This window comes from Episyrphus balteatus, chromosome 3 (genome assembly GCF_945859705.1).
Source record: "Episyrphus balteatus chromosome 3, idEpiBalt1.1, whole genome shotgun sequence".
Classification (NCBI taxonomy): domain Eukaryota; kingdom Metazoa; phylum Arthropoda; class Insecta; order Diptera; family Syrphidae; genus Episyrphus; species Episyrphus balteatus.
Genome location: NC_079136.1, coordinates 5,686,972 through 6,840,404, shown reverse-complemented (window position 1 = coordinate 6,840,404; position 1,153,433 = coordinate 5,686,972). Strand labels below are relative to the sequence as shown.

The following is a 1,153,433-nucleotide window of genomic DNA, read 5'->3' as shown; positions in this document are numbered from 1 at the left end:
CGGGAGGAAACCAATCACGATTTGTAGAGCTAGTTGCACTGATTACGAAACGTTATTTAAAAAGTCCATAACACCCCCAAAATCTGGAGTTAGGGGCAAAAAACGGTTTTTTGGACCTTAGCTCATTGGAAAAATTCTAGCTTCGTCAAATTTTTACCCATTTTAGATTTCTTTTTAGTTTTAGATAGAAGACATTTATACCTTTTCAAAAATATAACTCCAGGTTTTGGGGGTGTTATGGACTTTTTAAATAACGTTTCGTAATCAGTGCAACTAGCTCTACAAAACGTGAAAGGTCTCCGCCTGCGTATATTTTAAAATCTTGTTTTTGTAACACAGTGTTATTTTTAAAGGCTTAAACAAAAAAAAAACTTTAAAATAATAAATTTAACAAACCAAATAGTTATAAGCAATTTAAATGTTTTTAATATTTTTATAGTGGACAAATATATTAATTACGGAAAAAAACTTTAATCTAAATGATATTTTTGCCAGTTTCACACTATACAGCCAATTTTCTTATCTTATATAGATTTTTACTCTTTATAAATGATAATAAAACTAGAAATTAAAATTTTTAATAAAATTATCTAATTTGAGGCGCTCAGCGTCAAAACGACCTAGCCCACATTTTCAAAAAAAATTAAACTGAGTACACAATTTACAATACATTCCTTTTAAATTATGTTAAAATTAAAGCCAAAAACTCTTGTCACTCTAGTGTAAGCCATTTTGGCTTTACAGAAAAAATTGCCTAAACTACTTATAACAAATGTAGTTTCGCAATCAAAAAAAAAATGATACCTTAGCCCAAACGTATAGCCAACAACCCTAATTAAAAAAAATTACAAACTAAGGATTAAATCATACTTTTTTATAACTATTACAGGCCATTAAAAAAAACCATGAAGATCTGATTTTTTAAACCCGTTTTTCTCAAAACGAAATGTTTGGGGTTAGACCGTTATTGCGTTGAGGCCTCATTTATTACTCTAGGGGAGAAGGGGGTGCATTTGACACTTAGTTTTTAAAGGTCTGTATTTTCGAAAACTGTTAATGTTTTCCAATGTCTTGTTTTGTATTTGATTTATTGACTATTCAAGATTATACTAACAGTAAATTTTTTTGTTTTACAACATTACAACATTTAAAAAAATAATGTTTTCTAAAAAAAGTCACTTTGTCAAAAGTGCCCCGGGACCGGGGCACATTTGACTTTAAAAGGGGTACATTTGACAATGGTGGATTAAACCCGGCATCGTGTGCATAATATTTTTAAAACTATCAGCGGAACTTGCTCGTGTATTGTTTGTTTAGTTGGAAAAAAAAATGTTTGGTTTTAAACAATCTACTAAACAAGATAACGAAAAAAATAAATCAAAACATTTTTTTTTCTAAAAAGAAGAAGAAAAAACAAAAAACCATAAAGTATTTCAAAAAATCTCTCCATTTAAATCTTAATCAAAATTAATCGATGTCAATTTATTTTTAAATAATTTTGTAAATATATAATTCCCCAAAATAAACGTAAAACTGTGCCCACATTGCAAAAGTCAAAGGTGCCCCTAAGGAGCCTCATAACTGTTTTTTTTTTTTTTTTTTCAATAACTAATACTATTTTTTTTACAAAATATTGATTCACCATTAAAAAAACTTTTTTATTAGGTTCAGAAATCGCTTACATACACCGGTGGTCAAAAATTAGATCAGAAATACAAAAAACACAAAAACACGTGGTACTCCGAGAAAAGTTAATAAAAGACTGTGAGATTTCGCAAAATTTCTTTAAATCAAACTAAGCTTCTTTCTTCATCCAAACAATTGTTAGTTAAGGGCACGATCATACCAAAAAACGCAAAGACAAATGTGCCCCGGTGTCAAATGTACCCCCGCTTACCCTACTTATTTATAAGTCCACTTTTAAATATAATTTATGGAATATACTCGTAGCTATTAATAATTGCACTAGACCGTGTGTGTGTTTTTTAAATTTATTTGCCTAGTGTTATTTCGATTTAATTTAAAAAAAAATTCCTTTACCAATATACATAAATCCGTTCACCCGATTTCAATCACATACAAACCAAACCACTGTGCACCGTCCAACAAAAATGCAATGCTTTTGCAGTCAGAGGAATAACCACTAAAATGTCATATCAAAATATTTTTTCCAGTGAACTTGTAAAAAATACAGTTGTTGTCAGTTCGCAAACTCCAAATTTAATGTTCCTATATTTGTGATACAAAAATGTACTTCAGGCAGATCAGAATTTGGATTTAAATTTCATGATTTTGGGAATATAAAAAAGTAAATCTCATTTCCAAAACATTTCAAAATGAAAAGAAAAAATACCATCTTTAGTTTTGTAGCATTTATTAATTTTATTTCATTTTTAGGTTACCATTTAATTATTTATTACACTCATTTTTCAAATCGTCAAGCAATTTTTATACATATATATCTATTATTTTATTTTTAATTTTTTCATTTTGTTACTTTTCATCAACATTTATATATCTATGAATTTAATTTATTTTTTTTTTGTTTCATCTATAAATAACATAGTTTTGTTTCAATCATTTATTTTTATTATATAGTTTTTATTTTTTACCCACAACATTTTATAATTTATAATTTCTTTTTTGTTTTTTTAATTGACATTACACTTTAAGATAGTAAATTAGAGATAATCTACACCGTCCAATACATAAAATATTTTTTTTTTGTTTTAATTTTTATTTTTAATGTTTAATTAATTCTTATTTAAAAATTCTAGATAATGTATAAAAATGGAATTGCTTTTGAATTGTATGTTTTAGAGTTTTAAGATTTTCATTTTTTAATTAAATTTTTTGATTAAAAATGAATTTACCAGAAGAACACTCACAAAAGAACAGAAACCTGTTAAGAGTAAATTCTTTTTTATTTAAATATTTTGATTTTTAGTTTCCAATGTTTTTTTTTTTTTTTTTGTATTATTTTTGTTGTTGTTCTTGTTTAAAAGGGTATAGTAGTATTTTGTTTTTTTTTTTTTTGGTTTTGGAACATTAGAAAGGAAGTAAATAACCATTGTCAACTAATAAATCTTTTCATTTTGTTTAAATATTTTTTAGGTTTGTTGTTTTATTTTGTTAATTATTATTTTTTTTTTATTATTTTTTATTAGAAACACAAACAAATTAATAATTTAAATATCAATCGTACAAGTAACAATATATAATAAATTAACAAAATGTACGCCGTTTAATTTCGTTAAAATGAAGTCTTGCCAAAGATAAAGTTGCCTGGAGCATTTGGATCCTCTGCAGAGAAATATTCCTGCCACAATTGTGCAAATTGTTCACGAGTAACCTCTTCCCGACCCTATTTTATTAAAAAAAAAAAATTGAAGATAAATAAAAAAAATATTTAATGAAACAGCAAATATTATATTTTATCATAAGCATAACTTTTAGGATTTTCACAAACACACAAAAACTCACCTGGGACATTTTTTTAAAGGCTTCTTCGCATTCGTTCTTATCCAATCCATAGCTAGAGCAAACGAGTGAAAATTCAGCAGCATCAATGCCACCATCGTTGGAGGCATCTTCTAAGTCGAACATAAAGTTCATATACCTGGATTGCGAGTGACATGAGGGGTAAAAGTGAATTAATTGCAAACGATAAACAATATGTTTTTTTTTCTTTTTTTTTTTGGTGGAGGGTATAAAAGTGGTCCCTGTAGAGAAGAGTGGAGTGAGAGACTCTAAACATAAATTTATTTGGGTAATATTTTACAGAATTTCAGTGGTTTTGATATGCCTCCTGAGAGTGATAAGATAAGGATTTGTTATGAGGTTCTTTTGAAGTAATATGGCAAACCGACTAATTGGTGTTTTACTGAGATTTGTATCTATTACTCAAGAAGAATTTATTTTGATTAGGTTTTTTTTTTTTATCATTTTTTATTTCAAATTATAAAATGATTGAGGTGATTGTAGCAAATTTCTAACCTGGGATTTAGTTTATAACCAAAATAATTTAGGGGTGGGTAAAAAAAGGTTTTATAATTAAGATTCTGAATAGGTAGACGATGTTGGAAAAAACAGTAAAATTTTATGAAATAAAAATACATATTTAATTCAGATTCAAGGCTTTCCGTCAGTTATCACTTAATTTTTTCTAGGAAACTCCTTTTGCATAAGTTAGAATATTAAAAGTAACAAGTTAGAATCAGGAGACAATAAATTAAGAGTGGTATTAACAGGATCTCTAAAGTAACCATTATCAACGCCGGAAATCGAATTTTGTGTGGAAGAACTAAAGAACTCTCTGAGTTGGAAGGCTTTTCAGTCATAAATTTTATTCAATTTAAGGCAAAGAAGGCTCAGGGTTAATTCTATTTTATCTATACGTGAGCTGAAATGAACCGACGACATTGCCAAAGTGAAACTGCAAAAATGCAGAATTGGTTTTTGGAGTATGGTTAAGGGGGCGGAGGGGGCGTGCCTATGAATTTTTCAATCTACCATTAAAACCTGATTAAATATAGAATAAGAACCACCCGACTTTTTGTGGGATACAAATCCTTCATTTAATGGATAGTTAAAAAATTTTCGAAAACTATCAAAAATACTTGTTTACTATTTTAGCCCTATCTCGGTTATTTGATTCACAAAATCAAAGTGGTTTATTTTAGGTAATTAAATTGTCTATAAGATTGATTATGAAGACTTTTGCGTAAAAGTCAATTGTTAAAGAGTTATAGCACTGTTAAGTGACAAGAAACTAAAAATATTGCAAAATCCAAAATTTTATATGTTTTTGGAAGCTTCGTAACTTCGTTGTTTTTGGTTGTATAAAAATACTACCAAGGTCATTTTCGTAGGAAATTATGTTTTCTACAAGTCTACTAACAACTTTTTTTTCAATAAAATGCACCAGCAGAAAGTTATGGGCATTAAAGTGAAAAAAGTGCCAGATTTCTATGGTTTTTCGGTGTTGCTGAAGGGGGCGGAGGGGGAGTTGTTGTGGAAATTTGGTTTTTTTTATCTACTAACCATAGAACTACCGGACCTTTTGTAGGGTAACCCCTTTGTTTTTAGCTTCATTTATTGGACTATACTGTAGGTACAAACAAAATTATACAAGTTTTAAAATGAGTAGTTTTCAAAACTTATACATATTTTGTCATATATTTTAGGCTTCTAACTAACACCATGTTATTTAATGGCTTTAGGAGGGAAACCGAAGAAATTAGAAATGCCACCGCTAAATAACTGTCATGATTTATCAGCAGCTAATAGACAAAATGTTGAAAGAAGGTGCAAAGACTTCTTCAAACTATTTATTCCTAAAGACCAACACGCTGGAATTGCAATAGGTACTATCTTACCTAAGCTTCAAGAGTAAATGGTCAAAAAATACGTATACGACATATGTATATTCTGAAAATAAGCTTGTTGCTAACCTAGAAAATTCATTTTTTGACTTCGGATCCGACTCTAAAAGTGAAGCTGACTTCAAGTAGGGCCTTAACAATCGACCAAACCAGTGCTAATGTAATGATGATAATAGTAGGTATCATACGATAGTGTCAAAAAATATTGTACTTTAAATTAAACAGATGATTGCTTTCATCTGCATTAGTAGAACTTGTTTTCCTACACCAGTGTGATAAAGCAGCCAATGTAAAAACTTTTTGATAATAGCCGTGTTTTTCGTGAGAATTGTAAATCTTTTTTTTTTGTCATTAAAACGCTCCAAAGATAATCCGTTTTTTGTATGGATGTTCCATATTTTAAAATTATAGCAACATCTTTCCATAAAAAATGTCAGTTAGGTATGCTTGGCAGAGATCAGAAATAAATCTCAACCTTTTGAAAGGTTCCTTAATAACTCTTATTTGTCACCATTTTCAATAAAGGTCATAAAATACTCTTTATTTTTAAAAAAGAAAAATTTCGGTCAAGGTCTGAGAGAAAAATTTATTGTGTATTTTTTTATGTTTCGGTCAACCAGTGAGATTTATCGCTGGGAGAAAAAAATAAATCTCATCTACAAATGTATCAATTCCTAGAGACATGGGAGTGGTGCCATGTGAAAGCTTATATTCTCAGCTACCCGATAGTGGTATAATCGGGTTTTTGGATTTTTTTCAAAATTCCGAGAAAATCGAGTTTGAATGTTGGGGTAAAATTTTTTTTTTTCGAAAAATCCCCGAATCTTTGAACGCTTCTGGAAGCTAAACCACTTGAGAGCAATTTTTGGGAGTGATGCCAAATGATAGCTTGTGTCATGGGCCTACGCTTTGCACATTGTCAGATTTTTAAAAAAATCATCTTCCATGTTAAACCGCCACATCTTGCCTATTTTTTCAGAATCGGGCTTAACTTTTTTTTACCTTTAAGTTCTCCCGGTTTGAGAACGCGTGCACCTATAGGGATGGGAGTTGTACCCAAATGTAGGTTAGAGCCCCCGCTACCTTTTTTTTTTTCAAAATTCCAAGATATAGCCGTTTTTAATTGGGCGGGCAAAAACACTTCTTGAAGCTGAACGCTTTGACCTAGATATTAGAACATCGGTCTCCTGAAATATTCGAAATTGCATTGGTTGTGCTTGTCGTCCCAGCGACTCAAATCACAGTGGAAAACACATTTTCGTCTTTAGATTTTACTTTAAACGAAAAGAGATATAATTTTGGGTCTATTTAGTTCATACATTATACTTAATACATAATCTTAGAAAAAACATCCTTTTCATATTTATTTTTGCAATATAAAGACATTCTTGACATATTCGACATTTTTCTTTGAATTGACCATTTTTGATTTATTTTCAGAGAAAACGGTTAAAGGTTGACCTTTTCCATTTATTTTTTTGTAAAAATCTCAACCATTGATAGATATTTAAAAAAATAAAAAATAAATCTCAACCGATAACCTTTATTTTTGATTTTTAAAAATAAATCTCAAACCTTAACCGAAACTATTTAAAGTAATGTGGTAACTCTCAGAGAGAAACCGATTGGAAATAAAAATTGACTGTTATTTCTGGTATCTGATGCTTGGTTTTGAGGATTTATTGGGAACCCATTGGTTATTAGAGATAAGTTCGTTGTCAAATCAGAAGTATTTACGGCTCATTTCAAGAAAAACTTCAAACCCAACTCACCTGTAAATCTTCCTAAACAAGGTTGAACCAACCATCTAAAAAAAACTCTACTACCAAGCAAAAATACAGCAGCATTCAGTGACTCCAATCTTGTTTATCATCCAGTTGAAAGATCAAACCTAAGCACTTCAGGGCCCACGAGAAAAGTTCGAAATAATCATCTATTAGCAAGTCAAAGAAATCAGCTGAACTTAAAAGAGTAGAAAACTTCCTCAGTCAGTGAGGATGTTCCTAACTTTTATCCACAAATAATTACAATGGTAACATCTTCTTCACGGAACCATTCAAAACTACCGACAAGCTAGTATTCCTTCTCAATAACCTGAGTAAGTTTTCGGTATAGAGCTGATAGAAACTCCATAAGTCTTGCATCGCTTTTAAAATGTTCCCAAGCATAAAGTTTTGGTTCCGTGAAAAACATTTCAAATTTAAAGTTTCGTTTCAACAACGTATGGAAGACTATTTCAATGAGATCATCGAACTAGGGTTTTTTTTTTCAATCAGCACTTAAACAAAAAACATATGTATGTATATTCTACTTTTTCTTGCTGAAATTTCTTCTTGTAAAGCGAATCTAGAGAATGGAGTTGCTCAATGACCAACAATTGGAAAATTTCTGTAATTCAACCCAACTATATTGTTTTTCTAAGGAACAAACAAACTTTCAGGGCTCAAAATCACTTTTTTATAGTTATTTCTGTAAATTGCTTTTGTTTAACCTGCAGAGACCAGATGTTTCAGCAAGTTTGAAGTTAATTTTTTTTTCCAAAAACCACAAACAAAAAATAATAAAAAAAAAAATATCAAATCACATAATAATTTCTCTAACAAAATCCTCAAACAATTTGTATAATATCATTCTTTTATTAATTTTCTCCATTATTCGAGTGTAATACATGTCTTTTTAATGTAAAAACCTAACTGTGCTTCATAATCCTTAACCTTTATAATATTCTTTTTTACCCATAAAAAAAATGTACCTTCACTATACTATACATACCTTCACATTGTGTTAAGTTATAAAGGACACAAAAATATAAAAATGAGAATAAAGCGGATACTGATACTACTCATTGCTGCATAGAAATCTAAGTTCACTTTGTAAATTCCTTAACTAAGTTTATGATATTTTTTGTAAAAAAAAAAAAACTAAAAAATCCTTTATTCAGGTCAGACAGCAGGAAAAAGGATTTAACACAAAAAAAAAAAATAACCCAAAATTCCAAAGAAAAAAAAAAAACTTTTTTCCTTTACCTTAATCTCATTTTGTAAAAAAAAGAAGGACAAAAATCGAAGAAAAAACCCTAAAAAAAAGGATACCCCTTTAAATATAAAGTAATCCTTTTGTGGTTCTTGGTGTAAGTCCTATAGGGATTTAAAGACGCAAACCAAAAAAAAAATAAAAAAAAAAGTGAAAAGAATGAAAAAAATCAAACCCCATTCAACCAGCTCTGCTACAAAATTATTTAACCAATGACTTTTTCATGTCGCAGACTCAAAAATTCGTCCTTTTTTTGCTCCTTCTTCGAATAGCTCCAAACACATTTATCGTTTCAAAGAATTTTTATATTAATATCCAACAAAACGAACAAAAAAAACCTGCTAACATTCCCTTCAATTTTAATTCACCTTCATTTTCTTGTGAACAGGAGTGAAAGGACGAAAAAAAAACCCAATTGAACACCATCTAAACTCAAAGTCTCTCTTGAAAATTCCCCAAGTTAACAGTCTGCATCAAGCTACACTATTGTGTGTCATAAAAATAACGATTTCTTTATGTCATTTTATGAACTATAGATTATTTCAGACAGAGAAATTGTTAGTATAATTTTTTTTTCTTCGATCCAAAGGAACAAAAAAAAAAGGAAGAAAGGAAAAATAATAATTTTTTATCTATCATCAATTTTACTCACCTATTTTGCCATTCCATTGCCGTGCTGGGATCCTTGGCATAGGCGTCCCACATGTTACACCATTCTTCAACAGATACCTTAAAGGATGAACAAAAAAAAAATAAATGAAAGGAAGTAAGGATATTCGCATTTTATTAAAAAAAAAAATGGAAGAAGAAAAACTAAATTTTGACGCCTGTAGGGATTATTATTTTCTTTTTTTTTTCTCTTCTAACCCAATTGGGAATGAATTCAAAATGAAAGTCCGAATTAAGGACTTCAGAAGGATAAAGTAAAAAAAAAAAAAATCAATCCACTAAGGACATGTTTCGTCCCAGCTTTTGCCAGCACCAGCACACAACAGCCGTCGCAAAATTTCACTTTTGAAAAATTTCTTAGAAGACGAAGATATATTTCTCGAAGGACGATAAAGTTCCATCTGTCTTTTCTTCTTCATTGGGTTGGTTGTTGGGTCCTGAAAATTTCATCACACTGATGAGGCAATTAATGGACAAAACTAACGCAATACCGTCTCCTCCCCACCGCACCCCTCGAGAAAAACCAAAAGTACCGCGAGCACTTCTTCGTCGTCGTTCGTAAAATGGAACAAGACAAGGTTGCATTATTATCCAACTTAAGAGCCAAAAGGATGACTCTGGTGCAGAATGATGATGAGTTAAGGAGTGGAGGAGTATGTCGGGAAACTGTATCTAGAACATACCCGAGCTTATATGGAGCAAATAGTGGAGAAACAAAATGATGTAGTATCTTTTGTTGTACACGATTGCTGTTTTTAATTCCTCGTTGCATGCTGGCAGTTTTCTCGGTACCTCACTGTTTCGTTTGCTTCGTTACAAGGACTCTTGTTATGGTTAACCAGAGAAAACCCTTAAAAAAAAAAAAAATTAAATAAACTGAGTAAGGCACATTTCACGTTGGCTGACTGCCAGGTGGCGCAGTGGTTTTTCAGTTGGTTTAGTAGTGATGGGGTAGTACCAAGTAGGTTGTAGGTGGTTTTTATTGTATAGAAGCTTTATAGGAGTACTATACAAGCTATATGATAAAAAGTGAAGGAAAATATATATTTTGACAATTCAATTTGCTTAATTTTAAATTGTTGTACTGCAGCCAGTACCATCATCAACCAGTGTTAATAATAGATTTATTGCTTTTGCAAGAAAACACAACTCAATGGGTATTTGCCAAACATTAATTTATTACAAAATAGGAAGGAAAGGAAAACCCATATATACAATAGAAAACTGTCAAAATTACATCCGTTTTGTGTAAGGAATTTAATACCAAAGTCACGCTCAAGCTCAAGCAATGAATTTGATGACAGAATTGGTTGGTAGTAAAGTGTTCAAATGTGTTAGGGGTGTAAAGTAGGTAAACACGAATTGTTCGCACGTATTTATTTGGGGTTTTTCTTGTTTGTTTTTTGTGTGTTTGTTTTTTTTTTTAGTGGTTTTTATTTTATTCTGGTGTTTTATGATGTGGTCATGTTTGATTTGTTGTTGATATAAAAAAAAAAAAACAGTTTTCTAAATTGTATTGTTTTTCATGAAAATCGTGTAAATTGTTTGAGAATGAAAGAAATGAAACAATGAATCAGAAGTGTTGAAATGGGAATGAATTAAACCAGGACAAATTGAAAATCAAAGCACTTAAGAAAAATCATGAATAAATGTTGCCCACTCTATGATGTATAGTATTGAGACAAGGTTGCAGATGGAAGTGCTCCTCAGTTTGCACCCCATTTTAGTGATTATAAAATTATAAAAGGGGTTTGACAAGGTTAAATACAACAAAAAGGAGGTTAAACTTGAAGAATCGAGTGATAATAAGACTACAAAAATACAGCATTCTTTGTTAAGAAGCCTAGGGTAAATTTTTTTATACAAAGTTAACAAACGGATGCCCAGCCCACATTCCTCAGCCAAAAAAGTAGGTATATATTAGCAAAAATAAAATTGCATAAAGTTAAATTACCTGTTAGCTAATCGCATCGAAATTGATTTTTTGATGCAAATGGCATTTTTAGGAGTTAACACATCTTCTAAGTTGAAACAAGAAAAAATAAATTTGGGTGTCAAAGTTCCAGGTATTGACAAATATTATAAGTTTTAAGAACAGAATAAATCCAGGATTTTAGGCTATTGATTCTGTTTTATAGAAAGGAACTAAGACATTCACGGGGATTAATGCACAAAACGTTGAATGGGTTATAAAAGAAGATTAAACCACTGAATGCTATTAAATGAGAGGGTGGCAATTGACGATAGGGGTGCAAAAGCCCCCTTTTTGTTTTTTTTCAATATGTCTCGTTAATAAAGCATAATTTTGATATACATATTGCAATTTAAAACTTTTGAAGAGAATCAAATTTGTTTTCAGAAAAAAGTTTTTGAAACCAAATTTCCATACCAAAACAGTCCCAACAAACATGAAAAAAAAAAAATGAAGGCTCAATGCTTTAAAAATGTCTTTTAAAATGATTTGATCTTAAAAAATTCGGCCTGACGGACATAAGATTTTTTCAAAGATTTTTGAGGTAATTTAAAGAAAATCAAAGAAAAATATTAAAACAAGAAAATCAGGCTATTAACACTAATTTCGAGGTTGTACAATGTACAGTACAAGGATGTTCTTTAGTGCAAGTCCTAAAATTTTCCTCTTTCTCAAAAAATACCACTATTTCATAGATATACATATATCGACGGTTAAACTTCATAACCTCGTAAGTCGAAAAATTCGAAAAAAATATTATTAATGCAAACAATTCAGAAAATTCAGAGCTATCTTTTGGTATATTCAGTTCAACAATGTTGTTTTGAACATTTTTCAGGAATGACGAAATTCAAAAGCTCGTATTGATATATCCCATACAAAAACAAGAAACACAACATATTGTTTTTTGATTTCTGAAAAACTTGCAAAAAAGACTCACGAGGTTATGAAGTTTAACCGTCGATATGTACATGTACATAATGGTTTTTTCATTGCATTTTTTTATTCTTAATGATAATGCAACAATGATTATTGCTTATCCTAGTTTTTATTCGATAGTTCCCATGACTAGAAAATATCCATTTCGAGGTTTGAATTTAAAATCACGACTTGAGGACATGAGTTATACTTTCAGAGTAAGAGATCCATTCTCAGTAATTTCGCAATTAACTCTAAGGGTTGTTTAAAATATTTAAAGTATCAAAAAGCGCACAATTTGTGGTACTGTAACTCTGAAATTATAACTCCTAGAGAAAAATGATTTACTAAAAAAAGAAAGATTAATATATGTCCAATCTAAAAAGTTCTTGCAAGTTTTCTGTCCGACCAGTCGTTCTCGAGATATTGAGACAAATGCGTTTTTCAAAATGGCGGACAAACAATACGCAAACTGAGATTTGTACTTGGGATAAACCCCTCTTCAATACTGCATTCAAACTTAGCTGACATCATAACTTTTTTCCGATTTTTCCCATTGACTGAACAATAGTTTCTATTTTTATTATTTAATAGGCATATTTCAGCGCGTTTTTGTGTATTTTTTTTATTATAAGGTTTTTGTATTATTTATAGAACTGTTTTATATATAGAATTAAAGGTAACACATTAAGCTATGCAAAAATTGCAAAAAAAAGTACATGTCACCACTGAATATTTTGATATTTCGATGTGCCAAAGGCCTCGCTTAAAAAAGTCATTTTTTGAGAAGTAAATACCTAATTTTTGTATTATTTTTTTTTAACTTAGAAAAAAACTTTTGATACAGATTTATAGACAAGAGAAATACCTTTCATTTGATACCAATATTATTTCTGTACATCCATTATTACGCATTCTTCGATTAATTGTTCGAAAAAATAGCTGAAATCTTGATTTTGAAATCCAAAACTTCAAACTCAAATATCTCCGAAACCCCACTAACGAATTTGAAAATATTTTACCCACGTAATGTGCTTATCGTCACCTTTCATTTGATACAAGTTTCGTTAGTGCACACACTGGGCCCAAGCTAAAAATGTGCCATCTCCTTTCCCAACTAAACAAAAAATATTTACTCTATCTTTTAATTTTTTTGTTTTTTTTTTTTTATAGATTTGTACATACATACGTACATTTATTCATATCATGTGCGGTAGTTATCTCGAGTTTGATATGTTCATTATATCCTCAACATTCCCCATATCGAAATTAGAGATCAATTGACTCTCTTGTACCTAGTTCAAATTTATTTAAGATACATTTTTAGGAAGTTTAAAGAATCTTAACAATTTTAGTAACATGAACAGCAGATGTGTGATGTGTTATTAAAGTTTCCCATATTAAAAAAAATTTTTTATTTTGAACCTGTAACCTGTTTAAGGTTCGCGAGAAAAAGGAAGAAAACTTAAGAAATGGCATACTATCCTGGATGTTTAAATTAAAAACCTATTGCCTTAGGAGTATCTCAGAAACTTGTCAACGTACATACTTGTTTTTCCATTACGGACATTTTAAAATTGTCCATGCATGCGCTCCTTATTATTGGTTACTGTAAAGGTAGATACGTTGAATAAGAAGTGTGTGAGGGAGGAAGTGTGGCACAGTAATTATACGTATACATAATTAAAATATGTAACTGGAGGCGTATGGTAAATTGCATTTAATGTTTTTGATACTCAACATAATATATTCATTTTGGACTCTGACAACTTGGAAAACATGTACGTCGTTTCTGCGTTAAAAAAAACAACCCCTAGTACTATGTTGCTTTTGTCAGCGGGCTAAAACACAACTTGACAAATACCTTGTATGTATTAACAAATGTTTTGGTTTACAAAATTTAAGGGGGGAAATCCCTCTGGACGACACCTTTTTCAAAATTTTTTTATGAAAAACTGAAAGAACTTAATGAAATTTGGAAAAAGACAAGATATTACTGACATTATTAAGTATTGAAAAAAAATTTTTTGAAATGAAAAAATAACAAAATGGCGGCTCTGGAGCCTTTCAAAGTTGACGCCTCTAGTTTACGCCGTGCAATGCACAGGTCCAGGAAATCATCTTAAATCAAAAAAAGAAATTTTTTTCCGTTAGATGATATTAGTACGCATTGCATGAACCTAAATTTATTTTTTTTTAATGAAAAATAAAAATTAGAAATAAAAAAAACGAAAAAAACCATGTTTTTTTTTACAAAGAAGTAGTTAAAAAAAATATATACTGTACAAATTTTATTCAACTTTTAGGTTCATGTTGTGGCCAATAAGTTAAGGAGTAATTTGCTTCAGATTTCAAGTCGATAGCTTCATTAGTTTTTGAGTTACATTGCACGGCGCGGAAAAAAACTAGTTTCGAAAAAAATGCGTTTAAAGTTTTCGTTTTCGTACTGTGGTAGGTTCGGAGCGCATTGGTTTCGGGACTATCTAGGCACTTTTGAGGCTTCATTTAAGGCTAAGACCACTGAAAATAGTTTCTTCGGTTGATAAATAAATTTACTACGAAAAAAAAAAAATAATGCAAAATTAAAAAATTCCAGAGGGATTTCCCCCCTTAAGTTATTATATAAAAAAAACAAGGATCTTCCTTGCATTAATGAACATTTTTTAATTTACAAAATTTCAAAATTTATTTATAGATACGTCAGCAAATTTAAGAGCTTAAAATCAAAGAAAGTATTTTTCTCAGTGTTCAACCTAATGTAGCCAATAATTTTTTACAAGCAATATTTTTATTTTTTTTTTTCAATCTTACCTGTCCATCGTTATCCTTGTCGGCTTTCGACCGAAGTCCTTCCCAAATTTTAATCATCACATCGTGTGTCTCCTTATTTTTGGCACTGCCAACACTCCAACCTCTCAGTTGGCACACTTTCTATACATAAAATCGAAAATGGAAAAACACAAAAAACATATATTGTCAGAAAATATAAATCTTATAATAACATCAGTAGAAGCAGATAGCAGTTACACAAAATGGACACATTTTTGTATTCAAATGAATCTCTTAACATTTGCATACAACTATCTCGATGTCCTTATGTTCATGGTGCCTATAACCTAACAGCCTTTTACAAATACATACCTCAATTGCCAATTCGAAATCCTTCAGGTCGATTTCTCCACTTTGGTTTACATCTGCAAGGACGAACGAAGAGAAAATTTAAACATTTAGCTTTGATTAAATTAAAATTCATTTATTTTTTTTTTTTTTTATTATTTACCAAAGAAAACATTGAAAAGGAACAAAAGCTTCTTCTTGCGGAAATCAGAGATTGACATTTTGATTAGAGTTTTTTTTTTTTGTTTTGTTGTAGGTAGGTACTTTATTTATTGATTAACACCTGAAATGAAAAAAAAAGGATACAAAAATAAAAAAAAAAACTGTTAACAATTGTGACCCTCTTTAAAAAAAAAAGAAGAAGAAAAAAAATTAAGCAATGTCAGAAACAATTATCTTATTAAAAGAAAAAAATCCCCTTTTTTTTGTATATCTCGTCCATGCCAAGAAAAGTCCTTGTTTATTCGTTGTTATCCTGATGATGATGATGATGGCAAAAACTTGTCACTCATTCCAGGTAAAACTTTTCGAGGACTTTTCCGCTTTTTCATTTTTTTTTTTTTACAATTTTTGTTTTGTTTTATTTTTTCTTTCTTTTCAAAACAAGATGAGTTTCGAGGAGAGAGAGGCGGAATATTTTAATCCTTTTCTGTTTGAATTTATCACAACTGGACAATATAATGGATTTGGCCATGTTGCTTGGAGGATACTAACATAAATTTTTTTATTTTTTTGTTTTGTGTTTGTATTTTTACAAAAAGCAAAAAAAAATAAAAATAATGCCTTCTGAAATTCAGAACGTAGCAGAAGCAAAAAAAGAAGAAGAAGAACAGAAAATCACACAGCCGTAATGAGGACACAATTTCCTCCTTTCAGAAAGTAATTGGCGAGGACGAATAATATCCCAACGAATTGTGGTCTTGGACGTTGTTGACGTTGGTTACATATTTTATTGATAGTTAAATGGGGAGAATCCCAACAGAAACAAGTAGAGTGTTCTATATTTAAGTTGGTTTTGTGTGTCTTCACAAAATGTTGGCACATCGGTAAGTACATTGTTGTATCCTTGTTTCAGGAGGAACAAACCAACAATAACTCCCATAGCCAACAGTTAATAAAATCAACTTTCGGTTTAACAAACATCGCACAACCACAATGTTGAAACAGGAAATTAACCTATCTTATGTTCAACTATATATTATTGAATCTCATTGTTTGTTGGTTTCCTTCTTGGATGAAAGGGACAAGAGAGAGAGAGAGAAAAGGAGAATTTGATTTTTCCGCTAAAAAATAGTCTACTCGATTTTATACGACAATCGACAATGTAATTTAAATTGCATTTTTTTGGGTGTAAGGCGAGAGGAATCTAGAGTGAATGTAATACGGACACAATAAAGAAGAAAGAAGGCGGATATGGGACATGAGTTTTTGTATTCTTTTGCTTCTTCTTCAACAAAGTAGGACTAGTTGGGAAGGACCTATAGTAGAAGTCAATTTGTTTTGATAGCTTTTTATCTTGTAGATAAAGTTACTTTTGGTAAATGTTTGTTGAAGGTGGAATGTAGGTACTACCAGTACCAGTTGTTGGCAAACAAAATTGGAAAGAAGGTTTTGTGTACAAATTTGGTCAAGTTCAGTAAAGTAGTTTATAGAAATGTTTTTGTCAACAAAAATTGTGTTTTTTTATTTTTGCATTTGGGCACGTAAAAGTTTTTAACTTTTTTAACTTTTGGATGAGCCTTTAAGCTTAAGATGTTTTTTTTTTTTTAAACTTTGAAGAAGGGGGTGAAGGAGTTTAAGATCAACTTTGTAAAAGAAGTAGTATGAGAATCAACGGCTGAAACGCAAAAGAGCCGTGGAGTATGCCAGAATCCTTATGTATGTGAGTTTAATATTAACCAAAGTAGTTTATAGTGGAGGAATATACATACCTAGTATAGAATTGGAGCTTCTCTTTTGCAGTTTTTTTTAATCATAAATTGAGCTTAATATTTAAAACAATACACATACTCCAATGGAAATAATGAAAAATGTAAACACTTTGACAAATATAACGTATTTCAAATTGTCGTTGTTAATCACTCACTTAGCACGATCTTGATCTGAAATTAAAATGCGGTAGACTACTAATTAATAGTCAAAATTGAAACTTATTTAAGTTTTTTCTTGTGTTTCAATACTTTGACCCATTTTACTTCCTCTGTACTGTTGGGCATGTTTTGGTCTAGTGACAAACCCAAAATTAAGTTCATGGAGAAATCCAAAAAAGTAATTTTCCTCATATAGCCTGTCGTGTCGTTATGAGCGTTTGTGCATCTTGTGTACAAATTTACGGATCAAACAGATGGACGAATTTTCTTCAAATAAAGATGGTATTTAATAGAATTTAATTTTTTTACTTGCGATATAGGTACTATATATCGAGTTATGCATTCGTACAAAAAAAAAAGTTGAGATAACATTTTTCCATGACATTACGATGATGGTAGATAATGCCAAAAAAGTGGGTCCAGGAAGTCCGCCTGTTTGTCTGTCTGTCAGTCTGTCTATCTGTCTGTCTGTATAAGGAGCTACAGCCTAAACGGATGGACCGATTAATGTCAAAATAACGGCACTTGTCATATACCGATTTTAGTAAAATTGAAATATCTCTAAAACGGCTCTAACGATTTTGTTTAAAAAATTCAAATATTAGTTTTAAACTAAGGTCTATCTTTTAATGAAAATTTTTTTTTTTTTTTGAAAATCATTATTAACGGTACCTGCCATAGAACCGTTTTTTTTCAAATGCGATTATCTCCGAAACTGCTTATTCGATTTCAACGAAACTTTTTGTGAAGAAGCATTTATATAATTTTAATATAAAATAAAATTTCCAAAAATATAATATTTGAGTTTTTAAAAAAAATTTGAAATTTTTTTTTGGAAAAATCAAATTTTCGAAAACGGGACATTGAATTTTTTTGATATTTTGTTTTTAGATGTCGATTACTGATTTCTACAAAATGGCAAACCAATTTTATTTTAAAACTTTTTTTCCAAAAAATTAATTATAAAAAATTAGTTTTTTTTTTAAAAACGGCTCTAACGATTTTGAAAATTTTTTTTCTAAAAATGCATCAATCAAAACTGCATACTTGTTTTGGAGGGCAATTTGATTTCAGATTTTATTTTGTTTTTTTTTTTTTTAAACCAATTTTATTTTTTTTCCAAATTTCTATATAAAAAGTTTTAAAAATTTCGTGCGCCCCAGTCGTGCATTTTATTTTTTTAAGATCTCGATTAGAACATATAATATAATGCAATTTTCTCGAAAACGGTTTACCTATTTTGAAAAAAAAAAAATTATGTCTTTTTGATCTTTTGAAGAAAAAATCTAAATGTTCAAAAACCATTTTAACAGTACCATAAAACGGTTATTTTTGAAACTTTAGTATAAATCATTAGTAAAATTTTGAAAAAGCAAATTTTTTGGATAAAATAAATAAATTTCTGTTAAAAATGCAATTTTTGCAATTTTTCGAAGATAAAAATAAATCAATATTTTTTTTATATTTTTGATTTAAGATACCTATTCTTCAACCAATTAAAAATACCATTAACCACTAAAAAAATATAATAAATCAGTTCTATGGACCCTTCAAAATATATTTAATACAATCTCTATTTCGATAACGAGAAACAAAAAAAAAAATACACAGTTTAACGTATGGCTATTTTCGTTATCAGACATTTCTAATGTTCCAAAAAATATTATGTTTTGAAATAAAAATTTCTAAAATTCTAATTGTATGAAACAATTTGCATAAAAAACCATTAGTTTTGTAACACACTAAAATTTTTAAATATCATACATTTATCTTTACAATATTTTTGAGACTAAAATTATATTTAAAAAAAAAATAAACCGATCATGTTTCAGAAGTAAAAATAATGCTTTTTCAGACTGCGTATGCGCAAGGCAGTTTTTCAAAAGAAATAAAAAACTCATTTTTAATTTGTTTTTTATCGAATTCTCTCAAAAACATGACATGCAGCAGGAATTTTGACTTCGGATTCAGTTTTAAGCACACGGTCAAATTAAGAAAAACTAAAATTTTATTCGTGAGAGCGAATGCATAGCAAGAGAAATAGGCCCCAGATCTAAAACGGCCCATACGATCATGACATCAACACCAAAAATCAAAACGTTTTAATTAAAGACGTCCCTTACTTTGGCGGACACTTTGTGGCGGAATAAAAAAAAAATGTATCTCATTAATTGTAGCTAATTAAATGCTAATTTGTTGCGCAAACCAAAAATTTGTAGCTCTCATAGTTTTTGAATTATTGAATTTTCCGCTTGAATAAGTCTGAAGTTAGCGGACAAAATCTGAAATGATTGAAATTAATGAGTTTAGTTGACCTCCAAATTTGTAGCTTTTTAAATGCTTTTCAATTACATTAACTTGGTTTTTGTAGCTTGAACAGTTTTTTTTGTTATTCAAAATTCCGCTAAAATAAGACTGAAGTTAGCGGACGAAAGTAGGAAAATTAATATTTTTTTAATGCCCAAAATTAATGCTCAAAAATTAATTTTGTAGCTTCACCCAGTCATTTTTTATTTCAATATAAAGTTTCAGAAGTGCACTTCCGGTTTGATGAGGCCAGTGGAGACTTTTTTAAAAACTAACTTTTTTAAGTTTTTTCTTTTTCCATTAATTGTAGCTTTTTAATACATTATTTTTGATACAAACTCCAATTTTGTAGCTTAAACCGTTTTTGAAATATTCAAGATTTTGTTTTAAAAACATAGCTCAAAAGTAATCTTCTAAAATCCAAAAAAATGCGAAATTCAAGAATTTTTTTTGCACAAATTTTAAGTAACCTACACTAAGACGAAATCAAAAAACCTCGATTTTGTAGCTCGATTAGGTTTTTTTGTTATTCAATATTCCGCTAAAATAAGACTCAATTTCATATGATGTAAGGGTCAAAATTTTCAAAAAAGTAAAATTTTCAATTTTTTTTCTTTTCTAGAAATTGTAGCTTTGCAAAACAAAATTTGTTGCTCAAAAATTAATTTTTATAGCTTCACTCAGTCATTTTCTATTTCAATTTGAAGTTTAAAAAGTGCACTTCCTGTTCGCTGCACCAATGAACGAAATTTAAAAAAAGTCTTTTTAAACATTTTTCATGCTAACATCATAAAGAGTGAACTGTTTTTTTTTTTTTTTTGCTTAGTCATTACAAAACTACTTTTTAATTAATGACTTTCCAAGTAATTATTTAATTAAATTTATTTGATTAAATAAATTTGAGAATAATAAATGTTTTTCAACTGAATAAAAAGTCATTTGCAAGTTTAAAAATGTCAAATGTCAATGAGTTTTAGTATTGAATTCAGAAAATTTAAGCTGAATGTAATTTTCAACCTGATATCAGTGTTTTATTTTATTACTATTTTCGTATTTGAATGAAGTTGTTGACATTTCTTATTAAAAAAAAAGAAGAAACTTAAGAAAAAATTCATTAAATTTTCCAATTAAATAAAAAGTGTTCTTTTAACTTGAACTTGAATAAAGCTCTGTTTCCTTTCAAAAAACAATAAACGAAAAACTTTTAAGTTCTTGTTAATCACTTACCATACAAACATATTTCCAACTAAAGTATTCTTAGTTTAAAAAATTAAATACACATGAGATTTATTTTTCAAGTTTTATCAAGTGGCGTACACACTCCTTTCGACTGTTGTTGAATTTCATATAAAGTTTCCGAAGAAGAAGAATTAAATGGTGATAAGCGAGTAAGAAAAGTGTTTCAAATTTTGTTTCAAATTTGTACGTATTATTTATTCGACCTGGAGCAATTTTTTAAATTATTTGCTCCTGGTTATGAATGTTCATGAGCATTTTAAACAACAAGAAAACCAAATATGTGTACCATTCTTAATGATTTTTTTACTAACGCAACGAAATCGTCAAAAACAATTTGTTCACTATGGCGTATACGTGTTATTTTTCTGATTTTATTGTTGCACTTATCCAATAGACTAAATGAAGATAATCTTACAATGCTAACAGTTTTTTATTCATAAATTTTTAAACTACTACATTTTTCATTGAAATGGATTCAAGTTACACAAATAAGTCAACAAACTTTCAACATAAACAAAATTGTATTTTTTTTTTCATAATTTTCGTGATCGCCTTAAATTAGAACAATAAAACAGAATTTCTTAACTAAACAAATTCCCCATTTCTTTTATTCATTTCAGCAAAAATACAAACAATTTCTGCTAATGGTTAGCAATTATTACAGCTTGAGCTCTAGAAACCAAATCAAATTTCATTAGGTCTAACTACCAGGACTTATACATCTTGTACCACCTGGCAGAATAAACTTTACCAAAGAGAAATAATATTAAGCTTTCAATCAACCTACAATGCTACAGACCATTTAGTTTGAATCCATGTCACAGGGGAAGAAAAACGAGCTATCATTATTACAGAGTTTTGTATGATATTATAATTGATGCTCTTTTAGCTTTTGCCGTATATCCGTTTTTGTTAGCAATGAATTTTTTCCCCCTCTGTTTATATACCTTTATCCCTAAAAGCCTTTAGTTGGAACTGAAGCTCTGATACTAAATTAAGTTGACGAATTGTAATGTTATTTACCATGGATGAATGCACAGAAAGATTCTTTGTTATTCCGTTGACTGGTTAAGTCGTTGAGTTGGTTGGTTCTTGGTTATAATAAAAATATATAAAGGTTGTTGAATCTCCGGAAAATGGAATATTTTTTTTTTGTAGTTGCAAGCTGTGTGTGTTCGTTGAAATGAAATTTTGCCAACTGAATGATTTCAACAGGCGCTCACACTTAAATGCGTTATTTAAGGACATTTTTTTTTCCAAACAATGCGTCTTTTGAAAAATATAAAAAAAAACTTCTGGATTCAATGATTCTTCTTTTTTAAATAGCTTTAATATTTTTTTAACAAAAAAAAGAAGGGAGGGTTTTGAGAAATATAAACCCTTTTCCTTATCTTTGACACAAAAAAAATTCATCAAAAAATAAATTATCTGTGTAGGATTGATGTCCTATTTTAGAGTTTGAAGGTTGAATGAAATATTTCAGTTTTTATTGCTCTTTCGTGTTTGGTTTTTTGAAGTGAAAATTTAAGGTTTTTTTTGTTTTCTGGAAGCAAAAATTACTTTACAAGATTCCCTTGTTCTTTTGTAACCATTTTTCCATGAAAAAATATCGAAATTTTATCAAAAATGTATTAAAATTAAAAAAAAAAAAAAAACATAATACCAACTCTTAATTATGTTAAAATAAGCCAGTACTTATAAAATGAAAAACACATTATAATACTTTTTTTTAACATGACATAATTTAATAAATTTCAAGAATTAAGTCCTCTCCTCTCAAAATTAAGTTGAGATAAATTTCTCTCACATACTTCAGCGCCATTCCGTCATTCCGCATTTTATAATTTATATATATTTTATCTCATCACACCCGAGCCTGGAGGCCAAATTCAGCTTTTTGTTTGAATTGCCTGTTGGTGGAAATCTTGTGACTTGTGATGCTTAAAAGCAAATTAATTAGCGCAACCACTTTGAGTTTTTGCCATATATAAATATATGCAACGTCAAAGCACATTACCATCACACACAGTTTTTTGAAAAGTCTCTCTCTTCTTCTAAGTCGATATGGGATTTTCAAAGAATTTTCTGACAAATTCGTTGAAATACTTGTTGTTTTTTAACTTGACTGGTAAATATTTTCATATAAATGCAATAATTCTTATTTGACTTTGAAGTTTTTTATTTATTTTTTTTTTTTTTATTTTTCTTTGCAGTTAGAATCTCGTAATTTACGATGCGCAAAATTATGATAATTTTTGATGCATCCAATTTAATTTGGGAGGAATTCACAAGGAGAACCAACAGTTTGTGGGGGATGAAACTTGTGTCAAATTAAATATGAAAAATCTGTGTTGGGTGTCAAGTTGTCATTGATAACGCGAGAGTTTATCCCCCTTTCAGATTATTTTTTTTTTAATTTGAATTTTATGAGAGATTTTCTTGTTTGCATATTGTTTGCAAGATTATAGAAAAAAAAAAAAAAATAAAAAAAACACATCATAAATCACAGTAAGCTTGTGTTACTTTCTATGGATAACAAAAGACAAATATTATTATTTATGTTGTCGTTTTTTTAAATAATCACAGATGAATGATGCATCAATAAAGTGAAAAAATTGGAAGAAAAAATTGAATCTAAAATTAAAAAGTTTAACTTTAAGTCATACTGAGAAAGTTTCAAATTTGGATTAATTCTCCAACTTATGAAAATAAAATAAATGATTGAAGCTGATTCTTAACAACAACAAATTCTTTACCAAATTGATTTAAAAAAAAACTTAAACAGACAAAAAAAATGTGTTTATGTTTAATCTTCAATTTACAGGAACATTTGTTGAAGTTTTAATTCTTTTAAGTCTCTTTTCAACTTTTTGGGGGGTTGATATCGTTGTTTTTTTGCTATCAATTGCTTCTGAAATAACTTAGAGGGATTTCTCAATAATGTATTAGAAAGTAAGTTAACTCCTTGTAATGTGTATTCGATAAAATAAAAAATCGGATGGATAAAATGATTTTTTCAGTCTTATTAAAAGTACTCTGTTCACTATGGCGTATACGTATTATTTTTTTCTAAATTTATTGTAACATTCAATGCACTTCAATGTAATGTTATTTAAAATGTCAATTACTGATACCACGGGAATATATAAAATTCAAGCCAAATAAGCTTAGTTCAAGGATTATTGAATTTTAATATCGTTTTGTGTTTTCAAAAATATGGAAAAGTAATGTAAGTAATCTGATTGGAAATCTTTTCGGAAAGCAATTTTTACTCTGTAAATCTACATTATTAATTAAAATAAAAATGTTTTAAATGTCAAAATTACCTTTAAAGCCCTTCTTTTTTTGCAACTGATAAGCTAGTCATTTTATAATATTTTATTAGCAAAACAAGGAAAAATTACACAAGTAAGTATTTTGTATTGTTTTTATATTTCGAATAAAATCACTTGTAGAAAAAACAGGGCTTAAATTATTTATATTAAAAATGTTTATTTTATTAATTTTCTTTCTCCGGTACAGGTGATTCCTCTGAAAAGTACTTTTTAATCAGTCAAAGTCTTGATAAGTGCTATATTTCAGGAGTATAAAAGTAGATAAATTCTAGTAAAAGCAAAAACAATTTATTAATCACTTATCTACTCGTTATATTAAATTTTACCATCTTTCTTTATAATACCTTCGCTCGTTTTATAGTTTGTTTATACCTAATTATTTTCAAGTATTTCAAAATACAATAAGAAATGTCTACAAAATGACTTTTATTGTTTTTTTTTTATTGCTAATATTCAATTGAATTTCACGTTGATGGATTTTCAAATTAATATAGTTTGTAATTTTTTAGTTTTTTTTTTAGCCCAGACCACATATATTACATATATTTATCGTCAGGACGTCTTATTTCTAAAATAGGTGCACAAATTAAATAAATCGTCTGAGAACTAAAATTAGCGAACCAAACATTTTGAAAATTGTTGAAATTTTGCCGAAATTAAATGCATTTACGTAATTTTTCAATTACCTATGTGCAAAATTAAAAACAACAGAACATTTTTTTTTATATTATAAAAAAAAAAACTTTTTAACTTGACCTGAGGCAACATGAAAAGTAGAAGCCTTCTTTAAAAAAAATTTGATTTAAACGAAAAAATAGCTAGATACTCAACTCTGTTGTGATTTTCGCTCCGAAATTAATTCGTTAGAGAAATTGATTTTCTCACGGATTTAAAAATGGTATACCAAATTCGAATCGAAATGAAAACGTCAAAAAAACAAAAATATAGAAAATTCATAGTATTTTAGAACACCACAATTCGCAAGAATTAAAAAGGAATTGAAATGTGAGAGGCTTCTTTTTTAAAAACGAAAGTATTGCTTTAGTAAACGAAAATCAGAACATGGATGACTATTTTAAAAAATTATTTTGGTTTAAAAATTTGTACTACATATACAAATACTAATTTAAAAAACGTTTAAAACGAGTTTAAGCCCTAGTTTGTTCACAGTCGATTATCTTTTAATCAAGGATTATTCCATACAAAATTCCTTGATTAAAAGATAATCGAGTGTGAACAAACCGGCCCTAAATATTGTTCAAAATCATTTCTTTATGGTTCTGTCACATTGTATTTAAAGTGGAATGTTCTGGAATGATAATACATACATAAGTTGAACGAAAGCTTATCTTAATAATCTTTTTTTCATAACTGGACTACTTGAATAATGCGTTAATTTTTCGGGAAAACGGGTGAAGTTGAAAAAAAAAAAAACAAATAAATTATGTCTTGGATTCCACTCAAAAATTCACTAAATTATTATATTTTGAATAAAAAAAAAATTCCTTAAAAAAGTAATACATGTAGGTATTTTTAACATGAAGTCACTGAGTCATAATTTTTGCAAAACTATCTATGCTATGAATCACTACATTTTATCATATGAAATTTAGATTTTATTTATCTGTTATGTATTAATTTTGGAAAAAGAAAATGTTAATTTTTTTTTTAAATAAAAGTTATTATTTTTACAGAAATAAAATTCAAAATAAAATTCAAGAAACCATTATATTATGGAAAAAATTTTAAAAAATATGCAAATAGCGAAAATATTGATGAATGATGCATATTGAGATTCTTTTCTGTATTTTTTATTTAATTCTTTTTTGATAAAATCCTTTTCTTTAAAAAAAATAATATTTTTTAATCGATCTGTTTACTATCATATTTTTTTCAGAGTCGCTGTTTTCCCTCATCTTTTTAAGTGCGCATAAAAAACCCCACATTTTCCACGACTATTTACAACCTCAAAATTTCCATCAAAATAACCAACTTGATGTATTTAGTGTAAATTTATACGCTTGTTAAAATAACAATAACTTCACAAAACCAAACAAAAAACCCAAAAAATCATTAATTTCAAGAGAAAGGAGAGGAAAATACTTTGAATTTTCTGTGATTTAAAATTCTTCAAACGTCTCCACCAACTAGCTACTGTTTGTAGTAGGCCAGTCATTATGTCGGAAAAAACGGCTTAGAAATGCAAAATGAGCGAGGAAGCTAAATTTTGGATATGTTGTAGAGGATGCTTAAAAAAGCTTAACTTGAAGTTTTCGACCAAGATTTCCTATGAGCTTTTTCCGCCATTTTGAAAAAAAGGATAAAATTGGTTTTTTGACAATAACTCGGCTATCTGACGAGATGCGAAAATTTTACAAGGAGCTTTTTTGTAGCTTTTAACGAGTTCTACAATTCATGCATACACATTTTTTGTCTATCATGAACCGTTTTCGAGATATCGATTAAAAAAGTCAAAAATTTAGGACATGCCATTTGTTTTTTGACATTATCTATTTTTTGGTGATGAATATCGAAAAAATTATTAACATAAAATTTGTAGACCTTATTCAGACCTACAATTTCGTACTTTTATTTTTTTTTTTGGACAAAAATTACGACCTCCAGCTGGCCGCAAAGTCGCCAAGCAAACCGCTCGTTCGGTTGTAAAAAAAAAATTATTCATTTTTTTTTTTAATGTTTATATTATTATATCAGTAACACATACATACATACATAAATGTATGTATTTATTTAGTAAAAACATAATGAGAAGAAAATGGTAATGGTTTTTTTAACCCCAGTTTTATTAACCCAAATTTTTTAAATACAGTATACCAGCTCTTTGTGTTTGCAATTTGCTTCAATCTCTATATTATTTTATTTATCAAAATTGCAAACCGCAACTCATTAAACTTTTTTGAAAAAAAACATAACTTTACATATCCAAGATTTGTATGTATGAGCATTTAGGTATGTGAAGAAGATGCCTCTTTATTAGGGGTGGGTGATTAGAAAGATATACAGAATTTTATTGCTCTATTAAGGAGCATTGTTTTAGAAGCAGGTATCAATTAGCTGTGGGAAAATCCCATGCTACTTAATGATTGTCTTATTGTTTCATTCATGCGTTTTTAATTTTTGAAATTACTCAACCCTTTCTTATCACCATTTTTTGGGAATATCATAAAAATTGTGCAGGTCAGATTAGCATGTAATCGTACCTCCCCGCAATAAAAATTTAAATATATAAAGTATGTACTTATACCTGTGGTTTTCTGAATGGAGTTGAAGCTAAATTTTAAGCTATTTTTATAAGAAAACTTAGGTTTTTTTGTTTTGAAAAATCAATGTCTTCATCAATAATAGTTTGGAAATAGTTGGCGAAGATATCGATCTTCTGGTTTTACTTACTGGACTTGCACAGGATAAAAAAAATATATTTTTCCGCAAACCAGCAAAAGGAAATACGCCATCAAAGCTGTACTCCCAGAGCAGTTTCAAGCACGGTAAGTCAGTTCTTAAGAATATTCTTTTTATTCACGCTTTTAGCGGTTGCGATACGACATCGTCGTTTTACAACATGGGAAAACTTAAATTTATTAACACTCTCGAGAAGCATCCGGAACTAAGGTCATCGATAGAACTATTCAAACAAAAAAAGGTCGATCCGGATGCCTTAACTTGCGCAGGAGAGCAATTCCTAATTGCCCTATATGGCGGTGATAAGCAAGAAAAATCAATAAATATTTTGCGATTCCATCGTTTCGCAAAATCAATGCATATAAATAAAACGAATCACCTAACACTACTCCCACCAACGAGCAGCGCTGTCCGCCAGCACATATTCCGAACATATCTGCAGGTGCAAACCTGGCTCGGGTTTTTTAAAGATCCTCAGGAATGGGGTTGGCGACAAACTAATCACGGACTTGAACCAATTACCAGCACAGCCGAACCCGCACCTCCTGAACTTTTAAAACTTATTTCGTGCAAATGCAAAGGGAATTGTGGGGCTTCTTGTGGGTGTAGGAAAGCAGGAATTAGTTGCTCAGTTATTTGTCTGCATTGTAGTGGGCAATCATGCAATAACGTCACCAGAGTCGACATTTCGTTTGATGACGACGATGACAGAGATGATGATGACTATGCTTCGTACATATCAGCATCATTTCCAATGATTCAACCTATTTCACAAGTTGAGGAGTGTACGGACGACAAAGATCTTCAACCGGGACCATCAAAGCGACAAAAAAAATGAAAAAACGTCCACCCTTCGTTTTCTTGAGTAAAAAAAAAAAAAAAATTCATTTAATAAATTCCCGCTGGAGTTCGTAATTTTTGTCCAAAAAAAAAAAATAAAAGCACAAAATTGTAGGTCTGAATAAGGTCTACAAATTTTATGTTAATAATTTTTTCGATATTCATCACCAAAAAATAGATAATGTCAAAAAACAAATGGCATGTCCTAAATTTTTGACTTTTTTAATCGATATCTCGAAACCGGTTCATGATAGACAAAAAATGTGTATGCATGAATTGTAGAACTCGTTAAAAGCTACAAAAAAGCTCCTTGTAAAATTTTCGCATCTCGTCAGATAGCCGAGTTATTGTCAAAAAACCAATTTTATCCTTTTTTTCAAAATGGCGGAAAAAGCTCATAGGAAATCTTGGTCGAAAACTTCAAGTTAAGCTTTTTTAAGCATCCTCTACAACATATCCAAAATTTAGCTTCCTCGCTCATTTTGCATTTCCAAATGTATATAATGACTGGCCTATAGTGACTTAACCAAAAAAAAAAAAAAAATAACCTCCAACTTCCAAATGTAACTAATTTAACTTTCATGTTTGCAAAACTGAAAAACGTTAAAATTTGAATAAAATTTGCTCAGCCAGAGCGTTTGGTTTTTAATTTATGCAACAACTTACTTCCGGAGTTGGTAGGAGAATATAATTTTCTTTCTATACAAAAGAGACTTAGGTACTCTTTTGCTTTTCGTACCTATAACTCTTTTGTTAGCTTTTTGGTGAATTTTTTTTTATTTGAATAACCCCGGTAGTAACTTTTTTTCTTAAAAAAAAAAAAACATTGTCTTCACCAGAGACTAATATTCAAGCTTATTTACAACATCAGAGTTCACAGAAGAGTCTCTTTTGGAAGAAGACAAAAGGAATAAAAACAAAAAGAAGAAAGATTAAAATGTAATCATAATCAACAACAAGGGTAAAAGTTGAAAAGGATTAAATGCAACAAACGATTTTACACAGGAAATTCACTGATTTTCTGTTCTCTGTTCTTGGCTGGCAAAATAACCCTTCAATTGTGTAATATCAAGCTCTGAAATTATAATACGAAAGAAGCCAAATATCAAATTTTCATGAGCTCTCTCTTTTTTGCATGCCAAAAAACAAAAAGAAACTTTGAGCCATGATAAATTTACCTCCATTAAGGACCTTCCAACCCACTTCTCCCAAGCAAAATACAATGTAAATGACTATAGGAGTGTTATAGCAGCTCAATAAATCTTGAATATAAAATTGCGGTCCGTCGTCGTCGGTTGGAATCACTCCGAAATTGGCATTGTTCTCTGATTCCATTGTTTAATTGTGTTGTATGTATATTGTATATTTTTGTGCGGTTCCACTCTGAGCGCGGTTAAAACATGCAATTCGACAATTTTCCAATTAAAATTTGCATAACTCCGAGAGGGTGATAAATTTTTCTTGTTTTTTTCTTTTTGCCAAAGTGGCAGTGAATAATCAATCTTCTAACCGCAAATAGAACAAATTACCAAACCACAAACTACACTCTCCAGTAATTTCATTGAAACTTTCGCACACACAAAAAAAAACATCACGATAGAATTTAAGAGACTTGTTGAGGGTTATTTATCTTTGCGATGAATTTATTTAGTCCTTGAAAAGGATGTCTATTTGTAGGACAGGAATCCAAATTCAAAATCAGAGACAGATACCAATGTGATGTGGTTGTGGGACTTTCATGTCAAAAGTGGATAAGTTTTTTTTTTTTTTAAAGAGATAGAAGAGAAAATCAAAGCAAGGATTTTTACTATATAAAAAGTAATTATATGATATGGCAAAGTAAGATTAATTTTTCTCTTGTGTATGCGGATTGCCGACTGATGGGGAGATGCAAAAAAAAAACCCTCTTAGTCTGCATTGCATTAGGGTAAATTAAAAAAGGATAGAGAGGGTATTTAAGGGCCAAACAGTTCCATCTCCATTTTACTGCTGACCCCCTTTAAGCAACTATAACCTCTGATTAATTGATTGAAGCTATTTCAGTTGGGTCCTTTTTTTTTGTTGGTTGGTTGGGAATTGTTGGGACTAACTTCCAAGTCCACCTTTTCTCTAAATGGACTATAATAAATCTCTGTTCCAACTACTTTATACACATTTTTAGTAAGGACTTGTACGTGTGTGTATATAAATGATGGAATGGTAAATCAAACACTTTTTGGGGGATTATTTAATTTATGGGATATGTATACCGCAATTGAAGCACAGCCATCAGTAAAGGTGTATGAGTTAATTAAGGCAAAGCTTAAATGTTATTTGATGATGTTTCTCTCCCGGCCTAGAAAATAAATATAAAAAGAAAGGAAAAATAAGGAAGGAAAGATGATGATGATTGTTGTTGGAGGCAAGGAATAATTATAAACCCGAAACTTTGTACTAATTGAAAATGAAAAATTTTTCTTTTTTGATTTGTGTACACAAAAAATTAATTAACCTTAAGCCACCCTATTTTTTTGAAAAAAAACAACATTAATTATAATATTTAATTTTATATTAATATTAATTTTTTTCGGAAATATTATGCAAAGATGAAAGATAAAATTGACAAAGGATTTTTTTTTAAACTTTTTTTGTTGGAAATGTATAAAAAATGTGTTTGAATTTAAAACCACACAATTGTTTGAATAAATTACGAATGAATAAACAGAATAAAAACATTGCTGTAATTTTGAATGTAAATGACTTTTTATATTTGTTTAAATTAAGGCAACATATTAGAATGTGCGGTATATATGCAAAATAAAAAAAAAATAAAGTCAATAGTAATTAAGATTTGTGTGTTACATATCCGGATATTTACATCATTTTACAAATTCCTAAAATAACAGATGTTACAAAGCTAAACTTTCAGATTTGTTTACCATTTTATTTTAGTGTACCTATTGTAAAAGATAGAAAAAATGGAACAGATTTAGTATTTCCGTTGAAGAGTTTTACAAATAAATTATTGGCTTGAAGTACATTAGTTATGATGTTTTGAGAGCCTGTACACTAGGGTGTGTCACTTTTGTATGGCTGAAAAAAATTACCCGTATTTTGCAATGTAATAGTGGTCAAAAGTTTTATTAGGGTCTAAGGTAACTAAGGTAACGTCCATTGCCCATAATAATCTAAGACACTACCTACTTGTTTATTCTTTCCTACCTTTGAAGCTGAATAAAGAATTCCTGAAAAGAAAGCAGTTGCCATCCATCGTGCTTGAACAGCGCCACTTTTGAAAACGATAAACGGTACACGTGGTAGCTTGCCCATACAATCTAAGACACTACCCTGAGACTCCTTGTATTACTACAAAACCACTTTCATCGGCTTTGGGACAAAAACTCCTATTTGAGGCCTAGCGTACTATACTCGCCGATATTTTTATACATCAAACACATCTTTTTGTTTTTCCGGAGAGAGCTTATGACTTTCAACATAGTTTAATTCACAAATCAATTTTCTAAGAGCTTGTGAATTAAAAATTATTCCAATTCACAAGTCACAAATAGCTTATGAATTGAAAACTATTCTAATTCACAAGTCACAAATAGTTTACGAATTGAAAATTATTCCAATTCACAATTCAAAAATAGCTTAAGAATTAAATATTTTTTCAATTCATAATTCAAAACTAGCTTATGAATTAGATTGTTTATAATTCGGGAATTCTAAAGGGCTTCTGAATGAAGTACTTCTTGAATTCAAGATTCAAAAAAAGCTTATGAATTGAATATTATTCAATTCTCAAATCTAAAAAAGCTTATGGATTAAATATTTTTTAATTCACAAGTTAAAGAGTAGCTTATGACTAAGTGTTTTTTTAATTCATAAACTCGCAACCCTGCATAGGTTTAATAATATGTACAAAAAAAAAATTATAATATCGTTCGTCTTTGGCTCGCTCAAATCGGTTGAAGTTGTTAGGAAAAAAAAACGATTTTATATGAAAAAATGATTTTTTTTCTTCGCATATTATTTCGCAGCTTCTTTACTAAGTGTTCAATTCCAACAAATATAAGCTTAAAAGTTTTTTCTTATAAAGATATATATTTAATATATTTGTTTTTGTATTCAAACGGCGCAATTAAAAAAAACACATTTTTCCAAAATCTCTAAAAATTCAAATTTCTTCGATTTCTTTCTATGTTTTGAGCGAGCCAAAGATATTAATTAAAATGAAAATTGTAAACGCAGGATTTGTTTTTGATAAGTAATGCAACTTTAAAAAGCTATTACATTTGAAAATTCCATATTTTAGCATTTTGACACACCCTACTGCATACACATTGTAAGTGAAAAACGATCGTATTAATTACTTGAAAAAAAAAAATTTGAAAGTCAATTTTGTAAAAAGAAATTCGAAAACAATTGTTATCATGTTGTAAGAAATAATTCGCAACCAAAAAATTCAAAATATTTTTTTTTTTTTTTTTGAATTGCTTAAAAATACTAATATTTCAATACTAAAATACTACTACTCATAAATTTTAGGAAATTTAACCACAATTTGTCCATTAAATAGAAAAGCATTCTTTTTTTCGTTTTGACCTCCAAACGAAGTAGGTATGCCATTAAAATTCTGTATAGCAAAGAATTTTTACAATTTTTTTTTTAATTGTTATATAATTTTTTTTATTGAAATCTGGTGTTAAAAGTTAAAAAAAAAATAAAATAAAATAAAAAAGAAGAATTAATAGACACATAAGAATATTGTTTTAAAAAAAGGCATTCAAAAAATTGATTTTTCAAAAAAAAAAAAATAAAAAATCAGATTTCGTTTTTTATTCCATCAAAGATAGAGCGTCAGCCCAGTTAAATTTATTTTTTACAAGTTGCAAGAAAACATTTTTGATATGAGTTTACTTAGCTACTCAGAAAATGAGCTTATAGCCTGTTTTCACTACAGCCCAAATGAAGTAATTTCCTAAACTATCTCATTTAGAATGTCAAATCCTATAGGAAAAAAATTAAATTTGAAATTTGAACTCACCTAATTTGCGAAATTATCTCATTTGGGCTCTAGTGAAAACAAGCTATTATAATCAACTTAATTTAGACTAACTTTCAAATGTTATACTTCTCAAGTGAACATGGGTTTATGTTCAATCTTAGTTTGTAAGAAGTGTTATATGAGGGTTTTTTCTTATAGTATTTTCCCTTAAATGCATACAACCGCATACTTATTATTATAATATTCATAAATATAGTCATAAATTTAATGTCAAGAAAAAGTTTCTAAAACTGTAAATCGGTAAGTAAAGTAAAAATGCCTGTTAAATATTTTCGTGAGAGAAAGAATTAAAGTACACGTACCGTACATGTATCCTAAAGAGAACCATCAACTCTTAAGACGGTGAAGAAAAATGTTTAACTGGGACAAATAAAATTAGAAAAGTGTAGATTTAATTCACTAAATTGAATAAAAACACGTGCGGTCAGCAGTGGCGTAGATAGGGGGGGGGGGGGGTATCAGGGGGATATATCCCCCCCCCCCCATTGGGATCGATAATTGTGCAGTATAAACAGTCATGAATAAATAAGTTGAAGAAGCGCACTTTGAAAAAAAACGCTATGGATTTCGAGTTCTTGATTAGCTTAAAGGTTATAAATATGGTTTACCAACTTTCGTTGCCATTAAGTCGGTGTTTCAAAGAGTGAATTTAGACTTGGTCCAAGCAATGGACCTCGCTAAAGATTTAAGGGATCAACTAAAAATTAAACGGGCAGAAGACGACTTATTTTCGAAAGTTTTTTGTATATGGGAAAAATTAGCTGAAATCCTTGACATAGGCGTTAAACATAAGAGAATAGTGAAGCGACAAAAGAATCGTTCGAACCCTTCGGTTCAAAGTGTGTTTTTCACCTCATAACTTTGGACCGAGTGAACCAATTTTGATAATTCTTTTTGTAGGTATTTAAAAGCTGGTGCCTGTTCAGTACCATTAGAAAAACCATAAAACCCAGTTTTGATCCATGGAAGTCGGTTTTGTTTTTTTAATAAAAAAAATACGATTATTTACGGGATCACCTATTTCAACTTACTATAGAAATATTGGTCACAATTTTTGTTCTAGTGCCAAGTTGGAAAAAATATGAAATTTTTACAAAAAATTTTGAAAGATTTTGTACCTACATGAAAATAATGAGAAATCTCTATGGAAAAACCTTATTAATTGTTGATATTAACAAGCTTTCTTCATAAAACAGTTCAATAAGGAAATCTGTTGGTATTTAGGTGGTCCTGGTCATATTTTTCTCTGTGTGAAGAATTAAAAACTCAGAAAAGATATTTGATCAGAAGGAAAAATACTTCCTCTATGAACTCATTGAAAGCGCTCGAAAGCTGCACCGAAAAAAAGTTGTCCTGGTATTTATATTTTATTAAAGATATTTAAGTACACTGCTGGTTTCTACGTCAACTACCGAAAGAACTTTCTCCAATTTAAAGAGAATAAAAACAAAACAAAGAAGCATTATTTAAACTTAAAAAAAAATTTGCGAACTAGATCTATCCCCCCCTTAGCAAAAAGCTATCTACGCCACTGGCGGTCAGAATGTATAATATATTTGTAATGAAGTGTGAACAAAACCATAAACGTGTTGCAATAAAATATAATATACGAGCTACTTTCAATAAAAGAAGGGAAAAAACTTTTTTTCATGCCTTTCATCGCCTTAAATAAATGATTTGTCAATGATTTATTGCTTTTTGTCTATCTGAGGAATATAAATACGTTTCACAACTTGAAAAAAAAGAAAAAAAAAACCTCCGTAGTTACATACATGTCATAATAATTGACAAAGCTTGCAACACTTGTTTTTTGATAAATGGGTCACTTTATCTAAACTTTATTTCCGTAAATTTTTATTTCAATGGTTTTTTGCTGACTCAAAAAATGATAGTAGATGCTCAAGAATTGTTAAAGTCGTTTTGAGCTAATATTGTTTATTTTTCGTGACGCAAGGTAACAACGCTATAAAAATATGAATAAACCCACATAATCTTTTAAGTTCCATGTGTGCATACATTTTGAAGTTTAAGATAAGTACCACTAACTTAAGTCCTATTATTTCCATAGAATGAAAAATATATGGAAGGAAAAAAAAACGAACGTAGGTACTTGTCATATTCTTCGCAGAAAATTTTTGTAAAAAACAAACATTTCCAAGATAAACTGATGTAAAATGTCACATTCCAACAAAAAGAAAAATATTCAACACAGCAAAGTACCTTAAAAATGTAAACTAGTTTCGCGTTTGACAGATCCTAAAAAATGCATACCTGCTGTGTAGATTTGGTTAAGGCTAAAAAAAAAAAAAAAAAACAAACAAAAAAATATAGGTGTTTTATGTTCTCCCGATTTTATTCATTTGGTTATTGCAAGGACGTTGTGATTTGTTTCGAAAAACATCTCTAACATCGAATTTTAAATTTAAAAAAAAAATGAAAAACATATTATTTGGTTAAAAGCAAATAATTGTTGTTGGAAAAATGAAACTATTAGTTTGCTTTTATTGTTTTTATAAACGTTCAAGTCATATTATAGTTAATGCATTTATTTATATTTTGATTGAAATAATTTTATGCACCCAATATATGTTTCTTTAATGTCAATATTTATTAGTTGGATATCATTATTATGGGTTTATTGTATTTAATGACAGTAATTTCATTGATGTAATTATTATTTCTGTTAAGTGAAAGAAATTGTGTTAAAGTACACATATATGACAATTTAATATCAAAGAAAATCGTTTTTGATAATAAATCCATTTAATACATATTTCATTATTCATCGTTTTGTGGTGATAAATTGTTTGATATGTATTCATCAAACTCAATTTTTACTACCCTATATATTTTTATATTTAGGTATGGCAAATTAAGATTTGTAAAAAATAAAATGCACGACTGGGTCGCACGAACTAAACTAACTTTTTATATACAAATTTGGTCAATGTATAAAAAAAAGGATTAAATTCGCTCTTCAAATTAAAAAAAAAAAAAACAAATCTTTAAATTAAATTGAGCTCCAAAAAAAGTATGGAGTTTAATTTCTTATAAAAAAAAAATTAAAAATCGTTAGAGCCGTTTTTTTAAAAAGTAATTTTTTATAAATAATTTTTTGAACAAAAAAATTTTAAAATAAAATAAATTTGATATCCCATTTTTTAGAAACTTTTAATCAACACATGAAACAAACATTTCAAAAAAATTCAATGTCACGATTTCGAAAATTTTATTTTTCAAAAAAAAAAATCTTTAATTTTTTAAAAATCCAAAAGTTATTTTTTTTTTTTTAATTTTGTTTTTTATTTACATATATTCAGGCAATATAAATGTTTTCGCATACAAAAACTCGTTAAAATTGAACAAGCATGAGTCGTTTTTGAGAAAATTAAACTTTTCCAAAATTGGTATATGACAGGTACCGCTATTTTTTGTACAAACAAATTTATTCTAAAAACTCCTCTGTACAGGATCCAAAAACTGCTACATACCAAGTTTGAAGTAGATTGGCTGTAGCTCCTTATTCAGACCGACAGACATCCTGACAGACTAACGCACTTTCGAGACCCCTTTTTACTTGCGATATAGGTACTATACAGGGTGTCCCAAAAGTAATGGATCAAACGAAATATGCAGATAGGCCAACTTTAGGGCTCTCAGAATTTGGTAACTTGTTCATCCCAAATCCTTACGGTTTTCAATTTAATGCAGTTTTTGTGATTTATCGAAAAATCTCGACTTTGCAACAGTATTTTGCTTCCTCCGGTCATAATTGATTTTTGTTTTTTACAATTCCTTCACTAAAACATTGCCTTATAATAAGAAATAATTATTTAATCAAAATATTTTTTATTTCATACGCCATTTTGCTGCAAATTATGTAACAGTTCCATGTTTTATAAAAACTCAATTTCTTACTTTTATTTGAGAGGAACATCCCGAAAAAAAATTGTATGGTGTGATACTGGTTTATTATTTTAAAAACTTGCCGTGTTATTGCACTTTTCAAAAATGTATAAAAATTTCCAAAGTTCAAATCAGAACGAAAGATATTACAATTTTAATGCAAAAAAACAGGGGTTTTCAGAGCTAAATAACAAACAAAAATCGAGGCTTTTATTCAAAAAGAAATAAACAAACAACAGTCGAGGAAATGTGTTTATTTTTCTTTGTTATTTTTCTCTGAAAAGGCCTGTTTTGTTGCATTAAAATTGTAATATCTTTTGTTCTAACTTCAAGTTTGGAAACTTTTATATATTTTTGAAAAGTGCAATAACACGGCAAGTTTTTAAAATAATTAACCTGTGTCACACCATACAAATTTTTTGCAGTGTGTTGCTCTGAAAAAAAATTAAGTAATTGAGTTTTTATAAAACATGGAACTGTTAATTAATTTGCAGCAAAATGGCGTATGAAATAAAAAATATTTTGATTAAATAATTATTTATTCTTATTAGCCAATGTTTTAGTGAAAGAATTGTAAAAAAACAAAAATCAATTATGACCGGAGGAAGCAAAATACTGTTGCAAAGTCGAGATTTTTCGATAATTCACAAAAACTGCATTAAATTGAAAACCGTAAGGATTTGGGATGAACAAGTTACTAAATTCTGAGAGCCCTAAAGTTGGCCTATCAGCATATTTCGTTTGATCCATTACTTTTGGGACACCCTGTATATCAAGTTATGCATTCGTACAAAAAAAAAAAGTTGAGATAACATTTTTCCATGACATTACGATGGTAGAGAATGCCAAAAAAGTGGGTCCCGGAAGTCCGTCTGTCTGTCTGTCTGTCTGTCTGTCTGTCTGTCTGTCTGTCTGTATAAGGACCTACAGCCTAAACGGATGGACCGATTAATGTCAAACTTGGTATGTAGCGTTATTTGGCGACTCTCCAGAGGGGTTTTTGGAATTAATTTTTTTGGACCAAAATTAACGGTACTTGTCATATACCGATTTTAGTAAAATTGAAATATCTCGAAAACGGCTCCAACGATTTTGTTTAAAAAATTCAAACGTTAGTTTTAAGTTAAGGTCTACCTTTTAATGAAAAATTTTTTTTTTGGAAAATCATTATTAACGGTACCTGCCATAGAACCGTTTTTTTCAAATCGGATTATCTCCGAAACCGCTTATTCGATTTCAACGAAACTTTTTGTGAAAAAGCATTTATATAATTTAAATATAAGCCAAAAATAAAATTTTGAAAAAAATAATTTTTGGATTTTTAAAAAAATTTTGAAAATTTTTTTTTGAAAAATCAAATTTTCGAAAACGGGACATTGAATTTTTTTGAAATTTTGTTTTTAGATGTTGATTAAAGATTTCTACAAAATGGCATACCAATTTTATTTTAGAACTTTTTTTCTAAAAAATTATTTATAAAAAATTAGTTTTTTAAAAAACGGCTCTAACGATTTTGAAATTTTTTTTTCTAAAAATGCATGTTAATATATCAATCAAAACTGCATACTTGTTTTGGAGGGCAATTTGATTTCAGATTTTATTTAATTTTTTTAAAAAACGAATTTTATTTTTTTTCCAAATTTCTATATAAAAAGTCTTAACAATTTAAGCAACTTTAACTCTAAGAGCAAGTTCGTGCGACCCAGTCGTGCATTTTATTTTCTATCATCGTAATATCATGGAAAATTGTTATCTCAACTTTTTTTAACGATAGATACATAGTACCTATATGTGTATCGAGAGTAAAAATGAATTGGTATAGCTAGAATGCGAAAAAACTGGGTCTCTCATTTCTGTATTTTTGTAAACTTTTTCAAACATACATACATAGCAGTTAAAAGGAGTTTCTGGTGATTTAATAGAGGAAAAATTTAAAATATACATGACCAAAATAAAACCTATCGTTTTTTTAAATAAAAATTTTGAACCGATTTCTTGATTAAAGAATTTTTCGGAACTGACTTAACCGATTTCAACGCACGTTTTTTGTTTTTGTTAAGAAACCTTTTAGTAATTTCAAAGTTAAAATGATTTTAATTAAAATAATTTTGACAAAAAAAAAAGAATTATTTTTTGCAACTTTGTTTTTAAAAGTTGATAAATACTCATTTTATTGACAAATTTTTGAAAATATTCATAAATAAAAAACTATTTGTATAAAAAAAGATCTAACGAAAATGTAAAAGAGACTGCTTTATTGAACTTTAACTTACGAGATCTCTGTGTTCTTCTAAAAGTTTTTGTTGCAAAAATTGACGTGAAAAATAGTTATTTCTATGTTAACATTAAAGTCGATTTAAGGACACACTTTACAACTTTTTTTTGCAATATCTTTCAGTAAATTTGTTTCTACCAAATGTTTTCCAAATGAAAAATATTTCAACTATTTAAGCGTAAAAATTTTCAAAATTGAAAAAAAAAAAACAAGAAGACATATTGTATATAACGTCCTTACTTCAAATGAAACTATATAGAGTTGTTAAACTAACAATTTATCAATTGGTTACAATTGGTCTACTTTCAAATTTTTGATTTCAGGGCTAAGCAATATTGGCAAGAATTTTTCGCAAAGAAACAATTATGTCTTCAAAGTTAAAAAACTAAATGGTTAGTTCTTTTGAATATGGTTACAAATTTTGCACATACAAATACATACATATTTATACAATTTTAATTTCATATAAGAAAAAAATAATTTGTCGCCTTAAATTTATTAGCCATTTGCTATTTTCAACAAATTAAATAAATTCAGTTGAAATTAAAACTTAAAATTGTATAATTTTTATTTGATTTTTTTTTTTTAATTTAAGTTTCTTTGAAAAAGTTAAGAGTTTAAAATAAAAAAAAAAATTAAATAAGCATAATAATAATTAAAAAGGAAAGAGTAGTCGCAAGTGGTATACACACCTGAATATTAGTTTCGCCATTTTGTTTAAGTGCTTTTATTCCAAAAAATTCAACTTTCTGTTTTTATTCACTTTTGTTAATCCTCAAAACTAATATACAAATATGTACTTAAATAATGAATTATTCTTAGAATTTCCTGACATAATTAAAACCTCTGTCTGCCCATCGACGAATTAAAAAAAATGGAGAATTCTTTTAATTTTTCAATTAAGATTCTCAATTCAATTCGAAGACTCAAATCCCCTAGGCAATTTTCCCTTTGAGCTTCACAAAACTTTGTTCATAATTATAATTGTCTACCTTCCTATCCAGATCATATGCAAATTGATTTCATTGTAATTGCAATAAGAAGAAGAAAAAAAAAATCACCATCAAGAACGAACTTAAAATGATTGAACTTGATTTGTAGTAGTTCTCTGTCGCAACCTACGCAAAACGTCAACTTTCTGTTGACGAAGAAACTACAATCTAGACGAATGACGACGACAAGCGTTGATGGACACTTGAACGCTAATACTCTTCTAAACTGAATATATCCTCACTGCACCCCTTTTTCTTATAAAACGATTGAATTGATGCGATATATGCCTTCTTTCAACATTTACCTTCAAAAGCTAGAGGGCACAAGCTAAGCTATATAGAGTCTCTATAATTCAAGTACCGACAAACGCAATCATTTATTCCATTTTTTATGATCTTTTATTTTTTATTTTACAAGGTCTCTCATTGAATTATACATTGCACAAATATAATAATGCAATATGCACATCATTACAATTGGCAATTAAGTATCTTTTTTTGTGATCTTTATAAAACCGACCTGAACTCAAACAACTGACGTAGTTAGAAGAAGATACATCTTCAACAACTTCAAGACCAGTTAAAGTTAATTGAATCAAGTAAAAAAAAAAAAAAAAAACAAAAAAAACCACCAAAGTATTTAATAAAAAAAATGAAAAAGACATTCTTCACTTCGTTACCTTCAATTTATTTCAGTTTGAGTTTGAGTTTTCAAACTCAAAAAGATTCTCAAAAGAATGTTAAAGATTGGGGGACTAGGGTTAAAAAGGTATGAAAAATCCTTCGACTTGTCTCAGGTAATACATGTCAGTATTATGTATGATAATGTATATCTTTCGTGTTCTCGCTTAAGTTTTTTTTTTTTTTTGGTTTTTCTTGTTTTTTTTTTATTATTTCAAAAGGATTTAGCCCAGATTGTAAGAGGGGTTAAAAACAAAAAAAAAACTGTTGTTCATTTTCATGCCAAAGTAGAAGAACAAGGAGTTGAAAGGAGGAGGGACTTGCTTTTCTAAGACAAAGCAGATACCTACGTGAAAAGCATTAAATATCACATGCAACAACGGAAAGGCTCACACGCTTGTATACCAAAAAAAAAGGATATAATACGACTACACCTGAGCTCGTCCTGTATACTGTTTGGTTAGCCTCCCCGAAGAATCTAACTTCCGTTCGGTTCAGTAACACACTCCTGCATCAGCACACACTAGAAAATTACACGTCCTTCGATTTTAGTTTTTTTTTTTTGTTTTTTTTTTTTTGTATTTCCTTTATTTTATTTTTACGGTATTTTGCTGCTGCTGTGTGAAATTTTAGGTCCTTTGAGCTGACGAAGAACGATATTCCTTAATTTATAAGAAGAAACACCAACTTCCACCATCAGAATAACAACAACAACAACAACAACACTCAAAAGAGAGACAACCAAAAAAAAAAAAAAAAACACTCCAACTCACCAAAGCAAAAATATATAACTTAAAACGCACACGAAACCGTAACGGAAATTTTGGCAAGCACGATTACTATTTTAGGGATAAAATTTTTTGTAAGGTTTTTAGTTAGATCAGAACGGGAGACCTTTCACAACGGTACTATGCCCACCTTAACGGTTGTAACTGCTTTTATACCTCCCCGATACAAATAATTCGAACTGCAGAAAGGATGCAGCGTTCGTATCAGTAGAAAACAGAACAGAAACAGAACTTCTGCAAAGCCAAAGCAACAAAAAAGAGCTTTTTGTGGACGATACTGTAACGACTGTTAAAAAAGCTTTTACGCTGCAGATAGACCCGATAAATGAACCCCAGACTGTGAAAGACTGGGAGAGAGGAAGCTGTTTTGTATAATATTTTGTTTTGTCTCTCGCTGTCTGGGGGTGGAATGAGATAGTTTTGGGGGATGAGTGGGAGATATTTGTATCTGTAGAATTGGTTTTTGTTATCAGTGGTACAGAGTTTTCACAAAGCAAAAGCAAAGTTTGGGGTAGAGAGTTGTGACTGCATTGGAATTGAGTTTAGTTTTCATGTGGTTTGGTTTTGGAATGGACGATGGAAGTGGCTACAAATGGAATGTTTAACAAAAAAAAAAAAAAATAACATTAAAAATGAACAAAGTTAAAAATTTAAATGAAAATAATATAGCGAAGAAGTTCTCTTCATTGGCATTGTTCTGTTTGAGAAATATTTTTATTTATTTATTTTTTTTTTTCAATTTTATTTGAAATGTAAATATTTCTGGAAATACATATCGTTTGTCATTCGAGGAATGGATTGAATTTTCAATGAATTTACAGATTTTTTTCTCCTTTTTTTAAATTTATTTTCGTCTGGAGAAAAAGACTGCTACTGCTTTTGAAAAATTATATTGGCAGAAAGGGTAAAATATAGCTGGAGTGTGAATGTTAAAAAGGCTTTATAAGTCGGTCAAAAGTTTTGCACCTTCTTTGACTATGAATCACTATTCGAGATGGGGGAGAAAAAAGTTGAGTATTGAGAGTAAAAGGGATTTCTTTTTTTTTTTTGGAATGTGTTTTATGTCTTACTTTGTGGTTGATTTATTTTTATACTTGAAAGTAATTTCCATTAAGGTGTAATATTTTAAATATATTGAATTTTATGTCGAAAAAATTTACAAATGTTTTGGTATTTTTTTTTTCTTTTGATAAATAAATCATTTTGGAAACTTTAAAAGAAACTACTTGACAAAATTGATTATTTGTTAAGAATGACCTATTTTTTTTTTTTATTTTTTATATTCTGTGAATTTATTTTCAGTTAGGGAATTTTTGTATGAAAAGATATCTCGACTGGCGAAGACTTTTGTAGATTTCTGCATGAAAAATATTGATTGTACAATAAAAGAAGCGCTTAAAAGATGAATTTGTTATATGAAATTTTTGAAAATTTTAATCTTAATTATTTTTTTTGTTACTAGTTGATAATTCAAATTCATTATTTGCCAAAAGAAGAAGAAAAGAAACCAGTGTCGTTCACTTTAGATATTAAATTTAAGTAATATGTTGAGAAAATTATTTTTTTTGTGTGAAGAATTTGTTAAAAAAAAATAAAAAAAAAAAAAAAAAACAAATAAATATGTTGAGTTTTTAGCAGAAAAATCAAAATCAAAAAATTTTATTTTTTTTTTAATTTCTATTTGAAATTTTTGCCGTTTTTATACGTTTAAATTTATTTTTCTCGAACTTCAAAAGATATGTTTACAATATTTTTATTGAATTTTGGTTAAAAAATTATTCACCTAAAAAATGACATCAAAAAAGTTGCAAACAAGAAAGGGTAAAGTATTTAATAATATTTATTTATTATAAAAACGGCAAAAATTTCAAATAGAAATTTAAAAAAATTAAAATTTTTGATTTATACACAAATTTTTGTATGCAATATTTGAAAAGAATTAAAAACCAATAAAATTGCATTTGAAATTATGTGATGGGTGAAAGCAAAAACTACGAAAACAGCTAATAATTTCAAAAACCGAAATAAAATATAAAAAAAATTTTTAACGGGAAATTTTAAATTTAATCTTTTAAAGGAACTATTTTCCAACCAGAATCAACAAACATTTGAAAAATAGTTGATTTAACTCTAGAGAAAAAAAATTGTATGTATGAGTTAAAAATTATCTATACAAATTTGTATGGGGAAAGTATGACCTTAAAGGCACGGGTTAATGACCTCCAAAATTTTTTTTTTGCTAAATTCCCTTTAATTAGGCCCTAAACTTTCGATCTGGGGGGTGTCTCCCCCGAAAACATCACTTTGGGAAATAACGGACACCCTAATATGTATACCTACATACATACAGGGTGTCCCAAAAGTTAACGTCGAAACGAAAACGGTAGATAGGGTAGGTGGTGACAGTTATCAGAAAAATAATAAAAAAAATCGCAGCCATATATTTTGTGAGTTATGGGCATTTGAAAAAAAGTCGAAAAAATGGTCACCCTGTGACGGTTTTTCATGTGCCGTGACTACAAATCTTAATTTTTCTCATTTTTTTCTTTTGTTACGGAACCTTGAATAACCCTGCTATCAAATGCATTCAAAAAATTTAACTCAGCTGCATCAGTTTTAAAGAAAATATTAAGTTTTTACCCAACTTAGTACTAAAAAATTTTACATGACTCTAATTCAATGAGCCGTAGTGTAAAAAAAAATGCTCTACGAAGTTTCGGCAAGTTGCCTTAAAAGTTGGTGTGTTCAATTCTCTTTTCAAAATGGTACAACATTGTTGGGAATATTCCATAAATAACCGAGATACAATTTTTTTTCTTAAGAAATCCGACTTTTTTTTAGGTAATTTTTCCATATTATTCAAGTTTTGTACCCTTTCAGAACCTTTCAGAATAGAAAAACTTAAATAATATTAAAAAATTACCTAAAAAAAGTCGGATTTCTTAAGAAAAAAAATTGTATCTCGGTTATTTATGGAATATTCCCAACAATGTTGTACCATTTTGAAAAGAGAATTGAACACACCAACTTTTAAGGCAACTTGCCGAAACTTCGTAGAGCATTTTTTTTACACTACGGCTCATTGAATTAGAGTCATGTAAAATTTTTTAGTACTAAGTTGGGTAAAAACTTAATATTTTCTTTAAAACTGATGCAGCTGAGTTAAATTTTTTGAATGCATTTGATAGCAGGGTTATTCAAGGTTCCGTAACAAAAGAAAAAAATGAGAAAAATTAAGATTTGTAGTCACGGCACATGAAAAACCGTCACAGGGTGACCATTTTTTCGACTTTTTTTCAAATACCCATAACTCACAAAATATATGGCTGCGATTTTTTTTATTATTTTTCTGATAACTGTCACCACCTACCCTATCTACCGTTTTCGTTTCGACGTTAACTTTTGGGACACCCTGTATACAGTAAACACTAACCAAAAAAGTTAGTCCGGCAATTCTGTCTCTCTGTCTGTCTCCCTGTATGAAGAGTAGATACCTCGAGCTACAGCCTTAACTATTGAAGAGATTTTCTTCAAACTTGGCATTTAACAGTTTTGGTTATTTTCTTAGGGGAGAAATTGAAATTTCTTTTTAGGACCAAAACTTACGTTATCTGTCATATAACAGAAATAGTTAAGTTACATTTTTTCGAAAACGATTTCGATACATTTTTTTTTGTAGTAGGTACCTTTAACACGTGAACAAACTTATGAAATAATAGAAAAAAATAATATGTAGAAAGGGTTTTTTGATTTATAAATTTCTCGTAATTTATATGGAAAAAAGTTAAAAATAAAATATTTACCAATTTTTTTAAAAATTTATCTTTTTTTATTTGATTTTTAAATAAACATTTTTTGATATTTTTTTTTTGTAAGAAATCAATTTTTTGAAAACGGGTCGATGAGTTTTATCGAAATTTAGTTTTTAAGTGTTTAATATTATTTTCTTTAAAATGGCATACCGACTTTTGTTTTGAAAAATGCAAGCAAATTTCTATAAAAAAAAAATATTTTTTAAAAAAACAGCTCTAACGATTTTAAATTTTTTTTTCTAAAAATTAATTTTTATACAAGAAATAAAATGGCATACTTGATTTTATGAAATTATCATTTATATTTAATTAATAGTTTATATTTTTTTAACATAAATTATGAAATTCCTTAAAAAAATCAAATTATATTGCTTGAAACCAACTTTTATCAAGGCATTCAGAGATAATGAATTTTAAATACAATTTTTGTTGATTAAACACTAAAAAAAATTTTAAATCAGAATTTAAGCTATTTTTAAATATTTATAAAACTTATAATTTTTAATTGTTTTGTAAGAATTTTAAAAGAAAAGTTTAAACGAAGTTTATTGTATGTCACACTCATTGCAAGACAAAGTGTAAAAAGTTTAAATTTTGTTGATCAAGTAGCTATAGTAATAAAAGTTTTTATTTTTTTAAATCAAAGCCTTATCTATTTAAGAAAGAGTACAGAAGTTTTTAAGAATGCTTTTTAAAGGCAAAGACAAATGTTATAGAAACGTCTTTAAAAAGTATTAAAAAAGTATTTAAAAAGATTTGAAAACCCAATCAAACTTCTTAATCCCTTCTATTGGATAGCCAACTTTTGTATGTGAAATTATATCCTGTTTTGTGCTAATTGTGATATGACAGCAAACAATTATGTGTTTATATATTTTATATTATTTTTTTTTTGTCTCTAGTCCTTAAAAATAGATCAATATTTGTTATGAGTTATGACTTATGACTCATAAGTCAGTTAGCTAAAAAACCTTAAAATATAGAGTAAAATATCATAAGTAAAAATATCTTTTTTTCTTCCTTAAATAAATATGATTGAGATCATTTCCGTTTAAAGCCACCTACAAAGTACTACATTAAATGCCCTTGTACCAAACTTCCAATAAAATCTTCTCCTCTCGTATACTTCATTTTGATACATTAAAGTGACTTAAGATAAAAAAAAAAAAAAAATATTTAAATTCTCCTTATTTTTAAGCTCCAACAGCTCCAAAAAAGTACTCAACTGCATCGTCCAGAGAACATTAGTTGTTCTCCAGCCATAAACATAATTTTTATGTGGAAGTTCGTTGGTTTTTATAGCCAGCCGGATGCATTTCATTTTAATACCTTATAGAGTTGAAGTAATGGTGTCTATATGTACGTAGTACGTAGGAGCGCTGTTTTTTTCTTTCTTTTTTTTTTGTTAAGTATCTAAAAAGTTGAAATAAATTTGAATGTTCGGTGGGGTATGACTTGGTTTTTTTTTTTGGTGGGAGAAAATTCATTTTTATTTTCTGTTTTTTTTGCATAACAAAGTAATTAAAAGTAGTCAAAATGTAAATCATTTTTGTGGATGAGCTTGAGTTGGAAACTATAAATTGAATATTGAAAAACGATGTTTTTTAAATGAGAAAAATTAGTTAAAAAATGAAAAAAAAAAAAAAAATAATTTAAAAGAGTCATTTTCTAGATTGATTTATATTTTCTCTAAATTTTATTTAATAGAAATTAATTTTATTGTTAAAGCTCATAAAGATAGTTCCATCAGATATTAAAACATAATCTCTTTCGTAAAATGATATGAAAGTGTACTTTGACATGAAACATTTACATGTCCATGTCAAAGCTTAGTCAAAAAGGGTTTTGCATTTAATTATTTTATAAAATGCACATAAGTAATTTTATGTGTTTTTCACACATTGGTTTTTCCTTGGGACACTGTTCCGTTAAAGATTTAAATCGACATGTTGTAGGCTTTGTTCAGGAATATTATAAAAAAACAAATCGATTCGTGTTTCTAGTGAAATTATTTATTAGTTGTTGCATGCAATACTTTTAAAATTGATTTATGGAAATGAATATGGAAAATAGTGTTTGATTTTATAATAGAAAAATTACAGAAAATTTAAGCTTAACAGTTTAAGAACTTTTTAAACAAATTTGAAGAAAAAGCTTTCAATTTTTTTATCGGTTGGTAAGAACTTATTTAAACTCAGTTTTGGAATCAATTCAGGAGTTATTGTTGTTTTGTTAGCTCAAATTTATTTATAGAAATTCATAAAGATGTCAAAACTCCATCACAACCAAAAGAGAACACTAATAAATGATTATACATAATTCAAAAACATGACCATTGATGTATCTTTTCTGTATAAGCGTATAAGTTATTATATTGTATCTTATCTCTTCGACAATATTAGCTTAGAGTAAATACATGATAAATAATTTTGTATCCAAGGCGAAGGAGATCTCTTGTCTTCAAACAAAATTCAAAGACACAACAAGAGTGATAAAATGATGCACAGGCATCAGCACACATACAATTGATTGACATTAATTTGCTTTGCTAACACACCGCCTGAGACTGAGACAAACAACAAACTATATTTATGAAGATTTGTGTTGATGATAAATATTTTTGGGACATGTCTTCTGTATTATATCCAAGTCATATGAATGGAAATTGTTTTGTATTTAATTACTTTTGAGACACAATGACTATAAAATTAAGGTTTATTTATTTGTGCAAATTTTCTGTAAAGTGAAAATAAATTTGAAAAAAATTCAATTGCAACTGGGTTCATTTTTTAAAACATTCCAACTTTATTCCACGAGTTGATAACTATTATAGCCGTGTTTTTCTACATATCAAAACTGCAATTATTTTTCATTTTAAACTTTTAACAAAAAGAATTCAATTTTTTTTTTTTTTTTGAAAAAATAATTGGTTCACATATTGTTTGAACAATAGAAACACATCAAACGATTTGTCATAACTTGACCATTATAATAAATTGTGACAAACTTCTAAATATCTAGCAAAAAAAAAACAAGAATTCAATCACACAATAGTCAAATATTGCACAATTTCATTGGTACACTGTGGTGTATACGTAATTTTATGAAATGAAAATTTTAAAATAACTCAAGATCTAGGTCTTAATATACTTCCATCTTCGAACACTTGGCTGCCTATGATTTGCAATAAGTTAAAGTATTTGGAACAATATAATATGCATATCTTAGTAACACCGGATTCTGAGTTTACTTTATTTGTTGCATTTTTAAAAAGTATTGGTTCTTATATATGTATTTGTTTAATGTGAGAAAGAACTTACAATTATTTGCTTTAAAACAGTGAGTATATTCAACATAACACTCAAGTTGAGAAATAAGCATTCGCAAGTGTCATTACAAGCGTTTTCTTTTGTTTGTATTTAACAAATAAAATTTGTACTAATTTTATAATAAAATAAATGAATTGTTGGACAAATCGATGATGAATTTATTAAAAGAAAATGTTTTTTTATGACAGATACCTAATTCAAATCAGTCAAATTTTCGAGTTTGAGAAAAAAAAATTCCTCAAGACAAGATTTTTCTTTACTCAAGTGACAGCCCTATTTCCAATTCCCTTGAGCGATTGCTTGAAATATTTCTCAACTTACTGGAGTTTAAAAAATCTTAACTCGATTAAAGACTATGAATTCCGCTCTTAATATCTTTTAATGTTATCAAATAACATAGCATTAAATTCACTTTAGATCATCTTTCAAAGTGTTTTAAGTCGTTTTTCATACTTAGAATCTAGACTGTAACTTGAGCAATAAATAACCAATATACTGTTTAACATTAAAAAAATCGCAACATAATGCTTAATGAATAAGAAAGACACAAGAATAACTTTTCTGATCACCTCAGAAGTTCAAGTCCAATAAATCAAAACATTTTTAAAGAACCGTTTTTTTTACCCAAACAAAATTCAAATTTTTTTGAATTCTCGATATTTTAAATTTTGTATGTAGGTATCTGGTCTGATTTCTGACAATGAAAACAAAATTGTATTTTATACAGTTTTCATACAGAATATTTATAAAAAAAGGTTACATGAAGAAAATTAAGCCAACAGTTCTCAAGATAAACAAATAATATTCAAATAAACAACTTTAAAAACCATCTTGCCTTCATTCATCAAAACAACTTAGCATTCCTCTATAAAAAATACCTCTTCAAAACCATTCTTCTCCAATCTAAAAAAGAACTTGCATACAAAATAAAGAGAAACGACGAAAAATCATTCAAAACAAAAAAAAAAAACAAACGATTTCATGGTCAGCGACTTAACATAAACAATTTAGATTTTTTTTTTGTCAAGTGCAAAGAACGTGAGTGCAAAACGTTTCTTGACATTAACATTACCCTTTTGAACCCATAATCATCAAGTTCATCCTTCATTCATACAAAAAAAAATAATCAAAACAAAACAAAAAAACAACAACAATAAGAAGAAACAAAAAAAAACCATCTACAAACCTGTCATCATACACAAAAACACACAGAAAAGTCAGTTCATTTGCGTACCAAAACCTAGAACCTAGAACCAGAGAACTCGCAATGTGGCATTGACACACATCCCCAGCGCAAACCCATCATCATCATCATCCACCATCAACCAACAACACATCATACAATCGGACAACATTACCCAGATTCCAAACGTTTAAGTCTCTTTCACTCTTCTTTTTCTGATGCCACTTCACCGAATCACACGAATCACGATGTACTAACGCAGTCTTCCATGAGAATATTTCTCAACAAAAAAAAAGTAGACAAAATCTACATACCAAACTGAGCGACTCTCGGCTCACCAAAAAATACTTGCATACTTTTTAGAGAGATGAGTTGGAGGAATATTGTTTTCCGTTTCACGGAAATAAGGACTTCTATGTTCTTTGCTTTTTTCACTATGTTCTCTGTTCTCTCTCTTCTCGTCTCCATCGCCATCGCGGCGTGATGTGTTTTGTTCAAAGCGCCAACAAAGGAAGTATGCACACTTTTTTTCTGCACTTTCTTTTCCCCCACGACCACTTTCAAGCACTGCCACTCTAGCCACCACAGCAAACGCCATTCCAATCACTTCACCATTGCCACACTAGCCCCCTCCCACCCTACACACCCACTCACTGAACAGAAAAAGTGTTAAATTCCGTAAAATGGTGGAATAAGCAAAACCAAACGCAAAAATGTACGCCAAGGTAATATTTATCCAGGTGAATGGCGGTGGACTGTATTTGGAACAATGGGGCTTTTCCGTGTTGCGGGTAAGTGATAAAGGGGTAAAGAGGAAAAAGAGAGGTTTGTAAAGTGTCAATACAGGGTCATATAAAATTGGCCAACATTGGATTGGATTTTGAGCTGAAACTTAAAAGCTACAGATTCCGGAAGGAATTTCCTTAGAAGGTACACATTCCGAACGGAATTTCCTCTGTTTGAAGGCCTTAAAGTCTTGGCCTTAAAATCTTATCCTTAAGACCTTTTTTAAGATAGAATTATTGCATACTTTTAGGATCTAGAACACCTTGAACATGAAAACTTTTCCATCGCTAGACGAATGACCCTGTACCAGAATCCCAACACGAAACGACTGCATGGAGAGAACAACGCACACACCATAACACGTTGTGAATGAAAACCCATCAAAAACCTTAAACAAAGTGGACAGAAGGACAACAAATCACGCTACGTACTTCCTACTCTCCATTCTAGTAGCAGTGAGTGGCTATAGCTGAAAGTGAGCTCTGCCAAGGGCTAAACCATCAACACGGCAAGAGTAAAAGTTTGGGGCAGGTAGAAGGTACTTCAGGTCAAAAACGATTGCACGCTGGCGCTGCTTCCACCATCCGCACAAGGACATTAAACTAAAAATTGAAATTTTATATCTGCCTGCTGCATATTTCATTTTATTACAAAGACATCAAACCAATTTGTTGCAATTTAAAACAACCTACCCCATGAGTCAAAAGAGACACGAGAGGGTTAAGAGTGTTAAGCTGGGTTAAAGGAGGGGATCGTTGAATGTTGATGTCCTTTGTCAACCAAATCAGCACCGATTCGCTGTCATTGCCGTTGTGTCGGTCGGTGTGTAAAAGTAGATATCCTCTCTCTCTCTCTGTCATCACAGCAGATAGAAACTCGCATTTTATGTGCTGCGGCACGAGTTTCGGTGGAAATTGAAATTCTGTTGCATCACGTATTGGAAATGTGAGGGGGGTAGAAAATATAATTCCTTTTTTTTTTTTGGGGGGGGGAAAAAGTAAAATATTTTGGAATAAATTTTCAACGAAACTATAAACTGAGGCAATGAAATTGTTAAAATGAAAAATTTTTCGTTTTGTTTTGGTGCGATATGACCTTCTATGTCAGCACAATATAGTGAACACTCTGGTGAATCCTTGTTTTTTTTTTCTATATTGCTTGTGTGTGAGTATAATGAATTATTTCAAACCATTAAACAATTGGGCATAATGCATGAAAATACATTTGTAAATAATTCGAAAAATGTCGCGTCGGTTAACACACATTGATTGTTGATAATTAAAGTTGAAAATAAAAATTAAAAAAAATTGTTATTATAAAAGTAACTAGGAAATTAAAAATAAATTTAAAAAATTACAGTTTTTATTCTCTCTTTCCAGGGAAATTAAATCAATTTTTATATTTTTTTGAGGTTTTATTGATTGGATACATGAGATTCTTTTTAATTTTACATGACTTTTATTTTTATTGAAATCTATTAATTTACATATTTCCGTATTTATTTTTTTCCCAATTTTGTGTAAGCGTTTTTCAGTCAATTTAACAGAAAGTCATTTAAATTTATGTTTTAAATGAGTCAAGATTTTTTTTTTTTTTGTAAGTTCGTGGCTAGGTAAGAGATGAACAAAAAGAATTTAAATTTCAGTGGTTTTGGTGATGTCTGTCAGAAGCTTAATGTCACTCAAATATTTTCGACTACCAAATGGATATGCACACTCTAAAAGCGTTGTTGTTTGGTGGTGGTCTGTCAAAATCATGTTCATAACCTGTCAATTAAGGGATTTAAAATGACATGCTCTTTCAGAAAAGTGGTGCTGTTTATAATGGTGGGACATTAAGAGTACTATTATCATTTTTTTGGCCTCCTTCTTATATGGATTTACGATAAGTTCAGACTTATGTTGTGCTGAAGAAATACAAAAAATACTTTTTCTTCGAATCTAGAAAGACTTTGTTAATTGGACATTTAAATAAAAAATGAAAAAAATAAATCTAAAATTTTATTTCTGAATATAACAAAATTTATTAAATATTGATTTTGGTAAATACATATATATATTTGGTATAAGCTCAAAAATTGTCAATATTAGGGAACCCGGCCGATCAGCTTAGATATTGATGATCTTTTTTTTCAAACGTCGGTAATTAAAAATACTTTAAGGGGTATATGTAGATTCAAAATTGAATATGTTGCCGTTTTGATTTTTAAATTTAATTGAAGATTTTTGTGAACAAAAAAATTTTTCTTAAATTTTCATAAATTAATTGATGCCAAAAGATTGTCTAGAAAATTCAAGGAAAAATAAAATGCACGACTGGGTCGCACGAACTTGCTCTTGGAGTTAAAGTTGCTTAAATTTTTAAGACTTTTTATATAGAAATTTGAAAAAAAAAAATAAAATTCGTTTAAAAAAAAAAATAAAATAAAATCTTAAATTAAATTGCCCTCCAAAACAAGTATGCAGTTTTGATTAATATATTAACGTGCATTTTTAGAAAAAAAATTTTCAAAATCGTTAGAGCCGTTTTTTAAAAAAACAATTTTTTATTAATAATTTTTTGGAAAAAAAGTTTTAAAATAAAATTGGTATGCCATTCTTTAGAAATCATTAATCAACATCTAAAAACAAAATTTCAAAAAAATTCAAAGTCCCGTTTTCGAAAATTTGATTTTTCAAAAAAAAATTTTCAAAATTTTTTCAAAAATCCAAAAATAATTTTTTTTTTAATTTTGTTTTTGGTTTATATTTAAATTATATAAATGCTCCTTCACAAAAAGTTTCGTTGAAATCGAATAAGATGTTTCGGATATATTCGAATTTGAAAAAAACGGTTCTATGGCAGGTACCGTTAATAATGATTTTTAAAAATTTTTTTTTCATTGAAATATAGACCTTAGCTTAAACTAACATTTTAATTTTTTAAAGAAAATCGTTGGAGCCGTTTTTGAGATATTTCAATTTTACCAAAATCGGTATATGACAAGTACCGTTATTTTTGGTCCAAAAAAATTAATTCCAAAAATCCCTCTGGAGAGTCGCCAAATAACGCTCCATACCAAGTTTGACATTAATCGGTCCATCCGTTTAGGCTGTAGCTCCTTATACAGACAGACAGACAGACAGACTGACAGACAGACAGACAGACAGACAGACGGACTTCCGGGACCCACTTTTTTGGCATTGTCTACCATCGTAATGTCATGGAAAAATGTTATCTCAACTTTTTTTTTTGTACGAATACATAACTTGATATATAGTACCTATATCGCAAGTAAAAATATATGGGAGTGAGGGACAATCTTCCATCGTTCAATCAATAGATGCAATTTTCTTATTAATTGACTTCAAACACAAAAAAAAATGTTTGAACACAACGGCAACACCTACAATATTTCAATATACATTTTTAAAAAGCTAGAAGCTTAGTCACATTTGTAAAATTAAAACTCAGTTAATTGAATGAAGGGCTTTTGACAGAATGGTAATTGAACGCAGATTTTTGAAACAAAAAAAAATTATTGACAAAATTTTAACATGTCGTTTTTAAAACTTTTTCGTAAAATAAAATGCATTTATTTTTCAAATTTTATCAATTAAAAAGTATTTCATTTTCGAAGAACTTTTTTTTAATACAAATTTTGAAAAAAAAATTTAACTTATTTTTTTCTAAAGTCCAAAATTTAAATATAGAGTTATTTTTTCTTGATTCAATAGCCCTTACAGTTGAAAGCTAAATAGCAAAAGTTTAAAGTTCTTATTTGCCAAAATCTTTGAGAAAATCAATTATTTCAATGCAAAATTTCAGTTTTTATCAATAAAACCCATTGAAAGTGAATTAATTTTTATTATTTTTTTTTTTTTTTTTTTTTTTCAAAAGTTTGATATATATTACCTTTTCTGCTTCGGAATTCAACTGATAATATTTATGGCCAAACATTTTTTTTTTAAAATAAATTCATAGTTTATTAGAAAAAGTTTGGAAAAAAGTCATTTAAAATTTTTTTAATAACATTTTTTTTTTTAAATTCTGAGTTTGAGGACCATTTTTTCAAAAACTCTTGATTAAATTTAGTGGCTTTAAATTAAGAAGATAAGAATGAGCTTCTGGCTTTTTAAAAATGTATTTTAAAATATTGTAGGTGTTGCCGTTGTTTTCAAAATATTTTTTTTGTGTTTGAAGTCAGATTAGGAAAAAATTGCATTTATCGCTTAAACGATGGAAGATTGTCCCTTACTCCCTTATATATTATATTTTTTTTTCCTTAAATTACCTAGAGAATCTTTTGCTATTATATGTTTTATGAAATTTAAGCAAAAAAAAAATGGTTTTGTTCAAAAAAAATTAATTTTAATTTTAAAAAAGCAATATGTCAATATCTGCAATTTTTAATCTATATAGATTGTAAAGTATTTTTAATTACCTACGTTTGAAAAAAAAAAAAACGTCAAAATCAGAGCTGTTCGGCCGGGTTCCCTAATAATTTGCTTTAGTTACTCTACTAAATAGCCCAGTAATTTTAGACATTTTTTACCCCAATCTGCCGAAAAATTCCTACTGGGCTCGATTTTGGTAGGTATAGACCTTCGTTACGGTGGCGTTAATGAAGATGTGAAAAATCAACATTGATATCGCGCCGGCTGCGTTAGAAGTATTAGAGGTCAAAAGGTCAGTTTTTCCCATATATCTCGCGGAGGTCAATAGGGGTCTATAGAAAAATTGTTCGTCATAAAATTATCTACAAATATTGCTGTATACAATTTTCTGTAAAATCAACCGTTTTCGGAGTAGAGCGATTTCAACGTAGGCTTCGTGACCTTTTGACCTCTATAACTTCTAACGCCGGCGCGTTATCAATGTCGATTTTTCACATCTTCATTACAACGCCGTAACGAAGGTCTATACCAAAATCGAGTCCAGTAGGAATTTTTCCGCAGATAAAACCAAAAATTACTGGACTATAAGAATTAAGACCAATTAAAAATCTGTTTTTGTAAATTTTAAAACACTTTTTAATACTTTTTTTTATATAAATAAATAAAAATTATTCTTTTTTAAATGGTATCAAAAACTTTAACATTCTAAGCAACTATTGCAAGTACATATGCGTTCCATGTTTTTGAGAAATCAAAAACTCATATTGGGCCAAAATCATAGAAGTGGAAAAATTAATTAAAGAATTTGTTTCATTTAATTCCATCTTTAATATGCCCAAAAAAGATTTTCTATACAATACTTCATTTTCAAGATTTTGGAATTTCCTTACAGGATACAATTTTTTTCCAAAACAACTATGTACTACGATTTTGAAAAAAAGTTGTATGAATGTTAATTCTCAATTGGTGATAAAACCAAGAGCCATTTTTACTTGCTCTATAGGGCAAGTATTGGTTTCGTGTAGAAAAAAAAAATCAAGGTTTTAATCAAAACCAACATTACGATGATGGAGAAGATCAAAAAAGTGGTTTTCGTCATGCCGTCCGTCGGTCTGTGCGTGTGTGCGTCTGTGCGTCCATCTGTACATCGAGCTAGGGCCTAAGCGGGTGGATGGATTTGCTTGAAACTTGGTACAGATGATTTTTACATAATTCCCTAGGTCAGTTTTTTTTATTTTTTTAATATCTCCAATTTAACGCATATCTCCCATATAACGTTTTCGAGGTATTTCAAATTTCTCGAAAACGGCTCTAACGATTTCGTTTAAATTTGGTGTGCGCAGTACTCTTATTGATTCCAACAAAACTGCGTTTTTAGTTTTTCTCAAAAAATGCTAAGAGCGGAAATATGGCGTTGCCGTTTTTCAAAAATTGACATGTTTTTTAAGTCCATATATTTCATCAAAGCATAAGTCAATTTTTTCAAAATTTACAGACATCATAGGTATTGAAGTGTAAAATGTAAAAAAAAATTTAAAAAAAAAGTTTTTCAAAAAATTTTTAAAAAATTGAATTTTTTTAACTTTCGATTTTTTTTTTTTTGTTTTTATTTTTTTTTTTCTTCACAAAATCTTAAATTTCCAATAGATATTTAAGATAAAGATGCTTTGAACTACAAGAGCAAGTACGTGCGACCCAGTCGTGCATTTTATTTTTCTGATAATTCTTCAAGCCACTTAAGTATTCACTATGTAAATTTTCGTTCGAAAAAAAAACGAAAATTATTTATTTTTTATTCCAAAAATGTATTATTACAAATTTTATTAACGGTTTTTTTCTTTTGATTGATATAGATGAAGATACAGTAATTCTGAAGATATAAAAAAATATCTTTAAAAATATTTATTTAAGAATATTTTTCATGTATCATATTATTTGCTCTTGAACTACGAACATAAACTGTAAACGTCTTGAAATGTTAAGCTCCTTCTTAACAACAAAAAAAAAATTGTTGATTTTATTTTCCAAAAGAGGCCAAGAAAAAAAATATTATAATCCCATTAAATCCGAACAAAATTCCTCCTCAACTCCTTTAATTCAAATCCCTGATTATGTTCAACATACACACCCAAACAAAACAACCCAAAGTGGTTTTAAGCCTTTTTGCACCCCAAAGCAAAACATCCTTCTTTACCTTCGATAAGATCGCAATTTCTAAAATTCTTTATTATTCGCACATAAATCAACTTATAAAACCTCTTGTTGGGTGACGACGACGCATGGCGGCGACGAAGGCACTACTTGTGGCAAGAAGGAGGTGGATATACGAAAACAGAGGTGACAAGAAAACGGATTTTGCATTTTAAATCCCGAATTACCATGCCAAACAGAAGGTGTCCAAATATTTGTGTTTCCCTCCTGAATGAATAAAAAAAAACACCATATCCAACACATGTATGTACACTATACAAGTCCTCTGCAGAGAGCAAAGAACACACATTCCTTGCACCTCCCCGACTCTTCTATTTGCCTACCACTTGTTTGAGGGGACAGCATTCTACAGAATCTAAATTACCTAAAGCATTTCTGGACACAGTTCAATAGTTCTTAGAAAATTTGCATTATTAGGTTAAGGCAGGACGCAGCACATAGAAATGGAAAATGAAAAAAAAAAAGGAGGACATACAAAAATGTTATTCATGCACATCCTTGTGCCTAGTCCTGGCTAACTCACACAAAGTATTTGGATAAAAAAAAAGTTATCCTGCAGAAGGAACCGTGTCGCCAGAAACTGCATTGATTTCTCTCTTTCTGGGGCTTTTATTTCTCCAAATCCATTTCAAGGCAGTGGCAATGACAAATATTGTATACAAGAGTCTTGACTTGGACTTGTCACCCAATTCCATATGTAATTATGTGGCAATAAATAAGATTCTTCTTGTGTCAAAAAATATACATTCTTGGCAGTCCAACACCATCAAGCCGGTCCGACACAATGATGACGATGACCTCGAGTATCTGATAAATTTCGAGTCACCTGCTGCAGTGAGACACCGAAATTGAAGAATATCTCTCGGTTGGCATCGAAATCATTCGAGAGAGAGAGATATCCTTGCTTTCCACCCCCATCGACAGCGACATATGGAACACACCCCCGCACCCATTTGTAAAATCGAGGCCGTTCCTATGTCTGATTCTATCGATACTTGCCAGAGAACTCCTAGGATGATGTGTAATTTTTGGCAAAGCCACACAACTTAGCAAATAAACCAACCACCCACTCTCCCCTAATCGCTCCTTTGGAGAACCTTATCAAATGCAGCAAAAATTGTATTTACCCAAACAACACGACGACGATAAGGTTATTTGGGGAATCGCAAAATCCATTGCTGCATGTGACGTTATCGTTTTGAGTGCTTCAACCAAACTTGCCGCATAAGTATCTCTTTTCTGATATCTTGTATCTTGTTTGCAAGCGCAAAAGTTAATAATGGTTTCTTTTTAGCGCAGCGCACTTTTTGATAGGTTTCAAAAGCGTTTGCTCCTATAAACCGGGTAAATATGAGATAATAATTATAAAGTAATTAAAGCTTTTTAAATATTTTTGATTTTATTAGTTGTTGGGTGTTTTTTTGTTGGAGTTTTTTTTTTTTTTTTTTGGATTGCTCAAGGGGAATAAATTTTGTCTTTTTATGAGGGTAAGATTGGGGTTTTGTTTGATATTTTGTTGCTGGGAGAACAAAGAAAGTTGGATTGTAAATTATTTTTGATTGTACACAAAAATTGTGGAAGTGGAACATATTGTTCTGCATTATTTACTTTAAGAATTTTTAATGTTTGTTGTACATTTCTTTAGATAATTTTGTTTTTTTTTTTTTGTATTGTTGCAATTTATTTGTAGATTGAGTAAATAAAGTGAGAATTCGGGAAAACAAAACTGATCGGCAACGAAAATGGAGCTTGAACCAAACCATTTTTTTTTTTCTAAAGGACTTTTGTGTGCTGATTCCGAATCTAAAGTCAAAATTTGACTGGCACGTCAAGTTTTCGAAATATTTAAATACCTATTAACAGGTCAAAAACGCGTTTTAGTGGTACTTTTGGCGTTGAATTTCATCACCGTTATCGTTTAAAATACGTTTATTTTTATTTTCGAAATTATTTTTTTCTAAAAGATATTTGGTATATAAAGGTATGATATCTCAAAATCTTGGTGGTTAAGGTAACTTATGGTTTTTGAAGCAGATTTGAAGTAAATTTCAGTTTTCGACTCCTGATTTGGTTGAAAAAATAGCAAAATATTACGGAAAAATAAAATTTTTAGATCAAATGTCAAAAAACATTTCATTTATAATTGGTTTTTGGGACTTTATAGCTAAAATTGTGATGAGCAGAGCTCAAAAACTAGACGTGATGGAAAAAATCTGTAAACTGTTTTGAATTCAGCACATTCAAGATTATTTAAATCACCTTACAGAGTTCTTGCTCCCGACTTTTTTTGTTTTTTTTGCCGACCAGTGTAATTATTTGAATTTTTCTTAAAAACATTTAATAAAATAGAAAAAATAGTACAAAACCTAGGAAGGCATTTGCGAAAGCTTTAAACTGTCAAAATTATAGCGAAAACTGAGAAAACTGAAATATGGCTCATGGGTTTATTGGCAGGGACAAAATACCTACACAATTTATTTTTATTATTTTTTTAGGGTCACTATGTGAAACATTTATTGGTTAATTAAAATTGTTCAGTTCTTAACAATTTATACACCCTAAACGGATCCACTTCAAACTTTGTATGTAGAAGTTTTTGGACCCTGTACTGAAGGATTTTTGAAATAATTTTTTTTTTTTTATCAAAAATAAAGATAGGTACTTGTTATATTTGTAATATTAAAAAAATGAACAATGAAAAAAGTTGTTTTTTTTTTTTTTAAATTGTTACTAACGGTACGGCGTTTTTTTATAGATCTGACTTTCTCCCAAATAACTGATTTAATATTAGCAAATTTCTTATGCAAAAGCATGTACATATGTTACCTAAATGTTAATCAAAAAATACACTATTTATTTTGATTTTTTTTTTTTTAATCAAATTTTTGAAAACTGGACTTTGATTATGTATTTTGAAATTTTGGTTTTTTGCTTTTGGGTGTTGATAAATAATTATTACAATATGCGATACCAATTTTATTTAATAAAATTTTAAAAATATTATTTAAATAAAATAAATTTGAAAAAAAAAAACAATAAAAAAAATTATTTCTAAAAAGCCAACTTAAATAAAGGAACTAGATTGCTTGGAGCTCAAATTCACTTATGTAAGATATTGTTTTTTCAAGTCTTCTTAAGAAAATTTAAGTGTAGATACCTGCTTAGATTCATTAATTTTAATTGCATTATTATTAAAATTAAAATATTAAACAAACATTAAATTTTGTTTGGCATACATTTTGCACTGTCGATGATTGTTTTAAGACGACTGTCTTTTTGGCAAAAAACCATGCAAAAATCCGATTGATTTAATATACATTCTAGTTGTTTTTAGCATGTCTTTTTTCTGTGCACCTAATTCAACAACGGCAGGAATTGTTGTTTTCTATAAATTCAACAACGTGATTTGTGGTATTTTTTTCTGTTATTTAAAATAGAATTTGACTGTTTTGTTCAAAACTTGAATAAAATTAAATTAAATCAAAGATTATTTCACGATGAAGTCACTTTTTTTTCATATAAAATCCATTTATTACATGTAAGCTCTTTATAACTATAAGGTTCTATGTTGAACATAGAACCTTTTTCAATTTTTTTTACAAACTTTTTCATAAAAAGGTTCTATGTCATTTTTCAAAAATGCTCATAGAATCCTTTTTTGTGATGAAATTAATGTTTTTTTCATGGTTTTATGATTTTTTTAAAGGTCCTTTATAAGATTGCATCAATACTTTACTGCTATGCAACTATTTTATCAAAAAAAAAAACTTAAAAAACTTTGAGATCGATTTTCTCAAAACTAAGGTGAGTTGGCATACAATCCTATAATTCTCAGACAGCGAAATGTCTGGTGCATTTATACATATCGTCGGCTTAGAGTGTAAACCTGCTAACTCCATTAAAGTAAATTTTACAGGAGAGAGAAAAAACTTCTCAAAATGGTTTTATCAATTTATAAGAAAAATCAAAAATGCCATTTTGTGTGTTGAGTAGTGCTCTTCATTTCTATACGAAAGCAGATTAAAAAAAAGTAGTAGTTTCGTATATTTTAGTATTTTTGTGAGTTAGCAGGTTTTCTTCTGTTAGTAATGCAAAAAATATTGGATTTAGCAGGTTTTTACTACAAAAATAAAAACAATGTTATGAATTGTTTACCAATAGATTTTTTTGTTTTCTTGTAAAACCAGGGTAATTCAGGAGGAATGTGCCAAGAAAATATTCATAGAGGAGTGGGGGGGGGGGGGGGGGTTGGTATTTCCCAGCAATATAGACAGGACGGCAAATTTTCTAAAAATATTGAATTAATTTGGAAAAATTAATATTACAAATCAGCTGTTACACCTATTTTCTAGTTTAAAGCTGTTTTATTTAGGTAATAGTTTTTGAATAATTAATTTTCAAAATCAAAATTTGGAAAAAAAAAATTATAAAAAAATTAATGGAAAACGTTAATTCCCTTCGAGGAAAGAACAAAATGTTTCCGGGTGGAAAATTGTCCATGTAAAACCCAAAATAAGGCTAATTGACACCAAGAAGAGTATAAAATATTAATGATAGGCACACGGGTGCGAATTTGCTTTATACTTTTTCATGTCGCTAGAACTTTTTTCGGTCACAATATTTTATAGAGAATCAAGTATAAAATTGATGTAGAATATTCCGAGGAATTCGAATATTGTATTCACAATTCCGAAAAAAAATATTTTCACCATTATAAAGAGACTTTTTTGTGACCACTTTTTTGAAAATTCGTACTTTTTTTTATTTTTGTCCTGCTAAATTAGCACCCGTGTGCCGACAGAGGGTTAAGAATACAAAATATTAAATGAATGGTGAATAAAAGTCCATCCTTTTCTTTTTTTTAGAAATATGCATAGTTTAATTTACGGGGTCACTGTGGTGTATGTGTAACATTTTTTAACAGCTAAAACAAATATTGCTCTATTTCTGAACAAATCATATCTAAAACGTTTTGATTTTAATTAACTAATTCTCATACTTTACTGACAATGAATTAAATTAAACTCTCAATTTTTAAAATCAGCAAATACAGTAGCGAGCAAAAAAAATGCAAACGAAAAAGTTTTAAAGAGTTTTGAACAAGAACTAAGTTACCAAATTTGGCATATTGAAACTGTTTTATTTTCATTAAACAGAGTCAATTTGTTCAATATTTTACTCCAAAAACATTATTTGGCCAAAAGTCTACCTAAGTATGCGTTTTTAGACGAGCGAAAAAATGCAAATGTTTTTATCGTTTGCATTTTTTTTGCTCGCTACTGTACCTATGCAATGCAATACTTATAGTCCGGTCAAATTAGACTAAAATAAGGGGGTGAGGTTACATAAATTCCCAGCAAGCTGAAAATTGGTAGGATTGTTGGAAATACCATCATAAATAAAATTTAAAAAGTCCTCATCGATCCGAGTTGTGGAAAAAAATTTACGGGGGGTCAAAGGTCAAAAAAATGGGTTTTTCACGATTTTTAGCAAAACGAAAAGTCTTATCTAAAAACTTTCAATGCGAAAATTGTAGACCAGCTTATTATCTATAAAAAGTGTCATGACACTTTTTTTCCTCAGACCCACCGTTTTTGAGATATAACGATTCAAAAAGTTGAAGTTGAGTTGTAATCGTCACAATCAGGCATATTTTGAAAAAAAACTCCCAACAGAAAAGTTCCTGAAATTTTACTATCTTTTAGCTTGAATTTCGTTCTTCAATGGTTAAGAATATGGAGAAAGCAAAAAAAAAAGAAAATTTTCTCCATTTTTCCGATTGGGAGCCATTCTCCCGAAACAATTTCCCTGGGAATTTTTGTTTAGAATAGGTCTGAATATAAACAGGGTGTCCGATAGGGAATGGACAACCCTAAAATGGCTGATAGCTACACTTATGACTGTTCCAAAAACAGATATAAAAAAGTGCTATCGCAACCAGTTCATAAAATATTGACTTTTTTTCGTTCAGTGTATTTTAAATTTTATCAGCTTGTGTTTTCGTTCACTACAACCACAAATGAATGAATTTTATTTATTTCTTTTTTTTATAATTTTTTACAATAATTGGCTGAGTACATATTAAGTTTAAAAACTTCATAGCTATTGCACATTTTTCTTAAAAAAATTTGAAATCTGTTTTTCGAGCAAAATGAAAAAAAAGTATTTTATGAAAAATTTTTAACTACTGTGGTACAAAATAAATCAAAGGAACCTAGGTGGCCACCTTTTTTAAAAATACTCTCAACTAAGAGGAATTTCAAAATGGTAAAAGGTTTGTCATACCTAGAGTTATAAGGAAGTTATCGGTACCATGAGTCTGGTCAAATAAGACTCAAAAAAAGGGGTGAGGTTACAAAAATTCCCAGCAAGCTGAAATTTGGTAGGATTGTTGGAAACACCATCATAAATAAAACCTAAAAAGTCCTCATCGATCCGAGACCTGGAAAAAAATTACTCGGGGTCAAAGGTCAAAAAAACGATTTTTTCTCGATTTTCACCAAAACGGTAAGTATTATCAAAAAATTTTCAATGCGAAAATTGTAGACCAGCTTATTATCTACAAAAAAGTGTCATGACACTTTTTTTGCTCAGACCCACCGTTTTTGAGATATAACGATTCAAAAATTTTGAGTTGTAATCGTCATAATCAGGTCTATTCTAAACAAGAATCCGGGGGATATGTTTTCTGGAGAAGGGATCCCAACTGAAAACTTCCCGAGATCTCAGTCTCTTTAAGCTTGAATTTTGTTCCCCCATGGTTAAGATTGGGAGCCCTTCTTACGAAACTATTTCCCCGGGAATTTTTGTTTAGAATAGAAATGTATAAGTGCATCACGGTTTTACACCACTGAAGATGTAAGACAAGTAAAAATACACTAAGACCCCACATACGCGATTAGGCTCATACGCGATTAGGCTTATTCGCGATTAGGCTAATTCGCGATTAGGCTTATACGCGATTTAGTTTTTACGAACTTTCCTCCAAAAACAACATCTTTTTCGGGTATATTAAGAAGTTCAGGTGTGGCTTGGTTATCAGCTAGACCCAAAAGACTGGGGTTGGAAGTTGGTCAACAATGCACTAGAACCTGTTCCAACATTATTCCCACCTGCACCGGAAAAAACTGCTGAACACAATTTTTTGCAACTGTAAAAAGGGATGTAGTGCTAAATGTGGTTGCAAAAAAGTTGGACTGTTTTGTTCTTTAGCATGCACAAATTGTCAAGACCGGTCGTGCTCCAATGTTGAATCACCAACAATTGAGGATTCATTTGACACCAACGAGGAGACAAGCGATGTGTCATTATTAATTTGCATCCAGGACCAAGAACAAGAAGAAGTTGAAGAGGAAGAGAACTATGACACAGATGGATAAATCTACCTATTTTTTTTTTGTATGAACCCCAATAAATCCGTGGAATAAGCCAACCGGGGAAACCACATTAAAAAAAACGCGCTAGGTACACTACCTCAAAGGTGGGGTGGAAACGTGTGCATAATTATGACGATTACAACTCAACTTCAACTTTTTGAATCGTTATATCTCAAAAACGGTGGGTCTGAGGAAAAAAAGTGTCATGACACTTTTTATAGATAATAAGCTGGTCTACAATTTTCGCATTGAAAATTTTTTGATAAGACTTTTCGTTTTGCTAAAAATCGTGAAAAACCCATTTTTTTACCTTTGACCCCCCGTAAATTTTTTTCCACAACTCGGATCGATGAGGACTTTTTAAATTTTATTTATGATGGTATTTCCAACAATCCTACCAATTTTCAGCTTGCTGGGAATTTATGTAACCTCAAATGTCTAATTTGACCGGACTATTAAATATGAGTTCATTCACATTTTCTGGTACTGCGTAAAAAAAAACTCAATGATAAAAATTTTGTTCTTCAGCAAAAAGAACGAACATTCTTTTAGTATTAGTACCTTATTTGGTTATTGAGCAATATAAAATGAATTCATTGCAAATCGATACAATCATCTCACAAAAATTCACTTTGGTTCTTTTTCATATTTAATTTTTTTATGCTGAGACATCAGCAATCAAATTGAAAAACTTAAACAAATACAAGACAGAAATTCAAAGTGTTCATTGAAAATCATCTTCACACGCTAAAAGTACCACTATCTCTCGCTTTCCTTTCTTTTTTTTTGTTAAATTTTAACGATTTTTTTTTTTTTTGTGACTAATAAAATCCTTTCTCTTTTGATGATATCCTTGCCCGTATGTTCAATGTTCATACGAGAAATCGAACATCCCAGACAACAAGAAGACCGAACATTCCATCCATGTGCAGATATGTACGTATGCATGCATGTATGTATCTTTCTTTCGTTTATCGTACCTCTCTTATGCTTGTATGTTATATCTACCTATAGTTTTCACACCATAAATTCCTTTTTATCACCGAGTGTTTAGTACGTGTAAAAAAATCATGTATTTTTTTTTTCTTTTTTTTGAAAATCGATTTGAACTATAAAGGATTAGGTACTCATCGAATGCACGAACAAATTGGATGAAAAAAAATTGCACTACATTTAATCGAAGAAATGTCTTTGAAGACTTGCAAACAGCAAATTGAATTTTTATGCGAATATTGACTTTGTGACATTTTAAGAAGAAGATGAAAGCAAAAGACGTTTGATAGTGTTTCATTTTCGATGGACATGGAGTGATAGTTTAAAAAGAAAAAGTTTTATATCGCTCATGATTCTAGTAAAGACAACAAAATGTCAAAACTTCTAGGATATGTTATAAAGTTTTAAGATGTAAATTGAAAGGTCTATGGTAGGATGTAGGAAGAACTTTCTTATCTAATTATACCGCTCGGCACGTCAACGCGTTCACCAATTTCGTTGAACGTGTTCTCATTGCTTAGTGCTTGAAACTTTCCTATAATATCATATTTATCCCAAAAGTATGCAATTTTATTTATATACATGAGAAAATTTGAATGGTTTTATTATTTCTCTATGGTGAATAAGGCAGGATTTTTTTTGCAAATTTTTCTTTTTGTATTTCGCTTTTTGGGTTTTCAGGATTTTATATGATATCGGACTTAAAGTTTTCCGGATTTTGGGTTTTCGGGTTTATGTAGTTTGAGGATTTTGAATTTTTTAGATTTCGGAATTTCTGAATTTTTCTGGATTTTAGGTTGTTGGGATTTTTGTTTTCGAAATTTTGACCTCAAACCCATTTTGTTCAAAAGTAAAGATTCAGTGTTTTTTATTTTTTGGAATTATTTTTTAAGAATTATGGACATTGGGAATTTTGTATATTCTGGATTTCGGGTTTTCTGAATTTAGGATTTTCGGGATTTCGGGTATTCTGGATTTTCTGGATTATGAGCAAGGGGTTTTTGGATTTTGGGTGTTTGAGGTTTTTGTTTTCTGGGTTTTGACCCCAATCGAGGTATTATTCAATTAAAGTTTTAGTAAACAAACAGTGTTGAAGAGTTCGTTTTTTACTTTAACTGATTTATTTTCGGATTTCTAGATTTTGGGATTTTTTATTTTCGGCAATTTGTATTATTAGGATTCTGGGTTTTCTGACTTTTTGGATTTTCAGGATTCTTGGTTTTCCGAATTCTGGATTTTCGGGAGTAGGTATGGGTTTTCTAGAATTAGAATTTTGAGATTGTGTCCTTCTCCGTTTTTCAGCTCATCAAGAGTAAAAATCTCAGTTTCCGTATTACATTAAATTTTGGATTTTCAGGAATTTTGTTTTTTTGGGATTTTTTATTTTATCGATTCTGGGTTTTCGTGTTCTGGGTTTTTATGGATTCTGGTTTTTAAGGATACTGAATTACCTGGATTCAAAATTTCGTAATTTCGTTCTTCCCCCCTGAAACTTTTATTGAACAAAAAGGTTTGGGATCCAAATTCCGAAAACCAAAATCCCGAAAATACAAATTTCAGTAAATTAAATTAAATAAAATTTAAATTTAAATAAAATCAAATACATACATAACATATTATTTATGACCTTCAAAGATTTCAAAAGAAACACTTCCTAAACACTCCCTAACAGCTTGTTCTGAACAAAATGACTTACTGTCTCCACTAAAATTTAAAGAATTTTAGAAGGCGTAGACATTTTTATCAGCACCACGTATTTTTCTTGGAAATTAACTTTGCAACTCCTAAATCATGAAATTAAAAGCCAATCATAATTGGATAAATTTTTAGCAGTAAACTTAGTCAATAAACCTGCCGTTGAATTCTATTTTACCTTTAAGCTAACTACAAAGATATTAAGGGTTCAAATCTATCCCAGCCGTAATCCTTAATCGTCATCGTCGTCGTCGCCGACATCGTTGGTATAACATTCAGCCTATTAACCCCTTTTTGCCTTTAATTAAAACAATTAGGCGCCAGCTATAGGTAATTGTATATTCCAGCTGAATAGCTTTTACCTCTCTCTCTCACACACACACACATGGAGGAAAATCCTTTTTAATAGCTTTAAAAATTTTAAACGTCACCTCATTTTGAGGCGCCTGCCAAAAAGAGCCTACACCTTTGTTGTTGTATAGATTGTATAACAGCGCGGCCGGGGCGTATACAGTTAAATTGTTATTGCGTGACCACAGCGGTTGTTCTTTTGCTTATACAAGACCCTCGCCCGCCGCGAGGTATTAATTTTAGAGCTGGCAAACGCGACAGACCACATTTACTAACCCCAATTACGCCAACACGAGAACGAACACCAGCTCGAAAACATGTGTGCTTCCCGCCAAGAGCTGTGCGTTCAAGCTCTCATATACCTTATAGCCAATGGCCCAATAGATGCATTTTGGGCCATGCACAGCGTCGAGGTGTGAATTAATGAGCATGTGAAGAGGCCAATTGTTCGAACACAAGGCCAATATTTTTGCATTGATATTATTTGGCCAGGTCCTCGAATAAGTTGCCATCTGGTGGTCTATTTGCTAACATGGTTGGTTTTTTCCCAAATATTCTGCCGGGTCGGTTTGGGTCGAAAGTCCACCAGATAACACGAGATACCTTTTATATTTATATTTTTTTGTTTTGTTTTGTTTTTGTGTTGTATTGTTTCCAATTGAATATACAAACATGCTTTGGCCATATAGATACCGGAATTTAAATCAATTAAACCAACGGAAATTGCAAAATAAAATGCAATTCTGCGTTCAAAACAATTTCCACCCAGCACAATTCTAGGATAGTCTATGGCGGGTCGTTGTGTCAAATGACCAATATTTTCTGAGTAAATATTTTACATTCGATTCTATGCATGACAGAGAAATAGCGAGGTACTTAAAATATGCGTAATACATATTTTATGGGTTTTGCAGGGTGAAATTTTGTGTAAACAGAAATATACTATACACCATTGTTTGGCATGTTTTTTTTGAGTTATTGTTATTATTGTTGAAATTGATAAATAAAACATAAATTTTAAAATATTTTTAACCTCAACCAACTGCTTTAATGACTTTGTTTAAAGGATACTACCAGGTTTGTTTAAATTGAAAGAAAAAAAATTATTTGTAAATGGTTTACATTTCGTAACCTTTTCAGTTTCAATTCAATTTTGATTAAATTGGCTGTTGCCTGTCTTACGTGACGTTAATTTTTTTTTTGTCATATGATCTCTTAATAAAGTACGAAAAGAGTTGTGTACGTGACGGAGATGGTTGGGAAGATACGGGGCCATAGACTGAGAGGAGGGGGGGGGGGGGGGGGAGGTGGCATGTGTGAGACAGTAAAATTTGTTATTGGTAATTTCTCTACACCCAAAAAAAAACACCCTTTCACATAAAAAAAATGTATAGACTTATTGTTATCGTAATTCCCATAGGAAAGACAAGTTTTGAGTAAATTTCGTAAGGGTAAATTTTATACCATTGATTTTATTGGACTTATCGCAGATTTTCCTGAGTTCCCAAAAGAACACCCTTTTACCTAAATTATTTTTATAGACTACTTAGATTCTTGGTTTTTGTCATAAATGCAACATTTGTACCAAATTCTCGTTCTTGTAACATTATTTTCTCAGTTTTTGTGGTTCTAATTCCGAATTTTATTATTTCTTAAAAAAAAAAAACATCCTTTCACTCAATATAATTTTATAGACTCTCTAGATTCTTAGCTCTTATAAGAAACGAAACTTCTCCACAAAGTTTAAAAAATTAATAAAATGTATGTCACCTGTTACGATACCTTTCTCATACATAACTCAACCCATCAAAATAATACCCATTCACCAAAAATATTTTTAGAAAATTTTATGAATCCTTTGCCTCTGCTTTATCTAAAACCTTCATCCCGAATTTCATCAGTGTAGCATGTTTTTCACATGGGTTTCGGTTATATTATACCTGTTGAAGTAAAAAAACAAGCACCCTTGTTTTTAATCGGCTATAAGTTTTCTTAGAGCGAACGTATTGACTTTATTTTTACGTCATTAGATTTAGCATACAAAAAAAATACCTTAAAACATGTTTCACGATGATATATCACAAACAATTTTTTTCACTATATTTTTGAGCTTCAGCCCATCCCTCTTTTTCGCGATAAAACACCGTTTCAACTTTTTCTAATAGACTTTTTTCATCCTTGGTTTTTATCCCAAAAGCAAACTTTTTGCCAAAGTTTCATGAGTGTAACAATTTTTTTTTTAAATTCCTATTTTACCTGTACTAAGTCGAAATGGAAACAAAATCGTGAAATTTTTTTCATAGAACGGTAGAGTAGGTCACTGTGAGTTTTTCAGGAAAGTCGAACTTGAGCTCATCTTCTCCAAAAAATTCCTTGGCATCAAATTGATTGCTTTAACCGCTTAGAAGATATTCGTATCCAAATCGCAATGCATACGGGTCATAAGAAAACTATTGAAATCAGTGGGAATTGGTTTGGATACGAATATCTTCTAACCGGTCAAAGCAATCAATTTAATGCCAAGGAATTTTTTGTAGAACGTTTAAGCCCCTACAAGAATACATCTTGTTAATTTGAAAATAATGAAGTTTCAGTGAATTGGAAAATTTTTAAAAGTAAAAATTATTTTTATAGTTTTTTTTTAACTTTGACCTCGAATATCTTTAGAATGGTTAGATTATTGAAAAAAGTTAATAAGACCTTTTTGTCGAGCAATCTGTTTTCTACAAGAATATGCCATGCGAGTTTGATTATTATAATTTTTTAATTTGTTACAAAATTGAGAACAAAAAACGAATTTTTAAAGATTTTCTCGATTTTTGGAGGTCAAATATCAACTTAACGGTTAGATAATTGAAAAAAGTGTATAAGACCTTTTTTGTAGAGCGTTCAATTTCCTACAAGAATAGAAAAATGATTTTTTTTTAGTAGAAGCTTGATGTAAAAATGGAAAATTGCGAAGCGGAGGTCCTTCCCATTAATATAAAGAGCTCATATTTGGTATGTATATTCAAGAGGTGTCTAGCAATCGATTTTTCGGAGTACAAAATCGAAAAAACTGTTATTTCAATAAATTATTGAAAAAAAAAAAAAACAAATGAAAGTATTCAATTAAGATATTTTACAGATAAAATATATTTATATTCTTTAAATAATTTATGAAATCCAACTGATATGGTCTATAAGGACGAGACGCGACGCTTCGAAAATGTACATAATACACCTTTATTTGTTTAATGACGAAGTAATGAGATATCGTGCAGACAAAAATAATAATTAAAACAATAACTTATGAATAAAGTGAACATAAATAATATATCCACGCCAGCAGACCAACGAGTATGCATAATTAAAAAGGACTTTTCATATTATATTACTTCGGACAGAAATTAAAAAAAAAAAAATTCATTCAGAAACTTTTCAGTTATACGTTATTTAATAGGGAAATAACGTGAACTATGTTGTACGAAAAAGCTCTTCCTTTAGAAATTCGCTTCATTCAGATGCATAGTGTAATGATAACGAATTCAGTCTCATATTTTTCGAGATTTTTTTTGTTAACTTCCACTTCCATTATTATGTGACCCTGTATAGTGTTCTGCGGCACATTTTCTCTCATAAAATGCCGAATTACATACCCATTGGCCTTTTTTGAAATATATGTATAAAAATCTATGTGTGAACTACATGACATAACTATTGTCTGTTTGAATACGAGTACGAAGACCTGCAGCAGACCATATCTCTCTCGATCCAACTATATGCATATTAAAAGAACACGGCCATGATTTTAATATAAGCCTCTTAATTGTCGTGTATTTACAGGCTCAGATTTCTGTATTCTGTCCTCGTCCATGTCCTGGGTACTTTTCACACTTAAATAATAACTTTTATCGTTTCAAGTGAATCGTTGCCTGTTCTTTTGTTAAATGGGTATAGTACTAAAAAAAAAATTATACATTAATTTACACATTATAGTGAACAGAGAAAAAAAGGACAACACAAACATGACATTGTGGAGAGATGAGTGCTATGACAAAGTGGCAAAGCGTTCTTTTTAAGTAGCCTCTTTATACGACATGGATTTGAGGAAAAACTTAAAAAAATATGTTTTTCATTATTTATATAATTGATGTAGGTACAGGAGGTATTATTGTGCAGATAGCGGAAGAATGACTTTTAAAACGCTACCATTTTTACAGATCTTTGAGGTTTCTGTTAAGTATTTCTTAAGAAGTTATTTGAACGCACCAAAAAACAATATTTGAGAACAAATCTTTTCACTTTTCTATTTAACTATTTCAATTTTCAAATCAAAAAACATTTTTTGACGTGATAACGTCTTGTAAATCGATGAACCATGGCAGCCACCACAAAAAAGTGACGCCATTTTCTCCCGTTCCACTCTCGCACTTTCGCAGTGCAGCAAAAATTTCAATTAAAAATAAACTATTAGAGATACAGAAATCTTCTATAGCTTATTTGAAAGATAATAACCTAAAGTTAAATACATTTGATGGATTTTAAAAAATTCTATCTTTTAATAGGGTAAATAGGGGTAAAACAAAATTTCAAAAAATTGGCTATTTTCTAAACGCGACAATATAAAGAGTTGAATTTTTTTAATCGATAGATAAATTTATTGCAAGACTGAAAATGGTATTGAAAAAATTCTAAAAAAATTCAAAACCAAGCTATTGATAATTTTCTAAAACTAAAACATGAGGTAGACCTATGACAAAGTAATGATTATAGGTGAATTTTTTTTTTTATAATTCGAAAAACGTCATTCAAAAGATAATAAAAAAAACACCTACTTATTTTAGGGTATTTTTGAGTGAGTTTTTATTTTTTTAATTTTTTGTAGCATTCAAAAAATCTCAAGCTTATAGAACATGTAGTCTATGAAAAAATAAATTGGTATTTCAAAATGGTTTTTGAACGAATAACGGGAAAAACAAGTTTTTTTGTTCCAAGTTTTTTGACCTTTTTTAACCGTTTTTATCTTTTTTTTTTTTCTTCAACAGATAAATGAATGAAATTTATACTGTAGATAAATAACAGACAGAACTATATCTTTGCAAAATTTCAATCCATTTTGTAGTCACAATTTTGAGATAACGCTAAAATTAAGTTTTATCATTCAACAGATTCTATCTTTTGATCTAAAGCAAATACAAATTTGATTTAACTTTATTGAGCATTCTCATGATGTTTCCTTTCATTTTGTATATCACACATAACTGTACATTCACTACAAGCTACACAATGTTAAATTAAAAAACTTGAGAAATACCTCAAAACACCTGTGGAGATTTGTTGATCATGAACAGCCACCAGTGTGGGAAGTATCGGAATCTCAGTTTTTAATTTCGACATGGTTGGCTTTAAAAAATTCTTACTTTTTTTCTAGGCATTGCAGAAATAAGATTGAAACATCATATGAAAGGTGAAATTATAAGCTTTTACATGATATAAAATTTGTTATAGGTTGTCTAAAAAAAATTTATTCAATAGCGTGAGAACATAAAATTATATGTTTTTTTTTTTGCTTTTTTTGATGAAAATTGATCGAGTTCAAAAAATTCTAGCTCTTTTTGTAAATGACATGATCGATATATATATTTTGAGCTGAAGCAATAAGCTTTCAGGTGGTATAAAATCTATGATAGGTTGTTATATCAAAAAAATGAATTTTTCGATGACTTTTTCACTTTTTTCATAAGAAATTATTGTTTTTAATAAGTTATTTTTGTGCATTGTAAAAATTTAAAAATGGTTTTATTATTTAGAAGAAATATTTAGCTTTTTAATGGTATAATTTTTTTTGTAAGCTTTTAAAATAAAAAATTAAAAAAGAAAAAAGGTAATTTTTTTTAGCTATTTCTTGTAAATTATGATTGTTTGAAATAAATAAACGCTTCATAGTGGAGTAACTAAAGCTCAAAAATTGGCAATATGTATTAGGGAACCCGGCCGAACAGCTTAGATTTTGATGATCTTTTTTTTCAAACGTCGGTAATTAAAAATACTTTAAGGTCTATTGATTAAAAATTGCCGGTGTTGCCGTTTTGATTTTTTAAATTAAATTGAAGATTTTTGTGAACAAAAACAAATTTTTTTCAAAAATTTTTCTTAAATTCCATAAATTAATTGATGCCAAAGGATTGTCTAGGAAATTCAAGGAAAAAAAATATATGGGAGTGAGGGACAATCTTCCATAGTTTAAGTGATAGATGCAATTTTCTTATTAAGTGACTTCAAATACAAAAAAAAATATTTGAACACAACGGCAACACCTACAATATTCAAATATACATTTTTTTAAAAGCTAGAAGCTTAGTCATACATGTTAAATTAAAATTTAGTTAATTGAATGAACGGATTTTGAAAGAATGGTAATTGAACTCAGATTTTTGAAAAAAAAAATTATTGAAAAAATTTTAACATTTCGTTTTTTAAACTTGTTCGTAATATAAAATGCATTTATTTTAAATTTTTTTTGGCCGCATTTATTATGATTTCAAATTATAAAAGGAAATGTCAATATGTATTACGGTTTATGAAAAAAATTAAAAAGTATTTCATTTTTTTAATAAAAGTTTTGAAAAAACATGTAACCTATTTTTTTTTTTAAAGTTCAACATCTAAACATAAAATTATTTTTTATTCATTTAATAACCCTTACTGTTGAAAGTTAAATAGCAAAAATTTAAAGTTCCTATTTACCACAGTCTTTGAGAAAATTAATTATTTCAATGCAAAAATTCAGTTTTAATAAAAAAAACCATTGAAATGAAGTAATTTTTAATTTTTTTTTTCAAAAGTGTGATATATTTTACCTTTTTTGCTTCGAAATTCAACTGATAATATTTATGGCCAAAAATTTTTTTTAAATAAATTCATATTTTATTAGAAAAAGTTTGGAAAAAAGTCATTTTAAATTTTTCTAATAACATTTTTTTTTTTTAATTCTGAGTTTGAGGACCATTTTTTCAAAAAGTTTTGATTAAATTTAGTGGATTTAAATTTAAGAGATAAGAATGAGCTTCTGGCTTTTTAAAAATGTATTTTAAAATATTGTAGGTGTTGCCGTTGTTTTCTAAATATTTTTTTTGTGTTTGAGGTCAGAATGTTAGAAAATTGCATTTATCGCTTAAACGATGGAAGATTGTCCATTACTGCCTTTTATATATTTTCCTTAAATTACCTAGAGAATCTTTTGCTATCATTTATATTATGAAATTTAAGCAAAAAAAAAATGGTTTTGTTAAAAAAAAAATTAATTTTAATTTAAAAAAAAAACAATACGGCAACAACGGCAATTTTTAATCTATAGACTTTAAAGTATTTTTAATTACCTACGTTTGAAAAAAAAATCGTCAAAATCAGAGCTGTTCGGCCGGGTTCCCTAATAATTTGCTTTAGTTACTCTACTATATCAATTGACTTATTTTAAAAGCACACAACCTGTTTTCTTACGACGTTGTCACGTAAAATCATCAAAATATAGTGAAAATGTATTAAATATAATTTATGAGAGAATATTAAATGATCATCCACTTGTATGGCTTAATAATTCACTACTTATATAGTCAGAAGTGGGATACCAACTAATTACCTCGCAATCTATTCACTTTCTTTATCGACCTCTTAAGCCTTTTCAATTTCACAATTGTGACAGAGAATTAAGAAAATCTAATCCTCATTATAATGTTTCCATAAGTACATTTTGAATTAACTAATTCCAATTCATGAGAAAATACCCAACACCCACTCACCATTACCAACATCAACATTATAAAGGTCAAATACTTACAAAAAAAAAGGTGAAGATAATAACTCTCTAATAACAATCCACTCTTTAGCCACCAAAGACGATTTATTCCGTCGGATGTCTTTTAAATCTGATAAAAAACCATTTTGTGAGTCTACTAACAACATTCAATAGCTCTTAATTTACATTTTAAACTTTGTAAACTAAACATGACCATGCTCAATGAAATGCTGAATGTTTTCCATAGGTGCTCAAGACAAGATAACCCAAGACCAAGATCGACCTAAGCGACGATTAAACTTCCCATGGATCAAGTCACATTCAATTGCTGTAACGTGAACTGCCAATTAAAATTTCAAAGCTCATGTGATTAGGGTCGTCAATGACGACGATGAAGACAGAAGACGACAACTTTGGTGTGGATATCAGCTAAGTTCAAATTAGTGTATCCCTCTCATTGACCCAAAGTCTCAGTATAATCATCTGGCAAGACAACCGACGACGACGACTTCAATTGTCATTGTCCGTTTAATGCAAAATAAATTCCTTATTTCCCAGAGATCCAAGGGGAAAAGGGAGGTATAAACAAAACGATTGTTGGTTGGCTGGTTGACTGGAGTCACTTTCCCCTTCGATACGAGAGTGTACCGAAGATAGCTTCGATGAAATCGAAAGTCAAGGAAAGAAAAGAAAATTCCTTAATACCCGACATCAGCCAAACCGAAAAACCGCACATATCTGCTAGCTAGACGATCGATGCAATGCGATGATGATGGTAACTCTTGCACGACGACGACCGACAACGACGCAACCATCCGTAAGATACTGATGCAACCTGCTGCTGTTGCTGAATAGAGTAGGTATCCACTTCATCTGCTGTTTCTACACACGTCACGTCAAAGATGTGATGTCGTTGTTCGTTGAGCAAATGGGTTCAATTTGAAAGGTTAAACGGAAGGTCTGCAATCTTCCGATTTCAATTCCGATTGGAAATGCCAAATCTCCGGCGCCTCTTCCGGCCATCATCCACGCAGAACGAACTAACAAACAAATGAACGTGTTTCGTTACCGTTATATGCATCAGCTCAAGCTCAGTGAAAGCTGCAAGAATTAATGTTTTCCTGCTTCTTCGTGATGATGGGGGGCTACTTTAACGTCTACCGGTAGGTGTTGCACACGGAAAATTAAAACACCAATTACAACAGACAAAGAAGATAACATCGGACGGTTTGGTCCGTGAGAGTGAGAGACGTGTGGTGTGGAACTCATAGATCCACTTCCATAACAATTATACCCAAAGGAGTTCACCACCTTTATGCTGCCACCATCTCCATCTTCTTGCTAAACAAAGTTTAAAAGATATCAAGCAAATGCAGAAACAATGTTTGCGGATTTTTTTTTTAATTTTTCATTTCATTTCCATTTTTCATTAGTTAGTTTTCCTTGTGGCCATCATTTGAATCGAACGAAGGTGGCAGCAGATTGTCGGTGGAGTTGAAGAGTTTGTGTGGAAGTGAAGTTAGTGAACTTCAATAGCATAGAGGCATGCGGTCCCCCCCGTAAGCTGATATCGATACTAAAGGTAAACTACCTTAGTTATATCTTCAGATAATCACAGTACTTCCAGGCAGATAACTATACACACTCAAGTTTTAGCCAGAAGCTATTGAGCTTTTTGGGGTGACCATTCTTCAGTAATTTTAAAGCCCATTCGTGTACTCTTTGTTGCTCTACAGTTTCAATAAATCTTTCAATGGAGAGTTGAATTTTTAGCGAAAATGTTTCAAGATTTCGTTCTATGCGGAGATGGAATTTTTCAGCGGAAATTTTTCTTGACATTGTTATAAGAGAAAGCTACTTTTCAGAGAATTTTCAACTGAAATGACAAGTTTTTTTTTACGAAAAAGTATTTATTCAGAGGAAATAGCCCAAAACTTTGTTCTGCCAAGACAAAATTTTTAAGCGGAAACCTTCTTCGAAGAAAGTGACTTTTCAGCGGAAATCTTTCACAAGAAATTGACTTTTCAGCAGAAATGTTCCTCAAAAAAACGGCAATATTCTACGAAAAAGTGATTTATAAGAAGATGCAATTTTTTAGCGGAAATTTTTAAACACTTTGTTCTACAAAGAAGTGACCTTTTAGCGGAAATTTTGCAAGACTTTAATCTATAAAGAAGCGACTATTAAGTGGAAATGTTTTAAATGTTTCTTCCACGAAGAAGCGACTATTCAGCAGACATTTTCATTTAATACATTTTTCTAAGAAGAAATGACTTTTCAGCGGAATTGTTTAAAAACTTTAGAAGAATCAACTTTTCAGCTGAAATGTGTCAGGATTTTGATGTAAGAAGAATCAACTATTCAGCGGAATTGATTTAAGAATTATTTTTAGAAGAAGTGACTTTTCAGCGGAATCGTTTCATATCTTTGAAGAAGCAACTTTTCAACTGAAATATATCAAGACTTTGTTCTAAGGAGAAGCAATTTTTCAGCGGAATTAATTTCAGACATTTTTCTAAGAAGAAATAACTTTTCAGCGGAATTGATTAAGATGAAATGACTTTTCAGCCGAATTATTTCAAAATATTTGGAGAAGCGGATTTTGAGCTGAAATGTTTCAAGACTTTGTTCTAAGAAGAAGGAACATTATTTCAGCGGGATAGATACAAAGTATATTTTTTAGAAAGTGACTTTTTAGAGGAATTTTTTCAAGATCTTCGTAGAACAAACTTTTTAGCTGAAACATTGAAATGAATTTTTAGCGGAATTGTTTCAAGATGTTTAGCTTGAATGTGGAATTGACATTTTTCAAAGAAGAAGCGATTTTGCAGCGGAATTGATTCAAGATATTTTTCTAAGAAGAAGTGGCTTTCCAGCTGAATTGTCTCGAGATTTTCGAATAAGCAACTTTTCAATTAAAACGTTTTGTTCTTCGAAGAAGAGGTTTTTTACTGGAAATGTCAATGAAGAATCGAGTTTTCAGCAGAAAAATTTCAAGGTTTTATTCCACGTAGAAGTTGTTTATCAGCTACAATATTTAAAGAAGTTGTTCTTCAAAAAGTGACTTGTCAGAGGAAATTTTCTAGGAAGAAGGGATTTTTTACCTGAAAATTGTTAAGACTTTTATCTACGAACAAGCTGCTTTTCAGCGGAAATATTTCAAGACTTTCACTATGAAGACTTTTCAGTGGAAATGTTGCAACCCATTTTTCTACAAGTAAGCGACTTTTCAAGACCTTGTCCACAAAGAAGATTTTCTTCTGATTTTTTTTTTAAATGTCTTTTTTCTATTTTTTTTTTTTTTTAAGAATATGGTCACCCTAACGCAAACATTTTGAATAACCGTACTTGTAGTCTTATAAAAGAAAAAAAAAAAAAAAAAAAAAAAAAACATACAAAAAGGGAAAAATCCAAGAAAATGTATAATTTCACTTTCAAACGAATGTAACCAAGCCATAAGCCGTCATTTTGAATTGTTCGGATAGGTAGCTATAAGCTATACTCGTAGCTAGCCAGTTACTTAGTTAGATTTTTCGCGGTTGATGAAGTACACTATCTTCGGTGTGCGAAACAATGGCGAGGTTGTTGGTATTTTATTTATCGTTTGGTATAAAATAAAACTAAATGATTTTTTAGACATTTATGCAGATTGTGGTTGGTTTTTTTTTGTTTAGTATTTTTTTTTTTTTTTCCGATTGCGTTTTTTTTGGTTTTGGGTTTTAGGTCGGCAAATGGGCGATAGGTGCTCTATACAGAGTTGAAGTCGTTTGCCACTCACCGTTTTGCGGTGATGCTGAACACTCAGTTCACTAATCGATCCCTAGTGGGGGGGTTTTTGAGGGAATCAAATTAAATTTTACTTTAGTACACTTGGTGGTAACACGGCAAAATGTATTTTGTATCTACGAGTTAAAACCAAAACAAAAAAGTTTGGCAAAAAAAGCAATTATTTAAATAAAAATAACAACATTGCACAGTTGAATGGAGATGTTTTGTTATTTTATTGTTTTGCATTTGCATGGAGTTTGATTTTGATGTGAGTGACTTATTGGATGTTTATACGGGTAGCAGTTTTTTGTCAACAGATTTCAGTATATATGGGTTTTTTGTCTGAACTTTGACAAACTGACTGACAGGATGAGGCAAAAGTCACAATAAATGCCAACATAACATTTCATTATCAAATGACAGCAGAGAATTTGGTTTACACAGCAGCTTAAAAGCTTGTGGTAAAACGGATTTATGTATGTTGGAAAATGGAACTTTTTTGAGGGAAATGCATTGCTATGTTTTTAGTACTTTATTTCTGGGCCATCTATCATTGTTCATCTGACTACTCTATGTTTTTTTTGCTCCAAAACGTTGTTGAAAAAAGAGGTAATATAGTATATTGATGAACACCTAAGATCTGCTATTTTATCATAACTTATTCAACAAGAAAATGCGGAAATTTAAGTCAGTTACCAGGTTTTAGAATGGACCAATAAGATTTATAGAGTACTTTTCCGGGTTCTGTCATAAAATTTAATTTTATCACAATTTTTGGAAAATTTTGTTCACATAAAAATTAATGAAATAATAAGTACTTTTAAATAAAAGAGACTAAATAAGTAAAGCAGAACTTTGGTTAAAAAAAGTTAAATACTAATGGAAAACTAAAATGAAATTTTTTATTGGTTACACATACACCATAGTGACTCACATTCATATGGTACATTATGATGTATTTTTTGAAAATTCTTCTTCGACCTTAAACATTACGGTATCAACAGAGTAACACTTTTTTGTTTAATTTTTTTGTTTGGTTTTCTGTTTATTTGTTCATAAATGTTTTGACGTTGGGCAAAGTCAGATCTAAAGGTTACTGTCATAGAAAGCTTTTCTAATTTCTGACTCTTTCCCAAACGATTAGTTCATTTTCAAGGATTTAATACAGAAAATGTTTTTTGATTCAAAAATGTTATCTATTTCCGAAAACGATGTTGTATTTTTTGAGAATTTTGTTTTAATTTTTTTGTCATAATAGACCATTTCTGCATGTTGTATGTATAAAATAACGTATTAATAAATAAATTGCACGACTGGGGTCGCACGTACTTGCTCTTATGCTTAAAGTAACTCTAATTTTTAAGCGTTTTATTCAATAAATTTAAAATTTGATATTTTGAAGAAATTTCATAAGTAGTGTAAAAAATAAAATCTGTTTTTATAATTAATAAAACACCGTTTTAAATGATCTTATACAAAAAACGAATTATGCCATTTTATTTCTTGTATAAAAAGGTATTTTTAGAAAAAAAAATTCGAAAATCGTTGGAGTCGTTTTATAAAAAAATAATATTTTTATACTATGTATATAAAAATTTTCTAACATTTTTCAAAAAAAAAGTTGGTATGCCATTTTAAAGAAATAATTAATTTACACAAAAAAACGAAATTTCAAAATTTTTCGTGAACCCGTTTTCAAAAACTTGATTTTTCGAAAAAAAAAATTTGAAATATTTTTTAAAAATCCAAAAATTTTTACTTAAACGCTTTTGTATAAAAAATTTCTTTGAAATGGGGTGAGTCTTGTACGAGATATTTAGAAACCAAAAAAACCATTCTATGGCAGGTACCGTTTATAACGGTATACAAAAAATATTTTTTTTATTTCAAAAGTTGGCATTTATGTGTAATACTACACACAAAAATTTTAATCAATATCGTTAGAGCCGTTTTTGAAAAAAATGAACTTTTCTATTTCCATTATATGGCAGGTACCGTTAGTTTTGGTCATAAAAATAAAATTTCAATTTCAGCTCTAGGGAATCACCCAAAACTGCTAAATACCAAGTTTGAAGAAAATCACTTCACTCGTTTAGGCTCCAGCTCCAGATAGAGATAGACACACAGACAGACAGACAGACAGACAGAATTGCCGGACCCACTTTTTTGGCATTCTCCATCATCGTAATGTCACGTAAAATTGTTATCTCGAGTTTGATTTTTTTTACGAATCCTAAACTTGCCCTATATCGCAAGTAAAAAAATTAGACATGTTTACCACTTGAGGATAAAATTTTTTTTGTTTCACATGTGTATCTTTCAAACCGACGAGTTCTCTTTTGCTTTTTATATAACTGTCTAGTCTACTTTTTCATTTGATTATTTTAAAATCGTAGCAAAAGAAAAAAACTATGTACAATCAAACCCGTTGAAAGTAATAATTTCAAAAATCGTCTAAAGTAAAAACTTAAAAAAGGTAGGTAGTTAAATCTTAAAAAAAACAGACTTTTTGTAAAATTTATAGGAAACCATTAGTTCGAATCTTCAAAGTGGTTTTTGTTTGATTTCACAGAATCTCTTAGAAAAAAAAAAACAGATAATTTGATCCATTAACTATGAAAAATTACCACTATATTGAAAAAAAATCTGTGCTAATCAACAAACAAAAGTTTTTTTTTAACACTCTTCGGTCAGAAATATTTGTATTCATCCAGGATTAAGACACCGAATTTGATAAAAAAAAAAAAAAAAACATGAAATGAACTTCTGTTTTACCAAGATTTATAATTAACCCTTTCGGGACTCACGGTACTCATGTGTTGTGTATCATCAAAAGTGTAAAAATGTCTTTTTTTTTCAAACACATTTTATGTTAATCAAAAAAATCATGAAAAATCTTTTCCTTAAGACCGGTTTAAATGGTATCTCTTAAAATCCTATTTTTTGTTTGTGAAATATTAGGCCTTAGTGAGGTATCCGTTAGAGCGAAATATTCTCCGATTTCATACAAATAATGCTTCGAGGTGTCGTTCTACCGGATAAAAAGTATCCGATTTGTATGAAATCGAATAAATTTCCGCTCCGGCACCGGCGGCGGAGACCTCTATATAGATAAATAAACTATAAAACGGATACTGATACAACTTTCGTACCTTTTAAATCAAAAGTAATAAAGGACTTTTGATATCGAGTTATGGAATTAAATTTCAGAGTTCTTAAAATGTGAATATATGAATTCTTTAAGTTAAAGATATAAAAAAAACTTTTTGCACCCTGTTATTTAGTTAGATAGATACACTTACTTGGATCAATTTTTTCACTTAAATATATGTAAGTTAGATGAAACAGTTCTTCAGCAGTTCTTCTTGATTCCATGAAAATGATACATTTTCTTCATATGTTCCATTTTTTTTCTTGAACCTTAAATTCTGCAAAAACTGATTTCATAAACAAATTGATCCAAAACACAATACTTTTACGTTAATTGAAACGCGATGGAAAATAGTTAAACCAAACAACACAATTTTTGAAACAAAATGATTTTAAAAATTATAAAAATTATTTTGTACCTATATTGACAGTAAAAATACAAAATTATTTGATAAAATTAGAGTGGAAAAGGTACAGAGTCGGAGTTTTGAATTAGTTTCAACAACCCTTCAACTAATCCAAGGATGAGACCTTTAATCACTCAAGAACTTATTCACCACAAGACACTATATCTAAAAGCCAATATAAGCCTACACAATCCTCGAAGTTCATAAGTCTGCTTCTTGATTCAAAATCGAATTCCGAAAACTTCTTCTTTGATTTTGCCAAAGAAGTAAATAATTAAAACCTCTAACCATAAAGAAATTAATTTCTAATAAATAATTAGTCTTGACTAAAGACCAAACATTTTTTTTTTTTTGATAAATACTTTCACTATTAATTTCTGCGTGTTTAACAATATTATTCAAAATATCTCCTTCCTTTAGGCGAAACAACACAAAAGATTATTATTTTTTACCAAAACAATAATCATCACTTGCAAGTGTTTGCCTTTCATCTTATGCAACACCCCCAGCATGCATGCCATCAAGGCAACATCCCAACATCATAATCAATTAATATACTCATTTTGACTTGCATCGATGCGATGTCTCACCAAAAAAACAAAAAATCTAGTGAAGTGATCAATTAAAATAAACAAGGAGACGATGAAAAAGAAAAAAGAAAAAAAGAAGACAAAAGAAAGAAATGCCATTACTATACCAATTACAAAATAGCTCTTAAAAGACCCCCTCGCTGCAAATCTTTCAAACCCACAAAAGACGTCAAAGACACCAACGAAGACGTTGCAGTAACACATGATGCACATTATTTTATTATTTTGATGCATAACACTCTTACCATCAAAACCGCCAACATTATAATCGTCGTCATCTTCATCATGTTAGCCATATGATCACATCCAAACAACATCATCATCATGAGCATGACCATACTCTACCATCGACTTCGACTTCTTTTAAGCGAACAACCTTTTACGGCTTAAACAAAAAACATAAAAATAGAAAGATGCCTAGATATAGGCGAACTGTACGAGATGCCATAGAAATCGAAAGCATTTCCATTTCTTTTTCCCGTTACCACCACCACGATGCCACGGGTTCCCCCGAACCAGGTCTAAACAATGGGGCATAAGCAAAACACACGCAAAGTCAAAGATACTTTTGTTTGGAAAATTCGCTCCTCTAAGCCCCAACCCCAACAAACTGTCAGTCTGGCATGTAAATCGCGAGTAGCTGGACGGAACTCCAATTCGAGAGTGATCACTTCCAGCTGTTAGTTGCAGTTGGTCTATGACAACGAACGATCCCGGAGTGTGCAACGCAGTCTCGCAACTATAGAGTCTCGTAACTTGCGTGTGCATCTTTTTGAATTTGTTGCAAAATATCTCTAATATCGGTTAGATAAACGATATACCGAAGTCGTATGTTAGTCTCCGTCGTCATTGTCGTCGTCTACTTTTTCGTAGCGATCAACGAACGCGTGTCTTGAGGCGAGAAGGTTAATGAAACTTTTGCTTTTATTTTTCCGTTCCGAATGTGATTATTATTTATTTTTATTTTTCCATACATATTACGTTACGTTGTATGGAAGTGAATTTTCGCACGGATCTTAGAAAATTAAGTGCAAATAGATAAATTAATGAGTTTTTTTTTTTTATACATTCATTTTTGTTCGTTTGAGATTTATAGCTTTTAATTGTTTTGGATATAATTTTCTATTTCGATAGTTCAGTTGTTTTGTGTACGGAAACTGAGAGGTTAACAGACTGTGAACAATTTGGTTGTGATAAAATCTTAAGAGAAAAACAAAAAATCACTTTCCATGAAGTTAAGTTGACCATCTTAAGGCAATTAAGATATTTCCTCTTAGTTAAGAATATTATGTAAAAATGACAGCTTGAGTGATTTCATAGTGAAGATACTAAACTGACCGTGGTAAAATATTATAATTAGAAAATGGACTTTGCGTTAATAGGATGAATTTTGCTTTAAATGGGAACGGGTCGTTATTCTGTATTCCAAAATTCTGTATGACCAAAATTCTGTATCTGAAGAAAAAATTCTGTATGAACATAATTCTGTATTCCATTATTCTGCTTTTCTATTATTCTGTATTTCAAAATTCTGTAAATCCAAAATTCTGTTTTTCAAAATTCTGCAAATCCATTATTCTGCTTTTAAAAATTCTGTAATTCTAAATCTCTACATTAAAACATGTCCCTCAAGTAAGCAGAGCAAGTACCCCAAAATTATATCAAGTGCTCCCCTACTTTTGGAAAAACTTAATGTTCTGCTAACTCGATTTAAAGTTAGCAGAGCAATTACCAGAAAATGCCTTAAACTGTTCGTAAAAAATTCGGGTTTGGATTAATATTTAGGTACCAAACAAAAATTCAAAAAAAAAAAATTTTTTACAAAAATAATTTTTTTTCTGTGATCTTCGAAAAAAAATTTTTTTTTAATTATCTTGAATAATTAAGTACTTTGAGTTTAATACCCAATTTTCGACAAAAATTTCCGAGATTTTCCATTAAAAAAATATATTTTCATTTTCCATACAAATTCATGTTCTACTAACTTGAATTTGTTGTTTTTTTTTTTCAAAAAATTCCACTTTTTCGAAAAAATTAAACATAAATAATTGACTGTTCGAATAATTTGAATTAAGCGCTCCGTTTTCCGATAAGTTTTCCGAGATTTTCATGTTCTGCTGGCTTGAATTTCATTTTTCTCAAAAAATTCAAAGGAGTTATTAAGTGCATGACTAATTTGAGTTAAGTACCCTATTTTCCGAGATTTTTCATTAAAAAAATATTTCATTTTCCATGTTTTTTTTTTGTAAGTTGTTCTTTCTTCGTTATTAAACATAAAACCATCGACACACAATTTATCCTTTCCTTTATAAGGTTTTAATAATTTAATATTTTCCATTTTTCTGAATTCATTTTATATCACGATTAACATAACACTTAACTTAAACTGTCGAACGCAAACTGCTTCAAGGTTCTGCATAGAAAATATCAAAAATCAGGGGTCGAATTACGGCACACGATTACGATCATACGTTAACGTTTTAAATATTTCTCTCTCTATTTAATTTTATTAGAAAACGATAGGGACACATAGCAACCATTCGTTAACGAACGTATGCCGTAATTCGACCCCTGTACTCCAAAATTCTGTAAATGATAAAAGAAAAATTGTTTTGATAATGAAAAAAGTGCGCACTTTTTTCATTATCAAAACAATTTTTCTTTTATCATTTACAGAATTTTGGAGTACAGAATTTTGGAATACAGAATTTTGAAATCCAGAATTTTGTGTTTACAGAATTTTAGAATACAGAATTTTGAATTTACAGAATTTTAAAATACAGAATTTTGAATTTACAGAATTTTAAAATACAGAATTTTGGAATACAGAATTTTGGAATCCGAATTTTGGCCCATACAGAATTTCGACCCCAACCCGCTTTAAATCTCCTCGTGTATAAAATGTATTGAAAAATTGAAAGCTTGGGTTCCAAAATTAAGGTTTTACTGTGTAAATTTGTTAAATGTATAAAAGCTGAAAGTTGGGGAAAAAAATAATAAATTAATTTATGATCTTTAAGCTCGGTTTGATCCTTTTTCAAACTGCATAAGGACCAAACTGAATGAAATCGAATTCGTGTGAAACAAGCCACAAGCGTTAGTTCCTTATGCGCCAAAGGTTCTGTAAATATTTTAGTTTGGAAATTCTATAACATACCTGAAAATATTCAGATTTCAGTCCATACAGGAGCTGCAGAGTCATAAAGTAAAAAAACAATATATTTTTGGGTGCACCTACTTAACATGCGACACATGATTTTAAGGTACTTTTTAATGACAAATTCAAAGAGTACATTGATTAAAATTGTCCTGAAAATTTGATTGGTCATATATGAAACAAGAGCTTAAATATTTCTTAAGAAATTTAGATTTTATCTATATGTAATTGAATACACCATAAAATGATATTATTCTATGAGGAATATTTATCTCACAAATTTCTTAAGATTAGTATCAAAAGCAATGGTGAACAAAGTGTTGAAATCTGCAAATCTTAAAAGAACTATGTTCTTGACTGTTCGCTAAAACAATGCGATATAAGTACACCTTAAAAATCTCAACTTTAATTCATTATGTTAATACATATGATTTATCAATTAAAAAAAAAGGTTACGCATACACCAGAGTGAACTTTTTAGTTATTTGTTTTTTCGTCAACCCGTTTTCAAAATAATGTTGTTTTTTTTTTTACTTTCCAAAATATTATTATTTTATTACTGATCAAGGGCTCTAACAAAAACCACGTAAAATAAATCGAGTCGTTTAAGAGAAATTCAGAAACAAAAAAAAAAATGGTTCTATGGTAGATACCGTTACTAACTATTAAATTTTTTTTCTATTTTAAAAAGTTGTATTTGCTTGCGACAACAATTTTATACAAAGCTGTTTAACACAAAAAGGTATTATTTCCATTTTGGCTATAAGACTTTTGGTTCTATAGAAAATGAGATGCATGACTGGGGTCACGCGTACTTGCTCTTATGTTAAGAGTTTACAAGTTATTAACAAGACAAGTTTAGAATTAGGTAAAAAATGCTAAAGATTGGGTCTCGTAATTCTGTCTGTCTAATATCTAAAGGAATACAGATTTTTGTTTGCACCAAAATTAACTAGCCATATGACTAAAATAAAAAACGTTTTTTCTTTCTAAAAAACGGCTCTAACGATTTTGATTAAAAATGAATACGTGTACTATGGCAATAATAAAGCAACAATATTTTTGAACCCTTATTAATGCGTACCTGCGGAAAAACCGTTTTCTTGATTTCTGTCTTTCTCTCGATTTCTGTTTTTCTCATAAACGACTTAGGGCGATTTTATTCAGTCCAAGTTGAATATAACTTTAGGATTTTTAGTTTCAATTTGGGAATTTGGTTTTATTCACTGAAAGTTTAAGTTATCAAATGTCAAATACTAAATCTAGAGTTTATCAACTTTCGATTTTCTCAACTCTCGAAAATATGAGAAAAGTTTGCCCAGCAAACTTGAGATTTAAGTTCAAAATGTCATTTATTTATATTTATTTTTGTGTCAAAAGTTTTTTTCAGATTTAAAAAAATACCTAAAAATTATTGTTGTCAACATTTCATTAACTAAATTCAAAATGATGGAACTGATGCGTTTTGAGTGTTTTCAAGAAAGCCAAAATATATTTTGTGTCCCTAAAAACGTGTCGTAAATCTCTTATTTTTCGTTTTGAAAGTATAAAAAAACAAAGAATCGCATTATATTTTCTCATTATTTGTAGATAATGTACATAAATGTTTGTATGTACATTGTAAATATGTGTATCTATGTGTTTTGTTTAAAAATTAAAAATTATTAAAAATAATATGGGCGAGAAAAAAAAAACTATTGAATAAAACAAGCATTCAACTTAAGATTCAAATATCGAGTTGGGGTCAACTCTGAAGCTTGCGAACTTCAGAGTTTTTCCAAAGTTGCTATATTTTTTTCAAAACCTTCAGTTTTGAATTTTTAAAAACATTTTCAATTTCGTAAATAATATTTTTTTCAGATTTTATTTTTTTTATTTTTTAAAATTTTTTTTAAGGGCCAATTTTTCAATAGTCAGTTAAACAGTCAGTTAGTACTTATTCCTAAGGATAGAGAAAAAATCAATTTTTCAACAGGCAGATATAGCTTATTCCTAAGAATAAATCTATCTGCTTCTTTCAGAGACGAATAAAATTATTCTAAGGAATAATCTCAATAAAAATATTGTGTCAGTTGTCAAAGCTGTTTTGAAAAAATTTTGAAAAAAATACAGTGGAAAACAAGAAAACAAAAACAATCATGAATAAAAATGACGTTTAATTTTAAATATTTTTGAATTTGACAATTTTTTTTTGTTATTCTGTAGAATAAATTATTCTTGATTGAAAAATTCAATGTTTTTATCTGATTGTTTATGAGCCTAATAACTTTATTCGTAGAACAGTTAACTGACTGTTTATTAGAAGATTGAAAAATTGGCTCTAAGAAAAATGTACATGATTTAAAAAAAAAGTTCCTCCAATTTTCGAAAAAAAAACTACAAAAATTCTTTGTTATACAAGATACCTAGTACATAACATACTCAGTTTGAAGATTAAAATCATTCGAAAAGGTTGTTTTCGTTGTTTAACCCTCTGTAGGCACACCCTGCGCATAGACTTATGGCCTATGGGAGAAACCACTGCGCCTGCGTAAAAGGCACACGGTTGCGAATTTGATTTGCACCCGTGTGTCGACAACTTTTTATCCTTTTTTAAATTTCATATATGACAAAAGTACAATAAAAGGGCAATTTTTATTCAATTTTTAACTATCAGAATAATGATGTCGAATTTAAAGAGATTTATTCCTAGGAATAAATAAATTTTAAGTAAGCTTTCTACCTTAAAGCTGATTATTATCAAAATAAAAATAGCTGTTGTCTTTTCAGGCTCTTGCAGCGTTTTATTAGTGAAAGAATTTTCGCACCTAAGTTAACTTAGTCTAGACTGTACTTTAATATTATTTTTATATATATGAAATTATTCCAAAGTAGCTTTAGGCACCTACTTGGAACCAAATCATGCAAATTATTTAAAATTACAATGAGAAAAAACTTTGATGAAAATCCCTTCAACCATTATTTTTAAATACATAATTAATTGTCCTTAACCTTGAAGATCCATTCAGTATTACCCATTATTTAAATTTAATTTTAAAACTTACGTAATTTTCGAATTTCACAAAATTTTAATCACTTTCCATTGAACAAACAGTGAAAAGTGTCAATTAAAACTGAACAAAAATCTCATTAACAATATTTATGTAGGTATTTTCAATATGGAAACATTTGAATTTCTTACATTTTTTTCTCAAGACATAAATCGGTGGTGATAAAAATTCCTATAAAAAAGTTTTTTTCTTAAATAAAAACAAAAAATACGTAAACAATCCATTCATTGTGCAAACAATAAAGAAAGTAAAATGACATTGCACACAAGGTACAATACAATAGAATGACACAAAAAAAGTGACGGAAAAACTAGCAGTTAAAGTGCTTGTAATTACTACCGAAGAAGATCCATGAAAAAGAGCTTAATAGAAACGAAAAAAAAAAATTGATTCAACAATACAAAAAAGTGTGCATAATAGTTGGTCTTTGGTAACGTTTTTTTTTCTCCCAAGACCTTTCAAAAAACAAAAGAAAACACAAAAAAAAAAAAAACAAAAGAACATCAAAAAAGCACAAACAAACTGTAAACAACAAAAATAAAAACAATGCTCATTACACCGGCTATGTACGAAAATGATTTACTCGTACTTTCTGCCTCTGACTATATTTGCATGCATACATTCAACAACTGGCGTACAATCTTTTCAGCATTTATCAATGGCAGAGAAGCGAAAGTTTTCCAATCAGGATAAATATCAGACTCCTGGTAAGTATGCAAAACTAGACTTTACCTTCAATTAATTGATTTAAGTTTTTTCGTTTTATTGTTTTGTAGAGATGCAAATTTAGGACGACAAATTGAAAAATATGGTCTTTTTTATTTTTGTTTGTTTTATAATTAAATGTTTTAATAATTCAAAAAGTTTTGTTATGCAGACAGAATTATATCTTTATAATGCAATTTAGTTTTATACCTTCTTTTAAGCCGACAAAAGTTTATATTAAGAAATTATGAATATTTAAAATGGCCTCCCTTTAAAACAGCATGGATTCACCCTCTGTAGACACACCTCTTTTTTGCGAATTTGGTTTATACTTTTTCATGTCGCTAGAACTTTTTTCGGTCTCACTATCTTATAGAGAATCATATATGAAATTGATGCAGAATATTCCGAGGAATTCGAATATTGTATTCACAATTCAAAAAAAATGTATTTTCACCCTTATAAAGACACTTTTTTGTGACCACTTTTAATTTTTGTCCTGCCAAATTCGCACCCGTGTGCCGACCGAGGGTTAAAAGACAGATGTGTTTTAAAAGCCTAAATGTGTGTAAATATTTTAAAAACTTGATTGAACTTTACTACCTTAATGCTAACACTAGATCCGACAATAAATTTCATATCTTAATCCAACTGAAGGAAAAATCCAAAAATGTTATCACTCACACCCACGAAATTGCTTAACTGGATTTTAAGGATTATACGTATTTTGATGTTTAAACGAACAAGTAAAACGGAAGTAGATATTTTTTAGGTTCAAATTGATTTTATAGACCAGGAAACCGTAACAATTTTCTGTTGTGTGTGATATCATACAAAAATTGGTATTTTTGATTGTAGTAAGAAGTGTAAAATGCTCTTTGGAAATTGAATTGAAATTCTAAAGGAAATATTTGAAAAAAAAAAAACTGGTCATAAAATTTTTGCCAGAAGAACCAAAATATACTTTTCTAAAGCTTTTTGGGTTGTTGAACTCGAATCCGCAATCATAAAAATTCTATTAGGCTTCGTTCTTGAAATATTACCGTTATAAAAAAAACGTTTTTTTTTGCATATTATAACGTTAATAATTCAAGAACGGATTCTAATAGAATTTTTCTGACTGCAGATTCAAGTTCAGCAACCGAAAAACTTTTAGAAAATTATATTTTGGTTCTTGTGGAAAAAAAAAGTTTAATTTGGTTGGCCAGTGCTGTTTCTGAGTCAAAGACCGCTACTTAAATTACACTGGTTAACAAAATTGAACTTTTTTTTTGTTGCAGACACAAAATTATACTTTTCTGAATGTTTTCGGTGCGTTGAACTCGAATCCGAAGTCAAAAAAAATTAATCAGCTCCCGTTTTTGAAATATTACCGTTAGAAAATGCAGTACTTCTAACCTTATTCTTTTATATGAGGAAACCTTTTTAAATTTGTTTTAATCTTTCCGGTATCTTTTTTACTGCCCTAGATATCCTCAGTTGTTTGGTATTATTATAAATTTTATATGGTCCTTTATGATGTATGAAGCCAAACCCACTTACTTCATTTTAAGATATCTCAGGCAATACAAAAGATATTGAAAAGATTTGAACAGGTATCGAAAGATGGAAAACAGTTCTTTTAGAAAACGTTACTAACTATGCTCAAACAATTTTCCTTATACAAAAGAATAAGGTCCGAAGGACCCAAAAAAACGTTTTTTTGCATTTTCAAAAACGGGAGCTGATTAGTTGTTTCTGACTTCGGATTCGAGTTCAGCACACCGAAAACCTTCAGAAAAGTATATTTTTGTTTCGGCAACAAAACCCTTGTAAGTGTTATGTATATGTATTTTGGGCAGTAAAAGAGATATCGGAAAGATTTAAAAAAATTTTTGAAGAATAATACCAGTTCTTAGACACTTTTATAAATTTATTCATAATGAATTACCCCACATAAAAACAAAGAATTGAAAACAGCCAAAATGACGTTTTTTTTTGGCATTTTCTAACAGTGATATATTTTTCAAAAACGGAGGTCAATACAAATTTTCTAACTTGGGATCGAGTTTAGCATATCAAAAATTATATTTTGGTTCTTGTGGCAAAAACCTTTTTGACCAGTGTTATCTTAGCGAGTTCAAAACACACAAAATAATGTCGACCCTATTCGCCTCCTGCCATGCCTGCTTTTGTATAAATGGTTCAATCCAGGAACTTCAATCATGAAAAAAAATAAAAAAAAAAACAATTGTTTTGCTAAGATCTTCAGGCTCCAAATTTAATTGGATATTAAATTTTAAGTTCATAGACTGCAGAACACTTTAACGCACTCGAACTGTTCAGTTGGAAAGCCAAACATCAAAAAGCTCCTTGTTTGAACACATTCTGTAAAAAATACTCGTCAGTAAACACTTGTTGCAAGTAAAAGCGCAAGTTGCTACAAAAAAAATTACTTTTTTTTTAAATGTGATTGTTTTCTTTCTTTAAATTAAAACACTTTTTTCCCATCTGTTACCTCCCAAAATATATGGCTTATCAAAGTCAGTACTTAAATATCTCAAATTTTCGATTTTGTCCCTTGTATCTAATACAATCGCTGTGCAAAATTGCAGTTTTCTACGATAACGGGAAATTCGCCATAATTTTAATGTTTTTGTCCGTCAGTTAGTTTTTTTTTTTTGGTGTTGTGATTTTTCAACCCTGAATTCTTTCGAAGTGATTGCTTTGGACAACAAACTTGGCTGAGCAATACCGCGTTCTTGATCTGAAATAGTGTATGCAGTGTGCACTGTTTACCTACAGCAGTATTTTTTGTAATATTCGGCTATGAATAAAATATAAACTTTATTATCTACTATGTAATTTTAAATAAACACATTAGCAGCAGTAAAACAGTTCATAACTATTTACAACAACTTTTCATAAAGCGCAACTACATATTTTATTAACTTAAACGCCTTCACTAAACTAATCCTTTTTTCAAGTTATCATGTTTCCTCAAACACCACAGATTTATTTGGTAGACTAGACAGTTATTTCCTCACATTTCTTCTATACTCATAAACCAACTCAAAAGCCTCTATAAAACTTTACAACCGAATCCACATCATTGCTAAATCTCAATTGATTTATCTATTTTAAGCCTCCTTTTGTATATACTACTCCATCAATTCAAGTCAAATGTAATAACACATTTTCAAAGAAATCATCGTTTCAGATTGTGGTTCCCGGCCAGCTCGTCGACAACCCCGTTCAACCACCTACAACAACAACAACAAAGCCAATCAATTCTTCTACAATGACCGTATCCCAAAAATCATTGCCGGCTCTCCAACCAAAGAAGGCCAATTTCCATGGCAAGTATCCCTCGAATTACTCCATCCATCAATGGGATTCCTCGGCCATTGGTGTGGTGGCGTACTAATTCATCAATATTGGATTCTATCGGCTGCACATTGTGTACACAAGTAAGGTACCCATCAATCCTTTACCAAACTAAATATTTTATATGTGTGTTATTGTCTCGCAGCGATCTTTTCAATTTGCCATTGCCACCATTATGGACAGTGGTTCTGGGCGAATATAATCGTGTTGTTGAATCTGGCTACGAACAACGCATACCAGTGGAAAAAATCGTCCTCCACAAAAGCTATCACAACTTTTTGCACGACCTTGTTCTCATGAAACTCTCTGTACCTGCTGACTTGACCAAAAAGTCCAATATACGTCGCATTTGCTTGCCTTTTATATTCGATGAAAATGTTCAATCTAGCTTGGAGACATCATCGTCGTCGTCGCTTGAGGACCACGATAATGTTGACACCTGGAACACACTCGACAAAATGGATAACTTTTTGCGAAGTGTACAAACACGTCGTCAGCCTAATATAACTTTGCCCAGCATGAAGGAGCTGCTGACAACAAAAATTATGAGCCGTCTAAGGATTAGTAATCAACAACAACGTGAACGCACTGGAAGGATGCTCAATCCACCATCGAGGAGGCGCAATGACAAATTCATGCGGGGCCACTTTGACGATTACACCGATTATACTGAAACTGGCGGGGGGCCAATGTCCTCCCATGACAATGATGAATCGGAACCAAAGCATCCACCCCCACCGCATCTGATGGACGAGTATAGAGAACTGCCGTTCATTGATTGCGTTGCCACAGGATGGGGCAAATCGAACATTACTGGCGACTTAACGGATATACTCCTGAAGACAAATGTACCGCTACATCATAACGGCAGGTGAGTCTTTCTAAAGCCCCCTCTACCACACATAATAATGTATCATTAAAACTAATTACATACAATCTATAATTTGAAATAACCCCCTCTTCCTTTTTGACAGATGTAAGGACGCCTATGGCAGTTTTGTGAAAATTCACAGAGGACACTTGTGCGCTGGGAAACTGAACGGCAAGGGTGGGACGTGTGTGGTAAGTTGTAATTAGTGATGGGAACTATCAAATGATTTGAACTATAGATAGTTAGTAACTGAATGATTTGAACTATCGAATACATAGTTCATTCATTTCATTTCATCCATTCATTCATTCATTCATTCATTCATTCATTCATTCATTCATTCATTCATTCATTCATTCATTCATTCATTCATTCATTCATTCATTCATTCATTCATTCATTCATTCATTCATTCATTCATTCATTCATTCATTCATTCATTCATTCATTCATTCATTCATTCATTCATTCATTCATTCATTCATTCATTCATTCATTCATTCATTCATTCATTCATTCATTCATTCATTCATTCATTCATTCATTCATTCATTCATTCATTCATTCATTCATTCATTCATTCATTCATTCATTCATTCATTCATTCATTCATTCATTCATTCATTCATTCATTCATTCATTCATTCATTCATTCATTCATTCATTCATTCATTCATTCATTCATTCATTCATTCATTCATTCATTCATTCATTCATTCATTCATTCATTCATTCATTCATTCATTCATTCATTCATTCATTCATTCATTCATTCATTCATTCATTCATTCATTCATTCATTCATTCATTCATTCATTCATTCATTCATTCATTCATTCATTCATTCATTCATTCATTCATTCATTCATTCATTCATTCATTCATTCATTCATTCATTCATTCATTCATTCATTCATTCATTCATTCATTCATTCATTCATTCATTCATTCATTCATTCATTCATTCATTCATTCATTCATTCATTCATTCATTCATTCATTCATTCATTCATTCATTCATTCATTCATTCATTCATTCATTCATTCATTCATTCATTCATTCATTCATTCATTCATTCATTCATTCATTCATTCATTCATTCATTCATTCATTCATTCATTCATTCATTCATTCATTCATTCATTCATTCATTCATTCATTCATTCATTCATTCATTCATTCATTCATTCATTCATTCATTCATTCATTCATTCATTCATTCATTCATTCATTCATTCATTCATTCATTCATTCATTCATTCATTCATTCATTCGAATAAAAACTATCGAATGAAAAAACTATTCGAATGAAAATAGTAACTTAATGAATGAATGATTTAAAACTATCGAATGAATGAATATTTTACAACTATCGATAGTTTGATAATTTGTATTCGATAGTTCCCATCACTAGTTGTAATATCTTTTTGTCATGAATTTAATTAAATGTCGCATTTATTAGGGTGACTCTGGAGGACCACTCCAATGTCGAGTCACAAAAAATGGTCCCTGGATTTTAGCTGGAATAACGTCCTTTGGGTCGGGATGTGCCCTCGAAGGATTTCCCGACGTCTACACAAGGACTTCGTACTACATGAAGTGGATAAGTGATACAATACAATCGGAATAAGATTTTTATATTTTTATTTATTTATTTTTGTTATATTTTGTTATTTAATTTATTTATTTATATATTTCTTATTTATTTTTATAAAAGTACAAATATTATACAAATATTTTTAAAATTACAATTAAAATTTATAAAACAGAAAAAAAAAACCCACTCAACCACGAAAAGTCTAACTCACTCCATTCCCTTAAAAAATAAAATTGAGTTCACTTAAAGTAGAAAATATATCACAGCATGTTGCTTTGTCCTTGATTTCCTTATTCCTTAAATATTTTTTTGTTTATATTTTTGTTTGATATTCGTCCTTATCGCATATATTTTATATTCCGTTGTTGGTAGGAAAAATTATTATTGTATGTGTGTGCAGTCTTCTTGTTTCTCTGGCTAAAAAAAAATCTGGAATTTTGAAAAATTCGTCGAATCCAAAAAAAATCCACTAATTTTTTTCTATATTAATTCTCTTCACAAGGCATCTCAGTAAGACTTTGCAACTGCTCAGCATCATCTTCGTCAGCAAATTTACTGATTTCCTTCTTAATTATTGGAAATAGATACGCCCCCGAGTATCGACGTAGTTCGAATTTCTGGTCGATATCTCGTAATGGCTTGATTGGTTTTTGCACACAGAGGAATAGTAAGGAGGCAAATCCGATTGTGGCGACTCCAGCTGCTCCCATTAGAATGGCAAATCCCATTTGCACGTAGGGGCAAACGTTGAAGAGTAGTTGCAGTAGTAATATTAGTTCGGGGGTAAGTTTTTCTACACCCTGCAAGGATACACAAAAAGAAAAATATATATTAAATAGATTCGAGAGAGTAAAAGTAGGTGAATGTGTTCTTGAATTGATATTGGATTGATTATAATCAGACGACGAAGGATTATTATTTTGTAGAGAAAAAGAAAGGGAATGGAATGTGCTTAGGAAAGTCGTTATATTCATTTTGAGTATTAAATTGTTATTATTGCAGTTAACTTGACATTGACCTTTGGAGTGTATGGTCCTAGAAGTAGACAGATTGGATTTTCAAAGTGATAATCAAAATGTATATTCTAGACACAATTTGTGAGCGCATGTGGCATGGAATCTGTCCTGTTCATTTGGGGTTAATCCTGTATAAGAAAGTATGAAAAAAAGGATTAGGAGGATAGGAAAACTTTATCAATATAAACATTTATCAGAATATGCTTAGTAAAGAAATTTTCGGAAAATTGACAACATGATCCGAGTGATTTTAATATATTTAACAATTGTGGGTAAAATGTTGTGTTGGGGAGAGTTTTTGTTGATTGTTTTCAATTTTTAATTCAAGAAAGTAGTTAATTTTTAAATTAACGCATTTAACTCGTTTTAGGAGAAGATCCAGAGTTAAATCAGGACCTCGGGATTTTTATTTCAAAAAATGGTAGATTAATAAAAATCTTATCTTATTAATATCTTATTTACTTACTTACTTACTTAATTAATATCAGTCTGACAGTCTCTTCATTAATTAAAAAAGCTCAATTTTTACTTATTTTTTACTAAATCAAGTTCAGTTAAATTGACCCATTCAAAGATTACCCAAGACCAAAAAACTGAACTCAAGGTGTTATTTGTAATAATTTTATTTTTGAGTTACCAAAAAGAAATTGAAGTTAAGTAAAACACTGTGAAGATTATGAACGATTTTAAATTTTTGACAATTTCTATAAGTCATCACTGATACTTAAGAGGAACAGCTTTCAAATTTTTCAAATACCTATTTATTTTTATTTTCATGTTTTTCTTCGAAGCTTTATGCAATGACTTACATAAAGTTATTTCATAATTGAGGAGCTGATTTCCAAAACCAGCTATCGGAAAAAAGCGGAAAATGAGATATGCAGTCATTTTTTAGGTCTTTTCAACGCATGTCTGATTAAATCAAAAATAAATTTGAATCGTATAATACTTTTGGATCAAACTAATGAAAGATCTTAGTAGAGTCAAACCTTGAGCAGATTTTGGCACTAGATTTGGGTTTTTTTTATTTTTTTGACTTGGCCCGTTTCAGCTGTGAAACCTCTATATGTAGTTTCGTTAAAAAACTGACTTTTACTCCGATTGCAAAAAAAAATAAACGAGGAAACCTTTTTTTGCATAAATTTTGTTTTAAGTTTTTCTTCCGGAAAAACTTTACAAAAATACTTTTGAAAATTTTCACTCTTGTCCTTTTCCACTTTTTGAGATACTGTAGTTGAGAGTTAAAGCATTTAAAACAGCAACATTTTTACTAGGGAATATTACTGATAGTTAACTGAGCCTTACTGTAGTCAATGTGAACCCTACTAATCTGTTGGCTAGAAATTCACTTTCATCAAAACTTTTTTCGTCCTAGTGTGAACATGCCTCAACAAAAACGTCTCTAATTAAATAGGTCTGTTCGTTGTTTTCCCACTCTAGGGCACTCTGAGTCATGTCAATCAACTGTCAAAAAAATCAGACTTTCTCGGCTTTTATTTTACATCGAACACCTCAGAGCTTAAGTTTCATCATTGAATAATTATATATAGAAGTGACACCGATAGTTTCTAGCGCCACAGAATTTTATTTTTTTCGGCAATCAGATGTACTAAAAAATGTCCAGAGAGAATGGGGCTTGTCCTAGAAAATTAAATTTCAAAAAATTTGTTTTTAAAAAAGGAAATTTCACTAATACAAACATTAGAAAACAAATATCAAATAAAAATAAAACGTATCGACATGTCGACATCCTAAATTAGAAAAAAAAATAAGGAAATTTTACTCACACATAAAACATAAAACAAATATCAAACAAAAATAAATCTTATCGACACATCGACATCCTATAAATGAAAAAAGAAAATATGGAAATTTTACTCATACATACAAAATTACACAAATATCAAACAAAAATATTGAAAAGTTATTTGACATTATAAATGTATCCATAGTAACTCGAAACTAAAAACAAAACATTTTTATTAACGACGAGAATTTGAACAAAATTAAATAATTATTGTTGTATATCCTAGGCACGTTATAGCTTATAGGGCATGAAAGTTACACTTATTCCAATAGTCCTATTAGCGTAGGTGACAAGGTGATTGCTCTTTACTTTTGCTCTTTGAGTTCGTATCCCCACAGAGATTGCTATTTTTGTATATTATATTTTTTTTGGCAATATTATAAAATGCGTAACAACTAGCGCCTTTTTTTGCTGAATCGAAACTCCACCTGATAACTTTACTTCATGACAAATAAATTTGTGCCAAAGAAATCTGAATAAGAAGTTTTATTCACCAAAACTTATAATTAGTAAATTTTATTTTCTACGGGCCTTACCAATAATCAAATTTAAGACTGACTTAAATATTTAACTGAATTATATATATTTCACCCTACCAATAAACAATTTAATACTCAGGTACAAGGCTAACGCTCGGCTAAATTTAATAGTTGAGTTTCATAACGAGTGCAGCTTTTAACCTGAGTTGTTTTTATACACTAGTCCAAAAAGTTAAAGGAACAAAGCAGAATTCGTGATAGCTCCAACAAGTACCTATTCAATTTGATTTCTTCTACTAAGAAAGATTTGTAGAAAAAAAATTTCAAAATCGTTGGAACCTTATAAATAAATTATAACAAAAAAAAATCAAAAATAAAATTGGTATGCAATTTCATAGAAATCACTATTAAACATTCAAAACTAAAATGTCAAAAAAAATTAATTTCCGGTTTTCGAAAATTTGATTTTTCAAAAAAAATGTTCAATTTTTTTTATCCAAAAACTATTATTTTTCCAAATTGTCTTACTGTTTTATATTTAAACTATATAAATATTTAAACTATATAAAAATTCTTTAAAATTGAATTGGCAGTTTGGCAGAAAATCAGATTTGAAAAAAACGGTTCTACGGTAGGTTAATAATAATTTTAAAAAATTTCCATGATTGCCCAAAAACTATTTTATAATTTTTTTAAACAAAATTACTGGTACCTTTTTCGAGAAAATAAAACATTTCCGAAATTGGTATATGGCAGGTATCGTTATTTCTGGTAAAAAAATTAGTTCTAAAAACCCCTCTGGAGAGTCTCCAAAAAATACTTCATACCAAGTTTGATGTTAATCGGTAGATCCGTTTAGCTATAGACAGACAGACTGACAGATGAACAAAAAAATCTACTATTAGTATTCTCCAATGGAACAGGGCTATAGTAATGCAATGTCTGATTGTTATCTCAACTTTTTTTTTGTGAGAATACAAACTATATAGTATCATGACAAAATAAAGAGCATGTAAAAGCTACATTCTTCTAGTTTTAGGATATTAGAACCAAATATTTTATTTCAAATGGTGAAATAGGAAAATCATTGGAACTATCCAAAACCACATTTTCATACATTTGCGATCAAAATAGACCTTTTTACAGTTTTTTTTTTCAAATAAACTCAAATTCTTGTGAGTTTATTTCAACAGTTTATTAATTATTATCGTTTAAATTTTAGATTAAAAAAAATTAAAAACAGAGAAAAGTATCCAAAAATGGTACGAAAAGATTTTTTTTCCAAAATTTAACATTTTGTAAAAACTGCAAATTTGAACAAAGCCGTAAATCCAAAGTTCTTGTTCGCATACATAAATCATTTTAAGCAAATAATCGAGATAGTTTCGTATTGTATTAAAATATTTGAAATATGCATTAAAATACTTTAAAATAATGTGTAATATGGCCATATTGTATGAACTTGATCCTTACCTACTCTTGCATATGGGGTTTAAGAAAATAGTAAGTATATGCTACAGTGCATGCAGACAACATTTAAATAATGTGAACTACAGCTAGATATTATTACAAAAAGCACCCTAGTCAAAATTAAATAAACTCTCTATAGTTGCAGAAAAATCTTCTTGTCGTTAATAAAAACAGAAAAACAAAATCCTTTCAAATATACATAAGAATCAAACATTCAAAAATAAATGTTCAATTCAAAATATTACAAAAATTAAAAATAAATTCAATTTGAATATTACAGAAACAAAAATAAACAAACACACTTCTAACACAAAACAAAACTAATACAAATACACCAAATATAAATAATATAGTAGTTGTGGTTACTTAGTAACCAAAAGTCCTTTTAAGGAATTTTTCGGCCATCGAATACACAATCCTAAAACGATTGTGGCGCCACTCTTGTAACGATTGTAGCGCCACCCCTCAAACAAAGCGGATGTTTTTTCCGGTGTCACTTCTATATATAATTATTCAATGGTTTCATCTCAAGTTAAATCTCATATTTATTACACAAATTTTGTATCCACAAACGAAAAATCACTTTTCGCACTCCAAACTATTTTTTTTTTTAACTCTGAATTCCGCACACTGACAAAATACCCAGAGTTGTTCAGGGTGCGTTCAGAGCGAACATCGAACACAGAGGAAATAACTCCGGTTGAAAAAGGAAGAAAAAAAAAAAAGAAATGTGGCTGCGGTTTCCTACATTCGGGAAAAATATTTTAAATCGTCTGTGAAATAAAATATTATAGTAGTTGTAGAGCAAGATCCCAGGGCCGCCAGACATTACTTATTTTCTCAAGAAAAAAATGTATGGAATTACGTAGTGCTAGGACATACTATTAGTGAATGGATACTGGCTATCTTCTGCCGACGGCCATTTTACCACTAACAGGTGCTAAAGGTACGAAAAATACGTTGTTAGATTTCTTATTTTCTCAAGGCTGATTTTTATATATGATACTCAGGGAACTAATACATTAATTTTTGTAAGCTGCCAGACCCGTCGGATGGGCCTAACACCTTGCCAGACACGCATTTTAGTATACGGGAAAGTTAGATTTTGTTATATGGAGGTCTGGGAAAAAATTTATAACACATTTTGACTTCAGGACTCGAAAGAGTATCAAGACACGAGTCGAAAACCACATTTTGAACAATCGCATCTAGAGTCATTTGGTCGCCATTTTGTTTTTTTAATAAAAATTTCAATTTTTCACATAACTCATGTATTTTTGAATCTACAGAAAAAAAATGTATTGCAAACTTGAAGATAATTTAATTTACTACAATATATGTTAAATTACTTTTTTCGATTATACCTTCGGTTTAAGAGTTAGGGTGGTTTTTTTTTGAAACCATATTTTCGTCATATCTCTTTTATTTGCGCTTTTTTGAAAATTAACTTGAAGTAAAAGTTGTAGATCTTTTTATTACCTTCAATTATTACATTAACGGTTTTTCGATTTGACAGTCCGTTTTTGATCTGTAGGAAAAAAACTTCAAAAAGGTTGCAATTTTTTAATATAGGAAAAATGTTCTAATACAGGGTAATTTGCATTAGATATAACAACAACCTAGGCGTGTAGGTTGCACTCAGACAAGAACAAAATCGTATAACTAACACTGCCAGACCCATTCCGACAGCCATTTTTTTTGCCAGACACCTTAAAGCTTTGAAAAAAATAGTTTAACTTTACTTATTTTCTCAAGCTTCATTTTTATATATGATACTCAGGGAACTAATTCAATAAATGTTTGTAAGCTGCCAGACCATCGGATGGGCCTGACACCTTGCCAGACACGCACAAATGCTCGCTATGTGTATCAGCGCCAGCGCAGCGTGAGCATGTTTGTAAAGAAGTTTTATAACAAAGCTTCGTTAGATTTGTTATTAATAACACTGGTTTACAAGGGTTTTGTTGCCGAAACAAAAATATACTTTTCTGAAGGTTTTCGGTGTGCTAAACTCGAATCCAAAGTCAAAAACTACTAATAAGCTCCCGTATTTTGTATAAGGAAAATTGTTTGAGCATATATAGTAACGATTTCTATAAGAACTGTTTTCCATCTTTCGATACCTGTTTAAATCTTTTCAATATCTTTTGTATTGCCCGAGATTTCTTAAACTGAAGTAAGTGGGTTTGGCTTCATATATCATAAAGAAGATAATGACTGAGGATATCTCGGTCAGTTAAAAAGATATCGTAAAGATTTAAACAGATTTAAAAAGGTGGTAAATAGTTCCCTGAGTATCATATATAAAAATGAAGCTTGAGAAAATAAGTAAAGTTGAACTATTTTTTTCAAAGCTTTAAGGTGTCTGGCAAAAAAAATGGCTGTCGGAATGGGTCTGGCAGTGTTAGTTATACGATTTTGTTCTTGTCTGAGTGCAACCTACACGCCTAGGTTGTTGTTATATCTAATGCAAATTACCCTGTATTAGAACATTTTTCCTATATTAAAAAATTGCAACCTTTTTGAAGTTTTTTTCCTACAGATCAAAAACGGACTGTCAAATCGAAAAACCGTTAATGTAATAATTGAAGGTAATAAAAAGATCTACAACTTTTACTTCAAGTTAATTTTCAAAAAAGCGCAAATAAAAGAGATATGACGAAAATATGGTTTCAAAAAAAAACCACCCTAACTCTTAAACCGAAGGTATAATCGAAAAAAGTAATTTAACATATATTGTAGTAAATTAAATTATCTTCAAGTTTGCAATACATTTTTTTTCTGTAGATTCAAAAATACATGAGTTATGTGAAAAATTGAAATTTTTATTAAAAAAACAAAATGGCGACCAAATGACTCTAGATGCGATTGTTCAAAATGTGGTTTTCGACTCGTGTCTTGATACTCTTTCGAGTCCTGAAGTCAAAATGTGTTATAAATTTTTTCCCAGACCTCCATATAACAAAATCTAACTTTCCCGTATACTAAAATGCGTGTCTGGCAAGGTGTTAGGCCCATCCGACGGGTCTGGCAGCTTACAAAAATTAATGTATTAGTTCCCTGAGTATCATATATAAAAATCAGCCTTGAGAAAATAAGAAATCTAACAACGTATTTTTCGTACCTTTAGCACCTGTTAGTGGTAAAATGGCCGTCGGCAGAAGATAGCCAGTATCCATTCACTAATAGTATGTCCTAGCACTACGTAATTCCATAAATTTTTTTCTTGAGAAAATAAGTAATGTCTGGCGGCTCTGGGATCTTGGACTATTGTAACTGTCAGTGATTTTTGTATTTCTTCTTACATATATTTTAATTGTTTTTCTTACTTACGAATCATAAAGTGTTTTTTCATGCAAAACTATTTTCAGGGAAGGTGAGATTTTCTTGGTTTCCCTGAGATCTAGTTTTAAAAGATTACCACCCAGACCCACTTAATTGTTTTGATAGGGGGCGCTACTCGTTGTCGTTAATTCCTTTGACATTTCTTGTCAAAAAGTAAATTTTCACCCCAACGCCGCAAAAGAAGTATAACTTCAAAAATATCAAGATGGCGTTTGATAAAATGCCACATTACGATGATGGAGAAGTTCACAAAAGTAGTTTTCGCATGCGGCTGTTCGCCTAAACGGTCTAACGATTTTGATTAAATTTTGTGTAGACTAAATGGTTTTAGTATATGTATAATATTACGAATCTGTGTTTTTAGTTTTTCTCAATAAATTTGGATAATGGAAATGGCTTCGGTGTTTTTTTTTGCGAAAATTCACTTAATTTTTAGCTTATCTCGTACCAATTTTTTTAAAAATTTGTTGACTGTTATTTATTATCATTTTAAAAAATGAAATATATTCAAATAACCAAAAAAAGTGCGACCCAGAAGCGCTTTTTAATTCAATTACATTTATAAAAATGTATTTTTGTTTCTTGTTATAAACTAAAATACTGATTTGTTTACTGTTTTTGATGTTTCTTGCGTACTGATTTTGATGTATCTACTGATTTTTTATGTTTTTTGCGTTTTTTGGCCATAACTTTTTTGTTAAGACAAATAAAAAAAAAACTAAAAAATATCGCCCCTAGATTTTTAGTGATCGAAGCGATTGCCATTTATTTTTTGAAAATGGGTCCATTATTACAGTGGTGACGAAAGTCCAAAAATGTTTACCTAAATTAATTTTTTGGTGTTTTTTGCGTTTTTTGGCCATAACTTTTTTGTTAAGACAGATACAAAAAAACTAAAAAATATCACCCCTAGATTTTGATTTAATGAAGTCATAGTCATAAAATACCAAAAATTTAAATTCCAACTTCTTGTATTTTTATAAAGCCGAAGGCTAAATTAAAGTGTTCCAAATTCAAACATTTAAAGAACCCCCAAGAAGGAGAATTTTCCAACCCCTCACTTTTATGTTACCCTCCTTGTTTTTGTAATGTTTTTAATGTGACCAAAACATTTTCCCTTCACTTACAGACATTTTGATAGCACGCACACTTTTTCTATACAAATAACTTTCAGACAATCTCTTCTCTACCACCAAAAAATAAATGAAAAAAAAAAGTAAACAAAACTGAAATGAAATGAACTTTAAAAGGTGTCAGTTGAGAAAATTGTTGGTTAATTTATTCTTATTGCCAGCTATAAAGTTAAATTTTCTTTTCATGGAAATAATAACGAGATTGTTGTTTCTATTGAAGAAGTTTTTAAACTCTGGAATGCGATAAGAAGTTGGAGAGTTCGTTCGCGGTTGATATCAAATGAACAAGCAGCTAAAAAAAAAATCTGAACTTCCAGCCAAACAAATGGCTTTTGTTCCCCTTTTTTATGTTAAGTATATCATCTTTTTTAATGGAAGGTGTTAATAAGTGTTCTTGCCAAAAAAAAACTTTTTTATAGAAGACTTTCAAAAGTTATGAAACGAGATATTTTATTAAGTGGCTCCATCTGGGTAGACGGGGATATAAAAAGATTTGTTAGGTTTTTATTTTGAGTTTTTTGTCGTAGGGTGGAAATCACAACAAGGCACAAGAACCACACCGTTTGTTAAAAAGATTCATTTCTCACTTCTACCCTTATAAGCAGTAACAAAAACATTGCTTTAAACTTGTTTTGGGGTGTAATACACTTGAAAAAATACAACACTTTTGGCTTTGAAATGATTATTTTTAAACTTGACATCCTTAATCAAGTAATTTTTAAAAAGAATTAAAGCTGTGTATCAGCACAAAAGTCATCGTTGCCGTTAATGCAGTATTTTTTGCTGCCGTCAACGCAGTATTTTTATGGATGATCACACGATATGACAAACTTGCCTTTTGGTTAAACTAATTTTGTTCGTTAGGCGATAATAAGCCGTATAATCTATGGAGGGTATTTTCAATTTGGATGTTACTTTCTTTAAAGGATCTGCTCAACGTTGCTAATGCGAAACGAAAAATCCTATACAAAAATGACACAACGAAATCGTAAACAAAAAATTTCGTTCAACTTTTCGTTCTCAAAATGAACGATCAGTAATAGCAGCCAATAATACTGGAAAGTACCTGAAGTCACCTTCACTGCACACAGACAAATTCATTATCCCAAGTTACTTCTTTCAGTGGAAAGCTTTGTAGTTCCTAAATTTTTCGAAAGGGATACCCAGGAAAAATTAAAAGTTTTCAAAAAAAGTTAAATTTTGAAAAAAAGCTTTTCATACCATTTTTGGATATTTTTTATCTAAAACTTAAACGATATTTATCAATAAAATGTTCAAATAAACTCAAAAGAATTTGATTTTACTCATAAAAAAGTTCAAAGAAGTAAGTCATTTAGACCTGCAGAAAAATGGTGTTTTATTTCATTTCATAAATTCAAAACCCTCACAACAGAAAAACTGCTTGATGAATAAGTCTGAAACTTTGCATATTAATTTCAGGTATATTAAGCTTCAATAATTAAGCCTCAGTTTAATCTTATCACCCATAGAAATTAAATAGCTGTACATTTTCTAAAAAAACCGTAAAAATGCCTATTTTGATAGCTTTTCTAAATTATTCTAAAAAATAAGAAAACATAGTAGAGTAACTAAAGCAAATTATTATGGAACCCGGCCGAACAGCTCTGATTTTGACGATTTTTTTTTTCAAACGTAGGTAATTAAAAATACTTTAAAGTCTATAGATTAAAAATTGCCGGTGTTGCCGTATTGTTTTTTAAAATTAAAATTAAATTTTTTTTTTACAAAACCATTTTTTTTGCTTAAATTTCATAAAACAAATGATAGCGAAAGATTCTCAAGGTAATGTAAGGAAAATATATAAAAGGCAGTAAGGGACAATCTTCCATCGTTTAAGCGATAAATGCAATTTTCTAACATTCTGACCTCAAACACAAAAAAAAAATATTTTGAAAACAACGGCAACACCTACAATATTTTAAAATACATTTTTAAAAAGCCAGAAGCTCATTCTTATCTCTTAAATTTAAATCCACTAAATTTAATCAAGACTTTTTGAAAAAATGGTCCTCAAACTCAGAATTAAAAAAAAATGTTATTAGAAAAATTTGAAATGACTTTTTTCCAAACTTTTTCTAATAAAATATGAATTTATTAAAAAAAAATTTTTGGCCATAAATATTATCAGTTGAATTTCGAAGCAAAAAAGGTAATATATATCACACTTTTGAAAAAAAAAAAATGAAAAATTACTTCAATTTCAATGGTTTTTTTTTTATTAAAACTGAATTTTTGCATTGAAATAATTAATTTTCTCAAAGACTGTGGTAAATATGAACTTTAAATTTTTGCTATTTAACTTTCAACAGTAAGGGTTATTAAATGAATAAAAAATAATTTTATGTTTAAAAAAAAAATAAGTTGCATTTTTTTTCAAAACCAAAAAAATTTGAAAATAAATGCATTTTATATTACTACCAAGTTTAAAAAACGACATGTTTAAATTTTTTCAATAATTTTTTTTTTTCAAAAATCTGAGTTCAATTACCATTCTTTCAAAAGCCGTTCATTAAATTAACTTAATTTTAATTTTACATATATGACTAAGCTTCTAGCTTTTAAAAAATGTATATTTGAATATTGTAGGTGTTGCCGTTATGTTCAAATTTTTTTTTTGTGTTTGAAGTCAATTAATAAGAAAATTGCATCTATCGCTTGAACTATGGAAGATTGTTCCTCACTCCCATATATTTTTTTCCTTGAATATCCTAGACAATCTTTTGGCATCAATTAATTTATGAAATTTAAGAAAAATTTTTGAAAAAAAATTGTTTTTGTTCACAAAAATCTTCAATTAAATTTAAAAAATCAAAACGGCAACACCAGCAATTTTTAATCTATAGACTTTAAAGTATTTTTAATTACCGACGTTTGAAAAAAAAGATCATCAAAATCTAAGCTGTTCGGCCGGGTTCCCTAATATTGCCAATTTTTGAGCTTTAGTTACTCCACTAACAATTTGTTTAACAAAGCAAACTTAATTTCTTTGTAGAAAATTAAATGAAGTTTTTAAATGTGTCCTTGAATATTCTGTACAGTGATCCGACTAAAAGTCAAAAGTATAGTTTTTGGTTTGATGACTGATATTGCAGTAAAAAAAAAATCGTAGAAGTTTGAAACAAAATGAATCTTTAAGCCTAATTAATAGCCTTTCTAAAAATAATAATCATTTTATCAGAAAAAATTTTCCCACTTTCTTAAGAGAAAAGTAAAAACAAACAAAAATTGGAAAATGTTTGCTTTTTAACAGTTCCAACGATTTAGCTGTTTTACCATTAGAAAGAAAATATTTTAATATTTAATCCTAAAACTAGAAGAATAGAGCTTTCAACTGCTTTTTTTTTGTCATGATGGGATCATTTTTCACTGAGATACAGCCTATCGAAAATCACTAAAAAAATCACGATTTTTTTTTTGTTCCCTTAATTTTTTGGGCTAGTGTAAATTGCAAAACTAATGTGTTACTCTCATGTTACATGTAAGTTACATGCACTGCCTATGACCACCAAAAAAAGTCGGACAAATGAGAAAATAACTTTTTATGGAACAATAATGTATGCTAATTCTTCTAAGCCAAAAAAAAAAAAAAAAACACTTTCTAAATTAACATTTTTTATATCTTTTTTTCAAAATTATGACCATAGATTAAAAAAAATTTAGCAAAAAAAAAAAACAAAATGTGAATTTCAGTCCCTTTTTCGATAAAAAAAAAATTAAAAGTATGATATTTAACTAACTTTTTGTAATAATCCAGAACTAGGCATTATTATCTTTCAATTAAGCCATCGAAACCCAAAATTATTTATTGGAATATTTTTTACGAATTTTTGAAAATACGTTAGGTACATGAGAGTAACGCTGCGCTGGGTCCGAAAGGGTTGACAAAACGAAAACCCTGTTGGGGAATAGTATCTTATCCAACCGGCAATTAACTTTTAATAAAACCAACCGTACTAATCTGCTGATGAAAAGAAGATAACTAACTCTGACCACTCATTTTTCTCCGTGTATTTCAACAAACTGACGCTTCTTTCAGCTTATTTACTTTTTCCACCAACAAAAAAAAAAAAGATTTGTCAAACAGGATGAGCACAGAAAATGATTTGTAAAATGGGATAAGCATGAAGGGCCATGAATTGTTTTATTAAATAAATCCCAAGGTTTTCTTAAATTAATCGACTGGGAAAGCTGGGAAGGATGTTGTTTTAAATTGCTAAAAATTTTACACAAGGACGAAAACGAGGACACATTTTATGTGTCTGCAGGATTAAACTCATAGTAAGTAGTAAAGAACACAGCAACTTCACGTCAAAATGAATATTTTCACTTTCCCTGTGATATTAAAATAAGTTTTTTTTTAGTAGGATTTTTAAACTTACAATTTCTAACCAAAATATTGGTAGCACCATATTTTTGAATTTACTCATCTCTGAATTAAAACTGATTTCACCCATTAATAGATTTACTTGAAATCGTGTAAATACTCTCATTGGAACTCCAAGTTGCTGAAATTTACACAAAATTAAAAGTTAATTTAATCGAATTAAAATTGAATATATTATTTGACATACCGGTTGAATAACAATCTCAGTTCCATGTTTTTTAACATCAGGACTTAAACCCTCTAAGCTTTTGAACAAACTAGGATCAGCGTTAAAAAAGTGTGGAAAAGAAATTGCACTTGGAATATCTTAAATGTTAATTATTTTCAATTTTTTTATTAATTTTTTTTTTATAATTAAATTTAAGAAAAAATAAATAACTTACTGTAATAACAGGGTGTTATTTTTCCTAATCCTTTTTTAAGGCACATCTTGTCTTTACAAAAACAAGCTGTTTGTGAATCTGAGGCATTTGTATCGAAAGCGTATTCCGCTAGTTTGAAAAAGTAAGCATCGACACCGTCAAGAGTCCCTGGAAAAAAATTAATTTTTAAAAATTTGCATAGAAAAAAGTAAATATTAATTTCTACTACAAAATACAATTGTGATTCTCCTTTTTTGCACAGCTCCTGAATTTTTTTAAGATTTGCTACATTTTAGTTTCATTGTACCTTTGGAACATGACATTTAAATATTCCAAGAATTCTGTCCTATATTTTATTGTACTGCAAGCTTATAAAATCATTGCATACTAATAATTACAAATCATTTTTAATTAGATTGCAAAGAGCATTCAATACAGAGAGTTTCGCACAAACCAATAAGCAGATACTTAATGTGTTTCTTCTAACCTTTGGATCAAACAATATTCATAATTAAATGCATATTTTTACTGTTTCAATTGTTTACAAAACATATAATTAAAATAATAAAAACATTTCTAAGAAAATGAAAATGTAATTTTTTTTAATCGATTGGGGTCCTCATTTGACCTCAGTAAGTTTTATTAAGTTATTAAAGTTGCATTTCTGAAACTGTGTACATTTTTTAATGACTAATTAATAAATTAAACGATATATTGCACGTGCTAGAAAGTTTAAATGCCAAAGTTTTTATAAGGAATATAAAAAAAAACTATTAAGTGAATAGTTTATAATATCCATTATTTGAAGTATAAATCATCCGTAATAAAAATAATTGTGGTCTTAACGTAGAAAACCAAAGTCGTTTTAATTATAGCATTTATGACTCAAAACGGCTGATTCGATTCTTATGATCTTTGAGATATTGGATTTGGACAGCGGAACCAGAACGAAAACATCGAAAAAAATTCACAAGCAAAATTTGAAGGAAATTGATTTTCTCATAGGTACAACGCCATTATTTAAACCTCTAAGGTGAATTGACTAATTTATATGTAGCTATTTTTTTCTTCTCAACATTTGAAAAGTAAAATTTAAACCTGTTCATGTCCCGAGTTTGTTACGAGAATGTCCCGAAGATGTCCCGAGTATGTCCCGACCAAGTCCCGAAGATGTCTCGAGCATGTCCTGAGCTTATCCCAAGCTTGTTCCGAGCATGTCCCGAGCATGTCCCGAACATGTCCCGAGCATGTCCCGAGCATGTCCCGAAGATGTCCCGAGCATGTCCCGAAGATGTCCCGAAGATGTCCCGAGCATGTCCCAAAGATGTCTCGAAGATGTCCCGAAGATGTCCCGAAGATGTCCCGAAGATGTCCCGAAGATGACCCGAAGATGTCCCGAAGATGTCCCGAAGATGTCCCGAGCATGTCCCGAAGATGTCCCGAGCATGTCCCGAAGATGTCCCGAAAATGTCCCGAAGATGTCCCGAAGATGTCCCGAAGATGTCCCGAAGATGTCCCGAAGATGTCCCGAAGATGTCCCGAGCATGTCCCGAAGATGTCCCGAGCATGTCCCGAAGATGTCCCGAAGATGTCCCGAAGATGTCCCGAAGATGTCCCGAAGATGTCCCGAAGATGTCCCGAAGATGTCCCGAAGATGTCCCGAAGATGTCCCGAAGATGTCCCGAAGATAACCCGAAGATGTCCCGAAGATGTCCCGAAGATGTCCCGAAGATGTCCCGAAGATGTCCCGAAGATGTCCCGAGCATGTCCCGAAGATGTCCCGAAGATGTCTCGAAGATGTCCCGAAGATGTCCCGAAGATGTTCCGATGATGTCCCGAAGATGTCCCGAAGATGTCCCAAAGATGGCCCGAAGATGTCCCGAGCATGTCCCGAGCATGTACCGAAGATGTCCCGAAGATGTCCCTAACATGTCCCGAAGATGTCCCGAAGATATCCCGAAGATGTCCCGAGCATGTCCCGAAGATGTCCCGAAGATGTCCCGAGCATGTCCCGAAGATGTCCCGAGCATGTCCCGAAGATATCCCGAAGATTTCCCGAGCTTGTCCCGAGCTTGTCCCAAGCATGTCCCGAGCATGTCCCGAGCATGTCCCGAAGATGTCCCGAAGATATCCCGATGATGTCCCGAGCATGTCCCGAAGATGTCCCGAGCATGTCCCGAAGATGTCCCGAGCATGTCCCGAGCATGCCCCGAAGATGTCCCGAGTATGTCCCGAGCTTGTCCCGAGCTTGTCCCGAGCATGTCCCGAGCATGTCCCGAAGATGTCCCGAAGATGCCCCGAAGATGTCCCGAAGATGTCCCGAAGATGTTCCGAGCATGTCCCGAAGCTGTCCCGAGCTTGTCCCGAAGATGTCCCGAAGATATCCCGAAGATGTCCCGAAGATGTCCCGAAGATGTCATGAGCATGTCCCGAAGATGTCCCGAAAATATCCCGAAGATATCCCGAAGATGTCCTGAAGTTGTCCCGAGCATGTCCTGAAGATGTCCCGAGCATGTCCCGAGCATGTCCTGAGCTTGTCCCGAGTATGTCCCGAGCAAGTCCCGAGCTTGTCCCGAGCTTGTCCCGAGCATGTCCCGAGCATGTCCCGAAGATGTCCCGAAGATGTCCCGAGCATGTCCCGACCATGTGCCGAAGATGTCCCGAAGATGTCCCGAAGATGTTCCGAGCATGTCTCGAGCATGTCCCGAAGATGTCCCGTGCATGTCCCGAGCATGTCCCGAGCATGTCCCGAAGATGTCCCGAGTATGTCCCGAAGATGTCCCGAGCATGTCCCGAGCATGTCCCGAGCATGTCCCGAGCATGTCCCGAAGATGTCCCGAATATGTCCCGAAGATGTCCCGAAGATGTCCCAAAGATGGCCCGAAGGTGTCCCGAGTATGTCCCGAAGATGTCCCGAGCATGTCCCGAGCATGTCCCGAGCATGTCCCGAAGATGTCCCGAATATGTCCCGAAGATGTCCCGAAGATGTCCCGAAGATGTCCCGAAGATGTCCCGAAGATGTCCCGAAGATGTCCCGAAGATGTCCCGAAGATGTCCCGAAGATGTCCCGAAGATGTCCCGAAGATGTCCCGAAGATAACCCGAAGATGTCCCGAAGATGTCCCGAAGATGTCCCGAAGATGTCCCGAAGATGTCCCGAAGATGTCCCGAAGATGTCCCGAGCATGTCCCGAAGATGTCCCGAAGATGTCTCGAAGATGTCCCGAAGATGTCCCGAAGATGTTCCGATGATGTCCCGAAGATGTCCCGAAGATGTCCCAAAGATGGCCCGAAGATGTCCCGAGCATGTCCCGAGCATGTACCGAAGATGTCCCGAAGATGTCCCTAACATGTCCCGAAGATGTCCCGAAGATATCCCGAAGATGTCCCGAGCATGTCCCGAAGATGTCCCGAAGATGTCCCGAGCATGTCCCGAAGATGTCCCGAGCATGTCCCGAAGATGTCCCGAGCATGTCCCGAAGATATCCCGAAGATTTCCCGAGCTTGTCCCGAGCTTGTCCCAAGCATGTCCCGAGCATGTCCCGAGCATGTCCCGAAGATGTCCCGAAGATATCCCGAAGATGTCCCGAGCATGTCCCGAAGATGTCCCGAGCATGTCCCGAAGATGTCCCGAGCATGTCCCGAGCATGCCCCGAAGATGTCCCGAGTATGTCCCGAGCTTGTCCCGAGCTTGTCCCGAGCATGTCCCGAGCATGTCCCGAAGATGTCCCGAAGATGCCCCGAAGATGTCCCGAAGATGTCCCGAAGATGTTCCGAGCATGTCCCGAAGCTGTCCCGAGCTTGTCCCGAAGATGTCCCGAAGATATCCCGAAGATGTCCCGAAGATGTCCCGAAGATGTCCCGAAGATGTCATGAGCATGTCCCGAAGATGTCCCGAAAATATCCCGAAGATATCCCGAAGATGTCCTGAAGTTGTCCCGAGCATGTCCCGAAGATGTCCCGAGCATGTCCCGAGCATGTCCTGAGCTTGTCCCGAGTATGTCCCGAGCAAGTCCCGAGCTTGTCCCGAGCTTGTCCCGAGCATGTCCCGAGCATGTCCCGAAGATGTCCCGAAGATGTCCCGAGCATGTCCCGACCATGTGCCGAAGATGTCCCGAAGATGTCCCGAAGATGTTCCGAGCATGTCTCGAGCATGTCCCGAAGATGTCCCGAGCATGTCCCGAGCATGTCCCGAGCATGTCCCGAAGATGTCCCGAGTATGTCCCGAAGATGTCCCGAGCATGTCCCGAGCATGTCCCGAGCATGTCCCGAGCATGTCCCGAAGATGTCCCGAATATGTCCCGAAGATGTCCCGAAGATGTCCCAAAGATGGCCCGAAGATGTCCCGAGCATGTCCCGAGCATGTCCCGAAGATGTCATGAGCATGTCCCGAAGATGTCCCGAAAATATCCCGAAGATATCCCGAAGATGTCCTGAAGTTGTCCCGAGCATGTCCCGAAGATGTCCCGAGCATGTCCCGAGCATGTCCTGAGCTTGTCCCGAGTATGTCCCGAGCAAGTCCCGAGCTTGTCCCGAGCTTGTCCCGAGCATGTCCCGAGCATGTCCCGAAGATGTCCCGAAGATGTCCCGAGCATGTCCCGAGCATGTGCCGAAGATGTCCCGAAGATGTTCCGAGCATGTCTCGAGCATGTCCCGAAGATGTCCCGAGCATGTCCCGAGCATGTCCCGAGCATGTCCCGAAGATGTCCCGAGTATGTCCCGAAGATGTCCCGAGCATGTCCCGAGCATGTCCCGAGCATGTCCCGAGCATGTCCCGAGCATGTCCCGAAGATGTCCCGAATATGTCCCGAAGATGTCCCGAAGATGTCCCGAAGATGTCCCGAGCATGTCCCGAGCATGTCCCAAGCATGTCCCGAAGATGTCCCGAAGGTGTCCCGAAGATGTCCCGATGATGTCCCGAGCATGTCCCGAAGATGTCCCGAAGATGTCTCGAAGATGTCCCGAAGATGTCCCGAAGATGTCCCGAGCATGTCCCGAGCATGTCCCGAAGATGTCCCGAAGATGTCCCGAAGATGTCCCGAAGATGTCCCGATGATGTCCCGAGCATGTCCCGAGCATGTCCCGAGCATGTCCCGAGCATGTCCCGTGCATGTCCCGAAGATGTCCCGAGCTTGTCCCGAAGATGTCCCGAAGATATCCCGAAGATGTCCCGAAGATGTCGCGAGCATGTCCCGAGCATGTCCCGAAGATGTCATGAGCATGTCCCGAAGATGTCCCGAAAATATCCCGAAGATATCCCGAAGATGTCCTGAAGTTGTCCCGAGCATGTCCCGAAGATGTCCCGAGCATGTCCTGAGCTTGTCCCGAGTATGTCCCGAGCATGTCCCGAGCATGTCCCGAGCATGTCCCGAAGATGTCCCGAGTATGTCCCGAAGATGTCCCGAGCATGTCCCGAGCATGTCCCGAGCATGTCCCGAGCATGTCCCGAGCATGTCCCGAGCATGTCCCGAGCATGTCCCGAAGATGTCCCGAAGATGTCCCGAAGATGTCCCGAAGATGTCCCGAAGATGTCCCGAAGATGTCCCGAAGATGTCCCGAGCATGTCCCGAGCATGTCCCGAGCATGTCCCAAGCATGTCCCGAAGATGTCCCGAAGATGTCCCGATGATGTCCCGAGCATGTCCCGAGCATGTCCCGAAGATGTCCCGAGCATGTCCCGAGCATGTCCCGAACATGTCCCGAAGATATTTCTAAGATGTCCCGAGCATGTCCCGAAGATGTCCCGAAGATGTCTCGAAGATGTCCCGAAGATGTCCCGAAGATGTTCCGATGATGTTCCGATGATGTCAAGAGCATGTCCCGAAGATGTCCCGATGATGTCCCGAGCATGTCCCGAGCATGTCCCGAAGATTTCCCGAGCATGTCCCGAAGATGTCCCGAGCATGTCCCGAGCATGTCCCGAAGATGTCCCGAAGATGTCCCGAAGATGTCCCGAAGATGTCCCGATGATGTCCCGAGCATGTCCCGAGCATGTCCCGAAGATGTCCCGAGCATGTCCCGAAGATGTCCCGAAGATGTCCCGAAGATGTCCCAAACATGTCCCTAGCATGTCCCGAAGATGTCTCGAAGATGTCCCGAAGATGTCCCGAAGATGTTCCGATGATGTCAAGAGCATGTCCCGAAGATGTCCCGATGATGTCCCGAGCATGTCCCGAGCATGTCCCGAAGATGTCCCGAGCATGTCCCGAAGATGTCCCGAAGATGTCTCGAAGATGTCCCTTAGATGTCCCGAAGATGTTCCGATGATGTTCCGATGATGTCAAGAGCATGTCCCGAAGATGTCCCGAAGATGTTCCGAGCATGTCCCGAGCATGTCCCGAAGATGTCCCGAGCATGTCCCGAAGATGTCCCGAAGATGTCTCGAAGATGTCCCTTAGATGTCCCGAAGATGTTCCGATGATGTTCCGATGATGTCAAGAGCATGTCCCGAAGATGTCCCGATGATGTCCCGAGCATGTCCCGAGCATGTCCCGAAGATGTCCCGAGCATGTCCCGAAGATGTCCCGAGTATGTCCCGAAGATGTCCCGAGCATGTCCCGAGCATGTCCCGAGCATGTCCCGAAGATGTCCCGAGCATGTCCCGAGCATGTCCCGAACATGTCCCGAACATGTCCCGAAGATGTCCCGAAGATGTCCCAAACATGTCCCTAGCATGTCCCGAAGATGTCTCGAAGATGTCCCTTAGATGTCCCGAAGATGTCCCGAAGATGTTCCGATGATGTTCCGATGATGTCAAGAGCATGTCCCGAAGATGTCCCGATGATGTCCCGATGATGTCCCGAGCATGTCCCGAGCATGTCCCGAAGATGTCCCGAGCATGACCCGAAGATGTCCCGAGTATGTCCCGAGCTTGTCCCGAGCATGTCCCTAGCATGTCCCGAGCTTTTCCCGAGCATGTCCCGAAGATGATTAAATCAAAAGCATAAATGTTGAATTAACATGAGAAAAAAATTTAATCACTAAAAATTATTATTTTCTCATAATTATTGATATTTGCGATTTTATAAATCTGTTGTCTTTAAATTTTTTATTTTGAAATTCTAATTGAGTAAGTACTGACTAATACATAAATCAATAATTTATCTTAGTACAAAAAACCCTATTACTAATTCCAACAAAAAAATGTTTACCCAGATGAATATTTTTCGATTAGTAACGTGACTTGTATTAATATCGATGAATTATCCAATCCATATTCAAAACTTACCAGGATGTGAATAAATAACCGGCAATGTCCGACAGAAAGCCTTCCGATACACCCGAAACGTGTCACCTCGTGACATATTCTTTGGAAATAAAGTTCCATCAAATGATCCCTGTAATGTGTTACACGCTGTATTTCTGCAATTAATATTATCCTTTTACCAAAAAGAAAAAAATAAACAATCAAAACTAAATACTTACGGCGCCCCTTCTTCATATCCCCAATGCTTCAACCCCTTCAATCCATTCCAGTTGTCTATCGAAAAATCCCTCGCCTGTGGCTCAAAATTATCGAACTCATAATCTATATCACCATAATCGACCGTCGTAGTCACTTCACCATCCTTCCTAACCCTTTTTCTACCTGGCTTATGAGGCAATTTAATTGTCACCAAATTTCTCCCCTCATCAAACATCTGTCAAAAATAAAATTTAAATGCGTATACAATTAGAAAGGACCCTTTTTTGTCATGTCGGTTAACCGCACACAAAAAGCCATTTAGTGTCCACTTACCCGATCCAAAAGTCCAAACTTTTGGAAATTTATCACACTTGGCACCAACTTGGACGCAATATTCACCAGCGGATCCTCATAGCCCCACAAATACTCATGAACACTGATTCTCAGCATTATTTTCGCATCGAATTGCCGCACCAAAGTCCGCACAGCAAATGCCATGAACACCGAAATACTCGAAGCTGCCGCAGTCACTCCCATATAAGGGATGTTGGGGGAGATTATCATGTCGGTCTTGGGATCTCCAATTGACTGCTCCCGAATGAATTTCACCTTCCGCAGTGGATTGTACGACAGTGTGTCGTTGGCATTGAATGTGGCATTGTGATGCTCCAGGAACTCCTGATACACATATGGTCCGATTTCTTCAACCTTCAATTTTGCATCCAGGCCCCGAACGAAGCGGTCATAGTTGGTTACATTGAACATAAACACTTTAATGAACACATCGAGTGGTGGCTTCTGCCATAATTTGTACAGAAAAGAGCCTTCGTACATTGTTAGTTTCTGCAAAAATAAGGATAAAAGGATGGAAATGTTAGTTGGAATGAATGGAAAGGTCTTAAAATTGTCCTTGCATACGTAATCGGCAACCATCTGAACTGGATTTAATACTACAACGAGTATTGCTGTTGTTAGGAGACCCAAGCCAATTGCAGCGCATTTTAGAATTCCTTAAAAAATAGAAAAAAATATAATTATTGTCAAAGTTCAGAATTTTAATTTGATTATAATTGTGATTCCTGGTCATGTTAAAAAGTCTAATTCAAGTCAAGACTCATTAAAATGATCATAAAAATTATAATAGTTTTCAATTGTTTGTATAAACTCTTTCGGACTAGTTTATCATGTTCATGTCACATCATCGCGGTTTTTTAAATATTCCCACTTCATTCTGCAACTCATTAAATTGTCATTAAAGTCAGTTTGGAAAAGTATAATTTATAGTTTAAAGCACTCATCGGGTATCTTTTAACATTGATTTAATATAATCAAATTAGCTGTCTTGATTAATTTTCTTCTCTGTTTTCTGTAAGTTGTCAAATTAAACGCCATGTCATAAAGTGTGTAGATAAAAATTTAATTGATAAATTGATAGGAAAGTGAGTTTAGCAGGCCATTCATTGTTTTTAGAATCTAATAGAACTGGAGTTTCTAGTTCTGATGTTGAATTATTGCAATAAGTGGTTTTGTAAAGTAAAATACAAAATAAAACTTGATTTACGCAAATAGATTGTCAAAGGTTAAGCAGCTTATGATGTATAATTACAAGTAAACAAAAGCTTATTTAGCCGGGAGTTTTTTTTTTAATTTTTTGTTTAATCGTAGAAAATTATACACTTGGAAATGTATAATAAAATAAATAAGACAACTAGAATGAATGAATTGCAATAAAGTAATTAATATTTAAGCTGGTGATTATAAAGGTTTTAAGCATTTTTTTCTTTTCTTTTATTATACCTAATGTAGGAAACAAAAAAATAAATTATTAAAAAAAAGTACGTATACACCACAGTGACCAAAAAGTATTTGCTTTTTAACTCGATCTGTAGGCGAAAAATAATTTAAAAAAAAGTATTTTAATGATTTGAATATATGAATGTACATAGCTAATATTGTAAGATTGTTGAAACAAATTGACCAATCTACATAAAAAAAAAAATATTCTGGGAAATATGTATAAATTTCAAAAACACAAAAAATAACAGAATTGTTGTGTTCCAAAGGACCAAAAATATGTTTTTAAATTAAATATTTGCAATTGTTTATAATGTTAGATGAAATATGTTAAAAGGTCATCCACATTAAGAAAATTAACAAGTTAAAAGATCAACTAAATCTCTCAATGATACAAATATGATTAATCAATTTGATTCACACAAAAAATGTAGGTAAGGTCCAAGATTTAGTCAAATTTAGAATTAGCGGGAAAAATATAAAGATACAAAATTAAAAAAGCAAATATTAATTTTGAAGAACCGGCAATAATAGCAATTTGTTGGTTTCTTGCTTCGCAAATTTAATTATCATCAAAAAGAGTTTGGAAAAAATATCGCATGTTGCTGGTTGAGTTTTTTTTTTTTTTATTTTAACACCTACCGTTTTTATAAGCAGTATTCAACAATAAAATCATTTTTGCAAGTATTAAATAATATTCTTTGGTATTATTACATTTTCTAGAGTTTCTGCAAATTTTGTAGAATTTGAATATTTTTGATTGGATTAATTAACATTGAAAATGATAACTTTCATTTTACGAAAAAAAATATTTAATTATTTGTTGAAAATGAAATCTTTTGTCAAAAGCTATTTTTTAATACTAGACATTTTTAAAGAAAAACAAAAAAATGTGGATTCTTAAAACTCTTTATAATATAGTAAAATAAGGAGAAAAAAGGGGTAAATCTCGGAATGAATGTTAGTAGAAATTTTTTTTTGCTCAATATCTTCCTTTTGCCATTCTATAGCATATCTCAAAAGTCTAGAAAAATCCCATGTCCGCTTGTCGCGATTTCAAGGTCAAATCGCGAAATGGAGATTTTCAAAATTAGCAAAAATAGGCTATGGTATTATATACACATATGATACATGATTTCAAGGTATTTTTTAATGCTGATTCCAAAAAATCTAAAATCAAGACAATCTGACGTCTCTGGAAAAAGTTATACCTGTTTTTCATCTGTCAACTCATATTATTATAACAGTTGCAAACTTACTGCCGAAAAACCCTTAAAAGTTATGGTAGATGAACCAAATTTTGCATGAAGATTTTAGAATCCATCATTATTAAAAATCAAAACAATCCATTACAAAAAATATATATACCTACGAAATAATGGTATTTTTTGATGGAGCGGCAAATTTTAGGATATGCACTAAAGAAGATTCTTGTTCATCTTAGGAATAAGTGCAAATAGGCTAATTTTTTTCATTTTAATCTTTGTTTGGATATTCTCTAACTACCCTCAAAAATCTAAGAAAATCTCATGTCCGCAAGTCCTAATTCTCTTGGTTTGAAAATAAGGTGCAGATTTTAAAAAATTGGAAAACTACACTTCATATATTTGTGTCAGATCAACATGAATAAGGTGCATTACTTTTCAGGGATGGTCAGGTTGACTTGTGTGTGAGTTTTGTTGGCATTAGTGTTAAAAAATACCTTTAAATCATGTCGCTTATGTTGGTATACATATAAAAATTTAAACTTTTCTTATTAATTTTTTAAAATATGCACCTTATTTTCAAACCAAGAAAATTAGGACTTGCGGACATGAGATTTTTTTAGATTTTTGAGGGTAGTTAAAGAATATCCAAACAAAGATTAAAATGAAAAAATTAGCCTATTAGCACTTATTCCTTAGATGAACAAGAATCTTCTTTAGTGCATATCCTAAAATTTGCCGCTCCATCAAAAAATACCATTATTTCGTAGGTATATATATTTTTTGTAATGGATTGTTTTGATTTTTAATAACGATGGATTCTAAAATCTTCATGCAAAATTTGGTTCATCTACCATAACTTTTAAGGGTTTTTCGGCAGTAAGTTTGCAACTGTTATAATAATATGAGTTGACAGATGAAAAACAGGTATAACTTTTTCCAGAGACGTCAGATTGTCTTGATTTTAGATTTTTTGGAATCAACATTAAAAAATACCTTGAAATCATGTATCATATGTGTATATACTACCATAGCCTATTTTTGCTAGTTTTGAAAATCTCCATTTCGCGATATGACCTTGAATTCGCGACAAGCGGACATGAGATTTTTCTAGACTTTTGAGATATATTATAGAATGGGAAAAGGAAGATATTGATCAAAAAAAATTTCTACTAACATTCATTCCGAGGTTAAACCCTTATTTAACTGGATTATTAGTATTTTTGTTATCGACTAATAGTTTTTGTCTTATATTTTTTTTTTTAAATTGTTTGAACATTTTTGTGTCGACAAATCTTTTCCAGTAATTTTTACATTTTTTTTGACGTGATAACGTCTTATAAATCGATGAACCATGGCAGCCACCAAAAACAAATGACGCCATTTTCTAACTTACACTCTCGCACTTTCGCAGTGCGGCAAAAAATTTCAATTCAAAATTAAAAATAAACTATTAGAGATACAAAAATCTTCTATAGCTTATTTGAAAGATAATAACTTAAAGCTTAATCTAAATGAAGGTTTTTTTAAAAATTCCCTCATTTAATAGGGTAAACAGGGGTAAAACGGAAAGATGAAATTTGAGCTAAAATCTAAACGCGAAGTTGTAGAGAATTGATTTTTTTGCTATAGATAGATGAAATTAATTTAAGATAACTGCATTTAAGGAAAAATTCTAAAAAATTTTTGAAACTAAGATATAACGTTTTGTTTGAACGTTGTACATGTGGTGGGGCTATGACAAAATGATGATTTTGGGTAAAGGAAATTTTTTTTGGCAATTCTAAAGATGCCAGGTGAAAGATGAGAGAAAAAAAATTAGGCCTCTGATACGGTTTTGTTTCCAACACTCTGCGTTTCGAAATATGAATTTTTGAAAAACACCTTGTTTTTTTAGGGGTATTTTTGGGTAATTTATGATTTTTAGCTTTTTTTTGGAGAGTTCAAAAAATCTCAAACTTATAGAACATGTAGGTTTAGTGAGTTTTGACTGAATAACGGAAGAAACAAGTTTTTTAAAAACAGTTTTTTGACCGTTTTAACTGATTTTCATCGTTTTTTATTTTTATCCTATTTTCTTTAATAGAAACAGGGATAAAGTATATGAAGTAATGATAGACAAAAACTACGACTATATGTGTGAGATTATTTTTTTGAGATAACGGTAAAACACAATTTTAGAATTCAACAGGTTATAACTTTTGACCAAGAACTGATAGAAATTTTATTAAACTTTTGTAAGCATCCTGATACAATTACCTTTTATTTGGTATATCACACATAACGGTACACTAACTATAAGCTACACAATGTAAAATCAAGAAACTTGCGAAAAACCTCAAAACACCAGTAGAGATCTGTTGCCCACCAAACAGCCACCAGTGTGGGAAGTACCGTAATCTCAGGGTGGAAATTCGACATGGTTGACTTTAAAAAATTCTAACTTCTTGTAGGCATCTTTGAAATGAGATTGATACGTCATATGAAAGGTGAAATAATAAGCTTTCACATGTTATATATTTTTTTATAGGTTGTCAAACAAAAAAATTAATTACATAGCCTGAGAACATAAAAATAAATGTTTTTTTTTAATGAAATTTGATCGAGTTCAAAAAATTCTAGCTCTTTTTGTAGATGTCTCATAGACCTGATCGATATTAATATTTTGAGCTAAGACAATAAGCTTTCAGATGGTATAAAATTTTTAATAGGTTGTTAGGGAAAAAAATGGAATTAATGACGTGAGAAGATAAAAATTCATATTTTTGTTGTTTTTTTTTATGAAAATGATTGTTTTCAATAAATTTATTTTTATACTTTTTGCGCATTGTATAAATTTAAAAATGGTTTTATTCTTAAGAAGAAATACTTGGCTTTTAAAATGCATAATTTTTTTTGTAAGCTTTTAAAATAAAAAAATTAATATAATGAGAAAATAAAAAAAGTATTTTTTTTTTTGGCTTTTCTTGTAAATTATGATTGTTTGAAAAAAGTAAACGCTTCAATTGACTCATTTTAAACAAAAGCACACAACCTATTTTCTGAAGACGTTATCACGTAAAATCATCTTCCGTAAACCGGCTTTTTTTTTCAATTCTAACAATAAATTTCATAATTTAGCTTAGGAAGTAACCAAACGGACTTATTAATAAAGTTTATAAAAAAAATGGTTCCGTGTTCTGTCTCAGTATTGGAAAAGTTAAACAGTACATATACATTCTTTTGTTAAAAAATCTAGCCCTAAATAACAAATATCACTAAAGACTGAAAAACTCAGGAATTTTTCGACATTTTATGCATTTTTGACAATGATATTCCGAAAACCTAGGATTTCCATTACCAGTGTGCAGAAACTATTACTCATAAAGGGTAGGTGCTATTAAAATGTGGTTCAACATAAGGTTGGTTTTGTGGTTCTCTACAATTTTTTAATAGCTATTAAAAAAAAAAAACTATTTTTAAAAATTTTGTCTAAAGTTAAAAATTGTAGTCTTAAAAAAATTGCTTTATTAAAAGTGTTTTTAATTATGATACTTTTCTACAAATTACAAACTACACAAATTTATGAACTAGAATTCGTTTCGAAAACTTTTAATTTTTAAGAAAAGTTAAAATCGAAAATATTTTTTTTTTTCATTATTCTGAAAAATTAAATTCTTTCGAAAAATGGTTTAGTAAACATTTTTAGATAATATAAATAAATAAGAGTTTTCAAATAGGAATTTTTTATATACATTATCATAAAAGGAGGTATAAGTATCAATTGGCAGGCAATTGGTCAATGGCAAACGCCAAGTAGAAAGTTGTAAGTGGCAAATGAAATGTGGCTCGTCAACTATGTCAACGTTTAAGGTGGTAAAAAACGGTAAACGTTAGGTAGTATCAAGAAGAGGAATAAATGGAAACAAACAAGTTGCAAAGGTAAAATAAAAATAAGTACAACTCCAAACGTGCTTAAATGAGAACAGACAAACTTGTTTTTAGTTATTGAATCATGACCCTAACAATATGTAAATGATCGCCAGAAAATTCAAAAGAAGCATTTAAAAAAAAAAACCAAGAGTCTATTGTATTGTAATTGTATTTTCCTGTAAGATATTAAATCTTCAGTAGATATCAAATAATACGGCTAATTAACTCATCATCAGTTATCAAAAGATAACATATCAGACAGATAAAACTATATGAGTAATGCAAATTTATTCATCTTTCATTTCTTAAAACCATTGACTCCAATTATTATATTTGTCAAATTCATATTAAAAAGTTAGTATAGAGACAAGATCAAAATCTAAAAAAAAAACTCTACTCATTAACGCCAATCATATTCTATTTATGTAAAGATTATCTGAATTTTCCTATGGAAAATACCTCATTAACCAACACATTTTGTCCGCATAATTACCATTAATTATAAAATATTTATAATAAAAATAAAACTTACTATTCATCCTGCTTTTATTGTTGCTCACCACAAATGTTCGTGCTGAAATTGTTTAATTCTTCACATATCACTATTTCTATGACAAAAAAAACTAATAAAAACACCAGATACTTAGGTAATAATGGTAAAAGATACATACCAACAAAAAAATATATATATTTTACAATCTATCAGCATCATCATCTTGTTTACTAAAAAGATATCTACTTATTTTTGCTATTTGTCTTTTTAAAAGATTCCCTCTGATTGCATTTTGTAGTAAAATATGAATCACAAAAACACACATAATATGATAAATGATTGATAGAACAAAACATTCCAAGTTTGTCAGCTAAGCTTAACCTCTGAGACCTATAAGGTGCTATTCATCCCAAAGGTAATGACATAGTTTCATAAATAAAAATAGCATCAAATCTCATCAAAAAAGTGATCAAAAGTGCAAAAAGAATACAAAAAAGCAAACAACGAAAAACAAATTGATATCATCGGTCTACTCTACAACCTTGGCCTTAAAAGGGCGCACTATTTTTAATGACCCTCGCAGCATCATCATATCAACAAAAAAAAAATATGTCTTTGCCTCACGTCACGATATCAAAAAAAAATGTTTTTAATATTTTATGTATCTTTAAGGTGAGAGATGAGATGCCCTTTACTTTTGATTTCAACAAAACAACAGAGTTGCCATAAGCATACTTTTTTAAGATTCAGTTTTCAGACTTAAAAGTTCTAAAAACCGGTATAATAATGCTTAACCAGTCTTAAATCAAAGTTTAATCAACTTTTTTCGTTGAAGCCCCAAAACTCTCAAGACTTCCCAACCAAAATTTTTTTTTAAATATTCTAACATCTTTCAAAATTTGCATTTCCGTTTATGTGTTTTGTTGTGTTGGTTATAAATTGCAGCTAAATTTTAACCAATTCATGGCAACACACGCACTCTTCTGACGACTTTGAACAGAAAAAAAAAAAAGAACAAGGTTACCACACCAATCGAGCCGATCTTCTAGTTCGATTTTCCTACATCATACGAGTTAGCATGACGCGACGGCGCGACCGACGACATCATGGTCGATAGCATACTAGCTTGTCACACCTCTTCGGCCATAAGTTAATGACAAACAATATCTGGCCGGACAAAATGAGATTCATGTAAACATTGAAACGAAAATAAAATACAAACAAAAATCTGAAGACGGAAACTAGCAGCAGCTGAGTGTTTGACCTTAAGAGGCACTGAACTTAACTAAAAATCTTTTTTGATGATCTCTTTTTTGGAACTCGGTCGATGGAAGCACGTTTTGTCATGGTCTTCAACAGGTTTTTTGGTCTTTTCGATAAGACCGCGCATAACTCAGCTTTTAAATGACGGTATAGTAAATCTTTTTTTTTCTTCTAAAGTCTCTAGATGGTGTACACGTCATGACCGGTAGCCGGGTATTGTAGAATGTAAGACAGTTTCCGTTTAACCAGACAAGTTATTGTAAGTACTCTCGTATATCGTTGGATCTGATCTTGCATAACCAGCATATTGGCACATGTTCTGAAAATCAGACACAAGTTCGTGTTCGTTCCGAAGAATTGTGTGGTTGGCTTGAAGGAGACTTGATTTTTCCATGGATTTCGTGTTATCCGATCAAAAAGGATAAATAAAAATTCTGCGGTGAATGGTAGAAGTAGAGTAAAATGGATATGATTAAGAGTTGAACTTGACATAAATATTCTCTGACTTTAATGTGTTTTTTTGATATCGAGTACCTACGTGACGTTATTTGGTGGCAAATGATAATTGTCATCATTCATCACGTATTATTGTGTTTTTTTGGTGGAAAAACGAACGTAATTGATGCAATTTACTTTCACATGAATGATTTTGATTTATTTTGAAGTGGAAAATATAGTACAAAAGTTATTATAAATTGAAGGTTGAGGTAGTGCAAGAAATATGATGCAATGCAGCTGATGTTTATTTTTTTTTTTTTAAGTTTGCATGCAATCAGAAGATAAATCTTAATTGAAAATCATAACTATCAAGGTAAAAGGAAAGATTGACATAAAGTTCTTGAAAATAATTGAGTGTCCTTGGGTCATAAATTGAAAATAATTTCGGTTAATCTTTTTTTTTTTGTTTTTTGTTGTTTTTTTTTTGTTTGTAACTGATGTTATTTATGTCCTTCAAAATACTCATAGATTTATATCCTTAATTGTTACTACCATGCTCGGTATATTTATATGAAAGGAAAAAAATTTAATAGCAACATGCACAAATAAATGTTCTTTAGTGATAAAGTCTTTTTAGTCAATTTGCGAAAAATAAATGTGTCTGTATAGCTCTATTGTTCTATAATTTTTAGATCTTTAGGGATATCGTGGCGTATGAGTAACATTTTTGTATTTCCATAATTCTATATCGTTCCTCGCAATTGTTGCCAACCCAAAAATCACATGTCATAGCTTAACATAACTTTAGAATTCGTAACTCTAGTTTTTCGTAACTTCGATTTCGCGTAACTTTGACGCTCGTAACTCTGTCGCCCGTAACTCTGGTATTCGTAACTTCGTCGGTTTCCCACTTTTTATAAATGAATTTTTTTTTTTTCAATTCAAATTATTAAGCCAAGGACCAAAAAAGGTTTTCAAAAGATTCACAAATAATAATGTTTTGAAAACCAATGACCTTTTTGATTGACTCGATTAAGCTATACCTAAATTTTTTTAACATCGTCTATACCAAAAAAAACTAAGCATGTTTTCTAGTCCGGTAATCTATTCGTTTCTGTAGATCTTTTTCTGAGTAAGATCTGGTAATCCCGATTGTTGGTAATGTTATTTATGGTTCTGGGCCAGTAAGTGTTCTAAGTTTTCGGACTCTTATATACTTACTAGCTGACCCGGCGGACTTCGTTGCGCCTTTTCTGCTTTTTACTTTCAATTTTGGAGTGTGTCAATCTTTAAAAAAAATCGGGTCACAACAACAAATATAGGTCTTTATAAATAAAAAGAATGTTTTTTGAGTGCTTTTGATCGGATTATCAAGATTGATATTTTCAGGCTTAACGGAAAGGACAGATCATAGTATAAAAAGCTTCTAGTGCAGTCCCATTTTAATTAAGTCCATTTCTGATTAATATATTTATATCTTGAAAATCTTATTTCCACAAATAATAAAATTTTTCAATGATGAAATGAGCAGTCAAAATCAGTTGTTTTTTTTTTCTAAGACGAAAATTTGTAATTAAAATACTGTCACGTAGCATTTAGTTTTATGAAAATAAATCTTTGTAGATTCGCAGACTTAGCACATGCACACAAAATTTCATATAAAAAAAAATTAAAAACAACATTTTCAGTGGACCACCCTAACCATTTAGTGGTATGAAAATAGTTGTTGGCCGATACTTAGACTTACCCAATATACCCACCAAAATTTCATAAAAATCGTTCCTATAGAAAATTTTTTGCTTGGACCACCCTAACCATTTTATGGTAGGTATGAAAATTCATGTTGGCCGATTCTCAGGCCTAACCGACACACTAAATTTTGTTAAGACCGTTCCAAAAAGATATAAAAAAATTTGGCTGGACCACTCCAACAATTTAGAGGTATGAAAAATAGATGTTGTTCTAACTGGAATATCTTCATATTAAGAATCAGCAAAACCAAAAAAGAGTAAAAGAGTATCTCTTTGCAAACAAGTGGCATTGATCTAAGTAATTTTAAGCAAACTGCATTTTTAGTTTTAAAAAAAATTCAGATAATTTAAATATGGCGTTGTTGTAATTTTTAGTAATAATTTTTTATTAATAATAATAATTTTTTGACTAATCAAAATATTTCTTTAAAAAAAAAGCTTAATGAACTTGAAATATTTTTATTAATTTCATGTTTTTAATTTGTACCGACTATAATGTGGACAGAATTTAAGGAACGTATTCAAAAATTTAATTTTTAAATTAAAATACGGTTAACGTCACTACTAGAAAAATCCTGGGCGCGAGTACGATAACTTAGGCGACAAGAATTGATATCGGTATTTTATAGAGTGATTCAATACAATCATATTTTATTATAGGAGGGAGGGGTCTATCTCCCCCAGTTTAGACGGGAGGGGCAATTTTCGAAAATATCACGTAAAATACAAAAAAAAATTATTAAAAAACAACGGCAACACTTACAGTTATGAACGATACCTTTTTCAAAAGCCAGAATTGTACACTTAATTTCAGTTTTTAAATCAAATTATATCAATTAATTTTTCTCTAAATAATCAACTTCAAAGTCAAAATTTGGAAAAAAAAAGTTTAAAAAATACACATTACTATTTTTATCAAGACTTTTTCGTCGGAAAAAGATACAAATACTTATTTACCTACTGTAAAAACTATTTCGTACTATCTTCAGAAAGTCAATTTCAACACCTTCAGATTTTAGTCAGTGTCTTACTTCTTAAAAGCTATAAATATGCTATGAGAAATCACTAAAAGCCTGAAAGAATCATGGGGAAAAAAATCATTCTAACTAGCATACACACTACCAATGTCGTTGATTTTTAGTTTTAGATAAAAAAAAAAAAACTACCTGTGATGTAGTTTAATGTGTTTTTTTTAGTTGTTAAATGAAAAGCATTGAAAAGTTATACAAAACACTTTACCTTAATCCCTAGTGTATATAAGCATAGTTTATCAGAATCATTATTTTTAATCTTGATCTACCCTAACACCAGAATGCAAATAGTTTTGTTTATATTTTGTCAATAACCCGAGCCCCTTAAATTAATTTGTTTGATTTGATCATCTTTATTAGCAATTGAAAATGAATAAAACTCTTTGATGCAATTTCATTAAAAATAAGTTTAAAATAAATATAATTAGTGACGTAGGGTATACCAACCTACTTGAAATAGATTTAATTTATTTGTTTTTGTGACACATTTTTGAAAAACGTGAGTTTCTTATAAAATTTATAAATTATTTTAGAACAATCAATCAAGTATAATAAAGCTATTATTTATATAACTAGAAGTAAACTGTTTATTGTCACTTTACACCCTTTAGAATATCAACTTTAGAAACATTGTAATGTAGATATCACAGTCCGTTTCTATACCAACACAGAAAATTTTATATATATTTAATTTGTAAACACACTTCACCGAAGTTTAACAATTAACTTAAGCAATTCTTCAAGTTCAACTATTGTCATTAACCTGGGCTATCCAGTGGGGGTTAATGAGAATTGTTAAGAAAACGAATTGTATACGGAAACTCGTGTGATCCCATAATTGAATTGTTTTTCTTCTTAAACCAAAAACTCATTACAAACGATTGAGAGGATAGACATTTTTATTTATTTTTTTTTTTTGTTTGTTTTTGTTTTCTACAAAATGATACGAGTACTTTTCTAATGATGAGCATTCTTAAACATATATCCGGTCGGAAGTAGGAATCAATTGTGTAGAACATCATTAAATGGCAACGCAATGTTGCCAAGAGGATATCAAACACATTTGTAATAAAAGTTTCTATATAAATTGATTTGAAATTTTCCGCAGCAATAATCGTTATAAGGGTATTTATTATTTATATGGAAGAAACGAAATAAATAGTTTAATAACCTCAGACGATGGAATTATTTAGGACTTGACAGTGAATAAGGGATCTATTTTTGGCAAGGTTTGATAACAAACTCAAACTGAAAATGCGTAGAATAGATACTATATCTATCTATAGGTTAATATTGATGTGGAAAAGTTCTGTTTTCATCAATTAACATTAAACATTTTTTTTTTTTTCGTTCGAACCATTAATTTTGGGACAAAATTATGTATCAAAAAGCAATGAATTTTTACTAAAAATATTTATTGCTCCAATCATCATTTTATGAAATGATTGCAATTAGTGATGGGAACTATCGAATAAAAACTATCAAACTATCGATAGTTTATTCGATAGTTTATTCGATAGTTTATTTGATAGTTTATTCGATAGTTTTTATTCGATAGTTTTATCCGATAGTTTTTATTCGAATAAATAAATGAATGAATGAATGTACTATTCGATAGTTAAAATCATTCAATTACTAACTATCGATAGTTCAAATCATTCGATAGTTCCCATCACTAATTGCAATGCTAATTTATGGTCCCTTCGAAAGAAATGATGTCAGCTATGAAATAAACTTGTTAATAAATAAAATAGAACAGGATATGAATGATGGTTTCTACTATGCAATATAAAAATACATTAATTTTAATTTAAATACAAAACTAGTAATAAAATATTTTGTTTTTTTTTTTTAATTTAAACTAGAGATCTTTTAAGAAGTCTAGAAAAATCTATTGCTCTTTTATTAACTCACACAAAAAAATCCAAAGGAAACAATCAGGTTGGGTTAAAAAAAAATACTAAAATTAAATCATTTTTCTTGTTATACTCATTTTTCTTTTTATAAGGCTTAGAATAAGACTTCACTTGTTAAACCATTCGAGAATCGCATCTAAGTGTTCATTGGTATACAAAACCTAATTCAGAGCATTGAATACTGAAAATCGTCAGCCAAAATTAGCTCTCCTTGCCTTATTAGAATAGGAATACCTACCATTTACACAGGCTGAGAAAAAAAAATCATGTACCTATGAAATTCTTAAAAAAAAAAAAAATCGAAAAAATCTAATTTTTTTAACCTTTAAATCCATTTTTTTAAATGACAACTTACAAGTATAATTCATTTTATATCACCTTAAAAGCTTATAATTGCATCTCTTATATGATTTCTACGATGCCTACAAAATAAGTAAGCATTTTTTAAAGCCAACCAAGTCGAAATTTTAAACTGAGATTACGGCACTTCCTACACTGGTGGATGGTCATCGGCAACAGATCTCCACAGGTGTTTTGAATTATTTTTCAAGTTTTTCAATTTAAGATTGTGTAATTTGTAGAACACATACCGTTATGTGTGATATATCAAATGAAAGGTCATATTATTAGCATGCGTATTAAAGTTAAATCAAATATTTATGTGTGCTAGATCAAAAGATATAACGTGTTTAAAAAAAGAACATCTTTTCACCGTTTTTTTAGGATTTTGGATATGAAATTTTGTAAATTTATAGTTCATTCTATTACCAATGTACAGTATAAATTTCATTTATCTATCTGTAAAAACATCGCTTTTTCGTTTCATCGCTCGAAGAACCAAATGCACTCCGAAAACTCTCAAAAATCTCTAAAATGAAACAACCAAAACTCTCTGTAGTAAAACTTTAAGGGAAGCACTTTATTTGCCAATCATATAACTTTGGGGTTATTGGTATAACATTAGCGAAAGGTAAGTGCATCGAAAATTCTTCAGTTTGGACCAAGTTAAGGGTGCGTTTTGCGTTTTTCGTGAGTTTTGCTTCCAGGTTGTGACAACATCCAACAGGACCAAAGTTTTCAAAATTTAAACAGCTTGAACTCAAAGAGCAAGTTCGTAAGATGCGCATTATAGTTAAATCAAACTAAAATTACAGCGAAAATTTATAGTTTATAGAGAAACAAATAATATATTCAATATATCTGTTGTAGCAACGACACTTTGATAGTACCAAGATTTGATTTGAAATCATACACTTTTTAAACTTTTTATATTTTGTTTTATTAGAACAATTTAAGGAGAATACGTTGTATGCATTGTTGACATGAACATGTCCTCAATACAATAAGAGTTCAAACGTGATCAAATCATTCGTTAAAAATATTCACAATTTAGGCAGTCACAGTCTAAATGATTTTTACACATTTTTGAAACCAATTAAACAGATTTCCTTACTATTAGTCATTTAAAAATAAGTTGATACACTTTATCTGAGGCCGCCAAAATCGTCAAGTTGTATGTCATACATATATTTCAAGTTATAAATCGAAGTTTTAAATCGAACGAGTTGTGAGACACTGAGGCGTATGCGTAACCTTTTTTCAATAAAAACAAAAAAAAAAAAAAAAACAATTAAATAACATTCGTTTCAATTATTTTCTAATTTTTCTTGTATGCATTATTTTTTAAAATTATTTAAATATCCAATGTTAAAAATCTAAAAATTATTTAATTAACATTTCGGTAAAATAATTGTTTTGTTACAATTGAAAAAAAATGCTTCCGTTATTGGTTAACTTGGAAAATGTAATTGAAGTCGAAATGGACTTAGGGCCATTTTTTTCACTCGGAGTTGAACAAAACTTGAGAATTTTTAATATAAAAATTCTCAAGTTATGTTCAACTCCGAGTGAAAAAAATGGGACTTAGGGAGTTTTCATTGAACAGCAAAGACATATCCAAATCAATACCTAGCTAATTAAAATATATTTTATTTTAATTTTAACTCAGTTTTAAACGGTCTCCTAACCAATAAAACATTGTCTATGTACATTCATACAAAATAAAAACCTACCTAAATCGTTTAAAAACGTATTTCTAAACATTGAATATAAAATAACTTTTTTCTAAAAAAAGAACCTTAAAAAACTCAAATGAAACCAAAACCATATCGAACAGGTTCATTTTGGGAAAAATCTATCTTCTCACTCAGCAGGCGTTGATGGGTACGTATTCAAATCGGAAATAATATTTTGTGAATTAAAACAGAAAAAAAAATTTACGGAAAACAACAAAATTGTTTTATAATTAAACTCAATCGACATTAAAGGATTCTGCGTTTTATTTATTCGTGTATACCCACACAACATTTGTGTAGGTGCTTATACATTTTAAGCCTGGAACGTGGTTAAAATCGATTATACCGTGAGGTGAATGAAAATGAATATTCGATTTAAAGTAATGTGACGGTTGTGTTTCGTTTCGTTTTTGCTCGATTTTATATAATATAAATGAGGTGCAATCAATGTTTGGTTGGTTAATTAAATTCCTAAATTGTTTTAAAATGCAAAAATAAATATAATCTGATTTGTACAGAGATTATATTTGTAAAGACACACTTATAGACGTGTGTTAGCTTTATTCAAATCGAGTTTACATTTTAATTTGATTAATAAATTAAATGTAACTAATTGAATAAATTATAATTACCTATGAAAAAATATAAAAAAAGATAAGACAAGCGCTGTGCAAGGTTCTAAAAGTTTAATAGGTTAATGTATTTAAAGGTAAGTTTACAAAGTTATTGATTTTCTTAAAGGTTTTGAAAAGAAATAAATTCCTCATGATTTGAACTTGTTCCCATTTATCAGAGTCAAATGTGAGGAAACCTTAATTGTAATAGATTTTCGGTATTTCTCAATTTTACCAAAATTGAAATTTGTCCAAAAGGATTAAGGACATTTTTCGAGTGACTAACATCCCATGAACAAAATTTCTGATTCAACGTTCCAATGTCACGTCAGGAAAAATATCATCAGATTTAATAGCTTCCACACTACACATACTCGTAATCTACTACTTTTATCATCATCACGATGACATGATGAAAAACACTTTAGCCAAGATTCCAAATTGCTTTAAGAACTACTTAAGGCAAGAGTGATGCAAGCAAGGCATTGGTGTTGTGGCAGTTACTGATGGACAGAGTATGTGAAGGTGTTGCCTTTAACTCTGGAAACTCTCTCTACTGCAGTCTCTCTCTCTCGTCTGACCTAAAAGCTTGATGCCAGTTTGGTTATTATTTTTTTTTTTTTTTTTTTCTGAAAAGAGCTGTGTTGTGTAGCCACATTCATCAAGTTCAGTGTCAAAGCCGAATGTTGTTGTATACAAGAATAACAAAGTTATACTTGAGATTTTTACGAGGTGTGGTGTGGTACCAGTGTTGTATATGCGACGAATGTATCACAAATTATCCATACATTTTGATCACACACATAGTTGTGTAATATATTTATGAACTTTATGCTGGATTTGTTGTCATGCTAATGGATCAGTTTTGTGTAGTTAAGTTTAACCAAGGTACAGCTTCTATTTTTGGGGAAATAATAAATTAGTCATTCATTAAATTGTATCAAAAATGTGTGGTTTTGTCTTTTGTTTTTTTTTATTTTTATCTTGTTTTCATTTTGATGGATAGTCAGAGGGTGGATTGTAAAAGATAAATAAGGAAACTTTAGTGATGAAATATTTAGAGTTTACGAACAAAAACAAAAAAAAAGTTTGTTTGACAACTTATCGGTATTTTGTGTAGATGCATAGTTGAAATGTAGGACTGCAATTGACACACACAAAATGTGGGTGAATAATAGATTTATTGAATAAAAACGTGGGATTGTCTATACAGAAGAGGTCAATTTGAAAAGATATATTTAAGTTGTATTTTTGGGTATTATATTGAATTGATAGATTATGTTAATATTTAAGAGATTTAAATGTGCATTAAATTCCGAAAGATGGAAGGTCAATAATCTTCAAAACTGAAGGTGAATATTTTTTATATGCTGAAACTTGAAAAAGAAATATAAATAAAAACATATTTTTTCTTATTTAATTTTATGAAAAATAGTTTATGAGAATTTGATTCTTAAGAAAAATGGCTCAAAGAGACCAAAAACAGTATATTTTGAAAGTCCATATTTTATCCAATTTTAGCCGTATTCAATATTTGTTACCATTATGTTGAAAGATAAAGTATTTTCTTTTCTCCGTTACATGTTCAATATCAATAAATGCTTAAAGGATAAAAATAGACTATTTAGTAAAAATACCAAAAATGTAAAAACACCAAAAATGTTTTTCTCTTTTTCGAATAGTTTTCCATTAGTTTTTTACTATATTTTAATTTTTTAATTTTTTTTTCAAAGGATACAAACATATCGAAAGAAAATGTAATTATTATCTACAAAAAATTACTTAATAAAAATTTTCATATTCGGCTTCCTTTTCAAGTTATAGACGAAAACACAAAAAATAACAAAAAAAAGTCGAAAATAGCAAACATTATATTCAATTAAAAAAAAAAACAGGACCCAGATCATCATCAAAGGATCGTTTTAATTTTAATGGTTGTTATATTTCTTTTTCTGTTGATAGGTACTATAGAGGGCAAACGTTGAAATAAGCGAATCGCACACAAATTTCGTCATTTGGACACAAGGTAAATGAATTTAGTGTTGCTTGAGATCGTTTGTTATCACGACGTGATTGCATAGGTTAATACATAATTAATGAAATTGTTACAAAAATAAAGGAAGAAAGGAGCTATGTTGGATAGCTTTAGAGTCTTGCGTACAACTCAAGTCTTTAAAATACATTCACAAGTTTTTGTTACAGGGCAGAGTGGGGCACATTTGAACACTTTTTGCTCTGGAAGCTGCTTGAACGAAATATGTTCGATTTCTTGATCTGTAAAGTTTACTAACATTAAACAGAAACATTGAACTTCGATTTTAAAGAACATTTGGTTAGTTAAACAAATTATTTATATTGAATTTTGATGTTTTAAAAATATAGGCTCTTATGTTCAAAAGTGCCCCACCATTTGCTCAAAACTGCCCCAACTGTGTCAACGACATAAAATGTTGAATAAATATTTAACATTAATATATTCATTCAAAAATTCACCGTCAATTAGTTTAAAATTCATTGACCATTAACAAAAATTGTATTGCGTTTTGAAATCACGTACCAATTTTTTTTTAAACTCTTACAACTAAAAAACTGAAATAATGCAAAACCACTATAAAAATCACCTTCCACCTATAAATCTGAAAGTCAGCCGAGATAACGATGGAAAGTCATTGACATTTATCGATATCGTGTTGACGGGTTCAAATATCGAAATACTTCTAAAAAAGATTGATATGCTAAAATTTTATATGCAGCGTTCAAATGTGCCCCGTGTTCAAAACTGCCCCACTCTCCCCTACCTAGCTTAAGTTATAACTTGATTTTTTTTGTTTGGTTTTGATATTTAGTTTATAAACAATTATTTATTTGTTTTTTGTTTATTTGTTAAATATTAATTTTTTCTTATAAGTCAATTTTGAAAGAAAAGTATCTTGTTTATAGAAGTGAATATGTATTGCCTTTTATTTGAGTCTAAACTATCTTTAAATACATACATAGGTTGAAAAAAAATCTAAAATTCGATTTTTGTTTTCGAGATTTTTTTCAAGATTTAGAGCGAAATTCATAGTCGTTACTCAAGATAAGATTTTTCTTAACTTGAGCATTGACTTGAGAAAATATTTTTCTCAATCAAACTCACAAAGAAATTTGACTAATTTACGTAAACTCTCATCTAAAAATGTATTTTTTTAATAATTCGGTATCGATTTGATTTTGTGTTTGACGCGATTTAACGATATTTAACATTAAAGGAAAAAAATGATAGCGAATAATTATTAAAAAAATATTTATTTTAGATGACAGTTTACTCAAATCAGTCAAATTTCATTGTGAGTTTGATTGAGAAAAATATTTTCTCAAGTCAATGCTCAAGTTGAGAAAAATCTTAACTTGAGTAACGACTATGAATTTCGCCCTTAGTCTTTCGAGATTTTTGTTCGTTAGAAATTTTTGTACATTCGAGATTTTTACATTCTAGATAACAAATTTTATTTTCGAGATTTTTTTCGTTCAAGATAACGTCATGATCCCGACTTTGTGTACAAAATTCCTTGAAGAAAATCAATTCTTTTAATGCAAAACTTAACAAAACATTGTTCTATGGGAAGCACCCTAAACAACAGTTTGATTCTTTTTTCGTATTGAAAATATGGTTTTATATGTATTCATATTCATACAAACAAAACTTTCTTTGCAATCAATAAAAATGAAAAAAAAAATGTTTGATGGCAGGTAAGTAATTGTAATTTAGACCTTACAAAGTCATCGAATAACTAGCAAGTCAAAAACTTGCTAGTCTTTTGTGGTATCATAATGGACCCATAAGGGTCTAAGTGATTCATGTCTTTGCCCAAAAGCCACTCTAACCTAACCTAGCTTTGCAAAAGTCATTTTTTTTTATTTTAAGAATCACCCTCTTCTTTCAAGTACGAAAAAAGTCTTTTTGACAACTCACACTTTAAAAATACATATAACTAAAATAGTACCTCAGGAAAGTCGAAGGATTGCATTATAGGATAGAGGTACCTCAGTTCACTTCATAATGAAGATACAATTTTGAATTTTCAAAATTGTACTTTTCTTTTAGAAAACGTTATTGCAATTATGCGAAGTTTTGGGAAAAATCTATACATAAAAGTTAAAAAAAAACCCATTAAAATTAATGAAATCATTAAAAAAAAAAAACAGTTAAAGTTCCGGTTAAAAAGTTTAAACATAAAGTTTAAACCATAAAAATATATTGAATATGACGTCCGAAAAGAAAACGTTTGCATTTTACATTTTTCATTCTTTCAAAAAAATATCTATTTTTTCAACCAAAAACAACAATTTAAACGAATTGTTGTTCAAACACAAGAATTCTAGTAGAAGCTGGAGTAAAACTGTAGTTTAATAATTAATTCCAAATAACATTTAAAATCCTCAAAAAAAAACTAACTAATTTAACTGTCACGCCTCTGAAAGAATACAAATTCTATACAAAACGATAGTTTAAGTATTTTCCTATGCGGCTTTTATCAGATCTTTGGCTTTTCAAGCTATCAAATGTTTCAGTTACCATGAGTATGCCTCACAGTGAATTGTCTCGGTTACTGTTGTGGAGGAAGTTATAATATAAGACCTTGTTTATACTTTTATTCTAATGGCACTCTTCCTAAATTTTTATTGTAGAACATAAAACTGTACAACACAAAAGTCACAAAAATCATATAAATAAAAACAAAACAAAAATGAATCACTTTTTATAACCAATTGGGTGTAAAACTACGGGTATCAATCTTCTCTTATATAAAATTGATATTCAATCCAGGTTTTTTGTTAAATATAAATACCGCTTTTTAAAATCATACGATTAATTTAAATGCCATAACGTCAAAGTAGTTTTTAAACTAAAAGTCCCCAAAAATTGCGAAACTTCTTTATCTTTTGCGGTGCAAAAAAGTGGAATGAATATACATAAATGCAGAGCGTTTATAATGTTTACAAACATGATACATTCACTAACAACTATCTAGCAAACAAGAGTGTAAGACTGGACTTACCACCATGCTTTCAAATGCCAGTTTCAATCTGGTTTTAGGTGTTTCTATACTCTTGCATTCTTGTTGATAGTTTTTTTTTTTTCTTTTTTTATTAAATACGAAACTCTTTTTCCCATTCCATGTAAGGCATTGGAAAGAATGCTATTAGAGCTTATGGTGGATATATCAGGTGGTTGCAAGATGAATAAAAGTTGTCCGGGATCTTTATGATTTCTTATGTAACTTCTTTTGCAACTTCAAAGAAAAATAAAAGTCTACAGGCAAGAGTATATTTTAGTTTGTGAATGTAACAGAAAAAACATTTAATCCAAACTAATTTTAATCCACTTATATGATATCGATGTTAAATTGTCCCAATTACTACAGAAAAGTTTTAATAGTTCTCACATTTTAAACTTTTTAATGAAGTGGAAAATTTTAAACCGAATCGAGTCAATACCACAGGAAACTATAAACTATTTGATTTGCATAAAAATACTCACTTATATTATTTCGTTTATTAGAACCCAGCAGTTTCATGATGAATTATATCCAAAAATTGTATTCCTTTTTTTTGTTTGCTTTTCTCTCTCCAGACGACAACTAACAATTTGCGAACAAATTCACTTTTTGATTTTTTTTCTCAAACTTTGATACACCTCGCGGCATCAAAAACAAATGACATCCACATCGATTCAATGATAACTCACTGTTCTGAAAATAACAAAAAAAATATTGATAAATTAATGAAAAATACATAAAATTAATATGCAAGCATTGATATTTGATTGACATATTATTTTGGCTGTCTAATTGCTTTGGCCACCGTAAAGTCTTATGAACCCCTACCAAGTATTTTTGAATGATAAAAATAAATCAAAATTGAAAAAAAAACACTTGTTACTGCTAAAAAAAGACAATTAAATTAAATTAAAATAATATAAATATTAATGTGAGTAGGAAGTTGATTTAAATTTTCAATGAGAATGAGAAAAAAAAACTAGAAGCCATGCATTTCTAATAACGTCTAACTAGGTTATGTTTGTTTGTATTAAGTGTATTATAGAGCCCTGAGTTTAATTCTATGTGCTTGATCTTGACAGAATAGAAAAAAAAGTTAAGTTGACCACATTTGTAATTCATTCCTCCCTATAAAAAATTCAACTAGATAAAAATAAGAAAAATGTATGAAGTAGGTATTTTACTTTTAAGCTTTTCAGAATTATCTAATAGTTGTAGGTCACTGAACGGTCCGCACATGGGTAGTTTTTTTTTTTATCAATACTAATTAAAATATAATTTTAATTTTTTTTTTATTTAATTTTTTACTTTGTCCATGTTAAATAAATAAAATTTAATTATCAAGTTTTCTGCTCAGCTCTTTTGTTTAGTTTTTGTCTATGGCATGTCTTGGCATTTGATATGGAAATTGAGGCCTCAAGTTGATTTATTCGCATTAATTTTGATGTTTCCACATGAGGATTGATGTATATGAATGTGTTTTGCTATAAGTAACGGTAATTTTCCGAAAATATGACGGAGAGCAGTTTTTTATCATTTTCTTTTTTAATTAATTTTGAATATTTAATTGATTTATTATGAATAATCATTTTATTATACATACATACATGTGAGTTAAGAAATCATATGACATTATAACAGATATATTGGAAGGGTTAAAGTTGAAAAATACCGGAAACTTTGAGGAAATAATCTGAAAGCTTGTTTTATAAGAAAAGAAACAAATTTGAAGCAACAGCTGATAAGCTAAGTATAAAATTCACGGCTGATTCATATGGACCAGGGTAAGAGTTTTGTTCATTTGATTACGTAGAACTACTGTAAACTGCATAGTGGAGTAACTAAAGATCAAAAATTGGCTATATTAGGGAACCCGGCCGAACAGCTTAGATTTTGATGATCTTTTTTTTCAAACGTCGGTAATTAAAAATACTTTAAAGTCTATAGATTAAAAATTGCCGGTGTTGCCGTTTTGATTTTTTAAATTTAATTGAAGATTTTTGTGAACAAAAACAAATTTTTTTCAAAAATTTTACTTAAATTTCATAAATTAATTGATGCCAAAAGATTGTCTTGGAAATTCAAGGAAAAAAAATATATGGGAGTGAGGGACAATCATCCACAGTTCAAGCGGTAGATGCAATTTTCTTATTAATTGACTTCAAACACAAAAAAAAATATTTGAACACAACGGCAACACCTACAATATTCAAATATACATTTTTTAAAAGCTAGAAGCTTAGTCATATATGTAAAATTAAAATTAAGTTTATTGAATGAACGGCTTTTAAAAGAATGGTAATTGAACTCAGATTTTTGAAAAAAAAAATTATTGAAAAAATTTTAACATGTCGTTTTTTAAACTTGGTCGTAATATAAAATGCATTTATTTTCAAATTTTTTTGGCCGCATTTATTATGATTTCAAATTATAAAAGGAAATGTCAATATGTATTACGGTTTATGAAAAAAATTAAAAAGTATTTCATTTTCGAAGAACTTTTTTTAATAAAAGTTTTGAAAAAAATGCAACTTATTTTTTTTTTTAAAGTTCAACATCTAAACATAAAATTATTTTTTATTCATTTAATAACCCTTATTGTTGAAAGTTAAATAGCAAAAATTTAAAGTTCCTATTTAACACAGTCTTTGAGAAAATTAATTATTTCAATGCAAAAATTCAGTTTTAATAAAAAAAAACCATTGAAATTGAAGTAATTTTTCATTTTTTTTTTCAAAAGTGTGATATATTTTACCTTTTTTGCTTCGAAATTCAACTGATAATATTTATGGCCAAAAATTTTTTTTTAAATAAATTCATATTTTTTTAGAAAAAGTTTGGACAAAAGTCATTTTAAATTTTTCTAATAACATTTTTTTTTTAATTCTGAGTTTGAGGACCATTTTTCAAATAGTCTTGATTAAATTTAGTGGATTTAAATTTAAGAGATAAGAATGAGCTTCTGGCTTTTTAAAAATGTATTTTAAAATATTGTAGGTGTTGCCGTTGTTTTCAAAATATTTTTTTTTGTGTTTGAGGTCAGAATGTTAGAACATTGCATTTATCGCTTAAACGGTCCCTTACTGCCTTTTATATATTTTCTTTAAATTACCTAGAGAATCTTTTGCTATCATTTGTTTTATGAAATTTAAGCAAAAAAAATGGTTTTGTTAAAAAAAAATTTAATTTTAAAAAACAATACGGCAACACCGCACCGGCGATTTTTAATCTATAGACTTTAAAGTATTTTTAATTACCTACGTTTGAAAAAAAATATCGTCAAAATCAGAGCTGTTCGGCCGGGTTCCCTAATAATTTGCTTTAGTTACTCTACTAGCAAACGAATTTGTAATTTGTGTTTTGAATTGGAACTGGGTATAATTCAAAATTTCTAAAATAAATTTTAACTCATGAAAGTTAAAATTTAACTTGATAATTAACATAATTTTTTTTAAATCATAATTCCTGATGTACAGTGCTTTAGATAATAGAAAAGCAGAATGATAAAAAACAGATTCATGCTAACAATAAATTTTTGATTCATAAAGAGAATTTTGAAAAACAGAAAATTTTTTTTGTGACAATTTTTTTTTTTTTACTGACCAAATTTTGGAATACTTACAGACATTTGAAATCTAGAACTTTGAAATACAAAACTTTGAATTTATAGAATTTTAAAATACGGAATCATTGCATACAGAATTAATGAAATCGAATTTCTGTACTAACAAACTATAATCTCAACTTGTCTGTTTTATAAATGAAGTTCAAATGAGTAAAACTGTTGCACAACAATAATAGAATCGCTCTAAAAAAAGTAAGAAATATTATCAATGAAAATTGTTATAGCAATTTTTGAGAAAAAATATGATAGGTAAAGAAATCCATATTCGAAATCTTCTGACAGTTCCAAATTTGAATACCTAAAAATAGCGTTTTTTACCTTTTTATTTCGGAATAACTCTAAACGTGATGTCCCAAAGCAATTTCTTACAATTTTAGATTTGCGGCCAAAATAGAAACGAAATCAAAGCGTGAAAAAATAAAGTTCCACCAATTAGATACTTTTTTATAGCACTACAATTTTCATGAATTGAAAAAGAAATTAAATTTGGAATAGCTCGGTTTTAAAAACGAAACTATTACTTTTGTAAACAAAAATTAGAGCAGGGGTTAATACATACATTTATGTCTCACTTTTATTTGTAATAAATCAAGGTCTTTCTAATTATGTAAATATATGTAATTTTGTAATTCGTACAAATTCAAGCTTTAAAAAATGGAATTTTTAAAAGATCTCTTAACAATCAGCATCGCACTTTTCATATCTGCAACTTCTCCCTCAGTGATGGGAAATATTGCGTATTTTTTTAAATAAAATTTTACCTATTTTAAATAATATTAAGAACTTCTCACCTTAAAATCAGGAAGACTTGCCTTCCCATGTGTTAAGACAGATTAACTTCGAAAAAAAACAATCACATATTGAAAAAAATTGTATTCAGAATTTATGGGATTTTAAATTGACACATTTTTCAATTTCATTAATTAAAAAAAAAAAATACAGTTGTTTTAAGGAAAAAAATTCAAGTAAAAACTTTTTTATTTGATTCTTTAAATAATTTTTATTCACATAAATAAATTTTGTATTCATAAATTATTGTATTGCCAAAAAATATTAGTGCACATTTTATTTAGACACTTTTTATGGTTTACTAAGGAATCCATATTTAACTTCAAAACATAACTTCATTTATTTGTTTAAATTTTATATTTATTATATTTCTAAACGCTAAGCCCTTTGGAGGAAGCCCTTAAGCTCATTGAACTATTGAAGGCAATCGAAAAATAGACCGTAACTCAGCCGTAACGCGTTTTTTTTTCAAACTGAAAATACTACCGCCTTACTCCAAACTACAAGCTTATCAATTGAATGTTTTCTTATTTTGTTTTCCTCAACGCACCTTATTTAACAAAATTGATTGTTCTTAACCTGCGTACTTATCATCAACAAACACGTCAATAATAATAAAAAAAAATCTATGTTTTTCCATTTACATATCTTGACCTTGTAGATCAAACGTTTTTCTCTGAATAAACAAAATTAATACTCTATTACTTAAATACTTAACCAGCCTCCCGCCTTCGCCTTCAAAATTCACGGAACGTAATGTAATATAACTATTGTTGTTAATGAAAAAAAATCATAAAGTTCAAAAAACGCATTAATCAATTAATGTTGCGAATTTATTTCATTGACCTTAATCTTTTAATCCTAAATGTTTATAATATTGTCACCTCACTCTCTGTTTTCGTCAAATAATATTCGTTTAGATATAGAAAACGTGCAAAGCCCACAAATCACACTTTAAATCTCAAAAAATCTATGCGTTTATTATATTTAGACAATGTTACACTACTGTGCACTATAGCACCACCCAACACCCTGTCAAACGTAATAGTAGTAGTCGTGTCGTCAAGTCAAATCAAGACGACAAAGTGTGAAGCTAATTGAAACATATTGACAGCATGTTGACATGGTAGAAGCGCGTCATGAGCATTGAAACATATCGTTAAGTATGAAGCTTCTCCATACCTTACCTAGACTTTACTTCAGGTTCACACATTTAGCCCCCAGGGGTCTGGAGTTGAAGTGTAATTATCAATTTCACAACAACAACAAAAAAATTGAGTTATTATATCTTCATTATAAACGGGGGTTCGCGTGTGCCTAACTTTGAGACGTCATTAGACTCACATTAAATTAAAAACCTCTTCAAAAAATGGTTAAATTGTTTTGGTTTAGGCCTATAATTTGATTTAATGTTTTGTTTCTTTGAAAGTGATAATACCTATCTCACGCCACTTTGTTGGTGCTTCATTTAAATTAGTAAATGGTAGCATTTTAAATTAGATTCATTTGAAACGTCACAAGGCTTACCAAAAAAAAATTATTATATTTATATTTATTTTTTTTTTTAAATATTAATTGCTGACACATGTTGAGAATACAATTTGTATTTTAACAAATTTGATGATTATTTTAAAAGATATGCTCATTGATTAAAATAAAAAGTGCACTGAAACATTTTCAAGACCAAATTTAAAAATTTGCGGTGTTCAAGTTAACCATTTGATGACTTTTTGACAGTTTAGGGGAAGGGTATAGCCCGACTCAGAACAACACGACTTTGTACACCCCGACTCACGACAGCCCGATTCAACCCATACCCCGACTCAAGATAGCCCGACTCATCGTAACTCGACTCAGGTAAGAACTAACCCTGAGTCGAGTTGCGATGAATCGGGCTATCTTGAGTCGGGGTATGGGTTGAATCGGGCTGTCGTGAGTCGGGGTGTACAAAGTCGTGTTGTCCTGAGTCGGGCTCTGCTTCTACTGCACTGACTACGAAACGGTATTTAAAAATCCCTAACACCCCCAAAATCTGGAGTTAGGGGCAAAAAAACGGTTTTTTTTTTTACCTTTACCTATTGATAAAATTCTAGCTTCGTCAAATTTTTACCCATTTTTGATTTTTTAACTTTGAAATCGTTTATTTCAAAAACAATTTTTTGGAATATATTGATTTAAAAATTAGAATTAAATGTACAATTCTCCCTTTCGGAAATGGTATCACTTATAACTGTAAGTGTTGCCGTTATTTTTTTAATAATTTTTTTTTTTATTTAAATAATTTCCAAAAATTATTTTAAATTAAGAAAAATGTATAGCAAATAAGAAATCTCAGCATCTAAAAATAAAATCGGTACAAAATGTGTGCATTAACTAATGTATGGTCAAATAGTATTTTTTTTTTAATTCAAATATATTTTTATTTGCAAAAGCGTTTTTTTTTCAACGCAAAATATTTTTCAATGAATATTTATTTAACTTGAAATGAAAATAAAATGCATAAAGCAAAAATGATTTTGCACAAACCTGAATGATAACATAATGATGTTGGAACAATTTTGCTTTCCTCAGACTTTGCTTTTAAGACTTCATCGATTTTGAATTTAAAATATATTCTTAAAAGTTTAAGTAGCAAAAGAAAATTATAAAATTGCCTTACATAAAAAAAAAACAAATTGAATAAAAGCATAAGTTTTAAATTCATCTTGTGACAGTTTTCCGAACCCAAAATGAAAAACAGTGATGCAGAAAGCTTATTTTGAGGTTCCAAAAACAATTTTTGTATTTTTTTTCCAAATCACATGGTGATAGGAAGAATAAAAAATTTAAATAAAATAAATAAAAAATAAATAAAAAAACTTAATCGGAACTAAAAATTATTTTTCAAATTTTTTTTCTCCAATTTTTAAAACAAGGCCATAAAATTCGAGTTTGAGTACAACTAGAAACTCAGTTTCGTTAGAATCACTTACACTATTACGTATACCAAATTAAATTAAAATTGTTAGAGTCGTTTTCAAGAAAACTGCAATAACTTGAAAATGTTATATGTTTGGTAGATATCCGTTAAATATGATCACAACAAAAACATACTGTTAAAAAAAGAGCCAAGTTCTCATATGTTGAAATTATGCTGGCACAAAAAGTACTGAGATGTAAAAGTGTACTAAGTTCTAAAGTTTGGGCTTAAATACGTATCAATAAAATTTTGATTGTTCTCTTGACAATTTTTCTTTTAATTATCGATTTTTAAAGTTATTTCAAAATTGCCAAGTAAACAATCAAACTTTAGAACTTGGTACACTTTTACATCTCAGTACTTTTTGTGCCAGCATAATTTCAACATAGGAGAACTTGGCTCTTTTTTTTAACAGTATGTTTTTGTTGTGATTTCACTACTTTTTGCAAGGTATGGCTGTAGAATTGAAAATCTCTATATTTGATGAAAATTCAGTAAAAAAGGGGGCGGTTGCCACGCCCCCTGGCTGCAATTCTCAAATTTTAAATTTTTTCCTTTGTATAAACTACCAGCTCTACCGTTCTAACAAATTTCAAGATTCTACGATAATCAGAAGTGCTCTATAATATTTGATGAAAATTCAACGGAAATGGGCGGATGCCACGCCCCCTGAATTGAAAATCTCAAATTTTCGATTTTTTCCTTTGTATACACCACAAGTCCTATCACCGTGTAAAATTTCAAGTTTCTACGATATCGGGAAGTTCTCCATAATTTTGATGATCTGTCAGTGAGTCAGTGAGTCAGTGAATCAGTGAGTCAGTGAGTCAGTTACGGTTTTTGCTATTTTTGAAGCCCTATATCTCAGAAACTACTCATCGTAGGAGGCTGAAATTTTGTGAGGTGTTTGGTTTTGACCAGCTCAACAAATGTAGCGAGTTTGAAATTTCTAGCATCTTTGGTTTGGAAGTTAGAGGGGGGTCGAAAATGGCCTGAGTTGTTTCCTGTAAATAAGGGTGTAGTGCCAAAGTTGCTAGAGAACTTGGCTGGGTACTACCGTGCCCCTTGATATATTTAAAAAAAAAATGCTCTTGGAAATTGCGCAAGCATCAATTTATCAAATTTCACGAAAATCCTCTTCGCCGATTAGATCATAGCTTAATGTAAAGGAGTTTTTAATATACAATAATAAATGTATATTTCGTTTTGAGCATCAATTTTAATTATCAAAAAAAAGCTCTTATTTTTAAATAAAATATCAGTTTTTGTCATTTTTAACGACTTCCAAAAAGGAGGAGGTATTAATTCGTCTGTATTTTTTTTTTTATGTTTGTTACCTCATAAATTTAGACTGAGTAAACCAATTTTGATTTTTGTGTTGGAAAGCTGGTGCCTGCAGTGCGGTCCTATTTCAATTTCGACCAGTTCTGGCTATAGAATGTATGAGAAAACCCAGTTTCGAATCATGAAAGTTCGATAAAAATGATTATCAAAACTTCGCCTTTAGCTATAGACTGCAGGTGTGCTAATTGTGTTTTTTCATGACAAAATATTCCTAACTTTTTTTTATGGAGATAAAAAAAAATATCTAGGTGTACACTACAGTACAATGTTATAGAAAATTTTATATAAACCTAACTTTTTTTGATATTTTCATAAAACAAGAACTTGAAAAATGAATAATTTTCAACTTTGTTCACCTGTTTTCCGAGACTGATTTTTAAATGTTTTCTTTTTAAATCTTAGTACATGCATAAGCCTAGTACATACTTGTAAAGAAAGTCGTGAATGCAAACAAATTTTCATTTTTTGTTCACCCGCGAAAGTTTCTTTGAACTTTCTTAGAGAAAAAAGTGAAATAGATGCACGGGAATCTCTTTCACACAGATGAATCCATTACAATTTTGAATCATATTATTACTGGCTATGCCTATAAATTTTTTTAAAACAAATGAAATTGAGGAAAAAGGCCTTGATGAATACTTACTCAATGGAATGAATTCATATTGTTCATTATGAGCATGTTCATAAGATGATTAAATCTGAAGTGTGTACCGGAGATGAATTTTATATGTTCACAAATAAGAAGTATGTGTACTGTGCTTTAGCGCCCATATTTATAGTTATTTGGCGACTCTCAAGGGGGGTTTTTGGAATTAATTTTTTTTGACCAAAAATAACGGTACTTGTCATATACCGATTTTAGTAAAATTGAAATATCTCGAAAACGGCTCCAACGATTTTGTTTAAAAAATTCAAATGTTAGTTTTAAGCTAAGGTCTATCTTTTAATATAAAAAAAAATTTTTTTTTGAAAATCATTATTAACGGTACCTGCCATAGAACCGTTTTTTTCAAATCCGATTATCTCCGATACTGCTTATTCAATTTCAACGAAACTTTTTGTGAAGAAGCATTTATATAATTTAAATATAAACCAAAAATAAAATTTTCAAAAAAATAATTTTTGGATTTTTAAAAAAAATTTGAAAATTTTTTTTTGAAAAATCAAATTTTCGAAAACGGGATATTCAATTTTTTTGAAATTTTATTTTTAGATGCTGATTAGTGATTTCTACAAAATGGCATACCAATTTTATTTTTTAACTTTTTTTCCAAAAAATTATTTATAAAAAATTAGTTTTTAAAAAAACGGCTCTAACGATTTTGAAAATTTTTTTTCTAAAAATGCATCTTAATATATCAATCAAAACTGCATACTTGTTTTAAAGGGCAATTTGATTTCAGATTTTATTTTAAAAAAAAAAACGAATTTTATTTTTTTTTTCCAAATTTCTATGTAAAAAGTCTTAAAAATTCAAGCAACTTTAACTCTAAGAGCAAGTTCGTGCTTTAATCGTGGTGATTAAAAGTTGCGCTCTTCATAAACGAACAAAACTGTATACTTAACATTTTTAAATAATTTCATTTAATACTGCCTCAAGCTCTCTGAATGCTAAAAATAGGACTATTTCAACTTAAAATTGAAGAAGTCATCTTCTTCTTCATCTTATATCAAAAGTCAAAAAGTTCACTTCATACCTACTAAAATTACAACACAACCGGCACATGTCTAATAGAAAATAAAAAAAAAAACAAAACTTATAGTTCACACGACTCTTTTTTTTTTTTTGTTTTTCTTTGACTTCATCTTTGCAAAGTATCTAAATATATCCACAGCTTATTTGTGCAATCCTCAGTCGCACATTTTTTCAAAACTTGATTTATGTTTTTGTCATTTGGAGATCTTTAATCGGAACTCTATTGGTGTTGCGCCATTATAATGTCTCACTGAAGTCTACTCCTATGTCTACTACTATCCAGTTTAAAAAAAAAAAAAAAAAACAAGTTTCTTCCTATAAAGACACTTTCAGATGCGGGAATGCACACGTATTCACATATTTCCGGAGCTCTTTTCGTCACTCAAACATTCTAATAATTTGGATCAAAACAAACATTTCTCATACTTCCATTCCATAGTCTATTTTTTTTTTTACAAAACAAAGTAAACAAAAACCTACAAATTAACTTTATCGACTTAAAAATGCACAAACGACTCATTTGCCTGATCTGAGTAATAATAGGTTTTTTTACATTCCCTCATTTATTAATCTAATTATGCGCATGGTTAATATTCAAACAGTGGCCTAGACTTTATCTAATTTGAATAATGCAAGACTCAGAGTGTGGATACAAGTTTCGGTCTATGTAATTTGTAACAAATCAGCCATATCCCCAGATTCAATGGAGCTCAAATGCATCACATACGAAAACTGAATCAATCTATTTATAGGAACTTTTTTTATGGTAAATTGAGATTGAATTATTTCCCAAAAAATCATTAATTTTTATGACTTTTTTCTTTCACAACTCCTTGACTAAAATGACTAATTAAAGGATAATCTACTACAATTTGTTGACCTATTTATGAAAAACAAGCATGGTTTCTGTTAAGAAAAAAAAATATATAAATAATTAAGTGTAGTTTTTTATGTTCGAACGTTTTACTGTTCAGGTCGATGAATGCAACCGGCTCAGCTGCTCTGCTGCCGGTTAGTTGTGTATTACCAATCGCTCGTCCATTTCAACCAATATTGGTTGAGACATTTTGGTCCATAATAATTATAGCTAGCTGGTTGGTATAAATTTCAAACGGATGGAAAATATAGTATATACCTGCTGCCTGCTGCTTTGGTACACTTTTAATCAATGAAATTCAAAGACGACGAAAAATCCAAACAAGAAGCTGTCATTATGACATTACAACACACACCTTTAAACTTATGCAATAAATAAATTCGTATTCGTTTGCAAGTCGCAGTGTGATGTGTTGTATCGGTTAGACGTGATCAATACTGGTGGAGATTGACAGCTTGCGAGGGGTCGAACAGTAGGAGTTTTTAATAGAAAAAGTTGTTAATAATTTTAAGGATTTAATTTTGCAGTTGAAGAGTTAAAATAAATCAAATACAAAAGGATTATAAAAGGGTTGATCAGAGTTTTCAGCATAGTCAACTCAGATAACGCCTCTGTGTCGCAAGAATCTGATAGCTTTACTTTTTCACGAAACATTAAATTTAAATTAAATAAATATTAATAAAATATAATTCAATTCAACAAAAACAATTTTTTAAAGTTATAGTTTTACAATTTCAAATTAATCAATATCTTACAATATTCTCAGAGATGAAAATTTCAAATATCGTAAAAACTTAAATTTTTTTCTATTATACGCGATGTTAAACGCGATGGACTTTAATGCCAAGGCAGCTTAAATCTACGTTTTGCAGAATAAATATCTACTCACATTCAAATCATTCATTTAAATTCTACATAAAACCAGGTATTAAAAAAAATGCATTTGAAACAAAGAGAAAAATATTTCTGGCAAAGAAAAAACATTTGCATACAAAAATATTATTGCAACTAAAAATATTTTTCATTAAAAAACATGTTATTGCAAATAAAAAATTGTGCATTAAATACCTATTTATTTATGTTTTAATATTTCTTGAATTTCTTACAATTTTGTCAGTTTGACTTTAAATAAAGCTCATTTCATTTCATTTCATTTTGTTTTTTATTCATTATAAATTACTTAAAGCTAGATACAATTATACAAATTAAATTAAATTGAATGAAGTAAAAAATAGTAATCATTCTTTAACTTATTAATGGCGTTTTCGATTGGCAGTCCGGAAGCGTCCGGAATCATTCTGAAAACGTTTTATTCGTACAAAACTGACAGTTTTGTGTGAATAAAATTTTTTCAGAATGATTCCGGACGCTTCCGGACTGCCAATCGAAAACGCCATAAGTTAGTGTTGAATGACACGTTTCAATAAATAATTTCAATAAAAGTCTGATGTGGGGTGACAATCAGTACAAAGTAAATTCGTTATTATAATTATAATAAATGAACAAAATATTTTAATCATTATACAATTATTTAATTTAAGATACAAAAGTAGAATTAAAAGATAAAAATGAAGAAGAAAGATAAAAATGAAGAAAAAATCAAAAAACGTAGGAAGAAATAGAAAAAAATTAACTTAACAATTTCAAAAGGTAAATTAATTATTGTTATTTTGTGCTGATAATTAATTTGGGATTCTTAAAATGGATTCAATATGCTCAGTTTCAACAGTGAATAGTCAGTCCTTGACTTTTTTCAAAAAAGAACTCAACCGGGTAGTGTTTCTGATAAAAACAGGCAGTTTATTGAAAAATTTAGGTGCTGTAGCAATGTAAAAAATTGAAAAATGTGTTCTACGAGTGAAAGGTTCATTCATTAGGTGCAAGCTGTTTGTGCGTAGATCATAAATTTCTGAGTTTCTACTGGGGATGTTGCCACTTTGTTTAAAAAATTCTTTGAGTACTTTAAAAACATAGAGATGTCTCATTGGTAGAATTTGCAATTCCTTGTATAGGGGCCAACTTGAAGCTAATCGATTTTTGTTAGAAATAATTCTTATCAAGTGTTTTTGTGCAATCAATAGAGGTCTAATGGTATAACCACCCCAACTGGTTATACCATATTGAAGTTTTGACTGTGCAAGACCGTTATAAATACATTTTAATACTTTTTTTGAGCAAAATGGTTTTATAAGATACATTTTCCGAGAAACCAACATCAAATGCGATTTTAAAGTGCGAGTATGTTCCTTCCAGTTCAAATTTGAATCAATTAAAACCCCTAAATATATAAATGCAATACTGATTCGATTTTAAAACAACTATTGGAGCATTGAAATCTAGGATTAAAATTGCTCCTACCACACTTGTGAATAGGTAGACAAAATTTTTTGCAGTTATGGGCATGCAAGTATAGGTTGTAATCAGGAAGAATATTTCCAGATACTTTGAAGGTCACCAGTTTTGTTTTTTCGCTGATGATAAGCTTATGAGCAGTAAACCATGTCCTTAGTGTTTCTAGATCTTCTTCAATTTTTGTTATACAATCAAATAAGGTGCTAAATTGATAAGTGAAGGCTATATCATCTGCAAAAGCAGTAGATGATCCATTAAGTTTTAATTCGAATATTGAGCTCACTCACAATTATAATTGAAATAGTTACTGTATGGTAAAAGAGCCAAAATTGTTAGAAAATCAACGAATTAAAACAAAAAATATTTAATGCGTACATTGAAAATTTTTTACCTGCAATAAATTTATTTTTAAATGCATAATATTTTTATTTCCAATTAAATATTATTTAAAATGCAAATATTTTTTTTTTTTTTTTTGAATGCAAATTTTTTTAATTTGCAAGAAATATTTTTTTCAATGCAAATATTTTTCAGTTGCAGTACACATTTTTTTTTTTTTAGTTGCAATAAATATTTATTTTTAAGCTAAAATTTTTTGTTATATAATTAGTAATGGAAAACAAATGCATTTAAAAACATCATTTTTTTTTAATCCTGAACATAAGAATATGTTGGAATGATGAACATACTTTCAATTTATCGGTTTATCACTTTTATCTACTACGAATAGGTACAACGATTAGAGTTAAACCTCGTTTGTTTTTTTATTGAATCAAAAGCTTAAAATTTATTTTTACCATATTATTCAAGAAATAAACACTGAACTTATAAGGTTTTAAAACATTCAACTTGTAGAGAAGTGGACTTGAACCGCTATTTTTTCTGCAGGCCTCAAATAATCGAACTCGAGTCTAATTAATGGAAAAGCATGTTTTTTCTCAAAAATATGGGTCAATAATTTTTTTTTAATTTAATTTAATTTAATTTTTTAATTAAAAATTTTCCTAAAGATATCTGTTTTAAAAATTTTCGAAAATTTTATTTAATAAAAATTAGTAAAAAAAAAAAAACAGTTCCAACAATTTTCAAAAAAAAATTCTTAAAATTCTTTATTATATTATCAAATGGCTTTAAAAAAAATAAACAAACTGAGTGAATGAAAAAAAAAATAATTTTTTAATAAAAAATTAATTTAAATGAATTAAAAACTTTTTCTGAGCTATTGTGGCTAAGAAAAGAACAAATAGATAAAGCTAAGAAAAAGTTTTAATTCATTTAAATTAATTTTGTATTAAAAAATTATTTTTTTTTTAATCCACTCAGTTTGTTTATTTTTTTAATTACTTTCAGTAGCCTTTTTTATGAAATAAAACTTATTTTTTTTATAAAAATAAACTGGTCTTTAATAAAAAGGACAAAAAATTAATACTCATTAACGTGTTTTTTTGACTTAAATGATATGAAAATGTAAAAAACAACTTAAAAAACGAAAAAAAAATTGTGTTTGATGCAAAATTGTGGAAACACGGTTGTCCGCAGAAAAAAAGTTTTGAGACAAACTTAAACTGTATAATAAATTCTTGATTGGTTGTAAAAAAAATCTTTCAAATCAAATTTAGTTTGGCAAAGATAAGGCCAGTTAAAGGACAAGAGAGCAAAAATCATAAGAACCGTGGTAACTCGAAAACGGGACGAAAACGAGAAAATTACCTCTTAAGTTTTTCGACTTAAAATGACCTCAGGTATCCATGGTTTTCATTTGGGGCGGTGACTGTGGGACAAATGTATACAAATTTTCTTATAACAATTAAACTACATGACACCCCATTATTAAAAAAATTAATAAAATTAAGCTACATTTTATCGTAAATTAACCCACTATATCCCGGTACTAATGTTAATACCTCCCAACTGCTGTTGCAGTTAATCCATCGAATCATGTGTATACCCAAAGGGTTGACACATTTAACGTGATCTCAACTATAATAATTGCGCGTAACTAATTTTAAACTTGTTTCATGTGTATAAAATAATCAAAATATTCAAATGATCTAGTTCACCATTAAATACAATTTTCTTAAAAACAAAAAAACAAAACAAAAAAACTAATTAGTTTTCATTTAAGCGCAGTCATTAAATGCAATTGACAACATGTCAATCTGCTATAACTATCATCAAAGTATACCAAATCGAATCAACTTAAATGTGACATCATATTAAAAGTGAGCTTTTAAAATTTTATACAAAAAAAAAATACTACTCGAACATCTCTATAGAAGATATTTTACACATTTTTTTGATCGATTTGCATAAGTGTGGTGGATCGCATAAGTTATTTGACCTCGAATAAATTTGCCAATCGAAATAAAACGTCAACGTTGTGTTTGGAACATGAATAAAAATCAGACGAAGAAAGAAAATAAAAGTAAAACAGAAAGCAAAAGTGTTTCGGGTGCTCTCGACTTGGCTCCGGCGTGTGTGATTGGGTATAATTGATTTCGAATACCTCTGGAATGATATGAGCTAATGTGATGTATATAGTTTGAACTCAAAAAGACTCTTCAATGAAGGATGCTCTTAATCAATGGAGTACTAGATTTTTAAAAGAAATGCATCATCACATGGAGAAAAATACTATTTTTATACTTTTTTGATTGGAACAGAAATAGAATGTAAGAAAATTTATTTAAAAAATGTTTATTTTGGTTATTAGGTATTTACAGTAAATTAAAAGAAGGTAATGTACCGTTTCTAGGCTTATAACTTTTGAGTATATTTACATTTTTAGCTCAATTTTATGTTTATTTTAGTTTTAAAATGGGTATAACCCCACTTTGATCCATGCTTTACAAAGCTTATTAATAAGACAATCTTAATTAGCTATTTTTATTAGATGCAATAAAAAGTTGAAATATTATATTGATTGACATACACGAAATATAGTCAAATTCATTGCATTTAATAAATAATAATGCTAATACAATACTGATGCTTGTTGAATTCCAGCTTATTAGTTTATGTAACTTTTTCAGATGCCGGTATACCTCTTTAGTATGGGAATTTATTTAAATAAATGTGTCTTTAGCTCGATTGAATTTTGATTAACTCACAATCACATTGCATCCCAACAATTTCGTTTGGAATCCGGATTAAAATATTTTATTAAAAAATGCATTGAAAGGTACCTACTAATTAGTCAAATAGGGGAAAGATAAAAAATAGTTTAAAAGAGAATTGGCATTGCATCTCATTGGTATAGCACATAGTGACCTTTATTATTAGAAAGGTCATGGTAAGTGAAGTATTTTTTATATGGGGCAAGTCTGAATATTGGGCAAGGAAATAGCTGCTTCGAAGGTACAATAATTCTGAAACCACCATGTAAAAATCTGGTTTCTCTATAACAACTTTTTAACAGTTTTATGTTAAATAAAAAATGTTTCAAGAAAAAACTTGTGGAGCAGCCAATTACACAAATTTTGTTATCATTAATATTTTTTCTGAGTCTGCAATATTATTATCAAAGAATTAACCAGTTAGCGAGTAGGAGAAAATCATGAAAAGAATTATTTTTCGTACTTTTCTCAATTCTGATAATGTTTTTTTATTTTTGTAACGTCCTCTTTGTACATACATTTTAATATTCTTGGCGCGATGGGTAAGCATTTCTGCAGCCACTATTCTACGTTTTGTAAAAAAATATTCAAAAAGTAATTTAAAAAGTAAAAATAATTTTTATAAAAACTAATTTTTCAACTAATTAAATCCTTTTTTATGAGTAGAAAATTGATGTTTATTTTTCTAAGCAAGAATTGATTGAGTGAAATATTTATAGTCAAGATCTAAAGATTTAATTTTTGGTTTATTTAGTTAACTCAGCTAAAAATTAAGGCACAGTAATTGAAAACAAAAATAAAATAAAAAAGCAATCAAAGTGTACTTTTAGACACAAAATTTTATAAAGCCTCAACAATTCTACATCCACACTCCACCATAGACTTAATATAAATTTTTTGTATTAATAGTTGGAATTTTACTATATTATTTTTAAGATTGGGAACCTAAAAAGTTTTTATTTTTTTATATTAAAAACAAATATATGTCTGTAAAATTTAATTTATGAATATTTTAAAAACAAACATATTGAAATTAAATAATTAATTTAAACCATATTCGGTAATTTTGATACCATTTAAATTTATTAAGTTGGAAAAACAGGTATCTATATTTTTACTTGCGATATAGGTACTATAGGGCAAGTTTAGGATTCGAAAAAAAAAAATCAAACTCGAGATAACAATTTTACGTGACATTACGATGATGGAGAATGCCAAAAAGGTGGGTCCGGCAATTCTGCCTGTCTGTGTGTCAGTCTCTATCTTGAGCTGCAGCTGTGTTTTCAAAAAACACACTTTCGGATTTTTTAAAAATATTATTTCAAAATTTTTTTTCGAAAAATCAATTATTGAAAAAGTGTTCACGAAAAATTTTGAAATTTTTTTATGAAAAATGTTAGAAAATTTGTATATATAAAAAATTATTTAAAAAAAACGGCTCCAACGATTTTCAAAAATTTTTTTCTAAAAATAAAAAAAGATCATTTAAAACAGTGTTTAATTAATTATAACAACAGATTTAATTATTTTATTATACTACTTTTGAAATTTCTTCAAAATATCAAATTTTAAATTTCTTGAATAAAAAACTTTAACATTAGAATTACTTTAAGCATAAGAGCAAGTACGTGCGACCCCAGTCGTGCAATTTATTTATTTTGTAATGTACTGTTTTTGAAAAACTCTGAACTTAAAAAAAGACAGTTCAGAGTTTTTCAAATACATTAAATGAACATGATTTTAAACTGAAATACAAGATTAAACTGTTTTATATTTTAAATAAAAAAAAAAGAAAAATTACCCTTGCCATTGTTTAGACAATAAGTTTTCCCCGACATCCATATAAATGTTTTATAACTTTAGTAAATGAATTTTCGACAAAAATTATTACTCACAAAAATTCTTTAATTTAATAAAAAAAAATACCATAAGGGTTTGATTACTTTTAATTAAAAAAGTATCAAGACGGAAAAAGTGTGTGAAAAAATTTATCTCAAATTATTTTAAGATGTTAAGTTTGAAATTTGTAGATCGGCCATTCCAAAGTAACGGAGATTTCATTCCAAAGGAACGGATAGGACAAATTTATTCTTACTTGTTTTCAGTTTATCTCGTTTTTGAAGCAATCTATTTCTGGAAAATGCGAATATGTGCACATTAATGGGACTCAATAGAATAATAAAATATCAAGAAACAACTAAGTATTCGAATTTTTTTTTTTAAACTCCTTGCCGATGCACAGTTTGCAAGAAATAAAGATTGTATCTTGAAATTGCCTTGAAATTTGCTGTTTTATGGAAATTCAACATTGGCTTAAAACTGAATAAAATTAACGAGAGGAAAAAATTTTTCATAAAGTAAACTTAATTCTTTATAATATTGTATTTTAGTTCTCAGCTAAAATTCTTGATCAATATCAAGTCTGAAATTATTAATTCTTCACTCAATCGTTAAAAAAAATTTCTAAATTTGCTGAAATTTTCTAGTTGGGCTTTTTATAACATTAATCATAATGAAAATCAGTTTTAATACTATTACGTTTAAATAATTATGTTTTTTTTTTTTTTTCTTACAAAAAAAAAACACTGAAGAAGCTCCTGTCGTTTTAAAAATTATTCCAAAAAGTGCTACACTTAATTTTTTTTCATTATTATTTCTATAGCTAAAAAACAGCAAAATATCTTTTAAACGCCTTAAACGTCTTATGTATAAGAGATAGAAAAGCAATAACAAACGTGCGTCGATGAGTTATGAAGAAAAGTATGGTAATAAAATATGCAAAAAATCACTCATACACCACAGTGACTCTCATTCAGTTTATTCGTAAGTAAATAAAATTATGAATAAAATAAGAATTGGACTCATACACTTATCACGTGTAACCGACGATATGTTTGTTATACCGGTTAACTTTATAGTCTTTTTCCTGAATTTTGTTTTGATAAAATAATAAAACAAATAATAAAAAAGATTTACCTTACCAAGTTGCACCCTATAAATCATTTTTATTTTATTCTTTTTATTTTTCATTGGTACAAAGTTTATATAAATTTTTGCAGAAAAAATACCAAATATTTTTTTACTGCCATCCGGTACCGGTAGCGAAACCCAAACAAATTTAAACTTGATCTCATTTATATTTGAAGTTATGATAAACATCTATAAATTAAAACCTAAACAGACTTCCATTATAAAAATAAGGTGGAGTTTCCCATCCACCAAATGATGAATAGAAAAATGAGTCCTTTAACAGAAAAAAAAAATAATAATTTTAAATAAAAAAAAATTCCTCACCATTTATTACTCGTGTGGTATTCTAGCTGTATCTTCTTCATTCATTAACGTTAGGTTATATCTGAACTTCAAATGTTTGCTTAGTTCTTCATACAAGAAGCTAAGTGCAAATATAAACAAATTTTTTCTTAATATTTTTTTTATTTTTAGTTTTTTTTTTTTGAAAGAAAATAAAATAAATAACGCTATCACCAAGGTAAAACTAATTTGTTGCCCGCAAAAAAAAAATTATAATCATCAGAGAGAATCTATGTTGTATCGACAAAAAATACATCTAACCATGATGAGAAATATTTAATTGTTTCGAAATGAAATTCAAATATTCATCTGCAACACATCTATCGTTTGATTGTGTCACTTTGGTCAATGTGGGTTTTTGTTGAAATATTTAAAACATTTTTAAATAAAATATTGAAGGTGGTTATTTTGTATTATCTTGTGTCTCATCGAATGTTTGGTTTAAATCGATTTCAAATATATTAAGAATCGATCGCAAAGTAGTTTAAAGTAGATAACAAATTAGTTTGAAATCGATTTTTAATTTTTAAATCAGTTTTAAATTTTGCCTTATATTTTAAGTCAGCATCTCTTCATGAAGTCAGTTTTAAATCGATTGATAATAAGTAAATAATCAATTCTAAACTAGTTTCAAAAAAGTTGTAAACTAGTTGCATTGTAAAGCATTCTTAAATAAATACAAAGTAGCTGCTTGTTTTACTTTCGTATAATTTAACTTTTGTGTGACAATCAATTACTCAAAAATTTAGTTAAAATCAATTGGAATTAAGTTTCTAAACGATTGCCGTTTAGTTTCAAACCAATTGCAAATGATCTAACATTAAACTTTAATTCTTTACAATTATTTAGTTTATCAACTCGATTTCTTATCCAAAGAAGCTCGTTTGGAAAAGTTTACAAATTATTTTCAAATCAGTTTCAAACTAGTTTCAAATCAATTGCAAATTGGTTGATTTCAAAAATACAGTCGAATGAAAGAATTTTCTTAAATTAATTGCAAACTTTCGAAAATTAAATTAAATTAAAAAGCAGGTGGCCCTGGCCATGGTACAGAGGAATAGGTGGTTGACTGCCGAGCCGACATTGTGAAATCGGCAGCTTAACAATAAATAAAATAGAATAGAATAAAATAAAATAAAATAAAATAAAATAAAATAAAATAAAATAAAATAAAATAAAATAAAATAAAATAAAATAAAATAAATAAAATAAAATAAAATAAAATAAAATAAAATAAAATAAAATAAAATAAAATAAAATAAAATAAAATAAAATAAAATAAAATAAAATAAAATAAAATAAAATAAAATAAAATAAAATAAAATAAAATAAAATAAAATAAAATAAAATAAAATAAAATAAAATAAAATAAAATAAAATAAAATAAAATAAAATAAAATAAAATAAAATAAAATAAAATAAAATAAAATAAAATAAAATAAAATAAAATAAAATAAAATAAAATAAAATAAAATAAAATAAAATAAAATAAAATAAAATAAAATAAAATAAAATAAAATAAAATAAAATAAAATAAAATAAAATAAAATAAAATAAAATAAAATAAAATAAAATAAAATAAAATAAAATAAAATAAAATAAAATAAAATAAAATAAAATAAAATAAAATAAAATAAAATAAAATAAAATAAAATAAAATAAAATAAAATAAAATAAAATAAAATAAAATAAAATAAAATAAAATAAAATAAAATAAAATAAAATAAAATAAAATAAAATAAAATAAAATAAAATAAAATAAAATAAAATAAAATAAAATAAAATAAAATAAAATAAAATAAAATAAAATAAAATAAAATAAAATAAAATAAAATAAAATAAAATAAAATAAAATAAAATAAAATAAAATAAAATAAAATAAAATAAAATAAAATAAAATAAAATAAAATAAAATAAAATAAAATAAAATAAAATAAAATAAAATAAAATAAAATAAAATAAAATAAAATAAAATAAAATAAAATAAAATAAAATAAAATAAAATAAAATAAAATAAAATAAAATAAAATAAAATAAAATAAAATAAAATAAAATAAAATAAAATAAAATAAAATAAAATAAAATAAAATAAAATAAAATAAAATAAAATAAAATAAAATAAAATAAAATAAAATAAAATAAAATAAAATAAAATAAAATAAAATAAAATAAAATAAAATAAAATAAAATAAAATAAAATAAAATAAAATAAAATAAAATAAAATAAAATAAAATAAAATAAAATAAAATAAAATAAAATAAAATAAAATAAAATAAAATAAAATAAAATAAAATAAAATAAAATAAAATAAAATAAAATAAAATAAAATAAAATAAAATAAAATAAAATAAAATAAAATAAAATAAAATAAAATAAAATAAAATAAAATAAAATAAAATAAAATAAAATAAAATAAAATAAAATAAAATAAAATAAAATAAAATAAAATAAAATAAAATAAAATAAAATAAAATAAAATAAAATAAAATAAAATAAAATAAAATAAAATAAAATAAAATAAAATAAAATAAAATAAAATAAAATAAAATAAAATAAAATAAAATAAAATAAAATAAAATAAAATAAAATAAAATATAGACAAAAAGATAGTCAAATTCTGAATTTAAATAAGAACCTTTTCAAAATTTGTGAACGAAAAAGTTATATAAAAATAAAATCAAGAATTTTTTTTTTTAGGGATGTTAAATTTAGGTCATTCTTACAAAGAAAATACAAACTAAATTTACTTACATTATCTTTTTAGCTCTATCAGCTGTTTTAATTTCCTAAATGATACAATTTCCGCACTATTTTACGAGACTTGATATTCCTTTTTTAGATTTTTTTTTTTTTTGTTTTGTTTTATGAACTAGATCAATTTCCAGTTCCTTATTAATAAAACAATAAAACTGCACTTTTTCTATTAACTTCCTGAAGTTATGTATATTTTTTTATTTTAATTTTGTTAAACACTTTTATCTTTGTTTATTTTTTTTTTTTTTGTCACTTTTTGATCTGTCAAATTTTGTATTACAAAAATTTGGTCAAACAATTTTTTTTTTGTTGTTTCCTTTTTTTCAATTAAATTTTCGATTCACTTAATTTTTCACCCAAAAAAAATTACACAAAATACAAGCAATCAAAAATAAATAAAACAAAATTGAGAAACCATATAGACAATATATCTTTCGTTAAACGCGCCGAGAGCACGAGCTAATCGCACGTTTTAAATTCACAACGGAATGAGAGGTTTAAGCTTATTGCCTAGACCTTTATATGATTATCATCTTTCGGCAAAGGCATCGATTGAGATGAGAGCCAACTTCATTTAAAAATACAAAAAAAAAACTGAACAAAACAACAACTATTATAAGACTAAGTCAAAACCAGGCTTGATCTCAGAGCGCCTCGCATAATATTAACGCATTTTTCACGTTTTGTGTCTTATTAACTCTGTGAGATACACTTGTATCTTTTAAGTCTAGGCAAGCTCTGAAGTAGACTTTTTTTTTGTTTTTTGTTTGTTTCTTGCAAGTAAGTCAATTTACTAGCTCAATATTGTTGGTCAGTAGTGTCAAAGTGTTGGTGTGAGTATAGAGCAAATACATCGATGAAATATACTCAGACTAAAGTTGCAACAAGTTTAATATTCTCATGCGGAAAGTCGGAGATATATTATTTACATCATTATCAACTGTGTCAGGCCACTATAATGGTCCTTTAAGAGTGTTGAACTTGACTCCTTGGGCGCAGAGATTGAGAGATTATTAACTCTAATACAACAAGTCGCAATGCTCAATTACAAATGCAAAGATAATAACCCATCAACAGATGTAATAATATAATTCTTCTGGCTATGTAATTCAACGTGTACTTATCGCGTAATGTTAATTGAAATTTAACGTCCAATATTGACGTTCAATATAGCTTATTTAGAATATAGAGACTTCGAGATAGACGACTTCGGTTAGGCTTGCACTTTCAATCATCATTCATAATTGAATGGATGGATGTGGTTGACATCTCTAACCTCTTGTTCGTCATCATTTAATAATGTGTGTGATGTGAGCGCAGATCTAAGCATTTTAAATGCTGTTTAAGTTGGTTATATAGAGTCGACTATATATCTGGGGGCGTAGGGCACCCACCTGGTGGTCAGAGGGAACGCCTTCGATTCAATTAATTGCTTCCGATTAAAGATATTAGCTAACTGCATCTTTGAATAAACGTAACTAGATACAGGTATTAATGCATAATTGAAAGATTAGAGGCAGTTTTAGTGTAATTTGGAATTGTTGATGAAAGATTTGACGTACAAGATCGAAGTCAACAACGAATGTTGTTATTGAAAGGAATGCAGATTGCAGTTCGTGTTTTGGTGCCCTTGATTCAGAGTGCATTTTAAGTCTTCAAAATAAACAAAAACTGATTTTTCTTAAGAAAATGAGACAGCAAGGGAATTTCCAGAAAAATCTAAAAAAAAAAAAATCCCCTGTATTTTTATAGAACGAAGGACATCTTGATGAACTTTTTAAATTACTAACGAGCGATTTGTGGAAGTCGTTAAATATTGGAAGTATTAAAATGTTTTTTTTTGGTTGTCTTTTAAACAATTTTCTCGTGTCAAAAAACTATTTATTTTAAATGTTACAAAGAAAAAAAAAATCATGTGTGAAATTCACACTTGGTTGAAGTGAAACCTTAAAAATCATTTTAAAAAAATCGAAAAAATATAAATTCTTTTTATTCCATCACTTTTTTTATATGACAGCCTACAATAAATTTTATACCATCTGAAAGCTTATTTTATTTCAGCTCAAAATATTTATATCGACCATGTATATACAAAAGAGTGACCGCAAGAAATCGATTTTCGAAATTTGGTCGGGGGAACCCCATAAAATGTTCCGCCTTTGCAGATTTTTAGATAGCCAAAATTTCAGCTCGATTGGATAAGTCTAAATGGTGCCGACACTCGCTTAAAGTATCAAAAATCTCTGTTTATTTTACATACAAAGTTGAATTAGCAAAAAGCGCGAGTATATTATACAACATACAACATCTACAAAAAGAGCTAGAATTTTTTTTAAAAAAAGCAAAACAATCAATCTCTTTTCTCTTCTAACGCCATTAAATCCATTTTTAAAAGACAACCTATAAAATATTTTATATCATTATTATTTCACCTTTTATATGATGCTTCAATCATATTTCTACCATGCATACAAAAGAAGTAAGAATTTTTTAAAGCTAACCATGTCGAAATTTCAAACTGAGATTACGGTACTTCCTCTACTGCTGGCTGGTCATCGCGATGACCAGCCGATGAATCGGCAACAAATCTTCACAGGTGTTTTGAGGTATTTTCAAGTTTTTCAATTAAAGATTATACAGGGTGTCCCAAAAGTAATGGATCAAACGAAATATACTAATAGGCATACTTTAGGGCTCTCAGAATTTGGTAACTTGTTCATCCCAAATCCTTACGGTTTTCAATTTAATGCAGTTTTTGTGAAATTTCGAAAAATCCCGACTTTGCAACAGTATTTTGCTTCCTCTGCTCATAATTGATTTTTGTTTTTTACAATTCTTTCACTAAAACATTGCCTAACAATAAAAAATAATTAATTAATCAAAATATTTTTTATTTCATACGCCATTTTTCTGCAAATTAATTAACAGTTCCATGTTTTATAAAAACCCAATTTCTTACATTTATTTCAAAGCAACACCCTGAACAAATTTGTATGGTGTGACACTGGTTTATTATTTTGAAAACTTGCCGTGTTATTGCAGTTTTCAAAAATGTATACAAATTTCCAAAGTTGAAATTAGAACGAAAGATATTACAATTTGAATGCAAAAAAACAGAGGTTTTCAGAGCAAAATAACAAACAAAAATAGAATCTTTTATTCAAAAAGAAATAAACAAACAACAGTCGAGAAAATGTGTTTATTTTTCTTTGTTATTTTTCTCTGAAAAGCCCTGTTTTTTGCTTTTAAATTGTAATATCTTTAGTTCTAATTTCAACTTTGGAAATTTGTATACATTTTTGAAAACTGCAATAACACGGCAAGTTTTCAAAATAATAAACCAGTGTCACACCATACAAATTTTTTTCAGGGTGTTGCTATGAAATAAAAGTAAGAAATTGAGTTTTCATAAAACATGGAACTGTTAATTAATTTGTAACAAAATGGCGTATGAAATAAAAAATATTTTGACTAATTAATTATTTCTTATTATTAGGCAATGCTTAAGTGAAAGAATTGCAAAAAACAAAAATCAATTATGAGCGGAGGAAGCAAAATCCTGTTGCATGGTCGGGATTTTTCGAAATTTCACAAAAACTGCATTAAATCGAAAGCCGTAAAGATTTGGGATGAACAAGTTACCAAATTCTGAGAGCCCTAAAGTTGGCCTATCAGCATATTTCGTTTGATCCATTACTTTTGGGACACCCTGTATAACTTGTAGAGCACGTACCGTTATATGTGATACATTGAATGAAAGGTAATATTATCAACATGCGTATAAAAGTTAAATAAATTTGTTATGTGGTCTAGATCAAAAGATATAACGTGTTTAGAAAAAAAAACATCTTTTCACCGTTATCTCAGAATTTTGAATATGAAACTAATTGAAATTTGGCACAATCATAATTTATTTAATTACCTATCTACTGTATAAATTTCATTTATCTATCTATTAAAACAAAAAAATTATGTTCAATTCATTCGTTTCATCTTGTTTCAAATCACTACGATACTAAAGAAGTTTTCACTTCAAAAAATCCATTAAATAAACTATGACCTTATGGTCAAAAAACTTTATTAATTCTGTGAAAAACGATCCTGCAATCAATCTAGTATTGAGTTGTGACATAAAATTCTAAAAAAGCCGCTTTGACTTCCTTTAAAATGAAACAACCATTCTTTTGGCACAATTAGGAAAGCTTAAACAATAACGCAGATAAAATAGAACACATTATTATATCCATTCATACTTGCTAAGCTAAATTTTCTGTTCATATGTGTATAAAGTTTATGTTTTGTTGCAAAACTTCTCCATAATGAGTAACAAATCCTAAAACACAATAATTGGTGACCAAATTCAACGAAAAGTATTTATTGTGACAAGAACGCTGCGGGGAATTTATAAGAACTTGCAGTGGTGGCAAGTGTTGTGCTATTTATAAGACACATGTTAATGGTTTTCAGAATTGTCTATAATTCTGCGGAACCCATTGCATTTTCATTCAAATTTTCAACAATTTAATCAAGGACTGACAACTGCATTTGAAACTCCAGAGAAAATTCTAAGAATTGGTGTCTGAAAAGCAAGGAACCTACGTGCGTTTACTCGAATAAAATATTTAGCCATAAAATATAAGCAAAAATGAAAATGTGCGTTGTTTTGAATTTAATGAGATAAAGTACGATTGTTAAATTCGACAAAGTTTTTGAATATGTAGTTATGCCTCATTAAATTAAAAAAAAAACACATTTCCAGTTGTCAAATATGTCATAAAATGTAAGCCTCAATATTATATTCCAGTTTTCGGGCACAAGTTCGTAGAATTTGATAGGAAGTTTCAAATGCAGTTGTCACTCCTTGATACAATTTTTGGGAATATGAATTAAATTTCAATTGTTTTCGCAGAATTTTGAAATCCTTCTGAAAACTTATTTTTTTTTTGTGAATAAACTCCACAATACTTGTCACTACTACCTACTACAAGCTCTCGAAATTCCCTCAGTAAAATGTATTAAGTTGCAATTGGTTTCGCAAGTTCCATTATGACCTAAAGCATGACACGTGACACTAAAATAATACAAAATGTGAAAAAAGTGTATCGCACATTTACATCTTTTTTTAGTTTTTGGAGCTACCATAGATTGCGCAAGTGTCTTATATTTTTATTTACGAGTTTTCAAAAAAATTATTTGAAAAAAAAAATCATGATTTTTTTTTTTTTATTTTTTAAGACCAAAACAAACTTTTTTTTCATTGAAACCATTTAAGGCTTACAAAAAATTAAAAATAAATAAACAAAATAGTGGAGTAGGTACCTAACTAATAATCATTTTTAACAAAAAAAAAAACAAAAATCTCTTCCATGGATCAAAACTGGGTTTTATAGTTTTTACTCATAGTTTCTTCACTCAGTCCAAAGTTATGAGATAACAAACATAAAAAAAAAACATGTGTGCAATTCAAACGCGGTAGAAGTGAAACCATAAAAAAATATTTTTTCTTGAAAACAAAAAAAAAAAATAGAATTTTTTGAACCCATTCAGTTTTCTCAAAAAGAGCAAACAAAAATCATTCTTTTTTCTCTTCTAACACCATTAAATCAATTTTTTTTAATGACAACCTATACTAGATTTTAAATCATCAATTTTATTATTTCATCTTTAAAAAGACGCTATAATCATATTTCTATGATGCCTACAAAAAAAGTAAGAATTTTTTAAAGTCAACCATGTCGAAATTTCAAACTGAGGCTACTGTACTTCCTATACTGGTGACTGGTCATCGGCAACAGATTTCCACAGGTGATTTGATGAACTTTGTAGATCACGTACCGTTATGTGTGACATATCCAATGAAAGGTAATATTATCGGCATGCGTATTAACAAATTTGTTAATGTATGTACATATGTGCTCTTGATCAAAAGATATAACGTGTTCAGTAAAAGATTATATTTTCACCGTTATCTCAGGATTTTGAATATGAAGTTGATTGAAATTTCGTTGAATTATAGTTTATTGTATTACCTATCTACAGTATAAATTTTATTCATCTATCTATTAAAACAAAAATGTTATAATCAATTGATTTTTCGTGTCGCTTTTTCGTTTCATCTTGTTTTAAATCACTACGATACTAAAGAAGTTTTCACTTCAAAAAAATACAGACGAATTGAATACCTCCTCCTTTTTGGAAGTCGGTAGAAATATGAAAAAAATCATGAAGACACAATTTTGTGTTCTATACTTCAACAAAAGCAAGTAGTTTTTGACTATACAAAAACTAAGAAAACATTATTCCAATTTGAATGTTTCATCTTCTTTTAGTTTATTTCCTTCCTTAAAACATTATGATTTCAATTTAAATTCTATAACGAATATTTTACAAAACAGGAAATAAAATAACATTTCCGCTTAAACGCGTGCGACATCTATGTATCAAATGTAGAAGAATTTATGCTCTTTAATAAAGAGCTTAAAGCTCAAATACCTGCTGGACTGTTGAATTATTCAAAAACAGATTTGAAAATTAAATCGTTGCCTGTTTATTTTTATATTTGTTTTGTATTTTTTTTAGAAATTATATAAGTTAAGTTAAGTATGTATTTTAGTGCAGTTCACTTATTTACTCACCCAGTTGATTGTACCAGCGCCAAATTTTCGTTTTCTCAAACCATAAAGAATTGGTCGAAAATCAAAATACTGATTTATTGCACTTGCGAAATTAGACTCTTGAGAGCCATTTTGGATTTAAATTTTTGTCCAAAATAATAGATATCTCTGTTATTGTTGGTTCTACATAAAATTATGTTAAATTAAATTTCTTATATTTTTGAGTTTCGTCCTACAATGTAGAGATGCGCAAAACAGTTCCAAAGCCGGAACGAACATGGAACGGTTCTTTTTTCGGTCGGAACTAGTTCCTGGAACTAGTTCCGCGGAACTATCAAGAATTTGAGTTTTTTTCAGGAAAATGCACCAAAAAAAGAAATAGTATGATATTGAATATTTTTTCCTTCTAGTTCCACGGAACTATCAATAATTTGAGTTTTTTTTTCAGGAAAATGTATCAAAAAAAGAAATAGTATGGAATTGAATATTTTTCCCTTCTAGTTCCTGGAGTTTTTGAGTTTTTTTTTTTAGGAAAATGCACCAAAAAAAGAAATAGTATGATATTGAATATATTTTTCTTCTAGTTCCTGGAACTAGTTCCGCAGAATTTGAGTTTTTTTTTAGGAAAATGCACCAAAAAAAGAAATAGTATGATATTGAATATTTTTTCCTTCTAGTTCCTGGAACTAGTTCCGCGGAACTATCAAGAATTTTTTACTGATGGAAGACATGAAACTGGAACTATTAATGTAGTTCCATGTCCATGAGCATGATTCATAAGAGTGTATTTGTGGTTTTGGTTTGTGAATTTTTGACGCTCAACTCGCTCGCATCCATGTGTGTTGGCTTTGGATGAGAATTCTATGACATGCGTGTGTGTATTGTGTATTTCAAACAGAGTCAGAGACATGTTCGCTTTCGTTTTGTTTCTTGTTCCTCCTCTTCTTTTTTTCTTTTGTGTGTGGCTGTGTCGGAACGATGGAACTGTTTAAATTAATGTTGTGGAACGAGTGGAACTAGTTCCGAGTGAGGAACTAGTTCCAGAAACTATTTGGCTCCGGAACTACCCATCTCTACTACAATGTAGACGGTGGAAACTTCAGGGCTTTTACAGTTTATAAACTTCCTTTATACAAACCTTTGTACCAAAAAGCAGATTTTAACTAATTGTTTCCTTTTTGTAGATGAGGAATTAAGGATTAATGGTTTATAAGGGCTAAATAGATTAGATGTTCATAACAATATTTATTTTTGGGTGTATACATAAATATTGTATGTATGCACGGTGAAATAAATTGCAAGACTGGGGTCGCACGTACTTGCTCTTATGCTTAAAGTAACTATAATGTTAAAGCTTTTTATTCAAGAAATTTAAAATTCGATATTTTGAAGAAATTTCATAAGTAGTATAAAAAAATTAAATCTGTTTTTATAATTAATAAAACTCCGTTTTAAAATATCTTAAAAAAAAAACAAATATGCCATTTTATTTCTCGTATAGAAAGGTATTTTTAGAAAAAAAATTTTGAAAATTGTAGGAGCCGTTTTTTAAAAAAATAATTTTTTATATATAAAATTTTTTTAACATTTTTCAAAAAAAAAGTTGGTATGCCATTTTGAAGAAATAATTAATTTACACATAAAAACTAAATTTCAAAATTTTTCATTGATCCGTTTTCAAAAAATTGATTTTTCAAAAAAAAATTTTGAAATATTTTTTAAAAAACCAAAAATGCGTTTTTTGAAAATTTTCTAAAATTTTAATATTATCTTTACTTACACACTTTTGTATAAAAATTTTCATTTAAATCGGGTTAATTTTGTACGAGATATTCAGAAACGAAAAAAACCGTTCTATGACAGGTACCGTTAATAACGGTACAAAAAATACTTTTTTTATTTAAAAAGTTGGCCCTTATGTGTAGTATTACACACAAAAATTTTAATCAAAATCGTTAGAGCCGTTTTTGAAAAAAATAAACTTTTGTATTTCCGTTATATGGCAGGTACCGTTAGTTTTGGTCATAAAAAAAAAAATTCAATTTCCCCGCTAGGGAATCACCAAAAACTGCTAACTACCAAGTTTTAAGAAAATCACTTCACTCGTTTAGGCTGCAGCTCCAGATAGAGACAGACGGACAGACAGACAGACAGACAGAATTGCCGGACCCACTTTTTTGGCATTCTCCATCATCGTAATGTCATGTAAAATTGTTATCTCGAGTTCGATTTTTTTTACGAATCCTAAACTTGCCCTATAGTACCTATATCGCAAGTAAAAAAAACACGTTAAAAACAAGCGGATTCAGATAAAAGATTTCAGCTTGTTTTTTTGCTAATTTTTCTTAATTTCTTGAATATGCTAATTAATTTAAAAAAAAAACTAAGCTAGGCGAGTGCTTTATTATCAGACTATCTCACTGTTGGAAATTAGTATGATAAAATACAACTAAACCTGATCAAAATTTTAAAAAAAATTTAAATTGTTTTAAATATATACCAAATATTAAGAAGATTTCTACATTAATTTTAAAAGATTTCAAGAGGTATGCACTGCACATAGATAGGTATATCTTTGATGCCGGGTACAAAGGGGTTAAGTAAAAAAAAATCGATTTTCGGATTTTTATTGGACTTCAGTCAGTTTTTTTTTCTCTTTCGTTTGGTCCTATCGCCATAGCTATAGCGTATCTCCTTCCGTTAGAAATGATTCGGTACATTGGGTTTAAGTCAAAAATTTTTTAAATTGTATGGTGCTAAGAGCGTAAGTTGACTTAACTCCTTTGTTTTTGCATTAATTTTTAATTTTTAAATAAAAAAATTGATCCTAAAGCGTTAAGTCAAGAGGAAGAAAAAAAAACGAAAAGCGATTTTTCTACAGTATTATATTATTTCAAAAAGAATTTTCACATTTTATAATTAACCAAATTAATATTTCCAACTCTCTTTTATAAATTACACCTTGTTATCAATGTAAACAAAGATTTTTCTTGACTTAACACCTTTGGACCAAGTTTATTTTTGAAGACATTAAGTCTAAAGTGCTCTAAAGTGTTAAGTCAACAAAAATTTTTTTAAAACCGGTCATTTTCTGGTCAACAGCATATGGATAATAAAATAGATCTTATAAATCATGTTTCTGTATCATTACTTTTTAAAAATAATAATATTCAGATTTACAAACAAAAATTGAAACTTCAATTTCATTTTCCTCAAATCTACATTTTTTTTACTAAAATTCTTATCAAAATGAAATAAAGTTCACTTAAGATTTACCTAATAAAGTTCAAGCGGATTCCATTTATTTTAAGAAGAAATCTTATCTTGTTTTAAAAAGATGGGATCTTAAGTATGCATCGTCTTATTTTAAAGTGCCATTTTTCTCCGTGTCTTCTGCTTCCTTTAAACCGATTGTAATCTAGATGTCAAGGAGATTAGAACTGTCCCACGTATCTGCTTCACACTAGTGATCTCCCTGTGGGTTGGCTGGGTTGACCTCAGATATCGGCGGCAAGCCGATAAAAAATTATAAAAATAGCTCATTACTGGCATTACATTTATCCAAAAAATGGGGTTTTGTTGTTTCCGTTTTAATAGTATTTTTGTGCAACATACAGTTTTTCCGCACCATCTAAAAGTATGTTTTCACCAACTTATTTTGCATATAAAATATATTTTTTTGTTAATTTCAAAAATTTATATTTTCCTTTAAGCAAAATTGAAGCTTACTTGTATTTTTGTACAAAAGTGTACAAAAGAATTCGTGTTGAAAAAAAGTCAAAAATTAAAAAAAAAAACTGATACCAGAAAATCTCTATCTTAAAAATCAAGAATTTAATTTCTTATTAAAATTTAGAGTCGTTTTTGAGAGTTGCAATATTTTGAAAATGATATACATATGGAAGGAATTCGTACTAATAGTCTATTTAACGGCAACACTGGTCGGTTTTCCGTTTTTTTGTATTTAAGTCGAAAACCAAGCCTAACTTTGAAATGGTTCAAAGACACTTTTCATAGCAAATTAAATTTTCTATCAAGTTATGATGGTTAAAAAATTTTAAAAATTATTTTTGACTAAAATTCTAACCTAATATCAATGAAAAAAAAAGTTAAAAAATTGAGGATTTTATTTTTTTTTTACTAAATCAAGGGGCATTTTGTGTATGAAGCCGGTACGTCCAAACTTTGTACAAATAAAATAAAATAGAGGTAAAATCCTTTGATAATATGCGACTTATATGTACCTTTTCAAAAATTAGCACTTCTTCTATATTTTTTACTTTTTTAGTTAAAAGCAAGTTTTTAAAACTCCATAAAAACGTACTTATTGGTAACTTTTAGACTTTTAAAGTAAACAGACTTCGAGGTGTTGATTTAATATAAACTAAGTATGACAAACAAAAAAATGTATTTGCATCCTTATGGCCTTGTATGCAATTTTGTGTATGTGCAATTTTATAAATACTGATCGAATGAGTGGACGGACAGTTATTAGCTTTGGTCTTATGCATAGAAGAACATTTAATACCAACTCTTTTACTGTTTTCAATGGCCTGAAAAACAATTCTTGTAAAATCAACGATCAACGAAAAGATGGAAAAAATGTCGGAGCCGTTTTTATTTCATAGCTTATTTAAACCAAAAATCTAAGGACAAACTTTTTCACATTGAATACGAATGAATTCCGTGAGTCAATTGAATTCAATTTTATAGTCGATCAAAGTACGGGTTCTTCTCGCAAAGTTATGACATAATGACATATTTTTCAAATATCGGAAGAACTTTTGATTTGTTTGGGATTTTCTTCAAGAACGAATTATAGAACTTTTTATCATCTGTAAAATGAGCCCTTTACCGTAACTGTAACCATCATAATGTATAAGCAATTTTAATTTGCTATGAAAAGTGTCATTGAACCATTTCAAAGTTAGGCTTGGTTTTCGAGTTAAATAAAAAAAAAACTGGAAAAACCGACCAGTGTTGCCGTTTTCTCAGAAATTCACCAATGGATTAAGTAGCACTTTTGGCTTTAGTATTCTTTTATGCCGAGGAATAATCAGCAATAAGAACTCTTGAACGAATTTGTTCCATTCAAAAGGGTCTATTCAATAGTCTATAGGTAAGCGAGATTAAAAAAAAAAACAAGTTTCAGAATTCCGTAAAAATCATCTGTTCTACAATTGAAGAAAATCTAGTCACCCGTTTAGGCAGTAGAAATGTAGAAGATGGACAGGGACACACAGGCGATGGAGGGCATGACAACATGACAAAAACCACTTTTTTGCATTTCTCCATAATAGTGTGATAAATAGATAGAATTGTGGATATCATCTTTTAAACGTTCTTGTGAGTGTGCAAACTAATTTTGCAATACTGAAAGGAACTTAGGTACAATTCATCGCTAAGTCCGAACAGGGCAAGATGCACTTTTTTCAAGACAATAATACTCTTGAATGTTTTGTAAACACCTCGCAAGAGGCAGTACCTCTGAAATAAAAGTGTTTTTAAGTGGTATATGCTTAAATTGGAATCCAGACTTATGCCATTATGTATTGATGGAATTCGATTTTTATTTATATTTTTGGCACGAAAACAGTAAGTACTGGCCCAATGAAGGAGTAAAAAAAAATATTCTTCAAAATCAAGTAAGACGAATGGAGATTCTCAGATATTTTGTAAAATCAAGGGGCACGGTAGTGCCCAGCCAAGTTCTCTAGCAACTTTGGCACTACACCCTTATTTACAGGAAACAACTCAGGCCATTTACGACCCCCCTCTAACTTCCATCAAGGGGCACGGTAGTGCCCAGCCAAGTTCTCTAGCAACTTTGGCACTACACCCTTATTTACAGGAAACAACTCAGGCCATTTACGACCCCCCTCTAACTTCCATCAAGGGGCACGGTAGTGCCCAGCCAAGTTCTCTAGCAACTTTGGCACTACACCCTTATTTACAGGAAACAACTCAGGCCATTTACGACCCCCCTCTAACTTCCACACCAAAGATGCTAGAAATTTCAAACTCGCTACATTTATTGAGCTTGTCAAAACCAAACTCCTCACAAAATTTAAGCCTTTTACGATGCGTAGTTTCTGAGATATAGGGCTTCAAAAATCGCAAAAACCGTAACTGACTGACTGACTGACTGACTCACTCACTCACTCACTCACTCACTCACTCACTCACTCACTCACTCACTCACTCACTCACTCACTCACTCACTCACTCACTCACTCACTCACTCACTCACTCACTCACTCACTCACTCACTCACTCACTCACTCACTCACTCACTCACTCACTCACTCACTCACTCACTCACTCACTCACTCACTCACTCACTCACTCACTCACTCACTCACTCACTCACTCACTCACTCACTCACTCACTCACTCACTCACTCACTCACTCACTCACTCACTCACTCACTCACTCACTCACTCACTCACTCACTCACTCACTCACTCACTCACTCACTCACTCACTCACTCACTCACTCACTCACTCACTCACTCACTCACTCACTCACTCACTCACTCACTCACTCACTCACTCACTCACTCACTCACTCACTCACTCACTCACTCACTCACTCACTCACTCACTCACTCACTCACTCACTCACTCACTCACTCACTCACTCACTCACTCACTCACTCACTCACTCACTCACTCACTCACTCACTCACTCACTCACTCACTCACTCACTCACTCACTCACTCACTCACTCACTCACTCACTCACTCACTCACTCACTCACTCACTCACTGACAGATCATCAAAATTATGGAGAACTTCCCGTTAACGTAGAAACTTGAAATTTTACACGGTGATAGGGCTTGTGGTGTATACAAAGGGAAAAATCGAAAATTTGAGATTTTCAATTCAGGGGGCGTGGCATCCGCCCATTTCCGCTGAATTTTCATCATATATTATAGAGCACTTCTGATTATCGTAGAATCTTGAAATTTGGTAGAATAGTAGAGCTAGTAGTTTATACAAAGGAAAAAATTTTAAATTTGAGAATTTCAGCCAGGGGGCGTGGCAATCGATCATTTCCGCTGAATTTTCATCAAGTATTATAGAGTACTTCTGATTATCGTAGAATCTTAAAATTTTGTAGAATGGTAGAGATGGTAGTTTATACAAAGGAAAAAATTTAAAACTTGAGAATTTCAGCCAAGGGGCGTGGCAACCGCCCATTTCCGCTGAATTTTCATAAATTATTATAGAGCACTTCTGATTGTCGTAGAATCTTGAAATTTGGTAGAATAGTAGAGCTAGTAGTTTATACAAAGGAAAAAATTTTAAATTTGAGAATTTCAGCCAGGGGGCGTGGCAATCGATCATTTCCGCTGAATTTTCATCAAGTATTATAGAGCACTTCTGATTATCGTAGAATCTTAAAATTTTGTAGAATGGTAGAGATGGTAGTTTATACAAAGGAAAAAATTTAAAGTTTGAGAATTTCAGCCAGGGGCGTGGCAACCGCCTATTTTCACTGAATTTTCATCAAATATAGAGATTTTCAATTCTACAGCCATACCTTGCAAAAAGTAGTGAAATCACAACAAAAACATTACTGTTAAAAAAGGAGCCAAGTTCTCCTATGTTGAAATTATGCTGGCACAAAAAGTACTGAGATGTAAAAGTGTACCAAGTTCTAAAGTTTGGGTTCAAATTCGTATCCATAAAATTTTGATTGTTTACTTGGCAATTTTTGAAATAACTTTAAAAATCGGTAATTAAAAGAAAAATTGTCAAGAGAACAATCAAAATTTTATTGATACGAATTTGAACCCAAACTTTAGAACTTGGTACACTTTTACATCTCAGTACTTTTTGTGCCAGCATAATTTCAACATAGGAGAACTTGGCTCCTTTTTTAACAGTAATGTTTTTGTTGTGATTTGTATTACAAATCAAATTTTACAAATTCTGAATTTGATAGAATTTCTGCTACAAAAAAACGTCGCTTTCATTTTGTTAAATTTTTATCCACCATTTTTTCCAAGAAATACTCAAGGTCGAATTGACGTCGAAATCTACGTTCCAAACAAACAGAATAAATGATAAGAATCTGAAAAAAAAAAACAGTTCAAAGTGATTCTTATTAAAAGGTATATTCACTAGTACCTATTATAATCTATTTGCAAAATATGATTATCATCCTTTTAATGAAACCAAAATCCGTTTCTATCTATAAAAGCATAATTATACAATATATGAAATATTGCAGATTACCAATTCATCGCATTGCGTCACCAAACTCCAACTCATTTATACCTAAATTGATAACAAAACTCCGGAATAATGCGCCCTTATCATAAATTAATTTACTTAAGTGGGATTAGCAATACCCAAAAGCGGAATTGTTACGATCCCCATGAGTATTTGCTTAATTCAACCTAAAAATAAAACTCAATTATAATAAAATACATTTCCACAATTCCCGAATCAGAGATCATCAGTATATTCCCCTTTAAGCAAACAATAAATCTTTTAATTACCGATTAAATACCTCACAAATCGCATATAAGTCCACATCCGTTTGAACACCTCTATAACCTAAACCAATACAAAACTAATTCAACCCAATGACACTGGCAATAGTGCAATATTTTAATTATAAAACACTGAAAATCAATTTAACACTTGGCGATCCTAAACCCCAGCCGACGATGGTACCTGATAAGATTAGATACTCTTTATTGATGTTGATATGATGGAAATGCGCGCACACATTTCTATATGCGAAACACTATCACAGGCTGGAAAATAGTAGTCTTCCTGCCAACAAAACAACTACAAGTTCAAAGCAAAACCTATACAACATTCCTCCTCCTTCTAAACGCATTCCAAATATTTACTATATGTAGACTCATTTAGTCGAGATATCAGTTAGAAACTATTTGCCCGGTGCAAACACAATGGATTAATATCCCATTAGAGAGTTTATGAATTACCGCGATAGGATTCCCACATAATAACGATTTTTTTTTTACCAGTTCAGGTAAATCTGCCTGCCAGTTCATAATTATTAATGTTTTGTGACATTTGGGGGTCGAAAAAGAGGAAGAATTACTAACAACCAGAAAAAAAATCTACATTTGTTAGGCATCTATCTCCTCAACCATCATAAATTACCATTGACAGTAATCAGAAAACTTAGTCCGGATTCATCATTCCGCGGTATTTTATATCCACAAATTAATATTCAGATAACTCATGTAGATGGAAGGACTAATTTAAAATTTGAATTCTTCATCTGTCCTCTTCTTACCTCTCTTCGCCCTTTGGCCCATTCGCAGCTATATGGCCTCAACAAGCGAGCGCAGCTATTGGCTTAAAACCAACCCCCTTTTTGATATGGATCAAATAGTATTATCTTCGTAGGTGGATTTCGGGTAAATATAAAATGAGGATTTCTTGTGGCAACAATCATCATTTGTCAACAGGACTCTGAAGTGAGTGTAACTTTCTGAGTGCGCGATAACCAAGTCGAAGTTAGAAGATACAAGTTTAGTAGCTACGATTTAATTAACGCCAGAGGGCTGCATACAAGAAACATTATAACACACAAAAAAAACAGTGAGTGCATTTTAAATTTTGTTTACATTAATTTTGTTAATAACTGTAAATATGGTATATAATACGACTTCCGAAATGTTGAGGATTAACCTTGATATATAGTAAATTTATGGAAATTGTGACGAATTTATTAATTTTGCATATTGTTATTTTTGTTGTGAGTTTGATTTTAGGCTTTTTATGATGTTTTAGTGAAGATACTTTTTGTAGGTATGTAATTAAATTGTGAAAAATAGTGGATTTTAGAATTTGAATATAATTTATAGTTTTTATTTGACTTGTTTCTAGAAAATCATACCTACGGTAATATTTAACGAAAATCTGACCCGATAGTTGTGATTCTGTCCAAATTTCAGTGAAAAAAAAAAATTTCATTTATTTTGTGGAAATATGTAAATTTTTTTTCAAAAATCTTGTAGAGCAATTCAAGTACATAGCTTTTTATTTAATTTAACACAAAAGCATTGTTTTGTTGTTGGATTTCAAAAAATTGAAACCAGTGCTATACTAGAAAAAAAAAGGAAGTGAAAAACTTTTTTTTCACAAAAAAGTTACTCAAGTTACCTACATTTTTAAAATCGACATTTTCCAAAATATTTAATACCGATAGATTGATCTTGATTTGTAGTGTTCTTAAAACTTGATCGTGCGAAATTTAGTGTTTAATATAAAAATAAATGCAATGGAATATATTAAAAATTTATTTTTATTTATAAATATCGTCATTTTGCAAAACAGAGACGCGATCGCAAAAAAAAAACGCTTTGGGGATTACCAAAAACTTCAATTGATTTGGATTGAAAGCCTTATCTATCATAAAAACCAGAATCCTTTTTTGTTAAATAAAAAAACCAGTTGAAAAAAACCGAACAAATTGTTTGAAATTGCGTCTATTGATCGTGATTATTTCAAAATCCGCTGGCACAAAAAAAAAAACCGACACATTTTAACCATTAGTTGTCTTTATGTGTTGCGCTTATTAGTTTTGTTCTTTATAAATTAATATTGATTTTTGACCCATTTGTGATGTTTTACCTGCAGAAACATCACTGTAAAATCAATTCAGTTTTTGGTATAGGGGTGTGCTAAACAGCGATTCTTAGAGCAATATGATAGCAGTCAGCAACATATGAAAATAGCACCAATTCACTGGTCAACAAAATTAAACTTTTTTTTTGTTACAGAAACCAAGGTATACTTTTCTTTAGGATTTTGGTGTGCTGAGCTCGAATCCGAAGTCAAAAAAATTCTATCACATCACGTTTTTGAGATAATCCCGTTAGAAAATCGAAAATGCCGCTTTTTACCAGTTTTTGAGGTTATTTCTTAGCGTTTGGTTATAAATACATTTGTAACGATTTCTAAAAGAAAATCCGTTTAAATCTTTAAAATATCTCTTTTCTTCTTTGAGAAATCTTAAATTAAAATCAACGTGTTTGGTATTTTTCTCACGTTTTTTTGCTTTTAATAGCAAATCTCGAAAAGTTCTTTGCCAATAGCTTTCAAATTTTGACACAACGTTTCATTTACATTCCTGTAAGTTTTTATATTGTTTTTAACAAGAAAAAAAGTTATATTTTTCGCACTAGTAATTATTTAGTATAACTATCTGACACGGTCACGCTTTGATGTATCTCACCGCGATTCACCACCTTCGCAAATATAAAAACTTGCGAGATTCTAAATGGAACATTGTGTCAAAATTTGAAAGCGATTGGCAAAAAACTTTTCGAGATTTGCTATTAAAAGCAAATAAAGATGAGATATACCAATCACGTTGATTTCAACTTAAGATTTCTCGAAGAAGAAAAGAGATATTTAAGACAAGATTTAGTTCTTTTAGAAACCGTTAAAAATTTATTTAAAACAAATAAAAAAAAGCTAAGAAATAATGTCGAAAACTGGTAAAAAGTGGCATTTTCGATTTTCTAACGGGATTATCTCAAAAACGTGATTTGATAGAATTGTTTTGACTTTGGATTCGAGTTCAACACCCAAAAAACCTATAGAAAAGTATATCTTTGTGTCTGTAACAAAAACCTTGTTGACCAGTGTTATTAGCTGCTATTTAATCACTCCCTAATTTTTAGTCAAAGCCGCAAATTACTCTTTAAATTTCTTACTGATTTTAAATATGATTCAAAATATGGAATACAAAATAAATTAAAAGTAAGTTTCCATTTTCGAAATAAGAAAAAAACTCCTGAAGCAATTCAAATAGAAATGTTAAATTTTTATAATCAAATTACACTGGTCGGCAAAAAAACAAAAAAAGTTGGGAGCAAGAACTCTGTAAGGTGATTTTAACAAACTTGAGTGTGCTGAACTCAAAACAGTTTACAGATTTTTTCCATCACGTCTAGTTTTTGAGGTCTGCTCATTACAATTTTAGCTATAAAGTCAAAAAAAACTAATTTTAAATGAAATGTTTTTTGACATTTGATCTAAAAATATTATTTTTCCGTAATATTTTGCTATTTTTTCAACCAAATCAGGAGTCAAAACTGAAATTTCCTTCAAATCTGCTTCAAAAACCATAAGTTACCTTAACCACCAAGATTTTGAGATGTCATACCTTTCTATACCAAATATCTTTTAGAAAAAAATAATTTTGAAAATAAAAATTAACATATTTAAGACGATAAAATATGGCTTTTGAATATTGCATAAGTAGTTTTGCGAAAAAAAATTTAACGGTGATGAAATTCAACCCAAAAAGTACCACAAAAACGCGTTTTTGACCTGTTAATATTTAAATATTTCGAAAACTTGACGTGAGAGTGAAATTTTGACTTCAGATTCGAAATCAGCACATAAAAGTCCTATAGAAAAGTATGGTTTGGTTTAAGCTCCAATTTCGTTGCCGACCAGTGTTATTAGATATGAAGAAAAGAATGTCCACAAAAAAGCAGTGAAATGTTAAAAGTGACGCCAATTTCTAACGTTCCACTCTCGCACTTTCGCAGTGCGGCAAAAATTTCAATTCAAAATTAAAAATAAACTATTAGAGATACAAAAATCTTCTATAGCTTATTTGAAAGATAATAATCTAAAGTTGAATACATTTGAAGGATTTAAAAAATTCTAACTTTTAATAGGGTAAATAGGGGTAAAACAAAACTGCAAAAAATTGGCTATTTTCTAAACGCGACAATGTATAGAGTCGAATTTTTTTTTAATCGATAGATAAATTTATTACAAGGCTGACAATGGATTTGAAAAAAATTCTAAAAATTTCAAAACCAAGTAATAAATGATTTTCTAAAACTAAAACATGAAGTAGACCTTTGACAAAGTATTGATTATAGGTAGGGGAAATTTTTTTGGACAATTTGAAAAACGTCATTCGAAAGATAATAAAAAAAAAGTTAGGGGTCTTATACGGATTTTTTTTTAAGTCTCTGCTTCTATGAATTTTTGAAAAACACCTACTTATTTTATAGTATTTTTGGCTGATTTTTTATTTTTTTAAATTTTTTGTAGCTTTCAAAAAATCTCAAGCTTATAGAACATCTAGTCTATAACTGTGTGCATATATGTGCAGAAAATTGGTATTTTAAAATTATTTTTGACCGAATAAAGGGGAAAAACAAGTTTTTTTTGTCCCAAGTTTTTTAACCGTTTTTGACCGTTTTTATTTTTATCTTTTTCTTCAACAGATAAATGAATGAAATTTATAGTAAAAATAGATAATAAATAGAACTATATATGTGCAAAATTTTAATCAATTTTGCTGTCACAATTTTGAGATAACGGTAAAATAAAGTTCTATTTTTCAACAGGTTATATCTTTTGATCTAGAGCAAATACAAACTTGATTTACTTTTACACTGAAAATAATAAATTTCGTAAAATTACGAAAATCGTTTCATACACTACATTTTCGTTGGCCCAACGAAACTTTCGTTGGCTCAACGAAAATATGTAATTTTTCGTAATATGAAAACCTTCATCAATTAATGAAAACGTTTCATACACTTTTTCTCCCTTTTTAGTGCCAAAAAATCCAATTCAATGAAAAGATTCATCAATTAACGAAAAATTTCATACTCATTTTAAAGAATAAAATTAAGAATTTATTCCTTACTTTATCAAAGTTTTAATTAAGTAACGAAAAAATTCATTAACTTATGAAATTTAACATTAACTAACGAAAATCTTCATAAGCTTATGAAAATTCTTCATATGCTAATGAAATATTACATTGGCTTATGAAAAAATACATCAGTTAACGAAAATAAATTGCACGACTGGGGTCGCACGTACTTGCTCTTATGCTTAAAGTAACTATAATGTTAAAGCTTTTTATTCAAGAAATTTAAAATTTGATATTTTGAAGAAATTTCATAAGTAGTATAAAAAAATTAAATCTGTTTTTATAATTAATAAAACACCGTTTTAAAATATCTTAAAAAAAAAACAAATATGCCATTTTATTTCTCGTATAAAAAGGTATTTTTAGAAAAAAAATTTTGAAAATTGTAGGAGCCGTTTTTTAAAAAAATAATTTTTTATATATAAAATTTTTTTAACATTTTTCAAAAAAAAAGTTGGTATGCCATTTTGAAGAAATAATTAATTTACACATAAAAACTAAATTTCAAAATTTTTCATTGATCCGTTTTCAAAAAATTGATTTTAAAAAAAAAAAATTTGAAATATTTTTTAAAAAACCAAAAATGCGTTTTTTGAAAATTTTCTAAAATTTTAATATTATCTTTACTTACACACTTTTGTATAAAAATTTTCATTTAAATCGGGTTAATTTTGTACGAGATATTCAGATTTTTTTATTTAAAAAGTTGGGCCTTATGTGTAATACTACACACAAAAATTTTAATCAAAATCGTTAGAGCCGTTTTTGAAAAAAATTACCTTTTCTATTTCCGTTATATGGCAGGTACCGTTAGTTTTGGTCATAAAAAAAAAATTCAATTTCCCCTCTAGGGAATCACCAAAAACTGCTAACTACCAAGTTTGAAGAAAATCACTTCACTCGTTTAGGCTGCAGCTCCAGATAGAGACAGACAGACAGACAGACAGACAGAATTGCCGGACCCACTTTTTTGGCATTCTCCATCATCGTAATGTCATGTAAAATTGTTATCTCGAGTTCGATTTTTTTTACGAATCCTAAACTTGCCCTATATTACCTATATCGCAAGTAAAAAACCGACACTTTTTAACCATTAGTTGTCTTTATGTGTTGCGCTTATTAGTTTTGTTCTTTTCATAAATTAATATTGATTTTTGACCCATTTCTGATGTTTTACCTGCAGAAAAAACATCACTGTAAAATCAATGCAGTTTTTGGTATAGGGGTGTGCTAAAGAGCGATTCTTAGAGCAATGATAGCAGTCAGCAACATATGAAAATAGCACCGTCTCACTGGTCAACAAAATTAAACTTTTTTTGTTACAGAAACCAAAGTATACTTTTCTATAGGATTTTGGTGTGCTGAGCTCGAATAAGAAGTCAAAAAAATTCTATCACATCACGTTTTTCAGATTATCCTGTTAGAAAATCAAAAATGCCGCTTTTTACCAGTTTTCGAGGTTATTTCTTAGCGTTTGGTTATAAATAAATTTGTAACGATTTCTAAAAGAAAATCCGTTTAAATCTTTTACATATCTCTTTCCTTCTTTGAGAAATCTTAAGTTGAAATCAACGTGTTTGGTATATCTCATGTTTATTTGCTTTTAAAAGCAAATCTCGAAAAGTTCTTTGCCAATAGCTTTCAAATTTTGACACCGTTAGAATATAGAAACCGTTAAAAATTGATTTAAAACAAATAACTAAAAGCTAAGAAATAATCTCGAAAACTAGTAAAAAGTGGCATTTTCGATTTTCTAACGGGATTATCTCAAAAACGTGATTTGATAGAATTGTTTTGACTTTGGATTCGAGTTCAACACCCAAAAAAACTATAGAAAGTATATCTTGGTGTCTGTAACAAAAACCTTGTTGACCAGTGTTATTAGCTGCTATTTAATCACTCCCTAATTTTTAGTCAAAGCCGCAAATTACTCTTTAAATTCCTTACTGATTTTAAATATGATTTTAAATATGGAATACAAAATAAATTAAAAGTAAGTTTCCATTTTCGAAATAAGAAAAAAACTCCTGAAGCAATTCAAATAGAAATGTTAAATTTTTATAATCAAATTACACTGGTCGGCAAAAAAAAACAAAAAAAAAGTCGGGAGCAAGAACTCTGTAAGGTGATTTTAATAAACTTGAGTGTGCTGAATTCAAAACAGTTTACAGATTTTTTCCATCACGTCTAGTTTTTGAGGTCTGCTCATTACAATTTTAGCTATAAAATCAAAAAAAAAACTAATTTTAAATGAAATGTTTTTTGACATTTGATCTAAAAATATTATTTTTCCGTAATATTTTGCTATTTTTTCAACCAAATCAGGAGTCAAAAACTGAAATTTCCTTCAAATCTGCTTCGAAAACCATAAGTTACCTTAACCACCAAGATTTTGAGATATCATACCTTTCTATACCAAATATCTTTTAGAAAAAAAATAATTTTGAAAATAAAAATTAACATATTTAAGACGATAAAATATGAATAAGTAGTTTTGCGAAAAAAAATTTAACGGTGATGAAATTCAACGCAAAAAGTACCACAAAAACGCGTTTTTGACCTGTTAATATTCAAATATTTCGAAAACTTGACGTGAGAGTGAAATTTTGACTTCAGATTCGAAATCAGCACATAAAAGCCCTATAGAAAAGTATGGTTTGGTTCAAGCTCCAATTTCGTTGCCGACCAGTGTTATTAGATATGAAGAAAAGAATGTCCACAAAAAACCAGTGAAATTTTAAAAGTGACGCCATTTTCTAGCGTTAAACTCTCGCACTTTCGCCGTGCGGCAAAAATTTCAATTAAAAATTAAAAATAAACTATTAGAGATACAAAAATCTTCTATAGCTTATTTGAAAGATAATAATCTAAAGTTGAATAGATTTGAAGGATTTAAAAAAATTCTATCTTTTAATAGGGTAAATAGGGGTAAAACAAAACTGCAAAAAATTGGCTATTTTCTAAACGCGACAATGTATAGAGTTGAATTTTTTTTTAATCGATAGATACATTTATTACAAGACTGACAACGGATTTGAAAAAAAAATTCTAAAAATTTCAAAACCAAGTAATAAATGGTTTTCTTAAACTAAAACATGAAGTAAACCTTTGACAAAGTATTGATTATAGGTAGGGGAAATGTTTTTGGACAATTTGAAAAACGTCATTCGAAAGATAATAAAAATAAATTGCACGACTGGGGTCGCACGTACTTGCTCTTATGCTTAAAGTAACTATAATGTTAAAGCTTTTTATTCAAGAAATTTAAAATTTGATATTTTGAAGAAATTTCATAAGTAGTATAAAAAAATTAAATCTGTTTTTATAATTAATAAAACTCCGTTTTAAAATATCTTAAAAAAAAAAAACAAATATGCCATTTTATTTCTCGTATAAAAAGGTATTTTTAGTAAAAAAATTTTGAAAATTGTAGGAGCCGTTTTTTTAAAAAATAATTTTTTATATATAAAATTTTTTTAACATTTTAAAAAAAAAAAGTTGGTATGCCATTTTGAAGAAATAATTAATTTACACATAAAAACTAAATTTCAAAATTTTTCATTGATCCGTTTTCAAAAAATTGATTTTTCAAAAAAAAATTTTGAAATATTTTTTAAAAAACCAAAAATGCGTTTTTTGAAAATTTTCTAAAATTTTAATATTATCTTTACTTACACACTTTTGTATAAAAATTTTCATTTAAATCGGGTTAATTTTGTACGAGATATTCAGAAACGAAAAAAACCGTTCTATGACAGGTACCGTTAATAACGGTACAAAAAATATTTTTATTATTTAAAAAGTTGGCCCTTATGTGTAGTACTACACACAAAAATTTTAATCAAAATCGTTAGAGCCGTTTTTGAAAAAAATTACCTTTTCTATTTCCGTTATATGGCAGGTACCGTTAGTTTTGGTCATAAAAAAAAATTTTCAATTTCCCCTCTAGGGAATCACCAAAAACTGCTAACTACCAAGTTTGAAGAAAATCACTTCACTCGTTTAGGCTGCAGCTCCAGATAGAGACAGACACACAGACAGACAGACAGACAGACAGACAGACAGACAGACAGACAGACAGACAGAATTGCAGGACCCACTTTTTTGGCATTCTCCATCATCGTAATGTCATGTAAAATTGTTATCTCGAGTTCGATTTTTTTTACGAATCCTAAACTTGCCCTATAGTACCTATATCGCAAGTAAAAAAGTTAGGGGTCTTATACGGATTTTTTTTTAAGTCTCTGCTTCTATGAATTTTTGAAAAACACCTACTTATTTTATAGTATTTTTGGCTGATTTTTTATTTTTTTAAATTTTTTGTAGCTTTCAAAAAATCTCAAGCTTATAGAACATCTAGTCTATAACTCTGCGCATATATGTGCAAAAAATTGGTATTTTAAAATTATTTTTGACCGAATAATGGGAAAAACAAGTTTTTTTTGTCCCAAGTTTTTTAACCGTTTTTGACCGTTTTTTATTTTTATCTTTTTCTTCAACAGATAAATGAATGAAATTTATAGTAAAAATAGATAATAAATAGAACTATATATGTGCAAAATTTTAATCAATTTTGCTGTCACAATTTTGAGATAACGGTAAAATAAAGTTCTATTTTTCAACAGGTTATATCTTTTGATCTAGAGCAAATACAAACTTGATTTTACTTTATTGAGCATCCCGATAATAATACCTTTCATTTGATTTATCACACATAACTGTACATTCACTACAAGCTACACAAATTCAAATTAAAAAACTTGCAAAATACCTCGAAACACCTGTGGAGATCTGTTGATCATGAACAGCCACCATTGTGGGTAGTACCGTAATCTCAGTTCGAAATGAAGACATGGTTGGCTTTAAAAAATTATAAATTTTTTTCTAGGCATCGCAAAAATAAGATTGAAACGTCATTTGAAAGGTGAAATAATGAGCTTTCACATGATATACATTTTTGTATAGGTTGTCATTAAAAAAATTGATTCAATAACGTGAGAAAATAAAATTATATCCTTTATTTTCTGTTTTTGATGAAAATTTTTTATAGGTTGTTATATCGAAAAAAAAGGATTTTTGGGTGATGGAAGTGATTTTTTCATTTTTTCCAAAAGAAATGATTGTTTTTAATAAATTATTTTAATACTTTTTTCACATTGTATAAATTTAAAAATGGTTTTAGGTCCATTTTCTTCACTCGGAGTTGAACATAACTTGAGAATTTTTAATATAAAAATTCTCAAGTTTTGTTCAACTCCGAGTGAAGAAAATGGACCTTAGTCTTTAGAAGCAATTTTTGGCTTTTTTTGTAAGCTTTTAAAATAAAAAAATTAATATAATGAGAAAGGAAAAAAGGTAATTTTTTGAGCTTTTTCTTGTAAATTATGATTGTTTGAAATAAATAAACGCTTCAATTAACTCATTTAAAAAAAAAAGCACACAAACTGTTTTTATACGACGTTATCACGTAAAATCATCGTCCGTAAACCGGCTTTACAGACAACCTCTTTTTCAAATCAAATTTGGATTTATTTTGGTTTGGAAATTTATTTGGGAAAATTTTAACTAATTTCGACTTTGAAACTAAAAATATATCGATATTATTACTATGCACGATTTTTTCTTGAAAACTATATTTGGAAAATACCAATCTATCAAACAAAACAATCCAACTAAATATTTAAGGTAAACCTGGATATCTAAAATGATGAAGATATCACATTTTCTTAATTCATAACCAGGATAATACCTACGTCATTCATTTCCAGAATCCAGAAAGTGATGCCACGAATAGCACTTAATTTCGTTTGCAACAAAGATTGCACGGGTCTCTTAAAGCTAACTCGTATATTATTTAAAAATGATTCCTAGAATTACAACATCAAACTTTTAATGTAAATATCCCTTCAATTACATTAATTAAACAAACCAACTTACTCAGAAGTAATTTGAATGGTTTCAGTCAAACTTTTGCTTAATGAAATTTAATTCATGTTCATATGTTTTTCCACGTATTCAACATTATTTTATATTAAATTCATATTTTTTTTTAATCAAACATTTTTATTTTCATAGAACAGAAATGGCTTCCAAAACAGTGACACGATTCTGTATCTTCATTTGTATTATCATGTTGGTTGGCTCTATATCTGCATCAATGTCCCGCCCACCAAGGAACAACGATATCAATAACATGGCAGATGCTTTGAGATATCTTCAAGATTTGGATAATTACTATGGCGACAAGGCCAGAGTAAGATTTGGCAAACGTGGTCCCCTCTTGTTGAGAGATAGATTGTTAGAAGAAGCCGATTTGGTAAGCAATTTTTGACAAATTTCTTATTTAAAACAATTATAAATTTGCTTTTGTTTGCAACCTAGAAAGACTCACCGAGGTATTACAGCTTCCGAAGATGAACCGTTTTAAGTAAAACAAATTCATCTGATGCTGCAACAGGCAAACTAAAGCTTCTTAAATATTTGTCATTTGATGTTAATGTTATTATTTGTGAATACTGATTAATATTTTGTGAAATTGATGGACTTGAAGTTCTCAGTGAATTTAAAAAAAAAATAAAAAACACAAGTTAAATAATTTAAAAAAAAGTCTTTTACTTATTTTTATTATTTTTTTTTTATTTAAAATTAAGACTTAATTTTAGTTTTTAATTTTAGATGGGCAATACCAAAGTCAATAATGAGCAAACTGGAAAAAAAATATAAAGTTATCTCAAAATTTTAATTTTTTTAAATTGAATAGGTACTCACGAATTATAAGTATTGAAAATATGTAGAATGTTACTTCACAATAAGTCTCCAAGGCCGCTCCGATTATATTATTACCAACAACACTTCCAAGTCTTCCAATCATAAGACAAATGCAGACAGCTTTTCCTCTATTTAAACAGATTTCATAGTTAAGTTAAACAATTTAAACTTACAAATATTTTCTTGACAAACCTTAAATGTGTTGGTATAAGATCCACAACAGATCCACTCATAACGGATACACACAAGCCTGACAGCATGAGATATCCACAGAATAAGATTACAATAGCTGTAGGTTCATCTACCCACTGTAAAGCTAGACCACAAGCTCCAGATATACCAAGAGCCCCTGATAATACAGCTTTTCGTCCTAACGGATTTATGATTAGGCCAAGAAGAAGATATGCCACAACATAAGAGCCTCCCAGGGTTATACTATCAATATACGTTTTCGTACTGATTTCATCATTACATACCTTGAAAACCGAAATTTTATTTTCAAAAAGGTTTAAAAAGATGAGAAGAGGCTTACAGTTTCTATTGATTCATCGATTGTTTCATTAAGCTTCTGATTTATAACTCCACAGATGGTCTTTTGGGAATCAACTGTTCCGAATCCCAGACGATTTTGAATTTCTGGATACCATAGACCCATTCCGGAAGACCTTAAAAAATAAGTGTTTAATTTTGAACTTAAAGTGGAATCTTTGAAAACTTACGAGAAGAACAGACCGAACATTACAAAACAGCAAACGCAGTAATTTAAAGCATGTGGAGGTTTGAAGAGCGGCAAAGTTTGTTTCCACATAGATTTTGCTATTTCCCAACTTTTAAAAACAACATATCAGATTTTTATTATCTCTGCAAAAAATATATGTAGACTTACGTTGTCTTTTTTCCACGAATTGTTTGTATAAAATCTTTATCAGCTTCTGGAATAAGTCGTTTAACTTGAAAATCTTTTGAAGGTTTACCGGTATTTCTTTCATATATCCAGTAGAGAACTTTTAGAGCATCAGCATCTTTCCCGTGAGATAGGTATAATTTTGGAGTTTCGGGTAATGTCCAAATCCAAATGGAACCAATCAAACCAGGTAAAAGATTGAAGAGTATCAACAATCTCCATGGTCGGAAATCGAAAATTCCAAAAATTGAAAAGGTCCATGTTTGGGGAAGAATTAACCATGCAACAACTTGGAATATAGAAAATTATAAAAGTTTATGATTGGGTTTTAAAATTTCATAAAATTTAATAAAATACAAAAAAAAAAATTATAGTAAAGTTGTACACAAAACTCTTTAACACAAAATTAAGTGTTTTAGGATTAACAACAAAGCTCCTAATTGACATTGCCTTAATTATGTCCATCTTATGTAATTATGCTTACGCTCAGAACGGTATTTTAAGGTAATAAAATTCTGATTGGACAGACTTTTGTTTGCCTAAATAAACTACTCAAAACTAAATAGGCCCCACTAAGATTTTTGACTCTTTTTTTACTCCCGGATTACATTCACTTCCGTGAATGCACAAATCGGTAAAACATTCGCTTTGTCTTCTCCACAAGCGTACTTGTTTTTTTTTTATATTCCCACGCCTCTTTCCCCCCCAGATACCGCACGCGCTGGGGTCCATTTTCACCGAGTACGAAGTCATTAAAAAATTAATCTTGCATCCGTTGTAAAGAGAACAGACCTTGAACAATACATAGTCCAATGCGAATGCTCATGAGTGTACCTTAAGCGATCTGCCTGATGGGTCACTGTCAGTTTCGGCCGAATAACACGCACTCTAGAACGTTGTCCATTTTCGTGGAGTCTATTACAGATAGTTTGATCATTGGCTTGAGTGCCAGTTGACTCCCGCAGTTGATTTTTTAAGGCCCTGGCAGTTAAAATATGCTTCCAAAGTGCAGTGATTCTAACGTTGCAGTATTCTTGCGAAGTTCTAATTCTTCCTGAGCCAGTTCTCCTTACAACATTCCCTGTTTTCTGAAGTTGTTCCCACACGTTTCAGATAACTCGCCTAAACATTAACACGCCGATAAGATTTTTATCAGCCCTTACCGAAACTCCTTGCTGAAGAAAATTTACAAAAATCAGTTACACTTTCGCTTTTCCCAACTTTTTAGGCCAAAAAAAAAAAGTTGGTAATGGTCGGAACGTGACACTTTTTCGTGCTTACATATAAATAATAATAATAAAAAGAAACACTTTAACATACCCATTCAAAATTAACCGGATCCTGCGTAGATATCAATTATCTATCTTGACCTTGAGGTTACGGCTTGAGTCATGTTTTTGTTTGCTGAGAGATAGAAAGTTTTGTGGGGTGCATAATTAATCAAAAAATTCGTTAAAGAAATCAAATTCCTAACAAATTCGTAAAACACTTTCAAGTCGGGAGAAATCAAAATATTATCGATCGAATATTAAAACAGCAACTGTTTGTGATTTGTGATATCATGAAGAAATTGTGAAGCGGGAAATCAGTTGAGGCAGATCGTTTTGGTGGAGGTTCTTGTAAAGCATCCGTAAAAACTGATAGACGTATTAAGAATTTTGTGTACTTTTTTGACACGATCTCGAAGAACTGATCTAGTAGGTATCAAGTTTAATTTGGATCCTTTATCTTTTGACCTACAAAAAAGCTATTCCTTATTGCTAGATATTTCTAAAAAACTTAAGCTCTTCAGAAACACTTTTATCATTTAAAAACACTGCACTGTTATTTAACATTGTCTCAGAATATTAGCCAGATGACTTAAATGTTTTTTTTTTTCGTTATAAATGAACCTCTTTGTTAGATAATATAAATCGTTTAGCTCCCGCGCAAGAAAAATCTGGTGCTAGCTCTCTTATTATAAATAAAACATTTAGAAAGTATATTTAAAAAAATCTTTTCAGTTTTGTGGAGTAAAGTTTTAAGTGATGCTAAAGACAAAACAAATCCGCAATGTTTTTACCAGTTCTTTATAGTCATAAGTACTTAAGGGCTCTACTCTGCTCAAATTCGACATAAGTTGACTTATGTGTTTATTCCTTGTTGACAAAAATATTTTTTTTATTGATTAGATTAGATTACGGCTTATTGCATCTGTTTCGAATAGGACAAAAGTCAAAATTGAAAATCTGTGCAGGAAATTATTTCAATGTGAAACTCATTTGGTGAATTTATTGTAAATTTTCCCATTTTGCTAATCAAAACACACTATTAATATTAACTAAGAAGGTCACTAGGGTGTATGCGTAACTTTTTTTTCATAAAATATTAAATGAAAACAAAAATTATTTGTATCAGCTTTTTGGTTCAAATAAAAATTAAATTAAATTAAATTAAAGGTTCACATTACACGTGTATTTTTAAATTAAACATACAGGTCTTAAGATGTCGGCGAACCCCACAACTGGAGCCATAATGTGAAGCAGTAAACGGGGGGAGTTGTGATCCTAATCGAGATCATGGCTGTCCTCAATAACGGAAAAAAAAGAACACAGGTTTAAAGATGTTTTTTTCTACTTTATACTCGGAATCTTTTTTTTTTAACAAAAAAATAAAAATTTATTCATTTTAATGATAACGTTTGTTTACCTACAGTCTGCACGAAAAAATACAAATTCTTCTTGAGACATGACATAATCATTAAATTCTTCTAAATTGATCCAAATGATAAAGATTACCTGCAGAATATATCAGAGAAAATCCAAATGATATTGTCACATAATTTATAACGGTGGCACGATGTTTTAGTGCATGAAATTCACCCAAATAAGGATATAGCGTTGAAGTTGCACCAGAAATTCTAAACAAAACACACACATAAAGTAACTTTCGGTTTTGAAAAAATCTTCATTCTTACCCAAGACCGGTTATAAATCGCAACAACACATATACCCATTTATTCCAAGCAAACATCGATAAAAATGAAAATATTGTTGTAATAAACATTGTGCGTAATAAGACCATTCGTCGTCCAAAAATATCACAAATATGTCCCCAAGGAAATGCTGCCAATATTAATCCTAAACAAGTACAGATAAGGAATTACTGTTGGATGTTTTAGTTCTTCTGGAAGACGTACCAAAATATATTGATGCATTCATTGTGGCTCTATCCAGAGGATTCGTATCAAAATCGCACTTTGATGCTAGGACAATGATTGAGGAAGAAACTGTTTCGTTGATTATACCTAACACAAGTACCGCACATGCTGCTAGAATTTCTAAATGAGCTTTTCCATATCCTGATTATCAAAATAAAAAACTTCATTTTAACCAAAAATTTTGGAATCACAACAATTTTAACACACCAATGAGGTTTAAAGTATCTTCAAGCGAATAATCTTCAACTTGATCCACGTTTAATTCAACTTCACTAATTGTTACACTTTTTCTCTTTTTATTATCAATATTTTCTTCGGCCATATTTTCACTTTTCATTTCAATCTCAGAAAAATCAATAATCAAATCTTGATTTCATTATTTTTCGCGAGTTATCTTAATTTTAAATACATCCAACTTCGATTAACTTAACTTTAACAATATAACATTCGGAAGAGGTATCAACTTTGGAATGTGTGCAAATATGTTTTGAACTAATAAATGAGACCTGTTCAACTGCCCATCAGAGATGACCAGATTTTTAAACAAGATCTCTCACATAATTTATTGCAGAACCTTACAGCGCCAGCAGCGTTTCGATGTACATTTACTTAAATGTTTAAATTAAACAAACATGTTTTTTTTTAAATTTTATTGTAAGGTTGCCAAGGTTTTTGTTTGAATTTTAGATACTAAAAAATATCATCAATGAATTTATTTGTATACGATTACAATGGCGTTTCCATTATAAAAGATTTTTAGTTTTGTGAGACTTCAAAAACATGGATAAGTATTATTTATTATTGTTTTGTAAAAATTGTAAAATATGCATAAAGTCAGAAATTCTACGTAAGGTACATGGATAAATAATATCTACATAAATGGAAAACCCTACTTTTGACTTACAGAAATCTTTACCTATAGAAGTCAAAGTTGTGACAAAGGGTTGCCAGAGGCCTTAAAACAAAAAAAAAAAGATTTATTAAAAAACTACACGATCATTAACAAGAGTGAATGTTGGTACCATTAGAGCATTTGTAAAAACAAAAACAATAACGAATCAATAAAAGCGTAATTAGATGCAAAAGGGTTTCCAGCAGTCATAAAAGTACCTAGTTAATAAACTAAAAAAATAAAAAGATTAAAAAGATTAAAAAAAGAATTATGTATTTGATAAGGGAAAAGGCTGGCTCTACCATATAATAAAGGGTTAGTTTAGGGCTATTAGTTTAAAAAAAAAAGAACTCCAGTAAACCCTATCTTTTCACCTAACTTTTGAAAGCATTTTTTTAGCTGTTCTACATTGTTCTACGTTATCCCCTGGCGTTAAGGAAGAGTATATTGTAGGATATTAAGCTTTATAATATGGAGAACAAATGAGGTTATGAGAACAATAGTGGCGTAAGCCATAAAATTTAGTTTTGAGCTACGAGAGATTTAAGAAACAGGTTTGGGTTTTTTAAAACAACACTTTTTTGAATACAATCTGATTTTGAGTGTAGCTAGCTGCATTAATCTTTTTTTGACGTGATAACGACTTATAAATCGATGAACCATGGCAGCCACCACAAAAAAGTGACGCCATTTTCTCTTGTTCCACTCTCTCGGCAAAAATTTCAATTCAAAATTAAAAATAAACTATTAGAGATACAAAAATCTTCTATAGCTTATTTAAAAGATAATAACCCAAAGTTAAATACATTTTTAAAAATTCCATCTTTAAATAGGGTAAATAGTGGTAAAACAAAATTTCAAAAAATTGGCTATTTTCTAAACGCGACAATGTAAAGAGTTCAATTTTTTTAAATCAATAGATAAATTTATTGCAAGACTGACAGTGGCATTGAAAAAACTCTAAAAAAAATTTTAAAACCAAGCTATTAATGATTTTCTAAAGCTAAAACATGAGGTAGACCTTTGACAAAGTAGTGATTATAGGTAGGGAAATTTTTTTTTTGACAGTTTGAAAAAAGGCATTCGAAAGATAATAAAGAAAAAAGTTAGGGGTCTGACACGGATTTTTTTGTAAGTCTCTGCGTTTCGAAATATGAATTTTTGAAAAACATCTACTTATTTTGGGGTATTTTTGGGCGAGTTTTTATTTATTTAAATTTTTTGTAGCATTCAAAAAATCTTAAGCTTATAGAACATGTAGTCTATGACTGTGCGCATACATGTGCAAAAAATTGGTATTTCAAAATGGTTTTTGACCGAAAAACGGGAAAAACAAGTTTTTTGTCCCAAGTTTTTTGACCTTTTTTACCCGTTTTTTATTTTTATCTTTTTTTCTTCAACAGATAAACATAAATGAAATTTATATTGTAGATAGATAATAGATAGGACTATATCTGTGCAAAATTTCAATCAATTTTGTAGTCACAGTTTTGAGATAACGGTAAAATAAGATTTTATTATTCAACAGGTTCTATCTTTTGATCAACAAATACAACTTTAACTTTAACTTTATTGAGCATCCTGATGATGTTACCTTTCATTTGGTATATGTGCATAACTGTACATTCACTACAAGCTACACAATGTTAAATTAAAAAACCTGCAAAATACCTCGAAATACCTGTGGAGATCTGTTGATCATGAAAAGCCACCAGTGTGGGAAGTACCGTATTCTCAGTTTGAAATGAAGACATGGTTGGCTTTAAAAAATTCTAAATTTTTTTCTAGGCATCGCAGAAATAAGATTGAAACGTAATTTGAAAGGTGAAATAATGAGCTTTCACATGATTCAAGGTTGTCATTGAAAAAATTGATTCAATAGCGTGAGAAAATAAAATTATATGCTTTTTTTTGTTTTTTTTTATGAAAATTGGTCGAGTTTAAAAAATTCTAGCTCTTTTTGTAGATGTATAATAGACATGATCGATATACATATTTTGAGCTGAAGCAATAAGCTTTCAGACTGTATAAATTTTTTTATAGGTTGTTATATGGAAAAAATGGATTTTTGGGTGATGGAAGTGATTTTTTCACTTTTTTCATAAGAAATGATTGTTTTTAATAAATTATTTTAATACTTTTTTCACATTGTAAAAATTTTAAAATGGTTTTAGAAGCAATTTTTGGCTTTTTTTGTAAGCTTTTAAAATAAAAAAATTAATATAATGAGAAAAGAAGAAAGGTATTTTTGTTTAGCTTTTTCTTGTAAATTATGATTGTTTGAAATAAATAAACGCTTCAACTGACTCATTTCAAATAAAAGCACACAACCTGTTTCATACGACGTTATCACGTAAAATCATCGTCCGTAAACCGGCTTTACAGACAACCTCTTTTATTATATAATTTCAATTATTATTTAAAAGTGTATAGAAAAATGACTCCGTATTTATTTTTTTGTCCCCCCCAAATGACAATTGAAAAGACCTGTCTTTTTTTCAAAAATAACTAAGCTGGCCGAATTTTAAAAGAATTTTACTGTCTTTGTTGCCAAATAACAACTATTGCGTTTTTAAACACTTCTCCTAATGAATAGAATGAAAAAGCAAAACAAAATAAAATGAATAAACAAAACATACTTTATTATATTTGTCTGATTTACAATGTAAACATAAAAAAAATAAAGATTCGTCTAAAAAAATGGAAAGTATTTAAAATTCTCAAAATAACTTTTAGTTCTTATCTGGTTTTGTTTTCTAGCAATAAAAATTTTAATAAAAAACAGTCTAGTTCTAGGTACTGGTCGTAAAAGAAAAAAAAAAAAAAAAATCAAGTGTGCAATTCACACGTGGTAGAAGTGAAACCTTAAAAAATCATTTTTCTTGCAAAAAAAAAAAATAGAAAAAATCTACCTATTTTTATTCTATCACCTTCAAATCCATGTTTTTTTATATCACAACCTATATAAATTTATATCATCTGAAAGCTTATTGTCTTAGCTCAAAATATATATATCGATCATAGTAGAGTAACTAAAGCAAATTATTAGGGAACCCGGCCGAACAGCTCTGATTTTGACGATTTTTTTTCAAACGTAGGTAATTAAAAACACTTTAAATTTATAGATTAAAAATTGCCGGTGTTGCCGTATTGTTTTTTAAAATTAAAATTAAATTTTTTTTAACAAAACCATTTTTTTTTTGCCTAAATTTCATAAAACAAATGATAGCAAAAGATTCTCTAGGTAATTTAAGGAAAATATATGTATAAAAGGCAGTAAGGGACAATCTTCCATCGTTTAAGCGATAAACGCAATTTTCTAACATTCTGACCTCAAACACAAAAAAAAATATTTTGAAAACAACGGCAACACCTACAATATTTTAAAATACATTTTTAAAAAGCCAGAAGCTCATTCTTATCTCTTAAATTTAAATCCACTAAATTTAATCAAGACTTTTTGAAAAAATGGTCCTCAAACTCAGAATTAAAAAAAAAATGTTATTAGAAAAATTTAAAATTACTTTTTTCCAAACATTTTCTAATAAAATATGAATTTATTTAAAAAAAAATGTTTGGCCATAAATATTATCAGTTGAATTTCGAAGCAAAAAAGGTAAAATATATCACACTTTTGAAAAAAAAAAATGAAAAATTACTTCAATTTCAATGGTTTTTTTTTATTAAAACTGAATTTTCGCATTGAAATAATTAATTTTCTCAAAGACTGTGGTAAATAGGAACTTTAAATTTTTGCTATTTATCTAAGTAAGGGTTATTAAATGAATAAAAAATAATTTTATGTTTAGATATTGAACTTTAAAAAAAAAAATAAGTTACATTTTTTTTCAAAAGTTCTTCGAAAATGAAATACTTTTTAATTTTTTTCATAAACCGTAATACATATTGACATTTCCTTTTATAATTTGAAATCATAATAAATGCGGCCAAAAAAAATTGAAAATAAATGCATTTTATATTACGACCAAGTTTAAAAAACCACATGTTAAAATTTTTTCAATAATTTTTTTTTTCAAAAATCTGAGTTCAATTACCATTCTTTCAAAAGCCGTTCATTCAATTAACTTAATTTTAATTTTACATATATGACTAAGCTTCTAGCTTTTAAAAAATGTATATTTGAATATTGTAGGTGTTGCCGTTGTGTTCAAATATTTTTTTTTGTGTTTGAAGTCAATTAATAAGAAAATTGCATCTATCGCTTGAACGATGAAAGATTGTCCCTTACTCCTATATATTTTTTTTCCTTGAATTTCCTAGACAATCTTTTGGCATCAATTAATTTATGAAATTTAAGAAAAATTTTTGAAAAAAATTTGTTTTTGTTCACAAAAATCTTCAATTAAATTTAAAAAATCAAAACGGCAACACCGGCAATTTTTAATCTATAGACTTTAAAGTATTTTTAATAACCGACGTTTTAAAAAAAAGATCATCAAAATCTAAGCTGTTCGGCCGGGTTCCCTAATATTGCCAATTTTTGAGCTTTAGTTACTCCACTATCAGGTGTATGAGACATCTACAAAAAGAGCTATAATTTTTTAAACTCGATGAAATTTCATCCAAAAAGCAAAAAAAAAATTTATTTTTATGTTCTCATGCTATTAAATCAATTTTTTTTGTTTGACAACCTATAAAAAATTGTATACCATGTGAAAGCTTATTGTTTCACATTGTATAATGATGCACAAATCTTATTTCAAAGATGTCTACAAGAGAAATTAGAATTTTTTAAAGTCAAGCATGTCGAATTTCCAGACTGAGATTACGGTACTTCCTACACTGGTAGCTGGTCATCGCCAACAGATCTCCACAGGTGTTTTGAGGTATTTTTAAATTTTTTTCAATTTAAGATTGTGTAACTTGTAGAGCACGTAACGTTATGTGTGATATATCAAATAAAAGGTTATGTTATCAGCATGTATGAAAGTTAAATCAAATTTGTATGTGCCCTAGATCAAAAGATATAACGTGTGTTGGAAAAGAACATCTTTTTACCGTTATCTCCGAATTTTGAATATGAAATTAATTGAAATTTTGTACAGTTATAATTTATTTAATTACCTACGATACTTAAGAAGTTTTCACTTCAAAATAAACATAAGAAAAGGAGAAATTTAGATAATTTTAGTAAAACATGTAAAATTCTAAAAAAAAGATTGATCATGATCATGATCATGTTTAGGTAAACAGTTAAGAAATTGTAAAAATCTAAGTACTAAAGAATTAAATTTTTGGCGGGATGTGGCGGGATCGAAATGTTAAAAAAAATATAAGAAATATGTATTTATTGTACCTAAAAGGATGGAAAAAAAACTTTTTTTTTTTAATTTATTTAACCAGGAAAATGCTATTTATAAATTTTATAGATTATAGATCAATATCAAAAATATCACGGACAAAAATGTTCGCTTAACATTTTTTTCATCATTTTCATCCCAAAAACATAATCTGTTGAATCAACAGATTTTTCTTTTGAAATCTTTAGAAAAAGTTTTTATTTAAAAGATTACCTGGACAGTAAACAGCAGATATTCCGACAAATATACTGGCGTAGTTAATAACTACTGGACGGTATTTCGCTGTAGTAAATTCTCCCAAATATGGGTAAGTAGCTGCTGATGCTCCAGCAATTCTAAAATATGTTTTATGTTTTTAAAATATTTATCATCATCATCAAACAAGAATACTTTTTTACCCGATTCCAGCTAGAAAACGCAGCACTACAAAAACCCAAAAGTTAGAAACAAACATTGAAATAAATGAAAATACTACAGCAAAAGTTGAAGCTCGAAAAAGAACAGTTCGCCTTCCAGAAATATCTGATAGATATCCCAAAACATATGATGCCGTAACAATACCTTTTGTTTAATGCAAATACAATCAAACAATTATAAAAAAAGCTTAGATGGATCAACATACCAGCAACACATGCTGCACACATTATAGATTTTTCCATTGAGTTAATATCGAAATCACATTGAGCTGCAATTATGATCATACTCATTCCCATCTATTCATTTAAAATCATCATTAGAAGAACACCAATGACGAATAATACTTCCCACTGAACTCTTCCAAATCCTAATCACGACAAACGATAAAATCAAACTTTTTTCTTATAGAAATAATGTTGACGTACCAATCAAATTGAGGGCATCTTCTATAGACCATTCTTTAACAACTTGCTTAGCTTCGATATCTAAAGACTTTTGTTTTGTTTTCGAATGCACTTCAAACCCGTTAGGAGGCATTTTTGCAACTGGACCCCAAATGATTTTGTGTCTTTTATCTTAGCATTTTATCACTTTGCGCATTCATTGATAAGAAATTTTGATATAATGATAAAAGAATTAAAGTTAGCACAATAAAATTTTGAATAAACTTTGAATTTGGCTAATTAGTTCATTCATATTTGCAGAATTTTATGATAAAAAGAAGTTTGAATGAATCAAGAAGAACACTTAATATAATTGGAGCTTATCTTGATTTACTGTCATCATTAAAACATGACTATTGAAGTACTTTTTGCAGAAGGATCAACAAACGCAAATGTTTGAAAAAGTTTTATCTTTTTCCAAAATGTTTTCTATAACTTCTGGTAGAGGATTTACGCTTTTGAGACGTTTAAAGGTAAATAAATACTAAAACAAGTCGATTGCAATTCAGTCTACCCAACAGTATAATGTGAACTACCGTGCTCCCCACTCCATTAGCCATTAAAATAATCACAAAATTCATAAGATATTGCAAGTCAAGAGGTCAAGTAGAGCTTGTTGCTTGAAAGGAAACTTCACATGCAGCCAATCTGCAGATACTGTGTTTTTGGATGAAGTCGAGTCATGGCATTTTTACATTTTGATGACACCAACCCTATTTCGGGTACGAAATAAATAAATAAATACATAAAAAGTTTAAACAAAGTTGAAAAAATGTTTTAAAGAAGCATGCCACAACGACGAGTAAAAATAACATTTAGGGAACACCTTCGTTTGATAAGGGGAGAGGGCTTTCTTAAGTCCGGCTTAATAGAATAAAGACTATGTTGAAGCCCAAGCAGCTTGTCATGTGTAACAATTCCTCCGAATTTTGAAATTTGGCCCGTAAACTTAATGGTCCGAAAATTTTCACCAGCCCAGGACTGGATTTAAACACCCTGCAAACATTTTTCGAACAATTACACTGTGTAACACTCAAAATAAACGCGGGCGGAGACCCATCACGATTTGTAGAGCTAGTTGCACTGATTACGAAACGTTTTTTAAACACTCCATAACACCCCCAATATCTGGAGTTAGGGTCAAAACCCGTTTTTTTGGACTTTCACCCATTGAAAAAAGTTCAGCTTCGTCAAATTTTTACCCATTTTAGATTTCTTTACAGTTTAAGATAGACACTTGGACCTTTTGGCTGGCAAAGTTTTAAAATTCCATTTTTTTCGTCATTTACCCAACTACTACATCATTTTAATGTATATGCTTTCTAAACAACATGCTGTTTTAAAAATATATTATAAAATAATATTTATTTCCAAATCAAACGAGGTATTTTTTATGAAAATCAGTTCAAAATTGGCTAAACAATTTTACGATTTCAACAAAGACACAGAAATTCGAACGTTCAGGCACCGAACAAAAATGCAATTTGGGCACGTAGTACTACAACTTAGGCAACAGGCGATTTTTTGTAGCGGAGTTCAATACAATCATTTTTTTACTATGGGAGGGGGATCTATCTCCCCCACTTAAAAAATTAATTAAAACGGCAACACTTACAGTTATAAATGTTACCATTTCCGAAAGACAGAATTGTAAATTTAATTCTAGTTTTTTTAATCAATATATTTCAATCAATTGTTTTTGAAATAATCGATTTCAAAGTTAAAAATAGACAAAATAAAAATTTAAAAAACTAATTAATTATACTATTCTTTTTTAGGCTGTGAATTTTAATACAAATAATCTTTACTTACCTTTATTTTTTCGTCCACAGGGACGAAATGCCAAATGTTTATTGGACTAAAACCGTAAAAGACTAAATTTCATCAAAAAATATATGTTTTAAAGTTTCATTGCTTCTTATGAATAGGCAACAAAAAATTGAAAACAATATAAAATGAATAAACATAATTAACTGTCTGATTTACAATGTAAGAATATAAAAATAAAAATTGGTCTAAAAACAATTAAAATTCTGGAAATAACATTTGATTCTATGTACATTGTACATGTATCTACTTATTTGTTTTTTTTTTTTTTCAACCATTATAAATTTAAATAAAACCACAGTCTAGTTTAACTTGGTTGTAAAACAAAAAAAAACAAATAAACATATCTTTGAAAAAGGAGAAATTTAGATAAAATCTTAAATCCATTGTGTTTTGAATACAAACTTGGTTTTGATTCTTTGCAGAGACTTGATAGTCAGAAAGACCTAGGAGTGATTTTTGACTCCAAATTGAGTTTTTTACTTCATATAGATCATGTCATTTCCAAAGCTAACTCAATGTTGGGCTTCATAATTCGAAATACAAAACTATTTAATGATCCTTATACACTAAAAACACTATACTCATCTCTTGTTAGACCGCTGTTAGAATATTGTTGCGTTATATGGAATCCCTATACTCAATCGAGCATTTATCGTATTGAAAAGGTTCAGAAAAAATTTACAAAGTTTGCTTTGCGTAAAATTTATAAAAATTCAGATGTTCCATGTTATGAGACTAGGTGTACTCTTATAGACCTAAAACCTCTAGTTTTGAGAAGAAAATTGTATTCTGTCCTTTTTGCTTATGATGTCCTCAGTTCTAATATTGATTGTCCAATGTTGTTATCAATGTTCAATATTTATGCTCCAGCTCGTAGCTTGCGCCCAAGAGATGGCGATTTTTTACATATTCCTTACCATAGTACAAGTTACGCTAGACATAATCCAATTACAAATGCTTGTATAAATTTCAATGAATTTGACTCAGCTATTGACTTTAATGTAAATAGAAATGTAATTAAGAAAAATGTATTGAGTCTATTGTAACAGTTATTTTTTTTTTTTATTATTTAAATATTGAAGATGTATGTATATATTATATTGTTATTAATGTAGTCTATAAAAAGTTTGTAACTTGATTGACGAAATAAATAAATAAGTAAAATATAATAAACAAATATATGTTTGTTTAGGTATGGCAATGAAAATACTGGAGAAAATCTAGTAAAGAGTAAAATTTTTGGCGCGATCGAAATGTAAAATTATAAAAAATATGTATTTGTTCCACCAAAAGGATGGAAAAAACTTATATGTCTAACTAATGTAAGTAGAATAATCGATGGACCATGGCAGCATTCACGAAAAAGTGCTACGATTTTTTCCCGGTCCACCTGGACCAGTGCAGCATAAATTTCAATTAAAAATAAACTATTGGAGATACAAAAATTTTCTGTAGCTTATTTGAATAGATAATAACCTAAAGTTGAATACTCCTGAAGGATTTTTAAAAATTCCATCATTCAATAGGGTAAATAGGGGTAAAACGAAATTACAAAAAAGTGCCTATTTTCTGAACGCGACATTGTAGAAAATGATTTTTTTTTAATGGATAGAAAAATTTATTGTTAGGCTGACAATCGTATTGAAAAAATTCTAAAATATTTCAAAACCAAGTTATAAATGTTTTTTTTTTTAAACTAAAACATGTGTGCAGTGTGGGAAGTACCGTATTCTCAGTTTGAAATTTTGACATGGTTGACTTTAAAAAATTCTAACTTTTTTTCTAGGCATCGTAGAAATATGATTGAAGCGTAAAATAAAAAGTGAAATAATAAACATTCAGATGACATAAAATTTATTATAGGTTGTCATAGAAAAAATATAATTTAATGGTGAGAGAAGATAAAAAAGATCGATTTTCTACCTCTTTTTGTAAATGTCGCACAGACATGGATTTTTTCATGAAATATGATTGTTTTTAATAAATTATTTGTATACTTTTCTTACAAGAAAGTTGACAAATAAATAATTTTTAGATAATTTTTTTAACGTTATCACGTAAAATTACCGTCCGTAAACCACTTTTTTATAAACTTTACAAATCATTCAGATTAAAAAAAAAAATGGATAACATTTTCTTATGTCAAAAAAACATAATCTGCCTACTCTATTTTTCATTTGAAATCTGAATAGACATTAAGAAAAAGCATTTATTATTAAAAGATTACCTGGACAATAAATAGCAGAAATTCCGACAAATATACTGGCATAGTTAATAACTATTGGACGGTATTTCGCTGTATTAAATTCTCCCAAATAAGGGTAAGCAGCTGCTGATGCTCCAGCAATTCTAAAATATGTTTTATGTTTTAAATAAATTAACCATCATCAACAAACAAGAAAATTTTCTTACCCGATTCCAGTTAGAAAACGCGACACTACAAATACCCAAAAGTTAGAAACAAACATTGAAATCAATGAAAACACTACAGCTAAAGTTGAAGCTCGAATAAGAACAGTTCGCCTTCCAGAAATATCAGATAGATATCCCCAACCAAATGATGCCAAAAGAATACCTTTTATTTTATGCAAATAAAATCAACCAATTTTTGAAAAAGGCTAAAAAGCATCATTACAACATACCAGTAAAACATGCTGCACTCATTATAGATTTTTCCTGGGAGTTAATATCGAATTCACATTGGGCAGCAATTATTAACATACTCATTCCCATCGATTCATTTAAAACCATCATTAGAAGAACACCAGAGACGAACAAAATTTCCCACTGAACTCTTCCAAATCCTAATCACGTAAAACGATCAAGTTAAAAATTTTCCTTAAAGAAATAATTTTGACGAACCAATCAAATTGAGGGCATCTTCGATGAACCATTCTTTAACGACTTTTTTAGCTTCGATATCTAAGGACTTTTGTTTTGTATGATTCAAATGCACGTCAAATCCGTTGGGAGGCATTTTTGCAACTAAACCTCAACTGATTTTAGGGTCTTTTTTATCTCAGCATATTTTATCTCAGCATATTTGATAAGAAATTTTGATTTATAGATCAAAAATCTAAAGTAAGCACAATTAAATATGGTCTAAACTTTGAACTTAGCTAACTAGTTCATTTATATTTTTGCAGAATTTTATGATGGTAAGACGTTAAATATGAATTAGGAGGAATATTTTATGGTACTAAAGTTTACTTTAACTTTCTGTCACCATTATAATATGTTTTTATGGTTTTTATAACGCAAGTTATAACAACAATCTTATCAAAAAGTCCAAAAAGGGGAAGCTTTTTCTTGAAAGGAAACTTCACAGCTTTTCTGCAGACTCCATGTTTTTGTGTGAAGTCGATTTATCTGTGAAAAAGATTTCAACCCAACATTTATTCATTGTCTTGTGTCCATTTTATTTTTTCAAAGGCGCTCCTATTTTACGCCGAACGCTATATGAAGAAGAGAGGCACCCCAATTTTTGGTTGATTTGTTTGGCTTCCTGGAAGACAATGGCGTCCAAAATCTTCAACAGATCATTTGTATTGTATTGAAATTAAAATTCACCAAAAAATGCATTGGAAATTATTTTTAACCTGTAATTTTCCCCAAAACAACTTTTGCAACAGTTCTTGTGTTAACGTGAATTGTTTTGACGGAATTCACGCATGTTCGGTAAAATTAATGTTATGGTTGCCCGTTTAAAATTACGTATTGCTCCGGAAGAATCACGAATCTTTGCTGTAAAATCGCAGATTGCTCTGATTAGATTAAAGATTTTATCGATAAAATTATTGCTTCCGTCCAATAACAGATTTCCCCCGTAAAATAAAGAGACGCTTAAACAAAATGATGCTTTCACCAGTAAAATAACGGATAGCTATGGTTAATCGCGAATATATGAAATCAAGGTTGAAAATCACTGTGAAAAGTATACCTCTGTCTGCTATTGCTTTTTTCGTGGTTTAATTTTTTTTTAAGTACCGGCACTGTGTGAAAAAAGTCAAAAATGGTGGAAATAAGAAAACCAGCTAACATCCTGATTTCCAATGCGTCAATAAAATCATCAAAATTTGCGACGAAATAATTTTTAAGTAATTTTAAAGTTATTGTTACGAAAATGCGATTATTTCTGACATGTAGTTTAGCTTTCGAGAAGGACTCTTGAAAATTACATCCGTTACTAAAATTGCAGTGGTTTACAAGTGAAAAGTCTTGACAAACCAAATTCACTGCCAAATCGAACCCAACTGTGATTTTGCTAAAATCAGACCATAAAATTATTAAATAATCATTTTTATCAAAAAACAAAACCGACTTCCATAGACCAAAACTGGGTTTTATGGTTTTTCTAATAGTTCCTATGGCTAAAACTGAACGAAATTGAAATGGGACCACACTGCAGCCACCAGCTATCCAATACAAAAAGAATTATCAAAATTGGTTCACTCAGTCCAAAGTAATGCGGTAACAAACATAAAAAAAAAAAAAAAAAAAAAAAACAGACGAATTGAATACCTCCTCCTTTTTGGAAGTCGGTAAAAAAAAGAATTTTTTTTTATTAACGATTTTCAGACAAGGTGCTACACATTGTTTAAGCTATGTTCTTGCTCTTGCAGTTCAAAGCACTTTTATGTTAGCTTACTTGTAGGTTATTAGAGCTGTTTCTATATATATGTATTTTAAGAAATTTGGTTGATGTAGGGGAAGAGCCGGCATGGAGGCCAAATGTTAGTTTTTTTGACACGAAACCAATACTTGCCCTATTGAGCAAGTAAAAATAAGCATGTATTAAGAGTAATGTAATGCATGCATGTAATTTTCCAATAGGTATTGAGAACAAAAATAGTACACAATTTGTTTTTTTTTTACTATCAACAAGTTCTCAAGTACAAACACAAACCAACATCGTTTTCAATATGGCTTAGAACAAAAAGTAGTAAAGATTTTGTGTAAATACTTTTGTCGCTTTCGATTAAATGCCAGAAAGGTTTCACAATTCACATCACTGAATTGAATCACAATTAGGATAATCATATTTATATCCCTGGATGGTGGTCCACTAATTAATCGGATACCCTGGGCAACTAAAATAATTTTTTCATAGATAAAAAAACAAAAAAGTAAGTATACGCCCAAGTGAACGCGAATTTTTATATTAACACCTCAAAATTGATTCTTCCGTAAGCAAAATTTTTTCCGCTTCACGTTTGGGTTATGCAAACTAAGTAGATTCTCATGTGAGCAAATGTTTTTCCGCTACACCCTGATATCAACTCAAAAGGAATACATATCACAACTATTTTCTAGTAAACTTTTACTTTCATGTTCTTATTTTGTAACGATGCAATTTTTTCTTACCAATTAGTTTGCAGACTTCTTGTTTGTTTGCCAACAGCTTGTAACTATACTTTGCATTGGACTAGGTATTAATCAAGAGTACGTAATACTGATTCTACAATTTCATCGGAAGTGGTATAGGTACATACGCAAAAATTTTAAAAAGTATACGTGGGATATAAAAACCGAAATTTTTTTCGGGACTTATCTGTCAGTAGCAAGGGATATAAGTCCCGAATTCTATTCTAGATTTATGATCCAATAAAGTGGGACATACATTTCGAAAAAAAACCAACTTATGTCCATGCACCTTTTTTTTACTAAAACGTGCTTTAACGAAAAATCGCACAGTTCTTATTTGATTACTTTCATTATTTGTTATTATATAATTGTTGAAAATTAATTCCCTTTTAATTTTTTTAGTGTGTACTAGGTTCTTATTAGAGAGTGTAGTTCGATCCCACCTTACATGGGACATGGGACAAATCAAGGGGCACGGTAGTGCCCAGCCAAGTTCTCTAGCAACTTTGGCACTACACCCTTATATACAGGAAACAACTCAGGCCATTTTCAACCCCCCTCTAACTTCCACACCAAAGATGCCAGAATATTCAAACTCTGAGATATAGGACTTCAAAAATCGCGAAAACCGTAACTGACTCACTGACAGATCATCAATATTATGGAGAACTTCCCGCTTTCGCAGAAACTTGAAATTCCACATGGTGATAGGACTTGTGCTGTATACAAAGGAAAAAATCGAAAATTTGAGATTCAGGGGGCGTGGTAACCGCCCATTTTCGCCGAATTTTCATCAATTAGTATAGAGCACTTCTGATTATTGTAGAATCTTGAAATTTAGTAGAATGGTGGAGCTGGTGGTTTATATAAAGGCAAACATTTTATACTTGAGAATTTTATCCAGGGGGCGTAGTAACCGCCCATTTTCACTAAATTTTATCAAATTTTTTAGAGCACTTCTGATTATCGTAGAATCTTGAAACTTAATAGAATGGTAAAGCTAGTAAGTTATACCAAATAAAAAATTTAAAATTTGAGAATTTTTGATAGGGCTTGTGGCAACCGCCCATTTCTGCTGAATTTTCATCAAATATTATAGAGCATTTCTAACTGTCGTAGAACCTTAAAATTTGGTAGAATGGTAAACCTGGTAGTTTAAACAAAAGAAAAAATTTAAAATTTGAGAATTTTAGAATTTTAGACAAGGGGCGTGGTAACCGCCCATTTTCTCTGAGTGTTCATCAATTATAGAGATTTTAAGTTCTACAGCAATACCTTGCAAAAAGTAGTGAAATCACAACAAAAATATTACTGTTAAAGAAAGAGCCAAGTTCTCCTATGTTGAAGTTATGCTGACACAAAAAGTACTGAAATGTAAAAGTGTACCAAGTTCTAAAGCTTGGCTTTAAATTTGTATAAATAAAATGTTGATTGTTCTCTTGACAATTTTTGAAAAATTGCCAAGCAAACAATAAACATTTTATTTATACAAATTTAAAGCCAAGCTTTAGAACTTGGTACACTTTTACATTTCAGTACTTTTTGTGTCAGCATAACTTAAACTTAGGAGAACTTAACTCTTTTTTTAACAGTAATGTTTTTGTTGTGATATAGGACTTACAAGCTTATACATATAGACGAAATATTGTCCGGACAAGATTAACTACTACTTTTTTGATCATATACAGCCCTTTTTTAGCTCTAATCATAATCAGTCTTATCGAAGATATATCACAGTTTAATCGTTTACCTATAGTATGAGTGATCACAGTATTTTGGATTGCACGAGTTGTAAGACTATTGAAAAATGTAAGCAAACAAATTTTTACAGTCACAGATTTATTTCGTCACGTAGGTATCCATCTATCCATTTCCTAATTATATCGACAGAGATTCGCTGTTATAATCTACTTAGGTATTTAAAAATTTGTTTGTTTGAGTACTTTTCATAATGAGAAACTACCTTAACTTTGACTGTGACGCAATAACGTAAGACCCAGTAGGACACTTTTATAATTTTACGTACTTATACGATGAGGATAAAATAAGTTAGATATACTGCACTTGATCTTGTGTCATTAACAATAAATAACGTAAATATTTATAAAACAAATTGTTGAACTTTTAAGGAAAAGCCTTTATTTACAAGATTACCTGGAGTGTAAATACCAGATATCCCAACAAATATACTGGCGTAGTTGATAACTACTGCGCGGTATTTCGCTGTATTAAATTCTCCCATATAAGCGTAAGTAGTTGCTGATGCACCAGCAATTCTGAAAATTTGTTTAATATTTTCAATAAATGTATATTTCTCACAAATTGAATATTTTCTTACCCAATTCCAGTTAGAAAACGCAGCGCTACAAATACCCAAAAGTTGGAAACAATTATTGAAATAAATGAAAACGATAGAGCAAATATTGTAGCTTGAATAAGAACCGATCGTCTGCCATTAATATCACAGAGGTATCCCCAACCATAAGATGCCACAAGAATACCTTTTATTTAATTCAAAAAATCAACTTATGATCGATTCAAGAGGTTAAACAATCATCGTACCGGTAAAACATGCTGCACTCAGTATTGCTTTTTCCATGGAATTGGTATTGAAATCACATTGGGATGCTATCGTTATCATACTCATTCCCATCGATTCATTTAAAACCAACATTAGAAGAACTCCAGAGCAGAATAATATTTCCAACTGAACTCTTCCAAATCCTAATCACGTAAAACGATCTTAGTTTAAACTTTAGCTTTCTTTATAACGATTAATTTCACGAACCAATCAAATTGAGGGCATCTTCGAGTGAACACTCTTTGACCATTTGCTTATTTTCGATATCGACATCTAAGGAATTTCGTTTTGTATGATTCGAATGCACATCAAACCCGTTGGGAGGCATTTTTGCAACTGGACCTCAACTGTTATTGCGTATTTCTAATCGCATCATTATATCACGTTGGTTGCATTCATTGATAAGAAATTTTTATTTAGGAGATAAAGGAGATAAATGTTGGCACGATTAAATTGGTTCTGAAAAGTCTTAGTCTTGGCGTAAGAGTGGAGCTAATTAGTTCACTAATGTTTACATAAATTAATGAGGAACATTTTATTTACTTGAAATTTTACTAGAATGTACTTTGACGTTCTGTCATCATTAGATCATAATAATACTATTGTTTTTGTGCAGAGGGATCAGCAAATGCAAATACTAAGGCTTTAACGGATTATAGGTTTTGTTTGAGTAGGTATAAGAAAATGTTACAGCGTTTTTGAAAATGATTTTTTATCATTTCCGGTGGAAGCTTATGTAAATATACAAATCCAAGAGAAGAAAACATGACTCAACAATGATAATGCGAAAAATGTTGAGAACAAAAAAAAATATAAATTTCCATACGATTACGATGATGAAAAGTCAGAAAGTTACTTAGCACTAGAACAAGACTCTATCTCTCTAATACTCTTGAATGTCTTTTTTTGGGTTGCTACTCATATGCTTGTTTTAGTAAAATATGCTTGGTTTAACAAACCCAAAAAAGACATGCATGTCCTGACTGGACCCCTGGTCCTAGAATAATGATTTATACCTTTTTGAAAAGGGTAAAAGAACCTTATCAAAAATTTGTACAATAAAGCTATATCTAAAAAAAATGGTCTCATAACTCAACATATACCTATTTCAAATGATAAAAAACCTTAACCTTAAGGTTGGCCATCTAGCGTCAAAATAAAAATCTGAAAAAATTAGGGGAATTTTTTTTTATTATTTAGAAGCAGTTTTTCCACTTATAGGAACTTGATTCAAAAAAAAAACGAACGCCCTAATGTATATACAGGGTGTCCCACAGTCGCCGCCCCAAATGAAAACCATGGATTTCTGAGGTCATTTTAAGTCGAAAAACTTAAGAGGTAATTTTCTCGTTTTCGTCCCGTTTTCGAGTTACCACGGTTTTTATGATTTTTGCTCTCTTGTCCTTTAACTGGCCTTATCTTTGCCAAACTGCGTTTGATTTGAAAGATTTTTTTACAACCAATCAAGAATTTACTACAGTTTAAGTTTGTCTCAAACTTTTTTTTCTGCGGACAACCGTTTCGCCACAATTTTGCATCAAACACAATTTTCTTCGTTTTTTAAGTTGTTTTTTACACTTTCATATCATTTTAGTCAAAAAAACAAGTTAATGAGTATACATTTTTTGTGCTTTTTATTAAAGCCCAGTTTATTTTCATAAAAAAAAAATAAGTTTTATTTCATAAAAAAGGCTACTGAAAGTAATTAAAAAAAATAAACAAACTGAGTGAATTAAAAAAAAAAAATAATTTTTAAATACAAAATTAATTTAAATGAATTAAAACTTTTTCTGAGCTTTACCTATTTGTTCTTTTCTTAACTACAATAGCTCAGAAAAAGTTTTTAACTCATTTAAATTAGTTTTTTATTTAAAAATTATTTTTTTTTAATTCACTCAGTTTGTTTATTTTTTTTTTAATTACTTTCAGTAGCCTTTTTTATGAAATAAAACTTATTTTTTTTATGAAAATAAACTGGGCTTTAATAAAAAGCACAAAAAATTAATACTCATTAACGTATTTTTTTGACTAAAATGATATGAAAGTGTAAAAAACAACTTAAAAAACAACTTAAAAAACGAAGAAAATTGAGTTTGATGCAAAATTGTGGAGAAACGGTTGTCCGCAGAAAAAAAAGTTTTGAGACAAACTTAAACTGTAATAAATTTTTGATTGGTTGTAAAAAAAATCTTTCAAATCAAACGTAGTTTGGCAAAGATAAGGCCAGTTAAAGGACAAGAGAGCAAAAATCATAAAAACCGTGGTAACTCGAAAACGGGACGAAAACGAGAAAATTAACTCTTAAGTTTTTCGACTTAAAATGACCTCAGGAATTCATGGTTTTCATTTGGGGCGGTGACTGTGGGACACCCTGTATATAGCGAACAAATAACGAATTTCAGAAAATGGAAAAAAATATCAAAATATGACGAATTTTCGATATAACGAATTGACTCGGGAAATTATATCATTCGTTATACTGGACCACCACTTTATTTGAATATGGCCAAGAAAAAATTGAAAATTCATATTTTATTACGAAAATTTTTTGATTTTTTTTTTTTTTTCGAGTTTGAGAACCAGTTTTTCAAAAACACTTGCCTCATAAACTTATTGCAAACCTAATTTTTTTAGATAAAATAAAAACACCCGCATCTGTTATTTATAAAAATCGAGCACTTTCTGAAGATCACATGACATAGAATTATAGAAAAACTATAGGTTGTCAAGCCGGAAAAGGTATGTGTATGGAGAAAATAAACCCTCATCTGTTATTCAGAATGAATTTCTCTTCATAAACATTTAAAAGTTGTTATACACAATAAACGAATCGATAAATGATCAAAATGGCACTCTGGTTAATAATCTAAGAAGCAAATAATCCAGATTGTGTTGAGATTTTTCCATTTTTTCAAATACGAATGTACATATGTATGCATAGCCGTATTTAGGGGGGGGGGGGGGTTTTGGGTGTTTAACCCCCCCCCCCCCCGAAATTTTTTTTCAGAAAATCAAAAGATACCTATATTATAAACATATACAAGTCTAATATATGCAGCACTAAATAATTTGTTTTTGTATTTTAGTGATTTGATTACCTATACGAAAATCTCCCTTAAAATCACTACCAATTTTGCATCGTTGCAGAAGCTGTCGATGAAGTTTGTACAAAGGAAAACAAAAATTGTTTGGTCCATTACAAAGAGTTTTTATCTCTTTGACCATTTCCTTAAGCACTATGTTAACACCTTAAAATGCTCTTTTAAGAACCCTTTAAATACCACAATTAGGGTAGAAGGGGGATGATTTGCCAGGATTTAGGAAAATTGACTTAACGCAAAGTTTTTACGTTTGTTTTAATTTTTTTTTTATCTGATATTATTATGGACTTTATTATCTTCACTTAAATATTTTTTTCATGTTGAGATATTAATTGTTTCTATTTTTAATAATTTATTCAAAAAAACGAAAAGTGATGTGGCAAAACCTCCCCATGTGGGAGGCTTTGCCACGTTGGTGGGGAGGGATTGCCAGTTACCTAAATATCAAAGTTAATACAAATAAAACCAATAATCATAAACAAAACTTCTTTTTAGCTGAAAATACGAAGAACTGATTGATTTTTTAGGATCCTGCCATCCTCTTTTGAGGAAGCTCGCTTCTGGCAAATGTACCCCATGGGTGCATTTGCCAGAGCAAAACCTACCCAAAAACAAATGGCAAATGCACCCCACAAGCTAATCTTTCAAAAATTTAGTTATAACTTTTTTATAAGTTAAACAGTAAAAAAATAACTTCTACACAGCATAGTACACATAATTTTCAAAAGATATTTGTATGAAAAAGTAATTTAACAAGACAAATATCTAAAATTTACGACGGTTATGTATATTCAAATTTTGGTTCTCAACATTAAAAAACTAACACAAGCGTCTAATTTATTTCGTGTCCAGCCAAAAGCTGTCAAACTTTGTGGAAAGTTTTCAATCATAAATGTGCAACAGAAAATGATTTTTCGGTATTTAATATTCCCCCATTGGCAAATGCTCCCCCTTCTACCCTACTTATGCAGGGTTTTTGTTGCCGGGACTAAACTATGCTTTTTCAAAGGGTTTCGGTGGCCGAACTCGAATCCAAAGACGGACTTATTCGATCACATCTCGTTTTTGAAATATTACCCTTAAATCTATTTAAATCTTTCAGACATCTTTTCTACTGTCCGAGATATCTTCAGTTGCTTATTACCCACTTTTGTTCTATGTTAACCTTAAATCCAGTATGTAAGCGAAAATAAATGTATCGATTTATTCAGAGACTGTAGTACCTACCAACGCTAGGAAATAACCTCGAAAACTGGCAAAAAGCGGGATTTTCGATTTTCTAACGGGAATATCTCAAAAACGCGATGTGATAGAATTTTTCTGAGTTCGGATTCGAGCTCAGCACATAAAAAACCTTTAGAAAAGTATATCTTGGTTTCTGTAACAAAAACCTTGTTGGCCATACTCAAAATTAAAAAAAATGCGATTATACTTTTGCAATGGAAGAAAAACTTGTTTTTATTTCTAAAAATTATAAGAGAAAGTAACGGGACATTGTGTTCTTCTCAATATTCTTGTTTTTTGATCCCCTTTAATAAAAAAATAGTAGAGTGTCGCTGCAATACTCGGTTTAATATAAATAGCATTTTTATATGGTGCGATTATACTTTTGCAAAGCACTGTATTTACAACATTTCGTTATTCTTTTGTTTCAAATTATAAAATTAAACAATTTCAGTTTATTGTTAAATTTCAAAGTGAAGTATAACACTGGTCAACAAAATTAAACTTCTTTTTTGTTACAGAAACCAGGGTATACTCTTCTATAGGTTTTTTGTGTGCTGAGCTCGAAACCGAAGTCAGAAAAATTCGATCACATCACGTTTTTGAGATATTCCCGTTAGAAAATCAAAAATGCCGCTTTTTACCAGTTTTCAGGGTTATTTTTTAGCGTTTACTTATTTTTTTTAAATTGAATTTGTAACAGTTTCTAAAAGAATTAAGTTTTGTCTCTCTAAATCCGTTTAAATCTTTTAAATATCTATTTTCTTCCTCGAGAAATCATAACTTGAAATCAAAGTGTTTGGGGCATCTCATATTTATTTGCTTTTAATAGCAAATATCGAAAAGTTCTGTACCAATCGCTTTCAAATTTTGACACAATTCTTTTAGAAACTGTTACAAATTTAATTTAAAAAAAAATAAGTAAACGCTAAAAAATAACTTTGAAAACTGGTAAAAATCGGCATTTTGATTTTCTAACGGGAATATCTCCAAAACGTGATGTGATAGAATTTTTCTGACTTCGGATTCGAGCTCCAGCCTATAGAAAAGTATACCCTGGTTTCTGTAACAAAAACCTTGTTGACCAGTGTAATTAGCTCATGTCAAACAACTTGGATTATTTAAAATTTTGGTTTTTAAGTATTGCTAATTTCATTTAGAACTCAATAGATAGAATGTACCTGTCAATTTTCTGCTATAAAATTTCAGTGCAAGAAAAAGTCCATTTTTCAATGTTTTATATATTAAATTGTACGAAATAATTTTTTTTATAAAGCCTTAGAATAGTTAAAATTTGTTTCTTAAAAAAAATTTTCTTGCTCGCTAACGCTCGCAATTTATATCAACCAACTTATCACTCTTTGTACCTACAAAACTAGAGATGCCGCTGAATATTCGGCCATTTTTAAATTCGTTTACCGTAAGCAGGGCTTTTTTAAACTTTTAACTACGAATTCCTCTCCTAAAAAATACTTAAAAAGGATATTGGCAAATTTTTCGCTTCTACACAGTTCAAATGACTATTTGATTTAGCGGGATTTAGAATCGACTGCAGTTACATATAGTTGATACAAAGTATTGTGATTTCTAAAAAAAAATTTTGTTTGGTCTGAGCTAAAAAAATGGTCATCGTAATAACCTACGTATATGGCAAATAAAAACCCGAAAGTTGAAGCTTAATTATAAACATTGATGTTTAAAGATTAAAAATAACATTTTAAAACGTTCTTTTAAATTACATATATGAAAAAAGTTATGTTTCCATTTCCGTTTACATTCTTTTATAGTTGTTAAAGTAAACATCACAATTCTCGATCTGAGACCAACAATTTAAAATAAACATTCAAACCGAAAAAGAAACAAATGAATAAAATGTTTACTTTAAATGTTTTTGAGAAAAAAGTGTTCATTAGAACGAAAACATGATATAAAAATATTTATTCGAAGCAAAAATCTGCGTTTACATATTTGACTAATGAATTTTTATTTTGAATTTTAAATGACCTGTAGTAGTTATTTTTGTTTTATCTACTACCTAACCTAATATAAATAGTGTTCATCCATTTCCTTAATCGAAATTAAGGTAATGTATGTTGGGTAAACTGTCGCGTAAGGATTTATATTGAACTTAAATGGGCAATCAACTCTCAATAGTTTTCAGAAGCTCACACACCGAAATGGTTTTCGATAGCGGTATGGGTAATGGTACAAAATTTTAAAGGCAATACCTTTTACGGTATACCATCACAAGTGCATGCACATTTTACATTTATCGCTTTAGGACTACCTCCCGTTTGCTGTATCGCTTAAATCGTAATCAAGGTATATACCTTAAGTAATTTACCATAACAAAACCTTGGGTATATTTAAACTTCATATGAAAAACTCAAGATAAAATATCAAATGTCACGCCCGTAACGATTTGTCACAGCCGTCAAAGTTTTAAAATAAATATTTTGAATTGTTTTTTCATCACTTGGTATCTCATTGTTGAAAAGGTACTGAAGATAAACATTTAGATTTGAAAATTTGATTTTCTATTCGAAAACCAAATGTTTTGTAAGGTAAAGCTAATAGTAGGTAAAGTTTTAAAACGACTTTTGTTATATTTGTATATTTACCTGGAGTATAAATAGTTGAGATTCCAACAAATACGCTCGCTAAATTAATCATAACAGGACGATATTTTGGTGTATTAAATTCACCCAGATAAGCATATATTGTTGCTGATGCACCAGCAACGCTAAAATAATAATAAAAAACAATTTATGATAAAATTTGTATTAGAAAAAAATTCAGTCACACTAATTTTAATTACCCTAGGCCAGTAAGAAAACGAAGAACAATAAACACCCACAAGTTTGATACAAACATTGATATAGTAGAACAAATTATTGCAGCTATTGTTGCTCGCAATAAAACTGTTCGTCTTCCATAAGTATCAGATAGATATCCCATGAAATAGGATGCTAAGAGGATTCCAACTACACAAGCTGTACCCATAAATGCCTTTTCCTGGGAATTTGTACTGAAATCACATTGAGATGCAATACTGATGATACTCATTCCCATGGTTTCATTGACTACCATCATTAAAAGGACACCGAATACAAATAGAATTTCTATCTGAACCTTCCCGAATCCTTTATAAAGATTTGTTAAGATCAAAAGAAAAAAAAATTGTTTGAAATCACAAACCGATCATATCGAGTGAATCATCAAGGAAATACTCCTTTTCCCTCTCACCACCACCTTCCACATCTTCGAAAAGTTTTTCTGAAGATTTGCGTTGATCACTTTGTTTTAATTCTTCTGGAGGCATTCTAACAACTAAACAAATATCACACAGAATGCAATGTTTGCGGTTTAAAATATCTAACGCTGTTATCGTTTAACTTAAGATAACGACTTATAGAGAGTTAATGTTTTTTATGGTAACGACTTGTCAATAAATAATTTATTTATAATATTACTTTATTACTTATTATGCAGTGTAATTTTTATAAACTAACGGCTTCAACACTACGGATGCTAAGTTCCGACTGTTTTACTCAAAAAACACATTCGACCGCCAACCGTTTGTTTTAAAGATACAAATAGCTTGAATCAAAGATATGCATTACAAAATGTAAACAAATCTTTTTAAATACTGATTGATTTCAATATAATGAACTTCAACTTAGATCAGACGTGTCGTCGACTTGCCAATACTGATCAAGCACACAGATCGATTATCGCAAATAGCTGAATATAGATCCAGAATGAACTTAAAAGCTTCATCAACAATTAAAAGTTATTAATTATAAACAATAAATGAATCGATAAATGGTCAATGGCACGCTGAATTTTCATAAACAATTTTAGAAGTTTAGTAATTTATCATGATTTTTGGCGGTCTGTTTACGTTATGCTAATGAGAATGTGATATGATATTTATTTAAAGTGTCTTTATAGTTTACAGATGTCTTATTTATTAAGTTTTGTGGTTTAATGACAAATAGATTAGTAATGCAATATGGTCTTAAAAACTTAATAGAGCAGGTAAGATACGGTTCCATATTAAAGGGGAAGTCCCATTTCATTCTTATTAGTAGAAAAGCTTTTCCTATTTAAAAGCTTAAATTTTAGATATTTGGATTGATAACTTGAAGTTTTAATGGAAAAAGTAATAGCAGGCATTTGTGGTATCTCATTTTGCTTGCAAATATAGGTAACGGTCAAAATCATGAAGTAGAAAATTTTGCTTTCAGATAATTTCTGTCAATAAACTACATTAAATTATATAGCACATACATATATCACATAAAATACACATTTTTTTTTTTTTTCTTTTTTTTTTCATAATGTAATGTTCTTGAAAAATCATTCCGTATAGCCCATTAATTTTGAAATTTTATAAGCAGTTTTGTAAACAAAATTTAACGTTGATGTATGTAATTCGACGTCAAAAATACCTTACCTGTTTTGGTTGCAGACTATTATAAGCAGACTTTATAGTATTTTAAAATTCAATTTGATAATAACTTGCTTTAAGTTGTCTGTCAGGTTCAAAAATATATATACTTTATTATAAGACAATGAACCTTCCATTTGGATCTCAGCATCCTTAAAAAATTATTTGCGCTTAGGATGCAAATTCCTTAAATTACGAATTTTCTGCAAAATTTTCTACAAAATGTACTAAAATTAAAAAACCAAAAAGAACAAATTCACTGTTTCAAAACAAAGAAAATAAAATGCACGACTGGGTCGTATTTTAGCTCTAAGAGTTCAAATTGCTACAATTTTTAAAACTTCTTATATACCAATTTGGTAAATGTAGGTATAAATATGAAAAAAAAAACTTAAAAAACCATAAATCTATTTTTTGCTTAGTAAAAAAAAACATCTTAAATGAATTTGAGGTCCAAAAAAAGTATTCAGTTTGATTCCTATTATTAAAATGCGGTTTTAGAAAAACAAAACCCAAAAAAGATAGACATTTTCTAAAAAATAATACTTAAATATTTTGATCGAAAGCTTAGGAGCCTTTTTTGAGAAAATTAAATTTTTCCAAATTGGGATGAAGCTACTGTTTTTTTGGCCCAAACAAATTAATTCCAAAAACCCCTCTGTATAGGATCCAAAAACTACTTACTACTTAGAAAGTTTAAAGTGGATCAGCCCATCCGTTTAGGCTGAAGCTCCTTTTACAGACATCAAGACAGACAGACTGGCTTTCAAGACCCATATTTTTCGCATTCTCTATCGCCGTAACTTCATGTGTGATTTATTATCTCAACTTCTTTTGGTACGAAAGCATTACGTGATAGTAGGTCTCTTTATCGCAAGCAAAAATGAAATGAATCTTCAAAAACAATAAGGCTAATGGATTTCTTCTACTTTATATTATGAATTCTTCGAAATAAAGTAGGTATATCTCGTTAAAATCGTTTAAAAAGAACTAATTTTTATGAATAAGCAAATAATCCAAGCTTAAAAACAGAATTTTAATAAAAATTCAACAACTTCAAAAATAGCTTGAAAATTTTCACTTTTGTGATTTTTCAATTTTTAGGCGAATACTCGAGCTTTATATTCGAACTGGGAATTGTTACTTTTTAAAATAGTTTCCGTTATTTCGCGAAAACACTCTAGTTAGTTTCCTCCCTTATGTTTCCAACTTCATAAATATAAAAATTCTGTTCCCATGGTGAAAAACTTTTCTACCATGACATTTCTCATTTTCAATGGGTGCGTTCACGTACCGATCCAAGGGTATCCGGATACCTTTGTGTTGTTGTAATCCCATATAAAATCTCAGCTGATCGATCAGCTGTGTTGACAAGCAAAAAAATCCAAAGGTATCCTAAAAATTTCTGGATTCTCGTGTATCTTATGGGAGATTTGATGAATAGCTGTTTCGTGTTCACAAACGTATCGGATACTTATGTCGAATTCCTTTCAATCCAAAAATCGAATTTTCGGCGATCTCGAAGCGAATTTTTTCTGAAAATCATGTTCCATAGAAAAAAAATTCGCCTCAAACGAAGCAGAATTCGAATTTTTTTTAATCCTTCTTTTTTGAGAGATTTACACGGATTTGCACACACACTTGGAACATTTGACATTTCTCAAACGTCAAGCTGAAAGATTCCTTCGTGTTTTTTGAGAATACCAACTTCAAATATAATGGAATATCGTGTTTTTATTCCGGAAAAATATGAAATAAATAAAAAAAACAATATGCGATCAAAATATAATTTTTCTTGGTGTAGTTCTTGTGAAAAAGTCAAATTACTGTGACTTTTCTTCTCGTGATTGTCTTCAGGAAATTTTTTTCTCTGTAAAACCACAGAATACGGCCAAATAATTAACCTTTTACTTCATCTTCACTCAGATCTTGATAGTATCTGCAATTTCCTGTTGATTTGGATTAAATTAAATTTATATTACCGAAGCAAATAAACAAAATTATTGATCAAAGGAATCTTTGGTTTTATTTTACAGAAATTGTTTTGATTTCAGCTTGAAGTTCGTGTAAAAATTGTTGTCAAATGACACACACACAATCGCAAAAAGAATTCGGTTTGTTTTCATGTTCCTTTTTAACATCAAAAATTCGATTTTGTTGAGGCGATTCTAAAAATTGCAAGGAATTCGACATTAGGTATCTTGGATAGGGTATCTGTGCGTACGTGAACGCACCCAATGACATTTCTTCTGTCAAAATCTAAACTCACCACTCTTCCCATCTGTTTTGCTTCTACCGTGTTGTGCAACCATCGAGTGTGATTTTTGCTCCTTGCCTGGCCAAAAATCAATAAAATTCCTTCAAATTGTTCAATTGTTATGGCATGTACTCGTAGATTATTACCATCTCTTGTCATAAATTCTCTAACAAAACGTTCATTTATGATGTCTTCCAAACTACGAGCTGAAGAAGTCCTCGATGACATTAAAACCAAAAATCCCTACTTTGAAAAATATGCTGCCAAAATAGCAGCTCTACAAAAAACATCACCCGATGAGTTTGTGGAACGAATGGAAAAAGTTGTTACCATCAAAGAAGCTAAGAAAAAGAAGGAAAATCGGTATAAAATCAGAGTGAATTGTCAAAGAGTCAATCTTATTGTTTTTTCTATGTTTTCAGTGATTACTCTGAACTTTTGAACCCAAAGAAACCTGTCAAAGAGGTGACAGGTGAAATCCCCCATAAAAAGCTCTCAGACATCATGAAACTGGAACTTGTCGAAGACAAATCTGCCGACGAATTAAAACAAATTTGGTACGAATATCACAAAACCAAAGATGTGATTGCTGCCACTTTGACCATCGAGCAATTTGATACTCTGATGACCCGTGCAAAGCAACATCCAATTTTCATCCTTCCCCTGCCTCGCAGTGAAGGATTTGAGATCTTTTTGTTGCAATTTTCAGCAAATACTGTTCATTTTACACCTCTTTTAGCTTATCAGGTAGATTCTTCACTTATTTCTTGGTGGGAATCATTGAATTCTCTCTTCTCCTTCATAGATTCACAATGAGAACGCACCTGAATGCCTCAACATTGTCCATTACACCGAGGTCAAGGACAAAGGAGTGATTCTGATGAGAGGTGAATACGACAGCAAGGTACTTACCGGCCAGGAAGCACAGTGCTTAGCTAATGAACTTCAAATGTTCTATTGCATGAATGATCCGGCCAAGTTGAAGGTCTTGGAGACTTTCACCAAACAGCCAGATAGCTTCAAGCACATGGATTTGATCAAACAAGTTGAAGAAATTCAATTGAAATAGATTTTAAAAAAATGCATAAAGTTCAACTCATCTGTTTTTTAATTGCTAACCACTTAACTAGATTTTTCGGGTGACCTAGCCTCCCAGCATTAGAATATTATATGTAGAAGTGACAGTGACAACTTCTATAAAATCCCCAAAAGGAATGAAGATTGTCCAAAGTAACTCGAAACTAAAAACAGGCTAATTTTCTTACGATAGGAATTTGAAAACAAAAATTAAGTATTCATCCCGATTCTGCTATGCGATTCACGTGAATCGAAAGATTTCCTTGCTTTATCACAATCACATCAAACTGGCTTTAGCCCCTATATTTCGAAAGCAAAGCGTTTTTTGCATCTGTTTAAGGAGTTCTAAAGAACAAAATTAGTAAGTTTAATTTTAACCCCCATTTAAACGCTTTTTATTTTAGATTTTCACGTGAACAAATTAGGGCCGATTATTATTATTATTCCGAATCCTAGGCACGTTATATGCATAAAGTTAGCTCGTTTTTAATAGTTACTTTTGCTAGGCTGGATTCGTACCCCAAAAGAAATTGTTTTTTTTTTGTTTGCATTAGTTGCATAAAAAATCGCAGCATTGTGGATTGTTTAACAACAAAAAAAAAAATTAAAATAAAGAAAAACTTTGAAAAAACTCAACGTCCTCGCGTCGTTTTCTCGTAATATCCCAAATTAGTCTGCCCAAACAATAACTTAAATTTTTTTAACTTTTCCAGCCATATGACCAATATGGAAAACCTTTTTTTGAAAACGGCTCGCACTATTGAGTATCAATTTAAAGTGTTAGTGCATTAGCATTAACAAAAATAGGGTGTTTTCATAAACGTCTGCCTAACTTAGGCCTGCGTTAGTCGTGTTCATAAAGTCAGATCTGCGATCAGACTAACTTAGTCCAACTGCAGTTCTGCTGTTCATAAACGTCAGTATGTCGTCAACATCGGGCAGATTGCGCAGCCAAAATTTTATTGCTGCAGAACTCAAGAAGAAATTTATTTGACTCTTGATTCGTTTATTTTTTTGTTAATAAATGTAAATATTGTTAAAAAAAAATGAAAAGCGAACATTTTAATTAGGGTGGTGCAAAAAATGTTTCTTTTTTTCATTTTTCGAAAAATTTAAATTTTAATGACACTGAAAATTTCGAAATCGTGTTTTTTGAGATAATGAGTTTATATTAATTTTTTTCGTATTAGGGTGGCTCTAAAAAATGTTATCTTCTACAGTTGCTTGAAGAATTCCAAAAAAATCAACTTGGATATTGTTTTGACCAAATTATAGAAGAAAAAAAAAATTTCCATTAGGGTGGTTCAATTTTTTTTTTTTAATTAATTACAAAATTAATTTTTTCACTGCCGAGAAAGTTTGTAAAACATGGTTTATGAAATATAATGTAAAATTGGGGTAGCTCAGAAAATTAGGGGGCTCAGAAAAATGGTATATTTAACATTTACGAAAGTATTTTTTTTAGCCACCCTAATGTAACACGATTTACAAATTTTTCGTGTTATTAAAAACAATATTTTCGGGAACTGAAAAAGAAATATTTTTTTGCTTGAACAAAACTCATTCTGTGGTAATTAATTTATATTTTTTTTTTCTGACGTTTATGAACACTCAGTGACTGCTGAAAATTGTACCAACGTAGGCCTGCAAACATTCTGCAGAATTGGTGTATTCATTAATGCAGCAAAGCAGAAAGACGATTGGACTGACGCAGATTTCCGCCGTTTATGAAAACACCCATACTCGTGTGTCTCATATCATATCAAGTTTTATAAGGCTTGTCCCACAAAAACAGCTACAAAAAAGTCTAGTTTTTTTTATCTAAACCAAATATTTTAAATTGATATTTTTAAATAAAAGCAAAAACAAAATATGCCATTTCACTATGTTCAAGAAAGCCTGATTAAGAAAAAATGTTTTTTAAAAGCTGTTTTTTATAACGGTACTTTATCATAAAACCATTTTCTGTCTCTTTCTTGTAAACAACTCAACCAATATTCAAAGAAATTTTTATGTACATTATATGGAAAAACTTTCCAAAATTTTCTTGGAGTAGCCGATATATTATATTTTCAAAAAAAATATTTGTGGATTAAAAAAAAATTGAATATGGTTCAGTAAATTTTTTGGTATTTTTGTTTTTATGCGTCTAATAGAAATTTTCATATAAATGGCATTCCAATTCTTTGTTTTTTGAAAATTGGTGAACATTTTTGAAATAGGAAAGTTCATAACCCAAATAATTTAAAAAATAAAAATTTGGATTTTATAAATTAAATTTAATTTCGGAGCTATGGAACCATAGTATGATATCGATATGATATAAGCACGTTTTTCATTGTGAATCTTAAAAAAAACCGATCCAAAAAATTAAAGTTTTTTTTATAAATCTCAGCATTAAAAAATAGTTTCAATCATACCATTACTCCAATATAAAATTAAAGCTATAAAATCTAATTTTTCATTTTTTTCATAACATCCAAAACCAATATCACAAGAAAAAAAAAAAGAAATTTGAGTTAATACAAATAAAGAAGGTCCTTGGTCTGAGTCACAGTCATCTCATTTGCAACTGAAAGAAATGGGCCGCTAGCTAGAACATTTTCTCTTTCAAGCTCTTCTTAATTCTAAGACAAATCCTGCTCATTCCTACTCATAAAAAAGATTATATAACATTTTTAGAGTGGTCGTTTTGGGTCTCATTCAATTCAGCATTATATAAAATACTTTAAAATAATGGGCAGATTTCATGAAACTAAATTTTCTAGCTTGATCAACCGTCTTCATCTCCCCTACTCTTGTATATATGGTTCAAAAAAAGCCATTAAAAAGGAGAAAGTATACGCCACTTTGTACCTTACCTACAAAGCATCACGTTTGCAACAGAAATATTTTTGATGCAAGGAATCACTGCGTTAGTGAATTCAACCATTTCATCAGCCTCGTTAGTTCAACTTATTTTTAAAATACATTTTACATAAACAAATACAAACTTAGCACAAAACCAACGCAAATAAATAAAATGTTATTAGCATGGATTATGGATTTGGTTACCTACACTCCTATTACGATTGTCAACTACCAACTGATAGTTGATGAAGAAATAAATTTAAATCTATTATTATTTATTTTGCAAACAAAATTTAAAAAAAAGAATGATGCCAACCATAATTATTTTAAGTGTAATTAAAAAATTTCATTAAAAAATTACCAGTTTTCCCCCAAACTAGATTTTAAAACACCAAATTTCACTATTTATCAACTACCAATTGAAAGTTGACAGTCGTAATAGGGGTGCTAATCAAAAAGTCCTTTTCAAAGATATTTATGGCTATTGAAAACACAATCTTATAAAGCGACTGTAGAGCCAGATTTCATTCATAGCGGATTATTTTCCAGATCACTTCTATATAAATAGTTATTCAATATTCCTAGTCTTCAATTTTATAAACTTTATTTCTTCTTTTACAAATCTATAAAACAACTCCCTCATCCTTGACACTAATCCTCTTTTATAATCAATTTCTTCTTCTCTCCAACAAAAGGTTTCGTACCCGGCTTCGAATGTGCCCGAATATTTGCCTCCTTCTCTTTCTCCTTTTGCTTGATTGCATTCATCTTCTTCTGTGCATTGAGGACATGTTTGGGTACTTGTCTATGGCGGGCAATTCGTTTGATTTGTGGATGGGCAGCATACTTCTCCTTCAAAGTATTCTGGTAATTAAAGTTCGATCGTTCACGTGGTCTGACAACACCAAGCTTTTCCGATGCTCTGGCCTTCCACATTCGTATATTCATCTCGTCTGATCCAGAGAAAACGTATTTGTTGTCCAAACTCCAGGCAACGCAGGCAATACGTTGCATTCGTTTGGTGTGATAGATTTCTCGGGAGTGACTCTTGTGGACATCGTACATTCGGATTGTCTTGTCGTAGCTTCCAGTGACAAATTCCTTGCCTGTTGGCGAGTAGTCAACATCGGTGACTGCAGAAACATGGTCATAATGGATTTTGATGGGATTAGTCAATTGGCGAGTGTCGAATGTGTATAAGCTGAAAGGAATTTGATTAGGCTTTTTAGGAAGATTCTAAAAGGGAGATGAACTTACTTGCAATCTTCATTGGCAACAGTGAAATTGAAGGCCTGCATTGGATTCCAAGAGAGTTTGTTACTCCTCATGGAGAGAACAAGCTTCCTTATGGGTTGAGCTTCCCTCTTATCATACAAAATGATACTCCTATCGCTTCCACAAGCCGACAGCAGAGTTGTCTCAACCGGATTAAAGGCAATAGCGTGTAAATTGTCATTGCCCCATTTTAAAGTCTTTAGGGGATCATTTCTATTCACATCCCAAATTGTACATGCTTCACCACAAGTTGCAAAGACACTTTCTTTGATGTTGTGAGAGATGCCAGTGATTATGGTTCGGGACATGAAAGTATTCGATGGTTCTTCGATTTCTGTATCTTCCACATTGCCGAGATGCCACATTTTAACAGTTTTGTCATCTCCGGCAGTGAAAAGATTTGAACCATCGACAGAGAAAGCTATTCCCCTAACGAAACCACTATGAGCAACAAAGCTTCGTATACTTGCTCTGTTGGCTAAATCCCAGATACGGACTTCGCCGTCGTAGGCGCCACTAATCAAAGTTGAAAGGCGATTTGGGTGCTTTCCAAAACAGGAAACACCATCACGATGGCCACTTAGATTGCCAACAAAAGGTTTGGCAAATACTTTGTCTAATTTGGTGGCATTTAGAGCGCGGACATATTCTCGAACAGATTCGAGTGGATGTTGGGAGGGATCATAATTGCGTGGAACTAATTTTTTGTTGTTGTGAGAAAAGAAGAATTTAGATTTGCTTTTTCTTTGTAAATTAGAACTTACCTTTGTGTAAATCAGTTTTTGTTTCACGCAAATATTCATCTGGATTTCGGCAAATTACTTTGACTTTCATATTTTCTTGAGTTTTTGATTAAATTTTTGTATTTTTTCTAAAATTTACAAACAAAATATTTATACGACGCACATGCAAAATTTGACAATTTTAAGCCATAGATGAAACATACCAAAGAAAAGTAAACAGAAGTGTCAAGACTTCCAGTGGAAGTTTTTTAATTTCCAAGACAAAAGGTGGATTTCACAAAGTAAATTTGTTGAAGAACACAAAACATAATTAATTTCTGATTTCATAGAAAAATACTAAAAACCATTTTTTTTTTTAATTAAGGGGCAGTTGTACAAATATTTAAACCGTGGTTCAGCAACTTTTATCATCTGAAATCGGAAGTAAACCTGAGTTGATTCACTGCTAGTCCACCGAAATCGGTTAGTTAAGTTCCTGATCTGAAGCTGAACCACATTTGTATAATTGGTCCTAAAAGTCTTATACAAAATTTTGCAGTTTCCTTACCAAAATAAATAATCAACTAGATATATGTTTTTTTGTATTGCAAAACAAAATACAAATATAATAACCAAATTAAATGAAATGGATTTTTCAAATAAAATGAATGACCTTCTTTACAATTGGTAAATTGGAAGAACTCTCAGAGCACAACCGCCAATAGTCCTATTCCATTGGAATCTACTTCTAGTAGATGTTTTGGTTAATCTAGTACTATCATCTACTCATGCTCTTCTTTCCGAGTAGATAAGATTTGTATTGAATTCGTTGAAAGTGCGTTTCATTGAAAATCGGTAGTAAACTAATAGTAGTACTTTGCCACCTCCCAAAGGAATAGGGCTAATGAAGGAAACAAGCATTTATTAGATGCGTTTTATTATGGATTAAAATAGAAACAAATTTTTCTATATTCATCTCTTTTTCGCTCGTAGTTTTTATTTACCAACTCATACTCTACCTCTGTTGACCTGAATAGGAACTAATTTTTGGTTCAATAAAACATATCCCGATAGAAAGCAGGATTACATGTTGTTTTTGTTTTACGTGTCAATTTTAGTTCCAGATCCACGTGAAAAGCAAAACACGGCTATTGTTTTAAGTTTTTCTTGAGAATTTTTGAGAAAAAAAAATTTAAATCAAACAAATCTTTCCGAAAAATATTTTGACAGATGGTATTTATTTCCGAATTCCAATCACTCAAACACAAACTCAATCACAAACACCACTCACTTTGAGTCAATTCATCACTTTCAAACAATTCGAGGGTCCAAAAAAAATGAATGAAGAAAAACATACACCCAGCCGGAGCACCGTTTATGCCTCGAATTTACCATTTTCCCTCACAAACAACGATATTCATAAAATATTTGAAAAATATGGAAGAATTATTAAGTAAGTATCAATACAAAATCATTTTAAACCTTATCAAAGCTATAGAATCCTTCTTTGTCTTGTGTTAAACACTTTGACTTTCTGAGAGACAGTGAATCAAAATCTAGAATATAAACAAACTTTGCGTATCGACAAGGTGTCTCACGATAAGTCAACTTATAAGTCAATATGAGCTCCACCTAGAAGCAAACGCCAAATTTTTGTATGGACTGAAGGCCGTTTAAAGCTAAATTAAGATCTAGGCTCTTCAGAAGGTCATGAAAATCTACTTTAAAGATTCCTTTAAGAGCAAAAGGTCTATACCTCATGAATTTGTTTCTTCTATTATTTTTGATAGTATAAAAACAAACACTTAATTTTTAAGACCTTAAAACACCCAACTTATAGAGAAGTGGACTTAATCCATTATTATTCTGAACGCTTCATATTCTATTAACATAATCTATGTCTTTTGTTTGTAAAGAGTCACTACAATGTGCGACAAAAACACAAGAAAATCCAAAGGAGTGTCTTTTATTCACTTTTTAAAAATCCAAGACGCACAAACTTGTGTGGATGAACTCAATGAAACAGAGGTGAGATAGAACACATTTGTATTAGTGTTTATTTCATCACCTCAATTTGTTTTCTATCAGCTCTTTGGAAGGACAATCAAAGCGAGCATAGCCAAAGACAATGGACGTGGTACAGAGTTTGTAAAAAGGTTGAAAATGAATTTGCAAAGCCCTCGATATTTACTAATTTCTGACTTAAATTTTAGACGAGAATACACAGACAAAACGAGATGCTATCAATGCGGCGAATTCGGTCACTTGAGTTATAAATGCACACAGAACGTTCTGGGAGAACGAGTTCCTCAGAAGCCTTCTAATCGGAAGGAACGTACTTACCGCCTCCGTCGACACAGTGAAACCCAAGTTTACCACCAGATTGAAGAGGTAACAAAAAACCTTTCAAGTCTTTTAAATTTTCTAAAAACTGAATCTCTTCCAGGATGAACCTACGACAACTGTGCAATTCTGTGAACAATCTTCAATCATTGTCAAAAGAAAGCGATTCAAAAAAGATTCTTATTTCAGTGACGAGGAAGAAGTTGAAGAGAATGAATGAAATATACAAAAGTTTTTTGCTTTCGAAACTACAATCTTTTCTTTTATTTATTTTTAAATGCTTAAAAAAAAAAAAAGTTGAAAAAACAAGGAAATGTCAGAACGTGAACAACTTTTCGCCCGGAACTCACAATAGGGGAAAATTGAATTTCAATTTTTCCGGGTGAAATCTTGTTCACGTGAAACTCACAATAGGGCTGATTAAAATCATACAAGATTTTTTGAGAGCTTAGATTTTTGTATGGAAATTCAAAACAATAAAAGATCTTGTCGAATAGGCCCACTGTTCCTACAAAGAGATTAAAAAAAGATTCATATTTTAGCGACGAGAAAGATATCGAGGAAAATGAATGAAATGAAAAATACAAAAGTTTTTTGCCTTCGCGAAACTGTAATCTTTTATTTTATTTATTTTTAATTGCTTAATCTGAATTGTTCGTGCTGGGAGTGACAACAAAGAATCATTAATCAGAATCACCTACTTATATTGAAAATTTGCTACTCTCATGAAATCTTTTATTATAAGTCACAAAAATCTAAAGTCGAATTACGATATACGTACGTTAACGTATTTACGCTTTATGTCTCTATCATTATTTTTGTGATAAAATAGAGAGAGCAATAGTCAAAACGTTTACGAACGTATGCTGTAGTTCGACCCCTGTCCTTTATGATTCATAAAACATTTAAGAACAGATTTTATAGAAAACCCCTTAATCCCGAAAAACCAAAATCCCGAAAACCCAAAATGCAGAAAGGCCAAAATCCCGAAAATAAAACAGAAAAAGTAAAAAACTCTTGAAAATTGTGTTTAACTGAAACAAAATAAAAACCAATTAAATAACAATTTAAACATACAATTATTTTAAGTTAGGGCTTAATTATAGCTATCAGTAAAAATTCTGTTTTGCTATTTTGAATACTTTTAGATTCTAATTTATGATGAAATAAATTAAAAACACATTTTCAATAACTTTTTGAAAAAGAAGCAATGCATTTGGTGTTATATTTTAGTCACAAATTCATTTTATAAATTTTACTGATGAAATTTCATTTTACTGAACAGTAAAATTTTTAAAATGAATTTGTGAATACAATTTAACACCAAATGCATTGCTTTTTTTTGAAAAAATTAATTAAAAATTAAATTAAAAAATAACATAAAAGTTTAAAGTACATATTCAAAATAGCTAAACAAAATTTTTACTGATGAATTTTACTGATAGATATAACAGAGCCTCTAAATACTAAAACTCATAATTCTATTGATTTTAGTTCAACGATTTTTCTAACTTAACTCAATCACTACAAAACACTTCTGAAAGCACAGTAAGAACTTGAAATCATGTAAAAAGGAGATATTAACGGAATCATACTCTTATATTGTTTTTTACGTGTTAGTTAATTTCACACTTAGGATAATTTTCGAAATCGAAATCCCGAAAAATTTTTCGGGATCCCATTCGGGATTTTGGGTTTTCGTAATTCTTATTCTGGGTTTTCGGGATTTTGGGTTTTCGGTTTTTGCGATTTTGACCCCAATCCTTTTGTTGCAGATTGGGTTCAGCATACCGAATATTAAAATCATAAAAGATTTTTTGACAGCTTAGATTTTTGTATGGAAATTCATAACAGAATAAAAGATCTCGCCGAAAAGGCCCAATTGTCCCCAGAAAGCGATTCAAAAGGATTCTTATTTCAGTAACGAGGAGGAAATTGAAGAAAATTAATGAAAAATACAAGTCTTTTAGCTTTCGAAACTGCAATCTTTTATTTTTAATTATTTTTAAATGCTTAATCTGAATTGTTCGTGCTGGGAGTGACAACAAAGAATCATTTCTTTCTATTTCTGATAAACGGGATCGGGTGCGGTGGTTGCATTAAGCTCCTTGCTTGGCCATCTGCTGTTTCTGTTCCATGACACTGACTAGAACACTCAGAAACCGGCTCTTCTGGTATTGGATCTTTTCGATTTTCTCCATTTGCTCTTGAACGTATTCAACTCGACGCTTGAAGTAATCTTTTGATGTTTCAAGGTCCTTCAAAGAGAGATCATTGTATTTCTGGGTTTAAATTAGTCTTTTTTTCTTACCTTTTCAACATAATAACCAGTGCCAACATCAATTACAAAATTATCCATGTCTTTGATTGTCCCTGGGACATACATGCTGCTTGTGAGGGGAACAAGGATCTCTTTGTTTTGCCAATCGGGTTGCACTTGTTCGAGAGCTTCTTTGGAGGTGGCATATTTAGCTTTGCAATTGTAGAGGGTTTGTATTGAATCTTGAATGGCTTCAACTTCCTGCAAAAAGGATGACAAATAGCAAAGAAAATATAAAGAGGTTAAATAGGATGAGTGTCGAAATGGGTATAAATGGACAAAAATTGACGACCGCTGTCTTACTTGTTGGAATTCGGCTTTAATTTGTTGCAATTGTTCCAGACTTAATTTCTCCAAATCTATTTGTTCACCACCTGAGGGATTGGATGCCATTATTAATTATTGATTTATTAACCGATTAATTAATTTAATTTGATAAAATAGAAACAAATGTTTCTCGGATGATTCTTTTTGCAGCACAAGGAATCTTTCAAGGGAAAATATTTGACATTTGGAAAAATTCGGAGTGGGTGTGTTTGATTTGGGTGGAATTATTTCAGTTAGAGTTTTAAGCTATAAACAGAATGCTGATATGTTTAAAAACGTATTTATGGTTTGACTACATTGGTAATTTTTTTTTTACAAAAGTAGAAAATTAAAACTATTTTTTTCACTATTTGTGAAAAAAGAGTATACAAATAATTGTTATTGGAACAAAAATCTAAGCTTTCTCCATCATTTTTGTAAGTTTTTTTTTGGAAAACTATCATTCATTCATTTCGAATGTCCATTCGTATTATTTTTAACATTCTAGGTAAACGATCTCATTCGGTGGTCTTTTACGAAATACGAAACTATATGGAAGTAAAAGAAACTGAAGCGATATTCACAACAAAGAGCGATTATGTAAAATGAGTGATACGCTAATTACATTGGCCACTGTTTGCAAAAGTACAAAAGTGAAAGAAAAACCTTTTTTTTCGCTAACGCAATTTGTTTGTAGAAAAGAGTATACAATTTATTTTTTTAGACAAAAAATAAGCTTTCTGCATCATTTTTGTAATTTTTCCATTTCGGGAAACCATCACAAAATCGGGTTGAAAATTATCAGTTTTGTACTTTTTCACTATTATACTTTTCAGGTATAACTACAACAGCTACTTTTTGCAAAAAGTGAAAATTTTCAAACTCAATTAAGAGCAATGAAGAAAGAAAGAAAAAATTTTGTTACTTTTGTAAATTTTCCTTTTTTTTGCGAAAAGTGGCCGGTTGTAGTTATGCCTTTAAGCCTTAACTAAATTGGTCACTTTTTGCAAAAGTACAAAAGTGAAAATATTTTTTTTCTGGCTAGCGCAATTGTTTTCTGAAAAAGAGTATACAAATTGTTTTTTAGACCAAAAAATAAGCTTTCTGCATCATTTGTTTTAAATTTCCACATCGAAAAACTATACAAAAATGCCTTTTTAAATTTTCACTTTTGTACTTTTTCACTTTTTGAGCCAATGTAGTTAAGGCTTAAAAACATTTTTTTTTTGTAAAAACGAGTATACAAATTGTTTTATTAGATCAAAAAATAAGCTTTCTTTAATTTTCCCGCCCGAAAAACTATACAAAAATGAGTTTTCGTTTCCAGTTTCCGGCCCCTTTCGGAAAATCGTTATAACTTCTCTTATTTCTTGGCACAGCATACGAGCGAAAATTTGGAATAAACCCCTTCGAAATCCCTAGTTATCACGATTTTTCGAAAGGTGGCCGGAAACTGGAGACGGCCGAAAATAGGCAACTCTACCCTATCGGCCCTTTTATTATCAAGAAGTTTAAAAAATACATCTGGATGTAAAGAAATTGAAATGTCATAAATAAATCCAAATCCATAATATTCACTATCACACAGAGAAAAAATAGTCATTTTTAAATATTTTCATATTCAAAATCGGGGTAACTATTTTGGATTTGGATTAATTTTTGACATTTGACAATTGTACATCCACGTGTATTTTTTGAACTAGGCTTTTGTCAGTACAAAAAATTTCATTGAGAACAGAAAAATGATGACAAATAAATTCAAAAAACGTTATGTTTTAAGCGTATACACAGAGATCCAAAAAATAATAGTATCCAAAAATATAACCTTTTCCTTTACTTTCTATGACAATTTCTTTTTTTCAAAATAATGCAATTTTATATTGTATGAGGAATTTATTGCCCAACCTATGAGGCATTAAGATTAGATATGAAACAAGATTGCAATTTAAGCATATAGGGTAAAGTTGCCTATTTTCGGCCGTCTCCAGTTTCCGGCCACCTTTCGAAAAATCGTTATAACTAGTGATTTCGAAGGGGTTTATTTCCAAAATTTTGGAATAAACCCTATGAAATCCCCAGTTATAACGATTTTCCGAAAGGTGGCCGGAAACTGGAGACGGCCGAAAATAGGCAACTCTACCCTAGAACATATTCAGCCCTATCGTAAGTTTCACGTGAACAAGATTCCACCCGGAAAAATTTAATTTTACTATTCCCTTTTGTGAATTCCGGGAGAAAAGTTGTTCATGTTTGGACATCTCTCGGTATTTTCAACGTTTTTTTTCAGGTAAATGAGAGGTAGTCGACATCTCTTCTCTCACTTAAATTTTGGTGCCGATCAAGAAACAAGTTTAGCGGAGAATGCAAATTCCCTTCGGGTGAAACTCACGATACCTTTTGAATTTCCGGGCGAACAAAAATATTCCGGATGGAAAACATTCCAAGTGAAACTCACGATAGAGCTGATTTTCAAACAAAATTAAAAAAAAAAATAAAATTGTTTCAAACAGCAAAAACCCATTTTCGTCACTTGAAATCCTTAATAACACACAAAGTAAAATTTTGTCTTTACGTGACTGTTAAATTTGTATACGCTTTCATAAATTTTGCGATTAATTTGTATTTAATTCAGAAAATGTACCATATTTGTGGACACGGTAGTTATTTAGACATCACAAAACCACCTCCTCACACATTTTTGGTTGAATTTTCCTGTATGGTACGTGATGTTCTTTTGTTGAATCAAATATCCAACTCATTGACGAAAATGAATTTGTATCACTCAAATACAGGGGTGAAGATTAAGCGCCAAATCTTTTACTAGTTGTATTAAATTAGGTTAAGATAAGCTTCCATATGAGATACATTTTAATTCTGTTGGTTTAATGCTTTTAACTGGCCAACTCCCTATAATATATGGAGTTGGGCACTTAAACCGTTTTTTAACGTAAATATCAAGTCTCAAGTGGTGTTTTGGCATTTAAACTTAATTTAAAGTAATGTTCGTGTTTAAAAAAAATATATTGTTGAAAACCTAGTTCAAAAATTTAAATAAACAAACATGAATTAATGAAGGCCTTATACATTTATTTGTTATATAAATTAACAAGCTTTTCCAATTAAATAAGTACAAAACGTATACAAACCATTAAAAATTTAAACTTAATTTCGAAAACCCCAATTATCAACTAATTCTCTATTTTCTAAAATATGTTTAGAATATTTTCTTTTCTTCGGCAATATCTGCCACGCAATGTTTTCTAAAAATAGAGTTTTTTAATTAAGAAGAAAAAAAAACATCTAAAAATAAAGAGGCACACAAGTTTTTCAATAACCGCTGCTGCCAGTACTTCCCTCTTCAAAATAAAATTAAATTGCAATAATTAATTTAATTTTTTAGTGCAATTTATTTTTATTTTAAATTTATAAAAAAAAAACATACAAAACATGGAAGATACTACAAATAATAATCATATTCCTCAAGAATTGATCAATTCGATTCCAGTGGATTTAAATCAAAATCATGTAGAAGAAACAAAAATAGAGGAAAATGGAGCAGTTGGTGGTGCAGATGTCTGTAATAATAAGCAACAAGAACTTCTTGATATGGTGTTTTCATTGGAAAGTGAAAAACAGGGTATAATCGAAGAGTCACGTAGGCGAATAATGCAATTGCGAAAGGATCTTGAAGTAAGTTCGAAAGTCGTAGAAATCGAAATGTAAAAAAATGCTTCCGGAAGATAGATAGCTTTTTGGTTGCCAAGTGAATTTTTTTTAGACCTAATTTAGGTTAGGATCCAGAACGCAGTTGTTGAAATTAGTGTTTTTTTAATCAATTAATATAGTTCACAGTAACATGTGTCAACAATCAGTATAAACAAACTTTTCTGAACAAAAATCTCTAACTTTTATAAAAAAGTCATCTTATTTTTGGAAATATTAAAAATCAAAATAATATTTCCAGGAATCACTGGGCGAGAATGAAAAGCAAAAGAGAAGAATAATCCAGTTGGAACAAACTCTTGTCCAATCAGCAGCTTTAGGTGGCGGCGAAGGTCCCAAATCCAAACAAGATCAAGAAGAACTTTTGCTTAGAGCAAAAACACTTTTATTTGAAAAGACAAAAGTTTGCAAACAACAAGAACAGCAAATAGCCACACTCAAGGCACACGTCGATTCAATGAAGGATGTTGTTGCTGTCACCAAGGACATGTTGAATCTCAAAACTGCCGAAGCCGATCACACACAATCACGTTTGGACACAGCAATGCTGAGGATAAAGGCTGAACGAGACAAGTGTGTTATTTTTGAGAAGAAACTTGCCATCTCACAGGCTGTCTATGAAAAACTTAGGTCAGAATATGATGTGCAGTCAAATATTTTCAAGGTATAATTTTTTGTTCTCAATATTTTGCACCAAGGAATAAATAATATTGTTTTGAATTTTAGGGATTAAAAGAAGCCTACGAACAGAAAGTGGTTGTTCTAACAAACGCATTGGAACGGGCGAAGCAAGATTAGATCTCTTTTTAGATTGATTTGATTTCCACATTAATATTTTTGATTAAATAAAAACTTGTAGAAATTTATTTTTTGATTTATACAAAAAGTGTTACTTGTTTATTTAAATTTGTTTTAAATAGTGGGAACGTTAAAAACGTTTTTTTGGTATGTGTTTATACTTGGTACAAAATTCAGAAGTACTTTATGGGTAATTTAAAGAACGAGCGTATGGCGTATGAGTACCTTTTTTAAATTAAAATTGAAAAAATCATTAGATTGCATTTTATAAAAAGTGCATAGAAAGAATCAAGCCTTTTGGCATTGACTATGAGAATCTCAGTATATTTATACATTACTTCTTTCTTCCTCCAGTTTACTCAATTAATGGTTACGGATTTTTCATAGTTTTTACTTATTTCAAAATAAAAATAAAACTCAAACAGTCGTTACAACTATGCTCCCGTTAGGGCAAGTATATAAAAGATACAGAATTCAGGTGCATTTTTGATACTGAATTTTCACAAACCGAAAGTTTATAGAGAATTGTAGCTAATAGCATCATTAGAGCCATCTCTATTCTGCTCTTGTATATTTTCATTCTGTCCTGAGTACTATGGTTATTAAGATTTTATTTTGATTATTTGATTAAATAAAATTGAGAAGCGTTTTTTTTTTCAATCGCTCCACTTAAAATAAAAATAATTTTGATAATTTTATATTATTTTTGTTATTTTTTCTTCGTTAAACTTAACAAATGTCTTTTTTCAAGTTTTTCAGCAGAAGGTTTTTTTATTTTCCATTAGAATACAAAACCAGTTTTTCAAAAAGTAGAAACGAGGAGTTGTTGTTTTTTGCAAAGCTTATCGATAGGCTCAATTTTAATTTTCAGATTTCGAACGATTTGTCCTTATTTTCAACATGAAAACACGGCGTTTTTTTTTCAAAATGAAACAAATCGAAAAGAACTCTTTTTTTCTACCTACGTTATACTTATAAGTTATAATAACCTTTAATGTATAATGTATGCACCAATGAATAACTAAAAACCAATCAACCCACAACTACAATAATAATATTTGATATTTAAACAACAGGCAAACTTTATTGAATTTGGCAAAAACCTTCAATTTTGTTTAGTTTTCCAAAACCTCTATATTGGTTTTGTTGAGTTTTGAAAAAACGATTTTCTTAAATATTGTTTTAAATAAAAACTATTAGCTTTTATATTTTTTTTATTTCGTCATCTTATGCGCCTGGTCAAAAATTTTGATACCAATATCTCATTTTTGGCGTTTGTTGAGTTATTATTAACTATTCTTCGAAAATATAAATTGAATTCATCACTGCTTTTGCATCACAATATTTTGAATGAAATCAAAACATTACCTTACCTGCAAAGCATCAGCTTTGCACCAGAATTATATTTGGATGCAAAAGCATCACTGCATTAATGAATTCGACCATAATGCGTATTGAAATATAAATTATAACGTCAAAACCTCTTTCCACTATCAACATCTTCACATTAGAGTCTAACGACGTATCTTGCTTCGAGATGTGCTTCCGACAGGTACCTCAAAAGTTTCAGCATTCTCATGTTTCAAAAGAGAAATTAATGTACAATGAAGTCCTGAATAACGTTTCGGAACTTTTTAGAAAATTGTTCATTTTCAGCTATTGGAACAACATCTTACTTAAAACAATACAAAAAAAGCAATCCTAAAGCTGAAAGAAATGAAACGAAATGTGAGATCCTTCATTAGTCCACCAAAATGTAGTTTAATGTCAAGTCTAATGTTAATCAACATTGTAAAAGATTTCGAAGGAAACTCAATCGCATATTTTTCAATTGCAAAAAAGTATCAAAGACGTCCTTGTCGAAATAAAAAAAGGATTTGAAAGTGGAGGGAATAAGAGATAAACTGCCATGAAATAAAATTTAATTGAAGACACATTGCCGTACTTTTATTCAAATTAATGCCTAAAATATCACAGCAAATGATCGTTCCGAAAAGTTTAATGCATGCGCAAACAATGTAACTACATGATTTCGTTGTGCAAAATTAGGAACTTGTCTTTTTATTTAAATATTACATAGAAAAAAGATTTTTTTAAAGAAGTTGAAGAATGAAAAGAAGGGCATTGTACTTCTTCAATTAAAAAAATTCAACATTCTGGGTAACCTCGTGCGCGCAACATTGTTTCTACATGTCCGTTTTCTGAATCAATTATTCAACTTTCCATAATTTTAAATAAACTGATACTGAAATAAGGCCATTTGAGCTTATACTTTTGCAAAGGACTCTAGGATTACTGTTTTTTTTTATTTTTGATTTTTCAAGGAGCAATAAGGCCAAACAAAAAGAAAGGTAGGCCTAAAAACTCCTGGTACAAGCAAATGCAAAAACACAAGGATTCAGTTGGCCTCAGAAACGGAACAATACAAAACCGGGAGGCTTGCCGCCGATTTCTGAGGTCAACCCGGCGAACCCCACAGGCGGATCACTATTGTGAAGCAGTAACGTGGGAAGGTTATGATCCCCTCGACATCGAGATCATAACAGCGCCGAGAAAAAGGAAAAAGGAAGAATAAGGCCAAACAACCAAGTTTAACCTTGTCAGTTAGAATTTAATTGATTTCTGGTGCAGTTTTTTTCGGTTGAAACTCACAATAGGGTTGATTACGTCGCTTTTTATTTTTTAAACAGTACAAATGCATTTAACTTACCTTCAGTAAATATAGACTTCAACTTTTCATTGTAGCTTTTTCTTGTTTTGTATGGATGGAACAATAAAATCGATGTTAAACTAACTTCCCGATTTCAACAGAACTGGATGACAATGCAATATAATTTCGTCGTCTTAAAGCTTGGATGTAAATTATTCTTCTATAAAGGTTTTCTATTCAATACACCAAAATTATTATCGTTGTTCATTTGATTTTTCTTTCTAAGACCACTTGGACATTTTTTATTCTGTGTGTTAATGTTTTTTGTATTTTTTGTTTTATAATGTGAGTACGAAAAAATGCATCAATACATAAATGTTGGTTTGTGAAGGCTAAACAAAATTAATATGTAGTAAAATAAAATAGAACGCTATGCGAATAGCACTTGGAACATAAATCTATCCATCGAGTTCACCCGAAGCACAAGCGTCAGCATATGATTTGCCAGACTTATCTTCGGGGTTCAATTTGATCATGTCATCGATTCGCAGGATAGTGATTGCGGCTTCGGTGGCGAATTTCAGAGATTTGATTTTGGACATAGCTGGCTCGAGAACTCCAGCCTTTTTGTTGTCCTTCACAATACCTTCAATCAAATCCAAACCAGTCCACTTCAAATGAGCATGCTCAGCCTTAGTTTGACTGGAATTGTGGTATGCACGGAGTTTTGCAACCAAATCGGTAGCATCCTTCGCTGCATTCACGGCTAGAGTTTTTGGAATGACCAAGAGGGACTTTGCGAATTCGGCAATAGCCAGTTGTTCCCTTGAGCTCTGTAAGTCAAAGATAGAAATGAAACAATGGAACAGGTTAAGTTTAAAATAAATGAAACCTACCAATGAAGTAGCAAAGTTCTCCAAGTAAATTGAGAGAGCAGCTTCAACACATCCGCCACCAGCAACAACTTTTTTGCTTTCCAACACTCTCTTAACAACGCAGAGGGCATCGTGGATGGATCTTTCCATTTCGTCGCAGTAGAAATCATTTGGTCCACGGAGAATAATTGAAGCAGCAGCCCTAAAATATTCAATGAACACAATTAAACAAGTTAAAGTTAAAAAGTTCATTATACCTTACCTCGCTTTTGTACCCTTGATAAGAATAAGTTCATCATCACAGATCATTTCTTGAGCAACTTCAGCAGCTTCACCGACCATTGACGAATCGAAACTCTCCTCGCCATCCATGTTTGTGAGTGATGTACAGAATGCAGCTCCTGTTGCCTTGGCGATGATTTTCAAATCAGTCTTCTTGACACGACGGACGGCCATTGCTCCAGCTTCAACAAAGTATTTCATGCAGAGATCATCGACACCACCTGAGCATAGCACGACATTCACTCCAGTTGCAAGAATCTTTTGGATTCTCTCCTTGGTAATGTCTAATTCACGAGCACGGATACCTTCGAGCTTGTCTGGGTCATTGATAAGTACTTGAACACCCATCTTCATTTTAGTTTTTTGAAGGGAAAAATCTAGACAGGCGATCTTAGCATTCACCACCTTCTTAGGCATTTGCTGGGAGGCAATGGTGCAGTTAAGAGCATAGCCGGGAATCAAGAGACTCTCCCTAGCTGACTTGCCATGAGCTTTAAGAACATTGACGGCCTTGATTGAGTATGCAGCATTGCCCTTAGGATCAGTGATCTAAATGAAAGAATGATAAGAAGTTTATAAATCCGATATAAAAATGTATAGATAGAATAAATTAAAACGAATACAATAAATTAACCCGAACTAAATAGGGAGTTGGGACCTAAGAATATAATTAGATTCTACGAAAAGAGTGCTCGAATTTTGTACAGCTCCAGCCAGTACTAAAAATTCCTTTGAGCTTTGAATTCTTTATATGAAGTTCAAATATCTCAACAATATTTAATACCTCAGCACAAATACCTGGCTTTGCTGCCTCCCATTTGTATGATATAAGACGTGTTTTATTGGTAACTCCGTACTAGTTCAGAAAATTTTGCATGGTAAACAACAACAAATCATTGCTAAGGATTACCAAAAGTATTCGTATGTTGTGATTTACAGAGAAAAATGTTTCATATGCAAAATTATCGATAAATTTCAAATACCTAGTTCTTAAATAATGTTGTTTGAAATTTGGTTAAACTATAAATTGCGATAAAAAAATTTCAAAATTGCAAAAATTTGTAGAAAATATACATATGACATTTGAAAATAACTGTTAATAGCAGTGTTTTTGTCAGACCTTGAAATACAAGCAGTAGCCCAACGCAGAGTCCAAAAACGAAAACTTAATGGCAATTATTTTACTTTTTTTCTTCCAGTAAAAAGGAGTTTGCATAAACGCTTGGTATCAATTAGGACATACAAACATAAAGATCTTTAAAATCGGATTAACTTGTGAACATTTTCGTAAAAAGATTATTATTGCTGTTTGAATGAAGTTGACGAAAGTAGCCAAGCATATACAACAAAAATGCTTTTGGACCATTTGCGCAAAATGTCACTCTTTGTAAATAATAATTTGGTGTTGAAAAAAAAAACAAAAATTGCTTTAATAAATTCTTCACACTTTGTGTCCACTATTTGATGGAACATTCTATTACGTGTTTAGAAAAGATATAATTCATTTTCAAAATCAAATCTTTACATTAATTTTAACAAAAAGTGGACTTAAGCTACCAAGGAAAATAGCAAAGAATTTTAAGTCATGAACCACCGGGTACGCGGCAGCGTGGAATTGGATATTAAGGTTCAAAACATGGTACATTATACACCTTGTTGTTTTTATGGTATTTTCTCAAACGTGTAAAATAAAATACTATGGTATTGAACCAGTAGTGTGTCACAGGTGCTTACGGCAATAGAAGAAAAGACAAAAATCGTTGGATTTAACTGAATAAGGAAAACAAAAGGAGATGTGCCAACAAACAAACAAAAATATCTGACTGGAGTCTAGAATAAACGCCTTTTTTATATCAGCAATCTTGACGAAACTTTATTAAAGATAGAGATACAATTAATTACCATAAGAAATCGCTGCTTTGAACTGCAAAACTTTGTTTTGCTTCTATTAAAAAGTCATTTTTTTTAACAGATGATTTCACATAGTATGTGAAAGAGAGCCAACCCTTTTGATCGCTTTTGAAGCATTACTGTTCTAAACAAGGGACTTTTTTTATGTTTTACCTTCAATCTGCTGTTATTATAAGCTTTAAAATGTTACCAGTGTCGGCTCAAAATAATTGAAAAAAATGTTGGTTATATTTGGGAAAGTAATGCAAATGTAAGAGTTGAAAATAATGTGAACATATTGTGTATTGAAATTATTTTTTTTTTAGTTGTTCTTTTATCGTTAATATTTTTCTTTTTGCTTATTTACATAGTTTTTTAAAAGTTGATAAAATTCATATTGTTTGGCGCTGATCGTGTTGCGAAATGACCCCCTAGAAAATATATTTTTAACGGATAACACCCATATTACAATAAATTGACAGATTAGAAAAAATGACGGAGTGTTTTAGGATGGAAATTTGTTTGCACTTTAATCTTCAACCAAGTATTTCGTGGGATATATTTGTAGGATTAAGGACAAAAAATCACTCTAGTCGGTATAGTGTAAATTTGAACAGTGCGGAAACTTTGGAGATGCATTAACTCTCACGTACGACCAATACCAAATTGTTTAAAGATCTTCCTCTGCCATTGATAACTGTATGCTTCCTTATAAAAAAAAAAAAACATTCTACTCATTTCGGAATTTTGTTCTAGTCACTTCGTAAGTTCTGTTTTTTTTTTCCTTTTTGTTATCTGACTGTACACTTTTCTCCATCAACAGTATTTTTCTATACCGTTACTGCTAAGCAACCACTCCCACGTGTGATTAATGAACGATGTTCGAAAATTAAGTGGGATACTTTTTTTTCAAAGGGCACATATCTATCGATGGTAGATAAAGGTAATGCTTGGTTGAAGGCAAGAGCAAAACAATCCATCCTTAAACAAAATGGGGAAGCTTAAAGTGCATTTAACATAATGTCTCAGTATTAGACCAATAGAGTAAATAACAGTGCGCCAAAGACATTTCTTCTAGTATTTACAGGGGGGAACAACCAGTTCTAAGCTGTCCAAACTTTGACGGAGCCTCCTGTTGATATTAAAATTAAACTATAACTGTATTCAAAATCAAATTACACATTTTTTGGTTAAAAACTTCTCTTCCAAGAAAAAAGTTACAGAATTAAATCATTTGGAATTGATCAAACTATAAGTAATCAGTTAAATAAATAAAAACACCGTTCTTAGCGTTCTTCTAATTTTTAGTACCAGTGTGTGTACCTGTACATATATTGAAAGAAATATTAGTTGCGTTCCTTTGGGAATATTTATCTACTGCTTAGTACGTAAAGCTGCTCTGAACTACTTTTTCAATAAAGCAAAAGTAGTTTTAAGTACTAAGCAGTAGATAAGTGTTCCCAAAGGAACGCAGCTATTGAGAAAAATAATGTAATGTAACGTCAAACGATTTTCAATAAATTTTATTTACAAATTCACCTTAGTATTGAATTTCGAAGATATCTGAGGTGTTCAGAATAATAGTAATACAAGATAGTTGTTTTAAGGCCTTATGAATTAAGTGTTTGCACATTTTTCAGTAGAAATAAATTCAGGTACCTAAAACATTTTTTTTCCTTAATTTCCTTAAGTTTCATAAAAAGAGCTTTTCAAAGTTGCATAATGGTAAATTTTAAATTTAATGGGCTTATTCCATTATTATTCTGAACGCTTTATTTTTATCTAAACTATTTCTTCAAAAAATAAAAAAAAAGAAACAAGATTACTTTTTTAAGGATTGGATGAGTCACGTGATTTGTTACAAGGAAAATAGACCTAAAAATTAAAAATCATCAAACAAATTCTTACCTTAACAGCTTGACAAGCATCTACAACCATAGCAGAGAAAATATCAGCATCGGCTCCAATGATCTTGGAACTCATTGATGTCTTTGCAATGTTAATAAGACAATCTCGTCCAAGTTCATCGACAGGTGCAGTTAAATGCTCGGAAATATATTTGCAGGCTTCCTTGCATGCTAACCTGTATCCCGAGATTATTGAAGTTGGATGAATTTTCTGTTTAACTAATTCATCAGCGTTCTTCAAGAGTTCAGCAGCCAATATTACCACAGATGTGGTACCATCACCAACTTCTTCATCTTGTAATTGAGCCAGCTCAACAAGAACCCTAAGTTAAATGTTAAATTACCCTTTTCATGGTCAAAGATAATAAAAACTCACTTTGCTGCTGGGTGTTCAACTTCCAAAAGCTTTAGAATGGTTGCTCCATCATTTGTGACTGTGACATCACCGATGTCATCTACGAGCATTTTGTCCAAACCAACTGGACCCAAAGAACTCTTTACGATGTTGGCAATTGAACTTGCAGCCATAACTGTGAAATATTAACAATTTTATTAATAAAACACGAGTTTTTACAAACAGATGTGAGTTTATTGAGGCGACACAAAGGCGTAATGTATTTCAGCCCCATGGCGAGCGGACATAACCTCAAAAATTCAAACTCAAACAAATGCTCCTTTGAGGCTTCTTTGAATGATTTTATGCATTTATTGCAACAAATTACTGACAAATTTTATATTATTTTGGAAAAAATTGTCCTTTTATTAGAAATGCGCATATTTTCAATGAAAATTTGATTCTTTTCTTTCGGCAAGCATTTTGAAGTGGTTTTAATTTCGGTCTTACCATTTTGAGTACGAACTGAAGCACCGGAGTGTCTTGTTCCGGCAATGGATAAAGGAGCGGCCATAGACATTTTTATTGTTTTTTTTTTAGATAAATTAGTTAATTAAAACAGAAGTTTTTTTTCAATCAAAAATTCAATAAACGCACGGGATCGGCCTGACTAATAACTTTCCGTCAAAATCTAGAAATAGAAAGAAATGTGTATGTTTTTGCTTTTGAATGTTGGCTGCTGATGGGAAAGAAATATTTTTTTATCTGTAGTTTGGTAGCAGTGGTTTGGGAAGTGTACGGAAAAAGATAGTGGTTTGTGAATGTGATAAGTGGAGTTGAGGCTGTTGCTGTGAAATCATAGATGGCTTAAGAAATATATTGGCTAAGGGTGAGATTACACTTTTTGGAAACGAAAAAAAAAATTTTAAATGCAACTGCACTGCTGTACAAGCTAGAGGTACGGTGTACGAAAAGTTTTCATTGGCCAAAATGGTGGAAAAGTACTAAGTGAAAATTTTCAAAGTTTGTTTTTGATATTTCTTCCAACAACTATAAAACCTTCGAAGTTATTTGGTTTTAAAAAACAATGGCAAATATTTGCAACCTGCTTTAAACTAACTTTAAAATGAGAATTGCCTTTAAAAGAGTGACTCTTTGATAGCTTTAAATCATTAAGGTCCAACTACACTTAGGAGCAAAAAAACGGAATCAAATAAATTCTTATATTAAAAACAAAAATTCCAATGGTAAAATATTTTTTCTTTAAAGTTTCATGGTCTCATTTTAAAGCTTGAATTTCTTACTTTGAATTGTTGGGGAAAATATAAAAATGCATACGATAGTATTAGCGCTATCTTCCAATAAATTGCACTTAATTTTTTTTTTAAAGTTAATTTTCCAGATACTGTCTGTTTCAAATTGCAGTCTGTTTTTCCTTACGATAGTATTAGCGTTATCTGTCAATAAATTGCACTTCATTTTTTTAATGTTAAATTTTCCAGAGGAGGTACACTCTGTTTCAATTTCAGTCTTTTTTCCTAACATGATTCATTTATGTTGATTGGATCTTTATAAAGTGAACAGATTTTTAAGTTCATTTACTTAAAGATTTTATTTCAAGCTTTTCAATGGTACCATTAACATTCATGTGTGTCAACTACATCCTGATCAATTACCGTTTTTACAAAACCCAGTTTGATTCCATTTTTTTGCTCCTAAGTGTATAATAGTTAAAATAGAGCGTACAGTGTAGTATCAAAATAAACGAAAACAAGCAAATCATATTACGCATTTTTAGTTTCAAAATCAATTTTTGCTGTTATTTCCAAAAATAAATGGCACTAGGAAATTTTTAAATTTCAAAAATTTTTACTTATGGACATTTCCCACTTTTTCCAATAAGTGACCATTTTAGTTATACATACTAGGCCCAACTAACATTTCAGCTTCGGTTAAGGTATTACAAAAGCTACATTTCAGCTTCTTTTAAACTTTAGTAAGGTTGTTATGCATGGAAAGAGGGGAACGTTATATAAATTTGACCCTCTATGAGAATCTTGAACGAAGCTTTACCGAAGTTCTACCGAAGCTTTGAGATTTGACAGATAGCTTCAGAAGAGCTGAATAGCTCTTTAATACATGTCTTATCGAAATAAAAAAAAAACTACAAAAACAAAAAAGAATTCTTTTTTAACTGGTTTTAAATCATGAATTTTATCTTTTGATCCGATATTTTGTATAACATTCCATTAGTTTTTAGTATGTATATCTATTAATAATAATTTTAAAAGTATATAATTTTTTTACCACACCCAGGAATCGAACGTCGTATCTTCTTGGTGGCAGTCCACCACTCTACCCACTCGGCCATCCTCGTATATTAATTAATGAAATCAAAAACTTAATCAGTTCAAATAGCAGAAATGTCAAAAAAAATGTCCGAGCTAAATTATTCAATGTCAAAACCAAAAAGTGTCCCAGCTAGATTATTCAATATCAAAACCAAAAATCAAATACAAACTTGGTAATTTGTGTAAAGCTTCTATAAATTCACTAAGCAAGTTTATCCGAAAAACAAGCTTTCTTCTTTTAAGTTACTTTAACAGTATTTAAACAACTTATTAGAAGTTCTTAAACAAGTCCGAACTTCTATAAGCGATTAAATTCTGAAGCAAGCTTAATACAAGCTGTATAAAAAGTAGAACCTGCGGAATTTCAATTTACAGAATGCTGTTGTACTAGTTGGGGGGCGTTCGTTATTTAAGGGTTTTGCGAGAATCAAGTTCCTAGTGGGAAAACTATGTCAAAATAATGAAAAAAAATCTTCTAATTTTTGCAGATTCTTATTTTTACGCTAAATGGCGCCCCATGTGAATTAGATTTGTTCTCATTTTTAATACATAGGTTTATGTTTACTTATGAGGTAAATTTTTTAGATAAACCTAGTTTAAAAGGAAAGAAGTTTGATAAGGTTCTTGTCTGTACATAATTTTCAAAAAGATATAAACCATGTTTTTCTAGGACCAAGGGTTTAGTCAGGAAATGCATGTTCTTTGGGTTTTATTAAAACAAACATTATTAAAAAGCATGCAAAAATAAAAATAGAAGTAAGCATATGACTAAAAATGACAATTATACAAACCAAAGTTATGCGCAACAAAGTTATGGGCGTCAAAGATATGAAAAACCAAAGCAATGAAAAAGCAAAGCTATGCATAAAAATGGCGGGTGGGATCGGGTCAAAATTCTGGATTAAAATTCTGTTTTTCAAAATTCTCCTTTTTTCTATTCTGTCTTTCAAAAATCTGGTTTTCAAAATTCTGCCAGCATATTTTTTGAACAAAAAATTCTGCTAATTGTTTTTTTTTTTTATAGCATACATATATGCGCTTACATCTCATTAATCCATTATAGTAATTCAACTTTACTACTTTCCTTACTGTTTATTGTGTAAATTTCTAATTATTTTTCGAAATTATTTAACTTTAAAAATCTTTTCTTAATATTTTTTAATGTATTGATTTATCAAACAAACAATGCGATTTATCAATCAAACAATGAACATAAAGAAAACTGACAAAGTGAGTTAGTAATCAAATAAGCGGCAAGGAGATAATTTTACAAAATTCTGCAAAAAATTAAAAAATGGTTTGGAAAATGTATAAAAGCACGCTCTTTAAAAATTTTCCAAACCATTTTTTAATTTTTCTGCAGAATTTAGAAAAAAGAAATTTGACCCCGACAGAATTTTGACCTCAACCCATGATGGACACGTGGTCAAACTATAAATGATTAAAACAAAAATGGGAACGGTTTTTCCGCTGTGAACTAATAAGTAGTGAAATGGGGGGCTATTTTCTCCTTAACAGTTTTAAACCACTGCTATTTTCGTTTTATTCATTTAGTTTTGACTTATGAGATATGATAATCTCTTGTTTATTTGTTCATAATTCCATATATTTCCTCTTAATTGTTGCCAACCCAAAACCACGTGTCACCCATTTTAATAGCTTTGGTATGGATAGCTCTGGTTTTACATAACTTCAGTTTTTCGTACCTCTCTATTCCGCAAAACTCTGTTTTGCATTATTTTGCGCTCAATAGTTAAATATTTTTTCTTTTTTTCAGTGTACATGACTTCATAATTTCCCACCGAAAATTGCTCTGCGAAAATAATTTCCATAATCGCAGAGATCTTCATTTCAATTCTGCTGCTATATTGGGTCCGTCATCACACAAAAGCTTATTCCATGAAGCACCCAGGTACCTACTTGCTGGGCTGGCTTTATGGCCTCTTTTTTTCTCAGCAAGTTGAATGATTTTATTGACTATACTGTTATTCAATTTCAATTGATTTTAAGGTGCGTCTTGGCCACTTGAATTTCCGTCAATGAATTATGATAGGGTTCTCCGAGCTAGATGGGTAAGAACGAGAAGAATCGAATGCCGGTAAGGCGAAGGCCCAGGAACACACCTAATTAATTGTGGCTTCAATATCCAATAAGCAAATCGATATCAATTTCTGATTAAACCAAAATTTGTCTCATTGATTATAATTTCTCAGCAAAATAAATTAGCTTTCACCAAAAAATTAATTATGATTTAAAAGAAATAACAATCAAATAAACAATAGTGCTATATGGTTAATTTTTGCATTTGAAAATCCGCAAAAATAAGTAAGTGCGTATCAGCTTCCAGAAGATTCATTTTATTATTTACGATTATTTATTGTTCTCTGCTAAACCTTTCTCTCTTATACTGAATTCTAAGGTTTCTATAGATCCAAGCACCTGTTAAAAACTTTGGTCCTTTCACAACAACAACAAACAACAACAAAAAAAATTATGAAAACTATATTTTGCCACACAACAACTTAAAAAAAAAAATAATCGGAAGTTAAATAAGAAGCCGGGTCTTCCGGTTCTACAGCATGAGCCACACAATAACAAGAACATAACCGGCAATGTGACGCACGCACGTATACTCCACCACCGAAATTTCACATTTTTTTGTGTTGTTGCTCCTGAAATAAATATTTTTTTTTGTGAACCATAGCGCACACTTAACCAGAAATGCGGGTGGCCTGTCTCTGTCCATATAGTGTCCTGGTCCTGTCCTGCTTGGTCACTCTTCAGCGAAGTGTTAATTAATTTGCGCAAGGTGTTTACTTTATTGGTTCTCTATATATGCCACTTGTGACATAATTTTGATCGTAGGTGGTTTTATGGTCGTCGCGTCGCATGTCAATGTCAATAAATTAATACGCAAAAAATAACTTTAAATCTTTCTGGTGGGTCTAATCTCTGGCAAATTGGTTGAGATTGTTGGCAGTTGGATGTTTTTTTTTTTTTTTTGCTGTCGTTAAGAAGCGAAGAAGCGTGTTGGAGTAGCAAAGAAGGAAAAGAAGAATTTTATTGGTTTCATTAAAATGATGCGATGAAATGTTGTCAAAAAAATTAAACTGTAACAGGTGGCAGATTTTATCTTTTTTTACCATTACGCTCAGTTACCTCATATTCATTTATTAGTTATTAAATTATTTTTTTTTTTTAAACATTATTGGTTTGAAGTTCGTATTTTGTTAGTTTTGATTAATAAATTTGTAATATCTAAATCCATACCTGCATACAAAAATTTAGGTAAAAGCTCGTATAGTTGATTTATTAGTTTTTTTTCAGGCTTTGCAGTCATTTAAAGTTGCCTAGATATTTTTCAAGCTACAAAAAAATGAATTACACGATAAATAGTTTTCATATTAAATGCAACAATAGCAATGAATCTAAAAATAAGTCTTGGAAATTTTCGTCTTGAAGTCTATAAAATAATTTTCATAAAAAAATGGATATTGAGAACTTCCTTGAATGGCCTTGAATCTTAATTTCAGTCCTTATGAATATTGAAGACTAAATTCAGTCATACTAGAAGCCGTTTCAAGAGTGCCTGAAAATATAATTTGTAATAGACTAATGAAATTAAAACTAAAACAAAAGAGCTGAGCAGCAAACTTGATTTAATAGACAGGAAATAATTGAGGTAAAATTCCGTACTTGCAAACATTTTTTATATACATACATATGTATAATGTTGAAGCGTTAAAAAATTGAAGCCAGCGATGTTTCTAATTTCTTTTTCTTACTATTATCGTCAAAAATATTGTATATTTTGGACACTGAAAAAGGGGACACAGAAGACTGAAGATCTACAACCTATAAGGTTTCTCTAAATCATTATACTTTATTCGCCAACATAAGCTGATTGATTGCGTGCTAAAGACAGTTTTAACAAAATTCATCGAAAAACCTAAAAGTAAATCCATAGCTAGGATATAAAAATTGCCAAGCTAGGAAGTGAAGGTATCTTTGAAAGTACCGTCGAAAAGCATAGCCACGACATCATTTCCGATTATGAAATCAGGCTAATCGACCTCGTATTATTATATACTCGGCTACGAATATCCACACCATCGCCAACACAAGGAAATACTGTAAGGAAGTTATACGTCGGACATCTAAAATCGCAGCAAGAGATTTGTCATGTCCTGTTTCCGGTCGTGTCTCGAATAACTCCTTTAGAAGTTCTATGCTTTAACAGGAATGTGGTTACATCAGTAAAATGAACAAGTGAACATATCGCAGTGGAGTCGCAAGCGATGTTGAGTATTTTCAATCTATATAATGGCGATGAGGAAACCAGACCCACCCAAAGGCAGATCGCACCATTTAACGTTAAAAATAAAGGCCAAAAATTCCATGTCTTCGACCTGGGCGGACTGAACAAAGTGATAGAAAGTGAAAATGCTGGTTTCTCTTTTTCAGGGTCGTCGAAAAAAGACCTCACCGACTTTTTGATGTCAAAAAATTTTTAGACAAGGCGAAACGCATTATTATGCGACTTCTTTAATAACGTTTTTGTAAGAATAATACAGAGCTCTAACGTCAACACTAGAGGCAAAATAAATATATGGTGAAATAGATCAAAGGCACGGTAGTGCCCAGTTCTCTAGCAACTTTGGCACTACAGCCTTATTTACAGGAAAAAACTCAGGCCATTTTCGACCCCCTCCAACTTCTATACCAAATATGTCAGAAATTTCAAACTCGCTCCATTTGTTGAACCAGTCGAAAACAATCTCCTTACGAAATTCCAACTACCTAGGATGAGTAGTTCCTGAGATATAGGGCTTCGAAAATCTCAAAAACCGTAACTGACTGGCTGACTGATTCACTCACTGACAGATCATCAAAATAATGGAGAATTTCCCGTTATCATAGAAACTTGTAATTTGGCACAGTGATGGGGGTTGAGGTGCATACAAAGGAAAAAATTGAAAATTTGAGATTTTCAATTCAGGGGGCGTGGTAACCGCCCATTTTCGCTTAATTGTCATCAAATATTTTGGAGCACTTCTAACTATCGTAGAAGTGGCTTGGCAATTTTTCAAATAGCTTGAAAAATCGGTAATTTAAATAAAAATTGCCAAGAGAACAATCAACTTTTTATTTATACAAATTTAAAGCCAAGCTTTAGAACTTGATACACTTTTACATTTCAGTACTTCTTGTGCCGGCATAACTTCAACATAGGAGAACTTCGCTCTTTTTTTAACAGTAATGTTTTTGTTGTGATATGGATTACTCGGATGAACAAAGCTTGATGTCAGAGGCACTTTTGTGAGCACTGAAACAGAGTACATAGAGGCAGTTAAAATGTGTCTAAAGGTCAATGAAGGCAAAATCAAGCCCGCATATATCACGTTGTCTCCAAAAAATAAAACCCAAAACCGACGTACACTGAGGGAAAAAATAAATTGAAGTTGAAACGTCTTTGTTTCAAAGTTGAACTACTTTGATTTATGTGACTTTAAGATACGAAAACATCAAAAATTAACCTTATTTCCACCTTGATTTTAAAATGTTCATCTTCAACACAAAATCATTCCGAATAATAGTTAAATCAATGTGGTTTTCATTGATTTTACCTTGTTTTATGGTGGTTTTTCCCTCAGTGTACGTATTGTACAAAACTTCGGTGGTGGTGAACGACTTTGTCTACATAGATTCCCCTAAAAACACACAAAAAAAAACACCCAATCTGTGCTGAATTGATTTGAGAAGACAATTGATCAGCAAATATCTCTCTCTCGAGATACCGAAGTGTATCCTTACTGTGAAATGAAAACTCTTTAGATTTTTTGTAGACAATAATTTTGTGCACTATTTATTTGCCAATTATACATCAACGATATAGCTTTCGGTAACAATAATTGGAGTCCAGTAAATGAGGACGAACATCTGTAATAGTTAGGTACCTAAAAGAACTTTTTCACAAAAGCATGCTCTTGATATTTGTTAATATAAATGAATATATGTATTGATGAAAGAAAAAATGAATTATTTGCGTAATTTCTTATTAACAAATTCTTTTTTTTTTTAGGATCTAAATCGAAACATTTAAGTTCGCATTGCTTGTTGGCCTTCAGTCACCGCACATAGGAGTATTGTCATCAAAACCTGGCCATAATTTATTTTTCGTGGTTTTTGTTATTATTTCTGTTTATAATGAGTATTCCTACAAGAAAATACAACACCCATAAACCTAGTTTTTGTTATTTTTATTTTTCTACCAAAAACTAAAAAAATGAGTAATGGCCTGTACTCCGCCTGTCGACATTATTTTTCTCAAATTTTTTTCCTCATCCCCAATACGCAATTCTCAGTTTCTCTCTTCCCCAACCTTAATTAAGATCACCCAAAATAAAATACACTAATAACATCTGTAAATTTAATTTAAAAATTAAAAACGTTGCATAAAGTAAGGAGTATTTTCTATCAGAAAGTGAAAAACTAATTGATCCTCAATTCTCTAAAGAGCACCTAAGAGCACCCAATTTTTGTTGCATTGTGTTAAAGAATATATAAACTAACTCATAAGTTTCAATTCATCGAAGAATAACGGGGTATACTAAAACAAAATCATTAAAGTTCAAATAATAACTTACCAAAAATATCAAGCTTTTAGATACTAGTTCTAAGCCCGAATTAAAATAGAATAAAATGCACGACTGGGTCGCATGCACTTGCTCTTAGAGTTCAAGTTGCTTAAATGTTTGAGACTTTTTATATAGAAATTTGAAAAATGTAGGTACTTACTATATGGATACCTACAGAAAAAAAAAAATAAAAAAAAAAAAAAATTCGTTTTAAAAAATAATAATATTAAATCTGAAATCAAATTGCCCCCAAAACAAGTATGCAGTTTTGATTGATATATTAACATGCATTTTTAGAAAAAAAATTTCCAAAATCGTTAGAACCTTTTTTAAAAAAAAACTAATTTTTTATAAATAATTTTTTGGAAAAAAAGTTCTAAAATAAAATGGGTATGTTATTTTGTAGAAATCACTAATCAACATCTAAAAACAAAATTTCAAAAAAGTTCAAAAATTTTTCAAAATTTTTTTAAAAATCCAAAAATTAGTACAGGAAAGATAGACTTTTTCGTGGAACGAAATACACGACGGCTGAATTTTTTAAATCTGAAAAAGGGGTATTAGAAAAGCTTAAGTCCTGGTTTTCGGGACGCCACCCCCCTGGCGAAATCCGCCATTTTGGAAAACGCGAATCACTCTATATCTCCAAAACTATGGGTCCTATAGAAATGGTTGTCGGACCAAAGTTCTTGGAAATTTAATTATCTTTTTCTTTGTAGTACATTATTTTTCTCAGCAGGCAATAGTTTTGAGGTTATGTTGTTTTAATTTTTTTTTTTTTTCGGTTTTCTTAAGATTATAACAATCCCAGTACTAGTTACATAATTTTTTAAACAGTAAAAGTTATAGACCATCAAATTTCCAATAATTTGGTATATTTTCAAAAGTCATGCGATGTATGAGTCGAAAGTTATTGAATTGAAAACTATAGTCTAAGTACAGGAAAGTTAGTAAAGAAATCAGGCATTTTGTGGAACGAATTAAAGGGAGGCTGATTTTTTTCAAACCTGAAAGAAGGGTATTAGAAAAGCTTAAGTCCTGGTTTTCGGGACACCAACCCCCTGGCAAAATCCGCCATTTTTTAAAACGCGAATTGGTCTATATCTCCCAAACTATTGGCTTGATCGAATAAGTTACTGAACGAAAATTGTAGGTAATATAAATATCTTTTCTTGTGCATGCACTGTTTTTCAACGAGGACAACACTTTTTAGGTTATGTTGTTTTATTTTTTTATTTTTTCTGTTTTTTTAATTTTTCTCAGTCTCTATGATAGAAACATAATTTTGTAGCATCATTAAAGTTGTAGAACATCAAATTTACATTAATTTGGGATACTTTTGAAGATTATATGACTTTTCAAACCAAAGATACGGAACTTAAAGAGCAATCCCTCTCAATATTTTCAAAAAATATACTAATATGTTTTTGCATAAGGTATGAAAAAAAGGCTAAATCGGGTACCTAATGTAAAAACAAGAAATAATATGATATGAGGGGGAGTTATTAAGGTGGGTAATGGTAAAACTTACAATATTGAGGTACACATATTTTGTTTTTAGTCAAACATCATACTTTTATGATGCTAAAAAAATTATGTTTCTATCTGTTTCTATCTTCTACTGAGAAAAATTAAAGAAAAAAAAACAGAAAAAAATAAAAAATTAAACAACATAACCTAAAAAGTGATATCCTCGCTGAAAAACAGTGCATGCACAAGAAAAGATATTTCTATTACCTACAATTTTGGTTCAGTAACTTATTCGGTCAAGCCAATAATGTAGTAGATATAGACCAATTATCGTTTTTCAAAATGGCGGATTTCACCAGGTGGTTGGCGACCCGAAAACCAGGACTTTCGTTTTTTTACTATCCTTCTTTCAGATTTGAAAAAATCAGCCGTCCTGTACATCGTTCCACAAAATGCCTGTTTTTTTTTACTAATTTTCCTGCACTAATATTGTAGTTTTCAGATCAATGACTTTCGATTTATACATCGCATGACTTTCAAAAATATACCAAATTATTAGAAATTTGATGGTCTATAACTTTAACTGTTTAAAAAATTATGTAACTGATACCGGGATTGTTATAATCTTAAGAAAACCGAAAAAAAATAAATTAAAACAACATAACCTCAAAACTATTGCCCGCTGAGAAAAATAATGTACTACAAAGAAAAAGATAATTAAATTTCCAAGAACTTTGGTCTGACAACCATTTCTATAGGACTCATAGTTTTGGAGATATAGAGTGATTCGCGTTTTTCAAAATGGCGGATTTCGCCAGGGGGGTGGCGTCCCGAAAACCAGGACTTAAGCTTTTCTAATACCCCTTTTTCAGATTTGAAAAATTCAGCCGTCCTGTATTTCGTTCCACAAAATGCCTGTTTTTTTACTAACTTTCCTGTACTAAATTATTTTTTTTGAAATTTTGTTTTTGTCTTATATTTAAATTATGTAAATGCTTCTTCACAGCAGTTTCGGAGATAATCGAATTTGAACAAAATGGTTCTATGGCAGGTACCGTTAATAATGATTTAAAAAAAATTTTTTTTCATTAGAACATAGACCTTGTTTTAAAATTAACACTTGAATTTTTAAAACAAAATCGTTGGAGCCGTTTTTGAGCAATTTCAACTTTACTAAAATCGATATATGACAGGTACCGTTATTTTTGGTCCTCCATTTAATTTTTTTTAGATTTCTATCACAACACTTCGATATCGCAAATAGAATAACACTTACCAAAATACTTCGCATTCAAATAAAAATGAACAGTTAACTTTGAACTCATTTTTTAACAAGACACGATCGAAAAACAAAAAAATGAGTGCAGCATATTGACATATTGTTTATTTTGCACCCACTTTGCCAAACTTTTTGGTGTCAATTTTGATTTTCAGAAAATCGCCTTATGACCAGGTTTTCACTGCAAATACTCCTATGTGCGCCGTTTGCGTATAGCTATTTTATAAATTAAAGAACATCATGAATTGATCTCAGAACAAGGACGCCAACATTCAATTACCTATACAAATGTTATACATAAGATGTAGGATGTAGGTTAGGGTGGGTCAAAAAAATCGAAAATTTTTTTTTGATTTGGTACTCCGAAAAATCGATTGCTAGACCCCTCTAGAATATATACACCAAATATGAGCTCTTTATATTAATGGGAAGGTCCTCCGCTTTGCAATTTTCCATTTTTACATCAAGCTTCTACTAAAAAAAAATAATTTTTTTATTAATTGACTTTTTAGCAAATTTCTTTTCATATTCTTGTAGGAAATTGAACGCTCTACAAAAAAGGCCTTATACACTTTTTTCGTTTATCTAACAATTGAATAGATATTTGAGGTCCAAAAATCGAGAAAATCTTTAAAAATTCATTTTTTGTTCTTAATTTTGTAACAAATTGAAAAATTATATTGATCAAACGCGCAAGATATATTCTTGTTGGAAATTGATTGCTCCACAAAAAAGGCTTTATTAACTTTTTTCATTAATCTAACTATTCTAAAGATATTCGAGGTCAAAATTAAAAAAAAATATAAAAACATTTTATATTTTTAAAAAATTTCTAATTCACTGAAACTTCATTATTTTCAAATAAGCAAGATATATTCTTGTAGGGGCTTAAACGTTCTACAAAAAATTGCTTGGAATGAAATTGATTGCTTTAACCGTTTAGAAGATATTCGTATCAAAACCAATGCTCACTGATTTCAATAGTTTTCTTATGACCCGTATGCATTGCGATTTGGATACGAATATCTTCTAAACGGTTAAAGCAATCAATTTCATTCCAAGCAATTTTTTGTAGAACGTTTAAGCCCCTACAAGAATATATCTTGCTAATTTGCAAATAATGAAGTTTCAGTGAATTAGAAATTTTTTAAAAATATAAAATGTTTTTATATTTTTTTTTAATTTTGACCTCGAATATCTTTAGAATGGTTAGATTAATGAAAAAAGTTAATAAAGCCTTTTTTGTGGAGCAATCAATTTCCAACAAGAATATGTCTTGCGCGTTTGATCAATATAATTTTTCAATTTGTTACAAAATTAAGAACAAAAAACGAATTTTTAAAGCTTTTCTCGATTTTTGGACCTCAAATATCTATTCAACGGTTAGATAAACGAAAAAAGTGTATAAGGCCTTTTTTGTAGAGCGTTCAATTTCCTACAAGAATCTGAAAAGAAATTTGCTAAAAAGTCAATTAATAAAAAAAATATTTTTTTTTAGTAGAAGCTTGATGTAAAAATGGAAAATTGCAAAGCGGAGGACCTTCCCATTAATATAAAGAGCTCATATTTGGTGTGTATATTCTAGAGGGGTCTAGCAATCGATTTTTCGGAGTACCAATTCAAAAAAAAGAATTTCGATTTTTTTGACCCACCCTAATGTAGGTACTATAATTGTCATTCCATTCTCACCTAAACCTAAAACCCTTTATTTATTGATCTGCCGAAAAGCGAAAACTATAGAACAACATTATATTTATGAACTGTGAAAACTAAAAACAATACTATTTGCGGTTTTCCCTTTCATCTCCTACTCATCGATTCTAATTCCGGATGTGAGCCAAATTATCCTTCCTTTATTTTTTCTTTCCTTTAGCGGAACCAAATTCTTTCTCTAGTGTGTGTTTATAGGTATACAAATTTAATGTAGGGCAAAAGGAGGTGTGAAAATTATATGGCGCCAGCGTCATATTGAGGTTTGACTAATGAGATTACAAATGTTTGCTAAAAAATTGTCTTCGGTTCATTTCTAATCACTGTTATTAGAATTTCAGCACTTCAATTTCTATCCCGTGGGAAGATTATTTTCTCTTTTATTTTACCAGTTATTCATCAGAATAAATGTTGGATGGTTTATTGTGTGCGTGTATCCACGAAGCATTAGCTTTTCTTTAAGTTCTTTCTGCGTTGATTCAGGTAGAAACGATTGGTTCTTAAATTTTGTCTGCCGCCGGCGTAAAATAATCTGTTATACAAGCCAAAATATTGTAAACTTTGCAGATTTATTCCAGGAGGTCCATAACGTCGAATTAACTTTTGATAATCGGAGTGGTGCACCTCGGCACACAACCACAATATGAGGACGTTAGGAGAATCTCCTTGAAAGAGCAATGAAAAAAAAAAAATCATCATGACATAAAGTAGATTCAAATGGTTCTATACTATAAAGAGCTCCTTGTACGGATTGGATACTCGTAGAAGGGTTACACAAAAAAGAAATCGATATTTTTTTTGGCTTGAGAATGTTTTCGGTGAATCAATGTCGCATATACAGCCGACTACGAGTAGTCCTGTCTGGGTTGCAACCGATTTACCACCAAAAGTCTTTCTTTCACATCAGAGAAGGACTAATTTTTGTTCCCATGTCGATGTCGCCATATAAAAGATGATGGACCGTATAGTTAGTTGTACCTTTACGGTGGTCCATTTAACTCCCTGAAAAACCTTCACCATGACACACTAATATGTTGAACTTCTTAAATTACCTACTGGTCATTCACTTTGTTTGGGTTGGTGTACCTCTCTCTCTAATGTACACATATCAAGGCCCATCGTGACAAAAGGAAAGCATTTTTGGTGTACAAAATAATGAACGGTTATAAAAGATGCGTTTCATTTTACTGTTTTATATAAATTTTTTAAACCTAATTCTTCTTTGTGATAAAATTTTTCACTGCAAATGTTTATGGATGAGATTTTTATGAATCTTTTTCGATTTGGGACAGTTTTTTTTTTCGATTTTCGATTTTTTGGGCAATCGGACACTATAGTTTGCAGTCGGCCGTACGTGTGTTGTGACTTAAATTTGGCGAGATAATTTTTAATTGAGAGTTAATTGGTGTCGTGTCGTATTTCAATTTATATGACAGGTCGTCTGTGGGAAATTTTCACGAAAATAACGGCGAAAGACGATGTTTTTTTTTTTGTTCTTTTCTTTATGATAGTTTGTAATTTGGTAAGTCCAGCCTGGATATAGTAGGTTTGGTAGTCAACGAGTCTCTATACATATTTAAAATTGTCTTTAGACCTCTGTCTAGGTGCGCCACGTTTTCTTAGAATCACGTTGGCTTATTGAAAGTCTTGCTAAAACGAAGCTAAAAAAAAAATAGGTGTGTTGAAATTGTTTTATATTTTCTATCTCTGTAAAATAATTTTAACGTGACTTGTTACAATGCTGTGGCTAAGACTTCTCATAAAAATTGTTTTATTGTAAAGTTTAGAAGGTAAAGGCCTTAGAATGACTTTCATGGTGACGACAACATGAAAGTCATTCTAGAGATCATATGTGAAAAATTTGGAAAGTCTTCACAATGTAAAATCTCTTGCAAGGAACAAATTCTCCCAGAACAAGAACTTACTAAAATGGAACACTGAAATTTTCGTACTTAATCTAAAGTTTATTAGGTGGTGTGTTGATAATTTCTTTCTTAATGTACTGGAATTCAGAAGACAGAAAAATAAATTAGACTCAAGAAGAATAAATATATCCGCACCCCGTCTGCACCATTTTAAAAATTTCAAAATTTCTTAACCGCCGGACCAGGTCCGCACCATTTCATTTTGTATGAACAAATTCGCCACACCACGTCCGCACCATGTAGTACAGGTAAAATAGTACATAAAATCAAGAAATAAAAAAAAAAAAATTGTTACACTCATGAAACTTGGCAAAAAGTTTACTTTTGGGTGTTTTTTTTCGAAGAGATAGTAAATTTTTGTAATTGGTCCCCATGAAATTTTTATAGACACTTTAGATTCTTGTTTCTTATCTTAAAAGTAACATAATTCCTGAATTTCAATAGGATACCACTAGTACTACTCTAGTGTCTAGTTTTGCACACTTTTCCAAATATACCCATATTTTCTCTAAATTTAAAAAAAACACCCTTTCATATGAAAAAAATTTATAGATTTCTTTTATTCGTAATCCCCATTAGATAGAGAACATATTTATTGAATTTCGAGAGGGTACCTTTTATACCATTGATTTTATTGGACATATCGCGGGTTTTCCCTTTTTTCCCAAAAAAAACACCCTTTAACCTAAAATATTTGTATAAACTTTTTGGGTTCTTGGCTTCTGTTATAAATGAAACATTTTTACCAATTTTCATTGGTGTAACAATTTTTCCCCATTTTTTGTGGTACTAATTCCGAATTTCATCACTTCTTGAAAAAAAATACCCTTTACCTCAAGATAATTTTGTACTTTTTATAGATTCTTAATTCTTATACCAACCAAAACTTTTTCACCAAGTTTTGAAAATTAATAAAATTTAAGTTAGCTGTTATGATACCTTTCTCACACACAACTTAACCTTTCAAAAAAAACACCCTTTCACCAAAAATAATTCTAAGAACTTTATATGAATCCTTTGTACCTGCTTTATATAAAACCTTAATCCCGAATTTCATCAGTGTAGCATGTTTTTCACATGGATTTTGGTTATATTTTACCTGTTGAAGTAAAAAAACAAGCAACCTTGTTTTTAATCGGCAATAACTTTTTTTAGAGCAATCGTATTGACTTTATTTTTATGTCATTAGATTCAACATCAAAAAATACCTTGAAAACATGTGTCATATGATGATATTCGACTAACAATTTTTTCAGTATATTTTTGACCTTGACCCCCTCCCTCTTGACCGCGAAAAAAACACCCTTCCACCCAACATTTTTTTTTATAGACTTTTTTTGTCCTTGGTTCTTATCCCAAAAGCAAACTTTTTGCCAAGTTTCATGAGTGTAACAATTTTTTTTAATTTCTTGATTTATTCTAAAATCTTCTGAAGAGTTCTCTTTATTTTAATTTCTAATTTCTTAAACAAACTCAAAAAAACCTAAATGGTGTTTTTTTACATTAGATACAAGAAGGAGCTTCCTGTTTATATATTCCACTCTAAAGAAATTTCTTTATTTGAACTAACATAGAAGACAAAAGAGAAAGTAAAAGTGCACAATAATTATCTTCTCAACACGATCGCCTATCACAAATCCCAAAAAAAAAAAAAATCTATAAAACATCTACACACACGAGTATCCTGCTGTGGGAAAAATGACATAGGAACCCAATGTTCATCGATGAAGATGAAATAACATCTCATCCATTGTTCTTTTTCTTGTAACCAATTTATTTCTGTCTGCATACTTTCTATAAGATTGTCAACAAGTTTCAAAATAGTTTCACAGTAGCCAGCTAGCAAAAATATAGGTACACGAAAATTTTGAAGTTGATAAATTCACTTGTTCCTTCCAAGAAGGAACCAAATATCAAAAAACCCCCTTTGACAGAGGAGTAATTGATATCTTTTTGATTTAGGAATTTTAGAATTAAGTATCTATATACACCCAAGAAAAAATAAATTGTGTGTGAAGGTAAGTAAATATTTTCATAAATTCAAAGGAAACAGAAAATATGAATTTCGTCGTCTAGGATACTGTGATAATCCTTTAAGTGAAGAAAAGTTATACTCTCACTGGTTTTTAAGGAGGAATTAAATTATGTGACATTTTTGTTTGACATAAGTTTCTTTGACAGTTCTAGTAAATTTCTTCAAGGATATTGGAAGGAGTAATCTTTGTTGTTAGAATAAATTCACTTCAGACTATATGAATGAAACAATTTTCTTCCATTAGCCAACAAAACAAACACAAATAGTACCTTTTCATTCAATTCTCTCGCACATAAAGACAGGGGTCAAAAGATCCTGGCCGAATTACATGAATCAACAGGTATAGAGCGCCCACTTAAGCCAAACTGCAGTGCAATTCCAACTTGTAAATTATAGGTTTCAACATGAATTTTTTTGTGGCGGTATGCATACTGTCAGTCACCAATCCAAAACCATATCGTCTTCGTTTCATTTTGTTCGGGCATCTGAAAAGGAAGTCGAAGATTATTTAAATGATCAGATCAACGCAGTTCGTCCACCGATTTGTAAGACAACACTTTGTGCATTTTAAGATTTACTTGAGAGCTTTGGACGTCAGTGTGGGCTAAAAAGAAATAATCATTCACCATTCACCAATTCGTATCAAATTACTTTGGAGGAAGAGCAAACGAAATTGGCCGAATTGTGTAGTTGCGCGCACACTTCCAACAGTTTACTTTGCAGTTTGCACGGATCGATGTGCATTGCCTTGTGATGGCAATTTGTGCATCAACTTATTATCTTGAATAAGTGCAATACCATTTTAATTTGGCGAACACAGGAGGTCGATCTGGCTGGTAAAAATGATCAAGGTAAATGATTCTTTACAGAATTTGAAGTTATACAAAACAAAAATTTGATTGTTTTGGAGAAGTGCATTTACTCGTAAATTAAAATCTGTGAATCTTTATTTTGAATATGAAGATACAGTTTAAATAAGAGAACCATACAAGATCTGTACTCAATAGACTTACTTTTGAAGAGAAACAATATAAGTATGTATGACATCATAAATCTTTGATTAATTGATTAATTGGTTGAGAGCAAAAGGGAACAATTTTCAAAATACAATAAAATTCCTAAATTTTTCAGTTCTCAGTGAATTAAGCTCTAAAAGATAAGTTTTTGATAAAACGATTTATTACGACCTTACCAACAAACTACAAACTTTTCCAACTATAAAACGTTTAACAGCTTACAGAATGAATATTAAATATCAAATTACAAACAAAAAAATTTATGCATAAAAGTTTAAGCAGTCAAACTAGTTTAGAAAATTATACTTTTTTGCCGAGGCTAAACAACTTATAAATTAACATTAAAAAACTAAACAAAACACTACCACAAAAACTTAGAGCAATTATCACAATTTAAAAGTCTGTGATAATAAATTGCGAGACTTATACATATGGCTTGAAAGAATATCAAAACTTGCTACGACGCACAATGGCCCATTTAGACAAAAGTGCTTGCAATATTCATTTTTCGGGTGGGTCGATAATGAAAAACTTTTAGATCACTGGATTCATTCATTTATGGGTGTGCCTTATAGAGCAAGTCAAAGTTAATAATTTTTTACTATGAAAAAAAAAAACTGTTTTTTTATTTTTTTTCTTAGCTTTGAGTGTTGAAACCAGGAAGAGGGCTCCTAAAACGTTTTGATTTTTATTTTTTTTCAATAGCTGTGTAAATATTTAAACCAAAAATTAAAAAAAAAAATTAAAAAATTTATTTTTTAATTGTTTAATTTAATGTTTTTTGAAACACTGTTTTTTGCACACTTTTTCGAATTCAAATTGCATAGAAAAAAAAAAGATTCCTACGTAATCAAACCAAGCTCATCTGCGTCATTTTGCATCCAACTGAGCTAGAGCGATTTGATTTGAAAAGGTCAGTCATTTTTTCGACATTTTTTTTTTAATGTGTGAAAATAAAATCTTGGAAAATTAGAGTTCTTTGTTTTGTAAGTGGTGGATTTCAATAACATGATTTTTTATGAATATATTGGGACCAAGGAGATGGAAAAGAGAAGAAAACAAGCGATCCAAACGCGTTTTCGAGAAGAGCTTGGACTTGATGTGGATAAACCAAAGAAAGGCTATGGAAATACTAATAATGGAAACACTTCAAGGAGAACAAACAGATGCAACCGCTCGAATAACTGGAGTCAATGGAGAAGTTATTATGATGCTGAAAATAATACCTACTGAATGTTTTGAATTGCAGGGAAGTAGTGAATGCAGTTAAATTTGGAGAGTATACTAAGAAAACAGCAGAGCTTCTAAAAAAAAGTATCCTAAAAAACTACTCACGCCTACTCTTCACAAAATAATGGTCCATAGTCAAAATATCATCGAATATCAATCACTTCCACTTGGAGAACTGTCAGAAGAAGCCCAGGAGTGCAAAGTTAAAGACCACAAGAAGTACAAATATCGAAATACGTGCAAAGTTTCAAGGATTCGGCAGAATGAAGACCTATTTAACATGCTTGCAACCTCATCGGATACACACTGAAAAAAGTATTATTCTTAAAAACTATGAATCTCGTTCATAAACCAAAATTCATACATTTTTAAGAAAAATTCATTAAATTTAACCACAAATTCTTAAAAAAAATGTTTAGTTTTAAGAAAGATTCATAAAATTTAAGAATCAGTTTTCATAAAAATTTTCCTAGGTATGGAAAAAATTTTTATGAATTTTTTTTAAGAACAAATACGAAGGTTTATGAATAAATTCATAAACTTCTAGCTCCAATTTGAAGGATATTTTGCTGAATCTTAGAATCTGGACATACTTTTACGAATGAAATTCACTATTATTTTCCATTCAGTTGTATTTTGAGTTAAAATAATTTTTAAAATTGACTTTTTTCCCTTCTAAAATTAAAAAAATCTATGTTTAAAATTACATTTGTAAGGAGTTCATAAATTTTGTGTGTTTTAAGTATTTTTTCTTAAAATGAATGTATTTTTTCTTAAAATGAATGTATTTTTTCATTAATTGAAAAATAACGAACATTTTACCGTTATCCTGCATTCGGTATTAAGAACTTATTCTTAAAATCTAAGAATCTGTTCATACTTTTTAAGTTCGAAATTCATATTTTTCCAAAATTTAAGAATTAATTCATTAAATTCTATGAAAGTATACATATAATTTATGAAAAAATTCTTAAATTTTGAGTTTTTAAGTATATTTTCTTAAAGTCTATGTATTTTTTCATCAATCTAGAAAATAATAACTGTTGTTTTGAATCTATGCCTTAGAAAGTTTTCTCTGCAGATTTAGTTTAAAATCTGATATTCAAAGTGGACAGTCGTTGCCGAAACAAGTTTGTGAATAAAAAACAATACAGTGTTAAGCATTTAAAACCACGTATACAATTTTGAAGAGTAAAAGACACTTGTTGGTTCCCGTTGCCTCTTTCCCATATACTCAGATAAGTATAAAAACATAATTAATTTGTTAAAAATTTCTTTTTTTTATATATATATTAAATATATTTAAAACATTTTTTGTTATAGGTACATAATTTAGATACTTTTGTGAAACGAGTAGGCACGTGAGTAATCTTCAATTTTAGACAATGTTATTTTCGCAAAAAAGCGAAATATAATAGAACCGGCAAAAGGGCACTTAATACTGCACCGTAAAAACCATCCTAAAGTCTATTTGCAACAGATCCAGTACACCCAAAGTTGTCATTGCAAAATAAAGCAAACACATCATGTTTGGAAAACATAGAATTTAGTAAGTGTTGCATGTTATTTAATCCCTTTAAATATTTAAATTTTGTTTCAAAGTAATATTATCAACATTCCTCAAATTATTCTATTTAATTCTGTATCTACCTAAATTTTTTATATTGTGATTTAACCCCAACTTATTCAATTTTGTATTGTTTTTTCTTTCAGCTGCAGAACCTAATGCTGCCGATTACAATAAGGTAAAAGATAATTCTACCTTCTATTTTTTGAACCAAATAGTACATAGTCATTTTACTAATACAAACTTTTTTTTTTCTTTCCAGATGATGCATCAATTAAAAAAGAAAAATTAAGTTAAAAAATAAATTTATAGTGATATTTATATTTTTAATTTAATTTATAGTGAAAGTGACCAATAAAACATTTCTTTTATTTTTAAAAACTGTTTCATTTCTTTGTCTTAGATTTTGGGTTGTTTTCTTTTGCTGTTTGTTTGATTGGAACACAATTTTTTTCAGGAACAAATTAAATGCTTTGAATGGTGATGTATATTATATGCATCTATATAAATAAATGCATACATTTTAATGAAAAGTGTACTACATTTTATGAAAACAATCATAGAAAAATTCATAGTTTTTATGATTTTTTTCATAAAATTTAAGCAACATTTCATTCAAATTTTTTCGGAATTTATGAAAAAAATCATAAAATATAAGAAATAATCTTAAAATGTAAGAAACTTTTCTTAAACTTTGTTCTTAAATTATAAGAAATAATTCTTAAATTGTATGAATTTTTCTTAAAATCTAAGAAACTTTTCTTAAACATGTTCAAAAATTTTCGAATTCGTGTATGAACAGAATTCATAAAATTTAAGAACTTATTCTTAATTTTTAAGAAAGATTCATTCCCTTATGAATTTGTTCTTAAAAAGATTCTTAAATTTAATGAATTTTTACATTGGCTCATTTCCCATGAATTTTTACATTAATTTAATGTACAAATTCATTAATTTTATGTACCTTTTTGGTTCAGTGCACCTATTTCTTCCTTAAGGCATGTAAGAAACCAAAAAGATCTGCAAGAACAATACTCTCCAGAAATGATGAGTTTATTACAAATTACCCCGGACTTAGATGATAGTTTTAAAGAAATCTAGGAAATGGTAACGGAGTTACGAATAACAGAGTTACGCGCGACAGAGTTACGGCCGTCAAAGTTACGCGAAACCGAAGTTACGAAAAACTAGAGTTACGAATTCTAAAGTTATGTTAAGCTATGACATGTGATTTTTGGGTTGGCAACAATTGCAACAACAGTTCACCACACCAAAATAACGTATGTAAAAAAAAGGGGTGGTTTGGTTATTATTTTAATATAAATATTAACAAAGTGGGTATTACAAAATACGCTATGAATAATTATATTAATTAATAGAAAAAAAAAATACGTATTTGCAATATTAGTTGGACAAATAAGAAGTTAAATTCAATTATGTTCCCCAAACTTACATAAGTATACTCATGTTTTTTTTTTCTATTTCAACGTTTTTGCGATCTTCTCACAAAAACAAAACCATATATCGACGGTTAAACTTCATAACCTCGTAAGTCGAAAAATTCGAAAAAATATTATTAATGCAAACAGTTCAGAAAATTCAGAGCTATCTTTTGGTATATTCAGTCCAACAATGTTGTTTTGAACATTTTTCAGGAATGACGAAATTCAAAAGCTCGTATTGATATATCCCATACAAAAACATGAAACACAACATATTTTTTTTTTTATTTCTGAAAAACTTGCAAAAACGACTTACGAGATTATGAAGTTTAACCGTCGATATGTATATCTATACCTATCCAATCAAAATTTTACAAGATTAAATACCACAGATTTTCGCTTTACTCATTTAACTCTGACCAATGAGAAAAATGTTAATCTCTTGTTTCTATTTCCATAATTCCATGTCGTTCCTCGCAATTGTTGCCAACCCAAAAATCACATGTCATAGCTTAACATAACTTAAGAATTCGAAACTCTAGTTTTTCGTAACTTCGGTTTCGCGTAACTTTAACGGCCGTAACTCTGTCGCGCGTAACTCTGGTATTCGTAACTTCGTCGGTTTCCCATACATTATAAATGTACTCTTCTATAAAGAAAAATAAAAAAATTGCATAAAAATAAAAAACAAAAAAAATACTTTTCTCCCCACTGTTTCACTCGAATTGGTTCCTTTCCTTTTTCCCCACTGTGTCACCTAACTCAGATTACTTCAGAAATTGATTTTTGACGATTGTAATCAAAATACCATTATGTTTACAACCTTATCTAAAACTTCTTATTTTAACACCAAATTCTGAAACACCCTGTAAAGTTTTTTTTTTTGAAACTCACAATTTTCATAGCCTTGGAAATTTCCTTCAAGATAAAGAAAAAATTGTGGTGATGTCTTTATTTGTTTAGAAGATATTAATTTTGCAAGCAAAAAAGTCAAAACAGGCCACTGTGCGACGATTCTTAATATCGAACTATAAAATGTTTCAGCCAGAACGTAACAACTAGAAAATGACATTCCAACTACGAGAATATTTAAAAATTGTTTGGAAAAAAATCGATGCTGGATAGAACTATGAAGAAAAGGACAACAAATAATAAATAATGGTACCTATACCACACTCGAGAAATTGTATAAGATTATACGAACTTTTCCTCCTGATGTCCAAACAAAAACAACATACAATTTTAAGAACAATAATGCTTCAGTTCTCTTAATACTAGCATTTTATATAATTTAAAACAAGACTTTCTTTCTTTTTTCTGTTGACCAATTAAACAAAAGGAGTGTTTCTATTATTGTTGCAGCAGGAGAAGCATTATCATAAAAGAGTTTATTCGTTGCACAAATAGATCTTCTTTTTATTGTGCTCTTCAACTCTTTAAATATTAATTCAAAAAAGAAAAAAAAAACAGAACAGATGAAACGTTTATTTTTCTGTTCCATTGTCCGTTTAAGCGAAGTTAACCCTGTCCCTTTAACACTTCAGATGATGATGTCCCTGGCCACCACCACCACCTTCCACATTCATCAGATTCACCTAACTCTCTCGTACATAATCGAATTCAAGTATGCATTGCGTCATTAATTGAATTTATGAGAGTTTTCTATGCAAACATGACAAAAGGGTTCATATTCGAAAGCAATGAGACTTCATTGATGAGATATTAAAATTTCAATGGGGCTAGCGAGCGAGTGTGGTTAAATGTCCTTCCACATACGTTCTCGCGCATTTGCGAGGCTCCTGTATAAAATAAAAAAAAAAAAAACTGAAAAAAGAATCTACTGGATACCATGTTTACAAAAGGGGGCATTGTTTGTAGGATAAAAAATAGACATGCAAAAAAAAAAAAGAAAATAAAAACCGTCGAGTTCGAGAAGAATGCCAACGGAATTTATGCCAATATTGACACATGCCATAACATTTATCATCATTTTCATTCCCATTGAAATCCTCATCATATGAAATTATATCTGTTGTACCTGCCCTTACAAATCTGATATATGCTATGGATACCTATTTGCAGTTGTTCTCCCAAGCACATACTTGATCCAGGAACTTGGACTGAATGTGATTCTCTCAGTGGGAATCGCACTGGACAATGGCCAGTAGGCAATTAAAAAATCATGAATGTCCTGTCTTCACTTTCCCATTCAGTTCTCACAGAGTTTATTTCTTAAAGAGTGATAGCTGATGGGAATACATTTTTTCCATGCAATTAGTTTAAAGTCATAACTTTCACCCATCGATATGAACGAACGTGTCGGTCTAACAAGATACAAGACAGACTTGGAAAGTAATTCCAGATAAACAGACAGGATTATTTACACCGTCACAATCGATCTTCTCATCGTATTGAGTGCAACATTTTACGCAAGTCGTTGAGGGATAATCCTGGATGAAACAAAAAAGGAAGAAATCGAGTTTGGCATGTTGCCGACTGTCTGTCAATCGACAGGCACGCAATTTTGCAAACAGGACAGGTTGACGAGATTTGTTTCTTCTTAAAGTGACAGCACGTGCGCTGTCGATTCGCTTCTTCGTACGCAGGCGATCGTGTAGGTCGAAATGTATGTCGATCCAACCTACTATCACTATGAACTGAGTAATTGACAAATTATCAGGAGTTAAGCATGCCTTTAGGACAAAAAGTGTCCTATATATTTTCATTATTGACCCACATTAATATTCATTAATGTGCCAAAAGAAAACGAAACTGGACATTAATACCAAATTATGTGATTTATAAAAAGTTAAGTTTTAAAAAATAAGGTAATAATTGTTTCGGAGAAAGTAGTGTAAAGAGAAAAAAATTTGCACGAAATAAATCCACACATGTACCTTAAGTTCATTATGAATAGGTCAAAAGTTTGTAAAGTAGCTACGAGTTATACCTAATCCCAAATATCTCGTATATAATAGAAGACAACAAGCAGCAATGCAGAAATAGCTTTTTAGAGTTATTTTATCGTAGTAACAAATTAAGCCCTGTTAACTCGAAATGCAATTGTTTGATTCTGAGAAAGGCCGAATGTTAGAAAAGTGAGGATGAAAGCAGACGCAAGTTAACCTTTTTCGTATTTTCAAAGGCAAGAAGTGATTCAAATGTGGCTCAGGGAAATAAGGCCTGGGGACATAACACCCACTTTTTATTTATGGGACTTATGTTCCACTTTATTAAAGGGTTATTATCCCATTTGAGTGGGAAATAAGCCCTAAATATTTTTTATTAAACTTGAACATAAACCCCACATTAATGTACTATTACTTTTGTTATATTTTATTCACATTTTATTCCAGATTATTTAAATGCAAAAGATACTTTGAATACACCCAACCTCGCATTATTAGAGCGGGTCGTTTGGAGAACTATCTCGCAAATAAAGCGGTCAGATAATTTGCAGAACCTAAAAGCGAAGTGAAAAAAAATTTTGCACACGGGAGAATTAATTTTGAGGTGTCACCATTTTTTTTGTTCGTCTTATGTCCAACTTGAGTATGACATAAACTCCACATTTAATTTGGGGCTTTTGTTTAAGTGGAACCTAAGCCCCACAAATAAAATGTGGCCGTTATGTCCATGCACATTATGTCCCTGTGCCAAAAATATAGCATTTGCATACCAAACTGACTGCAAGTGGTTACATAATATTTTTCCTTAGCTCCACTTAGCAAGATTTGGCTCACAGAAAAAATGAAATAATCCCTAATCGGCGTCATTTCACTTTGTAATGGTGAAATAAGACCGAACGTCATAATTCGGTGTTATTTCACTTCCATAAAGTAAAATAAGGCTGAATTTTGAAATTCGGTTATCTCTGTTCAGATTATTCTAGTCTAATATCACCAAATTTAGAAAAACCAACACTGTAAGACAGAATAAAAATTATCTTGTGGAACTCATTGCTACAAGATAAAAACTTTTAAAAACACTGTTTTCGATACGCATATTTTTTTAAGGAATCCCCTCGGAGTTGAAGAAAAAACACCAACTGATATCATAAACTACTACAAAACCATTGATAACAATTTATTGCTCGTTAGTTAGATAGGATACAATGAACCTCCGCCAAAGAAGAACTCCTGATGTCCTTTGGCCAAAGAGTGACAAACCCAAACCGAAACCCAAACAATTTGTTGTAAATGTCAACCATTCTGCAATGTCGACCACCAGTTAGGTTAAAAATAAGGTCTACCCAAACTACCTGATGCCAAGGAACTTCTGAATTAAATACGAAATTTTTGTGTCGTCCTTCCTGCGACACAAGTTTATTCCTTTTTGTGTGCAAACATTGTTAGTGCGCAATTGCACCTGCCCCGGTGGCACATGCCCATAGTATCCTGTCGGAGGTTTCAAATGCAAATATAAAAGAAATGTGTGCGCTCTCGATGCTCATCTCTTGATTTGATATCTTTTAACCCCTCTTGAATGCTTGAACGTTCAATATTTACGATGACACTTTACACTTTTGGTGACCCCTGAATGCACTTGTATACGAGACCAAGGCACACACCAAAACTAAAAATAAAAAGAACCCCGAGTACCGTTTCGCAATTTTCCACTACAGCGCCGTTGCCGCCATTGACCGTTCTGTGGTAATCTTTTAAATTGTGCAACCCAATCTAGTCGATAACAAATTGCACCACAGAGAGTCACACTTGAAAAGCAACCGCCGCACTGCACCCCTGCTCGCATCGAATTGGTAGATAAGACAAGATATATCAACAAAGGACCTGGTGTGCAAAATTCAAAGGACATTCATTGCACCTTTTGAGATGCGCATGGAGCATCGCCATCAGAAATCTTTGTTTGTTTATGAAACGAGATGAAGCTCATGAACCTTTGGTTCATCTGTCGCTACTCGTAATTAGGTCAAACCAAGGGATCTTTTGGATTCAGATTTTTTTGTTCTCTTTTCTTGGAAATCAGAGATGTATGTGGAGCAACCCTTCTTCAAAGGTTATTAATCAAAATGACAGGACATGGAGAAAGTGAATGCATGACTGGATTTTAAAAACCAATAGACACCGAAAACTGACCCATAAAATGAATTAAGATGTTAAAGGATAACTCACATGAATTTTTTTTGTACCCCCTTTATAATTATGGTCTATCAATCTTCGGGGTGGAAGACAAGAAATGATCGGCTTGTGCTAGTCGTCTCGCCTAGAGTGTGTCGGTCAGTTAAGAATGACAAAGAATGTGTAGGCGTGTTGGACGATCCTATCGGTGGTGTTGGCATTAACAATATTCTTTAGGGTTATGTTATTTATTGATGTGGTTTTTTTATAATCAATAATTTTAATTCAAAGGCTCTAATTTATAATACAAACAATCAGTGAATAACTTTTGATCTTATACAAATATGCGGATCACCGCTTTTGAAAAATGTATAATGTATAAATATGCATTTTCTTAAGTGGAGCAAGTATGGTTTGAAACAATTCCTAAGAATTCAAAAGTGTATTTAAATACTGATGAAATCATCAAAGAATAAATTTGTATTTATCAAAACCTCGTTTAAATTTGATAATCATGGGAATATTTATCGGTATATAAAATAAATAAATATACCTAATTTAAAATACTTTGATTGCACTGGTCTGGTTTATCCTCCTTTTGATAAAACTATAGGTACATATCCAAAGGATTTTTGTGTTATGATTCCAAATCCAACGACAATAGCACGTCACGTTTTTTAGATATTCCCGTTAGAAAAATCTCACAGCACCATTTTTTTGTCGTAATGTAATCTTTTTCAACTAAATTTGTCACGGTTTATGAAATAACTTGTTTTTTTTTTTCAGTTTTCAATCTTCTAAATATCGCTTTTCTTCTCCGATGTATCTAAATTTAAGTAAGTTAAGTAGGTTTGGCATATCTTACCATAAAGAAACTGATCATTAAAAATTCATATTTCTTTCTCCCAAAAACAAGAGTATACTTTGGATTTATTTTGAATCCGAATAAAAAAAATTTCGATAAGCTCTTGTTTTTGAGATACCTATAGAAGTTTTCTTGAGATTTAAAAAAAAAATTTAATTTTGTGATTCTTTGTTGACTTCGGATTCGAGCTCATCACATTAAAAATCGTAAGAAAAGTATATTTTTCTTCCAAGGAGAAACAAATCTGAAGCTTTATAAGGCAGCGTATCGAATGGTTTATCACAAATAAGATATAATAGAAAAATAGTATACAAAACACGTATAAATTAGTTTTAATGTATTTTATTATAGTTTTCTTTACATATTTGGCTTTTTAAATATAACTAGCGTTGAGATTTTACATTTAACTTATTTAAGATGTTTTTGTTCATGAGGGATTTACTAAAACTGGAGGATTTCAATATTTTTGCGGTTTTTGTCAATTAGTAGGTATATTAAAATGTGTGTAAACTTTAATTAATAAATACAAATTTGGCGTCATATGATTGATCATGTTATGAGAAATAAGTCCTCTAAATTTGAGCTGAATACGAATAATAGTTTTAATTAATTCTTCCTTTCGTGACCTTTTCCAGTAAAATAAATTTTATTTTTTCTGGTGGGCTATAGGTCTTTCTTCAATATATTCTAATTCGTACTAGTACAAAATTTATTTTAACAATAGTTTTACCTTTGTACTTTGTATGTCAACCGAATCTAAAAGGTTTAGGTATTTTCTATAAACTACTCATATTTTTCAAAAATCATTAAAAAAATGGCTAGAATGTTTCTGAAACCAGATTTATATTCAGGAAAGTCAAATCTTTCATAATTTGAAAAAAATATTTAAGGGAGAAAAAAAGATACATTTTGCAGACCAGTGTTATTAAAACAAAAGAGCTGTGCGGAAAACTTGGTAAGTTGATGAAAATATATACAAAGAAATGTACCTACTTCGATTGATCTCCTAAATATCTAGGAGAGAGGTGCGGACAGTGAGACGCCCTTTTTTTAAATTGGTATATCTTAGAATGTTTTCAAGATAGCTTAACAAAACTTTGAAGACAGTTTAAGACACATTTTATCTTAATGTTGCAAAAAAAACTTGTAGTTAAAGAATGAATGAGAGCATCACATTGGACTTAAATGTAGAAAAAGTCAAAACGTCTCACTGTTTGAAAGGGGTGCGATCAGTGAGACATTCTTAGGTGAAACAAAAAATTTACGAAAACGTCAAATAATTAGGTAATTGACAAGTATATAAATAATTAATTTATATATTGAACAGTCTAAAATAATAGATTTTTTTAAAAACTATATGTCTCACTGTTTGCTTTTTAAAAATCTTATGTCTCACTGTTTGCTTTTACATAATGTCTCACTGTTTACTTTTTGTCATTTGTCGGAAAAATATAAAATTATAAAAAACGAGAAGGAATTCTAATTACATGATATTTTTTTATGAAAGAACATATAAATATAATACATATGTAAAAAAAGTTCTCTCCACTAACCAGATTTTTTTGTGTTATACACTCTTTTTATAACACTCCAAAAACTACTTTCACCTGATTTTGTGCGATATTTTACGGTGTAGGGAAATGGACAGCTGTAATTAAGTCGGGACAAAATTAAAAGACGCAGACGAGGAAATAAACGTTTTGACCCAAACTAGCGTTACTGTGCTTATTTTCAGAAAAGAGAAAAATGGATTGTCTCACTGTTTGCACTGTCTCACTGTCCGCACCTTTCCCCTACTCCTTTTAAGTACCTATGTATGGCTAACAACTTTCCTCATTGCTTCTCTCAATTGGGTAACATTGCTGTTAAAAAGTAATTTTGTACTGCATTCGATAAACGAGTACCGAAATTCATAAATTTTCATTTTACAATCGATGCATGTTGCAGTACCTATATGTATTTAATAAGAATGAGGACAAAAATTGAGCAAAGTAAACCTACTCAAGTATCAATTCAAAAACGTTACGTTACATTTTTATAACCTCAAAGAAACATACAATACAAAAATAACACTTTTCTTAAACATTTACCGTTCTACATCTTAGAAAACCAAAATCCCCTTCTTGTATGCTAACCATACGTCAGAATGCTAATCTTGAACAATAACAACATAACACAAAACGGCGGCGTTCAATTGTTTTGATATTCACTTGATAAGTTGTTAATTGTTTTGGCTCATTTTTGAAATCCTTAAATTTTTTTTTCAGGGAAATTGAAACCTTTCGATTTCATTCTTCGCAGTTCGCAGACTGAACATAAAAAAAATATATTTGTATTGTATTTTTTTAACAAAAGGACCTTGAATGTACCACATCCTGGGTGCAACATTGTTTATAAACAGTTTCATACTTGAATGAATTGAAAAAAGGGAATGCTAAGTGGTGCTGCTACTGCCCTTATAAAAATCCACCAACAAAAGGGTTGAAATTACTCAAGCATTGTGCAGGAACAAGTGGTCTGTTTAGTTCTTGATCATGGAAGGCTCATAAGCACATCATTCAAGATCAAATTGTACGCACGTGTTATTGTTTATCCGTGCCTTGGTATTTTTTTTCATTCTTTTGACCATCTATTACCCTTTAGCAATGGTAACCCTTTCCCCTTAAAGTGTATCAATTCGTTTTTAATATCAAAACCCATTTCCTTTTCATTTACCTTTGCTACCAAAACTACTATACACATCGTATACCGACAATCTGAAGGATCTAGGTGTATAAGATGCTCACTCAAACTCGGAAACGTTCTCACACGTTGTAGAGTCTCGAGAGAGATCCTTTAGTGGGAAATACACTTAAGAAAAAATAAAAAAAATAATACGAAATGAAAAATCATAATCGAGAGGACTCCTTCAAGTTTTTTACCTACCCCAGCCACCTGTTACGATTTATCCAGGATTTTTGATTTTTTAAAAATGATTTGAAGATGATACAACCAACGATCGCGCTATGTGGCGAAGAAAATGAATGACGGAAAGGATTCATGTGAATAATAACTAACAAACAAAAAAATAATAATAAAAAAGAAGGAAAGACAATGACTGTGTGTCAGACGTTTATTATGATTATTTCCGATTTCATTTAAAAGGATACAAGTTATAGTTATATATCCATGTGTTCGCGGTTGGATACCTAAGAAATAGGAACTATCTTTTTGGAGGGATGTATGACAAAACGGAAGTGATGCGTTAATGAATGAAAAAGTTTAAATCATTAATTAAAATCTTTTATTAAAACTGCTTCGAAAAGAGATTTATGATTTGAGAAGAAAATATACAAAAACTTTAGCATTGGACATAGATGAATATCCTTTTTTAAATAAATCAATACAATTTGATATTTATCGAAAGTGAGAATATTGATACAATATCAGTCATTCTTATCACTTCTAAATCTTAAATAGAAATTCTAGCTCAGTGGATGAGGAAGGTAATGTTCCTTTCCTTTTGAAGAGATTACTATCGAAGCAGGTATATACTTCAATTAATTAAGTCTGCTGCTACTTGAACTGGAGCAGCATAAGAAAAGATACCTACAATTCTTGGAGTTCATTTATTATTTTTTTTAAATAAATATGTTGCTTGTTGATATATTGACAATTTAAGATGAAGATGTTCTATTGATTTAATTGGTTTTATCATCAAAATAGTATAATCAGATAATTTAAGTGAAGAATTGCTTTTAATCAAAGCCAAGGTTAGTAGTTAGTAGATGCGCCTTGGACTCTTTGTATACCTACTGAAAAATGTAAAGGCTTTGTTACCATGTAAGTGTTGGGATCGAACCCTATGTTTCGTGAGACTATAATCACACAAAAAGACTGAAAATATGAAAAATTGATCTAATTTTCATTCTTTTCTGAAGAAAAAAGAAAAAACTTCTTTAAACAGCGATTTAGTCTCGAACTCATTTTTTCTGAAAAACTTTAGAGTACGAATTTTCATCTCCCCAATGAGCCCAAAAATAGCAATATTGGAAGAAGTTAGCTTTTTGAATAAATTCGCACAAAAATTGCATTATATCGGTGTTTTCAAAAAAATTGGAATTGATTTAACATTTTGACGGAATTAAAATCGTATACGGCTTTCTTAAAATTATATTCCAATTTCACATTAGAACGAAATCCAATTTAATTTAATTTAATTGTATTTCTATAAAGCCGGTTTGTCTTGAATTCGTATAACTGCCATCCCAATTTTATAAATAACAACGATTTTAGCCAAGTAAAAAGAAAAAAAAATATAAGTTCGAAAGAAAACAGAAAAAAAATTAAATTTTCGTGGGATAAATTCAAAGCTTACATACATGAAAGCCATATTCAGGAACTGAAATTGGATAAGTAAAACTAGATTTTGTATTAGTGGGCAACAAATACTGGAAAATTAGAATTTCAGTCGCATTGATATCTCCATTGGAATCGGAACACTTTTTTCTTGACTTTATTAATGTTTCTAACATCTGTACGAAATTCCATTACAAAATCTCAATTTTTTTAAGTCATGCTAATGTTTTGTAAAAAAACCAAAAATGAATTCTTTGATTTTTTCAATGTCTGATTTTAGTAAACAAGAAGTTCTATTAAATTTTGTTTGCGAAGTGAATTTTCGACAGACTAAGCTCTAAAGGTGTGAAAAAAGCCTTTGTTTAAAAGTTCTTTCAAAAAAACGTTCCGAAAGTAGTCAAGAAAATGTCCAGGAGGACCAACGATATCCACTAATGCGCAACACGTCAATCAGATCAAAGATTAGAAATCATCGATGGATAAATAAGAAACCTAACTAATCTTGTTGCATGGTATAAAAAGAAAAGGTATGATCATTAGAAAAAACTCAGTATCGAGAACTGTCAAATCTTATGGCTACTTAAGGTTTTGACAGCCCAGCCCATTGAAATTGTTGTTGTAAAAAAATTTGTCTTGGAAATTGTTGTTGCTTTTGACTTTGCCAAATGCCAAACGTCAAAACCTTACTACCCCATTTTGTAAGATGGCGGCTCTAATGTCTTTTTATACCATGATCTTGTTGAATTACCAGGAGGGTCAGTGAAGAACGTTCCCGGATATCATTTATGCCTGTGAAAGGTCAAATCAGGTTTGGTCAGAAAAATGCTTAATTTTTCGGAAAATTGCGATATTTTTTTTACCGGAAAGATATTATGTTCGTCGATCTTTTTGGCGAAACGAAAATTCGTGGAACATAATATCTTTTCGTTACCACCTTATTCACTTGACTAAGTAACATTCAACTTCTGGTTATTCACAAAACTCAAGAGACCACTCCGAGGACACCGTTTAGGGTCGATAAAGAAAATACAAACCGAATAGAAATACAAACCGAATTTTTCGAAAAGTTTTGAAAATTGGAAAAAAGTGCCTCTTTTAAAGATTTAAAACAGATTCAGAAAAATAAATAAGGCTTTTTTGTGTCATTGAATTTTTGTTAAAATGTTAAGCAGAACGATGGATTTTAAAATTATTGTCAGAAATTTTGAATACCTAACGTCCATTTCTAGACCATAATCTTTTGCCAATAATTTAACTTGACTAATAAGTCTAATAAGTAAAGAATCGTTGGTATTGTTATTTTTCGACCCAAATGATGAACTGAAACAAAAGGCTTTACTCAATATTTTTGTATCTTGACAGTAGCAATAGGAAGCCGCAATCAAAATGCAAGTAATTTAAAAAACACACTGGTTTTACCACACTACGCCTTTAAAGATTTTTAAAAAGATATAATTTAAGATTCTATTTAATAAAAATTATATCTTCTATGCCAAATTGACCGAACATTTTATTGGAATCTGTCTCTACCTCCCAGATCAATAGTAAACATGAGTTATGTGCAGATTCTGTGTAAATGCAACATGGTTAATGATCAATTTGTCACTCCTCTACTTGTGACATCATACGAATCTGGTCCAGCCTTCTATAAAAATTCTAAATCGACTACCTGATCCTTTTAAACAAATTCCTTGCATTATCTCCGCTCATCGGTTTGTTTTGACATTAGTTTACACAATCCTGATAAGGATCTCTTGTGAACCTGCTGAAATTCTTGTGCAGACGCCTTTTTAAGAACAAATGGGTTATTGCCGTATATTGACATTATACGAAATCCTGAATCCTGATGTGACATTTATTGCTGGAGGAGCATCATCAGAGTCCCAATTTAATTTATGATGGGAATCTGGAGGTTAACTCCTTTAAATATTTAAGAAGGAGTTGCAATATTATTTTACTTGCAGTTCAGATCAATGATTGTGAGAATTTTGCCTCTGTTTTGATGACATTTGCCTCGAATTAAATTTCTTACCACAGACTGGGCACTCCCACAAATTTTCATTTTGATTTAAATTTTTGATCGCGATAAGCGAGTACAAGAATTGGTTAAAAAAAATTATATATTTTTGTAGGTGGATTTAGAAATTAAGCATGGCACACTTCAAAAACATCTCTTAGCCAAATGATAACCTAAAATATTTCTTACTTTTCTGTCCGTGGTGAAAATTCGTTTGTATCGTTTACCGTGCCGAATGTTCTCTGGCACCCAAAAAAGATAAGCCAGTCAGACAGATTTAATGATTGTGCGGCAAAACTCAAATAGAAATTCGTCATGCCGCTTCTTAGAGATGAGACTCCTTAGTCCTTATGCCTATTACCTGTGGACTTTCTGTCGAAAACAGAAAGTGGTCAGTCTCGCTATATCCAATCGATTGAGGAATTGTTTTGCCAAAATATTGTTTTATGATTTGAGATGTTGATAGATTTTAAGCGATAACAGCAAAAGTAACCAGTAATTATCATGGATTGTATAGTGAATTTATTCGCCAGTCTTCTAACAAGGATCGAACCAGGAAGGAAGGCTATTATTAATTTTAATTATATGCGCAGGGATAGGAAATCTTCTTCCTCTTTATATCCTGCATATCTTGTGTTAGAATCTCAAAGGATTTGCGGTTAGGAAACAAGGCTTATAACAAAACTGATGCTTTGTAGATTTCAATCGAATTGAAATTTTGAGAATATCAAATCCTCATATTTAAAACATGAAAATACTCTATTCTAAACAAATCAGTTGCAACCTTGCAACGCATTGTTTGAAATTTCGTGTATATCTGTTGCTGTGAAAGGGTAAATATAAATATATATTACCTATATTACGCAAATACCCTTCCCGCATTTTTCCCTCTTCAATACGAACGCTATGTATATCAGTTAATTTCTATTAAACAAAATGTGGTTTAAAGTGTTAAGGACCTGAGTTGAAGACATAAAAATTAACAGTTTTTTATTTAAAAAAGAATTGGTAAGTCAACATTCAAGCTTAATAAATAGCAGCAAAGCTACATGCCATCAATCAAGAGCGAAGTTCCAGGAAGGAAAAACAAGGCTTTTATCTGTAGATTGTTTTGCCTAATAGGTTTATGAAAAAAAAACTTGATGCTAGAAACTTATAAGAAGAGGAACTTCATGTCCGAGTTGGCATACCTGTTTCCGTGATATTAGTCCAGGTTTTTTTGCTTTAATTGAGCGATGATTCTCTTGAGTACGTGATCCTTATTGCTCCTTTGACTTCGTTGTCTTTAAAGAACATTTGTTGTAAATGCTGTTGATGGTTACTTCATTGATAGTTGCGTCTGAATTTCATGAACATTTTTAAAATATCAGACAAGAAATCAGTAAAAAGAAAAAATATGTTTTTTCAAATTCATTTTCTTATTAATAATAAATTGACACTTTTCTTTCAAATACAAAAATATTCAACAAAGCAAGTGTTTATTTTAAAATTTCAAGGTACCTATAGACTAAAATCATGCGTTTTAAATAAGGCAGTTAACCTGCTAGCAGCAATTAGAAAACAGGAAAGGCAGGAATTTATTTAACTCTCCAAGAAAGAGTTATAGTGTTTGAAGGTTTTAATATTGAGGATATAAAAATTTAACATCTTTCGGAACCAAAATGTGTAACAGGTTTTAGAGTACATTATTAAAGCACTGATGTTCGTTAAATAAACTCGAAAAATATGTACCAGGAAGCATTTTATACTATTGCAAACAGTATATATCAGCATAAACCATAGATTATATTATTTTTTTTAATTTTATTTATTAATTATTGTAAAATATGACTGATTAAAAAAACTGATGGAATCCATGCATTTTAGGCAGCAATGTGAAAAACTTAAGATTTTACAGTTAAAATAATTTATTAAATTAATAGGCTTTTTTTGCACTTTGGTACCAATAACTTCCTAGTGACTCTAGATTTAATAAAAACTTTTACCATTCTGCAATCCCCTTTGGACGCGCATATTTTTAAAAAAGTTGGCCACCTACGTTCCTATGGATTTTTTTTATACTACAGGTGTTTGAAAATTTTCATAAAATATTTTTTTTACATTTTGCATCGAAAAACTAATTTCAAAATTTTTTTTAAAGAAAAGATGCAACAGTTGTAAAAACTTTTAACTTTTTATGTAGTGAGCCAATTATTGTAGAAAATTATAAAAATAAGAAATTTATAAAATTCATTCATTCGTGGTTGTGGTTAAAGAAAACGTAAGATGATGAAATTAAAAGTACACTGAACGAAAAAAAGCTAGTATTTTCTAAACCGGTTGCGATAGAAACTTTTTCTATTCGGTTTCAGAACAGTCAAAAGTGCACCTATCAGCCATTTTAGGCTTATCCATTTTCTACCGGACACCCTGTACAGGGTGTCCCAAAAGTAATGGATCAAACGAAGTATGCTGATAGGGCAACTTTAGGGCTCTCAGAATTGGGTAACTTATTCATCCCAAATCTTTACGGTTTTCGATTTAATGAAGTTTTTGTGAAATTTCGATAAATTCCGACTTTGCAACAGTATTTTGCTTTCTCCGCTCATAATTGATTTTTGTTTTTTACATTTCTTTCACAAAAACATTGTCTAATAATAAGGAATAAGTAGTTAATCAAAATATTTTTTATTTCATTCGCCATTTTGCTACAAATGAATTAACAGTTCCATGTTGTATGAAAACTCAATTTCTCACTTTTATTTCAGAGCAACACCCTGAAAAAATTTTGTATGGTCTGACACAGGTTTATTATTTAGAAAACTTGGCGTGTTATTGCAGTTTTCAAAAACGTATAAAAATTTCCAAAGTTGAAATTAGAACGAAAGATATTACAATTTGAATGCAAAAAAACAGAGGTTTTCAGAGCAAAATAACAAACAAAAATCGAAGCTTTTATTCAAAAAGAAATAAACAAACAACAGTCGAAAAAATTTGTTTATTTTCCTTTGTTATTTTTCTTTGAAAGACCCTGTTTTGTTGCTTTTAAATTGTAATATCTTTAGTTCTAACTTCAACTTTGGAATCTTTTATACATTTTTGAAAACTGCAATAACACGGCAAGTTTTCAAAATAATAAACCAGGGTCACACCATAAAAAATTTGTTCAGGGTGTTGCTCTGAAATAAAAGTGAAAGAATTGTAAAAAACAAAAATCAATTATGAGCGGAGGAAGAAAAATACTGTTGCAAAGTCGGGATTTATCGAAATTTCACAAAAACTACATTAAATCGAAAACCGTAAAGATTTGGGATGAACAAGTTACCAAATTCTGAGAGCCCTAAAGTTGGCCTATCAGCATATTTCGTTTGAACCATTACTTTTAGGACACCCTGTATAAAACAAAACTATTCCAATCATGGTTTTTAAATTCATGAATTCTGTATTTAAAAGAAATATTTTGTTTAAGGATGAAAGGGATGTTTCTAAAATTGAAACTATCCCTTTTAAATAAAACTACTGTGCGTATAATTGTTATTTTTAAGGACACTTCATTTTTGAGTAAAGTTAAAAGACATTTTAAAAAGATAAAACATAAACAAAGTTCGCCGCTCAGCTCTTTTGTTTAATACATAATGATATTACCATAATAATATAGCAACTTATTTAGATCAAATCTCGCATTACATACCTACATTGATTAACTCAAAGTAATATTCTTAGTTTTTTAGTAAACCAAGTATGTATTGATCTGATATTTTAACAAAATCTCGTTTACTATTTCAAATCAAAGTCAAAACAAAAATCCGTGAAATTGTTCAAGATTTTCGTTATAATGGCTTACCCAAAAGTATCAAACGTACTGCGAAGATGCTTAAGATGAAATCAATTTCTTACCATTACCTTACCTTCACAACAACGTTTGAAGCCAACAATTTCTCCTTTGCAACATGTTCCAATAGAAACCCCAGTAACAATCGACAACAACAACAACCAGAATCACAATCAAACCAGCAAAACCAGTTCACCTTTCCTCCAGTCATGCTCTTTCACATAAGCCAATGAGATTCTTGCTTTACCACTTCAAAGAAATACACAGGCGCTTCATCCCATTGGTCGACAGCCACCAAAGAGCACGTGCTATGCTTATAGTTAACCAGTTACCACCACCACATTTAATTCTCCCTCCGATTTTATTCCCACTTGCATCAAACAAAAACAAGTTGAAGAGCCCTTTTTTGTATGATAGCTCGTCCCAGGTAAGGTAAAGTAACAACCACTGCCACCAATATAAATAGGTATCCCGATTTACCTGTTTCATCAGATTCGATTTTGCTTTCGAAGGATTAACATCGTTAGGATATTCACATTAATATCCTCTCTCGTTAGTGTTGTGAAGTTCGTGGTTTTAAAAATCATTTTTTTAAAAATCCTTGTAAGAAAAATTTAGTAAAAATGGCGTCAAGTGAAGTTTTCCGTTATTATTATTCAACCTCGGATGATTTGCAATCTCTCAAGGCATCCCAAGAGCCTTTTTTCAATCCAATGGCAGCTTATAATGGAAGTGTTCAATTTCAAAACCAAGGATTCTGTAATTTCGAACATGCCTCTTCCGATGGATGGAATACACCTTCTCCGGCTAGTTATCGTTCACCAAGTCCGGAATATGTGGATTTGAATACCATTTATAATGGACAAGTTATTGCAGCTTCTGCAAACACTGCACCATCTCATATGCCTTTGGATATTTTGACTCATCAAATGCAAATGCCTGCTCAGGAAATCCAAACAAATCAAATTACTGGATCTTCAAATATCGGAACATGCAAAGTGGCTACCAAGAAACGTGTTTACAATCGAAAGACACCAACTTCTACCACGACCACTTCTATTCCAAAACTACAATCTAGTGAAGCAGCAGTTTATCCCGATATGATTCCTGAAGACTTGAATCATTTCAACTTTTCCGAATCGGGAATTTTCGACGATTCAGTTTCGGATGATGACATGATGATGTTCCAAGATGATTTTGGAGCTAGTGCAAGCCAGAGTGACAATAGTACATATGAAAATGATGGAACCACAAATGAAGGTCAAGGTGGTAAAAAAAGACGTGGAAAGCAGGTATCTCCTGTTGTTAAGAAGAAGCGACGTCTTGCAGCTAATGCCAGAGAACGCAGACGGATGCAAAACCTTAATCAAGCATTCGACAGACTCCGACAATATCTTCCTTGTTTGGGCAATGATCGTCAGCTATCTAAACATGAAACACTTCAAATGGCACAGACTTATATCACAGCTCTAGGAGATTTGCTACGATAAATTGTAGTTTTTTTCAAACAATTGTTTTAATGAAAATTGTAATTTTGTTAGTTTAAATATTGTGTTGAAATACGTTACCCAGTCAAGTACCTTCTATATAATATATTTATAATGTAAAAAATGTTTTGTTAGTTGTAATAGAATGTAAGACTTGTATATTTAAGTATTATAATTAAGTTTGTTAATATTAATTATTATTTTTTTTTTAGTTTGTAATCAATTTTAACCGGAAGACAATGAAAATGTTAATTTTTTATAAGAAACTTTACTGTTGTTTTTATTTTTCTATTTTTCTAAATGGAATGGTTATATTTGAAAAACAGATCAGCTTTGATACAGATTTTAACAAAGGATCATTTAATTCTTCACTTTTTTCAAAATCTGCGAAAAAGTTTAAAAGAAAAAGCAAAAAATACCATCTAGCAGAAAGTCGAAATTGGTTTAAATCATCCAACATCAAATTTGAAGGCCATGCTATTAGCATTTTTTTAAGTTCAGTTACATATAATCCTGCATTTTACCAATAAAAATGTCACAAAAACCAATTGGGATAAATGGCGTTGGATACTATCAAAAATTAAATTAAGTCTTAATTAATTCTTAATTCGAATATTGAATTTAGATATTGCTCATTTACTTGAACTCTATCATAACTCAAAAAAAAACTGTTTTTATAGGAAACGAGTTTTAAATTTAGTTCCGATCTATTTTTGTATGCGTAAAAAGTAAGTTTCTAAAACAAAACTAGTGTTTTTAAAGCTACGCGGGGCAATTTTTTAAAACATTAACGATTTTCCTACAATAACATGCTTTTTGTTAAGCGAAAAACTTGTTTTTAAATAAATCTGTTTTGTGAAAGTTTTTGAAAAATTAATTTTTCAAATTAAAATTTTAAACTATTTTTTTTTTTTTTTTTTTAAATTCGACACATGTGACATGATCGAGACATATTCGGGACACATTCGTGCCACATTCGGTACATGTGGCAAATGTTCGGGACACGTTCCAGGTCTGTCTTATATGCATTTTAGATTTAGCTACCTGGTTATACTTTTTCATTAATTTTATGTTAATTGTTGACGCAAATGTTTTAACTTATTAAAAAGATTAAAAGTTTTCAGCCGTAGACAAAAAAGAAGGGGCCCCAAAAAATTATATTCAGGGCCCCCAAAGGGCTAGCTACGCCACTGTATATCAGTAAAGTATTCATTAATTTGAAATGGAATCTGCTCAGAAACACTATTGACTTCTAAATTTTTAATTTCAATTGATTGCCTTTTTTTACCTAAAATGCTACATATCAACCACATTAAATTTTTAGCTGACATTTCTTATTGCCTTTAAGAATGCAATTGTAAAATAGTTATTTTGAGTTACCATAATATTTTTCTTAACAATTTTACAGAAAAATATGTATAGTATATTTTTTAAGATTTTATTGCATTAAAGTATTTTGTGGAGCATTTTAGTCAACCAAGGCTTAAAATCCTTAAGCCTTATAGACGGAGAGATGGTTGCAAGTTTTCGGACTGACTCGGGAAATGGAATTTTTTTTCATGAAATTGTTGGATAGGGGTGGGATAAGCAAATGCCAAATTGGCAGAAAGCAGACTGGATGGAATAAGCGTGGGTGGGGGCTCAAACTTGCATTTTTTTTTGGAAAAAAAACTTTCTCGGAAATGGGTGCAGAGTGGTGGAGGTGGTTGAAGAAGGTGTTAAAGTGACAATTCCAAAATGGCAGAAAGCTAAGTGGATGGAAAAGGGGTGGCAGAAGGGCGCAAAGTGGTAAATTTTTTTTTGAAATTTACTGACTCGGAAATGGCTGCCATTTTGCAAGTGTGTTCCTGATGGTATGTAGTTTCTAAATTCAAAATGGCAGAAAGCAGACTGGATGGGTTCTATTTTTTTTCAATTTTTTACTTCGGAGAGTGCCAAAAAAAACTTTTATTTTAAAAAAATATTTAAAAACAACGGCAACACCTAAAATCTTATATTATAACTTTTTTTAAAGCCAAAACCCTATTATTTAACAATCTTTTTAAATAATGTTGTTTTTGTGAAAAGTTTTTGAAACAAAAATTTTTAAACTCAAAATTTTAACTTTTTAAAAATTTTTTTTTGTAACTTTATTTTTTTTTTTAATTTTACACGATCAAGCTTTGCTTTCTGTATTTTTATTTAATTATTTAGCTAATTCTCAATGAAGTGTTGAAAACCAGATGCTAAAATGTCGTATAGTTTTTGAAATAATTAATTTTTAAACTCAAAATTTTTAACTTTTTAAACATTTTTTTTCTTATTTTAATTTTATTTTTAATCTTACGATATCAAGCACTGCTTTTAGTAATTAACATCAATTTCGTAATCAATTCTAAATTAATTAATGAAAAGCAGATGCTTAAATGTCGTAAAGTTTTTGAAATAATCAATTTTGTAATTCAATTTTTATTATTTTTTTTGTAATTTTTTTTCTATTTTAATTTTATTTTTAATTTTACGATACCAAGTATCGCTTTTGGTAATTAAAATCAATTTCGTAATCAATTCTAAATCAATTACTGAAAAGCAGATGCTAAAATGTCGTAAAGTTTTTGAAATAATCAATTTTTTAATTCAAATTTTTTTATTTTTTTTTTGTAATTTTTTTTCTATTTTAATTTTATTTTTAATTTTACGATACCAAGTATCACTTTTGGTAATTAAAATCAATTTTGTAATCAATTTTAAATCAATTACTGAAAACCAGATGCTAAAAAGTCGTAAAGTTTTTGAAATAATCAATTTTTTAACTCAAATTTTTTTATTTTTAAATTTTTTTTTCTATTTTAATTTTACGATATCAAGCACTGCTTTTGGTAATTAATATCAACTCCCTTATCAATTTTAAACCAATTACTGAATACTAGATGCTAATATAACATACAGTTTTTGAAAAAAAAATAATTTTTAAACTCAAAATTTTATTTGAAATTTTTTTTTAACTTTATTTTTTTTCTAATTTTACGATATTAAGTATCGCTCTTGGTTATTTAACTCAATTTTGTAAAAAAAAATACCTACATTAGTATACTATAGTTAATAGTACATGTTCTCGTAAAATCCAAAAAAATCAAAAAAAACTTCAATTCGAAATTTTTTTTATCATTGTTTACAATCTTGGCCTATTTATTAAAATTTACAATTTAATTACTCAAAAACTGTAAGATTTCATGTAACATTGATAAATCTTACGATTTTTCAGTAATTAAAATAAGATTTATCAATGTTTAGTATTTGCATTTTATGAGAACATGTGCATTCTATAGTATACTAATGTAAATTTTTTTTACTCCATCAGAAAGTAGACATTTTAACGAACGAAATGTCCACTGGCTTTTTGAAAAAAGCTGGTATTTTAACACATAAATTTTCGTTTGAAAATTAGGGTGCTTTTTTTGATATTAAGTCAAAATAGGATGAAAAAATAATATTTGAAATCAAATAAGTTACAGTGCATTTGTGACATAATAAGGTAAGAAATTTTTTTTTTTGAAAAAGATTAAAATAAAAACCAAAAACTCGGTTATTTGAATTTTTTACATAAATTTTGAGATTATGTGAAAAAATGGTCGATACAAAAGTTATAGATCTTTTTGGCAAAGCTATCTGCAGTAGACATTTTAGCATCTGGTTTTCAGTAATTGATTTAAAATTGATTACAAAATTGATTTTAATTACCAAAAGCGATACTTGGTACCGTAAAATTAAAAATAAAATTAAAATAGAAAAAAAAATTACAAAAAAAAATAAAAAAATTTGAATTAAAAAATTGATTATTTCAAAAACTTTACGACATTTTAGCATCTGCTTTTCAGTAATTGATTTAGAATTGATTACGAAATTGATTTTAATTACCAAAAGCGATACTTGGTATCGTAAAATTAAAAATAAAATTAAAATAGAAAAAAAATTACAAAAAAAATAATAAAAATTGAATTACAAAATTGATTATTTCAAAAACTTTACGACATTTAAGCATCTGCTTTTCATTAATTAATTTAGAATTGATTACGAAATTGATGTTAATTACTAAAAGCAGTGCTTGATATCGTAAGATTAAAAATAAAATTAAAATAAGAAAAAAAATGTTTAAAAAGTTAAAAATTTTGAGTTTAAAAATTAATTATTTCAAAAACTATACGACATTTTAGCATCTGGTTTTCAACACTTCATTGAGAATTAGCTAAATAATTAAATAAAAATACAGAAAGCAAAGCTTGATCGTGTAAAATTAAAAAAAAAAATAAAGTTACAAAAAAAAATTTTTAAAAAGTTAAAATTTTGAGTTTAAAAATTTTTGTTTCAAAAACTTTTCACAAAAACAACATTATTTAAAAAGATTGTTAAATAATAGGGTTTTGGCTTTAAAAAAAGTTATAATATAAGATTTTAGGTGTTGCCGTTGTTTTTAAATATTTTTTTAAAATAAAAGTTTTTTTTGGCACTCTCCGAAGTAAAAAATTGAAAAAAAATAGAACCCATCCAGTCTGCTTTCTGCCATTTTGAATTTAGAAACTACATACCATCAGGAACACACTTGCAAAATGGCAGCCATTTCCGAGTCAGTAAATTTCAAAAAAAAATTTACCACTTTGCGCCCTTCTGCCACCCCTTTTCCATCCACTTAGCTTTCTGCCATTTTGGAATTGTCACTTTAACACCTTCTTCAACCACCTCCACCACTCTGCACCCATTTCCGAGAAAGTTTTTTTTCCAAAAAAAAATGCAAGTTTGAGCCCCCACCCACGCTTATTCCATCCAGTTTGCTTTCTGCCAATTTGGCATTTGCTTATCCCACCCCTATCCAACAATTTCATGAAAAAAAATTCCATTTCCCGAGTCAGTCCGAAAACTTGCAACTATCTCTTAGACTATTACTCTATGCACGGGTCGTTTGAACGCGACACTACTCGAAGTGTCTTGCACTCCATATGTTTTGATGCAGAAATGTTCCTTTGGGTCTAAATAGTAAGAAAAAAGCTATCTATCGAGCTTTTCGTTTTTTACGAGCTTAATTAGTTATGAAAAAACGTACTTTTACGTACTTTTTCACACGTTTTTGTTAATAATAATGGTAGAAACTCAAATAATGGCTCTATTTTTAGAAAAAATATCCCTCTTTTTAACGGCACATCAATCAAATTAGTGGCATTTTTAGATCTTCAGATATTCGAATCTAAGTCCGTTCATTTTTTCTGAACAATTCGATTTCTCTAATCAAAAAGTTTTTTTTTATAGAAGTCAGGGTATACTTTTCTAATGGTTTTTCGTATGCTAAACTCGAATCCAAAGTCAAAAAAATTACATCACATCAAGTTTTTGAGATATTACCGTTAGAAAATCAAAAATACCCTTTTTTAACAGTTTTTGAGGTTATGTCATCTTGCGTGATAATTTTTTATAATTTTTATAATTTTTGCATTCCTTTAAGTTTTTTGGTAAGTTTATGGGTAAGAAAATTTTTGACTAACCAAAAAACTTAAAGGAATCAAAAAATTTTTGCGATTTGCCATGAAACCCAAACGAACATAAGATTTTTTTTTCATAGAGAATATTCACCAAACATGTTGAATTGATTTTAGGATTTCTCGGAGAAGAAAAGCGATATCGAAATGATTTGAACGGATTTTAAAAGAAGAAACTTAGTTCTTTAAGAAACCGCTACAAATGTAATTATAAAAAATTATCACGCAAGATGACATAACCTCAAAAACTGTTAAAAAGGGTATTTTTGATTTTCTAACGGTAATATCTCAAAAACTTGATGTGATAGAATTTTTTTGACTTTAGATTCGAGTTCAGCATACGAAAAACCATTAGAAAAGTATACCCTGACTTCTAAAAAAAACCTTTTTGTTTAGAGAAATTGAATTGGGCAGAAAAAATGAACGGACTTAGATTCGAATATCTGAAGATCTAAAAATGCCACTAATTTGATTGAAATGCCGTTAAAAAGAGGGATATTTTTTCTAAAAATAGAGCCATTATTTGAGTTTCTACCATTATTATTAACAGAGTTATTAACAAAAACGTGTGAAAAAGTACGTAAAAGTACGTTTTTTCATAACTAATTAAGCTCGTAAAAAACGAATAGCTCGATAGAAAATTTTAAAACAGCTTTTTTCTTACTATTTAGACCCCAAGGAACATTTCTGCATCAAAACATATGGAGTGCAAGACACTTCGAGTAGTGTCGCGTTCAAACGACCCGTGTATGGACTTTGGTTATCGAAAATGCGCATGATTTGATAATGTTTCTTCAGTGATAATGCAGTGTAAAGCTATCAAGTCATAGATTTTAATTGAAGATAAGAATCTCAGATTTGAGTCACAAACTTCATTCGCAGAGAATAAAATGTTTGTCAAACAATATTTTTGTTTATAATTTCTTTTAACATTAAAAAATTCCTTTTAGAGAAAATTGTACCTCATTGAAGCTTATTGTGTTTATACCTTTAGTTGACAACCCGAAAATTCATCTACACAAATTTTATAAAAATTCAAACACAACGAACAATCTTTCGATCATGACTGACAAAGAGGCATTTGGCTGCTTACAATCTGGATTAGCAAGTTGCTTCCAATTTAATAACAAAAATTGTGTGCATTAACTCATTTTTCGACAGACAAGTTACGTAACTTCGATTCCCCCTTTAAATCTCAATTTTCGGTAGAGTCCTCTCGTTCTCATCTTTTTGCGGTCGAGATGAATCGAATTTAAGATTTCATAAGGTGATCAATTTGGCGCTTTGCACAGTGTTTTGTTCACAGCAACCAAAATGCACCTTAACTTTATTCTTCATCCCTAGCACCAAAGTAAAAAAAAAGGTTCCCACTAATAATACCATGCGAAGCAGAGGCTTCCAAATTAAGTTAAGTGTTTGACCCACCATCATCCGGTATAATAAAGTCAGTAGGAGGATTACCAAGTTAATATTTGTTTTTCGAATCCATTCAAAAAACCTTTTTTCGCCGATTGATCTTAATTTCTGATCCATAGCTGTCGATGGATGAGAATTATACACGTTTCTCAATTCTCAACCTATAATCCCCCAATCAAGTTCATCTCATTTATTCGGGTGTGGACATAAGTTCAGAACACTTTATTGCTGCTGAAGAAGACCGAAAGAACCGTGATCATCGATTGATTAAGATGTCGGAGGAGGATTTTGTTTGTATATTTCGGGGAATCTTATGAGAAATTAAATGTTTCCACCTTGCGGTTTAGGTCGATTACTGAAAGGAAACAAAAAACAAACACATAATTAGTTAGAGTGTTGGGAATTATATGGTTCAAAAGCTATTCGAACCAAAGTTTGAGAATTATTGTAGTTATTGGAAGCAAGCCAGACACTAATTAGTTAGGAAATAGATTTGATTTATTGATATAAATTGGTTTCTTTGTATTAATTTTAAGTGTCTGGCGCTTTTAAGGGAAGCACCGTTATTTAAAGAGTTGCAACTCAATACTTTTCAACTTTTGTCCAAAATCATGCCTCAAGAACTCACTTTGTCGAGATACTTAGCCTTAAAAATCCAATTTTTCGGTGGGTTTTCTTTAAACCTGTTCCAATCTTGGAAACCACATCAATTGTTGCGTGTATCCCTCTTCAAAATACACCTACTTAAAAAATATTAAATAAATATTCTCATTTTCTAACCAAAATATTTGTTAATTAATAATTTCATCCTGAAAATTGCAGAAATGTATCATTTTCATTGTTGTGTTATTTTTTTCTTTCTTTTTTTTCAGAGCAAAATCAATTCGCCACTTAAGTGTTTCAAAAATAGTTAGGGTCGCCGAATGTCTACAATAGATCAGTAGATTGTGTGTTTGCCGATTCAGGAGCAATCAACTTCAAATTAGTTTCTTTTGTAGGTTTTTTACCAAAAATAAAAAAGGAACAGAAAAAAACATTGAAAAAATAAGAAAATAACACAAAAACCACAAAATCTTCGTCCTTGTGGTGGTTGAAAAAAAAGCGGAAAGCAAAGAATTTCAAGTGAATAGATTTTTTGGATTGAAAATATCGAAGATATTTCTACTTCCTGTTGTATAAGGATCCTTTTTTCTTCCTTTATTTAATTTGGTTTCTTAATTGGAGCTAGATTTGGGTTTTTTTACCTGGAAAATTTTTTTGGTCGCGAGGATCATATAAGAATAATCAAAATCGATTGGACATGAAGAAATCAAATTTATTTTCACTTAACTTCTACAACAGTTCTTGGTTTTATTTTGAGAGGATTTCCTATTTGCGTTGAGGTTTTACATAGAAATAATACAAAATAGAAAAATATTTTTGTGAATCTAACATCTTAGGAACTCGAGAAAGGCAATTTAAAATAAACACTATAAGGCGTTATGAAATGCATTTGCTGACAATTTTTTGAAAATAAAAAAAAAGTCAGATCTCTTTTTCAGAATTTTTTCCAATGAGATTCATGATTTTCATGAATATGATATGATCAGATGATCCTGAACTTTGCGGATAATTTGTCTGTTTGGACAGCCACAAAAGTCTCAAAACTCGTCTGATTTTGAAAAATTAAACGCCAATCGCTTCGTTAAATCAAAATCTAGGGGCGATATTTTTGAGTTTTTATTCGTCTTAGGGCCAATTTTTCAATAGTCAGAGAAAAAATCAATTTTTCAACAAGCAGATATAGCTTATTCCTAAGAATAAAACTATCTGCTTCTTTCAGAGACGAATAAAAATTATTCTAAGGAATAATCTCAACAAAAATATTGTGTCAGTTGTCAAAACGGTTTTGAAAGAATTTTGAAAAAAAAAATACAGTGGAACACAAGAAAACAAAAACAATCATGAATAAAAATGACGTTTAATTTTAAATATTTTTGAATTTGACAATTTTTTTTGTTATTCTGTCGAATAAATTATTCTTGATTGAAAAATTCAATGTTTTTATCTGATTGTTCATGAGCCTAATAACTTTATTCGTCGAACAGTTAACTGACTGTTTATCAGAAGATTGAAAAATTGGCTCTTAACAAAAAAGTTATGGCCAAAAAACGCAAAAATAACCAAAAAATTAATTTAAAAATTTTTGGACTTTGTAATAATGAAGTGATTGAAGGATCATAAAAATATACCACTTCTGAGATTTTTTGTAGGTACCTATGAATAATTTTGGTCGGGAGGGTGGCAAGTGTAACACATTAAAAATTTAGACAAATCCATCAGAAACTCAAATCCATACATTTTGTGGGGGGCCTTGGTATTGAAGTTTTTCTAATAAAAAATTAAGAACAAAAAATCTGAAGTTATTCTTATTTGAAGACGCTTGGAATTTTTACGAGGCAGTAAGATGTAAATATTATCATATTTATAATTTTTAATAGTTTTATCAATATAATTAACATCATTGGTTTTTTTGATTTTGTTCTAAGATTACCTCAAAAAATTTCTCTTCTTGCTAAACAAATGAAACGTATCCCATCCGTGAAAAAAAAATTGTTCAGAACTTGGCATAAAAAATTGTTTTTTTTTTTATTAAGAAAGTAATTTTTGTTTTAAATGAATAAATAAAATACAGTATAAATTTAGTATTTAAAACATGGTTATTTTAATATAGGTACCTAACTCATGGCCAATTTTATAAATCCCTTTTAAATATTTATCAGGCTTTTAAATCCTAAAATAACGTTTTTCCCATACATAAATTTTAAAGGTTCGTTAAATGCTTATGAAATCGGTCATCACTCTTTTATTGTTTTTTAAGGGCCAATTTTTCAATAGTCAGTTAAACAGTCAGTTAGTACTTATTCCTAAGGATAGAGAAAAAATCAAATTTTCAACAAGCAGATATAGCTTATTCCTAAGAATAAAACTATCTGCTTCTTTCAGAGACGAATAAAAATTATTCTAAGGAATAATCTCAACAAAAATATTGTGTCAGTTGTCAAAGCTGTTTTGAAAGAATTTTGAAAAAAATACAGTGAAACACAAGAAAACAAAAACAATCATGAATTAAAATGACGTTTAATTTTAAATATTTTTGAATTTGACAATTTTTGTTCGTTATTCTGCAGAATAATTTATTCTTGATTGAAAAACTCAATGTTTTTATCTGATTGTTTATGAGCCTTATAACTTTATTCGTCGAAGAGTTAACTGACTATTTATTAGAAGATTGAAAAATTGGCTCTAAAAAAAATTAAATTCAAAATCACAAATTCCATCTTCGGGCTTATAAAACTGATTGATCCGTATCTGCTTGCTGCTTCACACTAAGGATCCGCCTGTGGGGTTCACCGAGTTGACCTCAGAAATCGGTAGCAAGCCTCCCGGTTTTGTATTGTTCCATTTCTGAGGCCAACTAAGTACTGGTGTTTTTGCATTTTCTTGCACCAGGAGTTTTTCGGCCTACCTTTCTTCTTATTTCTTTTCCTTATGACATGACGATATCAAGTGAAATTATGTTCCGTAAACCGACTTTACAGGCAACCAATAAAATTTGTTTCACTTATAATTATTTCAGTAGATAAAAAAATTATTCTCAAATGATTCAATTGATATTTTGATTACGATGACTATTAAATTTTTATTTTCATATTATACAATGAGACAAGTATTTCCATATCACCCCGATAGCCGTGATCGTCTAGTGGTTAGGACCCCACGTTGTGGCCGTGGTAACCCAGGTTCGAATCCTGGTCACGGCAATGTTTCCAAGCATTGTCATGGAGGGGTAAATTCTTTATTTTTTTAATAAATATAATGTACATAATATTTATTTTCCCAAAAACCAAACATGGTAGAAAAAGTACATCACTGACTTTACATTAGAATATAACCCTATAATATTATGGTTTGTAAGTATTTCCATGAATCTTTTCAAGAAAACAAAAGAGCTGAGTAAAAAACTTGATACAGATTCAAGGTCGCAATTTGTTGTTTAAAATGTTATGACTAAACTCACAATTGAAATGTATTGGTATTTATATATACGTTAGACTCTCGTTGACTTGAACATGTGAAAAATTAAACAATCCTATAACTTGATTATACTGTTATCTTCAACTTTTTTATTTCTGACTTTATAAATTGAAAACCTCATTTGAAACCTTATAACTTGAACAAATAAATTATATTTCAACAGAATTTTAAATTTCCAAATTAAAGGTTACTAACTGTACATATAAGTATTATTTTTATTATTTTTTGAATAGTGAAAACTCTTATCACCGCTACGAGAAACATAAAATCATGTAATATTAATATAATTGGCATTTTGTTGGTTGTTTCTTAAACAATCTTCATAGTCTTCTTTAAGCAGATTCATTTAGTAATTATTTTTGTGCTCTTCAACACTGTCTATACAAGGTGTCCCAAAAGTAATGGATCATTGCTGATAGGCCAACTTTAGGGCTCTCAGAATTTGGTAACTTGTTCATCTCAAATCCTTACGGTTTTCGATTCAATGCAGTTTTTGTGAAATTTCGAAAAATCCCGACTTTGCAACAGTATTTTGCTTCCTCCGCTCATAATAGATTTTTTGTTTTTTACAATTCTTTCACTAAAACATTGCCTAATAATAAAAAATAATTAATTAATCAAAATATTTTTCATTTCATACGCCATTTTGCTGCAAATTAATTAACAGTTCCATGTTTTATAAAAACTCAATTTCTTTCTTTTATTTCAGAGCAACACATAGTGTGGTAATTCGCCAATCTGACTGGACAAAATAGAAAAAAAAAGTTTAGCCACATGATTTTAAATCATGAGTTGAGCTTCTCAATACAATGGGAAACTGTAATTCATGTTTTGTTTTTTTGTTTTCATCTTGGATTAGCGTAAGCTAAGCTTGAAAGTTAGTTCTTGTCAACAGTTTGATGGAGATAATACAAAGTATTCTATTTTTCGCTTGAGTTTGGTTGCCGATTAAAAACGCTGTGGTACTTTTTTTGTTGTAATTGTTTTTTTTTATTGTCAATCTACATTTGGAGGTAAAGTATTATTATTTTTATTTATTAATTACCATTGCAACTTAAAAAAAAAAATAAATTCTGTAAGAAGGCTAGGAAAAAAAAATATCTTTGTTTTTCAAATAGAGGTAAAGTTAATTTTTCCGCATTTTTCCGGTCTGAAATTAATTAATTAATGTTTTGTGGAGTGTTGTCATTAAGATTAGCTAGTTACATGTCTCGCGTTTTCTCGACCGCCATACAACTTTTTTCACTTTTCAAAATGAAGTCAAGATTTTCAAAAAAACAAATTTTCGAAAAATTTGTCAAAACTCCAAATAAGATCGAAAAGACAGTTTTTTTGAACTTTTAATGAGCAGGTATCATCTTTGGAACATTTTTGACGATAAACAAAAATTAAAAACATATATAAAAGTTTTGTGCTTCAAGTTAAGCGAAAAAAAGACAAAAAAGGTGGAAGACACATTGGACCGCTCTTTAAACACGAATTTCATTTTACTTGACCAATATTATGTGGTAACTAAATAAACAAAAACAGTAGATAGTGAAACAAAAGTAGAAAAGAATTTTTAAAAATTAAAAAACGGGAAAAATATAACAAACGGAAGGTTAAAAGTCTCCTAAGTGCACCTATCCATAAGGAAATAGTTAAAATCAGTAGAATCGCTCTCCACAAAAATGAAAAAGCATATTCCAATAAAACCGATAAGGATTTATCGAAATTTTCTTTGAGTGAAGTATCAAAATGTATAAAAGATTAAGTTCTGATCCTATGGAACCACTAAACCACTGGAATTTTCAACTTATGAGGCATTATCATTGATGAATTATGCTTTTCTGTCGGAACATCTTAAACAAGTTCAATGCAAAAAGCAAGCTAGTGTAAAAGGCCAGAAATAGGGTCACGAAGAAATTCAGAGAATTATTAGCTTGAAAAACATCGAAGGTAATATAAACACAGCTGTTTTTAATAGGCCCTTATGTTTCAAGTTTGCATTGCACAAAAATGAGTTACTTTTTTAAATTATCTGCAGATATTTTTAAAGGTGATGCCATTTTGTATAATTGTGAAACATATTTAATTAAAATCATTGCTAAAATTTTAATTTAAAGCATGATATTGAGAAAATAAATCATGTATGTCACCTGTCAAAAACGTGTGTAAAAGTTCTATTTCTTAATAAAAACTAATTATTCTGCCTCTCTTTTTTCGTGAATAGCAATAGAGTTTTTATTTATTGAGATTTTTCAAGCGTTTTTTAAAATAATTAAGTATATCCAATCATAGAATATGTTTATGGAAACATAAGTTCAAATACTATAAAAATGCATTTTCTTCATCACTATTTTGACCCACTTTTTGCAGAAATTATAGATTTCTTTTAAAAAATCTTTCTTTTTATAGAATTTTATCTATTCACATTCATTTGTTTAAAACTGTTTAGAAAAAAAGTCGATTTAACGCGAGTTATTAATTTTGTCCAGCTAGATTCGTGATTGGTCACACTGTGCAATAGGGTGGTCCAATTTTTTGGTTTTTACATTTCCGTTGTTCCCCACTCAAAAATTGGTTGCATATGTGTTTTGTATTACACACGTGAAATTTCAGCTTTTTAGGTAAAGTGTAGGTGGGCGCTCAACAGGCTTAAAGTTTTTGCTCAGATGCTGTTATAGCTGGGTCCGCATGCCTTGTAATTAACTTTTTCTATGATTTATCAAGTGAATTAAGTTATGTTGTGGTAAAGTTTTTCATGATATGTTTTTTCTTTCATAAAAACCCAATAGTTAAGTGATATTTTCACAGATAATTTTTGTTCATTAAATTCGTCTGTAAGTATTTTTTGCTTAAAGTTAAAACAAAACAGAATCAATCAATGAAATATGAGCTAGTGACTCAAAACCAAAGAAACATGAAAATCAGAGCCGGTTTTAGGGGGGGGGCAGCCTGGGCCGTCGCCCAGGGGCGCAAGAATTGAGGGGCGCCGCAGGCGCCCCGAACTTTTACAAAAGTTTTATAAATAACGAAGTCTTTCCAATCGATGTTTTATTTTTTTTTACATTCACAAAGGCGCCCCAATTTTTTTCTATTTTACATTTTCAACGGCGCTCGTATTGTTTGTCCTAAACTTTTTGAAGAATGAAGGCGCCCCCCCAATTTTGGGTTAATTTATTTAGCTTCCGGAAGGACAATGGTGTCCAAAATCTTCGTTCATCTTTGAAGAACAAGGCGCCCCAATTTCTTTTGAAAGACTAAAGAAATCCTAATATTCCTCCTACCAATTTAATTTTTGCAAAGGTGCCCCTATAATAATGAATAAGGAAAGAGAAGGGAGACGGACAGAATCCCGAAATTAAAAATCCAGAAAGCCCAAAATCCAGAAAACCCTAAATTCCGAAAACCCAAAAACACAAAATCCCGAAAACCCACAATCCCAAAATCCCGAAAACCCAAAATCCAGAAATGCCAAAAATTGACAGCTTCTCCATTTCTCATAAAAACTACGTTTGTGTGTGAGAATAAAAAAATAGGTCTGTTCGTTGTTCCCCCCTCCAGGGCACTCTAAGTCATTTCAATTAACTGTGAAAAAAATCTGAGTTTCTCGGGTTTTCATTTTACACCTCAGAGCTTTAGTTTTATCAGCGAACATCGAACACAGAGGAAATAACTCTGGTTGAAAAAGGAGCTACAAAAAACGCTTGACAACGAATTCGGAGCGACCCAGAGTGCCCTAGAGCTCACAACGAACAAACCTTATACTTATAAAGGTATGTTGTTTTCGATTGGCCGTCCGGAATCATTAAAAAGCGTGCTGCAAGTTTTTTATTCTCCTAGTGAAAAAACAAAAACAAAATATTTGATTTTTCACCAATACAGATATTAAATTTTAGAATTGGGTGGAAGCGATTCAAAGTTTTTTATTGGATTTCAGAATGAGTGAATCATTGAGTGATTCCAATCGAAAACGACATTAATGTACCTAGTTGAAAAAGTTTTTGAAAAAATATTGATCAAATAAAACCAGCTGTACCTAATCTTTAAATGTGTTTAAACAAAAAAGTCAGAGATAAAGGTAGTCTTGTCAATTGAGCCTAAATGACATGAATAATTAATTTTTTTTTAAGTTAACCTTTTTAAGTTAATACACTGCACATTTTTAATAAATGCATTAACAAGTATATGAGAGGTAAGACATAATCTGCTATTGCTTTTTTTCGTGATTTAAAAAAATTGTTTTTAGATGAATTTTTTTTTAGAGGCGCCACTTGCAATCTTGCCCAGGGGCGCTGGTAGTGCTTAAACCGGCACTGATGAAAATCATTTACTTGGTTGTCGGGAACATGCGTGCTTATCATGTTTAAGCCAAATTCCAACTCCAAGCCAAATCCTAATATGATATAATCAGGTATTAAGGGTAACAAAGTCTAATATTTCAATGCTGATGAGCGCCCTCTTCCTTTTACTTTTGAGGGCTAAAACTTTCATCATATGTTGGTATTGATGTCTGTAGCAAAATAATGGGTGGGGAAGTAATGAATTATGTGGTTTATTTTTTTGCCTTATAACGTGGACCACACTACTGTGCAACACCCTGAAAAAAGTTTGTATGGTGTGGCACTGGTTTATTATTTTGAAAACTTGCCGTGTTATTGCAGTTTTCAAAAATGTATAAAAATTTCCAAAGTTGAAATTAGAACGAAAGATATTACAATTTCAATGCAAAAAAACAGACGTTTTTAGAGCAAAATAACAAACAAAAAACGTTCAAAAAGAAATAAACAAACAACAGTCGAGAAAATGTGTTTATTTTTCTTTGTTATTTTTCTCTGAAAAGCCCTGTTTTGTTGCTTTTAAATTGTAATATCTTCAGTTCTAACTTCAACTTTGGAAATTTTTATACATTTTTGAAAACTGCAATAACACGGCAAGTTTTCAAAATAATAAACCAGTGCCACACCATACAAACTGATCGGCCGATCAAAAAGTTTGTTTGATCGAAAAAAATGTTTGTTGTGCTTCACAATAGCCTTCAGACTAAAATATTTCGTACACGGAGAAAAAAAGGCACCATAAAATAAGATAAGGTGATATTCACTTAAAATAAGGTAAATTTAATATGAACTTCATTTTATTTTAATGTGAATGTTCATCTTAAAAAAATCGACCAAAAATAAAAATTTTTGTATTATAGTCCCACATTAGCTTAAGTTGCAGTTTATCGTGCTTATTTCCAATAGTGAGATAACACGATGGTAAGTGACCCAACAGTTGTAGGTTTGATCCCCAGTGGCTGCCAGTTCTTTTTTTTTTTATTTGCGCATTCAAGAAATTAATGTGATTTGTCACCTTAATTTAAGGTGGAAGTCATCTTAGCAAAAAATCATGCAGAAATCCGCTGAATTTAAGGTGGGATCTGCTTAATTTTATATGGTCTGTTCTCTCCTTGTACCTAGCCGCCTATTTAGTCAACTGCCTGTGCGCACACTAGGAGCCCAACCCGACTAAACTATCGGCCGATAGAAAGTCTGTAGTGTGCGGGGGCTCTTACAGTTTATTTTTTTCCTAAAGCCTCCAAAAATGACCAACACAAAAAAAAAATGACTGATTACTACATCGCAATAAAAAAATTGTTATCCTTTTTTATTATTAATTTGACCTCTATGAATTCGCACCCTGAAAACTCACATCCAGACACCGGTAAATGGCGGTCCGATCACATTATCTGATACAACTGCATTTAATTTCCTCTACAAAATTGGTTGGCTTTCTTCTTCTTCTGAATCAGCGCGGTCGTGGGACTTTTTCTTATTAACAAATCTGTGAGAAGTTTCTTTTTCTTCCTTTGATTTTTTGTTTCCTTTTTTGGTGAAGCATCCTTTTTTCTGTTGACCTTTAAACAACCTTTTTTCTACCTTCAGTAATACATTATTTTGCTCAAAAAGTCATGAATTGACGAATTTGTAGATTTAATGTTTGCAATTAGTATATTTCAACTCACACGAAGAGAGAGAGCAAATTTGGCCCTGTAATTAGCGACACCAAATCATTGGGTAACGCCTTCGAAACAATTAAGTCATCACTGGAGTTTGAGTTTATCCGTGTGAGGTCTTTCGTTCTTGTAGATACAAACGAGTACATTTACTTTTTACTATCGGCTTGGTTGAATGGAAGCATACCACACCGAGAGTATAAGGAGTGATTCCAAATGACGAATGTCCGTTTGTAAACCTCCTACACTTCCTATGAGGTAAAAAGAAATTTATATCCACCAAAGAATGAGGAAGTTATATCTTTCGTGTTACTGATAATTGCCGATACCATTTGTTTGTTTTACGGTAAATCAATTTGGAAAAAAAGGAAACTGACTTTACTGGTCAGTAATTGGATGGTATTCTACCTTAATGAAGGATCTTCCTTCAGACGATCAGTTAGTATTGGCAATTTGAAGATGCAGATTAGATAAGAATTAAATTGAGTCTTCTTCAAATTTCAAAAGTCTTGATGCGAAATTTGGAAAAAAAAGATCCTCTTTCATGATTTGCGATCATGATATTTCAAAATTCTTCACCCTTTTTTAATGATCTTCGCACTCTGCGTGGCGTGATAATTCTTCAGATCATGAATTCTTGGTGGTCCTGCAAAATCGATGTCGGCAAGATTATTTAATTAAAAGGTTCAGAACGCTCATTTGACAAATTAGAACTTGATCAGAGGAGAGAAAATACGTATAAAGTATCCATGATCTGATCGCCGACAAAAAAAAAATGCAAGGATATAGCCCCGAGAACATACGACAAGTCCATAGGCGTTTTTAATTTTTGTTTTCTGTTGTTGATGCAGACGAAAGGCAAACCGACATGCATATCGAAGGAGCTAACAAGATACATCCTCCAGATACAAGATTATCTAATCAAGTTCTGGAAGAAATTAATGACGTGCAAATTAGGCACATTATATTTGATCACTACACAAAAGCATAAGCAGCAGCAACATGGTTTGGCAGCAGCCCATTACCATGATGCGGATGTGCATAACGAAAAAGGGTACCGCAACGCACAACTGCACTCTGAATGGCGATGTCGACTTCTTTGTGTGGATTTTGTGTTTTTTTTTTTTAACCTCGGGTGATAAAGGGAGCACCATCATCACCGACCGGTAGATGTGATCTTACCAAAAAAAAGGAGACATTGGGGGATCATCAGAACAGATTTTGTTGTTTTCCTGGGGCTTCACTGATCTAGGTGGCCGCAAAAATAAATTGGCACCTGCACACAGGTGCACGCAAAAAAACAGGGCAACGACAACGTCATTGATCTTATAAGCATTTATATAAAAATTGACAAAAAAAACTACCGCAAAGATTACCACAAAGCACATTGTCCTTTATGCTTGAGGGAAAAAGTATCAGAATTTGCATCTGTATATTCAATAGAGAAGCTGATCATTATTGGCCTCGGGATAAATGTGGCAAATGTCAAAGTCTGAGTTTAACACTTTAATTAGGTTGTTATAATATAGCAGGATTATATGGATTAAGGAACAAATCATTCTTTTGTGCATCCACACTTTGTGGTTAGTTGAATTGACTTTAAGCCAAGAACGCGTGACATTTGCATAGTCGAATTAAAAGGTTACTAAACCCTGAAGAATTTGGATTTTGACATCCATCAATTGAATAAAATTGGTACTTAATTTTGCAATTGAAAATTGGGATTTTGATTGAAATATACTCGTATGACGAATAAGTGATTTTCTCTTAACTGGTGATTTTTAATTCAATTGGGTAAAAATGTAACATTTATAATCAAAATTCCTTAGGCAGAACATTGTTTTTTAAAGAGTTTTAAGTAAGTCAAAATTTACTTAGATAAAGAGCTGCGTTTTTAAAAAAAGCAGTTAAAGTTATACTTCTTACTCACTAATTCTAGCCATAACAAAACTGTTTTACAATCATGAACACTAGATGGTGCTTCTTGGCTAATCTCTTTGATTTTTGTTTTCAAAAAAACAAATTTTCATACACATACGCCGCAAATGTAGTATAACATCAAAAACGTTGCCTTATAAAAATACTGAGGGCAAGATTTCAATAACACTGTGTAACACTCAAAATATACACGAGTGGAGACCTATCACGTTTTGTAGAGCTAGTCGCACTGATTACGAAACGGTATTTAAAGAGACCCTAACACCCCCAAAATCTGGAGTTAGGGGCAAAAAACGGTTTTTTGGACCTTCACCCATTGAAAAAATTCTAGCTTCGTCAAATTTTTGCCCATTTTTGATTTTTGTAATGTATAAAATATTTGATTCTGATAAGCCACCTAGAATTTATAAGCTGTCAAAGTTTGAAAATTCCATTTTTTTCATCATTTCCCCAACTTTGACATCAATTTAAAGTACCTATATGTTTTCAAAACAACATGCTGTTTTAAAAACAAATTCGTAAATAATATTTATTTTCAAATCAAATGAGGTATTTTTTATGAAAATCAGTTCAAAATTGGCCTAGAAAAAAAATTTTACGATTTCAACCCAGATACAGAAATTCGAACGTTTAGGGTGTTATTTTGGCACGTATTACGATAACTTGTAGAGGAGTTCAATACTATCATTTTTTTACTTTGTAATGTAATTTTCTAAAAAAACATATCAAAATAAAAAAAAAAAATTTAAACAACGGCAACACTTACTGTTACTATTGATTCTAATTTTTAAATCAATATATTTCAATCAATTGTTTTTTTAAATAATCGGTTTCAAAGTTATAAAAGACGAAAAAAAAAAATTTTAAAAACTCATCATTAATTACTATTTTTGTCCAGACTGTGAAATTTAATACAAAATGGACTCTTTAAGAAAACTGCCTCAATTGATTCCTTATCGAACATTGAAAATTATATGCTTCTATGCCTTCTAGGTTTTGAGAAAATTGAAAAATAAAAAAAAAGTAAAAAAAAAATAATTTGAAAAAATCTGACAAAATTATTTTTCCACTTTCTCAAAACCTAAAAGGCATAGAAACATATAGTTTTTATTGTTTGATAAAGAATCAATTGAGGTTTCTTCATGGGTCAATTTTTTATTAAAATTCACAGAAAAATAGTAACTAATTAGTTTTTTTAAAACTTTTTTCGTCTTTTTTTTAACTTTGAAACGGATTATTTCAAAAACAATTGGTTGAAATATATTGATTTAAAAATTAAAATTAAATGTCCAATATCGCCTTTCGGAAATGGTATCATTTATAACTGTATGTGTTGCCGTTGTTTTTTAATAATTTTTATTTTATTTTAATAATTTTTTTTTAGAAAATTACCCCTCCCTCCTAAAGAGGGGAGATAGATTGTATTGAACTCCTCTACAAAAAACCGTTATCAAATCCTGGCGCAAAAATAACATTTTTGTGCTAAAATAATTTTTTTTTAGTTGTTTTGAAATTGTTCACTTATAATAAGAGCCCCCGCACACTACAGACTTTCTATCGGCCGATAGTTTAGTCGGGTTGGGCTCCTAGTGTGCGCACAGGCAACCGGATAAACAGTCGGGTCGCTAGGAAACATTTTAGTTTGAAGGCAATTGTGTAGCAAAACAAACTTTTTTTTCGATCAAACAAACTTTTTCATCGGCCGATACTTAATCGTTGTAGTGTGCGCACTTTCATACATTTTGATACTGATTAAGAGACCGACTAAACTGTCGGCCGATAGAAAGTTTGTAGTGTGCGGGGGCTCTAAATTCTTCAATGAAAAAAAAAAAAAATATATACAAATCATTGCTATGTTTTCTTTTTCTCAAAATTATGTGATATTCAAATGACATTTAAGCAAAATAAATTCTTATTCAGGCTCTATATATATAAACAACATAAAAACGCGTTTAGCTTATGCTACCTCTATTAAACGTTGCATAAAGTCTATGAATAACAATTTTCTGTTTAAAGACATTATAAAGAGTACATAATGCTTTATAAATAGGGCTGTAAGCATACTTATATATATACTTTTTATACAAAATTATTGTAAGTATGTATGTATTTTTATAACAACCTAAACTGACCAAGTAAAAATTATAATGCAATAATTTTCACATTAAATTAATCTCAAAGAAAATACGTATGAGAAATAATCTCCCGAATCATGAATAATATATATTATATAACTGAAAAAAAAAAATCAAGAAGAATAGACCAAACAAATTGCTTTTTTAATGCAAATTATTTGTATTTTGAAAATATTCTATTGAATTTCTTTTGTTACTTATGATTAAGTAGAGTTTTGGATAACGCACGAACAAAAAATTCCATAACTATTATCCCTTTTTATTGTAATAACCCTTAAAAATATATTCTTTTCAAAAAATATCATAATATATTAAATTGATAAAAAAAAATAGAATCGACTAAAAGAATTAAGCAATAAAATTAGTTGTGGTTAAATGAATTTCACACCATCGCACATAGGGGTATTTAGTCAATTTAGGCGGACAAAACACGAAATTTTAATTTGATCCAAACGTAAAAAATCAACATCCTACTAAAAGTAGATAACTTGCTTAGCGTTTTCTTATAGTTTTAAAATTGATTATCACTTCTGGTGACTAACAGCAGCGGTCTAGAGTTCAAAGTTTTCAGCCCAAAGATAAAATTAATTTTTTTTTGTAATTTACCGTCTGTGCTTAAGTAAGTACTTTTTTTTTAAGTGGATTTAGAAAAAAGTTTTTATGGAATATTGATAAGGAGATACGAAACTCTCTACTAGATGTTGTATCTAAATGTTGTATTACTTTATAAATAAAAAAGTGATATGTTGAATCTTAATATAAATTAATCGTAAAAAAAGTAAATTTCTGTGTTGATAAGGAGATAAGTTATACAATTTCACATTATTGTGTGATAAAATTTTATGTTTTCTAAAGGTTAAACTTTTATCTAATTGAATCTGTAAAAAATAGGTGCAACTAAGTGCAACTTCGACACATTTGCCCTTCTTAAAGGTTTTAGGTTTTGAAAAATGGTTACCTTGTAGTCAGCATCCATATTTTAAGTTTTTTTAAAGATTCAACTTTGTGAATTACAGAACCTGAATCCTTATGATTTTTCCTAAATTTTAAGACCTTTATCTTGGCGATACCATTAATAGAACTCCATTTATAAGCGTTTTAACAAACCATTGGGATCCATTCTTCACACTTTTTTGTTTGATCAAAAAGTGGTTTAGGAAGAAAAATGTTTTCATTAAAATCAACACTTTAAACACTTTATTCCAGTACTAAATACCTTATTGATGAAGATAAACCGGAAAAATAATTTTGTCCGCCTAAAATTGGTAAATACCCCTATGTGCATCGTCAAAGGATCGTATTTTGTTCGTTATCAAATGAAGTAATGAATCTTTTCCTTAAAATAATATCCATCCTTTTGTGTTTTACCTGACAGAGTGTGTTATTGTTCGTGTTGTATATTAGAACAAAAACTCTATAGAAATCGAAAGGAACACACAATGTGAGAAGAGATAGATACCACTCGACTTGACTTTAAGAGCTGAGAGCTGACCAACGCATCGCAAATGACCACCAACATTAATGTTGACAGGCGTAACACGCCCCTGCCATAATAAACAAGGGTCACTATATCAATCGAAATGGTGTGGGCAAAAATTCATTGCCATGCGCACAAAAGGATCCTTAAGGAGTTTCACTAATCGGGAATTTACTAATACTTGCGTGGATCGATCGGGATACCACCACCGAAGATGATGATGCGGTATAAAAAGTGGACAAAAGGAAGCGCCTTTCATAACTCTCTGATGCAATGATCATGATTCAAACTAGACAAAAAAGGAATATCCTTCAACTAGGAACATTAAATTTAATAATTTATTAATAGAAGACTCCCCGTGGGATTGATTGGTATCCTTTTTAAGAATGCCGATTCGACAATTCGAATTTGATGAAAACCTATCAATGCATCGTTTTCACTTCACACACACACACACCGTCAATTAATCCTTGATGCACGAAGTGGGTAATAGTGCGAAAAATCACCATCAAGATATTCGAAACCGAGACGAGGTAATTTGCGATTTTAATTGCCTGCATAATTGACCCATTACGCCAGCACAATGTATGCTAATTTTTTTTTCCCACTTAATTTGGTTGCGGCGATCGATGTGCGCCTGAGATGTCACCTCAAGGACTTAAATTGGGAATTTTTCACACGAATTTTTTGACCAAAACCAAAAAACTGGATGCCACTTGAGAGCTGAGACAAAGTCTTCACATACAGCCAATCTACATAACATGAAGTCAACCACAAAGAGACAAAAGACACAAACCAAGCTCAATGGATGGATTTTGGGACATTGTGTGTGTTTGTGTGTTGTTAACTTTTTTTTGGTGGCGAGTTCTGACTTCTTGGTGGCTGATGGTTGGCCGTTGGTGCCCAATTACGAACAAATGAGGTGGAAAATTGTATCAAATGACTTAATCGAGATTGGCAGACAAAATTTTTACAAGTAGATGACTTGCGTGTGGCAATTGCTTTTGAGGAGATTTGATTTTTGACTTGAGTTTGGAGACAGTGTCCAAAAAAAAATATACCAAAAAAAAACAAAACTGAATCTTGAGCCAAAATAAGCTTCAGATTTATGTTGACAGTTTTTGTTTCACTTTATTCGCAGTAAGAAAAAAAAAAATAAAACAAGCAACATATTACCTATACTGTCGCCGTTTTCGGTATTAATTCGGGTGTCAAATTTTAATTTAACGCACAGTTTAATTAAGAGAAGAGAGAGAGAAAAAAAAAGTGCTAATAAACTGTATATTTATACACTTCACTTGATGGCATGAATGATGATGTATTGAGATAAAATGGAAGATATCTTCAAAAAAATTGAGCATCAGAATTAAGAATTATGGATAGTCTGGATCAAAACTGGATTTTATGGTTTTTCTCATAGTTTCTTTAGCCAGAACTGAACGAAACTGAAATGGAACCACACTGCAGGCACCAGCTTTCCAATACAAAAAATTATCAACATTGGATCACTCAGTCCAAAGTTACGAGGTAACAAACATTAACAAAAAAAAAAAAAAAAAATACAGACGAATTGAATTGAATATTTAAGTGGCCTAGGCCATAAACTTTGTCGATTTTTTTGGTGTATTTTGACAGCACGGAATTTCGCACTACCTAAATCAATGTAGAAATGTCAGATTCAAGGCTTTTAACAATGGTTTGTTGGGCTGGGATGGGTTTTATTCTTGCCACTAAGCCGATATGGTTCTTTGAGTCAGCGAATTGTACATGCTGATTGGGTAACTAACCTTTTTACTTGCGATATATGTATGTAGGTACTATAGCACTACATATGAACACATAGGGCAAGTTTAGGATTCGTAAAAAAATCGAACTCAAGATAACAATCAGACAGGACATTACGATGATAGAAAATGCCAAAAAAGTGGGTCCGGCAAATTTTGTCTGTCTGTCTGTATATATCTTGGTTGTAAGCAGTTTTGGGTGATTCTATAGAGGAAAAATTGAAATGTTTTTAGGACCAAAACTAGCGGTACCTGTCATATAACGGAAAAAGAAAAGTATTTTTTTTTTCAAAAACGGCTTCAATTTTTGAATTAAAAAAAAAAACATTTTTTGCACCGAAGGGTACTTGCCATAGCACATCTGGTATATGACTTAGCCGATTTCAACGAAAATTTTTATGCAAAGGCGTTTAAGTACCCGACAAACAATTTTGGTTCTATAAATACGGTGACCATCCGTCCCGTTTTACCCGGGACTGTCCCGTATTTCTACAGTTTGTCCCGGGCTTTTATTTAAGAAACCCGGGACGTAAAAGTGTCCCGTATTTTGTAATTTGTCCCGTGACTGTCCCGTATTTTTACATTCTCTGATTTTTGTATTAAATACTTTAAATACTTTGTACGGAAAACAAGAAAACAGTGGCTGGTAATTAAATTTTTTCTAATTTTTCGGATAAAGCATTAAGCCTAGTACGCTTCTGAAGCAAAGTCAAAAAACTTTTGCTGCAAGAAAAATAGCCTGGACAAATAAGTTAGAGTGACAAACGCTTTAGTTTTTTTTTTTTTTTTAATGTTCGTCAATTATTTAGTTCCAGCTTCTGTTTGTCGGGTTGCTACATTAGGTAAAATGTTTTCGAATAAAGAACAACATATGGAAGAGTAAAGAACCCAGATAAGTTTCAAAACTTTTAAGGAAACGTTAAAAGTTGTGTTTAAGATCATACAATATCAAAATCATTTAAAATAAAATTAAAATGTTAAAAAACAGCTCTCCCGTTTTTAAGAAGTTATTAACAGACATTATTATACTAAATCCATTTTCTTGATTTCTGATTTCATAAAAGACTTAAATGATTTCACCAAAAACGCTCCGATAAAATCGTTTGATATCAAAATAAAGAAAAATTATGAAAACTTTTTTTTTTTTTGAAAAATCAATATTTTCAAAACGTTCCAACGAATTTTTTTATCTGTCCCGGGTTTCGCTTCCAGAAATATGGTCACCGTATCTATAAAGCTTTACAGATGCAATTGTTGCTTCTGTAAAGCATTATAAAACCAAAATTGTGAGTAGGGTAGGTACCTAATCTTAATACATATTAAAATTTTATAAAATTTTCAAAAATACACATTTTTTGATTTTTTAAAAATATTTTAATTTTTTTTTTTTTTTTTGAAAAATCAATTATTTAAAAACGGCTTTGTGAAGTTTTTTTGAAATTTTGTTCTTAAGTGTTATTCAATTATTTCTTCAAAATTGCATACCAATTTTTGTTTTTTTGAAAAATGTTAGAAAAATTTCGTAAACAAAAATTCTTTTAAAAAAACGGCTCTAACTATTTTCAAATTTTTTTCTAAAAATTCCTTTTTATCACAGAAATCAGATGGCAAACCTTATTATTTGATCAAAGTCATTAAAAACGGTGTTTCATTAATTATAAAAACAGATTTTCAAATGCAAGAGGTACTTTTATCATAAGACCAAGTAGATACGTGTGACCCAGTCGTGCATTTTATTTTATTTTATTGCAAGAACATTTCTTTTTAATGCAAAAAATTTTGAACTTATTTTTATTCAAGCAATTTAAGCAAATATAAAAAAAAAATCATGTGTGCAATTCACACGCGGTAGAAGTGAAACCTTAAAAATATTCTTTCTTGAAAAAAAAAACCGAAAATATCTAACTTTTTTTATTTTATCACTTTTAAATCCATTTTTGTATGACAACTTACAAAAATTTTTATATCATCCGCAAGTTTATTGTTTCAGCTCGAAATATTTATATCGACCATGTCTATACAACATCTACAAAAAGAGCTAGAATTTTTTGAACCCAATCAGTTTTCTCAAAGAAAGCAAAAAAAATCATTTTTTTTCCATTCTAACACCATTAAATCCATTTTTTTAAATGACAACCTATAATAAATTTTATATCATCAATTTTATTATTTCATCTTTTAAATAACGCTTCAATTATATTTCTATGATGCCTACAAAAAAAGTAAGAATTTTTTAAAGTCAACCATGTCGAAATTTCAAACTGAGATTACGGTACTTCCTACACTGGTGACTGCTCATCGACAACAGATCTCCTCCACATGTGTTTTGATGAACTTTTCAAGTTTTTTAATTTAAGATTGTGTAAATTGTAGAACACGTACCGTTATGTGTGATATATCAAATTAAAGGTAATATTATCGGCATACGTATTAAAGTTAAATCAAATTTGTATGTGCTTTTGATTATTAGATATAACTTGTTTAGTAAAAGATTATATTTTCACCGTTATCTCAGAATTTTGAATATAAAATTTATTGAAATTTTGTTAAGTAATAGTTTATTGTATTACCTATCTACAGTATAAATTTCATTCATCTATCTATTAAAACAAAAAAGTTATAATCAATTGATTTTTCGTGTCGCTTTTTCGTTTCATCTTGTTTCAAATCACTACGATACTAAAGAAGTTTTCACTTCAAAAATCATTCTCATTTTCAACTTGGGATACGAACCTAGACTAGCAGAAGTAAAAACCAACCACCTAGTTGGCTAGGCTGACATATAATCTGTTAAGATATATTGAATCAGGCATCATTTCATATATTTTTGATGATTCTCAAACTGTAATGTAGAAAACAACTTTGTTACTTGAAGAAAAAAGCGAACAATCACGTTAACGATTAATTTTATGTCGATTATCAAAAATTACAGAATAACCCCAATGCAGTGTAAACATTTCCTTAATTATAATAAGAATCTTCATTTAAATATACTCAATAATTATGCAATCAAAAAATATCAACAAACTGTCAAGACTATGGGCAAGATGATTTTGGCTAACGAAATAGTTTTGCTTATGCTCTTTACAACAGTTTAATAATGGTTCAACATCATGGTTGAGTTAACCTATAATTTTTTTAATATGTACTTATATGATGTTTTTAATTTATTGGCTAATTTGATTCTACTTCTACGAAAAATATATATAAAATAAATCTTTCAACTCCTTGTTTTCATATGAAACATAATAATACAAAGTAATATCACAAAAGATGATTCCCCATGATGGCAATTATCTACAAATTAAACTTACATCAATCAAGTTAGTATAAGTAACTCTATCTAGATCTTAAGCAAATGTCATGCAATATAGCTGCTGTTTGTGCGGTAAGAAGACATTAATAAAGCTCGACTTAATAGTATCAATTTACTCAAAATCTGATTGTCCTATCTTAAGGATACACAAACAACAACAAAAATCAGCATCACAGCAAGGTAAACATTAATATCATCACCATGCAACAACTTTTAAGTATTAATTGATTTGTATTCCTGCGAAAAGGAATTAGTATCCATTCAGGTCTGCTCTGGGTACTTAAAGTTATTTATTAAGAATTTAATTGCAGCAGTGTATTCGGCTGTTGCTTGATTTTTTTTTTAACATTCTTATTTTTTTTTTAACAATGACTCGAAAATGGGTTAACCGTTTAAAATGTATTTTATATATAGGGACCTACACTTTTTGTTATTGTTTTTTTTTTTATAGTAATGTTTAAGGATATAGCAAAGAAGAAGTGTAGTCGTGCCAAGAAAATCCTTAAGGACAACATATGGTCAGAGAGGAAGAAAAAGAGCAGGGCATAACCAAAAAAATACAAAAAAAAAAAACTTTAAGAAATAATATTCAATTCCTGAACATTCAAGAGGAATAAAAGGTAGAGAGTGAGGTTATCCTGAATGTGCGTATGTATATAAAGTTGGTGCGCACCATAAGGAAGGTCTGATAATTGCTCATTGAAGGTTATAAATATTCTCTTCGGAGTTATCTATGCCTCCATCTGGTTGATTTTTGTAAGAAGTGTGGACGCCACGCGCTTAGCATAAAATATTCTTCTCTCAAATGGATACATATATGATTCAAAATACATGCATATTTTTGTTTGTATAGAAGATCAATGTTCATCATTTGGTACCTTGCATTTAGAGTATTTTTCATGCACACAGTAGTTGATCTATTTACATAAACAGGGTGATTTAAGTTCCATACAAAATGTTTCAAACATTCGAGGATAAAAGATTGGGTTTTTCTAAAAGTTAACTCTCTTCAGTTCGTCACTTTTCTCTGTTTACAATCTTGAATACTGAAAGCACCCTGTTTTGTCACATTTTGTATTTGATATTCAACAATGGGCTAAGGGTAGACTTTGCTCGCAGGTGAATCGGCGCAATGCTGCATATAATTTACATAGTTAAATTCTTCGTTTCTATATTTCCATATCAATAAAATATCAACATGAAAACTTATGTCAACAATCGTCCAGATGAAAGATCCATCTTCAACTTGTCAAATAAATGTCATATTGATTTTTTTTTGTTTTTGGTGCGGAGAATACATTTTGAAATTGGTTTTGATGTCTACCTTCGTCGAAGTTCAGCTGTTTTTACTGTATTCGCATTTTTGATAGTTCTTCTTTTATTATGTTATGCATAAAATAATGAAGATCAGCTGAAATATAAGCTCATGGGGATGCTAAATTTAATGTGGCATTTTATGGTTGTATTTTGGTTTGGTTTATTGGACGTGATTTGTAGAGTTTCACTTCATAAACCAAAATGATGAAAAGCATTGATTTTTAAATATAAAAGAGTTGATGTACGAACTCGGAATGTCCTTTTGGAATCTTATCATTTAAAAATATGGTAACCCCCCGAAGCTTCTTGATTAATTCTTGATTTGACATTTGTAAGGGGCACGGAGTGGAGAGGCGACCAAAATAATAAGACCACAAGACAAGAAGCTTCGACTTAAAACGCTTTATTGCAACTAAAACTAACAATGATAAAATATAATACAATTAGGTTCGCACATTTATATGCATTCGACAATGCGTGTACATAATCTTAAAACAGAAAGCTGTAACATCATTCGATTTGAGGATTATAACAAAGTTTATAACATTTTGAGAGAGTACATAATATCAATAATATAGGTAATGATTGTTCAGAAATATAGGGTGTTCATATAATTAAGTCATTGATTTAGTTTTATTTCTTACACATTATTCTTCAATTATTTCAAAAGAAAGTTATTCTCTATTCTCTTATCTTATTATAATATTTTAACAGTTTGTCTCCTTTGAATTTTGGCAACATCAGCTTAAAATTTGAAGAACTTCTAATGGCAAAATAAAAAATCCAAATACTGTCAAGAATATCACCCAAAATTCAAATCGTAAAAAAGTGACACTTCACAAAAAATTAAAGCTCTTACCAAGATGTCTATCAAAATTTAAAGATTGAACTAAGGTTTTAATTCGTTTCGATATAATTTGATGTTGATTCTCAAGATACTATCAAAAAATGCACCCATAGGAAAGGAACAGAAGCCAAAGGACTTTGTTTCTTGCAATGCAACAACGACCGAAGGCTTGATTCCAAAACAACATATGTTGCAAGGATCTTCATCGTCGTCATCATCGTCATATGGTGTTACAATTCTTGTTCAAAAAAATATCTATAAAGGTATACAATTTTTTTCTTCCTTCATTTGTATCCGTCGATTACAATTTTTCGAGAAGATTGCAAAGAGGAGACCCCAGCTCAATGAGCAAAGAAATTTACTTTTTTGGACAATTTTTTTTCTGAATTTTAGACAACACCAAAGATACCTATACATGAATTTATTTGGAGTAAATAAAATTTGTTGGCTTCTAGAAGGAAATACAGACAAAAAATTGTTTTTTTGATCTGAGGTTGAATGCCAACGCGCCAACCATGAAACGGAACAGTTATAATAACACAGAAGACAAAAAAAAAGGTTTCCTCCTTGATGCACAGGATTCAGAGGAAGAAATAATCTGAATTGCTACAGTGGCACACGTGTAAACAAATGACGGCGTGTGCCAGATGGTGTGTGTACCTTTTTTTGGGGAGGATATAGAAGATAGAAACAAAAAAAAAATACAAATTCAAGTCATTTTGGGATCAAGATCAGGATCAACGAGATGCCGAAATAACTTTAGCCAACAGAATTTTAAGCGATGGTATTTTGATGAATCTAAAATCTAAGTGAACAATAGAATAATTAGAAATGGTCCAGTTCTGCACTCTCGTATACTTATCCTGTGTTGAAAAGTCGTGAAGGTGATTTATTAATGCATCTTTTATTTATTTCCCTATTACTCAGTTAAGAAAGTTTTGGTCACCTCGCAGAAACACAAATCATAAATGCAATTATTATATTTTTCTTTTATTCTTGATTCTGTGAAAATATAATAACAAATTTCTGAACTAAAACAGAATTTTCTTCAAATTGATGATTTACATTTGCTTATTCTCTGCCTTGGCAGGTTGAACACACTTCACTTCAACTTCATTGTACAGTTTCTTCAAAGCTTCAGAAGCTCCTTCCACCAAACGTTTATGACAAGCAACTGTCGATCCAACAGCTTTACCAAATACGTCCTTTGAAACAGCAGTAATGAATTTCAAATTCTTTACATCCAACACAACGCGGTTGTTAACCTCAGCTAAGTTATTGACAATGCAAAAAGTTCCAAGTGGAAAACTCTTAGCAATTTCACAAGAATCTGGCAAATTTTGAATATCTCCAACAACTACTGCCAATGAAGACAAAATCTGTGTACTCTGGTTCTTGTAACCTTCATCAATGAGTGTAAGATTGTGGACACAAGTCTTGAGATTGCTATTAACTTGGACGAGGATTTCATTAAAGGCTTCTACATACTGCTTGCCACATTCCTGGGTCTTCTTAATTTCACCTTCTACCAAATTCAATGGCCTGAAAATATCGTTCATTGCGCGTGCAGTCAAAAGTTCCGATTTGATTCTGATTGATTCAGATGTTTCAGCACTAAGGGTAACCATTTCCATAAAAAGTTCTTCGGTAGCAATGGCTGATGAGGAGACAACATTTCGAAGACCTAATTCAACTGGTCCCATTTGTTTTATAGGTTTTGGGGCATGATTTGGACCATGTTCATGTCCATGTCCGTGGTTATCACCATGTCCATGACCATGATTATCATGACCATGACTTGGTCCATGATTATGCTCGCTTTTAATATGATTTTGTTCGACAATTGGAACCAATTCAAGAGATTCCTCACTGCTTTCCTCGTACTTTACAACTTCTAATGTTTCATTAGAATTCAAAGTAGATGCATTGAGGTTATTTGAATTTACTTCAATTTGTTGTTCTTTTACTTCGTTGAATTTAAAAAGATCAACTGATGAATCAGCAATAAATGGTGTACCTTTGACCTTAAATATAAATTAATTTTGATTGAAATATAAAATAAAGAAATACAAAACTTACGGATAGAATACCGCAAAGTACGAAAAATAAAGCTTGTATTTGCATTCTTAGTCTTCTGATGTCTTGAATTGTGTTTGTTAATAAGAACTAATAGCATTAAATTTGGTTTTCCTTTTTATATAGACACAATTTATAGAAAGATAACAAGAACAAAACGACGAAAACATGGTTTTTTTAGATAATAACTTGGGTGGGTTTTTTAAAAGAAATATTTTGTTATCTGATTTGTACTTTTTCGGGAAAGATCACATACAATCTGTGTTTTGATATAATTTTGGTAATGAAAAACTCGTGTTTACATTATTTACATTATGAACGCAATTTCTATGACTGGTTCAAGGCTTAGATTTTTAAGATGTAAAACTTTAGACAAAGCATACATTATTTTTTTTTGTACACAAACAAAAAATATCTAAAACCCAAATAACGAATTTGTTGGTTTTCTGAAAACTTTGCATTTGTGTTTCTTTTTTGCTATTTATTTAAGAAAATAAGTCCAGTCAAATTGTGTTCACTATTCAGGCTTATAAAAGTGCAAAGTTATGGCTTAATTGACTTTAATTTTGGGGTGCTGAATAGGATTTTGAATTTCTCCAACAAAATTTTCATGGAAAATATGAATAATTAATTAAAATTAAAAAAAATTCATTGCAACTTATGATTTACCTATTTTTGTATACGACTATGGTTTCATACAAAAAGTAAGCTTATTTCAAAGCATTTTTTAGCGGAAACAAACTCATACACATAAACGGATTAGGCAAAAATTGTTAGTAATTGTATTTCCTTTTTTAACATACAATTTGTTTTTGAGTTAGTTAGACTTAAAGACAATTTAAACAGAACTTTGATTGTTTAAAAACAGTTTGACTTGTTGAGATCGCTTGTTCGGGTTGAAATCTAAATAATTCTGTATGGTCAAAATCGTGAATGTACAAAATTCTTATGTTGAAGTCAACGTGTTTTGTATATCTCATGGTTATTTGCGTTTAATGTCAAAATTCAAAAAGTTCTTTACCGATCGCTTTCAAATTTTAACATAAAGTTTTATTTTCATTCCGATAAGTTATTATATAGCTACAAAAGCTGCGTTCCTTTGGAAATATTTATCTACTGCTTGGTACTTTAAACTACTTTGAATTACTTTGCTATATTGAAAAAGTAGTTCAAAGTAGCTTTAAGTACTAAGCAGTAGATAAATATTTCCAAAGGAACGCAGCTAATATAACAAAAAAAATTACATTTTTTTAGCAGTAAATTTTTAATATAACTATCTAACTAAATTTAAATATTTAAATTTGGGAAAATGGAAATGGAGCGTTTTGTCAAAATTTGAAGCGATCGGTTAAGAACTTTTAGATATTTGCTATTAAACGCAAATGAAAATGAAAGAGCAGAAGTTGTATCCCAAAAAGACTGCTGTCTATTTGAGTGTTATATTTCTGCAAACGGAGTTAATTTTCGTCTTACATCACACAGTTCTCAGGAAGCTTGACAACTGCTCTTAAAAACAAAAAGTGAGAAAGTAATTGAAAAACAAATATTGCATCCGTTGAACGTGGCTTAGAGGAGCTGAGGAGTCAAGAAGAGTGAAGAGAGATATATAGTTATAGATGCAATACTGGGGTGGAATACTATGATTTGTTATCGGTGATAGTCACAAGAGCCATATTGGTGATTTTCACCGATCACATTTCACAAAACACAATAGCCGATTCTATCCCTGAATTTTAAGCAGAATTTGCAAAACTTCTTTGAAAGAAAGTAAGTGTGAATTTGATGCTTTTATGATTCTTTTCTAAAATTATTATCTATTCTATTGATCCTCGAAGGCCTCGTCAAAAATGAAGTAGGTGCAACCTATTGGTTTTCATCCTTCATACGAATATATGAATTATTTTGATTCTGACCTTCGGAAACTAGAAAATTGGAAAAATCTTTTAACGATCTTGATGTAGGTAGTGTTAGTATCTATCGAAGATTCCCTTGCAGATTAATTTCTGTAAGATATAACAGTTCCTAACCATTTTTTATGCAGTTTTAGATTCATAAAGGAGTAAATTTTCCAGACGTAGAAAACAAATAGCATTGGTCCATTTTAAAAGGTCGTAAACAAGGGTTTTATTCAGACAACATCATAAAGAACTCACCTGAAAACAATATCTGCCGGATCTGACTAACGGTCTAAAATAATTAACATATTAAAATTGCTTCAAATGAAAACAAAATTATCGATGTAGTTAAGAAATTAAGACATGAGCATTATTAAATTATCTCATCAACCACCCAACCCAAAACAATTCTGTTATCAGACATGTCTTACATCGTTTCGCTTTTATCTTATTGTGATCGAAAAATAGTATTTTATTATTTTTAGGAAGATAGTAATACAAAGGCTCCCCATTAGGCATATATAAACTTAGACAATTTTACTTCTCTTCTAGTTTCATTAATTTTACGACAGAAATATCAATCAAATAATTCAAAATGAAAGTATTCTCCATTTCTACAATAATTTGTGTCTTTCTCGTGAGTTTTCTTTTATGTTTTTAGCTTTAAAACTTTAACGAAACATACATATTTTTTTAAAACAAGATTCTAGCTGAATGCCAATATCATTCCCAACACAATCCAAATGGTCCAGTCTATGACGGTCTCGACTCTGTTCTCGATGAAGCTGCAAAAAATTCCCAAATGTTTGCCAACGATCTAACTCAAAGAATGAATAAAACTTTCAATACTATTGAGGAAAAACTTGAACAATGGAAGAATAACAACGCTTTCAGCAATCAATTAGAGATGTTTGAAACCAATGGAAATCAATGCGTCAAGGAAAACGAAGTTGCTTTAGCTCAATTTATGAGAAATCTTGTCAGCACTTATGACTTGTGTGCTAAAGAAGTTAAAAAACTTGTTTCCGAAAAACTTACCGCCATTACGGATTCTTTAAAATTCATCAAGAATGCCCCACGTCAAGTTGAAAATATTTCTGCAGAATGTTTCGCTCAGGAGGAAAAGCCAGTCGATTTAGCTGTAAGTTCTCTTTGTGTAGTAACACGCATTGCAAATATCGAATTGATTACATCGGAAGCAAATGATCTTGTGGAGAAATTCATTCATCAAGGAGTTGCAGAAATTGAAGCTTTTGCTGCAACAAATTGCAAAGGAATCAAAGAACTTGATAGAGAATTTGTTGAAATTTTCACTAAAATTCAAGCTTGTGTTCAAAATAACAGACAATAAAAAGATTTCTTAAATTCATTCTTTAATTAAACGAGTATTTTAAAGAAATGTGTCTTAAATTTCAAAACTTTCTTCTACACTTTCAGGTTCTGGTTCAGGACCCTGAGTTGAGTCATCAACAAAATTGATGCAAGTGATAAGATCAGTTATAGTTTGATTTAGATTGTTAATGAATTCCGGAATCGAAGTTGTTGCGCATTGTTTAATGTTTGCTGCAATAATAGGTCCATCGTTCTTCACTTCTTCAATAGTAGCTAAAGCTATTGATTTTGTTTCTTTGATATCCTTAGAGATCTTTTGAATATTTAGAAAAACTGTTAAAAGTTTCCCAAGCAAAGAATGACGTTTGGCGAATTTCTTGTAAATACCAACAAGTTCTTTAACATTCGCTCTTATATCTGTAATTGCTGTTTTAACGTCTCTTCGAAGTCTTCCAATTGATGTTTCGGTGTAATTGTAACAAGATCCAATATCTTGACTTCCTTCTTTTAGAGTTGAATTAATAGCAGGATAGCTTGAATAAGTGCAATATGCAGTTCTTCCTCCTTGAATTCCTAATCCATAAACTTTTTGTATCATTCTATAAATAAATTTGATAATTTTAATTTTATTGATTGTTATCAATCCGGCTTCAGTTTCATTGGACAATTCAATAAGGATCTGAATTGTTTCACGTGCATCATCAATGTTCTCTTGAAAAATGTCTTGAATGTCATTTTCTTCATCAGCAGAAAGACCTTTTGAGTAGAGACCTTTTAAATTATTAATATTTGGTAGACTAACATTGTAGTAGTAAGAAGATTCATCCTCGGAAGGTAGTTCTGGTTGAATTGTTCGAAGAAGATCACTCAATTGTAAAAATGAATGACTGTCAATTATGTTTGCTGATTTAATGTTTCGACTAAGGTCAACTGAGGCTGAAAGTTTATTGTATTCCAGTTGAAGAAATTCAATTATTGGTTTCAGAATTTCTAGTTCATTTTGGTTGAAATTTTTGGACTTTGCTTCTTCAAGAAAGTTAACTCGTGGAGAAGTGATAGATGATAAGCTGTGCGCTTCCTGAAAATAAAACAAAATAATAATAATGTCTGCTGAATTTGTACTTTATTGTAACTTACTCCAAATATAACTACTGTAAGTGCAATAATCAACAACTTCATTGTTTAAACTAATAATACACCCGAATCAAATGAAAGTCAATAAGTAACTAGTCTTATCGTAGAATTTTTTGGTTGGATTTAATAATAAAAAAATTATTCTAAGTTATCTATGCGTTAATAGGTTTCGATTATTTAATTTTAATCAGTAATGTTTACAACTAGGTACTTTAAAGTTGGTAGCAATTTATGATTATATGCGATTGAAAGATAAGGTCTCAATAAAGTTAAACGAACTTTGAGAGTCAAGCTTTTTTTGCATTGTATGTGTGGTAAAATAAAATATTGATTTGGATTTCTAATACATTGTATCGATACCGTGGTATACGTTTTTATCTCCTTTGTTTTGGGGAGTAACATAGTCAAAACATAGGTGTATATCATGTTAAAACCCTTTTTATTCCGTAACAAACTGAATTTGTAAAGAAGCTTTGTTGTATTTTATAAACGAAAACCTTGAATTTGAAGCAGGTCCCAATATTCTTCCAAAGTTTCTGACGTACTTCTGCTTTGCCGAATTCTATTTAGGTCCAACTTTTTAGTGCGGAGTTGCACCTTCGAAAAATATCCATGTCATGTGCCATAATTTAAAATTGTTTTCTAAATGATGCTGTTAGCTTGTTTCTGGTCATAATGAACATGAACAAGAATCCACTGGGGTTATGTTTATGTAAGTGATAACAAAGAATGATTTCATTAGTATCTTGGATAAGTCTTTGATCTCATTGATTATTTTAAATGTGAAATTCTTGTAGACCCTTTATGAGGTGACCTTAAAAATGAGGTGTTTGTAAACTATTTGCTCTGAAGACTATTAGAAGTCCGTTTCCAAGAAAGTTCGATATCGGATTTTTGGCTATTATTCTATAGAACGGTTATTGTTATCGAAAACAAGTTTTGTTTGCATATTTTCTTAGTTTTGTATCACTTTAAAGATAGCATATATACTTTTTTTTAAAAAAGCTATAACACACTACTACGGTTTTTTCTCAAACTTTTTTCTCGAGTTATATACGAATTACCTTGAATAACTTTTTTTATCAAACTTTTGGCAATTGAATTTTAATGCTGAAACGAAAAAATGCTTGATGAAACAAATAAAATGCACGAGTGGATCGCACACACCTGATCTTATGGTAAATGTTGCTTGGAATTTTGATGCTTGGTGTATTAAAATTCATAAAAAGAATAAATAATAGAATAAAAGAATAAATAAATAAAATTTAATTTCCAAAAAAAATATTTGAAAAAGTTAAACATGTTTTTTAAACTATCTAACTTATATCTTTTGAGCTCCAAATTTTTATTTATTTGCTGTATTACCAAAAATATTCAGCGTTGGAATCGTTTGTTTAAAGATTAGGTATTTTTTTATAATTAAAAAAAAGCAAAAAACATATGTGGGCTATTTTTCAGGAATTACTATTTTTCTAAAATATTTCCAACAAAAGCAAAATTTTCAGACTATTGTTAATCATTTCTGGCAAATTATACAAGATTTACCCTAGCAGCTCTATATTGACTAAATTAAACTTAGTAAAAATTTAACACAGAACGTAACAACAAAAATTTACTGTGAATTACTCTACATATTTTCTTCTATTAAAAATGATTTGGAATTAATGCTTTCGAACACTTTAAAACTATGGATCATCCATATAAAAGTGCCGTAAGGTCAGATTGACTTTACAGACATTTCGTGAAAACACACATATCGTAATGGTACCTATTTACAATAGTTCTCAACTTATCCTATCTAATACACTAAGCACTCTAACAACCGGACATAAGCGTTTGGATATTCGAAATTTCCGGAAAAAAAATTTATTTACTTCCTTTAAACAGAAAAGACAGTAGGATTATTATGCAAAAAGCTCTTTTCTCAGTTTTCAGTATTTTTTCTTGAGATCCATCTTAAGAAAATGAGATCGATCTTAAGAAAATGTTCTGAAAATTAAGAAAAGGGCTTAAGGTAATGTTTTTGCAGACGAACCATATTGTTTTAGATTTTCAATTGAATTCATGTGTGATAGCCACAATTTTTACTTGCGATATAGGTACTATATATCAAGTTATGCATTCGTACAAAAAAAAAATAAAATGCACGACTGGGTCGCACGAACTTGCTCTTAGAGTTGAGATAACATTTTTCCATGACATTACGATGGTAGAGAATGCCAAAAAAGTGGGTCCCGGAAGTCCGTCTGTCTGTCTGTCTGTCTGTCAGTCTGTCTGTCTGTATAAGGACCTACAGCCTAAACGGATGGACCGATTAATGTCAAACTTGGTATGTAGCGTTATTTGGCGACTCTCCAGAGGGGTTTTTGGAATTAGTTTTTTTGGACAAAAAATAACGGTACTTGTCATATACCGATTTTAGTAAAATTGAAATATCTCGAAAACGGCTCCAACGATTTTGTTTAAAAAATTCAAATGTTAGTTTCAAGCTAAGGTCTATATTTCAATGAAAAAATTTTTTTTTGAAAATCATTATTGATCATAGAACCGTTTTTTTTTCAAATTCGAATATCTCTGAAACTTCTTATTCGATTTCAATGAAAGTGAAGAAGCATTTATATAATTTAAATATAAACCAAAAATTAAATTTCAAAAAAAAAGAATTTTTGGATTTTTAAAAAAATTTTGAAAATTTTTTTTTGAAAAATCAAATTTTCGAAAACGGGACATTGAATTTTTTTGGAAATTTTGTTTTTAGATGTTGATTAGTGATTTCTACAAAATGGCATACCAATATTATTTTCAAACTTTTTTTCCAAAAAATTATTTATAAAAAATTGTTTTTTTAAAAAACGGCTCTAACGATTTTGAAAATTTTTTTTCTAAAAATACACGTTAATATATCAATCAAAACTGCATACTTGTTTTGGAGGGCAATTCAATTTCAGATTTTATTTTATTTTTTTTTTTAAACGAATTTTATTTTTTTTCAAATTTCTATATAAAAAGTCTTAAAAATTTAAGCAATTTTAACTCCAAGAGCAAGTTCGTGCGACCCAGTCGTGCATTTTATTTATTAAACGATCAAGTTAACATTCAATTAATGCCAGAGAAACAGAAACAAAGTCACCTTGCTGCCCTGTTGCTTTGTCTCCCAGTCGCTTCGTCGCCTTGTCACTTGTAGTTTTGTCAGCCTGTCGCCTTATCACCTTGTGCTTTTGTCGGTGTCTATTATTTGTCACCTGGCACTAAGATTTTGATATCAACTTAGGTTGTTTTTTTTTTACAGTTTTGTTATCGTGTACCGCATGCGCGTAGGAAGGGGGGGTCCTGGGTGAGCCAGGCCCACCCTAGAAAAACCGACAGTTCTACGGAACCTTTAGTCTGGTATTAGCTACCACTAACATTTTTTTTTTAATATCGCTTGCTGAGAATTATAGGGCTGTATGTATGTTTAATAATTTAATTAATTTTTAAATTAAAATTAATTTTTTAATTAAATTTAAGTTTTTACAAAATTAAGATTTTTGGACGTAAAATATCTTTTAAGCGGTTATATAAACGAAAATGGTGTCCAAGGCCTTTTTTGTAGAGCGTTCAATTTCATACAAGAATATGTAAAGAAACCTGCTAAAAAGCCGATTTATAAAATCATGATTGTTTTTAGTAAAAGGATAATATAAAAAATGGAAAATTGCGAAGCGAAGGACCTTTCCATTAATACAAAGATTTCATATTTGGTGAGTATATTCTAGAGATGTTTGGCAATCTATCGGAGTATAAAATCAAAAAAAAATTGATTTTTTTGAACCAGCCTTGTGTTTATGTATATTTTTCTTAGTCAGCGATATGTACATATAAATACCCCGTTTATATGAGCAGTCTAAAAGGTCGGATTCAATAATTAGCTTTTTCAATTTAGGCCGTGTGTGAATTGCGTTAAATAGTTAACAGCATGTACAATTTTTGACACTAAAAAAAAAATGTTCAGCTGTTAAAAATGTATTGGGTTAAATTTGAGTTAAATTTTTTTTGCAGATGCTTTTGTTTTGTTTTTTTTTTTATTAAAAAGGAGTAGGAAAAAGGAAAGGAAAGGCAGACAAAATTCTAAAAAATAATCCATACAGCTGAAATTTTTTTTATTAACCTCAATAGTGTCAAAAATTTTACACGGTATTAACTATTTAACGCAGTTCACACACGGCCTTAGACCGTGTGTGAATCGGGTTAAATACTAAGCCGATAATATATTTTTGACACTTTTGAGGTGAAAGGATAATTTCAGTTGTCAAAAATTTATCCTGCTGTAGGAGCCGGTTAAATTTTTATTTTCATAGAATAAATTTTTTACAGAATTTTTTGTGTATTTTTTTCAAACTGAAAATAATACATAATATCAAACTAAAAATTAAGCCAAAGATAATTTTTTATTCACCAGACATTCAAATGTCAAAAATGTATCCTCTGCTAAATATTTAACATACGGCCTTAGAGTCACATAGTCACCCGCTTACAACAACCTTTATTTACAAATTTTTATTTTTATGTGTACCTACACTTCTGGCTTAAGTTTCAAGAGCACCTTAAACTTTTTTGTGTAGCTCAAAATAAAAGTGATGTAACTCCATCCAATTGCATTTCGATATATCAAGCTTTTAAAAAACGGAATACCATATTACACTACACAATATAAAAAGAAAAACCAGTAACTTTTTATATTGAAAGATAATAACAAAATACGATACCATTGAGCAAAAAACACACATTTTTCAAAAAAAAAAATTTGTTACACCACTATTATTTTGAAAAACACATTTACCGATCGAATATATTATTAAAAATAAACTTTTGGCAAATTTTAAGTTATTAAAAACAACAGAGAGTGGCGAATTATTTGCCAATTAAAGGCGCAAAGTAAATAAAATGCACGACTGTGTCACGTAGTTGCTGTAAACTAACACTTATGTTGGTTTACAGATTTAAATTTCAAAGAAATTTTGTTGATGTTGGGGAAGAGCCGACATTCAGGGTAAAGTTTTGTTAAATAATTTTTTTTGTTATTAGACTTTTTTGAGAAAAACTAAAAATGCAGTTTTACGCCTGCAAAGTTTAATCAAAATCGTTAGAGCCGTTTTCAAGTTATTTGGTATAGCTTTAAGAATTTGTATGGGGGTACACTTTCTAATTAAGGTAGAAAAAGAACAAAAAAAAAACAACTTTCAGAATTCTATAAAAATCATCTGTACCAAATTTGAAAAAAATCAGTCCACTGGTTTATGGCTGTGGAAATGTGTACAGATGGACGTACAGACGCACGGACAGAATTCCTAGATCCACTTTTTCTTAATTCTCCACCATCGTAATGTTGGTTTTGATTAACACCTCAAATTTTTTTTTTCGACACGAAACCAATACTTGCCTTATATAGACCTAGTAAAAAAAAAATTGCACACTCATGGTTATGGCTTCAGGTCGATGATAACATCTGGCCCACCCTAGATGAAATCTCTAGCTACGCCCATGGTGTACCGTACCTGTTTGATTTATTACATAGTCTTTTTGAACTAAAAAGTTTGACGAATTAAAATATTTGGCTTGGTTTTATTATTTACACAATAATCAAAAATAAAAATTAGTTACAATATCAAACCTTATCATTATAATAGTTTATGTTATAAATATTTATATATTTTTCAATAAATCTCATTTAAACGCAACTTTCTTTTTGCCTATGAGGAAAAAAATGTTCACTTTTAGATTTATTCAAATTATCTGATTCAGCATTCGGTGATTCCAGTTTAGCTCTCATTCCACCAATGGCAGCTTGTGAGCTTTGAGATTTCATAAGATTCTGTTGCGTTACTGGATTAAGATCCACAAATAGACTTTGTCTGCATAAAATTGACAAAGTATTCTCCTTAATAGGTGGCGGTTGTGTTGTGTTGTCCTTACTTCCTCTACGCAGTTTAACTTTTCGCAACTTCGATGCTAAAGTTGCAAATCCCAGCTTACTTGTAAGTTTAGCCGAACGACTTACCGAACGTGGTAAAGAATCATAACCATCACCTTGATTCGAACAATCAGAATCAGCTGGAAGTGCTCCCACACTAACGCTTTTAAGAAAGATCATTTCATCCAACCCACTAGCACTCACATCGCTGCACATACTCTGATGACTGCGTCGGTTTTCGGTTTTTTCTCGAGTTCGCTGTCCATCGACGACTTCCTCCCGACGCATTGTGACGGTCTTTGGCAGGGCGCCACTTTTAAGAAATTCTTCTTTTGCCTTTTGTAATCTTATAGCTCGTTCTGAAAGTGGAGTTCGTGGTTTTTCTACAATTTCGATCATCGGTGTGGAAGGTTCTGATGCAGATGGCGCAGGAACTGTTTCTTGGAAGAAACTCGAGCTCTTTCCTGTCGGAGTTAGGGATTTATTTTCTAGTTTTCTTGTGATTCTCGGAATAGTATTGTCAGATTTATCTGGAGATAATGGATACCCTGGTACTTCGGATGTCGTAACGCATTTTGCTAATTTGGATTCAAGACGTTTTCCCTTTGCACTAAGTCTCACCACGGGACTTCCCGATCTATTCTTTCGGAAAAGATGCTCACGTCTTTCGGTGACTTGGCTGGGACTTTGTGAACCCCTTGAATTCCGAGTTGGATTAATCTTCTTCAACAATCTAAAGCTATCGTTTGCCAAAGGCATCCGAGTCTTGAGAGGATGCGAGGCTTGGTTCGTAGTCTGGTAGAATTCCCAACCTTTTTTGAGGTTAGAAAAGCTTAAAGACTTTGCAGTCAAGTTGGTTTCGGGTTTAATTTGAACATCATCTGGTAGATCTGTAAAAATGCTGCTTGCACTTAAAGACTTATAAATATGACCATGTTGGCTTTGAAAAGCATCCGATCTTCTTCGATTTGATGAGCTGACAATTTTCTCCAAAGTCATACTTTCCGAAAGCTTGGTAATCATGTTTTGGATTCCTGGAGAAATTGATGGTTTCACAGAATAGTTTTCCAAAGAAGCGTTACTTGGTAATTGTGTTACAATAGGCGTTACCTCAGGTTTTTGAACATTTTCGGTCAATTCTGTAGCGACTGCGGTTAGTTTATCAGCCGAACCAGGGTCTTCAACAGTTGTGAAGACTTTTCGTTTGGTCTTGACAAAAACATTCGATTTACTTGTTGTTGTTGAAATAACTTCTGGCTGTGGATTATGAATCAGTTGAACACAAGATTCAGTAGGTGATATCAAAAGTTTAGAACTTTTATCTTGGCAGATTTCTTGTTGTTCAATCGGTTGACCTGGTTTAACTTTCAAAACATAGACAATATCTTCACCAGCATTCGAATCATCTTGTGCTTTATTTTCTTCAGCTGATTTTCTATCTTCGTCAAAAGATTTCTGCTGTTTCAAACGACTACTTGGTTTTCGTTTAACTCTTCTTGGAGTTTCAATAACACTTCCACCTTCACCATCAGTACTATCGCTCTCCGTTTTGCTATTTTGTCTTGAGCCCATTTTTCGAAGACGTAATTTCTTTTTTGTGCTACCATTTCGATTGGGAACTTTTCTAACCGCTTCCAAATCGGGAGTTTCAGGAATTGGTGATGCAATATCATCGGAGGCATCTATAGTTGTTGAAAAAGCAGCTGCTGCTAAGGCCATTGCTGTATTGGCTAGTGTTGAAGATACACTAAAGCGGTCATCTTCGATTCCATCATCGTAGGTAACATTGATGTCTGGTATAGATTGGGGGTTGTTTCGTTCAGTTTCTGAAATATAAATCAAAATGTTTTAGTTTTAATATGGTTAAACATATTTAAGGTTCTGAAAACAGGGTCTGGAGTAAAAATGGAAATTGATTTTATAATTTAAAATATAGCAGTAAGGCGGTGTTTCGCGGTGGTTTCACGGAGTTCTATTTTTGCTCGGGGTTAAATTTGCCAAAAAAATTTTGCTTTATTAATCGGGACAAAAGCTCTAGCAAAGATAGCTCACGGGCCGTTTGAACGTGACGCTACTCGAAGTGTCTTGCACTCCATATGTTTTGATGCAGAAATATTTCTTGGGGTCTAAATAGTAAGAAAAAAGCTTTTTTAAAATTTTCTATCGAGCTATTCGTTTTTTATGAGCTTAATAAGTTATGAAAAAACGTACTTTTACGTACTTTTTCACACGTTTTTGTCAATAACTCTGTTAATAATAATGGTAGAAACTCAAATAATGGCTCTATTTTTAGAAAAAATATATTTTTAACCGCATTTCAATCAAATTAGTGGCATTTTTAGATATTCAGATATTCGAATCTAAGTCCGTTCATTTTTTCTGCCCAATTCGATTTCACTAATCAAAAAGTTTTTTTTTATAGAAGTCAGGGTATACTTTTCTAATGGTTTTTCGTATGCTGAACTCGAATGTGAAGTCAAAAAAATTCCATCACATCAAGTTTTTGAGATATTACCGTTAGAAAATCAAAAATACCCTTTTTTTAACAGTTTTTGAGGTTATGTCATCTTGCGTGATAATTTTTTTAATTACATTTGTAGCGGTTTCTTAAAGTTTTTTCTTTCGAAATCCGTTTGAATCATTTCGATATCGCTTTTCTTCTCCGAGAAATCTTAAAATCAATTCAACATGTTTGGTGAATATTCTCTATGAAAAAAAATCTTATGTTCGTTTGGGTTTCATGGCAAATCGCAAAAAATTTTTGCATTCCTTTAAGTTTTTTGGTTAGTCAAAAATTTTCTTACTCATAAACTTACCAAAAAACTTAAAGGAATGCAAAAATTTTTTGCGATTTGCCATGAAACCCAAAAGAACATAAGATTTTTGATTGACTCTATAGAGTCTTTGGTTGGCACTTGGTGAAATCTTGATGACATTATAAAAGAATAATAAAACACTTGTTATTTTAAAGATTCACAATGATGTTGATAAATTTTATTTTAATAAAAATGAGTCGACGCGTTTCGTCTTATGAAGACATCATCAGGAACTGACATTACTTATACGTTTACATATAAAAAAGAGTTACAAAGGTTAAATACATAATAAGAGTTATAGTAGGGGAGCCCAGGAAGGGATTTCGCGCGTTACTCGAGCGCGTCAGAAAATCATATGGGGAGAAAGCTTGTACTCAGTAATGTACTCCTACCAAATATAAAAGCTTGATACAGTGGTCTGCGTTGTAGGCAGCCCGTCAGATTAGTAAAAAAAAATCGATCCTCGGAAATACTCGAGCGCGTCAGATTAAGAAACGGTAGGTTAAGTTCATCTAGAAAAGTGTATATTTCAATAATCTGACAATTTGAGCGTGGCATAAGAAAATGGGAGAGGCACAAAGTTGTAAAAAAAAAACGTCACCTCGAAATACTCGAGCGCGATTAACTTTTTTTTTATTCTGAAGGGAATTTTATCAGGAACACGAAAAACATATAATCTGACGGTTTTCATGGGGCAATATAGCCAAAATTATCGATAAAGCATGCACGTAGTACAGTAAAAAAATACAATTTTTTGGTTCGAGTTGCTGAGTTTTTAACGTTTTTGTCGAAATATCTTAATTTTTTTTGTCTTATTATTTACACTTATTATGTGGATACGGATTGACTTAAAAAAATCTAAAGAATTCATTAAATTGGATAAAAAATAACGTATCAAAGCCCCAAAAGACGTTTAATATGGAATTTACTATCGGAGAATATCCAGTCCTGTCCAACACTCAAATTTTTGTATCAAGGTATAACGTGACATTCTTAACTTTATAGCAAAAGCCCCATTTTTAATAAATATAGAAGCTCTGATCGTCTGGTCATTACGTAATGTTCTTAGATTTGGGGTATTTTTTCTTTCGTTAAAGACCAGACGAGCAAAACTTATGACTTTAGGTATGTTTACTTTTTAATAATATAATATCATACGAAAGAAAGATTATCAAGAAACACGAGATGACGACAAAGTTGAACAAGTGGAAACCAACCTGGAAGACGAATCCAGTTATTATGAATATTATTATTGATTGACCTTTGTATATAATATGTATATAATGTAAATTTTGTATTACATCCAGTAGGTAATAACCAGAAGAAACGAAAAATATTGTTTTATTCAAAAACTGTCTAATTTTTTTTAAATTGTCAGATTAGCAATACACCGTAACATAATTGTCAGATTATCATTTAGGGTGACTCCAACATCGAGCTGAACCTACAGTAGAAAAATCTGACGCGCTCGAGTAACTTAAGTTAACAATATTTTTTTACATTTTCAAAAATGATTTATAAGTGTAGGCCACGTCCAAATCGTCAGTTATTCAAATTGAACACTATTAGGAGTTCACTGAACGTACCCTCTCAAAATCTGACACGCTCGAATAACTTTTTTTTTAAATTTTTTCTACCGCTTTTTGTAGCCACCCACCACTGTCTTATCGTCAGATTAATATTTATCGGTTATCACAAAGTCAATGCGAGTATACCCTATTAATATCTGACGCGCTCGAGTATTTCAATGTGGCAGTTTTTTTTTACATTTTCTTAACGTGTTTATAAGCTCTTATCCCCACTTAAATGGAAAACTTCCATATACTTTTTTTAGTTTTAGAACCTAATATTCGCAATCCAATAGGTCCCCATGGCGCTCGAGTAACTGCAAATTTAGCATCTCGGGCTCCCCTACTATTAACAAACAAACAGTGATGACTAGAGAAATTTTTAAAGCTTATAATTTTATATTTAAAAGTGGACTATTATTAGTTAAATCAATTTGATTATTAAGGAGTTTTTGTCCCTGTAATTTGAGTTTATTTATTTCAAAAATTTCAAATTTATCTAAAACCCTTCCGGAACTTAGGTTGTGAAGAAGTTCAATGTTTTCCAAATTTCTCGCGGTTTTTCCAATGTAAACTCCGTCACAATCACTGCACGTTTACATTGGAAAAACCGCGAGAAATTTGGAAAAAAGGTTCAACGAACATGTAAGAGCAGTTTCTTATTCGGATCCTTCTTCTGGCCTGTCGCAGCATCTCCGTTGTTCTGGTCATTCGTGTTCAATTGAAAACATTGAACTTCTTCACAACCTAAGTTCCGGAAGGGTTTTAGATAAATTTGAAATTTTTGAAATAAATAAACTCAAATTACAGGGACAAAAACTCCTTAATAATCAAATTGATTTAACTAATAATAGTCCACTTTTAAATATAAAATTATAAGCTTTAAAAATTTCTCTAGTCATCACTGTTTGTTTGTTAACTCTTATTATGTATTTAACCTTTGTAACTCTTTTTTATATGTAAACGTATAAGTAATGTCAGTTCCTGATGATGTCTTCATAAGACGAAACGCGTCGACTCATTTTTATTAAAATAAAATTTATCAACATCATTGTGAATCTTTAAAATAACAAGTGTTTTATTATTCTTTTATAAGATTTTTTTCAAGATGTAGATAAAAAAAAGCTTTTTTCTTACTATTTAGACCCCAAGGAACATTTCTGCATCAAAACATATGGAGTGCAAGACACTTCGAGTAGTGTCGCGTTCAAACGACCCGTGAGCTGTTGCTTAGTATGGTTTTGTGATAGAAAGAAAATCTTTGATAATAAGTTGCTCACTTAGAAAATTAAAGCGAGCGCATTATAAAATAATGGTTAAAGTAGAAACTATAACGTTAATATATGCCCACGTATCGTATGAAAAATTAAAGACATGATCGAAATAGTAGCCATGTTTGTTTTTGGTAACTTGGAAGAAAAAATTAGAAAGCAGAGTACATTAAGTTCAGTTCCTAGATGGTAAAAAACCTTGATGAAAGAAAAAACCTCCGCAAAGTATAAAAGCTACTAAAACCTTATAGTCTCCAGATCTTGAGTCTGAGCAGTTAAGAAATAATAGGATCAGAACTTAGCTCAAGTACATTAACAAAGTTCGCAAACGTCATGAGCTTTCATTTTAAGAAGAAAGCTTCTCCATAAAATTTTTAGAAATCCGTCTTTTTAAAAAAATGCTGACTTTTAAGAAAGAAGAAACACGAAAAGGGAATTTCTTTTGTCGGGATTCGAATACTCTTCTCAATTTATTCTGATTTAAAGTAGAGTTTTGTTTGAAGAAACATGAAAAGTTAGGGTGAAAGTAAGATTGCAAGAAAGTTTTCGACTGGCAGGTGCAAGGTCGAAACATGAAAAAAAATTTTTCGTTAGATTTTTCTTGCCCTTTTCTTTAAGGCAGTTATTTTAGGGAGTCAGGTTTATCGCATGAAAGCAATTTCACATTTGTTTTTAATTTAGCGATGAATTTTTATCAACGTAACTTGTTTAACTGTGGTACTTTTGCAGCCTCTTTGGGTAAAATTATTTCTGTAGGATTTCGTCTCTTTTGTCAGTAAGCTGTTTTGGATTTTAGATTAGCATCATTTTTAACCTTTTTTTCAGAAAAAATTGATATATTTGGTTGGTTTGATAAAATGTAAGCATACAAAAGGAAAACTTAAATGAGCCCTTATTCCTAACTTCATAATAACAGCAAATACATATAAAAAGAAATCAATTTTGACTTCTGACGAATTTAAAAAAAAAAAATGCGCAAAATTTTAAACGTTTCAGTAAAAAGCTAAAGTCTTAAATGGCTTAAGCTACTAAGTCAAAAAGAAGACTGATGTTTAACTTAGTAAATTACTAAAATGGCTTTAGCATTTTAATAGTAATAATAAGAGATTTATGGGGAAAAAAATATATTTTCAACGCTTAAATTTTCTTAAAATTTTAAAGATGCGATTTAAAACTGGTCTCTCATATGTAAAAAGTGTCCAAACATTTTATGTATGTAGGTTATATTAAAATATATAAGGTAAGCATAAAGTAGTTTTTGATTACTTTGCCATTTAAGAGTTTCAAGCAAAAAAAAATAAACGTTATTATTGACTTAATAGTTTTTTTGTTTTTAGTGGATAACTACCTGTCGATCTCACGAGAAAAAATTTATTTTTCTTCGTAGAAAAATATTTCTTAACAATCATTCTGAGAAACAAAATTGTCCCAATTATTTTTGTACAGAATTATATGATCTACAAGTTCTGCATTCAATAATTTTCCAGAGCTTTAATCGTTATAAAGTTATATATGTGAAAAATCGAAATTTTTGAACATTGAACAACACAGGACACGGCCAAAAGTGCCGTTATACTTTTCGTATAGATTTTAACCCATAGATCTCAAAAATCATGTCTTAGAAAATGTTTATGGATAGTTTTTCGGGATATGATTTTATCAAGTTTTGTCGTTGTTCTCCAAGCATAATTACACTGTGTTCGAAAATGGAACTTTTTTTTCCGACATAGGGCTCTCATGTCTACTAAATATAATTCGAGTATGCTGAACACGATGGCGTACTCAGTTTTTCTGGATTAGGTCAAATAAGAAAGATTTTTGCGTTTGAAATTTTGTTTGCACATGCCAAAAATGAGGGTATAAAACACACCATATATTTTCCAATTTTTAATTTTTTATCGATGTAAAATGACGGAAAATCTATTTTTTGAGAAGTATTATTCGTAAAAGAAGTTATCGAAAAAAAAATCTGTCGAATGACATTTGAAATCATTATTTTATGGTAAAAAAACGTCGATTTTTCTTCAATTTTTCTTGTATTTTTCGTTTTGCTTAAATTAAAATGCAGCACTCGGTGGCAACGATTTGATCTTGTGTTTCGAGATAGAATATGGCTTTGTTTACAAATACGAATAGGTAGAACCTACCTACAATATTGGTTAAGCTTAAGAGTAAAAAAGTAGAAGTAACACCATATTTTTTTCTCAAATTTTTAGTTTATAAAATAAAAAAATTACAAAATGTTTTAATGCAATACATATGTAGGGGAAGTGGGGGCAAAATCGTTTTCTTACTATGTTGTATGACAAAAAATAAAACTGGCAAAACTTGCAATATGAAAAAAGGGGCTTTTGGTAGGATCGGCCATGTCTGAAAGTATGAGCAAGTTTTTTTGAAACTCCGAAAAAGTTACGGCAACTTTTGTGATTTTTCAACAAATCATTACAGTTTATGTTAAAAGTAAGTTGCACTTTTAACAGTGAGATAGTTAAAGTTTTTAACTTATTCTTTTTTATAATGAAAGTTGGATATTCAAGAGTATTTTTTTGCGAAAGAGTGAATCCCAAAGGATTGAACCTTAAGAAAAAAAAAATTGTTTTTGAACTTAAAAAAAAATTAAATAAAAATATTGATACCATGCCTGATTTTGTAATTAAATATCTACATCTACATATGTATAATATTCCAGAGTACTAACACATAAAATGTGTGTACAAAAAAATTTTTGAATTTTCGTAGGTATAAATTTGTACCTTTATAGTTAAAAAATTTAATAAAAGGGAAAAAAAAGTCGACGCTTTTTGCCATAAAATAATGATTTAAAATGTCATTCGACAGATTTTTTTTTTTCAAATAACTTCTTTTACGTATAATCCTTCCAAAAAATAGATTTTCCATCATTTTACATCGATAAAAAATCAAGAATTGGAAAATATATGGTGTTTTATACCCTCATTTTTGGCATGTGCAAACAAAATTTCAAACGCAAAAATCTTTCTTATTTGACCTAATCCAGAAAAACTGAGTACGCCATTGTGTTCAGCATACTCGAATTATCTTTAGTAGACATGAGAGCCCTCTGTCGGTTTTTTGAACTATCACAGTGTTATTATTCGATGTACATACATGATCTTGAGAAATCGAAAGATTTTGAATGTTTCTTTGAGTAATAATATTTTTTCAAAAATTTCCTATAGCAAAAGATTTTTTTTAATGATTTAACTCATTGGGCTTAAACTTCTGTAATGATCCGAAAAAGTTATTCTATAGTGTTTCTTGCATATTTATTCAAAATTAAGGTGGGGGTTCTTTTGTTCGTCATTTATTATTCAATATATATAGATCGAATACTAAGTATGATTGCAAAAACAACATTAAGGTGGCGGTGAAAAAGAAAAAGTAAATTTAATTATTTTTTTTTTTTCATACCAATAAACTGCCGAACTTCGTTAAGTGTCGTATGCAGATCATCCAGTTTATTTCTAAAAATCATCTGTCGTTCGTCTATGAGTTCTTGGCAGCAAGCTTCATCTTGTAGTAATAAATTATTCTACATAAAAAAAAGAAAATAAAGATAAGAAATAAACCATTATAGTCCTCTTATAGTAAATATTTACGATTTTGTAAAGATCCTCAACCAATTCCTTAGCTTTGATAAAAGACCTTTTAGCTCCACTACTATTCAAGTTACTTTCAAAATCTGAAAATGAACCTCGCATTGTTGCAAACACAGTTTGAAAATATTTCAGATTCTCATCGCTAAACTCATTTCTACTTTCCAATTGAAGCCACAAATCATTTATGTAGTTGAGAGTTTTTATCTTATCTCCTTCGCTGCTGTGATGGGATTCAAAGCTTTGTACGCTACGGGATTTACTGAAATATCATTTAAAATTGTTATAAGAAATGATTTCTTTTAGAAAACAAAAATTATAAGGTTACCAAAAATCACTGCAAGTAACTTCTGCATATTTATAAACAGGTGTCTGATGTTCCACCATTGGCAACATTGCAACTAAAGGACATGCTGTTTCAACATAATCATCTTCGACTTCAACCATTACAGCTTCTGGCTCATAATCTCCTGTCTGCTTCAAATCACAATCAGCTCTCAGCTCAGCGTCAGTACTTTCAGCTTCATTCAAATCATTAACATCATTTAACGAAAGACTTGAGGTTTGATGTGATATCGTTGGCAGTGGAGCACAAGGAGCAACACTGTCAAGTGACAGTGATCTACTTAAAGTTGGTGAATTTTCATCTAAATAAGGAATAGATGGCGTTGTAGTAAATTCAAGTTTTTATACTTCAAATGAAAACTCTTACTCTTTTTGCATTCTTTTGGAATTTTTCCAACATCAATTGGACAGTAGCCAGGATGCAAAAGTGCAAATGTTGATGATTCCGGTCCAATTCCTCGAGCCTTCTCCCATTCGTAGAGTTTCCGTGTGAACTTTCTTGAGATTCCTTCAAATTTCATAACACCAGCTGTCGTTTTGACTTCAATTTCCTTTGCTCGAGGATCAGCAACGATTGCTTTTAATTTTGAGAGCCTGGATAAATGGAATAGTTTTCATTGAGTTTACAATAAAATAATATTGAATGTTACCTTTCAAGCTTATCTCTTTCGTTTGTTTTAGGCTTTTCTTTATCTGACTTTTGCTTATCATCATCGTGGGCCTTTTTGGGTACCTCACCTTTTGTTGAACGTCTTGCAAAATCATGACCACTATGAGTGGGTCCTGAGCTTTTTATTTTATTCCATTGTTCTGAAATTAAGTTTATTCCAAAGTTATTTTTAAAAAATCTCAAAAGAAATATCTATTCCTAGTCTTATAAAAAGTTTAGGAAAGTGCAAAAATAATATCATAGTATGAATGGGCTTTTATTTGGAAACAAATGTAAAAAAATTAACTTAAAGATTTAAAACTTGCAAAGCAAATTCACGTTATGACATTTCCAAATCCAGACAACCAATGTTTGAGATATGTCTGGTAAAGCGGAATTCGTAAAAATATTTTAACCCGAGTCGAAAGGCTTAGTACGAACGTGAACCACTTAACCGATTTCAACGAAAATTTATTACAAAAACGTTATAAAGAATAATTTAAAAAAAAAATTGTTTTGAAAAATCAATTTTTTGAAAACGGATCGATGAACTTTATTCAAACTTTGTTTTTATAAATTATTTCTATCTTCGTGACCTTTTGTTTTTATATGCCGATTAATATTACGTTTTTATTTGTTTTTTGGAAAAATGTTTGTTTTATTTTTATAAAAAACTATTTTTAAAAAACGGCTCTTTTTATTAAAAAAATAACGTGAACAAACGTCATTTTTTTTTTTTCATTTTGCATTATTCGAAAATAAACGATGGCTAATAAGAAAAACGACAGTACCTCTCGTTAAAAATTTTTCCCAATAAAATGTTTGCTAATAACATTTCCTGAAATTCACAAACCGAAATCGGTCGCAGACGCTTGTCGAGCTGATGAAAAAATTTAAATTTTTAAATGGATAAATCCACATGAAAATTGAATGGAATGAGATTCTGGCAAAACACTATTTTAATAAGTATACAAACATTAAATATTTTTAAGACCGATATAAATAAACATTTAAACAAACATTATTCCTGAATGTATGAAAATATGAATGTAAATGCAAATCTCTACTGGAAGATAAATAAATTCACTATTTAGAATCATTTAATATACACGATCTTCTTTCTAAAGTAATTCTGTCACTGTCACTAATTTACTGTCCAATAAAACATTTCTACATTAGTCCGTCTCTCTTGTTAAACAATATTCTGCATTTTTTTTTTTTTCAATTTCGTTAGAGTTTGACAGATACCTATTCCTTTTTGACGTTTAAAAATCTACTACAGATTTGTAGCGTCGAAAAAGTTATGGAATGCCGTTTGAAAAACGACACGACAAAGGTAACGAGAGCTGTCGAAAAAACAACACGACATCGGTAATAGGCATGAAAGTTTTGCAAAATAGTTTGAAACGTCAAATAATAGCTTGAAGACCACATAGTAATGGCAATCGCTTTCCATCGCTTCATTCGCTTGCTCATATGTATAAAAATCGCTTTCAACGATACAAATAGAAAACTTTTATTTCAAAAGTAACAACGCGTGCTAACCCAGTTAAAATAGACGAACAAAAGTCAAGAAAAAAAAAATTAGAAACAGGCTGATTTTTTGTTTACATCCCGACAAACAATTTTGGTTCTATAAAGCTTTACAGATGCAATTGTTGCTTCTGTAAAGCATTATAGAAGCAAAATTGTTAGTAGGGAGGTTTGCATGAGGTGCTTTACAATCTGTGAAAAGTCCTCAAGTTTCTTTGAATTACGGAATCTGTAGCTATGCTATTGTAGGCCTTTTTAAATATTAAAACAAAAATTACAGCTTGAAAATTAAAAGCTATTGAAGCAAATAAAAAAGTGAGTTTCAATTTAACTAAAAGTTTTAATTGCGAAGTAGAAGTGTGTCCTACACTTTTATGAGCACATAGAGTATTTTGAAAACTTCAACACCTACCCACAACATGAGCAGAACATCTCTCTTAAAAGTTATTAAATAATAAAAAAAAAATTTTAAAATTAATTTGTAAAAAACTAAATGTTACTCATACACCTCAGTGACCAACTAATTTTTTTCAAAATAATAGAAAATGTGTCGCCCCTGTAGCTAAAAATAAAACTACTTGGGTTTGCTGAGTAATCTCTATCATTTTAAATTAGAAAATAATAACCGGTAAGACTTGAAACCAATATCATGAATTTCATGATATAATAATAATAATGAATTAAAATGGGTCTAAGTATGAACTTTTCAACTAATACTTACTCGAAAGGCGAACTCTGTATAGCTTGATGTATATATGAAAGTTGTATACAAAATTGCAAAACTATTGAGGGTGGGTTTTTTATCAGTATAGCAACTTAACTTAACTTTAATTAACTTTAACTTTAACTTAAAACCTTTAAGAAAAATAATAATTTCGGTTGCCTCGGCCTGTTTCAGTTAAATCTGTATAAGTTAACCCTGGCAAAACAAATTTCTTACTCGAAGACATTTTATCAGAGACCAGAAATAACAGTCAACTTTTATTTTCAATTGGTTTCTCTCTGAGAGTTACCACATTACTTTAAATAGTTTCGGTTAAGTTTTCAGATTTATTTTTAAAAATCAAAAATAAAGGTTATCGGTTGAGATTTATTTTTTATTTTTGAAGTTATACTTCTTATGGGACGGTGGGTATGAAAATTTGTTTTTTGACAAGAATGTCAAAGGGATTATGACGCGATCACCATCTCCGAGACAATTGGGCAGCAGGGCTGTCGTTTCACCTTTAGAGTTGGTAGTACTTTAGTATTTAAAAATGCAGGACGCCACAGTACACACACAACACGTGGCAAGTGGCATGTTTCATGTCGCAAAATGCATGTGGCATGAATCATGTGGCAAGTTGCATGTGGCAAAATGCATGTGGCAAGTTGCATGTGGCAAAATGCATGTGGCAAAATGCATGTGGCAAGTTGCATGTGGGAAGTTGCCACAAAAAACAAAAACAATAACGTAAATATTCATTTAATATACTGAGTGACAAGTATAACTTCAGTCGCCAAAAGGTAGCGGGGACTCTACCAACTCTACCAATGGTACAACTCCCATCCCTGTAGGTGTACGCGTTCTCAAACCGGGAGAACTTAAAAAATAGGCATGATGTGGCGGTTTAACATGGAAGATGATTTTTTAAAAATCTGACAATGTGCAAAACGTAGGCCCATGACTCAAGCTATCATTTGGCATCACTCCCAAAAATTGCTCTCAAGCGGTTTAGCTTCTAGGAGCGTTCAAAGATTCGAGGATTTTTCGAAAAAAAATTTTACCCCAACTTTCAAACGCGATTTTCTCGGAATTTTGAAAAAAAAATCCAAAACCCGATTATACCACTATCGGGTAGCTGAGAATATAAGCTTTCATATGGCACCACTTTCATGTCTCTCAGCGATAAATCTCACTGGTTGACCGAAACATAAGAAAATACAAAAAGGTTTCTCTCAGACCTTGACCGAAATTTTTCTTTTTTAAAAATAAAGGTTATTTTATGACCTTTATTGAAAATGGCGACAAATAAGAGTTATTAAGGAACCTTTCAAAAGGTTGAGATTTATTTCTGATCTCTGCATTTTATCATTGCAGGATTCACTGATCTTTCGATTGCTAAAAGTCAAATACAATTCTTTAGCTAAATCTGAGTTAGCCCCGGGATTGCAATTGAAAAACATGTTTGAGGACTTAGCTCAGGATATCCTTGACTCCAGTATAATCTTATTCTGAAAAACTGCGTATAAGACTTACTTAAGAAAGTGTGTTTTTCGGTACGCGAGCAGGCAATGTTACATTATATTAAAATGTTTTTAAATGTCGAGTTTTACAACAAGTATTGAGTTTTGTTATAATCGCGGTTACGAAAAATTCCTCGAAATCTTCTTTCTTCTAAAATTCATCTAAAATTCTTACCAAGTTTTTTTTGGAAATCCTCTGGAAGATCTTTCTGATCTGGCAATGGACTTAGTCCTTGGCCCTCTAGCTTAATTTGTCCCGTTCTCCATAAGTTCCAATCAATTTTTTTACATTCAGAATCTTTGGTTGGTGAAATTTGTGCTTCTTTACATGCATTTCCATGAAGCGAAATTTGTTTCTTCACCCTCCACTTGTGAAGTTTCTTTTTAAAATCTGGAGTCAAATTCTCTTCAAGTGCTTTGGTTGAGACAAGTTTCGCTTGTTGTTGCTGCTGCTGTTGTTGTGGTGGATCATCTTTTCCAATTGTATAATAAGCTAAAAGCCAAAGACAAAAGTTGATACAAATTCTTCAAAAATATTCAAATTATATTTTATAGAAACCAGAGGTCTTCGGATTGTTGCTGTACATGTTTCGAATTTTATCCCATTCTTGTCGTTTAGTATCGAATTCCATTTTAAGTCTTTCCCTGAGGATGATATAGCGTTGATTTATCTCCTCCTGTTGCATGTTCATACTATTACTTGAAAATAGCTTGTTATGCGGAGTAGTCGGTTCGGAGAAATCACCACTCGATAGGTCTTCACTTTCTTTAATTAAATTTTATATAAAAATAAATAACATTAAATGAAGAAATCAGAGATTAACTTACCAAATTCTGGGAAGAATTCAGAGTGTCGTGATGGACTGCTGGGAACCGAAGAATTTCCTGGCGATTGAAATTTTCGGCTTTTCGTTTTCTCCCAAGGACTTTTAGCTGTCCCACTAGGAGATTGGGAATAATCCGCACAATCTGATTCACTTAAGTCCTTAAAAATTACAATAAAGTTTAAAAAAAAAGTATATTTAAGACTTCTACCTTAACTTACATGTCTCAAATTCAAATTTAACGGACTCGGTAGGGTTTTCTCCCGTTTTGGCCTGCTGGTTATATCAACGATAACATCTTCAGGAAGTGCTTCGAAATCGGGTACAATTTTACTTTTACGCATGCCTTTGAGGGAGGATGATTTTGCAGGTTTCTTTACCACATCAACAAGTCGATCCAAAGAACTTTGACTTGTTGTTGGACTATTTTTGTGATCTGAGCTTTCACTTATATTTCTTTGGTGTTTAATTTGAAAAGGTGAAGAATCTTTAATTTCCTAGATTTAAGAAGAATTCAAATTATTTAAAACAAAACTTAACATTAAAGAAATTGAATTACTTGTCTGTTATAAAGTGATCCAAGTTCTCCATCAATGGAATGACTGCGATGGTTATCACTTTCGACTGTAACTCGGAATTCACATTTGGAGTCGCTTTTCGATGAATCACGTCCTTGAAAAATAAATAAATTTAATGTTACAAATATAGACTTTCAACAATTTTTTATATTAAATTATTCTAAAAGCCTCTACGCCTTAAACCCTTTTCTCACCATCTTGTACAGCTGCCTTTTCCCTGAAAAGTCCACAAGGACAATAACTTCATATGTAAAAATGGTTTTACAAAACCAAAGAAAAATGGTTTAACAAAAAAATATTACTCATACACCCCAGTGCCCGTTTGAATTTCAAAATTGAATTCACTTTGCTGTTCTTTTAAGGGAAAATATAAGGACTAAATGCAAAGCAATAACAGTTATTTGAAATATCTTAAAACTGACAAGAATATAGTGCATTGATCTGATATTAATGGAGTACTGAGCTAATCTTGGGCAACTACAAAATGTTGAATCTTCAAATCTCCCAACATTAAAATTTCATGTGGAATTTTGATTCCGCGAGAACTTTAAGTAGGTAAGAATGGTGGTCATATCACCCCTTTCGTTAAGTTTCAACACATGGAGGAAATACGCATAGGAAATAATTTGAGCACCGACATTTACCCTCATAAATATTTAAACATCTAAAATAGATTTGGGTTAAAGAATTTTACATTCGTGCACTTTGCTATTCGTCGATGAATGGTTTTTGCGGAGAAAAATTATTTAATTTTTCACCTATGTCTAGTCTACACTGAGATCTTTTGGGAAACTAATAAATGTTTTAGGCGTTCCAGACTTCAAATTCTAGGTCTGAAAATGAAAAAAAATGTTTCGGTTGCGAAAGAAGATTAAACATTTTGTTTAATTTTTGGAAATATTCTAAATTTCTAATTGAACGCTTCACATAGAGGTATTTGCGTGAACTACGCGGCCAAAAGTCAAAATATTAAATTAAACAAATAGCCGTTTCTATTGAGTTACACAAGTAGGAGACACCCCAACAAACAATAGGCTGAAACCCCACACTTCTCCAATTGCTAGAAATAAAAAAAAAATTGTCTGAACTTCATCATTGAATTTTCGTGGCACGTGACTGATTTGTGCGGTCTTGAGAAATTGTTAGCTTTTTATTAATACTTAAGTGATTAATTTTTTTCTGGTGAAAATAGTGATGGATTCTGAAAATACAGGTATGTGACTATTCAAAAACAATTTATTTTATGAAATGTGTTTTATTTTAATATTTTTTTGGTGATCGTCAAAAAGTGTCCAAAATAAATTTTTTTTTTTAAGAATTTTTTGTATAATAAGATATTTGGTTACGGATCCTGTTAGATCCCGCAATGTTTGTTATTAATAAGAAAACTTAGAGGCCTAAGCTAACAAATTCTTCAAATAGCGCAGATGCGCGAATTTTCAGCACATAGAAAATTTTAATATATTTGCGTAATTAGTATTAAAAAAATTATAATCTCAATATTTTCTCTCGTAATCAAATAATTTTGTATATTGGGCATTTAAAAATATTTAAAAAATTTTTTTTTTTCAAAAAAAAAAAAAAAAAAAAAAATCACGAAAAAAAATTTTTTTTTCAAAAAAAAAATGTATTTTGTAAAAAAAAAAATTTTCCTAAAAATTTGTTTTTTTTTGTAGAAAAGACAACTGATTTTTGTAATTTGCGTGTTATAAAATAAAAAAAATGAAAAAATAAAATTGGTAATTAAAATACCTCTATGTGCGCTTTTATACGGAATGACAGTAAACGGTCCTTAAAAATTGTTGTTGTAATCGAGAGTGGTGAAAGTTTTTTATACTTGAATTAGCTGCATAAAATACAACCAATTCCAACAAAATTTTCAAAAACATAAAAGTACTTTTTTTATGGATTTAAACTCGCAGGTAATAAACACCTTGGTCATTTATTTTATTTTCCAATAAAAAAATAATATTTGTTTATCGAAATAAAGAAAAAATATGTTTTTGTACAAAAGAAAAATAATAATACATAGATCTTTTGGAAAATAATAAAAATACATTTTTATTTACTCGCGTATTTACAAAAAAAAAATACCTCCTCATTATTTAGAGTTTTTGTTTAATTTTTACAATAAAATTGCACGCTTCAGCTTTTAGCACACGCAAATAACAAAACAATTCAATCAACAAAAATTCTAAAAATACGAGTATTTAATATATTTTTTTGAATTTTTCCCTGTTTACCTAAATAAATTGCGTTCATTTTAAAAATATTTCGTGAATTTCCTTCTCTCATAAAAATTACAAAAGAACCAAAAAAAAAAATCCCAAAAAAATTATTATTGCAAAATGCACGAGTGCATTGGATATTTTTCACATATCGACAAACTTATAATTCAAAATAATTATGATTACATTAATTTGAATGCTATACTTACTCGTCGTCTGAATAGCACGTTCGATATCATCCACAGAACTAGCTGAACTAATTGTACCCGGTGTTCCAGTCTCACTTAGAAGATGTCCAGACGATGAACTGAGGATACTATCAGCTGAACTTCCACCGCAGGGTACCGATGGAACTCGCAAATATCTAGCAACTTCATGATTTATCGGAAGAAGTCCAATTCCAGAATCTGAACTTTTGCATTCGTTTAGGGCGGGTACATTTGCTTTTTCCCATTTAAAGGCAGCTTTAACTTTGGTCCACTTAGAGACTTTCGATTTACCTTCTGTAAAAGCACTTTGACGTCTTACGGGTGGAGGTTTGGGGTCTTTTTCCGTGGGCTGATTAGCACCCGGTACGAACACGGATTTACTTCTTTCACGGGCTCTAGAATGTAAAAGGTTTAATAGATCTTACTCTCTTTAGTTTCTTAAAATTCATTAACGATCTTTAAGTTTTTGAAAGCTACCGTTGATTGGATGTGGTCCTTTTCGTTGACATACTTTTGGCTGATTCCAAAATGGAACTTAGTAAAGAAATATTGGCTTCAAGCTCAGATTCGGGTTCAGAGAGTTCAAGATCATCGTTTTCACTTTGATCCTTTAAAAAAACAAGAGAATTAATCGAATTTTCAACTAAAATTTTAAACAAAAAACATACTTTTTTGTCAATATTGTCAGTTAGATCCTTCAATTCATGCATATAAAGTTGCATTTTAAAATTCTGATCTAACATATCACAGATGTTGTCCAATAAATCGTGCATTTTATTCAATTGATTAAAAGCATTCGATGTTTCGAGAGCTGCTGTAATCGATAGACCTATGTCTTCGTGTAATGGTTCAATATATTCGTGGCATTCGTTTTTCAGAATATTAAAATAATAATTGGTTTTCTCTTCGACTGTTGGGTTTTCACCTTCTTTGAGTGGATATTTTGGCAAATGGGCTGGAATTCTGTCATTTTCGACGTCTTCTTTTATTTTATTGTAATCTAATACTAAGGCTTCTTCGAGAGTTTTATAAAATGTTGATTTGCGATCTTCAAAGCCCATAAGCCTTTGCATAGCTTCGGAAGGTTCTGGGTCAGGTTTTGGCGTTGTAGAAGGTTTATCTTTTGTAAAGGAAGATCTTTGACTGCCAGGTGTTGAGCGAGGTTTTTCGTTCTCCATGTTGAATTATTTATTAGATGGAATTCGTTTAACATTCAAATTGTCTGTAAAGAAAGATTAATTTATTATTTTTTTTTTTAATTGTTGATGAATGAAAAACAGACAGAAAATGTAAATAAATAAATTGATCTTTTCATGGCTTTATATTCCTTACACAAAGACAGTAGCAAAACGTAGCAAATGAGAGCAACCTTAGAAGTTAAAGCAAAATGAGTCAACACATTTTTAAAAAATCGTTTTTTTTTTTTACTCAAAGAAATATAAAAAAATCTCTTAAATAAACAAAGTTTTAAGTTTTTAAGTCTGGTTGGATCCTCTTTTTAAATTAAATATCTAAAACATGTAATCATAATTTATATTTCTGTTATCCACCATTTGTGTAAAAAAAAACACACAAATATTAAAATAGTTTTTCTTTGATCCGCACTTCGTTATCAAGGACTCTCAAAGTCTACTGTTTTTTTTTTTAGTTGTTTAACCAATTTTGTTATAACATTTTTCTTCATATAATATTTTGCTTATCTATCTAGATGGAGCTTGAATGTAATTAGTATGCTTGGAAAAAAAATCATATCTCGAAAACATACTTTTTCTTTTCTGTATTATTTTAGCTTTACAGATCGGAACTAAGATTATGACTTGGTGCCCATTAAATTTTAAATTTTTCGCTAAAAAAATGTTATTGGTACAGTTTTATCTCATAGTATCAAGAGTTCGAACGAAATTAACCGCAAAGATCCTTTTCCGGTAGCATGCAAAGATTGCTAACAAATTCGTGAACATTTCTTTTTATTTTCATCATAATTTGAATCGAGTTCGTTGTTAAAACAACATAAGTTACATTTTAATTTTTTTTTTTTTTTCTTACATACGTGAGACCGAAACCGCTATAATAGGCTGCAAATTTGTACACAGAGAAAAATAGACCACATAAAATAGAACAAAAACAATAAGATTTCTCTATGGTTTTCATCCAAGAAGGAAACCTTATTAAAACAATCGGCTTTTCCTTATTGTTTTAAAATCTGCAAAAAAATAAAAAAAAAGATGACCAGGCTGGGAATCGAACTGGAGACTTCAAATCATTAGTCGCCCACCTTACCACCTGAACCAACCTGCCATGAAAATATTGATCGCGATTTTTGTTCTAGTGCTAAGTTGCAAAAAAAATCAATTTTTAAGTCAAATTTTAATAAGATTTTCTCTATAAAAATAATAAGAAATCTCCTTAAAAAAACCTTATTAATCGTTGATTTTAATAAGATTTCCTTATGAAATGTATGGAAGGTAAAACAATATGGCAATCTGTTAGTTTTAAGCGGGTCATATTTTTCTCTGTGTATGTTAAAAAAGTTAATTTTAAATCTTAGAACGTCAATTCAGATGCTTAAATTGTCAAAGTGTTATAAATTTGGACACGTCAACAGGGGATTTTGTTTGTCATACAAAAAAAATATATTTTAACTGTTTTTGTTGTGATTACCGAATCATTTATTGATGTTATTTCGATTCTTATCAATCAATCTGCTAAATACCTTAGTTATACTTTGGTTCTGAAAACGATTTTTCCAAATAAATCCTATATTTTCTAGAACACAATTAAAAAACCCTTCTAATGTGTCATTGTATGTCTTGGGGTTAGTAGAACCAAAAATATTTTTGGTTTTGTAACTATGTACCTAACAAGTTCAAATGCTTTAATTATTTAATCTGCTATAGAATACTCAATTCTTAGGAACAAACAACAAACATAAAGGGTCACTGTGGCGTATGCGTAACTAATTTTTTTTAATGAAGCAAGTTGGATTTTGTTTGACTATTGCTGACCCTTAATATTTAAAAAATTGTGCGTGCTGGTTGATATTCGAAGTCTGAAACTTTGTTGTTCAAAATTCAGTTTCAATAATAGAAAATTTTTTTCAAAATGTTTCCTTTTTTCAGTTTATTTGTTTTTTAAAATCAATTTATTTAAAAAGAAAAAAATAATCATGTAAATCATGTTTTTTTCCTTAAAGGCCAATTTTTCAATAGTCAGATAAACCTCAGTTAGAGCTTATGCCTAGGAATTAAAATTTTTTTTTGTATTGACATTTATTTTTCTGATAGTCTCACTGACGAAGGAAGTCTAAATAAACAGACTTCTATTGAACCGTTTTTTTTTTTTAAAGGAGATAAGTCGGTTTTATAAATTTTTTTCGTCTGAAAAAATTGACTTTTTCATAAAAACCAATTCAATTGATTTGTCAAGTTTCAAGCTAGAAATAAAAGAAACAACTGAAATATTACTAAAAAAAAATAAATTATTTTCTCTTTTAGCCCTTCGGTTTTTTTTTTTAATGTTTAATGTATTCACTCTCAATTAAAATTTCACTCTTATGTGTATTTGTAAAGAAGTATCATACGGGTTTAACTAAATCGTTTATTATTATGTTCTTAAGAAATAATTTGTTTGAAGGTAATTGGGTAACACTACAAACTTTTTTGCGATCAGACAAACTTTGTGATCGGCCGATACTCAGATGAAAGCCTGAATCCACTACTTAAGGCAGACATGTCAAACTCAGTGGTCAATTGGGGCCAAAACAACGAGATCTAAATTTGTATTGGCCGCAAAATAATTTAAAAAAATATAATATACAAATAAGAAGAATTATAGCATTTATGTTTTCTTCCTGATACCTAGAATCTCTCCTTTACTAACATTTTTTTCAACAGACTAAGGTGTAAGTTAGGCTGGATCTTATTTCTCTTAGGGCCAATTTTTCAATAGTCAGATAAACCTCAGAAAGAGCTTATTCCTAGGAATTCCTAGGAATAAAAATTTTATCTCCTGATAGTCTAACTGACGATTGAAAAATCAGGGCTTAGTAATAAAATTATCTGCTTGCATATGACGGTTGTATGAAATTAGCAAACGATTTCATATGGCAGTTTTAAATTGTCCCAAATCTGACTGAAAAGACTTATAAAATTCGGTCAAATTCCACTTCATAGAAATTTGGATCTTACTTCGGAATCACACTTAAAATCTCATGGCTCCATTTCCATATCATTCGACATTCTTTTTTGTATGTTAAAAAACAAACAAAAAAAACTACAAAATGCCATACCTAGGGCATTCATGATTTAAACTAGCTCCCATACAAATTGTCGAAAAAAATTAGCCGAGCTTAAATATATCAGAGCATCTTATCGATAATTTGTATGGGACCTAAAATTTAGCTCGGATCTGTGTACCAGGCTTTAAGCTCAAAATTATTAGAAAGTTCTCTACTATTAATTGAATCGATTAAAGTAGTGTAAATTTTTTGATTAAAATGTTTGAACAACCAATTTCAAATTCATGTTTATTAATATCTGTTAAGGGACTAACAAAAATTCAAGTCAAAGCACGGTATTCCCCCATCCCATATAATTTTTTTCTTGTATTGACTCAACCTGCATGCTCTAGAATTTTGGTACATCCCCCCGTATATGGTTGCCCTCTCAATGGTTGCCAACCTTAAAAACCATGTTTCATAACTTTGGTGTTCATTGCTCTATTTTTTCACAATTTCCGATTTTCATAACTTCGGTCTTTCATAACTTCGGTTTTTCATAGCTTTGACGCGCATAATTCTGGTATTCATAACTTCATCGGTTTCCCCTTAGAAAATACAGATAAAAAAATAAAAACAGTACAGTATACTGTATTATTAAAATTAAAAAGTTTCTTCCTAGGAAAACAAAAATTGTGGGTAAAAACTGCACAAACTCCCTCAAACTGCTTAAGAGGTTCATAGAATTTTAGAACCTCAAAGATTGGAGCTTGTAACTCAAGAAATAACAAATATCAAAACACTATTTAAATCTTGGAGAATGGTTAATATTAACAAAACCCGATGAGTTTGAAAAAAATTAAGAATATTATTGATTTTAATTTCAAAAATAAGAAGCACAAAAAAGAAATAATTTAAATGAAATATTACCAATTTAATCTAATTATTTCATTCACCAAAATACTTTCACAAAACACTCTAATTTACTAACCATCAAAGCCTTCATTATACAATTTTAAAAATTTCAAAAAGAAAACAACTTAAGAATCTATCTCATATCGTTAATCATAATAATATAAAGTTTTGTAATATTTAGAATTTAACTCAATAGACCTGTCAACACTTCTCAAAATTAAAAGAATTCCATGTTCCAAATTAGAAACAAAACAAAAAAAAAATGAAAATTCCACGCCCACATTATTGCAAAAATACAATTTTTTCTTTTTTTTTGTTAAAGTCTATCAACAACACCACAAAAAAAAATGTTTACAATGCATTTGAAATTACTGATTTTCTTTATGGATGGAGAAAGTGAAAAAAAAGATGAATATCTTTTCTTCTAGTCGCCTTGCTACTGGTACCAATTTATAGCTTTCATCGAATACCATTTTGTATATGTCTCACAGAGTCTTGAAATGCTTTGATACAAAATAGAATTCATTCTTATATTTTTATCTTTTATTACAAATAAAAGATACATATAAATGAAGGCATGGATAGCTTCAACACCGCGTGTATTCGAATTGAATCTTTAACAAAACAACTTTCGCTTTTTTTTCGCTCATCTTCAAGTTGCCTCCTTCTCCGAAATAACGCACTCTCACGCAATTTTTTTTTTCTATACCTATATCTCTTCTGCATTTATATTATTACGTGATGAACTATTATAAACAAAAGTTTTAATTATTTATCTATTTTAGTGTTTCATCAACAAACTCGGTATTCCAAAGAATTCAAATAAAATCTATAAACAACATTCCACCTTACCTCTTCTATATCTCAAAAATTATTCGAGTGGCGATATCGAGTAAAGATATTTTCGAAAAACCGCCGCCGCTCCGTCCTCGTTTTGTTGTGTTCGTAATCACCGCTGCCGCAAATATTCCAACGCAATAGCAAGAGCAAACTCTTTGTACACAAAAAAAGTTTATATTTAAGAACAAAATTAAAAACAATGACCTAAATTTAAAACAATCCATCAACATAATTCACCACAACAGCACCTCTTAACACAAGATCAAACATTGTAAGTAGCCAGAGGAGAATACATATTTTTCAAAAACAACAAAAAAAAAAAAGAAAAATATCTTCATTCCTCTCCAAATAGTATGAATTTTTTGTGAATTTTCGAAAACTCAAAAACACTCGAACACTAAAAAAACACTTTCTTCTTTTTTTTGTTTGAATTGCTTTTGCACACACTCGCAAAGGACAGACAGAGAGCTAATTTTATATAATCGAATAGCAAGTACTTTCCATTTTTTTTTTTTCACAAATTTTTAGACACGAAAATTTCCAAAGTCACTACACACAGTAATTTAAGGGAAAGTGATTTTTCAAAAATGGGGTTTTCGACTTACAAAAAACAGTAAAAACTGGTGTTTTATTGAATAGGATAGAGTAGTTTAATCAAGGATATGAAAATTTTATATTTTTTTCTTACAAAATTAATTAGGTAAAAAAAGAAACGAGACCGAACTGCTCCAGCAGCAGAATGAACAACGTTCTGTATTCCTGCTGTTCACAAAATTAAAAGAGAAAATTGTTTAAACGTGTTAATCATTTGACCACTTTCGAAGAAAAATAAAAAAGCTTAGCGCATCATTTCGATGATATAAATAAATTCTCAATAAATTCTCATTTAGTACGCCGTCGTAGTCGTGTTGCACGGTGCGCCGGTCGTGTTGATCAACCGATTCAGATATTAACCGATTGGTTCTCTTTTTCAGACCGCAATTATCATTATTACAATGAGTTTTCGAAAACTTATTCAACGTTAGAAACGGCAAAATTCAACTGGTTTTTTAACTTCTTATACAGACAATACGTTTTCGAAAACGCAGCTATTTACTCGAAAAAAAAAATTTCGTTTGTTTATATTTTCTGTGAGAAATGAAACTATTTTCAGACAGTCGAAAGAGAGAGTGTGTGAGAGAGAGAGAGAGAGAAAGAAGGTGTTTTTGATGTTGAACTTTTTTTGCGATTTTTTGGGGAATTGGAAATTACAATATACAAGAGGCGGTTATTTGGATGAATAGACACGACACTAAACCCGACGAAGTTTCGAAGCAGACTGATGCGTACGGATGCCAGACAGGCCACTTTCCCACTTTTCGATATTAAGAGCAAATTTTGATTGTTTAGATTTTTAGAGGAAATGGATAATGGAATTAAAAAATATAAGCATGTTTTTTTTACGATGTGTACAAAAAGTGTTCGGACTTTTGTGGTGGAATATGGAATATTCAAAACATTGCAATGATATTGATGAATTTGGGGAGATTTATTTATTAGGAATTAAATTTTTTTCTTTGTTGTATAGAATTGTTGGGATTTTTGTTTTTTTTTTTATGTGGAAGTATACAATAAAACAAAGGAAATGATTCACATTAAAGAGAACTTTTAACTGTTTCTCCTTAGTAATAATATGTGTGGAAGATTTTATGTACGCGTTATTTAAATTGATCTTAGAAAGTTCAAAAGAATTGAAATGTTTAACATTCTGGATCTGCAACCTTTGTAATATTACTGATTTAACTATAAATGTCTTTCAATTAACTAAAAGTAGTCCTACTACATTTTCCTTTCTATGAAATAATCCTCCAAATATTTAAAATAGAACAAGATTGAAATAAGACGATTTTATTTCGTCAATTTGCGTTTGATTTAATTCAACTGCTTCTTAGAAAACAATAGTTCATATCATAATGTCCGTAAAAGAGGAATATGTAAAAAGAGTAACTTTCGATTTCATATATAAAACAAAAGAGAAGGTAAATATACAGGATGATTTTGGAGGAATGTGCCAAAGAGCTATTGCGTGTAGGTTGATTGGAAACAAGAAAAAAATCGTATGGGAAAAGGGTGTCGGGTCTATTCCCCTCGTTTAGCCGAGAGAGGGCCAATTAAAAAAAATTTACTTAATTTGCCTTAAGGAACTTACAGCTACAATCCTTTTTTTTAAATAGCCCCTCCCTACTAAACGCGGGGGTTTTGACCCAAACTACACGCTCTAGCTATTTGGCATATTCCTCCTGAATCACCCTGTGTAATTCCACTATTTCGTATGTTGATCTTTGTATTTTTGCTGATTGGGCATCTGTGGCGTATGAGTACTTTTTTATATAAACTTAGTTCCTATTAATTTCTTAGATTTGACAATTTCATAAATGTATGTGAAGTGCATTGTCTTTTTTTAAATAAATGGTTTAGTTTGTTGAATGTTGAGGAAAGCATAGGCAAATTCTACTCTACATGTCGAAGTTTTTGTACTATACGGACACAATACAGGCTGGCAAATTAGACATAAGTAGCTAACATAGATAGATATAAAGGTGTATTGACACTTAATATACTTAGATTTTGTAGTAAAGAGGCCCCTCTCAAACTTTTGAAATAACATTTTCATTTTGAACTCTGACTTACGGTCATTTGACTCCTTAATTCTTATGATTATTAATAAACCCTGTGAAACTCGTTGTTTGACGATTTACATTTGTCGAATTTTAAAGAAAAGTCATTCATAAAATAATAATGATAGAAATTATCTCAGCCACATCAGATAAAGTCAAACATGCAGAAAACGAAATGAAATGAGTAGTCATTTATAAACAACAAGAACTAAAATGGACCAAAAAGTCTGCCTTGTGGAACTCCCAAGACATTCGAAACCGTCGCTGGTAGTTTTTAGACGAATTTTCACATATTGAACACGATTTTTCAAGTAACACAGGAGCCAATTTAACAATTTTTAATGAATATTAAATAACTTCAGTTCCAATTTAGACGCGTTACGTTACATGACCTAATAAAGCATTTGATTTTCAAATAGGAAATCAAATTTTTATAAATTACATTAGTACCCTGTGGGGTAGTGGTTTAACTGGAGATTCTGGCGCCTCAGCCTCCACAACCAAGACTTGTTCTAGTGGTACTACTTTTTGCCCAGAATTGAGAACCCCTGAATTTCAAGCATATCATTGTCATGGAAAAGTGCAACTCTGCTTAACTTTTCGGACTCTGAGGTAAACTGCAGGCCCTTTTCATTTTTTCTAACTAAATTGTTAGTCACTAATCAGGTTCAAAATTTTTGTTTAAACTAAAAAAATTTTCTTATAAAATTATTTTTATTATATCCTTTTTCAAATTATGTAATTAAGAAAATAAATATTGAACATTGATGTATGGTATGAAAAGAAATGTAAATTCAATTACAGAAACAATTTATTCAAAAATTTATTCGCTTTCGCTGAAATCTAATAAGTGAAAAATCCCCCTTTTTCTAGTTTACAATTTACATTGTTTAAAATAACCTATTTTGCATTTCCTATACAATATTTTTGTTTTTTGAAATAACATAATTTCTGCCAAACCATAACGTTTACCCAGCAGCCTATATTATAATTCACGCAATAGCAGATAAATTGCCAATAACTTAACACTTTTTGAATAAACAACATTCGAAATAAATATAAAATTAGAACAAGCGATACTTAGATATTTTTGCTTTAGCTATATGAGTATCCATCCATTCTTTCAAATGATTCTTCTTACTTTTTCCACTGTCCTTTCTTCTGTCCTCTGCTCCTGGTGTGTACTCTGTGTGTACATAGTCGAATAAGATTGTTTATTTAGTGAAAATGAATTATAAACACACGGATAGAGTATTATTAAAAAGGGGGAAAAACATTCCATTGTCCAGTTCCAGTTCCTGAGAACGTCCGTCCGTCGTTCTATTCTATGCGATGTCAGTCGGTCATTCAACATGACTAAAACTATACGACTACGACATAAGACTTTGAGGTTCTTTTATATTGCAAATTAATATTTAAACTGACTGAAGGCACTATAATTATTGTTTATTTGAAGTGAAGTGGTCGTGTAGTTAACATTTTAATTTCTTTCAATTTAGTTTTTTTTTTTAGATTTTTTTTTTGTTTTTAGAAATATAATTTCAACTTTTTGGATGAAACAATTTCGTTTGAAAGAAATTAAGTCATGAAGAATGGTGGGTGTTATTTTTGTTTATAAAAAGTATATATGCGATGGATCTTTATGATTTTGGCGATATTTTTAGCCATAACGAACATAAATTTTGCCCGAAATAATAAACAACCTGCTCATACTTTTTTACTTTACTTATCCATCTCTATATCTAAGCATTTTGAAGTTTGTATAACTATGATTCACAATCTTTGTATTTTAGGCTACACGTGATTTGTTAATTTTTGTTAGTTTTTTAAGTCTGTGGATCTACCGATTTTATATAGACACGAAAATAACAAAATAAAAAAGAAATATTAACTTTCATATTAATATTCTATGATCATTTTTTGACCATTTTTTCTTCAAAATCATAATTCTTTTCAAAACATTGTGGTAATGTATTTGAATACCATCTTATCTATTAAAAACATATTTATTATATTTTTTTTTTTTTTCATGTAGGAACTTTTGTAGGTATGGTGTTTGTATTACAAATGCATAAAATACATACTTTCACCAGAGTTATTTTGAATACTTGATTTTTGTTGATTTTAGTTCTTAAAAACCAATTTTTGGCAAAAACGACGTACACAGATTCATGAACTTATAATACTTTCCAATCTTCAAAAATCATCAAATTCGTCGAAATCAAATAATTTAGTTAAATACTGTTTAATACCAGTCAGTATGAAGTTAAGCTCATGAGGTGTATTTGTTAAAATTTTTTGTACATGTATTAATATTAATTGACTCTAACGAAAAGTGCAATTTTTTGACATGGATCCAAAAAATCAAGATGATGCTAAAATTATATAGTACCTACAGGTTAAATAGTACATAAAACCAAGAAAAAAAAAAAATTGTAACACTCATGAAACTTGGCAAAAAGTTTGCCTTCGGGATAAGAAGTGTATAAAAAAAGTTGGGTGGAAGGGTGTTTTTTCGCGGACAAGAGGGAGGGGGTGAAGGTCAAAAATATACTGAAAAAAAATTGTTTGTCGAATATCATCATATGACACATGTTTGCAAGGTATTTTTTGATGCTGAATCTAATGACATAAAAATAAAGTCAATACGATTGCTCTAAGAAAAGTTATTGCCGATTAAAAACAAGGGTGCTTGTTTTTTGACTTCAACAAGTAAAATATAACCGAAACCCATGTGAAAAAACATGCTACACTGATAAAATTCGGGATGAAGGTTTTAGATAAAGTTGTGTGTGAGGAAGGTATCATAACAGCTGACTTAAATTTTATTAATTTTTAAAACTTGGTGTAAATGTTTTGGTTGGTATAAGAATTAAGAATCTATATAAAGTGTACAAAATTATCTTGAATGAAAGGGTGTTTTTTTTTAAGAAATGGTGAAATTCGGAATTAGTACCACAAAAACTAGGAAAAAAATGTTTACACCAATGAAAATTGGTAAAAATGTTTCATTTATAACAGAAACTAAGAACCCGAAAAGTCTATAAAAATATTTTAGGTTAAAGGGTGTTTTTTTGGGAAATAAGGAAAATCCGCGATAAGTCCGATAAAATCAATGGTATAAAAGGTACCCTTACGATAAGATAACATATATTCTAGCATAGGTTGTAAGGCGAATGAGATTATTTTCCATACAAACTTCAAATTTGAAATGAAATAATTTCAACATCATTTGGACGAAAAGATCTACATAGTCTAGAATATAAAGTATGTATTTACAAAAGCACCGACACCTTATTTTGAATGGGTCACTAATTTCAATAACTTTGTTCCTAAATTTCATCCACAAGAGGTTAAAATCATCTAATTTAAGGAATTAAAAAAAAAAATCTTTTTCATTTTTGTGTTTTGCATTAACAAATAAAAACTGTCCATATACCTACTGACAGTAACAATTCAATTAATAAATTTAAGTTATAAAATCTAATTTTTCATTTCTCTAAAAATAACACCCTTTCACCTTGGATATTCGAATAAACACACCTCCTCTATGCAAAGTGGTATCTATTCTCAGATGCATCGAAGTTTCTCATCGTACATAATCCAATGGTGTGATTTTTGAAAGAACTTGCCTTCAAATTAAGCGTGTTTTGAGTATGAGACTGATCAGCTCTTGTCGATTCGAGTCCAAAAAATAGTTAGGGATATCGTAGTAAGATAGGTTGCTTTTTTAAACTACAATTTGACTGGACTAAAATGAATTGGTATTTAAAAAATATAGTTTTCGTTTCTTTGTATATAAGTTTGTATTGTTTCCGGTTTATAGTTTCCTTTGTCTATTTCCGGTGTTTTGTTTTGTTTCTTTTGAAAATAACGGTTTTTCTACGTTAAGTCCCAAACGTTGTCTTACGTTACTTACCTCTGGCCATCTATCGCCCACTAGATAAAACCCTTTTGACATACCGCAAAAGTGACAGCCCAATGTTTAGGTTATGTCACAAATTTTTATTTTTTCTTCTCCCAGTCGATTTCGTTCCTAGCTCTTTTTAAAATTAAAAATTATTCAAAAATCCTGTAAAGACAATAAATAAAAATGATAACTGTGGTTTCTTTGATGCGATCACTCGCTGTTCGATCGCAATTATCTTCGACCACTCGTGAATTTCATTTATCTGCTGTCACAGAAGCAGCAAGAAAAGGTACCCGTGAGAAGGCTCGCAAGAAGAAAGTCAAAGTAGAAGTTAAAAAAGTTGGTTTTATTCCACACAATCAAAGGAACAAGGGGTAAAGAATGAATTTATTCCTTCTCAAGTATCATTTTTAATTGTTTAATTATTGTCTAGACTTAACCTGAGCAAAGTTAGTAAGCATGTCGATGACTCGTGGAAGGCTATCCCAAAAGACAATTGTTATGTTGGGAAATACTATCGCTGGAATGTATACACTGTAGCTGAAGCTATCCAGTGTCATCGAGAAACTCATGATCCATCAATGTACAATGTGCCTAATGCTCCACTTGATGTTGAGATTGAGTTGAATATGCAAGCAGAAAAAGCTAATCGGTTTGTAGACAACTTCAATCGAATGGCCATGATTCCTCACAAATTCGATCACGGAGATGAGAGGAAGATTCTTGCTTTTACAAAAGAAAATGTAAGTTACTATAAAGTATAAACCATGACAGTAAACCTGTGCCTGCACAGTTGTTAGAAAAGGCTGTTTAATTCTAGCGTCACTTTTATAAGTCGAGATTTTGGAGATCAAGTTTAACCCTCTGTAGACACACCTCTTTTTTGCGAATTTGGTGTATATTTTTTCATGTCGTTAGAACTTTTTTCTGTCTCACTATTTTATAGAGAATCATATATGAAATTGATGTAGAATTTTCCGAGGAATTCGAATATTGTATTCACTATTTCAAAAAAAGGTATTTTCACCCTTTTAAAGACACTTTTTTTTACCTTAATTCTTTGCCGCCGGGTACAAAGGGCTTAAGTCACAAAATTACACTTTTCGGGTTTTAATATAATAAGAATATGCTCTTTATTTTCATACATTAATCAAACTTTAGTCGCATTTTCCGTCAAACTATCATTTATGACCTAACCCCTTTGTACCCGGCGGAAAAAAAATTATGATGAACACAATGTTCCCATTTAAAAAATGTTGAGATAAAAATCAACAAGAGGAGTGAGTGTGCTTGTATGTGTGAATCTTGATAAAAATCGAGATTCAGACCACTTGCAGAAAAAAAGTCGAAGTAGATTTGAAGAAAAAATGGAAGTAGATTGAGACAAATCGAAGAAGATTACAAAATATCCTTTTTTTTAATAAAAATCTATCTTAAAAAAATTATTGATATTTTTGTGATGGTGCGAAGTAGGAAGTAGATTTTAATTTTTTTTTTTGAAAAAAAAAGAAGTAAATTGGTACCACTGACCTCAAGCCCTTTTTCCCCTCTTCACCCCCTCTTTTAGCTCTCAGATTCACAAATCAGACTCTCAATCTCGCAAATAGAAAACGACATAAAATGAATGCGAACAAAATAGGTCTCAAAAATCCGTCTGTCTGTCAGTCTGTCTGTCGGTCTGTATAAATAGCTAGAGCCTAAACGGAAGGGCCGACCCACTTTAAACTTGGTATACATATGTAGCAGTTTTTGAGCACTATACAGACAGTACCGTTATTTTGACAGAAAATAACGGTACCTGTCATATACAAATTTTATAAATGTTTGATGTTCTCAAAAACAAGTCCTACGATTTTGATTTAAAAAAATTAAGTAACAGTTTTTAGGTCTATCTTTCTGTAAAAAAGTTTTTTTAGAAATCCTTATCGGTTCCATGTACCTACCGATTTTTAAATTTCTCTGAATATCTTTCAAATAACTTGTTCAATTTTAATAATATAATTTTATGCAAAAGCATTTATATTGCCTCAATATAAATTAAAAAAAAAATTTTAAAGAAATTTTTATTTGTTTTTGAAAAATCAAATTTTCGGAAACGTGACATTGAATTTTTTTTGCGAATTTTGATTTTACGTGTGGTTGCTAAAAAATGGCATACCAACTTTTTTTGAAAAAAAAATTAAATTATTTATAAAAAATTAATTTTAAAACGGCTCTAACGATTTTGAATTTTTTTTCTAAAAATGCATCACTAAACAAATGGTCAGTTAGAGTGCAAAATTTTGAGTTTGCCCCAACATTTTTTTCATCTTCTACGTTGGATACTTCGCTTTAGTTAGATGAAGCTATCTTTCAAAATCCTACACCATCTGTGAAGAATTTTGTCGTCTCCTATGTACGTCTACCGGCCTTCCGTATTATTTGCTTGAAATTAGACGTACTTCTTACTTGCAGATTCTATGTTCCACTTTAAGGCCATGTTCTTTTTACTTAAAACTGTTTTACATTCATCCTTCCACCAACATGCATAACGACAGGTTCTATTTTAAGTTTGGTAGATGGAAGTGTAGGTTATTGAACAAGGTATTTCGTTTTAACTAGTGAAAACCTGCACATCAGTGTCAGTACCTCCGATAGGTTATTCTCTTAACTTTCTATTTGCTTCCGAAGTTTAATATTTATTTAAGATCTTATACCTTTGAATACGGCTTTGCTATTTGACATCATGGCAAAGTTAAGATTTTTTGCATTTCCTTTCAAGATTTAGTCCCATTTGCCATAAGTTAAAAAACCATACCGTCGATATGATAACAGTTAAATAAAATTTTTGTCTCTTCCTCAGTTGGCCATTTTTTTATAGTTTTATGAAATTATTGTTATGATTAATAAAATTTTCTTTTGTATTTCAAATAAATAGTTTGACCATTTTTTGTTTTTATTAGCATCTAATTGCAGAAGCGAGACAAGCTGGTGCAAGTCTTGTCGGCGGTGTGGAACTAATTAAAGACATAACCAACGGAGATCTGTTACTTACCGATTACCACTTCATTATTGCACATACAAATATCCTCCCTGAGTTAGTAAGTCTTCGGGGTTTGTTGAAGAGAAAATTCCCAAATCCACGAAGTGAAACTTTGGGAACAAATCTTGCCGAAATGATTAAAAAGTTCTCGGATGGTGTTAGTTATGCTGCCACTAAAGATGAACACCAACAAGATTTTGGAATGATCAAAACATGCATTGGAACGGTAACTATTTTGTAAAAACACCTTTGTGTCTAACTTTTAAAACCATTTAACTGTCTTAGCTCGATATGGATGTTAAACATCTTGAAGAAAATCTTGCATCGCTATTAAAAGATGTCAATTCGATGCGTCCTAAACGTGAAGGCAAATTTATTACACGAGTTCTTCTAAAGAGTCCTCCAAGCAGTGAACAATTGAAAATCGATCCTTTCCTCTATGTACCAGAACAAGGTTCAATTAATAACTCGAGGAAAAATAACAAATCAGCGGAAGTAGCCGAAGAAGAAGAGGATGATGAAAAACCTGAAGCAGCACGTGCAGCCAATTAAAAAAACCAAAACAATATTGCAATTATGTTAACATATAGGACATAAAATTAGTCAGTTTAATTGTATAAATAATGTGTGTCTTGTTTAAATTTTTGTTGCTATTGATGCTCTATTGTGCTGTTGTTCCATTTCTACTTGCTTAACGCGAGCATAACTCGCACTGCCCAATAGGACAATCGCATTCGAAATCCACCAAAGTGATGATTTTGTTTCATTGAACCATTGTGTAGCTATAACAGTCTGGGTGCAAGCTTTTGCTGTGCCAGATATATTGTGCGTTAATGGTGATGTTACCTAAAAGTAAAATAATAACAAGTTATATATTTTTCCGATCGATTGTAAAAGTTTTACCTTAATTTGTAAAGATGTAACGTAACCAATGGCAAATCCAAAAATACCACCAACTACCATCACCGAAATGAACCATCCCGAATATAAATTTGGATAAGTTATAATTGCATTTAATTCACCGTTAATTATTATCAACGGAAGGAACAATATACTGGAATAGAAATTGTTGTAGTAACTTAATAACCAAATTTCTTGGTTAACATGTGGTAACGCCTTCTTTGTGTGAATGGAAAACATTGATACACTCAATGATGCAACTACTCCGTATAATGTACCTTGCCATGAAAAAGACTCTGAAAAAAAGGGTAGATTAAATATTAATTTTCTTGGTTTTACTTCAATTACTCAGTTTCATTAGGTTTTTGAAAAGTAAAGTCAGATAAAGCGAAAAAAGGTTTAACCTAGTAATAATGCTATTATAAATTTTTTTTGCTACTGACAAAATTTTTCATGGAGACAGTGAACGACAATAAACATACAAAGACTTTTGGGAAGATCAAATGGTATAAACTGTATAAGGAAAAAGGCGAAGCTTTTATTTATAATATACAAAACTATCTGTATAACAACACCAATATAGTTCGCAATGAAGTGAGTACAAAACAAAGTATGTGTGATCTCCTACAGCGAACTTTTATAGAGGGAAAGTCACCTTCTTATAATACAAAGGCGAAGCTGTGACAATTACCGTTCAATTAACGGTAATTATGATGAAGATCGTTGAGCAAGTCTTGGGTACCCGACTGCGAAAATAAATTAGTCTATCTGATGACCAGGGGGCCTATTCTGGTTCTGTGAGTAAATGAAACGAACGAATAGTTTTCACATTGTTTTCACTTTTACTATTCATTTGGTGATTCTCTCTTTGTGAATAAAAGCAATCAATGATAAAAGCCGTCGACGCCAAAACATCTTGCGATTTCCATCGCAATACGCTCAAATTCGGTACAGTTTTATATATTTTTTTAGAGAACGAGAATCGGTTTTAAGAGTGAAAAAGTGAAAATATTTTCGATTCACTTATTCACTGAACCAGAATAGCCCCAGTGCTGGTTTGTCGAGGGTAAGTCAACCACAGATACAATCCAGAATATTAGAATCATTATGGAATAGCATCAGGATTGCTTGCAGGATTTGCTTATCACTTTGTTTGATTTTGAAGAAGCATTCGATCGACAACCATGAGATCTAACATGAATGACCCTTAGGCAACGAGAAGTTCCAGAAACTTATTGGATGATAATTATGTTATTACAGTATGTGTACACCGCGTCTTGAGTCCTTTGCTTTAAATTACATTTCTTAATTAGAGTTTTGATTACCACTCAGGACGAAATACTTTGTTTTACACATCGGCTTGTCCGACGTATTCGGATTACAGGTCTGCAAGGAACGATTAAATTGATCTCCTGATTAAAATATAAATTGGGGACCCCTGGGCTTAGTGCCCCCCGTAAAACTTCAATTAATGAACCAACTATAATCTTCATATATGGATGATTCAAATTTTGATTACCCTAGAAAACTGAGATTGGGCAACGAAATTCGGACCCTGAACAGACCGCTTGCAACCAGACAACTAAAACAGATCCTTAATAGCTACAAAGCTGACACTGACATTAAACTCATCCAGGAAGTGCGATGCAATAAAGTAGGTATAAGCATTAAGCAAGATTAAAACTTGTGTGGAAGTTTTCGACCAGGGACCCAACTACGTAATTTGGTTCTACAAAAAATGTGTTCGAATTCGCAAAAAAGGGATCTCTGTAATTCTGTAACAAATGAAAATTATACGTCTCCTGTCATGTCAAATCCTTTTGGAAGATCTTAATTGGTGTTTTTAATTTCAAATACGTTTGAGTAGAAAACAAAATTTGAAATTAACTTTCGAACAGATGCGAAAGTAGAACAAAGTTACATAGTAGGGCGCCAGGCCAAAACTTTTGATGAAGGCGTCTCTCTAAGTTTTTTTCAGGGCCCACTAGAAAGAATAAATGTAGAAAACTAATTGAAACACTACGAAGGGTTGGCTGGAGACTTGGTGGGTATACAATTTGGTCGGGGAAAAGTATCCTTATTGAATAAAAACACGGCATATAATGCCCTCATCTTAATGAATGAGATGAATTCTTTAAACTACAGAGGTATTTAGTCTTCTCAACATCGCATATACAACTTTGTAAGCTATTTTGTGTGATCGCCTAGAAACTTTGGCCAATGGCCGGCTTCTATCACTGAAACTTTTGATACCCAAAAAAGGTTCAGACAAGGCGATGCAATTCAAGCATAATTATTTTCATCTTCCTAGAGGAGTAATAAAGGTTCCAGTGCACACATGGACAGTGCAAGAGAAGATTCAACCACGAGCTACCAGGCCCTGACAGTCACAACGACTTTTGGGCATTGGACTGGAGCTAGGTACCCAATTGGATAAAGACCCTAGTTTGTTAAGGACGAGATCTACCTTCCACTGTTACATGGAATTTTTGTACGGCAAGGCGTCTGAGCTAATTTGGATCTCAAAGGATTCATTTCGCCTTTGGCTTAGAGCAATTAGTTTTGAGTAATTTTATGTCATCTGATGCGGAAAGGGACCCCAATCAACTTGTCGTGCGAAACTGGAAGCAGATGGCTTAAAATAGAGGTGGCTGTTGGTTGAGTACCTAAGTAAAGGTTAACTGAGTTTATATCTCACCCTACAATTGCTTCCATCTTAGGAACATGAAAAAAGATTGTAAATGTTAAGTAAAGAAAAATTACCTGTCAGACTCTCCTGATCAACTCCCAAAAAGAATCCCAGAACTATAGCACCACAACACATAATACTCTTGAAACTAGTCTTTTGCTTCAGCATAACATACGAAAGAATAACATTAAACACAGTTGTAAGTGATCTTCCAACATAGTAAAATGCAACTCCCACATATTTCAAGCATAAATTATTTGTGGCAATCATTGATGTAAATACAAATGAAAGTGGTAACATCTAGAATAAGATAGAATTAGAATATGAATTAAGAAGATAGAAACTTGTTACCTTTCGAAATGTATCAATGTCAAGTGGAGTTCCTTCCGGGAAACTTATGGTATTTGGAAAAAGTAGAGCCAGTCGGCTCATAACAAAGCATATAAATGTAGAAACTACACATTGGAACCATGTTACAAAAAGTGGTGCATCCAAGTCGATATCTTTGCTACTTAAAAGTGCTTTATTTACAAATACTGTTAAGATTGATACAACCCTAGAGATAATTTATATATTTTATTTATTTAATTTATTATCATTTAATTAAATAAATTTACCAATATAAAGCAACAACCATAAATATTTGGAAATACTTAAATGCTAATCTATTGTGCTCTTCCAAAGGTTTGTACATCGCGTGGCTGTTTTTTTTGTTTCTATGTTTTTTTTTTTTTGTTCTATTCAATTTCAGGTTAGCCTCTCATTATTTGTTTAAATTGTTTAATTAGATTCGTTTTTCTATTATCTTTTTTTGTAGGTATGTATTCTTTTAATTTTTCATCGAGAAAAAAAACGCTTGCGGCTTTTTCGTTTTTTCTGTGTATTTATTTTTGCCGATTATGAAAAGTGTCACTTCTTCTTGGCAGAAGCAACAGCTGTTAGCTGTCAGTTGACCGCTAATTTATGCACCTGCGCAGTGTAGTAATCACCTCTCACCACAAAAAAAAAAGGTGAAATCGTTGTGAGTGGAAAACGGAAGTTGATTTTTAAGGTATTCAACGACTTTAAAATCGATTTAAAAGAGGATTTAAAAGCATTATGAAAATCGTCCTTATCACGAATTCCATTCGTATCGAAATGCCGAATCGCGCAGAATCCATTCGTAATTAAAAATTTCTGAACTGAATTGTTAAAAGTAAGGAATTATTGAATTTTTTTCACTTTTAATTTTTTTAAAACGCTCAAATTTTTATTTATTTTTTGCTTTGTTGCCCGAGGAAATTCTTTTCTTTTTTTTTTCAGAAAAGAAAAATCATTACCGATTAGCAATAACATTTACCCCTATTACCGATGTCGTAAACGACATCAAAATATACGACAAGACTCAATTTGCATTCTATTTGTCACTCGTTTTTTTTTCGTGAACAAACGTAAGTCGAAATGAAAAGTGAATGGAATCTCAATCAAAACTTTGTTTTATTCATGTCGATTTCCTTTAAAAAAAAATCGAATTTAAATCATGTTCGGCACATTGGGTGATATGCATAAAAAGATAGTACTTAATTAAAGTAAAAGGTGAAAGTAAATACTATAAATTCTAGTAAAAGGTAAAATTCATAGTATTTACTTAATTTCGTATGCATAAAAAAAGTACCTGCTAGCAGGCAAATACTTTCAGTAGATACAAAATTCATCCAAGTAAATACTAGAATTCACCCAAAAATTATAGTAAATACTTTTTTTTAGACGATTGGTATTCGTTTCGTATTTAAGCCTAGTAGATATGCTGCTGAAGCGAAACGAAAATTTTCTTACATAACAAGCATAACGAAATTGTGAACGAAATTTTTTTTCAGCTTGGACAACGAAATTCTTACCTATGCCCGAACATTTGGAAAAATTAAAATCATTCGTCACTAACATTTAATTTTGCACGGTATTTTACTTACTAAAAAAAGAGTTTTTTTGACTTTGGAGACCTACACAAATTTTCGTTTCGCTTTAGCAGCGTACTAGGCCTTACAAATACATTTTTTCTTAAAGTTTTACCGTGTAACCCAATACAAATTTTTACTGTTCCTACAATTTGAGTTTGTAAACATCTTTCGTGCTATTTTGTGAGTCAAAAATAAACTTAACAGCAGCATACAAAATCAAATTCGAGATAACAATCGGACATGACGGCTCTAACGATTTTGGAAAAAAAAAATGTTATGTGGAAAATTTGGACCCTAATTAACGGTATTTCCTTTGAACCTTTTTTTTAAAACGACACCACCGATTTCAATTAAAACTTTTTAGTGGCCTTAATATTAAAATAAAGAAAAATTTTCAATAATTTAATATTTCAAGCAACTTTTGACATAAGAGCAAGTACGTACGACCCAGTTTTGAATTTTTTTTTTTCATTGCGAATTCCTTAAAATATATTATTCATGGCTCATAAAGTTAAGATACCATTGGCAATTCAAATATGATTCAGAGTTGAAATTATGTCTTGAAACTTGACATTAGGTACTTAAAACAAAATGTATTGTAAAAAAAAATTACTTTTCAATTACAATACTGACTTACCAAAAAATTGTTTACTCAACCAATACGCATTTTCCGTTTCATATTGATAAAGTTTCTTTAAATTCAACTCTGAGCTTGATTAACGATCTTTATAAACTTTTTGGTAATTGATAAATAAAAATTCTGCCATTTCGACAAATATTAACAACCATCCATTTTTAAGAAATGCCATGAACCGATAGCGTCTAAATGTGACTCAAGACTGCTATTTATAAGTTTCATGGCTTCATAACTGCGGTTTAAAAAAAAAAGTATATACTATCAATTTTACAAGTTGGTATTTTGTAACTTTGAAAAAAATCTAGTAATTCCTAAAGAAAAAAAGTACTTACTAGTTTTTATGCATATGGAGTAAAGTATTTGCTGAAAAAGTTCATCCAAAAAAGTAGTTACTATGACTGATAGTAAATACTTAATTTTCAGCATTTACTTGATTTTTATGCATATCAAAAATAGTATATATGTATACTTGAAAATTCTCTAGTAAAAGCATTTACTAATTTTTATGCATATCACCCATTGTTTATAAAAATAAAATGCACGAGTGGGTCGCACGAACTTAGTCTTAGAGTTCAAATTGCTAGAATTTTTAGGACTATAGATACTAGTAAATGTAATTATCGTAGGTACATATGTAAATACATATAAAAGCAAAACAAAAAATAAAAAAAAAACATAAAAATCGGTTTTCAAAGGAATAAAACAAAATCTGAAATCAAATTGCCCTTCAAGACAAGTATGCAGTTTCATTTGTTTTACTAAGATGCATTTTTAGAAAAAAAAAGTTCAAAATCGTTAGAGCCGTTTTGTAAAAAAGTATTTTTTTATAAATAATTTCTTGGAAAAAAAGTTTTAAAATAAAATTGATACCTAGCCATTTTGTAGAAATCACTAACCAACATCTAAAACCAAAATTTCAACAGAATTAAAAAAAAAAATTACTAAGATAATAGAGCAAGTATAAATTTCTTTAAAAAAGTGCACATACGCCACAGTGAACAAAAGTTTTTTCTTACTAATTCGTATTTTAGCCATAAAAAATGCAACAAAATGCATAGGTAGAATTTGATAATTTAATCATTTTTAAAGCCGAAAGTTCGCTAAAACGATTTGCATATAAGAGTGTTAGAAAATCTCCATATAGGTCTCTGTATATATGTATGTAATTCTTTAAAAAATTAAACCCACAAAAATACGTATTTTAGCCATAAAAAATGCAACAAAATGCATAGGTAGAATTTGATAATTTAATCATTTTTAAAGCCGAAAGTTCGCTAAAACGATTTGCATATAAGAGTGTTAGAAAATCTCCATATAGGTCTCTGTATATATGTATGTAATTCTTTAAAAAATTAAACCCACAAAAATACGAGTTGCGATGAGTCGTGCTATGTATTGAGTCGGGGTGTATAAAGTCGTGTAGTTTTGAGTAAGGCTATACCCTTCCCAATTAAAACCCGAAAATTACAAAAGGGGAAAATTGAAACCCTATTTCGGATTGTTATAATTTTGTTTTTTTGTTTTTTGTCCATGGTTTTAAGAAGGAACTGTGGGTCTGTTTAATGAATGTGTTCCGCACAAAAAAGATCCGAAAAGTACAAGTTTTTGTGTTTCATGAAATAAAACTCACCCCAACTTGTTCTAAAATCTGTCATTTTATGTTTCATGAATTTTTTCAGCACAGAAAAGTTCAAGTTTTTCTGCTCCTACTTTCGGGGTAGAGCAAGTGAGTGAGAAATGTCAAGCACACCTGTTTTTATTTATTCAAACAAAAATATGATAAAATGAATAAAAAATATTTGAATTTCTTAAGAATCTTATAATTTATGAATAAAAAAATTTAAATAGTGAACAAATATGACAATTTATTTTAATTTATTTGAATGAAAAATCATTACAGTCAATTTTTTTTTATTAAATTTTCAAAACTTTTGGGCATTTGTCAAACCTATTAAGCTTGGAGTTCTAATTTTCTAATCTGTTTTGTTCTGACAGTTTTCACGTATTTGTGCTGTTCTGATCTGTTCTATTCTAGATTTTCTTCATTAAACAGACCTTGTGTGTAAGAAACTTATTTATGGTATCACACATTTTTCAAACGTAATATACAAAATAATTTTAATCTTACCATGACTTTTAGGGATTCCACAAAGTTGTTCAATATAAGTTGCTGCAGCTTTTTGTGTCGTGTAAAATTTTAATTCAAATGTTTCAAAACTTCGCTTTCTCCGCTTTCCATTGACTTTTCTTGACATTATTTAAACACTTGAACATCTATGATATTTAAGTCATCAAATATGACGGTACAGTTAAATAACAAAAAAAAATAATGTTTAAGTAATTATTGTAAACATTCAATGTAAACGTAAATTATATTTGCATTACAATAATACGATCCACAAATATTTTGTATATTTTTTAATATTTTTTTTCTAAAACAATACATTTATAGAAGCATTAGGTACTATAAGTTATTCAGCTTATCCGATCCATAATAATCAACACATAAGATAACTCCAAACATAATAAAAATTCAAAAAAAATTGTCGGGATTTTTTTTTTTCCTGGTAAGCGTGTATACACTACATAATAAATCATTTCTACACACACATACTGATATTGTTATTTCTAATAAATACTAATCAAGCTTCTTTCTCCTTTCTCTACATTGGTGTCATGGGAATATGGGTTAGGAGTGTTTACCCTTCTACTATTTAAAGGTAATCAATGGATTGAGGAGGACATTGAGCAAATATTTGATGCCTCGTGTAAGATCACGCATCCTTGCATCTACAGCTGAAGTCATTTTGTTAAAATTCAATGCTGGCATATCTTTTTCAGTGCAAACAGTACACTCAATTCCTGTCAACTGAACCGAAGGTTTCCCCGAACCAAGGACAAAATCTTCTCTCGCTGTATTCGCTGACTTTCGAGTATTCATTAGTTTTCCATAAATATGAATTCGATCGCCACTGCGAAGGAGAGTCGTAAAATTCCTAAATCGATCATCTGCATGCACTTTAACGTCGATTGGTTTACTCAGGAGACCAGAATTCATGCGAAGGAGCATCTCATACTCGTAGACATTCCATCGATTCAAGTTGCACCGCTGTTGTAGTTTAGTTGTCTTGCGCAATTCCTCGCATAAGACATCCCCATCCGAACACTCCAACCTATTCGATTCCCCATAAACACACTCGACAATATTCGCCAACCATGCCGGCAAATAGTCTCGAATAAGTTCAGCTCGGAAATTCATAACTCTCGCAATTTGAACTTCGGTAATTGTGCCATCCCAAGAGACAGTGGATCCTGTGAGGTATGAGCATCGTAGTTGTGTTTTAATTTTGTTGCTGTGTTCCCAAGCTGGCTGGCCACACAAATGATAGAATTTCTCCCAGGAAATGTGACGTTGAGTGTCCTCTTCGGACGTGATGATCGGTTTATCGTGAATAAGATTCGAATAAAGTGATGTTTCAGTGTGAACTGCCTTGAAGCTAGACGTCATGTAGGGCAGTGTTAAGATAGCAGCAGCAACAATGCTTACAGCAATCTGGAAATAAGAATTTAAAATCAATGGAGTCCATGAGGAGGTATATTAAATAATTGAATAATTATATTTATAGAAGTGACACTTTTTTCTTTTGCTGGGATGAGTTCGTATTTTTTAAACGGTGGCAGCCATAAGAAAAATCTACTTAACATCTCGCACTTTTGAAATAGGAAACAATTAAAAGTTTTTGAATCATAACACAATTTAATACTATAAAAAATACCTTTCACGTTTAATAAGCCTTGTCCCACTGATAACTGGTTAGGAAATAGTGAGTACGAATTTTATTACTCCCCCAAAATCTTGATGTAACGGTAAAATAATTCAAGGGTCCAGAGGAAAAACGGCACATGTCCACTTTTTGTTAAAAATAAACTAATGATGAGGTCTTTAAGTATTTACTGAGCGCTATCTGATGGCATCCTTACTTTTATAAAACAAATTTAAACCTTGCTAAAAAAAACTTAATTAATGATGTGCCTATACACACTACTAAGGGCCAATTTTTCAATAGTCAGATAAACCTCAGATAGAGCTTATTCCTAGGAATAAAAGTTTTTTTTATATTGAAATTTATTCTTCTGATAGTCTAACTGACGATTGAAAAATCAGGGCTAAGTTGTATAGAAATCAAAATTTTAAATTGCGTTTTTCTCGTGCTGTTTTTCCTCTCGACCCTTCAATTTTATTTCAACTTCCAGCCATTGCCAAAATTCTAGCATCCTATGTCAGCGGACAAGAAAATAGAAGCAAACAAAAAACAGTATTTTGAACAGCATTATGAAACAGTATTATGAAAACTAGTTTTTTTTATCTGAAATAAATAAAACACTGAATCGCTTCTAATCAAATAAAATTTTGTTTTGTTTTCTATTAGGAAAAGGTTTAACGTTTAATTTTTTAAATATTAGTCATTTTGAGTGAATTCTGTTTTGAAATCAAGAAGAAATTTTTTATTCTTATTAATAAATAATAATAATAATAATATTCTGAGAAGCGTTCTTTCTGTCATATTCGTGCGAATGAAACACTTTCAGAAGGCTTCTGAATGATTTCGGATGCTTCCGGAGAGCCAATCAAAAACGACATTTAAAAAAAAAAAAAAATAAAAAAGTTGTTTTTGTATATCTCAGCATTAAAAAATACCCATCAATCATACACAACGTACTTCAATTAAATAAAATAAAGAAATAAAATTTTCGTTTTATTTCTGTCATAAACCCAAAACCCATGTGGCCAGAACAATAAGAAGAAATTTGAATGAATACAAATTAAGAATCCTTTGCCTGAGTCACGGTTAAAAAAAACATAAATAAACGGACCCCAATAAACAGGATCCGTGTGAAGATTTTTATCTATCAAACATTGAAAAAAAAAAGTTTCACTACACTATTATCGTCTCATTTGCAACTGAAGGCGATGGACCGATAGCTATGGAAAATAAGAACATTTTTCTCTTTCACGCAATTTTAAATTCTAAGAGGAACACTGTTTTTGTTTAGCTATTAATTTTTACCCCTGTTACTTCTTATCCCGATCACCCCTACTCAACAAATACATACATATTCGTCTTTTCATAAAAAGGACTATACAAATTTTAGAGTGTTTCGGGTCTCATTCAGAATTATAAAATACTCTAAAATAAAGCCATTAAAAAGAGCAAGTATACGCCACAGTGCACGCGAATAATGTGAATTACAAATTTGGCTTAGGCGCTTACACACTTTTATCGAAATGAAATACACACTTGCGCTCAATAATTGAACAAAATAATTCATCTCCTTGTAGTCGGTGTTAAAAATACTTTCAAATCAGAATCAAAAATTTATAAATATTTCTTCACCCTCGTAAATTCAACTTATTTTTAAAATACATATTACAAAAACAAAAAATTAATAAATACAAACTAAAATAATACAAATAAACAAAATGTAATTTTTTGCATTTTTATGAATTTGGTTACCTAGTAACCAAAAAGTCCTTTTCAGGGATTTTTAGTCTATCGAATACACAATCCTATAAAGTGAGTGTAGCGCAAAATCTCATTCATGGCGGATTTGGTTCCCTGTATCACTTCTATAAATATAATTATTCAATAATTATACTCACCTGAAGGAATGTGATGTACTTCTGCGTATTCTGGTTAACAGCCATGCAACAGGAACCCAATAGCGCAAAAGCTGCAGCTACAATTGTCGTAACCAATCGCATTCGTGGATCTGTCAAGCCAACATATTCCACTGCCAGAAACACTGGCACCATCAACGAAACAATTCCGAAGAGAGGCAGAAACAGTAGTATTCCAGCCAATCCGAGTGCTGCTCTAACCACCCCAAACATAGTTGCACTCTGTGAACTTGTAATACACAATTGAAGCCAACTTAAAGTGACACAATGTGGAATGAGATATGTATAAGTTCCATGCCAATTCGATCGTTTAGCCAAATGCACCAAAAACAAAGGAATCATCAAATACAGCACAGTCCGACAGTTCAAACAGAATTCAATTCCATTGCCAATAACAAATGAACTGAAAGTTGGTACCTTCAAATCAAGAAATCTCCATCCTGTACTTACAACCTCATCCATTTCATAAGGATACTTGGCCAAAACATTAATTCCGAAGGAGAAAAGGACGAGAATATCAGGAAAACGTCTCTGAGATGATGTATACATAAATGCCACCATCGATATGAATACCATGAGAAATGAGAGTATGGTAATCTCCGAATGTGGCAGCCATTCGGTGCTAATCAATGGACAAACAATAAGATTGCCAACAAAAGCACAAAAGAAATACAAATATGGTTTCATGTTGTTCTTTAAAAAACGATTCTCAGAAATCCCTGCTTCGACATTATTATCGCCATAGCTTAGAAACAAGCCAGACCAGATTCGAAAATCAATGAAATCATGTTTGGATTTTAGCATCTTACAAGTCGACCAGACCATTGCTCCCAAACAGAGATAGTAAAAGGAAATGGGGAGGTAGACAGTAAGGTTATCGCTGGAAACGACAATGTAAACAAGGAAAATTAAAGCCAACTTCATGCTGGGCGAGAGTGAGCCTGGAAATGAGGCAATCAAGTTAATCAACCGATGGTAGAGTAACCTGCAGAACACAATCGGATGGAAAATAATCCGATGGAAGCACGGAACGTGATCCAACGAATTGGGATGTGGAATCGACAGAGTAAGCTCGTCGTTTACAGCAGGCAAACGGCCATTTGCATAGTTCACCGCTGCATTGACCAAATTTGCCTCTGTTATAACTCTCTCAGGATGGGATACATTCAAATCTACCCCCTCACAAGGATAAATGTCACCATTAACATGGTTAACATCTTCCAATTGTTCAGTTTCGTCTTCTTCTTCGGAGGTTGAGTCGTTGTGGCGTTTACGTCGTTTCTGTAATTTGTATATTTCACGCATTTTGCGTTCGAGTTGTTTGGGAGTAATGTGTTCTCCTCCATTGGACAAGCAAGCAAATAAATCACGAGCTGCTTTGCGGGCAGCTCGTTCGCCCGTTGTCATCCCGAGACAACTTCTTACGTCATCGATGTTGGCATCGCTAATGCCGCGACGATTGTCGAAACATTCTTGTAGCAGTCGCAGGGCGTCTTCGTGACCTTGTTGGGCAGCACATAGAAGCCAGTGAACGCCTTGAACATGCGATGAGGCTTCATTGTGCTCTAAACACAAGAAACAACAAAACCCAGTTTGGAAATCAAAAATATTATAATAAATTAATAATATTTACCAATGTTACTATCTAATAGCTGTCTGGCGAGGTCATATTGGACATCAGAACAACCATCTGCTGCAAAGTGGTATTTAAGATTATTCAGCGAGGTTCGATCTGAGGAGAGGGTATCATGAAATGGGATCAAAACAAGAATGTGATTCGATTGGGTGATTTATGGTTACCTTCTAGATTCCATTTTCTTCGATTGGACGAACCTGCTGGAGGTTTTTTTGTCCAATTAGCCATAAGAAGAAATTGGATGTGAAAAATAGAAGCACTTCATAACACGACACACCACATAGAAAAATTTCAAAACAAAATTTTTCATTTGGGGTTGTTTGACAGGTAAAATTTTTGAGGGGTGCGTTCGGGAATAGAAATTTATTAGACAGCTGATGAAGGAGCTGCCAGATTCGTTGTAGAGCAAATCCGAAAAGTGGTGAATTTCCTATCTATCCTATCCCATAAACAAAAAATACCAAGACTGGAAACTCGGCGGTCAACTGACGTTTGCCTACAAGCTGCGAGGTGTGGTGAATGTCGTGAACCTATCGTTGTGTTCGTGTCCGATGTGTGGTGAATGTCGTGAATCTATAAATGTGTGCTTGTTAACGTCATTTACCAACGTGGTGGCTTTCACATATATTCACAGACAACGCTGTACACAAAAGGGTTTTGGGGGGAAAGACGTACGAAAGTTTCCAGTCTTGGTATTTTTACTTGCGATATAGGTACTATAGGGCAAGTTTAGGATTCGTAAAAAAAATCGAACTCGAGATAACAATTTTACATGACATTACGATGATGGAGAATGCCAAAAAAGTGGGTCCGGCAATTCTGTCTGTCTGTCTGTCTGTCTGTCTGTCTGTAAGAACCTCGAGCTACAGCCTAAACTACTAAAGCGATTTTCTTCAAACTTGGTAGTTAACAGTTTTGGGTGATTCCCTAGAGGAGAAATTGAATTTTTTTTTTTAGGACCAAAACTAACGGTACCTGTCATATAACGGAAACAGAAAAGTTGATTTATTTCAAAAACGGCTCTAACGATTTTGATTAAAATTTTTATGCTTACTGTTATTGATAAGAGCCGCCTTTGATAATACAAAAAATATTTTTTGTACCGTTATTAACGGTACCTGCCATAGAACGGTTTTTTGGATTTATGAATTTCTCATAAACGACAAAACAGATTTCGACCAAATTTTTAATACAGAAACGTTTAAACAATCATTATTTAAAAAAATTTTTAATTTTTCAAAAAAAAAATTTTGAAATTTCGTTTTTATGTGTAAATTAATTATTTATTCAAAATTGCATATCAATTTTTTTTTTGACAAATGTTAAGAAATTTTAATATATAAAAAATTAATTTTTAAAAAAACGGCTCTAACGATTTTCGAAATTTTTTTTCTAAAAATTCCTTTTTATACTAGAAATAAAATGGCATACTTAGTTTTTTGTAAAAGAGCATTTAAAACGGTATTTAATTATTTATAAAAATAGATTTTATTTTTTTGCACCACTAACGAAATTCAGTGAAAATATCAAATTTTAATTTTTCCCTTATTTTGTTCAATTGAAAACTTTAACATTAGAGTAACTTTTACCATAAGAGCAAGTACGTGCGACCCCAGTCGTGCAATTTATTTGTTTATGTCCTATCCCACACCAAAGGGGCTCGACAAAAACCGGAACGTCGAAATCATGTATGGAAATTTATTTATGCGAAAACGCTGTTGGAGACGTTTTTCGTCATCGCAAAGTGGTGCGTTTGATATTGTTTGCTCAAAAAATCATTTGGGCAGTCATTTATTGACGAAAAAACATGAAATTTAAGCCTAGTACGCAGCTGAAGCGAAACGAAATTTTCCATACAAAAATTCGATAACGAAATCTTGAACGAAAAATTTTCGTTCGAAAAATTGGAGAGTTTTCACTCATTTGTCACTTACTTTTTTCTATCCTGTGCATTTTTCTTGACTCCAAGAGCAGTGTTGAGGACTTTTACACATTTAATACATTTATTTCTTGTTCTAAAAATTATTACCTCTTATTTTTCTTGAGTGCTAAATTAGTTTGGAATGTTTTATTTCGACATTGACAGAAAATTCGATGATATTTTTTCTTTAGCATTTTTGCTGTCGACTTTGGAGATTTTTCGTTTCGCTTCAGCTGCGTGCCCGATAATTGTTTTTGTGCAACATCTTAAGAGGTGGAGACTTCACAATATAATCTAGTACAATTTCACTGATCGAACAGCGTGCAGAACGAAATTTTTAGTTTCCGATTTTGTTTTTCTATTTTTGCACTGGATTTTTCATTTCGCATCAGTAAAGTACTGGACTTGAAATATAATATAGGTACATACACTGTTTTAGGGGCTATATAAATTTTCAGCTTGTTATTAGACATGGCAAGCTTCAAAATTAATATTTTCCGTTATCACTGTCTAAAAAATATTCCGGGTGAAAAACATTCCACGTGAAACTCACTCAGGACTGATTGATTCTGATCCAAATCCACGTCCAAAATGTAGAGAAGATCATTAAGAAAATACTACATCCCTAGCATCACAAAGAAATTCGGAAGTTATTCCAAATTGTGTCCATTCTTGCAGTCAAAAGAAAAGTGGAAAGCAAGAAGGATCGCTTAACCCTAAGGGAAAAGATTCTTTGAAGATTTGGAAACCCACATCGAGTTATAACAGATAATGGTGTTACCTTTAACTTTACATCGACAGGTATTTTAAGAGTATTGCGATTGCGATCTTAGAAATATTCAAAATGTTCAAATCAGATTGAACGCTTTAAAACACATTATCATAGAAATGGTCACCAAGTTACCAATAGAAAATCCACTCAAATGGTCCTTTGGTCCGTTTGAAGTAACAGAATTTAAACGAAACGACCGTTACGAACTATTCAAAATTGGAAAAATTCTGTCAGTAGAAGACCGCATATTGTTGGTATTGATAGCTTTTTCCAATATTTTTATTTACTGAAGTTGGATTTATTATTTTACTTAAGTTTAGGTACAATTAACATAAAAGTTTTTAATGTAAATTGTAAACTTAAATCAAATAATAAATCGTTTCTCCCAATATCACTTTGCAATCTTTTTCTAGCTGATTCGTAAAAATAGACACCAAATAGTAGTCGATCTGAGTTTCATTACCACCGCCGTTATAACTGAAAAGGTGTGGGTTTTGCTTTGAACTTGGTATTAAACTATAAGAGCATTTGACCTGCACGTGCTTAGAATTTGGTCGCCTAGCTCCGTGTCAGTCTTAATAACATTTGTCATCGTTCCAAACATGTCCATTTAAAACTCTAACCACAAATTAGAGGTAATCCTTTGGGATGTTTTTAATGAAGTTGCGAAAGTCTAGCCCAAATTCATTTTTTTCACCTATTCACATTCAATTTGTTGACCAAATGTACTGACTGTATTCAATACCTCGACAATCAGCATATCAGCTTAATTCTCAACTCACTTTTGAATAAATAAATAAATTTTTGTTGTTGCGCTAACTTTTAGATTAATAGCTGAGTTCCCCCTGTATCTACTGCAAAGTACCTATTTTTTAGTATTTCTGAATGTATTCAAAGATATTTTTTCTATAGAAGAAAAGCAGTTGAAAGAAGTCAGAAGAACTTAGCAGTAGAAACTGGAGTCCAAAAGAACACAGCTAGTGACTTAACTTCAAAGTTTTTCACAAATGCAATTATTGTTGATTTTGAACTTCACTGTTGATATCGCTTTTATATACAGACTCCAGAACAAGTCTATTATCAAGGTTCTCTGTGCTTTTAAAAATTTTACGTCACTTGATCTATTTGCGCTCGTATTTGAAGTACCATTCATAATGAATTTAATATACTTTAAATCAAACATTTATGTCAATACAAACAACACGAAACGATTCAATGTTTGCTTTTCTGTTAAAAATAAACATTGTTAAATTAAGAAAAAAAGACTAAAAAAATTAATTATCATTAAATTGTGTACAAAATAATTAGTTTTTTTTTTTATCAGTAAAGTGAATGATAAAATCAAACAGCTTGACAAAAAAAAAATGTCTTATCAGATGTTTCATTTCAGGAAAGATAAATTCCTTTGTAAAATTGATACTTTAAAAGAACTTTCGTTCTGTTTAATGGAAATAAGATATGAAGAAGATAATATCCAATCAATTGATATTGAGTTTGAGGTGATTATGAAACCTTTAATCGAGTAGTTTTAATTTTGAGCTTTCCCTTCTACACTACAACAATTAAGATTCAAAACTGTAACTGCATTTTTAGGTACTTCCCAACACTTTCAGTGGTCAAAGAAAACAACATTATTTTTTTACGACGTTTCACATGAATGTATAATTTTTAAATGAAATTTTTAAATTTAAACTAAATTCAAAAGAAAACTAAAAATCAATTTAAAATTTTAGTTTTATAAAGATCTAAATACGCAAGAGTTTTTTACATTAAGTAACACTGTAAGTGTACAGAGGAATGGTTCTTTTGTTTCTTGAAAAGATTTAAAAATAAAAAATATATTTAATAAAAACTGAAATGACAAATTAAATTTGTTTTCTTTGAATGAATGGAAAAAAAACTCTTCTCTGTGAATGATGGATAAATATTAATAAAATGATGGTGGGATTTTCAAAACCATCTGGACCAATTTGTTTGTTTGTTTTTGTTTTTAAATAAATAAAAAAATCAAACTGGGAATATCAAATTCTTAATATTAGAGCTCATCGTGCATTCCATCGTCAGCAGAATCGTTAGGATTCTCACAGGCAGCTGGAGTCTCAAATACCATGTGATATTCACATCGATTGGGTTCAGACACTCCGGTCACTTTGTGATCTAAGCCACACTCTAATTTAATGACAGCTGATCTTTGTGGACCATTCCAGCAGGAAGCTCCATTGGAATAGAGCATTTGACTGTACTTTTGTTCTGATCCTGACCACCGATCCCATGATCCCAGTCTAAAGAACATTAAAAATATAAAAGGATTTCTAAAGAATTTGAATTTTTAATTCTTACCTAGTTTCTGCACCACCATTTCTTGGCTGTTGTGATGCTCTATCGAACGGACATAGTTTGTAAACATATTCACGGTCTTCATACGAGAAGCACTGGCCTTCGAGTGGAGCAAATTCATCTGATGTTCCATAATCTTTGTTGGCTTGCTCTTGAATTTCTTTGATTTCTTGATCAATTTCACGTATTTGACGTTCGACCTCATCAAAAGCATTTCTTGCTGCATTTGCTTGCTCGATAATTTTTTGTGTTTCTGGATCATAATCTGGTTTTGGTTGTGTTACTTCTTCAGCAGCACCTTCGCCAGTTTCTTCACCCTCTTCGTCTTCTTCTTCGGGCTCATATCCTGCTTCTCCTTCTTCTTCTTGATCGTCAGCTTGAGATGGTTCAATTAATTGGGGTTCGGTATCGGTTTCTTGATAATGGTCTTCATCGTCATGTTGTTCACCGTCTAACTGTGGAGGTTTGAAGAGACCGGCATCTAACATGAGATATGGCTTGATTCTGGCCCAGCAAATTGAAACAAAGTGTTCTTGGTCTACACGATCCTTTTCATCGAGGAAGAAACGAGCTTCTTCTTCAGATACCTTTACATACAAAAACAAGAAAGGGTGAATTTATTTATTAAACGAAATAGTCAATTTATTTAAAGCTTAAATATAAAACAAATTAGGTTCTTAGAAAAAGTATGTATAATGATGCAGTTTTCAGTTTTTGAAAACAAAACCTTTTTGTATGTGGCCCGAAAAAGAAAGCAATCACTTGTAAATTCGATTGATGCTAGTATTTATACTTAATACTAGCCATCAAGAGCTTCTTTTCTCATGTTCGATAAACTTAAATAGATTTTTAAATGGATTGGGCCATATTCATAGTTGTTCTCTAACTTACACAATGCAATTGAAATGGAATTTCTTAAAAGCAGCACAGTGTCTATGAACACGCCCCCATTGACTTTTTGCTTCAAGTTAACCATTTCTGCTTCAAGAAAGAACAATCATTGCCATAGCCGTTTCTTAGTTTTTTGTAAAATGGAGAAGAAGAAGTAAATGGACTCAAGTTGTATTGGAACAAAGAATTTTTTAGAAAATGATATCAAGGATATTATTATACGACGCGCCCAAAAATTTCATTCTATATTTTAACTGAAGCCCGATACTGTTATATCTTTTTATTATAAGCGTAAAAAATATTATCATTGTAATTTGCCATAATCAAACAAGATGCCATTCATTCTTGCCAATCTTTCTTGAAAGATGAATTAAAATATTATTTATTCATGCTTTCTTTTACTAAATGGACAAAAAAAAAATGTGTTCAGGGAAATCCAAATCCAATGAAATCAATTTAGCTATGCGAGGCGTAAATGGAAGAAATGCAAATCAGATGAATTAAATGGATAGCTTTAGAAGATATGAAAAAAAAAATTTTCAACTCATTTCTAAAATATTGTACCATCTGACCTATTCACAAAAAAGGCGATCACCTCCTATCCGTCGACGCCTCTTCATACAATTTTGACTATTTGAGCATACATTAGCTATTTAAACTATAATATTGTAGCTAATGTTGAAAAGTAGCTTTCGATTTAAAAGCTTAGGGTCATTTTATAGCATTTGCACGCTTAATTGTCGATGAATTGATAGATAAATTCAATCCATCTAAGAAAATACGTACTGTTTTAAATACATCAGCGTGAACCTACTTTTATGTTTCCTTTTAATGAACAACATTCTCGTTAAGTTAAGGTCAAAATTTATTTTTATGGATGTAAAAAGCGTAAAAATTGTATGATCAGCTTCCTGTCGGATGAATAGAGTCACTGGCGGAAAGAGTGAATGAGTGAGTGGAGGCATGAAGGACAATATATTTTCAAATTACTTAACAAAAGCAAATAATAAGTGGTACAACTTGCCTTACTGCTGAAAATGTATCAAAATGTGGAACAAATGATTTGCTCATCAGACATAGAAAAAACATGGATTATCTCGGTGTGCACAAGACATTGGTTAATAGGAAAACATACGGCAAAGCTAGATAAATCACACAATACTATTTGTCGTATTGTATCATCAAAAATAATCAATTTTCTATGCCAATGTGACTATTAAGAGATCGTTTTCTCTGTGGATGGAATTTGTTAGTGACATAGATAAGCTCTCAAAATCTAATAAGGCTTGATCTCATTAGGTATCAACGTTGCTAGTGATTAGGCAGCAAGCTTGCAATTTGTGCTTAGCAAAAAATTTCTGAATTTGGCCATGCCACTTGTTTGAGACCATTTTTTATATTTACCTTGCCTAAAATATACAAATTCTCTTATTACTTACTCGAAGGTTTCATTACTTAACGCTCTGGCGCTAATTGGGTCATCTGTAAACATCATCTCAAAATCGATACTCCAGCCCACAAAATGTTTAAGTTTAAGGTTATTCAAGGTACAAGAAAATAAGGCAAACCTAATCTGTAATAGAACGACCACGTTAAAAGTGTTATCCAGCTGATTGAAAAGCGCTTTCATACATATGTGCATGGCTTAACTGAGTAAGATCGCCATTAGAAGAAAATAACGAGAGTGCAATAGAAATTATGTTTACGCGAATCAACAACAAAAATTAATATCTGGTTCAAAGTCGAGGCCAAATGGTCTGAGTGAATTTATTCTCTCATTGAAAAATGAACACACAAAAAATGAAGTTGTGTCTGATCTTCATAATTTTTAATAACCTTGAGAAACTTTAAATTTCAAAAACTTTGGGCTTCTTGGGCGTTCATTGACCTTTAAAATTGTATGAGCTAAATATATGTGAAATTAATTTTTTTCTACTCTGAAAGTAAGGACTAGTCTTCAAACAGAATTTGTAAGCTTTTTTGTTACCCTGTAACATTCAAAGGAATTCAACGTTGCTATCATTTCGGAGTCATAAATATAACAAAGTTGACCAAGACAAAGTTGAGAAAGACAGAAACAGTTTACGGAGTTCCCCAGGGATCGATTTTAGGCGAACTGCTATTCATCATATACATCAACGACATCAAAGAAGTTATTATCCATTCTCAAATTGTGCTTTTTGCCGATGATGCACTTATTTTAATATCGGGAAAAAACGCCGAAGATTGCACGAAGCATTTACAAGAAGACCTCAAAAGAATCAGCGAATGGTTGAAAGCTAACAAATTAAAACTCAATGTGGCGAAATCGAAGTGTATGGCCTTAAAATATAACATCGACTTGAACCTGGAGATTGACAACGAAAAAATAGAACAAGTGCAAATAATTAAATATTTAGGTATATTTATAGATAGCAAATTAAAGTTTAATATGCATATTGATTATTTAGTTAAAAAAAAATATCAAAAAAAAAATGGATTTTTTAACAGAATAAGAAACAAACTATCTGTAATGTGTGCAATTAATATTTATAATGTAATGATAAAACCGCACTTCGAGTATTGTTCGTCAATTTTGTATCTTTGTTCTAATTCAGAGTTGTTAAAATTACAACGGTTACAAAACAAATCTATGCGAATCATTCTTAAATGTAGCCGTTTTACCTCTATAAGAACAATGCTTGAGATGCTTCAATGGATGAATCTAAAGCAAAGAATTTTTGTTAATGTATTATGTTTTGTGTTTAAAATAAAAACAATTTACTGCCTAATTATTTAAGTAAATATTTGAGATACGTTGGCCAATCGCAGCCTTATGAGCTAAGAAATAGAGAAGATTTTAGACTTCCTCAATATTTAGATAATATTACACAAAATAGCATTTTGTATAAAGGTTGTCGTTTATTCAATTCACTTCCTTATGAAGCTAAAAATGAAACAAACTTCAAAAATTTTAAAAGATATGTAACTGAATTCATCAAATGTAACTATACTTAAGAATCTAAAAATTGTATATATGTATTAGGGTGCTTCTTATTTTTAAATTTAAATTTTTTTTTCGAATTTTTAATGGCACACCCCTGCATTATGTTCTACCATATAAGCATAGTATATGGTATTTTTTTCCGATTTTAATATTAAAATTTAGGGGTCGCTACCATTCACTAAAGATTTAAGTAAAAAAAAAAAAGATCAATTTCAACAAAAACTTTTTTGTTACAATACAAAGTATCTACGCTTGAGACCCGATTTTTCAATCTTTTAATAAACAGTCAGTTAACTGTCTGACGAATTAAGATATTAGGCTCATAAACAATCAGATAAAAACATTGAATTTTTCAATTAAGAAGATCACTTAGTTAGCTATTCTACAGAATAACACAAAAAAAAAAAATGTCGAATTCAAAAATATTCAAAAATTTTTATTCCGCTGTATTTTTTATCAAAATTTCTTTCAAAACAGCTAAAGATTTAATATAAAGTACTTAATTCTGATAAAAAATTTTCAAATTTTGGAAAAAAAAAAACAAAATTTGGTGTATTTTTAAAAACTTTGAATTGTGGTAGCGACCCCTAGAACGTGTGTAAACTGGCCCAAATTTTACCCAATTTATGTTTAAGGCAGGAAGAACAAAATGAAAGGGTGTCCCATCAAAATTTCGAAAATTGATTTTTAAGAAGCACCTTAATATGTATATATATAGAATTTAAGTTTAATATTATTATAAATTTGGAATTTTAATAGCAGAGTTCTGCTAAATAAATAAACTAAATATAAAAAAAAAATATTAAAATTCTTAGCGTGTCGTATTAAGTAATAAATTTATATCAAGACTACACTGGAAAAAGTCACTACAGTGGTTATGAAATAATTTGCCTGAAAATGCAATTTTCGAAGAGGCAAAGTTTGCAACACTCAAAAAAGTTCCAAGAAACTAGGAGAAATTAAATCTAGACTAAGACAGATTGGGGTTCTTATACCTAAATCAACAGAATACTAAAATATAAGTTCATTGAGTCATTTAAATTTGCAAAAAAAGGTAAATAATGCGAAATCTTTTTAGGAGAATCTGCAATTCACCATTGGAAGTGGATAACCTTCAAACAATCAAATGACTATCAAAAATAAGTTTTTCAAATTACCTCTCCATTACGATCCTTATCGAATGATGCTCTGGTCTGTAATTCAGCAAGTTCAATAAATCCATCCTTGTTCGAATCGAACTTAAGAAAAGTCAGTTGTGCTTCATTTTCATTCTCGGTAGCTTGTTGTTTCGTCTTCTCCTGCTTCTCAGTCTCCTGAATTTCTTTATAAACCTGCAATGCTTCCGTTTCAATATCTTCAGCTTGTTTCTTCAAATTCTGTTTCTCCTCCCGAATGGCTTCAGTTTCTTGTCGTCGATTTTGCAACTCTGCCAGTCTGACGTCACGTTCATCTCGCATCGCTTTGCCCTTTGAACTAAGTTCAGCTTTCAAAGTGATTCCCCGTTTAGCCAATTCTTGTCTACTCTTTTGTAATTGACGCTCCTCTTTGCCGAGTTCTAGACAAGTGTTTATACATTTACTATTCTCAAATCCATATTCATCGCTGGCATCGCAACAATCACAAATGCCATCATTCACTCGAGAGCTTGGAATGTTTTTCGGCTTAAAGCCGGCATTTGTGCAATGGAATTTACCCTCGGGACACGCTGATGTTCCCGGTTCATCACTGCCATCGGGACAGTCGCAAAAGTCATCATTTATCTAAAAAATTACCATGAACATGACAAAGAAAATCAAGAAAGGACTCTAGATAACTAACCTGGAGGTAGCTTATGGTTTTAAGTCCATTGAAACAAACAAATTCATCTCGGGGCGGATAGAGACTTGTTTTGGATATGGCAACACCTCGAGGACGTGGAATTTGCCCCGTTCCCAAAGCCAAATTGCTACTTAAACTAAGAACAAAAAGATGAACGATGAACGCAAAGTGGAATGAGCGTTGCATTTTTCTATCACAAGATAAGTAAAATTGCTGCTGCTTTTGCTTTTGTACGATAATAATTTTGTTGGATTTTTTGTTTGATGTGATGGAGGAGGAATTGGGGTCAAATTGTTGCTGGTTTAACATGTAAATTGAGAGAGATCAAATTTTTTTTAAGCCGGCTCTGAAGAATGATTGATAATCCCACTTTTTTCTACTTTTTTTTTTTTGTCTTTAAAAAATCATCACCTTTCTTCTCCTTTGATTTCCGCACCGCTCCGTTTCAAGTTGAGAAATCACAAGAAACGTCAGCTAGGGATTGCATTTTATAAATTACAGCAGATGGAGCTTTGTGTGGCAGAGAGAATTTTTGAAAAGAATACGTGTAATTTAAGGTGAATGTTAAACTTTAACAAAAATTTAGAGGAAATAAAACAGTTGAATTAGTGAGTTTTAAATAAAAAATTATGAAAAAATAGTAGGTGTTTTTTATTACCATTGACTTAATATATATGGACTGCTAGAAGCATATTCAGGTTGGTTCCACTTGTTTCTTCGCGATACTAGCGCCCTAAAAAAAAGCGGAGAATAAGTGCAACATTTTTGACGAAGTGCGAAAGGAACAAATATAGAAAAACAGAGAAAGCACTACCTTTTAACGACAGATGTCATTCACTAAAAGTTTCCTCTTTTCGCCGTCTAAGGTTATACCGCTAGTAGAGCTAGAAAGATGTGGAATCATTTTTTTTTCAATTTTTGTATGGAAAAGTCAAACGACTAGCAGTCCATATATAGTAGGTCAATGTTTATTACCACCGAGGTTAATTGGACAAAAAAAACGCATCGCGCCTTAAACTTAAATCTTGGCAGCACTGTATATTGAATGTTCCGAAAACAGCAGACACAACAAAAATTTAGAGTTGTCATATTTTTCGCTTTGGGGTTTTTCTTGAATTTTTCTTGTATGTTTAGCAAAGAGATACAAAAATGTATGCTAGCAAAACTATTTAAATACATTTTGTCATTCCAAACGTCAATTTTCACGTTTGTAAACAAATTCTAAACAATTTATAAAAAAAATTAGTTTGGTAGCACAGATTTAAAACTGTTGAAAAAGTTAAAGCCTAGAGAAATCTTCGGGTTAAACAACTAAGCCCAAGTGCCGGGCTACACGGTGATTTTTCAATCGCCTAACCAGTCAGTTTGTAGGCAAGAGGGGTGAGGATTTTCCTCTTTTTGACGTTTGTTCCTACAAAATGTGAATTGGAACGTGATTGGGCACAACACTGTGTAGCCAGGCCCCAAGAGGCTAAAGTGTTTTTGCATTTAACATGCTTAGCCCCGACTGCGTTTTTTTGTCCAGTTAAGACCGGTTGTAATAAAAAAAACACACCTATTTTGTTTCAAAAAGTAAAGGCTTGGCCACACCGGAGGGTATGCGGTAGCGGTACGGGTAGGGGTAACGATATTTGTATGAAAAAATTTCCACATCTGAACGTTGATATGTCAGTTTGGAATTTTTTTCATACAAGTACCGTTACCTCTACCCGTACCGCTACCGCATACCCTCCGGTGTGGCCAAGCCTTAAAGGTAGCAAAAGAACCCAACTAAAATTTCAGCTTCGGTTAAGGTATTACAAAAGCTACATATCAGCTTCTTTTAAACTTTAGTAAGGTTGTTGGGCATGGAAAAAGGAGAACGTTAAACAAGTTTGACCCTCTATAAGAATCTTAAACGAAGCTTTGAGATTTGACAGATAGCTTCGGAAGAGCTTCCCTACTATCAATTTAGCTTCTATGATGCTTTACAAAAGCATCAATTGCATCTGTAAAGCTTTAAAGAACCAAAATTGTTTGTCGAGTTGTATAGCTATTTAATACATGTCTTATCGAAATTAAAAAAAAAAACAAACTACAAAAACAAAAAAGAATTCTTTTTTGAATGGTTTTAAAGCCATAACTACAATGACCTAAAAAGTGAAAAAGTGAGAAATTTACGAAAGTAAAAATTTTTTATTTCTTTCTAGCGCTATTTGTTTTTGGAAAAACTACAAAAATTGTTTTTTGCATCATTATTTTCAATTTTGTAGTCGGAAAAACTCACAGTACACATAATAAGGTAATATATTCCGAACGTTGTCAAAATTTGTTTGTCAAAAATGGGCACCAATCTGTCAGGTCGGCCTTTAATTTTTATATTTCAATCGCAGTAAACAGGAAATTTGTTTTTGTTTTAATTTATAAAATGTCATTTAAAAATATTATAAATTGAAAAATAACAAATTTTCTTCGTGTTTCATCGCGAAAAATGGTAAATAGTTGTTTAAAAATTAGTGGTGTGCGTGGTTTATCGGTTTTTGTGCGTTTTTCGTCGGTATTTTAAACAATTAAGAATTCGGTAGCTGACATTGGTCGCCAAAGTGTCATGTTTTGACAATCTGGCGACCAATGTCAGTTCGGAATATATTACCTTTTTATGTGTACTGTGGGAAAAACTGCCACCAAATGAGTTTGAAAATTTTCACTTTTTGACTTTTTGAAAAAAGTGGCCGTTGTAGTTATACCTACCTTAAATCATGAATTTTATCTTTTGATCTGATATTATATATAACATTCCATTATAGTTTTTAGTATATCTATTAATAATAATTTTAAAAGTATATAATTTTTTTTACCACACCCAGGATTCGAACTTCGTATCTGCTTGGTGGTAGTCCACCACTCTACCCACTCGGCCATCCTAGTAATGTTCATTAATAAAATCAAAAACTTAATCAGTTCAAAGAGCAAAAAAATGTTTGAGCTTAATTATTCAATGTAAAAACCAAAAAGTGTCCGCCCGACAAACAATTTTGGTTCTATAAAGCTTTACAGGTGCAATTGTTGCTTCTGTAAAGCATTATAGAAGCAAAATTGTTAGTAGGGCGAGCTAGATTATTTATTATCAAAACCAAAAATCAAATACAAAACTTAGTAATTTCTGTAAAGCTTCTATAAATGAATTAAACAGGCCTATCCGAAAAACAAGATTTCTTCGTTTAAGTTTCTTTAACAGTATTTAAACAAGTCCGAACTTCTATAAGCAGTTAAATTCTGAAGCAAGCTCAATACAAGCTGTATAAAAAGTAGAACGCCTGCGAGTTTTTAATTAATAGAAGCTGTTGTGTTAGTTGGGAATTATAACTTCGAAAAGAGTTTGTATGTACCTTTCCTTTAGGGCCAGTTGTACAAATATTTAATCCGTGGATCAGATACTATTATCTTCTGAAATCGGTAGTAAAGCTTAGGTTTAGCACTCGTTAAAGGTTCATAATATGTTTAAATAGCCACATCCATACTTGAACCGAAGTTGACCCGCCGATTTCGGCGGATTAGCTGCGGGTCAACTTCGCTTCAAGCATGGATGTGGCTATTTTTACATTTATGATGGACCTTGAGCCACCCGACAAACAATTTTGGTTCTATAAAGCTTTACAGATGCAATTGTTGCTTCTGTAAAGCATTATAGAAGCAAAATTGTTAGTAGGGCAGTACTATACCTAAGCTTTAATACCAATTTCAGATGATAAAAGTGTTGTTGGTCCGCGGATTAAATATTTGTACAACTAGAGTGTAACCAGGCACATTGTCCTCCTCCATCCATGGTATAAAAAGAGAAGGTATGATTATTAGAAAAAAAAATCTGTATCGAGAACTGTCAAAACTTAAAAATGGCTACTTAAGGTTTTGACAGCTGCCCATTGAAATTTTTGTTGTAAACAAATTTGTCTTTTTAAATTGTTGTTGCTTTTGACTTTGCCAAATTTAAACGTCAAATCCTTATTACCCCATTTTGTAAGATGGCGGCTCTAATGATCATACCTTGTCTTTTTATACCATGTACTACATCGACTCATTTTGACAGCTATTTGAGTGAGTTTATACTAGGTTGGCACTGACAGCTCTGTGAAATACCGAGTCATAACCTCCGCCTTAATTCCGAACGTTAAAACTCACCTCAAATGTATAAGTGTAATCATAACCTAAACACCCCACAAACTGCAATAATTTCCAAAAAATTCCAGCAGTCGAAATTTCTTTTGTGATATATTTTTGATGGCAGCAGAAGAAAAGTGACGTCAAAAATAGCAAAAAAAAAAAGAAAAAAAAAATCGGTGTAAACTCGGAAAATGTCGCCTGTGGCTGAAAATTTACAAAAATAAATTCAATAAAATTAAACCCAATTCGCATTATTATTTCCACACAAAACAAAAGTATTAGAATAATAAAAAGCGTGTAATAAATGTCTGTATTATGAATAGGTATTCATACAACACAGGTAAGTTAAAATAAAAATGAATTGAAAATATTCAACCTTGCTGCAATTTTCTACTAATTTTGGGTGTCGCCCTCGCCGCCCTAATGACCAATAAAATATTTTTATAAATAACCATCAATTTAATATTAATTGTATTCTATTTAACTTTAGTGTGTTTCTCTTGCTCCACTTTTAACTTAACTCTATTTTAATCTATTTTACACCTTACCAAAAATCTGTCTTGTTTCCAAAATTCTATTTTTGAGTGGTTTTTCGTTTTTGTATATTTTTAAAGATTCTTCCTACCAGGATCACCATAGTGTCATGGACAGTGAAAATCTAATGGACGAATTAGCATCATTGACTCGTACCGAAATACCCGATGGCCGTCAAAGCCTGAGGGATAGTTTCACAAATTTAGAAAGAGTCGCTGACTATTGTGAGGATACTTATTATAGGTTTGTTTTTCTTTTAATTGTTTTGTTGTTTTGGGTTTCCTTTAATGATTGATCTTATTATTTAAGAGCTGACAATAAAAAAGCAGCATTAGAAGCAACTAAAAACTATACAACACAATCATTAGCAAGTGTTGCTTATCAAATCAATACGCTGGCGTATAGTTATATGCAATTGCTGGAGCTGCAGGCGACACAGCTCAATGAAATGGAGTCGCAAATGAATCATATCGCTCAAACTGTTATGATTCACAAGGAGAAGGTTGCTAGAAGGTAAATAAATCTTTTTTATCTAATAAACATTTGAATTCTTAATTTTATCTTCAATTAGCGAAATTGTGATTTTCATGTAATTTTAAGGGCAAGCCTATAGTGCCTGATAACAAGGCACCCGTTTTGTGATCACTCTTAATTTAAAGTGTAATTGAGCGTGGTCATCTAAAATGGATGACTATAGGCTAGATTATAACTTTGCTTGTGGATAAAAAATAAGTAAAAACCTATCCACTCCATTAATAGAATACCTACACAAACTAAAACAAATTGCAACTGGTCAGGAAATAAATTTAGTCAGTGGTGGGGTTATTTGAAATTTAAGAAATGTCTTCATTTTCTTGGTCTAAGGGAGAAATGTTTCAACAGATAATAAAAATAAAATAAATGAAAATATTCACCGCTAACTGTTTGATTCATATTCAACTTATATGCTATATTATTATACAGGGTGCGGCAGCATAACTTTTTTATGATTCACAATTTTCTTTATTACAAACATAGGTGTTTTAACCCTTTGTTGCCCGGAGCAATTTTTTTCTCAAAAAAATTAAAAAAACGTTGAAAAAACTTTAAATATTTCTTGAATATTTCGCCAGAAAAAATATATCCATTGCACTAGTAAATATCATTATATTAGTAAACTTCTGAGCTAGGTATTTGCTGATATATTTAATTGGGATAAAAAGTAAAAAAATAAAGTTTAAAAGGTGGTTTCTTATTGTAACCACCGGAAAACAAAGGGTTAAGAAAGAATAACACAATATCAGGCGTTGGTCATGAGCTTGAATCTTATCAGCAGTAAAGGTTAAGTTTGCTTATGTTTAATAGAGTTTTTGCGGGGTTGGTGATGAATGACCAAAACCCATAATCCCAAAGAGAAAATCCCCAAAGCCAAAATCCCCAAGACAAACCTGGGTATAGACAAAATCTCTAGGAAAAAATCTCAACAAAAAAAAATCTCCGAGCGAAAATCCAAAATTTCAGATGCGCAAGTTGTGTATCAAGCAATCAAATCGCGCGCGCGTTTTAAAAGAAGAACCTTTATGATTTTAAAATTGTCGTGTTTAGTTCTGATTTTACTTTGACTTACAGTGTTTTTTTTTTATCATTCTATTACGTTTTTGTTTTTGTTAATTGGAGATTTTTGGGGATTTGGAGAAAATGGGAGAAAAAATTATTTATTGGAGATTATGTCCATTGGATGCCTTTCCCCATGGAGATTTTGTCCATAGGGTCAAAAATTTTCTGGAGATTTTATCCGATTGAGATTTTATTTTTTGGAGATAGTGTAGGTTTCCCGTTTTTGCGACCTCAAACACACTTATTCAAAAAACAAATTCCTTCAAATGAATATTTTTTAAATTAATTTTAACACACATTTTTGGTCACTTTTACTATTGAAATTTTGTTTCTGTAATAAAAAGACACAAACTTTTCTTTACAACAAATTTGTTACATTTTAGAGCTTAATTTTCTCAAAAACAATTCGAAATTTTTGACTTTTTCTATTGATTTTACTTTTGATTTTGATGTTCTCGGCGATTTCTATCATAAAAGTAATCATTGCTAAGTTCCACATAAATACTTTTTAGGAACGTAGAATAATGTTAGTAGAACGTAAGAACTGTTTGATTTAGTTAGGATTTAATTTATTATTTTCCATATGATGCCTTAATTTTCTACAAAGAGTTACAAATTAAAATTTCAAATTCGGTTTGCTTTTCAAATAACATACAAATAGTGATTGAATGTAGCTTTTTACGGGCTTTGGTCCATACAAAAATTTGACTTAAGGCCGTAAAAAGCTATATTAAATTGATTATTTGTTAAATCCAATTAATATAGTGCTTATTTTTCTACTTTCCTGAATTTTGTCAGTAGTATATAGAATTTGTATCATAAAACCTTCTTTTTCAAGTTATAGACAAAAAAGTGTAGGTACACATTTTTTTTGTTACAAAAATGATCATATCTTTATAACTTATCCATTGATTTTTAAGAAAAGTTTATTGTTATCTTAACAGGAATCGGTATAAACATACAAAATTTGAAAATTTGAGGATTCAAAAAATTGTGTATTTTCCTTTGAATAAGAAATTGTTTTTCTGAAAAATTTATTTTAAAAATCAAATTTTTTAATTTCGTTTTTGATTGGACGTCCAGAACAGAATCCACTCAAAATCAAAATTAGGTACCTACATTGTCGGCTCGGAAAAACTTTGAAAAATCATGTCTCGAAAACCTATCCTATACTTTTTTTGATAGGATTGTCGAAATTTTTGGATTAAAATCTATACGAAAAGTCTAACGGCACTTGTTTTGAAATTTTACATTTCCAACGTTGACAATATTTCCTTGCAACTACTCAGTAATTATATTGTGTTTCTTTGTTTGTATTCTTGTATGTACTTTTCTTTAACATTTCGAACATTAATTTTATTAGGGGGTTAATATCACTCTCGTTGCCTTATTCTGTAGTAAATCAAATCAATTTATAATGCCTTGTTGGCACGCATACGCATAAGTTGGTCAGTAATTAAAATGAGGTAATATAATAATGTTATTCAGAAGCAAAGAATTAAAAAAAAACATTGGTGAGGAATTTCAAAATTATTTTCCATGTTTTTTTTTATGTAAAATGGGGTGAAAAAAGGTTTGTGTCAAAACTTTACTTTAGAAGTAAAAAGCTTTTTCAGATACTAGAAATGCATTTTGTGGAATTATTTTAAAAAAAGTGTTACTTTTTCGTCTTTTTTGACTACGCTTTTTAAATATTGTAATTCTATCAAAATAATATGAATTAAAAAAATCAAGAAACATAAATTATAAATATTGCTGCTCTGTTTTTTAGGTCTGAATGGTACAAATGAAGATATATTTGCTTGTACTTTGCCTAATAATTTAATAAATACAAAAATGCTAAGGCAGGTTTGTAGTTTTCCGGTGTATTTCAGGGGCATATTTTTTCTTGTAGTGCTTTCGGGCAATCTTCAGGTCCTTCTGAATAAAAAAAAAGTTTTCCCATGAGGCATTTAATGGCAATCTTTGTTGGACAACTATAAAACAATCTGGTCATTAAAATGAAAACAACTGACAAAAAGTTATAAAACCACATGCTGTTTCCTTATATCGGTTTAACTTAGAAGGTAATCTTAGTCCATCATTCATCTTAGAATGAAAGCACATTTTCTTGTTTGATTAAATAAATGTGAAAATGAAATAGAATACAAACAATTGCACTCAAGACTAACTCAATGCATTCAATGTTTGCATCACAGTATAAAACCAATACAAAGTATGTATGTAAAATGTTAGAAAGTGGGTTTCAAACCTATTAATTCCCTTAGGAATAACAACTCATAGCATTCGTTCAAAATTGGCATGTTACCCACAATATATGTTCTTAAATATGGTAAGTAAATCCATTTTTATATTTTAAAAATCTGGAGAGAAAAATAGGAAAGCAAATTATTGACCGCATTTCCTGCCCCTCGAGCCTTTAGACATTTAAGATTGATAAAAACCTAAACATTGGTTTCTGTCATTTGCTAAAAAAAAAAATGGATTTTTCGACGCCAATTCAGTTTTCAAAACAAAATTTATCAAATTAACTTCAACATCTTTTCTTATCTAATTCTCTTTTGCAGAGAAATTGGTGTACTTACTGCTAACAAAGTTAGTTCTCGCCAATTCAAAATTGTTGCTCCTATCAATCCTGAAAAGCCAATAAAGTATGTTCGCAAGCCAATTGATTACTCAATTCTGGATGAAATTGGTCATGGAATAAATTCCACACAACAACGGCAAAAGCATCGTGGATCGTCTCATGGTTCGATTCAATCATTGGCTACAACTAATTCAGTGTCAGTTGGTCCACCGCCGACCACAAAGCCTCCAACTCCACCACAAATGTCACGTGGTAATACTGGTACTCTGGGAAAATCGGTCAGCAATACTGGAACACTTGGCAAGAGTTCACGTGAATATCGAACTCCGCCGGTTGTTAATCCACCACAAGTCCCATCGCACTATGCCCCCAACTATCCAATTGGACATCCCAAGAGAATCTCCTCCTCTTCGGCTGGCGGTGATCGTGCTCCGGGTTACAGTTCATTGCCAATGCCGCCGAGTCAACAAGTTGCCACGCATGTTAATTTGCCATCAGCTGGTATGATGCAGTCGTTGCCACCACCTCCGCCAACGACTTATGATGATCGTAGCAGTATGCCTCGTAAGTATTTTGTATTAATTGAGATAGTATAAACAATGATGATGATTTAATATGTAAAAAAGCTCCACCATCACCGCTGACTGTTTCACATGAGATCACCGAGCAAAGTCACGTTGGTATGCATACTCTTGGAAGGAATATTAATAGGTATTGTTTTTTGTTGTTATTGTTATGAAGAATTTGTTTTTATATAATTTTTTTAAATTGCAGCTTGAACTTTGCTCGTCCAGGCTCGCAGTCACCACCACTGCCACCTCCACCACCACCAGAAGATGAACATCAAGACTTTGGTAGACCAAGAACTTCTACTACTCATGGACAATTAGCGCCAATTGTCCCAGATGATCAAAATCTGCCTGGTTGGGTTCCCAAAAACTATATTGAAAAAGGTAAATGTTACTTTATATTTTGTGTGTGTCAAATATGTACTTATTGAGTTGTGTTGTCTTTTTCTTCGATTGAAAAATACATTTTGTCTAAGCTTTGTCAGTGCATTGTATATGGATGTACAGTGTACATTGTTGATTGTACATGCCAGACATTGTAGACAAATCAGATTATATTGTAAGGTAGATTGAGCGCTTTTTAGTTCTAAAAATCAGGAGTCGCCTAAGTTGTAAATGAGCTTTACGTAAGCGAATGCAATATCTCACACTGGGACTACCCATTTAAAGAGTCAATTCAAAGCTTTGACTTGAAATCTGACATAGTATGTTAGTAGCAAACTGCAAAGTGGTGACTTAAAATAATCAAGTAAAGAGTATTCGTCTCAGTTCCCCTGTGACGTTAATATTCTATGTAGGTCTCTTAAAGTCAAAAAAGATTTTAAAAAATGACCTGGTTAATACAAATCCAAAACAAATGTGTTTGATATCTAATCCATAGATTTATTAAAATTTTATTTTTGTTAACTTGCGATAACTTTTGATATACATAAATATTCTATGGATCTGTGGACAAATACTTGTAACTTAGTGTTTGTGTTTTAAATATTCAAATTTTTGAATAGGTAGTTTCTAGGTGTAAGCAATAGAAAACAAATTTTTCAAAATACACGGTCCAAATTTGAGCTGAACGACACCTTCCTACAAAACAAAAACGCTTTGTATCAGAACTTTATATAGAAGTGTGAAAGTCTTCGGTGTTAGAACACCGTTTAAAAAGTTTAAGCTTTTATAATTTAAAACTAGTTTTGTTGGTTTTTATGTAGACTATGTAAAGACTACGTAAAGACTAGTTCGAAAAGAATCAATTATTCTGATAAAAATCAATATGTATTGTCCTAAATTTTAATTTCAATGAATTTATTTGTTTGCTGATCGTCATTATTCATAGCTGCAAAACAAAGGAATAGTCGATTTTCGTTCCTCACAAAAGGAAAAAATAAACTTGTTATTTCAAAAAATTAAGGAAAATCGCATGGCCTTGGTGAGATTTCTATCCGTATGTTAAAATTAAAAAAAAAACCAATATTCACTTCAGTGTAGATCATCATCTTTTATGCTAAAGCACAAAGCTTTAAATTTTAAATTTAACAATCGACCACAATAAGGCTTTATATTTTAGTGATTATAATTCATTTCACAAAGCTTAATACTTCTATTTCATAAGCTTTTCGATTGATTGTACATATTTGATGAACATAAATTTATGTATAAAAACAAATTCTTAATCGAGAATATCAACATTATGTTAATCATTATTATTTGCTAATGACTAAAGTTTTCAAATCATTGAATCCATTTCACATTCATATTTCAGTAAATAACCATTTAATGCCCCACTTTCCATTTTATACTCATTCTAAGCCCCTGGTACGTTACTTTAATATAGGCCGTTTCAAATCAAAAGTCCTGACTCAGAGTTTATTTTCTCCCTTCCAATAAAATTGAGAACAAATAAACAAGAAACTCAATTTTATTGGCTCATTGCGACAAATCAACTCAAAAATAACGACAAATCATGCTTGTTTGAATGAAAGAAATGCTAGAGAAAAAAATAATCAAACGAAAAATCTGAATTTGTTTATTAATGATTTCTATGGTGACGACTCCAAAATAATTGAAAAATAAAAATAAGATATTTACTGCCCAATTATACAAATGAAAAGATGTAAATAGAATTTTAAGTTTTGAATTGCTATCCTATAAACTGGACATTTCTGGTCCATCTTCACCTAGTCCTATAATAATATCTTCGGCAAAGTTATCCCAACTGCCTTCAAATGATAAATAATATAAATAATTGTATGTTTTTTTGTATTGCCCGCGGATATGGAGTGATGCAAGCCCGGGAGACTTGCATCAGCTTTCTGAGACTTACCCAGTGAATCTCACAGACGGATCAATTAATTAAAATAGGGATATCAAGAACTGTTCTTCGTTATTTTATCGTAATTTTAGAAAAAGTTCAGCTGCCTCATAAATGCTTCCTTCCAGTAAGCAAATGAGTTTTTTTTTATTTTTGCTCAATTTTCCATGGGACTTTTGATTTGAAACGACCTATAACATAGTACTAACTAACAGTAGAAACGTCGAACTTCTAAAGAAGTCAAAGAAGAAAAGAAAAAAAAATTGACTAAGAATCCTGCTTTTTCTTAGCGGCTATTTTATCTCGATTTGTTTTCGTCCAATTCAAAACTACTGTGCTTTGTACAAGTATAACCGCGCCATGAAAATTCAATTAAGAAGGCTACTTAAACGAATTGGGGCTTCTTAGACTTGTTGCGCACTTGCAACTTTTTCAAAACCAAATAGTTTAATCACCAGTTCCCAACATCTATAATCTTTCTTTCACATTAATTGAAGTAGAAAGTCCGCGCTGTTACATACGATTCTGTGTGATACAAACTAACAAACTAATTTGGCTCAACTGTTTAATTTGTGACAAAGCATTTAACAGCCATATTATTGACTTTTAAACTTGTTTCGAGTCAAAACAAGATCTATAGAGTTTCAATTTTCAAAATCGGTATTATTTACGTCTAAGACATGAATTTTTAAAACATTTTTTGAATAAAACAAGATTTTCATAAAACAGGAAAATTTTTGTGTGTGAATTTTTCATCTAATTGATAAGCGCACACTTTTAATTTTAATATTAAAGCGATATGAATGCAAAAAAACTAGAAAATATGTTGTGAAAAATAAATATTTTTTAACTTCAAGCTCTAAATTTACCATTAGGGACATGAATGGACATAAACTCGTTTGAGATGGTTCTTCAAAAATTTTCTATTGGACTACAATCCGGGAAATGTGTGGGTTACTTCATAAATCTTATGTTTTTTTGGGCTTGAAGTTTTGTTAAATGTTTACCACGCCCCCGAATTGAAAATTTAAAATTGTTCATTTGAATTCATCACACGACTAATCGCTTTGCAAATTTTCAATTTTCAACGATAACTGGAAGTGTTCCATTATTTTTTAAGCTTTAAACATATCTCAAGAACTACTGATGCGGAGTAGCTGAAAGTGATTGCTTCAGACTAGCTCAACAAATTTAACAAATTTGTGAAATTTGGCTCCATTGGTATATGAGATAGAGAAGGGCCTTAGTTGGATCATGTAAATAAACTCGGCTGGGGACCTAACGTGCCCCTGTATATTGAAATTTGAATATTTATGTATGAATAATAAGAACTGATAGAAAAAAGTAGTGTTGTTTTCGGAATCAGCACCTTCCATTGAATCAGAAATGATTAGCAACGGTCTGGGCAATTTTTGTGTGTTGAACATTGTAATTCACGACATGTATAGACTTCTTTTTGTTTTCTTACAACAGCATAAACTGTGTATGTCTTATCGCTTAATCCATCATACGAGTTATAAATGTAACAAATATCCATTGTTTACACCTGCATTGATGAAACATGTACATCATGGTTTTCTATAAAATTTTATAATTTGTAATAAAACATCATGTCCAAGACTAGTAAAATAATTTAAAATCGCTTGACAATGAATGTTGCAACATTTCTTACAAAATGCTTATCAACATTTCATAATTTTTCAACTTCATAATCTTCTGAATGGCTTTGTATGAGGTCATTATCTTTCTTTATAGTTCTCTTACCATATTATCTATAAAACATATTCAAAATTATAATAATATATTAAAATTCTTTTCTAGTTGTGGCTATTTACGATTACTATGCCGACAAAGATGACGAACTCAGCTTCCAAGAGAGTTCTGTTCTATATGTGCTCAAGAAGAATGACGATGGCTGGTGGGAAGGCGTCATGGACGGAGTAACCGGCCTATTTCCAGGAAATTATGTCGAACCTTGTGTTTGAATGCTTCATAACTACACAGCGTTATATGTTTTCCAGTATTCCATATAAATTAAAAAATAGCATTTAGACAATATCAATTTTATACCTTTAAAAAAAAAAACAAAACAAATTCACAAGAAAATACATTTTTTTATAAAAAAAAAAGAAAGTAGTCAAAGGAATTTTTAAAAATAATAAAAAAAAAAAATTAAAAAGCAAATAGAACCAAAACCAATATAAAAGTTAAACAAAAAAAATAAAATTAAAATCCAATACAAAATAATAATTAAGCTCATAATGATATTCAACAAACACAAATTTAATAATTATTAACTTTTAAACTTTTTCAGATGATGATGAAAAGTTACATATTTGCTATTATATGACTCGTTTTATTTAACAAAAAAAAAAAACAAAAAAACATTTTTATTATAGATGTTGTTTTATTATAATTTATATAGGGTAAATGAGGCTTTTTTTTTAAACCACACAAAAACAAATAAAACACACAGTTTTATATTTTTTTTTTCAAAAACACGAATTTCTTCTCTTACAAAATGCGATGCGCTTTTTTTTTTCAAATTGTTCTTTGGCAAATTTTATTAAGAAATTTAATTAAAAAAATAAAGCTTAAGCTAAAAATATTTTTATTTAGCTTCGTTTTTAATATATATGTATTACAAAAAAGAATAAAAATAAAAAATAAATGAATATTATATAATTATTATATCTCTCCTTAGTTAGCAAAATACCATTTCGAATAGCTTTTACTTTATTATTTTGCTATTCCCCATTATAATAAAAATAAAAAAAGTAAAGTAAAGAAAACAAAAAAAAAAAATAATATACAAGATAATTATATGTTTTTACAAATAAACAATAGACACGATGAAAATTTAATAATATATTCAAGAAGTTAAACAATTTACAAGTTGCCTCGTAAGGTTTACAATTTTTTTAGACAAATACAATAAATAAAAATCAATTAAATGCAGAGATAAATTATGGTGTGTTTTTATAATTCTTGAAGTTCTTTGTTTTTTAATTTAGTTCATTTATTGGTATTACCATCTTCAAAATGTTGCTTTTTAACAATTAAAGAAATGAAAACTGTTCTTATAGATGTTTATAAAAACTACCTCCGTTGACGTGAGGTTTGTTGAGTAGAAAAATATTTTTTTTTCAGGCCCTTGGTTTCAGATTTCCAGAATTTAATCGAATCGAATTCCGAGAAAGTTATTGAGGAATAGGTGGACAGGGTTTGGCAAACATTTTTTTGAAATTCAGGAAGGGACTTAGAAAGCGTTGTGTCGCATCGTGTCGCGTTGTGTCGCATTGTGTCGCGTTGTGTCGCGTTGTGTCGCATTGTGTCGCGTTGTGTCGCGTTGTGCCGCGTTGTGTCGCATTGTGTCGCGTTGTGTTTCAGGACGGGACTTAGAAAGATTTTGGCTGTTATCGGGTTTTGTCGTGTGTGTCGCATTGTGTCGCGTTGTGTTTCAGGACGGGACTTAGAAAGATTTTGGCATGTTATCGGGTTTTGTAAAAATGGTTCTGGTTTGGATGAAATTATGTGCCTCAACTGAAATAGTATTTTTCAAACTGGCACTGATAAATAAAAAACTTACAAATAGATTAAATGTAAACACTTGCAATTTCTTGATATTAGCGTTGTGTCGCGTTGTGTCGCGTTGTGTCGCGTTGTGACGCGTTGTGTCGCGTTGTGTCGCGTTGTGTCGCGTAGTGTCGCGTTGTGTCGCGTTGTGTCGCGTTGTGTCGCGTTGTGTCGCGTTGTGTCGCATTGTGTCGCGTTGTGTCGCGTTGTGTCGCATTGTGTCGCGTTCTGTTTCAGGACGGGACTTAGAAAGATTTTGGAATGTTATCGGCTTTTGTAAAAATGGTTCTGGTTTGGATGAAATTATGTGCCTCAACTGAAATAGTATTTTTCAAACTGGCACTGATAAATAAAAAACTTACAAATAGATTAAATGTAAACACTTGCAATTTCTTGATATTAGCGTTGTGTCGCGTTGCGTCGCGTTGTGACGCGTTGTGTCGCGTTGTGTCGCGTTGTGTCGCGTTGCGTCGCGTTGTGACGCGTTGTGTCGCGTTGTGTCGCGTTGTGTCGCGTTGTGTCGCGTTGTGTGGCGTTGTGTCGCGTAGTGTCGCGTTGTGTCGCGTTGTGTCGCATTGTGTCGCGTTGTGTCGCGTTGTGTCGCATTGTGTCGCATTGTGTCGCGTTGTGCAGCGTTGTGTCGCGTTGTGTCGCATTGTGTCGCGTTGTGTCGCGTTGTGTCGCGTTGTGTCGCGTTGTGTCGCATTGTGTCGCGTTGTGTCGCGTTGTGTCGCGTTGTGTCGCATTGTGTCGCGTTGTGACGCGTTGTGTCGCGTTGTGCAGCGTTGTGTCGAGTTGTGTCGCATTGTGTCGAGTTGTGTCGCATTGTGTCGCGTTGTGTCGCGTTGTGTCGCGTTGTGTCGCATTGTGTCGCATTGTGTCGCATTGTGTCGCGTTGTGTCGCGTTGTGTCGCATTGTGTCGCATTGTGTCGCGTTGTGCAGCGTTGTGTAGCGTTGTGTCGCATTGTGTCGCGTTGTGTCGCGTTGTGTCGCGTTGTGTCGCGTTGTGTCGCGTTGTGTCGCGTTGTGTCGCATTGTGTCGCGTTGTGACGCGTTGTGTCGCGTTGTGTCGCGTTGTGTCGCGTAGTGTCGCGTTGTGTCGCGTTGTGTCGCGTTGTGTCGCGTTGTGTCGCGTTGTGTCGCGTTGTGTCGCGTTGTGTCGCGTTGTGTCGCATTGTGTCGCGTTATGTCGCGTTGTGTCGCGTTGTGTCGCGTTGTGTCGCATTGTGTCGCATTGTGTCGCGTTGTGTTTCAGGACGGGACTTAGAAAGATTTTGGAATGTTATCGGGTTTTTTAAAAATGGTTCTGGTTTGGTTGAAATTATGTGCCTCAACTGAAATAGTATTTTTCAAACTGGCACTGATAAATAAAAAACTTACAAATAGATTAAATGTAAACACTAGCAATTTCTTGATATTAGCGTTGTGTCGCGTTGTGTCGCGTTGTGTCGCGTTGTGACGCATTGTGTCGCGTTGTGTCGCGTTGTGTCGCGTAGTGTCGCGTTGTGTCGCGTTGTGTCGCGTTGTGTCGCATTGTGTCGCATTGTGTCGCGTTGTGTCGCATTGTGTCGCGTTGTGTCGCATTGTGTCGCGTTATGTCGCATTGTGTCGCGTTGTGTCGCATTGTGTCGCGTTGTGTCGCGTTGTGTCGCATTGTGTCGCATTGTGTCGCGTTGTGTTTCAGGACGGGACTTAGAAAGATTTTGGCATGTTATCGGGTTTTGTAAAAATGGTTCTGGTTTGGATGAAATTATGTGCCTCAACTGAAATAGTATTTTTCAAACTGGCACTGATAAATAAAAAACTTACAAATAGAATAAATGTAAACACTTGCAATTTCTTGATATTAGCGTTGTGTCACGTTGTGTCGCATTGTGTCGGGTTGTGTCGCATTGTGTCGCGTTGTGTCCCATTGTGTCGCGTTGTGTCGCGTTGTGTCGCATTGTGTCGCGTTGTGTCGCGTTGTGTCGCGTTGTGTCGCGTAGTGTCGCGTTGTGTCGCGTTGTGTCGCGTTGTGTCGCATTGTGTCGCGTTATGTCGCATTGTGTCGCGTTGTGTCGCGTTGTGTCGCATTGTGTCGCGTTGTGTTTCAGGACGGGACTTAGAAAGATTTTGGAATGTTATCGGGTTTTGTAAAAATGGTTCTGGTTTGGATGAAATTATGTGCCTCAACTGAAATAGTATTTTTCAAACTGGCACTGATAAATAAAAAACTTACAAATAGATTAAATGTAAACACTTGCAATTTCTTGATATTAGCGTTGTGTCGCGTTGTGTCGCGTTGTGTCGCGTTGTGTCGCGTTGTGACGCGTTGTGTCGCGTTGAGTCGCGTAGTGTCGCGTTGTGTCGCGTTGTGTCGCGTTGTGTCGCATTGTGTCGCATTGTGTGGCGTTGTGTCGCATTGTGTCGCGTTATGTCGCATTGTGTCGCGTTGTGTCGCGTTGTGTCGCATTGTGTCGCATTGTGTCGCGTTGTGTCGCGTTGTGTCGCGTTGTGTCGCATTGTGTCGCTTTGTGTTTCAGGACGGGACTTAGAAAGATTTTGGAATGTTATCGGGTTTTGTAAAAATGGTTCTGGTTTGGTTGAAATTATGTGCCTCAACTGAAATAGTATTTTTCAAACTGGCACTGATAAATAAAAAACTTACAAATAGATTAAATGTAAACACTTGCAATTTCTTGATATTAGTGTTGTGTCGCGTTGTGTCGCGTTGTGACGCATTGTGTCGCGCTGTGTCGCGTTGTGTCGCATTGTTTAAATTTTTTAAATAATTTCATTTTGAGGTGCCCCAAGCCCTCTGAATGCTTAAAAAGGCGACTTTTTGACCTTTGAAAATCTAGAACTCTTAAATTCGATGTTCATACTTTTCGTAAGACTTCTTTCTAAAAAATATATTAAAAAATCAAGTAATTTATTTTTTTCAAGTTTCACACTCAGTGAAACATGAATTTAAAAAAAAAAAATAAGTTGAACTTTATTTTTCCCCATTTAAATTAAATAACCGTCAACTTCCTTATTTATGTTTAACCGTTACAGATTATTCTCATAAGTTAGAAAAATGTTCATTTTGTCAAAATACTTTTTTCGACCATTGTAGCTTTGCCAAATAAACCCAGTTTGAAGTACTTCGATAAACTGATTTATCAGCTAAAAAATATGTTGAGGATAAATATAAAATTTTTAGTGAACTGCCCCGCAATTTTTCTCGATGTAAACTCAATTCGAAGTCTTGAACGAATGAAATAAATATTTAAACAAAAGTCTGATTTTCTATATTTATTTTAATTAACAACTATAAAACCATTTTCATCATTGTAATCATCTTCTTCTATTTCATTTTTATCCTTTGTTATAACTTTTTTGTATTTATTTAAAAGTTCTTCTGTTGCAACAATCGCTTGTTGCATTGTTGAATTTGTCATGTTACCAAGTTTGTCAAAGAATTTGAACTCATTTGGAATGGTTGAATAAGGGAGCAGGTTCGCAAGGATGTTGGTTGCTTCGGAATCGTTTGGCATCTGTGTAAGTTGGCTGTAAACCATAACCACAGGCAAGGTCTTGGATTCGTTTAGTTTTGTCATTATGTCGTACATTGCTGTGCTCGACTTGTTCCCAAATTTCTCAAATGGACTGGTGGTATTAGCAAGCAGGGATTCAAAGATGTCGGACTCGTTCTTTTTGTTGTACAAATACGTTTGAATGTATGACGTTGAATCTTCAGACATTTCCGACATTTTGCTACCAATCATTTCCCTAAGTAAATTTTTGGTTTCGTTGAGTTTGGTCATCATGTCGTACATTGCTGTGCTGGACTTGTTCCCAAATTTCTCAAATGGGCTGGTGTAATTGGCAAGCAGGGATTCAAAGATGTCGGACTCGTTCTTTTTGTTGTACAAATACGTTTGAATGTATGACGTTGAATCTTCAGACATTTCCGACATTTTGCTACCAATCATTTCCCTAAGTAAATTTTTGGTTTCGTTGAGTTTGGTCATCATATCGTACATTGCTGTGCTGGACTTGTTCCCGAATTTCTCAAATGGACTGGTGTAATTGGCAAGCAGGGATTCCATGATGTCGGACTCGTTCTTTTTGTTGTACAAATACGTTTCAATGTATGACGTTGAATCTTCAGACATTTCCGACATTTTGTTGCCAATCATTTCCATGAGTGAATTTTTGGTTTCGTTGAGTTTGGTCATCATGTCGTACATTGCTGTGCTGGACTTGTTCCCAAATTTCTCAAATGGGCTGGTGTAATTGGCAAGCAGGGATTCAAAGATGTCGGACTCGTTCTTTTTGTTGTACAAATACGTTTGAATGTATGACGTTGAATCTTCAGACATTTCTAACATTTTGTTGCCAATCATTTCCATGAGCGAATTTTTGGTTTCGTTGAGTTTGGTCATCATGTCGTACATTGCTGTGCTGGACTTGTTCCCAAATTTCTCAAATGGGCTGGTGTAATTGGCAAGCAGGGATTCAAAGATGTCGGACTCGTTCTTTTTGTTGTACAAATACGTTTGAATGTATGACGTTGAATCTTCAGACATTTCCGACATTTTGTTGCCAATCATTTCCATGAGCGAATTTTTGGTTTCGTTGAGTTTGGTCATCATGTCGTACATTGCTGTGCTGGACTTGTTCCCGAATTTCTCAAATGGACTGGTGTAATTGGCAAGCAGGGATTCCATGATGTCGGACTCGTTCTTTTTGTTGTACAAATACGTTTGAATGTATGACGTTGAATCTTCAGACATTTCCGACATTTTGTTGCCAATCATTTCCATGAGCGAATTTTTGGTTTCGTTGAGTTTGGTCATCATGTCGTACATTGCTGTGCTGGACTTGTTCCCGAATTTCTCAAATGGACTGGTGTAATTGGCAAGCAGGGATTCCATGATGTCGGACTCGTTCTTTTTGTTGTACAAATACGTTTGAATGTATGACGTTGAATCTTCAGACATTTCCGACATTTTGTTGCCAATCATTTCCATGAGTGAATTTTTGGTTTCGTTGAGTTTGGTCATCATGTCGTACATTGCTGTGCTGGACTTGTTCCCAAATTTCTCAAATGGACTGGTGTAATTGGCAAGCAGGGATTCAAAGATGTCAGACTCGTTCTTTTTGTTGTACAAATATGTTTGAATGTATGACGTTGAATCTTCAGACATTTCCGACATTTTGTTACCAATCATTTCCATGAGTGAATTTTTGGTTTCGTTGAGTTTGGTCATCATGTCGTACATTGCTGTGCTGGACTTGTTCCCGAATTTCTCAAATGGACTGGTGTAATTGGCAAGCAGGGATTCAAAGATGTCGGACTCGTTCTTTTTGTTGTACAAATACGTTTGAATGTATGACGTTGAATCTTCAGACATTTCTGACATTTTGTTGCCAATCATTTCCATGAGTGAATTTTTGGTTTCGTTGAGTTTGGTCATCATGTCGTACATTGCTGTGCTGGACTTGTTCCCGAATTTTTCAAATGGACTGGTGTAATTGGCAAGCAGGGATTCCATTATGTCGGACTCGTTCTTTTTGTTGTACAAATACGTTTGAATGTATGACGTTGAATCTTCAGACATTTCTGACATTTTGTTGCCAATCATTTCCATGAGTGAATTTATGGTTTCGTTGAGTTTGGTCATCATGTCGTACATTGCTGTGCTGGACTTGTTCCCGAATTTCTCAAATGGACTGGTGTAATTGGCAAGCAGGGATTCAAAGATGTCGGACTCGTTCTTTTTGTTGTACAAATACGTTTGAATGTATGACGTTGAATCTTCAGACATTTCTGACATTTTGTTGCCAATCATTTCCATGAGTGAATTTTTGGTTTCGTTGAGTTTGGTCATCATGTCGTACATTGCTGTGCTGGACTTGTTCCCGAATTTCTCAAATGGACTGGTGTAATTGGCAAGCAGGGATTCAAAGATGTCGGACTCGTTCTTTTTGTTGTACAAATACGTTTGAATGTATGACGTTGAATCTTCAGACATTTCTGACATTTTGTTGCCAATCATTTCCATGAGTGAATTTTTGGTTTCGTTGAGTTTGGTCATCATGTCGTACATTGCTGTGCTGGACTTGTTCCCGAATTTCTCAAATGGACTGGTGTAATTGGCAAGCAGGGATTCCATTATGTCGGACTCGTTCTTTTTGTTGTACAAATACGTTTGAATGTATGACGTTGAATCTTCAGACATTACTGACATTTTGTTGCCAATCATTTCCATGAGTGAATTTTTGGTTTCGTTGAGTTTGGTCATCATGTCGTACATTGCTGTGCTGGACTTGTTCCCGAATTTCTCAAATGGACTGGTGTAATTGGCAAGCAGGGATTCAAAGATGTCGGACTCGTTTTTTTTGTTGTACAAATACGCTTGAATGTATGACGTTGAATCTTCAGACATTTCTGACATTTTGTTGCCAATCATTTCCATGAGTGAATTTTTGGTTTCGTTGAGTTTGGTCATCATGTCGTACATTGCTGTGCTGGACTTGTTCCCGAATTTCTCAAATGGACTGGTGTAATTGGCAAGCAAGGATTCTATGATGTCGGACTCGTTCTTTTTGTTGTACAAATACGTTTGAATGTATGACGATGAATCTTCAGACATTTCCGACATTTTGTTACCAATCATTTCCATGAGCGAATTTTTGGTTTCGTTGAGTTTGGTCATCATGTCGTACATTGCTGTGCTGGACTTGTTCCCGAATTTCTCAAATGGACTGGTGTAATTGGCAAGCAGGGATTCCATGATGTCGGACTCGTTCTTTTTGTTGTACAAATACGTTTGAATGTATGACGTTGAATCTTCAGACATTTCTGACATTTTGTTGCCAATCATTTCCATGAGTGAATTTTTGGTTTCGTTGAGTTTGGTCATCATGTCGTACATTGCTGTGCTGGACTTGTTCCCGAATTTCTCAAATGGACTGGTGTAATTGGCAAGCAGGGATTCCATGATGTCGGACTCGTTCTTTTTGTTGTACAAATACGTTTGAATGTATGACGTTGAATCTTCAGACATTTCTGACATTTTGTTGCCAATCATTTCCATGAGTGAATTTTTGGTTTCGTTGAGTTTGGTCATCATGTCGTACATTGCTGTGCTGGACTTGTTCCCGAATTTCTCAAATGGACTGGTGTAATTGGCAAGCAGGGATTCAAAGATGTCGGACTCGTTCTTTTTGTTGTACAAATACGTTTGAATGTATGACGATGAATCTTCAGACATTTCCGACATTTTGTTGCCAATCATTTCCATGAGCGAATTTTTGGTTTCGTTGAGTTTGGTCATCATGTCGTACATTGCTGTGCTGGACTTGTTCCCGAATTTCTCAAATGAGCTTGTGGAATTGGCGAGCATATCCATAAGCATTGTTTTAGATTCGTTGAATTTAACTTTAATTCCCGACATAGTTGACTCCGTCAAATTAGCAAATTTGTCAAATATCTTATCCGTTGAATTACTTTTAGAAGCCAACCGATTTATTAAAGATGAATGTTCATTATTTTTCACATTAGTTTGTTGTTTTTGTAGATATTCAACCAGCTTATTTCCCAAGTTCAGGTTAAAAATTCTTCTTAAATTAGCATCACTTTTGTCTATGTTCACCGAAAATGTAACTTTAACTATGCTACCGAGCAATAGTATACAGATTAATCCACAAGAAACACGGCTCTTCATTTTTTAAACACTTTTAATAATAACAAATTACGACTGATTTGAGAACGGCTCAGCGGCTGCCTTTTATACGTTCGATTTGGGTACAAAATGTAGTAATAACCAAAATTAGAACTGCAGTTGAGTAAATATTACAAAATGCATAGGAAGATTTTTTAAAGGTCTATGATCAAGGTTACGTTTATTTGATTTGGGACAAATGGGCTATGAATGCTCAAGTTTTGGAATCAATGCAAAATAAGTTTCGTGTGGCACATGACTACGATTCTATTCAAAATCTGATGTTTTTGTTAACAGTAAGTCAATATTGGAAGGTACCGAATTTCATAATTGAGTACACATGTTTACGAGTTGACTGTTTATGTTTGTTTTAAGGTTTTCATTGAACATACACTTTTTATTTATTTTAATCGATATGGTAGAACCAAACCGTTAAAAAGAATTGTAGCTTTTTTGTTATTAGGTGTTATTAGTTATTATTACAAAATTTACGGACTTTCTTCAGTTAAAAGCTTATGGTACAGGTAGCGTTTGTCTATTGAAAGACGACTGTTATCGATAGTTAACAACAGCAAATATCTTTGTTAAAAGATGTACACAGTACCAAAACAGATAACGACGCACGAGTAGATAGGTTATTTCAACCCATTAGATAGATTGTTTAAGATAACAGAGTAAATAAGTTATTCTGTTTTAGAACTTAATCTAATAACCGAGAAGATGGGTTACATTAACTAAGCCAGTTTGTACCTAAATGTAATAGAGTAAATAGGTTACATAAAGGAATTCAGAGGAATTCAAGTAAAATTTAAAATTCAACTTTCTACGACTTACCGTTTACTATCTCAATTTTACCCCTATTTACCCTATTAAATAATTAAATTTTTTTCTAAATCCTTTCAAATTTCTTAATCACATACATTTTCTTGTAGTATTTTTTTCAACTTTTGGCATCCGAAGACGTCTTTGGCCCTTTTGACTAGTCGGTCAATTTAACGCTTATTTAAACCATTTTCCCAAAATTTCACACGAAATAATTGACCCCTCAGGAGATGAATATAAAATTCTTTATAGATAACTTAGCGTCTAGGTTTTGGTCTCATTTGATTAAGCAGAACTAACAGAATTTGTTGTGTCACTAAAAATCAGTTAGTTTCCCAAAGAAGTCAAATCTATTAAAATAACGCAAAATGATATTTGTTTAGACTTACAAAAATGTTGTTTAATATTTTGCCCGAGTCAATACGAAAACTGCACTCTTCTAAGGGAATTTTCTTATTTTTCCAGATACTTCCATTTTAATATAGCTTAATTACTGCTCCTAGAATAAAATTGATTGGGACTTTTCAGTGGGAAATTAGATGGGATCAAAATTTGTTGAGCTGATAAACTTGCCCAACTGTTAAATACTGGACACCACTTCAAATCGGTCACCGTAAAACATAAAACATATTTTAAAAACTTGAATGCATCATAACTTTTCAGAAGATAAATTATATCGCTTGATAAATTTTGGATAAAATTGGCAAAAATACTGGAAGAAATGTTATTTTTTTTTTTTGTTAAATTTGTTTTACGCTAGTTCTATGTTATAGCACTAAATGTTGGACAATAACTAAATAACTACAAAATGTAAACCAGTATTCAGATTTTTCTAGAAAAAAAATTAATTTTTCATTAATTGATTTTTTTCATAAATAAATATTTTCGTTTGGAAGTTTTATCAAAAGACAGAGTTTTTAACCTAATAACTGGTTTTCATCAGGAATAAAGTGACCCGTTTTCCTTTACCTATGAAAATAGGTAGGTATATCCCCTATGTAATATGTAGGATATAATCAGAGCTGTATGCAACCAGACTGATAGATATTAAGATAAAAGTATGGGCACGAAATTACGGGACCCACTTTTTCCTTGTTTTTCGTTCTATTGGTGTCAGAATTGATTAAAATCAAGTGTTTGAAACTTGTCCTATAGGTTGTGAAAATCGAAAGGATTCATAATTAAATATCTGTCAGTACATAATCTTTTAATCGAAATACTAAAACATAATTTTTACCTCGGTACAATAATTATTTATCATTTAAAATTATAGGTCAGTACACTACGGTGTATGAGTAATATTTTTTTTTTCATATAAATCATCACATCGTGTGCTTTTGAAACGTGACAAGGCATAAAATAAAATTATATTTTTCGACGACGACGTTCTAGAATCCTCATGTATGTGTGAATAATCACAATGTAAACAAATTCCTCTTTTTGTTCGTACTGAATATATCCTTTCCATGCAAAAAAATTAACTATCTAATCCATAAAAGGGGGGTTTAAATTGACCCCACTTTAGAAATGACAGTTGTTTTATTTATTTTCATAGCTTAATGATGTGTATTATTCTAATAACAAGAGGGGCATTTGCTCTTTAAATTAAATTCTAACTAGCATGCAATTTATTTAATTGTGGGAATGAGCTTATTTTCATTATTTATATTCATAAACTAAATTGGTAAAAGCAACAGATATATTTTTCTTTTGAAATATAGAATTGAGCAAATCAATATGACATTATTTCTTAGACACCTCATTCTGTGAAGTTCATTTACCTTATAGAAATGTTAGAAGAAAAAAAAAAAAGAACAAGAATTGTGTCCTTCTAATACGAATATATCTCTTATACAAACCTTTAACTTATAACAAGGATTTTTGTTGTTTGATGAAACGCGCAATTTGTACAACTTAGCGGTTGCTAATATTCTTAAAAAAAAAGGCCAAGGAAGACTTTAGTACACCCAGAAAAAAATAGTGTCATGCAAATTTTTGTATTTAAATATCAAATTAACACATCCAGGCTTTAATTAAGAACATGTGCAACATGTGAACCGTGCAATTTTACCATAAGTTAGTTTTGATAAACGCGGTTCTTCCTTCAACTCAATTCAAAAACAAACCGTGCCTAAGTAAGGTACAAGAATAGGCTCTGCAGGATACAGGAATAATAGAGTGGAAGAAAAATTAAGAACTGGGGTTTCATTCTTCGCGATGAAAATAAAAAAGTAATGATCACTGATAGTGAAATCGCCCCAAAAACGCATATAAACGAGATGAGAACCAAGGGATAAAGTGTGGAAGCCGTATTTATAAGGACACTCACACGCATAACGACTAATTTCAGAAAAAAAAAATGGATTTAAAACAAGTCCGCCCTAAAGTTATGATGGTTTCCTACATTTGTTTAAAATACAGCATCTTATAACGGTACCTAATAATAATAAATGTAGTTTGTTTCTAAGGATAAGCAAATAAATCAATCGACTTTTAAAGGCAAAGTCGATTCGAAAAGTGTCATTAAGAATTTCTAGATGTCGTGTGTAAAATAGGTCGTGTGCAAAAAAAAAAAAAAACTCGAACTCTTTTCTCGATTTTCAGAAGGTCGAACTCAAGCAAATAAAAAGTGAGAAACGAGTTCACTTTTTTGCAATATTAAAAACAATTTTTATTTTAAGTGGAGCGATTAAATATAATTTAATTATAAAGTTCAAGTGACCTCAACTCCAAAGCGTTTCGCCCAGGTACGACAGTGTGCTCATCAGTTAGATCTGTCGCACCCTTACTTAGACGCCTTATTTTGGCCGATGTTTACCGACACTATATAAAACTCCCTTAGAATATTAAAATTCACAGTAGTAGCTGTGAGTTTTTTATAGTGTCGGGAAATATCGAACAAAATAAGGCGTCTTAGTAAGGGTGCGAAAAATCTAACTGATGAGCCCACTGTTGTACTTGGGTGAAACGCTTTGGAGTTGAGGTCACTTGAATTTTATAATTGAATTATATCCAATTTCTTATTGACCGACAAAAAAATTCTTTCAAATCATAAAATACAAAAACGACGGTCAATCTAGAGGCAAAATTGAAAGCTTTTAAAACCTTCAGAACATCGTTTTCAGTTAAAACGTAGTCGAAAAAATTACCTCTTGGTGAAATAAAAATTCGTAAAATTTGAAGAATCACTTTCAATATGTACATTTATTAAGCATAATGTAATTTTTTTTCTACCTTAATATTAGCCTAAAAACAAGGTTGGTAAGATTGCTACTATTTCGTACTCAAAACGTTGGGAGGGATTTTTTTAGCACAACCAACATAAAGGCATCTCCATTACTCAAAGCAAGCATTATGTGAAGAAAACCATGAAAACCGGCCTTTCTGATGATCTGCAAACAATAATCGGATACATAACTAAGCCATGTTTCGTGTTGGGCGCCACTTTTCCTGGGCTTCAACACCGTAATAATAAATGCATTTCAGTGAGATTCAGTGAAATGAATCTCACCCCCCATGAAGAAGAATTTAGCAGCATCAACGAATTTAACCTTTCATCACCCATGGTCGTACGTATAATTGAGAACTATTTTAAGTTTACTAAATGACCGCTCACAAGAAGCTGACGTCGCAAGGGCGGTTAAAATGTAGCAAACTAACTTGAAGGCTAACGGAATTACGCTTCTTAGTTTAAATACCTCTTTTGTAATGTCGTCGAAATTTGAGCTATCGATGCAAGAGAAAAGGAGAATTTGCAATTCAGATAAGTAGCATGCTACATCTTCTTTAAAAAATATAGGATCCAATTCCACAATATATTCGACTAATTCTATTGTGGCAAAAAAGTTATTATCTGACATTTTTTGAGGATATTTCAAAAACCTGACGTGAGACGGCAAAATTGACTTTGGATTCGGTTTAAGCGACCCAAAAAACATACGACTAACATGTTCACACCCCCAGATAAGAACTTTTGTTTCTTTAGTTTTGACATTTTTTTTTGAGGATTTTTCGGAAACCTGACGTAATACTGCAAAATCGACTTTGAATCTGGATTCAGCGACCCAAAAACTATATGATTAACATATTCGCACAACCAGATCAGAGAAAACATTTTTTGAGGTTATCTCGAAACCTGGCGTCCCTACAAACAATTTTGCTTCTATAAAGCTTTATATAAGCAACGGTAGCATATATAAAGCTTTATAGAAGCAAAATTGTTAGTTGGGGTGATGGGGCAAAACGGACTTGGGATTCGGATTCAAAGACCCAAATACTATATAAAAATCATAGTCGCAACCTCAGGTCAGAACTTTTTTTGTGTGGCTGTGTTATTATTCATCTTGCAAGATTAAAAATGTGTGAATTGGTTGTTTGTTTTTTATTTTTTATATTACTATTTGGTTGACAGCTGGTGAACAATGAATTAGTGTTCGAAGACTGCAATAAAAATTGTCAGAATGGTATTTTTGATCGTAATGAAGTCGGAATTTATCGATAAAAATAAAAAATTGAATTTCTTACATTTTCATACTAAAATATTTAACTTTAGCTGGGTTTTGTAAAAAACAAAAAATAATTAATTGAATATAAGAAAAATCATTTTTGAGGGTAATTTTGTTTTATCTTGAGGGAATTCCAATCAAAGTAGTGCCAAAAAAATGTCCCATTTAACCCATTTTAACCCAATTCGCCCAGCAAAAAAATAAATTTCCTTTTTTTAACCAAACGCCAAAATTTAATCGTGGTAGAAAATTTAAACAATATTTTGACCCAATTCAACAAATGATGACACATGTAAAAGCTTCGTTAAATATAAAATGTCAAACAAAATATTTCCACTTGAAAATGAAATGTCATTCTTCTCCCATCAATCAAAACTGACAGTTATTCAGCGAAAAACTTTTATTTTTTGTTCTAGATACTTAATTCATACGTTTTAAATTCGTAAATTAAACCAATGCTTTTCAATCGACAGGGTTCGTATGGCCAGATTTTAAATACATACATCTATGTATGTATGTACGTAAAAAAAAAATTTGGCGATCAACTTGCCGACTAATTTGCCGACTCGGCAAATCGTACCTCGTACGCGACACGAGCTACCTATAGACTAGTTTGCCGACTCGGCAAATCGTTCCTCATACGCGACAGGAGCTAGCTAGATTTTATGTAAATACATACACTTATGTACGTACAAAAAATGATTTGGCGATAATTTTTTTTGCCGACTGATTTGCTGCGAGACAGTATGTCTCTAGTACTCTAACTCCCAATAACGTCTGTTTTGGAATTTATTTGATAAGGATTCGTCCCAACTGAATGTGAATTATAATTTCACAGAAAACCTAGAAGGTATTATTCTTCAATTTTTCTTTTGGGAAATTGATAATAAAAAGCATCTCTTTCTTGGCTCGAAGTTTTTTTGAGTTCAAGAGGGAAAATATTTTTTTTTCCGAATGAATGAACTATGTGATAGGGATCTATTGGCCGGTTTTTTTGTATACCCTTTCTACCTTTAAATATTCATCTTTGTTTGGTGTTGATTTTACACATTAATTTTTCTCAGTCTTCTTTTCAAAATTCCGACCTCATCGTTCCATATAATACTGCCCCATACATACAATTTAATCACATTTCCATATCAAAATTCGTGCAGTATGCTCTACTCGTACTCTCATATACCAACAACTTAGTGTCCTGGCACCAACTTTATTTTTTACCTCTTTTGAATATAAAACTGACCCCATATTATAAGAAATCCTTTAGTCGAATGCCGTGCTTGGTCTAGTAAAGTACACAATATACAAAAGTAAATAAAAAAAAAAACTAAAAAAACTGAACACGATATCCTTCACAGGTGCAAATAAAGTGCAAATTTTTTGGAATAAATATCAAATTTATTAAAACTTTTATAATAATTAAATAAAAATATAATAACTTAAACATTAAAGTTAAATTAAAATATCTCAAAAAAGTGTTAAATTTATGTAAGTGAAGAAATAAATGGAACGTTTTTTATCAAAAAAGAAATTCCTTGTGTAATCTTGATCAATCTTAAGAAATACTTTGTTGGTCATGAGAATCATGTTCTTGACCTTAATTGTTGACCCAGTTCTTGAAATTTTCTTTCTTTCGTGTGATATCGTTAATTGGCTAAAAAAGAAATTCCTTAACCCTTAAGAAAAAAAAATGCAAAACATTCCATCTTTCATGAGAAACGGGGAAAACCCTTACGTCAAACATAAAAAAAAAAAAAACTTCGTAACCACCTTTTCGGTCACAAAACTAAGACCCAGTTTTTTTTTTAAATTTGTATAAAGAGTCTACTATCGGTATTCTAATGTTAACATAAAGAAAATCAATATTGAACAATAGGTTAGAAGAAACAACAAGACCACATTACTATGGTCAACAATATGCATACCACAGGAAACAAAAAAAAAAAAACCGCCCCCAACAAACGTGTCATCTAATGAAACCACATTTACGCGTTCATAAAAGAACTTCGTTATAGAAGCACTTTAGGATCAAGCAAAGTGATTCAAAACGTTTTCATGTCTATGGATAATTAAAGCTTCGAAAATGGAATTTTTGTTCATTACTGAAAGTCGAATCGTCCGGCCCGCTACCCCCCCAACCAATATAGAACTCAATCGATTTTATTTTAAATAAACAAAAGCCTAAACCCTCGATGCCTCTCCATTGAACCGCACATTCGCACAAATGTTGACCACTTTGATAGATTCCAATCGCTTTTGAAATATTAAAAAGTAGTCCGATATAAGGGGGGAGGTGAAAAATGCTTTGAATATTAATTTACTACCATAGGTAGCTGACGAAATTAAGATAATATAATGACTTTATTGCACCTATGAATATCGATAGACGATAAAATAGGGAAGTTCTATTCTATTTTTTTGTCTGTGTTTGGTCTAATGGGAGTATTACAAAAAATATCTAAGGGTTGTTGGGGAGGTTTTTTGTTGTGACCACAACACAAGTTTGAATATATTTCAGCAAAATGGCACCTTTAATGTGCGACCGACGACGATTGGCATTAAAATTGAATAAACTGTAAAAGGTTCTTGTTAAAAGTTAACTCTTAACTGTCACTTTCACGATATTCAGGGTTGCTAAGTTTAGGGATTTCCCCTCCATACATACCCTTAAATCAGAGGATTTTGATCTTTTGCATGCCAAACACGGAATAAAACGATATATTTTGATTTTTCTAGAACGAAAACATTGCAAAATGAGTCGTAATGGTAATTGGTCAAGTGGAAGTGGTAGCTCATCGTCAACAACGCCTGGTACAAGTACGATGCAGAGTGAGGAGCGTTTAGTGGTAAAATTAAATTATTAATAGTTTTAATTGCGAAAAACATGTTCAATATTTTGTATGTGTTATTTAGGTGGCAGTACGTGTTAGACCCACTCTTGAAACAAATGATAGATGTATTGAGGTTATATCGGGAAAAGCCTTGTTGTTTGATGATGGGAGTAAAAATCGTCCAAGAAAATATGCCTATGATCATGTATTTCGAGAGGAAGATACACAGGTAAGTTTGAAATTCATCAAAAGTGCATAGTTTTTTGTTTAAATTAAGTCAGTTTTGTGTTGGGCGCCATTTTTAAGTTAATTTCTTTTCAATATGAACATTTTATACTCTTTTATAACCTAGATTTCTGTATTTGAATGATAGATGTTTTACCTACTAAAATTAATAGATTATCGAACTATTTTGGCTTTATTTTTTTGATTAAGTCCATCCTGGGTTGGGCGCCACTTTTAAGTTATCTTCTTATCAATATAAAAATTTCAAGCTCTTCTCTAACCAATATTTCTATAATTGACTGGTAAATGTTGTACTTAAATCAATGGTTTATCGAACAATTTTGGCTTTCTTTTTTTCATTAAGTCACTCCTGTGTTGGGCGCCACTTCTAAGTTAATTTCTTTTCAATATAAACATTTTGAGCTCTAATCTAATAAAGACTTCTATATTTGAATGGTAAAAGTTGTATTGAAATCAACGTTTTATCGAACTATGTATTTTGATTTCGTTATTTGATTCAGTCAATCCTGTGTTGGGCGCCACCTTACATTTAATTTCTTTTCAACATAATTGTTGATTGTGTTTTTTCTTTTGAATAACTGCTATTTTTTTGAGTCAAAAAGAATCTCTAATTCTCTTCTCTTTTCCTTAATTTGCAAATATTTAATTTTTTGATAACTTGTGTTGGGCGCCATTTTTTTTTTCTTAAGTCAATTCTTTAAAATGCTTATTTAAAATGTTAAATAAATCATATTTACAGGAAGCTGTTTATAAAACAACAACAGCTCCTTTAGTTAAAGACGTTTTAAATGGATTAAATGCAGCAGTATTTGCTTATGGAGCAACTGGTTCTGGTAAAACTCATACAATGTTGGGTCCGAATAAAAGACGAACTGGTCCTAATACATCTGGAACACCATCACATCCACCAGATCATCCACCTAGAACAGCTAGTAATTCATATACAGATGGAGATACAAGTAGTGCTGATAATGGATTAATGGTTCGGGCAATTGATGAGATTTTTGAACATTTCGAAATGGCAGAGGAGGAAAATGCTTTTAAGGTAAGATATATTCTCATTGCATAGATAAATCGTCAACCGAGAATTGGTTTACCGTATGGATTTGCTTGCAATGGCGTATGCAGCAACCGAATTTCTAATTTTAATATGAAGAAAATTTCATAAATCATACAAAATGTCATAAACTACACAATAATTAATTATATTGAGCAGTGGTGTTTCTCGGGCCTACAACGAGCTTTGAACGGTGATAAAAATACAATTAACGCCTCTACTGTCACTTTTAATGCTTGATGTTCAGAGATAAAACTGTGCGCCTTTAGGAATTTTTCAACACGTGCTGACAAACATTTTATTAAGTAGAGTGTGCGTCTTCTTTTCAAATAATTCTGATTGCATTACTCAAATGTTTAAATTAAAACATAATATTTATTTATATGAATTCTTATATTTTCCATTCCACCACACTATTCTAGTTATTGCTTAGAATAATTATTTTCAACATGGAAGTTTACTTAAGAGTCCCAAAAGAGTTGAAATATTCATTAATAACAATCATTTGACTGTTTTGAAAGAGTTTCGGAATTAAAAGTTAATGAAATTTGACAGTTTATCACTTGGCAGGTGCACTGAGGGAAAAAATAAATTGAAATTGAAACGTCGCCGTCGTTGTTTCAAAGATGAACTACTTTGATTTATGTGACTTTAAGATACGAAACCATCAAAAATTAACATTTTTTCCACGTTGATTTTAAAATGTTATTGTTCATCTTCAACGCAAAATCCTTCCGAATAATAGTTAAATCATTGTGGTTTTCATTGATTTTACGTTGTTTTATGGTGGCTTTTCCCTCAGTGTAATGTAAAAGTCCGGAATGGAATGTATCAGACTGATTATCAAATATTAAGGGCCAAGGAAGAAAAAAACTAGATTTTTTATATACCACTTATTCCTTGCAACTCGATATCTACCTAATTGTATCCAACTTTTTTTGTAAAAACAAATTCAGTCTCAATCGGTTATGAGGCCTTCATCTGTTACGCGGCCATTAATGAATTTGTTATTTTATGATGTTACTAGCTGACCCGGCGGACTTCGTTCCGCCATTTCTTGTATTTATTTCTAGTTTTCGACTCTGTAATTAGTTAATTTTCAAATGAAGAAGAAGATCAAAACTTGAAAAGTTCATAAAATGAGTTTAAAAATGTTAACTTTTCAAGTTTTAGCAAAAGTGGCCTATGCAAAATACTCTTGCATGCGCATGATGAAAACCTATATTTCCTATAAGTTTGAGATTTTTTTGCAGACTTTTAAAAATTCCAAAAATATAAAAGATTACTCAAAAATGTATCTAAAAATTAGGTTGTTTTTCAAAAATTTTTATTTCAAAATACAGGGCCTATGAAAAAAATCCGTTTTAGACCCCTAATTTTTTTTTAAATATCTTTCTCATGGTGTAACTCAAATTTCTGTGCAAAATTTTTCGTACCTGTAAATTAGTCTTTTGCCGAAGGTCTATGACTGCAAAAAAAACTTCACAACTTGGTTTTTAGTGGAGTCAAATTAGCTTTATACCTCGGAATCCAGGGAAAGTCGATGCATCTGAAAAACGAGTATAGGGCTGCATTATAAAAGGGTCAAATAAGAAAGTTAAAAAAAAAAATTTTACCGCTCTCGATTACAACAGTTTTTATAGACCGTTTACTGTCATTCCGTATGCAAGCGTCAATCGGAATTGCTGTCTCATTTTAGATTTTGATCAAACTTTGTAGGGATGTTCTCTAGGACTGTAAGGAAGCAAATCCATGATGATTTAATTTTAAGTTGCGTGGTTTCCCCGCTACCCGCATTCGAACTTTTTCAGAAGGTCATTTTTATGTTATTATAGCTTTGCGTCTACTAAAGATATCTTTTTGTTTGAAACGCCATGTTAAAGCTTAAGAGTATTAATTTTTGAATATATATTAAAAAATTACGTAATAATTATCCCTGAATTAAAAATAATTTTTGAAAAACTGGTAATTTTGCTGATTTTTCATGGTTTTTGACTGGCTCCAGAACCTTGGCTATTATATGTAGGAAGCTTATACTTACCAAATATTAAATATAGATATTTTTCAACAAAATAAATCTAAAATGAACTCGATGGCTGTACTCCTTATGCAAAAATTTTAAGTTCAAAGTTTTGAGTTTTTTGAAATAATATTTTTTTATACTATGATTTTTTACGATTTGACTAAAGATAGAAACATGAAACTAACAGTGTGTTAAGTTGAAACTTTTAACTTTAAGTCCTCTAAATAAAATTGTGTTATTTTCATATCTTCTTAGTGTACCGCTTGTTTGAAAATTCGCAAAAATGCTAAAAAGCCAAAAAAACCCTACTTAAGGCTATGATTGCACTATGTTTGACATAAGATAGAAGCATGAAATTAATAGTATATTTAGACGCTGTAAAAAATGATTAAAAGAAAACTTTAATATTTTAAACTACTTTATTTAAGAAAAGATATGTGATGTTGTGATCGGGTGATCGATTAAATTAGAACTGAAACTCGAACGGTTTCTTGTTTTAGCCAAGCTACACCTGCATCCTCATTGGCCATTTGCAGGTGGCCTCTATCGACTCTCGTCCGACTCTATCGACTCTCGCCCGGCGCAGTGTTGCCAGAACCATCCGCCACAGTGGCCCCCCAGAAGGCTTATCGCATCTTATAGGTAGCGCGCTGGGAGCTGGATACGGCGACCTTTAAGAGTGCGATATGGCTGAGAAGTTATTCGTTGTGGTGGATCTTGCACAGCCGGTGTGGTTGTTGCAGATGGTTGAGGTGTTGTTTGTTGTCTTGGTTCTGGGATAACCCGTGGGGTTGTCGCTGGAGGTTGAATTCTGTTGCTTTCTTCGTTTTCGAGGTATGCGGGCTTTAGGCGATCTATCGAAATTTTGGTAGATCTGCCTCGAATACGAAGAACGAAAAACTTGTCGTGGCGTTCCTCTACCTTGAAAGGTCCTTCATAGGGAGGGACTATTGATGCTTTGACGGAATCATTGCGAACGAATACATAGGTTGATGTTCTTAAGTCTTGATGAACAAAAGGGCGATGTGTAGTGTGCCAAGCTGTCTGCTGCGGCCTAGTCTGTTCCATCATACATCGGAGGTCTTTGATAAAATCGCATTGCGAGCGGTCATCAAGCGTTGGGACCAGGAGGTCAGCTGGCAGTCTGAGTGATGTTCCGTACACTAACTCTGCTGGGGTCGCTTTGATATCTTCCTTCAGCGTCGCGCGAAGACCTAGTAGTATAAGTGGAAGGCGTTTAACCCATTGCGAAGAGTCGTTGCAATTTATTGCGGCTTTTAATGTTCTATGGAATCGTTCAACGATTCCATTAGCCTGTGGGTGGTATGAGGTCGTCATCGTGTGGTTTGTTCCCATACAGACACATAGCTCCGCAAAGACTGATGAGGTGAATTGTCTTCCTTGATCGGATGTTATTTGCAGAGGTGGCCCAAACCGAGAAATCCAGCCTGAAACTAGTGCACTGGCGCAATTAATAGCCGACATGTCTGTCATTGGATATGCTTCGGGCCATCGAGTGAAGCGATCAATGACTGTTAAAAGGTAGCGGTATCCTTCGGAGGGCGGAAAGGGCCCTAGGATGTCGATATTTATGTAAGCAAACCGTTTATCGGGTATCGGGTAGTGTTGCAGCTCGGACTTTGAATGACGTTGAACTTTCGTCCTTTGACAAGGTATGCATGTCTTTGCCAGGTAAGCACAATTCTGGCGAATGTTGGGCCAGACGAAACGCTCGGTCATTAATCGAACTGAAGCTCGGCGACCGGGATGCGAAAGATCGTGAGTTGCATGGAAGAATGATTTTCGAAGATCTTTGGTGATAAATGGACGAACTCTATTATGTGATACATCGCAGTAAATCGGTTGTGGCATGTTTGGAAAGTAAAACAGAGTTAGTTGCATTGAATGGACAACGTTACCTTTTAAAATATTTTGCAGTTCGGTGTCGCTCTCCTGGGATTTAGCGAGTTTTGCATAAAGATCATCATTAGCGTTTACAGAGTCGATCCGCGACAATAGGTCTGCCGCATGGTTATCCTCCCCCTTAATATAGCGAATATCGGTGGTGAATTCGCTAATGAATGACAAGTAATTGGTTTGTCGTGGAGAAGATTTTTCTGGTCGTTGTTGGAATGCGAAAATTAGAGGTTTGTGGTCCGTTTGTATATGGAATTTACGGCCCTCTAACAAATCACGGAAATGGTTTACAGCCATGTACATAGCAGTTAGTTCTCTATCATAGGTAGAATAGCCTTGTTGCGTCTTAGAGAATTTTTTCGAAAAAAAACCAAGTGGTTCGGATACATTGTCGACCAACTGATGGAGAGCCGCACCAGCTGCTATGTTCGATGCGTCTGTAACCAAACTAAGTTCCGCCTCTGATGCAGGGTGTGACAATTGCACTGCTTGAGCGAGAATTTGGCGGCAGTTGTTGAATGCTTCGATTGTATGTTCGGTCCACTTCAAAGGCGTTTTGTCGTTCTTACGGTTCCCCGGTGTCATTGCCAAAAGAGGAATCTGAGCTTCGGCTGCGTGTGGCATGAACTTTCGGTAAAAGTTTACCGTTGCGATGAAGCCTTTTAGTTGTTTTACATTCTCTGGCTGGGGAATGCGCAAAATAGCTTCGACCCGCGAGGGAAGAGGTGAGATTCCATCTTTCGTAATCATATGGCCAAGGAATTCTATTTGTGGCTTTCCGAAGACGCATTTAGCCAAATTTATTGCCAAGTTGTGTTTAGCAAGCCTCTTGAGGACTTCACCCAGGTGTTGGCGGTGTTCGTTAACGTCGGATGAAGCGATGCAGATGTCATCCATGTATGGGAACGCGAATTCAATACCTCGTAGCACTTCATGAACTAGCCGTTGAAGAGTTTGGGCTGCGTTACGTAATCCGAACGTCATATGGGTGAATTCGTACAACCCAAAAGGCGTGATGATGGCAGTTTTAGGTATGTCGGAAGGGTTGATTGGTACCTGATGGAAAGCCTTCTGTAAGTCTATTTTTGAGAAGATAGTCTTACCTCGAAGTATGTTTGCGAAGTCGTGGAGGTACGGGAGCGGATAGCGGTCGGGAACTGTTATTGTGTTGAGACTCCTGTAGTCTCCACATGGCCTCCACGAACCGTCTGCTTTTCGTACCATGTGAAGTGGGCTGGACCAATTGGATTTTGATGGTCTGCATATCCCAGCACGCCTGAGCAATTCGAACTCCCTTTTTGCTGCAGCCATTTTGTCTGGTGGTAAACGACGTGCTCGAGCTGAGCATGGCGGGCCATTCGTTTCAATGAAGTGCAGAGCTTTAGAGTTGGTTGATGCACCTGGAGGTGCGAGACGAGTAATGTTTGGAAAAGTCAAAATTATGTCGGCGAATGGCGAGTTTCGATCTATGAGCTGCGGTGATTGTTGATTACTGGTTATAGCGAAAAGCGGTTTTGTAGCGAAATGGGTGCGTGAATCGATGAGCCGGGATCTTTTTACGTCTACCATTAAGTCATGATGCTGAAGAAAATCGGCGCCGATGATTGGAGAGGAGACGTCAGCGACGATGAAAGTCCAAACGAATGGGCGGCGAAGACCAAGGTTAAGCTCATGAGTTACCTCTCCATAAACTTTAATCGGCGATCTGTTTACTGCGAACAGCTGCATTCTGGTTGGACGCAGCTTTTTGTGTGATGCAGACGGTGGAATACAAGAAACTTCAGCGCCAGTGTCGATCAGAAACGATAAATTTGTGTTTTGTTCTTGTAGACAGAGTCTTTCAATCGAGTATGACGTATTCTGAGAGTGGTTGGTATCCGAGGGCGTTGGACGGAGTCACAACTGTTGCCGTGAACCTGATGGTAAATTTTTACCGATTCGGCAAGGCTGACGACAATTAGTGGCTCTTTTACCAAATTGTCGATGGAACCAGCAGTCGTCGAACTGCTCGATGGAATGATCGCGTCTACGCTGGCTGGAAATTCGAGGCTGACCTGAGCGTGGTGAAGTGAGCGTACGTTGTCGTGACGGTCGTTGGTGCTTTGTCAACAATTTAGAAAATTCTTGCACCAAATAAGCGGCTTCAGACGAAGTTGATGGCGCATCGGCGGAGGTGTGGGCTTGATGTTCACTGAGCTTTGGTGGTGAGCTGCAGGGTACAATCGCGTTAAGCTGTCGTAATTCGACGTTTTCCATAACGGTGTCGGCGATTCGAGTTTTTTCATCCACACCCCCTTTTACCAAGACAACGACTGCATGAACGGATTGTGGCAGACGGGAAGCCCATAAATCGAGTAGGACGGCTTCGCTTAATGAGTCCTTAGCTGTCTGAACCATCTCGTAGTAGAGCTGGCTAGGTTTTTTGGCGCCGAGAGGCATATCGTGAAGTATTCGACGAAGTCGTTTTTGCTGGCTATCGGCAAAGTAATTTGTGAGTTCAGTGCGAATGTATTTGTACTTCTCGGTATCCGGAGCTGCATCAATAATGGATCGGAGCTCGGTTAGCCTTGCGAGTGGCAATTGTGAACATACCGTATCGAATCTGCGACCATCGTGTGCAATACCTGATGCTCGGAAATAAAAATTCAACAAATAAAACCAATTATCCACATCCGACTCAACAAAAGGTGGCATTTGTAGGCGAGCGTAATAATTTGCAGCAACATCAACAGCTTGATTGTCACCGTTTTCAACTTGTTCATCGTCGGCCATCACGTCGGGGTCACCACTTTAGACGCTGTAAAAAATGATTAAAAGAAAACTTTAATATTTTAAACTACTTTATTTAAGAAAAGATATGTGATGTTGTGATCGGGTGATCGATTAAATTAGAACTGAAACTCGAACGGTTTCTTGTTTTAGCCAAGCTACACCTGCATCCTCATTGGCCATTTGCAGGTGGCCTCTATCGACTCTCGTCCGACTCTATCGACTCTCGCCCGGCGCAGTGTTGCCAGAACCATCCGCCACATATATTTAGTTCGTACTCTTAGCTTAACACACTGTAAGTTTCACATTTCTTCGTTTAGTCAAATCGTAGAAAATGACAGTATAAAAATTAGCTTTTTTAAAATACTCTATACTTTGAACTTAAAATTTTTACATAAGGAGTACAGCCATCGAGTTCATTTTAGATTTATTTTGTTGAAAAATATCTATATTTAATATTTGGTAAGTATAAGCTTCCTACATATAATAGCCAAGGTTCTGGAGCCAGTCAAAAACCATGAAAAATCAGCAAAATTACCAGTTTTTCAAAAATTATTTTTAATTCAGGGATAATTATTACGTAATTTTTTAATATATATTCAAAAATTACTACTCTTAAGCTTTAAAATGGCGTTTCAAACAAAAAGATATCTTTAGTAGACGCAAAGCTATAATTACATAAAAATGACCTTCTGAAAAAGTTCGAATGCGGGTAGCGGGGAAACCACGCAACTTAAAATTAAATCATCATGGATTTGCTTCCTTACAGTTCTAGAGAACATCCCTACAAAGTTTGATCAAAATCTAAAATGAGACAGCAATTCCGATTGACGCTTGCATACGGAATGACAGTTAACGGTCCATAAAAACTGTTGTAATCGAGAGCGGTGAAATTTTTTTTTTTAACTTTCTTATTTGACCCTTTTATAATGCAGCCCTATACTCGTTTTTTAGATGCATCGACTTTCCCTGGATTCCGAGATTTTACAAATTTTATGTCTAATTTGACTCGACTATTTGAAATTTTTTTGAATTTTTTCAATACCTTTTTTAACTATTGAATAAATTTGTCTATCATTTAAAAAAAAGTCAACTCTTTACGACTTACCGTTTAGAAAATAGCCTCTTTTTTTCAATGTCTTGTTACCCCTATTTACCCTATTTACCTATTTTTTTTTGCCTTAAACCTTCTCCTCTTATGCCTCTTTGATTAAAAAAAAATTAAGAAAATAAGTCAGTCGGTGTGGCCGGTTAGCGAACGTACACAAAACCAAACTTTAATATATATAAATAATAGATTAAGTCTTACATATGTTTTGCAGAAGTTTTATCCTTGTGACGTACTTCAGAAACGGGTAAAATGCATTTTTGCATTTAACACTTTATGCAGATTGTCTCAATGTTGTATCTTTAATATGTATATGAATATCCAACCACTAGAACCCAAACTATTAGCTTTTTTAAACAACAATTTTAAGCCTATTTTGAGAGTTTTGTTGTTCAATTTTTTGTTAGTTTGAATCGTTTGAAAAACTCTCGAACAAAAACAAAAGTGGTTGGCTTAAAAATCTTGTATTAAAAGTTTCTATTGGCCGGATTTTCAATATCTTCAGGGTCAGGGAAAATGACAGAGCTTCATATTGTATATTTAAAATAAAAATATTGAGGTGTATCGCGTAGCAATAAAAAGAATAAATTTATTTAGTTCTTACAAATATATTTTAATGAAAAACTTAACTTATAATTTAATTCAAATTTACAAATTTAAAAGGTAATTATTGAGAGATGATATGCGGGCGAACAATTAGCAAGAAGTGGTCGTTTTTATGTTTTTTAGCTTAAACGATAAGTATGCATATAAGTAATATTTCAAATATGTATATGTATTTCAATTTGACGTTTGGGACGAGAGTCGTTCCCAGTTTAAACAAATTATTTTCTTTAAGGGGTCGCCACACTACTCCCCCGCTAAATTTTTACATGAGTATGTTAAATGATATATATTAATTTGCATATAAAAATTAACTTTGGTAGCGTCTAGGAATCCGTACATTCCGTCCTGACTTAGTTGTGGTATGAGTAGTAACCCTGGTTGGTAAATGTGTTGCGTCTTGTGTTGGTGATATAGCTGGTGTATGTGTAACGTCCGGTGGTTGGCTTGGTCTAGCTGGTGGTGTATTTGATCTGGCTGGTGGTGTGTATGGACTGGCTGGTTTATTTTCATCATCATATTGCAAAAATGCTGTCTTCAAACGGTCAATCGAGATTTTCGAGGTGCGATTCTGAAATTGAATTTTAAAATATTTGTTACCTTTTTCTAAAACTCGAAAGGGACCATCATAAGGCTGCTGCAATGGTGGTTTAACGGAGTCATTGCGAACAAAAACATAATTGGCGTTCTTGAGGCTCGGCTGTATGAAGGTTTTCGGATCGCAATGTGAAGAGGCTGCAGTCGAAGTAATTTTTGCCATGGAATGTCGTAAACTTTTAGCAAACTCTGTTTCGCATGAAATGTTCTCTTGCTTGCCAAAGAAGTCACCTGGTAATCTTAAAGACGTTCCATATACTATCTCGGCTGGTGTAGATCCAATGTCCTCTTTGTAAGTTGAACGAAGACCCAAAAGAATGGTAGGCAAAATTTCGCACCAATTTTCTGTTTGATGACATCTAATGGCTGATTTAAGAGCACGGTGCCATCTTTCTATCATCCCGTTCGATTGGGGATGATACGGCGTTGTTTTGAGATGCTTGATGCCAAGAATACGAGTAATTTCTCTGAAGATTGTACTTTCAAACTGTCTGCCGAGGTCGGTAGATATTCGCGATGGAACTCCAAATCTGGATATCCATCCTGATATTAAAGTCTTAGAGACGGTTTCAGCAGTTATATCCGATAGTGGATATGCTTCGGGCCAGCGCGAAAATCTGTCGATGCAAGTCAGCAGGTAACGATTTCCTTCCGACGAAGGCAATGGACCGACAATATCTACGTTGATGTGTTCGAAGCGGTGAAGTGGCGGCTCGTATGATGTAAGTGGTGCTTTGTTATGCCGATGGATTTTACTTTTCTGGCAGGGAATGCAGTAGCGCACGAATTCAGCTATATCTTTCCGCATACCCGGCCAAACATATCGTTCTCTTACAAGCCGTGATGTTGCTCTAGCTCCTGGGTGCGAGAGGCTATGTAGCATCTGCATAATGTTTCTTCGTAAGACTTTTGGAACAATCGGCCGAACCCTACTCTTAGAAACATCACAATAAATGGGATAATTCGTTTCTGGAAGAGTAAGCAGTTTAATTATTAAAGAATGTGAACGAGTTTTACCTTCTTTAATTAGCCGTTGTAGTTGTTCGTCTTTCTTTTGTTCTGCGGCTATGTCTTCTGGGCTGATTGTTTTTTTACTGACTTCAGATATTCTCGAAAGAGAATCGGCGACATGATTTTCGGCTCCCTTGATGAAATGGATATCTGTGCTAAACTGCGCGATGAAGTCTAATTGCCTGATTTGACGAGGCGACGATTTTTCTGTTTTTTTCTTGAAGGCATACACCAGCGGCTTGTGGTCAGTGTGCATGCTAAATTGTCGACCTTCGACAAAATGAAGAAAATGTTTGACACCCAAGTATATGGCCAAGAGTTCACGGTCATATGTACTCTGCTTACTTTGTGATGGTGTTAGTTTTTTTGAAAAAAATCCCAAAGGTTGTGCAACTCCATCGACCATTTGGTGTAGTACAGCCCCAACTGCGATGTCTGAAGCGTCTGTCGTGAGGGATAGTGGAGCGTCAACCGAGGGGTGAGCCAAAAGTGTAGCATTGGCTAAGTCGGACTTGCATCTTAGAAAAGCGCTTTCAGCTTCGGGAGTCCACTTTACTGGAGTTGAATCGTTCTTTTTGTTGCCCTTCACCAAGCCTTGCAGCACGATTTGATTATCTAAAGTAGAAGGTAAGAAACGACGATAATAATTAATCATTGCTAAAAATCGTTTTAATTCTTTGGCTTTAGTAGGTTTTTTAAAATCCTGAATAACTTTGACTTTCTCATCGAGTGGGGTTATTCCTTCGCTGCTGATTTTGTGACCCAAGAATCGAACTACTGCTTGACCAAAAATGCACTTGGAAGCATTTATTGTTAGGCCGTACTCACTTATTCGCTGGAAAACTTGAAGCAGGTGTTGTTTATGCTCGTGTTCGTCTCTGGAAGCGATGATGATGTCGTCGATGTAAGGAAAAGCAAAATCTTCAAAACCCCTAAGCACTTCATGCATATGACGTTGAAACGTTTGTGCTGAGTTTCGCATTCCAAATGTCATAAACAAAAATTCGAAGAGGCCGAACGGTGTTATTATAGCCGTCTTCTTAATGTCGTCTGGCTCGATTGGGATTTGGTTATACGCTCTCTCCAGGTCGATTGTAGAGAAAATTTTCCGACCATGCAAAATCACCGACACATCTTGAGCGAAAGGCTGTAACGAAGCGTTACAAATGCTCCTCCTTCCACCTTTCCATCAACCCAAATCATCCAACCAACCGTTGACAAAATCAAATTTAAATATCAACTGACCGTTGAAATATTCAAATTTGAATCCGACTAACCGACTTCTACTAACCAACCGTTGAGAAATTCAAATTTGAATTTTTAATAAATTAAATTTATTTCTTTTGATTTTACTCGATTCACACCCAGTCATTACGAAATATAACATATAGGAAAGTAAAATTTCAATGAAAAATCAGTTCTTTGCTTCTCCGTTGCCGAAGTACCAATCTAGTGTACTAGAAATAAAGAACGCAATTGAGAAAGAAAATATTAAGAAGTATATTGTATATATACATTCTTGCGGGAAGTGAAGGGCTGAAAGGCTAGTAACTTCAGAACCGATTTTTTTGGGGAAACCCTTTGTATTGCTCGTTTCTTTCCTTGATCCACTTCTTCTGAGTGTATCAGGGACATAAGCCGCTCTCTCCTGAGACCCGCTGCCGTTAATTCTCTAGTCTTTGCTAGGGACAATACCGCTTTTATACCGCTTATTTCGTGGCTGCCTTTCTAAGAGTACCACGAACAGGAGCCTGTCACCCGGAGACCGCTCACCGTTTGTTCTCTAGTCTTTGCTAGAGACAGGACCGTTTTCCAAACGATTATTCTGTCGATATCTTTTAGCAAAGCATACCGCAGACAGGAGCCGTCACTCGGATACCGCTCACCGCTTATTCTCTAGTCTTTGCTAGGGACAGAAAGTAAACCGCTTTGGATTTTACTTGTTTCTTTCCTTACTCCACCTCGTTTAGGTGTATTGAGGACATTAGCCGCTCTCTCCTGAGACCCGCTGCCGTTAATTCTTTAGCTTTTGCTAGGGACAATACCGCTTTCATACCGCTTATTCCGTGGCTACCCTTCAAAGTGTACCACGGACAGGAGCCGTCAACCGGAGACCGCTCACCGTTTGTTCTCTAGTCTTTTCTAGAGACAGGACCGCTTCCAAATCGCTAATTCCGGGGATATTCTTCAAAGAGTTCCACGGACAGGAGCCTGTCACCCGGAGACCGCTCACCGTTTGATTCTCTAGTCTTTTGCTAGAGACAGGACCGCTTCCGAACCGTTTATTCCGTGGTTGTCTTTCAAAAAGCACCACGGACAAGAGCCTGTCACCCGGAGACCGCTCGCCGATAATTCTTTAGACAGTTCTAGGGACAGAAAGTAGACCATCTACTTGTTTCTTTCTTCGGTCCGCTTCTAAGTGTACCGTAGACATAGGCCGCTCTCTGCCGAGACCCGCCGCCGATCATTCTCAAGCATTTCGCTTGGGACAGTATCATTCTCAAGCATTTCGCTTGGGACAGTATTTACTTGTAATAGTTGTAAGAGTTTGTAATTGAAATATCGTATTATTATAAATAAATAAAATTAGTTTTAAACAAATTAATAAAAGAAGGTGTTAAGAAAAAATTAATATTTTGAAGATTGGTTGTTTTCATTTTGGAGTTTGGACTTTTAACCCGAGTTTTCTGTGCTTTCTTTGGGATCGATCCTGGACGCCCACGAGTCTACCTCAGCCTAGACAAAAAAGCATCACAAAATGGCGCCCGAGCAGGGACCTTAGAAGGTTTAACCAAAACTCCGATCTTTAACCGACCCAAAATCTTCGAAAGGTTCCTCCGACCTCCGCATTCCGTGACCTATACCACCGAACACCGCACTCCGTAAACCAAACTTCGACACCAGCCACCGTTTATCAGCCACCAGCCTCTACCGCCTCAGTTCGTTTCTTTGCCAAGCACCACCAACCGCCGTCCACCAGATACCGTTCCTCCGACCACAACTACCGCCCGATACTTCACCATGCCTGACTCCGAAGATGAAGACGAGCATCATTTAAATCCATACAAAAACTTAGGATTTATATATTTTCTAAAGAAACCCGAGTTAATCGAAACGCTTAGCGCTCGAAAGCTTGATACGACAGGAAATGTGCGAGAACTAAGAAAACGTCTGAGCCAGCATCTCAAGAAGAACCGTGACCATGGCTCAACTCAGAACCTTTGCGAGCACTGGGAAAAAGTTGTAGAAACACGAGATGATGAAGATCCGGCCTCCGAGTCACCCAACGCTAAAGGCATATTACCATCTGGCAGCCAGGCCGGAGTCGCACCAGCGATTGTACCAGTATCTGTAAATGAGGAATCAGGGGCAAAATTTCCCGCATACAGGCAAATTACCTATCCCGTTCCCGAGTTTCAAAAAGCCAACACCGTATTGCCGCACATATCCAGTACCGGAACCAGTACCAGTCAAGTAACATCTCGACAAACTGGTGTTTCTCAAGGAGGATTGCCAGAACCTCGATCTTCGAGTCGCCTAACTTTGAGCTATGAAGCAGAGGTTATGAACACAGTCCGAAAGTGGGGACTAAAGTTCGATGGGACCGGAAACCCTCTAGAATTTATAGAGAGAGTGACGGAGTTAGCGCGATGCTACAATATACCCCAGAACGACATACTACGAACACTGCCTGAACTATTCAGAGGAACTTCTTTGGAATGGCTTCGTATTAAGTGTGATAGTTTTGCGACCTGGGAAGACTTCCATCAGGCGTTCATCCAAAACTTCCTTCCACCGCGTTATCTCCACAAACTTGAAGACGAAATTTTCCGCCGCCGCCAAGGGCCGAGGGAAAAAGCTAAGGAGTACATATTAGGCACGCTATATTTAATACGTCAACATCCCAGAGTTACCGCCGCCGATAATATAGACCGGATTTTTGATGGTTTAAGACCAGAGTACCGGTTGTACATAAGACGTACAGATTTCAAAACCATCGATGATTTGATTATGCTCACCGAGGAGTTTGAATCAATCAAAACTGAAGAAAGGAATGTGAGACCAACCCAAGCCGCTGCGTTTTCGGGACCACCAGCACCATTAGCAAATCGAGCACCGCCAGCCACCGTTTCTTACGATAGACAGACCCATTGTTGGAACTGCAAACAGAGGGGTCATCGAAAAGAAAATTGCCGAAGACCGTTTCGACTCTTCTGCTCTTTTTGCGGGGAAGATGGCAGATTGTCGAAAGACTGTTCGTGTCACCGAAACACCGTAGCCGTTATGCATTCAACTCCTTCTCATGACCCACGCTACTTCGTTCCGATTAAGGTTGGAGACCAGATATTCCAGGCTTTGCTCGATACCGGTTCGACTAAAACTTATGTGGGCCAAGAATTACGCGATAAGTTTAAGGAATTAGAATTGCCTATGCGTGAGTACTGCCGTCCAGTGCATTTGGCGAACGGATCAGCGGTGACGACGAAGGAACACTACACTGTAGATTTTGCTTTGAACGGAGTACCCCTAACAGGAGAAGTAACTTACCTTCCCTCACTTGACACCGACGCTATCCTGGGTATGGATTTATTAAGTCCAGCCGGCCTGCAAGTCTTCATGGGAGGAAAGGTAGTAACTGGTAAAACGCCCAGTTCCGATGTTATGCCCAACAATTCCATTACCGACTGTAATGCCGTATCACACCTTCTCGATAACGATCAACAAAGACTCGATGATTTCCTTGCGACCGAGTTGCCGAAATTCAATGAGCTAAAAGGGATGGCTAACGTCCCACCCCACCGAATCCGACTTAAGAAGGAAGAACCGTTCAAGCAGCGGTATTATCCGCGTAACCCAGCGATGCAGAAGGTTATTAACGAGGAGATTGATGAGTTGCTCGAAACCGGAAAGATCAGTCCTTCGAAGAGTCCATATAGCTCACCTATCGTTTTAGTGAGAAAGAAAGGAGGCTCCTGGAGGGTATGTGTGGATTTCCGTAAGCTTAATGAGATCTCTTATAAAGACGCCTATCCATTGCCATTTATAATGTCTATACTGGATAAATTGCGGGGAGCTAAATTCATCACGACCATCGATTTAAAGCAGGGCTATTGGCAGATTGCCTTAGAACCGAAGTGCCGTCCGTATACCGCTTTCACCGTGCCAGGTAGAGGGCTGTTCGAGTGGAATGTCATGCCGTGCGGGCTACATTCTGCAGGAGCCACTTTTCAAAGAGCCATGGATTCGATTTTTGGGCCAGAGATGAGTGATCGTGTGTTCGTGTACCTAGACGACATCATAATCATAAGCGAAACGTTCGACGAACACCTACGAGATTTGAACGAAGTGTTCCTCAAGCTTCGAGAAGCTAACTTAAAAATTAATGTCGACAAATGTAACTTCTGTCGAGAGAGCTTAAAGTTCCTAGGACATGTTGTTAGCAAGGATGGGATTCATACCGATCCAGATAAAATCAAAGCGGTTCAAGAATTGAAAGCTCCAACTTGTTCCAAAGAACTACGCCGAATACTGGGAATTTGTTCTTGGTATAGGCGCTTTATTAAAGATTTCTCCACCGTCGCCGGCCCGTTAACCGGTCTTTTGAGGAAAAAGGTAAGATGGAAGTGGAGTGAGACACAGCAAGCCGCTTTTGACCAGCTGAAGACCAGACTAACCGAAGCTCCAATCCTAGCCTGTCCGAATTTCGACCTGCCATTCACATTACAGACCGACGCTAGCAATTTTGGTCTGGGTGTTGTACTAACACAATCCGTTGACAATCAGGAGAAAGTTATAGCTTATGCCAGCCGTACGCTCACTGAACTTGAGAAAAAGTATGCTACAACGGAGAAGGAATGTTTGGCCATATTGTGGGGAATTAGGAAGATGCGGCCATACCTTGAGGGTTACCATTTCAATGTGATCACCGATCATCACTCCCTGAAGTGGTTGCATTCTTTAGAGAACCCATCAGGTAGACTAGCGCGATGGGCCCTGGAGTTACAACAGTTCGATTTTGACATTCAGTATCGCAAAGGGGCGATGAATGTGGTGGCCGACGCGTTGTCCCGAGATCCCCTACCAATCACCGACTATGATAAGTTAGCGGCCTTATGCGATTCAGCCCCCGATTGGACCGAGAAAAAGAAAATGTTAATAGAGACAGACCCGACCAGATATCCAGAGTACAAAATTGTACAAAACCAACTGTATCGCCGATTCGAAACCTCCCAACCGTTAGCTGACTCTCACCAGTATGATTGGAAAATGTGCGTGCCTTTCACCGACCGAACCCAAATCATGTTCGAGAATCATGACACCGTCACGGCTGGACATCTTGGTATCGCTAAAACTATTTCCCGTATGGCGAAACGCTATTATTGGCCGGGCATGTTCCGAGACGTGAGCAAGTACGTTCGAAAATGCCAAGTATGTAACCGGTACAAAGCGTCTCAGCAAAAGCAGAGTGGAATGATGTTCACGTCTCCTGTAGCGGAACCCTGGGAGATAGTGTGTGGAGACTTTATGGGGCCATTGCCAAAATCTATGAAGGGCAACACAACACTCTTAGTGATGGTAGACAAATTTACTAAATGGGTAGAGGTTGTTCCCTTAAGAACAGCTACTACACCGGGCCTCATCAAGGCCGTAAGAGAACGTATTGTCACGCGTTTTGGAGTGCCGAGAGTTTTCTTGTCCGACAATGGTTCCCAGTTCGTCAGCCGCCAGTTCCAGGAGTTTCTGGCCGATTTGGGAATCCAGCAGCGCTTAACCGCCCCGTATACTCCGCAGGAAAACCCAACAGAGCGAGTGAACCGAGTGCTTAAGACTATGATGGCTCAATATGTACACGAGAACCATCGGACGTGGGACGAACACTTACCGGAACTGGCTTTTGCCATAAATACAAGTCGACATGACTCAACTGGTTTCTCCCCCGCTATGCTTAATTTTGGCCGGGAGCTGCGTGTACCTAACGAGTTCCGAACCGCCCTGCCTGTGGAAACCCCAGTTGAAGACATCAATACTCGTCAAGAGCGTATGCGAGCTTTGTTCCAAATGGTGGAACTAAATCTCCAAAAGGCCAGCCAATCACAAGCGAAGCATTATAACTTGCGAAGACGTGCTTGGCGCCCTAGTATCGGCGAACAAGTCTACAAAAAAGCTCGGGTCCTATCTTCTGCAGCGAATTATTTCACCGAGAAATTGGCTCCACGGTACGACGGGCCGTTTGAAGTTGTAAGGTTTATCTCTCCGGTCATTGTCGTCCTAAAGGGGAAAGGAAACCGAAAGGGGGCAACGGCAAATTTTCGAGCGCATGTCCGCGACCTCAAGGGTTTCGGTTCCGATCCCGAAGAACCTAACCAATCAAACGCAGGCATCACAGTCCAACCTAACGTTATTAATAAGTTAGTGGTAAGCGAGGAAAAACTTCCAATAAATAAAGAAGAACCGGGAGGACAAATATATTTAAATATTTTATTTAATAAAAATGCATTAAATAAAAATTGTATAAATAGAGACTCAGCTTCTGGAGAAGCCATCAGTCTTTCTACAACCTCCAAGAACGAAACAACTATGGAACGAAGAGTTATGCAGAAAACTTCCGCCCGCCGCAGTCCCCGAAACCATGACTCCAGAGCCAGTCCCCGTTGTCATCGGTTGTCTGCTCCAGAACGAGTACCGCCGCCATCCAGTGCTTCTGGGGAGTTGAGGAAGCGAGTTCCGCCAAAGGGAGGACGCCAGCCGTACCCTGCCCAGCCGGACCCTAGCGTCAGAAAATCGACAGCACCCGCCAAAGTAGCTGCTCCACCCCGCACTAGCGAGTCGGCTTTCTTGGAAGTCTTGCCGAGACGGCAGAGGATAAGCAGGGTAGTCGGACCGCAGCACGACCGAGAAGCAGCTAAACCGATCCCAGTGCGAGATCCTCCGGAGGTCGCCTTGGAAAAGGCAAGGGCCCAACGAAAGATGGCCGAGGAGTTATGGTTTAAGCTGAACCCTCCTCTAACCCAACCACCGCAGACTTCAGGATTTAAACCACCGCTCCAGCGACGAGTTTTGGTAACGGAGGCCGAAAGCCAAAATGGATCGGTACCAATGGCACCCGATGTTCCTAGTGGAAGCCGTGGTATCGTGGCAACAGGTCGACGTGCCCCTTTACCGACCAACCAACCCGATGTCCCCAGTGGAAGCCGTGGTATCGTGGCAACAGGTCAACGCCTTGTACCGACCAACCAACCAGGCGTAGCTAGTGGCAGCCAGCAGCCTTCGTCAACAACCGGCAGCTCAACGGTAGCAAACCAAGCTATCCCCGTCATCCAGGTTGCCGCGGTGAGCGAACCGATGGAAGTAGAGGAATATGACCGTCCCACCTCCCGCTCTAACCGAAGACCACCCGCAAGAGTCGTACCTGCCGACCCTTTTGCCGGCATTCACCTTAGAGGCGCACGACATCATCGCACCTTTATAATCATTCGGCCATTTGGGCACATCTCCGTTCGAATGAACAAAAAAGGTACGCAGGCGAGCTTGCGTTTCAAAGGTATGACAAAGACCATAGATGTGCAAAAGTGAGGAGTCAAAGAGTCAACACCAATTATTTTTAAAAAAACAGCATGAAGTACAAATTTTTTTTTTATTTGGATTTATTTTTCTTTCTTTTTTTATTATTATAAAAAAAAATTATGTAAAAATGAATTTAAAATGTATATAAATGTATATATAAAAATGAATTAATTAAATGAATTAATGAATTAAAAAAAAAAAAAAAAATAATAATAATAAGAAAAAAAATAATAAAATGAATTTACCTACAAAAAAAAAAAAAGAAAATTTTTTTTGAAAAAAAATATATATGTATAATGGATATAAAAAAAATAAATAAAAAACATCATTATAATCAGAACAAAAAAAAAAAAAAATGAATTACAAAAAAAAAAAAATTTTTAAGCAATTGAATATGTTAAAAAAAAAAAAATGAATTACAACAAAAAAAAAACAAAAAAAAAAAAAAAAATAAATAATAAATAACAAAAAAAAAATGAATTTACAAGAAAAAAATGGTAATAGCATATACAAATTAAAAAAAAAAACAAAATATGAAATGAATTCAAATATATGCCTACCTAAGAATACGTAAACGTACCTTAAGACGAGAAAGTTCTCGTCTTCCGAAGAAAGGGGGGAATGTAACGAAGCGTTACAAATGCTCCTCCTTCCACCTTTCCATCAACCCAAATCATCCAACCAACCGTTGACAAAATCAAATTTAAATATCAACTGACCGTTGAAATATTCAAATTTGAATCCGACTAACCGACTTCTACTAACCAACCGTTGAGAAATTCAAATTTGAATTTTTAATAAATTAAATTTATTTCTTTTGATTTTACTCGATTCACACCCAGTCATTACGAAATATAACATATAGGAAAGTAAAATTTCAATGAAAAATCAGTTCTTTGCTTCTCCGTTGCCGAAGTACCAATCTAGTGTACTAGAAATAAAGAACGCAATTGAGAAAGAAAATATTAAGAAGTATATTGTATATATACATTCTTGCGGGAAGTGAAGGGCTGAAAGGCTAGTAACTTCAGAACCGATTTTTTTGGGGAAACCCTTTGTATTGCTCGTTTCTTTCCTTGATCCACTTCTTCTGAGTGTATCAGGGACATAAGCCGCTCTCTCCTGAGACCCGCTGCCGTTAATTCTCTAGTCTTTGCTAGGGACAATACCGCTTTTATACCGCTTATTTCGTGGCTGCCTTTCTAAGAGTACCACGAACAGGAGCCTGTCACCCGGAGACCGCTCACCGTTTGTTCTCTAGTCTTTGCTAGAGACAGGACCGTTTTCCAAACGATTATTCTGTCGATATCTTTTAGCAAAGCATACCGCAGACAGGAGCCGTCACTCGGATACCGCTCACCGCTTATTCTCTAGTCTTTGCTAGGGACAGAAAGTAAACCGCTTTGGATTTTACTTGTTTCTTTCCTTACTCCACCTCGTTTAGGTGTATTGAGGACATTAGCCGCTCTCTCCTGAGACCCGCTGCCGTTAATTCTTTAGCTTTTGCTAGGGACAATACCGCTTTCATACCGCTTATTCCGTGGCTACCCTTCAAAGTGTACCACGGACAGGAGCCGTCAACCGGAGACCGCTCACCGTTTGTTCTCTAGTCTTTTCTAGAGACAGGACCGCTTCCAAATCGCTAATTCCGGGGATATTCTTCAAAGAGTTCCACGGACAGGAGCCTGTCACCCGGAGACCGCTCACCGTTTGATTCTCTAGTCTTTTGCTAGAGACAGGACCGCTTCCGAACCGTTTATTCCGTGGTTGTCTTTCAAAAAGCACCACGGACAAGAGCCTGTCACCCGGAGACCGCTCGCCGATAATTCTTTAGACAGTTCTAGGGACAGAAAGTAGACCATCTACTTGTTTCTTTCTTCGGTCCGCTTCTAAGTGTACCGTAGACATAGGCCGCTCTCTGCCGAGACCCGCCGCCGATCATTCTCAAGCATTTCGCTTGGGACAGTATTTACTTGTAATAGTTGTAAGAGTTTGTAATTGAAATATCGTATTATTATAAATAAATAAAATTAGTTTTAAACAAATTAATAAAAGAAGGTGTTAAGAAAAAATTAATATTTTGAAGATTGGTTGTTTTCATTTTGGAGTTTGGACTTTTAACCCGAGTTTTCTGTGCTTTCTTTGGGATCGATCCTGGACGCCCACGAGTCTACCTCAGCCTAGACAAAAAAGCATCACAAGGCAGGGGATATCTGTCGGGTGTTGTTTTAGCGTTGAGAGCTCTGTAATCCCCACAAGGCCTCCACGTTCCATTGCTTTTTGGAACCATGTGTAAGGCACTTGCCCAGTTGCTTTTCGATGGTCGGCAAATTCCTCTCTCCATCAAAAAGCGAAACTCTTATTGTGCTGCTTTCAATTTTTCACTATTTAGTCTTCGGGCACGGGCGAACACTGGTGGGCCGTTAGTCTCGATGTGGTGTGTTGTGGCCACACCTTTTGTTGACGTGCGGGTATTAAACTCAGTGAGGTGTTTGAATTGTTGTAAAAGCTCTGCAAAGGGATTATTAATATTGTATGTTGTTAAGCTAACTTTATTTCCAGCAGTTGTTGCAGCTCTCGATGTGACGTTGGTGGTGCTGTCGATGATTTGGTTGTGCTTTAAATCGATAAGAAGACCAAAATGACTTATAAAGTCTGCTCCGATGATTGGTCTGGAAACATCTGCTATGACGAAGGTCCAGGTAAAAGCTCGACGAAGTCCCAGATCGATGGTCAAATTTTTTGTGCCAAATGTTTTGATTTCGCTTCCATTTGCTGCGAATAGACTGGAATTAGATGGTGAAAAACGATTATTGTAAGTTGCAGGCAGAACTGAAATGTCAGCTCCGCTGTCAATTAAAAATTTATTTTTTGATGATTTGTCGTGAACAACTAATTTGCAAATGTATTGGTCAGTGTGTTCACTTTGGCTGACCAACACATCGTAATTTAGTTTTTTGATGCCGTTTGTTTGAATTGGCATGGTTCGCGACATTTTCTGGCCTCTTCTCCAAATCGTTTGTGAAACCAGCACAAAGCATCGTTGGATTTTGATTGGTGACGGCGATGAGATGAAAAATTTCGATTGTGACTGCGGCTTCGATGAATTGGCCTCCCTCTCGTATGCTTGATAAGTTCGTTTAGCTGACATGTGATTTGATTAATTTGTTGTTGCAGGTGTGAATCAGGATCAACTGTACTCCTCTTGTCGGATGATGACTGGTGTTGATTGATCGCCAAGCAGTCTCTAAATTCGCCTACCTCCATAACCTTGTCAGCAAGCTTCGCGAGTTGAGCCAATTCTTCGTTGGAGGCTTGCAAAATAGCACGCACTTGAGCAGGAAGCCTTTGAAGCCAAAGTGATTTGAGAAACTCGCCACTAATCTGCGTTCCACCTAAGCCACGAAGTTCGTTGAGAAGTTGTGACGGACGTTTGTCACCCAAGTCGACCTCAGAAAGCAGTTTCTTGATTTTTTTCTGCTCTGAATCACCAAAATGTTCGATTATTACCTTCTTCAGGTTCAGGTATTTGTCGTTGGCTGGTGGTGAAAGAACAGCGTCAGAGATTTGAGTAAGAACCTTTGATTCGATGGCACTAATCACGGTGTTGAACTTGGATGTGTCGCTTTTTATTTGTCCAATATTGAATTGCGCCTCAATCTGAGCAAACCATATTTCAGGTTTCTCGTGCCAGAAAGGTGGAATCTTGACTGTTATCTTTGAAACAGTTTCAGTTTCCCTGTTATTGGTTTGATGATTCGACCCGTTATTCCCGTTGACTTGCTGTTGTTGCTGTAGTTGTAGCTGATGCTGTTGCTGTTGCTGTGTGCCGCTTGCATGATCATTCGATTGCTTTGTGTCGTCTATTACCCCGTCACCTGGCATTATGGATTAGCTCAAAGCAGTAAATTTCTTACCAGGTTGATTAATTTATTAGAAATTAATGTAATTTACGATGTACTCAGATTATTCGTTGAGTGTGCTTTTATTAAAAAAAAAGTATACTCAAATACAACTCTATTTTTTGTTCGGGGTCACCAATTGAGGTGTATCGCGTAGCAATAAAAAGAATAAATTTATTTAGTTCTTACAAATATATTTTAATGAAAAACTTAACTTATAATTTAATTCAAATTTACAAATTTAAAAGGTAATTATTGAGAGATGATATGCGGGCGAACAATTAGCAAGAAGTGGTCGTTTTTATGTTTTTTAGCTTAAACGATAAGTATGCATATAAGTAATATTTCAAATATGTATATGTATTTCAATTTGACGTTTGGGACGAGAGTCGTTCCCAGTTTAAACAAATTATTTTCTTTAAGGGGTCGCCACAATATTATCCAATTTTTCATTCACACATTAAACGATGCAACAATACTAATATTGCAATATCTTGCATTCTAAATGCAATACAGTGAAACATCCAATGTAAAAGTTTGTCCTAAGATATAGCTCTTTCATTTGATACCAATTTCATTAATGGCCGCTCAACGTCCAAAATGCCCATTCTCCTTTCAAAGACAAATTTTGTATCGGATTTTTCTAAGTTCATGATACATGATCAAAAAAAAAACTTGGGTATCTGCAGTCCATAAAGTATTCACTTTAATTTTCGAGTAAGCATAATACTTAAAAGAATCATCGAAGCACGCCACAATCGGATGAAAATATTTTTTTCCTTATCAAAATCTGTAATAGCGCAGCGAAAGCTAAGCATTTGGTTCATAAAAGATTTTCTAGACCTTACATCACCATACTGTAGCGAAAATTTCAATGTGATAGAGTCATTTGGGGTAAGATCGCGCAGTGGGTAAGAGCGCGCACTGCTTATTTCTCGAGTTGTGTCCAAAAAAAACTAAAACTGAAAATGAGGAAATCAGCGCTTAGTAAGACGTCAATAAGTGATAACCTTCGGGAGTGTGTGCTCAGCTCCATTTTATTTTAAAACAGGCTTGAAAAAATATGACTAAAAACAAAAAAAAAAAAGTTGTGCGGGAAAAGTGTGTGGCGTCGGCGTGGGAGCATTATATACCGAAAGTAGCATATATTTTTGAATTGTGCCTATTTATATTTGATTTAAGTCAAAAAGGAGATGGGGCAAAATTATATGGGACCTGGGCCATGAGCGTACATTAATGAGACTAGTCTCAAAATGTAGCTGGAGGTTAGTATATTCAATTTTTGAATTTTTTTTCAAATCGTAAGTCAGGGTCTTGAGATGCAAGGCTCCAAAGTTCGTTCTAATAACCCTTACTTGTCCCTTTTACATGCAAATATCATGAGAGCTACAAGAGATATATTGATGTTTTTGATGTCAAATGAAAGGTTCTTAAGTACTATGTAGTTAAAGACTAACCTTTTAAACAATATAAAATACATATTACACAAAACGAAGAAAGAAAATCGATTGATGTTCGAAATTAATGGCATTTATTTTCAAATTAAATATGCTTGCAATCGACACGTACGCATGTGTAGTTATTAAACTGTTTTAATTTTGTAGAATGCAATTAGAACCGGTTTAGAAGCTTGTTTATCTGACCAAATTATGTTATGTGGGGAAAACCAATCGGCTAATACACTTTCCAAAAAACTTGGGAGATCACTTATAGAAAAGGAACGAATAAGATGTTGTTATTGTAAAGAACAATTTTATTGGAACACTGGTTTATTGTATTTAATTCCATTTTAATTAATTTCAAAGAACTTATCACTTTATTATAGTTTCAAAAAGCTCCAAGAAATATATTTTTAAATAAAACTGGGATAAAAGTGGATTTATCGAAAATCTTCTTTAGTACCTATGTATTTATTTTGTAATCTAGTTTATGTAAACAAGAGCGTAGCCCAGAGTTCATCACAAGAAATTATAGTTTTTGTGTCTCTCTAACATAATTTGGTCAAGCTTCTAATCCGCATTCTAAAAAATTCAAAACGTTTTATAACTACACTTGCGTGTTGATTGTAAGCATATTTAAATTGAAAATAAATAAATATTTTGAACAAAAATCGATTTTTTAAAATAACATTTTACTTTTCTTTATTAGTTCGCCGTTTCTTTGTTTTGTGTAATATGTATTTTATATTGTTTAAAAGGCACTAAAACAACCTTTCATTTGACATCAAAAACATCAATATACCACTTGTAGTTCTCATGATATTTGCATATAAAAGGGACAAGTATGGGTTATCAGAACGTACTTTGGAGCCTTGTATCTCAAGACCCTGACTTACGATTTGAAAAAAAAATTCATAGATTGAATATACTAACCTTCAACTTCATTTTGAGAATAGTCTCATTAATGTACGCTCATGGCCCAAAAACGCCCCATCTCCTTTGTTAGACTTTCTTATATTTTATAATAAATTTGATAAATAGAAAAAAAAGTACCTTTGTGGGTAAAATCGCGCAGTCCTTTTGTGGGTAAGAGCGCGCACTTCTTCCCATATTAAACTTTTCTTTTTTCAACAAGACAGAGAAATGTCAAACTTGAATCTTGAGAAACGAAGGCTTTTATTCCTTAATTTCAAAAAAGAAAGGCAGTTTTCTTTTAATTTAATTAGAAATATTATTTTGTTTGTTTTATTTTGTAAATAAAGTTTAAGTTTTTGTATTTGAACTTAATTTGTTTTTTCTTTTATATTTTCATTAATTTTAGTGAAAACTTGGAAGTTTTGAAACAAAGTTTTGTTTAACTAAGTATAACATAAAGTTTTTAGAAATTTAGTTCACGTAAACTGTCAAGATTCCTATTAAAACTATGTGCGCGCTCTTACCCAAGATTTTGCGCGATCTTACCCTGACTTTGGGGTAAGAGTGCGCACATTGACTTCATTTGGTTTTTGTTTATAATCATATGAAATATTTAAACTAAAAAACTTTTTTTTTGTGTTTTCTTGTTCCCAAAATATAGGTTTATCAAACGTAAAAAACTTTATTCTGATATCTCTTATAGAATCTTCACAATTTTGCCTTAAAGTGAAAAGTGCGCGCACTTACCCCAACTGACTCTACGTATTTCTAGAATTTTGCTATATGGTTGGTCAGTACTCTTTTTAAAATTATTTTTCATATATTCTTACTTCCATGTTATATATTTATATTTGTTCCTACTCCCATGTTTAGTTCTTTCAAATTTCTTTTTATCCATATTTAATGTATTCCCCCAGTAGTACAGTTATAATAGTACATAAAATCAAGAAATAAAAAAAATATTGTTACACTCATGAAACTTGGCAAAAAGTTTGCTTTTGGGATAAGAACCAAATACAAAAAAAGTCTATAAACAAAAGTTGGGTGGAAGGGTGTTTTTTCGCGGACAAGAGGGTTTGTCGAATATCATCATATGACACATGTTTTCAAGGTATTTTTTGATGCTGAATCTAATGACATAAAATTAAAGTCAATACGATTGCTGTAACAAAAGTTATTGCCGATTAAAAACAAGGGCGCTTGTTTTTTTACTTCAACAAGTAAAATATAACCGAAACCCATGTGAAAAACATGCAACACTGATAAAATTCGGCATGAAGATTTAAGATAAAGCAGGGACAAAGGATTCATAAAGTTCTTAAAATTTTTTTTGGTGAAAGGGTGTTTTTTTGGGTGGGTTGAGTTGTGTGTGAGGAAGGCATCATAACAGCTGACTTAAATTTTATTAATTTTTAAAACTTGGTAAAAATGTTTCATTTATAACAGAAACCAAGAAAACGAACAGTCTATACAAATATTTTAGTTAAAGGGTGTTTTTTTTGGGAAATAGGAAAAAATCCGCGATAAGTCCGATAAAATCAATGGTATAAATGGTACCCTTACGAAATTCATTAAATATGTTCTCTTTACCATGGGAATTACGAATAATGTAAGTCTATAAATTTTTTTTTAGGTGAAAGAGTGTTTTTTTTAGAAGTAAGGAAAATATGGGTATATTTGAAAAAGTGTGTAATACTAGAGTAAAATTAGTGGTAGCCTTTTGAAATTTAGCAATTATACTGCTTTTAAGATAAGAAACAAGAATCTAAAGTGTCTATAAAAATATCATGGTTAAAAGGGTGTTTTTTTGAGTAAAAACCAAAATGACGGGTCACCCTAATGAAATTTAGTAAAAACATTGATTTTGGGATAGAAAGCAAGAATAAAGAGTTTTCATAAAAAAAATTTTGGTTAAAGGGTGTTTTTTTTTCAAAGAGACAGTAAAATCTGTAACTGGGCCCAAAAAGCCAATGATTCATTTTATATTTGGTTTTGATGACAAATTAAACGTTTATACTTAAGTTCTTAGACATTTTTTCACGAAACTGCCAAAATTTATGCTGCCGCCTCTTAGAATAATGTCTAAGCTAAAAACATTATGCATGTTGTTGATGAAGTAGTATTGTTATTAAAACTATACCTAAATAAACATAAGCCACTTGTATTATAATTACGAATACCTATTTAAATAATTCTTTTGACTTCTTTGCGCTACATTTCCTATTTAATTACTATTGTTGTGTTAGCCACTACGAAAACTCTAACTTAACATTAATTAACATACAAAAATAAACCACAAAATATTAACTTTCCAACGATGTGTATGTTATAAGGAGATCCCATTTAACCATTCTCCTTATAAGACTTCCTTTTTGTACAAATAAGTAACCTCCCCCCATTGACTAAACAAACTTTTTAAACTCAAAACTTTAAACAGACGTAGATTGATATTTTAAGAAACCCATCGTCTTTATAATAATTTTAAATTCTTTAACTGCTTTTTAATTTAGATCCAACAACAAATAAAAACATTTCTTTAAAACTCAAAACTACGTCAGGTGTCAAGGGATGGACAAAATTAGTATTATTAAAGGTCTATTGTCATGTCACTATTGGGGTTGTAAATTTTTAATAATACACCCATTTCCCCCCTGGGGTGTATATGTTTTGGAATATCAAATGACAATAATAATACATCTCGTCCATTCATAAGTTTCTTGTTTTATTCTAAACAAACGCGCCCTGCGCCACCAAAACGTGGTGACATATAATTACAACACCTACGAGTATAAACCTACCCTCCCTTGCATTAAGCACAACTTGACTAATGTCCTTTTTTTCAATTTATAATTTATATTCATAATTTCATTAGTACTTTGGTCTTTACCAACAAATGCTTTATGTGGGTACATTAAAATTACTTAATCAATGAATTTAATTATTAATTTAAAGGTTTGCATTTCCTATTTGGAAATATACAATGAACTCATTCGAGATCTTTTGAATCCTGGCGGACCATTGGAATTGCGTGAGGATAACCGTGGCCAGCGAATAACTGTAGCAGGATTATCAGAAATTACTGCATCTAGTAGACAAGAAGTAATTTCACTTTTGCTAAAGGGTAATAAAGCACGCACGATGGAACCGACAGCTGCAAATCAAACTTCATCTAGAAGTCATGCTTTATTGAGTATAACTGTCCAAATGAGAACAACTCTAGGAACTAAACAGGGTCGTCTTTTTCTTACTGATTTGGCTGGATCTGAAAGAGCTAAGAAGACCAAAAATAGAGGCAAAAGATTGCAAGAAGGGGCACATATAAATCGGAGTTTACTAGCCTTGGGGAATTGTATCAATGCTTTGTCGGGAGGTGCTCGATATGTCAACTATCGTGACTCGAAACTCACGAGGTTATTGAAAGAAGCTTTGAGTGGCAAATGTAAGACAGTTATGATAGCCCATGTTGCTCCAGAAGGTAAACATCGCGATGAAACTAAGAATACCTTGGTTTATGCTGATCGGGCTAACAATATTACGACTCGATTACAAAATACTGGCTATATTGACGAAGTCAAAGATTTTCCAATGAAACACTATCAAAGTTTGGTAACTGACTTGCGGGAAGAAGTGACACGTTTGAGGTCAAAGATTATCGAGAAAACGTTCGAAATCAACCAATACCAGAACTTCCGAATAAAATGTGTAATTTTTTTGATGTAATCTTTTGGCTCAAATTTCCATATACTTGATGTATTTTTTTCATCAGTTAAGGAATTATATTCGTATAATATTGCTCAATAATATGGCGACTTATGCAAAGGGAATTTAATTCTACTTTAAGAATAGTAGATGATATAATGTTAATTGTTTGGTGTTTTATATTCGGATAGTTTCTGTAATTCGTATTTTGCAGTAGATATTGTTTCAAATTTAAAAAAAAATTACATGTAGCATTGGAAATGTTTTCTATTGTCAAAGAATAAACAAAAATATTAAATAAAATTGTAACCGAAATATTTGTTAACTTTGACATGAGGCACAACAAATATTATTAGATTAACCATTTACAAGATTTGTATCTTATTTGAATATTGAATGTGTACGAAAAGAGGAAGGGAATATAAAATTAAAATAAAAGGCTTGAGATCTTGAGACAGTGTTTTATTAAGCAGATGATATTTTGTAAATAGTGATATAACCAAAATGTTGCCATTGAGTGCACCCGTGATCATGAGTGTACCTATACTTTATTTTGGGCTTTCTATCGTCATGGGTGGGAAAAATGTCCCATTAAAAATACTATCTATAATACACAATTGTATACAATTAACAAAGTCTTTCAAAATACCAACAGTAAAGTTTGTTAATAATTTATTAAATTTTGTAATGAAAAAGTATGTCATTTTGATTACCTACCTACTTTTTATTTTTGGGACAGAAAAAAAATGTGGTTTTAAGCTAGGTTACAGAATGTGATCGAATTTATTTTTAATTTTGATTTAAATTCTTAGTTTTCTTATACAAAACATTTGAAGCTTCTAAAAAAAACCGAATTTACTTAAAAATGATTTTGGGCACCTTTTTTAACGGATTGGACACATGCTAATTGCTCTGCAAGAAAAAAAATTTTAGGGTTAATTTAAATCAAAATAAAGATATTCCTGAGGGGAAAAATTGAAATATGCGATGCGTCGCTGTCGCGGGAGGATCGGTCAACTCTTGCTTATCTATTTGCAGTGGAACGTAAAGACGGAAAATCAAGGCCAATCTTATCAATGTAAGAAATATCGTCTATAATCACTATACTTCGAGCTTATGGCTATGATTAAGCTGCAAAAGCAATTTGTCCTTTATCAAATCAAATAAGTAATTATTTAAACCGTCCAGGATATACATAAACAGTGCTGTGCAAAACATTTGCAACTGTATTAACTTACTATTTCTTACTTATTTTTTGCATGCTTCTTCTCATAAAAGAATAATGCAACTTTATATGGGGGATGGGGAACGCTCTAGGGGTATACTTTGTATCTCTTAACTTTTTATAATATAAAATCATTTTTCAATGAGTTTTAAAAATAAAATAAAATAACAAAGAATCATTAAATTTGTCTTGCAAAACATATGCAACTTTGTCTTCCAGTTTTACTTGATATTTCGTTCCGTTCCGCTTGAACCTCGTAAGTACATTTTTTTAAAAGATTTAATTTTCTGTTAAACAATGCTCTAAAACTTACAGAAATAATAGTTATAAGGGTTTAAGTGTAGAAACAACTCAATCAATATGTCTTAAACATAACTTGATTTCTTTTTGTTCTATCATATTTCTAATTTGAAGAAAAATGTATATTTCTTTTAAGAACTGAACAAAATTTGCTTTGTAGATACGTGGTTCACGCAGAAACGGGACGATTTGTAAAAAGCATTTTTACGGGTAGATTTGGAATGGAATTTAATTAACTTCATTAGTTTTGTTCAATTAAGACTTGTGGACAGTTTCTTTGTCACAATATTTCAAAAAGTGGTCCCTCAGAACATTGAGTTCAGCATAGTTAATAAACATAACGGTAATTAGTCTTGAAATTCTATATACACGGAATGTACCTACACGGAACTACAGGACCAACGGACAAAGTCGCACCTTTATAAGAAAACAACCGTTATTTGGTTCAAACAAAAGTGTTAAATGATTGAAACTTAATAAGGATACAATCACAAATTGTAGACATGCATTTGACAATTAGCTAAAAAAGTTACAGGCCATAAAACACCTCTCTCCTTACAACAAACACGATTGAAAAACGACTTCTTTTTGAAAAAGTTTGTATTTAAGCTAGAAACTCAATTTAATTATTTTTTTGTTGTACTTTTCTTCGGAACTAAGGCACTTGGAATTTTTCATTCTCCGGTTTACATGTTTAAATAAACCTCACCTTATTTCTTAAAAAAAAACCGTTCACTGATCGAAGTTATTTTGAACCCAAACTTATATTAAAGTGGGTAAACCTCTATTCTATTGCCCCATCCAAATAAGTCCCATTTAAAAACATACACAAACATACACAACAGTAATTTTTACTGTTGTGTATCTGAGGCATAATCATTTCTTACAGACGTCTAAAGGCCCCAACCCATAGAATCCGTTGCGTCCGTTCCGTCAATCCATCCGTTGAAGTTGAAGGATGGGACAGAAAGGGGTGACCCATAGAATACGTCGTATGACGGATTTCTTTTTGACAGCTCACTTCAAATTCCAAGGTGTGTTCGATATTTTATCGCTGAATGTGCACTAAGGAAGCTCTGATGGAAGAAATTTTTAACTATTATTGTTGTTCTTTTTTTTAATAAAATAAAATGCACGACTAGATTTCCTGTAGGTACATGCTCTTCAGTTAAAAACAATTTTTTATAACAAATTATGAGTTGTAGGTATGAATTTGGCATAGTAAAATTGAACTCTACAACAGAATTTGAGTATTTAATTGATATAATTTATTAGATATACCATTAAATGTTACTTTTATTAAATTTTCTTCACAAATATACAATTAAAGTTCACAATTCAAAAAATCGGAGAAGAAAAGAACACAGTTCTTAGTTCTGAAATTCCCCGGTGTGCACTCAGAAACAGAAAATCGAACTGATCTATTGTTGACAAATAATGTCAAAGGATACGACGGATGAAAAAGTAGAAAGTTGGGCTACTTCTTCCGTCGAATCCGTCCGTCTACGTCCGATCCGTCGCTTATGGGTCGCTTCCCATAAGAACGTGTGTATTTTATCGAGCTGTCAGTTGAAAACTTCGACGGAACGGACGCAACGGATTCTATGGGTTGGGCCCTTAACTTTATAGCCAGTCGTTCACGAAAAGGAGCGAAGATCAACTATTGGTGTCAGGGGTAGGTTTACCAGAAGAGTTATACACCAAACATCAGAATAATTATCCTCATTACTTAATATGTTATATGTACCTCTGCCAAAGACGCCCCCAAAATTTTCCAAAAATTCTTTTTTTGTTTTCTTTAATGAAAGCTTGTTTTCTTTTGACTATATGTAGGTACCTAACCATAATCTTGTGACACCAAACTGGTTTTTACTTTTTTCTTATAAATATTACAAATCTTTCGAAACTGCAAACTTGGTTATACAGGTATTTATTAATCCTAACAACATCCCAAAAAATCAGTACCGTGTTCGTGTTGTTTTTTACGACCCAGAATATTGTAAATGCTGGCCTACTATGTTTAGTTTCTTAAGTAGGTATGCAAGTGTCAATAAAAATAAATTTACGTATCGTCGCCTCAATAAAATATTGTCGTATGTGCAAAATTGAGGTTTTGAGATTTGGATGCAGTTTTGCTAATTGATTTTTTCTCCTTCGTTCTGTGAAATCCGTTTTTCGATATCTGTATTCGTGTCCGAGATAATCGGTATGCATTTTGTCGTATGTGTAGGCTTACAAACATTTTCAGTAGCTTTTTGTCGTAAGTGCACAGAAAACGTGCACATACGACAAAAATTATCACATACTACAATTTTTTCATACAAATCAGTGTTTTTCTTCGTTCGGTAAATAACTGTCGTATGTGCTGTTTTTGCAACACATACAACAGTATTTTACTGGAATTTCAGTGAACGTTTGTCATTTCTCCCATAAGGAAATACACTGACGAGTGTAATTTCAGTTGCAATCAAGATGTCGAGCAGGTCGGACGAGTCGACCTGCGCCAAGTCTATCCGAGGATCTTTTATGCTCTATTTTATGCATACAAAATGCGAAAAGTCCCCATAACTTAATTTTAGTAAACTGTGATCTCATTAATTCTAAAATTGCTTTAAAAATAATGTACCTATTATTTTTTTTTTTTCTAATTATGTGATTTTATCTTTAGGAAAGAATTTTGTTGTGAAGTCAATAACCCATAGTAATATACCTACCCGAATTAAGCGAAACCTCGATTTTAACAAAAAATAAAACTTACATCTCACTTCCAAATTAAAAAAGTTCTATCATTTTATAGGTGAACTGCTTCTATCTTAACCAATTGTTTAGAAGTTAGATGTAGGTATGTTATTTTACCATTGATGTTTTTGTTAAAATCGAGTTTTGCTAAACTCGGGTTATTGCCAAGAGCCAATGTGATTTTAAAAAGTTAATAAATTAACGTTAGTTATTTATTTTTCACATTGAATTTGACATCTATTTGTCGTATGTCGTAAACAAGTTTCGAATAAAACTTTGCTTATTTTTGTCGTATGTGTCATCAATTTGTCGTATGTGTTTGGCTAACAAATAGTTTCTGTGAAAACGTAACATACGACATCGGCATATTGGAGAAAATTGACTATTATTTGTTTCTGGATTGGAATATTGAAATAATTCTAACATAATTCAATAGACAAATATTTTCTGTATATGTCATGATATTTTTAAAAAAATTGACCGTACAGTTTTCGAGAAAAAAAAACTGAACTTTAATTGTGTTTTCCCAAAAGTAGCTGTTGCTGCGCTATATTGTTGATTCCAAAATCCAAATATAAAAATTTTACACAAAATTGGTGTAGATTTAATTTTATTTCTATAAAAAAAGTATACATGTAAGATATGAAATTAGATTTTAATTTTTTACTTACAATTTGGTATTTAATCTTAACAGCAACAAATTCAAAGCGCAAATGGAAAATGGAAGAATGATAAAGCAAAAAATGACTTTTTTTGTACTCCACGTTCTCTTTCTAAAGGAAAGAGACGGGAATATTTTTTTAAAATAAACTTAGACGATTATTATGATAGATGTGTTCAGTTTCCTGAACACATCATCATCTCTCCCTGACTCGATGACATTCCGGGGGCCGTCTGAGAACCATATCCTAGTTTGAAGACTTTAAATCGAGGACAGCGAGTCTGCCAATTGATCGTTTTGTTTTAACTGCTCCATTTGCAAGCTTAACATCTGCGATTCGTGTAATTCCATCAGGTCCTGGGTAGACCTTTACTACACGACCCAAGTGCCAGTTGGAACGTATTTCGTTTGGTTCAATAACGATGACGATATCGTTGTTCTCTATCGGTTTCGTCTCCTTAAACCATTTTGACCTCCTAGTAATTACGGGCAAGTATTCAGCATACCATCTCTTCGTAAGCTCAGACATTAAGTGAAGGGATCTCCGGCTGTACAGCTTGCTACAAAAATCGTTTTCGTAGAAAATACCGGGGGCCGTAATGTCTTGATCAGCTTCACCAAAGAGCATTAAGTTTGGAGTGAGTGGTTTCGGATCTTCTGGATCTACTGGGACGTGAGTAAGTGGACGCCTATTTATCTGACTTTGAGCCTCCATGAGAGCGTTCCGCAAGACATCCTCTCTTGGAACGAGACCCTTGAGCACAAAGTTGACACTCTTTTTTATCGACTGAATAAGCCGCTCCCAAGCTCCACCCATCCATGGCGAATAAGCTGGTATGAAGCGCCATAAAATACCTTGATATTTAGAAGAGTATTCGCAAAGAGAAGACTCCATCTCTTTGATGTCTTTTTCGAGTAAATTTTTGGTTCCAACGAAGTTGAGGCCGTTGTCGCTATAAAAATACTTCGTCACAACTCGATTTATGACGAAACGTCTAACAGCCATATAACACTGATCTAGGCTTAGATCATTTAATAGTTCTATCTGGACTGCTCTAAATGTGAGGCACGTGAATATCATACCGTAACGTTTTACAGTGCTGCGACCAACCTTTACAAATAAGGGACCAAAGCAATCCACCCCCACATGTGTAAACGGCCTGGAATCAAAAGCTAAGCGAGCTTCTGGGAGCTGACCCATCTGCGGCATGACGGCTTTGGCTTTAAGACGCTTGCACATAAAGCACCGACTTCTGACTCGCTCCACTGCTCCTCGAATACTGATGATCCAAGCACTTTCTCGTATGTCGGATATGACTGTGGCAGTTCCCATATGAAAGTTTCTCTCGTGATGATATTGAATAAAAAGGTCGACCAACGGATGGTTTTTAGGGAGAATTGCCGGATTTCGAGAAGCATATGAACGGTTGACCTTTTGCGCCCTGGACCTCATACGCAGCGTGCCATCTTCATCCAAAAAAGGAGATAAACAAAAAATTGAACTTGAAGCACTCACCTTGCCGTTTGTTCTCAAAGAAGTAAGCTCACTTAAGAAGGCTTCTTCCTGAATTTTTCTGAACATCCAGTTTTCTGCAAATCGGAACTCGTCAGGTGTGACACAGGGTTCTTTGGCGATGGTCTTCTTCTGAAGCAGGTGTTTAAAACGTAACAAAAATGCGATGGCTCTGACGGAGAAATTCCATTTAGCTTGAAATCTTGAAGAGAGCATGTCATATGCGCCATAACAACTTGATGGTTTAAGAATGTGATGTAAACTTTTCACTGATTTCTCTTCAACGTCGACTAGCTGAGACTCGGATTTAAACGGTACAACGGGCCACTTCTCAAAGGGAAGATTCAGAAAATCTGGACCTTTGAACCATCTCGTGTCTTGATTCCCCATTGGTGTTTCGAATCGTTTCGTGCCATCATCAGCAACATTGTCGTTAGATCTTATGTGAAACCATTGACGAGGAGAAGTGGTGTCTAGGATCTCACCTACTCTAGTGGCGACAAAAGCAGGCAACTTGTTTGTGCAATTTATCCAGCTAAGAACAGTCTTGGAATCGGAAAAGAACAGCGTCTCATCGATACGTATGCTGTGGGATTCCTTAATTGTAACGGCTAAACGAGTACCCAAAACTGCAGCTTGTAATTCCAATCGAGGGATAGATAATTGCTTTACAGGTGCCACCTTCGCCTTTGCCATGACGAGTGCAACTTCAACCTCTTCGTTGCGGGTAAAACGGAAATAAGCCACTGAGGCGAAAGCCTTTTCTGAAGCGTCAACAAATATTACAAGGCTCACCTGAGAATCATCTGGATTCCAAGAAACGTAACGACGGGATATCTTGAGGCGTTCGATGTGTATCAATTCCGTCACAAACTCCAGCCAAAGGTTTCGTAAACGAGGAGACACTGCTTCGTCCCAATCGAAACCTTCTCTCCAGACTTCTTGAAGTAAAATTCGTCCACGTATAATAAACAACGAAACAATTCCCAGTGGATCAAAAATCTTCATAACTGTTTTCAGCATCTGACGTTTTGTGATTACAGCACCCTCTACAAGCATTTCTTCCAAGACATCATCGTAAGCCAGTTTGTATGTGAAGTGATCAGATGATGGATGCCAATACATGCCTAAAACCTTTGAAACAAAGCTATCACTTTCATTAGGATTAATGCTTACCAACTCTGCATTGACGTTTCCGTTCGGCATGTTATTGAGAACTTCCAGGCTGTTTGATTGTAACCCAACAAGATCAAAATTCATCGAGTGACAGATTTGTATAGCATCGCTCGTGACGGAAATAGCCTCTTCGACCGTATTGTGGCTATTGAAATAGTCGTCCACATAGGTTCGTTTAGTTAACCCATCAACGGCCGCTGGAAACTCGTCTTTATAAAGATTGGCATGATGATTTTTGACGTATTGGGCGCATGATGGAGAACATCTGGGGCCAAACATCATCACCTGCATGATGTAAACTGTTGGTTCCCTGGTGCTGTCTCCATCTCTCCACAAGATCCTTTGACATTGCTGATCTTCGGTCTTGATACGGATTCTATGGAACATTTCGCGTACGTCTCCGTTTACAGCTATCCGACGTTCTCGAAATTTGAAGATGCCTGCATGTAGTGGAACTAAGTTGTCTGGGCCTTTCATCAAATGACTATTCAGCGAAATTCCGCTGACTTTCGCAGCCACGTCTGCAACGCATCTGGGCTTCGGAGGAGACTTGTTTGGATTGATGATGATGAAGGTAGGTGCGTACCAAACGCGCGGCCAATCCCGTTCTAAATCCTCCCTGGAAGCAACTCTTGCATACCCTTTGGAAATCAGCTCTCGAAAATGGTTATTTTGCCATTCGAGCAAATCAGGCTTCTTCTTGAGGGATTTCTCTAAACCAATTAAACGCTTGTAGGCCATGGAGTAGCTATCTGGCAATTTCACGTCATCCGAATCCCATAAAAGACCGATCTCGTACTGCCTGTCAACCAGTTTAAGAGAACTTTCCATTATCTCTAGGGATCGACTGGTTTCTCGACTTAGTACTTCACCCTTAGGAGGCATTACGCCAAAGTCTTCGGTAGTAAAGTGACGACGAACTAAATCGTGTAATTCAGGTTCTTCTCTTATAGCGTCATGAAACATTAATTGCATTGTAGGTTTCGCAGTCTGATGCACACTTGATACCTGCATCGAAGGAGCCGATTTCCCGTAGACAATCCATCCCAGGAGCGTCTTCAAAGCGTGAGGTTCCTCATCCTTCCCATAACGTTGGCCATGTCCAATTAAAAATTTGGCCTGGTCCAAACCAAGTAATATTTTTGGCTCAGCATTAACCAGACTACTAAGTGGGAGACCACGTAGGTGAGGGAACGCCTTCTGTAAAGCTTCGACATCGGTGGATTGACTAGCGAGACCTAAATGTTTGATTGTGTACACATTTTTCAAAACGTACCTTTTACGACCATTGACTGCGGACACAGCTAAAGAAGTTCGATGTGAATCTTCAAGCCGAGATACACCTTTGGTCCACTGTAAGGTGAGTTGTTCTGGATGACCATCCAATCCGAGCTCGTTAAAAAGTTCTTCTTCCACCATCGACAGCGACGACCCATCATCCAAGAATGCATAGGTATCCACGAACAAATCATCCTTACCATAGATGCGTATTGGAACGATTTTAAAAATTATATTCACATCAGCACTGACATGAGAAGAGTGGATGTGCGGTTGAGGCACGAATGGCGCAGCAGCAGAATTTAATACGTTGTTGTTTTCGTCTTCCGATAAATGCAGTAGCGGATGATGACGTCTGTTGCAGCCATTGACGCCACAACTTCTCTTCTTGGCGCAAACTTTCCAAAAATGCTTAGCGGGATCCAAGCATGAAAAACAAACGTGATGCTCCTTAACAAACGCCTGCCTTTGAACCGGGGGCAAAGCCAAAAACTCTTCACACTTCATCAAGGTATGATGTTTCTGGCACTTGCAACACAAACCGGATGACGCAGACGAGTGAACTAAAACTCGAGAAGATTTCGATGTACTAGCTGATTGTGATTTTTTCTGGGCAGTGAAATTAGACGTTTTCGCAAGTTCGGGCGGTAAATCAATCAGCTTTCCGGTCAAAAACTCTGCAAAATGCTCAAATGTCACATCAGATGTTGATATTGATTTTGTCCTCTGCCATTCTTGGTAGAGTCCCGGACCTAACCTCGAAGCAAGATTGGTCAGAACATATCCGTTCCTGAGATCCCCTTCTCTATTCATGGACTTAATATCGGCAACAAACCCGTTCAATTTCACCGCCCAAACACGCAAATTGGGATCTGCCCTTGATGATAACTTGGGTAAATTTAATAAATCTGTGGTGAGGTCGTGCACCAGCACATCATAGCGACCAAACATTGTCCTTAGAGAATCCATAATGGCGTTAGCATCAGCTGAATATTTGAGGCGATCACTTACAAGCTGATATGCTTCAACCTTTAACGCCTTGCGTAAACGAGCCACGTTCTCTTTTGATGAATAACGACCTTCAATAGTCGTGGACTTAAATACTTCTTCGAAGTAGGGCCACTCTCTTTTGTTCTCACCCGAAAAACTGGGCAGCTCCTGAACATTACTACGATTCAAAATCGTAAGTAGGGATGCCATATCCTGGTCTCGAAAAGATGGTTCAAATGAGCGTTCGTGTTGATGAGGCGTGGAGTGGTTTGTAGTTGATGGGACTTGTTTTTGGCTTGGAATCTCCTTAGACTTTGCTATAGAACTGTTCAACAACGCTTGATGATTAGCTTGTATTTGCTTAATAATTTGAAGCTTTGCTAATTTAGTTGCTGCTACAGCTGGTTCAGAGACGGAAGGGAATTGTTCCTTAACCTTCGAAACTTCGAGCAACTTTTTTGCTTCAGCAAGCTCAGCACGCAACTCCAACAACTCTTTGTCACGATCAGCAACTGCAGCCTGTGCAACAGCAGCAGCTTCCACGATCATGTTGATATCCTCTTCACTTGGTAAATCGGCAGCGTCAGCTACAGACAAAGAACCTCGATGACCGGTTTGATCACGTGATTCGATGTCATCCTCTCGAAAAACGCAGTCTTCCTCCTCACAAAACCATGGTGTAATTGTGTCGAAGTTGTCAGGATCGAATCCGTGACAAATAAAATGCCACCAACGCTTGCATTTATCGCAAGACACCATTTGTTCATCATCCGGGAGAAGACAACCTTTTAAAGCACAACTGTGCAAATTCTTGTCGGCCATATCAAAGCAGGGAACACGACAAATTTGCAATCAAATTAAATAAAATAATGTTGCTGCGCTATATTGTTGATTCCAAAATCCAAATATAAAAATTTTACACAAAATTGGTGTAGATTTAATTTTATTTCTATAAAAAAAGTATACATGTAAGATATGAAATTAGATTTTAATTTTTTACTTACAATTTGGTATTTAATCTTAACAGCAACAAATTCAAAGCGCAAATGGAAAATGGAAGAATGATAAAGCAAAAAATGACTTTTTTTGTACTCCACGTTCTCTTTCTAAAGGAAAGAGACGGGAATATTTTTTTAAAATAAACTTAGACGATTATTATGATAGATGTGTTCAGTTTCCTGAACACATCATCATCTCTCCCTGACTCGATGACAGTAGCCGAATGTAACATACGACATTATTTTGTTGAGGCGACGCACAGTGTGCAATTTTCGCAATCTAGCTGTACTTTAATGAAAAATATATGTCTCCCATATCCAACAAAATTGGTATCATATGAAAGGTAAAACCTCAGACAATAGAATGGCAAAAAAAAACAACAAGAAAATAATCAAATTTACCGTTCCACAGAATCAAAAACATTAGCTTGGTTCAAGAGAAAAAAAATTTAAAGCTCATTGCTTTTCTTGTGTCACTTTGATAACAGCGTGGTTAAGTAAAATAATAGTTGTTTAAATTAAATTTATTTTTTTTATTTTAAGTACCTAACATTTAAGAAATATTTAAGGTAAGTACCTAAATTTTTTTGTGCACTAAAAAATAAAAAAAAAATAAAAAATCATTTGTGTGAAGACCTAAACAGTGTCGTTTTTTTTGTGTTGTTTAACATTGTAAAGCGTTTTAAAAATGTATCCTCGTGTATCCGTCCTGTTTTTGGGCTTAAAATCTCCGTTGATGTATTCTGTGTTAGAATTCGTTTACTTAATATTTTTTTTTTTGTTCAGGTACATAGGTCAAAAACCAATTTTTTGATATTTTGAAAAATCGTACATCACATTTTTACAAATTGAAAATGACTTTTTTAGATTCTTGTTGGCAAAATAAAAGAAAAAGATTAAATAAAATTTTTCGATATTTTGCTTCGTTTTCGAAATAGAGACAGTTTAAGAACCAACTCCCAAAATCGTTTGCTCGATGTCGGCTCTTCCTCACCCATTGTGGTACATTTTGAACTCGTATACCACAAATTGGACATATAGTTAGATATATACAGCCCTATCGGCAATCTCACGTGAGAAATTTCCCCGAAAGTAGGTTTTCTCTCCCGGGAATTTTTCTCCTTATCGGCAATCTCCATCGGAATTTCGTTTTCGGGAAAGAAGTACAGCCAACTTAACAAAACAAAAAAAACCTTCGAACACATATCTTCGAAAATTTTGACAACTCTAATTTGATTGTATTTAGTGCACAAAAACAATTAAAATGTTTAATAGTCAATATTTATATAATTTTTTTCTTTGGTGTTGATTTGTGGATTTTTATTCAATATTTTTTTTTAATTTTTTGCCCAACTTATTACTTTGTTTGTTTCTTCAGATGGACATGTAATTAGTTTTGTGTTTGTTATTTTAATTAAAGAATCAATCAATAAAAGCTGCGTTCCTTTGGAAATATTTATCTACTTTTTATTACTTAAAACTACTTTGCTATACTGAAAAAGTAGTTCAAAGCAGCTTTAAGTACTAAAAAGTAGATAAATATTTCCAAAGGAACGCAGCTAAAGTTTCTTAAGCTTTGTTTTTTTTGACATGATAAACAAATAACTGTAATAAATTGAGGCATTCCACATAATTTGATCATTTCTTCGACCAAAGCAGCAAACTAATGCTCTCGGAATGGTCTCCTTTAGTTCCATGCTTTTTTTTAAGGTTTTCTTATATTTTATTTTTGTCTACTATTTTGCGTTATCCAGTTGCAATATCATTTGCTTTTTGTTGGATTAAGGAAGTAAATAATTTAATATTTTTAAAAGAATATTTTGAAAGAAAAACAAGTACATTTTGGCTTCAAAATATCTGTTCCCCATAAAAAATATGATAGAAATACTTCGGGGGAGAAACTTCATTCCCGATAGGTATTTTTGTGTGGGAATTTTTTCCTAGGAAATTTTTCCATTCAAAAAGTATTGCCGATACCGATTTTTCGGAATAGAGAAATTTTTCCAGGGAAATTGTATTGCCGATAGGGCTGATAATTTTGAAAATCAATAAAACCCTTGTAGAAATACATTACTTAATATAATTAAGCTGGTTTGCAGCAAAAAAATTAACTGTACTTGGAATTAGAATTAAGTACCGCTAGATTGGCAAAATTGCACACTGTGCGACGGTATCTAAAATGTTTCATTTCGTCCGAAAATATTTAACAGCAAGTGTATTAATTTAACCACTCAAATATAGTCCCACTCATTCACCGCCATCACTTTCTCTTTCAACACGTGTTTAAGTTTGTCACTCAAATTATGAGTGCCTTCGTTTCGATGTTTACAAACAAAGAGCATTCTATCTCACTTTTTATTTTCTATCCTTTCTTGTCTCTCTCGCATTAATAGAATAAAATAACAAAACAAGTGTTTATTTTTTTCTTGATTTGTGTTGGCATCCAAGTTGTCACGAATCTTTTAATTGTTTTTTGAATCGATTGTTTTTGTTTGACAACATCACTATAACTACCATTTAAAGAAATCAATAAGTATTTCGTTTATCTAAATAGTATCTATGGACACAAATTATCAGCCCTATTCTGCTAATTGATTCACGTGGATCGAAAGATTTCCTTTCTTTATCACATCAAATTGGCTTTGAAAAACCCTTAACTTTCTTAGGCAAAACGTTGTTTCCGTCTATTTTAACAATTCTAAGGAAGAAAAAATTGCTTAAATGTTATTTCAACCCCCATTTAAACGCTTCTTATTTAAGAGTTTCACGTGAATCGAATAGCAGAATAGGGCCGTATAATTTGTTTTATTAAAAAAAATATCCATGGGAAAAAGTTTGTTTATTTTCATTCATGGGAAAGAATACAACTAGAGAGAAAAAGAATTAGATAGAGACAGACAGAGACAACTCTTTGCAAGTATCTAAAATGTCATTCACATTCTTCGGATACATCCACAAGAAAATTGAGTTGCGCATTTGAGTTTTCAATTCAATTCAAAGTAGGGATGGGCTTAACTGCTACTTTTGGATAACTGTTACTACCTGTTATTGCTACTTTCCAATAACAGGTATAAATACCTGTTACTGAAATAACAGTTAGTAATACAATTTTCACTAAAGAACGATAGTGCAATCTTATTATTTTGAGAATGATATTTAATAAGAGCAGAAAATTATTGAAGTTATACTTCTTTTGCGGCGGTGAGCTATGAAAATTTACTTTTTGACAAGAATGTCAAAGGGATTATGACGCGATCACCATCTCAGAGGCTGACAATTGGGCAGCAGGGCTGTCGTTTCACCTTTAGAGTTAGCAGTACTTTAGTATTTAAAAATGTAGTATGCCGCAGTACGGCAAAAAAAAAACACAACACGTGGCAAGTTGCATCTGGCATGTGGCATGAAACATGGTGCAAGTGCATGTTGCATGTGTCAAGTAGCACGAGGAATGTGGCATTCAGTATGCAACATGTGGAAGTGTATGTGGTATGTGGCAAATTGCATGTATCAAGTTGCGTGTGGCAAGTTGCATGTGGCAATTTGCATTTGGCAAGTTGGATGTGGCAAATTGTGTGTGGCAAGTTGCATATGGTAATTATTCAATGGTGAGAAGTATAACTTCAATCGCGTGTACATAGTACACACAGGCTTTTTCTGAAATTGTGGCAATTTAAGTAGTTATAAAATGCGTATCTTATGCAAAATATAACTAAAACCTGAAATTGTTTTTTTTCTGTAATTATAATGAAACCATTAATTATGGATAACCAAAATTACAGGTATAGAAATATTTCTTACAGTAACAGGTATTGGGGAAAAAGGCGAAATTTTGGTATTAATTTTACATTTTCTCATTTTTCGTATGTAAAATTATACCAAAAATAACAGGTATAGAAATATTTCTTACAGTAACAGGTATTGGGGAAAACGACGAAATTTTGGTATTAATTTTACACTTTCTCATTTTTCGTATGTAAAATTATACCAAAAATAACAGGTATAGAAATATTTCTTACAGTAACAGGTATTGGGGAAAACGACGAAATTTTGGTATTAATTTTACACTTTCTCATTTTTCGTATGTAAAATTATAGCAAAAATAACAGGTATAGAAATATTTCTTACAGTTACAGGTATTGGGGAAAACGACGAAATTTTGGTATTAATTTTACACTTTCTCATTTTTCGTATGTAAAATTATAGCAAAAATAACAGGTATAGAAATATTTCCTTCAGTAACAGGTATTGGGGAAAACGACGAAATTTTGGTATTAATTTTAAATTTTGTCATTTTTCGTATGTAAAATTATATCAAAAATAACAGGTATAGAAATATTTCTTACAGTAACAGGTATTGGGGAGAACGACGAAATTATTAAAGAGATTTGATTAGTATTATGCTTTAAAAAAGTGATGAATGACTTACATATTTGGTATAGTCAAGTTTTTTGACTCTTCTCGTCTTCCGACTGTTTACTATTTACTATATCTTCTTGACATCATTTTCAAAGAAACAAGATTATCGCTCTTAGGTTTTCTTTATCAATAAATATGAATCCTAGGGTAAATAAAATATACAAAATGAAAAATTACAACAATCCTGGTTTGTTGTTTAAAGTGCTTATCTTTTTTGAGAAATTTGGCGAAGCTCTTTTAAAAAAGTTCATCTTCTTATTGGTTGCTTAGGTGCTGAATGCTGTTGCTGACAAACGGTAAAATAACGATACTTTTTAATTGCTCTAATTTGACAGAAATAAAGGCGGGATCAACAAAATTGGGCTCTTTTTGAGACTGTCTTTTTCTTTTCTCTTTCTAATTTCTAAGTTGGTGAAAAAACAAACCAAGATCATAAAATAGCTGCGTTCCTTTGGAAACATTTATTGAACTACTTTTTCAATACAGTAAAAGTAGCTGAAAGCAACTTTAAGTACTAGCAGAGAGCAGTTTATTATATAAGCAGTAAATTCCCACAAAGGAACGCCGGTAATAATTGAGGAGTGACTTTTCAAAACCGGATACAAACACTTTTTGTCATTTCTGAAATCTGATATATCAAAAAATCGAAAAAAAAAAGAACTAAATGATAAATTGTTATTTTTCATACGATTTTCAGATTTTGCCTGTCGTTTGTGTTAACTTGGTGATTAAACTAAGCAAAGCATTTGAATGTAAAGAAGAGATCTACATACTTAGTTTTAAAAAGTGGAAAGTGATTTTATCCCCTTTTGAAAAGTCACTCCTCAATTATGAACTAAATTCTTGATTAAAGCCAAGTATGCAGAACGAACTAAATTTAAGCTAGCATACAAAATTCTCTCCAAAATTAAGCCGCGTTTAAATGTTTTTCAGAATATTAGCAGAGTTGTGTTTGGCTTAAGCTTTAAGCCTAGTACGCAGCTGAAGCGAAAAAAATTTTGAAGTCTCCAATCTTAAAAGCGAACACGTTAACGAAAAAATACCATCGGGTAATAGAGCAAATTAAGAATAATAAAAATACAAATAAAAAAATTCAAGAAAAACATCAGAAAATAAGTTTTAGAGCAAAAAAAAAAATTATTATAAGTTCCTTGATAATTTTGAGTAAGTAGATAATTTTGATCCGAGTAACAGGTATTATATGAGCATTTGTGTTTTTAACAGATTATTCGCCTGAACTAAAAGTATCAAAGATGAATTTTATCAAAAGTAACAGGTATTATAAATTCTTCGATAATTTTGAGTAAGGAGATCATTTTGATCCGAATAACAGGTATTATAGGAGCGTTTGTGTTTTTAACAGATTATTTGCCTGAACTGAAAGTATCAAAGATGAATTTTATCAAAAGTAACATGTATTATAAATTCCTTGATAATTTTGAGTAAGGAGATCATTTTGATCCGAATAACAGGTATTATAGGAGCGTTTGTGTTTTTAACAGATTATTCGCCTGAACGGAAAGTATCAAAGATGAATTTTATCAAAAGTAACAGGTATTATAAATTCCTTGATAATTTTGAGTAAGGAGATCATTTTGATCTGAATAACAGGTATTATAGGAGCGTTTGTGTTTTTAACAGATTATTCGCCTGAACGGAAAGTATCAAAGATGAATTTTATCAAAAGTAACAGGTATTATAAATTCCTTGATAATTTTGACTAAGCAGATAATTTTGATCCGAGTAACAGGTATTACAGATTATTACCGATAAAATTAATTTTTTGTGTAGGATAAGAGAAAGTTGTTTAGATAATTAGTAGGTATTTTTCATTTTATTAACCTTCTTATTACCGAAAATTTTCTTGGATTGCAAAAAAAAATAATTTAATTTAAATTTATTTAGATACTGAAAATATTAACTTATATTTCAGTAACAGGTATTTTCCCTGATGAGTAGCAAGTTGTTATTGCTACTTTCCAATACCTGTTATTCAATACCTGTTACTGAAATATCGGCCCATCCCTAATTCAAAGTTGTTTTTCATTTCATCAAACGTCTCGGATATTTTTTATTTTGTTGTCATAAAAAAACTTGGCGGAAGATTGATTCTTTTAATTAAACTAATAACTTGAATAAGAAACCAATTTCAGTAAAACGGTAAGTTTCCCTTTGTTTCGAAAAGATACAAAAGCGAAAAATATTCAAACTAAAATTCTCATAAGAAAAATTGTGTACCTCTTCGTGAAAAAAAAAAGAATACAAAAAAATCCAACTAGAACCAAATTGAATTCATTTTGTGTTCATAAAAATATTGTTGTGCAAGTTATTTGTTGTTAAATATATCTGCTCCAGTTTCTTTTTGTTTTGTCAAGGTCGCCAAAAATTTAGATAGTTTTTTTTTTGTTTATTTACAACTTGTAGGATTAACTTAAATCTGCATTCGCTTATCATTTTTAGTTTTTGTTGGATTCTTGTTTATTTATTTTTTATTGGAATTTCCTTTCAAAATTATAGGGTAAATTATTGAATGTTTGGTAAATTCTTCTTAGGGAAATTTTTTAACGAAATATTCGACTGAAAAAACTTAAAAATTACTTAATCACGCCTAGTTAAGATTATGGTTAAAGTAAAAAAAAATGTATCGTTTTAAAACTAAAAGGGCATAGGAAGCCCTCTGATTTGTTTTATACAAAATATTTAGTTTTGGAAAAAAAAATTGGAAAGCAACTGACGCTTTAAGAAACTATTACACTGGTCAACAAAGTTTAACTTTTTTTTTGCCACAAGAACCAAAATATACTTTTCTAGTAGTTTTTGGGGTTCTGAATCCGAATCTGAAGTCAGAAAAATTTGATTGGCCTCCGTTTTTGAAATATTACCGTTATAAAATGCTAAAAAACGTCATTTTGGCTGTTTTCGAGGTTCTGTTTTTATGTGAGGTAATTCATTACAAACAAATTTGTAACGGTTATTATAAGAACATAATATATTCTTCTTTCAAAAACTGTTTAAATTTTCCCGATATCTCTTTTATTGCTCGAGATATCTTAAGTTTCATTTAATAAGCCAAAGAGAAACTAAACTTAATCTAAAGTTCAAGTCACTGGTCACAGAATTTTTGCCACAAAAACCAAAATATACTTTTCTGAATGTTTTTGAATTGCTGAACTCAAATCTGCAATCGGAAAAATTCTATTGGCCTCCGTTCTTGAAATATAACCGTTATAAAAAAACCCTTTTTTTTGCATTTTATAACGGTAATATTTCAAGAACGAAGGCTAATAGAATTTTTCTGATTGTGGATTCGAGTTCAGCATCCCAAAAACCTTCAGAAAAGTATATTTTGATTCTTGTGGCAAAAATGGTTTAATTTGGTTGGTTGGTGTTGTTTCTGATTCAAAGACCACTATACTTAAATTTTAAATATGTCGGGCAGTAAAAAAGATATCGGAAGGATTTAAACATTTTTTGAAAGAATAAAACTTGCTCTTAACCTCGAAAACAGCCAAAATTACGTTTTTGACATTTTCTAACGGTAATATTTCAAAAACGAAGGCCAATCAAATTTTTCTGACTTCAGATTCGGATTCAGCACCCCAAAAAATACTAGAAAAGTATATTTTGGTTCTTGTGGCAAAAACCTTGTTGACCAGTGTTATCAACACTATAAAACTAATATTTATATTAAATATAAATTTTAAATAAATTAATTACATTTAAAAATTTACTGACCCATTTTCGTGAATAACATTGCAAAACATAAATACCCATAGTGTTTTTGCACTCCGTTGAACAGTTTCCGAAAAAGCCAGTATAGTTCAATCAATGAGGAAGAATCCGAAAAAAGTTGTGACGTCAGCTAAGTTTGGATGCAGTATTGAAGGGCTACCTTCGTAGATTTTCAAAAAGAGGCCAAAAAAGGATTTTGATAAAAAAAGAGGCTCCAATAAAAAAATGTGAAAATAGAATAGTGAAGTACGACAGTCACACGAAATACCTCATATGCGCCATTCCCGAATCACAACACAAACAATTTCTTAAAATTAAAATTGTATGAACATAATAAGAATAATATAAAAATATTACCTGTGTAATATTTCTTCAAGAAACAACACAAAATTTATCAAAAATAATCTTATAAAAATCAAATCAGCGCTAAGCAACAGTAGCGTATATTTTTTTACAATTGAGTCGTTATTTTGCATGATTTTCAAAAAAATGTCAATTTTTTTAATCAAACGTACATAATTTTAAAAAAGAGGAAAAAGAGGAACCAAAATATCAAAAAGAGGGATTTTTTGACAGTTTTATAAAAGTGGAGAGAAAGTGGATTGGGTGAAAAAAGAGGCAAAACGCCTCTTTGGAGGCGAAAAGGTAGCCCTATGAGAAGGGGTTTATCCTGAGTATAAATCTCAGTTTGCGTATTGATTGGTCTTGTGGGGCGTCCGCCATTTTGAAATACCTCGAGAACGACTGGTCGTGGTCCGACAGAAAATTTGCAAGGACTTTTTAGATATATAATATAAATATCTTTCTTTTCTTTAGTACATCATTTTTATCTAGGAGTTAAGGCTTGGCCACACCGGAGGGTATGCGGTATAGCGGTAACGATATTTGTACTAAAAAAATTCCACACCTGAACGTTGATGTGTCAGTTTGGAATTTTTTTCATACAAGTACCCTCACCGCTACCCGTACCGCTACCGCATACCCTCCAGTGTGGCCAAGCCTTTATACTTTTCGAGTTACAGTACCGCTAATAGTACATTTTTTGATATCTTAAATATTTTAAACAACCCTTACAGTTAAGTGGGAAATAACTGAAAATGAGATACTTTGCGCTCCATTTTTAAAGTTGTGTTTTTCATGAGACTTCACTTCTTTATGGAATGTAACTACAGTTATTTGGTTATTTCCTGATTCTTTTGTTAAAAATTTAATACAAATTTTACATTGATCAGGCAAATAGTTTTGGATTAAGAAGTAGCGAAGCGTATTTGTAAAGACTTTGTTCTAATGGTCCCCAAAATTTTGAACGCGTTTTTCTATAAAGAGTGTTTTCAAAGTCGGCTAAGAAAATGTCTCCGAAACGGCTGGACTACGTACATGTAATGGGTACCTAGAAGTGTTACCATTAAATAATTACAAACAGAAGTAGACACCAGGGTTCGGACTTCAGTTTCAAAATTTCGAAGCAAATTTGAAAAAAAAGTGAAGTAGATCCCAAATTTCGGAAGTAGATTTCAAAATTAAACTTTCAGAACATTTATTTACAAAAATTTATTCTAAAAAATAATTTTTCAACAAAATTATTTTTCTTTACTTTTTTTATTATGATCTTTTCCAAAAAACCTTTCTCATTTCTAATTCAGCATAATCTAACAAATTATTGATCAGGAATTCTCCAAAATCAGTCAAAATTACTTTGATAAACTTTATTTATATCTTGAATTCGAAGAATAATTGACCTCCATTCATCATTTGAGATTTCAGTTGAGCTTTATTTCTCAATGCCTCGACCAGATTTAAAATTGAAGTTAAATCCCTTTCTCTAAATTTATTATTTGAAAAATATTTTTCAATCAAGAAATAGAAGTAGATCCTGAAAAAGAGAAGTAGGGAAGTAGATTTTATTTTTTTCCCAAAATCGAAGTAAATCTACTTCGATCGAAGTAAAGTCCGAACCCTGGTAGATACCTTGCTAAACGGCTGCTATTTTAAATAACTTGATTCTCTGTAACAAAATCTCTCTCACTTACATCTAGATGCTTAATTAATTTTGTTAACACTTCAAACTCATATTATTTTTAATAAGCTGTTATAATAAGAATAATCAACAAGGTATCAACTAGATTGAAACAAAATCAATAAAACGGTTGCAGTAGCAATTGAAATAGATAAAAAAGAAAATATTTACATCTGTCTATTCAGATAAAAAAAAAAACACACACAAATCCCTATGTTTAAAAACAAGTTTCATTTAATTGAATTATCGATATAGAGAAGTGATGTACATTGAACTTCATTTATTAAAGTTTTTTTGATGATTCAAAGAAGTGACCAAAAAGATATTGAAGGAGTGACTCTTCAAAAAGGGATGAAAAAGAAAATAACAGAGAGCAAAAGTGTATCATATTTTCCATAAGAATTCATATTTTAACACGTTTTTAAAGTTCGATTTTCTGGGCTCTGCTTTGCTTAAACTTAAAAAGCGTTAACCCATGATACAAAAACAAATGCTTGCGTGCTCCTAGGCTCTATTTTATCTCGTAGTGTGATTTACACTTATTTTACTACTTTGATTTATAATTTTCTTACTAAGAGTGGCCAGCGCTTTGAAGGGGCGCTAGAATCGATTGTGGACTCGGGCCTTTACCAACAAGTTTTGATGTATATTTTCTTGAAATAATTTTTGACAATAGCAGCCTTAGATTTTTATATATTTTTTGAAACTCGGCTTTATCTTCATTCAGTTTTGAATTACAACGAGGGTCGAACGAATTTCAATGTCACTAATAAGGATTCTTAACAATTATTTTTCAGTGTAAAATATGTACATTTTATCGTTGAATCGTTTTGCGTTGAATTTCGATTTAAAAAATACATTTTCAACATGTTTGTCAGTAGCAAGCTAACAGATTGTATAGTTTAAAGATTACAAACAATCTTCTAACCGATATTCGTTCAACTGGGGTTTGTAAAAATGTTGTTACATATAGAGACAGCTTTTAAACGTTAGCAAAAACCAATTCTTAAATTAAAATTCAAAATTAAATAAAAATCCCCAATCTGAATTGTACTGTGCTTTGAGTAAACAAAAACAAGCTGACAAATTAAATGACAACTTACATATAATTAAATACATAAACCTTAAGTTCAAGCTTAACTTCTCTAATTAACATGTAGATGCTTAATTGATTTTGTTAACACCTTATGCTTATATTATTTTTAATAAGATTGTTATAATTAAAATAATAAACAAGTTAACAACTAGAGTGCAGCAAAATCAATTAAACAGTAGTAGTCGCATTTGTAGTGGCTAGACTACAAAATGTTTGTTTGTTTGTTTTTTTTGTTCTGCTAAAAAAGGCTATACAATTTTAAAACAAGTTTCAACTTATTATATGTATATATTTCAATTGCAACTTACTTCGTACAGAAGGGTCTCCAGTTTGATATTTTTTTTTTATTATTTAGGTATTTAATTTATTTGAAGTATTTCAACAGACGGTTTGGTTTCCTAAGGAGTCTGCGACTTCGGTTTCACTAAACTCGACCAGGGACCCAGGAGAGTGTTAGTTTTTTTTATCTTGCTTACTTATTTTCGCTTCCTCACACATTCCCAAAAACATATGCAGTTGACGGCGTAAGAGCTTTTCAAAGATGATTTATTGAACAATTTGGAGTTTATATTCCAAACAGTGGAGAAGATTAAAATCTTGTTTTCCTTTGGCTTTTTTGGTCGCAATGATTGTAGCAATGGAACAATTAAGCAAACATTGGCTTTTCCCGACATTTTGACAGGGGAAATTTATTATATCAAAATAAAAACAAAAAATTTATTAACAATTATTATGAAACAACTTTTCAGCAATATTGTAAACTTAGTTTGAAAGTTTTTTCTCGAAATTGTATTTTCTTGGATGATGCAATCTCTTGGAATTTTAAGGAGGTTTCTAACTCTGGATTTTCATAACGAGTTCCTCTCTACTATACCTTTTAATCAAAATGTGTTTTTTCCTCCTTGGCAAAAGCTTTATATACCTTATAAAGCTTTTATCCATCTTATTCCTCGGCTCGTTTTTCAAGTGAATGAAACCTATTCCAAAAAAAATCCGTTTTTAATTCCTTCCCGTTTACATACATAGAAAATCTTACTATCTATTACATCGCGAAAACTTTTTTCCATTCAAACTTTTGACTGTTTGTTTCAAACAATTTTATCTTCGACTTTGAGCTATATTTTATATAAAGAAATTTTGCAACATTACCAAATGACGAAGATAAAATTTCGACTTGTCGTCGTCTCGAACTATTTTAAATCAGGCATAAGACTGCTAATCAAGTAAATTGTTTTGATAACGATAGCAGCTTTAGATTTTCTTACTTATGTTAAAACTAACATCCATCTTCTTTGAGTATTGAGTTATTAATTAAAACCGGAAAGTATGCCCAACTCATTAAGTTATGATTTAAACATTTTTGCGTTCAAAAGATCATTTCCTTTGCATAGGGCTTTTTTTGTAAAAAATGTACCTGCTAAAATAAAAAAACCTTTTCTTCCAGATCCCACCATGAATGATTCAATGTATGCCAATCTGCCACCGGAAATATTAATCAATATATTTCAATACTTGGACTTTTACGATCTTCAAGCCGTCAAGTTATCATGCAAGCAATGGCTTGCTGTAACCTTACTGCCAGAATTTGAGAAAAATGGAGTTTTTAAAATTACAAATGACATACTGGACAGTAATCATCCTGCTGCCGAAGTAATAATGAACAAACAAATTACGAATTTATACTTAAAAGGTGTTTTTATCGGAGAAGCTGACGAATTGTTTCAGCATCTTGGTACATCACTCAAAGCACTAACTCTTAAACTAGTACCAATTGATACTGCCTTGCCTATGACTATGAAGTATTTTCCTCATTTGCGTTACTTAAAAGTTAGCCATATCAAAATGGCTTCATTGGTTGGACATATTGACTGGCTTATTAGTGGAAAGCTGACTGAGATGAACAAATTGATTTTGACTTCAAATGACTCGATTGTCAACAAATATTTGTTGGACAGTGTTGAAAATGCTGAGTCCTTAAAGGCTCTTACTATTGAATTTGTCTACAGAGATGAAACTAATATCCTACAAGTCTTAGCAAAGCACTCGAAATCTTTGATTGAATTAGACCTGCGTTATTATGAGGGAACTCCTTTAAGTGCATCCAAATGGGGTGATGTATTTGAGAAATTGAAACTAACCGAATTGAGTTTGCAGGGAAATTTCCATCCCGATATTGTTACCCGGGCCATAGAAACTCAAAAATCACTTCGAGCGTTAGACCTTAAAGGATCTGTTGCCGTCGATGACAATTATCTATTTAAAATCGGAAGAAAGCTTCCATTGCTGGAAAGGCTCATTTTGGAATATTGCGGACGTATTACCAATCGAGGTGTCAATCAATTGGCAACCCTGTCGCATTTGAAGAACCTTGATCTCACAGGATGCAATAAACTGACATCACTTAGTATTCATGGTATAATTGGAAGGACTCCAAATTGGTCCCTGATGGAATTGCATCTTCAGGATGTCAATATCGACGAATCAGATGTTTGCTTTTGTGCGAATAATTTACCAAATCTAAGGATATTTAACTTGAGTGGATGCGGCAAAGCAGTCACCGACAAAGCGATACAGGAAATATTTGAATTCCAGAGAAAACTGAGGGCTCTAAGAATCGACAATTGCAAATTAACTGACAATGGAATATTAGGCCTTGCCACTGGAAATTCCATACAGAATTTGGAAAATCTCGAAACTCTCAATTTAAGATCTTGTAAAGAGCTTACAGATTTAACGTTAACCGGTGGTCTAAAGATTCCACAGTTAAAAACCCTTGACATATCCGATTGTGAGAAGTTGACTGTTCTAGGACTACAAGGATTGATTCGAAATTGTCCCACAATTGAAGTTATATCAATAAGCAGTGGCAAAGGTTTGGGTTATGAGGCTGTACAAATTTTGACAAGTGGATTGGGCAGGCTAAGATTACTGAATGTTGAAAATTGTCGCGATCTGTCGCAAGTTAGCGCTGCTGGTTGGATGCAAACTAAATTTCGGCCAATTACAAATGAGGTCACTTTGAGAAGAGAGAATCAATCTTTGCTGGATCGGTTGAAGCAACGGGAAGCTGTTGTTTAGATTTCAAGTGTTGTCAAGTAGTGCTTCGTGCAATAGTTTTTTTTTTTAATGACAAATGTTTAAGTTTATTTTTGGTTTTTATTAGAATTAGATTTAATTACTATTTATCTCATTAATGTATGTATGTTTTTATGTTTGTAAAACTGTACATGTGTATGTATGTATGTTAAAAATAAAATAAAATGTGTTATCACTGAGTGAAATAAAAAGACATTTTTGATGTAATAAATTTAATGTTTCGTTTTTTATTCATGACCAGCTGGTTCTTTACTAGCAATTTTCAATGGAACGGATCTACTACGAAATCAATGCAATTCACATCTACTCGGGTAGAATACCATTTAGTTGATCTAGTAGTGTGTTCATGATCATCTACTCATGAGATATTTACCACCTCCAAAAGCTTTTATTTGAAGAAACATCTTTGTTACTACGCTATTAATTGCGCTTATTAGGATCTAAGAGATTTGAACATATAATAGTAGTAGTAGTAGAATTTATTTAGCATAAATTTGCTATTTTAAACTTTGTTTACAATTTTGTACATTAATAACATAAGTCTACAAGGTTTTTGGTGCCGAGACTAAGATATACTTGTCTATAGATTTTTGATGTGCTGAACTCGAATCTGAAGTTAGAAATATCCTATCAGCTCCCGTTTTTGAAATATGGCCGTTAGAAGATGCAAAAAAAGTACATTTGAGGTTATGCTTTTATATGAAAACATTTTTTTTTTAATAAATTATAACGGTTTCACGGTATCACGTTTTCATCTCCTTTTTGATAAATTGAGCCAAACACACTTACTTCATTTTAAGATATATCGGGCATTAAAAAAAGATATATGCAAAGATTTAAACTAGTCTTGAAAGAAGGAAAGTAGTACTTATAGAAACCGTTATGATTTATATTTAAAAAAATTTCTTCAAATTAAGGCATACCTAACATCAAAAGTGGTAAAAAAAAGTTTTTTTTTTCATTTTCGAACGGTAAAATTTCAAAAACTGATAGGATATTTTTGAATTTGGATTCGAGTTCAGCACACCAAAAACCTTCTGAAAAGTATATTTTGGTTCATATGGGGAAAATTTTGTTAACTTCAAAATAAGTCAAAAAAAAACATTTTTTGAACTTTCTAACGGTAATATTTCAAAAACGGGAGCTGATCAATGTATTTAACATATTTGGTATAGATATGTAACAATTACAATATAGTATCGATCTCATTCCTTTATTTTGTAACATTTGCAGTTTACTTATCATTAATTTAGACCCCAATAATAGTATTGTAGGGCAATACTCAAGACACGTAAGATTCGCAGTGTTTTGTTTTACGATTTCCAATGAGGATGTTTGAAGTAATTTAAAAATGTGCACTTTTGAACAATTTGCAAAGCCACTGTGGTGTATGTGGAATATTTTTTTTTTTTCAATAAATTGGTAAAGAAAAATGTTTCTTTTGTCAAACATGTATTGAAACTATTTGATACAATATTTGTTTACCATTTTTTGATTATTGACACTATAAAGTAGTGAGTTAAAATTGTACCTTTGGTGCTATGCGGTGTAAGTGGACTTTTAAAGGTAAGGTCCTGATTAAATCAAATCAATCTTAGATTTTTTTTTTTTTTTACATATGTTTGTTACCTCATAACTTTGGACTGAGTGGACCAATTTTGATAATTCTTTTTGTATTGGAAAGCTGGTGGCTGCAATTTCATTAAGGCCATAGGAACTATTTAATCAACAAAAACCATAAAACCCAGTTTTGATCCATGGAAGTCGGTTTTGTTTTCTGATAAAAAAGATTATTCATTTTCATCTCACGGTTTTACCAATTTTTTTTTTTTAACAAACCAAGATTATAATCATTTTTGGTGTATTTTCCGTCGGTATGTCGAACATGTTCAATACTACCCCTTGTCCCCCTACTTTTTTTCTGTTATTCCATAAACAATTTTGTTTTTACTGTAAAATTTATGAATTGAAATCATTTTAAGGTGCTGATTGTTTTGTTATGTTAATCTAGGTCAATCAAATTCAACCTGAGTTGAACTTTCAAAAGCCATCGCACTAATGCTAGGTATTGCTACGAAATGCAAAATCTAGCGAAGCATTTTTAATTCACGTGTTGTTTATTCACATAAAAAAGTAAACAAAAAAGAAAATCCGAGTACAAAAAAGCTATTTTTAGCACACACCGGTCGGCATAAACACCATTGGTACTTATTATGTTCGACAGCATAAACACTTTGAATCACAAAAAAAGTCAAGCCACTTTGTCTTCATGATATGATCAAAGCAATTAAAGATGTTTTTGTACCTATTTCTCGTTTAAGAACAAAAGATTTTATTTCACAGAATTAAGTTACTTAACTTCTTAAAATTCAAAGAAAAATCAGATAACTTAAGTACCTACCTAATCTAGTTTTTTTTTTCAGTTAAGTTCTTAAATGAGTTTATTACCCTCTAAGTTCATAGCCTTGATGAGCATAATTACCTTTAAGTAATTAAAAGGGCAAGAAAAAAAGTTGATTTTTAGCATAAAAATAGCTTAGCTTTTAAAAAAGTCTAAGGCTATTTTCAAGACAGTCTTTAGTCCAATATTCTATTTACCTCGGTCTATAGTAGGTAGGTAGGTACTCAAATTATACCCAGCTTTTGTATACAAACGTGTCATAAGATCCATTCATGCTGTGTTTAAAGCTTCTACACCGGCATCAAATTTGTAAAATCGTGCTTTACTATGCAATACTTTCAGATACAAACTCATTCAATATTTTTTCGAACCGGCAAATTCAATTGCCATGCGCCAAAAACAACAACAACAACAAAAAACTTACATTCCACCATGTGCTGATTAACTGAGTAGGACGTATAGTAAAAGATACAAAATCCTTTACCTAGTTTTTATGGAAAAAACAAAACAAAATATAGCTCGTATAAGTAGAAAGCTTGAACTTGGGTGGCAGGCGATATGACTGACTGCGGTTCGTATAACTTTAAACGGATTCCATGATTTCAGTTCGACTCGAACGCGCCGGGCTGGTATAACTTCCATCGGAATTCAAAACTCCGAGAATCAGATTAAAATTTGTCTCACTTCGTCTGTACCTAAGTTTTTTCGTATATTTTTATTTTTGTCGAAAGAATTATTTACGATAAATGCGGATATGGCGATAATTATTGTGCTACAAAATAATGTATCTTAAAGTTTGCGTGTTTTGATCAGTTCGACCAGAATTGACAATAATAAGTTTTTGTTTTTTTTTTTTTTTTTTAATCATAATATTACAAAAAATAAATAGTGGCTATATAAAGCTACCCTCAGTGATTTTAAAAATTTAAGTGCTGTGTTTGTTTGTTTTTTTTTTAGCCACAAAATATATATATGTATTTATTATATTTTTATCTCAAAAATGTACTGGATAATTGCATAGGAATATAGGTTTACTGCAAAAAGTCGGAAGTCACGAAAACGCATATAGAGATATTAGGCTGCTGTTCATCTTCAACAGGTAATTTGCCTTCATCATATAAAATTTAATTTGCTGATGCTAGCACAAAAACAATTCAACGACCTTGATTGGATTAAAAAAATTACTTAAAATAGAAAATAAAAATATCAAACAAAATCTATCATCGTGTCATTTTTAAGTTTGCTAAGGGCGATAGAAATTGCTTTTCGAATTATTATTTTATTTTTTTTTTTTTTTATAAAAATGTGTGTGTCGCCAATCGACTTAATGTCGCTGAAAGGTGAATAAATGATTAATTTTATGACTTGAATTGCGCGGTTGTTTGTGTAAGTATGAAAAGTCCATGAAAGTGCATTATGGGTGCATATTTTGTAAACAAGAATGTCATTCAAACTTGAGGTTTTATGGAATTTTATCGAAGAAAATATAAAAGGACTTTTAATCTATTTATAATAGTGTAATGGATATTTTTGCAGTTTATTAAATTTTCATAGGGTTTCACTCTTGAAAATGATTGAAATTAATATTAAAAGGATTCTTTAAAGCTTTTGGTGTCTGATTCGCATTAAAATAAAATTTAATTGAAAAATTTACTACAAAACTTTAATTAACAAGTATTGTTTTTCAGTTTGTTATTAATTTAGAATGCATTTTTTGCATTTGGACTTTTGTATACAACAATATTAAATTAGTGATTATAATTATGAGGATGTGATTGTGTAAATGTGCTGTTTTTTTTGTTTTTTGTTATCTGATTTTAAAATTGTTACAAAATAATGAATGCACATTTTCAAACACATTTTTGTAATTAAAACATTTTTAGCAGACTGAAGACTGATGAAATTCAAATGATAACAAAAGGGTTAAATAAGGGGGAAATGTTGATTGGAAGGGCTCTCCTTTATTTTTAACTTACCCATAAGCTGTAATGTGAATAGTTAATGATTTGACTAATTACTTCCTGGTTTGTGGGCATTTTTAGGGTTTCAAATAAAATTACTCTTATTGCGATTTGCAACTATCAATTGATAAAAATTAAATTTTTAGATCTGGATTACGAGAAAAATAAAACACAGCTATATTATTTATTAACACCTTAAACCATAATTGCAAGCAAAAATTCAATCTCCTGTTTTCGACAATTTGATTTTTCTTAAGTCAGAACTAGAGTTGGGCACTTTAGTTCATCTGAGTGATCGATCATTTTAGTTCAAATCACGCTACTGAACTAGTTCTGAACTAGTTAAATTTAGTTCAATTTATTTCAATGACTCCGTTTTTGTTGGAATTACAAAAAAAACAAAATTAGGTACTTTTTTCAAAATATATCCAAATTTGTGTAAAATTTAAGTACTCTACATATAATACAAACATCAAGTTAAAAATAATAGATAAACATTTTATTTCTTATAAAAATTCTTAATTTTGTCCATAACTTGTCAAGCTTTCCGATTTCTCCTGGAAGTGTAGGAGAAGGTCGTTTTGCTTTTATTATATTGTTTTTTGTTCTTACTCAGAAATTAGAGTAGTGGTGCTTGAAGCAGAAACGCTGAAAGCTGAAACTTGCATAAGCGACTTTGTGCACTTTTACATCTAAATCTTAAAGTAGAGCAGATGAACCGATTTCGCTCCGCAAAGGATTGGATGCAGTTTCATATGCATTTTAGTGTCTGAACCACTATTCTTTAAACGTTCGTCGGTCTAAAAGAAGGGTGCTGTTGGTGACAACATTTGAAAATTCCTTGTACATATGGGACTTCCTTTCGCCCAAAGAACTCATAAACATTAATAATTATGGTGTAAGGTGATCGCAAGCTGTTCAGTCATGTCATATTACGACTGCTCTAGGTTGCTTTTTATTTTGTTGAAAAAATCTTCTTTGCTAACAGCGAACTAAATTGAACTAAGTAAGTGAACTTAGTTCCATATTTCACCAAAATGAACTAGTTCATTGAACTAGTTCGTTCGCGAACTACACAAGCCTAGTCAGAACCCTGTTGTGTTGAATTCAAATAGTACCTAATATCTTTCATTCTATGTCAAATTTTGAAAACTTTGAATATCTTTTTAAAAGCTTCTATAACATAGTACAGGTAAAATAGGCATTTATAAAATGGGATAGGAACCAAGTACAAAAAAAATCTATTAAAAAAAGTTGGGTGGAAGGGTGTTTTTTCGCGGGCAAGAGGGAGGGGGTGAAGGTCAAAAATATACTGAAAAAAAAAAAAATGTTTGTTGAATATCATCATATGACACATGTTTTCAAGGTATTTTTTGATGCTGAATCTAATGACATAAAAAATAAAGTCAATACGATTGCTCTAACAAAAGTTATAGCCAATTAAAAACAAGGGTGCTTGTTTTTTGACTTCAACAAGTAAAATATAACCGAAACCCATGAGATAAACATGCTACACTGATAAAATTCTGCATGAAGGTTTTAGATAAAGCAGGGACAAAGGATTCATAAAGTTCTTAAAATTATTTTTGGTGAAAGGGTGTTTTTTTGGGAAATAGGGAAAAATCCGCGATAAGTCCGATAAAATCAATGGTATAAATGGTACCGTTACGAAATTCATTAAATATGTTCTCTTTCCCATGGGAATTACGAATAATGTAAGTCTATACATTTTTTTTATGTGAAAGGGTGTTTTTTTTAGAAGTAAGGAAAATATGGGTATATTCAAAAAAGTGTGTATTACTAGAGTAATATTAGTGGTACCCTATTTAAATTTAGCGATTATGTTACTTTTAAGATAATAAACAAGAATCTAAAGTGTCTATAAAAATATCATGGTTATTAGGGTGTTTTTTTGAGTGAAAACAAAAATGATGGGTCACCCTAATGAAATTTGGTAAAAACATTGATTTTGGGATAGAAAGCAACAATAAAGAGTTTTCATAAAAAAAATTTTGGTGAAAGGGTGTTTTTTTTTTCGAAGAGACAGTAAAATCTGGAATTGGTCCCAAAAAGCCAATGATTCATTTTATTTATGGTTTTGATGACAAAATAAACATTTATAAATAAGTTCTTACACGTTTAAAGCGAATCAAACAGGACAAGTTTTAAATATCCAAACTGAGGTCGAATATATAAATATAAATATCCAAAATGCGTGGAGTGTATGGGGGATGTGGACAAAAATCAGAATATAAACAATTTCTGTTTCTTTGAATAAGAAACAAAACAAAAAAAAAAAAAAACAAAAGATAAGAAAACATCTACAATAGAAAAAAAAACGACGTGAGAAAATTGTCCAAAAAATGACAAAAGTGTAATTAAATTCCCCGATATTTTGGAACAAAATATTTTTAAAGGCACTTTAGCATCCACAGCTTTTTGTTTTACTTAAAACAAACTGATAAAGCACCTTTATGTTTGAAAATTTTACAATTTAAGCTAATTTTTCGAAAAATTCCTTGTTTTTTGGTTCTGAAAATGAGTAGTCTGCAAAAATGTAAATATTTTGAAGATGAGAAAGTATGAGAAAAAAATTTGAGTATGATTAGAAAGTAGAAATATAAGGGAACCTTGTGGCATACAAGATTCTGCTACAACTTGCTACAGTCTAAAATAAATTTAGTTTTTGAGTCACAAAAAACAGACTTTTTTAGGTTAAATTTTTTAAATACTAATTTAACTTTACAAAAAAAACTGACACCTGATCTATTGATATTTATTTTGACAATTATAGCAAAAAAAAAAGACAAGAACATTTGTTTTCTTAAAAAAAAAAAAAATTATAAACATCAATTTGAACCTAAGCTTGAATAATCAAAATATCATGAAAAACACCACTAATCTTTTTGACTATTGTATTTAAGCAGTGAAAAACTGTGTTTTATTATTGTCGAATATAAGCCCTTCATGTGAAGCACCGGTTTTTCATCATATAATGGACCTTAGTTTTTTATTTTTGTCAACTGGTCAAAGCACTGTGTGATGATCTAAAATTAAAGTTAAAAAATTAGTTTTACTAAAACTCGGAATAGTTAATTAATTTGTAGCAAAATGATGTAGATACATAATAAAAAATGTTTGAAAAATTAATTTTTATCAGCTTTTATACATAATATTAATCAATGATTAACTAATTTCAAAAGTTAGTAATGTTGTGTGTATGGATTTTTTTTTATTAAAAATAGATTAAGGTTATAAATTTTACAGAAAAGTTTTATACATAATTTCATACCTTTAAAACTCCCTATGTTCAACGTTCAAAAAGTGATAATTTGTTGAAATTTCTATGGTTAATAGAGAAAAAGTGTAAAAAGGACATTTTTTACACTAAAGAAAAAAAAACAACTTTTGATTTTTAAGAGTTTATTAATTTGAAAAAGTTTTTTTTCTTGCAATAATTTTGAGAGTAATGGGACACCCTGTATTTCATAAAAAAAATGTTAGTTCAATCACATACTTGATTAACCCGAACTTCATTACAGAATCTAAAATTTTTGTTTTTATTGAATCTAAAATTTAAAATCTTATTTCAATGCTTCGAAAAACAAATGTTCTTATCTCATTAAGAACAAATTTACTCTCAATTCCGAATTATTCTAAAATTCTAAAACTTTTTTTTATCCCTAAATATACCAATATTTTTAGTAGATTTCGTTTTACTTATCCTACAATCTGAAAAATAACAAAAATACATAAATTAAGAGCAAGCATATATTTAAATAAATTGTTATGTTGACGTCTTCTTTTAAAGTAATAATATGAAATTCTACTTGAGATAAGCTATTTATAGAGAGTGAAATTCATCAATAATATCATTTTTTTACATTTAAGTAAGTGATTTATTTGACTCGTTAATATATCTATGTTGTGGGGTAAAGTGGAAGGGACATTAAAGAAAAAAAAAAATAGCTTTTGGGAGGAACCATCTTTTGACAAATTTGTAATGTATTAGTGCCTTTCTGCTGATTTATATGAATTCATTATTCATAAAACTACACAAAAATAAAATATAAAATTTGAACCTAAAACAAATTGTGTGTGAAATAAATTAGAATTTTGCAGTTAAGATAGCAAATTATCCGATTTTCATGTAATCGTAGTGTTATTTCAAAAATATAAAACAAAAATACTTAAGATTTATTTTTAACAAAAATGTGCTCAAACGTTACTAAAAATATATAAGAAAATCATAGTTTAGTTTAATTGTTTAACGCCACCCTGTCACATAAACGGCCGTGGTCGGCTCTCAGCTACATGCTAAACTACAGAGCAAATATTATTTTTTATTTAGAGGCACAGACGAGAGAGTTAAATTCGTTTTTATTACAATTAAAAGCACTAGTTTATTGTAATTGATTAAATTTTAATTACAGTTGATTATAATTACCTATTGTTTTCTTTTCCAACTATGAGGCTAAATGAACTTAATTTTTTTTCTCAGTCAATAAAATTAGAAATAGAAAAATGAAATAAAGATAAAGAATTTGAATTATTCACCAAAGGTGTGACTATGGTGTATACGTAATATTATTTTAGTTTTTTTTTTTTTTTTCATTTTATTGTTTTTTAATGTGAACTAGTTATAGTTTAAGTTCTATAACTATGTATTTATATTGCACTTTTTATGTTTAACAAGAAGAAAATCCTTTTTTATTTTCAAAATTTAATCTACTAGTGACGCAGTTAATACTGGGAAATATTCTATCTTCTTTATTTTTATGCAAATTTAATATTTCCATTTTTTCTTCTAACTCAAATATCATATAGATCTACTCAACAAGGAAATTTAACATAATGAATTTTGTCTCAAATCTAAAATTACAAATTGTTTATCATCATTCTTTCACAAGCAATTTAAGACATATTCTGAGAAATTTCATTGCAGTTGATTGTTAAGAGATCTCAGAAATGTTTACCCACTAAAAACAGAAAACTTAAACATAATGAAAAAGAGTTTCACCTTTCCTTCTAGAAAAACTACTTTTTCGTGGAATGTATTCCAGGTTTCAAAATTACTATGTACCATCTTTTGAAAGAGTGCATATGACTTTCTGAAATTTGTGGAAAGTTTGCTTAAGTTAATCGGAGATTGAAACAAAAAAAACAAAGTTCAAGGTTCAATTGATTCTTGCAAATGAAATTCTTTTAATAAAATTTTCAAACAGAATTTGTAACTCTCTATGAGAAAGTAAGCAATGAAAAAGTTGTGAAAAAATTATTACATATTTTGATACTACTTTATAATTTCAAAACCATTTATTTACGATAAGATTATTTCAAGAATGATAACCATACACTAAACATCTTAATGAATCATAAGCTATTGAGAACTTATTACAGAATTTACTCTCTCCCGAAAAAAATGCTGAAAATTACATATAAGGGAACACCCTTGATATTTTTATACACACCCTAAAATCTTGGTTCAAATCTGTTAGGTACATAATTACCATTCTTATTTTACGAATTTTCATTGGTTTACAATTTTTATCAGGTTTTTTTTTGGCAATAATTCTGAATTTCGTCATTTCTTTAAAAATAAAATGCACGACTGGGGCCGCACGTACTTGCTCTTGTAGTTCAAAGTATCTATATCTTAAATAACTATTGGAAATTAAAGTTTTTTGTTAAATTTAAAAAAATAAAAGCAAAAAAAATTCCATTTCAAATTTTTTTTTCAAAAACTTTAAATTTTTTTTTACATTTTACACTTTAAAAAGACAAGAAATATCTGTCTTCAAATTTTGAATAAAATTGGCTTAGCCTTTGATGAAATATACGACATTAACTAAAAAATATATCAATTTGCAGAAAACGGCAACACCATATTTCCGCTCTCCGAAATTTTTGTGAAAAACTAAAAACGCAGTTTTGTTAGAATCACTAAGAATGTAACAAACACCAAATTTCATCGAAATCGTAAAAGCCGTTTTTGAGAAAATTGCAATAACTCATTAACGATACACGGGAAGAGCCCACATTAGCTATTACAAAAAAAAGAAATTATCATATTTCCACTATCCGTATTTTTTGAGAAAAACTAAAAACGCAGTTATATTAGATATACGTACAGCATTACTTGTGTCAAATTTAATCAAAATCGTTAGAGTCGTTGTCGAGAAAATTGCAATACCTCGTAAAGGTTCTAGGCGAAATATTAAAAAACAAAAAAAAACAACCTTGGAAATTACGAAAAAATTATCTGTACCAAATTTCATGAAAATCTACCGAGCCGTTTAGGCTGCAGCTACTTGTACAGATGGACGCACGGACGCACAGACGCACCGACACATAGACTGACCGACGTCATGACGAAACCCACCTTTTTGGACTTCTCGATTATCGTAATGTTAGTTTTGATTAAAACATCGAAATTTTTTTTTAAAACGAAACCAATAATTGCCCTATAGAGCAAGTAAAAACACCCTTTCTTCAAAGGTAATTTTGAAATTCCTTAGGTTCTAAGTTGTTATAACAAATTAACAAACGGAATTTTTTCACCAACTTCAAAAAATTTATGTCATGTGTTTTTCTCACAAATACTTCAACTTCTCAAAAAAAAAACACCCTCTGACCAAAATATTTTTAAGAACTTTATGGATTCTTTATCTTTACTTCATTTTTATTTTTTTTTTTGTTTTTCACATGGGTTTTCGTGTCGTATTGACATAATTAAATATAATAGAAAACCTTCCAAAGGTTGTATGACGAGATCTTGTACAATCTAGATTTTTGGCATTAAATTTTTTAGTATTTTTGATGATTTGCTTATTTGTAATAAGATAAAAGTTATTGGTGCAATTAACGAATTTTTACAAATTTGCGGTTTAAACATGATTGGTTAATGTACTGAAAAAAGTATTAAGTTAGAATTTAATAGTATTATTATTTTTTTTTTCAATTACAATTAAAATTAATCACAATTTAATTACAGTTGATTTTGTAATTTTATTGTTTCTCAATTCAGGTGTTAAATGACCTATATATTTTCTCCTTAACTCATTAAAATTGGAAAACAAATGTAAAACTCATAGCATATTAAACTAATTGATCACAAAGTTGGTCTCTGTGGTGTATGAGTAACTATTTTTTTTTATAACGATTTTTAGCAAGATTAAGAAACTTTGCAATAGCTTCTTGTGAGAGTCATCAAAAGGCTATTTACTTTCTTTCATTTCGTAAAATTTTAATTATGTTTAGTGTTTAATCTACTGAACAGCTTTTTCTATAAAAGCATCGATTATTGAGAACTTTTTTTTGCAATTTGTTAATAGCTTGATTTCTGAGAAGCAAAAAGTCTTTTCTTATTTTCCACAAAATCATTAAAATTTATCTATACTTCTTCTGGTTTACATGTCAGAGCAAAGCTACAATAATCAGTAAGACACAATTTAATTAGGAAATTTTCGCCCAAGGAATTCTAAAATTGTTAGAAATTGTTTATCTTAACTTATTGCTGTTTTCTTAAGAATCCCATCTTTGATATAATTTTACTCAGCATTTTGAGTTCTTAAAAATTTTAATTCACCTAATAGAAAGGAAACAAAAATAAAAGGAGTACAGCTAATTTTGATTTTCCTTTTAAACTTTGTTACAATTTTAATCATTTACCTCAAACAGCGCCATTTGGAACACTTTCAAACAGAATATGGCTTTGTGAAAATATCAGGAAATTTTATTAAATAAAACGAAGATTACACAAAAATGATTTCTTTTTACTTAGATAGCAAGGTTCTATCGGTACTATCCAGCTTTTATAAAATTTTTCAAATTCCTAGTCCTTTACCCAACTAACAATTTAGCTTCTATAACGCTTTACAAATGCAATAGTTGCTTCTATAAAGCTTTATAGAAGCGGGAATGTTGGTTGGGTAGTAACATACGAAAAGTGACCTCGAACTACGTGATTTATTTACATATTCTATCTGATAAAAAATAATTATAAGATATTGTTTAATCATGTGTGGGCAATAAATATGTGAAATAAACAAAGATGGCAATCAAGCTTATTTGCTTGCTGCAAGAAAATATGGGAATCGAGAATATTATACGGGGGTATGGAAATGGATGAGTTTCTTCATTTAAGTTTTGCATACCTTAGCTAGCGTACGTCTTTACTTCGTCTTCATTATGATGAATGTGTATCCCTTCCGCATAGAGACGCAATCACATTAAGCCTTGTGAAGTGAATACACAAAAAGGCTTCTCTCATTTCTTCCTCAGCAGCCTTTTCCTTCCCTTCAACGTGAGAAGAAATTGTAAGAATATATTTTCTTATGATTTAGGCGTAAATTTTATGAGATTTTGGTAAAAGTGTTTCCTATAAGACTGTTTTTGATTTGGTTTTTCTTTTGCACACGTTTCAAAAAAACATATCCCCACACACATCCTTTTTTTTTTTGGAAAATGCAAATACTAGGTATATACGGGTGGTTCTTTTATGTTAAATGAAGACATTTAATCATGTTGGATATGTATGTGATGAATGAGGGTGTGTAGGGAAAATTTAAAATTAATATGCAGATCAAGTAAAATTTTTTCGGAAGAAATTGATAGTATATTTCAACATTTCTCACTCACTCACTTTTATATTAAATTATAATAATGTCTATGAAAAGTGTTTTACATTTTGGTTCACTGGTCAACCGAAAGAAATGTTGTTTCACTCGATGGAATTTACATCTGAAAGAAACACGTAATTCAAAGTCATTTGTTTTCGAGTTTTTGGTTCATAAATTTTGAACAGATGAAATAGAGAAGATATAGAAGAAATATTTTCTTTGAAATGCAAAGAAGATAGCTAATTTTTGGTCCAGTAACATTTGTGTTGCAGGGAGGGGATAGTACGATAACTAAGGTGGTAAAAATTTTTAATTAGTTTTCAAATCAAGTTATTTCAATAAATAGATTTTGAAATAATCGATTTCCAAGTGAAAATTTGGGAAAAAAAGTTAAAAAAAAGGACATTGAACACAACTTTTGTAAGGAATGTGGATTTCAATACAGAATTTTCTAATAAACTGACTTAATTTATTTTTTATCAAAAGCTAAAAACCATACATATGTTTTTATGACGTCTAGTTTTTGAGAAAATGGAAAAACTACTTTTTTTAAGACGAAATTTTATTGCATATGATTTAATGATATTATTGGGATTTAGTTCCTTTTCAGACAAAATACTTTTAATTATACATACTAAGCGGATCAACTAATAATTTTTTAGGTTTCGATGACTTATTTGAAAGACAATAATGTCTAGTTATTGGATTAGTACAAAAAGTTAGTCAAATATCATACTTTTTTTTTTCTCGAAAAAGGGACTGAAATTCACATTTATTTTTTCGCCAAACATTTTTTTAATTATGGTCATAAATTTAAAAAAAAAAAACATTTACATTCACCTAATTTTGAAGTAAGTATATATAATTTGGACACCCTGTATAGTTCCAAATTGCAAAACTATCGTGGATTGGTATAATGGAAAAGGAACAGCCATTTTACAAAATGTTTGTAATTGCATTTTAATTTCCAAACTCCTTCAGAAAGGACTACAAGACTTTTGAATCTCATATACATACAAAATAAAAAAAAATTTACAAAAGTAATAAATTAAATAAAGCTAGTCAACTGAGGTATTTTGGTGGGTAAACTGTATGGTGACACATAAATCACCCTTTATGGTCGAAGAATTTACTCCTATAAATCTATTTTAGTTTGTCTTTTGAAATCGTATGCGAGTCTCTGTAAACATTAATCAATGCTAGTGTTTACCTCAATCAGACAAATATAATGCACATTAAACGGCTTCACAAATTAATGAACCATATTTGGACATCATAATTCTATAAAATGCAGCCTTTCGTTACAAAATGATTTCATAAGGCAGGTTATAAATCCATAACGTAATGAATAACAACAAGAACTTTAAAGGCAAATCAAATGTTGGCAAAATATCAATTTAAGTTAAATATTAAAGAGAGATAAATAAACATCAAATTAAAATATTTAACCCTTTCGAACCCAAGCTATGAAAATCAATATTAAAAAATGTTTTTTTAGTTTTATCGTGTCAAAAACATCACAACTAAGAAATATGAATAGCAAAAAGTTATTTTCCAAAACAATAAATAGCAAAACTAATGTTTTACTCTCATGTTACAAGTAAGTAACATGCACTGCCTATGAACACTAAAAAAAGTCGGACAACTGAGAAAATAACTTTTTATGGAACAATAATGTTATGCTACTTCTTCTAAGCAAAAAAAAAAAAAAAACAAAACACTTTCTGGATTAACATTTTTTATATCATTTTCTAAAAAAAATAAAATGCACGACTGGGGCCGCACGTACTTGCTCTTGTAGTTCAAAGTATCTATAGGTACCTTAAATAACTATTGGAAATTAAAGATTTTCGTTAAATAAATTTAAAAAGGTACTTTTATTTTTTGATTTTTTTGTTACATTTTACACTTCAAAATGGCAAGAAATATCTGTCTGCTAATTTTGAATAAAATTGGCTAAGCCTTTGATTAAATATACGACATTAACTAAAAAATACATCAATTTGGCAGACAACGGCAACGCCATACCGTTCTCCGAAATTTTTGTGAAAAACTAAAAACGCAGTTTTATTAGAATTACTAAGACTATAACGAACACCAAATTTAATCGAAATTGTTGGAGTCGTTTTCGAGAAAATTGCAATAACTCATTAACGATACACGGGAAGAGCCGACATTAGCGATAAAAAAAAAGAAATTGTCATATTTAAACTATCCGTATTTTTTAAGAAAAATTAAAAACGCAGTTATATTACATATACATACGTTCAGGATTACTTGTCAAATTTAATCAAAATCGTTAGAGCCGTTTTACGTATACGTTCTAGGCGAGATATTAAAAAACAAAAAAAAACAAACCTTGGAAATTACGAAAAAACTATCTGTACCAAATTTCATGAAATTCTGCCGAGCCGTTTAGGCTGCAGCTACTTGTACAGATGGACGCACGGACGCACCGACGACGCACAGACCGACGGACGTCATGACGAAACCCACTTTTTTGGACTTCTCGATTATCGTAATGTTAGTTTTGATTAAAACCTCGAAATTTTTTTTTGACACGAAACCAATACTTGCCCTATAGAGCAAGTAAAAATTAAAAGTATCATATTTGACTAACTTTTTATAATAATCCAGTAACTAGGCATTTTTATCTTTCAATTAAGCCATCAAAACCAAAAAAATTATTTAATGGAATATTTGTTCCGAATTTTTAAAAATATGTTACATCAGAGTAACGCTGGGTCCGAAAGGGTTAAATGTGGTAAATTTATGTGGTTTCCCTTAATTCCATTTGTAAACTTTTTTTTTTATTATTTAAATTTTTGTGGTAATGCTACAAAAATGAAATTGATAGCTGGTTCAATTATATAGGTATAAACCAAATAATGATGTGATATTTTAATTCATTTCGGTTAATACATATGTGTGTGCTATGTAAAAAAGTCATTATTTTTATCTGATTATGGATTAGAATGGTCGTTATTTGTTTTATTTTGTATTTATTTGTTTGGATAAACTTAAATAAATTCTAATAAAATAATGAATTTAATTATTTAACTAGATTTATATATGTATATACATCTCTAATAGTCGCTGTAAGTGTTTATTTATGAAAGGTACTTAGTTGAATAATTTTGATTTGCATAAAATATCTCGAAAAAATATAGCGTACCTACTATGTAGGTTAAAACCTCTGGTTTACAATATTATAAATAAATGTATTAATAATAGCATGATATTAATAGGGATAGAAAAAAAAATTGAAAAATAAAGCAAACTATTTTAATAATTTATTTTTTTATTAAATTTATTTATTTAATTATATTTCAAGTTGATTTAAGTCTATTCAGTTTATTTTAAAAGTGTTTTAAGTTTAGTAATCGTATTTAATCCTTAATTAGGAATGTCATTTTCATCAGCGTTTTAAACAAATGAGAAACATTTATTTTTTGTTTAGCTTTATTATAATAGACTAATATGAAAATTGTTAATGATAAAATGACGGAGTATTTTTGAATGATCACCCAAAGTAAGTGAAGTACATTCGTTTTTTAAAAAAAGGCCATTCATTTTAAATATACCCATCGAAAAATCCTACGTACTTTATTAGAATAGATATAATTGTAAAAAAAAATTAACTACGATCGGCTAAAAAATATAGGACTGGGCGATCTCCCAAAGAAAATATTACAAAAAAACAAATGGATGACTTGAAGTATTTTGTAGTGCAAAAACACTTTTGTACATAATTTTTGAATAGTTTTGTGAGACACTGATTTTTTCCAGACATACTTGATTTTACTGTCTGCCAGAATCACAGGATATTATTGAATTTTACATTTTTTTTTGTTATTCTGTAGAATAGAGTTTTCTTGATTGAAAAATTCAATTTTGTTATCTGATTGCTTATGAGCCTAATAACTTTATTCGTCGAACAGTTAACTGACTTTTTATTAGAAGATTAAAAAATCGGCTTAATTAAGTTTATTTCAAAAATGTGGATATGTGGAGTAAGACAATTCCTTGATTTTTATTAATTTATATTACAAATAGCAAAATGATTATAAATAGAAGAAAAACTAATTCAAATTGTTTATATTGTTTATTATAAGGCTGAATTCAATTTTTAATTTTAAAATTATGTTAAAATGTCGACAAGACTTTAGAAAAATCCAAAAAATCTATAAAATCGGAAAATTCTGACATGTCAAAACTATAATTGATTTAATTTTGACTTGGATATTATTTAAATTAAATTAAACATCGATCAAGGAAGAAAAAATTAAAAAATAGTATAAAAAAATAAAACAATCAACTCGAACATCCTCATACTTATTAGCTGCGTTCCTTTTGAAATATTTATCTACTGCTTAGTACTTAAAGCTGCTTTGAACTACTTTTTCAGTATAGCAAAAGTAGTTCAAAGTAGTTTTAAGTACTAAGCAGTAGATAAATATTTCCAAAGGAACGCAGCTATTATCAAATGGGTACTTCTAGAAAATAATATACATAGATCACGTGCAAAAGTGTAATAATTTTATAATGGATGTTTATGAAAAATGGAAATATTTTTGACATTATTTATCTTAATGATTTGTTGACAATATTCTTAATTGAATACACGCGAAAGTTCTCTTTTAATAACATTAATTAAGTCTACAGTAATTATCTGGGTGCAATCCAAAGTTTATGTAATTAAAAATTTAGAAAAATCTTATTTAAGTTTATAATTATTAACAATAATGCTTTAAAAATAACAAACTTAATAATGATAAATACACTTCAATTGCAATCACGTGCTTTAGAATTTTACTCATGTATTTATAAAACATATTTTGTTTATTAATCGCTGTTTTCAGATTTACACATCCAATAAGCTTTTCGGTTCTAAACAAGATGATTAGTGTTTACAAACTAATGAAGGACTTTAATATAACATAAGTATAAAGTATTGGATTTATTGACAGGTTAAATGGGTTCAAATCCCTTTATTGTGGTTTTTAAATCGAAGCTCTCTAAACAATACTAAATTTTACTTAAATAAACTTTTACATCTGTTTCTTCCAATTTATTTGTTTTAATTTACTTTAACTTGTAAGAGAACTTTGCTTGGATCAGAGTTCAAGGTAACTAAAATAAATCTCACCACATCGTGAGTGCACATAACTTTCTTTTTAATGTTGAGATTATAATTTCTGGTTTTTGGGGAAAGTTTTCTCTCAAAATCTTAAGTCTGCAATCATAAATTCTTAAACAAGTCCACGATAACAAATTGAGAAATAAATTTAGTTCCACTTGTAATTTGTAAACCTATCTGAATAATATTAAAGAGATTATTTTCACTTGAATATCTTTGAATTAGAATATTGTCCAGGAAGATTTTCTGTTGAAAGATTTTATCTGAGAAGGTTTTTTTGTTTTGTAATTCAGCTTTGTTGTTTACAAAAAACACAGAGACACATTAACGAATCGGAGGTAAAGCACAGGAATATCGAGATAATAATCTGTTTTTGTTTTTCAACTGGCAATGGTTCGTTTGAAATAAGATTATCTTGGTTATAGTAAAGGAATAGAAAAAGTGGAACATAGACACCCACAGTGTGAGTCCCCCAACCCATCAGCATTAAATTGGAAGCTTTTTCCAAGAAATTTTCTTTCTTTGTAGGTTAATCCTAGAATATTGTTGTTATATTTTTTGCTCTTATTCTTAACTTTCACCCCAGATGAGTACAATATTCGATGGTAATAACAAGATAAACATGTAACATTTCCAACGGCGCGGCGATGCATTTATTTAGCTTGAATTCCTTATTTATTGTTTTATCGTAAATTTTCAAGGACACTATATCTACTTTAATTCCAAATTAAATTTATTTTTCAAATTTTGATGATAAAAACTCTCAGTACTGAAAAGATACTTTTATTTTTCATCTTTACGTGCTAGGTTACGTTGTCATTTTAAGTTTTCACTTAGCTAATGATTCCCAAGTAGACATGAAACATTGAAGTTTTTAATCTTTGATGAAGAATTGATCAGAGATTGACAGTTGACTTTTATTTTTATTCAATTTCACTGAGAGAAATTGAATTGTCCTGCTGCATTTCGATTTTGGGTTTACTGTTATTAGAAAAAAGTAGTTTCAGGCTAAGATTTATTTCAGAACGGTAAAAATCAAACACAAGGTTAAAGGTACAATTTCACCTATTCCATGAAGACAAAACTGTTACTTGCTTTGATTAACTCCATTGCAAGAGAAATAATTTGTTGTATGAAAAATTAAAATCACTCGTTTGGTGATTGCATTATTTAAAATGGCATTTTCGTTATTATAAAAACAATTTTTTAATCCTTATTTCTTAAATAAAATTAATGAAAAAATATTTGAAAAAAATTTTTGTTTTATGAGTTCAACATTCTAGGAAACTTTTACCATAAGTACAAATACGTGCGACCTAGTCGTGCATTTTTTGATTTTTAAAAATATTTCGCAACTCCTGACTTTTTTTTCTTTAAAAATAAAATAAACTAAAAAACCCTTTTTAATTAACACTATTATAATGATATAAAAATAATTTTATTTTTTAACAAAAACCGAATTCAAAACATAAAGTAAAAAAAAGTTCAAGACTGTTTCGTATTTAGCTCATTTATAAATAAGAAATTTAAATCACTTTGGGTTGCTGCAAAGCTTGAAGGAGATTTATTTTTCCTCTATCGATAAATGGTTATTGGTTGACCAGAACCTTAAGAAAAATAAAAATTAAGGTTTTCATCTGAGAGAAACAAAAACGAACTTAATTTAACCCTCTGTCGGCACAAGGGAGCGAATTTGGCAGGACAATAATAAATAAAATAGACGACTGGGTCGCACGAACTTGCTCTTATAGTTAAAGTTGCTTAAATGTTTAAGACTTTTTATGTAGAAATTTGGAAAAAAAAATAAAATTCGTTTTTTAAAAAAATAAAATAAAATCTGAAACCAAATTGCCCTCCAAAACAAGTATGCAGTTTTGATTGATATGTTAAGATGCATTTTTTAAAAAAAAATTTTCAAAATAAAAAAAATAATTTTTTGGAAAAAATGTTTTAAAATAAAATTGGTATGCCATTTTGTAAAAATCACTAATCAACATCTAAAAACAAAATTTCAAAGAAATTCAATGTCCCGTTTTCGAAAATTTGATTTTTCAAAAAAAATTTTCCAAATTTTTTTAAAAATCCAAAAATTATTTTTTTTGGTTTATATTTAAATTGTATAAATGCTTCCTAGACCAGTGCCGATGCCTTCAAAAACATTAAAAAGTACAAAAAAATTCATAGTAGGATGAAACACATTGGAAAAGGTGGTGAATATGATAAAAATGAAAGGAAAAATAAATTACGGGTGAACCAAGTTCGGGAAGTGGATGGGTTAAGTTTTTAATGGTAAAAAAATGGTATATCTCGATTTTAGGAACAACTACAAGTCTTATAGAAAAATTTGTACGGCAAAGTTGTAGGTAATAAAAAGATCTACAATTTTTGTATCAACAATTTTTTCACATAACCTCAAAATTTATGTGAAAAATTAAAAAAACCGAGTTTTTGGTTTTTTATTTTTATCCTTTTCAAAAACAAAAATTTTTCTACGAAATTTGGGGAAAACTTACCTTATTATGTCCCAAATACACTGTAATTTATTTGATTGAAAATATTAATTTGTTTACCTTATTTTGACTTAATACCAAAAAAACACCCTAATTTTCAATCGAAAATTCACGTGTCAAAATATCAGCTTTTTTCAAAAAGTTGGTGGGCATTTCGTTCGTTAAAATGTCTATTTTCTGATGGTGTAAAAAAAAATTTACATTAGTATACTATAGAACATGTTCTCGTATAATGCAGAAAATGAAAAGAGCTTGAATTCGAAAAAAAATTTTTATCGTTGTTTACAATTTTGGCCTATTTATTCAAATTTACACTTAAATTTACTCAAAAAACGTAAGATTTCATGTAACATTGATAAATCTTACGTTTTTTGAGTAATTAAAGTGTAAATTTGAGTAAATAGGCCAAAATTGTAAACAATGATAAAAAAAATTTTCGAATTCAAGCTTTTTTCATTTTTTGCATTTTACGATAACATGTTCTATAGTATACTAATGTAAATTTTTTTTTACATCATCAGAAAATAGACATTTTAACGAACAAAATGCCTACCGACTTTTTGAAAAAAGCTGATATTTTGACATGTGAATTTTCGATTGAAAATAAGAGTGTTTTTTTGGTATAAAGCCAAAATAAGGTAAACAAATTAATTTCACCAAATTTCGTAGAAAAATTTTTGTTTTTGAAAAAGATAAAAATAAAAACCAAAAACTCGGTTTTTTTAATTTTCACATAAATTTTGAGGTTATGTGAAAAAATTGTTGATACAAAAGTTGTAGATCTTATTATTACCTACAACTTTGCCATACAACTTTTTTCTATAAGACTTGTAGTTGTTCCTGAAATCGAGATATACCATTTTTTTACCATTCAAAACTCAACCCACCCACTTCCCGAACTCGGCTCGCCCGTAATTTATTTTTCCTTTAGTTTTCATCATGTTCACCTCCTTTTCCAATGTGTTTCATTCTACTATGATTTTTTTTGGTTTCAAAAATTATCGACCCTGGTCTATCCGCACAAAAAGTTTCGTTGAAATCGAATTAGCAATTTCGGAGATAATCGGATTTGAAAAAAAAACGGTTCTATGGCAGGTACCGTTAATAATGATTTTCCAAAACTATCATTTGAATTTTTTAAACAAAATCGTTGGAGCCGTTTTCGAGATATTTCAATTTTATTAAAATCGGTATATGACAAGTACCGTTATTTTTGGTCCAAAAAAATTAATTCCAAAAACCCCTCTGAGGAGTCGCCAAATAACGCTACATACCAAGTTTGACATTAATCGGTCCATCCGTTTAGGCTGTAGCTCCTTATACAGACAGACAGACAGACAGACAGACAGACAGACAGACAGACAGACAGACAGACAGACAGACAGACAGACAGACAGACAGACAGACAGACAGACAGACAGACAGACAGACAGACAGACAGACAGACAGACAGACAGACAGACAGACAGACAGACAGACAGACAGACAGACAGACAGACAGACAGACAGACAGACAGACAGACAGACAGACAGACAGACAGACAGACAGACAGACAGACAGACAGACAGACAGACAGACAGACAGACAGACAGACAGACAGACAGACAGACAGACAGACAGACAGACAGACAGACAGACAGACAGACAGACAGACAGACAGACAGACAGACAGACAGACAGACAGACAGACGGACAGACAGACTTCCGGGACCCACTTTTTTTGCATACTGTACCATCGTAATATCATGGAAAAATGTTATTTCAATTTTTTTTTGTACGAATGCATAACTTGATATATAGTACCTATATCGCAAGTAAAAAATTACGATTTTTCAAAAAAGTGGTAAAAAAAAGTCTCTTTATAAGGATGAAAATATTTTTTTTCGGAATTGTGAACACAATATTCGAATTCCTCCTAATATTCTACATCAATTTCATACTTGATTCTCTATAAAATATTGTGACCGAAAAAAGTTCTAGCGACATAAAAAAGTATAAACCAAATTCGCACCCGTGTGCCTATCACGTCACAAAAAAGAGGTGTGACTACAGAGGGTTAAAAAACAGGCTTTTAAGAAAAAACTTATGAAAATCTAAACTAGATTAAACACCTTCTAAAAGGATGCAACCCAAACCTTAAAAGACTTAACGAATTTTATTTTTGTCCTTCGTTTTGTTTTCATTCAATCATTGAAAACGATCAATTGAGGTTTTTGCGTACATAACACTCAATTCATAAAGAAAATTATTCGTATTTTTTGTTTACTTCAAGCAATAATATTATGCACCCCTGTTTTGAATTTTATTCGAAATAAAATAAAAATCATTTTAATACAGTCAAATAAGGAGAAAAAAGGGGTAAATCTCGGAATGAATGTTAGTAGAAATTTTTTTTGCTCAATATCTTCCTTTTGCCATTCTATAACATATCTCAAAAGTCTAGAAAAATCTCATGTCCGCTTGTCGCTATTTCAAGGTCAAATCGCGAAATGGAGATTTTCAAAATTAGCAAAAATAGGCTATGGTATTATATACACATATGATACATGATTTCAAGGTATTTTTTAATGCAAATTCCAAAAAATCTAAAATCAAGACAATCTGACGTCTCTGGAAAAAGTTATACCTGTTTTTCATCTGTCAACTCATATTATTATAACAGTTGCAAACTTACTGCCGAAAAAACCTTAAAAGTTATGGTAGATGAACCAAATTTTGCATGAAAATTTTAGAATCCATCATTATTAAAAATCAAAACAATCCATTACAAAAAATATATATACCTACGAAATAATGGCATTTTTTGATGGAGGGGCAAATTTTAGGATATGCACTAAAGAAGATTCTTGTTCATCTTAGGAATGAGTGCTAATAGGCTAATTTTTTCATTTTAATCTTTGTTTGGATATTCTTTAACTACCCTCAAAAATCTAAAAACATCTCATGTCCACAAGTCCTAATTTTCTTGGTTTGAAAATAAGGTGCAGATTTTAAAAAATTAATAAGAAAAGTTTAAATTTTTATATGTATACCAACATAAGCGACATGATATAAAGGTATTCTTTAACACTTATTCCAATAAAACTCACAAACAAGTCAACCTGACCATCCTTGAAAAGTAATGCACCTTATTCATGTTGATCTGACACAAATATCTGAAGTGTAGTTTTTCAATTTTTTTAAATCTGCAACTTATCTTCAAACCAAGAAAAGTAGGACTTGCGGACATGAGATTTTTTTAGATTTTTGAGGGTAGTTAAAGAATATCCAAACAAAGATTAAAATGAAAAAATTAGCCTATTAGCACTCATTCCTAAGATGAACAAGAATCTTCTTTAGTGCATATCCTAAAATTTGCCCCTCCATCAAAAAATGCCATTATTTCGTAGGTATATATATTTTTTGTAATGGATTGTTTTGATTTTTAATAATGATGGATTCTAAAATCTTCATGCAAAATTTGGTTCATCTACCATAACTTTTAAGGGTTTTTCGGCAGTAAGTTTGCAACTGTTATAATAATATGAGTTGACAGATGAAAAACAGGTATAACTTTTTCCAGAGACGTCAGATTGTCTTGATTTTAGATTTTTTGGAATTTGCATTAAAAAATACCTTGAAATCATGTATCATATGTGTATATAATACCATAGCCTATTTTTGCTAATTTTAAAAATCTCCATTTCGCGATTTGACCTTGAAATCGCGACAAGCGGACATGAGATTTTTCTAGACTTTTGAGATATGTTATAGAATGGCAAAAGGAAGATATTGAGCAAAAAAAATGTCTACTAACATTCATTCCGAGGTTAAACCCTTATTTGACTGGATTATTTCGTATTCAATTCCGATTTATTGATTGTAAATATTTTTTATTCAAATTCGATTTCTTGTTTGTTTATTTAGTAACTAATACCTTGTGAATCAGATTTACGGTTGGATAACCAATATTGAAATAAATTTACGTTTTACTTCCGTTATATTGGTTTTAGGAAATCGGATATTGTTTACATGTGCATCAGCGTTTTTTGTAAGTTTTTGTTTTATTGCATCGTAGTTTTTTACGTTTTGTTTTAAATTAATATTAATATTTTTTTATTTGTGTGAAATTCATCAATTTGCACAAAAATTCATAAAATGGAACATGAATTTAAAATATTTACATAACTTTACTCAAATAACTTTTAACTCTATCTTTCTTCAAGTAACGTCTTTCAAGTAGTGAAGAAAATGTGCATTGAATTAATCGATTTTTAATGGAAAGAAAATTGGTTGTTGATACAAAATTAATTTGAAATTAATTAACTGAAACATGCACGTTGCACGTGTATTGAAAGTTTCAATCGATTCGATTGGTAAATAGGTATAAATATATAAAATTCTATTATACGAGTATAACGATAATAGTCTGTTAACCCTCTACTGCATACGAAGCCAAATATGGTTTTGTCTATTTGTATGCACTTTTCTCTTCTCTGTCACAAAAAAATTATAAAGATTCAATACAATCCTCTTCTTTGTGTTTCTGAGAACCCATAAGTATAGTTTTTTCGTGTGTCCGACACAAAATAAAGTTGTATTTTATGATCACAGGTGAGTCGATCAGTCGTGTGCATTGAAATCGAAAGTGTATAATATATTTATTCATACTTTAAGTGTTAATTACTGCGTTTGTTTGGAAAGAAAAGTGGAATTAAAAATTTATTTTTGATCGATTGTCTTATTATGTACGCTATGAACCAATTTTTATTGAAAAAAAATGATTGGCCTGGTCTTGGGAGGGCAAAAAGTACGGAAGCCATATTTGGCTTCGTATGCATTAAGGGGTTTTAAATCTACACAATTTGTTAAATTTTTTTGTTGGAAAATTTTGTTCCTTTTCATTTTTTTTTGCTTGGAAGCTTCAGAAATGGAGCCCCTTCACTTTTAGAGACATTTTTTTTACGGTAACCCCATTTCCAGGGCCGTAACCACAAAAAGTTTAGGGTAAGGGAGGCTTACCTATAATATTTTTCAATCATTTTATTACTTTTTAGTTTTTTTTTAAGATCTGGGAGTGGGTGAAAATGTTGGAGCAAGACTAACTTTGACAGTGGAAAGAATGTGAACCAGAAAAAATATATATAACGGAAAAAACAAATTGCTTTTCTCGGTTCCATGGCTTAAAATGAGCCAAATTTGAATTATTTCTTAACCTTTTGTAATGCAATGTATTTATTTTACTTTATTTTGTTTTTGAATGATGAATATTTATCTTTTCATTTTTTTAATTTTTTTCTTTACATAATCTGAATAAATAAAATTAGTAAAATTTCTTACCCCTTAATGCATACGAAGCCAAATTTGGCTTATAAACAAATTTTTTAAACAAATTAATTTAAACAAATTTTTTAAATGTAAACCGTTTTTAAACAACCCAAAGAACCCATGTAAAGCATTTTTTAATTTTTTCGTCCGCTAATATTAATTCATGCAGTAGAGGGTTAAACATTGAAGCATATATGTTTTCTCCAAAACTGTTTGTTTGGTTGACAAAAATTGAGCTAGCTAAAACTGTTGATCTATTTTGTTCTAATTTGCGGTTTTTGGTTTAGAATTTTCTATTTGCCGTACGAGATATACCTATATTTTAGCCCAAAATCGATTTTAAGCATAATGTGTGAGCGTTATCTGATATTATAAAACCTCAGAACTCCATGCTTTAAACAGCTGCTCTTCTTTTAAACTTTCTCAGGCAATGAATCAATTTAGTTTATTTTGTTATTTCTAAACAGAGTTTATATAAGGGACCTTAAAATAAGGTCTTTAAATCTTAAAGTACGATTTCCGATTAAAATAAGTGGAATCCACTTAAATTCTGTTAAAGTAAGAAGGACTTTATTTCATTTTAATATGAATTTTCATCTTAAAAAACCGCCTAAAAGTAAAAATTTTAAAATTATCCTCAAACTGCAGTTTTAGTTGCAGCTCATCATAATTATTTCCAACAACAAGATAGCTTGATGATAAAGCACTCGCCCAACAGTTGTAGGATCTATCCCTTTCCCCAGTGGCTGGCATTAAAAAAAAAAGATGATTTTCCTCTTAAATTGAGTGGAATTCTTTTAAAATAGCACATGTAAGAAATTAAGAACATTTATCCGCTTAATTTAAGACGGAAGTCATATTGGCAAAAACCTTCCAATATTTGACTCTAATACCGATGACTATTTTGAATTCAATAATGATTTTTTGGTTTATTCCGATTTCGATGTTGATCCTGGGGCCGATTGTAATGCCGATTGGGATCTAATATCGATTTTGATGCCAATTCAGATAGTGATTGTATTGTAGATACTGCCGATTCTTCTACCGATTCTAATGTTGGTTCTACTGCCTGCTCTTTTGGTGATTTTGATGTCGCGTCTGAAATTATAACATTCGTCAGAAACATGAGGCTTAAATAATTTGACACAAGGTTACCCAAACAAACAATTTTGCTTCTATAAAGCTTTACAGGTGCTTCTATAGCTTCTGTTAACCTTTACAAAAGCAAAATTGTTATTTGAGACTTCTGTTACCTAATTTTTATTCTATTTTATCTCATATATTGGAAAATGGTGTGTGACGGATGAATCATGAGGCATCCTAATCAGGTTGACTAAAAATCCTTTTTAAAAATCCTTTAAATTAATTGAATCACCAGAACAGAAATTAGCGCCCTCCACCATTAGACCTAGCCTTCCTTAATCAACAATTTACCTCATATAAGTCATTCTCCCTTTCTTAAAGACTCCTCAATATGCTTTATACCTTACGTACGAGTATTTGTAATTAAACCGTCATCGTACCATTGTCGTCGTAATGTAGCGTAGGTACCGTTGTCGTGTGTCATCGGGATATTTTAAAAAACAAAAAAGAGGTCGATTAATCTTAGCCCAGAAGAAGAAGAAGATAATACCTCTTCTTGGTACCTAATAAATGAATTTTAATCTTTCACATATTTGTCAGACTTAATGAACATTTAAACCTTCTCCATCCTCCTAAAATTAAAATCAATATAGTTTCGACCTTCGTCAAGGATCAAAAGAGCAAATAACGTAAATTTGTCGTCAACTTATGCTTTATCCAATTTTCATATAAAAGAGGCTATAAAATTATAGGCATAAAAAGGTAAAACAAACAAAATAAAGACTTAAAACAGGTGAACCTCCTCCGAAATGAGTTTTTCCTTCTGTTTTTATTAGCTGTCATAAAATAAAAGGTGAGGGTGGTACTTTTTATGTTTTTTAAATAAGAATTCAAGATGCTGAAAAAAGGTTTTGTTTTTATAAAATAAAAATCCAATTTATCACCAAGTCTTTAGAACCTTTGTAATGTTTACAGGAATTTATTTAAAAAAAAAAACACACACTACAAAAATTTTAAAATTAAAACAAGCCTTTTTTTTTCTAATATTTTGACCTTTAGTTCTTGAAAAAGTACCAAAAAGTAAATAAAGTTTTAAACTTCAATATTTAGTTGAGATATAAAGAAACTAATGTCAAAGTCTTTTTCTATTAGCTGCATGGTTTCAAATTTTCCATTAAAATATTTTCAGCTTTTTTATGTGATAACCTTTAAGAAATTCCATGTAAAAAATAAGAAACAAGAAATTGCCTGAACCATTTTCAGTTGATATATATGTAAGATACCATTCATCGTAAAAATAGTAACGTCCCGCCTTCGCCTTTTATCAACGAATGAAAGCTAACCGTAATCTTGAATCTATATTTATCTTTTTGCCAGCTCAAGAAATGGCTAACATAACATCAAATTTTTAAATCTACCAGCAGGTTCCTATAAAAGAGAAAATACAAAAATGAGATATTGTATACACTCCACATCACATAATTGAGGACTCTAATTGACCAAAATATAAGCTTCAAAATTTCTATTAGCTCTTCAACACAAACAACACACAAAGCGGATTATTTTATTTTTATAGCCATGTTTCTGAAGGAAATAACGTCAGTAAAATGAGCAACCCTAAGTTCCCGGGATTTAAGTCCATAGATACTGATTGTCATGGCTCTCACTCAGTGTCAACAAAATCCACTTGATTACGGTGGATTTCGTTCCTATAAAGGTGGTTTTTGTGTGGATTTTGTTTCCTCTGAATGTGAAATGAAATCCTTTTTACACCAAAAAGAAGCTTAGTAAGAAGATTGTTATTTGATTTTCACAGAAAGCACGAGTTTATTTTTCATTTCGAAATTCAGTTTTCAAGATTTTGAAAACGGCGCGCAGTGAATAAACGCCCACGAGTCAAGTGTTTGTTCTCGAAAATCGTGTTTGTTCTCATGGATCAAATTTAAAATGGAAATAAATTTTGAATAAAATAATAGAGACAGGACTATATTAAATTTAAAACATTTTCGTATACAGAATTCGGAGATATTGGTAAAATTATTTTGTAGGTGTTGTACTGATTTTGTTAAGGCATATTATTCATTGTAAACTTTCAGATGATATGTGTGGATCAGAACCAAAACCCATTTTATCCACTTTTTTTGATTTCGAGTAAATCGAGAAAAACTTGTATCTCGTTAACGAAACATTTTTTAGTACTTTTTTAAATGCACGATTAATTCAATTAGGATTCCCTACAGTTTAAGTTCAGAAATCGTGATCTGAGGGTTTTAGTTTTACAGTTATACCCAAAACAAATATGGATAGAATGGATTTCTCTGAATTTCAGACCAAAATAAGAAAATATGGCATAAAAAAAAACTCAACTAAAAACGAGAAAACTTTATTTCCTTTTTTTTAACTACGCTTACTTTTTTGAACAAAGAAATTCAATCCTAAATGCCGAACATTTTTTTTTTCAAAAAACCGTATAAATTTTCGGATATTCCCATCTAATCTCATCCCATGGATAAAATGGTTTTTGAATTTCAAATTAATTTTAGAAATAATATTTTGAATGGATGTAATGTATTTTGATGCGAATAAAATTGTTTGGATATAATGGGTTTTGAAACTAACCTCTAATTTTGTGGTCTGATTTCTATGCCAAAAAATGTAATTAGAAACTCAAACTTGGGCGCAACGTATGTATTTGAATAATAGAATAATAGAAACAAAACCTCATACCTAAGTCATTTTTTTTTTGAAAAGTGGATATAATGGGTTTTAATTCTGATCCACACATATAAAAGTTAAAATTTTTGTCGCTTTTTTTTCATGAAAAATTTGTATTTTCAAGAAATCATTTTTGGACTTTTCACAAAATATAATAATAAAATTTAAGTAATTTTAATCAATTTGTTTCGCTTTTTTACTTGCGATACATATAGGTACTATAGGGAAAGTTGAGGATTCGAAAAAGTAATCGAAATCGAGATAACAATCAGACATGACATTAAGACACGGTGGAGAATGACACAAAAGTGGGTCCAGGAATTCTGTCTGTCCCAACACTGAACCAAATCCTTACGTAAATACAACGAAAAAATTCGTTGAGCCAACGAAAATTTAATTAATTTTTAGCCGATGAAAAATTTAATTGGCTCAACGAAATGGCTTTCATACGTTAATGAAGAACTTCATCAATCAACGAAAACTGTAGTATTTTAATGAAATTTTTCATAAAAATTTTTGAACGAGAGTTAATGAATTTTTACATCACTTTACGAAATTTTTCATCGATTAACATAAAATTTAATTAACCACGGTGATATTTTTCGTTAGTCAATGTATTTTTTGATTAATTTATGAATGAACTTTCGTTAGCTAACGAATTTTTTCGTAAATTTTATGAATATTTTAATTAAATTACGAAAAAATATTCGTTAGCTAACGAAACTTTTCGTTGCATTAATTATTTTTTTTTTAGTAGATTAAAGTATTTATTTATTGGACTTGTTAAATTAATTATTAATTTACAGTCCAAACCAAAAATTGGCGTTTCGACAAGGTTGAGCTCACTTAAGTCAACTGATGAGTCCGACTTATCGTGAGACACCTTGTCAATACGCAAATATTTTTTATATTCAGCTCAACTTACATAGATTTTTAAACAAAAACCTAATGTGAACTATACAAAGCAAGATTAAATTTTTAATCATTAAAACAGAAATGCACCCAAGTCTAGGTTTTGTTTTTGTAAGGCCACGATTTTTTTCGTTAACTGATGTATTTTTTAATAAGCCAATGTAATTATTTCATTAGTATATGAAGAATTTTCATAAGCTTATGAAGATTTTCGTTAGTTAATGTTGAATTTCATAAGTTAATGAATTTTTTCGTTACTTAATTAAAACTTTGATAAAGTAAGGAAAAAATTCTTATTTTTATTCTTTAAAATGAGTATGAAATTTTTCGTTAATTGATGAATCTTTTCATTGAATTGGATTTTTTGGCACTAAAAAGGGAGAAAAAGTGTATGAAACGTTTTCATTAATTGATGAAGGTTTTCATATTACTAAAAATTACATATTTTCGTTGAGCCAACGAAAGTTTCGTTGGGCCAACGAAAATGTAGTGCATGAAACGATTTTCGTAATTTTACGAAATTTATTATTTTCAGTGAAGATAAGACCCAACTCTTGAAATAAAAAAAGTATTTTTTGAACCGTTACTTATGGTACCTACCTGCCACAGAACGGTTTTTTTTTTTTTTTTCTGAATACCAACTTGATTTCAATAAAAAAATTTATACAAAAGTTTTTAAGTATTCGTAACCTAATATCAAAATTTTAGAAAATTAACGGCTCTAACCAGGGTTCGAACCTCGGTCATGAAAATTTGGAGCAAATTTGAAAAAAAAGTGGAGCAAATGCAAAATTTCCGGAGTAGATTTGAAACAAAAAAAAAATCTTTACCTTTTAGGAACTTTTTTTTAATCAAAAATAATTAAGTCTAAAATTAAAGTCAATTCAATTCATAAAAAAGAACTATTTTGTGATAAATTCACCTTGGACCAATTTATATTGTTTTATTAGCCTCATTAATGCAAGTGGTGGTTCAAAAATGTGTTTGCAACTCTAAAATAAATACAATTTCGATTTAAAACATTCCAATCTGGTTAGCAAAGTTAGTTCAGGAAGCAATTTTTCTGTGTGGAAAAAGTGGAGTTAAACCTGAAAAATTCGGAGCGTTGGAGTAGATTATTTTTTCCCCTCAAAAGTGGAGCAAGTTTGCTCCGATCGGAGCAAGGTTTTAACCCTGGCTCTAACGATTTTCAATTATTTTTTTTTTTTTTTAAATTCCTTTTCATACAAGAAATTAGATGGCATACTTCTTTTTGTGATCAAAAGAATTAAGAACCGAGTTTTATTAATTATAAAAACAGATTTTATATATTTTTTTGCATTATCTGAAATATGCTTTAATAAAATCAAATTATAATTTTCTCTATTTTTTTTTTTATAAAAACCTTTACCATAAGAGCAAGTACGTGCGACTCGTGTATTTTATTATTTATTTTATTTAGCTTAAAACATTGTAAATTATGACATTACCATGTAAAATTGTCGTCCGTAAACCGATTTTATAGAAAACTAATTCAATTTCAAGGAAAGTTTTAATTTTTTTTAATACCTAAACAACTTTTCAAAAACAGAAGCTTGAATGTTTTTGAAATTTTGGTTTTGTTTTAGGTAATATTATATTTTAAATTTTTGCTTGGCATTTTTTTTTTGTCAGACATTGAAAATACAGACTCGGAGTGTATTTCTTTTGTAAATTCAACCACTCATTGGCTCTATTCGTAGTACTCAGTATTGATCTATAGTAATTTGTTTCTGTTTTTTTTTTTTAACACCGACTACGACCTTTTTTTTGGTGTTCAAAAATCCGTGATAGCAAATAATGTTATCCTCAAAAAATGTAAAAAAAAAAATAAACACATTCAGCACCTGCTTATACCAACATCAGAAAAGCCCAAAGGCGGCAATAAGATTCCAACATCTCAAAATAAGGTGCGAGAAAACATCAAAATATGTAATTTAATCAAAATGCGACAAAAGTCGTCTCGTGCTCGTGACAATGAAAGTCATTTCAACCCCCAAAGATAGATAAGGTTATACTTTACTATACTTTGGGTTAAGTCGTCCGGATGTTGATTTGACTTGATTTCCGTCTTATTCTAAGTGGGCCGTGAATGAGTTCTCTTTTCATGGGTAGTCCTCTAAGTCCTAAGTTGCAAAGGTGGTATCCCAAACGGAACATATATTTCCTTTTAAACTCGTTTCTTGGAACTTGTCCTTGTTTGTTGTTGCGGATATGAACCGCGTGATGGTGCGTTAAAGCTTCACATAGTTGTGTTGTCTTCATGTAATGTCCTTTTTTTTTTTTTCTCCGAAATAAATGTTGATGTGATGTGCTTTGCTTCTTGAATAAGAAGATGGTGGCGCAACAGTAGTTATTAATGAATATTAACAATTTAATATGAAAAGAAAGTAAATTCGCATAACATGGCACTTTTAGAGCTTTGTTTGAAATTTATAAAATGTAGGAGTTCGTTGGAGCGAATTTCCGTTCGAGCTAAAAGAGGTGTCATTATGACATGGTTTTGGCTGCGGGACACGCATTGTTTTTTTGCATATTATAATTTATTTGTTCGCAAGACAAAAGGTGTTCTGGCTGGCAGACGAAGAAGCAAATTAATAGAAACCATTTACATTTTCAATATAACTACAGAGCTCTGTTAGCTTAGCTACCCTTATTGACACGTGACAGACTTTCAACGAAAGTCCCCCCCTCTAGAATGTTTCTAATTAAAGACTACGACATGGTAAAAATGTAAGCGGCAAAACGAGCCGCAGCGGCGACGAAGTAAGTGGCTATAAGTGGGGGTGTATTTTGGTTTGATCCTTACGTTAGAGAGAATTTAAACTTTTTAAAATGGTGTAAATAAGTATAATTTGGGGTAGTTAAATGTTTAAATGGGACCAAATGGTGGGGATATAAAATTAGCCATTCCCATTACCATTTTTGTTTGTTTATTTTTGAGGTGGTTTGTTTTTGAAAGAAGCCGTATTTTTATTGAAATTATTACTTGGTAATAGAATTTTTAAGTTTTCGTCTAGAATAGTCGATAAGAGCATTTTATGTGATGTCGAAAATTGTATCACCTTAAATTTTTCAATTAAAATATGAGTTTAAAATAATTTTAGGGACCAGCTTACAGCTAAGTTTAATTGACTACGTGGCATTTTACCGAGACTAGTGATGGGAACTATCGAATGATTTGAACTATCGATAGTTTGTAACTGAATGATTTGAACTATCGAATAGTTCATTCATTTATTCATTTGAATAAAAACTATAGAATGAAACTATCGAATAAAAACTATCGTACTAAAAACTTTTCAAATGAAAAAAAAACTTTCGTTTAAGAAAACTATTTGAATGAAAAAACAATCGTATAAAAAACTATTACAATGAAAAAACTATCGTTTAAGAAAACTATTCAAATGAAAAAACTATCGTTTAAGAAAATTATTTGAATGAAAAAACTATCGTATAAAAAAAACTATTTGAATGAAAATGGTAACTAAACTATTCGAATGAAAAAACTATCGAATGAAAAACTATTCGAATGAAAATAGTAACTTAATGAATGAATGAATGAATGATTTAAAACTATCGAATGAATGAATATTTTACAACTATCGATAGTTTGATAGTTTTTATTCGATAGTTCCCATCACTAACCCAGACCTTGCGACCTTTAACATTCTTTAAAACCAACCACCTGTGGCGTATATGAGTGTGAATTATATGAAACAGGAAATAAAATATAATAAATTTACTTGCTTGCTTTGCACACCAGGACATGACATATAGCATAGACAAAAAATGTTCTCGGAAGTAAGTAAGTTGCGTCTCTAGGGGTGTAATTCATTTTTTTAATGCACTTAAAAACTCATGAAGCGCTTATGAGAATTTTGCTATTGTTGTTGTTTTCCTAAAACACTCTTCCTTCAGGAGGGCGGTAAAGTTGAGTTTTGGTCATATGAATCAATAAAAGTAATTGTTTTTATTCCTCTTGAAATAATAAAAAAAGGAACATACTTGGGCATCTGAACGAGGGATAGTTTGTTTAACTGTTTTTCCAAAGAGAAGATAATATAATATTTATTTTTGCAGCAAACTTCTATTGGCAAGGGAATTTGAAGAAGAAAAATGTTTCCTTTGACAAACTAAAACATGAGAATGTAAAATATGAAAAATGAAACAAGTGGTTGCTTTCACAGAAGTTGTTTCGACAAACGAACCTTTTTTTAAAAATGAATTGAATTTTGAATTATATAAAATTTATTAAACTATAAAATATTACTTTAAATTTGAATTAATGTATTTGTTTAAAAAATTAACTATTGTGAACTAAAAATAATTGGTATAAAATTCAAACTTCCCGCCCATCCGGCCATATTTTATTTCAAATTCAAAAAAAAGAAGAAGAAGAAGAAGAAAAGGAATAAGAAAATAAAATCATTCCACACGAAGTAACCGCACAATACGCACCGTCTTTTTATTTAAAAACGTTCTCGTTATTTTTATCTTTTTTTTAAACTTTTATTTTCGAGCTCAAGTAAGAGCTAATCTACAAAAAAGCTTGTAGAAATTTCATGGCGTCCGAGCAGGGACAAATTAAAACTAATAGTTTGTTCCAATTTTAAATTAATTCGCGAAGTGATACGTATACTGTATACATATATATATACTTTATAAACTAACTCTTAAAAGTATACACGACGCGAGTGAATTTATTAAAAAATAATTTAAATTAATTAAATCAATTTAATTCGGTGGATTCCAAAAAGTCGTGCGTGAGTGCTATTAAAATCCCTCAAAAACCACCCCCATTGCTGCAAAAATCGCCTAAGCTAAAGGCAACAACAAGCACCAGCAAAAAGAGGAGCTCCAAAGTCACCCCAATGTCAGCGGACAAAAGCCCAAGGGAAGTCGACACAGAAACTGAGGTATACACAAAAACTGAAAGTTCTTAAATTTAAATTATTGCAAACAATTGCAACAACTTTGTTTAATAATTTATTAAAAATTTAATTGATTAAATTAATTGCAAAAAATTGCAACATTGTTGTTTTAATAATTAAAACAACAACAAAACTTTCAGTTTTTGTCATCTTTGCTATATACACATATATACACATACATATATTTGGTGAAACAAACAAAGTGCGGTTTTATTTTTATTTTATTTAAAAATTTTTATTGCAATATCTTATATTATAAAAACAAAGTGATAATTAAAACTAATAGTTCACTATACAATATCAATTTAATTAATTAAAGACCAAATTCAATTATTGGTTTTTCGATCTGCTGTTGCGCCGCCGCCGCTGTCACCGACCGTCGTACTTCGATATTTTTTTTGCGTAAACACACCGACATTCACGTTTTGGGAATTAAATCAGAACTTTACGTTCTTGAAAAAAATATTCGCGAGTTGTTATATAAACTATAATTTCCGAATTATTAATTATATTTAGCCCTGATTTTTCAATCGTCAGTTAGACTATCAGATGAATAAAAACTGCCAAATGTCAATATAAAAAAAACTTTTATTCCTAGGAATAAGCTCTATCTGAGGTTTATCTGACTATTGAAAAATTGGCCCTTAATTAAACAATTTAGCAAAATAATTAAACTCGTGTAAAGTGAAATCTGAAATTTGTTTACAATTTGTTTTGACATTTCACTCGTTTGACAGTTCGTTAAGTTGGTACTCTCTCTCTTTCGTTAAGCTCTCAGCTGTCAACAGTGGTCGTGTTCAGTGACACGAAATAATTTACAAATTTATTATTCGAAGAGTGTGTTTAGCAAAATATTTATAAAAAATATTTTATTTTTTTTCTCGTTTCAAACAATTTCATTTGAATTAAATAACTTTCGGCAATTTGCACACAAATAGTTTTTTGAAATTAATTTTCTTTTTCGAGGAATTTCGTATAGAAATAAACTAATTTTCTAACGATTTTCCAATTTCTAAAATTCAAAAACTGAAGTGCAATTGAATAGTTTGGATAAACTAATTCCAAATAATAAATTATTTTTCGAAAGTTACTAAATAAAATAAATTTAATACAATGACGGGCAAGAAACGGCAAGCATCACCAAAAAAGAATGCAGATCTTGAAAATTTAATTCATCAGCGATTGCAAATTAAAAACAATATTATTCGAATTAAAACGGGTCTAGAAGAAAAAACTTTATCGTTTAATCCAATCGAATTAGAATGTCGATTAGATATTTTAAATTCATATATTGACGAATTAATGAATTGTCAGTCGGAAATAGAATCCATTGATCGAAATGATGATTCCCGCGGTGAATTGGAAGACATTTGTGTTGGTGCAAAAGCACTTCTTATTTCACATGTCAATAAAAGACGAAAGTCGAGTGCAATTGACTATTCCTTTAGCAACCCACACCATTCACGACTTCCAAAAATGTCTTTACCTAAATTCAGCGGAAAGTACTCAGAGTATAAAAATTTTATCAGCCTTTTCGAAAGTTTAGTGGACAATGATCCAATGCTTCCGGATATTGAAAAGTTCAATCATTTAATTTCCTGTTTATCAGGTGCAGCTTTAGGAACAGTTAAGGCTTTCCAAATTACAGAACAAAACTATCCGAAAGCATTAGCGAGTTTAAAGAAAGTCTACGATAATAATTGTTTAATCTTTTTCGACAATGTTTCAACACTTTTCGAATTGAAAGAAATTTCCAAACCATCCGCGTCTTCATTGAGAAGCATGATCGATACGGTTTCTGCAATTTATGATTCGCTTCTTTCATTGGGAGATGAAAAGAATATAACAAACGCGATCATTATACACTTAGTTATGTCAAAGGTGGATGCAATCACAAAGTCAAAATGGGAAGAACAATTAGATTTCAACACTCTTCCTTTATGGAAAGATTGTGAAGAAGCTCTTAATAAAAGATATCAGCATCTTTCTGCTGAAGAAGCTTCAAGTTCAAAATTCAAGTCTTCCGATAAGCAATCTAAACCTAATCAAGATTCAAGTCGTTTTAAAAATCAAAGATCTTCATTTGCTTGTGTAAACTCGCAACAAAATAAATCCAAATGCATATATTGCAAATCAAACGACCATTATATAACTACGTGTCAAAATTTTACTTTATTGCCTGTCCAGCAAAGATTCGAATATGCTAAAGGTGTTCCAATTTGCATTAACTGCCTTCGAAAAGGACACACAGTTTCAAAATGCAAAATGAGTCGATGCAGCGTTTGCAATCGATCTCATCATACATTACTGCACCAGTACGAATCAACTTTTACTAGTTCACCGACACAAGCATCAACAAGTTTTCAAGCTATGCATGCCTCTGTTTCGAGTGATAAAGTTATTCTTGCCACTGCAATCGTGCAAATAAAGGGCAGTTCTGGAGAATATATGCCAGCTCGAGCATTACTTGATTCTGGCTCTCAATTAAACTTTATTACAGAAGAATTAGCCCAAAGATTAAAACTTCGAAAAGAAGAAAAACCTCTGAATCTGCTTGGCATTGGAAGGGCAAGTACTACAGTAAATAAAAAAGTACATGCTGAAGTAAAATCAAGACTTAATGATCATTCGTTTTCTGCTGATTATTGGGTAATGAACTCAATATCCTCGTACCAGCCGGATCAAGCAATAAATACTTTGGATTGGAATATTCCTTCCAACATTCAACTAGCTGATCCGTATTTCAATAAGCCACAAAAAATTGACCTACTTATTGGAGCAGACACATTTTTTGAATTGTTGTCTGTTGGTCAAATTAAACAAGGTCCCGAATTTCCAACTATTCAAAAAACACTTCTTGGTTGGATAATATCTGGGAAATACCCCAAGGGTACAAATAAAAATACCAAGCATTGCAATCTGGTATGTCAGTCTGAAGATTTATCAGATTTAGACGAAAAGATACCAAAGCTTTGGTTATTGGAAGAAATTCCTGGAGAAACGAAAAAATATTTCACTCCAGAACAACAATTGTGTGAAAAGCACTTTGTTGAAAATACAAAACTTTTGCCGACAGGTCGTTTTGAGGTAAAACTTCCATTCAAATTATCCTCAAACTCGCTGGGAGCATCATTCGAAACTGCCAAACGCAGATTTCTCGCACTTGAGCGAAAGCTATCCAAAGATAGCATTTTGAGAGGCATGTATATGGATTTCATGAAAGAATACATTGCGTTGGGTCATATGTCACCAACAAATAATGAAATCCCAAAGGGCCCGCACTATTTCATTCCACATCAGTGTGTTTTGCGACCGCAGAGCACAAGTACAAAGTTGAGAGTTGTTTTCGACGCCTCAAGTCGAACATCTACTCAACTATCACTGAATGACACCTTGATGGTTGGGCCAACCATTCAAGAGGAGCTATTTTCGACGTTGCTCCGTTTTCGTACACATAAATATGCCATTACGGCTGATATTACGAAAATGTACCGGCAAGTTCTTGTTGCTGAAGAGCACACGAAATACCAGCTCATAGTGTGGAGGCAGCATCAGTCACAACCACTGCAAATCTTTCGATTAAACACTGTAACGTATGGTACGTCTCCGGCGCCATTTTTAGCGATACGGTGTTTAAAGATGTTGGGCGATGCTAACGAGTCTTCTTTCCCTACGGGGTCAGATGTTATTCGAAGAGATTTTTACGTTGATGATCTCTTAACTGGTGCCGATAATCTCGAAACACTTAAAATAATGAAATTCGAGATTCAAGAAATCCTTACAAAAGGAGGGTTTCAATTAGCCAAATGGTTCTCAAATCATCCAGAGTATCTAAATACTGAGAGTTCTGAAAAATCAATAAATTTTAATGATTCAGACTACACAAAAACTCTGGGAATTTGTTGGCACCCTAAAGAAGATACATTTAGCTTCAATTTAGACAATAATTTCCATGATCTACGAGCTACTAAGAGAAACATACTATCAGTTTCCGCTCGTCTTTTCGATCCTCTTGGTTTGTTATGCCCCATATTAACCAAAGCAAAAATCTTATTACAAGAGCTTTGGATAGCAAAAATTGATTGGGATGAGTCGATTCCATTGCGCCTTGATACCAGTTGGCAAAATTTTAAAGCTAATTTATCTCAACTTGGCGAGATAAAACTACCAAGATTTGTCGAAACTCATTCGAACGCAAAAATTCAAGTTCATGGGTTTGCCGATGCTTCGACGAGAGCTTACGGTTGTTGTATTTACATCCGAAGCCAAAGCACGGCCGGTATCAAGTCGACGCTATTAACTGCAAAGTCTAGGGTGGCCCCTTTGAAAACAAAATCGATCCCTCGATTAGAACTTTGCGCAGCGCATACTCTTGCTAAGTTATGGACAAGAGTAGAGGCAATGTTGAGTCTTGACGTTGAACAAGTTATTTTTTGGACCGATTCCGAAATAACTTTGCATTGGATAAAAACACATCCATCTACGCTTACAACTTTTGTAGCAAATCGAGTGTCCGACATCCAAGAGTGGACACAAAAAGTATCATGGAGACATGTACCAACAAAACAAAATCCAGCAGACATTCTGTCAAGAGGCTGTAATGTTGAAGAAATCAATGCGTCAATATGGTTCAAAGGTCCACAGTTCTTATTGAACGAACAATCATCGTGGCCGGTCAATTCGCATTTTGAGTTGTCTCCAGAAGATGAAGCCTTAGAAAAACGTAAAACAAATATGGTTCTACTAGCAGTAGAAAAACCTCGAACTAAATTTCTAGATTTTATAGAAGAAAAATCCTCATATACCGACCTTATAACTACGTTTGCTTACATAATGCGATTCTTTAAAATATCAAAAAACAAAACAGATAAAATATTGGAAGAATTGCCAACGGCAAAAGAGAGAAACTTGGCGTTTCTAAGAATAGTTGAAATCGTCCAAAGTTATGAATTTCCAGAAGAAATTGAAAAACTTCGTAGGAATATAACTCTTCAAAATAGTATTCAAAAACTTAATCCGTTTATTCATGAGTTTCAAGACAACGAATTTTCATTTTCGCTGATTCGTGTAGGTGGTCGTCTTTTGAACGCCCCAATTGAATATGATGCAAAATTCCCACTTTTGTTAACGAAAAATTCACCATTTGTAAAAACGTACTTAACGTATTTGCACCGAAAAAATTGCCATGCTGGACCTCAAGCTATGGTGGCATTGCTTCGAGAAAAGATTTGGCTAATAAATGCCAAAGAAGCTTGCCAAAAGGTTGTGCGACAATGTATCAATTGTTTTAAGTACAAACCGAAATTACTTACCCAAATCATGGGTAATCTACCTGCGGATCGATTGCGAGCGCAACGACCGTTTTTAGTATGTGGAGTAGATTTCTGTGGCCCGGTAAATACCACTCTTAAAATTCGTGGCCGGCCGCCGAATAAAACTTATATTTGCGTTTTTGTTTGTTTCGCCTCCAAAGCTGTACATATTGAATTAGCTTCTAATTTGTCGTCTGAATGTTTTATTCTCGCCCTCAAAAGGTTTATCTGTCGCCGAGGGATTCCGAAGACGATGTATTGCGACAACGGGACGAACTTCGTCGGAGCTCAGACGATCCTGAGGGAAATTCGAGAGCAGATGGAAGAAGGCGCAGAAGCTGTTCAACGGTACGCAGCAGAGGAAGGCTTCAGCTTCGCCTTGATACCGCCCAGGGCACCGCATTTCGGAGGTCTATGGGAGGCGGCGGTCAAAGCGGCGAAAACGCTGTTACAGCGTACCGTGGCCAACGCACTCCTCACAACCGAAGAGCTGCTCACCGTGGTGATCGAGGTAGAGGCAATCCTCAATTCAAGGCCAATCGGGCCGCTAAGCGCCGACCCCAACGACGGAGAAGCCCTAACCCCAGCGCATCTTCTAATCGGCAGCAGCTTACGATCGCTGCCCCCAGAACCAGTTCCGGAACGGCAAACGGGCTGCTTGAGAAGATGGCAGCTTCTATGCTGGCTCAAGCAGCAGTTCTGGCTGAAGTGGTCCAAGGAGTATCTGCTTGGCCTACAAGCGCGATCCAAGTGGGTACTGGAGCAGCCCAATCTCGTCGTGGGCAAACTCGTCCTTATCCACGAGGACAACTCACCACCTCAACGGTGGAAAACAGGACGAGTTATAGGGGTCGTCGAAGGGCAGGACGGCAAGGTCAGGGTCGCCGACGTCAAAACGTCCAACGGCGTGCTTAGACGCCCAATCGTTAAACTGGCCCCCCTTCCCGATGAAGACTCTTGAAGACTACAGCCTTTCAACGTGGCCGGTGTTTCGACAAACGAACCTTTTTTTAAAAATGAATTGAATTTTGAATTATATAAAATTTATTAAACTATAAAATATTACTTTAAATTTGAATTAATGTATTTGTTTAAAAAATTAACTATTGTGAACTAAAAATAATTGGTATAAAATTCAAACTTCCCGCCCATCCGGCCATATTTTATTTCAAATTCAAAAAAAAGAAGAAGAAGAAAAGGAATAAGAAAATAAAATCATTCCACACGAAGTAACCGCACAATACGCACCGTCTTTTTATTTAAAAACGTTCTCGTTATTTTTATCTTTTTTTTAAACTTTTATTTTCGAGCTCAAGTAAGAGCTAATCTACAAAAAAGCTTGTAGAAATTTCAGAAGTTAAGTAAAGTTTCAAAGAAATTCCGATAATGATGAATAAGTTATACATTGTACATACATCGTTTACATTTACATACCTTAGTTTACTTGTTTTGAAATAGAATTCATTTTTGAAATATAGATCCTTGCAGTTTTAGTAAGACTACACAAGTCATTTTGAACATTGAAAAAACACCCACAATTTTTCACTAGAAAATACAAAAATTACATATAAAAGGATTTTTTTTTTGAATTTTAATAATAAACATCTTTGGATAGTACCAATTCAATTGTTTTTCTTTTATGATTCCATCAACAGCAGAATTGTTTTCTTTTGCGAAATTTTCGAACACTTAAAAAAAAAAACAATATTTGATATTTAATTTTTGTATAACCTGTTGCTTGAGTTAAAAAATAAAATTTTGAATCAGCAAGTATTTAATGAGTTTATAAAAGGAGAGTGAAATAATCAAGTCATCCAAAGTTGACAAGAAAAACTTTTATTTATTCAAAGTTTGTTCAGAATTGTGAAGGGTTTTGAGTCGCTCCAGAAATTTCTTATAGTCTAAGAGCCCGGTCGATTTGTATGTCATGAACGCCCGGACAAATCTTATAAAATAAATGTTTCTTCATGAATTTAAGTTCCTGAAAAGTCAACGGTTCGGCGAATAATACTGCCAAAAGATGAAAGCACATTTTTTTTGAATAGTTTTAGTTTTAGACCAATAAAATCTGAAGCTGTCAACCAAATTCAATAAAATTTTTAGAACCGATTTAAAATAATATATAGTACATACTAGCTGACCCGGCAGACTTCGTTCCGCCATTTTTTGTATTTATTTCTAATTTTCGACTCTGTAATTAGTTAATTTTCAAATGAAAAAGAGGATCAAAACTTGAAGAATTCATAAAATGAGTTTAAGAATGTTAACTTTAAAACTTTAAGAAAAATGGCCTATGCAAAATACTTATGCATGCGCATGATTAAAACCTATATTTCCTATAAATTTGAGATTTTTTGCAGACTTTTAAAAATTCCAAAAAAATAAAAGACTACTCAAAAATGTATCTAAAAATTAGGTTGTTTTTCAAAAATTTTTATTTCAAAATACAGGGCCTATGAAAAAAATCCGTTTTAGACCCCTAATTTTGTTTTTAAATATCTTTCTCATGGTGTAACTCAAATTTCTGTGCAAAATTTTGCGTACCTGTAATTAGTCTTTTTTTCGAAGGTCTATGACTGCAAAAAAACCTTCACAACTTGGTTTTGAATTTTTTTTGAATTTTTTCAATGCCTTTTTTAACTATTGAATAAATTTGTCTATCATTTAAAAAAAAGTCAACTCTTTACGACTTACCGTTTAGAAAATAGCCTCTTTTTTCAATGTCTTGTTACCACTATTTACCCTATAAAATCTTAAATTTTTTTTGCCTCGAACCTTCTCCTCTTATGCCTCTTTGATTTAAAAAAAAAAAATAAGAAAATAAGTCAGTCGTTGTGGCCGGTTAGCGAACGTACACAAAACCAAACTTTAATATATATAATAGACTAGCTGACCCGGCGGACTTCGTTCCGCCATTTCTTGTATTTATTTCCAATTTTCGAGTTTGTAATGAACAAAAAAAAGGGGATTAAAACTTTAAAAGTTCGTAAAATGAGTCTAAAAATATTCACTTTTAAACTTTTAGCAAAAAGTAGCCTAAGTAAAATGCTCACTACATGCACTACAATGCTGCACCACACAAAATTTCACAATGCAAAGTTATTAACTCTTTCAAACGTTTTTTCCGTAAATATTTCAATACGGCTTTTTACGGCACTTTAAAAAATCAGCGTTTTGCAAATCCACCCTATTATCAATATCGCACTTTAACGGCTCTTTATAAATTTGAATAATGTGTATGCTATTTAGCCTGCCCTTTCTTACGCCCATTTTTACTCGACTTTAGAAAATATTTTGATCTCTCTTTTTGGTACCTACATATAGTTAAATTTTTTCGTAAAGCATGTGCGAGTCAGCGGAAATATGCTACCCCATAATGTGCATGAGCGTGGTTCGCTCAACTGGTTCGCTCGGCAAGCTATTCCTACGCTAAGAAAAGCATGGCGCTATGTGAATTTCTCAAAATTGATTGTAAGCAACATGGATGCAATGGAGAGAATCAATTTAATTGTCTCTTAATAAAAACAAAAAAAAACATATACTTTATTTTCTCATGCTATAAATCAATTTTTTCGATGACAACCTATAATAAATTTTAGATCATGTGAAAACCTATTATTTCACCTTTCACATGACGTTTTAATGATATTTCTACGATGCCTACAAAAAAAGTAAGAATTTTTTAAAGCCAACCATATCAAAAGTTCAAACTGAGATTACGGTACTTCCCACACTGGTCACCACCACTGGTGGCTGGTCATGATCAACCGATCTCCACAGGTGTTTTTAGGTATTTCTCAAGTTTTTAATTTAACATTAAAAGATGTGACGTGTTGAAAAATAGAACTTTATTTTACCGTTATTCAAGATTGTGTTTACATTTTGATACAAATATACAATTATAGTCTTGCTTATTATCTATCTACACAGTAAATTTCATTCATTTATATGTTGAAGAAAAAAAGATAAAAATAAAAAACAGTTAAAAACGGCCAAAAAAATAGGAACAAAAAAACTTGTTTTTCCCGTTATTCGGTCAAAAATCATTTTAAAAATTCAATTATTTGCACATGCATGCGCATAATTAAAACCCAAATGTCCTATTAATTAAAAATTTTTCGCAGTTTTTTAAAAATTCCTTGTTTTTTTTCAAAAATTCATATTTAAAAGTACAGGGTCTATGAAAAAAATCCGTATGAGACGCCTATTTTTTTTTTAGTATCTTTCTAATGGTGTAATTCTGTACAAAATTTTGCCTATCTGTAATTAATCTTTTGTCGAAGGTATATCACATGTTTTGACTGCAAAAAACCCTTAACAACTTAATTTTGAAATTTTTTAGAATTTTTTCATTACCTTTTCCAAACTAACAATAAATGTATCTATCAATTTAAAAAAATCAGATCTCTAAAACTTACCGTTTAGAAAATAGCCTCTTTTTTCAATGTACTGTTACCCCTCTTTTATTTAAAAAAAAATTAAAGAAAATCAGACAACCGGTTTGGCCGGTTAGCGAACGTACACAAAACCAAACTTTAATTTACTATATATAAGAATATCACATCAGCCACCCATACAGTAGGCCCCAGTGTGCACCAGTGTATGAAGTTAGCAAAATAGTGAACTGAATAATATCATTAACATTACCATCATTAATGGCATCACGAAGTTGAAATTAGGTACTCCTCAGAATTGAACTTCTTTTGATCAAAAAAAAATAGAATTTAATCTTTCTTTTTTTGCATACATACCTAAATACATATCCACAGCATAACATAACAAAATCTGATTAAATTCATATTTGCGAACTATTAACATGTGCGCAAATGTTGTCAAAATCAGGCCTTAAACGATAATAATTATTTTGAAAGCCTGTCTAATAAATTTGTTTACAAATTAAGCTTAGTTTTTTTTTTTGTTTTAAGTGAGAGTGTTTTTTTACTCGTACAAATTGACAGCTATGTAAAGATGCGAGAAAAGGTATTATTTTTTTTGTATACAAACCATCTACACATTAATACCTTTCAAACAAAAAAAAAATTACCAAAATCGGACCAGCCAAACGCGAGTTTATCGGCCACACACACTAAATGAACTCATTTTTATATATAAGATTATTACAATACATTTCCGCCCACCGACACACCGACACAAAAAAGGCATCTACAATCTACATATCAAATTAGATAAAAGTAACTTTTGCGGACTACGTAAGTTTGATTTTTTGAATTATGGGCTGAATTATACATCAATTTTAGATTTGCGGATTTTTATTTAAATGCAAACTAAAAGAGAAAGTTACTAGCTTTACAAAAAGGTATAGCACGTCATTGTGGTGGCAACCTATGATTTTTAATAATTTATTCGATGAATTTTCCATTCGATGAATTGCTTTCGACGAATTGTTATTCGAGGAATTGTCATTCGAGGAACTGTTATTCGAAGAATTTTCATTCAATGGCCATATACTTTTGTAAAGCGAGCAACTTTTAGTTTTATTTTGAAATTAAATAAAAATGTTTTAAGAATTTTTTTTTTCAAACTAAAAATGTTGAAAATATTTCTAAGTCCAAAAATATAAAAAATTATTCTAAGTCCTAATATGTGAAAAATTTTATTAAGTCGTGAAATATGAAATAGAAATTTTTTTCATATTTTTGGACTAAGAAATTTTTTTTCGGGACTTAGGGCCAATTTTTCAATAGTCAGTTAAACAGTCAGTTAGTACTTATTCCTAAGGATAGAGAAAAAATCAATTTTTCAACAAGCAGATATAGCTTATTCCTAAGAATAAAACTATCTGCTTCTTTCAGAGACGAATAAAAATTATTCTAAGGAATAATCCAAACAAAAATATTGTGTCAGTTGTCAAAGCTGTTTTGAAAAAATTTTGAAAAAGTACAGTGGAACACAAGAAAACAAAAACAATCATGAATAAAAATGACGTTTAATTTTAAATATTTTTCAATTTGACAATTTTTTTTTGTTATTCTGTAGAATAAATTATTCTTGATTGAAAAATTCAATGTTTTTATCTGACTGTTTATGAGCCTAATAACTTTGTTCGTCGAACAGTTAACTGACTGTTTATTAGAAGATTGAAAAATTGGCTCTTAGAAAAATTTTTCATATTTCAGGACTTAGAAAAATTTTCACATTTAGGACTTAGAAAAATTTTTAAATTTTGAAATTTTTTTAAATTCCCTAAAACATTTTTATTTAAATGCAAACTAAAAGAGAAAGTTACTAGCTTTACAAAAAGGTATGGCATGTCATTGTGGTGGCAACCAATAATTTTTAGTAATTTATTCGATGAATTTGTCATTCGATGAATTGTGACTCGATAAATTGTTTTCGACGAATTGTCATTCGAGGAATTGTCATTCGAAGAATTTTCATTCGAAGAATTTGCGGAAAATGCATCCAAACTCATCGTAAAATAAAAGAAAATGAACACTAAATCAACCACGTAAAACAAATAATTAAGTGTTTTCTTAAAAAAAAGTTGTTTTGTTTTTTTTTTTTTTTATTAATTTCTCGAAAACGACAATACATTTTTGCATCGGGTTTTCTTTGCTTCCTTAAAAACGAATGTTAAAATTTATCTTTGAAAACAAAATTAGCTTTTAATTATATAAAATTTTGAAAAAAATTAGTTTGAAATTTTTGTTTTAGTTTTTTTTTTTTCAAAATTTTGTGTTTGAAAAAAAAAATTTGGAAAAAAGGTTTAATAAAACGGTTTTATTTAAATGCAAAATTAGAGTAAAAGTTACTAGCTTTACAAAAAGATATGTCACGATATTGTGGTGGCAACCTATGATTTTTAATAATTTATTCGATGAATTTGTCATTCGATGAATTGTCATTCGATAAATTGTTATTCGATGAATTGTTATTCGACGAACTGTCATTCGACGAATTGTTGTTCGGTGAATTGTTTTTTCGATCAATTGTGTTCGATGAATTGCCATTCGATGAATTGTTATTCGATGAATTGTTATTCGACGAATTGTCATTCGAAGAATTGTTGTTCGGTGAATTGTTTTTTCGATCAATTGTGTTCGATGAATTGTAATTCGACGAATTGTTTTCGATAAATTTACCGGTGACCCAATTTTAAGCTATGGGGTGAGTTTTTAATGGTACCAAATTGTTCATCTCAATTTTCGGCAAAACTGCAAGTTCTATTGAACAAAATCAAATGACAAAGTTGTAAGTAGTACAACTTTTATATTAAAAAATTTTTTCACCTAACCTCAAAATTTATGTGAAAAATTCACAAGCCACAAGACTGTTAGTGTTTTTTAGTGCTCTGAGTATGTTAAAATGTACATTTTAGTGCTCTGAGTGTTAAAATGTACATTTGATGTCATGTTGTGTTTAAGTTAAGTATGTTTTTGGCTAAACAGTAATGAAGAATTGTTGTTTAAAGTGTTAAATTTGTGTTTTAATTATAAATATTGCAAAATCTCAGTACATTTTTTCAAAAATCGATTTTTCTGCATTATGTACAGCTTGGGGAGCATTCGTACATTTAAACATGGGGCACGTTCGTACGCATACGTATGCCCACCAGTAAATTTTCTTGAGCAGATAACAATCAAAACACGGAGTTACAGTTTTATTGAAATGAAATTTAAACCTCTATAATAAGTTTTTCGCATTTTATAGTAAATTAAGGTTGGTATTTTTATATATGTAAATAATAATTTGTTTCAGAATCGTCGAATCGCGAAAAATTGAGTTTTTTATTTGTTTTTGTTTTTTTCTGAGTCAAGTTCAATTAATTAATAAATTAATAAGTAATTAAATGTTTTAAAACTCAAATTTGGCATTTGACAAATCAAAAGTTAGTCAAATTAACGTTTTAAATATCCTGTACGAAGGTACCCCACGGGTGGGGAGGATTCGTTCAAAAATCTAATCCCAGTAAAATGGCTATAACTATTTAAGCCTTTGACTTAGAAGTGTCAAATTTTTTTGTAAAGTGTAATAATATACATATTACAAATAAAGTCCATTTTCTCGAAGCTGAAGTGAGTAAATAAATAACTAAAAATAAATAAGTAAAAACTGTACGAAGGGTGACCACTTCCCCCTACATAATGACTGCAAAAAATTTTCGAACTCAAGCTTTTCTTCATTTTTTTGCATTTTCTGAGAACATTTATTTGTTATGTATGTATGTATATGTGTTTACAACATCAGAAAGTATACAGATTTCAACGAACGAATTGTGACACGAGAATTTTCGATTGAAAATAAGGGTGTTTTTTTTTTTTTTTTATTTATCTAAAGTCAAAATAAGGTGATAAAACAAACATTTTAAATCAAATAAATTACAGTAGAATTTGGGACGTTTTCACCAAATTTCGTACAAAAAATTGGTTTTTTTGTTGAAAAAAATATAAAAATAAAAAAAAAAACCATAAAAAACCGCCTTCTTTATTTTTTAACTCCCCTTCCTTGTTCAATTTTATTTTGTTAAACAGAAAATACTTTATTTACTTTACAAAATTTCTTCAATTTTTCTTTTAATTTCTTAAAATTTTCCCAAATGTAAACAAAAATACACTGCTGCTACAGTTCCACTTTAGGGACTATGGGAATTCTTAAAATCATAATTTGGAAAAAAGAATTTAATTGAATTGCTCAGACAAGAGCATGCTTACAGTTACATGAAAAAAAAAAAAATATCATAACCATGATATGTATTTCTGTGGACACACTGGACCAAGCCATTGAAAACAAAACACAAACAATCGAAGTCCTGTATAACTTTGTTGGTTATGGAGAGCATCGAAAAAAAATGTCTAACATACTCACTCCAATGTATAAAATCCAATTTGATAGGTACTATAAACGTTTGTACGTTTTTTAGCTGTAGTAAAACCATTTACCAGTTTATGATGACTGAGAACGAGAAGAACTAACGTAGTTATTTCTGTAATTGTCAGAGAACTGGAAATTTATTGTTGTTAGAGTGTATTGCATGAACACAGAAAAAAAGGGAATCCCTCTTGTGTTCAACCAATCGATTTCTGTATCATTCACATCTACAATATGCAGCAATAGAATGAACAAAGTGATGATGAGAAATTCTTACTTCTTGAAACAAATATTGTTTATAGATACATTTCATGGAACAAAACTTCGTTTTCCAATGATAGCGAAGCAGAAAAATTGCAAAATTCAGAATGAAAAATGATTGAATACAAAAATGCGTAGTTATCCATTTCCAAAAAAACGATATGATGTAACTTATGTTTTAAACCGTGCATTTTATTATTATTCTTTTTTTTCAATTTTTAAATTCAGTTATTTCTGTCAAAAAGAAATACCAACAAAAATATTTTTTAGGAAGCTTTTAAATATTTAATCCATTTATTTTGAATTTATTTTCCTGTGATAATTGACAGCTGAGGTGAATAAAAAAAATATCATCAACTGATATTATTTATCAACGCTTGATTGAATCTTAAAGCTTAATTGATCCATTGTTTTGTATGACTGTAAACATGCAAATAAAGCACGATGCATTGCATATTAATGATAAAATTAACAAAAATGTGTTAATTTAAAAAATTGTCCTTCAAAAAGAATATGTTCATTTAATCTTTACAACTTTGATCCCTGTTCAAAGAGCATTATGAATTCTTCCACTTAATTATAAAATTAAAAAAAAGGGATGCTCCTGGAAACAGTAATTGTCTATCCCGATTAATATTATGTAGGTAGTTCGTACCATAACATAGATCTGTTGCTACAAGCTATACAACATATTATTTACTGTTTTATTGGGTCCTGGACCTGGTGCGCTTGTGTGTTATTGGTTGCTTTTGTACGCCTTTGATATTGATATCGAGCTTAATTGTAGAATTCTAAATTATAATATATTTCTGGTGGTTTTAATATTTGTTAGTTAATGAGTAACTTTGTACACACAAATGGACTAGGTAAGGTATCCTTCTGTAATTTTTGGAAATATTAAAATTTATCTCTATAGAAACCTAGATCAATTACCGCAATTATTATATCATCCCGCAACAGAATAATTTTAATGCAACCAAAATATTGTAGGTAATAGCGTTGTTTGTTTATAATATATTAAAGCAAATATTAACATTTTTAGTTAATTTGATGTGTTTTCGATAATTTTGGTAATTTTGCTAAGGTTTGTGTTAGAAAAATTAGAAATACCGAAAATAACACTGGAATTTTCAAATAAAGGTTATCAAAATGATGAAAATGGTTTTGTTTATTTTGTTATACATTATTAAATTCATAGAAATTAAAATTCGCAATAATAATGCGGCTATTATTTTGAAACAAAATTTTATGCTAATTAAACTTTTTTGCATTAGAACAAAAATGTTTATTTTAGTTAAGAATAGAATTAAATAGTTTTAGCGGAAGCATTATTTCGAAAAAGTCTATCACGCTGGAGGGTTTTCGAATATTTCTAATGCAAGAAATTTACAAGGCCTTAGTCTTTAGCATTCAGTAATATAATGCTTTTAAAATGTATTTATGAATTAACTTTTAGAGTACACTGTGGTGTATGTGTAACATTTTTGTTAACTAGTTTTGAAAATTAATAATACATCGGCTAATTGTGGTTGCATCATTATCTTCTTTTTTACATTCATTTGCATTCATGTGCTCTTGTATTTGTTTCTAATTTTTAATTTTAATAAAATACCTCAAGGGAACTTTAGGGAAATTAAATTTTACAAAAGTTTAAACCATAGTTTTAAATTTTCGTACATAAGTTTCGAACAGATCATTGTCAAAAAATTAAAAAAAAAAAATACCGGAATTTTACAGTCTTTGGGGATTTAAGCCCTTGAAGACAAAATTTTTGGCAAAAAGGCTTTATTAAGTCAGACGAATTTTTAAATAAAATTGGCCAGATCCATAGCCTAGGTTCAAACCCAATTGAGAATTTTTTGGATGATTACCTACATTTGTACATACATCCTACAATTCTTCTGCTATCCTAAGAATTGCCAAAGAAGTTATTTTTTTTTGCATCAAATATGTCTGTAAACAATATTATTCACGTGAATATTCTTCTTCATTAGTATAATCTTCAGTTTCAGCAAATCTGTGGATGTGAATGATTTCTACAGAAATCATCTGGACGAAAAGAAGAATGAGTTAATGATGCCAATGATTTCATAATAATTGAAAAAACTTCTTGAGAAGAACTTTCAGTTGTCAGAAACAGTATTAAATTCTTGCCGAATTGTGGTGTCAAGTTCAATTTGTGTCATATTTTCCGTCACTTAACCCAATTTACAGAACTTCTATTGTGTGCGTTTTGTTTTCATTGACCAGATGTCCAGTGTCTACAAGAATACCAATATTATCATGTGTCTGTATTATGTAGGTACCTTTGCTATTGTCTGACCAATCCAATTTTGTTTTTTTTTTCCAAATTATGATTCTGAGAATCACAATATGACATGTGACAGTAGCAATATAATTATTGTGTTTGTTTATATTTGGGAAATTTTAAAGAAATTAAAAACAAATATATTGCAGAAATTTTTGTCAACAAACCAAAAATTAATAATTTTAAACTATTGTGTCTTTTACCTCTTTTTTTAATAAATAATAAAATATGGATATAAATGAGGGAGAATCGAAGAAGAAATGTATTTTCGATAGCATTCAGATAGTTTAACGTGGCTCACGGAAGAATTACATTAATGTATTTCGATATGGAAACATGATTGGTTATTTCTTCATAAGTCACACATAACCTACATATTGGAGCAAAATAGTGTTTCACTGAATTTAATCCAGCTTTATATTTATCGTATTTATTAGATTTTTGTCTACTTATACACTAAATATTATGTAACTATTTTCAAATTGTGGGAAATATGTTTTATTTAATAAAAATAATTATCACGTTATTCGCGGTTAAGACAATTTACTCTTTTGTATAAGTTTGACAGCTATAAGACAACAATAAACAAGGTTTTTGATCACATTTTCCAAATTTAAAGAGTTGCATAAAGTTATACAAAGTTTATAAATAAGGGGGCTACTGTGTTACTTGATAGTAAAGTACTATTATTAGAAACACGCTATATGTATGGCTAAGATAGGAGCAAGTTTGTATGACCCTTTGAAGATTTATTTAATTTCTGTTGGGGTAAATGTTTTCATTAATATCTACATACTAACCGAAATATCATCATCAAATATTATTCGTATTTAACGCTTTATTGCGTCTTAAAATTTAATTGATGCGTCCATATTTTTTCAGAATAAAAATATTTTTTAATCACTTATGAATATTGATGATATTTATGATAAATGAATAAAACTTTGTTAATTTCAAAATTGTCCCTGAGGAAGTATAAATATGTTCATTTAATGATTACCACTTTGATCCCTGTTTAAATAAGGTGCGAATTTTTCCATTCAATTTTCCAATTAAATGCGAAAAATAGTCGTAGTATAGTCGTTGTCTCTAAAAACAGATTGTAGCTAAAAAAATTACATAATTCAAATTTATTTAGTCAATTTGATGTGTTTTCGATAATTTTGTTAATTGGTGTTGTTTGTAATCGAATAATTAAACATACGAAAATCCCCTCATAAATTTAAAATTTAGGTATGCACATTCCACAATAATGTTAAAATATATATAATATATGAGTGACAGAAATGATGGGTAGTGAAAGGTTTTTTAGGATTTTTTTCCTCACTAAAATTATTGAAATATTATTATTTGCTAGGTATTAGTCAAAACTTTTCAAAGTTTTCCATCGATTCCCCTTGTGGTTACAATAATGAATTAAATTGTGTAATATTAACGTATCTTGATGTTTGCATCTTCAAAAGGAAAATATAAGTTAAAAGTGGATTATAAAATTACTTAATTGGTAACTTAAAAATGCACTTATAACGAAAAAGTTAAGTCTGTAAGTGAAACGAACAGAGAAACTCTTACGAAGAAACAAGAAAGCAGTATACGGATACTACGAGTAAATTCTGTATATTGTGCTTACATGTTGTTAAAAAGGAAAAAATGCTTTTTCATACTCGTATGTGCATAATATTGTATCCCACAATATAGATTTTTTTTTGTTATTAATAAAGTTTTTTCCTGGGAAAGACAGGAACATCTACCAAAACTTGGAAAAAAGTAAACGTTTCAAATTTTGTTTCATTATTGCAACTATTAATTATTCGAAGGAAAACATATTTTGAAAAGAAAACATGGTTACTAATTTTTAAAATTGGCAATAATTGAAAAATAATGTAGGTATTTTATAATTAAAATCATAAATTTATTAAAATGTTTTTTTTTTTTCATTTCAGGTACATTTTTTTTTTATGGAAAAACTGTTAACTCTTTTATTCTAATAATGTACGGACTGAACTAGCAATTTAAGCTAAGGGTAAGCTTTGATTTACATAAATATTAAGTCCAGTTGTTCAATGACACTGCTAACAGCCTGACAAACAATTTTGGTTCTATAAAGCTTTAAAGATGCAATTGTTGCTTCTGTAAAGCATTATAGAAGCAAAATTGTTAGTAGGGAGTGACAGTGACATATGGAAGTTTCACAGCTGAAACGGACCAAGTCAAAAAAAGAAAAAAAATCCAAATCTAGTGCCAAAATTTGCGCAAGGTTTAACTCTACTAACGTCTTTCATTACTTTGATTCAAAAGTGTTTCGATTCAAATTGTCATTTGTTCGAAAAAAAACATTCACCAAAAGATTCAATGGAAACGTATTTACTTTAACTCGTTATATCTCCGAATTCAATTTTTGTGACTTGGTTCACTTCAGCTCTTAGCCCTCCATATAGTGGGTAAGTTTAAACAAACATTTAAAAAATTATTCCATATACCTACCTTACCTACAAAAATTTTTGTTTGTGATATTGGTACTCCTTAAGGGTGCCGAAATTTTAAGAGGCGAATTATATAATTTAATCTGAATAACTTTACTATATTGACGCATAATAAATGGTCAGCAAAAAGCAACTTATTTTACTGTCAAGTCACCCTAAATGTTTAAGGGTCACTCTGGTGTATGTGTAACTTTTTTTTTAAATTGTTTTATTCTTAAGCTGACGTTGATTGACCATTCTCTGAACTTTAAAATTGTGTTTAATTCATTCATGCAAAGTTCTTTAAATAAGAAATTTTAAACAAATAATTTCAGGTTAGGAAAAAGCTTACTTGATATCAAAATCAAAGCAGTCTTAAATTTCAAAAACATCGCGTCAATTCTCCTCAAAAAAGAGACTATTAAACAGTAGTAGTTTAAAAAAAATATTTTGAATATCAGTTATCCTTACATTGCCAACTTTTTTTATTCAAAATGTCAGAGAGAATAAACGTTGAATAGAATTTTCTTTTTCAAAACAGGATGTAAGCTAGAAATTTAGCTAAATTGATGTCAAAAAGGTATTTATCATATTCGATGAAAAAAATTTCAAAATTTTGAAAATAAGTCCAAACATTTTTTAACCCTTTCAAACCCAGCGTTACTCTCATGTCTCAGTAAATTACATTTAAAAATTAGTAAAAATTATTCTATTAAATAATTTTTCAGGTTTTTTTTTTATCGAAAAAAAAACTGAAATGCACATTTTTTTTGATAGAAGTTTTGTTTTTTATGGTCATAATTTTGAAAAAAAAAGATATACAAAATGTAAATCCAGAGAGTATTTTTTTTTTTTTTTTAGCTTAGAAGAAGTAGCATACATTATTATTATATAAAAAATTATTTTCTCAGTTGTCCGGCTTATCTGAGAGGATAGTACTAAAACAAATTTTTTAATATTGATATTCATAGTTTGGGTTCGAAAGGGTTAAGATGAGCAAAAAATACTCTTTGATCAAATTTTTTCACACTCCATTAACATTGCAAAATAATTATTCCTATCTTCGTGACCACTTAGGATTGAATTTACATTGCAAAATATTTTATAGAAATTTATCAAATAAAGTAAATACCTCAATGATCTATAAGCAACTTTTCCTGAAGTACTCCTACAAAAATTTTATTTTCAACTGAAACTAATGTTTCAAAGTTGAAAGGAATGACCGAATTTGAGGATATTATTAAAATTTTGTATACCTACACTCTTCAACTATTTGTTCATCCTACACTTATCTATATTTTGTTTGAATATCGAGTGAATATTGATTTCCGTCACCATACCAATTATATTATTCTAGTATACTCCTCTGCACTTTGCTAACAAACAAATTTTAATTAAATTCAAAATCAATGACAAACCAAATATAACAAAATATATTTGCTATTCTAATTTTTTCATGGTTTTGAACTAAAAAAAAAAATTAAATTTGCATTCGAGTGCCTATTCCTCTGCTAAAGGGTTTTTTTTAAAAACTGTTATTGAAGTTGAAATATATGATATTTTAGAAAAGTGTTAACAAATTAAATAATTTTATTTTAATATTATTATATGGATACCTGTCAACAGACCACCTAAATTCTATGTTTTTTTTTGTTTTTGTATTGAGGAGAGTTTTTAAAAGAAAATGCATTCTTAAAATGCGAATCAAAGAATATCAAGTAAAAGCTTGTTCTGTGGTAAACAATTCGCTTTTTCAAGATATGAGAATGGAATTTATAAATAAAAACATGCACCGAGTTCTTGTTTTTCCTCTAAGTCCAACAAGAAATCATAAACAGTTTTTCAATTAAGCATTGAACAAAACCTGATATCCCAAGTAGCCGTGGCCAAATTGCTAATGGATGGGTTCTTTAGAAAAGTTTAAAAGTTATAATGTTCTTTGCTTGAAGTAAAATAAGAGAGTTTAAAACATTACAAACTACATCACCAACAACACCCACCGAACTTATGTATGTTCTTTACTCTTTTTGTGTTTAAACAATGTACAAGTTTGGAGTTGACGACAACTCTAGTCAACTCTTACAGAAAAGTTTTAATTTTGTTCGTATTTATTTTCTATCTACTTTCAAAGCAATGTTAAAGGAACTTAACGTTGAAGTTTTAGAGGACTGTAGGTAAAATTGTCAGGTTTTTCTAGTAAGAATGTGAAAGTTAAGTCATTAATAATGCGTTTGTGGGTTGTTAAGATGAGGACCGTGTGGTTGATAAGGTTTCATTTGTTTAAAGACCATTGCACCAAAAATTGTTTAATTACTAATTGCTCCAAAAATAAACAGCCGTCAAAAAAATCTAATAACTGTTCAATTTTAAGTTCGATTATATAGTTTACAAAAAAAACGTAATAGCTATTTTTTCTAAGGGATAAATCTATATTCAAGTCCATGTTGCGTAAAAAGTTCAAAACTAAAGTTGTATTAAAAAGTGTATTCTTAATAATGAAGGCACTTATTGTACAAAAAAGGGAAACATACATCATTTCCAAAAAACGTGGTTCCCCCTTTTGCATAATATTTTTTATCCCAAGGTGTACATTTTTATTTTTTTTAGTTAATTCGTATTTACGTAATAAGATAAGTTAATAAAACTAAAAATATTTAAGCTACTTCGATAAAAACCTCAAAAATCAAGCAAAATAAACCAAAAATATGTATTTTTTCGTATGTGAGTGCAATCTAGTCACCTTCTCTGCGCTCTACTCGCGAAACGGTTCATCTTACAGAAAAATGTGCTGGGCATATGTTGTAGATAATTTCACGACCATCAATTTTTATATGACCTTTGATGACCTCCGATCAATAGGTCGCGAGATATTTGCGAAAAACTTTTCGTGGCCTTTTGACCCCTATAACTCTTAAAGCGGACACAATATCAATGTCGATTTTTCACATCTTCATAACAAAGCCGTCATTAAGCTGTATACCAAAATTCAGCCCAGTAGGAATTTTTCCGCAGATTGGGCTTAAAAATGACTAAAATGACTGGGATATTATTTAAAAAATAATTAAAAAAAATAATTTTTGGACATTTTAAAAAAAATTGATTTTTTTTAATAAAATTTTGAAAACGTGAGATTGAATTTTGTTGAAACTTTGGTTTTAGGTGTTGATTAATAGTTGCTACAAAATGGCATACCAACTTTATTTTTATTTTTTTTTACGATTTAAAATTTCTTTTCTCAAAATGCATCTTAATAAAAGAAATTAAACTGCATACTTTTTTTTAAGCTCAATTCATTTAGAATATTGAGTTTGTCAATTAAAGAACAAATTTTATGTTTATTTGTCATAAGTAGGTACATTTAACAAATTTGTATATTAAAAGTCTTGAATTTTAAGGTCAAGTTCGTGCGACCGTGCATTCTATTTCAGTACGTGCGTTGTGGCCGTGATGTGGGAGTGTTACGGCGATTCCAATTTGTGCCTACTGTCAAAATCGAGTTGCAGCTTTATTGCGGCTAAATCCATTTTTAACTAATTTTCAAAAGAACATTTTTTTTTTTGACAAAAATTACGACCTCCAGCCGCCCGCAAAGTCGTTTAGTCCGCACCCACCGCCAAGCAAGCCGCTCGTTCGGTTGTGAAAAAAAAACAATCATTCATGTTTTTTTTAATGTAAAAAAAAAAAAAAAAATACGAAATTGTAGGTCTGAACAGGGTCTACAAATTTGATATTAAAATTTTATTCATCACCAAAAAATAGATAATGTCAAAAAACAAATCGTATATCGTAAATTTTTGACTTTTTTGATCGATATCTGGAAAACGGTTATTGTAAAAAAAGTTATTGCGGAAAAAGCTCATAGGAAATCTTGGTCGAAAACTTCAAGTTAAGCTTTCTTAAGCATCCCCTACAACATATCCAAAATTTAGCTTTCTCGGTCATTTTGCATTTCCAAATGTATATAATGACTGGACTACTACTTGTATGAACTAAATACTGGCATTGAATAATTATATATAGAAGTGACACCGATAGTTTGTAGCGCCACAGAATTTTATTTTTTTCGGCAATCAGACGTACTAAAAAATGTCCAGAGAGAATGGGGCTTGTCCTAGAAAATTATATTTCCAAAAATTTGTTTTTAAAAAAGGAAATTTCACTAATACAAACATTAGAAAACAAATATCAAATAAAAATAAAACGTATCGACATGTCGACATGCTAAATTAGAAAAAAAAAATAAGGAAATTTTACTCACACATAAAACATAAAACAAATATCAAACAAAAATAAATCTTATCGACACATCGACATCCTATAAATGAAGAAAGAAAATATGGAAATTTTACTTATACATACAAAGTTACACAAATATCAAACAAAAATATTGAAAAGTTATTTGACATTATAAATGTATCCATAGTAACTCGAAACTAAAAACAAAACATTTTTATTAACGACGAGAATTTGAACAAAATTAATTAATTATTGTTGTATATCCTAGGCACGTTATAGCTTATAGGGCATGAAAGTTACACTTATTTCAATAGTCCTATTAGCGTAGGTGACAAGGTGATTGCTCTTTACTTTTGCTCTTTGAGTTCGTATCCCCATAGAGATTGCTATTTTTTTATATTATATTTTTTTTGGCAATATTATAAAATGCGTAACAACTAGCGCCTTTTTTTGCTGAATCGAAACTCCACCTGATAACTTTACTTCATGACAAATAAATTTGTGCCAAAGAAATCTGAATAAGAAGTTTTATTCACCAAAACTTATAATTAGTTAATTTTATTTTCTACGGGCCTTACCAATAATCAAATTTAAGGCTGACTTAAATATTTAACTGAATTATATATATTTCACCCTACCAATAAACAATTTAATACTCAGGTACAAGGCTAACGCTCGGCTAGATTTAATAGTTGAGTTTCATAACGAGTGCAGCTTTTAACCTGAGTTGTTTTTATACACTAGTCCAAAAAGTTAAAGGAACAAAGCAGAATTCGTGATAGCTCCAACAAGTACCTATTCAATTTGATTTCTTCTACTAAGAAAGATTTGTAGAAAAAAAATTTCAAAATCGTTGGAACCTTATAAATAAATTAAAACAAAAAAAAATCAAAAATAAAATTGGTATGCAATTTCGTAGAAATCACTATTCAACATTCAAAACTAAAATGTCAAAAAAAATTAATTTCCGGTTTTCGAAAATTTGATTTTTCAAAAAAAAGTGTTAAATTTTTTTTATCCAAAAACTATTATTTTTCCAAATTGTCTTACTGTTTTATATTTAAACTATATAAAAATTCTTTAAAATTGAATTGGCAGTTTGGCAGAAAATCAGATTTGAAAAAAAAACGGTTCTACGGTAGGTTAATAATAATTTTAAAAAATTTCCATGATTGCCCAAAAACTATTTTATAATTTTTTTAAACAAAATTACTGGTACCGTTTTCGAGAAAATAAAACATTTCCGAAATTGGTATATGGCAGGTATCGTTATTTCTGGTAAAAAAAATTAGTTCTAAAAACCCCTCTGGAGAGTCTCCAAAAAATACTTCATACCAAGTTTGATGTTAATCGGTAGATCCGTTTAGCTATAGACAGACAGACTGACAGATGAACAAAAAAATCTACTATTAGTATTCTCCAATGGAACAGGGCTATAGTAATGCAATGTCTGATTGTTATCTCAACTTTTTTTTTGTGAGAATGCATAGCTTCAGTGGCGTAGATAGGGGGGGGATCAGGGGGATATATCCCCCCCCATTGGAATCGATAAATTGTACAGTATAACCAGTCATGAACAAATAAGTTGAAGAAACGCACTCTGAAAAAACGCTATGGATTTCAAGTTCTTGATTAGCTTAAAGGTTATAAATATGGTTACCAACTCTCGTTGCCAATAAGTCGGTGTTTCAAAGAGTGAGTTTAGACTTGGTCTAAGCTATTGAGCTCGCCAAAGATTGAAGGGATCAACTAAAAATTAAACGGGCAGAAAACGACTCATTTTCGAAAATGTTTGTAGTTTCGAAAAAGTAGCTGAAGTCCTTGACATAGGCGTTAAACATAAGAGAATAGGGAAGCGACAAAAGAATCATTCGAACCCTTCGATTCAAAGAACAGAAAAGAATATTTTCGTGTTACTATTTTCAATCTTTACCTCGATTTCTATGTAATGGGCCTCGGAGAAAAATGTACAAACCATGAAAACATACTAGAAGGGTTTTCGGTTCTGTCAAAGGATTCTTCGTCTGAAATAGACAAAGCAGCTAAAGAGTTTAATGAAACTCTCTAGTGGCACATCTTCCACCTTTACCAACTCAGTATAGAAATATTGGTCACAATTTTTGTTCTAGTGCCAAGTTGAAAAATTCGAAATTATGAAATTTTTACTAAAATTTTAAAAAGATTTTCTCCATGAAAATAATATTTAATTATTAATTGTTGATTTTAATAAAGTTTTTTCATGAAACAGTTTAATAAGAAAATCTGTTAGTTTTAAGGTGGTCCTGGTCATATTTTTCTCTGTGTGAAGAACTAAAAACTCAGAAAAGATAATTGATGAGAAGGAATAATACTTCCTTTATGAACTCATTGAAAGCGCTCGAAAGCTGCCCCGAAAAAAGTTTTCCTAACATTTTATTAAAGATATAAGCTACACTGCTGGTTTCAACGTCAACTACCTAAAAACTTTATCCAATTTTAAGAGAATAAAAACAGTACAGAGAAGCATTATTAAAACTTAAAAACAAATTTGCGGACTAGATCTATCCCCCCCCTTAGCGAAAAGCTATCTACGCCACTGCATAGCTTGAATATATAGTATCACTAGCTGACCCGGCGGACTTCGTTCCGCCATTTCTTGTATTTATTTCTAATTTTAGACTCTGTAATTAGTTAATTTTCAAAGTAAAAAGATTATCAAAACTTGAAAAGTTCATAAAATGAGTTTATAAATGTTAACTTTTAAACTTTTAGCAAAAGTGGCCTATGCAAAAAACTCATGCATGCGCATGATTAAAACCTATATTTCCTATAAATTTGAGATTTTTTGCAGACTTTTAAAAATTCCAAAAAAATAAAAGACTACTCAAAAATGTCCCTAAAAATTAGGTTGTTTTTCAAAAAATTTTATTTCAAAATACAGGGCCTATGAAAAAAATCCGTTTTAGACCCCTCATTTTTTTTTTTAAATATCTTTCTCATGGTGTAACTCAAATTTCTGTGCAAAATTTTGCGTACCTCTAATTAGTCTTTTGTCGAAGGTCTATGACTGCAAAAAAATCTTCACAACTTGGTTTTGAAATTTTTTTGAATTTTTTCAATACCTTTTTTAACTATTGAATAAATTTGTCTATCATTTAAAAAAAAGTCAACTCTTTACGACTTACCGTTTAGAAAATAGCCTCTTTTTTCAATGTCGTGTCACCCCTATTTACCCTATAAAATCTTGAATTTGTTTTGCCTTAAACCTTCTCCTCTTATGCCTCTTTGATTTCAAAAAAAAAATAAGAAAATGAGTCAGTCTGTGTGGCCGGTTAGCGAACGTACACAAAACCAAACTTTAATATATACAATAGATAACAAATGGATTCATGACAGTAAAAAATGTAATTTTTTGTGTTTTTTTGCTGTGGATTGCAATATTTTAAATTTTTCATACATTTTTTGAATCCATAGGTACGTACATATTTCTTGAAAAAAAGCGAAAACGATCAATTTTCATCAAAAAAAGGAAAAAAACTTATAATTTTTTTTTCACACGCTATTGAATCAATTTTTTTCAATGACAACATATAAAAAATTTTATATCATGAGAAAGCTTATTATTTCACCTTTCTCATGACGGTTCAATCTTATTTCTGAGATGACTACAAAAGAAGTTAGAATTTTTTAAAGCCAACCACGTCGAAATAACACACTGAGATTACGGTACTTCCCTCACTGCAACGCACTGGTGACTCCTCATGGGCAACAGATGCCCACAGGTATTTTGAGGTATTTCTGAAGTTTTTTAATGTACCATTGTAAGGCTTGTAGTTAATGTAGCGTTATGTGTGATATATCAAATGAAAGGTAATATTATCAGGATGCTCAATAAAGATAAATCAAATTTTTGTAAGCTCCAGATCAAAAGATGTAACGTGTTGAAAAATAGAGTTTTATTTTACCGATATTTCAAATTTGTCATTACAAAATTAATTGAAACTTTGTACAAATATAGTCTTGCCTATTATCTATCTACACTGTAAATTTCATTCATTTATCTATTGAAGAAAAAAAGATAAAAATAAAAAACTGTTAAAAACGGCCAAAAAACTTGGGACAAAAAAAAATTGTTTTTCCCGTTATTCGGTCAAAAATCGATTTAAAAATTCAAAAGTTTGTACATGCATGCGCATGATTAAAACCTATATTTCCTATAAATTTGAGATTTTTTGCAGACTTTTAAAAATTCCAAAAAAATAAAAGACTACTCAAAAATGTCCCTAAAAATTAGGTTGTTTTTCAAAAATTTTTATTTCAAAATACAGGGCCTATGAAAAAAATCCGTTTTAGACCCCTAATTTTTTTTTTAAATATCTTTCTCATGATGTAACTCAAATTTCTGTGCAAAATTTTGCGTACCTCTAATTAGTCTTTTGTCGAAGGTCTATGACTGCAAAAAAATCTTCACAACTTGGTTTTGAAATTTTTTTGAATTTTTTCAATACCTTTTTAAACTATTGAATAAATTTGTCTATCATTTAAAAAAAAAGTCAACTCTTTACGTCTTACCGTTTAGAAAATAGCCTCTTTTTTCAATGTCGTGTTACCCCTATTTACCCTATAAAATCTTGAATTTTGTTTGCCTTAAACCTTCTCCTCTTATGTCTCTTTGATTTCAAAAAAAAAAATAAGAAAATGAGTCAGTCTGTGTGGCCGGTTAGCGAACGTACACAAAACCAAACTTTAATATATATAATAGATGACAAAATAAAGAGCATGTAAAAGCATGTACATTCTTCGGTGCAGGGAAATAATTCCACGGGAATCTGCTCCACATGGGAATTTATTCCACTTCAAGTGGGAATCTATTACACTTTTTGAAGTGGAATAAATTCTCACCGTGGAAGGGAATTTACTACACCAATTTTTGTGTGGAATTATTACCCACCAAACTGTAGAAAATAGATTGATTTCTGAATATTTTAAGAACCATTTGAATTCATATTAAGCAATATTTTTATGTATATGGAAATAGAAGGTTTAGTTTTACCAAAATATTTTATTATTATAAAACTACGTTGTATTCTTTTTTCAAAACAAACGATTATAGAGTTTTTCTTTCAATTGAAGTTGGTTGGACGGAATTCTTAATTATGTAACTACATCTTGTGGATATAAGCAATTATATGGATAATGATGCTATGAAATAACGCCAAGTAAAATAAGGCCAACATTAGAAGCGAAACGGAAAAAAATTTGTTGACATGAGAATCTACTCAAATTTCACAACCGAGCGAAAAAAAATTTTGACCACGACGGGAGAATCAATTTTGAGGTGTGAAAATAAAAATTCGCGCGAATGCCATGAAAATGGTTTATAAACTGAAGGTACTATCCATTTCCGCAAAAACGCAGCTTTTTTCCAGATGGCATATACAATACAAACATAAAGTAAAATCATTCTCCAAAATGACAAGAAATAAATCACCAAAATTGAAGGTGAAGGTATTTCCCAATTAAAAGTGTAATGAATTCTCACTCGGGGCGGGAATTTATTCCACTTCAAAAAGTGGAACAGATTCCCACATAAGGTGGAATCAATTCCCATGTGGAGCAGATTCCCGTGGAATTATTTCCCTGCACCACATTCTTCTAGTTTTAGGATATTAGAACCAAATATTTTATTTCAAATGGTGAAATAGGAAAATCATTGGAACTATCGAAAACCACATTTTCATACATTTGCGATCAAAATAGACCTTTTTACAGTTTTTTTTTCAAATAAACTCAAATTCTTGTGAGTTTATTTCAACATTTTATTAATTATTATCGTTTAAATTTTAGATTAAAAAAATTAAAAACAGAGAAAAGTATCCAAAAATGGTACGAAAAGATTTTTTTTCCAAAATTTAACATTTTGTAAATACTGCAAATTTGAACAAAGCCGTAAATCCAAAGTTCTTGTTCGCATACATAAATCATTTTAAGCAAATAATCGAGATAGTTTCGTATTGTATTAAAATATTTGAAATATGCATTGAAATACTTTAAAATAATGTGTAATATGGCCATATTGTATGAACTTGATCCTTACCTACTCTTGCATATGGGGTTTAAGAAAATAGTAAGTATATGCTACAGTGCATGCAGACAACATTTAAATAATGTGAACTACAGCTAGATATTATTACAAAAAGCACCCTAGTAAAAATTAAATAAACTCTCTATAGATGAAGAAAAATCTTCTTGTCGTTAATAAAAACAGAAAAACAAAATCCTTTCAAATATACCTACATAAGAATCAAACATTCAAAAATAAATGTTCAATTCAAAATATTACAAAAATTAAAAATAAATTCAATTTGAATATTACAGAAACAAAAATAAACAAACACACTTCTAACACAAAACAAAACTAATACAAATACACCAAATATAAATAATATAGTAGTTGTGGTTACTTAGTAACCAAAAGTCCTTTTAAGGAATTTTTCGGCCATCGAATACACAATCCTAAAACGATTGTGGCGCCACTCTTGTAACGATTGTAGCGCCACCCCTCAAACAAAGCGGATGTTTTGTCCGGTGTCACTTCTATATATAATTATTCAATGATACTGGTCCCATACAAAAGCAACTTGTTTTACAAAAATCAAATAAAAAAAATATTCTTCGTTTGAAGTAATAAATTTCAAATTTAAATCAGTTTTTTTTTTTAAGAATCGGAATTTGTATACGTATTTTTTGAATAATTCTGTTATAAGCGGTCTTCAAATCCTTTGGTATTTAGAAAAGTTATTTGTGGTGCAATGATGAAAATTTTTAAAAACATTCTATATATTCTTAGCGAAGAAACTTGTGAATTTTTGTAATCCTTCATGATCACAAAACGCTTAAAAAATTTGCTCAAACCAAGAACCACGCAAGAATGCATTCATTTAAAAGTTAAAAAAAATCAAGAAAAAGGTATGTAAAGAACTTTATTTAATTTCTTCAACAATTTGTCATCAGTTGTTCTTTTGAAATCGTATATCTAACCTCTGTGACATCAACCACCTTATATTTGCATGTTTTAGTTTCTCAAAGGGAAAGTTTTTTCTGCTTCAATTTCCTTAACCTCAGCAGTATTGAATTATCATCTTTTGTTTCGTAACTTTTTTTTGGTCAAATGTCTGGTGTTTCAAAGAGTAATAAAAACAATTACTTTTATCAATTTAAATGAACAGCTCTCAATTTTACTGTTCTTCTGAAGGAGAAAGTATTTTAAATCATCCTCATAAACATTTCATGAGTTTTTTAAGTGCATTAAAAGATGAATTACACCCCTTAGAGACATAACATTTTATTTTACTGTTTCATCAGAATGCACAGTGTGGATAAGATTGACAACATTTTAAATGCCCTAAGAGATAGAGACATAACACTTCTCTGAAAAAAGGATGCCTGCAGCTTTTCATTGCTTTGACAATGTCAAACCTATAAAAAGAAAAAGACCAAACTCATCATGCCCGTAATTTTCATTTGAATCTTTTTGGCCTGATAAAGTTTTTTGAGTTAAATAGATAGCTTTATATCTAACCATAACCAACTAACATAGGACTGATGGTTCTTAAGTTCATCGAGATTTAAAATAAAAAAGGTAGGTAAGGTAGGTACAAATGACAACTTATTCCCCATGTATGAAGGTTACATTCGTTTAGGATTAGTAACAAGGAACATGGGTTTCATTGAACAAATAGAATGTGTTTTACATTGAAATTGTATTTATGGTTGTCGTTATATGCTTGTGTTCTAAGCTTCAACATGATTTTCTCTAACCACATCCGTTTTGAGAATAATCTGTCATAAATTTTGTGGTAGGATTCCCTTTCGGTTAATAGTTTGTAGGGAGTTTGATAAGAGCCTACCCAAGCGTTACCATAATCAGGTTTTGTTCAGTGAACTTTTTTCAAAACTTTTTGCTAACAACATATGTACAAAATTACTTCATATTATAATAATCCTACAATATTTGAAATATTTAAATTTAGGAATGAGTTTACATAATTGAGTTATTTAATTTATTTATTATTTAAACAGTGATGGACTTCGGTAATTTTTGTATGTGATCCTCGCAGTTAATTTTTTTTGTTATTTGTAGAAAGCTTAAATTATATTTTTGCTCTACATTGCACAATTATATGATTTTATATAATTTTAATTTGTTAAAAAATAGAGGTTGTCTGTAAAGCCGGTTTACGGACGATGATTTTACGTTATAACCTCGTAAGAAAACAAGTTGTGTGCTTTTAAAATGATTCAATGGAAGTGTTTATTTATTTCAAACAATCATAATTTACAAGAAAAAGCTAAAAAAATTACCTTTTTTCTTTTCTCATTATATTAATTTTTTTATTTTAAAAGCGTACAAAAAAAATGAACCATTAAAAAGCCAAATATTTCTTCTAAATAATAAAACCATTTTTAAATTTTTACAATGAGCAAAAAGTATTAGAATAATTTATTAAAAACAATCATTTCTTATGAAAAAAGTGAAAAAAATCATTTCCATCACCCAAAAATTCTTTTTTTTTTGATAAAACAACCTATATAATAAATTTTATACCACCTGAAAGCTTATTGCTTTAGCTCATATATATCGATCATGTCTATTAGGCATCTACAAAAAGAGCTAGAATATTTTGAACTCGATCAATTTTCATCAAAAAAAGCAAAAAAAAAACATATAATTTTATGTTATCACGCTATTGAATCAATTTTTTTTTGGCAACCTATAAAAAGTTTTATATCATGTAAAAGTTTATAATTTCACCTTTCATATGACGTTTCAATCTTATTTCTGCGATGCCTTGAAAAAAAGTTAGAATTTTTTAAAGCCAACCATGTCGAAATTCCAAACTGAGATTACCAAAGGTGTTTTGAGGTATTTCGCAAGTTTTTTAATTTAAAATTGTGTAGCTTGTAGTGAATGTACAGTTATGTGTGATATACCAAATGAAAGGTACCATCATCAGAATGCTCAATAATGTTAAATCAAATTTGTATCTGCTTTAGATCAAAAGATAGAACTTGTTGAATAATAAAACTTTATTTTACCGTTATCTAAAAATTGTGACTACAAAATTGCACAGATATAGTCCTGTCTATTATCTATCTACAATATAAATTTCATTTATTTATCTATTGAAGAAAAAAAGATAAAAATAAAAAACGGCTAAAAAAGGTCAACAAATTTGGGACAAAAAAACTTGTTTTTCCCGTTATTCGGTCAAAAACCATTTTGAAATACCAATTTTTTGCACATGTATGCGCACAGTCATAGACTACATGTTCTATAAGCACCCAAAAATACCCCAAAATAAGTAGGTGTTTTTCAAAAATTCATACTTCGAAACGCAGAGACTTAAAAAAAATCCGTATTAGACCCCTAACTTTTTTTACTTGCTCTATAGGGCAAGTATTGGTTTCGTGTAGAAAAAAAAAATCGAGGTTTTAATCAAAACCATCATTACGATTATAGAGAAGATCAAAAAAGTGGTTTTTGTCATGCCGTCCGTCGGTCTGTGCGTCTGTGCGTCTCGTATGTGCGTCTGTGCGTCCATCTGTACATCGAGCTAGGGCCTTAACGGATGGATGGATTTGCTTGAAACTTGGTACAGATGATTTTTACGTAATTTCCTAGGTCCGTTTTTTTTTTTTATTTTTTTAATATCTCCTTTTTAACGCATATCTCCCATATAACGTTTTCGAGGTATTGCAATTTTCTCGAAAACGACTCTAACGATTTTGATAAAATTTGGTGTGCGTAATAGTCTTATTGATTCTAACAAATCTGCGTTTTTAGTTTTTCTCAAAAAATGCGGAGAACTGAAATATGGCGTTGCCGTTTTTCAAAAATTTACTTTATTTTTTAAGGTTCATATATTTTATCAAAGCATAAGTCAATTTTATTTAAAATTTACAGATATCATTTTGAAGTGTAAAATGTAAAAAAAGTTGTGGAAAACAAAAATTTAATTGAATTTTTTTAACTTTCGATGTTTTTTTTTAATTTTTTTTTCTAGATATTTAAGATAAAGATACTTTGAACTACAAAAGCAAGTACGTGTCGTGCATTTTATTTTATTATCTTTCGAATGACGTTTTTCAAATTGTCAAAAAAAAATTTCCCTACCCATAATTACTACTTTGTCAAAGTCCTACCTCATGTTTTAGTTTTAGAAAACCATTAATAGCTTGGTTTTGAAATTTTTTTAGAATTTTTTCAATACCATTATCAGTCTTGCAATAAATTTATCTATTGATTTAAAAAAAAGTCCAACTCTTTTTTACATTGTCGCGTTTAGAAAATAGCCAATTTTTTGAAATTTTGTTTTACCCCTATTTACCCTATTAAAAGATGGAATTTTTTAATATCCTTCAAATGTATTTAACTTTAGGTTATTATCTTTGAAATAAGCTATAGAAGATTTTTGTATCTCTAATAGTTTATTTATAATTTTGAATTGAAATTTTTGCCGCACTGCTAAAAATTTCAAGTGGAACGTAAGAAAATGGCTTCACTTTTTCGTGGTGGCTGCCATGGTTCATCGGTTTATAAGACGTTATCACGTCAAAAAAAAAAATAAATTATAAATATGTACTCTTTTAGAAATATTTAAATGCCTTAGTATTTTAAGCAAATTTTAACACAAAAAATCATGTACGTGTGGCCGACTCAGCCATGCATTTTACTTTTATAAACGCAGCATTAAAAAATATTTTTTCGAAAACAAAGCACTAAAAATACATAAACTCATTAAAGTCATTCCTAATTTTATCTAGAAGTTGGATAAATAAGGAAATATTAAAATTGTTTATCACAGAACATTAATTTGTTTTAGGTACTTCCTAGAAATTATTACCAATTAATTATCACCATCAACGGGCAAAAACATTTCATGTAAATAGGATTTTATCACAAAAAATTAATCCTTACAATCCGTCACTAGAGAGATACTTTGTAGAAATAGCATCAAATCATCAAAAAGTGTGTTAAAAACACAGGAAATATCATCAAAAAGAATCGCTTTCTTTGAGTTCATTTCCTCTTGAATTAATCAAAACATTTGAAATTATTTCGCATTAAAATAATGTTTATAAAACAACATCAACCCAAAAACAACAAAAAAGTGTTAGTTTAAGTTAGAAATTTTTTAATAACCTTAAGCAATTTACTTTCGAGATCTATGGACACTTAAAATTTTAATAAGTTTTTGTTTTGACCAAGATTATGGCAACAATCATAAATTTATTGCTGACGTTTGGGCTGAAAGTGTCTGTTTCAAAATAGATACAGGAATACAAAATAATATCTCTACGACGTCATGCTGAAATAAATAAATAAGATACTTAATGAGTTTGGATCGTTAGAAAATTTATAGATGGATACAAATATATAATATACCTATACACAAAATATGTATATCTTTAGCAAGCAACTTTTGATTTAAATTATTTTTTGGAAAATTGATAAATCTGTAAAGAAACTGGAAAAGAAACGAGAGAACATTTTTTGCCAAATAAATTCATCTACATTGTCATAATTAAGACCATAACCTTTGAAGAAAAAATTATGGAATTCTTTTCCCTCTCTCTTAATTAAAACAAAAAGTATCGAATGTACCAAAGTTAGAAAAAAGTGTTATGGTATTATGAAATTATACATCAATATAAAAACTTGACAACATCTAATGGGTAAAAAAATTCCTTTCATAGGTAACTTTATACATTAAAGGATCTTAATTTTGCAAAAATACAAATTTTTCTGCTTTTAAATATTATATCTAACCAATATCTACCTTATCTTAATTTTGCCAAAGTAAACTTTACAGTATGACTGGATAGGCAGAAATATGGACTCAAGGTTTGCACACATTAAATTTAAACTTTCTTTCAAAATTCTTTGTGAGACGTTATTATTACACTAAATTTGAAGGTTATTTTGCCGATAAGCGATGATCTTCCGTCGTCTCTTGCCAGGAAGAGGCCCATGGTGCTCACTGCTGAGATAGTAAGTTCTTGATGGATTAAAATCCAGGCTGTTTTGTTGTTTTTAATCCAGACCCTTATTCGACTTGAAAGACGAACCCAGGAGCTTAAATGGAGAGCTGTTCTCAAGGGTTTGTCCTCGGTAATGTAATTCTTTACCATAGAGTCTTAAACTTCCCTATCGGAAATATCCTACTTTTCCATTGGAATCATTTTTCTGGAATTCACCATTATATCGATTAACAGTAACCAACTCTATTGAAAAAAAAAAGATCAGTGTGATATATGAGAAAAGATACCTACCACACGTTTGGTGTGATACCGCCAAAAGAATCAAGGTACTTTTGTTTGCTATGATCTTGAAGTCCCATTTGGCTCATTTGCCTTCTAGACTTTCCAGTCATAAGTGGGCAGGTCTGGATTGTTGCTTCGAGTTTTCGAATTATCCGGAGTATTACACCTAGCGAAGAGCTTCCTTTAAAACTTAAACACTACCTCTAAATTTCCCCCTAGCCCGATTACAGCCAGCTTACATAAAGATTATGGTCTTTATAAGCAATTACCTAAAACTGACATCGGTGCCAGCCGCCATCTCTTATAATCTCCAGTGTATTGGAATTGGTCTTTACCACACTGCCAATCGATCCTGACATCGATAACGCTTACGCTGATATAGAGTGCTATTGTTTTTTGACGTGATAACGTCTTATAAATCGATGAACCATGGCAGTCACCACAAAAAAAGTGACGCCATTTTCTCCCGTTCCACTCTAGCACTTTCGCAGTGCTAGCTTATTTAAAAGATAATAAAAAAAAGGGGTCTGATACGGATTTTTTTTTACTCCGCGTTTCGAAATATGAATTTTTGAAAAACACCTACTTATTTTGGGGAATTTTTGGGTGAGTTTTTATTTTTTTAAATTTTTGTAGCATTCAAAAAATCTCAAGCTTATAGAACATGTAGTCTATGACTGTGCGCATACATGTGCAAAAAATTGGTATTTCAAAATGGTTTTTGACCAAATAACGTGAAAAACAAGTTTTTTTTGTCCCAAGTTTTTTTAACCTTTTTTAGTCGTTTTTTATTTTAATCTTTTTTTTTCTTCAACAGGTAAATAAATGAAATTTATATTGTACATAGATAATAGGACAGGACTATAGTTTCAATTTCAATCATTTTTGTAGTCACAATTTTGAGATAACGGTAAAATAAAGTTTTATTATTCAACAGGTTCTATCTTTTGATCTAAAGCAAATACAAATTTGATTTAACTTTATTGAGCATTCTGATGATGTAACCTTTCATTTGGTATATCACACATAACTGTACATTCACTACAAGCTACACAATAATAAATTAAAAAACTTGCGAAATACCTCAAAACACCTTTGGTAATCTCAGTTTGGAATTTTGACATGGTTGGCTTTAAAAAATTCTAACTTTTTTTCTAGGCATCGCAGAAATAAGATTGAAACTTTATATGAAAGGTGAAATTATAAGCTTTTACATGATATAAAATGTTTTATAGGTTGTCTAAAAAAAATTAATTCAATAGCGTGAGAACATAAAATTATATGTTTTTTTTTTTTGCTTTTTTTGATGAAAATTGATCTTGATGATGGAAATGATTTTTTCACTTTTTTCATAAGAAATGATTGTTTTTAATAAATTATTTTAATACTTTTTGCGCATTGTAAAAATTTAAAAAATAGTTTTATTATTTAGAAGAAATATTTGGCTTTTTATTTTTAGTGGTATAATTTTTTTGTAAGCTTTTAAAATAAAAAAAATTGAGAATAGAAAAAAGGTAATTTTTTTTTAGCTTTTTCTTGTAAATTATGATTGTTTGAAATAAAGCATTTTAAAAGCACACAACCTGTTTTCTTACGACGTTATAACGTAAAATCATCGTCCGTAAACCGGCTTTACACACAACCTCTTTTTTTTAAATACTGGGTGCTTCAGTTCTGGAATGGTTCCCTCTATAAATCAGCATCAACGACTTTGAACATTTTCGAGGCACTTTTTTGAACATTTGTACTATTTAGAGTTTAGACCATAACAAGTATTTCCCGACCTTCAATCGTACTCAACCATTGATTTTTGAGATCACTGATGTAGTTTATGTAATTAGCTCTGAAACAGGGCCCAGAATTCAAAAAGTGCTGATCTTGTCTGGTCACAGTATCCTGCATTCCGATTTATGTATGTATGTGTGCCTAAAAACATGTGTCGGCGGGAATAGTTCTGTCCGGTACAATGCCAGATTTCTGATTCATCAGCACGTGTTATAGGAACCCTGAATTTTAACTTTGGTTCAGTAGGTACAAATGAGGCTGCTATGGTGATTGGCAGGTAGGTACTTGTTTTGCGCCTTATGATACTTCGGACCACTAGTTTCAACTGAATGCAGTACTGATCAGAGAGAAAGACTTCTTATAAAAAAGGTGCTAATGAAGTTCCTGGCTATTCTAAGGTAATAACGCAAGTAGCACACTGGTGTATAAATTGGTGTAAATTCATTAATTTTGGTGTAAAATTGAGGAAATTGAAAAAATATGGTGTATTTCTCAAAATAAGTGGTATACAAATTATACCAGTGTCTTTTCTGTACAAAATTTCAACTTTTTTTTAAGATTCCGTGCAAAAAATACCCCGATATTCAGTTGTTTTTATAATATACCATTAATGGTGTATAAAATTATTCGATTCTGAAATCAACCAAAACTGTATACTTTGTACACTCTCTTTGGTGTAGGAAGCACACCCTGTGGACATAAAATTCACCAGAATGCATAGTTGGGAGACGCCATATTTTTCAATGGCCGCCATTTAAAAAAAGTAGACAGCAATTAATTATTTTTCTATAATAGTATATTTATCGACCTAATTATCCCGCAATTTGGTTTTTTCGATGCGGTATATTATATTATAAAAGAACTCTTCTAAAAAAATGTAAAAACAACAAAAAAATTATAATTTTTGAAAAACTAATTTTTAAAATCGAACAAAAAAATCATTAATTCACTGACATTTTTGAGGCGCTCGATTTTTAGAGGGGGTAGTATCTAAAATTAGTAGACAGAATGTGTTTCGTTTTTAAATTAGGCAAACAAATTCATATTTAACCATTGCTTTCTTATGACAATATTATGAAAGTGAATAAAAATTCATTTTCATTTACTTCATAAGAAATGGTGTGAATTAGAATTTATCAAACTGTTTGAGGTAAAAAATAAACTTTGGTTAAAAATTTAAATCAGAATAATTTAAATTGTGTATTTTATCCGTAGATTTATTGTGTATTTTTCAATTTCAAAGGGATCATTTTCACCAAAAACCAGATCATTTAATATACCACTAGCGCAATTTATACACCAAAACCGGTATATTTTTTTAACCACCGGAGTTTATTATATACCAGAAAATGGTGTATTTTTTATATTCAAAATGCATATCACGAAAGTGCAAAAAATACACCAAATATTTTGGTGTATTTTCCAATTTTGTGCTACTTGAGAAATGCTTCAAAATGCGAACGGATTTTATTAATAGAAATTGGCTCTTGAACACCGAAATAATGTCATATTTTTGATTTATTTAAGACCTATTATGACCTTGTGTTGAAGAGAACACTATACCATTTCGGAGTTCATTCGTCCAATAATACTTTTGCTCTGCTCGTTTACGAGCCGATAAAAAGATAAGGCGATCATTTGAGCATCAAATTTGTATTATAAAATAAAGTTGAATTCCGACCTGGAAATATTCTACCTATATGATTTTGACCCATTCATAAAAATTCTATGAAATTTCAATTTTTTTTTCGAGTAAACTATTGTTGTTTTTGTTTTTTTTTTCTAACCTACAGGTTTTAGAGCTCATGGCACAACCACTTAATTTGTGTGCAGATTTTAATCGTCTTAACTTTAATTTTTACTGACCAAAATCCAACCCTTTTGTTTTCTAAAATCCCTTAAGGAAATGTCTAGAGCGTTGAATTACCATATGCATGATGTTGATGGTTTTGAATGCAGCCTAAACCAGCTAAAAGTTTTTATTTTGTTCAGGAATAGCCTTTAGTCTGTTTTAATGGTGGCTTGCCTCTAAACGTAAGCCCATTGAAGTTAACAGAATATTCTTTGTCTCGTTAATTTACTGAACCAGAAGCTTCAAATTCTACCTAAAACTACTATCCACACAGCTTTTAAATCTGATTTAAATTATATGGGATACAATCTTTTTTCATTTCGCAACCAACATCAAATAAAAAACTCTTTGTTTTTTTTGTTTTTGGTATCTGAGTTCCCTATTTAAACAAAAAAAAAGCAAACAAATGTGTTCTTTTTCTTCCGGTTCATGTATATTCATATTTTTTTTCTTTTGCTTCCGAATTAGCTGTCAGTTTTAATACAATTATAATTATCATTTTAATTTTTTTTTTGTTCCTGCAATCAAACGTATATTTCATTTTTCAACAGAAAAGCACGTCATGTTGACTTGGGAGGATATTGATAAGATTATTTAGAAAAAATAATAGAATATGCCATGATTGCGAATGGTCTGCCTTTTATTGTGTTAATGAAGAATCAGTCATCTGAAGGAAAGAGAGAAGGATTCCAAACCTACATAGACAAAAAAAAGTAATCAACCAACTCAATTAGCTCTGTGCACATTGAAAAAAGTTTTTATATTTCTAACATCCCCTCATCTTCTTAATATGATTTTCTTTCTCTCGACTGTTGGATTCAAAAAGATTGAGGAAAATTCTCAAAAAATGCCGGCACAATTTTTAATTAAAATCAAAAAGTCCTTTCATGAACCTTAAAGAAAATTTATCTTTTCTGTCTATGAACTTGGGTCGGTTAGGTTATTTCAAATTATTTCTCCAAGAAGAAAAAAATTAAACCCTTAAACATTTTCTGTTAATCAAAACTAAAATCTCAAACTTATCATGTAAATGCTTTTTTCTGTGCAATGCCAATAGGAAGGGAATTTTTAAATTTGAAAATGATAGGTGTCTTCAACAATTCATTGGAAAACATTGAAAAATTAATAAGCTTACATGTTTAAAAGGTTGAAGTATTTAGTCATTCACTTTTGTAAATACTATTACTGTTACGTCAGTCAATGTCATACATTTCTTAGAAAAAATAATACAAACACATTTTTTTCTTGTGAAAAGCTTACATTTTAATTTGTTATTTTGCCCGAGGAAGAATTAACTATAAATGTTCCTTTAGAATGCAATTCTTTGCAATTTATATAATTTTAATGAATAGTATTTGAAGTTTAAAAGTAATAAGATTGCATAACGATTCTAGTGTTTTTTTTTTTTTTTTTAAGAATTAAATAGTATTCTGAATTTTCTTTCGAAAACATTTGAAGTAATTATCCCAAAAGTATTCTTAAAACTTAAAAATAAAATAATAATGAAGAAAAATAATTGCATTGCTGGATTGGGGAAATATTTATAAATTCTGGGCTCTTATCAGAGCCCAGAATACCTACAAATAATACCACATGACTTTGATTTCCATCAATTTATTTTATACATCTCGTTCAATAAAACAAAAATTGTGTATAATACGTATACGCCACAGTGGACATAATTTTTTTTGCACGCAAGCCATTTTTGTCTCTTGTGACAGTAGTCATATTACTCCTATTGATATCCCTACACTGAGGGAAAAAAGAACTTAAAATCAACGAAAACCACGTTGATGCAACTATTTTTCGGAATGATTTTGCGTTGAAGACGAACATTTTAAAATCAAAGTAGAACATCGTTAGTTTATAGTGGTTTGTCGTTATAAAACATCTTTAAATGAAAGTTGTTTCAACTTTTAAAAAAAACACCAATTTATTCAAAAAAAAAAGAAAAAATAGGCAGCCGCTGGGGATCTAACCTACCTACTCTTGGGTTACTAGGCGAATGCATTTTTTTTCAATTTTAAATTTTAAATTTTAAATTTTGTTTAAAGCTAAACAAAAATTATTAAAAACTAGCCTACTTATCAATTACACTGGTCCGCAAAAAACTAAAAAAACTCGGGAGCAAGAACTTTATAAGGTGATTTTGATTGACTTTAGTGTGCTGAATTCAAAACTGTTTACAGATTTTTTCTATCACGTCTAGTTTTTGAGCTATACTCATCAATATTTTCGCTATAAAGCTTAAAAAACTAATTTTTAATTGAGTTTTTTTTTATGTTTAGTCAAAAATATATATTTTCCGTAATATGTTGCTCTTTATACACTTCGCGTCACTTGAATAGAAACAACATTTTTTCTTTAGAAAATAGCGATTGGCGCTTTGGTGAGGTAACTAAGTAGATTTTTGGTTTTGCATTTTCAAAGAGGAACTTTTAACAAACAATGTTGTAAAAACAAATAACCCAAAACAGAAACCGTATGGCTTCTAGTTGCGTTTTTTCGCATTACCTCACAAAAAACAGTGTTTTTTTTGCGTCACTTGAATAGAAACAAGCTCTTAAATTAGATAAAAATGATGAAAAATCATGGAAAACACTAATTATAGTAAAGCAATATTATGCTTTGACATTATTTGCACATTATAACCAATTATGGGCTACGAGCTACCAATAGGCACCACAGAAAATACATAAATAAAATTTAACATTGAAAATGCACTTCTACTGTACACAATCGTGGACCTAATTGAAGAAAGTGATAAAAGTGTTTGGTAACTTCTTACAAATTAAGAAAATCACATTTTCTACAATTTAAGGATTGAATAAGTGAAATAAACTTTCGTTTTTATCCGGAATGCATCTGTTTTGTTTTTATTGCGTTGTTTTTTCTTGAACTATCCTTGTGCAATCTCTAAGACGGTTGTTCTTCCACGTTCCTAAACTTGCCAAGAGCTTCTACCATTATTTCTTTGTAAAAGTTAGCATCTGTTTTTGAAGCGTGAAGCTTCAATTTTGCTATTGCACATCATAAAAACAAAGCGTATTACTATAACACATTTTAGTGCCCTTTATTGGCGATGCGATAAAGGTTATTCTTTTATAAACCAATGAAATAGGACTAATATTAACGTGGTCCATCTGAGTTGTTATGTTTTCCTTTAAAAAACCAATCTTTACCTCACTACTTTTCAGTTCGAATGCAACTATAAAATAGTTAACTTTTTTGTAATCTTAGAAGAACTTAAAATATTGTTATTTTGCATTTTGAGGCTTTTTTAATTTTGTGCACCTTTTATAACTTCCAGGATGGAACAAACCAACACGTTTCCATAGCACTAACACCACGTTTTTGACCGATTTTAGTGGCAAAGTGAAGAAAATTGCAGCTAGTTTTTAAGTTATTTTTTTCTCTGCTCGTGACTTGGGTCTCACCTGTCTTATTATTTGGTTTGATCACTAGTTTACGATATTTTAAAATTTATCTCATCCAAATTTGGCAAATTTTCCAATATCTTTCTCGATTTTGCATAGTGCAGGTGCATTTTCAATGTTAGCTGCTATTTATGCATTTTCTGTGGTGCCTATTGGTAGCTCGTAGCTCATAATTGGTTATAATGTGCAAATAATGTCAAAGTTTAAGACTGCTTTACTAAAATTAGTGTTGTCCATGATTTTTCATCATTTTTATCTAATTTAAGAGCTTGTTTCTATTCAAGTGACGCAAAAAAAAACACTGTTTTTTGTGAAGTAATGCAAAAAAACGCAACTAGTAGCCATACGGTTTCTGTTTTGGGTTTTTTGTTTTTACAACATTGTTTTTTAAAAGTTCCTCTTTGAAAATGCAAAACCAAAAATCTACTAAGTTACCTCACCAAAGCGCCAATCGCTATTTTCTAAAGAAAAAATGTTGTTTCTATTCAAGTGACGCGAAGTGTAAGTCCAAATCAGAAGACGCAAGATGGAATTTGATTAAAAAAACCATTCATTACTTTGAAAAAAATAATCAAGATTTTGAGATATCTATCATAAATTTCTTTTTTCAATATCTTTGAGAAAAAAAATAATTTTGAAAAAATATAAATATCTTTAGGACGTGTTGATATGGCGTTTTGAGATTGCATAAGTAGTTTTACAAAAAAAATTAACGGTGATGTAATTCGATGTCAAATGTACCAAAAAACACGCGTTTTTGACCTATTAATATTCAATTATTTCAAAAACGTGACGTGCCAGTGAAATTTTGACTTCAGATTCGGACTCAGCACACAAAATTCCTCTCGAAAAGTAGGGTTTGGTTCTTGCTCTATATCCTTTGCCGACCAGTGTTACTTACAACTAACTTACTGGCCCTATACGGGCACTCTAAGCTATACTTCATTTTTTTTAAATTCTAATGCCCTTCGGCCTTATAACTATTTTATTACTAATATTTCAATGGTTGTTATTTTTGGGAAACCGACGAAGTTACGAATACCAGAGTTACGGGCGACAGAGTTACGAGCGTCAAAGTTACGCGAAACCGAAGTTACGAAAAACTAGAGTTACGAATTCTAAAGTTATGTTAAGCTATGACATGTGATTTTTGGGTTGGCAACAATTGCGAGGAACGATATGGAATTATGGAAATACAAACAAGAGATTAACATTTTTCTCATTGGTCAGAACTAAATGAGTAAAGCGAAAATGGGTGTTATTTAATCTTGTAAAATTTTGATTGGATATGTATAGATATACATATATGGTTTTGATTTTGTGAGAAGATCGCAAAAACGTTGAAATAGAAAAAAAAAACATAAGTATACTTTTACTTATGTAAGTTTGGGGGACATAATTGAAATTAACTTCTTATTTGTCCAACTAATATTGCACCTACGTATCGATATTCTCTTATTTATGTTTCCATAATTCCATATCGTTCCTCGCAATTGTTGCCAACCCAAAAATCACATGTCATAGCTTAACATAACTTTAGAATTCGTAACTCTAGTTTTTCGTAATTTCGGTTTCGCGTAACTTTGACGGCCATAACTCTGTCGCGCGTAACTCTGTTATTCGTAACTCCGTTACCATTTCGTTATTTTTCACTAAGAAATAATTAAAAAAAAAACTTTCTTAACTAAGCGAATGCTTTACCAACGTGCTAATTCATTGTTGAAAATTAGAGTGATAAAATGCAACAAAATCTGAAGTCCGACAAAAATAAAAAAGTTTCTTACGGCGTTGTTTCAATTTTATTTTGAAGAAGTTTCATGTTAATTTTGTCAACATTAAATCAACGTTGAACATTTTACATTTCTCTCAGTGTACTTTAATATGTTTTTGCGAAAAATTAACAACCAACTGAATTCGTCTTGTTGAGTTCAAAGTTGTGAGTTTTCCATATTCCTACAAAAAATTGAGTTCATAATTTTTAACAGGAAGCATTTTTTTGCGTGGCTATGGCGACATTTGTTATCAATAAAAAAGTGAAACTACGGTCAAACGGAGGAATTTTGTGTGTTTTTTTTTTTTGTTTAAATGAATAATCCCTTTGGCATATTGAATTTTGTATATTAAATTAGGAAGTTCCAAAAAAATATATTTATATTTTGGTTATTCTGAACGGATGACGAAGTCTTTTTTTTTAGGCACAATTTTGCGGGGGAAAGCTGAAAAACTTTAAAACATATTAATGTCAAAATGTCTTTCTCCCTTTCATTTGTCTGTCAGGAACATAATTTATTCTGAGCAATTAGAAAGAAATTTTTATATTTGTTGAGATATGTATGATATTCTGTTATTTGATTTCCAAACCTTGTTTTCTTGTTATTATAACATTAATAATATGACATATTTGTTAAAAGTCACTTGGAATATTGAAATTTTTTTAAAAAGTCATACCTAAAAGAATTTGTTAAGGAATTTAAATAAAATAAAAAATTAACTTCCTACATAATTTGATTTCGTAAAACTGAGCTTGGTTATGACAAGTTGTCAAAAAATAAAAACGACTTTATAAACTTTGAATTGAGGTTTTGATTTCAATCCCCTCTTCTTGGTAACGGCCAGGGTATTCAAGATGTAACTCTTAAATAAGTTTTCGTGTTTGAAATACGTTCAAATAAAATTTTAATTAAAGCATAAAAAGTACGTATACGTCAAAGAGAATATTTTTTCAAGTTTTTGTTTTAAATTAATTTTTGCCAAGCTTTGACTCAGAAGACCTCTGAGTTTTTAAAGTTTACGATATTACCTTTCATTTGACATCAACATCGTCTTTTATATCTACCAGAGTAAAAATGGAATTCCGCCGCACCACCGCCGCACCACGTTCGAAACACTTTTTGACCTCCGCACCTACGCACAGTGGGGCAGCCCCATAGAGTGATGTGATATAAAGGTTGTTTTTTAAACTAAAGCTTTGGGGAAAAAAGATCACGTGTTCTATATTTAACAGTAAAACTGATAAGATGAGCATATTTGTTTTGTTCAAAGTCTTTAATTTATTATTAGTCATGCGGTTGAAGTTGAGTGTTAAAGAGGAAAAGTTCAGTTTTTAATAAGTGATAAAAAAGGTGTTCTTTTGTTTTTTGTTTAAAATCAAGAGTTTTTGGGAAAAAAAAATAAACTAAAAATGTCTCGCATAGACGAAGGTATGTCAATTACTATTCTTCTTTAAAAAAAATAAAAAAAAAATTTCTTATATTAAAAAATTGAATCAGAAAATAATGAATTCTTAAAAAATCGTTTTTTAGTTTTTTCTCAAAATCTTCTGTTTAGGCAAATATTTAGCAGGTCTAAAAATGGAGAAATCATGATCAGTAAAAACTCTATTAGCCCGTATAAACACCTTTGCTAAATGTTTGCCTAAAATATTTTTTTTTAATTTTTGAAATCGACTTTGAAGGAATTAAAGTGAAAAAAAAATTTTTTAAATAATTTCTATTTCGTAAAAATTAATGGTAGCCACTTTTTCTTACTTTTGTTATTGTTTTAAAAGTGATTAGGTTATTTTTGAATTTTATATGCGTCATTTAAACAAAAAAAATTGTTTTTATTTATGAGAAACAGTCCATAGTCTCTTTTTGCATAGTCTCTGATTGCAATAATGATTAAGTCACGAAGTCGGTTTCGTAAACATCATTTAGCAATATTTGTGAAACAAAAAACCGTTTAAAAATGTTTAAAAACGAATTATTTCTTTTGTTTAAGTAATCGAAATGAAAACATAGTATAACCCCTGCTAAATTTTATTTTGCTATTTATAGGAGTTTAAATAGATTTAACTATTTAATTTCATTATTATAACCAATTTTTCATTTTGTAATTTCCTACTTGTTTTTAGATTTTAATGAATTTCATGTTTCAAGAAAAAAATTGATTGAACTTTATTTTTCAAGCAACAAAAAAAGTTTCGATGATAAATTCAAAGACATTGTGCTATTTAAAAAATAAAACTTTTTGTGGTTCTAGTAATACCAATAATTTAACTTTCAAAATACGAAATTTTAAACACCAATTTAAAACAAAATGGACTCGTTCAAACCGAACAAAACAAATATTTTTGTCCAACGAAAAAAACTGGCTCAATGAAATTATAATTCTCAAAAAATACCGTCCACCTGTTGGAAGCCCCTCACTTGATTTTGAGTCAAGCACTTTGCAGACAAAACGGAAGCGAACTGCACATTTACGAAGTACTGACTGTTCGAATCCGAAGTCAAAATGTCCTAGCAAATCGCGTTTTCGAAATATTTTTGTTAGAAAATGCAAAAAAACGTGTTTTTACTACTTTTGGTGTTATGCTTTAATTTGAAGAATTTTTTTTTAAATATAAATCATAACGGTTTCTATAAGAACTATTTTATTCTTTCAAGACCCGTTTAAATCTTTGCAATATCTTTTTAATTGTGCGACATATCTTAAAATGAAGTAGGGGAAATACGTCCAAAATGACATACACGGCCAATATGACATAGCAGCCTTAACTTGAAATGTGTACCACATGTAACCCTACCTCCTATCTCAGTAGGTGAAACCAATGAAATTTGAAATTCTGTCAAAATAACAACTCAATTGACAGCCCCAAACCAAAAATATAAAGTGAGGTGTGTTTATAGGAGCTATTTCATGTTTTATGGGGTTGGACTAATTTTGTTATTTTGGGAGTTGTATGTAGCTTTTTTGAATATTTTATTGGGTATAACGACAGTTTACAATTTAAAGTTAAAAACTTATTAATATTTTTTATGAAGTCAGGGTTTAAAACAGTGTTTTGTATAAAAATGTGTCAAAACTCGATATGGACCAAATGACATACCCTACCTATGGCCAAAACGACATACCTTCAACTTCATAGAAATTGTTGTTGTTTTTTTAAATTTTTACTTTAAATATGTCAATGGGGTATAAGCTAACTTCCGACCGCCAATCATGGTTCAGGCGATGCGGGGGCCATTGAAGCTGCTAATGAAAACAAAATGGGCGGGTTTGCAAGATCAAAAACATTCGGTGTTCCGCTGGCTACATTAAGGTGAAGCATACTGGACACCAACAAATTTTTTAAGTCCTATACAAAGAATTAGGTGGATTCAAGTAAGCTTTCCTTTGAAAATCTACACTTGCCAACTAATTTTTGTATTTTTGCATATAAAATGTCATATGTCGTTTTGTCCATATGGCCTATGTCATTTTGTCCATACGATATGGACAAAATGATTTTCGATACTTTTTTTTCAAAGTTTTAATTTATTTAAATTTTTTTATTTTTTTAATACAAAGAGTACTACAAAATGTTCCTAATATTATAAAGAATGAAGAAAAAATGCAAAGATTGTGTTATACACCAGGGGTATTATTTTATTGACGAAAAAGCTTATGGTATGTCATATTGGACGTACTTCCTCTACATAAGTGTGTTTAGCTTAATTTATCAAAAGAGGAGATGAAAATGTGATACATTATTATAAGCCATAAAACTGACGATATCTCGAACAAAAAAAAAGATATCGAAAAGATTTAAAAAATTCTTGAAAGAAGGAAAATAGTTCTTACAGAAACCGTAATAAATTGTATTATTTTTTTCACATAAAAGCATAACCTCAAAAGTAGTAATTTTTGCAACTTCTAACGGTAATATTTCAAAAACGGGAACTGATAGGATGTTTTTGACTTCAGATTCGAGTTCAGCACACCAAAAACCTTTAGAACAGTATATCTTAGTCTCGGCACCAAGAACGTTGTTGACTTGTGATAATTAATATCACGAAACCACCATTTCTGCCCCACTGTGCTACGCTGCACCACGTCCGAACTTTTATCAGAAACTTCTATTTGCCGCACCACCACCGCTGCACTACGTCCGCACTATGATTAAACATTTCTAAACCACCGCACCACCGCTTCACCACGTCCGCATCGTTTCATTTTGAAAAATATGAAAAAATATGATAAAATTCGCTGTACCACCGATCGCCGCGCCGCACCACGACTGCACCACGTCCGCACTATTTCATTTTGAATGAAAAATTCGGTGAACAACCGCCGCACCGTCGCACCACGACTGCACCACATCCGCACTATTCCATTTTGAACGAAAAAAAATTCTTTTCTCCTACTTATACAAAAATGTTTAAGTCGTCTTCAAAGTTATTTTGAGTTAAGTGAAAAATTGCCAGATTATACAAACATGACTTGGTGATGTTGTGGTTAAAGCGTTGTACTTCTAATTGAAAGTGCTCTGGATACTGGGGTTCGAATCTTATTCTCGTCGGTAGTTTTTTTTTTATTTTATCCAAAATTATGTATCATGGTGCGGCGAATTTTTCATACAAAATTAAATATTACGGACGTGGTGCAGTCTTGTTGCGTCGGTGGTGCGCCGACATTTTCCGCCAAACGGCGGCGGTGGTGCAGCTGCGGTGCGGCGCGGCGGTCAAGATTTTTTTTTTTTTTTTTTCTTTCAAAATTCAATTTCTATTTTTACTCGGGTATTCAAAATTCACCTAACACGCCAATCTTACTAGAATAACTACTAATAGTCATGTTTTACTTGCAATTTTAATTTTTTTTAGTTTTGCTGAGTAAAGCATTTTTGCAGTGGCTGCCCGATTTATATCGAGAGGTGATAGAAAACCACTATGGGATTTTCCTTAATTACCATCACCATATTTGGTCTTGTTTGCTCTGCCTATATCATGTTTTTTGAAACGAAGATAATTTATGTCTTAAATTCTTTGAAAATTTATATAAGTTCAAACACTGCACAGTAAAAACATTTCGACTAGAAAAAGATTTCACTAAAAAACTTTGTTGCAGATGTGGGTGTACATTTTTTATTAGATGTTGATTCATCCCTGGTACAGAGGATATAAATCGATTGAACTGCTTGTTCAAACTGCAACCCGTTGAAAACTTTTTTTTGCAAACATTCAATTCATGTGCGTTAAGCCTAAGGCTACATTATAGAAGGTACATCAAAATTAAACTTTTTTCATTCAAGATAAATAACTCAAAGAAAAACTTTGAATTTTTTTCCGAGAAATAAAAGAAAAGAAAAAAAAAGCAAAGAAAAAATTAAGAAGTTTGAGGCTCTTCATATTTTAATATCAATAAGAAATATGTTACAAAAGTTTTTAATGATTCTTTCTTCTGCCGTACCTACTCTCTGTCTTATACAAATTCCGGAACTTTTATTTTAATGTTTTAAATTACATTTTGCACATTTTATAGGGGGAAAAACGCGCAAACTTAAGGTCGTCGCTAGGTAAGGTCCTAAACAACCACAAGACAATTTTAATTATTCTGTTTACCTCCATCAATTATAATACTTTTAACAAAATACAATAAAAAAAACTTAATGACTTTGTTCTTTTTTTTTTTTGTGTAGTTGTTGTTGTATTGTCGTCGTTGTTGCTTTTAATGTAACAAGATAAATGTAGGTATTATGGTATTTTAATGTTGTGTTCTTTGAACTTTACCTTTTTTTACTTTGTAGCGGAAGATATAGATAGATACACTGCTGAGTAAGTAAACTCAATCAAACGTATTTTTTTAATTAATTTTGGGTATGAGTTGGTATAGATTTCTTCAAAGTTTTTTTTTTGACTTTTTGTTTCGAATGAGAAGAATATATTCATTTAATTAATTTTACGAACAGAACTTATAATGAAGTCTGGAATGGCAGGATTAATTTCTAATAATGTTTTATTGTTATCAATGTTAATGTTAATGTTAATGTTAATGTTAATGTTAATGTTAATGTTAATGTTAATGTTAATGTTAATGTTAATGTTAATGTTAATGTTAATGTTAATGTTAATGTTAATGTTAATGTTAATGTTAATGTTAATGTTAATGTTAATGTTAATGTTAATGTTAATGTTAATGTTAATGTTAATGTTAATGTTAATGTTAATGTTAATGTTAATGTTAATGTTAATGTTAATGTTAATGTTAATGTTAATGTTAATGTTAATGTTAATGTTAATGTTAATGTTAATGTTAATGTTAATGTTAATGTTAATGTTAATGTTAATGTTAATGTTAATGTTAATGTTAATGTTAATGTTAATGTTAATGTTAATGTTAATGTTAATGTTAATGTTAATGTTAATGTTAATGTTAATGTTAATGTTAATGTTAATGTTAATGTTAATGTTAATGTTAATGTTAATGTTAATGTTAATGTTAATGTTAATGTTAATGTTAATGTTAATGTTAATGTTAATGTTAATGTTAATGTTAATGTTAATGTTAATGTTAATGTTAATGTTAATGTTAATGTTAATGTTAATGTTAATGTTAATGTTAATGTTAATGTTAATGTTAATGTTAATGTTAATGTTAATGTTAATGTTAATGTTAATGTTAATGTTAATGTTAATGTTAATGTTAATGTTAATGTTAATGTTAATGTTAATGTTAATGTTAATGTTAATGTTAATGTTAATGTTAATGTTAATGTTAATGTTAATGTTAATGTTAATGTTAATGTTAATGTTAATGTTAATGTTAATGTTAATGTTAATGTTAATGTTAATGTTAATGTTAATGTTAATGTTAATGTTAATGTTAATGTTAATGTTAATGTTAATGTTAATGTTAATGTTAATGTTAATGTTAATGTTAATGTTAATGTTAATGTTAATGTTAATGTTAATGTTAATGTTAATGTTAATGTTAATGTTAATGTTAATGTTAATGTTAATGTTAATGTTAATGTTAATGTTAATGTTAATGTTAATGTTAATGTTAATGTTAATGTTAATGTTAATGTTAATGTTAATGTTAATGTTAATGTTAATGTTAATGTTAATGTTAATGTTAATGATGGCATTATCTTACTGCTATTTTGTGCTTTATGGATCAATAAGAAAAGTTGAACCAGCACTGTAACAGAATTTGCATTTAAGCTACATGGTGTCCAAGGTGATTTTTTATTCGATTGCCATTAAAATACAAATTTCGTGCTAATGAGTATGCCAAAAAGTACAAAATGCTTTTAATGGTATCTACTCAAACTATCGACTTTATTTACCTGCATGAATCTGTCACATGTGTAAATTTTATTTCTTTCCCATTCCAAAAACTTATTTGATGTCACCACCAGCACCGTAGTCAGACAATAGCTTGGCGTACAATAAAAATTCAAATGCCTCTAATAGACTTAAAGTTGATTATCATATTTATGTTAAGTGCCTTTAAAAATGTATTTAAACCGATTTATTTGTTTCTCTTAAAAAAACTTCCTTAATGCTTTAAAGTAGAGCTTTTGTAAATACCATTAACTTCTCTTTGAAAATATCGATTTTTATATATATTTCTTTGTGAAAATAAGCATAAAAGTACATTCAAGTCATTAAACATTAAAATGATTCTTTTTAAGGGAATTATTATTGTGTGGTGTTTTAAACCAATTTATGCTCAGAAAATACATACATTCCACAAATACCTTACAGAGACAGTATTTTTTCAGGATGGTGAAATGAGATAACAGAACGAAAGTCCTTTGCTTCTGGTTTGAATTAAATTAAATCCCGGATATCCGTTTATTAAATAAAATATTGCCAATGTAAATGTTTTCATACAACAACCATACCTCTACCACCACTTTTATTTTCATGTGCCATTACGCGATTTGTTATTTAATATTAAAGACGGTTATGGAAAAAGCCAAACAAGGACTAGGTTATTATTATTTAACTTATTTTGGTCCTCTCTTAACAGGATTGAATTGGAGTGTTTTCTTATTTTTGTGTGTGTTTGTGTCTTCAATTGGATTTTGGTTTGATTTATAGGCGGCTAATTTTTCAGAGTTATCTTGAAGACAGTTTTGATATTTTTATGTTAAAATGGGGGAAAAATATGAACAAATTGGAAGGGGTTATGGATTAGGTTGTTTTTGAGGGAACTTACTTCGACAATTTTAATGTCATAATAAACAAAATAAAATGTTTACTTGTACATGTTTTTTTAAATATAATTTAAGACAGTTAAAGGCTGAATCTTTGTACACAATTTTAATCTTTTAGCTGAATAAGATCGTGGGGGTACTTTAAGTATTTTAGTTTTAAAATTATTTCATATTAAATTAAGTTCAGGGTTAGTTTTTGTAGCATATTTGAGAATAAACAAATTATTTTTGTCTGATTTTCATAGAAATTATCAAAATTAATTAAAACCAAACTTATTCCAATGGTTTTTTTTTCTATTTCATATTCAGCTAATAAATATTCCTTTATATATCATGATTAATTCTGTCAGTAAAATAAATTGATTTCATATGTGAACCGTTTAGTATTATTGTAATTGAAAAAAAAAATCCCATTTGTGTTCATTGATATTTTTGTTTTTTTTTGGATTCTGACTACGTGTTCCAAATGCCAACAAAAATAATTTATTCAATGGAATGCGTTTGGCTATTTGAGCTTATAACTTGACGAGAAGGAATTTATTTAACACATCCACCAGAGATCAACTCTCTTGAATTGAATTAATTTCTTACGCATCAATAATTTTTTACTTGCTCAATAGGGCAAGTATTGGTTTCGTGTAAAAAAAAAAATTCGAGGTTTTAATCAAAACTAACATTACGATGATGGAGAAGTCCGAAAAAGTGGTTTTCGTCATGACGTCCGTCGGTCTGTGCGTCGGTGCGTCGGTGCGTCGGTGCGTCGGTGCGTCGGTGCGTCGTCACAAAAAGCTGTACATGAAGCTGCAGCCTAAACGGGTTGAGGGATTTTCTTGAAATTTGGTACAGATGATTTTTTTGTAATTTCAAAGGTTGGTTTTTTTTGTTTTTTAATATCTCGCTTTAAACGTATACCTCCCATACAAAGTTTTGGAGTTATTGCAACTTTCTCGAAAACGGCTCTAACGATTTTGATTAAATTTAACATACGTAATGCTGTTTGCAGTTTTAACATAACTGCGTTTTTAGTTTTTCTCAAAAAATGCGGATAGTGAAAATATGACATTAACTCTTTTTTAAATCGCAGATGTCGGCTCTTCCCGTACATCTTAATGGAGTTACTGCAATTTTCTCGTAAATGACTCTAACGATTTCGATTAAATTTTACACAAGTAATGTTATACGTAAATCTAACGTAACTGCATTTTTAGTTTTTCTCAAAAAATACGGATAATGGAAATATGACTTTACATTTTTTTTAATCTTTGATGTCGGCTCTTCCCGTACACCGTTAATGAGTTATTACAATTTTCTAGACTAAATTTGATATACATAATGCTTTAAGTGATTTTAATATATGTAGCTAATTGCGTTTTTTGTTTTTGTCAAAAAAAACACGAGTAACAAAAATATGGCGTAAGAAAAACTAAAAAAAAATAATTTCGTATTTTTTCATTTCTTATGAAATTCCTTAAAAAAATCAAATTTTAACTAATTCAATATATTTTTTTTTTAAATCTTTGACATAAAAGCTACTTTTATCATAAGAGCAAGTACGTGCGGCCCCAGTCGTGCATTTTATTTTGCTTAAAATCACATATTTTCCATGGACGCAATTTAATTAGACTCGAAAATAAATTGATTGAAAAAAAAAGAAAATCAAGTCTAAATATTTGTTTAGATACAAATGATGATGGGTAGAATATTTTCCCCTGTGGGAAATACTCGTATGATACATAATTGAATTTATTAGTTACTGTTTGTGAAGCTCTTTAGTTCATTTGTAATTTTATTAAAAAATCTTTTACTGGATTTTTTTTTTAATGTAACAATGAATAAATGGGATATGAGTCTGTGCATAAATTTAATAAAATTAAGGTTTTTAACCTTTTTTTTTTGGTTTGACGGGAATAGTTTTTGTGGACTTTTTCTCTTAATAGTAATTACCTTTGTAATTTTATATAAATTCTTTATATAGTAATTAACATTTCTTTGGAAATACTAGAAGTTTTGCACTTTAAAGGCATTAATTTTAGTCCAACAGATATAACCAGAAATAGATTGATGTCATATTGAAAGTCAATTTATAAATGCTATACTAAAAGCCCTTGGTTGACCATTAATTTAGCAAATACTCAAAAACTACCTCTTAATGTACAATTTGTCGATGAAATGATTTATTCCATGATGCTTTTTGGTACGGAGGTTGAGCAAACTTCGTCTAGTTCAGTGAAAAAAAAATTAAAAGCTTGGGCCGACCGAACACTGGCTTGTGCTCAAAGTGCACTATTACGTTGAATAAGGAATATTTTCAAAAATTCAACAAAAGTGTTTTCCAGTTAATTTGTTTTATTAGACTATTTTTGAGTAAAGATTGCAAGCTTATTATTAGTGAGGGATGAAAAGGCAACGTTGCATTGATTCAAATTTGACTAATTTTTTAGTGTAAATATTCCACTGTTGTTAGGCTGTTTTGGTCCACAAATATAATGGGATAGAACTTGTTTTTATTCGCATTTTCTTTCTTTCAGCCTAACAACAGTGGAATAAATCATAATTGCGAATAAAGTAGCAAAAAAGTAGTTTTAAAAACTATATTTTTAATATAAACGAAGATATTTAACCGAAATAGTAACGGAAAGTTATGAAAAACCGAAGTTATGAAAAACCGAAGACATGAAAAACCTGAGCTATGAATAACAAAGCTAAAAAAATTGACTTAGTTTGGAAAAAAATTATTAAAAATCAACGGTTACACCAAAAATAACGCGCTCTATCATATTGCTAAGCCAAAAACTTTGTCTTTTATTATGTTTTTAAATAAAGCTGTTTAATGAACTAGTTTTTTGAAAAAAAAAAAAATAATATTCAAAAAAAAGATACATAATATGGCTTTTTTAAAAACGTAGTTTTTTTTTTTTTTTTTTTTTTTAATTTATCGAAAACGACGTGACATTTTTGGATCTAGGTTTCTGTTTTGTTAAGATAAATTTTGTATTTAATAACAACCAATTTTATAAAAAAAATAGTTCGAAATTTTTGTTCACATTTTTTTCAAAATTTTGATTTTGAAAATTAATTTTCTGAAAGGCTTGGAACGTATTTATGTTTGTATGTACTCTTAAAAAAGAATTATAGAGACGATTCAACACAAAAAACGCCAGCCCACATTTATCAAAACCGCACTACACATCTTATAAGTTGTCCAAGGTGACTTATCATTAATAAAACCTAAACAACTTCACGCCTTTCATGACACTCTTATCTCATCCTAAAAACTTTCCACATTAACTTTTATTTAATTGCCAATGTGCAATAAGCATTTTTTGGTGTCTTTAATGGACCATGAATTTCGGCTATTAACTATCACTGGTTCCACAAGATTCTTCTGTGTTAATAAATAAACGAAGATTAGCTGAATTTGCTTCCTCAGTCCCCAAAGACTGTGAAGAGAGCTTATATTTAAGGGCCTTTTTTTTTATTTATTATTCTTTGCGGTGGTGGTATCTTAGTTCAAATCGTGTCAACTTTTATTACACATTCCATTTTTATTATTTTGGTCCTCTACTCAGACCTCCCTCTTTGTCGTGTTAAGTTCTTTATTACAATACTTAATAGTACATATTTTTATACACAACATTTATGCCTTAAGGCTTTGGCTGTGTTTCTTTTTTTTAAGGATATTTATGAGAGAAATATGTTCGTATGCTTACAAATGTGACATTCCGCCACTTTGCACTCGATTATGGTTTTTGATATTATAGTTTGGTTGTATTCCTGATTTCAAAACATTAAGGATACGTGAAGGAACACGATGGTTCCATTTAGAGTTTAAGTACTGTTGTATAGCCTTTTTGCAAAAAAAACCATCCTTGATGAAGAGCCTTGGAGGAGTAAATAACAAAGGCTTTGATGTGATATACTTTATTGTTGGCGGCATTTTGGCGATGACGATGATGATGATGATGACTATGCGACATTATGGTTAGAAATTTGGTGTTTAATTTTATTTCAAGCTAAACGAAGATCAATAATGTGGAAAAATGCTTTTTTTGGATGTAAATTCATTTTTATCTCGCAAAACCATTTCGATTCCTTAGGAGATTTATTTGGAACAATTTTGACTTCATGGGATATTGGTTTTGTGTGTCGATGGTAAGCAATTTATAAGTAAATGATAGTCTGCGAAATGTCTTTGCAATTACTCGCTAGATTTTTTTTTAAAAGAAAAATTAAAATTGTTTGCATGAAGTAAAAATGTTACTCATACACCCCAGTGACCTTTTAAATTTCAACTTAAATTAAATTGATAAGACATTTTCTATGGCAAAATGCTGATCAAATAATGTCCAAAAAAATGTGCATTCCGTTCCGGTGAAACCGTGGAATCAAAACAACAAGAAATGGGAGAACCTTAGAGAATGAAGAGATAATGATTCTGGCCAAGAAACAAAAAAGCGAACCACAAAAAAATAGAAGACTGATAAAATTTAGAAAGAATGTTTAAGATGAAACACTGACAAAAGATCCACAAATTGAAAACCTTTTTGGTTAAAGGGTGTTTTTGTAAGAGCTGAATTATGTGTGACAAAAGTTTAATAACAACTGACATAGATTTTGTTTATTTTTTTCAACAAAAAAAAGTTTCTTTTGTTATAAGAACAAAAAATCTATGGAATCGAAAACATTTTCTTGAGTGAAAGGGTGTTTTATTTTTAAGAAAAGATAAAATTTTAAATTAGTACTATGGTAATGAAAAAATTAGTACAAAAATGATACACCAATGAAAACTGGTATCATTTACAACAGAAATCGAGTATCTTAACAGCCTATACAAATATTTAAGGTGAAAGGGTGTTATATTATAAAGAATGAGTCCTATAAAATCAATAGTATAAATGTTACCCTTACAAACCTGATTAAAAATGTTTTCTTTTTCATATGGGAATCAGGAAAATAGCCTTAATTTTTAAATGTCTATAAATAATTTTAACACTCAATTTGGATTTTTAATACAAAATTCAAATTTTGTTTTTTGAAAAGTCAAATTTTTGAAACAGATAGAAATTTTATTTGTAATTCTTCTTTTATGAGTTGAATAATAATTTCTTCAAATAGCATACTAACTTTGTTTTGGAAATTTTTTGTTTTATTAAACTAAGGTCCAATTTATTCACTCTTCATTATATTTAAAGTCTCCATTAAAAATTAAAAATCTGTCAACTCGCATACAAATTTTAAAATTTCCCATTTAACTTTAAATTTAACGGAGAGTGAATAAACTGGGACTAAGACTGTAATAACTTCCTTGGATTTTTCCATTCTTTGGTCTTGAGCACTTGAGTAATTTAAAGAACTGAGAAGGTTTAGTAGAATTCAGTCAGATTAGCCAGTTTCTTAACTTAACTACGAGCTTTTCAAAACACAATTTTTTACTTATACATACGTTAGATAAAATGATCCAGTGAAAAGAAAGAATTTTATCTAAAAAGCATTTAAATAAATCTTCATGCCCAGCAAAATTATAGATCATAAATTTTAAGAATATTTTTTATATGGAATTTATACAAAAAACGTTACGCCAAAAATTCAACATAACTTCCAGGACTATTAATTTGGATTGATTTAGGCGAATAGCTTAACTCGGTTTTGGCGTCGTCGTTTTCGTCTCGTCTATTAATAATGCCTCGAAGGGATACAAACCCAAGTGAAAGATTGCCGCAGTTAGAGAGAAATTATTACTAATCGGAAGTACTAATAAATTAAATTAGTCCTCTCGATCCACGATGGTTTCTAATAAAATTTCTCCATGGAATGATTATTTCACTAAAAGAGGCCATTTAATAAAAACCTCTACCTCCCTTCGCAAAAAAAAAAAAAAAGTTTTGGTTTTTGTTTACAATTAGGCTTAGGGGAAAATAAAAAGGTCAAGATCCTTTTTTTTTCATCCTTAACTGGACAGTCTCCGATTTAAAAGTGACAATACACTCACCAAAAAGAATTTTTCTGCTATCAATTTACTACAAAAGTTGTCCTCTTTTTGGACCATTTAAAAAATGATATGCCATTATCTTTCTAAAATTACTTTACTTTCCTCCGAGAGAGTAAATTCAAATTTGTTTTCTCAATTTAAATTAAGATGGAAAGTTGGTCCATTTTGTATAAGGAGAGACCTTATCAATAAGCCTACTTAAGAACTTTGCTGAGAGTTTATATTTTTTTTTGTCAAATGTTTTTTTTTTTGTATTTTGCTTATTTGAGAAAATCCTTATGGAATTACCTGTAAGACGATTTTTGTTTCAATAGTGATCCCAATAATTTCATCTCCCTTCTTCACAATTTCGAAACGTAACAAAATGATGTGCTTAGAAGACAGACATAAATGGTATAAATGTATGCCATTAGTATAAAGATGCTTCAGAATGAAACGATGATGAAACTTGTAGTATCATTGTGTCGAAGAAGGTAATTTAAGAGTCTAGTGTCTGTTCTGCTCGAAACAAAGAAAATGTGTTCTAAGGACATTAACTCATTAAAAACAAAAGCATTACAGATGAGTTGTGATTATGAAACATTCACCTATCCTTACCTACACTTTATTTGAGTAATTCATTCATAAATAATAAAAAGAAGACATATTTATGGGCATGGAATTAGGTGGAAGCTGGAATTATGTAGGCATTTACATAAAAATCAAATTTATTTTTGTTTTTTTTCCAAATTATGTTTAGGCACATTTGTTTTGTTTTTTTTTTTTTTCTTGTAAAGCTGCGGTAAATTTTTGTGGTTAAATTTGTTGAAGAGTAATCTGTAATTTCGAGGAAATAATTTATTTCTAGAAACATTAAATACATACATTCTATTTCTATATTTTTCATTTCTTGAAATTTGTATTAAAAAGGAATAAAAAATAAAATAAATTTAATTTTTGTGTCGAAAATGGATTAGAGAATTTTATTAAATTTCATGAAATTTAATTAAAAGTTCTCATGAAGGCGTATGTTCACACCACTTATAGCTTACACCTTTATTTTTTTTAGCTTCAAGAAGAAATATTTTTAGTGAGGGACTTTTTGTTGAAAGAAAATTTGATAGGAAATAAAAAAGCAAAGTTTAGAGGAAAAATTAATATTCATAAAATTTTGCACCTATTTGTTTTTATAGTAAAAACTTAATTTTAATTTAATTTTAAAGTTTTGTATTTAAAAATTGGTAAAAAAATAATTTTAATTGTAATTTAAATAAAAGAAATGTATAAAAAAAAAGCTTTTTTTTTAAGACTTTGTTCTCCAATCAAAGTATGACATAGTTGTAATTGTAATATCTTTAAAAAAAATTTAAATATTTTTTTTTTGTAAAAAATTTAATTAAAAAATAAAAATTTTCAAATATTTTTCATAATCTCAATATTTGTATTTTGTATTCAACCATTTTAAATCAGCATCCATTGACACTATTCATCTACTGTTATTCAATTATAAATATCCTCTTCATAGCAATTATTGCCAGTTTGGCCTTTAACCCTCTATCGGCACACGGGTGCGAATTTGGCAGGACAAAAATGAAAAGTGGTCACAGAAAAGTGTCTTTATAAGGGTGAAAATACATTTTTTTGGAATTGTGAATGCAGTATTCGAATTCCTCGGAAAATTCTACATCAATTTCATATATATTTCTCCATAAAATAGTAAGACCGAAAAAAGTTCTAGCGCCATGAAAAAGTATAAACCAAATTCGCAAAAAAGAGGTGTGCCTACAGAGGGTTGCTGCGAATATAGCAATGAATTAATTTTTAGGTCAATTACCCTGCTATTATCCGAAATAATTCTTAAAATTACTCTCTTCAACTTGCCTTTTTGCATCACGATAAACCAAACATTAAGATGTTAGACATCTCAATTCCCTTCTTGGAAGAGAAAATATTTTACTTAAATTCAAATCCTTTCAGAATTACAATGTGTTATTGTGTGTATCAGCCAGTATCCATTTATAATCCCAACACCTTGGTACTCTTGGCCTTGATTTAACCCACGCATATAATTTGCCTTAACTCTTGAATTTCGACTACATTATTGGAAAAAGGATCAACTTTTTGAAAGTGATGTAGTCAAGGGATTTATTCATCACACTAATAATTGAAAATTCTACTTTCCATTGTAGAAAAATGTTTCCAAGATAAATCTTTTTCTTCGAGAAAAAAATATATTAAGCAATAAACAAAAAATTGTGTATTTCCAATTTGAAAAAAAAGGTTCATCGTTTAGTGTTGTTGTTACGAGTACTTAACTTACACTCCTATTTCATTTAACCTTTTGGGCTTATAATAAATCAACTCAATATTTAAGTGGGTGGTAAGAAAAAAAGCAAAAAAAAGACCCAATAACTTTCATTGCTGACAAAACAAAACTATGCCTTTTTTTTTGGTCGGTACAAATAAAAACCCTATTACAAGAATATGCCTACGAGCTTTTTGTTAAAGAACAAAATAAAAAAAAAAAGTATAAAACTTATTCTTCTCAAAGTCACCCTTGAGCGGTACCTCTATTTGCATTTGAGTGTGTTTTTATTTAGAAAATAAAGCACGTTCGATCTTAATTGGCAATATTGCCTTCAAAATTATAATTTTATTCCTTTCTTTTTTTGTCGTTTTTTGTCGAAGCAAATGCAAAAATTATCATCTTTTTTGGCTTAAAAAAATCTTCTATAGCAGCTGATGATTACCTTAAAATAGAACATTCTTTTTTTTTTGCCAAAATTTGATTATAAAGGTTGATGGTATAAAAAAAAAAAACTTTAAACCAACTTTGGGTCAAACTATACAACTCAATTAAGTTAGTTAACCAAAACCTCAATAAAAAGAGAGGAAAGGAAAAAAAAACCATAGGGATAATAAAATTGAATTTGATTAATGAAGGGACCGTTTCATTATAAAAAAGGCAGGGATTATGTAAAAAAAAAAAAAAATTAGAACCTGCCTACCTTGTTGTTAAAATTAAAATGTTATTTACCTTAGAAAATTAATCAAAAAATTAACAACTAAGAGGATTTCTCTTTTTGATGGCTTTGTAGTTTGGGGTAACGATACAGGTAAGGAATAGTTTATGTGCGGATTTAGGCATAGGGATATGGTACTGGTTGGCATGGGCATCAATATGGTGATGGTAACGTCCAGTATTGTTGGTGTTTCTGTACCTGTCAAACGCTTATTTTAAGTAACATTATGGTATTCTACCAGATCTATATTTAGGGAATCTCAACCTGGCTTAACTTTACGATCTTATTAAATTCTCGAATTGAAATATTATGTTATTGTTTCGTAATTTAAAACTTTATAAAAAACGCCGAATATATTTTTGAAAATTAAATTACATAAAAATATGAGTTCTGATGTGGCAAAGTTTATTTAATTTAAGAAAATTAGGACATAAAAGAACTCTTGATAATAACCACAGCTTTCTTTTTGAGCTAGTTATAAAACGTTTATCTTCGAGGACCCAATCAAAAAATTCGTTTTTGGATTTTTAAAAAAATATTAAAATTTTTTTTTTTTTTTGAAAACACAATTTTTTGAAAATGGGTTGATAAATTTTTTTCAAAACTTTTTTTATATTTCAAATAACTATTTAAAATTTTATTTTTATTTTTGAATTTTAAGAAAGAAAGAAATTAAATTGAATTTTCAGTTTGTAGATTAAAACCATTTAAAAGAGTGTTTTTGATATTTTTAATACAATTTTTAATACTTTTTTACATTTCTTATAAAATAAATAATAAAATAGAATGTACATTTTTATTTTATTTATGCTATAAAAAACTTTTACATTTTATGGAAATTTTACCATTTTTTTTTTATTTGGGTGTTTATTTATAATTGCTTAGAAATGTAATACCGGTTTTATAAAAAAAAAGTAAAATTTTAAAACAAAAACAATTTTTCAAATTCTTTTTTCTAAAAATGCATTTTAATAAAAGAAATGACATTGTATACCTACTTATTTTGAGCCCAAATTCATTTAAGGCTTAAAAAGTTAAAAAAAAGTCAAACATCAGTAGTACATTTGATTGGCCTTTCGTGACCTTTTGATTGTGTTCAAAACAAACGTTTTAAACAAAGGCTCGTATGACTTGAAACTTTGCAGCATGTTTGTGGGTGCAGTTAGCTAATTGTAAAGTCACAGTCGATATTGATGGCTAAGTTGATGGAAAATCTAACTGTATTTATACTTTTTCTATTTTTTTATATCACGATAGTTTTGATTTGGTTTATTTTTGTGTTTAAATAAAATTATTTTAACTTATTTTAAAATTGCAGTCCAGTGCATTTATAATTTTACCCAGCAGTTTGTACCAATTTTTTTTTCTTATTGGTTGAATGTCATAACCCTTATTTTTCGCACTTCTGAAATTCACCTTATCTTGGATTTTAATTTTATTAAATAAATTTTTCGGAATTCTGAATATTAAAAAAGTTACAAGCCAAAAAAGTAAAAAAAAAAAGAAATTTTTTTTAAGTTTTGAGCACTTTTTATCAAAATTTTTTAAACAAAAAACGTCCAAGAAAAGATTTTTTTACTTTTTTGGGTTGCAACTTTTTTAATATTCAGAATATCGAAAAAGTGTTCTTAACATGAAAGACGCGAAATTCAATTGTCTACCTAGTACAGGTAAAATAGTACATAAAATCAAGAAACTTAGGGATAAGAACCAAGTACAAAAAAAGTTGGGTGGAAGGGTGTTTTTTCGCGGACAAGAGGGAGGGGGTGAAGGCCAAAAATATACCTACTGAAAAAAATTGTTTGTCGAATATCATCATATGACACATGTTTTCAAGGTATTTTTTTCGTGTTAAACGTCTAAGAACTTAAGTATAAACGTTTAATTTGTCATCAAAACCAAAAATAAAATGAATTATTAGCTTTTTGGGACCAGTTACAGATTTTACTGTCTCTTCGAAAAAAACACCCTTTCACTTAAATTTTTTTTATGAAAACTCTTTGTTCTTGCTTTCTATCTCAAATTCAATATTTTTACCAAATTTCATAAGGGTTTTATTATTTTTGTTTTCTCTCAAAAAAACACCCTCTTAACCATGATATTTTTATAGACACTTTAGATTCTTGTTTCTTATCTTAAAAGTAACATACTTGCTGAATTTCAATAGGGTACCATTAAAATTACTCTAGTATTAAACACTTTTTCTAATATACCTAAAAAAAAACACCCTTTCACAACATGAAAAAAATTTATAGATTTCTTTTATTCGTAATTCCTATGGTAAAGAGAACATATATTTAATAAATTTCTTAAGGGTACCTTTTATACCATTGATTTTATCGGACTTATCGCGGATTTTCGCTATTTCCCAAAAAAAAGCACCCTTTAACCTAAAATATTTGTATAGACTTTTTGGGTTCTTGGTTTCTGTTATAAATGAAACATTTGTACCAATTTTCATTGGTGTAATAATTCCGAATTTCATCATTTCTTAAAAAAGAACACCCTTTAACTCAAGAAATGTTTGTACACTTTATGGATTCTTAATTCTTATACCAAACAAAACTTTTTCACCAACGTTCCTTTTTCATTTATATTGATTCCGACAACTTTGACAGGAAGTGTTATAGTTGATGTGATGTCTAATTTTAGCCCCTGCTCCCATATCTTCCAGTGTCCTGTTTCCTGTATCGGTTTCCTTGCTAAATACAGCTTTCATTATAAATAAATATATAAATGGAGCCAAATCACGTGGGTAGTCATAGGTAATAGTTGATGACGAAATGTAAAGATTAAATGAGCAAAGGCAAAGTCCAAAAATAACCTTTCCTCCAAATGTCATGAGATTAAATATTTTAGCTTAAATTTATACCATCTCTGCAGATAAGAATTAAGAATGCAATGCACTTCGTTGTTGATTCCCGTGACTTATCTCTTTTGTAATCAAATGTTTACTATAGCAGCATCTTGAACTTCTTCAGACTTTTGAACTTATCTTAAACTTCGTTGCAAAAGTTCATACACGTGCCACAAGAATCATCATTTTTGAAGTGCAAATAAATTATCTTGGTGTTATACCTTTAATTTAAGAAAATTTAATTTATTTTCTTAAGAAGAATTGCTATAAAAGTAAAAGTGTAACAAAATTAAATCAAACAATGAAAACCACCACAGGACGTGATGTAGACTTGGTCGTTTAAGTTTTATACCTTTTTTTGCTTTCATCTTCGTTATCTTTGACACGTTTAATAAATCTTTTTTGTTTCAATCCATAAACCACAAACCAGACAGACTTTGATGTTTAAAACTCTTAAACCACAATCCTACCCTAATAAACACCACGACTAGCCAGAAATATTGACAGAGGTTAGGATGAAAATTCCTAAGAATAACAACCTTTTTAACACAACAGATGTTTAAAGGTAAATAAGGCTAATTTCGATATTTATTTCTTATTTTTGTTTATTTTATTTAAAAATCAAACGAAGTTTCATGCCAATTTTCAATATACCAGTAATTGGTATAAAATTCAATTCATCCCCTCATCCATCATCGACAACGTCGACTGCTACCTTTTGTGGCTAGACGATTTCAAGCTCCTTACCCCTAATTGAATGAAATGCAAAAATTTCAGAACTATTCAGGTGAAAAACATAAAAGTGAGGGTGAATAAAGCAAAAATACTTGAGAAAAGAAATATTATTTTGGCTTTATTGATGGTAAATGACCTTTTCTTAATGTTTTGGTTTCAAATGCCAATTTCAACAACCTTTGTTCTCTTAAATCAAATACCTTGGCACAACAGAGGTGAAGGTTTTAGCAATATGAGGAGAAAAAGTTTCAAAGTCACTCCAAGTGAAAAAATCATTTATCTTAGGTTTTTTTTTTTGTTTTTGTTTTAAATCTTTTTAAGTCGTTGAATAATGTTTGAAGTGGTTTGCATTTAAGTGATTTAGCTTCAAAATTGAAAAAAGAAAATTTTTTTTGAGAAAAATATTGGACATAAATATCAAAAGTCATTTTTTAGAATTTTCTTAAAGAAGAAATATATTTCTGTTTTCTTTTTTACTTGTGTTATATATGTAGGTACTATAGGACAAGTTTAGGATTCGGTATAAAACCGAACTCGAGCTACGATCTTAGCTACTGGAGCGATTTACTTCGGCAGTAAACAGTTTTGGGTTATTTCCTTGAGGAGAAATTGAATGACTTACTTCTTGTAACTTTTTTATGAGCAAAATCAAATTCTTTTGAGTTTATTTGATAATTTTATTGAAAAATATCGTTTAAATTTAAGATAAACCAAGGAAAAATTAAATGTTAAAAAAAAAATTAAATTTTGAAAAAAAAAGCTTTTTATACCATTTTTGGATACTTTTCCTAATTTTGAAAATTTTTTGTTTTTCTTTGGCTTATCTTAAATTTAAACGATATTTTTCAATAAAATTATCAAATGAACTCAAAAGAATTTGATTTTGCTCATAAAAAAGTTACAAGAAGTAAGTCATTTAGACCTGCAGAAATATGGTGTTTTATTTCATCTCAAAAGTTCAAACCCTCACAACAAAAAAAACAGCTTGATGAATAAGTCTGAAACTTTGCATACTAATTACAGGTATATTAGGCTTCAATAATTAAGCCTCAGTTTAATCTTATCGCCCATATAAATAAAAAAAAACGGTAAATTTTCTAAAAAACCGTAAAAATGCCTATTTTGATAGCATTTCTAAATTAATCTCAAAAATATGAAAACATTTTGTTTAACAAAGCAAACTTAATTTCTTTGTAGACAATTGAATGAAGTTATTAAATGTGTCCTTGAATGTTCTGTACAGTGATCCGTTATTGAGATATTGATAGTCAAAGTCAAAAGTATGGTTTTTGGTTTGATGACTGATATTGCAGCCTAAAAAAAATCGTAGAAGTTTGAAACAAAATGAATCTTAAAGCCAAATAAATAGCCTTTCTAAAAATAGTAATCATTTTAGCAGAAAAAATTTTCCCACTTTCTTAGGCGAACAGTAAAAACGAAAAAAAATTGGAAAATGTTGGTTTTTGAACATTTCCAACAGTTTAGCTATTTTACCGTTAGAAAGAAAATATTTTAACATTTAATCCTAAAATTAGAAGAATAGAGCTTCCACATGCTTTTTATTTTGTCATGATGCGATCATTTTTTACTGAGATACAGCCTATCGGAAATCACTAAAAAAAAATGACGATTTTTTTTGTTCCCTTAATTTTTTGGGCTAGTGTATTACAATTTGAATTCAATTAAACAGTGTTTTTCGACCAGTCGTTCTCGAGATATTCAGACTAATGCGTTTTTCAAAATGGCGGACACCCCACAAAACCACATAATACACAAACTGAGACTGCATTAAACTCACATGTGGCATTGTTGACATAATCGTTCTCTTAGAATGAGTTTGGCTTCTTTTTCTCATTTGCAACAACCGCTAATTTCCCATGCATATGTTACTTCACATATTTTTATGGATTTTGTCCTCGTTGAGGACGAAAAAGGATTCCCCTAGTGTTTGTTGTTGTCAAATGATGAAAAGAACTTTCGAGCCGAAGAGCGACGATAGTTTATGTCGTTACTTGCGTTTCTGTTGGTTTTTGTTGCTCTACTCTTGTTGTAGTCGTCTCAGCCCCCTTTCCTAGTGCAGCTTTTTGTGGTTGTCGATTAGGAACAATTTTCATGCGCCGGCCGCTCCCAAAACAAAATTTTTTACTTCGGCCGTGCTCGGCTATGTCTGGTGAGGATTTTGATTGATGATAGCTTTGTTTTCGGCTATGTGAATTATGGGGCCAACGACCAAAACTGGATGTTCGTTTGTGTTGACTTGCTTTGCTTGTTGTTACCCACAACTTGTGTTTGAAAATGGTTCAGGCGAAAATGCAGCTGTTTGCTTTGATAAAATAATATCCTTCTCGCGTTGGCTGCTCCCATATAGATACCTCTAGTTTGGCACTTTTTGCACTGCGGTTTGTAGAATCTGGTTCTGGTGATGTGATTTGCTTTTCAGCCCGTTTGTCATAAAATAACGAAATATGGATATGCTCATGTTGGTTGTTAAGCAACAAACTTCGCGATGAAGGTTTTTATTAACTACATATAGTCGGCAAAGGCCAAAACGGCGAACCTGAATTTTTTGTCATTTAATGCGTCATTTAACTTGTTATCGGTCCCTCTATTCACTGCGTTGAACCCAATCCCAATTTCCATAAGTTTTCATGAGTTCCCAAAAATTTTAAAGCGGTTTTTCTCAAAACTACAATTTTGCACATTTGCGTTGTGCGCACGATATCGTCCCACTTCTTCATTAATAACGTATCTGCAAATCTAATGAACCTTTCAAACATATAGTAGGGGAATAGATTGACACAGATACTTTCAGAAACATTTCGCAGTCTAAAATTTGTGTTTCCTAAATTTTGAGGTCGTTACTAATATTTGGAAAAACTTTGATTCAAAAACATTAACCAAACACAGTGTCCATGACTTTTAAAAAAGATATAATTCAAAGCCTTAAGTACTGCTCTCCTTGTTTTAAAATAGTGGATTCAGAGTAATGAGGTAAGAAGTCAAGACCTTTGCGAAATGTTTGAACATAGATATTTTTCCACAGGGACAATCTTATTAACACCGCAGAGTATTAAAAACTCTTTTTCACATCAATAAAATGAAAGGATTAAATAAATGTGTAAAATTTCCATTTAATTGTATTAAATTCCACTAAAAATAACTTCTTTTTTTTCTAAAAACTGAGTGTTTATTGTTAGTGGTTAAAGCATTTTTGTTATTTTGTTCTGCAATTTGATTTACCTACTTAAAAATCATTTTATTTTAATAAGAATTCCAACGAAATTCAAGTTATTTTAGTCCTTTACAAAAGTTCAGCGTAGGTTTGCAAATAAAACCACTGTATCCTATATTGCAGTTGGCAATGATGAAGTGAAACATTCCAATTCCAACAAAACAGCTTAATTCTGTGTAACCCAAAATTGAGAGAATTTATGAGATGGTAAGCGTATAATTAATTCATTTACCCATAGCGCGCTCACAAATTTAATTCCATTCCCCTTCAGGCTGCAGGATGATATACTCAATTATGTCATGCAATTTTGGGTGAGTAAGAGAAACTTTAGTTATTTTAGAATTATTTCATCCAAATACTGAGGATTAGAATTTCGTGGGTGGAATTGCATGAATGGTTTGAGGTGTAGAATTAGAAATATCCTAATTTGTTCTGCTTTTTTTTTTTATTAAAAAAAAAAAAAAAACAAATTAGTAACGAAATAACTTGCACATGGTGTATTGCTTCCATTTATTACCAAGACCGAACAAAATCATAGAAAGTGATGGAAAAACCACCTTTTCGTGAAAGTATTTTACTGTTATAAATTGAAAAAGGGGCCTTATGATCGTTAATGCTAACAACAAACAGAAGTATGAGAATATCACCACTACACTGAACCAAAAAGGTACATAAAATTAGTGAATTTGTACATTAAATTAATGTAAAAAATTCATGGCAAATAAGCCAATGTAAAAATTCATTAAATTTAAGAATCTTTTTAAGAACAAATTAATAAGGGAATGAATATTTCTTAAAAATTAAGAATAAGTTCTTAAATTTTATGAATTCTGTTCATACACGAATTCGAAAACTTTTGAAAATGTTTAAGAAAAGTTTCTTAGATTTTAAGAAAAATTCATACAATTTAAGAATTATCTTATAATTTAAAAACAAAGTTCAGCATTATATAGAATTATATAGAATAATATGAGGAATGTTGATAATATTATAATACGTTATAACAAAATTTAAATATTTAAAGGAATTAAATAACATGCAACACTTACTAAATTCTTTGTTTTCCAAACATGATGTGTTTACTTTATTTTGCAATGACATACTTCGGGTGTACTGGATCTGTTGCACCGTAAAAACCTTTAAGATGGTTTTTACGGTGCAGTATTAAGTGCCCTTTTGCCGGTTCTATTATATTTCGCTTTTTTGCGAAAACAACATTGTCTAAAATTGAAGATTACTCACGTGCCTACTCGTTTCACAAAAGTATCTAAATTATGTACCTATAACAAAAAAATTGTAAATATATTTAATATATAAAAGAAAGAAATGTTTAACAAGTTATGTTTTTATACTTATCTGAGTATATGGGAACCAACAATAATTTACATTGTTGAAATGTCAAAATTGTTTACGTGGTTTAAAATGCTTAACACTGTTTATAATAAATATTGTTTTTTATTCACAAACTTGTTTCGACAACGACCGTCCACTTTGAATATAAGATTTTAAACTAAATCTGCAGAGAAAACCTTCTAAGGCATAGATTCAAAACAACAGTTATTATTTTCTAGATTGATGAAAAAATACATAGACCTTAAGAAAATATACTTAAACACTCAAAACGTAAGAATTTTTTCATAAATTATATGTATACTTTCATAATATTTAATGAATTAATTCTTAAATTTTGGAAAAATATGAATTTCGAACATAAAAAGTATGAACAGATTCTTAAATTTTAAGAATAAGTTCTTAATACTGAATACAGGATAACGGTAAAATATTCGTTATTTTTCGATTAATGAAAAAATACATTCATTTTAAGACAAAATACATTCATTTTTAAGAAAAATACTTTAAAACACAAAATGTAAGAATTTCTTACAAATGTAATTTTGAAAATAGATTTTTCAATTTTAGAAGGAAAAAAAGTCAATTATAAAAATTATTTTAGCTCATAATACAAATGAATGCAAAATAATAGTGAATTTCGTTTATAAAGGTATGTACAGATTCTATAATTCAGCAAAAAATTCTTTCCAATTGGATCTAGAAGTTTATGTATTTATTCATAAACTTTCGTATTCGTTCTTAAAAAAAATTCATAAAAATATTTTCCATAGGAAAATTTTTATGAAAATTTTTATGAGGTAATTTTCTCGTTTTCGTCCCCTTTTCGAGTTACCACGGTTTTTATGATTTTTGTTCTCTTTTCCCTTAATTGGCTTTATCTTTGCCAAACTACGTTTGATTTGAAAGTTTTTTTTTTACAACCAATCAAGAATTTATTACAGTTTAAGTTTGTCTCAAAACTTTTTTTCTGCGGACAACCGTTTCTCCACAATTTTGCATCAAACACAATTTTCTTCGTTTCTTAAGTTGTTTTTTACACTTTCATATCATTTAAGTCAAAAAAAACACGTTAATGAGTATTAATTTTTTGTGCTTTTTATTAAAGCCCAGTTTATTTTCATAAAAAAAATAAGTTTTATTTCATAAAAAAGGCTACTGAAAGTAATTAAAAAAAATAAACAAACTGAGTGAATTAAAAGAAAATAATTTTTAAATACAAAATTAATGAATTAAAACTTTTTCTGAGCATTATCTATTTGTTCTTTTCTTCACCACAATAGCTCAGAAAAAGTTTTTAGTTCATTTAAATTAATTTTTATTTAAAAATTATTTTTTTTTTTAATTCACTTAGTTTATTTATTTTTTTTTAATTACTTTCAGGAGCCTTTTTTATGAAATAAAACTTATTTTTTTTTATGAAAATAAACTGGGCTTTAATAAAAAGCACAAAAAATTAATACTCATTAACGTGTTTTTTTGACTTAAATGATGTGATGAAAGTGTAAAAAACAACTTAAGAAACGAAGAAAATTGTGTTTGATGCAAAATTGTGGAGAAACGGTTGTCCGCAGAAAAAAAAGTTTTGAGACAAACTTAAACTGTAATAAATTCTTGATTGGTTGTAAAAAAAAAACTTTCAAATCAAACGTAGTTTGGCAAAGATAAAGCCAGATAAGGGAAAAGAGAACAAAAATCATAAAAACCGTGGTAACTCGAAAAGGGGACGAAAACGAGAAAATTACCTCATAAGTTTTTCGACTTAAAATGACCTCAGGAATCCATGGTTTTCATTTGGGGCGGTGACTGTGGGACACCCTGTATATTGAATAAAGTTGAAAAAAAATTATATTCATTTTTTTTTAATTATTTTTTTTAGTTTTTTTATTTATAATATTGTTTGTTTGAATAAATGTAACTTTTATGTATATAAAATAAAAGGTTATTAATTGAAGATTGAATTGGTGTAAAAAAAAGTGTATGTCATAAGTTATTTTTTCGAGATATCAGTCTTAAGGAATTTTTTTTTCAAAGTCTAAGAACGATATATACAAAAATACTGATCATAGGAAAAAGATATTAATATCAATCGAAAGGTATTACTTTAACCTTTCATTTAGTACCAAAATTGTTTTTCTAGGTTCTATACTTCGGATGCTATGAAGATTTGTTTTGAAAAAATCCGATTTTTCTGATTTTTTCGTTCTCAACTTCATACTCAAATATCTCGAAATCCCGAAAACCAATTTTGAAAATATTTTGCTCACTAATAGAACTCAATATAAGCTTTCATTTGATACTAGTCTCTTTGGTGTACGCCCTGGGCCCCGCCCAGGCTCCATAGAGAAATTTGTCATCTCCTTTGAAAGCGAACATAAAATTTGTATTACATGTTAAAAGACCAATTTAGGACATTTACTTTTTTTAAAATTATAACACATAAATGTTGGTTATGACTATACGCCTAAGTTTTGCAAGGTCCAATGTTGGACGTTTCGTTCAAGCGTATCTGCTGGTATTTCACTTACAACATGAGTAATATTGACTTCCAAAGCTCACGATGAATCACCCGTTATAATAAGTCCAGAACAAATGATTTTCTCACCAGATCCAGAAAAAAATTTAGGCTGTTTTGATTTCCATTTGAATTTCTATTTTCTCCCGTTTTCAAATTCGAATTCTGCATTCGAACACATTTCGCGAATTCATAGGTGTTTCGAAAAACGATCGGGCCTACAATCTGACAATTTTTTGCCGTTTTCAATCCGAGTAGTAATTTGCTACCGGAAAACAATATTTTCCAACAAAAAAAAGTCAAATGGAAATCAGAACAACCGTTTTTAATCCGTACGGATTCAATTTTCGTTTTTAAAGTAATTGTTTGGGACATTGTATGTAGTATTAGTTCTCTTAATTTTTGTGACTTAAAAAAAAATTGTTCGTCGAATAATGGGCGTTGCAGTGCTTTCTAGCTTGCTTGAACTTTTTGCGGTTTTCCGCAATGGGGTTATAACATCGAAAGCTTAAATCTTTTAACCTAATAACCTCTTTACGTTTTGAATTTAAGCATGATTTTTCTTTCGATTTGAAAGTACCATAAGTCCCAGTTCCAAATAAGCCAGAAAAGGATTCTTGAGAAATGAATTACCATAAATATTATAAGTTTGTATGTGTTTCCTGAAAAAAACTTAACTTCTCTTTCATCGAAACTGGTAAATTCGTTATGAAGTTGACTTTGTTGGAAGTGATTATGAGTTTACGTTTAAAAAAACAAATGTCACGTTTTCAGAACCTTTGACATCCGAAAACATAGGTAAAGGTGCATACCAAATCTGTCTAAATAAGCTCCGGTACAATTTTTTTGGGGTTAAAAGTACATTTCTCCTCTTATATTAGACTGTGAATCTCTTTTGAATTTCATATTACAACACACAAAATAAAAGACTTCATGACTGTACAAAAAGGTCAACTTTCGTTTGACATTATTTCCCTAAGGGAATAGACCAACATTAATTAAAACACACCTTTTATGGTTATGTAGCATTTTCAAAAGGTAAAACTACTAAATTAAAGTATTGGCCAAAAGTTATGTATAAAGAGGAAAAACAACTTTTGTGCTAACGGCATCCGGTTGGATCCTCACTTCTTTTTTTATTCCTTTTGTCCAATATTACAAGATATGACATGAGTCAACTAAGTTTTTCCATTACATTATAAAACAAAATAAAGTTACTTTTTTTGTCAACTCACTTCCTTATACCCTTTTTTATGTAGTTTCATTCCCTAAAGGCTTGTAACCCACAACAACCCCTCTTAGCCAAAAAAACAAAGATAATTTAGTAAATTGTATTATCTTTGACCAAAAAATGACGAATTACTTAAACTAAAAAGCCTTTCTTAAAAGTGTTTACAGAATTAAACAAAAAAAACCATGTCATAATATCTTCAGTCTTCTTCTATTGGTACCTAAATATTTTTTGCATTTAAAAAAATGTAAACAAAAATTTAATCAAAATTAAGATAAAAAAAAACAACCACAAACGAAAGTGTCCTGTTTCCCATTCTAATGTTTTCTCTATGTGTCATCTACGTTTAATAGACACGCGATATTATTACTGATGTCGATTTACAGCATGTTAAAAATGATATATGATGGCTTACGTTAAATTATGTCCTTGGGCTTTATCAATCTCGAAAAAAATTTATTAAATATCATTATGTAAGGCACATAATTTGTTTGTTTTTTTTTTCTTAAATAAATTTTACTTCCTATTTATAAACGAAAAAATAATATAAAATATAAAATAAAAAACAACAAAAACAAAAAATCGTTGAAATGTTTTTTTTTTTTTGTTTGTGGAAATCGATGAAAATATATTCTAATAATATCTCTGCCTTACTACCCTCCAAAAAAAAAAACATTGTTATCGTCGTTTTTATGTGACATGCTAAACTGTCAATGGTTTTCTATTCTATGCACGTGGTACAGGATTGTTTTCTAAGATTTATCGCCCATTCAAAAGAGGTTTTTTTTATGTTTCTTTTTATTTTTTGGGTAAAATTAGCCCAAAGGTATCAGTAAGTCTTTTTTACTTACACACAGAGAGAAAAACTTAGTAAAAACGAATTTGAATGGTACCTAATAGATTAAATGGTGAAAATTGGTGACTTTTGTTTTAAGTAAAAGTAGTTAAAAAAAATTGATCTCAGTTTAACCCTCTACTGCATACGAAGCCAAATATGGTTTTGTCTATTTGTATGCACTTTTCTCTTCTCTGTCACAAAAAAATTATAAAGATTCAATACAATCCTCTTCTTTGTGTTTCTGAGAACCCATAACAATAGTGTTTTTGTGTGTCCGACACAAAATAAAGGTGTATTTTATGATCACAGGTGAGTCGATCAGTCGTGTGCATTGAAATCGAAAGTGTAGCATATATTCATACTTTAAGTGTTAATTACTGCGTTTGTTTGGCAAGAAAAGTGGAATTAAAAATTTATTTTTGATCGATTGTCTTATTATGTACGCTATGAACCAATTTTTATTGAAAAAAAATTATTGGCCTGGTCTTGGGAGGGCAAAAAGTACGGAAGCCATATTTGGCTTCGTATGCATTAAGGGGTTTTAAATCTACACAATTTGTTAAATTTTTTTGTTAAAAATTTTGTTCCTTTACATTTTTTTTGGAAGTTTCAGAAATGGAGCCCCTTCACTTTTAGAGACATTTTTTTTACGTTAACCCCATTTCCAGGAACGTAACCACAAAAAATTTAGGGGGAGGGAGGCTTACCTATAATATTTTTCAATCATTTTATTACTTTTTAGTTTTTTTAAGATCTGGGAGTGGGTGAAAATGTTGGAGCAAGACTTACTTTGACAGTGGAAAGAATGTGAACCAGAAAAAAATATATATAACGGAAAAAACAAATTGCTTTTCTCGGTTCCATGGCTTAAAATGAGCCAAATTTGAATTAATTCTTAACCTTTTGTAATGCAATGTATTTATTTTACTTTATTTTGTTTTTAAATGATGAATATTTATCTTTTGATTTTTTTAATTTTATTCTTTACATAATCTGAATAAATAAAATTAGTAAAATTTCTTACTCCTTAATGCATACGAAGCCAAATTTGGCTTATAAACAAATTTTTTAAACAAATTAATTTAAACAAATTTTTTAAATGTAAACCGTTTTGAAACAACCCAAAGAACCAATGTAAAGCATTTTTTAATTTTTTCGTCAGGTAATATTAATTCATGCAGTAGAGGGTTAAGTTTTAAATTTTTTAATTTCGTTAAGCAGTTCAACGCAATAGTTTTTTTCTGCGATTTTTTTATATTAAAAAATACCATTAAACTATAATTAAATAGTTTTTATTTAATATTTCCTCTCTTTTTCTTTTCAGGTAAGAAAAAAAAAAAACAATAATTTATTTTACGTAAGTAAATCAAAATATTGAATTCGATTATTAAGTACTTATCGAGCATCTTAAAAAGATAATAATATCTTATTATACCCTCACGGAGAAAAAAAAAACACCTAAAAACAAACGGATCTTATATTAAATTAAAAGGATTTCTGTATAATTTTTTGCCAAGATGTCTTCCGCCTTAAATTAAGCGGACAAATCTTCTTGATTTCTTGAATAGGACTAAATCTAAATCTGAAGTCGAAATATAATTTTAAAATTATTATTTTTGTCGGTTTTTAAGCTGAAAATTTACATTAAAATGAAATGAAGTTCAGTAATTTTAAGCTGAACAGAATTTAAGTGGATTCTACTTATTTTTAGCGAAAATCGTATTGTTTTAAGAGGGTGGGATTTATGTTGGACATCGTCTTATTTTAAGTTGACCTTTTTTTCTCCGTGCTATTATTGTTTTTCGTCTTTAAGTCTGAAGAACACTGAATAAAATAAAAATAAATAAATTAGAGATAGATATCATGTGCACTTAACTAGTTTTGATTTGAAACAGTAGGCAACCAGAGAATAAGGGTTTCATGTTCATCACGAGACACGAGTGCAATAATATTTGTCCAGTCTGGTTTTACTGTTTTTTAAATCAGAGCATATTTTTCCTTTGTAAAATCACAAAGTCAACAATAAGAAAACAATATTTTATACGTGATTCATGAACAATTGATATACTACTTCTGCAACGTTTAGACATTGCCAAAGCCTTTTTCTCATGGCTTGTATATGGCAAAGGGGAATGTGTGCAATATACAAACAGAATTCACTTTCAAGTTCAACAGTCACTATCCGGTCAAAACACATTCAACGACTTAGAAAAAGAATTAAATAAGTGGCAAATGCAAGAAAAAAAAAACAGTGACGGGCTGTCTCGTATCAGTGACATAATCACTTTAAAATATATACTCACAGTTGTTCCTGCCAAATATTGTTTCAAATGCTAACGAAAAAATAGTGAACAGTGAGCACTGAGCAGTTACAGGATATACAGACATGGATGCTCTCACTCTTAAGCTATTTGAACATCTTGCAAAAAGCAATAAACGTATAAAGGCAAAAAATGAAGAAGAACATCAAACAAAACAAATGATGGCAGGAAGTGTATTTTTTCTTACAACCGCAAAGTGGTGCATTACATGAATTTTGCTGTCAGTATAAATTATTTGTCTATGGATATTTTTTGTTGACGAACATTTATTAAATTTGACACTCTTAAAGATTTAAGTCCCTAGTATCTTTTGTCTTTTTTTTTGTAAATATCGTAATAATGACAAAACGGAGAAAGGAACAACACAAATAGTCCTTTCATATCAGTGACATACATAAGTACTTTGAAATAGGTAGGTACAACAGCCAATCGTAGTTTATAATTTTGAGTCTTCGTTGAACTATTAAGAATTAAGATTAATAGTAGAGCAAATTATTAGGGAACCCGGCCGAACAGCTCTGATTTTGACGATTTTTTTTTTTTCAAACGTAGGTACTTTAAAGTCTATAGATTAAAAATTGCCGATGTTGCCGTATTGTTTTTTTAAAATTAATATTAAATTTTTTTTCAACAAAACCTTTTCTTTTTGCTTGAATTTCATAAAACAAATGATAGCAAAAGATTCTCTAGGTAATTTAAGGAAAAAAAAATATATGGCAGTAAGGGGCAATCTTCCATCGTTTAAGCGATGAATGCAATTTTCTCACAAACTGACTTCAAACACAAAAAAAAAATATTTTGAACACAACGGCAACACCTAAAATATTTACAGACACGTTTTTAAAAAGCCAGAATCTCATTTCTATCTGTAAAATTGAAATCCACTAAATACAATCAAGAGTTTTTAAAAGAATAGTGGTCCTCAACTCAAAATTTTGGAAAAAAAAACGTTATTAAAAAAATTTAAAATAGCTTTTTTTAACTTTTTCGTAGTAAAATATGAATTTATTTAGAAAAATTTTTTTGGCTATCAGTTGAATTCCGAAGAGGAAAAGGTAAGGTAATATATATTACAGTTTTGAAATAAAATATAAAAATTCCTTCAATTTCATCGGATTTTCTTGATAAAAACTGAATTTTTACATTGAAATAATTGAATTTCTCAATGACTTTGGCAAATAAGAACTTAAAAATTTTGCTATCTAACTTTCAACAATAAGGGTATTAAATGAATAAAAAATAACTTTATATTAAAAAAAAAAAAAATTAAATTTTTTTCAAAACTTTAGGCCGGGTTCCCTAATATTGCCATTTTTTGAGCTTTAGTTACTCCACTAAAAGCTATAGCATAGCATTTTGCAACGGTTGATCAGTTCTCTTTTTAATATTATTTTTATATATTCTTATTTTCATGTTATATTTCTTTCTACTTCCATGTTGAGTTCTTTCAAATTCTTTCTTTTTATTCATGTTTAATATTCCCCTGGTATTTTGCTTCAAGAAGTGTGATCCTGGTGATGGATCCTGGAATTCAGGAAGTTTAATATTAATTCTAGTTCCGAGCTATTTTAAGTTTCTGCTTCCTGCTAAAGATGATGGAAGTTCTTTATTTCATGAAATCGAGTTTTTTTTATTCAATGACAGTTTTTCTGGTCGATAACTCCAGGGAAAACACCTTTTTAGAGAGTTATATCTTATATGCTCTTGTTAACGCAATAGTTTGAGGTGAACGGTTTTCTTCTATTCGTATATTATAAATATAGTTTGTAGTTGTTCTAGTTTTTGATGTTAAAATTTTCTGAAAAAAAAAAACAAAAATAAAAGGTTTATAAATACAAAAAAAGAATTAAAATTCTGCTTTAATGTACAGTTTGGCGTTCTTTATGTTGTTAGTCAGATTAAAATTGTTCTCCAAGCAATGAACAATCTTTCTAGTTCATCAAAGTGTTAAAATTTCGATCTGTCTTTTCGGTTTGAATGAATTTTCACAAATTGAATTTGTACATAAGAAAACTTTTCGAAGCTAAATGACCTATTGGAGAAAAACTGAATGCATGACAACACTTCACATCATAATATTGGATAACTCACTGAAAATTTGAAAAATTTGGTGAATGGGTGTTTTTTTTTCGAAGAAGCAGTCAAATCTGTAATTATTAGTCCTAAAAAGCCAATGATTCGTATAATCGTATAATCATCATCATCATCGACACAAAAAATAAAATGAATAATTGGCTTTCTGGGACCAATTACAGATTTTTCTGTCTCTTCCAAAAAAACACCCTTTCGCTTAATTTTTTAATGAAAATCTTTAATCTTGCTCAAAAAAAAATCTCTGCAAGAAGTATTTTTGTTGTTTTTTGAAAAAGTAGGTAGGTAAAGGAAAAACATGTTCTTCAAACCAGAGAAAATTTTACAGAAAATTACAAGTTTTAAAGTTTTCTTATATAGACATAGACTGATTTTAGTAAGCTATTAGCCAGTTATCCATCCATTTATTGACATTATTTTTAACGTTTCGTAATCTAATGGTACATAGTTCTTACTTATTTTGTTCATTCAGAAAATAAATACATTGTTAAATGTTAACTTTAATTTTTCTTTCATCTCAGTGTATAACATGCAGAAACAAATGTACCCTAAATGTTTTGTAGTGTTTGACTTCAAGATTAAGGAAATATTTATAGCTTTAAGAAAAAGATAAAAGTATTTACATACATGTGCAAGGAGGATCAGCAATCTTGATAGAGTGTGAAATGTGAAATAATTGCTTCGAAACAAAACAATAAGGAAAACTTGAAAACAGAAGAAAACAAAAAACGAAAGTTGAATAAACCCTATTAAATTAAATTAATGCCCTTGACTATCAAAAGCAGTAAATTCAATGAGGCTTACCTCTATAAACTATCCAACAAAATATTTTCCTATTAGCGATCTATATTTTCCAAAAAGACACTTGATTCTCTCAACTTAATCGCTTTTTAATCTTCTCAATCTATCGTGAATGGGAAGAATTATTTTTGACAGCTTGCTTATTTTATGACCAAAAACCATATCCGGCGAATGTTTTATCCTTTTTCACTTTCACTTTCTTATTTAATAGCTCAATTGTTAAGTTCACAAGCCAATAAAATGATGACAGAGGTAAGACTCTGAAGGGCCTAGGTTTTTTGAAACTTGCTTATAAAGAATATTGCTCAAAATTTGTTCTATGGATAATCCAACACTGTGTTAAAGGACTTTTATACAAATCATTTCATCGTTATGTCACGATAAATTTCAGTCTACTCGTAAATCTTTTCGTATTATAAATGTAAAGGATGTCAGTAAATTAAGTCATTCAAGTATGAAAGTCGAAAGCATTAATATCAATGAGTATTTCGGGTGGTATTTCATCAGTTATCCTTCTTAATGTCCTTATATTATAGAACCCATAGAAAAACCCTCTCAATAAAATAAAATGCTTAACAAAAACATTGCAGTCCCCAGTTTTATGAAAACGAACGAATTTTGTTGGAACATCCATAAAAGGTTTATGATATAAACGAGGTGTAAAATGTACCTTTACTGCTATTAAAAAGGACTCCCCAGTTTAAGTATGTTTCTCTCCTATTTTATCAGATAGATTTATGAATGCATAATTTATTTTTAATAGTAGAATGGCGACAAAGTTTTTGTTTTTTCTGAAAAAAGAATTGCGCATTAAAAACAGTTGTTGACGTCAAAAAAATAAATAAAATTATAATAAAAAACTATTTTCCTGTGAAATTAAAATAATATGATTTGCTTAACTTGAGTAAAGTAGCACACAAATTGCAGGTAAGCTACTTAATTCCGGCATAACAAATGGAACTTTTGTTTACTCCAAAACAAACTACTTTAAGTTCTTTTTTTTTTCTTTCTAAGATTTAATGGTTGAAGTACTTTGTCATTCATGTGATGGTTATTTGCTTAATCTTTTTTCTTTTACGTGCTATACTGAAGTAATAAGGTTGTTGTTGTATTTCAACAGAATATAAAGAAGGTTATGTGAATTTCAGGAAGTAGAATGAGATTACTTTTTAGTTTGGGGTTTATATTTTTTAACTTTATATTTTTTTTTTTTTTTTGGTTCTATAATAACTTTTTGTGTTTTAATTTCCTCCATGGGTTTGCAAGAAAATAATATATATTTTTTGAGATTTTATGAATTTTCCCTTCTTGTCTTCAAATAAGTAAAAACCTGTTTAAATTTTCAAGAAGAAAAAAGATATTCTGAGAAAACCCACAAAGCTAACAAACTCTTTGAAGTACTTAAAAACATACGCAAAAAATCTCTTTTACAGTTTCTCAACAACAGAGATAGATTTATTTTGATTTTTTCAAGTATTTTGGGGATGCACTTTTGGAAAGAATAATCTATGGGAAATATTTTACTTTGGAGTATTAGTTTTGCTTCCTTTTCAATAATCTTTATTTGCACAAGAGATATCTTTGTTTTGTAAGTATTTTGCTGCTGATCAAAGGAACTTTTTTTAACAAGTTTTTTTTTCATTAATAAGAAGGTATATTTAGTTTGGATATAAACTGTTAAAAAAGACTAGTGCAAATGATTTTTGAACAAAAAACAATATAAGCAGAAAAAGGAAAAAAAAAAATAGGGTGTGGGAGGGAAAAAGGAGATAAAAACGTTGTTTTTAATGATTTCTGGCAAAAATTCCTCTAGTATCCAAAATAATATGATAGAGGTATACAGGGTGTCCCAAAAGTAATGGATCAAACGAAATATGCTGATGATTGGGGAACTTAAGGGCTCTAAGAATTTGGTAACTTGTTCATCCCAAATCCTTACGGTTTTCGATTTAATGCAATTCTTGTGCAATTTTGAAAAATTCCTACTTGCCAACAGTATTTTGCTTCCTGCGCCCATTATTGATTTTTGTTTTTTAAATTCTTTTACGAAAACATTGCCAAATAATAAGGAACCATTCATTTATCAAAAGATTTTTTATTCCATACGCCATTTCGCTGCAAATTAAATAACAGTTTCAAGTTTTATAAAAAATCTATTTCTAACTTTTATTTGAGAGCAATACCGCAAAAAAAATTTGTACGGTATGACACTGGTTTATTATTTTAAAAACTTGTCCCAGTAATGCAGTTTTCAAAAAAGTATAAAAGTTTCCAAAGTCGAAGCTAGATCGCAAAATATTACAATTTGAATTCAACAAAACAGGGTTTTTCAGAGCGGAAAACAAACAAAAATAAACAAATTTTCTTGAACAGTTGTTTGTTTATTTCTCTTTGAACAAAAGCCTCTATTTTTGTTTGAATTTTTGCTCTGAAAAACCTTGTTTTGTTGAATTCAAATTGCAATATTTTGCGATCTAACTTCAACTTTGGAAACATTTATACTTTTTTGAAAACTGCATTACTGGCACAAGTTTTTAAAATAATAAACCAGTGTCACACCGTCCACATTTTTTTGCGGTGTTGCTCTCAAATAAAAGTTAGAAATAGATTTTTTATAAAACTTGAAACTGTTATTTAATTTGCAGCGAAATGGCGTATGGAATAAAAAATCTTTTGATAAATGAATGGTTCCTTATTATTTGGCAATGTTTTCGTAAAAGAATTTAAAAAAACAAAAATCAATAATGGGCGCAGGAAGCAAAATACTGTTGCCAAGTAGGAATTTTTCGAAATTTCACAAATATTGCATCAAATCGAAAACCGTAAGGATTTGGGATGAACAAGTTACCAAATTCTGAGAGCCCTTAAGTTCCCCAATCAGCATATTTCGTTTGATCCATTGCTTTTGGGACACCCTGTATACAAAAATTTAGATAGAAAAATGATTTACAACTTTCACCTGGATCACATTTTTCATTTTTTATAAAGTCAACAATATTGATGTTTTTTAATATACACCTTCTATTATAAACAAAGCTAGTAAAATTGAGTAGTTAAAAATTTACGCAAGTTAACGATTTGATGAAAAATCCCAAAATTTACCGTAACTTTTCGGCGTCTCAAAAGAAAGAAATTTGTAATACTTACAGCCATGATCGATAATACCAAAGCCACTTATTTTATATTGCAAGTGTTGCCAATTTTACTTTTTTTTCATACAACGTAGTACAAAAATGGTATTGCCCCCACTTTTCCTAGTCATCTGATATTACCCGTGCTTTCGACACGTAGTCAATTTGACAAAAACCCTTTTCTTCCATTAAAAAATGATTTGGAATAAGTGCTTTACAAAATATAACATATGCAGTATGCACCGAAAAAAAAATTTGATAATAACAGCTATCAAATTAACATTTTTCAGTGACAAAAGTCGTCCAACAATTAAAATATCAATTTTGATATTTTATCATATCATTTTGACATTATTTTAAATTTCAGGTGGGATAGTGAAAATTTCACTTTGACAATTAAAATATCATTTTGACATTTTTTTAAGTTTAAGTGGATAGTGAAAATTTCACTTTGACAATTAAAATATCAATGTTGACTAGATTTTAATTTTTAGTTTATTATATTGAAACCTATTTCTTTCCTTTTCATTTTTATTATTTTTATTATTTTAAGAATTTTCTTTCTTTTTTCACAACATTACTGAAAGGGAATATTCTTTACAAAATAATAGTAATATTATTTTTTCTATTATAGGTGATATAATTGTTTTGTTATTTTCTCCCAAACTATGTGAAGTAAAATCTTAGTGCCGATCAAATTTTCTCAGTAAATCATACATTTTACTTCGAAAAAACACAAAGCGCCTTTAAATTAGTACACATTAAGAATTTTTTATTTAATATTTTTCAATAATTTGGAATGAGAATTTGATATGAAAAAATGATAATAAAATATCAAAAAAAAATTCCAAAATGTGACATTAAAATATCATCCTGATAATAAAAATGTTGTTTTAACATTTTAAATATCATAAAACACATTTTATAGAGCATTTTTGGCTGATATTTAAAAAATGTTAAATTGATATTGGTTTATTTTTTTTTCGGTGTGTATTACATAATTTCTTAGGAAGCACTATTGAAAAATATTTAACATGTGCAGTATTTCGTTTTTCGGCGAAGAACAATTAAAAATCAATATTAATCCATCTCCCTCTGCTTTGAAATATTTTGTGTTTGATTTTCACGAAATGCTTTTGTTCTTATGAAAGTTGATAGTTTGCACTTCGTTTTTGCAAAAATGAATTCATATCTCTCTCTCTCTCTCTCTTTTACCACTTCTAGTTAAATATGCAACTTATAGTCTTCATATTCTGGACTGCATACACCTGAGCATTTACAGTGGTGGCAAAATAATTAGAAACATCTTCCTTTGTTTACAAAATGTTATTTTTTTCTTGCTATAAATACAAAATATTTAACAAATTTTTAGCAAACACAAGTGATGATATAATCCTTGTAACATTTTAAGAAAAAAATTTTAGAATTTATCCAACAAAAGAAAAATATTGCAAAAATATTTTGTGTGGAAATTGTGAGGAAAAATGACTAAGAAATATCCTGTTTTTTATTTTTAGCATTTACATTTGCCAAAATTGGTCAATTAATTAAACGTACAATTAATAAAAAGGACTATCCCCAACTAATTTCTATTAGTTGGTTAATGTGGTTGCAGTCCTCGAAAAATGCCACATGTTCCAAAAAAATTATAAAACGTCCTTAACAATATTCCTGACACACCAACCCCTTATATTTTAGAAAAAGAAGGTGCAATTAAGAGAAGATCCTTAGTAAAACATCGAGCTCTTGAAATACCTCTGTTAAAAAATATTTCTAATTTTTTTTATTCATATTGAGAACATACAAATATTTTGAAAAAAAAGAGCGTGTTTCTAATTATTTTTCAACCACTGTATAACACGGTGCGACACACACAGGTCAATTTTCCCAAAAACATGGCCAAAATTATTTTTTGTTTTTATTCAATTTATTATTGCATGATTATATCAAAATAAGATAATTTCCATAAAATTCACCATTTTTAAGTAAATTTACACGAAAATTCACAAAAGAGAAGCAAAAAATGAAAAAAGTCGTTTTTTTTTTACTTTACGCCATAGGGTTTCTTTCATTTGACATTTAATAATACAATATTTATACATTCAATAGATTGAAAAAAACAGTTGAACAGTCGTTATTATAAATAAATAAATAATGCAGGCATAGATAACAACTATATACATAAATAAACATGAGTGTGAGTTTGTATGTGTGTACATCATTCAATGACTTGTGAGTTGTGAAACTGTAACTATAAGTCTGCTTGCTCGATCTCTGGTTCTATTAGAAACTGAAGTATTTCAGAGGGAAACGCATTTTTGTTTTAGGATTTAGTTTTCTCAAACCACTTATTAATGGGTCAGAAGACACCAAGAGATTATAAAACACATCTTCCATATTTTGCTGCCTCGAAAATTTTCTTGGGAAACTTTCTCGAAACGCTTTATATCTTTATTTCGTGATTCTTGGGCTTCTTCGCCGAGCTGTCCAATGAATGAATAAATTTTATGGTTATTATGAAACTAAGTTAATTTTCCTTCAACAACTATTGAAAGTGCTTCTTCTGCTGTATATAGAATAATTTTCTGGTCAATTTTTTTCAAAGCTTTTGATATTTTTCAGCACGTGAAGGAGTTGAAAATATTATATTTTTCATTACATTTGATGAACAAGTTTCCCTTTTTCTCGCAGTTGCATGGCGCAGCATAGCTTAATTCTTCGGCATTATAGTTAGAACGTAAATCTTCTGTTTTACGTCTCTTTGACCGTTCGCTTAGGTCTGAAAAATCCATTTGAGGCCGTCCAACAAAGCCATGGGCTCAGCATGGAAACGATATTTCATATTGCAACCAATTTATATTTTGTTTTAAGAAGGTGTTGTTATTTCTGGAGGCACTCAGCCATCTTCTTCTATGTTCATATATGAAAAATCAAAATCCGTTAAATTTTTCTCTATTTGCTCCGAAATTTCAATATTTCAACCTTTGGCACCAAAAAAATTAATTTTTTCTGTAATGTCACGTGACGAACAGCTTTTTAAAAATTCAGAAAGCTTATTTCTTGAAAGAAAAATGAAAGTTAATTACGATCCTGTGTCAAAAAAGAAAAATCTAATTAAAAAAAAAAAAAAAAATCACCGTCCCCAACACCTTTTGAAGCCAATATTATAAAAAGTCGCAAAAAACCGCAATGTTTTAGGATTGTTTCCCATAAAGGAAACATTTAACTATTTTTCAACACTATTTTCAGTACAGAAAAACGCAAATCAACTTAACTTTTTCATTATCAAAGAAAAAAAATTTGTTTGTTTTTACTGCTCAAACACATTATCTTAAGAAGCTTTAAAATTTACTTTAGACTTAAAATTTTGCATTATCTTTGTCATTATCTTTTTTTAACATACCACTAGCAACAGAATCCATGTTAATTATTTTTAAAATCGCCAAAAAAAATTAAATAAAAAATAAAGCAAACTACTTCTTATAAGAAACCAACCTTGCTACTGCACTCGTTAATTAAAATGTTCTACTTTGAAAGCGTCTACTGATTAAACAGTTACAATTTGCATCGCATGATCAATCAGGTTCTAAGCTTATGTTATTTGTAAACAACTTGGCATTAAAAAAAAACAACAAATCGCAAATTTTTTTTTTGTAGTTTTGGCCATGAATTTGGGAAAATTTACCTGTGTGCGACACTGAAAATACACTGAAAATACACCCGACGAATTACATAGTGAAGGATGTTCGTATGGTCGAATAATGCATAAAAATATTTTTGTTATATTTTTGGAACCCTCCACAAAAAACCATTTTTACAGACCTTACAATGTAATCTATCAATATCTTAGTCATTTTTTTAACAACTCTCAATATGTTATATGTTTTTTGAAAGAAGATTTCCAGACCTTTTGAATGATGTATAGAAGTCTATTGTTTAAACAAATTAGGTAAGTGTAGGTTTTTATCCCATAAATCTTGAAAAAGTGATTTTTTCCTCATTTTGTTTCACATTCATCCATTTTTTATTGCACAATAAAACAAACAAAAAAATTAAGCAAGGTTATATTCTGTATATATATATATTTTTTTTTGTTGAATTTGACCAAAACTGCGAATTCTTTGCTATTTTTTCGTAAATAGAAAATGTGGCTTTTCATGATGTGAATTGCAAGGTGCACAATAGGGTGTTCGTTATTTTAAAATAATAAGAATTTGTATGCTCGTAAGATCTTATATGGTTGGAAATAAACTAAAAAAAAAAAATCCCTAAGTTTCAAGTCTCTAACTTAATTCTAAACCGTACCGCCAAGCGATTGAAGTTTCTTATGGAAATAACATGGGGTTTCTTGGACCTTGTTCGATCAATTTTAAATTCCAGTCAAACCAATTGTTCAAAAAATTTAAAACCTTACAGGCTCAAATTTAATAAGTGTAGCTATCATGTGAACATTTTTCAGATTTTTAATTGTTATAATTTTAAAGATTTAGCTTGTTAAAAAAATCATTTTTTTTTCAGACTTTTTCAAAAATAACTTTTTACACGTTTAATGCAACAAAATTAAAAAATATACATTTTTATTCACAAATAAGCGTAGTATGTATATTTGTTTATTTATATTTAATTCAAAGTTATATAATTAACTAGTTTTTTATTTAATTACTACAGTACTTTTTCTTAAATCGGGAACACGTTTTTTTATTATCGATGTGAGTTGAAGAATTAATACACTATGAATTGAATATGCATTTTAAATATACATGCTAAGCTTATTTGTGAATAAAAATGTATGGTTTTAATTTTTTGACATTAAACGTGTAAAAAGCGATTTTTGAAAAAGTCTGAAAAAAATGATTTTTTTAACAAGCTAAATCGTATGTAATTTCTCGGGTGTATTTTTTTTTTTTATTTTGTATCACAGTGTAATCGAATCGCAGAGTTCTTTTATTGTTGCCTAATCAATCCTAGTAATGTGATCAGTGGCAATTTTTCACAGTTGCTTTAATGCACTTTGTGATGATGGTTAGCAGTCCTCGAGTGGAAGGCAAGCGTATTAATTAAATTTTTGGCAGTATTTTCTATACAAAAAACCACACATGTCGACGACGATGAATTTCTCATTACATCCATTTGTTGTTGCGTGGTAACATGAGAATACCCAAAATCTATATTGGATTCCTGGAAATATTTCACTATGCCACTAGTGCATTTGTGATGCTAGGAAATCCTCCAAAATTGGTTGCTCAGGGAAGCTTTGAAAATCACCATGAAGTAGGATCAAAATGAGTTTGAAAACGTATTAATACAACGAATTTGGAATTGAACGCTACCGTCTTCATGCAAACAGGGATAATAGAAAGATGCCTTTCTCGCCAAAAAATTTAAATATTTGACAAGCATTTGAAAAGTAGTTCTTAGTATTTTTGCGGCAATGAATTCTATGCTTCCCATGTGAAAAATTGCAGATTTATGTTGAATTCATTCAGATCAATTGTAAGGCAATCAGGCTACAACACACTTTTTTTTGTCAGTTTTTGATAAAAAAAAAAAATTAGCCAAACCGATTTGAAACTTGTTATAAATATTTATTTAGATAAAAATGTAAAAAAAAAAAAATAAAGGAACAAAAAAACACGTATATGGCATAGTGAAATATCATTAAACTACTTCAGAATATTCTATAAAATCTTTCTAACTCCTTTTTCTCACGAAACTCTCAAAAGAATTCCATTCATGCGATATAATCTCTTGTCCATTTTTACCTGCTCAAAAATCGCTTAAATTTATGACTATTTTGTAATTACATTTTTAAAAATAGCAAATTGGTTGCATTGAAAGTTCCCATATGTCTTATAAAATGAATGTGCTTTTGGTCAATTAAATGGCTTTATTTTGTATACCTTGTCGTTTGTTTTTTAAGTAAAAAGAAAAGATTCCATGTTCATTTGCAATAATTTCAGCGAAATTCCCAAGAGTCAGCAAAAAAAACAAATAGTTAAAATAAAAAGAATAACAAGAATAAAAAGGATTCGCAAGGAGTAATAAAGTGCTCTGTACAAAAATGAATGAATGCATTTTTCAAATTAACTTTTAACTGTTCAACAACAAGTGGGTCCTTTATAAATAGTTTGCTGCTTGGAGGAAATGTTGGTAGAAAACTAATGTAATTATTTCGATAAAAAGAACACAAAATAACTTTTCTTTTTCTTACTTCCCATGCAGACACTTTTCGACTTGCTGTTTGATGCAGAGCCATGACAGTGTGTGTTTGTTTTACTGTCGAAGAGTTTATTGAGCCATCCAATCAATATTATATCGACTTTGGACATTAAATTCAGTTTTAAACCTTTTTCTACGCAAAAAGTAACAATTCCATCCACCGTATGTTGTTTGGATGAATTAAACAAACTATTTTCCTCTGTTCAAAAATATGCCAGAAATTGGTCAAAAATGTAAAACAGATTTAAAAAGGCTAACGAGAAAATTAAAAAAGAAATAGTACGTATACGCCACAGTGAACAACAAATTTCATAAGCTTATTCTCACAAAGTTTTAGAATTCCATGTTAATACATCCAATTCTTCTCATTTGAAGTACATACATTATTTAATACGTCTGAGGAGTGAATTATTATTATTTATCCTTTTTGTTCGAAATTAATTTCGTCTGAAATAATTTTTATTAGCCTTCCAGTTAGTCTTCTTCTGTCGCTCTTAACAATTCATTCATCCAAATTATTCAGGTGTGAGACTTTACCAAATTGAGTACATGTGTCACCAATATAACACTTCAAAACAAAATTTTGTAATCCTCTTCAAAAAGCACTGTATTTGAAAATCCTTTTTTCCCTTTAAGAGACCATAGAATAGAGTACTGCCATGTAAGTAATTATTACGCCTCACTTGAAATTGAATTCAATGAAATAAAGGACACAGACAAAAGCCATATATGAAGGAGCCAACACACTTTGAACGAAATGATGATAAAGAGAGATACGTTGTTGTGTGAAAGATTAAAGACGACTTATGGGTTGCTATATGAACTCAAAGTAACCGCAAAGAGCTTGTTCAAGTATTGAATTTAATTCCCATCAAGTTGGTATGTTTTTTTTTTGAGAAATAAGAACTTGAGTAATAATTGTTAATTAATTACAGTCAAAGAGTGTAACTTCTTCATTATCATTTAATTAAATTAAATTAAATTTTTGATATTTTCCGATAAAAATTGTTATAAATAACACTTAATCAATTTTGTTGAAACTACAACAAGTCATGAGCAATTAAAAATACGTCCAAGTGTGCTTATTTAGTTGACATTAAATGATTAATCGTCGTTGCGTTGTGTCGTGTTGTCATTGAATATGTTGCAAATTGTTTGAGTAGCATTTTCTCTAAGAAAATTTCAAAAGACATGTTTATTACATTGCTTATGGAGGACTTATTTTTTTTCTTTAGATAGTAGCAAATGGGAAAAAAAATTAAAAAGCAAAGAGTTAAAAAGATTATTATATAATTATGTTTCTAGGTACGAAGTTAATGTGATAAACTTTTTCATTTTTAAAATTAAAATACAAAATTTAATAACTTTGAAGGATAATAAAGTTTTTTTTTCAGAAACTTGCAAACTTTATTTAATATTTTTTTTTTTTTTTGAGATATTAAAATTTTAATTCAAAGTATGGGAATTAAAAATATTTTAAACAAAGTTGTAGTGTGTGTTTTCAAAGAAGAACAAGGACATCATCATTTTAACCTTCGAGGGTAAAAATTGTAGCAAACATATACCTACCTAGCAACATTTTAACATATAAAATGTATGTATTTTCAGAATTTAGTGATGAGAAGGTTTGTAGGTTATATGAGATAGAAAATTTAATTTTCAAAGTGGCAATACATTTGGTCCAAAGAACTTCTTTAAGAATGTTCCGTGTATATAACTTTTGACTCAAACTTTTCGGTCATCTTCTATAATTTTGTTTATTTTTGACCATTTGTTATCTTTTAGAAGGATTAATTTTTATTCCCCCTGTATGTTTTGGAATCGGGAATATTTCTGCTGTTTTTCATTGATTTGAAAAACACCTATAGTTGATAATTTCTGAAGAGAGTTGGCTAAAACTCACGTAGAGAAAATGGAATTTTTGTTTTTAGGTCCAAAATTATTAACGTTGCCTGCAACATGACCAAATAAAAAATCTTGATTTTCTCACAAATGAGTAATGATTTTAATAAAACAAATATGGGCCTTAAGCAAATAAGGTCCAAAGTTTTAAATATAAATATATGTATATAAATGTCGAATAATAATTTCTTAAGAATAGGATGCCATTTTTTTTTTGGATTAAAAAAAAACTTATTTTCTAATTTTCGGAAAAAAAGAAATTCGAAAAATTCTTTTTTGTACCTACAAGAAATGAAATTACATACCTACTCTTGAAAGCTAACCTTCGTCGATTTGACGAACACCAATTTTATTTTTTCAATCTAAAAAAGATTCTTGTTTGCTTAATTTTTTTGCTTTTTTTGATAACGTCGTCAGAAAACAGGTTGTGTGCTTTTGTTTAAAATGAGTCAATTGAAGCGTTTACTTATTGCAAACAATCATAATTTACAAGAAAAAGCTAAAAAAAAAATACCTTATTTATTTTCTCTTTACCTATATTAATTTTTTTTATTTTAAAAGCTTACAAAAAAAATTTTGCAATTTAAAAGTCAAGTATTTCTTCTTAAGAATAAAACCATTTTTAAATTTTTACAATGCGCAAAAAGTATAAATATAATTTATTGAAAACAATAAAAAAAAAAGCAAAAAAAACATGAATTTTTATCTTCTCACGTCATTAATTCCATTTTTTTCCCTAACAGCCTATACAAATTTTTATACCATCTGCTTATTGCCTTAGCTCAAAACATATATATATCGATCAGGTCTATAAGACATCTACAAAAAGAACTAGAATTTTTTTAACTCGATCAAATTTCATTAAAAAAGCAAAAAAAAAACATTTATTTTTATGTTCTCAGGCTATGGAATCAATTTTTTTGTTTGACAGTCTATAAAAAATATATACCATGTGAAAGCTTATTATTTCACCTTTCATATGACGTATCAATCTCATTTCAAAGATGCCTACAAGAGAAGTTAAAATTTTTTAAAGTCAAATATGTCGAATTTCCAGACTGAGATTACGGTACTTCCCACACAGGTGGCTGTTCGGGGGTTTTTCGCCAGTTTCTTAATTTAACATTGTGTAGCTTGCAGTTAGTCTTAAGTTATGTGTGATATACCAAATGAAAGGTAATTTAATTGTATCAGGATGCTCATGAAAGTTTAATAAAATTTCTATCTGCTCTTGGTCAAAAGTTATAACCTGTTGAATTCTAAAATTTTATTTTACCGTTATCTCAAAATTGTGTTTACGAAAATGATTGAAACTTCGCACACATATAGTCGTAGTCATGGTCTATCATAACTCCATATACTTTATTCCTGTATCTATTTAAGAAAAAAAGATAAAAATAAAAAACGATGAAAATCGGTTAAAAACGGTAAAAAACGTGTTTTTGAAAAACTTGTTTCTTCCGTTATTCAGTCAAAACTCACTTAACGATTCCAAGTTCTTTGCACTTGTATGCATTAGGCCAAAACCTACATGTCCTATAAGTTTGAGATTTTTTTAACGCTCCAAAAAAAAGCTAAAAATCAAAAATTACCCAAAAATACCCCTTAAAAACAAGGTGTTTTTCAAAAATTCATATTTCGAAACGCAGAGTGATGGAAAAATATCCGTATGAGACGCCTAATTTCTTTTCCCTCACCTTTCACCTGGCATCTTTAGAATTGTCAAAAAAAATTTCCTTTACCCAAAATCATCATTTTGTCATAGACCCAACACGTGTACAACGTTCAAACAAAACGTTATAGCTTAGTTTCAAAATTTTTTAGAATTTTTTCTTAAATGCAGTTAATCTTAAATTAATCTCATCTATCTATAGCAAAAAAAAAAATCAATTCTCTACGACTTCACGTTTAGATTTTAGCCCAAATTTCATCTTGCCGTTTTACCCGTTTACCCTAATAAATGACGGAATTTTTAAAAATCCTTCATTTGGATTAAGCTTTAGGTTATTATCTATCAAATAAGCTATAGAAAATTTTTGTATCTTTAATAGTTTATTTTTAATTTTGAATTGAAATTTTTTGCCGCACTGCGAAAGTGCGAGAGTGTAACGTTAGAAAATGGCGTCACTTTTTTGTGGTGGCTGCCATGGTTCATCGATTTATAAGACGTTATCACGTCAAAAATAATTATTAACCATGAATTATTTAACCCCTTGTAGCCCCATGTGACATTTCTGTAACAAACCGAAAAAGATCGCCCAAAAGCTGTAAAAAACATATTTTTATTCTTTTAAAGCTTCTTACATAATCTTTAAGAATTGCTTTATCGAAATAATGCGCCATATTTCTAATAAATACCACCAATAGTTTTTAATTGGCAGTTCATGTTGAAAGTTCGGCTTTTTTTGAAAATAAGCAAATTTGTGTAAAAAATACGAAATCCAAAAAAAATATTTATCCTGCATAAACTAACGAGGTTTTATTTTTGGATTTTTGAAAAGTGCCTAAAAATAAATATTAGATAGTTTTTTGTTTGAATTTCTGCATTTGTATATAAAAATAAATTATTTAAACTTATTTTTTTACTTCCTAAATATCGAAATAACCAAGTAAATAATGAATTTATTGAATTTTCAAAAAATACGTGTTTTATTATAGGTAAAGCCCTGTCGATTGACATTATTAACTTTAAAATTTACGATGTTGGGTTACAAGGGGTTAACTTCACAAAAATTAGTTAGTTAGTTTGCTTGAAATTTTCAGGTCCATATTTTATATAATGTATTTTGGGATATAAGCATGAAAGTATTAAGACACTAGATTTAAAAAAGAATACTCTGGAATTCCATGTGTTCTTAAAATGCGGTGTAAGCATATAATTACTAACATTCGCCAAATTTGTCGGTTGATTTTCCAAGACCGTATACCGAGATTCAGCTGGAGTTAAAAATAACCCAGAGAAATAATAAATCAAAGGACTTCCGCACAAGAAACCAGAAGGACCCAATATTTACATAGTACCTATCATTAAAATATTCAAATTTGTGATTTGTGAAGATAAATATAGAAAACACCTTTTGTTAAAAGTCTGTTATCATTTTTAGTCCGTTTTTTTAAGATGAAAATTCCTATTAAAATGAAAGTGAACTTTCAATTTAAAAGAATTTAAGCGGATTCCACTTATTTCAAGCGGAAATTCTATTGTTTTATTCCCGGGAGTTACCAGACCGGTCAAATATTAAAAAAAAACATAGAGGAATAACGTGCGAAGTCGTGCGTTTTATTTTTCTGTGGAAAATTTTGTATACATTCTAGTGTTTTGAAATCTTATATATATAATTCTCCTGTGCGTTTGTTTGTGACCATACTCCTTCTAAACGACTTGATAGATTTTTCTGAAATTTGGTGGGGGTGCTAAGGTCCATCCGAGACAGGTTTTGTTTTATAATTGGACCCAGTAGGTGGCGCTATTGTCAAGTTATATGCAAATTCCGTATTTGGGGTCGAATGACTGAACAGATTTTTTTGAAATTTTGTGTGTGCGATAAGGTCCATTCGAGACAGGTTTTGTGTTATAATTGGACTCGGTAGGTGGCGCTGTTGTCAAGTTATATGCAAATTCCGTATCTGGGGTCGAATGACTGAACAGATTTTTGTGAAATTTTGTGTATGCGATAAGGTCTATCCGAGACAGGTTTTGTGTTATAATTGGACCCGGTAGGTGGCGCTGTTGTCAAGTTATATGCAAATTCCGTATCTGGGGTCGAATGACTGAACAGATTTTTGTGAAATTTTGTGTATGCGATAAGGTCTATCCGAGACAGGTTTTGTGTTATAATTGGACCCGGTAGGTGGCGCTGTTGTCAAGTTATGTATATGCAAATTCCGTATTTGGGGTCGAAAGACTGAATAGATTTTTGTGAAATTTTGTGTGTGCGATAAGGTCCATCTGAGACAGGTATTGTGTTATAATTGAACCCGGTAGGTGGCGCTGTTGTCAAGTTTAATTCAAAATCCGTATTTGGGGTCGAATGACTGGAACGAAGTCCGCCGGGTCAGCTAGTTAATATATAAAATACTGAAAGACTAAGCATGACTTGATGTTATTTTCATTAATTGCTGTAACAATGCCATCCAATCCCCAACATGTCAAGTTAGAGCGTTCTCTTTGTAAACATTTCGAGCTCCAACAATGTGTATTTACTAGTAAGTTTTTTGTTGCAATTTTTTTGACAATTTTTTGCAGTTTGTTTATACTAATTCGCTATAAATTATTCTCATCTTTACTTTCTTAGTGGAATTATTTTACTAAGAGAAACTAATTCATTGCTCATGTTGGAGTTTAATATGTTGGTCCTTCTAGCTAATTTTAGAAATGCTGGCGTGCTTGACGTTGATTTTAAGTCTTTTGTTGTCTTTTAATTGAATTTCACGACAAAGAAATTGTGTTTAATTTTTTTTTTTTCGTCATGCTGGCTGGTTTACATCACCTTGAAATAAATAAACACAATGTAGGTGAAACGTCACTTTACACAGAGACAGGCGCCAGATATTTTCGGATCCGAACATTCAACTTCTTGTTACTGCACAGACATTTTATTATTGTGACAAAAGAAAAACTGACACAGCAAAACAGAGTAGCTAATTAATTAACAGAGATATGTTTTTTTGTTGAGTATGATGCAGAGCAAATTCGATAAGTTTTTTGACCCTACAGTACTTGAACTTGAACTTGTTACCAAAAAAAAAAAAGTTGAAGAATTTAATTTAACTTTTTTTTTTCTACTTGAAAAATATTATCCTTAAGTGTCGAAATTCCTGTTACATCATCATAATTCCTACAAAATTATACAATATTAAAGAGAAGAAATATTTTAAGTAAACATACAATTTACAACCTTTACACGAGGATACAATAATCTTTTTACATCCTTCCAGACACTTGTGCCTTCGCATAAATTCTCTATAATCGTCTATAGCTTTTTACATCCCTTAAAACCTCCCATTATTATTCTTTAAACACAAATTATGTAGCTAAAAACATACATTCGCCTGCCTATGTCCTCCACACACAAACACACACATAGATTTTATAGATATATCAATTTCGGAGGAAACTTAAATATTAGATATAAGAAATAATCGGTTTGGGACACCCGAACAAATTAACGTTTCATATGCCTAAAGGATGTTTGTGGCCTACTTCGTATATTTTACCAAGAAAATACACACACAAAAAGTAGAAAGATGAAGGCTTATGGGGAAGAAAGTTTTGTTTTTTTTCTCGAAGGCATTGGCACCCTGCAATCAGGATGTTAAACGAGAATATAAGTATTCGGAAATCCATTTAATCTCTAGAAACAAAATATACTCTCTCTGGCAAGTATTAGGGGCTCGTAAGTAGTAATTAAACTAAAATAAAACAAAAGAGTGTAGAAGAAAAGTCAGAAACAAATTTGTCAGTTTACCTTTTCATCATCAATCTAGAATTTTTGATTACTATCTAGACAAGCTGGAGGCGGAGGGTGATGGCTTTGTTGGTGGTGGTGAATATTCCCAACTTAATTAGAATTTGATACTTTGACGAGACGAGACGATGACGCGACGTCTTGTCGAAGGTTTCTTTGGGAAACGAAAAGCTGTTGAAATTTAATAGAATAAACTTCAAAAGATTTTCATTCAATTAAGTTGAAGGCAAGACTTGAAAACTTCAAAGCTTTGAGGTTATTATTATTATGACAACTTCAAAACCATTTAAGTGGCGTTGTTAAGAGCCTTTTTAATGAATATTTGTTTCTAAGAAACAATGGAATAAATTTAACAATGAACTGGGTTGATGATAGAGTCTCCTTGTCTTGTTACTTTGGCGGTACATCTGATATATCAAAAACTTCCATAGCCTTAATAAAGATTGATTGATTTTCGTTATAGCACTTTCAATTTCGATGGCAAAAAATTCATTTGCCTATTCTCTCAAAAAATCTTCCTTAACCTAGTAAAAGACGATTTTGTCTTTGGTGCAACAAATGCTTGAACAATAAAAATACAAAAATGTATCTCCTTCTCTGTGTCAATGAAACTTCAAGATTAAAAACCCTATCCATCACATTTATGTAAATAGCTAAAAAAGAAAACAAACTTTTAGGGTCATGTTAAAGTTTGCAAAAACTTTATCTGCCTCTTTACTCTCTCAAAATAAACTCTATGGACCGGATGTGGAACAAAAGACAACATTCTGGTTCTGAAACATTAATCATGATCATGATTGTTTTTTTTGTTTTTTTTTTTTGGCAGTCGCACGTCTTTTGTTTCAAGTGTATGAGTTTTGCGCCATCATTATTGGGACAGGCGCATGTCCAGCATAAAGTGGCATATATCACTATGAACTGAAAATCGATTTACTATAATAGTTTAAAAAGTAGAGTTGATAGTCAAAATTTACTAGACATTTAAATCGGACTTTTTAAAAGTTGAACTTCTTGTAACCAACTTTCAAAGAGTGGTTCGTCGCCACTTTTTAAGACTTCGTTTGCACATATTTGCATCTTTTTTTTTTCAATTTTTTTAACATTTTTATTATAAAAAATATGTATTTTAAAACACTTTTTTTTCTTTTTGGTTCATGCTCAGGCTTAGGTCTTAAAGAATTAGGAGTCTGTTGAATTCTTGTACAAAGCTACGGATGAGTCATTTATATCAATTTTAATAAAGTTGAAATTTCTCAAAAACTACTCCAACGATTTTGTTAAAATGATTCAATTGTAAGTTTTAAGACAAGGTCGCTATCTTTGAATGAAAACAATTTTTTAAAAAACTAAGCAGACGTCATAACTTTTTTCATATTTTTTCCCATTGACTGAACTACTTTACGAAGAATGATTTGGAGTCATATATTTCCTGAAGTTATGGAAAGGAGATGGCACATTTTTGGGCCCAGTGTGTTCACTTACGAAATGGGTATCAAATGAAAGGTGACGGTAAGCACATTACGTGGGTAAAATATTTTCAAATTCGTTAGTGGGGTTTTGGAGATATTTGAGTTTGAAGTTTCGGATTTCAAAATCAAGATTTCAGCTATTTTTGCGATCAATTAATCGTAGAATGCGTAGAAAGGACTTTTTAGATTGGAAATTAGTTAATCTTTCTTTTTCTAGTACATCATTTTTCTCTAGGAGTTATACTTTCAGAGTAACAGAACCGCAAAGTATCTCATTCTCAGTAATTCCGCACTTAACTCTAAGGGTTGTTTAAAATATTTAAAATATCAAAAAACACAAAATTTTCGGTAGTGTAACTCTGAAATTATAACTCCTAGAGAAAAATGATGTACTAGAAAAAGAAAGATTAACTAATTTCCAATCTAAAAAGTCCTCTCTAGTTTTCTGTCCGACCAGTCGTTCTCGAGATATTGAGACAAATGGGTTTTTCAAAATGGCGGTCGCCCCACAAGACCAAACAATACGCAATCTGAGATTTGTACTTGGGATAAACCCCTCTTCAATACTGCATTCAAACTAAGCTGACGTCATAGCTTTTTCCAGATTTTTCCCCCATTGACTGAACTATAGTTTCTATTCTTATTATTTAATAGACATATTTCAGCGCGTTTTTGTGTATTTTGCTTATTATAAGGTTTTTGTATGTTTTATAGAACTATTTTATATATAGAATTAAAGGTAACACATTAAGCTATCGAAAAATTACAAAAAAAAAGTGCATGTCACCACTGAATATTTTGATATTTCGATGTGCCAAATGCCTCGCTTAAAAAAATCACCTTTTGAGAAGTAAATACCTAATATGTATTATTTTTTTTTTAACAAAGAAAAAAACTTTTGATACAGATTTATAGACAAGAGAAATATCTTTTATTTGATACCAATATTATTTCTGTACACCCATTATTACGCATTCTACGATTAATTGTTCGAAAAATTAGCTGAAATCTTGATTGTGAAATCCGAAACTTCAAACTCAAATATCTCCAAAACCCCACTAACGAATTTGAAAATATTTTACCCAAGTAATGTGCTTACCGTCACCTTTCATTTGATACCAATTTCGTTAGTGAACACACTGGGCCCAAGCTCCATAGAAAAATGTGCCATCTCCTTTGCTAATAAGATAGAATTACAATTGGAAGTACACACATTATCGCAAAACAAAGGAACCGAGACAATTATGAAGGCAGTCCGGAAGAGTATTTTCGTAGGTCGGTCTATGTTCCGTTTTTGAACCATTTATACAGTTAAAAAATTGACACAGCTTGGGTTGTTCGTTGAGTCGTTCTATTAGTGAGTCCCATGTCAACCACCCACTACCTTAAAGCCCCGCAGTCACTTTGATTTTTAAGTGACGAAAAAACATATTCAACACTATTGTGAGTTTTACACCAACAAGATTCCACCCGAAAAAATAAAATTTCACTTTTCTTCTATAGGTATTGTTGAGTTGCGGGCGACAAGTTGTTCACGTCCCGAATTTCGTATTTTAAACTTTTTTTAAATTAATATAGGAGGTAAGCAGGGTCCCATTCCGCAAAAGTGAGTTTCTTTGTGTATACCTACGAAAAAAAAGTGTAAATTGCCTTGCGAATAAGGCACATAAAAACTCTAACTGGGCATTGGGCCCAACTCACTTAAATTTTGGTAAAAAAACAAAACAAAAAACAAAAAAAAACAGTTTAGCGGAAAGTTCTAATTTCCTTCCGATGAAACTTGCAATAGCTTTTTAAATTTCAGGTGAAGAAAATAATTTCGAGCGAAAAATTGTCCACGTGAAGGGCTGATTAATAATACAAAAAAATAGTAAGTTAATTTTTTGAAACCCCCCCCCCCCCTTTTTTTTCTGCGTTCGCCCCTGAACATTATTAATATAACCTGGCATAGCCGAATAGATTTGTTGCTTGTCCTAAACATACTATGTTGCTTAGGGCGTTCGATATTTTTTTTTAATCGAGTTCCTCAGTGCAAGGGCGGATCCAGGGACGGATTGGCAAAAAAAATCAGCAATAAGAGTTAGAAATAAAGTGAAGTATCATACGACATAACAAGCAGCGAATTTTAACGACGCACAGTGCGGTATTTTGTTCTAAAACCTGGCCAAAAATATTTGGGCACATTTTCCATATCAAATAGGTAAATAGGCAATATTATGGACATATTTATACCAATATATTTAATGACCTGGTAGTTTTTAGTTAAATACTACATAAATACTACATTCTAATAAATATTAAAGCTCCTAAGAATACAAAAAACTGAAACATACTTTTTTCCCGGGAAACCCAGTTTTTTTATGTATCAAAAATATTGTGTTCCAATTGTAGGTCTATAGGAGCCAAATTGACCAAGTTATGAATATTTTAATATTTCGCTAACGAACGTTTTAGTCCGAGTTCAAAACTTTAAATCGTTCTCCCCACAACTAATGTTTTCAAAGCCGGTTCACCTCATCACTTCAAAGCTACTGCACCGATTCTTTTGAAATTTGGAATACTATTTCTTTTCATGTTTTTAAAGGTATCCCTGGAGAACTTTCCTCAAAAACATAATATTTATAAAAATCTATAAGTAAGGGTCCCTTTTGAGAAGTTTTTTTTTTTTTCAAGGGGTCTTTATTTTCGGGGGTGCAAACTTGGCCAAACTCTTGAAATGCAAGATTGTTCTACATATCCAGCAGTTTAATAATAATAGGTAATGCAATGTTGTGGCGTGTTGCGCTATTTTAAAAACACTAATGTTAAAAAAACGCTAATTTTTTAAGTGTGTAATAGAGTTGCATATACAATTGAATTTTTTTTTTAGAATACCATTCATACCTTGATTGTCGATGTCCATATCAAAATTTTTCACCAAAATCACTTTGAAGTTAAAAAAAAAACCACTTAGAAAATTCACTTTTTTTAAATCGAAAAAAAATTCGTGTTTACCCAACAAATAGTCGATTTTTTTATAACAACAAACAATAAAATTCGCATTTCCAGCCAGAAATACAAGAGTTTCACTCTAGTTCTTCCTGTTATTATTCATATATTTTAACAAATCTTATAATTTGATTTGCTTTAAGTATGAACCAGTTCTGTCACCTAAATAACTTAAACCCTAATGTTGCTGAAACCACTTGTCAACAAGATCCTCGTCATTCAGCTAAGGTAACAATAAATTCGTTATCATATTCATTTTATGAATATTGTTTAAAAAACAAGCTTATTTTTTCTGATTTGGACCCTTTGTTGTACCTACCCTAGTTTTGTAGCTTAATTTTTTAGTTGTTATAATAAATATAGGTACGATCAGTATGGCTGAAGAGAGACTTCTTGTTCGTTGAGGCCGAGATCCATCTATACCCAACACTTTCTCATGGACTATAGATATTTCATCAAGCTCTAAACAATTATTGAGGTAGGTAGTTCCGAGAGTTTGAAAGATGACGAAAATTTCTCTTCCTCAAAAAAAGACCAGCAAAGTTTTTATGGTTCTTTATGATTCCTTTAAGATATATATTTTATTTTTTTTTAACAATATTTTTTCTCAGGCTTTGTTTTGTTATCCACCATTTTTGATGTTGATAGAAAGTATCCTTATATCAATATAGACAAAGACAAGACGGTGTGGTCGAAGATTTATTATATACCTTTAATATTGAAAGCCATTAAAGAAAAAAAAAAAAAGAGAGAGAGAGAGACTATTGATAAAGATTATTTTGTTTGGCTTTCTGTTCTCTTTAAGTGATTGATGGCACAAAATAAAAACATTGTCACGCATTCATTTATCATTATTTGAATCAAATAATTGTCTATTGAGTATGATTTCTTTTGGTATAAATGACTGGAGCTTCTGACAAGCTAAAGCCTCCTTCAACAATATTGATAATTTAATTTGAAGAGAGAGAAATAAGAGAGAGGTAAATTTATGATGGCCCAGAGACAAGAAAATCTATATAAATTGAAGTGTGATGGAATTTCTTTACGGAAATACAATATTAATTAAAGTAAAGGAAGAAATTTGTGAAAGTGATGTTTTCACAAAAAGGCATTGTTAGACTTCAATTTACTTGAGTTGAAGTGAGCTATCGTTGAAGTATTCGGCGAAATGCACACCAAAAAGCTTTGAATAGATAATGGATATCATTTTACCAGAATACCTAATTATTTGTAAATAGACATATTTGATTGACAGGTTGGTAATCAGAATGGAAAGAAAAGATGGTACTTAAAGATTTTGTGCATTTTTTATGATCAAACTGGAGAAAACAAATGTTGAAAAGAGACAGCAACTTAATTCTTTTCGACTGGAAACCTTGTTCAAGAGATCTAACAATTAAAAAGACGTATAACTTGAAAAGATTAAGAGTTATAGGGAAACATAATAATTAAATATCAAAATATCAATATAAGTTAAAAACCAAACCATTGTTCGTGCTTTTGGCATGTGCCAGGAAAACAGGCATTATATCAAAACAAATTACTAACTATTATACTCAATTAAGAGATTGTCACATGTCCAAAACAATTAAACATGTAACTATATTAAATCTGAGTTTTGATATCTAAACAATTATTTCCATTATCTTATAAAAAACTTTATTCACAAACAAGAAGAACAAACAACTACATAATTAGTGTCCTGCCCTTGTCACAAAAACGATCATAATAATAAAGATGATAATTAAACTCAGAGAAAACACCTCCTATTATATCCAAAGTTTCTGTTTGTGTTTTTATAACATTCCATCAAATCTACTACGCAAAAATCCTCGGTTTGCTGATTTTCCCTTAAAGCCTTTTGGGAATATTCATATTCGACCCTCCAAAAGAAATTTAAGATGAATATTTTTCTTATCTCTACTAGACCACACTTTTGGGGTCAACAAAAAAAGGCAATCCCAAGTCATTAACCTAAGAATACAGAACTTAAAAGAGGATATTCCTGTCATAACTTTTATAGTTGACTTAAGTTAAACTTTAGTTATAAAAATGTTAAAGTACCCTCTTCGGAGTGGATGAAATGGCAAAATTTGAAGTCTTTTTGACAAATGTTGTCGAGATATTTGTTTAGGATGAGAATCAATATTTTCGGAGTTCGATAACCTGGTTCATGCCCTTCCTCATAAACAGTTCCATCAACAAAAAAGTTGTTTGTCGTATTTTTATTACAAACTGAAATAATTCTTTTCAAAGTAAAGTTTAAGTTTGCGCTTTTGAGATTGTTTCATTCAAATACTTGTCATTTTGAAACTACTGCATATATTTTGAAGTTTATAGTCTTTAACTCTCGAGAATAATCTGAAGAATTATTTGTTACTGGTTTTAATGGGCATTCCATGGCTAACAAGCGAGTAAAAAACGTGGAGACAATTCGTCGTTCAATTAAAAATCATTTAATTTATGAAGCGTGTGTTAAATTAACCCAGATTATTTCTCATTAATCTACTAAATGTTTTTACTTGCGATATAGGTACTATATATCAAGTTATGCATTCGTACAAAAAAAAAGTTGAGATAACATTTTTCCATGACATTAAGATGGTAGAGAATGCCAAAAAAGTGGGTCCCGGAAGTCCGTCTGTCGGTCTGTCTGTATAAGGAGCTGCAGCCTAAACGGATGGTCCGATTAATGTCAAACTTGGTATGTAGCGTTATTTGGGGACTTTCCATAGGGGTTCTTGGAATTAATTTTTTTTGACCAAAAATAACGGTACTTGTCATATACCGATTTTAGTAAAATTGAAATATCTCAAAAACGGCTCTAACGATTTTGTTTAAAAAATTTAAATGTTAGTTTTAAGCTAAGGTCTATCTTTCAATGAAAAATTTTTTTTTTGAAAATCATTATTAACGGTACCTGCCACAGAACCGTTTTTTTCAAATCCGATTATCTCCGAAACTGCTAATTAGATTACAACGAAACTTTTTGTGAAGAAGCATTTATATAATTTTAATATAAACCAAAAATAAAATTTCCAAAAAAAATAATTTTTGGATTTTTAAAAAAATTTTGAATTTTTTTTTTTGAAAAATCAAATTTTAGAAAACGGGACATTGAATTTTTTTGAAATTTTGTTTTTAGATGTTGATTAGTGATTCCTACAAAATGGCATACCAATTTTATTTTAGAACTTTTTTTCCAAAAAATTATTTATAAAAAATTTGTTTTTTAAAAAACGGCTCTAACGATTTTGAAAATTTTTTTTCTTAAAATGCATGTTAATATATCAATTAAAACTGCATACTTGTTTTGGAGGGCAATTTAATTTTAGATTTTATTTTTTTTTTTAAACGAATTTTATTTTTTTTTTTCAAAATTTCTATATAAAAAGTCTTAAAAATTTATGTAACTTTAACTCTAAGAGCAAGTTCGTGCGACCCAGTCGTGCATTTTATTTAATAAACGGTGCTAATTATGATTTTCCCAAAGTAAGGTTAAAGGCATAAAATTCCTGTAAATTTCCTGCAGCGTTTGCAACTTAATTAGATCAGCAATTGAATTGAATGCCAATTAAACGTTCAATTTGTTATAATATTGATTAATTTTGTATACAAAACTTGTTCGGTTACATCCTGCTGTGTACCCAGAAGAGATAGAGTTAAATTTAGCATTTCAAAGATAATCAACATAACTTCTAATCTTATGAAATTTAATCTCTATTTATTCTTTCCTATTGAATTGTTTCTAAAGAAACTTGGTTAATTGGAAACGATTCCCTATAATTTGTGCAACTTTATCACACTATCACACTCTTGAGTAGTAATGACAATCTAATTAAAATCCTCAATCAAAAGCACTTGAAATTGTGTGACAAGTAATTATAAAATCCAGGCTAATTAAGTTCAATAAATTATCTCATCCGTAGATAGCTTCAAACTATAAATAAAAATAAATAATAAATTGTAGGTTTTATAACTGGTATTGGGATTCCTTTTAGAAGTCGAGGTGTTTAATAAATTAACCATACTTTGATCAACTTATAGAATAATTGCGTACTTGGAATACCATCTTCATAGTCAATATCTAAATGATTCTTTGATAATTTTCTTGTGATTAATTGTGTTTCTTAAATTTTGATGAAAAGGGGAATGATTTCTTCGAACAAATTTCAAAGTAACTATTAATTGCCATTTAAATAGATTAAAGGATCGGTGGTATTTTAAAAATATGACTCTTTTTGTTCATTGAGTAAATTAAGAAGGTAGACAGTCTTTGAGGTTTTTAGAATTTATTTAAATTTTGTTCTTAATTTGACTTGATTCAATGACGCAATTGCAGTTTTTCAGAATTAAAGAGTTGTGTAAATTAAGACTTATAGGCAAGAAAAAAACGCTGAAAAGAATTTGAAATCCATTAAAAATAAAAGAAGATTTAGACCACATTAAATTCAAGGCTTGAATTAGCTATGCTCATTTTATACTTATATGGTGGAGTAAAGCTCAAAAATTAGCAATATTAGGGAACCCGGCCGAACAGTTTAGATTTTGATGATCTTTTTTTTCAAACGTCGGTAATTAAAAAAACGTTAAAGTCTATAGATTAAAAATTGCCGGTGTTGCCGTTTGGATTTTTTAAATTTGATTTTTTAAATTTTTCTAAAAATTTTCTGAAATTTCATAAATTAATTGATGCCAAAAGATTGTCTAGGAAATTCAAGGAAAAAAAATATATGGGAGTGAGGGACAATCTTCCATCGTTCAAGACTTCAAACACAAAAAAAAAAAATATTTGAAATATAAAAATACAACATTTAAAAAAACATTTTTAAAAAGCTAGAAGCCTAGTCATATTTGTAAAATTAAAATTAAGTTAATTGAATTAAGGGCTTTTGAAAGAATGGTATCTGAACTCAGATTTTTGAAAAAAAAAAAAAAATATTGAAAAAATTTTAAGATGTCGTTTTTTAAACTTTTTCGTAATATAAAATGCATTTATTTTCAAATTTTTTTGACCGCATTTATTATGATTTGAAATTATAAAATGAAATGTATTACGGTTAATGAAAAAAATTAAAAAGTATTTCATTTTCGAAGAACTTTTTTTAATAAAAGTTTTGAGAAAAAATGTATCTTATTTTTTTTTTCAAAGTTCAACATCTAAACATAAAATTATTTTTTATTCATTAAATAACCCTTACTTTTGAAAGTTAAATAGAAAAAATTTAAAGTTCTTATTTACCAAAGTCTTTGAGAAAATTCATTATTTCGATGCAGAAATTCAGTTTTTATCAAAAAAAAACCTATTGAATTTTTTTTTCAAAAGTGTGATATATATAACCTTTTCTGCTTCGGAATTCAACTGATAATATTTATGGCCAAAAATTTTTGTAAAATAAATTCATATTTTATAAGAGTTTGGAAAGAAGTCATTTTTAAATTTTTTTTAATAACATTTTTTTTAAATTCTGACCATTTTTTCAAAAACTCTTAATTAAATTTAGTGGATTTAAATTTAAGAGATAAGTATGAGCTTCTGGCTTTTTAAAAATGTATTTTAAAATAATGTAGGTGTTGCCATTGTTTTCAAAATATTTTTTTTGTGTTTGAAGTCAGATTGTGAGAAAATTGCATTTATCGCTTAAACGATGGAAGATTGTTCTCTACTCCCTTATATTTTTTTTCCTTAAATTACATAGAGAATTTTTTGCTATCATTTGTTTTTTGAAATTTAAGCACAAAAAATGGTTTTGTTCAAAAAAATTTTAATGTCAATTTTAAAAAACAATACGGCAACATCGGCAATTTTTAATCTATAGACTATAAAGTATTTTTAATTACCTACACATAGTCCAAAAAGTCTACAATTACAATTTTTTAAACTTTTTCCTTAAAATATTGAATTTAAGATATCGAAATTTTTTGTAAAGTACTAGAAAGTTCGTTCTGCAAACTAGTTTATACTTACTGACGAAAGTAAATGCAACATCCTCGGTTCAGATGGACGCCGTATGGTGTGTTGAAAGTCCAAAACTGCTCTGAATCCTTAAAATTTGATACCTACTCTAAAGCACGGCAGCGGCTACAATGTAATAGTGTGAGGGTGTATGGCCTTTTCCGGTGTTGGAAACCTTGTTTTCATAGAAAATACCAAGGATAAATTTGGAAACTTGAAAATTCTTTAGGAAAGTGTCCAAAAACTGGGTCTCGAAAGCAATTTTACGTTCGAAGAGGACAATATTCCCACAAATACGGGCAAAGTGGTACAGAAATTATTGCTGTGCAATGTTAGTACGAACGTTAAACATTCCGCTTCGTCTTCAGACCTGAATCTTATTGAGCACCTATGGGTTAACGTAGAAAAAAAAGGTTCGTCAGCATACAATAGCCAACAAAAAAGACGGCAAAATGATCCTACTTGACGAATGGAACAAAATTTCTCCAGATAAGACCGCCAAGCTTGTCCATTTGATTAGAAACAGATTGCAGGAAGTGGTCAAGATCAGAGGAAGTCCTACTAGTCATAAATTTATTTTTTCCGTAAGTAAAGTGACTTTTATTTAGTTTTTTCAACACAAACTAGTCAAAAAAAAAATAAACTGTACGGAGACTTTTTTGTTCCTTTTTTTCCCTTTTTGTACCTACTATGAATTTTTGTTATTTTAATTTTTTTTAAACAAAAATTGTTAAACATTTATTTTTTGATATACTTTCTATCATTCCGGGTACTTTACAAAAAAATTCGATATCTTAAATTCAGTATTTTAAGGAAAAAATTGAAAAAATTGTAGCTGTACGGAGACTTTTTGGACTATGTGAAAAACAAAATCGTCAAAATCAGAGCTGTTCGGCCGGGTTCCCTAATAATTTGCTTTAGTTTCTCTACTTTTTTTGAAGTTTTACTTCTTTTCCGGCGGTGGACTGTGAAAATTTACTTTTTGACAAGAACTGTCAAAAGGATTAGCAAGTAGCGCCACCTAGCTCTATTACAAGTACCAATCTTAAATAACTTAGCAGCTACATGGGCATAATTATTGCGCACATTATAATAATTAATGTTCACACGGTAGAAAGTGAATTTCTGGCCAAAAGTCCAGTATACAAATCGCGCTTTACTAAATTTTATCTCTACAATTGTAAATCGGAAATGCAAACAATTTAAAGATGATAATTTCGTTCAATTTTCTCAATTTTATTTAACAATTAGATATTTCTTTATTTTTTAAATGAATTCAAAATTTGTTTAAGTTTGTGCTATTTGGTGTGCTTTTTTGTTTTTTGAAGTTATACTTCTTATGGGAGGGTGAGTATGAAAATTTACTTTTTGACAAGAATGTCAAAGGGATTATGACGCGATCACCCTGGGTAGCAGGGCTGTCGTTTCACCTTTAGAGTAGGCAGTACTTTAGTATTTAAAAATGCAGTACGCCGCAGTACGGCAAACATAAAACACACAACACGTTGCAAGTTACATGATTCATGTGGCAAGTTGCATGTGGCAAGTTGCATGTGGCAAGTTCTAGTGGGAAGTTGCATGTGACAAGTTGCATGTGGTAATTTCCATGTGGCAAGTTGCCCGGGTTGCAAAAAGCTCACATTTCAGCTCAGCTCACAGCTCAGCTCAAATTTGAGCTAGCTCACTTTTGAGCTAGGTACCATAGCTCAGCTCATTTGAGCTGAGCTGAAAGTGAGCGCCCCAACTTCCAACGCCTATATCTCGGAATTTTGAAGAAAATGGAAAAAAAAATTTTTGATGCCAAAAGGTAGCGGGGACTCTAACATACATTTGGGTACAACTCCCATCCCTGTAGGTCCACGCGTTCTCAAACCAGGAGAACTTAAATGTAAAAAAAAAAATTAGGCACGATTCTGATAAAATATGCATGATGTGGCGGTTTAACATGGAAGATGATTTTTTTTAAATCTGACAATGTGCAAAGCGTAGGCCCATGACACAAGCTATCATTTGGCATCACTCCCAAAAATTGCTCTCAAGCGGTTTAGCTTCTAGGAGCGTTCAAAGATTCGGGGATTTTTCCAAAAAAAATTTTACCCCAACTTTCAAAGGCGATTTTCTCGGAATTTTGAAAAAAAAAAACAAAAACCGGATTATACCACTATCGGGTATCTGAGAATATAAGCTTTCATATGGCACCACTCCCCTGTCTCTAGATCAAAGCGTTCAGCTCCCAGAAGTTTTTTCGCGCCTCAACTTCCAACGCCTATATCGCGGAATTTTGAAGAAAATGAAAAAAATTATTTTGATGCCAAAATTTAGCGGGGACTCTAACCTACATTTGGGTACAAATCCCATCCCTGTAGGTCCACGCGTTCTCAAACCAGGAGAACTTAAATGTAAAAAAAAAATTAGGCACGATTCTGATAAAATAGGCATGATGTGGCGGTTTAACATGGAAGGCGATTTTTTAAAAATCTGATAATGTGCAAAGCGTAGGCCCATGACACAAGCTATCATTTCTTATCACTCCCAAAAATTGCTCTCAAGCGGTTTAGCTTCCAGGAGCGTTCAAAGATTCGGGGATTTTTCGAAAAAAAATTTTACCCCAACTTTCAAAGGCGATTTTCTCGGAATTTTGAAAAAAAAAAAAACAAAAACCGGATTATACCACTATCGGGTATCTGAGAATATAAGCTTTCATATGGCACCACTCCCCTGTCTCTAGATCAAAGCGTTCAGCTCCCAGAAGTTTTTTCGCGCCTCAACTTCCAACGCCTATATCGCGGAATTTTGAAGAAAATGAAAAAAAATTTTTTGATGCCAAAATTTAGCGGGGACTCTAACCTACATTTGGGTACAAATCCCATCCCTGTAGGTCCACGCGTTCTCAAACCAGGAGAACTTAAATGTAAAAAAAAAATTAGGCACGATTCTGATAAAATAGTCATGATGTGGCGGTTTAACATGGAAGGCGATTTTTTAAAAATCTGAAAATGTGCAAAGCGTAGGCCCATGACAAAAGCAATCATTTGGCATCACTCCCAAAAATTGCTCTCAAGCGGTTTAGCTTCCAGGAGCGTTCAAAGATTCGGGGATTTTTCGAAAAAAAAAAATTACCCCAACTTTCAAACGCGATTTTCTCGGAATTTTGAAAAAAGTCGAAAAACCGGATTATACCGGAATTCAAATGAGCTGAGCTATGGTACATAGCTCAAAAGTGTGCTAGCTCAAAATTTGAGCTGAGCTGTGAGCCGTACGTTCTGAACCGCACAACATGAGTAAATTTCACAGAATAAATTGAAAACTACATGGACGCAAGGAGGATGAAAGAATTAATGTTCACTTGATAAAAATGTAAAAAAAACTAAGTGTGGATTATTTACTTCATAATAGAAATTAAAAATATCAAATTAAATTAATTTACATATACTGAATGAGAAGTATAACTTCAGTCGCGTGTACATGTGTACACACACTCTTTTTTTTCTATATAGAGTTTTGCTCAAAAAAACGAAATCGAGACATTTGAAATCAAGACAATTTACGCATTAAAAACAACAACAACAACTTTAATTGTATAAATATTTGAAAAATCCAGATCATTATCCAGATTTTACTATTATCTCGATGAAAACAGTAGTGCCAAGATACTTTATTTTTTGTTACACAATACCCAACTAAAATTTCAGCTTCGGTTAAGGTATTACAAAAGCTACATTTCAGCTTCTTTTAAACTTTAGTAAGGTTGTTGGGCATATAAAAAGGAGAACGTTATACAAGTTTGAAACTCTTTAAGAAGTTTAAATGAAGCTTTACCGAAGCTGTGAGATTTGACAGATAGCTTCGGAAGAACTTGTATAGCTCTTTAATACATGTCTTATCGAAATTAAAAAAAAAAACAACTACAAAAATAAAAAAGAATTCTTTTTTACTTTCGGCCATCCTAGTATATTCATTAATGAAATCAAAAACTTAATCAGTTCAAATATCAGAAATGTCAAAAAAAAATGTCTGAGCTAAGTTATTCAATGTCAAAACCAAAAAGTGTCCGAGCTAGATTATTCAATATCAAAACCAAAAATCAATTACTAGACTTGGTAATTTCTGTAAAGCTTGTATAAATTCAATTAAGCAGGCTTTTCCGACAACAATTTTTTTTTTTCGTTTAAGTTTCTTTAACAGTATTTAAACAACTTATTAGAAGTTGTTAAACAAGTTCGAACTTCTATAAGAAATTAAATTCTGAAGCAAGCTCAATACAAGCTGTATAAAAAGTAGTATTAGTAGTAGAGATCTCAATTTATAGAAGCTGTTGTGCTAGTTGTCCCTAGCTCCTCAGATAAACTTTATAAAAATAAATTAATACTTAAATAAAAATCAACATAAATGCAACACAATTTAATTTCTTTTTATTTCTCCTCGTTTTATTTCCACTCCTTTTATATTCTCACTCACCTTTTATTTCTCCTCCACTTGCGTTTGTTGATGACAAACTTTACAGAAGTCTTACAGTGTACTTCTTCCCACACTTATAGGATCGAATACCACTTTCGGCTACTGATGAGAAACTTTACAGGAGTATTTCATTGCACTTCTCATAAGTTTAATAGGAGTGAAAAAGGGGGCCTTTTTGATGATAAACAGGGTTATATGAGTCTTTTAGGTGTGAAATTAGTCATGACGAGAAGCTTCTCACCATCGTTATAACATCGAAATAGTTAGTTGGGTGGCCGTCGGATGTGTGTTCCCATTATCAAAATACTATCAGATCAGACCAAATGGCAGCTAGTCTGTCCGGTAAGTTGGTCAATGTGAACCCCCCTATTATGACATTTTTTACTTGCTCAATAGGGCAAGTATTGGTTTCGTGTCGAAAAAAAAATTCGAGGTTTTAATCAAAACTAACATTACGATGATGGAGAAGTCCAAAAAAGTGGGTTTCGTCATGACGTCCGTCGGTCTGTGCGTCCGTGCGTCCATCTGTACAAGTAGCTACAGCCTAAACGGGTAGACGGATTCTCTTGAAATTTGGTATGGATGTTTTTTTCATAATTTCCAAGGTTGGTTTTTTTTTGTTTTTTAATATCTCGCTTAGAACGTATACCTCCCATACAAAATTTTCGAGTTATTACAATTTTCTCGAAAACGGCTCTAACGATTTTGATTAAATTTAACACACGTAATGCTGTACATAGTTCTAACATAACTGCGTTTTTAGTTTTTCTCAAAAAATACGGATAGTGGAAATATGGTCTTTACATTTTTTTAAATCGCGGATGTCGGCTCTTCCCGTACATTATTATGGAGTTATTGCAATTTTCTCAAAAATGGCTCTAATGATTTTGATAAAATGTTGCATACGTAATATGCAAAGTAATTGCAGTAAACGCATTTTTAGTTTTTCTCAAAAAGGTCAAGTCAAGCAAAAAAAAATTTATTTAACTAACATTTGGCCTCCATGCCGGCTCTTCCCCTACATCAACCAAATTTCTTAAAAATTCTTTAATCTACAAGAAAGCTAACATAAAAGTGCTTTGAACTGCAAGAGCAAGTACGTGCGGCCCCAGTCGTGCATTTTATTTCATAAGTTGTCAAAAAAGAAAATGAGTGCGTTCACATCAAAATCTGTGTGTTTGGGTATGTTTGATTTCCTCATTTTCGATTTCGATTATAAGGCCGTGTGTGAATTGGGTTAAATATTTAACCTCTGTTAAATTTTTGACACTATTGAGGTGAATAAAAACATTTTCAGTTGTATAGCTTATTGTTTAATATTTTTCTCTGCCTCTTTCTACCATGATACTACTCCTTTTCAATAAAAAAAAAAAACATCTGCCAACAAAATTTAACCTGGTCCCAGAGCCCATTAAATTTTTAACAACTTAACATTTTTATTCACCACAATAGTGTTAAAAATTTAACAGAGGTTAAGTATTTAACCCAATTCAAAAACCGCCTAAATCTTGTTTTGGGGAGATTTAAAGGCTTGGCCACACCGGAGGGTATGCGGTATAGCGGTAACGATATTTGTACTAAAAAAATTCCACACCTGAACGTTGATGTGTCAGTTTGGAAATTTTTTCATACAAGTACCCTCACCGCTACCCGTACCGCTACCGCATACCCTCCAGTGTGGCCAAGCCTTTAAGGCTTGGCCACACCGAAGGGTACATGCGGTAGCGGTACGGGTATTTGTATGAAAGAAATTCCACATCTGAACGTTGATGTGTCAGTTTGGAATTTTGTTCATACAAATACCCGTACCGCTACCGCATGTACCCTCCGGTGTGGCCAAGCCTTTATATTTGTATGGTAAATCAAGTGATTTACCCCCCTATTCTGGCAAACCTCACAAGTCACAAAAACCTCACAAGGTGATCACCCAACTAGCACAACAGCTTCTATAAATTGAGATCTCGCAGGATCTACTTTTTATACAGCTTGTATTGAGCTTGCTTCAGAATTTAATTTCTTATAGAAGTTTGAACTTGTTTAACAACTTCTAATAAGTTGTTTAAATATTGTTAAAGAAACTTAAACGAAAAAAGCTTGTTTTCGGAAGAGCCTGCTTAATAAATTTATAGAAGATTTACAGAAATTACCAAGTTTAGTATTTGGTTTTTGGTTTTGACATTGAATAATTTAGCTCAGACATTTTTTTTACATTTCTGCTATTTGAACTGATTAAGTTTTTGATTTCATTAATTAATATACCTACGAGGATGGCCGAGTGCGTAGAGTGGTGGACTGCCACCAAGCAGATACGAAGTTCGATTCCTGGGTGTGGTAAGAAAATTATATACTTTTAAAATTATTATTAATAGATATACTAAAAACTAATGGAATAATAATATAATTTCAGATTAAAAGATAAAATTCATGATTTAAAATCAAATAAAAACCATTTAAAAAGGAATTATATTTTGTTTTTGTAGTAGTTTTTTTTTTATTTCGATAAGACATGTATTAAAGAGCTATACAAGCTCTTCCGAAGCTATCTGTCAAATCTCAAAGCTTCTGTAGAGCTTCGGTAAAGCTTCGTTTAAACTTCTTATAGAGGGTCAAACTTGTATAACGTTCTCCTTTTTCCATGCCCAACAACCTTACTAAAGTTTAAAAGAAGCTAAAATGTAGCTTTTGTAATACCTTAACCGAAGCTGAAATGTTAGTTGGGCATAACTCGATTTTGTAAGAATTTATTTCTCACAAACTTCTTAGGGTAAAGTCGGGGGATATGGCACCAATTTTTGTTTTTCGTTATTACTTGAGAAATAAAGAAGACATCTATTTCAAACAAAAGCGGATTTATTTTAAAACTATTTCTTAAATACAAAATAGGTAGATAAGTGTAATTCAAAGATAATTTCTTGTTATTTTTTGCAAAAATAAAAAACATTAAAAAAAACATGATTGAAAAAATGGAGGGTGATATGGCACCCTATTTCTTTTTGATATTTTTTTGTGACACTTGTTGCATGTATTGTTGAAAGACGTACACGAATCATGAGACCAAAAGTGACATTATGATTACTGCCTTATTCCGCACTTTTCTGCCAATCTGAAAGCTATTTGGCAAACTTTTAGGCTCTGGTCATTTAAGAAGCCTTTTTAATGTAGTGAAGTGTGAAGGGAATCGCAAAATGCTTAGGTCCTGCTTTTTTTGACATTCAGCAGCTCCAACGGCTGCTGTGATCTGGGTTTTAGTCCACTTGGCCTGGTTTGCTGAAGTTTTTTGTAAATACAATTGTCAGTTGAAAAATAAATAGGTTCAAAAGTAGATGCGGGGGAAATGGCACCGGTGCCATATATCCCGATGTTTTTGGGTGCCATATCCCCCATTTGACTACACTTCTGTTTTTTTCCAATGACACGAATAATCACGTTTGCTTAGTTATGGTAATGAGCAAACACAAGAATATAACCGTTACCGTTCTTTTTGTGTTAAAATGAACTCTCTGCGTCAAATACTTTTGGAACCACACGTACAACAATTTTACACAAAAAAACTTTTCGCTCAAATTGAACTCACTTTTTTGTTTGTCCATTTTTTAAATTTTAGTGGCAATGGTTACTGCGGATCCGAATGCATCCACTGATAGCTTACGTCAGACTTAATTCTTTTTTGCTCTTTTTGCTTTGAAAAGAAGTCACTAAGTGGGAGATATTGAAAGGGTGCCATATCACCCGTGGTGCCATATCACCCGACTTTACCCTACTAGCAAAAATCCAACTTGTGAGTTGTGACCTCCTTCAGAGCAGATCACAAATTCGAAAGTTTTTGTGACGCGAAAACCTCACAAAATCAAAATCAGCTCAATTTGTGAGGTCCTCATAACTTGTGAGGTTTGCCAGAATAGGGCCATTAGAGGCCGTAGGCAAATCACCCAATTTTTTAAGATTTTTTCGGAAAAATAAATTTTTTAACTCACCACAGCTGTAAACCAAAATCGAAAAAGTGAATACGGTGGCACTACGGTAGGGAAAAATTCCAAGCCGGAACAGTTCCACACGGGAAATTGTATGAAAAAAAATTCCAAACCGGTGATTTACGTCAACGTTCACGTGTGGAAAAATTCCAAGCTGGAACGGCGACGTTTACATGAGAAACTTTTCCACACGTGAACTTTGACTTTCTGGTTTGGAATTTTTTCATACAACTACCCGTTCCCGTAGGTACGCATCTCTTTCTGGTGTCGTCATTCCATTACTACTATTTGCCAAAAGAGAAAAGTGCAAATTTACAAAGTCATTTTGTGACAAAATTTTAAACAAAGATGCAAAAAACATAAATTTGGTTTCAAAACCATTTTTATATTTTTCTTTAAACATAAAATGAAAAACAAAATACGCAGAAGTAATTCTTCACGTATGATAACCCTAGACGTTCTTCACGTGTGAACAGGCACAATAATGCACACAAAAATAATGCACATGTAGCTGCTGAGTTATCTACGCTATAGGAAAATGTCATTTTGACTTTTCCAGTAGTGTTTTTTTTTATTTGAATTTTGACATAAGATTCTTGTTTCTTGTAGTTTATTTGAAAGTACACACAAGTTGTTGTTGTTCACTCAAAACCTTCAATATAAATTGATTACATAGGCAGCTTCCCTGCAAGAATGAAAAGCCATACGGGTAATTCCATGAAAAAGTGGACACGAATTTTGAACAAATTATGCAGTCATTTTTACTTTTTTTATTAGAAAATTACTATTTATAAATAGCAACATAAAAATTCAGGGAGTTAAATAATCTTAAAGCATTTTTATAGCATAAGCTTGCCAGCAACAGAAGAATTTCACATGAAAATGACGGAAAAACAAGCAAACTGAAAATATGATGAGTCTAATAGTGACGATGACAATATCCGCTGGTGAGTGCTAAAATAAGTTAACATTTAAGCAAGCTTCGTTACACACTATTCGGTTAAAAAAAAACTTGAGTGAAAATGCATCTTTTCTTTACTTTTGGAACCAAAAATCGCAGGTAACATGAGTTACCAAAATAATGTAACGTGAGTTACCTAAATATTTTAAAATTTTTCCTCGAAATATTGAAAAAATGTTTGGTTTTGTCACTCATATTAAAAGCTTGTAATTTTGTATGTATGGAATCTTCATTGAAAACAAATTAAGATACTTAATTTCACATAAAAACTTCATACTGTCGGACCCTTAAAATTCGTGTCCGATTTTTGTAACGTGAGTTACCATCAAACTTTTATTTTTCCCAAGTAAATGTTAAAAATAAAGACAATTTTTTTAGTGAATTATGAAAGTAATAGTTATGCTCCATTCATGGATAGTAATTTCGTATCAATTTACATTAAAATTGAAAAAAAAATAATTTATGTGTTGGAAATTTTTGTGAATGTAACGTGAGTTACCATGGAATTGCCCATACACAAACTTCTTCTAAAATCGAATTAAAATCGATCTCATTGCGTTTTACTTGTCGTAAATAATTCGCGAAGTCTGTTGTACTGAACAAAAAATCGATTCTTTTTTAATCTACATAATTATGTGAAATAAGATGTGAAATTTTTGAAGAGCCTAGTCGGCTTTCTTTAATCAGAATGGTATTGTTTTCTATTGCAATATCATTAGTCCTGAACTTATTAGGTAGGGTAGAGTTGCCTATTTTCGGCCGTCTCCAGTTTCCGGCCACCTTTTGGAAAATCGTTATAGCTAGGGATTTCATAGGGTTTATTCCAAAATTTTGTTCTTATGCTGTTTTCTTATTTGTTAGAACAGCATACGAGGGAAAATTTGGAATAAACGCCTTCGAAATCACTAGTTATAACGATTTTTCGAAAGGTGGCCGGAAACTGGAGACGGCAGAAAATAGGCAACTCTACCCTATGTTATTAGAAATTAATGAATGTTATTAGAAATAAAATTTGTAGTTTTGCAAAAAAAAAAGTGAGAAGTAAAACTTCAGTCGCGTGTACATGTGTACACACACGTTTTTTTTTTAATGAACTCTCTCCAAGATCTATTATTTATTATTTTCACTCTCCATTCCTGGTTCTTATACAATTTACATCTCACGTAAATGAAATAAATACTTTTTGAGCTAGCAATTTGTTAAATACACCTCATTCACTCTCAGTTTTATGACAAAGTCACATATTTCACCAAAGTACCATCGAAAGAAGCACGTTAAAGACATTATTCTTTAGAGCTATTATAAGCTTAAATATTCTAATGCAGAATATTTAAAATGATTTGGTTTAATTTACATATATTCTTCCCTTCAATCAAGAAACATTATTATATAATGAAGGACATGCTGTACATATAAACCATTAAAGGCAAATCCACATACATTTTTTATTGATCAGGAAGTCAATGCCAATAAAAGAACAATAAAATTATATCGAAATTAGTGGAATAGATAGCTTTGTAGTTTTCTATTTTGTGGTTTTCATTTCAATACAACATTATTAGACATTCGAGTTTATTTATTTTTTTTTTTTGTGTTCATTCGTCATGGTATTGTGTGACATGAAATAACGTAAAATAGGGGTGGTCGATAAAAATGCTATTAATATTGTCGTAAATTGATTAGGTTCTTGTTGGGTTTGCATAGGGTGCCTCAGTGAGGAACAGGAAAGGGTTCGTGACGTAGTTGTTTTTGTTTAAGTGTGATAGTGGTTTCTAAAAACAAACTGTTATATTCGTCGTATCTTTTAAGTCCATAAAATTACGTGCAATGTTATTGAAAACTCCCTTCTTGTTCTTAAGTTGTTCATTCGTATTGTAAAGATAAGTTTGTAAGACTTGAAAGGATAAATTTGGGTATTCATCTGATTTAACTTCATAATTTTTTTTCTGACCCCAGTTCTAAACCAGTCTAAAAACCTTGGTTCTTTTTCAAACGTGTCCTGAATTGTTGCCTTTTGCACATATTAAAAATGGAGAATGATTAAAAGGATATGTTATAATATTATACCTCGGAAAAAATAATGAAGTATCTAAGTAGGTATGTTTTTACTTGCGATATAGGTACTATATATCAAGTTATGCATTCGTACAAAAAAAAAAAGTTGAGATAACATTTTTCCATGACATTACGATGGTAGACAATGCCAAAAAAGTGGGTCCCGGAAGTCCGTCTGTCTGTCTGTCAGTCTGTCTGTCTGTAAACGAAGCTACAGCCTAAACGGATGGGCCGATTGATGCCAAACTTGGTATGTAGCGTTTTTTGGCGACTCTCCAGAGGGGTTTTTGGAATTAATTTTTTTGGACCAAAAATAACGGTACTTGTCATATACCGATTTTAGTAAAATTGAAATATCTTGAAAACGGCTCCAACGATTTTGTTTAAAAAATTCAAATGTTAGTTTTAAGCTAAGGTCTATCGTTTTATGGAAATTTTGTTTTTTGAAAATCATTTTTAACGGTACCTGCCATAGAACCGTTTTTTTCAAATCCTCTTATCTCCGAAACTGCATATTCGATTTCAACGAAACTTTTTGTGAAGAATCATTTATACAATTTAAATATAAACCAAAAATAAAATTTTCAAAAACATAATTTTTGGATTTTTAAAAAAATTTTGAAAATTTTTTTTTGAAAAATCAAATTTTCGAAAACGGGACATTGAATTTTTTTGAAATTTTGTTTTTAGATGTTGATTAGTGATTTCTACAAAATGGCATACCAATTTTATTTTAAAACTTTTTTTCCAAAAAAATATTTATAAAAAATTAGTTTTTTAAAAAACGGATCTAACGATTTTGAAAATTTTTTTTCTAAAAATGCATGTTAATATATCAATCAAAACTGCATACTTTTTTTGGCAGGCAATTCAATTTCAGATTTTATTTTAATTTTTTTTTTAAACGAATTTTATTTTTTTTTCCAAATTTCTATATAAAAAGTCTTAAAAATTTAAGCAACTTTAACTCTAAGAGCAAGTTCGTGCGACCCAGTCGTGCATTTTATTTTTTGTAGCCCCATAGAGGAAACTGCATCCACAGTAGATATACATTAAGGAAAAATTAACTGAAAAATGTATCCTTCTCTTCTAAAAGTGATGTCTCCATGGAGATTGTGGGTTGTTATTTTCGTAACAGCACCAGATTAGTTCGAATTAACTGAGATTTCCTGTATTGTATTACAACACACTTTATGATGGAACGACACTCGCAGGGATGTTATTCCTTACACCACCATAAGTATTTTCTGTCGTTATAACCTTCCTTATAACAGCATCACACCAATGCGAGGGCAAAAAACCAACCATCTGTCTAGAATTAAGGACTTACAATTTTGCACCTTCCGTCGTTTCGCTACAACGCACATAGGAGTATTCTGGTCGAAAAGCTGGACAAAAGTAGATTTTCTAAAAATCAAAATTTTTGAATTAAATTTTTAACAAAACGGATGGTAAATATACATGGGCTAATATGATGAACTTCTTTTTGGTGTGGTAAAGTGTGTGGTGTGACAAAACAAGTTCAAAGTCAGCTGTTTATTTTCTGGATTTTTTTTTTGTAATTTATGGTGATTTGGTGAGTATTGTAAGAAGATCGATAGTGAGCGAGTGTGCTTTTAAACATAAAATTTTCAAATGAAAATACAATTGCAGGTATTGAATAATAACACGGTGTAGCACTCAAAATATACGCGGGCGGAGACCTATCAGGTTTTGTAGAGCTAGTTGCACTGAATACGAAACGGTATTTGAAAATCCCCTTACACCCCCAAAATCTAGATACGGGCAAAAAACCGTTTTTTGGACCTTCACCCATTGAAAAAATTCTAGCTTCGACAATTTTTTACCCATTTTCGATTGTTTTACAGTTTATGATAGAAGATAAATGTACCTTTTCAACAATGTATAAAACATGTAACTCGGTTAAACCACTTAGAATTTATAAGCTGTCAAAGTTCAAAAATTCCATTTTTTTCGTCATTTGCCCAACTTCGGCATCAATTTAAAGTATATGTTTTCAGAAACTGTAAAAAATGGGTAAAAAAAATTGTCGAAGCTAGAATTTTTTCAATGGGTGAAGGTCCAAAGAACCGTTTTTTGCCCGTAACTCCAGATTTTGGGGTGTTAGGGGATTTTCAAATACCGTTTCGTAATCAGTGTGACTAGCTCTACAAGACCTGATAGGTCTCCGCCCGCGTATATTTTGAAACCTCATTTTTGTAACATCGTGTAATTAAAGAGTAGGTATTCAAATATTAAATGTTTTTTGTTCAATTAAATGACAGTGGGAAAAGAGTCTGCTACATATAGATATTTGTATTGCTTTTTTTTAAAGTCTAATTGCTTTGTTATAGTAGGTATACCCTACTATTCTGCTTCGATATAACTTTCTGCTTTCTGCTTTATGATAACTTTGACTATTCTTTAAATTTAATATCAAAAATTTGGGTGCAACTTTTTGCGATTAACAAAATAATTTGCGAATGAAATTTTCACTTAAAAAAAAAAATCACTCATACGCCCTACGTGTTTTTTTTTCCTGGTTGCATTTGGATTCACTAAGCCTTAAAATCACAATGGTTCCTTTTTAGAAGCTCTATTATTTTAGATATTATAATTTTTCACATTTTGGGTGTATGAAATTTCATACCATTTTTTTTTTAGTTTTTCTTATCACAAGCGTTTTTAAAGGTTTTCAACTTATTTACATAAAACCGCCTTCCATTGCATAAATAACAGTTTCTAGCAATAATAAATTGTTTTACTTCAAAAAATAATTTTGTCCAGGTCTTTGATCGAAATACTCCTATGTGCAACGTTTATGCGGTTTTATCAGTTTCTTATTCCTACTCTATTTCTAGTTTGTGCCAATTAATTTGCATCTTAAAAAAAGTTTACTGATTTTGTCTTTTTCTTAATGGCAATTAATCTCAGTTTACATCGACTTCCGCTGTAACGATGCGTCATTCATTTCCCTTCACCACCCACGGTATTTCAAGTAGTGATGGGAACTATAGAATAAAAACTATCAAACTATTGATAGTTGTAAAATATTCATTCATTCGATAGTTTTAAATCATTCATTCATTTAGTTACTATTTTCATTCGAATAGTTTTTTCATTCGATAGTTTAGTAACTATTTTCATTCGAATAGTTTTTTCATTCCAATAGTTTTTGTATACGATAGTTTTTTCATTCAAATAATTTTCTTAAACGATAGTTTTTTCATTTGAATAGTTTTTGTATACGATAGTTTTTATTCGATAGTTTATTCGATATTTTGTTCGATAGCTTTTATTCGATAATTTTATTCGATAGTTTTTATTAGAATGAATAAATGAATGAATGAATGAATGAATGAACTATTCGATAGTTCAAATCATTCAGTTACTAACTATCGATAGTTAAAATCATTCGATAGTTCCCATCACTAATTTCAAGCAGTTATAATACCTAACATAAACACAATATAGATATACAGTTACATCATAAATGTGGAGTGTCATGAACTCCAGGGATTTCCTATTGACAACAATGCATAAAAACAGAATTGATCACTTGTTTGAAAAAAAAGCAACCTAAAGCAACAAACTGCCTTACAACGACTTTGAAATCCATTTTTTACCGACTTTCAAAAATTAGGAGGTATTCAATTCGTCTGTATTTTTTTATTTGTTTGTTTGTAACCTCATAACTTTGGACTGTGTGAACCAATTTTGATCATTCTTTTTGTATTGGAAAGCTGGTGCCTACAGTGTGGTTCCATTTCAATTTCGTCCAGTTATTGCTATACGGGGTGATTCAGGAGTAATGTGCCAAAAAGCTAGAGCGTGTAGGTTAGGTCGAGATAAGAAAAAAATCGTATGGGAGGGGGGGGGGTCTATTCCTCTCCGTTTTGCCGGGAGGGGCAATTTTCTAAAAAATTACACCTTTTTTGTAAAGTAAAGTAGAAACTATGGACAGCGAGCGACCCCATGGGGTCGTCATAAAAAAAATTGACAGGTCAATGGTCTTTCAGGCTTTATCAATGAAAAAAGGACTAATCCATGTTTATCTAATACTATGTAACTTTATTGTACCCTCATAAACTTCCGGGTTAAAAAAAAATAATTAAAAAAGGGTTAAAGTTTTATAAATCAATTTACCAAAAGTCGTTCCACGTAAAATAAAAAAAAAGGGTTTTTCTTAGAAAAAAGTTGTGTTGGTTTTATTTTTATTTCTCAAAAACGACAAGACATTTTTGCATCTGGTTTTCTGTTTCAAAACAAATGAGAGCATCGAATTTAAGAAAATAAATTAGTACTTAATTACATAAAATTTTGAGATTTTTTTTCCAAATTAAGTCAATTTTTTAGAAAATTGCCCCTCCCGGCAAAACGGAGAGGAATAGACCCCCCCCCCCTCCCATACGATTTTTTTCTTATCTCGACCTAACCTACACGCTCTAGCTTTTTGGCACATTACTCCTGAATCACCCTGTATAACTATATATAACTATAACTATATATATAAACTATGAGAAAAACCTTAAAACCCAGTTTTGATCCATGGAAGTCGGTTTTGTTTTTTTTTTTTTGATAAAATTGATTATTGTGGTGTTCCGATCTTGAGATTTTGTCAGATTTTCAAAATGTTGACAACCATTATTTTGTTTTATTTCAGATTAAATTTCAAGTGGGTTTTATGGTATTTTTAATAGTTCCTATGGACAGAATTGAACGAAATTAAAATGGAACCACATTGCAGCCATCAGTTTTCTAATACAAAAAGAATTATCAAAATTGGTTCACTGAGTCCAATACTATGAGGAAACAAACACAAACAAAAAAATATTCCTTTTTGGAAGTCGATGAAAAAGTATACATACTATTTGGTTATACTCTAAATACATAGTATAGATTTTTGTAAAAAAGTTGCAAATGAAGTGATTTTTGACGGCAAAATTAATGCAAAACACTTCTCTACGTTTTTAAAATGCACTTTTCTATCTTAACTTATCGGTAGGTATTTGCTTTGTGTTTTTTTTTTTATTTTCAAACTCAAAATTAAGAATCGTTTAATCTAAGCTTAATACTAATTTCTGTCTCAAAAACTCAATGCACTTAACAACTTATTTTCATACAAAAAAAAAAAAAAAAAATTACATGACTATAATTAGCAGTTCAAAAAATTACTATTACAAAAAAATAAACATCATGTTAAAATGAAAAACTCACACGAGTATGATAAATTAGTTTTGTTGTCATATAAAATCTACTAATTAGATATGCGACACGTTTTAGTCGAAAGAATCGATACTTACATGTTTGTTTAGAAACATATTTACAATCTCCTGGGATGTGTCTACTTAATATAATACTTTCTGACCTGGTTTAAAGCAAAATCCATTAATACTAGATACCCACGGGTTTGGATACAAAAAAGTGCATTACATGCTTTGCAACTCCACACCACAGGCTCCCAATAATAACCAAACCGCTTAACGTTCACATACACATTTACCGATGCCAAAAGAAATTACATTTCCACATGAATGCATCTTTGAAAATGATGTTGAAGGTATGTTTACATTATACGTAACGTGAACAAATATTGCTTTGAGCTAAAATGCAGTAAATTTGAATATATGCATGAAGTCACACACAATTTCAAAATATTTCACCAAGGTAACTTTATGACTGCGAAAACTGACTTTGCGTTTGTATAAAACGGGACAAACGCATTATATTGAACTGAGTTTCCTGAGAAAATGCACATATTTCCAATTTCACACACATAATTGGCATTTCACTTGAACTCTAATATAACCTACTTCATCATTACAAAGGACTATTAATTAGGCATGAATGGAATCCTTCAAATCAATTTGTGTTTCCAAATAACAGTCGTTTATTGCGAGGTATGTGCTTTGATTGCTGCTTCTATTAGAAAGTATCAAAAAGTTTAAAAATAAGCTTTTATGAGGCAATTTCAAGGAAATGTTTTTTTTTTAGCGTAGAAGTTTTTGAAGTCATAAGGTCATAATGATGGCAGCATCCACGAAAAAGTGACGCCATTTTCTTCCGTTCAATCTGAAATTTTTGTGGCATTAATTTCAATTCAAAACAAACTATTAGCTCATTTGAAAGGTAATAATCTAAACGTGAATACTAATAAAGGATTTTTAAAAACTCAATCATTAAATAGGGTAAATAGATTTAAAACGAAATTGAAAAAAGTGGCTTTTTTCTAAACGCGGCGTTGCCGTTGTAGAAAGTTGTTTTTTTTTTTTTTAATTGATAGATAAATTCATTTTTAGGCTAACAATGTATTCAAAAAATTCTAAAAAATTTCAAAACCAAGTTATGAACGGTTTTTTAAAAACTAAACCATGTAGAAAACCTTTGACAAAGTGGTGATTACAGGTAAAGAAGTTTTTTTTTGATAATTTGAAAAATGCCATTCGAAAAATAATGAAAAAAAAATTCGGGATCTGACACGGATTTTTTTTAGTCTCTGCGTTTCGAAATGTGAATTTTTGAAAAACACCTAGTTTTTTAGTGGTATTTTTAGCAATTTTTTTGAGCTTTCAAAAAATTCAATGGCGAAGATGTGTTGATTCGTCAAGGTCCAATGATTCTGTCATTCCTATTTGAATTCAAGCGTCTTCAAAAAAAAATTGGTATGCCATTTTGTAGAAATCACTTTTTTGGCATTCTCTATCATCGTAATGTCAGGGGGAAAAATGTTATCTCAACTTTTTTTTGTACGAATCCCAAACTTGATATACATATACAACCTATATCGCAAGTAAAAATAAAATTTTTTGGTGCATGCTGTCGAAATGTCTTAAATTTTTTTTGTCCTATTTACCTGCGCGTGAATTCCATAGGAAACGTCTTTTGGAGCTTTTCCCTTTTTGTACGTTATTTTGTATCAGAAAGTATGAATTCTTTGACTTTTTTAAGACTATAAACAATAATAATTATTATTTTGAAAGCCTGTCTTAATATATTTTTTTTTACAAATTAAGCTTAGTTAAACTTTTTAATAAGCTAGAGTGTTTCTTCACTCGTACAAATTGACAGCTATGTGAAGATGGGAGAAAAGGTATTTTTTTTTTTGATACAAACCATCTACATATTAATACCTTTCAAACAAAACAAAAATTACCAAAATCGGACCAGCCAAACGCGAGTTTATCGGCCACACACACTTAACGAAAACTTCAAAAATACCACAAAACATATGTCCCTTGCTTAGCCATCGTACAGATATGATTGAAGCATCATGTTAAAGCTAAAATAATAAGCTTTCAGATCATATAAAATTTATTGTAGATTGTCATAAAAAAAAATCGAGGAAAAAAAGACTGATTTTCTTCCTTTTTTAATGATTGATTGGGTTCAAAAAATTCTAGCTATTTTTGTAGATGTCATAAAGACATGGTTAATGTCAATATTTTGAGCTGAAACAATAGGTTTTCAGGTGGTTTATAAAAAAATGAATTTTTGGGTGATGGAAGTGATTTTTTTCACTTTTTTCATAAAAAAATATTGTTTTTAATAAATTATTTTTATATCTTTTGGGCATTTTAAAAATTTAAGTATGGTTTTTTTCTTAAAAGAAATATTAAGCTTTTTAATGGTATAATTTTTTTGTAAACTATTCATATAAAAAAATTGATATAACTGACTTTACATACAACCGCTTTTTTTGTTATTAAAATGAAAACCATATTTAAAAGGTTTCCCAGAAGTCTTATTATAACTTTTCTACTTTTTTCCCACCCGTTATTAAAACAGGCAAAGAAATAATTCCTTTTCAGGAGGTCTTTCCAAAGGACTCCATACAAACCATAAAAAGTTATTTCCTTTGAAAGAAACTCCATTCAATAGATCCCTCTACTTCACTCCAACTAATTTCCAACATGTCCTTCTTTTCTTTCCAGATAACCAACCACCTTCACACCCGCCTTTTAAATGGATGAATTCGCCAACACAACATGGGATCTAGAAATGCTTTGGAACTCTTACAACCATGCAAATGAGTCCTTGAATCACTTTCTCGAAATGATCAACCAAACCACCGTGGCACCCAACATAACCGACATCTTCGGTCCCACCCGTGACTCACTCAATGTTGTGATACCCGTAACAATAATCTACTCTCTTATCTTTGTTACCGGTGTAGTGGGTAACATTAGCACATGTATCGTCATACGAAAGCATCGCTCAATGCATACCGCTACCAACTATTACCTCTTCAGTCTTGCCATCTCCGATTTCCTGCTCCTAATATCGGGTGTCCCGCAAGAGGTTTACTTCATTTGGTCCAAATGGCCGTATGTGTTTGGTGAAGTGTTTTGTGTTGGCCGTGGGGTATTGGCCGAAACATCAGCCAATGCAACTGTTTTAACCATAACTGCCTTCACAGTGGAACGTTATGTCGCGATATGTCATCCGTTCTTTGCACACGCCATGTCTAAGTTAAATCGTGCAACGAAAATCATTCTACTGATATGGTTGATATCGTTACTGACGGCACTGCCACAGGCAGCTCAATTCGGGGTCAATAGCTTTTTTGGTGTAAAAAAGTGCACAGTGGTGAGGATAATCGTGGAATATTCGTTCCAATTATCGACATTTTTGTTTTTCTTTGCTCCAATGACTATAATATTGGTTTTGTATTTGCTGATTGGAGTCAAATTGCATCAGGCTAACTCGTTAAAATCGAATGGAAATATTCTGTATCGATCGGGTAATGGGAGTAGTGTGAGGAGTAAAAATCAACAAGGGACTAAGAGAGTATTGAAAATGTTGGGTAAGTACTAGTTTTTATTCTTTTATAGTGCGCTCTTTTGCTATAATATTCAAATGGAAAAAATGTATATATAATTATTTTTTTTTTTTTTTTAACTTACAAAAGAGGATAAAAGAAAAGTAATGGAGGATATAAAAAAGTGGAGGATAACATAACATAGAAATGACCTTTAGATTATTTTTTTTTTTTTTATTTTTATCGACTTGTATGCATTCGATAATGGGAAATCGTTAAGTTTCGTCTTGATGATTGACATAGAACCTTTAAAGAAATTCAATGAATCAATAATTAGACTATTTCGATCGTTTGATGCTATAAAATCAAAAAGAGTAGGTAATTATTCCAAAAATTCAATTTACATTCATCATTTATTAATTCGTTATAATTGATAGGTAGTTTTCTATTTTCCATAATGTGTATGAGTTCCGAGATTTTGACGTCCGTTTGACGTTTGTTTTTCCATTAATTTCTGGCAGAAAAATTACGTTTCTACGAACTCGTCCAAAATCGAAAATAAAGTTTTTTTTTTCCCCGAAATCAAAACTGCATAGCATAAATCTTTGTAGTTTTCGGTGGAAAAAAATTACATTCAACGGAATACAAGTTTTTCCAGAGTTTTTTTTTTTTAGGTTTCACAGAAATATAATATCCCGAAATTTTCACAATTTTTATCAGATTTCATTTCTATTCTGGATGAGCCAGTTGCATTTCTTCCTTAAAGAAATTATTCACACGCTCAACACTTTGCTTTTAAGTTCAATTTAAGTTCAGCCCAGAATTCCTGCATATATGATATTTTTACTTAATTTAAGTTTACTCAGCACGGCCTTATCTTTTTTGGCATAACAGCCAAATTTGGAATTTTATAACTTTTTAACAGTTCATCAAAAATGCTAGATTTAATCATTTTCTTGTATAAAATTGAACGTTCTACAAAAAAGCTCTTAATAATTTTTTTGATAAACTGCCCCGTTTCGAAGTTATTCAACTTTAAAATATAAAATGTAATTTTTTCTTCATTTTTTTTTTCAATTTTTTGACGAAACTATTCATTTTTTCAAAAAATTTGGCAAACTTTTCCAATATTTTTATTCTATGTTGTGTTTTGGTTTCACAGATTCTTTTATATAACTCTCAAACCCCTAATACTCTCATATTAGATTTCTTCAATAAATTCGAATTATTCATTTTTTCAACTAAAAATTATTTTAATTAATTTTTCGTGTCGGTTTTTTTTTTTAATTTTATAAATGCAATTTTGTAGAGCGTTCAATTTTATACAAGAAAATGATTAAATCTAGAAATTAAATCTAGAGAAATAGAAATTTGCGATGCGGCGGTACTTATTGTTAATATTAAGGGCTGAAACTTTTACAGTATTTTTTTTTCGTCATTTCCAAAAATATTTTCGGTATTACTTTGAACAAAAAAAAAATTTTTTTTTGAATCAATCTAGTAAAAATAGTTTTGAAGTTGCCAAAACAAAATCAAATGTTGACGTCTTCTAACCAAAAAAAAAGAAACCTTAATCAGAATCACTATTCCCATACAATCATTTGATAAAGGAGTTTTCATCATTGTTGTTGTGAAAAGCTATTCACCGTTGATACCTATGATATCCTACTTGTTGACTTTCAATTGAATTCATTTGGTCTAGGGGTTTTATTTCAAAACTCTGGAGACCATTTTAAAATACATATTCAGCTGGAATAGAGAAGAATGTTACCCATATTCCATATCTTAGACAGGGTTTTAACATGGTGATGAAAGGTTATTATTTGTTTATCAAAATAAATCATTTTTGTGAACTAGCAAAAAATAAAAAAAAATATTACTCATACGCCACAGTGATCCATCAAATTAACAAATTTAATTTTGGAAAATTGACAAAACACCTTGGACATATTAAACATGATACATAATGTATAAATACGAAAAATGTGGGTTACGCAAGTCTGTCTGTATTTCCAGTCTTAATTAGGAACTACAGGCTGAACTAATGAGTCGATTAACTCCCAACTTGGTGTGTAGAATTTTTTAGAAATGGTACATAAGGATTTTGAGATTAATTATTATTATACTAGCTGACCCGGCGGACTTCGTTCCTCCATATCCTGTATTGATTTTTAATTTTCGACTCTGTAATTAGTTAATTTTCAAATGAAAAAGAGGATCAAAACTTGAAAAGTTCATAAAATGAGTTTAAAAATATTCACTTTTAAACTTTTAGCAAAAGTGGCCTATGCAAAATACTCATGCAAGCGCATGATTACAACCTATATTTCCTATAAGTTTGAGATTTTTTGCAGACTTTTAAAAATTCCAAAAAAATAAAAGACTATTCAAAAATGTCCCTTAAAATTAGTTTTTTTTTTCAAAAATTTGTATTTCAAAATACAGGGCCTATGAAAAAAATCCGTATTAGACCCCTAATTTTTTTTTTAAATATCGTTCTAATGGTGTAACTCAAATTGCTATGAAAAATTTTGCGTACCTGTTTTTCAAATTTATTTTTAACTATTGAATAAATTTTTCTATCATTTAAAAAAAAAAATCAACTCATTACGACTTACCGTTTAGAAAATAGCGTCTTTTTTCAATGTCGTGTTACCTCTATTTACCCTATAAAATCTTAAATTTGTTTTTGCCTTAAACCTTGAGAAAATAAGTCAGCGTTTCCTTGAACGCATTTAGCTTTGTTTAGAAGCACTTTTGATGTAAAAATTTACCAGCAAAACATTTATGGAAATTTGTTTGGCTTTCTATTTATTGGGAAAAATAGTTTTGCATTTTAGGTACTATTAATAAATAATGCCAATTTTATTTGAAATTTTTTTTAATTTCTCAGAAATTGTTCCTCACTATTAATATATTTAATCAAATCGTGTGCCTTGTGTTAATGCACATGAAAAAAAAGTTGTCTAAACAATATTAACTAGAAAATAAACAAAGAAACAGATTGTGAATAACTACATCAAAATAAATCAGTTAAGTTTGTTTAGATGTATTTTTTTGTGGATCATTTTTGGCGTAAATAAAATAACAATTGAGGGAACGAAGAAAAAATACTTAAATATCAAAAAATGACTCGAAAATACCTTAGTCACTCTTTCATATTTAGAAGCATATTATTATTTTTGAAAGGGATTTGCATTTATTTTTTTTTATTGTATTCTTTTGATCGTCTAAGTTCTAAAAATTTCAACATGTTAAAACTCATGGCAACATTTATTTATATTTAAATATTTAATAACTTCTTTTATACCCACGTAAAATTTTAAAATCAATTCTTTCTGTTTGCTGCCTCGTCATTTTGTGGAAAACCCTTTTTTTTATTGAAAGAACTTATTTGAATAATTTTTTTTTCATCCTATTACAACTTCCTTTTGTTAACTTTCATTCGCACTTTTTCATTTCCTTTTCCCTAACTTCTGAGCATCCCATTCAATTTAATGTATCTTTGGTAAACGGAAGTTTTATTTTTTTTTTCTATTTGTACAAAAAAATATCTGAGTTTTTGTCTGGATGGGGTTCAAAATCAATTAAATGTTTGAATTCTAGAGATTAAATTCACACCAACCAGTAAAAAAGAGCATTGAAAGAATTTTTAAGAAGTACTTTCTTTCAATTGGAATAATTTGTTCCCAAGTAAATAATTGCCTTATATTCGAGAGAATCTTATAAGAAATCCAAGAAAATTTTTTCACAATACTGATCCAAAGCTATTTTGTGGTGCAGTTTCCAATAATTTAAACTCATTTTCACTTAAGAAGGAAAAATTAAGCTAGAAAGTTTTTTCTTGTGAAGCTAAACTTAGACCTAAAAAGCAAACTGCGTATTTTTTTGTTCAAGTTTCTTACTAATTTATAAGTGATTTTACTTGTGCATTACACTTTTATTGAAACAGTAAAATTTCACAGCAAATTAAAGCCACACTTTTTCATCTCTTATATCTTTAAATCTACCATAGTTAAATACGAGTATATTAAATATCCTTCAATAGCCCACATGAGAAATTTACAACAATGAAAAGGAAGTTAAAACACTTCATAGGAGTAGGCTCAATCCTCAATGGAATAGTTATATTCAACGACTTTGACTCCACCCTGATAATGTTGTGACTTAATCTTCCTTAATCGTGTCATTTCAATAAAAGAAAATGGGGTATCATAAAGTCACAAAGCCTATACACTGAGGGAAAAAACAACTTTAAATCAAAGAAAACCACGTGGTTTACCGTTATAAAGCATCTTTAAATCAAAGTTGTTTCAACTTTAAAAAAGCATGAATTTATTAAAAAAAAAAAAAAGAAAAAATGGGCAGCTGGGGATCGAACCTACAACTCTTGTGTTACTAGGCGAATGCTTTACCAACGTGCTATCTCACTGTTGAAAATTAGAGTGATAATATGCAACAAAAGCTGAAGTCCGACAAAAATAAAAAAATTTCTTACGTTGTTTCAATAATTTTATTTTGAAGAAGTTTCATGTTAATTTTTTCAACATTAAATCAACGTTGAACATTTTACATTTTACGTTGCGTTTTTTCCCTCAGTGTATATGTACCTAATTTATGAGAGTGGCAGCTGTTTCAAATAAACTAAAATATTTATTATAAATTACATTAAAAAAACTATGGAAAAGAACCTTTTTCTCAATTTTAATCCATTTATTTTAATAATTTTCTCCAAATCAAATTAAATACCATGAATTTTCAAGGAATTCTTGTTTATTCTTATAACAATAAAAAACAAATTCTTGAAGCTTTGGTCTTCTCAAGAATTAAATCGAATTATTATTTATTTTTGAAATGAATACAATAATTTTATCCTGATAGTATAAATATATCCCACAGTGGCACATGCCTTCACTCAATAAACTATTCAAACAATTTCCTCAGAATTGAATAAAAACATGGTGCTGGTTGGAATTGTGTAATCACATGAAATTACTTCATCATTTTTAGGAAGTAAATCAAAATCAAATAATAATAATAAATCTTCGTTAAAACCTAAAGTACACATTCCATCAATTTGATTAAATTTGGAAATAAAAAAAAAAGATTTATTTTTTATTTTTTTTTTGGTTAGGTATTTAAGGACTAATTTAATTTTGTTTATTTCCTTTTTTATACTGATGAATCCAATTACATTTCAATTCTTCTTCAAACTGTCGGTCGGTCGGTCTTTTCTTTCAAATACTATTAGCATAATTTTGTGTTTTTGTTTAACAAATAATTTCTGAAAGGTTTTTTTTCTGTTCAATGGCATTTGATTTACAAGACACCCACGTTAATGAGAATTCACTAACTTTTGAATGAATTTTTAGAAAGAATTTTTCTTTTAATTATAAATTTGTATAAAAATACAAATATTTTTTTTAGATTTTGGTTATGCATGAAATTTTAGAATAAGAGAGACATCTATTTGCAGACCTCCACGATGACATGTACATTAGGGTGTGTCAAAATGCTAAAGTATGGAATTTTCAAATGTAATAGCTTTTAAAAGTTGCATTACTTATTAAAAATAAATCCTGCGTTTAAAATTTTCATTTTAATTAATATCTTTGGCTCAATCAAAATATAAGAACAAATCGAAGAAATTTGAATTTTTAGAGATTTTTGAAATATACAGGGTGTCCCAAAAGTAATGGATCAAACGAAATATGCTGATAGGCCAACTTTAGGGCCTCAGAATTTGGTTACTTGTTCATCTCAAATCCTTACGGTTTTCGATTTAATGCAGTTTTTGTGAAATTTCGAAAAATCCCGACTTTGCAACAGTATTTTGCTTCCTCCACTAATAATGGATTTTTGTTTTTTACAATTCTGTCACTAAAACATTGCCTAATAATAAGAAATAATTAATTAATAAAAATATTTTTCATTTCATACGCCATTTTGCTGCAAATTAATTAACAGTTCCATGTTTTATAAAAGCTCAATTTCTTTCTTTTATTTCAGAGCAACACCCTGAAAAAAATTTGTATGGTGTGGCACTGGTTTATTATTTTGAAAACTTCCCGTGTTATTGCAGTTTTCAAAAATTTATAAAAATTCCAAAATTGAAGTTAGAACTGAAGATATTACAATTTGAAAGCAACAAAACAGGGCTTTTCAGAGAAAAATAACAAAGAAAAATAAACACATTTTCTCGACTGTTGTTTGTTTATTTCTTTTTGAACAAAAGCCTCGATTTTTGTTTGTTATTTTGCTCTGAAAACGTCTGGTTTTTTGCATTCAAATTGTAATATCTTTTGTTCTAATTTCAACTTTGGAAATTTTTATACATTTTTGAAAACTGCAATAACACGGGAAGTTTTAAAAATAATAAACCAGTGCCACACCATACAAATTTTTTTTCAGGGTGTTGCTCTGAAATAAAAGAAAGAAATTGAGTTTTTATAAAACATGGAACTGTTAATTAATTTGCAGCAAAATGGCGTATGATATGAAAAATATTTTGATTAATTAATTATTTTTGAAGAGAAAACTTCTTTAGTATCGTAGTGATTTGAAACAAGATGAAACGAAAACGCGAAACGACTTCAACTTGTTATATTTAATAGAAAGATGAATGAAATTTGTACTGTAGATAGGTAATTAAATAAATTATAATTGTAAAAAATTTCAATTAATTTCATATTCAAAATTCGAAAATAACGGTAAAAAGATGTTCTTTTCCAACACACGTTATATCTTTTGATCTAGTGCACATACAAATTTGATTTAACCTTAATACGAATGCTGATAACATAAACTTTTATTTGATATATCACACATAACGTTACGTGCTCCACAAGTTACACAATCTTAAATTGAAAAAAATTTAAAAATACCTCAAAACACCTGTGGTGATCTGTTGGCGATGACCAGCTACCAGTATAGGAAGTACCGTAATCTCAGTCTGGAAATTCGACATGGTTGACTACAAGGTGAAAGAATAAGCTTTCACATGGTATAAAATTTTGTATAGGTTGTCAAACAAAAAATTGATTTAATAGCATGAGAACATAAACAAGAATGTTTTTTTGCTTTTTGGATGAAATTACATCGAGTTTAAAAAATTCTAGCTCTTTTTGTAGATGTCTTATAAACTTGATCGATATATATATTTTGAGCTAAGATAATAAGCTTTCAGGTGGTATACAAATTTTTATAGGTTTTTAGGTAAAAAATGCATTTAATAGCGTGAGAAGATAAAAATTCGTCTTTTTTCGCTTTTTTTATGGAAATTGATCGAGTTCAAAAAATTCTAGCTCTTTTTGTAGATGTCTCATAGACCTGATCGATATATATATTTTGAGCTAAGACAACAAGCTTTCAGATGATATAAAATTTATATAGGTTGTCATATAAAAAAACATGGATTTGAAGGTGATAGAATAAAAATAGGTAGATTTTTTCTATTTTATTTTTTTTTGCAAGAAAAATGATTTTTTAAGGTTTCACTTCTACCACGTGTTAATTTCACACATGATTTTTTTTTATTATTAGGCAATGTTTTAGTGACAGAATTGTAAAAAACAAAAATCCATTATGAGTGGAGGAAGCAAAATACTGTTGCAAAGTCGGGATTTTTCGAAATTTCACAAAAACTGCATTAAATCGAAAACCGTAAGGATTTGAGATGAACAAGTTACCAAATTTTGAGAGCCCTAAAGTTGGCCTATCAGCATATTTCGTTTGATCCATTACTTTTGGAACACCCTGTATGTTATTTTTTAATTGCGCCGTTTGAATACAAAAAATAAAAAGAAAAACTTATAAGCTTATATTTGTTGGAATTGAACACTAAGTAAAAAAGCTGCGAAAAAATATGCGAAGAAAACAAAATAATTTTTTTCATATAAAATCGTTTTTTCCTAACAACTTGAACCGATTTGAGCGAGCCAAAGACGAACAATATTATAATTTTTTTTACGTACTATTTTGACCACTATTACATTGCAAAATTAGGGTACTTTTTTCGGCCATACAAAAGTGACACATCCTAATGTACATATAGGGTAAAAAACGACAGACTATAACTCCTCATTTAACAAGGCAATTTCTTGAAACTACACGCACTTTCTTTCAATAAATCAAATCTTCCATAATAGTGGAATGTTTCACTATCTTCATGTCAATCTATCAAACATCAATGATATCAAACCAATTAAAACTTTTCTAAATATAAAGGCCCCACTTAGTCTAATAGCCATTTTAAATTGACTCCACTCACATCAGATGAATATTGTCTTAGAAATTTGTAGATTTTCTTCGAACTTTTCAAAGCCCATTTCCAGAAATTTTATACCTTAAAGTGACCATATCGATGAGAATCGATAAAAGGAATCACATCATTTACTTCGTCTTTCAATGAAATTGTTTAGTCTTGTGATGAAATTTTCTTTAAGAACCTGTAGTTATTTTTCTTCAGTTCTTGGAAGAACTAAAAATATTTTTTGAGATGTAATATTTCATAGTATCTTGGAGCTTTTGCTTGCAAAACAACCGTAACGCAATTTTAGGAATAGAGAACAAAAACAGTCTTTTGGGGATAGATCTAATAAACAAAAAGTTACTATACTTTAGACATATTTGAAGGAAGTGAACCACATAGTGGTTGCCACTAAGAAAATTCAGGAATTTCGGTTTAAACTGCTTGACTACCCGGTTCACTTCTAAGATTTCGTAAACAGTGGTATTGATTTTCTAATCAAAATTCTTCAAAATCCAAAACAATTCGTAAAATTGAAGGGAAAATAACCTGAAGCCCGTAAACAAAAAGCGAAATGTACCCAATCAAAATAAGTTATTGTACTTGAAATGGAAATGGGAAACAAATAAAAAACAAACAAACAAAAAAATACAATGCGAGGTTAATGTGAGTCGGAGTTATCAAAATACGAAAAAAAAAAAGAAAACTTAAATAACAGAAAAAATAGTAAGAGAAATGAATCAATGAACATTTATTTTTTGCTCTTATGCTTAAAGTAACTCTAATGTTAAAGCTTTTTATTCAAGAAAATTAGAGAAAATTTAGAGAAAAATTAAAAAAATCTGTTTTTATAATTAATTAAATACTTTTTTAAATGATTTTTTACAAAAAAATATATTTAAAAAAAAAATTGAAAATCGTTAAAGCCGTATTTTTAAAAAAAAATAATTTTTTATATACAAAAAATTTTTATCATTTTTCAAAAAAAAAATGTTGGTATGCCATTTTAAAGAAATAATTAATTTACACACGAAATTTCGATATTTTTAACAAACCTATTTTCAAAAAATTGATTCTTCAAAAAAAAATTTTGAAATATTTTTAAAAAATACAAAAAATGTGATTTTTGAAAATTTTCAAAAAAAAACCCGCTTTAAACGAGATATTCATAAATCAAAAAAACTGTTCTATGACAGGTACCTACCGTAAATAACTGTACAAAAAATATTTTTTTTATTTCAAGAGTGGGTTTTTATGCGTAAAACTACACACACAAATTTTAATCAAAATCGTTAGAGCGGTTTTTTTTTTTAAATTAACTTTCTATTTCCGTTATATGAAAGGTACCGTTAGTTTTGGTCCTAAGAAAAAAATTCAATTTGTCCTCTAAGGAATCACCCAATTTTTTTTACGAATACTAAACTTGCCCTATACAGGGTGTCCCAAAAGTAATGGATCAAACGAAATATGCAGATAGGCCAACTTTAGGGCTCTCAGAATTTGGTAACTTGTTCATCCCAAATCCTTACGGTTTTCAATTTAATGCAGTTTTTGTGAATTATCGAAAAATCTCGACTTTGCAACAGTATTTTGCTTCCTCCGGTCATAATTGATTTTTGTTTTTTACAATTCTGTCACTAAAACATTGGCTAATAAGAATAAATAATTATTTAATCAAAATATTTTTTATTTCATACGCCATTTTGCTGCCAATTATGTAACAGTTCCATGTTTTATAAAAAACTCAATTTCTTACTTTTATTTGAGAGGAACATCCCGAAAAAAAATTGTATGGTGTGATACTGGTTTATTATTTTAAAAACTTGCCGTGTTATTGCACTTTTCAAATTATATAAAAATTTCCAAAGTTCAAATTAGAACGAAAGATATTACAATTTTAATGCAAAAAACAGGGGTTTTCAGAGCAAAATAACAAACAAAAATCGAGGCTTTTATTCAAAAAGAAATAAACAAACAACAGTCGAGGAAATGTGTTTATTTTTCTTTGTTATTTTTCTCTGAAAAGGCCTGTTTTGTTGCATTAAAATTGTAATATCTCTTGTTCTAACTTCAAGTTTGGAAACTTTTATACATTTTTGAAAAGTGCAATAACTTGGCAAGTTTTTAAAATAATTAACCTGTGTCACACCATACAAATTTTTTGCAGTGTGTTGCTCTGAAAAAAAATTAAGTAATTGAGTTTTTATAAAACATGGAACTGTTAATTAATTTGCAGCAAAATGGCGTATGAAATAAAAAATATTTTGATTAAATAATTATTAATTCTTATTAGCCAATGTTTTAGTGAAAGAATTGTAAAAAACAAAAATCAATTATGACCGGAGGAAGCAAAATACTGTTGCAAAGTCGAGATTTTTCGATAATTCACAAAAACTGCATTAAATTGAAAACCGTAAGGATTTGGGATGAACAAGTTACTAAATTCTGAGAGCCCTAAAGTTGTCCTATCAGCATATTTCGTTTGATCCATTACTTTTGGGACACTCTGTATAGTATCTACCTATATCGCAAGTAAAAAAGGTTCATCACTTTTCTAGCCTAAAAACAATTGCCTTTAGAAAAGAAACATACAATTTCATAAATATGTATTTTTAGATCAACTCAATCAAACAATTGTAAAAACAGAGCAAGGCATTCAAAATAGTTGAAATACTGTTGAGTTTGTGTGGGAAGATGAGCAACTTTATTTACTGATGAGACTACCCTCTTACCTTCAATAAATTGCTAAAAATTTTAAATGGATTTCAAATAAAAAATTACCTTATAACTATTATATTTTACATAAAAGTCAAAATTCCAAAAAGAAATCAAATCTTAAAATCGATTTTAATTTTTTTTTTTATTATTAAAAATTTGTTTTAAGATTATAATATTGTGGCCACTCAAACACTTCTGTTTAAATTTTTTCTTTTAAATCGTTTTAGTAATAAAGGAGAAATAAAAAAAAAAACAACTGTTATATCATAGATACCGTTAATAACAATTTAAAAAATAATTTTTTAAATTTTAAAAGTACTACATTATTGATACATTGTAAACAAAAATGTTTATCAAAGTCATAAGATCCGTTTTTGTGATAAATAAACTTTTGCATATGAGTTATTATAATGCAAGGTAAATTGCTTTTGGTTATAAAATATTCAATTTCTCTACGGTAATCAGCGAGAAATCTTAATTGACACAGAAGGACGTATGTTAAACTTAATATTCCGTTATAGAAAACATCTCTTAGCTAACAAGTTCATGGGAAATCATTCCACTGGTTATGCCTCGACAAATACGCAGCCTCACAGACAGACAGACATTAATTCTGTCTGCTCACTTTTTATATTTAAATACTGCACTTCAATAGAATTTAAAAAAAAAAACCAAACAATAGTATAAAAATAGCAGACGTTTAAAGTAAAAAATCTGACAAGAAACAGGCAGATATAAAAATAAAACTCTTGTGAAGAACTATTTTTGAAAGCTTTTTTTTATCCTAAAACCAAACCAAAGCTACTGCATAAGTGCTCATCTCGTATCTTCCATATCAATACGTGTCCAATGCCGTCTTTACCATAAGGGCACACGGGGCCCGTGCCCAGGGCCCCCATTCTGAGGGGGGCCCCGAAGGAACGAAAATTTCTCTCACACATTTATTCTCAAAACATTTTTGGCGGGCAGACCTTCTAACAAAAATTTTAGTTTTTATATGGCAACCAAAAAAAGTTTTACACCTATACGGAAAATATATGTTTTCAAAATGAAAACAAATTATGTGGCGTCGTATGCGGACAAAAATTTAAATCCAAACGACCAAACCCAAATTCAATTTTCCAAAAAATAAGACAATAATATTTTCAAAAAACAAGAAAAATATCTTTTTTTTTTAACTGAAGGTAAGATTATTTATTATTAATAAAAACAACGAATTCTCTTCCACTATCTTTTTCTTTAAATAATAATTTCGTTTGGAGTTTGCAAAACTGTCAAATTTGCAGTGCGTGCTAAAATTAGTGTAAAAATACGTGTAGATTCGTATTAAAAGACGAAAAAAGAATCAATTCGTCGGCAAAAAAAAACATCAATACTTTTTCCGTTGGAAAACGTTTAAGAAAAAACTATTGCCGGCTCATCGACGGTACATCAATGTTTTGGTTCAATGGAAAACGCCTTGGTACAATGGTTGGCACCCCCAAACATTTTTTAATTTGAATTGCGAATTGCTCTCGTATTTAAAGTTCATTAAATAACTTTTTCAAAAAAAAAAAAAAAAAAATTTTTTTTAAATCCAAAAATATTTTTTTTTAAGTTTTCTTAATTTTAATATTAGTATAAACCTTTTTCTGTTAAAATTTTCATTGAAATCGGTTGTGTCGTTTACATTAACAAATCGTTTTGATGGCAATAATTTGATGGCGTTAATAACGGTCCAAAAACATTTTCCTTCTATCAAAAGTGCGACTTTATTTGCAGCATTACATGGATTTTTTTCAAAGCAAAATCGTTATCCGTTTTTGAGAAATATCTCGAAAACTTTACATTGGATATATACGTTAAAAAGGAGACATTAAAATAAAATAACGGCTCTTGGAAATCACGTACAAATAGTTTGTACCGAGTTTTTAGCAAATCTATCAATCCGTTTGAGCTCTTTTTTTCCAATTCTTCAAACTGAAACTTATAACGGATACAGGGTATAATTATTGGCAATATAAAATGTACAATTATTAGCAGTGGCAACGTTTGATGTCTCAAATGCACGTATTATTGACACCCCCTGCCAATAATAAAGACACTAGGTACTTTATATGGAACGATATACTTGCACCCCTTTATAACCAACCATTGCCTTTTAGCCAACCATTGTACTTATTTTACTTTCCAAAAGGGCCCCAAATTCTTGTGTGCCCAAGGGCCCCAAGATAGTTAAAGACGGCCCTGTACGTGTCAGCTTTGTTGATATGTGAAGAATTTCATTTATCATCCTTTTCCTTCGTTTAAGGCTTAGGTGCTGGTGCTCTTTGCATCAAAGTATTTTTTAAAACTTTCCAAGTTGAAAGTGTGATGGAGAGTAAAATGCAATGTACAATAGCATTCTTGTCTTCTTTGCATAGTGCATTCCTATACTTTTTGTGCCGGATTTATGTCCCACAAATCTGTACTTTGTTGAATTTATGTAAACTCAAAACTTTCACCATCTTTCAAAATGAACCTAAACATGTAGATAGGGTATTTTTGTTCAACCAATTAGAGGTAGTGTGGAGTGTGTTATGAATGTAACGCGTTACGTGGTCGTAACGCGTTATGTACTATCAGAGTCTCCAAAGAAACCATAATCAATGTTATATCTAGTAAAATTTATGCAATCGAATCATCAAAATATTTGACCTCTACCCAACGTCCTCATGAGAGTAATTATATTACAAGTCATAAAATGTTACTTAATACTTTATCATATACAAAAAACCTTAATTAATGATATATTACGTTATATTACGTAAAAAAATATTTAGCTTCATTCGAATTCATTTCGTATGCCTTTCTACGAAAAAAAAAAAACTTTGATTTTGCTATTTCATTGCGAGTTCTCAGAATTCATTAGGCCTTTTTCTTTTGAACATCAATTTCTATGCAAACAATCTACCAGATACTTTATAGTTGTAATTATTCAGATTTTTTTTCACTGGAAGCTCATATTTATCAAAAACAATTTCTTTCGAAAAACAAAATAATATTTTCCTGTTTCATAGTTTGAGGTTAATTTGATCATATGTTATATATGTTTTCTCTTAAACTAAAGCTTCACAAACTTTATATTTATTGTTATAAAATTGATTGATTTTTCCATTTGAATTAGCAATTTAATTATAAAAATATTAATCTTACCCAAAAACTCTTATTTATGCCTTTTGGCGATATATTTACTTAATTACAGTTGCAGTTGTTATTGCATTCTTCCTGTGTTGGGCGCCATTTCATGCACAACGATTAATTGCAGTTTACGGTGGTGGCGGTGATGGCTCTCACAGTTCTATAGTTATTAAGCTGTACAATATTATGACGTATATCTCAGGTGTTCTGTATTATCTATCAACGTGCATCAATCCATTGCTCTATAACATAATGAGCAATAAGTTTCGAGGAGCCTTCAAGGTATGTTTGCAAGCCAGGAATATAAAGTTCTGTTTTATTTAAAATGCATATATGAACGTTTATTACTTGCATGATGCGCTGGTCTTTCGAGTGGAGGAAGAAGAAAGTTTTGTTTGTGTTTTTGTATGTGTGTGTGTGTAATTTGTAAATTCGTGTGTGTGTATGTTTATATATGCGTTACCTTTCAAATGGATTCAAAAATTATTTCATTTACTTTCAGTCTTTTTTATTTAGGAAACGTTCCAGTGTTTCGGTGGGGGGATCATCTCGACGACGTCGTTCGATGACGAACAGAGCCGCCAGAAACACGACCTTACACGGTCGCAGCGATTGCGAACTGCATTCCACGAATCAGATTTTACAAGTTAGTTTAAAAAAAACCCCCTTGCCTCCATTTTGTATTTCAAAAACTGTCATTTTTTGTATGAATTTTATTCTATTTTTTTAGGCAGTTCTCAGCGAGAAGAAAGTAACCAGTCAACTACTTCATGGCGGCTTAACCACCCCCTAGCTCAATTATCGATTGGCGAAGAACAACAACAATCTCTAACCAAATTACCCTATTGTGATAGAAATGCAACTTCTTGTGTTGCAACAACGAAAGAATGGGTTACCATTAGAGATAATAATATCATCAAGATTGATGAATTTGATTTGCCATCTAAAGAAGCCAGTTTGAATGTTCTATATGGTCGTGATGGTGAAATTGAAATTAGACTTATGAGACATAAAAAGTCAGCTAGCGAACCGGTGCGTAAGATTTGGTCAAGAATTACACAATTTTGTAGATCGAGTACGGTTAAGTCATCGGCAAGAGCTGGATTTTATACACCACCAATTGATGAGATCTATTTGAATCGATTTGATTTTACGGTGGCTTTGAAATCGAGACAGGAAAAGCAACAGCATCATGAACTATATGGAGAATAGTTGTGTCGGAGGTGTTTGGTTTGTGTGGTAAGTATTAACAATTTTTAATGTTTTTTTTTTAAGCTTTATTATAACTTTGTCGCTTGTTTCACAAAGTGTTCTTTTGAGAGGATTTGTGGACTAATACCACTTGTCGGCAACGAAAATGGAACTTAAAACAAACCATATCATCCGAAGTTAGAATTTTACCGGCACGTCACGTTTTTGAAATACTTGAATATTAACAGGTCAAAAACGCGTTTTAAATTTTTTCATTAAATATTTTTATTTATTTTATCAAAATCAACTTTTTTCTGAAAGAAAATTGAAAATAGTAATTTATTATAATTCAAAATTTTTATACATAACATAACGAACTGTTTCTTAAACCAAATTCCAGTTCGCGATTTCTGATTTTAACATATTGAAGAAAAAAATATAGTTTTGATTATTTTTCAAAAATAACTTAATGGAAAATTAGTTTTTTGAGACAAATTCTTCGTTATTTCGTGAATTTTCTTTTATTAAACAAAGAAGATCAAATTTGTTTAGTTTTTCAGACTTTATAGCAAGAATATTAGACCAGTGCCGATGCCTTCAAAAACATTAAAAAGTACAAAAAAATCATAGTAGGATGAAACCCATTGGAAAAGGAGGGGAATATGATAAGAATGAAAGGAAAAATAAATTACGGGCGAGCCGAGTTCGGGAAGTGGGTGGGTTGAGTTTTAAATGGTAAAAAATGGTATATCTCGATTTCCGGCAAAACTACAAATCCTATAGAAAAAAAAAATCATGTGTGCAATTCACACGTGGTAGAAGTGAAACCTTAAAAAATCATTTTTCTTGCAAAAAAAAAAAAATAGAAAAAAAAAATCTACCTATTTTTATTCTATCACCTTCAAATCCATGTTTATATGTATATAACAACCTATATAAATCCTATATCATCTGAAAGCTAAGCTCAAAATATATATATCGATCAGTTCTATGAGACATCTACAAAAAGAGCTAGAATTTTTTGAACTCGATCAATTTCCATCAAAAAAAGCAAAAAAACACGTATTTTTATCTTCTCACGCTATTAAATCCATTTTTTCCCTAACAACCTATACAAATTTTTACACCATTTAAAAGCTTATTGTCTTAGCTCAAAATATATATATCGATCAGGTGTATGAGACATCTACAAAAAGAGCTAGAATTTTTTAAACTCGATGAAATTTCATCTAAAAAGCAAAAAAAACATTTATTTTTATGTTCTCATGCTATTAAATCAATTTTTTTGTTTGACAACCTATAAAAAATTTTATACCATGTGAAAGCTTATTGTTTCACCTTGTATAATAATGCATAAATCTTATTTCAAAGATGTCTACAAGAGAAGTTAGAATTTTTTAAAGTCAACCATGTCGAATTTCCAGACTGAGATTACGGTACTTCCTACACTGATAGCTGGTCATCGCCAACAGATCTCCACAGGTGTTTTGAGGTATTTTTAAATTTTTTTTCAATTTAAGATTGTGTAACTTGTAGAGCACGTATCGTTATGTGTGATATATCAAATAAAAGGTTATGTTAGCAGCATACGTATTAAAGTTAAATCAAATTTGTATGTGCACTAGATCAAAAGATATAACGTGTGTTGGAAAAGAACATCTTTTTACCGTTATCTCCGAATTTTGAATATGAAATTAATTGAAATTTTGTACAATAATATATTATTTAATTACCTATCTACAGTACAAATTTCATTCATCTATCTATTAAAACAAAAAAGTTATAACAAGTTGAAGTCGTGTCGCGTTTTCGTTTCATTTTGTTTCAAATCACTACGATACTAAAGAAGTTTTCACTTCAAAAGTTGTATGGCAAAGTTGTAGGTAATAAAAAGATCTACAACTTTTGTACCAACAATTTTTTCACATAACCTCAAAATTTATGTGAAAAATTCAAAAAACCGAGTTTTTGGTTTTTTATTTTTATCTTTTTCAAAAACAAAAATTTTTCTACGAAATTTGTTGAAAACTTACCTTATTATGTTCCAAATACACTGTAATTTTTTTGATTTCAAATATTAATTTGTTCACCTTATTTTGACTTAATACCAAAAAACACCCTAATTTTCAATCGAAAATTCACGTGTCAAAATATCAGCTTTTTTCAAAAAGTCGGTGGGCATTTCGTTTGTTAAAATGTCTATTTTCTGATGGTGTAAAAAAAATTTTACATTAGTATACTATAGACCATGTTCTTGTAAAATTCATAAAATGAAAAAAGCTTGAATTCGAAAAAAAATTTTTATCATTGTTTACAATTTTGGCCTATTTATTCAAATTTACACTTTAATTATTCAAAAAACGTAAGATTTCATGTAACATTGATTAATCTTACGTTTTTTGAGTAATTAAAGTGTAAATTTGAATAAATAGGCCAAAATTGTAAACAATGATAAAATTTTTTTTTCGAATTCAAGCTTTTTTCATTTTTTGAATTTTACTAGAACATGGTCTATAGTATACTAATGTAAAATTTTTTTTACACCATCAGAAAATAGACATTTTAGCGAACGAAATGCCCACCGACTTTTTGAAAAAAGCTGATATTTTGACACGTGAATTTTCGATTGAAAACTAGGGTGTTTTTTTGGTATAAAGTCAAAATAAGGTGAACAAATTAATATTTTAAAGCAAATAAATTACAGTGTATTTGGAACATAATAAGGTAAGTTTTCACCAAATTTCGTAGAAAAATTTTTGTTTTTGAAAAAGATAAAAATAAAAAACCAAAAACTCGGTTTTTTGAATTTTTCACATAAATTTTGAGGTTATGTGAAAAAATTGTTGGTACAAAAGTTGTAGATCTTTTTATTACCTACAACTTTGCCATACAACTTTTTTCTATAGGATTTGTAGTTTTGCCGGAAATCGAGATATACCATTTTTTACCATTTAAAACTCAACCCACCCACTTCCCGAACTCGGCTCGCCCGTAATTTATTTTTCCTTTAATTTTCATCATGTTCACCTCCTTTTTCAATGGGTTTCATCCTACTATGATTTTTTTTGGTTTCAAAAATTATCGACCCTGGTCTATATAGTGATGAGAATAGCTCAAAAACTAGAGGTGATAGAATAAGTCTGTAAATAGTTTTGAATTTAGCACACTAAGGCCAGTCAAAATCACCTAACAAACTGAATTATTTTCTTACATTACCTCCATTATTTATTTACTATAGGCCAAATAAGGTAAAAACCTTATCAAATGTGATAATTTTTATCCAATTTTGGTGCGTTTAAGAAAATAATACCTTATTAGTATATCTTACTTCATTCAAATGAGGTGGAAATATATCATATCAAAGAAATATATTGTGTTTCAAAAGATTTTTTACTTGCGATACAGGTACAATATTATCAAGTTATGAATTTTTCCATGATATTACTATGGTAGAAAATGCCAAAAAAGTGAGTCCCAGAAGTCCTTCTGTCTGTCTGTCAGTCTGTATACGAAGCTACAGCCTAAACGGATGGACCGATTGACTTCAAATTCAGTATGTAGCATTTTTTGGAGACTCTTCAGAGGGGTTTTTGGCTCCTACGATTTTGTTTAAAAAATTCAAATTTAAGTTTAAAGACAAGGTCTATCTTTTAATGAAAAAAAAATTTTTTGGAAAATCATTATAAACGCTACCTGACATAGAACCGTTTTTTTTTAAATCCGATATTCTCCAAAACGGGATATTAGATTTCAACTAAACTTTTTGTGAAGAAGCACTTGTATGCTTCAAATATAAGCCAAAAATAAAATTTCAAAAAAGAAATAATTTTTGGATTTAAAAAAAAAATTTGAAATTTTTTATTGAAAAATAAAATTTTCGAAAACGGGACATTGTATTTTTTTGAAATTTTGTTTTTAGATGTTGATTAGTGATTTCTACAAAATGGCATACCAATTTTATTTTAAAACCGTTTTTCCAAAAAAATTATTTATAAAAAATTAGTTTTTTAAAAAACGCCTCTAACAATTTTGAAAATTATTTTTCTAAAAATGCATCTTAATATATCAGTCAAAACTGCATACTTGTTTTGGAGGGCAATTTGCTTTCACACTTTGTTTTATTTTTTTAATAAACGAATTTTGTGTTTTTTGCACCTACATAAATTATATACAATATATGTATGTACAAGTACATAGTGGCTACATTTCCCAAATTTCTATATACAAAGTCTTAAAAATTTCAGCAACTTGAACTCTAAGAGCAAGTTCGTGCGACCCAGTCGTGCATTTTATTTGATTATTTTGTAGAAATTTTTAAAAAATTATTTCCAGTATTGGAGTCATTGAAAAAGAAATTATACTATCAACTTCAAAAAAGATTTTTAAAAAAGAACAAGAAAATAATGTCTGAAAATAATTTATTGATTAAGTAACAAAAAACTACAAGAAAGACTAATTTAACTGCAAAAAATATTGCATAAATGATTTAGTTTGAAGAGTCCTCTTTTGATCGAATATGAATCTCTATAGTTCTTTACATGAAAATATTATTTACATATTTAAATTAGATTTTTAGAAAATGGCTCTAACGATTTTGTCTTTTTTTATACCAAACCGCATACTTTTTTTGCATTTTAAATTAATGGGTCACTATGGCGAATGTGCAACATTTTTTTGTTAAAGCATCTCTTAATGCAAATCGTTATATTAATAAGTAGTTATTAAAAAAGTGAACCTTAGATCAAAATCCTTTTACTTTTCAAATGGTTGAATTGTTGAAAATATTGGCCAGCTATTAATTTCAATTTCTTATCAAAATTTCATATCGCCCATAATAGCAGAAATTAAAACACCATTAATTATTTTGTTTTAGGTATATTAAAACGGGTCAAATTAACCCCCAACAATGGCGTGAATAACACATTTTACTAGAAGCCACACACAAAATTCAATCTAGAGGTTTATACAACAATTACCTAAAATTACAAGCCACAAGCATGCATGCATCAGTTAGCACACACATGTTATACTATGGGTATAAGAATTATGTATGTATAATGTCAACCTCAAAATCAATATGTGTACAATGTTAACACACATTTTCACAATAAGATCGATTTTAAAATAATAATTGTTTACTTATAGCTTTTACTGTAGAACGATGAAATAGTTTACTTAATAATTTAAGCTTCTTATACTGCTCGTACGTTGTTACTAAGAATTTGTTAAGAAATTATTACAAGGATCATATAATAATGATTGGTCATGCCAACAATTAAAGGAAGAAAACTAAAAGGTCTTAAAAGCTAGAAAGATTTTCATAAAAAATATCAAAATTGATATTTTAATTGTTGGATAACTTTTGTCACTGAAAAATGTTAATTTGATAGATGTTATTATCAAATTTTTTTTTCGGTGTAGTTGGACAAACATTTTTTATTATTATTTTTTGGTATTCTATTATGATGTTACCACAAAAAATCTGTTGTTAAAATGTCTGTCTTAAAATGGAAGAAAATTTAATTTTGTTTCAAGACCTTAGGCTCTTTATTTCAATTATTTGTTCTGACTTCGTCCAGCGTTTTAAAAATGTATCCGCATGTATCTTTCGTGAAATGGTGCTTAGGACCTCGCTCAATATTCTATTTATCAGAATCCGTAAAGGGTTTTTGTGCATAGCTGCGGCCCCCATACAATATTTTTTTTTTTTGTTCAGATATTTTCAAAAATCGTAAATCAGATTTTTGTGAATCGCAAATTACTTTTTTAGAATCCTCATAATAATATAAGACAAAAAGATTATATAATATTTTTCGATTTCTTGCTTCGTTTTCGAGATATGGATAGTTTTGATAAACAACTCCCAAAATCGATTGCTTGATGTCGGCTCTTCTCCATCTATTTTGTAAATACGTTCTCATATCGGACTTATAATTAGATAAATATATCTGAAAATCAATAAGGCACTTGTAGAAATAAATATTTAATATAATTAAACTGGTTTTCATAGCAAAAATTAAGTGTACTTGGAACCACGAATTTAGTACCGCTAGATTGGCAAAATTGCACACTGTGATGCGCGGCTGCGCCCTCAACTTCCCTTTTTGTGGACTTTAACCCTGATACACCAAAATTCATGATTAAATGGTAAATTAAAATAATTAAGCATAAACTTTATTATTCTTGAATTTAAATAAAAATGAAGAGCTCATGCCAAGTTCTACAAATAATTTAAATAATTTAAATTTATATCCCCGATTGAAAAAAAACGTGGTCGAAAATTTACTGACCGCAAAAATTTTACAATCAAATTTTAATTATCAGAATCATTGGAAAGTTCTGGTATATCTAATTGTTTTTAATGGTAAAAACTTTTTGTTTACGTTGCGGTCTTGAATACAAATTGAGACAAAAAAAAACTCTAAAAAGTGTATTTAGTCTATTTTGAATAAAATAATCGTATTATTAATAGTCGGAGAGGCGACCGTCGAGTTACTTAGCTCATAAGGTTAGAGGTTAAAATTGGTGTCAAATGAAAGATAAGTTGATACTGAAAATAAAAAAATAGTAAAATAATATAAAGAACGTAACCCTACAAATGTGGCAACCCCATCCAAATGAAAACAACACTGACAAAAATCTTCTTTGAACAAAACAGTATAACTTTTTATGCACTAGAAAGCTAAACTATACGCCATATTTTAGATAATACTCCCTTCTATCTAAAAAATGTCGGGTGCCACCTAGCAAATGCAGACACGTACTCGGCAACCCTACTCAAATGCTAAAAAACGCAAAAATCACTTGTTTTTTGGCATTTGAATAATTTTGCCGAGTACTTGTCTGCATTTGCGGGGTGGCACCCGACATTTTTTAGATAGAAGGGAGTATTATCTAAATGGCGTATAGTTTAGCTTTCTAGTGCATAAAAAGTTATACTGTTTTGTTCAAAGAAGATTTTTGTCAGTGTTGTTTTCATTTGGATGGGGTTGCCACATTTGTAGGGTTACGTTCTTTATATTATTTTATTATTTTTTTTTTACTATTTTGGCTTTCGGTTGGCTTTTCAAATTTTTTTTCTCTGGCCAAACAACAAAGATATGAATGTATTAGTTATGTGACAATTTTTCCTTTCAAATAGGGTTGCCACATGGAAGTTCCCATTTTAGAAGTAGCAACCCTATTTTTTTATTTTCAGTATCAATTTATCTTTCATTTGAAACCAATTTTAACCTCTAACCTTATGAGCTAAGTAACTCGACTTGGTCGCCGCTTGGACTATAAAATTTAACAAAATTTTCTAAAAACACATTTTTGGATTTTTGAAGTGAAAACTTCTTTAGTATCGTAGTGATTTGAAACAAGATGAAACGAAAAAGCGACACGAAAAATCAATTGATCATAACTTTTTTAATAGATAGATGAATGAAATTTATACAGTAGATAGGTAATTAAATAAATTATTATAATTGTGCAAAATTTCAATTAATTTCATATTCAAAATTCTGAGATAACGGTGAAAAGATGTTCTTTTTCTAAACACGTTTTATCTTTTAATCTAGAGCACATAACAAATTTATTTAACTTTAATACGCATGCTGATAATATTACCTTTCATTTAATATATCACACATAACGGTACGTGCTCTACAAGTTATAAAATCATTAAAATTATTAAAATACCTCAAAACACCTGTGAAGACTTGTTGCCGATGACCAGCCAGCAGTGTAGAGGAAGCACCGTAATCTCAGTTTGAAAAATTTTACTTTTAAAAACTTCTTACTTTTTTTGTAGGCATGGTAGAAATATGATTGAAACGTCATATAAAAGGTGAAATAATAATGATATAAAATTTATTATAGGTTGTCTTTTAAAAAATGGATTTAATGGCGTTAGAAGAGAAAAGAGATTGATTGTTTTGCTTTTTTATGAAAACTAATTGGGTTAAAAAAATACTAGCTCTTTTTGTAGATGTTGTATAGACATGGTCGATATAAATATTTTGAGGTAAAACAATAATCTTTCAGATGGTATAAAATTTATTGTAAGTTGTTATACAAAAAAGTGATGGAATAAAAAAAAGTTATATTTTTTCGATTTTTTACTTGCTCTATAGGGCAAGTATTGGTTTCGTGTAGAAAAAAAAATCGAGGTTTTAATTAAAACCAACATTACGATGATGGAGAAGATCAAAAAAGTGGTTTTCGTCATGCCGTCCGTCGGTCTGTGCGTCTGTGCGTCTGTGCGTCCATCTGTACATCGAGCTAGGGCCTAAACGGGTGGATGGATTTGCTTGAAACTTGGTACAGATGATTTTTACGTAATTCTCTAGGTCAGTTTTTTTTATTTTTTTAATATCTCCAATTTAACGCATATCTCCCATATAACGTTTTCGAGGTATTTCAAATTTCTCGAAAACGGCTCTTACGATTTCGTTTAAATTTGGTGTGCGCAGTACTCTTATTAATTCCAACAAAACTGCGTTTTTAGTTTTTCTCAAAATATGCCAAGAGCGGAAATATGGCGTTGCCGTTTTTCAAAAATTGACATGTTTTTTAAGTCCATATATTTCATCAAAGCATAAATCAATTTTTTCAAAATTTACAGACATCATAGGTATTGAAGTGTAAAATGTAAAAAAAAATTAAAAAAAAAAGTTTTTCAAAAAATTTTTAAAAAATTGAATTTTTTTAACTTTCGATTTTTTTTTTGTTTTTATTTTTTTTTTTCTTCACAAAATCTTAAATTTCCAATAGATATTTAAGATAAAGATGCTTTGAACCACAAGAGCAAGTACGTGCGACCCAGTCGTGCATTTTATTTTAATTGATTTTTAAGGTTTCATTTTTTTTTTAATATTTCATTTTTTTTTTTTTTTTTCTTGAAAAACAATTTTTTGAAAACGGGTTTTTACGTTATTATTATTCAAATAATATCTTAAAAATGGCATTCCATTTTTTTTTGTTTTTTTTTTTTTTTTGAAAAATGTTAGAAAATTTCTAATAAAAAATAATAATAAAAAATAATTTAAAAAAAAAACGGATCGAACGGTTTTCAATTTTTTTTTTTCTAAAAATTCCTTTTTTGCAAGAGTTTAAATGGGATTTTGTTTAAATTAATTATAAAGACAGATTTTATTTTAAACTACTTATAAAGAAATTCCTTTAAAAAATAATCAATTTATTAATTTCACCTAATGTTGTCCAGTAAAAAGTTTTAACATAAGGGTGACTTTCATATTTTTAATAAAACCATCGATATAGATATTGGGCCTGGGTCTTCCATTTTTTTTTTTTTTTTTGTGAAAATTGTTCCCAACTTATTTTTTTTTTTTTTTTTTTCTAAAATTTCTGAATAATTAAATTTTTATATTAAATTTTCTCTATCATTTTGTGCATTTTTGAACGTTGTTGGATCACGTTGTTGAATTTAAAAAAAATTCAATTTAAAAAGTGTTAATTCTATTAGTCTAGTTAATAGGAATGTGACATAAAATGGGCAAAATAGCAACAAAAGACTTTAGAATCGATTTTTAATCAGTGCTTAACAGCATATCCAAAACCGGACGAAATCCAACATTTCCATGAGATAAACATTTCAATATGATACGTGTGGGCTTTAAGTTTAAAATGGAACATAGGAATGGGTATTGTGAACGCGTTCACCCAATAGGTAGAAGACAATTTGAACCAGAGCTGTTTTGTTTTCTTGATTTGAGATAGTAATCCGGCCACTTGCTAAAGTAATCCATGACTACAAGAATATATCAGTTTCCACTGCATAGTTTTGGGTAAAGGAGTTTTCTCGAAAGGTTTATTCCTGCATTTTATTTTTGGAATTTTCTACCTTTCGTTTGGTTACAGCACAAGTACCTAAATATCACATTTTTGGCATCACTTTTGGACGTCGTTCGCCTCTTGCATGTACTAATGAATCGTTGTCGTATCATACGAAGTGTGCCCTATTTTGCCAAATATGTATGCATTGAGAGAGCTGTGCTACCGCTTTGTTTGGTTTCCATAAGGACCTTTTTACATTATCGTGATTTTACTCAGTTAGTGAGTGTGTTACGAATCTTCTGGGCGTTTTCTTGAATTCTTACGTCAGTACCATTATTTTTATTATGCCTTCCCGCATGTTATTTTTTGTTTAAAGCTGTATTTTACTTGAACTCAGCCTCCATGTCTCGGATATACTTCACAAATAAGAAATACAAAATTTTGTATTTTCACATTTAAAATTCCAGGCCTCAACAATAAGTATAAACAAGTTATGAAGATATTAAATACGTGCAAGACGCGACAAGAGCCCGAGTTTCGTTAATTATGGTGTTGTTTTGTGTTTTTAAATGTTTACATTATCTTTTATTCGCTTGTAAATCCACCTTGAAGGCTCCTTAAAAATTTTATATTTAACTTATGTGTTTGTTTACATTTTTTTTTTTTTCACAAAAATATAAATTCAATAATCTTGAAATGCGAAGAAAATTCTTTTGCATAATGAAATGTATGATCTAAGACAATAATAAGGGGCCTAAGAATTTGCATAAATAAAAAATACTCCAGACACCAGCTTTTTTTCCTTCTTACTGAAAAGGCTTTTTTTCCAGCATCTGTAAAAAAACGAAATCAAGTTCTAACACCATTATCAACATCATCAGAAATAGTAGCAGCAGCAGAAGCTCATGGAAAACGAAACGAGTCATGAATTTAAATGGAAATTATCAATTAAGAATGGAAATTTCTACTTGATATATTCAGATTCTCTCATTTTTATTACATATGCAGGAGATTCTTAAAAAAGGACAGGGCATATGTACATACGTAACATGAACTAAATTTAAGAGACTTTTGCATATTTAATACGAAGTTCAATTTAAATTTCAAATGAAATATTAAAATAGCGGAGAATGTGTGAAAATAACTTTTTTCATTTTTCAGTTCTAAGACATTTCATTTCAATTAAAATTTTAAAATAAAATTTCAGGCCAAATGTCGGAATCAGGATGAAAGTTTCTGGTGACATGTCAATCTAGCTTTTACCGTTAAAAAAAATCAAAAAAAAAAAATGTTAAGTATTGTATCATTTTCAAACTTCTTTCGAATTGACATTTACCTAGTACCTACATGTTTTTTTTTATCACATTCATTTTAACTGAAAAGTGAAAGGATTAATTCTGTTATTCAGGGAACGCAATTTAATTATTTAATAACTGATTATCGAATTATGGATAATTTTAATTATAAATTAAAATTCCATGTCACTAATTTATCAGGAAATATGTTAAGATATTCCTCATAGGAATGTACCTAATCAAAACTAGTGCAAAGAGATTAGATGAGAAAAAGGCTACTTGTTGTATTATTCACGTGCAATAGAATTTGTTCAGTCCAATAAGGATTATTTCTCGGAATGGATAGTATAATAAGCTTTCATTTTTGTTAACATCCTTGTTTGTATATTCTCACTAAATTTCAAAATAACTGTCGACGTTAAAATTTAAAAGGTCATTGTGGTGTATGAGTAACATGTGGATCGGAATCAAAACCCATTTTATCAACTTTTAGAGACAAATCAAGGGAAACAAAAATTCAATGATTCTGTGGTCTTAGCTCATATGGTTAGAGATCTCAAAGAAATATAAGTTGGTTGATACTGAAAATAAAAAAAAAAAAAAAAATTACTGGAAGTAGAATCTTCTATATGAATCGTTTATTTCAGAAACAACATAAGTCCATGAGCACTAACTTTTCAGGAGCAACAAAAAACTGTTTTTTATGTTAAAATTCCACAACACTTCAAATTTAGAGTATGCCGAGTTATAATCTAGTTATAGACGCATTTAAAAACCTTTTTTTCAAGTCTTAGATGGTTTTTAAGCCTTTAAAGTCGCTGGACTTATGTCGTTTCTGAAATAAACGAATTTTTGTTGGTAAAACTTTTGTTTTTATCTAGCTATAACTTTTGAACCCTGCTTCTGATTTGAATGAATAAAAAAGCAGTAGAAAGAGTAAATCTTTACATTTTTACTGATGTATAACTTAAAGGCTTGCCTGCCATGATGGCTGCCATGTCAGGGGAAAAACGACACATGTCCACTTTTTGCATTAAAATAAACTAATGATGAGGTCTTGTAGTATTTACTGAGCACTATCTGATGGCATCCTTACTTTTATAAAACAAATTTTAACCTTGCTCAAAAAAATAACATAACTTTTGAACTATGAGTTCATTTTTAATGAATTTAATATATAGATAGAGTAATTCCTTACCTTTTTATAGATATATAACAAAAGGGCTTGCGAGTAAAGATTGCTGCTAAAATAATTTAAAACTGGTAACTGTTGCCACGGTGTGAAATATTTCCATATACTATTTTGAACCCTTTACTTTCAGTTTTCGTATTTTGGGGGGTTTAACATACATAATTTTTTCCAGAAGATGAATAACTATACCTACTAGACTGGGCCAAAAAAATAAAATATTTTTTTTTTAAAGTTACTTCGAAAATCTTGTTCAGGATGATGAAAAAAAAATTTGGTGAAAATTTGAGCCGTTAAAAAAAATTTTAAGAGGTCTATCATCGGTGTTTTTTATTTTTATACATGATATGATGTTTTACAACAGAACTGCTAGACGATCAAAGTAAAAAAATGTCTGTTCATTTTTTCTTATATAAAATTAAATTTCCTACAAAAAAGATCTAAATGAAAATTTTCGTCAGACGAGCCGTATTCGAGTAATTAAGCTTTTTAAATCGAAGTGTTTTTTGAATTTGCCTGTTTCACTTTGGAATTTTGTGATGAGCAAATAAGTGAATAGAAAAATAAAACCTCGACAGATTCTTATAGGAAATTTAATTTTCTACAAAAAAGGTCTTGTAGTAATTTTTACTAAATTGAGTTTTGAAGAAGTTATTCACGATTTAAATCGAGAAAAAAATTAAAAAATCAATTTTCAATTTCAAAATTTTTTAATTCACTGAAAATTCAATATTTTCAAATTAGCAAGATGTTTTCTTGCAGGGAATTAAACGTTCTATAAAAAGTTCCTTGGCAGCAAATTAATTGCTTTAACCGTTTAGAAGATAATCGTATTCAAATCGCAAATGCATACTTGTCATAAGAAAACTATTGAAATCAGTGGGCATTGGTTTTGATACGAATATCTTCTTAACGGTTAAAGCAATTAATTTGCTGCCAAGGAACTTTTTATAGAACGTTTAATTCCCTACAAGAAAACATCTTGCTAATTTGAAAATATTGAATTTTCAGTGAATTAGAAAATTTTGAAATTGAAAATTGATTTTTTAATTTTTTTCTCGATTTAAATCGTGAATAACTTCTTTAGAACTCAATTTAGGGAAAATTACTCTGAGACCTTTTTTGTAGAGAATTAAATTTCCTATAAGAATCTGTCGTGGTTTTATTTTTCTATTCACTTATTTGCTCATCACAAAATTCCAAAGTGAAACAGTCAAATTGAAAAAACACTTCGATTTAAAAAGCTTAATAAATTACTCGAATACGGCTCGTCTGACGAAAATTTTCATTTAGATCTTTTTTGTAGGAAATTTAAAAATGAACAGAAATTTTTTTTACTTTGATCGTCTAGCAGTTCTGTTGTAAAACATCATATCATGTATAAAAATAAAAAACACCGATGATAGACCTCTTAAAATTTTTTTTAACGGCTCAAATTTTCACCAAATTTTTTTTTCATCATCCTGAACAAGATTTTCGAAGTAACTTTCAAAAAAAAAAAATATTTTATTTTTTTGGCCCAGTCTAATACCTACATAAATGAGAAATATCCAAAAACAATTTTTTAGGAAAAATGGAACTATGTTGTTTCTGAAATAAACGATTCAAAATTAAAATTAATAAAACAATCTCAGGAAAGTATGCCTAATGCCTATATAATATGGTATTCATATCATAAAAAAAGTCTATAAGAAATCTTTTCTAAAAAAAAAGTATAATTTTTATTTTTTAACACACTAAAAGGCTAAAACATACACCGAACTTTAATTGACACTCTTTTCTTTCTAAAAAATGTCAGACGCCATCTCTAAATTAAGAGCAATTACTCGTCAACCCTACTCAAATGCTTAAAAAAAATCTAAAAACAAGCACTATTCTGATCTTTCAAATGGTGCAAAAATTGTTTTTCTAGCTGCTATACTTCGGATACTATGAACATATGTTTCTTAATAAATTTATAAAAACAAGAATATTGGAGCTTTGAAATTAAATTTTCAATACGCTCATTTTACATTTTTACTCTTATAATTTTTTCACTATAATTTTTTCAAAAATCTCACAAAATATCAATTGCACTTCCACATAATGTTGCATTTGAATGTAACCTTTTTTTAAAGGTTTAAAAGTCCAAACAGAGAACACTTTTTGACTTTCTTGTTTAAAAAAGAATTTTTAAAATCGTTATCTGTTTACTGCTAAATAAATGAAAACAAAAATCAATTTTCTGATAGCAAAATTAATTGTTGTAATAAAATAATTGAAAGCTATTTTGTTGGGTAATTGAATGTCAAATAAAATTTGTCAACTGTCTTAAAGCGGTGGGAATCTTCAAACCGTAAAAATGTATAGGAATATGTATAAAAATTTAAAAAAATTGATTTAATATTGCCACCGCTTTAAGACGGTTCACAAATTTTATTTGACATTCAATAACCCAACAAAATACTTAAAAATTAAATATCTTTCAATGATTTCATTACAGCAATTAATTTTGTCATCACCAAATTAATTTTCTTGATGCCAATTTAAAAGTCATTTTGATTTTTTTTTTAATAAAATTGGAGCTTATTTGTCTATGCTCTTATTAAATTTGATTTTTCTTCGAATTTGTTAAAGTCTATTTCGCTTTGCATAAGAAATCTTTTGAAGTGGTCATAAAAATATTTTGTTTTTGGTTACAAAGTTAAATCAAGCAATCACTAGGGTCTTTATTTTGGTCACTGGGGAAACTTAATTGAAATAGAGATGAAATATAAAATAAAAGTTACAACGAAGAAGTTTTTTATTATTTAGGTACGATGATTTACAAAGTTTTGAAATTTAAAACAGTCTGGCACAGATAAATTTATTTATTGGGCAATTTCTTGTCTCAGTAAAAAATACACATAAATCGATAAAAAGGCAATGATGAGTAAAAAAAACCACCCAAACAACTATCAAGTATGACCTTGAGTCGATTAAATTGAGTCTTGGACCCTGAACACAATCAATCAGGAAGTGTTGGTACTTATGTACCTATCTCAATTTTTTTAGGACTACTTTACTGTTCTTAGTGCCTACTGAAAAAAAGACTCATAAAATCTCTGTTCAGTACTCGTACTTACCACAAATTGTCCTCCAAAAATATATCTCAGCATTTACGATTTATCTATAATATTCAATCGAAGTTGCTGTTAAATATTTTTATCATAAAAAATGTAACGCATCAAAAATTTACGACTTTTTGCCTAAATTTATCATCTATAAGACTATCGACTTTTTTGTTTGCATTCCAAATGATTAAACTTAACTCCTTTTTGATTATGACTATGACCCAACTCATGCAGTAAATCCTGACCTTAAAGTCAAAGTTCACTAAGCTCATAAAAAACTACCAAGCAGGTGCAAAAAATGTTGCAGACTTCTGTTTTCTGTTTTTTTTTTTTCATGATATTGAATTGTTTGACTCTTTATTCAAATACCATAGTCGGGAGAAAAAAAAATCAATGCTCAATTTCATGAAACAAAAAGTTTGAAAATGAAGGGCTTCACTCAAGCAAATCAACTTGACAACACACAACAGAAATATAAAAGAAATCAAATAATCGAATATTGTTTCGAAGAAATCACCAATTTCACAAATTCGTCTGACAAATGATTTTGTGTGATGATAGATGACGATGATGATGCGTTTAAATGTAATAAAATACTCTTGAATAATGTGGTTACAAAAAAGGGTGTTTTTTTTTTAAGGTACTCTTTTATTCCACAGAGAACTCTAAAAGACCAAGAATTTTATCGAGTTTATTCCCAAAAAATATAACACTGCCCAAAGGAGAATGTTTCGTGTTTATTTTTTCAATAGGAATCGAAGATAAAAAATGTTCTATACATAGTAAATATAAGGGTTACAAGCATTACGAACCCTAAGGTATCGGAACGGAAGCCATAGTCATAACATAACATTTTAAGAGAACCTGCCCAATGTACGTGTTTTCCTAGTTTTGGTGCCAACAGCAGTTGATCATATTTTATATATTTTTTTTATTTGGCATCGAATGAAAAAATGTGCATTCATGTTATTCATCGAGAAATTGTTTGGTATTTTTCCTATAAAGAGGCGACTTATCGCTGTAATGTGGTATGACATTATTTTTTATATTTTTATTCTGGAATCCTTAGATGAAGGATAGTACAATTTTAAATTCTTTTTTGGTATAAAGTGAAAAATAGTAACGAATTCTTATAGAAGAATTAAATTTAAGCTTTTTTTTTACTAGAGACACCGAGACAAAAAAATCAGCTACGAATTAGGTAGACGCTTTACAGGATTGTGTATTCGAAAGCCGAAAATCACTAAAAAATTTAACTTTTTTTTAAGCCACAAGAACAAAGATATACTTTTCTAGAGGTTTTTGATGTGCTGAATTCGAATCTGAAGTCAGAAAATTTTGATTGGCCTCCGTTTTTGAAATATAACCGTTATAAAATGCAAAAAAACGTAATTGTGGATGTTTTCGAGGTTCTGTTTTTATGTGGGGTAGTTCATTATTAACACATTTTTAACGGTGATTGTAAGAACATTATGTTCTTCTTTCAAAAACTGTATAAATTTTCCCGATATCACCACAAGAACCAAAATACAGGGTGTCCCAAAAGTAATGGATTAAACGAAATATGCTGATAGACCAACTTAAGGGCTCTCAGAATTTGGTAACTTGTTCATCCCAAATCCTTACGGTTTTCGATTTAATGCAGTTCTTGTGAAATTTCGAAAAATCCATACTTGGCAACAGTATTTTGCTTCCTACGCCCATAATTGATTTTTGTTTTTAACAATTCTTTCACTAGAATATTGCCAAATATTTAGGAACAATTAATTGATCAAAATATTTTTTATTTTATACGCCATTTCGCTGAAAGTTAATTAACAGTTCCAAGTTTTAAAATAACTCAATTTCTTACTTTTATTTCAGAGCAACACCGCGAAAAAAATTTTCATGGTGTGGCAATGGTTTATTAATTTAAAAACTTGCCCTGTTTTTTTTAGTTTTCAAAAATGTATAAAAGTTTCAAAAGTTGCAGTTAGATCGAAAAATATTACAATTTGAATTCAACAAAACAGGGTTTTTCAGAACAAAAAACAAGCAATATTTCGTTTGATCCATTACTTTTGGGGCACCCTGTATACTTTTCTAAAGGTTTTTGGGCTGCTGAACGACCCTAAGCAAAAAAGAGTTAGTAAAAATACAAAATCATTTCAAATTAAAAAAAAAAAAAATATTTCTTCAGCTTCGTTAAAACTGCTTAAAAAAGTGTTACAAAAAGAAAACTGCAAGTATTTACTTAATTTCGATAAGGATTGTATAGCATTTATTCAAAAGTTTTAAGTCACATTATTTGCACATTGTCCGCATGCACTGTGGCGTATACGTGCTTTTTTTGGCTTTTTTTTAAACCGTATATGCAAGAGTAGGGGAGAAGAAGGCGGTTGACCAGGCTAAGAAATTTAGGTTCATGCAATCTTTATAATCCTTTTTTTGAATAGATGAATGTTTTTGAGTATTATTATAGGTATGTAACAGGCATAAGAAGTAGGTATAACAGCAAAAAACAAACACTGTTCCAGTGTTCCTCTTAGAACTAAGAATTCCATCAAAGAGAAAAATATTGTTCTTTTCAATTAATTTCATATCCAAAATTATGAGATAACGGTAAAAAGATGTTCTTTTTCTACACACGTTATATCTTTTGATCTAGTGCACATACAAATTTGATTTAACTTTAAAACGCATGCTGATAACCTAACCTTTCAATTGATATATCACAATCAACTGTACGCTACAAGTTACACAATCTTAAATTGAAAAACTTGAAAAATACCTCAAAACACCCGTGGAGATCTGTTGCCGATGACCAGTCACCAGTGTAGGAAGTACCGTAATCTCAGTTTGAAATTTCGACATGGTTAGCTTTCAAAAATTCTTTGTTTTTATTAGGCATGGTAGAAATATGATTGAAGCGACATATACAAGGTGAAATAATAAGCTTTCAGATGATATAAAATTTATTATAGGCTGCCATACAAAAAATATGGATTTAAAGGTGATGAAATAAAAAAAAGGTAGATTTTTTAGATTTTTTTTTTTTTATTTTTTAAGGTTTCACTTCTACCACGTGTGAATTGTACACATGACTTTTTTTTACACGAAAACGTTTTGCGGTATATAGCAAGTAAAAAATACTTTTCTTGGGACCTATTACATTTTATAAGGCTTTTTGAACATAGTAAAATGGCAAACTTTGTGATGAAGGAATCTACAGTTTAACTAAAATTTTACTTAAAAACAAAACACCCTCTTCAAAATCATGATATTACACTTTAAAGGTGGGGTATGTAGCTTTTACGTCTATAAAACCAAGTATCGTTTCTTTTTTAAGATGTAAGTATATATCTAATGCAAGGTCGTCTACAAGATGTTATTTGGAAATAATTTTTATCAGAAGCCTTTAGCTACACACGCATTTATAAAACGTTTTCATGTTAAAGCTAGAAGCAGTCATCGTCAAACCCACATGTACTATACAACTAACATTGATTTTTCCTTTCTATAGCTTGATATGTGGGAAACAAAGTATGTACTTATTTTTTTCCTTGACTTCATAAAGACGATAATACTTTTCTTTAAGCATTTCTAGAAAAAAATGCTTCACGACATCACACCATCACCATCAACCCTATGTTAGACACAATGCTTAGAGGGTATAGCTATAACTTCTTGTATAACTTTCTGGATGTGTCATATCGAATTTCCCACACTGAATTAATGAGCTATTTTGTTGGCTTCTGAATCTGTTAGCAAACAAATTGATAAGAATAAGACTAATTTTTTTGTCTTTTTCTTGTTGTATAATGACAATTTCTTAGCAATTGAAGAACTTATAAATGGTATGCTATAGTCTAGGGGGTGAATTTGCTTCTAAGTTTCTGTAAATTCCAAGGCTCAGACAATAAAAGCATTTTCTCTCAAAAATAATTAGAAACGAAAAAGATATCCAAAAGCTAAACATACACAAATCAATCAATAATGAAGTTACTTCCTTAAAGGACTTTCATTCTATTAGAATAAAAAAAAAAACATTCTATAGTCAACACATCTTTCCTGACTATTACCAATTGCGTTGATTAAATTTTGAACATGTGAGATGTGAGTATAGCGTATTCGGGTTTCTATTGCCCAATAAAAAGTCGTAAAAAGTTATTATGTCCTGCCCAAATTCTTAAGTTACATGCGACTTGATGCCAATGACATATCATTATGTAAGTTTAACTTTTGTTTCGAGTTCATCGACTAGTTATTCATTCTGTCTGTAGAAATCAAGGATAAATTCAAAACAAGGACTATTTTTTCAACATCAATTTCTGTAATAAATATGCAATTGTCCATGGGTTAATTAGATAGTGTTAAGTACATTTTGTTGTTCATTACAAATCATTATTGTCATTAATCAATCCACATAAATCCATAAAAGTGAAATTAATATGTTATTGTTCTTTAATTGATGTTTTTTTTTTTTTCAAAAATGATTAAGTCTAGATGTTTCATAAATTATTTGAAATTTTTGCCTTGATGGTTTGTTAGTTAATTGATATTGGCGTGTAAATCAAATGTGTTTTTGACACCATTTTACAAACTAATAACTATAACGCTTGCAAGACATTTTGACATGTGACTTTCAGTTTGTCAATGCCATAACGAATTGGTAAGCAAATTTATCATTTTGTACTGAACAAATACAGTTTTTTTTTAACTTCATTTGCATGGATCTATAAACATTTACTTTAATTTCTACTTGAACGTCAAGTTGTAGAAGCTCCTAACCCAATATTCACCTCCTCTATCAATCTCATTTCAAAGTTGTCTACAAGAGCAGTTAGAATTTTTTAAAGTCAACCATGTGGAATTTCCAGACTGAGATTACGGTACTTCCCACACTGGCGCAAGTTTCTTGATTTAACATTGTGTGGCTTGTAGTTAGTCTAGCGTTATGTGTGATATATCAAATGAAAGGTAATTGTATCAGGATGATCATAAATGTTTAATCAAATTTCTATCTGCTCTTGGTAAAAAGTTATAACCTGTTGAATTCTGAAATTTTATTTTACCGTTTTCTCAAAATTGTGTTTACGAAAATGATTGAAATTTCGCACACATATATTCGTAGTCATGGTCTATCATTACTCCATATATAATATTCCTCTATCTATTAAAGAAAAAAAATTAAAAATAAAAAACGTTAAAAACGGCCAAAAAACCTATTTTTCTCCGTATTCAGTCAAAACTCTTTTAACGATTCCAATTTTTTGCACATGTATGCGCATTGATCAGCTTTACATATCTTATAATAGCTTATAAAATTTGAGATTTTTGAACGCTCAAAAAAAAAGCTAAAAATCAAAAACTACCCAAAAATAAAAATAGGTATTTTTCAAAAATTCATATTTCGAAACGCAGAGTGTTGGAAAAAAATCCGTATCAGACGCCTAATTTTTTTTCCTTCATCTTTCACCTGGCACCTTTAGAATTATCAAAAAAAATTTCCCCTACCCATAATCAACATTTTGTCATACCCACAACACCTGATCAACGTTCAAACAAAACGTTATAGCGGAGTTCCAAGATTTTTTAAAATTTTTTCTTAAATGCAGTTATCTTTAGATCAGTCTCCTCTATCTATGGCAAAACAAATCAACTCTCTACGACCACGCGTTTAGATTTTAGCCCAAATTTCATCTTTCCATTTTACCCCTGTTTACCCTATTAAATGACGGAATTTTTAAAAATCCTTCATTTAGATTAAGCTTTAGGTTATTATCTTTCAAGTAAGCTATAGAAAATTTTTGTATCTCTAATAGTTTATTTTTAATTTTGAATTTAAATTTTTTGCCGCACTGCGAAAGTGCGACAGTGTAACGTTAGAAAATGGCGTCACTTTTTTGTGGTGGCTGCCATGGTTATCACGTCAGAAATGTTTGCCAAATTTCATGACAATTTTTTTTTAATGCCTATTTTATCTATTTTAAGCTATCATATAAAGAGATTGTGAGTGATATTAGGTCGATTGATTTGAGAGTTCCACAGGGATCTGTTTGCAGACCAATTCTCTTTTACATCTAATCAACTTCTAGCCAATGGAATCATGATGCAACACAAGACATTAATAAAACACAGAAAGACATATCAGATAAAGAACAATTTCCAGAAAGAACACATGACAACAGCACGTAGTTGTTTTGACGGTCCCCATCTTTTAACTAACATTGTTAAGTAATGGTGCAATTTTGTGCTGTATCGGGAACCGGTGCCTTATCAGAAATAAAGCCGCTGTCGGTTTTAGCTTTAGAGCAAAAAGTTAGCTGATATGAATTGCGATTTAAGTTTGCTGGGGATTTGTTCAATCAAAAAAACCATTATCATTCATATTTCTATATGTTTAATGAAATGTAAACTGAATTTGGTTGTATTTAAATTTTGAGAAATAAATAAAACTCACTTATTAAAAAATTTTAAAAAAGAAGGAAAAGGTTAGCTCTGTTTTCTTTGCTTGAAATAAAACCACTGACAAAATTGGAGCCTCCAGTCCAAATCAATATTGCAGAAATACACAACTTTTGTACGTCCCTCTCTTAATGTCTTTCAGCATAGCATAGAACATCTGCAATTTCAAAAACAGCTTACTAAAGAACAAGCTCAGTTATCCACTCTACCCCAACCAGGGGCGGACTGGCCCACCGGGCAACCGGGATTTTTCCCGGTAGGCCCTCGGGCAAGAAGAAAATTTTTAAAAGCACTTGAAATTCTATTTTGTAAAAGAAAACTTTCTCATAAAATGCTAGGTTGCTAGTCAATATAAACATATTGTGGCCTCCTATAAATCTTTCGAGGTCCACAGAATTATTTTTGTGGCCCTTTTATTAAATGTAGGCTCTCTATACATATTTGAAGGCCCACCGAATTTTGTTTGTTGCCCTTTCATTAATTGTAGGCCTTCTATAGATCTTTGAAGGCCCACCGAATTTTGTTTGTGGCCCTTTAGTCAATGTAGGCCCTCTTTCGATCTTTCAAGGTTCACAGAATTATGCTTGTGGCCCTTTTAGTAAATGTAGGCCCTCTATACATCTTTGAAGGCCCACCGAATTTTGTTTGTTGCCCTTTCATTAAATGTAGGCCCCCTATAGATCTTTGAAGGCCCATCGAATTTTGTTTGTGGCCCTTTAGTCAATGTAGGCCTCCTTTCGATCTTTTAAGGTTCACAGAATTATGCTTGTGGCCCTTTTAGTAAATGTAGGCCCCCTACAGATCTTTGAAGGCCCACCGAATTTTGTTTGTGGCCCTTTAGTCAATGTAGGCCCTCTTTCGATCTTTCAAGGTTCACAGAATTATGCTTGTGGCCCTTTTAGTAAATGTAGGGGGCCTCCTATTGATCTTCCGAGGTCCACAGAATTATGTTTGTGGCCCTTTTATTAAATGTATGCCCCCTATAGATCTTTGGAGGCCCACCGAACTTTGTTTGTGGCCCTTTAGTCAATGTAGGCCTCCTTTCGATCTTTCAAGGTTCACAGAATTATGCTTGTGGCCCTTTTAGTAAATGTAGGCCCCCTATAGAACTTTGAAGGCCCATTGAATTTTGTTTGTGGCTCTTTAGTCAATTTAGGCCCTCTTTCGACCTTTCAACGTTCACAGAATTATGGTTGTGGCCCTTTTAGTAAATGTAGGCCCCCTATAGATCTTTGAAGGTCCACGGAATTTTGTTTGTGGCCCTTTAGTCAATGTTAGCCTCCTTTCGATCTTTCAAGGTTCACAGAATTATGCTTGTGGCCCTTTTAGTAAATGTAGGCCCCCTATAGATCTTTGAAGGTCCACCGAATTTTGTGTGTGGCCCTTTAGTCAATGTAAGCTTCCTATTTATCTTTCGAGGTCCAAAGAATAATTTTTGTGGCATTTTAGTCAATGTAGGCCTCCTATGGATCTTTCAAGGTCCACAGAATTATGTTTGTGGCCCTTTAGTCAATGTAGGCCTCCTATGGATCTTTTACAATAATAATTTGCCTCCACTTTAAAGTTCCTATCGATATGCATCCTTTTGAAATTTTTTAAATGAAAATATTGTAAAAAACTTATAGTATCGTTCATAACTGTAAGTGCTGCCGTTGTTTTTTAATAATTTTTTTTTTAAAGTATTTTTTTAGAAAATTTCCGTTCCCGCCTTTTTGATTTTCTTTAGTGTTTTTTTTTCGACTGTTTAGATACGCAAATTTTTTTCTGAATTTTTAAAAAAACATTATTCTTATAGGAAAAAAAACATTATTCTTATAGGAAATTTAATTCTCTACAAAAAAGTTTTAAATGCGATACATAAAAATTTTGCTTTGTTTGCGAGATATATTGAGAACCCCAAAACCGGGGCTTTTGCACCCCTATATTCAATTTTCACCCTCTCATTTAATAGCACTCCGCGGTTTTATCTTTATAAAATAGAATAAACAATATCATATGAGATCGTTTTTTTTATAAAATAATGTTTTAAATTGATAAAAATATGCTACTTGTAAAATTTGTTAAAGAAAAATGGCTTAAAAAGATCAAAAACAGTAGATTTTCAAAATCCATATTTTATCCAATTTTAGCCGTATTTAATTTTTGTGACCATTATGTTGAAAGATAAAGTAGTATTCTCTTTTCTCCTTTATATCTAAAAATGCTCAAATGATACAAAAAAACTATTAGTAAAAATATCAAAACTGTCGTTTTTTTCAATTTTTGAATAGTTTTTTCTTAAGTTTTTACAATTATTTAATTTGAAAAAAATTTTAAAGGATGCACATATCGATAGAAAATTTATTTATCTTCAAAACATTACTTGGTAAAAATTTTCAAATTTACAGTTTTTTCGTATGTTTCCATACTTTGCAGTGACTGCTTTTTGTTCCGTCAATTCCATTATAATCTTTGAACAACAACAACATCTTGAAGGTGCTACCACCAAGTGTTTTATGGCTAGAGTTACAGTACTGTTTCACGGATGCCAATCCGATCATCAGACTCCTTTTATTCCATTTTCAAGTGTGACGGAAGAAGTTTTTCAAATCAAATGAAAAAAATTACTAGACCAAGCACCACACACAAAACCTACGTTTTGGTAACCTTTCCAAAAAAACGTACTACACATGCAAAATTTAAAACGATGAGGATTCGAAAGATTTTGATTTTTTCTTTCAGTAAGAAATTTTTTTGTCAAAAATATACTTTTAAAATCTTTTTATACATTGCTCTTAAACATCTGGAGTGACCCAAAAAAATATTTTAGTGTTTGTTGCTTATTTATTCAGCTATCAGGGCCGGTTTTTCTGTTCAGATTGGTCGTTTATTACTCAAGATATTGCCCGAACTATGCTGGGAAAAAACAACGACAAAAAACTGAGAAATTATGTCTCGAAAACGTATCCGTTGTAATTTCTTCTAAAGTAATTTCCGAGACCCTTAGGTCAAAGCACGTAAGAAAATAAAATGCACTACTGCGTCGCACTAACTTGCTCTTGTAGTTAAAAGTATCTTTATCTTAAATATCTATTGGAAATTTAAGATTTTGTTAAGTTCGGAGAAAAAAAAATAAAAAAAATATAAAGTTAAAAAATTAAATTTAAAATAGAAACTTTTTTTAAATTTTGTTTTGCATTTTACACTTTAAAATGACAAGAAATACCTGCCTGTAAATTTTGATTTAAATTGGCTTATCGTCGGTGAAACCAGACAAGTGTGTAACTCCAAATTTTCTAAAAATTAGATTTGAATGCCATCTGTTAAACAAACCTGATATCTACCGTTTCTTAAACTGAGAATCCTCTGAAAGTTCATAGTTTTTATTTTATTAGCAAATTAGAAAATGAAAACTCATACAAATGATTTCAAAACGATTTTGTTTTTTTGCTCTCCTATAAAATTTGCTAAAATGGAGTTACACACTTTTCTGGTTTCACCGACGTTATGCTTTGATGAAATATAGAAACCTAAATAATATGACAATTTTTGCAAAAACGACAACGCCATATCGCTGGCTGAGAATTATAGGGTTGTATGTCAACTCACCTTAGGTTTGAGAAAATCGATCTCAAAGTTTTTTAAGGCTGGTTTTTGGATAAAATAGTTACATAGCAGTAAAGTATCGATGCAATCTTATAAAGGACCCTAAAAAAATCATAAAACCATGAAAAAAACATTAATTTCACCACAAAAAAGGATTCTATGAGCATTTTTAAGAAATGACATAGAACCTTTTTATGAAAAAATTTGTAAACAAATTTTAAAAAGGTTCTATGTTCAACATAGAACCTTATAGTTATAAAGAGCTTACATGTAATAAATGCATTTTATATGAAAAAAGTGACTTCATCGTGAAATAGGCTTTGATTTAATTTAATTTTATTCAAGTTTTGCACAAAACAGTCAAAATCTATTTTAAATAACAGAACAAAATACCACAAATCACGTTGTTGCATTTATAGAAAACAACAATTCCTCCTTTTGTTGAATTAGGTACACAGAAAAAAGACATGCTAAAAACATTTAGAATTTGTATTAAATCAATCGGATTTATGCATGCTTTTTTGCCAGAAAGACAGTCGTCTTAAAACAATCATCTACGGTACAAAATTTATGCCAAAAAAAATTTAAAGTTTGTTTAATCTTTTTATTTTAATAAGTACATAAAATTAATGAAAAATAATTTCAATCTTAGCAGGTATCTACACTTAAATTTTCTTAAGAAGAAAATTTTTATTAAAATGAAGTTCACTTTGATTTTAAAAATGTTTAAACAAATTTTACTTATTTTTATTAGAAATCTTATTAATTTAAGAGGATTGGATTTTAGAGGAGTATCATCTTGATTCTAAGTTGCTTATTTGTCTCCATGTATAACGTAAGTAAATTTGCTTCAAGTTAAAAAAAGTTTTATTCGATGAAACTATTAATAGAAATAAACTAATATAATTGTAAAGATGAATAACGAAGAGTTCACTACGGTTAGTAGAGTAAAATCTTGACCTTTGAAAAAAAATACTGAATTTTCCAAATACCACTAAAAATTAGTTAATTTTTTGTTTTTTTTTTGGGTACTAAGGTGACTTCTTTTATTTAAAGTTAAGGAATCTAAGTGTTTCTTCAACTTTTGGTTTATTAATACGAACTATGAAATTCCCAACCCTACCTCGATTATGAAAAAAAAGTTTTCAAAAAATCACTTCCAATTCTTGGCACACAAACAACATTATTTTAATTTAATTATGATGTAAGAATATATAGGTTATGAATTATTGCAAAAGTTAAGGTTGGATAGTACAAATTTTTTGGTTTAAAGAGTACATCCCTGTTGTTCAATACCAGCAAAAACATCAAAAGATCTTTTATTTTTACTTTAGTTAGAAAAAAGATCATTTCCATAAGATTTCATTTTGAAAAATTTGCGTAAAAAAGTTCTATGTAACTTAAATCAATGTATTTTTTTGTTTGAAAAAATCAGTAAAAAGGTTCTATGTTGCAATTTGAATAACATAGAACCTTATTATATTAATACATGTATGTGAAATCATGAAAGTTGTATGTCTTTTTTACCTGTGCCGTCGACATTAATTGTTTTCTAATTTTTTTTTAAATTTTATCTAAAAGCCGTTGAAATTACGAAAATTTTGGTGTATAAAACTCATTTTTTGTATATTGTATGAAATACATCCTTATAATTCTCAGCCAGCGATATATCCGTTTTCAGAATTTTTTGAGAAAAACTAAAAATGCAGTTTTGTTAGAATCCAAAAGACTATTACGTACACAAAATTTCGAGAGCCGTTTTCGAGAAAATTGCGATACCTCCAAAACGGTATATTGAAAAAAAAAACGGGTCTTTGGAACTAGGTAAAAATCATCTGTACCAAGTTTCAAGGAAATCCATCTACCATCTACCCGTTTACGCCCTAGCTCGTAGGACAGACCGACGACGGACGGCATGACGAAACCCACTTTTTTTATCTTCTCCATCATGGTAATGTCGGTTTTGATTAAAACCTCAATTTTTTTTCTACACGAAACCAACACTTGCCCTATAGAGCAAGTAAAAATAGTGGGATTGAGTGTCCATTTTGGCTATAAACCAGTGCAATTAGAAGTGTTATAGTTTCAAAAGTTTGTGAAATACCTATATTAAATAAAATACACTACTGGGGTCCCACACACTTGCCCTTATGGTGAAAGTAACTCTGATGTTAAAGAATTTTACTGAACAAAATTAAATATCAAAATTAAAATTTGATATTTTTAAGGAATTCTATAAGTAGTCAAAATAAATAAAATCTGTTTTTGTAATTAATTAAACACCGTTTTAAATGATCTTTTACACAAAACTAAGTACCTATGCTATTTGATATCTTCCATGAAAAGGAACTTTCAGAAAAAAATTCCGAAAATCGTTAAAGCCGTTTCATAAAAAAATAATTTTTTATATATAAAATTTTTCTAACATTTTTCAAAAAATATAGTTGGTATGCCATTTATAAGAAATAAAAAACGAAACTACGATAAAATTTATCAACCCGTTTTGAAAAAATCGATTTTTCAAAAGACAGGTAGGTACCGTTAGTTTTGGCCCTAAAAAAAATTTCAATTTGTCCTGCAGGAAATCACCCAAAACTATTAACTACCAAGTTTGAAAAAAATCGCTCCATTAGTTTAGGTTAGGCTATAACTCGTAGTACTTAAAGACGGACAGACAGACCAGAATAGCGGGACCCACTTTTTTAGCATACTCTATCAACTTAATGTCATGTCTGATTGTTATCTCAAGTCCGATTATTTTTTCGAATCCTTAACTTGCCCTATAGCGCTATAGTACCAATATCGCAAGTAAAAATGTCAATTTGTCCCCAACTTTCGAGACAAACCGGGACCAGTTATAAAATTGAGTTTAATATAGCCACGGAAATCGTTAGAACATCATTTTTAAGATAATTTCATTGTGAATAAGACTGTCTTTGGCCATTTTTGGTTAAAATGAGTAAAAATGGAGCTATTAAATATAAATGGTACCAACCTCTTTTCCAAGATGGCGGCTGCTTTCGACATCCTACCATCCCAAAAGATTGACTTTTATGATGAGGACATTCATCCAAATACATTCCACGAAAAAAATTTAGTCCTGCGAAAAATGCGATTTGATTTAATAATTTGCCTGGGCTATAATATCATTCTAAAACGTTGTGTTGAGATCAAATAATAATAATAACATTCTACATTAGTCAAACAAATTAAGATATAGGTTTTTTTCGATTTCTATTTGTATTTTTGGAAGAGGTGGACAATTATGAAAAGTGACATTCGATATATTGATATATAAAGGCCTTATATATGATATATAAAAAATACATATTTTCTTTTGACTAAACTGAAAGTAACACCCACTTAACGTTTTTTTTTTTCTTTTTAAAAATTTGTTTCTTTTTTTTTTTTCTTTTACAAAATTTTAAAAGTGAATTATGTATTTGTGGCCCTTTTCCTTAAAGTCCCGGGAGGCCCTTTGACCCCCAGTCCGCCCCTGACCCCAACGGATTTACGGATGTGCACTTTTTAAACTTGGAATTGGAATAGAAAATGACTTAGAGGAGTTAAAAAATTAATTTTTGCGCAACAAATTTTGTTTTGCAAATTTACAATTTCTAGAAAAGAAAAAAATTAAAAAATTCAACTTTTTTGAAAATTTTGACCGTTACATATGAAATTGAGTCTTATTTTAGCGGAATATTGTGCAAAAAGAAATTTTTTAATTTCGCATTTTTTTGGATTTTGAAAGGTTACTTTTGAGCTATGTTTTTAAAACAAAATCTTGAATATTTCAAAAACGGTTCGAGCTACAAAATTGGGGCTTGTATCAAAAATAATGTATTCAAAAGCTACAATTAATGGAAAAAGAAAAAACTTAAAAAAGTGATTTTTTAAAAAAGTCTCCACTGACTCGTCAAACCAGAAGTGCACTTCTGAAACTTTAAGTTGCAATAAAAAATGACCGGGTGAAGCTAAAAAATAATTTTTGCGCAACAAATTAGCATTTAATTAGCTACAATTTTGGGCATAAAAAATATTAATTTTCTTATTTTCGTCCGCTAACTTCAGTCTTATTTTAGCGGAATTTTAAATAACAAAAAAAACTGTTCAAGCTACAAAAACCAAGTTAATGTAATTGAAAAGCATTTAAAAAGCTACAAATTTGAAGGTCAACTAAACTCATTAATTTCAATCATTTCAGATTTTGTCCGCTAACTTCAGACTTATTTTAGCGGAAAATTCAATTATTCAAAAACTATGCGAGCTACAAATTTTTGGTTTGCGCAACAAATTAGCATTTAATTAGCTACAATTAATGAGATAAATTTTTTTTTGATTCCGCCACAAAGTGTCCGCTAAAGTAAAGGACGTTGGGTTGTTTGTATAGACAAAGATTCTTCGAGGAATGTTCGAGAAGAACATTTTTGGAAATACAACGGCTTCAAGGACTAAGTTCGTTGATAATTTGACATTGACGTAGTAGTCTACAAACAGACAAATAAGAAAATCCTACTCCTACTAGAAGTTTTAAGGTCTCCCTTTTCTTCGCAACATCACAGTAATTGACTATACACAACAAGATTTTCTTCAAGAAAAAAAAAATATCTTCTAATTTCAAATTTTACATCCCTAAAATTAAAAAAAAATCCCATTGACTGATTTCTTAAAAATTCTAACACTTTTAATTTAGCCATTATTTTACTCAAGAAGTGCGAATTAAAAACATAAATTGATGCACATTGTACAATGTACAGGCACAAGTGTTATAAAAATGATGCTTCTTCAAACTGATTACTTTCCTTTGCAAACACACACATGGTCGAAAATATATTTCCAATTTAGATAATTTAAAATCGTAAAATCAATCTTCCTCAAACCCATTTGTTGAAACTTATATCAAAACCTTTATCCATCCATTCCCCATAATCTCAATGGATTTGATTTATTTTAAAATTTTCTTTTCTTTCTTTTTATTTTCGTTTGGATTTTTTATTTTATTTTTAGGAATAAATCAAGTGGCGTATAAATTCCATTGTATTCTTATATCAAAAAAAAAGGATCTCTTCCATGTTAATGCATGAAATCGATGGGTGATGGTGAGACAATACGTAAACCTGAATAAAGTTATTTTCATACTTTCATTTGTTTGATTGATTTCAATTTGACGAATTGATTTGTATTTTCAATTTAGTTAAACAATACAAATATGTATAATGAGATAAGATAAAGCTTTAATATTTAAGTTGATGTAGGGTTTGACCTTAAATGACGAAAAGTGGATTCTACTGAAACCCCATTTATTTTTTTAGGTGGGTTTTGAGCGTTTCGTCTGTGAGAATATTTTTAGGGAAGCTTTTGAAACACGAGTTCCAAATAAACACAGAATTCAACTCTATTTCGAGGACAAATAAACTTTGTTTAAAAAAGTTTATAATATTCGTGGGTTGTGGTCGCTAAATAGGTACAAACTTAAACTTTTATTGCCATGTGTTCTGGGTTTTTAACTTACCTTTTCATCAACTCAAAAGATTAATGCAATATTTTACACAACTTGTTTGGAAAGTTTTGAAAAAAAAAAAAGGAATTTACCCCCTTAAATTACTCTGCGGATTAATTTCGTACGAAATATAAAGTTTATAGTCAAATTATGGTTTTTTTTGTTTTTGTTTTACTTTTTTAAAAGTTTGTTGAAGATGAAAATAGTTTCAATTGCATTTACGATTAAACGTTATAAAACTGGATGACGACTTAACGTGATAGCAGGGCTGATCACAAAATGTGAGTCAAAAGTGTATATGAGAACTTCAGAAGCAGGAAATCTATAGAGGCCTTTTAATTTAAAAATAAAATCTTCTATCGAAAACATACATTTTGGTTGAAAAATAAGTGTTTTCAGTGCTTTTTAACATTTGAGTAAAGTTGCCGAGTACATACCCGTATTTTAAAGACACCCCACAATTTTTTAAAAAATATAGAGTATCAGCTATAGTTGAGTGTGTATCAGCTAAGTTACATAAGTGTGTATATATTAAAAGTGTACGAAAAATCATGCTATTTTTGTTCAAACAAGATTTCTTTCTTTTTTTTAATAGGGTTACTATATTTGAAGTGTAAGCCTTCAAATTCCTTCCTTAAATAATGCATGTTAATTTTTGTCATTGTTTAAACAATTGTTTCATTGTCTTGAGGTTCCAACAGGAAGAACCCATCAGGCGGCGCACAATTGGGCAAAATGGCAAAAAGGTGGCATTAAATCAACCAAATGAGCTGGACACTTGAAAATTGGAACAAATCCTACTTATACAAATTTTAGTTCATACCCAAAATTTCGAATGGCCACGTCCATTTTTAGGGTTACCACTAATACATTTTTTTAAGATTTTCAAAATTTTCGGAAAATTCTCAACCAGTTTAATTAAAACTTTCAATGCCTTTTATAAAATAGTAATACAATTGCGATTATAAAAAAAAATTTTTAATATAGGGTTGCCAATTTTGAAATTTTGATTTTTTTTTTTTTATTATTTTATTACTATTTTTTTGAAATAAATTTATTCAATTAATTTTTTTTTTAATATTTTATTATACATAAATACCCATTTAATAAATGAACGAATTAAATAATTTAGATGTCTTTTTCACTCTCAATTTTTACTAAAAAAGGTGCATTTATAGAAAATGACGTCATCAACTAAAAATTAACAATTCACACAGGGTAGCAAAAAGTAGCAAGAAAACTTTTCATATTCTAAAACTAGACAAAACGCAGAACAAAATGACATATAAAACTTATTGGCGTTTTACACCGAACGCAACTAAATAACTAAACCTGTCAGAAGAGAGCTGGAAAAACACATTATTTTCAGGTTATTTTTCATTTTTGACTACGAATTAAAATATTTTGAATGCATATTTTTCATAAAAAGAAATTTATTAGAACTTACCCAAGCTTACTGGTTCCATTTCAAAAATATTCAACTTAGTACAAGTAATAAATAACAAACAGTACACAATTTACTGAAACAACCCAAAATGATAAAAAGTCGTAAAAATTCTACCCAAAAGTGATCTTTCTCTTCCTTTGAGACAATCTCCTGAATTACATTTTTTCTCTCTCATTTATAATTCTCTATTATATTTCAAAGAGAAATAATTTTGTTATTCAAAACAAAGCTTAACTTTATGATTTGATTAAATGCCAGCTTTTTTGAGTTTTGCCCCATTGTGCGGCGGCGGCTGGCAGCTTTATTTAAAAGCAAATATATGGCACCCGCTAAACTAAAAAATAAAGAAATTCAGTTTTGGTCAAGGTTGAATTTTTTTTTCATTTTTTAGCATAAGAATCTTTTTCCTGACCAAACATTTCATTCGGAAATGAAAGAAGAGGATTCTGGCTTTCCAAAAATTAATAGCACAGGTTTTTGGGTGTAACTACAGTTGATTTTTAATAATTTTTATTTCGAAATCAGTCAGTTTTTACCGACTTAGAAAAAGGAGGAGGTATTCAATTCGTCTGTTTTTACTTGCGATATAGGTACTATATATCAAGTTATGCATTCGTACAAAAAAAAAAAGTTGAGATAACATTTTCCATGACATTACGATGGTAGACAATGCCAAAAAAGTGGGTCCCGGAAGTCCGTCTGTCTGTCTGTCTGTCTGTCTGTCTGTCAGTCTGTCTGTCAGTCTGTCTGTCAGTCTGTCAGTCTGTCAGTCTGTCAGTCTGTCAGTCTGTCAGTCTGTCAGTCTGTCAGTCTGTCAGTCTGTCAGTCTGTCAGTCTGTCAGTCTGTCAGTCTGTCAGTCTGTCAGTCTGTCAGTCTGTCAGTCTGTCAGTCTGTCAGTCTGTCAGTCTGTCAGTCTGTCAGTCTGTCAGTCTGTCAGTCTGTCAGTCTGTCTGTCTGTCTGTCTGTATAAGGAGCTACAGCCTAAACGGATGGACCGATTAATGTCAAACTTGGTATGTAGCGTTATTTGGCGACTCTCCAGAGGGGTTTTTGGAATTAATTTTTTTGGACCAAAAATAACGGTACTTGTCATATACCGATTTTAGTAAAATTGAAATATCTCAAAAACGGCTCCAACGATTTTGTTTAAAAAATTCAAATATTAGTTTTAAGCTGAGGTCTATATTTCAATGAAAATTTTTTTTTTTCGAAAATCGTTATTAACGGTACCTGCCATAGAACCGTTTTTTTCAAATTCGAATATCTCCGAAACTTCTTATTCGATTTCAACGAAACTTTTTGTGAAGAAGCATATATATAATTTAAATATAAACCAAAAATTTCCAAAAAAATAATTTTTGGATTTTTAAAAAAATTTTGAAAATTTTTTTTTGAAAAATCAAATTTTCGAAAACGGGACATTGAATTTTTTTGAAATTTTGTTTTTAGATGTTGATTAGTGATGTCTAGAAAATGGCATTACAATTTTATTTTAAAACTTTTTTTCCAAAAAATTATTTATAAAAAATTGTTTTTTTAAAAAACGGCTCTAACGATTTTGAAAATTTTTTTTCTAAAAATGCACGTTAATATATCAATCAAAACTGCATACTTGTTTTGGAGGGCAATTTAATTTCAGATTTTATTTTATTTTTTTTTTAAACGAATTTTATTTTTTTTTCAAAATTTCTATATAAAAAGTCTTAAAAATGTAAGCAACTTTAACTCCAAGAGCAAGTTCGTGCGACCCAGTCGTGCATTTTATTTTTTTTGTTACCTCATAACTTTGGACTAAGTGAATCAATTTTGATAATTCTTTTTGTATTGGAAAGCTCTTGCCTGCCGTTTTCAATTTCGTCCAGTTATTGCCATAGTTTTGAACCATGGAAGTCGGTTTTGTTTTTGTTTTGTTTTTTTTTTTTTGATAAAAATGATTAGGTATTATTTAACGGCACCAACCGTCTAAATACACCCCTCCCCCCTTTTACATATCTTGGATAAATCTACACGTTCTAGCTTTTTCGCATAATGTAGGTAAGTGAATCACCTTGTATGAGATTCTTATTTATATTCTTAAATATATTCGTTACAATTTTTTGATATTATCACTATCCGGAAAACTCCTTACATTATAAAATTAATCGAAGAATATAAAAATGTAAACAATTACATCCGAATCCGACAAAAGTTCTTCTGCATTATTTAAAACGAAATCTTTTCTGGTACCTAATATGAATTTGAATACACATGTGCCATTATCGTTGCAGAACAAGACCCCACTAAAATTAATTCAATTCTTGTCCTGAATTTTAACACAAACATCAACATTGGCAAAATAAAAGTGCAAGCAAACCATTTTAAATCGATAACGTGTCCTTTTTTGTTTATCCATTAACAGAGTTTATAGTAAGTGAATATAAATAACAGAGTTGTTTACATGCAACGGTCTTCCTTTTATAAAATGTTCTTCTTTTATTAGAAGCTTCACAAAAAATCTCTTGCAACTAAATATTCGCCATGTTGTTGAAAATAAATAAAGTTGTTTTGCTCATTAATAAAAGATTAGGTAAGACAAACGAAAGTTGTTGCTAAAGCAAAATTGTTAATAAATTATATCTCATTAAGAAGATTTCTTTAGTAAACAACAGCTTTATGAACTCTTTTCAACAGACTTCCATTTGAAAAAAAAAATTCTTAAAAAGTTTTAGAATTATTAATTTAATGAAATAACTTTTTCCATGATGCACCTTAATTTTCATTTTGTTTTCGTCTCTAATGGAGTAGAGTAAAAAATATTTTTCCTCTTGAGTTTTTCCCTTTACTTTTTGTCCTGCTGAATAATCAAAAAGCCAAAATGCTTGAAAACATTCTATGTAAATAGATTAACGTGAGTTTAAAGTGTTTTACAGTGAAAAAAAAAAAAAATACAAAACGAAATCAAATAATGATACAAAAACATTGCTTTCAGCAACATTTCACTGCAATTTCATTAGCTGTTTGAGTTCATTAATTTCAATTGAGATTAAAACTGCACAACAAACTGCCTTGGATTTTACCTTTTTTTACTTTTTCTGTTTTGGTATTTATTCTTATTTCATTTTTAGTAAGTATTCAAATCTAATCTTCTTAGTTTGAGTACCTACAATTTTTCAGAGTGGTAATTACGTGGAAAAACGGACTGAAAATTCATTTTATTTTTTGCGGGAATAAACTGAATTTTATTCGAAACCTTTTGGATTGACCACTATTTTTATCTTCCAATCAACAAAAAAAACGTATGGTCAAAAAATGTCTGACGAATTAAATAAAGTCAATAAATCAGCGCAATAAAAAGAACCCAAATTACATGGCGCGTTTCCTGGATTATAACCTTCAACATTCGCTGTCGCCTTTTATAAAAATAAAGCCCATTATGTGATGGTAAATATCAATTGAAAGCCAACAAAAAATACAAAGGTGTTTATTTTTATTTGTGGCCTTTTTGTTTGCATTCCAGTTCCAGACCATCGATTTCACAAAAAATTCCAATTTTTTTTTTCATGAAAAACTTTCTCTTATATAAACTATTGTCTTGTGTGTAAAACCTTCACCTAAATCAAGTCATTATGGCAAAAAAATTTCATCCCCAACCGTCCTTATATCCGTTTGAAATCTAACAAAATATTTGTTGTTAAAGTAACAAAAAGTTTCCAATTTTATCTGGCGATTGGATGAAAAGAAAATCCTTGATTTATTTATATTACTCTATCCTAGATTTTTCTTGTCATTTTTAATTCCAAACTAGGGTGGATTTTTCACCCTTTTAAATCGTAAAGCCTTCGCTATTCAAAAAAGACTATGTAAAATAAATTATGTTCGTAGGGAAATGTGTTGTTGTTGACAAGGAAATTCGAGCCTGAATTATTCTATAGAATCACGTTTGAAATGTAAAACCTAAAATCTACTGAATCCCACAAACAATAAGCGATTTACAACAAACCAAGAAATTCGATATCCAAATCCATAATATTGTGTTCATCAGAAATCATTCGCAACAAAAAAAGGACAAAATTCGATTTTTTTTAGGAGAAAAAAGATACTTCATGAAGACCATATGGAAAGTCTACTTAGATCCTTGAGTTTTTATATGAAGAAGATGATAACATCTGTGATTGCTATAAATCGCAAAAATATAGAAGAAAATTTAAAGTGAAATCGATATCAATAAAGAAAGTTTTCAAAAGAAGTTCATAAAAAGAAAACAAACAAAAAAACATGGTTTTTCTACTGCCTTAAACATGAACTGAAAATAAATAAATTTAAATTTTGTTTTAGAGAGCTCGAGGGCTTTAATTCTATCAAGAACTCAAAAAATCATAAAAAAGGATCGAATAAATTCCTTGTTTTGTATAAAATCATATAAATATTGAAATCACTTGGGCATTTTCTGCCAAAGCAGAAAATGGTGAATGAAAAGAGTGAAGTCCACTTCTTCTTTTAAATTATATAGCTTGGAATTTCTAAAACAAATGAAAAGAACTGAGAACTAATACAATATCAAGCACAAAGTTATTGTCTTTATTGCAAAAACTTGGAAATGATTTTAAATCTCATTTTATTTTTTTAATAAACTTCAAAGTTCGTTAGAATTTTTAAATTATTTTGTATTTGATTTTATTTGAAATTTAATAGATTTCATTTGCAATGAGCTGTATACATTTAGGTTAACGATTAAGGATGTCGTTAAACCAAACTTTACAATAATTTTAATTTAAAGGTATTCTTGAAATAGAAAATTTTAAAGTTATTATGATAGGGAATTGCTCATTTTTTAATCGAGTGGAGACGAAAGAGTTGGGTATTAAACGAAAAGTGGTTCCGTTTAAAAATAAATAATTGTTTGTACCCACCTATGTATACATAAAAAAATTTTCGAAAATTTTTCAAAAAAATATTTGGTAGGTATGCCATTTTTAAGATATTATTTTTTCACACATTCAAACTTAATTTCAAGTAAATTCATAAATCCGTTTTGAAACAATTGATTTTATGAAAAGTTTTATTAGTTTTTAAATTAGACTACTGAAACGTTTTTCCACAAAAATGTTTGTTGAAATCGGTTGAGTGATTTACGAAAATATCAGAAATCAAGAAAACGGTTTACGTTAATATCGGTCCAAAAAACATTTTTTTATATGAAAAGTAGCCCCACATACAGGGTTTCCCAAAAGTAATGGATCAAACGAAATATGCTGATAAACCAACTTAAAGACTTTCAGAATTTATTAACTTGTTCATCCCAAATTCTTATGGTTTCTGATTAAATGTAGTTCTTGTGAAATTTCGAAAAAAACCCTTGCTTTGCAAATGTATTTTGCGTCCTCCACCAATAATTTTGTTTTTTTTTTTTACTATTTTTTCACTTAAATATAGCCTAATAATAACAAAGAAATTAATTGATCAAAATATTTTTTTTATTTCATACGCCATTTTGCTGCAAATTAATTAACAGTTCCAAGTTTTATAAAAACTCAAATTCTTACTTTTATTTTAGAGCATCACGTCGAAAAAAGTTTGTGTGGTGTGATATTGGTTTAGGTATTATTTTAAAAACTTGTATAAAAAGGATTTTTTTTTGTTGTCCTAAAAAAATTTATATATTTTATTTGTTTTTTATGTTGAACTTTATATGTAATTATTTTATTTATTACCTTCTTTGTTTTGCTTCTTTTAGTTCAGATTATTAAAAACGCATCTTTTTACTTTAGAAAATTATTTATTATTAAAAATGAACAAATCGTATGTAACTATAAAACCGATAAAAAGGATTATACAAACACTTATTATAACCTTATAGTTAATAGAAATGTTCAAAGTAACTAAATTTAAACTTTCTAAAATATTTTTTGAACAATACTTTAAAAAAAATTTTTAATTTTTATTAAAATTAATGTTTGATTTTTCAATTGTTTTAAATGTCGAAATAACTTTTTAGAAAATTGTTCATAATTTTTCAAAAATATTTCAATGGTAATTTATTTTTTATTTCAAATTATTTGTTAATATAATTTATTAAAACGCATATTGTAATTTTTAGACCCTGAAGATGAGGCAAGTAAGACCTCGAAATATATAGGCAAAAAAAATAAATAATTTTCTAAAGTAAAAAGATGCGTTTTTAATAATCTGAACTAAAAGAAGCAAAACAAAGAAGGTAATAAATAAAAAAATTTAATTTGATCAAAACTAAAATATTGCGATTTTTTTTTAGTTAGCTCGTAAAATGTGAGTTTTTTTTATTTTTAACTCACTTTATAAGATTACTAGCTGACCCGGCGGACTTCGTCCCGCCATTTTTTGTATTTATTTTTAATTTTCAACTCTGTAATTAGTTAACATTTTAAATGAAAAAGAGAACCAAAACTTGAAAAGTTCGTAAAATGAGTTTAAAAGTAGGTATTCACTTTTAAACTTTTAGCAAAAGTGGCCTATGTAAAATCTGGTAAAATAAAACCTATATTTCCTATAAGTTTGAGATTTTTTGCCGACTTTTTAATATTCCAAGTAGTATGACTACTCAAAAATGTCCCTAAAAATTAGTTGTTTTTCAAAAATTTGTATTTCAAAATACAGGGCCTATGAAAAAAATCCATTTTAGACCCCGAATTTTTTTTAATATCTTTCTCATGGTGTAACTCAAATTTCTGTGCAAAATTTTGCGTACCTCTAATTAGTCTTTTGTCGAAGGGGTATGACTGCAAAAAAACCTTCACAACTTGGTTTTGAAATTTTTTTGAATTTTTTCAATACCTTTCTTAACTATTGAATACATTTGTCTATCATTTAAAAGAAAAGTCAACTCTTTACGACTTACCGTTTAGAAAATAGCCTCTTTTTTCAATGTCGTTGTTACCCCTATTTACCCTATAAAATCTTTAATTTTTTTTGCCTTAAACCTTCTCCTCTTATGCCTCTTTGATTTAAAAAAAAAATTAAGAAAATAAGTCAGCCGGTGTGGCCGGTTAGCGAACGTACACAAAACCAAACTTTAATATATATTATAGATAATGCTTTGCACAAAAAATAAATGATGTTAATTCACTTTGGTCATACTAATTCATGAGAATCAACAAGAACGAACATTAATTTGATAACCTTACCTTAGAAATATGTGGGAATGTAATTGAAATCCCTTACTCAGATATTTTCAAATGCTCAGAAATAGCAACGAGATTAGTTGATATCAAATCCAATTTGATCTCATTTCATTTTAATCTTTAACATCGAATAAGGGGATATTTACAAGCATTAATACGAAGAAATCCTTTTTTTCTACAAAATACTAGAGATACGAGATACCTTCATACTCCTAATTTTCTTTGAAGACACCCATAATACCGACTCGCGCGGTAACATTCCTAACTTCCAATATTATTAGTGGCATACAAATAGCTAATTTGCTTCAGTCGTGATAGCACTTAACTTGAGTGGCTAAATCCAAAAGATATAAAATTTTATTGAAGTACGTGCGACATACTCGCATCGATACCTGTGTATAAGATGATATCCACGTAACACGTGTGTTTGCGAGAGAGTTGTTCTTTTATAAAATCTATTTCGCACAAAATAAACTAAACGAGACATTGCGGTGGACCTGTGGACACGTATCTAGGTCTCTACGACTAGGATATTTGTGTTTGCCCAAGCTTTCCACAAAATGAAAATGAATAAAAAAAGTATTTTGATGAATTGTTTATTATTGTTTTATTTCAATTTGGCCAGTTTTTTTTATTGGAAGTCATCAAAAGAATGGTGGAATATTAGTCAAGCACGGCAAGACAATAAAGTCAAATTGTTGTCGATATCATAAATTATGACTTTTTTTTTTTGTATTTCGTCCTTGAGAATGAAACTTTATTTGATTTAGTAGTTTATTTGTCTGTTTAGTATTGTCCAAAGTTAATCATTTGAATTACTGTTTTGTTTTCTATTATTTTGACACTATTATTGTTGTGAATATCACAACTTTAAGTCAATCGTTTTATAACACAGATTTATAATATAATTTACATTAATCTAAGAGAGTAGGTAGTCAGTTTATGAAGGTTTGTTGATGGAAAAATGGTTTTGCCACATCGTTATAGTTTCGCCTGGTGGTTGTCATATATTGAAGCAGACAAATATTGTGGTGAATGTGTTGTGCGGTGAACTTAATTGTGTGGTCCTTTATTTCTAGGGTATAGCTAGTCATTTAGTTTACGATACGAGTAGAATCGATTTTATGTTTACATCATTTACATAACCTCCATAAAATTTGAAAAAAAAAAAAAAATGTTTCACAAAAAGTAAATTGTTAAGGAAACGAAGGCGGCAGAGGATGAAATGTATTGGGCGTAATAACTCTTTATAGTAGATACAAAAAAAGGTTTCTTGCGGTCCCATACATTTTAAAAGGAAAAAGTAAATCATATTTAAAAAGATCTGAAATGCTTTAAAAACATGAGCTTTAACAGAAATGCTAACTGTATGCATCAAGTTTGATAATATTTACCTACTTGTTCAAGAGATTTCTTTCATTTTTCAAGAATACATTTTTTAAGGTTCAAGACAAACTACTAGGTTCTAGTTGATATTTTTCACTTCTAGTAGAGAATGGTTTTACAGAAAAATCATGGTTTTGCCCCGGTAAAATCATAGATTTTCTCAGTAAAATCATGGATCGCTCCAGTAAAATGACACGTTTTTCTGAAAAATTACTGATTTCCGGAATTCATGGATCCTGCAAATTCACGGATATCTCTGGTAAAATCACAGGTTTCCTCAATAAAATCTCGAGTTTTTAGTATGACGGGTGGTTGAAAATGGCTTGTTGTCCATGATAAAAGTCGGTAAACTTGTTACTTAAAATCATAATTTGGAAAAAACAAAATTTAATTGAATTGGTCAGATATTTACATGGCACATACAAAATATCATGACCATGATTATCTGTGGACACACTGGGCAGGACATTGAAAACAAAACACAAACAATCGAAGTCTTGCTAGGTTTGGTTAGTTTAAGGAGAGAATAGAAAAAAATGCCAGGCATACTTACACCAATGTAAAATCCAATTTGATACTCAAAAAACGTTTGTAACAGACTATTTTTTACTGGTAGTAAACCTATTTTCTAGTTTATGATGACTGAGAAGAACTAACGTAGTTATTTCTGTAACTGTCAGAAAACTGGGAATTTATTGTTGGTAGAGTGCATTTTATGAACAGAGATAAAAACGAATCGCTTTTCTGTTCAACCAATCGATTTCTATATCATTCTCATCCACAATATGCTACTATTGTGTGTAGCAAACTGACGCGATGAGAAATTCTCACTGCTTGAAAAATATTGATATACTTTGATACATTTCATTGCACAAAGATATAACTTCTTTAACAGATGATAGCGAAGCAGAACAATTGCAGAATGCATCAGTAAATTGTAATTGCTTGAACACAAAAATGCTTTGATATCTATTTCAAAGAAACAAAATGCTTTTACTTTGCTTCCGATACTTCCGATATTGGTACTCTAAGCAATTTTGTACGACCCAATTGTGCATTTGATTTTTTCAATTTTAAAATTAGGATATTTTTGTCAAAAATTTGACAGCTGAAGTGAATAAGAAATATCATCAACTGATATCATTTATCAATGCTTGATTGAATCTCAAAGCTTAATTGATCCATTCTTTTTTATGACTATTAAACTTGTACATATATAAAGCACGATACATTGCATATTAATAATAAAATTAAAACAAATGTGTTAAGTTAAAAATTGTCCATCAAAAAGAATGTGTTAATTTAATCTTTATAACTTTGATCCTTGTTCAAAGAGCATATTAATCCTTCCACTTAAATATTATATTTAAAAAGAGGGTTGCTACTGGAAACAGTTATTATTGTCTATCGAGTTATATTATGTGGTTAATATAGGTATGTATTTGCCATGTCAGTTAATTATTGTTGGATATTATGTAGCAAACCAACCTGATTCTGTTGCTGATGTGATATGCTGCAAGCAATGATATCTATTATCTATGGAGTAACTATAGTCCTGGTTTTCGTGTGTAATTGGTTGTGATTTTGTTGCTGCTGATGATTATAACGCTACTTGGAAGTCTTTAATATTACCTTTGCTCCTTCCTATTGATATTGAGCTTTATTGTAGAACTCTAAATTATATATTTCTGATGGTTTTAATATTTGTTAGTTAATAGAGAACTAGCTATGTACATGTACACACATGGACTAGGTAACGTATCCTTCTGTAATTTTGGGAAATATCAAATTTTATCTCTATGGAAACCTTTATCAATTAGGTACCACAATTGAATCATTTATTTGCAAAACATGATAAGTCCATGATTTTAAATTTTTCAGGAGAAGAAAAAAACGTTCTATTTTCTTTTGATATGCGTAGAAAAATTTATAAAAAATACATTCTGTAGAACTCTTGCCTAGCTACAAAATACCGTTTCGTTTTTAATTTTTGGAGCGATAGCTCAAAAGATAAAAAATAAAAACGCTTTTGGACTTATCATACTTTGAAAATAAACGGATGTAAAATTAGTTTTTAAATGGATATGCAATTTTGCTTTTAGCCCCAGTCGATCAAACAATTGTATTTGAGAATAAAATACAATGTCCGGACTGCTTATTTAACTTTAAAGTAGCTTTAAACTTAAGATTTTCAGCCATTAATCTAATATACCATTTACACAAAAAAAAGCTGTTGTTTATTTTCAAAAGATGATAAGTCCGGGACTTATTCTGTTTTTGATACTAAAAAAATATTTCGCGTAGTTGTAAAATCGGATATAGATGGAGTAGATACTTCATATTTTAAAGACAGACGTGGTTATCCCTGGAGTACAAATTTAATGCAACCAAAATAATGATAACTTAGCCTTGCTTATATATAATTTATTCAAGGTTATATTAACATTTAGTTAATTTCATGTGTTTTCGATCAGTTAGGTTATTGGTAAGGTTTGGGTAAGGATAATTGAAAATACCGAAAATGAAACCTCTGGAAATTTCAAATTTATGTGATTACAATGATGAGAATTGCTTTGGAAAGGGTTTCTGTTACTATTTTGTTATAAATTAATAAAGGTGAAATACATAGGTATATACATTAGACTGATTCAAAAAAAATTTTTTTTTTCTTTTATTCAAAGCATTGTTGAAAATATATAATAATAATAATTTTAACTATATGCCTGTAAGACCTAAGGTCTTTTAAATGCAACTGCACGGCACTAGTTAGAAGGAATAGAAAGATAGGAAAGATTTTTTGTTGGTACAGTGAATTGAGAATAAGATGATTATTATCTCATATAGTCCCACGGGTGGCTTCCAAGCTGGAGGATTAAGAAAAGAACGCTGCCTGAGGTAGGGTTCGAACCCACAACCTTCAGGTTAGCAGTCAAGTACTACATCCACTGCACCATTGCCACCCGCAATGTTGGAAATGACGACAAAAAAATACTGTAAAAGTTTCAGCCCGTAATGTTAACATTTAGTACCGCCGCATCGCAATTTTCAATTTCCCATACGATTTGTATGGGAAAGATTGTGTATTTGTGTTTAGAATTTTGTATCTTTTTAATGATTCATCAAAAAGGCTAGATTTAATCATTTTCTTGTATAAAATTGAACGCTCTACAAGATTGCATTTATGAAATTTAAAAAAAACGGACGCGAAAAATTAATTAAAATAATTTTTAGTTGAAAAAATGAATAATTCGAATTTATTGAAGAAATATAATATGATAGTTTTTGGGGTTTGTGAGTAAAATAAAAGGATCTGTGAAACCAAAACACAACATAGAATACAAATATTCGAAAATTTTGCCAAATTTTTTGAAAAACATAATAATTTCGTCAAAAAATCGGAAAAAAATGAGAAAAAATTACTTTTTATATTTTAAAGTTGAATAACTTCGAAACGCGGGGGTAAATCAAAAAAATTAATAAGATCTTTTTTGTAGAGCGGACAATTTTATAAAAGAAAATGATTTTGTCAAGCCTTTTGGATGAACCATTAAAAAGATACAAAATTCTAAACACAAATACACAATCTTTCCCATACAAATCGTATGGGAAATAGAAAATTGCGATGCGGCGGTACTAAATGTTAACATTAAGGGCTGAAACTTTTACAGTATTTTTTTGTCGTCATTTCCAACAATATTTTCAACAATGCTTTGAACAAAAACAAAAAAAATAGTTATTTGCTTTTTGTTTCAAAGAGAACGTGATAAATCTTATAAATCTTAACTCCAGGAAAGTATCTCCTTGGTCAGCTTTTATATATCTGATGAGAATCCTCGAATCTTGAAAATAGTATCTTTTAAGTTTATATTTAAGCCACTTAAAAAACTAAAGTATAAAACTTCTTTTAATTCAGCTTTTAAATATTTAAACTATAATAAATATCTCCATTAAATGTCAAACGAATAAACAAATTTGAAATAATTTTGTTTTATCCTTTTTCCTTATTTTTAGACATCTTTGACGGAAACAACAATTACTACTACACAACTGGACAATGAACAACACAGTTTCATGTTAAATGTTTAACCTACCAATAAATACAAAAATAACCACGATACAAATTTTTGGTTGAGTCAAATAGTTCTTGTACAACGAAATTTTATTAAATTTTTTCATTGAACTTTTGTAATATATGTAAATTAAAAATAAATAATAGAGGAAGACAAAAATATTTTACATACAAATTTTATAATTTTACGTTTTCAAAAAAAAAAAAAATGTTTAATTTTAAGTTATATTTATAATTAAGCAAAAAGCTTTAAAAATTTTGTTCTTTAATTTCAATACTATGGTTAATGAAAGAAATATTATACAGTATTTTCAAAAAAATTTTGAAATCGAAGGTTTTTTTAATAATAATGTGATCCCAAGTAATATAAATATATATATTTGTACATAACTTAATTTAAAATTAAAATAAAAACAAACAATAATTTTAAGAATACCTAAATTATAAATGTAAGGCTTAAGATAATAAAACATTGTACTTAATTATTATGTTTAAAAGAAATGATAATAAAATGGAAATAAAACGAATATAATTTAAATATTAATTTGTATATTTTCTTATACAAAATATTATTTTTGAGATAAATATACGAATATGTATGTAATTTAATTAAAATAATAAAAGGTAAGTTGACATTTTTATTTTTTTTTCAAATTCCTTTTGCTGACCGAAAATTCAAAAGTAAAAAAGTAACTTTATACATAAAAAAATCAATTTGGAATTTGATATTTTTAAACATTATTTCATCAGAATGCTTTTGTTTTTGGTTTTCATATTGAATACAAATTTCAGTAAAAGGTTATCCATATCTATGTAATATCCATTGAAATTCGACCACATTGGAAAAGATTTATTATTTTTGTAGGATGTAAAAAAGTGACATGTTATGTGGGTTGAGTATAAGTAAATCTTAACTATTGCAAAAATAAATATTTCTATGAGAGAAATACAAATATTCCTAGTATTTGTTTATGAAAACTTCAATTCAATAAATAAAAATAAAAATGAACATGAAAAATCAAATAACAAAATATCATATTTCAATAAATGCAAAAATGTTTTCTATATTTGCTCAAAATAAATATGTTCCCAACAGAAGAATTTATGTGTGAATTCAATAATAATGTTGCAGCAAAGCAGAAAGGGAGGAGAAATAGAATTTCATTTGTGACATTTTTGTGTGGGAAAAATAAATATTTTAAAGTTTTCAATTTGAGTTTACAATTTGCCCACTCCATCAAAATCATTTTAAATTAAAATTGAATGAATGAATGCATTCGTCATGTTTAAATTAAAAATGTTTCATAAATGTATTTATTAAGAACGTTCTAACTTCATATTAAAAAAAAAAAATTCCTATTTGATAGCAAATATTGACAAGCTCACGCAAAAAATAGTCAACTTATTAAATTTGTATGAACTCAAATTTTGCAGGACTCTGGAAGTTTTGCAATTATAAACTCAACCAAACTTATATGTACCTTGCCACAAATATATAACGCTCGCTTGCTTTGTGTATTTAAAAGAAAAAGCAAACAGCGACGTTCAATTAATAAAATAGTATTCACTGTGGCGTATACGTAATTTATATTTAATATGTTTTTAAGTGAGATTTGGCAGTATTTTGAAGCGCAAGTACGCAATAGCTCTGAGCCTTGGGGGCACTCTTAAGTGTTTGAAGTATTATTGTGTTCATTTTGACTTATTTAAATAATAAATTAAAAAAAAAAATACATAAATAAATAGAAGCAAGTTAAAATTATTTTTATGGGTTTATATTTATAATAAGTACATAATTATTAAAACCTTATGACTTATTTTTCAAAATAAGTGTAGTATATGAAAAATGTTTACTAAAATGAATTTTTATATTACTTATTTCCAAAGAGATATTTATAGTAGGTATTTTGACTTTCACTAATTTGGACTCTTGCTTTTCAAAAATTTTGTTTTTCAAAAAAATTTTAGACTTTATTCATTTTTATAATTCAAACTACAGTCAGTTCCTAGTCATTACTTTTCGCCATCTTATTTTGTGTAATTGAAGGATGCCATATTCGATGCGGTAGTACCCCGTGGTAAGTACGATGACGATGAACTATGAAGCCACCCTCCAATGCAAAAAAAAAAAAAAATTAGGGGTAATGCCTCATTTGCATGGTCATTTCTTGACGAAGAGTGATATTATTTTATGCACTGAAGAATATTATTACAAAATTGCAGCCAAATAAGGCTTCTTAATAGAATCATTTTTAAGATATTATAAGGTACATAAGTTATAAACTAAGCTAAATTTATACCGAAAATATGTTAGTTCTTAGGTATGCGTATAACTATTTGTACTCAATTACAACAATTTTGAAAAGAAGCACACTATTTGGCTAACAATGTGCCAAACCGGGAAAAAAAACTTTAATGCTACTGCCATGCATATAGTTTTGTTTAAAACTTTCCTATCAATTTTCATTAAAAAAAATGGTGTTGCCAACAATAATTTATAAGAAAGATTAAAAAAAAAACGATATATAATAAAAAACTACTATGTTTCACTTAGGCCCAATTTATTCACTCTCCATTATTTTTAAAGGCTCCATTAAAAATTATAAAACTGTCAACTTTTTTAATGGCGACTTTAAATTTAATGGAGTGTAAATAAATTGGAAGTTATTCAAATATTTTCAACATATATTTCTTTTCTTTATTATGAAATGTTATTTCAGGCAGACGGCTGAATTTCCACGTCCTTATTCTTAAAAATAAATATTGTAAACATTAGTATATGAAATAAAGAATTTTATCTATCTATCTATTTATCTACTATATTTCAAAAAAGTAGGGGAACGTGGCCTAAAATGGCCCCCCTAAGGAAAATGTCCCATATCTCGAAAAAAAAAATAACATTCAAACTTAAATGGTATATACTTTTCAAAGTTTAATATATTACTCTCACATTAGTTTGCTTTGCCAGTTAAAAAAAATTCCAAAAAGTATTTAATTTTTTTTGATTTTCAAGACGTCTACAAATTTCACTGATCAAATTTGCCCGGGTGAAATGGCACACTGTCCAAACATACCTACGTGGTTTTAAATTTTCTTGGAACAAGTGGTGCTTAATCCCCCCCAAATCTTTCTACAAGTCATTCAAAACCCTGTTCACATTGGTTTCTCATCTCCTACTGTAGTTTTTGGAACTTCGAATGTTTTGGATGCTTTTTTCCAGATTTTGGACGGAATCAAGGACTTTCCTCAGTCAAGGACTTACTCTCTATATATCGTTTATGTTTAGCAATCATTTTCACTATCAAAAAAATAAAATGCGAATGTAAGTATAAAATGGCATGTGAAAGTAAGTACTAGTTAATTTCTACCTATAGTAGAATTTTAGAATTTTAAAGCGGTTTAGGAAATGAAATTTTTCTTACAGTTCAAACTTGTTTCAAATGTGTACTTAAAAGAATTTTTTGCAAGTTAATTCAATTATAAGTATTTGAAAAGCCAGGCAATTAAGCGGGGAAGGCAGTTAAGCTAAAGGTACTTATCCGGGTTTTACTGTAGTTAGCTATTTTAAACTTTCAAAGTAATTTTGTTTTGTGAAGATTATGTTTTTAGTAATCAAACATGTTTTTTTTTGTTATTAAATAAATATAGAGATAACTGCCTATGAGCACTTAAGCGGGTTCTTGTAAGTACCTTACCCGCTTTAGTGCCTATCAAAATGGGGCATTTAAGGTGAGGTACTTATCCGTGTTTTACTGTATGCCATTTTACCCGAGTACTAAGTAAGCAATTTTGCCCAATTTTTGTTTTTTGAATTTATGTTTTATACCGAAAAATCTAAAATCGTTCTAAGCCAATTTATTACAGTAAATTTTTAAGAAATACTTCATGCATACATAACATATATGAATTGACTTCTTTTTCCAAAATACAATGTTTTTTATAGGTAGGTACTTTTTTTTTGCAAAAAACTAATTCACAAAATTTTAACGAGTGTACTTTTTGAGGTGGTTAGAGACAGTTTGACCTGTCAAATTTCAGATAATGGCTTGAAAAAATTTTATATATGTAGGATGTAGGTCGGTTTTACCAGATTAACTAAAGAATCGCGTTCATAAAACTTTCTAATTATGTTCGATTCTACGATTTCTAGCAAGGGGGCTATTTTAACTTGGGGTGCCATTTTAGGCCACTTTCCACTAAATAAATTTATTTAATTTTTCGTTGAACCAAAATATACTTTTCTTATAGATTTTGATATTCTAAAATAGAATCCAAATTCAAAAAAAAATTTTGATTCTTAAAGTATGTTTTACAAAAATTTTTGGTTTTTGGGCATTAAATATTAACCCTCTGTAGGCACACCTCTTTTTTGCGAATTTGGTGTATACTTTTTCATGTCGCTAGAACTTTTTTCTGTCTCACTATTTTATAGAGAATCATGTATGAAATTGATGTAGAATTTTCCGAGGAATTCGAATATTGTATTCACAATTTCAAAAAAAAGTTATTTTCACCCTTATGAAGACACTTTTTTGTGAACCCCTTTTATTTTTGTCCTGCCAAATTCAAACCCGTGTGCCGACATAGGGATCAAATACATTTTTAATACGAGTTCAGCTTAATTTTTATATTATATCTGGCCGCCATTTAAAGCCCACATTTTGAATAAAACAAAGTTTGCAGCTATTTCCTATTCTCCATGCCAAGTTTCATCAACAAATTGTTTCTTGACGCCAAAAACTATAAAATACAACACAGAATGTGCAACCGACCGACGAAGTTTTGTGTGATAATAATTATAATGAGGATGAAGATGTATTTTTTAATTAAAAAAAAAAAAAATAATTTTTTTTTGCATTTTCTTTAACATTAAATTAAAATTAATCTTTATTAATTTTTACATGAAAAGCTTTAACAATCTAAGTCATTTCATTATAAAACTACTTGCTGACAGCATCGATTATAATGAGACCTATAAACGGCTTAAAAAAAAAAATCAATCGTAGATATCTATGAATTTTTTTTCAAAAACCCATCCCTGGAACTTGCTATGCTGATTTTTAAGATCAAATTGTAAAGTGTTTTTTTTTTTATGAAAATCTATTTTCAGTAAAGTCAGATTGTCTTATGGTTTTAGTTCCACAAGACCATAATATCATATGCCATACGCTCAGTTTTTTTTTTATTGATGGTTTTTGCTTGTTTTTAGACAAAATGCACATGGCGAACATGTTGAATCTGTGTGACAACATAAAATGGTTTTTATCTTGGATTGGTCTTTGATTTGGATGTATAAGATGTAAAATTCTTGAAGCGCCTAGTGGGCTTATTAGAAAACAAAATGCAATAACAAAAAGAATGGAATTTTTTTTAAGTATCCTTAGGTATGTCATTTTCCCGGACCTCACCAATTTTCAGCTTAATCGGTTCAGCCGTTTTTCAGTTATAAATAGAGTTACTAAAACTACTTTCTTTATTGCTTCAGAAACCCACAAAAAATAACGTATACGCCACAGTGAACTTTTTGCTCTTTCACAAACTGTCTTTTTTTTCTTTTTTCAATTTACTGCCATTTTAAAAAAATTTAAAAAAAAACTTAAAAAATTTAAAAAATTTTAAAATGTATTAAAAATTTAAAATAATTGAAAATTTAAAATTTTAAAATTAAAAATCTAATATTTAATACTTAAAATTTAAAATTATATACAAATTTATTCCTCAAATCTATGTTAATATAAACTTTTGTCTAATATTTTGTATAATATTTATTTATGTAATTTATTATTTCAAATTTATTGTAAATCTTTTTGATACATCTTCTCTTTATATAATTTTATTTATTTTACTGAAATGTCATTTCCGGCATTGTCATGTCCGTATTTCCAATAGAAAAAAATTGTAATTTATCTGATGAATAAAGGAAGAATCTAATCTAATCTAATCTCTACTGCCATGTTAAGTATTGCAGAAACAATAAATGCCAAAATTTATGATAGCCTTGCCATCTCAAATTGAAGTGTGGAGTGGGATTGGTTTAAACTTTTTCAATCCCTGTATGACCCTGTTTCAATCGATTAATTTTTAGTTCTTAATTACATCCCATCTGTCAACACATTTGACATCATAAGCTCACTTTCAAATGCATTCAGTCAATCACACCCTTGAGGGCATTAAACGAATCCATTCAATTTTATAATTATTTTTTTATCTGTCGGAAAAAAATCTGAAATTCATGTTGATATACAAATGTCATCAACACTTCTGTTCTGTTTAATTAATGGACACAATTTAGGATGTCAACAAAATGTTAAATAAATTTTATATTTGAAAAGTCTCAATTACAAATTCTCATGGCTATTTAATATGTCCCATTTTTTTGAACATTCCTTTTTTAGTTACACTGGTCTGCAAGGAAATCCTCCTTTAAATAAAACTATACTTTTCTAAAGGATTTTTGTATGCTGATTCCGAATCCGAAGTCAGAATTGACCTAGCACGTCACGTTTTTTAAATATTCCCGTTAGATAATCTCAAAAACCCATTTTTTTGCTGTTTTCGAAGAAATATTTTGGCATAATGTAATCTTTTTCAATTAAAATTGATACGGTTTATGAAAGAACTTATTTTTTTCTTTCAAATTCAATTTCAATCTTCTCAATATCTCTTTTCTTCTCCGAGATATCTTAATTTAAGTAAGTTTAGTATGTTTGGCATATCTTACCATAAAGAAACTGATCTCTATAAATTAATATATCTTTCTCCCTAGAACAAAAGTATACTTTTCTAATGGACTTTAGTGTGCTGATTTTGAATCCGAACTCAAACAATTTCGGTCAGCTCTGGTTTTTGAGATATAGTAGTTTTTTTGAGATTTTCTAAAAAAAACTTGATTTTGTGATACTTTAATGCGAATATCTTAAAATCCTGACGTGATAGAATTTTTGTGATTTCCGATTCTAACTCAGCACATCAAAAACTATAAGAAAAGTGTACTATTGTTTCTAAGAGAAACAAATCTGAAGCTTTATAAGTCAGTTTATCGAATGGTTTATTACAAATAAGATAATTCTAAATAGAAAAATAGTATATATAAAATTACAAAACACGTAAAAATTTTGTTTAATGTATTTTATTTTCGTTTACTTTACATATTTGACTTTTTAAATATAATGGGCATTGATATTTTACATTTTCCTTAATTTAGGTGCTTTTGTTCATGTAGGATTTACTAAAAAGTGAAGGATTTCGAAATGTCTGCTTTTTTTGTCAATTAGTATTTTAAAAAATGAGTAAACATGAATATAAAAGAACATATTTGGTGTCAATCGATAGGTCATATTATGAAGAATAAGTCTTCCAAATTTGAGCTCAATGCGACAAATAGTTTTAATTTTATACAAGTTCAAATGAATCTAAAAGGGTGATTTTTTAGAAACTACTCACATTTTTCAAAAATCATTTTTACAAAAATGGTACCTGATAGAATTTTTCTGAAACCAGATTTAGATTCAGGAAAGTCTAATCTTTCATAATATCAAAAAATTATTTGAAGGAGAAAAAAAAGTTAAATTTTGCAGACCAGTGTTATTATTGTTTTATTTTTCAAACTTCTTTCACCGTAATTAATTTTCACTTGGGTATGGTATAGTGTGAGGGTTCTTTTATTTATTCAGTTCTTCCAGTCGTATGAAAAATGATTTATTTATTCACACATCCCACATCCTTTCAGGTGTGTATTTTATATGTAAAAATGTGTGCATATTTTACTCTGCAGCAAATTGAGTCTAAAGGTAAGAAAATATATAGAAACTAAAAATTAACATTTAAATTTTACTGTTCGTGACATATTTTGTGACTGAAGTACTTTATTGTGTATTGTGGGGATTTAAAATAATATTTGTCTTAACAAACAACAAGAAATATAGTAGTTTCCATAACAGAGAGAGTCATTTATTTTCTTAGGATTTTCATCGTAAGTTTTGTAATTCACTTTTCATTTTCTTTGGGGGTTTGACAATTTTCCAACTGAGTAAACAAATTACGAGATGAGTTTATCCTCATCTCGTATTTGAATTGGAACGATTTATGAGTACACATTTAATCCCGAAATTCAATCAAACTTTAAATAGAAATTTAATCTTATTTTGGAGTCGCATATGTACCTACATAGGTATTTGTATTAGGGGCTTTTAATTCAATTACTAACTTTGTTTTTTTTTATTATTGAGGTTTTAGGGATTAAACGAGTCTTCTCTTGTATTAAATTATTTAATTGGGAAAATTATTGTTTAGGGTTTTTGTTTTTTTAAATGTCAAACGGATTGAATAAGTAAATGTCATAGGTATCGAAAGTGAAATACAGAAGATGAAAATTGGTATGAGGTAAAATAATTTTTTTAATGATTTCATTTTTTTTTTGTATTTGTGTGTTTTAAGCTACAGGAACCAATTTTAAACTAAAAAAAGGTAACATTCAAAAAGAATTTAAAAAAAAAAAAACAACAAAAATTAAACTACCAGTTTTCACAAATCTTAAGTACGTAATTTATGCGGTTGTTGAATTATTTCAAATTACACTGGTAAACATAATTGCCCCTCTTTTGTTTTATGAAATTTCTTAACTGGTTTCTACTAATTTGGCATCGCTGAAAAAGTTATATAAATAACGAAGTCTTTCCAATCGATGTTTTATTTATTTTTACTTTCGCAAAGGCGCCCCAATTTTTTTCTATTTTACATTTTCAACGGCGCTCGTATTTTTTGTCCTAAACTTTTTTAAGAATGAAGGCGCCCCCCAATTTTGGGTTAATTTGTTTGGCTTCCGGAAGGATAATGGTGTCCAAAATCTTCGTTCATCTTTGAAGAACAAGGCGCCCCAATTTTTTTTTTTTTGAAATACTAAAGCAATCCTAATATTCCTCCTACCAGTTTAATTTTTGCAAAGGCGCCCCTATATATAAATCACTAAATCATAGCTGGTAATATCCAGACTTTAATAATGAATAAGGAAACAGAAGGGAGTCGGACAGAATTCCGAAATTAAAAATTCAGAAAGCCCAAAATCCAGAAAACCCTAAATTCCGAAAACCCACAATCCCAAAATCCCGAAAAACCAAAATCCCGAAAACCCAGAAATGCCAAAAATTGACAGCTTCTCCATTTCCATAAAAACTACGTTTGTGTGTGAGAATACAAAAATAGGTCTGTTCGTTGTTTCGCCCTCCATGACACTCTAAGTCATGTCAATTAACTGTCAAAAAAATCAGAGTTTCTAGGGTTTTCATTTTACATCGAACACCTCAGAGCTTTAGTTTCATCAGCGAACATCGAACACAGAGGAAATAACTCTGGTTGAAAAAGGAGCTACAAAAAACGCTTGACAACGAATTCGGAACGACCCAGAGTGCCCTAGAGCTCACAACGAACAAACCTATTCATATAAAAGTATGTCGTTTTCGATTGGCCGTCCGGAAGCGCCTGGAATCATTAAGAAGCGTGCTGCAAGTTTTTTATTCTCCTAGTGAAAAAACAAAAACATAATATTTGATTTTTCACCAATATCTACAGAGATTAAATTTTAGAATTGGGTGAAAGCGATTCAAAGTTTTTTATTGGATTTCAGAATGAGTGAATCATTGAGTGATTCCAATCGAAAACGACATTAAAGTACCTAGTTGAAAAAGTTTTTGAAAAAATATTGCTCAAATAAAACCAACTGTACCTACTCCTTAAATGTGTTTAAACAAAAAAGTCAGAGATAAAGGTAAACTTGTCAATTGAGCCTAAATGACATGAATAATAAATTTTTTTTTAAGTTAACCTTATGTAATTTAATAAACTGCACATTGTTAATAAATGCATTAGCACACATATGAGAGGTAAGACATAATCTGCTATTGCTTTTTTCGTGATTTTAAAAAATTGTTTTAAGATGAATTTTTTTTTTTGAGAGGCGCCACTTGCAATCTTGCAATCGGCACTGGTTAGATTAATGAAAAAAGTTACCCAGATCTTTTTTGTGGAACAATCTATTACCTACAAGAATATGTGTTGCGCGTTTGATTATTATAATTTTTCAATTTGTTACAAAATTAAGAACAAAAAACGATTTTTTAAAGATTTTCTGGATTTTTAGACCTCAAATATCTATTAAACGGTTAGATAAACGAAAAAAGTGTTTGATACCTTTTTTGTAGGGATTGGGGACAAAATCCCGAAAACCGAAATCCCGAAAACCCAAAATCCCGAAAACCCCAAATCCCGAAAACCCAAAATCCCGAAAACCCAAAATCCCGAAAACCCAAAATCCCGAAAACCCAGAATCCCGAAAACCCAAAATCCCGAAAACCCAAAATCCCGAAAACCCAGAATCCCGAAAACCCAGAATCCCGAAAACCCAAAATCCCGAATGGGATCCCGAAATCCCGAAAAATTATATAAAATGAAAAATTTGCGCAAATTTTTCATTTTATATAATTTTTCGGGATTTCGGTTTCGAAAACAATCCTAAGTGTGAAATTAAGGTGTTATTACGTAAAAAACAATATAAGTTTATGATTCCGTTAATATCTCTTTTTTACATGATTTCAAGTTCTTATTGTGATTTCAGCAATGCTTTGTAATGATTGAGTTAAGTTGGAAAATCGTTGAACTAAAATCAAAAGAATTATTAGTTTTAATATTTAACTTATAATAATTGTATGTTTAAATTGTTTTTAATTGGTTTTAATTTTATGTTTCAGTTAAAATTTCAGTAAAACACAGTTTTGAAGAGTTTTTTATTTTTTCTGTTTTTTTTCGGGATTTTGGCCTTTCTGGATTTTGGGTTTTCGGGATTTTGGTTTTTCGGTATTCTGGGTTTTTGGGATTTTGGGTTTTCGGGATTCTGGGTTTTCGGGATTTGGGGTTTTCGGGATTTAGGGTTTTCTGGATTTTGGTCTTTCTGGATTTTGGGTTTTCGGGATTTGGGGTTTTCGGGATTCTGTCCGTCTCCCTTTTTGTAGAGCGTTAAATTTCCTACAAGAATATGTAAAGAAATTTGCAAAAAAGTCGATTTATAAAAAAATAATTTTTTTTAGTAGAAGCTTGATGTAAAAATAGAAAATGGCGAAGCGGAGGATCTTCCCATTGATATAAAAAGCTCATATTTGGTGTGTGTATTCTAGAGGTGTCTAGCAATTTATTAGTACAAACTAAAAAAAAAAGAATTTCGATTTTTTTTTTGACCCACCCTAATGTAGGGGAGAGTGGGGCTAAATGTAACAGGGGTAAGAATTAACAGCTAAAAAAAGCGATGTTCCTTTCAATATTAAGAAACGCGTAAAGGAGAAAAATGCTAAATTTTTCCATATCTACCGGCACATTTTCTTCAGATGAAGATTAGACGACAGGGTGAGAAGTTACACTAGTGGTGCCCAAAAAATGCATGTTTTTAACTTTTTTTTTTAATTTTATTTTTGGTCTACCTCTTTACCCGAAAAAGATAGAGTGTAAGTGTTTTTTTGTTATATGCAACTGTGTTTTGGCTCAAATTGCGTGTATATGTTATGTCTATATCAGTTTCGCTTTTTTTTTTAAATTGATTTTATGTGCCAAATTTCATGCTGGGGCTAGTTGTAACATTTTTCCGGGGCAAGTTGTTCCATGTAAAAACCTACCTGTACTGAAAAATTGTTTACCTAATATAATTAACAACCCTGAATATGAATGCTTGTAATTGAATTTGTATTTATTTGGAAATTGGAAACACATTTTTGAACCACCACCTGAATTCATAAAGCTTATAAAACAATTTATGAATTCGAATAACTTTTATTTAAGACTACTGTCAAATTTTCTCTGGAAATCTTGGATTTGCTCCACTTTTTACAAATTTGCACCAAAATTTCATGACTGAGATTTGTTTTTATTGTTATTAATTAAAAATAAATGAATATAAACAAATAAAGGTATTTTTCTCTTATTTTTAGTTCTTGGTACAACCTACCCCGGTATGTGTTACACTTTGCCCCGTATGTGGGGTAAGTTGAAACAACACGATTTTTTTTTTGGAAGCTTTATTTTTCAACATTACCGTTATGTTTTGCTGAATTTTTGTGATGGATCTTGCAGATAAAACATGGGTCTTTAATTTAAAAAAGGTCTGGTTGACCCATTTTCAAATTTGTAGGAGAACCATCGGTTTTAGAAAAAAGTGTTACATTTGGCCCCACTCTCCCCTACATACATTATGTACTAGTTCGTAAGTGCAAGTTCGCAGGTGAAAAATCTTATGCGACCTAAAAAGTTGTATCTTGATCTTATTCGTGAGGTTCATGACGCAGACTTTGCAAAGCCTGTTGAATTCCATCGCCAAATCTTAAAAATAACAAAACCTGTTGTGATTTTTACAATTTTGTGTTTGAGTTTACAACCATGTAGTAACTTTTAGGAATTGGTGATGGAATCCACAATTATGTATTTCTTGATCAAATTGAAAGCATTTGGTTGTCGGGTCAATTTCGTTGTGATTTCTACAACCGATTATTTTGGGTGTGGCGTTCAATTGAAATCAACAACAAACATGATAGTAAAAATTTAAAAAAATTCCAAAATTGTAAGTCAACTAACAGAAAAGGGAAAGTCTTTGAAGTGATTAGCTACCGTATTCTACACAGAAATGACTTATAAAAATACAGGAAAACCTTTTACACTCAACGTTGAAATTTTGTGGAAGAAAATTTAAGCATAGTGACTTGAAACTAGGTAAACCTAAACCAAACAGATCGTTAAAAAAATTTCATTAGGATTAACACATTTTGAAATTTGAATCACAAATAAACTCTCGAACCAACAAAACATTAAATATTTGTTAAATAAATCATTAAGCTGTGAAAAAAGGATTTAAAATTTTATTTTACGTACTCATGAATCAAAAATTATGCATGCAATAAATCAAATTAAAATTCCAATTTATCATTTCAATACCTCTTATTATCAATAAATAAAATATTTGATGATACTTAATCTACAGGTCTAACATATTTTAAATAAATAAATAAGTTATGGCACTGAATAGCATAAATGAGGATTATTATCAAAATTTATTTAAAGAGAGTGTTTAACAGAATTATTGGATTAAAATTCCTCATATACCTACCTACTTTTACATCATAATTCAGTTTATAAATACTTAATCATAGAAGCACTTTACAATTACATTCTTTGTGTTTGTCTACCCAAAAGCTATTAGCCAGGCTCCAGCTGAACATACAAATTACCGGCACCCAAATGCATCCTACTACAATATTCACACAGTTCAGTTAACTAATAGCATCACATGTGGGCAAAATGTTTCGAAATTACAAATGGTCATGCACAAATAACAACAGGAGTGGATTAGTACAGTTTGATTATGGTAAATGGCAGCTTAAGCCCACACGAAACTGGTAAATCACAACCGAAGATGGAAAATCGCATTAAAAACTGATAAATTGTACCCGAAATTGGTTAATCACAGCCGAAACTGTTAGATTGCAGCTTAAGCTATAAAATCTAGGCTGAAACTAGTTAGTTCCTTTTGAAACTTGTAAAGCGCAAAGCCAAATTTGGTAAATCGCAGCAGAAACTGGTAAATCGCATTTGAAGCTGATAAATCGCCGACAAAGTTGAGAAATCGCAGTCGAAAATGCTAATTCGCATTTGAAGCTAAAAAATCGCAACCGAATCGCATTTAAATCTGTTAAATTTCAGACAAAATTGGTAGATTCCAAGCAAAGACTGCTAATCACATTTGAATTAAATCACAAAACTGATAAGTCGAAAACGAAAAACAACTAAATCTCAGCCGTTGCTGATAGAATCGCAGCCGAAATTAACAAATCTCATTAAAACTGATAAATCGGAGACGAAACTCAAATAAATCGCAGCCGAAAATGATTAAATCGCAGCCAAAACTTACAAATCTCATTAAAACTGATAAATCGGATATGAAACACAGCTAAATCGCAGCCCAAAATGATTAAAAGGCAGCCAAAACTTACAAATCTCATTAAAACTGATAAATCGGATAAGAAACACAACTAAATCGCAGCCGAAGTTGATAAAATCGCAGCCAAAACTCACAAACCTCATAAAAACTGATAAATCGGAGACGAAACTCAAATAAATCGCAACCGAAAAAGATTAAATCGCAGCCGAAACTCACAAATCTCATTAAAACTGATAAATCGGATATGAAACACAACTAAATCGCAGCCGAAGTTGATAAAATCGCAGTCGAAACTTAAATATCTCATTAACTCATGATTAACTTTAACCTCGAACTGAAAACCTGAGAATGGGACTAAACAAACGTAAATATAACTCTAAAGGACCCAGGAAGTTAAAGCGGATTATACAAAAAGTGTTTAAAACTATTTATATTTTAAAAGTCCTGGGCCTTTTTTAAGTTTTTGAAAAGTCTAACCGTGTAAAAGTGTGCATGAAGTATAAGATTCGATTGCAACAGAATTCAAATTGATCCAAATTGTGTCGCTTTCTTTACTAATTTACATGCAAAAGCAACTCAATTGTACCTACGACTATTTAATTTGCTAAAGCCTTCTTTCACTGGATTTGTAAAGAGGGCTCTATTGTTCAATAAAACAAAGACTTTTCAATAGAAGTTTCAAGGTTAGTAAACACCTTTTTTATAATATCTGAGAATATCTTTGTTACACTTTATTTTTAATTTTATGCATCGATAACTTTTTCTATCCTCCAATTTAAGACATAATTTTTAAATAACGGTCATAAAAATGATAATCGATTTTTATTTTACTCAAGAGATTTTTCAACTTTTCTTTTTTTGTTCGTTAAAAAGTTTGTTGTCGAGACTTAAAGCAAAATTTCGTGGCGATGATAGGGAAGAATAAAGTTATGCCTTTTGTTTTAAAAATATTAAAATGAGACTGAAAAGTGAGCAAAAAAAGCAAAATATTTCTTTATGGAAAACTCTTGTCTGAGATTTTAGAGAGAAAAATTTAAAGTGTTGGGAGATTTTCCACTAAAGCAAATTGAAGTTTTAATTAAGCTTCTTTTAATTTGAGTACTGCATAACTCTATTTTCAAAATAATTGAATTAATGTTACTTAAAGTAAGGTTCTAAATAATTTACTACAGTTATTCATTATAAGGATAAGTTCATCCAGTTTTAGTGTGAATTTTATTGATGGAAGATTTTCCTTCTTAGCTGTGGAACCCATATCTAGCCGCACATTTAAATCCTACTCCCTACACTAAATTTATACAAAATAGGATATCATCGTTATCATCACAAATTCAAGTTCCCTCTGGTCCTGACATAAAGAAAAATAGAATAAAATATGGATTTTTGTTAGAAGGGAATACTAAAGTGTTTTGAACTTGAAATTTGAGGGAGGATTTGTTTTTTAGGTCCTGTTAAAATGAATAATGTCCTAGATACACAAACAGCTTTGGTCCTTGCATGTTTTCGTAATTTGTATACACTTTAGCTGTTCTTCATCACTGACCCATTTCGATGATTTAATGTTGTGAAGTAAAATATTATTAGAATATTCAAATAATCTTTTAAGGTACCTAGTCGAGGAAAATTGTGGATAATTATATTTCGGTTATATTTTTTGTTATTTATTTATTTAAGGCGACGGATTTGAGGTTTCATAAATTGCGATTATGTATATAACTTTTCGTGCCTAAAACACTCAAATAACCTTTTTATTGCTGTTTCAGGAAGTCAATTTCCCTTAAATTGTCAACTATTATTTTTCTCCAGGTAGGCATCAAATAAAAAATCTCTTTTCTTTGCAACTGGTTTCCCAGTGACTAATGATTAAAACAAGTTGAAAGTGATAATTGACAAGTGACAAGTGCTAGTGATAATTGATAACTGTAAATGGTAAACGTTAAATGCTAAATTCTAAATACTAAATACTAAATACTAAATACTAAATACTAAATACTAAATACTAAATACTAAATACTAAATACTAAATACTAAATACTAAATACTAAATACTAAATACTAAATACTAAATACTAAATACTAAATACTAAATACTAAATACTAAATACTAAATACTAAATACTAAATACTAAATACTAAATACTAAATACTAAATACTAAATACTAAATACTAAATACTAAATACTAAATACTAAATACTAAATACTAAATACTAAATACTAAATACTAAATACTAAATACTAAATACTAAATACTAAATACTAAATACTAAATACTAAATACTAAATACTAAATACTAAATACTAAATACTAAATACTAAATACTAAATACTAAATACTAAATACTAAATACTAAATACTAAATACTAAATACTAAATACTAAATACTAAATACTAAATACTAAATACTAAATACTAAATACTAAATACTAAATACTAAATACTAAATACTAAATACTAAATACTAAATACTAAATACTAAATACTAAATACTAAATACTAAATACTAAATACTAAATACTAAATACTAAATACTAAATACTAAATACTAAATACTAAATACTAAATACTAAATACTAAATACTAAATACTAAATACTAAATACTAAATACTAAATACTAAATACTAAATACTAAATACTAAATACTAAATACTAAATACTAAATACTAAATACTAAATACTAAATACTAAATACTAAATACTAAATACTAAATACTAAATACTAAATACTAAATACTAAATACTAAATACTAAATACTAAATACTAAATACTAAATACTAAATACTAAATACTAAATACTAAATACTAAATACTAAATACTAAATACTAAATACTAAATACTAAATACTAAATACTAAATACTAAATACTAAATACTAAATACTAAATACTAAATACTAAATACTAAATACTAAATACTAAATACTAAATACTAAATACTAAATACTAAATACTAAATACTAAATACTAAATACTAAATACTAAATACTAAATACTAAATACTAAATACTAAATACTAAATACTAAATACTAAATACTAAATACTAAATACTAAATACTAAATACTAAATACTAAATACTAAATACTAAATACTAAATACTAAATACTAAATACTAAATACTAAATACTAAATACTAAATACTAAATACTAAATACTAAATACTAAATACTAAATACTAAATACTAAATACTAAATACTAAATACTAAATACTAAATACTAAATACTAAATACTAAATACTAAATACTAAATACTAAATACTAAATACTAAATACTAAATACTAAATACTAAATACTAAATACTAAATACTAAATACTAAATACTAAATACTAAATACTAAATACTAAATACTAAATACTAAATACTAAATACTCAAGTAGCACACTGGTGTATAAATTGGTGTAAATTCATTAATTTTGGTGTAAAATTGAGGAAATTGAAAAAATATGGTGTATTTCTCAAAATTAGTGGTATAAAAATTATACCACTGTCTTTTCTGTAAAAAATTTCAACATTTTTGTAAGATTCCGTGCAAAAAATACACCGATATTCAGTTGTTTTTATAATATACCATTAATGGTGTATAAAATTATTCGATTCTGAAATCAACCAAAACGGTACATTTTGTACACTCTCTTTGGTGTGGAAAGCACACCCTGTGGACATAAAATTCACCAGAATGCATAAGTGGGAGACGACATATTTTTCAATGGCCGCCATTTAAAAAAGGAGACAGCAATTAATTAGTTTTCTATAATAGTATATATATCGACCTAATTATCCCGCAATTTGGTTTTTTCGATGCGGTATATTATGTTTTAAAAGAACTCTTCTAAAAAAATGAAAAAACAACAAAAAAAAATATAATTTTTGAAAAACTGATTTTTAAAATCGAACAAAAAAATCATTAATTCACTGACATTTTTGAGGCGCTCGATTTTTAGAGGGGGTAGTATGTAAAATTAGTAGACAGAATGTGTTTCGTTTTTAAATTAGCAAATAAATTCATATTTAACCATTAGTTTCTTATGGCAATATTATGAAAGTGAATAAAAATTCATTTTCATTTATTTCATAAGAAATGGTGTGAATTAGAATTCATCAAACTGTTTGAGGTAAAAAATAAACTTTGGTTCAAATTTTAAATCAGAATAATTTAAATGGTGTATTTTATCCGTAGATTTATTGTGTATTTTTCAATTTCAAAGGGATAATTTTCACCAAAAACCAGATCATTTAATATACCACTTGCGCCATTTATACACCAAAATCGGTATATTTTTTTAACCACCGGAGTTTATTATATACGAGAAAATGGTGTATTTTTTATATTCAAAATGTATATCACGAAAGTGCAAAAAATACACCAAATATTTTGGTGTATTTTAGACTTTTGTGCTACTTGAGTACTAAATACTAAATACTAAATACTAAATACTAAATACTAAATACTAAATACTAAATACTAAATACTAAATACTAAATACTAAATACTAAATACTAAATACTAAATACTAAATACTAAATACTAAATACTAAATACTAAATACTAAATACTAAATACTAAATACTAAATACTAAATACTAAATACTAAATACTAAATACTAAATACTAAATACTAAATACTAAATACTAAATACTAAATACTAAATACTAAATACTAAATACTAAATACTAAATACTAAATACTAAATACTAAATACTAAATACTAAATACTAAATACTAAATACTAAATACTAAATACTAAATACTAAATACTAAATACTAAATACTAAATACTAAATACTAAATACTAAATACTAAATACTAAATACTAAAAGCTAAATACTAAATACTAAATACTAAATACTAAATACTAAATACTAAATACTAAATACTAAATACTAAATACTAAATACTAAATACTAAATACTAAATACTAAATACTAAATACTAAATACTAAATACTAAATACTAAATACTAAATACTAAATACTAAATACTAAATACTAAATACTAAATACTAAATACTAAATACTAAATACTAAATACTAAATACTAAATACTAAATACTAAATACTAAATACTAAATACTAAATACTAAATACTAAATACTAAATACTAAATACTAAATACTAAATACTAAATACTAAATACTAAATACTAAATACTAAATACTAAATACTAAATACTAAATACTAAATACTAAATACTAAATACTAAATACTAAATACTAAATACTAAATACTAAATACTAAATACTAAATACTAAATACTAAATACTAAATACTAAATACTAAATACTAAATACTAAATACTAAATACTAAATACTAAATACTAAATACTAAATACTAAATATTTTTGTCTCAGATAGCTCCAATAGAATTTCTTGCAATAAGTTAATGCATTTATTTAAAGAGTTCAGGCTACGCAGGGAATTGAAAGCCCTCACCCTTCCCGTTCATTCATCACTTACACTTGACCAACAAATGATTAAAAGTTTAAATTATTATAGGCCTTTGTTCATCATGCGAAGTATCTCTAAATAGAAACCTAATTTTCTTGCTCCTAATTAACTGAACTTTGTTATCAAAACAAATTTTAATTAGAAAATTGGTTATATTTATGTAGGTCAAAGAAACTTATTTATGTCATCACCTCACCTCAACAACTTAAAGATCTTCTGTGTTAAAATTGCTATTAAAACCCTTTAAGCCATTTCGAACCTAAATATTTCTTAAAATTCCAATTAAAACCTCTAAAAAGGGGAGAAATATGAATTAATTTAAAGAATATATAACTTAAACCAACAAAAACACATTTAACCTAAATAAATGATTCCCGAAATACAGATAATTAAGGTCATCATAACAAACAAACAGAACAAAACAAAATGCCAAGGACACAACTTTATCTTTTGACACAAAAAACACGAATATCTATGAGTGTAGCAGAAGAAAGAATGGAACAATAACCTCAAGGACAAATATTTCACATCTACGATAATTGTCCTTTAGGGCAGCTAAAATTTTATATATTTTAAACAACAATTGGAGAAGTTGTGTTTTATCTTTTATTGCGTCAACATAGCTTCGCCTAAGGACACGCAAAAGGTACCTATATTTTGTTTTGTTTTGCTTTTTCGAGAAGTTGACTTCACTAAGTCGTATTTAATCAAGAAGCTCTGAGTGCAAAAATAATCTGTCAATAAAAACAAACCCCCTGTGATGAATGATTCTTTATAAACTTTAACACTAAAACAGAAATAATATTGACGTCTTTTTGTAACGAATAGGATAACAGGAAAAATAAAAGAAATTCTTTTTGGTTTTCTACCTTAGGGCTAAAATATTATAAAGAGACATTTCGTTTTAAGTAATCTGCCCCCCATCTAATATAAAGGTTTTATTTTTCGACCTATAAATGTTTAAAAAAAGAAGGGAGAATAAATATCTAAATTTGCTTTAAAAGTAAAAATTCAACTTTGATCTGTTAATAGGAAATATAAAGGGACACTGTGGTGTATGCGTAACATTTTTTTTTGTTTTTAACTCTAAACACATCCTCCCGAAATACTTCACAAATCAAAGGAGTGCTTTTCTTTGGAAAGCAAATCACTCGAAATAGTTGACAATAATATTAATAGCTTCTTTATCGATAACCCCAATTTCACAGCAATGACGTAGACACGCTTTTCAACTATAAAAACCAAAACTTCGATTGTCAATCTATTTTATTTTTGCAGAAATGGTTTATCGAAATGAAAATAGAAGCCACTTTTATAAACTATATATTCCAACAATTCATATAAAATTTTATAGCGTTTTTATTTTCTCAGACTTCCTGATCAATTTGGGGTTATACATTTGTTTTCTACCTGAGTAATTTATATCAAATCATTTGGAATGAATATTCTAGGAACTCTTCAAGCTTATAGCTTCAAAGATTAATGTTTTTAATGTTTCTCAATCGATGAAATCTTTCGAAATATGTGGTATTGTTATAAAATTGAGTAGAACGAGAATCTATTTAAGGAATTGCTATTTCAAAATATTTATTTCAATTAAGTACATGGTATTGGTATCAGACGAAGAAAAGTATTTAATGTTGGCTAAGATCTGGATGTGGAAAAGTGAAATTAATAACAAGTCAATTCTCAGAGGATTGCTATTAGTTTTTACTAAAAAAAAAAGCTAGGCTGAAGAAAAGTTTTCAACTAAGTTTTTTTGTTTGTGGATTGTTTGAAATAAAATCAATTTTGATAGATTTCTGTTTTCGTTGCCAAGTTCACCAAGTCCATTACAAAATCAATTAGGTTGGTAGTGGTTGTTTTAGGAAGTGTAGTTTATGCTATCCAAAGTGTATCATTTTATGGTAGATGATTGACATAAAGTCACGCTTTAAAATAACATTTCAAAGGAATTGAAACCTCTCCTTTCGAGTCTCCATGATTCCTTTGATAGAATAATTTTCTAATACATATTTGCTATTTTTAACATTTTAAAAGAAGTTATTTTCGAAATGAAAAATATACCATCTCATAGTAGAGTAATTCCATGTGAAAAGAATATACGAAAAATACCTATGTCATGAAATCTTTTTGTGTCATTTTTTACTGGTTCCTAAGCTCAAAATATGAACTTCTGTATATAAATAATCCCCCAAAAAAATTAGCAAGTGAGTAGTATGAATTATTTCCTTGAGTCACTCAATTTTTGAGAGTAAAAAAAACTATGATCTTAAATTACTTTTTTGCATGTTTCTTGCGACTTTAAACATAATTGAATGAATGTTTTTTTGCGTTTGTAGGGTGATATTTAGACCTTTCCAAAACCGTTATTAAAAATGAAATTAGTCCAATTTAAGCTGATCTATTACAAAAAAGGTGAAAAACATGTTTTATTTTTTTTTTCTAAAAAACCCATTTTTTAATTTTTTTTTTTTCAAAACCATTTTTGAAGTAAGATTTTATGATCTTTTCAAAAAAAATTATCCCGTTATGATTTTTACACTTTTAAGCTATTTTTTCAAAGTTTTTTGTTGTTGTTAGTATTTGGGTTATATCTTGAGTAATAAATGACTAATCTGAACAAAAGAACCAGAACCTGAAAGCTGAATAAATAAGTAAGAAACACTAGAATAACTTTTCTGGGTAACTTTAGATGTTTAAGTGCAATGTATTAAAACATTTTAAAAAAATCGATATTTTAAAACAAATTTTTGCAAAAACAACTTTATTACTTAAAGAAAAAATCAAAATCTTTTGAATTCTCATAGTTTTAAATTTTTCATGTATAGTACATTTTCTGGATTTTGAAAGTTCATATTTTATTCAAATTTAGCCGTATTCAATTTTTGACAAAACACGACAATTTTAATGAAAAATAAAGTTTGTTCTTTTCTCCGTTACATGTTCAATATTTATAAATACTCAGAGGATAAAAATGGATTATTTAGTAGAAAAATTAAAAATGTCGTTTTTTCTCATTTTTGAATAGTTTTTCTTAAGTTTTTTGCAATATTTGAATTTTAAATTATTTTAAAAAGATACCGATAGGATATCGATAGGAAATTTAATTATCTACAAATATTACTTAATAAAAATTTTCAAATTCGGCTTCCTTTTCAAGTTATAGACAAAAACTCAAAAAGTAACAGAAAAAGTCGAAAATATTGATCGTAACAAAAATTGTCATATCCTGCCAGAAAATGTACTATACATGAAAAATTTTAAACTACGAGGATTCGAAAGATTTTGATTTTTTTCTTTGAGTTCTTGTGTTCAGTTAGGTCATTTATTTGTCAAGATATTAGATATAGCCCGAATGTTAAGTTTGTTTGGAAAAACAACGACAAAAAACTTTGAAAAATCATATCTCGATCCATTGTAAATTCTTTTAATGTGATTTTCGAGTTCCTGAGGTCAAAATACGTTAGAATAAAATAAAAAATAGTAGTATTGAGTGTCCATTTTGGATGTAAACCACTGTTTGTTATATACCTTCCTTATAAATTTCACCCATCTATATATCAAAATAAGAAAGAATTGAATAAAAAACAGTTGAAAAAAATTGTTTAAAAAAATATTTTATCCTGTTTTTCGGTAAGAAATTATTTTAGAAATTCAATTTTTTGCAAACGTAAGTACATCAATCTCACCTATACTCGTATATCCAAATTTTGGCATTCTTTGCAAGTTTTCAAAAATTTCTAGAAATAAAAAACACTCAAAAATGTCCCAAACAAAAATTCATAATTCGAAAAAAATATCTTTATGAGACACCTAATTTTGTTTTCACTAGCGCAAATTTTTTAACGATTTAATTTAGAGCCATTTAGTAAGTTACTAAGTAAAAAAACCGTATACTTTTTGGCTTAGCAATTTTACTTAATCGTTTAAAATGTTGAGCTATTATCTTTCAGAAAAAAAAACAATTCCCCTCATTGTAATAAACACTTTATCGAACTTCTACCTTTTCCATTTTTGTAACCGTTTAACTCAATATTTAAATTTTTTAGACATTTTTCAACACTTTGTCAATTTTCATACAAATGTATCTATTGAATTTAAAAAAAAAAAACTTTCTTCATGTTTAGGATATAGCCTTTCAAATAAGCTACAGTAGATTTTTGATTGATTTTGTTGATTAGGAACGAATTAAGATGCAATTGCAATCTCATTTCAAAATCTACAAAAATATACATGGCCTTCAAAGAAAAAAGACTTTCATCAAATAATCTACTTCAGGTAGTCTTTACTACGCAGAATTCCCTTATTCGATAATTGACTTAATTATCAGTCAGTTGTTAAAATACTTTTTAAGTCCAGATAAAGAACCAAACAAGCGTATTACTTTATTCTTTTAATGAGGAAGTATCGCTCATCAATTAAAAAAAAAAAGGGTTCACTTTAATAATTATAAAGAATGAAACATTAAACCAAACTGTAAACAAGATACCTTTCTTTTGTTCCATTTATTAAAGAAATTACATCCCATTGAACATTGGACACGAGCCTACTATCGGATGAACACAAAGTTGTAAAGCTCTGCGTACTCCCATACAAAAGTTGAAAAAAAAATATTTTAATTATTCTGGGTCACTTGAAACCGTGATCGAAAGTAAAGAATTCTACATAAAATGGACAAAATTGAAAAAAGTGAAAAAGAAACTTTATAGGTACTAACTATCAGCTGCTAAAAAGCTATGAAAGTCAAAATCCATCCAGAAAAATATTCTAGATTTAAACAAGTAGCGAAATAGAAACATTTTAAATTAGAATTAATTTTAAATTTTTATTGCATTTTCGATCTTAAAGCTAAAATACAAATATTTTCCAACGTCACATCTTTATCAACATACGATCTCAGCGAAGTAGTATACCCATTTTTCCTCAGGTACTCAACTCGACTATAGTCAAGAACTCGTTTGCATTGCAAACCAATTTCTTCCCTTTCCTTCACGGCAACATCATTTAAAGAAACATCCTCATTAACAGATTCCTCATCAATCTGCTTCCTCTTTTCCCTACTAAATCCAGTCCCACATATCGCCCAACTTGCCATCTTCGTTATCAAAGCAAATTCTTTCCTCGTCAAACCATTCTCAAGGAAAAATTCCTTCCCAACAAATGGTTTCCATTCACATCGATGATGACAACAAAGTGCAATCAAAATTGCATCAGTTTTTTCTGTATCATCTTGCAGAATGCAACGAATGGTCAAATCTGTGGCAGCGCCACATAAATGTTTGCTCACGGCAACAATGCTTTTGGAATCTTGGATTAAATCCAAACCAGACATTTTGAAATCGGCAATGTCAGCTCGAATTCTATGGACAATATTTCGATCTTCGATTTTATTGTCTTTTTTGTGGCGATGGGACATTCGATCAATGAGAATTACTTTGGAACTCTCATTGCCCGAGAGTGCCTGAGCCAACCAAAAAGACAAATGTCCTTTACCAGCTCCGAATTCGATAAAACTCGTGGAATTCTTAAAGAGACCACATTCATTCAAGCAACCGAGTAAAGCGGAAGCTTGAATCAAGTGTTTTCTTGTCTCAAAGCCATATTCTTCATTTGCAAGTTCTTCTTTGAGAACTTCGTGTTTATGGTCCATTTGAACAATTTGACCATCAACGAACTTTGTATACAGTTCCTTTACTTTATCAATAATAGCTTTCAACTCTTTTGGAGGAACGTCACTAAGTTTTGGACATTCTTCCGAAAGCAATTCGCTTTCAGGATCATCTCCACAATTGACTCCGTGGACAATGTAAGGAGGAAAATTTTCCATTGGTCTAGCATTGCAAATTTTGAGATGTTTTCTAAGATTCTTTTTGTAAACAGAATGTTTGTTGTCCAATGGACAAGGGATACGGGCACTGTTAGAAACTTCTTCATTACCATCGACAGTGGCTTCATCTAATTGTGGTTCATGTTCACCGCAATATTCTTTGCCTTTGGCCACTGTCATTTTGCAGAAACGTTTTTTTCGTTTTACAAAATGTTTACATGTTGGTTCGGTGAATGATGGTGGAGGTGGAATTGCCTCATCGTTGGAGGTTTTTGGTTTTTTAATTTCGGGTTCCATCAGGGATTTGGAGTATTTTCTATTTTCGCGTGGAACAAAAATACTACTACAAATTTTTGACAGGTGACAGTTCAGAAATGTCATTTGAACGAGTGCGTTCCAGGTTGATAACAAAATAAAAATTACTATAGGGTGACTCATTTGTTGACAAATTGAGAATATTTTTAATGGCTTTTCAGAAATCGATTTTGTGTGCGGCAAACTTTCTCAATTTCAAGCTTGTATGTTATAAAGCCTTATGACGACTTTTCACGAGTCGATTTTAGCCGCACGATATGTCGGTCGACTAGGATTTTTCTATCGTCGCCTCAATAAAATAATGTCGTATGTTACATTCGGCTACTTTTGGGAAAACGCAATTAAAGTTCAGATTTTTTTTTCTTGAAAACTGTACGGTGAATTTTTTAAAAAATATAATGACATATACAGAAAATATTTGTCTATTGAATTATGGTAGAAGTATTTCAATATTCTAATCCAGAAACAAATAATAGTCAATTTTCTCCAATATGCCGATGTCGTATGTTACGTTTTCACTGAAACTATTTGCTAGCCAAACACATACGACAAATTGATGACACATAAGACAAAAATAAGCAAAGTTTTATTCGAAACTGGTTTACGACATACGACAAATAGATGTCAAATTCAATGCGAAAAACAAATAACTAACTTTTTAAAATCACATTGGCTCTTGGTATAATAGTTTTAGTTAGGCAAAACTCGATTTTAACAAAAACATCAATGGTAAAATAACATACCTACATCTAACTTCTAAACAATTGGTTTAGATAGAAGCAGTTAACCTATAAAATTATAGAACTTTTTTATTTTGGAAGTGAGATGTATGTTTTATTTTTTGTTAAAATCGAGGTTTCGCTTAATTCGGGTAGGTATATTACTATGGATTATTGACTTCACAACAAAATTCTTTCAAAAAAAGATAAAATCACATAAATATAAAAAAAAAATAATAGGTACCTACCAACGGCGTATACAAGGGGGGGGGTCACGGGGTCATGACCCCCCCCCCAAGAAGTCAAATCTTAAACAATAATTTGGTAAGTTATACTTAATTAAGATGATTTTTAAAATGCTTAAGATTTAGAACATGAACGAAAATGAAAAGTGAAAAAATTTTTTGGTGTCAACGAACTATTTTACCATATTATTTTGAAGATGCGGTCATATTTTTAGTGAGCAGCTCTTAACCAACAAACAAAATAACGGTCGTTTCTATAAAGCAATCTTAAAAGTGGTTCAATTTTAAACGTATCCTTAACACGTTGACCACCATGTGACCCACCGGTGCCGGTGGGTCACGCAAAATTTTCCCAGGAGGTCACAGTCAGTTCATTTTTAAATGGATGTTTTTTCATGTGGCGATTAATGTTTTTCTTCTTTGGCACCTAGAAAAAAATACGTTCTTGATAGTGCAAAAGAAAAAATATTATATGTCGAATTCTCAATAACCAAAAATTCGATCTGCAGTCGACTTGCAGTCGCTACTTTTTCCTTAAATGAATTCCAATGAAAAAAAAATTCGCTACTTTTTCCCGAAGAATCGATCCTTTTAAATCGAGACGTATTTACACACATTTTCACAAACACTACAATTTTGTCAAATACAAAACGTCAAACCAAAATAAAATTTTGTAAAGAAATGAAGAACCAGAGCCAATTTTTGTTTATTTGTGAAATATAAATCATTTTTAGTGAACAAAACAAACAAATGTTACGTTGTCTTGTTCCTACTATGAAGTTTTGTATAGTTTTTTGTTTTTCATCGGTCACTTAGACACAAATACAGTCACAAAAAGAAATCGCTCCCTTATTTAATTACACAGCCACACAAAAAAATATAAAAGTTCTGGTCTGGGGTTGCGACCAGGTTTTTCATATAGTTTTGGGGTCGCTGAAACCGAATCCGAAGTCCGTTTTGCCCCATCACGTCAGGTTTTTGAGATAACCTCAAAAAATGTCACGAAAACAAAATTTTTTTTCTCTGATCTGGATGTGCGAATATGTTATTCATATAGTTTTTGGATCGCTGAATCCAGATTCGAAGTCAATTTTGCCCTGTCACGTCAGGTTTCTGAGATATCCTCAAAAAAATGTCAAAACCAAAAAAACAAAATTTCTTATCTGGAGTTGCGACTAGATTTTTCATATAGTTTTTGGGTTGCTTAAACCGAATCCGAAGTCTATTTTGCCGTATCACGTCAGGTTTTTGAAATATCTTCAAAAAATGTCTTAACTCAAAAAAAAAAGTTCTTATCTGATATTTTTTGAGGATATTTCAAAAACCTGACGTGATACGGCAAAATAGACTTCGGATTCGGTTTAAGCAACCCAAAAACTATATGAAAAATTTAGTCGCAACTCCAGATAAGAAATTTTGTTTTTTTGGTTTTGACATTTTTTTGAGGATATCTCAGAAACCTGACGTGATAGGGCAAAATTGACTTCGAATCTGGATTCAGCGATCCAAAAACTATATGAATAACATATTCGCACATCCAGATCAGAGAAAAAAAAATTTTGTTTTCGTGACATTTTTTGAGGTTATCTCAAAAACCTGACGTGATGGGGCAAAACGGACTTCGGATTCGGTTTCAGCGACCCCATAACTATATGAAAAACCTGGTCGCAACCCCAGACCAGAACTTTTATATTTTTTTGTGTGGCTGTGTTATCTAAAAAGCCAAGAATTTGTGAATTTTGTTTGCTTATAAAATATAATAGTATTTTTTACTTTATCTTTTGAAACAACTATCGATTTGTCAATCATCAATGCTAAACTAATTATTGGTAAGAATTTAAGTAACCTTGTCTACAGCTAATTAAATACATATTTCCAGCAAGCTTAGAATATTAAAATTAACCTTTAAGAACCAATTTAAGAAAATCTATAAATATAACTGAATGTGTGTTATTTTGTAACCCGAAGGCTGACGAAATCAGACCCATATTTTGTAAAATTCCTAATAAGTAGGTAATATAAAGCATTTTGTTCAAAATAATATTACCGTTTAAAATTACCAAAATTTCTATAGGTAAGTTTAAACTAGCATTATGTTTTACGCCAAAGATAGTTTTTTTTAAATCGGAAATTATCCTAAACATAGGTCGGTCGTAGTTGGGTGTTATGCAAACTGCATTGAATTTTAATATATTATAAAAAATGTTATCGCCCTAGTCTAATAAAATTTGCATAAGATTTAAAAAAATATTTTTTTTCGAAATGCAATTTTTTTAACTTTGTGATTCGTTTGCCTTAGGAAGACTTTCAACTAAAAAGTTACCACATTTATTTAATATAAAGAAGATTTTCATAGTATGTATTTTTAAAAATGATTTTGGGCTAGCGGAAAATCGAAGTACCTATACAGTTTAATTTTTAGAACAGGATGGTCTGAGCAATTGGGCTCAAGGCTAAGGCTAAACTAAAGCAAAACGAATCAAATACCTTTCTTTGTTTAGTAATTCTCCGATACTGTTCGGTTCAAAATGCGAAACGAACAAATTTAAATATTTGTAATTTAAGTAGCACATTTTCAAGTCTATACTTTTGTAAAAAAAAAATTTCAGCGTGACCCCCCCCAAGAAGTAAACCTGTATACGCCCTTGGTACCTACATTATTTTTAAAGCAATTTTAGAATGAATGAGATCTCAGTTTACTAATATTAAGTTATGGGGACTTTTCACGAGTCGATTTTTGCGGGCCGGCGAAGCTTTTCGACCCGTGTGAACGTAAGGCGACTAAAGTGACAATCCCCATAGAAAAATCCTAGTCTACCGACATATTGTGCGGCTAAAATCGACTCGTAAAAAGTGGGCATTACTATTCAATGTGAATTAAAATTATTAAAGTTTTAAGATAGCACGATAAAAGCTTCATACAAATTTCCAGTTGTCACTGGATTCGAAACATTGGGGGAACCTAAAGGATCGGCATCAAAGAATTCATCTTCCAATATTTCGTTACGTATGCTTAACTAATAAAATCATAACACCACTATTTTATACATTTTGTATGCATAAAATAGAGCATAAAGCTCCTCGGATAAACTTGGCGCAGGTCGACTCGTCCGACCTGCTCGACATCTTGATTGCAACTGAAATTACACTCGTCAGTGTATTTCCTTATGGGACAAACGACAAACGTTTACTGAAATTCCAGTAAAATATTGTTGTATGTGTTGCAAAAACAGCACATACGACAATTATTAACCGAACGAAGAAAAACACAGATTTGTATGAAAAAATTTTAGTATGTGATAATTTTTGTCGTATGTGCACGTTTTCTGTGCACTTACGACAAAAAGCTACTGAAAATGTTTGTAAACCTACACATCCCTACTAACAATTTTGCTTCTATAATGCTTTACAGAAGCAACAATTGCATCTGTAAAGCTTTATAGAACCAAAATTGTTTGTCGGGATACGACAAAATGTTAGAAGGAGAAAAAATCAATTAGCAAAACTGCATTCAAATCTCAAAACCTCAATTTTGCACATACGACAATATTTTGTTGAGGCGACGAAATGAAAAAAACCAATGCTCTCTGGCTTTGCTCTGTGCATTTTTTAAGGAATCCGACGAAAGCAAACTCATAGTCAACGACCTAATCTGTTTTTTTTTTTTGCGCAGTCAAGGTTAAGAATTTTTGTTTACAAAAATATATACCCTCAAGTTGTCAAAAACCACGTGATGTTTCTAAAATGTAATAGTATTTTGTACTAGATTAGTCAAATCCCCTTAATTTTTTGACACAACTATCGTTTAGTTAATCATCTGTGGAAATTCGATTATAAATACAAATCTAAGCAACGTTGCTAAAAGGCGAATTAAATATTTAAGCAAGCTTAACTAAACAACCTTTGAGAAACAATTTAAGCAAATCTAATAAATACCGCTGTATATTTTTTGTTAAAGGTTTTAATTAAATGCGTTTAGAACAATCTCTCATTTTTTAATTTGTTTTAGTATCCCGATTTTGCAAGCAAAACTACACTTAAGAGCAAAAAAACGGAATCAAAAAAGATAATTTTTATTTAAAACAAAAATTGCAATGGATAAAATAATGTTTCTTCAAACATTGAGATATACATTTAGGGTGACTGAGTGAAAGATTCGATTAATGGTGTAGAGAGGAAGATACATTTTGGTATACATTGATGTTGTTTCTCTATCTTTACGAGCGATAGCTCTTCTTAATTTATAAAATAGTATAGATACATTTGGTAGGAGATACAAAATGAAATAGTCAGTAAAGTAGTATGAATGTGCTCAACACTAATACAAAATAGATCACGGAATTTTGATTACATAGATACTAGGATGAGGACAATAACATTGTAGCAAACAATAAAACATTCAATTTAGATGAAATTAAATCAATTAACTGGCGAATATGTTTTAAAGTATTTTAGATGTACTAGGGAATATGCTTTCAGTTTTAGCATCAGGTGTTTCGATGCGCCGTTATGATTCGTACCGCTTACTTGTATGGATATAGCGTGCGATGAAATGCCGCTATTTACTGTTGTGGTGTGTTATGTTGTACTGTTAGCACAGTTTAACTTTTTGTACATACTAGTTTCCCTGTTTTATGGCGATGTAATTATCCATCCTAGTCACTTTTTGTGTTATTATTAGCTGTGGCTAATTGTCTGTTGCTGTTGATGATTTATGTCGACTTCAAAGTCGCACGTTCTTTGCAGGACACACGAACGGGTTGGGGCATCCCGCAGACCCGTAAGTGACTCGTCCGGATCTCCATCACTATTTGAATTAATTAGCTGTGGCTAATTATCTATTGCTGGTGTTGACTTATAAGTCACACGTGTTTGTTGGACATACGAATGGGTTGGGGCAATCCCACAGACCCATTAGTAACTCGTCCAGATAATATAACTTTACGTTAAACTTTTACTAGCTCCAAGAGCTGCGACTGCCTTCGGCCACGGTTACTTCCAAACCTCTTTGGAATTTTGCCAGTCTTTTAATTCGGCATTTGCGCAATTTCAAAAAACGTGCCTAGTAGCAACGTTACCTTAAACAGAGTAATCTATTACTTGTAGCTCAGTTTGTAATTAATCTTTTTTATGTTTCATCTATGGCTAAAACTGACAGCTCCCATCAAATGTCAAATTGCTAACAAAAAAGAAAAGCAAAAATTGGCGTGTGTTTGTGCATCAAAACGTTTTGTAGTTTCTTCTTCACTTTTTCAAGCGTTTTTATCATAAATTCATAATTTATTTTATTTTATTCACAAAATCATCAACTAAATATGTAAATATACAAATAACTTTATATTTTCCAATAAAATATAATTCCATATTAACTTTTTCAGGGCTCTTGTTAAACCAAAATCTGAATTAACCCCCGAAGAATTGGCTCGCCAAGAGGAAGAAGAATTCAATACCGGTCCGTTGTCCGTACTCACACAATCCGTCAAGAACAACACTCAAGTCCTAATCAACTGCCGCAACAACAAGAAACTCCTTGGACGTGTCAAAGCTTTCGATCGTCATTGCAACATGGTTCTGGAGAATGTCAAAGAAATGTGGACAGAATTGCCGCGCACTGGCAAAGGCAAAAAGAAGGTTAAGCCGGTAAACAAAGATCGTTTCATTTCAAAGATGTTTTTGCGCGGAGATTCTGTAATTTTAGTTTTGCGTAATCCACTTGCAACTGCAGCTGGAAAGTAAAATAATAAATACAACTAAAATGGGGCAAATTGTGCTCTCGCTCTAGCTTTTAAGATATTTCACTGAATTTTAAATTTTTTTCTTCTTTTGTAATAAAACTCAACAAATCTACCGTAGTATATATGTATTAAACGTGGAATTATCTATTTATTGCCTATTCCTTCTAAAGTAATGTACCGTAGTGTAATGATTAATTCGTTGAAAAGTTACGCCGAAGGATCGCTACACAACTAGCCTACTCTTCATAGACATTTTGTTCATTGGTACTGTCTCTTACAAAGAATTGACAAAGCCTTCAAGAGTGCATCTCACCTTACCCTTTGGAACTCGGAAAATAATTGAATGTTCAATCCCTTTTTGATAGGTCAAAGGTCAGTACAGTACCCAGATCCACACAAATGCCCCTCGTGATTTTTGTTGGATGACAAATTTATTTATTTTCTTTGTTACAAAAGAATATTGCACTTACATTAGGGTGCGCCTTATATTAAAACTTTTGAAATCAAGGGGCACGGTAGTGCCCAGCCAAGTTCTCTAGCAACTTTGTCACTACACCCTTATTTACAGGAAACAACTCAGGCCATTTTCGACCCCCCTCTAACTTCCACACCAAAGATGCTAGAAATTTCAAACTCGCTACATTTATTGAGCTTGTCAAAACAAAACTCCTCACAAAATTTCAGCCTTTTACGATAAGTAGTTTCTGAGATATAGGGCTTCAAAAATCGCAAAAACCGTAACTGACTGACTGACTGACTGACTCACTCACTGACAGATCATCAAAATTATGGAGACCTTCCCGCTATCGTAGAAACTTGAAATTTTACACGGTGATAGGGCTTGTGGTGTATACAAAGGGAAAAATCGAAAATTTGAGATTTTCAATTCAGGGGGCGTGGCATCCGCCCATTTCCGCTGAATTTTCATTAAATATTATAGAGCACTTCTGATTATCCTAGAATCTTGAAATTTGGTAGAATGGTAGAGCTGGTAGTTTATACAAAGGAAAAAATTTAAAATTTGAGAATTTCAGCCAGGGGGCGTGGCAACCGCCCCCATTTTCACTGAATTTTCATCAAATATAGAGATTTTCAATTCTACAGCCATACCTTGCAAAAAGTAGTGAAATCACAACAAAAACATACTGTTAAAAAAAGAGCCAAGTTCTTGTATGTTGAAATTATGCTGGTACAAAAAGTACTGAGATGTAAAAGTGTACCAAGTTCTAAAGTTTGGGTTCAAATTCGTATCAATAAAATTTTGATTGTTTACTTGGCAATTTTTGAAATAACTTTAAAAATCGGTAATTAAAAGAAAAATTGTCAAGAGAACAATCAAAATTTTATTGATACGAATTTGAACCCAAACTTTAGAACTTGGTACACTTTTACATCTCAGTACTTTTTGTGCCAGCATAATTTCAACATAGGAGAACCTGGCTACTTTTTAACAGTAATGTTTTTGTTGTGATTACATTCTCCCAACCCGTCAAATGGTTCCCTCTCATGAAAAAAAAATTGTCAAAATAAAATTTTCCAAATCCGATAAAATTTGGGAGTCGCTACTTGGCTTTGAAAATTGGCCTGGTGGGCCAAATAACAAAAACTTTTCTAGTTTCAATTTTCACCTGAAAAATCAGTTTCTATTTAAAATTTCAAGTTCCCTGCAATTTTCTCCCTGAAAAATATATCTTCCTTCCTTCCAAAATTTTTAAAGTGCTTTAATTGCATTTTGTTTTAGACGAGTACACATATTTTGGTAAGTTTTCTGTATGATCACCTGCTCTAAAACAGTATTAAACATAATTTTACAGCTTTCTGTGATTAAGGGTGGTGAAAACGATTTTCCAGCTTATTTTTTTTTTTTTATTATTTTCGTTAAATTAAAGTATGTATTTATCGTTTTTCGGTTTGAATGCTCATATAAAACTGTGAACGGGCTCGTTCTAATTTAGGTTCTGATTTTAAAAAATATTTTAAATCAGCAAACGGGTAATTTTATGAAAAAGTGGACACGAATTTTGAACAAATTATGCTTTTTTTATTAGAAAATTTCTATTTACAAACGTCAACTCTTTTTGCAAGTTGCAAGAAGAGATTCTTTGTTGTATTCCCTTATGGATAGACATCAAATTCAGGGAGTTTAAATAATCTTAAAGCATTTTTATAGCATAAGCTTGCCAACAACAGAAGAATTTCAGATGAAAATGACGGAAAAACAAGGAAACTAATGTCGTTTTCCAAAATTCTGTGGCAACAAGGAATAACAACATAAGTCAACTTATGTCGAAATTGAGATTTTCACAAAATCTGATGCACAATAAGCGATTCTATCTACCATATTTTTTTCGTATTTTTATCTTAAGCGGTTTATGAATTACAGGTAAAAGAAAAATGACATTAGCATTGACTCCTTATGGGAAGCAAAACTTTCAAAACGCTCTCCTGAAAAGTTGTAAAAACTGACTTATGTTGTTTTTCCTTGTTGCCACAGAATTATGGGAGTGAATCACTCCTTTTTCGTGCAATTTTGGAATTTGTTCACGAAGAATTTGACAATTGGAGTGATTTGACGTTTGCTTTGCATGTGTTTGTAATACGAAATAATTATTAAAATAATAACACAATCTTTTAAATTCACTTTTAGTGATTTTTTACAATACTTTATTGAATTTTTTTTGTAAATAAATATAATTTCCTTCACAAACAAAATTAAAACAACCACCCAACAATTTAACAAGCAGTCCATGAAGTCAAATGTAGAAGTATTGGTAATCACTCCGTCACTCCTTCAAAATTTTGGGAGTGAAGAATTCACTCCAAAAATGCACTCCTTTTTCAATTTTTTTCACTCCTTTTGGAGTGATTATATAGCTAGGAGTGTCACTCCTTGAATTTTGGAAAACGACATAAAAACATGATGAGTCTAATAGTGACGATGACAACACCCCCTCGTTATTGGTAAAATAAGTTAACATTTAAGCAAGCTTCGTTACACAATATTCGATTTAAAAAAAACTTAAGTGAAAATGCATCTTTTCTTTACATTTACAACTACAAATCACAGGTAACATGAGTTACCAAAATAATGTAACGTGAGTTACCTAAATATTTTATTGACAAAAAAAAAAATTATTTATGTGTTGGAAATTTTTGTGAATGTAACGTGAGTTACCATGGAATTGCCCAAACGTAACAAGGAGAAAACCGGAAATTTGGTTGATAGGTTAAATATCATTTTTACCATTATCCTAAGCGAAAGAATGTTACCTTCTGAGAAACTCGGGCATTATTCTTTCATTACAAACAAAAAATATTAAAGAAGCTTGTTTTTTAATCTCAAAAATGTTATATTTGGGCAAATGGTTAGAAAAGACAAAAACCAAGGAAGAGAAGCCAAATGGTATATAGGAAAAAATATTTTTCTTGAATGCTTTAAAAATAAGAAAATATGATTGTTATTATCAAGTGCTTGTTTATATATTTTTTTTAAATTGTTTTTCGTTTAAAAAATTGCGTTTTTATTGAAAACGGATTTTAATCTGCCGAATTTGGAACACAAGAAGTGGTAACATTGAAATTCCGTCCAAAATCATCAACAAGGTCGAGGTCTTTAGCGAAACACTTGCTGTTCAGAATTAGTTTTGAGTGCAAAAAATTTATAATACAGGTAAAATAGTACATAAAATCAACAAATAAAAAAAAAATTGTACACTCATGAAACTTGGCAAAAAAGTAAAAGTAAAATAAATTGCCTCAAAAACATTACAGCTAGAATCCAGCGAAAGCAACGGCCAACGGGCATCCCAGATATACGAAAAATTCACAGTTCAGTTTTCAAGGGATATCAATGAAAAAAGGATTAATTCTCGGTTATTTTAATACTGTGTCACTTTATTGTGTCCTCCAACAACTCTGAATGTACAAAAATAATAGAAGAAAACTTAATATTTCATAAATTAATTTTATCAGCAAGCCCATCAGCCACGTAGAAACAAAAATATAAAGGGCTTTCTCAAATAAAAAGTAGTTTTGGATAATTTTTTCAATTTCTCTAAAACGACAAAACATTTTTGCATCTAGTTTTCTCTTTTTAAATTAAAATTAATAAAAGTATTGAATCTTGAAAATAAAATAAGTATTTAATTACATAATAGCCCAGGGAAATTAGTAATTTAAATCGCATTTTTCGCGGGACAAAATTTTTTTCATGGAATGTGTTCGGGTGGTTGTCCTTATCATAAAAGTCAATTTGTTGGGATAATTGGAGGTTGGGAACAGCCGCCATCTTGGAAAAGAGATTGGTATCGTTTTTATTGAATAGCTCCATTGTTATTCATTTTAACAAAAAATGACAAAGGTAAGACTTATTAACAATAAAATTATCTAAGAAATGATATACAAAACAATTCCGTGAGTTGATTAAATAAAATTTTATAGTTGGTCAAAGTGCGGGTTTGTATCGCAAGGTTGGGACAAAATGACATTTTTTCATATATCTGACGAACTTTTGATTTGTTTGGATAATTCTTCAAGAATGAATTGTAGTACTTATAATTACCTATAAAATGAGCCCACAATCGTTATTGTCACCATCGTATTGTAGAAGTAATCTAACTCCGAAACTCTCCATGTACTAGTCAAAAGTAAGAAAAAAGCTGTTTTTTTGCTAGTAGGCCGAGAAAATTTTGGGAGTAGAGATATAACCAAAATATAAGTACGCAGTTTTGCAGCCATACGCGTGTTAATGTCGATTTCTAAGGTCTGACAACTCTAATTTTGTGCTTTATACGGTTTTTGGGGGGTTAAATAACGTAAGTTTTCCAGTTAATGTGAATGGGCTAAATTTATACTATTTGAAATTATAAATATACAAGCTGAAACTCTATTATTTTTCCTAAATCTGGACACCTCAATCTCGGCTATGGGGTCAATAGAACTCACGATATAAGCTTTTTTAACTAACCATATCAGGCTTTTCAATTCAAATAAACAAACAAAAATCTAAACAAAAAAAGCTTCTAAAACATAATCGTATAAACGGCTTATATATAGTTCTATTGGTCACATCCTCAAGATTGGGTATTTAATTACATACTATTTTGAGAAAAATTAGTTTGTAATGTTTGTTTGAAAGATTTTTTTAAAAATTTTGAGTTTGAAAATATTTTTTTCAAAAACTATTCTTTGAAAGAGCTTTATTTATTTAAAAATATAATAAAAGAATTATTAGCTTTCCAAAAAAGTATAGGAAGTTATTGTAGATATCAGGGGCGTACACACCATTGGGGCAAGTGGGGCGGTGCCCCGGGGCCCCCAACACGCCAGGGTCCCGTAAGGAGACAATGCAGAGAAGCCAACTGGTTATAAAAGTATCGAAGCAAAAAGATACGATATTTGACATGAATTACTTCGGACACAAGAGAAACAAAAAAATTACATATTATCTTGGGGCCCCAAAAATTATTACTTGCATATTCTTCGCGACCAACAAATGATAGGTACATCAGGGGCCTCAAAAAAAAAATAAGTGGGCGTATATGTACATACTTTTTTATTTGTTCTTATTTTCTATATCAAAGGGGCCCAATAATTTAGTCTTGTCCCGGGGCCCCCACAACTCAACGTACGCCCCTGGTAGATATAACCGTCGATTTTTAATGATTTTTTTCCAATCTAAGTCAAATTCCTAGAAAATTTGCCCTCCAGTCCAGGCTAAAAACAGGGGAATAAACCACCCCCCTCCCCTCCAATACGATGATCTTATCTCAACCAAATCAAACCGCTATGGTTTTCTGGCAAACTGCTGGTATATTACCTTGTATAAATAATAAAAAATGTTTAAACAAAACATAATTCATGTTTTTGAAATTAATTCCACAAATTTACTATACCATGAAGCTTTAAATGCCGGTAGCGACCTCTAAATATTATTCAATTTTTATAAATTTTTCAGACATTTTTTTTTTCATGACAAAGAACAAAATGGCGGGTTGGGACGGTCAAAATTAAAAAAAAAAAATTTTTACCCAACTTACATATCTCAAAAATGCTTAAGTTCAAGCAAGAAAAGGTCACTTAAAAGATTTTCAGCTCGGAACTTGAATGACAATTGATTAAGAGGTGCAAGTACTGATATGTATCGTAGTAAATGGTAGAGCTTTAGAAGCACGTTGAAGATACAATAAAAAAGAAGCGTTCACCAAACTAAATTCCCTTAAAAATTTTTGAGTACCGGCAAAAAATTTCTTTCTTTAAAATTTTTTTTGGAAATAATTTCCGAAGGCTATTCACGGTCGCCTTCCTTGAAGATTCTAAATAGGGGGCAAATATTTTGGTTTTCGATGTTCATGATAAAAACAGTGAACAGAGTACATTAGTAAAGAATAATGTCCAGTTTTGAACCCCACATGCGGATCCATAATGTGAAGCAGTAAAATGAGAGAGTTGTGGTCCCTCCGAGATCATGACTGTCGTCGATAAAGGAGAAGAAGAGAAAAAGAATGTTCAGTTTTGATAGTCCTGCCTGCAACAACCGTTGTCGGTCACCGCGAATTTTCAAAATTACGCTAGAGAATATTCGTTGTTCCTTCAAGATGTTAAAAATCATTCAAAAAAACTAAATAACTCAACTCTTTCAATTTCTTGAAATAGTAACTATTTTAGCCAAATCCAATCTTATCAATCTGATATTATAACAAGAAGCACTATGCATAAAAACATAAACTTGATCAAAATGAAAAATGTGTATATTTCAATACCTGCAACTGAAAGAAAACAGCTAAATGCACTTTTATATGGTGACAAAATTATTAAAAAATTAATTATGTACATCTAAGGCCCATTTGCTCATACGGGTCATAAATTTGAATCCTAACTAGGTCAAACATAGTTCTTAAGTTCTTCTTATTTTATTCTACATTGCTAAAAAATAGTTATATGGAACTCAGCAATGATTTACTTTCATGATATAAACCGCTGAGAACTTCAAATCCAAATGTCAAATCGATAGAAAAGTCAAAAAATTCGAATTGTTTTAGAGAAAATTAAGCAGTTAGAATGCAACAAATTTGTTGTTAAGAAAAGTTTGTGTCTTTTTATTACAGAAAAAAAAGATTCAATAGTGAAAGTGACCAAAAATATATGTTAAATTTAATTTTGAAAAGTATTCATTTGAAAGAATTTAATTTTTAAATGTGTGCGTTTGACAAAACTAAGAATGAAAATTATGATAACAAAAAGTAAACAGTGTTTCAAAAATTTCTGTTGAAAGTTTTTCCATCTGTAGATGGTAAATGCTAATAAAAGTGAGTAAATTTCTATTAAATTGATAATTGACTACATACATCCATTTCTTAAGCCGCATTCTTTTCTTTTTCGTTTAATAAAAATGCTTAAGTAGAACATTAACTGCTTATGTTCTACAATTTCTTCCCCCTAAGTTATGTTAAACTTAGGATCGTTTATGACATAGTTTGAAATTCGAGCAAACCGTTATGTAAAACTTAGCTCTTTAGGATTTACTTAACCATTTAAGTTTCGTTTCAGCAAATGGGCCTAAATGTTTAAATAAATTCAAAACAACATAAAGTTATTCCTTATACATATTATTATACTATCACCCCTATTACGATTTTCAACTATCAATTGATATAATTGATAAAAAATAAATTTCGATCTCATATTATCTAATTTGCAAAAAAATTGAAAACAAAGAATGATGCCAACCGTTATTATTAGAAATATAATTGAAAAATTCCATTAAAAATATGATCAGTTTTCCCCCAAATTAGATTTTAAAACACCAAATTTATCAACTATCAATTGATAGTTGACAATCGTAATAAGGATGTATGTGTGTAAAAGAATTGATAAGATTTAAAAGCTTTTTTTATTTTTAATCACTTATTGAAATAAATTTTATGTGGTTACTCTAAGCTGAGGAAATGGTATTAGTACAGAAATCAAGTTTAAGATAATTCTTTTGGATAAGAAAGTCATAAATTTATCAAATATAATAAGATTTTGAATATTGACAAGCAGGGCTTGAACTCACAACCTAGCGATTAGGAGACCGACGCACTACGCATTGCACAACCGCTACCACTTGACAAGTTAATCTAGACTGATATGAGTAAGTAAAAATGCTAGTCGGTTCAAGTAAACTTGATAATTGGAAAATCAATCCTAGGTTAAAACTTTGTCAAGTGGCAGCGGCCAGCTGTAGTGGAATGCGTCGCCGTCGTCGTCCTCCCAGATCTGTTTATATGTATTTCTTGTGTGTTTGGATTTTTTTTTCGGGTGTTAAAATCAAAAACATAATTTTTAACAAATCCTGCAGTAATCTTAATGAAAATATTAGTTAATACTAATGCATGAGCATCTGTTAAAGTTATAAGATTTCTGCGGGGTGTCTTGTCAAGAAGACTTCCGACTTAAAATATGTAAATGGTAAAATCTTCTTTATTTCTTGACATTTTTAATTTAAAAGAATCATTTTATTTTAGACTTCAAAACACGTTGATTTATGTAAACACATTTTATAAATAAAGTGTTGATCACTTAAATACCGTACGTTTGCTGATTGAATTTCTTAAAACGGCTTTATTTTGACTTTTGAGGTTGGATCCTATAAAAATAAAATGTCCAAAACTTCACTATTACACTTCAACAGATACATTTTACATCTTTTCCTTTACAAACTGCTGAAGGTTAAATTATAAAGTAGATAATTCGATAGAAATGAAGAGTCGACAAAAAGTTTTATTTGTATTTTTCTAAATTTAAATATAATTTATTATAAAATAAAAGAATTTTGCTGTGCACTGATTTCGAATCTAAATAGGTAGCATCCAAATTGCTCCAACTCTCCAGATTTAAATATGAAATGTTTATTGCTGTTGTAGGTATTTAATTTTTAAGTTCTGAGCTTATATCCGACATCCAGACTGGTTCACATTATACTTACAATAGGGTTAAATAATAAATTCAGATAGTTTATAACTTCTTAAACCCATATGATATTATAGTTACCAATTTTTTTCAAGTTAATCACTAAGCATTCTAATGTATGTGCTAATGCCGAAAATTAGGAACGATGCATTAAAATTACCCTCTTAGGGCCAGTTGTACAAATATTTAATCCGTGGTTCAGCAACTTTTACCTTCTGAAATCGGCAGCAAGGGTGAAGTTTAACACTGGTTCAAGGTTCATATATGTAGATATAGCCACATTCGTGCTTCAACCGAAGTTGACCCGCAGCTAATCCGCCGAAATCGGTGGGTTAAATTCCTGATCCGAGGCTGACCCACGTTTGTACAACTGGCCCTTACTATTACTTATTTCCAACATCATTCAAATGAAATCACAAGTTAAAAACTTAATTTAACAACTAAACAAACTGCATCCAGATTAATCTAGTTTAAACATCATACTCATATACACGTACAACAAAATTTAAACAATATAATTAACCATTAGGTCCGTTCCACACTCAGTTTGCAACTGCCGAATTTAGTAATTTTTGGTTATTTTTGGTCAGAGTCTGTTCCCAACTTCAAAAATTGTGTAGAAGAGAGCGCTCACGAGAGAGTAAAAAATTTCTCCACCCTGACAAATTTAGCCCAGAGAATTTCTTCCGGCAGAAATATGAGCTCTGTCAAATGAAAAGTTGACGTATGTCAAACAAATAAATTGAGAAGAAAACAAATCAAATTGTAGTGATTTTTACTTGCGATATAGGTACTATATATCAAGTTATGCATTCGTATACAAAAAAAAAAAAGTTGAGATAACATTTTTCCATGACATTACGATGGTAGACAATGCCAAAAAAGTGGGTCCCGGAAGTCCGTCTGTCTGTCTGTCAGTCTGTCAGTTCGTCAGTTCGTCAGTCTGTCAGTCTGTCAGTCTGTCAGTCTGTCAGTCTGTCAGTCTGTCAGTCTGTCAGTCTGTCAGTCTGTCAGTCTGTCAGTCTGTCAGTCTGTCAGTCTGTCAGTCTGTCAGTCTGTCAGTCTGTCAGTCTGTCAGTCTGTCAGTCTGTCAGTCTGTCAGTCTGTCAGTCTGTCAGTCTGTCAGTCTGTCAGTCTGTCAGTCTGTCAGTCTGTCAGTCTGTCAGTCTGTCAGTCTGTCAGTCTGTCAGTCTGTCAGTCTGTCAGTCTGTCAGTCTGTCAGTCTGTCAGTCTGTCAGTCTGTCAGTCTGTCAGTCTGTCAGTCTGTCAGTCTGTCAGTCTGTCAGTCTGTCAGTCTGTCAGTCTGTCAGTCTGTCAGTCTGTCAGTCTGTCAGTCTGTCAGTCTGTCAGTCTGTCAGTCTGTCAGTCTGTCAGTCTGTCAGTCTGTCAGTCTGTCAGTCTGTCAGTCTGTCAGTCTGTCAGTCTGTCAGTCTGTCAGTCTGTCAGTCTGTCAGTCTGTCAGTCTGTCAGTCTGTCAGTCTGTCAGTCTGTCAGTCTGTCAGTCTGTCAGTCTGTCAGTCTGTCAGTCTGTCAGTCTGTCAGTCTGTCAGTCTGTCAGTCTGTCAGTCTGTCAGTCTGTCAGTCTGTCAGTCTGTCAGTCTGTCAGTCTGTCAGTCTGTCAGTCTGTCAGTCTGTCAGTCTGTCAGTCTGTCAGTCTGTCAGTCTGTCAGTCTGTCAGTCTGTCAGTCTGTCAGTCTGTCAGTCTGTCAGTCTGTCAGTCTGTCAGTCTGTCAGTCTGTCAGTCTGTCAGTCTGTCAGTCTGTCAGTCTGTCAGTCTGTCAGTCTGTCAGTCTGTCAGTCTGTCTGTCTGTCTGTCTGTCTGTATATGGAGCTACAGCCTAAACGGATGGACCGATTAATGTCAAACTTGGTGTGTAGCGTTATTTGGGGAATCTCCAGAGGGGTTTTTGGAATTAATTTTTTTGGACCAAAAATAACGGTACTTGTCATATACCGATTTTAGTAAAATTAAAATATCTCTAAAACGGCTCCAACGATTTTGTTAAAAAAATTCAAATAATAGTTTTAAGCTAAGGTCTATCTTTCGATGAAAAAATTTTTTTTTGAAAATAATTATTAACGGTACCTGCCATATAACCGTTTTTTTCAAATCCGATTATCTCCGAAACTGCTTATTTGATTTCAACGAAACTTTTTGTGAAGAAGCAATTATATAATTTAAATATAACCCAAAAATAAAATTTTGAAAAAAATAATTTATAATGTATAATGTTTTAATTTTTGGATTTAAAAAAAAATTTTTTTTTTGAAAAATCAAATTTTCGAAAACGTGTCATTGAATTTTTTTGAAATTTTGTTTTTAGATGTTGATTAGTGATCTCTACAAAATGGCATACCAATTTTATTTTAAAACTTTTTTTCCAAAAAATTATTTATAAAAAATTAGTTTTTTAAAAAACGGCTCTAACGATTTTGAAATTTTTTTTTCTAAAAATGCATGTTAATATATCAATCAAAACTGCATACTTGTTTTGGAGGGCAATTTAATTTCAGATTTTATTTTATTTATTTTTTAAACGAATTTTATTTTTTTTTCCAAATTTCTATATAAAAAGTCCTTAAAATTTAAGCAACTTTTACTCTAAGAGCAAGTTCGTGCGACCCAGTCGTGCATTTTATTTTAAATTGAATCGCGTTTACGTGTGTTTGCATTAAAAAAGTGTTAATGTTTATCGAATAAATCAAAAAATATGAAATTGTGTTGTATAATGGTGTTCAACTTGTTCCAGACTTTTTGGCAGTCTTTCGTAGTTTAATTACTTCTGAGAGAATTCTCTCCCAACTCTCATTAATTTGACAGACTGCCGAATTTAGTGCACAAAAAGTCTGGAACAAACCTATTGTTGTAATTCTAAAGGAATGTTTCATTAAATGTCTTCCTTTGTGTTAAATAAAGCCAAAACTTCTAGGGTAAGCAATTGCAAGGTCAAAAATTTGTCACCAACCAGTTGTTCAAGTTGTAAATGCATACAAAATTTAACTGCTACTATCCCCGTATCTGTCCCAGTCACTTTTTTTCATGGTGAATAAGTTATGATATCAATGCAAAATCAGGTATTAAAACCTGGTAGATAGCGACACCTGCATAATTAATGCATTACTTTCGTACTCCAGCAGAAAAAAAAAAAACTACGACTAGGTATAAACCAAATCAACGCAAGATCTAACTTTCTGTCTAACCAGTTCTAAAGTAGGTAGTTCATGTTACCGAAACTAATATGTCACCATAATTTAAATCACTTCTTGCATAACACTTGATGATGGCAAAGATGAAATAACAAAATCCGGTTGATTATAACAAAAAAAAAAAAATCAAAACAAAAGTGATTTAAATAATTTCTGCAAATTTATTCACCTTAAACAGAAATATACTAAATTAAATAACACTCAACTGACACCGCGTAACACTCTATTAAAATCCAATCTGTTTATGAACTGTTGGTACATAATCATCATATTGAGCCTGGTAAAAATTACCCGCTAAAGGAGTTCCTAATTTGTGTTTGTCAGCGAACTTCATGGCCGAAAAGTTGCCACGTCCTTCGGCAGATGTCTTTGTAATGTGTTTCTCGTCAAACTCCAGTTTTTTTGGCTGTTTGTAGAGCAGAAAAACGTATCTATGCAATCCAGAGTCTTTTGGTGGACCCGAACCAACATATTCAGTTAGAACTTCCCCTTTGGCGATATCATTTCCAGGAATGTTTACAACTAACCAATGATGGAATTCACGCATTTTTGGTTCAGCTCTGCTTGGTGCATCCGGATCGGTTAGGATTAGAGTGTAGAAAGTATTTTTCTGGACCTTCCATTCGACTTTAGGTTGATTCTTCACTTGTGTTGGCGTAAGTTCAACTCCTTTGTCTGCAAAAACCCCACTGTCATAGCTTATCTAGATGAAGAATATCATTTTAATTGATGGAATAAATAAGTTAGGTTCAAATGATCAACCTTGAGGAATTCCGATGGACTTTTAGAGATAACGTCTGGTATGACTTCCAAATGTTCAAAAAACCTTTTAACATCGGATTCAGCGGCTTCAACAACAACTCCAACCGCTACTACCGCAACAATTCCAACAAAATAGAAAAGTTTCATTTTGCAAACAACGACGACGCACGTTCCGTTTGAGATCAATGCTTGAAGAGAAATGATACAACAGCTGAGCAGACGAGTGACCAAGTGAACTTTCTGATCCCACTTAACACTCCATCTAGTTGGCTGCCAACTGCCCCTACGACTTTGCGTTCGATTGCTAATTTGATTTTGAAATGCGGTTTAATATAAATTTTACAGATAAACTGGTCGTTTGTCAACATTTAGATCAGACATGCGTCCGCCCGTATTTTGTTGTTGTTGTTGTTCTTGGTGTGCAGAACACGAAACCGGCTTTGACTTCGTAAATAAGTCATCACAGACCGCATTGTTGGCTTTTGTGAGTTTGTTTTTTTTTTTTTAATGCAAATTGTAGGTGGAAGTTAAAAGTAGGTGCATGCAAGTTGCAATTTATTTCAATTTTATTAATAAAAAATTGATAATTGCATTTTGACGTGATAAATGCAATTGGTTGGATAATTCATTGATAAGTTCTTTTTAAATTAAGTGACGTCACAATTTTGATGCACTTATAAATACATCCGCTTTAGAAGTAACTCAAACTATTATTAATTTATATTCATGATATTTGAATTAAGTGATTATAGATAGGAACAAGAAATTAAGGTTATTTAACATGACTTATATTTGATGCACTGAGAGAAAATGTTATTTTAAATATTATTTTTGGTGATTGAATGTGAGCAATATAAATAAGTAGGCATTTGTTTCGGTGAAGCTTTTCTTTTGAAATTTTTTAAGACGTTAATTTAATACACATGCTCAAATAGCACAAAAGTCTAAAATACACCAAAATATTTGGTATATTTTTTGCGCTTTCGTGATATACATTTTTAATATAAAAAATACACCATTTGCTCGTATATAATAAACTCCGGTGGTTAAAAAAATAAACCGATTTTTGGTGTATAAATGGCGCTAGTGGTATACAGGGCTACCTTCGTAGATTTTCAAAAAGAGGTCAAAAAAGAGGATTTTGATAAAAAAAGAGGCCCCAACAAAAATATGTGAAAATAGAATAACTTAAGTACGACAGTCACACGAAATACTTCATTTGCGCCTTTCCCGAACCGCAACACAAACCTTTTAACACAATTCCTTAAAATTAAAGTTGTATGCACACAATAAGAATAATATAAAAACATTACCCGTGCATAATTTCTTTAAGAAAAAATACAAAATTTATTAAAAATAACCTTATAAAAATCAAATCAGAGCTAAACAACAGTAACGTATATTTTTTTTTACAATTGAGCCGTTATTATTGAAAGTCACCAGTACCAGTCACATTTTCCTTGATTTTCAAAAAAATGTCAATTTTTTTTAATCAAACGTACATAATTTTAAAAAAGAGGAAAAAGAGGAACCAAAATATCAAAAAGAGGGATTTTTTGACAATTTTTAAAAATTGGAGGGAAAGTGGATTGGGTGAAAAAAAGAGGAAAAACGCCACTTTAGAGGCGCAAAGGTAGCCCTGGTGGTATATTAAATTATCTGGTTTTTGGTGAAAATTATCCCTTTGAAATTGAAAAATACACAATAAATCTGAATTAGTAATGATGAAACGCAAACAAATGTTACTAGCAACTATGATATGAGCAACTATGATACGAGTATAACGATGTTACGAATTCAAATGCCCCGAATTCAAATGCGACGAATTGTATGGAGGCTTTTTTTTCGTGTTGTATTCGATCTGGCAACAATAAGAGGAACGTTGTGAAATAATGATAATAATGGAACATAAGAGATGTTAGCTGATTGGTCAAACATTAGTATATAAGCCAAACAGAAGGTGGGGTTGGTTGAAATTTTTTTGTAAGGTCTCAAAGAATTATGAAGTCGTTGTCGGTGCAAAGGAAAAATGAAAAAATGATAGAGAAGCAAAAGAAATAAAATTGGAGGGGTGATTGCCATTGCATGTACATATGCTTGAAAGTAAGAAAGCTGGAACATTATAAACGTAAAGGCAAAAACAATGTAAGTAGGTTTGAGCATCTTGCAGACCTTTTAGAACAAGTTTTGGTCTTGTAAGGAGTTTTGTTTTTTAGATTTTAATGAAGGGAGGTCTTTACTAGAGCCTGTCGTAGAAGTGTCCGTGCATCTGTTCAGTTAAGAGTCCATTTGTTAGCTACTGTTTTGAAGTTTGATGATTTTTATGTGACTACATTTTTTATGTTTTAGGTTTAGGTTTTAGGTTTAGACTCAAATAATTTTGTTAATATATAAATACCTACATATCGTCGTCGGTGGAAAGCAAAATTGTTCTTAATCCACTTTTTACCGTTAATGAGATAATGATGCAGTTTTACTAATTTGAGGGTGCTCTTTCCGAATTTGAAAAGCGTTTTTGTCTAAAAAAATTTCTTTAGCAGATAATATAATTTAATTGGACATAGCACAATAAAAAATCAGGTACATATGTAAGTAGCTTTCTGAAAGTTAGACCCGAGTATTCTTAATTGTTCTAGGTTCCATCATATTTTGTTCTAAGTCCACTTTTTATTTAAGGAAAGTGCGTAGATAGGTACTTGTATAGGAATTTTTCTATGTTCAATTTTGGTTTTTAGTAAGAAAAATAGAAGTAGGTTTGTAGGGTTTCTTCAAAAGGAAAAAACAAACTTTATAAAAAATATAGGTAACTTGAAATACCGACGAGCAAAAAAATATCACTTTCAATCAAATTGAAACTTAAAAATCGCTTTTTAGTGGGGTGGCTTAGCATTAAAAAAGACCTCCATTATGCACTACTTTGTGATAAAAGCGTGAAACTTACCTATATCTTTGGTAGTACTTAATAGAAGAGTTATTTTGAGATATTGGACCAATTTGTATTCCATCCGGTATGGTAGATCCAAAAGTTTTTGTCTGTTGCACCCGCATTGTTGCATTTTATAGTAAAGCTCAGGGCCGTCTTTAACTATCCTGGTGCCCTTGGGCACACAAGAATTTTGGGGCCCTTTTGGAAAGTAAAATATGTACAATGGTTGGCTTAAAGGGAAGGGTTATGGTTAAAAAGGGGTGCCAATATATCGTTTCATATAAAGTAAAGGGGGTGCCAATAATACGTGCATCGAGACATCAATCGTTGCCACTGCCAATAATTGTACCCTGTATCCGTTATAAGTTTCAGTTTGAAGAATTGGAAAAAAGAGCTCAAACGGATTGATAGATTTGCTAAAAACTCGGTACAGACGATTTCTACGTAATTTTCAAGAGCCGTTTTTTTTATTTTTTGCCTTTTTATTTTAATGTCTCTTTTTCAACGGATATCTCCAATATAAAGTTTTCGAGATATTGCAATTTTCTCAAAAACGGATAACGATTTTGCTTTAAAAAAAAAATATGTTTTGCCGCAAATAAGGCCGCACTTTTGAAAGAAGAAAAATATTTTTTGGACCGTTATTAACGGTACCTACTTGCCATAGAACCGATTTCTTAATGAAAACGACACAACCGATTTTAATGAAAATTTTTACATAAAAAGGTTTATACTGATATTAAAACTAAGAAAACTTAAAAAAAAATTATTTTGGATTAAACAAAAAAATTAATTTTTTTTTTTTTTTGAAAACAATTTTTTTTAAAGTTATTTAATGAATTTTATGTGTCAATCTTTAAATACGAGAGCAATTCGCAATTCAAATTAAAACCATTGTACCATGGCGTTTTCCATTGAACCAAAACATTGATGTACCGTCGACGAGCCGGCAATAGTTTTTTCTCAAACGTTTTCCAACGGAAAAAGTATTGATGTTTTTTGCCGACGAATTGATTCTTTTTCGTCTTTTAATACGAATCTACTCATATTTTTACACTGATTTTAACACGCACTACAAATTTGACAGTTTTGCAAACTTCAAACAAAATTATTATTTAAGGAAAAAGATAATGGAAAAGAATTCGTTGTTTTTATTAATAAATAATAAATAATCTTACCTACAGTGGAAAAAAAGGTATTTTTCTTGTTTTTTGAAAATATTATTGTCTTATTTTTTTTTTTTTAAATTGAATTTGGGTCTGGTGGTTTGGATTTAAATTTTTTTCCGCATACAACGCCACATATTTTGTTTTCTTTTTGAAAACATATATTTTCCGTATAGGTGTAGAAAAAAATGTATTTGATTGTTTGGTTGCCATATAAAAACTAAAATTTTTTGGTAGATGGTCTGACCGACAAAAATGTTTTGAGAATATAATATTCGTTCCTTCGGGGCCCCCTGAGAATGGGGGCCCTGGGCACGGGCCCCGTGTGCCCTTATGGTAAAGACGGCATTGGTAAAGCTAATGAAACAATTTTATTAATAAAATACATGATTTCGAGGTAATTTCAAATGCCCGATCGAATAAAATCAATACCAAAATGTCTGAACCATCATGGAAAAACTTATTGCACTCTTTATAAATAGTCATTTACTTAAAGAACAAGAAGTGAAGTGACATGATGGTCGAGACATTTTGGTGTTGATTTTTTTCGATCGGGCGTTACAAAACACCTCGAAATCATTTATCATTTTACTAAAAATGTTTCATTGTCTATACTATGATATGCCACAAATCGAGTGCAACACAGAAAAAGTATTGTATCTACCCTTCCGGATGGAATACAAGGTGGCCCAATATCTCAAAATAACAAAATAACGATTGAACTATTTTTTAACGCTAAGCCTCCTCACTATAAGTTTTATGTTTGACTTCGTTCTACATAAAATGCTTCAAAAGCCAAGTTTAGCTATATGAGCAAATACGTGCGACACTTTCGTGCATTGTACTTATAATTATAATTACATATGCAGAACCTTCTCGTCAGGAGGCTATTGAGCCACTAAAAAAAAAAAACAAATATAAGAAACAAAATCTTCACATTTCAGTTGTTTTGGTTTGGTGGGGGGTTACTTATAAATTTTTATTTAGTCAAAGTAACCACCAATCAAAATTTTTTAAAATGACCAGCCAATAGAAATTGCTTTTCAAATATATACTTAACCTACCTATTTAAAAATTTTCGCAACTACAAAACAAAAATTCAAATTTCCTATTGGCTATTGCTTTGATAAATAAATTACAAAAATGAAACTGCCCCCACCAAATTGAAACGACTGAAAGTGAAATGCAAATTTGTGTTTTTTTTTTAGTGGGTCTCTGACCTCCTAAGCAGAGGGTGGTGTAGTTTGTATTACTCTTCTTCTATATTTTTAGCAGATATATATAATATAGATGAAAGATATCTTCATTTATGTGGTCGTATTAGTCTAGGTGGTAAGGTGATTGCCTCCCACTCTCACTGTTTTGGGTTCGCATCCCAAAAGTTACATATGTTTTTTTTTTAATTTTTAATTTTTTTTTTTATTTTAAATTTCAAAAAATATTGCAATATAGCATATATGCCATATGAATTTAAAATGATTTTTTTTTTTTAAGAAAACCTTGAAAAATTTAAACGCGCAGTCCAATTTTCAAATGCTCAGAATGATCTTCAAAAATTTTTCAGCTTCCAACGTCTAGGTATTCAAAAGAATTTTTGGGTACACTCAGGTGTATGCGTACTTATTTTTATTACTTCAAAAGAAATGATAATATTTGAAAGCTTTTAGCATTTTTATTTTTGAACTCATTTTTATGTGGAATTAGAAGATTTACACTTTTAGTCCACGGGCTCTTTGGTTATGCGAAAGGCATGAATGTGGTACTTATTGGAAGACCTCTTTTTGTTTTTTTGTTTGGACTTGGGGCACATGTGGGGTTCAGGTTGCTCATGGGGTTTAGGTTTTTCGCGTATGTTTTTTTTCTTTTTTTTTTGTTCGTTTGTTATATAAGTTGTAGGATAGTTTAATATCTTTTTTTCAGGGGCTTAAGAACACAACTGCACACACATTTACTGACGCTTATGGTCTTCGCATTGAGTTTTAACACTTTTTGCATGTGTTTAATGTCGTTTTTTTGCGAGATTTTATGTAGTATAATGCGAATAAACACGTTTTAAATCTTTAAGATTTTTACGAAGCGATTAGCATGTATAGTTTTACGTTTTACTTAGTTTTAAGCCGCATGCATAGTTTTACGTTTTACTTAGTTTTAAGCCGCATGTGTTTTAAGCTTAATTTTTAGTATTTAAGTTTTAACTATTTATTTCTTTTTGTTTTACTTATTTTATTGTTATTTGAAACTAGTTAACAATTTTACTTAAAAAAAATCAAATTTCACAAATTTGAAAAAAACGCGAAATATATATGTATTTATATACAGGGTGTCCCACAGTCACCGCCCCAAACGAAAACCATGGATTCCTGAGGTCATTTTAAGTCGAAAAACTTAAGAGGTAATTTTCTCGTTTTCGTCCCGTTTTCGAGTTACCACGGTTTTTATGATTTTTGTTCTCTTTTCCCTTATCTGGCTTTATCTTTGCCAAACTACGTTTGATTTGAAAAAAATTTTTTACAACCAATTGAGAATTTATTACAGTTTTAGTTTGTCTCAAAACTTTTTTTTCTGCGGACAACCGTTTCTCCACAATTTTGCATCAAATACAATTTTCTTCGTTTTTTAAGTTGTTTTTTACACTTTCATATCATTTAAGTCAAAAAAACACGTTAATGAGTATTGATTTTTTGTGCTTTTTATTAAAGCCCAGTTTATTTTTATAAAAAAATAAGTTTTATTTCATAAAAAAGGCTACTAAAAGTAATTAAAAAAAAAAATAAACAAACTGAGTGAATTAAAAAAAATAATTTTTAAAAACAAAATTTATTTAAATGAATTAAAACTTTTTCTGAGCTTTATTTATTTGTTCTTTTCTTAACCACAATAGCTCAGAAAAAGTTTTTAATTCATTTAAATTAATTTTGTATTTAAAAATAATTTTTTTTTTTATTCACTCAGTTTGTTTATTTTTTTTTTAATTACTTTTAGTAGCCTTTTTTATGAAATAAAACTTATTTTTTTATGAAAATAAACTGGGCTTTAATAAAAAGCACAAAAAATCAATACTCATTAACGTGTTTTTTTGACTTAAATGATATGAAAGTGTAAAAAGCAACTTAAAAAACGAAGAAAATTGTATTTGATGCAAAATTGTGGAGAAACGGTTGTCCGCAGAAAAAAAAGTTTTGAGACAAACTAAAACTGTAATAAATTCTCAATTGGTTGTAAAAAATTTTTTTCAAATCAAACGTAGTTTGGCAAAGATAAAGCCAGATAAGGGAAAAGAGAACAAAAATCATAAAAACCGTGGTAACTCGAAAACGGGACGAAAACGAGAAAATTACCTCTTAAGTTTTTCGACTTAAAATGACCTCAGGAGTCTATGGTTTTCGTTTGGGGCGGTGACTGTGGGACACCCTGTATATATATTTTTTTAAAAGCAAACCGAATGAAGCCGTCCAATATTACCCGCACAAGATAGAAAACCAAAAGAGAACGATTCGCGGCAACCACGGCCTTTTATAGCCACACGGCAACCCTTTCCAATTTCGAAATGGTGCGGCCATTTTCGAATTCAGCAGAAATGGATTCCGGAAGGTTCCTTCCTAGCCTTAATTTTGACTAGAAATTTACAATTTTTATCTTAAAAATCTTTAAAAATTATTTCAAAAATAGGTGTGCAAAAACTATAATTTTCTAGTCAAAAACGGCTCAGAGAAACAACCCGGAAACACTTCCATGACACCGAATTGCATTGGTATGCGTGAGCTTGGATTTCATATTTTCGAAAATCAAAAATCAGCTGCGTATTTTTAGTACTTTGCCGCTTACAAGTTTCTCTTTAGTCAGCAAATCTTTTTGTACTAAAAAATAAGCCTACCACAGCGTCTACGATATCCACCATCATCCACATCCACACATTATTCTCTTATCTTGACACCATTTGAATCAAATTGAAACAAAGCTAGGTTCCAGTTTAAGCTAAGGCAAAAACCAAAGATAATAGAAGACTCTATTATTATCATTACCTAAACTACCTTATCGACTGTTGCTAAATTTGAATTTGAATTTGATTTGAAATTAACAAAAATAAAATGAGTTTGCCTATACAAGATGGGCGTTTCCTACAAGATCTCTATGAGCGCATTTGTTCTTTGTATGGACAAAAGTCTATACTTCGTGCAGAAAAAGTGCATTGGTGCATTTTATGTTCAAAGATAAATGTAACACATTGAAAATTACATACATCAAATGAAAGTTACTGATATTTCTTTGAATAGACAATAAACTCTATCTCGTGGAAGGTGCAGTGGTGCATTTTATGTTCAAAAATGTATTCAAGGTTATTTTAAATGTTTGTGTTTTTAGAACAAAAAAAGGTGGAGAAACGACTAAATCCATGTCGTATGGTTTGTGGTTTAAATTCATAATACCTACCAACATTTTTTGAGTAATATATGTAACTTGTAGTTTGAGTTGCATTTTTGAAAAATTAGTCACAACCTTCGTATATTTAAATTATTTTAAAACCAACAAGGTAGTTTCGCACACGACTTCAAAGTACAGAAGATCATATACTTACTCAAACATTTTTTGTTAATGCATTTCAATCTATAAAAAACTATAAATGCATTTTTTTTTTTAATTAAAGCAGTTGATGGATTAGTCCAACAGAACACCGTTATTATTATGTTTTTGAATCTAGTCAATAGAGCATCTAAACAAATGAGCCACGTCCCATACAAAAGTGTTCTAAAAAACGAAAAATGCATTGCGTCATGGGTGAAAACTGGTGATGGAATAGCCCAACTGAACTTCCAACACAGTTTTGTAATGTTTTTGAAACAATTTTATCGAACGTCTAGTCAAAATGTATACTTTTATGAATTTTATTACATACATTTTTGAAAATAAAATGCACCAATGCACTTTCCCTGCACGAGATACAGACTTGTGCCCATACAAAAAAATAATACACTCATCGAGACCTTTCATTTGATGTATGTCTCAATGTGTTACACCGATGGGCCAAAATGCCCACTCTCCTTTATATATGAGTGTAAAATTAAGTGACACTTAATTTTTTAAAAACTTTTTACCTTAAATCTTATGAAAAGTAGGTATGGACTTTGAAAATTTAACAATTATCAATTGATATTCAATTAAAAAATCCAGTTTACGGACGATGATTTTACGTGATAACGTCGTCAGAAAACAGATTGTGTTCTTTTTTTTTAAATGAGTCAATTGAAGTGTTTACTTATTTCAAACAATCATAATTTACAAGAAAAAGCTTAAAAAAAAATACCTTTTTATTTTCTCAATCTATTAATTTTTTTATTTTAAAAGCTTAAAAAAAAATTATGCAACTTAAAACCCTTTTTCTTAAGAATAAAACCATTTTTAACTTTTTACAATGCGCAAAAAGTATAAAATATATCATTGAAAACAATCATTTACATCAAAAAAAACAAAAAAACACCTATTAAATGCAATTTTTTCTGAAACAGTGTATAAACAAACTTATACTATCTGAAAGCCTATTGTTTGAGCTTAAAATATTCGTATCGATCATCCTTATATGACATCTACAAAAAGAGCTAGAATTTTTTGAACTCAATCAAATTTCATCAAAAAAAGCAAAAAAAAACATTTATTTTTATGTCCTCACGCTATTCTATCAATTTTTTTCGATGACAACCTATAACTAAACTAATTAATTATAATTTTTATGTAATTTCGTGGACTAAAAGTGTAAATCTTCTAATTCCACATAAAAATGAGTTCAAAAATAAAAATGCTAAAAGCTTTCAAATATTATCATTTCTTTTGAAGTAATAAAAATAAGTACGCATACACCTGAGTGTACCCAAAAATTCTTTTGAATACCTAGACGTTGGAAGCTGAAAAATTTTTGAAGATCATTCTGAGCATTTGAAAATTAGACTGCGCGTTTAAATTTTTCAAGGTTTTCTTAAAAAAAAAAAAATCATTTTAAATTCATATGGCATATATGCTATATTGCAATATTTTTTGAAATTTAAAATAAAAAAAAAAATTAAAAATTAAAAAAAAAACATATGTAACTTTTGGGATGCGAACCCAAAACAGTGAGAGTGGGAGGCAATCACCTTACCACCTAGACATAAATGAAGATATCTTTCATCTATATTATATATATCTGCTAAAAATATAGAAGAAGAGTAATACAAACTACACCACTCTCTGCTTAGGAGGTCAGAGACCCACTAAAAAAAAAACACAAATTTGCATTTCACTTTCAGTCGTTTCAATTTGGTGGGGGCAGTTTCATTTTTGTAATTTATTTAAGAAAAATACCTTTTTTTCCACTGTAGGTAAGATTATTTATTATTTATTAATAAAAACAACGAATTCTTTTCCATTATCTTTTTCCTTAAATAATAATTTTGTTTGAAGTTTGCAAAACTGTCAAATTTGTAGTGCGTGTTAAAATCAGTGTAAAAATATGAGTAGATTCGTATTAAAAGACGAAAAAGAATCAATTCGTCGGCAAAAAACATCAATACTTTTTCCGTTGGAAAACGTTTGAGAAAAAACTATTGCCGGCTCGTCGACGGTACATCAATGTTTTGGTTCAATGGAAAACGCCATGGTACAATGGTTTTAATTTGAATTGCGAATTGCTCTCGTATTTAAAGATTGACACATAAAATTCATTAAATAACTTTAAAAAAAATTGTTTTCAAAAAAAAAAAAAAATTAATTTTTTTGTTTAATCCAAAATAATTTTTTTTTAAGTTTTCTTAGTTTTAATATCAGTATAAACCTTTTTATGTAAAAATTTTCATTAAAATCGGTTGTGTCGTTTTCATTAAGAAATCGGTTCTATGGCAAGTAGGTACCGTTAATAACGGTCCAAAAAATATTTTTCTTCTTTCAAAAGTGCGGCCTTATTTGCGGCAAAACATATTTTTTTTTTAAAGCAAAATCGTTATCCGTTTTTGAGAAAATTGCAATATCTCGAAAACTTTATATTGGAGATATCCGTTGAAAAAGAGACATTAAAATAAAAAGGCAAAAAATAAAAAAAACGGCTCTTGAAAATTACGTAGAAATCGTCTGTACCGAGTTTTTAGCAAATCTATCAATCCGTTTGAGCTCTTTTTTCCAATTCTTCAAACTGAAACTTATAACGGATACAGGGTACAATTATTGGCAGTGGCAACGATTGATGTCTCGATGCACGTATTATTGGCACCCCCTTTACTTTATATGAAACGATATATTGGCACCCCTTTTTAACCATAACCCTTCCCTTTAAGCCAACCATTGTACATATTTTACTTTCCAAAAGGGCCCCAAAATTCTTGTGTGCCCAAGGGCACCAGGATAGTTAAAGACGGCCCTGAGCTTTACTATAAAATGCAACAATGCGGGTGCAACAGACAAAAACTTTTGGATCTACCATACCGGATGGAATACAAATTGGTCCAATATCTCAAAATAACTCTTCTATTAAGTACTACCAAAGATATAGGTAAGTTTCACGCTTTTATCACAAAGTAGTGCATAATGGAGGTCTTTTTTAATGCTAAGCCACCCCACTAAAAAGCGATTTTTAAGTTTCAATTTGATTGAAAGTGATATTTTTTTGCTCGTCGGTATTTCAAGTTACCTATATTTTTTATAAAGTTTGTTTTTTCCTTTTGAAGAAACCCTACAAACCTACTTCTATTTTTCTTACTAAAAACCAAAATTGAACATAGAAAAATTCCTATACAAGTACCTATCTACGCACTTTCCTTAAATAAAAAGTGGACTTAGAACAAAATATGATGGAACCTAGAACAATTAAGAATACTCGGGTCTAACTTTCAGAAAGCTACTTACATATGTACCTGATTTTTTATTGTGCTATGTCCAATTAAATTATATTATCTGCTAAAGAAATTTTTTTAGACAAAAACGCTTTTCAAATTCGGAAAGAGCACCCTCAAATTAGTAAAACTGCATCATTATCTCATTAACGGTAAAAAGTGGATTAAGAACAATTTTGCTTTCCACCGACGACGATATGTAGGTATTTATATATTAACAAAATTATTTGAGTCTAAACCTAAAACCTAAACCTAAAACATAAAAAATGTAGTCACATAAAAATCATCAAACTTCAAAACAGTAGCTAACAAATGGACTCTTAACTGAACAGATGCACGGACACTTCTACGACAGGCTCTAGTAAAGACCTCCCTTCATTAAAATCTAAAAAACAAAACTCCTTACAAGACCAAAACTTGTTCTAAAAGGTCTGCAAGATGCTCAAACCTACTTACATTGTTTTTGCCTTTACGTTTATAATGTTCCAGCTTTCTTACTTTCAAGCATATGTACATGCAATGGCAATCACCCCTCCAATTTTATTTCTTTTGCTTCTCTATCATTTTTTCATTTTTCCTTTGCACCGACAACGACTTCATAATTCTTTGAGACCTTACAAAAAAATTTCAACCAACCCCACCTTCTGTTTGGCTTATATACTAATGTTTGACCAATCAGCTAACATCTCTTATGTTCCATTATTATCATTATTTCACAACGTTCCTCTTATTGTTGCCAGATCGAATACAACACGAAAAAAAAGCCTCCATACAATTCGTCGCATTTGAATTCGGGGCATTTGAATTCGTAACATCGTTATACTCGTATCATAGTTGCTCATATCATAGTTGCTAGTAACATTTGTTGGCGTATCATAGCCGCTTTCCCAATAAATCTATGGATAAAATACACCATTTAAATTATTCTCATTTAAAATTTGAGCCAAAGTTTATTTTTTACCTCAAACAGTTTGATGAATTCTAATTCACACAATTTGTAATGAAATAAATGAAAATGAATTTTTATTCACTTTTCAAAAATTATAACTTTTTTGTTGTTCTTACATTTTTTTTAGAAGAGTTCTTTTATAATATAATATACCGAATGGAAAAAACCAAGAATGCGGGATAATTAGGTCGATAAATATACTATTATAGTAAAATAATTAATCGCTGTCTTCTTTTTACTTGCGATATAGGTACTATATATCAAGTTATGTATTCGTACAAAAAAAAAAGTTGAGATAACATTTTTCCATAACATTACGATGGTAGAGAATGCCAAAAAAGTGGGTCCCGGAAGTCCGTCTGTCTGTCTGTCTGTCTGTCAGTCTGTCAGTCTGTCAGTCTGTCAGTCTGTCAGTCTGTCAGTCTGTCAGTCTGTCTGTCTGTCTGTATAAGGAGCTACAGCCTAAACGGATGGACCGATTAATGTCAAACTTGGTGTGTAGCGTTATTTGGCGACTCTCCAGAGGGGTTTTTGGAACTAATTTTTTTGGACCAAAAATAACGGTACTTGTCATATACCGATTTTAGTAAAGTTGAAATTGCTCAAAAACGGCTCCAACGATTTTGTTTAAAAAATTCAAATGTAAGTTTTAAGACAAGGTCTATCTTCTAATGAAAATTTTTTTTTTTTGAAAATCATTATTAACGGTACCTGCCATAGAACCGTTTTTTTTTAAATCCGAAAGTGCTTATTCTATTTCAACGAAACTTTTTGTGATGAAGAATTTATATAATTTAAATATAAGCCAAAAGCAAAATTTTGAAAAAAATACTTTTTGGATTTTTAAAAAAATTTTGAAAATTTTTTTTTGAAAAATCCAATTTTCGAAAACGGGACATTAAATTTTTTTGAAATTTTGTGTTTAGATGTTGATCAGTGATTTCTACAAAATGGCATACCAATTTTATTTTAAAACTTTTTTTCCAAGAAATTATTTATAAAAAATTAGTTTTTTAAAAAACGGCGCTAACGATTTTGAAATTTTTTTTTCTAAAAATGCATGTTAGTATATCAATCAAAACTGCATACTTGTTTTGGGGGGCAATTTGATTTCAGATTTTATATTATTTTTTTAAAAAACGAATTTCCTTTTTTTTTTCTTTCCCATATACACTCCTGCTCAAATTTAACGCACATCATATTTATTTTACAGAAAATTCCTACTATTACTTTGTCTCACAGTATCGTGGTTATTTTCTCAAATAAGACAGGAGTGATCTTAAATTGAAGGTATGGAGTAAAATGTTTGTGGGGAAGATTTGGAGAGATATGCTGAAGTCTATCTGTCAACCCGCTAACCTTTTAGAGATGAGTCATAAATTTTCATGAAGTAAACTCTGCTTTACAACACCTACGGAGTTAGTGAGCTCTCCTAGACCTACTTTCAATACCCAAAAATACTTGACTGATATCCTCGAACACCATGCGGTTCCAATCACCCCTAGATTTGGTCCACAGTTCAGTCTGATGCACGATAATGCATGCTAGAGTGGTTTGAGAATATCTTCAAGATTAAAATATGCCACCCTTGAATTGACCACACAGATATTCGGATTTGAATTCAATAGAACATGTCTAGGAAATGTTGAAAAAAGTGCATTTGCGGCCGAAATCCACCTCCAAGCATTCTTGATCCACAGAAAATTGGAGTGAAAGAAAAGTTACAATAAAACCTTCAAATGTTAATTCGTGGAATGAATAGATGACTCCAAGTTGTCATAAGCGCTAGAGGAGACAATGCCAAGTATTGAATAAAATTATTGGAAAGAACTGTCACGTGCTTCCATTTTAAAAAAATTTTTTTCTTAAAAAACAAAAATTATTTTAATATCAGTTTTCAGACCTTAAATTGCTAAATTTTGTTCATCTTTTTTTTGGTTGATAATACTGTTGCAGTTTAGCATTTTTCTGACTTGCTAAATAATAACCAAACACAAAAAAATACAACAAATAATTTAAAAGCCATTTTAAATAAGATGTAGGGGTATGACTAAAGAAGAAAAAAGTGTGCGTTAATTTTGAGCAGGAGTTTATTTAGATTTTCCAAATTTCTATATAAAAAGTCTTTAAAATTTAAGCAACTTGAACTCTAAGAGCAAGTACGTGCGACCCCAGTCGTGAAATTTATTTTAAATGGCGGCCATTGAAAAATATGGCGTCTCCCACTTATGCATTCTGGTGAATTTTATGTCCACAGGGTGTACTTCCTACACCAAAGAGAGTGTACCGTTTTGGTTGATTTCAGAATCGAATAATTTTATGCACCATTAATGGTATATTATAAAAACAACTGAATATAGGTGTATTTTTTGCACTGAATCTTAAAAAAATGTTTAAACTTTTTACAGAAAAGAGAGTGGTATAATTTGTATACCAATAATTTTGAGAAATACACCATATTTTTTCAATTTCCTCAATTTTACACCAAAATCAATGAATTTACACCAATTTATACACCAGTGTGCTACTTGAGGGGTGTCCCAAAAGTAATGGATCAAACGAAATATGCTGATTGGGTAACTTAAGGGCTCTCAGAATTTGGTAACTTGTTCATCCCGAATCCTTACGGTTTTCGAATTAATGCAATTCTTGTGAAATTTCAAAAAATCCCTACCTTGCAACAGTATTTTGCTTCCTCCGTCCGCAATTGATTTTTGTTTTTAACAGCAAATTAATTAACAGTTTCAAGTTTTATAAAAACTCAACTTCTTACATTTATTTCAGAGCAAAACGCCGAAAAAAATTGTATGATGTGAGACTGGTTTATTATTTTAAAAACTTGTCCTGTTATTGCAGTTTTCAAAAAAGTACCTATACAAATTTTCAAAGTTGAAGTTAGATCGAAAAATATTACAATAATTATATATGGATGTTCGGCAAAAAGCAATAAAAGGACCACATTAATGTATACCTATGCTTTATGTCCTTTTTTTTAATTTTTATGAATCTGCAATTCTTGACTGAACTAGGTTATCGCGAGTCACTAAAACGATTTTATGGGACCTTGGGTGTTAATTTTTGAATATCTAACAAAATATATTAAACAAAATTTTTGTTTTTTGAGCATTCATTTCGAATTTAACTGTTTTTCGTCTTATTTTATTTTACAAAATGTTAGGTTTTTTCACAAAAATTCAAATACTTATGATTTTTTTTTCCTGGCACAATTAATTAGTAAAACCAGCATGAAGAATTGGAACATAATCATCATATTCTGCCAAATAAAAGTTACCAGCTACTGGATTTCCCAGATTGTATTCCTTTATAAGATCACGAGCTTTTGTCGAAGTGCGTCCTGTTCTTGTTCTGAAAATATTACATGGTTTGAACCAATTTCTGTCAGTCTCTAGTTTTGCGAAATCTTACTTTTTCGAAATGTAGAGGCTGGTTTTAATTTCATTGGGTTGTTTGAAAACCAAAAATATATAACGATGTTTACCAGATCCTAGAGGTGGTCCTGAACCAACATAATCCACAACTGATTGGCCTTCTGATACTTTATTTCCAGGAATATTTACAACCAACCAATGTCTAACTTCTCTAAATTGTTCACTGGCATCTGGGTCAGTCATCAAAAGTGTATAAAGTGCATTTTCTTCTGCATCCCAGTGCACTGTAGGTTGGTTTTTTACTTGAGTGGGTGTAAGTTCATTTCCTTGGTTTACTTCTAATCCATTTGGATAGGTCACCTGAAATATGTGTTAACATATAGGTATTTAAATGAAATTATATTATTCGGTATAAATATGTCTAAAGTCCAAACAATTAAACAAAATCAATCATTTTGTTGGCTCATTCTCGACGATGAAAGACTTTTGTTATGTTTACATTTTTTAGATTTAATTAATTACTATGTTTTGTGTTTTATTAAATATAAGTTGGAATAGGTACACTTTAATTTCTTACATACAGTGACGGACAAAACAATAAGACCACCTCTATCACTCTTAAAATATTCTCTCTATCTCTTTTTAAAATTATATAAAAAGGCTATTTTAACTATATTCTGCTTAAAATAAGGGAACTATTATGAAATAAAAGAAAAAGAACATGCACAGTGAACAATAACCTGAGAGTGGACTGTATAGTTTTACTTTCAATTATTAAATAATAATAATAATAATAAATAAATAAAACAGAGTTATTTGGTTTTAGTTGGACTGCTCGTGACACGTCCTTTTTATTGAATATCTTTTTACGACTGAGGAGAAGAGAGGGAGGGAAGAATAACGAAACACACGATCCTTGGTTGGTGTTGTAGTGTTTTTGGTTGTTGAGTAAGAAGGAAAAATGAAAAGGAGATACACACACACAATTGTTCGCTGATCGCCTGTTAGATGTTGTGTATGTTGAGAGGCTTCTTTTGCGAGTAGGCACGGATTATTTAACACACAGATAATTTGATGCAAAATATAAATGTATAAACTAAAAAGAACTCTCAAATCGTGTGGACAAAACAATAGGACCAAGTGAAGTCATTTATTTTTGTATTACCTAGGATTCAAATTTTAAACAATATTTTAAATAGAATACTCTTGTGAGATCATTTAATATTAGTGGAGCAAAAAAAAGTTGGGAAAACATTAAAATGGGTCGTGGAGTCCATTGTTCTTCAGCCGTGAGAGAATTGATGCATTAACTGACAAGAGAAGGCAAATCAGAACGGAAAATTACCGAAACTATTGGTTAATTAAAAAAGTTTGTATTAGACGCACTAGAGCCCCCAAAAGAAAATTTTTAAATAGGAACAAAGCGAAAAACTTCACAAAAACACGTCATAGAAATGATGCGATTGTCATAAAAAGACACTTTCAGGTCATCTTTGGACATTAAATTAGAGCTTAACTTGCTAATAAGTGAGAAAACGCTCAGAAGAAGACCATAAGAAAAGTAACTCTTCAAAGAATCCCCAGGGAAGTTTCACTCCTCAGCAAGAGGCATCGCAAAAACCGAATAAATTTTGCAAAAAACCTTTTTAATTGGATTGGTCCAGATAATGAAGAAAAAATGGCGCAATGTTCTGTAGCCCGACGAAAGTAAAGTCAAATTAGTGAGATCAGATGGCAAAAGATGGATAAGGCGTCCAGAGTACGCAGAATTCAAACCGCAATACACAAGACAAACGCTTAAACACGGTGGTAGAAACATCATCGTGTGGAGGTATTTTTCTTGGCACGTAGTAGGTATAATTTTTTGGATTAAAGAAAACATGGACCAGCATTTGTATCCCAATTTCTTAAAAGAAGATTTTTTTCCCTATACGGAATGGAAAATGTCCCTAAAATGGCAGTTTATGCATTATAATGACCGTAAATATACATTGGTCCAGTTCAAATATGGCTTAAGGGGCATAGAATTCATGTTATGTCTTGGTTTGCCCGATCGCCGGACCCAAGTCTAATTGAAAATTTGTGGCCTATCGTTGAGAACTCATTGGGTGCAAAAAAGTCGAGAAATAAGGATGAATTGTGGCAAAAACTTCAAGAGACTTGGTATGTAATACCGAGACGAACTTCTCGCAAATTAGTGGAATTAAAGCCTCCAAAAGTGTGTGCGTTGATGGTAAATAAGGGCTTTTCGACAATTTATTAATTTTGACCAGAAAAAGAATTGAAATATGAAATAATTTCCATTTTTTGAGTAGTGGTCCTATTGTTTTGACCGCTTTAAAAATCAATTTATTTTTGTATTTATTTATTTTTTTTATTTAAACAAAAAATCTTGTTAGATAATGAATTGATTTAAGTTCCTGATACTGTAAATTTTATATTAATAATTTTTTTTCTTTTAAAAACAATGAAAAATGTGTGTTTTATGATTTGTTTTTAAAGTAAGACGAAATGGTCTTATTGTTTTGTCCATCACTGTATATCAACATTATATTTATTTTTATATACAAGATTTTATTATGTGCCTACTAAAAAAAAAAAAAAACAATTCTATACATAAAACATGAAAAAAGTACGTATACACCACAGTGTACAAGAGTTTTAATTTTGTACTGATCCAAAGTAAATATGGAACCGTTTTGTTTTTTGTTTTTAATTATTTCAACTTCATTGAAGTGACTTCAGCTCCAAAAAAGTGGAGCAGCTGTACTTATCTTGTTACCTTCTGGGATTCCCAGAGTTAAAATTTAAAACATAAAATTTAACAAGAAGAAAATGAGAAATGGTATGAATGAAATTAAATACAGATGCAGATTGGACTTTAACATTCCAAATGTTACTTAAGTTGAATGGTTTATTTGCAAAGTAACTATTTTTCACTCTGCACAATTATAGGTAATATCAAACATTTCCATTGCAAGAAAAAATTTAATACTCATGTAAATTCCTTTCTACACCTACATTATTTTGCAGGAATTTATGTTAAACATTTCACACATTCATTTGAACAGTTTATCAAAAAACGTAAAATATTTTTTTGATACCTACATAAAACACAAACAACAATAAAAATAAACACATTTAATACAAGATCGGAAAAGAGCTATAAAACAGAATAAGCAAAGAATAAAAAAAAACAGCATTATTTTCACATTCGTAGGTTTATGGTAATTATGGAAAAAAGCTCACTTCTTTTCGTATAAAATTAATGTAAATTAAATGCAAGCCACTATTTTAAATTATTAGATCAATTAACTAATTCATTATGCTACTATTGGAACTATACAGCATACACACCTGAACAACTTTTGTTGGAGCAACATCAATTACATCGGGAACAATTCCAGCTTCTTGCATTTTGGAATTTGTTTGATTAATATGCGGAGAAACAACTTCAAAAGACAGATATAAACTAAAAATAAACGAAAAAGTAAGTACTCGAACACTCATTGTTGTTATCTGAGCCGCTAAGTTCTGAAGCTGATAGAAAATACAATATTATAACAACACAAGCACTCCAACTCAAACTTGATTGAGTGGTATTTAATACTTATTTTAAGGGTACGTTATGTGTGTGTACTTGTTGCGTGTTAAAAATAAAAATAAAATAAAATAAAATAAAATAAAATAAAATAAAATAAAATAAAATAAAATAAAATAAAATAAAATAAAATAAAATAAAATAAAATAAAATAAAATAAAATAAAATAAAATAAAATAAAATAAAATAAAATAAAATAAAACAATTTGGAATAATTTAAGCAAAAATATTATGCATTATGTATGTAGGTACATTTATTTTATATTTCTAATTTTGTTGAAAAAAAAAAATGAAATTATTATTTATTGAAAGTTGCATGTAGAAATGGAACATAATCATCATATTCTGACCAATAGAAGTTGCCAGCTACAGGAACTCCCAAATTGTATTCTTTTATTAAATCACGTGTCGCTTTGTTAATTCGTCCTTCAATTGTACTGAAATAGAATTATTCTTAGTAATTTTTAGTTTTTCATATTAAAATTTAAAATGTTTTACGTTTTCGTAATAAACACATTAGTTTTGATGGCATTTGCTTGTTCGAATACAAAAAACACATAACGATGTTTTCCACTACCCAATGACGGTCCTGAACCTACAAACTCCATAACAGTTTGTCCTTCTAATATCTTGTTTCCAGGAATATTAACAACTAGCCAATGGCAAACTTCCGTCATTTCTCTAGGTGGATCCAAATCAGTCATTAAAAGTGTGTAAAGTTTATATTCATCTGCATCCCAGTGCAAAGTAGGTTGATCCTTTACTTGAGTTGGTGTGAGATCGTTTCCTTGTTTAACCACTACTCCATTTGGATAGGTTATCTGTTTTAAGTATTAAAGTCATAGATATCTTAAGTCACTTTATAGACATTAATTTTTCCAAACAAATTACAATAACAAAAGATGATAAAACACAGTAGTTATAACACAAATTATATAATTTCTTTTAAGCACTTTTATCAAAATGATTTTTAAACATTTGATATCAAAAATGATTGATGACTTGTGATAAAATGAACTATCCATTGAATTGATTGGAGCTTTCAAGAAAATTCGTCGTGCAAATATCTCATGTGATAATCTCTAGAAACATTAATAACTCTAAATCTCTCTGAATCTGTCCAAAATCAATGAGATCATTCATAGATTTGAAATTAAATCGATGCCAAATCAAACTTGGAGCTTGGAGTTCAAACAAAAAATCATTTTTATTGAATTTTGTTCCCAATGCAGAAATAAGAGACACAAATTGAGAAGTGCATGTCCACTTGAATAATAAGTATCGCATTTAAGACCAACGGAAAAATTAAATAAAAAACGGTATTAATGCAAATTTGAATAGAATTTGAATAAAATAAATAAAATCTACAAGAAAATGGAAATTGCTTTTCTCACCTGCAGCACTTTAGTTGGAGCAACGTCAATTGCATCAGGGACAATTTTAGCTTCTTGCATTTTGTTATTATTATCTTTAGAATTGCAATTGTGTCAGCAAATAACGTACATGCGAGTGAAATTATTACAGCCTAGTCATTTATACTTATTGATATTTCTTATCTAATATCGAGAACAGATAGAAAACAGAAGAAATAAAACTTGTCAAGAACCTATATGAGTTTTGAATACAAAGCACTCAACAACAATTGAGTGAGAATTAAAATCATAACTCTTTTAAGGCACCTATTCACGGGTTATTTTAACTTTCAAGTATTGGAGTAACCAAATTGGAATTAGAACTTTAATTCAGGCGCTATAAAATATTGCATGAATTCTCTCCCCGTTTGAGAGATGGAGGAAATTTTCTAAAAACTGATACAAAATAAAAAAAAAAATATTTAAAAACAACGGCAACACTTACAGTTATGAATGATACCTTTTTCCTGAATTTTGCATTTTTTTAAATCAAGTGCTGTTTTAATCAATCGATTTCAAAATAATCGATTTCAAAGAAAAATGTTGGTAGAAAAAATCCTTAATTGCTACCCTATCAAATACTGAAATGTGCGTCTTCAAAAAAAAAGGACAAGATACCCCTTGTACTCTCAACGCAAGGGACTTCAAAGTAAAAAATTATCATGGGAAAGAAAAAATGAAATTTGACAAAAATCAATTTTTTTAATTCTCTTCGCTCTCAGGAAATCTTAATTCTTAACAGTTGTTGGTTAATCAAAAATAAACACAAAACAAATTAATTTACGTAGGCTCGCTGTCGCTTGCAATCAGCAAACGATATCTTCAATTCTGGGCTATCAATTTCAGATAACAACAAAATACGAGTAGTTTATGTCTGCTTTAATTTTAAGATTAGTTTTGTTTTTCTTGTCGAAAGTATTTGTAGGGAAAAGTGTTTGTTGGAAACAGCTAATAAATGGATGCAGCCGGTATTGTACCCGAAATAATTGATGTTCCACCAACTCAAATTTTAAAGGTACACAACTTTAACTCAGTATAAATTGAAAATTTGACCTTTTAAATTTAAATTTTAAGGTTACCTACCCAAGTGGAGCAATAGTAGACCAAGGAAATGATCTTACACCAACACAAGTCAAAGATCAACCATCAGTTAGTTGGGATGCTGATGAAAATGCACTCTATACACTTATGTTGGTTTCTCCAGATTTACCAGAAATGATTAAGGACGTTATAGAATGGTTAGTTGTTAATATTCCTGGAAATAATGTGTCCAAAGGTCAGTCTGTAATGGATTTTTGTGGAGCGGGACCACCATCAGGTACTGGTAAACATCGTTTTATATATTTGGTTTTCAAACAATCAAATCCAATTAAAACGAATGTTTACATTAAGGAGAAGTAAGATTAAAAATGTTTGATATTTCTTAATCAATGTTAATTAATATTTATTTGATTTTTTAGAGAAATAGAAGGAAGATTTAGATCGAGAGTTCGTGATCTTATAAAAGAACACAATTTAGGCATTCCAGTAGCAGGGAATTTCTTCCGAACTGAATATGATGATTATGTTCCTACTTTGATTGCACAACTTAATTAATCAAGAAAAAATTAAGTACTTTCTATTGATGTTGGTGTAAATAAAGGAAAGATTATTACAATTGTTGTTATTGTTGACAATTATTGCTGGTTAATTTGTTTTATATTACACCGTAGCTGAGTTCGATAAACTGACATGTTGCATGCTTATAAATACTGAATTTTCTAGTTGACTGTTGAAAGCTTACTTAAGCTTCGTGAGGTTTTAAAAGATCGTCTCATTAATATAGATTTTTGTGTTACCTCTGGGCTCTTTGCTTAGTAATTCAGTGTTTATTTAAACAATAAGATAATAATTAGAGATTTGAAACGCGTAACATTTTCTACCAGTCCATTTCAGACCTCTTGCCGAGTGCATGGAAAACACTATTTGTCAAACCTGTAACCGAATCTAATTCAAGATTCGACTGCTGAACGATTCTTCTTTCGTTCCTTCTTTTCAAGGTTATGGAGACACTGATCCCTTATCAGCTTAGATATACTGACAGAATGAAAGCTTCTCAGTGACCGGCTTTTGTGGCAATAGATGAATTTGGCGTCTTAGAGAAATAAATTTTTACATTGTTTTGGAGAAAGTATAAGTAAGTATATCCGTCAGCAAAATTTTAATACACAATTCAACAACAAAAGCTTACTGGAAATTAATTAACGTTTTTTCTTGCAGTTAAATGAGTTGCGATAAGATTTATGATTTATAACGATTTGAAACTATGGAAGATTCATACAAAAAGAGGTTTAAAATCAGATGGAATGTTACTTCAAGAGCCCAAGTCGCACTGTTTCAAGAATTTTTCGAACCGGTTTAAACGCTACACCTGCAATAGAACCATTTTTAGATTTCTGTATTTCTCGTAAAAGACCGGCCCATTTTAAATTTCAATTTTGTAACGAAGCGTTTAGCATTTTTTTGTTTTTTTTTTTTTTTGCTTAAAAAACTAATTCATCATTTGAAGAAACTATTTTAAATGGTTTTTTGTATGAAACTTCAAAAGGTTCCAGAAATTCCTCAAACCCATGCGCTCCAAATCTACCGCAGTAGGTAACGAACATTTTGAAGGAATTTTTCTCGAAACGCGTAACATATTTAAAAAAAATAATACAGCTATCTTCTTGAAATTTAGTGCAGATTACTCGTTAACTCATTGGCCAATTGTTTTTAGCTTCTATAATGTTAATTATAATATTGTGTATACTTTTCCGAATTATAATAAATACTTTTAGCTCCCCATGAAAAATATTGAAAAAACAGTGTCCCAGAGATTTACCCCGTTGCCGAAAAATTCAAAATTTACAAAATTAAAAAAACAAAACATATTTTTGTGCGTTTCAAAATATTAAAAAAAATTTAAATCAATTTTTTCGTTGATGATATTTTTGGAAATTTTGAAATATTTTTGTCAATGTTATAAGAATTCGCGCTAAATTATCTACAGAAAATATTTGTAAAATACTTTTTTTAAATAAAAATCTTCAATGTATCACGGCCTTAAAACTAATAAATCATATAGCTTCAGTCTAAAACCGTGTCTGTATGTTTAAGGGTTTCCAAAATATTGCTTTTCAAATATGATGAATTTGGTCAAAATCGAATAATTTTTACATAACTATATTTTAACTAACACAAGTCAGTTCTTTCAGTGGGAATTTTCGGCCTCGTTAAGCCGACCTCATTCGAATTACTCGTATGTTACAAGTTATTTGAAAATTAGCTCTTATGAAAACAGCAATTTTTCTACATCGTGAGTGAGCTCGATTCACCATATTGAATTAAAAATGCAAAAAAGTGCATGTTATCAAATACCTAGCTAAAAAAATGTATGTGTAAGTCATTTATATTTAAATTATTTATTCCTTGAAAGTTTTGCAAAAATGGCGAACGAACGAAACGAACTAAAATTTTATATAAAGTTTTTTTACTTAAAGCTAAAATAACTTTAAGTTCAATCAACATACTAAACTGATAAATAGTAGCTGCTTATACAATAAATAAATTTGTTCTCTAAAAATTTTTGAAAACCGTCGTCAAAATGTCATCACTCTGTTTTTTGTTTATAAAAATTATGTCGTTTTTTAAAGAAAATTATGGCTACATATTTGTAAAAAAATCTACTTTATTTACATCAATGCTAACAAAAATTACAATTTTAAATTTGGTGGTAAATTAAGACTCGCACGCAAAATAGGAACATAATCATCATATTCTGCTCGATAGAAATTTCCAGCAACTAGATCGCTCAAATTATGTTCCTTAATAAGATCACGTACTTTCGATTTAAATCGTCCAACTATTTCTCTAAAAATATAAAAAAAATAAACTAATTAAAAAGAAGTTTTACAAAGATATATCACTTCTTACTTTTCCTTAATGTAAACATTTGTTTCAATTGGATTTGATTGTTTAAAAACCAAAAATATGTAACGGTGTTTACCAGATCCTAATGGTGGCCCTGAGCCAGCAAAATCCATTACAGACTGTCCTTTAGATAAATCATTCCCAGGAATATTAACAACCAACCAATGCAAAGCGTCCTTAATTTTTTCTGGCACATCTGGAGCAACCAACATTAGTGTGTAAAGTGCATTTTCATCAGCATCCCACATCACGGATGGTTGATCTTTGACTTGAGTTGGTGTAAGATCGTTTCCATTATCAACCGTAACTCCACTTGGGTAGGTGACCTAAAAATAATAATATTGATAGATTACACTGGCCAACACATACATTCGTTGTTTATCATTTCTTACTAAATTTAGGGTACTGATTTCGAAAAAAACATTAGTTTTTTTCTAGCAGATCTAGTTGTTAAGTTATTCATACATGAAAAGGCATGGAAATTCATACAAATTTGTTTTGTGAAATTTTTTTTTTATGCAAAAAACTTTTTTTTTGTATTTTTATTTTACTTACTGAACCAAAGTACAATACATTCAAAATAAATTTTTCCAGCAAAACTTTAATAACGCTTGTAATAATAAAATCTAAAAAAAATAAATAGTATGAAATCACCCCAAAATGTGAAAAATGAAAATATCTAAAAAAAACTAGAGGTTCTAGAAACCAACCAGTGTGATTTTTAAGCTTTGTGAGCCCAAATGCAATAGGTTCGACAAAAAATTTTCTGGAAAATCTTAACAAACATTTAAAATAGGTAAGCATAAAATTAAAATTAGTACGAAATTACCATCAGAATGTGGAAAACTTAAATATTTCAAAAAATTGAGCTCCTAGAAATAAATGAATGTGATTTTTAGGTTTACTGACCCTTATAAATATAAATTTTTCTGGAAAATTCGAATAAGCGCTCAAAATAAGGAAAACTGAAAAATTAGTATGAATATTCCCCAAATATGAAAAATTAAATATTTCAAAAACTAGAGCTGCTAGAAAGAAACCAATATAATTTTTGAGCTAACTGAACCTAAATCTATAAAATTAGATATAAATCTTTCTTTAAACTTTTCAAAAGTTGAAAATTGTTGGCCAGTGTTATTCAGTCGTTTATCGAAATAGGATAAAAACAACATGAAAAAAAGACAAATTACCAAATGATTTGCGAAAATTGAGCTTGCTTAAATTTTAACCCCCAAAAAATATTGCAATTTCATGCTCATAACAACATTGAGTTGGTATATGCTTTGTTCTATTTTTAATAAATGTGATTAGATTTTTCTATGTATAATCACACAATGACGAAGGAGAATGGAAGTTCTGTGCCCAAGAATGACTTTGTTATTTACCTGTTAATGTCGCTAATTTATTTATAAATATATTATGCAGAAGTTGTATCCCTGTGACGTTTTTCTTTAACACTTTTCTCAATATTATGTAGCTTTTAAGTATATCTAATTTAAGTTTTAATAATATGACGCTTTGTGATTTTTCCTGAGATAAAAACCTCGATTTAGAATATCCAAACAATTAAACTCAAGAGATACATATATAGCTTTTTTAACAATAATTTATAGGTAGTTGTTTTTTTTAAGAATATTCTTAAAAATTTTGATAGTTTGAATAATTTTTAAACTCTAAAAAACTCGAAAATTAAAAAAAAAACCTTTTTAGTTAAGTATTGTACCTTCAAAACTTGAATTGGAGGAACATCAATTATTTCGGGAACAATACCAGCTGCTTCCATTGTTTAGCTGTTGTCAAATAATAAACAACAAACACTTTTGACGAGAAATATAAAACTAACCTTAAAAGACAAAGTGCTTCATAAACTATTAGCTATTTGGTTATTCGTTGTTATCAGAAGTTGATAGCGGCAAATTGAGAATATCGTTCTCCTGATTTTAATTTTTGTTTTGTTTTTTTTTTTGATAAAGCATTTTTTTGACTGTTGAGTTAACCTGAGAGCGAAGAGAATTCAAAATGTTATTTTCTTCTTTAGAGTTATTCCGTTTATCAGATCTAAGATAATTTCCACTATCAAAAACTGATGAAGTTAATCAATAAGATCTCCACTGATGAGCAAACTTCGCGGGCACCTAGAGTTTTTTTTGTGATGTATACAATAATATACCTATGTTCCGTCGCTTAAACACGCAGAAAAATGATCGGTTAAAAACAACGTAAGACTCGTGTAAAATTAAAATAAACAGACTGAGTTTGCTAATATAGCACCTACAAACTAAACCCGGTTAAAATTAATATAAACAAACCACCGCTAAACAGCTACGTGTTGGCATCAAACGGCTTTCGCCGGTAATCAAACAGTTTTCACTGGTAATCCAACATCTTTCTTGGGCATCAATCGGCTTGTTAAGGTAATCAACTTATCTTTGTATTAGTAGAGTAGGATGGTATAAGAGTGCGCGGTTGATAAGAGTGCGCAAAGCGATTTTCTACGGTTTGAAAGGGAATATAAGACTGAATGCACTTATTTTGGAAAGATCTAAGTGAGTTTGATCTGCTGTCAAGATTTCATGTAAATGTGTTTGTAAACAGAGGTGCTATTTAAGTTTAAGTTTTTTGTCACTTTTTTTTCCAATTTTTCTTGCCAAACAAATTAAATTTTCCGCTTAACAACAAAAAATAACAATAAACAAAGTATGGGACATTGAAAAGTCGACAAAAAGAAACATTTAAGGAACACGTAAGATTGATCATAAAGTGCATTGTGAAATACATATATATTCTACGATTACATGTCTGAACGTGTAAGAGTGCGCACCATGATGATGTATAAGAGTGCGCGGGTTAAAAAACCGGTAAATGCTATCAAATGCTTCAAAATAACTGGCGTTTGTCCATATACCAGAAAACAGCAGCTAAAAAAAGCAATTCCAACCAAAAAGAAACCAAATACAAGTTTTACAAAAAACAAGCGAATGAAAGTAACCAGGAAATATTGAAATTTTCTCGGAACCATTAATCGAAGACTAAATTGATTGTTCCTCATGCAAGGAGTGATGAGTTGAAAAATACTCTGTTTATTTAAAGATAGGCAGTTTTATTTGCGACTTTTGTGCGAACTTTCACCTGTACGCAGCTGCGCACTCTTACAAACTAAGCCGCGCACACTTACACAATAGTGTGTATAAGAGTGCGCAAATGACCTAATGTAGTATTTTGTTTATAACTATTGAATTAATACATTTTTGTTACCAGTTTTAAGTTTTTTTCGTTGCTTTGATTATAAACTAAAAACTATATATAAAAAAGTAGTTAAATTCTTTTTGTTATTGTTTTATTTGGTGTTTTGTCTAAAATGCGCACTCTTATACCACCTTACCCTACAGGAAACAGTGAGCTGAAAATGGGTCATCTGAGAATTTTTGGAAAGGATTTGAATTTGATATTTCATATAAAAAGGTGCATTGAGACGAACATAAAAAAATATGTTTTTGTGATTTTCTCAGCTCCTGTTTATCGTAGAACGGATTTTTGTCTTGTTTTGTAGAAAACTCTATTCAAAAACTTTTCTTTTTTTATAATTTTTTTTGTAATATTGCTCTATAAAAAGTTGTTGACGAAAACATGTAAAATTTTTGGAGGTGATCATGAGTTTTACATTTTTTTCAGTATAGGTCCATCTGAGCGAAAAAGTTCTTATAATAACATTGATACAACTCTAAATTTCCTACGTTTTGGTATATTAATTTTCTTGCACGTCCAAAATTATCTCAGTTATAACCTGACGAATTCAATATTTTGGTTGGCTACAATGATAATACTGCTCAAAAAAATTTAACTTTTTTTGGCAGAAGAATCAAAATATACTTTTCTGAATATTTTTGGAGTGCTGATTTTGAATCCGAAGTCAGAAAAAATGTATTGACCTTAGTTTTTGGAATTTTACCATTATAAAACGCAAAAAAACGTTATTTTTATTGTTTTTGAGGATGAGCTGTAATTTTTAGCAATTTATTTGAGAATCATTTGTAACGGTGTCTATAAGAACTACCTTGCTCCTTCCAAAAAATGTTTTAATCATTCCGATATCTCTTTTATTGACCGAGATAACTTAGGTTTAAAGCAGAAACACAATCACACTTTGCCGTCAATTTTGACAACTGCCAAAAGTTCAACCATACGAAATCTGTGTAACCTCACACAATGACGCTTTTTCTACGTACGCTTTTTTTGTTCAACCAGACTGAACTTTTGCTCGCTTTCTGACATTTATCATACATAGTTACAGTCACCCACATATTTATTGGGCCAAATGTGAATAAAAAAAAAATAAATTATTACAAAACTAGGTGTGTTGTTTTGTTTCTCTATATAGATTTTGCACAAAAAAACGACATCGAGATATTTTAAATAAAAACAATTTACGTATTAAAAACAACAATAACTCGAATCCGTAGTCAGAACAATTCTACCACATCACAGTTTTTGAGATAATCCCGTTAGAAAATCGAAAATGCCGCTTTTTACCTGTTTTCGAGATTATTTCTTAGCTTTTGGTTATTTGTTTTAAATAAATTTGTAACGGTTTCTAATAGAACTTAATCTTGTCTTTCTAAATCCGTTTAAATCTTTTAAAAATCTCATATCTTCTTTGAGAAATCTGAAATTGAAATCAACGTGTTTGGTATATCTCATATTTATTTGCTTTTAATAGTAAATCTCGAAATGTTCTTTGCCAATCGCTTTCAAATTTTGACACAACGTTTCATTTACATTCCAGTAAGTTCTTATCTTGTTTCTAACAAGAAAAAAAATTTTTCTCACTAGTAATTATTTAGTATAAGTATCTGACACGGTCACGCTTTGATGTATCTCACTGCGATTCACCACCTTCGCAAATATAAAAACTTGCAAAATTCTAAATGGAACGTTGTGTCAAAATTTGAAAGCGATTAACAAAGAACTTTTCGAGATTCGCTATTAAAAGTAAATAAACATGAGATATACCAAACACGTTGATTTCAATTTCAGATTTCTCGTTACAAATTTATTTAAAACAAATAACCAAAAGCTAAGAAATAATCTCGAAAACTGGTAAAAAGCGGCATTTTCGATTTTTTAACGATCAAAAACATGATGTGATAGAATTTTTTTGACTTCGGATTTGAGCTCAGCACACCAAAATCCTATAGAAAAGTATACCTTGGTTTCTGTAACAAAAAAAAGTTTAATTTTGTTGACCAGTGTAATTTAATGATGTTGTAGACTGAGTTTTATTGTTTGTTCTGGTTAAAAAACAATTTATTTTGATTGGTTTTGTTTTTATAACTATAGGATTAAAGAATAAACAAATTTCTATGCATTTTTTAAACACTTCTTCATTTTTCCACATTAAAATCAGGAATGACCCTTTTTTACTTTGGTGGAAATTCACACTAATCGTATTCTAATATTTTAATCTAACTCCTGTGGCTGGTCACCGATGTTTTCTCATCGGCGACCACGGATAGTGATGATTGGTATCTTCTTTTTATAGCATAATCGATCTTCATTTAATTCATATGGTAGATTTTCTTACAGTTTATTGTTGATGGTGGGATTTGTTGGTAGGTTTTGCAATGCTTCATTAGTTTCATTACACACTTGAGTGTAAAAAAAGTGTTCACAGAGATTAACCTTTCTGTGTACTTATAAGACAACAAAGTAATAACAAGCAATAATTCCAAACTGGTTTATTTCTGGAGACAAAAGGAACGTTCCTTGATTTAAACCCGATCTTGAAAGTTGTTCAGTACAATGGTTCCCTGTCTGGTTTATTTTATCGTTCGGAATGAAAGATAACACTGGTCAACAAAATTTAACTTTTTTTTGCCACAAGAACCAAAATATACTTTTCTAGTATTTTTTAGGATGCTAAATCCGAATCTGAAGTCAGAAAAATTTGATTGGCCTCCGTTTTTGAAATATTACCGTTATAAAATGCTAAAAAACGTCATTTTGGCTTTTTTCGAGCTTCTGTTTTTATGCGGGGTAATTCATTATAAACAAATTTGTAACGGTGATTATAAGAACAGATATTCTTCTTTTAAAAACTGTTAAAATTTTCCCGATATCTCTTTAATTGCTCGAGATATCTTAAGTTTCAGTTAGTAAGCCAAAGAGAAACTAAATTTAATTTAAAGTTTAAGTCCCTGGTCATAAAATGCTTGCCACAAGAACCAATATATACTTTTCCAGAGGTTTTTGGGTCGCTTAACTCGAATCTGCAATCAGAAAAATTCTATTAGATTCCGTTCTTGAAATATAACCGTTAAAAAAAACCCTTTTTTTGCATTTTATAACGGTAGTATTTCAAGAACGAAGGCTAATAGAATTTTTCTGATTGTGGATTCGAGTCAGCAACCCAAAAACCTTCAGAAAAGTATATTTTGGTTCTTGTGGCAAAAACCTTGTTGACCAGTGTAATTAATTAAAACCTAACTAGACAATACATCAAGTAAACATTGAAAAGTTTCACCGAGACCAATATTTTACCTTTATACCAAAAACCAGTTTTAATATCATAACACCTTGATTTAGTCAATTATATGGAAATTAATTTCTGTTGAGTCAATTTGAGCTCAAAGTTAAGCTTCAGGAAATTCATTCAATAGTTGCATTTAATTTTATCGCGGATAAAGATGGGTCTTTTCAACCTTTTGTTGTGTTTTATTTTGTTTGGTTACACTTTTGGTAATGAAAATTTGGTAAAATCGAAAATGGAAGAATATGGAGTGGTTCCTGATGTGGTCAATGAAGCGCCCAAAGAATTACTAGAGGTAATGCTTTACCACTAAATAAAAGAATTAAAGTCTACGTTTGTTGTTATTGTTATTCAATTGTCAGAGAAAAATAGATTCGGTGTGACTTGAATGAGTGTGAAATTCTATGAACAAAAAAAGAATACAACATTTTGATTGTGATTTTAAAAAGTAAATAATGTAAATCAAATTCCATAAAATCACAATGGTGAGAATGTTCATGGAGATAATATTGTTTGAACTTATTCCGACTTCTGGTGCTACTACACCTTTCAATGTTAATTTTAATGAGAAAAAAAAAACCGAAAAGATTCACACGAGTCTTCAAAGAAAACAAAAATTATTTGTAAAATTATAGAATTTCCCCCAAAACAACAAAGCTTTGTAGTTTTGAATTTAATTGAATTATATTTTTTTGTCAATTACCTAGGTCATTTACAGCAAAGACGTAATGGCAGATCTAGGAAATGAATTAACTCCAAAACAAGTTAAATACATTCCAGAATTGGATTGGAATGCTGATGAAAATTCTCTTTATACAATTCTTTTGACTGATCCAGATGCACCGGGTAAATTTAGTGAATTCCGTCATTGGTTGATTGTGAACATTCCTGGCAAGGACATTTCTAAAGGAAAAATCATCTACGATTATGTTGGTGCTGGACCACCAAAGGGAACTGGCTTACATCGTTATATTTTCCTTGTTTTCAAGCAACCAAATATTATTGAAAATGATACTTTTGTTCCAAATAGGTAAGTTTGTTGTTTTTATTAGTTTGTATTTACTTATTTACAAGAAATGCATTTTTAAGTTCAAGAGAAGGTCGTCCTGGAACAAAAGCACGTGATCTAATTAAGGATTACAATCTTGGAATACCTATAGCTGGAAACTTTTTCAGAGCTCAATTTGATGACTATGTTCCAATTCTACATGCTCAACTAGGTGGACCACCATCGACAACAACCGAAGCCAATTAATAGAATTTATCTAAATATTTTTTCCAGGCTATGATTCAAAATCAAATAAATTCAAAATTTGTATTTTTTATATAATAACTTTAGTTGTAACTGCAGTTTATTTTTGAAGAAAACAATGACTAACAAAATATTTAAAAAATAACTACTTAGAATACTTTTATTATATTAAACCATGCAAGCTTTCAAAAATTGGTTTGGCAAAAATTTAAGTTTTAAAACTACATATACATTATACAAAGCCAATAATGTTCAAATTTAACAAGAAAAAAAATAAATTTTCTTTAACTCGATGCGTAAAGTAGACCAGTGCCGATGCCTTCAAAACCATTAAAAAGTACAAAAAAAAAAAAAAAATCATGTGTGCAATTAACACGTGGTAGAAGTGAAACCTTAAAAGATCATTTTTCTTGCAAAAAAAAAAAATAAAATAGAAAAAATCTACCTATTTTTATTCTATCACCTTCAAATCCATGTTTTTTATATGACAACCTATATAAATTTTATATCATCTGAAAGCTTATTGTCTTAGCTCAAAATATATATATCGATCAGGTCTATAAGACATCTACAAAAAGAGCTAGAATTTTTTGAACTCGATCAATTTCCATCAAAAAAAAGCGAAAAAAACACGTATTTTTATCTTATCACGCTATTAAATGCATTTTTTACCTAACAACCTGTAAAAATTTTAACACCATCTGAAAGCTTATTGTCTTAGCTCAAAATATATATATATCGATCAAGTCTATGAGACATCTACAAAAAGAGCTAGAATTTTTTAAACTCGATGAAATTTCATCAAAAAAAGCAAAAAAAAAAATATATTTTTATGTTCTCATGCCATTAATTCAATTTTTTTGTTTGACAACCTATAAAAATTTTATACCATGTGAAAGCTTATTGTTTCACCTTGTATAATGATGCATAAATCATTATAAGTCAACCATGTCGAATTTCCAGACTGAGATTACGGTATTTCCTACACTGGTAGCTGGTCATCGCCAACATTTCTCCACAGGTGTTTTGAGGTATTTTTCAATTTTTTCAATTTAAGATTGTGTAACTTGTAGAGCACGTACTGTTATGTGTGATATATCAAATAAAAGGTTATGTTATCAGCATGCGTATTAAAGTTAAATCAAATTTGTATGTGTACTAGATCAAAAGATATAACGTGTGTTGGAAAAGAACATCTTCTTACCGTTATCTCCGAATTTTGAATATTATGAAATTAATTGAAATTTTGTACAATTATAATTTATTTAATTACCTATCTACAGCACAAATTTTATTCATCTATCTATTAAAACATAAAAGTTATAACAAGTTGAAGTCGTATCGCGTTTTCGTTTCATCTTGTTTCAAATCACTACGATACTAAAGAAGTTTTCACTTCAAAAATCATAGAAGGTTGAAACCCATTGGAAAAGGAGGTGAATATGATGAAAATTAAAGGAAAAATAAATAACGGGCGAGCCGAGTTCGGGAAGCGGGTGGGTTGAGTTTTTAATGGTAAAAAATGGTATATCTCGATTTCCGGCAAAACTACAAATCCTATAGAAAAAAGTTGTATGACAAAGTTGTAGGTAATAAAAAGATCTACAACTTTTGTATCAACAATTTTTTCACATAACCTCAAAATTTATGTGAAAAATTCAAAAAGCCGAGTTTTTTCTACGAAATTTGGTGAAAACTCACCTTATTATGTCCCAAATACATTGTAATTTATTTGATTTAAAATATTTATTTTTTAACCTTTTTTTTGACTTAATAATAAAAAAACACCCTAATTTTCAATCGAAAATTTACGTGTCAAAATATCAGCTTTTTTCAAAAAGTCAGTGGGCATTTCGTTTGTTAAAATGTCTATTTTCTGATGGTGTAACTATAGAACATGTTTTAGTAAAATGCAAAAAATGAAAAAAGCTGGAATTCGAAAAATTTTTTTTATCATTGTTTACAATTTTGGCCTATTTATTCAAATTTACACTTTAATTACTCAAAAAACGTAGGATTTCATGTTATATTGATTAATGTTACGGTTTTTGAGTAATTTAAGTGTAAATTTTAATAAATAGTCTAAAATTTTAAATAATGATAAAAAAATTTTCGAATTCAAGCTTTTTTCTTTTACCGATAACATGTACTATGGTATACTAATGTAAATTTTTGTTTACACTATTGGAAAGTAGAGATTTTAACGAACAAAATACCCACCGACTTTTTGAAAAAAAGCTGATATTTTGACACGTAAATTTTCGATTGAAAATTAGGGTGTTTTTTTGGTATTAAGTCAAAAAAAAAGGTTAAAAAATAAATATTTTAAATCAAATAAATTACAGTGTATTTGGGACATAATAAGGTAAGTTCACCAAATTTCGTAGAAAAATTTTTGTTTAAAAAAGATAAAAATAAAAAACCAAAAACTCGGCTTTTTGAATTTTTCACATAAATTTTAAGGTTATGTGAAAAAATTGTTGATACAAAAGTTGTAGATCTTTTTATTACCTACAACTTTGTCATACAACTTTTTTCTATAGGACTTGTAGTTTTGCCGGAAATCGAGATATACCATTTTTTACCATTAAAAACTCAACCCACCCACTTCCCGAACTCGGCTCGCCCGTAATTTATTTTTCCTTTAATTTTCATCATATTCACCTAATTTTAAAATGGGTTTCATTCTACTATGATTTTTTTTGGTTTCAAAAATTATCGACCCTGGTCTAAAGTGTTTGTAAAGCAGTAATAAACAGAGCTGGATTTTGTTGTATCTTGGGAGCAGGGTTTTAAAATTATCAATTTAAAAAAAACAAAAATTGCATTAAAAAAAAATATATATTTCATGCAAAAAAAATGTATTGTAAATAAAAATTTTTATTCATTAAAAAAAAAAAAAAATCAATGCAAAACGTGGGCATTAAATATTTTTTTTTTTAATATGGACAAATAATGTCTTGCATTCTTATTTTTATAAAGCAAATGCATTAAAAAAAATGATTTTGACAACCCAGCTTGGAAGTACTTATTTACGAAAAAAGTTTCGCAATGGAAAAAAAATCTCTACGATTAGTCGATTTCTTAGAACTAATATCATCCTCAATTGTTTCAAAGAGAACTTAAAAGCTGAAAAACTAGAAAAATTTCATAACCTGGCAACCATGTTTCTGTTATATGGTTTCCTATCTAATATGTAAGATTAGTTTTGATTTGTTAGTATTTGTTTATATCATATCACTTTATTATTTTCATGTTGATTTCCTGTGTTAATTTATTATTTTGTCGCTTTTGATTGCAACGAAAGTTCTACCACCTTTTACCATACGATCGTTATTTTTTTGGTTACTGGCAACCTTGAATAAAAGAACTGATATGAAAGCTTTTTAAATTTAAACAAATGCAATGATAACACTTTATTATTCTAAACGATTAAATAATTATTTTTAATTTCAGTCTTCTTAGAGTAGCAATATGGACAGTAACGGAATTATTCCTGACGTTGTTGACTTTGTTCCAGAGAAAATTGCAACTGTAGGAGCTTTATTTAAATTAAAACCAAATAAACAATATTCAAGCTTTATCCTCCAGGTAACATATCCTTCTGGAGTGATAGTTGAACCAGGCAAGGAATTAACACCAACGCAGGTTAAAGATATACCAAATATAACATGGGATGCAGAGTCTGATGGAATCTATGCTGTTTTAATGGTCGATCCAGATGGACCATCGCGTGAAAATCCAATCTATAGAGAATTTCTACATTGGTCAATTTGTAACATACCAGGCAATGATTTATCTAAGGGGCAAACTTTATTCGAATATATTGGTGCTGGGCCATCAAACGGCACTGGTCTGCATAGATACATTTTCTGGGTTTTTAAACAACCAGCAGCTTACCCAACAGATCAATTTGTATCGAAAACGTAAGTTACAAATTTACAGCCATTACAGATATGAAAACTCATTATTTGTTTTTGAATAGAACCATTGAAGGAAGAGCTAACATTAAAACCCGGGATTATGTAACAAAGTTCAACTTAGGAAACCCAGTTGCTGGAAATTATTTTCTGGCTCAGTATGATGAATATGTTGATACTCTCCAAGCGTCTTTAAAAACCACAGAAATAAAATAAATTATGGATAAAAATGCATAAATAATTAAAAACGAACATATTTAAAAAAATAGAAAAGTCATTTACTCCTAAAAAACAGACTGCTTTTTTTCAATATCATATTTCTGAATTTTGAATTTGTGTGACCTCTTTTTGGTTAATTAGATAAATTAAATTTGAAAATAATTAAAACAAATTACTACCAATAGCATGGTACCTAATGATTTGAACGAACAAAAAATTTTAGAAAAAGATTTTGTTTACAAACGTAAACTCAAATTTGCTGCCCAAAAAATTTTGTTTTGCAAACCTACAATTTCTAGAAAAGAAAAAAATTATTTTTAAATTCAACTTTTTTGAAAATCTTGACCGTTACATATGAAATTGAGTCTTATTTAAGCGGAATATTTAATAACAAGAAAACTAATCGAGCTACAAAATCGAGGTTTTATGGTTTCGTCTTAGTCTATTAAAAACGAACATATTTAAAAAAATAGAAAAGTCATTTACTCCTAAAAAACAGACTGCTTTTTTTCAATATCATATTTCTGAATTTTGAATTTGTGTGACCTCTTTTTGGTTAATTAGATAAATTAAATTTGAAAATAATTAAAACAAATTACTACCAATAGCATGGTACCTAATGATTTGAACGAACAAAAAATTTTCGAAAAAGATTTTGTTTACAAACGTAAACTCAAATTTGCTGCCCAAAAAATTTTGTTTTGCAAACCTACAATTTCTAGAAAAGAAAAAAATTATTTTTAAATTCAACTTTTTTGAAAATCTTGACCGTTACATATGAAATTGAGTCTTATTTAAGCGGAATATTTAATAACAAGAAAACTAATCGAGCTACAAAATCGAGGTTTTATGATTTCGTCTTAGTCTATGTTACTTCAAATTTTGATTAAATTTAGTATTTTTTTGGATTTTGAAAGCTTACTTTTGAGTTTACGTTTTTAAACAAAACCTTGGATATTTTAAAAACGGTTTGAGCTACAAAATTGCTTTCAAAAGCTATAATTAATGTCAAAAGAAAAAATTTAAAAAAGTGATTTTTTTTTAAATGCCTCCACTGGCCTGATCAAACCGGAAGTGCACTTCTGAAACCTTAAGTTGAAATAAAAAATGACTGGGTGGAGTTAGAAAATTAATTAGCATTTAATTAGTTTCAAGTTTGGGCATTAAAAACATAATAATTTTCCTATTTTCGTCCGCTAACTTCAATCTTATTTAAGCGGAATTTTGTATACCGAAAAAACTGTTGAGGCTACAAAAACCAAGTTTGTGGAATTGAAAAGCATTTAAAAAGCTAAAAATATTAGGGTCAACTTAACTCATTGTTTTTAATCATTTAAGATTTTGTCTGCTAACTTCAGACTTATTTTAGCGGAAAATTCAATTATTCAAAAACTATGCGAGCTACAAATTTTTTGGCTTGCGCAACAAATTAGCATTTAATTAGCTACAATTAATGAGATTAAGTCAGGGACATAACAAACTGTAATGAATCAATTTATTCATAATTCTCATAGAAAAGACAACATTTTCCTTATTTTCCAAAAAAAAAAAAAAAAAAACACCCTTTCACCAAAAAATATTTCAAGAAATGTATGGATTCTTTGTAGTACAGGCAAAATAGTACATAAAATCAAGAAATAAAAAAAAATTGTTACACTCATGAAACTTGGCAAAAAGTTTGCTTTTAGGATAAGAACCAAGTACATAAAAAGTCTATAAAAAAAAGTTGGATGGAAGGGTGTTTTTTCGCGGACAAGAGGGAGGGGGTGAAGGTCAAAAATATACTGAAAAAAATTGTTTGTCGAATATCATCATATGACACATGTTTTCAAGGTATTTTTTGATGCTGAATCTAATGACATAAAAATAAAGTCAATACGATTGCTCTAAGAAAAGTTTTTTATTTAATACCTGTCCTAAGAGTTTTTGATAGGCAACTTTTTATAAATGTACTAGCTGACCCGGTGGACTTCTTTCCGCCATTTCTTGTATTTATTTCTAATTTTCGACTCTGTAATTAGTTAATTTTCAAATGAGAAAGAGGATCAAACCTTGAAAAGTTCATAAAATGAGTTTAAAAATGTAAACTTTTGAACTTTTAGCAAAAGTGGCCTATGCAAAATACTTAGGCATGCGCATAACTAAAACCTTTATTTTCTATTAGTTTGAGATTTTTTGCAGGCTTTTAAAAATTCAAAAAAATTAAAAAAAATTCTCCAAAACGTTCCTAAAAATTAGTTGTTTTTCAAAAACTCATATTTCAAAATGAAGTGCCTATGAAAAAAATCCGTTTGAGACACCTAATTTTTTTTTAATTATCGTTCCAATGGTGTAAATCTTATTTCTGTAAAAAAATTTAACTACCTGTCGAAGGTCTACCACATGTTTTCACTGCAAAATACCCTTCACAACTTAATTTTGAATTTTTTTAGAATTTTTTCAATTCGTTTTACAACCTAAAAATAAATTTATCTGTCATTAAAAAAAAAATTCAACTCTCTTCACCTTACCGTTTAGAAAATAGCCTCTTTTTTCAATATCGTGCTACCCCTTTTTTACATATTGCAAATTCCAAATTGCAAATTCCAAAAAAATAAAAGACTACTCAAAAATGTATCTAAAAATTAGGTTGTTTTTCAAAAATTTTTATTTCAAAATACAGGGCCTATGAAAAAAATCCGTTTTAGACCCCTAATTTTTTTTCTAAATATCTTTCTCATGGTGTAACTCAAATTTCTGTGCAAAATTTTGCGTACCTGTAATTAGTCTTTTGTCGAAGGTCTATGACTGCAAAAAAACCTTCACAACTTGGTTTTGAATTTTTTTTGAATTTTTTCAATACCTTTTTTAACTATTGAATAAATTTGTCTTTCATTTAAAAAAAAGTCAACTCTTTACGACTTACCGTTTAGAAAATAGCCTCTTTTTTCAATGTCTTGTTACCCCTATTTAACCTATAAAATCTTAAATTTTTTTTTGCCTTAAACCTTCTCCTCTTATGCCTCTTTGATTTAAAAAAAAAAATTAAGAAAATAAGTCAGTCGGTGTGGCCAGTTAGCGAACGTACACAAAACCAAACTTTAATATATATAATATATATATAAATTAAAATGGCTATCCTTATTCAGTTTTCTGATAATTTATCAAAAAATGAATTAGTAGAAATCTGAGCTGAAGCTGTAATGGAAGTTTTTTTCAGATAACTGAAATTAATCGATATATCTCTTTTGACTGATTCTGTTAATGTTGTGTTTGATAAACCTGCAAAGAAGTTTATCTTCAAAATGTACCTATTCCATTTCCAATATATCAGTAAAATATATTTTCATCAGTTAAAACTAGTTTGTAACTAACATAGTAATCAATTAGAATGGACATTCTTATCTTAGTTATAGAACGATCTATAAAAATCTGACTCACAATTTTTTGTAAACGAACCCAAAAAAAAAGGTTACTCGTGATATTTTGTCAAACTTTGTTTTGTTAAAAAAAAAAAAAAAAGATTAGATGATGCGATTATTATACAGCATTATAACAAGTGCAATGATAGGCAGCAGTTATTCCCCATCATGACTTTTCAAAAGATTATCTAACAATATTCAAACATATTTCCAAACTTATCAGCAGTTATTTGGGGACTACCTTTATTGTTTGCCTATATAAAAACACTCAATGAATTTCATTGAAATCAGTTTCTTTTAGAATTTTGTAAGACAAAGTAGTCTAACTAAACTAACATTAAACATGGACGCACACAATATTGTTCCCGATGTCATTGACGCTGCTTCTGTTCCAAAGCAAATAGCTAAAGTAAAGATTTCTAATTTTTCTCCAATATCATAAAACCAATAACTAATTTTTGGAACTTAAAGGTAACTTTCCCTTCTGGAGCAGTAGTTGAAACTGGCAAGGAATTAACACCAACTCAAGCCAAGGATATTCCAAATGTCACATGGGAAGCCGATCCTAACGGTGTTTACGCTCTTATTATGGTCGATCCAGATTTTCCATCACCAGCTGATCCAAAATTGAGGGAACTCCTTCTTTGGGCGGTTATCAATATTCCTGGAAATGATTTGTCTAAGGGACAAACTCTTGCTGAATATGTTGGTGTTGGACCAATGAAAGACACTGGTCTCCACAGATATATCATTTGGGTATTCAAGATGAAAGCTCATTGGCCAACTGATAGATTCATTTCTAAAACGTAAGTTTCTAGTAAAATAATATATTTGAATTCAATTTTAATTTATTTTTTTTATAAAGAACTCGTGAAGGAAGACCCAATACCAAGACCAGGGACTACATTGAAAAATTCCATATGGGAAATCCAATTGCTGGAAACTATTTCACAGCTCAATATGATGCTCATGTTGATGTTATTCTTGCTGGAATTAGTGGAGGACAAAAGTAAATAATTTATAATAAATAAATGCTGATACTCAATAAATTAATTAATTAAATTTAAAGAAATGCACTTTTATAGTTTAATTCGTTTTCGGTGATTCTTATAATAAAAAAAAAATACTATTCAAATTAGTGGAATAAATTTTTATTTGAAAACCAGAGTTAAATCTATGTTTTAATCTAGGTTAAGGGAGAAAATATTTCAAAACTTATAGAATAGTATAAATTTTATACAATAAAATTATTGAATTGAACACCACGGTTGTGTGATTAGCAGAATATGTTTTCAACTTGATTTGGCAGTGCATCAAAATTAGATATCAGATTGCTTTCGTTCGTAAAAGCCCGGAAGATTTTGTTTTGCTAAGAGTTTAATTCTGTGAAGTGGAAAGAAAAAAATTATGAACAAAAATAATTGTTAATAAAACAATAAGCTATACCTTTCTTCAACAATACCAAGTGGCTGACGAGGTACAAGATGACAAGTTGACTGTCTAAAAATAAAAAAATGAAATTTTCTTTGTATGTTAATAAATTGCAATTAAAAAAAAAAATAAGCACTCACTTGTAAACAATCTTTTCACGATCAGCCCAAGGCCAAGCTCTTTCTAATTTTTCCATCTGAAAATAAATTATTAAAAAAATAGATTTATATTTTCCATAATTCCTAAAAAACAACAAAAAATAAATAACCTTGATTAAATATTTAGAAAGGATTTTTTTTAGCCAGACAAAACTAGAATTTTCGAAACAGACTATTTTTGAATTTTCTGTCAATTTGTTCAAGACCGTAGTCACACTGAGGGGAAAAAAATTTTTGTCGGACTCTAGTATTCGGCTAATAAATATTCCAAGCCAAAGGGTGATTTTTTTTTGTTAAGTTAGGAAAATCCAATCCATGAATTAAAAATTAAAAATTTTGTTTTTGCCAGAGATTTAGGAATAAAATAAGTTTATAATTTTTTTTCGTGTAAAAGAGTGTTTTTCTAGGTATGGAGAAAATGTTGTATCAATAATTCTATCCTATTAAAATCAGCAAATATGTAATTCAGATTGGAACCAAGAATCTAATGTTTTTATATAAGAATATCATGGTTTCTTGGTGAAAACGGTGTTTTTTTTATTTGAAAATAAAAAAAAAGCTACCGCAAGAAGAATAAACAGAGTTCATGAAATTAAATTATTCCTTACTTCGTGACCTTTGTTGAATTAAATATTTAATCCTATGTGGGCTTGAGGTCTTTTACTTAGCTTTTTCTAATTTATAAATCCGACGTTTCGAGTGTTTTTACACTCTTCTTCAGGGCTAAAAATTTTTAAAATGTTTTTCTGTGTCTAAAATATCTACGTCAGTGAAATTTTGAATTTCTTATCAGATTGATTTAAAAATTTTTTATATTTTGAAATTTCAATGATTAAAAACGTCTTTTTCAAGACTTTTAATTTTTGAATTTTGAAATATTTAAGAATAAACAAACCAAAAAACAAAAACAAAGATTTAGAAGATCTTAAGATTAATTTCTTTAGATTAAATAGAATGTAAGTAGCTATATTGGATTTTCGTTGTAATAAGCATCTTTTAATTGATTTTAAAAAACGTCGGATTTATAAATTAGAAAAAGCTAAGTAAAAGACCTCAAGCCCACATAGGATTAAATATTTAGTTCATGAAATTATTTTGGGAGTAAAGGTCTTCTTTTTTTTTTTGAGGAAGTAGTTTATTCTGAAATAAGTCCCAAAATACATTGATTCATTAAGAACTTAAGAGGAAAGATGTTCAGTTTTCTCTTTCTCGAAAAAACATCCTTTCATCCAAAATAGTTGTAAGGCCTGTATAGACTTTTAACTCCACCATCCTTATGTCACATTATTAGTAGATGTCAGTCGAGTACCAATTTGAAAATGGTATTTACCAATACTAACTTTTCTTTCACTCGGAAAAAACACCCTTTCACCCAAATGTTAATTTTATTTTTGACTATTTAAGTAATCCAAATTGTTTTGGGACGTTCAAAATTCAATATCTCAAAAACTTTGCACGTTAGAGCTATTCTAGTACTTGATTCAAATTAAGAAGGTAAAAGGCCATTAGAAAAGTATAATTTGGTTTCTATGGAAAATTATTTCTCCCCAATATTACTGTCATTTACGGAAAAATCAATCTTAAAAATCATTTTTTTTGTTTTTTTTTTTCAATTTTTCTCAATATTTTCTGAAACAAAAGTATAGTTTTTCCACACAATCTTATAAAAATGGTTTTAAGCTAAATAATTGCATTCCAAACTTTTCAAAAATCAAAAATTTTTTCGTTAACTTTTTTGATTGAAAAATAGGCTATTTTTTCAAATTAAATTCGTCAAAAATCCAAAAATTAACTTTTTGCTCAAAAAACATTTTTATAGATAGAAAACATAACAAAGTAATTTTTAACCAATTTTTGTTAAAATCCAACTATTTTTGTAAAAGATAAAAATAAAAAATCAAAAAATCGTATTTTTGCATTTTTTTAAAATGTTTTTGAGGTTATAGAAAAAAATTGTTTGAGTAAATGTTGTAGACATTTATACTACCTACAACTTTTGCATTTGATTTTTTTCGATAGGATGTCTAATTTTGACAGGAATCGTAAAAAAACATGATTTTTGACACCCACCCCACTTTTTCGAGCACCCACCCCCTTTCCCCCAATTTTTTTGTAGGCAATTTATTTTTCCCCTTTCATATACCATTTATCCTAAATTTTCCCACCACCCTTATGCTGCTAAAAATTTGTTTAACTTTTGCCTTCTAAAAATGAAAAATTCTATTTGGTTTAATTCGTAAAAAAAATTGTATCAATTTTCAAAGTTTAAATTTAAACGGTCACTGTGGTGTATGTGGAACATTTTTTTAAACGAATTATTGTTATTTTACTATTGTGGACCACCATCAACTTTATGTACTGATGTATGGTGATTTTAATTCTATATTGTAAAGATAGGTTAAAAAATGCAAACTTTAAATGGTTGAAGATGTTTCAGCATTATTATTTTCGGATATCTGAGCCGAGAAGATATTAAAAAGTTTTCCAAAAACTTATAAATTATAGGTTTGAGTTATGTACGTATTTGATTCTCTGTCCGTAAAAGATTTTGTTTTTATGTTTAACAAAACTTTTGAATATTTTATTGGAAAGAACACTTTTTATTTCATCCAATTTTTTCTAGATTTTAATTAACAGTTTAAAATTTTGTGAAAATTCAATTTCTAACTCAATTAAAACTTCAAGTTTTAATAAAACTTACCTTTTCTTGTTTTTCAAGTCTTATTAAATCCTCTTCTGTAGGTTCTTCTTCTTCTTCTTCAGTCTCTTCTTCGATATTAACTTCTGGTACATTGCTTGAATTCCAAGTGTATTGTTGTTCTTCATCTTCATCACATTCACTATCATCTTCATTGGTTTCCGTTCTGTCGTTATCAAAGTCATTTATTTCTGAAACATAGTCAGACTCAGGAGTTAAATCTTTATATTTGCATTCCATTTCCAGACTATCAGGTTCAGATAGAATTTCATCGTTTTCATCGCTCATCGAATCCATTTCATCACTTTCATATGCTGTCTTTGTTTGCTTGTGTGAACTCGGTTCAGGTGGAAGAAATTTCTCAAAAGTCTGCGACACTGTTTCGAGTGTTGATGATAGAATTTTCGGAATTTCAGCAATTTCCGATAGTTTACGTTGCATTTCACGAAGACGTTCTTCGATGCTGGCTACATTATTAAAACATACAAAAACAATCTTTTAAGATAGAAAGCAGAATTTTTTATTCAATTTTGAATCATCAAAATAATTTATTAGTAACATTTAGAAAGCATTTATAAAAGAAAATTCCAAAACAAAATATTTGTGTATAATGTTTGTTTGTGTAGAAAAAAATTATTTATTTTTTGAAGCACCAGGCAAAATTAATAGCATATCCTCAATTGTACGGCTTCGAAGATCGCTGTTATCTTTATTTTCAGTAAAGAAACGCCTTATGTTTCGAATAATTCTATGATGTGGAAGCTCCTGTTATAGATGATATCGGGGGAAAGGATAAAAAGTTAAAATTGTTAATTAATTAATAAAACAAAATAGGAATTAAAAACAAATGGTTAAATGACAATCACCTCCTCCTCCTCGTCAGAACTTTCTTCTTCGCTTAATTCAATCACAACTTCTTCGCCATCGACTATTTCAACTTTAGTCTTGTGTTTCTTCTCCTTTGGGGGTGCAGGAGGTTCTTGCCACATAATAGGATGCCAGACTCTTGTGCCAAGCAATGGGGTAGGGGTAAATTCTAAAATTACAAACAAATTATAAAAAAAAAGCATTATTTACAGAGTGTTTATTGGAATTTTGATTATTGGCATATTTGTAAGGCAACATTAAATACATAATTAAAACAAATTCAAACAGCTTATGATTTTGCAAATTTTCCCTCTTCATTTCGCGATCCTCTTGCCTTAAAAACTAATCGAATACCTGAGAAGACCGGTATACAAATAAAGTAGTTATTTTGTCAGTAAAACAACTTTGCAAGATCAAAGTAATCACAGTTTTTCTTCGCAAAACTATTCAGATTATTTTTCAACGAAATTTGTGTTTTCCCTTGTTTCAATTTTATTTTAAAGAAATTTTCTGACATTAAATACGGATTCTGTTCTGGGGATCCCTAGATAACTTTGCAGAACAATACAAATCTGACGGCATTGGAGGAAGGGTACTTAATGGTATAGAAGAATTTAATCTAGTTTTGCTTTTCAAATTACACAACATCTTATAGTTCTAAAAAATATATGTATAAATGTAGAAATAATGCATTCGAGTTTCTGGAATAATTAAGGACAAAATTTTCTTTCTTTTTATAATTTTTGTTTTAATTTTTTAAGGTTCGCTTCCTTTTCAATTTGAATCTTATGTCGTTTTCGATTGGCCGTCCGGAAGCGTCCGGAACCATTCAGAAGCCTTCTGAATGTGTTTTATTCGCACAAAAATGACAGACAGAAGGCTTCTCAGAAGAGAAATTCCCTTCTCGATTTAAAATCAGAAGCACTAATACATGAACACAAAAATGTCAACAAAAAAAGACTCAATCATTCCTATTTTTGTTGTCATTCAAAAATTTATTATTTAATGAAATTAAAATTATTTAGAAAATTAAAATGGGTACCTTATTGCAATGGAATATTTTTTTAACCATTTTCTTCTTCATCGTCGTCTTTAGATTTATAATTTTCCATAATTTTTTTGGTTGGAAGAAAAAAAAATTTATTTGACATTTTTGAAATTTCACAAACACAAGCAACAAAAACAGAATTGAGTGGAAGCGATTCAAACTGTTTTATTGGATTTCAGAATGAGTGAATTCTTGAGTGAAACCAATCGAAAACGACATTAATCGTTCACCATAGCATACTTTTTGAATTTTAAAACACATATTTTACATTGTTAAATACTTTAAAAAGGATTTTTTAAGTAAATTCTTTAAAGTAAATTAAATCCATCAAAATGTATATCCAAAGAAATGTCTCCCAAACTTCCCCAAAAATCATATATTTAAGTAGCCAAAATGGGGAAATAATTGTAAAAAAGTATTTTAATGCCAAAATAAACAAAATCGTTGGCTATAAAGTAGAACTCGAACCTCTTAAACTTAAAATTTCACAAGAGACCAGCACTGTGTTAACTTGCTAGCCAAATTATAATTGATTTTTATTAGCAACTAATTTATTCACACTCCATGCATTATCTAAATTTAAAATCTGTAAGATGTTTGACGTATGAAACTTATTCCTAGAACCCACATAGTATCGACATGAATATATTTTTTATTTTTTTTATTTATGATATAATATTTTTGATGGCATAGAAAAATATCTACATATAAACAAATGAACGGTAAATTTGTCTAGAAATGAATGCAAATCTGAAAACGATTGAATATTATTGATTTTTGAAGAAAAGACTATAATACCTATAATACTAAACAAATGCTAAACTATAACTTTGACCCTAAAATTTCGAAGAATATTTTAAAAACTTAATGTAAAGTGCCTTTTGTAGAATGGCTTTTTAGTAAATATAGGTAAAATATTTAACCGAAACACAAATTGAATTTAAAATTCACTGGCAGAACGACCAAACCTTACATCGATTGAAACTTAGCTGAAAGCAGTTTTTTTTGTCAGATTTTTCCCTATTGACTGAACACGAACTATTATTTTTTTATACCTACGTTCTTATTGTGGTTTAATGGTACAACGGGCAGCTTCTTAATCCTCATGCCTTCTTTATAGTACGCTGCACGTCATGAAAAATTCAAAGCACAAAGCAGTTTCTTTGAATAGTGTCAAAGCTGGGTGTGAACCGAGAGCCTGTTACGAAGCATGCACTTATTATCACTACGGCTGACAATTGAAATTTCTGATAAATAACTGAAAGCTGCGAATATTTTGTTTCAAAATACTTGCACTTTATTGCTTTACGAATACATTTTTTTATTTTTTTTTTTTTGAGCTGAACAGTCCATAAAATAACTCAAATAAATAAAAGCAATGGTTTTATCAGTTGATCATTATAATAGGATACCTTAAGATTTTTTTCTTTGCTACATCTTATAATAGGCGATACGTTCTTTTTTAGCCGATACGTTCTTGTGGACGCGACGATTGGCACTCATATAAATTTGTATGCACTGAAGCCGAGGTATGTTTGACCCGTACAGGTCCAGGTTTTGAGAAAAGTAAAAAATACCACAACAAATCATTTTTGAAATTTTATCGTAGCTTTACCTACTTTCCTTTTAACAATTTTGTCAATTTTAGCCTATTTTACTCTAGTTTAAATTCCAATTTACAAAAATTACTGCACAATCTTCATAAAAACAGTGGAGATAGAAAACTATCTTCACTCAATTTTTTTGAAATTTCAAATGCTTAACAAGATTTTCGGGGAACTCAGTTGTGCAGTACCTTAGAAACATCTATTTCATAATATTTTTGTGAAGAAAAATATTTTTGCAGCGGATCCAAAAATGTTTATTAAACTAAATAAATTTTTTTTACAGGTCTGAAAGTGCTACACTTGAAAGTGGAAGAAGTTGTTTAGAAGTTTTTGCCTTAAGCTATTGTATAGCAGTATAACTGTTTTTACACTTCTTGAAATTTTAAAAATATTATCTTTCTGAGTTTTTCGTACGCATTTTGTTGTATTTTGTCATTCCGCGTCAGCAAGGCTTTCTACTAGGCTTTTTGATACTTGCTTTGATGAACAAAAAAAACATTGAAAAGTCTCCGAAGAACTAAACTTGGGAAATTGTCGATGATTTTAGTAGGAAAACAAAGTCTGTCTAATAAAATACTTTGATGCTTTGATTATTTGTTTCTCTTCTATTCGAAGGTACATTAACACTCACTCAAACTAAGCATCCTGTCTAAGTACTTTCTTCTCTAATGCACAAATTAAAAATAAAACTTAAATCAGATTATTGAGAAAATACAAGGTTTTTAATCACACAACACATTTTTAAATTGTTAAAAACTCAAACACTGTTGATGATTTATGTACAGAAATTTTAATTTTTTTTTTATTTTTCAAAATACATACCTTTTGGTGGTGGCATTGGTTTTGGAATCCTCAAGGTAATTGCTTTCTCTTCTTCTTGTGGATTTTCGTTGAATTCTTCGTCTTCCATTCTTTAAAAAAATTTCATTTCATTGCTATCAGGTTTGCTCCTTTTTTATATATTTGAAAATACCTACCCTCTAGCAATTAAAAATATTTTCTTTGCCGATGAATCTATTATTTCCTGCACTTTGGCCAATGGCAAATTTGTAACGTCAATCTCGTTGATTTCAACAATTATATCGCCAAGTCGAATGCCTCCTTTGTCAGCTAGACCGTTTTCTGTTACCTAAAAACGAAACCGGCACAGAATTATATTTCGTAATTTTTTATTTTTTTTTATATTTATTTTGCCAAAAATATAACAATTCTGACATTTATATTAATCGAAATATCTCAATTTTGAAAAATTTATTATTTCACCAAGAACAACAAAAAGTTTTATATTTTACCAAAATAAAAAAAAGTCAAGAAATTGAATGTATTCTCTGGTTCTTTAATTTCTAGGATACCGACAAGTAGATAGTGTTGTTTTCGAAAAGTCTTAAAACCGACTGACCACCAGCCATTAGCTAGACACAGAAAATAATGAAAATTGAAAGATTTTTTGTTTTTGGTCGAAGATCCCCCAACAAATTATTCTGATCGTCATAACCTACTTTGTGGGGATTTTGGTTATTCGAGGCATAATTTGTGTTTATATTTCGAAAAAAAAAAAAATAAAAAAAAATTAATACTTTTGGTTATTTTTATTTATCTTGTTTGGCTGCACTCCTAGGCGCTGATGCTGAATGGGGTATTAGGGTTAGATACTTAATTTTTAGTATTCACCTAGTTTTGTAGTTTCCTGTTTCCGAACAGGTGTGAATGACCTAAGAAACATAGAGTGGTGATTGAACCAATTAGTGTTCTGTTTTTTGAAAACGAAAGTGGTAACATATGGTTTTTTGAAAAAATTGTTTTGGTTTTCGAAAATTCATTCTTCACATTGTATTTACTTTGTATTTTATTTTTATTGTTTTTTTTTTTTTTGCCAAATAGATTTCCAAAATAGACTTGTGCAGCTGTGCTTTTTGTTTATCAAGAAAATGTGTTTTTGGTTTTTAAGATTAATGAAGGCACACTGGTTATATTCCAAAAACGTTTTTCAAAATAATATACGGATACTATTTCGGTTTCGAAAACGTTTTGTGATTAGTTTATTTTAACAGACGGTCGTGTGGTTTCTCGATATGATGCGCGATTGCTTCATTCAGCATTTGTTAATTGTTTAACGTTTGGCATAAAAGTTTTAAAAATAGAAAATTCTTTTGGCATTCACATAAGCAAGCGACGCACTAAATGATTTCCTTGTTGAAATGTGTTTTTTTTTTTTGTTTGGTGTCGAAGTGGGTACAAATTATTTCTTTGATAGTTCATTAATTTTTCTAATGAGTCTCCAAAAGTTCTTCAGGAAAATTGAGTTTGATATATAATTTTTTTTTTAATAATTCAAACAAAAATTTGAAATTTATAAAAAATTGTTTATTGAAAGTATTGCCGGTAAATTTGGTTGTAAATGACAAATTGCCTTTTTCATTGTACCATTATTTAGAGAAATTAGAAGGAGATAAGAAGTTTTTGGATTGTCGCAGAAAATCCAAAATACTGCAGCAGTGTTTTTAGCAAAGTCATAATATGAAATATAATCTTAAATCATTATCATTGCATCATAAACTAACAAATACTCTATAATGAAATAAAAGTCCCCTAAATAAGAATTTACCTTTTTGTATTAAAAAGTTTAAACCATTCAATGACATTACAGTTTTTTTCGGGTTTCCTATATAATACAAAAGTCTATTTAATCAGTTAATCAATCAAGAAACTGAAATGAATTGCCAAAAATTGTTCTTATAATAACAATTAAAAGAAGTCACATTTATAAAGTTAATGATTGAACGCCACTCAAATCCGATAAATAAATTGTTGCAGTAGCAAATTTAGGTATAATGTTGTACTTGTTACTGAAACATACGGATTGCATTTTTTTTTTTCAGCGATGATGGAGGTATTTGGATTATGTATTATAGTTTGAGGTGGATATTGAAGATACCTACTTTTTAAATGAGGTATATTTTTTTTAAAAGATTAAACATTTTTCATAAACTCTGGAAGTTAATATTTAATGTTTAAGATGTTTGAGATATTATGATTTATATTATTATGATATTACATTTCTGTATCCGAAATGTAAGAAAAAATGAAGCATTTCTTTTTGTTTTATGTATTTTCTTAATTATGTATTTCCGAGCATGGAAAAAAAGTAGTAGATACATATTTACATTTTGGCATTTTTTTTATCGTGGTAATGTAATCAAAATTGAACTGAAACGATTTACAAAAAAAAGAGGTTGTCTGTAAAGCCGGTTTACGGACGATGATTTTACGTGATAACGTCGTCAGAAAACAGGTTGTGTGCTTTTGTATAAAATGAGTCAATTGAAGCATTTACTTTTTTCAAACAATCATAATTTACAAGAAAAAGCTAAAAAAAATACCTTTTTCATTTTCTCATTATATTAATTTTTTTATTTTAAAAGCTTACAAAAAAAATTATGCAATTTAAAAACCAAGTATTTCTTCTAAAGAATAAAACCATTTTTTAATTTTTATAATGCGCAAAAAGTATAAAAATAATTTATTGAAAACAATCATTTTCATCAAAAAAAGCAAAAAAAACATGAATTTTTATCTTCTCATGTCATTAATTCCATTTTTTTCACTAACAATCTATAAAAAATTGTACACCATGTGAAAGCTTATTGTCTTAGCTCAAAATATATATATGGATCAGGTCTATGAGACATCTACGAAAAGAGCTAGAATTTTTTGAACTCGATAAAATTTCATTAAAAAAAGCAAAAAAAAAAAAAAACATTTATTTTTATGTTCTCAGGCTATGGAATCAATTTTTTTTGTTTGACAATCTATTAAAAATATATACCATGTTAAAGCTTATTATTTCACCTTTCATATGACGTATCAATCTTATTTTAAAGATGCCTACAAGAGAAGTAAGAATTTTTTAAAGTCAACCAAGTCGAATTTCCAGACTGAGATTACGGTACTTCCCACACTGGTGGCTGTTCGGGGGGCAACAGAAATCCACTGGTGTTTTGAGGTTTTTCGCAAGTGTCTTGGTTTAACATTGTGTAGCTTGTAGTTAGTCTACCGTTATGTGTGATATACCAAATGAAAGGTAATTGTATCAGGATTAAAGTTAATAAAATTTCTATCTGCTCTTGGTCAAATGTTATAATCTATTGAATTCTAAAATTTTATTTTACCGTTATCTCAAAATTGTGTTTACAAAAATTGATTGAAACTTCGCACACATATAGTCGTAGTCATGGTCTATCATTACTCCATATACTTTATTCCTGTAGCTATTAAAGAAAAAAAGATAAAAATAAAAAACGATGAAAATCGGTTAAAAACGGTAAAAAAACGTGTTTTTTTAAAAACTTGTTTATTCCGTTATTCAGTCAAAACTCACTAAACGATTCCGATTTTTTGCACATGTATGCCTATATGTCCTATAAGTGTGAGATTTTTTGAACGCTCCAAAAAAAGCTAAAAATCAAAATTGCCCAAAAATACCCCTAAAAACAAGGTGTTTTTCAAAAATTCATATTTCGAAACGCAGAGTGTTGGAAAAAAATCCGTATCAGACGCCTAATTTTTTTTTCTCTCATCTTTCACCTGGCATCTTTGGAATTGTCAAAAAAAAATTCCTTTACCCAAAATCATCATTTTGTCATAGCCATAACACGTGTACAACGTTCAAACAAAACGTTATAGCTTAGTTTCAAATTTTTTTAGAATTTTTTCTTAAATGCAGTTATTCTTAAATTAATCTCATCTATCTATAGCAGAAAAAATGAATTCTCTACAACTTTGCGTTTAGATCTTAGTCCAAATTTTAGCTTTTCGTTTTACCCCTGTTTACTTTATTAAATGACGGAATTTTTAAAAATCCTTCATTTGGATTAAGCTTTATCTTTGAAATAAGCTATAGAAGATTTTTGTATCTGTAATAGTTTATTTTTAATTTTGAATTGAAATTTTTTGCCGCACTGCGAAAGTGCGAGAGTGTAACGTTAGAAAATGGCGTCACTTTTTTGTGGTGGCTGTCTTGGTTCATCGATTTATAAGACGTTATTACGTCGAAAAACAAAAAAGTACGTATGCACCACGGTGAACTCACCAGTTGAATTATTTTTTTAATAATAATTTAATGCCCTACGTTGTTTACTTCTTCACCTCTTATTAATTACGGATGTAAAAGCAAGGAAGACAAAAATGTTATTCTTATTGATTAAATAGCCCAGTCAATTGTATTTGAATTGGAAAGTTTTTGTGTAATTGTTTACACTATAATTTTTCACTTCTATGTGAGCCTGAATAGAATATGGCATAAGTATTTTCTAAGTTGATGGATAACTGAAACGATTGCGTCCCTCGACCACTGGCGTTATATTTCATATTCTTCTTTATTTTATCACTATAAACAATGTTCAGATAAAAGAAATAATTCCGCCAAAGTACTCGTGCTTCTTGGAATGCTGATCAGCTTGCATTTGAGGTTCTTAGTATGAAATCCTATCATACATCGAATGTAGTCGTGGTTATCGTTATCATTATTGTTACCGTTATCGCTATCTTTATCGTTACTGTTATCGTTTTCGTAGATCTTTCTTTCGTTACCGGTGTTATCGTTTCATTTTTTTTTTAAATTGAAATGAGAAATGGATGTATCCGTGTCAGTTTGGGAGAAGATATACGTTCAAGGCTTTCAAATTTCATTTGTGTACAAATGTGATAATTGTAATTTGGTTTTTAGCCGAACTCACATATTTGAAAAAAAAAAAAAAAAAACATTTTGGGACCAGTTTTACCAGGACCGGCTATTTATAGCCAAACCGGCTCCTTCAAATTTTCTCCGGCTCCTTCAAATTCTGATTTCCGATTTATCAAAATTTGGCTTCTTAAGTTTTCAATTTGGTGATTTTTGGCTCCTTCAAAATTAAAAACTTTTATAATAAAAGAACTTGATTATTATGATCACGCCTTAAAAGTCTTCGAAGAGAAAAGTAGAATCTGACATCTTGCTGAAAAGCGCAATTGTGCATGTACTTACTTCCATTTTCATTCATATGTATATGAGGCGTTCAGAACTATAAGGGGTCAAGTTCACTTCTCTTTGGGTTGGATGTTTTAAGGTCTTAAAAATTAAGGGTTTCGTTTTATGTCAAATAAAATAAAAGAAAGACATTTTGGAGATATGTGCCCATGATTATGAAAGTGGACTAAGTCACTTTTTGCATTGTTTGAAGAAAAACATACATAATAATTTTCTTATAACGATTTAATTATATTTCTTTTATGAAATTACTAGAGGGGCAATAAAATAGTTTATTTACTGCAATTTCGCTTTCAAATAAACTTTACCTCTTAAATAATAATTATTTTTAGGCTAGATTTGAGCCATTTTTAGCAGTGACTTAGTTCACTTTCATAATTAAGGGCACATATAGAGCTATCGATCTGTGAAACGTTTATTTCAAAAGTTCCTTTAGTTTCTGAGAAAAAGCTTCTTAAGTTCAGAATAATGTACAAATTTCAAATGGACTTCACCCATTATTATTCTGAACGCCTCATATTTTGTTTCCACTTTTCCACCATGTATATTTGTTTTGTTATTTATTACTAAAATAAAAATTAAAGAATCTGACTTGAAGTCTGATAAATTTAATACAGAGTATTACATTTCTTTTTTATTTTTTCAAATTTTTTGTTTATGTTATCATATATCTTGGTTAATTTGGAGTAGGAAAAAATGATGAAAAAATAAAAAAAAAAATGGTACAAAATACATTAGTATGAGTTTTTATAAACAATTTTTGAAATTGGCGATTTTTGGCTCCAAGACTTCTAAAATCGGCTCCTTGCCTCTAAAATTCTCTGGCAACACTGTTTGGGACTTAAATTACCTAGACAAAGTTATTTGTTTTCAGGAAGTAATTTATTGATATTGAAGAACAACAAAACTTTCCGTTATTTACCAATCTCGAAAAAAATAATAGCTCCTCAACTATTTTATTGCGTAGTGAAAAACTCTTTTTTTCTATCTACCAGAAAACCTTGTTTTAAATTCTGATTCTCTTTCAACCGAGTGAAACAAAATTTAAAAATATACAAATAGCTCTTGAGCTCTTAAAAATATTAAAGGTTATTTTTTGGAAAATTTTTAACAAACTTGTGAATTTTGTGATTATTTTGAAGAATGCTTTCTCACAAAATACGAACAGTTTTGGAATTCTTAGAGTCAGTCTGTGACAAAAACATGTATCCGCTGAACAGTAACTCCCAAATTATTATATCGAAAGTATATGTCCGAATTACCGCGATCTACTCTCAAGATTATGTCAATTTGCGAGTTCAGCTTCGAGAATTTTTTGATAACTTCTCGCAACATTTTCAATCTCATATGAACAGGTACCTACCTTTTGATCAAATAACCAAATGATATTGACACTTTAAGTTAACTTAATCGAATTTGTTTCCTATTTTCACTGCAGTTCTTATAATTATTATGTCTGAAAACTTTTACATGATATGACACAGTTTTGAAATTTGATATGAAATTTGATGAAAGCAACATTTTCTGTTAATGCGTTTCTTGCACACTTAATTCATTTATAAAAAAATCAACGTAAGGTAAAAGATAAAATTGCAATTTTTGTAGTGTTGTAAAGATTGAATTTGAGTTGAATCCTTGAAATGAAACATCTACTGGCTTATATTTAGGATATAGTCTTACTGGAGTAGTCTATCTTTGTTTCTTTAGTCTTATTTTCGAAATGTTAAAAGTTTCCAAAAGAAAAGTAAATTCTTGTATTGCTTCGCTTCGATAAGAAATCAGAAAAAGAAATTTGAAAGTTTTCCCATGATATATTATCATCGTTGCTATTTTTTGCAATTAACTATATTCCACCATTTTTGTACTTTCAATATTCTCTTAGCAAATATTTTACTATTTATTATAATTTTGTCACATACTAACCTGAAAGACTGTGATCGGCATGTGGAATTGAGCACCGCCAGTAATGCGGAAACCCCATTTGGGATCATCTGGCGCCGCAAAATTTTCCGATTCCGCATCGAAGGCTGGAAATCCGTCGGTATCTCCAATTCCACCAGAGGCTTTCAAGATGGGAAGATGTTTTGATGCTTCCACAGGTGCATATGCATAGATACCCAAATTTGCTTCCGGCATGATTCCTGGTTTTTTTTTTTTATTCTTCTCCTTTTTTTTTTTTTCTTTAATTCAAAAAATCTATTTTCACTATGTTGCACAATCCAAAAATAACTTTATGTTGCTTTAAATTTAGAACACAACTTCCTTTGGGTTTTTGATTAATTTTAAAAAAGACTTTCACTTGAAAAACAAAGTTTTTCTTTCAGCACTTTTCCTTTTTAAAAAGTAAAGTTATATAACAAAGGGTTATAATTTGTTCTTATAGGTTAAAACCTTATACCTATATTTTTTGAAAAAATGCACTGTATTTTTGTTTTCAAATAAAAAACACACAATCACTTTGTCAACAAATGTCGTTGATATGATTTTGGCACAATTTGAAAGCAAAAATTAATATTTCATCAAATAGAGAGCAGAATCTTCTCACACAAAAGTGCAACAATTATGTTTTTTTGATTTGGCACTGGCAAATGCATTGGCGCGACTAGAAAAAACTTTAGATATTTTCAACTGCAATCAGTGAGGCGCTGATCTTTAATTAGTTACATTTGTTACAAATCTTTTAAAGAAACTATAAAAAAGCAAAGAAATAAAAACACAAATGACTCAGTTTAAAAAAAGAAACACAAAACGATAGAAAACGTATCTCTCAGCTTGATGTCTGAAACGAAAGAGATTTCAATTGACTATGTCGAGCATAATAAGCTCCGCAGCATACGGTAAGACAAATTCAAATCAGAACGCCCATAGTTTCGTCACGTTTTCAAATTTGTTTGTTGCGTGGACGACGATGGATAGTGACGACGTATTTAGAGTTACAACATCCAAGAGGTGAAGAAATGATGAAAATTGTTTCGATGATAGTTTGTGTCTTGGGAATTGTTTTAGTGTAGTCTCTAAGACACAAACCAATTTTTGAAATTGAATTCGCTTCGTCTGATATTTACAATAATAACAGGCAGTCAGAAAATGTTTTGTACCTGTCATAAGATTTTGAAACTGTTTTGATATTTTTATAATAATTTGAGGAGCAAAATTTTCGTTTTTGACTATCAACTACCGCGGTAGCCGATTCCATCCCTGGACTTTGTTCTCCTGTAAATATTTAAAATAAATTTGAAAATGTTGTCCTTTGGGTCTAATGTCTAAGTGTTATAACTTCTAATATTTACCCAGTAAGAGTATACGAAAAATATTCAAAGAAACGAACAAAATGATTACTTTTCGATATACAGGTTGGTATTGAAATAATTTGTGACACGACACCCATGAAAGAGCAAGTCCTAGTGACTAAAAACTTTCAACACTTTCTGTAATATTAATCACAACAAAAACATTACTGTTAAAAAAGGAGCCAAGTTCTCCTATGTTGAAAATATGCTGGCACAAAAAGTACTGAGATGTAAAAGTGTACCAAGTTCTAAAGTTTGGGTTCAAATTCGTATCAATAAAATTTTGATTGTTTACTTGGCAATTTTTGAAATAACTTTAAAAATCGGTAATTACAAGAAAAATTGTCAAGAGAACAATCAAAATTTTATTGATACGAATTTGAACCCAAACTTTAGAACTTGGTACACTTTTACATCTCAGTACTTTTTGTGCCAGCATTATTTCAACATAGGAGAACTTGGCTCTTTTTTTAACAGTAATGTTTTTGTTGTGATTTCACTACTTTTTGCAAGGTAAGGCTGTAGAATTGAAAATCTCTATATTTGATGAAAATTCAGTGAAAATGGGCGGTTGCCACGCCCCCTGGCTGAAATTCTCAAATTTTAAATTTTTTCCTTTGTATAAACTACCAACTCTACCATTCTACCAAATTTCAAGATTCTAAGATAATCAGAAGTGCTATATTATATTTAATGAAAATTCAGCGGAAATGGGCAGATGCCACGCCCCCTGGCTGAAATTCTCAAATTTTAAATTTTGTCCTTTGTATAAACTACCAGTTCTACCATTCTACCAAATTTCAAGATTCTACGATAATCAGAAGTGCTCTATAATATTTGATGATAATTCAGCTGAAATGGGCGGATGCCACGCCCCCTGAATTGAAAATCTCAAAATTTCGATTTTTCCCTTTGTATACACCACAAGCCCTATCACCGTGTATTTCAAGTTTCTACGTTAACGGGAAGTTCTCCATAATTTTGATGATCTGTCAGTGAGTGAGTGAGTCAGTCAGTCAGTCAGTCAGTCAGTCAGTTACGGTTTTTGCGATTTTTGAAGCCCTATATCTCAGAAACTACTCATCGTAAAAGGCTGAAATTTTGTGAGGAGTTTGGTTTTGACAAGCTCAATAAATGTAGCGAGTTTGAAATTTCTATCATCTTTGGTGTGGAAGTTAGAGGGGGGTCGAAAATGGCCTGAGTTGTTTCCTGTAAATAAGGGTGTAGTGCCAAAGTTGCTAGAGAACTTGGCTGGGCACTACCGTGCCCCTTGATTATGAAGAATGTCCGAACTACTAAGCAGATATGCAATTTTTTTTTATTGAAGTTTCGCAAGACTTTTTACAAGTAAGTTGTTGTTTCGAACTAAAAAATTAAATTTTAATTTTAAAGAAACTGAAAGCAAAAAAATTGTAAATATTAAAATTGCAAAAGAAAAGACCGATTAAGGTGTTCCGGAATGGAATGAAGATTTATTTTCATAATTTCTTGTTCTTTTTCTTAAATATTAAATAAATATGGCCGAAGGGAGCGAAATTAAAATTTAAGTACCTACTTTTGAAATAAAAATTTGACTTCAAGTTTTCAATTAAAACACCGGCCAAGTTTAAGCTAGTTTGGCGATTAGACGTCTCAGGAACAGCGTCTCTGTAACAACGTTTTCGCCTCACTTACTGTCGCTTCTTATATGTAGATCTCCAAAATCCAGTGCCCTGGGCGGTATGAAGGCGAAGCTGAAGCCTTCCTCTGCTGCGTAGTGCTGAACATGAACAGCTTCTGCACCGTTTTCTGTCTCCTATTGAATTTCCCTAAAGATTGTCTTAGGTCCGACGAAGTTCGTTCCGCTATCGCAGTATATCGTCTACGGAAGTTCTTAGCAACAGATAAACCTTATAAGGGAGAGAATAAAACATTTAGTAGACAAATTAGAAGATTAATTAAGAATGTAAAGCTTTTGAAACAAACAAAAACCCGAATAATTATCTTCTTCGTTGGCCTACCGCGAATTTTAAGAGTGGTCATATTCAATTGAGCGTTCAAAAGACGGCCAGTTACACGAGTCAGCAAAAATACAAAATTGTTGCCTAGAAAATCTTAAATGAAAGGATTAAGTTTTTGAATAGGTACTATTTTTTAAAGTTATTTTCTTATAAAGTTTTTAAATATGATCTAGGAATTTATAAAGGAGATGGCACATTTTTCTATGGAGCTTGGGCCCAGTGTGTTCACTAACGAAATTGGTATCAAATGAAAGGTGACGGTAAGCACATTACGTGGGTAAAATATTTTCAAATTCGTTAGTGGGGTTTTGGAGATATTTGAGTTTGAAGTTTCGGATTTCACAATCAAGATTTCAGCTAATTTTCCGAACAATTAATCGTAGAATGCGTAATAATGGGTGTACAGAAATAATATTGGTATAAAATAAAAGGTATTTCTCTTGTCTATAAATCTGTATCAAAAGTTTTTTTCTTTGTTAAAAAAAAATAATACATATTAGGTATTTACTTCTCAAAAGGTGATTTTTTTAAGCGAGGCATTTGGCACATCGAAATATCAAAATATTCAGTGGTGACATGCACTTTTTTTTTGTAATTTTTCGATAGCTTAATGTGTTACCTTTAATTCTATATATAAAATAGTTCTATAAAACATACAAAAACCTTATAATAAGCAAAATACACAAAAACGCGCTGAAATATGCCTATTAAATAATAAGAATAGAAACTATAGTTCAGTCAATGGGGAAAAATCTGGAAAAAGCTATGACTTGAGCTAAGTTTGAATGCAGTATTGAAGAGGGGTTTATCCCAAGTACAAACTCAGATTGCGTATTGTTTGGTCTTGTGGGGCGACCGCCATTTTGAAAAACGCATTTGTCTCAATATCTCGAGAACGGACAGAAAACTAGAAAGGACTTTTTAGATTGGAAATTAGTTAATCTTTCTTTTTCTAGTACATCATTTTTCTCTAGGAGTTATTATTTCAGAGTTACACTACCGAAAATTGTGTGTTTTTTGATATTTTAAATATTTTAAACAACCCTTAGAGTTAAGTGCGGAATTACTGAGAATGAGATACTTTGCGGTTCTGTTACTCTGAAAGTATAACTCCTAGAGAAAAATGATGTACTAGAAAAAGAAAGATTAACTAATTTCCAATCTAAAAAGTCCTTTCTACGCATTCTACGACTAATTGATCGCAAAAATAGCTGAAATCTTGATTTTGAAATCCGAAACTTCAAACTCAAATATCTCCAAAATCCCACTAACGAATTTGAAAATATTTTACCCACGTAATGTGCTTACCGTCACCTTTCATTTGATACCCATTTCGTAAGTGAACACACTGGGCCCAAAAATGTGCCATCTCCTTTGTATGATTTAAAATGTTTTTGCTTTGATTTTTAATCTTTAATCTTTAATCTTTGATTTTTAACGTATGTATCAGATCGATGTATGAAGATTTTCTCTAAAGCTTTGTCCAATAAGAGCTGTGAAACTAGAAGCTTTGATACGGAGCCCGTTTTGGCTTCGGATGTAAACACAACAACCGTAAGCCAACCGTAATTTTGCCACTTCTATCTAAGCGCAATGAAATTGACTCATGTAAAATTCTAAAATTTATGTTTTGTACTTCGCTACCTGTCAACTTAAAAGTCTTTCTATTTCACCGAAAGAGCCACCCAAATCATCAACACTTCAAATGCAGAGTTTTCTAATTGACATTCGATAATATAGTTCAGGCATTAAAAATGAAACGCTTCTTTTATGTATTTAAATTTTCAACTATATCTTTCTGCAATTTATTGCAAATACGGCTTGTTTAAAGAATTTCGTGAACTTTCCTAGTATTTTTCGATGCTAGCACTTCTTTTGGGAGACTAGAGCTTGGTGCATCAGCGACGCTCCTAAAACCTAGTTTAAGCTAAACAAACCAACAAGTTGCGATTTTTGTTTCAACAGAATTTTTTGTATCAATCCAAAAATATTCTTTTTAATGCAAGAAAAAAAAATGTAGCAATTCATTAGGAGAGTTGGCCTAAACTAAAAAAAAGAAAAATGTTGGTTTTTAAGGCTTACAGGTTCCAGTTAAGAAACAGAAATTTATTTGCTAATCCCCAATGTTAGGAGTATGATATGGCTCTTGCCAATATTTAAGATTCTTGAACCTTCAAATTTGTGAATATATTTTTATTTCCTTATAAATATTTATATTGTAGTTAGAAATCCTTCAAAGTGTTTTTACGATTTTTAAAAGATTTGTAAATAAAAAAAGAATTTTTAACCCTGAATCTTATAAAATATACCTACATTATCTACAAAATAGAATGCACATAAATATCTGTATTTGTCGCGGATGCAATAAAAATAAATTAAATTTTTTATAGCACGAATCATTAAACACCTACAAAAAACAACAATTGTTTTAATTTAATTATAGTCGTATCGATTAATGAGAACTATGTTTAGATGACCTTAGGCCTTGAAAAATCAACATTGACAAAAAAAAAAAACAGACATTATAATGTTTATAAATTTTTTATTTGCGTTAAATTAAGAGCAGTCATTGTCGTCTTGTCGATATTTCTTAAACCTAATGGAATCGAACTTATACTAAAGTTTTGATACAAAAATAAATTCTTTTACGGAAGAGCCTCTCACGAACATTAATATTATATTGTTTAAGGTTTGGCTAATCGCTTTTTAATACCGTGAATCTCTAGGTTTCAGAATTGTATTTAAGAGATTTTCTCCGGGCTGGTTGGCAGGACGTGGGCTAGGTGTCAACGATCTTGTTTTTGGTGGTCCCAATTCCTTATTGCCCACTCTTGAGGTAACAGCACGACGAGCTCTGATCTTTTCTTCCATTCTGCTGTAGACCATGAAACAATTTGACTCACGATAGATTGGTTTACGTCTATCGTTCCATGGAAAGACCCATTGGATGGGTGTGAAATCACGTCTCCATGGTCTGCGAGGTTTGAACCAGAAGTCAACTGTGAATTCATCATCGCTGTCAGCATCGTCATCACTATAAAGAAAATGGAAGAAAAATGATTATGTAACGAAATAGTTTTTTTTTCGGTTGAGAAAAATCTTTCAATACTACTCACCCTCTTACATATAGCCTCAAATATCTTCCTGACTTTCGAATCAAAGCTTGCGCCTCATTAAAAGTCAGATTTTCGGCAGGAGTATCATTAATTTGAGTGATTACATCACCCAAACGGATACCAGCTCTGCGGGCAAGGCCTGTTCTGCTCACACCAATTACGGTAAGTGGCTCGAATTGATCTGTGCCACCGGTTATCTCAATGCCCCAAAGGCTATCGACAAAGCTCATAATCCTTCGATCTGTTTCAAGAGTGTACGTAATACGCACCTCGTATTCAACATTATCAAAGGCATCGGATGTATACTTCGGAACCCTCATTTTTGAACCAAATTATTCTAAAAATATAAAAAATTAAAAAAAAAATTTTTTTTAATTTTTAAAAAATTCTTACTTTTTATTTTTGTAGGAATTGAAAGTTTCTTTTTCTCGTAGAGGAAAAAAAGGTTCAACAAGAGTTTTCACGATAAAATTAATTATCACTATTTTTTACGAATTTATACACCCGATAAACAGATTCTATTGCTGATAATCGCTTGTTCTTAACAATTCGATTAAAATTCAATTAAACTGATTTGGGTCTTTTCCGAGGTATTTATAATGTGCAAAATCATGGTCATTTGATTTTGATTCGATTAGATTTCGTCATCAATGTCAATGCTAAAATGCATTCTTGATGATGAGAGCCAAAGAGGAATTGTAAAGTAATTATAGTAAATCAGGGGTGTTGAGTATTTTATTGGCGTATCATTTAGTTTTAAAAATAAAAACATTCAATGTGGTTTTGATATGCGAAAAATCACAAAATAAAACAAATGTATTACAAAAAATAAGATATTTTTTTTTTTAAGAAACTTTGAAAAGAAATGTGAGAGTTCTTACATCAAAAGTTAAAAATAAAAATATTGTAATATAAAAATATACAATACATAATTTCTAAACCCCTCACAAATAACTCTTCTTTTTTTTATTCAGTTAATATTCATAATTTCTTAGCGACAATTAATAATATTTTAAAAGAACTATCGAGGTCAAAATTAATTTTTGTACTATAAATTCTTTTCGTGTCATCTTTTAAAAATTTTAGATTCCTACAAAGTTGTCGATTTTATTACAGATTTTCAGTTCTTGTTAAATTTTTCTTTAAATATCTATTTTTTGGCCATGTTTTTTGTGAATTTCTTTAAATATTTACTGAAACTTCTACATAAACCATTTTTAGAGAGTTAAATGTTTTTCAAATACAAAGTTTGAAAATCTTCTAAATTTTTAAGCTCGAAAAGTAAGCAATGTATTTTTGATATATGGAAATATTTTTTCTGAAATATTTTTTGAACAGTTATTAACGGTATCTGCCATAAAACCGTTTTTTGGTTTCTGAATATCTCTTAACCGATATAAACGACAATTGTTATGCAAAAGGGCTTACATAGCCGTAATATTAAAATTTTATAAAATTTTCAAAAAACAAATTTTTGATTTTTTTGAAGATGTTTCAAATTTTTTTTTTTTTTGAAAAATCCATTTTTGGAAAACGCTTCAGTGGAATATATCGAAATTTCGTTTTTAGGTGTTGTTTAATTATTTCTTCAAAATGGCATACTAACTTTTTTATTTTTAAAGTCTAAAAGTTTTGAAAAATTGCTTTAAAAAAAAAACGGCTCCAACGATTTTCGAAATCTTTTTTTTTTTAATTCCTTATCAAACAAAATCAGATGACATTCTTCGTTTTGTGATCAAAAGCAATTAAAAGGAGTGTTTCATTAATTACAAAAAATACAGAAACAAATTTCTCAAGTTAATATTCGTTTTATTTTTGTTTTACGAATAAAATAAAATGTTGAAAACTGGATCAATATAATTTTCTTAATTCTGGGTATCAAATCAATAAGAAAAAACAAATTAACTACACAGGCTTTTCCATGGAATTTTAGTGTTCTGATCCTGAAAATACAAAATGTGAAGTCAAAGTCAAAGTCTTTGTATTTGTATTTATTTCGGAATTTTCTCAAAATATACAAATTTTTCTCTAAAAACTTCTTAAATAGTTGCAAGTATTTCGTTTGAGCTCGTGGTAAAGTAAAAAATTAAATTATTTAATGCAAAGATTGTAGTTTTATTTAAAAATACTTTTTAAAAATATACAAAAAATAATGTCGAAATTAGTGAACATTAAAAATATTATGAGCGGAATTCAGAGTCGTTACTCAAGTAAAATTTTTTCTCAAGCACAAGTCTGAGATGAGTTTTCTGAGTTTTTGTCCAAGCATTTACTTCAAAATTTCCTCAGTTGGAATTCTTCATAACCTAAAGTAAAGAAACCCTTAGGTTTTCTTTACGTAGCCAGTATCTGAAGTGGGCCAAACGCAAGAGCAAATGTTCACTTGACTAAAATTTTTACTTGAGTAACGACTCTGAATTCCGCTCTAAGTCAGTCATCAATGCCTCACATCAAACTTTCACAACAATTTAGCTGCTTGTAAAGATCATTCGACTGTTGATCCCAATAGGTTGTATCGAAATTAAATCCAACTGGACTACCCAATTCATATTTAATAGTAAAATTTTTAAGTGAAAAATTAATACGTCCATCAATTGTGTATCTATCGACTCGTTTCTCATCAAATACCAATTTGCTTAACTGCTTGAAGATGAAATAAAAATATCGGTTCATGCCCATATCTTTTGGTGGAGCAGCACTAACATATTCATATAAAACATCGCCTGCTGCAATATCTTTTCCAGGAATATTTCCAACCAACCAAGTTAGAATATCTCTCATATAATTATCCTCTCGGGATGGTCCATCTGGATCAACAACTACCAAAGTGTAGTAAGAATCTTTGTCAGCATTCCAATCTACTTTGGGTTGGTTTTTCGTTTCTGTTGGTGTGATGTTTTTCCCTAAATCCATGAAGACCCCATTATCAAATTCAACCTTAAGTTATAAAAAGATTTTTTTGTTTTGAGAATTTCGCAAAAATTTAAAATAAATATTACACATACCGTAATAACTTCTGGAGTACCTTGAATAACATCTGGGTAAGCTTCTTTAGCTTCTTCCAATCCTTTATTATAATCTCCCGCAGCTGCAAAACTTAGGACAGCTGCCAAAAGTCCTAAAATAACGAAGAATTTCATGGTGTAATTAGTATTTAAGTGTAGAAATGTGATCTCTGTCAACTGCCTACTGTGATAAGCTCTAAAAGAGAATTGCCTTAGTATCTGAAAACAAAACCTAATGAAGACTAAATTCGACGTTATAGTCACACGACTTTTTATTTTACCTTTTGTTTAAGCTACATACATTTGTTTTCAAAATTTTAATGTTAAGGTAGGATTTTGACTTTGATGAATTTATTTAAACAATTTATTTATATTTATAAACACACACTTTAAAGCTGAAATATCAAAAAGTTGTTAAATAAATAAAAAAAAAACACAGATAAAAAAACACAAACTTGTTTTTTTTCCGTATAAAGATATAAAAATGAAAACAATTAAAACATGATTAATGTATCGGTAAATGATATTCTCCAAGCTATTTTTAACGAAATTATAGAGCAGACATTACGAATCTGTAAAAGGGCCAAGAACTTCGAAGGCATTAGATTTCTTTATAACTGAGGTAAAAAAACTTACTCTTAAAATAAAGAAAAAAAAAAACTTGAAAACGATTTTAAAGTGTTTGTAAGTATTTATCTGACAAGATAAGAAATTAAGGCTCAGTGTTATTAACATTGAAGATAATTATGTACATGTAGTTGGTTAGCGACAGAAATTCTATACCTATCAATTATTATTTTTTTTTTATTCATTTCGAACAAAATGTTGCGCATACGCCACGTTGGCCCAATTGAAAACAGTAACAAGAGTCAATACATTTAGTTAGAATTATTTAATGCTATAAATGATTTAATTATATTAAATATATTATTTACATACTTTTTTTTTATTTAAGTTCACAAAAATAATGATAACTATGATTTCCTTTCTTTGTGATTTTTCTCCAGTCAATAAAATTGAAATTTCTTATCAGATTTCGATTAAACGAAATTTCTTTTCAAGACTGCAATTATTGAATTTTGGATTATTTCTTAACAAAAAAAAAAAAAAACAAATCAGTTTTCTTAAACAATTTTTGAGGACCTTTAAGAATTAAATGCGTTCCACGGATTGTTAGTATAAATATAGCTTCGTTTTTCTCCTACTCAGAATTAACACAGAGCCCTGTACTTTTGCAGCAAGAACCCTATATCTTATTTTAAATGGCCTTATAATTTAGTGCGTTTATTTATTTTGTAGCAAAAATGCTTAACTGCGACGAAATAACATAAACAAAAGTTAACAATTCAAGTTCTGAATTTTGTTTTTTGAAGAGTAAAAAGAAAAATTTACAGGCCACAGTTCTTGCTGTAATATAATAATAATATAATAATATAATAATTTTATTCAATTCTTGGTATTGCATATAATAGGTATTAGTCTGTTCATTAAACAAATTAAGTTATGAACCCCTTGTCTTCTTCTTTATGCCTGATTCACAATATTGCGAGACCACGAGACGAGAGCGTTGGGAGAGTAAAATTGATATTCAGTTATAGATGTTTGGCCAGATAATTTCCTTCTATTCACACACATTTTTCTTTATCCTGTCAAAAACAAACAATTACCCAAAACAAATCTTAACATTACCGAATAGCTTACGATTTAAGTGACGAAGAAAAAATCTCGTCTCGCTCTCGTCTCGTCTGCTCGCAACATTGTAAATAAGGCATTAAGTGCAGTTTCAGCTGATCAAGATTGTTAAGAGGTGAATTTTCAGCATTTTAAAAGTTGTGCGTTAAATTTAAGCATGAGTGTAGTTCTTTAATTTATTTATTCATAGAATCCTGAAGTAGGATTTTTAATAATATCCGAAAAGTTTACTATAAAGTTAAAAAACCAGACAAAGACTTAAGAGAGAAAGACATAATATTGTTGATAAAATTGAAAATGGGAGCGGGTCAAAATTCTGGTGTCAAAATTCTGTTTTTTTTTTCCAAAAAATTCTGTTTTTCAAAATTCTGCATTTTTTATATTCTGTTTTTCAAAATTCGGCTTTTTAAAATTCTGCCTTTCAAAGTTCTGCCAGCATTTTTTTTTTTTAAGAAAAAAATTCTGCTAATTCTGTTTTTTTTTCATATCGTTTTCATATGTAATTTATGTTTGGTACTTTCCTGACTATTGACTATTTTATAACTCACATCTATATACCGTTGAAAACTAATTAGAAACGATGAAGAGTATTCCTTAGGTTGGGGTCAAAATTCTGCCGGGGTCAAAATTCTTTTGTCAAAATTCTGCTTTCAAAATTCTGCTGTACAAAATTCTGCTTTTCAAAATTCTGTTTTTCAAAATTCTGTTTTTCAAAATTCTGCTTTTCATAATTCTGTTTTTCAAAATTCTGCAAAAAATTAAAAAATTGTTTGGACAATGTTTAAAAGCGCGCGCTTTTTAACATTTTTCAAACCTTTTTTTAATTTTTTGCAAAATTCTGTAAAATCATCTTCTTGAACAATTATCTGTTTATTTGATTACATACCTACATAATTTGCATTCTTTGAATGTATATTAATTTTTGTTTTATAAATGAATAAATTTGAAAATATTAAGAAAAGGTTTTGAATACTTAACATTTCCGAAAATAATTCAAAATTTTTTAATTTGTCAAATAAAGTTGAATATTCAAAAATTTGAATAAGAAAAGGAATATCTTGTATCAAACAACATCGGTTCCAATAAGTTACAGATTTTATTTGAAAGAAAGTCAGTCTTTGCATTTTAAAAAATATTTGCGACACTTAAACAAAATAAATTGCACGACTGGGGTCGCACGTACTTGCTCTTATGCTTAAAGTAACTATAATGTTAAAGCTTTTTATTCAAGAAATTTAAAATTTGATATTTTGAAGAAATTTTATAAGTAGTATAAAAAAATTAAATCTGTTTTTATAATTAATTAAACTCCGTTTTAAATTATCTTAAAACAAAAAACAAATATGCCATTTTATTTCTTGTATAAAAAGGTATTTTTAGAAAAAAATTTTCGAAAATTGTAGGAGCCGTTTTTTAAAAAAATAATTTTTTATGTATAAAAATTTTTTAACATTTTAAAAAAAAAAAGTTGGTATGCCATTTTGAAGAAATAATTAATTTACACATAAAAACTAAATTTCAAAATTTTTCATTGATCCGTTTTCAAAAAATTGATTTTTCAAAAAAAAATTTTGAAATATTTTTTAAAAATCCAAAAATGCGTTTTTTTAAAATTTTCTAAATTTTTAATATTATCTTTACTTACACACGTTTGTATAAAAATTTTCATTTAAATCGGGTTAATGTTGTACGAGATATTCAGAAATGAAAAAACCCGTTCTATGACAGGTACCGTTAATAACGGTACAAAAAATATTTTTTTTATTTAAAAAGTTGGCTCTTATGTGTAGTACTACACACAAAAATTTTAATCAAAATCGTTAGAGCCGTTTTTGAAAAAAATTAACTTTTCTATTTCCGTTATATGACAGGTACCGTTAGTTTTGGTCATAAAAAAAAAATTTCAATTTCCCCTCTAAGGAATCACCAAAAACTGCTAACTACCAAGTTTGAAGAAAATCACTTCACTCGTTTAGGCTGCAGCTCCAGATAGAGACAGACACACAGACAGACAGACAGACAGACAGACAGACAGACAGACAGACAGACAGACAGACAGACAGAATTGCCGGACCCACTTTTTTGGCATTCTCCAACATCGTAATGTCATGTAAAATTGTTATCTCGAGTTCGATTTTTTTTACGAATCCTAAACTTGCCCTATAGTACCTATATCGCAAGTAAAAATTTAGGAAAGTGCCAATGTTGAATTACATTAATGAGGTGTATTTTTCTTTAGTCAGCGCATATAATATAAAAAAAAACAGAATGGGCAGAATTTTTTTGTTCAAGTATAATGCTGGCAGAATTTTGAAAAGCAGAACTTTAAAAAGCAGAATTTTGAAAAGCAGAATAGAAAAAAAGCAGAATTTTTGAAAAACAGAATTTTCTTTAAAAAAGCAGAATTTTGAAAAGCATAATTTTGAAGCCAGAATTTTGACCCGATCCCGTATTCCTTTTCTTAGTTAAATTTTTTGATTATTAATTTTTATTTGAGACATTAAATAATTTTAACTATCATTTTTAGAAGATATTTATTATTAAAGACCATTTTTGAATATTTTTAAATTTATTGATTTATCAAAACAATTAATATTACAAAAATTGACATAGTATCTACCTATTCGTAAGTAAGTAATTTCATATAAGCAGCTAATTTATCGAGATGATGATTTTACAAAACTCTGAAAAAAAAAAAATAAAAAAGGGTTTCGAAAACGTTAAAAAGCTGGCGCTTTTAAACATTTTTTTAAGAATTGTGTAAAACAGTACTATGAAAAGCAGAATTTTGAATAACAGAATTTTGACAAAGGAATTTTGACCCCGGCAGAATTTTGACCCCAACCCATTTAAAATCTAAAAATGTTGCTGTTGCAAAACTATTTGTTATATTTTGATTTTATGTAGGTACTTTGTAAAATAATTGAGGAAAAACGATTCAACGAATTTTCGTTCAGTTTCTTTTTGAAATGCTCAAACCTAATTATTACGCTTTTTTAACTTAATCTTTCTCAAAAATTCGTCGTCAGGGACAATATTCTGATTTCCGCTATGGTAATTTACAGTAGATCATTTTTCAAAAACAACTGGTTGACAATCTCTTTTACATCAAGAGAGGTCAAGAAAAATTTGATCTATCATAATAAGGCTACGATAACCTTTCTCATAAACTCATTTCTTTATTCAATCTTTGTTCAATTCAAAGCAACATTGCAATTGTTCATAAACTTCCAAAACAAATGAATCATATTGAGTGCGATAATAATTGGCAGCTACAGGATTACCTAAATCATATTTCTCTACAAATTTAACAAATGGAAATCGTTGACGTCCTTCAAAATGATACCTATCTATTGGATGTTCTTCAAATTTAAGTATACCAGGTTGTTTATAAACAAGAATCACATATCTATTCAATCCACGTCCTTTAGCCGTTGCAGCAGGAATATACTCAAATATAGCTCTTCCCGATTTAACATCTTTACCAGGAATATTTCCAACCATCCAAGTATTGAGTAAGGCGTTAAAAGGATCATCTCTTCCAGGTGCATCTGGATCAAGATTTAAAATTGTATAGAATTCATTTTCATCAGCATCCCAATCGAGAGTTGGTTCGTTTTTGGTTTGAGTTGGTGTTAATTCATTTCCCATATCGGCAATCACATTATTGTCGAATGTAATCTTTGAAAGTTTTTTGTTTGAAATTCATTCCATGAAATATTTTAAGAAAAATATACCTTTAATAATCCGAAAACACTATTCGTAGCTATGTCATTTGAATCAACTCCAGAATCATGCATGAGCTGTGTGACATCAGAATAATAAACAGAATTAACAAAGCCAACAAGGGTTACAGAAAATAGAAATGAAATTGCAAATATCTTCATGTTAAGGTTAGTGGATGGTTCCGAACTCATGAACATTATCGGAAACTAAAAACAGAGTTCAAAAAGTAAGCATTTTTATATGATAAAAACGAATAGTTTTTTTCTTCACGTTTTTTTTTTAAATTAGGTTCGTGGCACGATTCAAAAATATAGTTTAATTTGAAATTCGTGCTTAACTAATAAATTGTATGAAAAGAAGTGTCATGCACAAGAGCAAATCACAAACAAAATTAAAGTCGATATTTTTGTTTATTTTTTGCTTTGCAGAACCCTGTTCTGTTGATTTCCAACTGCAATATCTTTCATTTTAAGTTCAACTTTGTTACCCATTTTTTAAACTTTTTACCTTTTTTTTATACGAATTTTTTGAAAAACACTACTATCAAACACTGATTTATTAGAATCACTTCTTATAGCACTACGTGAATTAAATTTAATCAAAATCGTTAGAGTAGCCTTTTTCGAGTAACTTGTAATAAGTCAAAACATTTATACAGGGTGTCCCAAAAGTAATGGATCAAACGAAATATGCTGATAGGTTAACTTAAGGGCCCTCAGATCCTCAAATCCTTACGGTTTTCGATTAAATGCAGTTCTTTTGAAATTTCGAAAAACCCCTACTTTATGATTTTTCTAAGTTTTTTTGTCGTTGTTTTTCCAAGCATACTTTAGTATTCGGGTCATATCTTGAGTAATAAATGTGAAATGAAATTTAGAATAATTTGTCTGCATCACTTAAGATGTTAAAGTGCAATGAATCAAAATATTTTTAAAAAAATGGATATTTTGAGAACAATTTCTGGAAAAAAAATTCAAAATATTTCGAACTCTCGTAGTTAAAAAATTTGTATGTGTAGTCTGATTCTTAACAAAGATTATGACCATTTTTGTAAAAATAAAAAAATTCGACTCTTTTTGTTACATTTCGAGATTTTTTATCCTCTTAAAAATGAATAACACAATTAAAATTTAAATAAAATTATTTTTTACTGAATAATTTATTTTTATATTGAACATGTGAAGGAGAAATGAAGATTTGTACTTTATCTTTTATCATTATGATCACAAAATTTTTTCTTTGAGCAATTTTTTTTTCAGCAATTTTCTTTAAAAAATTAATTTTTTTTTAAATATTTTGATTCATTGCAATTGATTAATTTAGCTTTCAGATGCCTGTTTTTTTTTTGTACAGATTGGTCAGGCTTGAAAAAACAACCACAAAAACTTTCAAAATCCATATCTAAAAAAACCTATCCATAAACATTTTTTTAAGATAAGTTTTTCAAGGTTTCTGGTCTAAATCTATACGAAAAGTATAACGGCACTTGGTGTCCAAAAATTTTGTATTTTGTTCTTAACAAACACATTTTAATCTCTATACATAATAGAGAAGAAACTATTGGATGAGGACATCACCATAGTCGTAGCTAGGATTTCATTTTGGGGGGGTTACCTCACACCGAACAAACATTTTTTTTAGGAATCACAAAACTTTTTTTATCAACTAGATGTAACTGCAGCCGATTCTTAGTTCCGCTAAAGCAAATGGTCATTAGAACTGTAACGAAGCGAAAAACTTTCCAATATCCTTTTTAAGTATTTTTTTTGGAGAGAAATTCGTAGTTAAAAGTTTAAAATACATCTGCTTACCGTAGAAGAATTTAAAAATGTACTGAATATAAATTGGCCGAATATTCGGCGGCATCTCTTGTTTAAATTGGAACAAAGAGTGATAAGTTGTTTGCTATGAAATTTTTTAAAGAAATAAATTTGAACCATTCTTATGCTTTATACAAAAAATTAGTTCGTACAACTTTATTATGTATAAAAACATTGAAAAATGAAATTTTTCTCGCACGGAAATTTTGCAGCAAAAAATTGATATATTCTATTATATCAATTAAGTTCTAATTCTAATTTTTGACACTATTGAAATGAATAAAAAATGTTCAGCTATTAAAAATTTATTGGGTTAAATTTGAGTTAATTTTTTTTTCGCAGATGGTTTGGCAGAAAAAATTTTAAACAATAATCCACACAGGTACTAACCTCAATAGTGTCAAAAATTTTACACGTGGTTAACTATTTAACGCAATTCACACACGGCCTAAATTAAATCGGGAATACTACACTGAGGGAAAAAACGCAACGTAAGATGTAAAATGTTCAACGTTGATTTAATGTTGAAAAAATTAACATGATACTTCTTCAAAATAAAATTGAAACAACGTAAGAAATTTTTTTATTTTTGTCCGACTTCAACTTTTGTTGCATTTTATCACTCTAATTTTCAACAGTGAGATAGCAAGTTGGTAAAGCATTCGCCTAGTAACCCAAGAGTTGTAGGTACAATCCCCAGCGGCTGCCCATTTTTTCTTTTTACTTGCGATATAGGTACTATAGGGCAAGTTTAGGATTCGTAAAAAAAAATCGAACTCGAGATAACAATTTTACATGACATTACGATGATGGAGAATGCCAAAAAAGTGGGTCCGGCAATTCTGTCTGTCTGTCTGTCTGTCTGTGTGTACCTCGAGCTACCGCCTAAACTAATAGAGCGATTTCCTTCAAACTTGGTATTTAACAGTTTTGGGTAATTCCCTAGAGGACAAATTAAAAATTTTTTTTAGGACCAAAACTAACGGTACCTGTCATATAACGGAAATAGAAAAGTTAATTTTTTTCAAAAACGGCTCTAACGATTTTGATTAAAATTTTTGTGAGTAGTGTAGCACATAAAAGCTTCCTTTTGAATTAAAAAAATTATTTTTTGAACCGTTATTAACGGTACCTGCCATAGAACGGTTCTTTTGATCTATGAATTTCTCGTAAACGACAAAACATATTTCGACCAAAATTTTTGTACAGAAACATTTAAACTATCGTTATTTAAAAAAACTTTTAATTTTTCAAAAAACACATTTTTAAAAATAATAATAAATAAATTTTTTTTTTTAAATCAATTTTTTGGAAACGGGTTAGTAAAAAATTTTGAAATTCCGTTTTTGTGTTTAAATTAATTATTTCTTCAAAATGGCATACCAACTTTTTTTTCGAAAAATGTTAGACATTTTTTATATATAAAAAATTATTTTTTTTTAAAACGGCTCTAACGATTTTCGAAAAAAAATTTCTAAAAATTCCTTTTTATACAAGAAATAAAATGGCATACTTAGTTTTTTGTAAAAGATCATTTGAAACGGTATTTAATAATTTATAAAAAAAGATTTTATATTTTTTGTGCCATTTATGAAATTCCGTGAAAATATCAAATTTTCCCTTATTTAGTTCAATAAAAAGCTTTAACATTAGAGTAACTTTTACCATAAGAGCAAGTACGAGCGACCCCAGTCGTGCAATTTATTTTTTAATAAATTGATGCTTTTTTTTAAGTTGAAACAACTTTGATTTAAAGATGTTTTATAACAGTAAACCACTTTAAACTAAAGATGTTCTACTTTGATTTTAAAATTTTCGTCTTCAACGCAAAATCATTCCGAAAAATAGTTGAGTCAACGTGGTTTTCGTTGATTTTAAGTTGTTTTTTCCCTCAGTCCCCCAGTGTGAAAAATAAATAATCCAAGTTGTTTGGCATGAGCTAAGTATTTCACTTTGAAATTAAACTATAAACTTAAGTTGTTTTATTTTCGAATTTGAAACAATTTTAAAATAGAAAGCTAAAAATATAACGCAATGTTTTACATAGGTACTACACTCTCCGAATATAAGGGCACCTATATTTTCGTTTATATAACCCCCCCATAAACCCCCCCCCCCCTAAATACGGCTATGGACATCACCATTTATGAGGAGAACACCAATGACAAAGTGGTCACCCGATTTTCCACCAACATAGGTTCCGTTTGTAAATTTGTATTGAACTAAGCGCTATAAGTTTCTTAGGAGAATTATGAAGAAACTTTTCGTTTTGACGAAACTGAGTATTTGGAATGCTAAAAAAAGTTTTAATTACTTGCGTTATTTGTCTTATTGTCTTAGTTTTTTTTTCAGTATTTACATAGTTGAACCAAATTCTAGTTATCTTCGCAGAAAGGTGACATAATTTTTAAAATTTTAGCAAATATTTACATTTTAATGAGGTATTTAGTTTAAAAGAGGCATGTGAGATGTGATAGTTGTTGCTAACTAAATCATATTTATATGAGCAATTTAAACAATAGATTAAATTCGCTATTATGTTCATTGGTACTCACAAGTTGGATATTTTAAGTTTATTACAATTCTTTTCGTTTAATAAGTTTAAAACACTTTTGGAACTTATTCGAAGCAGATCGTTAAGTAAATTACATTTTGCAACAAAAGTGTCTTAGTTCCTGCCAATATGAAAAAGTTGATATTATTGATTGCTGCAACATTTGCCGTTGCTTCGGCTAAAACTGAATCTGAAATCACTAAGAAAATGAAAGAATTCAAAATTATACCAGATATTATTCCAAACCAGGTTCCAGAATTATTGAAGGTTATTTTAATTATAATATATTTGGTATTCTTTAATTTCATTTGCTCTTTTCGTATTTTCTAGATAACATTTGATAGCGGAGCATCTGTTAACATGGGCAATGAAATTACACCCTCGGAAGCAAAAAACCAACCTAAGGTTGAATGGAATGCTGATAAAAATGCCTTTTACACCATAGTGTGTTTTGATCCTGATGCACCTTCACCAAAAAATCCTTCTATAAGTAATCTTGTAACATGGTTGGTTGGAAATATTTCTGGTAATGATATTGATTCGGGATATGTTCTTGCTGAATATTACGCTATTGCACCACCAAGAGGAAAAGACGCAAACCGAGGAATCTTCGCCCTATTCAAACAGCCAAGCAAACTTAATTTTGATGAGAAACCAATTGATAAATATACTATTGAAGGACGTACTAATTACCCGTTAAATGAATTTACGGAGAAGTACGGATTGGGTGGACCTGTTGCTGGAAACTTTTATTTGACTAAATTTGATAGTTATGTGATGGAAGTTTATGATATGCTAAATTGTTGTTTCGAATATAATGAACCAGAAGAATAATTGTTGAATATTAAATAAATGTTTGTAATAGTTCTGCCTTGGTGCGTAAAATGTACCTACATATTTCAAATAAGTTTAAATTTTCTAAAAGTCAATTTGTTTATTTTTTTATGTTTCAAAATTTTTTAAAATATCTCATTCATTCAACAAACATTCAAAGTAAAGAAAAGGGTGTTGCAAATTCGTCAAAAATATTTTATCTATAAAAATGTTAATAGTGAAATCATTTTCGATAATCCATACGAGAGTCCACTTTGTCAATCATATTTATACTTTAAAATCATAAACCAAAAACGATAGAAAAATATTACAAATGAATACATTGTTTTTTAAATTTGTGCTCTATGTCATACTCGAGCCTAGATAGTCGCTCAGAAACAAAAAACTGGTCCTTAAAATACAAATTTATTAACAATTACAATTAAAACACCTTAATAACTTCACTTTAGTCGATACACTTATTTTTCAAATTTTTTTAGCCTTATTTAATTGAATTCTCAAGAGGAAGAGATCATATGTATGTATTATAATCCAAAAAGTATTTCATTTTCAAATAACTGTTTTTATTGTTTTCAAAGTTCAATAGTATTCATTGTTACAAAAAGTTTTAAGTTCTATTTACACAATTTTTTGTAATTAAATATTTTCCATGTTAAAACCTCTTCGAAAAGGTTTGAACGAGACCGTCTTATAACTTAATCCATGCTTGATACCTTTAGGCATTGTAATAGCAATCATCACAGTGTACTGGCCGATCACTGTGCACACAAAACACAATACCCGTTGCAAGATAACATACAAAAAAAGAAACGCTAGTTCTCTACAAATTCTTAGGCCATAGCAATTTTTGAGAGTGAAATTATAACCAAAATGGGAGTATTTGTATTTAGTTTTAAATGTTAGTTTTAAAGTCTTAATAAAAGAACTGATGCTCTGTCATAATAGGGCTGTTAGAAGAAATTGTTTTAAGCTAGGTATAATTATAGAAGATTCTATTAGGTCAAAAAGCATCGTGAGACATTCTAGTTGTCACCCACTAGTCTTTAAGAGCTCAAATTACCAAAGACTAACAAATTTGGGTATATTTTTTTTTATTAACATTTTATGCATTTTAACAATGATGCTCGAAAATAATTCAAAATTCTGCCAAAAACCGGAACTACAAAATTTAACCAAAGGCACACCTCTACATAAACAACAAGGTTACTGGCTTATTTTGAATGAGTTAAAATAAACTCATTTATGTATCTTATTTTCCTGGGTTTTTTGTTACTGCTAAGCTAAAACAAATTCTATAACTACCTACGCAGAAGGGGGCATTAATATTTAAGCTCAAAGCAAATATTTGCTTTCTAATGGCGTAGGTATTCAATTTTTGTATGAACAATTCAAACAATATAGGTAATTCATTATTATTTTACTGTATGCTCTGCTCATGTTCACATTTACATACACACTTGTGTTTACATTATGCTAAAAAAAAGCTGAATATTTAAAATTCAGTTACAGTTCTCACTATTTTATAAGTTTAAAACTTTGTAGAAAATTATTCGAAACGGATCGTCGAAACGGATTATCCTCGCAGTGTGAAAAAATTGTTTTGGAAATATGAAAAAGTCGATATTTTTGATTGCTGCAATATTTTTCGTTGCTTCGTCAGCTGAATCTGAAATCACCAAGAAAATGAAAGAATTCAAAATTATACCAGATATTATTAAAAGCAATGTTCCAGAATTATTGAAGGTTAGTCTTTCATGATTTCACGATTTTCTTTTCTGTTTTGTAGATTACTTTCTATAGCGGAGCATCTGTTAACATGGGAAATTAAATCACACCTTCTGAAGCAAGAAATCAACCAACGACAGTAGCATGGAATGCTGATAATAATACCTACTACACCATAGTGTTGTTTGATGCCGATGCACCTTCACCACAGGATCCTTTTCTAAGTTAACTAGTAACATGGATGGTTGGAAATATTTCTGGTAATGATATTGATTCAGGTGATGTTTTTGCTGAATACTTTGCTGTTGCCCCACCAAGAGGAAAAAATTTACATCGAGGAATTTTCCTCTTGTTCAAACAACCTAAGAAACTTCATTTTGATGAGAAACCAATTGATAAGTATACTGTTGATGGACGAGCTAGTTATCCACTAAAGGAATTTTCCGAGAAATATGATTTGGGTGGACCTGTTGCTGGAAACTTTTATTTGTCTAAATTTGATCAACATGTGATGGAAGTTTATGAAATGCTGAATTGTTGTTTCAAATATAATGAACCAGAAAAATAAATTCAAGTACGTATCTTTTGTGTCTTTTTGTGATAAAAAAAGAATATATGAAATTTGGGAAGAATTACGCAAATAGATAAAAAAGGTAAAGGTTAAAAAATTGGTAAATTTAACCCGAAATGTGACAGAAATCCAGATGTTCCTTATGACATTCATGACATATATTAAACTCATTTTTTTTTAATTTAATGCCCACCATTTTAATAGAGCTTTTGTTAAAAAAAAACTTCACTTCAAGCAATATTTGACACCCCAAGTATGTCATAAAAAGTCATATAAATTAAATTTTTATCATGGCAATTACTCCACTCCTAAGTTGAATAACTTGAAACAAATAAATATTACGTGTTGCGAAGTATACATCATACTCATATCTAAAGGTGCTGACTTGACAAAACAAAATTGCTTAAATTGTTTTAAATTTGCACCTGTTGAAACATTGAATCTCCGTCATTGATCTGAAACAGTTCTTTCCACTGTGAACAGTAGAAGACAGTAGTTGATTATAGAATCCAGCAAGATGAACAGAATTGTTGTCTTTCTCTTGGTAGTTACTACTTCCAAAGTATGCTTATCTCAAGAAAGTGAATCTGACATAACAAAGGCATTAAAAGAATATAAGGTTATACCCGATGTGATTAACGAAGATGTACCAGAGACATTACAGGTAATGAAATCCTCTACAGAATCACATTTGATCATTTGTTTAAATGCTATTTTATTTGTTTTTTAAGGTAGTTTTTAATAGCGGAGCAATTGTTGACAAAGGAAACATAATCTTACCCTCTCAAGCCAAAGATCAACCCTTTGTAGATTGGAATGCTGATGAAAATGCCTTCTATACAATTATGTGTGTTGATCCTGATGCACCTTATCCTGAAGATCCATTTTTAGGCCAACTAAATACATGGACAATTGGAAATATTCCTGGCAAAAATATTCTTGCAGGAGATGTTCTTTTCGAATATATAGGATCTGCACCACCAAAAGGTGCAGATTTAAATCGATACATATTCCTGCTTTATAAACAATTGGGAAGGATTGAATTTGATGAAACATATGTTAGTGACACTTCGATTGAAGGACGAGCTCAATTTTCAGCAAATTCGTTTGCTGAGAAATATAATTTAAGTCTTGTAGCAGCAAATTTTTATCGTTCCGAGTATGATGAATATGTTGATGATCTTTATAGAAAATTAAACTGTTGTTTTGAATATAATAAAGAATAAAAATGTGCATGTAGTGTAGAAAATTTTGTTTACAAAACACAGTGGTTTGTACTTTTGCACGGACTTATTTAATTTTTTTTGGTTAATTTAATATTGCGGGTCAGTCACCATACGCAACTAGCAAAATCAGACTTACAAAATAAATGATTAAGTTGCTCATTTTGGTTATACCTACCTCATTCGAAATCATGAGAATCAACAAGAACGAACATTTATGGAAAAACTTTAGTTAAACGACAAATTAGTATAATTTTCACAACGAATTTTATTAAACCAAGTAAAACTTTTTTGTAAGGACTTAATATCAAAATTATTTTACCTTGTGACAAGGTTTGATAAATAATTAATTGAAGAAATGTCTCAGCATTGTAAAATTTATTCTTCTGTTAGATTATATTCAAAACAACAATTCAGTTGTTTATAAACTTCCAGCACATAAGGATCAAATTTCGTCACATAAAAGTTTCCAGCCACGGGTTCTCCTAATCCATACTTCTTCGAAAATTCATTGAACGATTAGTTTAATCGACCTTCAACAGTATATTTATTAATTGGTTTTTCATCAAATTGAAGTTTCTTTGGTTGTTTGAACATTAGGAAAATAAGTCTTTGCTTTTTTGTCTCTCTTGGTGGTGCAGCAGCAAAATATTCAGCTAGAATGTGTTCTGCACCAACATCTTTAGTAGATATATTTCCAACCATCCATGTTATAATGTTGCTTATAAATGGATTATCTGGTGTAGGTGCATCAGGACCAAAAGCCACTAAAGTGTAGTAAGCATTTTTATCACCTTTCCATTCTACTTTAGGTTGTTTTTTTGCTTGAGAAGGTGTTATTTCATTTCCCATGTTAACAGATGCCCCACTATCAAAGGATATCTAGAAAACAGAAAAGAAATAAATGAAATTTAAATAGTTTATTAAAATTAACCTTTAATAATTCTGGAACATTGCTTTGAACAATATTTGGTATAATTTCAAACTCTTTCATTTTCTTAGTGATTTCAGTTTCAGCTGCAGAAGCAACTGTAAATATCAGAGCAATCAATAATATCAACTTTTTCATTTTTGTAGAACTTAGAAAGAATTGAACTCGAACTTTAGATATCCAAATGAGCATACATATATAATGAACGAGACAATAACAAAATTTTTGTACTATTTGAATAGTTCAAACAAATGTGTTGAACAAATATTCACAAGCTCTTTAAAATGTAAAGCCGAATAGGAGGCAAATATTTGTTCCTCTAAAAATAGTCTCGCCGTGTTTAGGAAGTAGCTTTATCGACTTGTGAGAGGAAAGTTCGATAGTTTTCATAGATTGTAAGCCACCCCAATACCAACCAGTGTACCAAAAATGATACTGCTGCAAAAATTGTTTATCGAAAAATTCTATTTTTACTGGGCTAGTAAATTTGATTAGGAGTCATGAAAATCGCAATTTATGAACTAATCTAAGTTTATTTTCTCGAGAAATATCAATAATAGAGATTCAATTCTCCGAACATTTTTGTAGGAAATTAAATATTTTACAGCTTAGTTATATACAATTATGTTGTAGAATTGGCAATTACTGAAATAACACCTATAAATAAGACAAAAAAAAAAACATGAATAATTCTTTTTATAAAAAAATAAACAAAACCGACTTCTATGAATTGAAACTTGGATTTATGGTCTCTAACGTACTGGGAATTTTTCCACAGATTGAGATTTAAAATGCCTTAAATGACTGGACTAAAAACATATAAAACAAATTATTCCTCATTAAATTTCAATACACTTTATTCTTATGGTTTATTTAAATCAAAGCAGCACCTCAGCCGTTTATACACTTCCATCAACGGCGTATACAAGGGGGGGGTCACGGGGTCATGACCCCCCCCAAGAACTCAGAACTTAAAAAAGAATTTGTTATGTGATACTGAAATCTCTTGAGTAATATTATTTTTAAAATGTTGAAGTTTTAGAACGAAAATTAAAGGTAAAAAAAATTTTTGGTATTCAAACAAACTATTTTACCATATTTTGGGGATGTGGTCATATTTTTAGCGAACGCTATGCTGGATTAGGATTATTTTGATTCGTTCGATAATATTAGTTGAGCTGTAGAGTTTTGTATGGAAACAAAATCCGGATAAGTATTATATTCAAAGCTTTTTAAAAGAAATTGAATCTAGTAGGTACCTAGTAGGTACACAAAAATAATATCTTAAGGGCAAGACACTGCTTACCAGCAAATAAAAGAAGCAGCCATATCTTCTATTTTTTTTTATATGATGAAGTGAATAAAATATGTTTTAAATAGGGAAGCTCTCTGTGGCCTTGCTGTGTGGAGGTCAATTCTGTTGATAAAATTCGTCATCGTCAAAATGTTAAAGAAGGATATCATTTCTCAAATCTTTTTAGTTTTTTGCAATGTTCCAGTTCAATACATTCGTTCTGTTGCATTTTTTGAAACAACTATCGATTTGTTAATCATCAATGGCCAGCCAATTATAGAAGCAATGTAAGCAACCTTATCTAAGGCAATTTAAATATTATTATTAAATATCACTTAGGGCTAATTTTTTGAATAGTTAGATAAACCTAAGTTAGAGCTTATTCCTACGAATAAAAGTTTTTTTTTATAGTGACCTTTATTCTTCTGATAGTCTATCTGACGATTGAAAAAGCAGGGCTTAATCTAATAAATACAACTGAATGTTTTTTATATTGTAAACCGCTGATTAATACCTGAAAACGGTTGAATTTCAAAATATCGCCAAAATTATTTTTTTTGTCTTTACTATTTTAATAGAGGTATTTTAAATTCCCATACAATTTTAAAACAAAATTTAAAAAAAAATTATATTTTCAATGCAATTTTTTTTACAAAACTTTGCTATTCGTTTGCCTGAGGTTAGGAAGACTTAATTCAAAAGTTATTAAGTAAAAACGATTTTTATTTTAACTTTCTGGACTAGCGGAAAACAATGAACAGTTGTTTTAAGGCAAATTATTCAATCGAAGTACTCGTACAGTACATTTTATTTTTAGGAGAGGATAGCCTCAATTGGAATTGGTCAAAATTAAAGCCTAGTGCGCTGCTGATAAGAAACGAAAAATCCCATACAAAAATGAAACAACGAAATGGTAAACCAAAAATTTCGTTCAAATTTTCGTTCTGTAGTACGCTGTTCGGCACAACGAAATTGAAAGTCTAAACTTCTTTTTCGCACACAAACAATTGCCGGGGACATTCATTGTGTGTGGAAAAATGACATTTTGAGTTTTTACTTGCTCTATAGGGCAAGTATTGGTTTCGTGTCGAAAAAAAAATTTGAGGTTTTAATCAAAACCAACATTACGATGATGGAGAATTCCAAAAAAGTGGGTCTCGCAATTCCGTCCGTGCTTCTGTACGTCTGTGCGTCTGTGCGTCCGTGCGGTTGTGCGTCCATCTGTACATATTTCCACAGCCTAAGCGGGTGGACGGTTTTTTTTCAAATTTGGTACAGATGATTTTTATGGAATTCTGAAAGTTGGTTTTTTTTTGTTTTTTTGTATCTCCCTTAGAAAGTGTACCTCCCATACAAATTTTTCAATTCAAACCAAATAACTCGAAAACGGCTCTAACGATTTTGATTAAACTTTGCAAACGTAATATTCAAAGCAATTGCAATAAAACTGCATCTCTATTTTTTTTTTTTTTTTTTTTTCAAAAAAGTCAAATAAAAAAAAACATTTTTTTTTTCATTTAACAAAATTTTGCCCTAAATGTCGGCTCTTCCCCAACGTCAACAAAATTTCTTTAATTTTATATAGAGGCAGCTTTTAAAATCTACAAGTAAACCAACATAAAAGTGTTTTAAACTGCAAGAGCAAGTACGTGCGACCCCAGTCGTGCATTTTATTTTGTTTGTTTTTGTTGTTCATTTTGTCATTGCATGTCTTTCTGCGATGCGTGTTTGCTTTTTTTTCATTTATGTTTTGCAATTTTTGAGTATTTTTCGGTCCAGATTTCGCAAGCATTTCGTTGTCTTCGTGGAGACCGACGAAAAATTTCGTTTCACATCAGCAGCGTTCTAGGCTTTAAGGTTTAACGCTAAACTTAAACGAATCTCATACCGTTTTTGTTTGGTTATTTTTAGAACTATACATTCGGAACTTTTCAATTCGAAATGCAAGACGCACAAATTTTAATGTTTAATAATTCAAAAAGCCCATTTTCAGGTTTATGCCTGCTATCAAAACTTTTGATAAAAAAAAAATTGGCATGACCCCCCCCCAAGAAGCAAACCTGTATACGCCCCTGCCTTCCGCTCATAGGACGACAAACGATTCCATAAAGACGCGGTGCCGATTTGTATTTAAGGGTACCTGAAAAATAAAAATATTAGAGACATTTTTTTTAGATTAGGAACAGGCTAGGGACGTCGACAAAGTCCAATCAAGAGTACGTCGACATTCCTATTGATATTAAGCGGACACATTACTTATCTGAGAAGAGTGATTTAAAGGTCCATGAAATATTTTTTCTTTTGGCACAGCTCCGTTAGTGGTTTCTAAGGGGACGCCAAACGCCGCCGCCCGTCCTGGTGAGCTTTAATACTGAGCGATTGGTTTGGAGGGTCCAAGCTCAAAACCCCCGAAATACCACAAAATAAATATTTTGAGGCACAATTTATTATTGTTCTTTACCTCAAGCGTGCTGTTCTTTTTTCTGAACAGAGATATTTGTACCTATACAAAATAAGGGAGTTAGATTAGATAAGGAATTAGGAAAAAAAAACTTTCAAAAACAAAAGTTAAAACAAAACTTTAATAGTTTTCTGATTTTTTTTTTACAAGGAAATTAAAACAGTTATGATTAATGAACATATTTAGAATGTAACATTATTTAAACATTGCATATTAACATTATGGACAAAATTTGCAAAAAATTGGTTGAACTGAGAATTCTAGAAAAAAGTGCAGTATTTCTAAGCACAGATTTTAATGTAATTATGCAAAATATGGAAATAACTCAAAATTCAGACGCAAAATCCAAGTACAAGAATTGTAGCCTGTTGCCAGGGCGAGTAAAGAGTATAGATAAAAGTATAAAAAAAAGAGGATTTTTATTTATTTATTTGTAGTCGATTGAGCGGATGTCTTCATTAATAACATTGCTTTACAGCCAAAATGGACACTCAATCCCACTATCAGGGGCGTACACTCCCTTGGGGCAAGCGGGGCGACGCCCCGGGGCCCCCGACCGACCTTAGGGCCCCCACTGAAGACAATGCAGAGAAGGAAACTGTTAATTGAGTTACGAAGTAAATTAAAATGAGTTTGAATCACTTCGGATACAAGGGAGACAAATTATGTCATTCAGTGTAATGTATAATTTGATAAAAAGGTTACCCCAGGGGCTCCAAAAGGAAATAAACTGCTTTTTTAAAAGAAAAATTATAATTTTATCTTAGGGCCCCAAAAAATATTACTTGAAAAATCTTTGCAACCACAAATAATACATTAGGGGCCCCAAAAAAGCAAAAAACAACTTCAAGCCAGGGCCCTGCAGGGACCCCAAATGCCTTTACTTCAGTACTTAAAAAAAAATTAAGTTAAAAAAAATTGTTTTTTTTTGCCCCAACATAAATACATCAGGGCACAAAACTAAATGCACAAACGGAATGCCACCGAATATTACATCAGATTATATTATATTTTAGGGGCCTCTAAGCACTTAATTTTGATAATTTTGAGGCCCCAAAAATTTTTTTTCAGGGGCCCCAAAAGAAATAAACTATGTTTGATGATGGAAAATCAAATGTGTACACATTACTTTAGAACAGAGACCCCAAGAACTATCAATTCTAAGCTAAAAAAATTTTATTTTAGGGGTCTCTTAATATTTAATTTTAGTTTTTCAGGGGCCCCAAAATATAAAAAAAATATGTCTGATGATGGAAACTCAAATATGTATTTATTACTTCAGAACAGAGGCCCCAAGAACTATCAATTCTAAGCTTCAAAAATTTTTATTTTAGGGGCCGCTAAATATTTAATTTTGAGGGCCCCAAAATGAATTTTTCAGGGGCCCAACAATAAAAAAAAATTATGTTTGATGATGGAAAATCAAATATGTACATGTACATGTACATTAGGGCGTTCGTTATTTTTGAATCAAGTTCCTAAGTGGAAAAACTGTTTCTAAATAATAAAAAAAAATCCTCTAATTTTTTCAGATTTTTATTTTGACACTAACGTAGACAAGGACCTCATCAAAAAATTTTGATTGAAGTCTATATCTAAAAAAATACCTATACCATACCTATTTCAAATGTTAAAAAACTTTAACCCTCTTGGGGCGCCATCTAGTGTCAAAATAAAAATCTGAAAAAATTAGAGGTTTTTTTTTTATTATTTAGAAACAGTTTTTCCACTTAGGAACTTGATTCCCGAAAAAAAACCTAAATAACGAACGCCCTAATGTACATATTACTTCAGAACAGAGGCCCCAAGAACTATCAATTCTAAGTTAAAAAAAAAAAATTATTATAGGGGTCTCTAAATATATCATTTTAGGCAAAGTGCATTACGAACATATTAAAACATTAAAATAAACCTAAAAATGTATAAGCCATACAAAAAAAAATGTATGGCGTATACGTACTTTTTTTGTATCAAACGGGCCCCCAAATATGAAAGGGGCCCCAAGATTTAGTCTTGCCCCGGGGCCCCGACGACTCAACGTACGCCACTGGCCACTATTGTTTTCTTACTTACTTTGACCTCAGGGACTCGGAAATCACTACAAAAAAAAAAATACGATGGATAAGTTTTCGAGATACAATTTTTCAAAGTTTTTTGCCGCTGCTTTCCCCATCTTTTTTTCGGGTTATATCATGAGTAATAAACGAACAGAAGAATCAGCTCCTAAAAGCTGAATAAATAAGCAAGAAACACTAGAATATTTTTTTCTGGGTTACTCCAGATGTTTAAGTGCAATGTATCAAAACATTTTTAAAAAATCAATTTTTCAAATGAATTTCGAGATATAAATGCTCAGAGGATAAAAATAGACTATTTAGTAAAAATTTATTTAATTCAAATTTTGTCGAAAGGAAATTTAATCTATACAAAAAATTACCTAATAAAAATTCTAAAATTCGGCTTGATTTTCAAGTTATAGAAAAAAACTCAAAATGAGTCGAAAATTTTGATCGTTACAAAAATGGTCATATCTCTATAATTTATCCATAGATTTTGAAGAAAAGTATCTTGTTATCTTTGCCAGAAAATTTACTACACATCAGGAAGAAATATTTTTTTGTCAAAAATTTTCTTTTTGAAAAGTCGATTTTTACTTGCGCATAGGTACTATAATAGGGAAGTTTAGGATTCGAAAAATAAATCGAATTCGAGATAACAATTTTACATGACATAACGATGATGGAAAATGCCAAAAAAGTGGGTCCAGCAATTCTGTCTGTCTGTCTGTCTATCTGTATACATATATGTACCTCTAGCTACAGCCTGAATGAGTGAAGTGATTTTCTTCAAACTTGGTAGTTAGCAGTTTTTGGTGATTCCCTAGAGGGGAAATAGACATTTTTTTTATGGCCAAAATTAACGGTACCTGCCATATAACGGAAATAAAAAAGTTAATTTTTTCAAAAACGGCTCTAACGATTTTGATTAAAATTTTTGTGTGTAGTACCACACCTAAGAGCCAACTTTTAAAATAACAAAAATATTTTTTGTACCGTTATTAGCCTTTAGCTAAAGATTATAATAAAATTTTAGAAAATTTTCAAAAAATGGATTTTTAAAAATATTTCAATTTTTTTTTTAAATTAATTTTTTGAAAACGGGTTGCTGAAAAATTTTGAAATTTTTCTCTTATGTGTAAATTAATTATTTCTTAAAAATGGCGTACCAATTTTTTTTTTTTTGAAAAATGTTAGAAATTTTTTATACCTATACAAGTAATAGTAGTATAAGTAATGGATCAAACGAAATATGCTTATTGGGGAACCCCAACCCATAGAATCCGTTGCGTCCGTTCCGTCGAAGTTTTCAACTGACAGATCGATAAAATACACACGTTCTTATGGGAAGCGACCCATAAGCGACGGATCGGACGGAGACGGACGGATTCGACGGAAGAAGTAGCCCAACTTTCTACTTTTTCATCCGCCGTATCCTTTGACATTGGTTGTCAAAAATAGATCAGTTCGATTTTCTGTTTCTGAGTGCACACCGGGGAATTTCAGAACAAAGGACTGTGTTCTTTTCTTCTCCGATTTTATGAATTGTGAACTTTAACTGTAGGCGTGTTTTTTCTATTACTCAGTTGCTACTCATTTTTGATTTTATTCGCAAAACAATAATACGAATTACACAAGTAAGTATTTGTTTTTATTGTTTTTCGAATAAAATAAAAAAATGAGTAGCTACTGAGTTGTAGAAAAAACACGCCTTGTATATTTGTGAAGAAAATGTAATAAAAGTAACATTTAATGATATATCTTATAAATTAAATTGTAGAGTTCAATTTTACTATGCCAAAGTCATACCTACAACTCATAATTTGTTATAAAAAATTGCTTTTAACTGAAGAGCAAGAACCTACAGGATATCTGGTCAAAAACAAAAAAAAATTATCGAAATTAAAAAATATATTGCATTAAAAAAAATTCAATGCAAAATTGTAAGAACTTGGACAAATAAATATTAAAAAAAAATATTTAATGTAGGTACCTACATATTTCTTTTTGATTTTTCAATGCAAAAATTTGTTTTTTATTTGCTATAACATTTTTTTAGGTACCTTCCTACGACCTTATCCTACCTATGCAAAATATTTTTCAGTTGCAATAATTTTTTATGATTTGCAATGCATTTTATTTTAAATTTGTAATGCAAAGGAAATGCATTAAAGGTAGTAATTGTTTTAAAACTTTCATCCCATTCAAACCCATTATATTGTATAAAAGTTTTTTGGTTTTTCAAAAAATTTGTTTATTTTCACTTCAAAATTTTCAACTAAAAAAAAGCAGAGAAAACGGGGTTTGAAAATCTCTCTCAATCGAAAAAAAAAATGAAAAATTGTTCGACATGGTTGCATTGAAGTGTTCATATTCCGAGATCTACGCGATGTACTTTTGAAATAAAGGTCTCTAAAGAATTGTGATAAGATTGCTGAACGAATATAAACAAAAAATTACCAAAGTTTTGTCGAAAAATTAGGAAAAAAAATAAAAAAAGTTTCCACGTTTGATTAAAAAAAATCGAAAAAAAAAATCAGTATAGCTACCTTCAAACTCTTATAACATGAGAACGCCGCAACTTAAATTAATGTTTATGGCCTTAAAATGTAGCTTAGATTATACAAATTGTTTTTGGTTCTTTCAAAAAAAAAAAAAAAGATGTATACCCTTATACCTACCAACGAACGTACGAAAAATACTTTAAATACCAAATATACGAAATGTATCAAATACATGAAATATACGAAATGTACGAAACATACGAAGCATGCGAAAGTAACGAAACATGCGAAACACACGAAACATACGAAATATACGAGATATACGAAAAATGCGAAACATACGAAAGTAACGAGTAACGATACTATTGATGCGGGTACTAGTATCAAAAGTAACTTATACATGCGGGTACTCATTTTGTCGTTACTTTTACAGCCCTACGCCATCCCACAATAACATAAAAGCTAGGTAGAACGTAGAAATGTAAATTTATTTTCTTTTAAAGCTTATAACATCATTATTATCAAATCAAAAAAACTGTGTAAAACAAATAGAAAATCTACTGACATACAAAAAACTCCATATTCACCTTTAGGGTTTTTTTCATTTTTTGAAAATAGGATAAATTGAAAACTTCTTTAGTATCGTAGTGATTTGAAACAAGATGAAACGAAAACGTGACACGACTTCAAAAACATAATTAAATTAAACATTTAAATATTTCTCTGGGGTCATATTTGCCTATAAAAAGGGCTACACCACATACAAATTATTCAGTCTGTCCGTGGTCGTCGACCAGTGCACATCGGTAAGCAGCTCCTGGAGATCGGTAAGTGATCGCATGTCTCATGAGACATGTTGCATGTAGCATGCAGCATATTGCATGTTGCATGTTGCATGTAACATGTTGCATGTTACATGTTGCATGTTGCATGTTGTATGTTGCATGTTGCATGGTGCATGTTGCATGTTGCATGGTGCATGTTGCATGTTGCATGTTGCATGTTGCATGTAGCCTGTTGCATGTTGCATGCAGCATGTTGCGTGACACAACGCGACACAACGCGACACAACGCGACACAAAGCGACACAACGCGACAAAAAGCGACACAAAGCGACACAACGCGACACAAAGCGACACAACGCGACACAACGCGACACAACGCGACACAACGCGACACAACGCGACACAAAGCGACACAACGCGACACAAAGCGACACAAAGCGACACAACGCGACACAACGCGACACAACGCGACACAACGCGACACAACGCGACACAACGCGACAAAAAGCGACACAAAGCGACACAACGCGACACAAAGCGACACAACGCGACACAAAGCGACACAACGCGACACAAAGCGACACAATGCGACACAAAGTGACACAACGCGACACAAAGCGACACAAAGCGACACAAAGCGACACAACGCGACACAATGCGACACAAAGCGACACAAAGCGACACAAAGCGACAAAATGCGACACAATGCGACACAAAGCGACACAAAGCGACACAAAGCGACACAAAGCGACACATCGCGACACAGCGCGACACAAAGCGACACAAAGCGACACAATGCGACACAAAGCGACACAACGCGACACAACGCGACACAACGCGACACAACGCGACACAAAGCGACACAAAGCGACACAAAGCGACACATCGCGACACAGCGCGACACAGCGCGACACAAAGCGACACAAAGCGACACAATGCGACACAAAGCGACACAACGCGACACAACGCGACACAACGCGACACAACGCGACACAACGCGACACAATGCGACACAAAGCGACACAACGCGACACAACGCGACACAAAGCGACACAAAGCGACACATCGCGACACAGCGCGACACAGCGCGACACAAAGCGACACAAAGCGACACAATGCGACACAAAGCGACACAACGCGACACAACGCGACACATCGCGACACAGCGCGACACAGCGCGACACAAAGCGACACAAAGCGACACAATGCGACACAAAGCGACACATCGCGACACAGCATGACACAGCGCGACACAAAGCGACACAAAGCGACACAATGCGACACAAAGCGACACATCGCGACACAGCGCGACACAGCGCGACACAAAGCGACACAAAGCGACACAATGCGACACAAAGCGACACAAAGCGACACAATGCGACACAAAGCGACACAACGCGACACAACGCGACACAACGCGACACAACGCGACACAAAGCGACACAAAGCGACACAAAGCGACACATCGCGACACAGCGCGACACAGCGCGACACAAAGCGACACAAAGCGACACAATGCGACACAAAGCGACACAACGCGACACAACGCGACACAACGCGACACAAAGCGACACAATGCGACACAAAGCGACACAACGCGACACAACGCGACACAAAGCGACACAAAGCGACACAAAGCGACACATCGCGACACAGCGCGACACAGCGCGACACAAAGCGACACAAAGCGACACAATGCGACACAAAGCGACACAACGCGACACAACGCGACACAACGCGACACAAAGCGACACAACGCGACACAAAGCGACACAACGCGACACAAAGCGACACAAAGCGACACAACGCGACACAAAGCGACACAAAGCGACACAAAGCGACACAAAGCGACACAATGCGACACAAAGTGACACAACGCGACACAACGCGACACAAAGCGACACAACGCTGTGTACAGCGCGACACAACGCGACACAACGCGACACAACGTGACACAACGCGACACAAAGCGACACAAAGCAACACAAAGCTTTGTGTCGCTTTGTGTCGCTTTGTGTCGCTTTATGTCGCTTTGTGTCGCGTTGTGTCGCGTTGTGTCGCGTTGTGTCGCTTTGTGTCGCTTTGTGTCGCTTTGTGTCGCGTTGTGTCGCTTTGTGTCGCTTTGTGTCGCATTGTGTCGCTTTGTGTCGCTTTGTGTCGCTTTGTGTCGCGTTGTGTCGCTTTGTGTCGCTTTGTGTCGCTTTGTGTCGCTTTGTGTCGCTTTGTGTCGCTTTGTGTCGCGTTGTGTCGCTTTGTGTCGCTTTGTGTCGCATTGTGTCGCTTTGTGTCGCTTTGTGTCGCTTTGTGTCGCGTTGTGTCGCTTTGTGTCGCTTTGTGTCGCTTTGTGTCGCTTTGTGTCGCTTTGTGTCGCTTTGTGTCGCTTTGTGTCGCATTGTGTCGCTTTGTGTCGCTTTGTGTCGCTTTGTGTCGCGTTGTGTCGCTTTGTGTCGCTTTGTGTCGCTTTGTGTCGCTTTGTGTCGCGTTGTGTCGCTTTGTGTCGCGTTGTGTCGCTTTGTGTCGCATTGTGTCGCTTTGTGTCGCTTTGTGTCGTGTTGTGTCGCTTTGTGTCGCTTTGTGTCGCTTTGTGTCGCGTTGTGTCGCGTTGTGTCGCGTTGTGTCGCGTTGTGTCGCTTTGTGTCGCGTTGTGTCGCAACATGCAACATGCAACAGGCTACATGCTACATGCAACATGCAACATGCAACATGCAACATGCAGCATGCAGCATGCAACATGCAACATGCAACATGCAACATGCAACATGCAACATGCAACATGCAACATGCAACATGCAACATGCAACATGCAACATGCAACATGCAACATGCAACATGCAACATGCAACATACAACATGCAACATGCAACATGCATAATGCAACATGCAACATGCAACATGCAACATGCAACATGTAACATGTTACATGTTACATGTTACATGCAACATGCAACATGTAACATGCAACATGTAACATGCAACATGTAACATGTAACATGCAACAAGTAACATGCAATATGCAACATGCTGCATGCAACATGCAACATGTCTCGCTTTGTGTCGCTTTGTGTCGCTTTGTGTCGCGTTGTGTCGCGTTGTGTCGCGTTGTGTCGCTTTGTGTCGCGTTGTGTCGCTTTGTGTCGCGTTGTGTCGCAACATGCAACATGCAACAGGCTACATGCTACATGCAACATGCAACATGCAACATGCAGCATGCAACATGCAACATGCAACATGCAACATGCAACATGCAACATGCAACATACAACATGCAACATGCATAATGCAACATGCAACATGCAACATGCAACATGCAACATGCAACATGCAACATGTAACATGTTACATGTTACATGTTACATGCAACATGCAACATGTAACATGCAACATGTAACATGCAACATGTAACATGTAACATGCAACAAGTAACATGCAATATGCAACATGCTGCATGCAACATGCAACATGCAACATGTCTCATGTGACATGCGATCACTTACCGATCTCCAGGAGCTGCTTACCGATGTGCACTGGTCGACGACCACGGACAGACTGAATAATTTGTGTGTGGTGTAGCCCTTTTTATAGGAAAATATGACCCCTCCCCCCAGAGAAATATTTAAATGTTTAATTTAATTATGTTTTTATTTTTGTCTAGTAGCCCTCCGCCCCTGGGTGTGGTGTTTTAATTTTGTTGTTCGCTTTGTATCGCGTTGTTTCACGTTATGGAGCGTTGTGTAGCGTTGCGTAGCGTTGTGAAGCGTTGTGTAGCGCTGTGTAGCGTTTGCGTATACATATATTTTGAGTAATAAATGATAAATGACAAACAAACTGTTCATCAAAAGAGACAAATAACATATTTTCCATGGTTTTACTAATGTACATACTCCTCAGGGGCGTACGTTGAGTTGTCGGGGCCTCCGCTCCGGGGCAAGACTTAATTTTGGGGACCCTTTGATATCTGGGGAACAGACAAAAATGTACGTATACGCTTTCATTTTTTTTAGACACCCTGATGTACCTATCATTTGTTGGTCGCTAAGATTATTCAAGTAATATTGTTTGAGGCCTCAAGATATTATGTTATTTTTCTTTAAAAAATAAAAATTTATTTCTTTGGGACCTCTGAGGTAATATTTTTTTTTAGATTAAATTTTATGTTGCTGCCCCAATGATGTGTACGCTAGGGTGGAGTAAAAAAAGTGGTCTTACTTTTTTAAATACATAGCCAGGATGGGTGCCATATGGAACTTAAATAACTGCAAAAAATTTTCCGATCGATCAAAGAAGTTTTAGAGGGTTCACAAGTCACTTGAAAAAAAAAAATGAAAAAAACCCTAAAGGTGAATATGGAGTTTTTTGTATGTCAGTAGATTTTCTATTTGTTTTACTCAGTTTTTTTGATTCGAAAAAAATTTACATTTATTATTTGTTATTCAATTTTCATTACAAAATTGCGATTTAATTTACTTAAGGCCTTTACAGCAAGAATCCATGGGCGGCTAGCACCCCAGACATAGTAAGAAAAATTCTCAGGTAAGTCTCAGGTGTTCCCAATGAAAAAAGTTGATCAAAACGGGACACTGTGTTCACTCCAAAATCTACTGCGAAATTTTGTTTACCTACAAATAGTAAATTAAACAAAAAATGCATGTGAAAATTTATTGCAAATAAAAATAAATAAAATGAACGACTGGGTCGTACGAACCTGCTCTTAGAGTTCAAGTTGCTTAAATTTTAAGACTTTTTATAAAGAAATTTGGAAAATACTAGGTTACCTACTATACACCTATGGGTACAAAAAAAAATCATTACAAAAAAAAATAAAATTAAAATCAATTTGCCCTCCAAAACAAGTATGCAGTTATGATTGATATATTAAGATGCATTTTTAGAAAAAAAAATTTCAAAATCGTGAGAGCCGTTTTTTAAAAAACTAATTTATTATAAGTAATTTTTCGGGAAAAAAGTTTAAAAATAAAATTGGTATGCCATTTTGTAGAAATCACTAATCAACATTTAAAAACAAAATTTCAAAAAAAAAAATCAATGCCCTGTTTTCAAAAATTTGATATTTCAAACAAAAATTGCAACGTGCAACATGCAACATACAACATGCAACATGCAACATGTAACATGCAACATGTTACATGCAACATGCAACATGCAACATGTAACATGTAACATGCAACATGCAACATGTAACATGTAACATGCAACATGTAACATGCAACATGCAACAAGTAACATGCAATATGCAACATGCTGCATGCAACATGCAACATGTAACATGCAACATGCAACATGTAACATGCAACATGTCTCATGTGACATGCGATCACTTACCGATCTCCAGGAGCTGCTTACCGATGTGCACTGGTCGACGACCGCGGACAGACTGAATAATTTGTGTGTGGTGTAGCCCTTTTTATAGGAAAATATGACCCCTCCCCCCAGAGAAATATTTAAATGTTTAATTTAATTATGTTTTTATTTTTGTCTAGTAGCCCTCCGCCCCTGGGTGTGGTGTTTTAATTTTGTTGCAGTTATGATTGATATATTAAGATGCATTTTTAGAAAAAAAATTTTCAAAATCGTGAGAGCCGTTTTTTAAAAAACTAATTTATTATAAGTAATTTTTCGGGAAAAAGGTTTAAAAATAAAATTGGTATGCCATTTTGTAGAAATCACTAATCAACATTTAAAAACAAAATTTCAAAAAAAAAAATCAATGCCCTGTTTTCAAAAATTTGATATTTCAAACAAAAATTTTAAAATTTTTAAAAAAAAACCTTAAAATTATTTTTTTATAAATTTTATTATTGGTTTATATTTAAGTTATATAAATGCTTCTTCACAAAAAGTTTCGTTGAAATCGAATCAACTGACAGACAGACAAACAGACGGACTTCCGGGACCCACTTTTTTGTAATTCTCTACCATCGTAATGTCATAGAAAAATGATATCTCAACTTTTTTTTTTTTGTACGAATGCATAACTTTATATATAGTACCTATATCCCAAGTAAAAAATTATATATAAAAACATTTATTTTTGCAATGCAAAACATTTTTCAAAAATTTTATTTTCAATGCAATTTTTTTTTTTCATTTGCAATTAAAAATTTTTTTCAATGCAAAATATTTTTATTTAAAACAAGTACTTTTTTTCAACTCAAATATTTTTCAGTTGCAATACAAATTTTTTTAATGCAGATATTTTTTAGTTGCAATAAAGATTTTTTTTTCAATGAAATGTTTTTTTTATTTACAATAAATATTTTTTTTTTTAATCTCAAATGCATTTTTTTTAATTGATATTTTTACAACCCTGCCATCAGCATATTGCATTTTAAAGGCACTTTAAGGTTACAGTATTGAGAAATTTTATATAAAGTGTTAAAAGCAGAAATGCATTTTATACGGCCGCAAATTTGTCCATTATCTTTGTTTTCTGTACTTTGTAATTTGTATTTTTTTTTTACTTTTTATAGGTAAGACTTTTGGTTTTGATCCAATTAAAGCCTAAAAAAATATTTAAAATAAAATGTTGTTTTTTTTTTTTAATCCAATTTTTTTTTTTATTTGCAACATATATTTTTTTTATGTTGATATTTTTAAAACCCTGGTCTTATATAAACATACCCTACGTAATATAACACAATAACATTTAGATAAACTAGACTAAAACATAAATAAAATTATCAAATCTTCACGAAAATAAAATAGATACGTATACAATATCCAATTTTTTTTTATAAATTCAACAATCTTTGATTTTAAGATGCTCCATATTATGCATAGCATAAGTATAACCTGAGTTATTTCTTAATATTAATAAACATAAATTAAGAGCAACTCTTTTCTATAAAAATAAACGGATCGATTTTCATGCATTTTCTTACAAACTCTGTACTTTTATCATTTATGACTTAACCTATGACATTTTTACCGGATGGCAATGATATTATTTTTTCTATAACAAAAATTATTTATTCCTTAAAACAACAAAAATTATTTTTCATAAAGGGACGAATCACTGTACCCATGTTTAGAACGCACACAAATTTCTACCGACCTCTACCTACCAAAATAAAAATTAATTTTTAGTACACAATGATGATTATGCAATTATGCTTTCAAAATGAGGCAACAACAACTATTTGCAATGTGAAAGTGGGTGAAGTAAAGATAAGATAAGGAACAATGGCGTGTTACGTGGGAGGGGTTCTGATGATGGGGGTTCAAGAATCCCCCAACAATTCAAGCGTTTTTAAAGAAATTATTTATTTTAATAAAAGTTGTTGAGATAAGAAGATTGTTTTCATGAAAATTGTAATTTTAAAAATTAATATGAATGTGTACAAGTTTGTATTATTTAATTGGTATTTAAGATAAAAGTTATAATCATATTGTTAACTATAAGTGCAGGTATATTTTTCTTTATGAAATATTTAATAATTTTAATTCAATAAATTTTTTTTTCTAAAGCGGCAAGGAATTTAATTTATTTAAGCTCAAAAAATGTTTGTCTTTAATCTTTGTTATTTAGCCCAGAGTCGACTATTTATCACCAAACTGGCTTATCGTTCGCATTTTATTCGAACTTTATTCGCTCCTTAAAATTTTGTTTTATTTATCAAAATTTGGCTCTTGAAAATTTTTAAACTTGGTTATTAAAGGCTCCTTTAAAATTAAAGCATTTTACAAAATAAATCCATCTTAGATATGAATAGAGACAACAAATTCGCTAACATTTTTAAAAACTTTTCAAACAAAAAATATTTAAATTTATCTTATTAAAAAAAAGCAAAAATCTCATAAAAAAATATACTTATGGGTTTCTTGGACCATTTTTGAAAGCGGTATTTTTGACTCCATAACAGTGTAAATTTCATCTTTTTAAATAGAAATTTTGTAAATCGTTAGCGTAATGACATGTAAGATTGCCCCTTGATTCAATTTTTTTTCACACGGACCTGCTTTAATAAGAACTTTTAACATTCTGTTTCAAGTCTTTGAAGTGAACAGTGTACATACATTTAAATTTCTTTTTTTAAATATTTTTTTTTTTTCAAAATAAAATTCGGTAAGTTTTTTTTTTTATTATTAAAATATGAAAAAAAAATTAAAAAAAATAGGTATATTTATTGAAAATAAAAAAAAAAAGCATAAAAAAATATTTATTGCAACTGTATTTTTCAGTTGCAATAAATATTTTTTTATGCATTTTTTTTTTTATTTTCAATAAATATACATATTTTTGCATTGAAAAAAATTTTTATTGCAACAGATAAAATATTTCCATTGAAAAAAAAGAAAAATATTTATTTCAACTAAAAATATTTTCAATTAAAAAAAAACAAATGTATTGCTAATAAAAAAAAATTTGCCTTGAAAATAAAATTTTCATTGCAAATAAAATTATTGAAAATAAAATTTTATTGGAAATACAAAATTTTCTGCATTGAAAAAAAAGTTCAATGCAAAATGTGTAGATTAAATATTTATTTTTTAATGTTCGTCGAATTTCCTAATTGTAAAAAATTCGACGAATATTAAAAAACTAACGTTATGTGTGATATATCAAATAAAAGGTTATGTTATCAGCATGCGTACTAAAGTTAAATCAAATTTGTATGTGCACTAGATCAAAAGATATAACGTGTGTTGGAAAAGAACATCTTTTTACCGTTATCTCCAAATTTTGAATATGAAATTAATTGAAATTTTGTACAATTATAATTTATTTAATTACCTATCTACAGTTCAAATTTCATTCATCTATCTATTAAAACAAAAAAGTTATAACAAGTTGAAGTCGTGTCGCGTTTTCGTTTCATCTTAGCCGTGTTTTATTGGTACTCAGGATTTTACTGAGTAAACAGTTTATACTGTAAACAACATCTATTAATTACTTTTATTTCTTTACAAATAATCCTTATTGTTGAAGGGGCAAAAATGTATAAATTTATAAAAAAATTTTCTCTCGAAACCAATAAATAAAAAAATTTTGTCTATCCTTAGCAATTATTTGTTGTTGTTTCCCGTGCAAAATTTTACTGAGCTAAGTACTAAGTTACCAATAAAACACGGCTCTTGTTTCAAATCACTACGATACTAAAGAAGTTTTCACTTCAAAAAAATATTATTGCAAATTAAAAAAAAATTAAATTGCAACTGAAAAATAGTTGTAGTGAACATAAAATTTTTATTGCAAATAAATTTATTTTACATTAAAAAAAATATTATTTCAAATACAAAAATATTTCAAATCATAAAAAAAAAACAATATTTGAACAGAACGCACGTAGCTAGATACCTACAATACCTACCAAACCAATTTATACTTTTTTGTATGTTAGGAGTTTAACCATATGTGCCCTAATTATGAAAGTGGACTAAGTCACTCCTAAAAATGGCCTCAAATCTAGCCTTAAAATAATTATTATTTAAGGGATAAAGTTTATTTGAAAGCGAAATTGCAGTTAATAAACTTCTTTATTGCTCCTCTAGTGATTTCATAAAAGAAACATAGTTAAATCGTTATAAGAAAATTATTATGAAAGTTTTTCTTTAAACAATGCAAAAAGTGACTTAGTCCACTTTCATAATCATGGGCACATATACAATCATCGGCATTGTCTATATGAAACCTCAGTGTCGGTACTGTCCAAGACAGCTGATTTATCCAGAGACCATTGACCCTTCGTGAGATTACGAATAATTTTTGCAAAGGCAAAATTTGTACCCCTGCCCGCACATAATAATTTTCTATATCGAGCTTGACCATTGTAGGCCAGTCATTGTGTCGGAAAAAACGGCTTAGAAATGCAAAATGACCGAGGAAGCTAAATTTTGGATATGTTGTAGAGGATGCTTAAAAAAGCTTAACTTGAAGTTTTCGACCAAGATTTCCTATGAGCTTTTTCCGCCATTTTGAAAAAAAGGATAAAATTGTTTTTTTGACAATAACTCGGCTATCTGACGAGAGGCGAAAATTTTACAAGGAGCTTTTTTGTAGCTTTTAACGAGTTCTACAATTCATGCATACACATTTCTTGTGTATCATGAACCGTTTTCGAGATATCGATTAAAAAAGTCAAAAATTCAGGACATGCCATTTGTATTTTGACATAATCTATTTTTGGGTGATGAATATCAAAAAAATTATTAACATAAAATTTGTAGACCACATTCAGACCTACAATGTAGTATTTTTATATTTTTTTTTCGACAAAAATTACGACTTCCAGCCAGCCGCAAAGTCGTTTAGTCCGCACCCACCGCCAATCAAGCCGCCCGTTTGGTTGTAAAAAAACAATCATTCATGTTTTTTTTAATGTTTATATTATTATATCAGTAACACATACATACAAATGTATGTACTTATTTAATAAATAATAAGAAGAAGATGGTAATGGTTTTTTTGTAACCCCCAATTTTGTAAATACAGTATACCGGCTTTTTGTGTTGATTGGGCATTTTGTACTTTGCTTCAATCTTTATCAAGGGGCACGGTAGTGCCCAGCCAAGTTCTCTAGCAACTTTGGCACTACACCCTTATTTACAGGAAACAACTCAGGCCATTTTCGACCCCCCTCTAACTTCCACACCAAAGATGCTAGAAATTTCAAACTCACTACATTTGTTGAGCTCGTAAAAACCAAACTCCTCACAAAATTTCAGCCTCCTACGATGAGTAGTTTCTGAGATATAGGGCTTCAAAAATCGCAAAAACCGTAACTGACTCACTGACTCACTGACAGATCATCAAAATTATGGAGAACTCCCCGATATCGTAGAAACTTGAAATTTTACACGGTGATAGGACTTGTGGTGTATACAAAGGAAAAAATCGAAAATTTGAGATTTTCAATTCAGGGGGCGTGGCATCCGCCCATTTCCGCTGAATTTTCATCATATATTATAGAGCACTTCTGATTATCGTAGAATCTTGAAATTTGGTAGAATAGTAGAGCTGGTAGTTAATACAAAGGAAAAAATTTAAAACTTGAGAATTTCAGCCAGGGGGCGTGGCAACCGCCCATTTCCGTTGAATTTTCAGTAATTATTATAGAGCACTTCTGATTGTCGTAGAATCTTGAAATTTGGTAGAATGGTAGAACTGGTAGGTTATACAAAGGAAAAAATTTAAAATTTGAGAATTTCAGCCAGGGGGCGTGGCAACCGCCCATTTCCGCTGAATTTTCATAAATTATTATAGAGCACTTCTGATTGTCGTAGAATCTTGAAATTTGGTAGAATAGTAGAGCTGGTAGTTCATACAAAGGAAAAAATTAAAAACTTGAGAATTTCAGCCAGGGGGCGTGGCAACCGCCCATTTCCGCTGAGTTTTCATAAATTATTATAGAGCACTTCTGATTGTCGTAGAATCTTGAAATTTGGTAGAATGGTAGAACTGGTAGTTTATACAAAGGAAAAAATTTTAAATTTGAGAATTTCAGGCAGGGGGCGTGGCAACCACCCATTTTCACTGAATTTTCATCAAATATAGAGATTTTATATTCTACAGCCATACCTTGCAAAAAGTAGTGAAATCACAACAAAAACATTACTGTTTAAAAAAGAGCCAAGTTCTCCTATGTTGAAATTATGCTGGCACAAAAAGTACTGAGATGTAAAAGTGTACCAAGTTCTAAAGTTTGGGTTCAAATTCGTATCAATAAAATTTTGATTGTTTACTTGGCAATTTTTGAAATAACTTTAAAAATCGATAATTAAGAAAAATTGTCAAGAGAACAATCAAAATTTTATTGATACGAATTTGAACCCAAACTTTAGAACTTGGTACACTTTTACATCTCAGTACTTTTTGTGCCAGCATAATTTCAACATAGGAGAACTTGGCTCTTTTTTAAACAGTAATGTTTTTGTTGTGATATTATTTAGTTCATCAAAATTGCAATTAGATCAGTATCAATAATTTTTGAAAATAAAAAAAATTATTAGCAGCATATTGGTGGTTGGAAAATTTAGGATAAATGGTGTATGAAAGCGGAAAAATAAATTGCCCACAAACTAATTGGGGAAAGGGGGTGGGTGAATGAATGCCTTGTTCGATTTCACTAGTCAAAAAGTTTTTTTTTTTTAGAAATCAAAGTATATTTTTCTAATGATTTTTTGTATGCTGAGCTCGAATCTTTAGTCAGAAAAGTTCTATCACATCACTTTGAGATATTACCATGCCAATACATCACAAAAATAGTGTTTTGAACGTTCAAAATTCAATATCTCAAAAACTTTGCACGTTAGAGCTATTCTAATGCTAGCTTGAAATTAAGAAGGTCAAAGGCCATTAGAAAAGTATAATTTGGTTTCTATGGAAAATTATTTCTCGCCAATATTACTGCCATTTACGGAAAAATCGATCTTAAAAATCGTTTTTTTTTTCAATTTTTCTCAATATTTTCTAAATCAAAAGTATAGTTCTTCCATACAATCTTAAATAAAATCTTAAAATAATCTAAGTAACTGCATTCCAAGCTTTTCAAAAATCAAAAACTTTTTGGATTGAAAAATAAGTTATTTTTTCAAATTGAATTCGTCAAAAATCCAAACATTAACTTTTTGCTCAAAAAACATAGATATAAAACATAACAAAGTAATTTTTAACCAAGATTTGTTAAAATCAAACCATTTTGGTAAAAAATAAAAATATCGTGTATTTTTTCATTTTTTCAATATTTTTGAGATTATATAAAAAAAATGGTTTCAGTAAAAGTTATGACACTTTTATTATCCACAACTTTTGCATTTAACTTTTTTCAATAGAAGGTCTACTTTTGACACAAATCGTAAAAAAACCACGATTTTTGACACCAACCCCACTTTTTCGCCCATCCACCCTTTTCCACCAATTTGTTTGTGGGCAATTCATTTTTCCCCTTTCATACACCATTTATCCTTAATTTTCCAACCACCAATATGCTGCTAATAATTTTTTTTATTTTCAAAAATTATTGGCACTGATCTAATTGCAATTTTGATGAACTAAATAATATAAAGATTGAAGCAAATTACAAAATGCCCAATCAACACAAAAAGCCGGTATACTGTATTTACAAAATTGGGGGTTACAAAAAAACCATTACCATCTTCTTCTTATTATTTATTAAATAAGTACATACATTTGTATGTATGTGTTACTGATATAATAATATAAACATTAAAAAAAACATGAATGATTGTTTTTTTTACAACCAAACGGGCGGCTTGCTTGGCGGTGGGTGCGGACTAAACGACTTTGCGGAGGTCGTAATTTTTGTCAAAAAAAAAAAAAAAAAAAGTAAAAATACCAAAATGCAGGTCTGAACAGTGGTGATATTCATCAAAAAAAAATAGATAATGTCAAAAAACAAATCGCATATCGCAAATTTTTGACTTTTTTGATCGATATCTCGAAAACGGTTCATGATACGCAAAAAATGTGTATGCATGAATTGTAGAACATGGTAAAAGCTACAAAAAAGCTCCCTGTAAAATTTTCGTATCTCAAAGGATAGCCAAGTTATTGTCAAAAAAGTTATTGCGGAAAAAGCTCATAGGAAATCTTGGTCGAAAACTTCAAGTTAAGCTTTTTTAAGCATCCCCTACAACATATCCGAAATTTTGCTTTCTCGGTCATTTTGCATTTCTAAGCCGTTTTTTTCCGACATAATGACTGGCCTACAGTGTTATGGTACATGTCAGTACTCTCATTCGATAGCGCTTGAAAATACGAATCCTACTCAATAACTCATTTTTTGAAAAATGGGCGCTTAGAACCTTGTAATTCTAATAACAATAATGAAATGCTTATCAATTGGTCCCGCCCAAACAACGGCGTATACAAGGGGGGGGGGTCACGGGGTCATGACCCCCCCCAAGGACTCAGAACTTAAAAAAGAATTTGTTATGTGATACTGAAATCTCTTGAGTAAGATTATTTTCAAAATGTTGAAGTTTTAGAACATGAGCGAAAATTAAAAGTAAAAAAAATTATTGGTATTCAAACAAACTATTTTACCATATTATTTTGGGGATGTGGTCATATTTTTAGCGAACGCTATGCTGGATTAGGATTATTTTGATTCGTTCGATAATATTAGTTGAGCTGTGCTGTAGAGTTTTGTATGGAAACAAAATCCGGATAAGTACCTATTATATTCAATGCTTTTTAAAAAAAATTGAATCTGGTAGGTACACAAAAATAATAACTTAAGGGCAAGACACTGCTTACCAGCAAATAAAAGAAGCAGCCATATCTTCTATTTTTTTATATGATGAAGTGAATAAAATATGTTTTAAATAGGGAAGCTTTCTGTGGCCTTGCTGTGTGGAGGTCAATTCTGTTGATAAAATTCGTCATCGGCAAAATGTTAAAGAAGGATATCATTTCTCAAATCTTTTTAGTTTTTTGCAATGTTCCAGTTCAATACATTCGTTCTGTTGCATTTTTTGAAACAACTATCGATTTGTTAATCATCAATGGCCAGCCAATTATAGAAGCAATGTAAGCAACCTTATCTAAGGCAATTTAAATATTATTATTAAATATCACTTAGGGCTAATTTTTTGAATAGTTTGATAAACCTAAGTTAGAGCTTATTCCTAGGAATAAAAGTTTTTTTTTTATAGTGACATTTATTCTTCTGATAGTCTATCTGACGATTGAAAAAGCAGGGCTTAATCCAATAAATACAACTGAATTTTTTTATATTGTAAACCGCTGATTAATACCTGAAAACGGACGAATTCCAAAATATTGCCAAATTATTTTTTTGTCTTTACTATTTTAATAGAGGTATTTTAAATTCCCATACAATTTTAAAACAAAATTTAAAAAAAATTATATTTTCAAAGGCAATTTTTTTTACAAAACTTTGCGATTCGTTTGCCTGAGGTTAGGAAGACTTTTAATTCAAAAACTAAAACTGTTATTAAGTAAAAACGATTTTTATTTTAACTTTCTGGGCTAGCGGAAAACAATGAACAGTTGTTTTAAGGCAAATTATTCAATCGAAGTACTCGTACAGCACATTTTATTTTTAGGAGAGGATAGCCTCAATTGGTCAAAATTAAAGCCTAGTACGCTGCTGATAAGAAACGAAAAATCCCATACAAAAATGAAACAACGAAATGGTAAACCAAAAATTTCGTTCAACTTTTCGTTCTGTAGTACGCTGTTCGGCACAACGAAATGGAAAGTCTAAACTTCTTTTTCGCACACAAACAATTGCTGGGGACATTCATTGTGTGTGGAAAAATGACATTTTGAGTTTTTTTTGTTTGTTTTTGTTGATCATTTTGTCATTGCATGTCTTTCTGCGATGCGTGTTTGCTTTTTTTTCATTTCTGTTTTGCAATTTTTGAGTATTTTTCGGTCCAGATTTCGCAAGCATTTCGTGGAGACCGACGAAAAATTTCGTTTCACATCAGCAGCGTTCTAGGCTTTAAGGCTTAACGCTAAACTTAAACGAATCTCATACCGTTTTTGTTTAGTTATTTTTAGAACTACATTCGGAACTTTTCGATTCGAAATGCAAGACGCACAAATTTTAATGTTTAATAATTCAAAAAGCCCATTTTCAGGTTTATGCCTGCTATTAAAAACTTTTGAAAAAAAAAAAAAAAAGACTTGTGTCACTCGAGGACTGCCGCGGTAAAGCTATTGCATTGCATTTTTTATCGACTTATGCAATTATAATTTATTTACCTACACTACACAAAACCAATGACTAGCTATGTTTTTTTTTATCTACCTATCAATTCATATACAACAAAAAGGTCACATTTGAAAACATGCATACACACAATCTCATATCATAAACTTCTCCAGACAAAAAAAAAAATAAGAAAACACAAGAATACTTTTTCTCTTCTGATTTAATATCGCAAGCGCAATGCAACGCTTTACTCGTTCACAATTCACAAATCACAAATCACAAGAAGTTGAACAAGAAACAGAAGAATGGGAAGAGAAAAGAAAAGAAAATAGAGATAATTTTTTTTGCTTCTGATTTATTCTGCAGACACACAGACACAGCATTTATGGTCTTCTTCCTTACTCCTCTCTTTGTTGTCTAACACAATTTTTATAACCCTCTGACTTAAGGAAGTTGAACAAGAATCATAAGAAAATAATAAAATACATACACACCATACCATACACGTATAGCGAACTATCTATGTGTGGGGTGTACTAATTTTTCGTTACGAAATTTCTTGGTTAGCTCCCCATGCCAGGCCTGCGTTAAAATCTATGCAATAGCTTAAAATTGGCATGACCCCCCCCAAGAAGCAAACCTGTATACGCCCCTGACTTCCATCACATAACGATCAAATTTTGTCAAATAAAAGTTTCCAGCAATAGGTTCTCCAAATCCGTACTTTTCCGAAAATTTCTTCAATTGAAAGTTTATTCGACCCTTAATAGTTTTTTTAACAATCAGTTTCTCATCAAAATTAAGATTTTGTGGTTGTTTAAAAACGAGGAAAACTCCTCGGTTCAATTTTGCGCCTCTTGGTTGTACCATTGTGAAATATTCAGCTAGAACGCGTCCTGAGTCAATATCTTTACCACGAATATTGCCAACCATCCATGTTAAAATAGGTCCTAGAAATGGATTATCTGGTGAAGGTGCATCAGGAGCAATAGCCATTACAGTATAATAAGTATTTTTATCAGCATTCCAGTCTACTGTAGGTTGATTTTTTGCTTCAGAAGGTAATATTACATTTCCCATTTTAAGAGCTGCCCCACTATCGAAAGTTACCTAGAAAATAGAAAAAAAAAAAACAAATAAATGAAACAAATGTAAATCAAATTTTAATAAAATAACCTTCAATAATTCTGGAACATTGCTTGGAATAAAATCTGGTATAATTTTAAATTCTTTCATTTTCTTAGTTATTTCAGATTCAGCTGCCGAAGCAACGGAAAATAACGCAACAATCAATAATATATTTATTTTCATTTTTCTTAGACACTATTTCTGAAATCTTGCACCTCATTGATTTTACTACTAAACCTTTTTCAAAATCTAGGTTAAAATCCAGCCAATTCAAGGCTCACGCAATTTTTTTGGAAATGGAAAAATCAAATTGAAAATGTCTGCAATTCAAAAACTAATTTTTGAAAATTTTTTTTTAACTAGTTCCTAAGTCCAGCGCATAGTGCGTTGACTAGTGGACAAAAATAAAAAAAAAAACAAAAATGCAATATTGATCTTCTGGTCAAGCATATGTAAAATTACTATTTTTGGCTGTTTTTAATTTTGTTTTGCTTTTTTTGGGGGATTAGCGGGACTTTCAAAAGCACTGAAAAAAATTTTAGTCATTCTGATAGCTCGAGATTTTATTTTTGTGCATTTTCATTTGGTTCGTGTAAGAAAAGTACCAAAGTTTTATTTTTTTTTATTTGTGAATAATAATCATGGATACATTGAGAACTTGTATGAGTAGTTATATTTAATTTTTTAAATAAATTTGAATTTTAGTGAATTATCGAAAAAGTAGCAAATTGTAGCACAATGATTTATGGAATTATCTTGTGTTGTTATTATTCTTTGAGAACACGTTTAGTTTCATTGCTAACTTTTGCTAACCTTCAAAATATTTGACTTTTTGTAGGCTAAAGTCGGACCAGAAAAAATGAACGACTTTTTGAAAGGTGGATTTGTTTTTGCAAAAACATGGGAGAAGATGAAGATATTGAGTTTATTTTGAATTAGTTAAGTACTAGCAACTGCCACATAAAGTGTTTTAAAAAAAAATTGATAAATTTCGACATAAATCTTGATCCGAGGGAGAAGCAATGCATAAAAAACAGCTTTTTAACGCTCTTTTCCATTTTGGTTTTGTTTATAAATTAATTTTAGCAAAGTATAGTAAATTTTTGAATAAGTAAAAATTACTTTTTTGGAAACTATATGAGTCTTTAAATTAAATAAAAGATAAAGAACATTTTTAGTGTCGTTACACTGTATTAATATTTTACTTTGCGGAAATGTAAAGTTTTCATGCTAATTTTTGCTAACCTGAAAAATTTTCAACATTTCTAGGACAAGGTCAAATCTTTAAAAAATTTAAAAATTTATAAAAATGGATTTTTTTTATAAATAAAATGCACGACTGGGGTCGCACGTACTTGCTCTTGCAGTTCAAAGCACTTTTATGTTAGTGTACTTGTAGATTTTAAAAGCTGCCTCTAAATTAAAAAAAAAAAGATATTGGGGAAGAGCCGACATTTAGGGCAAAATTTTGTAAAATGAAAAAATTTTTTTTTGTTATTTGACTTTTTTGAGAAAAAATAAAAATGCAGTTTTATTGCCACTGCTTTAAATATTACGTATACAAAGTTTAATCAAAATCGTTAGAGCCGTTTTCGAGAAATTTGCAATATCGTATTTTTTTGTATGGGAGGTATACGTTCTATACGAGATAGAAAAAAACAAAAAAAAACCAACTTTCAGAATTCCATAAAAATCATCTGTACCAAATTTGAAGAAAATCCGTCCACCCGTTTAGGCTGTGGAAATGTGTACAGATGGACGCACAACCGCACAGACGCACAGACGCACGGACGGAATTGCGAGACCCACTTTTTCGGAATTCTCCATCATCGTAATGTTGGTTTTGATTAAAACCTCAATTTTTTTTTCGACACGAAACCAATACTTGCCCTATAGAGCAAGTAAAAAATCACGAATTGAATATGTAAATAATTATTCTGTACCAATTGAAGATAAAAAATGCTCCATACAATTTAAAAATCATCAAAAATACAAATTAAGTTTTTTGACTAAAACCTCGAGGATGGGAACAATGTTCATGCTTTCGTCGAGAAGCATCATGAAGCTAATCTTAAAAATAGACTTACACTTCCTGATAGCATTTTAACATATCTGCAAAATGTATCTCCTCTTGATGAAGGGGAACTAGTCGTGGAACACACAAACACTACATTTAGAAGCGTCGTCAAAGACGAAAAAGGAAAATTTGCAAGCGTGTAGCCACTAAAGTGGGCGTGGCAGATGGCGGAGAGGGTCAAAACTATTTTATATTTATTTAACTCATCTAGGTAATCAAATTTCCTAAATTTGGTGCAAATGGTGCGAACCGTTTTTAAGGTATAAACAATCATATACAAAAGTAAGCGTGGCAAGGGGCGCAGTGCCGGTTTAAGCACTACCGGCGCCCCTGGGCAAGATTGCAAGTGGCGCCTCTAAAAAAAATTCATCTAAAAACAATTTTTTTAAATCACGAAAAAAAGCAATAGCAGATTATGTCTTACCTCTCATATACTTGTTAATGCATTTATTAAAAATGTGCAGTGTATTAACTTAAAAAGGTTAACTTAAAAAAAAAATTAATTATTCACGTCATTTAGGCTCAATTGACAAGACTACCTTTTTTGTTTAAACACATTTAAAGATATGGTACAGTTGGTTTTATTTGAACAATATTTTTTCAAAAACTTTTTCAACTAGGTACATTAATGTCGTTTTCAATTGGAATCACTCAATGATTCACTCATTCTGAAATCCAATAAAAAACTTTGAATCGCTTCCACCCAATTCTAAAATTTAATATCTGTATTGGTGAAAAATCAAATATTTTGTTTTTGTTTTTTCACTAGGAGAGTAAAAAACTTGCAGCACGCTTCTTAATGATTCCAGGCGCTTCCGGACGGCCAATCGAAAACAACATACATTTATAAGTATAAGGTTTGTTCGTTGTGAGCTCTAGGGCACTCTGGGTCTCTCCGAATTCGTTGTCAAGCGTTTTTTGTAGCTCCTTTTTCAACCAGATTTATTTCCTCTGTGTTCGATGTTCGCTGATGAAACTAAAGCTCTGAGGTGTTCGATGTAAAATGAAAACCCGAGAAACTCTGATTTTTTTCACAGTTAATTGAAATGCCTTAGAGTGCCCTGGAGGGGGGAACAACGAACAGAACTATTTTTTTATTCTCACACACAAACGTAGTTTTTATGAGAAATGGAGAAGCTGTCAATTTTTGGCATTTCTGGATTTTGGGTTTTCGGGATTTTGGGATTGTGGGTTTTCGGGATTTTGTGTTTTTGGGTTTTCTGGATTTTGGGCTTTCTGGATTTTTAATTTCGGGATTCTGTCCGTCTCCCTTCTCTTTCCTTATTCATTATTATAGGGGCACCTTTGCAAAAATTAAATTGGTAGGAGGAATATTAGGATTGCTTTAGTCTTTCAAAAGAAATTGGGGCGCCTTGTTCTTCAAAGATGAACGAAGATTTTGGACACCATTGTCCTTCCGGAAGCCAAATAAATTAACCCAAAATTGGGGGGCGCCTTCATTCTTCAAAAAGTTTAGGACAAACAATACGAGCGCCGTTGAAAATGTAAAATAGAAAAAAATTGGGGCGCCTTTGTGAATGTTAAAAAAAAATAAAACATCGATTGGAAAGACTTCGTTATTTATATAACTTTTGTAAAAGTTCGGGGCGCCTGCGGCGCCCCTCAATTCTCGCGCCCCTGGGCGATGGCCCAGGCTGCCCCCCCCCCCTGAAACCGGCTCTGAAGGGGCGGAAAGGGTCGAAACTATTTTTACTTGCGATATAGGTACTATAGGGCAAGTTTAGGATTCGTAAAAAAAATCGAACTCGAGATAACAATTTTACATGACATTACGATGATGGAGAATGCCAAAAAGTGGGTCCGGCAATTCTGTCTGTATGTCTGTCTCTATCTGGAGCTGCAGCCTAAACGAGTGAAGTGATTTTCTTCAAACTTGGTAGTTAGCAGTTTTTGGTGATTCCCTAGAGGGGAAGTCGAAATTTTTTTTTATGACCAAAACTAACGGTACCTGCCATATAACGGAAATAGAAAAGTTAATTTTTTTCAAAAACGGCTCTAACGAATTTGATTAAAATTTTTGTGTGTAGTACTACACATAAGAGCCAACTTTTTAAATAAAAAAAATATTTTTTGTACCGTTATTAACGGTACCTGTCATAAAACGGTTTTTTTCGTTTCGAATATCTCGTACAACATTAACCCGATTTAAATGAAAATTTTTATACAAAAGTGTGTAAGTAAAGATAATATTAAAATTTTAGAAAATTTTCAAAAAACGCATTTTTGGTTTTTTTAAAAAATATTTCAAAATTTTTTTTTGAAAAATCAATTTTTTGAAAACGGATCAATGAAAAATTTTGAAATTTAGATTTTATGTGTAAATTAATTATTTCTTCAATATGGCATACCAACTTTTTTTTTGAAAAATGTTAAAAAAATTTTATATATAAAAAACTATTTTTTTAAAAAACGGCTCCTACAATTTTCGAAAATTTTTTTCTAAAAATACCTTTTTATACGAGAAATAAAATGGCATATTTGTTTTTTTTTTTAAGATAATTTAAAACGGAGTTTAATTAATTATAAAAACAGATTTAATTTTTTTATACTACTTATGAAATTTCTTCAAAATATCAAATTTTAAATTTTTTGAATAAAAAGCTTTAACATTATAGTTACATTAAGCATAAGAGCAAGTACGTGCGACCCCAGTCGTGCAATTTATTTTATTTTTAAACTCATCTAGATAATCAAATTTCCTAAATTTTAATCAAATGGTGCACGCTGTTTTTTAGATACAAATAATCATTTACAAAAGTAGGCGTTGCAGGGGGCTTGAAAATTTCGTAAAATTTTTTAGAATTTCTCTTTATTACATCTACAACAGTTTTTCTTTGCAAAATCAATTCCTTTTTGGAAAATTGATTTTTTTCCACCATCTCCATACAATCGCCGCACTGTGCAGCGTCCTCTACCTCTGTGTGACCAATTGAACATTTTTAAAGATAAAAAAATGTTTAACAATGGTAAATTCACCTGATAAATTTACTTATGATAGAACATTTTGCATTTAGATTTTTCAATACAAAAAAAGTTGCACATACACCATAGTGACAATCTAAGCTTCTTCTATTTTAATAGCTAATTTAAAGCTGAACTATCATTGTTTGTGACCATTAGTTTTTTGTCAAAATTATAAGGCGTAAGGTCTTTGAGTAGACATTTTTACTAAGTGTTATAAGATCACAGAACTTGACAACAAAACAGACTTTAAAAATAAATTTATTAATTTTTTATTGAAATTCAGCACTTTATTATTCTGGTTTGTTCATTTCAAAACAACAATTGAATTGCTTATATATTTCCATCACATATCTATCAAATTTCGTCAAATAAAAGTTTCCAGCAATGGGTTCTCCCAATCCGTATTTCTTCAAAAATTCATTTAGTGGGAAATGAACACGACCATCAACAGTATATTTATCACTTGGTACCTCATCGAAATGTAGTTTGCTAGTTTGTTTGAATAAGAGGAATATTCCTCGGTTCAATTTTGCCCCTCTTGGTGGTGCAAATGGAAAATATTCAGCAATAATATGTCCTGAATTAATATCTTTTCCAGGAATATTGCCAACCATCCAAGTTAAAATGTGGCTTAGAAATGGATAATCTGGTGAAGGTGCATCAGGAGCAATAGCCATTATGGTATAAAAAGTATTTTTGCCAGCATTCCAGTCCACTGTAGGTTGGTTTTTTGCTTCAGAAGGTAGTATTATATTTCCCATGTTTGCAGATGCTCCGCTATCAAAAGTTATCTACAAAACAAAAAAAAAAAAAATAAAATGAAAAAAGAATGTACAATCATAATCTACTACATTATAATAACCTTCAATAATTCAGGAACATTGCTTGGAACAATATCTGGTATAATTTTGAACTCTTTCATTTTTTTAGTTATTTCAGATTCAGTTGCCGAAGCAATGGTAAATATTGCAACAATAAATAAAACAAACTTTTCCATGTTGTTAGAACTAAGGAAATAACGACTGCGAGGAAAATATATTTGACGACCTGTTTCGACCAAATTGCGGAAGAACTTTGAGCTTATGGAGTAGAAGTTGAACTGGCTAAAGTACATAGTAGTGTATTGCTCCTACACATCTATGTTTAACCAGCAAAAATCACTTGCCTCAACAAAATTGAACAATTGGCTTTGAGCAAATATTTGTTAGACACTAAAAATAAAGACAACTTTCTGCGTAGGTAGCAACATTTTGGTCCGAATAATATGCATGTGTTAGCTTATTTTAGATTGAAGGATTACAAAATAATTAGAAAATAAATTGCACGACTGGGGTCGCACGTACTTGCTCTTATGCTTAAAGTAACTATAATGTTAAAGCTTTTTATTCAAGAAATTTAAAATTCGATATATTTTGAAGAAATTTCATAAGTAGTATAAAAATATTAAATCTGTTTTTATAATTAATAAAACTCCGTTTTAAAATATCTTAAAAAAAAAAACAAATATGCCATTTTATTTCTCGTATAAAAAGGTATTTTTAGAAAAAAAATTTTGAAAATTGTAGGAGCCGTTTTTTAAAAAAATAATTTTTTATATATAAAATTTTTTTAACATTTTTCAAAAAAAAAGTTGGTATGCCATTTTGAAGAAATAATTAATTTACACATAAAAACTAAATTTCAAAATTTTTCATTGATCCGTTTTCAAAAAATTGATTTTTCAAAAAAAAATTTTGAAATATTTTTTAAAAAACCAAAAATGCGTTTTTTGAAAATTTTCTAAAATTTTAATATTATCTTTACTTACACACTTTTGTATAAAAATATTCATTTAAATCGGGTTAATTTTGTACGAGATATTCAGAAACGAAAAAAACCGTTCTATGACAGGTACCGTTAATAACGGTACAAAAAATATTTTTTTTATTTAAAAAGTTGGCCCTTATGTGTAGTATTACACACAAAAATTTTAATCAAAATCGTTAGAGCCGTTTTTGAAAAAAATTAACTTTTCTATTTCCGTTATATGGCAGGTACCGTTAGTTTTGGTCATAAAAAAAAAATTTATTTTTTTAGGGAATCACCAAAAACTGCTAACTACCAAGTTTGAAGAAAATCACTTCAATCGTTTAGGCTGCAGCTCCAGATAGAGACAGACGGACAGACAGACAGACAGACAGACAGACAGACAGACAGACAGACAGACAGACAGACAGACAGACAGACAGACAGACAGACAGACAGACAGACAGACAGACAGACAGACAGACAGACAGACAGACAGACAGACAGACAGACAGACAGACAGACAGACAGACAGACAGACAGACAGACAGACAGACAGACAGACAGACAGACAGACAGACAGACAGACAGACAGACAGACAGACAGACAGACAGACAGACAGACAGACAGACAGACAGACAGACAGACAGACAGACAGACAGACAGACAGACAGACAGACAGACAGACAGACAGACAGACAGACAGACAGACAGACAGACAGACAGACAGACAGACAGACAGACAGACAGACAGACAGACAGACAGACAGACAGACAGACAGACAGACAGACAGACAGACAGACAGACAGACAGACAGACAGACAGACAGACAGACAGACAGACAGACAGACAGACAGACAGACAGACAGACAGACAGACAGACAGACAGACAGACAGACAGACAGACAGACAGACAGACAGACAGACAGACAGACAGACAGACAGACAGACAGACAGACAGACAGACAGACAGACAGACAGACAGACAGACAGACAGACAGACAGAATTGCCGGACCCACTTTTTTGGCATTCTCCATCATCGTAATGTCATGTAAAATTGTTATCTCGAGTTCGATTTTTTTTACGAATCCTAAACTTGCCCTATAGTTACGGTGACCATATTTCTAAGAGCGAAACCCGGGACAAATAAAAAATTTGTTGGATCGTTTTTTCAAAAAAAAATTATAATGAAATGAGTTTTCATGAGTCAGAAATCAAGAAAACTGTTTTATAATAGGTACCTATACCTACTGTCAATAACTTCTAAAAAATATTTTTATGATCAAAATTGTGAGTTCTTTTTTTTTAGCATTTTAATTTTATTTTTAAATTTTTAATATGTCCTTAAAAGTTTTGAAATTTAGCTAGGTTCTTTCCTCGAAAAAAAAAATTTTTTTGGTGTTGCATTTCAACCTGACAAACACAAGCTGGAACTAAATAATTGACGAAATTTTTTTAAAAACTTATGCTTTTATTCGAAAAATTAGAAAAAAAATTATTTTAAAACCACTGTTTTCCCGTACAAAGTATTTAAAATTTTGAATACAAAAACAGTGAATGTGGAAATACGTGACAATCACGGGACAAATTACAAAATACGGGACACTTATACATCCCGAGTTTCTTAAATAAAAACCCGGGACAAGCTATAGAAAAACGGGACAGTCCCGGGTAAACCGGGACGGATGGTCACCGTACCTATAGTACCTATATCGCAAGTAAAAAAAGTAGACAATTGTTTTTATATTTTTTATTTTTTAAAATTGTATACCTAAAAGAAAATGAAGAAAATAATCGAATACGCAATTAATTAAGAGAACTTTTAAAAATTGCCCTCAATGCCTCACATCAAAAATTCAAAACAATTGAGCTGCCTGTAAACTTCATTCGAACTTGGATCCCAATAGGTTGTGTCGAAATTAAAACCGATTGGACTTCCCAATTCATATTTAATAGCAAAATTTTGAAGTGAAAAATTTAAACGTCCCTCAATTGTGTATTTATCGGTTCGTTTCTCATCGAATATCAATTTGCTTGGCTGCTTGAAAATGAAGAAGAAATATCGATTCATGCCCATATTTCTTGGTGGAGCTGCACTAACATATTCAAATAAAACTTCTCCTGCATTGATATCATTTCCAGGTATATTTCCAACTAACCAAGGAAGAACATCTCTCATATAGGTATCATCTCGAGATGGTGCATCTGGATCAACTACAACTAAAGTGTAGTAGGAATCTTTATCAGAATTCCAATCTATTTTGGGTTGGTTTATTGTTTCAGTTGGTGTTATATTCTTGCCTAAATCCATAAAGACGCCATTATCAAATTCAACCTAAGATTATATAAAAATGTTAAAGAACTTCGGAAAAATTTGAAATAAAAATTAAACATACCGTAATTACTTCAGGAGTACCTTGAATAATTCCTGGAAAAGCTTCTTTAGTATCTTGCAGAGCTTTATTATAGTCGCCAGCTGCTGCAAAATTTAGGACAACAGCCAATAATCCTAGAACAATGAAGGATTTCATGGTGTGAATAATATTTTTTTAAGAGAAATGTGTTCTCTTTTAACTAATCCTTCTTCGATCAGCTCTAAAAGAGAATTGCCTAAATTACTGAAAAACAAAACCTAATGAAGACAAAATTCGATATAATTTTTATTTTACCTTCGTTTAAGCTACATAATTTGTTTTCGATATTTGAATGTTGATGAATTTTTCAAAACAATTTATTTATATTTTAAAGACACACTTCAAGCTGAAACATCAAAAATATGTTTAACAAACAAAAACTTAAAAAAAGGCGTGTGTGTGCGCATGTACACGCGAAATTGTGTTTTGGTACTTTCCCTGAGCTAAAATTTGAGAATTGTCAATTTTTTTTTTAAAGTGGGGATGAAATGCTCTCAAAAGCTAAAAAAAAATAAAAGAAATTTAGAAGTTTCCATTTTAATTGTATGCATAACATAGAACTTTTAGAATTTTTTTTTAAATCGTTAGAGCCGATTTTTTTAATAGTTTGAGTATCTATGTACAGATTTCAAAAAAAAAAATCATGTGTGCAATTCACACGTGGTAGAAGTGAAACCGTGAAAAAATTATTTTTCTTGCAAAAAAAATAAAAACAAATCTACCTTTTTTTTTTATTCTATCACCCTTAAATCCATGTTTTTTATATGACAATCTATAAGTATAAATTGAATATCATCTGAAAGCTTAGATTACGGTACTTCCTACACTGACTAATGGCTGGTCATCAGCGACAGATCTCCACAGTTTGTTTTGAAGTATTTTTCAAGTTTTTCAATTTAAGATTGTGTATTTTGTAGGGCATTTACCGTTATGTGTAATATATCAATGTAAGGTAATATTATCAGCATGCGTATTAAAGTCAAATAAAATGTTTATGTGCTCTAGATCAAAAGATATAACGTGTCTAGAAAAAAAACATATTTTTACAGTTAGCTCAGGATATTGAATATGAAATTGCTTGCAATTTTGCACAATAATAGTTCATTTAATTACCTAACTACAGTATAAATCTTATATACCTATCTTTTAAAAAAAGTTATAATCAATTTTTTTCTTATTTAAACACTTTTGTACAAAAATTTTCATTGAAATCGGTCGTGTCTCTTAGGGAAAAATCAGACATCAAGAAAAAGTTCTATGGCAAGTAGGTACCTTTAATAACAACAACTGTCCAAAAGCCATAATATAATAAACCTAATTTCCTTAATAACATGTTTTTTAAAGTTTTATTTTTTATTTGGGCTTTATGCAATTTATAAATCTAATTGTAAATGTGTTTTTGGTTATATTAGTCAAATAAAAAAAACCCTGAGGAAGCTGGAAAGAAACCCGCGAAACGTAGGGTAACAAAATGATGAATTAGTGTTTCATTAATTGCTTCCAAAAATAGAGATCATTAAAGCCCAAATAAAACATAAAACTTTAAAGTTCAATCATATGATCAATAACATGTTTTTTTTTTTGTATAATCAAAATCGTTATAGGGTAGAGTTGCCTATTTTCGGCTATTTTATAACAAGTGATTTCGAAGGGGTTTATTCCAAATTTTCGCTCGTATGCTGTTCTAACAAATAAGAGAACAGCATAAGAGCAAAATTTTGGAATAAACCCTATGAAATCCCTAGTTATACCTAACGATTTTCCGAAAGGTGGTCGGACTCTGGAGACGGCCGAAAATAGGCAACTCTACCCTATTCGTTTTTTTTTACAAAAAAACATTAATCATTATGGTCATATGGCAAGCATAGAATTATTTTTTGACATAAATTTCATTTCCCCTCTACGAAATTTGAAGTTATAGAAACATTTTTGATAAACGTTTCTATAACTTTGAACGTGCAAAAATACTTCTGTCCTTTAAGTTTTGAAAAAGGACATTATTAATTTTATTTCACATCATTTATCTTCTAATTCCAATATTATAAACAATATAAAAATAAATAAAAAAACTATCAAAAAATAATTATTTAAAAACCTTGTACATTATGCCAAGAAGGTTTTTGGTTTGATACCAAAAAAACTATTTAACTCGTCGACTAACACCCTCGAAAAGAAAACTTTATGAAAATATTAGCTTTCATCTGTTCTAACCTTAAAACAGGCTACATTATGAATCTGCCAAGTTTTGACCAAAAAACTTTCTTAATTGAGAAAGAAGGTGTTATTCCCTTTAACTCGTCTATTAGGGCTATTTGATGCACAATAAACTTTACCACGCCAATCGTGCCAGGATGCGGACAGCTAGCAGGCTTCGCAACCACTCCTAGCTATCTTTCACTTCCAATAAGCGTTACCGGTTACCACTGAGCGACTTAAGTCGATTTTTGTGACCCATTCCGAGTCTATGCGACTTTTTAAAAAAAGCGACATTTTCAAAATTTTGCTATTGCGATTATTTTCAAAATTTTCAGTTTTCAAATATTGATGGTTTTTCAGACGTGAGAACTTACAAAAATGATGCAAAAAGTTTAGATTTTGGTTAAAACATTAAAACAATATGAATACTCTTTTTTCGCAAATTTTTTTACTTTTCGACTTTTGCAAAATGTATATGGTGGATTAAACAATAGTAGCCACGTCTCAGAAACAAAAATTTATATGTATATTTATCAACCTGTTTTTCCAAATAGCAACTTTTTAGACAAAAACGTGACCTTTTTCCATTTTGGTATTTAGTTTTGCAATTTTTTTTTTATATGAAAGCCACTTTTTTAAGCGACCTTTCACCTATTTAGCAAAACGTTTTTTTAGTGGGTCAAGTTAAAGAAAACACAATAATAGTCCTTCAAAGGATAGTAATGCAAGTATTTATTCTTCTGGTTTATTTAATTCAAAACAACAATTAAACTTTTTGAAAATTTCCATCACATAACTGTCAAATTTCGTCATATAAAAGTTTGCAGCAACAGGTTCTCCCAATCCATATCTCTCCACAAATTCATTAAATGGGAAATTAACTCGTCCCTCAACAGTATATTTATCACTTGGTTCATAATCGAAATGTAGTTTGCTAGGTTGTTTAAACAAGAGGAATATTCCTCGATTTAAGTTTGCTCCTCTTGGTGGTCCAAATGGGAAATATTCAGCAAGAACTTGTCCTGAATTAATATCTTTTCCAGGAATATTGCCAACCTTCCATAACAAAACATAGCTCATAAATGGATCTTCTGGTGAAGGATAATCAGGACCAATGGACATTATAGTATAATAAGCATTTTTATCAGCATTCCAGTCTACCATGATGGGTTGGTTTTTTGCTTGAGTAGGTAATATTATATTGCCCATGTTAACGGATTCACCGCTATCGAAAGTAATCTAGAAAATAGAAAAAAACAAAAGATGCAAAATTTACATCAATATTCTACTACAATTACCTTCAATAATTCTGGAACATTATTTTTAATTATATTTGGTATGATTTTATACTCTTTTAATTTCTTAGTTATTTCAGATTCCGTTGCTGAAGCAACGGTAAATAATGCAACAATTAACAATATAAACTTTTTCATGTTGCTAGAATTAAGGCAAATCGGGATGCGAGGATACGATTTGTTACGCCTTAGAAAGAGTTTTAAAATTATGAAGCTGAAATGCCAGCTTTATATAGAATCTGTCTATTGGTTAAAGTAGTAGTGTATTGTTCATATACCTAAATACCTACACATCTTTGTTTAACTAGTATCATTCACTTGCCTCAAAAAATTGAACAATTTGCTAGGAGCAAATATTTGTTACACGCTTAAAATAATGATAACATTTTGGTCCAAATATAAAGAGAATAACAAAATTTTTTAAAATTATGAACAAGCATGTGTCAAGTGTCAACTTACAGGGTGTCCCAAAAGTTTCATTACGTTCAAACGGATAGGCCATAACTTAAGGACTCTCAGAATTTGGTAACTTGTTTATCCCAAATCTTTACGGCTTTCGATTAAATGCAGTTCCTGTGAAATTTTGAAAAATCCCGTATTTGATTTTTTGGTTTTTGTCATTCTTATTTTTTTTTTTTTCTGACATTGAACAAAAAAATTATCCAAATCGGTTTGCAGTGGTAAAGCATCCTGTTTAGAAATTAGTCTTAAAAATTATTCTAAGAATCTACATCTATGATTGACAAAATGAAGATGATAGGTCCCAGATGACTACCTTGGGGGACATTGGATTTTGCAATACTATGATAGGTACCTGAATTGTATGTGCATCAACTACCACCTATTATCTATAAAACATACAAACATCCGTCCAAAGTGAAACAACGCCGAATTTCAAAATTAGAAGTTATTTCACATACCGTAAGCGAAACAAAGACGAATTTCCACATTTGCCCTTTATTGCAATTCCAAGGGAAATAACAGTCAATTTTTGTATTCAAAATTAAGGGCCCAAATTTGTCTAGAGACATAAATCACAAATGCCATTTGGGACTTATGTCGCTCGTTGCTCTCATCGACACATAACTCCAATGGGACAAGAAAATGTGGGGGTCTTATATCTACCTACTGAGTTTGAAGAAGTGATAAAAATAGAGCATTTCAATACGAAAAGTTCTATGCTCTTAGGACGAAATTTGAAATTCTAGAGTTTTTAGTGGTATCATTTTGAGGCCATGTCGAGATGGACCAGTCTTTTTTCGCTACTGATCTAAGGTTTCTGAAGGTTGGTCCTTGAATTTTTCAATCTTAGCTAGAGTTCTCTCATCTCGAGACCAAAAACACTGTCCCGCCTTTTTCGCGGGGAAGTCTGAGATGGAATTCGAGTGTAGAGAAATACCAGGTAATATAACTTAGGGACTTGTAAGTGAATGCACATTTTTTGGCCAAACAACCGAATCGCTGGAATTTTCTGCATTGCAATGAGCCTAGATTACCCCTTAGTTTAACCCAGTAAACTCTAATGTGGAAGAGATACTTAATTTTAAAAAGTTCTATGGCACTCGTGTCGAACCAAAAATAGATTATTCGAGTACCTAATTAGTTTTTTTGTATTTAAATTTTAAGGTCTCAAAAGGAGAAACATTACAGTTAAAAAATATAAGTTTTTAATCCTTTCACCCCCTGAAACATTTTTTTGAAATTTTCAAGTCCTTAAAAAGGCTTTTCACTCGTGGATCAAATTCAATGCTGACAATAGTGGTCAAACTTGACAGGACAAACGTATCCAACCAATTGTTTGTCTTTGATGAATATCATTTAAAAAGATCTTGCCTTTTTTAAACCATAAAATTTGTGTACGTAGTCAACACGTGCCCCTATTTAATAAATTTCTTATAGATCTTTTGTCATTTTTTAATTTGTTCCAAATTGTAGCTATCTATGAAAACGATGTTATTTAAAGCTTAGAACAAATATTTGCCTTCTCAGCATATGTGTTTAGTTTTATTGAGGCGTCTAAATATCACTCATACACTTGTGTACATTTCTCAAACATTGTTCAAACAATAAAATACTTTATTATTTTCACATACACATGATCAATTTAACATATATGCAATTATTGTATAGTTGGCAATTTTAAGTTTAGGTTTTAAGTGTTAATAGTCATTAGAATCAAACGTTTTTCAACTTTGGTTGAAATAGGTTGTCAAAGAATCATAGTTCTTCCAATATGAACAAGATGATATTTTTAATTGTTGCAACACTTGCTGTTGCTTCAGCAGCTGAATCTGAAATCACTGAGAAAATGAAAGAGTTCAAAATTATTCCAGATCTTATTCAAAGCAATGTTCCAGAAACATTGAAGGTTAGTTTTAATATAATTTTAATATTCATTTAGATCATTGTTTTTTTTTTCTAGGTTGAATTTGATAGTGGAGCAATCGTCAACATGGGAAATAAAATATTCCCTTCTGAAGCAAGAAATCAACCCATGGTTGACTGGAATGCTGATAAAAATGCTTACTACACCATAATGATTATTGCTCCTGATGCACCTATTCCAACTAACCCCTTCCTACGAAGCATTGTAACATGGTTGGTTGGCAATATTCCTGGCAAGGATGTTCAATCAGGAGACGTTTTAGCTGAATATTTCGCTATTTCACCACCAAGAGGCAGAGGTGAACAACGTGGAATTTACCTCCTGTACAAACAACCAGCAAAACTACATTTCGATGAGGAACCAATTGATAAATATACTTCTAAGGGTCGATTGAACTTTTCGGCAGACAAATTTTCAGAGAAATATGGTTTGGGTAAACCAATTGCTGGCAATTTTTATATGAGCGAATTTGATAAATATGCGTTGGTTGTGTTTGATCAGTTACAATGTTGTGTCCAGTATAATTTACCAGAACAATAAACTATTTAATTTTTAACAATAAAAGTCCAAGCTCACTTCAAGCCTTTTGTCGATTTTTGAAAAATTAACATCTTGAATATTAAAAAAAAAACTATTGTCAAAATTTCATAAATAAAATCAGTTAACATTAAAATTCCTGGAATTTTCACTGAGCTTCATTGGAAGTAGATTTTTCTTTTGTAGGTTTTTTTTCTTTTTAATTTAATTTATGTATTTAATTTATGTATCCCAATAAAAATGTTTTATTTTATTTTTCAGTTTCTCGAAAACGAACCTAATATTTTCTATTTTTACTGACTTTGTAGTTTTAACATTGTAGCTTAGAGTTGTCATTTGCGGCCGTCTCCAGTTACCGGCCACCTTTCGGAAAATCGTTATAACTAGTGATTTCAAAGGGGTTTATTCCAAATTTTCACTCGTATGCTGTTCTAACATATAAGAGAACAGCATAAGAGCAAAATTTTCAATAAATTCTACAAAATCCCTAGTTATAAAAATCCCTAGTTATATAGAATTGTAAATTTTGTTATTCTCAAAAATATTCTATAGCAAATTTACAATCTAGTTTTCAGTACTAAAAAATAAAGATCCTTCAGAGTGATACAAAATATCTGCCTTTAATCTTATATATAAAAATGAGTTCGTTAAGTGTGTGTGGCCGATAAACTCGCGTTTGGCTGGTCCGATTTTGGTAGTTTTTTGTTTGTTTGAAAGGTTTTAATATGTAGATGGTTTGTATCAAAAAAAAATAATACCTTTTCTCCCACTTTCACATAGCTGTCAATTTGTACGAGTGAAAAAACACTCAACGCTTCCTGGTGCATCTGTTTTGTCTTCGCCACATCATATTGTTCTCAGTTCTTTGTATTTCTTAGATGCATCCGATGGTACGGGAAAAACATTTTTGATATCATTACTTTTAGCATAAATACGATCTGAAAATAAAAAAGCATTGGCTCTGGAAATTGCAGCCATGTTATTAGATGGTGGCCGTACAGCACACTCGGTTCTTAAATTGCCTTTGAATATGCAGGTTAATGAAACACCTACAGTACCTTGCCATATTATTAGGGCCAAGCGAACAACATACAATTTTTTGGTTCATGTTGCTGAATTTTCAAAGTTTTTGTCGAAATGTATTGAATATTATCTGTCCCATTTACTTGCACTTATCATGTAGATACGGATTGACTTAAAAAAAGTCAAAAAATTCATACTTTTTGATACAAAATAACGTACAATAGGGGATAAGCTCTAAAAGACGTTTCCTATGGAATTCACGCCCGGATAATTACCAGACCGGTTAAATATTTAATTTTTTTGTACCGAGAAATAACGTGACATGCTTAACTTTAATGGCAAGGATCGCATTTTGCATAAACATAGAAGCTCTGATCGTCTGGATAGTACGTAATTTTCTATGATTTGGAGTAGTTTTTTTTTCGTATAAGACCAGACAAGTACGTTAATCAAATAAAAAAACATCCTCTGATCATTATTGGCTGTGCTGCTATTTCAGGGAAAGGATGAGGTTCTTTTTATATTGTGAAAAACGCCATAGCTCCAGACCAAAATAAAAGGAGCTTGGGAACGTTTTGATTCTACGATTTCAGAATAGGCTCGAGACTCGAAGCATCTATATGTATGCAAGACTGGGTCCTTGCCATAAAGTTAAGAATGTCACGTTATTCCTCGATATGCAAATTCAAGTATATTCTCCCGGCATGAATTCCATAGGAAACGTCTTTTGGAGCTTATCCCCTTATGTACGTTATTTTATATCAAAAAGTATGAATTCTTTGACTTTTTTTAAGGCAATCCGTATCTACATGATAAGCGCAGGTAAATAGGATAAAAAATTCTGCAGCATGAACCAAAAAATTGTATTTTTTCGCTTGGGCCTAATAATATGGCAAGGCTTTTTGATACATTATAGTCCTGGTATATCCAATGAATTCAAAAACTCCGTTTGGTAATTTGATACATTGCTTTCATTTGTGCATTTATATAGTTTAAAATTGTTGCATTGATTTCAGAAACATTTTTATTTGTACCAGCCATTATTGCACGATCACTCAGCCAAGTATGATTTTTGTAATTTGTCTTTATACTTGGAAATACACTTTGAATCAATTCATTTTTTGAATTTACACTGAAAAAATTGTTTTGAAGTGTAATTCGGTCTTCCGAATCAAGTGCCGCTATTCCATTAACAATGTCCAATAACTGCATAAATTACAATAAATTGGTTAATGTTCATTACAATAAACCAGTTTTTTTCGGTTTAAATGTATTTTCAAACAGGTTCTATTTTTTTAAAAAGGACACTCAGCGAAGCGGGTGTTGGTTAGCTAGTATTTAATAAAATTGGTAAGGTTTTGAACGAGGCATAAAAGCAGTTTTGTTGAAATTACTGAAGGCCGTTTCCGAGAAAATTTAAATATCTCGAAATCGTTTATGATAGGTTCACATTCTAAAGCCCTGTACGAAGCTGAAGCGAAACGAAAAATTTTCAAAAAATATCATCGAATATTCTGTCAAAGTCAAATAAAAAAAAATTCAAAATTAATTTAAAATCAAGAAAAATCAACAGAAAATAATTTTTAAATCAAGAAATAAATAAATTAAAAGTGAAGAACCCGTCAACACTGCTCTTGGAGTCAAGAAAAATGCACAGGACAGTAAAAAGTAAGTGACAAATGAGTGAAAACTCTCCAATTTTTCGCTAGAGCTGCGTACTCAAAAACGAAAAGCAAAACGAAATTTTTCGTTACGCTATTGTTGTATGGAAAATTTCGTTTCGCTTCAGCTGAGTAGTAGGCTTAAAGGAGTAAAACGTGATAGGGTCGCTTATTGAAAATTAAATTTTTTGAAAATTTGTGTTTGAAAATGTATCATTCAAAAACTATAGGTACATTCAAAATACCGACTTTATTTCTTTGTCCATATTTTTCTTCTTCTTCTTATTTTCATGTTAGGGGCAATTTTTCGTTCACTGAATATACGAGAATCATCCCACCAATTCATCATCCTACGCTTATGCAATGATTGATATCGTTATCAATCAATGCACTGATCTACAACCTTATAGGACTTGGCTTTTCAGAACAGTTGATAAAGATAAATCAAACATTTTCTTGGAAATTGTATCTTTTTGTACAGGTTTCCAGCGATAAATACGACACATCAAGGTTGAAGTACCGCAAGGGTCAAAGCTTGGACCTTTTATTTTCAACGTATACACCACTAAACTCGTCAGGAACAATGATTTAGCTGTATGCATCGTCGATGATAATAGCCCGTAGAGTGAATCACCACTTCTCTAATCGTTGAAAGTACTATACCTAAAATGGCTCTGAAGATCAACGCCAGCAAGTTAGAACAAGGACGAGGGATCAAAGAAGAAAAATTGAAAGAATTCGGAATATTATAATCTGGTTTCCATTGATGGAAAAGCTACCATAAAACATCATACATAAAATCAATGAGAACCACATTGATTTAACTATTATTTGGAATGATTTTGCGTTGAAGATGAACATTCTAAAATCAACGTTGGAAAAAGGTTAATTTTTTATGTCTTCGTATCTTAAAGTCACATAAATCAAAGTAGTTTTCATATTTGAAAAAAAAAGACGTTTCAACTTCAATTTATTTTTTCCATCAGTGTATAAATTTCACCAGCCAGATGAAGTTCAACAAACACTCTGCAGCTGTTTTGAAAAGCACCAGTTTCAAACTATTCAAAATGAAATTCTCAGAGTTTACACTGGACTTTATGGGAACTCTCTAAGCCAGGCATGTCAAACTTGCGGCCCACATCGTATATTTGTGCGGCCCAAGCTTAATTTAGGTACAACTTGCATTTTCAATTTTTACATTTAATTTTAGTTATAAAATAAAATTTAAATGTCTCTAATGAACACGAACAAACCGGGGAATCCAATAAAATTGTTTTGAATTTCTCCATTTCAACACGATGTTCACTGCAGAGATTTTAACGTTTTGCTATTTATGTCGCAATGGAGAATTTCCAGCTTATTTGAGTTCTTGATGGGTGAAAAGGTAAACAAACATTTTTTGTATTGAAAACAAGCTTTTTTTTGCTGTATTTAGTATTGGAGTGCAGTTTGACCAATGGGAAAGCAGTGAAAAAGTTCCATACGATTTGTTTCATCCTAAGTGAATTTTTGGGAATAAGCTCTGAATTTGTTTATTTGTACAAAATATTTAAGGTCCATTTTCTTCACTCGGAGTTGAACATAACTTGAGAAGTTTTAATATAAAAATTCTCAAGTTTTGTTCAACTCCGAGTGAAGAAAATGGACCTAAGTCGACTTCCAAGCAACCGAAAATTAGATTTCCAGTCGACTTGCAGTCGCTACTTTTTTCTTAAATGAACACCAATGCAAATATTTTCGCTACTTTGTCCCGAAAAATCCATCCTTTTTTAATCTCTTTTTGAGACGGGTTTATAAATATATAATCAGTACGTAATCATTTGCAAATGGAGCTAATCGAAATCCAGTGTGGCTCCGTTTAAAGATATAAATTCGATGAAGCTGGGATACCTGAATTTTACAAGTATCTAACAAGCAGATTTGAGAACACTCGAAAATTGGCATATGAAATCATTTGTATGTTTGGAAGCACTTCATCGATGCGAGCAGCAGTTTTCACTTATGAATCGAAATGAGTCACCTGTTAAATCCAGAATAACAGATCTACGCCTTGGGTCTGTTTTAAAAGTAATAACTTCTAAAAAATTTTCATCACAAGTAGAGAAGATGGTACAGAAAAGAGATGCCAAGTGTCAGGCAGAAAACATTAATATTACTACATATTGTTCTTGTTCTTTTATAAAAATAAATCTGTTTCGTAAAAATTCTAATATCTTTTTTTTTGCGGCCCATAGAAATTTAGATCCTGCTATTTTGGCCCGTGAATGCCATTGAGTTTGACAAGCCTGCTCTAAGCAGAAAGTAATTACTGGCCAAAGAAGAAGATGTAAGAGGATATCTGATATCACACCAATTGATTAACAAATGATGAAACTTATCTGGAGAATTTTGAGAAACCCCGAAGAATCCAAACCCGGAAGTGCAACAGCTACTACAGCATGATATACTAACCAGCCAACGGTATCTACACTCTACAGGGAACAACGATGCCAGGTTCTTGCATGTACTTTTTTAACAAAGGAAAACCTTTCTACGATACAGCACACAGTGGGATAAAACCTGAAGAAAAAAATCTAAGATTACTCGATTCATCAAATCTTTTTCCAAAATTCTGACGGTATTTCGTTTCGTTTCTGGTCAATTTCAATTCCACAAAACTCAAAAAGCTGGTTTTAAAGACAACAACCTCAACTGTGAAGAGAAGTGCTTATATTTTGTTCCCCCGCATTCAATACAATTGGGAAGCAAAGTTATCTATAAACACCGAAAATAGACTTGGGTCCAAAGTGCAGCCTTGTCTGACTCCTTATTCTCACTCACAATAACAAAACTGTTCTACAATTACAAGCACTAGATGGTGCTCCTTGCTAATCCTTATGAAATGTCATACCTCAACGCCCCAAAAGAAATATAACTTCAAAAAATAATAGATTTGTCCTTCTTTTATTTCATAGTAAAATAAACACTTTTGCTAAGAAATCTCCTTGTTTTTCAAAATTTATTTTTACATACATTTTATAAAAGTAAGATTGGAAGATTTTTTTTTAACAAAATGATGATGATCAATTTAAAAATTTACATTTAAGGTTTGTTATATTCTATACAACAATTCAATTTTTTATAAGTAAGCAAAACAGAATCATCATATTGAGATTTATAGAAGTTACCAAATAAAGGTTCTCCCAAATTGTAATCGGACACAACTTTCTCGAGGTCAAAATTTTGACGTCCTTCGAAATGACGATCGTCTATATGCTCAATATCGAAATCAAGCTTTTCAGGTTGTTCAAAAATCAAACTGGCATAACGATTAAAACCTACTCCTTTGGGTGTTGCTGGTGGAAGATATTCAAAAATAACGTCTCCAGAACTAACATCTTTTCCGGGAATATTTCCAACCATATGAGTATTGAGTAGAGCATTGAATGGATCATCTGGTCCAGGTGCATCAGGATCAAGAGTTACAAGGAAGTAGTACTTATTTGGATCAGCTTTCCAATTAAATTTTGGTTCAAATTGGGCTTCAGTTGGTGTTATTTCATTACCCAAATTAGCTGTGATACCGGTTGCGAATGTAATCTTTGGAAAATTTATTAGAATTTTAGATTTTGTTAAGTTTTCTTAAGAATTTACCTCTAATAAGTCAGGAACATCTTCAGAAATCACATCTGGAATAATATCATCCTCCTTCATACGTTTTGTAACTTCAGGGTCATCTGGGCGTGCATTGCAAAAAACTGCAGAAAACAGCAAAACTGACAACACAATTTTATTCATGTTGCTTAAATTGTGGACTTCTAAGAAGGATACCACAAGTGATCTCTATTAAATTGAGACTGAAAAATGAATTTGATTTCAAATAACATGTAAGCTTCTAATATTCTTGAATTTGTTATTTTCTTGTATCATTCATTGGCGTCATTTTAATGAAGTTTGTTTTAAAACACCTGCGTGCGTTAAAATATAAGCTTTAAACAAATATTGGTATAAAACATACCTAATCTTGGTATATAAATATGTAAGTCACGAGGTTGAATATTTTTCGGGGCAGACAGTTTGAATTTTAGATTTATGAAACTTTTGTTACGTTTCGAAAATATCTATCTATGAAATTAATTAAAAGTCTTTTGTTCATTTATTTTACACTAGCAAACCAGGTCAGCCTTCGCACGAACAAATCAATTTTGGCAGAAATCTACTTTGTACATCTACTCTATTAAGTGCAATGATTTCTTTACAAATAAAAATGTGATTTTTTAAACGTTCGGTTTTTAATTTTCCAAAAAAATAACATAAAAAAATTTCAAAATTGTTAAAAATATTTTAAGTTTTTTGAAAAATCAATTTTTTGAAATCAGATCGACGACGAATGCTTTAGAAATTTTGATTTCATGTGTCAGATTATAGTTTCTTAAGTTTGGCACTCCTATATATTTTTGTCATGCATTTTATTCTTTTAACCCTTAGCAATAAACAATAAAATAAATGTAAAAAAGCGAAGCAACGCCAGAACGAATGTGCAAGTCCAAAGAAAAAACCAAAATTTTGTCGTATGAAACATGGAAATAGTTTACTTGTTTACATTTTTAAAGTTTTTTTTTTTCATTTTTTTGTTCATTTAACATCCTAAAGTGTGTATGAATTATTTGTTTTAACTTAAAGTAAATCATGGTTTTAAATAAAAACACTGTTTACTCAAATGATTAATTAACAAAGAATAGTCGAAACTAATTTGATAAAATTATTTATTTGAACACCTGTAAGAGATTTTTCAAACTTTATTTTCTTATCAGACAATTTAGTAATTAAAAGCTGAAAACATGATGAATGGGTTTAAAGGAAAACAAATTTAAGTTCATTAACATCACGTCAAAAAGTCCGCCTCTTATTTGCGACATATTTATTTTAGGGCAAGTTTAGGATTTGAAAAAAAAAAAATTTAACTCGAAATAACAATGAGGATTGACGATAGGATCATAGAGAATATGGAGTGGGTCTCAGGTCCCGCAATTCTTCATTTCTGACTTTCTCATAATAGTCTCTAAGAGTCCACAGCAAATTTTGGGAGTTGAGATATAACCAAAATGTGAATAGGCAGTGTTATAGTATTTTGCGTTCTTATAACGAATTCAAAAGTCTGACAGCTTTAAATAGCGGTTTAATATTGGAATTCGATTTCAATTTTGAAAACACTTGGTAATAATGGTCAAATGTGGGATTGAGGCCTTCAAGGAAAAAGTTACTGCAAACTAATTTTAGGTTTTTCTTTACGCTGTCTTGAAGGGAGTAAAGTTATCAAAAATGTTGTTAAGGCTTGTGAAGGTAAAAAGTTAATACCTATTAGATATTTAAAAGGTATTTTTTGAAGCATCAAACTTAGTTTGGAACTAAAATTATGTAGATCATCAATTATTAGACATTAAATTTCCATTGAAGTTATAACCTTTATTTTTATAAAGGAGCTTTAAATTCAGGATTTCGTCTAAGTTACAGCATTAAATCAGCATCAAATATTGTATGTTCAGATTTTGGAACTATTTTTGCTGTATTTACGTCATGGAAAAATTTAGTATCTAAATTGGATCAAATTCCTGCATTCTCAAATTTTGGAATTTCCTAACTTTTTTTTTGTCGGAGTGAAGTCATCAAAGACTATTTTTTGGCCTATAAAACGGGAATGGATAGCGATTTGAAAGTTTTGATTTAACTTTTTGAAGAGTTGATTATCTCAAGTTTATATATAGTTTGGCATTTTTAGTTTCTCCAAAATGATGCATCTGTTGCTGTAGATTTTATGGTCAAATCAAACCATTTTTTTTTTTTTTTGCTTATATTTCATAAAACAAATGATAGCAAAAGATTCTCTAGGTAATTTAAGGAAAAAAAATATAGGGGAGTAAGCGACAATCTTCCATCGTTTTAGCGATAAATGCAATTGTCTCACAATCTGACTTCAAACACAAAAAAAATATTTTGAAAACAACGGCAACACCTACAATATTTTAAAATACATTTTTAAAAATCCAGAAGCTCATTCTTATCTCTTAAATTTAAATCTCCTAAATTTAATTAAGAGTTTTTGAAAAAATGTTCCTCAAACTCAGAATTAAAAAAAAAATGTTATTAAAAAACTTTAAAATGACTTTTTTCCAAACTTTTTCTAATAAAATAAAGAATAAAAATAAGAATATTTAAAAAAAAAAAAGAAAAGGTAATATATATCACACTTTTGAAAAAAAAATTAAAAATTACTTCAATTTCAATGGGTTTATTTGATAAAAACTGAATTTTTGCATTGATTTTCTCAAAGATTTTGGCAAAAAAGAACTTTAAACTTTTGCTATTTAACTTTCAACAATAAGGGCTATTGAAAAAATTAACTTTATATTTAAATGTTGAATTAAAAAAAAAATAAGTTAAATTTTATTTTCAAAACTTCTTTTAAAAAAAGTTTTTCGAAAATGAAATACTTTTTAATTTTTTTCATTAACTGTAATACATATTGACATTTCCTTTTATAATTTCAAATCATAATAAATGTGGCCTAAAAAATTTGAAAAATAAATGCATTTTATATTACGAAAAAGTTTTAAAAACGACATTTTAAAACTTTGTCAATAATTTTGTTTTTTTTTCAAAATCTGAGTTCAATTACCATTCTTTCAAAAGTCCTTATTCAATTGACTTAATTTTAATTTTACAAATGTGACTAAGCTTCAAGCTTTTTAAAAATGTATAATTAAATATTGTAGGCGTTGCCGTTGTGTTCAAATATTTTTTTTTTTGTGTTTGAAGACAATTAATAAGAAAATTGCATCTATCGCTTGAACGATGGAAGATTGTTCCTCACTCGTAAATATTTTTATTCCTTGAATTTCCTAGACAATCTTTTGGCATCAATTAATTTATGAAATTTAAGAAAAATTTTTGAAAAAAAAAATTTTTGTTCACAAAAATCTTCAATTAAATTAAAAAAATCAAAATGACAACACCGGCAATTTTTTATCTATATTTTTGAGCTTCAGTTACTTAACTAGGGTTGGAGCAACAAATTCAAGATTGAAGCAGATTTAGGAAATTTCGTAGTGTGGGTGCTGTTTTGACTGACCTCAAAATTTAATAAGTTGGTAATAATTCTTGGTTTTATTAGGTTTTTCAAGGTACTCAAAAATCAATACCAAGAAGTTTAACTTTAATGAAGGTGTGTGTTAGTATACTGTTCTTATTTTATTGGAGCTTTTGTTAACTGAAGCCAAAGAAGAAAAATTTTCAACAAAAATTTCTTTTGCTGTTAGAAGACTAGCACAATTCCGTTAAATTTTACAGCATTCTAAGAAAGGCCAATAAGTATCCAAAATTTTATTTTCCACTTAACGCATTTTGCAATTATAAAACAAATTCAAGATTTCAATCATATAAAAAGTTTATTAACTGTTTTAAACTTTTGTTGAATTTTTTTTTTACTCTAAAAATATATTAAGAAATAAAATACTAAGGGCCGGTTTGTTGACAATCGATTATCTTTAATCAAGGATTATTCCAGATTCCAGTTGATAATCGTAGAATTCGTTTGTTCACAAAAATTGTAATCAAGGAATCCATGATTAGAGCAGTTAATTTGAGATTTTCTTAATCATCCAATTTTGCTCGATTAGGACCATTTAACCAAGGATATACTGGAATTCAGTTTATTCATACTTGATTTTCGCACTGACAAGATATAGATTTATATACATTGGTGAAAGGTAAAATAAATATTTTTTTTATTCCTCAATACAGTAAAAAAATTTGCGTTGTTGTTGTTTTGAACAGAATTGTCCAAAATTTTACTGTGGCAACGGCAGTTCTTCATAATATTTTAATGAAAAGATTCCACCAATGAGCTTGAAGCCAAGATAGCACCATATAGCAACGACAAAATTCGTACAGAGTTATTTACCGGTTATTTTCTGGCACTTCTTAAAGCACATCATTGAATATATCTTAAAAGCAAAAAGCCAAAACAAAAGAATATTATTGGACACAAAACTTTGATATATTTTAATGAAATCTATCATTTATTTTAAATTCAAATGAACACAATGCACATGACATCGCTAAGCTCATTGAGGAGCGGGCTTTGCTCCTTTTGTGTTGGGGGTGGTAAGCCGCCATCTGTAAAGAATATTTCTTTTTGCGTTCTTTTGGTTGGACTTGATTGCGTCTTTTTTTTATTTTCTTAAATGTTTTTTTTCTTTTTTCTGTAAGCCAAAAAGATAAAGTTAATGGTTGTAAATAAGTATTTATTTTTACATTCCTTACTTTTAGAGCTTTAAAATAATTCAAATTCATGAAATATCACAAACGTCAACTAAATGACAAAAAAACTTAATTCTTGATTAAGTTTCGACAAACAAATTGACAGATAGATTGGAAAAATGGAAAGATTTATGGAAAAACTATGATTTGCTAATCAAGGTGAAATAAATGTGAACAAACGCTCTTTGATTATCAGAGATTCTTAATTCTCAATTAAGGGGAATCCGTAATAAACAAATTGACGATTTAATCCACTTTCAACAAACTGGCCCTAAACACAAAAAAAGTATAAAAAACAATCTTAAAAAAATCTAATCATTAATTTAGTTGCATATTTGTATTTCTTACAAACTTTCCTTTTCTTCATTGTATTTATTACAACATATCAATCTTTTATACACATCTAAAACATGAGGATCAAATTTAGTCATACAAAAGTTTCCAGCTACAGGTTCACCTATTCCGTTCTTCTTCAAAAACTCTTCTAAGGGATAGTTTGTTCTTCCCTCAAGAGTATATTTATCAACTTGTGGTTCATCAAACTTTAATTTACTTGGTTGTTTGTACACCAACCAAACTGCTCGATGCCATTGTTTTCCTTTTGGTGGAGAAACAGCAATGTATGGAGCAAGAACGTGTCCCGAAGCAATATCATTACCAGGAATATTTCCCACCATCCATGTTACAAGTTTACTTAAAGAAGGATCTGCTGGTGAAGGTGCATCGGCATCAAAACATACAATTGTATAAAAGGAATGTTTATCAGCATTCCATTCTACTTTTGGTTGGTTTTTTGCTTGCGATGGTAATATTTTGTTTCCCATGTTAACTGATGCTCCGCTATCGAAAGTTATCTAAAAAAAAAAACAAACAAAATGAATAAATGAAACTAAAATATTCTATTAAAATTACCTTCAACAATTCTGGAACATTTCCAGATACAATTTGTGGTATAATTTTAAACTTTTTCATTTTTTTAGTCATTTCAGAATCAGTTGCTGCCAAAGCAAATGAAATAATCGTAGCCACGATTAATATTAATTTAATCATTTTGTCTTACAAATTTTAAGATACTTTTGTTTAAAAAGATATTTAACAACGATTAATTTCGACAAATGAATCAGAAAGAACTCCAACTGAACCTTAAATAACCTACTTTCCAATATAAATGTTAATTTGAATAGGTACATATAAAAGTGTATTAACTTTATTGTTAAAATTGTACAGAAAAAAATATGTTCAAATAACCTTCACCTTTTAATAACTATCTTCTTTAGGTTACAAAAGCTTTCATCTGGTTTTATAAAATTTAATACAAATTGTTTGCTCTTCGCTTAAAACACATCTTCTTTATGTTTCGATCGTTAAAATCAAGAATAAAATTAATCAATAAAAATAAAAATATTTAAAAGATGCAGTTAAACAGTGTAGGAAGGTGTGATATGTGGAAAAAGTATCAAAATAATACAAGATGGTCGATTGGGAAATTGCTCTTACGGTAAAAGTAGCTCTAATGCTTAAGCTTTTAATAAAAAAATTAAGGAGAAATTTTAATATGTTTTTTTAAGGAATTTCATAAATAATGATAACAAAATGTAAGACTGCGTCGCACGAATTTGCTCTTGGCATTCAAGTTGCTAAAATTTTTAAGACCAAAAGTTATTTTTTAACTTTTCATACACAAATTTAAAATAAAATAAAATTGAGCTCCAAAACATGTATATATTAAAATCTTTTATTAAGATGAATTTTAGAAAAAAAAGTTCAAAATCGTTTTTTATAAATAATTTTTTGAAAAAAAAGGTACGGTGTTTTCGAAAAACTGATTTTTTGAAATCCAAAAATATATTATTATCGATAATAATTTGGGTTATATAAAAACAGACAAACTTAACTTATATCACAAATTAAAAACATGAAATTTGTTTTTATGTTATTCTTTTTTTTTTTTTTAATTTTATCATCAACATTTTCAAAAAATTGTTTTTATTTTCAAAAAAAAAAAAATTGGAATAAATTTTTTAAAAAGCATAAAAATGTCTGAAATGGTTTGGTTAAATCTGGTAGATGTGACGTTTGAGTTGTGGACTTTAATGACTCAACTGATTTGAACGCAATTTTTTTTATATAGGAGCGTTTGAAGAACTGAAATACAAAAATTTTAAAAACAAAATAAAAAAATGTTTTTGGAATTTTTGTAATATTTCAAATTATTGTTTTGTTTTTGAAGCATCAAATATTTGAAAACGGACATTCTTTTTTTGTAATTAAAAAAAGATGTTGTTTAATTAAAATTCTATAACCAAAATATGCTCTCGATTTAATAAAATTTTCTTGCAAAAACATTTGTCATGATATAAAATAACCTTACTCCATTGTTTTAGTTTACCTATTCAGAGTGAAAATAAGAAAATTCAAAATACAAATTAATCTGACTTATTTTAAGTTTTGAAATCAGATAATTTTCTGGACCTGGGGCTGGGCAGTAAATGGCGCAAACTCGAGGCGTCAACTTTGACGGGCTGCTGCAGCAGATCCTAATTTTTTTACTTAAAAAAATGTATCAATAGCTGTGTTTTATTTTCCTCATGATCCAGATCAGATCATTAATTTATTTGCGAAACAATAACAAAACAAAATCCTGCTTTTGTTGTAAACCTAATAAAAACAATGATCTGATCCGGATCAAGAAGAAAATAAAACACAGCTAATATTTCATAATAATATTATACACTTTTCTGAATTTCAATAAATACTTTTCTTTTTTCATAAAAAATTATTGAAAAAAAACATACGAATTTTCCCCTCCGGTGCCTGATAACTGCAAGAGGGGTATTTGGCGTTTCTTTGCTCTATTAACCATAATTGAGCATTTAGCTTCATGTACTTTTGGGCTTCCTGATGGTTTTTGGGGATAGACTGTTTTGGTCTTGCCTTCACTCAACTATGTTCTGGGATATAACACTGGTCAACAAGGTTTTTGCCACAAGAACGATAATATACTTTTCTATATGTTTTTGATGTGCTGAACTCGAATCTGGAGTCAGAAAATTTTTATCGGCCTCCATTTTTAAAATATTACCTTTAGAAAATGCCGAAAAACGTAATTTTGGCTGTTTTCGAGGTAACCCGACTAACAATTTTGCTTCTATAAAGCTTTACAGGTGCTATCGCTGCTTCTGTAAAGCTTTAGAGAAGCAAAATTGTTTGTAGGGAATGTTTTTATGTGGGGTAGTTCCTTTTGAAACTGGAACTGCTTTTATTCTTCCAAAAAATGTTTTAATCTTTCCGATATCTCTTTTACTGCCCGAGATATTTAAAATTTAAGAAATAGTCTTTGACTCAGAAACAGCACTGGCCAACCAAATTAAACTTTTTTTGCCACAAAAACTAAAATGTACTTTTCTCAGGTTTTTGGGTTGCTGAACTCGAATCCGCAATCAGAAAAATTCTACTAGCCTCCGTTCTTGTAATATTACCGTTATAATATGCAAAAAAAAGGTTTTTTTTTATAACAGTTATATTTCAAAAACGGAAGCTAATAGAATTTTTCTGATTGCGGATTCGAGTTAAGCAACCTAAAAATCTTTAGAAACGTATATTTTGGTTCTTGTGGCAAAAAATTTATGACCAGTGACTTAAACTTTAGTTTAGATTTAGCTTCTCTTTGGCCTACTAACTAAAACTTAATATCTCCAGCAGTTAAAGAGATATCGGGAAAATGTAAACAGTTTTTGAAAGAAGAATATCTGTTCTTATAATCACCGGTACAAATTTGAATATAATGAATTATCCCACATAAAAACAGAAGCTCGAAAACAGCCAAAATGGCGTTTTTTAGCATTTTATAACGGTAATATCTCAAAAACGGAGGCCAATCTCTAGAAAAGTATATCTTGGTTCTTGTGGCAAAAAAAAAGTTCAATTTTGTTGACCAGTGTAATCTATGGGTTTTATGCTGAATCGATGAAGATGCACTCTTTCGTGACAAGGATACTCTTGGAGAATTGGTCAACTCCCTGCAAGAAACAGTACGGCTGAGAAAAAAGGCTTTTAGGTTATGCCGTCTGGTATTCAAATCCAAACCTCTGGTGTCAAAATTGATAAATATTCTTTATCAATCCTAACATAAAGTGGTACAATACCTGAAAATTACTTATATATAGATGAAAAGTCCTTTAAAAAGTGTTTTATTTCAAATATTAAGATCAATAAACATTTCAAGTGTATTCTTTATTTTCGTTTTCCATTTCAATGAAAAGGATTTACTTTATAAGTCTTATGATTCAACTGCTCTCCTTATATCTGCTTCGGCAACAACAACTGGTGGACGAACTTCAATTCCTCTAACTGGTGATCTATCCAAGTGATGAAGAACTTTGTAAACTTCGCTTTTATCCAAATCGACTTTCTTCTCTGGTTTCTGGTATTTCATAAAATTAACTCTGACGAAATGAGAAACAAAGAAGGTGTTAATAATAAGAATTTTACCGAGTAACTAAGAAAATAAAGGGATGATGTCAAAAATGGTTAAATTTGTTACCTTTTTTCTAGCTGAGTGGCCACTGAACCACAATTATTTTCTCTAAAAGTTGATAGAAGTTGTGGAAAAAAAAAATTATGAACATGCAAATGGTTTATGAACGAGAAGATAAATGGAAATAAGCCTTACCTGAAAAATGTTCGCGTTAAGTGCCTGTCATTAAAACAGTGATTCCAGACTGCAATCTAAAACCAAACAACAGAAAAATGTCGGGTGTTAGTCACATTGATATGAAATTTAGGACATGCTAAATTGATGCAGGGACAAAGCTTCAAAAACTCAATATTATCTGATAGTGATATTTGAGGATGGAGTGAATCGTTCAACAACTCATTCTGCAGAATATTTTTCAGCAAAAAATTGAGTTACCGTGACAAAGTTAATAAATATGAACAGAATTTGAACATTTACTGAGCAAACATTTATTAGGCAAGACAATAATGAAGCGAATTTTAAGATTTCTGAATAATCAATGAAACTATTCGTACCTTTCGTCGTAGCCCAGTAAAGGACTTTCAAACTTGTAACTGCCAAATTAGAGTGTAAAATGAGGTATGTGGTTGGTATTGATGATACGATTGAATGATTGCAAGAAAAACCATTAGATTATAAAATGAATATGAATACACTATAAGCATAACATAATTCAAACAAAATTTACCCAACAGCTGTGCCAGCAATAAGTTCTGCCTGAGCAGTCAAGGTTTCTGCAATAAACTCATCATTATAAGCATCTTTGGGGCGATACCATCGCCTGCCACCGGGCAAAACTAATGGCCGCTCTTGTGGAACCAATGGCCCGAACATGCGTTTTGACTTTTTACGTTTTTGTGTTTCCTTGTGTTCGATTTGCTTTTGTAGCTCTTCAATAACACCAGTTTCCTGCGAAGATTTTTAAGAGTCAAAAAGCAAATGAACGAAGATGTTTTGCATTAAAAAAATAGCTTTTATTATTTTGCGATTAGAAAAAATAAAATAATTTCTTTAAAGATTTAACAAAAAAAAAGATAATTTAAATGAAAGCAGCTCAATGTTTGTACTTTACATATTAAAGTGCACGGTGAGATGCTGAAAGTAAAGCAAAATACATATTACCTTCAAATAAGATAGCTAAGGCATGACTTTTTATAGTTTATTAATTTACTTATAGAATTTAAAAGAATCGTTAGGGAAAGTATTTTGCAGGGAGAAAATTTTAAAATTCGTTTCAAGATCCAGGTAATTTGCAATAAAAATAACTTTCAGTCTTTATATGATAAATCGAGAAGGATCAAATTATTTTATTTCCTACTCTTTTTTGTGATATTTAATACAACGCACTTTCATAAATTCTACCTTTCATAAATTTTACCTTTTTACTATCAATAAAAATGCTGACAAAACGGACAAGACAACCCTTTGCTAATAGCCATATGAAATCCACTTTACTTGCTGTAAAAAACAACGAACTTTTGGCCTAAAAAATATTTTTTTGAAAAATTTTCGAAAATGTGTTTTCATAATTTTAAAGTCAACATTTCTTAACTTTCTTATAAGATTAATGATATAATGATGAAATTTATAAAAAGCCTTAACATTCTAAACAACTTTAACCTTAACTAAACAACTTTAACCTCAAATGACACTCCATTTGTTAGCTCTGTTGAGAAAGCAAAACTTCTTGCAAGGCAGTTCGCTGCCAACTCTACACTGCCGGATAGTGTCATGACTCCCCCAGTACTTGAGTGTGTAAACGGTTCCATGGGACGAATCTTCTTTCGCACTCGTACAGTGGCAAGAGTCCTGAAAGACCTTGACATACCCAAATCCGCTGGCCCGGATAGTATCCCTCCCATCGTTCTGAAGAGGTGTTCTTCCACGCTGGCAAAACCACTGCGTAAGATTTTTCATCTGTCCTACTCTACTGGACTCGTTCCGAGTGGATGGAAGATAGCATTTGTCCAGCCTGTCCCTAAAAAAGGCGAATCCTCCTCACCCTACAACTATCGACCAATTGCACTCACGTGCCTTCTTTCCAAGGTCATGGAAACGCTGATTAATTTCCAGCTTAAGAAATATCTCGAAGAACGGAAGCTTCTTAATGACCGGCAGTACGGCTTTCATAGCAATAGGTCCACTGGTGATCTGATGGTATATCTCACCGTACAGTGGAACAAATCTTTGCTTTTTTTTGGAGAAAGTAAGATTATTGCGCTTGATATTTCAAAGGCATTTGATAGACTTTATCATCAAGCTCTCTTATCGAAAATGCTTGCATTTCGGTATTGATGAATCTCTTCTTCGTTGGATTAGAAATTACCTTTCGAACCGTTCAATTCAAGTCGTTTTGGATGGATTCAAGTCTGAAACCCACAAAATAAACGCTGGTGTGCCCCAGGGCTCCGTTTTGTCTCCGACTCTCTTTCTCATTTTCATTAATGATTTGCTCTCTGAAACTTCTAATCCATTAAATTGTTTCGCAGATGATAGTACCCTCAGCTTTTCATATTCGTTTGAAGATTCACACCCATGTCCCTCGGATGTGGAACTCCAACGGCAAAATATGATAAGCTCATTAAATTCTGATCTTGACAGCATTGTTCAATGGGGAATAAGAAATCGTGTAGAATTTACTGCATCAAAAACACAATGCTGTTTACTATCATTAAAACGGAATCTTGCACCCATGCCACTATCAATGAGTGGCACTTGCATCGAGGAAACTGACAAACTTTCCATTCTCGGTATGAGTGTAACAAACCACCTTGTGTGGAACGAACACATATTCGATGTCGCCAAAAACGCTGCGAAATGTTTAGGTTTTCTCCGAAGATGCAAGAAATTCTTCTCATCTTCTGATCTAGCTGTAATCTATAAAGCTTAGATTCGACCAAAACTTGAATACAATTGTCACATCTGGGCAGGTGCCCCGATAACGTATTTGAGTTTCTTGGACAGAATACAAAAACGTGCTTTCAAAATGATAGATGATAGATCGATAACTGAGACAATTGCGTCCCTAGACCACCGACGTAATGTGTCATGTCTCCCCTTGTTTTATCGCTATTTTTTAAACAATGTTCAGATGAAATAGCTAGTTGCATTCCTCCCCTGAAAAAATTTAACCGTAATACTCGCGCTTCTAGGAATGCTCATCAGTTTACCCTTGAGCCCAACTTCGGACGTACCGTCAAATATAGAGATTCTTTCTTTAGCCGCACCACCCGAATGTGGAATATATTACCCGCCTCTGTTTTTCCCTGCCATTTTAATGTCCAGAGCTTTAAAACTAATGTGCATCGGTTTCTCCTTTTAAATCCCTCCCTATTTTCCTGAATTTCGCACTGTGTTTAACATATTAAGGGTATTTAACTCCCTTTAGTGCGCGTTAATTATAAAAAAAAAAAAGAGCAAGTACGTGCGACCTAGCGTGCAAAACCAAACCAAAAAACTACTGTTTTGAAATTTTCACAACTCAAAAATATTAATTGAAAAGTAGGAACCTAGTATTTTCCAACAAGGATTGTATCTTAAACAAAAAACTTTGAATACCTACAAATAAAAAAATGATAGTTTTGCCATTTTTCTCAAAATTTTTGAGGTTATTTAAAAAAATTGTCCATAAAAAACTTATTTTTCTTTAAATTGTTTTCAACTTTTATACATAAGTTTTTTCGTTAAGAGAGATACTTTTGCCAGAAATTGCCAAAACAATAATTTGTTCATCCCCAACCCATTTTTTTTGCATTCTATTTCAAAATTTTAATCAAAACCAACATTACAATGACGGAAAAGTCGAAAAACGTGGTTTTCGTCATACTCCGTATATGCTTCTTTGAGTCCATCTTTAGATCTAACTAGGCCTTAAACGTTATGGATGAATTTTCTTGAAATTTAGTATAGATCGTTTTTTTTTTATCTCTAACGATGCAAAATAAAACAATTTATTGAATGCATACGAGAGTCTCGTTTTAATTATTCTTCATTTTCTTCTACAAACTAAATTGTAATTTATTTTGGCGAGTTTAGCTGTTGTGGCAAATTGGCTTAGCTGGTGTGGCATTTTAGCTTGTGCTTCAAGTAATAATTAACTTCTAAGCACCAGTAATTGTCTCCAACTCTTTTGGCAACATGACTCTTTCATCATTTTCATCAAATTCAATCAAAGGTATTGGCCATTTAGGTCTAGGACTGCTAAGATTCTGCTGAACAGCTTGCAAGTATTGCCAAACCTGAGAAATAATATTTGAAGATATAAGTTTGCCATGTTGCCAGAGTTGTTTTCGAAAAGAAATAAAGTTTGAAAAATTTGCCATCTTGCCACAAGTGAACGAAAAATTCAAGTTAAAAGAAAATAGTCTAATATAGTTATTAAGTTTGCAAGATAATAAATTTCAAATGATGTAATACTATTTGATAAACCTACCTTCTTCCTCTTCAAATTCTGTTCCTCTTCCATTTGTTCTTCTTCAATATTCCTGTGACTAGTTTCGTATTCCTGAACTGTGACTTCTTGTTTGCTTTCGGTTTCAATTTTAACAGTGGTTTCTTCGTGATATGATTGGGTAACTTCAGTTGAAATTATCTCAGAAGATTGTTCCTCAATCTCAACTGTTTCCTTCTCAATAATTGAAGTTTCGGCGGATTCTTCAGCAGTGACTTCTTTTCCTAGAAAACAATATAAACAATTTTATGTTTTTTAGAACACAATAAAAACTGTTTCCTTACTTTCTTCCTGTTGAACTTCTACAGTAATTTCTGGAGTAGCTTCCTTCACAAGTTTGGGCTGTAGCTTAAAAGTTGGCAAAAGTTCACTTAATTGCTTGGTAACTGCATCAAGAGTGCTTTGAATTGTCGAAGGCAAATTAGCTAAAGCAAGAAGTTGTTGTTGCACGTTGGCAAGTTGCTGTTCCAATTGAAGTTCTTCTTCGGTCTTTTCTCGGAGAGATCCACTAACAGAAGGAGACCTTGCTTCACGATCAACAGATTCAAAAGCTCGTTTCTCATTAGCAGTAGTCTCATCTTTGGCATCCTCCACTTCTTCACCCTTGGTGTCAGTTTCTTCTGCTGGCTTATCACCTTCAGACTCAGCTTTAGCTTCAGTTGAAGGTTCTTCTTGAGAACCTGCTTCATTTGTTGGTTCCAAGTTTGGTACTTCAGTATCAGTTGGTGGTTCTTCTTCAACTTCTGGCGGAGGAGTCTTCTCTTTTGGAGGTTCGATAACTTCCGGTTCGGATTCAGGCTGGAAAAAATTAATTTATCAGAAAGACTTATGGAAAAATTAACTTAGAAAACTTACAACTGGAGTAGATGGACGTGGAGGTTCAGGTTTCTTGTAATTCTTAACAATTTTCACTTTATAAGCATTTGCAGCTCTAGCCTCAGCTTCAAGTTGGGCCTTGCTCTTCGGAATTGGTCGATTTGGTTTTTGCATGAAAGTTGTCCATTTTTTCTTGTCCAAATCTTTTTCTTGTTTGGTCTTCATGGCTTCTTCATTTAGTTCACGCATAACCTCACTGCTTTTACAGACTCCTGGTTTCGGAAATACTCTATTTACATTCACTCTAAAAAAAATCATATTTAAATCTATGTTTAAAAATTTGGAGCTTCCATATAATATACCCAATAACAGGTTGTTCATCTTGGACATCCGGTTCAGGAGACAATAAACTAGCAATTTCTTCATCTTCATTTTGAATACCAGGTTCTTCAGCTAATAGATTTTCTACCACATCAAGATTTGGTGGTGGACTTTTGGATAGTTCATCGATTTGATTTTGAATAGACGGGTCTATTATAGGATCGGGAGTTCTAGAGGTTTCCCTATTCCCGATTGTGGGGAAAAACTTTGGTGCTTCAGCTTCTTCTTCTTCTGCCCTGTTAGGAATAACATTGAAAATATTTTGAAAATAATTAATGTTTTAGTGTTAACCTTTGAATTCCTAAGAAAAAGACGTTGCCACAACTCGAAATAACCCTATGAGCTTCATCATGGGACATTGGGCTTGTTGGTTCATCGTTAATGCGAACGATTACATCGTCCAATTTAAGCCCAGCTTCCTCAGCTAAACTGCCCTCAGTTACCTGAAAAAAAAAAATATATTGTTTATTACATTGATATACATAATTTGTTTTTCAGAAGCAAAACGATTTGTCAGTTGGTAGGTTACAACGGAACTCCAAGTTCATATAACCCCAGATTACCATTTTTGCATCAGGTTTAAAAAAAAAAAAAACTGTTTCAAATTTTAATCTAATTAAAATTCAAATTTAAATCAAATTAATTATAAGAATTCTAAAAATAGACCTCACGAGTTCAAATTTCGAACTGCCTAGTTATTTTATTGGAGAATACAAATTGATATTTGTCTTTGTGATTTTAACACAAACATGTAAAAGATAAATCTATTATAAACAAATGAAAAAACCATTTAAGTATCACACAAATTAATTATTTAATCAACAGAATTAGTTAATAAATGTTAAAATTTGTTCTATAATAAATGTTACTCATACACCATAGTGACCCATCTTTGATAAAGATATAATTTCAAAAGGATTTTTCTATAATTTCATCACTGGCGATAAACATTCTTGAAAGAACATACAATTTATTTTATCCTCTAAAAATTGAAGGAATCTAGTTCAAAATCACATTTTTTTGTTCATAAAATTTTGAGTCGAAACGAAATTCAGTTAATTTGATGGAATAAAATTATAACAACTCAAAAATATTCATTACTAGTGCTGAAATCCGGGAGTTTCGCAGAGTTCTGTCCCATAAATGTAGGTGCTATTAAGCAAAGTTAAGAATTTGTAAAAAGAAAAACTCAAGATAAGAAATGAGGTATGATATTATGATGATGGAGAATGGGAAAAAAGTGCGTCGCACAATTCGGTCTAACGGTCTCAATCTCGAGTTCTAGACAAAATGACTGCAACGATTTGCTTCAAACTTAGGTTTTAAAAGATTCCCTAGAATTTTATTCTTTTTAAGGATCACAATTAACCGTACTTAACAATTAACGGTCTTATGGTATAAATGGAAAAGGTTGCTTTCCTCAAAAATGATAAAATTAAAAAATATGAGTTATGTGGCACATACATAAGGAGAAGGACCAACTTTTTAAATAAAAATAATAGTACCATTTTCAAGATTTCTGACTTTCTTTTAGAGCATTTAACAGATTACAGATTTTTGTACTAAAACGTAACTAAGCTTACTTAAAAAATTATGAACAAACTTCAAAAATAACAATTTTAGATTTTGACGTCTCAATACTTTTTTGTAATCAACCATTTTAGTACAACTCTATCCATTTTTCAATCTTATATAACTTGTTTAAAGGCTCTCACTTTTTCTTCACGTGAAAATATTATAAAATGTCTTACTTAACAGTTTTACTGAATAGATTCAATCATGAATTGATTCTTGACAGTTGACAGTATACGATTTTTTAACTAAAATGCTTTAACTTAAAATTAAAAAGTTAAAAAAAAAATACTTTACTAAAATATATCAAAAATGTACGATGTACCTATGTACATTAAATTTTAAATTAATTGCTGATCACACACTAAGCTAGTCAAAAAAAAAAATCCAATAAAAAATGTGGGCAGGACATATCTGTGTCAATAAGTTAAAAGAGCTTAAGTCAATTTTTATCATTTTTCAGTATAAGCAAATGAAGTTTGTGGACCAGGTTTTTGTTTACTTTTTTTGTGATAACTTTTAAACTGTTGCCGCTAAACCAACAATTTTTTTGCTGGATACAGGCTTGTTATACCCTTAATTTTCATATGTATATTTTTTCTTGAAAACGTTCGGGACGGCCCACAGTGGAACGTCTAGTACAAAACTCCGGACATTGGGTGAAAATTTTTTTTCCATTCTTGTAAATATTTTTTGTTTGTTAATCATAGAAAATTGTCCCTTCTTTCATAATCCACAAGTTATTTTTATCAAAATGTTTTGGTTTCCAAGATACAGAGTCTCAGGTGGGGACTATTTCACAAGAAAAAAAAAGATGTTTTTCTTAGAAATTTTCATACTCTTATATCTGGCTCATTTTTTAAGATATCTTCTTGAAATAAATTTTGTTGATAAGATACTGATATCTAAAATATATATTTAAGAAAAAAATCCTAAAATTATATTTCTAAATAATTCTAAAACACGTTTTTCTATAACCCTTTTTGAAAATTTCTCTTCAACTTTGAAAATGCTTTTAAAAAAATGCTTACATATGCCCGCTCTCTTAGTAGTCTAGAATGAAAGCTTAATAGTTTGTGTGTAATATTTTAAAACATTTGGATCCGACCGAATCCGACCCCGTTTTTTAGAGCACCATCTTTATAAATTTAACCCTTTAAGTAGTATTTTTGTATTTATTTTTTTTTATTTTTTCCTATCTGTAAAGGGGAGGGTTGGTGTTATTTGGCTAGCTTAAAGTGTCATGGGGTAGTTTAAACCAAGAATATAACTACTGAATACATAACGTAAGGCAGATTGACCAAAAAAATAAAGAAAGAGTGAGTAAAAACAATTAATTTTTAAGGTTTTTTTAAGAGTAAAGCACTGTCAGAGCGATCAACGAATGAACGAACTGATGTAATTTTTTGGGTTGGGGTCGAAATTCTGTATGTTGCAAAATTCTGTATTCAAAATACTGTATGCCAAAATACTGTATGTCAAAATTCTGTATGTGCAGAATGCTGTAGGAACAAAATTCTGAAAGTCAAAATTCTGTATAGCAAAATTCTGGTTGGTCAAAATACTGTATTTCAAAATTCTGTACATCAAAATTCTGTAAATCAAAATTCTGTAAAAATGCTGTAAAAAAATATCGTTTTGATAATGTAAAAAAGTGCGCGCGCACATTTTTACATTATCAAAACGATATTTTTTTACAGCATTTTTACAGAATTTTGATATACAGTATTTTGCCGTACAGAATTTTACAAAACAGAATTTTGCATGTCAGTATTTTGTTGATACAGTATTTTGACGTACAGAATTTTGTATTTACAGTATAATGACGTACAGAATTATGGTATTACAGTATTTTGATCCCACAGAATTTTGTCGTACAGAATTTTGACAAGCAGAATTATGACCCGCTCCCTAATTTTTTATGCTTATGTATTTTCTAACAAAATCTAGATAATAAAGTAAGAATCTAACTAAAGTTTAAATTAAAAAAATATATATATTTCAATTTCTAAAGCGAAACGGAAATTTGTATAAAAAACAGCAGAACGAAAAATTTTGTTATGCTTTTCGTTTCACAGCACACGAGATTGACAAACGATATTATTACCTGTACTTGAATACTTGGAAAGTTTTCAATAATGTTTCACTAATGTTTTTTCAGGTAAAATTCCTTGGTCCAAAAGAATTTTGCACCTTGTGAATTTTAATTTCTTCAAAATTATTTTCAAGTTTTAATTTATTGACATTATTTAATTTTGACTTTCGTTGCTGACTTTGGAGGCTTAGAAACATTTTCGTTTCGCTTCAGCAGCGTACTAGGTTAGCTTAAAATAATGTCATGGCTTCGAAATAAAATTTGTCTCACAAACAATTTGTTCTCTGAATTGTTTCTTATTTAAGAAAATAAAATGTATTTTTTTTTTGGTTTTTTGAAAAATTTAAACTCCAGTTTTTTGTTAAGAAATTTGTTCTAAAAATATGTACAATTTCATTTGTTCGTTCATTTGATCATTCGTTGGTCGCTCTTATGTACATTGTACATTTTAATTTGCAATTTTAGCTACTTGTGTTTCATATTTAGCTGTACATAGCTTTATGATTTTTTGATAAATAATTTTAGTGTATAAGTAGGTATATCGTATTTTGTTTGCTTTTTTTTTATGAATCCATCATTTTCTTTTAAATTAATTTCATTATTAAGTTGACAATATATATATTTTATCATATTTTTTATGTTTATGTTGGTATTTTCATAATAATACCAATTCATTTTAAAATAACACATATTTACATAAGATAATCCTTTTTAAGCTATTTTTTATTCATAATAATTTTTTTTTTTGCAAATAATCGGTATTTTAAAAGACTGTTAACAAAATGTGTAAACGCTTTTTTTTACTTAATAAATAAGACAATAACGTAAAGTATTAATTTTATGTGTACTAAAATAAGGATTTGGTAGTTTTTGTATGTTAACAGCTATTTTAAGTAAAAAAAAAATTAAAGAACTAAACATTTTTTGTGATTTTTTATTGGATTCAATTCTGTGATTTTCAAGAAGCAATATAGCGAAAACCGTTTTAGGATCCGTTCATTAGATCAGGAGTTACAGTCCCATGACCACTTTTTCATAGTTTCGATCCACTGTGCGGCCGTTACATTTGAAAAAATAACTTACTTTGACTTAAGTATACAATTTTGCAGACATTTCAAGGAACAAAACAGCTTGTGTTACTTAAGCTGTTTTGCAGAATTGGATTTGGTTCAAAATGCATTGTTTTAAAATGGCTTGAGTCGACATAAGAACACAAATGGTTCACTCGACCACAAGTTTAAAATAGCTTATGTTGACCTAAGCGATGAATATATTTGAATTCAAATTGTCATGACTTAAGCTTATTTAAAAAAGTGTATTATTTTTAAGATTTGGACGATTTTATACATAAGCTATTTTGCAAATGCAGTTTTTGTCCAAAAAGATTTAACGGTTTATATTTTGCGTAGAGAAATGAGACCCAGACTAAAACAAAGCTGAACAAAAGGTGAACATGTTAAGCAAATAAAATCGATTTTCACTTATGTCGACATAAGCTCTTTTAACTTATTACCACAGATATAACTGTGATTTGACGGATAAAAAAAAATTGGTAAAATATTGCAGAGCAATTTAGTAAACATTTTAAAAATCCATACTTTATTCGATTTTAGTTTATTTATTTGAATGGAAAATGTTATTTCCTACAAAAAACGTCTTAGGTGATATTCTCAAATGCTGCGTCGTTTTCGTGTAACCGAAAATATCGAAAAGTGACCAGTGTGATTATCCTCTCAAAAATTCATGAGGAAATCTTGTCAAATAGGTTTGTTTAAGCCTTCTCAGATTCTACCATTTCATAATCATGGCACCATAGCACGACATGTAACCGTCATGATATAACTATGAAAAACCAATTAGTCCGTGTATTTTATTAGCGATAGAAATTTCAAAATTAAAATTTGTCTTTAGGAAACAAATGTTACGCATACACCACAGTGTCCGGCATATTATAATTAAAAATACAACTATTTTCTTCTGTTCATGAAGTTCATAATTTGGCTATGATTTAAGTTAAATAAGTTAAACAATGTTCGTCTCAATAACATAATCAAACCTCTTAAGATGGTTTCCAAACCCCAAATTTTTTTTTTTTTTTTGTTTACTTTAATAGCGTGAGTGATATGATAACACTGTGCAAAAAATTTCACCTTGGAAAAGGGCAAGGAAAAACAAAAGAATGTTTTGAGCTTGAAATTAAGTCACGCATTCAAAATTAGATAACTGATATTCTTGTTAATTTGAGTTCAGATATCTTAGTACTAAAAATGTTCTAAAATTCTGCTCTCTATATTTGTTTAAATCTTCCTTTAATTTGATAATGATAACCAAAAACATAAACATTAATCCCAAGTCCTCACTCACTTCGCAAAAATGTAATAAAAATAATTTTCATTTTTATTGCTTTTTCTTCTTCACCTTTAATTTTAAAACTCTTTTAAGATTGAGAAAATACATAAGATTTATCTCTTGAGAGAATTAATTTCTCTTAAATTTTGTAGATAGCAATAGCACATGTGTTTATATTTTTTTCCCATTTTTCTTTTGTTTATTGACCGACATTTAATAAACAAATGCCCACCAAAGCTAGATATATCTCTGTCTCTGTATACAAAGTAATATCTTATCTGGGCCAAGAGTTCACTGAATCTGTCGATATCTTTAGATTTACATGTAATTGCAGTTGATAAATTAATTGTTTCGAACGGCACTTTTTTTTTCGTCGAGTAATTATTTGAATCACTGCCAAGTTGAAAGAACTGTTAGGTATAATATATATTTTGAAGAAAATTATTAGATTTCAAAATTTTTCAAAGAAAAAAATAATAAAACATCAAAATGGTTTTTGAGAGCGTTTAAAAAACTTGAAAGCCTAACACAGTTCCATTGGGCAGAATTTGGAACTTTGTTTTTGAAAAAAACTATTTAAATTATTAGTTGTTATTATTTTTTAATTATTTCCAGCCACAAAAAACTATAAACACAGCAGAAGAAAATAATTAAATTATAATAATACATCAGGAAAAGTCAGAATATCTTGAAACTCTACTTTTTTCTAGAAGTTTTAAATTTTCAATCACGGTTACGTAATATTTTTTTCCTTATTTTTTTTTATTAAAACTTGGTTTTAAGTTTTACCGACTATTTTCTACCACTATAGTGTTCACAAACAATAAACTCGTCAAATTATTACATTAATTATATGTAAATTGGAAATATTTCGTACCTTGACGACCGTTAAAGGTATTTCAAAATCGGATCCACCGACTAACCGGAAGCCCCAAGGGACATTATCAAAACGGCACATTTTTATATCGACAACCATTTTTGTATTTAAATAATTTCAATAATACACAACTTTCAAAATAAAAAAAAATCTATATTTTTTAAATTATTTTGAAGACGATGTATTTTTTCCGAGATGATTTCGCGTTAACCAAATGGTGCGAATGAATTTTCTAAATAAATTAATTCCTTATCGATTGCATCTTATCGATTCTCGATAAAGAGAAAAAATTACAAAAGATAAATTGTATTTTTAATTTGTTTTTATTTTATTTTTAATTTTCTTGGCATGGGGTAGTTTTTTGAAGAAGAAGAAGCAGAGCATTTTGTTTGCCGGTGAAACGTGATTGTGCATCATTATCAGGTACACAAAACACGATCGCATGGAATAGCGTCTATTAAGCAAAATAAACAATATGTGAATAAATGAATGCACGTGGTTTTTGAAACAGGTGTGAGATAATAATTTGTAAACAAAAATATTAAAGAGAGAAGGAAAAACATTTAATTTCTCAGGTGTGAATATGGATGAGATTAAAGTGACTATTTATTTAAGAGAAAGAATTGGCAACTAAGCCTAAATGGAATGAATACCTACATTTTGAAAATGTTTGCTTTAAAGGAGTAAATTGAATTATAGATAGGTATTATAAAAACGAATTGAAATGTAGGCTGATTTAACAACCGTCTTACTGCTTTTGCATCACAACTTTTTGTAGTGAAAGAAAATTAAAGCATCACGTTTGCACTAGAAATATTTTTGATGCAAATTAACAAACTCAGCCTTATTGAGGGTTTAAAGAAAAAATGGTTTGTGGAAATTTTAACCTAAAATACAGGTATTCAAATACAAATAGGCGCAATGCAATATTAACTCCTTTTTCATATTTTTTAAGAAAAACTAAAAACGCAGTTTTATTATAATCACCAAGAAAAAAATGCTTGTAATCGCATCGTAAGAGCCGTTTTTGAGAAAATTGCAAAGCTTTGAAAACGTTATATGGGGGATAGCTACGAGTATCTGTTAAAAAATAGATATTCAAACAACGAAATAGACGGGTCTTGGAAATCACGTGAAAATCATATGTATAATGTATGTACGTAGGTACGAGTATGTCTTGCAAGTACCAATTTTCAAGCAAATCCCTATTATTGTAATTCTCAACCATCGTGGTACTGTTGGGTTTGATCAAAACCTCGATTTTTTTTTGACACGCCATATAGCAATTAAACATGCAAATTTATCACAGAGAAAACTCTTATATCGAAGTAAGATGATTATTATGTGTGATTTTGTAAGTAAGAAGGAAGTAAGAAGAAAGGTAGGCCTAAAAACTCCTGGTACAAGCAAATACAAAAACACCAGCAATTCAGTTTACCTCCGAAATGGAACAATACAAAAACGATAAAGTTATGATCCCCTCGACATCGCTGAGAAAAAGGAAGAAGAAGATTCTATGTGATTATTTGACTAGCGATACAGGTACAACATAAAGGACACATAAAAAAAATTGAACTCGAGGAAACAAACATTTGAAAAATAATTAATATACTTGGGAGTTCGTAAGTTAAATGACTCAACCGATTTAAGGAGAAATTTCTGTTTATAAGCTTTTTTGTAAATTAATTTTGTATTTGAAAATAAAAATTAAAAGCAATTTACACTACTGAAAATAAAGAAATAGTAGAATTTTTTTTACCCAGAAATATACCCTTTTCTATTCTTTGGCTGTTAAAGTAGGTAATCGAAAATTAATGAACATGTACAGTACATGTAGGTACACAATATTTTGACATTATTCTTTTAAAAATGTATTTTAAATGATTTTAATATTCACAATAGGTAAATTATTTCAGAAAAAATTCAGTTCGGTGTACTTTCTCATACAGTTTTTAATAAAAATACATAGGATTAAACTGAGATTCAATAGTCAAGAGTTGTCATTGAGTTTTGAGTGCTCAGAGATTTTTTCTTTGTTGGACGTACCTTTTGTGTCCACTCGTGCTTTGCTTAATCTCCCATTTTATCTTAGCCTTAACTACAATGGTCACTTTTGTCAAAGCGATTCAAACTGTTTCAGGTATTGGAATTCAGAATGAGTGCATCGTTGAGTGAAATCAATCGAAAATGACGCATCGTTCGACAAATGCATCACTGCTTTTGCATCACAAATTTTTTGTATAAAAAGAAAACACTACCTTACCTACAAAGCATCACGTTTTCTAGAAACTTGCCAATGATTCATTTTATTTTTGGTTTCGATGACAAATTAAACGTGTATACTTAAGTCCTACACGAATCATTGGCTTTTTGGCCAAGTTTTAAAAATGAATAAAATATAAGTCAGCTGTTATGATACTCAACCCATAAAAAAAAAACACCCTTTCACCAAAAATATTTTTAAGAACTTTTTGAGTCTTTTGTCCCTGCTTTATCTAAAACTTTCATCCCGAATTTCATCAGTGTAGCTTGTTTTTCACAAGGGTTTCGGTTATATTTTACCTGTTGAGGTCAAAAAATAAGCACCCTTGTTTTTAATCAATAACATTTCTTAGAGCAATCGTATTGACTTTATTTTAATGTCATTAGACTCGACATCAAAAAATAAATTAGAAACATGTGTCATATGATGATATTTCACAAACAATTTTTTTCACTAGGTATATTTTTGAGCTTCACCCCCCTCCCTCTTGTCCGCGAAAAACAAACTTCCACCCAACTTTTTTTTATAGTCTTTTTTTATGCTTTTTTTTCCCAAAAGCAAACTTTTTGACAAGTTTCATGAGTGTAACAATTTTTTATTTTTTAAATGCCTATTTTGCCTGCACTATGAGTGAAATCAATCGAAAACGATAAGATTTCCAGTATGAAAAACCTCACAAATTTTAAATTTTATTTTGAAAACATAATTTTGTTGACCAGTGTGTCATAGCTATAAAAAAAGAATGTTTTGCATTTAGCAAAAAAATAGAAAAAATAGCAATTTTCCATTTGATTTGTTATTCTCTGCGTTTTGTTATGGATTTTCTGTTTAATAAATCAAATTACAAATTCTTTTATAAGTATCTAATAATACAAAAACCTTAAAGGCTTGGCCACACCGGAGGGTATGCGGTAGCGGTACGGGTAGCGGCAACGATATTTGTATGAAAAAAATTCCACATCTGAACGTTGATATGTCAGTTTGGAATTTTTTTCATACAAGTACCGTTACCTCTACCCGTACCGCTACCGCATACCCTCCGGTGTGGCCAAGCCTTAATTTTAACAAGTTTCAGAACATTAAACAAAATTCCAAAAGCACACTATTAATTCGAAGTAAAAACAGTCCAGTTTTTGCGTATCAAAAACGAAATTGAAACTACCTTATCGACAATGAACAACAAACTTTTGCTGAACTCTGCCATCCAAAACTCTCTCACTTTCAACTGTCAAATAAAATATTTCTCTCATGCGATATTCGATGCACATTTTCTATCTGTCAAAATTTTCTTATCACTTTTGAAAAATTTTATAAAAAAGATAAGTTATTCCAAAATAAATTGGTTTCAAGGAGGTTGTGTGCATTTAATTCGCTGTCTCTTGAATTTTAATCTATTTAGATAAACTCTGAACAAATCAAATACAAGTCTCGATCAAAGTTCAAAGTCTATTTATCAGATTTTAATTGAAAAAAATACCTCAAACAATTCGTGCCGGCAACAAATTAAAAAAAGGTTAATATCACACAAAAAACACTTTTGATTTAATTTATTTAAAATGACTTAACAATTGGAATCAATTTCACAGATAAATCAACCCAAAAATGCTTCCAGTTATACGCCAATGTGCCAGTCGAGTTATTTATCAAAAAGTAAGATGGAATTAAAATTGATTGTATTTTTGTAATCATTCTCGGGGAACTCTTTTTAGGTAAATTGTGTTCCAGTTCGGTATCTTAACCTCTTGGAATATCAAAGTAAAGATCTTTTACAAAAATACGCGGTATCAATTCAAGAGTTCAAAGTTCTCGATGAGAAAATCGACAGTACTGTGCTCAAAGAGTTTGGTAAGTGTTATTCATTAATTTAAACACAAAAATACGCACAAGATTTGTATAATTATGAATTTTTGGTTTCGGTTGCATAATAACTTATCGATTAATGTTAAATTCTCACATGATACTTTCAGTTGATTTTTGTATTTGTATGAGTATTCGATTAAACCAACTGAAACTTAATAGAATCTAATACAAATCAAAGAAAATAAGTCGAATCTCTGTTACCTTCAACCAGATTTTCAAGCTAATTAATCGGCTAGCAATTAGTACGAGAGATGAATACTTATTGGTTGAAAGGTAACTCATGGCAGCAAAAATCAAACCTCTTCCCAAAGACACTATCCAATCATTAATTCATTTGGGAATAACAACCGCCATTTGTATTGTTCTGTTTCTGAATCTTCTTAAAATGAAAAACAATAGCTTTTAGCGTTTTAAAACAAAAGTGTCGAATCTTCTTTCGACAGTAGTTGTGAAATGTTTCAAACTAACAAAAAAATCTCAAAAGTGTTGTTTTTAAAAGGCTACCGTAAAACCGGGTGACTGGCACGTTTTCAAATTCAAATGTGAATAACTTCTGCAATAATTTTTTTTTTAAATGAAGATTTCAACCAATTTACCTACTTCACTCATTCTATAGGTATGATTAATCTTGAAGAAATCTGTCCGACAGTTCTATAGATAAATGCCAAAATTAAGTGGTTAAAGTCACCCTCCATTCCGGGTGACTTTGGCCGGTAGGACGGTTGCTATATTTCCGGTTCAACTACAAGTAGCACGTCAGTCTAACCCAGCCCAAATGAAAGAGCAGATTTTTTAAAACATGTGGGTATTGTTTTTATTTTCGTACACAGAATTGTCGGTTTATATTTGATAAAAAAAAAAAAAAACAAAACCTTAAAATTAGCATAAATTTTGATATCCTTCAAAGGATATGGAAAAAAATAGTCCCTCTCTGCGGTCAACCGTTGGAACAGGAAGTTTCTTCTCCAGATCACTTTTGGTGACTTGTACAACGTATTTTTTCTCTGGGTATATGAAGCTGTACCCAGCACCTCTTCGCAGGAATGACACTGTAATCTCATCGTTATCAACATTTAAGATGCAGCCGAGGTAAAATGTTATTTTTTTCTTAACTGGAAACTTGACCAGTCCCAGACTTTTTTAAGAAGCCTAGGAAACACATCTTTCGGCACTGTTTTGTTTTTCGAGTTTGCCATCTTGTACGCTATTAAGGTCTTCCTCCATAATATTTAAAGAGGTGGAAAGAAGGCTACGTCTAGTGGTTGAGCTGCCAAATGTTGATATGTATGATCTGATAACATTTTAATTATATTGCCAAAAAACAAAGTCTACTGCAAAAATTAAGAGGGTGACTTTGGCCACCCGGCCAAAGTCAACCGATATACCGGCCAAAGTGACCCTACCATATGGCATTTTTTATAAACAAATTAAAATTAATTTTTATGAAACAGTTACAAGAGTAGAATGAAAGTAATTCAACTTGCAAAACAATACACATATCGGAGTTAAAGTAATTTTGCAATCCTATTTCTGCAACATGTTCAAACCATCCAACATTTTCAGGTGATTTTTTTTTTTAGCATTTTCAAGAAAATAAAATTTTAGTATAAATTAATATATAATTTTAATTAAATAAAGCTAGTATGATCACTTTTTAATTCATCAAATTATACGAATTTACAAAGAAACTTTGAAAAAATCAAACAAGTCCTTCATATATTAACAATTTTTTAAAGAAGTGTCCATATCAAAGCCAAAGTCACCCGCCAGGCCAAAATCACCGGGTTCTACGGTATGTTTTGGTATCTATGGGTCGGATATTCAAGATTAGGGTCTTCAGATTCAGGGAAAATAACAGAGCATCAGCGTTTTCCATTTTCAATACACTTTAAGGTTCCAATAATGAGAAAATCTTTACAAAAGTATTAAATTCATTTTATCCATTTGTTAGGTATCTACGTCACCTTGAAAAAACTTCTGCACAATATATGTATTTACGGCTTAACTACATCATTAAATGACAAAATCATTCTTGGCCGCGCAACGTCCACGTTCGATACAAATTTGCTCATTTTCCTTTTATTTGTTTTTCCTCGAATCGGTTTTATGATGCCAGATTTAAAGACATTTTGTCTTTGTTTACTTCAAATTATCTCTTATAGCAAAATTGATATTTTAATAATTTCATTACAAAAATATCTGTGCTGACGCACAGAATTTAAATCATTAAATGACTATTCTTGTCTCACAAGTAAAAACAAATTGAACATGTGAGAAATTCATCTAAAGAGATGCACTACAATCCAATACATGAATAGAGTGTTACGGCCATATTATTCACTTCACTAGTTTAAAAAATACATCTGGATGTAAAGAAATTGAAATGTCAAAAATAAATCCAAATTCATTACTATCACTATTCGGCTAGTGAGTCCCAACTTGCTAGTCTTTTGTGGTATCACAATGGATCCATAAGGGTCTAAGTGTGTCGGGTAATTTGCCTGACAGCCACTACTACCTAACCTAATATACTATCACTATCTAACAGAGAAAAAAATTGTCATTTTTAACTATTTTTTAACTATTTTCATAGTTAAAATCGGGATAACTATTTTTTTTAGATTTGGATTTATTTTAGACATTTGACAATTTTACATCAAGATTTATTTTTTAAACTAGTGAATAATATGAAAAATCGAAAACTATGCCAACATTTGTAAAATCGTTTTGCGTCAGTTACTTATCTCAATGCCATAACGAATATAATTCAACAAAATTATTATCTATTAAATATAGATTTCATAATTTTGTTTGTGTGGCTAAATCGCATAAGCTGTCCTGAAATTCTGTCAAGGATGGACCATTACCTCAACGTACTAGGTACGTTTTACTGACTAACCAAAACGAAAAATAACAGAAACTTGCGGGTCATGAAATTTAAAAATAAAACAAGAAAAGACAATGAATTATTATTTTCTTTGAAAAAACACAAAATATATGATTAAATTGTGAACACAAAACTCCCATTTTTATAATTTTATTAAGTAAATAAATTTTGTTTACAGCGGAAAATACTTGCTGTATGAAATGTATGAAAAATTCACACAAAATTCATTAAAACGATGTATGATAAATTTCTATGAAACAGTATCATACAACATTGGAATACTTCCAGTCGATTCTCCGTTCATACACTGATTTAATGACAGTAGTTGTTTATACAACATTTCTATGAAACAGAAATAATACATCAGAACTGTCAATATCATACAATACAAATACAAATGTATGGGAGCGTATCGGAATCCCGCTTTTTAAAATCCCGTTTTTCGAAAATCCCGAAAAAAAAGTTTCAAAATCCCGTTTACTAAAATACCGCTTTTTTAAATCCCGTTTTCTAAAATCCCGAATTTTAAAATCCCGTCAAATCCCGAAAATCCCGATTTTTTTTACAAAATACATGCACAATTAAGAAAATCATGAGAAATAGACAAAAAATTAATAAAACTGATTTTTTGAGTTGTAAAGATCACACAATATGTACCTTCAATACATTCTGAAAACGGTATTTCTTTTATAAAAACATAAAATGATTAAAGCCTTGAATTGAGTTCACAAGTAAAAGAAATTTCATTTATTTAAATATCAAAATTGTTGAAATGCATCTAAATATAAGTTGAAATATATTTAAATGAAATTTCTTTTGATTATGTAGTGTGTACTTAATTTAAGGTGTTGTGATCATTTTAAGTTATTATTAATCTATGGGATTATCACGATTTCATTGTTCCTTTAAAAGTTTAAAGTAAATATTAGTTTGTTAATTAAACATTCCTTACTTTTTCTTATTTTTTGTATATATTATATTTTTTGTTAAGGTTTTAATTAAATGCGTTTAGAAAAATCTCTCATTTTTTAATTTGTTTTAGTATCCCGATTTTGCAAGCCAAACTAGTTGTTTTATTTTAAAAAATCGCGCGATTTTTTAAAATAAACCAACTAGTTTTGCTTGCAAAATCGGGATAATAAAAAACGGGATTATAAAAATCGGGATTTTAAAAAGCGGGATAGTGAAAAACGGGATTTTAAAAAACGGGAATATAAAAAGCGGGATATCGAACCCAACCCTAAATGTATGTATGTAATGTATTATCTATGAAATAGGCCCCGGTCCTTAGCTAGAATCCAATTGAACTGTAATTCCTTAATATCTACACTTTCTAAAAAAAATGCCACTGGTATTGAGTTATAGCTTTTTCGACACCCAAGATATTTTATCTCTTAAATTCCAATAGGGCCTGGTTTTCATTGAACTACATCAGCTTTATCAACTAAAATAAGGACTTTAAATTACAATAGCGCAACAATTTAAACAATTTAGTAAAATGCTAAAACCTTTTTAGTAATTTACTCAGTCAAATGCAGACCGATTTTCAGCTAAGTAAATTACTAAAATGCATTTTACTAAATCGTTTACAATTTTGCGCCATTATCTGCAAAAGCCGATAATTTTTTTTTTCTCAATGCAATTGCAATGCTTTTTAAATCTTTCATTCAAGTTTATTTCCGTCTGTCCAATGTAGCGCCTTTCGCAAACTCCACATTTAATCGCGCAAATTACAGATTTTTGCTCTTGAAAAACTTTTACCTTTTTTTAATTGCAAAAATGTTTTGTTTTAGTTCTCGGCCATCACAGAACTCTGATGAAATTTCATGCTGTTTTATGCGGTTTTTAAATTTATTCTTTATTTCTGGGTTACTTTTTTAATATTTTACTAAAGATAGTGGAAGATTGCCAACACGATGTGACTTTAAACTTCAATAGGTCCATCGTGTATTGAATCTCTTGGATAAACTTTTAGCATTTCTGAACCATAAACAATATTTCCCAAGATTCAATGAGGTGTGAATTTTCGTTTTTAGGGTCGTCGATGTAGTATAATTGTAGCTGTTGTAATTAATGTGGCTTGATGAGAAACAATCCCCTGGTTGTTTAAAAAAATAATTCTAAGCTTTTTTAATTCAGAGCACCTCCCCTTTTGTAGACGGAGCTTAGTTGGCCATACTTTCTTCTTACCTTATTAAATAAATCAATCGTTGCACCTATGCGGATTAAATTTTCAGCGGCTTTAAATGATTTTACCAGTTTTAACATTTTGACTATCATGTGGTTAAATCATTAAAAAGATTGGGATCGCCGCACAGTGGTGCCATTTAAGTTTTTGGCGACAAAATTCATTTGCACGGCCATTTCTGGACGAAAAGTCATGAAATTTGGTACACTGAATGATTATAGTATGGGGAATACGAAAAGGCTGCCAACTTTTTTTTATTCAAAATGGTGGCTTCAAAATGGCGGAAGAATGAGCGTTAAAATAGAATTTTCATTTTCAAAACAGTATATAAGCTAGAAATTGGGCTAAATTCATGTCAAAAAGGTGTTAGATTTAAGATTTAGAACTCATAGATTCATATTCTTTACAAAAAAAAATCAAAAAAATGTAGAACAAAGTCCAAAAAATGCCAATTTAGTAAAACACACTTTAAGACCCCTAATTACGCTATTTCATGCATTTTTTTTTAAATTTATCACAATTTTGAGATCTCTTCTATTTATGTTTCATAAGAAAATATTGGGGTTATATGGTTGCCAACTATGTTTTTAATTAAATATAAGAAAACATGATATAATGAAAAGTTTCAATGTTCAATAAAACTGAGAATTTATTTTTTCCGTAAACCAAAATATTTTTTTCTAATAGATTTTAGCGTTTTAAATTCAAATCCGGAGTCAAAAAAAATCTATGACGTCACTTTTCGAAGATAAAAATCAATTTTGATCTGCTTATATCTCGAAAACGTGACGTCATAGATTTTTTTTGACTCCGGATTTGAATTTAAAACGCTAAAATCTATTAGAAAAAAATATTTTGGTTTACGGAAAAAATAAATTCTCAGTTTTATTGAACATTGAAACTTTTCATTATATCATGTTTTCTTATATTTAATTAAAAACATAGTTGGCAACCATATAACCCCAATATTTTCAATTTTCTTATGAAACATAAATAGAAGAGATCTCAAAATTGTGATAAATTTAAAAAAAATGCATGAAATAGCGTAATTAGGGGTCTTAAAGTGTGTTTTACTAAATTGGCATTTTTTGGACTTTGTTCTCAATTTTTTTGATTTTTTTGTAAAGAATATGAATCTATGAGTTCTAAATCTTAAATCTAACACCTTTTTGACATGAATTTAGCCCAATTTCTAGCTTATATACTGTTTTGAAAATGAAAATTCTATTTTAACGCTCATTCTTTCCGCCATTTTGGAGCCGCCATTTTGAATAAAAAAAAGTTGGCAGCCTTTTCGTATTCTCCATACTATAATCATTCAGTGTACCAAATTTCATGAATTTTCGTCCAGAAACGGCCGTGCAAATAAATTTTGACGCCAAAAACGAAGAATGGCACCACTGTGCGCCGTTTAGTACCTTAAAAAAGTGTCCTTCCGCTATCCTCAACTCTGGCAGCGTTTTCCCACCTAATTTCTAATTACTTTTCTGTCGTGGTATTTTTGTGTAGATTGTTTCAATTTTTAGATGTTTATCGTGCTCAATCGCACCCTACGTTTAGGAAATATTCAAAGTTTGAAAAAAAAAAAAAATAATAATTAATTTTTGGGGATTTTGGACGCTATTTTAAGTTATCCGTTCTGTGTTCTGACTTAACGGAGCTACATACGTAAAAACCGATCAGCGTAATATTTTTAACCCTCTGTCGGCACACGGGTGCGAATTTGGCAGGACAATAATAAAAAAAAATACGATTTTTCAAAAAAGTGGTCACAAAAAAGTCTCTTTATAAGGATGAAAATATTTTTTTTCGGAATTGTGAATACAATATTCGAATTCCTCGAAATATTCTACATCAATTTCATACTTGATTCTCTATAAAATATTGTGACCGAAAAAAGTTCTAGCCACATGAAAAAGTATAAACCAAATTCGCACCCGTGTGCCTATCACGTCACAAAAAAGAGGTGTGCCTACAGAGGTTTAAGTGCTTGTGACAAGCTGCTTGCTTACATATTTAAAGTCCGTGACATCTTTCGTAAGTCTTTCTCTTATCAAGAAGCCACAGCCAAATAGCCGCTCTCTTGCTCTTCTGCCACTTTTACTAGATATTTTATGTATGCTTTTTAATCTCCTTCGCCACATAAAAGGCTACCCAAAGCCTTGGATATCTTGAAATTATATTCAATAAATTTTAAGTAACAAAGATAATGTATTTATGTTTTGTTAGCAGCAACTTATATAAGACACGATTTTCTTGTCATTTTATCAACAGAGAAATCAGATGGCCCCTATAAGAATAAGAAGTACTTCTTATTCAGAGTGGCCTCTCATTATTATACTGATCTATTCCAGGGAACTATAAGGCTGATAAACTTGTTTGAGTTCGACCATAATTATCTAATTTCCCGGCAGGGCTTATACTACAAGTAAACTTATGGTCTCTCCAAAACCTAGAATTTGTTTACTGGTTGCCTCTTGTCAAGAAATGAGGAGCTGATTTCCAAAACCAGCTATCGGAAAAAAATCGTTAAATGAGATATGCATGTCATTTTTTATGTCTTTTCATGGCGCGTCTGATTCAATCAAAAATAATTTTCTAAACAGCACACAGAGATAGGTATTCAATGTCAAAAAACGACTTTATTTCCAAAACAGCCTATTGAACACCAAATGTTTTTTTCCAAAATGGCCTATGCCAAATGTTCTTTCCAATAAGGCCTCTTCAGTATAAAAAATATCAATTTGGCGTATGAAATGCCACATTAGGATGATGGAGGAGTTACAAAAGTAGTTTTCGTCATTACTTAGTTCCGTCCGTCCATCTATACACCGTGCTAGGACCTAAACGGTCTAACGATTTAAGTTAAATTTTGTGTACTTAAGGGTTTTAGTAAATAATATTAAGAATCTGTGTTTTTAGTTTTTCTCAAAAAATTGGATAATGGAAATGGCGTTGTGGTTTTTTGCGAAAATTGACTAATTTTGTTATCTTATTTCGTACCAATTTTTTTCAAAATTTGCAGACTGTCATTTCATTTATAAAAATGAAATATAGAGCTATTCAAATAACCAAAATAGACATTCCAATTTACAAGAGCAAGTACGTGCGATCCAGAAACGCATTTTAATTCAATCTCATTTATAAAAATGTATTTTCGTTTCTTGTTATAAACTAAAATACTGATATTGATAAAGGTTTATTTACAAAAAATTAAAAAAAAAATCGTGATTTTACCTGCAAAAGAAGATTTTTTTAATAGTTTTACTTCCAAAATAAGACATAATTCAATTATACTTCCAAAAGCAGATATACCGACTTTTTAATAAGGAATTTTCAATGTAAAGACTTATTTCGAAAACTTTAATTTTAATAAAATTTCGTAAAGAATAAATTTGTAGAAGATTATTTTGCTCTATATTTTCTGTATTACGTAGTAAAGGTTTTTGGCATTTTACTCAAAATTACCTTCAGGTCAGATAGCTGGTTTTGGAAATCACCTCCTCAAATGACAATGCCATATAGGAATCTGCTTCCCTTTTTTCTTCTTCCCACTGGTCATAATGCGCCAAATGCTTTAAGTGATAGCCATTTTTAATGATAACCTGCTTCTTAACAATGCTGCTAATTATTCTTAAGCTCACATGTAATCACAACTTATGTATTTATTGTTATGCAATATATTTAACTTTTCATCATTTGATAATAATATAATTTTTTGTTATATTTACAGAATGTCCAGAATACGTTGTTAAAGCACAAATTTTAGCCGGTGGAAGAGGCAAAGGTCATTTTGATAATGGATTTAAGGGAGGTGTTCACATAACAAAGAAGTAAGTAAAATGTAAACAATACAAATGATTTTATTATTGCTCACTATCATCTCATTCTGCAATAAAAAAAAAAACAAAACGAATACACAATGCATTTGACTGATAAAGAATTAGAAATGTGTCTTCTTCTATTTCGTCATCACAAGGTGCTTTCATCATAACCATTCCTTCGAAATTTTAAGAAAACTGATTTTTATATTATCAACAAAAAACTAATCGAATTCCTTCTTTCCAACAGAAAAGCCGAAGTCCTTGACTTGACGAAAAAAATGATTGGACATCGTCTCATCACAAAACAAACCCCAAAAGACGGCATCCAAGTCAAAAAAGTGATGGTTGCCCGCAGTGTAAATATTATTCGTGAAACCTACCTCTGCATTCTGATGGATCGGGAACACAATGGTCCCGTCCTTATAGCTTCTCCAGCTGGTGGAGTTGATATTGAAGCCGTAGCCGAACAAACTCCTGAAAAGATACTCACAATTCCCATTGGCATTGAAACAGGTTTAACACGTGAACAAAGTCTAAAGGTCGCCCAATTCTTAGAGTTCAAAGGCGATCTGGTCGACAAATGTGTAAAAGAAGTTGAAAAACTGTGGGAACTTTTTAAAAATGTCGACGCTGTTCAAATTGAAATCAATCCTTTGGCTGAGACAGATGCTGGTGAAGTGATCTCAGTGGATGCCAAATTGAATTTCGATGATAATGCTCAATTTCGTCAGAAGGATATCTTTGAAATGGAAGACACAAGCGAATCTGATCCCAGAGAAGTGGAAGCTGCACAACACAGTTTGAACTATGTTGCAATGGATGGCAATATTGGTTGTTTGGTGAATGGCGCTGGTCTCGCCATGGCCACAATGGACATCATTAAACTAAATGGAGGAAGTCCAGCGAATTTCCTTGATGTTGGTGGTGGAGTGAAGGAAAACCAAGTTCTTGAAGCTTTTAAAATTCTTACATCTGACCCAAATGTCAAAGCTATTATGGTCAATGTTTTCGGTGGAATTGTAAACTGTGCGACAATTGCTAATGGTGTTGTTGCTGCATCAAAAGCACTTAATTTGAATGTGCCACTTGTTGTTCGTCTCGAAGGAACAAATGTCGACGAGGCTCGTAATATTCTTAAGAATTCTGGTCTACCCATTAAAACGGCGACAGATTTAGATGATGCTGCACAAAAAGCAGTGCAAGCATTGAATTAAATTGACTGGTTTTTGTGTGTGTTAAGATTTTAAGATAGTTCAACTTTTTTTGTATACCTCTCTTGTTATAGTTTACGAGTATGTATGACCTTACAATAGTTTTCTTTTGCACTCAACATGATTTAAAGTTTATAATGGGTTAAGACAAAATGTGTTTCTTATCAAAATGTTCCTTTCTTATGTTAAAACTTTTTTTTATTAATTTTTGGTATTCCTGAAAAAAGAAAAACAAATATATACTGACTGTTAAAGAAAAAAAAATGAATGCATTTCATTAACATGGATTTATTTAAACAAAGGTAAGGTCAAACTAAAGGAATCTAATTATCAGATTAGTCGCAGTGAAATAGCTTTGACTTAATGCTTAAACTTGACAAAAGCACCTGCAAGTACAGAGAACTGAGAATGGCTCCTCTTTCCACCAATAACGCATGTGAAATTCCGACCAAGAATTTATTGGTTAATTATAATACACATTATTGAACTGTCTTTTATTTTGAAAGAAATAGTGACCAGATAGGTAAAAGGCTATAATAATGGCATTATAGTTAAAAGTATGAATTTCCATTCTGTTGGAATCCTTAAGATTTGGGTATCAAATGAAAATAGGTAAAACAAGCAGAAAATCGCTTTGGTTGCCGATTTTAATATTTACGGATTTACTCATTCTATATGCCAATAGAACAGATTGACGCGCTTTAACTTAATTTTGAACTTTTTTATCTTTGTTGGTAAATAATCAAATTCAAATTATTTGCAATTGCACCAAGAAATTGGTTTTGTCATTTAGGTGTTTATGAATTTGTGCTTTTGAATGTATGAAATGATTTGAAATCGAGAATCGTGCTTCCTGATGCTTTTGGACACCCAAGCTATGATTTGTTGGTTGTCTGATATACAGGCTCCGGTAGAGAATGGATTAAACTGAAATGGTTTTCCTTTCTTAAACTTAACAAAAAAATATTTGTTTCATACATTTTTTTTAATGGTAATGAATTTGAAGAACCATTGTAAAATATGATTTAAGAAAATAATAATAGGTACATACATACCCAAAATTCATCACTGTCAAATTTGTGAGATTAATGCGTCCCTAACAATTATTTCAAAAATTGCAATTGCAAAATTAGCATTAGATCGAGTTTATGGTTTATGAACTAGACATCGTCTAAAATTTGTGATTTCCGACGCAATTTTTGACAATAATAGAGGTTTTTGTGGTCTTCATTTAGTTGAAAAATGATAAATGATAAATGAAAACAGTTAAATATACTTCTGTGTTCCTTACTTTTGCTATAAAGAAGGTTTAATAGGTAGAGATAAATGGGGCATGAGAACCACTTGGAATTTTCCGATTTATAATGTAACAAAGAAAAAATAATAAAATGAAAGTAATAATATGTGCCCTATTCTACTTTACCAATCCACTTTCAAAGGGGATTGACTTTCGGAACGAAATAAAGAGTTGAGTCAAGGGTGCAACTATTTAATGTCCATATTATACTATCAAATTATAAACTTTTGAGTCAGAGGGCACTTTTATGGTAGACCGTTTGTGGAAGGAAAATATTTAAAAGGAAAATATGTATATATTAAACTGGGAACAAATTTTGTAACTATCATTTTTAAAAAATATACACATTGTTATTGCACTATTGGTTCCTTTTGTCCAAATCGGTTTCTTCTAGTTCAAAACTTCTAAGACCTATTGAAAAATAACAATTATTTTATGCTTTCACTCACATACAAAATTATTGAGGGCATTTTGCCTCATAATAAAGTAGGTACTTACTGATACTGATTTGCCGAACGAAGTCAGATGGGGTAGGCACTAGGCACATACTCACCAGTTATCCTTCGCCTTCCGCAAATGATAAAAAGGAAACACGTCTTCTTTATTGTACTAAATACGTTTATCTTCTAATTTTTTTTTTTTTTTGTATTTCTTTGCATCCTTTTACAACAATTTCATCTCGAATTACGGAAGTTAAGATCCTTAATAACACTGTAATTTGTTTTTTTTATTTAATTTATTAATTTGTTTTATAGTCTCTAATTTCTTTTTTGTTTTTATTTAATATTACACCTAATAAATATAATTTACAATTTTTAATTTTCTTATTCTAAATTAAAATTTTATTATTAAATTTAAAATTTTGATTCGGTTACTATTACCGTTCTATTATTTTGTATTTTTTTTTTTTTTTTCAAAAAATGAAAAATAAAAATTCAAATCAAAGAAATTAATACAGAGAGATGATTTATTTTAATTGTTGTTTCATATATTTTGAACACATTTTTGCCAAAAATTTGGACATACAATATTATTATTTCCAAAAGTTATAATAAAAATGCAAAAATTATAAAACAAAATAATATTTGTGTGTTTAATGACAAAATTCAATAAAAAACGATTTGACTATTTTTTGATATTTTAAAAATAACTTCTTCTGCAAGGGGCTCTTAATAAAAGTATGAAGAAGAAGTTATTTTTTTTTTTTCATATGAATGTTGAGTGAGTAAAAATTTGCTTGCGGATTATTCTTAATGTTTTAGACAGAATGGAAGTTTCATTGTTTTTTTTTTTTTTTTACAAATTTTATTTTTCAAGTACAAATTGCATGAACATTTGCAGTCGAAAAATAAAACATTTTATTTCTTAGTTTTTAAAATAAAAAAATATTCAAATTAAAAATTCAGAATAAGGCTTAAAAATAAAACAAAATTATTTAAAACTATAAAAAATAAATATTTCAAAAAATTGTAGAAACTTCCATCTTGCTTTTTAAGATAAAGACGAACTCTTTGAAATTTTTGTTTAATTTTTTTAAAAGAAAATAAACTTTAAAAATTCTTAACAAATAATATCACAAATATATAGTTATATGATACATAATTATAATTATTTTTTAAAATTATTTATTTCTTAATTTAATATTTAACTTAACTTTAGTTCTTACACATTAACTTTTTTATTTATTAAGTGCAAATAACCATTAACGTGTTTTTCTTATTTATTTTAAATCTTAAATTTAAAATTCTATTTTGTTTTTTATTAATTTTAATTGTCTGTAGAAAATACTTGGCTTTTTTTTGTTTTTTTGCTAATTATAAATAATTTATTTATAATATATTTTAATGTACTTATTAGAAAAAAAAAGTTTTAAAATTTTATTGTCTATTTTGTTTTGTTTAAAATATTATTTTTTTTTTATATATACGAGTATAATTTTAAAATATTTTATTCATGATTTTTATTTTTTCTACAATTTTAATCCTAAAAATATAATTTTGATAATTGTATGTTTTTTTTTTTGTATATATAATTTTTTATATTTAATAATTTAATTTGTTTTTTTATTTTTATTTAATTTTTCAAATTGACAATTGACTTGATTATTATTTTTTTTCCAAAAAAAATTGTAAGTTTAACTATTTTTTGTAATTTTTAATTTAGATATGTGTTGTTTTTTTTTTTTAATGTGTGTATGTGTGTGTTTTGTGTTTACGTCATATGAAGGTCACCTTTAAGAATTCTTGTAAAGGTTTTCTTAAATTGCTGATTAGCTAGAGCATAACAAAATGGATTCATCGGGCTATTTGCGTAGCATAAAAAGTACGAGAACATGTAAAGGTGCTCATTTGTGCAAGGTGGATTGGAGCAAAAGCCCTCAACCAGGGCTAACACATGATATGGTGTCCAACACGCCACAAATGCTCCGAGAATGAATGAAATTGTGCGGAAGGCTTTGCGTGCTCGATTCTCCGATTTCGACTTTTGCCGTCGAATGCTAAGTGGAATTTTCTTTCGACCTTTTAAATGTTGGCCAATGGAGCGTATGAAATCTCTCTTGCTTGAAGTTCGGCTAGATTGAATGCCGCCAGTGGCTGGTGACGAGTCATCGGTTTGTGTGGGTTTGCCTCCACCGATTGACGTCGAACCGGAACTCGTACTTGGCGCAGCTTTAGATGGTTCCTTGTCGGTATTGCAGTCTATTTTATTGGTGGTGGTTACAACCGGCTGGGGCTTCGTTGCAGATGCCTGAGAGACCAGGGTTGTTGTGACCGTTGTCATTGTCATTGTCGTCGTGGGGACCTCTTGGACATTTTCCAAGATCTTGACATTAATGTCCTTGCTAGATCCTGGATGTGAAGATAAATCGTTATTTTTATTAGTTTCAACTTCGATAAGCTGGGACTGGGATTTGGGGTTCTGATTTTGATGATGGGTAGCGGGTGCATTCTGGCTTTGGGCAGCCGCTCGGATTAGAGCCTTTTGTAAGAGTGTTGGATTGGTGACCGTTTGATTGGCTTGGGCAGCTGCATTAACGGGTGGAATCTTGTGTGGGGGGAAGCTGTAGGATGTTGAGAGACTCTCTTGGTTCGGCGAAGGGAGAATTATGGAGCTTTCATCCATGTACCGTAAATCAGCACCGTCCATGCTCTTCATGACGTCATAGTAAGTAGCTGTAAGATCACTGGTAGCACTTCCTAATTGCTTATCAGAGCTTTCGGATAAAGGTGAATGACATTGAAAGCCTTCGGGTGGGGGTAGGATAGCCTGGACAAGACATGGAATTACCTGTTCCTTGGGCACTTCGATAGGATCAATGTCGACGGGGGAGAGTGGAGAGTTTTTATTGTCATCGCCGTGCAAATTCTCTGGGATGTAGGAAAGAATTTCAGCATCGGATTTCAAACGGATCTCCTCGGGTAGAGGATTGGAAATTACGTTACCTTTACTCCGGGTGGCAAGAAGAGCTGCCTGGGCGCCAAATACAAGACCGATTGAGGAACGCTTTCGCAACATTGCCAATTGTTGTTGTTGCTGTTGTTGATTTGAAGCTTGAATCTGATTTACCGAGCTTTCGTCATCGGAGTCGAAGGCCGGACTGCTGGAGCGTTCACTTTTTTCGGCTTCGGCAACATCTCGTTTCGTCTTATCTTCGGTCTTCTCAAGCTCATTTGCATGTTGCAATTCGGCGTGAGTAGACTCTTTTCGAGCAACAGGTGGAGCCTCTTTTGGATCTGAAGAAGTCGATGATGTTTGATTGGATGTGGGCATAATTGAAGCAGCAGCAGTGTTGCCAGATTTTTGACCGGCACAGCCGTCAGTGATGCCAATACCTGCAGCACGACCGGCCATGCCGGTCATGGCACCTGCACTCAAGGCCACCATTGACTGCATCTTTCGTTGCTTGGCTTCACTGCGTTTTTGCATTTCATAGGCAGTTTTATAAATGCCCCCGTATAAGATAAATAAGACGACCAAAGTCGTCCAATAGTAGCCAATAATGAGGGCAGTATTGAAGACGGGATCTTTAAGGAATTGTACGGCACATTGACCGGGCAGGAGGTCACGTTTGCCGGTAAAGTGTTCCCAGCCGAAAATTGAAATGAAAAATAGTAACGCTGGAATGATCCATGTTATTGTGACCATGAAAATGACGCGGTTTTTAGTTCGCCAGCTGCGATATTTTGCGGCAATTTTCACTGAACAAAACCGATCGATTGTGATCAATAGGACTGTGTATTGTGAGACTAGACAAACGGTGTAGTCGACAGAGAGCCAAAGGTCACATAACAATGGTCCTAGATCCCAGTAACCCATCAGAACATAGACAGTGTAAAAGGGCATGGACACCGTTCCTGCAAAGGACAATGAAAAATATGAGAAAAAATATATGAATTCCAATCAAATCGATATAACCTACCAATAAGCATATCCGTTGCTGCCAAAGATGCAATAAAATAATTACTCGGCTGTCGTATACTGCGGTCAACTATAAATGCCAACAGGACCAAAATATTTCCACCCACTGTGAGGATAATGCATATCGCCAGGCACACGGCAATCACTATTGTCTGCCACAAATCAAATGGTGGCAATACCAATGCAGGTCCATCATCGTCAGATGATGTATTTTTTCCTGTCACCGCCGAAGTTGCATTTGCTGATTTATTGTCATAGAGTGTATTATCGTCACTGTCGGAATTGCTCCAACCTGGTATTTCATTTGCATTCTCGAATAATGAACGATATAGGGCTAAATAGTTTTGACATTCGGTGTGTTTGACAATGCGCTGGTATAAGGATTTGCAAATGTTTTCTTGTTCTTTTTGGATTCTCCTGTAGATAAATAAAGAAAAAAAAAAAAAATTGGTGTTTTAAATAATTAATCTGCATAAAATGTTCTAATATATTTAAATTTGTTTATATTATAAAGGTACGAAAAACAAAAATCTAATCATCTGTTTTGGTTTAAAAAAAGTGTAGGTATATTATAGTATTCTCAGTCCAACAGTACTTTTGTATAAAATATTTCAAATATATATAGGATTGCCCACTTTTAAACACAATTATACACTACCCTGTTTTTTTAAATATATGTAAAGTTACACGTTCATGTTTGTAATGTATAGAAATAAAAATTAAGTAAAAACGTTAAAAAAAGTACGTATACGCCATAGTGAACATTTCAAATTAATATTAATTTCCAATATTTAAACTTTTTTTTAAATATGTATAACGTATGTGCGTCTATAAAACCTTTATATATACCTTTATTTGTAAACTAGTGGAAAAAAAGCAAGGTTAAAAATAACGTTCGGACTTTTTTTTGTGATATTTGAGACAAAAAAATGTATTTAAAAAAATTGAGCAATTAAAGCTTAATGTACAGGCATTTGAATTTTAATATCGGTTTAAGTTTAAAATTTTTGTCGTGGTCGGTGCGCCAAAAAATAAAAAGGTAAAGTATTTGTAAATTTGTTTGCGGGAAAAGAAAATGAACATACTTAAAAAAGAAATGAAACATTTTCTAAAAAATGCAATTTCATTATTTTAACCTTAATAGTCGGTAAATTTAAACAACTTCCTAAGCTTCCAAAATTTAAACGAGAAGGTTGTTTAATATTAAATATGTGATCTGTAAAATAAAATACATACACTTGGTTAATTTAACCAAGTTTATCAGTAAAATTAAATAATCTCAAAAATGTCTAATCATAACCGAGTTTCTCGATCAGTATAAACAATTTGATGGGTTATAATAACCTTCTTAGAAGGTAATTTTAAACAATTTGATTTAACCGAGGCGACTACGTTGATTTTAGCAACAAGAACTACGTAGTTTTTAACCAAACTACGTTATTTTTAACATATTTTTTTTTTAACCCACCGAAAAAAGGGCTCGGTTAAAAATTATTTTTCTGCGTGTATTGGGTTCACCGTTTACAACGAGTTAGATACAGAATCGGGGAAACCACTTTTTCGCATTCTTAATCATCCCAATGTTATGCATGCATGCATGATTATGTTTCGAGTTCAATTTTATTTATGAATCCCAAACTTATCTTATAGTGCTTTTGTAGAATGTACCTATTCGATATAGCAAGTAAAAATGAGACAAAATTCATGAGTAAAAGTATATTTTTTTTACAGTAGGTATTTGTTTAACCTTTTGTGCAGAATTGATAACTCGAGACCTCGAGGCTAATACGTAGCATATGTCGATAGATTTTAAATAAAATTTGCTGAGCCGGTTTAGAGACGTAAAGGAATAACCAAAAATAGTAGTTAATTTTGGCAATAAGCCGCTACAACATTTATCATTGTTATCCAATTTTTTTTTTTTTCAAAAAAGTTTGCAGTTTCTTTTTGTAATTGGTGCTCCTTCATCAAAATGATGCCAAAAGCATGAAACGCACCACTGTGCGTCGGTCGGTACCAATCTCATACTGTCGGTACAAAAGAAGAATTGTCATTTTTGTATGGACTGGGAGTAAATATGAATGGGTTAAAACAAGTGGAATTAAATCATTAAGCTGGGCCGTACAAGGGCGGATCCAGGATTTTTTTCTGGGGGGGGGGGGGGGGGACAAGGGACGGATTGGCAAAAATATCAGCAATAACAGTTAGAAATAAAGTGAATTATCACGACTGACTGACAAGCAGCAAATTTTAACGACGCATAATGTGGTATTTTGGTCTAAAACAGAGACCAAAAATAACAGTTACTTTTATTTTCTATTGGTATCCCACTGACCGATATTAAATATACCTACTTTATTTAGGTCTTGGTCTGACTTTTATTTTTAAAAAATTATTTTTTTAGGTCTTTGGTTGAGGATTATTTTTTTAATTTAAAAATTACTCTCATCGGTTGATTTTTTTTGTAAAAAATAAATGTTAAAAGTCAACCTAAAACTTTTATCATCGAAAATAAACCAAAAGGGGTCAATATAATTAAAGTGCTCTTTCCTTTAGTTTTTTTTTTATAAAAATCACAATTATAAAAATCAAAAATTATGTACCTAATAATATAATGACAGTTGTTATGGATAAATACAACATCTTAAGACAAAAACAAAATGCGTTGTAAAAATGTAATCGAAAGTGTTAAAATAGGTGTGTTTTTTTGTTTATCTATATAGATTTATCTATACGGATTTTTGAAATCCGTGCAAATATTTGGCACCACTGTACATACACTTTGGCAGCCGTTTGTCAAAAATGTTCCATACTCATATTTTTTTTAACTCCGTAGTGGTATGGCCATTGCATCCATGTTGGATTCAAAAAAATTTTTTTTTACAAAAAACCAAAAATCATTTGTATATTCTTAGCTTCATTTTAAGACCATGACCATTAACATTACTTGCGTCGTTCTTGTGTTATAAGCGTTTGAAGGTAGCCATATTGATTTTTTTTCGATTTTTTAAAAATCAAACATGGAAACTTTTTTATTTTTATTTCTAATTTTTCGAAAAAACTTTGGTAATTTTATATATATATATTTGTTCAACAATATTATCAGGATCCATTTAAGACTTTTATCTGAGAAGTGCATTGCTTATATCTCGAAATATTACCATTTCAATGCAACCATGTTAAACAAATTTTTGATTATTTTTTTCTATGAGAGCTTTTTTCAAACCTCATTTTCTCCGCTTTTTTTTTTGTTAATATTTCCAGACATTTCTGAATGAACACAACAATTAAACAACCTTGACACAACTGTTTTTTAAAGAGAAAGTAAAATCTGGATATTGTTTTGATTTCAAAAATCTCGATGTCGTTTTTTTGAACCAAATCTATATACATAAACAAAAAAACACACCTAATATAAGAAATTTGGATTAAAAACTAATTCGAAATTATAACTTTATCCTGGGAAGAATTAAAATAAATACTCGTCTCCTTTTTTTAATACAAGAGTATTAAATTTTAATCAAAGTCTGTTAAAAACGTACACGAAAATGGAAGCCATTTTGAAATAGAAATAAAATTTCTTATGGCTGGTTTTAGGGTTATCGTTTCCTGAAAAAGTACCTAGGTATATAAACCTATTTTTCCCAGAAAAATGCATTTGGTACCTTATTCTTTTTCTGATAATAACATTTAATAGTAAAAATCTGATTTTGTAGTTATTTGGAGGCACTTTGTGTATTTTCGATCTTTAATCGTAAATAAGATTTTACACCTTTTAAAATTCACCATCGTGAGCAGTTTCCAACACTGGCAAAATTGAATTCAGATAACGTCAACAAATGACGGATGTACAGTAGCGAGCAAAAAAAATGCAAACGAAAAAGGTTAAAAGAGTTTTACATGATAACTAAGTCATTTTACATCGTTATGCTACCAAATTTGGCACACAATATTGAAAATGTTTTATTTTCACGAAACAGAGTCGATTTGTGGAATATCTTACTTCAAGACAATTATTTGGTCAAAAGTCTGCCTAAATATGCGTTTTTAGCCGAGCAAAAAAAATGCAAATGTGTAAAAAACAATAAAGTATAATGATTTATTCATATTTTTTGTTTATGTTTTTGGTTTTTTAGGTTCATATTTTATTAATATTTTGTTGGGAACCCTTTATTTGAAACAAAGGCGCGGATTTTTTTGGTATTGAGTCTATTAAAGACTATCATAAATTTTATGGTATTTGTTCACATTCTGATCAAATTTGTTCCATCAGAACTTTGCAATTTGAATGCTTTCGCTTTCTAATCACCCGATCTACAAGATCCTACAAATTTTCTGTGGTATTGGGGTCTGAAGATCGCGTTAGACACTTCAGAACAGCGAAACTGGTCATTTTCAAAAAGCTTTTTTCTAACCGGCTGGTGTTTTTGGGGTCATTATCTTGTGTAAACAAGCTATTTTTGAGGCCAAACTTTGCGCAAGACGACCGGAAAAAAAAACCTTACAAAGTTTCAATTAATAGCAGAAAGCGGTTTGATTTCGCGAAGTGCCATATGCATTGGACAAGTGAAAAAGTGAGGTAGGATTTTTTTGAGCAATGAGAGCAAGTTCAACTTGTTCTTGTCAGATGGCTTTCACTGTCTGTGAAGGCCTCTAGGATACGATATAACCCTATTTATCAAGTTCCTGCTATTAAACACGGAGGAGGTGTGGGTTAAGTATAAAATACTCATGAAAAGAAATTAATAGTAAGTTTTTGTTTAGGGTTTGTTTTCTCGAGAAGTGTGTCACTTGTGCCAAATGAAAAGAATAAATCGGATGAATGCAGAAATGTGCAAGGACATTGTGGAAACCCATATGTTCCACATTTTTAGTCCAATATCCCCGAAAACAGCTTGTTTACACAAGATAATGACCGCAAAAACACCAGCCGGTTAGAAAAAAGCTTTTTGAAAATGACCAGTTTCGCTGTTCTGAAGTGTCTAACGCGATCTTCAGACCCCAATACCACAGAAAATTTGTAGGATCTTGTAGATCGGGTGATTAGAAAGCGAAAGCATTCAAATTGCAAAGTTCTGATGGAACAAATTTGATCAGAATGTGAACAAATACCATAAAATTTATGATAGTCTTTAATAGACTCAATACCAAAAAAATCCGCGCCTTTGTTTCAAATAAAGGGTTCCCAACAAAATATTAATAAAATATGAACCTAAAAAACCAAAAACATAAACAAAAAATATGAATAAATCATTATACTTTATTGTTTTTTACACATTTGCATTTTTTTTGCTCGGCTAAAAACGCATATTTAGGCAGACTTTTGACCAAATAATTGTCTTGAAGTAAGATATTCCACAAATCGACTCTGTTTCGTGAAAATAAAACATTTTCAATATTGTGTGCCAAATTTGGTAGCATAACGATGTAAAATGACTTAGTTATCATGTAAAACTCTTTTAACCTTTTTCGTTTGCATTTTTTTTGCTCGCTACTGTATATTACCGCGTAAATTTGTTAATACTGATTGTTATAGTAACTAAAAGACTTTTATTTTTTTCTCTCAGCGATAAAAGTCATCTGTTGACCAAAACCTAAAAAAAAAGAAAATAAAAGTTTCCCACTGACGGAAACCAAAAAAAACACTTTGTGAGTGAACCGGTTATTAAGGGATCGTAAATAAAAATCTCAATAAATGTTTGTTATTTAAAGACCTGCGAAAAAGTTGACTTTTACTTTCGATATCTGGTCTAAAACCTGGCCAAAAATATTTGGGCACATTTTCCACATCAAATAGGTACCAAATGACAAAAAAGTTATTCGGAAAAACTTACAGTAAAATCCACTTAAGTGCTTACCCACTTACCTCACGATTACCCTAAAATGCATGTACAATCCTGTAATTTATTATTTTTTTTTTTTCACTCTAGTTTTTGAGAAATTAAGTTTTAAAGATGAAATTTAGAAAAAAAAATGCTATGGTTTTTTAATTGATTTTGTATGAAATTTTGCAATATTATGCACATATTTATACCATTATTAAATGACCCGGTAGTTTTTAGTCAAATACTAAAGACTTCATTCTAATAAATATTAAAGTTCATAAGAATACAAAAAAAAAAAACTGAAACATACTTTTTTCCCGGAAAACCAAGTTTTGTTTTTTTTTTTATTTGCATTAAAGTTTTTTATATCTCAAGAATATTGTGCTCAAATTGTAGGTCATTGCAGCCAAATTGACCAAGTTATGAGTATTTAAATACTTCGCTTACGAACGTTTTAGTCCAGAGTTCAAATTAAATTAAATTAAGTTAAATCCTTCTCGCCACAACTAATGTTTTCAAAGCCGGTGTCATTCATAACTTCAAAATTACTGCACCGATTGTTTGAAATTTTTAACACTATTTTTTTTACATATTCTTAAAGGTATCCCTGGGGAAATTTTCTTAATAACATAAAATTTATAAAAATCTAAAATTAAGGGTCGCTTTTGAGGAGTTTTTTTTTCAAGGGGTCTTTACTTTTGGGGTTGCAAACTTGGGCAAACTCTTGAAATGCAAGATTGTTCTATATATTCAGCATTTCAATAATATACAGGTTATGCAATGTTGTGGCGTGTTGCGCTATTTTAAATACACGAATGTTAAATAAAACAACGAAAAAAGTGAAAATTTTTTAAATGTGTACTTCAACCCCTCCGTATGAAAAAATAGAGTTGCATGTACAATTAAATTTTTTTTTTAGAATACCAATTGATTGTCGATGTCCATATCAAATTTTTTCACCAAAATCACTTTGAAGTTAAAAAAAAAACATTTACAAAATTCACATTTGCTGGGTAAACACGAATTTTTTTTTTCGTTTTTTTTATTTTTGAGGTGGAGCTTTTCATGGGAAAGGGATGAAGCAAACAATAAAATTCGCATTTCAAGCCAGAAATAGATAAGACTTTCACTCAAGTTCTTTCTGTTATTATTCATATATTTTAATAACTCTTATAATGTGATTTGCTTTAAGTATGAACCAGTTCTTCCCCCGTGCCCCCCCCCCCCCCCGCCGCGGATCCAGGGGGGGGCGGCGCGCCGTTGGGCCCGTACTCCGTAGGACTAGCTATTGCACTTCTGTTAATAGAAATAACCTCTCAGATGACTGTTAATCACAAAATTAAAAGTTGATGATAGATAGGAACTTCCTACTTATATCTTAATATTCAAATCACTCAATCAATATCTATAACACCCACTTTAGTAAATAAATAGGTTAACTTGAATGATAAAAGAAATAAATAATGTAGGTATTGGTCAATGTTCTATTCATCAAATATTTACAACGTAAACTGCCTAGCCAGAGCGAATATTAACTTGAAACTATCCTATTATTATCTATTGTTATAACCATGACCAACTACTTACTAATTCATACTGCCTTAATCTACTATAAGTCAATCAATAGCATAATAAAATACAAAAAAATAAAAAAAAAATCCACTTACCACTGCGTTATAAAGTCAGGTTTGATTGAAAATATCGGATTAGTTCTGTTATTGGCATCCAATGTCGAATTAATATATCCTTCGGAGCTTTCAATGCCGCTTATATCGGCATATCGATGATCCATGACTTAGGCCAGACCAAATAGCAGGATGTTAATATCTTCTTCTTCTATTTCGTTTTCTATAGAATTATTATATTCAATTCTATGTGTGCTTTCTCCTCTCAAGCTCTAGAAAAAAGAAAACAACCCAACCTTAAGCCAACACAGCTACATCATTCCACCGTTTCGTTTTCGTTCCACCGTGATATTCTGGTTCTTCTTCCTATTTTTTTCGCTTTTCGGCACCCCTAAATCGTTTTCGAATTATTATGAAAATTGAATCCTTCGTAATTCGTTCCAACAACAACAACAACCCCGTAAGATATGTTTTCATCCATTTGATAAGTGGTTACAGTTAGATATGTAAACGTAGGTAATCGAATATGATGATGTGTAAGTAAGTACGTGTAAGTTGATATCTGAAACGAGAAAAAAGGACGAAAAATATAATTCGTTCTATACGGTTCAAGGTTCAAATATAATTGACGAACGTAATGAGAAATTATGCTAGCGATAGGACTTCTTTTTCAATTTCAACAAAATAAATAGTACAATCAATCAACCTTCAACTTTTCTTTCCCGAAAAAATAAGGAAGCACTAATATCGCACTTGAAAAAAATAAGGGCGGATTTTTTGGAGGTGGGCAGGACGAATCCTCATAAAACATACAAACAACTTTATCAAATCCTATTCTTGAAGTCTCAATTCAATATAGTGGTGGTAAAGGTACCTTCAATTTTGTTCAAAACAGAAGCCTCAATGGGAATGTTTTTTTTGCTAAAGCTAAAGTGTAGCTAATGTCTAGGTTTCATTTATATAAAATCGATTTCAGAGGGAGGAAAGACTAATCAAAAAAAAAAAAAATACACAGTTTTTGGTATTTGTTTGCTTTTGTTCTGTGCACAAATCGTACCTTCCTATTGGAAACTTTATAAACGTCAATTATATGTTTAAAAATAAATGCCTATCGCCGCCACCGCAAATGTATCTACTTTTATGTTTGTGTTTGCCTTATACCTTCATATGTATATACGTCGACAACGACGATCCAGGGTATAATATACGAAATATATACCATCAAGGACGATGAGAGAAATACAAAGCGCAATCGATACGAAAAAGCTTATTGAGCTATGAAATCAAAGGCGGCACTGATACCTGTAGGAGCTACATACAGCACATAGATGAAGTTAAGGCAATTCACGCGAACCCATTGAACAAGATACTTATACCTCTACTCGGTACAATGGGGGTTCAAATTCAAAAAAGCTTTAAAACCATCATCCTTGCGTTTACCCCCCCCCCCCCCCCCGCACTTATCGGTACCAATCTACACGTAGCTACTATATAAGTGTGGCAGCCAGCAGGTATAGGCCTATTATTATGTGCAGATATCTACACTCTGAGAAAAAGATTGTTTATTAAAGAAGAAGCTAATGATTACCGACACACAAACGCCAAAAGAATTTTTGCAACTTCCAAGGTTTTTGGGAAGTTTTGAAAAGAATTTTAAAATTAAGATGTCGAAACTGATAGTATGTTAAAATAAAGTTTCAAGAATGTATATTACAATATCTTTGCAGAAATAGTTTTTCTACATCAAGGATATAATAATGAGGGGTGGAGGTAGAAGGTAGGTGAAGGTTTAAATAACGAAAGAAGTCATACCTACATACATCAAATGTTTTCAAGTTATTTAATAGGTACGCTGAAAAGAATTTGGATGTCACTCTTTGTTTTCATTTGATAGGAGTTGGTTAATATTGATCTCGATTACCAGATTTATAGGAATTTGTTAAATTGAAAATAAGAGAGAATAAAAAACGTACAAAAATGCATTCTGGAAACTAAACAAAAGCAATATATCTTTTAGTTGTTAGCTTGAAAAAAGAACGATTTACTTTAAATATCGAATCAGATAATACAGACAAAGCAGACAAAGTCTTTGATATTTCTTTACTTAGAAACTATTTAAGCATTTTTGACATATAAATAAGTGCAAGTATTCAACAACTTATATGGAAAAAAATGCCAACAAGCTTTAAGCCTGAGAAGAAGAAACTGAGCATCAGACAGTTAATCAATTTTTAAACTTAAAATTTTACCAAATTTTTTAAATAATTTAATTTTTCGAAATTGTATATGCTTTCCTTTGTTTCTAATGAAATTATACCTACTAAAAATTAATTTTTGTTTTTAGTCGGAAAAAAGGTCACACTAGTACCTCCAGTTTTAAACTGAGGACCTTTTATCAATATTAGGGCAAGTATAAACTTAACTTAAAAAAAAAAAAATAACTCATTATTTCATGAAGGTTTAAAAATGTCATTCTGTTATAAAATTTGGATATTTTTCACATATTTTTCATCAAGTCTTAGGTTAAATAAAAAATTAAAGTATAATTAGAATCGTAATTAAAATCGTAAAAACTGAAAAGCTTCTGTAATTTACTGTTTGCAGATGTTTGACCTTCAGATAAAATAAAGATTATGTATAGATTTGAGTAGAACGAGACAAAAGATTTATTTCTATCGGTTTCTGGTAGACAGGTATAACGGTTTAAAAACGTTAGACTCTTATATCGTTCTTACAACTTACGGTTTGAAATTTCACACAAAAGCCAAATTTTTAATGAAATAAACATAATAATTATTATAATTTATTTAAAACAAAAGATTTAATGATAGCAATCGATTAACTATTGATAGAGTTTGAGTAATCAAAACAAAAAAGTGTTATACATATAGTAAAACAAAAATTTTTGTTGTGGTCTATTTTTTACTTGAGTAAAAAAATAAAAAATGGGAAAATAAAAATAGGTCATTCTTTGGTTAATTTTCAATGAAAAAACTTTTTGAGCCCATCATTTTGAAGGAAATTTATTCTACTGTTTTTATTTAGAGCAATGCAGATAGTCATATCTCAGTCCGAAAAAAATACGGTTAAAAAAGCAAAAAAATCAAAAAATCGCTTTTCTTGACTTTTTTTCATGTTTTTTTGGAATTATTTTTTTAAATTTTAAAAAAACATTTTTTTGATATTAAATTTGATTCTCTACAACAAGTTTTAAAATCAGTTTATCAAAATTATGCTTTGTTTACGAGGTATTTAAAAAAAATCAAAAAGGGGGCTTAGTTAAGGCATAATAACCCTACTTTGTTTACCCTACTAAAAATTTCTAAAAAACCTGAATACATAGATATGTACATTTATGTATTTAAATTTTCAAATTAAATTTTCTTTGACTTAATATTTTTTTTAACACTTTTAAGACTTTTATAACCCCATGACTTGACATTACAACGCTATTAAACCCAAGTGCAGACTGCACTTTATATTTAAATATATATAATGATAAAATATATGTACAAGAAGTAAAGTAGGCCCTGGCGTTATTTTTTCACCGTGTGTGTATTTTTGACACAACCTTTTGGAAAATATAACTCTCTAGTGATAGAACGATTAGGGTAGATCAACCTTTGGCGGGATTTAAGACTTTAAAGAACAAAATTTCAAGAATCGCTCTGCAAATCCTAAAGCTGTTTAAAATACAAGAGAATTTTCACCATTTTAACCAGCCAATGGTTCAAAATTTATAATCTGCAAGCAGTGGCGTATCCAGAAAAAAATTTGGAGGGGGCTGGAAAATTTTTTCAATTTTTTTTTACCGACTTCCAAAAAGGAGGAGGTATTCAATTCGTCTGTTTTTTTTTTTTTTTTGTTACCTCATAACTTTGGATTGAGTGAATCAATTTTAATAATTCTTTTTGTATTGGCGGGGGGCTGCAATGTGGTCCCATTTCAACTTCGTTCAGTTCTGGCCATAGAAACTATTAGAAAAACCATAAAACCTAGTTTTGATCCATGGAAGTCGGTTTTGTTTTTTGATAAAAATGATTATTTTTATTTCTTTTATCTACAAAACAATAAAATATAAGTTTTGATAATATTTTGTCAAAAAATTGCAGATTCATTGAAAAAGGCACCAAATTCACGAACAGAATTCGATAAAAAAAAATTTAAATGAGTGAGAAAATACAGAACACCTTATTTCACCTTCGGCAAGTGAATGCAGGACGTGAAAGTCTCAAAAACTAATTTTCATTGAAAGTCTTATTATTGATGTTTAATGTTGACCATTAAGATTTTGAGATATAAAAAAAAATTTTTTTCCAATATCTTTGAGAAAAAGATTATTTTTGAAAAAAAGTAAATATAAGGTACTCAAGACAATAAAATACGGCTTGATTCCATAAGAAGCTTCGCAAAATTTAACGGTAATGTAATTCGACGTCAAAATACCAAAAAAATAATTTGAAGCATTCTGAATTGGACTAAAATCCTTAAAAGAATGATCTCAACCCTCAAGGGCAACTAAGGCACTTACGCAAACAAACACAAACAACCATTTCAGAATTTGGAGGGGGCTCGATCATTCAAGATTCAGTTAACCATGTAGATTATGATGAATTCAGCTAAATAATAACATGATTTTGGAGGCTTGGGGGGGGCTTGAGCCCCCTGAGCCCCCCCCTCAATACGCCACTGTCTGCAAGACTGTTTCAAGATTTGAAGACAACGTTGTAAACAAAATTGAAAAAAGTTAAATAAAATGAAAATAGGGGAAAAAAAGATTTATTTTTGTATGTTCTTCGGAATGTTTTGGAATTATAGTTTCAATACCGAAATATATACATATAAACGTTTAAAAAATGCACGATTCGGTCACACGTACTTTCTCTTGTAGTTCAAAGACAGTGGCGTATCCAGAAAAAAATTTTTGGGGGGGGGGGGGGGCTGAAAAATTTTTCAAAAATTTTTGATAGGGTAAATGTACTACAAATTTGTCTCTTTTTTTTATTCATCTTTGATCGAGAGAAAAGCGCTGTGCTGCGGTACTGAAAGTCGTATACATTCAAAGTAACTATTTTTCCAAGTTCTTGTATCCCAAACATTTTACACAAATAGCAAGGTGTTTAGTAATCTTAAAAAAAAAAACACTTTTTCGTTCGAACTTTTTCATGTGCTGAATTCAAAACTGTTTACAGATTTATTCATATCACGTCTAGTTTTTTAGCTATACTCATCACTTTTTTCGGTATAAATGCCCATATTTCCGCAATTCGACCGAAAGTGAACTGGCATCACTTTTCAATTTCACGTGAAATTGATCTTCGATCGATTTCGAAAACTTCGAAAATGCTTCGAACTGTCAAAACTGAAGGATCATCCATTTTTATTTTGTTTCTAAAGTTAAATTACTGCTACTTTGAACATGGATGCAATTTTATTGACAACTTTATTGGAAAAAAAGCAGAATTTAAAAGAAACAATAGAAGTCACATTTTGCGAGACATATGAAATATATTAGTGAAATGCAGAACATGGGCGATATTATTGCAAATTTTCAAAGAAAAATAAATTAGATAAAGTGTAAAGCGAATGAGGTTGCAAACACAGAGGCATGATATTTCATGCCTCATGTGTTTTATGTATTTTGTATTAAATTAACAACAAATAAACATTACAAAACAATAAAAATATAAGTTTTGATAATATTTTGTCAAAAAATTGGAGATTCATTGAAAAAGATACCAAGTTCACGAGCAGAAACAAAGCGAATTGAATTCGATCAGAAAATCGAAATGAGCGAAAAAAATGTAGAACACCTAATTTCACTATCGGCAACGCAAGTGAATGCTCAAAAAGTGAAATGCAGAACGTAAAAGTCTCAAAAACTAATTTTCAATGAAATTCTTTTGATGTTTAATCCGAAATATATATTTTTTAATAATATGTTAATTTTTTAATAAAATCAGAAGCACAAACTGGAATTTGCTAAAATAAACCATTAGTTATGTTGACCACTAAGATATTCAGATATAACAAATTTGTATTTCCAATATCTTTGAGAAAAATATTATTTTTAAAAAAAGGAATATACTCAAGACAATAAAATACGACGTGATTGCATAAGAAGCTTTGCAAAATTTAACGGTGATGTAATTCGACGTAAAAACAACAAACAAATTATTTGAAGAATTCCGAATTGGACTAAAATCCTGAAAATCCCAAATCTCAACGTCAACTAAGGCACTTACTCAAACAAACAAAAACAACCATTTTAGAATTTGGAGGGGGCTCGATCATTTGAGCTGCCTCTAAATCTTAGCCCAGTCATTTTAGTCATTTTTAAGCCCAATCTGCGGAAAAATTCCTACTGGGCTGAATTTTGGTATACAGCTTAATGACGGCTTTGTTATGAAGATGTGAAAAATCGACATTGATATCGTGTCCGCGTTAAGAGTTATAGGGGTCAAAAGGTCACAAAAACTGGTTTTTCACGATTTTCAGCAAAACGGTAAGTCTTATCAAAAAATTTTCAATGCAAGAATTGTAGACCAGATTATTATATATAAAAAGTGTCATGACACTTTTTTTCCTAAGACCCACCGTTTCTTAGGCATAACGATTCAAAAAGTTGAAGTTTAGTTGTAATCGTCATAATCCTATTCCTGAAAAAAAAACTCCTAACTGAAAAGTTCCTGAAATTTCATTATTTTTTTAGCTTGAATTTCGTTCCTCAACTGTTAAGAATATGGGGAAACCAAAAAAAAATGGAAATTTTCGCCATTTTTCCGATTGGGGCCCTTCTCCCGAAACCATTTAACTGGGAATTTTTGTTTAGAATATGTCTGAAAATATACAGGGTGTGCAATAGAGAATGGACAACCCTAAAACGGCTTATAGCAACACTTATGATTGTTCTAAAAACAGATAGAAAAAAGTTCTATCGCAACCAGTTCATAAAATATGGACTTTTTTTCGTTCAGTGTATTTTAAATTTTATCATCTTATGTTTTCGTTCACTACAACCACGAATGAATGAATTTTATTTATTTCTTTTTTTTATAATTTTCTACAATAATTGGATGAGTACATAAAAGCTTTAAAAATTTCATAGCTATTGCACATTTTCGTAAAAAAAATTTTGAAATCTGTTTTTTGATGCAAAATGTAAAAAAAGTATTTTATGAAAAATTTTAAACACCTGTGGTATAAAATAAATCTATAGAAACCTAGGTGGCCTACTTTCTTAAAAATATTCTGGTATAAGGAGAATATTTTTAAGAAAGATGGCCACCTAGGTTTCTATAGATTTATTTTATACCACAGGTGTTTAAAATTTTTCATAAAATATTTTTTTTACATTTTGCATCAAAAAACAGATTTCAAAATTTTTTTTACGAAAATGTGCAATAGCTATGAAATTTTTAAAGCTTTTATGTACTCATCCAATTATTGTAGAAAATTATAAAAAAAAGAAATAAATAAAATTCATTCATTCGTGGTTGTAGTGAACGAAAACATAAGATGATAAAATTTAAAATACACTGAACGAAAAAAAGTCCATATTTTATGAACTGGTTGCGATAGAACTTTTTTCTATCTGTTTTTAGAACAATCATAAGTGTAGCTATAAGCCGTTTTAGGGTTGTCCATTCTCTATTGCACACCCTGTATATTTTCAGACATATTCTAAACAAAAATTCCCAGTTAAATGGTTTCGGGAGAAGGGCCCCAATCGGAAAAATGGCGAAAATTTCCATTTTTTTTTGGTTTCCCCATATTCTTAACAGTTGAGGAACGAAATTCAAGCTAAAAAAATAATGAAATTTCAGGAACTTTTCAGTTAGGAGTTTTTTTTTCAGGAATAGGATTATGACGATTACAACTAAACTTCAACTTTTTGAATCGTTATACCTAAGAAACGGTGGGTCTTAGGAAAAAAAGTGTCATGACACTTTTTATATATAATAATCTGGTCTACAATTCTTGCATTGAAAATTTTTTGATAAGACTTACCGTTTTGCTGAAAATCGTGAAAAACCAGTTTTTGTGACCTTTTGACCCCTATAACTCTTAACGCGGACACGATATCAATGTCGATTTTTCACATCTTCATAACAAAGCCGTCATTAAGCTGTATACCAAAATTCAGCCCAGTAGGAATTTTTCCGCAGATAAAACCTAAAATTACTGGACTATCTCTACGATTTACGAAGAAGTTTCAGTTAATCATGTAGATTATGATGAAATCAGCTAAATAGTAGCATGATTTTAGAGGCTTGGGGGGGGGCTTGAGCCCCCTGAGCCCCCCCCTCAATACGCCACTGTTCAAAGAATCCTTATCTTAAAAAACTATAATTTCAAATTAAAGATTATGGTTAAATTTTCAGAAAATGAATTCACGATAAACTAAAATTTTTAAGTTTTTTTTCAAAAACTTGTTTTTTTAATTTTTATTAAATTTAACGTTTTACGCTTCAAAATAATGAAAAAATATCTTCCAGTAAATTTTAAATGCACCCTAAGTAAATTTTAAAAATTATGTCAATTTTTGCAAATACTACAATGCCATATTTAAGTTCGCCGAATTTTTTTTATAAAAAGTTAGAACCATTACGAATATTAGATAAATACACCAATTTAAATTGAAATCATTTGCGAGAAAATTGTAACACCTCGAAAATGTTATATTAAAACTAAAATTTAACAAAATGTTTTGACCTTTTAAACTCTTTCGTGGAACTGATCTGAACTGACCTTAAAAATTGCAAGAATTAATTTTGAAACATTTTCCAAAAACAACGCTACGTACGTCCGTCATCGCAAAAAGCTCCATTCCATACAACAAAACTTCTATACAAACTTTGATTTCCACTTTATTTTAATCCCTTAATCCTGACGAAAGGGCGAAAGTTTTCAAATTGATGAAACAATTGACAATTTTTTTTGCTAAAATTCTTTGGTTTTTGATGCTATACACAAATGTTTACCCAACCCTTATTCGTGTATATACTGTCCCATGCAGTTTTCATGGTGAGTTTATATTGATGCAAATCAAAGTATTTGAACTTGACGAACTTTAAAATGGTTTCTTCAGTCTTCTATACCTACGGTGACCATCCGTCCCGGTTTACCCGGGACTGTCCCGTATTTCTACAGCTTGTCCCGGGTTTTTATTTAAGAAACCCGGGACGTATAAGTGTCCCGTATTTTGTAATTTGTCCCGTGATTGTCCCGTATTTGGACATTCTCTGTATTCAATTCAAATTCTTTTGTATTCAATATTTTAAATACTTTGTACGGAAAACAAGAAAACAGTGGCTGGAATTTAAAAATTTTTCTAAGGTAAGAATTTCGTTACCTAAGCTGCGTATTGTGCAACGAAAAGCAAAATTTTGTGCTGGTTTTGTATGAAAATTTTCGTTTCGCCTCTAGACTAGGCTAGTCTTATTTAAATGTTCGTCAATTATTTAGTTCCAGCTTCTGTTTGTCAGGTTGCTACACCAGGTAAAATGTTTTCGAATAAAGAACAACATATGGAAGAGTAAAGAACCCATTTAAGTTTCAAAACTTTTAAGGACATGTCAAAAGCTCTGTTATCATACATTTTCAAAATCATTTAAAATAAAATTAAAATGTTAAAAAACAGCTGTCCCGATTCTGATTAAAAAAATATTTTTTTAGAAGTTATTAACAGACATTATTATTAAACCATTTTTTTTATCTCTGATTTCGTAAACGACTTAAATGATTTCAACAAAAACGCTCCCATAAAATCGTTTAGGAAATCTTGATATCAAAATAAAGAAAAATTATGAAAACTCATTTAAAAAAATTTATTTTTTTTTTTTTTTGAAAAATCAATATTTTCAAAACGATCCACTGTCCCGGGTTTCGCTTCCAGAAATATGGTCACCGTATCTATACCATAACTTCGCATGAGTTAGATTAGACCGAATGTTGGAAAGAGTGTCTAATCTTAAAAAAATCCCATTAACAAATCTTCAAAATTAAAAAAGTTATAGAAAAACAAAACATAAAAAATCTGTTTCAAACTTTTGGGGCCATTGGCATCGTTTAACCTACAAAATCTTAATCAATTATACACACACTTTTTTCCTCAGTGTTCCTGTTCATTTTCGATTGAAAATGACCCAGTTGTGTGTACATAGTCATAGGAAAGTATTTTATGGGTGGTTTGTATAAGAGGTGGCAAATCAAAGTCTTCTGATGTAGCCCTCAAGTGTGCTCTTTGGGCCAAATAGTGTATAGAAGTAGGTTTTTGTATAAAAGATGACACAACAAAGAGACAAGATTTCTGCAAACCATTTCACTTCTAAAATATGTCAAACCGATGTAAATTGAAAATGGCAATGTCAACTTGAATTGAATCAGCTCTTGCAACTTATGGGTACCTAAATGAAAAAGCAACAGGAGTAATCAATGAGAGAGCGTTTTCTTCCTGAATACCTTTTGTCTTCTAATAATACACACACATAGAAACATTGATTTATAAAAATGTCACCATCGAAATGTATAAAAGAGGAAGTGAAGAAAATTTAAATGGAAAACCTATTTTTTTTAGCCATTAAGATATTGCGCTGGGGACACAAATCTATTGTTTGTTTGTGTATGTGTGTTTAAGGTAGAGAGGTATGAATGTAGGTATTTGAAAGTATACAAGAGGAAGGTTAAATGTAGAATCCCTGGATAAGAAGACGAGAAAACCCATATTTTCGTTTCTCGGCATCGCACAAATTTCTCAAGATGAAAAAAAAAAAAAAAACAGGAAAAATAACTCGGATATTGCTTTTCATTCTTTATTTATTTTTTTTTTTGCTTCTTCTTTATTTTTTTGAAAAGAAAATCATTTTGATTTGAATTGAAAGTATTTGTCTCGGGTTGTTGTGTTGGTTTTATGAAGCCTGCCACTTAAACTTTTTTACATCCTTGGAAAATTCAATATTGAGTGAATTGGTATTTCGGGAGCTGGAGCATGCCAGCAGGAACAGGATATAGATTTATTTAATTGATTTTCTTTTTGAGGTGGGAATAGGTAAGGTAAAAAAAAAAACAAAAAATAAAAAAGGTTTGAGGATAATAGGGTATTTGTTGTTTTTTAAAACCTATAAGCTTAGACGACAAAACAAGAAAAACAAATCAGGGATACAAAAAGCGAGCAATCTAAATCAGGGATAAAAAGCTACTAACGTGATAAGTGGGTTGTTTTATTTTGTATTGAGTTTTTTTCACAGTCACGTGTGATTGTGGTGTGTTATTTTGATTCAATTGATTGATTAAACTCGAAATTCTTGTAGCATTTTTTACTTGCGATATAGGTACTATATATCAAGTTATGCATTCGTACAAAAAAAAAAAGTTGAGATAACATTTTTCCATGACATTACGATGATAGACAATGCCAAAAAAGTCGGTCCCGGAAGTCCGTCTGTCCGTCTGCCTGTCAGTCTGTCTGTCTGTCTGTCTGTATAAGGAACAAGAGCCTAAACGGATGGACCGATTGACTCCAAACTTGCTTTGTAGTAGTTTTTGGAGACTCTCCAGAGGGGTTTTTGGAATTAATTTTTTTGGACCAAAAATAACTGTACCTGTCATACAAAAATTTCGAAAAAGTTTAATTTCACGAAAACAGCTTCAATGATTTTGTTAAAAAAATTCAAATGTTAGTTTTTAAACAAGGTCTATCTTTTGAAGAAAAATTTTTTTTTGAAAATCGTTATTAACGGTATCTGCCATACATACATACATACTTCTGCAAAACAACTTATTGTATTTCAACGAAATTTTTTATACAAAAGCATTTATATAATTTAAATATAAGCCAAAAATAAAATTTTGAAAAAAATAATTTTTGGATTTTTAAAAAGATTTTGAATTTTTTTTTTGAAAAATCAAATTTTCGAAAACTTGAGATTGAATTTTTTTGAAATTTTGTTTTTAGATGTTGATTAGTTATTTCTACAAAATGGCATACCAATTTTATTTTTAAACTTTTTTTTCAAAAAATTATTCATAAAAAATTAGTTTTTTAAAAAACCGCTCTAACGATTTTGAATTTTTTTTTTCTAAAAATGCACCTTAATATATCAAATAAAACTGCATACTTGTTTTGTGGGGCGATTTAATTTCAGATATTGTTTTATTTTTTTGAAAAATTAATTTAATTTTTTTTTTGTTTTTTTTTTTTTTTTTTTGTTTTTATGTACCTACATTTCCCAAGTTTCTGTATAAAAAGTCTTAAAAATTTAAGCAAGTTCAACTCTAAGAGCAAGTTCGTGCGACCCAGTCGTGCATTTTATTTTATCAGGGATTTGTTTTTTTTTTTGTAAAAACATGTCTATGGGATTTTCAATGGTATTGATTGGAAGTAATTGACATGTACATTCATTCTTGAATTTTGACTCACTTTTGAAAGTATCGCTTTAATCGCGTAAAAAAGAAATATATGTATATATACAATAGCATTTAGTGCGCTGGCTTAGCAACACAAATGTGAACTTTGTGATAAAAGCATGGATTTTCATCGTTAGTAATAAATCGATGTAACACCACAAAAAAGTGACGCCATTTTCTAACGTTCCACTCTCGCACTTTTACAGTGCGGCAAAAATTTCAATTCAAAATTAAAAATAAACTATTACAGATACAAAAATCTTCTATAGCTTATTTGAAAGATAATAACCTAAAGTTGACTATATTTGAAGAATTTAAAAAAAATCCGTCTTTTAATAGGGTAAATAGGGGTAAAACAAAATTGCAAAAAATTGAACAAGACTGACAATGGTATTAAAAAAAATTCTAAAAAATTTCAAAAACCAAGTTATAAATGGTTTTCTAAAACTAAAACATGAAGTAGACCTTTGACGAATAAGTGATTATAGGAAAGGGAAATTTTGTTTGACAATTTTAAAAACGTCATTAGAAAGATAATACAAAAAAATTAGGGGTCTAATACGGATTTTTTTAAAGTCTCTGCGTTTCGAAATATGCATTTTTGAAAAACACCTACTTATTTTGGGGTTTTTTTTTTGGTGAGTTTTTATTTTTTTTTAATTTTTCGTAGCGTTCAAAAAATCTCAAACTTACAGACCATGTAGCCTATGACTGTGCGCATACATGTGCAAAAATGGTATTTTAAAATGATTTTTGACCGAATAACAGTAAAAACAAGTTTTTTTGCCCCAAGTTTTTTGACCGTTTTTAACTGTTTTTTATTTTTATCTTTTTTTCTTCAACAGAATGAAATTTATATTGTAGATAGATAATAGACAGGACTATATCTGTGCAAAATTTCAATCAATTTCGTAAACACAATTTTGAGATAACGGTAAAATAAAGTTCTATTTTTTAACAGATTATATCTTTTGATCCAGAGCAAATACAAATTTGATTTAACGTTATTGACCATCCCAATGATATTACCTTTCATTTGATATATCACACATAACTATACATTCAGTACAAGCTTAACAATATTAAATTAAAAAACTTGCGAAATACCTCAAAACACCTGTGGAGATCTGTTGATCATGAACAGCCACCAGTGTGGGAAGTACCGTAATCTCAGTTTGGAATTTCCACATGGTTGGCTTTAAAAAATTCTAAATTTTTTTCTAGGCATCGCATAAATAAGATTGAAAAGTCATTTGAAAGGTGAAATAATGAGCTTTTATATGATATAAAATTTTGTATAGGTTGTCATTGAAAAAATTAATCCAATAGCGTGAGAAGATAAAATTATATGTGATGAAATGAAAATTGATCGAGTTCAAAAAATTCTAGCTTTTTTTGTAGATGTCTAATAGACATGATCTACATATATATGTATATATTTTGAGCTTAAGCAATAAGCTTTCAGGAAAAAATGGATTTTTGGGTGATGGAAGTGATTTTTCACGTTAGTGTTATAGGTTGAATTTTTGCACCAAGAAAACATACATTTATGGAAAATACAACATTCCATCACTTCGAAATAAAATTTATTTATTAATTTCTCTCGAAAAAAACATATGTACAAAGGATATTGGGATAAACTCTTTTGGTTCTTGCTGATTACATACTCATTGCTTCCACAGAACCTCATAGGGCTTGGATTTTTGTGGAGCCTTCTCACGCGAAAACTTAAAATAGACTTTCTTGATTCTTCATTTGTACTATTTCTATTTCTTTAACCAAAATTACATGTTTTCATATAAAAATTCTAGAAATTTGTTGGATAAAGGTGTTTGAGATCTTCTTTGGGTTTTCTGCTACCCAGTATGAAGAAATATATCATTAAATCAAATTAATGACTAGTTTTAAACTCGAGTGTGAATCCAGTGAGTGTAAGGAAAAATTGAATTTTGCTTTAAATTAAATTAAACGTTTGTTTACTTTGTATTGAGATTTTGTAGTCTTTTACAATTACTATACAATATCTTTTGTATGAATCTTGATGATTGAATAGAGGTTTAAGATGAAGCAGTGGCAAAGAATTCATAAAATTCTAAGAAATATTTTTGGTCAAATGGTATTTTTTTGAGAAGTTGAGTAACGCGTGCGAAAGGTTTAATAATAGCTGAAAAATTTTTTGTCTATTTTTTAAATTAGCGAATCTATAAAGAATCATCTTGAGCGAAAGGGTGTTTTTTTTTTTATTAAAAAAGATGAAATTAGGAATTTGTACCAAAAAAAAAATCATGTGTGCAATTCACACGTGGTAGAAGTGAAACCTTAAAAAATCATTTTTCTTGAAAAAAAAATCGAAAAAATCTACCTTTATTTCTTTATCCTTTTTTTTTATATGATAACCCATAATAAATTTTATATCATCTCAAAGCTTATTATTTCGCTTTGTTCGTTTTTCAAATTGCATAAAGCAAATCGTTGACTCAAGATAAAAGTTGAATATTGAACAAATTTTAATACTGAACTATTCGTTTTGTCAGCACAAAAGAACTTAAAAGCGGATTTTTTTTAATTTATAACTCTCAGAGATTAGTTTATCGACTTATTTTTTTTTTTTTTTTTTAGTCTACGATAATTTTTTTGAAAACATGAAGGCATCTTTTAAGAAGTCTAACCAAATATCAAAAGTGTTAAGCTATGAAGCAGGTGTCTCCCGACAAACAATTTTTGTTCTATAAAGCTTTACAGATGCAGTTGTTGCTTCTGTAAGGCATTATAGAAGCAAAATTGTTAGTAGGGCCTCACGGGTGCGTTTTAAGCCCTATCATGTTTTCATTGTTTATAAACGATATCGAAACCTTGAGACTGTAAACGATTCTCAGTTAGTGGAGTATGTATGTGATAACCTAAAGGCTTACATGTCCGAAATTGTCTCCAATTCTTGTTTCTAAACTTAAAATTTTCAACTTCACTGTGAAAAGATGTTTTTGATACAGCTATTAAGTGTGAGTTCGAACAATAAAAAAGAATCAGTGATACTCTACCTGTTGTCCTAAAAACGAAAAATGATTTTGAGGGTAGTCACCTTATCGGATTGTTCTAATTTTAGTTTAACAAGGTCTAATTTTAAAAACGCTGTGTCATTAAACCACCTAAAATTGTAGGTAGGTACTTAAAGTGTTTTTTGCTGGGTTGGGGTCAAAATTCTGCCGGGGTCAAAATTCTTTTGTCAAAATTCAGCTTTCAAAATTCTGCTTTACAAAATTCTGCTTTCAAAATTCTGTTTTTCAAAATTCTGCAAAAAATTAAAAAAGGGTTTGGAAAATGTTAAAAAGCGCGCGCTTTGAATTTGAAAAAATTAAGAAAAGGTTTTTAATACTAAAAATTTCCGAAAATAATTCAAAATTTTTTAATTTATCAAATAAAGATGATATTCAAAAATTTGCTATGCAAAAAAACAGAATTGAGAGAATTATTTTGTTCAAGTATAATGCTAGCAGAATTTTATACAGCAGAATTTTGTACCGATCCCTTTTTTGCTATGCCCCCTCTCTTATTTTAGCGGTTTCTTATATTTGCGACCTGAAAATGATTTTTTGATCAGCTTCAGATTATTGTTTATTATACCCTAAATAACATAACATTATAATAAGCCACTTCAAACAATTATACGCTATAACCATCCATTTGAAATCTTTTTTAGAACACTATTTGACTGGACTATTAATGTAAATCATTTTCGTAAAGGATTTCTTGTTTCCATTTATCTGCAATGTACTCAATATTCCGAAAACCCAATAAGCTTTTCATATTGAATCTTAAAAGCCAATTTTAACATGAAACATGAAAATATTTTTCTTAAAAAATCATAACTCTCCAAATACGAATTTATTATTGAAAAAGCAAAAAGGTACTTCCAGTTTATATCTCTCAGGAATACAAGTCCAATTAACCAAAAAACAACCTCCGTTAAAAAATATACAAACATGAATCTCAATAAAATTTCGGAGAAAACCCCCCAAAGTATTTAGATTTAAGGGATTTCTGTCTAAGTGCAAAAAGTTGCTAACTCAATATATACTATATGTTTGGTTGTGTGGTGGTTGCTCCACATACATATAAACAAATCACCCAAAAATAATAATATCATTTTCCACTAAATCTCCTTGGGCTTGTACAAATTCCCAAAAATATATTTCCCAAAAAAAAAATTAGAACACACAACTCTCTTTCATCCAACACTCAATATTACAACCTACAAAAAACTCCTTCCTCGTGTGTATATTTATTAAAGGATGGAAATCTACATCAAAACGAAAAAAAAAAAGAACAAGATTATTTGATTTGATTTTCAGCCCAGAGTTTGTGGAGATTTCCCTGAAAGGGATTAAAAATTCTGACCATTTGGGGTTACTATACTACTCTCCCATTTGGCCATTCAAATCAGAGTTTTCATTAAGAAGATATAAAAAACAAAAAAATAATAAAACTAAAGAGGAAAAAACCTCCCATTTCTGGTTAAAATGCATTCACTTCATCACTTCGTCCTTTTTATCCTTTAATCTTTTGCTTTTTTTTACGATGCTATCCCCCCCCATTTTCGTGTATGGTGTGTATTTATATCCGAAAGTACACAATTTTGTTAAGGAAAACTTTCACCATTGGATATGTGAGATGAAGTCCTTTTCTGCACATTAAGCGGGTAAGCAACACACATGATGAAAAAAAAAGGACACTCACACTCGGATATCCCCATCAAAGTCCGAGAAAATATAACCCACTTGAATCAGTATGAGTTCGGATTGTACATTTAATATTGTTCCAAAAGCAAACAATACTGGGGTAAGTGGGTATTCCTGATGTGTGTCGAAACAGAACAACTCTCGCAGAAGTAAGGCTCACACCAACCACACAGAAATTTGTGTTTTATCCTTTTTATTTTGTTTTTATACAAACAAAAAATTTCGTGCAAAAAAAGAAGATGCATTAACCCATTGACACTCCTACTTGTCATCATCATCGTCGTTCTTCATGCCTCATTCCAGTACAACCGACAAGCAGCACAATGTGGTTTAAAGGAGGATGGTGAATATGATGCTTGTACATTTTCATTTGCCACTCACATATATGAGCCCAAAAGCCTCATGTTCCGTGAGCAAATATTCATTTTCATACAACCACTAACACGCCTTCCAACCACTACCACCCACCCCTTCCACCACCCCCTCGAAGGACACCCGCAGTGTGCTGTGATGATGCTGCCTTATATTGCAACAAATAGTACCACCATCACACCAGCACCAAGCCGAGGTGAACTCTCATCACCATCATCATCATCATCATGAACATCATCTTGCAAAACAAATGTGTTGCTGGGGTTATTGTTTGTAACGTGGTGGTGGCCGCCTTTATAGCAGCTATTGAAGTATTCATAATGGTATTCATTTAAATGGGGACACGACTACTCACTAAAACCCCCCAACCCAACTCCACCCATTCCCAGTATCATCATTCTCCCACCACCCAATGCGACCTCCAGCTTTGGTTTGAAAATTGTCAACATATTACGGTAATGTGTTCGTCCTCCTCTTCAGAGTTTGTTTTTTTGCCGGGAGAAAGGTTATTTGCACACGGCGCACCATTGGGACCACCATCATACACATAGGAGAGGAAGGATTCCAGGCCCACTATAGAAGGATGAAAAAAAAAAAATAATAATACAAATCTAGATGTGTTGTATGTGTTGCGGCCTCTTTGGGAAGTAGAAAGTGCCCCATATGAATTGTGATGAGAGTTTGGTGCAAGTTGTGTGGAATACAATGGGAAGAGGAGTATGGTAGCGGGAAATCTTTGCTATCCATCCGGACCGCATCACCAGTTGAATTTTTATCGTGTTATTGTTGAGGAAAAAATACTCAGGTGCACTATCAAAACATACAAATAATAATGTGGATATGTCTATATATACGAGTAGATATGTAGGTATAATGAACGCAACCTGTGCACATCAGAGCCAGGGTCGTATTTGTGTACAGATTTCTTGGGGCTTTAATTAAAATAATTGCGGAAGGATATGAAGAAAACTGTTTGTAGTTTTTGTTTTTTTTGGCAAAAGGAAGAAAAATTTTTTTTGGGAAGATAATGTAGTGTTTTAATTTGTCTTTCTTGTTTTATGAAATTAAATATAAATGAAAGTAGATTATTTGAGGTTTTAATTTAAGTTAAAATCCTTGAAATTAATATCACTTTATACTAGTGGCTCCCAAAAATGATGCGCTCACCATTTTATCTTATAATTGCAAACCACTTTTGTTTCTTTGGCTTTATTGTCTTTGTGAAAGAAGTTTTCAAAAAATGGATGTATGTAGTAAAAATTGTTAAGTATTTGTTTTTTAATTTTTCATATCCTTGTGGTACATTTTTATCATTTTGAAAAAGTAAATTTCCAGAAAATATTGGTTGTGTACCTTTTTGGTCACAAATTTAGCTCTACTTACTTTCAATTGAAAAAAAGTTACGCATACACCACAGTGCTCTTAATGAAACCAAAGAAAATGAACATTTCAAAGACCTATTTGGATCCATTTTTTTTTTTCATGGAGAATTTTTTTTAGATCATTTAGACAATATTTTACCGAAATAATCATTTTTATCTAAAAACAAAACCGACTTCCATGGACCAAAACAGGGTTTTATGGTTTTTTTAATAGTTCCCATGGCTAAAACTGAACGAAATTAAAATTTGACCACATTCCAGCCACCAGCTTTTTATTACTAATTTGTAAAGTGTAAATTTTAATAAATAGGCCAAAATTTTAAATAATGATAATAAAAAATTTTCGAATTCAAGCTTTTTTAATTTTTTTGCATTTTCCGAGAAAATGTACTATAGTGTACAAATGTAAATTTTTTCTTTCACCATCTGAAAGTAGATATTTCAACGAACAAAATGCTCACCGACTTTTTGAAAAATGTTGATATTTTGACACGTGAATTTTCGATTGAAAATTTTGGATGTTTTTTTGGTATTTAGTCAAAATAAGGTGAAAAAATAAATATTTTAAATCAAATAAATTACAGTGTATTTGAGACATAATAAAATAAGTTGTCACCAAATTTCGTAAAAAAAACTTTTTTTTTGAAAAATATAAAAATAAAAAAGAAAAAACTCGTTTTTTGAAGTGAAAACTTCTTTAGTATCGTAGTGATTTGAAACAAGATGAAACGAAAACGCGACACGACTTCAACTTGTTATAACTTTTTTGTTTTAATAGATAGATGAATGAAATTTGTACTGTAGATAGGTAATTAAATAAATTATAATTGTACAAAGTTTCAATTAATTTCATATTCAAAATTCGGAGATAACGGTAAAAAGATGTTCTTTTCCAACACACGTTATATCTTTTGATCTAGTGCACATACAAATTTGATTTAACTTTAATACGCATGCTGATAACATAACCTTTTATTTGATATATCACACATCATACGTGCTCTACAAGTTACACAATCTTAAATTGAAAAAAATTGAAAAATACCTCAAAACACCTGTGGAGATCTGTTGGCGATGACCAGCTACCAGTGTAGGAAGTACCGTAATCTCAGTCTGGAAATTTGACATGGTTGACTTTAAAAATTCTAACTTCTCTTGTAGACATCTTTGAAATAAGATTTATGCATCATTATGAAACAATAAGCTTTCACATGGTATAAAATTTTTTATAGGTTGTCAAACAAAAAAATTGATTTAATAGCATGAGAACATAAAAATAAATGTTTTTTTTGCTTTTTTTGATGAAATTTCATCGAGTTTAAAAAATTCTAGCTCTTTTTGTAGATGTCTCATAGACTTGATCGATATATGTATATATTTTGAGCTAAGACAATAAGCTTTCAGATGGTGTAGGTTGTTATAGGTTGTTAGGGAAGAAAATGGATTTAATAGCGTGAGAAGATAAAAATACGTGTTTTTCGCTTTTCTTGATGGAAATTGATCGAGTTCAAAAAATTCTAGCTCTTTTTGTAGATGTCTCATAGATCTGATCGATATATATATTTTTAGCTTAGACAATAAGCTTTCAGATGATATAAAATTTATATATGTTGTCATATAAAAAACATGGATTTGAAGGTGATAGAATAAAAATAGGTAGATTTTTTCTATTTTTTTTTTAAGGTTTCACTTCTACCACGTGTGAATTGCACACATGATTTTTTTTTAATTTTTCACCTAAATTTTGAGGTTATGTGAAAAAATTGTTGATACAAAAGTTATAGACCTTTTTATTACCTACAACTTTGCCGGAAAACGAGATATACCATTTTTTACCATTAAAAACTCAACCCACCCACTTCCCGAACTCGGCTCGCTCTTAATTTATTTTTCCTTTCATTTTTATCATATTCACTTAATTTTTCAATGGGTTTCATTCTAATATGATTATGATTTGATAAGTCAACGTGGTTTCCTTGTTGTTTTTTCCCTTAGTGTAAACTGGTCAGCTTTTCATTTGACAACTTTTTATTTGCTTTTTTCAAAACTCTTATTAATTAAGTAATAAGATATCGAAACTTGAGTTTTATCAAATATTAATTGAAAGTTGTACATCGCAATCCGCAATGAGGGTAATAATGTTATAACACTGTCCAATTAACAAGAAATTAATCAAAAAAAAAAGGAAATTCCCTCTAAGAAATACATAAGTGTTTACCAAATAAGATTTTAAGGATGATGTCACTCTTTAATTTGCTGTAAAAAAACTATAAAAGTACGAAAGTAAAGTTGGTAATCAAAAACCGTACAAACAGTTTTTAAACAAATTTCAAAGGTGTTTGCAAAAATACTCCGAGGAAGAAATGAGCAAATGTAGCGACTATCGAAAGTTCTAAAAATTAATTCATAAATATTTATGATATCGGAGTAGAAATCCACCCTTTATAAATTATACAAAGTTCCGTGAAATCCAATTTTTCGGTTGTATGTTTTTTTTTTTGAATTTTACAGATTTCAAGTGAAAAAATATATTATATTCAAATATATGTACATTCCCAGGAACTAGGGAAATGGTGTAATATTTTTGACAGGTTTTCTTTTTTTTGTTATTCTCGGTGTTCTTTTATGAGTAATAGTAAATACTACCTATATGAAAAACCTGAACAAAATACGTTTTCCCAAGAATGTATATATTTTAGATAACATAATTAAAAAAAAAGTATTTGACAGAGATAATAATATTTATTTTTTGAAAAATAAAAATGAATTAATCATTTTAATTCATTTTTTAACATTTCCATTATTTCCGGAAACGAAAACGGATTTGGAAAAAATTAGGTTTCAATCGACCGACAGCTAAAGTCCAACTGAAATTTTTTTTTAAATACAATTTGGTTTCATTTTTCTAAATAACCTAACAAATGCAGTAGGATTAGACAAATAGATTGAACAAAGTTGTACTGATTTAAATTCATTTTAAAACATTTTCTGAAAAAGATCAGTGAAGTCACAAAGAACAGAGAAGAGTTTTGCTCATAAAAGCAGTGAAATCTTTAAGGTCATATAACATTTTTACTCTTATTACTGTTTTCTTGATCGCTTCCTATTGTATAAGAAAAACAATAACACTGCAAATTAGATTGGGTACGAATTTTTGTAAGACTGGGGCCTGAGCAATGAGCAGCTATATTGAAGAGCAATCGCAACTGTTGTACACAGTAGAAAAGCGGAGTAATAGAAAGCAGCTATCGCAATAGCAGCTTTGATTTTGTTAATATAGGTTAAGAGTCGACATGGAGACCAAATTTTTGTTAAATACATTTTTTTTGTTATTTGTCTTTTTTGAGAAAAAATAGAAATGCAGTTTTATTGCAATTTGTTTGAATATTTCGTATGAAAAGTTTAATCAAAATCGTTAGAGAAATTTGCAATGACTCACAAATTTATGGGAGGTACACGTTCTAAGCCAGATATTAAAAAACAAAATAAAAAAAACAACCTTGGAAATTACGAAAAAAAAAAACATCTGTACCAAATTTCAAGAAAATCCGTCTACTAATTTAGGCTGTAGCTACTTGAACAGATATATGCATAAACGCACATACGTACAGACCGACGCACATAGAAGTATTCAGGTCAAAAAGTTGGACAAAAGTCGATTTTCTTAAAATCAAAATTTTGAATTAATTTTTTTTACAAAGCGGATGGTTAATATACATGGGCTCATATTATGCACTTCTTTATTTTTGTGGTAAGGTGTTTGGTGAGAGAAAAACAAGTTCAAAGTCAGCTGTTAATTTTCTGGAAATTTTTTTTTAATTCTTGGTGATTTGGTGAGTATTGTTAGGAGATTGATTGTGAGCGAGTGTGCTTTTAAACATAAAATTTTCAAATGATAAATAAAATTGCAGGTATTGAATAGTAATTAAAGAGTAGTTTTGGAAATATTAAATGTTTTTTGACAGTGGGAAAAGAGTCAGCCACATTATAGATATTTTTATTGCTTTTTTTTTTTTAAGTCTAAGTGCTTTGTTAAAGTATACCTTACTATTCTGCTTCGATACATAGATTTATGATAATTTTGACTATTCTTTTAATTTAATATCAAAAATTTGGGTGCGAATTTTTGCGATTCACAAAATAATTTGCAAATGAAATTTTAACTTTGAGTAAAAAACACTCATACGCCCTACGTTTTTTTTTACTGGTTGTCAATATTTTCCGGAAATTTTTGTTATTGAACTTGATGCATTTGGATTTACTTATCCTAAAAATCACAATAGTTTCTTTCTAGAAGCTCTAATATTTTAAATATTTTAATATTTCACATTTTGGGTGTATGAAATTTCATACCTACTATTTTTTTTAGTTTTTCTTATCACGAGCGTTTTTAAAGTTTTTCAACTTATTTACATAAAACAGCCTTTCATTGCATAAATAATAATTTCTAGCAAAAATAAATTGTTTTACTTCAAAAAATAATTTTGTCCAGCTTTTTCATAGAAATACTCCCATGTGCGACGGACGTCATGATGAAACCCACTTTTTTGGACTTCTCTATCATCTTAATGTTAGTTTTGATTAAAACTTCTAAATTTTTTTGACACGAAACCAATTCTTGAGCAAGTAAAAGTTTTAAAGATTTTTAAATGCTACAAATATCCAGATACCCGGACGGATGGCGTCTCTGCTGAGCTCTAAAATTTTGTTTGCAATTTTTTTTATAATGAGGGGTAGCGGAACCCATGATGTTTTTCAAAATGTTCTAGAAAGTATCTGTACTAAAAAAGTTAGAATTCAACATAATGTAAAATTAAAATAACATTGCCAGAACCTAAATTAAAATATGAAAATTATTTTCTGTTATTAATGATGAGCTAATTGAAAAAAAAAACTCTAATTTCTAATCTTACAACCAAATTTAAAAGCAAATCCGTCCACTAATTTAGACTCTTGCTAAAATATACAGATGAACGCATATTTATCTCTCATAATTCAAAATACAACACAAAACAACATTTTAGCCTGGAGGTTAAAATACGGCCCTGACTGAGTATATATTTTATCGTATTTCGTATCGTATCGTATGGTCGTTGTCGGTCGTTGTTCACCGTGCTCTCTTCCATAATGAAGTACTTGGTGCAACCGAGTGCATTGAAATATTGCTGTGATTGTTGCTTTCAATTGTCATTTTCCACAGAAGAAAATGAAAATAAAAACCGAGCCATCTCCATGACTATTTCACAAGCTGCTATATAAATGAACATAAGATAAATGTATGTATGGAGCCCATTCAACTGGGGCACGTTCGAAACGCACAAACAAACATAGTATAGGAGCAGAGAAAACTACTCTATGTTGGCACAACAAAAATAGGGAAGCATTTTCAAGAACATTATTTTCTGTTTTGCATGCCTTGTGTGTGTTTTGAAGTTTTTTTGCATCACAAAAGCAAAAAAAAGAAAAAAAAGAAAGCTGTATCCATGAAATACCCTACTTTTCCTGCAACTTGAATATCCTTAGCATATAAAAAGGAGCAAAGGATAATTTCCCAGAGTGTTGTATATGGGATGCGATCGATGTAGCTAGCAATGAGGACGAGCACGAGAGTTAGTTATATGCGGACTTATGGATGGATGTTTGCAAGATTAGCTGCCTTTCCAATTCCATCATGAAAAAGACTGGAGTTTCTATGGTTAATCTGCCGCAGAACTGTTTTTATAAAAGAGAGAGAGAAAGAGATGATGCTGCAAAATAAGTTCACGAGTGCTACCTCTGGTTACCTGGGAGAGTTTGGTGTTGGAACTTGCAACTCATCATAACTCGGTTACCTTGTTCCAAATTGAAAAGTATATCTCTACTTTATGATAGAAGGTCTACTTTGCTATGTAGACTGAGTTAATCTACTTCAAATCGATACCCAAGTTGATGTGGATCACCTATTGTGTGTCTTCGTCTCTGTACTCTTCTCTGTACGTGGCTAGTTTGAGAGAGAAAGTACATTGAATGGCAAAGGCAAATTGACAGGTTGTCAGTTTATTTTTCCTCTGTGTGTGCCTTTTGTATCCCTGAGTTGTGTTTTCTTTTCAGATATATATTGCCGGGTCCTTATATCCTGCTTGTGCTTTTTTTTTCTTGTATTTTCTTTTATTGATGATAGAGGGCCTCTTAGGTGGTATAGGAAGCTTTTAAATGTATGTTTATTCAAAAAGAAACATACTATGGTTGTTCTTTATATGGGTTTTTATTTTCTGTTTGTGTACATTATTCCCGCATTTTATTGATGGTCAGCAGGGATTCTATAAAGGAAATGTTTTGTAGCTGAATTTGAAGTGAGTGTTGAGGATATTGAATGAAGAAAGATTTAAGTGTCTTTTCTTAAGTTGAAGTTTGTTAGATTTGTTATTACTTTTTTTTTTTATTTCGGTTTTGGTCATTTTTATGAAGGTTACAAGATGTGTGAAGATATAATTCAATTTATAAGATATTTGGATTTGGATACCTATGGACAGATAACATGAGTATAAATATTGTTTTTGAATTAATCATTTTGCTTGTCAAAAAAATGCCTCATCGTTTAAGTGACCAGAACAAGTCTCTTTAATAATTTATCTGTGCTGTGTTGCAAAAAATATTGCAAAACTATTTAACAAAAGATTTCTCTTGTAGATAGCCTGAATTTTATGAGACCCTGGATTCTAAATGTCTAAAATACCTGCATCAAACTAAGTTAAAATAGATCATATTGTATCTTAATAATATATAAAGACCAACTAAAGGCTTACACTCACGAAACTTTAATTTTCACCATTCCTGTGCAAAAGTTCTTTATCGACAGGAATAAAAATAATTTGAAGTTTTTTGAGAAAAAACTGAATGAAAAATTCAAACTTACTACTAGCTTATTTCTTTTTGTGGTTTTAGAAACAGATATTATTTTTTTTTTACTTTTTAGAGTTTTAAATTAAATGGTCACTGTGGCGTATGTGGAACATTTTTGTCCGTTAATTTTTTTTTTGTAACATATGAATAAATTTGCGCTGCTTCAAATTGATCATTAATTTGCCTTGAAATTATGAATTATTTTTCATTCAAAATTAATTTTATTTCATGTATTGAAACTTAAATATCATTTAAAATTTTGAAATTGATCATAATCGATAGTTAAAATGAAGTTTTTACTATGTAAATTAGGTTTAACTTCTATTTTTATATTTTTATAATTTTATTGCATTAAATTTCCTAATTAACACATTCCAGAAAGTAAATTTAGCATCGGTGAAGATTGGATGAAAAGATTTTTATACTGGGTTCACATCGAAATCCACATGGTGAAACAGATGAAAATATAGCGGATAATACACTAGCCCAAAAAATTAAGGGAACAAAAAAAAAATCGTGATTTTTTTTTGTGATTTTCGATAGGCTGTATCTCAGTGAAAAATGATCCCATCATGACAAAATAAAAAGCAGTTGAAAGCTCTATTCTTCTTGTTTTAGGATTAAATGTTAAAATATTTTCTTTCTAACGGTAAAATAGCTAAATCGTTGGGACTGTTAAAAAGCAAAAATTTTTAAATTTTTGTTTGTTTTTACTTTTCTCTTAAGAAAGTGGGAACATTTTTTCTGATAAAATGATTATTATTTTTGGAAAGCATATTCATTAGGCTTTAAGATTTATTTTGTTTCAAACTTCTACGATTTTTTTTTGAACTGCCTCAAGTAGCACACTTGTGTATAAATTGGTGTAAATTCATTAATTTTGGTGTAAAATTGAGAAAATTGAAAAAATATGGTGTATTTCTTAAAATTAGTGGTATAAAAATTATACCACTGTCTTTTCTGTACAAAATTTCAACATTTTTTTAAGATTCCGTGCAAAAAATACACCGATATTCAGTTGTTTTTATAATATACCATTAATGGTGCATAAAATTATTTGATTCTGAAATCAACCAAAACGGTTTATTTTGTACACTCTGTTTGGTGTAGGAAGCACACCCTGTGGACATAAAATTCACCAAAATGCATATGTGGGAGACGCCATATTTTTCAATGGACGCCATTTAAAAATAGAAGACAGCGATTAATTATTTTATTAAAATAGTATATTTATCGACCTAATAGTCCCGCATTCTTAGTTTTTTCGATTCATTATAAAATAACTTTTCTTAAAAAAATGTAAAACAACACAAAAATTATAATTTTTGAAAAATGGATTCTTAAAATCGAAAAAAAAATCATTAATTCACTGACATTTTTGAAGCGCTCGATTTTTAGAGGGGGTAGCATCTAAAATTAGTAGATAGAATGTGTTTCGTTTTAAAATTTGGCAAACAAAATCATATTTAACCATTGGTTTCTTATGGCAATATTATGAAAGTGAATAAAAATTCATTTTCATTTATTTCATAAGAAATGGTGTGAATTAGAATTCATCAAACTGTTTGAGATAAAAAATAAACTTTGGTTCAAATTTTAAATCAGAATAATTTAAATGGTGTATTTTATCCATAGATTTATTGTGTATTTTTCAATTTCAAAGGGATAATTTTCACCAAAAACAGATCATTTAATATACCACTAGTGCCATTTATACACCAAAATCGGTATATTTTTTTAACCACCGGAGTTTATTTTATACGAGAAAATGGTGTATTTTTTATATTCAAAATGCAAATCACGAAAGTGCAAAAAATACACCAAATATTTTGGTGTATCTTAGACTTTTGTGCTACTTGAGGCAATATCAGTCATCAAACCAAAAACCATACTTTTGACTTTGACTATCAATATCTCAACAACGGATCACTGTACAGAATATTTAAGGGCACATTTAAAAACTTCATTCAATTCTCTACAAAGAAATTAAGTTTGCTTTGTTGAACTAATTGTTTTCTTATTTTTTAGATTAATTAAGAAAAGCTATCAAAGTAAGCATTTTTACGGTTTTTTTTTTGAAAATTTACCGATATTTAATTTCGATGGATGATAAGATTAAACTGAGGCTTAATTATTGAAGCTTGATATACCTGAAATTAATATGCAAATTTTCAGACTTATTCATCAAGCAGTTTTTCTGTTGTGAGGGTTTGAATTTTTGAGATGAAATAAAACACCATATTTCTGCATGTCTAAATGACTTACTTCTTTGAACTTTTTTATGAGCAAAATCAAATTATTTTGAGTTTATTTGAATATTTTATTGATAAATATCGTTTAAGTTTTAGATAAACCAAGAAAAAACAAAAAAATTCAAAATTAGGAAAAATATCCAAAAATGGTATAAAAAGCTTTTTTTCAAAATTTTACTTTTTTTGAAAACTTTTAATTTTTCGTAGGTTTATATATTGAATACGTTAAGAATTTGAAAATCGACGCACCAATTTAATGAAAAAAAGTTGGACTCATCAAGTGGAGAACAACCTCAACCCAAATAATATTCGCAACTGTTCAGAGCTTGAATAATACATACATCCAATTATAAGAAATTTCGAGCTCTGAAAAAAAGTAAATTTTAAAATTTTTATGTGATTTGGCTAATTTTTAATGGGGACTTTCAATTTAATGGAGAGTAAATAAATTGTGCCTAAATTCTAAAAGGTAAATAAACTTCTTGCAATTTTAGCTGCATCCAATTTTCGTTGTCATCATGAAAAAAAAAAATGGGATTCTAAACAATATCTGGTAAAAGTACCTACCTCTCAACCGCAAAAAAATATAAAGTTGTAGATAAATCAAAGAATCTACAAAAACTCTTACTTGAATACTTTTTTCTTAAACAATCTCTTACAAGATTTTGTTGAAATGTATGATTTATGTTTGAAGTTAGCTTTTTTTTTTTTTTAAAGATAAAATTCACATTAGTAGGTACTTAAACAAATTGACACAAAAATGATAGGTATCCTAATGAAAATTGTGAAAAATGCTCATTTACGACAAAAACCAAGAATCTAAGTAGTTTGTTGAGACATAAAAATATTTCAGGTGAAATGGTGTTTTTAGAGTTGTAGCAGTGCTGCCATTTCGAAATTTAAAAAAACATGATAAAAAACATAATTTCACTTCAAAAAACATGATTTATAAAAAAAAAACAAAATTTGAAAGAAAATGAACAACCTCTAGGTTTTTTTATTCAGACTAGGGGGGAATAAAACAAATTATTTCGAGTTCATTTTAGAAAATAGTATTAATAAAGTATCAAAGGTATAACTACACAGGGTACTTTTTGCAAAAATTCTTAAAGTGAATATTTTCAAACTCATTTTTTAAATCTGACTTCAAAACATTTAAAGTTTTTTTTTTTTCGGGAAAAATTGTCCTTTGTAGGAAAAAATAATTATTTGCTTTTGTAATTTTCCCACTTTTTTTCAAAACGTGGCCATTGTTGTTATAACTTAAATTACAAAAATGGCGGGAATAAAACTTGAAAACATAAATAAGTTTATAATTTGTACTCATTTAAGGTTTATTTCATATATACATACTTCATGTAGGTATTGAATGACTTTTTAAAAATAACAGTTCACCTAGTGAAAGAGATTGTTGGTTTACAAAAAGATTATAAAGATTTTCCTCATGGATGGAAAAAAAAAAACACGAATTTTGGGCACGAAAACATTAAAACATGATTTTAGTTCAAAAAACATGAAAATCATGCTAAATCATGATTTCTGGCAGCCCTGAGTTGTAGAGAAAAACTAGGGCTTATTGAAAAAGTTAAATAATAATATTTTTACTGTTTTGTTGACCCTCACCCTTTAATTCCTTCTCGAAAAACAATCTGATACCCAAATTTTTTATTGACTATTTTGGTATGTACTTCATTTTAATTGCCGCATGAAAATGTTTTCTTAAAATTAAACAAACACAAAAAATTATGTTTAGTAAATATACATTTTAATACGAAAAGTTTTAATGAAAGACGGGTAAGTAAAATGTTTTTAATTTATTTTTGATTTGAAAATTCTAAAATTGTCTTACAAAAAAAAAAACATTTTTTTTATTAAATATACAAGGATGAAATTCATTTTTTTTTTGTTTATCTAAATACTTATATATATTTATACAAATTACACTGTGATAGTTTTTAGAACTTTTTTTTTGCAACAGAGCGGAGACACATCGATTCTCGTTAATTCGAGTATGCTGAATTCAGTTGTGGCAACCGTTTTGAAAGTTTGGCTCAAGTTTTCGAGATATTTCGAAAATAAAATCTTAGGTCGGGACTATTAAAATACTGATAATTTCGAATAATTAAGTTTTTTTAAGCAGTTTTTAGTTTAGAGAAAAGCTATTCCTGTATATAGCTATATGTTTAACACTATTCCAACCTAGATTGTGATGTTTCGGTCGCTTACAAACATTTTATAAACAAAAACTTCACTTTTTCATGTTTTTTTTATTTTGTTGACTTTCAAAGCCTTTAATATGGAGGCAATTTGAGTTAAACATTGATTCGGGATATTTTATATTATTTAAATAGCATATCATTCCAAAAATGAATAAAATACTGCAAATCTGAAAAAGTTCACTAGTGAAAATCAGCCTACTAAGCTACGGAAATGTATCAAAACCTGAACTTAAGATTAAATTAAGATAGTTTTTGGATTTTCAGCTTAAGCTTAAGATATATCAGAAAATAAATTAATGAATTAAACAGTTTTTGGAAAAACAAAAAACGTTCTTGTATACTTACATCATGTCGGGATAAAAGCAGTCAAAATAACGTTATTTCCCTTTTATAACTGTAATATTTAAAAAAAAAAAAGGAAGCCAAATATTATATGTATGGCTTCGGATTCGAGTTCAGCACCCCTTTCACCTTCAGAAAAGTATATTTTGGTTCTTGTGGCAAAAAAAAAGTTTAATTTAGCTTACCAGTGTTATTTAATACATTTCCGTAGCTTAATAGACTAATTTTCACTAATGAACTTTTTCAGGTTTGCAGTATTTTATTCATTTTTGGAATGATATGCTATTTAAATAATATAAAATATCCCGAATCAATGTTTAACTCAAATTGCCTCCATATTAAAGGCTTTGAAAGTCAACAAAATAAAAAAAACATGAAAAAGTGAAGTTTTTGTTTATAAAATGTTTGTAAGCGACCGAAACATCACAATCTAGGTTGGAATAGTGTTAAACATATAGCTATATACAGGAATAGCTTTTCTCTAAACTAAAAACTGCTTAAAAAAACTTAATTATTCGAAATTATCAGTATTTTAATAGTCCCGACCTAAGATTTTATTTTCGAAATATCTCGAAAACTTGAGCCAAACTTTCAAAACGGTTGCCACCACTGAATTCAGCATACTCGAATTAACTAGAATCGATGTGTCTCGCTTCTGTTGCAAAATCGAACTATCACAGTGTTATTATAGGTGTTTATGTTGTGTAAAATATTTGTTTTTTAATCAATTTGTGAGTAAATTGCTCCTATACCATCTAAACAATGGAAAACAGTTTCCATGTCCTATAAGACTTTTATCAAAAAAAACCTACTTCCATCGATCAAAACTGGGTTTATGGTTTTTCTCATAGCTTCTATGGCAATAACTGGACGAAATTGAAATGGGACGAAACTGCAGGCACCAGCTTTCCAATACAAAAAGAATTATCAAAATTGGTTCACTTAGTCCAAAGTTATGAGGTAACAAACAAAAAAAAAAAAATAAAAATAAAACAAAAAACACAGACGAATTGAATACCTCCTTCTTTTTGGAAGTCGGTTAAAAAACCTAGATAATCTATTGATACTATTATGAATTTTAAACAAAATTTATGGAACTGTTTTTTATACACAAAAACCTTAGGATTGTAACAAATAAAAAAACATCAACAGTGGCAATTTTTAAAACATATCTATACATATTCATAGTTTATTAATTAATAATTTAGTTTCATTGAAAAATCGAAATCGAAGCATTTCGTCCCAGTTTTGATATATAATTTGCTTTAGTGATTCTAGTATTTTAAAGCAAAAATAAATATGTTCTATGGGCACCGCAAAAGTAGATTACAGAAGGACATTTTCTTAAGATTATAAAAATATCACGCATACACCATAGTGACCTTTTCGGGTTTTCATTTATAATTGAGTTCGTTACAAATAAATTTATAACTATACAAAAACAAGTTTTTTTTTTGACTCAGAATTCATTTTGCGAATAAACCGCATTTCAAAAAGTAATATAAATGTAAATTTTTTTTTGTATTACTAATGAATGCGGCGTTAAATTGATTTAAATATAGGTACATACCTAAGAAACATATAAACGTTTTTGTAAATTGTATACAGGGTGTCCCACAGTTACCGCCCCAAACGAAAACCATGGATTCTTGAGGTCATTCTGAGTCGAAAAACTTAAGAGGTACCTAATTTTCTCGTTTTCGTCCCGTTTTCGAGTCTTTCAAATAAGACGTAGTTTGGCAAAGATAAAGCCATTTAAAAGAAAAGGGACCAAATTATAAAAACCGTCATAACTCGAAAACGGGACGAAAAAGAGAAAATTACCTCTTAATTTTTTGGACTTAAAATGACCTCACGAATCCATGGTTTTCGTTTGGGGCGGTGACTGTGGGACACCCTGTATATATCTTGGAAAATTCCGACTTTAAAAGAAACTAAAATGACTTTAATTCTACGAAGTGCCTTTTAAAACGATGCAATATCTAACTTCTAGAACTAAAGTGTTGTGTTATGTACGTAAAATTCCAAAAAAATCATTTTTACTTTGCAAGAAAAGATTTAAAACATATACACAGAAAGTAGAGAACTATTTCCAAGATATGTTTAAATTCATAAAAGAATCTCTCAACGTCTTCAGTTTTTATTGAATAAGCAATCGTAAAACTATTTTCGAGTAAAAAGTAATAAAATACATGAACACAAATAAATTTGTGGTACCATATCTCCATCAACCATTCCTGTGTGCACTCACTGGTCCTTATTTCATTTTTCAAAATTTAATTTATTTGCAAAGGGATAATCCAATTTTTCAAAAAAAAAAAAAAAAATAATCTAGTCACAAAACGCGTGACAGTGTTTCCCAAATCGTAAAAATTCGCGGAAACCTAAAACGAAAATTTTTACGGCTTCCAAAAAAATGAGATGAAGCGGAATCTTATATTCAATTAACTTAGTAACAGCCTTTTGAGACTCTCGATTATCCTTTAAAAAGGACAAATAATAATAATTTTCTTTTGTTTTCTCATCGATTTTATTTTAACAACGTTCAATCTCCAAGGACTTAAAAAGAATCAGAAGAACAAAAAAAAAAAGAAACAAACAAAATCAGCATTTTCAGATTTTCATCTCCCCAAGGTCCTTAAACCCTTTTACACCATTATGTTTTCAGATTTAAGTCAATAGCCATTTCCAGCTAAAGCAATATTCCCAAAGGCTATCGGTTTTTGTGTGTTCGTATCGCAGATAAAAGGTTTCGTTTTTTCGTTGCTCATGTTCATTGTAGTGTGTTTAGAAGTAGGCGTGTTATTTCGTAAGAGCTAAACATTTTTCCCAGATCGTTAAATTGACTGACATGCCTTTCGGGCTTCGATTCGACTCTCCAAAAATACCAAGATTATGTAACTTACAAGCGTTTTGCCATCGCCATTTTGTCACAACGATGACGATGAGAAAGACTATTTTGAAACAATAATATGGATAATCTTTGTGTATGACAATGATGCGATATATTTTACTTATGTTTATTGTAATATCTTTATATTATGGCCAGGCTAAAATGCTCAAGTTCTTTTTTCTTAAAGGAATATAAGAAGGACATCGACCTGACTTTGGACAAAGAAACAGAAAAAAGACGATGACGACGACGCACGTTCCCAAATGAATAGGAGCCAGCAGTCAGTAGGCGACACTTATTAAAAAGCCGTAGGGAATTCCTTTGGTAAATGTTATGGTGCACAATTTTATGACATAAAGCTTATAGAGGGGACATGAATGAATAGCACAGAGAAAAGATGGTGTGATGGTTCAATGTTATGGCCACGGGATATTTTGACAGAATCCAAATGTTTGTTCTGGGTCCTGGGAAATTCATTATACGCTCTTTTTGTGAAGTGTCTTTGTTGCATGTTTTTTTGTGTAATTTTTTTTTTTTTTTTTTGTTGATGTTGCCTCTTGTGAGGCCCAAAAAAAGAAAATGTTGAAGTTGATGAAGTCACATTACTAGAATAAAAAATTACTTGTTTCATAACACTGATGTCTATTTTTGTATTTTTGTATTTTTTTTTTGCTTTACCAGGATTCTGTACCTTTTATATACACAAGATAGAGAGATACTTTATTATTTTTCAACTAGGCCTATACAACACAAAAGGGTGGGAATGAATTCATGGATATTAAGGTTGAAATAGCTCAAGGCAAGTAGAGTCTTGTTATAGAGGCTATATGAAGAACAAAAATGTATGTACGCACATTTAGAGTCTGGTAGTCATGTCTGGGATAACGTGTAACAAAAATGGTTCAACAGTTATGATGTTTTACTTTTTTCTTTTTGTTCTTTCCTTTTTTTTGGTTTTGGTATAATAATGTAAGCAGTTTGTTTTCATTGAATATAATTTTGAAGGTTTAATGTCAGAGAGAGTGAAAGAGATAGAGAATGTTTATAAATGAAGGCCTCTCGGATGCATGTTCTTGTTTTCTTACATATTAAATAAGCTGAAGGCTATGTGTATAGTGGCTTGGAATTGTAAAGGATTAATTAATTAAAATATGCACAATGTGTATCAACATTGTAATGGAGAATGAGTTAAAAGACTAGCAATTTATACAAGGCTATATTTGTTTGTATTTTGTTAAACAATATTTAACATTATCATTCAATATCCATAACGGTTTTTTCTCTTATTTATTTTATTGAAATTCTGAGTTGTAAATAGTGTTCCATCAGGTAAATCAATGAAATGGAGTTTCTCTCACTCCATTGTATCGAAATTCGTATTAATTAAAGGTTCACTGTGGTGTATACGTAACATTTTTTTTCTTTTTTTTTTTTTTTTTTCTTTTCAAAGATAAAACATTATGATCTTTGTTGGAGATACAGAATGACCTTTAATATTATAAAGAAGAAGAAACGTAAACAATTGAAGTATTTTTGTTTTTAATTTTTTTAAAGACCATTGAATTAAATTAAATTTTTAAAGTTGGCTTATGACCTTTACTCCAATTGTGTAATGTGATTCGTTTGTGTCTGGTCAAAACGTATTATTTCGACTAAAGGCCACAAACCAACCTTTGGCCTATTAAAAAATGTCAATTATACATTAAACATTACAAAATGAAAAAGTTTAGTGATTAAAAATGTGAAGAGAAAACGGTTTCTAATGTTTAAAATTCCAAACAAAGAAAACAAAAGTTTTCTGTAAAATTTAAAAGATTTATTTCATTCATTTATTTATGAATTACTATGGATTAAAGAAAAAAATTGTTTTTTCATTTCAGTTTGTTAATTGAAGTTAAATTTTGTCAACGCTGTCAGCCAATTTGGAAAACAAGACAATTTTTTTTTTCATGTAATTTGTTTTGGAAACATCTTCACATTATAAAACACAATTTGTTGGGATGTTAGTGGGAGAAGTCACCATTTTGAAAAAGAGGATGGTTTAGTTTGCACTGTATAACTCATTTATTTGAAGGGAATGAGTAAAGAATATCATTGAATTGTAGGATTAATTGTGTAAAGAAAGGGAAAATCAATTGAATTGCAACAGATAGCTGGAATTGGGATGAGGGAGGGAGAAGAGAAGGCAGTGTTGAGAAAAAATATATGCAAAGGTTGTGGATATATAAAAGGTTACTTGGATATTTTTTTAAAATTTGGTACGTTAAAAAATATTAAGAAAAAGGTTAAAAGTTAATTTAAAAAATTTTTTTTCTTAAACAAAAAAGTTAATTTTCTTAAAATTTTGTAAAAATTTACGTTTCTTGTTTCAAGTAAGCTGTATTTTTTAAAGCAAAATATTAATTTCTTGACTTTGTTTTTGTTGTTGAAAATAACCTAAAAAATAAGTTGCTGAAAAATTGTTTGAGTTTTGCCGTTCAAAAAGATGTGAACCTTTAATTTTTTTTAAAATCTACTCGAAACATTGCAGAACTTTATAGGATTATTTAGCTATAAAAATCACACTCAAAATTATTGATTTTATGGATGACTGTAATTGAATCGTCATAAATGTGTTCCTATTTTTTTGTTTATTTATTATTTTATGTTAAAGACATAACATAACAGTAATGGTTCTTAACCCTTTCGAACCCAAGCTATGAAAATCAATATTAAAAAATGTTTTTTCGGTATTATCGGGTCAAAAACATCACAACTAAGAAATATGAATAGCAAAAAGTTATTTTCCAAAATAATAAATAGCAAAACTAATGTGTTTTTCTCATGTTGCATGTAAGTAACATGCACTGCCTATGACCACCAAAAAAAGTCGGAGAACTGGGAAAATAACTTTTTATGAAACTATAATGTATGCTACTTATTCTAAGCAAAAAAACAAAACACTTTCTGCATTAACATTTTTTATATCTTTTTTTCAAAATTGTGACCATTATATAAAAAAAAATTTTTTTGGAAAAAAAAAAAATTTGAATTTCAGTCCCTTTCTCGATAAAAAAAATTAAAGGTATGATATTTGACTAACTTTTTGTAATAATCCAGTAACTAGGCATTATTATCTTTCAATTAAGCCATCGTTACCTAAAAAATTGTTTAATTTAATATTTTTTACAAATTTTTAAAAAAATGTTACATGAGAGAAGAGAAAGGGTTAAAAAATAATTCTTCAAATTTTCCAAATTATTCCTAATAAATTAAAAAAATTGCTTTTATTCTATTTAATTTTGGTATCAAAAACCTAAATCTGAGATTACTGCTTCATATACAGGGTGATTCAGGAGTATTGTGCCAAAAAGCTAGAGCGTGTAGGATCGAGACAAGAAAAAAACCCTATGAAAGGAGGGGCTCTATTCCCCCTCGTTTAGCGAGGAGGGGTTACACCTACAATAACGTGCTATACCTTTTATAAAAATTTTAAATAAATTCATTTTATTCCATAGTTTTTGAAAAATTAATTTTCAAAATCAAAATTTTGAAAAAAAAATTGTAGTTTCAGACTAATTTTTTTTCAAAATTTTATGCAATTAAGTAGTAATTAAGTTTTAAAAATTCTTTTATTTGTTTTTAAACAAAAACAGAAAACCAGATCCAAAAATATCTTGTTTTTATTTTATTTAATTTTATTTTATTTTATTTTATTTTATTTTATTTTATTTTATTTTATTTTATTTTATTTTATTTTATTTTATTTTATTTTATTTTATTTTATTTTATTTTATTTTATTTTATTTTATTTTATTTTATTTTATTTTATTTTATTTTATTTTATTTTATTTTATTTTATTTTATTTTATTTTATTTTATTTTATTTTATTTTATTTTATTTTATTTTATTTTATTTTATTTTATTTTATTTTATTTTATTTTATTTTATTTTATTTTATTTTATTTTATTTTATTTTATTTTATTTTATTTTATTTTATTTTATTTTATTTTATTTTATTTTATTTTATTTTATTTTATTTTATTTTATTTTATTTTATTTTATTTTATTTTATTTTATTTTATTTTATTTTATTTTATTTTATTTTATTTTATTTTATTTTATTTTATTTTATTTTATTTTATTTTATTTTATTTTATTTTATTTTATTTTATTTTATTTTATTTTATTTTATTTTATTTTATTTTATTTTATTTTATTTTATTTTATTTTATTTTATTTTATTTTATTTTATTTTATTTTATTTTATTTTATTTTATTTTATTTTATTTTATTTTATTTTATTTTATTTTATTTTATTTTATTTTATTTTATTTTATTTTATTTTATTTTATTTTATTTTATTTTATTTTATTTTATTTTATTTTATTTTATTTTATTTTATTTTATTTATTTTATTTTATTTTATTTTATTTTATTTTATTTTATTTTTTTTTTTAAGTTGGGGGGCTAGGAAGTTTTATTAACTGAAAAAAATTTATTAATGCTATATGGCCATAGGACACATTCTTTTAATGTTGGATTGAATGAAAATCAAAATAACTCGACAATGACCAGGACCACCCTAGAAAAAGTTGTAACCAAATAAAGATTTTTTTCTAAATGCCGGAGTTTTTAAATTTCATCAAACAAATTCAATGGCATGCTTATTTTGTTTTTTAAGTGTTTTTTAAGTTAGACTTGATAACCTTGCATTATCAATTTAAACACTCATTTCGACAAATAACCAAACGTTAAATCTCACAAAATTCAGTAAAAACAACATTCATATTATAATGAATTTTAAAAAATATAAAAAAAAGTAATAATTAGAATTATGTAATTACTAAATTTTTAGTCACTAAAGGCAACTTGTAAAGCTTTAAATCTAATTTGGGTCAAAATTCTCGTTCCAGATTTTAGTCGACGAACGGAAACAAATAAACCAATTTACCAAGAAAAATTAAATAAAACCACGAATTTAAAAATGTATCTCCTAGGCTGCCCTGTTCAAATGATGATTGGTTGAAACCACCTCCCATCTGGAACTGTCGGTCGTACTGATTTACCACTATTCAAAACCAAAGCAAACTCAAGAATAAAATAAATTATGAAAAATATATGTATTTGATTGTCATTTTTCATGTATAATAAATTCATAAGAAACTACGTCGTAAACTCTTAAGAGCTTAAAATATCTTCCAATCGATTATGATAATTTCTTAATTTCCTTAATTCACCAGTAACAATCTTCCATAAATAATATCAATTTCACAAAATTTTAATTTCCTTCAAACCATTTTGTTCCCCTTTACCACTCATAAAGACATATACATTTATAATTGAATGTTTTTTTTTTTTTGTCATGATTGATGATTGTCTTACAATTCTGTCATTAAATTATTCACGAAAGATAGTTAAAAATATTCTCGAATTTCAATTTGAAAGACCATTAATTTCTAACAAATTGCTTCCATAAGTTTTTGTAATGCCATTAAAAAATTTGTTGTCTTCGAAAGAATACACCACCATCCAACAAGTGTCAGATTTGGATGAATCTATCAAAGAGATGCTTCCTTTTGGCAAAAAAAAAAAAATAAATAAAAATGGCCTTGTAATTAGACTATAAGCCTGATGTAAAATGAAAAACGAAGTGGAAACTAAGGATTGTAGGTAGTATTATCTACCAACAAAAACAGCAACAACCAGTTTTTCACTTCATCATCGTATCCTCATTATTACGATCTGTTACCATACCAACAGTGGGATATATAGACGGTATAAAATGTAGTTAAATAAAAATTAAAAAAAAAAAAAATAAATAAGACAAACAAACGAACAGGGTTTGAGTTTGTCATCTTAGTCAAGGAAAATAAAATGACCACCATACACCTTATAAAAAAATATTGTCAATAATCGTGAAGTGAATTCATACATTTTTTTTGGTCACCCTTCAACATTCCTGTGAACTTTCGTGGTAAAAAAAAAATTGAGAGTATTTCTTCACGACGCGACGTGAAGTAGTTCACGTGCAAAATGTACGGGAATCTCTTTCACTCGTGAATTTACTCTTCTCACAAATTTTTTTTTGAAAAAGTATTTTATTTCAAAATTTACTGTTTATTGTGTTAGTAAAAAATCGTTATTTTAACAAAAATAAAAGTGAAATCTTTAATTAAAATATGTAGATACTAACATAGTTATTATTAAAATAATTTTTTTCAGTGTAGAAGGGAAAATAAATTTTTACTTGCGATAAAGGTAGGCTTAATAGAGGATTCGAAAAAAAAACGGGCTCGAGAAACTAATCAGTACGATGATGAGAAATGCCGAAAAAGTTTGACCAGAAAGAAATTCTGTCTGTCTGTATATAACTGGAGCTACAGCCTACACTAGCTATGCGATTTTCTTCAAACATGGTAAAACATGAAAAATCAATTTTTTGAAAACGAGTTGATGAATTTTATCGAAACTTTGCTTTTACGTGTTGAATAATATTTTCTTTAAAATTATATATACCAATTTTTTTTGTTGAAAAATGTTAGAAAACTCTAACGATTTTCAATTTTTTTTTAATTTCTTCTTATACAAGTAATCAAATGGAATACTTAGTTTTGTGTTCAAAAGATCACTTTAACAGTGTTTAATTAATTAAAAAAAACGGGTTGGGTTCGATATCCCGCTTTTTATATTCCCGTTTTTTTTAAATCCCGCTTTTAAAATCCCGTTTTTCAAAATCCCGTTTCTTATAATCCCGATTTTTAAAATTCCGTTTTTTATTATCCCGATTTTGCAATCAAAACTTAGTTGTTTTATTTAAAAAAATCGCACGATTTTTTAAAATAAATCAACCAAGTTTTGATTGCATAATCGGGATAGTAAAAAATTAAAACAAATTAAAAATGAGAGATTTTTCAAAAGAGATTTAACAAAAAAATATGACATATAAAAAAAATATATGAAAAAGTAAACAATGTAATATTAAAAAGAAATCAATTAACAAAATAATATTTACTTTAAAGTTTCCGAAGAAAAATTAAATCGTGATAATCTCATAGATTTATAATAACTTAAAATGATTACAACACCTTAAATTAAGTACACACTACACAATCAAAAGAAATTTTATTTAATTATATTTCAACTTTATGTTTTTTTACCGTTTCATAATGTTTTGTAGGTAGGGTAGGATGGTATAAGAGTGCGCGGTTGATAAGAGTGCGCAAGGCCATTTTCTACGGTTTGAAAGGGAATATAAGACTGAATGCACTTATTTTGGAAAGATCTAAATGAGTTTGATCTGCTGTCAAAATTTCATGCAAATGTGTTTGTAAACAGAGGTGCTAGTTAAGTTTAAGTTTTTTAGCACTTTTTTTTCCAATTTTTCTTACCAAACAAATTAAATTTTCCGCTTAACAACAAAAAATAAAAATAAACAAAGTATGGGACATTGAAAAGTCGACAAAAAGAAACATTTGAGGAACACGTAAGATTGGTCATAAAGTACATTGTGAAATACATATATATTCTTCGATTACATGTCTGAACGTGTAAGAGTGCGCACCATGATGATGTATAAGAGTGCGCGGGCTATTAGAGCAGTAAATGCTATCCAAGGTTTCAAAATAACTGGCATTTGTCCATATACCAGCAAACAGCAGCTAGAAAAAGCAATTCCAACCAAAAAGAAACCAAATACAAGATTTGCAAAAAACAAGCGAATGAAAGTAACTAGGAAGTATTGAAATTTTCTCGGAACCATTAATCGAAGACTAAATTGATTGTTCCTCATGCAAGGAGTGATGGGTTGAACAATACTCTGTTTATTTACAGATAGGCAGTTTTATTTGCGACTTTTGTGCGAACTTACACCTGTACGCAGCTGCGCACTCTTACAAACTAAGCCGCGCACTCTTACACAATAGTATGTATAACAGTGCGCAATTGACCTAACGTGGTATTTTGTTTATAACTTTTGAATTAATACTTTTTTGTTACCAGTTTTAAGTTTTTTTCGTTGCTTTGATTATAAACTAAGAACTATATATAAAAAAAGTAGTTAAATTCTTTTTGTTATTGTTTTATTTGGTGTTTTGTCTAAAATGCGCACTCTTATACCACCTTACCCTACATATTCTGTGGGCTTTACGACGCAAAAAATTAGTTTTACTAATTTTTTGTCCATTTCTTATGATTTTTTTTATTTATGCATTAAGCATGTATTTTGTAAAAAACGGGATTTTCGGGATTTGACGGGATTTTAAAATGCGGGATTTCAGAAGACGGGATTTAAAAAATCGGTATTTTAGTAGACGGGATTTTGAAACTTTTTTTTTCGGGATTTTCGAAAAACGGGATTTTAAAAAGCGGGATTCCGATACGCTCCCAAAAAAAAAACAGATGTTATTTTTTTTTATCATTACTTATTAAATTCCTTAAAAAAATCAAGTTATAAAGGACCCCGCACATTTTGTATGGGAAGTGGCCCTCGGTGAAATTGTCTGAAATTTTAGTAGGTATGTTGTTCTCTTGAAGTCCTTGATCCCGTTATTTTAAAAACTGTCCATTTTTCGTCTTTCTGCCCATATCGACTTTTGATCAAGGGCTTCAAGAGAATAACATACTAAAATTTCAGACAATTTCACCGAGGGCCACTTCCCATACAAAATGTGCGGGGTCCTTTATAACTTGATTTTTTTAAGGAATTTAATAAGTAATGATAAAAAAAAAATAACATCTGTTTTTTTTTTGGGAGCGTTCAATGAAAAGCTTTAACATAAGAGTTACTTTTACCATAAGAGCAAGTACGTGCGACCCAGTCGTGCACTTTATTTATTATTTTTTTTTTTTTTCAGTTAAAAAGTGAAACCAGTACAAACGGAAACGAATAAGGAATCAATAAATTCCATTTTAATGTTTCACAAAAAAATTATTTGGAACAACTGGTAATCAAAATCTTCTGAGAAATTTCATAAAAATGTTCCCTTTGACAAGAGACATATATAAAATGCAAGACTGGGTTGCATGAACTTGCTCTTATGTTAATATATTCTTAGAACAAAGTTTCAAAAAGATCATTGTTCCGTTTTTAAAAAATTGATTTTTCGAAAATAAAAAATTGGAATTTTTTTTTTTTTTCAACCAAAAGCTATTTTTTCTTGGAAAGTTTTTCTGAATTTTAACTTTGAGATTGCAAAAACGTTTGTGTAAATAAATTTTAAATAAAAAAGTTTACATAGTTTACAAGAAAATAAGAGACAAGAGACGTAAGCTTGACGCCAAGTAGTTTATTTCAGGACAAGCCTGCAGCAGTTTTGCTAAATAGTGAAAGCAAATTCTGACTTATTCAGAACATTTCTTTGTTTCGACGAATTTTTTAGTCAAGGTCGAATTCGAGCAGATTTCGTTCAGTTACATTCGATTCCTTTAATTTCTAACCAATCAAATTTTGATAAGTTAAATTTTTACAAAAAAATTAAGGGTTTCGGTTTTTCATGTACTAAAATCAAATTGGATTTTCTACGATAAATCAAAAATGATTTATAATATTTGATGACGATCAAGAGAAAATGGGCGGAAAACACGCCCCCTGAAAAAAAAAGTGCTCTGTACCCCGAATGAAAAATTTCAAATTTACGTTTTCTTTTCCCAATACTCATCACAGTGCTAAATTACAAGTTTTTACGATAACGTTCTCCATGATTTTGATGATCGGTCAGTCTCCGTTGGATACGGTTTTTTTCTGATTTTCTTCTTACTTCTTTCGAAGTTGTTGTAAATAAGTGTGTAGTGCCAAAGGTGCTAGAGAACTTGTCTGATTTGAACACGACCGTGACAATTGATAAAATGTTTAAAAGCTATGAGTGTCGGCCAAGCTTTTCGAGTCTGTACAAATTTAACACAGAGTCCAAAGTCAAAAACAAACAGAGAATTACTTACATTATAGTCTTTCAGTAAAAATGATTTCAGATACATAAATGCTTTAAAACAATTTGAAACACACAAAAAGGGCTTTAAAATCATATTGACTTTGGTGCGTTTTCATGCTTTGCATAATTCTCCCAATAACACTCATATAGTCTAGTAAACTCGCAGTTTAAATGTAGTTAATTTTTTGACTATCGTCAAATTTTTGGATTTTATTCCAAATTTTCCACACATCCGCCCCATAGTATAGCGCGTAGTGAATACAAAACCAAATAACAAGCTCCAAGGCTATGTATCACAGAGCCATAGCGAGCTTCAGAGCGTGCTATTTGCCTGTGACATTTTATCTTATCCTAGAGCGTTTTCTGTTCGTTGTTTTTTCTGGAATGAGATGGGCAGCAGCCGCGTGCGATAGGCACTATATACCCATGGCGTTTGGTGGTGGTTGGAGTATAGGGTGTCAGCGGCAGTGTTCTACAAGAGGGAATTTGTGTGCGCTAAATAAATCTGTCGTTCCCCATTTCCCATTGAACAATGTTAAAATATACACACAGGAAAAGATGGATGGAGGAGGATAAGTCAGTCGGGCGGCAACAATGACGTCGCACTCGTCCCTGATAACGTCCTGACAAAATACTGCTGCTGCTATGCTTTTGGGTGGAATGGAATGGGGATGGGAAGAGGATGTTAACTTCTTTACCTCATCGTACTCGTATTTACAGTTGATGCATGTGGAGGGTGTTTATGAGGGTGCCTATGGAGGATGTTGGTGTGTGCTATAGGAAAATAGTCCCAGCTTGACAGTGGGACTATTTATAAAATGACCTCGAAATTGAGGAAATAACAATGTTTGCCGGCAAGTCAATTGGAAAATGGTGTTAAGGGTTGTTACGATATTTAACTCTATTTCACTCTGCGAATGGAAGCGGATTTTCCTGTTTCGATCTTCAGGTGTTTTTTCTCTCTTCTGTTTTTTTTTTGCACCACTTCCACCGTTCATTCATTCATTCGTTTACCTTTACAGAAGAAGAAGAGGAAGCTCCAATGCAAAATAGGTACAACATACATTTAAACCAAAGCGACCGTAACGAAATGCTTGGCTGGCGCATCAACTCCATAGCTGCCAGATAGGAATTATTTCCGACGACTTGAGTCGAGTCTATGTAAAGAGGGAAGACTGAAATCATTCAGCGAACTTTCACACCTCCTCGAGCTTGCCTTCGAAAATCAACACGAAAGACGACTGCGACGTTCTTCGAGGAGTGCCAACATAGAGTCGAGCGCATCCAAGGCGGTAATTGGGAAACGTTGAAAGGCATTTAAATCAATAAATCAATTATTATCAAGTTTAGATTAAGGAACGGAATTTACTCAGCCATCAGCTTGAAGCCTCTTGTATAAAAGGGAAGAGTAGAGACATTGGAGATTGGAATAAGTTGTGTAGAGGTACCAGAGGGGTATGTACTTACCCTACATAGGTAGAAATTAAATTGACTTTAATGCTCTGATTGGGAACTTGTGATTTTCTCTCTTCGAGAGGATTTTTGTGTTATTGGGTTTACCTTTTTTTTTGGCTATAAGCAGATTTGTAAAATCAATTCAAGAACGAATAATTGCTATAAAATCAACTTTGTACAAGGTTGAAAAGAGTCTTGTTTCCTTCGGAATTTACAATTGCCACATGCAACAAATTTCTCTCTTTTCATATTATGTGGTCAATTTCAATGAATTTTATTAGAAAGATCGATCGGAATTTTCTATACGATTTGTACATTCAAATGTACTTTTTGGTTTTTGGTATATAGTTCCAGGATGTACATTTTATGTATATTTGTAGAATTGTACTTGAAAAGTTCCTTTAGGGTATTTATAAGAAATGGAATTTTGTATATATTTTCCTAAAATGGCATTGCTATTGTGGTTTTATGTGAAATGAATTGATTATAAATCTGACACTTGAGGCGATGAATCTTAATCTTAAATGTCACAGATTTAATAGGACACAATGTTGTTGTGTTTGTGTGTGTGTGTACCTTATTCATCAGTTTAGAAAGATAAACTAATCAATAATAAAATCAGAAAATTTTTGTGATTGCTGATGGGAAATGTTTTCCTCTTTTTTAATGACTTTTGTGTGTAACCAATGATTTGGGATGTTGAAATATGAAGAGATAACATTTTGTCAAATTTCAATGACAATTTCAATCTGTTGCTTTAAAATGGAATGCTTAAATTCCTGTACTTTTTATGGTTGTGTTATACTCTCGTGCGGACTAGGTCCTTAATTTTACCAAAATTGTAGTGATTTATCTTTTCAGTTTAAGTATTTTTTTTTGTAGGTACATTTTCGAAGAAGTTTTTTTTTGCCCACGTTCCGTTTAGTGGAATTTAGAAAACAAATAAAGACACTATTAGTTCGATAGGGGTAGTAGGTAGTATCCAAAGCTTGCAGCTAAAATCGAACTTTTAAATTGATGTTGCAGACTGAAATCATAACTTCTATTTCACCTAGAATCTAATCTTTTTTGGAAAAAAATATTTTACAGACCTGTAGTTTTATGTGCCTTGAATTTATTTCTATCATTTTATTTACTAAAATAAACGCTAGCATTACGAGGCTTTAAAACATCCAAATTGTAAAAAAAAACATTAGAAAAATATACTTTGATTTCTATAAAAAAAAATCATGTGTGCAATTCACACGTGGTTGAAGTGAAACCTTAAAAATCATTTAAAAAAAAATCAAAATCAAATATGACAACCTACAATAAATTTTATACCATCTGAAAGCTTATTTTTTCAGCTCAAAATATTTATATTGACCATTTCTTGTCTATACAACATCTACAAAAAGAGTTATAATTTTTTTAACCCAATTAGTTTTCATAAACAAAGCAAAACAATCAATCTCTTTTCTCTTCTAACACCATTAAATCCATTTTTTAAAAGACAACCTATAATTAATTTTATATCATTATTATTTCACCTTTCATATGACGCTTTAATCATATTTCTACCATGCCTACAAAAAAAGTTAGAATTTTTTAAAGCCAACCATGTCGAAATTTCAAACTGAGATCTACTGCTGGCTGGTCATCGGTAACAAAAATCTTCACAGGTGTTTTGAAGTATTTTTCAAGTTTTTCAATTAAAGATTATATCCTTGTAGAGCACATACCGTTATGTGTGATATATTAAATGAAAGGTAATATTATCAGCATGCGTATTAAAGTTAAATAAATTTGTTATGTGCTCTAGATCAAAATACATAACGTGTTTAGAAAAAGAACATCTTTTCACCGTTATCTCAGAATTTTGAATATGAAATTAATTGAAATTTTGCACAATCATAACTTATTTAAAACAAAAAAGTTATGATCAATTGATTTTTCGTGTCGCTTTTTCATTTCATCGTGTTTCAAATCACTACAATACTAATGTCGTTTTCGATTGGTTTCACTCAAGGATTCACTCATTCTGGAATCCAATAAAACAGTTTGAATCGCTATCACTCAATTCTGAAATTTTATATCTGTATTTGTTAATAAGCAAATAAAATTGTGAACTTTCAAACGTCAAACATTAAATAATTTTTTTTCCTTCAAACGAAATAATATAAATTAATATTCAAAAACGGTAATATTCAACAAATTAATAGGATAGATGGGTGGTAAAATATTTTAAATAAATATAATAATGCTTTTATTTGTTTGAAAGTAAATTAAAAAAATAATTTCAGAAAACAAAACAAAAGAAACTGATTGAGTGATTATTTTGACTTTTGAATATTAATGTATTAGTGCTGCTTGACTGGATTCTGATTTTGAATCGAGAAGAGAATTTCTCTTCTGAGAAGAGTTTTTTCTGTCATTTTCGTGCGAATAAAACAGTTTCAGAAGGCTTCTGAATGATTCCGGACGCTTCCGGAGAGCCAATCGAAAACGACATAATAGTCTAAGAGCCAGGAGCAGATTTCTTGCGTGAGAGGTAACCGATTCATATGAATGTCAGAGGTAGCGTGGGTCATGGTGATGACGAATACCTTAGTCTGCCTGCATTTATTTGGGCCGTTGTCGAGAAAAAGCGCATTAAAAGTACCATTTTTCTGAAAATCGATTTAGTGAGGGTAACCACTTAAAATTTATTGATAACCAACGCCACATACTCACTGATAACAAATATACCAATGGCAGTCATTTTAAGTGTGGCCAAAGCCCCGGCAGACTGTCCCGAAAATGCGTTTTTTTTTTGGCGTTTTTAGACTTTGGGGTAACCACCTAAAATTAATCGCATCCTGTAGCGGTGGACTCCCTGATAACAAAAATACCCATGGCAGACATTTTGAGTGTGGCCAAACCCTCGGCAGACGGTTTTGAAAATGCAGTTTTTCTGAACATTGATTTATTTAGGGTAACCACTTGAAATTAGTCGCATCCTGTAGCGGTGGACTCCCTGATAACAAAAATACCCATGGCAGACATTTTGAGTGTGGCCAAACCCTCGGCAGACGGTTTTGAAAATGCAGTTTTTCTGAAAATTGATTTATTTAGGGTAACCACTTGAAATTAGTCGCATCCTGTAGCGGTGGACTCCCTGATAACAAAAATACCCATGGCAGACATTTTGAGTGTGGCCAAACCCTCGGCAGACGGTTTTGAAAATGCAGTTTTTCTGAAAATTGATTTATTTAGGGTAACCACTTAAAACTAGTCGCATCCTGTAGCGGTGGACTCCCTGATGACAAAAATACCCATGGCAGACATTTTAAGTGCGGCCAAACCCCCGGCAGACGCTCCCGAAAATGCAGTTTTTCTGAAAATTTATTTATTTTACTTTTTCACATAACTCGCGTATTATTGGATCTAGCAGAAACAATTGTATAGCAATCTTAAAGATAATTGAATTTCCTACACAATATGTTAAATAAGTTTTTTCGATTAAACCTTCGGTTTAAGAGTTAGGGTGGTTTTTTTGAAGCAAGTCAAAGGGTGATTTTCTTATTTTCGTCATATCTCTTTTATTTGAGCTTTTTTAAAAATTAATTTGAAGTAAAAGTTGTAGATCTTTTTATTACCTTCATTTATTACATTAACGGTTTTTCGATTTGACAGACCGTTTTCGATCTGTAGGAAAAAAACTTCAAAAAGTTTGCAATTTTTTATATAGCTTTTTCCTATATAAAAAATTGCAATCTTTTTACCCCTCCCCGCCTAAAACTATACAATTTTTTTCTTGCCTGAGTGCAACCTACACGCCTAGGTTTTTTGTTACATTTATTGCAAATTACCCTGTACTATGTAGAACCTTTTTCCTATATAAAAAATTGCAAACTTTTTGAAGTTTTTTTCCTACAGATCGAAAACGGTCTGTCAAATCGAAAAACCGTTAATGTAATAAATGAAGGTAATAAAAAGATCTACAACTTTTACTTCAAATTAATTTTTAAAAAAGCTCAAATAAAAGAGATATGACGAAAATAAGAAAATCACCCTTTGACTTGCTTCAAAAAAACCACCCTAACTCTTAAACCGAAGGTTTAATCGAAAAAACTTATTTAACATATTGTGTAGGAAATTCAATTATCTTTAAGATTGCTATACAATTGTTTCTGCTAGATCCAATCATACGCGAGTTATGTGAAAAAGTAAAATAAATAAATTTTCAGAAAAACTGCATTTTCGGGAGCGTCTGCCGGGGGTTTGGCCGCACTTAAAATGTCTGCCATGGGTATTTTTGTCATCAGGGAGTCCACCGCTACAGGATGCGACTAGTTTTAAGTGGTTACCCTAAATAAATCAATTTTCAGAAAAACTGCATTTTCAAAACCGTCTGCCGAGGGTTTGGCCACACTCAAAATGTCTGCCATTGGTATATTTGTTATCAGTGAGTATGTGGCGTTGGTTATCAATAAATTTTAAGTGGTTACCCTCACTAAATCGATTTTCAGAAAAATGGTACCTTTGATGCGCTTTTTCTCGACAACGCAACGGCCCAAATAAATGCAGGCAGACTAAGGTATTCGTCATCACCATGACCCACGCTACCTCTGACATTCATATGAATCGGTTACCTCTCACGCAAGAAATCTGCTCCCGGCTCTCGGTCTATAAAGAAGTTATCACTTCAAAAAAATGGACTTGGCCCACTATTATTCTTTTTGAATCGTCAGCACTGACAGGAATGCAGGAGTTGGCTAAGGTGCTATTGTTTTTTTTTCATTTTTTAGAATTTTCAAATGACGCTTGTCCATAATAAAAAATGGTTTTTATGGAATTGAGGCGAAAAATTAAACCGAAATCTATGAAAACGAGTTCTAAATAGGTGTCACTGTCAACCATAAACCAATTTTTGGAGATTCAAAATGTAAAAAAATGGACACCGTCAAAAAGACACAGAAACTTTTTTCATTTGTATGATATAAAAAATGATTAGCATTCCACGAATCAAAAAACATCAATATCATTTTTAAAGTCAGTAGATGAGTTGATTTTTTTGGAAAGCAATCTAACTCTGCGAACTACAGTTTTTTTTTACTAACGCTTCTTCGCTGTCTTAACAATTTTATTTAAATTTTTGCTATACAATGCCGGTCAATAGAAAAGGTTCTAATTGTTAAGAGCAAAGAAGAGCTTTTCTTTTTGTCTTTTCCCCATTTATAAATCAGAAAGAGGTACATATGTAAGTGGAAAACTATTATAAGGTACAACTTTTTTGAAATCTTTCTAAAAAAGACTTATTTGGGTGGGTCGATAAAATAGGTTTAACTATTTTAAAGGGTGTTTGAATTCAAAGTTACATAGATCTGTGGGTAAATTTTTTAGTGGAGCAAAATTTGGTTTATTTAAACATATATTAGATACCTATTTGGGGAAAATCACTGCAGAAATGGCTTCTTAAGAGTTAAACGATTTATTCGGACATCTTAGCCGAAAGTTTCTGCGTCAGGACAGTTTTAGTAAATACCGGACCTTAAACTTATGGACAAAGGTTGGGATAACGATTTTAAAATTAAAATAACTGAAACTTAATAACTTAACTTAAATAATTACCTAATAGAATTTTTTTGAGATTGTCGAAATTAAAAGTTTTTATCCTACAAAAATATCAATAGAAATTTTGATAATATTAGGTACCTCTTAGGTTCATCAGAACTTTTGTTGTATTTGAAATATAATAAGCTTTTGTTTTTTTTCGCAAAACGCTTACATTTCGAAGACCAACAAAATGCAAGATTCATACCTTTTCTTTCACTTGAGAAATAGAAACCCCTACATTTTTAATTTGAATATTCCACCCTCTTCTTGGAAGGCAACAAAAGATATGATCTGTAAGTATTTCCATGAAAATCCACAACGTAACAGTATAAAGATTATAATCATCTTAGCAAAACACCATCAAAAAACATCTTAAGTGGTAATGCTGCCACAAAGACTCTATCTTCGATCTCAATCCCTTAAAATATTCAGCACATTTCGATATCCAACAAAAATAAACGACCCCTTTTCTGTTTTTCTTTTTTTATCAGTTACACAAAGGATAACAAATAAAATCAATAGCTTGAAAATAAATCCACAAAAAGGGCCATTTTGGCATATCTTCTTTAGTTCAATATCTTTTCAACCACTTCAAAAACCATTGTAAACATAAACCGACCATCTTTTATTTCAACCCTTAAATGATATGAACATCACTCAATCATGATAATTGTACAAGAATATTATTCCTAACAACTTTAAACAACATAAACAAAAAGTACTAAAACAATGTTAATTAAATTGCATACACAACAAATTCTTCAATTTCCTTATATTTCACTAAAAGACGAACAATATTACCACTTCAGAAATTAAAACCCATAACAATGTGCTAAGAGTGTTGTAAAAAGTAGCTAGCTACTCTTCTTCAAACAATAGTAATTATGAACCAATTAATATGGCATTCAAAATATTTTAACGACAACACAAGCTGGCAGAGAAAGAGCTATTTCTAGAAAATTACGTATACGCACGAGTGACCCAACTCCAATCATAAAATGTATTGTCTGGCCTGGAATATAAAATACAAAAAAAATAAGGTTGGACAAACCTAACCTATATAAGCTATGAGTTAAGAATGAAAAGAAGGAAAAATAAAAATAAAATATTATGTTTAGAAAAGAAAACCAAGAAAAAATGAAAGGGAAGACCCTCTCACTTTCTTTCTCCATTCAAACCGGGGATACTTAACAAATTAATTTTTAACAATCCATTGCCCCGATTTCATTCATGCATGCAACCTAAGAGGAAGGATCTTTATTTTCTGCTTTGTATCATCCATTTCCAACCAAAAAAAAAAAAAAAATTCATAAAAAATCTCATTTTCTAAACATTATTTTCTCCGCACCCCACCTCGCCTAATCTCTTGGCCCCGATGAACGACGAGGATGAAGCACCCTACGGTATAATGGTCCTCCTATGTGGATAGATAAAGAACGCCCTTGGCTCGGGATAACCATGAAAGTCATATTTCCAAAACTGTATTGTACCCAGCTAAAAGCTCATAATTTTTGCTCTACTCTATCGGAAAGGATATGAAGAAGGACTACAAAGTACAAAGATTTGTTTGCTGTGAAGTGAATACCTACGTGTTGTTGTGTTATGAAAAAGTGAATTTTTGTTGTGTTTTTTCTTGTTTTTCTTTGTGTGAGGTTGCCAGGTTAATGAAAAATTTAAAACAAAAAATTTTATAGAAACTGAGTTTTTTAACAGTATTTGGTCTTCATTCGCTCTGACTTTTTGTTCGTGGTGAAACTTGAGTGCTTGAATACATTTTTGAAACAAACTTAATTTGCAAACCACACGTAATTACAGACTTAAGGAATTATGTATCGTAAGTAAATCATGTAATATCTGGAGTTCCTCAAGGAAGCCTAATTGGTCCACTTCTTTTTATTGATTTTTCTTTAATGTTTTTTTTTTAACTTTTCTTACCAATCTCACTATCCTTCTTCATAAAATCTCAAATTATATTTAAACAGATGTAAAAATAATTTTTAAACTGGCAACTCTGAATTTTAAATCCCAAATAATGTTGGGTATATGGTCCATAAGTAAGTGACGAAAAAAAAACGAAACGTATATAATTTCATAGAAATATGTATGTTAGCAAAGAGTGAAGAATGAATCTGCAATTAACTGATGAAAATCTCTCTCAACATGATAATTTAAAGAAAGATAGTAAGAACCCATTATAAAGGATTTACCTTTTTTAGAAGTTTTGAAAGTCTTTTGCAAGGTTTTGTCATGACAAACTGCTTTGGTTAGCTTTTAGGTTTCCGAATAGAAGCAAAAAAAGGATTTTCTACTGAATTTATCATCTTTTAACGTGTATACACGCATGGTTCATGTGTATGATGTACCGTAATAATTGGATTAATTTAAAGATGAGTGATAGTCCTTTTTGAGAGGAATACGAGTTGGCAAAGAATTGATTGATAAGGTAAGAAATTATGATTAAAAGTTCGTCCTCACAATGTCATTTCTGATATAAAAAAAATCTGAAAATCTGATATTGCACATCAGGACATTTTATGTGAGCCAGGAATTTCATTAAATTGTTTTTGGAAATATGAAGTACTCATATACTCGAACGGATGAAAGAATTTTTTTATGAAATAAATATAATGTTTCTTGGAATGTGCAAGATAAGATTTTCTTAACATTTAAAATAAAATATTGTAAGTTAGTTGAACTGAATCTAGAATTTGTGTATGCTTAGTGTGGGAAAAGAAAATACTTCGAATATTTCACAAAAAAAAAAAACGAACATTAAAAAAAGAAACTTCAGTGTATTTTATGTCCTTTTTAGCATTTAGTAAACAATTAATTGATTTTTTTTATGAATTACTTGTAACCATGAAAAATTCTCATTTTGCATATAAATTAGGTGAAATCACTAAAATCTATTAAAAATTGACGAGGCACTCTTAAATAAATTAATGTTGAGAAAAAATGTTTTTTGGGGATATAAGATTTAACATTACTTTTCAATGAAGAATCCAAAGAGATTGAAATCAAGACAATGTGAAAACCATTTTAAAATCACAGGGTTCTGCAAATCCATTTGTCTGTCTGTCTGTTTGTTTGTTTATATAAGGAGCTGACCAAAATTTTTTTCAAACTTGTTATAAAGCGTTTATTTGGAGTGTCCACAGTAAGTCTTTTTTACTTGCGATATAGGGCAAGTTTAGGATTCGTAAAAAAAATCGAACTCGAGATAACAATTTTACATGACATTACGATGATGGAGAATGCCAAAAAAGTGGGTCCGGCAATTCTGTCTGTCTGTCTGTCTGTGTGTCTGTCTCTATCTGGAGCTGCAGCCTAAACGAGTGAAGTGATTTTCTTCAAACTTGGTGGTTAGCAGTTTTTGGTGATTCCCTAGAGGGGAAATTGAAATTTTTTTTTTATGACCAAAACTAACGGTACCTGCCATATAACGGAAATAGAAAAGTTAATTTTTTTCAAAAACGGCTCTAACGATTTTGATTAAAATTTTTGTGTGTAGTACTACACATAATAGCCAACTTTTTAAATAAAAAAAATATTTTTTGTACCGTTATTAACGGTACCTGTCATAGAACGGTTTTTATCGTTTCTGAATATCTCGTACAACATTAACCCGATTTAAATGAAAATTTTTATACAAAAGTGTGTAAGTAAAGATAATATTAAAATTTTAGAAAATTTAAAAAAAACGCATTTTTGTTTTTTTTTTAAATATTTCAAAATTTTTTTTTGAAAAATCAATTTTTTGAAAACGAATCAATGAAAAATTTTGAAATTTAGTTTTTATGTGTAAATTAATTATTTCTTCAAAATGGCATACCAACTTTTGTTTTGAAAAATGTTAAAAAATTTTTATATATAAAAAATAATTTTTTTAAAAAACGGCTCCTACAATTTTCGAAAATTTTTTTCTAAAAATACCTTTTTATACAAGAAATAAAATGGCATATTTTTTATTTTTTTTAAGATAATTTAAAACGGAGTTTAATTAATTATAAAAACAGATTTAATTTTTTTATACTACTTATGAAATTTCTTCAAAATATCAAATTTTAAATTTCTTGAATGAAAAGCTTTAACATTATAGTTACTTTAAGCATAAGAGCAAGTACGTGCGACCCCAGTCGTGCAATTTATTTCTTTTTGCAAAGCCAAAAAATTAGTACTTGCCATATTACATTTTTTGGAAAAGTTAAAAAATAACTAAAAAAAAAATAATTTCTACCTTAAAAAAAATTGAGATGAGTTCTGCACTTATTTTTGTATTTTTACCTTCGAACAATAATAGTTTTATTTTTCAGTTTAGCGGATTTTATTTAGAAAAAAATTAAAATTTAAGCAACTTTGTGGGATCCAGCCGTGAGTTTAATTTCTTTATCTTAGATAAAGAATTTTTATCTAAAAATATAAAAATGATAAAATGATGAGAAATACCTAATTTTATCTGTAAGATTTATATTTTAATCGGTTCAGCCTTTAACGCGAGCATAGCAAATTAGCATAAGTAAATTATCGAAAAAAATGTCAATTCTGTTATCCACATTTTTGTAGGAAAACTAAAAACGCGGCTTTGTTGAAATTACTCAAAACATTAATAACAGTCGTATTTATTAGATTTTTGCCTACTACTTTACTTTAGTATACACTACTACTATAGTGTATACATAACTTTTTTCAAATTCTTGGAAATATGCTTTATTTAATAAAAAATAATAATAATAATATTCGCGGTTAAGACAATCTACTCTTTTGTATAAGTTTGACAGCTACATATAAGACAACAATGAACAAGGTTTTTGATCACATTTTCCAAATTTAAACAGTTGTATAAAGTTATACAAAGTTTATAAATAAGGGGGTAAGTAAATCAAATTTCATCAAAATCGTTACATCCGTTTTAGCCCTTTCGAGCCCAAGCTATGAAAATCAATATTAAAAAATGTTTTTTTAGTTTTATCGTATCAAAAACATCATAACTAAGAAATATGAATAGCAAAAAGTTTTTTTCCAAAATAATAAATAACAAAACTAATGTGTTACTCTCATGTTACATGTAAGTACATAACATGCACTGAATATGACCACCAAAAAAAGTCGGACAACTGAGAAAATAACTTTTTATAGAACAATAATAGGTATATTCTACTTCTTCCAAGGAAAAAAGCAAAACACTTTCTGGATTAAATTTTTTATATCTTTTTTTTTCAAAATTATGACCATATAAAAATGTGAAATTCAGTTCCTTTTTCGATGAAAAAAAATTAAAGGTATGATATTTGACTAAATTTTTGTAATAATCCATCATTTCAATTGAGCGCCATCGAAACCTAAAAAAATATTTAATGGAATATTTTTTACGAATTTTTAAAAATATGTTACATGAGAGTAACGATTGGTCCAAAAGGGTTAGAAAAAAATGTAATGACTCGAAAAGTTTGTATAGGAGGTAGGTACAAGACCTAAGCGAGATATTAATAAATAAAAAAAAAAAATTTGAAAATCAAAAATTTTAAATCCGTCACCCGTTGGGGCTGTGGCTCAGTGTGATGCAGGCGCATAGACGAAACGATAAATATAAATAAACAATACAAAATATAAATTTCAAAATTTTTCTAAAAGACCACCAAAATTGATCAAAACAAAACACATTAATATTTTTAGTGCAGCAATGCATATAACTATTTGTCTATTAATTTGGGTTAAGAAAAACCAGACAAAATATTTTTTACGTACGACCGAAATTTTTGAAAAGAGAAATCATACAAATCAAGCATTGTCAAACAATTTTATTTTTTAACAGTAAAATAACCATCAAATGCATGAGACTTTTAACATAGGTATACACTATACAGTCTTTCTCTCATTTAAATTAATAGTCTATTTAATAGACCCGAGCTCCAGAGCAAAAATAGAACAAATTCGTTCAAGACTTTTTATTGGCGATTATGATTCCTTGGCATACAAGAATACTCCAGCCAAAAGTGCTACTAAATCCGTTAGTGCATTTCTGAGAAAACGGCAACACTGGTCGGTTTTCAGTTTTTTTGATTTAACTCGAAAACCAAGCCTGACTTTGAAATGGTTCAAAGACACTTTTCATAGCAAATTAAATTTTCTGTCAAGTTAAGATGGTTAATAAATTTTAAAAATTATTTTTGACTAAAATTCTAACCTAAAATCAAAGAAAAAAAAGTTAAAAAATTGACAATTTTATTTTTTCTTACTAAATCAAGGGGCATTTTGTGTATGTAGCCGGGACGTCCAAACTTTGTACTAATGAAATAAAGTAGAGGTAAAATCCTTTGATAATATGCAATTTTAATTTTTTTTTGTCAAGAAACAACTTAAATGTACCTATTCAAAAATTAGCACTTTTTCTAAATTTCTGACTTTTTTAGTTAAAAGCAAGTTTTTAAAACTCGATAAAATCGTATTAATTGGTAACTTTTTGACTTTTAAAGTAAACATACTTCGAAGGATTGATTTAATTTAAACTAAATATGGCAAACAAAAAAATTTATTTGCATCCTTATGGCCTTTTGTGCAATTTTGTGTATGTGCATTTTTATAAATACGGGTTGAATGGATGGACGGAGAGCCATTAGCTTTGGTCTATTGCATAGAAGAACATTTAATACCAACTCTTTTACTGTTTTCAATGGCCTGAAAAACAATTCTTGAAAAATCTGCGACCAACGAAAAGTTTCTCTTGAAAAACGAAAACAATACTCTAATGAGTTTAAAACTCATACTCTAATGAGTTTAAGCGCTCTTCGGCTATGAACTGATAGTGTATAAAAAAAAAAACAAAATAGCTCAGGCAAATTAGTAAATCCAATTGCACTTTTCGCGGGATAAATTTTTTTCATGGAACGTGTTTAGGTGAATGTCCTTATAGTAAAAGTGAATTTTTTGGGATGATAAGATATCGGGAACAGCCGCCATCTTGGAAAAGAGGTCGGTGCCGTTTTTATTTTATAACTCCATTTTTACTCATTTAAACCAAAAATGTCCAAGGATAGACTTATTATAAATTAAATTATCTAAAAAATGATATACAAATGAATTCCGTGAACTGGTTAAATTCAATTTTATAGTCGGTCAAAGTCCAGGTTCTTCTCGCAAGGTTAAGACAATATGACATTTTTCCAAATATCTGAAGAACTTTTTATTTGTTTGGGATTTTCTTAAAGAATGAATTATAGCACTTTTAATTATCGATGAAATGAACCCTTTATTGTTTTTGTAACCATCACATTGCAGAAGCAACCAAACGTCGAAGTCATGATATACGATTTTTTAACTGAACATTTCAATAGTTCAAATAAACAATCAAAAATTAAACACAATAGTCTCGAAAACATAACGGCTTACACGCCTCATATCTTGAGTTATACTTATCGTAATGCTGAGATTGAGGTGTTCATGTTTAGGAAAAATGACAGGGCATCAGTTCTTATATTTAGAATTATAAATAATGTCACTTTAGCTTATTCACATTAATTGGAAAATTCACTTCATTTAAAACCTTGAAAACCATATAAAGGTTAACATTAAAGATTTCAAACTTTGAATTCAATATTTAGACGAATATAGTTAAAAAACTGTTTACTTATATTTTGGTTATGCCTCCATTTCAAAAATTTGCTCGATCTAATAGAAGAAAACTTGTTATTTTCTCACTTTTGACTAGTAGAATGTGAACTTCGACGTTAGGTGGCTCATACATTATGTTGGTTACAGTTACGAGAAAGGGCTCATTTTATAGATATTTAAAAGTGCTATAATTCATTCTTTAAGAAAATCCCAAACAAAAAAAAAGTTCTTCGGATATTTGAAAAAATGTCATATTGTCTTAACCTTGCGAGAAGAACCTGGACTTTGACCGACTATAAAATTGAATTTAACTAGTTCACGGAATTCATTTGTATATCATTTTTTAGATAATTTAATTTATAATAAGTCTATCCTTGGACATTTTTGGTTTAAATGAGTAAAAATGGAGTTATAAAATAAAAACGGCACCGACCTCTTTTCCAAGATGGCGGCTGTTTCCGATATCTTATCATCCCAAAAAATTCACTTTTACTATTAGGACATTCACCTAAACACGTTCCATGAAAAAAATTTATCCCGCGAAAAGTGCAATTGGGTTTACTAATTTGCCTGAGCTATTTTGTTTCAAACTCATTAGAGTATTGTTTTCGTTTTTCAAGAGAAACTTTTCGTTGGTCGCAGATTTTTCAAGAATTGTTTTTCAGGCCATTGAAAACAGTAAAAGAGTTGGTATTAAATGTTCTTCTATGCAATAGACCAAAGCTAATGGCTCTCCGCCCATCCATTCAACCCGTAGGTATTTATAAAAATGCACATACACAAAATTGCACAAAAGGCCATAAGGATGCAAATAAATTTTTTTGTTTGCCATATTTAGTTTATATTAAATCAATCCTTCGAAGTATGTTTACTTTAAAAGTCAAAAAGTTACCAATTAATACGATTTTATCGAGTTTTAAAAACTTGCTTTTAACTAAAAAAGTCAGAAATTTAGAAAAAGTGCTAATTTTTGAATAGGTACATTTAAGTTGTTTCTTGACAAAAAAAAATTAAAATTGCATATTATCAAAGGATTTTACCTCTACTTTATTTCATTAGTACAAAGTTTGGACGTCCCGGCTACATACACAAAATGCCCCTTGATTTAGTAAGAAAAAATAAAATTGTCAATTTTTTAACTTTTTTTTCTTTGATTTTAGGTTAGAATTTTAGTCAAAAATAATTTTTAAAATTTATTAACCATCTTAACTTGACAGAAAATTTAATTTGCTATGAAAAGTGTCTTTGAACCATTTCAAAGTCAGGCTTGGTTTTCGAGTTAAATCAAAAAAACTGAAAACCGACCAGTGTTGCCGTTTTCTCAGAAATGCACCAACGGATTTAGTAGCACTTTTGGCTGGAGTATTCTTGTATGGCAAGGAATCATAATCAGCAATAAAAACTCTTGAACGAATTTGTTCCATCCAAAAGGGTCTATTCAATAGACTATAAATTCTGTCTCAGAAAGGAAATTTTTTGATCAAAATTTTGAACCAAATTTTTTGTCAGCTAACCATTATGAATCCAATATAGTTTTAAAAGACTTATATAAATAACAAATATGTGCATTACATACCTCTTAATGTTTAGCTCGTGGAACTAAGAGAATTCACATTTCCCAATTCAAAGTTATTTTTGAAAAATGTTTTTTAAATATCCAGACCTGTCCTGTCTATTCTGTCCGAAATAATCTAGTAAAATCAAAATTAAATCTTTTCTTGAAGTAAACTGCAGATATCTATGATATTCATAGTTTTTTTAACTGGTGCTGTGGCTACGTTTTATACTATAAACCGATACAAAAAATTAATGAAGTAAACATAAACAAAATTCTAAACTGATATCTATGACACTCCTGAATCGATATTTATTTATTTCTTTCAAAAAATATAAATATTTTCACTATTTTCAAAGTAAATTAAAACACAGTATGGATAGATTGCGGTAGATCCAAAAGAAATAGTTGTATAGAGCTTGATTTAAGAATTTAAAGGTTTTAGTTTTGAATTTATTTTCTGTAAAATAATCTTCTTGAAAAATTATCTGCTTATTTGATTACTTACCAAAATAATTTGTTATTCTTTGAATGCATATTAATTTTTGTTTTATAAATGAATAAATTTGAAAATATTAAGAAAAAGTTTTTAATACTAAACATTTCCGAAAATAATTTAAAATTTTTTAATTTGTCAAATAAAGATGAATATTCAAAAATTTTAATAAGAAAAGGAATATCTTGTATCAAACAACATCGGTTCCAATAAGTTATAGATTTTATTTGAAAGAAAGTCAGTCTATGCATTTTAAAAAATATTTAAGTGTCTTAAAAAAATTTAGGAAAGTACCAATGTTGAATTTTACATTGATGAGGTGTATTTTTCTTTAGTCAGCGCATATGCTATAAAAAAAGAAACAGAATTGGCAGAATTTTTTTGTTCAAGTATAATAATCAATGCAGAATTTTAAAAAGCAGAATTTTAAAAAATTTTGAAAAGCAGAATTTTGAAAAACATAATTTTCGTTAAAAAAGCTGAATTTTGAAAAGCAGAATTTTGAAGCCAGAATTTTGACCCGATCCCGGGAATTTTCACCTGGCGTTAAACTTAAAGCTTAAACTGAAATTTTAAAGAACATATATTTTAACTATTTAAGTTGGATGTAAGACTCTATGGACGGAATTCATAATCGTTACTCAAGTTAAGATTTTTCTCAACTTGAGCATTGACTTGAGAAAATATTTTTCTCAATCAAACTCACAAAGAAATTTGAATAATTTACGTAAACTGTCATCTAAAAATGTATTTTTTTTTTAAATATGTAATTCTGTATCGATTTGATTTTGTGTTTCGCCATTCAAAGATATTCACCATTACAGGAAAAAAACTGTTAGCAAATAATAAAAAAAATATTTATTTTAGATGACAGAAAATGATATCTCGAAATTGTCTATACATTTTTATGTACCTACCTACCTAGATGAGTAGAGTCTTTGTTTGTTACTGGCACCTTTTCAACGTAATAAAAAGTCGTAAAACAAGTTCAACTTCATAAAAAAAAAAAAAAATATTTAAATAGAAATGCCTCCCAAGTTAGTATTTCTTCACTTCCATAGGACCAAAGGGACTGCATCTGTACTAGCGATATATTCTTTTTACTTTTTTTTTTTTTCAAATTTTAGCCTCGATGGAGATGGTTAATAATTTATGTATTGAAGTTTTCATTGTAATACTAACTAATTTTTTTTTGTACATCATAACTTCCTTCCTGCTTAAGACAGACAGAAAATGGTAATTTACTAAGATTAAAAGTATTTTTTACAGAATTTTAAAAGAATCATTATCTGCCAAGAAAATACCCCCGATTGATGTCTAAAATCACAAAACATCATAATTTATTAATTCTGATTCTCACAATGAAAAGTCCGCTTCCACCTTATATTCTTCTTCTAAATACAGAAATCTCTTTAAATAATTTATAATTCAATCCAACCATTTAAGCATCATAACTTTTTTCTTCTTATTATTTAATTAAATTTCGCCCAGTAGCGGCATTTTCTCACCCAATATTTGAGATGATCATCTGAAAAAAAAAGAAAAAAAAATTAACTCAAGAACACCTCCAAGTCCCATGATGGTTTAACTTTAAAAAATATACACAAACAAATTTAATTCTTCTTCAAATATCTACCACAAACGAAGCGAAGGCTGAATAAACATTTCACCTCTTCCGTTTTTACTTAATTCAAGAATCAACTCAACCAATGCTCTGCCCAGAGTAAATATATATAGTTTCTATTTGTATCTACTCTGCTGCTCATTCAGTTTAAACTGCGAAAGCTAAGCCTTTACAGCCTTCCTTTTTCCCATAACACCATAAACTTTCAATATAAAATTCCGGAAATTGTTCCTTATACAGGCTTTGGTCTAAAGCGGAAAGAAAAAAAAAATACGAAAAATGATAAAAAATGAAAGACAGTGAAAAAAAACTGAAGCTTGTTAGTACCCAATTTCTGTGTTGTTGGTAAAAAAAAGGAACTTACAAATGTTCGCATCAAACCAACAACAACAACGAAGACGGCGAGCGTAGAACGAGAACGCACTTAACAGCTACACCACCGTACTTGTTTATTTCCGTGATGAAAGTTAAAATTTCCTTTACAATCAGTTCCAGATAGAGGATTCAAGGTTCAGGCATCCTTTCTTATTTTTTTTTTTATATTCTCTCACTCAAAAAACACCAACCCACCCCAACTCTTCTTCTGTTTCTTGTTTACATGCATCGCGTTAACTTTAGTCATCCCTTTAAGCAATGTTGTGGCCCCAATTCTCTCCACCTCCCTCTATCTCTCTCTCAAGCCCCTACCCTTTGATGTTTGATAAGGGCCGGAAATGATAGGAAAGAATGAAAAAGAAATGGCGAAGCGAACCTTAAAAGAAACGCACACATACAACAACAAAAAAAAGAACTTAAATGACTATGGCACTATACGAACTACAGTTACGGAACGACACCGAGGTGGTGGTGGTGGCAAAAAAACAGAATTATATAGTAAAAGATCCTAAATGGGCGTGATGGGAGGAATGTGGGGAAGAACAAAAAAAAAATACTTCTTGAATTCCATTTTCTCACGTTTTCGTCGCACCCTGTTTCGTTCCGTTCTTTGGGTTGCATAAATTTGAACAAACCCCAAATTGACTATAAAAACTTTGCCTATATTGCAAAGATATTTATCAGTAGCCTTTGCCGCTATCACAGGCCGGCCACATTCTTTCTTCCTGACGGATAGCGAATAAACAGCAGCAGCACATGGTCGTTCACAATAATGGCCAGCGACGGATTAGGGCTTGTGGATGTGGGCCTTTGTCTTAGCGTTGGAAAATTAGTTTGAAAACAAATGTATGCTATGCATGTTTCAAAAATGTTTAAGACTAATTCCTTTAAGTTTTGTGACACTGATGGAATGGTATACCTACATTTTTAAAGGCTGTTAATAGAAATAGTTTTAGATTCTAAGATTTTGCCATGGTATTTAAACACATAGAATCGATACTAGTACAGTATTGCTGAATTTAACTACAGAAGTACAAAGCTCTTTCAGGTATCTGACCAGGCTAGATTAAGACCAACAGTCTCTCATGACCAAAACGAGCAGTGAGAAGAGTTATTGGTCTTCTTTGGCCCAAACCTAACTTAAACATTCAACATACAAGTATTTCTTAACAGTCCAGTCATTATAAACATTTGGAATAATGCAAATGAACCATGAAAGCTAAATTTTTAATATGACTTGCTGATGATGCTTAGAGTAACTTAATTTGAAGTTTTCTACCACGATTTCCTATGAGCGTTTTCCGACGTTTTGAAAGAAGGAATACAATTTTTTTTTTTTGACAATAACTCGTCTAAACGACAAGATACGAACATTTTTTATAATGCTTTTTTGTAGCATTTTTTTTTTAATATTCTACTATTATTTATGCATTTACATTTTTTGCGGGTTGTGGTCAAAATTCTGCCGGGGTCAAAATTCTTTTGTCAAAATTCGGCTTTAAAAATTCTGCTTTTTTAAAATCCTGTTTTTCAAAATTCTGCTTTTCATAATTCTGTTTTACAAAATGTTAAAAATCGCGCACTTTTTAACATTTTCCATACCCTTTTTTTAATTTTTGGCCTAAGATTGGATTGAGATTACTTACTTACAGTACTTTGTTAATTTTTTGTAATATTCATATTTTTTTGATAAATCACTAAGAGCCAATTTTTCAATCTTCTAATAAGCAGTCAGTTAATTGTTCGACGAATAAAGTTATTAGGCTCATAAACAATCAGATACAAACATTGAATTTTTTAATCAAGAATAATTTATTCTACAGAATAACAAAAAAAAAAATTGTCAAATTCAAAAATATTTAAAATTAAACGTCATTTTTATTCATGATTGTTTTTGTTTTCTTGTGTTCCACTGTATTTTTCAAAATTCTTTCAAAACAGCTTTGACAACTGACACAATATTTTTGCTGAGATTATTCCTTAGAATAATTTTTATTCGTCTCTGAAAGAAGCAGATAGTTTTATTCCTAGGAATAAGCTATATCGTCGGTCTCATAAGAAAACCTCGTAACTCCACTTTTTTTCAAAAATGACTTTTGAATGCCATTCTTTAGAAAATATGTCAGCGGAGCAACCCAGAAAATTTGGGGTCATTCCGAAAACTCTAAATAGACTTAAATTCAAATTTTGCACAGCGCGTTTCTTCCCAACTACTCTGTTGTTTGTTTACTCTTTCGTCTCTCCTGTAAAATTTTGATTTTGGGAGTTACGAGGTTTTCTCATGAGACCGACGATATCTGCTTGTTGAAAAATTGATTTTTTCTCTATCCTTAGGAATAAGTACTAACTGACTGTTTAACTGACTATTGAAAAATTGGCCCTAAATTAAAAAAATATTGAGAAAAAGTTTTTAATGATAGGTAAATATCTTCGAAAAATAATAGCTGCGTTCCTTTGGAAATATTTATCTACTTTTTAGTACTTAAAGCTGCTTTGAACTACTTTTTCAGTATAGCCAAGTAGTTTTAAGTAATAAAAAGTAGATAAATATTTCCAAAGGAACGCAGCTAATAAGTGAACATTATTTAATTAGTTAAATAACACACAACATTTTTTCGGGAGACAGACAGAATCCCGAAGTTGAAAATCCAGAAAGACCAAAATCCAGAAAACCCAAAATCCCGAAAACCCAGAATCCCGAAAACCCACAATACCGAAAAACCAAAATCCCGAAAAACCAAAATCTCGAAAACCCAAAATCCAGAAAGGCCAAAATCCCGAAAAAAAACCAGAAAAAATAAAAAACTCTTCAAAATTGTGTTTCACTGAAATTTTAACTGAAACATAAAATTAAAACCAATTAAAAAACAATTTAAACATACAATAAATTATAATAAGTTAAATATTAAAAGTCAAAATACTTTTGATTTTAGTTCAACGATTTTTCTAACTTAACTCAATCATAACAAAACACTGCTGAAAGCACACTGAACTTGAAATCATGTAAAAAAGAGATATTAACGGAATCATACACTTATATTTTTTTAACGTATTAACACCTTAATTTCACACTTAGGATTGTTTTCGAAACCGAAATCGCGAAAAATTATATAAAATGAAAAATTTGCGCAAATTTTTCATTAAATAATTTTTCGGGATTTCGGGATCCCATTCGGGATTTCGGGATTCTGGGTTTTCGGGATTTTGGGTTTCGGGATTTTAGGTTTACGGGATTCTGGGTTTTCGGGATTTTGGGTTTTCGGGATTTTGGTTTTTCGGGATTTTGGGTTTTCGGGATTTTGTCCCCAATCCCATTTTTTCTATAATTAGTTTTCAACGGTATTGGTATAGTAAACGCATATGCTATGAAAAAAGCAGAATCAGCAGAATTTTTTTGTTAAAAAAATGCTGGCAGAATTTTGAGAAGCAGAATTAAAAAAAAAAAAACAGAATATAAAAAAAGCACTATTTTGAAAAACAGATTTTTTTTTATAAAAAGCAGAATTTTGTAAATCAGAATTTTGAAGTCAGAATTTTGACCCGCTCCCATTTTTTGCGTTTGATGCACCGTTATCGAAATATCGATCAAAAATCTTGCCTGGTACAAAACAACAACAGCTTTAACATGTACAAATGAAGGTACAACCCATAAATTTTTTGTTTATTGCAATTTTCTCGAAAACCGCTCTAACGATTTCAATTAGAGACCGGGTCAAAGTTCTGGGGTCGAACTACGGCATACGTTCGTTAACGAATGGTTGCTATGTGTCCCTTTCGTTTTCTAATAATTAAAAAGAGACAGAAATAGTCAAAACGTTAACGTATGATCGTAATCGTGTGCCGTAATTCGACCCCTGACTTCAAAATTCTGGGGTCGAATTACGGCATACGTTCGTTAACGTATGGTTGCTATGTGTCCTTATCTTTTTCTACTGATTAAATAGAGAGAGCAATAGTCAAAACGTTAACGTATGATTTACAAAATTCTTTTGTCAAAATTTTGCTTTTTATAATTCAGTTTTACAAAATTCTGCATTTTTTCTATTCTGACTTTTTAAATTCTGCTTTTCAAAATTCTGCCTTTTCTCAATTTTGTTTAAATTTATTTATTTAAAAAAAAATTATGAATATTACAAGGAATTGACAAAGTACTGTAAGTAAGTAATCTCAAATAGACAGCAAATTTTGCTAGAAGATGATTTTACAAATATATGCCAAAAATTAAAAATTAACATTTTCCAAACCCTTTTTTAATTTTTGGCAGAATCTTTAAAAGCAAAATTTTGAAAGCAAAATTTTGACAAAAGAATTTTGATCCCAACAGAATTTTGATCAAAACCCATTTAAATGGATAAGGAACAGTTTTCCTGGAATTTAATATGTAATGGCGAAATGGTGGAGTGGAGTGCAATAATTATTGCAATTATAATTATTCAATACAATAGAAGAGTACAGTGAAAACGTTAAAAAGATGGGTGGAATTTAAATCTGTCTTTAAATTCTTTAAAAACAGATAACAAACTTTTAAACTAAAAGAGCCCGCAAACAGTTTTATCCAAATCCATCACTTGCTAGTTCGGCCGCCACCCAAAAGCAACCACCCGCCAAGGACACACACATAAAATAAAAACCAAAATGATGGCTCTTCGATAACAATGCATTATTACTTTATGCCCCGAGGGGTAGGTGTTGTTTTAGTGTTGCCCTCCGGGGTCTATCTTTTTACAGAGGGGTGTTTCCGCATATACATATAGTTAAATGAGATTCGACGCGGGTCGTAAGTCATTTGATTCTCAGAAATAAAGAATTCGAGATGTGCCGGTTAATATCGCTTCGGCCAATTACCCCCCAATTCGGTAGCTTATTTCTTCTTGGTTTTTCTTTTTTGGATATTAACAAAAAAGATTTCATAATTCATATCTTCCATATTATTGTCCATGATAATATTCTTCTTCTTCTTGCCTTGGGTCTCTTCTGCAAGCTCCCCAGTGCGAAGCCGGCGACAGAAAGTACCAATTATGATAACTCCCGCACGCGCTACTGACGACGACGACGTTGGCTATGTACTGGATGCCCTCTAACTCCAAAAGCCCAGAATGTCCTAATTACGTGCAATCACTGCCATAACTAGAGGAGGTAGCAGGAGGAGGATGATGGCTTTTAATGTGATTGTGGGGATGTCACTTCTTTGTGTACCAGAGGTTGATACTTTTATTTTTTTTTTTCTGTCTTGTCTTTTATTTGGGAAATATTTTTGCAACTTTTTTCTGTCTTCTGTCGAAAAAAAAGTAAAGATGTAATATTTCGTAGATACTTTTTTTATGGATTTTGTTTTTTTTTTTTTAAGGGAAATTCTAAGCCTCTGCTTGCATTAAACATTTTAATTTCTTTTTACTTCAAAAGGCGGTCTCACTCTTCACAAAGAAAAAAAAAAAAAACGAAATTGTGCCACCGAATCAGTGGCATGGAAGTTTACAATCTTTGATTTGCATGGTAAACCGCTAGAAATTTTGTTTTCTTTTTTCGGCACTGGAGCGGGGATAATAGACAAAAGTAAAAGATTTAAATTACTTAATTTGCATTTTCAGGGATGTAGAAATGTGCCTGGTTTTGGCATTTTTTTTTTCATTTAGATTAATGACAAATATTAACGCAACTTTGAATTGAAAGTAGAAAGTTTTATGTTTGTTGTTGATAGGCAAAGACCTGCTGCATTTGATGAGTTTTTGTACAAAGAAGGCCTATTAAGGACTTCGTTGGAGGAAATGGTTAACTTTGGAATTCTTCAAAAGAAAAAAAAGAAAAAAAATATTTATCGAAAAGAAAAGTTGATTAACTACAATTTGATTGATTTTTAATGGAAAGAAAAATTATTATTATTAATTTATGTAATCGTTAATAGGCTTTTTTAAAAGAACAAACCAAATATAATTAAATAAAAAGTACAATTTTAAATACATATAAAATTCAAACTTTGGAGTTTTTCTTACGGAATACAAATATGAATTATTATACATTTTTAAACATAAGCATTCTTTTCTAGGTCAAGCGCTCTTTGGTTGAAATTATCAGAATTTTTTGAAATGATGAAAAATGAAAGTAAATCACTGTAAATATCACTGTAATTTCAAAATAAAAAAAATATTATTTATAACAAAGAAAAAAAAAATATATCCAAATTGTCAAAGAAATCATTATTTTGAAAATATTTTTGTTTTTGATTTAGTACACGTATATTTTTAAACGGTTTAAAATACAAAAAAGTGTTTCCTAAATAGCTTCAATTAAAAATAAAGACTAAAGGATTTATCTATATTTATATTTCTGCTTTCTTTCAAGAGAATATTTGTTGTTTATTTGACTGCATGGACAGAAAAGAAGCTCTGGCTATGCAGATACAGTATGTACCTAAAAATGTCCTTAAAAAAGTCCTATTTCAAATGATGAGCATTTGGAATAAAACAAAAAAATTGGGTAAGTACATCTGCTATATTATTAAATCGATACAATATGGTTTCTTTAGACCCATTGTAAAAAGCAAAAAGTCAGTTTTTCAATCTGAGATAACGCTAGGTTCGGGTTTTAATTTAAGTAAATATTTTTTTACTGTGCTTTGATCCTGAATTAATTTAAAAAGGTGGTGTTAAAAAAGGTTTAAAAAAAAAAAAAAGATTTAAGTAGCTCCATAAGAGCCCCCGCACACAACAAACTTTCTATCGGCCGACAGTTTAGTCGGTCTCTTAATCACTGTGATCAATATTTTATAAAAGTGTCAAATTGTTTTTTTTGGAAATTTTTTACAACTATAGGTATGTACATTACATATATATATTTTTTTAAATGGGCTCTAACGATTTTTAATTTTGTTGGCATACTTTGTTGTGTGATCAAAATTCTCTTAGTTTGAGTAATTTTAGAAATAAATTTTATTTTTTTTTATTACATTTTACATTATAATTATTCCTTTAGCTACCGTATATTTTAATCATTATTTTTATTAACTCTCCATCCAAAAATTTCGTTTAAGTTTCTGTTAAGAAAAACTCGTATTTATTTTGTTAAATTTTTTTCTTTTTAATTCAAATAAATAAATTGGTATTATAATAATATAAAAAAAAAAAAAAAATCATGTGTGCAATTCACAAGTGGTTGAAGTAAAACCTTAAAAATCATTTTAAAAAAAATCGAAAAAATATAACTTTTTTTATTCCATCACTTTTTTTATATGACAACCTACAATAATTTTATACTATCTGAAAGCTTATTGTTTCAGCTCAAAATATTTTAACCCAATTAGTTTTCATAAAAAAAAGCAAAACAATCAATCTCTTTTCTCTTCTAACGCCATTAAATCCATTTTTTCAAACGGCAACAAAAATCTTCACAGGTGTTTTGAGGTATTTTTCAAGTTTTTCAATTAAAGATTATATAACTTGCAGGGGCGTACACACCATTGGGGCAAGCGGGGCGATGCCCCGGGGCCCCCGTCACGCCATGGCCCCGTCTAGAGACAATGCAGAGAAGGCAACTTTTTATAAAAGTAACAAATCAAAAAGATAAGATATTTGACATGAATCACTTCAGACACACGAGAAACAAATTATACTCTTCATTGTAACGCATAATGAATTGGTATTTGGTAGCCAGCCACATACTATTTCATCTTAAAAAAAAATAGTACCTACCTCAGGAGCCCCAAAAAAATAAATCGATTTTTTGAAAAAAAAAAAATATATATTATTTTAGGGCCCAAAAAATGTTACTTGAAAAATCTTAGCGACCAATAAATGGTACATCAGGGGCCCCAAAAACGAAGTAGGGCGTGTACTTTCTTTTTTATTTGTTCTTATTTTCTATATGAAAGGGGCCCCAAGTATCAAAGAATCCCCAAACATTTAGACTTGCCTCGGGGCCCCGGCAACTCAACGTACGCCTCTGATAACTTGTAGAGCACGTACCGTTATGTGTGATATATGTATTAAATGAAAGGTAATATTATCAGTATGTGTATTAACGTTAAATAAATTTGTTATGTGCTCTAGATTAAAAGATATTACGTGTTTAGAACAAGAACATCTTTTGACCGTTATCTCAGAATTTTGAATATGATATTAATTGAAATTTTGCACAATCATAACTTATTTAAAACAAAAAAAGTTATGATCAATTGATTTTTCGTGTCGCTTTTTCGTTTCATCTTGTTTTAGATCACTACGATACTTAAGAAGTTTTCACTTCAAAATACATTTGAAAATAAAAATTAATTTTGTATTTGCAACTGAAAAATATTGGCATTGAAAAAAAAAAGTATTTATTGCCACTAAAAATATTTTGTATTAAAAAAAATATTTCAAATAAAAAATTTTCTGAAATAAAAAAAAATCAATCATTAAATACTCTTTTTTTATACAGGGTGTCCCAAAAGTAATGGATCAAACGAAATATGCTGATAGGCCAACTTTAGGTTTCTCAGAATTTGGTAACTTGTTCATCCTAAATCCTTACGGTTTTCGTTTTAATGCAGTTTTTGTGAAATTTCGAAAAATCCCGACTTGGTAACAGTATTTTGCTTCCTCTGCCCATAATTGACTGTTGTTTTTTACAATTCTTTCACTAAAACATTGCCTAATAATAAGAAATAACTAAATTAATCAAAATATTTTTTATTTCATATGCCATTTTGCTGCAAATTAATTAACAGTTCCATGTTTTATAAAAACTCAATTTCTTACTTTTATTTCAGAGCAACACCCTGATAAAAATTTGTATGGTGTGGTACAGGTTTATTATTTTAAAAACTTGCCGTGTTATTGCAGTTTTCAAAAATGTATAAAAGTTTCCAAAGTTGAAGTCAGATCAGAACTAAAGATATTACAATTTGAATGCAAAAAAACGAGGTTTTCAGAGAAAAATAACAAAGAAAAATAAACACATTTTCTCGACTGTTGTGTGTTTATTTATTTTTGAATAAAAGCCTCGATTTTTGTTTGTTATTTTGCTCTGAAAACCCCTGTATTGTTGAATTGAAATTGTAATATCTTTCGTTCTAGTTTCAACTTTGGAAACTCTTATACATTTTTGAAAACTGCATAACACGGAAAGTTTTTAAAATAATAAACCTGTACCACACCATACAAATTTTTATCAGGGTGTTGCTCTGAAATAAAAGTAAGAAATTGAGTTTTTATAAAACATGGAACTGTTAATTAATTTGCAGCAAAATGGCATATGAAATAATAAATATTTTGATTAATTTAGTTATTTCTTATTATTAGGCAATGTTTTAGTGAAAGAATTGTAAAAAACAAAAATTAATTATGGGCAGATTAAGCAAAATACTGTTGCCAAGTCGGGATTTTTCGAAATTTCACAAAAACTACATTAAAACGAAAACCGTAAGGATTTGGGATGAACAAGTTACCAAATTCTGAGAGCCCTAAAGATCCATTACTTTTGGGACACCCTGTATTTGACGAATTTCTTATAATTTTGACGACCTACTTGACCTTTGTTAAAATAGCTTACATATGTAAGTTTGAAAAATTTTTTTTTGTTAATGCAAATATTTTTCAGTTGCAATAAGATTCTTTTTGTAGTTTCAATATTTTTCAGTTTCATTAAAAAAGGTTTATTTGTAACGAATTTCGATTTGGAACGAATTTTGATTTTTACAAAAAAAAAATAATAACAATTCAGTTTTTAGTCATTCACACTGCGTTGCATTTATATTTATAATTTTTCGTAAAAATTATTTCTACGCCAAGTTCGAATCATTAAAAGCCATGCGGCTGTTCTTAAAAAAAAGATTTTTCATAAAAAGTTCTAATTAATTTTTACTTCGGTTCGGTCAAATTTGACTTTATCATTTTTGATGAAAAATTATAAATTATATTAACAAGTTTGTTTAGTTATCAAAAATAAGCATTACCTATATATCTCACAAAAAATAAATCAAAAACAAATAAAAATAAAATCAGATTTTGAAGAACCTTAATCAAAGTATCGTGACTTCTCTCCAAGAATTTGTCAACAGAAATAGGAAAAAGCAACAAATTTTTTTCAGCCACAACCGAACAATTAAATTGAAAAGCTATTTCTCATAACAGATTTTACTCGTGAAGTATTTCTTAGTTCATTGTTAAAAGGTATTTCCTAATAAAAATACCACAACTGGTGACTGCAGATGAAACTTTTAAACCGTGGGAAAGGTCCGAGACATTTTAAAATAAAATGTCAAAAAATGTCAAAAAATGTCCAGAGATTTGTTTTTCCATGTAAAACAAAATTTAAAAAGAGTGATTTCAATCTACACGGAAAAAAATTATCACTGTAAAATAATGTCAAAAGCCAATTTTTCGCTTGTTGGTACTAAACTAAACAGTAATTAACACCTGCTATTGATTATTTCGTTCGTGCATCATTTTCGACACATGTATTGAACACACCCCCAATCTATCTATGTATTTAATATACTCCATTGAATCCACCTTGAACTTAAAAACAACTTATAGATGTTAAAAGTATGTATATCCATCTGCGTGAAATATCACTGTAAAGGTTAAATTCAGCCCAAATAACGCGAAGCGTGGGCCTACTAAACATCTCTAATAATAATAAAGCTACCTATAATGAACCAAAGCAGAAAGTCTGCTATTTACTTCTTCCCAGATTCAACCTCGAACAGACTTTTTGTTTTCTTTTTTTTTTTTTTGGGGCTTAAAAATAGTCAAAATAAAAGATACATCAAAGTCAATAATATTGATTTTTTAAGAGCTCATGAATATGAGTCAGTAGGTATATCGTGTTCGGTTCGTGTATATTTATTTCTGTTCTATATTTGCTCAACTGAATCAACACATCATATCATCAAACACTTCCCTTACCTTCGCCCTTTATCCATAACTCAGCGTTTTGGCATTATTCTCTTACTCTTCTATACACTGAAAATAATATTGACAGAATTTCTACCCTCAAGTTATTACTTATTACAAGTTCATGAATATTTCTTGGTATTTTTTTTTTTTTGCTTCCGTGTAACAATTTGAAAGATTATGGTGAGAAAATTTTTCGAATTCCAAGAAGACACGCCTGTATTCAGGACTCGGGCACCCTTCTCCAATAATCAAATTCAAAACCAACAGACAGACAAAGTTGTAGAATGTAGAATTGCCTGTCATGTTTTCCCTCCGGTAGCACCAGAGAGGGGATAGGGTGTGAGGAACGGAAGTGGAAGTGGTAGTGGTTTTTGCGTTTCCAGGAGTTTTTTGGGGGGGATAGAGTTGATGCTGTGATGGTAAAATGAGGTGATGTTTTGGGGTCGAGTCGAATTTTTTTGGCACAGCTTGTATTTATTCGAATTTGAAAACGACAAATTGTGTTTGTGAATTGCTTTGTAGACACAAGTAAGACATATGAAAATTTTGTTTATTTATAAATAAGTTTTTTTTCTTTCATTTTTTTTTTCTGTGAACTAAGAAGGCTTTATGAAGCTATTTGAAATCGGATTGGAATAATCCTAAACGAAAATCTATAAAAGATGTCAAGTGAATGAACAACGCAAGCTTATTCTTTTTTATTTGGCACACAATGCATAAAGAAAATATTTTCGAATTAGGGTTTTTTTAAACCAATTTTCGTGAATGCGTTTAGTGAAGGGGAAAACATTCAAATCAAACATTCATTATTTTGGTTGTTGGAATTTACCTATAAAGGTTTTTTTTTTCAAGTTAGAAACATTTTTTAAAGAAGTGGGATAAAATAACTTGATTTTTGAATAGTTAAGAAAAGGGACACGAAGCAGTATGTTTTAAAGAATACCTATTAATCGAGTCAAATAAAGGTTTAACCTCGGAATGAATGCTAATAGAAATTTTTTTTGCTCAATACCTTCGTTTTGGCATTCTATAACATTTCTCAAAAGTCTAGGAAAATCTCATGTCCGCAAGTCGCGATTTTGAAGGTCAAAGCGCGAAATGGAGATTTTCAAAACTAGCAATAATAGACAATGGATATACACATATGATACATGATTTCTAGGTATTTTTTAACGCTGATTCTAAAAAAATCTAAAATCAAGGCAATCTGACGTCGCTGAAAAAAGTTATATCTGTTTTTCATCTGTCAACCCATATTATTATAACAGTTGCTAACTTACTAACGAAAAACCCTTAAAAGTTATAGTAGCGGAACCAAATTTTGTATGAGGGTTTTCATATCCAATATCATTAAAAATCAAAACAATACAATGAAAAAAACATATAAATCTATGAACAAATGGTATTTTTTGAGAAATCAGCATTAAAAAATACCTTGAAATCATGTATCAGATGTGTATATTAGACCGGTCCTTATTTGCTTTTTTTTTCGAAAATTAATGAAGACATCCACTCAATCGTCTCCAAATAAATAAAACAAAAATCCTCTAATTTTCTCAGATTTTTATCTATACCCCTTCCTCGCCCTGTAACAAGGTAAAATTCTAGAACTTGGACTTTGAGTCTGATTTTTGGATTTTTATTCCATATAGTATCTCGTTTACGGCTTGATCGATTTTGTTCTAATTTTGCACAGTTATACATACTAACAATTGCAATTTTTGGGTTCATTGTAAACCAAAACAATAGATAATCACAATCCTAAGATTTGCTTTTGTAGTGTTGGAAACAAAAATACAATTTTCATACACTGTGAGTCTAACTCGAGTTTAATGAGCAATAGTGCAAGAACCGTGCATTGTACCAAAAAACTGTAAGGGTATAAAATGTAGATAATTGAAAGATCTACATTTTTGCTCAGGAACTTTATTCGACTTAAATTATAACAAAAAAGTTTTGATGAATACAAGGTTTTTTGCTCTGAAAAACCCTGTTTTTTGAGTTCAAACTGTAATATTTTTTTTATCTAACTTCAAGTTTGGAAACTTTTATACTTTTTTAAAAACAGCAAAACTTTAAAAATAATAAACCACAGTTACACAATGCAAATTTTTTTCGTCTTGTTGCTCTGAAATAAAAGCAAGAAATTGAGTTTTTACGAAACTTGGAACTGTTCATTAATTTGCAGAAAAATGGCGTATAAAAAAAAAAATTTATTAATTAATTGTTTCTTATTGTTAAGCAATGTTTTATTGAAAGAATTGTAAAAAAACAAAAATCAATTATGGGCAGAGGAAGCAAAATACTGATGCAAAGTAGGGAAATTTAACAAGAACTGCATATTTAATCGAAAACCGTAAGGATTTGGGCTGAACAAGTTACCAAATTCTGAGAGATCTTAAGTTTCGTTTGATCCATTACTTTGTAGACACCCTGTATATGCAACAAAATAATAAAAATACTAAGCAAACAAGTAATTTAATGTTTCAATAAATAAAGAATTTCAATATGAACTATGTATGTAGTTTGGCTACAGTTTGGATACAGTTATTTTTGTAGATGATTAAAAGCAGAGATACCCAAAGGAGATGGGAAACTTTCGTACGTTTTACCCCCCAAAACCCATTTGTTTATTTCGTGTTGTTGTAATCTCTTTTGTATTCGTGAATAAATGTGAAAAACACACATAGTGTAGCCACGGTGTTTTTACGCACACCTAAGCAAAAATGTACGATTTTTCACGCATACTTAGCCAAAAATGTATATTTTTTTACGCATACTTATCCAAAAATGTCTAAAGCAGCTTGTAGGCAAACCCGTATGACGTCAGAAGTTTCTCATCTCTTTTGGGTATCTCTGATTAAAAGTACCATCAGAGTGAATTACTTTTACCATAAACAAGGGCGGATCCAGGATTTTTTTCTGGGGGGGCACAAGGGACGGATTGGCAAAAAAAATCAGCAATAACATTTAGAAATAAAGTGAAGTACCATACGACTGACTGACAAGCAACGAATTTTAACGACGCACAGTGCGGTATTTTGGTCTATGACCTAGCCAAACACGTTTGGGCATATTTTCATGAAATAGGTACCAAATGACTAAAAAGTTATTCGGAAGGAAAAATTTTCATTTTCTTGCTACAGCAAAACCCACTTAAGTGCTTACCCACTTACCTCCCGATTAGCCGGGAGAAAAAAAAATACATATATTAAAAATCATAAAATGCACGTACAATCCTGTGCTATAACTTTTCTTAAAGTAAGTAATTTATTCTTTATTTTATTTTTTGACTCAAGTTGTTTTATTAAATAGTTTTTGAGAAAATAAGTATTAAAGATGAAATTTCTAAAAAAAAATGTTTTCGTATTTTAATTGATTTTGTATAAAATTTTGAATTATTATGGACATATTTATACCATTATTTAATGACCTGGTAGTTTTTAGTCAAATACTAAAGACTACTAAAGACATTCCAAAGAATAAAAAAAAAAAACTGAAATATAGCTACTTTTTTCCCGGAAGACCCAGTTTTTTTTTTTTTTTTTTGTTTGCATTAAAATTTTTTATATCTCAAAAATATTGTGTTCAAATTGTTGGTCTATTGGAGCCAAATTGACCAAGTTATGATAATCCAGTCAAATAAGGGTTTAACCTCGGAATGAATGTTAGTAGAAATTTTTTTTGCTCAATATCTTCCTCTTGCCATTCTATAACATATCTCAAAAGTCTAGAAAAATCTCATGTCCGCTTGTCGCGATTTCAAGGTCAAATCGCGAAATGGAGATTTTCAAAATTAGCAAAAATAGGCTATTATATTATATACGCATATGATACATGATTTCAAGGTATTTTTTAATGCTGATTCCAAAAAATCTAAAATCAAGACAATCTGACGTCTCTGGAAAAAGTTATACCTGTTTTTCATCTGTCAACTCATATTATTATAACAGTTGCAAACTTACTGCCGAAAAACCCTTAAAAGTTATGGTAGATGAACCAAATTTAGCTTGAAGATTTTAGAATCCATCATTATTAAAAATCAAAACAATCCATTACAAAAAATATATATACCTACGAAATAATGGTATTTTTTGATGGAGGGGCAAATTTTAGGATATGCACTAAAAAAGATTCTTGTTCATCTTAGGAATAAGTGCTAATAGGCTAATTTTTTGATTTTAATCTTTGTTTGGATATTCTTTAACTACCCTCAAAAATCTAAAAAAATCTCATGTCCGCAAGTCCTGATTTTCTTGGTTTGAAGATAAGGTGCAGATTTTAAAAAATTGAAAAACTACACTTCAGATATTTGTGTCAGATCAACATGAATAAAGTGCATTACTTTTCAGGGATGGTCAGGTTGACTTGTTTGTGAGTTTTGTTGGAATAAGTGTTAAAAAATACCTTTAAATCATGTCGCTTATGTTGGTATACATATAAAAATTTAAACTTTTCTTATTAATTTTTTAAAATCTGCACCTTATTTTCAAACCAAGAAAATTAGGACTTCCGGACATGAGATTTTTTTAGATTTTTGAGGGTAGTTAAAGAATATCCAAACAAAGATTAAAATGTAAAAATTAGCCTATTTGCACTTATTCCTAAGATGAACAAGAATCTTCTTTAGTGCATATCCTAAAATTTGCCCCTCCATCAAAAAATACCATTATTTCGTAGGTATATATATTTTTTGTAAGGGATTGTTTTGATTTTTAATAATGATGGATTCTAAAATCTTCATGCAAAATTTGGTTCATCTACCATAACTTTTAAGGGTTTTTCGGCAGTAAGTTTGCAACTGTTATAATAATATGAGTTGACAGATGAAAAACAGGTATAACTTTTTCCAGAGACGTCAGATTGTCTTGATTTTAGATTTTTTGAAATCAGCATTAAAAAATACCTTGACATCATGTATCATATGCGTATATAATACCATAGCCTATTTTTGCTAATTTTGAAAATCTCCATTTCGCGATTTGACCTTGAAATCGCAACAAGCGGACATGAGATTTTTCTAGACTTTTGAGATTTGTTATAGAATGGCAAAAGGAAGATATTGAGCAAAAAAAATTTCTACTAACATTCATTCCGAGATTTACCCCTTTTTTCTCCTTATTTGACTGTATTATGAGTATTTAAATATTTTGCTTACGATCGTTTTAGTCCAGAGTTCAAAACTTTAAATCGTTCTCCCCACAACTAATGTTTTCAAACCCGGTTCACCTCATAACTTCATAACTATTGCACCGATACTTTTAAAATTTGGAATACTATTTCTTTCCATATTTTTAAAGGTATCCCTTAAGAAATTTTCTCGAAAACATAATATTTATTAAAATCTATAAGTAAGGGTCGCTTTTGAAGAGTTTTTTTTTCAAGGGGCCTTTATTTTCGTTATGTTTTAAAAACACTACTGTTTAAAAAAAAAAACAACGAAAAAATTTCAAATTTTTTAAGTGTGCACTTCAACCCCTCTGTATGAAAAAATGGAGTTGCATATACAATTATTTTTTTTTTAGAATACCATTCATACCTTGGTTGTTGATGTCCATAGGTATCAAAATCTTTCACCAAAATCACTTTGAAGTTAAAAAAAAAAACACTTAGAAAATTGACTTTTTTTAAATCGAAAAAAAATTCGTGTTTACCCAACAAAAAAATATATGTTTATTTATTTGTGAGGTGGTAAAGGGATGCAACAAACAATAAAATTCGCATTTCCAGCCAGAAATAGACAAGAGTTTCACTGAAGTACTTTCTGTTATTATTCATATATTTTAACAACTCTATTAATTTGATTTGCTTAAAGTATGAACCAGGGGGGGCACGTGTCCCCGTGCCCCCTTCCCCCCTGGATCCGCCGTTGACCATAAATATTGAAAATAGAAGGTATCAAATAATGCCTTAAGCTCCCATTTGACAAAAATTCGAACAAAACGAAAATTTCGATTTAATTTTTCTTTTGTCTTCTTAATTTTCTTTTTTATTTTCCTGAATATGAATATGAAAACAGCAATAAAATGAAGAAAACAAAACAAAAATCAGCCAAATCGATTAAGACGTTCTCGAGTTTTTGCCAAAATTACATCCTACAATTTTTGTAAAAGACAGATTTTCTTGAATACTGGAAATTGCTCTGCTGACTTCAAAAGCAAATTAAAAAAAAAAAGAAAAATGTTTTCCAGATGAGTATCAATATAGCTATCATAATTTCATAATCACAACCCATGCACAAATTTCGTGTTGACCTGTGTAATTTGTAGTAAACCTTTTTTAAATAATTTTGAATACTTAAAAAATTTTTCTTGTAAAAAATATCAGAAAACTATATAAATTTACAAGAAAACTAAAACACGAATAAAAGCTTTTACTTTTTAGTATGCAAAATTATTTGAACATTGTCTATTAACGTATTGACGAAGTTTGCAAAAGATTACCTGAGCTGGTTTTTGAAAAAATTAAAAAAAAGTATACTACAAATTATAGGTACGAAAAAAATCGATTTCCTTTTCGATTTTTTTTGTGGTTCAAGAATATATTTTTTCAAATATCTTGGAATGCAATATTACTAAGGATCATTGTTAGTATAACTGTGCAAAATTAGAACAAAATCGATCAAGCCGTAAACGAGATATATGGAAAAAATCAGACGCAAAGTCCAAGTTCTAGAATTTCACCTTGTTACAAAGCGAGTAAGTGTATATAATACCATTGTCTATTATCGCTAATTTTGAAAATCTCCATTTCGCGCTTTGATCTTCAAAATCGCGACTGTGAGATTTTTCTAGACTTTTGAGGTATGTTGTAGAATGCCAAAACGAAGGTATTGAGTGAAAAAAATTTCTATTAGCATTCACCCCTTTTTTCACCTTATTTGACTGTATTAATACATTTTTCACCTAACAATTACTTTGAATGCAAAAATTTAATGAACTGCCTTTACCCAGTAGTTTTGGTATGTGAAACGTTTAGTTCAAGAATTTGTGTTTGGATTTAGTGTCAAAAATTGAGACTTGAAATACTTTCAGACAGAATTTACTGAACTTTTTTTTTTATCACTGGCTTTTATTGACACAATAAAAACCCACCACAAGTGTAAACAAGAATGACATTGCATCCCAAACATTGTACCATGATGTTTTATTGCTTAACGACGTGTCTTGTTTTCAATGAAAGAATGCTCTTATTGGTCGATTGGGGTGTGGAATACTGGCTCTTTCATGAAAGACAAAATGTTATTTAATGCTCATCGGCAAAATATTGATAAAATAAACAATTCCATCAGATGGATGTTTCAAAATGGTCACGAATGAGAGAAAAGCAATTCTGATTTTTATTGTCAAACCAACATCAACCAACACGCACTAAATGTAATTATAATGTAAAAGTATAACTTAAACATAAGGCTCATATAAAGTTCTTAGAAAACGATTACGTAAAGCTTTTGAAGTATTTGTATTTTGACTCTACACTCACACCCACTTCTATAAATTATTCCACCATTATTATAAAGGACAAACAACAACAACAAAAAAAACTAATAATAATACACCGGCTGTGTTAAAGTAGTCACGTATCAAACCACCGAAAAAAAAAAACAAACAAACAAAAAAAAATATGTGGAAAGTTCCTTGTAATTTGCTTGTTTGTCGTACATTAATGAGATGTGAGGATATATAAAAACGCCTCCCACTTATACCATTTCATTCAATGAGTTTGAGAGTCTTCAATTAATTTTTATAGTTGACCCATTAATCGAGAATATAATAACAATAATCGTTAAATGGATGTATAAATCCGTGTTCATTATATTGTGTAATATAATCTAGTATTTTGTTAGTTTTGATTGAGAGCAATTATGTATTTTTTTTAGTGGGACAGTTATAAGGAGTGAGATATTTTTTTTTATATGTGCTTGTGCATAGTTTATTTGGGAGTAAAGTGAGAATAATAATAATAAAAAAATTATTAAAAATAACTACCTCGATACTGAACTTTTGTCAACGTCATTTAGTTGGAATCATCACATTTTATTGTTTTTTTTTTTTAATACAAAAAAGGATAGTGCCTCATCACAATTTTTTTTTACTTTAAAATGTTAAATCAAATTCGTGTAGGTCACGGTGGGCAGGAAGTATCGATAGGTTGCACAAAAAAGTTAAAAAAAAGGTAAAAATAGTATTTAATGTCTTTTTTTAAAACTTTTTTTCCCAAATTTTGACTTTGAGGTTGATTATTTCGAGAACTATTAATTGCAATAATTTGATTTAAAATTTAGAATCAAGTGTACAATTCTGGCTTTTGAAAAAGGTATCATTGATAACTGTAAGTGTTGCCGTTGGTTTTTGATAATTTCTTTTTGTATTTAACGTGATATTTTAGAAAATTGCCCCTCCCCCCTAAACGGGGGGAGATGGACCGCCCTCCCATCTTAAAAAATTATTGAATTAAACTCCTCTACAAAATACCGTTATCAATTGTCGTCTAATTAATCGTACTCTCCCCAGGAACTTTTGATTTTTATTCCAAATTGTCCCGATTACTGAAAAAATTTGTATAAAAAAACAAATTTTTATTGCAATTTTAAAATATATTTGCATTAAAAAAAATATTTTATGCAACTGAAAATATTTTGCATTAAGAAAAAAAATGTTATTGCAATTGAAAAATATTTGCATAAAATTTTTCGAAAATATTTTGCATTAAAAAACAATTTTAATGAAAATTAAAAATTTTCTGCATTGAAAAAAAAATTCAATGCATGCAAAATGTTTTAATGCAAATATTTGAACGTTGCAGTAAATTTTTTTTTTTAATCCAATTTTTTTTTTCAGTTGCAATGAATATTTTTTTTTCATTGCAATTTTTTTTTTATTTGCAAAAAATAATTTTATTTTAATTTGTAATACACAAAAAATTCATTAAAAAAATGATTTTTTAAAACTCTGTTGAAAATGTACGTTTTCACATTTTAGTTAAGTCAAAAATGGAAACAACCAAACCAACAACCTAAATTTTGTGAACGACAGCACAGAGGTGTTTTTATTTTTTTTTTAATTTTATTTTCACATTATACAAAGTCTTAAGAACTACAATACTTAAAGTAAAAATTTTGGAAATAAATAAATAAAAATACAATTTACATAACTCACGAAGATTAAAAAGTTTAACAGCAGTATACGACGTTATAAGCGTAACAAGCGCTTTGGTCCAAGTGTTTTCCTAAAAAATTTGCTAATTTATTGAGTTCAAGCTGCACTGTATTTTGAACGAAGATATCTTATGATGCAGTTAAATTTATTTCACCAACTTAAACAGTTAAATTTTTTTTCGCCATTAAATTTTAACTTACAATCTCTTTAAATCTTTTTTTCTTCCTTCTTTTTTTTATACTTTTTAAACCAACCATACCTTTCCAATAAATTAAAAGTTGAAAAAAAAAAAAAAATTAAAATTCAAACAACAAAGTCTTCGAACTTTGAATTCCTATTCTCTCTTTTTTCACCTTTTTTAATCAGATAATTTTGTCCGTAAAGTTTTTCCCAAAACAAAAACAACAACAAAGAGATTCATTTCGTGTTAAATTTACCATCATTAAATCATTTAAATTCTAATAAAATTAAACAAAGCAGCAATTTCCAATTTATTTGAAAATTTAAATACTCAAATTAAATGAAATTTAATTCGCTCTTCATTTCTTTTGACAACTTTTTTCATCAAGCTGACTTACACGAGACGAGACGGACAAGAGCAACAACAAAAACACTTTTCACCACCATTTCCGACTTTGGTTACAAATTTACAAGAGTGAACACTTGTGTAGAGCGGTTTAATTACCTCGAGGTAATGTAGTAAAGTGCTAAGGATTTTTGTTTGCAAAGTTATATTCTCGGTCCTTCTGTACGCTTGTTTACCACCATAAAACGATTTAACTTTATTCATATAAGAGAGGAGAGGGTGGCTCTTCAAACTTCGATATACATTTTATACATCATCCTCACACTTTTCATAAAATAAAAAAAAAATAAGTTTTCGAAGTGAACGCAAGTAAAAGTACCTTATTTACAATATTGTATGCCAAAGGTGAAGGATATTAATTAAGCCTTAAAGTCGGTTTGCCTCTTTAATGAAGATTTCCGCCAGAACACGAATGAATATACTGTGTACCTAAGTGTATGTATATGGATCTTTTGGACCGGAAAAAGTAAGGAAAGCCAGAGGAATGTGCAAAAAATCCTTCCACATAGCCAAAACCAATTAATTATAGACTTGGAGATGTTGGGCCAACCAAGATTATTTTTCGTGATTGGTGAGCCAATCAATGAAGCACACAACTCACTCCTTCAAATGGGAATATAGAAGAAGTTAGTTGAATTTATTATGAACAACAGATAGAACGAACGGTTTTTTTTTATAGTAACCAAAAAAGGTAATACTCGCTCGTACATCGAAGCCATTAAAATCAACATAATGACCCTTATCAATATTGCCAGAACAAGAAGGGTGAATGTTACAATTAGAGTGACCATTTCTAATGGAAAAGGACCAAAACCGTTTTCAGGACATTTCTTAGAAATACAGTTCTATTTGGTTTCTCAAAACACGGTAACTCTAGTTAAAGCCTGCTATTAACTATTTAAAAAAAAAAAGGAACTAATAGGAAAATCGAAAAAGTGTCCAGATGTTTCCTTAAAGGAAATTGAATTTTAATTTAGTCAGTTTATTCGAAACAATGGTGTTTTTATCATTCAACCGTGCAACTAGGTCAGTCTAAAATAAATTAACAACCAAAGAAAAAAATATTGTGAATATAATCAAAGCCTAAATTATAGGCTGGAAATTTAATTCAACAGGCAAAGCCACAAACCATTCAGTTTGGTGCGAAAACATTTCAATTTTTTTTTTTTTTTGTATTCGTTGCAGGCAGAGCGTTTGGCGTGGTTGCGGTTTGGGTTGAATTGAAACATTAATTGTGATTTAATTTGCATTAGCCTTAATGCTTTAAAAGTGTTTTTTTTTTGTGGGCTATCCATTTGAAATATGCTGGAAATGTGGCTTTTTAGGAGGATTTGTTTTGGAGGGAAGATTAAATTTCAATGAAGATTCTTTATCTTTTTTTCTTTTTGTTTTTGTGTATATTTTCAGTGATTTATTCTTTCAATTTGTTCTTTAGTACTTAATTTTTTGTGTAAAATGAGACTTAATGGACGATGATTTATAAACTGAAGTATATTTTTCACTTTGTCAAAAAGAGATTATATTTTTCATTCTTAGAAAGGACATGAAAATTAAAGAATGTCTTGGTTTAAATAATGTAGGAAGAATAAACAAGACGCAGCCAAACTGTGAGGATGCTTCCTATTTTCGTTCATAAGATTTAGGATCGGTAGGGACTCTGAACTCAAAACCGCCAAATTTGATTAGTTAATTAAATTTAACAATTTTTTTTGATTATAATTAAAACTTTGCAGCAAATCTAATTTTGTTTGGTTTTTTTTTTTTTTTATATATAACTAGCTGACCCGGCGGACTTCGTTCCGCCATTTCTTGTATTTATTTCTAATTTTCGACTCTGTAATTAGTTAATTTTCAAATGAAAAAGAGGATCAAAACTTGAAAAGTCCATAAAATGAGCTTAAAAATATTCACTTTTAAACTTTTAGCAGAAGTGGCCTATGGAAAATACTTAGGCATGCGCATAACTAAAACCTAAATAAGTTTGAGGTTTTTTTGCAGACTTTTAAAAATTCCAAAAAAATAAAAGACTACTCAAAAATGTATCTAAAAATTAGGTTGTTTTTCAAAAATTTTTATTTTTAATATCTTTCTCATGGTGTAACTCAAATTTCTGTGCAAAATTTTGCAAAAAAAATTCATAACTTGGTTTTGAAATTTTTTTGAATTTTTTCAATACATTTTTTAACTATTGAATAAATTTGTCTATCATTTAAAAAAAAAGTCAACTCTTTACGACTTACCGTTTAGAAAATAGCCTCTTTTTTCAATGTCTTGTTACCCCTATTTACCCTATAAAATCTTAAATTTTTTTTTGCCTTAAACCTTCTCCTCTTATGCCTCTTTGATTAAAAAAAAAAAATTAAGAAAATAAGTCAGTCGGTGTGGCCGGTTAGCGAACGTACACAAAACCAAACTTTAATATATATAATAGATTTATCTGTGATAATCACAAAAGCAAGTTCTTGCGAGTCGTGGTTTTTTTTTAACATAACCTCAAAAATATTGTAAAAAACAAATATGTTGATTTTGTGAACTCTTACGTTTTTATGTTTCAAAGTGAAAAATGCATTAATTTTTCGTTATTTTTTTTTTTGTTGAAAAAATGAAACCAAAATGTGAGGAAAAAATAATACGAGTTTTATAAATTTTGAACACCGTATTTTTTGGTTATAATATAACATTGAATTTGAGATGGTGTCGAAAAAGTAAGCTAGTTTAGTAGAAAAATATGTCTTGTTAAAAACTGCGTTTTCAGGATTGATTTTTCGGTATACAGGGTGTCCCAAAAGTAATGGATCAAACGAAATATGCTGATAGGCCAACTTTAGGGCTCTCAGAATTTAGTAACTTGTTCATCCCAAATCCTTACGGTTTTCAATTAAATGCAGTTTTTGTGAATTATCGAAAAATCTCGACTTTGCAACAGTATTTTGCTTCCCCCGGTCATAATTGATTTTTGTTTTTTACAATTCTTTCACTAAAACATTGGCTAATAAGAATAAATAATTATTTAATCAAAATATTTTTTATTTCATACGCCATTTTGCTGCAAATTAATTAACAGTTCCATGTTTTATAAAAACTCAATTACTTAATTTTTTTTCAGAGCAACACACTGCAAAAAATTTGTATGGTGTAACACAGGTTAATTATTTTAAACACTTGCCGTGTTATTGCACTTTTCAAAAATGTATAAAAGTTTCCAAACTTGAAGTTAGAACAAAAGATATTACAATTTTAATGCAACAAAACAGGCCTTTTCAGAGAAAAATAACAAAGAAAAATAAACACATTTCCTCGACTGTTGTTTGTTTATTTCTTTTTGAATAAAAGCCTCGATTTTTGTTTGTTATTTTGCTCTGAAAACCCCTGTTTTTTTTGCATTAAAATTGTAATATCTTTCGTTCTAATTTGAACTTTGGAAATTTTTATACATTTTTGAAAAGTGCAATAACACGGCAAGTTTTTAAAATAATAAACCAGTATCACACCATACAATTTTTTTTCGGGATGTTCCTCTCAAATAAAAGTAAGAAATTGAGTTTTTATAAAACATGGAACTGTTACATAATTTGCAGCAAAATGGCGTATGAAATAAAAAATATTTTGATTAAATAATTATTTCTTATTATTAGGCAATGTTTTAGTGAAAGAATTGTAAAAAACAAAAATCAATTATGACCGGAGGAAGCAAAATACTGTTGCAAAGTCGAGATTTTTCGATAATTCACAAAAACTGCATTAAATTGAAAACCGTAAGGATTTGGGATGAACAAGTTACCAAATTCTGAGAGCCCTAAAGTTGGCCTATCTGCATATTTCGTTTGATCCATTACTTTTGGGACACCCTGTATAATCCTGTAGTGAGATGTCTTTTAATTTTTCAATATACATTATATTCTAATATTTACAGTTGAAAAATAAGGAATTTAACTTGTACTAAAACCTTGAAAAATTAATCTACCGTCGGGTTTATTTATCTTTAGCATTGCAAAAATCTTAGCGTCGCACATAGGAGTATTTGCAGTAAAAACCTGGTCATAAGTCGACTTTCTGAAAATCAAAATTGACACCAAAAAGTTCGGCAAAGTGGCTGCAAAATTAACCTGTGTCACTATGCTGCATTAATTTTTTTGTTATTCGATCGTATCTTGTTAAAAAATGAGTTCAAAGTTAACTGTTACATCTACCTCATTTTTATTTGAATTCGAAGTATTTTGGTAAGTGTTATTCTATATGCGATATCGAAGTGTTGTGATAGAAATCTAAAAAAATTTAAATGCAGAATTCTTCTTCAGTTATTTATTAACGATATTAATAAAGTTTTGAAAATGTTAGATGGTTTTTTCTATTTCAATTCGGGCTTAGAATTAGTATCTAAAAACTTGATATTTTTGGTAAGTTTTTATTTGAACTTTAATAATTTTGTTTTAGTATACCCCGTTATTCTGCGATGAATTGAGACTTATGAGTTAGTTTATATATTCTTTAACACAATGCAACAAAAATTGGGTGCTCTTAGGTGCTCTTTAGAGTTTTTCACTTTCTGATAGAAAATACTCCTTACTTTATGCAACGTTTTTTATTTTTAAATTAAATTTACTGATGTTATTAGTGTATTTTATTTTGGGTAATCTTAATTAAGTTTGGGGAAGAGAGAAAAGAAACTGAGAATTGCGTATTAGGGATGAGGAAAAAATTTTGAGAAAAATAATGTCGACAGGCGGAATACAGGCCATAAATCAATTTTTTTAGTTTTTGGTAAAAAAAAATAAAAATAACAAAAACTAGTTTTATATTGTATTTTCTTGCAGGAATACTCATTTTAAACAGAAATAATAACAAAAACCACGAAAAATAATTATAGCCAGGTTTTTGATGACAATACTCCTATGTGCGTCGTCAATTTTCAACACATTTATACCTTTCCAAAGACAACCCTTGGCACGATGGTAAGTGCAATTGACTATGACGAAAGAGTTGTGGGTTTAAATACCAGTAGCCGCCAATTAAAAAATAAATCACATTTCTCACTATGATTTTACACTACCATTATTGTTCACTGTGGCGTATGTGTAACATTTTTTTTTAATATTATTTTTTTTTAAATCCTATTGCTTTCTAAATTATGAAACAAAATGTTAAATTTTTTAAAAACAATCTTTTAAAATAACAAAAAAGCATATGGACATTATTTCGTTTTTACTTTTGTCCACTTATCTTTAAATCCAGTCAACTGGCAACTACAATTTATTTTAACAGACTTTGATTTCCATCTCCAAATAAAATATAATATTTAATGCATCCTATTTAATATTTAATTTTCAGTGAAAAAAAGTTGTTGGAAAAAATTATAAGAATATTCATTTTTAATTTGGAACAGTTTTCAAATTATGATGTACTTTATATTGAAATTTTTGTAACTATCTCCTTTTTTTTTCTTGAAAATGGTAGATTTTTCTAATTTTGGTTTAAAAATAAAAACCAAACCATAAAATAGTAACCCAATTAATTTTATTTTCTGCTTGCCTTGAAATTCCAAATATTTTTTCGAAAGTAGATATCGATATCAAAAAAATTGAAACTAACAAGACATCTTGTCAAATTATGCTAAACATAAAACTTTATCAAAAAAATCCTTATTTCCATGAACATTTTTTATTTTTACATATCCTACCAAGAAATCCAATTTAACTATCAATTTTATATTCAATCAAAGTTGAACCAAAATATCCCTTAGTACCTATACCAAACAATAAACAAACAAAAAAAAAAAAAAATATAAAAAACATGCAAACATCAGGGATGTTTTTTAAAAAGAAAACCCCGTACATTAAATTCAATTATTGGAAGAAATACATCACAGACGAATGAAGCTCCATCAGACCATCCAACAGAATCCCTTATTCAACCTTTAAATTATGAAGAGACAGCAGATATAACAAAAAAAAAAAACCCTTTTAACAAAAAAATAAAAGAACAATAAGTAAGGAAGAGTAAAAGAACTGATATTTCTTGTGAAAAAGTTTGTCTTTATTTCGATTGAATTTTTCTCAAAAGAATAGTAAGACGACTCGTGTGCGTTTTCTTTCCTACTTTAAATTCGACCTACTTATCGGAACAAAAGAAGGTCAAACTCAAGCACATTCAAAGACACTCTGATGGATGTTTTTATATAAAACATTCATTTTTACTTTTGAATACATTGTGGCTTCTTTTAATGAAATGTATGGATTCGTAAGAAAAAAATCTAAGAAAAATGCACCAGTTCGAACCAGCTTGCATTGTCTCTTGTTACAAAAATACTTGAGTGATATTAAAAACAGCATGATGGATTTTGATGAAATTTATTGATAAAGGGTGTCTTTTTTCTAGCTTTCAATTGATTGCATTGCACAACTTTGTCCTTTTCAATTTCACAAACTTTTTTTTTCAATTTTTAATAAGAGCAAGCTCATAAAACTCCTTCGTGGGTATAATTTCTAAACTTAGTTGCATAGAATAAGATCGAAAGAAAAATAGCGAAGAATTTTTATCATTTTATCCTTTGCAATAGAAATTTATTAACAAAAAAAGAAAAAAATAACAAAATGACTCGATTCTTTTAAAAGATTTTGTAAAGAGTAGTCTGATGATGATGATGATACCCAGAGATCTTTTGATGCACAAGCAGATGATAAAAGGTCTTTCAATTCATTCATTCATTTGGTCACGTTTTCATTTAGATAAAAAATTCAAAACCTGCATTGATTTGTTTTTCCTTTTTTTTTTTTGTATTCTTTTGGTGTTGAAAAAGTTTGAGCTTATATTAAACCAGATGTTTTACATAATGCGACTAGAAAAGAATTTTATTTCTTATTGATTTTTAGGGAGGACACACAATTCTTCAACTTATATAAATTTACATAAACAGATTTAAATTTCAAACGTTTTGTGGAATAGGAACTAAATTTTTAAAAGATATTCATATAAGTTTTCAAAAAATAATTTTTCGACCATTGAAGAATCAGACTAAAAAATTATTGAGATCCAGTTGTATAAGAGTGGAATCATGTGTATTTTATATAAAATTGTAAGTTAAATTGGATATCTTGGTATATACAGGCTGTCCCAAAGTCACCGCCCCAAATGAAAACCATGGATTCCTGAGGTCATTTTAAGTCGAAAAACTTCAGAGGTAATTTTATCGTTTTCGTCCCGTTTTCGAGTTACCACGGATTTTATGATTTTTGCTCTCTTGTCCTTTAACTGGCCTTATCTTTGCCAAACTACGTTTGATTTGAAAGATTTTTTTTACAACCAATCAAGAATTTACTACAGTTTAAGTTTGTCTCGAAACTTTTTTTCTGCTGACAACCGTTTCGCCACAATTTTGCATCAAACACAATTTTCTTCGTTTTTTAAGTTGTTTTTTTACACTTTCATATCATTTTAGTCAAGAAAACAAGTTAATGAGCATTAACTTTTTGTGCTTTTTATTAAAGCCCAGTTTATTTTGATAAAAAAATAAGTTTTATTTCATAAAAAAGGCTACTGAAAGTAATTAAAAAAAAATAAACAAACTGAGTGAATTAAAAAAAAAAAAATAATTTTTAAATACAAAATGAATTTAAATGAATTAAAACTTTTTCTGAGCTTTATCTATTTGTTCTTTTTTAACCACAATAGCTCAGAAAAAGTTTTTAATTCATTTAAATTAATTTTTTATTTAAAGATTATTTTTTTTTTTAATTCACTCAGTTTGTTTATTTTTTTTAATTACTTTCAGTAGCCTTTTTTGTGAAATAAAACTTATTTTTTTTATGAAAATAAACTCGGCTTCAATAAAAAGCACAAAAAATTAATACTCATTAACTTGCTTTTTTGACTAAAATGATATGAAAGTGTAAAAAACAACTTAAAAAACGAAGAAAATTGTGTTTGATGCAATATTCTGGCGAAACAGTTGTCCGCAGAAAAAAAAGTTTAGAGACAAACTTAAACTGTAGTAAATTCTTGATTGGTTGTAAAAAAATCTTTCAAATCAAACGTAGTTTGGCAAAGATAAGGCCAGTTAAAGGACAAGAGAGCAAAAATCATAAAACCGTGGTAACTCGAAAACGGGACGAAAACGAGAAAATTAGCTCTGAAGTTTTTCGACTTAAAATGACCCCAGGAATCCATGGTTTTCATTTGGGACGGTGACTGTGGGACACCCTGTGTATTAAAAATAATCAACACATAAGATAAATTCAAATAAATTCAAAAAATGATAAAAACATTTTTTTGACATTTTTAAAATTTTTTTAAGATTTAATACAGAAATTTTGAAAAAGGCATATAAGGAAAAAACATAAAATTCGTTTTTCAAAAGAAAAAAACAACATATCAAATCAAATTGAGAACCAAAACAAGTATGCCATTTGATTTCTTGAAAGAAAAATTTCAAAATTGTTAGAGGCGTTTTTGAATAGAATAATTTTTTATCAATCATTTTTTGAAAAAAAGGTTTTAAAACAACATTGGTATGAAATTTTGTATACAATACTGATCAACATCTAAAACGAAACTTGCAAAAAAATTCAATTTTTTCAATCAGATTTGAAAAAAAAAAAATACAAATCTATGGCAGGTACAGTTAATAATGCTTTTTGAAAAAAAAAAAAATTCGTTAAAAGATAAATATTGGGCAGGTTCAGAATCGTTAGGGACTAAATATTTAGGTAATTTCTGGGTCCCTGGGTCAACTGTTAAAAAAATCCTTTCAATTCAGGTAATTTTATTTTAAAGCTGACTGGAAAGTTAGGCAAGAAAATTTTCCCTAAAAATTTAGGAAACCCGAATTTTGTTTATGACAGGTGCCGTTATTTTTTATCCAAAAAAAAAAAATGTATTCCAAGAACCTGAGGGCAGTGTCCAAAAAAGGCTACAAACAAAGTTTGGACAGACCATACAAGCAAGTACTAGTGACCTAGTTGTCCATTGTTTTTTTTTTTTTTTTTACTATTTTTTGATATTTTTTTTGTTTGTTTTGGCTTTTACAATTTTTTTGTAAATTCTTTCATATAAAGAAAATTACATTGTGCATTTTATTTATTAATTAATAAATAGTCACTGTGGTGTATACGCAACTTTTTACTGTGTTTAAATAAAAAAATTATTTCAATACAGTAAAAAGTTGCGTATACGCCACAGTGACTATTTGTGTAAACTATAAGAAATAAAGAAAAAAATCAAATATTCCTTCTGTTTTTTTTTTTCAAGTTCAAGGATTTATTTTATCAAAATATATTGCCCTTCAATCTGTATTTCACAAAAATTCCAATCTAACTGAGAATCTGTCACGGTAATCGTCTATTTTTCTATCTTTATTTGGAATGACAAAATTTGATTAAGAATTCACTTAAAGCATTCAGAGCCAAATAACTAGATAAACATGTAAATTACCTATGCCCTTGGCCAAGTTTTATAAGAGTAAAGAGTAGGGGAAAGTGGCCCCCTTGCTAGAAATCGTAGAATCGAAAATAAATTGAAAGTTTTATGAACGCGATTCTTTAGTTTATCTGGCAAAACCAACATATACGAAATTTCAGGAACTTCAAGCCATTATTTGAAATTTGACAGGTCAAACTGTCTCTATCCACATCAAAAAGTACAGTCGTTAAAATTTTGTGAATTTTTTTTTGCAAAACAAAAGGATAAAAAACATTGTATTTTGGAAAAAGAAGTTAATGTGTGTACGCATGAAGTATTTCTTATTAATTTACTGAAATAAGTTGGTTTAAAATGATTTTAAATTTTTTGGTGTAAAAATTAAATTGAAAAAACTCAAAATGGGCAAAATGCTCGGGTAAAATGGCATACCTATTTCACATGTCATTTTAAATTTTTTTCACATTTTCATTTTTTTAAAGTGAAAATAGTTGCTATTTATGAATGATGTACAGAGAGGAAGTCCTGGACTGAGGGAAGCCCTTGATTCCGTCAAAAACCTGGAAAAAAGCATAAAAAAAACACTCAAAGTTGCAAAAACTACAAAAACGAGACGAGCAACCAACATGAACTGGGTTTTGAATGACTCGATGAAAGATCTGGGGGGATTAAGCACCACTTGTTCCAAGAAAATGGAAAAGAAGCCCTTTGACTCAATTTTGCACTTAAAATCACGTATGTTTGGACAGTGTGCCATTTTACCCGGGTAAATTTGATCAGTGAAATTTGTAGACGTCTTGAAAATTAAAAAAATTAAATACTTTATGGAACTTTCTCAACTTGCAAATGAAAATAATGAGAGAGTAATAAATTAAACTTTGAAAAGTATATAGCATTTAAGTTTGAATGTTACTATTATTCGAGATATAGGACATTTTCCTTAGGGGGGCCATTTTAGGCCACCTTCCCCTATCACACAAAAAAAATAAACAAACTTTTCTAACCAACAAAAATATCAAGGAAACTTTCTAACCTTTAGATATTCATCCTTTCTACCCAAAATGAGATCGTCTCTTTTGTATTAAAAATTTACAACTTTGAGTAAAGATTGACCAAAAAAGTTTACGTAACTTCGAACCAAATTTGTGACAACTACTTGTTAAACATATCTCTTTCTCGCTCTCTCTCTCTAAATAACCATCATACATTATATAAACATTTATCCTTTGAAGTGGCTTCTCGACACATTCTCGTATAGGTAGGTCCAACAAAACATAAAAAAAACAGCAAATTTTCTTTTTCAGCCTTCGACATGAGCCCGTATATTTTTAAGTTACCATATTGGAATAACCAGCAATTTTGGTAGTATAGTAATTCTCAGAAATGTCCACAAAAATGCTCCTCATCCACTTTGTTAAGGTTAAATACTTTGCCTTTTGATATGTTAGTTTAACTTTTATCTCCACTTAACAAAGTTTAATAGTGTTAATCCTTGCCACAGAAGCACTTTAAAACAAACTTAGGCCAACCCTCCTTTAGTTGATGTCCTTAATAATAATCTCATGTTTTATCCAAGCAAAGAACCATGTGCTGCTGTTGGGGTGTTTTTAATCCATTTTTTTTTCTGTTTCTTATATGAAGGTACATTATGTGCTCCTCTCAGACCTCTTCAAAGCCTCCTCATCCTTCCAGTTTTGTCCTTTTTTGCTGATGTTACAACATTCTTGTTCTAATCATATAACAGTTTGAGTCCTTTGTCATCGTAAAAATAAATTTTGAATATGTAATCAATGGGGAAAATTATTATTCAGAACTCTCTGTTGGAATGTCCTTGTTACAAGGTTTTATACGTGAGGATATACTACAACTACTACAATGTCGACCGACATGATTAAAATATAATTTACATCCTAGACACAACTAATGAACCCAATAAAGGTAGGTATTATAGGATATTTTTATTATTGCTGGCAATTAATATTAATCCAAGGTTGAACCATCATTTATTGCTTTGAGAATGTGGAAACAACACTCGAGACATTCTTTACTATACTATTCCTGTGCTAACTAACAACACACAATCAAGTTTAATGGGCTCCTTTGGATTGGAACAGTTTCGGAATTTGTTCGTATACGGAAATGGATATGAAATTATTATGTACAATGGTATACGGTGTGTTTAGCAGAGAGTTATGAATGTTGTTTGGCTTTCCTTTCCTTTCATCGGCATTGGTATGGTTACCAACTTGGTTGTTTTTTTTTTTTTTTTTAATTTAATTTTTATTTTTTATAACAAAGGAAAAACAAATAACAAAGGAACATGGATATCCATCGGAAAACAAAAAATCATGTGAATGAATTTATTCTTATAGGAAATGTGTTTTTACCAACCAAGTGCCGTTATAATTTTCGTATAGATTTGAGTCCAGAAAACTCGAAAATCTTATCTATCGATTTTATATCCTTTTTAAAAAATTAAAATATTGTAAAAATTAATGTTTTTACTTAAAAGTGTGTTTTTATCTTAACCTTAATAAAGTATGTATCTTCTTTTCTCCGTTAAATATTCAATATCTATAAATGCTCAAAATATAAAAATAGACTATTTAGTAAAAACATCAAAAATATCGTTTTCTTTTTCTGAATATTCTTTTTTTGAATATATTTTCTTAAGTTTTTTACAATATTTTAATTTTAAATTTTTAAAAGCATACATTATACATATCTATAGGAGATTTATTTATCTACATAAAATTACTTCATAAAAATGTTCAAATTCAGCTTGCTTTTCAAGTTATAAGAAAAAACTCAAAAATATTTATCGTTACAAAAATGGTCATATCTTTATAATTTATCGACAGATTTTGTAGAAAATTATCATGTTATCTTTGTTAGAAAAAGAACTACACATGCAAAATTTAAAACTATGAGGACTCGAAAAATTTTGATTTTTTCCTTCAGAAAGAAATTTTTTTCGGCAAAAATTGATTTTTTAAAAAATGTTTTCATACATTGCACTAAAAAATCTTGAGTGAGGCAGAAAAGTGTTCAAGTGTTTCTTGCTTATTTATTCAGCATTCAGGTTCAGGTTTTTTTGTTCAGATTGATTGATTGTATGCTGGGAAAAATAACGACAAAAAACTTTGAAAAATCATATCTCGAAAACCTATCAATTGTAATTTTGTTTTAAAGTGATTTCGGAGTCCCTGAGGTCGAAGTACGTAAGAAAAAAATAGTGAGATTGAGTTTCCATTTTGGCTGTAAATCAGTGTTATTAATTAATAAGTTTAGGCAGCATTCAGAGTTTAAGTGTTAACGGTCACTGTGGCGTATACGTAACTTTTTGTGAAATATCTTTATTATAATACAAAACTATATTAATACAAGGGCTTATTAGCACAAAATTTAAAAAAAAAAGAAATGTTATCCCTTATAACTGAACTTAAATAATTGAATGTGTATCTTGAATTGATTGAATGGCCGGAAGTGGGGTGGGAGAGGAAAAATAGGCGACGGGGATGGAAAAAAACGGAGTTGTTAACGTTTTTTCGAAAAAGTACCTTTTGTATTGAAAAAAGTTACATTTGAAAGTTGTAGATAAAGTTAAAAATTAAATAAAATCCTTTTTCAAAATTAAATGCAATTACAATTTCGTTTTTTCAAAAAACTGAAAAAATAATCTAGATTTTAAACTATATTATAATATTCAAACTTTATATTCAAACTCCATTATGCCGGTAAAATAGACATTTGAAAAACAAAATGTTACCCTCATGAAACTTGACAGAAAAATTTCTTTTGCAATAAGGATGATAGATCAAAACGGTCCTTAGTAAAATTTTGACTAGAATGGTGTAGAAAAAAGTGTTGGTTTATTGCAAAAACTAGGAAATAATAAAGCCTATTGAAATCCAATAACACTGGTCTGCAAGGAAATCCTCCTTTAAATAAAACTATACTTTACTAATTTTTGTATGCTGATTCCGAATCCGAAGTCAGAATTGATCTAGCACGTCACGTTTTTTTAGATATTCCCGTTAGAAAATCTCAAAAACCCATTTTTTTTTCTGTTTTCGAAGAAATATTTTGGCATAATATAATATTTTTCAATTAAAATTGTTACTGTTTATAGAAGAACTTATTTTTTTCTTTCAAATTCAGTTTCAATCTTCTCAATATCTCTTTTCTTCTCCGAGATATCTTAATTTAAGTAAGTTTAGTAGGTTTGGCATATCTTATCATAAAAAAAACTTATCTCCAAAAATTAATATATCTTTCACCCTAGGAAAAAAATATACTTTTCTAATGGACTTTAGTGTGTTGATTTTGAATCCAAACTCAAAAAATTTCGGTCAGCTCTGGTTTGTGAGATATAGTAGTTTTTATTGAGATTTTTAAAGAAAAAACTTGATTTTGTGATACTTTAATGCGAATATCTGAATATTCTCACGTGATAGAATTTTTTTGACTTCGGATTCTAACTCAGCACATCAAAAACTATAAGAAAAGTATACTTTTGTTTCTAGGAGAAACAAATTTGAAGCTTTACAAGGCAGTTTATCGAATGGTTTATTACAAATAAGATATTTCTAAACAGATAAATAGTAGGTATATAAAATTACAAAACACGTAAAAATTTTGTTTAATGTATTTTTTTATGGTTTTCTTTACATATTTGACTTTTTAAATATAATGGGCGTTGATATTTTACAGTTTCTATAATTAAGGTGTTTTTGTTCATGTTGGATTTACTAAAAAGTAAAGGATTTCGATATTTCTGCTTTTTTTATAAATCAGTATTTTAAAATATGAGTAATAGTCCAGTAATTTTAGGTTTTATCTGCGGAAAAATTCCTACTGGGCTGAATTTTAGTATACAGCTTAATGACGGCTTTGTTATGAAGATGTGAAAAATCGACATTGATATCGTGTCCGCGTTAAGAGTTATAGGGGTCAAAAGGTCACAAAAACTGGTTTTTCACGATTTTCAGCAAAACGGTAAGTCTTATCAAAAAATTTTCAATGCAAGAATTGTAGACCAGATTATTATATATAAAAAGTGTCATGACACTTTTTTTCCTAAGACCCACCGTTTCTTAGGTATAACGATTCAAAAAGTTGAAGTTTAGTTGTAATCGTCATAATCCTATTCCTGAAAAAAAACTCCTAACTGAAAAGTTCCTGAAATTTCATTATTTTTTTAGCTTGAATTTCGTTCTTCAACTGTTAAGAATATGGGGAAACCAAAAAAAAAATGGAAATTTTCGCCATTTTTCCGATTGGGGCCCTTCTCCCGAAACCATTTCCCTGGGAATTTTTGTTTAGAATATGTCTGAAAATATACAGGGTGTGCAATAGAGAATGAACAACCCTAAAACGGCTTAAAGCTACACTTATGATTGTTCTAAAAACAGATAGAAAAAAGTTCTATCGCAACCAGTTCATAAAATATGGACTTTTTTTCGTTCAGTGTATTTTAAATTTTATCATCTTATGTTTTCGTTCACTACAACCACGAATGAATGAATTTTATTTATTTCTTTTTTTTATAATTTTCTACAGTAATTGGATGAGTACATAAACGCTTTAGAAACTGCAAAGCTATTGCACATTTTCGTAAAAAAAATTTTGAAATCTGTTTTTTGATGCAAAATGTAAAAAAAGTATTTTATGAAAAATTTTAAACACCTGTGGTATAAAATAAATCTATAGAAACCTAGGTGGCCATCTTTCTTAAAAATATTCTCCTTATACCAGAATATTTTTAAGAAAGTTGGCCACCTAGGTTTCTATAGATTTATTTTATACCACAGGTGTTTAAAATTTTTCATAAAATACTTTTTTTACATTTTGCATCAAAAAACAGATTTCAAAATTTTTTTTACGAAAATGTGCAATAGCTTTGCAGTTTCTAAAGCGTTTATGTAATCATCCAATTATTGTAGAAAATTATAAAAAAAAGAAATAAATAAAATTCATTCATTCGTGGTTTTAGTGAACGAAAACATAAGATGATAAAATTTAAAATACACTGAACGAAAAAAAGTCCATATTTTATGAACTGGTTGCGATAGAACTTTTTTCTATCTGTTTTTAGAACAATCATAAGTGTAGCTATAAGCCGTTTTAGGGTTGTTCATTCTCTATTGCACACCCTGTATATTTTCAGACATATTCTAAACAAAAATTCCCAGGGAAATGGTTTCGGGAGAAGGGCCCCAATCGGAAAAATGGCGAAAATTTCCATTTTTTTTTTGGTTTCCCCATATTCTTAACAGTTGAGGAACGAAATTCAAGCTAAAAAAATAATGAAATTTCAGGAACTTTTCAGTTAGGAGTTTTTTTTTCAGGAATAGGATTATGACGATTACAACTAAACTTCAACTTTTTGAATCGTTATACCTAAGAAACGGTGGGTCTTAGGAAAAAAAGTGTCATGACACTTTTTATATATAATAATCTGGTCTACAATTCTTGCATTGAAAATTTTTTGATAAGACTTACCGTTTTGCTGAAAATCGTGAAAAACCAGTTTTTGTGACCTTTTGACCCCTATAACTCTTAACGCGGACACGATATCAATGTCGATTTTTCACATCTTCATAACAAAGCCGTCATTAAGCTGTATACCAAAATTCAGCCCAGTAGGAATTTTTCCGCAGATTGGGCTTAAAAATGACTAAAATGACTGGGCTATAAACATTAATGTAAAAGGACATATTTGGTGTCAATCGATAGGCCATATTACGAGAAATAAGTCCTCCAAATTTGAGCTCAACGCTACAAATAGTTTTAATTTTGCACGAGTTCAAATAAATCTAAAAGGTTGATTTTTTAGAAACTACCCACATTTTTCAAAAATCAATTTTACAAAAATGGTAAATGGTAAAATGATAGAATTATTCTGAAACCAGATTTAGATTCAGGAAAGTCTAATCTTTAATAATATCAAAAAATTATTTGAAGGAGAAAAAAGAAGTTAAATTTTGCAGACCAGTGTAATTATTATCTTACTTATGAGAACTAAGAACTAAGAATCTAAAATCGTAAGTGTCTATAAATATATCATCGTTTCTAAAATAATAACGTTACATTTAGGGTAATGAATAAAGTGACATCATAAATTTATTTTGGGTGAAAGGGTGTTTTTTTCGAATGCCTATCTTTTTTTAATTTTTTTTTAAGCATTCGCGTTTTTAGGTTTTAAAATAATTTCAATATAAAGGGCTTGTTTCAAAATATTTATCTAATCATATTATGTACTAAGTTTTAATATAATCAAAATAGGATTTTTATATCATACGTAAACGCGAATGTGCTGTAGTTTTTTTTTTTTTCCTTCCTTTAAGAATCTCCATTTTAGAAATAAAAAAATGTTATAAGAAATTATACGCAGAACAATAGCTTTACTTGTCTTTTTCTCTGTGATCCCTGAAATCTCAGAGATCAATGACTTAATGGATGTTCTACATATAATGAGAAATGATTTTAAATTTCTTCAATTTGTTTGTGTTGAAGGATATAAAATCGGAGACGGTTTAAGAAAAATTAAAAAAAGACGGAAATTTAATCCAAGAAATCTCAACACAATATTAAATTTTTCCTCTGCAGGTATCTACGCTTCCCATAAATTTCTCATATACGCAATCTTAAGATTAATTTTAGCACTCAACATAGAAGACAGAATTTTCAGAGAACATAATACCAAGAGAATCACAAATCCTTCACATGCAATAATATCCTACATCTTCATATTGCATGTAACCACAATATTCATATATTTTTTTATTTATTTATTTTAACCTTGATATCTACCTTTCAAGAGAATTCATCATAAAGAGTATATCTACGTGTATTTTTGTTCTATCGTTCATTCGTTTAGTCAAACCTGGATATAAATCAAAAGTGTATATAATATACCTGACATATCTGATTTTGACTGTATTTGACATGCATGTTAAATAACAACAAAATTATCTTTTCTAAATTATTCACCCAAAACGCTTTTCAAACAGCAAAACATATTATAATTTATTTCACAAGCGTAAATAACTTACATAAATAAGGACAATAAGTTAGTCAGTTTCATGCCACTGCCATTTACCACGAGTCACTTTATAAATCCTTTCATTGCTTGTCAAGCACTCGTAAGCTTAACATTATTATTATTTGAATAAAAAACCGCTTTATAATTTATCGTGTTCGTTAACGAAAAAAAAAGGCAAACATTGATTATAATTCCTAATGTTCACACAGCACTTAGTCGAAATAATTAAATTCGTGAAACAAAACTTCTCATCCTCATCCTTTGCCAAACTCCTTTGCTTACAACAGTTTTCCTTAAGCTTGTCATGAGAATGGAATTATACTCCTTCATTTGGTTTAGCTTAATTCGAAAATTTGCATATTTAATATGGCAGTGCTCACGCAATGAATAATAGCCATTAAAATTTGCCCATAACTATAAACAACACAAAAAGAGAGAAAGAAAAAACATACTGACTGGTGGATGGTTATTTGGTTGGAATTCAAGGAAGCTATAATTTTCTTTCAAGGCCGCAAAACAATGTTGCCACTCGTGGAAAAGCCTGTTTAACTAATAAAAAGCCCATAAACATAAAAATTTAATTAAAAACTTCATGGATAAAATTAAAAATTTGGAAAAGAAGCGTGAGTCAAGGTTGATTGTTAGTTTATGCACATACATTAATTTGTTTTAGTTAATTATAAAAATTGATATTTTTTAGTTCAAAATTTTGCTTAAAATTGACGTTCAATTATAGAAAATGTCGAAAAAACACTATTTTTAAAATTCTTAAGCTTATGAAGTCTAGGTTTTAAATTAAAGCCATATACTTTACACGGTCAAAATTTCAGGAGTATTTTTTAATACAGCTCTTGTATTAAAGCAATTTTCAATACAAAAAATATTACATTTTAATACTTCCAAAATATTAAAATTATTTTTAATCTTTTTTGTATTAAATTTCAATATTTAAGTATAAAGTTTATTATTTGTAATACAAAAATTATTAGAAAATAACCTCCGTGGGTTAAATTCTAATCTTGTATTGAATTTTAATACCACTCTATTAGATTTTAATATTTTTGTATTACATTTTAATATAATTGTATTAAAATGTAATACAAATTTATTAAAAACTAATATAAAAAGTATTAAATTGTAATACAAAAATATTGAATTTTAATCAAACGACACGCCACACAGTGCGGCCTTTTGAAGAAAATTTGGACAAAAATCATTTTCTTCAATTTATAGGTACATTTCACTATTTATTTGTACAAAATTAGCTTAACATAGAATTTCTTAAGATAAAACACAAATTTTGATTTCATAAATATTTTTAAAATACGGAAATTCTTCTCTGATGAGGGATAACCTAAGATATTATTTTCCTTTTGTTTGGCTTATGCAGTTGCAGTTGATTTTGTGCCAGTACCGTTTGGTTCATTGCTAAAAAGTGTTTTTTGTCTTTTTTGGTTTGATTGCTTGAGCAAAAAAGCCGCTACCCAAGTAACAATTAAGCTTTCATAAGGGTCAATGCAAGCTATTTTTTGACTTGTTTAAGAAGAAGGACAAGTCTTATGCAAATCATTTTGGCGCACATTACCGAATTTCCCCAAGACCTTCCTCCACAGGCAATCCACAAGCTAATAGCTTGTGACGAACAGCGTAAAACGACCTTTTGCAGGCCTTTTTACAAAACAATGAAACATTTTAGGGAAATTATAGCTTCGCTAAGGAAATTATCATTTGCATTGGATGTTATAATAAGGCCTTATGGAGGTTGTTATAAGATGTTGAATTTATGAATAAAAAAAAAAAAGATTTTATTGATTTTATTCTTTTAATTTTTTTCTATTTTGTTTTTTCTTCTTTTTTGACCATGTCAATGCTTTTCCTGTCGTTCTTAAATGGAAAGAATTTTATTTTAATTGAAAAATAACACATTTTTTTTTATTTCACAAATGGCCCCGCCAGGAATCGATCCCACGTACCTCTGCATACCAAGCCAGCACCTTACCAGTAGACCATACTCGAATATTAAAGATGAGTGGAAAAAAGGGAGCTAATTGAAACCTCACATAAAAATGCAATGTTTTTTTCTAAAGTGTTACAAACATTGCATATCTGCAGGATAAAAGCTTTGCATACTTATTGGTGAAAAACATTGCATACTTGAGAGATGAAAACATTGCATACTTACAAGAACCTCTTGGAACAGGTCTTATGAAATCCTTCTGTCACTTGAAAATAGAAGGCTTCTTTAAAACGGTTCAAACAGGTCTTATGAAGGTCTTCTTTAACTTATATTTACAAACACTTCTAAACACTTCCAGATAGCCTTAAGGAGACCTCCTTTGTTTCCAAAATGGATGATTTGCGTAAGTAAGCCTTAAACTACACTTATACAAACTATAGCTTGCCGAATCGATGAAAATGGACCTTATGCAAGTAAAATTGTTACTTGGGTACTTTTGTCCAAAGGATGCCGCAAAAAAATCATGTTCCTTGTTTTATTGAATATCTTTAAAAATTTATACTGACTCAAGTTTTTGCAATATAGAATAACATAATGCTGCATATTTACCGCAAAACTCGTGTGGTTATATAGTCTATGCTTTTACCCTGAAGTATTATGTTCAAAGAGTAGTTATAAATAAGGCTCTCAGAATTTGAAAACTCTCATGGCAACTTATAAATGCAATGCTTTGACCTAACTTTTACCAAATCAAAGAAGGGACTTTAAATATTTTTTGTAACTGCACTTTAAATAAAAATTAGCTCAAACAACAAAAAAACATTTTTTTCTTAACATTTTAAGACTTAATAAAAAAATAAGATTTTTCCTGGTGCAGGTTTTCTTAAGTATCATAAAATGTACATATAAGTTTTTTGGTAAACTTGTGTATAACATTTTTGTTTATCATTGCTTCCTTCATAAAAATAAATTAATCAAACGCTTTGTTAAAAACACATTGCTCGAAGAATATTGGCCTCAGTCAAAAATTATCATGGGCAAGAAAAAATGAACAGACTTTAAAAATTAATATCCGAGCAATCAAAAAAGATATCAAAATTTCTTAAACGCAGTTAAAAAGAATAACATATTTTCTAAAAATCTTTACTTTGCTTATACCAATTGTTTTAACAGAGAAATCATCATTAATATGAGTAAAGGTATATAAAAGTAAGCGTTTTCTTTAATCATCGTAACGTGGTAGCAACTTTGCAGATAGAAGAGCGTTACTGTAAAACAATTTTTTTTAGAATAAACCCAAGAATCACTCCTTAAATTGTTCTTATCTTATACGGGACAGATGTCCAAAAACTAAAATAAAACAAAAATTTAAAAAAACTTTTATTTACACAAAAATGTTTTTTTATGGTTTGATCTACGCTTTTAAAAAATCATTAAAAATAGTGTAGCAGCTTGTAGCAGTAAATTTATAGAGTAGCATATAGCCAAACATATAGTGTATGTGTTTCTGTACAAATTACAGGATATTTTGAGCCGCTAATTTTGTACGTCTATTCAAAGTTTCTGAAATTTTCCAAAAAAAGAAAATTAAATGGTTATTTTCAAAATTAAAAAAAAAAAATTAAAAGCCTCCAATTGATTTCCAAAATGTTTTTTATAATAAAACATTATACCTTCTTGATAACCCAAAAAAAAAATTTTTGTTTAACTGTTAACCATACTTGTTAAGAAAAATAATCGTTCGGACTTACCAAACCAGACTGATTAAAATAAATTTTTTCTTGTTGCCAATGCATAGTTGCAACAGACTTTGCCGAAAAACTATTCTGCCCAATGAGAAAAAAGTTTTGTTTTACAATGGTTTGGTTATTAGACTATATGATGTAACCGTTACTTTTGTAAAAATCGCACATATTTTTTTTCTTTTTGTCCAAGGAGAGCCGCACTGTGCCGTGTGCCAACAAAAATGTTTTATAACGGCAAACCACTTTAAACTAACCATGTTCTACTTTGATTTTAAAATTTTCGTCTTCAACGCAAAATCATTCCGAAAAATAGTTAAATCAACGTGATTTTCGTTGATTTTAAGTTGTTTTTTCCCTCAGTGTTAGTGCTTCTTTAGAGGTAGTTTTGTATTTTTGTTTTTATAGTTGAGGCGTTGAGAATGACAAAGTAATGAAATTGTTGTATTTTATTTTTCAGCAAATAAAGATGCTAAGTGAGAGCTCAAATTTTGGCTAACTTCTTCGCTAATTTATTGGCACAAAGTCAATACTATTAGAAGTTAGCCTTACAACTTTTTTTCTAAATTTCTCCACTCCACTACAAAAATTTGCTAACTTTAGATGACAGTAATTCAAATTTTCTATTCTTAACTCTATTTTGTCGAAGGGACACAAATTTGTGTTCCTTTTTCTTATCATCTTAAGTTCAATGTTTTGAACTAAATCTTATTTCCCAACTAGTAAAATACTGATAAACTGGTAAAATACGACTAGAAACTAAAGGTGGTCTGAAAATTGACAACGAACGTCTCTGAAACCAAAACCAAGAATATTTTCAGTGAATACCACAAAGTAAGAGTAAATTCCTACTTAAAAAAAAATGAACGCAGGTAACTACACATTTTTGTATGATTTGAGAAAATTTGATATTTTTTACAATAAACCTCGTAAATAAAATTTATTTTCAGAGTTTACACTTTCAAGTATAATAAAGCATTACTTTTAGTAGTCCTTTCGAAAAAAAAAGCGTGAAAATATATTCCAAGTCTATTTTTTAATAGAAAGAGTTCTCAAAAGTTGCGTTTTGACAGAAGACTCTGAAGATGTACATAGTTTTCAATCTTGAAATAACTTTTGGTTCTCTGCCAGCGATTATACATATAAATACAATTTTTCCTCTTAATAGACTATTAAAGACCGAAAGGGTATGTCCTGATAAATTACAGAACACTCTAACATACATTTTACATAGTATCTAAATCATAAGGAGGAAATGACAGTGTAAAAAGTGGATGTTTGACTGCATAAATTGTCTTCGAATTTGCAAGTTTTTAAAAGCCAATAGTCAACTTGTTTACCTCGTAAATCTTTTGTCATTTGAAAATAGTAAAAAGGCTCTGTGATCTCTTGCTGTAATTTATCGATAGTTGCATACAGGAACCTTGACCAATGCAATTGTGTTCAAAATAAAAATAAGTCTTAGCTTAATAACGCAATATTAGAAAAGGAAACACTTTATAAAAAAACAAAATTGCAGTTCTAGACTACCAAAAAGAACATTCCAATATAAATAAACATAAAACACCCCAAGTTTATTATCTATAATCAAGAACTATAAAAATGCAATTTTGTTTAATTCCTTTCCGTCGTCACGTGTCGAATAGGTATAGGTGAATTTAAATTCAAATTTAAAAATAAAAAAACAAAATAAAAAACTATCATATATGAATAGGTTAGTAATAAAGCTGAAATTATTCTATATCGTAATTGTTATACACTTCATCAAAACTAAAAAAAAATTAAAAAAAAAACAAAATTGGTACTCTCCATTAAACATTTAAGCACATACATTTGATATTTATTACACGAACTAAATTATCCAAGGATATATAGAACAATTTTGTATAAATGTGTGTTTACAATATGATTCTATCAACAACTAAAAACACATTTTTGTCACGCAACTTAGTACCTAGAGTTGCTAGGAAACAAAAATTAATTATTATCTACTTTCACAAATTCAACTAGTGAAAATACAAAGCACTTATGGGTGTCAAATTTTGATCACTTTTTAATAACAAATTGTATAATTTTGAAAGAAGAATTTGTGGTTTTAAGAATTCAAAGATTCACTCAATTAAACATTCAAGGCTTCTAGTAACATTTTCATTTGTCTTCTATTATTTTAATCTTTATTTCAAAAATGGCTTTTCCTTTTGCCTATTTTACACTCTACTTAGTTTCCTCTTCTTTCTCTCAAACAAATAAAGTTTCTCAAAATAAATTTATTCCAAAGGTATACCTTATAGCAACTTTTGCTATAGCATTTGCATACCTGCACTAACTTAATTGCTTCGTTTCCATTATTTAGCAGGCTTCCTGTGAAAACCCATAAAATTACCATTTTCTAAGTTCTTATTCGTTCGTCTTCTATTCTGAAATTAAATTTTGAAAGATTTTCTTTGTGTAGAGCTTTTCATAAAAGTAATTCCTCTGATTAAATTGGAAACCTCTCAAGGACATGTTTATTTTGTTTTTTCGTTTTTGAACAAAAAAAAAAACACCTGCAATAACCTCATCTAAATTTCATTTTGACTGAAATTTCATGTTCTTCCTCCAAAAAAAAAACCTCTATATTTTTGTTGAATAATTAATTTTATTCATTTGTACATAGAACATATCCCTCTGTCATATTATATAGCTACTCATATCGTCCTGACACATTTCGCCGCAGCAGAAAAAAAAGGCTAAAAAAATAACACACGAAAAAATCAACAACAAACACAAAATCAACATAATCAAACATAAATTAGTATTCTAAGTTTTACCTCAACAACATTGCTCCTGCATTGCGAAAGAGGTACGACGACGCTCCGCCAGGTTAACTACGACCATTACCACCACCATACACACTCGTTTTACGAGAGTACAAGGATATTTATATGCAAATGCCAAAAACCCAAAACGTGTCTGCATTAACAGGTGAAAACTTAGCTGATGCGATATGGTTGTCACTTTTTCACTTTTCACACAACAAAAAAAAAAAAAAGGACTCGTAACACTCAAACTATAAAAACTCTGAACAAAAAGGACGACCGCACTTCAGGGAGACCTAAACTCGAGCTCAAGAGAACTTTATATGATGGTTGGAAAATAGCTGAAGACCGAGGCCGCCAGGCAGTCTGGTGCATTTATAAATATTAAATATCCTTTTTTTTTCAAATTCACAGGACGACGATGAAGAGGTTCTTGCAATTCGAGTATTCACACTATTTATCTTTTATGATTTCTATTTTGTTGTTGTTGTAATTCCTGATTCAAAACATGAAGGACATCAATAAAAATTGCTGCATTTTGACACACACACAACAACAAGGATATAAACTTGTTGTTGTTGTAAACTATTCACTGAATCACTTTTTTTTTTTAATATTTCAAATTTTTGAATAAAAATGAAATAGAAGGCCAAAAAGAAGTTAATCCTGAAGTCATTCACACTCTCTTAAGTCACACAGAAAAGGATAATTCAGCGCCACCACAAAAATTATTATGAAGCACCGATTGCCTCAACGCACGACAGTCAACTGTCTTCGACACCAAAGTTAGCAGGTAAATGTACCAAGGACCCACCACAACACAATGCAATAGATAAAACTGAAGACTCAATATTTTAGTCCTGTCGAGCTTTGAGAGATGCCGCTGTCCTAAAAATTTTGCAATACAATTTTCAAGGAAAAGTAGCAAATCACTAATATTTCGTAGGATTTTTTCCCCAGTTTAAGGATCCACTGCGCAAAAGCTGAATTCTCGCAAAAACAAACAAAATAGAATACATATGTTTTTGTGGAACGTTGTTTTTGCTCAAAATATTCTGATTCCTTCTCTGAGAAGAGACTCATCCATCCAGCTATATTGTACCTTCATACCGATACACAGGCAGAGTGGATTTCTAGGCATTTTGTATTAAGTAAGTCGTCCTGTCATAACGCCACTAACGCTATCCTTCCCATGTCTCCTCTTTTTCCATTGCCACTGTTTTTTTGCCACACGCCATATAAACCACCCCACTGCACTTTGCCGCCCGGACACTTCACTCACGGCACTCGAGTGGTGTATGGATGGGAATTTTTTTTTTTTGATTTTGTTCTTTTACTTACTGTTGGCAATGGAATTGGGATCCTATTGCGGAATGAAGCGCGGTAAAAGAGAAAAAAAAATTTGTACTCGTTGAAAAAATAACAAAAAAAAAAATAAACTCAGCAAGGACATAGAAACAAGCAACACACTGATGTACTAGTAGAGCACACACAAGAATCCTGTGGAATGAGCGAGTTATTGAAATTTATTTTCATTTTTTTGTTTTCTTTTTTTTGTTTTTTTCGTTGTTGTTGGAGCATGTAACATGTAAACATGTAAAATAACGCTGTTGCATGCTTCCAGCTGTAAAAGTGTGTTGTGTTGTTGATTATAGATAGATATAGGTATATATTTGCTTATATATAGGTGGAGACTATGAAGCTCTCATACACATATTCGGGCACTTTAATTGGCGATTTAAAACAAGTGTGGAGTGAGTTTTGAGGTACTTTGAAAGACTATATGTATGTATATCAAGCAGCTTGTTTATTGCAACTTTTATCTCTACACGGATAAAAAAATTTGTTGTTACCTTGTTTCTCTAAGAAAGAAATCATATCAAAGGTGTTATATGACGAAAAAAGGATTTTTTCTTAACGCACTTTTTCAACATTTTATTTTGTGAATTTTTGAATTCATCCTTGAAAATGTTTTTATGATATAAAATCAATATTTGCTTTATAGAGCAAGTAATATCAGTGAATTTTCCGTGCATGTGTTGTAAAGGTACCTACTGTTATTCAGGTGAAAAATCGTGCCATCACTTCAAAGGGGATATTGCTTCAATTCTCATGAAAGAATTTAAGTATTTCATTTGTCCTTCGAAATTTATGAGAAACTAGCTAACCCCACCCGCTTCGCTGAGTGCACTTTTAAAAAAATAGAACCTATTTGAAAATAAATTTAAACCGAAAAAAAACTTGTTTATTGTAATGAACATTAACCAATATTGTAATCTAAGCAGTTATTGGACATTGTTAATGGAATAATGGCACTTGATTCTGAAGGCCGAATTACACTTCAAAGCAATTTTAACTGTAATGTAAATTCAGAAAATGAATTGATTCAAAGTGTATTTCCAAGTATAAAGACAAATTACAAAAATCATTCTTGGCTTAGTAACGTGCAATAATGGCTGGTACAAAAAAAATGTTTCTGAAATCAATGCAACAATTTTTAACGATATAAACACACAATTTTTTTGCCAACAAATCGGTTGACCCTATCACAAATGAAAGCATTGTATTAAATTACCAAACGAAATTTTTGAATTCATTGGATATACCAGGACTGCCGCCACATCATTTAGCGCGGAAAGTAGTAGCGCCCATTATAATGCTTCAGAACATACAGCAACCTAAACTTTGCAATGTACAAGACTTGTCTTGAAGAAGTTAATGGCTAATTGAAGCTACCATTTTTTGTGGAAAATTCAAAGGCGAAGATGTGTTGATTTCTCAAGGTCCAATGATTCTGTCAGTTTTCCCATTTGAATTTAAGCGTCTTCAATTTTCTGTAACATTGGCATTTGCTATAACCATAAATAAGGTCTATCTTTAAAAATATGTGGTATTAATTTAGTGAATCCTGTTTTTTCCCATTGTCAACTACATATATGTTGGCTGTTAGCGAGTAAGAAAACCATATGCTATATTTACATATATCAAAGATGCAAAAACAAAAAATGGTGTGTATCAAAAAGCCTTGCCATATTATTAGGCCCAAGCAAAAAAATAAAATTTTTGGTTTTTGTCTAAATGTCTTGAACTTTTTTTCTGTCCCATTTACCTGCGCTTATCATGTTGATAAGGATTGCCTTAAAAAAAGTCAAAGAATTCATACTTTTTGATACAAAATAACGTACAAAAAGGGATAAGCCCCAAAAGACGTTTCCTATGGAATTCATGCCGGGAGAATTATGAGACCGGTGCAATACTTAAATTTGTATTTCAAGGAATAACGTGACATTCTTAACTTTATGGCAAGGACCCAGTCTTGCATAGATATAGAAGCTTCGAGCCTCGAGCCTATTCTGAAATCGTAGAATCAAAACGTTCCCAAGCTCATTTTTGTGTTGGTCTGGAGCCTTTCCCTGAAATAGCAGAACAGCACTTAAATAGCAGAACAGCCAATAATTCTTTGCCGCCGGGTACAAAGGGGTCAAGTCACAAAATTGCATTTTCGGGTTTTGATGAAATAAGAATAATCTCTTTTTTCTCTTTTATTTGGTTTTAAAAACATAAATTTAGAGCAACTCTTTCCTATAAAAATAAGAGGATCAATGCTCAAAAATTCATCGATTTTCATACATTACCTCAACTTCAATCGCATTTTTTTTTGCAAACTATCATTTACGACTTAACCCCTTTGTACCCGGTGGCAGAGAAAGGATCAGAGCTTCTATGTTTATGAAAGTTGCGATCCTTGCCATAAAGTTAAGCGCATGCCACGTTATTCCTCGGTACAAAAAAATAAGTATTGGACCGGTCTGGTAATTATCCGGGCTCGATGCTCGAAGCTTCTATATCTATGCTAGACTGGGTCCTTGCCCTAAAATTAAGAATATCACGTTATCCTTTTTTGATTAGATTAGAGCAACCAATGCACCAGAAAGCGTTGGATCCCAATGAGTTTCTGCTTCAAGCTAATTCAAACCTTGACAGGCATCACAATATTCAAAATCAGACTATAAACAATAATAATTATTTTGAAAGCCTGTCTTAATAATTTTTTTTACAAATTAAGCTAAGTTAAAATTTTTAAAAAGAGAGAGTGTTTCTTCACTCGTTCATATTGACAGTTGTGTAAAGATGCGAGAAAAGGTATTATTTTTTTTTGATACAAACCATCTACTTATTAATACCATTCAAATAAAAAAAAAATTACCAAAATCGGACCAGCCAAACGCGAGTTTATCGGCCACACACAGTTAACGAACTCATTTTTATATATAAGATATATTGATAACTGGGCCGAAAATAAATCAATATATTTTGCGACTAGCTCTTTAGAATATAAAGTTTTGTTAAAGTTAAAAAAAAAAAAAATAATATTAAAAACATAAAACTCGTTCCTAAATATAAAAAACTTCTTTAAAAAATTTCGAGTTAGAAAAGTAAATATTTGTTTATGAAACAATTAATTTATAACAAATTATCTTCTAAAAATTATCTCAATACTGAAAAGTTTGAGGCAACTGTATCTGTTAGCCTGCATGTCTATTTCGGAAAGAAACAGGCAAGTTTGAGGACAATTTGTATACACCTACAAATTGGATTCAAACTCGAATTTTTAAATATACATTAAATACATTAAAAAAAAGTTGGAAAAAATATTCATAAAAAATGTTTTTTGATAATAAAGTAATCACTTTCTCGATTTTCTACCAGTTATTTATTTTAAAATTTCAATGTTAAATTTAAAAAAAAACTAACGATTTTTCAAATTTGTATGTATCCAATATAGTAAAAAATAATCATCGGTAATCGGGGGTGTATACGTAACCTTTATTTCTAGAAAATCGGTTTGCAGAATGGCAAAGGAAAAACCAAATTTTGAGATAGCGGACTTTGAAAACAACAATGGCACTAAAATGGCACGAGTTAGGGTGCCATCTAGATTCCGGTATATATGTACATTAGGGTGGGTCAAAAAAAAATCGATTTTGTACTATGAAAAATCGATTGCTAGACACCTCTAGAATATACACACCAAATGTGAGCTCTTTATATTAATGGGCCCACTGATTTCAATAGTTTCCTTATAAGTCGTATGCATTACGATTTGGATACGAATATCTTCTAAACGGTTAAAGCAATCAATTTGATGCCAAGGAACTATTTGTAGAACGTTTAAGCCCCTACAAGAATATATCTTACTAATTTAAAAATAATGAATTTTCAGTGAATTGGAAAATTTGTAAAAGAAAAAAAAAGTTTTTATAATTTTTATTTAAACTTTGACCTCGAATATCTTTAAAATGGTTATATTAATGAAAAAAGTTAACATGACCTTTTTTGTGGAACAATCAGTTTCCTACAAGAATATGTCTTGCGTGTTTGATTATTATAATTTTTCAATTTGTTACAAAATTAAGAAAAAAAAAAAAACGAATTTTTAAAGATTTTCTCGACTTTTGGACCTCAAATATCTACTAAACGGTTAGATAATTGAAAAAAGTGTATAAGGCCTTTTTTGTAGAGCGTTCAATTTTCTACAAAAATATGTAAAGAAATTTGCTAAAAAGTCAATTAATAAAAAAATTATTTTTTTTTAGTAGAAGCTTGATGTAAAATTATAAAATTGCGAAGCGGAGGACCTTTCCATTAATATATTAAGAGCTCATATTTGGTGTGTATATTCTAGAGGTGTCTAGAAATCGGTTTTTCGGATTACAAAATCAAAAAAAAGAATTTCGATTTTTTTGACCCACCCTAATGTACATAACTCGCAGCTTTTGCAAATATCGTCATTCGGATACCTAGTCTATAGTTTTCACACGAGGTTTGCTAATGTCGCCCGTATGTCAAAATCTTACCAACTGAGTGCTCTCATATCGAAAATTAGGTATGTGTGTACAATTGTACATGTACATTGTACATGAGTCATTATTTTAAGAAATAAAAATGCAAGATCCCTATACAGTAAACTAAAATGATTCTTTCACACAATACTGCTATCAATTATAGCCGTGGGAGAAAACAATAAACAATACCAACACTATATTCATAGAAAACAGTAACGACAAAAAGGCGTGTTAAATCTCTTTTCTATAACAAAAAATTTTACTATTGACATGGTTAGAACAAACGAACTAGCAAGCGTGATGCCTCGATGGTGAACAAGAATATTTATTGCCACCCTTAATGGGTTACACCACTATGGTGCCAGAAAAAAAAATGCCTTAACTTGATAGTATTCTTTTTTTGCCAACTATATAGTTAAAGCAAAGGAAAAATGTTTACATTGCTGTTTTTATACAAAATAGTAGGTACAGTGAATTTGCAGTAAATTATAATCAAGGTTAACGTAGTGCCCAGCCAAGTTCTCTAGCAACTTTGGCACTACACCCTTATATTTACAGGAAACAACTCAGGCCATTTTCAACCCCCCTCTATCTTCCATACCAAAGATTCTAGAAATTTCAAACTACTTTTTTTTGCTAAGCTAGGAAAAATAAAGCGCCTCACAAAATTTCAGTTACTTACGAATAGTAGTTCCTGAGATATTGTGGGCTTCAAAAATCGCAAAAACCGTAAAGCTATGATTACACGGTCAACGAAATCGGTCAACGCGTTGACTCTCTGACGTCAAGAAAAAATCCATATTCTCTCTGTCATCTTACCGTCAACGCTCACAGTGTCAATGCATAAAACATTGACTATCACACGATTGACACTATTGCGGCCATGTTGTCCTAAATTACGTTGGCGCGCAGGTGTGTCAACGTGACGTTTACTTGACAGTGTCAACGCGTTGACTCGCAAAATTTTGTTGATCACACTGTTTGACACAAAGCAAAAATTTAAAATTTAAATTTTCCAAAAATATTTTGTAAAAAAAAAGCGGAGAAAATGAGATTTGAAAAAAAGCTCTCATAGAAAAATTAAACGGAAATAATGTTTGACATTGTTGCATTTAAATGTAAATATTTCGAGATATACGCAATGCACTTTTAAGATAAAAGTCTTAAATGAATTCTGATAAGATTGTTAAACGAATATAAATTTAAAATTACTTAATTTGTGTCGAAAAATTAGAAAAAAAATATAAAAGGTTTCGACATTTGATTTAAAAAAAATCGAAAAAAAAAATCAACATGGCCACCTTCAAACGCTTATAGCATAGGAACGCCGCAACCAATGTTAATGGTTATGGTCTTAAAATGTAGCTTAGAATATACAAATGGTTTTTGGTTTTTTTTTGTCAAAACAAAATTTTTTGCATCCAACAGGGATGCCATGGCCATAACAAAAAGTTTTTTTTGTAAAAAAAAAAAAAACAAAAAGGTGAAATGAGAAATCCCCTCCCTGCAAAACGGTACACCATTCAAATAATCGTCCTACAAAAATTTTTCCCAATCCAACTTTCATCATATTTCTATACAAAAAACAATGTCATTCTAAAACGATGACACGGTATTAATTTCTGCCGCGTCAACGCTGGGACAGGGTTATTGCGATGACACCCAGTCCTAAAACCCTGTCAACGCGTCCCAATGGCATTGACAGAGAGATTACACGGTCATCGAAAATAGTCAATGCGTTGACCAAAAAATGTGTGTTAACGAGAGTGTCATCGTACTCGTCAACGCAATGACAACAGTTTTCGTTGACGGTCACACAACGTGACACTCTTGGGACAGATTGTGACGTCATTTTTACGTCAAGAGTCAACGCGTTGACCGATTTCGTTGACCGTGTAATCATAGCTTAACTGACTGACTGACTCACTCACTCACTCACTGACAGATCATCAAAATTATGGAGCACTTCCCGCTATCGTAGAAACTTGTTATTTGGCACATTGATAGGCCTTGTGGTGTATACAAATAAAAAAATCGAAAATTTGAGATTTTCAATTCAGGGGGCGTGGTAACCGCCCATTTTTGCTTAATTTACATCAAATATTTTAGAGTACTTCTGATTATCGTAGAATTTTGAAAATTCGTAGAATGGCAGAGCTAGTAAGTTAAGCCAATAAAATTTGAAAATTTTGGATAGGGGGCGTGGCAACCACCCATTTCTGCTGAATTTTCATCAAATATTATAGAGCACTTCTGGTTATCGTAGAATCTTGAAATTTGATAGAATGTTAGACCTGGTAGTTTATACAAAAGAAAAAAATTTAAAATTTCAGAATTTTAGACAAGGGGAGTGGTTACCGCCCATTTTTTCTGAATTTTCATCAATTATAGAGATTTTAAGTTCTACAGAAAAACCATGCAAAAAGTAGTGAAATCACAAGAAAAACATTACTGTTAAATAAAGAGCCAAGTTCTCCTATGTTGAAATTATGCTGGCACAAAAAGTACTGAAATGTAAAAAATGTACCAAGTTCTAAAGCTTGGCTTTAAATTTTTATAAATAAAATTTTGATTGTTTTCTTGGCAATTTTTCAAATAGCTTTAAAAATCTGTAATTTAAAGAAAAATTGTCAAAAATTGTTAAGTTAACAAACGATACAAATTTCGTATTTCTTACACGGTTTTTTTTCCGTAGGAATACATTTCTATAGTTGTTTGCATTTGAGTAATTTTGAACATCAATTTTTTTTCATTTCAAATGTCAATAAATAGTTATAAATTTGATGAATTTGCTAGCCACTAAAATGTTTAAATTGCCCTTTCAACATCATTGAAGTTTTTTAGTCTTAAAAATAAATCATATGCGCTAGCGCTATCACTACCGAATTCCCATATAAGTAATTATCATCAGCGAGAAATAATGCTTAGTTTTAAAATAGGTCCTTAAAACTTTTATAATCTAAAATTTTTGGATATTTTAAGAAGAATAAAGAAAAATGTTCCACATACGCCACAGTGACCTAATATAAAAAAATATTCTAGTACATATTAAAAAAAAGTATGAGCCCTCAACACCCTGTTTCCACATTAATAATTTCCAGATGTTATTTAAAACTCACAAATTTTCGAAACGTGTATCTAACCCTCCCATGATTCCCATAAGCACTCTACAACCCACAAAAAGAAAAAAAAGACCTTCACATTCCACATACACTGAATTTGGTCGTGTCGTCGTTGTCGTTTCGGTTGGTGGTCGTCGTCGTTCGTATATATGCAATCGGATAGAATGTAGGACAGCAGATTTTTAATCAATTATCCTGCGTATCCTGGAGCGAGATTTTCTTTTGTGAACAACGAAACGAACGAACGAACGCAACGATGAGAAAGAAGAAGAGGGAAACGAATTAAATGGTAAAATCGTGAAATCCCTTAAAGAGTGCTAGCGGCGGCCGTAAGCTCAATTCGTCCTGTTTTTCTTTATTCCTTTTTTTTTTGTGTTCGTTTTTTTTTTTTATTTCGTTGATTTTATTGTTGTTGGGTACTTGTTGTAGTTTGTTTGTAACTTTTTGTATAATGTGGTAAATGGTAAATGGTGTTGGCGGTGTTGGTCTGTTTGTTCCAATTGCAGAGCTGCCGTTTCCACTTCAAAAATTTTTGTACAACTCAAATTCGATATGATGATGCAGCGATGTAGTCGTCACCATCGTCATCGTCCTTGAAAAGATGAAAATTAACACAACACCCGCTCCTAGCGGCGCTTAACTATCTCTCTCTATTTCGAAACATGAAGTTCTCCTTTAAGGTTTGCTTGCGTGTTGGATAATTAAGTAAGTATAGTGTGTGGCCAAAAGGATGCGTGTTTAGCGCGGTTGGATAATGGTTGTGTACACACCTTGGAAATTCGAAAGAGCCGAAGAGTGATTGAGAATGAGATTTAATAAGGCGATCCAAGAAACGGAAGTCTCTATCGTGTCTATTTCAATAGAGCTCTACTCTGTGTGTTTGTGTGGGTTGGTTAATGTGTGGTTGTGTTATGAAATAGAATTGTGTTGTGCTTCTCTTCTGGCAAGATACTGGCTGGTATGATAATCCTTATAAGTAGCTGAAATCGTTGTAGTCCCTTATCATGCAGCCGGATTATGTGGTATTAAAGCGCGAGGAATATGAAACTTGATGAAGAGTCCTGTGGTGGTTGCTAGTAAAATTGCTCTAAAAGGATGAGTTTTAATATTTTTTTGGTCTGCTTTTGGACTTTTTATCTGACAGGAAATACTTAATACCTAGACATGTAAGGATGTACGCTGTGTGAATGTTGCCACCAAAATCCTTTGGGAAATTCAAGGAGCTACGAAATTATTGTGAAGAAAGAGAATTTATTGAGATATCTTTCTTTTTTCTTGGATCTTCTGTACAAAATGTAGACGTTTTCGGGTTTTTTTTTTTTTTTGAAAGAAAACAAAATAGACAGTTTGCTGAGTAATGAATCCCACAAATTGTATAACAAACGTAAATTCATTTTCAGTGTTGTTTTGGTTTTGACTAGGTATTCAGCATGAAGGTATATAATTTCTATATTCACACCTGAGTCAACAAGAAGTTAAATCAATCAGACCCCTAAAGTCCTGTCAAACTTTGGTTACATGGAACAATGATTAATGACGATTTAGGTGAGTGTTGTGTAGTCAAAAAAGATGAAAGTCCTTCAAAAAAAGGAAACACGAAAATTTTGTAGAAAATGCGTGAACAACGGGAAACAAGGTCAAAACTGCTGTGAGAATAAAATATGCATTCTCACTGTACAGAGGATGAAATATGTTTCATATACATTTTGAGTTATGACTGTGATTCATTTATTCTGGCACTTTTTTTTTGTGTGATGGTGAGTTCCGAAAAATAATGAGTTTTCACATTTTTTCTTCAAAATTATGGTACAAGGACGAAATATGGGGAAAAGCTATAGTGAAAGTGGAGAGTCATTTTGATATTTATTGAGTTGCGGCAAGTCGAAAAGTGTGTCTATGAAAGTAGAAGAACTAGGTATAGAATTTTTTTGAACGAAAATGATTTTGTTTTGTTTTAAATTGGATTGAATAAATCTATAAGGATATGAATATGACTTTAAAACTTGAAATTTTTTCAAAGAAGAAATTATTTAAGCTTTATAAAACAAATACAAAAAAAATTTACTTTCTTTCAATCCACTTAAAATATATAAATATTTTATTATTAATTTAACTTATCCGAGAGCTTAATTTATTATTTAAAAAACTTACAAGATTAATTGAGCATTAAATTTTAAATCAAAAAGAAAGCTTTTAAAATAATGAGACAAAAAAAAATAAATAAATTGTTATTTTTTAATTCGATTTCATGGGCACTTAAATATACAAACAATCAAAAATTAAATCTATTTAAGTTTATCGGTTTATTTTTTCGTTTCCACTGAGGTACGTTAATTCAAGGAGTTTCATGAGCCAGTAAACAGTATAATGTGAAATGTTTTCCTTTGGAATATATCATTATACAGGAATTTTTAAAAAACATCGTACGTACTTTGGTCTTCGTTGTCGTGTATGTACGTGTAGGTTCGTATGCGATATACCGCATATTTATTAATTGGGTATTTATTTTTTATTAATTAAATAAAAATAGCATCATGACAAACTGATTACTTTCAGAGTGAATATAAATACAAACAGAACTTTGTAAAAATTCCAAATTTTGTAACGAAAGATAAATATCTTCGGTATAGTAAATGTACTATCTAAAGATTACACTGGCCAACAATTTTCAACTTTTTAAATTTTCCAGAAAGATTTATATCTAATTTTATAGATTTGGGTTCAGTTAGCTCAAAAATCATATTGGTTTCTTTCTAGCAGCTCTAGTTTTTGAAATATTTAGGGGAATATTCATACTAATTTTTCAGTTTTCCTTATTTTGAGCGTTTATTCGAATTTTACAGAAAAATTAATATTATACTTAATGTATTAAGGGTCAGTAAACCTAAAAATCACATTCATTTATTTCTAGGAGCTCTATTTTTTGAAATATTCAAGTTTTCCACATTTTGAGGGTAATTTCGTACTTATTTTAAAGTTATGCTTATTTTAAATGTTTTTTAACATTTTCCAGAAAATTTTTTGTCGAACCTATTGCATTTGGACTCACTGAACTTAAAAATCACACTGGTTGCTTTCTAGGAGCTCCAGTTTTTTTTTTTTAGATATTTTCACATTTTGGGGGTGATTTCATACTATTTTTTTTTTTTAGATTTTATTATTACAAGCGTTTTTAAAGTTTTGTTGGAAAAATTTATTTTGAATGTATTGTATTTTGGTTCAGTAAGTAAAATTAAAATACAAAAAAAAATTTTACATAAAAAAAAAATTAACAAAAAAAAACGTTTATGAATTTCTATGCCTTTTCATGTATAAATAACTCAAAAGAACCAGAGCTGCTAGAAAAAAAAACTAATGTTGTTTTCGGAATCAGCACCCTAAATTTAGTAAGAAATGATAAACAACGCTCTGGAAAATTTTTATGTGTTGGCCAGTGTTAAAGTGAACAGAGATTTTTTTTACAAAATCTTCATTAAATGAGCAATTTAATCATTTGATAACCAAATCGTAAAAAAGCCAAACACGGGTAAGAAGAGAATGAGCAAACATTTTTATTGTGTTTGATCCAATTGTTGAACACTTAATCCTGCATCATTATGAAAATAATTTCGATCTATTAATCCCATAAAAAATGTAAAGCAAATCAAATGCTCTTTTTTTCACTTCAGATTCTCTGATATTACTCCAGTCAAAGCGTCATTTGACCTTGCGCTGAGAGGCACTGTCTGTTTTTATTTCATGGATCGATAGGGGTATATTTAAAAGGCTCAAACCCAATTTCTCACCACCTGATCATTCTTTTTAGCGGAGTTATTCACAAAAATGCATTTTTTGGGATATTTTACTTCTAAGCTAATATCTTTGCTCCAGATTGTCGTAGACCAAAAACTAAACATACATTCTCTTCCTTATAATATTTTCTATCGTTGTATGTAATTTCATTGTAATTGAGTGAGTAAATATAAAATGGCAGCCATTTAAAGACAAATTCTTGTTGTTAAAAGCACAGTTTTATCATTATTTCGAAAAAAGCTTATATCATGATTGACATTATCGACAATATCGTTTTTTGGGAATAACTCGACTTCAGAATGTCCTACGGCAAAAAAATAAAGCAATGAATTGTTCGTTACAACATTTTCTATCAATTTAGTGCACATTCTTTTTGTTGAAACAAATAAAAAATAAGTAATATTAAGTCAAAGTCGTTTTTTTGTTTAGCAAACTCTTGCCTTATTATTTTGCAAACGGTGCAAGTATTGGCTAAGAACATAAAATATTATTGTAGTCCTTTAAATTATCTACAATTTAAAAAAAAAATTAGCTCTCTACGACCCACACGAGCCGAGAAATTAATTTTTTAAAAAAGGTCCAAATGACCAACGAAAAAACATAAGACAAATTCTCTTTTAACAAGAAACAATGAAACCAACCCCTCTCACTGAGAACTAGTATTCGAATCATAAACAAGGGAAATTTTTTGAATTTTCGTACGGATTAATGCTTTCTTAAAATTATAATAACTCGGCTCCCGTGGGTCGTAGAAAGCTAAATTTTTTTTTGAATTGTAGATAATTTAAAGGACTACAATAACATTTTATTTTCTTAGCCAATACTTGCACCGTTTGCAAAATAATAAGGCAAGAGTTTGCTAAACAAAAAAACGACTTTGACTTAATATTACTTATTTTTTATTTGTTTCAACAAAAAGAATGTGCACTTAATTGATAGAAAATGTTGTAGCGAACAATTCATTGCTTAATTTTTTGCCGTAGGACATTCTGAAGTCGAGTTATTCCCAAAAAACGATATTTTTGGATGTTTTCGCACCGGTTTTGCATGCGTTCATTTATCAATAGCTCGGCCATCTTTGGTGGTAAAGAGCTCATTTTTTCTTTAAAATGCAGGACATGAACAGGGCTACAAAATAAGTTAGAAAAATGTCAATCATGATATAAGCTTTTTTCGAAATAATGACAAAAATGTGTTTTTTAACAACAAGAATTGAATTAGATTTTAAATGGCTGCCATTTTATATTTACTCACTCAAATACAATGAAATTACATACAACGATAGAAAATATTATAAGGAAGAGAATGTATGTTTAGTTTTTGGTCTACGACAATCTGGAGCAAAGATATTAGCTTAGAAGTAAAATATCCCAAAAAATGCATTTTTGTGAATAACTCCGCTAAAAAGAATAATCAGGTGGTGAGAAATTTGGTTTAAGCCTTTTAAATATACCCCTATCGATCCATGAAATAAAAACTGACAGTGCTTCTCCGCGCAAGGTGAGGCCCTTTTTTCCGACGCTTTGACTGGAGTATATAGCAGAGTTGTTAAAAATATCAAATGAAAAAAAAAAAAAAAACAATTAATTCATTTGAAATTAAAAAATAAATATTTATTGCAAATAAAAAAAGTTTTACATTAAAAAAAAAATATTTTTTGCAACTGAAAAAAAAAAATTTGCATTAAAAAATAATTTTTTATTGCATCTGAAAAATATTTGCATTAAAAATAAGAAATGTGCAATATGTATGCATTAAATATTAATTTTTTAATATTCGTCGAATTTCTTACAATTTGAAATCATTTTTTTTAATGCACATTATTTTTGTTTGCAGTAAAATTTTTATTTTAAATGCAAATATTTTTCAGTTGCATTAACATTTTTTTTTAATGAAAATTTTTTTAATTTGCAATAAATATTTTTTTTTTTAATCTCAAATGCATTTTTTTTATAATTGATATTTTTACAAACCTTGGCTAAATAACATTTATTGTCATATTATCGACCAACGAAAAGTTTCTCTTGAAAAACGAAAAAAATACTCATACTATAGTTTTAATTATAGCACTGTTCTTTTTTTTCAGTATGTCATTATATTAGAATAGACACCAGTCAGTAGTAAAAATTTTCGAGCTTTTTTAAGTTTTTAACTCTTTCAAAATATCAATGGTGCTTGGCAAATATTTCTAAGAACCAATTAAAGATGTTAAAATTTAGGTAAATTTGAGCGTAGCTACAGCTACAGCTCTAGGGTTTGAAATTTCTTGAAGTAAAACACTCCAAAACTTGAATATTTTCCCCACTAGTAGATTAGGTAAAATTATATGGGAATTGGGCCAAAGAGCCAAGGGCGTACAGCTATGGTATCAAATCAAACCTGAAGGCTACAAAGAAAGAATTTTTTTTTGAAAATCATAGACCTATAGAGATATTACTGTGTGAAGTTCATTATTACGAATGCATTTTCCACTTTGAAGTAAATTGGAAATTTTTTTGAATTGTTTGTGAATTGTTGAATTTTTGAGAAGTGATGGTTTTTGCAAACTCTAGTTGGAGCACTTACAATTAATAGAGCAATAATATAAATAATATGTAGCCATAGGTCTGGGCTGGGTTCGTATCTTGAATTAATGGTTGAGTTTCTAATAAAATTCGGACTCCCAAAACAAAAAAAATCCAACCGCAATAGCTTTTATGCCTTCTCAATTAGAATTCAAAGCAAAATCGGGACTAGATTATGTTAATTTGTAATCAAAAATTAAGTGAATCACTTATTACCATCTATCGCAGCTATCCTCATTTTCACATAGCGTTAATTCATTTGATTCGCGCAACAAATTAACTATCATTCTCTTACCGCATGAAACAGAGCTACAAAAAGACCTGTTTCCAGAAAGTAGGTTATACAATGAAAAAAGTAAACTTGGCTGTTAGTACGAATAAAAGAGTATTTTTTTTTTCTGTCGGCAAGCGAAGTAAGTTATTTATGAAGTAAGATCCTTAAGACTGAGGATAATAACACACGCCAGAGATTTTTACGTGATGCTATTACATATTCACTGCCACCTTGAGAATTTTTTTTTTCTTTCCTTCAATTTAAGATGAAGAAAATGTAGAGTAGACAGAGAGTGATTTGAAACCAAAGGGAATTCCCTCTCAAAAACCACAACCAGAACGAAAACTAAGACAACCAACTATATAGAGTTCCATATAAATAAGACAAAAAAGTTTCATTATTATTTTCGGGTTTCGTGTTAAAACTATAAAAAGGTTCTTCAGCGGTAAACACAGCATCAGCCAGCCATCACAGCTCCCAGAATCTGAAGCACTTAACTCGTTGTCAGGATTGCTCCTTATCACATTTTCATAATTAACAGAATGACATTAAGCGAAAGTTATGGGGATAACGAGTAAAAGTGATAGAACTATATAGCATCGCAACCCTCCAAGGACATTGGAAGATAGAGGGATGAGGAACACTGTGCAAGTCCATGAATAGTTTAAGTTATGTATAATGTTGATGAAGTTTGTGCCTTACCGCTAAAATTCATGATGTTTTCATATAAAATATACCAAAAGCCATGTGCTTTATCATCATGGTGGTGGTGGAGTTAGTTAAGCTTGCTTTTAATTTCAACAACGTTAAGCGTGATGTTATTTGGTTTATTTATATTTAATTGAGCAATTAAAATTATAAGCAACTTAATTAAGATAATTAAATTAAATAACTATTTGGGAATGGTATAATTAACATTATTATATGTGATCAATATTATTATAATAATAAACATTAATTCCAATTTGTGGAAAACCAATTCAACATTTATTGGAATTCATTTGGATTTTAAATAATATTTTTAATAACGATTGATTTTATTTTCAAATTTTAATGAACACCAATACCTGGTCAATTTAATTATTTACAACTAAAAGAACAATAAATTGGCAAATATTTAAAATTAAAAATAAGCAGAGTTCTTATCGCTTCCCTGATCCCTGCTCAGTCTTATGCAAAGAAATTAAAATAATTAAGATTTTTAGGTAAAAATATATTTATATTTAAGTATATAGGAAATTTAATAAAACTTAAGAAATAATATAAAACTTGTCTACATAGAGATGAAACATGACATTTTTGCATACTAATGGTAGATCGTTAATAAAAATACAGAATAAGATTGGACCCAAAATCGAACCCTGAGGAACTCCAGCAAGTAGATTAATCGAGTTAGAAAATGTGTCACCAATTTTCACTCTTTGACTCCGGTTTTCAAAGTAGTCTTGAATTAGACGTACCGATCTTCTACTAAAACCAAAATATAAATTAAGTTTTTTACATAGAATACCATGATTTACACGATCAAAGCAAAGATCATATAACTAGTAAAGATGTCGCACGTAGAACAAACTTCTGTGCTTGAAATTTTCTACCATCAGATTTTACCCATAGGTCCAAAACATGTATCCAAGAATTAAATTGTTGAGAAACATTTTAAAATTTTTCGATGACTGCGTAGAAAGAGAGGGTTGATTTTTATAGATGAATTTATTTAATGGGAGGAAGCGAGATAGTAGTTAAATGTTGATACGAATAAGGAAAAGAAAAAAAAAATACATTTGTCTGCGAGAATGTACCTATGAAATAATTTTTTTTTTTGTTAAATTATTCAGGAAACTGATATTAACACATGATTCAAAATAATAATTTAAATAAGAATAATTTTAGATATATATATGACAAAAGTTTATGAGCAAAATTGTGTGAAAATGAATTTCAACCCTCAAATTGTCAATAGGTCCAAATCATTATAATGCAGAAATCCTTCGCAACATTAAAAAAAAGTTCTTATCATGAGTGGGAAAGAGAGAGTTATTTTTAATAGATTTCTTAAATGCGAAGGACCGAGATATAAGTTGAATAGGAACAAATGAAAACAAAAAGGATCGTTTTGCCGTGCGGGTATATATTTTTTTTTCACAACTGGATTGCTTCGCACAAGCAGGGCGAAGACGAGATTGAAGATTGATGAAAAAAAGAAGCAAAAACAACTTTTGCAAGTGACTGGTGTGCTTGAGGTGGGTAGGTATAGGTAGGTATACGTGTAAGCAGAAGAAGGTTGATAAGTTTTTTTTTGGTTTTAATTTTTTTTCGATTGTAGTTAGATATTTAGATATTTTTTTAAGTGGAGGGTGGTTTTCTATTTCTATATTTTTGTTTCCTTTTTGAATAATCGCAAAGGCACAGGCGCATTGCTTTTAGGTGTAAGTACACACGTAATATGTAGGTAGGATTTTTTTTCCTTTGCGACAGCAATCGTCCTTGAAAAATGTAGTTCATTGTATTTTGGTTGGAAAAAGAAATTCAAACAAGTGGTAGGTAGGAAGGTAGGTAGGAAGCAGAGATGGCAAAAATGGGATTTTTTTTGATTTCCTACATTTGTTACGTCTACTACATAAATGAGGTAGTTAACGTAGTTTAATGTAGTTAACGTAGTTAAATGTAGCAGACGTAGCGCTAGACGTCAAAATGTAGTTTGAAATGCCAATTTTACCACCAAATTGTCAAAGTCTTATTCAAATCGAAATACATAGCTGTGATAGTGTGAATTTGAATAGAATATTTGAAACCAGATGGATTTGGGGTGGTTTCTTTGAAAAGGTTTTACTTTACTAAACCAAATTCTCACGAAAACACAGCTATTTATTTTTTAATATTTTTGAAATATAACGTTTTTTATGTAGTTATTGCACGTAGCAAATGTAGGTAGTACATGAAACAAATCAAGCGAGTAGTTTATTCGATTAACTACGCGTAGTTAACCGAGTAGATTACCTGACGTAATCTACTCTGCCATCTCTGGTAGGAAGTGATAAAAATGATCATTCTTGGTTTGTTGTTATTTTCTTTAGTGAGGTAGGTTATGTAGGTATCTATTGATATTGAAAGATTTATTTATTGTGGATCAGGACTGTAAAAAATTCTATTAAAAAATGCATTTGAAATTAAAAAAAAAATGATTGCAACCAAAAATATTTTGCATACAAAAATGTTATTGCAACTGAAGAATACCTATTTGGATTGAAAATTAAATTTTTATTGCAACTCAAAATATTTTGCACACAAAAAAAATTAAAAATCTTGCATTAAATATTTGTTCATGATCTTAGGCGATTATCTTTGCATTTATGTTATTTTGCAATTATTAAAAATATACTATTGGAGATACAAAAATCTTCTATAACTTATTTGAAAGGTAATAATGTAAAGGTGAATACCACAAAAGGATTCTTAAAAATTCAATCATTAAATAGGGTTAAATAGGGGTAAAACGAAATTGCAATAAAGTGACTATTTTCTAAAAGTAACGTTGTAGAAAACTGATTTTTTTTTTTAAATTGGTAGATACATTTATTGGAAGGCTAACGAAGGTATTGAAAAATTCTAGAAAATTTCAAAACTAAGTTATAAACGATTTTCTTAAACTAAAACATGAAGTAGACCTTTGACATAGTTGTAGGTAGGGGACATTTTTTTGACAATTTGAAAAATGCCATTTGAAAAATAATGAAAAAAAAATTAAGGGTCTCTGCGTTTCAAAATATGAATTTTTGAAAAACTAAAAACCTTTTTAGGGGCAGGTATTTTTGGGTGATTTTTAATGTTTAGCAATTTTTCGGAGCTTTCAAAAAATCTGAAATCGTGTGGCTAAAATCTAAAAAGGTTTTTAGTTTTTCAAAAATTCATATTTTGAAACGCAGAGACCCTTAATTTTTTTCATTATTTTTCAAATGGCATTTTTCAAATTGTCAAAAAAATGTCCCCTACCTACAACTATGTCAAAGGTCTACTTCATGTTTTAGTTTAAGAAAATCGTTTATAACTTAGTTTTGAAATTTTCTAGAATTTTTCAATACCTTCGTTAGCCTTCCAATAAATGTATCTACCAATTTAAAAAAAAAAATCAGTTTTCTACAACGTTACTTTTAGAAAATAGTCACTTTATTGCAATTTCGTTTTACCCCTATTTAACCCTATTTAATGATTGAATTTTTAAGAATCCTTTTGTGGTATTCACCTTTACATTATTACCTTTCAAATAAGTTATAGAAGATTTTTGTATCTCCAATAGTATATTTTTAATAATTGCAAAATAACATAAATGCAAAGATAATCGCCTAAGATCATGAACAAATATTTAATGCAAGATTTTTAATTTTTTTTGTGTGCAAAATATTTTGAGTTGCAATAAAAATTTAATTTTCAATCCAAATAGGTATTCTTCAGTTGCAATAACATTTTTGTATGCAAAATATTTTTGGTTGCAATCATTTTTTTTTTAATTTCAAATGCATTTTTTAATAGAATTTTTTACAGTCCTGATCCACAATAAATAAATCTTTCAATATCAATAGATACCTACATAACCTACCTCACTAAAGAAAATAACAACAAACCAAGAATGATCATTTTTATCACTTCCTACCAGAGATGGCAGAGTAGATTACGTCAGGTAATCTACTCGGTTAACTACGCGTAGTTAATCGAATAAACTACTCGCTTGATTTGTTTCATGTACTACCTACATTTGCTACGTGCAATAACTACATAAAAAACGTTATATTTCAAAAATATTAAAAAATAAATAGCTGTGTTTTCGTGAGAATTTGGTTTAGTAAAGTAAAACCTTTTCAAAGAAACCACCCCAAATCCATCTGGTTTCAAATATTCTATTCAAATTCACACTATCACAGCTATGTATTTCGATTTGAATAAGACTTTGACAATTTGGTATTAAAATTGGCATTTCAAACTACATTTTGACGTCTAGCGCTACGTCTGCTACATTTAACTACGTTAACTACATTAAACTACGTTAACTACCTCATTTATGTAGTAGACGTAACAAATGTAGGAAATAAAAAAAAATCCCATTTTTGCCATCTCTGCTTCCTACCTACCTTCCTACCTACCACTTGTTTGAATTTCTTTTTCCAACCAAAATACAATGAACTACATTTTTCAAGGACGATTGCTGTCGCAAAGGAAAAAAAATCCTACCTACATATTACGTGTGTACTTACACCTAAAAGCAATGCGCCTGTGCCTTTGCGATTATTCAAAAAGGAAACAAAAATATAGAAATAGAAAACCACCCTCCACTTAAAAAAATATCTAAATATCTAACAACAATCGAACAAAAATTAAAACCAAAAAAAAACTTATCAACCTTCTTCTGCTTACACGTATACCTACCTATACCTACCCACCTCAAGCACACCAGTCACTTGCAAAAGTTGTTTTTGCTTCTTTTTTTCATCAATCTTTAAAACTAGCCATCTCGTCTTCGCCCTGCTTGTGCGAAGCAATCCAGTTGTGAAAAAAAAATATATACCCGCACGGCAAAACGATCCTTTTTGTTTTCATTTGTTCCTATTCAACTTATATCTCGGTCCTTCGCATTTAAGAAATCTATTAAAAATAACTCTCTCTTTCCCACTCATGATAAGAACTTTTTTTTAATGTTGCGAAGGATTTCTGCATTATAATGATTTGGACCTATTGACAATTTGAGGGTTGAAATTCATTTTCACACAATTTTGCTCATAAACTTTTGTCATATATATATCTAAAATTATTCTTATTTAAATTATTATTTTGAATCATGTGTTAATATCAGTTTCCTGAATAATTTAACAAAAAAAAAAATTATTTCATAGGTACATTCTCGCAGACAAATGTATTTTTTTGAAGTTATACTTCTTATGGCTCGATGGGTATGAAATTTTACTTTTTGACAAGAACTGTCAAAAGGATTAGCAACTAGCGCCACATAGCTAGTTATTGTTATACTATTTGCAACCAAAGTCGCGCCATCTAGTTTTCAAAATTGAAACAGTTTTTTTACTAGTTAACTTTTTTTTACCGTAAACATGAATGTAAACAACGAACACGAAGACGTCGACGAACAGGCTGATAAAATGAAAATGCATGCATAGAAACGGCAATAATGTGGAAATTGGAAAAGAAATTTAAATAAAAAATAAACTTACTCGATTTGCTCATGAATACAAAGATCCAATGTAGCTGCTGATTTTGGTACAATGAATATGATATGTGGCGCATGTTTTGTAAACATGTAGGACAACGATAAAAAGAGCGATTGCCTTTTGTCGTGTTCTCGTTTTTTTATACAATTTATACGAAACATTAGTTAACTTAAATTTTCATAAAATTATTCATATTATACACTTCTTTTTTTCACGTCTCTTCTATTTTGCACAAAATTGACAATTCAATATGCCCAAAACTATTAATTTTTTTGCATCTATTCACCATCACAGAGAATATTAATTAGTTGGAACACCATAAATTTATATTTAACAGAAACTTTGGTTTAAAAACAAAATAATATTTACCAATAAAACCGAAAAAACAATCGGAACAAAAATAAAATTCCACTGCAGCCATCTTTTGTAGGTAACTGTTCTCACTTTTTGTTTACATTTTGCATTGGCTATCGGTATCGTTAAATCTCTCAATTGTTCTGAGAGACATCTGAACGTGAAAAAGATGCGTTAAGTAAGTATTAAAAGTGCTGCCAAGTTTCTTTTTGAAGCTTAGCCCGTACGCAGATCGCGCGCGACAATTTTTATCTCTACACGCGCTTGCTCAAAACCTAATTATAAAGAAGAAGCATGAATTGAAATGCAAACGACTTAAGGATGTGAACTAATTTAAAGCATTCTATTTTTCTCTAACAAATATTCGTTTATATTTCTTAGGTACATTAAAAATATTTAATACGTCGTTCATCAACATTTACCTTCTGAAATCGATAGTATAGCTGAGATTTAGCACTGTTTCAAGGTCCAAATATTTTAAAATTAATTAAATTTCCTGAACCAAGACTGAACCACGTTTATACATGGGATCAGGAATTTAACTCACCGATTTCAGCGGATTAGCAGTGGATCGACTTTGGTTCAAGTATGGATTTAGCTATTTTAACATTTATGGGCCTTATACCAGTGCTAAACTTCCCAACTAACATTTCAGCTTCGGTTAAGGTATTACAAAAGCTACATTTCAGCTTCTTTTAAACTTTAATAAGGTTGTTGGGCATGGAAAAAGGAGAACGTTTTACAAGTTTGATAAGGATCTTAAAAGAAGCTTTACCGTAGCTCTACCGAAGCTTTGAGATTTGACCGATAGCTTCGGAAGAGCTTGTATAGCTCTTTAATACATGTTTTATCAAAATTAAAAAAAAAAAACTTACAAAAACAAAAGAGAATTCTTTTTTAACTGGTTTCCCACCTAACATTTCAGCTTCGGTTAAGATATTACAAAAGCTACATTTCAGCTTCTTTTAAACTTTAGTAAGGTTGTTGGGCACGGAAAAAGGAGAACGTTATACAAGTTTGACCCTCTATAAGGATCTTAAACGAAGCATTACCGAAGCTTTGAGATTTGACAGATAGCTTCGGAAGAGCTTGTATAGCTCTTTAATACATGTCTTATCGAAATTTAAAAAAAAAAACAGCTACAAAAACAAAAAAGAATTCTTTTTTAGCAGGTTTAAGCCTTAACTACATTGGCTCAAAAAGTGAAAAATACAAAAGTGAAAATTTTCAAACGCATTTTTGTATGGTTTTTCGGGCTAGAAAATTAAAATAAATGATGCAGAATGCTTATTTTTCCGTCCAAAAATCAATTTGTAAACTCTTTTTTACAAAAAAATCCCACTGGCGATAAAAAAAATATTTTCACTTTTGTACTTTTTCAAAAAGTGGTGAATGTAGTTAAGCCTTTAAAATCATGAATTTTATCTTTTGACCTGAGATTATATATAACATTCCATTAGTATTTAGTATATCTATTAATAATAATTTGAAAAGTATATAATTTTTTTACCACCCAGGAATCGAACTTAGTATCTGCTTGGTAGTAGTCCATCACTCTACCCACTCGGCCATCCTAGTATATTCATTAATGAAATCAAAAACTTAATCACTTCAAATAGCAGAAATGTCAAAGAAAAAAATGTCCGAGCTAAATTATTCAATGTCAAAACCAAAAAGTGTCTGAGCTAGATTATTCAATATCAAAACCAAAAATCAAATAAAAACTTGATAATTTCTGTACACCCTCTATAAATTCACTTAGCAAGCTTATCCGAAAAACAAGCTTTCTTCGTTTAAGTTTCTTTAACAGTATTTAAACAACTTTTTAGAAGTTGTTAAACAAGTCCGAACTTCTATAAGCGATTAAATTCTAAAGCAAGCTCAATACAAGCTGTATACAAAGCAGAACCGAGCTAAATTATTCAATGTCAAAACCAAATAGTGTTCGAGCTAGATTATTTAATATCAAAACCAAAAATCAAATACAAAACTTGGTAATTTCTGTAAAGCTTCTTTAAATTCATTAAACAGGCTTATAAGAAAAACAAACTTTCTTGGTTTAAGTTTCTTTAATAGTATTTAAACAACTTATTAGAAGTTGTTAAACAAGTCCGAACTTCTATAAACAGTTAAATTCTGAAGCAAGCTCAATACAAGCTGTATAAAAAGTAGAACCTGCGAGATTTCAATTTATAGAAGCTGTTGTGCTAGTTGGGTAGTTATGGCTTGAAATGAGAGCTGTCAAAAAATTTTCTTTCCAATCGCCAAAGAACGAGTGAACAGAATGCAGTCGCGCGACGGGCCCTCAAATTACATATAAAAAAATGCCTTTTAAAATCTTTTTTTTCTTTCGACGCAAAAATTCAGGTATTCATTATGATTGGCCCTAAACAAATAGTTCCACTGATGAACTTGAAAAGAATAAAAAAAAATAAAAAAGTAAATAAAAAGCAGCTCATGAAAAAACCATAAACGTCCAACTCTTCGCCCGGCGATGTTAAAAACAGTTCAACTTTTGAGCGAAAAAAGAAAAAAACCTAGAGAGCACGCAATCGGCTCCGCGGTGATTATAATTTCCATACTAATTTGAGCCGTGATGGAGCCCGTTTCGAGGCCGAGCTCGGACTCTCTTTGGAGCCGATTCGGTCCCAGGTAGAACTCGATTGCTTGAAGGGCGTAGTGAAACTAGCGCCACCTTGTTTTGAGAAATCTCACTAAAAATGACAGCTAACACGACGAATGATAAACAGTTTATTTTACATGACCCGACGATGGTCTGTCCGGCAGGTTCGTTCATCATTTTTTAATTCCTCTTACTCCTATTGAAGCTAATTTATCTTTGGAATGATTTTATATAAATAATTATAAATATGAATGTGTAAAACAAAAAACAAACTCTCAAGTTGGAATTAAAATTCTCAAGTGTGTAAACAGGTATATATTTGTATATAAAGATATAAATATTAATTTCTATAAATCTGATTCCTTTCATCTTGCTTTTCTTCGGCTCTGTTTTCTTTTCTCGAAGTCGAGGGGATCATCATAACTCTCCCACGTATCTGCTTCACACTAGTGATCCGCCTGTGGGGTTTGCCCGGTTGACTTCAGAAATCGGTGGCAAGCTTCCCGGTTTTGTTTTGTTTCTGAGGCATTTGTTTATGAAAAAAAGTGTTTATGCTAACTTCTTTTGAATCCGTATTGGAACGCTGTATGATACTGCCTTTTAACGAGGTTCGCAGTATCTCTCCTTTGAACATGGCAATACGAACGAGTCGGTCGTGTTAAATTTTTTGGGAGTTGGTATTTTTAACATGAAGACTTCCTCCGATCTTCGTACTTCTAATTCGATCAAGCTTTGACTCCTGCTGCCATACGAATCTTTATCTCAGCTGCCGTTAGCTAACCCTTATACTTTCTGTAGATTGTCCAACATTGTGAATCTTATGTGAGTGCTGGACGCACAACCAAAGTGTTGAGCTTTCCTTTCAGCTTAGGGGCATTTTTCGAAGACAGCTTAATTTTCCCACCACTTCATTCACCCTGGCGCTTACGCGATTATTGATATCGTCATCACAAGTAGCTTTACTATTAATCATAGACCCCAGATATTTGAACTTTCCACACTTGGGAATCATAACTCCATTAAAAAATGAGAGGAATAGGAATATGATAACAATAGGTGTGGATCAGAAAATGGGAAGCATAGATATACAAATAAATCAATCAATTTGATTTAAGATGTTGATTTTTCCTAGTATTTGTTTTTTATTTTTTTTTTTACCAATTTCCATATAAAAAGTCTTAATACGCGGTGAAAATAGTTTTTCATTCTTTTTCAGTACTTGGGGTGAAAATGAAATGATCCTTCAGTATTTCATAAATATTCATACAGGTGTTGAGAATTGAAAATGTATGATTGGGTGTACGGGTGTATAATATGTACCTATATAAATCTGGAGGAGCGTTTTCTGTTGTTCATTGTATTCTTTTATATCTTTTCGTTAGAGTTTTTCTGTCGCTGCTGGTTTTGTCAATGGGAACGCTCTAATAGGTCCGTTTGCATGCTCCCCAAAACAAACAAATGTGTTATTATTAGTATTGCTATTAATAAAATAAAAACATGTATAACTATCGTCAAGTCACTCCACCTACCAAATTCGTCGTGAAAAAATTAAAAATTAAACAAAAATGGAGTGATTCATTTCAATCATCTTATGTCGTTTTCCAAAATTCAAGGAGTGACACTCCTAGCTATATAATCACTCCAAAAGGAGTGATTTCAAATTCCAAAATTGAAAAAGGAGTGAAGTTTTGGAGTGAATTCTTCACTCCCAAAATTTTGAAGGAGTGACGGAGTGATTACCAATACTTCTACATTTGACTTCATGGACTGCTTGTCAAATTGTTGGGTGGTTGTTTTAACTTTTTTTTGTGAAGGAAATTATATTTATTTACAAAAAAAATTCAATAAAGTATTGTAAAAAATCACTAAAAGTGAATTTAAAAGATTGTGTTATTATTTTATTCATTATTTCGTATTACAAACACATGCAAAGCAAACGTCAAATCACTCCACTTGTCAAATTCTGCGTGAACAAATTCCAAAATTGCACGAAAAAGGAGTGATTCACTCCCATAATTTTGGAAAACGACATTACAAAACGACATAAAATATGCCAAATAATCCAGATCTACAAAATTGATTACAAAAATGATTTTTGCCTATCTAAGGTAAAAACTGTCAAAATCAGTTTTTTGACTGTACTACATTGTATAAGTATAAATGGATTTTTTTACCAAAAGAAGACCCCATGAGTGAGAAGTATAACTTCAATCGCGTGTACATGTGTACACACACGTTTTTTTTCTTTTCCTTATTCGTATCAACATTTAACTACTATCTCGCTTCCTCCCATTAAATAAATTCATCTATAAAAATCAACCCTCTCTTTTCTACGCAGTCATCGAAAAATTTTAAAATGTTTCTCAACAATTTAATTCTTGGATACATGTTTTGGACCTATGGGTAAAATCTGATGGTAGAAAATTTCAAGCACAGAAGTTTGTTCTACGTGCGACATCTTTACTAGTTATATGATCTTTGATCAAAGGCTTTTGTGAAATCGAGCAAACAGAGAAGGGTTAAGAAACCCTTATCATATTCAATTCGAATATCATCTAGAACTTTGACCATGGCCGTAGAGCAGCTGTGCTCAGCTCAGCCCGAAATCCAGACTGCACCGGGCAAAATAAGTTATGCTGTCGTATGTGGTTTGAAATTTGGTTACAGGTATTACCTTAGCATGTTTCCAACACTGCGGGAACGAAGAGGTTGTGATACAAAAGTTAATGATATGAGAAAATGTGGATATTATTTGCGGTAGTATCATTTTAACAAAACGAATCGGAACCCCATCGTCACCAACGGCATTGGAATCAAGAGAACCAAAGTGCATTACTAATTCATATTCAGATACGACTTCAAAATCAAATTCAGTGGAATCTGCATATAGGGATGAGTTATTAGGTATAAAGTTCGATGGCTGCAGGTTATGTGATATAAAAGCTTTGTTCAGGTCGTTGGGATGTGGAAAGCTATCCACTATTTCTTTTCTACCTATCCCAAACGTACGCAAACTACTCCAAAACTTACGTGAAGTTTGACCAGGGCTTAGTTTTGAGAAAAAATATCTCTTTTTAGCTCTTCGCGTTACAAAAGTCGATTGGTTCCGAGCGCGACAGAAAATCTCCCAGTTTACAGTTGTAGGGTGCCGCTTCCACTTCGAATATAATTTGCGACGTTGTTTAATTGAATTAAGCACTTCTGATGTAAACCAAGGCCAGTTTTTGTTTATTATTAAAACTGTTTTTAATGAAACATGATGTTGATACAGTTCAAGAAGCAGATTTGGAAAGAAATTGACCTTATCATCAACACTAGGCAGGCTATAACAAAGAGTCCAAGGACAGTTAAGTGCATCATCTTGCAACGCTTCAGAATTTATGGATTTAAAGTCTCGATATTGAAACGAAGATGGAGATGAGTTATTTGAAAAATCAATATTATATGCGCAATATAATAAGTCATGATTAGATACTCCTTCAAGAGATAATTGGTCGAATAAAAAGACATTAAATAAATCTGAAACAATCATTAAATCAAGAAGACTTGGGTTAGAATTAGGGCCAAAACGAGTAGCATTTGAGTTTACTACAGATAGACCAACTGCTGCAATTTCATCCTTAAGTTGATTAGCTCTAGAATCAGAGAGAAAGAAATCTGCATTGAAGTTTCCACATACAATTATGTTTTCATAATTTGCCGATATAATTCCCGAAGAATTGAAAACAAAGGTTCAGGTGAACAACTTCTATTTGAATTGTACGCAACTCCCAGTAAACATTTAATATTACCATCAGAAACTTCTAAAATCAGAAACTCAATTTCAGAATTTTCAGATTTGGCGATAACTTTAGTACCTACTAAGACCTACATTACAATAAATTGCAACCCCTCCTCCGGAAGTAGCTGTGATTCTATCGTTACGAATCAACTTGTAGTTATTAAGTTGGTACAAACTGTTTGAAATTTCAGGTTTTAACCAAGTCTCCGTTATGCATATAGCATCAATTCCCGAGGAACCAAATGCATACCTAAGAAAATCAAGTTTTTTTTAAAGAAGATGACAGATTTCCCATTAAATTAGTTTCTAGATCGCGAAGTTGTTTATTTCGCTTATAGTTTTCATTATTATCAGGAGGCAACGTCGGCGTCGATTTTTGAAGTTATACTTCTTATGGGAGGGTGGGTATGAAAATTTACTTTTTGACAAGAATGTCAAAGGGATTATGACGCGATCACCCTGGGTAGCAGGGCTGTCGTTTCACCTTTAGAGTAGGCAGTACTTTAGTTTTTAAAAATGCAGTACGCCGTAGTACGGCAAACATAAAACACACAACACGTTGCAAGTTACATGTTTCATGTGGCAAGTTGCATGTGGCAAGTCGTATGTGGCAAGTTGCATGTGGCAAGTTGTATGTGGCAAGTTGTGTGTGGCAAGTTGCATGTGGCAAGTTGCGTGTGGCAAGTTGCATGTGGTAATTTCCATGTGGCAAGTTGCCAGGGTTGCAAAAAGCTCACATTTCAGCTCAGCTCACAGCTCAGCTCAAATTTGAGCTAGGTACCATAGCTAAGCTCATTTGAGCTGAGCTGAAAGTGAGCTGAGCTGAAAGTGAGCGCCCCAACTTCCAACGCCTATATCTCGGAATTTTGAAAAAAATGAAAAAAATTTTTTTGATGCCAAAAGGTAGCGAGGACTCTAACCTACATTTGGGTACAACTTCCATCCCTGTAGGTGCACGCGTTCTCAAACCGGGTGAACTTAAAGGTAAAAAAAAAGTTAAGCCCGATTCTGAAAAAATAGGCATGATGTGGCGGTTTAACATGGAAGGCGATTTTTTAAAAATCTGACAATGTGCAAAGCGTAGGCCCATGACACAAGCTATCATTTGGCATCACTCCCAAAAATTGCTCTCAAGCGGTTTAGCTTCCAGGAGCGTTCAAAGATTCGGGGATTTCTCGAAAAAAAATTTTACCCCAACTTTCAAACGCGATTTTCTCGGAATTTTGAAAAAAATCGAAAAACCGTATTATACCACTATCGGCTAGCTGAGAATATAAGCTTTCATATGGCACCACTCCCCTGTCTCTAGATCAAAGCGTTCCAACGCCTATATCGCGGAATTTTGAAGAAAATTAAAATAAAATTTTTGATGCCAAAAGATAGCGGGGACTCTAACCTACATTTGGGTACAACTCTCATTCCTGTAGGTCCACGCGTTCTCAAACCGGGAGAACTTAAAAGTAAAAAAAAAATAGGCACGATTCTGAAAAAATAGGCATGATGTGGCGGTTTAACATGGAAGGCGATTTTTTAAAAATCTGATAATGTGCAAAGCGTAGGCCCATGACACAAGCTATCATTTGGCATCACTCCCAAAAATTGCTCTAAAGCGGTTTAGCTTCCAGGAGCGTTTAAAGATTCGGGAATTTTTCGAAAAAAAAAATTTACCCCAACTTTCAAAACCGATTTTCTCGGAATTTTGAAAAAAGTCGAAAAACCGGATTCTACCGGAATTTTTTTTTTATGATAAAAAAAGAAATATTTTACTAAAAAAATAGAAATATATTTACTATCAAAAACACCAAGAGAAAAGATCACGAAAAATTATCTGTCTTATTTATAAAAATATCTATGTGTTAAAATAATTCCATTAATAACTGGAACCAAATATCTTAAGCTATGGTGTTTTATAAAAGTTTAAAATATCTTCATATTTCATTATACTTTCCAAATAAAAATCAATGTATCCTCTCACCCATCACAGCTCAGCTCAGCTCACTTTAACTTAGCTCACCCAACAGCTCAGCTCAACCATCAGCTCAGCTCACTTTCAGCTCAGCTCACTTTCAGCTCAGCTCAAATGAGTTAACCATATATAGTACGTTCTGAACCGCACAACATGAGTAAAGTTCACAGATTAAATTGAAAACTACATGGACGCAAGGAGGATGAAAGAATTAATTTATTGTTCACTTGATAAAAATGTAAAAAACGAAGTGTGGATTAATTAATTTAATAATAGAAATTAAAAATATCAAATGAAATTCATTTATATATGTATACTGAATGAGAAGTATAACTTCAGTCGAGTGTACATGTGTACACACACTCTTTTTTTTTTTGTTGCTATTAGGTCCTGGTAACAATAATGTAGATCGGTCGGGAGTTTTATTCATTTCAAGCTTGCTTTTTTGCAAGCGAGTTTTTGCTTGAGCTTGTTTGGCGGCAACAGAGGAGGAAGCTGGGGAGTTTTTCATGGTAGATGTCGATGCAGTGTCTCTGGTGGAGGTGGTTGAAAAGGCGGTTGATGCTGAGACAGTGGAAGATGTGGATGATGTCGTGGAAGTTGACGGTGCGGTGGAGGCTGCTGTGGCGGTTGTTATGGTAGTGTAGGTGTCGGTTTTAGTTTTTGACATTGTGCACAGAAGACAAAAGAAAATGATCTTAGCACAAAATTGTTTCAGTTCAAACGATGTTAGTTTATAATGATTTATTTAATTTGTACTTAATTTTAAACCAAAGTTATTAAATAAAGATGTTTAATAAAATAAATCATTGAACGAATTAAAGAAATTATTACTGTTATTACTGTGGTACTGCGGATAAAAGTTTTATATGCGGAGCCGATCAAAGACACGTCTTACGTCGATGACATTCTCAAAGTGGGTTGGTTGCTAATTACAAGATTAGTTTTTCTATATAAAAATAATTTTTTTTAATTATGATAGATAATAAACTCTAAATCTGGTTTCTGAAAAATTCTGGTGCAATTTTTTTTTTTTTTTAATATGAGAAGTCTAAGCAGGGAAGCAATGATAATCTTGGAAGCCCAATTCCAAGCAAGAGGTTGTAAAAAAAAAAGGTTTTTTAGAAGTTGTAGGGAAACGAACCTAGACCTCTGCCACCAGAGTTCATAGCAAACTGTCATTTGATTATGCGGTTGCGTTTTTTATGTTTGTTACCTCATAACTTTGGACTGAGTGAACCAATTTTGACAATTCTTTTTGTATTGGAAAGCTGGTGGCTGCAGTGTGGTCCTATTTCAATTTCCTTCAGTTCTGTCCATAGAAAATATTTAAAAAAAAACAATAAAACCCAGTTTTTATTCATGGAAGTCCTTTATTTCTCTATTCTATTCCTTTATTTCTCTAACGTTATTACCGGTAACTGTGATGAACCGTTTTTTTTTTTTTTTATTTCTGACTAACTCGTAAATGATTAAACCGATTTCAAAGAAACATTTTATACAAAAGCGTAATAAAATTTTCAAGAAGCAAAATTTTGGAAAGTAAAAATTCAAATTATTTTTCATAAATCAGTACCTACTTCGAAAACGGGTTAATGGTTTTGTCTAAACTTTTTTTTTATATGTCAACTAATTATTTTATTTGAAGGGTTTTTGTTTTTAAAGGAATATTTTTGTGTACCTACAAGGAACTATTGTCCAACAATATTACAATTTTTATTCTTTGTTGCATTATAAATGGTAAGGGCATGCATTGTTGAAAAGTTGATATAGATGTTTTTGTTAGTTAAATTTTTTTTTTTTAATTTAGGTATACGTAACATTTTATTAAAATTAAGGTTTATACCTACATTTTTTAAATCAAAGGCTTTAACATTCAAGCAGCATTTTTACCATAAGAGCAAGTACGTGCGATCTAGTCGTGCATTTAATTTGGTTATAGTTTTTAAAATTTGACCTCCAATGGTAGAACTAGGTACTTAATTTAATTTCTTCGAACTTTTCGAGTAGTTAGTAACTTATAAATAAATTGTGAGTTTTCTGTTAAAGGATTTCATGCTTAAATTGAAATAAAGCCGATAAAAGTACAAGAAACAAAACGTATATTACGTTTGTAATTTTCTAAATCTAAAGTAGGTTCTGTCTTTGATTTAGTAATTCAAATCGAATTAGATTTGCTCATTTTAACCCAATCATTCGGTTTACATATTTATTCAGTTTTCTTTAAATATTATCCTCTTAAGCTTTTTCCCTTGACCAGAAAGCACCACACATTCTCCTTCAAACCAAAAAGAAATCATAAAAAAAAACTTTTGATCTTTTAAACCAAATCCACTTTCAAAATTTAATTTCTTTGAATTATTATACCTACCCAAAACCCAACACAAAGAATAACTTGACCTAAATTTCTATTCTCCTTCATTTAGCAATTTCCCCCCAACAAGTCCTTTGATTCTTTGATAATTTCTATCAAATTTTATTTAATTTCATAGAAAGTTTATAATGTATATATTTTCATATACACCTATACACAAAATAGTTATTAAAAAGTTTGTTCCTAAAAAGTCCTCCTCTCCTTACGAAAAACTAACTACAATGCCAAAAAAAATTAAAAATTAAAAATCGACAAAAAAAAAAACAACTTGAGCCCATCAACTTAATCTTCATTCATAAGCGGCTTGGCTTTTAAATATCCTTCACCATCATTTAAGCCCTTTGTTTGCTTTTTCTTTTTTTTTTTTTTTATTATTTTTTGGTTAACATCTCCAAATTGAAAAACTCTTTTCCTTGTTGGTTAAATTAAAATATTTCATCCGGCTGTAGCTGAGCTTGTTATGTAGCGATTATTATAGGAAAAAAAAATAAAATATAACAGATTCATAGCAGGTAGCGATATTATATAAACCTTGATACCCAAGTCGTGGAGAATTGCTCTTTTCTTTGTGGAAGTATTGAAACTTGAAGAATTTACCTACGAAAAAAAGGACATTGTAAAGTACAATTAATATTTTTTTATAAACCTTCCAACTACCCCTTTAAAGCATGTTGAAAAATATAAGTAAGATGAGCTGAACACCTGCTGCAGGAATATAAAGGAACCTATCATATCTACTCGTTTACACGAAAAAGGTATCCAACCAAGCTTGCCAGAGAGCATAATGCAAAATGTGAAATAACTTTTCATTATTCGTGGAATTCAATAGAATCATTCGTTGTTGTCGAGTTGTGCTTACTATCTTGTTACCCTGACATCCTGGCGGGAATATGATATTTTTTGTGATATTCCTTGTCATTTATTTTATCTTTATTATTTTTTTTTTCCATCCCGAAATGAATGCAGTATTTATTTATTTATGTGGATGTGTGTGTGTGTGTCAACTTTTCAACCTTACTTAGTTTGTCGTTCTATAAAAATCATATTCATATACCAACCAACAACAAGAACAAAAAACACACTGACCTATGATGGAGACAATATTTAAAAATAATTTTTGTGAAAATGGCAAGGACTTCAATATTAAGGCACATATTTAAATAAAGCCTCTATGATGCCATTGACTGCGTGTAATCCGGTGGGATTCTCAAGGACTTTGTGCTGTTTTTGTGGAAGTTGATATTTTATATCGGTTTTTTGGTTAAAATTGATATAATATTTTAAATGTAAAATAAAAATGAGGATTTTGTTTTAACTTTTGTGGGGATAAGTGGATTCAAAATTATTTTTATTAAAACAGAAAAATCAATCTTGTTGTGGAATGATTCTTGTTGTAATTCACAAAGATTTGCCGTGATGAATTTAATCATTTTAAGAACAATGAGAGAACATCTGTGCTTTTCATGATTATTACACGCCAGTACTTCTGATTTAAGAGAACGAATCTTTTTTTTTGTTATACTCTATGTTCTTTGTTTTATGTTCTATATTCTATGTTCTATGTTCCATGTTCCATGTTCCTTGTTCCTTGTTCTATGTTCTATGTTCCATGTTCCATGTTCTATGTTATATGTTATATGTTATATGTTATATGTTCTTTGTTCTATGTTCTATGTTCTATGTTCTATGTTCTATGTTCTATGTTTTATGTTCTATGTTCTATGCTCTATGTTCTATGTTCCATGTTCTATGTCCCATGTTTTATGTTCTATGTTCCATGTTTTTTGTTCTATGTTCTATGTTCTATGTTCCATGTTCCATGTTCTATGTTCTATGTTATATGTTTTTTGTTCTATGTTCTATGTTCCATGTTCCATGTTTTATGTTCTATGTTCTTTGTTCTATGTTCCATGTTCCATGTTCCATGTTTCATGTTCTATGTTGTTTGTTCTATGTCCTACGTCCTATGTTCTATGTTATATGTTCTATAATCTATATTCTATGAATATTGAATCATGATTTCATGATTAGGTACGCTCCATGTAGATACGCAAAATCCAGGAGCTTTTAAGCATTATTCCAACTGAAATATTATAATAACTAGCATAGTTGTATCAAAACTTCCAAGTCCATATGAAACTAAACGAATCACCTATCAAAAACCAACAAATCATTGGTTTATTTCCATAAAGCTTCTTCTTTTTTTCCAATCTTATAACAAATCGAAAAAAAAACCATTTCCTTGCATAGGGATCCTCTGCCTTAACCCTAAAGGACAAATCAAAGCAATTTATATTGGCCTTAAAGCAATTACATAAAAGGAGAAAATGCATTCTCATTTCTTTGTATCTGTCTCTATTTTAAACCCAAACAAAACATTGTAAGGCAATAAAAACCTATCAAGAGAGAGATACAGTGATTTCGATTTGAAAAAGCAATTCCTGAACAAAATAAAAAAAAAACAACTAGATCTTCTATAGATGTGTGTTTGTAGTTGCAGAATACCTTTCCCCATAGGCATGGTATCATTCTTTGGGGATGTATGTATATGTGGCGTCAGATGAGTAGGTATTGGTTTGGTTGTACTCCTGGCTGGCACATTGCCAACTTGTTGACAATGCAATCACAGGCCGTACATCTACATGTAGCCATTGGCATCGTATATTGAAGCAACAGAGTCCTTTTAGGCATTGACTCTATTCTGCAGGAGTCATTAAATCCTTTTCAACACAAAATGGCTCGCCCATTATCAGCTTTTATTGATGTTTTACATTTCTAATTTGTTTTCAACAAATCAGTCTAACTATGTATATTTGACATAGAAATTTATGTATTAAAAAAATTATAATTTAGTAAGAACTCCTTAAATCGTTATTTAATATAGCTTTACGTTTTTGCAGCGTTATAAGGAGACAATGTAAGTTTTTTTTTTAAGTAACAAAATAGTACGCATACACCACAGTGACCCACTAATTTTTCAATTTGAATGTTTTGAGTAAAGATTTCACCATATAGATTTGCTGTTAGAAAATATTTATATCCATGATATTTGAGCAAAAAGTTAAAGTAAATTTAAATCTTCGTAACCTAGAAGGAGGTGGCCAAATTCTAAATAACATTTACTGTCAAAAATTTAATCTGGTTTAAACGTTGTGCAATACCATTTTTGTAAACGCAGTTTTTTTTTTTAATACAACTGTTTTTAGAAATCTACTTGGTATTAAAGGTGGAATTTTTTTTTACGAGACAAGTCGAAAATTTCCTCAAGTTAATTTTTGAGGAAAATTTAACCATTTAATTTAGGATTTTCTTTTTTCGTATTCAAAAGCTAAAATTTAAGTAAACAGGTTTGTTTCTTCACGTTCAAGTGGAAAAAAGCATGCTAACGTTCACGTACAAAAATCTGGACTTAAGTGAGGGCTATGAATTTCTTTCTTATTTATATGTTGAATAATATAGAAAATCGTATAAGAAATTAAAAAAATTTTAAATTAAAAACAAAATTCGTCTAGAATTGATTGATTCGTATTCGAGAAAGTCAGAATCCAAGAAAACGGTTCTATGACAGCTGACAGGTACCTACCGTTAATATCGATTCAAGAAAAAATTTTTTTTTTTTGTTTCAAGAGCTAGACCTTACTTACGAAATTGCACATATTTTGTAAATTGTTAGAACCGTTTTTGAAAAAAAAAATCAACCTTTTGTATTTTGGTCATTTGACAAGGACCGCCAATTTTTGTCCCATAAATTTGTTTAATTTCTCCTCTACGGAAATTAAAATTACTGCAGCAAATTCCTTACGGTTTTGAAGCGATTTATAAAAAAGGCGATTTATAAAAAGGCGATTTAAAAAAAGGCGATTTATAAAAAAAGTGATTTATAAAAAAAAAAAAAACAAAAAACGCAACGCTTGTCTCGTCGACCTTCAAATATCGCAGAAATTTTCCAGCGATTTAAGTGTTTATGTAGGGGAAGTGGGGGCAAGACCGCAACTTTAGTGTTTAACCGTCTTAAAAAAAACAATAAAAAACATCTTTTAATTAAAATAAAGTGTTTATTCATTAACTTTAATGTTTTTTGAAGGAAATCTCATCATTAAATAAAAATTTAAAAATACTGAACAAAAGATAATACGTTTTGAAAAAACATCTTACAAAAAACCGTCTTGCCCCCACATATGGGAAAGACAGCCCTTTTAAGATCTGTTAATAATAAAGCCGTTTCTCTCTTAAAATTTGGAATCTTTTTGCAATAATCACAAACGTATGCTATATTTTCATCGGTTCTCAACTTTTATTCCAAAAAAAAAATAAAAGTTAAGACTTTTAAATATTTCAAAGTACAAATTTCTTTTCACACAAAACATGACGATTTGATGAAAAAATCACAAAATTTACTCTAACTTTTCGGGATTTCAACTAAACTTGCTCATACTTACAAACATAATCGATTTTACCAGAAGCCATTTATTTTATATTAAAAGTCCTGCCAATTTAATATTTTTTCATACAACATAGTACAAAAACCGTCTTGCCACCATAGGCTGTCTTGCCTCCACTTCCCCTACATATATCTGTAAGAAAAATATTTTACTTTTTTCAATCTTTTTTTCAGACAATTTATTGTTTTCAATTCAATTCCACCGATTTACCAAAAAAAAATTACCTTGTTGAAACATATTCTAGTCAAAGTGAAAACAAAGTTAAAAAAAAACAGCGTTTTTCGCTGATTTCATAGTTTTCTTATGATCCGTATGCATTGTGATTTGGATACGAATATCTTCTAAACGGTTAAAGCAATCAATTTGATGCCAAGGAATTTTGATTACACTGGTCGGCAAAAACAAAAAAAAAGTCGGTAGCAAGAACTATTTAAGGTGATTCTAACTGACTTAAGTGTGCTGAATTCAAAACTGTTTACAGTTTTGTTCTATCACGTCTTGTTTTTGAGCTACATATATTCATAACTATTTTCACTAAAAACTCTCAAAAACTTATTTTCAATGTAGTTCTTTTTGTTGTTTAATCAAAAAAATACATTTATGCTAAATATGTTTCTTTTTAAAATCCAAGTCATAAGACGCAAAATGGAATTTGGATACAAAAACCGTTCATTATGATATGTACATATGTAGGTACTAATATTTTGAGATACGAATAGCATAAATTTTTTTTTCCAATAACTTTGAGAAAAAAATTAATTTTGATAAGAAGTAAATATATTTAGAGCAATAAAATATTGCGTTTTGAGATTGCATAAGAAGATTTGCAAAAAAATATTTAACGGTGGTGTAATTCGACGTCGAATGTACCCAAAAAAAAAAAAACCGTTTTTGACCTGTTAATATTCAAGTATTTCAAAAACGTGACGTGCCAGTGAAATATTGACTTAGGATTCGGAATTCCAGCTCCATTTTCGTTGCCGACCAGTGTTTTTATAATTTTTCAATTTGTTACAAAATTAAGAACAATAAAACGAATTTTTAAAGATTTTCTCGATTTTTGGACCTCAAATATCTACTAAATGGTTAGATAATTGAAAAAAGTGTATTAGGCCTTTTTTGTAGAGCGTTCAATTTTCTACAAGAATATGTAAAGAAATTTTGCTAAAAAGTCAATTAATAAAAAAAAGATTTTTTTTTAAGAGAAATTTGATGTAAAAATTGAAAATTGCGAAGCGGAGGACCTTCCCATTAATATAAAAAGTTCATATTTGGTGTGTATATTCTAGAGGTGTCTAGCAATCGATTTTTCGGAGTACAAAATCAAAAAAATGAATTTCGATTTTTTTTTTTGACCCACCCTAATGTATATTCATCAAACGAACTAGATATTTTTTTTTCTTTGAATGGTCGTACGGGGCCTCATTCGATTCGGCATTCAAAAAAACCTTACAATATTATGTGTTGTATACATCGAAAAAAGAATTTGATAATAACAGCTATGAAATTAACATTTTTCAGTGACAAAAGTCGTCCAACAATTAAAATATTAATTTTGATATTTTATCATTATCATTTTGACATTTTTTAATTTCAGGTGGGATAGTTAAAATTTCACTTTGACAATTAAAATATCAATGTTGACTAGATTTTACGTTTTAGTTTATTAAAATGAAACCTATTTCTTTCCTTTTCATTTTTATTATTTTTATTATTTTAAGAATTTTCTTTCTTTTTTTAAAACATTACTGAAAGGGAATATTCTTTACAAAATAATGGTGATATTATTTTTTCTATTATAGGTGTTGTTGTTTTGTTATTTTCTCCCAAACTATGTGAAGTAAAATCTTAGTGCCGATCAAATTTTCTCAGTAAATCATACATTTTACTTCGAAAAAACACAAAGCGCCTTTAAATTAGTACACATTAAGAATTTTTTATTTAATATTTTTCAATAATTTGGAATGAGAAATTGATATGAAAAAATGATAATAAAATATCAAAAAAAATTTCCAAAATGTGACATTTAAATATCATCCTGATAATAAAAATGTTGTTTTAACATTTTAAATATCATAAAACACATTTTATAGAGCATTTTTGGCTGATATTTAAAAAATGTTAATTTGATATTTAAAAAATGTTAAATTGATATTGGTTTTTTTTTTGGTGTACTGTAAGATTGCATAAATATACATTTTTTTCTTGATCAACCGTCATCTCCTCTCCTATTTTTGCACAAAAACAAATAAATAAAATTAAGAACACGTATACGCCACAGTGCACTTGAAAAACTTTGGCCTAGGTGACAATAAATCAAATTAATGGCTGAAAATGGCCAGTTAAACTAAAAACATTATTTCCAAATAAAATATTTTGAAAATAGTATTAAATGTTAACATTTTACTTACAAGTCATTAATTTATGGCAGCTAACAGGAATACTTTATTTTATTACTTGTTTGCTGTTAAACGCCTCTGTGATAAGACTATATCAACATTGAACCTTCAAACCTCCCTCAAAACAGGAACCTCAACTGCAAATATTTGGCAATTAATTCTCATGATTCTGTTGGAAAAAAATAACCTTGAATTTTATTTCTTATCTTCATAGATAACACAAAACCCCGTTTACATACCCACTAACCTACATTTTCAATATAACCCCAATGATAAAGACATGACCGAAAAAAAAAGATACAACAAATACAAAGTGTATAGAAGGTTTTCGCAAACAACTCTAAGAGTTGGAAAACTTTTTTCTTTTCTATAAAAGAAAACTTGTGCCCACTTTCAGCATCAAGTCACTCACTCATCTGAGTATCACCATTCCACCGTTAACTTCTTCTATACACCAACCAACAACAACAACAACAACAATGAAGTCCTTTATTTTGACTTTCGCAATGATTTCATACTTTTTGCTGTCGCAGGTATAAGTAACTTAATTTAAATTCCAATTTCCTGCGAAAGCTGTTGCTTCTTATAACCTTCATTTTCTACTTTTTCCATAACTTGCTTCACTCTCACCCATTCACAGGGTCTGTCATTGCAGTCTACGATGACTCCGGCAACAACGACGCAGAAGACGCTTCCAACAACATCAAATGTAACCTCATCTGATGCCTCTCCTGCAAGTCCTTCTGCTGTTGAAGTTCCTCGTCCTCTTGGCAAGGCAGTACCATCAGCAGCCACAACAACAACAATAGCGCCAGCCCCAACAAAGGTATATACAGCTTGAACATGAATTTATAATTTTATTCATAAAACAGAGAGTATCAACTAACCATCATCTTCTATAACTCCTGTCCTCTCTCTTGTGTTTATGTCCTCAAGGGTCCCGGTCAACAATGCAAAGAAATTGGAAGCGCCTGCAGTGTTAGTGATGAATGCTGTTCCCGCAGGTGTACTTCCTATCGTAGACGTTGTGTATATTAAAAAAAAAAATGAGAAAAAAATAAAAAAATAAATGGAAAACTGACTCGCATCCTTGCAAAACGAGCTCTATGCGCTCTATGTCCTGGCTGCTCTCGGTATACCTAGGAAGACAATTAATGTATTTTTATTTCCATTTGTCTGTTCCATTTCCCAAAGCAATTAGAAAACCCATCAACGCGATTAGTTGCATCGTCATTTGCAATGAATCCAATTAATTAATCCTTCGACAAATATAGGGGGCGCTTCAGCTGCAGCTCCAATTTCTGTATATGCATCACTTTTGGCTTGTTTTATTTGTAAGCTTATCCAATCCACAGCTGGCGTTGGTTGTTGCGCCATGTCGTGTGACTGTCAGCCATCATCACAGGAAGTCTTTATCTTGATAATGGTTTTCATCATAAGGACGAGTAAATCGATGGTATTCAATTGTCTGAAGCTTTTGATATGCAAAACAGGTGGAAATCAGTAAATCTATCGCTTTTGGCGTTTTCGCACTTTGAGCTTGAAGCAATTCCGGGAGAATCATCCAGATTGATCTAAATATCTCCTCTGGCGATGACAGGGATTTCAGGGATTTAATTCGATTGATATTTAATTGGAATTAAGTTTTTTTTTTTATTCAACAAGTTTACGATGAAGGCTTGCTTTGATAAAAATAAATAGATGTCGTGATTTGAGTTGCAAAAAAAAAAAAAGAGATGCAAAATTTAAGTCTGCGACTCGACCTATCATTATTGAGAAGCACCCAATTAAATTTCTTTGAAAGAAAAAAAAACATGAATATTTCTATTTCTCTTCTGTTTTATTTTCTTTTGAAGAAAGTTCGTAGAAACTCGCAAAAAAGGAAATTGTCGTTGGCTCTCTAATTGGTGCCAAGCTTAACGATGGGATTAGTATGGGCTTTTTTTTCCTAGAAGTCCAATGCATTTATAATTAAAAAAGGAAAACCCAGATTTTTCAACCTTCAGAAAATTCTCCTTTGGTCGCCATTTTGAATGGCACCTCGGTTTCTATCAGGCTTTGAGTTGAAAGAAGTCAACAAAGACTATTGCCTAGTAATAATGTCGGTCTACAGCCTAAACGGATGGGCCGATCTACTTCAAACAGAGGGGTTTTTGGAATTAATTTTTTGAAAAAAAAAAAAATAACGGTACCTGTCATGTACCAATTTTGGAAAAGTTTAAATTTCTCAAAAATCGCTACTACGATTTTGATAAAAAAAATTTAAGTTTTAGTTCTTAGACAAGGTCTATGTTTTCTTGAAATTTGTTTAAAAATCGTTACTGACTGTAGAACCGTTTTTTTTTCTGATTTTTTCCCAAACGATTTGCTTTTTTAACACAAGCACTTTTTTAATTTTTATATAGGTAAATCAAGAATTAAATTTTGAAAAAAAAAATAGTTTTTGGATACCTAAAAAAAATAATTTTTTTTTTTGAAAAATCGAATTTTCGAAAACGAGTCAATAAATCAAGATTTAAATTTTGAAAAAAAATAATTTTTGGATAAAAAAAAAAAAATTGACAATTTTTTTTTTCTGAAAAATCGAATTTTCGAAAACGAGTCAGTGAATTTTTTTTGAAATGTTTGTTTTAGGTGTTGATTAATAGTTTCTACTAAATGATGATTGTTCTGCTGGCCCAGACGGTGTGCCACCAATAGTATCAAAAAACTGTAGAAACTCCCTAGTTCAGCCTCTAACATTTTTATTCAAACTTTCCATCAAGTCAGGAAAATTTCCCTCCATCTGGAAAAAGTCCTTCCTCACTCCTGTTTTCAAGAAGGGTGATAAGACAGATATAAAGAATTATAGGCCTATTTCGAAACTATCCTGCATTCCAAAGGTTTTTGAGCAAGTTGTTTGTGATAGTCTAGCATTTTATAGTAAAAATCTGATAAGTGAAAAGCAGCATGGCTTTGTAAGAAAAAGATCTACTACAACTAATCTTCTTAGCTTCTTAAATAAATGTTCAAATGCATTAGAAAAAGGTAATGAAGTTGACTGCGTTTACACTGACTTTTCAAAGGCATTTGATCAACTTAGTCATAAAATAATAATCTTCAAATTAAAAGCTTTTGGTTTTCCACGTATTTTTATTGCCTGGATAGAATCTTATCTTAACCAAAGATCCTATCAGGTCAAATTTAGAAACTGTCTTTCAGATCTTTTCATAGCCAACTCTGGAGTCCCTCAGGGAAGTTACCTAGGCCCATTTTTATTCATTTTAGCTATAAACGACGTAATCTCGTGCATAACTTCAAGTGATATTCTAATATTTGCTGATGATATGAAGATTTTTAAAGAAATTAAGTCTGACAATGACCGTATCCTTCTACAAAGCGATATTAACAGTTTTAATGTTTGGTGTGGTAAAAATGGCCTTTCACTTTAACCCAGCTAAATGCCAAACAATTACATTCTCGAGAAAACGAGTCATTAATATTTTTGATTACTACATCTTGCAACAATGCTTGGTTTTATTAAACGTTGGGCAAAGGAATTTGATGATCCATTTGTTACTCTATCTTTGTACAACTGCTACGTTCGACCCCATCTTGAGTACGCTTCTCAAGTATGGAGTCCTTTTTATGAAGTTCATAAAAACCGAATCGAATCTATTCAACACAATTTTGTACGCTTCGCTCTAAAAGGTCTTCCTTGGTCCGACCCTTTCAACTTGCCACCTTATGAACATCGCATTCAACTTCTTCAGATACAAACTTTAGCACAGAGACGTGTAAATAATGATTTAATCTTTCTTCATCAGCTTATTAATTCCCAAATTGACGCCCCTGATCTATTAGCTTGTATTGGTATAAATTATCCGGGTGGATCTCACCTCCTACGAAGATTTGAACCTTTGCATATCGACTTTCATAGAACAAACTATGGTATTAATGAGCCTCTTAGTCGCATGAGTAAACTTTTTAACTTGAACCATTCATCCTTAGACTTTTATTTGACGAAAATGGGTTTAAAAACATTGTTTCGAACCAGTGCTCCACAATCGTGACTGTTAATCAATGTTTTAAATAAATTATACATGTTGGATTTTTTGTACTTATGATTTTATAACTTGTAAATTTGTTCGTAATTATTTTGTTTTATATTGTGCATGTGGGAGGTTGTATTTTTTGTCTACTAACCACTAACATGCACTTATGATGAGCCTCTGATTGTAGTTAAAAGCTTGTTCTAAGCTTACTACATCAAAGAATCTGAAGTGAAAAATAAATGGCATTCCAACTTTATTTTAAAATATTTTTTTTCTTTATAAAAGAACTGCATACTTTTTTTTTTTGAGCTCGATTTCATTTAAAAAGTTGTTTATTTTTTTCATTTGAAGAATGAATCTTATGTTTTTTATTGTTTTTTTTTATAAGTCTTAAATCTTCTAGTAGGTATTTTGAATTCAAAGAGTAAGTACGTGCGACCCAGTCGTGCATTTTATTTACATCATTTTTCAGAATTTGTACAACATTTTAAAATACAGAATTTTGAAATGGAATATTTTGACCAAGCACAATTTTGAAATACAAAATTTTGCATTATTTTGATCCTAAAGTTTCCAGAATAGACTGGGTTGCGCTTATAACGAAGTTCTACCCCACATTTTAACGAGCTAAGGATCGAAGAATCGATATTGGAATCTCATTTCCCAGATGGGCGTAATTAAAGTGACGCCTGTTATCACAGGCTGTGGATTGTATTAGGATTTTTTAGGAATGAATTCTTAGCTCTGGCTTCCGCACTCGAGGTTTAGGTCTTGAATCAGCAACTCGTTAGCTCGAAAGCTTAGAAAATAAATGAGGAATTGTTCTTGCTTGATTACCAAAACCGAATTTAGGTACCTACTTTTTTTTCTAGAATTCGATATTTAGATTCAATTGTGAGGCTGTGAAAAAAAATACTCACAGTTTCCCAAAACACCGCAGTGCCACCGAAACGAAATAAACTACGTCAGTTATTAAAATGCAGATCCAAGCAATTATTTAAAAGTACAATCACTTGATAGCAAGTGAAAAAACTTTGGGACCAAATATTTTTGTTTTCTCTAAGTTACCAGCAAAAGTTGAATAGCTGATTAGGTGCATTGCGTTCTCTTTTAAAATCAATCAATTTTGTATGAATTATTACCTATCCCCTACATTCTTATTAAAACCTAAATAAAAATCTATAACTTCTTTTCTGTTTAAAATTTATCTCATTAATTTTTAATTAAGAATAGTAAGTAGCTCAGATAGACAGGTTTAAATAAAAAATATTTTTATAACCGCAAAATTCTACTTGAATGGAATATTACTGAAAACATAATAAAAACGCAAATAATAAATAAATAACGAAGTCAAAAGAAAGAAGCATACAAAAATGTATTATTCATATATGAATGTCACAAATAATTAGCACAAATATTCACGATTATAGCTATAAACAAAAGAAATGCCTTTGACAATATTTAATTTGGCTCTACTCAAACCCTTGATGCCTCTTGCCAAGTTCACTGAATCACGAATTAAACTACTCGCAAAAGTAAAGATATGGTAGCACTTTCACTTATATGAAAGCAAAAGTCTAAAAACCACTCCGAAACGTCATAAAATTTACGTCATAATTTGTATTCAAAAAAAAAACACAACAACGACAAAATTTATTAATTTTTTATAAAATTATTTAATCGATTTGTTGTTCTCATAAAAAATCCCAGTTCATTGAGGTAAGTAACTTTTCCAAAAATAATTCAACTTGTTTATTTAACTTTCTGGTAATTATTCTGTACTTTATTCATGAGTCATTGATGGGGTGTTTAAATTTCTCCCAGGTTTGTACAAAAATTAACTAGAAATACCTCACAAAAGAATGAACTTTGGTTTATGTTTTCATTGTCCCATAAAAATCGAATAATCAGCTGCTGTGAAATTGATTCAAATGTACTACTTATAAAACAAACAATCCAATATAATCAAAGAATTATCAAAGAATATGTTGATTAGAATACACACACCTACGTGTAAAAAATTAAGATTAATGAAAACAAATTAAAACCAGTTGAAGCGATTCATCCGAATATAAGCATCAACTTTTAAAGTCATGGTTGCCGATCTTGATCAATTGTAAAAGAATATATAAAAATAAACAGCCTTTTACTTTCTCTGTCACTGTTTTCAGCTCTCACAAAAAAGAGAAACCGAAACTACTATACGTAGTTCAACCAAGATCTTGAAGTTTTTAAAATTACAATTACAATTACAATTACAATTACAATTACAATTACAATTACAATTACAATTACAATTACAATTACAATTACAATTACAATTACAATTACAATTACAATTACAATTACAATTACAATTACAATTACAATTACAATTACAATTACAATTACAATTACAATTACAATTACAATTACAATTACAATTACAATTACAATTACAATTACAATTACAATTACAATTACAATTACAATTACAATTACAATTACAATTACAATTACAATTACAATTACAATTACAATTACAATTACAATTACAATTACAATTACAATTACAATTACAATTACAATTACAATTACAATTACAATTACAATTACAATTACAATTACAATTACAATTACAATTACAATTACAATTACAATTACAATTACAATTACAATTACAATTACAATTACAATTACAATTACAATTACAATTACAATTACAATTACAATTACAATTACAATTACAATTACAATTACAATTACAATTACAATTACAATTACAATTACAATTACAATTACAATTACAATTACAATTACAATTACAATTACAATTACAATTACAATTACAATTACAATTACAATTACAATTACAATTACAATTACAATTACAATTACAATTACAATTACAATTACAATTACAATTACAATTACAATTACAATTACAATTACAATTACAATTACAATTACAATTACAATTACAATTACAATTACAATTACAATTACAATTACAATTACAATTACAATTACAATTACAATTACAATTACAATTACAATTACAATTACAATTACAATTACAATTACAATTACAATTTTATTTAAATGAATAGAAAAAAGCAATATTGGCAATCATTTTAATTCAAGAAATCAAAATCTATATCTATCATCAATAACATCTGAGCTAACAAAAAACAAAACAAGCTTCAAGACTGAGTCTCAACCACATGTTGGAAGCATCTATAAGTATAACTAAAGCTCATAAATATTTTTGCTCTCAGTCTTATAACCTCTTGACAATCTCAGTTCTCAGTTTTAGCTCACAATCGCGTCTTTATCTTCTTTAACCAAAACAAATAACAAAAGCCTGAAGTATAATAAAATTCATAAACAGGAATTTCGAAATGTGAATTTGAATCATTCACTTGCAACAGGTCTTCGTGTGAAGACCGCAAAATTGTTAATAAATTTTCATTTCGATATGAACCTCTTGTTAATTGTGTTTTTAACGCTTGCAAGCTCAAGTCTAGCTGCCATAGATACGACTTGTAAAAACCCTGGAGAATACGTAAGGATCTATCACATCTCAAATAAAATTGGTTTTGATTAATTGAATTTAATTTTACTGCCGCAGTGCTTGAACCATTGGGATTGTTGTACGAATACCTGCCTCTCATACCTTTACAAATGCTCGAGTATCCCAGCGCAGATGAATAGTTTCAGCCAGTCGTCGGCACCAGCTTTCCAATCTCCAGCTTACTATGCCCCAGCTAGTCCAACAGTTGAAACCTTGTCCTACGAAGGTTTGCTAGACTTCATCTTCACCCCTCTGAGGGTGATGGTAAATGCAATTGGGAGTGAAGATAATTCCATTAAATCACGTTTGGGGGATGAAGCAGATGAGGAGGAGCAAGAAACCAAGACGGAGAACCAAGTTATCACCACAACAGACGGTCCCTCAACCCAGCCGCAATGCATGGAGATTGGATCGAAGGTAAGAGATGCGCAAATTGTTTTCGCTGTGATGTGAGTTTTGATGGAAATTAATTTTGGATTTCACAGTGTTATTTCAATGAAGATTGTTGCACCAAGCGATGTCATGGATTCCTACATCAGTGTGTGACTTAGAATTGCGATTCTCGGCAAGGGCAAGAATCTTATCGAAATCGTACGAGAGTATTTATTTATAGTTTTCATATGAAAAATTCTGAGATAGTAGTTTATTAAGAAGAAAAAAAAAATAAACAAAATAAACGTGTTTTTATTAAAAAATTAAACAAAAAAGTGATGATGCAGTTTATATTTTGTTGAGTTGAGCTTCGACCTAAGATTGATTAAGTTTTTTAATGCTAAAGTGCAAAACGATTGGAGTATGTGGACTGTGATTTATATTGATTCCTCCATAAAGTTTGATACAACTGTGTAATTATTCAAGAAATTTAATAATAAATTTTATGAGTTACTGGTTTTATGCCAATATACATCTTCCCAACTTGGAATGTTTAATGAGAACAAGTCCATGACGAGCCCATTGTTATGGTCATTTTTTTGTCAGAAATAACTAGAAATTTAGTTAGAAGAGTTTTCACACTCATTAAAGTCAATTTGAAAAGAAAATGAGTTGAAAATTTTTAACAATTTAAATAAATTCAAATAGAATTTTTTTGAGTCACGTTGCTTAAGGTAAAAAAAAAGGCAATACCGCACGTTGTATCAATCTTGTTTTGCAGTTATTTTGGTTTAAAATATAAATTCTAATACATATGAGCAACTGAATGTCTTCAAATTATAGACAAAACTGGATAATACTCACAATATTTGTGGTAATGATTTTTGGCAGATTACACTGAACCAAAAAGGTACATAAAATTAATGAATTTGTACCTACATTAAATTAATGTAAAAATTCATGGCAAATGAGCCATTAAATTTAAGAATCTTTTTAAGAACAAATTCTGTTCATAAACAAATTCGAAAAGTTTTGAACATGTTTAAGAAAAGTTTCTTAGATTTTAAGAAAAATTCATACAATTTAAGAATTATTTCTTAAATCTTTTTTTTTTTTCTTCTATAATTTAAGAACAAAGTTTAAGAAAAGTTTCTTACATTTTATGATTATTTCTTAAATTTTATGATTTTTTTCATAAATTTCGTAAAAATTCAAATGAAATTTTGCTTAAATTTAATGAAAAAAATCATAAAAACTATGAATTTTTCTTAAAGTTTTATGATTGTTTTCATAAAATATAATACACTTTTCATTAAAATTTATGCAGTTATTTATATAAATGCATATAATACATTACCATTCCAAGCCTTTAATTTGTTCCTAAAAACTTGTATTCCAAACAAACAAACTGCAAAAGAAAACAACCCAAAATCTAAAACAAAAAAATGAAAATTGTTTTTAAAAATAAAAGAAATTATTAAGTTTAAACGTTATAAAAATGTTTTATTGATCACTATCACTATAAATTTCATTATAAATTAATTTAATTTTACTTCTTTATTGGATGCATCATCTGGAAAGATAGAAAAAAGTTTGTATTAGTAAAATGAATATGTAGTATTTGGTTTAAAAAATCGAAATAGCTAGAAGGTTAAATTATCTAATTCTTACTTTATTGTAATCGGCACCATTAGACTCTGGATATGAAAAAAAAAAATAAAAAATTGAATAAGTTGGGGAAAGATAAAAATATAAAGAATTTAGGTACCTATGAGAAATGTTGATAATATTAATTTAAAACAAAATTTAAATATTTAGAGAAATAAAATAAAATGCAACACTTATTAAATTCCATGTTTTGCTTTAGTTTGCAATGACAATTTCAATTGTGCAGGATTTGTTGAGAATCGCCTTTAATATGGTTTTTATTTTGTGTTGATTTTCCCCCTTTGCCGGTCCAAAGTTGAAGATTACGTACGTGCCTCCATATTTCACAAAAATATCAAATTACCATTTTCAATTTTAAAATAATATGCACCTATAACAAAAAAAAAAAAGAAAATATATTTAATAAATAAAAGAAAGCAATTTTTAACATTATATGTTTTTATACTTATCTGAGTATATGGGAAAGAGGCAACAGGAACCAACAATATTTTACACTTTTGCAATGTACTTATACTCTTCAAAATTGTCTACGTGGTTAAAATGCTTAACACTATAAACAATATCGTCTTTTATTCACAAACTTTTATAACTTGTTTCGGCAACGACCGTCCACTTTGAATATCAGATTTTAAATTTAATCCTCAAAGAAATCTTTCTAAGGAATAGATTCAGAACAACAGTTATTATTTTCTAGATTGTTGAAAAAGTACATAGACTTTAAGAAAATATACTTAAACACTCAAAACGTAAGAATTTTGTAATGAATTGATTCTTAAATTTTGGAAAAATATGAATTTCGAACATAAAAAGTATGAATTAATTCTTAAATTTTAAGAATAAGTTCTTAATACCGAATACAGGATTTCGGTAAAATATTCCTTGTTTTTTGATTAATGAAAAAATACATTCATTTTAAGAAAAAATGAATTCATTCTAAGAAAAAATACTTAAAAACACAAAATTTATGAACTTCTTACAAATGTAATTGTGAAAATAGATTTTTTTTTCAATTTTAGAAGGGAAAAAAGTCAATTTTAAAAATTATTTTAACTCAAAATACAACTGAATGGAAAATAATAGTAAATTTCATTCATTCTTTCAAATTGTATCTAGAAGTTTATGAATTTATTCATAAACCTTCGTATTTGTTCTTAAAAAAATTTTCCATAGGAAAATTTTTATGAAAACTGATTCTTAAATTTTATGAATCTTTCTTAAAACTAAACTTTTTTTTTAAGAATTTGTGCTCAAATTTAATGAATTTTTCTTAAAAATGTATAAATTTTTGTTTATGAACGAGATTCATAGTTTTTAAGAATAATACTTTTTTCAGGGTATTCTTTATGATTGGGGCTAAAAAAAAAGTGTTGAACGCATTAATGTCAAAAATGTATAAAATGTAGAAACATACTCGAATTTTTCAGTCTTTAGTTCTTAAAGAGTATTTTTTGGTAAAAATCTTTCAAGTTAATAAAATTTTCTAAGACCGTTTTTGTAGGTGTAATGGTTTTCAACATATTGCTTCATTTATATTATAATTTTTTTCAAATCGAAGAATCGTTTTAATATTGCTTTTAACATAATGTTGCCAGGTCAGTGCATTGTTTGAATTTTTTTTATATAAATGGTTTGGATATTTACACGGGTAAAAAATTTTGATGTAGATTCTACGAAAATTGAATAGTTTAATTCAGAAACAGCATAAGTCCATTTTTCCGAAATTTTTTTCGTTCAAAATATATGGAAATATTTTACCCGGTGACAACATTTTTGACTGCTAAATACATGACTTTTTACCACTTTTAAGTTATTTTCGCAGCAATCTTGACACGCAATCTTGTTATAAAAAGGTAAAGGAATTACTCTATCTATATCTATTAAATTCATTAAAACTGAACTCAGGGTTCAAAAGTTATAGCCAGATATCTCGCGGTGGTAGCGTTTTTAATTCTTGAATATATGACATTTTACCAGTTTTAAATTATTTTGGCAGCCATCATGACACGCAAGCTTAAAAATTATACATCAATGAAAAGGTAAAGATTCACTCTATCTATTGATATTTTATTCATTAAAATCAGAAGCAGAGTTCAAAAGCTGTAGCTAGATGAAAACTAAAGTTTTACCAACACAAATGCGTTTATTTCAGAAACGATATAAGTCCAGCGACTTTAAAGGCTTAAAAACCCGCTAAGACTTGAAAAAAGGTTTATATTTTTAAGGTTTTTAAATGCGTCTTTAGCTAGATTATAAGTCGGCATACTCTAAATTTGAAGTGTTGTCGAGTTTTAACATAAAAAACAGTTTTTTGTTGCTCCTGAAAAGTTAGTGCTCATGGACTTATGCTGTTTCTGAAATAAACGATTCAATTTGGGTTACATGTTAGGTAACACCAAAATTTTATTTCAATTTAATAATTTGATTGCATACATTTTCGAGTCTATTACAAAATTTACTGAAATTTAAATATTTTTGTAATAATAATAGGTACTTTTTCGGGTAACATCCAGGCACAAAAAAAAATTATGTATATTGGTTTTTGATCATATGTATGTATATAAAAATTTATTTCTTTTTTAAAATGGTTTCCATTTTCGTTTACGTTTTTAATACAGTTTGACTAAAATGTGATTTTCTTGTTTTAAAAAAGGGCTCCCGGAAATTACGCCAAATTTTTTTTTTTTTTGTAAAAAAAGCCATCAGAATGTTTCTTTTGGTCAAAATTGGAAAAGGCACCAGAAAATAATTTATAAAAAAAAGGCAGGAAAATTGGAAATTGTGCCAGACAGCTTTGGAAAAAGAGTCGGAAAATAAGGTGGAAATTAAGCCAGAAAATAATACGTGCCCGCTTAATTTCCAATTTTTAATAATTATAATAAAGAATTTTTGTTTTAATCATTAAAATTAATAATAATGCTCAATATATTTTTACTTGCTCTATAGGGCAAGTATTGGTTTCGTGTCGAAAAAAAAAAATTGAGGTTTTAATCAAAACCAACATTACGATGATGGAGAATTCCGAAATTCCGCAATTCCGTCCGTGCGTCTGTGCGTCCATCTGTACACATTTCCACAGCCTAAACGGGTGGATGGATTTTCTTCAAATTTGGTACAGATGATTTTTATGTAATTCTGAAAGTTGATTTTTTTTTTTGTTTTTTTATATCTCGTTTAGAACGTATACCTCCCATACAAAAAAATACGATATTACGAATTTCTCGAAAACGGCTCTAACGATTTTGATTAAACTTTGTATACGTAATATTTAAAGCAATGGCAATAAAACTGCTTTTTTATTTTTTCTCAAAAAAGTCAAATAACAAAAAAAAAATTTTTTCATTTTACAAAATTTTGCCCTAAATGTCGGCTCTTCCCCAATATAAATTTTTTTTAAAATTTAGATCCAGCTTTTAAAATCTACAAGTAGACTAACATAACTGCAAGAGCAAGTACGTGCGACCCCAGTCGTTTTTAAAAGTACCTACATAAAGTTTCTAAAAAAAATTCATAAAAATAAAGTTTAGTCAGATATATCGTCGGTGAAACCAGAAAAGGGTGTAACTCCATTTTAGCAAATTTTATAGGAGAGCAATAAAACAAAATCGTTTTTAAGGCATTTGTATGAGTTTTCATTTTCTAATTTGCTAATAAAATAAAAACTATGAACTTTAAGGGGATTCTGAGTTTAAGGAACGGTAGATATTAGGTTTGTTTCACAGATGGCATTCAAATCTAATTTTCAGAAAATTTGGAGTTACACACTTTTCTGGTTTCACCGACGATATGGCATTTATCACTTTTCCCCATTTGATTTTGTATTTTTCTTAGATTATTATAAACTGACATTCAAAAGTGGGGTCCCATATTCACTACTCCACGTAACCAATCAAATCATTTCAATAGTCCTATATAAAAAATGTTCAATAAAAAAAGTTACACATACGCCACAGTGACCCTTTGAGGATTATAATGAAAATAAAATCGCTGATCAATGAAATAAGTTGACCTTTTGTGGATGTCAAATTTATACGTATAGCAAGTTGTCAAACTCTTACATTCGAAGTTTTAAGATCTCGGATTCCTTAAGTACCCTATATCACAAGCTTATTTTATGCTCAAAATAAATTCAAACCCCTAACTTTCTATACAAAATATATGGAACATTTAAATTTTTTTTTTTTTTGCAAACCTGCTTGGTTCGTTTGCCCAGGATAGCTTAACACTCTTTTTTTTAATTTTAAAATTTTTTTCAAAAAATAAAAAAATGTTTTTCATTTCAGATAGTAATATTAAATTTTAGAAAAGTTCATAAAAATCCTTTTAATGTCAACATCATTTCAAAATTTTTGCTCAAATAATAATGTTGTTCCAGGAACTTACTAACCTATACCTATAATACTTTTACAGTATTATTTTTAAGCAAAAATAATGTAAATTTTAATTAAATTTTTGATACTCTAAAATTTCGGACTTAAATTTCTGCAAGTCAAAAGCACTCAAGTTAAACATAAAACAAGCAATAACATAACATCAATATCATCACCACAACTGAATTTGGTGTCATCAAGAGAGCTAGACGACAAAAACAGAGTAAAGCATTCCCTTTACCGTAAAACAAACATTAAACTTTGCTAAACTAATTGGTTTATTACTTCGAAATCAATTAAATTTATTGCATACACTTAAATCATGTAACACACAAGAGAAAACAATTTCATGGATACATTGGCTTCGCATCGCAAGAAGACGTGTGTTTTTCCTAACGATATATTCAGGATTCTCCGCAAAGGAAGATATAGAAAGGTCCTGTACCTAGTCTTCTATGTATGTTGAAAACATTGCCAATGCATGCGAACCTTAATAAGCTGCTATACTCGTATGTGACATGAACAAAGAGCGAATATATAAAAAAAAAAAGAGTAACCTCTGGAACCTGAACCCAACCGAACCGACGACGTGTTCAAAAGACAACAAACAAATACAAACAGGACACCCCGGCTCGGCTATAGAGAGTGTGCATAGGAATTCAAGGCTGAATGAAGCTCCATCTCCAGGACATACATAGATTTATTTATATATTTTCTAATCACGACAACATGACAAAGGTGGATCACGATGACAAAAGCATACATATCAATGCCATGTACGATGACGACGACGAGTACACACCAAAGGTGACGAGGATATGACTACCAGGAGAGGACATTCTCGTCGACAGCATCAACGAAACAAAACACACAACCACATTGTTTGCAAAGTCTCTCTCTCTGTCTATAGCCACATATATCTTCCTAACGGTGATTTTGATTATATACAAGGCACTGGCGCGCTATGGCTGTGTAGAGAAATACCTTTTTGATAAATTTTTGATAAAATTGCGATGATATTCTGCAGCCTCTCTGGCGCGGCAGCGGTCTTCTGTTAGAATAACCAAATTCCCTTGCACTTTTTTTCGGTTTTTTGTTATACAATGTCGCACATCATGCGTTTGGGGGATCGGTTGGCTGCTGCTATTCTTTGACGAAAAAGCTATTGTTTCCAACAGCAAACACACACATGCATTAGCCATTAAATAGTTTCATTAATATGTTTCGCATCCTGTGCAAGGAGGAGGATTCCATAAAAACTTCACTCACATAGTTGATATGATGAAAGTTTGATAGCAACATTGACTTTGACAATAAGTGGGATACTGGGTGATTCAAAGAATTTTATATCTATCCAAAAGGAGATGTTTGTTATTGCATAAGAGAATGCTCATTATGTGATAATTTTGCAGTTGAGTTTTAGAGGAGGAAATGGACAACCTAGTTAAACAATGGCTAACTGGTTGAGAACAGATTTTTCATCACGTGTTTTGGACTAGAAACATTTAAAAATTAAAACAAACAAATTTGGTTAAAATAATCTTAAGAACGAACTTAAAGAATGAAGAAATAGAAATTCATTCATAGTCTAAATGAAGAGAAAGGGCGGGTAATATGGGCCACATTTCAAATATGAAACACTTACTTTTTCCACCTCCCAAAACAAGTTTAAGCTATTGTAATGCATCTCTAACCGAAAATAAGTGTTGTTTCAAAAATCAGTGAGAATTCCGACATTGCAAATCATGGGAAATGGAAGATACGTTTACTTAAAGCTATTAAGAGAATGAGGACAAATTTGTGTGGCTAAAAGCTTTACAACTACAATATTTCTTGCATCATCATCCTTCTTAGTCTATATATACAGGGTGTCCCGGAATGAGATAAGAAGATTTTGAGGGATGATTCTGAGAGAACAGTAACTCTCTATCTGCAAAGTTGATACCCTTTAGCGATGATTTAAGAAAACGCTTAATTTGGTATGTCCTTACTCATGTTTATGTTAGTAACGTAGTTAATACTTACGATAAAAACTTTTTTAATGTCTTGATTTTTAGAAAACAGGGTCCCGGAATGAGATAAGAAGATTTTGAGGGATGATTCTTGGATATATTCTAAGAAAAAAATTGTTCTACAGTAACCCTCTATCTGCAAAGTTGATACCCTTTAGCGATGATTTAAGAAAACACTTACTTTGGTATGACTTTACTCAAGTTAATGTTAATAAATTCGTTAATACTCATGATAAAAACTTCATTAATGTCTTGATTTTTAGAAGAAATGCTATTTTTCGTACCTTCATTTAAAAAATGTTAATATCTTTTTTAATTGCTGAGATATTAATTTTTAAATGGAATTATTTTTGTTTTTTTCTTAAAACTATCGATACAATCGACAATGGAAACAATCGATATCTACCAAACACTATGTTGATTCGTTGTTTACATCCAATGTCAAACGAAAACTTAACTTGTAATGCAAATTGTGTTTAATTAATTTCAAAGCTATCGATAATATCGGTACCCTTGTGGCAAAATAATTTGGAAGTATTGAAACTATCGATAGTTTTGTGAAGTATCGATATACTCGATATTTGTTTGTTATCGATGTTATCGATAGTATGTCGAAGTTTAACCAACACTAAATTAACAGTTAAATTAATTTTTAATGGAAAACATGCAATGTATTTGTGCAAAAGAGAACAAAAACAGCGAAAAAAACGATAAACAATGTAAAAAATTTCGATTTTTTTAAAAAAATTTAAAAAAAAATCACTAAACTTTCAAATAAATTGTTCAAAATTGTTTATAATGTATTTCTACTGGTAGTAAATAACGTTTGAGCAGAATTATTAGCAATATAAACATTGTTTTTGATTGAAAAATGACTAAAAACAGTGGAAAATTCTCAAAATAATTGAAAAAACTTTCAAACAAAAATTTTGTTCGAAGTCGTACCGATAAATCGAAAAACTAATGATGCCAATGGATTTCTCGGGTCCGAAATAGGGCGAAACAGTTAATCGCGCGCCTGTCTCAAAAATTTTTTTCAAAAAACTTGCACAGTGATATAATTGTTGTTAACAGAAATAAACTTAAACTACAAAAATAAATTTTTAATTCGTACCCATTTTTGAATAAAGCAAAAAAACACATTTTTTTAGAGATTTTGCCTGGTGCAGGTTTTCCTAAATATCATAAGTTTTCTGGCAAACTTGTGAACAACATTTTTGTTCATTATTGTTTTTTTCATAAGAATAAATTAATAAAACACTATGTAAACACATTTATCGAAGAAAATCGGCCCCAAATTCAAAAAAAAAAATTCCATTTAAAAATTAATATCTGAGCAATTAAAAAAGATATTAACATTTTTTAAATGCAGGTACAAAAAATAGCATTTCTTCTAAAAATCAAGACATTAATGAAGTTTTTATCATAAGTATTAACGAATTTATTAACATTAACTTGAGTAAAGTCATACCAAAGTAAGTGTTTTCTTAAATCATCGCTAAAGGGTACACTGAACCAAAAAGGTACATAAAATTAATGAATTTGTACATTAAATTAATGTAAAAATTCATGGCAAATGAGCCAATGTACAAATTCATTAAATTTAAGAATCTTTTTATGAACAAATTCATAAGCCAATGAATCTTTCTTAAAATTTATGAATAAGTTCTTAAATTTTAAGAATTCTGTTCATAAACGAATTCGAAAATTGTTGAACATGTTTAAGAAAAGATTCTTAGATTTTAAGAAAAGTTTCTTAGATTTTAAGAAAAATTCATACAATTTAAGAATTATTTCTTAAATCTTTTTTTGTTTTTTGCTATAATTTAAGAATAAAGTTTAAGAAAAGTTTCTTACATTTTAAGATTATTTCTTAAATTTTATGATTTTTTTCATAAATTTCGTAAAAATTTAAATGAAATTTTGTTTAAATTTTATGAAAAAAATCATAAAAACTATGAATATTTCTTAAAGTTTTATGATTGTTTTCATAAAATATAATACACTTTTCATTAAAATTTTCACAGTTATTTATATAAATGCATATAATACATTACCATTTGAAGACTTTAATTTGTTCCTAAAAAATTGTATTCCAAACAGCAAAAGAAAACAACCCAAAATCTAAAACAAAAAAAGAAATTATTAAGTTTAAACGTTATAAAAATGTTTTATTGATCACTATCACTATAAATCTCACTACACATAAATTAAATTTTTAATTTAATTTTACTTCTTTAATGGATGCATCATCTGGAAAGATAGAAAAAAGTTTGTATTAGTAAAATGAAGTAGGTATTTTGTTTAAAAAATCGAAATAGCTAGAAGGTTAAATTATCTAATTCTTACCTTATTGTAATCGGCAGCATTAGACTCTGGAGCTGAAAAAACAAAAACAATACAAAATTGAATAAGTTGGGGAAAGATAAAAATATACAGAATTTAGGTACCTATGATAAATGTTGATAATATTAAGTTAAAACAAAATTTAAATATTTAGAGAAATAAAATAAAATGCAACACTTACTAAATTCAATGTTTTGTTTTAGTTTGCAATGACAATTTCAAGTGTACAGGATTTGTTGAGAATCGCCTTTAATATGGTTTTTATTTTTGAGTTAATTTTTCCCCCTTTGCCGGTCCAAAATTGAAGATTACATACGTGCCTCCATATCCCACAAAAATATCAAATTACGATTTTCAATTTTAAAATATGCACCTATAACAAAAAAAAAATATATTTAATAAATGAAAGAAAGCAATTTTTAACATTATATTATGTTTTTATACTTATCTGAGTATATGGGAAAGAGGCAACAGGAACCAACAACATTTTACACTGTTGAAATGTACTTATACTCTTCAAAATTGTCTACGTGGTTAAAATGATTAACATTTTAGACAATATTGTCTTTTATTCACAAACTTTTATAACTTGTTTCGGCAACGACCGTCCACTTTGAGTATCAACTTTTAAATTAAATCCTCAAAGAAATCCTTCTAAGGCATAGATTCAGAACAACAGTTATTATTTTCTAGATTGATGAAAAAGTACATAGACTTTAAGAAAATATACTTAAACACTCAAAACGTAAGAATTTTTTCATTAATTATATGTATACTTTCATAATATTTAATGAATTAATTCTTAAATTTTGGAAAAATATGAATTTCGAACATAAAAAGTATGAACAGATTCTTAAATTTTAAGAATAAGTTCTTAATACCGAATACAGGATAACGGTAAAATATTCCTTGTTTTTCGATTAATGAAAAAATACATTCATTTTAAGAAAAAATACATTCATTTTAAGAAAAAATACTTAAAAACACAAAATTTATGAACTTCTTACAAATGTAATTTTGAAAATAGATTTTTTTTTCAATTTTAAAAGGGAAAAAGTCAATTTTAAAAATTATTTCAGCTCAAAATACAACTGAATGGAAAATAATAGTGAATTTCATTCAAAAAAGTATGTCCAGATTCTATGATTCAGCAAAATATTCTTTCAAATTGGAGCTAGAAGTTTATGAATTTATTCATAAACTTTCGTATTCGTTCTTAAAAAAAATTCATAAAAATATTTTCCATAGGAAAATTTGTATGAAAACTGATTCTTAAATTTTATGAATCTTTCTTAAAACTAAACTTTTTTTTTAAGAATTTGTGCTTAAATTTAATGAATTTTTCTTAAAAATGTATGAATTTTGGTTTATGAACGAGATTCATAGTTTTTAAGAATAATACTTTTTTCAGTGTATCAACTTTGCAGATAGAGGGTTACTGTAGAACAATTTTTTTCTTAGTATATAGCCAAGAATCATCCCTCAAAATCTTCTTATCTCATTACGGGACACCCTGTATATAAAAATGGTTGCATCGTCTTCAAAAAAATTAAAACCGTGAAATATGTAAACCTGCTATACTTCCAAAATTTGCTGTTGATTCTCGGTCTTATTTATTTGTTTTGTAAGGTAGGTCCTACTCTTATGTTAAAAGTCATGATGTGTCATCTTGACAAAAAATTTTTTTTTAAGAAATAGCTAAATGAATCATTAACAAAAGCAAAACTGAATTTCTTTATTCTTTATAAAAAAAAAAAGAAATTTTTCAAAAAGAAACATGTCATTTACTAGTTTTTCTTATCAGTTAATGTTTATATACATTATTCAAACACCTTGAACTAATTGCTAAAACGTCATTTGAATTCATTCCAAGGTATTTGTCATCCAATGTTGCAACATTTTTTTTTTTTTGTTTGATAAGGAAACACAGTGTTTTACTATTTGTTACGTATCAATAGTAAATTATTATTGTTTATTGTTGGGAGAGCATTAGTTGCTGAGATTTTGTTTAGAGGAAAAACCAAGATTTTTTTTCTTTTTTTAGTTTAACTTGGGATTTTCCTGTGTGAATTAAAATTTTAAGCAAAAAGTAACCTATGCATTAAGATTTATTATGTTCATTTTGTGATGCTTTTTTGCTTAAGCTGAGGTAAGCTCAGGGGGCTCCAGGATTCTTCCCAAAGAAGCAACAAAACTTGGGTTTTTGAAAGTTCCAAACTCAAGGAAACAGCCTTTTAATCCTTAATTTCAATCGGTTTTATTTATTGTTCACTTCAAGCTTATACAATGTCTTAATCTTTATTTAGGTATAACAAGTTACTTCATATATTTTGGTGTCCCCGGTACACAATCCGGAGAGAAATCTGGTCGGAACTCACAATGAGAACCTATGTCCAATGAGCTAGGAAACTCAAAGGAGAAGTCTTCGGAATCCAAATGGAATCCTATGTCTCCACAATACGGAGAGAAGTCTGGTCGGAACTCGGCAGGAGAACCTATGTCCAACGAGAAGCTCGAAGGAGTAGTCTGTGGGAATCCCAATGGAAACCCTTATGTTCCCAAAATGTGGAGATAATTCCGGTCGGAACTCACTAGGAGAACCTTTGTCCAAAGAGAAGCTCGATGGAGTAGTCTGTGGGAATCCCAATGGAAACCCTTATGTCCCCAAAATGTGGAGATAATTCCGGTATAATTTGTTAGTATAATAATAATAATTTCCTGTTCTAATTTCTATCGTAAACTACCTGTGTTGATTTCTGATTCCCTAATACAACTAGCTACTTATTTACTATTTAGGACCAAAAATTCAAGAAATGACAGTTTAATTACCAATTCTTTTCCGGGTCTACTTGCCTCTGTGTCTATACTCTAAATGAATAGGTACTTGATATCAGAGATGCGCAAGATCGACGACTTCACAATTCACAATTTTTGCTTCCTCATATGTTATTCGTTGCTAAAACTTACTGTGAAGTAAAAGCTAAAATTGCATGAAAACGAATTTTCTTGTAGGATGACGATCGTCGTTTCTTCTCATTTGCAAAAAGAATGCAAAAGAATGCAAAAGAATTCAAAAGAATGCAAAAGACTGCAAAAGACTGCAAAAAGAATGCAAAAGAATGCAAAAGAATTCAAAAGAATGCAAAAGACTGCAAAAAGAATGCAAAAGAATGCAAAAGAATTCAAAAGAATGCAAATGAATGCAAAAGACTGCCAAGGAATGCAAATGAATGCAAAAGACTGCCAAGGAATGCAAAGACTGCCAAGGATGGAAAGATTGCAAAAAGAATGCAAAGACTGCATGAAGTCCCAAAAGACTGCAATCATTTGAATGCAGTCTATTGATTGGGAAAAAAAAAGATTGCAATCATTTCATGGAAAATGATTGGTGATTTCAAAATTTGAAGTCTAAGTCTCAAGTGTAGGAGACACCCCAACAAACAATAGGCTGAAACCCCACTCTTCTCCAATTGCTAGAAATAAAAAAAAAAAATTGTCTGAACTTCATCTTTGAATTTTCGTGGCACGTGACTGATTTGTGCGGTCTTGAGAAATTGTTAGCTTTTTATTAAAATTTAAGTGATTAATTTTTTTCTGGTGAAAATAGTGATGGATTCTGAAAATACAGGTATGTGACTATTCAAAAACAATTTATTTTATGAAATGTGTTTCATTTTAATATTTTTTTGGTGATCGTCAAAAAGTGTCCAAAATAAAGTTTTTTTTTAAGAATTTTGTGTATGATAAGATATTTGGTTACGGATCCTGTTAGATCCCGCAATGTTTGTTATTAATATGAAAACTTAGAGGCCTAAGCTAACAAATTCTTGAAAATTTAGCCGCGGAATAGCGCAAATGAGAGAATTTCCAGCACATAGAAAATTTTAATATATTTGCGTAAATTAAAAAAAATTATAATCTCAATTTTTCTCTCGTAATCAAATAATTTTGTATATTGGTCATTTAAAAATATTAAAAAAAAAAATCACGAAAAAAAATTAAAAAAAAAAAATGTATTTTGTAAAAAAAATTTTTCCTAAAAATTTGTTTTTTTTTTTTGTAGAAAAGACAACTGATTTTTGTAATTTGTGTGTTATAAAATAAAAAAAAATGAAAAAATAATTTTGGCCGCTTAGATTGTTGAAATACTTCTATGTGCAGCGCCAAAAGAAAGTGTATGTGTATCGTATTTTCTTTTTGACCAGCTCCAAAAAGTACGCAACATGATTTCTTTTATAAAGATGAATTTTTTTAATTACAAAATACAGCTTTTTAATAGTGTGTATTTGCGCGTGGTATTTTGTTTTAGTAAAATTTGTAAAGGCTTCTAAAAGAACTAAATTTTTATTCTTTAACCAAAAAGTCGGCAAAAACCCCGGAAATTAAGAAAAAATCAGTGATAGGTTATCGTTATAAATGATTTTCGAAAAAAAAAATTGCAGGAGATGAAGAGATCATATATCCAAAAAATTAAAATTGAATTTTTTGTATCTAAAACATAGTTTTCGGAAAAAAATGCAATACTTAGAAAATATTAAAATATGGAAGGTAAATATAAAATTTAGTTTTCTCTTTAACTTACAATTCGTCTGATTAAAATCGGCATGATGACAATAACACGGTGTTACAAAAATGAGGTTTCAAAATATATACATATATATAAAATTTTCTCATAAACTAGAAGACAAAGAAACATAATAGTTTTCACTGTTCGATAAGAAATCAATTGAGGCAGTTTTCTGTGTGAGTAATTTTGTTTACAAAAATTCACAGTCTGGACAAAAATAGCATAAAATGAGTTTAAAAAAATTTGTTTCGCCTATTTTTAACTTTGAAATCGATTATTTCAAAAACTATTTGTTATAATATATTGATTTAAAAATTGGAATCAAATGTACAATTTTGCCTTTCGGAAATGGTATCATTTATTGCTGTAAGTGTTGCCGTTGTTTTTTAATATTATTTTTTTTATTTTGATAATTTTTTTTTAGAAAAATGCCCTTCCCACCTAAACGGGTAGAGATAGACCCCCCTCCCAATGAAAAAAATGTTTGTATTGAACTCTTCTACAAAAACCTGTTATCAAATCCTGGCTGCCAAGTTATCCTACTACGTGCCGAAACAACATTTTTGTTCTTTACCTAAAAGTTCGAATTTCTGTATCTGGGTTGAAATCGAAAATTTTTTTTCTAAGCCAATTTTGAAGTGATTTTCATAAAAAATACCTCGATTGATTGGGAAATAGATATAATTTTAGAATATATTTTTTAAATAGCATGTTGTTTTGAAAACACATACTTTAAATTGATGCCGAAGTTGGGCAGATTACGAAAAAAATGGAATTTTTTAACTTTGACAGCTTATAAATTCTAAGTGGTTTAACCGAAATCGAAAATGGGTAAAAAATTGACGAAGCTAGAATTTTTTCAATGGGTGAAGGTCCAAAAAACCGTTTTTTGCCCGTAACTCCAGATTTTGGGGGTGTTAGGGGATTTTCAAATACCGTTTCGTATTCAGTGCGACTAGCTCTACAAAACCTAATAGGTCTCCGCCCGCGTATATTTTGAGTGTTACACCGTGTAATGTGATTTTATTTGTCAAAGACTAACCCATGACTAAGAGAAGAGTTGTTAGATATTGATTGTCAACAAACAAAACTAAAACTTGTAAACAAAAATAATACCTCTAACAACAAACCCCCTTTAAAAAGATTTTCCTTAATAGCTATATGACGTTATACTGTTATTGTTGATGAAAATTGGAAATTTTGTTTGTAAATTTTAGTGTTGCCAGGTGTTTGAATTTATCCACAGTTTGGAGTTTATTTTCAAAACTTAAAATTTAAAATATCTATTTGCGAAACAACCAACACGAAAAATAATCCTCCTCACATTTTTGCAAAATTTGATATAAGACTAGTAATTGAGATGTCATTTTTGACATTTTTAAGTAATATTCATTTTGAAATATTTTAGCTTCGCAAATAACTGGCAACTCTAGACATTGATTATTGTAAGAAAATAAAAAAAAAACCACAATCCTTATCAATATATTGAGTAAAAAACCATTTTGATACTACACAACCTCTCATGAATGTTTAATGTCGATCGTTGTACACATAAATTGTGAATGTTATCAGTGTCGACCACAGATAGTGTACTAACTTTCAATCGACTCTGAATTTAAAAAAAAATCGCATTGAAAAATAGTGTTTGTTTCATTTTCATAGAGCAAACATGTTACTTCAAACTAAATTCACTCGATTACAAATCGCGATTTTCGGTTTACTTTCCGCTCAAATAATTTTCACGTTAATAACTTCTACCGCCGCGAGTGATGAATCAAGTTCATTAACAACAGATCCTCAATTACGCCTGCCCAATACTACAATACCAATAAAATATCATCTTCATATCTTTACTCAAATTGATCAGGAAGTTCTAGAATATAAAGGAAATGTTACAATTGATCTTTCTGTCAAACAATCAACTAAGGAAATTGTCCTTCATGCTAAACTATTGCGTGATTTCAAGGTGAACTTGATCGATTTGCTGAATAGTAGTTATCAGCAATTTGAGAGTCTCAAGTGGGTGCATGAGAATGAAACTGATTTCTTGAGAATATCCTCACCAATCGAACTGAAATTGGGTCAACAGTATCGCCTTGAGATACTTTTCACGGGAGATATTCGTTTGCAGAATTTTGGATTTTATAGAACAACATATTTGGATGAGGAAAACAATACTATGTAGGTAAATGCGATCATCGCAAGAAATTTCTAGTGTTATTGATATAATCAAACTTCAAGAGTTTGATTTTTGAAAACAAAAAAGTAAATCAAGATCGCTGACCAGCCTCGATTTATGTTTTTCGCGTTTGTGTGTGAAAACCGATTGATCGAAATTCAAAGTTAAATAATTTGTTATTTTGATATACCCGCCTTTTGATACAGTGGGACCATAATCCATAAAAGTAGAAACAATTTCAATGTCATTTGGTATACCTACTTTAACTTTCACAACTTTTCTTTGTTGTTTCGACACAGTAAGACCTATTATTAGATATTCTTATTTTTAAAACTTTTTCCTTTCTAACTTAAACATTTTGGAATTCTATGCTTCAGTGTTTGGAATATTAATTTTGGAATTTTCAAATTTTCAAAAATTTAGATTTTTGTGTTTTTGGCGGTACTCCATAGTTGCAGGATTTTTGATATTCTTATGCAGAATTTAAATTTCTGGAATTTTGAATTTTAATATTTTTGCAGAATTTTTAAATTCATTGCATATTTTAATTTTTGAAAGACTCAAAGTTTTTTTAAGACTTATTTAGATCTCAGATGAAATGTTTAGTTTTATTTATATTTTCAATGAACGCTTTCTTGCTTTTAAAGTTCCCCGTGAGCAAATTATTTTGAGGCTTTCCGGGTGAAACTTGGAAAATGTATTTCGTTATTCTGTTTTAAACTTTTGCGTATTCAAAGTTAAACCTTAATGATTTTTAAATTGTCGTGTTTGGTTCCAATTTTTGATTTTTATTGTTTTTTTTTTTCATTCTATGTTATTTTTTTTTTTGCACATTGCAGATTTTTATGGTATTATAGAATGTGAGATTTTGTCCATTGAGTACATTTCCCTACGGAGGCGATTTCATCAATGGGGTCAAAAATTGTCTGAAGATTTTATCCGATTAATTTTTTTTTTTTTGGAGATAGTATATTTATTAGGGTGGGTCAAAAAAATCGAAATTCTTTTTTTTGATTTGGTACTCCGAAAAATCGATTGCTAGACACCTCTAGAATATACACACCAAATATGAGCTCTTTATATTAATGGGAAGGTCCTCCGCTTTTGAATTTTCCATTTTTGCATCAAGCTTCTACAAAAAAAAAATTATTTTTTTCATAAATCGACTTTTTTGCAAATTTCTTTGCTTATTCTTGTAGGAAATTGAACGCTCTACAAAAAAGACTTCATACCCTTTTTTCATTTATCTAACCGTTTAGTAGATATTTGAGGTCCAAAAATCGAGAAAATCTTTAAAAATTCGTTTTTTGTTCTTAATTTTGTAACAAATTGAAAAATTATAATAATCAAACGCGCATGACATATTCTTGTAGGCAACAGATTGTTCCACAAGAAAGGTCTTAATAATTTTGTTCAATAATCTAACCATTCTAAAGATATTCAAGGTCAAAGTTAAAAAAAAATATGAAAACATTTTTTACTTTTCAAAATTTTCTAATTCACTGAAAATTCAATATTTTCAAATTAGCAAGATGTTTTCTTGTAGGGACTTAAACGTTCTATAAAAAGTGTCTTGGCAGCAAATTAATTGCTTTAACCGTTAAGAAGATATTCGTATCCAAACCAATGCCCACTGATTTCAATAGTTTTCTTATGACAAGTATGCATTGCGATTTGAATACGATTATCTTCTAAACGGTTAAAGCAATTAATTTGCTGCCAAGAAACTTTTTATAGAACGTTTAAGTCCCTACAAGAAAACATCTTGCTAATTTGAAAATATTGAGTTTTCAGTGAATTAGAAAATTTTGAAAAATAAAAAATGTTTTCATATTTTTTTTTAACTTTGACCTCGAATATCTTTAGAATGGTTAGATTACACTGGTCAACAAAATTAAACTTTTTTTTTGTAACAGAAACCAAGGTATACTTTTCTATAGGATTTTGGTGTGATGAGCTCAAATCCGAAGTCAAAAATAATTCTATCACATCACGTTTTTGAGATAATCCCGTTAAAAAATCGAAAATGCCGCTTTTTACCAGTTTTCGAGATTATTTCTTAGCTTTTGGTTATTTGTTTTAAATAAATTTGTAACGGTTTCTAATAGAACTAAATCTTGTCTTTCTAAGTCCGTTTAAATCTTTTAAAAATCTCTTATCTTCTTTGAGAAATCTGAAATTGAAATCAACGTGTTTGGTATATCTCATGTTTATTTACTTTTAATAGCGAATCTCGAAAAGTTCTTTGCCAATCGCTTTCAAATTTTGACACCTATAGAAAAGTATATCTTGGTGTCTGTAACAAAAACCTTGTTGACCAGTGTTATTGAAAAAAATTATTAAGACCTTTCTTGTGGAACAATCTGTTTCCTACAAGAATATGCCATGCGCGTTTGATTATTATAATTTTTCAATTTGTTACAAAATTAAGAACAAAAAACGAATTTTTAAAGATTTTCTCGATTTTTGGACCTCAAATATCTACTAAACGGTTAGATAATTCAAAAAAGTGTATTAAACCTTTTTTGTAGAGCGTTCAATTTTCTACAAGAATATGTAAAAAAATTGGCTAAAAAGTCAATTAATAGAAAAATTATTTTTTTTTTGTAGAAGCTTGATGTAAAAATGGAAAATTGAAAAGCGGAGGACCTTCCCATTAAGATAAAGAGCTCATATTGTGAGGGAGTATAGGAATCGAGTTTTCGAAGTACCAAATCAAAAAAACGAATTTCCATTTTTTTGACCAACCCTAATATTAATCTATGTTTTGATAAGGGAATTTAGTTTTCGGGGTATTTTCTCTCCATATTTAAAATTTTTGGAACTCTAAAATGAAGTTGTTGAGTTTGATTTTTTTCAAAGAAGTTTTCTGAATTTAATATTTTTGCCACTTATAACACTAGTGTACAAGATTTTTTAACCAATAACCAATATACTTTTCTGAATTTTTAAAACATTCTAAACTCGAATCAAGTCAAAAATATTTTACTAGCCTCCATTTTTGATATATTACCGTTATAAAAAAAAAAATTTCTGACTTCGGATTCGAATTAAGCGCCCTAAAACCTTCAGAAAAGTATGTTTTGGTTCTGAATACAATGCTCGAATTATATATTTGGACTTGAGATAACGTTGAGATTTATCACTTCGATGCTTTGCCTTTTCAGATTTTTGTATTACGGATTTTGTGGCTATCTATTTATCTATAGTTCCAAAATATTATCATTAAACTTTTTATAACTAGTATTTTGGTTTGATTTTTAATAATTTTTCGTCCAGGATTGAGAATGTTGTTAAAGAATTTTGACTTTTGAAATTATTTAATTTTCTGATTTTTAGACCCTTTTCCAGCCAAATTTCTTCGGTATTATGGATTTTTTAAATTCAATTTTGAAACTTTGTAATTTGAAATGCAAAATTCCTCAATCTAAATTTTAATGCTCAGATTTTAGTTGCTCTGTGTATCAACATTGGGATTTCTGAAATCGGGATTTGGAAAATTAATTAAAAGTTTGATATTCGAAATTTGTATGTTCGGGATTTACATTTTTCGGATTTGAATCTCTTAAACTGTGTCACAGATTAAAAATTCGTGATTTCCGTACTATTTTTTTGAACTATTTTTTACCCGAAATGTTTAGGATTTTTTGGTTCGCGAATTTGATTTTTAAGATTTTGGTATTCAAAATTAATTTTTATCAATATGTAAGACAACAAATTATTGTAACATATTCTTTGAAAATTTGCCCAATACCCATGTCTACCTTGCTATACTTTAAGCAAAGAAACCAAAAATATTTTGTTATCAACATAATTGTCTAAAAACATTTCCACTGTAGTAAGTCCCATTTCTTTATCAATGAAAGTTCAGGGTTAAAGTTGTGATGGAAATAGGTTGTTTCTGGGCTAATATTTTGTACTTAACATAATTTCGAAATGAATTAATTGATAAACCACTGATGTTTCATGCAAATGTTTTTTTTTTTATTTTCCAAGAATAATTGTGGTTTTTCGTAGAAAATTTGAATTTAAAATAATCAAAAATCACACAGAAAAAAAATCCCATTATATTTGATTTATTATTATTTAGGCTGTGTCATACTTTCTCTTTGTCATTGAAGACGACAAAACTACGTCAATGATTATTATATTTGTGATAAGAATGTATTTGGCAAATACATTTTTATCTACAACAAAATTAAGTACAAATACGCAAGCGTGCTAGAAGACTTTTTTATCTATATGTTAAAACAAAATCAAAATCTAATTCAGCCGGTTGTTAAACATTTGTCAATTGATAAGAAAATGATGTGTACTTAGCGCCAAACAGAGTCAACTACTGTGGCTAGGAAGTGTGACTTAATAATTATATATGCTTATCAATATGAAGCTTTGTAAAATCATGACCAAGAAATAAACAATGAACTGAAATTTAGACTTAAGAGTGAAAGGTTTTCGTAGCAACATTTTTAAAGTGTTGAGTAAACATTTTTAAAATTATCAATTTCGTCATTGATTAAATCACAAGGCTCAATGACATGCGGACTCTATAGGATTTTAATGGGTTTTAAGTGGTTTTTTGCTATTGACTGAGTTGCAACAACAATTTGCTCAGTAGGTGCACTAATAAATTTAAAAAAATGCATTCGTTTAATTTCTTCCTATATCTCTACCACTATCTTTTGGATTGTTTACCCTGACAGTGCAAACTTGTTGTAGATTGTCCATTAAACCTGTTATCAGGAGCTCCGCAGGGCTCAATTGTTGGTCCAGTGTTATTCGCCATTTTTATAAATGATCTTCCAATTCCGGTCCCATACTCCTCTCTAGACGCCGATGATGATTAAGTTCGACTAAGCTGCAAGCTTGACATGATTGAAAATTGCACAGATAACTAAGTCAAACTGTGATCTTAGTTGCATATTAAAATGGTTTGTAGCTCAAAAGAAACTTGATTACAGTTATTTCCCGATAATTTTCGGCTAACAACTTAAATTATTCTTTTTAACTAAACTCTTACTCACAGTCTTTTTCTTTCAAAACACTTTACTTCCTCAGAAGTAAGCAGTATAGTATTTAATAATGCAACGCGTTAGATATGTGTACAATCTTCGTAGATATGACCATGGATTTGGCGAATATCGACCACCTGATTTTATACTATCGCCTTTTGTGGGAGTAGAAATTTGAGATAAGATTTGAAAATAAACATTTAACTTTCATTAAAGTCAAATCTGGTCTTGCTTAACTCTAAGCTGAATCTCTTAATCTTCAAACCCATCTTAAATCGAGATGGTATAACTTTTTTTTCCTTGAGCTTACTTTTCATTACGCTATGAAAAATTACTATGATAAACGTGGTCTTCCCTTTGTAAGTTCCTTCAATTCTTATCTGGGGGTACCCCGAATAAAATACCCTTCGAAATCAGGTATGGAAAATGTATACTGCACATAGGTACATAGGTTGGTAGGAAATCAAGTTAACTATTAAAATAGGAACTGTCCTAGCTTGTCGATGTGTAACTCCGCCTTATGGTTTTTGTTATAGCTTCCTATTTTCTCGTGGGTGATAAACTCTCTCAACTAACATTTCAGCTTTGGTAAACGTATTACAGATGCTATGTTTCAGCTTCTTTTTAACTTAAAAAAGGCTGTTGGGCATGGAAAAAGGAGAACGTTATACAAGTTTGATCCTTTATAAGAATATACTTGAGGCGATGAGAAACAAAACTCGCTACATACTTATATCCATAATCATTAATTTTTTGAAAAATCGAAAAAAACATTTCAAGTCTTATATGGGGCTAGTAGTAAAGCCCGATATTTAAATTGAATTTTGTAAGGGAATTCAATAATATTTCTACAATACTGCAAAACTGTACAATGATACATACTGTATAAATGTGCATCAGCGAGTTTTGTTTCTCATCGACTCACTTATAAGAAGCTTAAGCGACGTTTTACCGAAGCTCTACCGAAGGTTTGAGATTTGACAGATAGCTTCGCAAGAGCTTGTATAGCTCTTTAATACATGCCTGATCGAAATTAAAAAAAAAAAAAACAACTACAAAAAACAATTTTCTTTTTGATTTGATTTTAAAATGAATTTTATCTTTCAATCTGAAATTATATATCTCATTACATTTGTTTTTGGTACCTTAATAATAATTTTTAAAGTATATAATTTCTTTAACACACCCAGGAATCCAACTTCGTACTTGCTTGGTGGCAGTCCACCACTCTACCCACTCGGCCATCCTAGTTTTAATGAATTAATGAAATCAAACTTAGTAATTTCTGTAAAGCTTCTATAAATTCTTTAATCAAACTTATCCGAAAAAACAAGCTTTCTTCGGTTAAGTTAACAGTATTTAAACAACTTATTAGAAGTTGTTAAACAAGTAAGAACTTTTAGGAACACTTAAATTCTGAATAGTGGAGTAACTAAAGCTCAAAAATTGGCAATATTAGGGAACCCGGCCGAACAGCTTAGATTTTGATGATCTTTTTTTTCAAACGTCGGTAATTAAAAATACTTTAAAGTCTATGGATTAAAAATTGCCGGTGTTGCCGTTTTGATTTTTTAAATTTAATTGAAGATTTTTGTGAACAAAAACAAATTTTTTTTTTAAATTTTTCTTAAATTTCATAAATTAATTGATGCCAAAAGATTGTCTAGGAAATTCAAGGAAAAAAAATATATGGGAGTAAGGGACAATCTTCCATAGTTCAAGCGATAGATGCAATTTTCTTATTAATTGACTTCAAACACAAAAAAAAATATTTGAACACAACGGCAACACCTACAATATTCAAATATACATTTTTTAAAAGCTAGAAGCTTAGTCATATATGTAAAATTAAAATTAAGTTAATTAAATTAACGGCTTTTGAAAGAATGGTAATTGAACTCAGATTTTTGAAAAAAAAAAATTATTGAAAAAATTTTAACATGTCGTTTTTTAAACTTGGTCGTAATATAAAATGCAATTATTTTCAAATTTTTTTGGCCGCATTTATTATGATTTCAAATTATAAAAGGAAATGTCAATATATATTACGGTTTATGAAAAAAATTAAAAAGTATTTCATTTTCGAAGAACTTTTTTTAATAAAAGTTTTGAAAAAAAATGTAACTTATTTTTTTTTTAAAGTTCAACTTCTTCTTCTTCCTTTTTCTTGGCGCTGTTATGATCTCGATGTCGAGGGGATCATAACCTTCCCACGTTACTGCTTCACACTAGTGATCCGCCTGTGGGGTTCGCCGGGTTGACCTCAGAAATCGGCGGCAAGCCTCCCGGTTTTGTATTGTTCCGTTTCTGAGGCCAACTGAATGCTGGTGTTTTTGCATTTGCTTGTACCAGGAGTTTTTAGGCCTACCTTTCTTTTTATTTCGTGTTGGAACGTTATATGATATTGCTTTTTTGACGGGGTTCTCAGGATCTCTCCTTTGAACATGGCAATACCAACTGAGTCGGTCGTGTTCAATTTTTTGGGAGATGGTATTTTTAACATGAAGGCTTCCTCGGATCTTTGTACTTCTAATTCTATCAAGCTTTGTTACTCCTGCTGTCATGCGAAGCATCTTCATCTCAGCTGCCGTTAACTTACTCTCATACTTTTTGTACATTGTCCAACATTGTGAACCGTATGTGAGTGCTGGACGCACAACTGCGGTGTAGAGCCTTCCTTTCAGCTTAGGGGGCATTTTTCGATCACAGAAGATAGCAGAATTTTCCCGCCACTTCATCCACCCTACGCTTACGCGATGATTGATATCGTCATCACAAGTACCTTCGTTATTTATCATAGACCCCAGATATTTAAACTTTTCACACTTGGGAAGCACTACACCATTCAAATAAATGTCAGGAATAGGCCTGTGTGGATCAGAAAATGGGCAGCATAGGTATTCTGTCTTTTTCGCGCTTATGCGGTACCCACTACCTTCTAGAACATCCACCCATACATCAAGTGCTCGTTGCAGGGATATCGGGTCTTCACTTATGATGGCTCCATCGTCAGCAAAGAATAACTGATGCACTTTTGGGTCCGTCACTTTGCCTTGAAGCAGGTAATCAAGAACGGTAATAAAGAGCAGAGGACTCAAGACGCTTCCCTGGTGTACACCTACTGTGATTTCGAATTCTTCGGTGACTCCAGCTGCACATCTTACTTTAGTTACTGCTCCATCATACATGTCCATAATTATCCGCACATAGGTTTCCGGAACTCCTCGTTGTCTGAGGGCCACCCATATCAGATCTCGTGGTTGTCGATCGAATGCTTTTTCAAAATCAACCAATACCACATGCAAATCCTCCAAGGAATCTCGATGTTTTTCCATAATGATTCTTATACTCTGGATTGCATCTGTGGTTGATTTACCCGCTTAATCGAACGGTAATTATCACAGCTTCGAGTATCACCCTTTCCTTTGTATATTGGAAGAAGATAACTTTCCCTCCATTGATTAGGCATTCGATCACCTCGTATAAGCTTGGAAACAAGAACCATGAGCCATCTAGACCCGATGTCTCCCATCTTTTTCCAAAGCTCTGAGGGTATTTCGTCTGGCCCAACAGCTTTTCCCTTTTTGGAGTATTTTACAGCCTCACTAACTTCTTCGACTGTGACATCGGATACTTCGCTTAAGTTAGGTGAAGCTATTGGAAAGTGTAGCCTTGGAAATTGTTCATTTAGAAGTTCGTCACAGTACTGTCGCCACCTGTGGAGGATTTCGTCGTTTTCCACAAGTAGTTGGCCTTGAGCATTGTTAATAAACTTCGGCGAACAGATCTCCTGAGCATTTCTTCTTCTTTGAGCGGCTATTTTGAAAATGGTTGCGCCCTTATTCACGTTTTGTCGTAGCTCTTGAATAGCACCAGCAGTCGGGGTAGAAATTTCATCTAGCTCCCGATGTAGGTCTTCCGTATTCTTGGCTTGAATTTGGGCACATATCTTCTTCGCTTCTTTCTTGCAGTTTCTGTATTCCACTTCGAGGCGTGACTTTTGCTCTGTATTATTAGAGGGGCACTTCGACCAAGCTTTGAAAGCCATTTTCTTTTTACTTACAACTGCTTTAACTTCATCATTCCACCACCATGTTTCTTTGCCTTGTTGATTGTGTCCTTTTGAAACCCCTAACAGTGTTTTGGCTTTTTCTATGCAAGTTCGCTGAAGGAGGTCCCACATACTTTGTGCTGTACTCTCTTCATTTCGAAAAATGTTGGTGTTGTTATACAGATAGTTTTGCATATTCGAAATAAAAGCTTCGCCTTTTTCCTTATCCAGATTATACCATTTGATCTTCCCAAAAGTCTTTGTCTGTTTGTTGTCGTTCACTGTCTCCATAAAAAATTCTGTCAGTAGGAGACGGTGTTGGTGGGCGATCGCTTCTCCCAGTATCACTTTACAATCCTTGACCCGAGGTTTCATGAAACTAGATACCAAATGGTAATCAATCTCATTTCCACCACTGCTGTAAGTGACCAGGTGTCGGCTTTGTTTGATGAACATGGTATTAAGTACGATAAGACCATAATGTTTTGCACGAGGTCAGGATTTCTTCACCAGGAGAGTTCCTGATGCCGTATCCGAGGCCTCCATGGCAATCTTCATAGTCTTCGTTTGTTTTCCCGACATGTCCATTTAAATCTCCGCCCACGAACAAAAACTCTTCCTTTGGGATGTCCTTAAGTAGGTTGTGAAAATCTAGCCAAAATGCATCTTTTTCCACCTGCTCACATCCAATTTGGGGAGCATATGCAGTGACAATATTCCACAACTTTCCTTTAATCACCAATTTAAGGGACATCAAACGGTCACTGAATTTCGAAATGGACAATATGCTGCCTAAGAGGTCTTTTGCAAGGATGATTCCGATTCCGTTCTTACCCTTTTCCGTTCCATAGTAGAACATCTTGTAATTTTTTGTCCTTGTATCCAAGAAACGGGCCCTATTTCCCGTGTTACGCCCCCGGAATCCGTCTAGCTCTGACCCGAGCATTGCTACTCGGTCCAGGATCAGTACCATAAGTAATAGTAGTGCCTGGCGGGGTAGTGTCATTTCTTTGGACGAGTACTTCCATTAACTTCAGTTCACAAAATCTTGCGAAACGTTGTTGTTGTTGTTTTGTTTCGACGCGTGCATACTCCAGTTTTGTATTTGATCTCTCTTTAACAGCACCGGTGATCTCCAGTCGTGCCAACCCAGGGACTGGCATGCACACTTTTGGGAAAGTTTACAGGTGTTAAGTGTCGCTAGGTTCACCTTGGTGTTTGTGACCTAGATAAATTTGCTCCTTTAGTCGCCTTTTACGACAAGCGGGGAGGCGCTGCAGGAATATTCTAACCCGTCCCTGCACAGGGAATTTTTTTTTTTGTTTTTTTTTTTTTTTTTTTTTTAAAGTTCAACATCTAAACATAAAATTATTTTTTATTCATTTAATAACCCTTACTGTTGAAAGTTAAATAGCAAAAATTTAAAGTTCCTATTTACCACAGTCTTTGAGAAAATTAATTATTTCAATGCAAAAATTCAGTTTTAATAAAAAAAAACCATTGAAATTGAAGTAATTTTTCATTTTTTTTTTTTTCAAAAGTGTGATATATTTTACCTTTTTTGGTTCGAAATTCAACTGATAATATTTATGGCCAAAAATATTTTTAAATAAATTCATATTTTATTAGAAAAAGTTTGTAAAAAAGACATTTTAAATTTTTCTAATAACATTTTTTTTTTTTAAATTCTGAGTTTGAGGACCATTTTTTCAAAAAGTCTTGATTAAATTTAGTGAATTTAAATTTAAGAGATAAGAATGAGCTTCTGGCTTTTTTAAAATGTATTTTAAAATATTGTAGGTGTTGCCATTGTTTTCAAAATATTTTTTTTGTGTTTGAGGTCAGAATGTTAGAAAATTGCATTTATCGCTTAAACGATGGAAGATTGTCCCTTACTGCCTTTTATATATTTTTCCTTAAATTACCTAGAGAATCTTTTGCTATCATTTGTTTTATGAAATTTAAGCAAAAAAAAATGGTTTTGTAAAAAAAAAATTAATTTTAATTTTAAAAAACAATACGGCAACACCGGCAATTTTTAATCTATAGACTTTAAAGTATTTTTAATTACCTACGTTTGAAAAAAAAATCGTCAAAATCAGAGCTGTTCGGCCGGGTTCCCTAATAATTTGCTTTTGTTACTCTACTAGAAGCAAGCTAAAAAAGTTATATAAAAGTAGAACCTGAGAAATTTCAATTTACAGAAGCTGTTGTGTTATTCGGGCTGTGCTTTTAAGTGTTAACTGACTATTTGTAGATTTAGATTTTCCCCAATATGACTACACTAGCTGAATGAATAGGGGTATACTTTTTCTAATAATTCTATGTTCAGTGATGGCTTCTGATTCTCCCAAAAAGGCCGGACACAGCTTTCTCTAAATCGTCAGTGCTCTTTTTCAATCTCGAAGACATGCAAATTTTTCTTGGCTGCAAATAATATGACCCGATAGCCGATGTCTCTCTCTCTAGACGTTTTCACCCAGTTTGAGTGTAATTGATGCAATTTTCAGGTATAGAGTGTTGGATCCCACATTGATGTCTGGTGTTAAGTTCGTCAACTGACAGTTTGGCTAAAGGTTTAGAGATCATACTTTATCTCGTCAATATTGCAAATTATTTGAGTTTAACCCTCTGTCGGCACACGGGTGCGAATTTGGCAGGACAAAAATAAAAAAAATTACGATTTTTCAAAAAAGTGGTCACACAAAAGTCTCTTTATAAGGGTGAAAATATTTTTTTTCGGAATTGTGAATACAATATTCGAATTCCTCGGAATATTCTACAGCAATTTCATACTTGATTCTCTAGAAAATATTGTGACCGAAAAAAGTTCTATTGACATCAAAAAGTATAAACCTAATTCGCAAAAGAGGTGTGTGCCTACAGAGGGTTAAGTAAATGCTGATAATGGTCAGGCTTTCGTTCATTGAAAGTCAGGGACAGTTGGTACAGTGAAAGTCTTTGTTTCTTATGCTCCCAAAGCCGAAAGAGGCCGAAAACAGACAAAAAATAATAGTGCAATTATTTTATTTCGTTAACGAACTTCTGATCCTTATTTTTATTTCTGTAGATCACTATGAGAAATTTCTTCCTGGTTAGATATCCTTCAGTCTTACGGTAAGCGTTATCACATACCTTGCCTAAAATTCTACCACGAAGCTTTTTACCCCTCAAATCTATTTTCCCTTCGATGTCAGTATTGATGAACAGAAATTTTTCGGGAGGAACAAAAATTTATAGAAGTTTTTTCTTAAAAACGAGTTGATGATGGTCTTGGTTGCTCTGACTTTCTTCATGATCAGAAAAAGCTTTTTCCTTCCGCTAAAACTAAATATTTTTACTATCATTCGTATGACTTCCCAGTAACTATTTATGTGGCTTAATTGGCTGCTTCCGTTGTGCTAGTTTGGTTCCAGTATTTTAGATTCCACTCAATGATCTATTTGATTTCTCTGATGTTACTCTTCTTTTCTTCTTGGAAGCAAAAATGATTACTCTCAAAACGTTGGCTTCTTACGTTTGGAACTTGTTTAATGTACCTAATGCATCATTGCTTTAAATTGCTGTCAACTGCTAAAACTATATTTCTTGTTTTATTTATTTTTTTCAGACCTCTTGCCTCAACTCAATTTGAACCAACTAGTGCTCGATTGGCTTTTCCATGTTTTGACGAACCATCATTTAAGGCAACATTTGTGATCAGTATTACACATGGAAGTACCTATTCGGCTTTGTCAAATATGCCAGTAGATGGAAAACTTATCCCAGGGTAAAAACAATCAAGGCAACTTATACTTCAATTTTTTACAATCACATCAATTTTTATTTCAGTTCCAATGGAGAAATGACAACAACAACATTTCAAGAAACCCCCGTCATGTCAACTTATCTGATTGCCTTTGTTGTATCCAACTATGAACATATAAGTGAATTTGTCAATGGCATTGATCATAGAGTTTTTTTCCCACCAAGATCCAAAGATCAAGGAAAAAAAGCTCTTAAAAATGCAATAGCATCTGTGACAGCTTTGGAAAATTATCTTGGAATAAAGTATCCTTTGCCAAAATTAGATCATATTCGTTTGGATAAAACCTATGGCTTAGCTATGGAAAATTGGGGTCTAATTACATACAATACGAAAAATTTACTCTCAGCTTTTGAGGGAGGCAGTGCTCGTCAAACTACAATCAAAATGACCAATGTACAAAACCATGAAATCGCTCATCAATGGTTTGGTAATTTGGTATCGCCCAAATGGTGGACTTATGCATGGTTGAATGAAGGATTTGCCACATATTTTGGCTACATTACGACCGAGTTGGTAACAACACTTATCTTCATTTAATATAATAATTAAAAACTAATAATTTTATTTTGAGAATTTATTAAATTTGAGGTTTTGAACATTTTGAATTGCAGGTTCATCCTGAATGGAAAATTATGGAGCTATTTATTCAAAAGGAGGTAGATGTTATAATACATTGGCCAATTACACATGCAATGACGCAGTATGTAGAGAAGGAAGCTGACATTAAATCTACATTTGATGTGGTTTGTTATCAAAAATGTGAGTTAATTATAAATAATTGAGAGTGTATAAGATTTAATGTAATATTGGACGCCATATTTTATTGAATTCTCGTTATTTTAACCAGAATCTTTGTTTGAAGTTTTGTTAAACGACTCCATTAGATTCATTGGAACATATTTTCAAAATGCATTTTTTCGAAATTTAAAATAGTAATAGAATTGTATTTTTTGCACCTAAATGCATAAGCCTGCTAGCTATAAGCACAAATCATAAAAAAATATATTATATAAACATTAGAGTGGGTCAAAAAAAATCGAAATTCTTTTTTTTTGATTTGGTACTCCGAAAAATCGATTGCTAGACACCTCTGGAATATACACACCAAATATGAGCTCTTTATATTAATGGGAAGGTCCTCCGCTTTTAAATTTTCCATATAAATTTATTTTTTTTTATAAATCGACTTTTTTGCAAATTTCTTTGCATATTCTTGTAGGAAATTGAACGCTCTACAAAAAATACCTTATACACTTTTTTCGTTTATCTAACCGTTGAATAGATATTTGAGGTAAAAAAATCGAGAAAATCTTTAAAAATTCGTTTTTTGGTCTTAATTTTGTAACAAACTGAAAAATTATAATCATCAAACGCTGAAGACATATTCTTGTTGGAAATTGACTGCTCCACAAAAAAGGTCTTGTTAACTTTTTTCATTAATCTAACCATTCTAAAGATATTAGAGGTCAAAGTTAAAAAAAAAAATATAAAAAACTTTTTATATTTTAAAAAAAATTCCAATTCACTGAAACTTCATTATTTTCAAATTAGCAAGATATATTCTTGTAGGGGCTTAAACGTTCTATAAAAAGTTCCGTGGCATCAAATTAATTGCTTTAACCGTTAAGAAGATATTCGTATCCAAACTAATGCCTACTGATTTCAATAGTTTTCTTGATACAAGTATGCATTGCGATTTGAATACGATTATCTTCTAAACGGTTAAAGAAATTAATTTGCTGCTAAGGAACTTTTTATAGAACGTTTAAGCCCCTACAAGAAAACATCTTGCTATTTTGAAAATATTGAATTTTCAGTGAATTAGAAAATTTTGAAAAGTAAAAAATGTTTTCATATTTTTTTTTAACTTTGACCTCGAATATCTTTAGAATGGTTAGATTATTGAAAAAAAATAATAAGACCTTTTTTGTGGAACAATCTGTTTAATACAAGAATAAGTCTTGCGCGTTTGTTTATTATAATTTTTCAATTTGTTACAAAATTAAGAACAAAAAACGAATTTTTAAAGATTTTCTCGATTTTTGGACCTCAAATATCTATCAAACGGTCAGATAAACGAAAAAAGAGTATGAGGTCTTTTTTGTAGAGCACTCAATTTCCTACAAGAATAAGCAAAGAAATTTGCAAAAAAGTCGATTTATAAAAAAAATAATTTTTTTTTGTTGAAGCTTGATGCAAAAATGGAAAATTTAAAAGCGGAGGACCTTCCCATTAATATAAAGAGCTCATATTTGGTGTGTATATAACAGAGGTGTCTAGCAATCGATTTTTCGGAGTACCAAATCAAAAAAAAGAATTTCGATTTTTTTTGACCCACCCTAATAAACATTCATCCAAAAAAATTTTAAAATCGAAAAAAACAAGTATACACCACAGTGACCCCTAATATTTTGGCTTCATGCTATTTTCGCTACAAAATTTCTTTACTTGAAATGCTTTTGGTTGATTTAATATGATTTTTTAATAAGTAGATACATAGAATTGAGGTAAGCAAATTAGTGAATAAGCTTTGAATAAGATCGAAACAGAATTTTTAAGATTTTAAAGGTTCAAATTAATTTTTTCGATTTTTTATTTAAAAGTGACACAAGTGGCAAGACATTACCCTTTGGCTCATCCGTTTTTCCAACATTCGATTCACATGGCTGGAGGGGAGGCTTTTATCCCAAAGTCTTACAAATTCATTGTTCGACAATTGACTTACAGTGAAATTTCATAAAATACTATTACTATTATTGCCCGTTCATACGGTTGAAAAAAGGTATCCATTTGAAAATGTTTAAATCAATCAGAATACTATTTTAAGGAATTGGCTTTTCATTAGAAATTGTAAGATGTCTTAGACTAAAACATGTGACAATTAAAAATTGTCTCCCAATGACCCAATCCATTAGATTAGAAAATAATTTATATTGCGAGTTCAGATTATTGAATGTCCTTTAAAATTGTATGTTTACACGGTTGTAAAATAAAATAAATGATAAATAAATGATATTTTGACAAGTGAATTTTCGATTGAAAATTTGGGTGTTTTTTTGGTATTAAGTCAAAATAAGGTGAACAAATTAATATTTTAAATCAAATAAATTACAGTGTATTTGGGATATAATAAGGTAAGTTTTCACATAATTTTGTAGAAAAATTTTTGTTTTTGAAAAAGATAAAAATAAAAAACCAAAAACTCGGTTTTTTGAATTTTCACATAAATTTTGAGGTTATGTGAAAAATTGTTGATACAAAAGTTGTAGATCTTTTTCTTACCTACAACTTTGTCATACAACTTTTTTCTATAGGACTTGTAGTTTTGCCGGAAATCAAGCTATACCATTTTTTACCATTAAAAACTCAACCCACCCACTTCCCGAACTCGGCTCGTCCGTAATTTATTTTTCCTTTAATTTTCATCATATTCACCTCCTTTTCCAATGGGTTTCATCCTACTATGATTTTTTTGTACTTTTTAATGTTTTTGAAGGCATCGGCACTGGTCTATTTACAGACAACCTCTTTTTTTTTAAGAATTGATAAAATTCGGAATTAGTACTACCACAAAAACTGGGGAAAACATATTACACCAATGAAAATTGGTAAAAATGTTTTATTTATAACAGTAACCAAGAATCTAAGCAGTCTAAAAAAATGGTTTAGGTGAAAGGGTGTTTTTTTTTTGGGGAACTAAGGAAAATCCGCGATAAGTCCTATAAAATGAGTGGTATATGTTCATCTTAAAAAAAACGACCAAAAATAAAAATTTTAAAATTATAGTCACACTTTAGCTTTAGTTGCAGTTTGTCATACTCATTTTCAACAGTGAGATAGCACAGCGGTAAGGCACTGGCCTATGACCCAACAATTGTAGGTTCGATCCCCGGTGACTGCCAGTTTTTTTTTTCTTTTTTTCTTTTTTAATTTGCTCATTTAAGAAATTAATGTGATTTGTCACCTTAATTTAAGGTGAAAGTCATCTTAGCAAAAAACCATGCAGAAATCCTTTTAAATTAAGGTGCGATCCGCTTAATTCTATGTGGTCTGTTTTCTCCGTGTAGAAACAAGAATCTAAAGTATCTATAAGAATATCATGGTTAAAAGGGTGTTTGTTTTTAGTGAAAACAAAATTGATGGGCCACCCTAATGAAATTTGGTAAAAACATTGAATTTGGGATAGAAAGCAAGAATAAAGGGTTTTTTTTTTAGATAGTGATAGGTGATTTATAACTATACATATATGTACATACAGCCTTCCTTTATAATATGAAGTCATTTTAATTTGATACTAGCATTGGCTTTCAGAACTAAATGGAAGATCTTTTATTTTTTTTTTTTCAGCTGCCAGTGTTATAAAAATGTTCCACCACGCAATCGGTCTCAAAACATTCATCAAAGGTGTTGCCTTCTATTTAAATAAATTGTAAGTATTAAAGCTAAACCAGCAAAAAAAACACCCTTTCCAATAAATTTTTACTCTAAAGTATCTTAATGAAAACCTAAGTAAGATTTATTGTTTTAAAGTCAATATTCTGTAGCAGATGAGAATGATTTATATGGAGCCCTTCAAACTGTCATCGATGAAGACGAACAAAATGTTTTCAAATATTCTGATAAAATTTCATCAATATGGCGTTCATGGACTGTTAATGCTGGAATACCAATTGTAACAGTTACTCGAAATTATGACAATGGAACTATTACATTTCGACAAAGATCGAATAGTAAACATCATTCGCATGAAAGATGGTGGATACCATTGAGTTTTGCAACTGCTTCGAATCCAAATTTTGATCAAACTGAAGCTGATATTATTCTTCCGCCGCATAAGGAATTAACTCTTCATATAAATGATATCAATTTGAATATTACGAACAATGAATGGTTGATTGTTAATAAGCAGCAAACTGGGTTATTCTTTGTGGTCTATGATGATCGAAATTACGGGCTGATAGCAGATCAACTAAATACTGATTATCAGAAGATTCACATGTTTAATCGAGCTTTGTTGTTTCGGGACCTTACCGAATTCACAGATCGAGATATTAGCGATATGAATGCTCTCCTTTCGGCTTTGCAATATCTCAAATACGAGCAAGATCTTATGCCATGGAATACTGCTTCAGATTTTATATTAGAATTGTTATCGAAGCTTTATGGAAGCTCCGCACTTGAAATGTTCAAAAGTTTCATTCGTGATATTGTTGGGGAGATCTATCAGCGGATTCGTCGACTTCCGGAAACGGCTATTGATTCCATCACAAGATCGAAGGTTATTGAAGTTGCATGTAAAGTTGATTTGACCGATTGTCTTTCGTATACCGAAGCTTTAGCGAAGGAATATTTCTACAATGGCCAGGATATAGAGACTGCTGTTAGAGATATTGCACTGTGTCAAGGCGTCAAATACATTTCTACCAAAGAATTCCAGAATTTACTGGAAAAGATGACTGCTCCGAATGTGAGTGCCGAGGATTATGACGACATCATTTATGCAATTCGTTGTGTCGAGTCAAAGGAAAGTCTCAAATACTTTCTTAATTTTATGTTGGGAGAGAATTCGACACATGAAGCCATGACAGAATTTGAGAAAATGCAATATGTGTCATTCTTTTATGTTTCGAATTATTTCTCGAGGCCTGTTATAATGGAATTTCTGCGTGATAATTACAAGACATTGTTCAAAACTTCGAGTGTTGTGGAATATTCATTGACAAGGATTTGTAATTATGTCTCGGAAGAAGGCGGACAAAAAGAAGAGGTTTGTGAATTTATTTCAAAATACATCAAGACCGTACTAACGTTTCTTTTTTATTAGTTCTTGAAGCTTCTAGCAGATATTAAAGAATATTTCCGTGATGCACCAAAAACTGAAGATTTGAAAATTGGATCGAGAATAAGGCAGATTGAACATTTTAAGAAGAAACATGAGGAGAGCATATCTGTATGGCTAAGTAATTATGAACGATCAAATCGTAAAGCGCGAAGTGCGGCAAGTTCGAAAATTAGGCCAAGTCTGACGGCTGCCCGGTATATTGTTGCAGCGGGTTTTATTAGTAAATTAATTAGTTTTGTTTAGATGTGAGATTTATTTTTGTTAAATAAAATTAAGTTGTTTTTTTAAACTTTTTTTATGTACATAAACTACACTCCTGCTCAAATTTAACGCACATCCTATTTATTTTAAAGTAAAGTCCTGCTATTACTTTATGCCACAGCATCATGGTTATTTTCTCAAATGAGACAATAGTGATCTTAAATTAAAGGTATGGAATAATATGTTTGTCGGGACGATTTGGGGAGAGATTTGCTGAAGTCTGTCTGTTAACCCGCGAGCCTTTTAAAGAAGAGTCATAAAATTTCATGGAGTTAAATCTGCTTTACAACACCTACGGAGTTAGCGAGCCTTTCTAGACCTAAGTTAAGTACCCAAAAATACTTGACTGATGCCCTCGAACAGCATCTGGTTCCAATCACCCCTAGATTTGGTCCACAGTTTAGTCTGATGCACGATAATGCATGCTTCAAGATTTTAATATTCCAGCTTCGGATTAACCACACAGAAATCTGGATTTGAATTCAATAGAACATGTGTAGGAAATATTGAAAAGATGCATTCGCGACCGAAATACACCTCCAAGCAGTCTTGATCAACTGAAAACTTCAGTGAAAGAAGTGTTAAAACAAAACCTTCAAAAGTTACTTAGTGGAATGGACAAACGACTCCAGGTTGTCATATGCGCTAGAGGAGACTATACCAAGTATTGCATACAATTATGGGAAAGAACCGTCACCCGCTTCCATTTTTTTTAAATTTTTCTTCTTTAAAATAAAAATTATTTTATAATCAGTTTTCAGACCTTGAATTGTTAAATTTGGTTTATCTTTTTTTTGGTTGATAATACTGTTGCAGTTTAGCATTTTTTCGACTTGCTAAACAATAACAAAACACAAAAAAATGCACCAAAGAATTTTAAAGCCTTTTAAAATAAGATGCAGGGGTATAACTTCAGACGAAAAATGTGTGCGTTAATTTTGAGCAGGAGTTTATAAATTTGTGTTCAAATAATTATTTTGAACTTTAGTACTAAAAGTTAAATCACAAAATTGCACAGGAAGAAAAATTGAGACGCTTTTAAATGACAAGAAGTTAGCATTGGACATCATATCAAATCAGATACAAATTTTAAAGGAGTGTGCATAAATTGGACCAACGAACTAGAGACGAAAATCCAAGGTCATATACAGCAATAATAATGCACACCGTGTTTACAGAAGTCAAAGTATGGAAAAAGGGTGCCAGGAATCACCAAAAAAAAAAAAAGAACAATTAAAGAATAATGGCCCAATTTTTGCACCCTCCAATAAATTTAAAGCCGCCATTTAAAACGGGAAATTTTAAAATTTTAGATAAAATCATAGGGCTGCCAGGCCAGAGTAATTTAACCTTATCTTCTTAAGAAATTAAGACATCAATATAGAATGTACAAAGAGAAAAACAATTTTCAGACTACAATTTCACAATCCAATTTTTTTTAAAATAATTTTTTGAGAAAAAATTCTATTTTTTTACCGACTTCCAAAAAGGAGGAGGTATTCAATTCGTCTGTATTTTTTTTATGTTTGTTAATTCATAACTTTGGACTACGTGAACCAATTTTGTAATGGAAAGCTGGGGCCTGCAGTGTGGTCCCATTTCAATTTCGTTCAGTTATTGCTATAGAAACTATGAGAAAAACCATAAAACCCAGTTTTGATCGATGGAAGTCGGTTTTGTTTTTTTGGTAAAAATGATTATAAGCAATTTCTAATCAATATGTAAAACCGAAAATAAAAAAAAAATTCTGCGGTCTGTTTTCGAATTATTGAAAAAGTAAGTTATTTTTTTTTTTTAATCCAAAAATATTTTTTTTTTAATTTTTGGTTTTTTAAAAAACTAATTTTTTATAAAAGATTTTTTGGAAATAAGTTTTAAAATAAAATTGGTATGTCATTTTGTAGAAATCACTAATCAACGTCTATAACCAATATTTTTTTTTTAATTCAATGTTCCGTTTTCGAAAATTTGATTTAAAAAAAAAAAAAAATTCAAATTTTTTTTTAAATCCAAAAACTAATTTTTTCAAAATGTTATTTTTGGCTTATATTAAAATTATATAAATGTTTTTTATAAAAAGTTTGGTTGAAATCAAATAAATGTAGGTACAAAATTTGGGAGCAAATCGGATAAAAAAAAAAAAACGGTTCTATCCCAAGTAACAATTTTACTTGCATAAGGTCTATTTTCTTCGATTCGGCGAGCTATAGTCTGTATACGTTTAGTTTAAGGCTTACTTACGCAAATCATCCATTTTAGAAAAAAAGGAGGTCTCCTTAAGGCTATCTGGAAGTGTTCAGAAGAAGACTTGTAAATATAAGTTAAAGAAGACCTTTATAACCCCTGTTTGAACCGTTCTAAAGAAGCCTTCTATTTTCAAGTGACAGAAGGCTTTCATAAGACCTGTTCCAAGAGGTTCTTGTAAGTATGCAATGTTTTCATCTCTCAAGTATGCAATGTTTTTCACCAATAAGTATGCAAAGCTTTTATCCTGCAGATATGCAATGCAATATCTTTAATATTCGAGTATGGTCTACTGGTAAGGTGCTGACTTGGTGGGATCGATTCCTGGCCGGGCCATGGGATGAAAATAAAAAAATGTGTTCTTTTTCAATCAAAATAATATTTTCATTTCCGAAAAAGGAAAAGAAACAAAATAGGAAAAAATTAAAATAAATAAAATAATATGTACAAAATACATATATATACCAAGTTTGATGTTAATCGGTCCATCCGTTTAGGCTGTAGGTTTGTATACAGACAGACGGACAGACATACAGACGGACTTCCGGGACCCACTTTTTTGCCATTCTTTTTTTTTTTGTACGAATGCATAACTTAATTTATACCTACAATATCGCAAATAAAAAATGGAGAATTTTCACTCTTTTGTCACTTATTTTTTTTTTTTTCAAAATTTTCTATTTGTGGAGTTTCTGGTCAGTTTCCGCTTTAAGCTTTTATACTTCAAGTTCGAAGTTCGAGAATGTCTTCGAAGGTTCTCGTCTTCACTTCCAGAAATTTCTTTTCCAGGAAGGGGGCGCTTTATACTTCTAGTGGGATATTTTAGATTTGCCCAACATCCAGTGATTTTATATAAAGTTCAATAATTCATCGTTCTAATATGCACATGCACACTTAAGAATTTATAAGTCCGACAGTTGTTTCTTTCGAAATTGAAAATTTGGTTTGTACTATTGGAAATTGGCATATATCCTAACAACTTTCTATTAAACAAGTTAAAACTTACCAATAAAATTTATTAAATGTTAAATAGTTGTTTCACCTTTTATATGACGTATAATTCATATTTCTACCATGCCTACAAAAAAAAAGGAAGAATTTCTTAAAACCAACTATGGCGAAATTTCAAACTGAGATAACGGTACTTCCTACACTGACTGGTGGCTGGTCATCGGCAAGACGGCAACAGATCTCCACAGATGTTTTGAGGTTTTTTTTTAAATTTTTCAATTTAAGATTGTGTCATTGTATCACTACGATACTAAAGAAGTTTTCACTTCAAAAACATTTTTGTCAGAAAGTGAAATATTTATTTGACTTTATTATCAACATAAATGTTACATATTTTATTAATTTTTATTTCATCAAATAACTAGAAAAATCTCACAATAAAATAATACATGGCAACAAATGTCGGTAAAATTATGCCAAAAGTATTTTTGCTAGCTCCTGAGATCTTATAGTTTTCAGTAAGCCACTCCAATAAAGGCTTTTTGTTTGTATTAATCCATGCAAAATTAAAATCAATATTTGCAATGACTGTTGTTTCTAGATTATCCGAAACACTTGGATGGTTTTTAACAAGTTTCACTAAAAACATCAACTGAAAAATAAATATGTTTTAATTGTCTCAAGTAACAACAGAAAAAAATAAGTTTTAAACTTACCGATTCGGCCATATCTGAATCAACAACATATTTCGACATTCCTTTGATATCAGCATCAAGTGGATTAGCTCCTTTAAAGCCACTATTTAAAGCGGCATATTTATTGTAATAATCTCGAAGAAAAGTAATGCAAACACTTAGTCCCAAATGACTTTTTGAATAAACAGAACTTAAAAGTGTTATTCTTTCCTGTGATCGAAGACTTACTTCCTCATCTATTGAGCTTTCAATAAATTTCTTTAAATGAGTGGAGTTACAAGAACATCCTAAAGCAGAAATAAGAATTTTTCTTTCAGCTTGTTCTTCAGATCTCATCAAACGATTATAAAGGTAGTTGAATTCAGCTTCGTTAGCATTCTTCAGACTATTGCAATATATCACAGATTGAAGATTCGGTTCAATTTCAACTCCTTTTTCTACGAGATCAGTGAGTTTGTTCGAACTTTCACTCAAGCAACTTTTAATATCAGCATTACAAGCCCAATTGATAGCAATTTCACGGACATTATTCGTGAAATGTTGTTCTCCAGTAGAAAATTGCATACCAAGTTGATTGTAAACATTTCCAGTGATATCAGCTACAAAGGCCTGGAATGAACGATATGGAACATCTTCCCTGAAAAACATATCGAAAGTTGTGAGAATTGAATCAGCTGTTGCCCAAGGAGCATATTGGTCTTCATTTCTCAGGTAAGTCATCAAACGCAGGAGGTACTTGTGTTGAAGGCGTGAAGTTGTACTGAAGCTGTACGCATCGAATAAGAGGGATGCCCTGTTTAGGGTATGAATTTTTTTAGGATTCTCAATCAAGCTATCGGTGATGAGGTCCCAATTTTTTTCGTCATAATTAACTCGATAGTATCCAGTAGATTGTTTATTCAAAATCAACCATTCTTCGGCGGAGAGTTTACCTTCAATATCAACAGAACGATTTTTGAGATAAAAATCAGCTGTAGTTTGTCGGAAGTCGGAAATATTTTTGCTGACAAAGTTTACTGGAATATACCATAATTTATCATCAACTAAAGCTGGACCATTGTGAAAAGAAGACTGTCTGATGTTAAAAGATCCATTTTCATAATTTCTTTCGACTGTTAAAAGTGGAACACCACCTTGATTGGTCCAAGTTTTCATCATAAGATGAATTGTATCTGGTAATGGGAAATTAACATCTTTTGCTGCTTTAGAAAGTGCATCGAAAAAATCATCTTCTTCAGCACCAGTGAATTTACTAAAAGTCAATAATAAGTTTTTTTGTAAGAAATTAAATTTGAATGCAAACTTTACTTTTTGACCAAGTATTTGTTTAGACCTGCTCGAAAAACTTCATCAGTTAATGCATGTTGCCACATACGAAGTACTGTCCCGGACTTGGAATATGCAATTGTATCATAAAGTGAACGAATGTCTTTTTGTTTTTCAACATAATGAGTCATTGGGCGTGTATTGTTCTCACCGTCAATTGATAGAGCCTTTTGGAATTCGTCTATGATGAACATTTGTTCGATATCCCATTCGGGATAGACCTAGAAAATTAAAGACTTGTAAGAAAATACATATTTCACAAAAGCACATGTTGAAAAGCGACATTGCGAAATGGCTGTGTGCTTTTGTTTAAAATGAGTCAATTGAAGCGTTTACTTTTTTCAAACAATCATAATTTACAAGAAAAAGCTAAAGAAAAATACCTTTTTTATTTTCTCATTATATTATTTTTTTTATTTTAAAAGCTTACAAAAAAAATTATGCAATTTAAAAGCCAAGAATTTATTCTTAAGAATAAAACCATTTTTAAATTTGTACAATGCGCAAAAAGTATAAAAATAATTCATTGAAAAAAATCATTTTCATCAAAAAGCAAAAAAAATATGAATTTTTATCTTCTCACGTCATTAATTCCATTTTTTTTCCAACAACCTATAAAAAGTTTTATACCATCTGAAAGCTTATTGCTCAAAATATATATATCGATCAGGTCTATGAGACTTCTACAAAAAGAGCTAGAATTTTTTGAACTCGATCAAATTTCATTAAAAAAAGCAAAAAAAACACATTTATTTTTATGTTCTCAGGCTATGGAATCAATTTTTTTGTTTACCAACCTATAAAAAATATATACCATGTGAAAGCTTATTATTTCACCTTTCATATGACGTTTCAATCTCATTTCAAAGATGCCTACAAGAGAAGTAAGAATTTTTTAAAGTCAACCATGTCGAATTTCCAGACTGAGATTACTGTACTTCCCACACTGTTGGCTTTTCGGGGGGCAACAGATCTCCACTGGTGTTTTGAGGTTTTTCGCAAGTTTCTTGATTTAACATTGTGTAGCTTGTAGTTAGTCTACCGTTATGTGTGATATACCAAATGAAAGGTATTTGTATCAGGATGCTCGCAAAAGTTTAATAAAATTTCTATCTGCTCTTGGTCAAAAGTTATAACCTGTTGAATTCTAAAATTTTATTTTACCGTTATCTCAAAATTGTGTTTACGAAAATGATTGAAAATTCGCATACATATAGTCGTAGTCATGGTCTATCATTACCATCTATACCTTATTTCTGTATATATTAAAGAAAAAAAGATAAAAATAAAAAAACCATGAAAATCGGTTAAAAACGGTCAAAAAACGTGTTTTTTATAAACTTGTTTCTTCCGTTATTCAGTTAAAACTCACTAAACGATTCCAAGTTTTTGCACATGTATGCATAATGCCAACCTACGTGTCCTATAAGTTTGAGATTTTTTGAACGCTCCAAAAAAAAGCTAAAAATCAAAAATTACACAAAAATACCCCTAAAAAACAAGGTGTTTTTCAAAAATTCATATTTCGGAAAAAAATCCGTATCAGACCCCTAATTTTTTTTCACTCATCTTTCACTTGGCATCTTTAGAATTGTCAAAAAAAAAAATTCCTTTACCCAAAATCATCATTTTGTCATAGCCCCAACACGTGTACAACGTTATAGCCAAGTTTCAAATTTTTTAGATTTTTTTTCTTAAATGCAGTTATTCTTAAATTAATCTCATCTATCTATAGCAAAAAAAAAATCAATTCTTTACAAATTCACGTTTAGATTTTAGCCCAAATTTCATCTTTCCGTTTTACCCCTGTTTACCCTATTAAATGACGGAATTTTTAAAAATCCTTAAGGGGTAATAACACTTTGTAAACCATGAAATCGAGCGTCATATTCATCAGCGTATAAAACAAAGAAGAAATATTATTTTCTTTTGGTGTTTGTTTAGTTTAATTAAGTATATTAATAGGTAACAGAATAGGCTAATGTAAAATTTTTTAATGATGTGAAATTTTTAAATGGCGGTGTAGTTCAGGATGATAGTATAATTCTGTGCTCCCATCGGGCGACCAACTAACTCCTACAGTTTTTAACCGATTGGGCTGAAATTTTGTGCGGAGCTTTGTTCATCGATTTATAAGACGTTATCACGTCAAAAACTACATAGGTAATATTTAAATCTACTTACCTCATTAGCAGCTTTATATGAGAAAAAATTAGCAAATCCTTCCTTTAACCACAACCATGTCCACCATTTAATTGTTACCAAATTTCCAAACCACAAATGCGTATATTCATGAGCAATTATATTCGCCGCCTTAGTTTGAGTACTTAAAGTTGACTTTTTCGAATTATACAACAAATTCTCCTCTCGATATGTAACAAGGCCCCAATTTTCCATAGCACCAGCAGCAAAATCCGGAATAGCAACTTGATCCAATTTTGGTAAAATATATGGAATTCCAAAGTATTCAGACAAACGTGAAATCATCTGTATGCCAGTTAATAGGGCGAATTCTTGATCAGCTTGAGTTCCATTACGTGAAAAGACTCTTTGAGTTAGGTCATTCAAGCATGCAGAAGTTGACTCAAAATCTGAGATGATAAAAGCAACTAAGTACGTTGGCATATTTGGTGTTTGTTGGAATACAGTTTTTCCAGGTTTGGACATTTCAGTGTCTTCTGGCATATTTGAAATAGCTTTCATTGAAGGATCATGATTGATTGTGATGGTGAAGTTGGCCCGTTTTGGAGGCTCGTCATAGCATGGAAAAGCATGACGAGCATCGGTTGGTGCAAATTGTGTTGTAGCCATGTTACTAATCAAGAAGATTTATCGATTTAAAGGTCTTGAAGTTATATGATAAAGTACTTACGTAGTTTTTCCATTTGAATTGGTATAAGTTGACACATAGAAACCACCATTATCTTCGCGCAACTTTCCTTCATACTTGATCGAGACTTCATAGAATCTTCCTTTTACCAGCTCTAAATTATCAACTGGTCTTAGAGTCAGAAATTCATTTTCTTCGAAATAATCATAAGAAAGTTTTGTTGTTGCTTTATCAACGACATCGAAAAGTGACGCTTCGAAACTCTTCAACTGCCGGGCATGAACAACAATAGTCTTGGTATTGGCTTCTTCAACTCGAATTGTAATAATCACTTCGCCTTCAAAGTTTAAATCTCCAGTTTGGACATTCGTGGTGAGCGTTACATCATAATGAATTGGAATTGTATTATTTGGTAATCGGTAATAGGTTCCTACCCTTTCAATTGCAGTTTGGGGCAATTCTTTTATAGTTGAAGATGTAACTCCTCCAGCGGCTATAAAAATAACGACAGTTATCGTTAATAGCTGCCTGAACGCCATGGTAAAAACAACTGAAGATAATTTACTTTTTCGAAGAACTTATATTTTTTAACTTGATCAATTGCTTATCAGCCAATTAATAATATCTTCAATTTACGATAAGCGATTTTGATTAGAATAATCCATATCGATCGAACACATACCTACGTGTTGTAACTCTCTCAATCGAACCATTATCGTATAAGAGTAGATTATCGGTTCAAGAAAAGAACCGAAGGTATCTTATCGATACCTAACTAATGCCTGGCATTGCAGATTTTTGAGAATTAAGTCAATACGGGAGTGGATTGGATACACGCTTCGAAAAGGTAATGAACACTTTGAAGAGAAAACCGTGATTTATAGCGAAAATTTGAAAAAGCTCAGAAGCGTTACTTCATAAATTATGTTCAAAATTTCAAAAAGATCCGTATAGTAGTTTTTAAGAGTATGAAGGGTACCGACTTTGAAAATGTGATTTGTAATTAAGACGGGTTAAGGTTTTTAACACTTACATAAGACGTACATAAGTGATGTATAAAAATAAATCAATTTTTGCTCCACAAAAAAAAAAAATGCATAAAATAATACCTTACCCCCTCCTCTTCTGAACAAAACCTATTGGCTTTAATGCAAAGTAACACCAGTAAGGATATTAGCGAGTGTTGTTCACAGAAATACTTTTGACTAAAAGCTATATAATCCAAATTTTTATTGGATTGTTCACAAATCACGGAAACATTGTAATATATGTATTTTGGTAACGTAACTGGTTTTCATACAATACAGAATATTGTTTTCCAGAGAATCAGTCTCATGATAAAAATGTATTTGAACATTGTTGCCTATGTAATAGGTTTTCAACTTGACCAACTAAGGTAACGCATTTGTGAAATTAGTATACCTACACGAAATTTAAAAATACATAAATTAATAATCACTTAACAAGAATTAAAGGTCTCTAGACTCCGTAAAATTTGATGTGCATAATTTCGTCTGCAAAATTTATTTTTTTTCTCCTTCAAATAATTTTTTGAAATTATGAAAGATTTTTGACTTTCCTGAATCTAAATCTGGTTTCAGAAAAATTCTAGCACGTACCATTTTTTTTTAAATGATTTTTTAAAATTATGAGTAGTTTGTAGAAAATAACCCTTTACATTTGGCTGACCTTGTACGAAAATAAAACTATTATTCGTAATAAGCTCAAATTTGGAGGAATTATTTCTCATAACATGATCTGTCATATGACATCAAATTTGAAATAAAAACACCTTAATTAAGGAAAATGTAAAATAGTGGAGTTACTAAAGATCAAAAATTGGCAATATTAGGGAACCCGGCCGAACAGCTTAGATTTTGATGATATTTTTCTTCAAACGTCGGTAATTAAAAATACTTTAAAGTCTATAGATTAAAAATTGCTGGTGTTGCCGTTTTGATTTTTTAAATTTAATTGAAGATTTTTGTGAACAAAAACAAATTTTTTTTCAAAAATTTTTCTTAAATTTCATAAATTAATTGATGCCAAAAGATTGTCTAGGAAATTCAAGAAAAAAAAATATATGGGAGTTAGGGACAATCTTCCATAGTTCAAGCGATAGATGCAATTTTCTTATTAATTGACTTCAAACACAAAAAAAAAAATATTTGAACACAACGGCAACACCTACAATATTCAAATATACATTTTTTAAAAGCCAGAAGCTTAGTCATATATGTAAAATTAAAATTAAGTTAATTGAAAGAACGGCTTTTGAAAGAATGGTAATTAAACTCAGATTTTTGAAAAAAAAAAATTATTGAACAAATTTTAACATGTCGTTTTTTAAACTTGGTCGTAATATAAAATGCATTTATTTTCAAATTTTTTTGGCCGCATTTATTATGATTTCAAATTATAAAAGGAAATGTCAATATGTATTACGGTTTATGAAAAAAGTTAAAAAGTATTTCATTTTCGAAGAACTTTTTTTAATAAAAGTTTTGAAAAAAAATGTACCTTATTTTTTTTTTAAAGTTCAACATCTAAACATAAAATTATTTTTTATTCATTTAATAGCCCATACAAACAATAACCCATACAACAAAGTTAAATAGCAAAAATTTAAAGTTCCTATTTACCACAGTCTTTGAGAAAATTAATTATTTCAATGCAAAAATTCAGTTTTAATAAAAAAAAACATTGAAATTGAAGTAATTTTTCATTTTTTTTTTTCAAAAGTGTGATATATTTTACCTTTTTTGCTTCGATATTCAACTGATAATATTTATGGCCAAACATTTTTTTAAATAAATTCATATTTTATTAGAAAGAGTTTGGAAAAAAGTAATTTTAAATCTTTCTAATAACATTTTTTTTTTTTAATTCTGAGTTTGAGGACCATTTTTTCAAAAAGTCTTGATTAAATTTAGTGGATTTAAATTTAAGAAATAAGAATGAGCTTCTGGCTTTTTAAAATATTGTAGGTGTTGCCGTTGTTTTCAAAATATTTTTTTTGTGTTTGAGGTCAGAATGTTAGAAAATTGCATTTATCGCTTAAACGATGGAAGATTGTCCCTTACTGCCTCTTATATATTTTCCTTAAATTACCTAGAGAATCTTTTGCTATTATTTGTTTTATGAAATTTAAGCAAAAAAAATTATTTTGATAAAAAAAAATTAATTTTAAAAAACAATACAGCAACACCGGCAATTTTTAATCTATAGACTTAAAAGTATTTTTAATTACCTACGTTTGAAAAAAAAAAAAATCGTCAAAATCAGAGCTGTTCGGCCGGGTTACCTAATAATTTGCTTTAGTTACTCTACTACATTAAACAAAATTTTTACGTGTTTTATAATTTTATATACTATTTTTCTATTTAGAAATATCTTATTTGTGATAAACCATTCGATTAACTGCCTTGCTAAGCTTCAGATTTGTTTCTCTTAGGGACAAAAGTATACTTTTCTTAGAGTTTTTGATGTGCTGAGTTAGAATCCGAAGTTCAAATTCTATCACGTCAGGATTTTGAGATATATACGCATTAAAAAATCACAAAATCAAGTTTTTTTTTTTTTTGAAAATTTCAAAGAAACCTACTATATCTCAAAAACCAGAGCTGATCGAAATTTTTTGAGTTCGGATTCAAAATCAGCACACTAAAATCCATTAGAAAAGTATACCCTTGTTCTAGGGAGAAAGATATTTATAAACATCAGTTTCTTTATGGTAAGATATGCAAAACCTACTAAATTAAGATATCTTGAAGAAGAAAAGAGATATTGAGAAGATTGAAACTGAATTTAAAAAGTTTTTATTAACCGTACAAAATTAAGTTGAAAAAGATTACATTATGCCAAAATATTGCTTCGAAAACAACAACAAAAAATGGGATTTTGAGATATTCCTAATGTGAAGTTCTAGGCCAATTCTGACTTCGGATTCGGAATCAGCATACAAAAATCCTTGTTTTTATTAAAAGGAGGATTTCCTTGCAGACCATAGTGTTATTCATGTAGAATTATAGACTTTTATTTTAAACATTTCTCTGTACGTTTCAGAATGAGATTGGAAGACCAACAATTGGAAACTTTTAGGAAACTCTATACTTTTTGGAGAGATAACTCAAAAAGGGTAGTTCTTTTATCATAAGAAATAAACAACAGGATAAATCTGAATACAGAAATCTAGCGTTATAGTGCAATGCATTAACTAACCATAAAAGATTGACTTTTTCTTGTTTTAAAGTACCTATACGTCCCTGATTAATATTATTATTATTGTTGTTATTTTGATTGCAAAAATAATAATCATTCCATCATAATTTTAGATTTTATTTAAGTCAAGGTTGTCATTTACCTACTTAAGTTGACAAAATTGGCGCTGATTTTATCTAGTGTCGTGTCGTGTGTATTAGTTGTTTTGATTTTTTCTTGTTATCAAATATGAGACCAAAAATTTAGAATATGTTTAAACTAGTTAAAAGGAGATAATTTTCAATAGTAACATTCGTAAAAAAAAATGTCATTTAAGTACACGTTAACTTACAAAGCGATTTCCTACTACTTCAAGAGTCAAGGTTTTATAAAATTTTTGTGAACAATCGGAAGCTACATATACATATGTGCCCTCGATTATGAAAGTGGACTAAGTCACTTTAATTAAATAATCTGTAATTGTGAAAAATTTTAATTAATTTAATATTCAAAATCTTGAGATAAGGGTGAAAAAATGTTCTATTTCTTAACACGTTATATCTTTTGATCTAGAGCACATACAAATTTGATCTAACTTTTATACAAATGCTGATAATATTACATTTCATTTAATATATCACACATAACGATACGTGATCTACAAGTTTCACAATCTTAAATTGAATAAAAAAAACTTGAAAATACCTCAAAACACCTGTAAAGATCTATTCTGTCCATAATCTCGTAAAGACCCTAACTACATTTTTGTTACTTCTGAATTATAGAGTGAAACACTAAATCTAATATCGCAATTTGCATATAAAAATGAAAAAAATCAAAAGTACATTTTGAATTTTCTAACTTATTTGAAGACTTATAAGAAGAGAAAAAAGATTGACTTTTTGCTTTTTTGATGAAAACTGATTAGGTTCAAAAAATTCTACCTTTTTTTTAGATATTGTATAGACATGGTCGATATAAACATTTTGAGCGGATGTATTGAGCTTTTAGATGATATAAAATTTATTATAGGTTGTCATATAAAAAAATGGATTTAAATGTGATGGAATAAAAAAATGTAGATTTTTTCGATTTTTTTGCAAGAAAAATGATTTTTTAAGGTTTCACTTCTACCACGTGTGAATAGTACCAGGCCTAAAGCTCTTATTCCAATGATCGTTTTGTTAGAAAATAAAAAGATAACAAAAGTTGAAAGCCCCTTCAGGTGCACAATTAAGACACTTGAAGAGTTTTTGTTTTATTTGAAAGAATATACCGAGCTGAATATTCAAAAGTAACGTGCAGCAGCAGAAGACAATTGCTAATCCATCAGAAAGTTAACAAAATGTGCGGAAAAAAATATTGATTAATTTAAATAAATAACAGTTTAGAATGTATAAGTCGATCAAACTCCAGATAAAGCTTCCCTATTAAGTAATTAGGACCAGTCTAAGCACTAGATAACACGCCGGGAGAAGAACTTCTGATCATGGCTAAGACCGCAAAGTTCTTTAATTTTTTTATTTTTCCGAATGATTGCTGCTAATTTTCGAATATTGTCGAAAAATTATACAAAGGTAGACTCTTTAAAAAAAAGTGGTTTGTTCAATTTTCGGCAGGCTTCAATGAACCTTTCCGATATAGAAAAGCACAGCGTTACACTACGTTACAGCGTTACTTACGTACTACTCTTGGTTCTATGATGTTTCAATCGCACAAATTCTTTTTGCAGTTAAAGGAATATGAGAAAGAAGGGGCCTCACTTTTGTACAGTAGCCAAAAGTCCCGTTATCAGTCAAAGCAATAGAAAGATTTAGTGCAATGAACTATGTTTTTCTTCTGCGATGAATTATTTAAAACCTTTTAGTGTCATTAATATTTGTCAACATATTAATTGATTGAGTTCTATTTTTAATTTTCTGCTTCATACTTGTCTAAACTAATTCCTTTTCATTGACGTAATCCAAAAAATAAAATAGTCATTTCCTTGACTTTGATAATCTTATCCTCTTATCAAATTCATAGTGAATTTTTTGAAACTACTTAAATTTTACATACAAATCACTCTATTAACATTGCGATCACGAAAAAGTTAAAAAAAAAAAACACGATTGAAGTTCAAACAACCTTCAAAGAATGCAAAGTTTAAAACAATAAATTAATAAAATCTATAGACTTTATGATAAAAGCCACTCTAAACCAACTGGAAATGTCCGAAATAATAAATGAAACTGTCACTTTTCTAATTGATAAATGATAAAATCAATACCTACTTTTCGTTACGTGTGAATTTAGTTTTGATAACTTTAATTCTTAAATATCATATAACCTAGGAAGGCTTTCAGATATTCTTATCAAAATCGGTCTTAATCATTTTAAATCTTTATTACCAAGAATTTTTTTTAAGTATTGTAAGGAGATTAGTGCGCGACTTTAAAATTTATTAGACGTCCCCTATTTTAGATAAGCTATATTATTGATTAGACTTTGGCAATCAATCTTAATTGAATTCCATATAAAGTTGGTCGCTGAAATTAAAAATTTTCACTTCGAGTTTTGTTTTTCGGCCACAAACATGGCTAACCATAAGCAGCTTATATTAGCTGCTACAATCCTCCTTGCAATTGGAGGAAGTATTGTTCAATCGTCAACTATCAAAAGGATTCCTCCACTTTTTCAGGATCATGAACGTCGTTCACTGTGGGAGGATATTCAGGATATCAAAGTAAAAGCTGACGAACCCGATTATCGTTTGCCGAATAATACCTATCCTTTAACTTATGGCGTAGAATTGACAACGAAAATTAAGTCAGGCGATTTGAATTTTCAAGGAGTGGTTACCATCAAGATTCGAGTAGATGAAGCCGATACCAATAAGGTTGTAGTTCATGCTAGACAATTGGAAATTGGAGAGGCTAAACTTATTGACGATGCTGGAAAATCTACCGCACTTACTAATTCGTATGCAGCTGATACGGAATTTCTGACTCTTACCACATCGGATAATTTGGTTTTGGTCAAGGGAAAAATCTACGATGTCGTAATTAACTACAAGGGAAAGTTACGTGAAGACAATGGAGGCTTTTACGTGTCGACTTATTTGAACAAAGATAAGGAAGTTGTGTAAGTACTTTCTTCTTCCATTTCCAAAGCTTTTGAATTCTATTGATTTCTATCCCCACCAGTTACTTGGCAACAACCCAATTCGAAAGTACCGATGCCCGTCATGCATTCCCCTGTTACGATGAACCTGCCAAACGTGCCAACTACACCATCACAATCAATCATGATCAATCGTTAAACGCAATCTCAAATATGCCAGTCGATGTACAAAAATCAAGTCCTGGCAAGACTGTTTTCCAAGAAACTCCCAAAATGCCAAGTTACCTCGTTGCTTTTGTCGTTTCCGACTTTGAATCCACATCGGGTAGTTTAAACGAATTGACACAACGCATCTTCTCCCGCAAGGGTACCCAAGGTGATCAGGAATTTGCTCTATTTGCTGGTATTCAAATTACTGCCCGTTTAGCTGATTATTATGGTGTGCCATTTACTCTACCCAAATTGGATCAAGTTGCTGTACCAGATTTTGCTGCTGGCGCTATGGAAAATTGGGGTATTGCTACTTATCGAGAGGAATATCTGTTGTATAATCCTAAACATTCGACATTGAATACACAGACAAATATTGCAAATATTGTTGCACATGAATATACACACATGTGGTTTGGTGATTTGGTAACACCGAAATGGTGGACATATTTGTGGTTGAAGGAGGGATTTGCAACATTGTATTCATATCAAGCTGCTGATGAGGTAAGAATTTTGTTGATCATACACAAAATATTGAGGAAAAATGGGGGCGAAAGTTATATGTTTGCATGTCTGCATATCAACTTGTGTTTTTTTTTTTTGGTTCAGGTCTGCATGTCCTTTCGGATGGTTTACATGCTTTTATATCCCTTTGTCATTACTCGGTTCTCAATCTAAATATCTGTTTGTAGGACTTCATGTTTGTATGTCTATCTGTATGCATGCATATATGTCTGTCTGCATATAGTCATGTAAGACCTATAGTCTTAATGATTGCATGTTTTTAAATTTTGAAGTCGGTTTCCTGTCTAAATGTTTGTTTGTATTTCTTCATGTATGTCTATTTGCTTACATATGTATGTTCAATGTACATGTACATGTCTCCCTGCATATCTTTAATTTCTTTTCCAGTTCGTAACCCTGCAATCTGTGCGTACTTTAACATTAAAGTGTAAAATTGAAGACGGTTATGTAGTTCTTATATGTCAGCATGTCTGCATGTCGATTCGTATTTTTTTGGATTTGAAGGTTGCATCCTACATGTTTGGCATGATTTTATATCTCTATTTGTGATCCTCTGTGTGAATCTGTGAGCTTATCCCTTTGCATGTTAATCTGCATGTTTGAATATCTGCATGCTCACATGTATGCATGTAGTTGCATCCTACATGTTTGGCATGATTTTATGTCTCTATTTGTGATCCTCTGTGTGAATCTGTGAGCTTATCCCTTTGCATGTTAATCTGCATGTTTGAATATCTGCATGCTCACATGTATGCATGTTTATATGTTTTTTTTATTTTTTCGGTATAAAATTACCTAATGAAGAACAGTTTATCTGTCTATGGACATGTTAATCTGTATGCGTGTGAATCTGTCCATCTAGTCCCTTCCTATCTGTCTGTATGTCAATATTCCTGAGCATCTGTCTGTCTGTTAGTAACCATCCTTTCTGTGAATCTGTCCTTGCGTATGTTAAACTACATGTTTGATTACATGAGCCTATCAGTTTGTTTTTTTTTTTTCTGGTACAAGCATTCTGAATGGAAAACAGTTTTTTATTCTGTCTGTATGTTCATTTATTTGCCATTTTACAATATAAACTTTTGTAATGAGCAACAGTTTATCTGTTCATCTGTTTGCATGTATGTCTGTCACTTTTATGTCTTCCAATGTGCCTGTATGTAAATATTTCTCTGCATTTGTGTGTCTGTTAGCAGTTACTTTTTAGATATGAAGGTCTAGCTGAATGAGATTTTGTATGTCGGTATGTCTGTTTGCTGCATGTACAACATTTGTGTGTCTATCTGAATGTATTATCTTAACGCACGTATGTCATTCTGTCTTATCCCAGACTATATGTCTGTATGTCAGTTTATCACATTTTTCTGCAGTTAAACTGTTCGTATGTTTGCATGCTAACATATCTACATGTCAATATATTGAACTCTCTCAACTTCAACATACATTTTTTTATATATGTATTTCCAGGTCTATCCAGAATGGGACATTATGCAAATGTTCATTGTCAGTGAATTCCAAAAGGGTCTCTCCTACGATGGTGGTGCCAAACCCCGTCCAATGTCTCATTACGTTCAAAAACCCAACGAAATTCGTTCCCTATACGATTCAGTCTCATATTCCAAAGCTGGTGCTGTATTAAAAATGTGGGAACATGCAATAACTGATGAAATTTTCAAAGAAGGTCTTAATATTTACTTGAATCAACAGTAAGTTTAAATCAACTTTTTTTACCACTAAGGGTCCAAAATCTATGTATCTTTTTTTTTTATTTCTATAGTAAATTCACTGGTGCTGAAGAAGATGATCTATTCGATTCAATTGGTAAAGCTTGTAAAAATGCCAATCATGAAATTCCAGATACAATCAATTTGATGATGAAAACATGGACAAATCAAGGTGGCGCTCCACTTTTAACTGTTACACGAAATTATGACGATGGATCATTCACTATTAAACAAACTGCTTTCCATACTGATGATTCAGTAGTAGACAATAAGTTATGGTACATTCCAGTGAATTATGCTTCGAAAAATAAGTCCGATTTCCGTAGTACTGTTGCTGAGTTGTATTTGAAAGATCAATCTGCAGTTATTCAGGGACAAATACCCGCCAATGATTGGTTGATTTTGAACAAACAATCTACTGGATATTATCGTGTAAACTATGACGAAAAGAACTGGCAACTTATTACTCAAAGTTTGATTGAAAACCCTTTCAAAATTCATACTCTTAATAGGGCTTCTTTGTTATACGATGCCTATACTTTAAGTTCAACAGCTCATTTGAAACACGAAGTTATCTTGGGTTTGACATTATTCTTGAAAAATGAAGATCAATATGCTCCATGGTCAACAGCTAATACCATTTTGACAACATTCAATAGGTTCTTGAGTGGAGACAAAGAATACCCGGTCTTTAGGAAATATGTTGCTGATGTTGTTGGCAACATTTACAATCGTCTTGGTGTCCAATATTATACTGGAGAGCAACATTTTACAAATAACGTTCGTACAATTGCTATCAACTTGGCTTGTATTGCCGGAGTTCAAAGCTGTTTGGAAGACAGTTTTGACAAATTGACGGAACTTGTTGCTAATAATGTAGAAATCGAACCTAATCTACAATCTGTGGTTTATTGTAATGGCTTGAAGAAGGGTGGAAGTGCCGAATTCGATTATGTTTATAACCGTTTGATGAATTCGGTTGATCAAGCTGAGAGAAAGACACTAATTTCAGCCTTGGGTTGTAGTCACGATCTAGTCCTTTTGAGTAGATTCGTTCAAACTTCAATTAAGGAAACGCCTGATGTTACATTGAGGGTTCAAGAAAGAATTACTTTGTTAAGTTCGGCTTATTCACGTGGTGAACTTGGTCTATTTGCTTGTATTGATTTCCTCCATGATAACTATAACGAGTATGCTGAACTTACAAGTGGCTTTGGAGGTACTAATCCCCTTGATTCTGATATCAGGGGTATGTCTAGTTATGTTGTTAATGCTAATCAAGAAGCTAGGGTAAGTTTAAAAAGCCTTTATTCCTTAAACCTTCATTCTTCATTTTTTTTTTTTTTACTTTTTCAGTTGCTTGAATTGGTTGAAAAGGTTAAAAATCATCCTGCTGTTTCAACGAATCTTGAAGCTCAAGTTAAAGCTAATATTATGGCTAATTTCGATTGGTTGAATGACAATCGTCAGCCTGTGATGAAATGGGTTGTTGAACATTATAAGGATTCAGCAGCTAGTATATCGATTGTTCCAGCTGTTATGGCTTTGTGTTATGCCATAGTTAGACTTTTCTAGATCTAATTTATTGTTTTTTTTAAGTTTTATTTGTATTTAATTTTTAAGATTAATGATAAATAAATGAAAGTATGTTATAATCAATGGTTTTTTTTTTTGACAAATTGGACATTTATGGTCCAATTTTGTGTATCATATGACAGGTTTTAATAGCCGATAAGATTGGTCAGCTTTATATTTTATGACGGGCAATCAATATTTTTGTTTCACAATTGACAGGTTTTTTTAGTTAACGTCTGTCAATGTTTATATAAAATTTATTTGACTTATTTTTTTTTTGCATGTGTCAAGTTGTCATATAAATTTATTGTTACTTTTATTGATAAACATGATAAGAAGAGCTTAATTATATAAGCTTATTTTAATTATATGAAAAAATGTTTAGTACCTTGAAACCTGTTCTAATTGGTGTACCTTATTGATGAAGGTACTTCAAAGTTCAAGACACATGTGACAAGCTTTTTTAATTTTTTTTTTAATCTAATTGATTGTAGGTATACAATTTTATGGGTTTATTGTCAATTTTTTTTTATTTTCATGCAATGACAGGACAAATTGTTGTTTTTGACCTTAAATTTTAAATGAATGAAAGTGACTCAGTTAACAAAATTTAATTTTCTATTTGTTTGTTATCATTTAATAGTCATTGGAATTTAACAGCATTTTCCTTGATTTAATAAATAAATGATGCACGAAAAAGTGATGCACGTTTTTATCAGTGTGGTATAAATTTGCAATTAAAAATAAAATATTACAGATACAAAAATCTGCTAAAGATTTGTTGAAAGGTTACCTATATCTTAAGTGAATACGATTTTTTTAAATTCAATCATTTAATAGGGTAAAAAGTTATAAGACAATATAGCAAAAAAAAAATGGCTATTTTCTAAACGCGATTTAGTAAAAAATTTAATTATTTTATCGATAGATAAATTTATTGTTACGTTAACAAAGGTATTGAAAAAAAATTCTTAAAAAAAAATCAAAATTAAGTAATGAAGGGTTTTTTAAAACAAAATCATGAGGTAAAACCTTCGACAAAGTGGTTTTTATGGGTAGGCGAAATTTGTTTCAAAAAAAAATTACAACCAAAAAAAATTATACCAATGGAAAATTAATATAAAAAAATTAGCCATCTACCATGGATTTTTTACTTGCTCTATAGGGCAAGAATTGGTTTCGTGTAGAAAAAAAAAATCGAGGTTTTAATCAAAACCAACATTACGATGATGGAGAAGATCAAAAAAGTGGTTTTCGTCATGCCGTCCGTCGGTCTGTGCGTGTGTGCGTCCATCTGTACATGGAGCTAGGGCCTAAACGGATGGATGGATTTGCTTGAAACTTGGTACAGATGATTTTTACGTAATTCCCTAGGACCGTTTTTTTTATTTTTTTAATATCTCCAATTTAACGCATATCTCCCATATAACGTTTTCGAGGTATTTCAAATTTCTCGAAAACGGCTCTAACGATTTCGTTTAAATTTGGTGTGCGCAGTACTCTTATTGATTCTAACAAAACTGCATTTTTAGTTTTTCTCAAAAAATGCCGAGAGCGGAAATATGGCGTTGCCGTTTTTCAAAAATTGACATGTTTTTTAAGTTCATATATTTCATCAAAGCATAAGTCAATTTTTTCAAAATTTACAGACATCATAGGTATTGAAGTGTAAAATGTAAAAAAAAATTAAAAAAAAAAGTTTTTCAAAAAATATTTAAAAAATTGAATTTTTTTAACTTTCGATTTTTTTTTTTGTTTTTATTTTTTTTTTTTTTCTCCACAAAATCTTAAATTTCCAATAGATATTTAAGATAAAGATGCTTTGAACTACAAGAGCAAGTACGTGCGACCCAGTCGTGCATTTTATTTTTCAAGCGCTGCGTTCTGAAATATGTATTTTTGAAAATCAACTTTTTTTCAGGAATATTCTTAGGTGTTTTTTGTTTTTGGGAATTTTTCTAAGCGTTAATGGGACATATACATATGTATATTGTATATGTATATAGAATATTGGCCAGGCGTATGCATGTGCAAAAAATTGAATTTCTAAAATAATTTTTGACCGAATAAAGGGAAAAATATGTTTTTTTTTAACGTTTTCAACCTGTCTTACATACTTCCGAAAAGGAGTAGGTAATCAATTCGACTGCATTTTTTTTAAATGTTTGTTTGATACCTGATTCTTTTTGTATTCGAAAGCTGGTGCCTGCAGAAATGGTCCCATTTCAATTTCGTCCTATATAATCCATGAGAAAATTATCAAAATCCAAGTTTCGATCCATAGAAGTCGAAAAAATGAGTATCCGCATGTACCGATGTATGTACATATGTGTTAAGCTATGATTACACGGTCAACGAAATCGGTCAACGTTCACTCTCTGAAGTAAAAATGACGTCACAATCTATCCCAAGAGTGTCACGTCGTGTAATCGTCAACGAAAACTGCTGTCATTGCGTTGACAGGTACGATGACACTCGCGTTGACACACATTTTTGGGTCAACGCATTGACTCTTTATCGATGCCATTGGGCACGTTGACAGGGTTTTAGGACTGGGTGTCATCGCAATGACCCTGTCCCAGCGTTGACGCGGCAGAATTTAATACCGTGTCATCGTTTCAGATTGACATTGTTTTTTGTATAGAAATGTGATGAAAGTTGTATTGGGAACATTTTTTGAAGGGGGTTTTTTTGAATGGTGTACCGTTTTGGAGAGAGGGGGTTCTCAGGTTTCACCTTTTTTTTTTATAAAAAAAAACTTTTCGGTATGTCCATGGCAGCCATGTTGGATGCAAAAAATTTTTTTATTACAAAAAACCATTTTAATATTCTAAGCTACATTTTAAGACCATAGCCATTAACATTGGTAGCGGCGTTCCTATGCTATAAGCGTTTGAAAGTGGCCATATTGATTTTTTTCGATTTATTAAAAATCAAATGTCGAAACTTTTTTAATTTTTTTTTTCTAATTTTTCGACAGAACTTTAGTAATTTTACATTTATATTCGTTCAAGAATCTTATCAGAATTCATTTAAGACTTTTATCTAAAAAGTGCATTGCATATATGTATCTCGAAATATTTACATTTCAAAGCAACCATATGTCAAACAAATTTTCTATGAGAGCTTTTTTCAAATCTCATTTTTACATGTTTCGCATATCTCGTATGTTTCGTATAATTGGTATTTTTTGCTTGTTTCGTACGGTATTAGCATGGTATGATATTCGTTACGTACTTAAGTTATTTTAGCTAATTTTGCTACATTCGTATAGATTTTGTATGTTACCTGCACTTCTAGTTCTAATTTTAACTTAATTTTTTTTATAATTATTAGGCCAACATAAAGTGAATATTTTAGTGTTAAAGCTCGCGATTAAAGAGCGATGACCTCAGACAATAAATACCTATCTATACATTTGCGTTTAAGTGACATCCTTTCGGTATTAATATTAATAATATTACAATAATTAGTTATAATAATTAATTATTATAATAGGTATAATATTTTTAATGCATAATGTGGTTTTGAAAAAACTGTTCTCGAAAGATAACCAGAGGCGGATTTAACAGAAGCTGAGTAGGCTGGAGCCTAGGGCGGCAGATTTTAGGGGCGGCAAATTTGGGGACCGATCTGTTCACCCCATAGAAATCAAAAAGATTTTTCCATGACGACTTTCTGATGTCTTGCAAAAATGTCTGTAAAAAAAATTTTCCAATGATTTCTTTCTCCTGTTAGTCATTGTACATTCAAAATTCTAGACTAAAACAGCAAGTTCGCCGCCCATGAACTAGTAATAGACATCTGCGCCTTTTGCCAATACTTTGTATGAGAAAATCCCCCCTAATACGTAAGTCGTTTGTATACTAAAATGACTTGCTCTGGGAGCTACAATTTGTATATGTACTTGTACATATTTGAAAAAGTTGCGGTGATTTTACTTGGGAAACCCATGGTTTTACAAAAAAAACCAGCGATTTACCAAAGCTATCCGTGTTTCACTGGCGAAAATACAGCAAAGATTCGGGTGGAAACCGTGACTTTTAAAGAGGAATCTCGTGATCTTAAGGGGGCAACCAAATCATTAATTTAACCGAACTAATCCTACCCTTGGTTTTAGTGGCCAACCCGTGCTTTAAACGATACGTTCCATGATTTATTTTTTTTCCGGCTACCGAAGATTTTGCCAAAGCAATACGCGATTAGAAGATGATTTTAGAAAAAAAAAAAAAAAACACAAACGTAGAGCAGCAGCCCATTCTTAAAGTGTAGAGATTATGTATTTTTTCAAAAGTAATTCGGGATGTTTTCGGAATGATCCGTTTATCGGGGAAACCAGTGATTTTAATGACGCGACATTGTGATTTTACCCAAGATTTTCATGAAGTTAAGAACAAACCTCACAGCTGTGGTTCAACGGAAGTGACTCCTGATTTTCGCACAAACCATCATTTTAATGCGGAACTCAAACTCATTGAAATAAAATGCACGAAATAAACCAGTTTTGTTTGTTTACTTGAAGATTTAAAGAGCTGGCTCTATATAAGGGCCAAATTATTTAGTGCCTAAAAAGTTGTCCCTTTTGACAGTGAATTTAAAAAAATGTGGACATTTTTATCAATATATTTTCATATATTTCAGTTGACACAGAGTGGTTATACTTTAATCTATTATAAAATAACATTTGCACCGATATGTTTGGAATGATATTTCTATATTTATGACACAGTTTAAACACAAAGTGATCAAAACCAAACAACTGAGTTACTTACTTTACTGCAAATTTCAGTTTTATCTGAAAAATCATATAATTAAGCTCTCTGGTATTCCTATTTGAAACTATAGGAAGAACGTAAGTCTCCTATGTATGAAGTTAAATCACAGAAAAATTAATTTCAATTAAATATTCTTAATAGTTTATTACCAAAAATCAGCTTTCAAACTTTAAACACCACTGCGTTACCAAGATAAACCACAATGTTACCGTGATTTGTAAACAATTTGATCCAAATTTGGGTTTCAAACTTGTACACTGAGGGAAAAAACGCATCGTAAAATGTAATATTTTCAACGTTGATTTAATGTTGAAAAAACTAACATAAAATATCTTTAAATTAAAATTTAAACAACGTACCTAATCAAATCACCCTTATTTCCAACAGTGAGGTAGCATGTTGGTAAAGCATTCGCCTAGAGATCCAAGAGTTGTAGGTTCGATCCCCAGTGGCTGCCAATTTTTTCTATTTTTTTTAATAAATTGATGCTTTTTTTCAAAGTTGAAACAACTTTAATTTAAAGCTTTTATAACGGCAAACCACTTTAAACTAACGATGTTCTACTTTAATTTTAAAATTCTTCTTCAACGCAAAACCATTCCGAAAAATAGTTCAATCAACGTGGTTTTCGTTGATTTTAAGTTGTTTTTTTCCTCATTGTAGTAAATAATGTTAATTTTATAACTCAATATAGGTATTTTTTCTTCTAATTTTTATTTTTTCTCCAAGAAAAATGATATTCAAAAAAGGGACATTTTTTAGGCACTAAATATATTTTGGTCCATAAATTAAAAAAAAAATTTGATGTTGGGGAAGAGTCGACATTTAGCGTAAAGTTTTATAAAATGAAAAATTTTTTTTTGTTATTTGACTTTTTTGAGATTGCTTTGAGTATTACGTCTTCAAAGTTAAATCAAAATCGTTAGAGACGTTTTCGAGTTATTTGCTATATATATTTGTTTGAGAGGTACACCTTTAAAGCGAGATATAAATAAACAAAAAATGAAAGGGCAATGGCGGCAAGAACTGAAAAGCCTATACCATGAAAATTTGTAAATCCGCCTCTGAAGATACGTTATCAGTATCAAGTTTATTCAAGCCTTAAGGCATTCCTTTAGCTGTAGGAGATACCTACTAAGTGAATCCGTTTCGGTCTACTTTTTCCAAAAGCTATATAAATACTCTCCTAATTATACTACTCAAAACAATTAAAGGAATCAGACTTTTTTTTTTGTTCGTACTTATAGCGTTTTTAATTTTTAACCAGTGGAATTGCATTCAGAATTATTATGACTGAATGATGATTGATGATGATTTTTAGATCATTTTAGAAAAATGAAACAAAATTGTGTTGAACACGTAGTGAAAAGTGAAAGTGTTATAAATTTGTCCAGATTTTTGGAATAATACCTTCAATAAACCAATATTTTTGCAGCCTTACATAAAATGAAACTTTAGCTTCAACAAAGTTCATTAAAAATTTTAAAATACGCAAATAATCAAGTGAATGTATTAATTAAAAACCAAAATAGTTTTATGAAATGTCATATGCGCTCTCAATTATAGAAACAAATAATCCTCTTTTATAATCCCTTAATTGAATAAGCATTCCAATAAGCTAATATACAAAGAAGAAATCAAGGCTTCATAAATTAATAAATCAACTAATATTGCATTTTATTGTGAAAATGAAATTAGTCACCAGATATTGAAATACTTGCATAGTCATAACAATATCGAGTGGGTAATCATAGGAGTTAATACCTTTAAACTTCAACAAACATTTAAAAAAAAATTGATTCATTTCAGTAAAAAAAAAAAATCCCCTGAAAAGAATAAAAAGCGAAACTATTTTTTTTTTTTTTTTTTTAATTACTCTGAAGACTAATCCATTAATCCAATTCAAATAATTGTTGTATTTGTATGCATACAAGTAGCTTTCTATATGAAATAACGCATGAGTGGATCTTGAGTGTATTTGTTTTTGAGTCAAGGATTTTTCAATTGTTTCAAAATGCTGACAGATTAATTAATTAAAAACAAAGAAACTAGGTTGGATTCAAGTTAATTTTCTAATGTGGCCACTTATGTAAGCCATTAAAGGATCTCAACTGTTAATCAGCTATTTAAGGAAAATGAGATATCTAATAACAAAATAAAGTGGATTAGCTTCTATTAAACTTCTTTGTGAACTTCTTTAAATTCAAAGCCTGTTTATTGAATATATAGACGATTAGTAATGACCTCATAACTTTATGAATATTTTTATTACAACCTTACAGCATTTTAGTTGAACATTCAAAATTATGTTTTATGTTCCACTAAAAACTAAAAAAAAAAAAAAACAACTTAAAAAGGCTTGGAAGGACCCAAACAAAAAACTAAACCAAAGTCATTGAAAAGTTTTTGCATCCTCAAAAAAGAACTTTTTCAAGTAAACACACAGCTTGAACTTTTCTCTCTTTCCTCTCAAACTTGTGTATGTTTGCAAAGTGTATTCGTGTTTTATTAAAAATTCTGAGTGTAACTTTGAAGGAATGGTATCAAAAAAAAAAAAAAAAAAACTAAAAACTACACACCTTGAACCAAAAAAATGATGCAAGTCCGAGACCAGACACCAAAAACTTTGATCGATGGTGTGTATCTAAAAGTTTTTTTTAGTATCTGAACTTTTCTCTCCACAAATGAATGATTTATGGCTGTCCCTTTTTTTTTGTGGCAGGCGACTTAAATTTAAATAAGTACCTATTAAAATACTTTTTTTTTTTTTTTTTTTCAGAAATGGCAAACATAAAATTGGGTTAGCCAAATTCATAAAGATACTCATATCCAAGAATGTTTGTTATCGGATTATTGCAGCCTAAGAAATGTGTAAGTTTGATTTGATTGATGTCATTGATTTGCATTTTTTTGTTTAAATCGAAAGTGATACCCAGTAGCCTTGTTCAATACCAAAATTGTAAAGAGTTTGAAAATATTTAATGGAAGAACTACCGGCAGTATTTATTTATGGAACGTTAGATAAGCTAGTTGGTAAAAAAAAAACTAAAAATGATTGTTATCAAAATTTATGGATTTAAAAACAACTTTGAAACTAAATACATCATAAATTTTAATCAGAAGTAAAAATAGTCTTGTGATACTAATTTTTAATTCAAAGAATGTAAAAAAGGGAGGTTTATCGACATGGTGATTAACTAAAAACATTGGAATATTATAAAAATTAAAGCCAAAGATGATGATTGTCCATAGTCGAAGTAAGGAGACTTTCAATTTCTTGGTTCGATTGCACTTGTATAATTCAAACTCTTACATTATTTTGTATTTAATAGCATTTTCTTGATAGTTGTCCTGTGTTTTCCAAGCTTAGACCTCATTGTGTTAAAAATTACCATCAACCTGATCAATACCTTTGGAAATGCGTGATTTTACGGTCACCGACTATTAAAGCGTGCAAAGAGTTTTGAAGTATTGAGTCAGGGAGTCGTACAAAATCTCCCAAAAAAAATATCACCATGAGACAAAATCTCTTAAAAACAAAATTCAACTTGAAAATATCTCCAAGATAAAATCTGCATCAACAAAATCTCCAAAGAAATACATTTTTTTGCCAAATTCTCCACGAAATCTCCATACATATATCACAATCAAAGTCCATTTTCGACTACTAACACCGTTGCTGTTGTGACATGGACATCGACATGAAATTCTTTTACCGTCATGACATGATGACGATTGTGTTTCTGAAGAACAAGCACTTGTAGTTTGTCAAAAGGGTTGGGGTCAAAATCCCGAAAATCCACAATCCCGAAAACCCAAAATCCCCAATACCCAGAGTCCCTAAAACCCAAAATCCCAAATGGGATCCTCAAAAATTATATAAAATGAAAAATGTGCTCAAGTTTTTTGGATTTTCGAAATTTTGGTTTTTGGAGATTTTGGATTTTCGGTATTTGGGGTTTTCGGAATTAAGGGTTTTCAGGATTTTGATTTTCGTGATACTTGGTTTTCGGGGTTCTGGGTTTTCTGGATTTTAGATTTTCGGGATTATATCCGTCTCCCTTGTCAAAAGTATTATTAAACGGAAGTGTCTGTTGTGTTTCATAACAAATAGTAACTTTGGATTTGATTATTGTATGAAGATCAAATAAAAGTTGAAAAAAGCTAATCATAAATGTAATTTCGCATAGTGATGGGTCATGTGGAAAAAATCGAAAATTTGAGAATCTTAACGAAAACATAATAGGCTATTGATTATGTCGAAAAAAACAGGGTAATAAGGAACTAAGACGTTCACTGGTTTTTATTGCAGGAATTGTTCAATGGGTTATAAAAGAAGATAAAACCGCGGAGTGCTATTAAATGAAAGGGTGGAAACTGAAGATAGGGGTGCAAAAGCCCCCTTTTTGGTTTTTTCAATATACCTCGTAAGCCAAGCAAAATTTTGATATATTGGACACATAACTTTTTGTAGAGAATTAAATTTCCTATTGGAATAATGTTTTTTAAAAATTGAAAAAAAAAATTTCCATACCAAAATAGTCGAAACGATCATAAAAAAAATATCAAAAAAATCGATTTTTTGAGTTTTTTTGCTTTTTTACTTGTACATTTTTTTTGGGTTGAGATAGACATAAACGTTGCTACAAAGAAAAAAAGAAGATTAAATTTCCTTCAAAATGCTGTACTCACTAAATTTTTTCATGGAAAATTAACCGAAGTACAAATCCATTTTAATCTAGCTTTTTTTCGCATTTTTAGTTTTACTCAAGTAAAACAGAATCATTTGAGGGGAAAGTACGATAACTTAAGCACCAAGAACTGATAATTAAATTTTGTAGAGGGTTTAAATACAATCATTGTTTACTATGGGAGGGAGGTTCTATGTCCCCCCGTTTTGGCGGGAGGGGCAATTTTCTAAAAAAAAATACTTAAAATAAAAAAAAATGATTAAAAAAACAACGGCAACACTTACAGTTTTGATTGAAACTTTTTTCAAAAGCTAGAATTATAAACTTAATATTAATTTTAAAATGAAGGTATTTTAATCAATTGTTTTTGAAATGCCCGATTTCAAAGTCAAAACTTGTGAAAAAAAAGTTTAAAAAGCACATTGAGTACAATTTTCACAAAAACTGTGGACTTCAATACGAAATTGATCGACAAAGTAAACTGCCTTAATTGATTTCTTATCAAATCATGAAAATCATAATGTTCCTATGCCTTCTACTTTTTGAGAAAATTGAAAAATAGACAAAATACTTTCTTTATCGGAATCACTCGCTTATTTAAAAAACAATTGATTAAAATAACTTCATTTTAAAATTAATATTATGTTTATAATTTTAGCTTTTGAAAAAAGTATCAATCAAAACTGTAAGTGTTGCCGTTGTTTTTTAATATTTTTTTTTTTTATTTTAAGTATTTATTTTAGAAAATTGCCCCTCCCGCCAAAACGGGGGACATTCACCCCCCCTCCCATAGTAAACAATGATTGTATTTAACCCCTCTACAAAATCTCATTATCAGTTCTTGGTGCTTAAGTTATCGTACTTTCCCCTCAAATGTTTCTGTTTTACTTGAGTAAAACTAAAAATTCGAAAAAAAGATAGATTAAAATGGATTTGTACTTCGGTTAATTTTCAATGAAAAAATTTAGTGAGTACAGCATTTTGAAGGAAATTTAATCTTCTTTTTTTCTTTGTAGCAACGTTTATGTCTATCTCAACCCAAAAAAAATGTACAAGTAAAAAAGCAAAAAAACTCAAAAAAATCGATTTTTTTGATATTTTTTTTATGATTGTTTCGACTATTTTGGTATGGAAATTTTTTTTTTCAATTTTTAAAAAACATTATTCCAATAGGAAATTTAATTCTCTACAAAAAGTTATGTGTCCAATATATCAAAATTTTGCTTGGTTTACGAGGTATATTGAAAAAACCAAAAAGGGGGCTTTTGCACCCCTATCTTCAGTTTCCACCCTTTCATTTAATAGCACTCCGCGGTTTTATTTTTTTTTATAACCCATTGAACGATTCCTGCAATAAAAACCCGTGAACGTCTTAGTTCCTTTCTAAACTACATAATCAATAGACTATAATAATACAGTAAAATAAGGTGAAAAAAGGGGTAAACCTCGGAATGAATGCTAATAGAAATTTTTTTGCTCAATATCTTCGTTTTGGCATTCTATAACATACCTCAAAAGTCTAGAAAAATCTCATGTCCCCAAGTCGCGATTTTCAAGGTCAAAGCGCGAATGGAGATTTTCAAAATTAGCAATAGGTAATAGAAAATGGTATTATATATACACATAATACATGACTTCGAGGTATTTTTTAATGCTGATGCCAAAAAATCTAAAACCAAGACAATCTGACGTCTCTGAAAAAAGTTATATCTGTTTTTCATCTGTCAACCCATATTATTATAACAGTTGCAAACTTACACCGAAAAATCCTTAAACGTTATGGTAGAGGGACTAAATTTTGCATAAAGGTTTTCATATCCATTATCATTAAGAATCAAAACAATGCAATGAAAAAAACATTCATGTCTAGGAAAAATTGGTATTTTTTGAGAAAAGGAGAAATTTTGGGATATGCACAATAAAACATCCTGGTACAATCTTGGAATTAGTGCTAATAGGCTATTTTTTTTTTTGTTTCAATCATTGTTTGGCTATTCTATAACTTATGTCAAAAATCTAAAAAAATCTCATGTCCGCAAGTCCTAATTTTGCAGGCTAAGAATTTTGCAGATGAAAAACAGATATAACTTTTTTCACAGACGTCAGATTGCCTTGATTTTAGATTTTTTGGAATCAGCATTAAAAAATACTTTGAAATCATTTATCATTTGTGTTTATAATACCATCGTCTATTTTTGCTAATTTTGAAAATCTCCATTCGCGCATTGACCTTGAAAAACGCGACTTGCGGACATGAAATTTTTCTAGACTTTTGAGGTATGTTATAGAATGCCAAAACGAAGATATTGAGCAAAAAAAATTTCTATTACCATTCATTTCGAGGTGAAACCCTTATTTGACTGGATTATAACTGTAACAAAAGGGAAGCAAATTGTTTTATGTTGAAACTAATCAACTGGAAAATTACTGAAATATAAAAGTGTACCGAATTCTACGATTTGGTTTTAAATTTTTATCAAAAAACTTCATCAAAATCAATCCAAAAACTTAATTTTTCCAAAATTGTTAAAAAAAAATTTTTTAAATAGTAGATACTTTTTATAAAGTACTACTTCGTACAAAATTACGGCCAATTCAGAAAAGTAAATTAAGTACTATTTGCTTGTTTGTTTTACTTGATGTGAAAATAAAACTCACTATAAATACAATAATGTATTTTGTTAATAAATGTTGTTTCTACTACCCACCTGTTACGAGAAGCAAAATGACAAACTTTAATTTCAAAGTTGCAACTGGCAGTAAAATTTTGTACCTACTGTACCTATTATTAGGTATTTCTCCGGTAAAATTTTCAATAGACTAATTAATATTTGTTTGATAGAATATTTTTCTAAGTTTTTGTATTGTCATGTATTTTTAATCTGTCAAGTCATTTTAATCTTTTTTTATTTTTAATTTGTTTGTAGTTCAATTGACATGAATTGTTTTAATTTTTTGCATTTTCTATAGTGAATTAAATGAATTGATTTTTGGAACTTCCTACTTAATTTAGACTGTCACAGCTGGCAAAAAACTGGTGATCTGCAATTTCAATGATATTTAATTTTGTCAATATTCTAATTTTTGGTATTTAAATAACCTAATTATATGAGATATTCCCTTTGAATAATTTGAAGAGCTACGGAATAGTTCTAATCGAAAGATCAGTTCATTTTTCAAGTGATTTCGCATAGTTCTGTCGTTAGTGGATTTGTGATTTTTTTGATGTAAGAATACAATAAATTAAAAAATTATCATCATTAACTTTCAGTAAATATTAATATATATTTAGTAATATTTGTTCCATGAATCCAACTTAGTCATATTTAAAGAAAAGTTTTAAAATATTACACTTTCTTTCATTTTTTATCACATTTTTGTTTTAATTTTTTCTATTAGCTTTTAGTGAACCGGTGACGTTTCGTGATCACTCATTCATGGGGATGAAAAAAAAAAATTTTTTACATTAAAAGATCTTAAATTTCTACTTCCCGTAGCTTACCTACGTAAATTAGTTAATTAGTAATTATAGTCATTGTTTAACAGTCTCTGAACTTAATTCCATGTGAGTGTACTGAATAAAGTGATTGTGAGATTATGAAGAAAGTAGCATTCAAAATCTTTTAAAATTGTATAATAAAAAGTTAAAGTATAACATATATTAAGATCCTATAAGCTTTTTCGACTTCCGTAAAGAACAATCGGTAGCAGAGATACATTTCTGATGATAGCTGATATGTGATGAGGAGAAAGTAGTTTTAAAGTGCTAGAGATCGGTTTTAACCGTCTGCGAATTTGTATTAAAATAAATACATTGTAATCTATTCGTAAACCCAAAAAAATGCAATTTTATCAATAACGCCTTTAAAAATAAAATGCACGATTGAGTCGTACGAACTTGCTCCTAGTGTTCAAGTTGCTTAAATTTTTAAGACTTTTTATATAGAAATTTGGGGAAAGTATGTATGTATATAAAAACAAAAAAAAAAATAAACAAAAAAAAGAAAAAAATCGTTTTTCAAAGGATTAAAACAACACCTGAAATCAAATTGTGCCCCAAAACTAGTATGCAGTTTTATTTGATATATTAAGATGCATTTTTAGAAAAAAAATTACAAAACCGTTAGAGCAGTTTTTTAAAAAACTAATTTTTTAAAAATAATTTTTTGAAAAAAAGTTTTAAAATTAAATTCTAAAACAAAATTTAAAAAAAAATTCAATGTCCCGTTTTCGAAAATTTGATTTTTTCAAAAAAAAAAAAAAAAATCCAAACTTTCTCTGCCTTTTCCTGATTTAGAAAATATATGTTTAAGCCAGTTTTGTTTCAGCCTACCCTCTGCCAGACGCCCTAAAAGGTATCTCAATAGTACGGGAAAGTTAGATTTTGCTATATGAAAATTAAATTATTTCAAGTTTGTCATACATTGTTTTTCTGTAGATTCAACAATACGCGAGTTATGTGAAAAACTAAAATTTTTATTAAAAAAAAAATGGCGGCCAAATGACTCTTGGTGCGATTGTACAAAATGTGGTTTTAGACTCTTTCGATCCCTGGGTTTATGCTCTTTCGAGCCCTGAAGTCAAAATGCATTTCGGATTTTTTCCCAGACCCCCATATAGCAAAATCTAACTTTCCCGTACTATTGAGATACCTTTTAGGGCGTCTGGCAGAGGGTAGGCTGAAACAAAACTGGCTTAAACTTATATTTTCTAAATCAGGAAAAGGCAGAGAAAGTTAATAATTGGCCATCATATGGTTACTCTAAACAAAAAAATATTATTTCAATTTTATAAGAAAACAACAGAAACTAGGTGTTTTTTGTATGAAAAAACCTAATTGGGAAACCTTTAAGGGCGTCTGGCAGAGGGAAGGCTGAAAAATATCTGGCTTAAACTTATATTTTCTAAACCGGGAATAGACATAGAATTTTTGTTTGTTACCATCATACGGTTATACCCAACAGAAAATAAGCTATTAGGTTTTTTATTAGAAAAATGCATTTCAAAATGCTTCAAAGCGGTCTGCTGAAAGCTGAAAAAAAACTTCTGGTACCCACGTTTTTGAAATCAGGGGATTTTTATGATTTTTTGGTGTATCATTTATTCGGTTTACACTTAGCAAAACGCCAAAAGTTGATTTTTGACTGCACTTTGGATGCGTCTGGCAGAGGGAAGGCTGAAAAATAGCTGGCTAAAAATTATATTTTATAGATTTGGAATAGACATAGAATATTAATTTGTTACCATCATACGGTTATACCTAACAGAAAATAAGTAATTAGGTTTTTTATTAGAAAAATGCACTTAAAAATGCTTTAAAGCGGTCTGGCGGGGGGAAAGCTGAAAAAGAAACTTGCGGTACCCACAGTTTCGAAATCAGGGGATTTTTTATGATTTTTTATCATTTTTTTTTTTTTGCTGCACTTTGGATGCGTCTGGCAAGGGAAAGCATTTTTACAGAAAATGGGCCTAGAAAAAATAAATTATGTCATATTTGATTAACCTGATCAGCAAAAATTTTTACCACAAGAACCAAGAACCAAAACATACTTTAATGAAGGTTTAACGAGTGTTAAACTTAAATCCGAAAGTCAGAAATATTTTATTAGCCTCCGATTTTGGAATATTATTTTTATACATAAAATGTAAAAAAAAAGCTTTTTTTGTAACGGTACCTTCTATTTAAAAACGTACGTAATGTAACAGAACAAAATTCCTAATATACCCTCAGAAAAGTATATTTTGGTTCTTTTGGCAAAGCAAAAGTTTCTTTTTGGCAAAACGCAAGCCATATTTTTTTTTAAATAAACCGAGTTAATAACACGAACTCGCCTTTTTAAGAAAAAAATTCTTCACTTATGATTTCCATAGCATCCTTTGAATCGACGATAATCCTGAGTAATCTTCGAATATTCTATCAAGCGGTAACGGGAACTAATCTTTCCTGAAGTCGAATAGTCGGTGAAGCTAAGGATCTAGAAAAAAAATAATTTTAAAGAACACTTTTCATCCATCTTTTGTATTTAAAACCACATTCTTTTTTTTTTAGATGAAGTCACTACTATTAACTTGTTTAACTCTGATACTGTTTGCTAAAGTATTCAGCATTCCCCATTCAAAAACGGAAACAAAACTTTCTCTCAAAGAAAATACACTTAAATACCGACTACCATCTAAAATCTTCCCATCACACTACAACATATCATTAAAACCATACCTACGCGAAGAAGATGGCCCAAAAAGATTCACCTTTGATGGTGAAGTTTTCATCAATCTGGCAACCAACGAATTCAATTTGACGAAAATAACTTTGCATTCTGCTAAATTAAACTACACTATCCGTGAATTGTATGAAACAGCTAGACCACAAATTCAAATAAAAATAACCCGAATCGATGAAGACCCATTGGACACGGGTAAATGCAGTTTAACATTGGAGTCAGCTCTTAAACCAAAAACAAATTACACATTGCATTGTGTTTATAGGGGTCTAATGGAAGATGATATGAATGGTTTTTATAAAAGTTACTATTTAGATGCTCAAAATGAAACAAGGTTAAATGAAAAGTGTACATTTTTATTTTAATAATTTTAATTGTTGATTTACAAATTTCAGATGGTTAGGATCAACTCAATTCCAGCCAAATCATGCTCGGCGAGCTTTTCCCTGTTTTGATGAGCCGAAATTTAAAGCAACTTTTGATGTGGCCATTACTCGATTTAGAAGTTTTAAGACTATTAGTAATACTCGCTTGATATTAAGCCAACGTTTGGAGTAAGTTTTACAATATGAAAATTTTGTATTGGGAAAAAGGGGTCAAAGTAACGCATGTTTGGGCTCGTGTAACAGCTAGTTGGCCGCTGATAAAACGGGCGTTATGGGTATTTTTGTAGTCAGAGAGATGTGGGGATTAGAATGCGAATAATTACAAGTGGATACCCCAAATCCTCTTCTTCGGGTAAGGGAATGAATGTTTGGGCTCGTTTTTCGGGTGTTTGGACGAAAGTAACCAGAGAAATGAGGGCGTCAATTTTTAGCGAGTAACCAAAATCTCTGAACCAATACTTATTTTTTTCGGCTCTGGGTCAAAAAGGTGGATGAAATAAATTCAACATTCTATGGAAAAAAAATCATGTGAGCAATTCACACTTGGTAGAAGTGAAATCTTAAAAAATGATTTTTCTAGAAAAAACAAATCGAAAAAATCTAACTTTTGTTTCTTCCATCACCTTTAAATAATTTTTTTTAAACGACAACCTATAATAAATTTTATATCATCTAAAAGCTTATTATTTCACCTTTTATATGACGCTTCAATCATATTTCTACCATACCTACAAGAAAAGTAAAAATTTTGTAAAGCCAACCATGTCAAAATTTCAAACTGAGATTACGGTACAAGTGTTGTGTGATATATTAAATGAAAGGTACTATTATCAGCATGCGTATTAAAGTTAAATCAAATTTGTATGTACTCTAAATCAAAACATATAACGTGATTAGAAAAAGAACATTTTTTCACCGTTATCTCAGGATATTGAAAATGAAATTAATTGAAATTATAGTTTATTTAATTACCTTTTTACAGTATAAATTTCATTTATCTATCTTTTAAAGTAAAAAAGTTATAATTAATTGATTTTTCCTGTCGCTTTTTCGTTTCACGTGTTTCAAATCACTACGGTACTAAAGAAGTTTTCACTTCAAAAACTCTCATTTGGGCGCCATTTATTGATTTATATTTTTTTTCTTTGAGTACGGTTCGGCCCACTAGTTGGTTGGTGTTTAGATAAAATCTAAATTTTCTAAATAAAATGTCCCTGCTTGGGCGCCATTTATCGATTTTTTCGTCTACATCGCTGGTGGGAATAAGCAGACTCTTCAATCATAAAATTTTAATTGACAACACAGCGAAAAAGTTTTCTTCTTTTCACTTTATTCCACTAAAGTGCTTAATAGTCCCCGATCGGGAGAACTTAAAGGTAAAAAAAATTAAGTCCGATTCTGAAAAAAATAGGCATGATGTGGCAGTTTAACATGGAAGATGATTTTTTAAAAATCTGACAATGTGCAAAGCGAAGGCCTATGACACAAGCTATCATTTGGCATCCCTCCCAAAAATTGCTCTAAAGCGGTTTAGCTTCCAGGAGCGTTCAAAGATTCAGGGATTTTTCGAAAAAAAAACATTTTACCCCAACTTTCAAGCGCGATTTTCTCGGAATTTTGAAAAAATCCAAAAACCCGATTATACAACTTTCAGGTAGCTGAGAATATAAGCTTTCATATGGCACCTTTCCCATGTCTCTAGGTCAAAGCATTCAGCTCCCAGGAGCTTTTTCGCGCCCCCAACTTCCAACGGCTATATCTCGGAATTTTGAAAAAAAAATTGAAAAAAAAATTTTGATACCCAAAGGTTACGAGGACTCTAAACTACATTTGGGTACAACTGCCATCCCTATAGGTGCACGCGTTCTCAAACCCGGAGAACTTAAAGGTAAAAAAAAAGTTAAGCCCGATTCTGAAAAAATAAGCATGATGTGGCGGTTTAACATGGAAGATGATTTTTTAAAAATCTGACAATGTGCAAAGCGTAGGCCCATGACACAAGCTATCATTTGACATCACTGACAAAAATTGCTCTCAAGCGGTTAAGCTTTCAGGAGCGTTCAAAGATTCGGTGATTTTTCGAAAAACATGCACTAGTACTCAACATGCACTTCCATAAAGAAATCTCAACTCTCAGCATTGCCAAACAGGGTATTAATTGACTTTATTATTCCCATTTTTAACATAGATTCCTAATGGTCTCTACCCGGGCGCCACTTTTTGATTTTTTCTTCTAAAGCTGATGGGGTAAGATTAAACAGACATTTCAATAAAAAAAATATCAATTCACAACTCAAACTCTTTTGACTTTTGTTTCTAAATTTTTAACAAAAATTTTAAATGGTCCCTGCTCGGGCGCCATTTATTGATTTTTTTGACTTTAAGAAAGAAATCTCGATTGACAATACTTACTTTTTTTAAATTCTGATTCTCCTTTTTTCTCAAAAAAATCTTTATGGTTAATGCTTGGGCGCCATTTTTTCGTCTACATCTGATTCAATTAATAAATCTCAATTTTAACCACCAAAATAGCGTTAATCAAACTCTTCAAACTTTTGTTTTCCTCTTATTTCCACAAAGGTCTTTAATGGTCCCTGCTCGGGCGCCACTTATTTATTTTTCGACGAAACAATTTAGTCTTATTCTTATACAAACTTCTATATTTTTAGCAAAAACTACTTCAAAGACATCTTCGCCACCACCCCTCTCATGTCTACATACCTTCTCGCCTTCCTAGTATCCGATTTCAATGAACGCAACGATATCGAAGGTGAATTTTACGTATCAGCTCGCCCCGACTACTTTACCCTAACTGAATATGCTTTAAATGTTGGCCGTAAGCTTTTAGCTGAATATGATAAATACACAAAATTACCCTTCTACGAAATGGGTGTTGAAAAAATGCATGTAGCCGCTATTCCAGATTTTGCAGCTGGAGCTATGGAAAATTGGGGTCTTCTTATGTACAGGTAAACCTTTTTAAAAACTTTCTAAATAAAGTTTAGAAAAAACTTAAAGTTTTAATATTTTTTTAGGGAACAAGCTTTACTCTACGACAAAGAATCAACAACTCTTTTCAGTAAACAACAAGTTGCTGAAGTTATAGCCCACGAACAAGCTCATATGTGGTTTGGTGATATAGTAACTATGGAATGGTGGAGTTATACTTGGCTAAATGAAGGATTTGCTACATATTTTCAATATTTTATCACAGATCTTGTAAGTTTGTAACTTAAACCCTTTAAAGACTGTTTAAAAAAACCACTTTTGGTTTTAAGGTTCATCCAGAAATGGAAGCTGACAAACAATTCGTTGTTCATAAACTTCAAGATATTATGATCAAAGACTCAACAAACGATACAAATCCATTAACTGATCTAACTGTAAATTCTCCCGATGATATAAATGGAATGTTTAACCATATTTCGTACAGTAAAGGTGGTTCAGTCATCCGAATGATTGAGCACGCTATTGGAGAACCCAATTTACAGAAATCACTTCAGAATTACCTGGACGCTTAGTAGGTTTACAGAACTCTTTCCTCTTTTTTTCCGCCATTTTGATGCTTTTCTTTTTAGCAAATACACCAACACAGTTCCTCAAAACATATTCGATCACTTAAAAGCTAACTGGCCATCATCCAGTAAAAAATACGCTGATGGTGTTTTTACTAGTTTCACTGAACAAGTTGGTTATCCAGTCATCAATATTGTACTTGCCGATGACTCAAAGAGCATGACTATCGAACAAAAACGTTTCCTCCTCAATCCGGAAGATGGCAGTGATGTCAGCCTACTTTATACAGTTCCGTTTACATTCACAACAAACTTGAAAAAGAATTTCAAATCAACTTTTCCCAATATGTACCTGGAACCAAATACTGACAAAGTGACTGTGAATTTTAAAGAACCAGTGAAATGGGTTATAGGAAATATTCAAGAAACTGGTTTCTATCGGGTTAATTATAGCACACCAATTTGGCATCAAATTCGTCAAGCTTTACGGTCTGAAAATTGGGACGGTATTCACGAGCTTAACCGGGCTCAATATGTTAACGATCTTTTGACATTTGCTAGGGCAGGTCACTTAAGTTATGAGCTGGCAATGATGTGCCTTGACTATTTGGAGACCGAAACAAATTATCTTCCATGGAAAGCAGCATTCGAAGGTTTTGAATTCTTAGCAGATCGTCTAAGCTTAGAAAAGGAAAGCTTTGCTAAATACATCTTAAAAATTACAGAAAAAGCTTATAATTCCTTTGGATTTGTTGAAAGTCCAACAGACAAGGTTTTAGATATTTACACCCGAAGCAAAATGATCTTATGGAATTGTAAATATGGACACGAAGGTTGTATTGAAGAAGCTTTGAAATTGTTCCGAAACATGGATAACAAACCGATTCCGGTAAACATTCGTAAGGATGTTTATTGCACAGCAATGAGGCATGGTACTGAAGATGATTTTGAAAGACTCTATCAAAAGATGAAAACCGAACAAATATCAATGGAACAAGTCTTGATTATACATAATTTAGGTTGTGTTCGTGAGAAAAAGCTTGTCAAACGTTATTTTCATATTATTCTTAGCGATGATATTCGTCGTCAAGATAAGAAGAAAGCCTTAGAAACTCTGTACAACTCAAATGCTGAAAATGTTTCACCAGTTTTTGATCTTATAGTTGATAATTTTGAAACTTTTTTCAAAGTGTAAGTTTTGGTTTTTTAATTCTTTTGTGGTTATATATAACTTGACTTATCTCATTTTTCTTTAATATAGAATGGGTAACAAAGCAGAAGTTGCACAACAGATTTCAAAGTTAGCAGAATGTTTCACAACTAAAGAACAACAAAGTAAATTTGATACATTCATTGCCAAAAGGGGTAACAAATTTGAAGGCAGTAAGGAAGCTCTGAGAACAGCTGCCAAGGCGGTTAAGGAGAATCTTGAATGGTCTGAGAAGAGATTGGGACATGTTGTTCAATTTTTGAAAGATTATAAAAATAGTTCAAGAAGAATAGGAATGAGTATGTTGACCGTTGCTTTAATGGCGATTATAGTCTATTTGATAAATTAGTCCAAAGCTATAGATGTTATTTGAGAACATACAAAGTTTAAATTACATAGAATAAGTTCATATAAATTTTGTTTTGTATAATTTTAGGAAGCAAAATAAAGTTTTACTATTTGTCTATCTTTATTCAAAAAGATTTTAAAATATAATGGTTGTTTCAAAATCATTGTGGATAACAATTTATCAGTCTAAAACGGTTCATAAAACTTTTAACAAAATATACATTTATGGTTAAACATTATCCGACATTGACCTTGATATTGACCTTTGATTTTGAAGTTTTCGATTTCATAATCAAGATTTTATTACAAAATCGTCTAGGCACATCGTTCAAAATAACAAATAGATCTATTTCTGGGTGATGGTGGTGTATGTGTAATATTTTTTTCTACAGAAAAAAAAAAATATACAGTTTACACAAAATTTGTACTGTTGACCAAATAACGTCACTAATATTTTTTTATCAAAATTTTTTTATCATTGAACTGATATTAATAGTCATAGTGGTCATTCAAAATTGTTTGCATTTGTCAAAATCTTTGAGCTTTATCTAAAACATAAACACGAACCGGAAATTGGGTATTTATAATTTATAGCTTTATTATTAATTTTTATAATTTTCCAATAAGTATACAAACCTACCTACATTTAAATTTTGTTTAAAGTGTTTTTTTTTTTTCATCATAGGTTAGCAAAGTTGGATAGGATCGGATCCATTTTTCATCTTAATGGTTCAGTCTAATATTAGGAAATGAAATTGCATTTTTCGTGGGAGAAATTTTTTAATGGAATGTGCTTCGTGTTTGCATTTTTATAAAAATAATTTTGTTAAGCCAGCATCTTAAAAAAGATTTATTTTTTTTTTTTAATATCTCCATTGTATTTCATATTTGAACCAAACTTTTATTTTTTATACTTTCCAATAATTATTATTATTTTGTTATTATCTTTATTTGATATTCTAGAAAGAACTTTCACTTTTAGTCTAAGAGCCGGGAGCAGATTTCTTGCAATCTTTTTGAAGTTTTTTTTTTTACAGATCGAAAACGGTCTGTCAAATCGAAAAACCGTTAATGTAATAAATGAAGGTAATAAAAAGATCTACAACTTTTACTTCAAATTAATTTTCAAAAAAAGTTCAAATTAAAGAGATATGACGTAAATAAGAAAGTCACCCTATGACGTGTTTCAAAAAAACCTCCCTAACTCTTAAACCGAAGGTTTAATCGAAAAAACTTATTTAACATATTCTATAGGAAATCTAAAATTATCTTTAAGATTGCTATACATTTTTTTCTGCTAGTTCTAATAATACGCGAGTTATGTGAAAAAGTAAAATAAATAAATTTTCAAAAAAACTGCATTTTTGGGAGCGGCTGCCGGGGGTTTGGCCCCACTTAAAATGTCTGCCATGGGCGTTTTTCTTATCAGGGAGTCCACTGCTACAGGATATATCTATATATATATATATCTATATCTTAGGAAAAACTTTTACATTGGAAGTTTTGCGGTATTACTTTAAGAATGCAAGATATTACAATATTAGTATTGTTAATGCATCGTTTAATGTGTGGAAAAAGGAAAAATTGAATTATATTTTTATTTTAAATATATAATATGAAGCTCTGTCATTTTCCCTGACCCTGAAGACATTGATCTTGAAAATCCGACCAATAGAACTCATAATACAAGATTTTTAAGCCAACCACTTTTGTGTTTGTTCGACAGTTTTTCAAACGATTCAAACTAACAAAAAATTGAACTTGAAAACTCTCAAAATAGGCTTGAAATTGTTGTTTAAAAAAGCTAATAGTTTGGGTTCTAGTGGTTTGATATTCAAGATTAAGATCTTCAGAGTTAGGGAAAATGACAGAGTATCATAATATGCACTTAAAATAAATATTAAAGTTACAACATAGAGACAATCTGCATAAAGTGTTATACGCAAAAGTGCATTTTATCCGTTTCTGAAGTACGTCCCAAGGATACAACTTCTGCAAAACATATGTTCGACTTAATAAAACCATAAAATAACAAATTCATCAATGGCCGTGCAGCGTTCACATTCCATACAAATTTGCCCATTCTCCTTTGATTCGTTGGGACTTTGGGTATGTGAGTGAGGGTATATGCTGTATTGTATTTTGTCCGGGTCATGGCTTTTTTATGTCTAAATTCCCCGGCTTTTTAATTGAGAGCACTACAAACCATTCTCTAGAGAGTAAGGTCACTTTAGGTGTTGAAGAAAGTGAGTTTCTATACGTACTTTGTTAAAAACGGAATTGAGTATAACTCAAACAGTTTTGAATACTGTTACATAAAATTTGAACATATTTCAAAAAATTATTCCGCACCAAAATACGTACGGATTTTTTCTTAAGTACTTTGAAAATAAAAAAAAAAAATAATAAACCATATAATAATTGGCTTTTGCTTAGAAACAAACTGACCAGTAACTTAAAATGCGTACCTAAGACGTAAACTTTAATATTTTTTAAATTCCGTACGAACTTCTGTGAGGAATAATGTTTTAAAAATTTGTACAAAATTTCACGTGAAAATATTCCTGCCTAACTACATACTTATTAAGTCATGTTTTTGATTCTTTCTTTGAATTTAATAAAAAATCCGGACCTATCAACACTTTAACTTACGATAGGTACATATGAAATATATTCATATGTGCATTGTGTACTATTAGGCTACTTTAGGATTCGTATAAATAAATCAAACTCAAGCCAACAATCAGACATAACATTACAATGAAATACAGAAACTATGAGATTTTCCTCAAACTTAATATACATAATTTTCGTGAGATTTTTTAGAGGAAAAATTGAAGTTTTAATTTAAGGACCAAAATTAACGGTTCTTGCCTTAAAACCAATATGAAAAACTTAATTTTCTCATTAACGGCTCTATCAATTTTTATTAAAATTTTTGGGCGTACTATCACAAATAAGCAAATATTTTTTTAACCGTTGTTAATGGTACTTGTGATGGAACCATTTTATTCATTTCTGATGTAGGTACTCGAAAACGATTGAACCGATTTCTATAAAAAAAATTATTTTACTATTCGTTAAAATAAAAGAAAAATTAAAAATTAGTTACATTTTCGAAATTCCATAGATCCTTTTGAATCTTTTATTTTTCAAACCATGCGAAAGTAACAAAAACAACTATTTTTCTTAGAAACAGCTCAAGGCCATAAACCACAAAATTTGTTCAATAATTTTGGGATTAGAAATACTTTAATGCAATCAATATTCAATAAAAGTCTTATTTTCGAATGATTTTATAAAATAATTGTACTTTTGTTGTGTCGTTTGTATTTATAAATGAAATTCGCAAAAAATTACAATGAATAAAAATAGGGTCTATTTCGTGAATAACAAAGTTACCTAAAATGTTACCTAATTTAAAATTCAGTCAATTTCTATAGACAAAAATAAAATGTTACACATACACCCCAGTGACCGTGTAATTCAACTGTTTTGTTAAGAGCACTTTCTAGAATTCTATTAAGAAGTATGATAGTACTACTTTGATACAAAATATCAAGCATAATAAGGCAGCAAACTACATTGCTACATCATAGTCGATCAACGACAGTCGTTAGCCCAACAAGCATTCGTTGCAATAAAACTCGTTCTCACACCTAGTTTCCACGATTTTAGGAAATTATTACATTATTATTACATCTCTTATCGTAATTTCTCAATTACAGAAAAAATTTAAAGAATAATTTATCCCAGTGTTATTGTTTTCAACTAATATGAATACAATAGAACACGTTTTTAGTTCAAACAGATAAATCAACTAATGAAAATGCATGAGTTTCATAGAAAATGGATCACAAAAGTTACAAGATCTTTCTCATATCGCACACTGTTTCACTTTTAACTACCGAATATAACCTTGAGAATTTTAAACTTCCATTATAATTTTATCGATTTAAATTAACCCTGAGATATATTCCATTATCAATGCAATATAAAAAGTTACAAAAATAAACCCATGATCATACAAAAAAAATCGGTTACAACTGGAAAAATCAATTGGAAAAATTTTAATTCATTGCGTCGTCATCGATGCGTCTGTCAAATGACATCAATTTATTTGAACAATAAATATTATTAAGATAATGAAAAAAAAAGTACAACATTTCTTGAACTGAATTCTTATCAGTACAAAATACTGGCAAAGTACGAAACGATCGGTCAATAGCGGAAGAACTTCTCTCTTAATCTCCAGACATTATGAACAAGTTAAACCACTCGTACGCAGAGATTAACTACCCTCTTTTTGTAGAGAAGATGAATATCGCAATAAACCAAGGCAAATATTTATTTTGATCTTGGCTAAGGATAAAATAAGATTAATCCAGGGGAGCATACCGGTTTATGGAATTCCATTTAAAATCAGCAACACTTGAAAATACACAATATAAATCAGATCATAGATTAATTGGAAAAATTTTAATCAATAAGTTTGTACTATTAATGCCAACGTGTTTAATGATAAGACTCTGGAAATATCCAAAAGATGAATTGAAAAATTTAAAAAGAGTTCACCAAACCGTCATACAATTTTTGTGACTTTGCATATTAATATTTGAATGAGTTTAATGTTTGATTAAAAATATTTTTAATGGAAATCGAATTGTATTAGAATTTTTTGTAGAACTTCAAACTTGTTTCAACATTCAGCATTCATAAATTTATCAAAGAGACATAACTAGCTTCACTTACTAATACTTGATTATAAGAACCGTGATGAAAGAGAAGAGTTGTAATTATAAATGAACGCACGTGTTCTTTTTTTTTTAGAAATCCATAGCTCAGTGTTTTTTATTTTTATTTTTGCAGAAAATTACGCAAATATTTCTTAATAAATTGGTATAATGTAATAAAGAGAACTTTCAAACAAGAATATGTGGGAAATAACAAAACAAAATTTATAGTTACATTACAAACATCTGTAAGATGTTTGGTTTAACAAAAATCAGTTGTAAATTGTAAGTCAAGTTGGTCATTGTGCTTTGGTGTAATAACGTAATTTTAGAGTTGCATCATTATGTGTATAAAACTGTGTTTTTGTGTATTGCAATGAATTTTAAAAGGAAAGCTATTTTATTATTGTTTTGTAAAGATGGTATTGAGGTTGGTATTTTATAAAGCCAAATGAAATGTATATAGATTAGATTAATAATTTCTGATAAAGTTCTGACCTGAGTTTTGTGAAGTGTTGTTACAATTTTTGAAGTGAAAACTTCTTAAGAGTATCGTAGTGATTTGAAACAAGATGAAACGAAAAACACGGTGGTCTTGAAAACGCGGCAGGTTTTATAAAAATGGACCATAAAAGTAATGATGCAGATTTGTTCGAAATGATC

General features: G+C 30.5%; 56 protein-coding genes, 2 long non-coding RNA genes and 1 other non-coding gene across 76 annotated transcripts; 28 read left to right on the top strand and 31 right to left on the bottom strand.

The window, feature by feature from the left end:
- Positions 1–3,017: 3,017 nt before the first annotated feature.
- Positions 3,018–42,152, bottom strand: LOC129913574 (calexcitin-1). The gene is made up of 7 exons (XM_055992321.1): positions 42,002–42,152; positions 15,257–15,376; positions 15,118–15,170; positions 14,788–14,907; positions 9,070–9,146; positions 3,484–3,619; positions 3,018–3,364 (listed from the first exon to the last, which is right to left on the bottom strand). Exons 2-7 carry the CDS (start codon positions 15,312–15,314, stop codon positions 3,254–3,256), a joined length of 555 nt encoding a protein of 184 aa, XP_055848296.1. The 5' UTR covers positions 15,315–15,376; positions 42,002–42,152; the 3' UTR covers positions 3,018–3,253.
- Positions 42,153–84,402: 42,250 nt separating this feature from the next.
- On the top strand, positions 84,403–96,698 carry LOC129913298 (CLIP domain-containing serine protease B8). Of its 2 annotated transcripts, none has more exons than XM_055991898.1 (6): positions 84,403–84,725; positions 90,125–90,734; positions 93,932–94,181; positions 94,244–94,969; positions 95,073–95,160; positions 96,433–96,698. In XM_055991898.1, the coding sequence occupies exons 2-6, from the start codon at positions 90,602–90,604 to the stop codon at positions 96,598–96,600; spliced, it is 1,365 nt and encodes a 454-aa protein (XP_055847873.1). In that variant the 5' UTR covers positions 84,403–84,725; positions 90,125–90,601; the 3' UTR covers positions 96,601–96,698. The 2 variants fall into 2 exon arrangements, with proteins under 2 accessions (XP_055847873.1, XP_055847872.1); XM_055991897.1 differs by having other exon boundaries at positions 84,405–84,725; positions 93,917–94,181.
- Positions 96,598–189,211, bottom strand: LOC129913296 (lysosome membrane protein 2). Of its 3 annotated transcripts, none has more exons than XM_055991891.1 (10): positions 189,040–189,211; positions 140,003–140,213; positions 118,905–118,996; positions 118,320–118,829; positions 118,007–118,221; positions 117,810–117,943; positions 110,606–110,752; positions 110,410–110,528; positions 110,218–110,343; positions 96,598–97,367 (listed from the first exon to the last, which is right to left on the bottom strand). In XM_055991891.1, the coding sequence occupies exons 2-10, from the start codon at positions 140,037–140,039 to the stop codon at positions 97,053–97,055; spliced, it is 1,695 nt and encodes a 564-aa protein (XP_055847866.1). In that variant the 5' UTR covers positions 140,040–140,213; positions 189,040–189,211; the 3' UTR covers positions 96,598–97,052. The 3 variants fall into 3 exon arrangements, with proteins under 3 accessions (XP_055847866.1, XP_055847865.1, XP_055847864.1); XM_055991890.1 differs by lacking the exon at positions 189,040–189,211 and adding an exon at positions 162,343–162,439; XM_055991889.1 differs by lacking the exon at positions 189,040–189,211 and adding an exon at positions 143,937–144,073.
- LOC129913300 (uncharacterized) lies at positions 177,999–188,739 on the top strand. 2 transcript variants are annotated; one of them, XR_008772030.1, is made up of 4 exons: positions 177,999–178,153; positions 178,273–178,368; positions 178,420–178,552; positions 188,724–188,739. It is a non-coding gene; the product is annotated as an uncharacterized LOC129913300 (long non-coding RNA). The 2 variants fall into 2 exon arrangements; XR_008772029.1 differs by having other exon boundaries at positions 177,999–178,368.
- A 29-nt stretch (positions 189,212–189,240) lies between the features above and the next one.
- LOC129913297 (synaptic vesicle glycoprotein 2B) lies at positions 189,241–217,779 on the bottom strand. Of its 4 annotated transcripts, none has more exons than XM_055991894.1 (10): positions 210,575–210,819; positions 210,349–210,510; positions 210,125–210,149; positions 209,941–210,062; positions 190,303–190,609; positions 190,136–190,243; positions 189,949–190,081; positions 189,609–189,892; positions 189,417–189,544; positions 189,241–189,354 (listed from the first exon to the last, which is right to left on the bottom strand). In XM_055991894.1, exons 1-10 carry the CDS (start codon positions 210,693–210,695, stop codon positions 189,320–189,322), a joined length of 1,425 nt encoding a protein of 474 aa, XP_055847869.1. In that variant the 5' UTR covers positions 210,696–210,819; the 3' UTR covers positions 189,241–189,319. The 4 variants fall into 4 exon arrangements, with proteins under 4 accessions (XP_055847869.1, XP_055847867.1, XP_055847868.1 ...); XM_055991892.1 differs by having other exon boundaries at positions 210,125–210,287; positions 210,575–210,736; XM_055991893.1 differs by lacking the exons at positions 209,941–210,062; positions 210,125–210,149; positions 210,349–210,510; positions 210,575–210,819 and adding exons at positions 204,650–204,771; positions 204,835–204,997; positions 205,065–205,226; positions 205,285–205,484.
- Positions 199,834–202,579, bottom strand: LOC129913299 (synaptic vesicle glycoprotein 2B-like). 2 transcript variants are annotated; one of them, XM_055991900.1, is made up of 4 exons: positions 200,575–202,579; positions 200,355–200,516; positions 200,131–200,293; positions 199,834–200,067 (listed from the first exon to the last, which is right to left on the bottom strand). In XM_055991900.1, the coding sequence occupies exons 2-4, from the start codon at positions 200,443–200,445 to the stop codon at positions 199,917–199,919; spliced, it is 405 nt and encodes a 134-aa protein (XP_055847875.1). In that variant the 5' UTR covers positions 200,446–200,516; positions 200,575–202,579; the 3' UTR covers positions 199,834–199,916. The 2 variants fall into 2 exon arrangements, with proteins under 2 accessions (XP_055847875.1, XP_055847874.1); XM_055991899.1 differs by having other exon boundaries at positions 200,355–202,579.
- Positions 217,780–221,408: 3,629 nt separating the features above from the next.
- Positions 221,409–222,497, top strand: LOC129916318 (ATP synthase mitochondrial F1 complex assembly factor 1). Its single transcript, XM_055996181.1, has 3 exons — positions 221,409–221,765; positions 221,825–222,149; positions 222,208–222,497. Exons 1-3 carry the CDS (start codon positions 221,524–221,526, stop codon positions 222,469–222,471), a joined length of 831 nt encoding a protein of 276 aa, XP_055852156.1. The 5' UTR covers positions 221,409–221,523; the 3' UTR covers positions 222,472–222,497.
- A 3,419-nt stretch (positions 222,498–225,916) lies between these two features.
- On the bottom strand, positions 225,917–227,548 carry LOC129915784 (DDB1- and CUL4-associated factor 13). Its single transcript, XM_055995460.1, has 3 exons — positions 227,369–227,548; positions 226,587–227,301; positions 225,917–226,530 (listed from the first exon to the last, which is right to left on the bottom strand). Exons 1-3 carry the CDS (start codon positions 227,436–227,438, stop codon positions 225,981–225,983), a joined length of 1,335 nt encoding a protein of 444 aa, XP_055851435.1. The 5' UTR covers positions 227,439–227,548; the 3' UTR covers positions 225,917–225,980.
- A 1,029-nt stretch (positions 227,549–228,577) lies between these two features.
- Positions 228,578–230,277, top strand: LOC129915785 (zinc finger CCHC-type and RNA-binding motif-containing protein 1-like). Its single transcript, XM_055995461.1, has 5 exons — positions 228,578–228,779; positions 229,243–229,354; positions 229,415–229,482; positions 229,540–229,717; positions 229,773–230,277. The coding sequence occupies exons 1-5, from the start codon at positions 228,664–228,666 to the stop codon at positions 229,887–229,889; spliced, it is 591 nt and encodes a 196-aa protein (XP_055851436.1). The 5' UTR covers positions 228,578–228,663; the 3' UTR covers positions 229,890–230,277.
- Positions 230,278–231,633: 1,356 nt separating this feature from the next.
- On the bottom strand, positions 231,634–232,500 carry LOC129914460 (probable prefoldin subunit 5). The gene is made up of 3 exons (XM_055993730.1): positions 232,293–232,500; positions 231,981–232,190; positions 231,634–231,927 (listed from the first exon to the last, which is right to left on the bottom strand). The coding sequence occupies exons 1-3, from the start codon at positions 232,380–232,382 to the stop codon at positions 231,769–231,771; spliced, it is 459 nt and encodes a 152-aa protein (XP_055849705.1). The 5' UTR covers positions 232,383–232,500; the 3' UTR covers positions 231,634–231,768.
- A 3,105-nt stretch (positions 232,501–235,605) lies between these two features.
- LOC129914679 (uncharacterized) lies at positions 235,606–236,898 on the top strand. The gene is made up of 3 exons (XM_055994014.1): positions 235,606–235,985; positions 236,260–236,682; positions 236,745–236,898. Exons 1-3 carry the CDS (start codon positions 235,743–235,745, stop codon positions 236,814–236,816), a joined length of 738 nt encoding a protein of 245 aa, XP_055849989.1. The 5' UTR covers positions 235,606–235,742; the 3' UTR covers positions 236,817–236,898.
- Positions 236,899–239,739: 2,841 nt separating this feature from the next.
- LOC129914162 (T-complex protein 1 subunit alpha) lies at positions 239,740–281,111 on the bottom strand. 2 transcript variants are annotated; one of them, XM_055993270.1, is made up of 6 exons: positions 280,906–281,111; positions 244,797–244,950; positions 244,422–244,743; positions 240,604–241,172; positions 240,363–240,543; positions 239,740–240,299 (listed from the first exon to the last, which is right to left on the bottom strand). In XM_055993270.1, exons 2-6 carry the CDS (start codon positions 244,946–244,948, stop codon positions 239,925–239,927), a joined length of 1,599 nt encoding a protein of 532 aa, XP_055849245.1. In that variant the 5' UTR covers positions 244,949–244,950; positions 280,906–281,111; the 3' UTR covers positions 239,740–239,924. The 2 variants fall into 2 exon arrangements, with proteins under 2 accessions (XP_055849245.1, XP_055849244.1); XM_055993269.1 differs by lacking the exon at positions 280,906–281,111 and adding an exon at positions 245,265–245,462.
- A 2,388-nt stretch (positions 281,112–283,499) lies between these two features.
- Positions 283,500–285,020, top strand: LOC129915652 (protein atonal). The gene has a single exon (XM_055995300.1). The coding sequence runs from the start codon at positions 284,150–284,152 to the stop codon at positions 285,014–285,016; it is 867 nt and encodes a 288-aa protein (XP_055851275.1). The 5' UTR covers positions 283,500–284,149; the 3' UTR covers positions 285,017–285,020.
- A 10,647-nt stretch (positions 285,021–295,667) lies between these two features.
- Positions 295,668–295,739, top strand: Trnah-gug (transfer RNA histidin (anticodon GUG)). The gene has a single exon. It is a non-coding gene; the product is annotated as a tRNA-His (tRNA).
- A 19,751-nt stretch (positions 295,740–315,490) lies between these two features.
- LOC129916548 (uncharacterized) lies at positions 315,491–317,472 on the bottom strand. The gene is made up of 2 exons (XM_055996553.1): positions 316,887–317,472; positions 315,491–316,831 (listed from the first exon to the last, which is right to left on the bottom strand). The coding sequence occupies exons 1-2, from the start codon at positions 316,929–316,931 to the stop codon at positions 315,869–315,871; spliced, it is 1,008 nt and encodes a 335-aa protein (XP_055852528.1). The 5' UTR covers positions 316,932–317,472; the 3' UTR covers positions 315,491–315,868.
- Positions 317,473–319,285: 1,813 nt separating this feature from the next.
- On the top strand, positions 319,286–320,143 carry LOC129916549 (uncharacterized). Its single transcript, XM_055996554.1, has 2 exons — positions 319,286–319,415; positions 319,482–320,143. The coding sequence occupies exons 1-2, from the start codon at positions 319,374–319,376 to the stop codon at positions 320,127–320,129; spliced, it is 690 nt and encodes a 229-aa protein (XP_055852529.1). The 5' UTR covers positions 319,286–319,373; the 3' UTR covers positions 320,130–320,143.
- Positions 320,144–320,162: 19 nt separating this feature from the next.
- LOC129916547 (uncharacterized) lies at positions 320,163–321,323 on the bottom strand. The gene is made up of 2 exons (XM_055996552.1): positions 321,248–321,323; positions 320,163–321,188 (listed from the first exon to the last, which is right to left on the bottom strand). The coding sequence occupies exons 1-2, from the start codon at positions 321,287–321,289 to the stop codon at positions 320,184–320,186; spliced, it is 1,047 nt and encodes a 348-aa protein (XP_055852527.1). The 5' UTR covers positions 321,290–321,323; the 3' UTR covers positions 320,163–320,183.
- Positions 321,324–326,825: 5,502 nt separating this feature from the next.
- LOC129914407 (uncharacterized) lies at positions 326,826–352,322 on the bottom strand. 3 transcript variants are annotated; one of them, XM_055993650.1, is made up of 16 exons: positions 351,632–352,322; positions 351,039–351,179; positions 345,724–346,277; positions 345,533–345,663; positions 345,056–345,450; positions 342,600–342,712; positions 342,262–342,537; positions 342,045–342,201; positions 341,776–341,982; positions 341,392–341,709; positions 337,459–337,618; positions 337,176–337,402; positions 336,792–337,110; positions 336,467–336,725; positions 336,279–336,399; positions 326,826–329,020 (listed from the first exon to the last, which is right to left on the bottom strand). In XM_055993650.1, the coding sequence occupies exons 3-16, from the start codon at positions 346,231–346,233 to the stop codon at positions 326,952–326,954; spliced, it is 5,262 nt and encodes a 1,753-aa protein (XP_055849625.1). In that variant the 5' UTR covers positions 346,234–346,277; positions 351,039–351,179; positions 351,632–352,322; the 3' UTR covers positions 326,826–326,951. The 3 variants fall into 3 exon arrangements, with proteins under 3 accessions (XP_055849625.1, XP_055849624.1, XP_055849626.1); XM_055993649.1 differs by having other exon boundaries at positions 351,039–352,322; XM_055993651.1 differs by lacking the exons at positions 351,039–351,179; positions 351,632–352,322 and adding an exon at positions 346,338–346,359.
- A 5,352-nt stretch (positions 352,323–357,674) lies between these two features.
- LOC129915448 (39S ribosomal protein L1, mitochondrial) lies at positions 357,675–361,272 on the top strand. The gene is made up of 4 exons (XM_055994991.1): positions 357,675–357,967; positions 358,027–358,336; positions 360,536–360,841; positions 360,901–361,272. Exons 1-4 carry the CDS (start codon positions 357,777–357,779, stop codon positions 361,165–361,167), a joined length of 1,074 nt encoding a protein of 357 aa, XP_055850966.1. The 5' UTR covers positions 357,675–357,776; the 3' UTR covers positions 361,168–361,272.
- Positions 361,190–365,172, bottom strand: LOC129915449 (GDP-fucose transporter 1). Its single transcript, XM_055994992.1, has 5 exons — positions 364,822–365,172; positions 364,556–364,760; positions 364,279–364,504; positions 361,519–361,811; positions 361,190–361,461 (listed from the first exon to the last, which is right to left on the bottom strand). The coding sequence occupies exons 1-5, from the start codon at positions 364,896–364,898 to the stop codon at positions 361,252–361,254; spliced, it is 1,011 nt and encodes a 336-aa protein (XP_055850967.1). The 5' UTR covers positions 364,899–365,172; the 3' UTR covers positions 361,190–361,251.
- A 3,938-nt stretch (positions 365,173–369,110) lies between these two features.
- Positions 369,111–374,422, bottom strand: LOC129915306 (wolframin). The gene is made up of 4 exons (XM_055994793.1): positions 374,259–374,422; positions 374,092–374,190; positions 372,441–374,023; positions 369,111–370,331 (listed from the first exon to the last, which is right to left on the bottom strand). Exons 1-4 carry the CDS (start codon positions 374,320–374,322, stop codon positions 369,489–369,491), a joined length of 2,589 nt encoding a protein of 862 aa, XP_055850768.1. The 5' UTR covers positions 374,323–374,422; the 3' UTR covers positions 369,111–369,488.
- Positions 374,423–378,633: 4,211 nt separating this feature from the next.
- On the bottom strand, positions 378,634–385,288 carry LOC129914871 (glucosidase 2 subunit beta). The gene is made up of 4 exons (XM_055994292.1): positions 384,820–385,288; positions 384,159–384,761; positions 379,128–379,711; positions 378,634–379,069 (listed from the first exon to the last, which is right to left on the bottom strand). Exons 1-4 carry the CDS (start codon positions 385,126–385,128, stop codon positions 378,823–378,825), a joined length of 1,743 nt encoding a protein of 580 aa, XP_055850267.1. The 5' UTR covers positions 385,129–385,288; the 3' UTR covers positions 378,634–378,822.
- A 3,787-nt stretch (positions 385,289–389,075) lies between these two features.
- LOC129915409 (abl interactor 2) lies at positions 389,076–398,640 on the top strand. Of its 2 annotated transcripts, none has more exons than XM_055994925.1 (7): positions 389,076–389,299; positions 389,588–389,736; positions 389,803–390,006; positions 393,657–394,240; positions 394,303–394,387; positions 394,451–394,629; positions 398,372–398,640. In XM_055994925.1, exons 2-7 carry the CDS (start codon positions 389,603–389,605, stop codon positions 398,533–398,535), a joined length of 1,350 nt encoding a protein of 449 aa, XP_055850900.1. In that variant the 5' UTR covers positions 389,076–389,299; positions 389,588–389,602; the 3' UTR covers positions 398,536–398,640. The 2 variants fall into 2 exon arrangements, with proteins under 2 accessions (XP_055850900.1, XP_055850899.1); XM_055994924.1 differs by having other exon boundaries at positions 389,574–389,736.
- Positions 398,641–414,516: 15,876 nt separating this feature from the next.
- On the top strand, positions 414,517–445,957 carry LOC129913365 (kinesin-like protein KIF19). The gene is made up of 6 exons (XM_055991988.1): positions 414,517–414,633; positions 415,882–415,991; positions 416,059–416,205; positions 416,962–417,267; positions 445,081–445,830; positions 445,895–445,957. The coding sequence occupies exons 2-6, from the start codon at positions 415,899–415,901 to the stop codon at positions 445,955–445,957; spliced, it is 1,359 nt and encodes a 452-aa protein (XP_055847963.1). The 5' UTR covers positions 414,517–414,633; positions 415,882–415,898.
- A 4,688-nt stretch (positions 445,958–450,645) lies between these two features.
- On the bottom strand, positions 450,646–456,919 carry LOC129914003 (uncharacterized). Its single transcript, XM_055993025.1, has 2 exons — positions 456,714–456,919; positions 450,646–456,658 (listed from the first exon to the last, which is right to left on the bottom strand). Exon 2 carries the CDS (start codon positions 456,529–456,531, stop codon positions 451,000–451,002), a length of 5,532 nt encoding a protein of 1,843 aa, XP_055849000.1. The 5' UTR covers positions 456,532–456,658; positions 456,714–456,919; the 3' UTR covers positions 450,646–450,999.
- Positions 456,920–463,270: 6,351 nt separating this feature from the next.
- LOC129914007 (uncharacterized) lies at positions 463,271–471,086 on the top strand. The gene is made up of 2 exons (XM_055993033.1): positions 463,271–463,283; positions 469,413–471,086. Exon 2 carries the CDS (start codon positions 469,421–469,423, stop codon positions 471,044–471,046), a length of 1,626 nt encoding a protein of 541 aa, XP_055849008.1. The 5' UTR covers positions 463,271–463,283; positions 469,413–469,420; the 3' UTR covers positions 471,047–471,086.
- Positions 471,087–474,391: 3,305 nt separating this feature from the next.
- Positions 474,392–694,352, top strand: LOC129914006 (pyrokinin-1 receptor). Its single transcript, XM_055993032.1, has 6 exons — positions 474,392–474,564; positions 632,888–633,759; positions 647,904–648,121; positions 648,356–648,485; positions 648,570–649,078; positions 693,900–694,352. Exons 2-5 carry the CDS (start codon positions 632,919–632,921, stop codon positions 649,049–649,051), a joined length of 1,671 nt encoding a protein of 556 aa, XP_055849007.1. The 5' UTR covers positions 474,392–474,564; positions 632,888–632,918; the 3' UTR covers positions 649,052–649,078; positions 693,900–694,352.
- LOC129914022 (uncharacterized) lies at positions 503,640–505,734 on the bottom strand. The gene is made up of 2 exons (XR_008772126.1): positions 505,480–505,734; positions 503,640–504,055 (listed from the first exon to the last, which is right to left on the bottom strand). It is a non-coding gene; the product is annotated as an uncharacterized LOC129914022 (long non-coding RNA).
- On the top strand, positions 507,781–512,894 carry LOC129913353 (uncharacterized). The gene is made up of 2 exons (XM_055991974.1): positions 507,781–512,121; positions 512,202–512,894. The coding sequence occupies exons 1-2, from the start codon at positions 507,781–507,783 to the stop codon at positions 512,892–512,894; spliced, it is 5,034 nt and encodes a 1,677-aa protein (XP_055847949.1).
- On the bottom strand, positions 681,379–889,875 carry LOC129914005 (stage VI sporulation protein D). 3 transcript variants are annotated; one of them, XM_055993028.1, is made up of 9 exons: positions 889,631–889,872; positions 883,029–883,180; positions 882,719–882,973; positions 882,396–882,660; positions 881,825–882,338; positions 881,523–881,764; positions 877,779–877,999; positions 876,849–877,019; positions 681,379–681,392 (listed from the first exon to the last, which is right to left on the bottom strand). In XM_055993028.1, the coding sequence occupies exons 1-8, from the start codon at positions 889,727–889,729 to the stop codon at positions 876,854–876,856; spliced, it is 1,914 nt and encodes a 637-aa protein (XP_055849003.1). In that variant the 5' UTR covers positions 889,730–889,872; the 3' UTR covers positions 681,379–681,392; positions 876,849–876,853. The 3 variants fall into 3 exon arrangements, with proteins under 3 accessions (XP_055849003.1, XP_055849005.1, XP_055849004.1); XM_055993030.1 differs by lacking the exons at positions 681,379–681,392; positions 876,849–877,019; positions 877,779–877,999 and adding an exon at positions 878,061–878,185 and having other exon boundaries at positions 889,631–889,875; XM_055993029.1 differs by lacking the exons at positions 681,379–681,392; positions 876,849–877,019; positions 877,779–877,999 and adding an exon at positions 881,066–881,328 and having other exon boundaries at positions 889,631–889,874.
- Positions 718,184–719,576, bottom strand: LOC129914008 (tRNA:m(4)X modification enzyme TRM13 homolog). The gene has a single exon (XM_055993034.1). The coding sequence runs from the start codon at positions 719,500–719,502 to the stop codon at positions 718,204–718,206; it is 1,299 nt and encodes a 432-aa protein (XP_055849009.1). The 5' UTR covers positions 719,503–719,576; the 3' UTR covers positions 718,184–718,203.
- Positions 725,654–726,352, top strand: LOC129914020 (probable small nuclear ribonucleoprotein Sm D2). Its single transcript, XM_055993049.1, has 2 exons — positions 725,654–725,801; positions 725,863–726,352. Coding segments are annotated over exons 1-2 (360 nt in total). The 5' UTR covers positions 725,654–725,799; the 3' UTR covers positions 726,221–726,352.
- On the bottom strand, positions 738,517–739,544 carry LOC129914012 (protein D3-like). Its single transcript, XM_055993041.1, has 2 exons — positions 739,141–739,544; positions 738,517–739,081 (listed from the first exon to the last, which is right to left on the bottom strand). The coding sequence occupies exons 1-2, from the start codon at positions 739,285–739,287 to the stop codon at positions 738,605–738,607; spliced, it is 624 nt and encodes a 207-aa protein (XP_055849016.1). The 5' UTR covers positions 739,288–739,544; the 3' UTR covers positions 738,517–738,604.
- Positions 755,178–758,974, bottom strand: LOC129914013 (protein D1-like). The gene is made up of 3 exons (XM_055993042.1): positions 758,781–758,974; positions 755,461–755,783; positions 755,178–755,400 (listed from the first exon to the last, which is right to left on the bottom strand). The coding sequence occupies exons 1-3, from the start codon at positions 758,931–758,933 to the stop codon at positions 755,262–755,264; spliced, it is 615 nt and encodes a 204-aa protein (XP_055849017.1). The 5' UTR covers positions 758,934–758,974; the 3' UTR covers positions 755,178–755,261.
- LOC129914017 (phosphatidylethanolamine-binding protein homolog F40A3.3-like) lies at positions 759,237–760,543 on the bottom strand. The gene is made up of 3 exons (XM_055993047.1): positions 760,419–760,543; positions 759,523–759,845; positions 759,237–759,461 (listed from the first exon to the last, which is right to left on the bottom strand). The coding sequence occupies exons 1-3, from the start codon at positions 760,476–760,478 to the stop codon at positions 759,323–759,325; spliced, it is 522 nt and encodes a 173-aa protein (XP_055849022.1). The 5' UTR covers positions 760,479–760,543; the 3' UTR covers positions 759,237–759,322.
- Positions 761,350–762,032, top strand: LOC129914019 (phosphatidylethanolamine-binding protein homolog F40A3.3-like). Its single transcript, XM_055993048.1, has 3 exons — positions 761,350–761,451; positions 761,511–761,833; positions 761,897–762,032. The coding sequence occupies exons 1-3, from the start codon at positions 761,392–761,394 to the stop codon at positions 762,030–762,032; spliced, it is 519 nt and encodes a 172-aa protein (XP_055849023.1). The 5' UTR covers positions 761,350–761,391.
- Positions 764,147–766,328, bottom strand: LOC129914016 (phosphatidylethanolamine-binding protein homolog F40A3.3-like). The gene is made up of 3 exons (XM_055993046.1): positions 766,108–766,328; positions 764,388–764,710; positions 764,147–764,324 (listed from the first exon to the last, which is right to left on the bottom strand). Exons 1-3 carry the CDS (start codon positions 766,165–766,167, stop codon positions 764,168–764,170), a joined length of 540 nt encoding a protein of 179 aa, XP_055849021.1. The 5' UTR covers positions 766,168–766,328; the 3' UTR covers positions 764,147–764,167.
- On the top strand, positions 771,004–772,282 carry LOC129914021 (protein D3-like). The gene is made up of 3 exons (XM_055993050.1): positions 771,004–771,205; positions 771,618–771,940; positions 772,000–772,282. Exons 1-3 carry the CDS (start codon positions 771,068–771,070, stop codon positions 772,163–772,165), a joined length of 627 nt encoding a protein of 208 aa, XP_055849025.1. The 5' UTR covers positions 771,004–771,067; the 3' UTR covers positions 772,166–772,282.
- Positions 775,590–776,362, top strand: LOC129914015 (protein D2-like). The gene is made up of 3 exons (XM_055993045.1): positions 775,590–775,696; positions 775,754–776,088; positions 776,148–776,362. The coding sequence occupies exons 1-3, from the start codon at positions 775,637–775,639 to the stop codon at positions 776,296–776,298; spliced, it is 546 nt and encodes a 181-aa protein (XP_055849020.1). The 5' UTR covers positions 775,590–775,636; the 3' UTR covers positions 776,299–776,362.
- Positions 779,933–780,734, top strand: LOC129914014 (protein D3-like). The gene is made up of 3 exons (XM_055993044.1): positions 779,933–780,111; positions 780,174–780,508; positions 780,568–780,734. The coding sequence occupies exons 1-3, from the start codon at positions 780,046–780,048 to the stop codon at positions 780,713–780,715; spliced, it is 549 nt and encodes a 182-aa protein (XP_055849019.1). The 5' UTR covers positions 779,933–780,045; the 3' UTR covers positions 780,716–780,734.
- On the bottom strand, positions 780,847–796,346 carry LOC129914010 (glutamic acid-rich protein). Of its 3 annotated transcripts, none has more exons than XM_055993038.1 (7): positions 788,804–788,945; positions 788,489–788,640; positions 788,334–788,422; positions 783,993–784,456; positions 781,274–781,329; positions 781,149–781,202; positions 780,847–781,085 (listed from the first exon to the last, which is right to left on the bottom strand). In XM_055993038.1, the coding sequence occupies exons 3-7, from the start codon at positions 788,419–788,421 to the stop codon at positions 781,022–781,024; spliced, it is 726 nt and encodes a 241-aa protein (XP_055849013.1). In that variant the 5' UTR covers position 788,422; positions 788,489–788,640; positions 788,804–788,945; the 3' UTR covers positions 780,847–781,021. The 3 variants fall into 3 exon arrangements, with proteins under 3 accessions (XP_055849013.1, XP_055849011.1, XP_055849012.1); XM_055993036.1 differs by lacking the exon at positions 788,804–788,945 and adding an exon at positions 795,460–796,346 and having other exon boundaries at positions 780,851–781,085; XM_055993037.1 differs by lacking the exons at positions 780,847–781,085; positions 781,149–781,202; positions 781,274–781,329; positions 783,993–784,456; positions 788,804–788,945 and adding exons at positions 784,509–784,754; positions 784,856–785,025; positions 795,460–796,324.
- Positions 801,355–802,521, bottom strand: LOC129914011 (uncharacterized). The gene is made up of 3 exons (XM_055993040.1): positions 802,336–802,521; positions 801,943–802,279; positions 801,355–801,860 (listed from the first exon to the last, which is right to left on the bottom strand). Exons 2-3 carry the CDS (start codon positions 802,260–802,262, stop codon positions 801,533–801,535), a joined length of 648 nt encoding a protein of 215 aa, XP_055849015.1. The 5' UTR covers positions 802,263–802,279; positions 802,336–802,521; the 3' UTR covers positions 801,355–801,532.
- Positions 804,388–805,082, bottom strand: LOC129913352 (putative odorant-binding protein A5). The gene is made up of 2 exons (XM_055991972.1): positions 804,948–805,082; positions 804,388–804,879 (listed from the first exon to the last, which is right to left on the bottom strand). Exons 1-2 carry the CDS (start codon positions 805,080–805,082, stop codon positions 804,388–804,390), a joined length of 627 nt encoding a protein of 208 aa, XP_055847947.1.
- Positions 809,823–810,856, bottom strand: LOC129913345 (protein D3-like). The gene is made up of 3 exons (XM_055991965.1): positions 810,797–810,856; positions 810,377–810,571; positions 809,823–810,320 (listed from the first exon to the last, which is right to left on the bottom strand). The coding sequence occupies exons 1-3, from the start codon at positions 810,854–810,856 to the stop codon at positions 809,823–809,825; spliced, it is 753 nt and encodes a 250-aa protein (XP_055847940.1).
- Positions 814,869–815,573, top strand: LOC129913341 (protein D3-like). Its single transcript, XM_055991952.1, has 2 exons — positions 814,869–815,006; positions 815,070–815,573. Exons 1-2 carry the CDS (start codon positions 814,869–814,871, stop codon positions 815,571–815,573), a joined length of 642 nt encoding a protein of 213 aa, XP_055847927.1.
- LOC129913338 (phosphatidylethanolamine-binding protein 1-like) lies at positions 817,540–817,866 on the top strand. Its single transcript, XM_055991951.1, has one exon. It carries the CDS (start codon positions 817,540–817,542, stop codon positions 817,864–817,866), a length of 327 nt encoding a protein of 108 aa, XP_055847926.1.
- On the top strand, positions 818,387–819,095 carry LOC129913337 (protein D2-like). The gene is made up of 2 exons (XM_055991949.1): positions 818,387–818,533; positions 818,601–819,095. The coding sequence occupies exons 1-2, from the start codon at positions 818,387–818,389 to the stop codon at positions 819,093–819,095; spliced, it is 642 nt and encodes a 213-aa protein (XP_055847924.1).
- On the bottom strand, positions 819,612–820,161 carry LOC129913330 (putative odorant-binding protein A5). The gene is made up of 2 exons (XM_055991940.1): positions 820,027–820,161; positions 819,612–819,974 (listed from the first exon to the last, which is right to left on the bottom strand). Exons 1-2 carry the CDS (start codon positions 820,159–820,161, stop codon positions 819,612–819,614), a joined length of 498 nt encoding a protein of 165 aa, XP_055847915.1.
- LOC129913329 (putative odorant-binding protein A5) lies at positions 820,646–846,097 on the bottom strand. The gene is made up of 4 exons (XM_055991939.1): positions 845,963–846,097; positions 845,654–845,896; positions 820,781–820,832; positions 820,646–820,680 (listed from the first exon to the last, which is right to left on the bottom strand). The coding sequence occupies exons 1-4, from the start codon at positions 846,095–846,097 to the stop codon at positions 820,646–820,648; spliced, it is 465 nt and encodes a 154-aa protein (XP_055847914.1).
- Positions 858,107–858,807, bottom strand: LOC129913324 (protein D3-like). The gene is made up of 2 exons (XM_055991932.1): positions 858,673–858,807; positions 858,107–858,613 (listed from the first exon to the last, which is right to left on the bottom strand). Exons 1-2 carry the CDS (start codon positions 858,805–858,807, stop codon positions 858,107–858,109), a joined length of 642 nt encoding a protein of 213 aa, XP_055847907.1.
- On the top strand, positions 860,912–861,595 carry LOC129913323 (putative odorant-binding protein A5). Its single transcript, XM_055991931.1, has 2 exons — positions 860,912–861,037; positions 861,092–861,595. Exons 1-2 carry the CDS (start codon positions 860,912–860,914, stop codon positions 861,593–861,595), a joined length of 630 nt encoding a protein of 209 aa, XP_055847906.1.
- Positions 867,358–868,053, bottom strand: LOC129913322 (protein D3-like). Its single transcript, XM_055991930.1, has 2 exons — positions 867,910–868,053; positions 867,358–867,855 (listed from the first exon to the last, which is right to left on the bottom strand). The coding sequence occupies exons 1-2, from the start codon at positions 868,051–868,053 to the stop codon at positions 867,358–867,360; spliced, it is 642 nt and encodes a 213-aa protein (XP_055847905.1).
- Positions 872,919–873,624, bottom strand: LOC129913318 (protein D3-like). The gene is made up of 2 exons (XM_055991925.1): positions 873,487–873,624; positions 872,919–873,428 (listed from the first exon to the last, which is right to left on the bottom strand). The coding sequence occupies exons 1-2, from the start codon at positions 873,622–873,624 to the stop codon at positions 872,919–872,921; spliced, it is 648 nt and encodes a 215-aa protein (XP_055847900.1).
- A 3,564-nt stretch (positions 889,876–893,439) lies between the features above and the next one.
- On the top strand, positions 893,440–904,079 carry LOC129914009 (succinate--CoA ligase [GDP-forming] subunit beta, mitochondrial). Its single transcript, XM_055993035.1, has 4 exons — positions 893,440–893,543; positions 893,603–893,738; positions 902,562–902,661; positions 902,900–904,079. Exons 1-4 carry the CDS (start codon positions 893,496–893,498, stop codon positions 903,864–903,866), a joined length of 1,251 nt encoding a protein of 416 aa, XP_055849010.1. The 5' UTR covers positions 893,440–893,495; the 3' UTR covers positions 903,867–904,079.
- A 3,089-nt stretch (positions 904,080–907,168) lies between these two features.
- Positions 907,169–976,669, bottom strand: LOC129914004 (muscarinic acetylcholine receptor gar-2). 2 transcript variants are annotated; one of them, XM_055993027.1, is made up of 5 exons: positions 976,642–976,669; positions 917,072–917,591; positions 909,581–909,996; positions 908,604–909,515; positions 907,169–908,528 (listed from the first exon to the last, which is right to left on the bottom strand). In XM_055993027.1, exons 2-5 carry the CDS (start codon positions 917,194–917,196, stop codon positions 907,372–907,374), a joined length of 2,610 nt encoding a protein of 869 aa, XP_055849002.1. In that variant the 5' UTR covers positions 917,197–917,591; positions 976,642–976,669; the 3' UTR covers positions 907,169–907,371. The 2 variants fall into 2 exon arrangements, with proteins under 2 accessions (XP_055849002.1, XP_055849001.1); XM_055993026.1 differs by having other exon boundaries at positions 907,170–909,515.
- An 86,713-nt stretch (positions 976,670–1,063,382) lies between these two features.
- On the top strand, positions 1,063,383–1,065,058 carry LOC129916463 (uncharacterized). The gene is made up of 3 exons (XM_055996439.1): positions 1,063,383–1,063,970; positions 1,064,078–1,064,263; positions 1,064,374–1,065,058. Exons 1-3 carry the CDS (start codon positions 1,063,917–1,063,919, stop codon positions 1,064,473–1,064,475), a joined length of 342 nt encoding a protein of 113 aa, XP_055852414.1. The 5' UTR covers positions 1,063,383–1,063,916; the 3' UTR covers positions 1,064,476–1,065,058.
- A 5,789-nt stretch (positions 1,065,059–1,070,847) lies between these two features.
- Positions 1,070,848–1,071,733, top strand: LOC129915323 (uncharacterized). Its single transcript, XM_055994813.1, has 3 exons — positions 1,070,848–1,071,015; positions 1,071,082–1,071,441; positions 1,071,510–1,071,733. The coding sequence occupies exons 1-3, from the start codon at positions 1,070,929–1,070,931 to the stop codon at positions 1,071,573–1,071,575; spliced, it is 513 nt and encodes a 170-aa protein (XP_055850788.1). The 5' UTR covers positions 1,070,848–1,070,928; the 3' UTR covers positions 1,071,576–1,071,733.
- A 16,262-nt stretch (positions 1,071,734–1,087,995) lies between these two features.
- On the top strand, positions 1,087,996–1,126,971 carry LOC129913294 (uncharacterized). Its single transcript, XM_055991882.1, has 13 exons — positions 1,087,996–1,088,537; positions 1,101,209–1,101,367; positions 1,101,430–1,101,919; positions 1,102,018–1,102,165; positions 1,105,754–1,105,835; positions 1,105,937–1,107,173; positions 1,107,231–1,107,480; positions 1,111,990–1,112,110; positions 1,122,240–1,122,878; positions 1,122,941–1,123,571; positions 1,125,060–1,125,298; positions 1,125,370–1,126,606; positions 1,126,673–1,126,971. Exons 1-13 carry the CDS (start codon positions 1,088,026–1,088,028, stop codon positions 1,126,889–1,126,891), a joined length of 5,964 nt encoding a protein of 1,987 aa, XP_055847857.1. The 5' UTR covers positions 1,087,996–1,088,025; the 3' UTR covers positions 1,126,892–1,126,971.
- Positions 1,126,972–1,134,501: 7,530 nt separating this feature from the next.
- Positions 1,134,502–1,148,124, top strand: LOC129913289 (membrane alanyl aminopeptidase-like). The gene is made up of 8 exons (XM_055991876.1): positions 1,134,502–1,134,537; positions 1,142,407–1,142,912; positions 1,142,974–1,143,132; positions 1,145,634–1,145,933; positions 1,146,000–1,146,183; positions 1,146,243–1,146,484; positions 1,146,543–1,147,670; positions 1,147,741–1,148,124. Exons 1-8 carry the CDS (start codon positions 1,134,502–1,134,504, stop codon positions 1,148,036–1,148,038), a joined length of 2,853 nt encoding a protein of 950 aa, XP_055847851.1. The 3' UTR covers positions 1,148,039–1,148,124.
- Positions 1,148,125–1,153,433: the final 5,309 nt, after the last annotated feature.

Coding starts and splice junctions, on each gene's coding strand:
- LOC129913574 (XM_055992321.1), bottom strand. CDS start 15,314: ATGTCAATCTCTGATTTCCGCAAGAAGAAGCTTTTGTTCCTTTTCAAT. Junction 14,908..15,117: donor ATTTCGAATTGGCAATTGAG/GTATGTATTTGT, acceptor TTTTATGTATAG/AAAGTGTGCCAACTGAGAGG. Junction 3,365..3,483: donor CCTTTAAAAAAATGTCCCAG/GTGAGTTTTTGT, acceptor TTAATAAAATAG/GGTCGGGAAGAGGTTACTCG.
- LOC129913298 (XM_055991897.1), top strand. CDS start 90,602: ATGATTTACTCGTACTTTCTGCCTCTGACTATATTTGCATGCATACAT. Junction 90,735..93,916: donor GGATAAATATCAGACTCCTG/GTAAGTATGCAA, acceptor ACATTTTCAAAG/AAATCATCGTTTCAGATTGT. Junction 94,970..95,072: donor CCGCTACATCATAACGGCAG/GTGAGTCTTTCT, acceptor CCTTTTTGACAG/ATGTAAGGACGCCTATGGCA.
- LOC129913296 (XM_055991891.1), bottom strand. CDS start 140,039: ATGAAACTGCTGGGTTCTAATAAACGAAATAATATAA. Junction 118,830..118,904: donor TTCAGATGGTTGCCGATTAC/GTATGCAAGGAC, acceptor TTATTTTTGCAG/AAACTAACAATGTACGAAGG. Junction 118,222..118,319: donor AGTTTGGACTTTTGGATCGG/GTAAGTGGACAC, acceptor TATTTTTGACAG/ATGTTTGATGAGGGGAGAAA.
- LOC129913299 (XM_055991899.1), bottom strand. CDS start 200,445: ATGGGAATGAGTATGATCATAATTGCAGCTCAATGTGATTTCGATATT. Junction 200,294..200,354: donor GTGTGCAGCATGTGTTGCTG/GTATGTTGATCC, acceptor ATTAAACAAAAG/GTATTGTTACGGCATCATAT. Junction 200,068..200,130: donor CGTTTTCTAGCTGGAATCGG/GTAAAAAAGTAT, acceptor AACATATTTTAG/AATTGCTGGAGCATCAGCAG.
- LOC129913297 (XM_055991892.1), bottom strand. CDS start 210,695: ATGCCTCCCAACGGGTTTGATGTGCATTCGAATCATACAAAACGAAAT. Junction 210,511..210,574: donor AGATGCCCTCAATTTGATTG/GTTCGTGAAATT, acceptor TTACGTGATTAG/GATTTGGAAGAGTTCAGTTG. Junction 189,355..189,416: donor ATTTTCAATACTTATAATTC/GTGAGTACCTAT, acceptor TTTTTTTTCCAG/TTTGCTCATTATTGACTTTG.
- LOC129916318 (XM_055996181.1), top strand. CDS start 221,524: ATGGCATGTACTCGTAGATTATTACCATCTCTTGTCATAAATTCTCTA. Junction 221,766..221,824: donor AAGAAAAAGAAGGAAAATCG/GTATAAAATCAG, acceptor CTATGTTTTCAG/TGATTACTCTGAACTTTTGA. Junction 222,150..222,207: donor CACCTCTTTTAGCTTATCAG/GTAGATTCTTCA, acceptor TCTCCTTCATAG/ATTCACAATGAGAACGCACC.
- LOC129915784 (XM_055995460.1), bottom strand. CDS start 227,438: ATGAAAGTCAAAGTAATTTGCCGAAATCCAGATGAATATTTGCGTGAA. Junction 227,302..227,368: donor AAAAACTGATTTACACAAAG/GTAAGTTCTAAT, acceptor ACAAAAAATTAG/TTCCACGCAATTATGATCCC. Junction 226,531..226,586: donor GTTGCCAATGAAGATTGCAA/GTAAGTTCATCT, acceptor AATTCCTTTCAG/CTTATACACATTCGACACTC.
- LOC129915785 (XM_055995461.1), top strand. CDS start 228,664: ATGAATGAAGAAAAACATACACCCAGCCGGAGCACCGTTTATGCCTCG. Junction 229,355..229,414: donor ATGAACTCAATGAAACAGAG/GTGAGATAGAAC, acceptor GTTTTCTATCAG/CTCTTTGGAAGGACAATCAA. Junction 229,483..229,539: donor GGTACAGAGTTTGTAAAAAG/GTTGAAAATGAA, acceptor CTTAAATTTTAG/ACGAGAATACACAGACAAAA.
- LOC129914460 (XM_055993730.1), bottom strand. CDS start 232,382: ATGGCATCCAATCCCTCAGGTGGTGAACAAATAGATTTGGAGAAATTA. Junction 232,191..232,292: donor TTAAAGCCGAATTCCAACAA/GTAAGACAGCGG, acceptor TCCTTTTTGCAG/GAAGTTGAAGCCATTCAAGA. Junction 231,928..231,980: donor CTGGTTATTATGTTGAAAAG/GTAAGAAAAAAA, acceptor CTCTCTTTGAAG/GACCTTGAAACATCAAAAGA.
- LOC129914679 (XM_055994014.1), top strand. CDS start 235,743: ATGGAAGATACTACAAATAATAATCATATTCCTCAAGAATTGATCAAT. Junction 235,986..236,259: donor AATTGCGAAAGGATCTTGAA/GTAAGTTCGAAA, acceptor TAATATTTCCAG/GAATCACTGGGCGAGAATGA. Junction 236,683..236,744: donor TGCAGTCAAATATTTTCAAG/GTATAATTTTTT, acceptor TTTGAATTTTAG/GGATTAAAAGAAGCCTACGA.
- LOC129914162 (XM_055993269.1), bottom strand. CDS start 245,334: ATGTCTATGGCCGCTCCTTTATCCATTGCCGGAACAAGACACTCCGGT. Junction 244,951..245,264: donor TTCAGTTCGTACTCAAAATG/GTAAGACCGAAA, acceptor AATATTTCACAG/TTATGGCTGCAAGTTCAATT. Junction 244,744..244,796: donor GTTGAACACCCAGCAGCAAA/GTGAGTTTTTAT, acceptor CATTTAACTTAG/GGTTCTTGTTGAGCTGGCTC.
- LOC129915652 (XM_055995300.1), top strand. CDS start 284,150: ATGGCGTCAAGTGAAGTTTTCCGTTATTATTATTCAACCTCGGATGAT.
- LOC129916548 (XM_055996553.1), bottom strand. CDS start 316,931: ATGCAAATACAAGCTTTATTTTTCGTACTTTGCGGTATTCTATCC. Junction 316,832..316,886: donor TACTTTGCGGTATTCTATCC/GTAAGTTTTGTA, acceptor TTTATATTTAAG/GTCAAAGGTACACCATTTAT.
- LOC129916549 (XM_055996554.1), top strand. CDS start 319,374: ATGAAAGTATTCTCCATTTCTACAATAATTTGTGTCTTTCTC. Junction 319,416..319,481: donor CAATAATTTGTGTCTTTCTC/GTGAGTTTTCTT, acceptor TTTTAAAACAAG/ATTCTAGCTGAATGCCAATA.
- LOC129916547 (XM_055996552.1), bottom strand. CDS start 321,289: ATGAAGTTGTTGATTATTGCACTTACAGTAGTTATATTTGGA. Junction 321,189..321,247: donor TTACAGTAGTTATATTTGGA/GTAAGTTACAAT, acceptor TTTTATTTTCAG/GAAGCGCACAGCTTATCATC.
- LOC129914407 (XM_055993649.1), bottom strand. CDS start 346,233: ATGGAGAACGAAAAACCTCGCTCAACACCTGGCAGTCAAAGATCTTCC. Junction 337,619..341,391: donor GGATTTCCAAAAAAAACTTG/GTAAGAATTTTA, acceptor ACTTAATTTCAG/AACAATGGAATAAAATAAAA. Junction 336,726..336,791: donor GTTACTTGCAGTGATTTTTG/GTAACCTTATAA, acceptor ATGATATTTCAG/TAAATCCCGTAGCGTACAAA.
- LOC129915448 (XM_055994991.1), top strand. CDS start 357,777: ATGATAACTGTGGTTTCTTTGATGCGATCACTCGCTGTTCGATCGCAA. Junction 357,968..358,026: donor CACAATCAAAGGAACAAGGG/GTAAAGAATGAA, acceptor ATTATTGTCTAG/ACTTAACCTGAGCAAAGTTA. Junction 360,842..360,900: donor TCAAAACATGCATTGGAACG/GTAACTATTTTG, acceptor TAACTGTCTTAG/CTCGATATGGATGTTAAACA.
- LOC129915449 (XM_055994992.1), bottom strand. CDS start 364,898: ATGTACAAACCTTTGGAAGAGCACAATAGATTAGCATTTAAGTATTTC. Junction 361,812..364,278: donor TGATCAGGAGAGTCTGACAG/GTAATTTTTCTT, acceptor CCTTTTTTTCAG/AGTCTTTTTCATGGCAAGGT. Junction 361,462..361,518: donor TTACATCTTTACAAATTAAG/GTAAAACTTTTA, acceptor TTTTACTTTTAG/GTAACATCACCATTAACGCA.
- LOC129915306 (XM_055994793.1), bottom strand. CDS start 374,322: ATGGCTAATTGGACAAAAAAACCTCCAGCAGGTTCGTCCAATCGAAGA. Junction 374,191..374,258: donor AAGAAAATGGAATCTAGAAG/GTAACCATAAAT, acceptor CCCTCTCCTCAG/ATCGAACCTCGCTGAATAAT. Junction 374,024..374,091: donor GCTATTAGATAGTAACATTG/GTAAATATTATT, acceptor TCTTGTGTTTAG/AGCACAATGAAGCCTCATCG.
- LOC129914871 (XM_055994292.1), bottom strand. CDS start 385,128: ATGTTAAACCAGCAACAATTTGACCCCAATTCCTCCTCCATCACATCA. Junction 379,712..384,158: donor ATAAGGATCGTAATGGAGAG/GTAATTTGAAAA, acceptor TTGTATGTAAAG/GTATCTGAAGAAGAAGCTCG. Junction 379,070..379,127: donor AATGGTGGTGCAGAAACTAG/GTAAGAATTAAA, acceptor AATGTTCTTTAG/ACTGGGATCATGGGATCGGT.
- LOC129915409 (XM_055994924.1), top strand. CDS start 389,275: ATGAATAGGTATTCATACAACACAG. Junction 389,737..389,802: donor TGTGAGGATACTTATTATAG/GTTTGTTTTTCT, acceptor TTATTATTTAAG/AGCTGACAATAAAAAAGCAG. Junction 394,630..398,371: donor CAAAAACTATATTGAAAAAG/GTAAATGTTACT, acceptor ATTCTTTTCTAG/TTGTGGCTATTTACGATTAC.
- LOC129913365 (XM_055991988.1), top strand. CDS start 415,899: ATGAGTCGTAATGGTAATTGGTCAAGTGGAAGTGGTAGCTCATCGTCA. Junction 415,992..416,058: donor AGAGTGAGGAGCGTTTAGTG/GTAAAATTAAAT, acceptor TGTGTTATTTAG/GTGGCAGTACGTGTTAGACC. Junction 416,206..416,961: donor TTCGAGAGGAAGATACACAG/GTAAGTTTGAAA, acceptor TCATATTTACAG/GAAGCTGTTTATAAAACAAC.
- LOC129914003 (XM_055993025.1), bottom strand. CDS start 456,531: ATGGCCGACAAGAATTTGCACAGTTGTGCTTTAAAAGGTTGTCTTCTC.
- LOC129914007 (XM_055993033.1), top strand. CDS start 469,421: ATGAATGATTCAATGTATGCCAATCTGCCACCGGAAATATTAATCAAT.
- LOC129913353 (XM_055991974.1), top strand. CDS start 507,781: ATGACGGGCAAGAAACGGCAAGCATCACCAAAAAAGAATGCAGATCTT. Junction 512,122..512,201: donor AAACTTATATTTGCGTTTTT/GTTTGTTTCGCC, acceptor CGCCCTCAAAAG/GTTTATCTGTCGCCGAGGGA.
- LOC129914006 (XM_055993032.1), top strand. CDS start 632,919: ATGGATGAATTCGCCAACACAACATGGGATCTAGAAATGCTTTGGAAC. Junction 633,760..647,903: donor GAGAGTATTGAAAATGTTGG/GTAAGTACTAGT, acceptor ACTTAATTACAG/TTGCAGTTGTTATTGCATTC. Junction 648,122..648,355: donor AGTTTCGAGGAGCCTTCAAG/GTATGTTTGCAA, acceptor TTTTTTATTTAG/GAAACGTTCCAGTGTTTCGG.
- LOC129914008 (XM_055993034.1), bottom strand. CDS start 719,502: ATGGAACCCGAAATTAAAAAACCAAAAACCTCCAACGATGAGGCAATT.
- LOC129914012 (XM_055993041.1), bottom strand. CDS start 739,287: ATGAAACTTTTCTATTTTGTTGGAATTGTTGCGGTAGTAGCGGTTGGA. Junction 739,082..739,140: donor GTCCATCGGAATTCCTCAAG/GTTGATCATTTG, acceptor TTCTTCATCTAG/ATAAGCTATGACAGTGGGGT.
- LOC129914013 (XM_055993042.1), bottom strand. CDS start 758,933: ATGAGTGTTCGAGTACTTACTTTTTCGTTTATTTTTAGTTTATATCTG. Junction 755,784..758,780: donor CTCCAACAAAAGTTGTTCAG/GTGTGTATGCTG, acceptor CACATATTTCAG/GTGACCTATCCAAATGGATT. Junction 755,401..755,460: donor AGCCTCTACATTTCGAAAAA/GTAAGATTTCGC, acceptor TAATATTTTCAG/AACAAGAACAGGACGCACTT.
- LOC129914017 (XM_055993047.1), bottom strand. CDS start 760,478: ATGCAAGAAGCTAAAATTGTCCCTGATGCAATTGACGTTGCTCCAACT. Junction 759,846..760,418: donor CTCCAACTAAAGTGCTGCAG/GTGAGAAAAGCA, acceptor TACTTAAAACAG/ATAACCTATCCAAATGGAGT. Junction 759,462..759,522: donor AATGTGTTTATTACGAAAAC/GTAAAACATTTT, acceptor ATTCTATTTCAG/TACAATTGAAGGACGAATTA.
- LOC129914019 (XM_055993048.1), top strand. CDS start 761,392: ATGGATGCAGCCGGTATTGTACCCGAAATAATTGATGTTCCACCAACT. Junction 761,452..761,510: donor CACCAACTCAAATTTTAAAG/GTACACAACTTT, acceptor TTAAATTTTAAG/GTTACCTACCCAAGTGGAGC. Junction 761,834..761,896: donor AATGTTTACATTAAGGAGAA/GTAAGATTAAAA, acceptor TTGATTTTTTAG/AGAAATAGAAGGAAGATTTA.
- LOC129914016 (XM_055993046.1), bottom strand. CDS start 766,167: ATGGAAGCAGCTGGTATTGTTCCCGAAATAATTGATGTTCCTCCAATT. Junction 764,711..766,107: donor CTCCAATTCAAGTTTTGAAG/GTACAATACTTA, acceptor TATTATTTTTAG/GTCACCTACCCAAGTGGAGT. Junction 764,325..764,387: donor AATGTTTACATTAAGGAAAA/GTAAGAAGTGAT, acceptor TTATATTTTTAG/AGAAATAGTTGGACGATTTA.
- LOC129914021 (XM_055993050.1), top strand. CDS start 771,068: ATGGGTCTTTTCAACCTTTTGTTGTGTTTTATTTTGTTTGGTTACACT. Junction 771,206..771,617: donor CGCCCAAAGAATTACTAGAG/GTAATGCTTTAC, acceptor TCAATTACCTAG/GTCATTTACAGCAAAGACGT. Junction 771,941..771,999: donor GATACTTTTGTTCCAAATAG/GTAAGTTTGTTG, acceptor TGCATTTTTAAG/TTCAAGAGAAGGTCGTCCTG.
- LOC129914015 (XM_055993045.1), top strand. CDS start 775,637: ATGGACAGTAACGGAATTATTCCTGACGTTGTTGACTTTGTTCCAGAG. Junction 775,697..775,753: donor TTCCAGAGAAAATTGCAACT/GTAGGAGCTTTA, acceptor TTTATCCTCCAG/GTAACATATCCTTCTGGAGT. Junction 776,089..776,147: donor GATCAATTTGTATCGAAAAC/GTAAGTTACAAA, acceptor GTTTTTGAATAG/AACCATTGAAGGAAGAGCTA.
- LOC129914014 (XM_055993044.1), top strand. CDS start 780,046: ATGGACGCACACAATATTGTTCCCGATGTCATTGACGCTGCTTCTGTT. Junction 780,112..780,173: donor TTCCAAAGCAAATAGCTAAA/GTAAAGATTTCT, acceptor TGGAACTTAAAG/GTAACTTTCCCTTCTGGAGC. Junction 780,509..780,567: donor GATAGATTCATTTCTAAAAC/GTAAGTTTCTAG, acceptor TTTTTTATAAAG/AACTCGTGAAGGAAGACCCA.
- LOC129914010 (XM_055993036.1), bottom strand. CDS start 795,672: ATGCCGGAAGCAAATTTGGGTATCTATGCATATGCACCTGTGGAAGCA. Junction 784,457..788,333: donor ACCAATGCCACCACCAAAAG/GTATGTATTTTG, acceptor TTAATAATGTAG/CCAGCATCGAAGAACGTCTT. Junction 781,330..783,992: donor GACTTGAAAAACAAGAAAAG/GTAAGTTTTATT, acceptor ATTTATTTTCAG/ATGGAAAAATTAGAAAGAGC.
- LOC129914011 (XM_055993040.1), bottom strand. CDS start 802,262: ATGAGGGTTCCGAAGTATACATCCGATGCCTTTGATAATGTTGAATAC. Junction 801,861..801,942: donor TTGAGGCTATATGTAAGAGG/GTGAGTAGTATT, acceptor TTTTCTTTATAG/TGATGACGATGCTGACAGCG.
- LOC129913352 (XM_055991972.1), bottom strand. CDS start 805,082: ATGAAATTCTTCGTTATTTTAGGACTTTTGGCAGCTGTCCTAAGTTTT. Junction 804,880..804,947: donor GTACTCCAGAAGTTATTACG/GTATGTGTAATA, acceptor TTATAACTTAAG/GTTGAATTTGATAATGGGGT.
- LOC129913345 (XM_055991965.1), bottom strand. CDS start 810,856: ATGGGTAACAAAGTTGAACTTAAAATGAAAGATATTGCAGTTGGAAAT. Junction 810,572..810,796: donor TTGGAAATCAACAGAACAGG/GTTCTGCAAAGC, acceptor CTCTGTTTTTAG/TTTCCGATAATGTTCATGAG. Junction 810,321..810,376: donor GTGTTTTCGGATTATTAAAG/GTATATTTTTCT, acceptor AAACTTTCAAAG/ATTACATTCGACAATAATGT.
- LOC129913341 (XM_055991952.1), top strand. CDS start 814,869: ATGAAAAAGTTGATATTATTGATTGCTGCAACATTTGCCGTTGCTTCG. Junction 815,007..815,069: donor AGGTTCCAGAATTATTGAAG/GTTATTTTAATT, acceptor CGTATTTTCTAG/ATAACATTTGATAGCGGAGC.
- LOC129913338 (XM_055991951.1), top strand. CDS start 817,540: ATGGTTGGAAATATTTCTGGTAATGATATTGATTCAGGTGATGTTTTT.
- LOC129913337 (XM_055991949.1), top strand. CDS start 818,387: ATGAACAGAATTGTTGTCTTTCTCTTGGTAGTTACTACTTCCAAAGTA. Junction 818,534..818,600: donor ATGTACCAGAGACATTACAG/GTAATGAAATCC, acceptor TTGTTTTTTAAG/GTAGTTTTTAATAGCGGAGC.
- LOC129913330 (XM_055991940.1), bottom strand. CDS start 820,161: ATGAAAAAGTTGATATTATTGATTGCTCTGATATTTACAGTTGCTTCT. Junction 819,975..820,026: donor ATGTTCCAGAATTATTAAAG/GTTAATTTTAAT, acceptor TCTGTTTTCTAG/ATATCCTTTGATAGTGGGGC.
- LOC129913329 (XM_055991939.1), bottom strand. CDS start 846,097: ATGAAAATAAATATATTATTGATTGTTGCGTTATTTTCCGTTGCTTCG. Junction 845,897..845,962: donor ATGTTCCAGAATTATTGAAG/GTTATTTTATTA, acceptor TCTATTTTCTAG/GTAACTTTCGATAGTGGGGC. Junction 820,681..820,780: donor TGTGGAAAAATTCCCAGTAC/GTTAGAGACCAT, acceptor TCTTATTTATAG/GTGTTATTTCAGTAATTGCC.
- LOC129913324 (XM_055991932.1), bottom strand. CDS start 858,807: ATGAAAAAGTTTATATTGTTAATTGTTGCATTATTTACCGTTGCTTCA. Junction 858,614..858,672: donor ATGTTCCAGAATTATTGAAG/GTAATTGTAGTA, acceptor TCTATTTTCTAG/ATTACTTTCGATAGCGGTGA.
- LOC129913323 (XM_055991931.1), top strand. CDS start 860,912: ATGATATTTTTAATTGTTGCAACACTTGCTGTTGCTTCAGCAGCTGAA. Junction 861,038..861,091: donor ATGTTCCAGAAACATTGAAG/GTTAGTTTTAAT, acceptor TTTTTTTTCTAG/GTTGAATTTGATAGTGGAGC.
- LOC129913322 (XM_055991930.1), bottom strand. CDS start 868,053: ATGAATAAAATTGTGTTGTCAGTTTTGCTGTTTTCTGCAGTTTTTTGC. Junction 867,856..867,909: donor ATGTTCCTGACTTATTAGAG/GTAAATTCTTAA, acceptor AATTTTCCAAAG/ATTACATTCGCAACCGGTAT.
- LOC129913318 (XM_055991925.1), bottom strand. CDS start 873,624: ATGATTAAATTAATATTAATCGTGGCTACGATTATTTCATTTGCTTTG. Junction 873,429..873,486: donor ATGTTCCAGAATTGTTGAAG/GTAATTTTAATA, acceptor TTTTTTTTTTAG/ATAACTTTCGATAGCGGAGC.
- LOC129914005 (XM_055993028.1), bottom strand. CDS start 889,729: ATGGTTGTCGATATAAAAATGTGCCGTTTTGATAATGTCCCTTGGGGC. Junction 883,181..889,630: donor TACCTTTAACGGTCGTCAAG/GTACGAAATATT, acceptor TTTTTTTTTCAG/GTAACTGAGGGCAGTTTAGC. Junction 882,339..882,395: donor CACGTCCATCTACTCCAGTT/GTAAGTTTTCTA, acceptor AATTTTTTCCAG/CCTGAATCCGAACCGGAAGT.
- LOC129914009 (XM_055993035.1), top strand. CDS start 893,496: ATGCTTCCAGTTATACGCCAATGTGCCAGTCGAGTTATTTATCAAAAA. Junction 893,739..902,561: donor TACTGTGCTCAAAGAGTTTG/GTAAGTGTTATT, acceptor TTATATTTACAG/AATGTCCAGAATACGTTGTT. Junction 902,662..902,899: donor GGTGTTCACATAACAAAGAA/GTAAGTAAAATG, acceptor TCTTTCCAACAG/AAAAGCCGAAGTCCTTGACT.
- LOC129914004 (XM_055993026.1), bottom strand. CDS start 917,196: ATGGATCATCGATATGCCGATATAAGCGGCATTGAAAGCTCCGAAGGA. Junction 909,997..917,071: donor CCTGACTTTATAACGCAGTG/GTAAGTGGATTT, acceptor ATTTATCTACAG/GAGAATCCAAAAAGAACAAG. Junction 909,516..909,580: donor AGCAACGGATATGCTTATTG/GTAGGTTATATC, acceptor TGTCCTTTGCAG/GAACGGTGTCCATGCCCTTT.
- LOC129916463 (XM_055996439.1), top strand. CDS start 1,063,917: ATGAAGTCCTTTATTTTGACTTTCGCAATGATTTCATACTTTTTGCTG. Junction 1,063,971..1,064,077: donor CATACTTTTTGCTGTCGCAG/GTATAAGTAACT, acceptor ACCCATTCACAG/GGTCTGTCATTGCAGTCTAC. Junction 1,064,264..1,064,373: donor TAGCGCCAGCCCCAACAAAG/GTATATACAGCT, acceptor TATGTCCTCAAG/GGTCCCGGTCAACAATGCAA.
- LOC129915323 (XM_055994813.1), top strand. CDS start 1,070,929: ATGAACCTCTTGTTAATTGTGTTTTTAACGCTTGCAAGCTCAAGTCTA. Junction 1,071,016..1,071,081: donor GTAAAAACCCTGGAGAATAC/GTAAGGATCTAT, acceptor TTACTGCCGCAG/TGCTTGAACCATTGGGATTG. Junction 1,071,442..1,071,509: donor GCATGGAGATTGGATCGAAG/GTAAGAGATGCG, acceptor TGGATTTCACAG/TGTTATTTCAATGAAGATTG.
- LOC129913294 (XM_055991882.1), top strand. CDS start 1,088,026: ATGTTACTTCAAACTAAATTCACTCGATTACAAATCGCGATTTTCGGT. Junction 1,101,368..1,101,429: donor GATGGAAAACTTATCCCAGG/GTAAAAACAATC, acceptor TTTTTATTTCAG/TTCCAATGGAGAAATGACAA. Junction 1,126,607..1,126,672: donor ATGCTAATCAAGAAGCTAGG/GTAAGTTTAAAA, acceptor TTACTTTTTCAG/TTGCTTGAATTGGTTGAAAA.
- LOC129913289 (XM_055991876.1), top strand. CDS start 1,134,502: ATGTTTGTTATCGGATTATTGCAGCCTAAGAAATGT. Junction 1,143,133..1,145,633: donor ATATTAAGCCAACGTTTGGA/GTAAGTTTTACA, acceptor CTATATTTTTAG/CAAAAACTACTTCAAAGACA. Junction 1,145,934..1,145,999: donor TGGGGTCTTCTTATGTACAG/GTAAACCTTTTT, acceptor ATATTTTTTTAG/GGAACAAGCTTTACTCTACG.